This window comes from Typopeltis vanoorti, chromosome 24 (assembly GCF_054136105.1).
Source record: "Typopeltis vanoorti isolate ZY-2024b chromosome 24, IOZ_Tvanoo_1.0, whole genome shotgun sequence".
Taxonomy (NCBI): Eukaryota; Metazoa; Arthropoda; class Arachnida; order Uropygi; family Thelyphonidae; genus Typopeltis; species Typopeltis vanoorti.
This window is the reverse complement of record NC_143572.1, coordinates 679,584-1,671,383: the sequence shown is the minus strand read 5'-3', so window position 1 is coordinate 1,671,383 and position 991,800 is coordinate 679,584. Positions and strand designations below refer to the sequence as shown.

General features: G+C 37.2%; 1 protein-coding gene and 2 non-coding genes across 3 annotated transcripts; 1 reads left to right on the top strand and 2 right to left on the bottom strand.

Annotated features, from left to right (window-relative positions):
- Positions 1 to 241,506: 241,506 nt before the first annotated feature.
- On the bottom strand, positions 241,507 to 949,760 carry LOC150092881 (ATP-binding cassette sub-family C member 5-like). The gene is made up of 27 exons (XM_090414097.1): positions 949,702 to 949,760; positions 923,049 to 923,123; positions 900,323 to 900,481; positions 876,509 to 876,653; positions 867,313 to 867,460; positions 823,713 to 823,798; positions 813,732 to 813,905; positions 778,331 to 778,478; positions 755,875 to 756,131; positions 747,715 to 748,047; positions 722,161 to 722,232; positions 683,063 to 683,187; positions 631,578 to 631,650; positions 625,688 to 625,891; positions 573,638 to 573,788; positions 545,363 to 545,410; positions 531,124 to 531,323; positions 503,413 to 503,610; positions 482,855 to 482,984; positions 453,060 to 453,342; positions 420,352 to 420,538; positions 393,617 to 393,706; positions 377,692 to 377,881; positions 350,714 to 350,873; positions 301,407 to 301,485; positions 288,261 to 288,374; positions 241,507 to 241,698 (listed from the first exon to the last, which is right to left on the bottom strand). Exons 1-27 carry the CDS (start codon positions 949,758 to 949,760, stop codon positions 241,507 to 241,509), a joined length of 4,080 nt encoding a protein of 1,359 aa, XP_090270223.1.
- On the top strand, positions 493,145 to 493,251 carry LOC150092883 (U6 spliceosomal RNA). The gene has a single exon (XR_016550476.1). It is a non-coding gene; the product is annotated as a U6 spliceosomal RNA (small nuclear RNA).
- TRNAS-AGA (transfer RNA serine (anticodon AGA)) lies at positions 790,170 to 790,250 on the bottom strand. Its single transcript has one exon. It is a non-coding gene; the product is annotated as a tRNA-Ser (tRNA).
- Positions 949,761 to 991,800: the final 42,040 nt, after the last annotated feature.

The window sequence follows — 991,800 nt, the reverse complement described above, 5'->3', positions numbered from 1 at the left end:
GATCACAGAATTCACACTATTTCAGAGAATAACATATAGTGTTATATAATTATCTGGAAACAGCCGCCATCAACCTTAACTGATAGCCAGCTATCAGTTAAGGTTGATGGTGCAGACTGATTTGCTATCAATTTTGAAAAAAAAAAAAAAAGCATAGGGCTGAGACGATCTTTACTATTCCGTTTGGGAAATAAAAGCATTAATAGATTTATTTTTTTTTTTTTAAAGAAAATTGAGATAGCTTGACATGCTATTGTAAGGATCCATCTCTAATATGAATAATATTAGGTTCGCCAGCTAGCGATAAAGAATCATATACCGGTTGGGAAACAAATTCTAATAGAGGAGGTGCATTTTGTGAATCTCACATAAACATCATTTGTTTCTTTTCTTTATAACCATTTTCCAGTATGGATTTTACTGAATCATTCACGGATAACTTTTGTTATGAAGTGAATTATCACATTAGAACCTGTTTTGTATTATTGAGAGCTTTTTAATATGCATCACGTATATTATCATTGGAATCCTTTGTGAAATCTTTGACTACTTGAAAGTTTTCGCAGAAATTCTAAATCAATAGAACTGCCAATAACTGCAAATCGTAAAGTGCCCTATGAAAAGTTATGTGGTCAATGGTTTGAATGTTATTTTGAAATGTGGCTGACTCAAATAAGGCTCCAAGAGCAGTGCATTATATGTGCTATTAATTGCATATTACTTCTGAGAGTAAAAACATTTGTTAATTTCGTAGGCTAAGTCGCCTTCATTTGAAAATCACCAAAGGCTGTTTTTCTTCGTAGATGAAATTCAACCGTAGATCTTTCCAACAAAGGGCACCAAGTGAAATACATGGTAAACTTTTTTTGATTCAAAAGACAATTGAGAGGTTGTCCCTATGTAGTCCTTGGGAAATGATATTTGTTTCCATAGGAAGAAAGACCATTTTTAGTTGATACTAATAGTTGACTAAAGGAAACCTTTTCGAGGCTGTTTCTCAACTGTTTTCCACCTTATTCAATCATGCACATGGTTGAATAAGCATTTAAATTTAAATGCTTATTCAACTTAAATGCAATTGCTTTAAACTTAAATTTTTACTCTAAAAAAATAGAATTCACACTCTTACAAACAATAATAAATGGTGCTATATTGTTGTCTGAAATAGGATTGGGAATGGCAACAATTGCTTGTTACTTTCCTTTTCGGATGACTTTGGATAACAGTTAGTCTTTCCGCTATCTGTTTTGGCTAAGGGTGGAGGTTGACTCGCCATCGATTTTCAAAAACATTACTCAGTGATATAACAGCATATCCTACTCTCTCTGGAAAATATATATAAAAAAAACATTGGCTGGTTTATTAATTTCTTTTTAAAAAATTGATATGGAATGACAAATATTACAAGGATCCTAAAATCCTAATTTGAATATAATTTTGTCCGCTACCACAAAGTAATAATATGCAAGTTGACAAAAGAAGAGACAATGCATCGTTAATCTCATATAAGGCACTTGCTATTTATTTCTCTCTCTCTCTCTCTCTCTCTCTTTATTATCCCAGTCTCTAGCCTAATTTCACGTTTAATCTAATCTGGCTATTCACACGAAACATTTTGCAAAACGCTTCAAAAATCAACCAGTAATATGGTGGTATCCAGTAAAATTTTATTACCTCTTCCAGGTATGCAATTCACTGTCTACCAATAATTGTCCAGACACTTTAGCAATTGGGTAATTAATATGTAATATCGAGTATGTCCACTTTTGGCTTTGATCACCTCTTGCACCCTTTGAAGGAGGCTTTCCACCAATATGTGGCAGACATCATGTGAATTTTTCTCCATTCCTACATCAAAACAGCATTCAGTTCAGCAACAGATCGAGGACGTGCTGCTCTGGACCTCAATCGCCGCTCCAATTCGTCCCACAAGTGTTCTATGGGATTGAGGCCAGGACTCTGCACAGGCCAGGGCAGTCGTTTAACACCCACCTCTTTATGCCATTCCATAACAGCTGCAGCTTTGTAACATGGAGAATTGCCGTCTTGATAGTAACACAAGTCTGTTTCATTAAAAGTCCACAATATAGGCAGCACCTGATTATCCAGAATATCAAGGTACTGAGCTGCCTTCATGGAACTATGGAGAATGACCAGTGGTCCCACTCCAAACCAGTTGAATGCACCCTATACTAATAATCCTCCAGCACAAAACTTTACTCCGGGTACAACACACTGTGGTAATAACAAGCTGCATCCACACGCACACCTTGCCATCAGACTGGAAACAGGTGAACCATGATTCATTGCTCCAGAGTACCGTTTTCCAGTGTTCAATTGTCCAGTTTGCATTCTTTGCATCAAGCCAGACGAGCCTCCTTGTTCGTTATTGTGATATTGGGCTTATATGAGCTGCTCTTCTATGGAAACCCAGTTAATGGAGTTCTTTTCATACACTATCAGTGATCACTATTGGTGTTACTGGCACTATGAAACTCATCAGGAATGGTTTCTGCTAATTGTAGCCGGGTTTTGCGTGCCACTCGTTTTAACACCGTACTATCCCTGTCTCAGTTATTTAAGGAGGCCACCGTGGATTGCTTTCCTGCACTGATGATGGCAGAACGTCTCCATTTGTTGATTACATTTCCAATGTGACAGCCCACGATGACACTTCTCGAAGTCACTGAGATCACGTCGTGTAGCCATGCTGCCAATATTCAACTACTACGATGAAATACTGCTTTCTATCTATACACCGGATTTTATGTTATTAACAAATCTGGAATTTTCCATATCTTCAAATAACAGGGGTGTCAGGACACTTATTGGTATTTCAAAACTCATTTGTGTTCTTATTTATTTATTTCTGTGATATCTCTTTTTGATGGATGGTCATTTATAATATTGATCTTAATGAATATTTCTGACAAAAAAACATATCACTTAAACGAAATGCAAAATATTCATCATTTCAGTAAGCATGAAATAAAAAAAAGTGATAAGTTTCCAGTTCTGGTAAAAGAATAACTGGGAAGTTATTCTTTTACTTTGCTTAATCCAAAATATGTGAATAGTAATTCGTCTTAGAAAGGTATGGACCTGGGTCTGAGTAAAAAATGTACTACCTCTGTCAAGAGGTATGAAGTTAATTAGAGAGTAAGGATAATATTATGCAGTATAGATATTTACTTTCTGGGGATCTCAGTATCATCTTATATTAGAAGAGGTATTATCTCCCTTTAATAAAGAATATTTTTCTTTTAGCTTGATGTAAGTAAATTGTTTTTCTCCCCTTAAAACCTTCCCCCACCACACACACACACAATCGTTGGAGACGTCATGAAGTATTAAAGTCACTGATTATTCTTCATTTTTTAAAATTATTTCAAGATCTGTTGAATGTGTTATGTGCCATCCAGTCGTATTTGACTCTTGGTGATCTTGTGAACAAAGGCGCTCCATCCTCCTCGACCTCTTATCCTTTCTTTCAGCAATTGTAAATTCAAGTTAGTAAGTTCTTTTATGTTGTCCATCCAAGTCTTTTGTGGTCTTCCTCTTCTTCTCATTCCCTTCATCTTCCACAACATAACTGCCTTTTGCATGATCCACCAGCTCGCATAACATGTCCAAAGTACATCAACTTCTGATTAGCGATCATCGCCTCCGAGGACCATTGTCTTTATATTCTCTAAAAATTTCTTAATGGTGATTCTCCCAGTTCACGAGATTCTTAATATTCTCCTCCACAGCCATAATTCAAATGAATCAATTCGCGTTCTATCTTTCTGCTTAATAATCTATCTCTCACATCCATACATCACCAATGGAAATACCATTGCTTTTACAACTCTAAATTTCGTGGCCTTGACTCACATCTCTATCTTTCATTATTTTTGTCAGGTTCAATATAGCTTTTTCCCCATGACTATCCTTCTTTTAATTCATCTTCACATTTATCATCATTTCTGATTCTGGACCTCAGTAAATCATAACTTTTAACGATTTTTATTTTATCCCTGTCTATTATAGATTCATTCAAATTTCCAGAAGCCATCAATTTTGTTTTGCGGATGTTTAAATTAAGCTCAGCTTTGTTACTTTCCGTCTTAACGAATAGAATCAACTGCTCCAGGTCTTCATTTGTTTCTGCTATGAGGGTTGTATCATCCGCATATCTTAAATTATTTATTTTCCTGCCCACCAATCTTAATTCCAGCTGGATTTTTGTTTAAATAAGCCTTCCCATAACACATTCACTGTAAATATTAAAAATGGTAGGGTGTCAGTATACAATCCTGCTGCATCCCTTTTTCCACTTGAACACCCTGTGTTTCTCCATACTTTTTACTAAAGCTTCTTGTTTGTCATACAGTGCTCTTATCAAGAGAATTAGATGTTCAGGTATTCCCATTGATCTCATTACAATCCAAAGCCTGCTCTGATCCACAAAATCAAAAGCTTATAATCAATAAAACAAATGAATACGTCCTTCTGAAGTTCTCTTGTTCTTTCCGTAATCTATCGCATGTTTGCTATTTGGTCTCTAGTTCCTCTAACTCTCCTAAAGCATGCCTAGCTATTCTTGTGGCATTTCTCTATTCACATATGGCTCCAATCCTTGTTGGATCACTTTCAGCATAACTTTACTTTCATGTGAAATTAAAGAGTTGGTTTTATAATTATCATAATCGCTTGCATTTGATTTTTGGGGGGGGATTGGGATGAATACTGATGTTTTCCAATCTCTAGGCCAGTATATTTTCTTCCAAACCTGTTGATAAATTTCAGTCAATATATTTACTTCATCCTGAGCTGTTCTCAATAATTCCACTGACACACCATCAGCCTCCAGCAACTTTTCTTTTTGGCAGCCGTTCCATTGTTATGTTGATTTAGATGGGATCTAAATCAATATTTTATCATGTCACTTTTCATCATCATGGGTTTATCAACAAATTCTCTCCTTTCAAATTCCCCTTGAATATTATCTTTCTTGTAAAAATCCTCTACATACTCTTTCCATCTTTTTTCACTACTTCTTCCATCAGACATGTACACAAATTATTTTTTGCAACTCCTAATCTAGGGATCAATTTCCCTGTAACATTATTTATTTTTCTCAATAGATCTCTTGTTCTACCCAAATATCGCTGTCTTCAATTTTCGTACACATTTTGTTTAGATGTTTTTCCTTATTTTTCCTAGCCTGCTTTGGAAATTTGCACTCAGTTGTCTAACCCTTTCTTTGTTTTTCTGAAGTTCCGTTTTTGTTCTTTCCTCTGCTATTTGAATAGCTTCTTCTTAGAACCATTGACAATCTTTCTTTCTTGTTTTTTTATTAAGAGTATTCTTTGCTGCTGCTATGACTGTACATTTTGTTTCATCCCACAGGTCTAATTTTCTTCTTGTCTTCTCCAAACGTTTTAATTTCTTTCCAACTTCTTGAAAAACTTAATTTATTGGATCTAAATCAAATCTGATACCATCGTTTTGTTTCTTCTTAGCCCGTGCTTTCAATTTAACTTCAGCTATCAACAATTCATAATCTGTCCCACAATCTGCACCAGGTAGTGTTTTTACTGCTTGGATAACACTCCTCCACCCTCTACTGGCAAAAATATAATCTATCTGATATCTGTATTCTCCATTAGGTGAAGTCCATGTGTACAGTTTTCTTTCATGTTGTTGGAAGCGAGTGTTCGCAATAAAGCAACTATTCTCAACACAAAATTCCAACATCCTTTCTCCTGCTTCATTCTTCAGTCCTAAACCAAATTTTCAAGTGATGCCTCGTTTTTCTTTTTCACTCACTTTTCCATTCCGATCACCTAATATCAAAAGAAAGTCTGTTTTATAAGTAATGTATACTATTTGTTGTAGGCTGCAGAAAAATTCTTATACCTCGTTTTCACTTGAATTAGGAGTGGGTGAATATACCTGTATGAGCGTAACATTCACGAGATATGCCTTTATTCTGATTAGAATTATTCTATCAGACACTGGGTTGTAATCCAAAATGTATTTTCTGTATTCTCTTCTAACTACTCCATTTCTTGGAAGGTTTTCATGTTCAGAGTAATATATCATCGGTATCAAAGTGACCTGTTCCTGTCCACAGTGCCGGATTAAAGCGCAGGCTGACCGGACATTTGCCAGGGGCGCCAAACATAGAAAGCGCCGAAACTAAGGCTAGCACTAGGGCCTTAGAACTTGCGCTCCTTCCAAAAATAATTACATGGCGATGGAAGCATTGCTATACTTTCTTCTGCTCCGAAGTATTGCAATTAAATCTGAATATCAGCTGAACACAATCTTTTTATTATGTATATTGACTCAAGTTTTTATAAAAGTACTTCCAGAAAGGAGAATATTATTCTCGTTTCTGAAAGTACTTGCAGTACAATGATCCTGCAATATGGCCTACACGGAGTCTGCCCGGGGCGCGGAATTATCTTGTTCCGACGCTGCTTGTCCATCTTGGTTCACTGATTCTTGACATCAGTAAAGTGGAGGCATCTTTTTCTTCTGAGATTAAACCTGTCAGAAGTTGAACTTCCAGAAGGCTTTCATTTAGCTTCATCATTCTTATTAACTTCATTGGAAGTTCCCCTCTACACTTCCCCAGTAGCCATTTCAGTGCCTTTCGAATTGGGTATCCAATCTTCCAGCAGTATATCACAATTAGTAAAGCCTATGTTCATATTTTCTTGGCAAAATATATACAGAAGTGGTTTGCCATTGCCTTATTCTGTGTTTCCTTAGCCTACTAGGTAAGTCTAAACAAACCGCAAGAGATGAAGAAAAGTAAAACAGGAAAGATTGAGGGCGGGGGAAAAGAATCAAGAAGGAAAGAAAGAAAGACGAGTAGGGGCCAATCTACAGAGAATATAACATGAAATAAGGCCATGGTCCAGCATTAGGTCCCTCGGGTTCGCTACTCCCATACTCACTAAAGTGAGCCCTTGAGGGATCTATTGAATAAGAAGGCAGAAATAAAGTACATTTTCCTTTTAAAAAAATATTATGATTGAGAACGCGTCAATCAGCAAAACTTATTAACATAAAGGAAGTTTATGTGAGTGCTGTAAGAAAGAACAAAGCATTCGGGAATTCTAACATTAGTAGCTGTCTAGATAGAAAGTTGTGCACCAGATCATGATAACATGAGAAAAAGTTAGCTATTGAACTGAAAGAGACAGAAGAAAAGCTATCAAATGAAACATTGCGAAGAAACTTCTGTATTTAACACGATCAATTTTAACCTGTCAATTACAGATATTGTCAAGTAAAAGAATTTCATTTCTTTTAGTCTTTCCAAATCATGCACTCAGAGATGAGTAACAGTTCCTCTTCATATGAACTAAAGAATTGGATTTCTTTATATAATTATTATAATGAATGTCACCACTGAAAGTAGAGATCCTTACTGGTGGTTGCTGATTGGCGTCCACGTAAAAGGAAGACAAAAACCACACACTGCTGACATTAATTTGTTATTGTTTTTCGGTCTGTCGGATGTGGGATATATACCCCTTGGGCAAGATGCATCGTTCCATGAGTCACGTGTTTGTAGCCGGTATAAATTGGAGGAATATAAAGCTACCTAATCACTGCAACGCATCCGGGTGAAATTGCTACGAGAAGGTAACTGACTGAGTTTGAAAGATTGAAAGACGCATGTGATATCATACCATGTTGGCCTATCTGTTCGGCAAACCGTTAACAAATTGGGTGACTCCAGGATAACAATGAGTGATACTATAATGAGACGGAAGCGCACTGAGTCAACTGCAAGTGCTACCCACAGTGGACGACCTACCACACTCACTGAACGTGACCCTAGGCTGCTACGAAAGATAATATGTAAAAACTTCCATTCGTCGGCCAACTCGTTGAATGCTGATTTCCGAGCATCGACTGGAACACGAATCTGCACAAAAAATCAGAATAGAGGCTCATGAAATGACTTTCGTGGCAGAACTGCAAATATGCACGCCTCACATTACCCAAAACACCATGCAGCGTCGTCTTCAGTGGCGCAAAGAGCCTTTACAGTGGGAAGTAGAAGCTTGGAAAGTTGTGTATGGAACGACAGATCACGCTACACCTTCTACCATGCAGATGGACCGGTGTAGGTTTGGCGGATATTTGGTGAACGTCTCATATCAGAGTGTATAACACGAACTATGAAATTCGGACATGGTGGTGTGATGGTATGATCCTGTTTTGGCCAAGGACTTCTGTGGTGTCAAACACTGGAGTGAGAGGTATCTGAACATTTTGGAGAATGCAGTGCTTCATACTTTGTGGTGTTTCTACGGAACTGGCCATTGTCTCTTTCAGCAAGACAATGCACTGTGTCATAAGGTTTCTGCTGCAACTGCATGATTTATGGACATGAACGCCACCTCACTTGAATGTCTCCATAGATTCCTGATCTCAACCCTATTGGATATCTGTGGGACGTCTACCCCTTAATTGTCCAGGATACGACATGCCTACAGGAAGAATGGTCCAAAATTCCCATTCATCGCTTTCGTACGCTTGTGGAAATTATGCCCTATAGGATTGTTGCAGTCATCGCAGCCACAGGGGATCTTACATCTTATTAAGGTGGATGCCACATATGTGTCCGGCTCACAAAGGAAGTGAGGCTATTCAGCGACCAGAAAAAGTTTCTTAATAAACTCTCCATGATTCATGAGCAACTTCATTAGCATATCCATCATAAAAGTGCATATCATTACATTTTATTGGCCTCCGCACCCTAATCTCAACTGTATGGAACATCTGTGTGATGAAATGGAGTGTCTAGCGAGGTCAAGGGACTTCTACCCCACAACTGACTAGGTCCTCATTATATGGCTACTGGAAAAAAATGGTACAAAATTTCCATTGATCAGTATTTCGTGGAAAGTATACCCCGTAGGATTGCTGCAGTCACTGAAGTGAAAGGAGGTCCTACAACTTATTAAGGTGGTTGTTTGTTCATCACACTATGGTGTCCATTGACTTTTTTCCAAGTGTATATAGTTCAAAATCGAGTTTGGGTATGTTGATAAGATTTAATTTTGTCGTTGTTGCAATGGAGAAAGAAGGTATTTTATTTTATTTTATGATAAAGTTCATTCACACTTCACTGGTCATTTATTTATTCTTTTGGGAAAAGCAGCTACAGGTCAATGTCCAGACCAGGAGGCCAATCCAGGGCCTCATCTGTCACCGAATGGATGTCCTGGAGGCCACGTCCATGAAATTGGCGCCTTAGACAGTCATTCACAATATTAGTGATCGTCTGGGGCCACAGGCGAACAGTCACAAAAAGTCACTTCACTGGTAATAATATGGGTATAGCAATCAGGAAATGATCCAGAGGGGAAGGCTGTCATTGTGGCAAAAATTATTTCGTTTTGCAATGAGATTAAGCATTAATAAGATAATGATAACGAATAATCCACTTTCCAATCACAATACAGTATATAAAAATTTGAATCTGGTCTCCTTAATATTAATTATGAGAAAGAATGTAGATGTTGAGAAGGCAGTTCAGTATTCTGTTAGTTGGATAACTACAAATTATATAATCATTAATGGAGTTGTATGAACTACCTCCAACCTGGTTGTTAAAGTGAATAACAGCTCTCCACCTAATAGTCTGAGAGTGAATACTACTATGGAATTGACGGATGAATGAATCATCCTTGAAATGTATCCATAGATACATTTCATGGCCCACTCTGACACTGTAATTTCTTATTAAGAGGCCTAAATAGCTTAGAAAAAACTTATAGAATGCAGCAGTTAAGTAAGACCTGACTTCCACATGCTACAAGATGCTATCAATTGCAACTAAAATTAATATAAATTTTTAGTATATCAGTTTTATCAATACATCAGCACTGTAACTACTCCATTTGTTAGCACCATTTCCAAACAATTGGCTATCCTTCTAAAACCACACAATATTTGAGTAACATTCAAGCTAGTAAACACCATTCGGAAATTTTTAAGATCACCGAAAGACCCTCATCGGTTCTACAAGTAAACGGATGGAAATTTGGAAAACTTTAATTAGATCACTAAACACTAAAGAAATGAACTTTCACGCCAATTACATTGTCTCTCACCCAATAAATCATGTATCCGCGACATGCGTATTGTCTCACGCACAGTACTAATTTTGTATGAATTAGAACTGTCAGTTAAAACCTAGTCTGTTACCTTCATATCGCTTACCAATTGTATCCCTGAAGTGGATAGCAAAAATCGGTGAAACTAGTCACTAACATTCCTAAAAAATGAGTTATAGTTTCTAATATATATTTTTTATTACTGAAAAAACAAGAAGCTCTTTATCGAACTTTCTGTTGCATCAATAATAACAATCTGTTTATGTGTCAGTATTATGAATCTTGATTTTATGATAAATATAAATTTCCATAATCACGTTTTCCCAAACAGCACTCCACTGCATTCTGATTATCATTGCAATATGTAGTATTCCTTGGATACCTGGAGGTTTAAAATTGTTGCTTAGGATGACTACTCAGTTTGAAGAATGTAAGTAATTGATTTGATTATTTTTAAATCCGCTAATGCCTTTAATTCCCCATAAGGTGTATGTGACGCCGTTAACCCTATCAGTTTTGAAGCTGAGGGACGGTCATTCTCTTCGTTCACCAATCAGAGATAGCTGGCACTGGCAATTCTGGCTATCAAGGTGCAGCAAAGTGTCGTCATCGCGTGTACCCTAACGCAACATATTGTTATCCCGAGATTAAAAAAAAAAATAAATCATCATCATCATCATGCGTATCAAGGATTTAGGCGTAGCATGACCTGTTCTGGCCTTAGAAGTCATCGTTGAATCGTTTAAGAGGACATCCTGGTTTTCTTTTTCCTAATGGCTTGTACTTTTAAGGCTTGTTTTGGTAATCTTTCTGTTTTCATTCTTTGAACGTGTTCCATCCATTTATGTAAAAAAAAAAAAAAAAAATCAGCTAACGCCTTTTTTTATTCCCGTATACTAGAGTAGGCGAGGCCATTTAGCCCTATTTGTTTATTTTTTAATTTTTTTCTATTACTGATTCTTGGTTTAATTCTTTCATAATTTCTTCGTTTCTTTTGTGATCAATAGGGTATACTTTGCAGTTTTTCTTATAAACTTCATTTCTGCTGTTATTAATCTTTGTTTGGCTTATTGTCCAGATTTCGCTTCCATACATTAAGCCTGGTACGGCTAATGTATTGTATACTTTTAGTCTGGTTTGTTTTTGAACTAGGTTTGGTTTAAATATAGTTAATTACACTGTTATTTTTAAATATTTTGCAATTTTTATGTTTATATGTGATCATACATCCCAGGTAGTTAAATGAATTCACCTGCTCTAAGATCTTGTTATCTATTACTATTTTAGTTCTTGCTGCATCTTGTCCTTTAAAAGTCATAGTTTTTGATTTTTCTGTTGATATTATCATACCATAATCTTTGGCTATCTCATTTAGATCTAAAATAGCTTTCTGTAAGTTATCTTCAGAATTTATAATATTATTTGGTCGTCGGCAAAAAGGAGGGTGTTTAAGTTCACCGCAGGAGAAAGTATAATTCCTTGATGTATATTTTTATTCCATTTTATTATTATTTCATTTAAGTAAATATTAAAAAGAGTTGCTTTTTAATATTTTAATAAAATAAATAAATAATAACAAAAAAAATACGACTTCCTTGCTAGAGATTAACAAGGAATGGTACTATATAGTAATAATTAATTTGAACTCCACGACAGAAGGACATTTAATCATTTACAAAATATGAAGCAATGTCATTTAATGAACTGAGAAGTAGGGAAATGGTTACCAATGATTTGATATGTAAGTTGCATAAAAGATAATGTTCAATAATATCTCGTCATGGAATAATTTTGAAAGATCGAAGATTCATATGTTTAAAATGTAGTGGTTGAGACGGTTGTAGGTATCCTCCCGCGATGAGTCTTCGGACTCCTTGGAGGTGTCAGGAATAATAATAATATTAACGGAATGGTTTACAGTTTAATGTATCTAGTATTAACGAAAGGAAACTGGTATTAACGAACTGGAAAGGCTTTTGTTCAGTGGAAAAAAAAAAAAAAAAAAAAAGATGTGAAGCATCATTGAATCAAAGATTCTTGGAGTGGAAGTACAGTATACTGTTCATTTTTTGTATCAAACGTCGACCCACTCGTAACTGGTTAAAAAGTAATTCTAGCAGCGAATTAGAATCAAACGTGGAATCAAAAACGTGCCGCGAGTCTTTACAAATATGCAGTAAAGTAAATGCTTTCTATTAAAATCGGTTGTTAAATCTAAGCAAAAGCTGAGAAGCAAACACAAAATGAGCTCTTATTTAAAATTGATAGAATATTATTATCTTTTTTATAATCCTTTTTTTTTTTTTTGTCCTTTCTAACGTTCAGCGCTACCCAGCTAAGATATTTGCATCCCATCTCCTTTAATATCCATGTATGTCCATTTCTTTAGATGTGATTAATGTTTTGATTTTCATTGTTCCTCACGTATGATTTTAAGATTGTCTGAAAAAAATGTCGTAAATGGTCTATCAAGTTTACATAATCATATAGCTGAAACTTATTTGTTTCAATTTTTTTAAAGGAGGCTTATGTGACTGTAGTGTATCAGTTATGCTTTTTCTCGACATTTCCTGATTTCTGGAGCAGGAAAGATTTTTTCCCAGAAACTCGGGGGATGGTTTGATTCCCCTAATTTAAGAAAACCGATCTCAGTAGTGACACTGTTTCAGACAATAATATTTAGGATTAGGAACTACGAGATGTGGCAGTTTTTTGTTGTACTCTTCCCCAGGTACAAAAATAAAATTATTGACAGCCTGGACCAGCTATCAGTGATTGACTGCCCTTTGCCAAGCAAAGTTAATTAGTTATGGCATAAAAAGGTCTTGCCTTCTTCTTTTTGGGAATAGAAGTCGTTAGCAGATTCATTTTCTTTATTTTTATTAAAATTAATGGAATGTTGTCCTTTTTCTTATTCCGCGAGTTTAACTGAAAAAAAAAAAGGGGGCAAAGTACATTTTAAAATTATTTTTACATGAGTTTTTCATTTAACCAGAGACTAACGTCATATGCATACACACCCATATATAGAAGGTCACAGATTAAAAGTCTACATGATACAATAGTTAAATAGTAACACAATTAAGTTTGAATGAAGAAAGCAGTGGAGGATTTCATTATTAAAATCACATTTCACGTTAAAACATCTTATTTATATTGTGGATACACTAATGAAATATCTTATTTATATTTTGAAGAAAAAAAAAACTTCTCACTGTCATCTCAGCCCAGTGGCGCACTGAGGATTTAATCTTGGGGGGGCACTCATTTAATCTTTGGGGGGGGACAAGCTGAGTAGACAATTTGAGAATAGACACTATGCATTGCATACGACCTATGACTGAGCATCTGCAGTGATCTCCTCTGGCCCGGCTTGGGCAAAATAAGTAGCGGTCGATCTACCTGAGCATTACCTCGTTCGCCTTGCGTTCACAACGGCCGTGACTTCCGAGAGCTATAGGGTATTCCCACCTTATGTGACTGCTAATTCATAAGTAGTATAGAAATAGAAGACTCGACACAAATAAAAAAATTAATTTTAATTAGGAAAAGATTTAATTAGGGCTTTAGCCTAAAGGCACATAAGATAGTGTTATCTGCATCAAGTTTGTTCTTTTTCAACTTATTTCTTGAAAATTTTTATAACCTTTCCTTTGTAACTTTGATGCATATGAAATTTGCTGATCTGAAAGCTATTGTAAGCTTCATGTATAAAGGTGAAGTTAATGTTTCGAAAGACCAGCTTGCTACACTTTTAAAAGCAGCAGAGTGCCTAATGGTGAATAGTTTAACTGAGTCCCTAATTAAATCTTTTTCATTACCACACGAGCCAGGCACTCTAGTCTTCCCTTGGAGTGCCTGGCTCGTGTGGTAATGAAATATCTTTTGTTCCCTGTCATCTAAGACACCGGCATTATGCAATATTGCACAGAATATGTCTGGCTTTGGGCTTGGTGTATTGCCATTTGGATCACCTGCCTCACCTGTTCCTTATTCTTCTCATGGTGCTTGTCCTAAGATAAGGGACAATATTTATGGATTGCCTTCTTTAGTTCGTTCCAGTGATTGTAAGTTTAACATGCAGCAGCAGCAACCTCATGTGTCACTAAAGGCTGAATGGAATAAGTCTGATGTTGGTACAGAGCATGGTGATTCATCAACACTTGATAGCAATTCAATTCTTATGTCTATTCCGCTATTTAAGTTGAAGAGGAGTGGTATTCCAATTAACTGTCCAACAAATTGACAATGAGTGATGACAAGAGGCTAACCCTGGAAGTTACGAAAGGAAACTCTGAGCAAGAGGGTGAGGAGTAGTTTCTTTGCATGGAGGGTGGGTGAACCATGGAATGCATTGCCTGATGGAGTAGTGAGAGCGAGAATGGTCAATGAGTTTAAGGAGTGGCATGATAGACTTCGTGTTTCTTAGGGGGAGGGGGGGGGCTCCCCTCGATGAGTCTTCATAGACTTTGTGTTTCTTAGGAAGGCCCTCCCATGATAAGTCTTTTGACTCCATGGAGGCCTGAATAATAATAATAATAATAATAATAATAATAAATGCTGCATCTGCAGATTCTCCAACTTTCACTAAAAAATGAAGTTTCCTGTCAGAAGAGCTGATCATTCTTTTCTGGTTCTGAAATGTCTGAACTTCTCCTGTCATCTCCTGCAAGAGGAATTGGAAATGCTCAGAAAGGAGATTCAGGATATTAAGACTGAGTTAAATGTGATGTGTAGCGAAATTAGGACTATTGATATTACTTTAGTTGAGGTAACTAAAACAGGTTTAAGTATGAGTGAAAATTTGGTAAATGATGGAGCAATGAATAGAATGGGAGTCAACATAATGAATGCACAAGAGTTTGAGAGGAAATGAGATGTGAAAGTAAAGGAGTGATGAGGGAATGTAATGAAATTGGGAGAGTGATGCAGAAGTGTGTAGAAAATGAAGGAGTGAGTGACGCTTGTTTGGGCATGAGGAGAGCAGTATGCCTGAGGAGTGCTTGTCTGGTGGAACAACAGAGAGAGTGACTTTAACAATAAAGAGAGGGCAAGATGCAGAAAAGATGATAGTTATGGTGGGCACAAACGACCTGAGAGGTAGTATTAATCGGGTAGCAAAAGATTTAAGAACATGAAGAACGTGAAGAAGAAAAGTGTCAAAGGGAAGTGTGTGCTGCCTTGTTTTGACAATTATGAGCTAAGTAGACAAGTGATGATAATGAATGATATGACTGCAAGAATGTGCAAAAAAAGATGTCTGGAATGTGTTGATGTCTGGAGTGTGTTTGAGGACAAAAGACAGCTGTATGCAAGAGATGGGTTACATCTGAACTTAGAGGGGTCATAAGCATTTGAGGAAGTTACTGCTTTCTGAGCAAGTAGAAGTAATTGGGCAGGGAAACTAAATTTGAAGACGTTGAGTGTGAGACAGGGAAACTTATGCAGTGAATGTGTGTTTGCTGATCCTTTTTCATGGAACAATTTTAAAAATAGAGTGGATAAAAATCGACATGGGACTATTGTTAATACTAAAATTAGTAGAATGAATATCAGTTCTAAAGCTGGTATAAGAAGTAAAGAGGATCTGCAGTTTTTGTACACTAATGGAAATAAGAAGGAGGAATTTTTGGCATTAGCAGGGAAATCACAACCAGCATATGGCTTGGATAGGACTGGCTATAGACCTAAAAATGAACTGTTGTGTTTGTTTACAAATGCCAGAAGTATCAGAAATAAAGGGGATGAAATGGTTTCAGTGATTGAGTTTATTCACCCCCAAATCATTGGAATAAGTGAAGCATGGTTGAATGAAGATGACATCGTAACGGGAATAGAAATGGAAGGGTACAGTATTTTTCGTGGGAGGATAGAAATGGCAGGAAGGGAGGGGGAGTGCTGCTGATGATAGCAGGGGAATTAAGTCCACCTAAGGTAGACATGAAAGAGGAAAATAGTGGCAATAGTTATGAGGCAGTGTGGTGTAATGTGGAGGTTGAGAGGAAGACATATTTAGTTGGATGTTGCATTAGGCCTGGGAATGTGGAAGGTGGTGATGAAGAAATGTATAAACAACTTGAATTAGTGAACAAAGGAGGAGTAATTGTTATGGGTGATTTTAATTATGGTGGTATAGATTGGAATGAAGAGATAGCATTTGGGAATAACGAAAGTGAATTTCTCGAGTTCTTGAGAGATAACTATCTCAGGCAGCATGTAAAGAAAGGCACACGAGGATCAAGAGTTCTAGATCTCATCATTTCATCAGAAGATGTAATTGTTAGAGGGGTTTCACATTTTCATCCAGTTCATGAACGTGATCATGAAGTAATCACCTGTGTTGTGGCTAGTCATATGCAGGCTCTTGCAAGGAAAGGATATATGTGGAATTATAAGGCTAGTGATTATGACAAGCTTAGGAGACAACTTGGAGCTATAACAAGGAACGAGGAGTTGAGTGGTAAGGAAATAAATGCTGCATGGGAACTTACAAAGAAATACATAACAGCAGCGATGTACGAATATATCCAAAAGGCTGAATAAGGTTGGTGTAAAATGGATGAATGTAGAGCTTAAGCATGAAATCTGGAAAAAGAAAGTCCTTTGGAGAAAGTATAAGATGAATAATGGTAATCAGTCACATGAAGAATATAATGAACAAGCCAGGAGAGTGACTCAGTTAGTAAGGAAAACAAAAGTAGTGTATGAGCAGAAATTGGCAAATCAGCTAAGAAAAACCCTAGAGTTTTTTAGATATGTGGCAAGTAGAAGGAAGAATTATAATGGAAAGATGAAGCTCAGGAATGAAAGTGGTTGAATGGTAACTGCTGGAAGACATGGTTGAGGTATTCAGTGATCAATTTACAAGGCTATTTCATCTTGATCACGGTGGAATCATGAAGAACTTAAGTGTAGAGGATTGCTTCATTGTGAGTGAGCAGGAGGTATTTGAGGAAATAAATAACCTTGATGTTAACAAGGCGATAGGATTTGATGAAATATCACCACGCATCTTAAGAGAATGTTCCAGGGAACTGGCAGTAGCATTGGCATGCCTGTTTAATAAGCATCTTACAACAGCACAAGTTCCAAGGGAGTGGAAGGAGTGTAAAATTGTTCCACGCATAAAGGTGGTGATAAGGCCGTAGTTTCAAATTATAGGCCAGTCTGTATATCTGGAGTTGTGAAGGTCCTGGAGAGACTGGCGAGAAGTAGTATACAGAAACCGGTTGATAACCACAGTATTTTCTGTGGTTATCAGCATGGGTTTGTTAAGGGGGAGATTTCACTAACTTACTTATGTACTATAACAAAGTGACAAATACCTTGGACAGGGGAGATGTATATACAGTGGTGCACTTAGATTTTGCAAAGGCATTTGATAGACTGCCACATGACAAGCTCTTAATTAAATTGAAAGAGATGGGATTGGATAACAGACTTCTGTATTGGATCAGTGACTGGCTGTCAGATAGGTATCAGAAAGTTGTATATGGGGGTGCAGTATCTCGAAAGAGAAAGGTCACCAGTGGTGTGCCACAGGGGTCAGTTTTGGGACCATTGTTGTTCAATTTGTATGTTAATGATACTGGGTTGGGTGTTTAACTAGTGATATCCAGCTGTTTTCGGATGATGCAAAACTGGGGAGAGCAATGCACAGTCAGGCTGATGTTAATGTTTTACAAGAGGACTTGAATAAATTACATGATTGGGCAGGTAAGTGGAACTGTCAGTTCAATGTTGCAAAGTGTAAGGTTTTGAGATTTGGTAAGCAACGATGGGTTGCCAAGTATACATTGGTGGGGAAACTTTAACAGAAGTGAGGAGATGAGAGATCTAGGTGTGATGGTGGACAAGGACCTGAACTTCAGGGGCCACATTGCATAAGTTGTGAAGACATCACATCGAATAATGGCAATGATGCAGAGAACTCTGACATGCAGAAATAGAGAGGTTATGATTCCATTGTATAAGGCCTTGATCAGGCCTCATATGGATTATTGTGTACAGATTTGGTCGCTGGGTTTTCATGGTGAAGAGGATACATTGGAAAGAGTCGTCCAGAGAAGTCACAAAGGTGGTCTGTGGTCTTTGGAATGTGGAATATGAGGACAAATTGAGAGAATGTAAGTTGCAGAGCCTCATGAATAGGACTTGATTTGATTGAGACATATAAACTGGTCAGGGGTTGTTATCAGGTAGATATGGAAGAGATTTTTTATAGAATTGGTGAGGGAAGTAGAACAAGAGGCTATTGCTGGAAACTGTATAGGGAGAGTGTGAGCAAAGGAGTGAGAAGCAGGTTCTTTGCATGGAGGGTGGTTGGTGAGTGGAATACATTGCCTGAGTGTATTGTGAATGTGGACATATTGAATCAGTTTAAGACGAGGTTGGATAAGCATTGTATGCATTAGTGAGTACCTCTCACAATGAGTCTCTGACTCCATGGAGGTCGGGTGTTGATAATAATAATAAAAGAAATTTGGAAAATTTCCTAGTGTTTTTTTCCTTTTTCCTTTTGGAGGGGGGCCGGCCCTCTGTTCCCCCCCCCCCCTTGGGTGCGCCAGTGTCTCAGCCAATCAATTGTGACTGGCTGAGATGACAGTAAGAAAGGTTGTTTCAATTGTTAATGACAAAGTAGTTTACTGTTAAGAATAGAATATGGGAATTGGTCTAACTACTTGCAAATTATTTATTGCTCTTTATTTCATTAATACATCATATAATATATTATGAATCATTGGTATAGTGATTCTCAAACTTATTAGGCTGAAGGCTCCTCATGAAATGGCATTCAGCACTCTAAATTAGTGTTGTCACATGCTCTGTGTTAAAGCTAAATGTGTAATTGTCTGGCTTTAAAGTTGTTAGAGAATAAACAATATCCATCCTAGTTTGAACTATATCACTTGTTAACAAAAGTACATACAAGTCTTTTTCTTTGTATCTTTCTGCTGTATACTTATGTTCACTTATGGGGAATCTCCTTTCCTACTACAATGGTTCATGTTAAATTATCTGGAGTGCCATAGTCAATAAACTTAACAATACCCACTATTTAAGTTGAAATTTTCTTGTTAAAGACTATTATCATCACCATCACCTTACTTGGAATTGTGGGAAAGAGAATATCCTGGGATAAAAGAAGCAATGATAAATATTATGCATATTATTTATTGTGGAGATATGATAATGAAGTATGAAAGGGGATCACTGAGAAGTGGTTGACAGAAGAGGATATAATAACAGGAACAGAAGTTGCTGGGTATAGCATTTTTCGGTAGGATAGGAGGGGAAAGCGTGGTGGTGGTGGGGTACTGCTTATGATAAGTGATGACCTATGTCCTCTAAGAGGGAAGGCTTTGGAAGGCTGTGACACTAATGATTTTGAAAGCAAATGCTGTGAGGTGGAGGTGGGCAAGACAGGATATTTAGTGGGGTGTTGCTATAGACCCAGGAGCACAGAGGATGGGGACCAGGAGATGTTTAGACAGTTAAGTTTAGCAAGTGCAAGAAGAATGATTGTTATGGGAGAAATTTTAACTACAGTAGTATAAACTGAAGAGAGGAAGATCTATGTAGCAATAGAGGAATGGAATTTCTAGAATTCTTGAGGGGCAAATGTCTTAGGCAACATGTAACAGAGGGAACAAGAGGTTCAAGAGTTTTGGATTTGGTTATAGCATCAGAAGAGCTGATAATAACTCAGTTGACATCTCTCCCACCAGTTGGAGAGAGTGACCATATGGTTTTGACTTGGAAAATGAATAGACATGCAGGAGTATCAAAAGGAAGGTGGAAGTAATGGAGAAGTCATATTTACCTATACAAGTTGCCAAAAAGTTCTCACGTTATTATTAAATTACTCTAGATTAGAGAAAGATGTTGGAAGTTTTTTTCACTTGGAAGACTATAATAAATTTAGTTTAATCCTTTATCCAAGTGTAAGCAAACAATACACTTGGATAAAGGATTAAACTAAATTTATTATAGTCTAACCAAGTGAAAAAAACTTCTAACAGGCATAAACCTGGATGTATGGATATATGGTCACCCTACCCATACGCTACATTTTGATATCCCTCTTCTTATATAAACTAATAGTTTATAATCAAATCTCATATCCACCAACTTATGTAACTGTCTTTCATGCCATATTATTATCATCAGACCTCTATGGAGTCAAGAGACTCATCACAGGAGGTCCCACTCTAACACACACAACTCATCATACCTTGACTTAAATGCATTCACTATCTCTGAACTCACCACACTCTCAGGCAGTGTATTCCAATCATCCACCACTCTCTATGGAAAAAATTTACTCGCACCCTCCTGTTACGGGATGATCTCTTGTTCTCCCCGTCTCCAAATATTATTATTATTATTATTATTCCTGACACCTCCAAGGAGTCTGAAGACTCATTGCGGGAGGATACCTACAACTGGCTCAACCACTACACCAAACCTCTACTACGAATCAGCGCCATCTACCACCCACCACCACCACCATAACTGGTATTCTATATCTGTAAATTGCGTGTGTTCTGAAGGGCCGATTTGTCTGTATGCGGGATTAAAAACCCGAGTTCCCGGGAGAAAAAACCCTGCTACCTCCATATGAGATCGGCTAACTCACCTTAGACTGAAATCGTCCAGATATTCTATGAAAAATCTCATCCACATTAATTACTCCTCTTATCCAATGATTCAACCACCCTACTTATTCTACCACTGGAAAACAAACCTTGTGTGACTTTTCACTCAGCCATACCTCTAATCATTGAATCCCCATACAATGCTATTCTCAAATCATTTGATATTTCTTTCAAATCTTTTGTCCCATTCTTCCTCACATTTTCATTCAAATCTGTAATTCTCCTCAGGTCATTCCTAATATGTTAATTTCTTGCCTCATCTTTACCATCTCTTCTTTCAACTCTTCAAACACTTTCTTACTGATATTTACACCAATCACATTTTCACTACCTTGTATGTCTGCTGTCTTATTGCTTACCACTGCTAACTCGCTACCATCTACACACACTTCCTTACCACTCAACATTATTAACACACCACCACTTTCTCCCACTGTCTTACTATTACTATTCAAGCACTGAACCATGCTGTCAACTCTGCTTACTCCCATAGCTACATCCATGATCTTTTGCTCACTACTACTCACATTTCATAATATCTCATAATCTATAAGCATGCTAAATTTTTTATACATTAGGACATTTCCATTTTGTTTGTCTAACTTAACATCAATGAAAATAGGCAGAATCATTGAAAATGTCAATTGTGTTGTGAATGGAGAACCTGTGGAACAAGTAAAACATTTCAGCTACTTAGGCACAATTTTTACTGAAGATGGTAAACTAAATATAGAAATAGACAACAGAATCAGCAAAGCTGGTATCATGGGAAGTCAATTGAATAAATTCATATGGAATAAGAAAGAAATTAGTCGGAACACTAAATTAGCTGTATACAAGACTGTGTTCAAACCAATTTTAACTTATGGATCTGAGAGCTGGGTCAGAAGTAAAACACTTGACCAAAGACTAGAGACCGCAGATATGAGAGTCCTGAGAAAGATTAGAGGCGTGAACAGATGGCATCAATGGCAATATCATATTAAAAATGAGGATATTAGGAAAGAACTTGACATTGTCAGCATCCAGGAATGTGTTAGCAGAGCTAATCTCAGATGGTATGGTCACTTAAATAGAATGGGAGAGGAAAGATTAGCAAAACAAGTGTTCTCTGCCAGGTTGGCAGGAAAACGACCCAGAGGAAGACCAAGATATAGGTGGATTGATACGGTACAAAGTGCCTTAGACGATAGAAATATAAGATCTGATAATGTTGGAGTCTTGACAAGTAACAGACTGATTTGGAGGAAAATTGTAGATAGGAAGTTAGTAATGATGTAATTTTTTCATGTAGTACTGTCATATCCTGTACACCCCTTGAGGGTACATGGCAGGAATTTGATGATGATGATGATGATGAACTTAACATCAACATTATTATAAAATGTGAGCTAGTTCAAACATGACCCCTCATCATTGCAAAGCATATTCTCTGTCAAGCTCTTACCAACTTTTCCAAAATCTTATTTTGGAAAAGTTGGTAAGATTTTTGTATTGTATCACTTCATAGATAATGATAGGTTGATAGTTAGACACATTAGTTTTTACATCACTTTTGTGCAATTCCATTAGCATACATTCTTTCCACTACCGGAAAGAATGTATGCCAATACTGTTGAATCTTACTGGAGCTAAGACCTCAAATTATACAGCCAGATCAAAGATATAGGAAATTTAGCTGAATATCTTTTTGGCATCTGTGTTGATATCCCATCAGTCACTATTGTCCAATTCTTATTCAGTTTATGAAACAACTCTTCAGGTACTTGCTTCCTCCTCATACATGTTGAGTTTCTTAATCCTGTATTGATCTGTAAGTTGTATATACCAGGGTGATAGCGTTTAGCAAAATTAGCACCCACTAATGAAATACCTACATACCATCTGCATTCAGATGGTAAGACTTATTCTTTCACATTCATTCTTTCTTTTACTTACTACATCATAATACAATTCTTTTGGATTATCTTTGTTGCAGAACTGGTTCTTTTCATATTCATACTAAGCTTTCCATACTTTTAATTTTTCTGGCCTGTGCCTAATTCTAATAACTGACATCATTCTAATGCATATGGCATTCCTTCCACATCATATTTATCTTAATAATTTCTTGCTTGGTAAGATTGCACATCCATTTCACTTCCACGAAATTTATTTTTGAAACCCTAGGGACACATTTGATATTGGACCATTGATGCATATTTTTAATAATTCTCATTTTCTGTTGCTATCCTTCCATCCAGCATAAGATTAACCACGGGATTGTACCTAGTATTCTCAATTGGACATAATTTCCTGCTTTGTAGTTCAGCATGTAATCTTTTCTGAGTGGAACATCCATACACTTAGCAACTTCTCTGATCAGTACAGCACAATCACTGTCATTAACTGCAGCAGACAGTCATGTCTTATCTGACCCTACACGTTGCAACTTAAATACCAAAAAGTCATGTGATATCCTGTGAAATGCCATTTCAAATTCCAAAATGTGCATCCTCTCAGTGCAATGAATGCCAGTCATGTGTGTGTGCAGGGGGGGGGGGGGGGGAGAGTGCATGTCTGTGTAAAATGTAGAAAATGGGAAAAACTTTGTGATTTAGAAATTAGCATTATGGACATCGGCAGCATTATGCCAGAAATGGGTGAATACTGACTGAGAAAGTTGGGAGTGTAGTAGGTTTGAAAGAAGGTGTTGATTGGGAGGATGAATGTCAAGTGAGAGTGAATGTCAAGCTTGCAGAGAGAGAGAGAGAGAGAGAGAGAGAGATGCACTGAAAGAAGTGGAATGTATGAGGAATAAGTTAAGAAGCATAAAAGAAGAGATTAGGGGAATGGAAACAAAGAATGCAAATTAATCAGATTAGGAGTGAGAGTTATGGGAATAATAGCAAGGGAGAGAATAGGAGAACCAGTGGAAGAGGGGAAGTCAAGAGAGTGCAGGAACCAGGAATGGAGAAATGACAGGAAGGCAGGTAAGTGGGAGAACAAGGAGAGTGTGAGGAGATAGAGTGAGGAATGTAGGTGAGCAAGGAAGGAACAGAGTGGTAAGAGGTGTGATGTATGGAGATTCCATGATCTGTGGTGTGCAAGATAGAATACCAGAGGAGTGTTTACCTCAAGGAACAATAGATAGTGTAACTATGGCAATATTAAGAGAGATAAAAGAGTGGATGAGATGACTGTGATGGTGTATACAAATGACTTGAGAGGAAGTGTGAATTGGATGACAGGAGAGCTGAGGTTCATGCTTGAGGTTGGACTGATAAAAACTGAGAGAGAGAGAGAGAGAGAGAGAGAGAGAAAGAAAAGATAGTGAGTGGGTTGCCCAGGTATGATATTCATACCTGGGCAACCCCCTGGGCAGAGAAGACCATCAATAGCGAATAGTATGATAGCCAGAATGTGTCAAAAGAGAAGCTTGGATTATGTGGATGCTTAGAGGGTATTTGAGGAAAGAGAGGAACTGTATACGAGAGATTACTTGCATTTGAATGAAGAAGGACATAGGCATCTGGTGAAAATATTGGTCTCCAAACAAGTCAATGTGCTGATGCAGGGGAAACTAGAATTATCAGGGAAGCAGGGGGGTGGCCTCTTGTGAGAATAGTTGCTTGGGAGAAGGGGAGAATATATTGTGTAATGCTGAATCCAGTGGAGTCTGGGGGAAATAATCATAGATATAGAAAAAGTGACAATGCATTGATTATTCTTTATACCAATGCCAGGCATATCTGGAATAAAGGAGATGAATTAGTGGCACCGATAGCCTCAGCCTGTCCAAAGATTATTGAGATTACTGAGACTTAGTTGATGTAAGATGATATACTGACAGGAATAGAAGTAGCAGGGAATAGCATTTTTTGGCAGGATAGAAAGGGCAAACAGTTGTGAAGTACTGCTTATGGTAAGTGATGAGTTGTGTCCTCTAAGATTGGAGGATTTAGAGGGCAATGACACATATGATTCTGAAAGCATATGGTGTGAGGTGGAGGTGGGCATAACTGTATATTTAGTGGGGTATTGCTATAGCCAGGGAGCAGAGAGCATGAAGAGCAGGAGATATTTAGGCAGTTGAGCTTGGTGAGTGCAAAAAAAAAGAATCATTATGGTAGATTTCAATAGCAGGATAAATTGAGGGAATTAAATAACCTCATTATAGGAGGTAGTATCTTTAAACATAAGGAAATTCACAAACTAACATGGTCTCCCCCGATGGAAAAACAAAAAACCAGATCGATCACATTGCTATATGTAATACTTTCAAGAGGACATTACAAGATGCAAGGGTTAAAAGAGGAGCTGATGCAGCTTTCTACATCAGCTCCCTAACCACAATAGTTAAATTAAAGCTAGAGCAAGAAATTCAAAACTAAAAAGAATAAGAAAATTAAATATAACATTGATAAACTGAAGGAAAATAAAATAAAAGAGAAATTTACCAATGAATTGAAGAATAAATTCTCAGTTTTGGAAGAATCAAATGAAAAATATGAGGAAAATAAGATTGAAGCCAACTGGAAAAAGTGTAAAGAAGCCTTCAATAAAACTTGAGAAGATATTTTAGGAGTGACAAGTGGGAAGTCACACAAAGATTGGATTACAGGAAAGACATTAAAACTAATTGAAGAAAGGAAGAAGATAAAAGAGAAAATAAACAACTGCAAATCAGAAAGATTACATGGAAAATATCAGAAGAATAGAAAAGCAAGTGGAAATGATGACATTAGTGCTGAACTGCTCAAAAACATCAGCAACTATGCTGTATAAACCGTTTAATATCATATGGGCATCTGAGAAGGTTCTGAGTACCTGGAAAGAATCACATATAGTCAAAATTTCAAAAAAAGGTGATCTTACAGAATGCACCAATTAGAGAGGAATCAGCCTATTGTCAGTATCATCAAAGATCTTCACTAGAATCATAATAAGCAGAATAAAAAATAGCATTGAGAAAATTCTGAGAATAGAACAAGCAGGCTTTAGAAATGGAAGAAGCACAATGAATCAAATTTTTATTCTTAGAAACATAATTGAACAGAGTGTTCAACTAAATTCAACTATGCATCTCAGTTTTATTGATTTTGCCAAAGCTTTCGACAGCATAGACAGAGCATGTCTATGGAAAATCCTGAAAATTTATGGATTTCTTGACAAAATAATAACTATTATAAAAGATTTGTATGATGAAGTAAAGGGCAAATTCTATTAAATGGAATGGCTTCCGAAAGTTTTTACATCAAACTAGTGTTAAGCAAGGTTGTGTCATGTCTGGAACACTTTTCATCACTGTCATAGACTGGATAATGCGGCATACCCTGAAAACTGGAATAAGATGGAACACTGAACCATATTAGAAGATTTGGACTATGCTGACGACATTGTACTACTATCATCTAGATTTGAAGACATGAAAATTAAGATTGCAAAGTTAGAGGAAACTGCTAAACAAACAGGCTTACACATCAATGAGAAGAAAACCAAAATATTAAAAATCAACAGTAAAAAGAATGTCCCAATCTTTATAAATGGAAATCAAGCAGAAGTGACAAACACTTTTAATTACCTTGGAGCAACTGTCAACACGGAAGGTGGTACCAATGAAGACATTGCAATAAGAATAAAAACATCTTGCTATACATTTAAAACTTTACAGAAAATTTGGAAATCATCCAATATAAAAACAAACTTAGGGGTGCAAATTTTTAACTCAACTGTTAAATCTATATTACTTTATGGAAGTGAATCATGGAAATTAACCAAACAACAAGAAAATAAAATAGATGCCTTCCAAACAAAATGCCTTTGCAGAATTCTCAAAATTTACTGGTCAAATAAAATCTCAAATATTGAAATTTACAACAAAACCAAAACCAAACCCATTACAATAGAGTTAAAGAAACACAGATGGACATGGATAGGCCATGTATTGAGAATGCCGACATCAGAACACACAAGAATAGCATTGACATGGACACCTGATGGTAAAAGGAAGAGGGGGAAAATCCAAAATGACATGGTGCCGGATGGTAATCCAAGAATGAAACAAACTAGGTTGGTTAAGATTACATGAAAGCAAAAGAAGCAGCACTGAACCGAAGAGGATGGCACGCTAAACTCATGGCCTCATTCAACTTATAGGTGTAAAGAGCAATAAGTCAAGTAAGTCAAAGGATAAATTGGGTGGTAGTAGTAGTAAGGATATAGAATTTCTGGAATTCCTGAGGGACAAATGTCTTAGACAACATGTAGTAGAAGGAACATGAGGTTCAGGAGTTTTGGATTTAGTCATAGCATCAGAAGATCTGATTGTAACTGAGATGGCATCTCTGTCCCCAATAGACATGCAGGAGTATCAAAGAGAAAGGAATGTATGTGGAATTATTATTACCCAAGACCCCATGGAGTCAAAGACTCATCTAGGATGTCCTTTTATCAAACAGACAGCTCATCATACTGTGCTTTAAACACACTAAAATTCTCTGCAGACATCACATTCTCAGGCAAGGCATTCCAATCATTCACAACAACTCTGCATGAAAAAAAACCGACTTCTCACTCCCCTATTATACAGCTTCCAGGGATGACCTCTGGTTCTCCCCTGATCTCCCACTATTTTCTGTAGAACCTCTCCAGCATTGATCATATAACAACCCCTTAATAACTTGTAGGTCTCTATCATATCTCCCCTCCTCCTCCTGTCCACCAGACTCTGCATGTTGCAACTTCTCAATCTTTCCTCATACTCCACATTCCAGAGATTAGAAACTACCTTAGTCAGTCACCTCTGGACCCTCTCCAACATCTCTTCATCCTTCTAAAAACCAGGTAAGATAGGTGATTATAATAATCTTAGAAATCAACATGGGGCAATTCCATGGATAGAGGAATTGGAAGGGCGAGATATCATCAGTGCTTGGGAACTGGCGAAGGAATATTTATTAGCAGCAATAATAAGTTTTATACTTTGAATGAAAAAGAGAACACAGTTTGGTATAAAGTGGATGGCAAGCAATATCAAACGAACTGCAGATAAAAAAAAGATATGGAAGAGATATAAGGAGAGGGGTGGAGAGCAGATGTATGAAGAATATAAGACTCAGGCCAAGAGAGTGAACAGTATAGTAAGGAAGGCAAAACTGAAATATGAGAAGTGATGGGCCCTGAGAGCCAAAGAAAATCTTAAGGAATTCTTTCGTCATGTGGCCAGTAAGAGGAGGAATGATTATGGAAGAATGACATTGTTGATAAAAATGGGAGTTGAGTGACTGATGCAACAATGTCATTCTTCAATGAACATTTTATTGGGGTATTTCATCCTGGAGAATTAGGTTTTAATACTAGAGGGATAGGACAGGTTCAAGGTTTAGAAGTGCAAAAAGAGAGTGTGTTTCAAATACAGTGGAATCTCACTAATCTGAACTAATAAAAACTGTGTTCGTTCAGATTAGCGAGTTTCTCCCCAACAGACAACAACAACAACTAGCATTTAAAACAAAAATAATCAGATTCTAAAAACAAACATCAATTTAATTCTGTAAATAAATGAAGTAACTGATAAAAAAAGCTACTGTACTGCAATGTAACTGATAAAAAAAGCTACTGTACTGCAATGTAAAACTTAAAAAATAATACAGGACACAAGTTCATTTATTAAAAAAATTAGTTTGTATGTACCTGTATTGTTGAGATTCTGTACATAACTTAATTTGTGTAAAAAATATTACTTTCTTGTACACAACACACAAAAAAAGTTTCACAAAATAACACACAAAAAGTTTTATTTCTTTGTAAAAAAGTCATTGATTTTCTTTTGCTTCTTGGAAGCTAAACTTTTTTTTGAATGCTTCTTCTTGGAGCTGCATTAGCAATAAAATTTTGTGGAATGGCATATCATTCTGCTTAGCCCATTCTATACATATGTTAAAACTGTCAGCTGCCTCTTCATGTTTTACTTTTTTTTCTTAGAGTTCTTTATCATCATCATGGTCTTCTAATTCATTCTGTTGCACCATATTTATAATTTCAGAATCTGATTTGATTTTGAATTCACTTTCGGTTCTACCTGTGATCCATTCCGTAACATCTGTTTGTGAAATTTCAACATCTGGATATATATTTTTAACCGAATTATGCACGTTTTGAATTTCCTCTTTTTGTGTATCATCTTGGTAAAGTCTAGAAGGCCACAGCTTTTTCCATAATGCTAGAATTGCATCAGGTTCGAGGGCTTCCCAAGCAGCAATACAATACGTACTTTACAGTATAAAAAAGCAAATGTAAACACACAATAAATCAAAATAGTCCTACAGTATAACCGTACAATCAACAGTATGGAAAAAATACTGTACTGTAATAATAATAAAATAAATAATAATAGTTAAAATAATAGTACACAAATAATAATATGTAATAACTAAAACTGTTTTTCTGATTACTGGAGGGTTTAGACTAAAGAGTTTGGATTAGCAAGATACCACTGTACTGAGTATTCTAGGTGTCAATAAAGCAATGTGAGCAGACAGCATGGGAATGGATGGGATTTCACCACAGGTTTTGAGAGAATGTGCCGAACCTGACAGCTCAATTCATCTGGCTTTTCCTAATAGTCTAGCTATAGGAAAGGTGCCCAAGGAGTGGAAAGAAGGAAAGATAGTGCCATTGCTTAAGAGTGATAGTAGAATAGAAGATTTGAATTATAGACCAGTTTGTATTTCATTAACAGTAGTTAAGATTTTAGTGAAATTAGTGAGGGATCATTTTACAACATTGGGCAAATGAGATAATGTTATATATGAGAGCCAGCATGGATTTATTAGGGGTGCTCTTGTTTTTGTAATCAGATTACCTTTTTATAATCAAGTAACAAAAGTGGCTGATGAGGGAAAAGCAGATTCTGCTATTTGTTTGAATTTTACAAAGACATTTGACAGGGTGCCACATGATAAGATGATATTTGAGTTGTAGCACATTGGCTTGGATTTCAGGTTAGTGAACTGGATTGGGCTGTCTGATAGGTATCAGAGAGTTAGGTAAGATTGTATTGTATGAGAGAGTAGTATCAAAGAAGCAGAAGGTTACAAGTAGAGTTCCGCAAGGCTAAAGGAACCTATTATTATTATTTGGTAACCTTCATGGAGTCAACACACTAATTGTGGGAGGCCATATGTTTATTCTAATGAGCTTTGTAGTTATTTACACTACCTGCACTCAGGCAATGCACCACTCACTAACAAATCTCCATGTAAAAAATCTACTCCTCACATCTTTCTTTACCACATCTTTATGCAACTTCCAGGGATGACCTCTTGTTCTTCCTATCTTAACATCCACTCTTTTTATAATTTCATATAAAAATATAATAATAATAATCAAATACCTGCATACCGTCTGCATTCATTTTTTTTTCTTTTACTGTTCAACCTTTAAATCAATGACACTGTCAATGGATTGCAGGGGAATATTTAGTTGTTTGTAAATGATGTTAAGCTGGAAAGGGTTATTAGTAATAATGCAGATGTGGTAGCCCTTCAAGAGGATTTGAATAAACTGGGCATATGCAGGTCTATTTAACTGAGATGAATGATAAGTCTTGAAGTTTGGGATACACTGAATAATAGCTACATACTATGTTGGTGGAACTGTGCTGGAGGAAGTGGGAGAGGCAAGGGACCTGGGGTAGGGGGGGGGGGTGATAGAAACCTGAATTCAGAGAACATATTGCAAAGGTGGTGACCTTTGCAATATGTGGTAACCCAGAGGATTGCTGCAATACTGAGAAGGACACTGAACTGCAGAGATAAAAGATTGGGTGGGTTACTGAGAAGACGAGTTCACAGTCAGCAGCATTGTGGTGGAAGAAAAGATGAGTTTTCGCTATCTAGTATAGTTGAATATAGCGTTATATTTGTATATATATGTGTGTGTGTGTGTTTATATTTAGCATTTATTTATATATATATATATATATATATATATATATATATATATATTTTCATATATAGTGTTCATATATATTTTTTAGCGATTAGTTTAGTAGTTACGTACTTGGCAGTAAGGAATGATGCAACTGCAATCACAAATCGCGTGTCAACGAGACCTCCGCCATTTGAGCCGCTCACTTGCCAAATCGATTAAATCTATAAAACAAAAAGTGGAGAAAAGTGATAAAATAATATATGTACATTGTTTTTTAAAATATAAATTCAAATGAACATTGTAGAATGTATTATTGCAGATGTAGCTATTATCTAACGACATAAAATGTATAAGATAGAATACCCTTGGAGTAATCGTTATTATTATAAAAAAAAAAAAAAAGTTCGCCCACTACGTGTAGGTCTCTGCTTGGCGTCTTGCCAAGAATAGTCGATTCATGTTGAAAGGGTGAAAGAAATGAAGGACGTACGAATTATTCGCCAACACGCGAAACCACGTGCTTTATACGTAAAATTTTCCAACTTTTATTCAAGCAACATAGTTAACTACAATAATCATAAAAGAGAAACTAATTTTCCGACCTGTAATAATAAATAACTAATCCCACAATACGAACTGATTTCCCTATCATCGGAATGGATTCTCCTTTTTCTGACATGCGTAAAAGTGTCGAAGGATCTCTAATCGGTGGGCGAACTTAATTACAATTTCTGCGTTATTAAGGGAGTTAATCGACTTGGCAAGTGAAAAAAAGTTTTTTCACTTGTTTTTTCATTGCACTTCTGACGGCATCGATATATTACATCTACAAATGTTTTTGCAGGTATTAAATTTCCCGTTCTATTTCTGTATTCCAAACCTTTTATTATTCTATGCTTTTCGTAGAATGCAGAAGTTTGCTGATTTGCTGGGTGAAGCATAAATGCTTTTCATATTCCCCTTTGTCTGAGGGGGAGTTCTTTGAGTGGAGAGTTATTGAGCGTTAAGCTTGCCCAGGAAGGACAGTGAGATTAGCTGTGGCTAGCTGAGTATAAAATTGATTGGGTCTTTTGTATTTGTAGAATTCTGTGTAGTCTGAAGCTTGCTTGATCAGTGGGTTTGGATAATTGTTTGTCTTGGTGAAGAACTTTGGTGCTAGATCATGGAGGAGGGATGCGATGTAGGGAATGTTGACTTCTCTGTGAATCTGGGAGTTTCTGATAAACCATGAGGCATCCAGAATCATTTTCAGGCATTTGTTCTGTATCCTGTGCACTTTTTGAATATTTGTATTCGAGGTGTGGCTCCATGCAGGAGATGCGTAAGTGATGACTGGGCATATTATCATCTTGTATATGAGTAGTTTGTTCCAGATATCCAGTTTACTTCTTCTGATGATCGTGGAGTAGCGCTTGTTGATTGCTATGGATGTCATCAAGCATATGTTTTATATGATTGGTGAATTGGAGTTTTTTTCTCAAGCATGACACCGAGGTATTTGACTTCATTCTGCCATGGGATCTTTACACCTAGCAGATGTTTGTCTTCCTTGATCTGAAACTTCTTTTTGGGGAACAGGATGGCTGAACTCTTACTTGGGTTTGTTTGGATCCTCCAGTCCATCAGCAATTTCTCCAATGTGCGAATACTAGCTACCAAAATACGGAGTCTTTTGATAGCTAGTTTGGGACAGAGAGATCTTGCTAATAAAGCGGTATCATCCGCCTATAATTCTGTGATTGCTGAACTGCCAAATGGCCTGAGAGAGTTTTGGAGAGCTTTTCCCATGATATAAAGGAGTGTGGAGGAGAGAATTATTCTTGTGTACTGTGCTTGAGCAAAACGGGTATGTGATAGATGATAATTGGTTTCGGTTCTCGGTTTGTGGTTTGGTCAGTACATTGTGGCTTATATAGTTTTTAATGAATATGACTGTGCCTCGATCACTGGCAGTGAGTCTGTCTGTTTTGTACATTGTATAGTTCCATAATTTAGGGTTATTAGCTGGCCTGAGATGTGTTTCATTTACTGGAATTATATCAAGAGTGTATCTGTGAGTGAACTCTTGTAGTTCAAGGATTTTTTTAATCCATTTGCATTCCATGAAGATATGAAAAGAGAGTTAGGCTTATATTTCCTATTGTCCATGATTGAGGGCTGTCAGAATATAATGCGTACCTTGAAGGAATTTCTTCGTGGAGGATGGTGTAGGATTTGTTTTGCTGAATTCCTGAAACATGGTAACTAGTGAGGCAGTTAGAACTGATGTAAGGGTGGAGCTTGTATATTTGTTGGAGGAAGTATTCTTGGATCGTGCAGCCGCGGCATATGTTTTGGTCCTGGTTTCAGGTTGATTTCCTTTGAGCTGCCAAGGTGGATGTTATTTGAACTGGATGGTGATCTGCATAGTTGCCCAGGGTGTCACTGCTGGGTGAAGGATGAGCGGTTTTGGGAGACCTGCAGTTCTCTGGGTGTGCTATGCATCCTTTATAGTTGGCGGGGTGAGGACCTCTGCAGTTTGTGCACTTAGCTGGCATAGATCATGGCTTGGTGCATATGATGGTCTGGTGGCCTTTCCCACATTTTAAGCACCTGAAGTTGGCCAGCATAGCTTTTGGGTGTGCCCAAACCGCTGACATCTGTGGTACTGTCCTGCTGACGCTATCTTTCTTAGAGGTTCCATAGTAATTCTGAGGCCACAGACAGCAGTCAGCTCATATAATTTCTTTTGGGTGTCATCAATCTCCACGAGTACTAAAGGCATGGGCTTTATCAGACCTGAGCATCCTGCTTATTTTGATTGGGGTCAGGCTCTGGTTGCTTAAATCAGCTGAGATTTCTTCTGGAGTGATTCCTTCTGTGACTCCACGTATTACCACCTTTAGGGTCTTTTCACTCGGTATAGCGAATGTATGGTAAGGAAGATTTTTGGTGTCCAGTAGCTTTGTCATCTGCCTGTAGTCAGTGACTGGCTGGATTTTGACTCCCACATCTGAGTTTTTTTGCCTAGGAATATGTGATGTTTTTCCCCCTGAGGGCTGATATGACAGAAATGCATTTCTCCTTGTTCCATAGAATAACTGGGGGACCGAATTTTTCGGCGCGTCCTGTGTGGGTGAGTCATCCTCCATAAGATAGTCTATTATTCTTCTCCGTTTGTTTGAGTGATCTTCTTGTGAGTTGTTATGATGGGGTTTTTTAGATGGTGGAACAGTTATGAATTCCCCTTGGGATTCTTCTTCCTCTACTTATGGATCATTTGTTTGGGCGTATAGGTTTAAATAACACGGCCAGTCAGTCTCAAACTTTGCCATGATAAGTTTTAAAACTTCTAATGACTCCTCCTTGTTTAGAGTCTTAATCTGTTCCTTGATGCCTTCCATACCAATCGGGAGTCTTCTGGAGTTATGTAAGGGCTACGAAAAAACCCTTCAACAAAGTAGGGCAGCGAGCCTACGATTCAGTTGCTTTTAGTAATTAATCAATAATGGCGATTCCAACAGCGGTTAGGCCTATCGAATCGCCCAATTACAGTCCACTTACCTGTGTTGTTAACTTGCTGTTCTTGAATATAACTTAAAAACTATAATCGTGTCTCTGCTAGTTAATCTAGCAGCTACACTACAAAACCAGAGTTTCACATATTTTATTAACACGTTACACAATCCTTAAAATTCATTGAAACACTTGAAGCAACAGACCTAAAACTAGCCCAACCAACGGCATTTTTTCATGGTCATTCTATGCTTTTAACATTAACATTTCTGGCTAGATGGGTGAAGCAAAATTGCTTTTCATGTTCCCCTTTGTCTTGTAATGGAAGAACTTTGAATGGAGTGTTTGTGAGCTATATGCTCGCTCATTGAGGGCAGTGAAGTTAGTTGTGTTCAGCTGAACTTAAAATAGATGTTGGTCTTTTATATTTGTTGAAGAGCCTGTGTAGCTCAGTGGATGTGGCGTTTGCAAACCACCGCGCTAGGCCGCACGAAGGAAGTCTTGGTTTCGAGTCTAGTCGGCGACTAGAGGAAATTTTTCTAAGCCTTTTTTCGACCGGTTCCCGAGTTAGTCGATCTCTGGCACGGGCAAGTAGGTTTTTCCTCCCGGAAACTCGGGTTTTTCGTCCTGTAAACTCAAGAAAACCCACATTATTTCAGACATTAAAATATATTGTGTTAGGGTTAGAGACCACGAGATGGCGGCACATTTGAGCGTCTCTCTTCACTGCGTACCGCTTAATTAGTGATAGCCTTGGGCCATCTGTCTCTGATTGGGTACCAGTGGAGATTGAACTGCCCACTCAGTCTCCAAAAGTTAGATAGGGCTAAATGGCCTCGCCTACTCCCGTATATACGGGAATAAAAAGGCGTTAGCTGATTTTTTTTTTTTTTTGATATTTGTTGATTTCTTCTTCATTATATTCCAAGGCTTCCTTGATTAACGGGTTTGGATGGTTACTTGTCTTGGTAAAGAACTTCTCAGCGAGATTTATGAGAAAGGAAGAGAAATAAGGGATATTAACTTCTCTATGGATCTGGGTGTTTCTTATGAACCAAGGTGCATCCAGAATCATCCTCAGGCACTTATTCTGTAATCTCTGAAGTATTAGAATGTTTGAATTTGCGGTGTGGCTCCAAGCTGGGGATGCGTAAATGATAACCGGTCGAATTACCATCTTGTAAATTGTTAATTTTATTTGCGTGTCCAGTTTACTTTGTCTGTTGATCATAGGGTAGAGCTGTGCTAAGACGTTGGATGTCTTTGAGGTAATGTAACTAATATGTTGGCTGAATAGGAGTTTACTATCAAGAATCACTCCAAGATATTTAACTTCAGTCTGCCATGGAATCTTTACTCCCAATAAATAAATATCCTCTATGGTATGGATTTTCTTTCTAGTATACAATATAGCTAAGCTTTTCTGGGGGTTAACTTGGATCCTCCAGTCTGCCATCCACTTTTAGTTGCCAGTTTTGGGCTCAGTGATCTTGCCATCAGTGCATCATCATCTGCATATAATGCAGTGAATGTTGTTCTTGGGTTGAGAGGGATGTCTGCTACATAGATTGAAAACAGGACAGGTGCCAGAAGAGATCCTTGAGGTACACCTGCCGAGATCCTGCGTCTGGTCGAAACCGTTTCGCCTACCCTGACCTGCATATATCTGTCTTTCAGGTAAGAATGTATTACCTTTGTTAACCTGACTGGAAAATTAAATTTTATCAGTTTGTAGAGAAGACCTTGATGCCATACTTTATCAAACGCCTTCTCTGCGTCGATGAAGATGGCAGCTGTATTGAGTTTCCAGATGAAACCTTTAGTAATGATTTTTATCAGCCGGTGCACTTGTTGAGCTGTACTATGGGCCTACGGAAGCCTAACTGTTCATTAGGCAAAATTCCTAACTTATCTGTTTCTGCTTGGAATCTTGAGAGGATCACTTTCTCTGTCACCTTTCCGAGGCTGGATAATAGGCTTATGGATCTGTAGCTTTCTAGTAGGTGAGCATTTTTTCCTGGCTTCTTCAGTGGTATGATTGTGGCTGTTTTTCATGTAGTAGGGAAATGCTGGAATCTAAAGATGGCATTTGTAATGTTGACGAGATGGACTATGGCCTTTCTTGGAAGTAGTTTTACTATTCTATTAGTTATGCCATCCGGTCCTGGAGCTTTTTTATTGTTTAGATGGGAGATGATATTTATCATTTCTGTTAGATTTGTAGGAGTGATATGTTCGGAGTTAACTGTGTTCTGTCTTAAGGTTGTCCTAACATGACGATGAATCTTGTACATAAGGTTGATATTTAAATTTGTATACGATGGGTTGCACTGAGATTCTAGGTTATCAACTAGTGCTTTGGCTCTCTCTTCATCTTTGTGAACTGTCCCTTTCTTGGTTTGTATAGGGGGTATGAGTTGCTTTTTGGTGCGGATTGCTCTTAAGAATTTCCATACAGAATGATCTTCAGTATTGGTGTTAGCCAATTTTGTTTCCCATTGATGGTTTCTGTGCTTTTGAAGAGCTTCTCGGACCTGCCTGTTTAGATTGTTCAATACTTTTTTTATCTTGTGGGGGTTCTTGTATTGTGGTATCTCTTCCTGGCTCTATTTTTTGCTCTGATTAGATCCATGATTTCTTCAGGAATACGGTAGGTTGGGTTGAAGACAGTGGATTGTCTGACTGATTCAATTTCTTTCTGAATTTGTATAGTTAAGTTATTTATTGCTATGTCAATATCTTCCTTTTTACTGATATTGGGCACTGGACCAATATGATCGGGAAGAACCTTGGCTAACTTGTCCCATGGTATGAATGTGTGCAGAGGAGAGAATTGATCTGATGAACCCAAATTAAGCACTATGCGACTGTGGTCAGAAATTCGTTGACTGATTCCAATTTGAATTGGTATCTTAAATTTTTATGGATGACAATGTCCAGCACAACCTAGCCACCCGAAGGGCTGAAATGTGTGGGCTCAGTAGGGCCGGCCATTACAACAGAGTTGAGCATTGCATAGTTGAAAAGTATGGCCTTTGGTGTTAGTTGACGAGCTGTACCAAGATGTGTTTTGAGTTGAAATCTGCTGTTATTATTATGGAGTCATTTGGACCAAGCATGGAGTCCAGATCTGTTGTCAGCAGAGGAATGCTTGGAGGGTTATAAGCAGCATAGATCTTGAGACTCCCAGCATTGAAGGTATGTGCCTCCACACCAGTCACGTCTAGGTTTACTGTTTTGGGCTTGTCTATTGTATTATGATTCAAATAACTCTTTATATATATGGCTGTGCCTCCACCTACTTAGAGTACATAGTGTATCCACGGATTATTGGGTTATTAGCTGGTCTTAGGTGTGTTTCACCAATCAAGATGATATCAGCACTGAGACGAGTTGAAAATTCTTGAAGTTCCATCAATCCATTTGCATTCCATGCTATTATCTTAAGAGCTTTTGGTTTGAATTTATTATTCATGACAGGTGGCTGTTATAATGTTTTGAGTGCTTTGCAGGAATCTCTTTCTGGAAGATGTTGAGGGGCATGTATTGCTGAATTCTTGCAGCATAGTGGCAAGTGAGGCTGTTAAAACGGATGTTATGTTGGAGCTTTCTAGCTCGAGAGATGTAGGAGGCTTAATCCTTGCAACCTCAGCATGTTTTGGTCATGGTTGTTCCTTCTTGTGAGGTAGAAGGCAAGGTGTTTCGGACTGGAAGACGATTTGTTTGGTTGCTTAAAACGTTATGTGGCGGAGCAAGAATGAATTTTGTTGGTCCTCGATTTTTTGGATTGGAAAGGCATCCCTTGTAGTTGGCGAGGTGAGGTCCTCTGCAGTTTGCACTGCATGCTGGAGTTGTGCGAGGTTTGGTGCAACAGATGGTCTGGTGTCCCTTACATAATTTTTGGGCATGTCCAAACCTTTGACATCTGACATTGACTTGTAGATGCTCTTTTCCTAAGAGGCTCAGTTGAAATTTTGAGACCGCATACTACAGTCAGTTCATAGATCTGCTTTTGTGTCTTGTTTATTTCCACCAGCACCAAAGGCATTGGTCTTTTATCTGATTTGAGCATTCTGCTTACTCTAACTGGGGACAGGCCCTGTTTGGAGAGATCAGTGGACACATCTTCAGGTGTGATACCGTCAGCTATCCCATGTAGAATAACCTTCAGGTTCTTTTCGCTGGGTAAAGTGAAGGTGTGATATGGGACGTTAGCATTGTCCATTAATCTGGTCATCTGTCTGTAATCTGAGACAGTAGTGGGTTGTATTTTAACTCTCTCATCTGAGTTTTTAGCCCATGAGAATGAGATGTTTTGTTCTCTTAGGGCTGATGAGACAGGGATCCATTTTTCCTTATTCATAATATTACTGGTGGTATCTTTTCTTTATGACTATTCCTGGTTGTTTTGGGTTCTTCCACATTGATGGAGATTTTTGTCTTCTTTTTCAACAATTGGAACTCTGTATCTGTTTCCAAGGTATGATAACTGCTGTCTTGTGATGTAGCAACTTCCATACTTGGGGAGTGTGCTAAATCTGATTGCGTCAGAGTTATGGGCTCATCACTCATGTCAACCATATTATCCTCTGTGACTGCTGAGGGGGGGGGTGTCAAAGAGCTTGACTTTTCCTGGCCAATTATCACTCAGCAACTTTTCTAGTCTGAGGAATTCAAAGCATATGTACTTCCTCGAATTTGGCCTCATTCAGAAGTTTTGCTATGACAATAATTTGGAAATGTGTTAAGACACGGATGGAGAAAGAGTAGAGATTGCTCAGGTGTTCCGAGCAGGTAAAGATAATCCTGTGGACTTTTGAGGATCCACTAGGAAATCCCGTAGACACACTAAGGTGTCTACCAGTAATAAGATGTCACGATATAAAATACAACAATGGCGATACTAGCGGCAGTAGGCCTAGCGTATCGCCCTTGTAAATTCAATTGACTTACCTGGATGAACCAGTATTTAAAATAAAGTGCCTGTTTATGGCAGCAAGCAATTAACTGATATTACAAATGAATAAGCATAAATCTCTAAAAACATATCACTGAAATTCACAATTCACCATCGATAATACACGACACGAAACACTAACACGCGAGCCGCCATCTTCCCTTAGTTCAATATCTCTCTATGCTTTTGGACATTTCGAGCCCATTTATCAGGATTACAACTTCTTTTCCGCCCAATCGAATTATTTGTTGTAATGTTTTCACGACTACAATCAGATGACGAATCCGAAGAAATACATAAAACGTTTTCTTGAGGCGAGATTTCTGCTAATAAATCGTATTGAAGAACCATCAGATTCATCAGTTTCCACATCCAAATATTTATTATTAGTCTCATCCATCTTGATATTATAATGGGATAATTTTTCTTTTTTCTAAAAACAAATGACACTAAAATTCACAAGCACTCACTTCTGCGGCAGTTTGGCTGTAACTGATTAATTATTTTACTTTTTTTGTGATTAGATAGCACTAAACAATTTACCGTTATCATCAAGTGCTTGCTTCTGCGTTTGAACTGCATTATTGCAACGATTTACATTCGAGTATGGAGTTAATTAGATTGGCCTGAAATAAATTATTTATTATTCGATGGCCAACAAAAATTTTGTCATTTAGTGATGTTAATTCTTATTATTAGGATAATTTATTATGAATATAAAAAGTTAGGAGTCAATCAAGTACTTTGACACTAAAATTAAAAAAAAAAAATTGAAAAAGTGGAGTTAATCGATTTGACTTGTGAATGGCTCATTTATGAACTCTATTATACACAATATAATAACGGACACAATTATACACAATATAATAAAGCTAGATGGGGTATAAAGGCCTCGCCTACTCCCTATTAGGGAATAAAAGGCATTAGTTGATTTTTTTTTTTTTTATAATAAAGGACTTTGTGGCATGCAGTGATTGTATGTATGTATTGTATATATGTATGCTTCCCGGGAGTTGGATATGTGGCGGGTGAAAGAAGGGAGGATGTGGAGAGCTGGCACAAGGGTTTTTGATCCTTGTGTCGGCTCTGCGCATCAATGTCTATCGCATGCAATGTCTATCTAAGCGCCCCTGTAACGATCCAGGCGTGTGTGGTTCTTTTACGATAATAAAAATTTAAATTATTTGAAATTTCTTAAATAAATTTTGACAGAACAGCCACACGTTGGTTCGCTAAATGTAACGAACCGGGAGGATGTTGACTAGTCAGAATAATCGTTAAAAACCCGAATATTCAAAAAATTCTCAAAAGTTAAAGTAAATTTTGATAAAGCCACATCACTTTAATAGTTGAATATAATGATACAGGGACTATAGCCTTCTCACAAACCCGAATCGCGTACAAAATTAAAATAAATTTTAATTAAAGTTAAAATTTATTTGAACTAAAGTTTAAAAAATTCTTGCATTTTACTAAATTCTTAGTAAGTTGTAAAAAATTTTTAATAATTTTTATAAGTGGAACTATCTTTTAGGAAAATAAAAGTAACTCAGGATAGATGAGAAAATAAGAAAAGAATCCAGAAATAATAATTAGAACACTTTATTAATATTAATATAAGTATTAAAAAATAAAATCTTAACAGAAAATAAATTAAATTACATAAATATACTTGAATTTTTTTTATTAAAATTTAATGTTCTTGATTTCACATTCACCAAATTAGAAAGAATGGTCTTAACGTCTAATTCCGCGCATACATCATTTTCAATTGCTGTTAACGCCAAACTAACAAGACTCTTTTGTGACATACTTGTTCTTAAGTAGGTTTTAATCAATTTCAACTTGGAAAAGGTACGTTCACCGCTCGCTACACTAAGGTTAATAGTATTCTTAAAGCAATTGAAAAGTTAGGGAAAGATAAATTATTGGACACAATAAAATTAAGAATATTGAAAGGGTTTTGAATATTTAAATTATCCTTTCGAAAAATATCCCGGAAAGCACGTAACTCGTCATATAGTTCTATTGCATTTACGTCTTTGTTGTCGCCGTCCATGAAGAGAATCTCTAAATAGTCACAATTTTTTCGTAAATCTTCGTTATTAATTTGTAGTAATCTATACAATAAATTGAAATTATCATAATATGTTTTTAGTTGTTCAAAACGTTCTATTAACGAACACATTGCAACGTCTAGAAGTGTATAAAACACATTCACTCTAAATTTATCTTCTGGCGATTGTGGCGTTTCGTCATGATTGTCGTGTCTTCTTTCGTCGTAGAACTTCCGTATCAGTTTTATATTCTTGCTATCCGTCCACCTTACAATTAGATACAATTCGTTTCTTTGCAATTATTCAAGAAATATGCAATTTCTTTTCATTCTTTTACAAACGTTGGGCAATCCTTTTAAAGTTCGTAAAAATTTAACATTGAAACAGCCATCAGAAACGCGATAGGAAAGTAAAATCAATGCAATCCGCCCTCTACGATATCAGTTAGGAGAAATTTACGATGCACTTTTTGAAATTTTAAATGATGAAAATTTTAATAAAGAAACTCGGCATGAAGCACTAACATTATGTGCTAAAATAATTTAGTTGCTTTCTTATAACTTGGCATGATTTACTTATCAGAATAAAGGCTGTGAGTAAAATGCTTCAAGACAAAAATATGAACATTACACTTGCTTTAGAATCTATCGAAAACTTAAAAATATTCTTACAAGAGTATCGATCAGATACAAATTTTAAAGAAGTTCTACAAACGGCATAAGAACTGAGTGAAGAGGTGGTTGGAGAACAAGAATTTAAAAGTGGTAAGGAAGTTCGACGACGAAAGAAGAAACCACAATTTGACTACGAGCTTCATGACAAAACGCCACAATAGCCAGAAGATAAATTTAGAGTGAATGTGTTTTATACACTTCTAGACGTTGCAATTTGTTCGTTAATAGAACGTTTTGAACAACTAAAAACATATTATGATAATTTCAATTTCTTGTATAGATTACTACAAATTAATAACGAAGATTTCCGAAAAAATTTTGATGATTCTCTTGAAGGATGGCGACAATAAAGACGTAAATGCAATAGAACTATATAACGAGTTATGTGCTTTCTGGGATATTTTTCGGAAGGATAATTTAAATATTCAAAACCCTTTCAATATTCTTAATTTTATTGTGTCCAATAATTTATCTCTCTAGCTAACTTTTCAATTGCTTTAAGAATACTGTTAACCTTACCTGTTAGTGTAGCGAGCGGTGAACGACCCTTTCCAAGTTGAAATTGATTAAAACCTACTTAACAACAAGTATGTTACAAAAAAGGCTTCTTAGTTTCGCGTTAATAGATATTGAAAATGATATATGTGTGGAATTAGACGTTAATACCATTATTTCTAATTTTGTGAATATGAAATCAAAAACCCTAAAATTAAAAAAAAAAAAATTCAAGTATATTTTTGTAATTTAATTTATTATCTGTTATTCTGTAAAGATGTTATTTTTTGAATACTTATATTAAATATTCTAATTATTTCTGAATTATTTTCTTATTTTCTCAATCTATCTTGAATTCCTTTTATTTTCCTAAAATATAGTTCCACTTATAAAAATTATTAAAATTTTTTTACAAGTTACTAAGAATTTAGCAACTTGTGAAATGCAAGAATTTTTTAAACTTTAGTTCACATAAATTTTAACTTTAATTAAAATTCATTTTAATTTTGTACGCGATTCGGGTTTGTGAGAAGGCTTAATCCCTGTATCATTATATTCAACGATTAAAGGGAAGTGGCTTTATCACAATTTACTTTAACTTTTGAGAATATTTTGAATATTCGGGTTTTACCATTATCCTGCCTAGTCAACACCTCCGGTTCGTTACATTTAGCGAACCAACGTGTGGCTGTTCTATCAAAATTTATTTAAGAAATTTCAAATAATTTAAATTTTTATTATCATAAAAGAACCACACACGCCCGGATCGTTACAGGGCTGCTTAGATAGAAATTGCTGTGGGCGGCAAAGACCCTAGCGTCGGTTCTGGATGTGAAGCTGGGAAGGGTTATTAGTAATAGTGCAGATGTGATAGTCATGCAAGAAGATTTGAATAAGCTAGACAGATGGGCAAATGAATGGGGGTGTCAGTTTAATGCAGCAAAATGTAAGGTCTTGAGGTTTGGGACACATCGATAGGATGTGGCATACTGTATTGGAGGAGATATACTGGAGGAAGTAGGGGAGATAAGCGATCTGGGGTTGATGATTGATAGAAACCTGAAATTCAAAGGACATATTGCAAAGGTGGTGAAGGTAACACAGAGGATCTCTGCTATAATGAGAAGGACACTGACCTGCAGAGATAAGAGAGTTATCATTCCGTTGTATAAGATCCTGATCAGACCACACTTAGACTATTGTTCTCAGATTTGGTCCCCAGGATTTGAAGGGGATAAATTAACTGTGGAAAAGGTACATAGGCGGATAACAAAGGTGGTATCAGGACTGTACAATGTTAGTTATGAGGATCGGCTGAAGGAATGTGGACTGCAGAGTTTGGTGAATAGAAGAAGGAGAGGTGATATGATTGAGACTGTTAAACTGTTGAGAGGTAGTTACAGGGTTGACACTGGGGATTTCTTTCACTGGTTGAACAGTGGGAAGGAGTGATAACAAGCAGCCATCCCTGGAAGTTACGAATGGAAACTGTGAGCAAGAGGGTGATGAGTGGTTTTTTTGCATGGAGGGTGGTTGAATTGTGGAATGTATTGCCTGATAGAGTGGTGAGAGTGAGAACGGTCAGTGAGTTTAAGGAGTGGTATGATAGACTTTATGTTTCCTAGGAGGGACCTCCCACGATGAGTCTTGATAGACGTGTTTCCTAGGAAGGACCTCCCACGGTGAGCCTTTTGACTCGTTGGAGGCCTAAATAATAATAATAAAGATACCATTCCATTGTGCTCAAATTTGGGACTCACAATTTGAAGAGGATATATTAATCATCGAAAGAGTGCAGAACTAGATAACAAAGATGATATCAGATCATCTGATATCATATGTTGATGATGACGATATCATATAAACCATGATGATATCGTATTACAAAGGTGGTGAAGGTAACCCACAGGTTTGCTGCAATTACTGACACTGAACTGCAGAGATAAAGAGATGTCACTCCTTTGTGTGAAATTTGGTCCCCAGGATTTGAAGAGGATAAATTAATCAGGGAAAGAGTGCATAGGTGGATAACAAAGATGATATCAGGAGTGTAGAATGTTAGTTATGAGGAGGATAGGCTGAGGGAATGTAGACTATACAGTTTGGTAGATAGAAGAAGGGAAGGGTATATGATTGAAACTTAAACTGTTGAGAGGTCTGAGGGTGGTCTGAAAAGTTCTCAGCCTCTACCATAGACGGCAACACTATCGGCAAGATTTTTTTTTCTAAGTTGGTACATCTGTATGTATAAGCATCCATGTGAAACTGCAAGTCATTCTATCAATGACTTGCAGTTTCAAAAAAGTATTGTCTGTATTCCTTGAAATGGATAAAATTGAGTATTGTGTGGTTATAAAATTCTTGGTAAAAGAAGGTTTGACACCAAAAGAAATTCATTCAAAGTTCATAAAAGTTTATGGGCACTCTTCTTCATTTTCAACAATTAAGAAATGGGCTGCCAAGTTAAACGTGGGCGTACCAGCCTTGAAGATGATCCACACGAAGGACGTCCAAAAAAGTGTAACAACACCAGAAATCATCGATCAAATGCACAATATGGTATTGGATGACCAGTGAGTCATATTGTGCGAAATTGCTGAGACTATAGGCATTTTAAAAGAACATGTAGAATATATTTTGCATGAAGAATTGCAAATGAAAAAGCTTTGTACAAGATGGGTGCCATGCTTGCTCCCAGCAGATCAAAAACACACTCGCATGAAAATCTTTGAACAGTGCTTGAAACGTTTTAAGAAGAATAAAACTGATTTTGTGCATCTATTTATTACTATGGATGAGACTCAGATTCACCATTATGCACCATTAAGAATCCAAACAGCAGTCAATAGAGTGGACAGAAGCCGGTTGTTCAGCACCAAAGAAGACAAAGTCATTTCCATCAGCAGGAAAGATCATGGCAAGGAGCTGCTTATGTATAGGCACTATGGAACTGCAGCACCCCCAGTTTTTCTCGATATATAAATATATTTATTAATTAATTTATTTTGTTTGTAATATTTCATTTTATCATCAGCAATCCTATACAATTCTCTTATTTTGTATAAAAAATAATAAAAATCCATCTTGTAGCACTTAGGAGGGCGAAGGAAGCTAGCAGCACTGTGTATACCACAGTGTCTTATTGCTACGCGCACAAGCATATGCACCTCATAGTGAGATGCGAGCTATTAGCGTAATGTGGCACTGTCCATCGCACAGTTCCACTGTTGTTTATATGAAGTTTGCGCCAGTAGTAGCTTGTTCTTAGTGCTTATTGTGTTTACTCCGTCTCTTTAAATATTTGGACATTACAATTAAAGGATTTAATTGTAATGTTGAAAAAATTGTAAATCCATTCCTTTAATTACAATTAAAAGAATGGATTTTATTTTTAAGTAATTTTGAAATATACTAAACTGTATAATTTTATCGATAATAAACAATATTTTTTCATGTTTAATTTTTTTTAAAACTTTTACCATAATGTTGATATTTTATCCAAACACGTATACACTGTACTTACAGTGTGTATGTATATTTTGAAAGTTGCAGCACCCTCATGATTTCAAGCCACGAGCCACACTGGTCATTTCATTGGTGTTTTGGGATACTAAATGCATTTTGTTTATTAATTATCTTGAAAAGGATAAAACAATAACTGGGGAATATATTCTGATCTTTTAACCAGACCAAAAGAAAAATTTCGTGAGAAAAGACTTTGTTTGCAGAAAAAAAAAATCATCTTTCATTAGGATAATGCACATGCCCACAAAGGTGTTTTGGCAATGGGAAAATTAAGGGATCTGCACTATGAATTGTTGGAATATCCACCCTGTTCTCCAGATTTGGCTCCCTCTGACTTCTATCTCTTCCCAAAACTAAAACTCTTCCTCGCTGGTCAGCTTTTTTCTTTGAATCAAGAAGTGATTGCAGCTGTAGAGGGGTATTTTGCAGATCTTATTGAGAACCATTACAAAGACGGGATAATGGCGATGGAGCATTGCTAGAATAAATGTATTAGTCTTAAGGAAGATTATGTTGAAAAATAAAAATGATTTTGAAATTATAAATTAGTTTTTTCATTGTTACGCCGAGAACTTTTCAGACCACCCTTGTAGTTACAGGGTTGACACTGGGGGGAGCTCTTTTGTTTGGTGGGATGATGGGGAAGGAGTGAGGATAGGGGGCCATCTCTGGAAGTTAGGAAAGGAAGTTGTGAGCAAGAGGGTAAGGAGTGGTTTCTTTCATGGAAAGTGGTTGAACTGTGGAATGCATTGCCTGATAGAGTGGTGAGAGCATGAGTGGTCAGTGGGTTCAAGGAGTGGTACGATAGATTTTCTGTTTTCTGTGGTGGGCCTCCCAAGATGAGTGTTGTAAGTCCATAAGGTCATGAATCATAATTATAATAATAATGATGACCTTTCAACAGGTTAAATGTCTCAATCATATCTCATCTTTGTTTTCTATCCACTAAACTCTGTAATCTGCATGCCCTCAGCGTATCCTCATAATCAAGATTGTAGAGTCCTGATATCATCTTTGTAATCTGTCTCTTCATTCTCTCTAGGTTACTTCATCCCTTTCAAGTCCTGGTGATCAGGTGTGAGTACAGAAATCAAGACGTGGTCTAATCAAAGCTTTATACAATGGGACTACCATCCTTTTATCTATGTTTAGCTGCATTAAACTGATATTTCCATTCAACTGCTCACCTTTCCAGCTTATTCAGATCCTCTTAAAGAGCCAAAATAGCTCTATTACTATTAATCCTCCCAAGCTTCACATTATCTGCAAACAACTGACTATTTCCCTATGACAATATCATTGACATAAAGATTGAACAACAATGGTCCTAACACTGAGCCCTGTGGAACTCCGCTTGTAACTTGACTACTTTCTGATACTGCTACCCCATATGTAGCTCTCTGAGATCTGTCAGAAAGTCAGTTACCAATTCAATCTGATCTGCTATCCAAATTCATATGTTTCAGCTTAAAACCAACTTGTCATGTGGCACCCTATCAGATGCTTTTGCAAAATACAAAAAAATGACAGAGGATATCTTACGGTGAAATTACATCTAGTCCCCTTGCCTTACAGCATAGACTAATTCCCAGTTATTCATTCACATTCACAGTGCTGACTAGTGGCTGTAACATTACAGTTATATATTCATGAAAAGTAACAATATCACACACGTTCAAAAAAAAAAAAAACCCAGAAAGGTTCGATGTTTACAAATCTTAAAACAACTGTGTACTAGTATAATCAAAGTCATCATCATTATTATCTATTGGTAAATAGTTTTACCTACAAATCTTTAAAAACAGCTATGATATTGCTTATATGCTACTTCAGATAATAATTTGGCTTTGTCAGATGAATTTTCTCTGATTTCAGGTGAGAAGCAAATGCCATGGTATTGGACAACCAATGATGCTATTATAGCATTTAGAACAGCTGGATGTTCACTTCCTACTAGCAAGTGTGAACCTCGTCCTCTTCATATATATATTTTATCCTATGTTATAATGAACATTCTCACTGCATTATTAACTGTTGTAGTGTTTTATTATCCTAACAGATATGGTAAGAAAACTGATTGCTGAAAATTTTTAAGTTGTTGAGAATGTTAAGGATTTACAAAACGAAAAAATTTTATTTAATACTGCATTTATTAATATTCTTCTTATTATTGTTTGGTAACTTCATCCAACAAAAGTAGAATTTCTATAATACATTACTACTTTCAGCTACATAACAAATAAATCTGAAATCCTATTCTGCAGGCCAAAATGTTCTTAAAGGTTTGAATTTGAATAGCCGGCCTGGTTGGCCAAGTGGATAGTGTATCCGTTCTCAAGCCAAAAGGCTGCGGGTTCGAATCCTGCTTTGGGCATTGATGTTTGTGATTGTCTGTGGAAATACCAGTGGTGGTCGGTGGTAGATGGCATTGGTTTGGTTGCAGTCATTTGGTGATTGAATGGTGGAGACGGAGTTGTAGAGCAGGTGCCCCTCCCTCGATGAGTCCTTGGACTCTCTGGAGGGTGTCAAATAATAATAATAATAATAATTACAGCTGGGGTAACTAAGGCCAATATGATATGTTAATTGCATATATTCTTCTGGTTGGTTTGCAGGATGAGAAACTTTAGCAACCTTTTTGCTAAAGGATTAAAATCCAGTTTTCCAACTGAAGAGTAAATATCATGACCTATGGAGGTACAGAAAAAAAAATAATAGAAGAGATAATATTGTATGGGGATTCAATGACAAGAGTTGTACTTAATGAGAAAGCGACGAAAGCATGCTTTCCAGGTGCATAGATAAAGGATATTAGTGATGCAGTAAGTATGCAGAAGATTGAAATGAACGAGTTGATTGTATTGGCTGCCACAAATTATTTGAAAGGTGAGAAATATGCTATGAGAGAAGATATGAAAGAGTTGTTAGTGGAAGTGAAAATGAAGTGCAAGAAAGTAAAGATTGTGAGTCTGCTGCCTCGGTATAATAGGACAGAACCAAGAAAAATGGCCATGATTGCCAATGAGTCAATGAGAAGATTGTGCAGGAGGAACGGTGTGCAGTTTAGAATGTAGAAAGTATTTTTAACTTGGGTATAGTTATGTTAAAGATACCAAGCAAGCAATGAGTTCTTCTGTGTATCAGTACAGTATTGAGACACCAATTATCTAAACAGCAAAGCCACAAGATAAGTATAATGAATCAACAGGGGTGTGCAGTTTATTAATGTATAGAGTGAGTTTGATGGATGAAATGAACTTGTATATGCCTGACAGACTGCATTTGAATAGTTTTGGAGTTAGTTGTTTGGAGAAAGTTTTGTTTAGTGAGAGCATGGTAGTGTAAACCCAGGAAAACTAGAGATATTAGGAAGGATGAAATCTAGCAGGTGTCTGATCACTCCTGTGATAAATGAGTATTTCACAGGTCTCCAATTTAAATGGGTTGGTAATGACATTACACAAGGGTAACTATAGGTACAAAGGGGATGTTGAAATGCATGTATATGAATGCAAGAAGTACTAGGAATAAGGGTGAGGAGTTTTTGGCATTGGTAAGCTCAACTTGACCAAAAATTATAGGCATCATTGAGGCCTGGTTGACTGAAAATAATATAGTTACAGGGATAGAATGTAAAGGGTGTTGTATTTTCAGAGAGGATAGAAGGAACAGAACAGGAGGTGGAGTATTGCTGATGACAGTTGCAGAATTACAACCAATAAATTTATCAGTTAAAAAGGATATTAGGTCTGAGGAAGATGTTTCATTAGAGACTGTCTAGTGTGAGATAGAGGCAAATAAGACAAAATGCATTATTGGTGCTGCTATAGATCAGAAATTCCACAGGAAGATGTAGATGCCACCATGTATTGGCAAATCAGTACGATGAGTGTAGGCCGAACAATTATTATTGCAGACTTTAACTATGTGGACATTGATGAAAGTGGGATTTATACAGTTGGTAAAGGATAATTACATGTTATAGAAGGGACAAGAGGTTTGAGGGTGTTGGATCTGATAATATGAATACTACCTTGGATATGAATAATCAGAAGATTATCCATATCCAAGGTAGACATTCTGCATCCATTTGGGCAGAGTGACCATGTGGTATTATTATTATTACATCACCTCCAGGGAGCCCAAAGATTCATCGAGGGCATCGTCTCTACAACTTTTTGTCTCACTACTCCACCAACCTTCAGCATCTACCACCCATGTCATCTGCCGCCGCCTACCAGCACTAGTACTTTCACAGACATTCACAAAAATCCATGCCCACGGTGGGATTCGAACTCGCAGCCTTTTGGCTGGAGAGCGGATACGCTAACCACTTGGCCAATCATGCCGGCATATATATTGTTCTGGGAAGTTGCCAAACACATGGCATTCTCTATTAAGAAGGGGTTTTATGTTTAAATTATAAGGCTGGTGATTATGAGAGACTCAAGAGTCATCTTGGAACAGTGCTATGCCTTGAGAAGCTGCAAGAAAAGAATGTCAGAGTAGTGCATTACAAGTGGTCAGAGATTGCTTGAGGATAGCAGTATCAGACTGCATACCCAAGGTCAGGAGGATAAACTAAATTGGAATTAAGTGGATTAGTAGGGATATAAAGCAAGAGCTGAAAAAAAAAAAACACTGTGGAGGAAATATATAGAAAAAAAGTGATCAGCATACTCATGAGCTGTACAAAATGCAAGTAAGGCGACTAGTATGGTAAGGAAGGCCAAATCAGACTATGAGAGCTAATTAACCAAACAAGCCAAAGTAAACTCAAAATAGTTTTTTTTCATTATGTAGGAAGTAAGAGGAAAAATGACTATGGTAGAATGACTTTAAACAATGCTCATGGTAGGAAGGTAACTGAACCAAAAGGAATAGTTGAATTGGTGAGTAATCATTTTGCAAAGGTATATCATCCAGGTGGTGATTTTACATTTGCTGATGTTACAAAGATTATTATTATTATTATTATTATTCAGGCCTCCATGGAGTCAAAAGACTCATCGTGAGAGGTCCTTCCTAAGAACATAAAGTCTGTCAAGACTCATCGAGGGGAGGTCCCCCCTAAGAAACACTAAGTCTATCATACCACTCCTTGAACTCATTGACCGTTCTAGTTCTCACCACTCCATCAGGCAATGCATTCCCCGATGCAAATCAGCATTGAGGTAAATGAACCTAAAGGGTAACATGAGCCAGATGACAAGATATTTGAGATTAATGCCAGAAATTGGGCAGCAGAAAAGGTTGAGAGGAAAGATATTGACCTAAAAATGAACGGCTGTGTTTGTAAACAAACACAGCCGTAAATGCCAAAAGTATCAGGAATAAAGGGAATGAAATGGTTTCTGTGATTGAGTTTATTCACCCCCAAATCATTGGAATAAGTGAAACATGGTTGAATGAAGATGATATCGTAATGGGAATAGAAATGGAAGGGTACAGTATTTTTCGTGTGAGGATAGAAATGGCAGGAAGGGAGGGGGAAAGTGCTGTTGATGATAGCAGGGGAATTAAGTCCACATAAGGTAGATATGAAAGGGGAAAATAATGGCAATGGTTATGAGGCAGTGTGGTGTAACGTGGAGGTTGAGAGGAAGACGTATTTAGTTGGATGTTGCTATAGGCCTGGGAATGTGGAAGGTGGCGATGAAGAATTGTATAAACAACTTGGATTAGTGAACAAAAGGAAGGGTAATTATTATGGGTGATTTTAATTATGGTGGTATATAGATTAGAATGAAGAGATAGCATCTGGGAATAAGGAAAATGAATTTCTCAAGTTCTTGAGAGATAACTATCTTAGGCAGCATGCAAAAAAGGGCATGTGAGGATCAAGAATTCTAGATCTCATCATCATCTTCATCTCATCCACTTGATAACTGGTTGAGTCCACTAAGAAGAAAGGTTCTCCACTTATCGCAATCTTTAGCCATCTCGATTATGACTCTATAACTGGGCAGATGGGAATGTTCTTTCAGCAACTTTATCTAAGTACTTCTTGGTCTGCCTCTAGGTCTTTTATTATTATTATTATTCAGGCCTCCATGGAGTCAAAAGACTCATCATGGGAGCCCCCCCCCTAAGAAACACAAAGTCAATCAAGACTCATCGAGGGGAGCCCCCCCCCACCTAAGAAACACAAAGTCTATCATACCACTCCTTGAATTCATTGATCGTTCTCGCTCTCACCACTCCATCAGGCAATGCATTCCACTGCTCAACCACCCTCCATGCAAAGAAACCACTCCTCACCCTCTTTCTCACAGTTTCCTTTCGTAACTTCCAGGGATGGCCTCTTGTCATCACTCCTTCCCGCTGTTCAACCAAGCAAAAGAACTCCCCAGTGTCAACCCTGTAACCACCTCTCAACAGTTTAAAAGTCTCAATCATATCACCTCTCCTTCTATCCACCAAACTCTGCAGTCCACATTCCCTCAGCCGATCCTCATTACTATCATTGTACAGTCCTGAAACCATCTTTGTTATCCGCCTTTGTACCCTTTCCACAGTTAATTTATCCCCTTCAAATCCTTGGGGACCAAATCTGAGAACAATAGTCCAAGTGTGGTCTGATCAGAGACTTATACAATGGAATGATAACTGTTTTATCTCTGCAGGTCAGTGTCCTTATCATTATAGCAGCAATCCTCTGTGTTACCTTCACCACCTTTGCAATATGTCCTTTGAATTTCAGGTTTCTATCAATCATCAACCCCAGATCGCTTATCTCCCCTACTTCCTCCAGTATATCTCCTCCAATACAGTATGCCGCATCCTATCGATGTGTCCCAAACCTCAAGACCTTACATTTTGCTGCATTAAACCGATACTCCCATTCATTTGCCCATCTATCTAGCTTATTCAAATCCTCTTGCAGGGCTGCCACATCTGCACTATTACTAATAATCCTTTCCAGCTTTGCATCATTATACATTCAGAGCTAAATATGGCAGTCTATGAAGGGCCATTCTCTGGATGTGACCAAACCTCAGTTGATGCTTAATGATTGTATCTATTTTATCAACTGGGAAGTTTAAATCTATTCTGACTTGATCATTAGCCTTGTGTTGCATCCAATGGGTGTTATTAATTTTTCGGAGGCATTTCATTTCAAATGCTTGAAGTTTCTTGATTGGTTGTTGAGTTAATCTTCAGGCTTCTAAAGCATAAGTAGCCGATGGGAAGTTTAATTATTTTATATAATTTTAATTTTAGACTTGTTGGGATTTTTTTATTTTTCCATATTTTATTTAGTTTATTCATGCTGATCCACCCTAGGTTTAGCCTTTCTTTTACTGTTTACATATTGTTAAGGTTACTAGAAATAAGACTACCAAGATACACATATTTATTACCTTGTTCCAACAGGTGATTTTCAAGATTATAGAAATATTTTCTTCTTCTCTACCTATCTTCATTATTTTTGTTTTATGAAGATTTATTTTCATACCATATGTTTTATGGGAGTCATTTAAAATATTAATAGCTTTTTCTAGCTGTGGTTTAGAATCTGCTAGAATAATGATATCATCAGCATATTTAACGTGATTAATGTTGGTGATGCTTAAGGGTCAAAGCTGTATAACTGAATGGAGACATCCACATAGCCTTTAAAGGAATGCGGGGAAACGACCAGGGCTTTTGACTTAATGTCCAATCCTCACCTTCTCACGGTGCACCCTGTTGATTATCTACCTGGATACTGAACGAATGAGGATGCGCTGGCAGTTTGGGATTTAGCCGACCAAATTGTATTCTTATTTAAATTAAGGGATATTAAATCCCACATTGTTTTAAAACCGAATAAGAAACTCCAAGATTGGAATCCGAGAGTTTCATGCCAAATATAGTATAGTAAACTATAAAAGTATCAGCGACTACTAGCGTGAGCTAATGCACATAGTCCAAGTATGTAGTACAAACTTGGGCAACTCGTAGCAAAGGTGGCAAAGTTCTGATCGCTATTCTTGGTATTTTCGATAATGTAAAACACATTTCCTAGGAAATGTTTGCTGTTATACATTATGGTGGGAGGTCACTACCCAGACCAGTTTTAGTCTTTATTGAAGCTTCATCAGTGAGTAGCTAGATCAAATTAATATAAAAGGGTATAGCAAAAAGAACTTATATACTCTGCTATACGAGTTGTCAAAAAAGGTGCACTCATTACGTTACTTAAATATAAAGAGCCAATAGGCTTCAATTCAGTGATATAAACATTATTTAAATTAAGGGGATATTAAATCCCACATTGTTTTAAAACCGAATAAGAAACTTTAAGATTGCCAAGAGAGACGCTATTCAAGATGCTACAGTAATATGGTATGAATGGGACATTATATCAAGCAATACTTAGTCTTTATTTGAGTTGTAAGTCAGCAGTAAGAATTGGAATACAGGAAGATGTTTTAATGTTAAATCTGGTGTGAGACAAGGATGTACATTATCCCTTCTGTTATTATCTATATGGATTACATTATGAAGCAAAGTGGTATTAAACATGAGATCAAAATTGTAGATGTTCATGTTAGCTCTTTGCTTTATGCAGACAATGTTATACTTTTAAATAAATCTGCTACAAGTCTGCAAGATTCCCTGACTAAATTGAATAACTGTTGTAATAGATATGGTATGAAGATCAGCAATAAAAAGACAAAGACAATGAAAACAGGCAGAATCGTTGAAAATGTCAACTGCGTTGTGAACGGAGAACCTGTGGAATAAGTAAAACATTTCAGCTACTTAAGCACAATTTTTAGTGAAGATGGTAAATTAAATATGGAAATAGACAACGGAATCAACAAAGCTGGTACGGTGGGAAGTCAATTGAATAAATTCATATGGAATAAGAGAGAAATTAGTCGGAACACTAAATTTGCTATATAAGACAGTGTTCAAACCAGTTTTAGCTTATGGATCTGAGAGCTGGGTCAGAAGTAAAACATTTGACCAAAGACTAGAGACCGCAGATATGAGAGTCCTGAGAAAGATCAGAGGCGTGAATAGATTGCATCAATGGCAATATCATATTAAAAACGAAGATATTAAGAAAGAACTTGACATTGTCAGCATCCAGAAATGCGTTAGCAGAGCTAATCTCAGGTGGTATGGTGACTTTAATAGAATGGGCGAGGAAAGATTAGCAAAACAAATGTTCTCTGGCAGGTTGGCAGGAAAACGACCCAGAGGAAGACCAACATATAGGTGGATTGATACTGTAGAAAGTGCCTTAGATGATAGAAATATAAGATCTGATAATGTTAGAGTCTTGACAAGTAACAGACTGATTTGGAGGAAAATTGTAGATAGGAAGTTGGTAATGATGTAAATTTTTCATGTAGTAGTCTCATATCCTGTACACCCCTTGAGGGTATATGGCAGGAATTTGATGATGATGAATGTTGGTACCATTGATTTTTAGACCTGGTTCATCAGGTGAGAGAGGGCATCCCTGCATTACACCTTTCTCAACTCTGAAATCCTTGGTTTTAATGTTGTTCTTTTTAACAAAAGCTTTGGTTTCTCCATAATAATTTGTAATAAATGTTAAAATATCAGAATCCATTTTTACGTTTTTTAAGATAGTGATAAATTTGTTTCTATTAACTGAATCAGAGGCTTGCTTGAAATCTATAAAATAACAGTATATGGGCAGGTTATATTCCCAATATAATAAAGAATCCTAGGGAATTCTTTCAATATGTAGCCAGTAAAAGAAAGAATAATTATGTAAGGATGACATTGATTGCAGAAAATGGTATAAAGACAGCTGATGCAGAATGTGTGGTGGAGATACTTAATGAACAGTTCATAAAGATCTTTCAATCTTGTGAATGTGACTTCATGGAGGGATTGAGAGCAGTTGATGATGGAGAGGAGAGACTGACTGTAGGTGAGCAAGAGGTGTATGGGGAGTTGAGTAAACTAGATGTTAATAAGGCTGTGGGACTTGATAATATATCACCACGTATTCTGAAAGAATGTGCCAGGGAGTTGGCACCTGCCTTGACATATTTTTTTAATATGAGTCTTGCACTCGGTCAAGTTCCTAAGGAGTGGAAGGAGGGCAAGATTGTGCCACTTCATAAAGGAGGTGATCGAACTCAAGCATCAATCTATAGGCCTATCTGTGTGTCAGGTGTTGTTGTTGGAGAAGCTTGTGAGAACTAGGATCCAGAGTTGGGTTGATAACAATGGTATTATCTTTGATGGACAGCATGGATTTGCTAAAGAGAGGTCATGTTTTAGTAATCAACTTACTTATTACAATAAAGTGACTGCTTCCTTGGACAGAGGAAAAGGATACACAGTAATATACATGGATTTCTCAAAGGCTTTTGATAGAGTACCTCATGATTGGTAACTAGAACAGATGGGGTTGGATTTTAGATTGGTGCATTGGATAGAAGACTGGCTATCTGATAGGTATCAACAAGTTGTGTATGGGGGAGCGATATCCAGGAAAAGGAAAGTCACTAGTGGAGTGCCTCAGGGGTCTGTTTTAGGTCCATTACTGTTTAACTTGTATATTAATGACATAGGTGAAGATTTAGATGGAGATATTCAGTTGTTTGCAGATGATGCAAAGTTGGGATGAACCATGAAGTGTAGTGAAGATGTTTTGGCCTTACAAGAAAGTTTGAATAGATCGAGTGATTGGGCACGGAAATGGGGATGTGAATTCAACGTTGCAAAATTTAAGGTTTTAAAATTTGGAAAACAAAGATGGGAAGCAGAATTTATGCTTGGTGAGAATATATTGTTGGAAGTAGAGGAAATAAGAGATCTGGGGGTGATAGTGGATAAGGATCTAAAATTTAGGTGACACCGCCAAAATTATGAAGACAACACAAAGGCTTCTGGGAATGATGCGGAGGACACTGACGTGTAGAAGTAGGGAGATTCTTGTTCCGTTGTATAAAGCTTTGATTAGGCCACACACAGACTATTGTGCCAGATTCACCGGATTTTCAGAAGGATGAAGAGATGTTGGAACGGGTCCAAAGGAGACTGACTAAGGTAGTTTCTGACCTCTGGAATGTCAAATATGAGGAAAGATTGAGGAGATGCAATTTGCAGAGTCTGGTGGACAGGAGGAAGAAGGGAAATATGATAGAGAATTGGTAAGGGGGTTGTTATAGGATCGATGCTGGAGAAATTCAACAGAAAATAGTGGGAGATTGGGGGAGAACCAGAGGTCATCCCCGGAAACTATAAAGAGGGTGTGAGTAGGGGAGTGAGAAGCTGGTTTTTTTCATGCAGAGTTGTGAATGATTGGAATGTCTTGCCTGAGAATGTAGTGTATGCAAAGAGTTTGAATGTTGAAAACACGGTATGATGAGCTGTGTGTGTGTGTGATAAAAGGACCTCCCAGATGAGTCTTTTGGCTCCGTGAGGTCTTGGGGTGGTAATAATAATAATAATAATAATAATATTTTGCTGCTATATTATTAATGGTGAAGATGTGGTCTATGGTGGATCTATCTGGCCTGAATCCTGCTTGGTTTTCCTCTATGATTTTTTCTGTAAGCATCCGTGTTTTCTTTTGTATAGTTTGGATGAATAGTTTATAACTATTACTTAAGAGTGTTATGGGTCTATAATTTTCACATATTCTTTTCTCTACTTTTTTGTGAATTGGTATAATAATTCTTGTTTTCTAGTCAGTTGGAATTGCTCCAGTATAAAGAATTTGATTAAATAAATCAATTAAGAAGTTAATGGCTTCCTTGCCACCATATTTTCAGAGTTCTATAGATATTTCATCTTTGCCCGTAGCTTTTGAAAGTTTCATTTGGTTTATTGCATTTATAATTTCTGCTGGAGTTATGGGTGGTGCCTTTCATATATTATTCTGTTTTTATTGAAATAATGTTTGATAGTAGTCCTTCCAAATTATTTTAATATTTTGTATTGATCCAGTTTCTAGATTGTTTTTATCTTTCATTGTTAATGTTTATCTTTATAGATCTTAGTTAATTCTTTTATAATTTTATATACTGTTTTATTGTCATTTCTTTTATTAGCTTCTTCGCACAGTTTTGCTTTTTCCTCCAACCAATTATTTTTGTCAGATATGCACATTTTATCAATTTTGTTGTCCATGCAGTTAGCCTAGTGGCTTTTCACTTCGCAACCATATGCCTGGGGAAGGAGTGTCCTAGGTTCGATTCCCGTCAACGACATGAGGAGCTTAAGGATCTTCCTCAGCCATGGCCAACTTAGCCAGTCTTGGGTGTGGACAGCAGGGTTTTTCTGCCAGTTTATCTGGGGTTTTTCATCCTGCAAGCAGGCAAACCGGTCTGAGGACACACGGATTACAGTCAGGAATACTGACCCAGCCATAGGTCTGATTCGTCAGCCTATGCCGGTTCCGGAGCCCAGATAAAATTTGGGGGAACTAGTTAGTACCGTGAACTCCCGTAAAAAGGGGGAATGCAGTATCATCACATGGAATTTATTTATTTATCAATTTTGTTTTTAAGGTTCTTATAATGGTGTTTATTTTCTTCTGTATTTTTTATATTTAATATATGCTTTGCTGCTCTTTTTTCTTCTAAAGTATTTAAAATTTCAGGGGTTATCCATTCATGATTTGGTCTCGATGTTGTACCAAGTATGTTCCTTGCAGTACTTGTAACAATTTTTTTACCTTGATTCCATGTATTTTCTATATTATCATAGGTTAATCGTCTAAGCTCATTTCCTATTAGTTTGATAGTTGGCTTGCATAAATTTCTCTTTGAGTTTTGACAGGTCCACTTTGTTGATAAGAGCTTGTAATTTACGATACTCGAATTTTAGTTTAATTTTTGCTGCAAACATTAAACAGTTCATGGTCAGTGTCGATGTCTGGAGTTTTTAAAGTTCTAACATTTTGCACTGATTATTTCCAATTGCATTTGATTAAAATGTAATCAATACAGTTCTTTATTGTATCTTCTGGTGAGGTCCATGTGCATTTGTGGGAAGGTCTATGGAAAAAAAGGGTGTTACAGATAAATAGATCATTTGCTTTACAAAATTCTAATATTCTTTCACCTCTTTCATTTCTGTTATCAACTCCGAACCTGCCTATCACATCCTCCATACCTGGGATGAACTTCCCAATTTTGGCATTAAAATCTCCCATCAAGATTAATATATCTTTCTTATTAGTCTTGTCTATTATATCTTGCAACTTATCATAAAAGATACTGATTTCTTCATCTTCATGTGACTGGTTGGAGGCATAGATTTGAATTATTGTAAAGTGAACATTTTTTTCTTTACCTTTTAATCTGATAGTGATCATTCTTTGATCATGTGGTCATATGGTCATGACTGCATTTTGTAGACTATTTTTCACTAAAATGGCGACTCCTTCTCTATGCATATTGTCCACTCTGCCCAAGTAGAATAGTTTTCCTGAATTTAGATTTATAACTCCTTCTCCTGTCCAGTGGGTTTCAGCCAAGCCCACAATGTCCCATTTAATCTTAGCAAGTTCTTTTTCCATCAGATTTATTTTCCCAGGTTTTATCAATGTCCTTATATTTAAAGTTAAGATATGAGAACTCTATTGGCTGACCACATAACATACTTCTCGATTGCTCCCTGTGATCTAGGATCAGTCGCATCAGCTTCCTCGGATGTAGTAACGTTCTCTTGACACAGTGGAGAGTCCTGATTCATAGGGTTTAATGGCAAAATAATGCAGCCAGCTTGCCACTCCTCTGCTGCATCCTTTGGTCCATGGCTCCTTATTCTTTATTCGGAGCAACCTGTTGGGGTTTCCCTCATCCACCACCCGAGGGATGCGCCTGGTAGGAGTCAGGTCCCCTTAGGCCATTTCATCAGAGGATGTAATTGTTAGAGGGGGTTTCGCATTTTCCTCCAGTTGGTGAAAGTGATCATGAAGTAATCACCTGTGTTGCACCTAGTCATATGCAAACTTTTGTGAGGAAAGGATATATGGGAATTATAAGGCTGGTGATTATGACAAGCTTAGGAGACAGCTTGGAGCTATAACGTGGAATGAAGAGTTGAGTGGTAAGGAAATAAATGTTGCATGGGAACTGACAAAGAAATACATAACACCATCAATGTACAACTGTATTCCAAAGGCCAAGAGGTTGAATAAGATAAGTGTAAAATGGATGAATGTGAAGCTTAAACATGAAATGTGGAAAAAGAAGATACTTTGGAGGAAGTACAAGATGAATAATGGTAATAATCAGTCACATGAAGAGTATAAAGAACAAGTCAGGAAAGTGACCCAGTTAGTAAGGAAAACAAAAGTAGAGTTTGAGCAGAAAATGGCAAATCAGGCAAAGAAAAACCCTAGAGAGTTTTTTAGATGTGTGGCAAGTAGAAGGAAGAATGATCATGAAATTAAAGGATGAAAGTGGTAGAATGGTAACTGCTGGAAGACATGGTTGAGGTATTCAGTGATCAATTTACAAGGCTATTTCATCTTGATCATGGTGGAATCATGAAGAACTTAAGTGTAGAGGATTGCTTAATTGTGAGTGAACAAGAGGTATTTGAGGAAATAAATAAACTTGATGTCAATAAGGCAATAGAATTTGGTGACATATCACCACGCATCTTAAGGGAATGTTCCAGGGATTTGGCAGTAGCATTGGCATGCCTGTTTAATAAGCATCTTACAACAGCACAAGTTCCAAGGGAGTGGAAGGAGTGTAAAATTGTTCCACGCATAAAGGTGGTGATAAGGCCGTAGTTTCAAATTATAGGCCAGTCTGTATATCTGGAGTTGTGAAGGTCCTGGAGAGATTGGCGAGAAGTAGTATACAGAAACCGGTTGATAACCACAGTATTTTCTGTGGTTATCAGCATGGGTTTGTTAAGGGGGAGATTTCACTAACTTACTTATGTACTATAACAAAGTGACAAATACCTTGGACAGGGGAGATGTATATACAGTGGTGCACTTAGATTTTGCAAAGGCATTTGATAGACTGCCACATGACAAGCTCTTAATTAAATTGAAAGAGATGGGATTGGATAACAGACTTCTGTATTGGATCAATGACTGGCTGTCAGATAGGTATCAGAAAGTTGTATATGGGGGTGCAGTATCCCAAAAGAGAAAGGCAACTAGCGGTGTGCCACAGGGGGTCCGTTGTTCAATTTGTATGTTAATGATATTGGGTTGGATTTAACTAGTGATATCCAGCTGTTTGCAGATGATGCAAAGCTGCGGGGAGCAATGCAGAGTCAAGTGGATGTTATTGCCTTACAAGAGGACTTGAATAAATTACATGATTGGGCAGGTAAGTGGAACTGTCAGTTCAATGTTGCAAAGTGTAAGGTTTGAGATTTGGTAAGGAATGATGGGATGCAAAGTATACATTTGGCAGGAAAACTTTAAGAGAAATAGAGCAGATGAGAGATCTAGGAGTGATGGTGAACAACGACCTGAAATTCAGGGGCCGCATTGCATAAGTTGTGAAAACATCACATCGGATAATGGCAATAATGTGGAGGACCTGACATGAAGAAATAGAGAGGTTATGATTCCATTGTACAAGGCCTTGATCAGGCCTCATATGGATTATTGTGCTCAGATTTGGTCAGCAGGTTTTCATGGTGATGAGGATACATTGGAAAGGGTCGTCCAATGAGGACAAATTGAGAGAATGTAAGTTGCAGAGCCTCGCAAATAGGAGGATATGATTGAGACATATAAGCTAGTCAGGGGTTGTTATCGGGTCGACATGGAAAAAATTTTTCATAGAATGGGAGAGGGGAGTAGAACAAGGGGCCATCACTGGAAACTGTATAAGGAGTGTGTGAACAGAGGAGTGAGGAGTAGTTTCTATGCATTGAGGATGGTTGTTGAATGGAATCCATTGCCTGAGTGTGTTGTGGATGTAGACACACTGAATCAGTTTAAGGCATGGTTGGATGAACATTGGGTGCAATAGTGTGACCGCCCACGATGAGTCTCTGACTCCACGAGGTCAAATGTTAATAATAATAATAATAATAAGATAGTGATATTGCCCAGGTAGTACAATAATGCAGAGTTGAGAAGGGCAGGAATAATGAATGAAATGATAGCAAGAATGTGTTGAAAAAGAGGCCTGAAATATGTGGAGTGGATTTGATGATAAAAGAAAGGCATGGTTGGATGAACATTGGGTGCAATAGTGTGACCGCCCACGATGAGTCTCTGACTCCACGAGGTCAAATGTTAATAATAATAATAATAATAAGATAGTGATATTGCGCAGGTAGTACAATAATGCAGAGTTGAGAAGGGCAGGAATAATGAATGAAATGATAGCAAGAATGTGTTGAAAAAGAGGCCTGAAATATGTGGAGTGGATTTGATGATAAAAGAAAGCTGTATGAGAGAGAGAGAGAGAGAGAGAGAGAGAGATGGGCTGCATTTGAATATTGAAGAAGTCTCTATACAGACATCATAGAGACTGTTGTTCTCTGGGAGTGAGCTCTCTGCTAACTTGTTGTGTGATAATCTATCAAAGACATTTTGCAAAATCTAAATATTCCATTGTATACGCATCATCCTTGTCCAATGCATTTGTCATTTTATTGTAACACATAATCAGCCCACTAAAGCATGTCCTTCCCTTAATAAAACCCATGCTGACCATCACAAAAAAAATACTGCTGTTATCCATTAAATTCTGGATCCTGGCCTTTACCAGCCTTTCAAGTACCACTAACTCTAAAGAAACAGACTGGCCTATAATTCAAAGTCTCAGTCTTTCATCCTGCTTTATGAACTGAAAAAGTTTTACTCTGTTGCTATGTTCCATTTAATTTTTCCTTTTAACATTTTTTTTTCTTTCACTTCATCTGTTATTCTACCAAGGGAATGAAAGGATAGCAAAATGCTGTTATATAAAGAAGACTCCAAGACAGAGATGGCAAACTGTGCACAGAATGACACAAGTTGCGATTGATTAATGGCAGAATTTAGGAATGGGAGGTTCTATGCAAAAAAACAGGCTTTAAAAACTACTTTCCATTATAAATTATGGTTGAGTTAAATATGGAACATAGCAACACCATTATATTTCTAGAAATGATATTTGAAAGGATGCCATAAATGGGGGTGAATATTAATCTGGATAAGAGAATGGCTGACAGACATTGTGGAAAACAGAATCATGGAGAAGGGATGACTAGTAGTGTAACATGCATTTTATACTGGGAGCTGCTGTTTAATTTGTACATTATGTCATTATGTAGGAATAATTTAAGGAGAAATTATTATTACTGTTATTATTACATGACACTTTTATCCATCTTCACTACTTAATCCTCTATTACACACAGTGCCATCTTCTGACAACAAATAGCATCCTCTCCCCCTATAAACTGTCTGTGTTCTCTGGCTGATTTGCCTGTATGTAAGATGAAAAATCCAAGTTTCCAGGAGAAAAAAAAAACCTGCTACCTCCATATAAGATTGGCAATCTCATCTTCAATATTCAGTTGTTTTCTAATGATGCTAAACTAAAGAGGGAAATAGTCAATAAAGGTGATATCCAGATCTGGCAGAATGATTTAAATAAAAACAGTGAGGAAAAAGGAGAATAGTTGCCGGTTCAGTCTGGTAAATCATACGGTTATGTATCAGGGGACGAAAGGATCACAAGTGACATATTACAGCTATATGATTGTATTGCAAGAAATTTACGAAAAATTCAGAGGACTAGAGATTTAGAGGTGACAAGGAGTTGAAGTTCTGGGGATATATTGTAAAAGTGAGCAAAATAGCTCAAAGGATGGGAACAGAAGAGAGGCAGAACTAATAAGTAGCAAGCAGCTGTATGGGAAGCTGAGTAAACTTAACATTATAAGGCAGTATGATATATCACCATGTGTTTTGAGGAAATGTTCCAGGAAATTATTATTTAACATAGTTGTACAACGGACTAAATTTCAAAGAAGTGGAAAAGGTATAGAACTGTTCTGCTTCATGATATACAGCCCAATCTGTATATCAGTAGTTGTGGTTAAGGTCAGAACTGGCACTAGGGTCTTTGGCGCCCGCATGCAATTTCTATCTAAGCGCCCCTGTAATGATCCGGGCATGTGTGGTTCTTTTACGATAATAAAAATTTAAATTATTTGAAATTTCTGAAATAAATTTTGACAGAATAGCCACACGTTGGTTCGCTAAATGTAACAAACCGGGGAGTGTTGATTAGGCAGGATAATAGTTAAACAACCTGAATATTCAAAAAATTCTTAAAAGTTAAAGCAAATTTTGACAAAACCACTTCACTTTAATCATCGAATATAATGATACAGGGATTACAGCCTTCTCACCGAGCCGAATCGCTAACAAAATTAAAATGAATTTTAATTAAAGTTAAAATTTATTTGAACTAAAGTTTAAAAAATTCTTTCATTTTACAAGTTAGTAAATTCTTAGTAACTTGAAAAAATTTTTTAAAAATTTTTATAAGTGGAACTATCTTTTAGGAAAATAAAAGAAACTCAAGATAGATGAGAAAATAAGAAAAGAATTCAGAAATAATCTTGTCGCGATGGGAGGAATCTTTATCTGGACGATTTCAATCGAAGGTGAGCTAGCCGATCTCATACAGAGGTAGCAGGGTTTTTTCTCCCAAAAACTTGGGTTTTTCATCCCGCATACAGACAAATCGGCCGCTCAGAACACATGCAATTTACAGACAAAAAATACCAGTTGTGGTAGTAGTGGAGGTGGGCAGAAGATGGCGTCAATGGAGATTATTCGTAGTAAAGGTTCAGTGTAGTGGTTGAGACAGTTGTAGGTGTCCTCCCGCGATGAGTCTTCGAGGTGTCACGAATAATAATAATAATAATTTAATATAAGTATTCAAAAAATAACATCTTTACAGAATAACAGAAAATAAATTAAATTACATAAATATACTTGAAAGAATGAAAACAGAAAGATTACCAAAACAAGCCTTAAAGTACAAGCCATTAGGAAAAAGAAAACCAGGACGTCCTCTTAAACGATTCAACGATGACTTCTAAGGCCAGAACAGGCCATACTAGGCCTAAATCCTTGATACGTATGATGATGATGATGTGATAAATATACTCGAAATTTTTTTATTAAAATTTTAGGATTCTTGATTTCATATTCACAAAATTAGAAATAATGGTCTTAACGTCTAATTCTGCACATATATCATTTTCAATAGCTATTAATGCCAAACTAACAAGTCCTTTTTTGTGACATACTTGTTCTTAAGTAGGTTTTAATCAATTTCAGCTTGGAAAAGGAACGTTCACTGCTCGCTACACTAAGGTTAATAGTATTCTTAAAGCAATTGAAAAGTTAGGGAAAGATAAATTATTAGACACAATAAAATTAAGAATATTGAAAGAGTTTTGAATATTTAAATTATCCTTCCGAAAAATATCCCGGAAAGCACATAACTCGTCATATAGTTCTATTGCATTTACGTCTTTATTGTCGCTGTCCATCAAGAGAATCTCTAAATCATCACAATTTTTTTGTAAATCTTCATTATTAATTTGTAGTAATCTATAGAAGAAATTGAAATTAACAAAATATGTTTTTCACTCTAAATTTATCTTCTGGCAATTGCGGCATTTCATCATGATGCTCGTAGTCAAATTGTCGTATCTTCTTTCGTCGTCTAATTCCATACCAGTTTTAAATTCTTGTTCTCCATCCACCTCTTCACTCAGTTCTTTTGCCGTTTTTAGAACTTCTTTAAAATTTGTATCTGATCGATACTCTTGTAAGAATATTTTTAAGTTTTTGATAGATTGCAAAGCAAATGTAATGTTCATATTTTTGTCTTGAAGCATTTTACTTGTGTTTATTTTACATCAATGGGGATGTTCCATTTTTGAATCATGCCGAGTTATAAGAAAACAAATAAATTTGTAGTCCTTTATTTTAGCACATAATGTTTGTGTTTCATGCTGAGTTCCTTTATTAAAAATTTCATTACTTAAAATTTCAAAAAGTGCATCGTAAATTTCACCTAACTGATATCGTAGAGGGGGGATTGCATTAATTTTACTTTCCCATCGTGTTTTTGAAGGCTGTTTCGATGTTAAATTTTTTACGAACTTTAAAAGGATTGCCCAACATTTATAAGAGAATGAAAAGAAATTGTATATTTCTTGAATAATTGCAAAGAAACTAATTGTATCTGCATTCACTTTGGCTGCATCGTTAATGATTAAATTTAGAGTATGAGCAGCAACATGGCACATAAAAAGCTCGAGGATTTTTGTTCAAAAGGAAATTTTGGAGCCCATATTTTTTTCCCTTTCATATTTGCTGCATTGTCATACCCTTGACCTCGCACGTCTTCAATGGGGATGTTCCATTTTTCCAGTTGTTCCATTATTGTTGCACATAAACCACGTCCTGTGGAATCTGATATACCTGCAAAATCTAAAAAGTTTTCCCTGATCTTGACAATTCCATTGTCACAGGACACAAAGCGAATAATAATGGTCATTTTTTCTGTTTTACTTGCATCAGGTGTGCAGTCTAAAATTATGGAATAATATTCAGATTTCGGAATTGATAATAAAATTGTATCCCTGATTGCGTTACTTAAAGTTTCCAATATTTCATTTTGACTGTCTTTACTCAAATAGTGTTCCCTATTGTTTCATTGTAGGGTCCTTTCAACATGATTTTTCAATAATGGGATCAAACTTTGCAAGCAATTTGACTAATTTTAAAAAATCGCAGTTAGACCTTTCATATGATTTATTAGATGATCCGTAAAAAGCTAAATTTTGGCTACCAAGAAATTTTATAATTTCAATCAAGCATTGTAAAACACTCATTCAGTGTTTCTTTTCCATTTCATACATGCTTTGAGTCTGACAATCAATAGTAGTTTTGATTATTAAATTTTTATCAAGTACCTTCCATTTTGAGAAATTTTTCATGTGAGTTAAACTAGTCTGATATCTATGCAAAGTTGTACTTACATTTCTCCAATCGTTATGACCTTCTACAAGACTACTTGATTCAGTAGGTGCAACAAAAGCAAAAAAAAAGAATTTAAAGTTTCAGAATAAATGAGCCATGTTCTTGGCACGAGCTCCCCATTTTCCATTTTTCTATTATAATACATGTCGCCAAATTTACAACCGTATGTATCTCTGGGATATATTATATTTTTCTTTTGAACAGGCCCCATCTCAATTAAAACAACCCATAATTTTTCATCAATATTTCCCCATTCACCTGGATCTTCTAAATTTACAGAGACTAACAATGTCTTAGTTTCATGGTCAACTACAACTAAATCTTCTGCTAACTGTTTTTCTTAAATCATGCATCTTGTTATCTTGTTCAATAGTTGCAATAGTACTTTCTTTCATACAAAGTGGATGATATACACGGTTCTTTAACTCTTATTTCTGATGTATCGAGTTGGTTACAACCTGCATCAGAATATTTTAACAAATTTATTAAGATTCCCAGTTTGTTTCTTAATATCTGCTTCTTTCGCGGTATGACGCTTACAATTTTGTGCACCGGATAACTTTTTTTTAATTTTTGATTCCATTTCTATTTTATACCCACAAGAAATTATTACACAACACAACATAGAGACGAAATAATAGTCTGCACTGCGCTACTGTCAGTAGCCTACTGAGATGCATATCATATGACTGGTTAATTAGCAACAAATGTTTTGTACGAAAATTCATTTCTGCACATAAAAACCATTCACCATCTCACTTTAGATAGACTTCAGTAGACACAACATCTGCAGGCAAGCATTTAGCCTGCTCTCGCTGCAAAATTGTAAAAAGCCGGCTGATCAAAGAGGCGGCAATATACAATTGTTTGAAATTTTTATTCGGTGTATCTGGCCTTATTTATTTTAATATTGATCATTCTAAGAATTTTTTGTTTTTATAATAACAATTTTGTTTCTTAAAAATGAACTTATGAACTGTGCCCCGGCGGCAGCGCCCACTTCACAGCGGCACCCGCATGCCCACTTCTGCCGGCCCTGGTTAAGGTGTTGGAAAGATTAGTGAAGTTTGTGAAAATTAAGATCAAGAAACTGTTTGATAATGGCAGCATTCTCATTATTATTATTATTATTATTGCGGATGCCTCCAAGGACTTATCGTGGGAGGGTGAACTACAACACTACAACTCACCATCCGCCTTATTTAATCTTCTAACTACACAACAGTACTATTATAAATACCCAGTGCCATCTACTGCCCCACCACTACTAATATATATTGTCTGTAAATTATGTGTGTTCTCATAGTTGATTTGCCTGCATGTGGTATGAAAAACCCAAATTTCCAGGAGAAAAAATGCTACCTCTGTGTGAGATCGGCTAACTCATTTTCAATTGAAAAAGCTCATATATAAAGATTTCTCTTTTCATGATAAGAATCAAACTCATTTCTTTACTAACTGAAGGGTGCAATGTATCATCATTATTTCCAATTGTGCTACACAGGCATTTCTCACTGAGGGACAGCATGGATTTGCTAAAGGAAAGATCCTGTTTTAGCATTCTACAGGGTTTTAGCAATCTACAATCTACAAACATGAATGTTTATATAAAGAAAGTGCTGAAGCCCTACTTCACAGACTCAATCTAAACTGCAATGATGTCCTTGCCATTCCCAAAGTATGGGAAATTGTCATACAAAATTTGTAAATAAAATAATTCAATTTTAATTTTAATGTAATCTAAATAATCAAATGTTTTTTGGTTTTTTTTACACTAGAAAGCGCTGCTGCACGCATTTGGATTCCATTGTATTCATGTGCCATATCTGTAAGTTATTCCTAGTATTGTTCCCAACTGTACTGACAATGTCATAAGACACTTAGGTCGAAATATTTACATATTAAAACTATTACTGTGGTTTTATGTGTGTTTATTTAGTCAATCTACAGGGTGTTTCAAAAAGAATGACCCGATTTCAAATAATTATATTTAATAATGAAAATGTGGTACAGTTACAAAATAAATTACCAAATATGAAGTAAGGCCTAAATTTTCACTCACCACAATTACACATGGTACAAGTCACATTCATTTGTGGTTCATGGTTGCAGAGATATACAATTTTCAAATCGGGACATTCTTTTTGAAACATGCTGTATTTATTTACAAGGAGATGAATTCAATGGAGATGATTAATATACAGTGGTATTATTTAGATTTCGTCTTGATAAATTGGGATATGACAAGTTGGTAATGAAACCGAAATGGACACAGTTGGATAACAGATTAATTCTTTACATTGGAGACTGGCTGATTGATATACTTATATATATATATATATAAAATAAATAAAAATAATAAATAAATAAAACTAAAATACTCTGGATGAGAGATCTCTCATCCAGGGTATTTTATTAACAAGGTCTGACACCTTTTGACTATTTGTATATGAGAAATATATGATTTCTGCATTACTGCAACCTTGGTATCTGATTATAATTACGAATTGGATTGCAAGATGGCGGAAGATGAATACTGGCATGATGGTTGTTGTTGCGAAGAATATTTTTGATTTCAGTGGTGATTAGTGAGTTTTAGATATTGTGAATCTTCTTTGACAGCAGAATACAAGGTAAGACTTTGACTTTTGATGCCATTTTCCGGCCTAGCCCATTCTCTTCGCCATTATAAATATTTCATCCCTCATTGTACACAAGGATGGAGAATGTAAAAGATATCAAGGACGCCATTCAACAGTTAAACAAAGATATGTCACTTGACATTCTCAAATTCATCCTAAAGAAATTTGAAACAGATTATCCTGGTTGCTTGAATCTCTTCACTCAAGTAAATGACACTGAAGATGATGACTTGGATATTGAAGAGGATATTACACCTGTTCCACCTACAAAGACTCCCCGACAGTTCGACTGTTCACAGGAGGAACAATCTAATAAAAGACACAGGACATCGGAAGGTGGAATGGAAGATGATGTAACAACTGAACAAAATCAGATCACCCAAGATAGAAAAGAAATGGTCCCTCCAGTTATCCTTCGAGATAAAGATAAATGGACCTCAGTCTCAAGATCCCTAGGAGAATAAAATATCAATTTCTCCTGGGCAAGAAATACTGAGGAGGGTGTAAAGATTCACCCTACCACTGTCACAGATTATCGCATGATGACGAAAATGCTGGACAACTCTAAATTGCCTTTCCACACCTTTGTGCCAGCAAGTGAGAAGAACTTAAAAGTAGTTCTAAGAGGAGTGGCTGAGGGCATCACAACTGATGAGATCACTGCTGACCTCATCAATCAAGGATTGACCCCAATCAAAGTCAGTAGAATGTTGAGGTCAGATAAAACACCAATGCCACTGGTGTTGGTCGAAATCTCCAACACACAAAAAAGAATCTATGAAGTTACCGACATTTGTAAGCTTAAAATTACAACCGAACCTCTAAGGAAGAAGGCATCGGCAGGGCAGTGCCACAGATGCCAGAGGTTCGGGCATGCCCAAAAACTGTGCAGAGCTGCCTACAGATGCCTAAAATGTGGTGAGTGTTGCCAAATTAACTCCTGCACCAAGCCCAGATCCACATCTGCCTGCTCTGCCAATTGTTGAAGACCACATCCCTCTAATTACAAGGGATGCCTTTTCCATCCACAAAAACTGTGAATCAACAAGAACGAACCACGCTCCTCCAAGCAATGACACAAACAACCAAACAGGTTGCCCTCCAGATCATAATACCTCACATTCGGCAACACAGGAAGGCACTTGACCTTCATCCATGTCCAAATCATATGCAGAAGCAGTAAGAACCCAGACTCTTTCATCGCAAGAGTGAACAATCTCACATCAGCTTTAACCTCGTCACTTGCAACAATACTGCATGAATTCAGCAAAGCAAGCACCTCACCATCTTCCCGAAAGAGATTCTATCTAGAAACCCAATCCATATTAACAGCTCTCTGTAATGTTAAAAATTTACACCGAATTCTCTCATGATGACAGCATGGAATGCCAATAGCTTAACCAATAAAATTCTCAAGCTGCAAGAATTCGCAAAAAGATACAATCCAGACATAATCTTGATCAGTGAATCCCACCTCAGACCATCAAACAACCCAAAAGGTTATATTTTAAGAGGTTATATTTTATATAGGACAGACAGACTTAACTCTAGTGGAGGCAGCACAGCTATTTTTATTAAAACTTATTTAAGCCACAACTTGCTGACCAACCCTCAAACTCTAAACCTTGAGGTGACAGGGTGGAGGTGCACACTAATAACACAGGCAAACTCAAAATCTATGCAGCGTACAATCCTCTCAGCATTCCACTATTGGCAGCAGACTTAGACTCCATCCCCGGCTCCACGGATTCCATAATTATAGCAGGAGACCTAAACTCCAAACATATAGCCTGGTTCAGTTCATCAGTCAACTCCAAAGGCCGTACCCTATTCAACTACACGTTACTCAACTTATGAATAGTAGCTGGACCCACTGAGCCCACTCACTACAGCTCATCAGGAAGTTCTGATGTATTAGACATAGTTATCCTCAGAAACATCAAATATCAATACCAGCTGGAGACATTAGAAGAGCTTAACTGAGATCATAATCCCATCCTGCTCAGGTTAGGACTTCAAGATCAGCTCTCCCCATCATTCTTTCTTACCATGGGACAAGCTCTCTAAGGTTCTCCCAGTCCACATCAGTCCACTCCCTGTCATTTGTAAAAAAGAAGAAATAGACCAAGCTGTAAGCAATTTAACTAGGCAAATCAACACAGCAATAGCATCAGTCACTCAAACCACTGTCTTCCATGCTCCCAACTGGATCCCAGAAGAGATAATGGACTTGATTAGGGCCAAAAATAAAACCAGAAAGTGATATCACAACACCAGAGCCCCGCAGGACAAAACAACCTTAAACACCTTGAACCAACAGGTTCGAGAAGCCCTCCAGATGCATAGGAATTCCAAATGGGAATCCAAACTCAGGGAAATCAACCCAGAAGATAACTCCATGTGGAAGTTTGTAAAATCTTTTCATACCAAAAGACAACCACTTCCCCCTTTGAAGACCAATCTTGGAATTGCACACTCAGATGAAGAAAAAGTAGAAGCCCTAATTGACAACCTGGAAAATCAATGAGCCCATCTTATATAAACTTAAAAATATCAATCTTATTTACAAAGTTCATCGTAAAGTTAGAAATGCACTAAGACAGCCTAAGGATTATTCAGAAACCATCACCCACACATCTCCAACAGAAATAATAAATATTATTTCCCATCTGAAGAATAAAAAGGCCCCCGGCCTTGACGTCATTACCAATAGAATAATAAAGCTACTCCCATGGAAAGCCATAATTCATCTAGTTAATATTACTAATTCCATTTTAAGATTCCAGTACTTTCCCACAGATTGGAAAATCATGGACATTATATCTCTGAAAAAGCCTGGCAATAATCCACAATTTCCCCAAAGCTACAGGCCCATCAGTCTTCTTTCATGTCTTGGAAAAGTAATAGAGAAGGTCATCCTATCAAGACTACAATCAGCAGTGGACAAGCAGAAAATAATCCCCAATGAGCAATTTGGGTTTCGCAAAGCTCACAACATGGTGCAACAAATTCACTGACTAACAGAACGTATCACTCATGGTTTTAACTGGCACCTTCACATTGCTGCTGTATTTTTAAATGTTGCCAAGGCCTTTGATAAGGTCTGGCATCAAAGCCTTATCTTCAAACTAATTGAAAACAATATCCCAATTAAACTAGTGAAACTCATATATTCATATATTAATGAAAGATACATGCAAGTAAAACTCAACCGAATTGTGCCATCAAGGCGCAAAATCCTGGCGGGAGTACCTCAGGATTCTCTTCTGGCCCCAATACTTTTCACAACTTACATGGCAGATATTCCTCTCAATTCAAGAACAACTACCACGGCCCTTTATGCCGATGACACTGTTATTCTAGCTAGATCACTCAGCCCTTGCCTAGCAATCACTAGACTCCAAGGAAGTATCAATGAGCTAGCAAACTGGTTCACCAACTGGAGGATTCAAATGAACCCCCTCAAAAGCTCAGCCATGTTGTTTTCAAGAAGAAAGGTCTGCAACAAAGAAGACATCCTGCTCTCTGGTCATAAGATCCCATAGCAATCAGAGACCAAATATCTTGGGGTATTAATGGATGAGAAACTCCTTTTTAACAAGCACATCAATCTCATTGGCTCCAAATCTTCCAAAGTAATAGCACAGCTCTACCCACTGATCAACCACAAGAGCAAATTGAACCTACATAACAAATTACTTCTTTACTGGATGGTAATACGTCCAGTCATTACCTACGCCTCACCAGCATGGAGTCACACTTCAAGATCAAACATTTCGAAATTACAGAGAATCCAAAACAAATGCCTTAGGGATGATCCTGGATGCACCGTGGTTCATCAGAAATTCACAGATTCATCGAGAAACTGGCATTCCATACATTTCCTCCCTTCTTCGTGATCTTGCAGAAAAATTCTTCATTAAGTCAAGTTCACATTCAAACCCACTAATCATACAAGCTGTCAATTACAATGAGACTGATTACTACAAACACAAAAGACCAAAGTGCTATTCTTCTCTCAACTGATCATAGCTAACACAACTGCCCTCACAGGGCGAGCTTAACTGCTCACAAACCTCCCATTCCCAAACAACTCTCATTACAGGTAAAGGGGAATATGAAAAGCACTAGTGCTTCACCCATCCTGTCAGTAATGTTAATGGTAATGGTAACCTTGGTATCTCTTCTGGGTATGGCTGCCATTGAAGACCTCAATAAAGGCCCTTCCCATTATGTGTACTTAAATGTTCCGTTTGATTGAAATTGTTTGTTTGTACTTATTTAGCGTTTATTTTTTGACACTAATTAGTGACACTATTTTAAATAATGGTGGCAGCGGTAGTTAAAATTACAAATGGAGTATCACCAAGTCCCCCCCCCCCACATTTACGGACTCCATTTTACGCGATATCATAAAGGATTTTGTAGCATGTGGGACTTGCAGAATATATGTGTCCCGGCGATTGTATATGTGCCAGGAGAAAGAAGGGGGAAAACGTATATGTGCAAAATGCAGGCAATGGGAGGAACTTGGTGATTCAGAAATGACCATAACTGACCTCGTTGAGTCAGAGACGGGAGATTCTCCACATAGAGAGAGAGAGATGACGGGTATGATAGAGGTCGAGAGAAGTATGAATAAAATAATAAGAGTGGGACATATGGAAAGGTTGAATGATTCTGAAGTTTTAGGAGATAGTCTCAATTGGGAGAATATTGGGAAATGTCTCTCTCTCTGTAAGTCAGCCATTCTTGCAAACAAGAATGGCTGACTTACAGAGAGAGAGACAGATGAGCTGAAAGAGTAGGTGGAATGTCTGGAAAATGAGATGAGAAGTGTGAAAGATGAAATTAAGCGAATGGAAGAGATGAATGCAAGGCAAATCAGAGGAGGAGTGAGAGAGAGTTATGGGAATGAGAGAAGAGGAGAGAATAGGAACAATAGTAGAGGAGAGGGATTGAGAGAGAGAGTTATGGGAATGGCAGAAGAAGAGAGAATAGGAACAGTATAAGAGAGGGAATGAGAGAGTTATGGAAATGATAGAAGTGGGGAGAATGGGAACAACAATAGAAGAGAGGGAATGAGAGAGAGTTGTATAAATGATAGAAGAGATGAGAATAGGATAAGTGGAAGAGAGAGAGGGAATGAGTGTCAGATATAGGAATGATAGAAGAGGAAAGTATGGAAACAGCAGGAGAGAAGGAATGAGAGGAATGCAAGGGAGCACAGGGACTAGAGATAGAGTGATATCAGGAAGACAAGTAAGTAGGGGAGCACAAAGAGAAACTGTTACAAGAGAGAGAGTGAGGGATGCATGTGAGCAATCGAAGAATATGGTGGTAAGAGGTGTAATGTATGGGGACTTGATGATCCGTGGTGTTCAAGATAGGATGCGTGAGGAGTGTTTGCCAGGAGGAACGATAGAAAGTGTGGCCCCGGCAATTAAGAGAGGTGAAAGGGTGGATGAGATGATTGTGATGGCAGGAACAAATGGCTTGAGTGGTGTTGTAAATAGGGCAGTGAGAGATATGAGATTCTTGCTTGAGGCTGTACAAAAGAAGACACAGAGAGGAAAGATAGTGTGTGTGTGTGTGTGTGTGTGTGTGTGTGTGTGTTGCCTAGGTATGATAATGTTGAGCTGAGCAGAAGAGTGGTGATATTGAATGGCATAATAGTGAGAATGTGTCAGAAGAGAGGATTCGAATATGTGGATGCTTGGAGTGCATTTGAGAGCAGAGAAGAATTGTATGCGAGAGACCACTTCATTTGAATGAGGAAGGACCTAGGCATCTGGAGAGATTGCTGTTCTGAACGAGGTAGTGTGTCCCAATGTGGATGGTAGCGGGGGTGGCCTCTTGTGGGAATGGGAACTTGGGAGAAAGGGGACGACATCAGGTAATGCTGAGCCCGGTGGAGTCTAGAGGAAATAATGCTGGGTATAGAAACAAACAATGGCATTTTTATGCTTTATACCAATGCCGGATTAAGGAAGAAGAATTGGTGGCACTGATAGCATCAGCCTGTTCAAAAATTATTGGGATCACAGAGACGTGTTTGACAGAAGAGGATATAATAACAGGAATAGAAGTTGCTGGGTACAGCATTTTTTGGCAGGATAGGAAAGGAAAGCGTGGTGGTGGAGTACTGCTTATGATAAGTGATGACCTATGTCCTCTAAGAGTGGAGGCTTTGGAAGGCTGTGACACTAATGATTTTGAAAGCAAATGCTGTGAGGTGGACGTGGGCAAGACAGGATATTTAGTGGGGGTGTTGCTACATACCAATGAGCACAGAGGGTGGGGACCAGGAAATGTTTAGACAGTTGATTTTGGCAAGTGCAAGAAGAATGATTGTTATGGGAGATTTTAACTACAGTATTATAAACTGGGGAGAGGAAGATGCATGTAACAATAAGGGAATGGAATTTCTAGAATTCTTGAGGGACAAATGTCTTAGGCAACACGTAATAGAGGGAAAAAGAGGTTAAAGAGTTTTGGATTTGGTTATAGCATCAAAAGAGTTGATAATAACTGAGATGCTATCTCTCCCACCAATTGGAGAGAGTGACCATATGGTTTTGACTTGGAAAATGAATAGACATGAAGGATTATCAAAGATGTGGGAACGTATGTGGAATTATAAAGCAGGTGATTATAATAGTCTTAGACGTCAACTTGGGGAAGTTTTGTGGAGGGAGGAATTCGAAGGCTGGGATATCATTAGTGCTTGGGAAATTGTAAAGGAATATTTGTTAGCAGCAATGGTAACCTGTACTCCCGAGTGAAGAAGAGGACACAATTTGGAGTAAAGTGGATGACAAACAATATTAAACAGGAGTTACATGCGAAAAAGAGGCTATGGAAAAGATATATGGAGACAGGGGAAGATAAGATGCATGAAGAATATACGACACAGGCCAGAAGAGTGACTAGTATGGTAAGGAAGGGAAAACTGGAATATGAGAAAAGATTGGCCCTTAGATCCAAGGAAAATCCTAGGGAATTTTTTAGCTATGTGGCCAGTAGGAAGAGAAATGACTGTGGAAGAATGACATTGTGGGATAAAAATGGGAATAGAGTGACTGATGCAGAGGACATAGTGGAATTATTCAATGAATACTTTATTGGAGTATTTCATCCTGGAGGAGTCAATTTGAATACTAGAGGGATAGAGCAGGTTCGGTTAGAGGTGCAGGAGGAGAGTGTGTCCCACATACCGATGTTAGTAAAGCTGTGGGGCTGGATAGTATTTCACCACGAGTTTTGAGAGAATGTGCTAAGGATCTGACAGTGCCCTTGATCTGGCTTTTCAATGAAAGCCTGGCTGCGGGAAAGGTGCCCTTGGAATGGAAGGAAGGTATGATAGTTGCATTGCATAAGGGCGGAAGCAGATTGAAAGTGTCTAATTATAGGCCAGTTTGTGTGTCATCAGTAGTTAGTAAGATCTTGGAGAAAGTAGTGAGGGACCACATACAACATTGGGCAGATGAGGGTAATGTTATCAGTGAGAGTCAACATGGATTTGTGAAGGGGCACTCTTGTTTTAGCAATATGCTATCTTTTATGATAAAGTTACAAGAGCATTAGATGAGGAAAAAGCATATACTGTCATTTTCCTAGACTTAGCAAAGGCATTTGATAGGGTGCCACATGATAAGCTGATATTCAAGTTGCAGCACATGGGTCTGCATGTCAGGTTGGTCAGCTGGATTCAGGATTGGCTGTCTGATAGGTAGCAGAGAGTTGTGTATGGTGGATTAATATCAAAGAGGCAGAAGGTTACAAGTGGGGTTGCACAGGGCTCAGTACAGGGACCTATATTGTTTAACCTTTATATCAATGACATTGTCCGTGGATTGCAAGGGGATATTGAGTTGTTTGTGGATGATGCGACGCTGGAAAGGATTATTAGTAATAGTGCAGTGTTGGCAGCCCTGCAAGAGTATTTCAATAAGCTAGGTAGATGGGCAAATGAATGGAAGTATCAGATTAATTCAGCAAAATGTAAGGTCTTGAGGTTTGGGAAACATCGATGTGACACTGCATACTCTATGGGAGGAGGAAGTAGGGGAGACAAGAGATCTGGGTTTGATAATTGATAGAAACCTGAAATTTAGGGGACATATTGCTTGCAAAGGTGGTGAAGGTAACACAGAGGATTGCTGCAATAATGAGAAGGATGCTGACCTGTACAGATAAAACAGTTATCATTCCGTTGTATAAGATCGTGATCAGACCACACTTGGGCTATTGTTATGAGGATAGTTATTGTTTTTGAATGATAGTTATGAGGTTCGGCTGAGGGAATGTGGACTGCAGAGTTTGGTGGATAGAAGAAGGAGAGGTGATATGATTGAGACTTATAATCTGTTGAGAGATGGTTACAGGGTTGACACTGGGGAGTTCTTTTGCTTGGTTGAAGGAGTGATGACAAGAGGCCATCCCTGGAAGTTACGAAAGGAAACTGTGAGAAAAGAGGGTGAGGAGTGGTTTCTTTGCAAGAAGGGTGGTTGAACCATGTAATGCATTGCCTGATGGAGTGGTGAGAGTGAGAATGGTCAATGCATTTAAGGAGTGGTATAATAGACTTTGTGTTTCCTAGAGAGTCCTCTCTCGATGAGTCTTGATAGACTTGTGTTTCTTAGAAAGGACATCCCATGATGAGACTTTTGAATCCATGAAGGGCTGAATAATAATAATAATAATAAATACATAACTTCCAAGGATGGCCTCTGGTTCTTTCCCCTCTCACCTTTGACTCCTTTTATAATCCTCTCTGAATTATATCTGATAAAATTCCATTACTAACTTAAACATTTCTATCATATCTCTCTTTTCCTCTTTTATATATATTTATAAAATCAAACATCAGACAATTTGGATACTGAATTTTTCTCCTATCCACCAAACTCTGCAATCCTCTTTCTTTCTACATAGCCAACATTCCATAGTCCTGGTATTGTCTTAGTCACTCTTCTCTGGATCCTCTCCAATGCTTCCACAACACATTGAAAACCAGATGATCAAATCTGGGCACAATAATAATAATAATAATTATTATTATTATTCAGGCCTCCATGGAGTCAAAAGACTCATCGTGGGAGGTCCTTCCTAAGAACATAAAATCTGTCAAGACTCATCGAGGGGAGGTCCCCCCCCCCCAAGAAACAGAAAGTCTATCATACCACTCTTTAAACTGATTGGCCGTTCTCGCTCCCACCACTCCATCAGGCAATGCATTCCATGGTTCAACCACCCTCCATGCAAAGAAACCACTCCTTACCCTCTTGCTCACAGTTTCCTTTCATAACTTCCAGGGATGGCCTCTTGTCATCACTCCTTCCTGCTGTTCAACCAAGCGAAAGAACTCGCCAGTGTCAACCCTGTAACCACCTCTCAACAGTTTAAAAGTCTCAATCATATCGCCTCTCCTTCTTCTATCCACCAAACTCTGCAGTCCACATTCCCTCAGCCGATCCTCATAACTAACATTGTACAGTCCTGAAACCATCTTTGTCATCCGTCTTTGTATCCTTTCCACAGTTAATTTATCCCCTTCAAATCCTGGGAACCAAATCTGAGAACAATAGTCTAAGTGTGGTCTGATCAGAGAATTATACAACGGAATGATAACCCTCTTATCTCTGCAGGTCAGTGTCCTTCTCATAATTGCAGCAATCCTCTGTGTTACCTTTACCAACTTTGCAATATGTCCCCTAAACTTCAGGTTTCTATCAATCATCAACCCCAGTTCTCTTGTCTCCCCTACTTCCTCCACGAATAATCCAAGTGTAGTTTGACCAGTGCTTTATACAGTGGCACAACCACCTCCTTATCCCTACAAGAGTACTTATCATAGTGGCACCATGATAAGAAGTATGATGTGTAGTCTTTGCAATTTCATATTGAGGGCATATTGCAACACTTTCAAAGTGCCCTCTAAATTTCAGCCTATTCTCTCCCATCAATCCCAAATCTTGAATCTCAAGACTGTATGTATGTATGGATTATCTGCATGCATCTGTCATATATTGGGTGATATTGCACGTGTAGCATATACCAGCATTTTCCAAACTTTCCATAGCCGATCACTGTTTTTTTTCCCTATATAATATATTTTCAGCTATTAAGTATGCTTTCATGTGTTTGTTGAATTAAATAAGTAGATTTGTAATATGAGTAAAATTATTTCATATTTTAATGGTATCTGGTAGTAGAGGATTGGTGTAGATGGAGAGTTGTACAGTGGGTGTCCTTCCGCGATGAGTCTTCGAACTCCTTGGAGGTGTCACGAATAATAATAATAATAATCATAATAATAATCTGCTAAGTGCTAAGTGTGTATTTGCATTTAAAAATAGTTACAAATTTCTGTCCTTGAATTTCATTAACCTCCTTTCATGGAAGGAGGAAGAAAAAGTATAAGAATTTTATTTTTATTGTTTATACATTAAGGATGCCAATAAATTATATTCTTGGTTTAATCCTTTATCCAAGTGTAAGCAAACAAAGTTTGCACCTGATGTTACTTCAGGACTGGGAAACTCATATATAGAGGCTAATGACTTCACATCACTTGCCTTAGTATATACTATATTATTATTATTACGGGCAACTCCAGGGAGTCAGACTCATAGAGGGAGGCCCCAAATCATATTCATCACAACCATTCGACATTCATACAGTATCTATCATGCCTCGCCTTAAACTCATTCACTCTCACAGCATCCACCACAGACTCTGGGAGTGCATTCCACTCATTCACCACTCTAAAAGTAAAGAACCCAGCTCTAACACCTTTACTAACCACACTTTTGCCCAGTTTCCATGGATGTCCCCTAGTCCTACCACAACCAGCCTTGTTCTCAAAAATATCTTCTGAATTAATTTTATAGAAACCCCTCAGTAATTTGAATGTCTCAATCATATCTCCCCTCCTCTGCCTATCAACCAATTTTTGCAACCCACAAATCCTCAATCAGTTCTCATAAGGTTCATTCCACAGACCTGCTATCATCTTAGTCACTCGCCTCTGGATCCTCTCCACCTCCTCCTCCCCATCAAGAAGAAACCTAGGTGACCAAATCTGGGCACAGTAGTCGAGATGGGGTCTTATCAAGGCTCAATACAGAGGAACAATAACCTGCTTGTCTCTGCTTGTCAACGTATTCTTCAGCAACCAAGTGATTCGATGAGCTGATTTGGCCACTTTTGCAATGTGCCCCCTAAACTTCAACTCCTTATCCACCAACACTCCTAAATCTCGTGCCTTATCAATTTCCTGGAGTACAGTTCCACCAATGTAGTAAACTGCTGCTAATCTTTTCACCCCAAAATGTATAACCTTACATTTTGCCACATTAAATTGACATCCATTCTCCTTAGCCCAGACCTCCAATCTATCCAAATCATCTTGCAAAATTTTAACGTCATCTGCATTCACTATTGCCCTACCTAACTTTGCATCATCCGCAAACAAATGAACTGTTCCTCTCAGATCCTTTCCTATATCAATAATGAACAAATTAAACAACAGTGGTCCAAGAACAGATTCCTTGTGGCACACCACTAGTCACAGGCCATCTTGTGGACTCTGCTCCCGAATAAACCACTCTCTGATATCTCTCCATCAACCACCCTCCTATCCATCTCACCAACCCTATATCCATCCCCATATGCTGCAATTTACTGATTAGAATTCCATGTAGTATCCTGTCAAAGGCCTTAGCAAGGTTCCAGTAGAATCACTGTAAACCCATTACCTTTATCCAGTTCAGCCGTCACTGTGTTATAATACGTGAGCAAGTTATTGAGGCATGACCTACCCTTCACAAAACCATGCTGTCCCTGATACAGTATCCCATTTTCTTCTATCCAATCTTGTATTTTCCTCTTGACTATTTTCTCCAAGACCTTGATAACGATTCCTGTTATGCTGATTGGCCGGTAATTTTCAACAGCAGCCTTGGAACCACCTTTATGCAGCAGAACTATTTTCTCCTCTTTCCACCCCCTTGGGACTGACCCAGACCCGAGGCTCAAATTAAACAAAATGGTCAAGGGCACTGACAATTCTTTAGCCGCTTCACGTGCGACATGAGCTGGTATACCATCCAATCCCACAGATGTATTGACATTGAGGTTCTGTAATAGACTGGTTACCTCTACTTCATTCATCACAATTCCAGTATAAGCTGTTGGTTCTTCCATTCCTGCAATGTCACCACCTATATACGAGTTGCCAAGTCCTGAAGTTACTTCAGGTGCAAACTTTGTTTGCTTACACTAGGATAAAGGATTAAACCAAGAATATAATTTCTTAGCATCTTTAATTTATTGTTTGATTTCTATGTTAACAGTTCATAGATCATATTGGAATCTTTATATTTTCTTTTATAATTTTTTTTTTTTCAAGGACTTTTATTTGGCAGTGGATCATGGTTTGGGCAATGCTAGTGTATACTAAGCTTTCTGTATAGACAGGAGTGATGTTAGCTTGGTCCACCTTTGCTACGAGTTACCCTATGTTGTATTACCTTACCTCAGTCCTGAAGATATTTTCAGTTGCAAACTTTGTTTGCTCACACTTGGATAAAGGATTAAACTAAATTTATTATATACTAAGCTTTCTGTATTTTTTTTTAATACTGCAGTTTGCTCATAATTTCTTTTTTATTTTCTTAGATCTTGTTCTACCATTCCCATCTTTGAAATTGGATCTACAATGTCTAGTCGACTGGTAATAAAAACCAGCAGAGTAGATTTAAATTTTTGTAAACTTCTGGAATATTTATTTTAATTAAATATTTTTAAGATTATTTTTAGTAATATGTTTGAAGATGTTTATTAAGTTATTCAGTGTGATTCTTATTTTTGTCATTATTATGTGAGATGTCCATAGAGTTCACTGACTAATTCTAGAAGATCCCGCTAACCTTTACATACCTTAAATTCTTTCATTTTAGCTGCCTATTCAGGAAGTGCATTCCAGAGCCCTTGTTTTCTAATTTCTGTGTGCTATAAAAATGCATCTATGCGATAGATATGTAATAATAATTCCATTAATTATTTTACACACTTTTTTGATTACAAATCAAATTCTGCAGTACTACTGATATCTTTTCTCTCTAATTGATTTGATGTGTAATACATTATTCTAGAGAATCCCTAATTTGAGTTATTATGCAGTTCAACATTTCAAACACCATATTATAGCAGATGATGTGAAAATAGCAAAGCTAGCAGAGGAATTACAGAAATACTATTATTGGTGTTATCAAGACAAAAAAAAAAAAGACTAAAACATGTGAGGTACTTCTGTATAGATTTCAAATAGGATGATGGGCATTAGGATATAAGGATCTAAATAGCAGCACAGGAAATGAATCCAAGATGTATTAGAAATATTTTAAGAAAATTTGGAGAAAAGAGCAAAGCTAATAATAATGATAAGTACCTGCTGGATTTCTGCTCAGGACATAGAATAGTCATTTCTGATACAAAATTAACCATGTTCCAAAAATATGTGAACTAGAGGGAGCTATACACCAGGCCCACTGGGAAACAGCTCTGGTAAAAGAATTATTATTTGATACCTCCAGGGAGTACTAAGACTCATTGAGGAAGGACACCTACTCTACATCTCTCCGTCTCCACCACTCAACCTCATCCACAAACTGCCTCATCTACATCAATGCCCTCCACTGTCCAACATCACCACTGGTATTTCCACAGACAATCACAAACATCTGTGCCCACGGCAGGATTCGAACCTGCAGCCTTTTGGCTGGAGAGCGGATACGCTAACCACTTGGCCAACCAGGCCGGCAATGTGTTATTTTGTATAGTAACTGGCAATACCAATTGCACAAAACAAAATAGCAATATGAGTGATATTTGCATACCACACAGTGCAAAGGTCAAATTTAAATAACAGGGTAGATGTTTATTTTTGAGACTGGTTCCTTGTCTTGAGTGAAAAATGTATGCATGGTAGTAAAAGATAAGTGTTATTTTGTGTAGTAATTGGCAAATTTTGTATATTAATTGCATCATCCAAAATTAGAATTACGTTTATTTTCGATAGCGTAGTGTAACTGTGAGTTCAATACTGATTTTTTTTTTTTTTTTACTGAATTTTGACGCTTGCAATGAATAAAACAAAATGGCAGTAGAAGATATGAACCCCACTCAGAGCAAAGCTAGCATAGATATTTTTGAGAATTCCTTATCATGAGTGAAAAATGTACACATAGCAGAATGTTAAGGATGTGTTTATAGCAGTGGCACACCCAAGGGGCCCTGGCCTCCTCCCCCCAAAGAAAAAGGAAAAAAACGCTAGAAAAATTTTCAAAAATCTTTTCTTAATAAAATTAATTTTTTTTATTTATGTTGTGTCATGTCTTCTATTTCTATACTACTTATGAAATAGTGATCATTGCATATGCTCAGTCATAGGTCGTATGCAATGCATAGTGTATATTCCAAATCGTCTATTATTCAAACCCCCCCCCCCCCAAGATTTAACCCCGAGTGCACTACTGGTTTATAGACAGACTGAACAGGAGATAAGAGAAGGTATGGGTTCATAAATAATGCAATATTTTATTGGACCATGAGTTATTGGAGAATGAAAAACAGACTGATGGAATGAAAGCAAGTGTAACTGCAGATGCAAATGACTGTGTGAATCACAGGATGAAAGTAAACAAAATTAGGAATGACGAAAGGAAAGCAAGTGAAAGAGTGGAAGTAAAAGAAAGAAATGATAGAATGAAGGGAGCAGGACAACAGGAGACAGAGAGTGAAAGATTTGAAGAATGAGTTGATCAGAATGATCAACTCATTCTTCAAATCTTAAATCAAAATCAAATATTCATAATCAAATCAAATAAGATTAGATGTTTGGTGGAAAGGAATGAAAGAGAGCACATGGATAGAATGAAGGAGAGTAAATAAAAGGAGGTAATAAACGAGTTGAGAAAAGCGACGTATGGAGATTCCATTATTAAAAGTATGGTGAATGAGAGGATCCATAGGTTGTTTTTAGGAGGGAGAATGAGTAAGATAATTGAAGCTTTGGATAAGAGAAATAAATGAGTAGGAAAGTTTGTGGTCATTGTTGGAACAAATGATTTTGTTAGACATATAGAGAATGTGAGGATCAATAACATTAAGATAACAATGTAGTAGTAAAGGTTGCTAGTTGTTTTCATTTTTAAATGTGTGAGACACATTTGAGGGAAGGATAGATTTGTACAAAAATGACGGATGCATTTGGTGTTAGTCTTGGAGAGACTTGCTAGAAGGGAATCCAATGACTGATTAACAAGACATTAGTGGAAGTAAGATGCGAAGTGAAGATCAGGAGAGTGGAAGGTGAGACTGAAATGCTTGTTAATAGAAATAGTAGTAGTGGGAGAGATGATGAGAGAACAGAAATACATGATGGACAGGAAACAGGAGAATTAGGGGGGGGGACAAAAAGACATGGCATAAGGAGAGTGAATATTGGAAGCAGACGTGAACGTGTGCATGGGGATGGTCAACATTGAAATGGGATGGCTGGAGATGTAAGGAGGAAGTTGAATCCCAAGAGATATATGTGTGTAAGATAAATGCAATAGGGCATGGGTTGGTGTGGGGTAATCATAACCAAATAGCATGGGTAGGACTAGTTATAGACCTAAAATTGAACTGCTGTGTTTATTTACAAATGCCAAATGCATCAGAAATAAGGGACATGAAATAATTTCACTGATTTGAGTTTAGTCATCCAAAAATTGTTATAATAAGTGAGACATTAGTTGGATGAGGATGATAACTTCACATGAATAGAAATAGAAGGGCACGATGATGAGGGCAAGGGGCCATCCCTGGAAGTTACAAAAGGAAGCTGTGAGCAAGAGGATGAGGAGTGGTTTCTTTGCATGGAGGATAGTTGAACTGTGGAATGTATTGTCTGATAGAGTGGTGAGAGCACGAATGGTCAATGAATTCAAGGAGTGGCATGATAGACTTTGTGTTTTCTAGGAAGGACCTACCATGATGAGTCTTTTGATTCCATGGAAGCCTGAAATCATAATAATTATAATAATCATAAGGACAAGAAGTGAGGGGGGGGGAAGCAGATAATGACACAGAGAAACTATGCCTATATAATGTGGAGATGCAAGAGGGAAATAGTGGAATTGGTGTTGAGGCATTATGGTATAAGATGGAGGTTGACAGGAAGAGGTATTCAGTTCAGTGTTACTATAGGGCAGTGAATGTTGAGGATAGTGATGAAGAAATGTATAAGCAATTTAGATTAGTAAATATGTTAAAGGTTAAAGGTAATCATTATGGGTGATTTTAATTATGGTAATATTTCTTGAGTTCCTGAGAGATAACTATATCTTAAGTAGTGTGTAAAAGAGGACATGTGAGGTATGAGAGTCTTAGGTCTGATCATCTCATCAGAGGATATAACTGTGAGTGGAGCATTATTTTTCCCTCCAGTTGGTGAGAGTGACCATGAAGTGATGACCTAGATGGTCAATGCCACATGAAGACCTCTGTGAGAAAAGGATATATCTGAAACTAAAAGGCCAGTGATTATGAAGAGCTAAGGAGATAGTTTGTAACTTACATGGAGTGAGGAGTTAAGTGAGAAGGAGATAAATGCTGCTTGGGTATTGACCAAAAGACATTTAACAGCTTCATTGTATGAATTCTAAAAGTGAAAAGAATGAATAAGTTAGGTGTCAAATGAATGAATGAAGGGATTAAGCATGAAATTTGGAAAAATAATGCATTATGGAACAGTGCAAGATGAATAATGGCAACAATTCATTGATAAAATCCTAGGAAGTTTTTTTTAATATGTCGCAAGTAGAAAGATGAATGACTATGGCAAGATGATGTTAATGGATGAAAGTGATAGACTGGTATGCTGCAGAGAACACAGTCGAGGTATTCAGTGAGCAATTCATCAAAGTGTTTTGTTCAAGTGTAGAATGAAATGGGAGAACACTTAATGGTGAGTAAGCAATACATATATGAGGGATTAAGTAAGCTTGATGTTAACAAGGCAATTAGACCTTAATGAACATATCATCACATCTCAAAGGAATGATCCAGAGAGTGAGTGTTAGCCCTGGCTTACCTGTTTAACAAGAGTCTTGTAACAGCACCAGTCCCAAAGGAATAGAAGGAAGGTAAAAATTGTTCCACTTTACAAAGATGGTGGCTAAGGCTACAAAGGCTGATCTGAATATCTGGAGTTGTAGTTAAGGTGCCGAAGAGGTTAGTGCTAGCTAGGATAGAGAAATGGACTGATAACAGCAGTATTCTCTGTGCTTGTGAGTATGGGGTTGTTCAAGGTAGGTATGTTTTACCAACTGACTTATACTATAATAAGGTGAAAAATGTATTCGACAAGGGAAATGCATATACAGGTGCTACACTTAGATTTTTGCAGAGGCTTTTGGTAGATTGTCACACCACAAGATGGGAACTAAATTGGAGCAGATGGAAATGGATGCTAGACTAGTGAGTTAGATGGGCAACTAGGTCTCAGATAGGTATCAACAATTCGTATGGGGTGCAGTCTCAGAATAGGAGAGGCACTGGCAGTTTGCCACATGGGTCTGTTTTTTTTGGCGGGGGGCATTCTTATTTAACTTGTATATTAATGATCTTTGGATGGATTTAAATGGAGGATATATATATATACAACTGTTTGCAGATGATGCCAAACTTGGGAGAGCATAGAGGAATCGCAAAGATGTTGTGACCTTACAGGAGGACTTCAATAGATTGTATGAGTGGGCAAATGTGTGGAACTGTCAGTTCAATGGTGCAAAGTGTAAGGTTCGGAAATTTGGTAGGTAACAATGGGATGCAAAAATATACACTTGGTGGGGAAATTCTGGAGGAGGAGACAAGAGATATGTGAGTGGCAGGATACAAAGTTCTGAAGTTCAGAGGTCACACTGCACAAGTTGTGAGTCATCACATCAGATTATGGCAATGATGCAGAGAACTTTAACTTACCGAAATAAATACGTTATGGTTCTATTGAATAACACATTGATCAAGCCTCATATGGATTATTGTGCACAGATTTTGTCCCCCTGGTTTTCTTGGTGATGAGGATATATTAGAAAGGGTCCAGAGAAGAGGGATTAAGGTGATAACTGGTCTTTGGGATGTGACATATGAAGACAAATTGAAGGAATATAATTTGCGAAGCCTCATGAATAAGAGGAAGAGAAGGGATATCATCGAGACATTAAGTTGGAAAGGGGTTGTAACCGAGTTAATGTGGTACAAATTTTTCATAGAATGGGAAAAAGTGAGTGGAACAAAGTGCCATCCCTGGAAACTGTATAAGGATGGTGTAAGTAATTGCATAAGGAGCAGGTACTTTGCATGGAGAGTGGGTGGTGAATGCAGATATATTGAATAAATTTAAAGCACAGTTTGATGGGCTATGTGTGCAAAGGCAAGTACATGTGCTTTGACTCCATAGAGGTCTGCTGTTAATAATAATAATAATCAGTTGCATGAAGATTATAAACAACATGCTAGGAAGGTGACACCACTGATATGGTCGAATGGTAGAGCCTCTGCTACTAATGGCTCGCAAAAAGTTAAGCTAGTTTGAGTGCGATTAGTAGTTGGAAGGGGACCAATCATTCGATGAGTCTTTGGACTCCCTGGAGGTGTCACATAATAATAATAATAATAATATAAGGTCATTATGAGGAGAAATTAGCAAATCTGGTTAAGAAAAATCTTAAGTTTTCTTTGATATGGAGGAAGTAGAAGGAATAACGATTATAGCAAAATAATGTTAATGGATGATAACGGTAAATGTGTAACTGCTACAGACATATAAACAGGGCCGGCGGAAGCGAGCATTCAGAGAATGCGGTCCATGTAGGCGCCGCTATGAAGGGGGTGCCGGCGCCGGGCACGGTTCATAAGTTAATTTTTAAGAAACAACATTTTTATCATAAAAACAAAAAATTCTTAGAATGATCAATATTAAAATAAATAAGGCCAGATACACCGAATAAAAATTTCAAACAATTGTATATTGCCGCCTCTTTGATCAGCCGGCTTTTTACAATTTTGCAGCGAGAGCAGGCTAAATGCTTGCCTGCAGATGTTGTGTCTACTGAAGTCTATCTAAAGTGAGACGGTGAATGGTTTTTATGTGCAGAAATGAATTTTCGTACAAAACATTTGTTGCTAATTAACCAGTCATATGATATGCATCTCAGTAGGCTACTGACAGTAGCGCAGTGCAGACTATTATTTCGTCTCTATGTTGTGTTGTGTAATAATTTCTTGTGGGTATAAAATAGAAATGGAATCAAAAATTAAAAAAAAGTTATCCGGTGCACAAAATTGTAAGCGTCATACCGCGAAAGAAGCAGATATTAAGAAACAAACTGGGGCTCTTAATAAATTTATTAAAATATTAAGATATTCTGATGCAGATCGTAACCAACTCGATACATCAGAAATCAGAGTTGACGAACAGTGCACATCATCCAATTTGAATGAAAGTACTATTACAACTGTTGAACAAGATAACAAGACACAGGATTTAAGTGAAATAACATTAGGAGAAGATTTAGTTGTAGTTGACCACGAAACTAACATATTGTTAGTCTCTGTAAATTTAGAAGATCCAGGTGAATGGGAAAATTTTGATGAAAAATTACGAGTTGTTTTAATTGAAATGGGGCCTGTTCAAAAGAAAAAAATAACATATCCCAGAGATACATATTGTTAGATCGTAAATAGGCGACTTCAAATTTTACACGACGTCACCATTCCAGAATCTAACAATTAACAAAAAATATATATGCATACTTATCTTTTAGCACAATGTAAATATGTTTTTTCTGTAACAACACCTTGTATGATAAACTGTGAATTTTTGTGAATTAAAATTAATGTATCTATATGTCTAGCATGAATGTAAGTCAGCAAAAGGGGCAAATAAGAGAGAAATTATTAGTGAAATATTGTAAATGAAAGAATGCGTATTATTCAGCAACATAGGACAAAGATCGCCTCAATACTATAAGAGCAGTGTAAGCACCCGTGGGCACCACATCTAAGAAGACATCATGACGCATACGTTCCCGGAAACAAGAAGTCCCGTATGTCGATCGGTGAAGTCACCCAGGCTGAGACCAATGGGTGAGACGATAAGAGAAATTCAAACTCAGAAAGGTGGCACTCTAGGAGAGCGAATAAAACCTGTGACACGGAAGTAAATTACCCGTGTTTTTTCTTGTTCCTGCATTTCTCTTTGTGTGTGTTTCAAAAGTTCTTTGCAGTTCAGCTCTCATTTTTGAGGGCTGACTTACGATAGGATCTGGCATGACACAGCGGCAGATTTCGGCAAGATTAACCGCAGGCTGCGATGAGAAGATCATCGATGTATAACATCAGCAGAGAGACAGTGCCCAGTTCAGGCGTGAATGTGTACCCCATGTGGCGATAAGAACGAGACAACCAGAATCGAAACAAAGAAGGAAGGACGGAAGGAAACAGATAGGGAATAGATAAGTACTCTCACTTGTTTTAGCCCCTTTTGAGAATTGACTAACAGTGTTAAGAGAATACAACCTAAAATTTGTAATTATTATTATTATTATTAAACAAGACCTCATGGAGTCAAAGACTCATGCAAGAAAGAGTGAACAACTAAGATCTATGTAAATGACTATGCCTTTAAAATGAACTTGAAGAAATTTCAGTAATATAGAGATTCTGTCGTAATTAATCCAAGAGAGATTATAAATGTGCTAAAATGCCTAAATATCCAATTGAACTGTAATTATGATGTATTATATGTTGAGTTATTGAATTTGCTAACATTCTGAAGTTAATGCATAATTGTTTTAAGAATGAGAGAGTGAATGAATGGTAGAAGTTTAACATTAGATTTGATAACCATTTTAACTTGTATGGCATTATTTATTAAGTTTAATAAATGTTTTGATTCCTTACTTACATGTGTTTCTGATCATGATGACTGACCCTGACCCTTCATAAAACATCGAACCTGTGAGTGTGTGTGTGTGGTGCGTGCGGGAATACCCCAATTGAAAGTAGTAGGGCATGACTGCAAATAAAATAAAATAAGCCAGAGAACCCAAGGCTTCTAAGAATTAATTAACATTATTAGTGGCACCTGATATTCTATGATTATCCTAAAGGCTGAGTTTATCTCTAACCTTAAGGCCCAGGCTGGCGCAGATAAAAAATAAATTTGCTCGAGTGACCGGGATAACTCATAGAATTCAGGGAACAGGTAATTTCTGGTGGCTCTTAGAAGTTAAATTACGTAACAAAAGGTATAAGAGAAGCGAGACATAACGTTAAGATTAATATTAATGAAGCTCACGTAACAATGGCGCAACCTACTTAACAAAGAGGTACATGCGATAAAATTTGATATAGCGGCTGAAGTAGGAAAGGATAAACTAAATAAATTGCCTCGATATATCAATATCAGAGATATACGAGCTGCAACAAATGGAACAGCAGTCGGCAGGATGTGTTTGATCAATTAAAAAGGAAGTAAATTAATCAAACACAGTGAAGTGGTGTCAGTCACATGAGAAGAAAATAGTAGAACTAAATTTTGGAAGGGAAAGTTTGGGTATTTTAAATAAATTTTGTAAGCAAAAGGATAAGTATGGCGCTAGCAACCAGCACAGAACTTAGTGAGGTGGAATTTTTCAGAAGCATCAAACCCCCCAGCAAATTTTCCTTCAGTTTTCTGGTGAGGAGACCAACGATGTAAGGGCTTTCTTTGATTTTGTTAAAGAACTCAGAAAGATAGGAAGATGGAGTGACTTCCAGTTATTTATATTGCTTCGCAGTAAGCTAACTTGAAAAGCAAAGAGCTTTTTCTACTCCTCGCCTCTTCTGAAGGAAACAATGGCCTACCAGAGATTCAAATCAATCCTTATCTCTCAATTTGCAAAGGCCAAGAGCATAGGACCGAATCTCTGGAAACTCCAGAAGATCATTCAGAAGGAGAAAGAATTCTCAGACTACCACAACAGATTACTCAGTTTTGCGAATTCTTTGAGCGCACCTGAAGATGAAAAACGCCATTTAGAGTGGGCTGTTTTTCAACACTTCCGAGTTGGTCTGAGAAACTAGCTAAAGGAAGCAGCATATGAAAAAGGAATTGTGGATTTAAAAAAGGTGTTATGACGCTGTGATTGAAAAAGAGCAACTCTTTGGGGATATATATCCTTCTACTGTTGCAAGCCAAGTGAATGCTATAAGGAGCAGTGGTGAAGAGAATAAATGCCAGAATTCAACAAAGAAAGAGAATTGTCAGAAGTTACAAGAGAGCACTGAAGGAAATAAAAACCAAGCAGTTTGCAGTATCACTACCGATACCTGCAAACCAAGCGAAATCTGTTCCCTGATTGAAAAGGAGGTAGAGAGATTACAGCAACCTCTTGTACAACAGCTCGATCAAGTTGTAAACTTGTTGACAATAAATAGCTCCAATGAACAGAAACCTCTTGAGTTATGAGAGAACAAGATCAGTGACCTAATCCATGAGGAAGTTCAGAGATTACAAAAACCGCTAATAGACAGAATGGAAGAAATGATGAAAATTAAGAGAATTGTCAGCAAAGTGTGGGTTGGACTCTCCTTTGTCCTCAGATGGAGAGGGTAGAAGAGGCTACTATCGAGAGATTCCCAATGCTAGAAGTGCAACAAGCTAGGACATTTGGCCCGAGATTGATTTGCAGCATTGGACTCCTCGAGACTCAGATATCAGCCCAAAGCTATGACCCATATTTGTGCAAGGTCAGTTGATAGCGAGGCAAGTCAAGATGAGGGATGATTTAAGGGAACAACAGCAACAGTAAGGATTGGCAGGAGAAATCTCAGAGCACTCCTCAATACTAGTTCTCAGGTTTCCCTGATCTCAGAAAAAAATCTTGGGAAACTGGGGGCTAGTGTAAGTGGGAGGGCTATGAGGATAAGGAACCCAGTCAAGCTATTAGGCATATCTGCTACTACAATATATGCAAAAAGGTACATAAGATTGAGACTAGAGATACTGGGGTATGGTCTACATGTCTGGCACAACTTTCTAATCCTTCCCTGAGACTCATCGTCTAATGAAGAACTGATACTGGAGAGGATTTTTTGAGGAAGCATGGGTTCGCTTGTAACTACCCCAAAGAAAGCATTAGGTTCAAAGGAAAAGAAAAGAACGCTGTAGGAAACCAGAAACAAAAGAAAAAAAGTGAGAGGCAAGTAGCTGATACTCAGCCAGAATCAGACATCGCTGAGGTCAGAAAAGGGAAAGAGAAAATAGAAAAGGAAATAAGTCAAAAGAAAAAAAACAGAAGAAATTAATGTAGTCAAGAATGAATGCTCTAATCAGAGTGAACTAGTTGTGGGGATCAAAAAAGAAAAACATACTCAGCAAATCCTAGAAAACAGTTCAAGACCTGACAATGAAATGGATCAAAAAGGGGGGGGGGGCTGAGAAGGAAAATTTTCTCGGAGACAAAATTTTTTTAGAAGGAGGGGGCCTTTGTTAGATCTGAAATAGGCGACTTCAAATTTTACATGATGTCACCATTCCAGAATCTAACAATTAACAAAAAATATATATGCATACTTATCTTTTAGCACAATGTAAATATGTTTTTTCTTGTAACAACACCTTGTATGATAAACTGTGAATTTTGTGAATTTAAATTAATGTATCTATATGTCTAGCATGAATGTAAGTCAGCAAAAGGGGCAAATAAGAGAGAAATTATTAGTGAAATATTGTAAATGAAAGAATGCGTATTATTCAGCAACATAGGGCAAAGATCGCTTCAATACTATAAGAGCAGTGTAAGCACCCGTGGGCATCACATCTAAGAAGACATCATGATGCATACGTTCCCAGAAACAAGAAGTCCCGTATGTCGATCGGTGAAGTCACCCAGGCTGAGACCAATGGGTGAGACGATAAGAGAAATTCAAACTCAGAAAGGTGGCACTCTAGGAGAGCGAATAAAACCTGTGACATGGAAGTAAATTACCCCTGTTTTTTCTTGTTCCTGCATTTCTCTTTGTGTGTGTTTCAAGAGTTCTTTGCAGTTCAGCTCTCATTTTTGAGGGCTGACTTACGATAGGATCCTGCATGACACCGCAGCAGATTTCGGCAAGATTAACTGCAGACTGCGATGAGAAGATCATCGACGTATAACATCAGCAGAGAGACAGTGCCCAGTTCAGGCGTGCATGTGTAACCCACGTGGCGATAAGAATGAGACAACCAGAATCAAAACAAAGAAGGAAGGACGGAAGGAAACAGATAGGGAATAGATAAGTACTCTCACTTGTTCTAGCCCCTTTTGAGAATCGACTAACAGTGTTAAGAGAATGCAACCTAAAATTTGTAATGCAAGAAAGAGTGAACAACTAAGATCTATGTAAATGACTATGCCTTTAAAATGAACTTGAAGAACTTTCAGTAAGATAGAGATTCTGTCGTAATTAATCCGAAAGAGATTATAAATGTGCTAAAATGTCTAAATATCCAATTCAGCTGTAATTATGAATGTATTATATGTTGAGTTATTGAATTTGCTAACATTTTGAAGTCAATACATAATTGTTTTAAGAATGAGAGAGTGAATGAATGGTAGAAGTTTAACATTAGATTTGATAACCATTTTAACTTGTATGGCATTATTTATTGAGTTTAATAAATGTTTTGATTCCTTACTTACATGTGTTTCTGATCATGATGACTGACCCTTCATAAAACATCGAACCTGTGAGCGTGCGTGCGTGTGTGGGAATACCCCAATTGAAAGTAGTAGGGCACGACTGCAAATAAAATAAAATAAGCCAGAGAACTCAAGGCTTCTAAGAATTAATTAACATTATTAGTGGCACCTGATATTCTATGATTATCCTAAAGGCTGAGTTTATCTCTAACCTTAAGGCCCAGGCTGGCACAGATAAAAAATAAATTTGGCTGAGTGACTGGGATAACTCATAGAATTAAGGGAATTGGTAATTTCTGGTGGCCCTTAGAAGTTAAATTACGTAAGAAAAGGTATAAGAGAAGCTAGACATAACGTTATGATTAATATTAATGAAGATCACGTAACAATGGCGCAACCTACTTAACAAAGAGGTGCATGCGATAAAATATGATATAGCAGGCTGAAGTAGGAAAGAATAAAGTTAAATAAATTGCCTCGATATATCAATATCAGAGATATACGAGCCACAAGAATATGGTCGTAAATTTGGCGACACGTATTATAATAGAGAAATGGAAAACGGGGAGTTCTTGCCAAGAACATGGCTCATTTATTCCGAAACTTTAAATTGTTTTTTGCTTTTGTTGCAAACATTTCGCACCTACTGAATCAATTAGTCTTTTAGAAGGTTATAACGACTGGAGAAATGTAAGTACAACTTTACAAAGACATGAGACTAGTTATCTCACATGAAAAATTTCTTAAAATGGAAGGAACTTGATAAAAATTTAATAATCAAAACTACTATTGATTTCCAGACTCAAGAGCATGTATGAAATGGAAAAGAAACATTGGACGAGTGTTTCAGAACGCTTGATTGAAATTATAAAATTCCTTCGTAGCCAAAATTTAGCTTTTCACGGATCATCTGATAAATTATATGAAAGGAATAATGGCAATTTTTTAAAATTAGTAGAACTGTTTGCGAAGTCCAATCACGTTATAGAAAATCACATCATGGTGAAAGGGCCCTGCAACGAAACAATAGAGTACACTATTTGAGTCAAAATGAAATATTGGAAACTTTAAGTAACACAATCAGGGATACAATTTTATTATGAATTCGAAAATCTAAATATTATTCCATAATTTTAGACTGCACACCTGATGCAAGTAAAACAGAACAAATGACCATTATTATTCGCTTTGTTTCCTGTGACAGTGGAATTGTCAAGATCAGGGAAAACGTTTTAGGTTTTGCAGATATATTAGATTCCACAGGATGCAGCTGATGTGCAACAATAATGGAACAACTGGGAAAATGAAACATTCCCATTGAAGACATGCGAGGTGAAGGGTATGACAATGGGGTAAATATGAAACGGGAAAAATATGGGCTCCAAAATATGCTTTTGACCAAAAATCCTCAAGCTTTTTACGTATCATGTGCTGCTCGTACTCTAAATTTAATCATTAACGATGCAGCCAAAGTGGATGCAGATACAATTAGTTTCTTTGCAATTATTCAAGAAATATACAATTTCTTTTCATTCTCTCACAAATGTTGGGCAATCATTTTAAATTTCGTAAAAAAATTAACATCAAAACAGCCATCAAAAACACGATGGGAAAGTAAAATTAATGCAATTCGCCCTCTATAATATCAGTAAGGAGAAATTTAATGCATATTTTGAAATTTTAAATAATGAAAATTTTAATAAAGAAACTCAGCATGAAGCACAAACGATATGTGCTAAAATAAAGGACTACAAATTTATTTACTCTCTTATAATTTGGCATGATTTACTTAACAGAATAAACTCTGTGAGTAAAATGCTTCAAGACAAAAATATGAACATTAAACTTGCTTTAGAATCTTTCGAAAACTGAAAAATATTCTTACCAGAGTATCGATCAGATACAAATTTTAAAGAAGTTCTAAAATCGGCAAAAGAGCTGAGTGAAGAGGTGGATGGAGAACAAGAATTTAAAACTGGTACGGAAGTTCAATGACGAAAGAAGACACAACAATTTCACTATGAGCATCATGACGAAACATCACAAGATAAATTTAGAGTGAATGTGTTTTATACACTTTTAGACATTGCAATGTGTTCGTTAATTGAACGTTTTGAACAATTAAAAACATATGATAATTTCAATTTCTTATATAGATTTTTTCGTAAATCTTCATTATTAATTTGTAGTAATTAATAACGAAGATTTACGAAAAAATTGTGATGAGTTAGAGATTCTCTTGAAGGACAGCGACAATAAAGACGTAAATGCAATAGAACTATATGATGAGTTATGTGCTTTCCGGGATATTTTTCGGAAGGATAATTTAAATATTCAAAACCCTTCCGATATTCTTAATTTTACCGTGTCCAATAATATATCTTTCCCTAACTTTTCAATTGTTTTAAGAATACTATTAACCTTACCTGTTACTGTAGCGAGCGGCGAACGTTCCTTTTTTCAAGTTGAAATTGATTAAAACCTACTTAAGAACAAGTATGTCACAAAAAAGGCTTCTTAGTTTGGTATTAATAGCTATTGAAAATGATATATGTGCAGAATTAGACGTTAAGACCATTTAATTTATTTTATTTTCTGTTATTCTGTAATAACAGAAAATAAATTAAATCTTAGTAACTAAAATAAATCTTAGTAACTTGTAAAATGCAAGAATTTTTTAAACTTTGGTTCAAATAAATTTTAACTTTAGCGATTCAGGTCGGTGAGAAGGCTATAATCCCTGTATAATTATATTCACCGATATAGAGTGAAGTAACTTTATCAAAATTTGCTTTAACTTTTGAGAATTTTTGAATATTCGAGTTTTTAAAGCTTATCCTGCCTAGTCAACACCCCGGGTTTGTTATATTTTGCGAACTAACATGTGGCTGTTCTGTCAAAATTTATTTAAAAAATTTCAAATAATTTAAATTTTTATTATCATAAAAGAATCACACACGCCTGGTTCATTACAGGAGAGCTTAGATAGAAATTGCATGCAGACGACAAAGACCCTAGCGCTGGCACAGCATAAAAATACCAAATTAATAACGGAAACACTTGCGTAAAAAGAGTATTTAATAGTATAATCTTCGCCTGTGTGTCACAGGCATCTTCATTACATTTTAAGCTCAAATTAAATAATAACTGACAATTCCAAAAAGCACAAGTAGCTAGTGTAAGATAACTAAAAAAGGTCAATAAATTTATTATTATTATTATTCAGGCCTCCATGGAGTCAAAAGACTCATCGTGGGAGGTCCTTCCTAAGAACATAAAGTCTGTCAAGATTCATCGAGGGGAGGTCTCCCCCTCGATGAATCTTGACACAAAGAAACACAAAGTCTATCATACCACTCCTTAAACTCATTGACCGTTCTCACCCTCACCACTCTATCAGGCAATGCATTCCACGGCTCAACCAACCTCCATGCAAAGAAACCACTCGTTACCCTCTTGCTCACAGTTTCCTTTCGTAACTTCCAGGGATGGCCTCTTGTCATCACGCCTTCCTGCTGTTCAACCAAGCGAAAGAACTCCCCAGTGTCAACCCTGTAACTACCTCTCAACAGTTTAAAAGTCTCAATCAAATCACCTCTCCTTCTTCTATCCACCAAACTCTGCAGTCCACATTCCCTCAGCCGATCCTCATAACTAACATTGTACAGTCCTGAAACCATCTATGTCATCCATCTTTGTATCCTTTCCACAGTTAATTTACCCCTTCAAATCCTGGGGACAAAATCTGAGAACAATAGTCCAAGTGTGGTCTGATCAGAGACTTATACAACGGAATGATAACCCTCTTATCTCTGCGGGTCAGTGTCCTTCTCATAATTGCAGCAATGCTATGTGTTACCTTCACCACCTTTGCAATATGTCCCCTAAACTTCAGGTTTCTATCAATCATCAACCATAGATCTCTTGTCTCCCCTACTTCCTCCAGTATAAGTCCTCCCATAGAGTATGGAGCATTCCATCAATGTTTCCCAAACCTCAAGACCTTACATTTTGCTGTATTAAACTGACACACCCCCATTCTTTTGCCCATCTCTCTAGTTTATTTAAATCCTCTTGCAGGGCTCCCACATCTGCACTATAACTAATAATCCTTTCCAGCTTCGCATTATCCACAAACAACTGAATATCCCCTTGCAATGTCATTGATATAAAGGTTAAACAATATAAGTCCTGGTACTGAGCCGTGTGGGACCCCACTTGTAACCCTCTGCCTCTTTGAAACTGCTCCACCAAACACAACTCTCTGATACCTATTAGACAGCCAATACTGAATCCAGTTGACCAATCTGACATTCAGACCCATGTGCTGCATGGGTCTGGATTAGATATCATAAAGATCTTAAATATCAGCTTATCATGTGGCACCCTGTCAAATGCCTTTGCTAAGTCTAAGAAAATTGTAGTATATGCCTTTCCCTCATCTAATGTTCTTGTAACTTTATTATAAAAGGCTAGCACATTGCTAAAACAAGAGCGCCCCTTCACAAATCCATGTTGACTCTCACAGATAACATTACCCTCATCTACCCAATGCTCTATATGGTCTATCAGTACTTTCTACAAGATCTTAACAACTACTGATGACACACAAACTGTTCTATAATTAGACACTTCAAGTCTGCTACCGCCCTTATGCAATGGCACTATCTTACCTTCCTTCCATTCCCTGGGCACCTTTGCCGAAGACAGACTTTCATTGTAAAGCCAGGTTAAGGCACTGTCAGTTCCATAGCACATTCTCTCAAAACCAGTGGTGAAATACCATCCAGTTCCAAAGCTTTACTGACATCCAGAGTACTCAGTATCTGAAACACACTCTCGAACCAGTCATATCCCTCTAGCATTAAAACTGACATCTCTAGGATGAAATACTCCAATAAAGTGTTCGTTGAACAATTCCACTATGTCCTCTGCATCAGTCACTCTATTCCCATTTTTATCCCACAATATCATTCTTCCATAGTCATTTCTCCTCGTACTGGCCACATAGCTAAAAAATTCCCTATGATTTTCTTTGGATCTTAGGGCCAATCTCCTCTCATATTCCAGTTTCGCTTTCCTTACCACACTAGCCACTCTTCTGGCCTGTGTCTTATATTCTTCATGCATCTGCTCTTCACCTGTCTCCTTATATCTCTTCTATAGCCTCTTGTTTGCATGCAATTCCTGTTTAATATTGTTTGTCATCCACTTTACTCGAAATTGTGTCCTCTTCACTCGTGGTATACAACTTACCATTGTTCCTAACAAATATTCGTTCACAATTTCCCACGCATTAATGATATCCTGGCCTAACAATTCCTCCCTCCATGAAACTTCCCCAAGTTGACGTCTAAGACTATTATAATCACCTGCATTATAATTCCACATAAGTTCCCGTCTCTTTGATACTCCTGCATGTCTATTCAATTTCCAAGTTAAAACCATATGATCACTCTCTCCAACTGGTGGGAGAGATGTCAACTCAGTTATTATCAACTCTTCTGATGCTATAACCAAATCCAAAACTCTTGAACCTCTTGTTCCCTCTGTTACATGTTGCCTAAGATATTTGTCCCTCAAGAATTCTAGAAATTCCATTCCCTTATTGCTACATGCATCTTCCTCTCTCCGATTTATACTACTGTAGTTAAAATCTCCCATAACAATCATTCTTCTTGCACTTGCCAAACTTAGCTGTCTAAACATCTCCTGGTCCCCATCCTCTGTACTTCTGGGTCTGGAGCAATACCCCACTAAATATCCTGTCTTGCCTACCTCTACCTCACACCATACGCTCTCAAAATCATTTGTCTCACTTCCATCCAAAGCCCCCACTCTTGGAGGACATAGGTCATCACTTATCATTAGCAATATCCCACCACCACGCTTTCCCCTCCTATCCTGACGAAAAATGCTATACCCAGCGACTTCTATTCCTGTTATTATATCCCCTTCTGTCAACCACGTCTCAGTGATCAATAAGTTTTGGCCAGGCTGATTCTATCTGTGCCACCAATACCTCTCCTTTATTCCGGATACTCCTGGCATTAGTATAAAGCATATAAATGCCATTGTTTCTATACCCAGCATTCTCCCTTCTAGACTCCACTGGGCTCAGTGTTACCTGACATCGTCTCCCTTCTCCCAAGTATCCATTCCCAGAAGAGGCCACCCCCTGCTATCATCCTCCCTGGGACACACTGACTCGTTCAGAACAGCAATCTTGTTCTATCTGTGCCACCAATACCTCTCCCTTATTCCGGATACTCCTGGCATTAGTATAAAGCATATAAATGCCATTGTTTCTATACCGAGCATTATCCCTTCTAGACTCCACTGGGCGGCTCAGTGTTACCTGACATTGTCTCCCTTCTCCCAAGTATCCATTCCCAGAAGAGGCCACCCGCTGCTATCATCCTCCCTGGGACACACTGACTCGTTCAGAACAGCAATCTCTCCAGATGCCTACGTCCTTCCTCATTCAAATGTAAGCGGTCTCTCACATACAATTCCTGTCTTTCCTCAAACGCACTCGAAGCATCCACATATACCAGTCTTCTCTTGTCACAAATTCTCACTGTTATGCCATTCAATATCACTGCTCTTCTGCTCAGCTCATCATTATCATACCTAGGCAACATGCACACTATTTTTCCTCTCTCTGTCTTCTTCCATACAGCCTCAAGCAAAAATCTCATATCTCTCGCTGCCCTACTTACATTACCACTCAAGTCATTTGTTCCTACCATCACAATCATCTCATACACCCTTTCGCCTCTCTTAATTGCCATAGCCACACTTTCTATTGTTCCTCCTGGCAAACACTCCTCACGCATCCTATCTTGAACACCACAGATCATTGAGTCGCCATACATTATACCTCTTACCATTCCCTCTCTCCTATTGTTTCCATTCTCTCCTCTTCTTTCATTCCCATAGGTCTCTCTCATTCCCTATCCTCTACTGCTATTCTCTCTTCTAGCATTCCCATACCTCTCTCTCCTACTGTTTCCATTCTCTCCTCTTCTAGCACTTCCGTATCCCTCTCTCATTCCGTCTCTCCTACTGTTTCCATCCTCTCGTCTTCTAGCTTCCCCATACCTCTCTCTCATTCTATCTCTCCTGCCGTTTCCATTCTCTCCTCTTCTAGCACTTCCATCTCTCTCTCTCTCTCTCATTCCATCTCTCCTGCTGTTTCCATCCTCTCATCTGCTAGCATTCCCATACCTCTCTCATTCCCTATCCTCTACTGTATTATTATGTTGGAGGTGTAATGGATTTTTTACAACACTCAAAAAGAATTAAAATAGAATTTAATACTTCCTATATTTCGTCCTAGTCACTAGGACATCTACGGGGATTACAAAGACAATTAATGTAACATGCACACAAAAACTTACAATACTAAGCCCAACCACGTGGGTGACAATAAAGTCCTATCTAGGTGGAGCGCCCTCTAAGGGCAGTAGTAGGTGGCCTGGAATGTAAAGTGGGACCTCTGGTGATGACTGTTTCCCAAATCTTCGGAAGCTTAATGCAACCGTATTTGTTAAGATTTGGTTGGTTTCTGAGATCTGCTGCTGCTTCTAAGAAAAGTCTCTCTTTCTTGAATTTGCTGTGGTGGAGCATGGTGGTTTTCTTCCATGTTACTCTGTGGGTGGTGTCCAAAACATGGTCAGCCAAGCCTGAATGGCCATAGTTGTGTTTAACAATGTACGACTTGTGTTCCTCCAGGCAGATGGATGCTGATCTGTCTGTCTGTCCAAAGTATGCAAGCTTACAGGAACAGGGTACTTTGTAAACTCCAGGCAGAGAGAGAGAGGAGGGAGCTGATCTTTTGTAGAACGGATAAGGGTAGCCAGTGTGCAGTAGGGCTTATATGCTGTGTGTAGGTTATACTTTTTTAGTATCTTGGCTATTTTTTCCGAAGTGCCACGGATGTAGGGTATGGTGATGGCATTTTTAAATTCTTGTTGACGAGAGGGATGGGGAATGGGGGAGGAATTGATTATTTTTTTGATGCTGTGTTCGCTGTAGCCATTGGAGAGGAAAGTTCTGTGTATGTGGTTAAGCTCAGTAGTGAGGGCGGTTCCACTGGAACAAAGATTGTGGGCTCTCTTGGTAAGGGTTTTAATGATGCCATATTGTTGTGAGGGGTGGTGGTGGGAGAGTTTGTGAATGTATCTGCCTGTGTGTGTGGGTTTTCTGTATACAGTGAAGGCAAGTGTATCATTAGGCAGGTGCGTGACTAAGGTGTCTAGGAAGGGTAAACAATTGTTCTTTTCCTTTTCCATAGTAAACTGGATTCTTGGATGTAGGCTATTGAGATGACCGAGGAAGGAGTGTAATGTGTCTGGGCCATGAGGCCAAATAGAGAACACATCATCTACATATCTTAGCCAGATAGAAGGTTTGAGTGGGGCTGAGTCTATGGCTCATTTTTCGAAATCTTCCATATAGAAATTGGAAGGGGGGGTGAGAGGGGGGAGCCCATGGCGGTTCCCTCTATCTGCTTGTAGATTTTGTTATTCCAAGCGATCTAAGATGTCAGAGGGAAAAACGTTTTCTAAGAGAGATAAAGTGTCAGTTAAGGGAATATTGGTAAACAAGGAGGAGATATCAAAGCTTACTAATATGTCTGTATTATTCAAGGTTAAATTTTCTGTGAGGGCTTTAAAGTGGGTCGAGTTTTTTATATAGGAAGCTGAATTTCCGGTGAGGGGGGACAGAGAGTTGGCCAGCTGTTTAGACAGTCTGTAACAAGGTGCATTGGTGGCATCTACTATAGGCCTGAGTGGGGAATTAGGTTTGTGGATTTTTGGTAAACCGTATATTCGGGGGGGGGGACAGGAGCAGAAAGGTGTAAGTTTTTTCGTGACGAGCATAATGTCCTCACAGCACTTAAGCCTCTACACAAGTATCCTCTACTACTATTCTCTCTTCTAGCATTCCCATACCTCTCTCTCCTACTGTTTCCATTCTCTCCTCTTCTAGCACTTCCATATCCCCCTCTCATTCCGTCTCTCCTACTGTTTCCATCCTCTCGTCTGCTAGCATTCCCATACCTCTCTCATTCCCTCTCCTCTACTGTTTCCATTCTCTCCTCTTCTAGCACCCCCATACCTCTCACTTATACTCCCAAAATTCTCTCTCCCCTACTCTGAATCACCTTGCATTTATCTCTTCCATTATCCTAATCTTATCTTTCATACTTCTGCTCTCGTTCACAAGACATTCCACCTCCTCTTTCAGCTCAACTATCTCCCTCTGCAGGTCAGTCACTCTTAATCTAAATTCACTCTCCCAAACAAAACCATCTCCTAAACTTTCACAGTCACTCACACCTTCCACACTATCAACTATCATTTTCTCATTCAGATATATATATTTTTTCATTCTCTCCTATCACACTACTTGTCTTCCTACATTCATTCCCCGTTCCTGGAGCAACAAGGTCAGATATCAATATTTCTAATGCACTTATTTCCTCAAACTGCCTGCATTTTGCGCACATACGCTCTCCACTCTCTTTCGCAAGCCACATATCCAATTCCCGAGACGCATACATGCCGCAAATACTGCATGCCACAAAGTCCCTTATGTTATTGCTTATAATAGAGTTCTTAAAAGGCGGAGGACTTGGCGATACGCCACTTGCGACTGCAGCTGAATCCGCCATCATTCCTTACTGCCGAGTAGCGTAATCTTTAATAATTATTCAATTAACAAATTCCGTTAAATAAATAAAAAAAAAGTACAAACAATTACAAGCAAAACAAAACATTTAAGTACACTAAATATAATTAAATAAAATGAAATATAACTAAATACAGTAATGAAAACTTAGCTTCATTTTGTCTTCCCCCCGTTATGTATTCAATTCCGACGGTACCAAAATATATTATATCGCGACAGCAACTAACTTCCAAAAAAAAAAAAAAAAAAACAACCACTGAAGTACATTCGTATTCAGAGAAACGATTTAGCACTCAAAAACATAGAAATACAGGGGAAAAAACGGACTATTCACTGAATTAAAAATCACTTTCAAAATCAATTTCCTAACGAAAAAAAAATATATATATACACACAATAAAAAGTTGGGAAAGATTAGCTGCATTATAAAGTACTATCTCTAATAAAGAGGATATACGTAAACCATCAGATCTGTTTAAGTTAGGCGAGTGAAGTAAAGTTTCATGTTTCTTTATAAAGCCATTCCATGAGGAACCGACTTTTGTGAAGGACTCTTGTCTTTTTCCAATGAACTTGATGTCTAGTGATGATGGCATGGTCTGCAAGTGCAGACTGTTCAGGTTCAAGGTATTGAATATAAGACTGGTGTTCTTCTAGCCGAATAGAGGCAGATCTTCCTGTTTGTTCGAAATAAGATAATCCACAAGAGCAAATAATCTGGTAAACACCTGGATAATTAAGATGTGGAAGCTTGTCCCTAGGGAAGTGAGAAAGGTGGAGATTTTTCTGAATTGTCGAAAGGCAACAAAAATATTCAGTGGTTTTAAATCTTTTGCTATACGTTCACTAATGCCTTGTACATAACGGATAGGAATGCACATTATTTCTTCTGTATTTGAAGAGGAAGACATATTAAAATTACTCAAAGCTCTTTTGATAAAGGAATTCTTATATCTATTAGATAGAAAGGAAGAAGTAATATATTGCAGTTCTTTCTGTAATAGATCATCTGAAAAACAAAATTAGTGGGCACGATGAACCAGTGTTTTAATAGTTCCTGCCTTTTGACTGGGATAGTGATGAGATTCAGCATGGATATAATGGCCTGTATGAGAGCCGTCTTTCTATAGACTGAGAAATGTAGGTTACCATTTGGTTAGCAAAGAATTAGAAGATCTAAAAAGGCCAACTGCTTATTTGATTCTACTTCTAGGGTAAACTGGATCCTTGGATGAAGTGCATTTAACTTAGTGAGAAACTTTTGAAGTTCATCAGAAGAGCCATTCCATACAGCAAAAATATTATCAACATATCTGAACCAATGAGTAGGTCTGGGAGAAATGTTGTCAAAGATACGTTGTTTAAAATGTTCCATAAAGAAATTGGAGATAGCAGGAGAAAGAGGATTGCCCATTTCTGTTCCTTCAATTTGTTGATACAACTTATTTGTAAAGGAAAAATAACCAGAATGTATTACAAAATCAAATATTTTTACAATGTCTGAAGGAAATTCCTGTTGCAGTAATTCAATGCTGTCTGATAAAGGAACATTTGTAAATAAAGAAACAATATCTAAACTGATCATGATATCTGAAACGTCCAAATGAAGATCTGAAATTTTATTTTTGAAATCCAAAGTATTTTTTATACAGGGTGTTTCAAAAAGAATGTCCCAATTTGAAAATTGTATATCTCTGCAACCGCAAACCACAAATGAATGCGACTTGTACCATGTGAACGATCATGGCCCAGAGTTTTTTTTTTTTTTTGAACAGCTTTTTGTGCTAATCTGTTAGAGGACATGGAGGATGACACCTTCCTACAAAGGTTGATTTTTAGTGATGAAGCAACCTTTCATCTAAGCGGTAAAGTTTCGCACCACAATGTTCCATATGGAGACTTGAGAATCCAAATGAAATTGTAAAACATGAATGTGATTCACCAAAACTTAATGTTTTTTGTGCAGTTTCTGTTAGAAAGGTTTATGGTCCTTTCTTTTTTGAGGAAAAGACTGTTACGGGAAACTCCTATCTTGAAATGCTGCAGGACTGGCTACTTCTACAGCTGAATGAAGAATCTGAAGATTACATTTTTTAGCAAGATGGAGCACCGCCGCATTGGAACCTCCAAGTTCGTTGGTTTCTAAACAAAACATTACCCCAACGTTGGATTGGATGCAAGGAACCCCACGATTTGGCACTACACTCTTGGGCTCCAAGATCTCCAGACATCACACCTTGTGACTTCTTTTTATGGGGATACATAAAAGACTGTGTTTATGTTCCTCCATTACCCACTGACTTGGATGAGCTCAGAACCAGAATCACGGCTGCAGTAAATTCTGTGACAGATGACACTCTCAGACGCGTTTGGGATGAATTCATGGATAACATCGCTTGATGTTGTCCGTCCAGTAGGTGGAGGGCACATTGAGCATTTATAATTGTGGTGAGTGAAACTTTAGGCCTTACTTCATACTTCGTAATTCAGAAGCCTGGTTTATGAACTTTTGGAAGACCATACAATCTAGGTGGATGCCGAAGAAGGTTTTAAGTTTTTTCTTTTGATCTTCATTTCATGTAGATACATGATCTATAAGATAATTAAGTTTCTTCAATTGACTTCCAGTAGGATCCAATGTAAGAGGCCTATAAGTTGAATATCGCAGAGTAATAGAGATATTTTTCTCTCATATTCCTTCCTATCTTGAATAACTGCAGCCTTCCCCTTGTCAGCTTTTAATAATTAAATTATTGTTATTCTTAAGTGATTTCAATGCTTTAAATTCAGAATAAGAAAGATTAGGACGTGGGGGTTTGGCATTAAAAAGAATTTTCACACACCAGTCTCAAGTTCAATACCTTGAACCTGAACAATCTGGTCTTGCAGAACATGCCATCATCACTAGATATAGAGTTCATTGGAAAAAGACAAGAGTCCTTCACAAAAGTTGGTTCCTCATGGAACGTCTTTATAAAGAAACATGTAAAACTTTACTTCACTCACCTAACTTAAACAGATCTGATGGTTTATGTCTATCCCCTTTATGGGAGATAGTACTTCATAATTCAGCTAATCTTTCCTAACTTCTTATTGAAAAAAAAAATCAGCTAATGCCTTATTTATTCCCGTATATGGGAGTAGGCGAGGCCATTTAGCCCTATCTAACTTTTGGAGACTGAATGGGCAGTTCAATCTCCACTGGTACCCAATCAGAGATAGATGGCCCAAGGCTATCACTAATTAAGCGGTACACAGTGAAGAGAGACGGCTGAAATGTGCCACCATCTCGTGGTCCCTAACCCTAATACAATATATTTAATGTCTGAAATAATGTGGGTTCTATGGTCGATTTTCTTGAGTTTTCAGGACGAAAAACCCGAGTTTCCGGGAGGAAAACCCACCTGCCCGTGCCAGAGATCGATTAACTTGGGAACCGGTCGAAAAAAGGCTTAGAAAAATTTCCTCTAGTCGCCGACTAGACTCGAAATCAAGTCTTCCTTCGTGCGGCCAAGTGCCGTGGTGTGCAAACGCCACATCCACTGAGCTACACTTTTTATTGTATATATACTTTTTTTTTTTTTTGTTAGGAAATTTATTGACCTTTTTAGTTATCTTACACTAGCTACTTAGGTAGCACGTTTTGGAATTGTCAGTTATTGTTTAATTTGAGCTTAAAATGTACTGAAGATGCTTATGACACACAAGCGAAAATTATACTATTAAATAATCTTTTTACGTGAGTTTTCCTGTTATTAATTTTGTATTTATCTGTCTGTTAATGATTTGCCATTATTAAAACTTATTGCTACAGACAACATATTCGAGATTTTCAGTGAGCAATTTGTCAGGGTGTTCAGGGTTTCAAACTGATCATCCTGATCAGTGTCAAATCAAGAGAAGCTCAGGTGTAGAGGAAATGGGAGAAGATAGTTTACTGGTGAGCAAGAAAGATGCACATGAGGTATTAATTAAACTTGATACCAATAAGACAGCAGGAATGGATGACATATCATCACATGTCTTAAGAGGATGCTCTAGGGAGTTCAGTGTTAGCCTTGGCTTACCTGTTTAACAAGAGTCTTACAACAGCACAAGTTCCAAAGCAGTGGAAGGAAGGTAAAATTGTTCCTCAAAAGGTGGTGATAAGGCTGAGACTACACATTATAGCGTAATCTATATATCTGGAGTTGTAGTGAAGGTGTTCAAGAGGTTGGTGAAAGCTAGGATTGATAATGGCAGTATTCTCATCAGCATCAGCTTGTTAAGGGAGATCATGTTTTATTATTATTAATATTACCCAAGATCCCATGGAGTCAGACTCATCTAGGAGGTCCTTTTATCATACACACAGCTCTGCAGACACCACACTCTCAGGCAAGGAAAAGTTGTGAATCATTTCCAATGATTCACAACTCAACATGAAAAAAACCTGCTTCTCACTCCCCTACTCACACCCTCTTTATACAGTTTCCAGGGATGACTTCTGGTTCTCCCCTGATCTCCCACTATTTTCTGTTGAACCTCTCGAGCATTGATCCTATAACAACCCCTTAATAACTTGTAAGTCTCTATCATATCTTCCCTCTTCCTCCTGTCCACCAGACTCTGCAAGTTGCATCTTCTCAATCTTTCCTCATGCTCAACATTCCAGAGGTTGGAAACTACTTTAGTCAGTTGCCTCTGGACCCTTTCCAACATCTCTTCACCATTCTGAAAACCAGGTGACAAATCTGGGCACAATAATCCATGTGTGGCCTAATCATTTCCATGGAGTCAAAGATACATACTAATCAAATTAAGGGGATAAAAATCCCTTATTATTTTTCAGCCAGTATGCGAAACTCTGAGATCGAAAACTACGATATAAGAGTTTCATGCCAAAGAACTATCGGCGAATCCAAGCGTAAGTGAACACCTGGTAGTACAACACCAAAGCAACTCGAAGCAAAGGTGGAGCAAGCTCCCTCACTGTCCTTGATATTTTCTCATAATGAGGAGCTGTGTTTTACATTATGAGAAAATATCAAGGACAGTGAGGGATCTTGCTCCACCTTTGCTTCGAGTTGCCTTGGTGTTGTACTACCAGGTGTTCACTTACGCTTGGATTCGCCAATAGTTCTTCAGCATGAAACTCTTATATCGTAGTTTTCAATCTCAGAGTTTCGCATACTGGCTGTAAAATAATAAGGAATTTTTATCCCCTTAATTTAATTAACTTCGCCAGAAAAAATAGCTGTTTGGTTTTTTATACAAGGTGTCAAAAATTCACGCAAGAAGTAATTTTGATAGAAAACACAGGTTTTTAATTAAAAATTGTAATTTCTTATTGTTTCATAAAGTATATAGTATAGGGTTATGCATGGAATAGCATATTGGGTAAATGGTCTCCACGGCTTTGCTGGCACATATGCACTCTTTTGTCGAAATTTTCCATGACCGTTTTGCATAAATCTGGCTGAATTTCGTTGATACAGCGCTCAAATTCCTCCTTCACGGCGTGGGATTGTTGGTATAAACCTTAGACTTCAAAAAATCCCAAAGAAAAAAGTCCAACGCCATTAAGTCACATGATCTGGGCGGCCAATTCTGATCACCAAAACGGGAAATTACACGACCAGGAAATGACTTGTGCAGTAATTGAATTGTTTCTCGGGCTGTATGGCATGTGGCACTGTCTTATTGAAACCACGTCGTCCACATCCATATCTTGCAATTTGGGCACAAAAACCTGGATTATCATGTCGCGATAGCGAGCGCCATTAACTTTATTGCCTTACCAGCCGCATTTTTGAAGAATGGACTGACGATACCTCCAGCCCAAAATCTGCACCAAACAGTGACACGTTGTGGATGCATTTGTTTCTCAACAATCACTCGTGGATTTTCTGAACCCCAAATGCGACAGTTTTGTTGATTAACGAAGCCATCAAGATGAAAATGAGCCTCATCGCTGAAGATGATTTTGTTCAAAAAATAAGCATCCACTTGTTGTTCCGTAATCCATTCAACGAACTCTCTTCGCTGTGTGTGGTCAGTGGGCTTCAGTTCTTGAGTCAATTGAACTTTGTAAGCATAAAGATGCAAATCTTTCATGAGAATACGATGTAGAGAGCTTCTCGAAATGCCCAATTCAAGACCATGGTGCCGAATTGATGTTCCTGGACTCTCAGCAACACTCTCACGAACTGCTTCGATGTTTTCTGTTAAACGACTTGTTGAAGGACGGCCACAGTGTATAAGATCACTAATTAATCCAGTTTCTTTGAATTCTTTAATTAATCTTTTCACAGTTGATGAAGTTAAATCACTGTTCCGACCATATTTTGTACGAAAATTGCGAACTGTAGCTGCCAAACCTTCATTATTTTTAAAATATTGCTCAACAATGAAAATGCGCTGTTCTTTCGTGTAGCGCTCAATTTTTAATAACCCTGAACTGTCAGCTGTCTTTTTTTTCTCGTTGGCAACACTTTACCGCACAAATGGCACTAAATTTAAATCTTGTGTGAATTTTGGTATACCCTTTATTTACAATCATTATTCACACCAGTGCACTAACAACTACCTCTGTCAATCCATTCAACTCATTCACCACTCTTCAAGCAGAAAATCCATTTCGCACGTTTACTAACCACACTATTACACAACTTCCAGAGATGATCCTAGTTCTCTCGCTACTCTTTATATTATTATTATTTGTGACACCTCCATGAAAGCAATATATTTAAAAAAATTTTTTTTTGTATGTCAATCTTAAGAATTCCTTTAATAATTTATAAATTTCTATCATGTCCCTTTTTATGCCTCTCATCTAAACTCTATAATCCATAGAGTTTAGACCTTCAGCCTCTCCTCACAGGGAGCATTTCACAGGCCTGTCATCAACTTGTTCACTTGTCTCTAGATTACCTCGTCTCCACTTCCTGATCCCCATGAAATCCAGGTGACCAAATCTGTGCACAGTGGACAATATGCAACCGAACCATAGCCTTATAAAGAGAGATAACTTATGTTCTATAATAAGATGACAAATGAATTGAACAAAGGAGATGCATGTACAATGGTATACTTAGATTTTCTAAAGGTTTTTGATATGGATAATGGATCCGTTATCACACAACAAGTTGGTAACTAAACTGAAATAGATGGGATTGGTGAGTTGGATAGGTGACTGGCTGTCAGAGAGGTGTCAGCAAATTGTGCATGTGTGTGTGTGTGTGTGTGGGGAGGGGTGTATTCTAAAAGAGAAAAATCACTATTGGTGTATGACAGGGGTCTGTTTAAGATCATTGTTGTTTAACTTATACAAGGTGCATACAGAAAGTAGGATCTGTTCAGAATTTACTGCCAAATATATATATGCTGCTTATAAGTGATGACCTATGTCTGCTGGGAGTAGAGACTTTGGAGGGCAGTGGCACTGATGATTTTGAAAGCATATGGTGTGAGGTAGAGATGGGCAAGACAGGATATTTAGTGGGGTGTTGCTACAGACCCAGGAGCACAGGGGGGTGGGGACCAGGAAATGTTTAGACAGTTGAGTTTGGCAAGTGCGGTGGGGGATGGGGATTGTTGTGGGAGATTTTGACTACAGTAGTGTAGACCGGGGAGAAGGGGATGCAGGTAGTGGTGGGGGAATGGAGTTTCTAGAATTTTTGAGAGACAGGTGTCTTGGGCAACATGTAATAGAGGGAACAAGAGTTTTGGATTTGGTTATAGCATCAGGGGAATTGATAATAGCTGAGATGATATCTCTCCCACCAGTTTGAGAGAGTGACCATGTGGTTTTGACTTGGAGGATGAGTGGACATGCTTGAGTAGTAAAGAGATGGGAGCATATGTGGAATTATGGGGCAGGTGATTGTAATAGTCTAAGACGTCAACTTGGGAAAATTCATGGGGGAGGAAGTGGAAGGCCGGGATGTCATTAGTGCATGGGAAATTATGAAGGAATATTTGTTGGCAGCAATGGTAACTTGTATACCACGAGTGAACAAGAGGACACAATTTCGGATAGGGTGGATGATAGGCAATATTAAACAGGAATTGCATGCGAAAAAGAGGCTATGGAAGAGATATGGGGCGATAGGTAAAGAGAGGATGCATGAAGGTATGGATCACAGGCCAGGGGAGTGACTGGGGTGGTGAGGAAGATGAAACTGGAATATGAGAGGAGATTGGCCCTAAGATACAAAGAAAATCCTAGGGAATTTTTTAGATATGTGGCCAGGAGGAGGAGAAATGACAGTGGAAGAATGATATTGTGGGATAAAAATGGGAATAGAGTGACTGATGAAGAGGACATAGTGGGATTGTTCAATGAACACTTTATTGGAGTATTTCATCCTCAACTTCAGTACTTCACCCCAACTCAATATCACCAGAGTTAAAGATAGGTACTATCAACATAAGAAGCCTGAATGGCAAAGAAATGGAGCTAGCTGAGGAATTAGATAAGTACCAGATCGACATAATAGGGGTGACTGAAACAAAAAAGACCAAAACTGGTGAGATCTTTCTGAGCAATAAATACAAAATGTCATATTCAGGCAGTGATATTGTATCAATGGGGCTTTATATCAAGCAATACTCAGTCTTTATTTGAGTTGCAAGTCAGCAGTTAGAATTGAAGGAAGTACAGGAAGATGGTTTAATGTTAAATCTGGTGTGAGACATGAATGTACATTATTCCATCTGTTATTCATTATCTATATGGATCACATTATGAAGGAAAGTGGTATTAAGCATGATATCAGAAATGGAGATGTTAATGTCAGACGATGTTATACTTCTAAATAAATCTGCTACAAGCCTGCAAGATTCCCTGACTAAATTGAATAACTGTTATAATAGATATGGCAGGTAGGTCAGCAATAAAAAGACAAAGACAATGAAAATAGGTAGAATTGTTGAAAATGTAAAGTGTGTTGTGAATGGAGAACCTGTGGAACAAGTAAAACATTTCAGCTACTTAGGCACGATTTTTACTGAAGATGGTAAATTAAATATGGAAATAGACAACAGAATCAACAAAGCTGGTATGGTAGGAAGTCAACTGAATAAATTCATATCGAATAAGAGAGAAATTAGTCGGAACACTAAATTAGCTGTATACAAGACAGTGTTCAAACCAGTTTTAACTTATGGATCTGAGAGCTGGGTCAGAAGTAAAACACTTGACCAACGACTAGAGACCACAGATATGAGAGTCCTGAGAAAGATTAGAGGTGTGAACAGATGGCATCAATGGTAATATCATATTAAAAACGAGGATATTAGGAAAGAACTAGACATTGTCAGCATCCAGGAATGCGTTAGCAGAGCTAATCTCAGGTGGTATGGTCACTTAAACAGAATGGACGAGGAAAGATTAGCAAAACAAGTGTTCTCTGCCAGGTTGGCAGGAAAACAACCCAGAGGAAAACCAAGATATAGGTGGATTGATATGGTACAAAGTGCCTTAGACGATAGAAATATAAGCTCTGATAATGTTGGAGTCTTGACAAGTAACAGACTGATTTGGAGGAAAATTGGAGATAGGATGTTAGTAATGGTGTAGGTTTTTCATGTAGTACTATCATATCCTGTACACCCCTTGAGAGTACATGTTAGGAATTTGATGATGATGAAGAAAATGGAAGTATAACTAGTATCAGAAGATATGACTGCTCAAATAATGAGTGCTCACCTTGCCAAGTGCAGTCAACTTGGTTTATGTAACATAGTGCACAGTGCTACCACTAGATTGGATGAAGAGATAGAGGTGCATGAGAAGGAGGTCCTAGAGCTGTCGCTTAACCTGGATAAGAATTTGGCATTGGGACAGATAGGGTATCAGCATGTGTGCTAAAGGAATGTTCAGCCAATAAAAATATACTTTTCAAGGAGTAGTAAGGGTTTACTAAAGGGAAAGTAATGTCTGAGCAATCTGCTCATATTTTATAATAATGTTATGGCTGAGTTGGATAAAAAAATGATACTATAATACTGTTGGACTTTGCTAAGGCATTTCATAGGATACCACATGAAAGGCTATTACATGAATTAGAGAATATGGATTGGAATATAAACTATTGTCTTGGATAAGTGAGTGGCTGACAAAAAGGCATCAAAAGAAAGAGGAGATGTGAATCTGCCAGATTTAACGTGACCATTGCTGTGTCCCAGGGATCAGTCTTGGACCACTGTTGTTTAATATCTATATATCAATGATATTGGATAGGGACTGACAAGAGATCTTCAGTTGTTTGCTGATGATGTAAAGGTAAGCAGGGCAATCAGAGATACTACTGATATGCAACATTTACAGGTGATTTGAATAGGCTTGACTTTATGGGGAATTATGCTTGGAGTAACTTACGAGGGTAGAGATTTTGGCGTTACGGTGGATGGAAAGTTGAACTTCAAATCACATAACAAAAATTGCAAATACAACTCAGAGGATAATCGCTATGTTGGGATGACATGAAAGGATATGGAAGTCCTTTTGCCTCTTTACAAAGACTTAATACAACACCTGGACTAATATGTTTAGATTTGGTCTCCTTGGTTCCAAAGGGATAAAGAAGCTGTGGAAAGGCTGCCAAGAAGAGTTACAAAGATGATATCGGGATTATGGAATGTAGATTACAAGGATAGAGTGAGAGGATTTGGATCGCAGACACTGGGGGATAGGAGGAAGAGGAGCGATATGATAGAAATCTATAAACTTTTGAGAGAGCATATAGGATATCAGTTGATAAAATTTGTTATCATATGGAAGGTGGGGGGGGGAGAACGAGGAGGGCATCTGTGGAAGTTAAGTTTGTGTGCTGTTCAGAAAGGGGTAAGAGCTAGATATTTTTCTCATAGAACTACGAATGACTGGAACAGTTTGCCTGTTTAAGTATTGAGTGCATCTAGTGTGAACGAGTATAAGAAATGGTGTGACAGCTGGTGATGGTGATGTATGATGCCCTCGATGAGTCCTTTAATCATCAGAATTGCATGCGAAAAAGAGGCTATGGAATAAGTGAAGAGAAGATGCATGGAGACTATAAGACACATGCCAGAAGGGTGACTAGTATGGTAAGGAAGATGAAAATGGAATATGAGAGGAGATTGACCCTAAGATCCCAAGAAAATCTTAGGGAATTTTTTAGATATGTGGCCAGTAGGAGGAGAAATGACTGTGGAAGAATGATATTGTGCGATAAAAATGGGAATAGAGTGACTGATGAAGAGGATATAGTGGAATTGTTCAATGAACACTTTATTGGAGTATTTCATCCTGGAGGAGTCAGTTTTAATGCTAGACGGATTGGGCAGGTTCGAGGTTTAGAGATACAGGAGGAGCGTGTGTATGTGTTTCAAATACTGAGTATTCTGGATGTCAGTAAAGGATGGTATTTCACCACGAGTTTTGAGAGAATGTGCTAGGGAACTGACAGTGCCTTTGACCTGGCTTTTCAACGAAAGTCTGGCTGCGGGAAAGGTGCCCATGGAATCGAAGGAAGGTAAGATAGTGCCATTGCATAAGGGCGGTAGAAGAATGGAAGTGTCCAATTATAGGCCAGTTTGTGTGTCATCAGTAGTTAGTAAGATCTTGGAGAAAGTAGTGAGGGACCGTATACAGCATTGGCCAGATGAGGGTAATGTTATTTGTGAGAGTCAACATGGATTTGTGAAGGGGTGCTCGTTTTATCAATATGCTAGCCTTTTATGATAAAGTTACAAGAGTATTAGATGAGGGAAAGGCATATACTGCCATTTTCTTAGACTTAGTGAAGGCATTTGACAGGGTGCCGCATGATAAGCTGATATTTAAGTTGCAGCACATGAGTCTGAGTGTCAGATTGGTTGTCCGATAGATATCAAAGAGTTGTGTATGGTTTGGCAGTTTCAAGGAAGCAGAGGGTTACAAGCCCACAGGGCTCAGTACTGGGACCTGTATAGCAATAACATTGTCAGTGGATTGCAAGGGGATATTCAGATGATGCGAAACTGGGAAGGATTATTAATAATAGTACTGATGTGGTAGCCCTGCAAGAGGATTTGAATAAGCTAGATAGATGGGCAAATGAATGGGGATGTTAGTTTAATGCAGCAAAATGTAAGGTTTTGAGGTTTGGGAAACATCGATGGGACACTGCATGCTCTATGGGAGGAGTTATACTGGAGGAAGTAGGGGAGACAAAAGATCTGGGGTTGATGATTGATGGAAACCTGAAATTTAGGGGACATATTGCGAAGGTGGTGAAGGTAACACAGAGGATTGCTGCAATAATGAGAAGGACGCTGACCTGCAGAGAAAACAGATATCATTTCGTTGTATAAGACACCTGATCAAACCACACTTGGACTACTGTTCTCAGATTTGGTCCCCAGGATTTGAAAGGGATAAATTAACTATGGAAAGGGTACCAAGGCAGATACAAAGATGATTTCAGGACTGTACAACGATAGTTATGAGGATCAGCTGATGGAATGTGGACTGCAGAGTTTGGTGGATAGAAGAAGGAGAGGTGATATGATTGAGACTTTTCAACTTTTGAGAGATGGTTACAGGGTTGACACTGGGGAGTTCTTTTGCTTGGTTGAACAGCAGGAAGGAGTGATGACAAGAGGCCATCCCTCTAAGTTACGAAAGGAAACTGTGAGCAAGAGGTTGAGGATTGGTTTCTTTGCACAGAGGGTGGTTGAACAATGGAATGCATTGCCTGATGGAGTGGTGAGTGAGAATGGTCAATGAGTTTAAGGAGTGGTATTATAGACTTTGTGTATCTTAGGAAGGACCTCCCACGATGACTCTTTTGACTCTATGGAGGCCTGAATAATAATAATAATCATGCATATCAAGATTTAGGCTTAGTGTGGCCTGTTCCGGCCTTAGAAGTCATCATTGAATCGTTTAAGAGGACATCCTGGTTTTCTTTTTCCTAATGGGTTGTTTTGGTAATCTTTCTATTTTCATTCTTTGAATGTGTTCCATCCATTTACATTTATATTTTTTAATTTTTTCTATTACTGATTCTTGATTTAATTCTTTCATAATTTCTTCGTTTCTTTTGTGATCAAATAGAGTATACTTTGCAGTTTTTTTTTATAAACTTTATTTCTGCTGTTAATTAATCTTTGTTTATTTTTTTGGTTAATTGTTCAGATTTCACTTCCTTTCAGTGGAGGTCTAATAATAATAATAATCTGGATTACTGCCATTACCTCATATGAATAATTGTGCATAGATTTAGTTAGCTGGGTTTCATAGTGATGGGGATACATTAGAAAGGTAAAAAGAAGATTGACTAAGGTGTGATAAGTAGGAAATTTAGGCAATTCAGTATGGCTAGTGCAAAATGAGCGATCATTATGGGTGATTTTAAATATGGCAGTATAAATTAGGAAGAGGAAACAGTATGTAATACCAATTGAATAGAATTTCTGTAATTTGCGAGGGACAAATGTCTTAGGCAACATGTACTAAAAGGGTCACGAGGATCAAAAGTTTTGGATTTTGTCACAGCATCAGAAACTGAGTGTAACTGAACAATTATCTCTGCCTCAGGTTGGAGAGAGTGACAATGTAGTCTTGACTTGGGGGATGAAGAGACATGCAAAAGTATCTAGGAGAAAATAATTTATGGTGAATTATAAAGATGATTAAAAGTAGTTCACTACACTTTTACATAGCTTCCAGAGGTGCATGAGGAGAATGTGTTTCAAATAATAAATACTCTGGATGCCAATAAGGCAATGGGACTGGATGAGATTTTGCATATGCGAATGTGCTAAAGAAATCACTGCTTCATTGCGGGGCAATGGAGCTGTCAGTTCAGTGAGAGAGTCTAGCTAAGGGAAAGGTGCCCAAAGAGTGGAAAGAGGTTAGTATGGGCATTGCATAAATAGAATGGAAGTCTCAAACTATAGACCAGTTTGTATTTCTTCTATAGTTCTAATTCTTCCAAGATTTTGGAAGAATTAGTGAGATCATATACAGAGTGGACAGACTAATGTTATACGTGAGTGTCAATATTGTTTTTTTAAGGGGCACTCTAGTTTTAATAATAAAGCAACAAGAGTAGTTGATGAGGGAAAGACATATACTGACATGTTTTTGGACTTTACAATGTTATTTCACAGGGTGCCGCATAATAAGTTGATATTTAAGTTACAGTATATGGGTTTAGATATCAGGTTAGTGAATTGGATTGGGGAAGTGGCTCTCTGATAGATATCAGACAGTTGTACATAAGGGAGTAGTATCAAGGAAGCAGAAGGTTTTACAAATTGTGTTCTACACACAGTGCAGGAATGTTTTAGTACTGGGAGACAGTTGCCAAAGGTGTTAGTGGCAGGATATTTTACCAATTATAGAACTGTTCACACTATAAAAGGTGCTGAACTACAAATTTGCTAAGGGCACTGAAAGTCTAGCTATATTGCTCTCTACAGGTCCCAGTACTGAGAGTACTGGGACCTGTATTTAACCTTTATATCAATGACTGTCAATGGATTGTAGGGGGATATTCAGTTGTCTTTGCAGATGCGGTAGTCCTTCAAGAGGATTTGAATAAACTGGACAGATGTGCAAATGAATGGAGTTTCAGTTCAATTTGATTAAATGTGAGGTCTTGAAATACCTTCCATGGAGTCAACAGACTCATCATGGGAGGTTCATTCAATTTACAACATATTTGTCATATAGAATCTTAAAGTCCTTAACACTCCTCGATTAACAACACATTTTGGTAATGCATTCCATTCACTAACAATTCTCCATGTAAAAAATCTACTCCTCACACCTTTCTTTATCACACTTTTACATAACTTCCAGGAATGACCTCTGGTTCTTCCCCTTTCACCTTCTACTCTTTCTATAATCCCCTCTGGATTAATCTGATAAAAGCCTGTCACTAACTTAAACGTCTCTATAATATCACCTCTCTTCCTCCTACCAACCAAACTTTACAATCCACATCTCTTCAACCTCTCTCCATAGCCAGCATTCCAAACTCCTGATAGGGTCTTTGTCACTCGTCTCTGGACCCTCTCCAATGTCTCTATATCACATTGAAAACCAGGTGACCAGATCTAATCTGTTGGTATGACTTTACTACAGGAAGCAGAGATGGCAAGGGACCTTGGGATGATGACTAGTAGAAAGTTGACATTTAGGGGACATATCACAAAGGTGGTGAAGGTAACCTAGATGATTGCAGCAATACTGAGAAGGATGCTGATCGGTTGCAATAGAGGAGTGATTATATTGCATAAAATTCTGATCAAACCACATCTGGATTATTGTGCTCAGATTTGGTCACTGGTATTTGGGATAAATTAACCTTGGAAAGGATGCATAGGCAGATAACAAAAATGATATGAGGACTATACAATGTTAGTTATGAGGATAGGTATGACAAGAATGTGGGAGGCATAGCACAAGGACAGCAAAGTCTGGTAGATATAAGTCATATGATCAAGACATTTAAACTGTGAGAGACACTTACAGGATTGAAACCGGGGAGTTCTTTTGTATGGTGGAACAAGGCATCATCCCTGGAAATTCTGAATGGAAATCATGAGCAAAGAGGATGAGGAGTTGGTTTTTTACATGGAAGGTGGTTGGACGATGGAATGCATTTTCTGATAGGGTAGGAAAAGCACAACTGGTGAATCAGTTTAAGGAGTGGTATGATAGATATTATATTGTCTAGGAATGTGCCTCGCACAATGAATTTTGTGACTCCATGAAAGTCATGAATAATAATAATAATAAATAATAATATCCAATAAATTTTTTTGGATATTATTATTTTAATTATCCAAAAAATTTTTTTGTGGGACTGTTATCTAATAATAAGTTTAAGTATCCTATAATTTATGCAGGATATTATTCCATGTGGCTTAATGGTAGTGAACAGTTTATTTTCACCTTCAAACAACAGTTTTTGTCATTATGGATAGATAGTCTTCAAAGTGAGTTAAAATTATTCATCCTGATATACACACACAAACACATCTAAATAATCTTTATTATTGAATTGCGTTTACAAAACTTAATTTCACAGCAGTTAAACATGGATAACTCTAACATTTTCATTTTATCATTCGATTTAAACATTGAAAAACATAATGCCAATCATTTAAATAAAAATACAAGATTGTCTTCTTATTTCAGAAAGGCAAATTTGAGTATGAAAATTACATCTTTGATTATTTTGATTATCACAGTCAAAAACAAAATTATCACATACTCTACTGTTCTAAGAGCATTAAATTAAAAAGAAAATATCCTTTCCTCAATACCACTGATATTAAATAGCTCAAACAATATATAATTTGTAGAATTTCCATATGATAAAAACAGGGAATAAGTGTATTCGAGCCTGCAGCCAAAAGGCTGCGGGCTTGAATCCTGCCGTATGCATGGATGTTTTTGATTGTCTTTGGAAATACTAGTGGTGGTAGCTGGTGGATTGTGTGGCGGAGAGAGAGAATTGTAGAGCAGATGCCCTCCCTCGATGAGTCCTTGGACTCCCTGGAGGTGTCTAATAATAATATATTCTCTGAATAATTTTTCAGTCTGAAAAACTTCATACAAAGATGATATTAATGCAGAGCTATACAACTTTGAATTTCTATCAGAATAATAATAATCCAAGATTGCTTGAATTTTAAAGGATATACTAAAGTTCTCAGTATTGACTGATAATTTGTCATAAATCTCTCAATTTTAATTAAATCAACAAGACAGAGTGCCTGAACTATTGAAATGATAAAAGCAAAATACAAAGTAGTCACAATGTAAGATAGTACAAAGCTGTTTATACTGTATTTGTGTTCCAACAATATATTTTGTAATTTTCGTATAATTGTTACTATGAACTTCCACAGAAAAAAATAATTCATTGTTTTTGCCTTCATTACCTGAAAAAAAATAAAAACCACTTCTTCCTGTATAACCTCATGAATGACCAAAATCTGTACATCACATGATGTCATGCTTTAAAGAAATACATATATATTCTTTTCTTAATATTTTTGAATCAAATTGTCCTTTGCAAATGTAAAAAAAAAAAACAACCAAACTCAGAAATATATGCTCACACAACAGTTAATCACAAAGAGGTATTACATAATTCTGATAACATTTTAGCGGCCTTGCCTCAACGCACATCCACACATGGACTATTAAAATTACTATAGATTATGATGAGAAACCATTCTTTCATTCTTGCACAGCAATCAGCATTCCTTATTGTACAATTATGGAGACTACTACTGTGTTAGAGTAATAATCATAATTTCCTAATATTTTGACCTTCATATGGGCAAACGAATGGGGGTCAGTTTAATGCAGCAAAATGTAAGGTCTTGAGGTTTGGGAAACATCGATGGGATGCTGCATACTCTATGGGAGGAGTTATACTGGAGGAAGTTGGGAAGACAAGAGATCTGGGGTTGATGATTGAGAGAAACCTGAAGTTTAGGGAATTGCAAAGGTGGTGAAGGTAACACAGAGGATTGCTGCAATTATGAGAAGGACACTGATAGAGATAAGAGGTTATCATTCCGTTGTATAAGTCTCTGTTCAGACCACACTTGGATTATTGTTCTCAGATTTGGTCCCCAGGATTTGAAAGGGATAAATTAACTGTGGAAAAGATACAAAGACGGATGACAAAGATGGTCTCAGGACTGTACAAGGATAGTTATGAGAATCAGCTGAGGGAAAGTGGACTGCAGAGTTTGGCAGATAGAAGAAGAAGGAGAGGTGATATGATTGAGACTTTTAAACTGTTGAGAGGTGGTTACAGGGTTGACACTGGGGAGTTCTTTCACTTGGTTGAACAGTGGGAAGGAGTGATGACAAGAGGCCATCCCTGGAAGTTACGAAAGGAAATTGTGAGCAAGAGGGTGAGGAGTGGTTTCTTTGCATGGAGGTTGGTTGAGCCGTGGAATGCATTGCCTGATAGAGTGGTGAGGGCGAGAATGGTCAATGAGTTTAAGGAGTGGTATGATAGACTTTGTATTTCTTAGGAAGGACCTCCCACGATGAGTCTTTTGGCTCCATGGAGGCCTGAATAATAATAATAATAATATTTAAGGTTATCATCTTGAGTATATACACATGCACACACACACTGTATATACAGAGAAACAAGTTACATTACAATTCACACAGTATCCTAAAGTATCACTAATTAGTGATACTTTGGCATACTATGTGAATTGTAATATAACTTGTTTCTCTGTGTGTATATATATATATATATATGTGTGTGTGTGTGTGTGTGTGTGTACTCCAGATAATGATCTTAATAAGGGTGATGAATGCTTCATGCTGAATGTCTTCAAGGCAAGATACAATAGTTAGTGATCTTTGAGTGTTTCCCCTCTTGCAATGAGTCTTCAGACTAGATGGGAGGCTTGGAAGTAATATGAATACTGAACATGAAGATCAGAATGTTGGGATATTAAAGTGATTAATTTAACATGATGGTAGTCTTCTCCATGATTTTACAATAATGAACACATATACACACACAACTGCAATCAGTTTGTAAGTGTCAGTACTATGACTCCATGTTATGCTGTACAAGATGTCCTGTGTCTACAATCTGAAAGATTAAAACAGCCAATTAATGTGTAAATCATCCCCTCCCCCCACAATCCAGCCAATTATTCATGTGGTAATATAACAGATGCTTCCAATATGTACCAGTCTATATGCCTGCCGCTGTGGCTAAAGAATTGGAAATAGTGGTTAAGAATAGATGAGGGGGTTGACAGATATAGGATTCTTTCCAGTGGTCATCAGGGGTTTGTTAAGGCTAGTATTTACTTTAGCAATCTACTTGCAGTTTATAATAAAGTCATGAACATATTAGATAATGGTCAAGTCTCATATACAGTAATATTCTTGGACATTGCCAAGCCATTTGATAGATTACTCATGGCAAATTAATAAGCTACAAGGTAGAAGAGATGGTGATGGATAACTTTAGTCAGATAAATAGGAGAATAGCTGTCTGAATAACACCAGCAAGCTGTATATGGAGAGGATTGGCTCAATAAAAAAAGGAAGTTATGAATGATGTACTGCAGGGTTATGTTCATGAGACCTACTGTTTAACTTATTTGTTAATGATATTCAGTTGTTGATGCAAATTTATAGACTTACAAAGAGTGATACCGATGTCAAGTCCCTTCAGAATGTTGTGTCGGAAAAAGTGATGAGTCATCCCTTTTTCCCCACCCAACGTTACGTTACCTCAGAAGGAAGGGATAAGGACATGCTATTGCCTCCTGATGGGAAGTGTACCGTATAATGTCCTAAGAAAATGTAAACATCCAGATGTGTAAGTTCTAAACACTGTTAAGATAGCCCATAAGTTTATTAAGATAGTAATTGTGAATGAATTAAAGCAGAAAGTCATGTAGTATTACCAAATAATTATGTATAAGCTAAGTACAAGTTTTAAGACATTGTAAAGACAGTTCGTAGCCACGGCGTCCAATCAGCTGCCGCTGTATGCGTGACGACACTGCCGAGTGAGGGAGCTGTTTCGGAGTATAAAAGTTTCAGTGGAAGTTCGAATCGCTCTCTTATCTCTTGTCTCTTACCTCTCATCGCTTGTCACTCGTCTCCAAGTTTCGTCGGCACCAAGTTTCCCATAGGAGAGCTATGTAGAGCTTGCCGCCACGTGTAGCAAGGATCTCCCCTTGCTATGCACGTTACATCGGTCAAAGCTGCAACTACAACGTGTTCAACACATAAGGAGAAAGAGCCACTGATGAAATCTACGTCAGCGTATAAGTCTGTGTATGAGTGCTTTCGGTTCGTGTAGAACAAAGTCCGCCATCAGAAGAGGGACGGTGAACAGATCAGAATACCTAGTCAAAGCAAGAACGGTAAGCGAAGATTTTCTTATATTAATGTAGGATTAAAGTATCTGTGGAGTAAAGAAAGAGAAGTTAAGAACACACGCTACTTACGTGTTTTGCCATAAGAACAGTCTGCAATTTGGACACTTGTGTCTACTGTTAAGAAGAAAACATATTAGGCTCCAGCCGAACAGGAGGCCCAGCTCTGGACTGTTTAAGTGATTTAAGAAAAGTAATGTCATACATTCAGAAAGTAGTTAATTAACAGATATTTTGAGGGAGAGAATTAAGTAGAAATAAGTACTATTATCCTAGAGAATTACATGTCAGATTTATTGAATTGTCTGATGTTTATATGTAATGTTTCATGCATGATATTATCAGGTAACTTAATTGTGAGAGTCTGACGATAGATATATGTACAGAAGTGAGGAATTTATGCCCAGTAAGAGATCATAGTGCAGAAGTTCTAAATATGTCTAATTAAGAAAGGGGAACCCACTCTTTTAAGGTTAAGAATTTAAATAATATGTATACTTGTCTTTGTGAAGTAATAAATGTCTTTCTTTATACATAATCAAATGAGTTTGTCATATCTTCTGCGGATTTGAATTACCGTTTGGAAAAATTTGTACCATGCGTTTAAAGGGGAAACCAATAGTGATATGAGAATAGGGACCACGACTGCATATATCTCGATCCCTACAATTTTCTTTAAGTATTTTAGATAGTGCATCAGAATTTAGTTGCTGGCTGGCGCAGTCTTTAATCTATACAAATTTGTCGGCAACCGAAATCTGAGAATAAGAGATACAAAACTTAAAGCTAAGTAAAGTTAAAGTTAAAGAAAAAAAAAGACAATTAAAGAAAGATATTTAAAGAAAACAGCACACAAAAACAAGGGATATAACAATGGTGCAGTCGACAGGATGTGCTTAAAGAAATTAATTTGCACACCACTGGTCTCAATCCCAGAAATGAACTCAATTGTGAAAGGTATAATAGTAAAATTAAGTTTTTTTGAAATTTATTTGAATTTGAGCTGTGGTAATCAGAGAGCGTAAGTATGTCCCTACCTAATACAACCACCGAGATGAGCGACCCAGAGTTCTTTAGGACCATAAACCCCCAACAAATTTTCCCTCAGTTCTCTGGCAAAGACTCTGACGATGTTGGGGCATATTTTGAATATGTAGAAGAACTTAGGAAGATAGGGAGATGGAGTGACTTCCAGTTACTCATTTTGCTTCGCAGCAAGTTAACTGGAAGGGTGAAGAGCTACTTCTACTCCTCTCCCCTATTGAAAAATACAATGGACTACCAGAGGTTTAGGCAAATCCTAACCTCACAATTCTCAAAGACCAAAACAGTGGGGCCAAACCTCTGGAAGCTCCAAAGTATAAGACAAAAGGAAAGGGAAAGTGTAAATGAGTATTACAACAGGTTAATTACGTGTGCTAACACACTAAGTGTACAGGAGGAGGAGAGATGACATCTAGATTGGACAGTATTTCAACAATTCAGAGTAGGCCTGAGACAGGAATTAAAGGAGGTGGTGTTTGCAAAAAACATATCCAACCTGAAGGAATGCTTTAATGCCGCCACAGAGAAAGAGCAACTGCTCTTGGGGACATCTACCCTGCAGCCACTGCAAACTATGTACACGTAGTAAATGATAGTGAGGAAAAAAACAGATGTTTGAATCAAAGAAAGGAAGGGAAAGAAAGGGAAATAGAAAAGTGCCAAGAAGTACAAGAGAGCATAGAAGGAAATAAAGTGAAATCTGTTCGTAAGGTCGATAGTGAAACATATAACCTCAATGAAGTCCGTTCCTTAATTAAAATAGAGGTTGAGAAATTCCAACAACCACTAATGGAAAGACTCGATTTAATAACAAGCCAGCTGAAGGAAAATCAAACTAACAGCAAGAGTCCTCAGATGATTCCGGAGGAGAGAGTAAAGGATCTTATAAGGCATGAAGTAAATAAGTTACAGCAGCCAGTACTTCACAAGTTAGAGTCCCTAATGGGCAGGTTAGCAAAGATGTCTACCCAATGTGGCTCGAGCCCTCCTTAGTCTGTAGACGGAGAGGTTAGATGAGATTTCCGACGTGAAATCCCTAGATGTTATCATTGTAACATACTTGGACACATTGCCTGCGACTGTTACGCCGCACAGAGAACCTCAAGGGTTAGGCACCAACCTGAGGCCACATCTTACGTCTGTTCTGTGCCAAACAGTCTGAAAAGGGAAAGGAAAACCTCACAGGTATGAAAATAACAGCAAGAATAGACAGGAAGGATTTAGATACACTCTTAGACACAGGCTCCCAGATTTCCACTATATCTGAAAGTTGCATCAGGGAACTGAGTGAATTCATAAGAATGAGAACTAAGAGATTGAGGAAGCCGATCAGATTATTAGGGATATCACCCCTTGTGATTTATGCCCAAAAGCGGGTAAGATTGAGAATAGAATTGGTAAGACAAGGCCCACATGCTTAGCATAACTTCTTCGTACTGCCTAGAAACGCATGCCCACACGTGGAAATGATCCTAGGTGAGGACTTCCTGAAAAAACATGGTTTTTCCTGTGAATATCCCAAAGCAACTGTGCTGTTTCAGGGGGGGAAAGAATGACACAAAGACCGATCAAAAACTTGTAGAAAAAGGGGTAGAGTCAGAAAATTTAAGTGAAAGTCAGAGCACACATCAGAATGAGAAGCATATACTAACCAAAGGGACCCCTACAGATATCATGCCATTGCCAAAAGATACAGTGGAAGTTAAAAAAAAAATATCACCCCACCGCGGAGAACTGAGAGAAAAAATTCAATCGGGAGGGATTTCTAGAATTAATGAAAAAGGGAAAATAAGGGGAAAGGGGGCAAAGAAATTTTGTCATAACTCAGCTAAGAAAAAATTTTAATTAAAGGGGGGCCTTTGTTGTGTCGGAAAAAGTGATGAGTCATCCCTTTTTCCCACAAAACATTACGTTACCTCAGAAGGAAGGGATAAGGACATGCTATTGCCTCCTGATGGGAAGTGTACCATATAATGTCCTAAGAAAATGTAAACATCCAGATGTGTAAGTTCTAAACACTGTTAAGATAGCCTATAAGTTTATTAAGATAGTAATTGTGAATGAATTAAAGCAGAAAGTCATGTAGTATTATCAAATAATTATGTATAAGCTAAGTACAAGTTTTAAGACATTGTAAAGACAGTTCGTAGCCACGGCGTCCAATCAGCTGCCGCCGTATGCATGACGACACTGCCGAGTGAGGGAGCTGTTTCGGAGTATAAAAGTTTCGGCAGGAGTTCGAATCGCTCTCTTATCTCTTGTCACACGTCTCCGAGTTTCATCGGCACCAAGTTTCCCGTAGGAGAGCTATGTAGAGCTTGCCGCCACGTGTAGCAAGGATCTCCCCTTGCTATGCATGTTACATCGGTCAAAGCTGCAACTACAATGTGTTCAACACATAAGGAGAAAGAGCCACTGATGAAATCTATGTCAGCATAGAAGTCTGTGTATGAGTGCTTTCGGTTCGTGTAGAATAAAGGAACAAAGTCCACCATCAGAAGAGGTACGGTGAACAGATCAGAATACCTAGTCAAAGCAAGAATGGTAAGCGAAGATTTTCTTATATTAATGTAGGATTAAAGTATCCGTGGAGTGAAGAAACAGAAGTTAAGAGCACACGCTATTTACGTGTTGTGCCATAAGAACAGTTCTGCAATTTGGACACTTGTGTCTACTGTTAAGAAGAAAACATATTAGGCTCCAGCCGAACAGGAGGCCCAGCTCTGGACTGTTTAAGTGATTTAAGAAAAGTAATGTCATATGTTCAGAAAGTAGTTAAGTGTTAACAGATATTTTGGGGGAGAGAATTAAGTAGAAATAAGTACTATTGTCGTAGAGAATTACATGTCAGATTTATTGAATTGTCTGATGTTTATATGTAATGTTTCATGCATGATATAATCAGGTAACTTAATTGTGAGAGTCTGAGGATAGATATATGTACAGAAGTGAGGAATTTTTGCCCAGTAAGAGATCATAGTGCAGAAGTTTAAATGTGTCTAATTAAGAAAGGGGAACCCAGACTCTTTTAAGGTTAAGAATTTAAATAATATGTATACTTGTCTTTGTGAAATAATAAATGTGTTTCTTTTTACATAATCAACTGAGTTTGTCATATCTTCTGCGGATTTGAATTACCGTTTGAAAAAATTTGTACCATGCATTTAAAGGGGAAACCAATAGTGATATGAGAATAGGGACCACGACTGCATATATCTTGATCCCTACAATTTTCTTTAAGTATTTTAGATAGTGCATCAGAATTTAGTTGCTGGCTGGCGCAGTCTTTAATCTATACAAATTTGTCGGCAACCGAAATCTGAGAATAAGAGATACAAAACTTAAAGCTAAGTAAAGTTAAAGTTAAAGAAAAAAAAATTAAAGAAAGACATTTAAAGAAAACAGCACACAAAAACGAGGGATATAACAAGAAACATTTAAATACTTTTAAGCTTGGTCAAATAAATAACTACAGTTTTAATGTTAATATGTGCAAAGGTGTAAAGCTGGCACTATTTTGGTGAAGCTATGCTTTGTTCTTTGCATGATAAGGGGTAATGATAGATGCCTAATGTTCAGAAGATGCACTACAAGTGAAGATGAAATCTATACAAGCACACTGTTGCTATGATACCCTAATAAGTACAGATAAGAATGCAGTCATATTACTACTACATCCTTATTTATAGTAGCATTCATCAGATTATTATAATTATTATTATCTGAGACCTCTAGGCAGTCAATGACTCATTGAAGGAGGCCATATATCACCCAAATCGAACGGGCAAACTATTTCTAGTCAGCATTGATATAACAAGTGTCAACAGAAAAGAGGTGGATCTTGGCAAAAGAATTAGAGGAGTACCACATTGATAAGCCAAAACAAAGTAGACAAAAAACAGGTGTGATTCCTTTACACAATAAACATGAGATGATATATTTAGGCAGGAATGATCAGGGAAAGGAGGAGTAGTTATAGCATTCAGCACTACACACACACACACACACACACAAGGGATAATCTTCTTGAATGGCAGGCAATTTCAAGTAGAGTGATGTGAGTAAACATCAAAATGGGGAAACTGGACAATGAAACTTATTTATGCCTATAGTCCCACAGAATGTTCTACAAAAGAAGACGTAAAGGATTTTTTTTTTTTTTTGAGTCATTAGAAAAGACAGCTTCCATCAAGAAAAACAAAAAAAAGTTGTTCCTTCTTGGAGATATAAATAGCAGAGTCGAAAATGAATACCAGCAAAGCTAACAATAACAGTTAAGTATCTGTTGGATTTCTGTACAGGACATGGACTAGTCATTATAACATGTTCCAAGTAAAGATGTGCCAATTCACATAAAGAGATGATACAAGAGATTTATGCTATTACTGATAGCAATATCCACATGCAAGCTTCAGGACACAAGAGTGTACAGAAGATCTGAAACAGATGAAGTGATCACGATTTAGTTTTGAGCAGGATAAAAATGAATATTGTAATGAAAAGAAAAGCGCTCAGGGGTGAGCTGTAGACTCAAACATTATTTGAGAAAAATGAGAGTTTGAAAATGAGAATGAAACCTTGAAGACTAACTGGCAGACTCTTAAGAAAGCATTAGTTGATTCAGCTAGAGGGATATGTAGTGAGGTTGCCTGTGGATAAAACAATTAAAACTCCATGGCAGACTCAGGACATTTAAGAATCAGCCATGTAAAGAATGCATATCAAAAGTTTCTGGTAGGTAAATCATCATGTATTCTGAGAGAATACAGAGAAAATTGTAAGAAAGTAAAGCAATGTATTAAACACGTGACTAAATAAAGTCGTGGGAAGACTTTGTTAAGAATATAGAAGGTAATAAAATGTTGTGAAGGCTATTGAAAAAGTTTGGAAATGGAAGAAAGAGCACTGTAAAAAGAAGCAGAGATAAAAATTTCAAAAAACTGTAGATAAAGATGTATCGACTAATTACTTTGACACTACCAAATGAAATGAAGTGACAGAATAGTGAATGAATATATTCAATCACCATTCTGTCAGGAGGACATATCAATCATTGAAATGTAAAAAACCACCAGAAACCTGAAATGTGCAAAGGCAGCTAGAGCATATGATATTCAACCTTTTATAGACTCAGCCAGTCTGGATGACTGCAGCAGAGCACTCATTGTAACCATCTATAAAAAGGAAAATAAAACAAACAATGAGAGAATTACAGGAATTTCTCTACTGGATTCTGGGTAAGTATTATACATGCATACTTAAGAAGAGGCTAAGAAAAATTGTGGAAGAGAAACTTGGAGAAGAAAAATTTATTATTCTACAACAAGAACTTAATCATGTAGTGCTGTCATAGTAACCTGAACACCCCTTGGGGGTACATATCAGGAAATTGATGATGATGGGTTTGGACCAAATAGGGTCTCTTAGGATCTTTACAATATGAAAACAGTCGAGAAATCATGGAAATATAACAAGGATCTGTATTTAAGTTTTGTAGATCTGGAAAAAGCATATGACAAGGTATCAATAGAAAATTTCTTCAAAAACACTATTTTAACCATTTAACAATTTAAACAAAAATACTAGTCAATATTTGAGCAGCAAGTCAGCAGTTGGAAGGGAGTGCAGGAAGAATTGATGCTAAATCAGGCGGACATGGATTCATGTTATCTCTACTGTTTTATTATTATTATTACTCCCCCCCCTCCCCCAAGTTTCGGACTGGTAGGCCAATTCTCCTTGAATTCTAATGACTCAAATTTTGAAGACTCAAAAGGGGCTTCCGCCCCTGGCACCTATGCCGCCCAAACCCTCCAGGGTTCCAGACTGGTAGGCCAGTTCTTCTTGAATTCTGATGACTCGAATTTTGAAAACTTAAAAAGGAGGTTCTGCCCACCACGAGTTTTTGGCGCCCCCCCTACTAGAATCACCATCTACACACAATAGCACTAACTGCCATCTACTGCCTGCCAACAGTACTTACAGTTGTCTGTAATACAACTGTGTGAATTCTGTGGCTGATTTGCCTATTTTCTATGAGAAAAAGCTCTGCTCCTCTGTATGAGATTCTTCATGATAGTAATTCTGAATAGAAATTTGTGCAAAGATGGTGCTGAATAATGCATGCAGATGCACAAGTGTCTTGCATATGGTATACTTTCATCAACAAATTTTTAACGAAAAAAAAGTTACATTCTCAAAACACTCAGCATATTTAATTGGTCTAGCCTGTTTGACTTCTTTGGATTCTCAAAATTAAAAAAAAAAACAAAAAACTTTTACTTTTCATGCAAGTTATACAGAAAAAAAAAGACTTGGATGATGTTATGAAAGCTAGTAAAGGGATGGTGGAAATCATGTAGGAGCAGTTTCATAATGAAACTATAATGAAAGACAAACAATGCAATTAAAGATTTTATTTTATTTTTTATATGTGTATGTTTGAATGAGCTTGTTTGTATTGTTGATATAATACTGAATAATTAACAATAAACTAAAAATAATTGGAAAGAGGAAGAAAGAAATAAGAATCTTATTATCCCACATTTACTTGGATTCTTATTTATTTATTTTTCAGTTCATTTCACTTTAAATCACTATTTTACACCAGTTGGTAGTGAGGAATGGATTGATTTCCGAAGCTGCTAACATTTGTGTGCATTTCTAGACTTAACATTATCTTCCAAATGATATGTATTTTATGGCGTTCTGCTGTAATATAACAGTTTTCATTCAGTATGAAAATAGTATTAATAAATAAAAACTTTTGACCATAACAAAACTGATACACAATTTTAAATAAAGTAAAAAGTTAATAACAAAGCAGATTAATGAATTTTTTAAACAATTAAAAAAAATAAATAAAATAAAAATCCATAGAGAATTTAATTATTTAAATATTTAAGTGCCACAAAGAAAAGAGGAGCAATTCCATTTGTAATATACTCTAATCATATTATTAATGAATTCACTCTTTCTTAAGGATGTCAAATAATGCAATTAAAATGTACTATATTATTTAGGCAAATATTCAAAATATGAATATATTAGGGACTATTCCCAACAGGACACAAATTATTGTGTGTTTCTATTGGGTCCTCTTTATTAGAACATCAATATGCCCTCCAATATTTAATAAAATAAAATAATTTTACTTTTAATGTTAATAATTGATTTTCTTCTTTGGTGTTAAATAATACAATTCAGGCATTGTGTTATTTTGGAAAACAGAGACAGTTTCTAAACATTCCTTAGGAGAATAAAAGTTACTAAAAGTCCTTAGGAGACTATATATCACCTTCAGATACCATCTGCATTATAAAATTACAATATTGATTTGTCAGTAAAATAAAATGTTGCTTTTCTGTATATAGTGAAACAAACACTGTTAAATAATTTGAATTTCAAAAAAAAAAAAAAAAAGTCACCAGTATACAACTCAGAATTATGTATTAATAGTCCTGTATATATTAATAGAACTAGCAATGTAAAAGAGGAAAGTGTGACTGTAAATTGTTGATTCAGAAGAATAGGCCAACAGGTAAATATATATATATATATATCCAAAGAAGTTCCAAAAATGAATCTCTATGAATGCTCTTCTACAATTACATTCAGTAGGTTGAGATTCATAAAATCCAACAAACTAATAAGTTCCTAATTTTCTGGTATCACCATTACTGGAGATGTGAATAATACTGCATGATGCAACTATGGAAAAATAAAACTTAGACTCAAACAGCAATATACATACGATTCAGAAAATTTTACATTACAGGCCATTGAAATTTATTGATTTATTCAAGATTAATCTTGAATCAATCAATAAATTTCAATGGCCTGAAGAAAAATGCAGTGCAAGGGTGTCAAGGAAAACTGACAATATGTTAGTTTTCCTTATGCCAGAATATATATAGAAAAGATTTGCTTTTCTATATGGCACGATCAGGTTGCATCTGGATTATGCACAGATCTGATCTCTTTCATATATATAGGAGATGTGGAAACATTGGAGAGGGTCCTGAGACAAGTAATTAAAACTGTTTGGAGAATGGGATGATGTATATGATGATAGGATGAGGGAGTGTGTTTTTTTGTAGAATTGACTGACTGGAAAAGAAGGGACTGATATGATTGAGATTTTGGTTGGTGAGATGATTTATTAGATAGATGTGGGAGAGAAATATTGGATGGGACAGAAGAACATGAGATCATCACCAGAATTTGCATAATTGTATTATGAGCAAGAGAGAGAGAGAGAGTGATAAGTTTTAGATGAAGAATAATGAATCCATCAAATGAGCTGTTAATTGTGTAATATAATGAAGGAATGGCAATGCTGAAGAAGTTTACATGATGAAGTAGTAGATTCAAGAAAGAAGACATTTCCCAGGATAATTCTCCAAATGACTGAAAATAATATGAATACCCATCATCATTATAAATTATAAGTTCAAGATTTTCTATTTAACATACATTTACTGGGATTTAATATTGCCTGTTTAATTCACTGCACTTCAAATTCTTTCTTCTAGGCAAACTAACAAGAAAGCAGTAATACAATTTCATACCTAAATTAAAAGAGGCTTTCTTATCATATATATGGGATTCATATGTAATTTAGTCAGTCAGTTTAAGATTACAATTTTTTAATTTTTTTAATTCCAAAACTTTATTTTGTATTCATATTAATGAATACTTTATTAATATGATTTTTGTCATAATTTCACATTTTCATGAACTCTTCAGACCATAGTATAAGTTTCTTATCCATCTGTGTATCCAATTTGTTAAAGGGAATGACGTGGATAAAAGAGTGATTCTGAGAGTGGATGAATGAACATAGAATTGATACTCTGCAGTGAACAACATTGATTTTTGTTAAATTGAGGTCTTCTCTTAGTAATTTGCATTTATGTTATGATAAACCTATGATTGAACAGGGAAATGGATGCATCATATTACAGAACACAGTTTATTCACTTTATACAGTAACCTTCCATGAAGCATCTGTGAGATAATAAACTGGTGCACGAATAAGAAGGCAAACAGGTTTGTTTGTCTGTCGTGTGGGGTTCCACCCCAATTTTCCCATCCACCTCATTAGGACAGTTGAGGTTATGAGATATATTTGACTTTAGATCCGTGTGTTCATGGGGCTGGTTTGCCTGTTCTGAGGGACGAAAAACCCGAGTTTCCGTGAGAAAAAATCAAAAATCAGGTACCTCTGTACGAGACAGGCTAATTTATGTATAGATGGGAATTGAACCCAGGTCTTTCCGACCAAACGACTTCGTCTATACCAACTGAACTATGGAAGCTCTAAGCAAACAGATATCAATAGTATATGGAGAGGTAAATGATAAGAGACTGTGGGTGACCAGCTGCATGCTTGAGGGACCTGTCAATGAACTATTACACTGTCATTTGTATATCAGTGACAGTAAGAAAGGCGGTATCCAACTATTTGCTGGTGAGGTTAAGTTGGGTAGATGATCAGGAATTATTCTGATATAGAATTCCTGCATGATGATTTGAATAATCAGGTGCTACTGGCAAATGATAATGGTTGCAAATACAAAATTATGCATTTTGGGCTGATTTTTTTAACTCAGATTAGTATTATTGCATATTACGCTGACAGGCCTTTGATCGAAAAAACTAACCACAACATTAGATTTTAGATCAAGATGTTATCCCTGAAAGTAGGAGTGTGAGGACTAGATTTTTTTTCCAGACAAGTGAGTGAATTGGATTACCAAACAGAAGGGGAAGTGTCAGCTCATCATATTGCTTTTATTATTATTTGGGCATCTTTACAGAGTTAAGACTGTTCAACCTTTATATCAATGATATTGTCAATGGATTGCAAGGGGACATTCAGTTGTTTGCAGACGATGTGAAGCTGGGAAGAGTTATCAGTAATAGTGCAGATGTGGCAGCTCTGCAAGAGGATTTGAATAAACTATACAGATGTGCAAATGAATGGGGGTGTCGGTTCAATGCAGCAAAATATAAAGTCTTGAGGTTTGGGATCGATCGATTGGAGGAGCTGTACTGGAGGAGGTAGGGGAGATAAGAGATCTGGGGGTGACGATTGACAGAAAACTAAAATTCAGGGAGCATATTGCAAAGGTGGTGAGGATAACTCAGAGGATTGCTGCAATATTGAGTAGGACACTGACCTGCAGAGATAAAAGAGTTATCATTCCATTGTATAAGACCCTGATCAGACCACACTTAGACTATTGTTCTCAGATTTGGTCCCCAGAATTTGAAGGGGATAAACTGACTGTGGAAAGGGCACAGAGGTGGATAACAAAGATGATTTCAGGACTGTACAATTTGAGTTATGAGGATTGATTGAGGGAATGTGGACTGCAGAGTTTGGTGGATAGAAGAAGGAGATGTGATATGATCGAGGCTTTTAAACTGTTGAGAGGCAGTTACAGGGTAGACATTGAAGAGTTCTTTCACTTGGTTGAATGGCAGGAATGAGCGATGACAAGGGCCATCCTGAAAGTTACAAAAGGAGGCTGTGCCCAAAAGGGCGAGGAGTGGTTTCTTTGCATGGAGGGTGGTTGAACTTGGAATGCATTGCCTGAGAGAGTGGTTGGAGCTGGAACGGTCAATGGGTTCAAGGAGTAGTATGATAAACTTTGTTTCCTAAAAACAACCTCCCACGATGAGTCTTTTGACTTCATGGAGGCCTGAATAATAATAATAATAATAATAATAAGACTTGTCAGAGATGGTTCAAACGAATTTACACAATGACTATTATATTCCTCTTCAAACTCATCCATTTTTATTCATTTTATATATATATTAGGGGGCTACGCCCCCCCCCCCCCCCCGGTGTGTATGGGGCATATCACCCCTGGTATATATATATATATATATATATATATATATAAAATTAATTTTATACAATCTTTTACCACTCAGGGTAGCCCCTGAGTTTCAAAACATTTCAAAAACATGACACAAAAAGGCTTATCATTTTGTATATATATATATATATATATATATATATTGTATTTTTATTTATTTTTTGACCTATTTAACAGAAATGTAAGTTGTACATTTACAAATGAATAATGCTCATTTATAATACATCTCACAAACTCCCGATAGTTACTCTTTTACCACTCTCCAATTAAAAAAAACCTCCTTGCAATGCTGATATCAGTTTCTTCTAATTAATTTCTTCTACCATACCTTCCCCTCTCCCATCATTGCCTATGAACCCAAATTTTGCAGTCCACAAACTTCCAATCTGTTAGTTTTTTCACTTGGTTAGACTAGAAATTATATATTTAGTTTAATCTTTTATCCAAATGTAAGCAAACAAAGTTTGCACCTGAAGTATCTTCAGACAACTCGTGGCAAAGGTGGACTGACTTCACATCATTTGCCTTAGTATCCCATAATGCAAAGCACATCTCCTTGTAGGCATGTATAATGCTAGCATTATGGGAAGGGTCACTACCCAGACCAGTTTTGACCCTTATTGAGGTCTCTTCAGAGAAGAGTCTGGGAGCCAGATCCAGAGGTGATACCAAGTTTGAAGCAATGCAGAAGTCATATTTCCATATACGAGTTGCCAAAAGGTGTCACACCTTATTATTAAATTACTCTGGATTAGAGAAAGATATTAGAAGTTTTTTCACTTGGTTAGACTATAAATTATATATTTAGTTTAATCCTTTATCCAAGTGCAAGTAAACAAAGTTTGCACCTGAAGTATCTTCAGGACTGGGGCAACTCGTGGCAAGGTGGACTGAAATTGCTTCAACCTTGGTATCACCACTGGGTCTTAATATACATGCAGAAGTAACAAGGAGAAAGGAATCTATGTGGAATTACAGACAGGTTATTATAATCATCTTAGCAATTAGCTAGGGGAAGTTCCATGGAATGGAAAAATTGCAAGGGAGAGATATCAACAATGCATGGGCTATTGGAATCTATTTGGAATTATAGACAGGTGATTATAATCATCTTAGCAATTAGCTACAGGGCAGTTCTATGGAATGGAAGAATTACAAAGGAGAGATATCAACAATGCATGGGCTAATGAAGAAATATTTATCAACATAGCAAATTGCATTCCTGAAGCAAAAAAAGAAAACACAGTTTCAGTTGGCTAGGGAAGAAGTCATATACTGCATTTTTTTTTTTTTTTTTTTTGGATTATGCAAAGTCGTTTGATAGGGTGTCATTGATATTTAAGTTGCAACACATAGGATTAGGAATTGGCTGTCAGATAGATATCAGAGAGTTGTGTATGGAGAAGCCATATCAAGGAAGGGGAAGCACAAGTGGGGTTGCAGATGGATCAGTACTGGAACCTTTACGTTTTAATCTTTGTGTCAATGATATTGTCAGTGTGTTGCAGAGGGATATTCAGTTATTTGCAGAAGATATGTGAAACTGGAAGGGTTATTGATAATAGTATAGATGTGGTAGCCCATCAGGAGAATGCAAATGAGCTGGACAGATAAGAAAATGAATGATGGATATCAGTAATGCATCTGAATGTAAATTCATTTACATTCTACATTACATTACAACTCACGTAATTCTGCTTATTCTATGGGGAGGGGTGATCTATGCCAGAAGACCTGGAGGAGAAAAGGGATCTTTGGGTGATAGTTGATAAAAATTTAAAGCTCAGTGATGGACATATTGCAAAGGTGGTGAAGGTAAGCCAGAGAATCACTGAAATACCACAAAAGACTTTGATCAGTAGAGATAAAAAATAAAACCAGGCCATATCTGGATTATTGCATTGAGATCTGAGATTTGAAGAGAATAAATTAACCCTAAAGAGGGTACAAAGGCAGATAATTTTGTACAAAGAGGGTACAAAATGTTATTAGGACTCTAATAATGTTAGTTATGAAAGATAGACTAAGAGCATGCAAGCTACAGAGTTTAGTGGATAGAATGGATGACATGATTGAGACATTTAAAAGTTGAGCTGTATCTACAGCATTGATACTGGGAGAAATTTTTCATATAGTAGAACAAGGACAAGAGGCCATTCCTGGAAGATGTGAAAGGAGATGGTGAGTAGGAGGGTGAGAAGTAACTTTTTTTTTTTTTATGCATGGAGTGTGGGCTGGACAATGGAATTCATTGTCTGATATAGTGGTGAAAGTCCAAATAGTAAATAAGTTAAGGAGTGGTATGATAGACCATATGTTGTCTACAATAAGCCTCCTGCAAGGGAGGTCCATTGTATTATTATTATTAATAATAATAAGAAGAATAATAACAATTTACTGCATAATTAGCAATAATCAGCAATAGGGACTGATGGGATATCCACACAGGTGCTAAAAGAGTGTTCAGCTGAACTGGCTATTCCTTTGATCAGGCTATATAATTTGAGTCTCAGAACAGAAAAATTCTGCAGGAATGTAGTATGGTAATCCCATTGCAAAAGAGTGGTACAAAGACCGACGTATTCAACTATTGACCAATCAGTATCTCAGGAGTGGTGGTGAAGATTTTGGAAAAATTGGTTAGGGCTTGCATTCAGAAATGGATTGACAGTGAATCTCTCCTTTGCAATGAACATGGGTTTACTAAGGGAAGGTTATGTTTTAGCAACTTGCTCACATTCTTCAAGATTTTTTTTTTTTTTTTAAGTATTTTAACAATGCCAAACAATTTTATCAAAGAGATGTTTTATTAATTGCTTATATTTCGCTGAATTTCAACTCAGCATCATCAGAGCACAACCCACTTGTACATGTGACAGTGAGTGAGTGAAACAATACAATTGCAACGGACAAAAGATCTAAAGTCCTATTTTTTGGTACCCTCTAACGAAAAAAAAAAATCGATGCGGGAGTTTCTCTTAGGATAACAGTCTCCTGAGAACAAATCAGCACTACTTGCATAGAGCTCAGTAAGCTAAACAGCTCTATAACAAGAGCTAATCAACGTGTTCAATCCAGAAACGTGGATTGTCCTACATCACATCTCTGAAGTTGCAGAACAAAAAAATTCACAAAAGTAAAAAGCAGCACCTGAAGAAATATGAACTCCTACAATAGCGCCAACATACGAAGTCCCGACCACAACTTTGACGACACCACGTGGTCGTAAACCTATTGTCTGAAACACTCACTGAAGAAGCCAAGAATGCTCTCAATCTAGGGCATAACAGTTTTTATGTTATCTTAAACTTTACTTTGCCATCGCACCAAACAAATTCCTAAATTAGAAATTATGATGAAAGTAGAACGGGGCATCCATGATCTTCCGCTGGCAATGGCCAATAACGTGCATCTAGATGCAGCAAGTATTCTAAACAAGGGTAAACGACCAAAAAGCAGTATGCCATATAATCAAATTAATGCCCTAAAAAAGTTATATAAGGATAAAAATATTATTATTACAAAATTATCATTTCAAAAGCCAATAAAGGAAATGCAACAGTTATCATGAATCAAGAAGAGTATAATAGAAAAATGCAAGATCTCCTATGTGATAGTTCCACGTATCAAATTGTACATAGAGACACCACTATGTATCAAAGGAAAAAAGTCCGAAAATTACTGAAAAAAGTGATATCATGGCCCAAAGAAATCATTAGGAAAATAAAACCAATTCATGTTAAACCACCCCGTATTTATGGATTACCAAAAAAAAATCCACAAAACCAATATCCCCCTATGCCCCATAGTCGATAGCATAGATAGTCCCACACATAAACTGGTCCAGTATTTAGCCAAACTGCTTGCTCCCCGTTCTGGCAACTCCTTAACTTCTGTAAAAAATTCATTCCATTTCAAAACACTAGTTAAAATCTTATCCTAAAAAATTCAGACATAATGGTTAGTTTTGATGTCACCTCTATTTACCAATGTACCACTTATAGATACTCTTGATTTAATCAAGTCTAAATTTCCCCTGATATTTTTGAATTATATAAATTTACTATGAATGCAGGTTACTTTACATGGGGATAAAAAATCTACAAACAGATTAATGGTACTGCTATGGGTGGCTAAGGAATGCGTCTAATGTTTGTCGCCCATGTGGTCAGATAACAAAAACATCGTCAACATATCTAAGCCACACTGCAGCTTTTAGAGTGAAGGAATCAAGAGCACTTTGCACAAAAGCTTCCATATAAAAGTTAGCAATTGGCGGGGGGGATAGTGGTTAGCCCATGGCCGTACCTTCTTTTTGTAGGTAAAATTTATTTTGCCACACGAAGTAACCAGAACGTAGTAGGTGGATAAAGAGGGCCGTAATGGCAGGCAGAAATTTGTTCTGCAGGAGAATTGTGTCATTGATTGGGACATTTGTGAAAAGGGCAGAAACGGCGAAACTGACTAATAAATCATCTTCACCGAGTGTTGTTTTTAATTTTGTTTATAAAGTGTTGTGTGTTCTTTAGATAGGAGAGGAATGACCTACCAACTCCTTGAGTGGTGATGCTAATTTCTTGGCTAGGTGATAATTAGGGCTATCTATTCCATCAACTATTGGCCAAAGTGGCGTTTTGTTTGGGTACTTTAGGAACACCATATATTCTGGGAGAAGGGGGGTAATGGGGTGTAAAGCCTAAAAGAAAGGATAATAAAATATCTCTTTGATAAAATTGTTTGGTGTTGTTAATACCGTTAAAAAATAAGTCTTGAATAACAGCCAACACTTAAGCTTGTCTGTTAGATTGCTCACATTCTATAACAATGTTACCATTGAACTAGACAAGGGGAATGGATACACTGTGATACTTCTGAATTTTACTAAGGCTTTTGATAGAATACAGAATGGAAGACTGTTACATAAATTGGAGAATATAGGTTTGAATTATAAAATATTGGCGTGAATACGAGGATTGTTGACTGACAGATATCAAAAAGAATGGTATATGGGGAATGTGAGTCTGCAAGACTCACATTCCTTATCCCCTCTGGTCATGACTATAGCGAGAGTAGAGATATCTTGGTATCATGTTCACCCTAAAGGGAAGGTGTTCTGTCCCTTCTATCCTAGCAGCTGGGATCACTTCTTTGAGGATAGCTCCTCTCAAGCCCCAGCAAAGACTGTTTCTCCTTTCCCACTATCTCCTACCTCGCTTTTACCACAAGTTGGTGCTTGGTAGGACATATATCTCGGTAGTGTCCTGAATAGACAGGGCTATCTGTTCAGCCATGAGATCATGGCTCCGACTGCTGCCTGACACCCATACTGCATATTTCCACGCAAGGATGAAGGATAGTCGACTCGGGAGGTTCCATCACTTTGATGGCTTATCCCATGCCTGCGGCTGTCCAGAATCACGAATTTAGAACTATCTTCTTCGCCTATCTGCAGAGAGGCTTTCTATAGCCCGTTGATACAAGAAGACTTTAGGCAGGCTAAAGGCTGGTCCCATTATCAGGGTACTTTTTGAGTCAGCACCAACAGAACACAAGAGGTGGGCATCTCTGCTGTATTGTTCTGTAGATGGTGCTTCTTTAAAAGAGTCATATCTGGTGCCTCCCCAGCATGATTGGGTAAGGGATGGCACCAGGCTCCTCCCTGGATTTGAGTATATTGACCTTATTAGGACGAGGATCAATGCCCTGCCCACTCGAGCCCGCATAGCTCGATGAAGTAGTGACGACTCAAACTGTAGGGCTGGCTGCCACTACAGTGAGACATTGTCTCATATAGTCCAGTGTTGCTTCCACACCCATGGGGTCTGCATGCGAAGGCATGATGGCATGGTCTCCTTTCTGAACAACTGCTTTGTTCTTAAAGCGGTTGTTCAGAAAGGAGACCGTGGTGGAACCACATTATAGGACCTCTGCAGGTTTGCGTAAGCCAGACTTAGTGATTAAAATTAAAACATGTGTGATCCTTTCAGAAGTTTGAAAATCTTAATCATATCAACCCTCTTTCTCCTGTTTGCTAGTATCTGCAGTCTACAAATTCTCAGTCTGTCTTCATAATCAGTATACCACAATCCTGATATCATTTTTAACACTTTGCACTCTCTCCACTGTATCAGAATCACAATGGAAACCCAGAGACTAGTCCTGTGCACAGTAATCCAAGTTCGGTCTTATCAAGGCCTTGTAAAGAAGCAAAACGACTTTGTTATCTTTATATGTCAAGGTTCATCACAGCACTGTAATTATTCTCTGAATTGTATTTACAATTTTTGCTATATGACCATCGAACTTCAACTTCCTATCTACACTCAGAAATCCCTTGCTGGTCAGTTTCTTCTAGCATAATCCTTCCTATAATCTGCTGTGTTTTCCTCACAATTTTAGATAATCCCCAAATCTTTCATCTCTTCCACGTCCTCTAAAATATTCTCACCAATCCTATACTCAACATCCCAAACTTCAAACCCTTATTCTTTGCAACAGACATTCCCACAAACTCATCCATTCACAGTCTATTTTGATCATCTTTAGGCAATTATAACAAGCTTCGGAGTGAGCTTGCAGCCATCCCATGGCAGAACATATTGCAAGGGAAAGATGTTAGCAGTGCTTGGGATAAAATCAGCGGGTATCTGAGGAAAGCAATATCAGATTGTGTCCCCATGGTCAGGAGGTCAAACAAGGCAGGCATTAGATGGATGAGCAGTAGTATCAAGCTTGAACTACAAAAAAAGAAAATGTTATGGAGAATTTACAAGGAGAAGGGCGATCAGGACACCCATGAGCAGTACAAGGCTCAAGCTAGGAAGGTTACCAGCATAGTAAGAAAAGCTAAATCAGATTATGAGAAGACCTTAGCCAAAGAGATCAAGGGTAATCCCAAAGAGTTCTTCCGCTATGTGGCAAGTAAGAGGAAGAATGACTTCGGAAGGATAACCTTAGTGGGTGCTGATGGTATTGAGGTGACAAAATCAGATGTAATAGTCGAGTTACTGAGTGATCACTTCTCAAAAGTCTATCACCCAAGTGAGGATATCTCTATATCTATAGCAATACCTAATGTGAGAATTGAAGCTAAAGAATCAGAGGTATTAAATATATTGCGAAACTTAAATGCAAACACTGCGGTAGGCTTAGATGGAATATAAGCTCGGGTGTTGCGTGAATGTGCAAATGAATTGTCAACCCCTCTTACCTGGATATTTAATTTAAGTTTGAACTCTGGTATGGTCCCTAGGGAGTGGAAGTTAGGCAAAGTGGTTCCTTTGCATAAGGGTGGCTCTAAAACTGCAGTATTGAATTACAGACCAATCACCATCTCAGGAGTAGTGGTAAAAGTATTGGAAAAGTTGGTTAAAGACAAAATTCAAGAATGGGTGGATCAGGATATGATACTCTATAGAGGCCAACATGGTTTTGTTAAAGGTAGATCCTGCCTTAGCAATCTATTAACTATCCATAATAGAATAACATCAGAGTTGGACAAAGGAACTGGCTACACAGTGGTACTTCTGGATTTTGCGAAGGCTTTTGACAGGATACCCCATAGAACACTGTTACGCAAATTGGAGCAGATGGGAATGGATATTAAATTGGTGATATGGATAGGAGAATGGCTCAGGGAGAGATACCATAAGGTGGTGTATGGAGGAGCCGAGTCCAGAATGAGGCAGGTGACCAGTGGTGTGCCTCAGGGCTCTGTGCTTGGGCCAATGTTGTTTAATTTGTATATAAATGATATAGGAAACGGCTTAAAGGGAGATATTCAGTTGTTTGCTGATGATGCAAAGTTATGTAGTGCAATAAAAAATCAAGCTGATGTTGAAAGTTTGCAGGAGGATTTAAATAAGCTGGTAAAATGGGCAAAAGAAAATGGATGTCAGTTCAATGTGGAAAAGTGTAAAGTCTTGCATTTTGGGATTAAAAGATTACCAGCTGTGTACTACATAGATGGAAAGGTACTCCAAGAGATTGATGAGGCTAGGGACTTAGGGGTATTGGTAGATAAGGAGATGAAGTTCAGAGGACACATTGCTAAGGTGTCCAAGATTGCACATAGGATTACTTGGTTGTTGAGGAACACACTGACATCCAGAGATAAAGAGGTTATTATTCCCCTTTATAAAGCATTGATACTTCCACATTTGGATTACTGTGCTCAGGTCTGGTCACCTGGATTCCTTGGAGATGAGGAGGCTGTGGAGAGGGTTCAGAGAAGAGTGACCAAGTTGGTGAGTGATATAAAAAATGTTCCCTACGTTGATAGATTGAGAGCTTGTGGATTGCAGAGATTGGTTGATAGGCGAAGAAGAGGGGATATGATAGAAACATTCAAATTACTAAAAGGTTTTTATAGGATTGATGCAGGGGAAATGTTTCAGCTGTGTGATAGTGATGGAAGAACAAGAGGTCATCTCTGGAAATTAAAGAAGAGTGTGGTTAACAAAGGTGTCAGAACAAGGTTTTTTGCCTGGAGGGTGGTGAATGAGTGGAATTCATTGCCTGACTTTGTTGTGAGCTCTTCATCTGTAAATGAATTCAAGAAGAGATATGACAGATATTGTTTTGCTAGTTTGGGTCTCCCGCGATGAGTCTACTGACTCCATGGAGATACCCGTAATAATAATAATAATAATAATCTTGCAAAGCTACAACATCTGTTTTACTTCTCATATCCCTCCCCAACTTTGCATCATCTGCAAACAACTGTATATCACCATTTAAGTCACCATTAGTAGATGCAATGTCTAAGTGTATTCTAAGGGAGAGAAGGTTAAATAAGGTAGGTGTGAGATGGATGAAGAAAAAGATTAAGCATGCGATACAGAGAAAGAGGGAATTGTGGAGGCAGCATAAGAGAAGTGGAAATAACCAATTCCATGAGGTCTACAAAGACTAGGCAAGGAGGATGACTTGGTTGGTGAGGGTAGCTAAAGAGAGGTATGAACAACAGTTTAGCTAATCAAGCCAAAAAGAATCCTAAGGAGTTCTTTCGATATGTAGCCAGCAAAAAAAAAGAATGATTATGGAAGGATGACACTGAGAGGAGAAAATGGTATAAAGACAGCTGTTGCAGAATGTGTGTGATGGGGATAATGAGCAATTCATAAAGGTCTTCCAATCTTGTGAATGTAACTTCATGGAATGAGAGCAGTAGATGATGGGGAGGAGAGATCGACTGTAAGTGAGCACAAGGTGTATAGGAGAGTTGAATAAACTAGATGTTAATAAGACTGTGGGACTTGATATATCACCACGTATTCTGAAGAAATGTGCCAGGGAGTTGACATCTGCCTTGACATTTTTTTTAATACGAGTCTTGCACTCGGTCAAGTTCCTAAGGAGTGGAAGGAGGGCAAGATTGTGCCACTTCATAAAGAAGGTGATCGAACTCAAGCATCAAACTATAGGCCTATTTGTGTGTCAGGTGTTGTAGTTAAGTTGTTGGAGAAGCTTGTGAGAACTAGGATCCAGAGTTGGGTTGACAACAATGGTATTATCTTTGATGGACAGCATGGATTTGCTAAAGGTAGGCCATGTTTTAGTAATCTACTTACTTATTACAATAAAGTGACTGCATCCTTGAACAGAGGAGAAGGATACACAGTAATATACTTGGATTTCACAAAGGCTTTTGATAAAGTACCTCATGATCAATTGATAGTCAAACTAGAGCAGATGGGGTTAGATATTAGATTAGTGCATTCGATTGGAGACTGGCTATCTGATAAGTATCAACAAGTTGTGTATGGGGGAGTGATATCCAGGAAAAGGAAAGTCACTAGTGGAGTGCCTCAGGGGTGTTATTTGGGGGCCATTACTGTTTAACTGTATATTAACAATACAGGTGAAGATTTGGATGGAGATATTCAGTTGTTTGCAGATGATGCAAAGTTGGGACGAACCATACAGAGTAGTGAAGATGTTGTGACCTTACAAGAAGACTACAATAAATTGAGTGATTGGTCACGGAAATGGGGATGTGAGTTCAATGTTGCAAAATGTAAGGTTTTAAAATTTGGAAAACAAAGATGGGATGCAGATTTATGCTTGGTGAGGACATATTATTGGAGGTGGAAGAAATAAGAGATCTGGGGGTGATAGTGGATAAGGATCTGAAATTTAGGGGACACATCACAAAGGCTTCTGGGAATGATACAGAGGACACTGACGCATAGAAGTAGGGATATTCTTGTTCCATTGTATAAGGCTTTGATTAGGTCATGGCCTATTGTGCCCAGATTTGGTCACCTGGTTTCATAAGCATGAAGAGATGTTGAAAAGGGTCCAAAGGTGATTGACTAAAGTAGTTTCTGACCTCTGGAATGTTGAGTATGAGGAAAGATTGAGAAGATGTAATTTTCAGAGTCTGGTGGACAGGAGGAAGAGGGGAGATATGATAGAGACCTACAAATTGGTAAGGGGTTGTTATAGGATCAATGCTGGAGAAGTTCTACTGAAAATAGTTGGAAAAGCAGAGGTCCCCTGGAAACTGTATAAAGAGGGTGTGAGTAGGGGAGTGAGAGCAGGTTTTTTTCGCGCAGAGTTGTAAATGATTGGAATGCCTTGCCTGAGAGTGTGGTGTCTGCAAGGAGTTTGCATGTGTTCAAGGCACAGTATGATGAGCTGTGTGTGTGTGATAAAAGGACTTCCCAGATGAGTGTTTGACTCCATGAGGTCTTGGGCTAATAATAAGTCCTTTTATAATGTCATTTACATACAAATTAAACAACATTGTCCCCAAAAGGCCAAGGACATGCCACTAGTGACTTTCCCCTTCTGGGATATCACTTCTCCATACACAAAATGCTGATATCTATTAGACACCAATCTCCAATCCGACAAACTAATCTACTATGCAATTCCCCTTGTTCAATGTTCATCACCTTGTTATAATAAGCAAGCAGATTGCCAAAATGCAATTTCCTTTAGCAGTTGTCCATTAAAGAGAATTCTACTGCTGTTCTGAATCCTCACTAGCTTCTCCAACACCTTGACCTCCATTCTAAACAAGAAGACTGGCCTATAATTTGAGGCCTTAGTCTTATACTCATCTTAAAAATATATGTTAAAGCTGTTGTTAACTCCCTGGAACATTCCCTCAAGACACACAGTGATATACCATTAAGTTCAATGGCCTTGTCGACATCAAGTTTATTCAATTCCTCATATACTTCCTGCTCACCATCAGTGTTTCCTCCTCCATCCCCCACTGCTCTTGCTCAAAAGGATGGAATACTTTAATGAACTGCTCATTAAATACTTGTACTATATCCTGCTCAACGTTTATCATTCTCACTGACGAACATCATCCCATAATCGTTCTTCCTTCTACTGGCCACATATTGAAAAAACTCCATAGCATTTCTTTTAGTGTCATTTGCTAACTGATACTCATACTGTATTTCTGCTACCATTACTAAGTGAGTCACTTCTCTGGTTTGCACTTTGTACTCCTCATGTAACTGATCATCTCTACTCATCTTGTGCTACCTCCATAATACTTTTTTTTTTTTTTTTTTTCATATAGCACACTCTACCTCTTCAGTCATCAATTTTTTTTTACACCTACCTTATTTAATCTTCTGACTTCTGGAAAACACTCAGTTGCAACTGCTAAATACTTCCTGAATAGAGACTAAGCAGCATTGATTTCCTTCCTATGCAATTCCTCATTCCATGATATTGCTGCTTCCTGCAGTTGCCATAATCACTAGCCTTATTATTATTATTATTCAGGCCTCCAAAGAGTCAAAAGACTCATCGAGGGAGGTCCTTCCTAAGATATAAAGTCTGTCAAGACTCATCGAGGGGAGGTCCCCCCCCCCTGAGAAACACAAAGTTTATCATACCACTCTTTAAACTCACTGACCGTTCTCGCTCCCACCACTCCATCAGGCAATGCATTCCACGGCTCAACCACCCTCCACACAAAGAAACCACTCCTTACCCTCTTGCTCACAGTTTCCTTTCGTAACTTCCAGGGATGGACTCTTGTCATCACTCCTTCCCGCTGATCAACCAAGCGAAAGAACTCCCCAGTGTCAACCTTGTAACCACCTCTCAACAGTTTAAAAGTCTCAATCATATCACCTCTCCTTCTTCTATCCCCAAACTCTGCAGACCACATTCCCTCAGCCGATTCTCATAACTAACATTGTACAGTCCTGACACCATCTTTGTCATCCGTCTTTGTATCCTTTCCACAGTTAATTTATCCCCTTCAAATCCTGGGGACCAAATCTGAGAACAATAGTCCAAGTGTGGTCTGATCAGAGACTTATACAACGGAATGATAACCCTCTTATCTCTGCAGGTCAGTGTCCTTCTCATAATAGCAGCAATCCTCTGTGTTACCTTCACCACCTTTGCAATATGTCCCCTAAACTTCAGGTTTCTATCAATCATCAACCCCAGATCTCTTGTCTCCCCTACTTCCTCCAGTATAACTCCTCCCATAGAGTATGCAGCATCCCATCGATGTTTCCCAAACCTCAAGACCTTACATTTTGCTGCATTAAACTGACATCCCCATTCATTTGCCCATCTATCTAGCTTATTTAAATCCTCTTGCAGGGCTACCACATCTGCACTATTACTAATAATCCTTCCCAGCTTCGCATCATCCGCAAACAACTGAATATCCCCCTGCAATCCACTGGCTATGTCATTGATATAAAGGTTAAACAATATAGGTCCTAGTACTGAGCCCTGTGGGACCCCACTTATAACCCTCTGTCTCCTGGAAACTGCTCCACCATACACAACTCTCTGATACCTATCAGACAGCCAATCCTGAATCCAGTTGACCAATCTGACATCCAGACCCATGTGCTGCAACTTAAATATCAGCTTATCATGTGGCACCCTGTCAAATGCCTTCGCCAATTCCAAGAAAATTGCAGTATATGCCTTTCCCTCATCTAATGTTCTTGTAACTTTATTATAAAAGGCTAGCATATTGCTAAAACAAGAGCGTCCTTTCACAAATCCATGTTGATTCTCACAGATAACATTACCCTCATCTGCCCAATGCTGTACACGGTCCCTCACTACTTTCTCCAAGATTACAACTACTTAACAACTTAACAACTACTGCAATATGTCCTACTGATGACACACAGACTAGCCTATAATTAGACACTTCTAGTCTGTTGCCACCCTTATGCAATGGCACTATCTTACCTTCGTTCCATTCCCTGGGCACCTTTGCCAAAGCCAGACTTTCATTGAAAAGCCACGTTAAAGGTACTGTCAATTCCCTAGCACATTCTCTCAAAACTCGTGGCGAAATACCATCCAGTCCCACAGCTTTACTGACAGCCAGAGTACTCAGTATCTGAAACACACTCTCCTCTTGTACCTCCAGACCTCGTACCAGTCCTATCCCTCTAGCATTAAAACTGACTCCTCTAGGATGAAATACTCCAAGTGTTCATTGAACAATTCCACTATGTCCTCTGCATCAGTCACTCTATTCCCATTTTTATCCCACAATATCATTCTTCCACAGTCATTTCTCCTCCTACTGGCCACATAGCTAAAAAATTCCCTAGGATTTTCTTTGGATCTTAGGGCCAATCTCCTCTCATATTCCAATTTCGCTTTCCTTACCACACTAGTCACTCTTCTGGCCTGTGTCTTATATTCTTCATGCATCTGCTCTTCACCTGTCTCCTTATATATCTTCTATAGCCTCTTTTTTGCATGCAATTCCTGTTTAATATTGCTTGTCATCCACTTTACTCGAAATTGTGTCCTCTTCACTCGTGGTATACAACTTACCATTGTTCCTAACAAATATTCGTTCACAATTTCCCACGCATTAATGATATCCTGGCCTAACAATTCCTCCCTCCATGAAACTTCTCCAAGTTGATGTCTAAGACTATTATAATCACCTGCATTATAATTCCACATAAGTTCCCGTCTCTTTGATACTCCTGCATGTCTATTCAATTTCCAAGTTAAAACCATATGATCACTCTCTCCAACTGGTGGGAGAGATGTCAACTCAGTTATTATCAACTCTTCTGATGCTATAACCAAATCCAACACTCTTGAACCTCTTGTTCCCTCTGTTACATGTTGCCTAAGACATTTGTCCCTCAAGAATTCTAGAAATTCCATTCCCCTATTGTTACATGCATCTTCCTCTCTCCAATTTATACTACTGAAGTTAAAATCTCCCATAACAATCATTCTTCTTGCACTTGCCAAACTTAGCTGTCTAAACATCTCCTGGTCCCCATCCTCTGTGCTCCTGGGTCTGTAGCAACACCCTACTAAATATCCTGTCTTGCCTACCTCTACCTCACACCATACGCTCTCAAAATCATTTGTCTCACTTCCTTCCAAATTCTCCACTCTTAGAGGACATAGGTCATCACTTATCATAAGCAGCACCCCCACCACCACGTTTTCCCCTCCTATCCTGACGAAAAATGCTATACCCAGCGACTTCTATTCCTGTTTTTATATCCCCTTCTGTCAACCACGTCTCAGTGATCGCAATAATTTTTGGCCAGGCTGATGCTATCTGCGCCACCAATTCCTCTCCCTTATTCCGGATACTCCTGGCATTAGTATACAGCATATAAATGCCATTGTTTCTATACCCAGCATTATCCCTTCTAGACTCCACTGGGCTCAGTGTTACCTGACATTGTCTCCCTTCTCCCAAGTATCCATTCCCACAAGAGGCCACCCCTGCTATCATCCTCCCTGGGACACACTGACTCGTTCAGAACAGCAATCTCTCCAGATGCCTACGTCCTTCCTCATTCAAATGTAAACGGTCTCTCACATACAACTCCTCTCTTTCCTCAAACGCACTCCAAGCATCCACACATCCCAGTCCTCTCTTGTCACACATTCTCGCTATTATGCCATTCAATATCACCGCTCTTCTGCTCAGCTCATCATTATCATACCTAGGCAACACGCACACTATTTTTCCTCTCTCTGTCTTCTTCTATACTTCCACATATAACCCTTTCTTACAAAAGTCCTGATATGGCTGGCCACCACCTAAGTGATCACCTCATGGTCACTTTCACCAACTGGAGGAAGATGTGAAACTTCATTTGCAACAATATCTTCTGATGATATAATGAAATCCAAGACCCTTGATCCACGTATGCCTCTGTATCCCTTAAAAACTTGAGAAATTCATTCTCTGTGGCTCCTGATGCAGTCTCTTCATCCCAGTCTATATTGCCATAATTGAAATTGCCCATAATGATCACCCTTTTCTTATTAGCCAGACCAATTTGCCTAAACATCTCCTTCTCATTGTCCTTCACAATACCAATCTACAGCAACACCCTACTAATCATGTCACCAGTCCACTTCATACCATACTGCTTCAAAACCATTGTTAGTATTTGCTCCTTGCATCTCCACTCTAGATGGGCACAACTCCTCTGCCATCATCATTAACACTCCTCTCCTCCTCCATGTTTGCGTTGTCTGTCTTCACGAAAGACTACATATCCCTCCATCTCTATTCCTATCAGAATGTCATTCTTGTTCAACCATGTCTCACTCATATCAAAATTTTTGGGTGAATGAGCCCTATCAATGGTACAATTTCATTCCCCTTCCTGAGTGCTTCTAGTATTTGTAAACATACACACTATCCCATTTCTGTTTCTATAACAAGTCCCACTAACTCCACTTCTCAGACATGACTCCTCTACACTCTCCCCTGTCCACTCCTCTCTATCATCACTGATATTACACCCCCTCCCCAGACCTAAATATACTCCCCATATCCTTGACGGTCATAATCCTTTCTTGCACACTCACACATCTACTCCTGAAACCATCATTACCCTGACCTCCCTTGTACGCTCTGTGTTCCTTCTCTCTTATTTTCTCAACTCATACCACTCACCTCTTCATTCACAAACTCGTTTACCTTGCTCTCCTGCTCTTCCATGACATCTCTCACTTACCCAGGTCTTATATTGACTCCAGTCACTTTCTTTTGCAGCAACATTTTCTCCAACTGACTCACACCAAATCCATTCAAATGTAGCCCATCTCGTTTCCCACATATTCACAAAATGAACTCTTTTCTCATCTATGTCTGTCTTCTGCAGTGAATGGCTGCTAGCATACCATTCATAATCTTCATTGCCTTCTCAATTCATCATTATCATACCTTGGCAACATGCTAACTACCTTACCTACCACACTGTTATCTTTCCCTTTCCTCTAATAGCCTTATGACATCCCTCCTTACATTCTTTTTTGCTACAAGTCAAATTATTCATGCCAACTACTCTTTTGCTCAAATACTCCTCTTATTCAATGCTTCAATCACCCTGCTCATTCTACCTCCAAAGAAACAGACCTTTGGACCTTTTCATTCACCACACCTCTTATCATCAAATCTCTATAAATTGCCACTCTCCAATCATTCGATATTTCTTCCAAATTATTCCCATTCTTCCTCACATTCGCATGCAAATCTGTAATTCTCCTCAGTTCATTCCTAATACATTTAATCTCTTGCGTTTAATCTCTTTACCAACCCTACTTTCATATTTTCAATTAGTTTTTCAGTGCCATTTATGCAAATTGCATTTCATTCTGCTTATGACCCTTATGGCTTTTACTAAAGACAGTTATGAAATATGGCTGAAAATTTAGCTTTTATTAAATAATTTTACATAAGTGTTTTGTTCCATTTGATTCATTTGTAATACCTGTATATTATGCCTCTATTTTTTCATCATATACATGTGCACTATTTTTTTTTTTTAAACACCTATATGTAACCCCATCTGTATTGCAAAGAATATTTTAAGGGATTTTCAAATGAACATGATTTATCCATCTCATATAAAATCCTTGTTGAGGGCGCCATTACTGGGACCACCTATCTAGTTTATGAACCACATCTGGCTGTATACCTGCTGCTAGTACAGGACATTTTGAAGGGATTGAGATTTCAACAGAATGGTCCTCATTGTACCACCATCATGAAGTACAAAGGTTTCTTGATAACAAGATACAAAAAGAGCAGACTGACTTGTCTTTGGGATCTTCCATTCTTACTCTCAATTCTTTGAATGTGTGTGTGTGTGTGGGGGGGAAGGTATGTTAAGGAATGTGTTAATTTTTCACCTCAACCACAGTGCATCTGATATTGCACCTAAGCACCTATGTGAACATGCTATGCAAGAGGTGAAAGGAGTTTGAATTTACGATGAATATTTGCCATATAATTAGCTGTGAATTTCAACTTGGAATACAACTTGCTACTTATTTCTGTTAAATGTTGTCTGATTTTTCACTATCCCTAAAAGTAACTTAAAGATATAAGCAGATATAATTAGTCAAGTAATTATGAATAATCGTATGTGTGTGTATGTACATGCATGCATCAGTACATAATGAACCTCAATTTCAGGTCCTGTCAAAATGTTACAGTTAGTAAACAAAAAAAAAAATTGATGCAACAAAAATTTTCAAAATGACAGAGATAAGTCAGTTTGCCAATTATCATTTAGGTATATTTATATGTCCATCTTAAGGAGGAGAGGATATCAGATCCTCATCCTCATGGAAGAGGATCTGAAATTTTGAAATTGTGCATCACTATATTATCTAATCTTTAAAGGTACCTGTGTAATGAATATAAACAATAAATTACACAATAACCACAGTAATTAACTTTAATGAAATGAAAGTACAGATATTTCATACTGAAAATAATTTTGTACTGCATAGTTTCTATGCACTGATGATGTACTATTATTTTCAGTACAAAATATCTTTACTTTCATTTCATTAAAGTTAATTAATGTGGATATTGAGTAATGTATTGTTTTTATTATTATTATTATTATTCAGGCCTCCATGGAGTAAACACTCATCGTGGGAGGTCCTGTCTAAGAAACACAAGTCTATCAAGACTTATCAAGGGAGGTCCCTCCTAGGAAACACAAAGTCTATCATACCTCCTTAAATGCATTGACTGTTCTCGCTCTCACCACTCCATCAGGCAATGCATTCCATGGGTCAACAACCCTACATGCAAAGAAACCACTTCTCACCCTCTTTCCTCACAGTTTCCTTTCGTAACTTCCAGGGATGGCCTCTTTTCATCACTCCTTCCCACTGTTCAACCAAGTGAAAGACATCCCCGGTGTCAACCCTGTAACCACCTCTCAACAGTTTAAAAGTCTCAATCACATCATCTCTCCTTCTTCTATCCACCAAACTCTGCAGTCCATACTCCCTCAGCTGATCCTCATAACTAACATTGTACAGTCCTGACACCATCTTTGTTATCCACTTTTGTACCCTTTCCACAGTTAATTTATCACCTTCAAATCTTGGGGACCAGATCTGAGAACAATAATCTAAGTGTTGTCTGATCAGAGTCTTATACAATGGAATGATAACTTTCATCTCTGCAGGTCAGTGTCCTTCTCATTATTGCAGCAATCCTCTGTGTTATCTGGGGTTGATGATTGATAGATCATCAACCCCAGATAACACAGAGGATTGCTCTTGTCTCCCCTACTTCCTCCAGCTTAACTCCTCCTATAGAGTATGCAGCGTCCCATCGATGTGTCCCAAACCTCAAGACCTTACATTTTGCTGCATTAACCTGAACCCCCATTCATTTGCACATCTATCTAGCTTATTCAAATCCTCTTGCAGGGTTGCTGCATCTGCACTATTACTAATAATCCTTCCCAGCTTCGCATCATCTGCAAACAACTCAATATCCCCTTGCAATCCACTGACAATGTCATTGATATAAAGGTTAAACAATATAGGTCCCAGTACTGAGCCCTGTGGGACCCCACTTGTAACCCTCTGCTTCCTTGAAACTGCCCCACCATACACAACTCTCTGATACCTATTGGACAGCCAATCCTGAATCCAGTTGACCAATCTGACATCCAGACTCATGTGCTGCAACTTGAATATCAGCTTATCATGTGGCACCCTGCCAAATGCCTTTGCTAAGCCTAGGAAAACGGCAGTATATGCCTTTCCCTCATCTAATGCTCAGTAACTTTATTATAAAAGGCTAGCATATTGCTGAAACAAGAGCGCCCCTTCACAAATTCATGTTGACTCTCTATCCCTATATTGTATTATTTAATTTAATGAATGCGTAAGGAATACTTTCGGCCTATTTTCAGACAACTTTTATAAATTAGACACTGGTTTAAATTGACAGATATTAATATTTTAAATACAGTATAAAATGGGAGGTAGAGAAATAGAAAAACTAATTTTCAATATTGTTGAACCTTCTAGTGCTACTAAAACTACAGATATAATTTCTAATTTTGAAATTAAAAAAAACAACTTTTGAATAATAACAAAAACAACAACAATTAAAAAAAAAAAAAGAATGTAAACAGCCAAAGATTTTAATTGAATTTCAGCAAAACAATTTGAAAGAAAATATAACTAAATTTTTAATTAGAATTATAAAGCTTATTTGTTTGCATTTTACTACTTTTATAGCATTTGATGAGATACTACAATTTAATTTTGTTAAATGTTAATACATATATTAGAATATCTACACTATCAAATTGTAGAATGAGAAACTAAGAGAAATAAACACAAAATGAGTGAGAAGATCCATAGATTGGTTTAATTAACATATATTAACATAATTCTGAAGTAAGGAAGAAAATTTCAATTGTGAACACTAACGGTGGAGGTAGCTGGTTGTAAAACAATTCACGAATACTTTTATTCAAGTACCACCTGCAAAAGAGAAGATGATGTTTCCTTTTTTTTAAACATACTAAACAAACGTGTTCCATAAAAATAGATGTTTTTTCTAGGATAATAAATTCGCTCAAAGTATAGGTGATATAGCAGATAATCTATTTCTGTTTAATGCAATAGATGAAGGTGTAAGGAAATCATAATTTGACATAGCAACTTTCAACTCCTCAAGTAACTGTCTGCCTTGGTGTCACATAATATGTATAGAGACTTACATATAAGTAGTGTATCAAAACCATCCATTATGTAAACTGCTTTTCTGATAGGATGGCAAGAAAAATATTTGTAGTTAAATTGTGCAAAACAGGAGAAAAGTAGTCTAAACAACAAGTAAATAATATTTGCACAAAGAATAAATTAGTACACGACAGGCTAAAGGCTACATATAACAGTTCCTAAACTAATCTCATATGTACTCTCTTCCCTCTACATATTTTTGTACAATATTTACAATCATGAAAGTGATTCACTTCAGAATCTCAAAACAAATTCTGAAGTCAAATGGCGACAGTTGCACACATTAAAAAAAAAAGTACAGAAGAAATTCTATGGTTGCAGCATGAAAATGGGACTGCTCTTCTGGATATTCATTGTAAATTTTTATAAGAAATGCAGTTATTTAATTTGATTTAAAAAAATATAAATTATGCTTTGTAAAATGTTAATCTGCATTTTTATGAAGCTGAATTTCCATAAGGATTTTGGTCTTTATCCCAGTAGATAAGCAAACATCCTATACATTACAGCATCAAATATTCCTATTTTATGCATAACTGTATGCAGTTCTGTTGAATTCTGATTATTAAATAAACAAGAAAAACTGATGCATCACATTAATGTTTTTCAAAATTATGGTTTAGCTTATAAACAAAAATAAGAGACAATAGTAACATTTTGAAGAATATATTTTCTTCATTAAACACCAAAAAGGATTTGATGACAATATGAAATATGTGCGTTATATTCAACAAAATTAATAGTACAGGTCCATCAAAATAAAATTTTATTTGAAAAACAAAATATCCTTAACATTTATATGGGTAACAATTGAAAGAGGTATTTCATATAAACATGACTGATTAAGCAATACCTCCAAATGATTTATAAATCCAACCTGCATGCATAGGAATGCAGAACATTGAATATTATTTTTATAATATAAAATTACACATCAAAATTGATAACGGTATTTGAGATGTAAAATAAAGTTGAATATATACAGTTTGACAGGGATTTTAAGCTCCTTTTAATTTTGCATATATTATCATTAATAATAACATAACAAAAGTTCTAGGATTTCTCCAGCAGACTGATAGGCTCATGATGGTATGTTCATTTGGGAATTATGAAGTTTGTAATTAATGATGTGATCTCTATCAAAAATTCAGTGTAAGTTAATACTAATGATAGGTTATCTAAAATGTTAATCTGCATTTTATGAAGCTGAATTTCCATAAGGATTTTAGTCTTTATCCCAGTAGATAAGCAAACATCCTATACATTAAGTTTTAAAAGAGGTATACCATGAGTAGACATATCCATACAAAATTAATAACGGAAAACTCACGTACAAAGATTAATTAATAGTATAATTTTCACCTGTGTGTCACAGGCATCTTCAGTACATATTAAGCTCAAATTAAACAATAACTGACAATTCCAAAAAAGCGCCACATAAGTAGCTGGTGTAAGATAACTGAAAAGGTCAATAAATTTCCTAAAAAAAAAAAAAAATCTATACAATAAAAAGTTAGGAAAGATTAGCTGATTTGTAAAGTACTATCTCCCATAAAGGGTATACATGCAAGCCGTCAGATCTGTTTAAGTTAGGAGTATGAAGTAAAGTTTCACATGTTTCTTTATAAAGGCGTTCCATGAGAAACCGATCTTTATGAAGGACTCTTGTCTTTCTCCAATGAACTCTATATCTAGTGAAGATGGCATGTTCTGCAAGTCCAGACTTTTCAGGTTTAAAGTATTCAATATAAGATTGCTGTTCTAGCAGAATAGAGGCAGATCTTCCTGTTTGTTTGAAATAAGATAATCCACAAGAGCACGGAATCTGGTAGACATCTGGATAATTAAGACGTGGAAGCTTGTCCTTAAGAGAAGTGAGAAAGGTGGAGATTTTTCAAAACGGTCGAAAGGCAACAAAAATATTCAGTGGTTGATACTTATATAAAAAATAATTCAGATTTCAAAAATAAAATTTCAGATCTTCATTTGGACGTTTCAGATATCATGATCAGTTTAGATATTGTTTCTTTATTTACAAATGTTCCTTTATCAGACAGCATTGAATTACTGCAACAGGAATTTCCTTCAGACATTGTAAAATTATTTGAATTTGTAATACATTCTGGTTATTTTTCCTTTAAAAATAAGTTGTATCAACAAATTGAAGGAACAGCAATGGGCAATCCTCTTTCTCCTGCTATCTCCAATTTCTTTATGGAACATTTTGAACAACGTATCTTTGACAACATTTCTCCCAGACCTACTCATTGGTTCAGATGTTGATAACATTTTTGCTGTATGGAATGGCTCTTCTGATGAACTTCAACAGTTTCTTACTAAGTTAAATGCACTTCATCCTAGGATCCAGTTTACCCTAGAAGTAGAATCAAATAAGCAGTTAGCCTTTTTAGATCTTCTAATTCTTCGTCAACCAGATGGTAACCTACATTTCTCAGTCTATAGAAAGATGGCTCATACAGGCCATTATATCCATGCTGAATCTCATCACCATCCCAGTCAAAAGGCAGGAACTATTAAAACATTGGTTCATCGGGCCCACTCCTTTTGTTCTTCAGACGATCTTTTACAGAAAGAACTGCAATATATTACTTCTTCCTTTCTATCTAATGGTTATAAGAATTGCTTCATTAAAAGAGCTATCAGTAGTTTTAATATTGGTTGAATAGCGGGAAGGAGTGTTGACAAGAGGCCATCCCTGGAAGTTACGAAAGGAAACTGTGAGCAAGGGGTCAGGAGTGGTTTCTTTGCGTGGAGGGTGGATGAATTGTGGAATGCATTGCCTGATGGAGTGGTGAGAGCGAGAACAGTCCATGAGTTTAAGGAGTGGTATGATAGACTTTGTGTTTCTTAGGGAGGACCTCCCCCTCGATGAGTCTTGAGAGACTGTATGTTCTTAGGAAGGACCTCCCACGATGAGGCTTTTGAGGCCTGCATAATAATAATAATAATAATAATAATAATAATAATATGTCTTCCTTTTAAATACAGAAGAAATAATGCGCATTCCTATCCCTTTATGTACAAGGCATTAGTGAACGTATAGCAAAGGTTTTAAAACCACTGAATATTTTTGTTGCCTTTTGACCATTTAGAAAAATCTCCACCTTTCTCACTTCTCCTAAGAACAAGCTTCCACATCTTAATTATCCAGGTGTCTACCAGATTCTGTGCTCTTGTGGATTATCTTATTTCGGACAAACAGGAAGATCTGCCTCTATTCGGCTAGAAGAACACCAATCTTATATTGAATACTTTAAACCTGAAAAGTCTGGACTTGCAGAACATGCCATCTTCACTAGACATAGAGTTCACTGGAGAAAGACAAGAGTTCTCAAAAGTGAGTTCCTCAGGGAATGCCTTTATAAAGAAACATGTGAAACTTTACTTCATTCTCCTAACTTAAACAGATCTGACGGCTTACGTCTTTATGGGAGATAGTACTTTACAAATCAGCTAATCTTTCCTAACTTTTTATTGTATTGATTTTTTTTTTTTTTTTTTTTTTTTTGTTAAAAAACATATTGACCTTTTTAGTTATCTTACACCAGCTACTTAGGTGGTGCTTTTTGGAATTGTCTGTTATTGTTTAATTTAAGCTTTATATGTACTGAAGATGCCTGTGATACACAGGCGAAAATTATACTATTAAATAATCTTTATATGTGAGTTTTCCGTTATTAATTTTGTATCCCATACATTACAGCATCAAACATTTCTAACTGGTATGTAATTTTATAAAAGTAGAAATGCTTTATAGATTCAGAGTTATCAGGCAGGAACTTTATATATGTTATCCTGATATGTTACTCACATCATGTTATTCACATTACTCTGATGATTTGTAACATGTAACAAAGGTATGTAACAAAAAAAATAATAAAAATAAAAATAACTTACATCAACTAGCTGGAGCATATCATGATTAAGGAATATATCTTAGAATTTCAGATCCTATTAAGATTATCTATTAATATCACATATGTAAGGTGACACTTGTAATTATGGAAAATATTGGATAAAGCCTGGATTTTTTTGTTTTACAGGCAAACAAAATTAGGTGTTCAGCTAATAAAGGTGGCATAAGCTACAAAATATTATTATAATAATCAGCAACTAGATTATTGGTTGTGGATCAAAATATAATTCTTTTGTAATTATGGACATATTATTCTCATTTTAAATATTAAAATAATTAATTTTACATAAAATATATAATAATATTCATGATTGATCAGATATTTGTGAAATTATACATATATACGCACGCACGCACACACACACACACACACACAAACTGACAGTTATTATAGGCAGATATCTGTAAGTTTAAAATATACATTTGCGGTATCTATTAGAGAACAAATAATCTTTTTATCTTCTTCCTATACAACTATGGATGACTTTGATAAGGGAACACTGATAATATGATTGCACTGCATGGACAGAAATATAAATGATTCATGGTATGCTTATCAGAAGCATTTGCATATTTTTTATTTTTTGAATGGCAGAAGAAGGAATAAGAGACAGGGTAACACACACACACACACACACACACACACACACACACACACACACACACACACACACACACACACACACACACACACACACACACACACACACACACAGTGTGTGTGTGTGGAAGGAATGTATGGAAGGAATCAAGTGAAGTATGCTAATGAAATTTAAAATAGAAATTCAGTCCAATAATCATGCACTGATATTGCTATTATATAAGAAAGGTACATATGAGAGAGAGAGAGAGAGAGAGAGTGAGTGAAAAAAGGAAAATAAATAAATAAAAATAAAAACATTCTGACATAATTGTTTCTTTAAGAGGATGAAGAATGGATGGATTCCACTACTTGTATCACATTTATAATAAAGGAAAACAGTACAAAATGTAACCTAAGATAAAGAATCTTTATGATTAAAAAGTATTATTACAACATACTTTGTAAAAGAAATTTCTGTTGTTTAATCTTTGTCTTTTATATTATTATTATTATTTTTTTATAAATGTTAACTTCATATTAATAATGGAAGATATTAATATTAATACAATTTTGAAAACTCATAAAAAATAAAAAAAAGTATTTCTGTATTACAACCTAACTATACGGTGAGTTGCTGCTAACTTCATTGATTATCTAGGATCATGTATTGGTAATTAAATAATAATGTAGTAATATTTTTGTGCAAAATGTAGTAATAATTTTATGCTTATTTTATACACTCGATATTTCAGTATCTAAAAACTATACTTCCTCCCCCTCCTCAAAGAACAGGGATTCCCCTCCCCAATAAAAAAATAAAATAAACATACGAATAAATATATTTCCATTTGTGTGTAAATTTAATTAATAAAAATATATGATCCTAACACACAGAAAAAGTCAAACTGCTCTTTGATGGAATAAATCAATCAGCATTATTATTATTACAGGACCTCCAGTGACTAACTGACTCACTCACTGTAGGAGGTCCACACAAAGAACCAAAAAAATCTATCACATTGCTCCATAATAAACTGATTTACTGTTTCATCTCTCTCTCAGGAAATGTATACTATGTACCCACTATTCTCTATGCAAAAACGTAACTATTCACTCCTTACAATTCTTGGCATAAATTCTAAGGATGGCACCTTTGTCCATCTTTTGGAGAATCTTCATAGTGTCCATTTAATAAATATCCCTCCACAAGCTTATACATCTTAATCATGTCACTTTCCTTCTGTCAACCAAATGCTACAAGTTATATGTCTCAATGTATTCTCACAGCTGACATTTCTCAGTCCTGATGTCATCTTTATTACTTACCTTTTATATCCTCTCGAAAGTTTTTTCATCTCCGCAGGTGGCTGATTCTGTGCACAGTAATCTAGATGTGGTCTAATAAGAGCCTTACACATGCGAACCAGTATCAACATGTCTCTGTCAGAATTGCAGCAGTCCTCTGGGTTATGTTCAGCATCTTTAATATGTCCTTTGAACTTCAATTCTCTATTCAACATCAGTGAAAGGTGCCTTGTTTTTTCTACTTCCTTCAGTATAGTTCCACCAATTAGAATACATAAGCTGCCATCTCTCTGAATCCTAAAATTTAAAATCTTACACTATGTTGCATTAAAATGGGATCACCTTCCATTTGCCCACTGTTCTGGTCTATTTAAATCATCCTCAAGTGCCATTACATCAGCATCATTAATAATATTCCTGGTGTCTGCAAACAACTGACTCCCTTCAACTCATTTACAATATCACTCGCATAAAAGTTGGACAATAATGGTCCTAAGTAGTAACCTGGAACCCCACTTAATAACCACTTCAATTCTCTTAACTGCAGCAAAATTTGATACTTTAGTTCAATGCAGCATATTAATGAACAACTAAATACTTCTTGCATTAATCTTTTTTTTGCTCACTTGCTACTTTTTATGCAAAGCATTAGTACAAGTGTGCACGCGCGCGCACACACGGTTTCTGATCCTTGGATATTAAAAACTGCGATGCACGGTAACAACATCTTTTCTTTCATTGCATTGCAAGCAAAACAATGAGGTGTGAACTTATCTATATAAGATACAAGCAGTAAGTTGCTTTATGATATCATTAAGCAGTGTGGCTTAAAAGGATTACCTGGAGAAGCATTAGTCTTGATTTTCCTGATTAGACCTCATATTTTCTAGTTTTATATTCTGAGTTATTTGAATTAATGATAATTCACCTTTTCCTTTACACAAGAGAGTGATTAAAATTTACGTCTGGACCTAAATTTATCATACATTCTCAACTACCAATGTTTACCTTGTGAGCCAAATTAGGGCAAAAGTTCATGTTGGAGGTTTATGGTTATTAACAACATAACTGCCATATCAAAAATAATATTAATTAGTTATTTACATTTGATATTTTAACATCTATATTTTTTTATCATCATCAAGAGGTAGTACCAAAATTAAAAGTAGCGGCAAGATTACACCATTAAAATGATGGAAAGCAAGGGACACCATCAAAAATATCAACTTTAACAGCCAAGAATATAAGTGTTAAAAACATGGATTCAGGTGGCAATTAAGACAGGGTAGAAAAGCAAAACAAGGTAGAATGAGGCTGATTGGAGAAATGGATATAAAGATAACTGCTGTGGAGGATATAGTTAAGATATCTAATGAGCAGTTCATAAAGGTCTTCTTTCATCCTTGTGAATATCACATCATGGAGAATTTGAGAGCAGTGGATGAGGAGCAGGAGGTGTATGTATGTGTGTGTATGTATATATATATATATATATATGGAATTATTATTATTATTATTATGTGAGACCTCTAGGGAGTTCAAAGACTCATCGAGGCAGAGTGTGCCAACAGCATCGAATGAAACCCCTTCCAACTACTAACCGTGCTCAAACTTGCTTAACTTTTGCGTGAACCATTGTTAATAAGTTTGTGGGACTTGATGTATTACCATGTATTTTGAAGGAATGTGCCAGGGAGTTGGCACCCATGTTTAATATGAGTCTGGGTCAAGTTTCAAAGGAGTGGAAAGATGACAAAATTGTACCTCTTCATAAGGGAGGTGACAGAACTCAAACATCGAATTACAAGCCAATCTGTGTATCAGGTATTGTGGTTAAAGTATTGGAGAGGTTAGTGAGAATCAGGATCCAGAATTGGGTTGACAACAGAGGTATTATCTTTGATGGACAGCACAGATTTGTATGGAAATAAGTAATTTACTCACTTATTATGATAGATGCATTGGATGAAGGAGATGAATATACAGTAGTATACTTAGATTTTGCAAAGACTTTTGATAAATTACCACATGATAAGCTGATAGTTAAACTACAGTGGATTGGGTTGGATATTAGACTAGTGCATTGGATTGGCTATCTGATAGGTATCAGAAGCTGTGTGTGGGGGAGCAATATACTGGAAGCGGAAAATCACTAGTGGTGTGCCTTGGGAGATGTTTTAGGACCATTGCTGTTTATCCTGTATATTAATGATATTGGGGACAATTTGAATAGGGATATTCAGTTGTCTGAAGATGATGCAAACTTGGGATGAACTATAAGGAATAGAGCAGATATTTTCACCAAACAAGAAGACTTGAATAAATTGGATGAATGGCCATGGGAGTGTGGAATGCCAGTTCAATGTTGCAAAATGTAAGGTTTTAAAATTTGGGAAACAAAGATGGGATGTAGAATTTACGTTTGGTGGAGATATATCGTTGGAGGTGGAGGAAATAAGAGCTCTTGGGGCAATGGTGGATAAGGATCTAAAATTTAGAGGACACACTGCCAAAATTGTGAGAACAACACAATGAATTGTGGGAATGACATGAGGGACACTGACTTGTAGAAGTAAGAAAATTCTGGTTTCATTGGATAAGGCCTTGATTAGGCCATATGGACTACTGTGCACAGATTTGCTAACCTGGTTTTCCAAACGACAAAGAGATGTTGAAAAGGGTCCAGAGGTGATTGATTATGGTACTGTCTGATCTCTGGAATATTGAATATGAAAAAAGGTTGAGAAGATGCAATTTACAGTGTCTAGTGGATAGTAGGAAGTGGGGTGATAGGATAGAGATATACAAGTTGGCAAGGAGTAGTTAATCTTGAAGAGGATTTTCATATTATGGAGAGAGAATAGGAGGCCATCTCTGGAAGCTGTATAAGGAGGGTGTGAGCAAGGCTTTTTTTTTTTTTTTTGTATGGAGAGTTGTGAATGATTGGAATACAATGCCTGAGAATGTGATGCTGTAGAGCAGCGCTTCCAGAACTGTGGGCCATGCCCCCCCTTGGGGGGCATTAGTTTTTGTTGAGGGGGCCGTGAAATAATGAAAACAAATTTAAAATGTTTTAAGACTAAGTGTGCCATGTCAAATGTGTATATAAGATGCTAAAAATGTAATATTTGTATTTGATTTTTGCAATATTTTCTGTGTATGTTTTGTATTGAATATAAATACAACAAATATTATAATAATATATGCCTGAAATACAATTTTTTTTTTTTTACTGGGGCCGTGAAATATTTTAATTTTTCCAAGGGGGGCCTTTACATCCAAAAGTTTGGGAAGCACCTGCTGTTGAGAATTCGAATGTATTTAAAGCATGGTGTGATGAGCTGTGTATATGAAGGGACCACCCACAATGAGTCTTTGACTTCATGAGGATCCTGGGATAATAATAATAATGATATACGAGTATATATAGCGATGATATATAATAATAATATATAGCACCCATGTAGTGCAATTGGAAGAAGAGTGAAACATTACAACCTTCAATTGGAAAAGACCCGAGTTTGATTCTTGTCGTGATGAGAGGAATCTGTATATGGAATTTTTCAATTGAAGGTGAGTTAGCCCATTTCATATGGAGGTAGCAGGTTTTTTTTTTATCCCAGACACTCAAGTTTTTTATCCCACATACAGAAAAATCAGCCAAGAGAACTTGCAATTTACAGACAAAAATTACTGTTGTTTGGACGGTAGATGCCGTTGATGATAGTAGTGTTGTAAATGGAGAATTAAGTGGTTGGGAAGATGGTAAGATGTATGTAGAGGTGTATAGAGTAAAGTAGAGTACTCTTTCATAATGAGTATTTGGACTCCTTAGAATTGTCACATTGTAATAATAATAATAATAATAATATGTACAGGTAATCGGAGAGGGCTAGGATCAAAAAGTTCAACTGAAAATAGCAATATTCTCTATGATAGCCAATATTTGTTTGTTAAAGAAAGGTCATTTTAGTAATCTACTTAAGCAATAACAAGATGGTAAATGTAGTAGACAAGGGGATATAGTGATATTAGATTTTATGAAATCCTTTGATAGATTGCCATATTGCAAGTTGGAAATTAACTGGAACACATGGGGGTTATATAACAGATTAGTGAGTTGAATAGGGTTGGCTGTTGGATAGGTATCAACAAGTTGTGTATGGGTGGAGGGGGAGGTCAGTAGCCTGAAAGAGGAAAAGCCATTAGTTGATTTTATTTGTATGTTATGAGATGGGACAAATGATACAAAGTTAGGGAGAATTATGAGAAATATAGCAGAGTTTGTGATGTTGTGGAAAATTTGAACTGACAATGTGATGTGAGCAAGTGAGTAGAGCTATTAGTTTAATGTTACAAAGTATTAGGTTTTGAAATTTAGTAGGCAAAGAAGATGGTCCAGAGATGACTAAGGCACCGACAAGTCTCTGTAATGTGAGATATGAATATGCACAGAGAATACCATTTGCAGAGCCTTGTGAATAGCAGGATGAAGGGGGGGGTATGATTGAAATACAGTGAGAGGTTGTTACTTGTTTCTCATTTCCTTGCTCACACAATCCTTATACAGCTTTCACAGATGTTTTCTTGTTCTATCACTATCTCCTCCCTATTAATCAGGTAACATAAAGTTGCTCTCATGGATAGTGGAATGTATTGCCTGAGAGTGTGATGAATGCAGAAATGGCAAATTGAATGAGTTTAATGGACAGTTCAATAATCTTGTGTATAACAGTGATGTCCTCCTGCAATGAGTCTTTGACTCCATGGTAGTCTAATGTTAATAATAATAATAATTACAATGATGGCTACTAAAGCTGTGTAGGTCAAGTTGCTGAAAGAGCCTGTCTAGTATACTCAAAGTACTAGAGGATTAATAGTTTTATATTCTAAGTATTCTAACATCTACTGTTGAAAACATAAAGTTTATCTCTGTTCCTAATAACACAACACTATTTTAATCTTCTTCCATTCCTTAGGAACTTTTCCATTTGCAAGACCTTATTGAACAACAAGTAGTATAGACCAGAGTTCTACAAACCATCTATCGTAGTTAAACCATAAAAGAGTGTCCTGAAGGCAAGAAATGGAAATGCTGTGCTGGAATAGCATTCTATTACATTTACAAGTTTTCCTATCACCTGTTTAACTGGAGCACCACGGAATGAGTATCATCATCATTATTATTATACAGGTATTTCCATGGAGTCAGACGACTCATTGTGGGAGATCCATTTATTCACACAATAACTATTACACTTCTCATTAAACTCATTCACCGAATGAAGCACCCATATCCACCTTTGGCAATCCATTCCACTCATTTAACACCTTTCAAGCAAAAAAAAAAAAATGTCCTGACATCCTTGCTAATCACACTTTTACACAACTTCCACTGGTACCCCCCCCCCCCCCCCCCCCCCGTTCTCTCCCTTCCTGTTATATGTTCTGGATGAAAGATAAGCAATAGGTATGACATGTTTATGATGGAAGTGGACAAAAAAGTATGAAGTCTGGATTTTGCACAGTTATTCTTGTTGAAGTTTGGTGGTTGGTTGCAGCACCTGCATTTTTGTTTAATAACTATAAACACCTCTAACAAGAATACCTGAACAACTAACCCCATGAAGAATTAAGTGCACATGCATGCACACCCTTAACTATATTTACATCTTTTCCAAACTATGGAAAAGATACTGGGAACCAAGGAACTCCATTTAGTCATGCCCTAGTGAACAATTTAATTCAATTCCATACCAAGTGAATTTCTGTATAATGAATTTTATTTTCTCTGTATTTCACTGTAGTCAGGTGAAATCAGATTAGAGATTGTTATTATTCCTACTACTGCTTAATCTTCACAAAGATATAATATGTCATGGGAAATATCGGGGGAGAGGGAGGGAGTAAATATGTCATTTTTACCTTGTATGATACATTTTAGGGATATGCAATGTGCTGCTGCTGATTACTCGATTTAAAGAATGAAATACAAATACTTAATGCGTTTCCTTGAGAGAGCAAGTAGTTGATGAATAAACCAGAATTTAAGGTTCACACAAATCCAACTCTGCTTATGCAGCATAATTCATTTTCAAGTTTTAGTCCAGTCAGTTATGACTGTATTATTTTAACAAAGTGACTGTTTAATAATTCCACTGTAGTTTATACATTGATTGTATATAGTGGAAACTGCTGATTTGTATTTACAAAACTGCACTTTCCACTTATATAATATCCCCCCCCCCCCATGGCCATACAGAGAATTCCCTATAATTCCTTTATGGTCAGTTTGTTTGGGGCGATGACAATGATAAGTATAGAAGAAGTGACATTTTTATGCTTTATACTAATGCCAGGAGTATCCAGAATAAAAGCGAGGAATTGGTGCAGGTGATAGCGTCGGCCTGGCCAAAGATTATTGGGATCACTGAGATGTGGTTGATGGTAGATGATATAGTAAGAGGAATAGAAGTAGCAGGGTACAGCATTTTTTGGCAGGATAGGAGGGAAAAATGTGGTGGTGGTGGTGGTGGAGTGCTTCTTACGATAAGTTATGGCTTATGTCTTCTAAGAGTAGACCTTTGGAAGGCAGTGATATTAATGGTTTTGAAAGTATATGGTGTGAAGTACAGGTGAGCAAGACAGGATATTTAGTGGGATGTTGCTACAATCCAAGGAGTACAGAGGGTGGGGAGCAAGAGATGTTTAGGCAGTTGAGCTTGGCAAGTGCAAGAAGAAGAAGAATGATTGTTATGGGAGATTTTAACTACAGTAGTATAAGCTGGGATGCATGTAGTAATAAGGGAATGGAATTTCTAGAATTCTTGAGAGACAAATGTCTTAGGCAACATCTAATAGAGGAAACAAGAGTTTTGGATTTGGTCATAGCATCAGAAGAGCTGATAATAACTGAGATGACATCTCCCCCCCCCCCCCCAGTTGGAGAGAGGTTGACACTGAATAGACATGCAGGAGTATCAGAGAAAAGGGAACACGGAATTATAAGGCAGGTGATTATAATAGTCTTAGATATCAACTTGGGGCAGTTCCATGGAATTGATAGGCCAGGATATCATTGGTGCTTGGGAAATGGGAAATTATTCCATGAGTGAAGAAGTAAGCACAATTTGGTGTAAAGTAGATGACAAACAATATCAAATGGGAACTGCAGGTGAAAAAGAGGTTATGGAAGAGATATAAGGAGAGGGGTGGAGAGCAGATGCATGAAGAATATAACACTCAGGTCAGGAGAGTGACTAGTATGGTGAAGAAGGTAAAACTGGAATATGAGAAGAGATCACCACTAAGATCCAAAGAAAATACTAAGGAATGTTTTTTAGCTATGTGGCCATTAAGATGAGAAATGATTGTGGAAGAATGACATTGTTTGATAAAAATGGGAATAGAGTGACTGATGCAGAGGACATAGTGGAGTTGTTCAACGAGCACTTTATTGGAATATTTCATCCTGGAGAAGAAGGTTTTAATACCAGAGGGATAAGATAGGTTTGAGGTTTAGAAGTGAGTGTGTTTGAAATACTGAGTACTCTGGATGTCAGTAAAGCAGTGGGAATGGATGGTATTTCATCACGGATTTTTAGAGAATGTGCTAAAGAACTGACAGCTCCTTTGACCTGGCTTTTCAATGAAAGTCTGGCAATGGGAAAGGTACCCCCAAGGAATGGAAGGAAGGTAAGATAGTGCCAATACATAAGGATGGTAACAGACTGGAAGTGTCTAATTATTGACCAGTTTACATTTTTGAAAATTATGGAGACAACTACTGTGTTTGAATAAAAACTTTAGTTTAATATAACTAAAATCTACATGCAACGTTTCGACCTTTATGTCAAGGTCATCTTCTGGAGCATACACACTATACATAGAAAACAAGCTACACTACAATCAAAACAGTTTTGATTGTAGTGTAGCTTGTTTTCTGTGTATAGTGTGTACGCTCCAGAAGATGACCTTGACATAAAGGTCGAAACGTCGAATGTAAATTTTAGTTATATTAAACTAAAGTTTTTATTGAAACACGGTAGTTGTCTCCATAATTTTCAAAAATGTATTCAGATCATCTTGTAAGCTTAAAAGAAAGGATATAGGACAGTTTATGTGTCATCAGTAGTTGTTAAGGTCTTGGAGAAATTAGTGAGGAACTATATATAGCGTTGGGCAGATGAGGGTAATGTTATCTGTGAGAATCAATATGAATTTGTTAAGGGATGCTCTTGGTGAAGCAATATGATTGCCTTTTATAATAAAGTGATAAGAGCAGTTGATGAGGGAAAGGCATACACTGCCATTTTTTTGGATTTTGCAAAGGCATTTGACAGGGTGCCACATGATAATCTGATATTTAAGTTACAGCACACAGGTTTAGATGTTGGGTTAGTCAACTGGATTCAGGATTGGCTGTCTGATGGGTATCAGAGAGTTGTGGTATGGTGGGGCAATATCAAGGAAGCAGAGGTTACAAGTGGGGTTCCACAGGGCTCAGTATTGTTTAACCTTTATATCAATGACATCGTCAATGGATTGCAAGGGGATATTCAGTTGTTTGCAGATGATGTGAAGCTCGGAAGGGTTACTAGTAATAATACAGATGTGGTAGCCCTGCAAGAGGATTTGAATAAACTAGACAGATGGGCAAATGAATGGGGGTCAGTTTAATGCAGCAAAATGTAAAGTGTTGAAGTTTGGGATACATCGATGGGAGGCTGCATACTTGATTGGAGAAGCTGTACTGGAGGAAGTAGGGGAGAGAAGAGATGGATCTGGGAGTGATGATCAATAGAAAACTGAAATTTAGGGGGCATATTGCAAAAGTGGTGAAGGTAACCTAGAGCAGCGCTTCCCAAACTGTGGGCCGTGACCACCTTGGGGGCCTTAGGTTTTGTTGAGGGGGGCCGTGAAATAATGAAAACAAATTTAAAATCTTTTAAGACTACGTAGATTTTTTTATTTTAAAAGAAACGTATTTAACTTTTATTATTTATTATTTCTTTTTTGTTTTTTTTTATATTTTAATGGAAAAATTCACACATTGGTGTTGGTTCACAAACTTTGCTTCCTGTGTATTTCGGCGCTTAATGAATATTAGTAAATATTGCTTATTCATATGTTTCATTTCAAAGCAGTGGTTAATTGTATTTACTTCGAATGCTCTCTCCAGGGAAGCTCCAAATCTTCCTGTCCCTTTCATCATGCGTTCGTAATCAGGGACTGTTGATATTGACTTTATATACATATCAAAACTCATTTTATATTATCACTGTCATCCGAGCTAGTTTTCTGTTACCAATAAAAGTTTCGCATATACTTCACACATGAAAAAAGCAGCTTAAACAAGTTCATGTGGGGAGATAGTAACTCGCTTGCAGTGGTAAACAATATGCCCTCCCTAACAGCCACTATACTGCAGAGGCAATAAAAACAAGTACTTTTATTATGCCAGTGAATAAGGTATGAGGAGTCTGTGTAATATATTTCTCAACAAATAGTGCAATTAGAGACAACTGGGATAAAAACACACTAATTAATGAATCACATGTTCCCCCATACAGAAACTATGCTGTATAGACTGAAACAAAACCATATGTTGCATGGGCAAACACAGTATCTAACTAAAAACTATTGTTATTAATTAGATGTGTGTGAGTTCGATTTCCCAAGGCAGCAATAAAATTCAACCGAACGTGTTAAAATTCGTAAAAGTGTTAAAACTAAGTAATATATATATAAAATGAATGTTATGGCAGTTTCACATATGGAATTCGGTTGAAGAGAGTTAGCATTTCAACTCAATTGTCAGCTATGCTTTTATCTTTCAGTTGCGCGATCTTTTGTTAATACCGCACCAATCATATGCACGTTTTAATAACCTGCCTTTGCTGTCTGTTTCGTGTTAGGCTTAATTACCGTAAAGAGAGAAAAGTCACAAAAGAGAAAAATGTTCCTGGTCCGGGGATTCCCTTATTCAGGTAATATTCACTAATTTCATGTTATCAGTTTGTGGTGTGCCAGTATCGGTAAGTGGTGATATTATTTGATCTATTCTACGTTAAAAAATTTAACCCTGAGATGGATAAGTGTCTGATGAAAAATGAAAAAAAAATCCCGTGGACAAACAGAAGAAGCAGAAACATACTCAAAAAAAAAAAGGACAGTATTTCATATTTTACCAGAACAGCCCACATCGTCTTCAGAACGAAACGGTAAGAGGCAAAAAATGTAATATATGCATTTGATTTTGCAATATTCACTGTGTATGTTTTGTATTGAATATAAATACAATAAATATTATAATAATATATCTCTCTATTACGATGTTTTTTCGAAGGGGGCTGCGAAATATTTTAATTTTTGCAAAGGGGGCCCTGACATCCAGAAGTTTGGGAAGCACTGACCTAGAGGATTGCTGCAATACTGAGAAGGACGCTGACATACAGAGATAAAAGAGTTATTGTTTCCATTGTATAAGACCCTGATCAGGCCACACACTATTGTTCTCAAATTTTGTCCCCCAGATTTGAAGGGATAAGTTAACTGTGGAGAGGGTGCAGAGGTGGATAACAAAGATTTCAGGACTATACAATGTTAATTATGATGATCGGCTGAGGGAATGTGGACTGCAGAGTTTGGTGAACAGAAGGAGGTGATATGATCGAGAGTTTTAAACTGTTGAGAGGCAATTACAGGATGGACACTGGGGAGTTCTTTCACTTGGTGGAGCAGCAGGAAGGAGTGATGACAAGAGGCCATTGCTAGAGAGTATGAAAGGAAGCTGTGAGCAAGAGGGTGAGGAGTGGCTTCTTTGCATGGAGAGTGGTGGAGCTGTGGAATGCATTGTCTGATTAGAGTGGTGAGAGTAAGAATCGTCAATGAGTTCTAGGAGTGGTATGATAGGCTTTGTTTTTCCTAGGAAGGACCTCCTGCGATGAGTCTCTTGACTCCATGGAGGTCTGAATAATAATAATAGTTTTCTTTTCTTGCTATGTGTAGAATGAAATTTGAATTATTTTTAATACTTCAATTTGCAAGAAAATATGCAGGCAACAGATATTAGACAACATGCAAATAATGAGTACAACACAGGTAGAAAATAGGAGACTGCTTTATAAATATTTATCTTTAATAACCAAACTAGCAACAGTTGTACTAATTTAAAGTCTATAAACAAAAAATATGAACAAAACTCACGTCTTTCTTCAGCAAAATAATATAAGTTCTGGATTATGTTATGTTATATTGTTTTACAAAGATATGAAAGGATCCACTGAGCAACTTGAAATTGAATTAGAAATTTGAATTAGTAATCTGAAACAGAAACTTAAAAAGGAAAAATGGCTTTAAATGTTGTGCTTGCAAAAGAATTGATGCAAAATACACAGAAAATAAGATAATCAGAATCAGTGAAACGTAGCTGAATGAAGGTGATATATAAGTAGAATGGTATTCATATTCTGGCGGGATAGGAAGGGCAAACAGGATGGTGGAGTGTTACTTATGATAAGTGATGCACGAGTCCACTCAGAGAGGAGAATTTGAAAGGAAGTGACACTAATCATTTTGAAAGTGTATGGTGTGAGATGGAAATGTTTAGGCAGATCAGTTTGGTGAGTGAAAAAGTGAATGATCATTATGGGAGATTTTAACTATAGCAGTATACATTGAGCAGAAGAAGCAGCTAACAGTAGTAATGGAATGGAATTTCTGGAATTCCTGAGGAACAAAGTCTCAGGCAACATGTAGCAGAGGGAACATAAGGATTGAGAGTTTTAGATTTGGTCCTTGCATCAAAAAAAGCTCACTGTAACTGAGATGTCAATCTTGCTTTCCATGGTGAGAGTGACCATACAGTCTTGAAATAGAGGGGCTGAATAGATATGCAGAAGTTTCAAGGAGAAAGGAATTTATGTGGCATTATAAGAAAGGCAACTATAACAATCTTAGAAATCAGTTTAGGACAGTTCCATGGATGGAAGAATTGCAAGGTTGAGATTTCAGCAGTGCATGGGGCTAGTGAAGAATAAGAGCAATGGCAAATAGTATTCCTCAAGTGAAAAAGATAAGCCAATTTGGTGGATGACTAATGAAATCAAACATGAACTGCAAAAGTTTGTAGAAAATGAGTAAACAAAGAGATGTGGAGAGCAGTTGCATGAGAAATATTAGTCAGGCCAAGGAAGTGACTAGTATAGTAAGGAAGACAAAAATGGATATGAGAAAAGATTAGCTCTACAGTCCAAGGAAAATCCCACAGAATTCTTTCGTTATGTTGCTGGCAGGAAGAAGAAATGATTGCGGACAAATGACCCCGTTATCTGTTGAATTATCAGTTTATTGGGACATTTCATCCTGGAAAAGCATGTTTTATTTCTGGAGGAATGGGAATATTGAAGACTTAGAATTGCATGAGGAGAATGTGTTTCAAATACTAAATACTCTGCAGGTCAATAAGGCAGTGTGATGGATTTCATCGTGTGATTTGAGAGAATATGCTCTGGACAGCTACTTTGAACTGGCTGTTCAATGAGAGCCCAGGTACTCTAAGTACTCAATGAACAGGAGGAGGTTAAGATGATACCATTGCACAAGGGTGGTGGTAAAATGCAGGCAAACTATAGACTAGTTTGTATTTCTTCTGTACCTGTCAAGATTTTGGAGAAATTAGTAAGCAATCATATACAAAATTGGGCAGAGAGAGGGTAAGATTATCTGTGAAAATCAGCATGGATTTGGTAAAGGGTGATCTTGTTTCATTAATTTGATTGCTTTTCATAATAAAATGACAAGAGTAGTCAATGGGGAAAGTTATGTACTGCCATTTTTTTTTTTTTTGATTTTGCTAAGGCATTTGATAGGGAGTCACATGATAAGTTGATATTTAAGTTGCAACACAGAGGGTTAGATATCAGTTAGTGAAGTGGAAGTTTGCTGTCTTATATATATCAGAGGGGTGTGTGTGTGTGTGTGTGGTGGGAGTAGTATCAAGGAAGAGGACAGTCACAAGTGGGTCAAAGATCCCACAACAGGATCTGTACTGGGATCTTTGCTTTATGTCAGTGATACTGTCCATGGGTTGCAGGGAGATATTATTTGTAGATAATGTGAAGCTTGCAAGGGTTATTAGTAATAGTGCTGATGCTTTTGCATTCCAAGAGGATTTGAATAAGCTGGAAAGGTGAGCCAATGATGCAGTCTATCAGTTTAATGCAGCTAAATGTAGACTTGAAATTTGGGATCCACAGATTTCCACTAGATGAAGTGGATGAGGCAAGAGATTTTGGGGTGCTTGTTGATAAAAATCTGAAGTTTATGGCATATATTGCAAGGGTGGTTAAAGCAATCCAGAAGACTGCTAATACCAAGATGGACTTTGACCAGTAGAGATAAATGAGTTGTGATTCCATTGTACATTTGGACTATTGTGACCAGATCTGGTTGATGGGATTTGAAGAGGATAAATTAACTCTCAAGAGAGAGAGTCCAGAAACAAATAAGCAAATAAACAAATGATGTCGGGACTCAATAATGTTAATTATGAGGATAAACCGAGGGCACGTATGCAACCAACAGAGTTTGGTGGATAGAATATGAAGGGATGACATTATTAAGACATTTAAACTGTTCAGAGGTATTTACAGGAGTTGACAAAGGGAGTGAGTGGGATTTTTCATCTAGTAGAGCAAAGGGGATGAACAAAGACAAGAGGTCATCTCTGAAAGTTGTTAATGAGTAGAAGGATACTGATTTTATGCATATAGAGTAGTTGGACCATGGAATTCACTGCCTGAGAGCAGTGAATATGCAGATGGTTAATTGGTTTAAGGAGTTGTATGACAGACTTTGTGTTGTCTAAGATGGATCTTGAGTGATGAGTCTTATGACTCCATGAAGGTCTGGAATAATAATAATAATGATAAAATAGTCATCTCTTTCTATATAGTTTTAATCAGCCCATATTTGATATTTTTGTGCACAGATTTAGCTGTTTTGGGGTCATTGGAACATAGCAGGGGAAAATAATTATTATTATTATTATTACACGTATCTCCATGGAGTCAGTAGACTTAGAGTGGGAGACCCAAACTATCAAAACAATATCTGTCATATCTCTTCTTAAATTCATTTACAGATAAAGAACTCACAACTAAGTCAGGCAATGCATTCCACTCATTCACCACCCTCCAAGCAAAAAATCTAGTTCTCACACAATTGTTAACCACACTTTTCCTTAATTTCCAGGGATGACCTATTGTTCTTCCATCACTATCACACAGCTGAAATATTTCCCCTGCATCAATCTTATAAAAACCTTTTAGTAATTTAAATGTTTTTATCATATATCCCCTCTTCTCTGCCTATCAACCAACCTCTGCAATCCACACTCTCAATCTACCAATGTAGGGAGCATTTTTTACATCACTCACCAACTTAGTCACTCTCCTCATCTCCAAGGAATCCAGGTGACCAGACTTGAGCACAGTAATTCAAATGTGGAAGTATCAATGCCTTATAAAGAGGAATAATAACCTCTTTATCTCTGGATGTTATTGGAGTGTTCTTCAATAACCAAGTAATCCTATGTGCAATCTTGGACACCTTAGCAATGTGCCCTCTGAACTTTATCTTCCTATCCACCAACACCCCCAAGTCTCATCAATCTCTTGGAGTACCGTTCCATTAATGTGGTACACATCTGGTAATCTTTTAATCCCAAAATGCATAACTTTACACTTTTTCACATTGAACTAACATCCATTAACTTTTGCCCATTTTTCCAGCTTATTTAAATCATCCTGCGAACTCTCAACATCAGCTTGATTTTTTATTGCGCTACCCAACTTTGCATCATCAGCAAACAACCGAATATCTCCCTTCAAACCATTTCCTATATCATTTATGTACAAATTAAATAATAACGGCCCACGCACAGAACCCTGAGGTACACCACTGGTCACCTGCCTCATCCTGGACTCTGCTGCTCCATACACCACTTTCTGGTATCTCTCCATGAGCCATTCTCTTATCCATATCACCAGTTTAATATCCAGCCCCATCTGCTCCAATTTGTACAACAGTATTCCATGGGATATCCTGTCAAAAGCCTTAGCAAAATCCAGAAGTACCACTGTGTAGCCATTTCCTTTGTCCAACTCAGATGTCATTCTATTATAAAAAGTTAATAAATTGCTAAGGCAAGATCGACCTTTAATAAATCCATGTTATCCCCTATAGAGCATCATATTCTGATCCACTCATTCTTGAATTCTCTCTTTAACCAACTTTTCCAATACTTTTACCACCACACAATGGTAAGTTGTATACCACGAGTGAACAAGAGGACACAATTTGGAGTAAAGTGGATGACAAACAATATTAAACAGGAATTGCATGCGAAAAAGAGGCTAAGGAAGAGATATAAGGAGACAGGTGAAGGGAAGATGCATGAAGAGTATAAGACACAGGCCAGAAGAGTGACTAGTATGGTAAGGAAGACGAAACTGGAATATGAAAGGAGATTGACCCTAAGATCCAAAGAAAATCCTAGGGAATTTTTAAGATATGTGGTGGTGGTAGTGGGGGGAAATGACTGTAGAAGAATGATATTGTGGGATAAAAATGGGAATATAGTGACTGATGCAGAGGACGTAGTGGATTGTTCAATGAACACTTTATTGGAGTATTTCATCCTGGAGGAGTCAGTTTTAATGCTAGAGAGATAGGGCAGGTTCGAGGTTTAGAGGTACAGGAGGAGAGTGTGTTTCAAATACTAAGTACTCTGGATGTCAATAAAGCTGTGGGACTAGATGGTATTTCACCGCGAGTTTTGAGAGAATGTGCTAGGGAAGTGAGAGAGCCTTTGACCTGGCTTTTCAATGAAAGTCCGGCTGAAGGAAAGGTGCCGATGGAATGGAAGAAAGGTAGTTAAAATAGTTTCATTGCATAAGGGCAGTAGCAGACTGGAAGTGTCTAATTATGTGACAGTTTGTGTGTCATCAGCAGTTAGTAAGATCTTGGAGAAAGTAGTGAAGGACCTTATACAGCATTGGACAGATGAGGGTAATGTTATCTGTGAGAGTCAACATGGATTTGTGAAGGGGCGCTCCTGTTTCAGCAATATGCTAGCCTTTTATGATAAAGTTACAAGAGTATTGGATGAGGAAAGGCATATACTGCCATTTTCTTGGACTTAATGAAGGCATTTGACAGGGTGCCACATGATAAGCTGATATTTAAGTTGCAGCACATGGGTCTAGATGTCAGATTGGTCAACTGAATTCAGGATTGGCTGTCCAATAGGCATTAAAGAGTTGTGTATGGTTTGGCAGTTTCAAGGAAGCAGAGGGTTACAAGCCCACAGGGCTCAGTACTGGGACCTATATTGTGTAACCTTTATATCAATGACATTGTCAGTGGATTACAAGGGAATATTCAGTTCTTTGCAGATGATGAGAAGCTGGGAAAGATTATTAGTAATAGTGCAGATGCGGCAGCCCTGCAAGAGATTTGAATAAGCTAGATAGATGGGAAAATGAATGGGGTTATCAGTTTAATGCAGCAAAATGTAAGGTCTTGAGGTTTGGTAAACATCGATGGGACACTGCATACACTATGGGAGGAGTTATACTGGAGGAAGTAGAGGAAACAAGCGATCTGGGGTTGATGATTGATAGAAACCTGAAATTTAGGGGACATATTACAAAGGTGGTGAAGGTAACACAGAGGATTGCTGCAATAATGAGAAGGATGCTGACCTGCAGAGATAAAATAGTTAGCATTCTGTTTATAAGACCCTGATCAGACCACACTTGGATTATTGTTCTCAGATTTGATCTGCAGGATTTGAAGGGGATAAATTAACTGTGGAAAGGGTACAAAGGCAGATAACAAAGATGGTTTCAGGACTGTAGAATGATAGTTATGAGGATCGGCTGAAGGAATGTGGACTACAGAATTTGGTGGATAGAAGGAGGAGAGGTGATATGATTGAGACTTTTAAACTGTTGAGAAGTGGTTACAGGGTTACAATGGGGAGTTCTTTCGCTTGGTTGAACAGCAGGAAGGAGTGATGACAAGAGGCCATCGCTGGAAGTTATGAAAGGAAACTGTGAGCAAGAGGGTGCGGAATGGTTTCTTTGCATAGATGGTGGTTGAACCATGGAATGCATTGCCTGATAGAGTGGTGAGAGCGAGAACGGTCAATGAGTGGTAAGATAGACTGTGTTTTTTAGGGTGACCTCCCCTCGATGAGTCTTTATAGACTTTGTGTTTCTTAGGAAGGAGATCTGTTCATGGCATTCAGATATGATTACAAATACATTTTCCATGCATGTATTTGACTGCATGCAGTCAAATACAAAGTAATCAACATGCGTGAATATGACATTAATATATATATATACAGGGTTAGCCTAAAAGAAATAGACACTTTCAAAAGTTTTACAGAAAGAAGAGTTTTAATAGCATAGCTGAAATACTTACATGGTTTTTGAAGATTACGTCCTGAAGTTTACATGGGTAAGTTACAAGTGTTCTATGTGTGACCCTTTTTGTAATACAACAAATATTTCTGATGTAACAAATTGCAATTTATGAAGCATTTAAACTATTTCTTTTAGGCTAACCCTGTATATATATATATATATATATATATTGGTTAGCTCTGGCCTGGTTGGCCGAGTGGTTAGCGTATCTCTGCTCTCCAGCCAAGAGGCTGCAGGTTCGAATTCTACGTAGGCATGGATGTTTGTGATTGTCTTCCACCTTCATACATTCATTCACCCAAGTACAGATACACTCTCCCAGTATGGACTGGGTCACCATGGGAGTAGTAGACCTCAAACCTTCCTCAATGGGAGAGACCTTCACTCTGCAGTGGGTAGAAAAATAGGCTGTTCAACATCATCATTCATCATCATATTGGTTAACAGAATCTATGATAATTTAAGGGAATGTTGTGATGAGATTAGTGATAATCACCTTTCCCCACCTTTGTGCATGCGGGTATGAAGATACTTTTGCTGTTACAATTTTCTACTTCTACTGTTAATATAGGCTTGTGAATTTTGATAATTCAGCAATGCTAAACTGTGATATGTGATATTTAGCATTACTGAATTCTCCATATTTCTATTTTACTTTACAGAAACTACTAGTCTAATAAAAAAGAAAACAAACATATAAATTTTTATGTGAAAAATATGCAGACAATTATTTAAATAGAACACTTTTTTTTTGTCTAGAGAACTGAAGGCTATAAACTATAAACAGCAGAATGATATTGAAACAGAAAATATGTTGCTGATAAAAGTGAATGGAATGGAATGCTTAAAGACAGGTCAAATCTGTAGAATGTTGAAACACGGTAGAGCAGATAGGACCAAGAGCAGGGCTGTACTTATGCACAGGCACATGAGGCTGTGCATAACTCTAGCTTGAGGTGCTGAAAAATTAGGGCCAATTTAAGGGCCCAAACAATGAAGAGGGAGGTGCACTCTAGTGCCTTGGACTCTGCCAGCCTTGGGAAAAGCATAAGTACAGCCCTGACAAAGAGCTGCAATGACTTTGCCAGCAGGCTGCTCGACTGGTTTGAAAGCACAAATTTTCATATAATCACCAAAGTTAAGCAAACCTATGCCCAGTTATTACTTGGGAAAGTGATCTCTTGAGAATATCTATGTTATATCCCCTGCGAATATTCTGTGCTGCTGGCAAAGAGATGTATAATAACAAATTATAACAATGAAGGAAATTTCACATTAAAACTTACTTATTTAATGTGCCATTTTTAGAGTTTGTTATTATTGTGCCAACTCATGGTATTCCAATATTGAAATAGAAAAAAGTGTAAAGTCAGTGAAGGTTTTTACCATATTGATATAGAAAGATAATTAATCAGATGGAGGGAGAAAGAGCAAGTGTCCATCCTTGTGGGAGTGTAAAAGAAAGGCATGAGCGAGTGGCAAGCAGGTTTTTTGCTTGGAGATTGGAAGGCGTGGGAAATGTGTATCCAGAGAGCATGGTAAGTGAAACAGTAAATAAGTTTAAGATGCAGCATGATGTGCACTGTGTTAGATATCAATATATTTTTCACAGTGGATTCTGTGACTCCTTGGAAGTATGATACGATGACAATAAAGAAAATAATGATCATAATAATAATGATACTGATTATATTAGAATAAAGAAATACGATTAGAAAACATTTGCTTATTTTATTTTTCTGTCAGACAGGTTTGAGTGAATCTATTATTAATACTATTGCTGCTGCTACTAATTGTACTAGTGGATGGATAAAATGCATTAGACAATGAAGTAATTAACATATACAGTACCTGAGTAAACATAGAGCATGACTATATCTACGAACTAAGTAATAATATACAAACTTATTTTTGATTTTTTGAAAATTTTATGCATTCCTTCAATTTAGGCTGCTCTTCTTCATCTGTTTTGAAAGCCTTTTGTATATTACATGAATCAATTTCCAGTCAAATGTGAAGGGATTAGTGTTATATAATTATTATATGTCCTCTTTTTTTTTCTTTTTTCCCCCCTTAATACATAACTACTGGATGGATAGCAAATATCTAAAATGGTCCAAAACACATATCACAGCTAATAAAAAACTAAACATTCAACAACAACATGCTTTTATAAATTTTCCTAATTTACAATGAAAACCCTGCAACTTTAACAAAAAAATTCTCTACATATGAACAGAAAATAAAAAAAGTGTAACAACAACAACAACAACAACAAAAATGCAATATAATTATGGTTATGTATGTCCTGAAACTACAGAGGCATGCCGATGGCTTAACTTAATACCCTGTATATTACTACTTAAGGAAGTTATTAACTATAATCTATCACCTAGCTATTAGAAACAATTAACATCACCATTATATCAGAACAACAGTACTGCTAGATAGAAACTGCAATGAACAACAATTGATCAATATCTAATTTAGAACAACAATAAAATGTTGAAATATAATTCACACATATCTTAGTAATTAAACTTGTGAAGGAAAAAGAAAACAAAAGGAGAAAAAGATCTTTTTCCTCTCCATTTTAAAACTTCCATTTATTAAAAAAAATTATATTTTTAGCTTCTTTTTCTTTGGTGCTGCTGTGAATCCACTATTGTGGTGTTTCTTCCTATGAAACAACTTGAGCTATTCTTTAAATCAATTTTTTTAAATTCATTCACTTATTAGCACTTTGAATATTACTAATGGAGATGTAATATGAGAGATTTAATTATCATACATAAACTGTAACAATGATTTCATTTGTTTCTCTTTCCTCTCAAAGTTGGAAAATATATGTTTTTGTGAAGCCTGATATATATACACCTCTGCTGACATATATATTTTACTTTTCTTAATTAGATTTCATAATAACCTTTGCTTCTGCAATATATACCATGTATATTACATATATAGAGATACAGATAGATATTAAATATTACATATAGATACTATCAAACATTGATGCAGGGAAAAACAGATATAGAAACATTAACATTTCTATAGATTAAAAAAAAAAAAAACAGATTGTTTTTTGTATCATATACTTTTCTAAATTTACACATCTAAGCATTTCTAAGACTATGTATAAATAATCAATAATAAGGTAATGTAATGAATATATATATATATATATATATATATATATACACACACATAAGAGAGTCAAATTTATAACTGGTTTTATAATCCACACAAAAAATCTTTTAGACGTTTCTACAGATAAGAACTGCTATGCACTGAATATTACAGTTATGGCCATGCGTAAAATAAGAGAATATGTTAATATTTCTTGAATTTACGCCAAAATGCAGAGTTGACTGATAAAATAATAAAGAGTTATTTGAATTCCAAAACAAACATTTTTAAGGGGATAAAATGAATTAAGAAAACAATACAATGGCATGGAAAAAATGAAACTTAATTATGAATCAGTTAATATTAAAAAGTATATAATAAATAGTAAAGAACTGTTTACCAAAGGGAAATAGAGAAAGACTAAGAAAAAGATTGCAGGATGGTCTTTGAAAACAGAGGTACTACAAGCATTTATGTTTGTGAAAATAGGATGGATAACATCTTATTCACATGGGATTCTTGCATAATATGTAACTAACTGATGCTAATTTTATCCTCTGCCACGAGCACTAGCATATTAGTGGTTATGAAAGTTTAAGTTTAAATGTAAAGCAAAGATGTAAGTTTATTACTACATGCCAGGGCATGTATTTTGTCTCAGGGCCACAGCAAACTGTTGTGCTAATAATTCTTCTGCTCAAGAAATGTCCAAGAGGAGAGTCAAAAATACTTATCTTGATAAGTGGAATTGAGAAAATGAAATTGAATAGCAGATATGCTCAAATTACCAAAGAATCAAGAAACCAAAACCTGTACCGCATTTAATATCGCTTGACCACAAAAACAGAGAGCAACCAAATGCAAAATGCAGTGAAAAAAAAAAAAAAAAGAAGAAGAATGGACTGAATCAAAAGCTAAACTAAATGAAGAAATGAAAAAAAAAAAAATAATAATTTACATATTTCCCTACTTTACATAAGAAAAGTAGGGAAATATTTACAGGCATCTGGAGGGGGAAGATGAGTCAGCATTTATATAGGAAACTCAAATTAAGAGTATGTTTGACAGATTTAGGTAATCCCTCAACCTTCATAATATGAAATTCTTTTATATCAAAATCATTTATTGCTGATGGTTTCTTCTGAGATAGCTTCATTCCAAAAAAGAAGAGAGAGAATGCCACTGGGATTCAGAATTGAAGACAGAATGATTTTTCTCTTTCTAAATAAGGCAAATTTAGATTTGAAGTGTAAATAACCAATGATTTACTTCTGCTAGATAGTTATTGCCTCAGATGTCTAAATGTATTAGGAACACACCTGTCTTTTACAAGTGGCATGAGGCAGCTACCCCATTTAACATGCTCTCCTTGCTAAAAATTTTAAACATACATACATCCTGTACACTCAAAGGCAGATAAGGAGATATCACTGAATATAATGCTTAATGGCTTGTGCCAAAATTTTGTGTGGAAGTTGAAAATATTACTATGCACAAAACATTCCTATTCATAGCATGGTGTCTGGTTGATGCATTTGATCTTTCCTCATTTTAAAAAGTCTTTAGTATGTATAGGTGATGGTCATATCAATGAACATATCTTTAACCCTCTCATGCATGAATTTTTATATTCATTTATAAAAAAAATTATAATGATGATACAGTACCATTTAATCTTACAGTATTACCATGAATTCATTAATTTTGCTAAATTTGTGGCCTGTATATATTAAATTTGTGCCCTGTATATATAAAAATGATGTCCTCATCTGAGGACATCATTTTTATATATACAGAGCACATTTTTATGTGTTCTCATATGAGGTGTTCCCTTATGCATGTGTTTATTTATGTGTTCCCTTATGCATGAAAGGGTTAATGTTACTTCATTTATAGAACTAAATAAACAGTTTCCATTATTTAGTGAGGTTATAACTGGGATACTGAGAAATCAGAAACCCAATTATAATCTCACAAAAAATTAGAGCCATAGAGGAAAAAGACCTGGATATAGCTATGTGGTGATTAAGAAGAAGAATGATTATGGAAAGGATAATAGCTTTAATTAGTACAATGGTTGGAGTCAAAGAAGCAGAAGAAATAAATGAGTTACTTAGTGATAATTTTGTGAGAGTGTATCATCCAAGCAGTGATAATGCAGTTGCCAAAGTGACAAGACTGATGAAAAAAGTGAGATTGATGAACTGGAAGTGCTCAGAATATTGGAAAATATCAATGCAAATACAGCAGCGAGATTGGATGGCATGTCGGCCTGTGTGTTATTATTATTAATATCTGACCTCCATGGAGTCAAAGGACTCATTTGGGAGGTCTATATTTTCTCATACTAAAAAATCATTGAGTTGTGCCTTGAACTCATTCACAGTTTCCATACTCACCACACTTCAACCAATGCATTTCACTCCCCCCCTGGTTATACAGCTTCCATGGACGTCCTCTAGTTCTACCCCTGCTTCCCTTTATGAAATATCTTCTCCACATTACGATTAATGTGGAGAAAATGTTACTCCTCGTAACAATTCTTCACTAACTTATATGTTTCAAACATCAAACATATCCCCTCTTCTTCTATTGACAAGGCTCTGTAAGTTGCATTCCTTCAATCTCTCCTCATACCACACATTCCATAGACCTGACACTAACTTAGTAAACCGTCTCCAATATATCCTTATTCCCTTGAAATGTAGGCAACAAATCTGTTCATAGTAGTCCATATATGGCCTGATCCAAGCCTTATAGAGAGGAACCATAACCTCTTTGCTTTTGCCGGTCAAAGTAGTCCTCATTATTATACCAAATTTCCAGACCTTGCACTTCGCAACATTAAACTGATAGCACCAATCATTTGACCACTCACATAGTCTATTCAGATCCTCTTGCAAGGCCGCAATGTCTGCTCTACTTCTCATAGCCCTTCCTAACTTTACATCATTGGTAAACAGCTGTACATTTCCAGTTAAGCTAGTCCCAATGTCATTAATGTATAAGTTAAACAATAATCACTGTGGCACTCCATTTCCTCTTTTGGGATACGATCCTCCATATACAACCTACTGATATCTGTCCGGCAGCCAATTAGCTATCCAACTTACCAGTCTGTTATCTAATCCCATCTGTTTCAGTTTAGCTACCAGCTTATCATGTGGTAGTCTATCAAAGACATTTGAAAAATCCAAGAACATCACTGTATATGCATCTCCTTTATCGAGTAAATCTGTAACCTTGTTGTAATATGTAAGCAGATTGCTGAAACATAACCTCAACCTAACAAACCCATGCTAACCATCATAAAGAATATTACAGTTATTAGTGGGTTGATAACCCACTTCTGAATCCTCCTCACCAACTTCTATAAGACCTTAACAACAACTCCACCATACAGATTGAACTATAATTTGTAGCCATAGTCTTATTCCTTCTCCTCCTTTTGTGACATGGAACAATTTTTCCCACCTTCCATTTCTTTGAGACTCACCCTGTTGCAAGACTTATGTTAAATAGTTGTTCCAAAGGTGCCATTAATTCTGTAGGGCATTCTCTCAAGATAAGTGGTGATATACTGTCAAAGCCGCCTACTGAATTATTAACTTTCAGTTTAATAATTCCTCATATACTTGCTGCTCATTCACCAGCAGTCCCTCCTCTGCCATACCCCAGCTTTTCATGATGTTGCCTTTAGCATGAAATATACTGATAAACTGATCATTGATCAACTATATCCTCCATATTGGTTTGGTTACCAATCTACCAGTGTGATCAACTAGAAAAATGACTACGGGAGGATTATCCTCCCATAGTCATTTTTCCTTCTACTTGCCACATATTGAACAAACTCATTAGGATATTTATTAACTTGATTAACCAATAGCTTCTCATACTGCACTTTTGCTACCTTGACCAACCAAGCTGCCTTATTAGCCTACTCTTTGTGCTCTTCATGCAACTGATCCTTACCAACATTCATCTTGTGTTATTACCTTCACAGTGCCTTCTTCTTCCAGATTATTATCTTCCCAAAACCCCATGCTGTTACAGACTTATCTACAAGGTCCCTTTTGTCATACACACAGCTCATCATACCATGCCTTAAACACATTCAAATTCTCTGCAGACATCACACTCTCAGGCAACATATTTCAATCAGTCACAACTCTTCATGTAAAAAAAAAACCCGCTTCTCACTCCCCTGCTCACACCCTCCTTATATAGTTTCCATGGATGACCACTTGTTCTCCCCCAATCTCCCATCATTTTATGAAAAACCTCTTCAACATTAATATTTCCTCTAGATTTCAGATCCTTATCCACCATCATCCAAAGATCTCTTATTTTCTCCACCTCCAACACTATATCTCCTCTAAGAGTACATTCTACATCTCATCTTTGCTTTCCAATTTTAAAACCTTACATTTTGTAACATTGAACTCAGGCCTGACTGGTGGCGTGTGCAATATACACAGGCACCGCAGAAGAAAAGGCACCTAAAAGATGTCAAAACATATGAGTTTAAACGAATGGTACAGAATGGTACATATAATTATAAATGTACGTTGTCTTCCGTTCAGGCCCCTTCATATCTTCCCGGAAACGAACAAATAAATTCTGAAATTGTATCCTGGACCCGATTATATCACTGTAATTTTTGATTAAAATTTATGAAAATAAACTTAAAATAGTTCTCCTTTAATTTTTGATGTATCATAAATCAACTTATGATTAATTGTTGAGTTCCATGTAAGGGCATATTCTAATTTTAATCGGATTGGATGCATGTGGTCCGGCCATAAAAGTCGGCTTACTACTGATAACTCATTCTTCTCGACATTCGAGCCTGTTATATTAACGGGCTGTTAGGGTGGCATCAGCGACACAAAATAATCGTCGAACTCTCGAGTCCAATGCGTGTTTCGCATTGGACTTGAAAAATTCTTGTAAAATTCTCTTATCTATTTTCGTTGAATCTTCCTGAGAGAACAAAGTAGGCTAGTATTTTGTAACATTTCCAACGAGTTATATTGAACAATTGTTGGTATAAAAGAAATATTGTTTTGTATAAAAGACATAAAGGTAGGATAGTTCACTTTCTTTAGAAGAAATGTACCTATGTAACTAGGTTAAAAATGATTTGTAGAAATATGGAGTGAAGTGGAATTCCTGGGTTTTTTGAATTTCAATCCAATGTCCTCAGTAATTTTCAGGGTGGATGTTTTCATTAGAAGAATTTAAAAATTAAAAAAAAAAAAAATAGAGGTAACATTATACTGTAAAGCGGTTTTCATTTGTTTTTCATTTCCTGTTCGTTTTATTCACACTTTATTCAAAAAGAACTTTTTTGGAAAGGGGCCGAACATTAATCGCACACACAAGAAAAATACTATGCGCCGGTCCTGATTGAACTGGCATTCCTATTGCTGTGCCCATTTACTCAATCTATTTAAGTCTTTTTGTAAGGCCAGAACATCTGCTCTACTCCTCATAGTTCATTCCAACTTTGCATTATCTGCAGACAACTGAATATCCTCATTCAAATCATTTCCAATATCATTAACATTAACATACAGGATAAACAGCAATGGCCCTAAAGAAGACCCCTCAGGAACACCACTAGTGACTTTCCTCTTCTGGGATATTGCCCTCCTATACACAACTTGTTCATACCTATCAGGCAGTCAATCTCCAATCCAATGCACTAATCCAGTGGTCGGCAACCTTTTTAATACGAAGGGCGCAATACTGCGGGTGCCATGATGTTTGTGGGCGCTGCATTGCCAATTCCTCCTGATTTAAATAATTAATCTTAAAATTACAATTGGCATGAATAGTTTTGAAATGTCTTTCTATATTACTTTTTTTTAGAAATAGCTACACTATTATTGCATAATAAACAAATACATTTGCCATTATGATTGATAAAGCAAGGTGCTCACATCTGATCAGACAGATACATGCTAATTGTTAACATGACTATTCTTTAACGGTTAAAGAATATTCATGTTAACAATTAGCATATATCTGGATCAGATGCGAGTGCCTGAGTGGACAAGAGACCTCTGATCATAAACTACTTATGATCAGAGTTGTTGACGTCATCTAGTTATCAATGCTCTTGCTATCCTTCACACCATTTCTAAACATTGTTAGAATCCTTTGTTTTTTAGTATGTGTGTTTGTTGAATCACTCCCACTATCAGTGCAAATACTTTGGTTTACAAAGATATTTCTAACCCTTTATAATGGATGTCATGAGCCCTCAGTAATTTTCAAATTTTATATTGCGGTCTTCATATTAAAAAGGTTGCTAATCCTTACCAACATTAATTCTGTAAATCTTCTGTAAATCCAGACCTCTTTCCTTAGTATTTTCCATAAATGCTTTACATTCATGGAAAATACTAAGGAAAGAGGTCTGGATCTTGCTCCACCTTTACTACGAGTTGCCCATAAGGCACTACTTATGCTTACATCTGCTGAAACTTTTAGTTTCTATATTTAGCTATGAAATAATGTTGGATTCAATATTCACTTAATTTGTACCATCATGTATTATATTTGCAGTGTTTTTTCTTTATGTTTTCTTGCATTTTAGCACATACTAGTAATGAATGTATCTCTCAGATATACTGCGATCTACACTGTAAAATTACCGCTGCGAGCTCCAAAGCAGTTTACAATAATTTCTCTGAGGGCGCACTAAAAATTCACTGCAGGCACTGCATTACCAACCTCTGCACTAGTCTAATATTCGACCATTGTTGTAACCTAATACTGGATCCTGATACTCACCAGGCTTTCCAACACTTTAACCACAACACTTGATACACAGATTGGCCTATAATTTGATGCTCGATTCAATTTTTCTTTCAAGCGATACAGTCTTGACTCCTTTGGAACTTGACTCAATGTAAGACTCATATTAAACAAATATATCAAGGCAGATGTCAACTCCCTGGCACATTCCTTCAAAATACATGGTGATATATCATCAAGTCCAACAGCTTTATTAATATCAAATTTGCTTGATTGCCCCATATACGTCTTCCTCACTCACAGTTGGTTGTCTCTTCTCCTCATCATTCACTGCTCTCAAACATTCCATGATGTTACATTTGCAAGGATGAAGGACATTTATGAACTGCTCATTAAATATCTCAACTACATCCTCTACAGCATTTGTCCTTATACCATTTTCTCCAATCAATACCATCCTACCATAATCGTTCTTATTTTTGCTGGCTAATATATATATAGAAAGAACTCTCTGGGATTTTGTTTTGGCTTCATTAGCTAACTGTTGTTCATACTGAACTTTTGTTACCCTTACCAACAGAGTAACCTTCCATGCCTGTTCTTTGTAATCCTCGTGGAATTGATTATTGCTACTCATCTTTTGTTGCCTCCAAAATGACTTTTTTGTCTGTATTGCATGCTTAATCTCTTCATTCATCCATTTCACATCAACCTTATTTAATCTTCTGACCTTTGAAATATATTAAGACATTGCTTCTACTAGATAGTTCTTGAATATCACCCAAGCAGCACTGTTCTCCTTTCCACTCAACTCCTCATTCAATGCTGTCTCCTGAGCTTCTCATAATCACCAGCCTTGTAGTTCCCCATATACCCTTTCCTCATGTAAGTCCTCACATAGCTGGCAACTACCCAGGTAATCACTTCATGATCACTCTCACCAACTAGAGAGAGTTTGATACCTCATTTATAATAATATCCTCTGATGAAATGATCAAAACCAGACCCTCAATCCTTGTGTGTCCTCTGTTACATACTGCATGAGGTAGTTGTCACTCAAAAACTCAAGAAACTCATTTTTTTTACTTCCAGTTGCTATCTCGTCACCCCAATCTATATTGCCGTAATTAAAACTGATCACCCGTTCTCCATTTACTTATACATTTCCTGGTTACTATCCTCTGATTTCACACTTAATCACCTCATTCATTCATTTTACTCCTACCTTGTTTTGCATTATAACGATGAGTAGGAGAACTGGTTCCAAGGGAGTGGAAAGAGAGCAGAATAGTTACATTACATAAAGAAGATTGCAAAACAGAAGTAGCAAATTACAGACCAATTAGTATCTCAGAAGTTGTAGTTAAGGTAAAGTTGGATCAATAAAGTTTGATCCTGCTTTTGTAATTTACTCAAATTTTATAATAGAACGACAACTGACTTGGATAATGGAAATGGGCTACATCGTGATAATGATGTAGGTATTTGACAGAATACTACAATGAAAACTATTGCATGAGATGAAGAAAATAAGAATGGATATGAAGCTGGTGGCATGAATAACTAATGGAGTACCTCATGTCTCTACATTAGGGCTGCTATTGTTTAATCACTTCATCATCAGCAAACAGTTGTTTGCTAATGATTAAAAATGATAATAATACATGTTTACTATTTTACAGAGATTTAGCTTTCTTGAGATTGAGGAGGTGGTAGAAAATTGGAGATATGATAAAAACTTTTAAGGTATTCAAAGAGTTTTATAATGTAGAAAAGAAAATTTTCAATATATGATGAGCAGGAAGAGAAATAGAGGTCCCAATGGAAGTTGTGAGTGCTCAGACAGTGAATGAGTTTAAGCAGAAGTATGATAGGTATTGTGTGAGTAATGATTAGTGTGGGCCTTTTGTGATGATTCTTCTGATTCCACAGAGGTGGCTGTAATAATGACAATAATACAGGTCTTTTCCTCTAGTGTCTTTTTAAGACCATTTTCTATTCCATTATAAATAACTGTTGTATGAAACATTAATGTATGCTGTTTCAGGAAATGAAAAATAAAATCCTGTAGAACTTGATAATTAGATTATTTGTGAAGTCAAATTTATCTTTTCAACAAGTACCGTTAGGCCAGTTGGTTATTAGAATGTAAATTATTACCAGTGCATTCATTTCTACTGACCTTAATGTAAAACGGTTTTTAAAGTCATGTGTGTCTATTTGGTCTTTAAATTATACTTGCACTTCCTCAATGTATTTTATAACTATTCTAATATGTTAATGACTGGCAATAACTTAAAAAAAGCTACATAAAATAGTGATTGTTTGTGATCAACAAAATAGAATAATAATAATACCATGCAGTGATCTATACAGTAACTACAAAAATATTTAAATCTTTATAATTTGATGATAGCAGATGTACTGTATAATTAAAATATGTATAAAATATTCCTAAAATAAATAGAAATATATAATTTAAAGATAAATTAGGCATGTGCAAATCTTTAAAAAAAAAAATTTTAAAAAAATATATATATGCATACATACCGTATATACACCATATATACGGTATATGCAAATACAATGCTTATATATATCAATTGAGTTCCTCCTCTTGAAGAAGAATTTTGTGCACTGTTTGCACAAAATATTCAACATAAATATTCAAGTACTATTACACTATTGCAAAAGATATGGATGCAGAGTAAAGAAAGGTACAGAATGTGTATATTTGTAACTTGGATATAACTGTATATATCTAAGATGTGGATATATATATAGATATATGCAGGAACTCCTGAGAATATCTACGCATCCTTCAGTTTGGTTGAAAAAACTGTGGAGCAGTTTATATATTGATAGATATGGGTTTGGTGACTTCCATGAAAATAAAGTTGAGCACATCACGCTCAGACTGAAGCAACTAAGGTAATGATCAGTATATTATGCATGCTGTCTTGTCTTACATCTTGTAAAACAGGCAAAATGGCCTGTTTTTACAAGATGAAAAAAAATCCAAGTTTCTGAGAGGAAAAACTCTGTCACCTCTGTGTGAGACTGGCTAACACTCAAATTCAGTAGAAAATCCCTTATAAAGGTGTCCTAGATGAGATTTGAAGCCAGATATTTCCAACTGAAGCAGATGTTACATTCTTGCAACTGCACACTATAGAGGTGCTTTTACATCAAGTAAGCTGACTGCTGAGGCAACCAGCTAACATATGTACAAGGTATGGAAAGCATTTGAGGTGAGGATGCAAATGCACAAAAGTGATGGGTTGCATTTAAATAGAATTGGTGTGAGTCAGAGACAAAAGAATAATTACTGAGCACAAATAAACTCTCCTCTCTCTAAACTGAACAATGCCCACAGTTCTGACAGAAATTCAAATTGAAACTGAAACTAGACACATAACTTTTAAGTTACCACTCCGTTTTATCTGTGTATGTATGTAATGCAGGATTCTTTAAAATTCTTATGCATCAGGTTCATTCCAAAAATACAGTTGACTCTTTTTACAGCAAATATCACTTATAAGAAACTACTGAAATGCTTCAACTAAAGGTGCATCCTACAGGTGCAATGATAAGCTGAAAGTAATTCCATATAGCAAACTTTCCATTATAATAAACCATTTCTGGAATTTGCTTTGCTATTGTGAGTTGACTGTATTATTATTATTACTATTATTATACAGGCCTCCATGGAGTCAAAAGACTCACTGCAGGAGGTCCTTTTTATACAGGCCTCCATGGAGTCAAAAGACTCACTGCAGGAGGTCCTTTTTATACAGGCCTCCATGGAGTCAAAAGATTCATCGTGAGAGGGTGTTTTTAGGAAACCCAAAGTTTATCATTCCACTCCTTGAACCCATTGACCATTCCCACTCCAAACACTCTCTCTCAGGCAATGCATTCCAAGGTTCAACCATCCTCAACGCAAAGAAACCACTCCTCACCGTCTTGTGCACAGCCTCCTTTCGTAACTTCCAGGGATGGAAGTTACGAAAGGAAATTGCGAAAGGAAGTTGTCATCACTTCTTCCCACCGTTCCACCAAGTGAAAGAACCCTATAATGTCTACCCTGTAACTGCCTCTCAACAGTTTAAAAGTCTCGATCATTTCACCTCTCCTTCTTCTATCTACGTAACTCTGCAGTCCACATTCTCTCAGTCGATCTTCATAATTCATATTGTACAGTCCTGAAACCATTTTTGTTATCTGCCTCTGTACCATTTCCACAGTCAGTTTATCCCCTTCAAATCCTGGGGACCAAATCTGAGAACAATAGTCTAAGTATGGTCTGATCAGGGTCTTATACAATGGAATGATAACTCTTTTATCTCTGCAGGTCAGCATCCTTCTCCATATTGCAGCAATCCTCTGAGTTACCCTCACCACCTTTGCAATATGCTCCCTGAATTTCAGTTTTCTATCAATCATCACCCCCAGATCTCGTCTCCCCTGCCTCCTCCAGTACAGCTCCTCCAATCGAGTATGCATCCTCCCATCATTGGATCCCAAACCTCAAGACTTTACATTTTGCTGCATTGAACCGATACCCCCATTCATTTGCCCATCTGTCTAGTTTATTCAAATCCTCTTGCAGGGCTGCCACATCTGCACTATCACTGATAACCCTTCTCAGCTTCGCATCATCCACAAATAACTGAATATCCCCTTGCAATCCATTGACAATATCATTGATATAAAGTTTGAACAATACAGGTCCCAGTACTGAGCCCTGTGGAATCCCACATGTAACCTTCTGCTTCCTTGAAACTTCCTCACCATACACAACTCTGATACCTATCGGACAGCCAATCCTGAATCCAGCTGACCAACCTGACATCCAAACCCATGTGCTGTAACTTAAATATCAGCTTATCATGTGAAACCCTGTCAAATGCCTTCGATAAATCCAAGAAAATGGCAGTATATGTCTTTCCCCTCATCAACTGCCCTTGTCACTTTATTATAAAAGGCAATCATATTACTAAAGCAAGCACGCCCCTTAACAAATCCATGTTGATTCTCACAGATAACACTACCCTCATCTGCCCAATGCTGTATATAGTCCCTCACTAATTTCTCCAAGACCTTAACAACTACTAATGATACACTAACAGGCCTATAATTAGACACTTCCAGTCTGCTACCGCCCTTATGCCCAATGCATGAGGGCGGTAGCAGACATTCTTTAGCACATTCTCTCAAAATTCGTGGTGAAATACCATCCAGTCGAACAGCTTTACTTGTATCCAGAGTACTCAGTATTTGAAACACACTCTCCTCTTGCACCTCTAAACCCTGAACCTGCCCTATCCCTGTTCTGTATATTGTATATATCGGTATATTGTGTGTATGTATGTGTGTGTATATATTAAACAAGTTAGTTAACAATTAATTGCTATCTGAACTTAAATCTCTCTCTCTCTTTTTGAGCTAAATATATAGAACAACTGTCCTACAAAAAATTTTCTGATATAACTATATTTATATAATTATATATATCAAATACTAATTGGCTGCAATTATTTTCATACACATATTTGCAGTTAAAATTTTCATAATTTACAACTTTCTGTATTCTCAACAAAAAACAGCATATGAAACTATCTAAAAAAAGTCTAAATGGCAGGTATATTTGCATGTCCAAATTAAGCTGACTGTCAAAATTTAATAAAATTTTTTCATTTCTGATTCTTGTTAATTATGAGGACGGATATCATGAGGTTGTTGTGGAGAGTGAAAGATAACAGTGTGGTTGGATAGATTGTCATGTGTTGCCAAGATATGATAACGATGAGTTGAGATAGAGAGCAGGGAACATGAATGATATATTGTCAGGAGGAGAATGGGGTGGCATTTGTAAAGGTGTGAGATGCATTTGAGAGAAGGATGGAAAAGTACAAAAGTGATGAGTTGCATTTAAATAGAATTGGTGTGAGTCAATTAGAGAGACTGTTGCTGCGAGAAGCAATGAGTGATGCAAGCAAGTGAGCAGATTTAGTCAGAGGTGAAGCAAAAGATCAGAGAGAGGAACTGGTGAGACGGGAGTGATAGTAAATGAGAATAGTAGTACTGTAAGTGATAAGGACAGAACGAGAATGCAAAATAGAGAAGGAGACTCAGTATAAAGAGAATGGATGTACTGGATGTAGTGAATATGCATATGAGGATGGCCAGTATGGAAATGGAATGGTTAGGTGTGTGGGGAAATCACAACCAACAAGTGGGAATTGTAGGACAGGATTGATTATAGACCTAAAAGTGATTGCTATGTTTATTTACAAATGCCAGGTGCATCAGAAACAAAGAAGATGAAACTGTTTCATTGATTGAGTTTATTTGGCCAAAAATTGTTGGAATAAGTGAAACATGGTTGGTTATCGATGATCTGATGGGAACAGAAATGCAAGGGTATGATGTTTTCTGTGAGGACAGAAAGGACAAGATGGGGAGGGGGGGGGGGGTTGTTGATGATAACAGGCAAATTATGTCTGCACAGAATGGAAATGCAAGATGTAAATAGTGGAAATGGTTTTGAGTTAGTATGGTCTGAGGTGGAGACCGAACGGGAAGATATATTTAGTTGGATGTTGCTATAGGCCAGGAAATGTAGAGTGTAGTGATAAAGAAACGTATAAGAAACCTGGGTTAGTAAACAAGGGAAGAGTGTTTTTACAGGTGATTTTAATTATTGCAATCTAAAGAGATAACATTTGGAAATAACGAAAATGAATTTCTCGAGTTCTTGAGAGACAACTATCTTTGGCAGTATGTAAAGGAGGGAATATGAGGATTAAGAGTTTTAGAGTTGATAATTTCATCAGAAGATGTGATTGTTAGTGGAGTTTCATACTCTCTCAGTTGGTGAGAGTCATCATCTGGGTTGTGGCTAGCCATATGAAGACTAACTGTGATGAAAGGATATATGTGGATTTAGAAGGCTGGTGATTCTGAAAAACTTAGAAGATGGCTTAGAGCTATAGAGTGGAATGAAGTGTTAAGCTGAAGGGAGATAAATGCTGAATGGGAACTGACCAAAAGTAACTTACAACATCAGTGTGCGAATGTATCCTGAAGGCCAAAGGATTGAATAAAATTGTCAACTGGATGAATAAAGGAATTAAGTATGAAATTTGGAAGATGATGATACTGTGGAGTAATTTTATATAAACTTGGTTTTTAATCCTATTTCCCAAGTGAGCAAACAGACAAGTAAGTCAAGTTTGTGCGTGCACGTAGTGCAACTCTAGGCAACTCGTGATAAAAGTGGACTAAGCTCTGATCACTTTCCTTAGTATTTTTATCTTAATGTAAAGCACATCTCCTTGCAGAGATGTATAATGCTACACATTAAAGGCAATGATCACTACCCATACCGGTTTCGACCTTTATTGAGGTCTCGTCAGTGGGAGCCAGACCTGACAATGCTAAGGTTGAAGTAATGCAGAGCTTATGAATTTTACCTAAACAAGTTGCCACAAAGTGCTTTGACCTTATTAAATAAAATCTCAGGATGAGAGATAGATGTAGAAAGTTTTTTAACTTGGGTATATTATGTATTCAAGAAATAAAATCTCAGGGTGAGAGATAGATGTAGAAAGTTTTTTAACTTGGGTACATTATGTATTCAAGATATTAAGTAATTTTATATAAACTTGGTATTTAATCCTATTTCCCAAGTGAGCAAACAGACAAGTAAGTCAAGTTTGTGCCTGCACGTAGTGCAACTCTAGGCAACTCGTGGTAAAAGCGGATTAAGCTCTGATCACTTTCCTTAGTATTTTTATCTTAATGTAAAGCACATCTCCTTGCAGAGATGTATGCTGCTACACATTAAAGGCAATGGTCATCGATGCTACCCATACTGGTTTTGACCTTTATTGAGGTCTCGTCAGTGGGAGCCAGACCTGACAATGCTAAGGTTGAAGTAATGCAGAGCTTATGAATTTTACTTAAACAAGTTGCCACAAGGTGCTTTGACCTTAGATGTAGAAAGTTTTTTAACTTGGGTATATTATGTATTCAAGAAATAAAATCTCAGGATGAGAGATAGATGTAGAAAGTTTTTTAACTTGGGTATATTATGTATTCAAGATATCAAGTAATTTTATATAAACTTGGTATTTAATCCTATTTCCCAAGTGAGCAAACAGACAAGTAAGTCAAGTTTGTGCCTGCATGTGGTGGAAGTCTAGGCAACTCATGGTAGTGCTACCCAAGTTAAAAAAACTTTCTACATCTATCTCTAATCCTGAGATTTTATTTAATAAGGTCAAAGCACCTTGTTTAGGCAAAATTCATAAGCTCTGCATTACTTCAACCTTAGCATTGTCAGGTATAGCTCCCACTGACGAGACCTCAATAAATGTCGAAACCGGTATGGGTAGTGACCGTTGTCTTTAATGCATAGCATTATACATCTCCGCAAGGGGATGTGCTTTACATTAAGGGAAAAATACTAAGGAAAGTGATCAGAGCTTAATCCACTTTTACCCCGAGTTGCACTAAAAGGAGTTGCCTAGACTTGCACTATGTGCAGGTGCAAACTTGACTTACTTGTCTGTTTGTTCTTGGGAAATGGGATTAAAAACAAGTTTATATAAAATTACTTGGTATCTTGAATACAAATTATGGTAGAATGATGTTAATGGATTTAAATGGTAGAATGTTAACTGCAGAGAGACATAGTTGAAGTATTCAGTGGACAATTTATAAGGGTGTTTCATCCTCATCAGGATGAAAGCATTAGAAACTCGTGTAGAGGGTGCTTTAATTGTGAGTAAGCAAGAGGTATATGAGGAAATTTCATAAAGATATTATGAAAAATTATCAAAGAATCAAAATAATACTTTTTTTTGTTACTCTTTCTCTCTCTTTTTTAGTACATAATTAGTAATTAGATAAAGGGATATAAAAACGATCAGAAAAAGGAAAAAAAGTGAAGTCAAAACAAATATTATTGACAAAAAAAAAAAAGACTCTTCTAACACTTTTTCATTCTCCAAATAGGAAATGAAGATATTGAAGGACTTATTAGTCAAAACCATATGGTCACTCTCTCTCCAACTGGTAGGAGAGATGTCATCTCAGTTATTATCAACTCTGTCAGTATAAACAATTTGGATTAGTGAACAAAGGAAGGGTAATATTTATGGGCGATTTTAATTATGGTGGTATAGATTGGAATGAAGAGATAGCATCTGGGAATAAGGAAAATGAATTTCTCAAGTTCTTGAGAGATAATTATCTCACTCAGCATGTAAAGGAGGGCGCGCAAGGATCAAGAGTTCTAGTTCTGATCATTTCATCAGATGCAATTGTGAGAGGGATTTCACACTTTCTTCCAGTTGGTGAAAGTAATCATGAAGTAATTACCTGTGTTGTGGCTAGTCATATTCAGACTTTTGTGAGGAAAGGATATACGTGGAATTATAAGGCTGGTGGTAATGACAAGCTTAGGAGACAGCTTGGAGCTAGAACATGGAAGGAGGAGTTGAGCGGTAAGGAAATAAATGCTGCATGGGAATTGACGAAGAAATACATAACAGCATCAATATGTGAATGTATTCTGAAGATAAAAAGGCTGAATAAGGTAGATGTGAAATGGATGAATGTGAAGCTTAAGCATGAAATCTTGCAAAAGAAAGTACTTTGGAGGAAGTACAAGATGAATAATGGTAATAATCAGTCACATGAAGAGTATAAAGAACAAGCCAGGAGAGTGACTCAGTTAGTAAGGAAAACAAAAGTAGATTATGAGCAGAAAATGGCAAATCAGGCAAAGAAAAACCCTAGAGAGTTTTTAGATGTGTGGCAAGTAGAAGGAAGATCATGGTAAGATGAAGTTAAAGGATGATCAATTTATACGGGTGTTTCATCCTGATCAGGATGGAATCATGAGGAAATTAATTGTAGAGGACATAGAAGGGGGAGGTGGCTTAACTCATTATTTCCAAGATTATGTTGAAAATAATGAGCAGGAGGTATTTGAGGAAATAAATAACCTTGATGTCAATAAGGCGTTAGGATTTGATAACACATCACCACGCATCTTAAGGAATGTTCCAGGAAACTGGCAGTAGCATTGGCATGCCTGTTTAATAAAACTCTTACAACAGCACAGGTTCCAAGGGAGTGGAAGGAGGGTAAAATTGTTCCACTGCATAAAGGTGGTAATAAGGCTGTAGCTTTAAATTATAGGCCAGTCTGTGTATCTGGAGTTGTGGTGAAGGTCTTGGAGAGATTGGTGAGAAGTAGGATACAGAAATGGGTTGATAACATTTTCTCAATTCTCTGTTATTATCAGCATGAGTTTGTTAAGGGGAGATCATGTTTCACTAACTAACTTATGTACTATAACAAGGTGACAAATACCTTGGACAGGGGAGATGCATATACAGTGATGTACTTAGATTTTGCAAAGGCTTTTTGATAGACTGCCACATGACAAGTTCTTAAATATATTGAAAGATGGGATTGGACAACAGACGTTTATTGGATCAGTTACTGGTTGTTGGATAGGTATCAGAAAGTTGTATATGTGGGTGTGGTATCTCAAAAGAGAAAGGTCAATGGTGGTGTGCCGCAGGGTCAGTTTTGGAATCGTTGTTGTTCGATTTGTATGTTAATGATATTGGGATGTGTTTAACTAGTGATATGCAGCTGTTTGCAGATGATGCAAAACTGGGGAGAGCAATACTGAGTCAAGTGGATGTTATGGCCTTTTGAGTAGATTGCATGAATGGGCAGGTAAGTGGAACTCAAGTTCAATGTTGCAAAGTGTAAGTTTTGAGATTTGGTAAGCAATGATAGGATGTAAAGTATACATTTGCTGGGGAAACTTTAATGGAAGTGGAGGAAATGAGATATCTAGGGGTGATGGTGGACAAGAAGCTGAAATTCATAATCCACACTGCACAAGTTGTGAAGATGTCACATTGGATAATGGCAATGATGTGGAGGACCCTGACATGCAGAAATAGAGAGGTTATGATGCCATTGTATAAGATCTTGATCAGGCTGCACATGGATTATTATTCACAGATTTGATTGCTGGGATTTTGTGGTGATGAAGATTATGTTGGAAAGGTTCCAGAGAAGATTCACAAAATTAGTTAGTGGTCTTTGGAATGTGGAGTATGAGGACAGATTGAGAGAATGTAAGTTGCAGAGTCTCAAGAACAGGAGGAAGAGTGGCAATATGATTGACATGGAAGAGATTTTTCATAAAATGATGAGTCTCTGACTCCATGGAGTTCAAATGTTAATAATAGTAATAATGACTGTCAATGGCTTTATTGATGAATGCCATTAGCCCCTGTTTTAGTGAAGTCATAGGCAATAAAAGATTTTATATAGTGTATTTCTTTTGTCAGAAATGCTTCAATGGAGTAAAGGGAGAGAACTTGACAGTTAAGATTTAATAAGCCGAAAGGCTATTTTACCGGCAAAAATGTTAATAGAAGGGGGGATGGTAAATCCTTGGGCTTGCCGATAGTTTTTTTTTCGGCATGAAACTCTATGGATTTCGATCCGAGTTTCATACCTGGCTATAAAAACATAAAGGGATTTACCATCCCCCTTTCTATTGACAGATAAGAGTTTTCGTGGTGCTGGATTTTTGGGAAGGATAGTGGTGTAACAGAGCATGAACATATTGTTGGGGTGGTTTTCTTTCTAAAAATGGAAACCCAAGGGCTCCCATCTTGCTGATGCAGAATAATTAGGTCTAGGAAGGAAATATGATGTAATTTTCTATTTAAGAGTAAACTATATCTGAGAATAATATAGTTATATATATATATATATACACACACACACACATATATATATATTATAGAGAATGAACAGATATAGAACATTGCAAAATTGACAATATAATCATCCACATATCTGTATACCATATTGAAGGCCTCAGTTGAATGTTATGAAGAGCACACTACTCAAAGTTCCATAAAATAATTTTCTAAAGTAGGAGAAAGAGGACAATCTATGGGTACACCTTTTATTTACAAGGGTATGGCCATTAATTTATATATTAATGATACTGGAATGAGTTTAACTGGCAATATGAGACTGTTTACAGCTGATGTTAAACTGGGATGAATGATAGGAATCAAGCAAATGTTGTGGCCTTCTTATAGAAGGACTTTAATAGATTGTGTGATTGGTGTATGGAACTCTCATTTAAATGATGAAAAGTATAAGTTGGTGGGGAAATTTTGAAAGAAGTTGGGAGAGATGAGAGACCTTGGAGTGGTGGTGGTGGTGAAGGATCTGAATTTCAGCAGTCACATTGCACAAGTTGTGAAGTCATCACATCAGATGATGTCAATGATGCAGAGGACTTTAGCATGCAGAAATATAGAGGTTCCGGTTCCATCGTATAAGGTGTCATCTGGCCTCACATGGATTATTGTGTACAGTGGTTCCCTGGTTTTCATGGTGATAAGGATATAGTGGAAAGGGTCCAGAGAAGACTGACTATAGTCGCAACTGGTTTTTGGCATATGGGATACGAAGACAGATTTAGAGAATGTAAAGTTGCAGAGCCCCATGAATAGGAGGAAGGGGGGATATGATTGAGACATTTAAATTGGTATAGGTTGTTACCATGTTAATGTGGAAAAAATTTTCATAGACTGGGAGACAAGGATAGAGCAAAAAGACCATCCCTGGAAACTGTATATGGAGGGTATAAGCAAGGGAGTGAGAAGCTGGTTTTGCATGGAGAATGGCTGGCAGGTCTGGTCCACTGGTTTTTGTGGTAATTCTGATACAGTGGAGAGAGTACAAAAGAGAGTGTTAAAAATGATATCAGGATTGTGGAATAATGATTATGAAGACAGATTGAGAATTTATAGGTTGCAGACACTAACAAACAGGAGAACATTATTATTACTTTCATCATCTACACCAACACCATCTATCACTGGCCACCACCACCACTAGTATTTTCACAAACAAACATCCATGCCCACGGCGGGATTCAAACCCTCAGCCTTTTGGCTGGAGACTGGATACGCTGACCACTCAGCCAGCCAGGCCGGCAGAAAGAGGGGGTAATATGATTGAGTTACAAACTTCTGAAAGGATTATATAGAATTTCAGATGATGGAATTTTTCATTTTATGGAGGGTGGGAAAGGACATGAGGGGCATCCTCGGTAGTTGAGAATGAATACTTTCAAGAAGGAGATGAGGGCTAGATTTTTCTCTCATAGAGTGGTGTGTGACTGGAATGGATTGCTGTTGGATGTTGTCAGTGCAAATAGCATGAATGAATTCAAGAACAGGTATAATGACTAGTGCAAACAGTATGGCCTCCCTTGATGAATTCCTGACTCTTAATAATACTGTAATAATAATGACAAGAATCACATAACTTCAATTATACATCATTATACAATTAGGCATAAAAAAATAAATTAATATTTACCACAATGTAAACAATATCACAAAATGTTACACAAATAGCATGACATCTTTGGTGGCTTACACCACCCTACTGATATTATTATTATATGAGAAAATTTTAAAAACCTGGATTGGAAAAATAGAGGAATTGCAGTAAATGGGAAAGAACTGACTCACCTATGATTTGCTGATAATATTGTTCTTTAGGAAACTCTGCAGAAGAACTTCAATAAATGATCACTGAATTGAATGCAGAAAGTAAAAAAAAAAAGGATTAAATATAAACAAAGAGGAAACAAAAATAATGTATAATAAATACACTACCAAAAAGCCGGTACAAATGGAACACCAGGAAATTGATATAGCAGCTTCCAATGGACAAAAGACCTCTAGGACAAAAGATCACAGTAGAGGGTGACTGTAAAGAAGAAATTATATGTATAATTCAACTTGGGTGGATAGCCTATGGAAAGCACCACGAAACATCACAATTTGCCTTAAAAGAAAAATATTTGACAGTTGTATACTTCTGGTCATAACATACAGACTTGGACTAAAAAATTGACAAACAAACTGAGGATAACCCAGAGGAAAATGGAAAGATCATTACTCGATATTATCATTCTAGAGAGAAAGTACAATACTTAGGTCAGAACTCAACTAGGGTGAGAGACACCTAGTCTGAGGCATTAAAAGATCCAAATTGCAATGGGCACAGCTCATATTGCAAGAAGTAACACTCAAAAATGGACAAAGTTGATATCAGAATGGTATGCTAGTGATGGAAAGAGAGCCACAGAAAGACCAAAGAGATGCTGGGAGGATGAGATTAAAGAGATGGCAGGATCTCAGTGGCACAGAAAGGTTCAAGATAGGAATGAATGGAGGACTTACAGGGAGGTCTTCATCCAGCAGTGGGCAGAAAATGGCTGATGATGAAGATATGAGAAAAACCTTAACTGTGTGAAAATGTAGAATATATCTACTTCAAGCAAAATGGAGAAGAAAGATTAGCAAAACAACCTTTTTAAAGTAAAAGTGACACAGAAAATATTATTATTATGGGCTACTGCATGGAGCCAGACTCATCAAGAGAGGTCCTAAACATCATGCCAATCACTATTCAACATTTGTGCAGCATCTATCATACTTTGCTTTGAACTCATTTGCAATCACAGTACTCACAATAGACTCTGGCAACCTATTCTACTCATTCATCACTGTCCAAGCAAAAAATCTACTCCTGACATCCCTGGTAACTACACTCTTGTTCAGTTTCCAAGGATGGTTTCTGGTTCTCCCATCACCAGACCAGTTTGAAAAAATTTCTTCTGTATTAAGTTTGTAAAAATTAATAAAAACCAATTTCTCTAACTCACAAATCTTCAACCTGTCTTTATAAGGTTCATTCCATAGACCTGATACCATCTCGGCCACTCGTCTCTGGATTTTCTCTACCTCCTCCTCCTCATCACCAAGAAACCTGGGTGACTAGATCTGCACGCATTAGTCAAGATAGGGTCTTATGAATACTCTGATGGGCCTAAGGCTCATCAGAATATTCTTCAGTAACCAAGTCATCCAATGAGCTGCTTTAGCCAATTTTTTACAGTATCCCTCTAAACTTTAATTATCTATTTACCAACACCCACAAATCCCTGGGCATCAATTTCATGGAGCACAGTGATATATAGCTGGTAATCTTTTCACCCCAAAATGCATAACCTTATGCTTCACCAAATTAAATTGATATCCATTCTCCTTTGCCCAGACTGTTGGTTTATCCAATTCATCCTGCAAAATTTTAACATGATCTGTATTAACTATTGCTCTACCCAATTTTGCATCATGGGAAAAACTGAATAGTTCTTAGATCCTTTCCTACATTATGAATGTACAAATTGAATAGTAGTGGCCCAAGAAGAGAGCCCTGTGTCACAACACCACTAGTCACAGGCCTTCTACTAGACTCTACTCCTGAATAAACTACTCTCTTCCATCAACCGCCCTCTTATCCACTTCACCAACTTAAAATCCAAACCATGTGTTGCAATTTACTGATAAGAATTCCATATGGTATCCTGTCAAAAGATTTTGTAAAGTCCAGCAGTATCACTGTAAACCCATTACCTTTATTCAACTCAGCTGTCACTGTATTATAAAATGTGAGAAAGTTACTGAGGAAGATGTACCCTTCACAAAACCATGTTTCCTTCCCATATGGTATCCCATTTCTGTCTATCCATACCTGTATTTTATTCTTAACCAACTTCTTGAGTACCTTGATTACAACTCCTGATATGCTGATTGGTTGGTAATTTGCTGCATCAGTCTTGGAGCCGCCTTTACGTAACAAACTATTTTCCCCCTCTCTCTCCACCCCTTGGGACTAATCCAGAGCCGAGACTTAGATTAAGCGATGTGGTCAAAAGCGCTGCCAAATTCCTACCACCTTCTCTTAAAACTCGAGCTGGTATACCATCTAATCCCATAGCTGTATTCTCATCAAGGTTCTGTAATATGCTATGCACCTCCAGTTCAGTTACCTCAGTTTCCATATAAGTCTTTGCCTCTCTTGTTATTGTTACTGCAATATCTACACCTGCACGATACTCTTGCAAAGTGTTTGCTTAGTAATTCTATCATTTCACCTGATTCAGTTACCTACCTACCATTGACATTCATTAAAATCATTCTGCCATAAATATTTTTCCTTTCATTTGCAACATACTGAAAGAACTCTTTGGGATTTCTTTGATGTGCACTCCTAATTTTCTTTCATACTCAGCTTTTGCCTTTCTTACCACACTGGTTACCCTTCTGGCCTATGCCTTGTACTGCTCATGTGTCTACTGGTCACCTTTCTCCTTGAATTCCCTAAACAAATTTTAATTTTTGTAGCTCCAGCTTAATGATGATATCCATCCATCCATTTAACTCCCACTTCATTTGTTCTCCTGACTCTAAGTATGCAGTCTGCCATTACTTCCCTCAAACACTCCTTTACCACTTCCCATGCACGATCAATATCCAGCCCTTGCAGTCTCACATGCCATGGCACTGATCCAAGCAATCTCCTAGGCTTTTGTCATGCTTACCAGCCCTGCAATTCCACATATACCCCTTCTTAACTAAAATTTGACACATTTAGCTACCTCCCAGGTCAAGATCATACAATCACTCTCACCACTGGTGGCCACATTGCCATATTGGTTATAGACAAATTCTCTGAAGTAATTGCTAGATCTAGCACTCTCAAACCCTGGTACATTCCATCACATGCTGGAATGAAAGAAATAATTAAGAAATTATTTATTAATCAGTTATTAAGAAATAATTATCTACATTCTATTTCCTTTCTCCCATGTGTCCTCTCCAGATGGCACTGGGTGGAACATATAATGAGAACATCTGACAACAGATGAACAAAGAGAACAACAGAATGACACCAAGAGCTGGTTATTGGAAACCAGGTATCCGACCACTCCCTTAAGTGATAAGATGGGACGATGAGATAACAAAATGTCATGGACATTTATGGCGGAAAGGTGCACAAATCAGCCAAAATGGAAGAAGCATGAAGCATTCATCCAACAGTGGACTGAAGAAAGCTGTTGTTGTTAATGATGATGATATATTTCAAAAAGAAGAAAGATGATAAGATTCACTCATCTAATTTTAAATGAATATATATAAACAGGCTTAACTAGGTACAGCAATTATACAACTACTTTTACTGAGTTTATCAATTTAACTTTGATTGATTTAATTTTAATGAGTTATTAATTTTTTAAATTGTATCACCTGATACTCATGTTATAATTAAATATCCCCCACAGAATGGCTGGAATAACAATGTGACATTGTGCCCTTTAAGTGGAAAAGATCTAAGCTTGATTCTCATCACATCAAGAAGAATCTTTATGGGCTTTTTCAGTTTAAGGTGAATTACCCAATCTCACATGGAAGTAGCAGTGTTTAAGCTCCCAGAAACTCAAAATTTTCATCCTGCATACATGCAATTAATAAACAAAAAATATTGAGTGGTGTAGTATTAGATGTTGTGGTGGATGGAGTGTAGGAGGAGGATTAGCTAGTGAGACTGCAGACTGTGTTGTATAGAATAACCTCTTGTGATGAATCCTTGGAGGGTGTCAATAATAATAATAAGTATTATATAATTTCATACAAATTTACAGACAAATTCACTAATGCTGAATATAATAACAATTATCATTCTCATTATTGCCAATGTTAACTTTGTAAATACAAATAAATAAATAATATAAAATGACATTGCAAAATTTGTACTGTTCGCTATATTATGGAATAGTGTGCTCTACTGCATGAAGAAAGCATGATTTTAAATATTTGCTAGCCCACTTGGCTGAGTGGTTAGTGTGTCCACTTTCTAATCAACAGGCTGTGGGCTTGAATTATGCCATGTGCATGAATGTTTGTGATTGTCTTTAAGTGGGAGTGGTAGTCTCACGGGATCATCCAGTGTGAGACCACTTCCTTGCTTATTGGAGGCATGAAGTATCTTGATAAAGTCCTATGTTTGGTTACTAGAGCTAGGCTTCTAGATTACATATATAAATATAGAGAGAGTTTTTTTTTTTTTTTTGTAAAACTAAAGCTGCCGGTACACATTCTTTGCTAGCAGAAAAAGTTGAAAATTAAAACCATACCATCCATGTCATGTGTCACAGTTAATAAAGGTGCCAGTATGCCATACCACTGCATCAGTTCCCCCCCCCATTTCCACACCAAATAAAAAGCATGGGATACAGATAAACAGAAGGAGAAAGAGAGAGATTGCAATCATTAAATCTTATTCTAACTCAAATTTATTAACTAGGAAACAATTTAATTATATATATATATATATATAGTATGATAGACTCTCACCATAACAAATTCAGCATTATAGTAAATTGTTGATCCTAAAGGAACAAAATGACATCCCTTTAGAATGGCATTGTGCTTATAAGGACTTGACTGTATTTGAATTATAACTATTCATGCGTAAGCACACAGGTATTTTAACACGTTTATCATCATTTATAAGAGATTGCAGTATTTCAACTCCAAAAGGATGACAATGAATTATAAAGAAATGGTAATTTTATTTATTTTCTATAAAAAAATAAATAATTTATTTAAACTAAGGGATATTACATCCAATATTGTTTCACAGCCGAATAAGAAACTATATTGACTATATTAATATTGAAGCCTTTGGCTCTTTATACATTTATTAATTTATTAGGACACCTTCTTGGCAATTCTTATAGTAGGGTCGCTACAAACTTGGTATTATATTATCTAGGTCTAGCTACTCATTGATGAGACCTCAATAAAGGTTGAAGCCGGTCTGGGTAGTGACTTTCTCTCATAATGTAGAACAGCAATACAGCGCCTAGGAGCTGGGTTTCACATTATGCGAAAATACCAAGAAGAGTAAAACGGAGCTTGCTCTACCCTTACTATGAGTTGCCCTGTGGTGCACTACCAGATGGACTATCCAGGTATTTGCTTACGCTTGGACTTGCCGAACTTTATACATAGTTTTTATATTCGGCATGAAACTCTTCGAGTTTCTTATTCGGCTGTGAAACAATATGGGATGTAATATCCCTTAGTTTAAATAATTTTACGTCACTGAATTGAAGCCTTTGGCTCTTCATACATTTAGTAAAATAAATAAATTAATAATGGTTTCACATGCAGGTTTCACTAACTTACCAAAGAAAAAAATATATAATCAAATATCAGGTTTTCAGTTTTCTTTAGTATAATAAAACTTTTGAGGAAATCAATATTATGAAAAGCAATTTCTAAATTTTAATCCTATGAAGAAAATTATAACAGTATACTACATCATTGTATATTGACATAAAATAAAATAATAAAAAAAAAAACATAAATATGTACACTTCAGGATTCTATAACAGAAATATGAACTTATTTACAAGCAAATTGGATATGTTTATTTTGAAGTGCTTGTACTTGAGCAACAGTTAAGCAGTGGTTCCTGAAGACAATGCTATATATCAAGGCTTGCCTTGGTTTATATACTAATTAACTTAGTTGCATTTTATTATGTTTAATATAGTAATTTTCCGATTATCCAACTGCACCGAGATATCAATTTGATGGTAATATAACTGAAGGTACAGTTACATGATGATGTACAGAAGTCAGTTGATGCTAACTCATTCAAGAGTTAGTTAACTGACGGTTTGGTTATTCAAAGGTCAGATAATTGAGTGATCGGTGCATACATACACAAGCGTTCATTTTGCTGTGGTAATGACAGCAGTCCAGCCAATCCATGAATATATCATTGATATCACAATTTTATTATGCAGTAATCCTTCAATTATCCCACTGCTGTGAGAAATCACTTTACTAATTGAATACTTGAAGAGTTGGTTATATCGTCTTGTACCAGAAGCTGGTTGACATACTAACCCATTCATAAGTTGGTTAACTGCAGGTTGGATAATTAAGAAATTACTGTAATTATTTACACTGTGTATTCTCCACAGTATTCTGTGTATATGAGACATAGCCCTAAAAATATACTGTTTTAGACTGTTTTTTTTATATAACGTTAATCAACTGACATTAATTTTGTGATGACCGATATTGCTGCAAAACTTTATGAAGCTTTGTGAAATATGAAACTTTTACACATTGCTGGATGAAAGGAACTACATAATATAAAAAAGAGGGTCATTCCATGTGGACAGGTGAATTTTTTGTTTAATTCAGGAATGTAAACCTGTGTTATAAAATAAAATGCATTTTTATAAATAGTATTAATATAAATATGTCAAATGTATACAAAACATTCAAGCAGATTAGCTTACACATTACTGAAGTTAATAATGATGGTGGTTTCACATGTATGCTGATCTACTTAGAAGAGTATGAAATATATGAATTAAATCTAAAGATTCATAAATATAAAAAAGTATGAATTAGAAAAAACCAATTAGTAACTAATATCATATGAATTAACTGAAATTCCAAAAGGTGTAATATAATATAGAAATGCTTAAATGTTAAACAAAATCAAATGTATATAGAATGCAAAATTGATACAAAATTGGTCATAAGTAATGGCTGTTTTTAGTAAATAATTGTGAGAATATCACAATTTTGACAATCTGGAATTTTCAAGGGGACAACAGTAGAAAAATTACAAAAATTTCTCTTTCACAAAAATGTTGTGGTAGTGGTGGTCTGGTTGGCAATAAAGAGAATACACCAATCACAGTAAAAAAACAAACTGGACATGGAAGTTTACATATGATTTTACTTTACTTCATTCTGCCTTACTGTTCCAGATAACGTAGTTATTCCCATGGCATGAACCATAGAGCGGAAAATAGACTTCTGCCGGGACAGCAATTTGACAGGACTATCAAATTCTAGCACCTGAAATAAGCAAAAACAGCTATAGGGAATAAAAATTCCTCTCTCACACAAACACAATTTCATTTAAAAACATGAAAACAAACCTTTTATTTTATATCAGAGTTAGGAAAGGTTATTTGTTTTGTGACATTCTATAATAATACAGAGGGAAAGAGATCTGAAACTTATTACACATAAGAGAAATTCTTCACCAACTTTTCAAAATTAAAAAACAACAACTCATCTTTACTTTTCTGTTACAATCTATGAATGCACAATGAAACCATAACCAATATAATCTGTGAATGGTTCATTTGTTTTTTTCTCTTCTTTAAGAATATTTCACAAAAATTCACAAGCACCTACTGCACTGATTTTATGATTACTCATTTATACTTCTAGACTCTGGCTGATTTTATGGATTTTACTGTATCTGGAATCAAGCTAATTTAAACCTGGTTTTAATCCTTTTCCTAAGTAAGCAAACAGACAAGTAAGTCAAGTTTGCGCCTGCAAGTAGTGCAAGTCTTAGGCAACTCGTGGTAAAGGTGGAATGAGCTCCGATCACTATTCTTAATATTTACCCTTAATGCAAAGCACATCTCCTTGAGGAGATGTATGATGCTGTGCATTAAAGGCAAGGGGCCACTACACAGACTGGTTTCGACCTTTATTGAGGTCTCATCAGTGGGAGCCAGGCTTAGAAATACCAAGGTTAAAGCACCTTATTTTGGTAAAATACTTATAAGCTCTGTATTACTTAACCTATTTCTAAGCCTGGCTCCCACTGACGAGACCTCAATAAAGGTCGAAACCGGTCGGGGTAGTGGCTCCCTTGCCTTTAATGCATAGCATCATACAACTCCTCAAGGAGATGTACTTTGCATTAAGGGTAAATATTAAGAATAGTGATCGGAGCTTATTCCACCTTTACCACGAGTTGCACGACTTTGCGGGTTACCCAGACTTGCACTGCAGGCGCAAACATGACTTACTTGGGAAAAAGATTAAAACCAGGTTTAAAATAGCTTGGTATCTTTTAACATATATTATACCCAAGGTAAAAAACTTTTTACATGTATCTGGAATCATCACAAAAATTTGTCAGTCCATCTTAGTTAATTAGTTAGTACAATGATCACAGCATTAAGTAGTTATTATGGAGGATTTCAACTATAGGGACATAAACTGGAAAGAGGAACAGTTACAATGCTGGATCTGATGACAGCATGAGAGAACTTGGCTGTAACAAGATAGCAAAACTGGGAGTGCTGCTATTATCAGCAGCACTCCCCGTCCCTTTTTGTCCTTTTTATAGTCGTGATAAATACTGTATCCTTCCATTTTGATTCTTGTTAGGATATCATCTTCATTCAACCATGTTTCACTTATTCCAATGATTTTGGAATGAATAAACTTAATCAGTGAAAGCATTTCATCTCCCTTATTTCTGATACTCCTGGCATTTGTAAATAAACACAGCAGTTCACTTTTAGGTCTATACTGCTGGACCTGGCTAAGGCATTTGACAGGATACCACATGGAATTCTAATCCGTAAATTACAACATATGGGAAGGGATATAACGTTGGTGACATGGATAGGTGGGTGGTTGATGGAGAGATCATCATCAAATTCCTGCCATGTACCCTCAAGGGGTGTACAGGATATGATAGTACTACATGAAAAAAATTACATCATTACTAACTTCCTATCTACAATTTTCCTCCAAATCAGTCTGTTACTTGTCAAGACTCCAACATTATCAGATCTTATATTTCTATCGTCTAAGGCACTTTGTACCGCATCAATCCACCTATATCTCGGTCTTCCTCTGGATCGTTTTGCTGCCAACCTGGCAGAGAAAACTTGTTTTGCTAATCTTTCTTCGCCCATTCTGTTTAAGTGACCATGCCACCTGAGATTAGCTCTGCTAACGCATTCCTGGATGCTTACAATGTCAAGTTCTTTCCTAATAGCCTCGTTTTTAATATGATATTGCCATTGATGCCATCTGTTCACGCCTATAATCTTTCTCAGGACTCGCATATCTGCCGTCTCTAGTCTTTGGTCAAGTGTTTTACTTCTGACCCAGTTCTCAGATCCATAAGTTAAAACTGGTTTGAACACTGTCTTCTATACAGTGTTTAGTGTTCTGACTAATTTCGCTCTTATTCCATATGAATTTATTCAATTGACTTCCCACCATACCAGCTTTGCTGATTCTGTTGTCCATTTCTATATTTAATTTACCATCTTCACTAAAAATCTTCCCTAAGTAGCTGAAATGTTACTCGATCCACAGGTTCTCCATTCACAACACAGTTGACATTTTCAATGATTCTGCCTATTTTCATTGTCTTTGTCTTTTTATTGCTGATCTTCATACGACATCTATTACAACAGTTATTCAATTTAGTCAGGGAATCTTGCAAACTTGTAGTGGATTTATTTAGAAGTATAACATCATCCGAATAAAGCAAAGAGCTGACATCAACATCTCCAATTTTGATATCATGTTTAATACCACTTTCCTTCATAATGTGATCCATATAGATAATGAATAACAGAGGGGATAATGTACATCCTTGTCTCACACCAGATTTAACATTAAACCATTTTCCTGTACTTCCTTCAATTCTAACTGCTGACTTACAACTCAAATAAAGACTAAGTATTGCTTGATATAATGCCCCAATGCCACATATAACTGCAGCGTATTGAATAGCTCCTCTCTTGGCACCTTGTCATATGCCTTTTCCAAATCGACAAAACTCAAATACGGATCTTTGTTATATTCCCATGCTTTCTCAACTATTTGTCGTAAAGTGAAGATCTGATAATGACAGCCTCTATTTGGCCTGAATCCAGCTTGTTCTTCACCAAGCTTTTCTTCCACAATTCTTCTCAAACGTTTATCAAGTATACTTGCATAGATCTTGCCAGGAACACTCAGTAGGGAAATACCTCTGTAATTCTCACATTCAGTTTTATTTCCCTTTTTATATATGGGTACTATGAGGGCTCTACTCCAATCATCGGGAATTCGTCCCTCTGTCCAGGCTTTCTGAACTATGCAGTGCAGCCACTGTAAGACTCTTATACCACCATACTTCAGCATTTCTGGTCGAATATCATCTACTCCTGCTTTTCCACATTTCAAGCCTTTGATGGCTTTTTCTACTTCAAGTTTGGATATGTATTCCTGACTGCATGCCTGGTCAGTGTTTTTTTTACCACTGTGCTATCATCACTGCTTGTTTCATTTAGCAGTTTTTCAAAGTAATTACTCCATACTTTTTTTCTCCCATTATCATCTCTAACTCCTTTTACAGCACTCTTTCCTCCATTCCTAAGCTTCTTCAACAACCTCCAGAATATTTTGCCACCTTCTTGATATTTATTTTCTATATTCTTGCCAAAGTCCTCCCATGACTTTTCTTTAGCTAGTTTTACACAGTGTTTAGCATTCTTGCATTTGTCTCTATATTCTCTAAGAGCACAAGCTGACTTATTTGACAGAAACGTTTGATATGCTTTCTTCTTTTCTTTCACTACCTCTTTAACTTCCTGTGTCCACCAGGGAGTTCTGATTTTTTTATCCTTGCAGACAACCTCACCACATGCCTCTCTGGCTGAATCAATCAATTTTCTTCAGAGTTTGCCACTGAATCTCCAAGGTTTGATTCCTGTTCTCAAACTCTTTCATTTTTTCTTCAATAATCTTTGTGTATTTTAGTCTACAGTTCACATCTGAGAGCTGCTCAACTTTTATTCGCTTTAAAACTTTCTTACATGTCATTCTTTTCAATATGACATTCAATTTTATCCTGCTCAAGACTAAATAGTGATCACTTCCAATTTAAAATCCTATGTACACTCTGGTGTCCTGCACAAGGGAGAAAACATCACTATCAACTATAACATAGTCAATGAGACTTTTCTTATTCCTTGCCTCTTCTCTCCATGTGAATTTGTGCACATTTTTATGTTGGAACATGGTGTTAGTAATAACCAGTCCATGTCCTGAGCAGAAATCCAACAGATATTTGCCATTATTATTAGCTTTGCTCTTTTCTCCAAATTTTCCCAAAGTATTTTTGTGTCTCACAATCATTTCCTACTCTGCTATTTAGATCCCCAACAAGGACCAACTTTTCCTTTTTCATTGTGTCAGTTGCTTTTTCTAAAGCCTCAAAAAATTCCTTCACTTCTACCTTAGTAGAACCTTCTGTGGGACCATAGGCACAAATAAGTCTCATTGTCCAATTCCCCATTCTCATATTTGCCCATATTACTCTACTTGAGACTGAGTGCCATTCAAGAAGATTAGCCTCGTATTTTGTGTTGAATACTATGGCTACTCCTTCTTTTCCTTGATTGTCATTGCCTGAATATAACATTTTGTATTTATTGCTAAGAAAAATATCACCAGTTTTGGTCTTTTTTGTTTCAGTCACCCCTATTATGTCGATCTGGTACTTATCTAATTCCTCAGCTAGCTCCATTTCTTTGCATTCAGGCTTCTTACGTTGATAGTACCGATCTTTAACTCGGGTGATGTTGAGTTGGGGTTTGTTTTCAGATTTCTTCCAGTAGCTGACTTTTCGCTGTTCGCCCTGTTTCCTTCGCGAAAACAACAGGGGCCTTGTTTAACCAGGCGATGCCCCAGCCAGCATGAAATTTTGTCATGTTGTACCATCATTTTTTTTATTTTGGTTTAACCAATAAGAATACAATTTGGTCGGCTAAATCCCAAATTGGAGAGATATCAGAGAGTAGTTTATTCAGGAATAGAGTCCAAAAAACAGCCTGTGACTAGTGGTGTGCCACAGGGTTCTGTTTTTGGACCACTGCTGTTTAATTTGTTCATTAACGATTTAGGGAAGGATCTAAGAGGAACAGTTCATTTGTTCGCTGATGATGCAAAGTTGGGTAGGGCAACTGTGAATGCAGATGTCAAAATCTTGCAAGATGACTTGGATAGATTGGAGTTCTGGGTTAAGGAGAATGGATGTCAATTCAATGTGACAAAATGTAAGGTTATGCATTTTGGGGTGAAAAGATTAGCAGCAGTATACCACATTGGTGGAACTGTACTCCAGGAGATTGATGAGGCCAGGGACTTGGGAGTGTTGGTGGATAGGGAGATGAAGTTTAGGGGCACATTGCAAAAGTGGCTGAATCAGCTCATCAACTCACTTGGTTGTTGAAAAATACTTTGACGAGCAGAGACAAGCAAGTTATTGTTACATATAAAAGTATAAAGAAGAAAGAAACCTATATGGAATTATAAGCTGGATGATTATGACAACCACAGAAATTAGATTGGAGCAGTTCCACTAGTGGAAGAATTTCAAGAGATAGATATCAGCAATGCATGGGGCTAATGAAGATATATTTATCAACAGCAATGGCAAATTGCATTCCTCAAGTGAAAGAGATAATATGATTTGTTGTAAAGTGGATGACTAAGAGAATCAAACAGGAATTGCAAATGAAAAAGAGGTTCTTGAAAAAGTACAAAGAGGGATGAACAGTTGGTGCATATAAGGGTGGAATTAGAAAAGTGGCTGCTACATTAAGGAAGACAAAACTGGAATACGATACAGGATTAGCCTTGTGATTCAAAGAAAATTCTAAGTCCTTAGAATTATCTTCATACATTGCCTGAGGCCAGCAGAAGGAGAAATGACTATGGAAGAATGCTACTGTTAGAAATGGGGGGGGAAGGGGGTTAAGCAAACAATGCAGATGACATAGTGGAGTTGTTTAATAATCACTTTTTTTGAGCACTTCATCCTGGAATAGCAGGCTTTACTCCTGGAAGGATGGGAAGGGTTGAAGGTCTAGAAGTGCATGAGGGGAATGTGTTTTAAATACTAAGTATACTGAATGTCTAAGGTCATGAGAGTGGTTGGGATTTCACCGAGCATCTAAGAGAATGCTAAGGAACTGACAGCTCAATTGATCTACTTTTTCAATGAGCGTCTGGCTATGAGAAAGGTGCCCAAACAGTGGAAGAAGGATAAGATAGTGAGTGCCATTGCATGATGGTGCTAGCGGTAGAATGAGGAGTTAAACTACACATAAGTTTGTTTCTCTTCTGTAGTTATTAAGATTTAGAGAAATTATTGAGAGACCGGATACAAAATTGGGCAAATGAAGGTAATGTTATCTGTAAGATTCAGCATAGATTTGTTAAGGAGCTGTTTTGTTGCATAATCTGATTGCCCTTTATAATAAAAGAACAAGGTGAATGAAGGGCATAGACTGACATTTTTTAAAAATTTTATAAAGACATGTGACAGGGTGTCACATGATAAGATGATATATAAGTTGAAGCATTTATTATTATTATTATTATTATTATTAACATTTGACCTCTATGGAGTCAGAGACTCATTGTGGGAGGTACACACTATTGCATACAATGCTCATCCAACTGTGCCTTAAACTGATTCAATGTGTCTATACCCACAACACACTCAACTCAATGCATTCCAATCACCAACCACTCTCCATGCAAAGAACCTACTCCTCACTCCTCTGTTCACACCCTCCTTATACAGTTTCCAGTGATGGCCCCTTGTTCAACTCCCTTCCATTCTATGCAAAATTTCTTCCATGTCGACCCGATAACAACCCCTGTCTAGCTTGTATGTCTCAATTATATCCATCCCTCTTCTTTCTATTCACGAGGCTGTGCAACTTACATTATCTCAATCTGTCCTCGTATCCACATTCCAAAGACCACTGACTACCTTTGTGAATCTTCACTGGACCCTTTCCAACATATCCTCGTCACCATGAAAACCCAGCAACCAAATCTGTGCACAATAATCCATGTGAGGCCTGATCAAGGCCTATACAATGGAATCATAACCTCTCTATTTCTGCATGTCAGGGTCCTCCACATCATTGCCATTATCCAATGTGATATCTTCACAACTTGTGCAGTGTGGCTCATAAATTTTAGCTCCTTGTCCACATTCATTCCTAGATATCTCATCAACTCCACTTCCATTAAAGTTTCCCCAGCAGGTGTATGCTTTGCATCCTATCATTGCTTACCAAATCTCTAAACCTTACACTTTGCAACATTGAACTGAGTTCCACTTACCTGCCCATTCATCTATTCAAAAGGCCATAACATTCACTTGACTCTGCATTGCTCTCCCCAATTTTACATCATCTGCATATCACTAGTTAAACCCATCCCAATATCATTAACATACAAATTGAACAACAACGGTTCGAAAACTGACCCCTGAGGCACACCACCATTGACCTTTCTCTTTTGAGATACCGCACCCACATATACAACTTTCTGATACCTATCCAACAGCCAGTAACTGATCCTATAAATGTCTGTTGTCCAATCCCATCTGTTTCAATATATTTAAGAGCTTATCATGTAGCAGTCTATCAAAAGCCTTTGCAAAATCTAAGAACAACACCGCTGTATATGCATCTTCTCTGTCCAAGGTATTTGTCACCGTGTTATAGTACATAAGTAAGTTAGTGAAACATGATCTCCCCTTAACAAACCCATGCTGATAACAACAGAGAACACTGCTGTTATCAACCCATTTCTGTATCCTACATCTCATCAATCTCTCCAAGACCTTCACCACAACTTACTTACTTCATGTTTTAGTAATCTACTTACTTATTACGATAAAGTGACTGCTTCCTTGGACAGTGATATACTTGGATTTCGCAACGGCTTTTGATAAATTACCTCATGATAAATTGATAGTCAAACTGGAGCGGATGGGGTTGGATATTAGATTGGTGCATTGGATTGGAGATTAGCTGACTGATAGGTATTAACAAGTTGTGTATTGGGGAGCGATGTCAAGGAAAAGGAAAGTCACTAGCGGAGTGCCTCAGGGATCTGTTTTAGGGCCATTACTGTTTAACTTGTATGTTAATGATATAGGTGAAGATTTGGATGGAGATATTCAGTTGTTTGCAGATGATGCAAAGTTGGGACGAACCATGAAAAGTAGTGAGGATGTTGTGACCTTGCAGGAAGACTTGAATAAATGAGTGATTGGGCACGGAAATGGGGATGTGAGTTCAATGTTGCAAAATGTAAGGTTTTAAAATTTGGAAAACAAAGATGGGATGTAAAATTTATGCTTTGTGAGGATACATTGTTGGAGGTGGAAGAAATAAGAGATCTGGGGGTGATAGTGGATAAGGATCTGAAATTTATGGGACACATAGCCAAAATTGTGAAGACAACACAAAGGCTTCTGGGAATGATGCGGAGGACACTGACGTGTAGAAGTAGGGAGATTCTTGTTCTGTTGTATAAGGCTTTGATTAGGCTACACATGGGCTATTGTGCCCAGATTTAGTCACCTGGTTTTCAGAAGGATGAAGAGATGTTGAAAAGGGTCCAAAGGCAACTGACTAAGGTAGTTTCTGACCTCTGGAATGTTGAGTATGAGGAAAGATTGAGGCGATGCAATTTGCAGAGTCTGGTGGACAGGAGGAAGAGGGGAGATATGATAGAGACCTACAAGTTGGTAAGGGGTTGTTATAGGATCGATGCTGGAGACGTTTTACAGAAAATAGTGGGAGATTGGGGGAGAACCAGAGGTCATCCCTGGAAACTGTATAAAGAAGGTGCGAGTAGGGGAGTGAGAGGCAGTTTTTTTCATGCAGAGTTGTAAATGATTGGAATGCCTTGCCCGAGAGTGTGGTGTCTGCAGGGAGTCTGAATGTGTTCAAAGCATGATATGATGAGCTGTGTGTGTGATAAAAGGACCTCCCAGATGAGTCTTTGACTCCATGAGGTCTTATCCTCTATTGAGTATTTCATATATCTGCCATCATCTTGATCACTTGCCTCCTGGATCTTCTCCATGTCTTATTCATCTCCAAGAAACCCAGTTGATCAGATTTGTGCATTTAACCAGAACACGCTGAGAAGCAGAGATAAGAGGTCATTATACTTCTTTATAAGGCCTCGATACCCCTTCCTTTATATGAACTAGATGGGGATCATTATCAAGGCCTTATAACAAAGTATGATAACCACCTTATCTCTGCTTCTCAGGATGCTCTTCAATAATCAGATAATCCTCTGAACTGTTTTAGTTACATTTGCACTTTGCAATATGCCCTCTGAATTTTAACTCCCTATCCCCCAAAATTTCCTTAGCTTCATCTTTTTTGATTATAGGTCCATCAATGTTAGTACACAGCTGGTAATCTTTTCATCCTAAAATACATAACATTACAACTTTGTCGCATTAAACTGACAGCTATTCTCCTTTGCACATACTACTAATCTATTTAAATCAACCAACAAAATTTCTATGTCACTTTTATTAACTATTACACCATCCAATTTCACGTCATCAGCAAACTGAATATTTCTCCTTCCTTTGCACATACTGCCAGTCCATTTAAATCATCCTGAAAGATTTCGACATCACCTTTATTAAATATCACTCTATCCAATTTTACACTATCAGCAAACCACTGAATACTTTCCCTCCTATCATTTTCCTGTATCATTATTGTACACATTAAATAGCAGTGTCCCAAGTACATTGTCCTGTGGCACAGAGCTAGTCACAGGCCTTCTATTATTATTATTATTACGTTACACCTCCAGAGTGTCCAAGGATTCATCGTAGGAGAGCACTCTACACTGCTTCATTAAATACATCTCACCCTCTCCACTATCACTTAATTCTCTTACTATGACACTACTACCATCAACATCATCTGCCCATCATCACCATCTATTTAAATCATCCCGAAAGATTTCCACATCACCTTTATTAAATATCACTCTACCCAAGTTTACATTATCAGCAAACAACTGAATATTTTCCCTCCTATCATTTCCTGTATCATTATTGTACACATTAAATAGCAGTGTCCCAAGTACATTATTCCTTGTCTGTAAATTGTGTGCGCTCTGAAGGCTGATTTGTCTGTACGCAAGATGAAAACCTGAGTTTCTGGGAGAAAAAACTCTGCAACCTCTGTATGAGATTGGCTAACTCACCTTCAATTGAAAAAGTCCCATATAAGGATTTCCCCTCATCACGACGAGAATTGAACTCAGGTCTTTTCCATTGGAAGGGTGGAATGTTCTGCTGTTCTTCCAATTGCGCTATGGAGCCTTCTACTGGACTCTACTTCAGAATAAAATACTATCTGCTATCTTTTTATCAGCCACCCTCTTATCTACATCACTAACTTCATATTCATCTCATTTGCTGCAATTTATGTCAGAATTCCATGTGGAATCCTGCCAAATGCCTCAGTAAAGCCCAGTGGTACCACTGTGTAGCCATTGCTTTTATCCAACACAGCTATCACTTTATTTAGGTTTGCAAATAACCTTTCATGGGTGGGAACCACAAAAAAAAAAGTTACCGAGGGATGACCTAACCCTTACAAAACCATGCTGCCTTCCATAGAGTATTGAATTCCTATCCACTACTTTCCGGATTATTCTCTTAACCAACTTCACCAATACCTTGACCAATATTTCTGAGATATTGAATAGTTCATAATTTCCTACCTCAATCTTGGAGCCTCCATTATGCAATGGAACTATATTCTCTTATTTTAACACCCTTGGGAACCTATGCAGAACTGAGACAAAAACAATTTGGTCAAAGGCACTGTGCATATACCACATTCTTATAATATGCAAGATATACTATTTAATTCCATAGCTGTATTCATATCAAGATTTTGAAATATCATATGCACCTCCAGTTCATCTATTTCTATTTCCACACTACGTCCTGCCTTCCAGCAAATTATTTCATTTAATTCAGTTATTTCCTTACCATCAGCATTCATCAAAGTTATTCTACTGTAATTGATGCTATCATGCACAGAGATTCATATTACTATCCACCCAAGCCTGGCCCTAAGTAATTTTTTGAAAACATTAATAAGATGCTGGAGTAGTTTACTATACAAACACTAAATTTCATTTATGCATATTATATATATATGAAGGTGGTCTGAAAAGATCTCGGCCTCAACCATAGATGGCAACACCATCAGCAAAAGTTTTTTTTTATCTAAGTTGGTACATTTGTCATAAGCATACATGTGAAACTGCAAGTCATTCTATCAAGTAGTTTGTTTTATACAGCTGTCTGAAGCAAATGTGTTGTCTGTATCGCCTTGAAATGGATAAAATTGAGTACTGTGCGGTTATAAAATTCTTTGTAAAAGAAGGTTTAATGCCAAAAGAAATTCATTTGAAGTTCATAAAAGTTTATGGACACTCTTCTCCTTTGTTTTAGACAATTAAAAAATGGGCTGCCAAGTTTAAACATGGGCGTACCAGCCTTGAAGATGATCCATGTGAAGTATGTCCAAAAGTGTAACAATACCAGAAATTATTGATCAAGTGCATGATATGGTATTGGATGACCGGTGAGTCAAAGTGCATGAAATTGCTGAGACTATAGGCATTTCAAAAGAACGTGTAGGATATATTTTGCATTAAAAATTGCAAATGAAACAGCTTTGTACAAGATGGGAGCTGCGCTTGCTCATAGCAGATCAAAAACTTACTCGCATGAAAATTTCTGAACAGCGCTTGGAGTGTTTTAACAAGAATAAAACAAACTGATTTTATGCATTGATTTATTACTATGGATGAGACTTGGATTCACCATTACACAGCAAACAGCGAACAGAAGCCAGTTGTTCAGCACCAAAGAAGACAAAGTCGGTTCCATTAGCAAGAAAAGTCATGGCATCGGTGTTTTGGGATGCTAAAGGCATTTTGTCTATTAATTATCTTGGAAAGGGTAAAACAATAACCGGGGAATATTATTCCGATCTTTTAACCAGACCAGACAAAAAAATTCGTGAGAAAAGACCCGGTTTGAAGAAGAAAAAATCATCTTTCATCAGGACAATGCACCTGCCTACAAAGGTTTTTTTTGGCAATGGGAAAATTAAGGAATCTGAACTATGAATTGTTGGAACATCCACCCTATTCCCGAGATTTGGCTCCCTCTGAATGCTATCTCTTCTCAAAACTAAAACTCTTCCTCGCTGGTCACCTTTTTTCTTTGCATTAAGAAGTGATTGCAGCTGTAGAGGGGTATTTTGCAGATCTTACCGAGAACCATTACAGGGATGGGATAATGCTGCTGGAGCATCACTGGAATAAATGCATTAGTCTTAAGGGAGATAATGTTGATAAATAAAAATAATTTTGAAATTATAAATTCGTCCTTTCATTGTTAGGCCAAGAATCTTTCAGACTACCTTCGTATATATATAATTTTAGATATCAACCCACATATATGAAAAGTTGCAAGCCTAATTGATTAGGGAGAAACAAGAAAGAACCTATGGCTGTGTTTCTTGAAAAGCTAGGGGTTGTGTTCTTTGGAGAAAACAGTATGTGGGAAGGCTATTCCAAAGAACAGTGGCAGACAGAATGAAATAGGAGGATGAGAATGAGAAGTCTGATAACAATGAAGCTGAACTATGTATGGATATTAACCTGCAGCTTCTCATGTTTTTACATGTTTAGAGATAATTAGAAGGATGATGGTGGTGGTAGTGGTAGCAGCAAACATGAAAATATCTACTGAAAAGAATATCACTTTCTCATAGAATAGTCTATGAGAAAGTGATTATAGCAAGTTTATGAGAGAGAGGATTCATCAAATAAGCAGGATGTTCTCTTCTGGATAGAAACATGGAAGTTAATGTTTTTGATACACTGTTCCAAATATTATTATTATTTTGTAACCTCCATGGAGTCAATAGACTCACCATGGGAATCCCACTCAACTAGTGACATGTCTATTGTAATGAGTTTTGAAGTTATTTACACTACCTGCACTCACATCACACTCAGGCAATGCATTTCACTCACTAAAAACTCTCCATGTACACGTAAAAAATCTACTCCTCACTCCTTTCTTCACCACATCCCTATAAAACTTCCAGGAAGGGCCCTCATTCTTCACATCTTAACATCCACTCTTTTTATAATTTATAATTTTATAATTTATAGCTTTAAGGTCTCTATTGTCTCTATTGTCCTGGTTATTTAATGGGGAAGGTTCTTAAGGAGTGGAAAGAAGGCAAAATAATACCTCTCCACAATCATAGATTGAGAACAGAAGTTTCCAATTATAGACCTGTCTGTATATCTGCAGTTGTGATCAAAGTTGGAAAAATTGGTTAGAAATAGAATACAGGATTGGGTTGATGAACAAAAGATTCTCTGTAATGGTCAGCATGGGTTTATGAAGGGTAGGTTTTGTTTTAGCAATCTACTTATGTTTTATGATAAGGTGATGAATATATTCAATAAGAGAGAATCAAATACAGTATTCTTGGACTATGCAAAAGCATTTGATAGATTACCACAAAAATTGATGTACAAGCTGCAGAGATTGGCTCTCTGAACAATATCAGCAAGTTGTGTATGATGGAACTGTTTCAGAAAAGGAAGGTGACCAGTGGCATGTCTCAGGGTTCTGTTCTTGGCCCCTACTGTTTAACTTGCTTGTCGGTGGTCTCACTCTTCTGAATGAACTCCATTGAGTCAAACAGGAGTCCTTTGAATTTTGTTTTCAGTATTGGAAGCAAAAGAAGTCTGCCAGTGTGAAATCAACAAACATATCAAGTGTTTGAGCACTATGGCAGATTTGGAAGTGAGAAACTATTTTATGTTTAATATGCAATGTGTAGGTGCATCCATGCAGCAAAAGCCAGCTATTTGGTACTTCTCCCATCTCATTTGTCTCATGTGTTGATTCAGACCCTGCGTGACTCTCCAAGACCATACTGGCTGTTAACTATTTGTCCCTGCAGAACAAATTTCTTATGAATAATCAGAAAGAGTCATAGCTTGTTTTCTATTGAACTCTTACTATCTTTAAATAATATAAAACACTCAAAACCTCATAATAGGCAATCATTTCCATACACAATTTTAAGATCATTAAATGTTTCTGAGCCAGATCTGCACAGTTTAAAATAAAATTTAATCCCTGCTCATTGTTCCATTGATCCTACGAATCGTCAACTCAGAAAATTAAATAAGCTACTTAATGAAACTTCCTCCTTAGATGAAGAAACAATCAAAAAACTTAAGACATACCATGCAAGACCTCCTAGAATTTATGGCTTACCTAAGCTACACAAAACTAATGTTCCACTTAGACTCGTCATAGACTGTATCAGCTGTCCACCATACAAGTTATCAAAATTCTTATCTAACCTTCTCTGCCCTCACAGAGGCTACTCAGTTTCTTCAATCAAAAATTCTACTGAGTTTCACACAAAAATTAAAGACATTCAACTATCAAAAACTGACTTGTTAATCAGCTTCGACATTGTCTCCCTCTTCACAAACATTCCCCATATAGAAACAATAGAATTACTAACTCAAAAATTTCAGTCTGATATAGTTGAATTGTTCAAGTTTGTTATTGCATCAGGTTACTTCACCTGGAAAGGTCAAATTTACAAGCAAGAAGAAGGAACAGCAATGGGATCTCCTTTATCACCAAACCTAGCAAACTTGTTTCTAGAACACCTTGAGGAAAAAATATTCACTTTTGAACCCAAACCAAAAATTTGGCTAAGATATGCCGACGACGTATTTGCAGTCTGGAATCATCATGAACATGAATTACAACTGTTTCTAGATAAAATTAACCTTCTTCATCATCGCATCAACTTTACATTAGAAAAAGAATCTCCACAGGGTATCTCCTTTTTGGATTTACACATCCAAAGAAAAGAAGACGGTTCCATCGCTAAGTCTGTCTTTCGCAAGCCTCATTCTCAGGTCGCTACATTCACAATTCTTCTGCTCATCATCCATCTCAGAAATCTGGCATTATTAAATCACTAGTTTCCAGAGCACACAAATTCTGCTCCTCTGAAGAATCTTTAAACCAGGAATTAGAAGTAATCAAAAATACAGCCTTCCTAAATGGATATAATCCTAAAACAACTCAAAATATCATCAGTCACTTCAGTAGTCACTTCTCCACACATCAAATCAGACAGGAAGAAGTCCATAGCATTCCCATACCTTACGTTAAAGGCATCTCAGAATGTCTTTCTAAAATTATGAAGAAATACAATTTTGTCACTACTTACAAACCTATCAACCAAATTTACAACTTGTTACCTTCTCCTAAGGACAAACTCTCACCCTTGATGTTACCTGGAGTTTATGAGATTCCATGCTCATGCAAATTATCTTACTTTGGACAGACAGGTAGGTCTGTTCAGAAACGCATCTTGGAACATCAAGACCACATTCGTCTTTTTAAACCACAGAAATTTGGCCTCCCTCAACATGGAATTGAAAATCCAAACCGTAGGATCCATTGGGAAAAGTCTAAACTTTTACATAGATCTTTATTTAAACATGAACATTTATACAAAGAAAGTTCTGAAGCCCTACTACACAGACCAAACTTAAACCACAACGATGTTCTTACTATTCCTAAAGTATGGGAAATTGTCATACAAAATTGTGTTATATAATTAATTATTTTTTTTTTGGTACTAATTAACACGTTATGCACGTTTAATGAGATTCTATTGTAATCATGCGCCCTAACTGTATGTTATTCCTATTATTGTTTAAATACTGTACTGATGATGTCCTAAGATACTTAGGATGAAAAATTTACAATTAAATAATTTTCACTGTGGTTAATACGTATGTTTCTTTTAATTACAAATGGTGTGTCACCAAGTCCTCCGCCATTTAAGAACTCTATTAAACGTAACATAATAAAGGATTTTGTGGCATGCATGCTTCCTGGGAGTTGGACGGGTGAAAGAAGGGGGAGCGCGTATATTGGCAAAATGCAGACAATGGGAGGAAATTAATGAATTAGATATTTTGATAACTGACATAGTTGCTTCAGGGAAGGGAAATGAATGTCAGAAAATGAGTAGCGTAATAGGAGAGAATGACGAGCAAAGTATGAAAGAAAAAATAAGAGTTGGGAGTGTGAAAGGCTTGAATGACGGTAAAGTTTACGGAGATGGTTTTGACTGGGTAAATGAATGGCAAGTAAGAGTGACTAACTTGCAGAGAGGGATAGATGAGCTGAAAGAGAAGGTGTAATGTCTTGTGAACAAGATGAGATTAGGAGAATGGAAGAAATGTATGCAAGGCAAATCAGAGTAGGAGTGAGAGAAAGTTTTGGGAATAATAGAAGAGGAGAGAATAGAACCAGTTGGAGAGAGAGGTTTGGGAATGATAGAAGAGGAGAGAAGCAGTAGGAGAGAGGGAATGAGAGAGAGAGAGATTTCGGACAGATAGGAGAGGAGAGTATAGAAACAGTAGACGAGAGGGAATGAGAGTAAGATATGGAATGATAGATGAGGAGGAGAGAATGGGAATAGTAGAGGAGAGGGAATGAGAGCGTTACAGGAATGATAGAAGATGACAGAAGAGGATAAGTGGAAGAGAGGGAATGAGAGAGAGATATGGGAATGATAGAATAGAAAGAATGGAAGAGAGGGAATGAGAGAGAGTTATGGGAATGATAGAAGAGTAGAGAATTGAAACAGTAGGAGAGAGGGAATGAGAAGAATGTGAGGGAGCACTGGAGTCGGGAGCGTGAAAGGCTTGAATGACTGTGATGCCAGGAATAGAGTGATGTCAGGAAGGCAGGTAAGTAGGGGAACAGAGGGAAAGTGTTAGAGGAGAGAGAGAGAGAGAGAGAGAGAGAGAGAGAGAGAGAGAGAGGGATGCATGGGAGCAATCGAGGAACAGGGTGGTAAGAAGTGTAATGTACGGGGACTCAATGATCCGTGGTGTGCAAGATAGGATGCATGAGGATTGTTTGCCTGGAGGAACGATAGAAAGTGTGGCTATGACAATTAAGAGGAGTGAAAGGGTGGATGAGATGATTGTGATGGTAGGAACAAATGACTTGAGAGGTAATGTAAATTTGGCAGCGAGAGATATGAGATTCTTGCTTGAGCTAGTACGAAAGAAGACACAGAGAGGAAAGAAAGTATACATGTTGCCTAGGTATGATTGTGACAAGCTGAGTGGAAGAGCAGTAATATTGAATAACATAATAGCTAGAATGTGTCAGAAGAGAGGATTGGAATATGTGGATGCTTGGAAGGCTTTTGAGGACAGAGAGGAATTGTATGTGAGAGACCACTTGCATTTGAATGAGGAAGGACATAGGCATCAGGAGATATTGCTGTTCTGAATGAGTTAGTGTGTCTAGAATGCCCAAGGTGGATGATAGAAGGGTAAGCCTCTTGTCAAAGAGGGTATTTGGGAGAAGGGGGATGACATCAGGTAATGCTGAGCCCAGTGGAGTCATCATCATCATCATCATCAAATTCCTGCCATGTACCCTCAAGGGGTGTACAGGATATGACAGTACTACATGAAAAAATTACATCATTACTAACTTCCTATCTACAATTTTCCTCCAAATCAGTCTGTTACTTGTCAAGACTCCAACATTATCAGATCTTATATTTCTATCGTCTAAGGCACTTTGTACCGTATCAATCCACCTATATCTTGGTCTTCCTCTGGGTCGTTTTCCTGCCAACCTGGCAGAGAACACTTGTTTTGCTAATCTTTCCTCTCCCATTCTATTTAAGTGACCATACCATCTGAGATTAGCTCTGCTAACGCATTCCTGGATGCTGACAATGTCAAGTTCTTTCCTAATATCCTCATTTTTAATATGATATTGCCATTGATGCCATCTGTTCACGCCTCTAATCTTTCTCAGGACTCTCATATCTGCGGTCTCTAGTCTTTGGTCAAGTGTTTTACTTCTGACCCAGCTCTCAGATCCATAAGTTAAAATTGGTTTGAACACAGTTTTGTATACAGCTAATTTAGTGTTCCGACTAATTTCTTTCTTATTCCATATGAATTTATTCAATTGACTTCCCACGATACCAGCTTTGCTGATTCTGTTGTCTATTTCTATATTTAGTTTACCATCTTCACTAAAAATTGTGCCCAAGTAGCTAAAATGTTTTACTTGTTCCACAGGTTCTCCATTCACAACACAGTTGACATTTTCAATGATTCTGCCTATTTTCATTGTCTTTGTCTTTTTATTGCTAACCTTCATACCATATCTATTACAACAGCTATTCAATTTAGTCAGAGAATCTTGCAGACTTGTAGCGGATTTATTTAGAAGTATAACATCATCCGCATAAAGCAAAGAGCTGACATTAACATCTCCAATTTTGATATCAGGTTTAATACCACATTCCTTCATAATGTGATCCATATAGATAATGAATAACAGAGGGGATAATGTACATCCTTGTCTCACACCAGATTTAACATTAAACCATCTTCCTGTACTTCCTTCAATTCTAACTGCTGACTCACAACTCAAATACAGACTAAGTATTGCTTGATATAATGCCCCATTGACACCATATAACTGCAGCGTATTGAATAGCTTCTCTCTTGGCACCTTGTCATATGCCTTTTCCAAATCAACAAAACTTAAATACAGATCTTTGTTATATTCCCATGCTTTCTCGACTATTTGTCGTAAAGTGAAGATCTGATCCTGACAGCCTCTATTTGGCCTGAATCCAGCTTGTTCTTCACCAAGCTTTTCTTCCACAATTCTTCTCAACCGTTTCTCAAGTATACTTGCATAGATCTTGCCAGGAACACTCAGTAGGGAAATACCTCTGTAATTCTCACATTCAGTTTTATTTCCCTTTTTATATATGGGTACTATGAGAGCTCTACTCCAATCATCAGGAATTCGTCCCTCTGTCCAGGCTTTCTGAACTATGCAGTGCAGCCACTGTAAGACTCTTATACCACCATACTTCAGCATTTCTGGTCGAATATCATCTACTCCTGCTGCCTTTCCACATTTCAAGCCTTTGATGGCTTTTTCTACTTCAAGTATGGATATGTATTCCTGACTGCATGCCTGGTCAGTGTTTTTTATCACTGTGCTGTCATCACTGCTTGTTTCATTTAGCAGTTTTTCAAAGTAATTACTCCATACTTCAAGGATATCTTTTTCTCCTGTTTTCATTTCACCTTTATCATCTCTAATTCCTTTTACAGCACTCTTTCCTCCATTCCTAAGCTTCTTCAACAACCTCCAGAATATTTTGCCACCTTCTTGATATTTATTTTCTATATTCTTGCCAAAGTCCTCCCATGACTTTTGTTTAGCTAGTTTTACACACTGTTTAGCTTTCTTACATTTGTCTCTGTATTCTGTAAGAGTAAAATCTGACTTATTTGCCAGGAACTTTTGATATGCTTTCTTCTTTTCCTTCACTGCCTCTTTAACTTCCTGTGTCCACCAGGGAGTTCTGATTTTTTTATCTTTGCACACAACCTCACCACATGCCTCTCTGGCAGAATCAATCAATGTTTCCTTCAGAGTTTGCCACTGAATCTCCAAGGTTTGATTCCTGTTCTCAAACTCTTTCATTTTCTTTTCAATAATATTTCTGTATTTTAGTCTACAGTTTACATCTGAGAGCTGCTCAACTTTTATTCGCTTTAAAACTTTCTTACATGTTATTCTTTTCAATATGAAATTCAATTTTATCCTGCTCAAGACTAAATAGTGATCACTTCCAATTTCAAATCCTCTGTACACTCTGGTGTCCTGCACCAGGGAGAAAACATCACTATCAACAATAACATAGTCAATGAGACTTTTCTTATTCCTAGCCTCTTCTCTCCATGTGAATTTGTGCACATTTTTATGTTGGAACATGGTGTTAGTAATAACCAGTCCATGTCCTGAGCAGAAATCCAACAGATATTTGCCATTATTATTAGCTTTGCTCTTTTCTCCAAATTTTCCCAAAATATTTTTGTATGTCTCACAATCATTTCCTACTCTACTATTTAGATCCCCAACAAGGACCAACTTTTCCTTTTTCATTGTGTCAGTTGCTTTTTCTAAAGCCTCAAAAAATTCCTCCACTTCTACCTTAGTAGAGCCTTCTGTGGGACCATAGGCACAAATAAGTCTCATTGTCCAGTTCCCCATTCGGATATTTGCCCACATTACTCTACTTGAGACTGACTGCCATTCAAGAAGATTAGCCTCGTATTTTGTGTTGAATACTATGGCTACTCCTTCTTTTCCTTGATTGTTATTGCCTGAATATAACATTTTGTATTTATTGCTCAGAAAGATCTCACCAGTTTTGGTCTTTTTTGTTTCAGTCACCCCTATTATGTCGATCTGGTACTTATCTAATTCCTCAGCTAACTCCATTTCTTTGCCATTCAGGCTTCTTACGTTGATAGTACCGATCTTTAACTCTGGTGATGTTGAGTTGGGGTTTGTTTTCAGATTTGTTCCAGTAGCTGACTTTTCGCTGTTCGCCCTGGTTCCCTGGCAAAAACAACGGGGGCCTTGTTTAACCGGGCGACGCCCCAGCCGGCATGAAATTTTGTCATGTTGTACCATCATTTTTTATTTTGGTTTAACCAATAAGAATACAATTTGGTCGGCTAAATCCCAAATTGCCAGCCCATCCTCGTTCGTTCAGTATCAAAGTAGATACCCAACAGGGTGCGCCACGAGAAGGTGAGGATTGGACATTAGGTCAGAAGCCCTGGTCGGTTCTCCGCATTCCTTTAAAGGCTATGTGGAGGTCTCCTCTCAGTTATACAGCTTTGACCCTTAAGCACCCCAGCCCAGTGGAGTCTAGAGTGGATAATGCTGGGTATAGATATAGTGGCATTTTCATGTTTATACTAATGTCAGGAGTATCCGGAATAAAGGAGAGGGAATTGGTGGTGCTGATAGCATCAGCCTGGCCAAAGATTATTGAGATCATTGAGACGTGGTTGACAGAAGAGGATATAATAACAGGAAGAGAAGTAGCAGGGTACAGCATTTTTCGGGAGGATAGGAGGGGAAAAGCATGGTGGTGGAGTACTGCTTAAGATAAATGACGTAGCAACACTCCACTAAATATCCTGTCTTGCCCACCTCTACTTCACACCATATGCTTTTAAAATCATTAGTGTCACTGCCTTCCAAAGCCAAGGAGCATAGAGGGTAGGGACCAGGAGATGTTTAGACAGTTGAGCTTGGCAAGTGCAAGAAGATTGATTGTTATAGAAGATTTTAACTACAGCAGTATAAATTGGGGAGAGGAAGATGCATGTAACAATAAGGGAATGGAATTTTCAGAATTCTTGAGGGACAAATGTCTTAGGCAACATGTAATAGAGCGAACAAGAGGTTCAAGAGTTTTGGATTTGGTCATAGCATCAGAAAAGTTGATAATAACTGAGATCTCTTCCATCAGTTGGAGAGTGACCATGTATTTCTGACTAGAAAGATGAATAGACATGCAGGAGTATCAAAGAGACTGGAACATATGTGGAATTATAAGGCAGGTGATTATAATAGTATTAGACATCAACTTGGGGAAGTTTCATGGAGGGAGGAATTTGAAGGCCGGGATATCATTAGTGCTTTGGAAATTGTGAAGGAATATTTGTTAGCAGCAATAGTAAGCTGTATTTCACAAGTGAAGAAGAGGACACAATTTGGTGTAAAGTGGATGACAAACAATATTAAACAGGAACTGCATGTGAAAAAGAGGCTATGGAAGAGATATGAGACAGGTGAAGAGAGGATGCATGAAGAATATAAGACACAGGCCAGGAGTGAGTAGTATGGCAAGGAAGGTGAAACTGGAATATGAGAGGAAATTGGCCCTAAGATCTAAAGAAAATCCTAGGGAATTTTTTAGCTATGTGGCAAGTAAGAAGAGAAATGACTGTGAAAGAATAACATTGTCGGATAAAAATGTGAATAGAGTGACTGAAGTGACTGATACAGAGAACATAGTTGGAATTGTTCAATGAACACTTTATTTGTGTATTTCCTCCTGGAGGAGTAAATTTTACTACTAAAGGGTTAGGGCAGGTTGGAGGTTTAGAGGTGCAGGAGGAGAGCATGTTCCAAATACTGAGTACTCTGGATGTCAGTAAAGCTGTGGGACTGCATGGTATTTCACATGAGTTTTGAGAGAATGTGCTAAAGAACTGACAACTCCTTTAGCCTGGCTTTTCAATGAAAGTCTGGCTATGGGAAAGGTGCCCAGGAAATGGAAAGAAGGTAAGATAGTGCCATTGCATGACAGCGTGGTATTGTCATCAGTAGTGTTTACGATCTTGGAGAAATTAGCAGCATTGAGCAGATGAGGGTAATGTTATCTGTGAGAGTCAACATGGATTTGTGAAGGGGTGCTCTTGTTTTTTTCATAATATGCTAGCCTTTTATGATAGAGTTACAAGAGCAGTAGATGAGGGAAAGGCATATACTGCCATTTTCTTGGATTTATCGAAGGCATTTTACAGGGTTTCACGTGATAAGCTTATATTTAAGTTGCATTTAAGTTTGGATGTCAGGTTGGTCAGCTGGATTCAGAATTGGCTGTCCGATAGGTATCAGAGAGAGAGAGTTGTGTATGGTGGGGCAGTTTCAAGGAGGCAGAAGGTTACAAGTGGGGTCCTACAGGGCTCAGTACTGGGACCTATATTGTTTAACCTTTATATGAATGACAATGTGGATTGCAGGATGATATTCAGTTGTTTTTGGATGTGAAGCTGGGAAGGGTTATAAGTAATAGTGCAGATGTTTAGTCCTGCAGGAGGATTTGAATAAGCTAGATTGACAGGCAAATGAATGGGAGTGTTGGTTTGATGCAGCAAAACGTAAGATCTTGAGGTTTGGGACACCTCGATGGGACACTGCATACTCTATTGGAGGAGCTATACTGGAAGAAGTAGGGGAGACAAGATATCTGGGGTTGGTCATTGATAGAAACACTGACCTGCAGAGATAAAAGAGTTATCATTCCGTTGTATAAGACCCTGATCAGACCACACTTGGACTATTTTTCTCAGATTTGGTCTCCAGGATTTGAAGGGGATAAATTACTGTGGAAAGGGTACAGAGATGGATAACAAAGATGGTTTCAGGACTGTACAATGTTAGTTATGAGGATCGGCTGAGTGAATGTGGACTGCAGAGTTTGGTGGATAGAAGAAAGAGAGGTGATATGATTGAGACTTTTAAACCGTTGAGAGGAGGTGATTACAAGGCTGACAGTGGGAAGTTCTTTTGCTTGGTTGCACAGCAGGAAGGAGCGATGACAACGGCCTCTAAGTTACTGAAGGAAACTGCAAGCGAGAAGGTGAGGAGTGGTTTCTTTGTGTGGAGGGTAGTTGAACCATGAAATGCATTGCCTGGTAGATTGGTGAGAGAGAGAACGGTCAATGAGTTTAAGGAGTGGTATGATAGACTTTGTGTTTCCTAGGAGGGACCTCCCACAATGAGTCTTGATAGATTTGCATTTCCTAGGAAGGACCTCCCGAGATGAGTCCTTTGACTCCTTGGAGGCCTAAAATATAATACATATCATCCTTTGATAATATGGTAATGCATGTACATATACTGCTCTATTTTTAGATTTTTACAGAGGCATTTTTGACAGGGTTAGGAAATCTAGCCTAAGTCCACCCATGGTGGTAAATGTACCATAAGTTTCTACCCTTGAACAGGAATGCACACACACACACACACACACACACACACACACACACACACACACACACACACACACACACACACACACACACACACACACACACACACACAAATAAATAAATAAATAAATAAAGTAGTGCCTCTGTAGCGAATTGGAATAACAACAATACACTGCACCCTTTGATTAAAAAAAAAATCTGAGTTCCATTCCTGTTATGAAGAGAGAAATCTGTATATGGGCTTCAGTTGAAGGTGAGTTAGCCGATCCCATATGGAGGTAGCAGGGTTTTTCAAAAGTTCTGCATACATGAAACAGGCCATCAAAACACATGCAATTTACAGACAAAAAATACTCTTGCTGGTGGTGATGGCAGTAGATGGCATTGATTGTAGTTCTGTATAATTATTATTATTATTATTATTTGACACCTCCAGGGAGTCCAAAGGCTCATCGAGGGAGGGCACCTGCTCTACAGCTCTGTCTCCATGAACTGACCGCAACTGCACCAATGGCATCTACTGCTGATCACCACCACCAGTATTTCCACAGACAATCACAAACATCCATACCCACAGTGGGATTCGAACCCGCAGCCTTTTGACTGGAGAGCGGATACACTAACCACTCAGTTAGCCATGCTGGCCAATGGGAGAATTAAAATAACAGGGAACACAGCGAGATGTGTGTAGCAAAGTGGAGTAGAGTGCTCTCTTGTGATGAATACTCTTGGATTCCTTGGAGTTGCCATGTAATAACAGTAGTAATAATAATAATAATAAATAAATTAATATATATATATATATATATATATATATATATATATATATGGAGTACAACCAGGTTTAAAATAGCATGGTAACTTTAACATATTAATTTATATATATATAGCATATTTACTTAGATATTTACTTTATGCCTGAAGAAAAATGATGTATCAACAACATGGAAGAAAGCAACCCTAATTCTGATACATAAAAAAGGTAGAAGAGTTGACAACTACCGACCTATCAGTCTACTATCAGTGGTTTACAAATTGTTTAGAAAAGTCTTAGCTCATAGGCTTTGTGTGACTCTAGACAGACACGATCAAAAGAACAGGCAGGCTTTCGAAGGGGCTTTAGTACAATGGACCATATTAAAGTTGTACAGCAGATTATTGAAGTGTAATGAATATCAATTACCACTATGTCTTGGTTTTATTGACTATGAGAAAGCCTTTGATTCACTTAAAACTTGTGCAATACTTAAAGCATTACGAAACCAACAAGTGGAGGAGCCACACATCAGAACGATCAAATCAGCATACACCAATGTCACAGCAGCAATTCATTTCAATGGAAACATCTATACTGTGGGAATACAGAGAGGTATAAGACAAGGTGACATAATACCTCCAAAATTATTCACAGCATGCCTAGAAGAAATATTCAAACTTCTTGATTGGGAAGGGAAAGGTCTGAAGATAAATGGAAGATATTTAAGCCATTTACACTTTGCAGATGACAAAGTTATCTTTACTACAACTGTGCATGAATTACAGACTCGTATCCATGAACTCCATCCAAATTGCTAGCAAAACAGCTGGCCTAAAGATAAACCTAAAGAAGACCTAAGTTATGTTCAATAGCAATATCCAACCAGAAATAAGAAAAATCAATAATGAGGAAATTAAACAAGTATATCCTTACATATACTTAGGACGACAGATATCAATGGAACAAAATATCATGGACGAAATTAAAAGGCACACAATGCTCGAGTGGAAAGCATTTGGAAAATTACATTCAATATTCAAAATCCAACTACCATTATCATCATCATCATCATCATCACGAACCATGGGCTCACTGCCCGTTGATGTCTGATTCACTGTCTTCTTCCACCTTTCTTTGTCCAGTGCACAGTGTCGCAGTTTTTGTACACCCATTCCACACCAGTCTTTTATGTCATCTATCCATTCTCTGTATGGTCTACCCCTTCTGTTTAAACCATCCAAAATACCAAACATAAATGTCTTTGTCTTCCAGTCCTCACTCATTCTACAGATGTGTCCAAATAATTGCAGCTTCCGTTTTATAATCTTCTGCATTAGATTCTGTTTTGGTTGTATCTTCTGATAGAGCTTTTCATTGGTGATTTTCTGTACCCATCTTATTCTTAGAATCTTCCTGTAACAAGTTCTTTCAAATGCCAAAATTCTCTTTCTTGATTCCTTATTCATTACCCAAGTTTCAGATCCGTACAGTACACCGCTGAAGATGCATGTTTCCAATACTCTTAGTTTTGTTTGCAGACTGATCACTTTACTTTTCCAGATGTTATCCATTGCCTTCAGATTTGTACTTCCCTTTGCAATCCTATTCTTTATTTATTTTTTACAGTCCAAGTCATATGTCAGTTTACTTCCCAAATATGTGAATTGTTCTACATTTTCTATATCAGTTCCATCCACTTGTATCTTTTGTTTCATGTTCTTCTCACCAAATACCATTGTCTTTGTTTTTTTCAAAGTTCATAACAAGTCCAAATCTCTTCCCTTCCTCATTTAACAGTTTCAGTGTTTTTTGTAGTTCTCTTTCGTCTTCTTCAATAATAACAATGTCATCTGCAAATCTCAGATAGTTAATTCTCATTCCATGTACAGATATTCCTTTGGCATCTTCTTTCATTTTATCCATTGCTCTTTCTAAATGCACGATGAAAATGCTTGGTGATATTGGGTCTCCCTGTCTAGTACCTCTGCTTGTTTTAAACCATTTCCCCAAATCATCACCTATTCTAACTGCTGCAACTGCATTCTGATAAACATCTTTTAATATAGCTATTAGTTTTTTTATCAATTCCATAGGATTCCAGAACTGCTAATGTCACTTTCTGGTCAACACTGTCAAATGCGTTCTGAAAATCAACAAAGCAAGTATATATGTTTTTGTTTTTTCTCATAGCTTTCTCTGCTATTAACCTCATTGTCAAAATCTGTTGAATTGTACTATCTTTCCTAAATCCTGCTTGCTCATCTGCAAGGTATGCTTCCAATTGTGTTCTCAATCTTTCTGTCAATATGATCATCATCACTTTACCAAGGTGACTTATCAAGGCAAATTGTTCTATAATTTTTACATTCTAGCTTATTTCCTTTCTTGTATAATGTTACTAATATTGATTTCACCCATTCCTCTGGCATTTTCCCTTCTTTCCATATCATATTACATAGTTGGTGCATTTCTGTAACCATACTTTCACCACCATATTTAATAATTTCTCCAGTAATGTTATCGCTACCAGGACTCTTGTTGTGTTTTAGCCGTCTTATTGCTTTTTCTACCTCTCCTCTTAAAATGTCCATGTCATGCTCATTACCTGGTGGTGATATCTGCTTCAATTCTTCAGTCAGTTTCCCAACGCTATCTGAAACTAGTTTTTCTTCATATAACTCACTACAGTATCTTGTCCACCGCTGGACAATTTTTTCTTTATTCATTATGCCTGAAGAGAAAACTTTTTAACCAGTGTATTCTTCCTATACTGACATATGGCTGTGAAACATGAACACTGAATGCAAGGGAAATTCAAAAATTAAGAACAACACAATTTAGTATGGAAAGAAGTATGCTTGGTATCACAAGATTGGATCACAAAAGAAATACATGGATAAGAAATCAAACCAAAGTCTCTGACATCATACGAAGAGTGAAACATCTGAAGTGGCAATGGGCTGGGCATATTGCTCGAAGACAAGATCAATGATGGACAAAAGAAGTACTGGATTGAGTTCCATGAGAGGATAAATGACCACGATGTTGATCTAAATCACGGTGGATTGATGATATCATCAGATTTGCAGGAGTGACATGGAAAAGGAGAGCCATGGACAGACAGTTTTGGAATAATCTTGGAAAGGCCTTCATCCAGCAGTGGATCAACATTGGCTGATAATGATGATATATATATATATATATATATATGTGTGTGTGTGTGTGTGTGTGTGTTGCAAGGAAAGAAGCCAACGGACACTTGCATAGGCAAGATGCATTGTGAAATGCAATGCGTCATGTTTGCAGCCAGTATATATTATAGGAATATGATGCTCCCAAGTTAGTGCAACTGTGTCTGGGTGCTGCAAGAAGGGAACTGACAGAGTTTGAAAGAGGCCTTGTGATTGAATGTCATGTTGCAGGTCTATCTTTTTGGCAAATTGTTAACAAATCGGACTATCTCACATCAATCAGTTATACCATACTGAGAGGGAACTAACTGCAAGTGTTACTCACAGTGGACGACCCACCACATTCATTGAATGTGACTGTATGGTGCTACAAAGGATAATATGTAAAAACGACCATTCACCAGCTGACACATTGAATGCAGAGTTCCGGCCATCGACTGGAACACAAATCTGCATAAAAACATTCATAACCAAGGCTCACAACTTGGGTTTCCATGGCAGGACTGCAATATGCATATGCAAGCTCCACATTACCTGAACCAACATGCAGTATCATCTTCAGTGGTGCAAAGAGTGTGTATAGTGAGGTGTGGAAGCTGTTATGGAGCAACGAATTACACTAGATTCTCTACAGTGCACAGAGACAGGTGTGGGTGTTGTGGATGTCTGGAGAACATCTCTTACCGGTGTTTGTAACCCGAACTATGAAATTCAGAGCTGGCAGTGTGATGGGATAGTCATATTTTTCATGGTTTAGCCTTGGACCTCTATTTGTGGTGTTAGGAACACTGAACTCTGAGAAGTATCTGAACATTCTGGACAATGCAATGCTTCCTACTTTGTGGCATTTCTACAGAAATGACCATTGTCTCTTTCAGCAAGACAATCCACCATATCATAAGGCAGCTTCTGTAACTCTGTGGTTTGTGGACATGAACATTATTAAACTGGACTAACCTCCACAGAGTCCTGATCTCATCCCTATTGAACATCTGGGGGATGAACTGGAGCATTGGGTGAGGTTAAGGGACGTCCACCCCACATCAGTCCAGGACCACATTACATGCCTACAGGAAAAATTGTCCAAAATTTCCATTGATTGCTATTGTATGCTTGTGGAAAGTATGCCCCATAGGATTGCTGCACTCATTACACTCCTACATCTTATTAAGGTGGTTGTCACAGCTGTTTGTTCCTCACACTATGGTATCCATTAACTTCTTTCTAATCAGTGTGTGTGTGTGTGTGTGTGTGTGTGTGTATGAGGAAGAGAAGGATATATATACATATACATATATTATTATTGTAGGACGTTTTTTATCTTGGATATAATATATGTTAACGATACCAAGTTATTTTAAATATAAACCTGGTTTTTTTACTTATTTCCCAAGTAAGCAAACAGACAAATCAGTCAAGTTTGCGCCTCCAAGTGTTGCAAGTCTAGCTGAACTTGCACGTAGTGCAAGTCCAAGGCAACTCGTGGTAAAGGTCTTGGGAAATGGAGTAAAAAAACCAGGTTTATATTTAAAATAACTTGGTATCTTTAACATATATTATACCCAAGGTAAAAAACTTTCTACATCTATCTCTCATTCTGAGATTTTTATTTAATAAGGTCAAAGCACCATATGGTAACTTGCATTGGTAAAATATTTATAAGCTCTGTATTACTTAAAACTTAGTATTTCTTAGCCTGGCTCCCACTGATGAGATCTCAATAAAGGTCGAAACCGGTCTGGGTAGTGGTCCCTTGCCTTTAATATATAGCATCATACATCTCCTCCAGGAGATGTGCTTTGCATTAAGGGTAAATATTAAGAATAGTGATCAGAACTTATTCTACCTTTACCACGAGTTGCCTTGGACTTGCACTACGTGCAGGGTCAGCTAGACTTGCAACACTTGCAGGTGTAAACTTGATTGATTTGTCTGTTTGCTTACTTGGGAAATGGAGTAAAAAAACCAGGTTTATATTTAAAATAACTTGGTATCTTTAACATATATTTTTATTACAGGCTACTCCAAGGAGTCCTTAGACTCATTGAGAGAGGCCCTAACCATCATATCAAAAACTATCCAACATTTGTACAATATCCATCATACTTTGCTTTGAACTCATTCATAGTTATGGTACCCACAACAGACTCAACCTATTCTACTCATTCACTAGTTGCTCTGTTGCTATCCACACTCTTACTCAATTTCCATGGATGGCCCCTAGTTTTCCCACCACCACACCTGTTCTGAAATTTCTGCTTTGAATTAATTCTGTAGAATTCCTTCAGTAATTTGTATGTCTGAATCATATAACCCCTTTTCCACTTATCAACTAGTTTCTGTAACCCACAGATCTTTTAACTGTTCCTTTTACCTATTCCATAGACCTGCTACCATCTTGGTCACTCGTCTATGGATCCTCTCCTCCTCCTCATCACTAAGAAACCCTGGTACCCAGATCTGCACGCAGTAGTGAAAATGTGGTCTTATAAAGGTTTGATAAAGAGGAACAATAACCTGCTTGTCAAAATATTCTTAAGTAACCAAATGATCTGATGAGCTGCTTCAGCCACTTTTGCTATGTGCCCCCTAAACTTTAACTCCCTATCCACTAATACTCCCAAGTCTCTGGCTTCATCAATTACCTGGAGTATAGTTCCACCACTGTGGTATACTGCTGGTAATCTTTTCACCTGAAAATGCATAATCCTATACTTTGCCACATTAAACTGATATCCATTCTCCCCATTCTCCTTTGCTCAGTCTTATCCAAATCATCCTGCAAAATTTTGACATCATCTTTATTAACTATTGCTTTACCTAACTCTGCATCATCAGCAAATAACTTAACAGTTCCTCTCAGGTCCTTTCCTATATCGTTAATGTACAAATTAAACAGTAGCAGTCCTAGAATATAATCCTGCAGCATACTGTAGTCACAGGCCTTCTTGTGAACTCTACTCCTGAATAAACTACTTTCTAATATCTCTCCATCAACCATTATCCTATCCATCTCCCAACCCTATATGTATCTCCATATGCTGCAATTTACTGATTAGAATTCCATGTGGTATCCTGTCAAAGGCCTTTGCAAAGTCCAGCAGTAATCACTGTAATATATGAGAATATATTACAGTGATATATGTAATATATCACTGTAATATATGAGAGAGAGGAAAAAGGAAAAGCTGAAAAAGTGGAAGTGAGGGAATGAAAGGTGTAGTCAGAATAATGAATAATCTAGATCTCTTTAGGGGATGAATTGGATTTATTATCAATAGGTCTATTGTTGGAAGTGCTCGATGGAGTAGGAGGTTTAAATAGTGCCACTACACAAGTATGGTATTAAGTTAGACACTTTCAATTACAAAGTTTATATTCTTGGAGTACCAATTAAAGTTTTAGAGCTGAAGAAAAATAGGTTGAATCATTTGGAAGGTGCAGCACAATTTTCTGTGAAGACAAAGCTTGAGAGAATCAATGAGAATATCAGTTAAATGTAGCAAAATGTAAGATTCTTCATTCTGCAACTGAAAGATGGAAAGTTGCATATTGTATTATTGGATTGCACTGCAAGAGAGAAGTGGAAGAGACAAAAAAAACCAAGAAATTTTTAGGTTGAGGATGGCGAGGCCACTGAGGTATACCGAAAAAGTCAGTGAAAACAATATAGAGGAATGCAACTAAGAGTAGGATAATGACAAGAACAGGAAGGTGAGCTTTTCCTTGTATAACATTTTGATCAGTACCTAAACTAGTATGTAACTACATTGTTTGCTTGGTTTTAAAACATATGGAAATCTTGAATGAATGTAAGAGAAAGTAAATAGACTACAGGGGCATTTTTCAAAATGCTGAAGGACATTAAGAACAATCTCTGGAATAAGTAAAGGGTAACATTTTTGTGATTTTGTATTCAGAAACTCATCACAGAAATTTCATTTAGAATGAAAGTTATACGAAGAGTTTTTCTTAACATACGTGGAGATAGAGTAATAATAATAATGAACTCAAAATTAATATATCATTCACAATACATTCTTCAGTTGACTTACCCTCCCATTGTCCATCACCAATATCTTGTCATTAGACCAAACAGTATTTAATCTGTGAGCTATGGTAAGGACGGTACAATTATGGAAAACTTCTTGAATAGTTGTTTGGATCAGCCGATCTGTTTCAAGATCTACTGAAGCTGTGGCCTCATCAAGCAGTACAATCTTTAAAAGTAAAAGATATTTTATAAGCAAGAAATCTTCAAGTTAAGTTTGCAATTTCACAAAGATAATATTTGTATTATTATTTAAAAATTCGATGAATATTTTTAAATTTTTTATAGCTGTAAAATGTCAGTTACCACAAAAAAAAAAAAAAATAAATAAATAAAATAAAAATAAAGTAAATAATCTTCAGTATTTCAGCATTCAAACTGCAAACAATTATAAATAGCAACTAAGAATTGGCATCTAATGAGCTAAATGGAAGTAATTTAGAGGAAACAGTAACAAATTATCTCTCAGCAAAGTTTTATCATTATTTCACTATTCATTATTTAGGAATTTTTGATAAAAATCAATTTGATAAATCAAGCCATATACTCTAAAGCAGTGTTTCTCAACCTGTGGTCTGTGGACCACAGGTGGTCTGCAAGCAGACTTAAATTAATTAAATAAATATATATTTTTTAATTATCGAAACAAAACAAATTAAAATTGAATAAGTAAGTAAAAATTATTGAAATCAAATGGAGACTTAAAAAAACCAACAAACAGCATTAGAATGTTTAAAGGCGGAAGAAATAAAAACTATATTGCTTTAAGCAGCAGAATGACAAATAATAAAAGAAGGGTGAAGTGAACAGCAATATAGTTTTATTGCTTCTGCCTTCCCTTGCTGTTTTGTCAGATTTGAAATGAACATGTGCTATCCACATTTCAACCAATTGTTTGTTGTTTATTGATTTTTATTATTGAAGGTTTCCCTCCTTCAACCAAGGCACAGTATATCTTCAGAAGTGCTAAGTGATACTTGGACAAAGTAGGATGTGAGTTAACCCCAGTATTTGTATATTTATATATTTTTCGGGAATGTTTTTTAATAATGGAAAAGTGGCATAGAACTAGAACTTTGAAAAGAAGAGCAAATGCAACAACAGGTGATGCTAACCCTAACTGTGATACACGTGTTGTAACGGCGAGTAAATCTGATACTATTAAAGTAGAAGAAAGAAACAGTTCAAAGAAAAAATACAGCAGGAAATGTAACAGTTCATATTTGGAATTCAGGTTTACTTGGTGTGGAGATGAAAGTGAACAGAAACCTCAATGTGTTTTGTGTTATGAAGTGTTGTTGAATGAGTGTATGAAACCTGCGAAACTCCGACGACATTTAGAAACTAAACATTGTGATGTGAAAAATAAGCCAATTGAATTTTTTCAGCGACACTTAAGGACATTAAATCATGGGAAAGATATAGTTTCGGCCATGGGTTCCATTAATAGCAAAGCACTGGAAGCATCCCATCTCTTAAGTTTGAGCATAGCTAAAACAGGGAAACCTCATTTTATCGGGAAAAACTTGCAACTTCCAGCTATAAAAGATGTGGTAAAAACTATGTTTGGCAACAGGTTACTAAAAGATGTTGATTTGATTCCTCTTTCAAATGACACTGTCAGTCACACAATTAATGATATGATAGATAACGTAGAACCTCAGTTAATCGAAAGAGTTAAGAAGAGCCCTTATTATGCTTTACAAATAGACAAGAACAAATGAAGCACAGTCAATATGCTACATAAGATATGCACATGATAACAACATTCATGATGATATTCTGTTTTGTAGACCTTTGCCATCCCAAACAACTGGAGAAGAACTATTTCACACTCTCAATAACTACATAATACACAAAGGGATCCAGTGGAAAAAATATAGGCTTCTGTTTGGATGGAGCTCACGCCCTTACAGGCACGCATAGTGGGGTTGTTTCTATAGTCAAGGAAGTAGCTCCAGATATGAATTGAGTACATTGTTTCATACATAGGGAAGCGTTAGCCACCAGAATTTAAAACTGTGCTATCTATACAATGCTGTAAAGCTAATTAATTTTATTAAAGCTTGACCGTTAAATAACAGGTTATTTTCAGTACTCTGCGATGAAATGGGCAGTGAATATTAATACCTACAACTTTTGGTGAGATTGCACTGACTAATGCCAAAAATTCTTTCCTCTTATTATTTTGAATGCTTCTTGCATTAGTATACAAAAATTGCATATTCTCTTTAGTTCTTGTACCAGCTACTGATATACATGTCAATAATTTCATAATAATAAAATTAGTTTAATCCTTTATCCAAGTGTGAGCAAACAAAGTTTGCACCTGAAAGTATCTTCAGGACTGGGGTAAGGTGATACAACACCAGGGCAACTCGTTGCAAAGGTGGAGCAAGCTAAAAACACTCCTATCTCAGTATCTCCTATAATGCAAAACACATCTCCTTGTGGATATGTCTAATGTTATGCATTAAGGGAAGGGCCACTACCCAGACTAGTTTTGACCTTTATTGAGGTCGAAAGGAGATGTGTTTTGCATTATAGGAGATACTGAGATAGGAGTGTTGGTAGCTTGCTCCACCTTTGCAACGAGTTGCCCTGGTGTTGTATCACCTTACCCCAGTCCTGAAGATACTTTCAGGTGCAAACTTTGTTTGCTCACACTTGGATAAAGGATTAAACTAATTTTATTATACTCTAACCAAGTGAAAAATAAACTTTCAACATCTTTCTCTAAATCCAGAGTAATTTATTAAAAAAGGGTGGCACACCATTTAGCAACTCCTATAGGTAGAGATGACCTGCTAATGCTTCTGCCTGATATCTCCACTTGGCCTGGCTCCCACTGAAGAGATCTCCACTTGGCCTGGCACCCACTGAAGAGTTCTCCACTTGACCTGGCTCCCACTGAAGAGATCTCCACTTGACCTGGCTCCCACTGAAGAGACCTCAATAAAGGTCGAAGCTAGTCTGGGTAGTGGCCCTTCCCTTAATGCATAACATTAGACATATCCGCAAGGAGATATGTTTTGCATTATAAGAGATGGTAGCTTGCGCCACCTTTGCAACAAGTTGTCCTGGTGTTGTATCACCTTACCCTAGTCCTGAAGATACTTTTGTTTGCTCACACTTGGATAAAGGATTAAACTAATTTTATTATACTCTAACCAAGTGAAAAATAAACTTTCAATAATTTCAGTAGTCCCATGCCAATTTTCATCCACTCTATTCTGCAATTTATTTCACGAATAAGGATCAACAAATATACATTCACTGCATAAGTTTCTCCCTCTTACACTCAACCTTTCCAATTTTAGTTTCCCTGCCCGATTACTTAAACTTGTTCAGAAAACAGTAACTTCTTCAATCGCTTATGACCTTTCATGTTTCAGATGCAACCCATCTCTTGCATAAATTGTCTTTTTCCTTCAAACACACTCTAGACATCAACATATTCCAGACCTCTTATTTTGCTCATTCTTGCAATCATATCATTCATTATCATCACTCGTCTACTTAACTCATAACTGTCAAAACGAGGCAGCATACACACTATCCTCCCTTTGACACTTTTCTTCTTCATGATATCTAACAATGTTCTTAAATCTTTTGCTGCCCAATTAATACTACCACTCAGGTCATTTGTACCCAACCATAATTATCATCTTTTCTGCATCATGCCCTCTCTTTATTGCTAAAGTCACTCTCTCTATTGTTCCACCAGCCAAGCACTCCTCAGACATACCGCTCTCCATACCCTTAATCATAGAATCACCATATGTTGTACTGCTCATAAATAGTTATAAGGACAGAATGCAATGGGTTTAATAAAGAAAGGACAGAGGAAACAGGATGAGGAGGAAGGGATTTTGCTAATGACAGCAGAAGAATTTAAGCTAAGAAGAGATTTAGTAGGAAGACAGTGATACAGAGGCAGTGCATTTGAGAGCATGTGATGTGAGACAGAGGCCAATGAAATACACAGATGGCTGCTGCTATAGGCCAGGGGAGTGCAAGGGAGAATGTTGGTGGCGTGCATTGGTAACTTAGTACAATGAGTGCAGGGTGAGTAGTTATTAATGGGGGACTCAACCACAGTGACACAGAATGGAAGAAGAAACAGTCACAGGAAGGGAAGAAAATAGAATTTTTTTTAAGCTACTAAGAGATAATTATCTGAGACAACATGAAATGGAGAGAACCTGAGGTTCAACAGTGTTTCATCAAGAGAGCATCACAGAACTTGAGAGTAACCAAGGTAGCCACACTATCTCCTGATTTGGGAGAATGACCTGACCTGGGAGATTATTGGCTTACTGGGAGAATGAATTGGATGTGCAGAATTTTTCAGTTAAGAAGATATATGTGGAATTACAAAGCAAGTGATTAATTATAACAAATAGATGCCAGCTTGGAGTAGTAGTGCCACCGCATAAGAATCTGGAGATGAAAGATGAAAGTAATGCATGGGAGATTCAAGGGATGTTTGAAGAAAGAAATCAGACTGCATACCCAGAATCAGGAGGATAAACCAGATGAGAGTTAGATGGATGAATACTATCATTAAGTGGGAGTTGCATAAAAAGTAGTGGAGGTATACAAAGAGAAAGGTGATTGGCATGCTCATGAGCAGTACAAGGTACATGCAAAAAGGGCGACCAGTAAGTAAGGAAAAAGCAGATTATGAGCAGAGACTAGATGAATAGGCCGTAGAAAGTTTCCAAGAGTTCCTTTGTAAATATATTTATAGTTTTTTGTTTCAATTTCTCGTTGTGCTAATTTCATTTTTATTATTAATTCTTATTCATACTCAACTGCACCATTGTAATAGTAATATGTGTTACTATTCCAGCTCTTTATACCTTACTTAACTCTATTCTACTTTACTCTTAATATAACCTTATTCTACTTTACAAATATCTCTCAGTTAATCCTTCTTGACACTCCAATCAGCCACGATATCTATAGACATCCAGCAAAATCTGGATACAATTCTGTAACACCTATTCAATAACATGGATAAGAAGTGCAATTTGGTATCACTATTTCATCCACCATGGCTGTTAGAGAGGTTAATCTTATCCTCTGTTCCTACTGCTAGTAAACAGACCCTAAGCCTTTAGTCACTCTACAAAAACAGGTCACCTAATTTCTCACACTTCTCAATCAGAAAAATTTCTTTGATTTTACAACCATGGCATTGTAATTGAATTTTATATAGTCTGAAAATTTAGGGAAGGAACAGAGGCAAGATCATAATTAAATTACATATATTCGTGTGGTGGTTCTCTATCTAATTAGCACACAGGTTTGCAAAATTTTTTTACAGATAGTGCATTGGTAAATGATCAGGCAAAGTTATTAATCAAACATAACATTTTATTTTAACTAGTAAGAGACTACAATTCACATACTCAAAGGGAGAAAATATTTCCCTCAGCCTATCTGTACTTAATAGGTATAACACACAATTGACTATTTTACATATAATATTCACTTAACCTTTAGTCTACAATAAATGGCAACTGTCCCCTGAGTTACAACTTAAACTAAATACTTCAATCTTATATACAATTATACAATCATTTCACCCATACACAACCATAACATAACGCCTAACATTTCACTAACACTTTCCTGTAAGCACTTTCGTTACACATTCTAATTCCGATTATACTTATCTTAAACATTAACAAAACTTGCATGCTTGCAGTACTCTTTTACACTGTCAGTCCAGTCAATTGAACAAAGTTTCAACATGGATAGCTTGACTCTGTATCTTTATCCTTGGTTATGATTTTTGCTTGGACAATGTGGTGGTTCTTATTATGGAAACTGTCCAGTACATTCGGGGTGATTTCCCATTGACACAGCTGCTGTGATTCCTTATTGGGTTACTGGGAAGGATCTGCCGACATCTCCATTACTTCTGTGGTAGTTGCATTCTCCTGGCACGTCCATGCATCCAAGCAGACACTCCCCCGATTACAGCCTCGCCTCCACATACCTGGAACTGGTTCTTCTGAGATAGGGGAAAAACTAAATGCCTAAAAAGTCATGTCCCTCTGTCCTGTCTCAGTCCTCTTAAATATCTTTTCTAATCTTTGTTCCAATGCTACCATATCCGGGATTACCCGTCGGTATGACGTCACTTCGGCCCCCTCCGTTCGAGTATCTTGGGTGCTTATTTATTATTCACATTACTTTGCGAATGTTTGTTTTTGCTGATTCATCATACTGATCTCGGTTAATCCCATCTCTTTGGGTTTATATACAACTTTCAATGGGAATTAATTAATGCATTTTATAATAAAATAAAACATTTATCAATTACTACATAATTTCTATTATAAAAATGTCTGAAAACCTCTGTAAAATTGAGCTTGATAAGTTAATTCATTTAACTTATTGTGCGAGAATAACTATGGAAGGATATGCAATATAGTATTATTTAGATTGCGCAAAGGCATTTGATAGATTAGTACATGGCAAGAAGATAGTCAAATTGAAACACATGGAACCGACTGTTTGAGAGCTATCTACAAGTCGGAAATGGAGTGCAGTGTCCCAAAAGAGGATTGTCATTAGTGGTGTGCCTCAGAGGTAGTTTGGGGCAGCTGTTTTTTAATGTTAATGATACTGGGACAGGTATAATAAACTGGAGGTATAAGTTGTTTACAGATGATGCAAAGTTGGGAAGTGCTATGAGGAGGAGAGCAGATGGTGTGGGCTTACAAGAGGATATGAAGAGTGTGAATGGGAAAATTAGTGGAATTATAACTTCTGTGTTACAAAGTTTAAGATTTTAAACTGTGCAAAGTAAAGATGAGATTGCTGTGTCATACATCCTGGCTTTGAATCAGCCATCTTGTTGAAACGTTATTTTTATTTAAATTATCATTTTTTTTATTTTATTAATTGTTGGTTGATTACTGATCCAAATATAGAGAAATTTATATTATCCTGGCCACCCTATATTATCATTTAAGGCTTCCGCAAGGTCCGATAAACTTTATGAGCGGTGCAATGAAAGAGAATCAGGCAAACACCAAATTGGAATCAATAAAACAAAACATTATGCAGGGTTACATAACATGTACATTAAATATAACTTTGAAAACAAGATAATGCAAATCAACTTAGTTGAAATGTTCATAACAAACATAAAACATTAGGCATCAGACATCCAGCTGTCAATTTTACATTCTTCCAAATAATTAAAAATGGTTCACACAGTTCAATGTTACAGAATCTTACAGTAAATATTCTTAAAGTAGAATTCTCTAATTCTCTCTTAGTCAACAAACACTTAATTCAATTATGAGGCAGTTATCACTTCAAGGGGGAAACACTTTAAAGCTCCATACTTTGGCTAATTTTAGTAGAACGCCACAGTTAATGTTAAGATATATCAGGCGGAGCTAATTCTTATTTCTTCACGCTGAAATATAAAAAAATGGACTGCTCTTACCGGGTTACATCCGTTGCACATTGGATTCACTATAGGCACACTTAAAACTGAAGTTAACTATCACTTTGAAGTAACACTATTCAAAAGGAATCTTCACTATATAACTGAAATATGAAACATAGAGCTTCACAAGTCTTGACATCCTCGTTTCAGGTAATCTACTTATTCCTTATTTTCTTCTACGCATTAATTTCGCACCATTCTTCCTCAAAACAGTTGGAATTCTATGTAATTTTAGAATTCCATAGAAATATTCCTAATTGCCTATTAATTTCCCAGTCCCTTCTTAATTTATTTATGGCATTTCCAAATTCCCTTTACTGCCACCCGTTAATTCACTCCATGCTGTCCTGAATGCCTCTCCTCTTTTTACTTTCGTTTTCCAATTAAATACCTTCTTCCTGCCAAAATCCAGTTCTAGCCAGTCCAGCTCATATCAACTCCTTCTCCCTTCGAATACCGTAGTCACGTTCCACCACGCGCTATCTAAAATTAACTTCATTTCCTTGACAGTGACCAATCAAATCTCATTAGCAGAATTTCTTAAATTTACTTTCACTTTCATTTACAATAAATAAAATGCACATATTACAGTCCACTTAGGATACATTTACAAATTATATAATGAATTTATACAGAATAAATAACTAAAAAAAATTACAATTATTATTTCAATAAAAAAAATAACAGTAAGTATTTAAATTAGAATTTACTTAGGAGTAAATTTAGCTCAGGATATGCAATTTATGTTAAATCATGAATGAAGTATTAATAATCATAAAATTCTTCATTCACAATTTAATAAGATGCATTCCATCTTTGCTTTCAGGATATCTTATAGGAGGAGATACAGCATCTAGGGAGAGGGGAATAATGGTGGATAAGGATCTAAGGGGATGATCTTTAGGGGGCATATTAAAATGAAAGGCAATCACAATGGATTATGAATGATGTGAAGGGCACTGGTATGTAGAAGTAGGAGGTCACTGTTCCCTTTTATTAGGTCATAATCAAGATGTATATGGATTACTGTGCACAGACTAATCATTGGGTTTTCATGGGGATGAAGATATATTAGAAAGCATCCAGAGATGAGTGACTAAAGTGCCTTTTACTCTCTTGAATACTGGATATGAAATATTGAAGAAACATAACATGGAAAGAGTTGTGAACAGGAGCTTAAGGAATTATTATCAGATTAATGTGTCAGAGATTTTTCATAGAATGGGAGAGAGTGAAGCAAAACAAGAGGTCGTTCCCAATATCTGTATCTGCTTATGCAGTTCAGGTTTTTTTTTTTTTTTTTTTTTTTTTTTTTTTTTTTTTTGGGATGGTGAGTGGATTGCCTGGGAGTGATATATATGAAAACAGTGAATTGTTTTTATAACACTCTCCCACAATGCATCTTTTTCCTCCATGGAAGGCTGATGATAATGATAATCATAAAATAATAATATTTTGAAAATTAAGTATATGCTACTTGTTTTCTAATTTACAAATTCACAATAGCCACCATTTGTACAGATGATTTCTCAAAGAAATCATGCCATATCACTGATTTATGCTAGCAGCTATTTTTAATAAGAAATAGCAAAAATGTGATAACAGAAATAAAAGTTAAGAAATAAACTTTTGTATACACATTAACTGCTTACTTTTGAATTTTGGGATTATTCACAAATAAAAGGATAACCTTCTTCATCATAATCAAATTCCTGATATGTACTCTCAAGTGTTTTATATGATACTGTGATAGTACAAAACAAAAAGTTTCCAACCTGCTATCGACAATTTTCTTCCAAATTATCTGTCAGGATACCAATATTATTAGATCTTATATTCTATCTTCTAAGACACTTCTAACTGCATCAATCACCTTCTTGATCTTCTTCTAGGTTATGTTTTCTCAAATGGTAGCCTGCTGGATACTTCCAGGCCCACAAGTGTTTTAATAGGCCAACCAATTAATAGCTAAGAGTATAGAAATTGTGTAAAATATTATTACAAGTTTAACATGATTTTTTTTTCAAAGAAGACAAGCTGAGAGCAGCTAAGTTGTAGTAATTACTGATATTATCATCAACAAAGCATAGCATCTCTCTCTCTCTTTCTCTCATGATGAAAGTTAATTCCTCAGAGCCCATATCTTCATTGTTGCCAATATAACAATATTTTATGATTCAATGTCAATATATGAAATCCAACTATTTTTAACATCAGAGCAGTTTTTTTTTTTTAAATAGAAAATACTTTTTAGAATTCCTGATTTTGTACATTTATATAGTAGTTGTTTTTATAAATAATTTGTTCATATAAATGGCACAAAATGAATTAGACATTTTATAATGGTTTTATGTATGATTTTATGTGACGTTTGCATTTAATTGCATACCCCCTTATATTATTTTTGTATTTTATTAAAAATTTTTATCAAAAGGTGACACCCACTGACTGCTGAATGGTCCCTATAGAAATTCAGCAGTCAAGGTTAGTGGCACTTTACTTAATTGGGAAACCCTGCACTAGGTCATTTTAATGCCATTTTGGCATCAAACACTGTTTTGCCTTCCTTTCCCATTCTGTTTAAGTTACCATACAACCTGAGAATAGCTCTGCTCATATTTTCCTGATATTAACATGCTACATTCCTTCAAAATATCTTCATTTTATTATTATTATTATCCTAAGACCCCATGGAATCAAAGAATCATCTAGAAAGTCCTTTTGTCATACAGACATCATATACCTTAAATGCATTCAAATTCTCAGCAGACACGATGCTCTCAGGCAATGCATTCCAATCATTCACAACTCTATATGCAAAAAACATTCTTCGCACTCCCCTGCTCATATCCTCCTTATATAGCTTCCAGGAAGAACTTCCCTAATCTCCCACATTTTACGAAAAACCTCTTCAACATTAATCTGATAACAGCCCCTTACCAACTTGTACATCTCTCTCATATCACCCATATCATATCCACTAGACTGCAAATTGCATCAACTCAACCATTCTTCATATTCAACATTCCAGATATCAGAAACTATTTTGGTCAATCACCACTGGATCCTCTCCAACATTTTTTCATCCTTTTGAAAATCAGGTGACCAAATCTGTGCACACAGTAGTCCATATGTGGCCTAATCAGAGCCCAATACAGTGGAAAACCAAAATCTCCTTACTTCTACAAGTGAATGTGCTCCACATCATTGCCATGGAGATATTCAGTTGTTTGCAGATGATGCAAAGTTGGGATGAACCATGAAGAGTAGTGAAGATGTTGTGGCCTTGCAAGAAGACTTGAATAAATTGAGTGATTGGGCACGGAAATGGGGATATGAGTTCAATGTTGCAAAATGTAAAGTTTTAAAATTTGGAAAACAAAGATGGGATGAAGAATTTATGCTTAGTGAGGATATATTGTTGAAGGTGGAAGAATAAGAGATCTGGAGGTGATAGTGGATAAGGATCTGAAATTTAGGGGACACATAGCCAAAATTGTGAAGATAACACAAAGGTTTCTGGGAATGATGTGGAGAACACTGACATGTAGAAGTAGAGCGATTATTGTTCCTTTGTATAATGCTTTGATTAGGCTACAAATGGATTATTGTTCCCAGATTTGGTCACCTGGCTTTCAGAAGGATGAAGGGATGTTGGAAAGGGTCCAAAGGCGACTGACTAAAGTAGTTTCTGACCTCTGGAATGTCGAGTATGAGGAATGATTGAGAAAATGCAATTTGCAGTCTGGTGGATAGGAGGAGGAAGGGGGGGGGATATGATAGAGACCTACAAGTTGGTAAGGGGTTGTTATAGTATCAATACTGGAGAAGTTCTACAGAAAATAGTGGGAGATAGGGAGAGAAACAAAGGTCATCCCTGGAAACTGTATAAAGAAGGTGTGAGTAGGGGAGCGAGGGGCAGGTTTTTATCGTGCAGAGTTGTAAATGATTGGAATGCCTTGCCTGAGAGTGTGGTGACTGCAAGGAGTTTGAATGTGTTCAAGGCATGGTATGATGAGCTGTGTGTGTGTGATAAAAGGACCTCCGAGATGAGTCTTTGACTCCATCAGTCTAATAATTCGTAGTGTTGTTCTCAGAATTTTGCCAATATGTCCTCTAAATTTTAGATCCTTATCCACCATCGCCCCAAGGTTTCTTATTTCTTCCCACGTCCAACAACATAAACCCAGCAAGATTAAATATTACATCCCATCTTTGTTTTCAAATTTTAAAACCTTATATTTATCAACACTGAACTGACCTCCAGCTCCTGTACCCATTCATTTAGTCTCTTCAAGTCTCTTTTTTGTAAGGACACAACATCTACTCTACTCCTCATAGTTTGTCGCAACTTTGCATCATCTGCAAACAACTGTATATCCCCCATTCAAATCATCCCCAAAATCTTAACATATAGGTTAAACAGTAATGACAGTAAATCAGATCCCTGAGGCATACCACTAGTGATTTTCCTCTTCTGGGATATTGGGCCCACATACACAACTTATTGATACCTATCAGACAGTCAATCACCAATCCAATATACTAGTCTATTATCCAATACCATCTGCTCTAGTTTGACTATATCATGCATTGATCTATCAAAAGCCTTTGCAAAGTCTAAGCAAACTACTGAGTATCCATCTCCCATCTCCAAGGCTGCTGTCAACTTATTGTAATAAGTAAGCAGATTATATCATTATTGTCAACCCAATTCTGGATCCTGATTCTCACCAGCCTTTTCAACACTTTAACCACAACACCCAACACACAGACTTGCGTATAATTTGATGTTTGAATTCTGTCACCTCTTTTATGAAGCAATACAAACAATCTTTCCTTCTTTCCACACCTTTGGAACTTGATCTAATGCAAGACTCATTTAAACAAATATGTCAAGGCAGATTCCTTCAAAATATGTGCTGATATATCATTAAGTCACACAGCCTTATTAACATCAAATTTGCTTGATTTCCCCATATATCTCTCTTCCTCACTCACAGTCTCTCCTTCTTATCATCCATTGCTCTCAAACTCTCCATGATGTCACATTTACAAAGATTAAAAACTTTTATCAACTACTCATTAAATATCTAAACTACATCCTTTGCAGAGATGTCCTTATAAAATTTTCTTCATTCAATGCCTCCTACCTTAAACATTTTTCCCCCCCTCCTTGCCTATCTTTGTATACCTCATGGAATTGATTATTACATTTATCTTATATTGCCTCCATAATGCCTTTTTTCTGTGTATTGCATGCTTAATCTCTTCATTCATCCATTTCACACCTACCTTATTTAATCACCTAACCTTTGGAATACATTTAGACATTGCTTCTACTAGATAGTTCTTGAATATCACCCAAACATCACTGATCTCATTTCCACCCAACTCCTCATTCCATATAACTGCTGCAAGCTGTCTCCTGAACTTCTGATGATCACCAGTGTTGTAGTTCCACATTTATCCTTTCCTCACATAAGTCCTCGCATGGTTGACAACTATCCAATTAAGATCCAATCCAATTAACTATCCAATGGCCGAGCAGTTAGCATATCCACTCTCCAGCCAAAAGGCTGTGGGTTCGAATTCTGAAGTGGGTATGAATGTTTGTGATTGCCTGTGGAAATACTAGTAGTGGTGTTCAGCAGTAGATGGCGTTGGTGGATTGAGTGGTGGAGACAGAGTTGTAGAACAGGTGCCCTCCCTCGATGAGTCTTTGGACTCCCTGGAGGTGTCAAATAATAATAATAATAATATAATAATTAATCACTTCATGGTCACTCTCACCAACTGGAGAGAGATTTGACACCTCATTTATAATAACATCCTCTGATGAGATGATGAAATCCAAGACCCTCAATCCTCATGTGCCCTCTGTTACATACTGTCTGAGGTAGTTGTCCCTCAAAAACTTGTTTCCCATTTGCTTCGCTAATTTGCTTATACATTTCAGGGTCACTACCATCCACATTACCAGGTCTATAGCAACATTTAACAAAGTATTTCATTCTATTCATCTCTACCTGACACCATACTATCAATGCCACTACCACTATTTTCTATTTGACCTGCATCTCTACCTTGTATACACACAATTCTTTTCCCATCATCAATAGCACTTCCCTTTTCATCCTTTCTCTCTTCATGAAATGCATCATCCTCTTCCATCTCTATTCCTTTCAGGATGTCATCCTCATCCAACCATGTCTAGCTTATTCCAACAATTTATGGGTGAATGAACTTAATCAATGGAACCATTTTATTTCCCTTGTTTCTGATACTTCTATTACTCGTATAGAAACATAACAGCTCATTCCTGGATCTATAACAAGTTTCACTGATACTACTTATTAGATGTCACTTCTCCATACTGTCCTTGAACCATTTCTTTTTCTCATTTCTCATCTCCGAACCTTATTCAAATGCATTTTTCCTACATCACAGGACATCCATCCCTTCTTGTCTAAACATGTCTTCATATCCTCTTTTAGCATGAAACTTTCTCATGTTGTGTTACCCTGTTCACTCTGAATCTCTCCATTTTCCTATTTGTCTTGTTCTCTCCTTCTCTATACTCATGCTTCCCAATTGTTCATTCATAAGCACCACTTCAATCACTCCTTCCTTAATCTCCTGCTCTTTTGCATCACTTCTTACTTGCTCAGATTAATTCTCTGCACTCATTACTTGATCTTCCAGTAGCAGTCACACCAAAACAATTCAAATGTAATCCATCGTTCTCCTATTCAATTTAACTTCAAACTCATTTTACAAAGCAACAAACGACATTTTTTTCTCTTCACACATTTCTGTTAGCATATCACTCATAATTCTTGTTCTCTGACTCATCCCATAACTGTCATACCTGGGCAACACACTGACTATCTTTGCTATCACACTATTACCTTTTATCATAATAAATTTAGTTTAATCCTTAATCCAAGCAAACTAAGTTTGAACCTGAAGTATCTTCAGGACTGAGGCAGCTTGTGGTAAAGGTGGACCAAGCTCTCATCACTCCTTGTCTTAGTATCTCCTATGATGCAAAGCACATCTCCTTGCAGAGATGTATAATGCTATTGTTGTGTCGAGAAAATGTGATGAGTCATCTCCCTTTTCCGACCCAACCTAGGGTTAGCTCAGAAGGAGTGGATAAGGACATATTATGCCTCCAAACAGAAATTGTGCTCATTAATGACCCAAGAACATGTGTATATCCAGATTGGTAAATTCTAAGCAATGTTAAAGTATCCCATAAACTAAATAGAGAAGGTTTGTTAAATCTATTAAGGTAGAAAATCATGTATAAATTCTAAAAGGATGTGTACAAGCTAATAACAGTTTTAGGCCATGTCAAAGATAGTTCGTGGCCACGGTATCCAATCGGCAGCCGCCGTACGTATGACGACACCACCAAGTGAAGGCGCTGTTTTGGAGTATATAGGTTTCAGCGGGGATTTGAATCGTCCTCTTTTTCTTCTCGTTTTGTCGGTACCTGGTTTCCTGTGTGGAAAGCTGTATAGCTATGAAAAGCTTGCCGCCATGCATAGCAAGAATCTCCCCTTGCTATGTGTGCTACGTGGATCAAAGCAGCAGCTATAGTACATCCAGATTCCTAAGAAGAAAGGGCCACTGATGAGTTAACGTCAGTGTATAAATCAGTGTAAAAGTGTTTCGTTTCTGTGGAACAAAAGAATGGTGAAGCCGCCATTAAAGAAAGTACAGTAAAGAGATCCGAATATCCAGATAAAGTAAGAACGGTAAGCAGAAATCTTTTCATATTAATATCGGAGTAACTGTGGAGTAAGGAGAACTGATCTTTAAGAACACAGCCCATTTCCATGAAGTGTTACAAGAACTATCTGCCGTTTGGACATTTTGTCTAGATCTAAGGAAAAGGCATTTTAAGCTTGAGCCAAGTAGGAGACTGAGGCTACGAACTGTTTGTGTCTAAAGAATAATAATGCTATACTGTTAAAACTTAATTGAATGTTAACTAAAATTTTTGGGGAGGATTAAGTCTGAAATATAAGAAGGAGCATTGCCTCAAGAAATCTATGTCAGAGTTACTGAATTGACTTGTATATATATATATGTAATTAGCATGTGTGATAGTAGATTGGTTATTTAGTATATGTTGTCAGAGTCTGAGGATAGTTATATAAATGAAGGAATTTGTGTCAGTATAGAGGATTACAGTGTAGAAATTTTGGATGTGTTAAATTAAGAAAGGGAGGGAACCCAGACTCTTTTAATTTAAGGATTAACTAACTTGTATCATTATGTTTTGTGCTAAAATAAACGTATTTCTTTATGTGTAATTTTTGCTTTATTTACTGCTTGGAAAATTATGAACCGTGCATAAAAGGGAAATCCACCAATAATATAAGAAATGGGACCATGACTGCATACTTCATGATACCTGCATTTTCTTTCTAAGTAATCTTGGTTAGTATATATCAGAATTTAGTTGCCGGCTGGCACAGTCATTAAATAATATAAATTTGTCGGCAAGCGAATTAACTGATTATAAGTAAAGTACTAAAATTTAATGATAACAAAAGATAAAGTGTAAGATAGGACAAATAAGACGCCAATAAGAGATAAGACGCCAAAGACAAAAGACGAAGATATAACACTATGCATTAAGGGAAGGGCCACTACCCAGACCGGTTTCGATCTTTATTGAGGTTTCATTAGTGGGACCCAGATCCAGAGGTGGTGATACTAAGGTGGAACCAATGGAGAAGTCATATTAACCTATACGAGTTGCCAAAAGGTGTCTCACTTTATTATTAAATTACTCTGGATTTAGAGAAAGATGTTGCAAATTTTTTTTTCCCACTTGGTTAGACTATAATAAATTTAGTTTAATCCTTAGTAAGCAAACAAAGTTTGCACCTGAAATATCTGCAACTCGTCGTAAAGGTGAACCAAGTTCTCATCACTCCTTGTCTTAGTATCTCCCATAATGCAAAGCACATCTCCTTGCGGACATGTATAATGCTATGCATTAAGGGAAGGGCCACTACCCAGACTGGTTTCGACCTTTATTGATGCCTCGTCAGTGGGAGCCAGAATCAGAGATGGTGATACTAAGGTGGAAGCAATTGAGACATATCTGCAAGGAGATGTGCTTTGCATTATGGGAAATAATAAGACAAGGAGGGATGAGAGCTTGGTCCACCTTTACCACAAGTTGCTTCAGTCCTGAAGATGCTTCAGGTGCAAACTCTGTTTGCTTACACTTGGATTAAGGATTAAACTAAATTTATTATAGTCTAGCCAAGTGGGGGGGAAAAACTTCCAACATCTTTATTAAATTACTCTAAATCCAGAGTAATTTAATAATAAAGTGAGACACCATTTGGCAACTCCTATAGGTAAATATGACTTCTCCATTGCTTCCACCTTAGTATCACCACCTCTGGATCTGGCTCCCACTGATGAGACCTCAATAAAGGTCGAAACCAGTCTGGGTAGTGGCCCATCCCTTAATGCACAGCATTATACATATCCACAAGATGTGCTTTGCATTATGGGAAATACCAAGACAAGGAGTGATGAGAGCTTGGCCCACCTTTACCATAAGTTGCCTCAGTCCCAAAGATACATCAGGCACAAACTTTGTTTGCTTACAATTGGATTAAAGATTAAACTAAATTTATTATAGTCTAATATAATAAATTTAGTAAAGTCAATCACTACCAATCCATTGCTCACTTTCTCCTCATATCCAACACCTCAATAATTCATTTTACCTCCTAGAAAACAAAACTTGTGCATCTTCTTGTTTATCACATCACTGATAATCAAATCGCCATACAATGCCACTTGCAGGTATTTTGTTACCCTTTTCATGCTAACATAATTTATTTTTATCTTTATTCTTCCATACATATCTCCATCTCATACATTCACGTCATCTCTTGCATCGCCACCAACTTATTTTTAAATCTTATGTCCTTTTTTCGCTATCATTCACTCTTACTATTTTATTATCAGTCACATAAACTTGTTCACTGTCAACCCTGCTCGCTACCTTACTGTTAATTGAACTATGTGTTTCAATGTCATTATTGCCTACTTAATTGTTAATTTCATTCTGTTTTTCAACATCATTATCATCTGCTTCATCACCTATTGAACTTTTTTTTCCTCGTCACTTGCACATATTCTCTGAACATTTGCGCAATCTTCTATTGCCATGTTCCCTACTTATATTTAAACTATTTAAACTCATATTTAAGAAAGCCTCATAGTCCTTCAGAATATCACATTTCCTTCATACAAATGCTCGTTCTTCTCTCTTATTCAGCCTCTCTACATAAATATTCACAACATCTTCCCACGCATACATACTATATTCATGGCACATACCATTTTTGAGAATTCCATACCATTTACTTTATTTGTCTTCCATGCAGACCTATGCAATGATTTGCCTTCCACTGCCATGTTGCATCAGTATGCAAAGGAAAACAATAACTTTATGATAATATTGCCTAAGAAATTTATCTAAACACCGTGTTCCACACTGAAATATCTGACAGTAATACGTAATCTATAATTTAGACACTATTGGTACAGATTTCAATATATAAAATTTACTTATCTTGATGCAAGCACTCACACAATGACTGATGTTTAACTCATGCCACCTAGTGCCCCACCATTATTTTAATATGATCCTACCATTGATGCCGTCTGTTCATTTCCATTATTTTTTTTGACAACTCCTATATCTGTGTTCTTCCAGCTTTGATCAATTGTTTTGTTTCTAATCCTACTCTCAGATCCAGACATTAAAACTGGTTTAAAGATTGTCTTGTATATCACTAGTTCAGTGCGTTCACTTGTTTCTCTCTTAGTATATAAATTTATTAATTTGCCTCCCTACCATATATCTCTGCTTATTCTGTTGCCAATTTTCAAATTTAATTTGTCATCTCCAATAAAAATTATGCCTAAATGGCTGAGATGTTTTACCTGTTGTATAGGTTATCCATTCAGAATACCATTGAAGGTATTCTGTTTGATGAGGGTATCATAATTTTCATGCTATATGTGTTACAAGCAGTTATTTAACTGATAACTGAATTTATTATACTGAATTTATAATTATATAATGATACTGAAATTATTTAGGATGTTAATTTCATCTCTCATCTGAAAGCACACCCCAACTTAACATCACCAGAGTTAAAGATCGGAACTATCAACATAAGAAGCCTGAATGGCAAAGAAATGGAGCTAGCTGAGGAATTAGATAAGTACCAGATCGACATAATAGGAGTGACTGAAACAAAAAAGACAAAAACTGGTGAGATCTTTCTGAGCAATAAATACAAAATGTTATATTCAGGAAATGACAATCAAGGAAAAGCAGGAGTAGCCATAGAATTCAACACAAAATATGAGGCTAATCTTCTTGAATGGAAGGCAGTCTCAAGTAGAGTGATGTGGGCTAATATCAGAATGGAGAATTGGACAATGAGACTTATTTGTGCTTATGGTCCCACAGAAGGTTCTACTAAGGTACAAGTGGAAGAATTTTTTGATGCTTTAGAAAAAGCAACTGACACAATGAAAAAGGAAAAGTTGGTCCTTGTTGGGGATCTAAATAGCAGAGTAAGAAATGATTGTCAGACATACAAAAATATTTTGGGAAAATTTGGAGAAAAGAGCAAAGCTAATAATAATGGCAAATATCTGTTGGATTTCTGCTCAGGACATGGACTGGTTATTACTAACACCATGTTCCAACATAAAAATGTGCACAAAATCACATGGCGAGAAGAAGCACGGAATAAGAAAAGTCTCATTGACTATGTTATTGTTGATAGTGATGTTTTTTCCCTGGTGCAGGACACCAGAGTGTACAGAGGATTTGAAATTGAAAGTGATCACTATTTAGTCTTGAGCAGGATAAAATTGAAGTTCATATTAAAAAGAATAACATGTAAGAAAGTTTTAAAGTAAATAAAAGTTGAGCAGCTCTCAGATGTGAACTGTAGACTAAAATACACAAAGATTATTGAAGAAAAAATGAAATAGTTTGAGAACAGGAACCAAACCTTGGAGATTCAGTGGCAAGCCTCGAGGAAAACCCTGATTGATTCAGCCAGAAAGGCATGTGGTGAGGTAGTCTGCAAGGAGAGAAAAATCAGAACTCCATGGTGGACACAAGAAGTTAAAGAGGCAGTGAAGGAAAAGAAGAAAGCATATCAAAAGTTCCTGGCAAATAAGTCAGCTTTTGCTCTTAGAAAATACGGAGAGAAATGTAAGAAAGCAAAACATTGTGTAAAACTAGCTAAACAAAAGTCATGGGAGGTCTTTGGCAAGAACATAGAAAATAAACATCAAGAAGGTGGCATAATATTCTGGAGGTTGTTGAAGAAGCTTAGGAATGGAGAAAAGGGTGCTGTAAGGAGTTAGAGATGATAAAAGTGAAATGAAAACGGGAGAAAAAGATATCCTTGAAGTATGGAGTAATTACTTCGAAAAATTGCTAAATGAAACAAGCAGTGATAGCACAGTGGTAAAAAACACACAGCCATACAGTCAGGAATACATATCTATACTTGAAGTAGAAAAAGCCATCAAAGGCTTGAAATGTGGAAAGGCAGAATGGGTAGATGATATTCGACCAGAAATGTTGGTATAAAAGTATTTTATACCAGTATGGTGGTATAAAAGTCTTACAGTGGCTGCACTGCATAGTTCAGAAAGCCTGCCTGGACAGAGGGACGAATTTCCGATGATTAGAGTAGAGCTCTAATAGTACCCATATATAAAAAGGGAAATAAAACTGAATGTGAGAATTACAGAGTTATTTCCCAAACTGAGTGGTCCTGGCAAGATCTATGCCAGTATACTTGAGAAATGGTTGAGAAGAATTGTGGAAGAAAAGCTTGGTGAAGAACAAGCTGGTTTCAGGTCAAATAGAGGCTGTCAGGATCAGATCTTCACTTTACGACAAATAGTTGAGAAAGCATGATAATATAACAAAGGTCTGTATTTAAGTTTTGTCGATCTGGAAAAGGCACATGACAAGGTACCAAGAGAGAAGCTATTCAATACGCTACAGTTATATGGTGTCAATGGGACATTATATCAAGCAACACTTAGTCTTTATTTGAGTTGTAAGTCAGCAGTTAGAATTGAAGGAAGTACAAGAAGATGGTTTAATGTTAAATCTGGTGTTAAACAAGGATGCACATTATGAAGGAAAGTGGTATTAAACATGATATCAGAGTTGGAAATGTAATGTCAGCTCTTTGCTTTATGCGGACGATGTTATACTTCTAAATAAATCCACTACAAGTTTGCAAGATTCCCTGACTAAATAGAATAACTGTTACTTAAATTAAGGGGATATTAAATCCCACATAGTTTCAAAACCGAATAAGAAACTCAAAGATTGGAATCAGAGAGTTTCTTGCCGAATATAGTAAACTATAAAGTATTGGCGACACTAGCGTTAGCCAATGCAAGTGATCCTAGTACGTAGTACAATACCAGGGCAGCTCGTTGCAAAGGTGGGGAAGTTCATATCGCTATTCTTAGGTATTTTCCATAATGTAAAAACACATTTCCTAGGAAATGTATGCTGTTATTACATTATGGAGGGAGGTCACTACCCAGACCGGTTTCAGCTTTTTATGAGGCTTCATCAGTGAGTAGGTAGACCTAATGAATATATTCGGCAAGAAACTCTCTGATTCCAATCTTTGAGTTTCTTATTCGGTTTTAAAACTATGTGGGATTTAATATCCCCTTAATTTAAGTAATGTTTTCAGTGCCGAAATGAAGCTTATTAGCTCTATGCTTAAGTTGAATAACTGTTGTTATAGATATGGTATGAAGGTCAGCATTAAAAAGACAAAGACAATGAAAATAGGTGGAATTGTTGAAAATGTCAACTGTGTTGCGAATGTTGAAAGTTTATTTTTCACTTGGTTAGAATATAATAAATTTAGTTTAATCCTTTATCCAAGTACCTTCAGTATCTTCAGTATCAAGTATCTTCAGGACTGGGATAAGGTGGTACAACACCAGGGCACTCCTTGCAAAGGTGGAGCAAGCTACCCACGCTCCTATCTCAGTATCTCCCATAATGCAAAACACATCTCCTTGCTGATATGTCTAATGTTATGCATTAAGGGAAGGGCTACTACCCAGACTAGTTTCGACCTTATTGAGGTCTCTTCAGTGGGAGCCAGGCCCAAGTGGAGATACCAGTCAGAAGCATTAGCAAGGTCATCTCCACCTACAGGAGGTGTCAATTGGTGTGCCACCTTTTGAATAAATTACTCTGGATTTAGAGGAAGATGGCGAAAGTTTATTTTTCACTTGGTTAGAATATAATAAATTTAGTTTAATCCTTTATCCAAATGTGAGCAAACAAAGTTTGCGCCTGAAAGTATCTTCAGGACTGGGGTAAGGTGGTAACAACAATGACAATGCTTCTGACTGGTATCTCCACTTGGGCCTGGCTCCCACTGAAGAGACCTCAATAAAGATCAAAACTAGCCTGGGTAGTGGCCCTTCCCTTAATGCATAACATTAGACATATCTGCAAGGAGATGTGTTTTGCATTATGGGAGATACAGAGATAGGAGTGTTGGTAGCTTGCTCCACCTTTGCAAGGAGCGCCCTGGTGTTGTACCACCTTACCCCAGTCCTGAAGATACTTTCAGGCGCAAACTTTGTTTGCTCACACTTGGATAAAGGATTATACTAAATTTATTATGTGTTGTGAACGGCGAACCTGTGGAACATGTAAAACATTTCAGCTACTTAGGCACGATTTTCAGTGAAGATGGTAAATTAAATATGGAAATAGACAACAGAATCAACAAAGCTGGTATGGTAGGGAGTCAACTGAATAAATTCATATAGAATAAGAGAGAAATTAGTCGGAACACTAAATTAGCTGTATACAAGACAGTGTTCAAACCAGTTTTAACTTATGGATCTGAGAGACGGGTCAGAAGTAAAACATTTGACCAAAGACTAGAGACAGATACGAGAGTCCTGAGGAAGATTAGAGGCATGAACAGATGGTATCAATGGCAATATCATATTAAAATGAGGATATTAGGAAAGAACTTGACATTGTCAGCATCCAGGAATGCGTTAGCAGAGCTAATCTCAGGTGGTATGGTCACTTAAACAGAATGGGCGAGGAAAGATTAGCAAAACAAGTGTTCTCTGCTAGGTTGGCAGGAAAACGACCCAGAAGAAGACCAAGATATATAGGTGGATTGATACGGTACAAAGTGCCTTAGACGATAGAAATATAAGATCTGAGAATGTTGGAGTCTTGACAAGTAACAGACTGATTTGGAGGAAAATTGTAGATAGGAAGTAATGATGTAAAGTTTTCAAGTAATACTATCATATCCTGTATACCCCTTGAGAGTACATGTCACTAATTTGATGATGATGATTTCATCTCTCTACTTTATGCAGATGAAGTTATACTGTTAAATAAATTCATTACAAGTTTGCAGTTTTCCTTAACTAAATTGAATTCTAACTGCTGGCTTTCAACTTCAAACACAGACTATGTACTGTTCAACACTATATAACTGTAACATTTTGAACAGTTTTTCTCTTGCCAAATCCAACAAGCTTAAATACAGATTTATTAAATTTTATTTTTACAGCATCTCCGTGGAGACTCATTGTGAGAGACCCAAATAACCATTATACACACAAATCGTATCGTATCTCTCCTCAAATCCATTCACCATCAGGGAACTCATAACCAATTAATGTAAGTGAACAATTTCACTTACATTAATTTTATAAAACTACTTTAATATCTTAAAAGTTTCTACCATGTCCCCCCATCTTTTCTGCCTATCAACTAAACTTTGTAACCCACAAACCTATCAACTATTCAATTAATTCAAGCTATCCTTGTAGGAAGTATTCACACACACACCTCTCACCATCTTGGTCACTTGTTTCTGAATTCTCTCTGCAACCTCTTGCTCCGAAAGAAACTCAAGTGACCAAATCTGTGTGCAGTAGTCAAGATGTGGTCAAATTATAGCCCTATAAAGTGGGATAATAACTTCCTTATCTTTATTTGTTAGCGTGTTTTTCAACATCTGAGCAATCCTTTCAGATTATAACAACTTTTGCAATATGACCTCTGAACTTCATCTCTTTGTCCACCATTATCCCCAAGTCTCATCAATTTCCTGTAATCCAATACCATTAATATGATACACCATATGCAACCTTTTGAACCCCAAGGTCCATAACCTTACATTTTGCAACATTAAATTGACAATCATTATCTTTTGCCCACATTGCCAATTTATTTAAATCATCCTGCGGTATATCTACGTCACCTTTATTAAATGTTCCTCTCCCCAGCTTTGCACCATTAGCAAACAAGTGAATATTCAATCTTAAATGTTTTCCTTTGTCACTGATATACAAACTAAAAACTAGTGGCCCTGAGGTACTCCTCTAGTCACCATCATTATTTTAGATTCCACTCCACCTCTCTGGTATCTGTCAGCACCTCTTCTACCTCTCATCCATGCTATTAGCCTCATATCCATTCCCATTTGCTCCAACTTTTGTAATAGTTTTCTATGTGGTATTGACTCAATGTTTTGACAAAGTCATGCAGTATCATGGTGTAAACAAAACATTATACAATTCTGTTGTCACTTTATTATAAAATGTGAATAAGTTACTAAGAGAGGACCTACCCTTTGCAATGCCATGCTGTCAGAGTATTGCATCCCTATCCACACACTGTTGTATTTTTCCTTTCACTAACTTTTGCGGTACTTTAACAACCATTCTTGATATATTAATTGGTCTGTAGTTTTCTACTTCTGTCTTGGAGCCACCTTTATACAATGGACAACACAAAGACTTCTGGGAATGATGCGGAGAATGCTGATGTAGAAGTAGAGAGATTCTTGTTCCATCGTATAAGGCTTTGATTAGACCGCACATATAATACTGTGCACAGATTTGGTCACCTGGTTTTTCAAAAGGATGAAGAGATTCGAAAAGGTTTCGAAAACATTTTCTCAGAAAGGTTCAGAGACAACTGACTAAGGTAGCTTCTGACCTCTGGAATGTCAAATATGAGGAAAGGTTCAGAAGATGCAATTTACAGAGTCTAGTGGATAAGAGAAAGATGGGGAGATATTGTCGTGACGTTCTATTTTCATGTTATGTTCTAAATCCGCCATCTTGGTTCCAGTCACTCTTATCAATATAACAACTAATTGCAAATTGATCACCGATCCAAAACTAGGGAAATTTATGATTATACTGTGCCACCCTATTTTTAGATTAGTCTATATAAAATAGTAGGATCAATTCTTAATTAAGTTAGCAGTCTCCTCATTTATTTAGGCCGAATTATTTACTATTTCACTTGGGGTTCCTGCAAGATTCGAATATTTATGAACGGTGCAATAAAAAGGAATTCAGGCAAACACAATATTTAGATTAACAAAATAAAACATTTAATATATGATATATATAACAAATACAAGAATTCTGCTTTAAAATGAAACAATACAATTAACTTAATACATCTTGCTAAGTCACTCATGCCAATTCAATGTTCTAAACTTTCACATACAATTCACAGCTTCAAAATCACAAGCTTTCTTAACTCAAGTTAATAAAACGAAACTTCTTATTTAATCAGTCTCCACATATCCATCAGCTGTACTTAATGTTTAAATTCACAGAAAGCACTAATCAAGGTAGACAATATTCCAAGCAATCTTATTTCGGACTTTGAACTTCGAAGATATGTTAATGTTAGAATAAACAGACAAATATGACTACTCTTACCAGATACAATCTTCAATACATCTATTAATTGTGAGCACACTTATGAATTAACTTATTTACGTTAGCAGAACACATTAATAAAAATTCTCCAACGATTTAACTGAACTACTGTTAATTGCACTTCACTACTCAAAAAAAACACATCAATAAGGCACTGATATCTTTCCTTGTTTACTTTTCTCAAACTAGTTAATTTCAATATAATTCTTCTCAGGGCAACATAGAATTAAGACGTAATCCTAGACTAACTGGAACTAATCAGAATTTTCCATTGAATGTCCAGTTCTTTATTTATCCGGATACAGCATTAATTTTCCTATACAACACAGCTGACTTCACTTGCAGCTAAGTATACGATTCACTATGTTTTGGCTCACTTCTAAACACTATTCTCATGAATTTCTGCCCTAGAGAACTTATAATTTTCTTCCACTTCCCTTGCTTGTATCCTACCTTCCTTCCCGCTCTGCAAAAACTTCCTTCCTTCCCGCTCTGCAAAAACTTCCTCTCTTCTCTCTAATTAAAAATCTTCTATATCTTTTCCTCTCCTTTCAGTCCGAAGGTCACGCTCTATTCGACTCGTGCTTGTTTATTTCATGCGTCTCCATGACAACAAATGAATGCAAACATTTCGCTAATGTAATACAATGCTCTACTACTACATGAGTGATTACATAACGTTAAATTTTCACAAATAAGAATAAACAGAATATTTAAGCTACTTAATCAGCTTTTTCATTACGTATAGAATTAATGATAATAATACTTTTCGTTACATCATATATATATTTTAGTTATTATAAATTCTGCACATATTATTACTTAATAAATTAATAGTAGGTTAAGTTTAGAATAAATAATTAAATATTCTTGTTGAGAGGCTTATACGCTGGTTAAACATGATAACTAATATTTAAGGAATTGACAGCGTATACTAGAAATATAGATTAAATAAACTTTAATATATACTTTCCGATATTTCGGCGAACGTCACGTTGCCATCTTCTTGGGAACTTACTACAAAGACACGTGCACACAAGTACTAATAACAGCAAATGAGACTGAAGCTAGGAAGCTAGCGTTTTCCTAAAGTCCTGATGGTGCCCCCTGGCGGGCTATATTGGTAGTTCTTGGCCTTTGGGCTGAAGTTCTTCTGATAAAAGTTTCCCAAATTTGGGGCAGTCTCATGCATCCAAATTTGTTGAGGTTTGGCATTCCTAAGGGCCGAGGCTGATTCCATGAATAGTCTTTCATACTTGAACTTGCTGCGGTGTATTACTGTGGCTTTCTTCCATCTTATTCTGTGGCGAGTATCCAGAGCGTGGTCTGCAAGCCCAGAGTGGCTGTATTGGTGAAATCGGATGTAATCCTTGTGTTCTGAGATTCTGATATTTGCTATCCTGCCTGTTTGGCCAAAGTAGGACAGTTTACAGCTGCAAGGGACCTGGTATACACCAGGTAGGTCTAGGGGAAGTGGTTGGTCTTTGGTGGAGCGGATAAGGGATGCCAGTTTTCTATGTGGTCTGTAACAAGTGGTCAAGTCATGTTTTTTTAAGATTTTATTGATTTTTTTCCGAGGTGCCTCGGATGTAGGGAATGGTTATGGATTTAGAGTAATCTTTTTTGTGAAGGGGAGGGGGTGGTGGGTTGTGGATAACTGGGTTAAGTATTTTTTGGATTTTTTGGAGGGGGTAGCCGTTAGCTGAGAAAGTGTCATGGATGTGATTTAGTTCAGTGGTTAGGGCTTGATCATTAGAACAGATTATTTTTGCCCTGTTGAATAATGTTTTAATAACTCCATATTGTTGTGAGGGGGAGTGGTGGGATTGTTGGTTTACAGCTGCAAGGAACCTGGTGTATACCAGGTCCCTTGCAGCTGTAAACTGTCCTACTTTGGCCAAACAGGCAGGACAGCAAATATCAGAATCTCAGAACACAAGGATTACATCCGATTTCACCAGTACAGCCACTCTGGGCTTGCAGACCACGCTCTGGATACTCGCCACAGAATAAGATGGAAGAAAGCCACAGTAATACACCGCAGCAAGTTCAAGTATGAAAGACTATTCATGGAATCAGCCTTGGCCCTTAGGAACATGCCAAACCTCAACAAATTTGGATGCATGAGGCTGCCCCAAATTTGGGAAACTTTTATCAGAAGAACTTCAGCCCAAAGGCCAAGAACTACCAATATAGCCTGCCAGGGGGCACCATCAGGACTTTAGGAAAACGCTAGCTTCCTAGCTTCAGTCTCATTTGCTGTTATTAGTACTTGTGTGCACGTGTCTTTGTAGTAAGTTCCCAAGAAGATGGCAACGTGACGCTCGCCGAAATATCGGAAAGTATATATTAAAGTTTATTTAATCTATATTTCTAGTATACGCTGTCAATTCCTTAAATATTAGTTAAAATATTTAAATAGTAATCCTAAATTAAGAAATAATAATTAATTTTTATACAAATCATGATTAATATCAATGAATAATAAGCAATGTTAAATGCGAATGAAAAAAAATAAATTACACAACATAGTTTCATTCACAATTTAACAATATGATAGAGACCTACAAGTTAGTAAGGGGTTGTTATAGGATCAATGTTGGAGAGGTTTTACAGCAAACGGTGAGAGATCAGGGGAGAACCAGAGGTCATCCCTGGAAGCTGTATAGGAAGGGTGTGAGAGGTATGTTTTTCGCACGCAGAGTTGTGAATGATTGCTTTGCCTGAGAGTGTAGTGTCATCAGAGAATTTGAGTGTTTTTAAGGTGAGGTATGATGAGCTATGTGTATGACAGAAGGACTCCCTAGATGAGTCTTTGACTACTCCATGGGATCTTGGGTAACAATAATAATAATACTTGCATAACTCTTAAGATGAACACTCAGTAGAGAAATTTCTCTTCAATTCTCTTTTGTATGGATGTATGTATGGGTACTATGAGTGCTCTGCTCCAGCCTTCTGGAATTTGATTTCTGATCATGCCTTCTGAATTATACAATGCCAAGGTAAAACTTTATACCTAAATACTTGAGAATTTCTGTTCAAATATCAAATACTCCAGCTGTCATCTAGATTGCAGGTTTTTGATGGATTATCTGCACTTAACTCATGTTGATTGGATTTTAACGGTACAGATGCGGACACAGATTGATAAGAAAATAACTATTTATTAACTTAAACGCTAATATTTCGCTGGTATTATATCCAGCATCTTCAGAGCATACAAACAAAGTTTATTACAGTAGCGAGACAACCACCATCCGGTGTAACAGTGGGACTAGTACGAGTAATTGTAGCATGCAACACAAAGACTAAAGTCCTAATTAGGTGCCATCTAAGTTTATAAAATAAAAAAATAAATAATAAAAATATATATATATATTAATTTGGTCTTAGGATGGCTGTCTCCCAAATCTTTGGTAGATTTATACAGCCATACTTGTTGAGGTCTGGAGTATGTTTCAGGGCTTCTGTTGATTCCAGGAACAACTACTCTGACTTGTAAAAGCTTCTGTGCAGTACTTTTGTTTTTTTTCAATTGATCCTGTGTGCAGGGGTATACAGAGCATGGTCTGCCAGCCCTGCCTTGCTATAGTAAAATTGTTGGATATATTTTTTGTGTTCACTGAGGCAGATGTCGACAGTTTTTCCTGTCTGTCCATAGTAGGCTTGATGACATGAACAGGTAGAAATGGTAGTAACTATATCCCCACCAAGCATAAATATTAGCATTTAAGTTAATAAATAGTTATTTTCTTATCAATTTCTGTTCGCATCTATACTGTTAAAATCCAATCAACATGTGTGACGAACACATAAGCCTTTCCACACATGATTCTGCACTTAACTCAATAACTTGAATAATTTAAAAGTTTTAAATTAAATCCGATTACTTTTTTTTTTATACACCATCCTCAAAAGTTGTATCAAAGCTGGATATCATGCATTTAGTATATCCCAGACAGGTTAATGGTTGGTTAATCTGGTTATTTTAATATTCTAGAGATCAAACACAGTATTTTTAAGTTACTTCTGACCTCAAATAAAGAAGGCAGCAGTCTCTCAACCCACCAGCAATGAAAACAGTTTATCTAAAAATAATTCACAAAAATTATACCACAGTGGGATTTGAACTTGCAGCTTGAGTGGAGACCAGAGATGTTATCCACTCAGCTACCAATAAAGACACTTCACAGGTAACAGGAGGGAAAGGGGAAGTGAACAAAATGGGAAACATTTTAAAAATATAGTGTCTTAAGAGATAAATATGAAGAATAAAGGCATATTGAATGGAATTTTTAGATCTAAAGAAACAAGTAAATAAAGAAGTATGAACAAAAAGACAGGAGAAAAAAAAAGCAACAGGGAGAGTGATTGTGGCCTGAGAATATAGAGATGGTTGAATGGTTGTAATTATGGCCAAGGCAAGTATGGTGATTAGATCAGTATATAATATTTGTTTACTGCATGACTATCTAGAAGAAATCTCCAAAATGCAGCTTTAGCAGAACTCCCAGAGCTTATTCAATCTCATGTTGCCATTTTTACCAGCAAAATGCAGTCTCTTTCCCATACATTAAGAATTATAGACAGCATGAGATAAACACTAAAATACAACAATAAGTTATTTTCAGTCAAAGGACTGCATCTGTACACAGACTACCAAACCTTTTACTTGCTTCTTAAAAAAAAAAAAAAAAAAAAAAAAATAGGAAGTTTGACAGGATTTCAAGTGGAATACTGTCAAATGCTTTTGCAAAGTCTGATAGCATCACTGAGTAGCCAATTTCTTTATCCAACTGAACTATCACTTTAGTATAAAAAGTAACCAAATTGCTAAGGAAAGACTTGACCTTCAAAAAACCACGTTACCTCCTATAACATATCATATTCCTGATATGCTATAGTTGAAATCCTCTTACCACTCTCTCGGGACTCTGGCAACACCCCAAGGGAGTGGTAGGAGAACAAAATGATTCCTCTGCATAAAGGGGTATCTAAGTCTGTGGTAGCAAATTATAAACCAATCAGTAGCTTGGAAGTGCTGGTAAAAGTACTGGAAAAGTTGGTCAAAAAGAGAATTTAGAAATGGGTGGATAAGAATATCATACTCTATGAGAGGTATGGCCTTGTGAAGCATTTTCATGTCATAGTAATTTACTAACTTTTTATAATAGAGTGACAGCTAAGTTGATTCACAATGATTTCACTGGATTTCACAAAGGAATTTGACAGAATATCACATGGAACTCTGTTATGTAAATTAGAACAAATGGGGATGGATATTATTATTATTATTATTGTTATTATTCACGCCTCCAAGGAGTCAAAAGACTCATCGAGGGAGGTCCTTCCTAAGACATAAAGTCTGTCAAGACTCATCGAGGGGAGGTCCCCCCCTGAGAAACACAAACTTTATCATACCACTCTTTAAAGTCACTGACCGTTCTCGCTCCCACCACTCCATCAGGCAATGCATTCCACGGCTCAACCACCCTCCACACAAAGAAACCACTCCTTACCCTCTTGCTCACAGTTTCCTTTCGTAACTTCCAGGGATGGCCTCTTGTCATCACTCCTTCCCGCTGATCAACCAAGCGAAAGAACTCCCCAGTGTCAACCCTGTAACCACCTCTCAACAGTTTAAAAGTCTCAATCATATCACCTCTCCTTCTTCTATCCGCCAAACTCTGCAGTCCACATTCTCTCAGCCGATCCTCATAACTATCACTGTACAGTCCTGAAACCATCTTTGTCATCCGTCTTTGTATCCTTTCCACAGTTAATTTAACCCCTTCAAATCCTGGGGACCAAATCTGAGAACAATAGTCCAAGTGTGGTCTGATCAGAGACTTATACAACGGAATGATAACCCTCTTATCTCTGCAGGTCAGTGTCCTTCTCATAATAGCAGCAATCCTCTGTGTTACCTTCACCACCTTTGCAATATGTCCCCTAAACTTCAGGTTTCTATCAATCATCAACCCCAGATCTCTTGTCTCCCCTACTTCCTCCAGTATAACTCCTCCCATAGAGTATGCAGCATCCCATCGATGTTTCCCAAACCTCAAGACCTTACATTTTGCTGCATTAAACTGACACCCCCATTCATTTGCCCATCTATCTAGCTTATTTAAATCCTCTTGCAGGGCTACCACATCTGCGCTATTACTAATAATCCTTCCCAGCTTCGCATCATCTGCAAACAACTGAATATCCCCCTGCAATCCACTGGCTATGTCATTGATATAAAGGTTAAACAATATAGGTCCTAGTACTGAGCCCTGTGGGACCCCACTTGTAACCCTCTGCCTCCTGGAAACTGCTCCACCATACACAACTCTCTGATACCTATCAGACAGCCAATCCTGAATCCAGTTGACCAATCTGACATCCAGACCCATGTGCTGCAACTTAAATATCAGCTTATCATGTGGCACCCTGTCAAATGCCTTCGCCAAGTCTAAGAAAATTGCAGTATATGCCTTTCCCTCATCTAATGCTCTTGTAACTTTATTATAAAAGGCTAGCATATTGCTAAAACAAGAGCGTCCTTTCACAAATCCATGTTGATTCTCACAGATAACATTACCCTCATCTGCCCAATGCTGTACACGGTCCCTCACTACTTTCTCCAAGATCTTAACAACTACTGATGACACACAGACTGGCCTATAATTAGACACTTCCAGTCTGTTACCACCCTTATGCAATGGCACTATCTTACCTTCCTTCCATTCCCTGGGCACCTTTGCCAAAGCCAGACTTTCATTGTAAAGCCACGTTAAAGGTATTGTCAATTCGCTAGCACATTCTCTCAAAACTCGTGGCGAAATACCATCCAGTCCCACAGCTTTACTGACATCCAGAGTACTCAGTATCTGAAACACACTCTCCTCCTGTACCTCCAGACCTCGTAGCACTCCTATCCCTCTAGCATTAAAATTGACTCCTCTAGGATGAAATACTCCAATAAAGTGTTCATTGAACAATTCCACTATGTCCTCTGCATCAGTCACTCTATTCCCATTTTTATCCCACAATATCATTCTTCCACAGTCATTTCTCCTCCTACTGGCCACATAGCTAAAAAATTCCCTAGGATTTTCTTTGGATCTTAGGGCCAATCTCCTCTCATATTCCAGTTTCGCTTTCCTTACCACACGAGTCACTCTTCTGGCCTGTGTCTTATATTCTTCACCCATCCTCTCTTCACCTGTCTCCTTATATCTCTTCCATAGCCTCTTTTTCGCATGCAGTTCCTGTTTAATGTTGTTTGTCATCCACTTTACTCCAAATTGCGCCCTCTTCTTCACTCGTGGTATACAACTTACCATTGCTGCTAACAAATATTCTTTCACAATTTCCCACGCACTGGTGATATCCCGGCCGTCCAATTCCTCCCTCCATGAAACTTCCCGAAGTTGACGTCTAAGACTATTATAATCACCTGCCTTATAATTCCACATAAGTTCCCGTCTCTTTGATACTCCTGCATGTCTATTCATTTTCCATGTCAACACCATATGGTCACTCTCTCCAACTGGTGGGAGAGACGTCAACTCAGTTATTATCAACTCTTCTGATGCTATAACCAAATCCAAAATTTTTGAACCTCTTGTTCCCTCTGTTACATGTTGCCTAAGACATTTGTCCCTTAAGAATTCTAGAAATTCCATTCCCCTATTGTTACATGCATGTTCCTCTCTCCAATTTATACTACTGAAGTTAAAATCTCCCATAACAATCATTCTTCTTGCACTTGCCAAACTTAGTTGTCTAAACATCTCCTGGTCCCCATCCTCTGTGCTCCCGGGTCTGTAGCAACACCCCACTAAATATCCTGTCTTGCCTACCTCTAGCTCACACCATACGCTCTCAAAATCATTTGTCTCACTTCCTTCCAAATTCTCCACTCTTAGAGGACATAGGTCATCACTTATCATAAGCAGCACCCCACCACCACGCTTTCCCCTCCTATCCTGACGAAAAATGCTATACCCAGCGACTTCTATTCCTGTTTTTATATCCTCTTCTGTCAACCACGTCTCAGTGATCGCAATAATTTTTGGCCAGGTTGATGCTATCTGCGCCACCAATTCCTCTCCCTTATTCCGGATACTCCTGGCATTAGTATACAGCATATAAATGCCATTGTTTCTATACCCAGCCTTATCCCTTCTAGACTCCACTGGGCTCAGTGTTACCTGACATTGTCTCCCTTCTCCCAAGTATCCATTCCCACAAGAGGCCACCCCTGCTATCATCCTCCCTGGGACACACTGACTCGTTCAGAACAGCAATCTCTCCAGATGCCTACGCCCTTCCTCATTCAAATGTAAACGGTCTCTCGCATACAACTCCTCTCTTTCCTCAAACGCACTCCAAGCATCCACATATACCAGTCCTCTCTTGTCACACATTCTCGCTATTATGCCATTCAATATCACCGCTCTTCTGCTCAGCTCATCATTATCATACCTAGGCAACACGCACACTATTTTTCCTCTCTCTGTCTTCTTCCGTACAGTCTCAAGCAAAAATCTCATATCTCTCGCTGCCCGACTTACATTACCACTCAAGTCATTCGTTCCTACCATCACAATCATCTCATCCACCCTTTCACCTCTCTTAATTGCCATAGCCACCCTTTCTATTGTTCCTCCTGGCAAACACTCCTCACGCATCCTATCTTGAACACCACGGATCATTGAGTCGCCATACATTATTCCTCTTACCATTCCCTCGCTCCTATTGTTTCCATTCTCTCCTCTTCTTTCATTCCCATACCTCTCTCTTCTACTGTTTCCATTCTCTCCTCTTCTAGCACTCCCATACATCTCTCTCATTCCCTCTCTCCTACTGTTTCCATTTTCTTCACTTCTAACACTTCCATATCCCTCTCTCATTCTGTCTCTCCTACTACTGTTTCCATCCGCTCGTCTTCTAGCATTCCCATACCTCTCTCTCATTCCATCTCTCCTACCGTTTCCATTCTCTCCTCTTCTAGCACTTCCATATCTCTCTCTCATTCCGTCTCTCCTACTGTTTCCATCCTCTCGTCTGCTAGCATTCCCATACCTCTCTCTCATTCCCTCTCTTCTACTGTTTCCATTCTCTCCTCTTCTAGCACCCCCATACCTCTCACTCATACTCCTTAAATTCTCTCTCTCTCCTACTCTGATTTGCCTTGCATTTATCTCTTCCATTCTCCTAATCTTATCTTTCATACTTCTGCTCTCATTCACTAGACATTCCACCTCCTCTTTCAACTCATCTATCTCCCTCTGCAGGTCAGTCACTCTTAATCTAAATTCACTCTCCCATACAAAACCATCTCCTAAACTTCCACAGTCACTCACACCTTCCACACTATCAACTATTATTTTCTCATTCGCTCCTATCATACTACTTGTCTTCCTATTCTCCGTTCCTGGAGCAACAAAGTCGGATATCGATATATCTAATGTATTTATTTCCTCCAACTGCCTGCATTTGGCGCACATACGCTCTCCACTCTCTTTAACAAGCCACATATGTAATTCCCGAGAAGCATACATGCCGCAAGTACTGCATGCCACAAAGTCCTTTATGATATTGCTAATAATTGAGTTTTTAAATGGCGGAGGACTTGGCGTTACGCCACTTGCGACTGCTGCTGAATCCACCATCATTCCTTACTGCCGAGTAGCGTAATCTTTAATAATTATTCAATTAATAAATAAGAGGGGAAAAAAGTACAAACATCAGAACATTTAAAGTACTAAATATAATTAAATAAACGAAATATAACTAAATACAGTAACTTAGCTTCGTTTTGTCTTCCACCGTTATGCGTTCGATTCCGACGGTACCAACATATATTGTATCGCGACAGCAACTAACTTCCAAAAAAATAACCACTGAAGTACACTCGTATTCAGAGAAACAATTTAGCACTCAAAAACGTAGAAAAACGGGGGGAAAAGCGGACTATTCACCGATTAAAAATCACTTTCTTCTGCACAGCTCAAATTCACCGCCACGTGCTACGGCGACGCTAGCGCCACCTTGCGTCTGTGTTACAACTACTACTATGCTACTGTGCTACAACTACTACTACTATTAATTTGTACATAAATGATATAGAAATAATCCAAAAGAAATATTCATTTGTTTCCTGATGATGAAAAGTTGGGTAAGATAATAGTAGTTAAAGTGATATAGAGAACTTGCAGGATGATTTAAACGAGCTGACAGCATGGAGAAAATATAATATATATCACTTAATGTGGAAAAGTGTAAAGTTATGCATTTTGAGATAAAAAGATTACAACCTGTGTACTCCAGGAAATTGATAAAGCCAGAAATTTGGTAGTAGTAGTAGATAGAGAGTTGAAGTTTAGAGAACATAATGCTAAAGCTGCAAGGGCAGCTCACATGATTACTTTGTTATTGAAGAACACACTAACAAGCGGAGATAAGAGAGTTATCATTCCTCTTTATAAAGCTTTGTTATCTGGGTTTCTTAGGAATGAGGAAGTGGTGGAGAAAATTCAGAGGTGAGTGACCAAGAGGATGAATAATCTGTAAAATGCTCCTATGAGGAGAGATTGAGAGTTTGTGGGTTGCCAAAGTTTGGTGAGAGATGAAAAAGCAGGGATATGATGGAAACATTTAAGTTACTTAAAGAGTTTTATAGGATTGATTTCCAGGGATAACTTGCCCTAGAGGGCAGGTTATCACTGGAAATTGAGTAAGAGTGTGGTTAGCAAGGGTGTGAGTACTGGATTTTTTGTTTGGGGAGTGGTGAATGAATGGAATGAGTTGCCAGAGTTAGTTGTGAATGCTTGTCTGTTAATGATTTGAAGGAGAGGTATGATAGATATTATGTGGATATTTTGGGTCTTTCATGATGGATCAGGTAGGTAGAGATATTGAGACATTTGTTATCACTAATAACCTTACACAAACTGTTCACATGTTTATTTGAATACCAGATAATCTTAACCACAATCCAAACACCCTGGACCTTTTCCTTATTGGTGACCCTTCTAAGTATGCTGTGAATGTTGCTTGTCCTTTAGGTGACCATAAGCTGGTGATGATCTCTTTCCCCATGGAGCAACATGCATGCAGCCCTCCTACTGATATGTTGTATAGCATTATAAAAATGCCAAGTGGGATGATCTTTGCCACTTCGATGCTTCATTTCCATGGCTAGGATACTGTTTCAACCTTCTTACCCAAACATATGTACTGAAAATAATTCTCATAGGTATGGAAACATTTATTCCCCTTCCACTCTACATTCCTGGCCCTGATTATACCTTTTTTCTCCAAAAGAGCAACCAGGCTGTACAAGTAAAGAATCAAATTAAGCATACCATAACTGGCTGTAATCCAAAACTCTATCCTTCATTACTGTTTATACTAAGGAATGGAATAGCTGCAAGAAAATTATATACACACAGGAAACTTGTATCCTGTACTAATGGCAGTCTTGGCTTCTAGTTTCTTGCCAAAGTCATCAACTATACCTCTTTCCTCATTTTTACAACCACTGTTACACTCAGATGGTTCTATTTCTTCATCACCCAGAGAAAAGCCCACATGCTGGTTTCTTACTACTTCTTTAATTCCTGTACAGTTGATTCTGGTAATCCCCCACCCCCTCTCCCAACCATTCCAAGCACTCACTAGACAGTACCCTCTTTTCCATTCACCAGAAAGAAATAGGAAGAATTTTATCCAAATTAGATAGATACACAAAAGTCTCCTGGCCCTGATGACATTTCTCCAATCATACTAAAGGTGTGAGCTAAAGTGTTAACTCTGTCTAGTTTTTACACTTTCATATCATATTCCACTGGTAACTAAGGCAAGAAATTCTTACTATCAAACTTTCTCTTGCCTAAGTTCTCAATAAAGTAATGGAGAGAACCATCAACATTTAACTTCTATGCTACCTTGAAAGTACTCACCTAATAAATGGTCACCAGTATGGATTCTACTACTGTCGATCCAGAGGGGATCTACTTACATGCTTATGTCATCCCCATCTCTGGACAAACACCAAGGAAAAATATAGCAAATCCCAAGTAGTTAACATGATATCACCCAGGCTTTTTGACTAGGTTGTCTGGCATGGAGGTCTACTAAGTTTAACCAAGCGAAAGAACTCCCCAGTGTCAACCTTGTAACCACCTTTCAACAGTTTAAAAGTGTCAATCATATCACCTCTCTCCTTCTTCTATCCACCAAACTCTGCAGTCCACATTCCCTCAGCTGATCCTCATAACTAACATTGTACAGTCCTGAAACCATCTTTGTTATCTGCCTTTGTACCCTTTCCACAGTTAATTTATCCCCCTTCAAACCTAGGAGCAAAATCTGAGAAGAATAGTCTAAGTGTGGTCTGATCAGAGTCCTATACAGTGGAATGATAACCCTTTTATCTCTGCAGGTCAGTGTCCCTCTCATTATTGCAGCAATCCTCTGTGTTACCTTCACTACCTTTGCAATATGTCCCCTAAATTTCAGGTTTCTATCAAACATCAACCCCAGATCTCTTGTCTCCCCTACTTCCTCCAGTATAACTCCTCCCATAGAGTATGCAGTGTCCCATCGATGTTTCCCAAACCTCAAGACCTTACATTTTGCTGCATTAAACCAACACCCCCATTCATTTACCCATCTATCTAGCTTATTCCTCTTGCAGGGCTACCTACCACATCTGCACTATTACTAATAACCCTTCCCAGCTTTGCATCATCCGCAAACAACAGAATATCCCCTTGCAATCCACGGACAATGTCACTGATATAAAGGTTAAATAAGGGTCAAAGCTGTATAACTGAGAGGAGACCTCCACATAGCCTTTACAGGAATGCAGAGAACCGACCACGGCTTCTGACCTAATGTCCAATCCTCACCTTCTCGTGGTGCACCCTGTTGGGTATTTACTTGGATACTGAACGAACGAGGATGGGCTGGCAATTTGGGATTTAGCCGACCAAATTGTATTCTTATTGGTTAAACCAAAATTAAAAATGATGGTACGACATGACAAAATTTCATGCCGGCTGGGGCATCGCTGGTTAAACAAGGCCCCCTTTGTTTTCGCCAGGGAACCAGGGCAAACAGCGAAAAGTCAGCTACTGGAACAAATCTGAAAACAAACCCCAACTCACCATCACCAGAGTTAAAGATCGGTACTATCAACATAAGAAGCCTGAACGGCAAAGAAATGGAGCTAGCTGAGGAATTAGATAAGTGCCAGATCGACATAATCGGGGTGACTGAAACAAAAAAGACCAAAACTGGTGAGATCTTTCTGAGCAATAAATACAAAATGTTATATTCAGGCAATGACAATCAAGGAAAAGAAGGAGTAGCCATAGTATTCAACACAAAACACGAGGTTAATCTTCTTGAATGGCAGTCAGTCTCAAGTAGAGTAATGTGGGCAAATATGAGAATGGGGAACTGGACAATGAGACTTATTTGTGCCTATGGTAACACAGAAGGTTCTACTAAGGTAGAAGTGGAGGAATTTTTTGAGGCTTTAGAAAAAGCCAATGACACAATGAAAAATGAAAAGTTGGTCCTTGTTGGGGATCTAAATAGCAGAGTAAGAAATGATTGTCAGACATGCAAAAATATTTTGGGAAATTTTGGAGAAAAGAGCAAATCTAATAATAATGGCAAATATCTGTTGGATTTCTGCTCAGCACATGGACTGGTTATTACTAACACCATGTTCCAACATAAAAATATGCACAAATTCACATGGAGAGAAGAGGCTAGGAATAAGAAAAGTCTCATTGACTATGTTATTGTTGATAGTGATGTTTCTTCCCTGGTGCAGGACACCAGAGTGTACAGAGGATTTGAAATTGGAAGTGATCACTATCTAGTCTTGAGCAAGATAAAATTGAATTTCATATTGAAAAGAATAACATGTAAGAAAGTTTTAAAGTGAATAAAAGTTGAGCAATTCTCAGATGTGAACTGTAGACTAAAATACACAAAGATTATTGAAGAAAAAATGAAAGAGTTTGAGAACAGGAATCAAACATTGATTGATTCTGCCAGAGAGGCATGTGGTGAGGTTGTCTGTAAGGATAAAAAAATCAGAACTCCCTGGTGGACACAGGAAGTTAAAGAGGCAGTGAAGGAAAAGAAGAAATCATATCAAAAGTTCCTGTCAAATAAGTCAGCTTGTGCTCTTAGAGAATATAGAGACAAATGCAAGAATGCTAAACACTGTGTAAAACTATCTAAACAAAAGTCATGGGAGGACTTTGGCAAGAATACAGAAAATAAATATCAAGAAGGTGGCAAAATATTCTGGAGGTTGTTGAAGAAGTTTAGGAATGGAGGAAAGTGTGCTGTAAAAGGAGTTAGCGATGATAAAGGTGACATGAAATTGGGAGAAAAAGATATCCTTGAAGTATGGAGTAATTACTTTGAAAAACTGCTAAAAGAAACAAGCAGTGATGACAGCACAGTGCTAAAAAACACTGACCAGGCATGCAGTCAAGAATACATATCCACACTTGAAGTGGAAAAAGCCATCAAAGGCTTGAAATGTGGAAAGGCAGCAGGAGTAGATGATATTCGACCAGAAATGCTAAGTATGGTGGCATAAGTGTCTTACAGTGGCTCCACTGCATAGTTCAGAAGGCCTGGACAGAGGGACGAATTCCCGATGATTGGAGTAAAGCTCTCATAGTACCCATATATAAAAAGGGAAATAAATCTGCATGTGAGAATTACAGAGGTATTTCCCTACTGAGTGTTCCTGGCAAGATAAATGCGAGGGTTGATGTCAGGAAGGGCATCCGGTCGGAAAACTTCAGTGCCAACTCAAACTATGATTATGAGTCGAAGAGAAAATGATATAAGGTTTAGGGTGTACCCCTTAAGCGATGCGCAGCCACATCGCCCTACAGCTGTGAGAAGTGGATGAGGGCTACCGCATCAATGGCGGGTGCGGTTAAAGAAGCGAGCCCAGCAGGTGGAGAGGATGTTACGAGTGGGAACACTGAATGTTGGAAGCATGACTGGAAGGGAAAGAGAGGTGGCAGACATGATGAGGAAGAGGAAGTTGGACATTTTATGTGTGCAGGAGACAAGGTGGAAAGGCAAAGGAACTGGAAGATGGATATAAATTGTTCTACTCTGGAGCGAATAAGGAGGGAAGAAATGGTGTAGGAATTGTGGTGTGTGGCAGAATGAAGGGTGAAGAACTGGACGTGGGTAGAAGGAGCGACAGGATCATGCGAATGAAATTGGTTCTTGGAGAAGAGTGGGTGGTCATATTATGTGTATATGCCCCGCAAGTTGGTTGTACAGCAGAGGAAAAAGATGAGTTCTGGAACGTGTTAGATGAAGAAATGAGAGAATTGGAAGAAAATGAGATGGTGATTGTCGGAGGAGACTTGAACGGGCACATAGGAAGACAGAATAGAGACTGTGAAAGGGTGCATGGTGGCCACAGAGTGGGAATGATGAACCAGGAGGGAGAGAGGGTTGTGGACTTTGCAGTAGAGTTTGATCTGGCAATTGTGAACTCGTTTTTCTTCAAGAGGGAAGAACATTTGATAACATTTAGAAGTGGTAACAACAGCTCACAAATTAATTACATTTTGACTAGAAGAAAACATCTTAAGGTTGTGACAAATTGTAAAGTAATTCCAACAGATCAAGTAGCACAACAACACCGACTGCTGTGCGCAGAGTTTAAAATAAGATCGAAGATAAGAACTTCTGGTTGCCATGGGATGAAGACAATTAAGTGATTTCGCTTAAAAGAGGAGAGTGTGAGGAATCGTTTTAGGGAGAGAGTGTTAGAGAGGATTTCGGATGGACTGGAAAGTGTACAAGATTGGTGGAAACATAATTCAAAAGTAATCCTGAGCTGTGCAATCGAGGTGCTTGGTGAGACATCTGGAAAGATTAGAGAGCAGAAGGAGGGTTGGTGGTGGAATAATGATGTACAAGTGGCAGTGACAGCTAAGAGGAAGGCAAAGCAGAAGTGGGATGAGTCAAGAGTGGAAGAGGACCGAGAGGTGTACAAAGAGAGAAAGCAAGAAGCCAAGAGAGTTGTGGCACAGGCGAAGGTCATGGCATATCAAGATCTGTATGATCAATTAGAAACAAAGGAAGGACAGAGAAAAATTTACCAACTAGCGAAATGTAGAAATAAAGCAGCTAAGGACATCTTACATGTGAGGCAGATCAAAGATGCTGAAGGAAGAGTATTATGGAGGGATGTGGACATTAGAAACAGATGGAAAATATACTTTGAGGGACTTTTGAATGAGGAAAATGCAAGGACTCACAGAGGAGATGGGCAGCCTTCTGAGGGGATGGTGCAGAACATCAGTAGAATGGAAGTGACGGAGGCCATGAAGAGGATGAGGAATGGAAAAGCGGTGGCCCCTGACAGAATTTCAGTGGAGGCATGGAAGGCACTGGGGGAAGAGGGAATTGACCTGCTGTGGGACCTGTTGATGAAAGTTTGCCAACAGGAAAATATACCCGAGGAAAGGAGGGAGAGTTCGCATCTACAAGGGTAAAGGGGATGCACAAGACTGTAAAAATTACAGAGGAATAAAGTTGATTTCCCACACAATGAAGATTCTAGAAAGGGTTCTTGATGGTAGATTGAGGGAGGAGGTGGAGATTGCAAAGGAACAATTTGGCTTCATGCCTGGTAGATCAACAACAGATGCTATCTTTGGGTTACGACAGATGATGGAAAAATATCGAGAGAAACAAAGGGAGCTACATCTGATATTTATTGATCTGGAGAAAGCATACGATAGAGTAACAAGGGAAGAAGTCTGGAGGTGTCTGAGGGAGAAGGTGCAATAGAAATATGTCAGGTTGGTGCAGGAAATGTACAGAAATGTGAAGACAAGTGTTCGGACCTGTTTGGGACAGACAGAAAGTTTTCAAGTAACAGTTGGCTTGCATCAAGGGTCAGCATTAAGTCCGTTTCTGTTTAATATTGTGATGGAGGTGGTGAGTGAAGATGCACCTTGGACAATGTTGTATGCAGATGACATCTTGCTGTGTGTAGATTCAAGAGAAGAAGCGGAAACTAAACTGGAAAGATGGAGAAAAGTACTGGAAGAGAGAGAGGTATGAGACTGAGCAGAAGTAAGACAGAGTATATGTGTTGCGCAGCGGGCGGTGGCCAGGAGACAGATCTGGAGCTGGAAGGAAATGTCATCAGGAAGGTGAGAGACTTTAGATACTTTAGTTCAACAGTGGAAGAAGATGGAGGAGCTGAGAAGGAAGTGGGATGCAGGATACAAGCGGGTTGGAGAAACTGGAGGGAGATGGCTGGAGTGTTATGCGATAAGAGGGTGCCGATCAATCTGAAAGGCAAAATTTATAGGACAGTAGTGAGGCCAGCTATGCCATATGCTATAGAAACTGTGGCTCTGAGGAAAAATAACATCAGCAGGATGGAAGTAGCAGAGATGAGAATGCTTAGGTGGATGTGCGGTGTGACCAGAAAGGAACATCTGAGAAATGACTATGTCAGGGGAACAGTGAAAGTTACGAACTTAGGAGCGAAAATAACAGGAGGCAAGGTTGAGATGGTTTGGTCATGTGATGAGGAGGGAGGACGAATATGTGGGAAGAAGGGTCATGCAGATGGATGTGCAGGGAAGGCAGAAGCGTGGGCGGCCAAAGAAGAGATGGAGGGAGCTGGTAGAAGAGGACTTGAAGATGAAGAACTTGGATGTGGTGACAGCCCAAGACAGGAAGGTCTGGAGGAGACTCATAACAAACAGTGACCCCACTTAAGTGGGAGAAGCTGTAGAAGAAGAAGAGTGTTCCTGGCAAGATCTATGCGAGTATACTTGAGAAACGGTTGAGAAGAATTGCGGAAGAAAAGCTTGGTGAAGAACAAGCTGGATTCAGGCCAAATAGAGGCTGTCAGGATCAGATTTTCACTTTACGACAAATAGTCGAGAAAGCATGGGAATATAACAAAGATCTGTATTTAAGTTTTGTCGATTTGGAAAAGGCATATGACAAGGTGCCAAGAGAGAAGCTATTCAATACGCTGCAGTTATATGGTATCAATGGGGCATTATATTAAGCAATACTTAGTCTTTATTTGAGTTGTAAGTCAGCAGTTAGAACTGAAGGAAGTACATTATCCCGTCTGTTATTCATTATCTATATGGATCACATTATGAAGGAAAGTGGTATTAAACATGATATCAAAATTGGACATGTTAATGTCAGCTCTTTGCTTTATTCGGATGATGTTATACTTCTAAATAAATCCACTATGAGTCTGCAAGATTCCTGAATAAATTGAATAACTGTTGTAATAGATATTGCATGAAGGTCAGCAATAAAAAGACAAAGACAATGAAAATTCGCAGAATCGTCGAAAATGTCAACTGCATTGTGAATGGAGAAACTGTGGAACAAGTAAAAATTTCAGCTACTTAGGCATGATTTTTAGTGAAGATGGTAAATTAAATATGGAAATAAACAACAGAATCAATAAAGCTGGTATAGTAGGAAGTCAATTGAATAAATTCATATCGAATAAGAGAGAAATTAGTCGGAACACTAAATTAGCTGTATAGAAGACGTTCAAACCAGTTTTAACTTATGGATCTGAGAGCTGGGTCAGAAGTAAAACACTCGACGAAAGACTAGAGACAACAGATATGAGAGTCCTGAGAAAGATTAGAGGCGTGAACAGATGGCATCAATGGCAATATCATATTAAAAACGAGGATATTAGGAAAGAACTCGACATTGTCATCATCCAGGAATGCGTTAGCAGAGCTAATCTCAGGTGGTATGGTCACTTAAACAGAATGGGCGAGGAAAGATTAGCAAAACAAATGTTCTCTACCAGGTTGGCAGCAAAACGACCCAGAGGAAGACCAAGATATAGGTGGATTGATACGGTACAAAGTGCATTAGACGATAGAAATATAAGATCTGAGAATGTTGGAGTCTTGACAAGTAACAGACTGATTTGGAGGAAATTTGTAGATAGGAAATTAATAACGATGTAAATTTTTCATGTAGTACTATCATATCCTGTACACCCCTTGAGGGTACATAGCAGGAATTTGATGATGATGATGATGATGATAACAATATAGGTCCCAGTACTGAGCCCTGGGGAACCCCACTTGTAACCTTCTGCCTCTTTGATATTGCTCCACCATACACAACTCTCTGATACCTATTGGACAGAAATCCTGAATCCAGTTGACCAATCTGACATCCAGACCCATGCTGCAACTTGAATATCAGCTTATCATGTGGCACCCTGTCAAATTCCTTTGCTAAGTCTAGGAAAATGTCAATATATGTTCAGTTTAAGTTAAGGGATATTACATCTGATATTGTTTCTTAGCCGAATAAGAAACTCAAAGAGTTTCATGCTGAATATAGTAGAAACTATATAAAGTTCGGCGATTCCAAGTGTAAGCAAATATCTAGATACTGTAGCAACTGACCTTTGAGGCAGTGCAAGCTGAGGTAACTCATGTCAAAGGTCGAGCAAGCTCCGATCACTATTCTTGATATTTACCCATAATGTGAACTTAGCTCCTAGGAGCTGTATTACTGTTCTACATTATGAGAGAAGGTCACTACCCAGACCGGTTTCAACCTTTATTGAGGTCTCATCAGTGAGTAGCTAGACCTAGTTAATACCAAGTTTGTAGCGAACAGAACTTACAACCCTTTTATGAGTATTGCCGAGAGGTGTCCTAATAAATTATTAGATATATGAAGAGCCAAAGGCTTCAATTCGGTGACATATGACTTGTTGAAGTCACCGAATTGAAGCCTTTGGCTCTTCATATATCTAATAAGTCAGTATATGTCTTTTCCTCATCTAATGCTCTTGTAACTTTATTATAAAAGGCTAGCATATTGCTAAAACATTTCAATAATTAAACATTTCAGTTATTACAATAGGTGGCACAAAGGTAATGGAATCTCCTATGATGAAACTTCAAACTTCATGCAGTTACCTGACCAATAATAATAAAGTATGAAGTATAAAGTTACCAATTATTATATATACCAATAATTATTATTATTATTATTATTCAGGCCTCCATGGAGTCAAAAGACTCATCGTGGGAGGTCCCCTCCTAAGAAACGCAAAGTCTATCATATAATAATAAAGTATAAAGTTACATTAATTAAATTAAGGGGATATTAGATCCCACATTGTTTTAAAACTGAATACGAAACTCAAAGATTGGAATCAGAGAGTTTCATGCCGAATATAGTATAAAAAACTATAAAAGTATCGGCGAATACTAGCGTGAGCTAAATGCAAGTAGTCCTAGAACGTAGTACAAACACGGGCAACTCGTTGCAAAGATGGGTAAAGTTCTGATCGCTATTCTTGGTATTTTCGATAATGTAAAAACACATTTCCTAGGAAATGTATGCTGTTATTACATTATGGTGGGAGGTCACTACCCAGACCAGTTTCAGCTTTTATTGAGGCTTCATCAGTGAGTAGCTAGACCAAATTAATACCAAAGGGTATAGCAAAAAGAACTTATATACTCTGCTATAATTATATATATTTTTATTATTATTGGCTCTTTATATTTAAGTAACTTAATGGGTTCACCTTTTGGACAACTCGTATAGCAGAGTATATAAGTTCTTGTCGCTATACCCTTTGGTATTAATTTGGTCTAGCTACTCACTGATGAAGCCTCAATAAAGACTGAAACCGGTCTGGGTAGTGACCTCCCACCATAATGTAATAACAGCATACATTTCCTAGGAAATGTGTTTTTACATTATGGAAAATATCAAGAATAGCGATCAGAACTTTACCCATCTTTGCAACGAATTGCCCATGTTTGTACTACGTTCTAGGACTACTTGCATTTAGCTCACGCTAGTATTCGACGATACTTTTATAGTTTTTTATACTCTATATTTGGCATGAAACTCTCTGATTCCAATCTTTGAATTTCGTATTCGGTTTCAAAACAATGTGGGATCTAATATCCCCTTAATTTAATTAATGTGTATATCGCCGAAATGAAGCCTGTTGGCTCAAATTATTTGGATCAGCAATCAAAACCATGTCACTTTTTTGATCTGCTGTGATATTATGCACACCTGCTACCATTTGACAGATAGATTAAACCAGTTGGATACTACCGTGGTTAGGTAATCATATTTGTAAATATTAATTTTTCACATTACATTAATAGTTTATTATGTGTACTCATAGCATTACAAACTCTTCAGCAAGAAAATTGGACTTTCTTGTTAGAACTTTTTTTTTATTTTTTTTTTTTACTAATTTTGAAAAAAACCTATGTAAGGAGGTCAAATACAATTACTTGTTTAAAAGTGCATAATTGTTTACTCACTTTGTTTTTCCTTATAAGGGTCCTTGCAAGACATAACAGCTGCCTTTCTCCAACAGAAAAGTTATCACCATTTCTTTCTACAACAGCTTCTAATTGTTTATCTTCTTTTGCAATCTGAAATAAATTAAATAGGAGAATTTTGATATTTAAAAATATTATTATTGTTCATTATTATTATTTCTTATAAGTTCAATGTAAATTGAAAGTAGGATGTAGAGAGAGAGAGAAATTGAACTGCTGAGAATGGAGCGTGAAGGAATGCAGACTGAGTTGGGGATGGTGAATGAAGATATCAGGAGGATAGAAAGGTTAGCTAGTGCAAGAAAAATGAGAGTAAGTGTAAGAGAATGGCATCAGAGAAACGGGAAAAGTGGAAATTGCAGAAAGTTGAGAGAGTGTATAAGCAAGACATCAGAGAACAATTGAGAGAGGGAGGCAAGAGAATGGAAGAGAGAAAATTGCAGAAAGTCAAGCGAGTGTGGAAGCAAGGGATAGAGATATTATGAGAGGGAGGGAGGGAGGGAGGGAGGGAGAGAGAGAGAGAGAGAGAGACTGGAAGCTGTAAGAGTTGGGGATGTCAGTGAGAGGATGAATGAATCTATTTGGAGCATTATGTATGGAGATTTGATGATTTCAGGGCATACAGAGTAGAGTGGTAAAGAGGGGTCAGAATGTGGAGGATATGACAGTAATGTTGGGACAAATGATATCTGAGAGGTAGTGTGAATCATGTAGTGCAAGATTTGAGGTTGATGTTAGAGATAGTGAGCAGAAATGCGTCCTAGGAAAGATAGTGAGCGTGTTGCTCTGGTATGATAATGCAGAATGGAGAAAAAGAGCAGTAATAACAAATGTAATAATAGCTAGAATGTGTAGGAAAATAGGTCTGGAATATGTGGATGTATGGAGTATGTTTGAAGATAGAAGAGAGTTATATGCAAGAGATGAATTACATTTGAATACGGAGGGGTGCAGGCATTTGGAGAGACTGTTATTTTTTGAACAAGTGAGTGTATCAGGGCAGAGAAACTAGAACTGGACACTTGAATGTTGCAGCGATGGTCTCACGTGGGGATAGTGGCTTAAGAAATGAGGGGGGGGTACACCATATTACAGAGTTAAGTGGATTATGAGGAGAGCAATAATGGCTATAAAAATACTAGTATATAAATGCTAGGAGCATTAGAAATAAAGGGAATGAGTACATAGCATTGATTGACTCAGTCTCTCCAAAGATTGTCAGTATCAGTGAAAGTTGTTAACTGAGGAGGATATTCCAACAGGGATAGAAATTGAAGGGTATAGCAAATTTCAGCAAGATAGGAAGCATAAACATGGTAGTGAACTGTTACTCATGATAGATGAACTGTGCACTCTCAGGGTGCAGAATCACAGTGAAGATAACAGCAATGCCTTTGAGAGTATATGGTGTGATATTGATGTTTATATGACAAGCTGTTTAGTGGAGTGTTGTGACAGGAAAGTTATCCCCATTTCTCCCCATTGGATATAAATGGTGATGAGCAGTTATAGAGCGAGTCATAACATCGAGTTATCCTGGAGCAAAAATTAAAAATATAATGCAAGCAATTATAAACAGAAAAGAAAAGTAAATGAAATCATAGTTGTAGTAGGTACAAATGACTTAACTGGCGATAAGTTCAGTATGAGAGAGGAAATGAGAGAGTTGTTGGAAGAAGCGAGAGAGTAAAGTGTTAGAAAATGAAAATTGTCAGTATTTTACCTCACTATGATAAAAATGAATTAAGAAGAAGAGCAATGATGGCAAACGATTTGACGTGTAGGTTGTGTAGAATGAATGGATATCAGTTTTTGGATGTGTGGAGTGAGTTTGACGGAAGACTGGATTTGTATAAGAAGAATAGCCTACACATGAATGCGTTTGGTATCAGGAGTCTAGAATAACTAATAACTGGTATGAGACCTAACACAGAGAGTCAGGGAAACTAAATTATAAAGGGAGGAATGGTGTGAATGTGAGTGTCAGAGCGACAATGTTATAGAACTGTGTTAATGACACGAATGGGCTTTGTCATGGAATGTTGATGACGATAGAACGATTTTGGGTTTGTGTTTGTCAAGTTCGGACCCATCAAATGTGCCCAAAGATGTCTACATGTGTAAGGAATTAGAGAACAGAGATCTGCAAGTTGTCCAACTGTGTCAGGCACAGTGCAGACAAGACAATACAAAAGACCAAGCAGGTGGATTATTATATCTGCACACGAATGCTAGGAGTATCAGAAACAAAGGGATAGAGTTTGTTGCCTTAGTCCAAGGGTGGCCAACCTTTTATAGTTCATGCGTCAATTTTTTCATTTTTTAGTTAAGATGCGCCATACAAACTTATACCACTTTTCAGCGCTTTTAAAATATGGTAATATGGATATATTTAACAGTTATGCATAAAATGATTTATTATATATATGGTAATATAGACACTTTTAGCAGTTTTAAATAAAAGGATTTCATATAAAGACAAGATAAACATTAATTATTTTATTGAGTTTTGAAATTGCTTTGCTTTTGCTAAACTTGTAGTGTTTGGAGTTAAATCAGTTACAGAAAGCATCAAACAGTTTTTCAAATTTGAATCAGTCAGTTCGCGATCGTAGTCTGTTCTTTATCATTTTCATTTATGAAAATGCTTGTTCGCATCTGTATGTAGTTCCAAAACGACAGATATAACGCTGAGCAAATTTTCTCAGTTCTGGAAAATGTTCACAGGGCAATGATCGCCAGAAATTAATTATATCAGAAGCATCTGGGAGTGATGGAAGTTAATTAAATTTAATTTTCAATAAAGAATTGGTTCTGAGATCAATAAGTTCCATTTATATGTTACTAGGCATCGTCAAGATTTTTTGTTCAGTAAGTGAAAAGGGATTTATAAATGCAAGTATGCAGTCTTCTTCGGCAAAGTCGCTAAAACGAATGTTAAAGGACTCTTGCAATAATCTGAGTTTCTCAGTATATTCTGTAAAGTTGCCATTATCTTCAACAGATTCACTATGTTCTTTTAAATGTGGAAATTGACTTAAATCCCCATTTTCTAACTGGGAGATGAACAGTTTTAATTTCATTTTGAATGCACTGATGTCATTTACTAAGCTAGGAAACAATTTGTTCTTGCCCTGCAGTTTCAAATTTAGATCATTGAAGTGGCTGGTAACATCAACTAAAAATGCTAAATCAAATAGCCATTTCTCATCACACAACAGGGCTTTTTCCTCATGCAGCTCATCCTTCTCTTCCGGAAAATTACGAACACTTTCTTTCAGCCTCCAAAATCTACTGAGAACTTGGCCTGAGGTGAGAACAGCGCACCTCACAATGAAGGATAAGATCGCCATATTCTATATCTAGCAGTTCACAATATTCTCTGAAAATTGCTCTAATATTATTCATACACTTTACAACTGGTATGATAACATGCTTCAAATTTAGAGTTTTTCCACACAGAGATTCTTCATGTATAATACAGTGATACTTTAGTAGAGAACGACCTAAAAACCTTTCAAGTAAAGTTACAGTCCCAGAAACTCTACCTATCATTGACGGTGCTCCATCAGTGCAAACATTGATGAGCTTGCTAGAATCTAGTTGTTGATTTTCTAGACACGACTTTACTTTGTCAAATATGTCTGACCCTCTGGTTTTTCCATGAAGTGACTCAAGACCGATAAGTTCTTCAAAGATGTTAAAATTACCATCAATTCCTCTTATAAAAATGTTTAATTGGGCTACATCACATATCTCAGCGGATTCGTCCAAGGCTAAAGAAAAGAAAGAACAAGCATGAAAATGGTCTTTTAATTGCTCAGGAACATCATGGGAAAGTTCTTGCATCTTGTAATTGTTTGCTTGGACAGAGCAATTTGGTTTACTTTTCTTTCAACATTCTTATTACCAAGACATTTTGCAAATTTTTCGAGACAGGGCTTAACAAATTCCTCTCCATCAGATAAAGGCTTGTGTTTTTTAGCCAACACAAAGACAATTTCATAAGATGCCTCAAGCATTGCCACACTTTCACAACTTCGTTTCACAAATATATTTTCTCTTTTTTTATTTCTTCCTTTTTCTTAACCACCTATTCTTTCCGCAACTCAGACCCTGGAATTAACTTCAGTTTTTCTTCTAATTCAGCTTGATGTTTTCTACAGTGTCTGTTAAGATCATGTCTTCTATTATCTGAGAGAGTACTTTCACAAACAATGTGCAATGGTTTTTCTGAAGGACCCGCAATAAATAAGAACTAATTTTCCAACAGTTCATTAAACAAGCGCTTGCTATCACCTTCTGCTTTTCTTCTGCTCATTTTCTTTTGCAAAGTAATGGGTAACTGACTGTAAAAAAATTATTTCAAAAAGTAAAGCTTATTATTAAATAATTTATTTAAATTATTTTATGGTTTTAAACATTATGAACATTCAAAAACAGTTCTACAAGTTTAAAATAAGATTCCTGTTTTCATGAAGGCCTAATGCAGTTCTATAAGTTTAAAAATATTATATATATAACTTTTCATAGTGTTTTCGTCTCTCTCTCTCTCTCTCTTGTAATATATGAAATACGAGATCACTTCCTGCCATAAAACAGTCGATCAGCTGGCAATCATACACACAACCCAAACATCCTCATTACGAAAGCTTTGCTGATGATTAGTTAAATTTTAGGAATAAACCTACTATACATAAATAAAAAGGAAAGATATTGTATAAAAAAACATAAAAACACACACATACAAATACACTGAATAATTGCAGGTTTCAGTAATCAGCAAATTAGGGGAGCGGGCAAAAACTTGACATACGCATTCAAAATGAAAAAAATTATTTTTAAATTTACACAACTATATTAAGCCTTCATTAAAACAGAAATCTTATCTTAAACCTAAAGAACTGTTAATAAAAACATATAAGTTCGAAAACACAGAATTGTTCACTCACATCGAATCAGAAGTTCATTGAACGTTATGATGAGAGTCAGCTGTAAACTGATTGAGTAACTGGCGACACATGTCAGCATTTGCCGGTGCCTGTTGCTTCAAGATCAAACAAGTATAATAAGTGTGCGCTCTAGAATTCAGTGGTAGGTTAATTGTGTGTTTATATATATATATATATATATAAATCATATACAACATTTTTAAAAATTTTTCTCTGGGGTTCAGTGCGCCACTTCTAGTCATGCAATGTGCCACTTTTGGCATATGCGCCATAGGTTGGCCACCCCTGCTTTAGTCAATATGCTGCGACCTCAGATTGTAGGTATTAGTGAGACCTGGATATAAGAATCAGACCTACTAACTGGTATTGATTGTCAAGGGTACACTATTTTTAGGAAGGCTAGAGATGACAGGAGAGCAGGGAGTGTGATGCTAATGATATCAGATGACTTGAATCAAGTTAGAGTTGAGACCTATGATTATAGTACTACTGCTAACAGTATTTCATGTGGCAATGAGTTTGAAGCCATCTGGTGTGAAGTGGAATCTAACAAGATCAATTATATAGTGGGGTATTGTTACAGACCTGGTGGATCAGTTGCTTGTGATGAAGAAATGCATCACCAAATAAAAAAGATGAGCATGAAAAGAGTAATCATAATGAGAGACTTTAATTATCTAAATATTGATGGGGTAGCAGTAGAATCTCATGAGAAGAATGAAAATGCATTTATTGAGCTGTTGCAGGACACTTCCTCAAGCAGCATGTGACAGAAGGAATTCGAGGGCAAACAGTGTTAGATTTGATAATAGTGTCAGAGGGCATTTCAGTTAAAGACGTAACTATTCTGTCTGTGGTTGGTGACAGTGATCATGAGGTATTCACTTGGGAAATGACTAAGTTTATGAATGTTCCATTCAGAAAAGGTTACATGCTGAACTACAAAGCAGAAAATTATGACCAACTGAGGAGTAAACTGAGTTCAGTGGAATGGGATCGGTTGCTGGATGGAAAGAATACCAACAGTGCATGGGAAGCATTTAAACAATACTTAAAAATGATGTGATATCAGAATGTGTCCAGAGACAGTTCGAAGAATAAATAGAGTAGGAGTCAAATGGATATGTAACCTTATTAAGCAAGAGATTCGTAATAAAAGGACAATGTGCAAGAAATACCATTTGCATAAGGATGACGTTTATCTGTTAAGAACGTTATAAACAGCAGGTTGGTATAGTCATAACTGTTGTATGGAAAGCAAAGTCTCAGTATGAAAAGAAACCTGCCAAAGACAACTTTTGTGCGTGCTAAAGACAACCCACAAGAATAATATTGATATGGTGCAAGTAAAAGAAAGAATGAATATGAAAAAATAATTCTTCTACATGCCTTCTGGATTTAGAAGAATTATTCTTTCATAGATGCAGAAGAGGTTGTTCAGTTAATGAGTGCCCATTTTGTTAAAAGCTGTCAACCTTGTGAATGCAACATTGAGCTCAATGTTACCTCTTTACTAGATGAAGAAACACAGGTGTGTGAGGCCGAGGTATTAGAGCTGTTGCACAAATTGAATAAGAATTTAGCGATAGAGACTGATGGAATATCAGCATTTGTGCTAAAAGAGTGTTCAGCTGAACTGGCCATTCCTTTCACCAGGCTGTTTATTATGAATCTCAGAACAGGGAACGTATGGTAATTCCATTGTAAGGATGGTGCAAAGACTGATGTATCTAACTATTGACAAATTAGTATCTCAGGAGATCTGGTGAAGATTTTGGAAAAATTGGTTAGGGCCCGCATTCAGAAAGGGGGTTGACAGTGAAACTCTACTTTGCAATGAACAACATGGGTTTGCTAAGGGAAGGTCATTTTTAGCAACTTGCTCACATTCCATAACAACGTTACCATTGAACTATATAAGGGGAAATGGATATATTGTGATACTTTTGGATTTTGCTAAAGCTTTTAACAGGATACAGCATGGTAGACTGTTGCATAAATTGGAGAAAATGGGTTTGGGTCATACAATATTAGCATGGATAAAAGGATGGCTGATTGACAGATATCAAAAAGCAATATACAGAGGATCTGAGTCTGCAAGGTTTAAGGTAACAAGTGGTGTACCACAAGGATCAAAGCTTGGTCCACTGTTATTCAATCTGTACATTAATGATATTGGGAAGGATTTGACAAGCGACATACAGCAATTTGCTGATGATGCAAAGATAAGTAGCGTAATCAAGAATGCTGCTGATCGGCAGTACTTGCAGAATGATTTGAATAGGATGGAACTGTGTGCATGGGAAAATTATTATTATTATTATTATTATTATTCAGGCCTCCATGGAGTCAAAAGACTCATCGCAGTAGCTCCTTCCAAAGAAACACAAAGCCTATCAAGACTCATCTTGGGAGGTCCCTCCCAGGAAACACAATGTCTATCATACCACTCCTTCAACTCATTGACCGTTCTCGCTCTACAACTCTATCAGGCAATACATTCCATGGTTCAACCACCCTCCATGCACAGAAACCACTCCTCATCCTCTTGCTCACAGTTTCCTTTCGCAACTTCCAGGGATGGCTTGTCATCACTCCTTCCCGCTGTTCAACCAAGTGAAAGAACTCTATGGTGTCAACCCTGTAACCACCTCTCAACAGTTTAAAAGTCTCAATTATATCACCTCTCCTTCTTCTATTCACCAAACTCTGCAGTCCACATTCCCTCAGCTGATCCTCATAACTAACACTGTACAGTCCTGAAAACATATTTGTTATCTGCATTTGTACCCTATTAAACAGTTAATTTATCCCCTTCAAATCCTGGGGATCAAATTTGAGAACAAAAGTCTAAGTGGGGTCTGATTAAAGTCTTATACAATGGAATGATAACTCTTTTATCTCTGCAGGTCAGTGTCCTTCTCATTATTGCAGCAATCCTCTGTGTTACCTTCACCACCTTTGCAATACGTCCAATAAATTTCAGGTTTCTATCAATCATCAACTCCAGAACTCTTGTCTCCCTACTTCCTCCAGTATAGCTCCTCCAATAGAGTATGCAGGGTTCCATTGATGTGTCCCAAACCTCAACACCTTACATATTGCTGCATTAAACCGATACCCCAATTCATTTGTCAATCTGTCTAGCTTAATTCAAATCCTCTTGCAGGGCTCCCACATCTGCACTATTACTAATAACCCTTCCCAGCTTTGCATCATCTGCAAACAACGGAATATCCCCCCTGCAATCCACTGATAATGTCATTGATATAAAGCTTAAACATTAAAGGTCCAGTAACGAGCCCTGTGGGACCTCACTTGTAAACCTCTGCCTCCTTGAAACTGCTCCACCATACACAACTCTCTGATACCTATCAGAGAGCCAATCCTGAATCCAGTTGACCAACCTGACATTTAGACCCATGTTCTGCTACTTAAATATCAGCTTATTATGTCGCACTCTGTGAAATGCCTTTGCTAAGTCCAAGAAAATGGCAGTATATGCCTTTCCCCTCATCTACTGCTCTTGTAACTTTATCATAAAAGGCTAGCATATTACTAAAACAAGAGTGCCCATTTACAAATCCATGTTGACTCTCACAGATAACATTACCCTGATCTTCCCAATGCTGTATATAATCCCTCACTAATTTCTCAAAGATCAGAACAACTACTGATGACACACAAACTGGCCTATAATTAGATACTTTCAGTCTGCAATGTCACTATCTTACCTTCCTTTCATTCTCTGGGCACCTTCCCCTTTGCCAGACTTTCATTGAAAACCCAGGTCAAAGGAGTATCAGTTCTTTAGCATATTCTCTCAAAACTTGTGGTGAAATACCATCCAGTACCATGCTTTATTGATATCCAGAGTACTCAGTATTTGGAACACGTTCTCCTCCTGCACCTCTAAACCTTGAACATGCTCTATCCCCTCTAGTATTAAAATGTACTCCTCCAGGATGAAATACACAAATAAAATGTTCATTGAACAATTCCACTATGTCCTCTGCATCAGTCACTCTATTCCCATTTTTATCCCACAATGTTATTCTTTCACAGTCATTTCTCCTCCTACTGGCCATATAACTAAAAATTCCCTAGGAGTTTCTTTGGATCATAGGGCCAATCTCTTCTCATATTCCAGTTTTGCCTTCCTTACCATACTAGTTACTCTCCTTGCTAGTGTCTTATATTCTTCATGCATCTTCTCTTCACCTGTCTCCTTATATCTCTTCCATAGCTTCTTTTTCGCATGCAGTTCCTGTTGAATATTGTTTGTCATCCACTTTACACCAAATTGTGTCCTCTTCTCAATCCACTTTACACCAATTGTGTCCTCTTCTGAGCCTTTGACTCAACGAGGTCAGTTATGATCATCTCTAACTCAGCAAGTTCTTTCCATTGCCTGCATTTTGTGCATATACGTATTCCCTCTTCTCTCACCTGCCACATACACAATCGCCAGGACACATACATTCCACAAGTCCCACATGCTACAACACCCTGTATGATATCACACAAAATGGAGTCCTTAAATGGGGGAGGACTTGGTGATACACCATTTGCAATTTCAACTGCCACTTCCACCATTATTCAAAATAGTATCGCTAATTAGTGTCAAAAATAGTGTCGCAACTAAACGCTAAATAAGTATAAGGGAGTATAACTATATAAGTAAAAGTACAAACAATTACAAACAAAACATTTATGTATACTAAACATAAATAAAATAAAACAAAATAATGAAAACTTATGCTATCTTCGTCTTGTCTTCCACTGTTATGCATCCGATTCAGACCCCGTCTTCTCGGTAACCAATATACACAATATAGCGACAACAACTAACTTCAAAAACAACCACTGAAGGACACTTGTATTCCAGAAAACAACGAAGCACTAAAAAACATTGAAAAACAGACTATTCACTGATTGTTCCTACCATCACAATCATCCACCCTTTCACTACCTCTTAATTGCCATAGCCATACTTTCTATTGTTCCTCCAGGCAAATACTCCTCAAGCATCCTATCTTGCACACCACATATCATTGAGTCCCCATACATTAAACCTCTTACCACCCTGTTCGTCGATTGCTCACATGCATCCCTCACTCTCTCTCCTCTAATACTTTCTCTCTGTGCTCCCCAATTACCTGACATCACTCTATCCCTGGTTCCTGGTGGGATTATGCTAGACGAAACTGATGAGGCTAGGGATCTTGGAGTGTTAGTATATAGGAAGTTGAAGTTCAGGGACCATGTGGCAAAGATTGCAAATACATCTCAAAAGATAATTGCAATGCTGAAATGAAAATTCACATGTAAAGATAAGGATGTCATTTTGCCTCTTTACAAGGCCTTGATGAGACTTCACTTGGACTACTGTGCGCAGTTCTGGTCTCCTGGTTTCTGTTGTGATTCTGATATATTGGAGAGAGTACAAAGGAGAGTATTAAAAATGATATCAGGATTGTGGAATACTGATTATGAAGACAGATTGAGAATTTCTAGACTGCACATACTAGCAAACAGGAGAAAGAGGGGTGATATGATTGAGACTTATAAACTTCTGAAGGGTCATCATAGGATTTCAATTGATAGAATTTTTCAATTTATGGAGGGGTGGGGAAAGGACGAGAGGGTATTCTTGGAAGCTGAGAATGAAGGCTGCCAAGAAGGGTGTGAGGGTTAGATTTTTCTCTCAGAGGGTGCGTGATTGGAATGGATTGTCTTTGGATGTTGTGAGTGCAAGTAGTGTGAATGAATTCAAGAATAAGTATGATAGCTGGTGTGTGTAGTATGGAGACTCCTTCGATGAGTCTCTGACTCCCTGGATGTTTCTTTATGTCTCTTCAGGACATAAACACGTCAAAGGAGACAGCATGCAAAAAATAGGGGAACTGAATTTTTGGATTTCTTGAGGAACAATTGTCTTAGGCAGCATATGACATATAAGCAGAATACAAGGATCAAGAATTTTGGATTTGGTCATAGCATCAGAGGATCTGATTGTGACTGAGATAAGACATACCCCCCCCCCCCCAAACACACACACACACACACACACACACACACACACACACACACACACACACACACACACACACACACACACACACACACACACACACACGGGTGAGGGTGACCATGTAGTCCTTACTTGAGGATGAATAGGCAAGTTCAGGTATCAAAATTGAAAGAATTTATGTGGAATTGTAAAGCAGGAAACTATCACAGACTTAGAATACAATGGAAGAAAGAATTTGAAGAAAGATGGGTCATTAATACATGGGCAGTACTTAAGAAAAAATTGTTGGACTCAATGACATATAATTCAAGCAAAGAAGATAAAGCAATTTGGAGTCGGATGGATGACGAAAGGAATTAAAAGAGAATTGCAGAGGAAAAAGAGATTATGGAAGGCATATAAAGAGAGAGAGAGAGAGGTGGAAAACAATTGCATGAAGAATACAAGCCTCAGGCAAGGAAAGCGATTAGTATTATTGTAAGGAGAGAAAAAATTGGAATATGAGAGGAGATTGACATAATCCAAGGAGAATCCAAAAGAGGTTTTAACTCTATGTGGTGAGTAGGAGGGCAATTCGTAGTGGAAAGATTATCTTGCAAGATGGAGATGGGAACTGGGTGACCAAAGCAGGTGACATAGTTGACCTTTTTTTCCTTATAGATGGAATTTCACCATGTATTTTACAGGAATGTACTATGGAACTGATTGTGCCATTAAGGTAGCTGTTTATTGAAAGTCTTACAATATTAAAGTCTCCTTCCACTCTCCAGGGATAGGTTCCTGGAGAGTGGAAGGAGGATAAGAGAGAAATAGTACCATTGCATAAGGGTGGTGGTAGAATGGAGGTATTAAATTATAGGCCTGTTTGGATTTCTTCTGGTAGTTGTTAAGATTTTGGAGAAATTGGTAAGAACTCACATAGAGAACTGGGGAGATGAGGGAAATATCATTTACGCAGGCCAGCACAGATTTGTTAAAGGCTGCTCTGGTTTAATAATCTGGTAACTTTTACAACAGAGTAACAAGAGCAATGGATGAGGGTGAGGCATACACTGTCGTTTTTTTGGCTTTTTTAAAGCCATTTGAGAGTGTGCTTCATGACAACACCATCTACTGACCACCACCACTAGTATTTTCACAGACGATCACAAACATCCATGCCCATGGCAGGATTCGAACCCATAGCCTTTAGGCTGGAGAGCGGATATGCTATCACTTGGCCAACCAGGCTGGCAATGACATCCTTTGAATTAGAAGATCAAATTCAACATCCTCAAACTTTGCATGCTCTTTCTTTTATATTGTCTAAACTAGTTGTCCCTCAAAAATTAGGGAAATTGATTTAATATACTTCTAGATGTTATCTCATCATTCAATCTATATTACCATAATTAAAATCACCTGTAACAATCATCCTTTTCCCTATTTGCTTGGCTAATTTGATTATATATATATCACTATCAGTGCCCTTCACATCATCGGGTCTACATCAACATCCAACCATTTCATTCTATCCATCCCTGCATAACACCACTCTCCCTCAAAACCAGCACTACTATATCTCCCTTCCATCTCTATCTTGCATGGCCACAACTTCCAGCATCAACAGCACTTCACCTCCCTTTTTTGTTATTCCAATCTTCATGAAAATCATTACACTCTTCTCTCTATTCGTGTCAGGATATCATTCTCATCCAACCGCATCTCACTTATTCTATCGATTTTGACTTTTTAGATGTGACTCCCCATTCCTTTTTCCTCATCCCATCCCAGAACCTTCTCCAGACCCAAGTTCTCCCCACCTCCCACATCACCTCATTCCTTTATTGTCTACTGACACATTCCGTCTTTCAGAATAGACTTTTTTCATGCTATGTTCCTTGTCCCTCCATCATTTCCTGTCTGTCTTGCACTCCTGTTCTCTTATTCTTCTCCCTCATGTTACTTACTTCTCCATTCATAAGCACTCCTTCCTTACTCTTCTGTTCTTCTACATCCCTCCTCCTTATCTACTTAGATCCATTTTTGCAGTCATTACTCTCCCTTCCAGCAGCAGTCTCTCCAAATGACACTGAATAAAACTATTTATTATTATATAATAATAAATAATAATTCTATCAAATTTATAAAATGGCTTACTTTATATTTAAGATGGGCAAGATCCAGAGCATTCCACAGTGTATTGTCATCATGTTCTCCAAAAGGATCCAGATTATATCTGTTTCAAAAAAGTTTGCAGATTAGACCTACTTATGCTATTTTTTTATAATCTTCATAACAATAAGAATCACAAAAATGTATGTGGTATGGAAAATATGTAATTTCTAAAATACATAAGCTAGACCAGAGGTCTTCGACCTTTCAGACAGTGTGGGCCGCATTAAAAATTTCAATGAAGCCAGCGGGCCACTAAGCTATACTGTGGTATTTAGAATTGTAAGATGCTTTCCAGATTCACAAGGAACACTGTGCATTTGATACTTTACATAAAATCCTATAAAAATAAACAAACTCAGCTTTAAGGTAGGAGTCGGGTTCATGATAAGTAAATACAATCAATACTTGAAGAAAAAGATAATTTAATGAAGAAAACATTCATTTTTTACAATGTCAATGGACAACTTGGCAAAGTTATTCCTTCACCAGCTTGTCGATGTTGGCATCAATGTTGGAAGTTGCTATGCGCAGAATATTCTTGAGATGTTGGTCCGTAATCTGAGTTCTTGTCTTGGACTTCACATGCTTCATTCTGGAGAAGAACTGCTCACATTCTTAATAAAGCACCCATCTTCAAAGCATACCGGCGAAGATTAGGGATACGTCCACAGAAATGTAGTCTCTGTAAAATGTAAGCGAGGGCACAATGAATAATTTTTCTCTCAAAGAAGAGTTGTTTCGGAGTTCAAGCAACTCCATTTGTATTGAGCCTGGCATTTCGGCAGCACTGACACTGAATGGCATTGAAAATAAATCTAAAGAAGACTTGGTTACGAAAATCACTAAATCTCTCTTCGAACTCACTTTGCAACAAGGGTAATTTTGTAGCTTATTCATCAAGAGATGAACAGTTGGACTCAGCGAGAAGCTGAAAATGAGTTAAGTATTTTTTTGCAAGTTGTGCGTCCCAAAGTCTGAGCTTGGCCATAAAAGCTTTGATGTGATCAAACAGAGTGTGCACCAGTTGATCTTTGGATTGTAGCCACGTATTAAGGTCATTCATATGTAACGAGATGTCGGTCACAAAGGCAAAGTCTGTCATCCACTTTGGATCGCTAAATTCCGCAATCGAATTCCCCTTGATTTGAATGAACTGCTGTATTTGCTCCTTAAGTCAAAGACTCTTTTAAGAACCTTCCCTCTGACCAATGCACATCACTATAATAAACCACATCGCCATGATCCACTTCGCACTCTTGGGTCAAAAACTCTTGGAATTGATGATGATTCAATCCTCTTGTCCTAATAATGTTGACAACAGTCACAATATTCATGACATTCTCAAATCCAATAGTTTTCGCACACAAATTCTCCTGGTGGATTAAACAGTGGTAATGGACGAAATCTTTTCCTTCTAGTTCTGGTTCTTTCCGTAGCAGTGCAACAAACCCTTTGTTCTTTCCCACCATAGACAGGGTACCATCAGTACCACACCCTCAAGGTTGGTTAAGCTGAGGTTGAAATGCTAGAGCATTTTCTTGGCGACTTTAAGAATATCAGTATCTTTTGTCGTTTCCTTCATAGGTATGAGGGCTAGCAGTTCTTCTGTCACAACAACTTGTTGATCAATGCCACAGACAAAGATAGCCAGTTGTACTGTATCCTTCACATCTGTGCTCTCATCTAAAGCAAGTGAATATGATGTAAATTTGGACAACCTTTTTTTAAAGTTCCTTCAATGTCATTGGCAAGTTCTTCGACATGTCATGCTACAGTTACCCCAGACAAACTCTGGGGTAAGGAAGTCGTTTTTAAACACTTCCTTATTATTTGGGCACATAATATCCCCAGCAGCGATGAGACACTCTTTCACAAACTCGCCATCCAAGAAGGCTTTTGATTTTTTAGCAATTTTTTCAGCTATTGCATAACTTACTTTGATGCATGCTTGGTTCTCTTCCCGCTGCCTTTTAAATGTACCCTGCTAGCATTTTAAATCAATTTGGAGACGATTCACTTAGTCCACATGAAGCCGCCCTTGAAGGTGATCGAAATTGGACACATGCTTTGTCTCCTAGTGTTGTTTTATATTATATTCTTTTGATACTGACACTGACTCACGATAAATTAAACACAATGGCTTATCGTCGATTGACACAAAAAAAGTACAAATTGGTCCACTTTTCATTAAAAACTCGACAAGAATCACTTGATTTACACTTACTCATATATGCCATAATGATGGATGGATGAACTCAAAAAATATCCAAAATGGGCGTGTAATGGTTATTATCCACTGAATATGTCTCACACTAATGAAAAAAGCCTGGCAATACAAAACCACAATAGGCTATGGCTGACACGATGAACCTGCATGTGCTTATACACAAATATGACACTGTTCACGACTGACTGTGGATGAGATCCTCTTGTATTTTTTGAAAATAAGGAAGTATCGAGAACCTTCGAGATGTATCTGGAAGGCACTAGACTCGAACTACTGCTTCAGCCATCTACCTGCGACGTTAGTACTAGTACTTAAGTACTGTTTGGTACTGGTAGATAGATGGCTGAAGAAGCATGTCTATTTAATATCTATTTTATAGGATTTTATGTAAAGTATCAAATGCACAGCATTCCTTGTGAATCTGGAAAGCATCTTACAATTCTAAATACTGCAGTATAGCTTAGTGGCCCACAAGATTCATTGAAATAATTTTTTATTTAATCGCGTTTTAATGTTAAGTAGTTATTTTTTCGAAATGGCCGGCGAGCCACAGCAAAGAGCTCTGCGTGCCACAGGTGGCCCACGCGCCATGTGTTGAAGACCCCTGAGCTAGACAATGGTTATGAATAAAAATTGCAAAATTTGAAAATTTTTTTTATTTAAAAATAATTTCACCATACAATAGTAATAAAAAGGTATAATGAACACATCCATGGGAGCTTCAAAGTTAGATCTACTGCTGATAAAATAACTGAGTGGCAGCATAGATGGTTTGAACACATCATGAGCCCTATAGATCACATGATGCAAAAAGTAATGGAAATGTGTACTGAACTGAGGAGATGTGGTAGATCCCATTTAACATGATGTCAAACATGGCTGTATATGCAAATTTTCAACAAGTTAGAGATATCAACAATTCAGAACAGAATACCCTGGTGATTACAGACTTGGACAGCTAACCCAAAGTGAAAGGTATAATAGTGAGAAGACAACAGTAATAACATATGTCTAAAATATAGGGCATTTATAACAATGCTCATAATAATATAACACACTCCTTTATTGAAGACTGAGTAGTTCTTTCATAATTTACTTTTTTTTTTTTTTAAATTCCTATTTCAAAGAAATTCTTTATTGAAATAAAAAAGTGGCATTTAAATTAAGAATAGGTGCATTTGCAAATAAATAAATAATAAATTTATCTGTACACCGGAGGTAAAGAGCACTTTGTCCATTTTTTTTTAGAGAATTGAGTTTTAGGTATATTTTAATGTTCTAATTCGCACTCATTTCAGTTGTGCAAAACACTATCTGCTGTGTGTAATAATAAGCAGATTAGCCAGTTGGAAAGGGCATTATGCGGACAAATAGTTTACTTTGGATGCGTAAAAAAATGGAAATAGTGCCCTTCACCACCGGTGTACATATATATAAATAAATAAATAATAATAAATATAAATAAATAAAAGGGTAGAAAAATATAGCCGTGCTTTTAGTAATTTTAGACATGGTAAAAATTACTCAATTTTTTTATTTTTTTAAAAAAAAGGTATAATTTTTGTCTAAAACTTATGAAACGAATGACTGACATTATTATTATTACCACCCCAAGACCTCATGGGGTCAAAGACTCATCAGGGAGGTCTTTTATCACACACACAACTCATCATATCGTGCTTTAAACACATTCAAACTCTTTGCAGACACCACATTCTCAGGCAAGGCATTCCAATCATTCACAACTGTGCACGAAAAAAACCAGACTCTGCAAATTACATCTTCTCAATCTTTCCTCATACTCGACATTCCACAGGTCAGAAACTACCTTAGTCAGTCTCCTTTGGACCCTTTCCAACATCTCTTCATCCTTCTGAAAACCCGGTGACCAAATCTGGGCACAATAGTCCATGTGTGGCCTAATCAAAGCCTTATACAATGGAACAAGAATCTCCCTAATTCTCCTTCGCATCATGCCCAGAAGCCTTTGTGTTGTCTTCATAATTTTGGCTATGTGTCCCCTAAATTTTAGATCCTTATCCACTATCACACCCAGATCTCTTATTTAATCTACCTCCAACAATATATTCTCACCAAGCATAAATTCTGCATCCCATCTTTGTTTTCCAAATTTTAAAACCTTACATTTTGCAACATTGAACTCACATCCCCATTTCCATGCCCAATATCACTCAATCTATTCAAGTCTTCCTGTAAGGCCACAACATCTTCACTACACTTCTTCGTTCGTCCCAACTTCGCATCATCTGCAAACAACTGAATATCTCCATCCAAATCTTCACCTACATCATTAATATACAAGTCAAACAGCAATGGATCTAAAACATCCCCCTGAGGCACTCCGCTAGTGACTTTCCTTTTCGTGGATATCGCTCCACCATACACAACTTGTTGATACCTATCAGATATCCAGTCTCCAATCCAATGCACCAATCTAAAATTCCACACCATCTGCTCTAGTTTCACTGTCAACCTATCATGAGGTACTTTATCAAAAGTCTTTGCAAAATCCAAGTATATTGGATTTTTGTATCCTTCTCCTCTGTCCAAGGAAGCAGTCACTTTATTGTAATAAGTAAGTAGATTGCTAAAACATGACCTACCGTTAGCAAATCCATGCTGTCCATCAAAGATAATACCATTTGTCAACCCAACTGTGGTCCTAGTTCTCACAAGTTTCTCCAATAACTTAACCACAACACCTGACACACAGATAGGCCTATAGTTTGATGCTTGAGTTCGATCACCTCCTTTATAAAGTGGCACAATCTTTCCCTCCTTCCACTCCTTAGGAACTTGACCGAGTGCAAGACTCATATTAAAAAAATATGTCAAAGCAGGTGTCAACTCCCTGGCACATTCTTTCAGAATATGTGGTGATATATTATCAAGTCCTACAGCATTATTAACATCTAGTTTACTCAACTATTCATACACCTCTTGCTCACCTACAGTCAGTCTCTCCTCCCCATCATCAACTGCTCTCAATCCCTCCATGAAGTCACATTCTCTGCTCATTAAGTATCTTCACCACACATTCTGCATCAGCTGTCTTTATACCATTTTCTCCTCTCAATGTCATCCTTCCATAATTATTCTTTCTTTTGCTGGCTAAATATCGAAAGAACTCCTTAGGATTCTTTTTGGCTTCATTAGCCAACTGCTGTTCATACCTCTCTTTAGTCACTCTCACCAATCAAGTCATCCTCCTTGCCTGTTCTTTGTAAACCTCATGAAATTGGTTATTTCCACTTCTCTTATGCTGCCTCCACGATGCCCTTTTTCTCTGTATCGCATGCTTAATCTCTTTATTCATCCATCTCACACCCACCTTATTTAACCTTATCACCCTTGGAATACATTTAGACATTGCATCTACTAAATTTTTCCCCAAGCTGCATTGATCTCTTTTCTAGCTAACTCCTCATTCCATGCTACACCCGCAAGTTGTCTCCTGAGCTCTTCATAATCACCCCCCCCCCCTTGTAGTTCCACATATATCCTTTTTTTCACAGGGGTCCTTTCACTGCTGGCAACCACCCAGGTAATCACCTCATGGTCACTTTCACCAATTGGTGAATGATTTGACACCTCAATTATAATTACATCCTCTGATGAGATGACCAAATCCAAGATCCTCAATCCTTGTGTGCCCTCTGTTACATACTGTTTGAGGTAGTTATTCCTCAAAAACTCAAGAAACTCATTTTCTTTACTTCCAGTTGCTGTCTCTTCATTCCAGTCTATAGTGCCATAATTAAAATCACCCATAATGATCACCCTTTTCTTATTTACTTGGCTAATTTGATTGTACATTTCATTATCACCACCATCCGCATTACCTGGTCTATAACAACATCCCACTAAGTATTTGATTCCGTTCACCTCTATCTGACACCATACTGCCTCAAAACCACTGGCACTATTTCCCTCTTGCATCTCTATTTTATATGAACATAACTCTTTCTCTTTCATCAATAGTACCCCCCTCCCTTTTTACCACTTCTGTCCTCACGAAAAACATCATACCCTTCCATCTCTATTCCTGTCAGGATGTCATCCTTTTCCAACCATGTCTCACTTATTCCGACAATCTTTGGGTGAACAGACGGAATTAGTGCAACCATTTCATCTGCCTTGTTTTTTACACTTCTAGCATTTGAATACAAACAGAACAGCTCATTTCTGGATCTACAGCTAGTTCCACTGATACCACTCACTTGATGTGATCTCTCCATGCTCGACTAGGGCCATTTCCCTTTCTGCCTCTTCATTTTAAAACCCTTTTCAATTCCAACTGTTTCCTCTTGATCCCAGGTCATCCCTTTCCTTTCCTGCCTACACATGCTCTCTTCCTCTTGGAGCACCACCTTTCTCATGCTGTGTACTCCTGTCCACCCTGAGCCTCCCCATTTCCTTGCTCCTCTTGCACACCCATTCTCTCATTTTCTATACTCATACCACTCACTTCCCCATTCATAACCACCTCTTCAATCTCTCCTGTCTTACTCTCCCGCTCTTCCACATCACTTCCCACTCGATCTGATTCATTCTCTCAATTCACTTCTCTTTCTTCCAGCAGCAGTCTCTCCAAGCGACTCGCACCTTAACCACTCAAATGCAGTCCATCGCTCCCATACAGCTCACTTCGTCCCTCAAACTCATTCCACACATTAACAAACTGTACTCCCGTCTCCTCACACATTTCAGCCAGCATATCATTCATAATCCTTGCTCTCCGCCTCATTTCACCAAAGTCATACCTAGGCAACACGCTACCTACCCTTCTTGTCACACTATTCTCTTTTATCCTTCTAAGCAGCCTCCTGATATTCATTCTGACACACTCTCTTTGTCCTCTCTCAAATCATTTGTACTATTGTGTCCTGAATAGTCAGAAACTGAAAATTAAAATTTTCAATTTATTCAGGAACAACTACCTTTAATTGTAGGCAGACAAATGTTGTGTTTTGGCATGGAAATTGAAATGTACATTATAACTTTAAGGCAAAACTGAAGAAACGTTTAGTTTAAGAAATGTGAAACTTAACCAGTTTGGTATAGAGTCAAATAAAGGGGTTTATTTAAGGTTATTATTTAATTAGAGTATCCCATTCTATGTATTGTGTGAAAGCAAGTTGAGTGTAAGCTATAGTTCCAAAGGTCACACTTTAGCCGTCCAGTACAATGTGTTGGCTAAGGGAAGGAGAATTTATTAGGAAAGCAAAGCTAGAACGTTTTCTAGGAAGAACGCCACATGCAAGTGAATGAGTGCCGCGCAGTAAACAATGTAGCTAAGCGCGAGAGACTCCGAGAAAGAGACGTTGGCTCTCCGTCTCCGCCAACGGGATGATTCCGGGTCGGCCGTAAAAGTCATGAAAGGTTTATCGAGGTTCGCAAGGCAAGGCTAGCTATCTCTTCATAACAGAATAGTTAAGCTGTATTGTGTGACCGATAATATAGATGTGTTCCTGTGGTTCCAGAGAAAGACCAGAGCAGCACACCATCTTATCATCCCAGAGAACCTGAATGAGCTGCTATCATATGTGACCCGAAGAACGGTAGCCCACAACGGTGCCTTGATGTCCAGACATGGCTGAAGACAGAACAGAAAGTCATTCTATGGGATGGTATCGTAGAATGTTAAAGTATCTGATTTCCAATTAAAGATATGAGAGACTTAATCGGTTAATGTGTGAATGGACAAATTGTGGAGAACTTTAGTGATTATCCCATTTGGCAGTAACCTGTCCCTGTTTGATGAATGTTTCCCTAGAAGGGATCTGTATGTGAAATAACTTTGATATGTTGTGAGATATGATTAGTGACCCTAGAGTGATTGATGATAAGATAATTTAAGCTCGAAATTTGTATGTTTATAGAAACTCTATGGTCCAAGTTATGATTTATGTAATATAGTATTAGGAATGATATCAGAATTTTGCTAGGAAGTTGATTAAGTTAATCATGTACATTATACTTTCCTTGTATATCTCTTAAGCCTTAATAAATATGTTTTATATCATTTAACTGAATCCAGCCGATTTTATGAATTCAAATAGCCACTCATAAAATTACTACTGAACCTAGCGGGAGGGATATATGAATACAGTCTGATATTTCAGGCCACGATTGCATGTAAGACAAAGAGAAGTGAGAATAGTTAGATTAGTGTTTGAAATTTTATTACTGTATATTACTCTGAGATAGCCACCTTGGATAAGGATCTTATCTATCCTCTGTATTGGCTGGCACAGCAAAAAAATAAATTCGTCAATATTTAACAGGCAGACTGTCTCAGAGGACATAATTTTAGGGCCTTGTCCCATACATAGACAAAGGCCTATTGTATGAAAGAATTACATGTAACAAAATTTGGGAACTGCCTGAATCACAGTCTGTTTAAGAAAGGAGAGTGATAGCTGATTTATTTAACTTATTGGGAAAAAACTATTATAGATGCCGGAAAGGAAATAACTGTATGGGAGCGTTTAGAAAACAGTGGTAAAGACAATAATATTGATAGAAATATATATAAAGAAGAAGAACGAACGATAACAATTGGTGCAGATGATAGGACTTGGTTGCGTAAGGTTTTAGGTAAGAAGGAAAGATTTAAGTAAATAACTATATTAAATCATATAGAAACATTGATATAAACATAGACAAAGATATAACAGTACCTATTAATACTATTAACTCTTTTGCTCACTCCTGCCTCATATTCAATGCCTCAATCACTCTACTCATTTTAGCACCTGGAAAACATACCTTGCGCATTCTATCCTCCAGAACACCTTTAATAATGGAGTCGCCATACAACGCCACTCGCTCATCTTTCGTTAACTCTTTCATGCCATCATTATTTATTTTAATAGTTTTTAGCTGAATTTTCTTAATTTCATTCTGCATCCATTTCATTTCTTGCCTCATCCAATCCAATTCAACTTTCAAATCTCGCGACGCATTCTCTCTATCGTTCAATCTTTGTTTCTGTACTTTTGGTCCAACATGCGTCCAACTTTCGCTATCATTCTTCCCATTTTCACATGCATTCATCTTTCTTTGTTTCTGTACTTTCAGTCCAACATGCGTCAAACTTTCGCTATCATTCATTCTTTTTTTGCTATCATTTATTCCAGGGGTCGCCAAAGTCATTTGCCCATCGACCCCTTCAAGCGTTTCTTGACTTTTTATCGACCCCCTATATTTTACTATTACATAATTATAATAGGACAAGAAAAAAAAGACACTTATGTGAGGTTTTAGATTGTTTATTTTATAGTTACAGTGTTTGTTGTATGTATAATATAGTATATATTATCATCATCATCATCATCAAATTCCTGCCATGTACCCACAAGGGGTGTACAGTATATGATAGTACTACATGAAAAAATTATATCATTACTAACTTCCTATCTACAATTTTCCTCCAAATCAGTCTGTTACTTGTCAAGACTTCAACATTACCCGATCTTATATTTCTATCATCTAAGGCACTTTGTACCATATCAATCCACCTATATCTTGGTCTTCCTCTGGGTCGCTTTCCTGCCAACCTGGCAGAGAACACTTGTTTTGCTAATCTTTCCTCGCCCATTCTGTTTAGTATATATTATTATATTACTATTACTATCACTAGTAATATCACTGATATTACTAGTGATATTAATAAACTACTGGTATTAATATCACTGGTATTACTTCCAGCACTGCTCAACTCTTCAACATAGAGAAGTTTAGTTCGTGAATGAATAACGATTGAATTATAATATGTATGTTGATGAATTTTAGAACATTAATGCTCACTTGTATGTCGATGAGCAAAAATGAGACTGGGATCGAATACTTGTAAGTATCAGTAAATAAGAACCACGCACGTGTTGCAATCTTGCTCCCACTGCGCCGGCTGGCAGGAGCCACCAGCATCCGTTTATTGGTAAATACGTCATTCTGGTCTACTTGATTGGCCTCAGTAACTATTTTCATGACTTTACTACATCTTACAGGTCCTATTCATGGACCTGTAAGATGAAGGTACTGATTAACTCTTAATTGCGTTGTCATTGAATGATATAATCACGTAATCACAAGAAAGATATTTATTTAACCAAATATTTCGGTCTGGAAATAGCAGACCATCGTCGGTGGTATTACAAGAACAGTTTAAAAAATATACAAGCTAGAATACTAACAATAGATGGTCTGCTATTTCCAGACCGAAATATTTGGTTAAATAAATATCTTTCTTGTGATTACGTGATTATATCATTCAGTCTTATGTCGCAAGTATCCTTAAAACAACAAATTCTTATCCTTCACAGGGAAAATGCGTTGTCATTACCTCCATGTCTTTTGTCATGGAGGTAATCCAAGTTAACCGAATTAAATATTACCCATACAATGATGTCTTATATTTTTCTGTTGACCCCTAACAATGTCATATCGATCCCTTTGGCGACCACTGATCTATTCTTTCGATTTTTTCACTTTCGATTTCTGCGTCACGCCATTTCTAGTTTCATTTGTTCTCACAATTTCGTTTCCTTCCATCACTCTCACCTCACTTTCGTTCCTTTTAACATCCGTTACGGTTTTCAAATCTCTCCTTTTCTTTTTCACTGATTTTTTAACATTTTTTTACATCTCTTTCTCACCATCCTGCTCTTTCAAACGTGCACTCATTTCCCCCGTGACAAACTCGTTACTAACACTTTCTGTCATCAATTTCATATTTGCATTCATCAATTCCTCATTCAGGTTACACCTTGCACACACCATCCTTCCATCCTCACCAAATATCCACAAATCATTTATGTAATCGAAAGAATACATATAACAGACCTCACACTTAACGAAACGACTGAAATCTAAATTAAAGTCATGGAATGACACCACCGCCATTTTTTGCAGGTTACTAAGTCTAATAATAACGATTTTGTAATTAAGTTTTGGCAAAAAAAAATCCCCCACACTAATAAAACCAGTAGCGCATAACATTTACAGCCTCTCTTACTCAAACAATAATTGTTTGAGTAAGAGAGTAAGTTTACTCATAACAAATTTTCAATAATTGTTAATCATGTGAATAATAAACACTTTAAAATGAGAGAATAAAATCTTCTAATACATAATTCTTATTATTTGGACCATTTGAGAGGAATGTGTTATATGATTAAAAGAAGTCCTACATATTCATATGGCAGCTACTAAGTATATGCTCCACATTATGATCAGCTATAAACAAACATGTTGGTTGATGATGATGATGTCACTATGTGGCAATGACTTCCTAAACTGCTATACACAAGAAATACAGATATTGACATTATATAAAAATAAAATAATAAAAAAGAAACACAATAGAATAGAATAAAATAGTAACTAATGAAAATTACAAAAATGACTGTCATTTTGGTAGCCAAGCAGATCTCTAATAATAAATTTAGTTTAATCCTTTATCCAAGTGTGAGCAAACAAAGTTTGCGCCTGAAAATATCTTCAGGACTGAATATGGTGTTGTACTACCTTACTGGGGTAAGGCAGTACAACACTGGGCAACTCATAGCAAAGGTGGACCAGGCTAACAACGCTCCTATCCTAGTAGCTCCCATAATGCAAAACACATCTCCTTGTGGATATGTATATAATGTTCCGCAAGGAGATGTGTTTTGCATTATAAGAGATACTGGGATAGGAGTGTTGTTAGCTTGGTCCACCTTTGCTACGAGTTGCCTGGTGTTGTACTACCTTACCCCAGTAAGGTAGTACAACACCATGTTCAGTCCTGAAGATATTTTCAGGCACAAACTTTGTTTGCTCACAATTGAATAAAGGATTAAACTAAATTTATTATAGTCTAACCAAGTGAAAAATAAACTTTCAACATCTTTCTCTAAATCCAGATTAATTTAATAAAAAAAAGGTGGCACACCTTTTGGCAACTCCTATAAGTAAAGATTACCTCACTATTGCTTCTGCCTGGTATCTCCACCTCTGGGCCTGGCTCCCACTGAAGAGACCTGAATAAAGGTCAAAACTAGCCTGGGTAGTGGCCAATCCCTTAATGCATACATTATATACATATCCGCAAGGAGATGTGTTTTTCATTATGGGAGATATGGGAGATAGGAATGTTGATAGCTTGGTCCACCTTTGCTACGAGTTTCCCAGTGCTGTACTACCTTACCCCAGTAAGGTAGTACAACACCATATTCAGTCCTGAAGATATTTTCAGGCACAAACTTTGTTTGCTCACACTTGGATAAAGGATTAAACAAAATTTATTATAGTCTAACCAAGTGAAAAATAAACTTTCAACAAGTAGATCTCCTTTGCTATCAAACACACAGTATGTTAGACACCAATTGTGATATGGTTATCATCTATCAGTTGTTAAAGTCCAACTGACAGATAATTTTTATTACATTAACATGAAATGACACCAACAGTTTCAACGTACTACCAACCAGTGCGAGCAGGTTGGTAGTACGTTGACAAAAAGGATAACGATCTGCTGGGTAGCTAGTTGATCAGGATTGAAAAAGAAGATGATAATTATCTGCCCTTCCTTAAAAATCCAGTCATTCAGCTACCCAATGGATCTTTTTTCTTATATTTACATAAACCAGTAGGTATATCCATCATATCCATCATCTATCACACGATCATTCCTCTGAAAAGTATGGTGTTATTAAAAATTTAATAAATAAAGCTAGAAGCAGCTGTTGACACCATACAAGCCTCTCCACTGAAATCAATCATATCCAGGACACTTTTTCAGACAATGGCTTCTCCTTTACAAATCAACAGAATTCACTGTATGACCAACTCAACCATCCTCAAAATGCCAGAGAATGTGGCAGGGAATTTTAGCTGTGCTGAAAAAAAAAGTGCTTTTTTAATCGGTAAATAGTGTGACTTCTGTTGAGATTTGTGCTAAGTTCTTTTTCTGTAATACAAGTATCCTTCAGTGGTTGTTTTTGGAGTTAGTTGTTGTCGTTATATTGTGTATTTTGGTTAGTGAGAAGACTGGGTCGGAATATGATGCATAACGGTTGAAGAGAACATGAAAATAACATAAGTTTTCATTGTTTAGTTTTGTTTGTACTTTTACTTATATAGTTATAATCACTTATACTTATTTAGCATTAATTTGTAATAGTTCCTCGACATTATTTTGAATAAAGGCAGCAGAAGCGGCATTATTGCAAATGGGGTATCAGCAAGTTCTCCCCCATTTAAGGACTCCATTTTGAGTGATATAATACAGGATTTTGTAGCATGTGGAACTTGTATAATGTATGTGGCCTGGCAGTTGTATATGTGGCAGGTGAGAGAAGGGAGAAATAAGTATATGCGCAAAATGCAGGCAATGGGAGGAACTTGGTGAGTAGTTAGAGATGGCTCTAACTGACCTCGTTGAGTCAGAGGCAGGAGATTCTCCATGTAGAGAGATAAGTGGTATGATAGAAGGAGAGAATAACGAGAGAAATGTGAATAAAATAATGACAGTAGGGAGTATAGAAAGGTTGAACGATTGTGAAGTTTTCTAGGGATAGTCTAAAATTGGGAGGATGAATGGCAATTAACAGTGGCTGACTTGCACAGAGAGAGAGAGAGAGAGAGATGAGCTGAAAGAGCAGGTGGAATGTCTAGGGAATGAGATGAGAAGTGTGAAAGATGAAATTAGGTGATTGGAAGAGACGAATGCAAGGTGAATCAGAGTAGGAGTGAGAGAGAGAGAATAGCGACAGTACAAGAGAGGGAATAAGAGAGAGTTATGAGAATGGTAGAAGAGGAGAGAATAGGAACAGTAGAAGAGAGGGAATGAGAGAGATTTATAAGAATGGCAGAGGAGAGAATAGGATAAGTGGAAGAGAAGGAATGAGAGAGAGATATGGGAATGATAGAAGAGGAGAGAATAGGAACAGTGGAAGATGTAAATGAGAGTGAGAGTTAGGGGAATGAGAAGAATGCGATGGGAGCATTGGAACCAGCGATAGAGTAATGTCAGGAAGGCAGGTAAGAAGGGGAACATAGAGAGAGTTGTTAGAAGAAATTGAGTGAGGGATGCCTGTGAGCAATCGAGGAATTAAGTGGTAAGAATGGTAAGAGGTGTAATGTATGGGGACTCGATGATCCGTGGTGTGCAAGATATGATGCGTGAGGAGCCTGGAGGAACGATAGAAAGTGTGGCTATGGCAATTAAGACGGGTGAAAGGGTGGATGAGATGGTAAGAACAAATGACTTGAGAGGTAATGTAAATTGGACAGCAAGAAATATGACATTCTTGCTTGAAGTTGTGCGAAAGAAGATGCAGAGAGGAAAGATAGTGTACCTGTTGCCTAGGTATGATAGTGATGAGCTAGGCAGAAGAGCGGTAATATTGAATAACATAATAGCTAGAATGTGCAGAAGAGAGGATTGGAATATGTGGATGATTGCAGGGTATTTGAGGACAGAGGAATTGTATGCAAGAGACCACATGCATTTGAATGAGGAAGGACGTAGGCATCTGGAGAGACTGCTGTTCAGAAAAAGTCGGTGTGTCAATGCAGGGAAATTAGAATGCCCAAGGTAGATGGTAGCAGGGGTGGACCCTTGCAGGAATGGGTACTTGGGAGAAGGGGGACAACATCAGGTAACAATGACCCCAGTGGAGTCTAGAGGGGATAATGCTGGGCATAGAAATAGTATAAAGCATACGTTTTTGTGCTTTATACTAATGCCAGGAGTATCCAGAATAAAGGAGAGGAATTGGTAGTGCTGATAGCATCAGCCTGACCAAAGATTATTGGGATCATTGAGACGTGGTTGACAGAAGAGGATATAATAACAGGAATAGAAGTAGCAGGGTATAGCATTTTTCAGCAGGATAGGAAGGGAAATCATGGTGGTGGAGTACTGTTTATGATAAGTGACGACTTATGTCCTCTAAGAGTGGAAGCTTTGGAAGGCAGTGACACTAATGATTTTGAAAGCATATGGTGTGAGGTACAGGTGGGCAAGACAGGATATTTAGTGGAGTGTTGCTACAAACTAAGGAGCATAGAGGATAGGGACCAGGAGATGTTTAGACAGTTGAGCTTGGCAAGCGCAAGAAGATCGATTGTTATAGAAGATTTTAACTACAGCAGTATAAATTGGGGAGAGGAAGATGCATGTAGCAATAAGGGAATGGAATTTCTAGAATTTCTGAGGGACAAATGTCTTAGGCAACAACAACAAGAATCAAATAGAAGGAACAAGAGGTTCAAGAGTTTTGGATTTGGTCATAATATCAGAAGAGTTGATAATAACTGAAATTACATCTCTCCCACCAGTTGGAAAGAGTGACCATGTGGTTTTGACTTGGAAGATGAATAGACATGCAGGAGTATCAAAGAGATGGGAATCTATGTGGAATTATAAGGTAGGTGATTATAACAGTTCCTCCATGAAACTTGGGGAAGTTTCATGGAGGAAGGAATTTGAAGGCCGGGATATCATTAGCGCTTGGGAAATTGTGAAGGAATATTTGTTAGCAGCAATAGTAAGCTGTATTCCACAAGTGAAGAAGAGGACAAAATTTGGTGTAAAATGGATGACAAACAATATTAAACGGGAACTGCATGTGAAAAAGAGGCTATGGAAGAGATATAAGGAAACAGGTGAAAAGCAGATGCATGAAGAATATAAGACATAGGCCAGGAGTGAGTAGTATGGTAAGGAAGGTGAAACTGGAATATGATCTAGGGAATTTTTTAGCTATGTGGCAAGTAAGAGGAGAAATGACTGTGAAAGAATAACATTGTGGGATAAAAATGTGAATAGAGTGACTGAAGTGACTGATACAGAGAACATAGTGGAATTCTTCAATGAACACTTTATTTATGTATTTCCTAACCCTTTAGTAGTAAAATTTATTCCCGGAGGAGTAAATTTTACTACTAAAGGGTTAGGGCAGGTTGGAGGTTTAGAGGTGCAGGAGGAGAGCATGTTCCAAATACTGAGTACTCTAGATGTCAGTAAAGCTGTGGGACTGCATGGTATTTCACCATGAGTTTTGAGAGAATGTGCAAAAGAACTGACAACTCCTTTAGCCTGGCCTTTCAATGAAAGTCTGGCTATGGGAAAGGTGCCCAGGAAATGGAAAGAAGGTAAGATAGTGCCATTGCATAACAGCATGGTATTGTCATCAGTAGTGTTTACGATCTTGGAGAAATTAGCAGCATTGAGCAGATGAGGGTAATGTTATCTGTGAGAGTCAACATGGATTTGTGAAGGGGCACTCTTGCTCAGTAATATGCTAGCCTTTTATAATAAAGTTACAAGAACATTGGATGAGGGAAAGGCATATACTGCCATTTTCTTGGATTTAGCAAAGGCATTTGACAGGGCGCCACATGATAACCTGATATTTAAGATACAGCACATGGGTTTTGATTTCAGTTTGGTCAACTGGATTCAGGATTGGCTGTCCGATAGGTATCAGAGAGAGAGTTGTGTATGGTGGGGCAGTTTCAAGGAGGCAGAAGGTTACAAGTAGGTCCCATAGGGCTCAGTACTGGGACCTATATTGTTTAAGCTTGATATCAGTGACAATGTCAGTGGATTGCAGGGGGTTATTCAGTTGTTTGTGGATGATGTGAAGCTGGGAAGGGTTATTAGTAATAGTGCAGATGCGGTAGTCCTGAAAGAGGATTTGAATAGGCTAGACAGATGGGCAAAGGAATGGGAGTGTTGGTTTAATGCAGCAAAATGTAAGGTCTTGAGGTTTGGGGCACCTCGATGGGACACTGCATATTCTATTGGAGGAGCTATACTGGAGGAAGTAGAGGAGACAAGAGATCTGGGGTTAATGATTGATAGAAACCTGAAATTTATGGGACATATTGTAAAGGTGGTGAAGGTAACACAGAGGATTGCTGCAATAATGAGAAGGATGCTGACCTTCAGAGATAAAAGAGTTATCATTCCGTTTTATAAGAACTTGATCCGACCACACTTAGACTATTGTTCTCAGATTTGGTCCACAGGATTTGAAGGGGATAAATTAACCGTGGAAATGGTATGAAGGCTGATAACAAAGACAGTTTCAGGATTGTACAATGTTAGTTATGAGGATTGGCTAAGGGAATGTGGTCTGCAGAGTTTGGTGGGTAGAAGAAGAAGAGGTGATATGACTGATACTTTTAAACTGTTGAAAGGTGGTTACAGAGTTGACACTATGGAGTTCTTTCGCTAGGTTGAACAGCAGGAAGGAGTGATGACAAGGGGCTATCCCTGGAAGTTATGAAAGGAAACTGTGAGCAAGAGGATGAGGATGGTTTCTTTGTATGGAGGGTGGTTGAACTGTGAAATGCATTGCCTGATAGAGTGGTGAGAGTGAGTATGGTCAATGAGTTTAAGGAGTGGTATGATAGACTTTGTGTTTCCTAGGAGGGACCTCCCATGATGAGTCTTGGGAGGTCCCTTAATAATAATAAAATCCAGATCATAAAAAGCCACTGTCTTCCTGTAGTATCTCACCTGACTCAGTTCTTAAAAGCTGTGACACCTCTAAGGAGTCGTCTAGCGATTCATTTTGGGAGGGCACACTACTAACTCACTGTCTTCCTTACTTAATCCTCCAAATATATGACACTACTACCATCAACACAATGCCATCTACCTGCCTCCACCAATAATGTATTTTTTGGTGGTGGTGGTGGTGTTTGTTCTCTTGGCCAATCTGCCTATATATCATACAATCTTTCTTATCAGAAATTGCTACCCTTATCTACCCACTAAATGAGCATCTAGATGATCTATCTTCTAAATCACCTAGATCATCCTAATATGCAAATGATTTCTTTATCTTGAAAACAGATATATTCATCCAACTGGAAGAACAGCCAGTATCTGACTGGACTAACACACAGAAAGTGTCTATTATCTACATTATGGTTGTTCTGAATTGAAAAAAATTCCACTGATACAAATTACCAGATCTAAAAAATTAGATCAGTGAATCAGAAAAAAATCTCTCTCTTACACAGAAGTGATACAAATCTGAGTGACTGTTTATAGAATCTTCCACAGCTCTATAGAATTCTAAAACTAAACAAATATCACTGCTCTACCAAAAAATCTGATAGATATTTTTGGTAAAGTGATTGAGATCAGCTGAATGAGAAAGATCACTTTATTACACCTACAGAAGGATGCAATAAAGTGATCTTGAGATCCAAAAATTTTGAATTTTTGATACCTTGCTGCATTTCAAGCTTTTGTTTGACCTTTTGCTTTTCATTTTTTTTATGATATTGTAGACAGGCCAATGATCAATAATAATAATAGTCATTATCTTGGCTCAAAGAAATCATTAACAAGCTAATGACTAACCATGCTAAATCAGAATGAATTTATGAGGACTGAAAAATTCACAAAATTCAATACTCCCACCTTGTCATCGAACAGTGGATAAGACATTCTACTTACAAGTTGAAGTTTTTCCACTTGGTTATACTATAAATTAAAGATGCCAAGAAATTATATTATTGGTTTAATCCTTTATCCAAGTGTAAGCAAACAAAGTTTGCACCTGAAGTAGTTTCAGGATGGGACAATTGGATATAGAAGCTAATGACGTCACATCACTTGCCTTGGTATCCCATAATGCAAAGCACATATCCTTACAGACATGTATAATGCTATGCATTATGGGAAAGGTCACTACCAAGACCGGTTTTGACCTTTACTGAGGTCTCATCACTGGAAGCCAGAACCCAGAAGTGATACCAAGGTTGAAGAATTATCTATTATATTTCCATATACGAGTAGCGAAAAGGTGTCACACCTTATTATTAAAATATTCTGGATTAGAGATATATGCTGGAAGTTTTTCCATTTTTTTTTTTTTTATGTTGAGCTCATACACAAGAGGTTGGTTGATTCATCTATAATACGTTAGTATTACATATCTAGTGTGTCCGGAAAGTAGGAACTTGTTTACATTTGATTTAAAAGACTGTACATTGTATTCCTTTGGAAACAAACCTGGGGGAAGACTGTTCACAATACAGCAGTTGCAAGGATGAAGGAGGAGGAAAAGAACCTGTTCTGTGGGTTTCAAGCTGCACTGTGAAGGGATGTTGAGCAGCAGCTGTACATGTTCCAATGAGCTTAGTACTAAGTTTGGGGGGGGGGGGACTATTTATGCTATTTCAGATTAACATTTCCCATGGAAATATTTGTAGAATACACATAGTGCAGAAACCAAATGTCTGTGCAAAAGTGGTGGGAGTGAGTTGGTAAGAGATGGGTCATTAATAATTTTAATTGCTCTCCTCAGTATTGACTCAAGCATTTTGAGGAAACCTTTCTTTCAGGCTTGCACGGTGATCCGAATGCATTTTTGGAAATTATGGAGGCAACTACCGTGTTTGAATAAAAACTTTAGTTTACTATTACTAAAATTTTACAATTCGACGTTTCGACCTTTATGTCAAGGTCATCTTCTGGAGCGTACAAATATACACAAGAAACAAGCTATACTACAATCATACTGGTTCGTTAAAGACACTGACTAACCGCTACCACAATTGCTGGCCTGACCTCTGGTGGAAAAAAAAAAAAAAAAAAAAAATTATACATCAACGCTAGAGTCCTATTATTTGTGTTGTCTACTATATACATATATTAACATCATTCCAGCCAGTTGGAGTGGAATGGTTTCTAATAAGCAGATTGGCTAGTGTCCTGACTTATGTTGAATCTTTCAAATTAGGTTGGCTGAATGTGTGCCATCCAGATCCTTGGAATTTTCATACCATCTTTATTGTTGATATTTGGGTGGTTTATCAGGATTTTGCAAGATTCTTTAAATTTTCTTTCGTACCATGTTTTTGTGCGGTGTAAGGAGCAGGTGCTTTTCCAGTTGATTTGGCGTAAGGTGTTGAGTGCATGGTCTGAGAGGCCTGCTTCACCATAATGGTTATATTTAATGTGTCTAATGTGTTCTTTCTTACGTATAGGGATTGTCCGTCCTGTTTCACCAATGTACGGTAAGTTACAGGTGCAGCGGATGCAATAGACTCCAGGATGTGCTAATGGGAGGAGAGGATCCTTAGAGGAGCTGAATATGGTTTTAAGTTTAGTGGGTGGCTTAAAGGTGGCATTGTGGTTATAATGTTGTAGGATTCTGTTGATTTTTTCTGATAACCCTTTAATGTATGGGATGGCTATGGTTTTACTGTAATCTAGATTTGTTTTTGTTGTGGTTTTATAGAGTATTTTATTGACAATATTTTTGTTATAGCCATTGTTTATGAATGTGTCACTAATGATTTTTAGTTCTTGTTTCAGGGCTTGCTGGTTAGAGCAAATAGTTGTGGCTCTGTTTTTAAGGGTGTTTACGACTCCATATTTTTGTGCTGGGTGGTGATATGAATTCGCATGTATGTATTGGCCCGTGTGTGTAGGTTTTCGGTAGACCATGTAGGATAGATTGCCTGAAGGAAGACATGTAACTAGTGTGTCTAGGAACGGGAGCAAATTTTGGTTTTCGATTTCGATGGTAAATTGTATGCGTTCGTGTTGTTGTTTGTTTAGGTGGCTAAGGAATGTGTTTAGCGTTTGTCGACCGTGCGGCCAGATCGCAAACACGTCGTCAAAGTATCTGAGCCAGATTGTCGGTCGAAGCATGGCAGAATCAAGAGCCCTTTGCTCAAAGGTTTCCATGTAGAAGTTCGCGATTGCGGAGGATAATGGTGAGCCCATGGCCGTACCTTCCTTTTGTAGGTAGAATTTGTTTTGCCACACGAAGTAATCGGACATTAGTACGTGGGCATAGAGGGCTGTGATGTCGGGCGGAAATTTGTTCTGTAGTAGGAGAATTGTGTCATTGATGGGATGATTAGTGAAAAGGGCAGAAACGTCAAACTGACTAATAAGTCGTCTTTGTCGAGTGTTATGTTTTTGATTACGTTTATAAAGCGTTGTGTGTTTTTTACGTAGGAGGGGGAATGACCTACCATCTCCTTGAGTGTTGCCGCTAATTTCTTGGCTAGGTGGTAATTGGGACTGTCTATTCCTTCCACTATTGGTCGAAGGGGCACATTTTGTTTATGTATTTTCGGAACCCCATATATTCTGGGGGGGTGGGCATAGTGGGGTTTGAGTTTTTTTAACTGTGTCTGGTGGCCAAGAAGTGACGGACTTTAGTAGTTTTTCTGTTTTGTCCTTTATCCTCTTTATTCGGTTATAATTTACCATTTTATATGTGTTGTTATCGGCTACTAGTTGGTTCATTTGTAGTATGTATGTTGACCTGTCAAGGACAACAGTGGCACTGCCTTTATCAGCTTTCGTTATTATTATGTTTTGTTTGGTTTTTAACGATTTAATTGCTGCTAATTCTGTTTTAGTCAGGTTGTTCTGTATGGTTTTCTTGATATTTAGGACATTACTGGTTTCTAGTCATATTTTGTCTGCTATGTTGTTAGGTAGGGATCTGATGCCTCTTTCAATGTGGTAGATAAAATCTAATTTGTTTACCTTTCTAGGCGCTATTGCGTAGTTCAGTCCTTTATTCAGCAGCGTGAGTTCGCCGTTGTTCAGGGTGTGGCTTAATAAGTTAATCACATGGTTCTTGCTTGTCGGTGGTTGGTCGCTTCTTGACTCCCTTGTTTGTTGTTCATTGTTGTTTCTCGGGGAGGAAGTCCTCTGATTGGCTGCCATATTTTGCCATTGTTTCAACCTGTGGAATTTTTTCTTGAGTTTTTCTTTGTTCTTTTCCAGGGTATGCTTGGCCGAATTGTCAGTAATTCTTTCAAGTGTTTGTAGAATGTCTGGGTTAACATAGTTCGATAGTTCTGATTGTAATTCAGGAACTAGATTTCGTGTTGTAGCTAGGTTTCGGCGGGCTGTTTGAATCTGTTCTCTAAGCATTGCTTTTTCTGTGCGGTCATAGATACGGAGTGCCTTAGCGGACGTAAATTTCTTTTTTAGCCTGATGCAGATCGGAATGAGGTTATTGTCTCTGCATCTCTTTAAAAAGGCCAGCCGATTGATCAGGCGAGAAATACGAATCTTTAGCTTACCATAGCGATTGCAGCGCTTGTGGGTATCATTTCCATGGATGATCTGAATCCTTTCTTTTAGGCTTGCACGGTGATCCGAATGCATTTTTGGAAATTATGGAGACAACTACCGTGTTTGAATAAAAACTTTAGTTTACTATTACTAAAATTTTACAATTCAACGTTTAGACCTTTATGTCAAGGTCATCTTCTGGAGCGTACAAATATACACAAGAAACAAGCTATACTACAATCATACTGGTTCGTTAAAGACACTGACTAACCGCTACCACAATTGTTGGCCTAAACTCTGGTGGAAAAAAAAAAAAAAAAAAAAAAAAATTATACATCAACGCTAGAGTCCTATTATTTGTGTTGTCTACTATATACATTAAAGGGTTATCAGAAAAAATCAACAGAATCCTACAACATTATAACCTCAATGCCACCTTTAAACCACCCACTAAACTTAAAACCATATTCAGCTCCTCCAAGGATCCTCTCCTCCCATTAGCACATCCTGGAGTCTATTGCATCCGCTGCACCTGTAACTTACCGTACATTGGTGAAACAGGACGGACAATCCCTATACGCAAGAAAGAACACATTAGACACATTAAATATAACCATTATGGTGAAGCAGGCCTCTCAGACCATGCACTCAACACCTTACACCAAATCAACTGGAAAAGCACCTGCTCCTTACACCGCACAAAAACATGGTACGAAAGAAAATTTAAAGAATCCTGCGAAATCCTGATAAACCACCCAAATATCAACAATAAAGATGGTATGAAAATTCCAAGGATCTGGATGGCACACATTCAGCCAACCTAATTTGAAAGATTCAACATAAGTCAGGACACTAGCCAATCTGCTATTATTAGAAACCATTCCACTCCAACTGGCTGGAATGATGTTAATATATGTATATAGTAGACAACACAAATAATAGGATTCTAGCGTTGATGTATAATTTTTATTTATTTATTTATTTTTTTTTCACCAGAGGTCAGGCCAACAATTGTGGTAGCGGTTAGTCAGTGTCTTTAACGAACCAGTATGATTGTAGTATAGCTTGTTTCTTGTGTATATTTGTACGCTCCAGAAGATTACCTTGACATAAAGGTCGAAACGTCGAATTGTAAAATTTTAGTAATAGTAAACTAAAGTTTTCATTCAAACATGGTAGTTGTCTCCATAATTTCCAAAAATGCATTTTGAGGAAACATTTAGAGGCCCCACTCCATATGTGAGAGCAGTATTCAATGTTTCCATGCCACTGTGATTTGTATAAAGTTAACAGCTGTTCAGGGGTAATGTCTTGAGTGAAAGAGAAATGCTAATTTTTTAGAACCTGAGGATGCAATGGTTGTTGTGAGTTTATGCCAGGAGAGGCTTGATGTCAGGGTGATTCCAAGAAGAGAAATTTCATCTTGTCTGGAAATTTAGGTGTCAAAAATAATACTTGGAGAAAATGGTTCTTTTTTTATGAGAGATAAGAAAGAAGTGGATTTTATTAGCATTGAAGTTGACGATGTTATCTGAACCCCATTGGAGGATGGCTTGGAGATCATAATTGAGGGATGTGGTGGTGGATGTTCTGTAGGTTGAGGTTTATCAAATGAACAGGAGGAGTGCAATGTGCTGTCATCTGCAAAATTGTGTATATTGTGTTGGAGGTCAACTGAGGTAAATCATTGATATATAGCAGGAAGAGGATTGGTGAGAGGACAGAACCTTGTGGAACTCCAGCATTAGTTGAAAGTGGGAAGATAAGGAACTATCCACCACCACATATAGTATGCATCCAGACAGAAAGATGGCAATCCAACTACAGAAGTCTTGGGACAGACCAAATGATGGTAATTTGCCTAGTAAGCCTTCCTGCCAGACCTGGTCAAAAGCTTTGGAGATATCAAGTGCAACCACTTGAGATTCACCAAATTTCTCCGTGGCATTTGTCAAGAGATGGGTGACATATGTGAGCAGATCTCCTGTGGATCAGCAGCAACGGAATCCATACTGGCAATCATTTATTAGGTGGGTACCTTCGTCTCAAACACATTCAAACTCCTTGCACACACCACACTCTCAGGCAAGGCATTCCAATCACTCACAACTCGGCACAAAAAAAAACCAGCCTCTCACTCCCCTACTCACACCCTCTTTATACAGTTTCCAGGTATGACCTCTGGTTCTCCCCTGATCTCCCACTACTCTCTGTAGATCTTCTCCACCACTGATCCTTATAACAACCCCTTACCAACTTGTAGGTCTTTATCATATCTCCCCTCTTCCTTCTCTCCACTAGACTCTGCAAATTACATCTTTTCAATCTTTCCTCATACTCGACATTCCAGAGGTCAGAAACTACTTTAGTCAGTTGACTTTGGACCCTTTCCAACATCTCTTCATCCTTCTGAAAACCAGGTGACCAAATCTGGGCACAACAGTCCATGTGTGGCCTAATCAAAGCCTTATACAATGGAACAAGAATCTCTCTACTTCTACACGTCAGTGTCCTCCGCATCATTCCCAGAAGTCTTTGTGTTGTGTTCACAATTTTGGCGATGTGTCCCCTAAATTTTAGTTCCTTATCCACTGTCACCCCCAGATCTCTTATTTCCTCTACTTCCAACAATATATTCTCACCAAGCATAAATTCTGCATCCCATCTTTATTTTCCAAATTTTAAAACCTTACATTTTGCAACATTGAACTCACATCCCCATTTCTGTGCCCAATCACTCAATTTATTCAAGTTTTCTTGCAAGGCCACAACATCTTCACTACTCTTTATGGTTCGTCCCAACTTTGCATCATCTGCAAACAATACAAGTTAAACAGTAATGGCCCCAAAACAGACACCCTGAGGCACTCCACTAGTGACTTTCCTTTTCCTGGATATTGCACCCCATACACAACTTGTTGATACCTATCAGATAAGCAGTCTCCAATCCAATGCACTAATCTAATATCCAACCCCATCTGCTCTAGTTTGACTGTCAACTTATCATGAGGTACTCTATCAAAAGCTTTTGCGAAATCCAAGTATATTACTGTGTATCCTTCTCCTCTGTCCAAGGAAGTAGTCACTTTATTGTAATAAGTAAGTAGCTTACTAAAACATGACCTCCCTTTAGCAAATCCATGCTATCCATCAAAGATTATTATTACTATTACTATTATTACGGGCAACTCCAGGGAGTCATTAGACTCATCGAGGGAGGCCCCAAATCATATTCATCACAACTATTTGACATTCATACAGTATCTATCATACCTCGCCTTAAACTCATTCACTGTCACAGCATCCACTACAGACTCAGGGAGCGCATTCCACTCATTCACTACTCTAAAAGTAAAGAACCCAGCTCTAACACCTTTACTAACCACACTTTTGCCCAGTTTCCATGGATGTCCCCTAGTTCTCCCACAACCAGCCCTGTTCTCAAAAAAATCTTCTGAAGTAATTTTATAGAAACCCTTCAGTAATTTGAATGTCTCAATCATATCTCCCCTCCTCCGCCTATCAACCAATTTTTGCAACCCACAAATCCTCCACCTGTTCTCATACAGTTCATTCCACAGACCTGCTATCATCTTGGTCACTCACCTCTGGATCCTCTCCACCTCCTCCCCATCAAGAAGAAACCTAGGTGACCAAATCTGAGCACAGTAGTCTAAATGGGGTCTTATCAAGGCTCGATAGAGAGGAACAATAACCTGCTTGTCTCTACTTGTCAACGTATTCTTCAGCAACCAAGTGATTTGATGAGCTGTTGTGGTCACTTTTGCAAGGTGTCCCCCTAAATTTCAATTCCTTATCTACCAACACTCCTAAATCTCGTGCCTCATCAATTTCCTGGAGCAGGGTTCCACCAGTGCAGTAAACTGCCGCCAATCTTTTCACCCCAAAATGCATAACCTTACATTCTGCCACATTAAACTGACATCCATTCTCCTTAGCCCAGACCTCCAATCTATCCAAATCATCCTGAAAAATTTTGACGTCATCTGCATTCACTATTGCCCTACCCAACTTCGCATCATCCGCAAACAAATGAACTGTTCCTCTCAGATCATTTCCTATATCATTTATGAACAAATTAAACAGCAGTGGTCCAAGAACAGATCCTTGTGGCACACCACTAGTCACAGGCCGTCTTGTGGACTCTACTCCTGAGTAAACCACTCTCTGATATCTCTCCGTCAACCACCCTCCTATCCATCTCACCAACCCTATGTCCATTCCCATATGCTGCAATTTACTGATTAGAATTCCATGTGGAATCCTGTCAAAGGCCTTGGCAAGGTCCAGTAGAATCACCGTAAACCCATTACCCTTATCCAGTTCAGCCGTCACTGGGTTATAATACGTGAGCAAGTTACTGAGGCATGACCTACCCTTCACAAAACCATGCTGTCCCCGATACAGTATCCCATTTTCTTCTATCCAATCTTGTATTTTCCTCTTGACTATTTTCTCTAAGACCTTGACAATGATTCCTGATATGCTAATCGGTTGGTGATTTACAACAGCAGTCTTGGAACCACCTTTATGCAGTGGAACTATTTTCCCCTCTTTCCACCCGCTCGGGACTAACCCAGACCCGAGACTCAAATTAAACAAAAGGGTCAAGGGTACTGACAATTCTTTAGCTGCTTCTCGTACAACACGAGCTGGTTTACCATCCAATCCCACAGATGTATTGACATTGAGGTTATGCAATAGACTACTCACCTCCACTTCATTAACCTCAATTCCCATATAATCTACTGGTTTATTCGTTTCTGCAATGTCACCACCTGGATGATATACTTTTGCAAAGTGCTCACTCAGTAACTCAACTACCTCAACTGATTCAGTTACCTCCCTACCATCGGCATTCTTTAAAATCAATCTGCCATGTACATTTTTCCTTTTACTTGCTACATATCTAAAAAACTGTTTAGGATTCTCTTTAGCCTGCATGGCCAATGTTCTTTCGTAATCTTTTTTGCTTTTCTTACCACACTCGTCACCCTTCTGGCCTGCGCTTTATACCGTTCATGTGCCTGCAGTCACCCTTCTCCTTAAATTCCCTCCATAGTTGTTTCTTTTTTTGCAACTCAAGCTTAATGGTGTTATTCATCCATTTAACCCCTACTTGATTTATTATTCGGACTCTAGGTATACAGTCAGCCATTGCTTCATGCAAGCACTTCTTAACTACCTCCCATGCACTATCAACTTCTAGTCCTTGCAGTTGTACATGCCACAGCACTGAACCAATCAAACTCCTAAGCTTGTCATACTTTCCCGCCCGATAATTCCACATGTACCCTGTCTTAATTGAAAATTTTACACCTTTAGCCACCTCCCAAGTTAAGACCCTATGATCACTCTCACCGATTGGTGGCAATGTGGTCATATTTGTTACAGCCAAATCCTCAGATGTAATTACTAGGTCAAGCACTCTCTGACCCCTAGTATTTTCCATTACATGCTGTCGCAGATAGTTATCCCTTAATAACCGCATAAAATCCAGTTCCTTCCTCCCGTGTGTCCTCTCCTCACTCCAATCAATGCGACCATAGTTGAAATCTCCCATAATAATCACCCTCCTTCCACCCATTTCTTCTATTTGCTTGTGCATACTGTCACCACCATCTTTTCCATCACCTGGTCTATAGCAGCACCCAATTGTATATTTAGTTCTGCTAGCCACAATCTCACACCAAATGGCCTCAAATGTGCTCTTTTCTCTATCCTGCAATTCAACTTCTATTCTCCTTGGCTGGAGCTCATCAGCTATCAACAATACTCCTCCCCCCATTTTATTCTCTCTGTCATTCCTGAACACACTATACCCATCACATTCAATCCCACTAGTCATATCATCTACAGTCAGCCATGTTTCACTAATACCTATAACCTGTGGTCTGGAAGTGCCAACCATGGCCAAAAACTCTTCCTTCTTGTTCCTAATACTCCTAGTATTAGTGTACATGAATTTAAGAACCCCCATTAGCCCCAACCCTGCCTTGATGCCTTATATTAACTATCCCACTCTGATATGTTGTCCTTATTTGCTCTGGCATATTATATTCATTCTTACATTCAACTGCCTCCATAAGGACTGTATCTTTCACTGTCATACCGTGGCAAAAGACTAATCATTCTAACTCTCTCACTCTTTTCTTTTGCTACCTCAAACAATTCATTCAGGTCTTCTATCATTTCCATTTTATCTCCTTTCAAATCATTCGTACCTGCCACATCAATCATTTCTTTCACCCTTTCCTTTTGCTCTCTAATAGACGCAGTTACGTCCTTTATGGTCGCACCAGGTTGGTACGATTTTGTCAAATCCTCTACTAACACACCTCGTACTAACGAGTCTCCATACAGCACTCTATCCTTCATTTTGTTCATGTTCACATTCATACGTCTATTTTTCCTGTCATACCTTTTATTATTGGTTGGTTCATTCAGTCTACTTTTGTTCATTGCACTCTAGCTGCTGTTTTGCTCTTTCTATCGCACTATTCAACAATGCGATCTCGCTCAATGCATCTATCTCATCTTTTTTGTTCTCTGAGAAACCATTTATACTATCATTCACACTTTCTACATTCACACTCTCACAATTTTCATGTACAACCTTGCCGTTTCTTGTCATATCCCTATTTCCTTCATTCTGAAGGTTGACAAAAATATCACACTCACGATCCGAAATACACTTCAATTCCGCATTCTCCCTACATTTTCTACACACATTCAATCCTTTATCATCATCTAACCACACTCCGACCGCACTCCGCAAAGCGTACATTTCACAGCTAGTACACTGACTCATTTCTTTTATGCTACCGTTCTTTGATAACGATGGCGAACCTTCATTACTGGCCGCCATTTTCCTACGCACAGGTGCCATATTTATCTGTAACGTGTTTTGTCAAATTAAACGTTATAACACACCAAAAATAGACGCACTAATATACGCAAGGCAAACAAAACAAAACTACACAATATTAAGTAATTTGTATCGATAACTGAAAATGATACTTATCTTATCTGGAGCTTGCACGAACACTACTCATTACGAATTCATCTAGCGGCCTTTGTTGTCAATTATACGTTTGTTGTCAACCCAACTCTGGATCCTAGTTCTCACAAGCTTCTCCAACAACTTAACCACAACACTTGACACACAGATAGGCCTATAGTTTGATGCTTGAGTTCGATCACCTCCTTTATGAAGTGGCACAATCTTGTCCTCCTTCCACTCTTTAGGGACTTGACCAAGTGCAAGACTCGTATTAAAAAAATATGTCAAGGCAAGACTCTCTGGCACATTCCTTCATAATACGCGGTGATATATTATCAAGTCCCACAGCCTTATTTACATCTAGTTTACTCAACTCCCCAAACACCTCTTGCTCACTTACAGTCAGTCTCTCCTCCCCATCATCAACTGCTCTTAATCTCTCCATGAAGTCACATTCACAAGATTGAAAGATCTTTATGAACTGCTCATTAAGTATCTCCACCACACATTCTGCAACAGCTGTCTTTATACAGTTTCCTCCAATCAATGTCATCCTTCCATAATCATTCTTTCTTTTGCTGGCTACATATCGAAAGAACTCCCTAGGATTCTTTCTGGCTTCATTAGCTAACTGCTGTTCATACCTCTCTTTAGCTACTCTTACCAACCAAGTCACCCTCCTTGCCTGGTCTTTGTAGACCTCATGAAATTGGTTACTTCCACTTTTCTTATGCTGCCTCCACAATGCCCTTTTTCTCTGTATTGCATGCTTAATTTCTTTATTCATCCATCTCACACCTACCTTATTTAACCTTCTCACCCATGGTATACATTTAGACATTGCATCTACTAAATATTTTTTGAAAATCCCCCAAGCTGCATTGATCTCTTTTCCAGCTAACTCCTCATTCCATGCTACACCTGCAAGCTGTCTCCTGAGCGCTTCATAATCACCCCCCCCCCCCCTTGTAGTTCCACATATACCCTTTTTTCACAGGGTCCTTGCAATGCTGGCAACCACCCAGGTAATCACCTCATGGTCACTTTCACCAATTGGTGGATGATTTGATACCTCATTGATAATTACATCCTCCGATGAGATGACCAAATCCAAGACCCTTAATCCTCATGTGCCCTCTGTTACATACTGTCTGAGGTGGTTATCGCTCAAAAACTCAAGAAACTTATTTTCTTTACTTCCAGTTGCTATCTTTTCATTCCAGTCTATAGTGCCATAATTAAAATCACCCATAATGATCACCCTTTTCTTATTTGCTTGGCTTATTTGACTATACATTTCACTATCACCACCATCCACATTACCAGGTCTATAACAACATCCCACCAAGTATTTGATTCTATTCACCTCTATCTCACACCATACTGCCTCAAAACCACTGGCCCTAAAAAATCCTACCCCTGGTGGGATTCGAACATGCAATATCCGGTTTAGGAACCCGATGCCTTATCCATTCGGCCACAGGAGCTGGCATTATATCCAGCTCCTATTCATTATATCCTCACCACTTTTATCTTTTCTTTTCAGGTGTACCTCAGATATTGGAATAGGAATTGTATTTATTGGCTTTGGTGTGTTTCAGGAGTAGGGAAGAATGAAAGAGATATAATGTAGTATTTTATCTATTTTATAGGATTGTAGATTGGCTAATAAAAGTGTGGCAAAGAGAATTAAGTTACCTGGCCAGAGCTGTTTCATGGAAAAAGAAAAACATTCTGCTTAAGTTTTTTGAGGTACTGTGCAATTGAGCTGGATGATGGTTTGATTGTTTATATATCTGTAAACATTAAAATATTATTATTTTTATTATTAACACAGACCTCGATGGTATCAAAAGACACTTTGGGAGATGTATATTGTCACACATAAAGCTCCTCAAACCATGTTTTAAACTCATTCAAAATATATCCACATTCACCACAATCTTGAGCAATGCATTCACTCACCACCCACACCACATGCAAAGAACCTACTCCTTACTGCACAACAGTCCATATGAGATGTGACTGAGACCTTATAAAATGGAACCTTACACTCTTTATTTTGCATGTCAAGGTCCTATGAATCATTGTCATAATTTGATGTGATTACTTCACTTGTGCAATGTGACCCCCTAAACTTCAAATTCTGGTCCCACACCATCACAACTCCCAGATCTTTCATTATCTTTAACTCCTTTAAAATTTTCCCACAAAGTGCATACTTTGCCTACCAAATTTCAGAACTTCACACTCTGCAACTCTGAAATGGTAATTTCTTTCATTTGCCCACTTATACATTCTACACAAATCCTCCTGTATGGCAATAACATTTCCATCACTCCTAGTCGTCATTGTTCCCCCAATTTTTCATCCACTGCAATCAGCTGCATATCTCCAGTTAAACCGACATCCCGGTATAACTGGAGTATAATGAACCAGTATAATAAACCATTTGAAAGTTGTGAGTAACCCTCTGTCCAAAAAGAAACTGAACTTTTGATAGAAAATAAAACACAGGCCAATTATAATTATTCAAATAATTTATTTCAATCAATATATTTTCCCTCAGCTTCGATACAGTGTTTGGCAAGGTCAATTAATTTGTTAAATGAGTATTTTATATTGGTTTTTGGGATACTGTTGAGGGTCGAGGTTACTGCCGCTTGAACTTTTCAATGATGTCGTATCGCTTTCCTTTCATTGGCAAATGAAGTTGGGGGGGGGGGGAGAAAGAAGTCACAGGGTGCTAAATCAGGTGAACAGAAACTTGGTTTTTGCTCAAAAACTGTCTTACAATGTTCGAACGATGAGATGGTGCATTGTCATGCAAAAGTGAAAAACTGTCTGCATCACGATATTCATGCCGTACGCGACGAATTCTTGCTATCAATCGCTTCAAAACTTCAGAGATAAAACTCACCATTGACCGCTTGGGTAGGTGAAACGAATTCTTTGTGGATAATGCCCTTGGAATCATAGAAACAAATGAGCATTGTCTTTACTTTTGAACTTCTCCAAGCGACTTTTTTTTCGGATGCCACTCTTCTGGTGGTCTCCACTCAGCACTTTGTTTCGGGCTCATACTCAAAACACCATGTTTCGTCACCAGAAATGATCGTTTCAAGGAAGTGTTCAATTCAATACATTTTTTTGGTTGTTGGTCAACTTGTGGGGAAAAAATTGCAAATTCAATATACGAAGGCCGAAACACTCGGTCAAAATGTTCTGCAAAGTTGATTTTGGAATCCACAATTCATCTTCAATCAATCTTACGAATGATTTTAGGTTTTCTTTGATGAAATCATACACTTTTTCGATGTTAACTTCGCTCAGTCCAGTTTTTGGATGGTCTGGCTTTTCGTCATTCTCAAGCATCTCATGACCACTTTGAAATTGCTTAAACCACTCTTAAACTTGAGTAAAGGATAAGCATTCATCACTGTATGCTTTTTGAAGCATTTGATGCGTTTCGGTAAAACGTTTACCAAGTTTAACACAAAAGTCAATTGCAGCTCTTTGTTTGAAACACATTTTCTGACTGTTCGTCAAAAACACACTGTCACTCTTGGCACTATAACTCGGCTTCTAATGAAACAAATGTCATAAACAGTTGAAAAAACACTAATGAAGGTTGCAGCTTTCGACATTTTTTTTTGTTATGAAATATATTTTATTATTATTATTTGGCTAAATCCACAGAGTCCATAGACTCATTATTAGAGGTTCCCACTAACCATTATTTCCATAATAACTCGCATACTTCTACTCGAAATTATGAATGATTGGCAGTTCCCCCAATTCACCACTTTTCAATAAAAACAATCTACTCTTCACACCCTTGCACACCACCCACACAATTTTCAAGGGCAACTCTTCCCCTCTCTTAAATTGGCAGTGACTGGTCAGAGGTAGTGCCAATTCCCTTGCATATTCTTGTAATACATGGGTCAATATCTCATCATCACATGGACCTATTCACATTAAGATTCTGCAATATCCTAAACACCTCCAATGAATTGGAGGTGTTTAGGGTATTGCAGAATCTTAATGTGAATGGGTAAGGGGAATGATGTGAGAATAGAGGTAGATGAACCTCTATTCTCACATCATTCCCCCTTTATGTCTGCCATTGTAGTATGGTAAACATTTGCAAAGTTACTCTTAGTAACTCAACTGTTTTATGTACTTCTCTCACCTCCCTACCATCAGCACTCTTTAAAATTAACCTTCCATGATAATTTTTTTCTCTTTTTACTTGCCGTATCTATCTCCATAGAGTAAGAACACACATCATGGGAGGTCCATGCTAATCATTATTCACACAATACCTATCATATCTCACAGCTACCTCTGACAATCCATTCAGGCCATCCATTATCTCCAAGCACAAAATCTGGTCTGTTGTTGTAGTGTAGGGTCCCCCCCCCCCCACCACCACCACCAATTTTCCTCATTTTAGGACCAACAGGCCTAAAATGAGGACCAGTTGATTATTGAGAACTGCTCCATTAGGATCAGTTGAGATTGTGCACTCCAATGAGGGACTTCAAAGTATGTATTTCTGACTGTAGGTCTGTGACACCCTTAATAACCATAGTTTTACATTATTTCAAAGGGTGACTCTTTGTTCTCACTCTACTCATCACATATTGAAAAATTTCTTTTGTGTTACTAAAACCTAAGTTTTAGTAACTCTTAAGTTACTACAATTCCTTTAGTAACTTATAAGTATCATGTCCACACATCTTCAATTTATCCTCATAGGGAGTATTCACAAAAATGTCACCAGGTGACCAAGCCTGTGCACAGTACTCAAGATGTGGCCAAATCATAGCCTTATAAAGAGTGATAATAACTGCCTATTTTTATTTTGTTCTTCAGCAGCAAAGTAATGCTTTCAGCTATTTTACTAATTTCTGCAATGTGCCTTCTGAACTTCAACACATCTGACCACCCTCCCACCCCAAAGTCTCATCCATTTCTTGAATCCAGCACCATAAGCTTTCATCCCAAAGTGCTTAACCTTATATTTTGCAAACATTAAACTGATAATCATTATATTTTGCCTACAATACCGATTTGTTTAAATCATGAGAGATGTCAACATCACCTTTATCCACTATTGTGCTCTTCAATTTTTCTTATCAACAAACAACTGAATATTACCCCTCAAATCATTTCCTGTATCATTAATATACAAAATAAACAGTAGTAACCTTAATACAGATCCCTGAGATAATCCATTGGTCAACTCTTATTTTCTAGATGCCAATACAACCACACATTGCTCTCTGGTGTCTGTGTTAGTCACTACCTAATGCATGCCACCAGCTTCATATCCATTCCTGTTTACTCCAACTTATGTAATAGTTTTTCCATGTGACATTCTGTCAAATGCCTTTCCAAAGTACAGTATCATTGTGTAGCCATTTCCCTTATGCAATTCAACTGTCACTTTATTATAAAATGCTAGAAAATTACTAAGCAGAACCTACCTTACACAAAGCCATGCTGCTCATCATAGAGAATCATCATACCCTATCCATGAATTCTACCTTTAACAAACTTTTCACATACTTAACCGCTATTCCAGACACACTAATTGGTTTGCAACGTGCTCATTCTGCATTCAAGCTTCATTTAAACAATGGAACTATCTTGCTCACTTTACACTCCCTCAGAACCGTGACAGAACTAAGACCTAGATTAAACAACTTGCTCAGAGGCACTGCCGGTTCTCTTGCACATTCTTGTAACACATGGGTAAAAATGGCATCCAATCCCATTGCTGTATTCACATTGATGTTTTTCAAGCTGAGCATCTTAGTTTATCTACTTCATTTCTCATATCAGTCTCTGTCACATTGGCAACTGCAGCATTATAACCTGGATGATACAGGTTATAATCATTTAGTAACTCCCTTTGCAAGTGATCACTTAGTAACTCCCTATTTATAGCTTTTACTTCTGTCACTTGAGTGACTCTATAGTGTAGGTTCATTAAAGTTATCCTCTTGTCATCATTTTCCCTTCTACTCACTATATATCAAAAAAAAACTTTTTAGGATTTCCTTTAGCCTGATTTATTAATTTTCTGTAATAATCTGATTTAGCCCTGATTTCTGTGTTAATCATCCTTTTTGTCTGTGTTTATAAAAAAGTGTTCAGCATGATGAACACCTTTTTCTTTATATTTCCCACAATGTTTTTTTTTTTTTTTTTTTTTTTTTTCAGCTTTATATTGCAACTCATCCATTTAACCCCTACTTGGTTTTTCTTTCTGCTACTACTGCTTTCAACCAATCCATGATCATTTATATATCTCTCAGGCACTACTGACATTTCTTTTTTTGTAGCTTCTCATGCCATTGTATGGCTCCAAGTTGCCTCCTAAGTTTGTCGTAATTACCAGCTTTGTAGTTCCACACATACTTTTTCTTAAATGAGAGAATTCTGCATGTTTAGCAACCAAGAAGACTGTATGGTCATTTTCCCATGATAAATAGCAGAGTGTTTACCTTAGTTATGGATATGTCTTCTAATGCTATTGCCAGATCCAGTGCTCAAATCCATTACATGCTGTTTCAGGTAATTATTCATTAGTAAATGTATAAATTCCATTTTCGTCTTGCCATGTGACTTTTGTTCTCTCCAATCTATGCCTTTATAGATGAAGTTCCCCATAATAATTGCTTAACCTGCACTCATTGTGCTAATCTGCCAATGTATGACATCCACATCTTCCTGGGCATCCCTGGTCTACAGAAGTAACCAACAGTATATTTTCTTCTGTTGGTCTTTATCTTGTATCAGATAGCCTCAAATGAAATGTCTCAGACCTAAAATACTCCATAACTTCTATTTTTGTTGTTTAAAGTTCCCCAGCTATGATCAGTAATATCCTCACTCCTGTTCTATTCCCTCTATCCTCCCTGAAGATACAATATCCCTTGGATTCTGTTCCTATAATTAGATAATCTTCTATAAAACAGGTCTCACTGATTCCAATAAATTTTGGCTAAGTGTAGCTAACCAATGCCAAAAACTTTCCTCTTATATGTGATATTTCTGGCATTCTTGTAAATGCATTTCAACATTGCTTTGACCCATAATTACCTGTGTATTTCTAACCTACCGTATATTATCGCGTATAATGCGAACTAGAAATTTTGTTTGAAAACTAGCCCTAAAATGCCATGTCCACATATAATGCGATCTGTTAATCTTGTTCCATAACATTATAAATAATATAATACGAATTAACAAAAGAAATATTTATTTTAAAACAAAATGTCAAAATCCTTTAAATTCTTCTTCATCTTTTGAGTCATCAAACATTTCATTTATAAATTCATCTGTAGGGAATGCATCATCAGTGTAGCAGTTGTCACCATGCTCTCCAATTTGTTGTGCATCATCCTCGCTTTCGTATATGACGTGATCTTTGGATCCATCCATTGAATTACTTATTCCACATTTGAGAAATGAGCGTTGAATCATTTCAGATGGTATCGAATCCCATGCTTCTTTAACCCAGCTGGTGACTAGGGTGATCTCAGGCTTCTGAAAACTCCCACCCTTTGTCATCTTCACCAAACCAGATGACATCCATCTCTCCATTTTTCACGTAAGCGATCTTTAAATGGCTTATTCAAGCTGACATCAAGCGGCTGTAAAACAGAAGTTAGACCACCCGGTATGACTGCTAGGTCTGTATGTGGCTCACATGCTTTCCTCTTTGCTTGCCTCTGTTAAATGTGGCTGGAACATATCCCAGACCAGCATGCTTTGTTGATGTAACAAGCTACCTGGACGTATGTTTCATACTTGATCGAGCCACAATTGTACCCTTCTTCATCCATCCAACCATTCTGATTGGTGCGAACAATTACACCTGGTGGAAATTTCATACGCTTCGGAATTTTCTTCCTTTTAAATATCACTGTTGGCTTTAATTTGGTTCCGTCTGCCATGCATGCTAGAACAATGATAAAATGCATTTTTTCATGTCCCATTGTTTTTATGAAGACACCCTTTTCACCAACTGAGTTTACTGTTCGATTCCCAGGCATATCAAAGTACATGGGCGTCTCATCCATATTGCCAATTTGGGAAAGTTCATATCCGTGATACTTCCGTAATTTTATGATAAATTTATAGAAGGACTGCACTTTTCTTCAAGCTGCTTTGGTAACTTCTGCACAATTTTTGTTCGGTGTCATAATGTTAATGCTTTGCATTCCATAAATCTGTTGCACCACCCAGGCAAAGCAAAAAAAGATGAAATACCTGGCGTGTCCTTGAATTTACCATTCCTTGAGTTTTAGAGCTCGAAAACGAATTGCATTTCTTGTTACTATAATGCCATCTTGTCGTTGCATCAAAATCCATTCATTTAGCTCTTCTTAGAGTTCTGGAAAGGATGCTACATCTCCATGATGGGCACGTTTCGTTTTGGGGATTTTTTCAAGACTGTCTTTTTGCTTATGCCAAAGTCTAATATTACTCTCTGCTACACCAAATTCTCTCATAGCAACACTGTTATTATGTTCTTCTGCAAACTGCACGACACCCAATTTAAATCCTGCTTCAAAAGATGAACGATTACGTTTCTGTTGGCTCATTTTCAGGCTAGGTTTGTTTAACGAATAACATTTAAAATGAACTGTACCCTATCTATCTCATTGTGCTCTATCATTCGGCGATGGAGAGCGTATCTGCGCATAATGCCAGTAATGTAAGTAGCTTTATGCGCAGATATGATGCATGCTCAGTCGCCGAATGCTAGTGGGTCAAGTAGATTTGGTTGCATAGGCATTAGGTAGTATGTTGTGTGTGCAAGTCTAATAAGATGTTATATTTTTTTAGGATCCGCATATAATGCGAACCCCTAACTTTAAGTAGTATTTTTTTACCATAAATTTTTCACATCATACGTGATAATATACGGTAATTACCAGTGCATCAAGATTTGAGACCTGGGAAAGTCAGCATTTCACGATCATTTCTGCAATATCCCCCCAACACACACACACACACACACACACACACACACACACACACACACACACACACACACACACACACACACTTAGTTTCCATGGTTCTGCATTTCCAATGTCTAACTGAACACTTTTTTCCAAACATCTAACTGTAAAACAACTCAGATGTAACCATTGGGCATATGTAAGTCTTTTTGAATGGTGTGTTTTATTACAGTTAGATGTTTGGAAAAAAGTTCTGCTAATACAATCTTATCTTTGATTCATTTGCAAATCATGGCCCTTCTCAATTCAGTCCTATCATAACATGGCAGTAGACTGAGAATCTTTACTTTCTTAGACTTTGTTTTCACTTCTTCTTGCAACTTTCATATCTTCTCTTATTGGATATTTCTTGCCTATCAAATCATTTGTGTCTGCCAAAGCAATTCTTTTACTTTCCCTCTCTACAAAATAACAGCTTCACTAACATCCTTGATCTTCACACCTGGGAATCACTTTCATCAAATTCTCATCAAGTACACCTCTTATCAAAGAATCTAAATACAATACAATAACCCTCACCTAACAACCAGTTTTTCTTTCTTTCTTTCATACTCTTCCCATTTCCTCCACCCCCCCATTCTCATTCTTACTGTGCTACATGCCAAACATTTCTCAAGTCACTCAAGCTCACATTTTGTCCTGTGAAAGCCCATGGAAGTATGCTATTTTTCTCCTCACTGCCATCTTATAATCCACATTATTTTCAATCACTTCTTTCATACTCTCATTCATAATTCATTCATTCACTATCGTTCATTCCCTCCACTCCATCCTCTATAATATTTCACTAATAGGTACTGACATGAGAGTGAAATAATGTAGAGGATCTTTCTTTCCATGGCACAGAAACAGGCTCATGTCAAGTCAATTCCAAAGAAATGGGATAAAAGTCAGCCAACTACCTACCATCCAGCTATCTCACAGCTGCTCTTTTTTCCAAATAACAAGTGATGAGCAATATAGATAACACCACTCTTGATCCACAGCTGATCTTCGAGCCTTCACCACCCACCTCAGGACTCAAGCAATGGAAAAATTTGGAGAAACTGATGTGATTGCTCGTGATATCTCAAAGCATTTGAGTTTGGACACAGAGGGGCTTCTTAGCAAACTGTCATTCTATGGTCTGTTAACACTCTCAGTGATAACTGCCAACTTTCTCAGCAATCAGTCAGTCAGTCACTCGCTCAATATGAATCTTGGTGGATAGTTTCCTCTCCTCAGATATCCCTACCCATTCACCTGCTCTCTTCTTCTTGTATATAAATGACCTGCTTTCATAGACTTCAAATCCTATCTATAGATAGATTTGCATTTTACATTACACTCCATCCCTCCTTTTCATTTGACCCAACTGTTAGCAATATGGCTTGATCTCCTAACTATATTTCAATGCAATATTCTTGTAGACATCGATGCCACCAAAATTCAGTTCTGTCTGATCTTATGCAAGAAAGAGCTCACATCCCATCCCCTATTCAATAATAACTTGATATTCTACGCACAATCAGATTTTCCTTCTTGAATTGACACCTACAACTTCCAACCTTTCCTAGCACAAACACATTTCAATCATAGCTATCAAAAAACTTGGTGTACTTTTTTTGCTCAAGATAATACCATGCCTTTACATGCTAACTCTATATATTCCTACCCCCCCCCAAACCATGAAATACTACTCACATATTTAGGATGATGTATCAAATTCCTCTCTAAGATTGCTCAATGCTATCCAAAAGAGGGCAGTCTGGTTAATTAATGATCCCTCTCCATTTTAATCTCTCTCTCTCCCATAGATGTTCAATTCTGCTTTATGTTTGTTCTACTTCCACAAACAATGTGCTGCCCAATTGGTCACTATCATTCTCTCAAAATTATAATAACAAGAGCTGCTGCAGCTAATTAACACTCATTTACAGTGCAACTTGACATGTGCGGAGTTGGGGAGGCTTGTGGAACAGCTTCCTCCACTCTGCCTTCTAAAAAATACAACTATCGGCTATTCAAAAAAAAAAAGAGGTGAACAGATACCTTCCTTTTCCTTATCCTCTTGCCACACATGGCACTAATGTTCTATAGTTCTTGCAAACTTTCATGTGGGGACCAGATACACATAAAAAAAAAAAAATTAATATTTTCTTTTAGAGTCTGCCACTGAGTCTCCAAGTTTTGATTATTGTTTCCAAACTTTTTAATTTTCTCTTGAATAATATTTATATAGTTGTGTTTACAGTTCACCTCTGAAAGCTACATTACTTTAATTATTTTTTTAAACTTTATTGCATATTTTAATCCATTTTTTTAATTTTTTATCCTCTCAAGACTAAATAGTGATCATTTTATATTTCAAATCTTCTCCTGCACACTCTCGTATTCTGAACCAGTGTGAAGATATTACTGTCAATGATAATCTAATCTAATATAATCCTGTGGCCTCCTCTTTAAGAGGGTAGCAGCTGATGAACAGTCTGCTTCCATGCCTCTCTATCTGTTGCCTGTCTAATCTTTGATGTTGTCTTTCCATTGCAGTTCGGATCTTCCTCTCCTTCCTTCCACCACCCCTGCAATACTATTCTGGGAGGCTCTCCAGAAGAATCCCCTCATACTAGCCATATAGTCTCTTTTCATTTTGAATCTTTTAAGAACCTCTTTATTGCTCACTTTTCAGTCCAGCTGATACGATCCATTTTTTTCAAGCACCACATTTCAAATGCATTCAGTCAGTCACTCATCCCCTTATTGAATGTCAAGAACTCACATCCATATGTGAGTTCACATATGGATGTGAGTGTTTCCCCAAGCATCACACCCATGCTCCAGATCATTATCTCGAGGATTCTTACTTTCAACTGTTTGTTCAGATTTCTATTTCCTAATATGTGATATATTTGGAAAAATGCTGCTTTTGCTTTTTTAATTCTGTTCTTAATTTCATAATTAGATCTATTGTCTTCTGTTATCCAACTCCCAAGGTATTCAAAACTTTTTACATTTTCTATTCTTTGTCTGTTCAAAGTGATTTCCATCCCATCATTTCCTTTCCTTGAAATCTTCATCACTTTTCTCTTCTGAATGTTTATTTTCATTTTATATCTCTCATTTCCAAACCTGCTCAGTCTGTTCAAAATTCTTTGCAAGCCTTCCTCTGTTTTGCTCATAAGTACAATGTCATCTGCATATCTTATATTATTTATCAGATGTTAGTTTATCTTTATTCCATCCTTCAGATCTTCAGATCAAAGGAGTGGGGAAATCCCACACCCTATGGGGATCCATTCAGTATCCTCTCCTTCAAATCTGACCCTGCCTTCTTGAGTTTTGTATATTCTGAACAAAATTCTCATAATATTTTTATCTATTCCTATTTTATGCTAAATATCAAATAAAACAGAGTGATTAATGTTATCAAAAGCTTTTTCATAGTCCACAAAGCATAGATATAAATCTTTATTGCAAATAAAGATTTATATCTTTATTTGCAATAAAGATATTTATTGCAAATAAATATCTTTATTGCAAATCATTCTTTCCCCCAATATTCATAGTGTGTGATAGCTTCCCTGGTTCCCCTGTTTCTCCTGAACTGTGCTTCATTTAATTCCCTCTCTATCATCTGTTCCATTCTTCTATATATTATGTTGATTAGGACTTTTGCAACATGGCTAATCAAGCTCATAGTTCTGGGCTTGCTGCAATCCATTGTTCCTGTAGTTTTGGGAATAGGAATAAAACTAGATCTTACGAAGTCTTTAGGTATTCTATCCTCCTCCAGACTTCTATTAAAGATGATGGATAGAAGTTTTATTCCTTCCTTTCCCAATGCCTTCAGTAACTCTCCTTGAATATCATCCACTGCTGGAACTTTCCTATCCTTTATTCTTTTAATGGCTACTTTGATTTCCCATTCTTTTTTTTCTGGGGCATCATCATTTTCTGTCTGACCACATTCCAGATTATCTTCATCTCCATAAAGTTCTGCAACATACTTCTTCCATCTTATCATTTTTTTACAACAAAATCTTTCCTCTTTCATACAGGGTGTTCGGGATAAATTTGACAGTTTTGTAAGGAAAAAGAAAATCTTCTTTGTATCTATTAAATTTAATGAATTGACAAAAAAACATTACAGGCAGAGTTAATTACAATACTATCAACAAGATTTACTCAAAATAACCACCATTAGCATCGATCACAGCTTCAATTCTGCTTCGGAACCTCGAACAAGCTGATGCTACAGTCTCCCTGGGAAGGGCCGCAAAAACTGTTTTAATTTTATCCATTAACTGGGCTTTTGTATTACTGGAAGTGCGATTGGTGTCTTTTTCAACTGCGCCCCATACAAAATAATCCATGGGGTTAAGGTCTGGGGAGTTTGGAGGCCAAACATTTGGACTGGTGAAGTCGTAGAAATTTTCAGACAACCATTTTTGACTTTTCCCAGAGGTGTGGCAAGGGGCCGAATCCTGCTGCCATACATACGGCCTACCATTGGCTACCCTTGTTATCCAGGGCTTGACTACAGTTAGCAACTCCACGAACAAAGCCCGAATTCCAATGCCAGGGTTCTTCAACACCTGTTCCTGCAGATTTGCGAGGAATTCTGCTGTACGAACGCAATCAGATCGTCTGCTAGGGATCTTTCTTCTTGCTACATCCTCGTAGTCACCATTGCAAGTCTCTAGTTCATGCCTGATTGTTTTTACTGTATTCAGGGAGCATTGGGAAGCAGTCGTAATATCCTTATTTTGATGGCGGGCACGAATCATCATGATACAAGTTATTCTCTTCCATGATTCAGGTGGGTTCCAGCTATCCATCCTTTCTGACATCCTATATATGAATGAAGAAGGGTCCAAACTTTTAAATGAAGAGAAGTGTGTGTTAATACATGTAACTTACGGAAAAATATAATTAATTATAAATATGTCAAATTTATCCCGAACACCCTGTACTTCAAAGCACTGCTTTTTATTCTTCTCTTCTTCTCTGAAATGAAGCTCAAGCCCTCATAGACCTTTCTTATATCCTTTGCTGTATCATTTTCCTCTATTTCCTTGCAGACCTGATTGAGCCAATCTTCCTTTGCCTTTTTAGAATTTTTACTTGTTTGTTGATCTCTTTATACCTGACTTGGGCTTCATTGCTGTTCTTATTCTTCCATTTTCTTCTTTGGTCCATTTTTTCTATCACCTCCTCAATAATCCAGGTCTTCCTTCCTCTCCTCTCTTTCACCCAGAAGACCTTCAGCACATTCCTTGATTCTCTCTCTCTCAGATCAGTCCAGATTACTTCTAGGGGTCTATCAGTATCAATACTGCTGATCTTATTTTCTAGTTCAGCTTGATCTTTCTCTCTGATATCTGTTTAGTTCATCAATTCTTATTTTTCTAGTTGCATTTTCTTTATTTATTCGTTTCAATCTAATTTTTACTTTAATTGTGAGCAGGTTATGGTCAACTATTGCAGTCTGCTCCAGGATATGTTTTTGTATTTTTTATTACATTTCTATATCTTGAGTTAATTAATATATAATTCATCTGATTTCTTCACCTCTCTGTCCAGGTGTTCTCCAAGTATACAGTCTTCTCTCATGTTGTTGAAACCAGGTGTTAGTCACTATCAATTCGTGTTTTCTGCAAAACTCTGCCAGTCTGTCTCCCCTTTCATTTCTTTCTCCCAAGCCCCAAGGGCCCACCAGATCATCCTCTCTTCCTTTCCCTATCTTTGCATTCATATCTCCCATTACTATCAGTATATCTCTGTTATTTTTCAAATGTAAACATTCCTCTATTTGTTGCTAGATCTCTTCAACTTCTTCATCTGTATGATCTGTTGTTGGTAAGTATACTTGAGTTATGAGGATATTTCTAGGTTTGGCCTTTATTTTCAAAGCAATCACTCTTTCAGATCTCTGCCAATATCCCTCCACCATATCGGCTATCCTTTTATCCAACATTATTCCAACACCCCTTTGATGTTCTTCATGTTCTTCTCCTCCTGAGTAAATAAATCTAAATCCATCATCTATTCTTATATCTCATTTCCCTTTCCAACTAACCTCTGAGAGTCCAAGAATTGATATCTTCATTCTTTTCATTTCTCTGATCACACTGACCATCTTCCCTGCTTGATACATTGAATTAACATTCTAGGTGCCCATATTTGTATTTTCTTTGAGGTTCATTTTCTTATGTTACATCCTTACATTAACTCGAGAACTTCCAGGAGGCTTTGATCCTGCAGTATCATTTGAGATCTTATCCTCCTGGGACTCCAACAAAGACCTACAAACCCACTTCCTGGTAGCATACTGCACAAGATCAGACCCAGGGGTCCCATCTGTTTCTGTGCATAATTCATTCTTCCATATTGACTTGTTCATTATTACTTGGAGAAAGAGAAAAAGTATGCATGGTGGTTCTTCGTTGCCTTCCATGCAGCTTGGTGGGTTGGACATTTCCATCCAACCAGATGTAATGGTCATACCACTAATGATAATATATTCAATGATATCTCTTCTTCTTCTTCTTCTCTTCCGTCTAAGACGGGTTGAGTCTTCTCTTGAGCAGGATCTTCCAGTCTTCTCTATTCCTTGTTGGTTGAAAAAGTTCCTTATATGTTCTGCATCCCGAGATGTTCTTTACTGATTTCAGCCAGGTAATTCTTGGTCTTCCTGGTCTTCTTTTTTCAGTTGGAAAAGTATTGATATTAATTCAATGATATATGATAATATATTCAATAAAACTTTTTTCTTGTCTTCTCTTCATGTAATTCTGCACACATCTTTATGCTATGTATTATGTGTGTGTGTGTATATATATATATATATAAGAAACCAAACCAAAGTCGCTAACATCATAGGAAGATTGAAACATTTGAAGCAGCAATGGGCTGGGCATGTTGCTCTAAGACAAGATCAACGATGGACAAAAGAAGTACTAGACTGGATTCCACGAGAGGAAAAACTACCACGACGGCGACCTAAATCACGGTGGATTGATGATATCATCAGATTTGCAGGAGTGACATGGGAAGGGAGAGCCATGGACAGACAATTTTGGAGTAATCTTGGAATGGCAGCAGTGGATCGACAATTGCTGATAATGATGATGATGATATATATAAACTTATAAAAGAAACATCATGAAGCATTACTGTTCTGGATCTGATAGATTATACGAGGTTTGTCCAGGAAATTCCTGAACTTTTTTTTTAATTAAACATTTTGCTGTCTAACTTAGAAACTATTTGGCCTCGTCACCTTCAGAGTACTCTCCTCCACACTGTATGCACTGCTGCCTTTGAAACATTTTTGGAATGCTTCTTTTGGGATACTGCACAGTTCTGCTAGTAATTTTTTCTTCATCAAGTCATTAGACTCAAAATGCTGGTCTTTCAATGTTAATTTCAATTTGGGGAATAAAAAAAAAAGTCTGCTGGTGCGAGGTCTGTGGAATGACCATTGTTTTGTGTTTTGCCAAAAATTGACAGATTAGTAATGATGTGTGTGTGTCGGCACATTATCATGATGAAGCTTCCATCAGTTTCCCTTCCAAGCATCAGGCCTTTTTTTTTTTTTATCTAAGAGCCTCACAAAGATGTTACATTACCTCAAGATAATACTCCTTGTTCACTGTCTTAACTTGTGGAGGAAATTCATGTTGATCAATGCAGAATCAAAAAAAAAAATTATCATCATCATCACTTTGACGTTTGACTGCACTTGTCTCACTTTTTTGGGTCATGGTGACCCTTGGATACCCATTATGATGATTGAGCTTTTGTTTTAACTTCGTTACCATAAATCTATGTCTCATCCCTGGTAAATGATGTTTTTTGAAAAGTTTTCATCCTCATGAGCCAGATTGTAAAGTTCTTGGCTCACATCAACTCAAATTTATTTTTGATCATAAGTCAAAAGGTGAGGCACAAATTCCAGTTGCAATGCAATATGCCTAAATTTTGCATAAGAATCTCATGACAGTTTCTGAAATGTTTACTTTTTCAGCTACCTCACGAACAGTTAAACAGTAGTTAGAACAGATGACTAAAAATAATTTTAATACTTTCAATATTTTGTCTCTGTCACAGAGACATCATGAGGCCAGGAAGACACTTTTTTAAGAATTTTTTAAAATTTTTTAACTTGAGTTTTTGTGGGATCGTGTTCAAGTGGCATGATCACAGATTATCCTTCTGGTTAGAAGTACACAGATCTTACATCTGCAATCATAATAATGGCCAATCTGGCCTTGCAGACCATGTTTTGGATACTACTCAAAGGATCTCCTGGAAAAAAAACAACCATGCTCCACCATAGTAAATTCAAAAGAGAAACTCTGTTTTCTGAGTCCGCATCGACACTCAGGAATCAACCTAATTTAAACAAATACGGTTGCATTAAACTTCCCAAAATTTGGGAAACATTAATTATTAGAGATGCCTCTTTACATCCTAGGCCACCTGCAAATGCCCATAGAGGGTGCACGAAGTAGATAGGACTTTAGTTTCACTCACTACTCTATTGCTTTTTTGAGTGTGTTGTTACAAAAAGTTTTTTTGTAATCCCTGAAGATGTCTCTGTGACAGAGACGAAATATTGGAAGTATTAAAATTATTTTTAATCCTTTCTCAGTGCTTATAATTATTCCATTAAACCTCCAACATGAATTCTGCACAGCCCTCAACACATGAACAGATGACTCTTCACAAACTTCCGCAACATTTTTGTAAATTTTTGATGCTGATGGTTGTTCTGAACAGGAATTATCATCAACTGAAATTTAGCCATCTTTGAAATGTTTCCACCACTCATATGTTTGAGTCTATAAAGCTTCTTTCCCAAATTCTGTTTTTAACATTTCAAATGTCTCTGTGAAAGATTTTCCCAATTTGACATAAAACTTAACACAAATTCATTGATCATGAAAATGACTCATTTTAAACACAAAAAAAAAAAAAAAATAGCCAGATGCACTAAACACGTGTTGACACAAACAGACATAGTACATAACTAAGAAAAATTAAACATCACAGTTTTCGCTAGATTATTTCCCCAATGTTGCTGCTAGATCGATGCATGTGAAACATGCAGCTAGTAGCACTTGTTGGTGTAATAATTCAAAAGTTCAGGAATTTCCCAGACAAATCTCATATTTGTTCATTTCCATTTACCAACCCTAAGGCAATTACAAATTTAATGTAAAAAATTATTTGGCAGACTTTTTTTTACAAATCAGTATCACACACATATTAGAAATTTCATGTTGAAATATAATATGAGGATGGTCTGAAAAGTTCCCGGCCTCACAATGAAAAAACAAATTTATAATTTCAAAATTATTTTTATTTTTCAACATAATCTCCCTTAAGACTACTACATTTATTCTAGCAATGCTCCAGTGCCATTATCCCATCCCTGTAGTGGTTCTCAGTAAGATCTGCAAAACACCCCTCTACAGCTGCAATCACTTCTTGATTCAAAGAAAAATGTGGACCAGCAAGGAAGAGTTTAGTTTTCGGAAGAGATAGAAGTCAGAGGGAGCCAAATCTGGGGAACAGGGTGGATGTTCCAACAATTCATAGTGCAGATCCCTTAATTTTCCCATTGCCAAAACACCTTTGTGAGTAGATGCACTGTTCAGTGCATTGCAATGAAAAATGATTTTTTTCTTCTGCAAACCAGGTCTTTACTCACAAATTTTTTCGTCTGGTCTGGTTAAAAGATCGGAATAATATTCCCCAGTTATTGTTTTACCCTTTTCAAGATAATTAATAAACAAAATGCCTTTAGCATCCCAAAACATCGATGCCATGACCTTTCCTGCTGATGGAACCGATTTTATCTTCTTTGGCGCTGAACAACCAGCTTCTGTCCACTGTTTTGACTGTTGTTTGGATTCGGTGTGTAATGATCCAAGTCTCATCCAGAATAATAAATCAATGCACAAAATCAGTTTTATTCTTGTTAAAACCCTCCAAGCACTGTTCAGAGATTTTGATGCAAGTGCGTTTTTTGATCTGCTGTGAGCAAGCGCAGAACCCATCTTGCGCAAAGCTTTTTCATTTGCAATTCTTTATGCAAAATATATCCTACACGTTCTTTTGAAATGTCTATAAGCTCAGCAATTTCACGTACTTTGACTTGTCAGTCATCCAATATCATATCGTGCACTTGATCGATGATTTCTGGTATTGTTACACTTTTTGGACGTCCTTCATATGGATAATCTTCAAGACTGGTATGGCCACATTTAAACTTAGCAGCTCATTTTTTAATTGTCAAAAACAAAGGAGAGGAGTGCCCATAAACTTTTATGAATTTTGAATAAATTTCTTTTGGTGTTAAATCTTCTTTTACAAAGAATTTTATAACCGCACGATACTCAATTTTATCCATTTCAAGGGATACAGACAACACTTTTGATTCAGACAGCTGTATAAAACAAACTACTTGATAGAATGACTTGCAATTTCACATGGATGCTTATGATAGATGTGCCAACTCAGGAAAAAAAAAATCTTGCCGATAGTGTTGCCATTTATGGTCGAGGCTGAGAACTTTTCAGACCACCCTGATATGTTTTCTGTCAGCTGGGAATTTCTTTAATTTACCAATGTACCCATGATATCTATACTTTTTTTGATTCAAATATTTATGTATAAATTTTAATAAATATTTTAATTAAATAATTTTTATTTTCTATGGTTATATATATGTTATATACAAAAATAAGTTCATCATACCTACTAGATAAATATGCGCTGATACCTACAGAAGATAATCAAAGGTACCACATACGTGTCTACATTGAAAGTGTTAACACAAGATAACTAATCACTTTAACATTCTCTTATAATAAAATAATTTTAATACTTAAAATTACTTTAGTACAACACGAACCTCACCTCACAGTTCCTTCAAATAATACAGGATCCTGTGGTATGATGGCTATGGCAGACCTTAAATCCTGAAGGCCAACATTACAAATATTAATACCATCTATCATAATTGATCCAGTATCTAATTCTGCTAATCTCATAAGGGCGATTATCAAGGAAGATTTACCTGAAAAGGAAAATGATTGTCACACTAACAGCAATTACAGCACCCAAAACAATTTTTGGATTGAAATAATTTTATAGTCAAATCTATAGAACTTTCAAGTAAATTAAGTTTTCCAAGTAATTATATTCTTTTTTAATATTTTATTCAAGTGTCAGCAAACAGTTTGAGCATGAAGTGTCTTCACAACTAGGCTACTTGTACACAAAGGCTAATGACTTCATATTAATTGCCTTAGTATCCGATATTTCTAATCAAGTGGAAAAAAAAAAAAACAACACTTTCCACAATAATATTTCTATACACACACACACACACACGTGCGTGCGTGTTTGTGTCTCCCATTCACAATAGGTTGTAAATCTTTTGTAGGTGGAACACATAAAACTGTGTGCAAGCTAAGGATTTTTTTTAAAAGATTATATACATATAAAAAAATATTATTATAACTATAACACCAGGAATTCAACCCACTGAATGAGACCCACACCTAACCAACACAATATCTACATTCTTCCACCTTAAATTTTTGTTTAATTAATATATAAATGATATAGGAAATGGCTTAAAGGGAGATATTCAGTTGTTTGCTGATGATACAAAGTTGGGTAGTGCAATAAAAAATCAAGCTGATGTTGAGAGTTTGCAGGATGATTTAAATAAGCTGGCAAAATAGGCAAAAGCTAATGGATGCCAGTTCAATGTCGAAAAGTGTAAAGTTATGCATTTTGGGATTAAAAGATTACCAGCTGTGTACTACATTGATGGAACGGTACTCCAAGAGATTGATGAGGCTACAGACTTGGGGGGGGGGGGTTGGTGGATAGGGAGATGAAGTTCAGAGGACACATTGCTAAGGTGGTCAAGATTGCACATAGGATTACTTGGTTATTGAGGAACACACTAACATCCAGAGATAAAGAGGTTATTATTCCCTTTATAAAATGTTGATACTTCCACATTTTGATTACTGTGCTTAGGTCTGGTCACCTGGGTTCCTTGGAGATGAGGAGGTTGTGGAGAGGGTTCAGAGAAGAGTGACTAAGTTGGTAAGTGATGTAAAAAATGCCTACATTGATAGATTGAGAGCTTGTGGATTGCAGAGTTTGGTTGATAGGCAGAGAAGAGGGGATATGATAGAAACATTTAAATCACTAAAAGATTTTTATAAGATTGATGCAGGGGAAATGTTTCAGTTGTGTGATAGTGATGGAAGAACAAGAGGTCATCCCTGGAAATTAAGGAAAAGTGTGGTTAACAAGGGTATGAGAACGAGGTTTTTCGCCTGGAGGATGGTGAATGAGTGGAATGCATTGCCTGATTCAGTTGTGAGTTCTTTGTCTGTAAATGAATTCAAGAAGAGATATGATAGATATTGTCTTGATAGTTTGGGTCTCCCCTGATGAGTCTACTGACTCCATGGAGATACCCGTAATAATAATAATAAAAAAATTCATTTACTGAATTCTGTGGAAAGTCATTCCACTGATCTATCATTTTTGAATAACAATCCCCCCCCCCCCCCAGATTTGTTATTTGTCAGATATGCAATACTGTTACATATCACACTCTTTCAAAACTCTGCTACCAACTGCAACAATCAGTCTAGGTCTTGATTTTCTGCTGAGTTACCTAGAATTAAGTTAGCTAACCCACCATCCTCCTGTTAAAAAAAACACCACTCACTCCTTGTCTTTCTATAACCTTATAAAATCTTGAGGAACAGCCTATGGTTTTTATTCCAAACTCTTTTTCAGTTCTTTAGAAGATCTCATCAGAATCCATCTGGTATTCATTATTTGCCTCAATCATATCGTCCCTTTTTTTCATTCCACTGACCAAACTCTATAGATTACATTTTCTCAATTTGTCTTATTTGACATTACCTTTGTTGCCTGTGTTGCAAGTCACAAAGGTAATATCAAATAATATAATATCAAGTTAATATCTCCATGGTTGCTCATATTTCTAGAATCAAGGCAATGACATTTACACATCCATCTCCAAGCATAGGCCAAACAAAGCCTTAAACACTGGGACCATTTCCCTATCTCTGCTTTTCAATATCATTTGTACCATTGAAGCAATTATCTGCCGTTTTCTCTATTTCTTTTATCATTCCAAGATTGCTTGCATTCTTTGTTTACTGAATCCTAAAGATTTTGCATTTAGAAACATTAAACTAAATTCCCACTCATCAGAACAACTTGTCTATTTCTCCTTGAAAGATCTTTACATCAGCATCATTTACATAACTCTTTCAAGTATGCATCATCCACATACAATCCTCACAAACCATTTCTCAATATTGCTGATATGTGGAATGAAATGTGGACTATGATGAACCACAGGGCTAGAAAGAAAGCCAGTCATTATTCAAATTTATCTATTTCAATTTAAACGCCAATTTGCAATGCAGCAATCTGTTAAAAGTCATTGTGAAATCTAGAAGTATTATTGTATACCTTTCTTTAGGAGCCTCCATAGTTCAGTCATTATAGATGAAGTCCTTTGGTTGGAAAGACCTGGGTTCGATTCCCATCAGTGACGTGAGGAACCTTTATCTGGTCTCTTTCAATGAAAGGTAAGTTAACTGGTCTCACACCAAGGCAGGGTTTTTTTCACCAGGAAACTTGGGCTTTTTGTCCCCAAGAACAAGCAAACCGGACCCATGAACACACACTTCTACAGACAAAGGACACACCGGGAGGCATAGGGCTAACCACCTTATCCTCAAGTTACGGTTGCAGTCAAGAATAAAACCTCGACACCATAAAAGATAAAAGAGGAGGATTAAGTAAAGTACTTTTCTTTTGTGAATTACTGCCACCTTATTAAAAGTCCCCCCCCCCCTTCCAACAAACCCATTCTGGCCTCTGTAGTGTCCTATCATCATTCATCTCTCTCTCTTATCTCAGTCCTAAATAACTTTTCCAATACCTTAAATTAACAATGTATAAATGCTACAAAACAATAACCTGATGCTTCCTTCTTGATATTTCTCTGGAGTGGCACTATTTTAACCTCTTTCCACTATTTAGGGATTTTTCCAGATGCACAGATATTAAGAATGCAACAAAGTCAAAGGGAAACCTAATTCCCACTAAACAGATTTCTATAAAAATGGTAAGATTTCATCCACAAAATGCATTTTCAAAGTCATCCATTTTATTCCAGTCCTATTTATTCTTCTCAATTTAGGCCACCAGCCTAGTTGGCAAAGCATACCACCCTCAAACAACAGGCTATGGATTCAAATTCTTCCATGGCATGAATGTTTGCGAATGTCGTTGTGAGAAGCTATGTTTGTTCTCCAGAACAGGATATCCAGATTATCAGACCTTTATCCCACACATGGTACCGATGTATGATAGGTTTAACTACCTTTTGTAGGTGGTAAACCTTTGCTACTGCCATCTTCATCTTACCTTATTCCCAAGTAGCATCGATTTCATTTAATTCCAGTTCGCGTGTTTCCTTGATATGTACCCAAGTCATTTCCTGATCTCTCCTGATTCCTGATATGCTGTTAACAAGTCCAAACATCTTTAGTGCTATCTGAACAAACAGGACTACTACAGTTCAACATCTGTAGGGATTCCTATTTTCATCAATTCAGTCTTGTATTTTTAAAGCATCCAACTTCTCCAACAACATTAGCTAGTACCGTTGATACAAAAACAGTCAGTAGTTAGACACCACAGTTCTTGATCTCCTTTGAGCCATGATCTTTCCCTTCCCTTCTTAGTAGCATGAGTTTTTCCTCATTCAACTTCAGAACTCTTCCTATTGCAAGACCCTCAATGGATTATCAAGTCGAGAACAATGCTAGTTCTTTTACTCATTTCCTAAATACACTGCTGATATTAAATCCAGCCAACAGTTTTATTGATATGAAGCTCATCTTTTATGTGAATTCCATTCACTTAAGCCTATTGTACATTTAGTACTGTGAGTGTGCTAAGAGTTAGATAAATAACCAGCAGTTAAATATGAGGGGTTAGATAAGAGCAAGGAATACAGAAACAAGACTAATCAGAGGAAAGGTGAGGTAGAGTGGATAGCAAGTTGAGAAAGAGATAGAGAGCATAAGTGAGATATCCTCAGGGTGGAATCAGTTATATCAAGGGAAATATTGAGGTAGAGTGATGGAAAGAAAAAGGTTGGAAGAATCATGAACTGGTGAAGCTGTGCAGAGTGATGATATAGGCATGACTTTTGGGACGTCACACTGTACTCTCTATGCTATACACCATGTCCATTTGCCTGATCCTGAATCTGATTTTCATTCATTTCACTACCAGTCCCACCTTTTTTGCAATGCATCACTCTGATCTACCATAATCACTTCCTCTCCTTTGTATCCATCTTCTTCCCTCCTCCCACAACATGCTTCTCAACCTCACTCTGACCCTTAGCCATGCTAATTTCATCCATATGATCATATGTACTCTTAGCAAACAATAGTGACTCCAAATGTTTAACACCAAACCCACTCAAATGTAATCCATCAGCTTTTAACCATTTAATTCCCTTCAAATTCACTACATACATTCAAAAATTAAACACCTTTTGCCTGACACAATTCAGCAACTTTGTGCATTCACTATCACTACTCTACTCTCCTTCTCAGTTTACTATTATCATATCTGGGCAACAAACTAATCACTTTCCCAATGATATTATTATTCTTTACCTCTTGCAACAACTTCTTAAATCTCTTTCTATATACTTTGCCTCTGTATATAAATTGTTTGTGCCCACAATTACCACTAATTCTGATACATGTTCCTTCCTTCCTTCCATGCAAAGCATCAGATATTTGTTTCATTGTACCACCTGAAAAATATGTCTATGTACTCTATTATTTATCACACCTTTAATGATTGAATCTCCATATAAAGCCACTCTATCATCTTTTGGATAGCTGCTTCCACTATTAACTTCCTCCTTGTTTATATCAGTTAATCTCTTCTTAAGATATTCAATTTCCTCCTTCATAGAATGGAAGAGGGGATGGAATAGAACAAGAGGCTATCACTGGAAACTGTAAAAGAAATGTGTGAGCAGAGGAGTGAGTTCTTTTCATGGAGAGTAGTTGGTGAGTGGAATGCATTGTCTGAGTGTGTTGTGAATGTAGACACACTGAATCAGTTTACGTTGCAAAGCCTTATGAATAGAAGGAAGAGAGGGTGGGGTATATGACTAAGACATATAAGCTAGTGAGGAGTTGTTTCTTTTTTTGCAATCCCACTAGCTATATCATCTACAGTCAGCCATGTTTCACTAATGCCAATAACCTGTGGTCTGAAAGTGCCAACCAAGGACAAAAATTCTTCCTTGATGTTCCTAATAATCCTAGCATTAGTATACATGAATTGCCGACCCCCATTAGCCCCATCCCTACCTTGATGCCTTATACAAGCTATCCCATTCTGATTTGTTGTCCTTATTCGCTCGGACATATTATACTCATTCATAGACTCAACTCCCTCCCTGAGGTCTGCATATCTACCCCCCCTTTTAATAAATCTAGTTTCCTTGATTCTGCACATCCACTTCATTCAACAACATTTTTTCAAGTCTCCTTACACCGAATCCATTCAAATGCAAACCATCCATCTTATATAGATCCTTTCGCCCATCGAACTCACTCCACACGTCCACAAATTCGACACCACTCGTCATGCATAACCCACGCATAAAGTCATTTGCACTTATGGCCCTCCTTCTGAACACTTCACTGTCGTACCACGCAAAAGACTAATCATCCTAACTCTCTCACTCTTTTCTTTTGCTACCTCAAACAATTCATTCAGGTCCTTTATCATTTCCATTTTATCTCCTTTCAAATCATTTATACCTGCCACAACTATCATTTCTTTCACCCTTTCCTTTTGCTCTTTAATAGATTCACTTACGTCCTTGATGGTCGCACCAGGTTGGTATGATTTTGTCAAATTCTCTACTAACACACCACGTACTAGCGAATCTCCATATAGCACTTGCTCATTCATTTTGTTTATGTTTGTGAATGTACTTTTCCTATTTTCTTATTTTTCCTATCATACTTTTTATTATTGGCTGGTACACTCGGTAGACATTTGCGCATACGCTCTAGCTGCCGTTTTGCTCTATGTATTGCTCCGTTCAACAACGCGATCTCACTCATTGCATCTATCTCATCTTTTTTATTAACTGTTAAACCATTAATTTTCTCTGTATTACTACCATCATTCGCACTTTCCACATTCACGCCCTCACAATTCTCTGGTACAACTTTGCAATTTCTTATCATATCGCGATTATCTTCATTCTGAAATTTGACAAAACTATCACACTCACGACCTGAAATACATCTTCATTTTCCTTACATTTTCTACACATTCGCTCCATTATCATCATCTAACCATACTCCAACCGCTCTCTGCAAAGCATACATTTCGCAAATAGTACACTGAATAAACTCCTTTATATTAAAGTTATTTAACACGTTGACCGCCGTATGAATCAAATACGATTCACACTACATTTGTTCAATGCGTTGCGTGAATCATATTTGATTCGCATAAAGATTTTTCTTTCAGGCCGTGTAGTTCACCCGTGATTCGTATCTAAATGAAATGCTTATGGGTAATGGAAATGTGGGGCCTGGTAAACAGGTTTATATGGTTAGCACAGTAGAATTTCAACTACACGACCTATTATAGGGGTTTTATTTTTACCTGATTTAGGCCAATTTCTAATGTTGAATAAAACAATAACAATGGTGCTAAATATTTATTTATAATATATGTCATTAGAAATGTTACAAATCATAAATTTTTCTTCTAAACAATTGAAAAACTAATAAACAAAAAAATGTCAAATAATAGACAAATTGATATGAAAAAAATAATTAGGTGAAATTATTATTAACAATTACAAACTACAGTTATGCACAATAGTAAAACAACGAACACAGTAAAATTTTTTGCACTGAACACATTTCCACCGTGTTTGTGTCACCTTAGATGTTGCATATTTTCTATTATGTTCTTCGGTTAACTTTTTGTAGCAAGATGTACATCTTCTCCTATTACTGGTACCAACCTCTTCTAAAATATGTTTTTCCTTGTCTGAAGTCGAAGCGACATTATTTTCCTTTGGTGTAATTCCTAATAACTCTTTTGCGATTTTTTCTCTAAATTCTGTGATGCTAATGTTTTTATCAGTAACTCGCTTATATACTATAAAAGCGTTCACCACAGCAGAACCTAAAAGAATTTCAACTGCGAGTTTTCGATACCATTTCACACTTCTTCGAAGACAAGAAGCATAGGCTTTTATCTGATCAGATAGATCAATAAAACTTTTGCTTTTGTTATAGTCCATAATAGCTTCCGGCTTTTGCACTTCATTACCATTTCTTGCTGTAAGGGATTTCATTTTGTTTGTGTGTTTTGTTGATAACATAAGCACTTCACGTTTATCGCACCATTTTATTACCACCACCCCTGTGTCACTTTCTTTACCAATTATTTCACCCTTTTTCAATTTCTTCTGGGTAACATCCTGTGGAATTCCCTTTCGATTTTTTCTCAAAGTGCCTACAAGGTGTGTTTGTCTATTCAAAAGTTTGTGAGCTAATTCAATACTGGTATAATAATTATCTACAAATATTGTGCGCCCATGGTCAAGAAGATTCTCACAAAGTCCCATAACAATTGAAGTTGGAACACTATTAGTAGCATTGGTCTTTTCTGCGCCGCAGTATATCTTGAAATCATATGTATATCCATCTTCAATACACAATTTGAATAGTTTTATGCCAAATTTGTGTCGTTTATTCTTGATGTACTGTCGAAAGGCAATACGACCTCGGAAAGGAACTAAAGTTTCATCAACGCAAATATTACTCGAAGGCGTCATTATTTTCTGGAAATTTTTTCTTATATGATTTATGAGAGGTGTAATTTTATAAAGTCTTTCAGAAGTATTTCCACCCTCGTTGTCTGTGAAGTGCCAGTTACTGAGAAGAAGATCGAACCGATTCCTTGACATAACTTGTTTGATTTCTGTAGAATAGAGGATGTTATTCGACCAATAACACTCTAATTTTGGCATCTGCACTAAACCGAACCAAATTTGCAGACCCAAAAATATCTTCATTTCATTGGGATTTGTGTTTTTCCACTTTCTTATCCTTGCTTTTGGTAAACTTCTCTTACTGAGTTTTTGAAGAGCGTATCTGTTAGTTTCTTGCACCATTAGGTCCAGCAGTCCTTCATCAACAAACATAAAAAAGAAGTCTACAGGCTGTTTATCATGCATTTCTTCAATAACATTTTGTTTTATTCCAAAATTATTATCCACAAACTGAAAATGTTTTAGTTTATCACCTGTAATTTCATTCCATTGTAGGTCGGTTGAATTCACATTTCCAAGTATTTCATCTGAGGAATTTCTTATAACATCATCAATTGTTTGGTCTACAGAATGAGCAGCAGTAAACTGAGATGTACTAGGAGCGAAAACTTCGGTATTACCAGTTGTAGATACTTTTATTCTCTTCCTAGCAATGAGAGAATCAGAATCTGAAGACACAGAACTAAGATCACTTCCGTAGTAACTTTCCGTAGAATATTCATATGGTTCGTCATCAGATAGAACTTCATTTATCAAGGCTTCTAAATGACGTTGCTCTTTTTCGTAGTCTCCCATATTAGGGCAATTTATAACAATATTTATCACTATAACAAATTTATTCCACCGGACAAAACACTCAACACATATAACTGTTCGTAAGCGTCATATATATCCAAGTTTGACCTTGTGTGAAGTGCGAATCACGTGTGCACCGCTCGGCCCAGCAGTAAAAAAATTCTTCTCAGGCCGCGCGGTGCACACGTGATTCGCACTTAAAAAATCTATTTAGCTGCATGAAATAAATAAAAAATCATAAAATATGATTATTTTATGTTACTTTAAGCAAATTGTAAAACAAAAAGAAGTTGGCCTGGGGATCAAAAAATTTTTTAACATTACGGCAGTCAACGTGTTAACAAAGATGGCGAACCATTATTACTAGCTGCCATTTTCCTTTTTACGGGAGCCATGTGCACGCTTCTATCGTATTTTATCAAATTAATAATTGAAACACCAAAAACACACAAACAGACACACTAAGATACGCAAAGCGAACAAAACTACGTAACATTCAAGCAAAATTGTCAATGATAACTTAACACTTATCTTATCAGGAGCTCTCAACAAACACTACAGACCACGAATCCCTCTACCGGCGATTATCATATGGATAGGAATTTTACATCCAATTTCAAAAATATAAGGTAAGTTACAGGTGCAATGGATATAGTATACTCCAGGGTGGGCCTATGGGGGAGAGGATCCTTAGAGGAGTTGAATATGTTTTTTTAATTTTATAGGTGGTTAAATATAGCATTAATATTATAATAGTGAAGAATTCAATTTATTTTATCTGATAACCCTTTAATGTATGGCATAGAAATGGTTTTACTGTAATCTATATTATTTGTATTTCTTGATGAAGTTTTATCAAGAACTTTATTGATGGTATTTTTGCTATAGCCATTATTTATAAATGTATTATTAATAATTTGTAATTCTTGTTTAAGAGCTTGTTCATTAGGGCAAATTGTTATAGTTCTATTTTCGAGGGTGTTAATGACTTCAATTTTTGTGAAAGGTAGTGATAAGTGTTAGAATGTATATATTGGCCAGTACGTGTAGGCTTGTGGTAGACAGTGATGAATAGACTGCCTGAGGGAAAACGTGCAACCAGTGTATTCAGTTTGGCAGATGTGTGGCCAGATAATGAAAACTTCAACGTATCTAAGCCATACTGTAGGTTTTAAAGTAAAGGAATCTATAGCACATTGCTTAAAACCTTCCATATAAAAGTTAGAAATTGGAGAGGGATAGTGGTGAACTCATGGCCATGCTTTCTTTTTTGTAGTTAAAATTATTTTGCCACACGAAGTAACCAGAACGTAGTAGTACTTGGGTGAGAGAGCCATAATATTGAGTGGAAATTTGTTCTGCAAGAGAAGAATTGTGTTACTGATTGGGACATTTGTGAAAAGGACAGAAACGTCAAAACTAACTAATAACTCATCTTTGCAAAAAAAAAAAAAAAAGAAAAAAAGATGAACTTAGAGAGTGAGGACCAGACCTTCTTGCAAGGGCAGCATAACAGATTATATGCAAGGAATGCACTTTAAGAGGATATACATTTGAATTTTTTGAATAATGGCTTCACACATGTAAGAGAAAACTAAATAAAATTTATTACCCCTATATATTTCACTCAATATGTAATGAGCTTCTTTCAGGAAGAAAAGAGAAAAACTGGTAAAATTCAAATTTTGAATCCATACAGCATGTGTATAATATTATGTCTCAGTCACAGCTGTCCAGAAGGGAGGGGACACTAATAGAGTTGGGAAAATTAATTAATTTTTAAATTAGTGAATTTAAAAATAATAAATAATCTAAAATATAAAAATTATAAACAATTCATGGCAATCATTTCCCAAAACTTAGAAATAAGTATACAATACAGTCTGTCCAGTTAAATTAAATTTGTGACAGTGGTATAGGGCTTCACATGACTCAAAAAACAGATAATCAAATTTTAACTCTCTGTACTGTAGCATCTTGGTACACTTCCACCGAACTCCAAGTCTTGTGTTTGTGAGAATCATCATTTCACAATTACAGAACTTTCTTTTGAATTCCTGGACGTATCATGCTCAGTCATTCATGACATTGTGACAGAAAAGCTGGGGTATAAGAAATTTGTGCCAGATGGCTCCCAAAATTTCTGACTAATAAAGCAAGGTATGCTTTATTAATAGCAATAATAGCAAAACAGCCAGTCTGTCCAAAGTAGTAAAGATGACAAGAACAGAGTATCAGACAAGGATAAAGGTAATAATATGTCTTTGATAGGTTGTAAGAAAGATAACTTTGGGATAGTTTGAAGGTGTACAGATTATATCTGCAAAAGTTCCTTGCTATTTGTAGCAATAATAGCAAAACAGCCAGTCTGTCCAAAGTAGTAAAGATGACAAGAACAGAGTATCAGACAAGGATAAAGGTAAAGGGAGTAATAGTGGATAAGGATCTAAAATTTAGGGGACACATCGCCAAAATTGTGAAGACAACACAAAGACTTCTGGGAATGATGAGGAGGACACTGACGTGTAGAAGTAGGGAGATTCTTGTTCCATTGTATAAGGCTTTGATTAGGCCACACATGGACTATTGTGCCCAGATTTGGTCACCTGGTTTTCAGAAGGATGAAGAGATGTTGGAAAGGGTCCAAAGGCGACTGACTAAGGTAGTTTCTGACCTCTGGAATGTCGAGTATGAGGAAAGATTGAAAAGATGTAATTTGCAGAGTCTAGTGGAGAGAAGGAAGAGGGGAGATATGATAGAGACCTACAAGTTGGTAAGGGGTTGTTATAGGATCAATGGTGGAGAAGTTCTACAGAGAATAGTGGGAGATCAGGGGAGAACCAGAGGTCATGCCTGGAAACTGTATAAAGAGGGTGTGAGTAGGGGAGTGAGAGGCAGGTTTTTTTCGTGCAGAGTTGTGAATGATTGGAATGCCTTGCCTGAGAGTGTGGTGTCTGCAAGGAGTTTGAATGTGTTTAAGACCCGGTATAATGAGATGTGTGTGAGATAAAAGGACCTCCTAGATGAGTCTTTGACTCCATGAGGTCTTGTTTAATAATAATAATAATAATAATATGTCTTTGATAGGTGGTAAGAAAGATAACTTTGGGTTAGTTTGAAGGTGTACAGATTATATCTGTAAAAGTTCCTTGCTATTTGTTCAGATGGTCTTTTAAGGTAGGGTATGCTGATCCTTTTAACATCAGATTGCAATCTGGAAGAGGGATAATACTTATCATATATTTTCTGTATAAAGATCTCACTGTATCCATTATGTAATAGAGTAAGTTTTATTTTATTTAATTTTTCTAGACTCAGAAGAACAAATTGTGCATGTTCGGTGTACAAGGCTTTTTGATAATACATACTTTTTTGTGAAGGATGATGCTGTGTGGATATATCTGCCTGTAAAGGATGGCTTGTAAACAGAAAATCAATATTATAAGGTGCATCCAGAAAGTAAGGTCCAGTCACAATTTACTGCCAAATAAGATATGGGAGGAGGGGGGGTCATGCATATTGTGGCATACATTAACTCATTAGCTAGCTATTGGTCATTTTATTTTTGCTGTGTTATCATTTGTTGTCTTCTACGAATAATTTATTATTTCATGACACCTCCAAAGACTTGTCAAGGGAGGGCACCTACTCAATAACTCTCTGTCTCCACCACTTAATCCACCAACTACACCAAACTATCACTAACATCATTATCTACACCAGTGCCATCTACTGACCACTACTGAGTGTTGTAATAAAAAATCCTGTCAGTTGGAAGGTTTGGGGTGTAATATAGTTTCTGTTGGCAGAATAATAGTGCTGTAAAAATTCACCAATGAATGTGTAAGGTTTATGAGTCTAACAAAATGAGTGACAGTCAGGATAGGCAATGGTGCCATTTGTTTAAAGAAGGATGCAACAATGTTCACAATGAAGAGTGTAGCAAAGTCAAGTATGGCAATAGACGATTTGTTGGAAAAAGTGAACAAGAAAATTTGTGAGAATCATCATTTCACAATTACAGAACTTTCTTTTGAATTCCTGGGAGTATCATGCTCAGTCATTCATAAATTGTGGCAGAAAAGCTGGGGTATAAGAAATTTGTGCCAGATGGGTCCCAAAAATGCTGACTAATGTGCATAAACAGTAACAAGTGGAATCAGCTCAAAAATATTTGGAGTAATATGAAAATGAAGGAGATGAACTTTGTTGTCATATCATGACTGGTGATGAAACATATATTTTGTACACAAATGTTGAGTCAAAACAGCAATCAATGCAGTGTGGCCATTCATCATGTCAGAAAGCAAAAAAATTCAAACAGGCACCATCGGTCAGAAAAAGGAGGCCACTGTCTTCTGGGATCAAATAGGGATCTTGCTTGTCGATTTTCTTCAGCGAGGAACAACAATTAATATTAATGCATATTGTGAAAATGCTTAAGAAACTCAGATGAGCAATTCAACATGTTCAGAAGTTTGGGTGGGAACTTTTCAACAACCCAAACCTCACACTTAGTGACTACTTCCTGCAGATGCACACGAAGCAGTTGCTCCCATCTCGGTGCTTTGAAGAGGATGGGAAACTGAAGAACAGCATGACATAGTGGTTTAACTCACTGGTGGCAGCTTTTTTAATGCAGTATGAAGAAGCAGGTGCCACAATACCAAAAATGCCTGGAAATCAATGGCCACCATGTGGAAAAATAAAGTATATATGTAGGTATTTTAGCATATAATAAAATTTTTTTCTTCTCTACCAATTTTTTTTTTTTTAATTCTTGGCCACCCTTACTTGCTGGATGTGTCTCATACCAGCAGAGCTAGGATGTATTAAACTATCCAAAAAGGGAAGATTGTTGTTAGATTCACATTCAATATCACTATTGAATGTGAATATTGAGATTTTATGTCCAGTGAAGTTAACGTGAGTATATAAGGAGTTAATTTTATTCAGAAACTAAAGTAGTTCTGTTTCAGAATGAGACCAGATTGAAAAGATGTCATTCAACAAAACATAGCCAAATGCAAAGTCAAGGAAAAATGGTGTTAGAAATCAGATCCTCTAAATAAGGGGTGGGGAACCCTTCGCCCATGGGCGAAAGTCTATTTCAATTCGCCCCTTTGCTGATGTACTCGTATGTACATGTAAATAAAATTTTATAATAATTTAAATTTATTATAATTAAATTTATTTAAATTTAAATAATTAAATATACAAAATCAAAAATAACTATATTAATAAAATATAATCTTCATATGTCTGGCAACCATCAAATCGAGGCAGCCATTAAAATAAAAAGAAATTGGGAGCATTTCTCGCGGGCAACGTTCAGACTTTCTCTGATTGGTTGCTTCCCAATTACAGCAATGACATTTTCCTGTGTGTCAAAACATACTGACTTTTGACTTTGTTTTTCTCATGCAGTACTGCGAGTGCCACAACAAATTTTAAATGACAAATTGTAGTGAAAAGTGTAAAATAAGTGGTGAATGTGCTCTGTTTTGTGAAAAATGGACAGAACTATACTTCTTCACCGAAATTAATGACAAGTGCATTTGTTTTATTTGTAACGAACATGTTGCAGTTTACAAAAAATATAACCTTGAATGACATTATTTGAGTAAGCATAAGAAATATGAAAATTTAAAAGGATCAGAACGTTTAGACAAGATAGCAACTTTGAAAGAAAATATAATCAAAAGCCAATCTCTTTTTAAAAAGCTTATTCAGGAAAGACTATCTGTAACTCAAGCTAGTTATGCATTGTGTGAACAAATTGCTAAAAAACTTAAAACCCATAATGAAGGTGAGTTTGTGAAAGTTACTTCCTTACGGCAATTGAGATTTTATGTCCAGAAAAACTGAGTTTGTTTAAAAATATTAGCCTATCAAGAAGAACCATTTCTGACAATATTAAAGATATTGCTGATAACATCGAAACTTCTTTGAAAGTAGATTCATTAGAATTTGTGTTTTACTCATTAGCCAACGAATGAGACTACTGATCTGTCAAATACTGCAAAATGGCTTTATTTATATGGGGAATAACTACAGATTTCAATGGACGAGAAGAATTTCTTGCTTTAATATCAATGAAGGGGACAACTAAAGGTCAATTTGAAATGGTCAATTCAGCATTAAAGGATTTTGATTTACTGTATGAAAAACTGAGTGGTCTCACTACAGATGGTGCTCCATCCATGGTAGGTCGTGAAAAAGGCTGTGGCTCTGATTAAGAATGAATTTAAGAAACGTCAATTGAACCCAAATACTTTAATTGTGTGCCACTGCTTCATTCATATGGAAAATTTATGTGCAAAGTCACTCAAGATGAACAACGTCATGAATGTAGTAACAAAGGCCATTAATTTGATAAAAAGTAAAGGGTTGAACAACAGGGAATTCAAAGAATTTTTGCAAGATCTTGAAGCCGATTATTATTATTATTATTATTATTATTATTCAGGCCTCCATGAAGTCAAAAGACTCATCGTGGGAGGTCCTTTCTAAGAAACACAAGTCTATCAAGACTCATCGAGGGAGGTCCCTCCTAGGAAACACAAAGTGTATCATACCACTCCTTAAATGCATTGACCGTTCTCGCTCTCACCACTCCATCAGCCAATGCATTCCATGGTTCAACCACCCACCATGCAAAGAAACCACTCCTCACCCCTTTCCTGACAGTTTCCTTTCATAACTTACAGAGATGGCCCCTTGTCATGACTCCTTCCTGCTGTTCAACCAAGTGAAAGAACTCCCCAGTGTCAACCCTGTAACCTCTCAACAGTTTAAAAGTCTCAATCATGTCACCCCTCCTTCTTCTATCCACCAAACTTTGCAGTCACACACTCCCTCAGCCGATCCTCATAACTAACATTGTACAGTTCCGACACCATCTTTGTTATCCGCCTTTGTACCCTTTCCACAGTTAATTTATCCCCTTCAAATCCTGGGGACCAGATCTGAGAACAACAGTCTAAGTGTGATCTGATCAGAGTCTTATACAACGGAATGATAACCATTTTATCTTTGCTGGTCAGTGTCCTTCTCATTATTGCAGCAATCCGCTGCATTACCTTCACCATCTTGGCAATCATCAAACCCAGATCTCTTGTCTCTCCTACTTCCTCCAGTTTAACTCTCCCATAAAGTATGCAGCAAGTAGAGAGTATGAGTATCCATAGAGTATGGGGACTTATTGTACTATTGTGAAGTTAGGTGGCTAAGTAGAGCTCAAATGCTCAAGCGATTTTATGAACTTTTAGACGAAGTGAAAATTTTCTTGGATATTAAAGGTGTCCCCATTAAAGAATTGGAGGATGAAAAGTTTCAAACTGATTTAGCATTTTTAGTAGACATGACTAGTCATTTGAATAATCTAAATTTGAAATTACAAGGCCCCAATCAGCTAATGACCTCTTTCTGACTTATATAAAGAGCTTTGAATCGATGTTTCAATTATTTCTTACCCAAGTGAAAAAAAAACCACTTTACACATTTTCCAAAATTAAGAGAACGCAATCCAAAATCAACAAGAGAGTATGTTGATGAGTGTCAAAGTGTTTTGAATCAATTTCAAAGGAGATTTGAAGATATAAAAAAATCAAAGAATTGAGTTATAAATATTTGAAACAACTTTTGATATATGCCCTGAGGAAGCTTCCAATTCCTTGCAATTAGAGTTGATTGATTTGCAGTGGGATAACACTTTGAGATCAAAATATAGTAATCTGCCTATATTGGACTTTTACAAATCTACTGATTCTGAGAAATTCCCTTCTTTAAAAAATAATGCCTTGAACATAGCTTCTCAGTTTTCTACTACTTAGCAATGCGAGCAATTTTTTTCAAAATTAAGCTTGGCGGAAATCTCGCCAATGAACTACGAGCAGCCGTCTCATCAAGGGCAGATAATATTTCTAAGCATTCACGAAAAAAGCGGTTTCAGCCTTCTCACTAAAAAGTTTAAGATTAAAGGTAAGCTTCATTAACTTTTGATGAAATATTTATTATGCTATTATTGCTTTATAAAGTTCTCAGTTAAAATAAAATAAATATAATTTTTTAAATAAATTAAATACAGCCTTGGCTTGATTGTTATAATTATATGTCTACACAATTATAATTAAAAGATACCATATCAGATGAGAATGTTGCACATTTACTTATTGAGATATATATTGCACACTGCATACACTATACATGAGTTAAAATTTGCTAGTCACCCATAGAAGCTTTTAAATTAGCAATTTTCGCCCTTGATACTAAAAAGGTTCCCTACCCCTGCTCTAAATGCTTCATAAAAGAGTCAGACAAAGCAGGTAATATAAGACTACCCATCACAGTAACCTTATATCTGCCGAAATAATTGATTATGCCAAGTAAAACAGCCAGCAATGATAGTAAACTTGAATAAATTGACGATGTCAATAAAGAAATCTACTTGTAAAAGCTGTATAGTTTCTTGAAGTGGTATATTTGTAAACAATGCAGCTACATCAAAAGGAACCATCATTTCAGACCCTTGAAGATGAAGATTTATAATTGTTTTCTTTGAAGTAAAAATTATTTTTTTTTTATAAGAGACAGTTTTCCCAGTAAAATTTCATAGAAGTCTTGAAAGATATTTTGCCAAATAATAACCAGAAGATATCATATGCAATCAACTATTAGACATAATGGATAACAGATTTGTGTATCTTAGGAATCCCATAAATACATTGGGGAAAAGTATGATGAATCCACAACTTTTAGTTACAGATTCATCATGCTCATACCTAGTATTAGTATCTAAGGAATATGTTTGATTCTAGCAATTTATTCATTTAACAGGATTTGCATAGGATCTTTGTCAATTATACTATAAGTGGATCTATCATGCAGTAAAACATTAAGTTTGTGATTGTAGTCAGTGGTTCCATGAGTACAGTTGCATTTCTTTTGCCAGACTTCAATTATTATAATGTTATTATTTCAGTGTAAAGAATGGAGAGCTTTTAATTCAGGTAAACAAATGTTCAGAGAAGGAGGTTTAGCTTTGTACAAAATCTGTGCAACCTCAACAAACTCAGCTTGTTAGAATCATCTGTATGAAATTCCCTAATGCTGCTGTTTTCTACACCTACCATAAAAAGTCTAAATGAGGCAGATGATGTGGTGTTACTGCAAAATCTTGCCTTTTGACAATATACTTAATTTATCACCGTAAAAAGAATGTTTGATAAATTTATAAATCATTTTTCATGGGCAGAACTGGGTAGTTGCTGAATAAGCTTCTTTGTTCTAAAAATTCAAAATTACATGTCAAATTCTGTTTATAGTTTAAGTGAGCATGTCTAGTTGAAGAAAGAGAAATTACACTAATTAAGTCAAAATGTTCAGGAGTAAGATTATTCTGCAGTATAGTTTGAAGGTCGGAAATTTTATTATTAGAAAAAATGAGCTCCTTAACATAATGTATACTTTCAGAAAACAGAGCCTTGCTAGCTCTTTGGTAAATATAATTATTATTCAGACCTCCATGGAGTCAAAAGACTCATTGTGGGAGGTCCCTCCTAGGAAACACAACGTCTATCACACCACTCCTTAAACTCATTGACAGTTTTTGCTCTCACCAGTCTATCAGGCAATACATTCCATAGTTCAACCACCCTCCATGCAAAGGAACCACTCCTCAATCTTTTGCTCACAGTTTCCTTTTGTAACTTCCAGGGATGGCCCTGTGTTATCACTCCTTCCTACTGTTAAACCAAGCGAAAGAACTCCCTAGTGTCAACCCTGTAACCATTTCTCAACAGTTTAAAAGTCTCAATCATATCACCTCTCCTTCTTCTATCCACCAAATCCATGTGGTGAGGCTTAAGTGCTGTGAAGAATTCATGTCGGAGGTTTAATGGAATATTATCAGCACTGAGAAAGGATTAAAAATAATTTTAATACATCCAATATTTCATCTCCGTCACAGAGACATCTTCTGGGATTACAAAACAACTTTTTGATACAAAATTAATAACGGAAAAAACTCACGTACAAAGATTATTTAATAGTATAATTTTTGCCTGTGTGTCACAGGCATCTTCAGTACATTAAGCTCAAATTAAACAACAACAGACAATTCCAAAAAGCGCCACCTAAGTAGCTGGTGTAAGATAACTAAAAAGGTCAATAACTTTCCTAAAAATAAAAATAAATAAAAATAAAATTTTAAAATAAAATTAAAAAAAAAAAAATAATAATAAAAAAAATCAATACAATAAAAAGTTAGGAAAGATTAGCTGATTTGTAAAGTACTATCTCCCATAAAGGGGACAGACATAAGCCGTCAGATCTGTTTAAGTTAGGAGAATGAAGTAGAGTTTCACATGTTTTTTTATAAAGGCGTTCCATGAGAAACTGACTTTTGTGAAGAACTCTTGTCTTTTTCCAATGAACTCTGTGTCTAGTGAAGATAGCATGTTCTGCAAGTCCAGACTTTTCAGGTTTAAAGTATTCAATATAAGATTGGTGTTCTTCTAGCCGAATAGAGGCAGATCTTCCCGTTTGTCCGAAATAAGATAATCCACAAGAGCACGGAATCTGGTAGACACCTGGGTGATTAAGATGTGAAAGCTTGTCCTTAGGAGAAGTGAGAAAGGTGGAGATTTTTCTAAATGGTCGAAAGGCAACAAAAATATTCAGTAGTTTTAAAACTTTTGCTATACGTTCACTGATGTCTTGTACATAAGGGATAGTAATACGCGTTATTTCTTCTGTGTTTGAAGAGGAAGACATATTAAAACTACTCAAAGCTCTTTTAATGAAGCAATTCTTATAACCATTAGATAGAAAGGAAGAAGTTATATATTGTAGTTCTTTCTGTATAAGATCGTCTGAAGAACAAAAGGAGTGGGCCCGATGAACCAGTGTTTTAATAGTTCCTGTCTTTTGACTGGGATGGTGATGAGATTCTCCATGGATATAATGGCCTGTATGAGTCTTCTTTCTATAAACTGAGAAATATAGGTTACCATCTGATTGGCGAAGAATTAGAAGATCTAAAAAGGCTAACTGCTTATTTGATTCTACTTCTAGGGTAAACTTGATCCTAGGATGAAATTGCGTTTAACTTAGTGAGAAATTGTTCAAGTTCATCCAAAGAGCCGTTCCATACAGCAAAAATGTCATCGACATATCTGAACCAATGAGTAGGTCTGGGAGAAATGTTGTCAAAGATACGTTGTTCAAAATGTTCCATAAAGAAATTGGAGATAGCAGGAGAAAGAGGATTACCCATTGCTGTTCCTTCAATTTGTTGATAGAACTTATTTTTAAAGGAAAAATAACCAGAATTTATTACAAAATCAAATACGTTTACAATGTCTGAAGGAAATTCCTGTTGTAGTAATTCAATACTTTCCGAAAGAGGCACATTTGTAAATAAAGAAACAACATCTAAACTGATCATGATATCAGAAACATCCAAATGAAGATCTGAAATTTTATTTTTAAAATCCAAAGAATTTTTTATATAAGTATCAGTTCTTCTAGTTGAAGAGGAGAGTAAATTTGATAAAAATTTTGAGATTTTGTAAGTGGAGCAACCTATACAATCTACGACTGGTCTCAACGGAATGCCTGGTTTATGAACTTTTGGAAGACCATACAATCTAGGTGGACGACCGAAGAAGGTTTTAAGTTTTTTCTTTTGATCTTCATTCCATGTAGATACATTATCTATAAGAGAATTAAGTCTCTTCAATTGACTCCGGGTAGGATCTGATGTAAGAGGCCTATAAGTTGAATAGTCGCAAAGTAAAATAAAATAAAATAAAGTAAAACCTGAAAAGTCTGAACTTGCAGAACATGCCATCTTCAGTAGACATAGAGTTCATTGGAGAAGGACAAGAGTTCTTCACAAAAGTCAGTTTCTCATGGAACGCCTTTATAAAGAAACATGTGAAACTCTGAACTTAAACAGATCCGACGGCTCACGTCTATCCCCTTTATGGGAGATAGTACTTTACAAATCAGCTAATCTTTCCTAACTTTTTATTGTATTGATTTATTATTATTATTATTTTTAGGAAAGTTATTGACCTTTTCAGTTATCTTACACCAGCTACTTAGGTAACGCTTTTTGGAATTGTCAGTTATTGTTTAATTTGAGCTTAATGTACTGAAGATGCCTGTGACACACAGGCGAAAATTATACTATTAAATAATCTTTGTACGTGAGTTTTTTCCGTTATTAATTTTGTATTGATATGTCTACTCACGTTATACTTCTTTTAAAACTTAAAACAACTTTTTGTAACAACACACACACACACACACACACAAAATAATACAATAGTGAGGGAAACCAAAGTCCTATCTGGGTGGTACGCCCTCTATGGGCATTTGTAGGTGACGTAGGATGTAAAGAGTGATCTCTAATAATTAATGTGTCCAAAATTTTGGGAAGTTTAATGCAACCATATTTGTTTAAATTTGGTTGATTCCTGAGTGCAAATGCAGATTCAAAGAATAGTCTTTCTTTTTTGAATTTACTATGGTGGAGCATGGTGTTTTTTTCCCAATAGATCTTGTGGGTTGTATCCAAAACATGGTCTGCAAGACCAGATTGACCATAATCGTGATTGTTGATGTATGATTTGTGTTCTTCTAACCGGATGGTTGCTGATCTATCTATCTGTCCGAAGTAAGCCAGTTTACAGGCACAAGGTACTCTATATACTCCAGGCACTGAGAGAGGAGGGAGCTGGTCTTTGGTGGAATGGAACGGATAAGGGTAGCAAGTTTACAGTGGGACTTAACAACTGTATGTAGGTTGTACTTTTTTTTAATGATCTGGCTATTTTTTTCTGATGTACAACAAACGTAAGGTTTGGTGATGGCATTTCTGAAGCCCTTCTGAAGAGATGGTCAGGGAATGTGGAAGGATTTGATTATTTTTTCAATTCTGTAGTCAATGTAGCCATTGGAAAGGAAGGTGTTGTGTATGTGTTCGAGTTTGGTTGAAAGGGCAGTTTCACTGGAATAAAGATTGTTGGCTCTATTGGTAATAGTTTTAATAATGCCATATTGCTGAGAGGGATGGTGGTGGTGATGGGAGAGTTTGTGAATGTATCTGCCTGTATGAGTAGGTTTTCTATATACAGAGAAAGAAAGGCTACCATTAGGAAGGCGTGTTACTAAGGTGTCTAGGAAGGGTAAGCTATTGTTATTTTCCTTTTCCATTGTAAACTGGATTCTTGGATGTAGACTATTTGAGGTGACTGAAGAAGGAATCTAATGTGTCTGGGCCATGAGGCCAAATAGAGAATACATCATCTACATATCTTAGTCAGATAGAAGGTTTTAGAGGGGAAGAGTCTATGGCTCGTTTTTCAAAATTTTCCATGTAAAAATTGCCAAGAAGGGGGAACCATGGCAGTTCCCTCTATCTGTTTGTAGATTTTGTTCTTCCAAGAAAAATAACCAGAGTTGATGGCAAAGGAAAAGAGCTCTAAGATTAGGTGAATAATGGTAAACAATGAGATGATGTCAAAGCTGACCAATATGTCTGTATTATTTAAAGTAAGATTTTCAATTAAGTATTTAAAGTGGGTAGAGTTTTTTACATCAGATGTGGTAAGACGAGTGAGGGAGATGGGTCAAAGAGTTAGCTAGCTGCTTTGACAATTTGTAGCAAGGAGCATTGGTGGTATCTACTATAGGTCTTAGGGGAGAATAAGGTTTATGGATTTTAGGCAAACCGTATATACGGGGGGGGGGGGGATTAGAACCAAATGGTTTGAGTTTTTTTGTAATGTCAGGAGGCCAGGAGCACACTTTTTTAAATAGGTTTTTTAATTTTTTAACTTGAATTTTTGTGGGATCATGTTCAAGTGGTATACAGGTAGAGCGATCACGGAGAATAATATCCATTTTCCGATTATATTCCAAAACATGATCTGCAAAGCCAGACTGACCATAAACTGGCTTACTTCGGACAGACAGGTAGATCAGCAACCATCCGGGTAGCAAGTCATACATCTACAATCACGATTATGGTCAATCTAGCCTTGCAGACCATATTTTGGATCCAACCCACAGGATCTCCTGGGAAAAAACCACCATGCTCCACCATAGTAAATTCAAAAAAAGAAAGATTATTCTTTGAATCTGCATCTGCACTCAGGAATCAACCAAATTTAAACAAACACAGTTGCATTAAACTTCGCAAAATTTGGGAAACATTAATTATCAGAGATCCATCTTTACATCCCAGGCCACCTGTAAATGCCCATAGAGGCACACAACCTAGATAGGATTTTAGTTTCACTCACTATTGTATTAATTTGTGTGCGTGTTGTCACAAAAAGTTTTTTGTAATCCCTGAAGATATCTCTGGGATGGAGACGAAATATTGGAAGTATTAATATTATTTTTAATCCTTTCTCAGTGCTGATAATATTCCATTAAACTTCCAATATGAATCTATCCACCAAACTCTGCAGTCTGCATTTCTTCAGCTGATCCTCTTAACTAACATTGTACAGGCTTGAAACCATCTTTGTCATCTCTGCCTTTGTACCCTTTCCACAGTTAATTTATCCCCTTCAAATCCTGGGGACTAAATCTGAGAACAATAGTCTAAGTGTGGTCTGATCAGGGTCTTATACAACGGATAACTCTTTTATCTCTACAGGTCAGCGTCCTTCTAATTATCGCAGCAATCCTCTGTGTTACCTTCACCACCTTTGCGATATGTCCCCTAAATTTCAGGTTTCTATCAATCATCAACCCCAGATCTCTTGTCTCCCCTACTTCCTCCAGTATAGCTCTTCCAATAGAGTATGCAGCGTCCCATTGATGTGTCCCAAACCGACCTTACATTTTGCTGCATTAAACCGATACTCCCATTCATTTGCCCATCTGTTTAACTTATTCAAATCCTCTTTCAGGGCGACCACATCTACACTATTACTAATAAACCTTCCCAGCTTCACATCATCTGCAAACAACTGAATAACCCCCTGCAATCCATTAATATAAAGCTTAAACAATATAGGTTCCAGTACTGAGCCCTGTGGGACCCACTTGTAACCCTCTGCCTCCTTGAAACCCCCACCATACACAACTCTCTGATACCTATCGTACAGCCAATCCTGAATCCAGTTGACCAACCTGACATTCAAACCCATGCCTTCGCTAAGTCCAAGAAAATGGCAGTATATGCCTTTCTCTCATCCACTGCTGTTGTAACTTTGTTATAAAAGGCTAGCATATTATGAAAACAAGAGTACCCCTTTGCAAATCCATGTTGACTCTCACTGATAACATTACCCTCATCTGCTCATACTCCTGGCATTAGTATAAAGCATAAAAATGCCACTTTTTCTATACCCAGCATAATCACTTTCTAGACTCCAGTGGGCTCAGCGTTACCTGATGTCGTCCATCTTCTACCAAGTACCCATTCCCATAAGAGGCCACCCCTGCTACCATCCACCCTGGGCATTCTAGTTTCCCTGCATTGACACACCGACTAGTTCAGAACAGCAATTTCTCCAGATGTCTATGTCATTCCTCATTCAAATACAAACGGTCTCTCACATAAAATTCCTTTCTGTCCTCAAAAACCATCCAAGCATCCACATATTTCAATCTTCTCTTCTGACACATTCTAGCTATTATGTTATTCAATATTACTGCCCTTCTACTCAGCTCGTTACTATCTTTCCTCTCTGCATCTTCTTTTGTACAACCTCAAGCATGAATCTAATATCTCTCGCTGCCCAATTTATATTACCTCTCAAGTCATTTGTTCCTATTATCATCTCATCCACCCTTTCATCCCTCCTAATTGCCACAGCCACACTTTCTATCATTCCCCATACATTACACCTCTTACTACCCTGTTCCTTGATTGCTCACATGCATCCCTTGCTCTCTCTCTCTCCTCTAACACTTTCTCTCTGTGTTCTCCTACTTACCTGACTTCCTGATATCACTCTATCCCTGGTTCCAGTGCTCCCTCACATTCTTCTCATTCCCTCTCTCTCTTACTGTTTCCTTTCTCTCCTCTTCTATCATTCCCATAACTCTCTCTCACTCCTACTCTGATTTGCCTTGCATTCGTGGACATCGTTTTAAAAACACAAGTTGGTTATGCAAGAATGACTTCTTTAAATGTAGCTTACGAAAATCGTGGACAGACCTCTAGTAATCTTCACCAGTAAGGATAAGTTACTAGTTGTTTAATAGAGATGTGTGCTAGACATACTATATTTTTTGAATAACAGCTTCACACATGTAAGAGAAAACTAAATATAATTTATTATTCCTATATATTTCATTCAATATGTCATGAGCTTCTTTCAAGGAGAAGACAGAAAAACTGTTACCAACATTTAAATTATGAATACAAGAAAGGGTCATACAGCATTTGTATAATATTGTGCACAGATTTGGTCACCTCGGTTTCTTCAGGACCATGCAGTGCTAGAGAAGATTCAGAGACAAGTGATGAAGCTGATCACAGATCTATGGAATGCTTTCTATGAGGATAGGTTGAAAGTTTATGGCTTACAAAGTTTAGCTGATAGGCAGAAAAGAGGGGACATGTCAGAAACTTTTAAGATATTAAACATGATTTATAAAATTTATGAACAAAACATTTTTCAATATATGATGTTGCCAGAGAACTAGGGCAATCTGTAAAAGTTGTGAAAAAGTATGGTTAGTAGGGGTGCATGGATCAGATTTTTTGTATGGAGATTGGTGAATGAGTGGAATGGATTGTCAGAATTAGTTGTAGGTTACCTGACTGTGAATGAGCTTAAGGAGAGAGATATGATAGGTTTTATGTGTATAATTGTTAGTATGGGTCTCCCACAATGAGAATCTGGACTCCATGGAAATGCGGTATAATAATAATAATATCACGTCTTGGTTGCAGCTGTCCAGGAGGAGGAAATATCAGTGGAGTTCAGAGACATGGGAATAGATGTATAATAAATTAATTTAAAAATAATAAATAATTAAAAATATAAAAAATTATTAAAAAGATGACAACTTCTGTGCTGGTTTACCACCTATCTAAAAAACATTATCACATTTATCCTTGGCCTGGTATTTATCAAATACTCTGTTCTTGTTATGTTTGCTACTTTGGACAGACTGGCTGTTCTGCTACTATTTGAATCAAAGAACATCAAGATTATATAAAATTTTTGGATTCTGAAGGTTCAGGCTCTGCTCCTCATGCCATCAACACTAGACATGGAATTCAGTGGAAGTATACCAAGATGCTACAGTGTAGAAGGTTCAAATTATTGTCATCATGCATATCAGGATTTAGGCCTAGCACGGCCTTAGAAGTCATTGTTAAATCGTTTAAGAGGATGTCCTGGTTTTCTTTTTCCTAATGGCTTGTACTTTAAGGCTTGTTTTGGTAATCTTTCTATTTTCATTCTTTGAATGTGTTCCATCCATTTATGTTTATATTTTTTAATTTTTTCTATTACTGATTCTTGGTTTAATTCTTTCATTGTCTTTGATTGTCTATTTTTTGAATCATGTGAAGCCCTATGCCACCATGCTAATCTTAAGTGAACACACTGTAAGCCTATTCCTAAGTTTTGGGGAGCAATTGCTGTTAACAGGTTATAATTTTTTTATATTTTTTATTTATTTATTACTTTTAAATTAATTAATTAATTATACATCTATTCCTATGTCTCTGAACTCTAATAGTGTTTCCTCCTACTGGACAGCTGCAACAAGATATGTGATATCATACACATTCTGTATGACTGACTTGTTCTTATGTTCAGAATTTAAATGCTGTTATCAGTTTTTCTGCCTCCTCCCTGAAAGAAGCACATCACATATTGAGTAATATATAGGAGTAATAAATCATATTTGGTTTTCTCTTACATGTGTGAAATCATTATTTAAAAAATATAGTATATCTAATGTTCATGTTGCTATTAAATATTAAGTAAGAGGATCTATACTGAGTGCATAGGCATTGAATAATTTTCAGGCATAGAATCAGAGACACAATAGGAACAGATCTTTTGTGATAAATATCATAACCTCATGGAGGTTTAATAATAATAATAATAAAAAAAAAAGTAACTACCTGCTCCTGTCCTTCCAACAACACCTATCTTTTCACCAGCCTTAATGTGGCAGGATACTGACTCTAATACAAATGGCAAGCCTTCTCGATACCTTAAAGAAACATTGCTAAATACTATTTCACCACTATGAGGCCAATGAGGATCAGGACAAGTTTCAGGTATGTGATGTGGTGCTTCTTCAGGAAGGTCCTAAAAAAAGTAAATGAAACATTATAAATATAGGCCACACATTAATTTGTTCTAATGCTGATATCAAAATAATTTTCTTATTATTATAATTACTATTATCATTGTCAGACTTCTGTGAAGTTAAAAAGCACATACATACATAACTCATCAAACTGTACCTTAAACTCATTCACTGTCTCTGCATTCATCACTCTCTCACATAATACATTCCTCCCTCCAGAGTCTACATAAAAAAAAAGACCTCTTCTCATTCTCATCCCCCACACTCACACCTCCTTTATTCAGTTTCTAAGGATGGCCTTGTGTTTTATATCATAACCCACATTAATTTGTAATAACTCCTTACCAAGTGGATAGGAGATAGAAGGGGGTGGGAGGATATTTCAATCATATAAGGGGACCAATCGTTCGATGCTGTTGGCACACTCTCCCTCAATAGGTCTTTGGACTCCCTGGAAATGTTAAATAATAATAATAATAATAATAATATCCCCCCCTCCCCTCCACTATATTCCTCAAATTGCATTTCCTCAATTTTCTTTCATACACAACATTACAGATGACGAAAAACCCACCTTTGTCAATCATCTATTAGTACTTCCAATATCCCTTCATCCTTGTAAACTAGGTGACCAAATCAGCTCTAAATTTAAAAATTTCAAAGTGTTGGACTTTAAATTACATTCATGTATCCACTCATCATACTGTTAAAGTCCTCTTGTAAAGCCAGTTGCAGTCTACCAAGACCTATGCAAAATCAAAATATATTACTGTATATGCATCTCCCTTGTACAATGTATTAGTCACCTTGTTGTAAATTTAATGTATATGAAACCACACTTCATATCCTTCTTCACCACATCTTTATACAACTTTCAGGGATGGCATCTTGTTCTTCCTATTTTAATATCCACTCTTTTTATAATTTTTTCTGTATTAATTTAATAAAATCCCTTAACTAACCTGAAGGTCTCTCTCATATCTCCTCTTTTCCTTCTGTCCACCAATCTCTGTAATCCACATTCTCTCAAATGCTCTTCATAACCAATACTTCAGAGTCTTGATCTCACTTTGGTTATTCAGCTTTGGACTCCCCCCTCTGTAGTGTTTCTATATCACAATGAAAACCAAGTAACCAAATCTGAGCACAATAGTCCATATGTGGTCTGACTATTGCTTTATATAGCTTCAACACCACCTCCTTATCTGTACATGTCAATTTATTTTTTATCACAGCAGCAACATGATGTGCAGTCGCTGCAACACATGCAATGTACCCTCGGAAATTCAGTTTGCTGTCTACCATTACTCCAAAATCCCAAATCTTGGAGTGATGAGTGATCCACTTCCTGAAGTACAGCTCCACCAATACAGTAATCAGCCTTATATCTCTATATCCCAAAGTGTAACACCTTGCATTTATCAACATTAAATTAACATCAGAACTATGCCCGATAATTCTACCAAACTTTGCATCATTGGTAAACATTTGAAGATCCCCAGTCCACCCACAAGAAATATCATTAACAAACCTTCCTTTTCTAAAACATGGCTCCATCATACACAACTTGTTGGTATCATTCAGAGAGCCAATCTCCGATTCATCTAACCAACATACTATCTATTCCTGTCCTCTGCAGCTTGCACACCAACTTATCATGTGGTAATCTATCAAATGCTTTTGCAAAGTCCAAGAATATCATTGTATCTGATTCTTCCCTATTGAATATATTTGCCTTATCATAAAACATAAGCAGATTGCTAAAACAAGACCTGTCCTTCATAAACCCATGCTGACCATCACAGAGAATCTTATGTTCATCAATCCCTGTATTCTGTTTCTAACCAATTTTGCCAACACTTTGATTACAACTGCAAATATACAGACAGGAAACTATAATTGGAAATTTCTGTTCTCGAACCATGATTGTGGAGGGTATTATTTTACCTTCTTTCAACTCCTTAGGAACGTTCCCCATTGCAAGACTTTCATTAAATAATCAGGACAAGGGCATGGATAATTCTTTTAAAAATATGTGGTGATATGCCATCCATACCCACAGCCTTATTAACATCTAATCAGAGCAACACTTGATACATCTCTGATTCTTTCACCTTTAATTCTATTAATTCTTGCCTCCTTTCTACATATTGCACACTTCATTCACACCACTGTGATATATATACACTGATGAAGTGTTGATTAAATAATTCCACTATATCATTTGCTGTAGTTACTCTGCTACCATAACTATAGTCCACCAGCATCAACCTGTCATAATTATTTTTCTTCTTGCATTGCAGAAAATTTTCCCTGAATTAGCTTTGACCTGACTGGCCAATCTCCTCTCATATTATAATTTTTCTCTTTTAACCATGCTTGTCACTTTTCTGGCCTGCACTTTATATTTTTCATGCCTTTGTTCACTGAAAACAGTCTTGTACTTCCTCAATAACAACTTCTTTATTAATACCTTGCTTAATTTCACAATTCATCCATCTCATTCCAGCTCTATTTATTCACTCAACTCTTGGCATGCAGTTATGCATTACTTGGGTTAGATACTGCCTTGTCATTTTCCATGCAATGCCATCTTTTCTACACAATTCATAACCTAATGCTAGTTGACTATGGAGCTGCTGATAATCACACATCTTATAGTTCCACTTATAGATATTATTGATTACAACTTTTTTCTGTTTAACTACTTTCAAAACCAATAACTCATGATCACTTTCACCAACAGATGGCAGTGTTGATACCTCATTTACAACCACATCCCGTGAGGATATCACCAAATCTAACACTGATAAAACTCATGTTGAGTCTATCACATACTGCTTTAGATAGTTATCTTACAGAAACTTAATAAATTCACTCTTCTTTTTTCTATACACTACCCCTTCTTTCCAATCCACATTTCTATAATTAAAATCTCCCATTAGGATCATCTTTCTTTCATTCGACAACTAATTTGTCTAAATATTTCATCAATACTCATCAAATTCCCTGGTCTATAACAGCATCCTATTAGATATACTATTTTGCTGATCTCAACTTCACACAAAATAGCTTCAAAATCTTAACATGTATTATTATTCTTCACTTTACTCTTGAAGGACACAATTCCTCTGCTACCATTATTATTATTACCCCAGGACCTCACTGAGTCAAAGATTCATCTGGAAAGTCCTTTTATCACACACACACAGATCATCATACCGTGTCTTAAACGCACTCAAACTCCTTGCAGACATCACACTCTCAGGCAAAGCATTCTAATCATTTACAACTCTGCACGAAAAAAACCTGCCTCTCACTCCCCTATTCACACCCTCTTTATACTGTTTTCAAGGATGCCCTCTGGTTCCCCCCTATCTCCCACTATTTTATGTAGAACTTCTCCAGCATTTATCCCATAACAAACTACCTTACCAACTTGTAGGTCTCTATCATATCTCCGCTCTTCCTCCTGTCCACCAGACTCTGCAATTTACATCTTCTCAATCTTTCCTCATACTCAACATTCCAGAGTTAAGAAACTACCTTAGTGAGTTGCCTTTGGACCCTTTCCAACATCTCTTCATCCTTTTGAAAACCAGGTGACCAAATCTGGGCACAATAGTCCATGTGTGGCCTAATCAAAGAATTATACAACGGAACAAGAATCTTCCTACTTCTACATATCAGTGTCCTCTGCATCATTCCCAGAAGCCTTTGTGTTGTCTTAACAATTTTGGCTATGTGTCCCTAAATTTCAGATATCTTATTTCCTCCACCTCCGATAATATATCCTCACCAAGCATAAATTCTGCATCCCATCTCTGTTTACCAAATTTTAAAACCTTACATTTTGCAACATTGAACTCACATTTCCATGCCCAATCACTCAATTTATTCAAATCTTCTTGTAAGGCCACAACATCTTCACTAGTCTTCATGGTTCGTCCCAACTTTGCATCATCTGCAAAAACTGAATATCTCCATTCAAATCTTCACCTATATCATTAATATACAAGTTAAACAGTAATGGCCCTAAAACAGACCCCTGAGGCACTCTTCTAGTGATTTTCCTTTTCCTGGATATCGCATCCCCCATACACAACTTGTTGATACCTATCAGATAGCCAGTCGCCAATCCAATGCACTAATCTAATATCCAACCCCATCTGCTCTAGTTTGACTATCAATTGATCATGAGGTACTTTATCAAAAGCCTTTGTGAAATCCAAGTATATTACTGTGTATCCTTCTCCTCTGTCCACGGAATCAGTCACTTTATTGTAAGTAGATTAACAAAAGATGACCTCCCTTTAGCAAATCCATGCTGTCCATCAAAGATAATAACCATTGTTGTCAACCCAACTCTGGATCCTAGTTCTCACAAGCTTCTCCAACAACTTAACCACAACACCTGACACACAGATAGGCCTATAGTTTGATGCTTGAGTTCGATCACCTCCTTTATGAAGTGGCACAATCTCGCCCTCCTTCCACTCCTTAGGAACTTGACCGAGTGCAAGACTCATATTAAAAAAATATGTCAAGGCAGGTGCCAACTCCCTGGCACATTCTTTCAGAATACGCAGTGATATATTATCAAGTCCCGCAGCGTTATTAACATCTAGTTTACTCAACTCTCCATACACCTCTTGCTCACTTATAGTCAGTCTCTCCTCCCCATCAACTGCTCTCAATCTTGCCACGATGTCACATTCTTAAGATTGAAAAACCTTTTAGAATGCTCATTAAGTATCTCCATCACACATTCCGCAACAGCTGTCTTTATATCATTTTCTCCAATCAGTGTCATCCTTCCATAATCATTCTTTCTTTTGCTGGCTACATATCGAAAGAACTTTACAGGATTCTTTTCTTCATTAGCTAATTGTTGTTCATACCTCTCTTTAGCTACCCTCACCAACCAAGTCCTTGCCTGTTCTTTTTAGACCTCATGGAATTGGTTATTTCCATTTCTCTTATACTGCCTCCACAATGCTTTTTTCTCTGTATCTCATGCTTAATCTCTTTATTCATCCATCTCACACCTACCTTATTTAACCTTCTTACCCTTGGAATACATTTAGACATTGCGTCTACTAGATAGTTTTTAAAAATCCCCCAAGCTGCATTGATCTCTTTTCCAGCTAACTCCTCATTCCATGCTACACCCGCAAGCTGTCTCCTGAGCTCTTCATCATCACCCCCCCCTTATAGTTCCACATATACCCTTTTCTCACAGAGGTTCTCACACTGCTGGCAACCACCCAGGTAATCACCTCATGGTCACTCTCACCAATTGGTGGATGACTTGACACCTCATTTATAATTATAACCTCTGATGAGATGACCAAATCCAAGACCCTCAATCCTCGTGTGCTCTCTGTTACATACTATCTGAGGTAGTTATTGCCCCAAAACTAAAACTCATTTTCTTTACTTCCAGTTGCTATCTCATCATTCCAGTCTATATTGCCATAATTAAAATCGCCCACAATGATCACCCTTTTCTTATATGCTTGGCTAATTTGATTATAAATTTCATTATCACCACCATCCACATTACCTGGTCTATAACAACATCCAACCAAGTATTTGATTCCGTTCACCTGTATCTCACACCATACTGCCTCAAAACCACTGGCACTATTTCCATCTCGCATCTCTACTTTGTATGGACATAATATCATCAATAGCACTCCCCTCCCTTTTTACCCCTTCTATCCTCACGAAACACATCATACCTTTCCATCTCTATTCCTGTCAGGATGTCGTCCTCTTCCAACCATGTCTCACTTATTCTGACAATTTTGGGTGAACAGATGCAATTAGTGCAACCATTTCATTTGCTTTGTTTCTTATATTTCTAGCATTTGTATACACACACAACAGCTCATTTTTGGATCTACAGCTAGTTCCACTGATACCACTCGCTCGATGTGATCTCTTCATGCTTGACTGGGGCCATTTCCCTTTCTGCTTATTCATTTTAGAACCCTTTTCAATCCCAACTGTTTCCTCTTGATCCCAGGTCATCCCATTCCATTCCTGTCTACACATGTTCTCACCCCCTCTTGGAGCATCCACTTTTCTCACGCTGTGTAATCACCTTTAATTAACAATACTCCCCCTGTTTAAGTTAAGGGGTATTTCATCCCATATCGTTTCTTAACTGAATGAGAAACTCAAAGAGTTTCATGCTGAATATAGTAGAAACTATATAAAGTTCGGCGATTCCAAGCATAAGCAAATACCTGGATACTGCAGCAACTGACCCTTAAGGTAGTGCAAGCTGAGGCAACTCATGTCTAAGGTGGAGCAAGCTCCGATCACCATTCTTGATATTTACCCATAATGTGAACTTAGCTCCTAGGAGCTGTATTTCTGTTCTACATTATGAGAGAAGGTCACTACCCAGATCGGTTTCAACCTTTATTGAGGTCTCATCAGTGAGTAGGTAGACCTAGTTAATATCAAGTTTGTAGCGAACAGAACTTACAACCCTACTATGAGTATTGCCGAGAGGTGTCCTAATAAATTATTAGATATATGAAGAGCCAAAGGCTTCAATTCGGCAACATTGAAGCTTTTGGCTCTTCCTATATCTAATCTATATCCCTTCTTTCTTTTCATTTTTGTATCCTTTTGGAAAGTTCTATATCCTAGTATTTCAAGTCCTGACAGTATATCATCCTCAGTCAGCCAAGTTTTACTTATGCCAATTATCTTTGGATATACTGATTCAATCAAAGCTACTATCTCAGCCCTTTTATTTTTAATGCACCATACATTAGCACACAAGCATAACAGTTCTCAACTCTTTGATGCCATCCCCTTCAACAAATCACTCTTTAATCTCTCTGCTGTAGTGCACTTCTCTCTTCATCTGAATCATCCCAGTTTCCCTGATCCTGAGTCTCATTTTCATTTATATTCTTATCTTCCCCACCGTTTTGCACTCCATCACTTTGCTCTGCTATAATCACTTTCTCATCATTATATTCATCCTCTTCCCATCCTTCCACAATCTGCTTCTCAATCTCTCTCTGCCTCTTAGTAGTACTAATTTGGTATGAACCCTGTGTACTCTTATTAAACAACAGTCACTCCAAATGACCAATATTTGGAGTGATTGTTGTTTAATAAGAGTAAACCCATTCAGATGTATCCCATCAGCTTTGAACCATTCTAACTTTCCTTCAAATTCATTCCATCCATTCACAAAGTGAACACTCTCCACCTGACACAATTCAGCTATCTTATCATTCAGTATCATTGCTCTCCTTCTCATAAATTAAAGATGCCAAGAAATTATATTACATGGTTTCATCTGTTGTCTATTACCATTTTTAATTTGCTTTCTGCCCTAAAATCTTTGTCCAAATTGCTGCAATATTTTACTTGTTCTATAGGTTCCTGATTGAGAATGCAGCTATAGTTTTCTATGTTCCTGCCTATTTTAATAGTTTTGATCTTTTTATTGCTCATTTTCATGCCAAATTTGTTAAAAATATTATGCAATTTAGTTAGAGAATTCTGGAAACTTTCACTAGATGTGTTTAGTACAACATCATTTTCATAAAGCAAAGAGATAAATATGACATCTCCAATTCTATTATCAGACCTAATGCGACCTTTCTTTCATAATGTGATCCATTATGAAATAAATCCTTGTCTTAACCTTGATTTTACATCAAGCCATCTTTCTGCTTACTTCCAAATATAGATTATGTATTGCTCTGTATAAATTATTTGCATTTACCCCATACAATTGTACTGTTTTGAAAAGCTTTTCTTTGGGCACCCTGTCATATGCCTTTTTTCAGATCTACAAAATTTAATTACAGAGACTTGTGATGTTCCATGATTTCTCAACTATTTGTTGTAAAGTATAAATCTGATCTTGACATCCTATATTTTGCTGAACACAGATTGTTCTTCTCCCAATTTCTCTTCCACAATTTTTCTCAACTTCTTTTCAAATATTATTATTATTATTATTATTATTATTATTACGGGCAACTCCAGGGAGTCATTAGACTCATCGAGGGAGGCCCCAAATCATTTTCATCACAACTATTCGACATTCATACAGTATCTATCATACCTCGCCTTAAACTCATTCACTATCACAGCATCCACCACAGACTCAGGGAGCGCATTCCACTCATTCACTACTCTAAAAGTAAAGAACCCAGCTCTAACACCTTTACTAACCACACTTTTTCCCAGTTTCCATGGATGTCCCCTAGTCCTCCCACAACCAGCCCTGTTCTCAAAAAAATCTTCTGAATTAATTTTATAGAAACCCTTCAGTAATTTGAATGTCTCAATCATATCTCCCCTCCTCTGCCTATCAACCAATTTTTGCAACCCACAAATCCTCCACCTGTTCTCATACGGTTCATTCCACAGACCTGCTATCATCTTGGTCACTCGCCTCTGGATCCTCTCCACCTCCTCCCCATCAAGAAGAAACCCAGGTGACCAAATAATATCTTGGTCACTCGCCTCTGGATCCTCTCCACCTCCTCCCCATCAAGAAGAAACCCAGGTGACCAAATAATATCTTGGTCACTCGCCTCTGGATCCTCTCCACCTCCTCCCCATCAAGAAGAAACCTAGGTGACCAAATAATATGCTTGAATAAATCTTACTTGGAAAATGCTTAGTAAAGAAACTGCTCTCATTCAACTTTATTCCCCTTATTATAGATAGGAATTATGAGAGCTCCACACCAATCACATAGAAATCAACCTTCTGACCAGGCCTTCTGAATTATGCAAAGTAACCACCACGAAACTTTTATACCTCTTTATTTGAGCATTTCTACTTGAATGGGAAAACAGCTTATATACATTTATATCATAAACACATAATTTTCAGACATGTCTCATGACCACTGTAAATATATTTGAATGGTTTAAAACTACAGAATAACAATTCAAAATTAAAAAAAAAAAGCTTGTAACAAATATGCAATATTATAAGCACGAGGAGCACTCCACATGTATATCATCACAGTCCAAAGTGAAAAAAAAAATTAATAATAGCATATTTAAGAAACGAAGGCTATTATTAGTTTCAATTGTTTTCTGTATTATACAAAAGTCTCTTTGAAAAGAGTTCCAGTAACTATTTTTTTTTCTTAATCATCAATAAAGGTCTTCATAACTTTCCATATCACACTGCCAGTAAAACAGTTTGAAGACATTTATCTAATATTTAAAGCTACCACTCCTCATTCTATTCCAATTTAAGCAAGTATGAATTTTTTATCTCTCTCTCTCTCTCTCTTTTTAAAGAGAATGACAATATTATTATAACCAGTGCTTTTTTCATAAAATATAGATGCCATACTCATTCTTTGCTAGCAATAAAAATGAAAAATTTTAATAATATGTGAAGAAAACTAAACTATATTGTTACTTCATAGTGTGATGTTTTCTTTCTTAAAGATAGTAGCTGTTGTTATCTATTTTTGCCAAAACAGGTAACGTTATCGTTTACTCATTCCTTAGAAATCTTCATGCCCATCTTCTTTTCCACTTCGATTCTTCCAATTCATTTATATAATGCAAATCCAACTAGGAGCATTGTAACTTACTCAGTTACTAAGGCAATGCCTAGGAGCAGCAAAATTGTATCTCAAGTATTAAAAAAAGACCATTTTTAAAAAAAAACTTCTGCATAAATTTTTCTTGAATTTAGGGGCAGCATATAATCTAACAATGATCCTACATTCAAGTCTTTTATTTTGATCATTTAGCCCACATATACTTTGCACAGAAGTCTTTTATTTTATTAATTAATTTTTTTTTATTTTATCAACAACCCAGTAAATAGGCCAGTCATTTGTGTCAATCATTCCTTACTGTTGGATGCTGATACCATCATGAACAAAAACAGTCTTTAAATTAAAGATACCAAAAAATAATATACTTGGTTTAATCCTTTATCCAAGTGTAAGCAAACAAGTTTCTACCTGAAACTATTTTCTGCTTCAATTCAACCTTGGTATCACCTCTGAATCTGGCTCCCACTGATGAGACCTCAATAAAGGTCGAAATTGATCTGGGTAGTGACCCTTCCCATAATATATAGCATTATACATACCCTTAAGGGTATGTTCTATGCATTATGGGATACTAAGGCAAGTGATGTGAAGTCATAAACATCTATATACGAGTTGCCCCAGTCCTGAAAATAGTTCAGGTGCAAACTTGTTTGCTTACACTTGGATAAAGGATTAAACCAAGTAAATTATATATTTAGTTTAATCCTTTATCCAAGTGTAAGCAAATAAAGTTTGCGTCTGAAGTATCTTCAGGACAGGGGCAATGCATAGCAAAGGAGGACAAAGTTCACATCTCCTTGAGGAAATGTATAATGTTATGCATTATGGGAAGGGGTCACTACCCAGACCAGTTTCGACCTTTATTGAGGTCTCTTCTGTGGGAGCCAGACCCAGAGGTGATACCAAGGTTGAAGCAATGCAGAAGTCATGTTTACCTATACGAGTTGCCAAATGGTGTCACACCATATTATTAAATTACTCTGGATTAGAGGAAGATATTGGAAGTTTTTTACCATTTGGTTAGACTACAAATTATATATTTAGTTTAATCCTTTATCCAAGTGTAAGCAAACAAAGTTTGCACCTGAAGTATCTTCAGGACTGGGACAACTCGTAGCAAAGGTGGACAAAGTTCACATCACTTGCCTTAGTATCTTCCATAATGCAAAGCACATCTCCTTGCAGACATGTATAATGCTATACATTATGCAAAGGGCTACTACCCAGAATAGTTTTGACCTTTATTGAGGTCTCTTCTGTGGTAGCCAGACCCAGAGGTGATAGCAAGGTTGAAGCAATGCAGAAGTCATGTTTACCTATACGAGTTGCCAAAAGGTGTCACACCATATTATTAAATTACTCTGGATTAGAGGAAGATGTTGGAAGTTTTTTACCACTTGGTTAGACTATAAATTATATATTTAGTTTAATCCTTTGTCCTGAAGATACTTCAGGCGCAAACTTTGTTTGCTTACACTTGGATAAAGATTAAACTAAATATATAATTTAGTTATTATTATATGATAACTAAAAAGGATAAAAGGACCTCCCTCTCATCTTGGAGGTCCTTTTATCACACACACAGCTCATCATACCGTGCCTTGAACACATTCAAACTCCTTGCAAACACCACACTCTCAGGCAAGGCATTCCAATCATTTACAACTCTGCACGAGAAAAACCTGCCTCTCACTCCCCTACTCACACCTTCTTTATACAGTTTCCATGGATGACCTCTGGTTCTCCCCCGATCTCCCACTATTTTCTTAGAACTTCTCCAGCTTTGATACTATAACAACCCCTTACCAACTTGTAGGTCTCTATCATATCTCCCCTCTTCCTCCTATCCACCAGACTCTGCAAATTACATCTTCTCAATCCTTCCTCATACTTGACACATTCTAGAGGTCAATATCCCAATCAGAGTTATATATTTATATAAGTTATATAACTAAATTCTATATATAAGTGGTAAAAAACTTCCAACAAGTATATAATTTCCAAAAACAATCTGTGTTTGACACAGCCTTTGTGGTTACTCTTCCCTCAATTTCTCAATTGTTTTTAATTATTTAACTGTTGAAGGGGAAACGAAACTAGTAATTCATTTCATATTTGACTTTACGGTTCAAGACAATTTTTCTTTTCTTTTCTTTCTTTCTTTTTTGTATTACTTCTTATGTGAGGAGAACATCTGTGAAAGTTGGTGAAAGAATAAAACCTAGTCTTCTCTTCTTCTGCGTGTTAGGCCTACCGGCCTGTTACCGAGCCATCTTCAACTCTTCTAATCGTATTGTACCCATACTGAGGACAAGGTGACTAGCCCTATGCTTTCCAGTATATTCTATGGCTGTAGCTGCATGTGTTCATGGGGCCAGTTTGCCTGCTTGTGAGAGGAAATACCTCAGATAAACTGAGGAGAAAAACCTTGCTGTCCATGCACAAAACTGGCTAATTTGGCAATGTCTGAGAAAAATCCTTAAGCTCCTTGCATCCATGAATGGAAACAGTCAGAGAGAGAGAGAGAGAGAATGAGAAGAATGTGAGGGAGTGCTGGAACCAGGGATGGAGTGATGCTAGGACAGCAGGTAATTAGGCGAACACAGAGTGAAAGAGTTAGAGGGGAGAGAGAGAGAGAGTGAGGGATGCAGGTGAGCAATCAAGGAACAGAGTGGTAAGAGCTGTGATGTATGGAGACTCGATGTTCCGTGGTGTGCAAGACAGGATGCCAGAGGAGTGTTTCCTGGAGAAATGATAGGGAATGTGGCTATGGCAATTAAGCGGGGTGAAAGGGTGGATGAGATGATTGTGATTTGATTGGGAGGCAATGTAAATCGGGTGGTAAGAGAACTGAGATTCTCACTTGAGGTTGTATGAAAGAAAAGATTCTGTGCGTGTGTTGGCCAGGTATGACAGTGACGAGCTAAGCAGAAGAGCAGTAATAATGAATAGCATAATAGCCAGAATGTGTTAGAAAAGATGATTGGAATATTTGGATGCTTGGAGGGCATTTGAGGACAGAAAGGAACTGTATGCGAGAGACCGCTTGCATTTGAATGAGGAAGGATGTAGGCATTTGGAGAGATTGCTGTTTTCTGAATGAGTTGTGTGTCAATACAGGGAAACTAGAATTCCCAGGGTGAATGGTAGCAGGGGTGGCCTCTTGTGGGAATAGGTGCTTGGGGATAGGAGAAGACATCAGATAACACTGAGTACAGTGGGGTCTGGATGAGATAATGATAAGTATAGAAGCAGTGACATTTTTATGCTTTATACTAATGCAAGGAGTATTCGGAATAAAGGAGATGAGAATTAGTGGCACTGATAGTGTCAACCTAGCCAAAGATTATTGAGATCACTGAGACGTGGTTGACAGAAGAGGATATAATAACAGGAATAGAAGTAGCAGGATACAGCATTTTTTGGCAGGATAGGAGAGGAAAAGCATGGTGGTGGGGTACTGCTTATGATAACTGACGATTTATGTCCTCTAAGAGTGGAGGCTTTTGAGGGCAGTGACGCTAATGATTTTGAAAGCATATGGTGTGAGGTAGAGATAGGCAAGATGGTATATTTAGTGGGGTGTTGCTACAAACCAAAGAGCATGAGGGTGGGGAGCAGGAGACATTTAGGCAGTTAAGCTTGGTAAGTGCAAGAAGAATGATTACTATGGGAGATTTTAACTATAGCAATATAAGCTGGGAAGAGGAAAATGCATACAGTAATAAGGGAATGGAATTTCTGGAATTCTTGAAGGACAAATATCTTAGCCAACATGCAATAGAGGGAACAAGATGTACAAGAGGTTTGGATTTGGCCATAGCAACAGAAGAGCTGATAATAACTGAGATGACATTTCTCCCCCCACCCCTGTTGGAGAGAATGACCATGTGGTTTTGACTTAGAAGATGCAGGAGTATCTCCTTCAAATCCTGGGGACCAAATCTGAGAACAATAGTCCAAGTGTGGTCTGATCAGTGTCTTATACAATGGAATGATAACTGTTTTATCTCTGCAGGGCAGCGTCCTTCTCATTATTGCAGCAATCCTCTGTGTTACCTTCACCACCTTTGCAATATGTCCCCTAAATTTCAGGTTTCTATCAACCATCAACCCCAGATCTCTTATCTCCTCTATTTCCTCCAGCATAACTCCTCCCATAGAGTATTCTGCATCCCACTGATGTTTCCCAAACCTCAAGACCTTACATTTTGCTGCATTAAACTGATAACCCCATTCATTTGCCCATCTATCATAGATTATTCAAATCCTCTTGCAAGGCTGCTGCATCTGCACTATTACTAATAATCCTTCCCACCTAAAATAGAAATAAAAGTTATAGATAAATTAATTAAATAATAATAATACCTCTTTATAACAAATGGTTACAGAGATCAAATCTCATTATAACAAAATGGTGCAGCCGACAGGATTGGTTTTGACTTAACTTTATTAAACTCCAGAAAGTAAATATTGACTCAAGTAAAATGGCTACAGGAGACAGTAATTCTAGTTGTGAAGTTTCTTTAATTAAAGATGAGAAATTTTAAGTTAGTTAATCCAATTTTAGTAATACCTTCTTTCTGAGGAGATATCAGTGAAAGTGTAGAAACATTTTTTAGATATGCAGAAAAAATTAGAGTTAGGAAAATGGTCAGATTTTCATTTGTTAATTATACTTTGTAATAAATTATTGGGCAAAGCCAAAACATTGTTAAACGCATCACCTTCCCTGAGAGACACTGATAGTTATGCAACATTTAAAAGTTTGCTAATATCAGAATTTTTAAGTGTAAGAGAATTAGGGCCTAACATTTAAAAAATTCATCAGTGCATTCAAGGTAATAGAGAGTCTGTTTCAGAGATTGCTAATAAATTTAATGTTTCATCTGAAGAGAGATCCCCTTTAGAATGATTGCTGTTTAATCGATTTAGGCATAGCCTTAAAGATAACTTGAAAGCAACAACATACAAGACAAAGGTCAAAAATCTTGAACAATGTTTTCAAATTGTTAGGGAAAAGGAAGGGAGACATAGAGATATATTTCATTCCACAAATAATAAACAGGCAAACTCTTCTCGGTATAATTATTATTATTATTATGTGACACCTCCAGAGAGTTCAAAGACTCATCGAGGGAGAATGTGCCAACACCATCGAACGATTGGTCCCCTTCTAACTACTAACCGTGCTCAAATCTGTTTAACTTTTTGCAAGCCATTAGTAGCAGAGGCTCTGCCAATCGACCAACCTTTGATGGCAATGAGTTCAAATGCAAGCAGTAACTTATCAACACTCGCTCATAGTGTATCTCCAAACTCACAGAACAAATTTTTCCACCTCCTCATTCATCCTTCAACTGCTGCCTTCTGGAAGAGTCTGCTATCTTATGTATTTCCCAAAGAATGCAATCCTTCAAGATAAATATTATTATTATTATCATAATAATAATATTCAGGCTCCATGGAGTCAAAAGACTCATCATGGGAGGTCCTTCCTAGGAAACACAAAGTCTATCACACCACTCCTTGAACTCACCACTCTATCAGGCAATGCATTCCATATATGAACAAGTTCCTTCTTGCCCATCCATGGAACCAGTGTAACATTGACCAAGCTCTCGTGGATATTCTCCATAAAAAAAAAAAAAATAATAATAAAAAAAAAAAAAAACAGATCAAGATCATCACAATTATTATTGGTATGTTTGTTGCAATTTCAAAGTCTAACTATTTACAATAATTAAACATCAACAATTTTAAACACATGATTTATAAAAACAGTATTAGGGTCTGCATTCAGAAATGGGTTGACAGTGAATCTCTACTTTGCAATGAACAACATGGGTTTAGGGAAGGTCTTTTGACAGAATATAGCATGATAGACTGTTGCATAACAGAACAGTCCATATTTTTTGATGGTACTTGATAGATGATTCTTAGATTCACAGGAATAATTTTAACTGGATTGTATCAGCAGTCATATTGTTGTAAAGAATATCTGTTGTTTTGGTTATGTTTTGATTGTGTGAATAAAGTAATAATAATGAAATTATATTAGTTATTTATACACATGAAAAAAAAATTTGACTGACTCAATTTGAGAGAAAAAAAGGGAACTGCTGAAGTAATAAATCATGTTACTAAGAGTCCATACCTCACAATATGCTGCAATTCTTTCCATAGATGTAAATCGTGCTTGCAGTTCAGATTTCAGTCTCATAATGTATGGAATAAAAGTGCATACCTGAAAGTAAATAGTTCAATAATTAGGAAATTTCTCACAGGACTATACAGACCAGTAAAATGATACATTGCAGTCTGCATTCTCTGGAAAAAAATTAAATTTATATTTGCATTGATTTTTATTATAATTTATAATTATTTTTACCACAGAATCTCCACATAGTAGTGATGCTCACTGCATAAGGTCTGCCCTTAGTCATCAAAGTAACCATATCACTCATTCACTTGTCTGCACTTTCACAACCTATCAGGTTTCTGCATGAAGAATTCACAATTCTTCATGCAGAAACCTACTTCTTACACACTTTGAAAAATCTCACCAAATATATACCCAAAGCAACTTATATGATTGAAACAAGCTATGGTCTTTGGATGGAGTATTGCAGTGTTTTGGAAACTGACAGATGCTGCTTGGGAATTGATCGAGAGCTATTTAAATGCAGCAATGTCCAAGCGTATTCCACACGTGAAAAGATTAAATAGGGTAAGAGTAAAATAGATGAATGCAGAGGTTAAGCGCGAATTCTGGAAGAAGGTACTCTGAAGGCACACAAGATGAACACTGATAATAAGCACTTACACGTAGAGTACAAAACGTAGGCCATGAAGGTGACTCAGTGAACAGAAATCAAGCTTAGAAAAATCCTAGTTCTTTTGATATGTGGCAGGTAGAAGAAAGAATAACTATAGGAGGAGGAGGAGGATGTCAGGTGATGTCAATGACAGATGTTTAACTGATGTAAAGAATATAGCTGAAGTATTCCATGACCAGTTTATCCACTGTTTTTCATCCTTATGAAGGCAACATCATGAGAAGCTGTAATGCAGAGGATATGGTGGAGGAAGGACTAAGTCAGTGTTAGGTCAATGGAATGTCAGATATGAGGAGAAATGGAGGGAATGCAACTTACAGAGCCTTTTGAATAGAAGAAGAGGGGGGTACAGGATTGAGGCATATAAGATGGTGAGGGGCTGTTACCTTCCCCATCTTATCTCCTCTTCAGATTAATGTAGAGCAGATATTTCACAGAAAAGAGGTCGGCAAGGGAAGAACAAGAGGTGATCCCTGGAATCTGTATAAGGAGGATGTGAGCAGGGGAGTGAGAAGCAGGTTCTTTTCATGGACAGTAATTAGTGCGTAAAATGCACTGCCTGAAAGTGTGGTAAATGCAGAAAATGTGAATGGGTTTAAGGCATGGCTTGGTGATCTTTTGCATAAGAGAGTATAGCCAGAGAGTTCTCATGATGAATCCTTTGACTCCATAGAGGTCTTGATGACATGGAGATGAGATGTTAATAATAAAGGATGAGCAAGATAATTCATGTTTTGGATATGAGTTGAAAACGTGCGGGAGAGAGAGAGAATTGTGGTTGTGGGTAATTTAGGTGGACATAAGGAGAACATAATAACATTATCATGGGAAAGGATGTCAATGAGTTGCTGAGGTATGAAAATGGTGAGTTGAGATGAAGAGAGAGAATCATGGATCCCTTTTCCTCTCACAGCTCTGAGAGGAAAAGGGAGGGAAATTTGTGGATATATGGCCTATATTCATGGGAAGAATGGAATTATACAGAACTAATGGATTGCATTCAAATAGTTTTGGAATGAGTGAACTAGAGAAATTGTTACTTGATGAAAATGCAGTGTGTGTGTGTGATGCAAGCAAGAAATCAGGGAGGGAGAGTGCTGCTGATGACAACAGGAGAATTATGTCGACATAAGGTAAAAATGAAAGAGAGAAACAGTAGCAATGGTTTTGAGGCAGTTTGGTGTGAGGTGGAGGTTAACAGAAAGAGATATTTAGTTAGATGTTGCTATAGGAAACGGAATGTGGAGGGAGGTGATGAAGAAATATATAAGCAGCTTAGGTTAGTGAACAAGAGAAGGGTGATCACTATGGGAGTGATTTTAATTTTGGCAGTATAGTTTGGAATGAAGAGATAGCACTTGAGAAAAAGAAAAATGAATTTCTCAAGTTTCTCAAGAATGTGTGAAATATGACCAACTTCAGAGATTGGTGGCTGTGGGTCAAATGTTATTTCTAGTGTGCTGTGTTTGTTGGAGTAATCCACAAGTTACATTTGGTGCTTTTCCTATATTTAAAAAAAATTATACATATCGCACAAAATTTTAAAAGCAACAGGAGAAAGTTATGTAAACTGTATTTGATGCAGGAATCGATTTTTGACTGCCCCAGATTTTTGGAATTGTATTCGAGTAAACACGCGGTGTGTTCATAAAAGTTTTAATTCCACACACTTGTGCGCGTAACAGATGATATGGCTACTTACCTGAACATTATGCTAACTGGAGGTCAGCTGTGGGGTTTCAAATTCAAGGCAGATATATTTCTAATGATCCAGTCCAAATTTCTTGGATGAATTCTGGTGGTAAACTGCTCAAAGAAAAACTCTAGAGAATGACATTCTGGTGGCTGTAAATGGTCAGAACATGGAAGGTTTTCCCCATTATGATATACAACAAGCAATCAAACATTCTGGAACTATTCTCACATTGAGATTGAGAAGGGAAAAATTAAAGGGATCAGAAAAAATATTGCCTTCTAAGGATGCCATGCCAAACGAATGAATACATAATGACTCAAGTGTCTTTACTGGGACAGACAGCAATTTGTTCTTGCCTGTCGCAGAGTGAAAGAAAAATAAATTTAAAGAAAGGAGATATAGCAAAGATTATACGTCAATTAGACAAGAATTGGTATGAAGGAGAATGCCAAAAAACATGAGGAAAGAAACTTATCTGAAGATATTGTTCTGGATTCCTGCCATGCTCCTGGTTACTGCAGAAGTGAAGATCAAAACACTTTTCCAAATGATGTGATTGACAGAACTAGTGATTGTGGTTCTGATGAATAGATTACTGCAGAAAGAAATAATTCCACTCCTAGAGGTACTACATTCATAAGTCAAAAAGTTATTCCAGAAGATGATATTATCCAGACAGATAAATATTTTGCATTGCCAGTTAAAGAAGTTGAATCAGCCTTTGTAATTAAAAATGCTCAAGTTGAAGAAATATGATGGTATTGTCCCAACTGAAAAGGGTATTCCTGTTGGTCTCAGATCAGGAATTAAAGAAGAATATGCTAGTGATTGGTACAAGTCCATGTTCAGATCTTTACACAAGGTTCCAAAATATGATGGAAGACCTTCTTTTGAAGGATATATGTCTGAACTCTTTTCTAGAAATGAATAGAAATGAAAGAGCATTTTCTTCCAAATCTACTGATGTTTCCAGACAAGCAGAGGAAGAAGTAACTCATCAGGAGATGTACAAAGTAATGTATATCTTCTTTACTTTAATACTTTAAACATTCAGCTTATATTGGTAATGAATCACACAGTCAAAGCAACAACCTTAGACCTAAACGTTTAACCCCAAACAAAGCAGATTTTGAATATGGGTCAGAAAATTCTTCTGTTCAAGAAAAGAATTCAGGAAAGTCTAAAGGATATCTGCAGTCACTGAACAAGGAAAGCAGATATGCAGATGATCGTAGTGATGGCTATGATTCAGATTCAACATTAATCCAAAAATCAAATCAGAAGCAGCAGTTAGATTCCGAGGAACAGAAGGCATTGTATCGACAGATTCTTCAAGGAGGAGATATACCTTTAACTGGCTTAGGTAGACCTGCACCTCTAAAACCTGTTATTGGCCCACTACCAGTGCTGCACCATGTGCAAAACTTTTTTCAGCTCCCCCCCCATAAAATAAGTTTCCATGAAAAACTTTTGTGAAAAATTTTACTTTGTTAAAAGTACAAAACAATTTATATGCATACATGAAAATAAATTTTATTTAACAGTAGTAGTAGTAGTATTCCTTATTAATGAAATTCATTAATAAGGAATTTTAAATAATAAAAATTTTCAAAAATGTTTATTCCTTAATATATAAATACAACAGAATATATATATATATATATATAAACATAAACAAAAATTACTTTTATGTTAAAGATACCAAGCAATTTTATAAGCTAGGTTTTTTAATCCTTTTTCCCAAGTAATCAAACAGACAAGTAAGTCAAGTTACTACGTGCACCACAAAACTTGACTTACTTGTCTGTTGCAGCAGAAAGTGGTTTCAAATTTAAAACACGAAAATGTTTTTTTAATATAGCCCAACATTTCACAGATATTGAAAAATAATTATATAATTCCTGTATTACCCCCAAAAAATGTAGTTTCACAGGATATCTTAGCTGAATCATTAACTACCAAATTTAATGAATGAGCAGCACACGGAATAAAAAAAACCCTTGAATTTATTTCAAGGATTTTTTTCTGCAGTCTATTATGTTTGCCTCGCATATTTGAACCATTATCATAAGCTTGGCTGCATAAATCTGAAATGTTAATATTCAATAATTTAAAAAATTTTTTTATAAATTGAAATAGTCCTTGCACATCTTCTACAGATTAAACATCCAAAAAATGTTCATGAATTTCTGCTATATTTGTATCTTTATTTTGATTAACACATCTAATAACAATAGATAATTGTTCTGTGTGGCTTATATCCGGAGTAGTGTCAAGAATTAATGAATAATATTTTGCCTCTTTAACCATTTCTAAAATTTTTTGTTTTATAGCTTCAGAAATTATACGGATGATTTCATTTTGTATTTTATCACCTAAATAATGAGCAATGTTCCTATTTTGTGATGTTTGGATGCAATGCAAGTGTTCTGCCATTATCGAATCAAATTTAGCGACAGAGTGCTGTTATCATTTTCAAAAAGTTTTTGTGAAGAACTTCTAAAAGCTATACACTGTCTTGATAAATATTGTATTATGTAGATTAACCACTCTATAACAGATTGCCAATATTTTTTCTCAGTTTCGTATAATCTTTGTGTGCAATCAATAATGCATTTCTTAATCAACGACTCTTTAAGTTCGCTGTATTTTGAACAGTTTTTAATGTACGTGGAACTTGTCTCGTGTATTTTTAGTGTATGACTCAAATGTTGCCTGATTTTCAAACTTAGCAAAAATATAACAGATGTAGAAAGTACTTGCAAGAGTTGCCTCAGTCTTGCACTACGTGCAGGCGCAAACTTGACATACTTGTCTGTTTGCTTACTTGGGAAAAAGGATTAAAACCTAGTTTATAAAATTGCTTGGTATCTTTAATATATAATAGATGTACTTACTTTACATGAATAATAATCCAAATTCACAAAAAAATTTACTAAACAACAATAAATATATCTTATAAAACAAACGGCAACTGTACTGTTGCCTTTTGTTTGTGAATTTGTGCATTACCCTGTTACTGTAACGCACAAAATGAAATGATGCAAAAATACACCAAAAAAAGTATCAAGAAAGGGCTAATTGCAGTATGTGTAAACAAACTTATATCATCTAAAGTTTTAGAGCTCATAAATAACCTATGTTTATTAATTTAATTCGAGCTACATCAACCTGACGCGTTGATAGTCTACCCTGCATATATACGGGATTTTTAGCTATGGTCCCTCAGCTGATTAATATGTTTATAATTTATAAACTATTATCTTTAAAATTTTATTTGTCTATCAAAAATACAAAAATAAGTACACAATTAAAAACAAAGTCAAAAATTGTCCAAAGTCACTTAAACACAGAATACACAATACCCTCAATATGTTTCACATTCAAAATTCAAATGACGATGAAAAAAATGTAAGAAGTGCATATTTGGATAGATGCTATTTCGTCTATCCAAATTTGAAGCGGAATTTTAAAAAAACGAACATTCAGACTAAATATTTTCGGATAGATCAGTGTTTCTGAAACTTCAGCTATTCATGTACCCCTTCTTTAATTTTCATTATTATCAAGTACCTTGTGTCGCTCAGTGGAAGTGGCGGTTGCGTCCTCTGTGCTTGGCCGCTTGAAGTTAGACCTAGGTTCTAGTCTAGTCGCTGACTGGAGGAACTTTTTCTAAGCCTATCTTTGACCGGTTCCTGAGTTAGTTGATCTCTGGCACAGGCAAGCGGGTTTTTCCTCCTGGAAACTCGGGTTTTTCGTCCCGTAAACTCAAGAAAATCGACCGTAGTACCCACATTATTTCAGACAGTGACATATCTTGTTAGGGTTAGGTACCAAGAGATGGCAGCACTTGTTTGCTAGTCTCTTCATCGGCGGCTGCTATAATTAGTGATAGACATGGGCCAGCTATCTCTGATTGGCTACCGGTGGAGATTGAACTGCCCACCCACTCAGTCTCCAAAAGCTAGATGATAGGGTATAAAGGCCTCGCCTACTCCCTTATTAGGGAATAAAAGGTGTTAGTTGATTTTTTTTTTTACCAAGTACCTTTTCAAAATACCCTTATCAAAATAATAATAATAATAATAAATAAATAAAAATATATTTCATTGCAAATGACTGTTTTATTTGAATTTAGATGTACATTTAAACAAAAAAAAAAAAGATTTATTTTTAATAGAACAAAATTTATAAAGATACTATACATTTTTACTTAATATAAATAATTTATCATCAATGAGAGGAGTGAAATTGCTTATTTCTATATCTGCTATATTGCTCTCTTTTGTGCGTTTTATAAATCCAGTCTTTAACCAATGATCCATACTTAACAATTTGAAAGTTAAACAAATTACCGTATTTACTTGACTATAACTTGTACTTTTTTCCCAAAATTAAAGCTAAAAAATTGTGCTGCGAGATATATGCGGGGATTTTCGGAAACTAATGTTTTCAGAAAAAAAAACTGAAAATGGGTATGACTTACCAAGAAGTTTCTATTCTCCATCATTTCTTCTCTCTCCTGGTTTCCTTGTGTGCAACCAAAAATTACCAGTAATTTAAGACTTGAGATACATAATGAACAATCCTTGACAAATTGCTAATTTGTCAAGTGAAAGATGTGCGCAATTGTAGGCCAGTAGAGAAAAAGCAACTATTAAGAAGTGCATATGATTGGTGCAGTATTAACAAAAGATCACGCAACCCAAACAAAACAAGCTGACAATTGAAATGAAATGCTAATTCTCTTAAACCAATTTCCATAATATCTGAAATGCATTCACTATATATTTCTTAGTTTTAACACATTCATGATGGGGGGGGGGGGGGGGAGTAGTGTCAAGCAAAACCATATGTTGCACCTGCAACATGTGGTTTGCTTGAGTGTATATAGCAGTTTCTGTTGGAGGAAAGATGTGATTCATTAGTTAGTGTTTATATTCCCAGTTGTCTGTAATTGCACTATTCGTTGAGAAATATATTACACAGTTTGCAAATGTCTGTGAACCTTATCCAGTGACATGATAAAACTAATTGGTTTTCATGTTTCTGCAGTATAATGGCTGTTGGGGATGGCATATTGTTTACTGCAGGGAGCGAGTCATTGTTACAATGTGAAATTCGGGGCGATAGACTCGCAATTTGAGTAGGAGAATTCATGCATAATATAATTTAATATATATAAACTGTATATATATATATATAGATTATAAAAAGTTATGAAATTCACATCGTATGATACTTTATGGGTTGTTTCCTTAAGTATCTAATAAGTGTTCTAAAATGTTTAGTTTTAGTATGTATGACTATAATTTTTTTTATTAATAAAATATAATAAGCACATATTTAACTGTCAATAGGAACTGGCACCTTTTTTATTTGGTAAACTAAACGCTGTATTTTTGTAAAATATCTTGTTGCCGTAATATGGCTGAACGAACGAGCTTATTAAGCAGCTCCATGAGGCAGGCTGCCTCTATGCTACACCCTGCCAATGGTACCGGGCAAAGAACAGTGTAACAATGAATCACGGTCTGTCTTAAACTAACAATTTCCACTAAAAATATCATAAACAATCAAGAATATTTATAAAATTTTTGCTGAGTCGATGCTTACTCTGTGAAATAAAATCTGTGGTAATATTGATAATGTTTCACTTAATTGAATGTTACATTGAATGTTTCACTTCAAACAAATTATAAAAAACTGGTGATGTATCAAGTTAAAAATATTGTTAGATTATTAAGAATTCATAATAATTTGACTGATTTAAAATTTCATTTTTATTGCATTAACTATAATTTGTAATTGTGTAATTTGTATAGTACTTTTATTATTTCCCGTGGTGAAATGGTGCCCCCTATCTTCAAGCGCTTTTGTGCAGAGCACAATCTGCACAACTGCATGGCACGGCCCTGCCCACCACCTCCACTTGTGAAATTTAATGACAGGAACACACCATCTGAACAAGGAATGGTGAGACCACCTGATCCATTTCCTGCAGAAAATGATGGCAAGTTTTATACAACTGAGATCACTGTCTGGCCTGAACCATCTCAAGGAAACACTCTACAAGATCTCTCTTCTAGTCTTCCACAGCGAAACAATGGAAGACAATTGCAGCACTTTTATCAAAGTCAAATTTTGCACAATACTCTTAACTACATAATACAAATGTCAGAGTGTTATATAATTTCAATTCGCAGAGTGAAAAAAAAAAATGTAAAGAAAGGAGACATAGTAAAGATTATACGTCAGTTAGACAAGAATTGGTATGAAGGAGAATGCCAAAAAACTTGGAATTTTTCCTACTAGTTATGTTGAGGTTATTACATTAGAAGATACCATTCCAGAATCAAACAAGATAGCAGATGGAATAGCTTGTGCCAAGTACAATTTTGATGCACAGACTTCTGGAGAATTATCCCTGCAAAAGGGTAATGAAGTCATTCTACTAAGGAGAGTGGACGCTAACTAGTACGAAGGAAAGAGTGATAATAAGCAAGGTACATTTCCTGTCTCATATGTGGAGGTGCAGAAGGAACCAAGAGAAGGTATGCCAGATTCAAATGCAAATTGGAAAAATGAGGATCATTCTAATGGATTCACATCATGTCATCAAACCAAAAACCAGTGCATCATCACACAGATGCTCTCCCTGACACAAAGAAACTACATAGGTACCAAGAAAGTTGCAGAGGGTGACATTGTTCTAGTAGAAAAGATATGTGATGATGGATGATATACTGGAACCTGTAAAAGGACAGGGCTATTTGGAACTTTTCCAGGAAACTATGTGGGTGGTCTGAAAGGTCTTAACCTCATCCATAAATGGCAACACTATTGGCATGATTTTTTTCCCCCAAACTGGTACATCTGTCATAAGAATCCATATGAAATTGCAAGTCATTCTTCAAATTTTTTTTTATACAGCTGTTGGAAGCCAAAGTGTTGTCTGTATTCCTTGAAATGGATAAAATCGAGTATCGTGCAGTTATAAAATTCTTTGTAAAAGATAATGCCAAAACAAATTCATTCGAAGTTCATAAAAGTTTATGGGCACTCTTCTTCTTCGTTTTCGACAATTAAGAAATGGGCTGCCGAGTTTAAATGCGGCTGTACCAGCCTTGAAGATGATCCTCGCGAAGGATGTTCAAAAAGTGTAACAACACCAGAAATCATTGATCAAGTGCACAATATGGTATTGGATGACCGGTGAGTCAAAGTGCGTGAAATTGCTGAGACTGTAGGCATTTCAAAAGAATGTCTAGGACACATTTTGTGTGAAGAATTACAAATGAAAAAGCTTTGCACAAATGGGTACCGTGCAGATCAAAAACAAACTCGCATGAAAATCTCTGAATAGTGCTTTGAGCAATTTAACAAGAATAAAATTGATTTTGTGCATCGATTTATTACTATGGAGGAGACTTGGATTCACCAGTACACACCAGAATCCAAACAGCAGTCAAAACAGCAGACAGAAGCCAGTTGTTCAGCGCCAAAGTAGACAAGGTCATGGCGTCGGTGTTTTGGGATGTTAAAGGCATTTTGTTTATTAATTATCTTGAAAAGGGTAAAACAATAACTGGGGAATATTATTCCGATCTTTTAACCAGACTAGACGAAAAAAATTAATGAGAAAAGACCCGGTTTGCAGAGGAAAAAATCATCTTTCATCAGGACAATGTACCTACCCACAAAGATGTTTTGGCAATGGGAAAATTAAGGGATCTGCACTATGAATTGTTGGAACATCCACCCTATTCCCCAGATTTGGCTCACTCACCTCACAATTACATTAGAGGATGTAATAGCGAGTTGAGTTTCACACTTCCAGTTTGGTGAGAGTGACCACTCTCTTTAGTTGTTGCCAGTCATAGCAAGATTTCTGTGAGAAAAAGACAGATGTGGAATTACAAGGATGGTGATTATGACAAACTCAGGAGACAGCTTCCAGCTAGAGCATGGAATGAGGAGTTGAGTGGTAAGGAAATAAAGGCTGCTTGAAGACTTACAAAGAAATACATAACAGCATCAATACTACATCAAATTTCATGGGATTAAACATGAAATTTGATGTAGTACAAGATGAATAATGGCAATAACCAATTATATGAAGAGTTATAAAGAACAAGCCTGGAGAGTGACTCAGTTAGTACAAACACAAAAGTGCAGTATGAGCAGAAATTAGCAAATCCGTCAAAGAAAAACCATAGAAAGTTATTTAGATATGCGGCTAGTAGAAGGAAGAATAACTATGGTAAGATTAGGATGAAAATTGTAGAATCATAAATGCTGCAGAAGACATTGTTGAGGTATTCGGTAATCAATTTAATGAGGCAAGGATAAATGTGGAATCACAAGGCTCATGATTATGACAAGCTTAGGAGACAGCTTGGAGTTATAGCATGGGTAATTAAAAATAAATAGAATACATAACAGTGTCAGTGCATGAATGTCTTCCAAAGGTCAAAAGGCTGAATAAGGTAGGTGCAAATGGATGAATGCAGGATTAAGAATGAAATTTAGAAAAAGAAGTCACACTTTGGAGGCAGCACGAACTAGTTACACAAAGAGCTGGCCAGAGGAGTGACTCAATTAGTAAGGACAACAATAGTGCACTACAAGCAGAAATTAGCCAATCAAGCCAAGAAAAACCTTGCCAGTTATTTTAATATGTGGCAAATAGAAAGAAGAATGATTATGGTAAGATGCTGTTAATGGATGAAAATGGGAGATTTATGCAGAGGATATAGTCAAGGTATTCAGTAAGCAGATCATCAGATAGCCTGGTTGCCCTGGTTAGCATATCCGCTCTCCAACCAAAAGGCTGCGGGTTTGAATCCCGCCATGAGCATGGAGGTTTGTGATTGTCTGTGAAAATACTAGTGGTGAGCAGTAGATGGCATTGGTGCAGTAGTGGTAAATTGTAGTTTGTGGAGAGAGAGAGAGCTGTAGAGTAGGTGCCTTCCCTCGATGAGTCTTTGGACTCCCTGGAGGTATCACGTAATAATAATAATAAATCAGAAGCTCAAGTTTAGAGAATGAAATGAAAGAAGGCTTAATGGTAAGCAAGCAAGAGGTATATGAAAAGTTAAGTAAGCTAGATATAAGTAAGGCAACAGGGCTTGATGACATATCACCAAGTGTCTTAAAAGAACATTCCAAGGAGTTAGTATCAGCCTTAGCCCACCTGTTTAGAAGATTCTTGCAATAGCACAAGTCCCAAAGGAGTGGAAGGAATGTAAAATTGTTCCATTTTACAAAGGTAAGGTTAAACCTACAAATTTTAGGCTGATCTGTATATATCTGGAGTTATAGGGACGATATAAAAGTGGGTTGATAACAGTAGTATTCTTTCTGCTTGTCAGAATGGGTTTGTTAAAGAAAGATCGTGTTTGACCGACTTGCTTATGTACCATAACAAGGTGATGAATGTATTGGACAAGGAAGATGCATATACAGTACTTAGATTTTGCAAATGCTTTTGACAGATTGATCACTAAACTGAAGCTGATGGGACTGGATAACAGACTAGTGAGTTTGATACGTGACTGACTATCAAATAGCTATCACCTAGTTGTGTATTTGTGGGTGGGGAGCATTATCTCTAAAGAGAAAAGACATTATTGGTGGACCACAGGTCTCTGTTTTGGGAGCCTTGTTATTTAATTTGTATATTAATCATACTGGGATAGGTTTAACTGGTGATATACAACTATTTGCAGATGATGCAGAACTGGGGAGAGGAATCAAGCAGATATTGTGTCCTTTACAGGACTTGAATAGATTATGTGAGCGAGCAACAGTATCAATCAGTCAGTTCAATGTTGCGAAGTGTAAAGTTCTGAAATTTGGTAGCAACAATGTGATGTAAAGTATACACCTGGTGGGGAAATTGTGGAGGAAGTTGAGGAGATAAGAGACTTTGTAGTGGTGGTGGTGAACAAGGTTCTAATGTTCAGAGGTCACACTGCACAAGTTGTTAAGACTTCATATCAGATTATGTCAATGATGCAGAGGACCTTAATGTGCAGAAATATAAAGCTTTTGGTTCCATTGTAAGGCCTTGATCAGGCTTCATATGGATTATTGTGCATAGATTTGTTCCCTGGATTTCATGATGATGATGATGAGGATAAATTGGAAAGGTTCCAGAGAAGACTTACTAAGGTGGTAAATGGTCTTTGGCATGCTAGATATGAAGTCAGATTGTGTGGGTGCAGTTTGAAAAGCCTTGTGAATAGGAGGAACAGAGGGGATATGACTGAGGCATTTAAGTTCATAAAGGGTTGTCGCGAGGTTAAAGTGGAAAAAGTTTTTCATAGAATGGGAGAATGGAGTAGAACAAGTGGATGTCCCTGAAAGTTGTATAAGGAGGGTATGAGTACTTCCATTTATCTTTCCTTTTATAATCAATTGAAGTATCTTATATTTTTCATTATGAAGTAGGTGATCAAGATATGCAGTATTCCTTCTTTTTTTGGTATCTAAAAGTTCACATGATTTCCCCATTTGTTCCGGTGCGTTCTGATTGAACATTTTTGCTGTCCATGGGATTTTTAACATTTGTCTCTATATACTACATCTCAAAGGCTTCAAGTTTTTTTTATTGATGCCGTCTTCAAGGTCCAAGTTCTACACCCTACAGCACTACAGACCACACATCTGTAGTGCGGTAGGGTGTAGAACTTGGACCTAGATTACACATAGCATTTAACTATGTGTAATCTAAGCTCTAAATTTAAATTGTGGTTACACAGTGCTGATTTCATCAGGAGAAAATTTTTTCTTGCCATTCCAATTCTAACTTTTATTTCCATTCCTGGATTGCATTCTTCATTTAACCAGCATCCAAGATATTAAAACTTTTCAATCTTTCTATTTGTTTCCCATTTAAAGAAAGTGCTGAATTAAGAATTGGTTTCTTGCTTATGACCATGAATTTAGTTTGGTGATATTTATTTTTAATCCCATTTTTTCACTCTCTTCATTCACTAGTTCCAGAAGATTTTGAAGATCCTGAATATTGTCAGCCAGGAGCTGTATCATCAACATATTGGATGTTACTGATGGCTTCACCATTTACATTACTCCCTTCCTCTCTTCTTTTTAAGATTTTTTGAAATATGGCTTCTGATTTTATGTTAAAAAGAAGAGGTGACAGCACACATCTTTGCCTTACTCTTCGTTGATGTTAATGGAGTCTGTAATAATGTCATCAACTTGAACAGATGCCTCTCGCTTCCAATATAAGTTTTCAATGATCCTGATATCTTTACCATCTAATCAATTCTTATTAATAGTGCAATCATTTTAGTATGTAGGAATTTGTCAAATGCTTTCTCAAAGTCGATGAAGCAAATGAATACTTCCTTGTTTTGGTCACTACATTATTGGAATGAGATTTGAGAACAGAAAAGAGCCTCTCTTGTTCCAAACTGTTTCTAAAGTTGAATTGGGTATCACTAATGGTGTCTTCACATTTCCTGTATATTCTTTTTTGAATTATTTTCAGAAAAAGTTTGAGAACATGACTCATTAGGCTGATTATTCTATAGTCATTATAAGTTTTTGCATTTGCTTTTTTTTAGGTAGCATGATGAAGGGCGACTGTAACCAGTCTTGAGGGATTATGCCTCTATCATAGATCTTATTAAATAGCTTTACTAATATAGTAATGTTGTCACCTTCTAATAACTTTACCATTTCTTCTGGTATTCTATCAGGGTCTAAGACTTTACCATTTTTAGCTGAGTTCAGCGCACATTCTACCTCTAATCTTAGAATGCATGGACCATCCATCTGTTCATAAGTATTTTCTGGATTCTGTCTGTTATCAGTAAAGAGTTCTTCTACATATTTCACCCATTCTTGTATTTTGTCATCTTTTTCAGATATTATTTCTCCCTTTTTATTTCGAAGGATATATAGTTGTTTTTTCTTAAATATACCTGAGGTCTCTTTCAGCTTTTTTGTGTATATTAAAACTGTCACTTTTCCTGTAGAATTTCTATTTCTCTACATTTTTCATTCATCCAGATTTCTTTTGCTTCTTTGATCTTGCCTTTAATAATTTTCTGAACCTCCATATTTTGTTGGACTATGATTTTTATATGATCTGCATTGATCCATTAGAGAAAGAATTTCATCAGTTATCCAATCTTTCTTTTTTTTTTTTTTTTTTTTACTGCCCTATTAGGACACAAGGTATTGTGAAGACAGATTTTAATTTATCCCATGATTCATCAACCCTCATGATGTCATTCTGGATAAGTGCTATCTCTTGATTCAGATCTTAACTCAATTTGTTTCTTATCTCTGGATTTTTAAACTTTCCTAGATCAAACCTTTTTTTGTTGATGTTTCTTAAGTATAGCTTTCAATTTAAGTTTTAACTTTGATTATGATCAAAAGTAGATTATGATCAAAAGCAATATCTGCAATAGGATAGGTTTTTGTACTCTTTATGAAATTTTGAAATCATTGATTAATTAGCAAGTAATCAATATGGTTTCTGACTATATATGCATTATTATCCTGTGGTGATCGCCTTTGGGATGGTAGCTTAAACCATGTGTTCATGACTGCTAGTTCCTCTTCTTGACAGAATTGAATAAGACGGTCTCCTCTCTCATTTCTTGTTCCCAGTCTATGTTCACCAACTATATCTCCACCTCTACCTTTTGCAACTTTAGCAGTAAAATCACCAATGGCAATATTAACATCATGTTTCTTTAGTTCTTTTAATTGATCATAAAATTCTTCGATCTAGGTGTCTTTCTTGTCAGCAGTAGGGGCATAGACCTGTATCAGATTCATATCTAGTGGTTGACCTTTTAGTTTTAATAACATCATTCTATCTGAGTAGAGGATGAAGCTCAACAGTGACTTATTGGTATCTTTTTTTTTAATATCATTCCAACTTCGTTTTGATGACTGTTTTCACTACTTCCAGAGTGGTACATTGTTATGTCATTAACTTGAGTATGCCTGAAGTAAATAATATCTGATCCTGGCCACCTAACTTCACTCATTCCTAAAATCCAAGTCTTTTCATTTCCTGGATAGCATTTCTTAGCTTACTTGCTTCATACAGGGTTCTGACAATCCAGGTTCCTAGTTTTAGTGGATGCCATTTTGGGCATGGAGATTCTTCGCATCCCTGTCCCATTTAGGGGATGCTGGGAATTCATGGCCATTTGTGTAGATATATTCTTGCAAAGTGATTACCTAATAACTGAACGATTTCTTCTGCTTCTGTCATTTTCCTACCATTGGAATTGACAATGAGAAAGTATCCTTCCATAATTATTCCATCTCTTATTTGCTAAACAGTGAAAAAAAAAAAACTCTTTTGGATTTACCTTGACTTACTCGGTAATTTTCTCTCATAATCTGACTTAACCTTCCGTATCATATTACCCTTCTTGCCTGCACTTTGTATGCTGATCACTTTTTTGTTTATATTCCCTCTACAATGCTATGTGTGTGTGTGTGTGTGTGTGACAGAAGGATCTCCCACAATGAGCTTTTTGACACCATTGTGGTGTGAAAATGATGATGATAATAACAGAAACTGCACCCATCAATTTAAATTTGCATTTATGACCCATTTAAAAAGTCATTACGTGTTCAAAGAATGGATTATTGATTAGAGCAAGGATGCAAATTTTTCTTTCAATGGAGTTTACATTCCTTTCTATCTTTCTCAATGCAACTTTTTCTTAAATTTCAAAATTTTCTTCAGTTATACCGGGTGTCCCAAAATTCACGCAAGATTTAAATTTAGAGCCATTTGTGCGGTAAAGTGTTACCAACAAGAAAAAAAAAAGACAGCGTAAAAGACAACATAAAGATTTGCATCTTTATGCTTACAAAGTTCAATTAACTCAAGAACTGAAGCCTACTGACCACACACATCGAAGAGAGTTTGTTGAATGGATTATGGAACAACACCAAGTGGATGCTTATTTTTCTAACAAAATCATCTTCAGCGATGAGGCTCATTTTCATCTTGATGGCTTCATTAATCGACAAAACTGTTGCATTTGGGGTTCAGAAAATCCACGAGTGATTGTTGAGAAACAAATGCATCCACAACGTTTCACTGTTTGGTGCAGATTTTGGGCTGGAGGCATCATCGGTCCATTCTTCTTTGAAAATGCGGCTGGCAAGGCAATAACAGTTAATGGTGCTCGCTATTGCGACATGATAATCCAGTTTTTTGTGCCTAAATTGCAAGAAATGGATGTGGATGACATGTGGTTTCAACAAGATGGTGGCACATGCCATACAGCCTGAGAAACAATTCAATTACTACACGAGTCATTTCCTGGTCGTGTAATTTCCCGTTTTGGTGATCAGAATTAGCCACCCAGATCATATGACTTAACGCCGTTGAACTTTTTTCTTTGGGGTTTTTTTGAAGTCTAAGGTTTATGCCAACAAGCTCACGACTACCAACGCCTTTGAAGGAGGAAATTGAACACTGTATCAACGAAATTCAGCCACATTTATGCAAAACGGTCATGGAAAATTTCGATGCATAACCCTATACTGTATACTTTATGAATCAATAAGAAATTACAATTTTTAATTAAAAACCTGTGTTTTCTATCAAAATTACTTCTTGCGTGAATTTTGGGACACTCTGTAGAAAATATAAGATAGATGCACTGAAATCTCAAGGTTTTAGAGTTAAAAGGAGAGGACACCACTTATGGTAAAGACTGCCTTTGTTTTCTTTTATTTTTGTAGATAATAAGATAAGATAATATATGAAATAGTGCTATGTATTCATATATTTTTCAACAGGCACAAAAGCTAACTGATTTAAACAATGCACAACATTTTTAAAAGTAATATTTTTTATTGTATTTCATTTTTTTTTATGATCCGAAATTAGTTATTGCATTTGACATATTCTATACTATTAAGACAAATACTAGTTTTACATGAAAATTCTAACACAAAAATGAGATCAGCATGCTATATATTATTATTATGATTACTGTTCAAATGTGACCTCAATGGGGGTCAAAGGATTCATTGCAGGAGGTGTATATGCTTGTGAAAAAGATAAACAGTGCCTTAAACCTATTCACATTTTTTGCACTCATCATACTTTCAGGCAATGCATTCTGCTCACCAATCATTGTCCATGCAAAAGGGCAGGTTTGAGGTTTAGAGGTACAGGAGGAGTGTGTGTTTCAAATACTGAGTACTCTGGATGTCAATAAAGTTGTGGGACTGGATGGTATTTCACCATGAGTTTTGAGAGAATGTGCTAAAGAACTGACAGCTCCTTTCACTTGGCTTGTCGATGAAAGTCTGGCTATGGGAAAGGTACTCAGGGAATGGAAAGAGGGTAAGATGGTGCCATTGCATAAAGGCGGTAGCAGCCTGGAAGTGTCTAATTATAGGCCAGTTTGTGTGTCATCAGTAGTTAGTAAGATCTTGGAGAAAGCAGTGAAGGACCGTATACAGCACTGGGCAGATGAGGGCAATGTTATCTATGAGAGTCAACATGGATTTGTGAAGGGGCACTCTTGTTTCAGCAATATGCTAGCCTTTTATGATAAAGTTACAAGAGCAGTAGATGAGGGAAAGGCATATACTGCCATTTTCTTACACTTAGCGAAGGCATTTGACAGGGTACCACATGATAAGCTGATATTTAAATTGCAACACATAGAGGTCTAAATGTCAGATTGGTCAACTGGATTCAGGATTGGCTGTCCGATAGGTATCAGAGAGTTGTGTATGGTGGGACAGTTTCAAACAAGCAGAGGGTTACAAGTGGGGTCCCATATGGCTCTGTACTGGGACCTACATTGTTTAACCTTTATATCAACAACACTGTCAGTGGATTGCAAGGGGATATTCAGTTGTTTGCGGATGATGCAAAGCTGGGAAGGATTATTAGTAATAGTGCAGATGCAGCAGCCCTGCAAGAGGATTTGAATAAGCTATGATAGATGGGCAAATGAATGGGGTTATCAGTTTAATGCAGCAAAATGTAAGGTCTTGAGGTTTGGGAAACATCAATGGGATGCAGCATACTCTATGGGAGGAGTTATGCTGGAGGAAATAGAGGAGATAAGAGATCTGGGGTTGATGGTTGATAGAAACCTGAAATTTAGGGGACATATTGCAAAGGTGGTGAAGGTAACACAGAGGATTGCTGCAATAATGAGAAGGACGCTGCCCTGCAGAGATAAAACAGTTATCATTCCATTGTATAAGACACTGATCAGACCACACTTGGACTATTGTTCTCAGATTTGGTCCCCAGGATTTGAAGGGGATAAATTAACTGTGGAAAGGGTACAAAGGCGGATAACAAAGATGGTTTCAGGACTGTACAATGATAGTTATGAGGATCAGCTGAGGGAATGTGGACTGCAGAGTTTGGTGGATAGAAGAAGAAGGAGAGTGACATGATTGAGACTTTTAAACTGTTGAGAAGTGGTTACAGGGTTGACACTAGGGAGTTCTTTCGCTTGGTTGAATGGAAGGAGTGATGACAAGAGGCCATCCCTGGAATTAGAAAGGAAACTGTTAGCAAGAGGGTGAGGAGTGGTTTCTTTGCATGGAGGGTGGTTGAGCAATGGCATGTATTGCCTGATGGAGTGGTGAGAGTGAGAACGATCAATGAGTTTAAGGAGTGGTATGATAGACTTTGTGTTTCTTAGGGGGGAACCTGCCCTCGATGAGTCTTGATAGACTTTGTGTTTCTTAGGAAGGACCTCCCAAGATGAGTCTTTTGACTCCATGGAGGACTGAATAATAATAATAATAATAATAAAAGAACCTGTTTCTCACTTCCATGCTCTCCCCCCCCCCTCTTTATACAGCTTCCAGGGATTACCTCTTGTTCTTCCCTTGCCACCCTCTTCTTTATGAAATATCTCCTCTATATTAATCTGATAACAACCCCCTCACCAACTTGTCTCAATCACATCCCATCTTCTTCTTCTATTCATAAAGCTCCGTAAGTTGCATTCCCTCAATCTCTTCTCATATCTGACAATCCATAGATGTGACAATGACTTAGTAAACCTTCTCTGGAACCTCTCCAATAGATCCTGATCCCCTTGAAAATAATGAGATACTGCACACAGTAGTATGTGGCCTGATCAAAGCCTTATACAAGGGAACCATATCCTCTTTGCTTCTGCATGTGAATATCTGTAATTTGTTGTGATGTTTTTACAATTTTAGCAATGTGATCGATAAACTTGATGTTTCTGTGCATAATCACTACCAGTTCTTTCATCTCTTCCATCTCATTCAGAATTTATTTCCCCATTAATTATATATTCTGCATTCTAACCTTCTTTACACTTGCATCTTTAAACCGATAACTTCACTGACTTGCGTGCTCACATAGTTTATTAAGATGCTGCTGCAAACAGTGGCATAGCTAGGGGGGTATGGAGGGGGTTGTCTGCTCCGGCGGCACTTTGAACCTTTTTGAACTTTTGCAGTTAATTCTAAAATACAGTCTCGAGAACTCAGTTCTAAATATTATAATACTACTGTGAATTTTCTTCACAATTGCTGTAAGTGTTGCTAGTTGTGAGAGGAATTTTTCTAAATAAAATTGATTAAGAATTACCTATATTACTAAGAAATAGACTTCGCCTTTTCTGTTAGCAAAATCGTCGATTTTGCTAACAGAAAAGCAAGAATAACATTTTAGAATGTTGAAATTAAAGTTTTACTTCAAAAATAAACACAGTGTTTTAATTTCTTTCCCTATATGTCGTTTTGACTTTTTGTAGTATTTTTGGTGTGTATTGAGAGGGGCGGCAAACTCAGGGATCGCCCTGGGTGGCAAAAGCTCTAGCTATGCCACTGCCTGCAAGGCCAACACATCTGCTGTACTTCTCATAGTTCTTTCCAACTTTGCATCACTGCCAAACAGATGCATACTCTTATTTTCTTTAATGTTACACGGTGATCAGAATTCATTGCTATAAAATTATGGAGACTACAAGCGTGTTAAGAATATTACTTTGGGTAATTTTCCAATATTTTGACCTTCATATTAAAGTCATCATCTGGAGTATACACACACACACACACACATGTGTGTGTGTGTGTGTACTCCAGATGTTCCTTGACATATAAAAAGACAAGCTACATTACATTTCAAATAGTATGCCAAACCAGTCACCAGTTAAGTCACTTGTCTCTGAATCTTCTTTACCATCTCTTGGTCCCCAAAAACCCAGGTGACCAAATCTGTGCACAGTAGTCAAGATGCAAAGCCTCCACAGGTCAGTTGTTATAGACGAAGCCCTTCAGTTGGAAAGACCTGGGTTCGATTCCTGTCTACAATGTGAGGAACCTTGATCTGGTTTCTTTCGATTAAAGGTGTCTAAAGACACCTTTAGTCAAAAGAAACCAGTCAGCTGATCTCACATGGAGGTAGAAGGTTTTTTCAAGCAGAAAAAAATCGTCTTTTTTTCATCCCTCAGAACAGTCAAACTGGCCCCATGAATACACACAGATTTACAGCCATGAATACTTACGACAATGTGTGGAAGAGATAGGATTGTGACTCATGGTTAACTACGGGAATTTTTCATATTGTCAAAGGTTGACTACCTTATTGTCGTAAGGTAGTCAACCTCCTGGATAGGAGATGGCACTTGAATAGGGGAAGTCAAGATGCAGTTGAATCACAGCCTTTTAAAAAGGGATAATAACCTCCCTATCTTTACATGTTGGTGTGTTTTTCAACATCAAACAATTTTTTAAGATATTTTACCAACTTCTGCAATATGCCATCTGAACTCCGACTCTCTATTCATCATTATCCCCCAAGTCCCTAGTCTCATCAATTTTCTGCAGTCCAGTACCATTAGTATGATACATAGTAGCTAATCTTATAAACCCGAAAAGCATAACCATACATTTTACAGAGTTTAATTGATAATCATGGATCTGTTCCAAGCTGTCTCCTAAATCTGCTATAATTACTAGATTTATAGTTCAGCATAAACCCTTTCTTGACAGAAAATTCCAAAAGTTTAGCAACCTTCCAGAACAAGACCATGGTTATTTTCTATGACTGGAGGCAATATATCTGCCTTGGTTATGGATACATCTTCTGATGCTGTTAACAGATCCAGCACTCTCAGACTCCTGGTCGCTCACATGACATGTGTTGTTTCTGGTAATTATCCCTTAGCAACTGTATAAATTCCATTTCTATCTTTCCATGCCCCTTCCCTCTCTCCAATCTATGTTTTCCGATAGTTGAAGTCCCCTCCCCACATGATAAATGCTTAGGCATGCATTCATAGTGCTAATCTGTTAATGCATAGCACATCTTCCTGTGTCTTCTGAGGTCTATAGCTGCAACAATATATTTTGTCTTATTCACCTCTATCTCATCTCACCTTCTATTTTGTGTTGGTTGAAGTTCTTCAACTGTCATCAGCAATAACTACCTCTTCTATTCTCACTATCCTCCCTGAAAATACAATATCCTTTATACTCCATCCAAGTACCTACATCATTTTCTGCCAACCAAGCCTCACTGATTGGAACTACAGTTATCCTTGCATAATGTCATTACCAACCTATTCAGATTTGAGATATGTGAACCTGCAGCCAGCATTGCATGATCGTTTCTGTACACACTCATTTGTCTCAGTGGTGGCTTAACCAACACTAGATTGCACCCCACCTCTATTTCTTCTAATTCACTTCATATATCTATAAACTGCACCCCATTCCTCCTGCACAATCATGTCATTGATTCAGTATCATTCATGGACCTTCTTTCCAATTCAGTCATGTCACACCAAGGCAGCAGACTTACAATATTTACTTTCTCACTCTTGATTTTTGCTTCTTTCTAGAGCTCTTTCATATCCTCACTCATTGCATGTCTCACCTTTCAAATTATTTGCACCTGCCAAAATAGTAAATTCTTTCACTAAGTTTTAAAAGAGGTATACCGTGAGTAGACTTATCGATACAAAATTAATAATGGAAAAAACTCACATACAAAGATTATTTAATAGTATAATTTTCACCTGTGTGTAATAGGCATCTTCAGTACATATTAAGCTCAAATTAAACAATAACTGACAATTCCAAAAAGCACCACCTAAGTAGCTGGTGTACGATAACCAAAAAGGTCAATAAATTTCCTAAAAAAAAAATAAAATAAATAAAAAAAAAAATCAAGACAATAAAAAGTTAGGAAAGATTAGCTGATTTGTAAAGTACTATCTCTCATAAAGGGGATAGACGTAAGCCGTCGGATCTGTTTAAGTTAGGAGAAAGAAGTAGAGTTTCACATGTTTCTTTATAAAGGCATTCCATGATGAACTGATTTTTGTGAAGCACTCTTGTCTTTCTCCAATGAACTCTATGTCTAGTGAAGATGGCATGTTCTGCAAGTCCAGGCTTTTCAGGTTTAAAGTATTCAATATAAGATTGGTGTTCTTCTAGCCGAATAGAGGCAGATCTTCCCGTTTGTCTGAAATAAGATAATCCACAAGAGCACGGAATCTGGTAGACACCTGGATGATTAAGATGTGGAAGCTTGTCCTTAGGAGAAGTGAGAAAGGTGGAAATTTTTCTAAACGGTTGAAAGGAAACAAAAATATTCAGTGGTTTTAAAACTTTTGCTATACATTCACTGATGCCTTGTACATAAGGGATAGTAATGCACGTTATTTCTTCTGTGTTTGAAGAGGAAGACATATTAAAACTACTCAAAGTTCTTTTAATGAAGCAATTCTTATAACCATTAGATAGAAAGGAAGAAGTTATATATTGTAGTTCTTTCTGTAAAAGATCGTCTGAAGAACAAAAGGAGTGGGCCCGATGAACCAGTGTTTTAATAGTTCCTGCCTTTTGACTGGGATGGTGATGAGATTCTGCATGGATATAATGGCCTGAATGAGTCTTCTTTCAATAAACTGAGAAATGCAGGTTACCATCTGGTTGGCGAAGAATTAGAGGATCTAAAAAGGCTAACTACTTATTTGTTTCGTAATAATTTAATTATTACAAAAGCTGATAAGGAGAAGGATGTAGTGATTCAAGATAGGAAGGAATATGAGAGAAAAATGTCTCTTTTACTTCGCGGCTGTTCAACTTATAGGCCTCTTACATCGGATCCTACCCGGAGTCAATTAAAGAGACTTAATTCTCTTATAGATAATTTGATCTACATAGAATGAAGATCAAAAGAAAAAACTTAAAACCTTCTTCGGTCGTCCACCTAGATTGTATGGTCTTCCAAAAGTTCATAAACCAGGCATTCCATTAAGACCAGTTGTAGATTGTATAGGTTGCTTACAAAATCTCAAAATTTTTATCAAATTTACTCTCCTCTTCAACTAGAAGAACTGATACTTATATAAAAAAATACTTTGGATTTCAAAAAAAAATTTCAGATCTTCATTTGGATGTTTCTGATATCATGATCAGTTTAGATGTTGTTTCTTTATTTACAAATGTGCCTCTTTCTGAAAGCATTGAATTACTACAATAGGAATTTCCTTCAGACATTATAAACATATTTCATTTTGTAATACATTCTGGTTATTTTTCCTTTAAAAATAAGTTGTATCAACAAATTGAAGGAACAGCAATGGGCAATCCTTTTTCTCTTGCTATCTCCAATTTCTTTATGGAACCTTTTGAACAACGTATCTTTGACAACATTTCTCCCAAACCTACTCATTGGTTCAGCTGTGTCGATGATATTTTTGTTGTATGGAACGGCTCTTCGGATGAACTTCAACAATTTCTCACCAAGTTAAACGCACTTCAACCTAGGATCAAGTTTACCCTATAAGTAGAATCAAATAAGCAGTTAGCCTTATTAGATTTCCTAATTCTTCGCCAACCAGATGATAACCTACATTTCTCAGTTTATAGAAAGAAGACTCATTGAGGCCATTATAAAGGGCTCAGTACTAGGACCTATATTGTTTAACCTTTATATCAATGACATTGCCAGTGGATTGCAAGGGGATATTCAGTTGTTTGTGGATGATGCGAAGCTAGGAAGGATTATTAGTAATAGTGCAGATGTGGTAGCCCTGCAAGAGGATTTGAATAAGCTAGATAGATGGGCAAATCAATGGGGGTTATCAGTTTAATGCAGCAAAATGTAAGGTCTCGAGGTTTGGGAAACATCGATGGGATGCTGCACTCTATGGGAGGAGTTATGCTGGAGGAAGTAGAGGAGACAAGAGATCTGGGGTTGATGATTGATAGAAACCTGAACTTTAGGGGACATATTGCAAATGTGGTGAAGGTAACACAGATGATTGCTGCAATTATGAGAAGGACACTGACATGCAGAGATAAGAGGGTTATCATTCCATTGTATAAGACACTGATCAGACCACACTTGGACTATTGTTCTCAGATTTGGTCCCCAGGATTTGAAGGGGATAAATTAACTGTGGAAAGGATACAAAGGCAGATAACAAAGATGGTGTCAGGACTGTACAATGTTAGTTATGAGAATCGGCTGAGGGAATGTGGTCTGCAGAGTTTGGGGATAGAAGAAGGAGAGGTGATATGATTGAGACTTTTAAACTGTTGAGAGGTGGTTACAGGGTTGACACTGGGGAGTTCTTTTGCTTGGTTGAATAGCGGGAAGGAGTGATGACAAGAGGCCATCCCTGGAAGTTACAAAAGAAAACTGTGAGCAAGAGGGCGAGGAGTAGTTTCTTTGCGTGGAGGGTGGTTGCACCGTGGAATGCATTGCCTGATGGAGTGGTGAGAGCGAGAACGGTCAATGAGTTTAAGGAGTGGTATGATAGACTTTGTGTTTCTTAGGGGGGGGGATCTCCCCTCGATGAGTCTTGACAGACTTTACGTTCTTAGGAAGGACTTGCCATGATGAGTCTTTCGACTCCATGGAGGCCTGAATAATAATTATAATACTCTATGCGGAATCTCATCACCATCCCAGTCAAAAGGCAGGAACTATTAAAACACTGGTTTGTCGGGCCCACTCGTTTTGTTCTTCAGAAGATCTTTTACAGAAAGAACTACAATATATAACTTCTTCCAGTCAGTTCCTCATGAACACCTTTATAAAGAAACATGTGAAACTCTACTTCATTCTCCTAACTTAAACAGATCCGTCAGCTTACGTCTATCCCCTTTATGGGAGATAGTACTTTACAAATCAGCTAATCTTTCCTAACTTTTTATTGTACTGATTTTTTTTTTTTTTGTTAGGAAATATATTGACCTTTTTAGTTATCTTACACCAGCTATTTAGATGGCGCTTTTTGGAATTGTCAGTTATTGTTTAATTTGAGCTTAATATGTACTGAAGATGCCTGTGACACACAGGCGAAAATTATACTATTAAATAATCTTTGTACGTGAGTTTTTTCCGTTATTAATTTTGTATAAATTCTTTCACTATTACTTCTAATTCACTTCATACATCTATAAACTGCACCCCATTCCTCCTGCACAATCATGTCATTGATTCAGTATCATTCATTCTCCCTTTTGAAAACTTTTCTCTAATTTTCCCTCCTGCTGCGCCATATGTCTATCATTTTTCTGGTTGCTCGAGTTCATGTTTTGTCCTGTGAAGGACTCTGTATAAGTGCACTATTTGTCTTCTCACTGTCACCTCATCGTCCACATTATCTTCAGCCTTCTATCATACTCTCATTCATATTTCACATGCTATTATTCCCTACTTCCACATTCTATAAAACATTTTCACTTACATCATCAATATCAGTTACTTCATTCTCCCACTTTCCATACGACTCGCATTTCTTTCACCCTCACATGAAACATTTCTAATACCTCTCTCTCTCCCCATTCTAGTGACCAAATTTGAAAATACCAATTTCTGAAGAATTCGTATGTAATGGGGAAAACACTCTTACCTCACTCCTAGAAAACAAACTTTCATTTAATATTTACCTGTTTTCTTCTTTTTTATTTATTTATGATTATTAAAAGTCTAATTCATGAAAGGTTGCAACAACACTACTCTATTACTTCTAGAGAACCAACTATAATACTTCTTTTAAAGTAACTTTATATCTCCAACAAGCAAGATGCTGATCTCACATTGCATAATGAAAAGCATTTATCACTAATATATTCACAAACACAAGTGTGGCAGTGGTGGTACAAATTTGCAGCCTAATAGGATGAAAAGCAAGGATGCATTAGGAAAATATTTTCAGCCACAATTAATAGTTTAGTTGTAGCTGAACTTTTAATAGTTTCTGTAGCCAATCTACACAATTTCAGCAAACAAAAATTAGTACTCATATTTAATAAAAAAAATTAGGTAATAGGAGATAATGTTAAAAAATAAACCTGAAATATTAAGGCAAGAACAAGCCCAGCAGAACCAGTTGACACAGAGCCACGGGTAAGCACAACAGTAAGAGCAGCTGCAAAGACAATAAAGATGCCCATTGTCTCCATCCTATATGTAAACCATCGATTTGACATGTGAAATATCATGTGAGCAACGGAATGCTCATCAACAAAGGAAGAAAACCTATGGAAATATAATTTTGTTTTTTTTTATTAATGTATAAAAGTATAACCAAAATAAATAAAATCACAGAAACACACACACATATATATACACACACTTTTTTTTTTTGTAAATTAAAACACTAGACTTAAAAACTGAAGGATCTATAGATGCTCATCCACTGCCTTTGTTGTAAATAAGCAGTGGCTTTTATTAGCTGAGCTAATGAAAAAGACATTTAAAATGATTTTGAGAGAATGACCAATAACTTATTATTATCATCAAACATCCATAGAATCAATAGATTCATTGTAGGAGATCCCACTGTCACATAAAGCCCATCAAACTGTGTTTTAAACTCATTCGCCATCTTAGCACTCACCATTCCCTGAGGCAATGCATTTCAATCACCATCACTCTTCATGCAAAAAATCTCACTACTCTGCCTACACCCTTCTTATACAGCTTCTAGAAATGACCTTTCTCCTGTTCACATTCTACAAAAAATCTCTTCCACGTTATTCTTGTAAAAACACCTTACAAGATATATGTCTCAATTATATCCCCCTACTACCACCTATCCATTATATTATAAATTGCATTATCATAGTCTTTCTTCATATATAACATTCCAGACCAGAAACCATCTTAGTTAACTGTCTCTGGGTACTTTCCAATATACTTTAATTCTTTTGAAATCCAAGTAACCAATACAGTCATCCCCTCAACTTACTTCCAGGTTCCATTCCATCCGGCAGGACGTAAGTTGATACATTAAATCAACAGAGTTATAGGGGTTAGAGACTTAACTGTAATAAGTATACTGTCATTTTAATTTTTAAACCTTATAAAACTGTACTGTGCGTTACTGCTACTATAAAACAAGAGAAATCACCCAAATCTTCCTTCACAATCACATCTTCATTAACTTCCCTATGTGAAGAACCAGGCCATGGCTCTTCTGATGTTAAAACCTTTGTTTTTTTTTATGAAAATGTCCAATGTGCTTTGTTTCTTTTTCTTTTCATCATAAATGTGTTTATAGCAAGCAAACGCATCATGTACTTTCGTTTCTATTATTAAGTAGTGTTCAACATTGGGATCCATGTTTTCAGTCATTTTGAGAAAACCACTAACTGCCAAGGACATTTCTGCAAGACCCTTCACTGTGAATTGTTAACTACCTCTTAATGTTTCTCTTTTCCCTCTTCTTTTTCTTTTTCTTCCTTTCTGCAACACGTTCCTCCAGTTTGACCAATCCTTCGTTGGTCAACTCTTCGGGGGGGGATTCTATGAGTTGAGTTATGTCGTCATCATTCACTTCGAGATTCAGATTGTTTGCTAAGCTCACTATTACAAACTTCCAAAATCATGCACAAATGCTTTTAATGTCTTTTTCCATATGCCACTCATATGGAAAAAGACATTACTTCTTATTGTTGCTCTTTTCCCCTCTTCCTTTTCTCGTTCTTCCTCTTCTGCAACACGTTCCTCCAGTTTGACGAATCCTTCGTTGGTCAACTCTTCTGTGGGGGGGGGGGGATTTCTATGAGTTGAGTTATGTCATCATCATTCACTTCGAGATTCAGATTGTTTGCTAGGCTCACTATTACAAACTTCCAAAATCATGCACAAACGTTTTTAATGTCTTTTTCCATATGCCACTCATACATTGAGAGGTCACTTCGTTCCAAGCCACAGCAATATTTTTAATACCATGATAAAAATTGAATGTTTTCCAGAATTACATGAGAGTCTAGTCATTGGTCATTTCTTTCAGTAGCGGAAATGGCTGGTAAAAAAGTTCTCCGTAGATAATATGCCTTAAACACTGCAAGAACTCCCTGATTCATCGGGTGGATCAATGAAGTAGTGTTTGGAGGGAGAAACATGACCTTGAACTTGACGAAGATTACCGCTATAAGATGGATGACCTGGAGCATTATCTAGAATTAATAAACTTTTAAATTCTACATTTTCTTTCACACAATAGCTATTTATTTTGCTCACATAAAGTTGATTAAGGCATCCTCAAACAATTTTTGAGTCATCCACGACTTGTTACTGCTCCGATAATGAACTGGAAGTATGTTTCATAATGTTTTTGAAGATTCATGGATTCTCACATATCACAAATGGTTTCAATTTATATCCAGCCACATGACCCATAACAGAATTGTAATACAGGCATTAAAAGCTTCAAAATTAGGTATACGTTTTAGCTTTTTGTGGATGAATGTCTGCTTGGGCATTTTTTTTCCGAAACAAGGATGTCTCATCCATATTAAATATTTGCTGGGGCAAATAATTTTCCTCCGTAATAATTTTATCCAATATTTCACAAACTCCTTGGCAGGCTTCTAAGCACTTGCAGATTCCAATATATTTTCACTTTCTCCTTCAACATGTTAAAGAGACAGTGCCTTAGCGGTTATGGTCACAGTGCTAAGGGGTATGCGCTTTTGGTTCCGGTCCTCTATGCATGATGCAAGTATCTTTTCCATATCACCGATAAGACCTTGTTGCTGCTTCATCACTCTCGTCAATTTAATGGAAGCAGATCACAGCCTCTATGATTCTATTCTTATTTTTCAAAATGGTCATGACTGTAGAATGAGACCATCCGAAGTCATGTGTGATCACACTGACTGGCTTACCAGTTTCATGTTGCTTTATAACTTGATTATAAAGATCTTAAGAGGCGAGCAATTGATCTTGAAACGAAGTTTCAAGATCAATTGCTGGCCTCTTTTTCTGCAATTCTTCACTAGGTTTTTTGATTGGGCGTGTAGGTACCATGCTGCACAAAATATCGCGAAATATTTAACGATAAATACACAAATAACCCATTTCTCAAACACAAAATCAACAGAGGAACTGTTGAAGACACATGCCAACTACCGAAGAAGGATGCCACTGAAAACGCTGTTGCCACAGTGCATGCTTTACCTTATACTCGCTTGTGTCTTGTTCGAAAGTATAGCTGAAAATGTTATTTATTACCTTATGGGATCACAGATGTATCTTCGAAAGGACGTAACTCGAATGGATGTAAGTTGAGGAATGACTGTATATGAGGTCTGGTCAAGTTCTTATACAAGGGAACTAGACCCTCCTTACTTTTATATGTCCTTTGCATTAATGCCACTGCGATGTTCTGAAAATTTTAACAAGGCAACCCATAAATTTTAAGTTCTTATCCCTCTTCAATCTTCTGTAACATGTCCCCACAACTGTATATTCTGCGTTCCATTTCTGTTTTTTTAAAGCATTACACTTTGAAGCACTGAATGGTAACACTCTTACATGCTCAATCATCCATTCTATACAAGTCCACTTGTAAAGCAACATCTACTCTTACTATGACCTTTTTCTTGACTACTAGTATTAATAAATTAAAGACTTAATTCCTCATGGCTCCCTGACTTTGTGTATCATTTGTAAACAATTGCACATCATTATTTAAACTTTCCCCAATATCATTAATCTATGAGTTGAATAGCAATGGCCCAAAAGCTGGAGCACACCACTAGTGACTATCTTCTTCTGGATATTGATCCTCTCCATACACAACTTACTGATATGTCAGCCCTTATATATAAAAACAGTCAATCTCTAATTGCGTGCACTAATCTGTTATCCAACCTCATCTGTTCCAATTTAATTATCAGCTTGTCACAAGGCATTCATCAAAAGCCTTGGCAAAATCTAAATATTATTATTATTATTATTAACATCTCACCTCCATGGAGACATCATGGAAGGTCTATACTCCCTCATGCCAAAAGATCATCGAACCGTGCCTTGAACCCATTTACAGTTTTTGTACTCACCACACTTTCAGGCAATGGATTCCACTCATCAATCGCTCTCCATGCAAAGAACCTGCTTTATACTCCCTTGCTCACACTCTCCTATAAAGCTTCCATGGATGGCCTCTAGTTCCATCCATCTCGCCACTCTATTCTATGAAATATCTTCTCCACATGAATCTGGTAACAACCTCTCATAAACTTATATGTCTCAATCACATCTCTCTTCTCCTATTCACAAGGCTCTGTAAATTGTTGCATTCCCTGCAATCTCTCCTCATATCTGACATTCCATAGACCTCACACTAACATAGTAAACTTTCTCTGGAGTATCACCAACAGATCTTTATCTCCCTGAAAACCAGGCAAAATTTGTGCTCAGTAGTCCATATGTGGCCTGATAAAAGCCTTCTGCATGTCAATGTCCTTCCCATTATTGCCATAATCTGTTGGGATGTTCTTACAATTTTAGCAATGTGATCTCTAAAGTCTCTGTCCACCATCACGCTCAAATTTCTCATTTCCTCCATCTCCTTTAAAATTTCTCCATTAATTGTATACTCTGCATCCCAACCTTTCCTACCAAATTTCAAGACCTTGCATTTTGCAACATTAAACTGATAACTCCCCTCATTTGCCCACTCACATAGTCTATTTCAGATTTGTCTACAAGGACACAAAGTTTGCTCTACTCTTCCCAAAGCCCTTTGCATCAACGGTAAACAGCTGCATTGTAACCAGTTAAGCCGGTTACAATGTAATTAATGTACAAATTAAACAATAATGGTCCCAAAAGAGATCCTTGTGACACTCCCTACCTCTTTTGGGATATCATTCCTCCATATACAATCTGCTGACACCTGTCCAACAGCCAATCAGCTATCCAACTTATCTAATCCCATCTGTTTCAGTTTAGCTACTAGCTTGTCATGTGGCAGTCTGTCAAAGGCCTTTGAAAAATCCAAGTACACCAGCATATATGCATCTCCTTTATCGAGTAAAATTTTAACCTTGTTGTAATATGCAAGCAGATTGCTGAAACGTGACCTCTTCCTAACAATCCATGCTAACCATCATAAAAGAATACTGTCAACCTGCTTCTGAATCCTAGTTCTTACCAACTTCTTTGCATTAGTAACCTTAACAACAATCCCATATACACAGATTGGCCTATAATTTGTAGACTTAGTCTTATCCCTATTTGTAAAGTGGAATAATTTTTCCCACCTTGTCTTCCTTTTGGACATGCCCTGTTCCAAGACTCCTGCTAAATAGTTGTGCCAAAGGTGCCATTAAGCACCTTTGGCACAACTATTCCCTCAAGTCACGTGGTGATATATACCGTCAAATCATATAGACTTATTAATATCAAGTTTACTTAATTTCTCATATACTTCCTGTTTATTTACCACCAGTCCCTCCTCTGCCATTTCCTTTACACTCCAGCTTCTTCTGATGTTACCATAATGAGGATGAAATACACCGCTAAACTATCATTGAATAATTCAAGTATACCGTCTGCAATGGTTACCAATTTACCAGTGTCATTTAGCATCCTCCTCCTATAGTTAATTTTCTTTCTACTTGCCACATATTGAAAGAACACTCTATATTTTTCTCAGTTTGATTGGCTAATTTCTTATACTACACTTTTGTTTCCTTTACCAACCACATCACCTTCCTGGCTTGCTCTTTGTACATTTCATGTAACTGATCATTACCAATATTCATCTTGTTTTGCCTCCATAGTGTCGTCTTCCAGATTTCATGCTTAATTTTTTCATTCATCCATTTTACTACTATTCTATTTCGTATTTTCACCTTTGAGATATACTCAAACATTGATATCTTCTTTATAGCAGTACTCATGTGACTGGTTGCAACCCAGGTGATCACTTCATGGTCATTCTTGCCAACCTCGGGAAGATTAGACACTACTTTCACAATCACCTCTGATGATATAATTGGATCTAAGACTTTTAATCCTTTTCCCCTCCGTTATGTACTGCCTAAGATTGTTCTTCTTTAAGAACGCGAGAAAGTCATTCTTCTTATTCTCTGACAGTGAATAATTCAATATTGCCATAGTTTAAATTGTCCATAATGATCATCTTTGCTTACTCACTTAGCCAAGTTACCTATATATATATTTTTTTCTCCTTATACTACATTCCCTGGCCTGTAGCAATATTTCACCAATTATCTCATTCTACCAACCTTCAGTTCACACCATACTGCTTCAAAACCACTGCCACTTTTTTTCCTTGTAACTCAAACTTGCACAGATATACTTCCCCTGCTATTATCAGCAACCCCCCCCCCTCTTTCCTACCCTATCTTCACAAAGAACATCATATCCCTCCATTTCTATACCCATCAAGATACCAACAATTTCATCTAACTTATTTCTGATACACTTCACATTCATAAATAAACATAATAATTCATTTTTTGGTCTATAACCAGTCCTACTCATGCTGTCCTTCATCTGTGACCCATCCTCGCCTGCTCCTGCCTGTTCATCTTCTGCCGCATATAGCCCCCCCCCACCGACTCAATCCCCCATGTATTCCTGACCATCCACATATGCGCATTCATTACTACTTTCAGAATCCATTCTTGTTACACTGATTCTTTCTGACCTACCTGGTCCACCCCATTTCCATGTCCAACTTGCATTCCTGTTCTCACATTCTCTTCTCTATTCACAATCACTTCAGTCTCATCTAGTCCACTCTCCTGTTCAAACATTACTTCATCTTTGACTTCTACTGATACCTTGTCTGCTTCATTCATTACACTTCCTTCCAGCACCAACCTTCCCAAATGACTCACTTATATAGTTTCATTTGTCCCTCACACTTTCACAAACTGCACTCCTTTCTTTTCACACATTTCTGCTATCATTCTATTCAAGATCTTTGCTCTCTGCCACAATTGATCATATCTGAGCAATACACAAACTACCCTTCCTACCACACTGTGGTCATTCACTCTTCTCAATAACCTTCTGGTATCTGATCCCACATATTCTCCATATGCCCAGCCAAATCATTCGTCACAACCACTAACTCCCTTGCACACTTACTTCTCATATCCTCAATTACCCTGTTCATTCTCCTCCTGGAAAATATACCTTGTGCACCCTCTTTTCCTCGAAGGCATTTGTCACTTTGTTGTAATAAATAAATAGCTCTTTCTTTAGCAAACCCATGTTCATCAAAGGAAATGCTGCTCTTATCCACTCAATTCAAGATCTTGACTCTCACTAAACCTCTCCATCACTTTAACCACAACTCCATACACATAGACCGATCTATAATTTGAGCCTTAGTCTTATTACCTCTTTTATTACATGGAACAATTTTACTCTTTTTCTATTCCTCTGGAACTTTGCTACTGTAACACTCATGTTAAAATAGTATGCTCAGGCAGTTATTACCTCATTGCAACATTCCCTGAAAACATGATGATATGTCATAAAGTCCAAATGCATTAGTAACATTAAAAAATTTCCCATATTCTACTTGCTGGTCATCACATCTCTCCCTTCAATCTTTCCCACTGCACTCAAGATTTACGTTATGCTTTACTTACAAGTATGAAATACCTTTATGAATTTCTCATTTAATACTCAACTATATCCTATACAGTGGTTATCATTCTACCACTTTGACAAAGCAATGTTATCTTTCCATAATCATTCTTTCTACTTAGCCACATAACCGGGCATTGACCTGTGTGACTAGGTAAGTGTCGTGAAAATCAGGTGTATTTAACAACAGATTTTTCAAAAATGGTTTGATATCATAAGTGTAATATGCATGGGTGATGAAATGTGAGAGATGTGCTTGTGGAGAGACTGAACAGGAGACGAGATAAAGTATGTATTTGTAGGAAATGCAATATTTTGTTGGATTATGAGTTAATGAATGCAAAACAGAGTGAAGGAATGAAAGATCAACATCTTTCATCTTAAATGAAACAAACAGAATGAAGGCTAGTGAGACTGAGGGAGTGAAAGAATGCAGAAGTGAAAATAAGTGATAAAGGAGCGAAAGAAAGTGATAAGGGAATGAAATAAAGTATAAATGAGGAAATGGAAGTAAGGTGCGACAGAAAGATAGGTAGCAAACAATGGGAGTGACAGAGAGTAAAATTGTTGGAATGTGGGGTCAACAGATTCATCGCAGGAGGCCCACTCAACCAGCAACATGTCTATCATAATGACATTCAAAGTTATTCACACTACCTGTATTCACAATGTACTCTGGCAATGCATTCCACTCACCAACAACTCTTCATGCAAAAAATATACTCCTCACACCCTTCTTCACCAGATCTTTGTACAACTTCCAGGGATGGCCTCTCATTCTTCCATCTTAACATCCACTCTTTTTATAATTTCTTCTGTATTAATCTGATAGAATCCCTTAACTTGAAGGTCTCTATCATACCTCCTCTTTTCCTCCTATCTGCCAACCTCTGTAATCCACATTCCCTCAAACATTCTTCATAACCAACACCCCAAAGTCCTGATATCATTTTGGTCATTCATCTCTGGACCCTCTCTAGTGTTTCCAAACCACAATGAAAACCAAATCTGACCACAATAGTCCATTTATGTGATCTGACAATACCTTATATAGAGAAACTACCATCTCCTTGTTCCTACATGTCAATGTACTTTTTATTGCAGTCTTTGCAATACTTGCGATGTGCCCTCAGAACTTCAGTCTGCTGTCTACCATCACTCCAAGATCCCGAATCTCATCCGCTTCCTGAACTACAGTCTACCAATACAATATGTAGCCTTATATCTCTGTATCCCAAAGTGTAACTGCAACCCTACTCATTTGTCCAAACCAAAAAGTCTATTCAAATCTTCCTATAGAAGGAATTAACATCAGCATTAGTGTCGATAATTCTACGTAACTTTGCATTATTATCAAATATTTAAAGATCTCCAATCAATCCATGAAATATCATTAACAAACAAATTGAACACTGCTCCATCATACGTGACTTGCTGGTATTTTTCAGAGAGCCAATCTCTGATCCATCTAACCAATATAACCACATCTGGATTACTGTGCTCAAGTCCGGTCCTCTGGGGTATGTGCCCTACAAGTCTCGTCTGTGGAATGTGCCCTATGAGGAGAGATTGAAGGTCTGTAGATTGCAGAAGTTGTTGATAAGAGACAAAGAGGGGATATGATAGAAACATTTAAGTTGCATAAAGGGTTTTATAGGACAGACACAGGGGAAATGTTTCAGCACTTGGCTAGAGGAACCAGAACAAGGAGTCATCCCTGGAAGTTGAATAAAGATGTGGTTAGTAGGGATGCAAGGATTATATTTTTTGCTTGGAGAGTGGATAGATTGGATCTCCTGAGTCTTCAGACTCCATGGAAGTGCCCATATAATGAGGTGGCACTAGTGTCCTTGGTGAATGTGGCGGTCGTGTTTAGTTAGTCTAGAAAACGTGTTTTTAAATTTAAATATAGTGGGGCTTTTTGTCTCAAATTGTGCTGCAGTTGTGCATCGGTTAGATACAAGTGTCCTTCAGTGGTGTTATTGTTTGGAACCGTGTTGTATATACTGTGTTTTCACTGCCGTTTGTTTCACTACTTCAACATGTAAAGATGGCTTCCAACCAGAAACGTACATCAGCGCCACGCAGGACTTCTACACAAAAGGCTGGCTCAGCGTTAGATTTTTCGCAATGGATTCGTTGCGGAAACTGCTACATGTATGTGCCAAAGAATGTGAAGGATATGTGGTCGATCAGGCTAAATGAGAAGAACAAAAATGTTGACGTATGTGAGAAGTGTTGGGATAGGCTGGAGCATTTAGGAATGGAAGCTGACATTGGGAACCGTAGCAGAAGAACTTCGGAGGGAGTTCATGAAAATGAAAAATGACCTTCATCTTCTGCATGAGGAATTGGAAGTGCTCAGTAAGGAGATAATGGAAGTTAAAACTGAGTTTAATGTGTTAAACAGAGAAATTAGGACTATAGATATTACTTTAGCTGAAGTAACTAGAACAGGATTACGTATGGGTGAGTCTTTGGTGAATAATGCAGTAATAAATAGTATGGGAGTGATTGGGAGTCAACAAAATAAAACCACAAGTGGCCTAGAAGAAACGAGATGTCGTGAGAGTGGGGGAGGGTAAGTAATAGAGTGTTGAGTAATGAAACTGGGAGAGTCATGCTGAATAGCATAGACCTCATTCAAGTTCACACAAGCATCACTCATGAGTCCATGAGTGATGCTTGTGTGAACTTGAATGAAGTTAAGAGTGGTAAGATATATGGTGATTCTATGATTAAGGGTATGAAGAGTGGAATGCATGAGGAGTGCTTGGCTAGGTGGGACAACAGAAAGAGTGGCTTTAGCAATAAAGAGAAGCATGAAGCAGACAAGATGATAGTTATGGTGGGTACAAATGACCTGAGTGGTGGTATAAATCAGGTATGAAAAGATTTAAGAACATTGTTAGATATTGTGAAGAGGAAAAGTGTCAATGGGAGGATAGTGTGTGTACTGCATCTTTTTGACAATTACGAGTTAAGTAGACGAGCAATGATAATGAATGATATGATTGCAAGAATGTGCAAAAAAAAAAGAGGTCTGAAATTTGTTGATGTTTGGAGTGTGTTTGAAGGAAAAAGACAGTTGTATGCTAGAGATGGACTGCATATGAACATGGAAGGGCATAAGCGATCGAAGAAGTTACTGTTTTCTGAACAAGTTGAAGTAATTGGGCAGGAAAACTAATATTGAAAAGGTTGAGTGTAAGAGAGAGAAACTTTAGCACTGATTGCATATTTATTGATCCTTATACACAGAATAAATTGCAGAAGAGAGGGGATAAAAATCGGATGGACTACTGAAATTAGTGACTTATATATTAGTTCTAAAGCCAGTACAAGATCTAGAGGGAATTTGCAATTTTTGTATACCAATGCAAGAAGCATTTGAAATAAGAGAGAAGAATTTTTGGCATTAGTCAGTGCAATCTCACCAAAAGTTGTAGGCATTAGTGAAACTTGGCTGTCAGCAGAAGATGTGTCTTCTGCTGAGGGGGAGGAGTACTGTTGATGATAGCTGATGTGTTGCAGCCAAAGAAAGTAGTATATCAAGATGATAGACATGTGAATGAGAGTTCATTTGAGGCAGTCTGGTGCGAAATAGTGACCAATGCAACCAAATATACAGTTGGATGCTGCTATAGGCCACGGAGTACAGGGGGAGATATTGAATTCATGCATCAGCAAATTAGTGCAATGAGTGCAGGTTTAGTGATTATTATGGGGAATTTTAATTACGGTGATATCAATTGGAAGGAGGAAATATCATGTAGCAAAAAGGAAATGGAGTTCATACATCTTCTACGAGATAATTACTTGAAACAGCACATAACTGAAGGGACCCGTGGTGTGAGTGTTGGACCTAGTTATTGGTTTAGAGGTTATATGCATAAGTAAGGTGTCCTCGTTACCTCCAATTGGTGAAAGTGATCATGTGGTATTGACTTGGGAGGTTGCAAAATCTGCGGATTTTTCTGTTAAGAAGGGGTATGTATGGAACTACAGGTTAGGCATTTATAATAAGCTTCAGAGTGAGCTTGCAGCTATCCCATGGCAGAACATATTGCAGGGGAAAGATGTTAGCAGTGCATGGGATAAAATCAGCAGGTATCTGAGGAAAGCAATATCAGAATGTGTCCCCATGGTCAGGAAGTCAAACAAGGCAGGCATTAGATGGAGGAGCAGTAGTATCAAGCTTGATCTGCAAAAAAAGAAAATGTTATGGAGAATTTAGAAGGAGAAAGGCGATCAGTACACCCATGAGCAGTACAAGGCTCAAGCTAGGAAGGTTACCAGCATAGTAAGAAAAGCTAAATCAGATTATACGAAGATCTTAGCCCAAAAGATCAAGGGTAATCCCAAAGAGTTCTTCCATTATGTAGCAAGTAAAAGGAAGAATGACTTCGGAAGGATAACTTTAGTGGGTGCTGATGATATTGGGCTGACAAAATCAGATGTAATAGTTGAGTTACTGAGTGATCACTTTTCAAAAGTCTATCACCCAAGTGAGGATATCTCTGTATCTGTAACAATAACTAATGTGAGAATTGAAGCTAAGAAATCAGAGGTATTTAAGATATTGCAAAATTTAAATGAAAACACTGCTGTAGGCTTAGATGGAATATCAGCTCAGGTGTTGCGTGAATGTGCAAATGAATTGTCAATCCCTCTTACTTGGATATTTAATTTAAGTTTGAACTCTGGTATGGTCCCTAGGGAGTGGAAGTTAGGCAAAGTGGTTCCTTTGCATAAGGGTGGCTCGAAAACTGCGGTAGTTAATTACAGACCAATCACCATCTCAGGAGTAGTGGTAAAAGTATTGGAAAAGTTGGTTAAAGACAAAATTCAAGAATGGGTGGATCAGGATATGATACTCTATAGAGGCCAACATGGGTTTTGTTAAAGGTAGATACTGCCTTAGTAATCTATTAACTTTCCATAATAGAATGACATCTGAGTTGGACAAAGGAACTGGCTACACAGTGGTACTTCTGGATTTTGCTAAAGCTTTTGACAGGATACCCCATGGAACACTGTTATGCAAATTGGAGCAGATGGGAATGGATACTAAATTGGCGATATGGATAGGAGAATGGCTCAGGGAGAGATACCAGAAGGTGGTGTATGGAGGAGCCGAGTCCAGGATGAAGCAGGTGACCAGTGGTATGCCTCAGGTCTCTGTGCTTGGGCCATTGTTGTTTAATTTGTATATAAATGATATAGGAAATGGCTTACAGGGAGATATTCAGTTGTTTGTTGATGATGCAAAGTTGGGTAGCGCAATAAAAAATCAAGCTGATGTTGAAAGTTTGCAGGATGATTTAAATAAGCTGGTAGAACGGACAAAAGATAATGGATGTCAGTTCAATGTGGAAAAGTGTAAAGTCATGCATTTTGGGATTAAAAGATTACCAGCTGTGTACTACATCGATGGAACAGTACTCCAAGGGATTGATGAGGCTAGGGACTTAGGGGTGTTGGTAGATAGGAAGATGAAGTTCAGAGGACACATTGCTAAGGTGTCCAAGATCGCACATAGGATTACTCGGTTGTTGAAGAACACAATGACATCCAGAGATAAAGAGGTTATTATTTCCCTTTATAAAGCGTTGATACTTCCACATTTGGATTACTGTGCTCAGGTCTGGTCACCTGGATTCCTTGGAGAGGGTTCAGAGAAGAGTGATTAAGTTGGTGAGTGATGTAAAAATGCTCCCTACATTGATAGATTGAGAGCTTGTGGATTGCAGAGGTTGGTTGATAGGCAGAGAAGAGGGGATATGATAGAAACACTTAAATTACTGAAAGGTTTTTATAGGATTGATGCAGGGGAAATGTTTCAGCTGTATGATAGTGATGGAAGAACAAGAGGTCATCCCTGGAAATTAAAGAAGAGTGTGATTAACAAAGGTGTCAGAACAAGGTTTTTTGCCTGGAGGGTAAATCAGGCAATGAATTCCACTCAATGAATGAGTGGAATTCATTGCCTGATTTAGTTGTGAGCTCTTCGTCTGTAAATGAATTCAAGAAGAGATATGACAGATATTGTTTTGCTAGTTTGGATCTCCTGTGATGAGTCTACTGACTCCATGGAGAAAGCCATAATAATAATAATAATAATAATATACTATCTATCCCTATCCTCTGCAGCTTGTACACCAACTTATCATGTGGTAATCTATCAAACACTTTTAAAAAGTCCAAGAATATCTCTGTATATGATACTCTCCCTTATCCAACACATTTGTCTCCATATCATAAAACACAAGCAGATTGCTAAAATAAGACCTGCCCTTCATAAACCCATGCTGACCATAAAGAACCTTATGTCCATCAACCTAATCCTGTATTCTATTTCTAATAAATTTTTCCATCACTCTAATCACAACTGCAAATATACAGAACAGTCTATAATTGGAAACTTCTGTTCTCAAACCATATGTGGAGTGACATTACATGTTTAATGGAAACAAATGAAAGAATGCAAAGAATAGAATGAAAGAAAAAACTGTAAAAGAGGTGACGAGTGATTCGAGAATAGCAGTGTATGGTGATCCCATTGTTATTATGTTGGAGGTCTAATGGATTTTTTACAACACTCAAAAAGAATTAAAATAGAATTTAATACTTCCTATATTTCGTCCTAGTCACTAGGAGGACATCTACGGCGATTACAAAGACAATTAATGTAACATGCACACAAAAACTTACAATACTAAGCCCAACCATGTGGGTGACAATAAAGTCCTATCTAGGTGGAGCGCCCTCTAAGGGCAGTAGTAGGTGGCCTGGAATGTAAGGTGGGACCTCTGGTGATGACTGTTTCCCAAATCTTCGGAAGCTTAATGCAACCGTATTTGTTAAGATTTGGTTGGTTTCTGAGATCTGCTGCTGCTTCTAAGAAAAGTCTCTCTTTCTTGAATTTGCTGTGGTGGAGCATGGTGGTTTTCTTCCATGATACTCTGTGGGTGGTGTCCAAAACATGGTCAGCTAAGCCTGAATGGCCATAGTTGTGTTTAATGATGTACGACTTGTGTTCCTCCAGGCGGATGGATGCTGATCTGCCTGTCTGTCCAAAGTATGCAAGCTTATAGGAACAGGAACAGAATGCAAAGAATAGAATGAAAGAAAAAACTGTAAAAGAGGTGACGAGTGATTCGAGAATAGCAGTGTCTGAGTGATTCAAGAATAGCAGAACCTTGTAAGCTTGCGTACTTTGGACAGACAGGCAGATCAGCATCCATCCGCCTGGAGGAACACAAGTCGTACATCGTTAAACACAACTATGGCCATTCAGGCTTGGCTGACCATGTTTTGGACACCACCCACAGAGTATCATGGAAGAAAACCACCATGCTCCACCACAGCAAATTCAAGAAAGAGAGACTTTTCTTAGAAGCAGCAGCAGATCTCAGAAACCAACCAAATCTTAACAAATACGGTTGCATTAAGCTTCCGAAGATTTGGGAAACAGTCATCACCAGAGGTCCCACCTTACATTCCAGGCCACCTACTACTGCCCTTAGAGGGCGCTCCACCTAGATAGGACTTTATTGTCACCCACGTGGTTGGTCTTAGTATTGTAAGTTTTTGTGTGCATGTTACATTAATTGTCTTTGCAATCGCCGTAGATGTCCTAGTGACTAGGACGAAATATAGGAAGTATTAAATTCTATTTTAATTCTTTTTGAGTGTTGTAAAAAATCCATTAAACCTCCAACATAATGTCCTCACAGCACTTAAGCCTCTACACAAGGATCCCATTGTTAAAGGATTGGTTAATGGGAGACTCCATAAGATCTGCTTTCCAAAAGGGAGAATTAGCAAGGTGATTCATGCTTTGCATGAGGAGGAAACAAACAAGAGAATTAGTGGTATGACAGACTTTGTATTTCCTAAAAACAACCTCCCACGATGAGTCTTTTGACTCCATGGAGGCCTGGACAATAATAATAATAAATAATATTAGAAAAGACTTGACATTAATAGCATTGAATAGTGTGTAAACAGAGCTAATCAAATATAGTATGGTCACTTAAACAGAATAGGAGCAGAATAGTTTGCCAAGCAGGTGTTTTATGCCAAGATGGCAGGAAAGAGACCCAGAGGAAAACCAAGATCTAGGTGGACTGATTCAGTCAGAAGTGCCTTAAAAGCACTAAATGTTAGATATGGCAATATTGGGGTGCTGACAAGTAACAGACTAATTTGGAGGAAAATTGTTGATAGCAGAGTAATAATAATAATGTAAACTTAATCATGTAGTGCTGTCATAGTATCCTGAACATCCCTTGAGGGTATATAATTATATATATCAGGAAATTGATGATTATGTTGGTGGTGATATATATATATATATCTATATCTACATATACATGTATTATTATTAACATCAGATCTCTGTGGAGTCAAAAGATGTACTGCAGGAAATCCACACTATCAAGGAAAAAGATCATTCCACTCACCAACTGCTCTCCATTCAAAGAACATTCTCTCTCCCTCCTTATATAGCTTTCTTGTTCTTCTTCTTCTTCTACCCCTGTCTCTCTTAACTCTTTGAAAAATCGTTCAATAAACACTGGTTAATAAATCACCGGAGGCTGTTTGCATAAGAAGGATGTCCAAGAATATTAAACTACCAGCCTTTTCTTTTCTATGCTGAACTGAATGTGCAGATGAAGGCTATTGATCCATTGTAGGAAAGTGGTAAGTTCATTTTCAGAATGAGGCCAAACAGCAAAAACATCATCAACATAATGAAACCAATAAGAGGGTTGGGAATGAATGGATGAGAACTTCCAGATGATTCAAAATATAGTTTGCCAAAGTGCAGTAATTTATTAACCAGTATTCATTGAAAACCTACCTTTACTGGCAGATACATTCATCAAAAATTTGCTCATCATACACCTCTCAAATAATTAGTGTTATCAAGTCTTTAATTAACAGAGTACATAATGTATGCTCCTCTCCCTCAAGCTTACAACAAGAACTTTTCACTATCAAAACTTTAATGGAATTTAATGGTTACAACCCTCATTAAATCCAATAGATAAGTGACTCCTATTTTTCCAACAACTCAGGATTCTCAATAGATGGCAGGGTTCCAATCCGTTATATTTCTGGTATCTCCGAACCTATTGGTAGAGTTTTGGAGTATCACCTTATTTCTACATATTTTCTATCAACAAAATTTCTCATCTGTTGCCAGCTACAAAAGACAAACTGTCAAATCTATCATTAGCTGGAAATGACCAAATACCCTGTGAATGTAATCTGACAAACTTTGGGCTGACAGGCTGTTCTATATAAAAAAGAATTAATGAACATCAGTATTATATTGAATACATGAAACCTCAAAAGTCTGGTCTGGCACAACATAGTATTGACACTAAACACAGTATCTAGTGGGATGAAGCATGTCTTCTCCATAGAAGCAGTTTTAAATACGAAAGTCTTTTCAAAGAAAGTGGCGAAGTCCTTTTACATTGGCCAAATTTGAATGGGAATGATTGTCTCTCCTAAAAGTTTGGGAGTCCCACTTTATGTAACCATCAAAAATAGTTTTAATATTAGTTAAGGGGATAAAAAAAAAATTAACTTATATCAACCTCGCCAGAAAAAAAAAAAAAAAAAAAAAAAAAAAAATAGCCGTTTGGCTTTTCATCATAGTTTTAATATTATTTATTAATATATTAATTTCAGCATGCAGCAACCATTTTTAATTGGAAAACTGATTGTTGTATGTACCTTGTATTCCAGTTTCTTTGATTTGCTTGTTTCTATGCACTGATGATGTACTGTTATTTTCGGTATGAAATATCTATACTTTCATTTCATTAAAGTTAATTACTGTGGTTATCGTGTAATTTGTTATTTAATTGTATATTCTGCATCCTTACCATGACTAATAAATTTCAAGACTTCACAGTTTGCAACATTAAAATAGCTCCATTTATGCAGTCTATTAAGGTCCTCCTGAAAGGCCACATTGCTTCTGGTGGAGCAGATGTGGCCTTTTTCTTCCCAATTTTCCATCAAAAGCAAACAGCAGCATATCTCCAATTAAGTCTGTCCTAACATCATTAACATGTAAGTTAAACATTAATGACCCCAAAACAGATCCCTACAGCGCTCCACTAAAAGTGACCTAGCTCTTCTGGGATATCACTCTTCCATACAGAACTCACTAATATCTATCTAACAGACAATCAGCTATCCAACTCACTAGTCGCTTATCCAATCCCATCTGTTTCAATTTAGCTATCAGCTTGTTGTGTGGCAATCTATCAATGGAGTTATACCACTGTTATATGCATAAATTTGTCACCTTGTGACAAACCCATGCTAACTATCATAGAGAATGATGTTTTTGACCCAGTTCTGAATTGCAGTCCTCACAAACCTCTCCAACACCTTAACCAGAACTCTGGACACAGACATTAGCTCTTTTAATTTGCAGTCTCAGTGTTATATTCTCCATTTTGTGAAGTGGAAAAATTTCCCATTTTCCACTCCTTTGGGACTTGCTTTGTTGCAAGACTCATGTTAAACAGTTGTGCGGTTACATTAATTCCCTGGAGCATTCTTTCAAGACATGCAATAATATATTATTATATATTATTGCATGTATAATATATTATCAAGTCCTATTGTCTTATTAAAATCATGTTTACTTAATTTCTCATATGCTCTTGCGCACTTAATTATCAGTCCCTCCTCTACCAAACCTTATACACTCTCCAGCTTCACATGATGTGAACATTTATACTCTAATAAACTGCTCATTAAATACTTCAATGATATCTTCTTACCTTACCAATTGACAACGGTTATCAACCAACATTGTCTTGCCATAGTCACTGTTTCTTCTACTCGCCATATATTGTATTAGAATTTTCCTTGGGCTCAATGGTTAATTTCTGCTAATACTGCACTTTCTAACTGATTATTACCAATATTCATCTTGTGTTGCCTCCACTATGCCTTCTTACAGATTTCATGTCTTCATTCATCAATTTTACTTCAACCTTATTTAACCTTTTCATCTCCGGAATTCTATACACACATCAATGTGCATGTGTGTGTCTGTTAATCAATGTCCATGTAGTATCAGTCTCCTTTTCACTCAGCTCTTCTGTTTCTCTCTCTCTACACACACACACAAACAATAAGAAGGGAGGAAGAAGAAAGCTGTTTTGATCATCGCATATTAAGTTTCATCATCAGTAACAAAAATTTAAATGGAATATAAAAGACAAACGATCACATTAACATATAGTTCTTCACCAACAAAACCAATCTAGACATATCTGTAAAAGCATTAAAAAGAGAATCTGCATGCTTAATCTCAGAGTCACTTTAATGTGATCAGGGAACAACAGCTCAGCTTGGAAAAGAACTAACTATCTGGGAATCAGCACAAGCTGACATAAACTTCCTTGCTTATATGCTTTCATCAGGTCTGAAAAATCCAGTGACCAAACATTCAGAACACCCAAGAAACTAACCATTGATGGAAGAAAATCAGTACCTTGGTGGAACGATGAACTAACAGTCCTAAGAGAACATGTAAATGCACTCAGATGACTATATCAAAGAACATACAATAATCAAGATTTAAGATAGAGTAGAAGACAGAACTACTATAAAGCCAAATACAACTATCAGTCTAAAATTACAAACACAAAAACAGAATCATGGAAAAAAATTTGTACTGTTTCAACCATATCGAATCCTTGGATCCGTATAAATAAATTAGCAGAAAGCAAGAAGAAGGCAATGCCTATATTATCAATTATCAAGAAAACATATGGCTCCTACACTAAAAACTTAGGAGAAACTGCAGCTATTATGATAAAGAAGTTTATTCCTGAGGATGACTCGATGAGTCTAAGGACTCCTTGGAGTCGCCCATAATATAATGACAAATCAACAGACAAAGAATGGAAACAGATATAGACACTCCTAAATGATTTATTTACAGCTAATGAAATCAAGTCAATGTTAAGATCAATGGATCCAAGAAAAACTCCCGAGAGTGTTTGTCAAATTCCCAAAATTCATAACGACAATTTATAACGAATGCCTTAAAAGAGAGCAATTTCCTTTATTATGGAAACACTCTAAAATTATACCCATAATCAAACCACGAAAAGAAACATTTGATGAAATTAGCAAATACAGGCCAATCAGTCTCATAAATGTTTTAATAAGTAAGGTACTAGGAAAAATTTCTGATAAACCAAATAAAGCACTTTGTCGACCTAATAAATCTATTAAGCAGTAATCAATATGCATTTCGACCTCAATCAAGCACAGTAGATGCAATTATTGAGATTAAAGACTTCACAGAAGAGTGCAGTCTACAGCAAAAAAAAAAAAAAAGATGTACTACTGATCTCACTTGATGTACAAGGAGCCTTCAACGCTGCATGGTGGCCAGCCATAATTAATCAATTAAGAGATTTCAAACGTGATTTCAAAAAAAAATCTACTCTACTTTACAAAAAATTATTTTACAGACAGAAGAGCAACCATGACATTAAAAAGCACAGCTGTAATGAAAGAAGTCAAATGAGGCTCCTGGGGAGAAATGATGCGCAAGGTTCCTGCTGTAGACCAAGTTTCTGAAACATCCAGTACAACAAACTATTATGACTTCCTTTCTCTACTGAAACAAAAGTCATAGCTTTCACCAATAATGCAATGATAATAATTTGGGGATGTGATGGCTTACAGTTAGAAGTAATGACCAACGAAGAACTCTTTAAAATTGCAGAGTGGGCATGCGAGAAGCAAGTTACCTTCAATGGCACCAAGTCTGAAGTGCTTTACATCTCGTAAAAAATCAAAACAGCCCGTAACAGTCTTACTAAATGGGAAATTTCGTGAGGTAGCCAGTGAGCTAAAATACCTAAACATAACAATAGATGAAAAATTTACCTTCAACAAGTGCATCTCATTGTTGCTGAAAAAAAGCTTACAAAGATAAATCTTCTAGCTAAGTTAGCAAGGATTGGGGACTAGGCCAATGAGCGCTAAAAACAATATATACTGGAGCTATACTACCATTGATATCTTATGCTGCACTACCTGGAAACGTACTAAAATCAAAGAAACACACACGCACACAGTTATTTGAAAACTTCAGTTATAAAATTGTAACGCCTTCATAACGCATTTGGAAGAATGATGGTATGTTACACCTTTCAATTGGAAAAGGCCTAAGTTAGATTCTCATTGTGATGGGAGGAATCTTTATATGGGGTTTTTCAATTGATGGTGAGTTAACTGATCTCATATGGAGGTACAGGGCTTTTTCTCCCTGAAACTTAGGTTTTTCATCCCGCATCCAGACAAATCAGCCTTTAGGACACATGCAATTTACAGAGACAAAAAATACTGGTGGTGCTGGTGAGCCATAGTAGGTGGCATTGGTGTAGATGATGAAGACGAATAGTTGTGGAGTAGATGCCCTCCCTCAATGATTCTTTGGACTCCTTGGAGGTGTCAATAAATAAATAATAATAATAATAATACATTAAATACTATAGGTATGTAATAGAAAATGTGTTTCTTGAAGGTGCTTCATGGATTAGATTCATAAATATGAGGGTTTACTATTTATTTCAAATCAAAGTATGAAAAAAAATAATATAATCAAATGTGGAGTTTTGTATTAAAATGAACTTTAATCTTTATATTGTATTTGATATTAATATTTTATTATCATTGTTCTTCCTTATATGTCAAATAATCAGATACTGATGATCATGAAGAAGTTACATTCTTTTTGCAATGGGATGTAACCTTCAGTTGAAATATTTTTTTTTTATATCAATTATTTAGTTAATTTTGAATTACAGAGCTATCTATGATTCCCTTGAACTCTAATAGTGCATTGTATACTTGAGTATACTTTGTAGATACAACATATACTCATGCTATGCGACTCATTCTTATAATTCATATTTTTAATGTAGTAACCAGTTTTTTATATTCTTCTTAAATGATGCTCACATTATATTGGCCAAATATATAGGAATTTATATGAAATTCGAATGTAGCGCCTCAGTAGCACAATTGGAAGAATGACAGTACATTGTCTCCTTCGATTAGAAAAGGCCTAAGTTCGATTCTCGTCGTGATGGGAGAAATCTTTATATGGGCTTTTTCAATCGAAGGTGAGTTAGCCGATCTCATATGGAGGTAACAGGTTTTTTTCTCCCGGAAACTCGGGTTTTTCATCCTGCATACAGACAAATCGGCCCTTCAGAACACACAATTTACAGACAAAAAAATACTAGCAGTGGTGGTAGTGGTGGTTATGGGCAGTAGAGGTTCTGTGTAGTAGTGGAGACGGAGAGTTGTACAGTAGGTGTCCTCCAGCGCTGAGTCTTCGGACTCCTTGGAGGTGTCACGAATAATAATAATAATTTCCTTTACACACGTAAACTATTTTATATACAGGTAGTTCCCAACTTACATAAATTTGGACTTACACTCAAATTATCCTGAAACGGCTAGGAAAAATATTCAATTTATATTTCAGTTATTAGAGAGGTTGAGGGGAATTATGATACAAAAGTGGGTAGATAACAGCAGTATTTGCTGTGCTGGTTTATTAAAGCATGGGTTTGTTAAAGGGAAGTTGTGTTTTACCAACTTGGTTATGTACTATAACAAGGTGATAAATGTGCTGGACAATCATATACGGAAGAATACTTAGATTTTGCCAAGGCTTTTGATAGATTGTCACACTACAAGTTGGTACCTAAAATGGAGCAGATGGGACTGGATGAGAGATTAGTGAGTTGGGGATTAGGCAACTGGCTCTCAGGTATCAGCAAGTTGTGTACTGAGGTACAGTATCCCAGAAGTGGAAAGTTACTAGTGTCAATGGCATTTGATTTGGGACCACTGTTATTTAATTTGTATATTAATCATATTGGGATGAGTTTAACTGGTGATATGCAACTGTTTGCAGATGATGCAAAACTGGGAAGAGAGATGAGGAATCAAGCAAATGTTGTGGCATTACAGAAGGACTTGAATAGATTGTATTAGTGAGCAACAGCATGGAACTTGGTTCAATGCTGCAAAATGAAAGGTTCTGAAATTTGATAAGTAACAATAGGATGCACTGTATGAAAATTTTCAGACAGTGGAAGAAGGAGTTAGAACAAGGGGAGGCACATCCTTGGATGATGTATAAAAAGTGTATGAGCAGGTTCTTTTTGTGGAGAGTGATTGGCAAGAGGAATGCAGTGCCTAACATTTTATAAATGCGGATATACATGTGTTTAAAGCACAGTTTGATTGTCTATCAAGTCTCCAATATTATCAGCTCTTACATTTGAATTGTTACCCAGATCTTCATCGTCCTCTGGATCTTTTTTTCCCAGCAATCCTGGAAAATAACACTTCCTTTGCTAACCTTTACTCTCCCATTTTGTTTAAGTCACCATATTACCTGAGATTAGCTCTACTACTATGTTCCTGAGTGCTAACAATGACAAGTTCTTTCCTAATATCTGCATTTTTAATGATACCACCATTGATGTCATCTGTTCACTTTCTTAATCTTCCTCAGAACTCTCACATAAGTAGTCTCAAGTTTTTGACCAAATCTTTTCTAACTCAACTCTTAGATCCATAAGTTACAATTGGTTTTGAATACTTTCTTGTATACAGCTTCACTGTTTTCCCTAAATTAAGAAACAAAGAAAAAAATCACAATAACTAAAAAAAAACTATATAATGAATTTTATGCAATTCAGTGAAAAGCAGTATGATGTGAGATGTGAAAGAAATACCTACAAAAATTGGATGTAAATAAATAGTTTAATTCAGTAACAAATAGTACATCAATACAATGGTCAAAAACAAAAGGCCTAAATGAAATAGTCAAAGTGCCTCAATAAGGAATTTGGGCACCCCCCTACAATAATACAGTGTTCACAATGATGTTGCATTCTGCTTATTATTATTCAAGCCTCCATGGAGTCAAAAGACTCATCATGGGAGGTCCTTCCTAAGAACATAAAGTCTGTCAAGATTCATCGAGGGGAGGTCCCCCCCCCTAAGAAACACAAAGTCTATCATACCACTCCTTAATGTCATTGACTGTTCTCACTCTCACCATTCCATCAGGCAATGCATTCCACGGTTCAACCACCCTCCACACAAAGAAACCACTCCTTACCCTCTTGCTTACAGTTTCCTTTCGTAACTTCCAGGGATGGTTTCTTGTCATCACTCCTTCCCGCTGTTCAACCAAGCAAAAGAACTCCCCAGTGTCAACCCTGTAACCACTCTCAACAGTTTAAAAGTCTCAATCATATCACCTCTCCTTGTATCCATCAAACTCTGCAGTCCACATTCCCTCAGCCGATCCTCATAACTAACATTGTACAGTCCTAAAACCATCTTTGTTATCCGTCTTTGTATCCTTTCTACAGTTAATTTATCCCCTTCAAATCCTGGGGACCAAATCTGAGAACAATAGTCCAAGTGTGGTCTGATCAGAGACATCTATAACAGAATGATAACCCATTCCAAGTCAAAACCATATGGTCACTCTCTCCAACTGGTGGGAGAGATGTCAACTCAGTTATTATCAACTCTTCTGATGCTATAACCAAATCCAAAACTCTTGAACCTCTTGTTCCCTCTGTTACATGTTGCCTAAGACATTTGTCCCTCAAGAATTCTAGAAATTCCATGCCCCTATTGCTACATGCATCTTCCCCTCTCCAATTTATACTACTGTAGTTAAAATCTCCCATAACAATCATTCTTCTTGCACTTGCCAAACTTAGCTGTCTAAAGTGCCTCCGTAGCGCAATTGGAAGAACGACGGTACATTGCGCCCTTCGATTGGAATAGGCCTAAGTTCGATTCTCGTCGCGACGGGAGGAATCTTTACCTGGTCGCCTTCAATTGAAGGTGAGTTAGCCGATCTCATACGGAGGTAGCAGGGTTTTTTCTCCCGGAAACTCGGGTTTTTCATCCCGCATACATACAAATCGGCCCTTCAGAACACATGCAATTTACAGACAAAAATTACTAGTTGTGGTGGTGTTGGAGGTGGGTGGTAGATGACGTTGATGGAGATGATTCGTAGTAGAGGTTAGGTGTAGAGACAGTTGTAGGTGTCCTCCCGCGATGAGTCTTCGGACTCCTTGGAGGTATCAGGAATAATAATAAACATCTCCTGGTCCCCATATCCTCTGTGCTCCTGGGTCTGTAGCAACACCCCACTAAATATCCTATTTTGCTTGCCTCTACCTCACACCATACGCTCTCAAAATCATTTGTCTCACTTCCTTCCAAAGCTTCCACTCTTAGAGTCCATAGGCCATCACTTATCATAAGCAGTACCCCACCACCACGCTTTCCCCTTCTATCCTGACGAAAAATGCTACACCCAGCGACTTCTATTCCTGTTGTTATATCCCCTTCTGTCAACCACGTCTCAGTGATCCCAATAAATTTTGGCCAGGCTGATGCTATCTGCGCCACCAATTCCTTATTCCGGATACTCCTGGCATTAGTATAAAGCATATAAATGCCATTGTTTCTATACCCAGCATTATCCCTTCTAGACTCCACTGGGCTCAGTGTTACCTGACATCGTCTCCCTTCTCCCAAGTATCCATTCCCAGAAGAGGCCAGCCCTGCTATCATCCTCCTTGTGACACACTGACTCGTTCAGAACAGCAATCTCTCCAGATGCCTATGTCCTTCCTCATTCAAATGTAAGCAGTCTCTCGCATACAATTCCTCTCTTTCCTCAAACGCACTCCAAGAATCCACATATACCAGTCCTCTATTGTCACACATTCTTGCTATTATGCCATTCAATATCACCGCTCTTCTGCTCAGCTCATCATTATCATACCTAGGCAACACACACACTATTTTTCCTCTCTCTGTCTTCTTCCGTATAGCCTCAAGCAAAAATCTCATATCTCTTGCTGCCCGACTTACATTACCACTCAAGTCATTTGTTCCTACCATCACAATCATCTCATACACCCTTTCACCTCTCTTAATTGCCATAGTCACCCTTTTTATTGTTCCTCCTGGCAAACACTCCTCATGCATCTTATCTTGAACACCACGGATCATTTAATCACCATACATTATACCTCTTACCATTCCCTCCTCTTCTTTCATTCCCATAGGTCTCTCTCTCATTCCCGCTCCTCTACTGCTATTCTCTCTTCTAGCATTCCCATACCTCTCTCTCCTACTGTTTCCATTCTCTCCTCTTCTAGCACTTCCATATCCCTCTCTCCTACTGTTTCCATTTTCTCCACTTCTAGCACTTCCATATCCCTCTCTCATTCCGTCTCTCCTACTGTTTCCATTCTCTCATCTTCTAGCATTCCCATACCTCTCATTCCATCTCTCCTGCCGTTTCCATTCTCTCCTCTTCTAGTACTTCCATAATCTCTCTCTCATTCCGTCTCTCCTACTGTTTCCATCCTCTCATCTGCTAGCATTCCCATACCTCTCTCATTCTCTTTCTTCTACTGTTTCCATTCTCTCCTCTCCTAGCACCCCTATACCTCTCACTCATACTCCCAAAATTCTCTCTCTCCCCTACTCTGAATTGCCTTGCATTTATCTCTTCCATTCTCCTAATCTTATCTTTCATACTTCTGCTCTAATTCACAAGACATTCCACTTCCTCTTTCAGCTCATCTATCTCCCTCTGCAAGTCAGTCACTCTTAATCTAAATTCACTCTCCCAAACAAAACCATCTCCTAAACTTTCACAGTCACTCACACCTTCCACACTATCAAGTATTATTTACTCATTCACATATATATTTTTTTCATTCTCTCCTATCACACTACTTGTCTTCCTACATTCATTCCCTGTTCCTGGAGAAACAAGGTCAGATATCGATATTTCTAATGCACTTATTTCCTCCAACTGCCTGCATTTTGCGCACATATGCTCTCTTTCTGAAGCCACATATCCAATTTCCGAGACACATACCTGTTGCAAGTACTGCATGCCACAAAGTCCCTTATGATATTGCTTATAATAGAGTTCTTAAATGGCGGAGGATGACTTGGCGATATGCCACTTGCGACTGCAGCTGAATCTGCCATCATTCCTTACTGCCGAGTAGCGTAATCTTTAATAATTATTCAATTAATAAATACCGTTAAATAAATAAGAAAAAAAAAAGTACAAACAATTACAAGCAAAACAAAACATTTAAGTACACTAAATACAATTAAATAAAATGAAATATAACTAAATACAGTAATGAAAACTTAGCTTCGTTTTGTCTTCCACCATTATGCATTCGATTCCGATGGTACCAAAATATATTATATCACGATAGCAACTAACTTCCAAAAAACAACCACTGAAGTACACTCGTATTCAGAGAAACAATTTAGCACTCAAGAACGTAGAAAAAACGGGGGGGATGGACTATTCACCGATTAAATATCACTTTCTTCTGCACAGCTCAAATTCACCGCCACGTGCCATGTGATGGAGAAAAGAGTAAAGTTCTCCTAAGTTCCCAAAGTTCAGTGGAGGGTGGTTGGGAGCAGCAACACATCTACCTAGAGCATCCAGGAGACCTGGCTGGCTAGTCCATACATACAATAATGTCTCTCCTTGAAAATTATTCATGAGCTTCACTTATGAGAATGAGCATTATCATCTTGTAGGATAAATGTCTCCCTATCACATATACATATTGTTGCAGCTACTAATAAGATGCCTCCTCAAACCATCACACTACTGCCACCATAGGTGTCCATTTCCATGGATCTTAGAGGGATGATAATATGTCTGTGGTTCTCTCCAGATCAGAGCATGCCTGGTGTTGCTTTGTAGAGCAAAACGGGACTTGTCTGTAAACAATACATTATTGGTCTTGGTTCCAGTTGACGTGGAGTCTGGCCCATTTCAAATGTTCTCTCCTATGAACAGGATGAGCCTCTGCAAGATTCCCTGACTAAATTGTAGAATTGCTAATAAATTTCATATGAACATCAGCACTTAAAAAAAAAAAGAAATTAAAAAAAAGCAGAAATATTAAAAACATCAACTACATTCTGAATTAAGAAAAGGAAAACCACCTACTTTGGACACATACTAAGGCATGATTCCCTACAAAAAACACTTCTAGAAGGAATGATACAAGGAAAAAAAAGAAGAGGAAGACAAAGAACAGATTGGATGAGAAATATTAAGGACTGGAACTTTTTGTCCTATGAAGAATGCAAAAGAGAAGCACAAAACCGTATATGGTGGAAGCTCATGGTAGTCAGCCTCCTGGAAGGAGATGACATCTCACAAGACAAGACATTCTGAATGGAAAATGTATGAAACGAGTAAAATATTTCAGCTATTTAGCCACAATTTTTAATAAAGATTAAATATGGAAATAGACAACAGCATTAGCAAAGCTGGTATGGTAGGAAGCTAACCAAATAAATTTATATGGAATAAGAGAGAAATTAGTCAACACACTAAACTGCACTGTTTTCCATAAATTAAAGAAGAAAGAAAAATTGCAATAACTCATATGGGGGGGGGGGATATATGAAAATCAGGTACATGTTTTTAAAACATCACGCTGAGTCAGAATATTATAATACACAAATGAGTGGCACTGTAAGTGGTATATGCAAATTAGCCACAATATGCAAGAGGACATTTTACAGTTCTTTTCCATTTCTTGTCAGGAGTGAGAACAAGACATTTAACGATAGTAAAATTCTTGGATATGGCTGCAAGACAACATTTAACTGATGAATTCAGATGGCAAGCCTGAATGGAGACCAGCCACAGTCAGCCAGATGGTTACATGTGAGTCATTCCATGGCTCCACATGGCTTCCACAGACTGTGGAACCAATTCCAACAGTCACAAACAACATCCTAGATATACAATGAAAGAAAGCCATGAGCTACAACCGCATTGGCTGACCAATATTTCTGATTATTTGCTCATCAAAAATGGAGTTCTACCTTGAATCAACTAAATCTGACCTCGAGTCAGTTACTGGAACATTGGTATCTGCCTTCCACTATGTGCAAAAGGCTTCACAAAGGTGGTCTATATCCTAGACACTAAAAAAAAATAAAACCTTGTTTTTAGCTGATATATTGCACATATTCCTAATAGTCCTAGTTAAATATCAACTCACAGTACCTGTGAACATGAAAATGAAAATATTTCTTTCAAACATAGCCCAAAATGAAGTGTGCAATGTTTTATAAGATACTAAGGCAAACTGATGTGAAGCCATCTGGTTCCACATACAAGCAGCCTACTAGAGATGATATTTTTACCTTTTGCCAGAAATGGCATTTATTTGCTATAAGGCTCTCGTGTGTGGAAATGACATTAAAAAAAAAATGCTCATGCTTAGGGAAAGCATTAAAACAAAAATATAAAAACTTACTTTATATTTATTTTCAAAAAAAGAGTTAGAACTGCAAGCTATCTACAGGAATCTCATATAAGACTCAGGAGACAATGTTATATACCAATAATAATTTTTGATTTATGTATGTTATGGGTTTTCTTTTCTTAAATTTTTTTTAATTAATTAAAAATACAATAAACTGAGTACTTTTACAGGTACTATACAAACACAATTTACAAAGAAAAAAAATGACAGCTCCATCAATGAAGAAAACATTGATTGATTCATCTAGAGAGGCATTTGGTGTAATAGTTTGCAAGGATGAAAATATAAGAACACCATGGTGAACACAAAAAGTTAAAGAAGCAGTCTTGTAAAAGAAGACTGCATAGTGAAAGTTCCTAGAAAATAAGTTGCAGAAGCCCTAAAAGAATACGAAGAAAATGTAAGAGCTGAGCAATGTGTAAAAGTAGCTAAACAAATGTCATGAGAAGATTTTGGCAAAAATATAGCAGATAAATATCAGTAGCAAAAAGTAGCAAAATGTTCTAGAGGCTATTGAAAGAGCTTAGACATGGAGAAAAGAGTACTGTAAAAGGATCAAAAAACAACTGAGGATAAGGATATTCAAGATGTCTGGAGTAATTACCTTGAAATACTGTTAAATATAAAAAACAGCAATAGAACAGTAGTAGAAAGTATTCAAGAGGAATACAAACAGGAGTACATATCAATACTTGAGGTAAAAATAAAATAAAATAAAACTATCAGGGACCTGAAAGGATGCTGGAGTAGATAATATTCAACCAGAAATGCTCAAATATGAAGGGATAAAAATTTTGCACCTACTGCATAATTCAGAAGGCCTGGTCAGAAGGTTAAATTCCAGGAGATTGGAATAGACATCTAATACTTGTAGATAGGATTATACATTGATTAGACATACTTCTAATATAGTTTACGTTGTCATTTCCTAAATGACAACGTAAACTATCTTATGAATTATAAAAACTTTAATAAATAACTACCTATATTTTGGCAATGTTGAATTGCCATCTTCAGGAAACACAAAACAATGATATGTGCATGCAGGCACTAACACTAAGCAAATGAGGCTGAAGAAAGGCAACTGAAGCCAGTCCTAGAGTCCTAAAGGTGCCCCAGTGGGCTGTCTTGGCTATTGTGCTGATAATGTTAGAATGTAAGCTTCCCAGATTCTCATGCACCCAAATTAGTTGAGGTTTGGGAGGTTTTTCAGAGTTGAGGCTGATTCGAGGAATAATCTTTTGTACTTGTACCTGTTGTGGTGTAATAAAGCAGCTTTCTTCAAGCGTATTCTGTGGTGGGTGTCTACTGCATGATCAGCAAGTCCTGAGTGGCTGTATTGGTAAAACTGAATGTGGTCCTTGTGTTCAGATATCCTGATATGGGCTGTAGTAGGACAGTTTGAAACTGCAAGCAGCCTAGTATTATACTCCAGCTAGGTCTAGGGGAAGTGGCTGATCTTTGGTGGAGCAGATAAGAGATATCAATTTCTTATGTGGTTTGCAACTAGTTGTGAGGTCATATTTTCTTAGGATTTTTGTTAGTTTTTTGGATGGACTCCCAGATATATATGGAATGGTGATAGATTTAGAGTAATCTTTGTTATGAAGGGGGAGGGGTTTTGTTTGTGGGCAAGGAGAGAATGTCAAAACAGATGTTTGATGCCAAGATAGCATGAAAAAGATCCAAAGGAGGATCTAGTGGATTGATTCAGTTGGAAGTGTCGTAGATCACTGAAATGTTAGATACAACAATACCGGAGTGCTGACAAGTAATAGATTAACATGTTCGCTGCCAACTACGAGTATACTCGTAGTGGGTAAACCTGCTTCACAAGCCAGCTACGAGTATACTCGTATGACGCTTACCGCCGGGAACGAGATTATTGTAGTGACCTTGAAGAAGTGAAAATGCTTGGCTTGTGGGGCTAGCTTCAAAACTGTGTATTCTCATAGACCGTATATGCTCTGCACAAGCCAATTACGAGTATACTCGTAGGACGCTTACCTCCGTAACGAGATTATCGTACTGACCTTGAAGAACTGAAATTGCTCGGCGTAGGGGAACAGACCATGCCGAAGTAGTGTGGCAGCGAACGTGTTAACTTGGAGGAAAATTGTTAATAAGAGATTGATTAGTAATTATTATTATTAGACCCTCCATGGAATCAGCAGACTCATCGTGGGAGGTTCATTCAACTGACAACATATTTATCATATAGAATCTTGAAATCCTTAACACTCCTTGCATTAATAACACATTCTGATAATGCGTTCCATTAACTGTCAATTCTACTTCTGTAAAAAAAAAAAAAAAAAAAAAAAAAATCTACTCCTCAGACTCCTCTTCACCACACTCTTACATAACTTCCAGGGATGACCTATTTTTTCCCCTATCACTTTCTACTCTTTTTATAATCCCCTCTGGATTAATCTGATAAAATTCTCTCACTAACTTAAATGTCTCTATTATATCACATCTCTTCCTCCTATCCACCAAACTCTACAATCCACATTTCTTCAACCTCTCTCCATACCTCTCTCAATCCAACGTCTTAGCCACTTGTCTCTGGATCCTCTCTAATGTCTCCATGTCACACTGAAATCCAGGTGACCAGATCTAAACACAATAGTCCAAGTGTGGCTTGACCAGTGGCACAACCACTTCTTTATCCCAGCATGTTAGAGTACTTCTTATCATAGCAGCACTATGATGGGCAGCCTTTGCAACACTAGCAATATGCCCTCTAAACATCAGTCTACTTTCAACCATCACTCCCAAATCTCTAACCTCATCCACTTCCTGCAGTACGGCACCATCGATGTAGTACAGAGCCTTATATTTCTTCACTTCAAAATGAATTTATTGATATTAAAACTACAACCCCATGTTTTTGTCCAAGTAAAAAGTCTATTCAAATCTTCCTGAATGGAATTAACATCAGCAGCACTACTTATAATTGTTCCTAACTTTGCAACATCAGCAAATAACTGAAGATCTCCAGTCAGTCCACATGATATATCATTTACAAAAAAGTTAAACAGCAGGGGCCGAAAAACAGAACCCTCGGACATGCCACTGGATACCCTCCTTTTTTAAGACGTTGCTCCATCATACACAACCCCTGATGGTATCGTTCAGAGTGCCAATTCGCTGATCCATCTAACCAATATACTATCTATTCCCATTCTCTGCAGCTTGTACACCAATTTATACTGTGGTAATCTATCAAACGCTTTTGTAAAGTTTAAGAATATCACTGTATGTGATTCTCCCTTATCTAACTTCTGTCAATCAAATCTTCCTTATCTAATAATAAATTTAATTATGTATCAGTTCATAATCTCCAGATAAGCATTCAAAAGTCTTCAATACAGGCTTCAATCAATTGTGTTGAAGACAACTAGCAATGTCATATTGTGTAATATGGAAATATGATACTCCTCATGTAGAGGAGAATGACAATCAGGAACTGTATACAAGTTTTAGCTTACCAGTATGCTAAAATAAGTGACTATGACAATGATAATAATGAAAACAATAAATTAACATGTAAGAACTATGGGAATAAATTAACAATGAGACATTCTATAATTATATGATAGATTTAACAGAGTACTCACCCAATTTTCAATAACCATTAAAGTTTATTGTATATATACATAACCTACCTTTCTCTAAACCAGCGCTGTGAACCAAATGTTCTAATAACAGATATGCCTTGCATGGTTGTGGTAATATGAACAATAACTGAAGACTTGCAAACATTATCAATTCTTCTTACTTCACGCACTCCAGCATTCAAGCAACGATCCAGAAGTAGAAAGAAAGCTGAAGCAAGTAACAAGGCTACAGCAAACAAATGATAGATAAGTGCAGAAACCACCAACTGTAGAATGATAAACAGAAGGCTTTGAATTACCATCTCAAGAAAGAATGGAATACGCACATCCACTGAAATTAACAATAACAACAAAAAAAAAACACTAATTAGCTATAAGTTTAGTATTAATTCAAACCATTAGCATCACTCTCTCTCTTTACACCCACACAAATCTTAAACAGGGAAATTATGAAGAAACTATTCTAGACACAGCAAATAAAGTTATTTCACTTAAATTATACATGAAAAGTTGAAATATTTCTATCATCCATTAAAATGAAATAGTTTGTTGAATGTCACTAAAACTTGGTGGTAGTAGGCTGCATTTCCTAGAATTTCACTAGACAGCAGAAATACATCACAGTTTTGCATATGCATATTTTGCTCAATAATGAATGACAGTCAGGTAGCAGAATGCAAAAGTTGTGCTTCTGTTTGCTGAAACAAGAAACTGTCCTGCTACAGAAAAAAATTTTAGGCTTCATTTGAAAATCACTACTGAACAGCTACAATAAATGTTAAACTTTATAAGGAATGTCAGCAATGCAGTGTTCCTGTTTGCTTAACATTCATTCTCTAAAAATATTGTAGTGCTCAGAATTTCACCATAGTCCTGGTAAATCAATAAAGAAATTAGCTCACAGACTCCGTTTAATGAATACTTAAATTAGATTTGAAAATGTTCCCTACACATAGAAGACAGAGCAGAGAAATGCAGTTATACTTTCATTTGAAAAGGACAATGAACAAGCACTGAAAGCATATTTTAGGCAACAAAACATTTTTGTTGATTGGTCAAAAATATAGCAATGGAAGGAAAGGGATCATGGGGGCGGCTATACTAAGCCATGCTTTAATTTTACCATATGTTTTTGATGAAACTGCAAACTCCAGTTATTATCTGCACACTGTAGAGTGATTATGACCAACTCAAACAACTCCGCTGTCTCTCTAAATTCCACCTTCCCTCAATAGCATTTGTTCTGGATGCAACAAATGCTATTGAGTAATTGAGTAATTGGTAATTAGCAAATACTATGGTAATTGATTTTCTGTACACCAGTGTGTTATGGCTTTTTGCCATAACGTAATAATACACAGTTATCCAAATCACCACAAATGCAGCCAATTTTTGTCACCTCTTATCTCTGACTAGAACCAATGAGACCTTTTGTTTTATTTATGAGGTTTCATAGAAGAAAAGTTGTGCCTGAAGAATCTTGTTGATCTCAAGAAATGAGATCCAAAAATTACTGCTAACATACTTGTTCATGGAGTGGTTTGAGAAACAAGCATTAGAGTGTTCTAGAACATGATCTAAAGTGTGGCTATGTTGTGTTGATGATATTTTTATCATATTGTCCATCTCTATAAATCAAGCACAGGAATTCATCACTCACCATAACAACATTCACCCTCAAAAAAAAAAAAAAAAAACTATTATGGTATTAAATTAAGGTATTGATTAAGACTGGTATGCATAATGCCATGCATCATACATTGAAAATATGACTTCTGCTTTATTTCAACCTTGGTATTACCTCTGAGTCTGGCTCCCACTAATCGGACCTCAATAAAGATCGAAACTGGTCTGGGTAGTGACCCTTCCTATAATGCATACCTGTAAGGATACGTGCTTTGTATTATGGGATACTAAGGCAAGTGAAGTGAAGTCATAAGCTTCTATATACGAGTTGCCCCAGTCTTGAAAATAGTTCAGGTGCAAACTTGTTGCTTACACTTGGATAAAGGATTAAACCAAGTGGAAAAACTTCCAGCAACTATCTCTAATCCAGAGTATTTTAATAATAAGGTGTGATACCTTTTGGCAACTCGTATATGAAAATATGACTTCTGCTTCACATCAACCTTGGTATCACCTCTGGTTTTGGCTCCCACTGAAGAGATCTCGGCTTTCTGCAAGATAGGTACTTTGGTTTTCTTTAGTTCATTTTTCACTTTGATTTTATTTTACTGGTGCTAGTGGTGGTTTTTCCCCCACTAGCACAGGTCTTTATTAAAATAAATATTAACATTGCTGGTAGTGCAGTTAATATCTGCATTATGGGATTACTTTTAGCAGTATCACGGCCGCCCATTTTATAGTCAAATAAAGCATTTGCTGGTGGTGTAGAATTTTTCCGTATCATGGGATTATTTTATTCTCAGTCTTATGACTGAAAGGTTTTTTTTCTTATAATCAAATGCAGAGGTTAGTCTTTTTCCCACTTGAGATAATGGTACTACCAATTCCTCCAAGGGTGCGAACTCTAGGAATTGAAATTCCCAGATGTGAAGAAGCGAGACGGGTAACTAAGGTTTTAAAAGAGATAGTCGGCGCAAACAAGATTAATTCTTTTATCCCTTACGGCAGAGGAAAATATTTAATTGTAGTTAAAGATGTGGAAACAAGGGACAAACTATCACAGGGTTTTACTTTTGAGGGTCGCACAGTTATTCTTGTAATGGTCGGGAGCAAGGTAAAAACAGTAAAAATTGAAAGATTTCTGAAGGAATATATAGAAAACAATAATGAAATTCTTATACAGACATTTTTTGAAATCGGGTAAGATTAGTAATATAAGAAAAGGTTTATCAAGTGAAGATCCAAATTGGTTTTCTGGTGATGTTACTTTCACAATGGATATGAAAACACCCGTATCAAATTTTGCCAACATCGGTACAACCCAAGTTATGGTAAACTACCCCGGAGTACAATGGCAATGCCTGCGTTGTGGTTCATACGATCACTTGGATGGTAACTGCTCCAAATCTAAATGCTTCAACTGCATGCAGATTGGACATATCACTAATCAGTGCCTCAAACCGTGTCAGAAATGCAAAAGTTCTGAACACTGCTTTAACACCTGTCCTTTTAGACCTTTCGCAGAAAGAGTGGGAGTACCTGTAGACCCAATTAGAATACTGTATATATATATATATATATTGAAAAGTCCCCAGATCTTCAGTCTAGTAAAGATTGCACTTTTAAACAAACTGCACTTGGCAAAATCACAAAAAGTGTACAACCAAATCAACTAGAAATTAGCCCCAAAATTCAAGATCTGCAGGAGCAACTTTCCCAGTCAAATACTGATGGAACATCAGGTGAAATTACCAATAATGAACTTAATATAACAACAAAACAGGTACAAAATGAAACGCAAAAAAAAAAGAATGCAACTGTTCCACTAGAAGAAACTGGAAAAGAAACAGAAAAGGAAGTAAGACAACTGAAAGAACTTAATATGCAGACAATATCATCAAAAAGGAAAGATGAATTAATGAAAAAAATTGAAGATAAAATAAAGATAAAGTCAAACAAAAAAAAAATAAATAAAAAAAAGAACTACATCTAAAAGAAAAAGAAGTAAAAAAAATGTAAAGATGGAGAAGGCTGTGGATCATCAAATGAAAACTCTTCTGGCTCAGAAGAGTTTATGGATTATGAAGAACTAACTCATGCTAATAAGAGAAAGCAAGAGATACAATTAAAGAAAATATAATAAAGTTTACTGATTCAAAGTTTACTCAGTAACGTTATCACCTACATGAAAAGAAAACCAGTTTTCAAAATCAAGAACGATAGGCATGAAATTGATATAATGGAAAGCAACTGTAAAAAAAAAACTGGAAAACAGTTTACAAGAAGCAGATTGAAGACTTCATCGAGTTGATCCAAAATTTAGAAGTTAAAGACTTACCAGTGACATTGCTATGCAATAATCATAGCATCTCCTTTCTGCATTGCCTCATTAAATGTACGAGAATTACACAGGCAAATTAAACAACTATATAGAAACTTATGCAACCCCATAATATCACATTTCTGTTTCTCCAAGAAACATGCTTTTGTAGATATAAAAAGTTTAACAGATAGATATCCACTTCTTTCTTATTAGAGCTTTGGAAGATTTAACAGGGCTGGAGTAGGAATTCTTATTCTCCCCCCCCATCGTCCCTCCTTAGGTCATTCTGTAATAATCAAAGGGATGCAGAAGGGAGAATCGTGACAAAAGATTGGAAATACTGTGGATGTGTAATAAGGTTTATAAATGTTGCTCCATCCAGTGGAACAGTTAGATGAAAATTCTTCCAGGAAATTGGAGCCATATTTATATGCTGCCTACTACATCATAGCAGCTGGAGACCGGAATTGTATTGAAAACCCCACATTAGACAAAATAGGAGGGCAACCCCAAGAGTGGAAAAGTGGAATATGCACAGTTAAAACATGTCTCAACAATGCTGAGCTAGTACTTATGGAGGATTCGCAATCCTAATCTCCAAGCATGCACGTACATGAATCAAGGTATTGGCACTCGTATTGATCGAATTTATATCTCTTCTTCCCTCATAAATAGGATAATTCAGAAAAAACATCTTGACATCAGCATGCCAGATAATAATCCAGTTCTACTTAAGTTCAACTGCATGGAAAAAGTTGAGATCTCTTCAACTAAATTCCAGATCCAGATGGGATATGTGGTTAAAATTCAAAGAAGCAGTAAAGCAGAATATGATGGAATGGGCAAAGGAACATGCTTTCCTCAAAAGGTAAAAAGTTGAAAGACCTGTATAAAGAGAGAAGCTGGTTCGCAACAAACCAATGCAATGGTGTAGAACAGGCCTGCACAACTTGATTGTCTTCGAGGGCCAAACCAACTTGGACCACCTGACCAAACGCCAGATCACTTTGGACCTAGAATCTTAGACTAGTCCACTGCAGCTAAACTTAAGTAAATTTGTTACTAGGTCTACAGCAAATACTAATTAATATGTATATTTAAATTTTTTAGAGAGTTACAATTAAAATTATAATCAAAATTATTTACAAACAGATATAGCTGCAACATTTCTCAATAAAAACCACTTAAACATTGTGTTTATGTTCAAGTTTACTAATAATTTCACTGAGAATATCACACTTATTCTCAGTGAAATATCAGTGACTGAATGTCACAATGTGCCACCTTGCATTTCTTTGGTTGCCATTATTTAATCAAAGTTTGGTGTCATGTTTGAAGTGGCCATTCTTAATATGGCCTCTAAATTGATATCACTTAAAGATGAATGCTGTTTTGGTTTTGTTCAAGTTCATGGCTGAAAATGTTTGTTCACAAGTATATGTGCTCCCAAACATACAAAATACCTAGTAGGAAGTATCCAACAAACTTTTAAATTTATCCTGATCCAGAATAGAATAAACCTCTTGTAAAAGTACTCTCCCTATGTTTGACCCGATAGTTTTCAGAACACTGGAGATCAATAACTTCCATCTGGAGTTTCAGGTAGATTTCCTGTTTCTACAGAAAATGGATCCTCAATCACTTTTATGCGGACTTCGTCTTCGTCTCAATGGCATTCTTTTCTGAAACTCCTCAGTTAGAAGTGATATGTGCTTCTTATATTTTCTGCCCACCATTGAATTAAGAAATGTGACATATAATCCTTAGCAAGTTGATTTTCAAACAAACTTAATTTCATTTTGAATGCCTTTATAAGAGACATTAACTGAAAAAAAACTTATTTTTTCCTTGAAGCTGTAAGTTAAGGTCATTCAAGTAACCCAAAATGTCACACAAGAAAAATAGATCTTGATTCCATTCTTCATCCATTATTTCTAGGAATTTTTCCATATCTTCTTGAGATTCCAAAAATTCAACAAGTTCATTTTTTAGAGTGACAAAACTTTATTGCTACTCAACCGACATACATCAGTGTGGCATGGTAGATCCCTGTAACTTGGCATCATTTTCTTCTGGAAACGCCTGAAACATTCTGTGTTTCAAACCCCGAGCTCGAATATAGTTGACCAGAGCAAATGCTACTTTAATCACATGATCAAACTGCAAAACCCTTTGAAGATAACACCTGCTGATGAATTAGGCAGTGAAATTTTGTCAATGGTTTACCTGCATACTATTCAATAAATGTTACAGCACCAACATTTTTTCCACACATAGTTTGCATCAGTGCAAACTGCTACTAAATTCTTGAAATTTAAGAATAGTTTTTCGGTTACACACATCTTTGCATTTTTTGCGATCTCCTTTCCTGTTGTTCTTCCTTTCATTGAACACAAACAGCAAGCTCCTCTGTCACCTCAAAATTCTTATTAATGCATCTTACATATATTAAAAGCTGTGCAGTATCTTTCATGTCAGTACTTTCATCCATAGCAAGTAAATAATAGACAAATTCACTAGCCGATTTTTGCAGGTTATCTTTAAGATCCTCGACAATATCAGCCACCCTGTGTTGAACAGTCATACGGGAAAAACTGATATTTTCAAAATTATTTTTCTTATCAGGACACAATTCAGAAATGGCAATCATCAGACACTTTTTTATAAACTCTCCTTCAGTAAATGATTTGCCAGCACAAACTATTTCTTGTGATATTTTTAAGCTTACCTTTGCGGCAACTTCATTTGCAGATGTCACTTTTTTTAAAGGCTTGTTGCTCACCGCTAAGGACTTTTAATAACTTTGCTGCTTTTATTTGCTTTTTACTTGCATCCAACTCACCAAGGTTAGGATGGTTTGATTCAAAATGACATCTCATATTGTATCTTTCAGCAGAATGATAGATTCCCGGCAAACAGTGCACACTATTTTGTCCTTAAACAACGTAAAAACATTTGTTTGTCCACTCAGGGTTAAATGTTCGATGTTCTGAATCTATTTTATGGTTTTTACTTAAGCTCATTGTGTCAAGATTGACATTATTAATTACAAAAAAACTAATGATGAAAAACTCACAATAATGCAGATTACGATAACAGTTATGTAATACATTGCTCCAGCTACAACCAACCACTACACTGCCAAAGCCAATCAAAGCACGGCCAACTTTGTGTAATATGATTCGTTCTCGTTCGTAGACATCAAGTCATTATCACGGAGATGTAACTTTGAATTTCCCCACAGCGACACTAGTGCTAACAAACCCTCGAAGCGATTGTAATAATTTGTTATTAAATACGACAGTGGGAATAACTCCAAATGCAATTTATTGTCGAGTTGAAAGAAACATGATTGTGACATTCATGTTTAGCATGAACGTAAACATGCAGAGTCAGTAAAATTTTAATTCAACGTTTGGAAAAACTCGTGTCATTTCATATTCCCGTGTATGATTAAATAATTCAATCAGGCAAACAAGCCAAAATAAATAGCATTGCAGGCCATATGTTGTGCAGGCCTGGTATAGAATGTAGTAACATCATTAGAAACATTAACACAGAGATAGAACTGGAAAGGCAGAAACAAGTAGAAGAAAGAAATTTTAAGATACGAATACAGCAGCACTTAGCAGATAGCCCTTCAGCTGCATTCTTCAATAGACAATTTACAAAATTTCACAAAGAAAGGACTATCACTCAAATCTGTGTTGATGGAGAAGACATCCTTGACTCCTTTCAAAAACACTACAAATATCTGTTTAAAGACAATAGTACTGTTGGAAATTATAACTCTTGGAACATTAATGGCTTTCCTGTTCATATCCAAGATGGGCTTGACAGACCCATTATAGCATCTGAAGTTACCATAGCCTACAAAGAATGCCAGAAAAGAAAATCCCCAGGACCTGATGGTCTAGGGATAGAACTTTATCGAGAGGCCTGGGATTTTATTCTTCCCATTCTAGTTGCACTATTTAATACCTTTCTCTCATCAGGACATATACCAAGTGAATTTGTAGCAAGCCATATGGTCCTCATTCCTAAACCTAACAGAGATCACACCTTAATCAGCAGCTGGAGACCCCCATTTCTCTATCTAATACTGACTACAAGATATTTTTCCCGCATTATCAATAACAGGCTTAAAGTGGGAATGAGATACATAATTAAACGCACACATGTGTATGGAGTACAAGGTCAAACAGTAGAATTTAATCTATTTCTGCTACATGATCTAATCCACTTAGCTAACATGAAAAGACAGTTGAAGGCAGTGCTATCAGTAGACTTTACTCAAGCATTTGATAATGTCCGGCATTCCTTTCTATTCCATATCCTCCAGCAAATTGGTGTATGTAAAAAGCTGCTATCTGTTATCAACATTGGCATAGACTCAAAGGAGTCTATGCCAATTTAATTACCTGCTGCCTAGTTAATGGATTCCTGTCAGACCCTGTCAATATTCAAAAAGGAGTCAAGGTTGCCCTCTCAGTCCACTGCTCTTTGCATTGGTTTTTGAACCTTTCTTACAGGAAGTCAACAATACACATGTTGTGTGAGGAATAACAGTTCCTTCAACTATAAAGGCAAATAAGGTATTAGTATGTTGATGATTTTGTGGGAACTTTGAAGGATAATGATTCCATATATGTATATTTTGGTATTTTGGAAAAATTCAGCAAAAGCAGTGGATTAATTATTAATGCAGACAAGACAAAATTAAAAGTTTATGGAAAGCGGGATCTTGAAGACATTCCTTTTGGACTAACCCCCAAGAGTGAACCCTTCACTATACTTGGAATTCCCTTCTCCACTTGCCCAATATTACCAGTCCAAGAACTTATATACAAAAACCTTGAAATGTTAGAAGACTGGAAAATAGGACCACTCGCCTTTTCTTCTAAAGCCATAGTACTCAAAACCATAATCTATCTTTCCTGCTCAGTTGTACATAATAAATATTACAGACATCACAGAAGCAGAAGAAAAGCAATTATATATAGTAAGGCTCTGCAATTTTTTTGGTAAAGCCGATACCAAAAAATTAAAAAGGAATTTCTTCCATTATCAAATATGAATGGCGGATTTGGACTCAAAAAATTTGTTACAGTCTCCCTTAAATACCACTCCTCAGCACTCTGCTAGAGGAAACTTCATCAATGGGCCCGCTACCCATTTGGGGAGGTGTTTAGGGGAAGCGCAAAGAAATGGTTCTACAAAAGGACAGAAATGACAACAACAGCGGCACCAGACTATGGCTTTAGGCAACTGGAACATTTTCTCTCTGACAGGGAAGGAGTTGGAACTGGTTGAGGAAGCCAAGCGCTACCGGCTAGACATAGTCAGGCTTTCTTTGACCAAGAGAAGAGGCTCTGGAACTGTCGACCTGGATAAAGGGTGGAAACTCTACTACTCTGGTGTGAGCCCGACAATGTCTGCTCAGGCAGGTGTGGGGACACTCACAAGCCCCCAGCTGTCAGACTGTGTTGCTGAGTGGATCCCATTGGGGAGGATGGGTATGTGTGTTAAGGCTTCAGATGAAAAACCATGATTTGGCTGTGGTGCAAGCCTATGCACCTAATCTGGAGTCAGAATACCCTGCCTTCCTAGAGGAAGTGGATGCTGCTTTTGACAGGGTGGCAGATATTGAATCAGTCCTGCTAATGGGTGACTTCAATGCACATGTTGGAACAGATGACCAGACATGGAGGGGGTGTGGTTGGGAGGAACAGCACCCCCTGACCTTAACACGAATGGGTTGAAATTATTGGACTTTGCTGTACTAACAGCTTGTCCATAATGAATACCTTCTTCCAGCACTGAAAAGTCCATAAGTATACCTGGTACAGGGATACACTAGAACAAAGGTCTCTGATTGACTTCTTTATAGTCTCAGCAGACCTATTTTCCTTAGTGTTGGACGTTCGTGTGAGAAGAGGGGCAGAACTGTGAACTGACCACCACCTTGTTGTGTGAACTCTACGGCTTCAGAAACCAGATGCTACCATCAACGCTGGTAGGCCTAAGCAGCTATACCGCATGAAATGGGAGGCATTAGAAAATGAGGCTGTGAGGAAGAATTTTGCAGATGACATTTCCTCCAAGTTCAAAGAGATTTCCAAGCATACTGCAGATGTTGAGGAGGAGTGGAAGCTGTTCAGAACAGCTGTCACTGCCTCTGTACTCTCATGCTGTGGCAGAAAGCGGTTCGGCGTGGCAACGGGCAGTCAGAAAAAAAGACACATTGGTGGAACCAAGAAGTCCAAAAAACTGAAATGTGTTTACGGTATGCTGAGGCACGAAAAGCAGAAGGCTTGGGAATCCTTTGGAGAAAGATTAGACTCATCCTATGCAAATGCAAACAAAGTACTCTGGCAGACCATCCGCCACCTTTGAGGGAGGAAATTGTGCACAGCAAGGGCAATTAAGGCCTCTGATGGTGCACTTTTAACAACCGAGAAGGATATCCTCCACAGATAGAGGGAATACTTTGAGAACATTCTTAACCCAGGTGGCCCAGCAGTTGTGGACATCCAAGAGGTGCAGATCGGGGCAATGACTAGTCTCACAGCAGAAGAGGTCCATTTAGCAATAAAATTGCTAAAATTGGGCAAGGCTGCTGGCGATGATGAAATTTGGCCTGAAATGCTAAAAGCCTTAAATCGAGACGGTGTTCTCTGGCTGCCTTGAGCATGTCAGGCTGCTTGGATATCTGGGCGAGCACCAAAGAACTATTCCTCAACAAGAATTGGTTTTTGTTGAACAAAAACGTGCCTGTGCACTGCCTGGGAAGCAGTTTCTGGCTTCGAAGTCGATCTGTATAATCAACCCCCCCCCCACCATTCACCAGATTTAACTCCTGCAGAATATCTCCCTTTTTCCAAAGATGAAGTGTGCCTTGATAGGGAGAGCACCTCTGCAACACTGAGGATATTCAATGTGATGTGACCCAGAGAATGAAGGAGGATCTTATTCAGGACTTCCAACATGCCTTTGAATACCTGTAAATGTTGTGAGGAGTTTGAGGAGATTATTTTGAGTATATGTAATTGACAATTCCAAATACAGTTTTTTGTTTTGATATAATAATTGTTATCTCATCACTTAATGGGCACACTGTGTATAGAGAACAACTGCAAGATCCATGATTATGAAAAACAGAAAGAGAAGTTAAATGGAAAGAAGACAGATACTGTTTGAGCACTAATCAAGATATATTTAACATTAATGTCTGAATGTATTCCAAAGGTTAAAAGGCTCATACCTAAACGATATCAATAAAATTGATGAATGAAGGGAGTAAGCATGAAATATAGAAGTAACAATTAGCTGTACTAACATCAAAAAGAACAGCCCAGGAAGATAAATCTGTTGGAGAATAGCAAAAGCGTTTAAAGAAATTATCCAATCAAACCAAGAATAATCCTAGTGAGGTCTTTCGATATATGGTGAGTAGAAGAAAGAAAGAATGGCTATGGAAGGACGATGTAAGTAGATGATAAAGGTAGACTGGTAACTGCTGAAGAAGATATACTTGAAGTATTCAGGGAGAAGTGTAACAGAGTATTTTCATTATCATGAATGTGACATCATGAGAAGAGCTTGAGCGTAGAAGGTATGGTGGTGGAGGAGGGGCCGACTGTGAGTGAGAAGGAAATATACGAAGAATTAAGTAAACTGATATTAATAAGGCAGTAGAATTTCATAAAATATCACTGCATGTCACGAAGGAAAGCTCTATGGAATGAACAGCACTCTTGGCAAACAGTTTACCATGTGCCTTGCAACAGAGCAAGTCACAAAAGATTGGAAAGAAGGTAAAATTGTTCCACTTCACATTTTTTATTATTATTATTACCCCAAGACCTCATGGGAGGTCCTTTTATCACACACACATCTCATCATACCGTGTCTTAAATACACTCAAACTTCTTGCAAACACCACACTCTCAGGCAAGGCATTCCAATCATTCACAACTCTGCACGAAAAAAACCTGCCTCTCACTCCCCAACTCGCACCCTCTTTATACAGTTTCCAGTGATGACCTCTGGTTCTACCCTGATCTCCCACTATTCTCTGTAGAACTTCTCCACCACTGATCCTATAACAATCCCTTACCAACTTGTAGGGCTCTATCGTATCTCCCCTCTTCCCTCTGTCCACCAGACTCTGCAAATTGCATCTTCTCAATCTTTCTTCATACTCGACATTCAGAGGTCAAAAACTACCTTAGTCAGTTGATTTTGGACCCTTTCCAACATCTCTTCATCCTTCTGAAAACCCAGTGACCAAATCTGGGCACAATAGTCCCTGTGTGGCCTAATCAAAGCCTTATACAACAGAACAAGAATCTCCCTACTTCTACACATCAATGTCCTCCGCATCATTCCCAGAAGCCTTTGTGTTGTCTTCACAATTGTGGCGATGTGTCCCCTAAATTTTATATACTTATCCACTATCACCCACAGATCTCTTACTTTCTCTACCTTCAACAATATATTCTCACTAAGCATAAATTCTGCATCCCAATTCTGCATCCCATCTTTGTTTTCCAAATTTCAAACCCTTACATTTTGCAACATTGAACTCACATCCCCATTTCTGTGCCCAATCACTCAATTTATTCAAGTCTTCTTGTAAGACCACAACATCTTCACTACTCTTTATGGTTCGTCCAAACTTTGCATCATCTGCAAACAACTGAATATCTCCATCCAAATCTTCGTCAATATCATTAATATACAAGTTAAACAGTAATTGCCCTAAAACAGACCCCTGAGGCACTCCATTAGTGATTTTCCTTTTCCTGGATATCCCACCCCCATACAAAACTTGTTGATACCTATTAGATAGCCAGTCTCCAATCCAATGCACTAATCTAATATCCAATCCCATCTGCTCTAGTTTGACTATCAATTGATCATGAGGTACTCTATCAAAAGCCTTTGCGAAATCCAAGTATATTACTGTGTATCCTTCATCTCTGTCCAAGGAATCAGTCACTTTATTGTAAGTAGATTAACAAAACATGACCTCCCTTTAGCAAATCCATGCTGTCCATCAAAGATAATATCATTGTTGTCAACCCAACTCTGGATCCTAGTTCTCACAAGCTTCTCCAACAACTTAACCACAACACCTGACACACAGATAGGCCTATAGTTTGATGCTTGAGTTTGATCACCTCCTTTATGAAGTGGCACAATCTTGCCCTCCTTCCACTCCTTAGGCACGTGACCAAGTGCAAGACTCGTTTTAAAAAAATATGTCGAGGCAGGTGTCAACTCCCTGGCACATTCCTTCAGAATACGCGGTGATATATTATCAAGTCCCACAGCCTTGTTTACATCTAGTTTACTCAACTCCCCAAACACCTCTTGCTCACTTACAGTTAGTCTCTCCTCCCCATCATCAACTGCTCTCAATCCCTCCATGAAGTCACATTCACAAGATTGAAAGATCTTTATGAACTGTTCATTAAGTATCTCCACCACATGTTCTGCAACAGCTGTCTTTATACCATTTCTCCAATCAATGTCATCTCTCAATAATCATTCTTTCTTTTGCTGGCTACATATCGAAAGAACTCCCTAGGATTCTTTCTGGCTTCATTAGCTAGCTGCTGTTCATACCTCTCTTTAGCTACTCTCACCAATCAAGTCACCCTCCTTGCCTGGTCTTTATAGACCCCATGAAATTGGTTACTTCCACTTCTCTTATGCTGCCTCCACAATGCCCTTTTTCTCTGTATCGCATGCTTAATCTCTTTATTCATCCACCTCACACCTACCTTATTTAACCTTTTCACCCTTGAAATACATTTAGACAATGCATCTACTAGGTAGTTTTTGAAAATCGTCCAAGCTGCACTGATCTCTTTTCCAGCTAACTCCTCATTCCATGCTACACCCGCAAGCTGTCTCCTGAGCTCTTCATAATCACCCCCCCCCCCTTGTAGTCCCACATATACCTCTTTCTCACAGGGGTCCTCACACTGCTGGCAACCATCCAGGTAATCACCTCATGGTCACTCTCACCAATTGGTGGATGATTTGACACTTCATTTATAATTACATCCTCTGATGAGATGACCAAATCCAAGACCCTTAATCCTCGTGTGTCCTCTGTTACATACTGTCTGAGGTAGTTATCTCTCAAAAACTCAAGAAACTCATTTTCTTTACTTCCAGTTGCTATCTCTTCATTCCAGTCTATATTGCCATAATTAAAATCACCCTTTTCTTATTTGCTTGGCTAATTTGACTATACATTTCACTATCACCACCTTCCACATTACCTGGTCTATAACAACATTCCACCAAGTATTAGATTCCATTCACCTCTATCTTACACCTTACTGCCTCAAAACCATTGGCACTATTTCTGTCTTGCATCTCTACTTTGTATGGACATAACTCTTTGTCTATCATCAATAGCACTCCCCCTCCCTTTTTACCCCTACTATCCTCAGGAAACACATCATACCCTTCCATCTCTATTCCTGTCAGGATGTCATCCTCTTCCAACCATGTCTCATTTATTCCGACAATCTTTGGGTTAACAAAAGCAATTAGTGCAACCATTTCATATGCCTTGTTTCTTATACTTCTAGCATATGTATACAAATACAACAGCTCATTTCTGAATCTACAGCTAGTTCCACTTATACCACTCACTTGATGTGATCTCTCCATGCTCGACTGGAGCCATTTCCATTTCTGCTTCTTCATTTTAGAACCCTTTTCAATTCCAACTGTTTCCTTTTGATCCCTAGTCATCCCATTCCTTTCCTGCCTACACATGCTTTCACCTTCTCTTGGAGCATCCATCTTTCTCACGCTGTGTACCCCTGTCCAGCCTGAGTCTCCCCATTTCCCTGCCCCTCTTGCACACCCATTCTCTCATTTTCTATACTCATACCACTCACTTCCTCATTGATATCTATCTCTTCAATCTCTCCTGTCTTACACTCCTGCTCTTCCACATCACTCTCTTCTCGATCTGATTCATTCTTTCTATCCACTTCTCTACCTTCCAGCAGCAGTCTCTCCAAGTGACTCACACCATAACCACTCAAATGCAGTCCATTGCTCCCATACAGCTCACTTCGTCCCTCAAACTCATTCCACACATTTACAAGCTGTACTCCCATCTCCTCGCCAACATATCATTCATAATCCTTGCTCTTCGCATGGAGTGTGGGGTAAACATAGAGTGGGAATAAGAAGGTTACAAATTATAGAACATGCTGTGCATCTGGTACTGTGGTTACGGTGTTTAGAGAAGTTGGTTAGTAAGAACTGTGATTCAGAATTGGGTTGATAATAGCAGTATTCTTAATGATGGCCAGCATGGGTTTGTTAAAAGGGGTCATGTTTTAGCAATCTACTTACATACTGTAAGAAGATGATGAATTCTCTGAAGAAGGTAGAAGCATATACAATGATACACTTGGATTTTTTAAAGGCTTTTGCTAGACTGCCACCTGACAAGCGGTAACTGAACTGAAACTGATGGGACTGAATAACAGACTAGTGGATAGCTGATCGACTATCAGATAGCTATAAACAGATTGTAGATAAGAGGAATGGTCCCCAAAAGGAAGGTCACTAGCAGATGATACAGACTTTTGAAGAACTATGAAGAGCAGAGCAAATGTTGCAGCCATACAGGAATCCCCAATAGATTGTGAGTGGGTAAGTAAGTTAAGCTATCAGTTTAATGCTGGAAAGTGTAAGGTCATAAAATCTGGTAGGCAAGGATGGGATGCAGAGTTTACAATTCATATGGAAATTTCGAAGGAGGCAGAAGAGATGAGAGATCTGGGAGTATTTTGTTGACAGAGACTTGAAGTTTAGGGGTTATATATTTCTAAAATTTTGATGAGGACCTTGACACGCAGGAGAAAAGATGATATGGTGCTGTGCGTAGATCTGGTCTCCTCATTTTCAAATTGTTGAAGATATGTTAGATAGGGTCCAGAGAAGATTCACTTTGTTGGCATCAAGTCTATGAATTGTGGGATATGAAGACAGAGTGAGGGATTTCAACCAAATAAAGGAGGAAATTTTTCATAAAGCAGAGTGAGACAAGGAGAGAACAAGACGCCATCTCTAGAATGTGTATAAGGAGGGTATGAGCAAGGGAGTGAGGAGCAGGTTAATTGCAGAGAGTGGTTGGTGAGCAAAATGCATTACCCGAGGGCATGTGTGGTGAGTGCAAAAACTATGAATGAGTTTAAAGAATGGTTCAATGATCTTGTTGCACGAGAGTGTGAGTATGGCATGATGAATCTTTGATCCCTTGGAGGTCTGATGTTTAATAATAATAATTATGATAACATCCTGCAATGCATGTCTTTTTGGATACTCTATACAGTAAGACCCCACCTTATTATGTTTCACTTTATAACATTAACTCATGTGATGATTTTCAATTATGATCAATGCCTATACAATACCACATTTACTCTTGCAACAGTTTTAGAGCCATGACATGGCCATCAATAAACCAATGAATGTGAAAGTTTCACAGAGTTAGTTTATTTAGGATGTTGGTGCTCACTGCATTTCTTTCTGTGTTTTAGTATTTTACTACAGATTATAAACTGTTTATTATTTTATTTTACTGTTGTTATTAATAGCAGATAAAAATCAAAACAAGGGTACTGTTGTGCCTATTACACTAGATACTAAGATTAAATTATTAAATTTAGTGACAACACATATTTTAGAGCAGTAATGCCTGTTAGAGGGAAATGTACAGATAAAAGAACAGATGATCTACCGGTCAACATTCCTAAATTTTTCATTTGCGTAACTGGTGTAAATAAATGCTATGTCAGTTAACACACGTTATTATTGTTATTATTATTATTTATTATAATTGCACAGGCACCTCCATGGAGTAGACACATTGTGAGAAACCCAAACTACCCACACAGTATCTATCACACTTCTCTTCTCCCCTACTTCCTCATCACCAAGAAACTCAAGTGACCAGACCTGAGTGCAGTAATCCAGACGTGGACATATAATCAAGAATCAAGACATTATAAACAAAAATTTTCCTTATCTCTGCTTGCTAGTGTGTTCTTCGATGTGACCTCTAAACTTCAACTCTCTATCTACTACCACTCCCAAATTCCTTGATTCATCAAATTCCTGAAGTACAGTTCCATTAATCTGGTACATAGCTTGTAATCTATTTGTTCCAAAATTAATAACTTTACATTTCTCCACATTAAACTGATACCCATTATCTTTTGCCTATACTAACAGCCTATTTAAATCATACCCGACTCTCTACATCACACTGATTGACTATTACCCTACCCAATTTTGCATCATCAGTAAACAAGTGAATATTTCCTTTCAAATTATTTCCTATATCATTTATGTACAAATTGAATGAGTACATGCCTTGCTAGAAGTTTTTTTCACTTGGTTATAGTATAAATTAAAGATACCAAGAAATTATATACAGTCATACCTCGACTTATGTGAATCCGGAGTTACGCGGTTTCTTATATGTATGTATTCCCATCCTGCTTCACCACTAGTCGTATCTTTCAGGTGCGGGCCGCATTCGCCAGTGTCGCATATGCTGTGAACAAGCACTGATGTGTTTCACGTGGTATCCATTCATTCACGATTTTTATAGTCTAAAAACCTTGCGATTGTTTAATGTTATGTTCTTGATAAAAATTTTATCACATAAAAAATAATAATGTCATCCAAAAGAAGCAAGTCCGATTCTTCTACAGCTAGCAAGAAAAGAAAAACATTGATTTTGGAAACAAAATTCAACATTATTAAGGATTTTGAAGGCAGAATGAAAATTTGTGAGCTAGCAAAGAAGTTCGATCTACAGGAATCCACAGTAAGACCAATCATAAAAGAAAGGTTTACAGATTTTGGAGGACATAGATTCTAACGAGGAATGAATTGTAGCCACAAGGCAAGGAATAAAAAAATCATTAGCTTGCTATGAAGAAATTTTGCCTGATAAGAAAAAGACATTATGCCATCAGATGAATCTATTAGATTTTATGAAACCATCGACATCGAAATAACTTTCTTTTTTTATGTACGAAAAACTAATAGGTGTTTTTGTAAACCTTTGGTTCCAAATGTATGTTTGTATATATAAATTACATGCAAAATTATACCCCAAGTTATGCGAATTTGAATTACGCGCTTTTTGTTAGTCCCACCTACCGCATAATTTCAGGGTTTTACTGTACTTGGTTTAATCCTTTATCCAAGTGTATGTAAACACAGTTTGTGCCTGAACAACTTGTATAGAAGCTAATGACTTCACATCACTTCCCATCCCGTAATGCAAAGCACATATCCTTATGGACATGTATAATGCTATGCATTATGGGAAGGGTCACTACCCAGACTGGTTTCAACCTTTATTGAGGTCGCATCAGTGGGAGCCAGACCCAGAGGTGATACTAAGGTAAAGTAATGCAGAAGTCATATATTCATATAAGAGTAGCCAAAAGGTGTCACACCTTATTATTAAAATACTCTGGATTAGAGATAGTTGGAAGTTTTTCCACTTGGTTGTATTTTCAGGACTGGGGCAACTCATATATAAGGCAAGTGATGACTTCACATCACTTGCCATAGTATCCCATAATGCAAAAGCTCATATTCTGACTGACATGTATGTCCCTTCCCATAATGCATTATGAGGTCACTACCCAGACCAGTTTCGACCTTTATTGATGAGACCTCAATAAAGGTCGAAATCAGTCAGGTTAGTAACCCTTCCCATAATTCATGGCATTATTCATGTCTGTAAAGATATGTGCTTTGCATTATGGGATACTAAGGCATGTAACACGATGATATAACTATATCAGTGCTGATCATAATAATGATACCACTGAAAGTAAGAGCTGTGATATAAGTGTAAATGTACAGACTTTCATGTGTTGGCATGAACAGAAATGGTGATGATGATGACAAAATGCATTTAAGTTAAATATTTTGTAATTTGAATGTCAGATAGTCAATCTGTTCACTATGTATTTCAATACTATGTTCTGATTACGTTTCTATGATAAGCCATAACTGTTGAAGGTCATCATCGAAGAGATTTTTCTAGAAATCACATATGAACGTAACTCTGCGAAGTTCAGTAGTTTGATATAAATTTAAGTAGTTAGTAATTTTATAATGATCATATGTTATACTAAGCAAGAAACCAGCACACAGATGAGAAGATGGCAAGTCACTTCCCTCAATTATATAGAAAACACACCACTTTATAAACAAAATTAAGAACACCATATTCAGCAACAATCTATAACAGTGACCTACTGATCAATCTCATATATTTGCCATTTTTAAGACTTTACCAATCATTGATACCATTCTTCTTTCACAGGAGACATTTCTGCTTGATATTATTATTATTCGTATCAGACTAGTGAGACCTCTCATAATGAGCAAAAATACTCATTATGAAAGATTTCAATGTTCACTGTTTATATTTATACTATCTCTATACAGCTTCCAGAGAAAGCCTCTTATTCTTCCTATGTCTTTGCTTAATCTATGAAGAACTCATCCACATTACCAACTTATGTCTTAATTAGACATCCTCCTCCTCCTATCCATAAGACCCTGCAAATTACATTTCTGCAATCTTTCTTTATACTTCAGAAACCAGAAACCACTTTAGTCAATTTCTGGACCCTTTCCAATATTTCTTCATCCATTTCAAAACTAGGTGACCAAATTTGTTCACAGTAATTAATATGTGGCCTAATCAAAGTCTTATACAATGGAACCACAGCCTTACTTTTTTCATTTCGCTATCCTTCAAATCATTGTCATAATTCACTGTGTTGTCCAAGCAACTTTAGCAAAGTGTGCCTGATTTTTGATTGTTATCTGCCATCATCCTCAGATATCTCATCTCTTCTGGTCTGGGGTCTTTCCCCCAGAGGCAAAGCTGCATGCCGCCAGACGAATCCTCAGGTTGTGGATTGAGGAATGGCCACCAGAGATGGTGGTTAGCTGCGAATAGCCAATAAGCAGTCCCAGACAAGAAGCGGCAATACTAACAAGACATGGTGGGTTTGTGGACAACTCCAGTAACTCTATAAAATGCCACAGAAGTCCAATGACGGTACTGCATCAGGGTGAGCTTAGGCCACTCTAAGCCTAAATCCATATGCTCCTTTTTGCATGTCTCCCAAGCTCTTCAAGGAAGACTAAGGGTTTGTCAGATACGTGTCGATGTGCAGACAGTAAAAAGAAATACGACTGAAATCTGATGCCAAAGAACAAGAGAAAAGGCTCATGCCGGCTCGGACGTCGGCATGTCAAACAAGGTTCATGTTCCTAATCGAGTAATCAGGGTTGGATCGAAAAATCAGTTACTGAAAACAAAGACAAAAAAATCAAAAAATCATGCCTGTAAAGGATGCACTCTGGGCAACTGGAAAATTGCAGTTGCTTCAAGAAGAAATACAGATGTGATATATTGGGTATTTCAGAAATGAGATGGACACTGTCGGGAGAATCAAATGGTGGAAGAGTTCTTTGGTCAGGTAATGAAAGTAAGCATGAAGCAGGCATAGGTTTCCTGTGACAAGGCCTGTCAGGCAATAATAGGATACAAACCAATTAGTGAAAGAATAATGGTTGCAAGATTCAGTGCCCAACCATTTAATATCACGACCATTCAAGTATATGTGCCCACTCCAGAGAGTGCAGATGAAAACATTGAGAGATTTTACAGGGATCTACAACTAGAAATTGATGAGGTGCCGAAGCAGGATATACTCATCATTGGAGGAGACTGGAATGCGAAGATTGGCAAAAATAACACAGGATGGGAAAAGGTTATGGAGAAAGAAATGAACATGGAGAGATGCTTCTGGAATTTGCCACTGATAACAACCTGATGATGTGCAATACCAAATTCCAACAAAAAGATTGTTGTAAATGGACATGCTGCTCCTTTGATGGCAAACACAGGAATATGATCGACCTGATATTAATAGACCAGAAATGGAGAACCTCAGTTCAACAGTGCAGATTATTCCAAGAAGATGATATTGATTCAGACCACAACTTAGTGATTGCAAATATAAGACTAAAACTGAAACAGAAGTACAAAGGAAAGTTCCAAAAAGCTGGAGACATCTCAAAACTAAATGAAAACAAGCTAAGAACAGCATATCAGAACATACTGGAAACTAAGCTTAAGACCCCAAGTGGAAAACAAAATATAAATACAAGAGCAGAACAACTGACTACAGTGCTAAAAAAAGCAGTAGAGGAGTTAATTCCTGAAAGAGAAAAGATAAAAGAGATCAACAAGTAATGGATAACTCAGGAAACCCTGAGTTATCCATTACTTGTTGGTACAAGAGAAAAGAGAACTGAAACTTAAAAGAGATAATTCATAGGCAGCAGATGAGTTATACCATCAAAAATGCAGTGAAGTATGGAAAGCAGCAATATCTGATGAAGCCAAATGATTGGAGGACCAGTGCAAAGACATTGAACAGTACTATGGAAAACCCAAAACTAGAGAGGTCTACAAACTTATAAGAAATGTCAATAGGAAGTGATAGACAAGATCAGTAGGTAGCAGTCAAAGATGAAGATGGTAAAGTATTGATGGACAAGATTGAAATCATACACAGATGGACAAGATATTGAAGCGAACTATATAAAAATCAACTAAATAATACTGCAGCAGAAGTAATCAAAGAACTAAAAGCAATCTCTCCACCAGCAGAGATCTTTGAAAATGACATCTTGGAAGAGGAGGTGAATAAGGCTACAAAACATCTCAAGAACAACAAGATTCCTGGAGATGACAACATAATAGGCGAGATGTTAAAATATGAGGGAGAATCAGTTGTAAGAGAAATGCATAAGCTATGAAATGAAATATGGAGATCAGCGTATGCCCCCAAAGAGTGGAAAAATCGGTCTTGGTTATGGAGATTTCAACTTCATAAGAAAGGCAGTGCTTTAGAATGCACCAATTACAGAACTATCACATTAATGATCTTGGCAAAGTGCTGATGAAAATATTAACAGAACGCCTGAAGGGTCATATGGAGGTACATCTTCCTGATGAGCAAGCTGGATTACGAAAAGATCGAAGTACAGTGCAATAAATACTTGCACTAAGACTAATAGTAGAGAAAGCTCGAATAAAGAGCAAAAAGATATATACTGCTGTTTTGTGGCCTTCCAAAAAGCATTTGATAATATTGACCAAAATATAACAAGGGCTGTTTTGGAATCCTATGGTGTGGACAATAAATTGATACGCCTGTTGAAAGATATAAACAGCCAAGCACAAGCAAGTGAGGATAGCAGGTGTGACTGGAAATTGGTTTGCTACTAGTCAAGGCACAAGACAAGGGGACCCAATATCATCAACCATCTTCATCACATCTGGGAAGGATGCTAGATGATAAGATTAAAGAAGAAGGTGGAGGCATTTCAATAAATGGAATGAGAATAAACTACCTCTGCTTTACAGATGACATTGTCCTGATTGAAGAAGATGCAGCAAGGCGCTGGAAAGGACGCTGCAAACACTATACACAGAACGTAAAAGATATGGACTAAATGTCAATTTTGAAAAAACTAAAACAATGATAATCGGACAGCAGGAGTTACTGAACAAAGTTACCATTGAAGGATTTCAACTGGACAAAGTGGAACAATTCACATATCTTAAATGTCACATGATGCATGACTTGGACCCAAAACAAGAGGTAAAAATTTAGAATAGCCAGAGCAACAGCTATCTTAAAAACCATGGACAAAATATGGAAGAGCGAAGCTATAAAGATACACACTAAATTGCGCATTGTGGAAACTTGTATCTTCAGCAGCATGCTCTATGGATGTGAGCAGTGGTGAGCTATAACGGGCTCGCGGGGCTCTCCCAATCCCTTAGCTAAATTTTTCTGAAATTTGCGAGCCCTTGTTCTTCTTGTTTACTTTTTTATTTTTTCAAAAAACAACAAAATAATATACTGTTTTGATATATATTAAGCAAAAAACTCATACGGTAACCTAACAAAGTGATTTTATTAAATAAAATATTATAGTTACTGTTACTACCATTTTACAAATAAGAATTCACTTTTGGTAATCGCATACAAATAAATAGGACTATAAAATTTTGGGTTGCAGAAACTAGTTGATAGGCGGAAAAGGGGAGATATGATTGAGACATTCAAATTGCTAAAAGGATTCTATAGGAATAATTCAGAGGATATTTTTGATATCAGGACTGGTGGTGGGAGAACTAGGGGACACCTATGGAAGCTGGGCAAGAGTGTGGTTAGTAGGGGGTGTTAGAGCTGGGTTCTTTACTTTTAGAGTGGTAAATGAGTGGAATAAACTGCCAGAGTCTGTTGTAGGTACTATGACAGTGAGCAAGTTCAAGGCAAGGTATGATAGATACTGTGAGAATGTCGAATAGTTGTGTGGACATGGTGTTTAGGGCCTCCCTCGATGAGTCTAAGGACTCCCTGGAGTAGCCCGAAAAAAAAAAAAAAATAATAATAATAAAAAATAATGCCCCTTGATTGGTACCATCGATTATCACTTGAAGTATAAAAACAAAAGAGAAATATAATGTACTTCAATATTATGTTTAGATAATGTTTATTTATTATTTATAGATTGTTTGTCATAAAAACTTCTATCGCAAACGAAGAAATTTGTTTTGTTTATAAAAAATGCACACTATTTCATATGTGCAATTATAAAAGATTTTATTCTTATTATATTTTGATAGTTAAAAAATGTTTTTCCTATGTAAGATAAATTAACACAGATGATTGTGTCCAAATATTTCATGTTTAGAGCATGAAATATTTGTTTAAAAATGATAGCCTTTATAGGTTGATTGTCCCCTCATACTTTTTGATTGGGTGGTATTTTGTACACAAGCTGTATTAATAAAAGTTTTTGTGTGAAATACGGCTTTTTTTTTGCTCAACGATGCGAGCCCTTTGTTAAAATTTCCATAGCTCACTACTGGATGCAAGGCCTGGGTACTCCTGAGAGAATCTGAAAGAAGGATATTACATTCAAGAGGAAGTGCTATAGAAATATCTTGAGAATAAGCTGGATCCAGAAAGTGAACAATAAGGAAATCTACAGATGAATACAACCAAATACAACCAAAAGAAAACCTGATCCAGAAAATAATCAAAAGGAAACTATGTCTCTTTGGCCATATATGTAGAATGAACAATGAGAGGAAAATAAAAATGCTACTGTTTGGGATGATCGAAGGAAAGAAGAAAAAAGGAAGACCAAACAGAGAATGGGGAGATAACATTGTCAAATGGTGCAAAAACTCTATACACAGACTGAGTCATCTTGCACAAAATAGAATGCAATGGAAGAATCATATTAAGATGGCATCAGACACCTACGGGCAGTGGACCCATGGTTGTTGATGATGATGAATCAAAGTCTTACACAATGGAACCACAGCCTTACTTTTTTCATATCGCTATCCTTTACATCACTGCCATAATTCACTGTATTGTCCATGCAACTTTAGCAATGTGTGCCTGATTTTTTATTGTTATCTGCCATCATCCTCAGATATCTCATCTCTTCCACTCCTCTAAGATATCCCTTGCTATCTGTATATTCTGCATATACTTTGCTTCCTGAATTTTAAAAGATTACACTTGTAACATTGAACTGGGAACTCCATTCACTTCACTGATTCACCAAGTCTACTGTAGTCCTCTGGCAAACCAACATCTGCAAATAACTACATACCAACATTCTCTTCTGAGATATTGCTCCTATCAGACAACCAATTCTCTAATCCAGAACACTAATCTACTATCCAATTCCATTCATTCCAATTTAATTACCAGCTCGCCACGTAGCCAGATTTTATCAAAAGCCTTTACAAAATCTAAATACGAGATGGTATCAAAAAGTTTCGAAACTAGCTCTGTTTAAGAGAAATTACTTTATTTATCTATGTTTACACATTATCACCTTCAAAGTAGTCTCCTTACACATCAATACAGCGCTCCCAGAGTTCTTGCCACTTCTGGAATGTGTCCTGGAAGTCTTCTTTTCGAAGCGTGTCAAGCACCTTCTGCGATTCGCGCTGGATCTCTGCAATGGTGTCAAAACGGTGACCTCTGAGTTGGATCTTCATCTTTGGGAAGAGGGCAAAGTCTGCAGGAGCCAAATCTGGCGAGTAGGGTAGGTGCGGAAGTGAGATCATGTTGTTTCTGGTGAGAAACACATGTGAGGAGAGCTCGATGACAGGGTACATTGTCGTCGTGGAGCATCCAGTTTTTCATGCGGCACAGATCTTGTCACTTTCGGCGAATGTCCTCCCTCAGACACCTTAAAACCTGGCAGTAGAACTCGCTATTGACGGTCTGGCCCCTGAGGACGAATTCTCGATGCACATTGCCGCGAATGCCAAAGAAGATGATGAGCATGCACTTGGTCGAGCTGCGGACCTGCCTCACCTTTTTCGGCTGTGGAGATGATGGTGCTCTTCCACTGTAAAGACTGTTGTTTCGTCTCGGAGTCGTACTCGTACACCAAAGTTTCGTTACCGGTAATGATCCTTGAATTTTACGTTTTTTCAAATGTGAATTTCACGTTTGCTCTTTGTTCTACCTTGCTGTCCATGATGAAATCACAGATGTGGTAATGCAGGTGGTCAGAATAGCATCAGTTGCACACCTCCCGATGTACACAGGATGACGTCTTTTGGTACACTGACTTATGAAGGTAGCTGCTCCCTGTGTTACAAACCTAGTCTAGAAACATTTTGATACCACCCCGTATACCACTGTGTACATATATATATATATATACAGGGTGTCACAAAATTCACGCAAGTAAATTTGATAGAAAACACAGGTTTTTAATTAAAAATTGTAATTTCTTATTGATTGATAAAGTATACAGTATAGGGTTATGCATGGAATAGCATATTGGGTAAATGGCCTCCACGGCTTTGCTGGCACATATGCACTCTTTTGTCGAAATTTTCCATGACCGTTTTGCATAAATGTGGCTGAATTTTGTTGATACAGCGCTCAATTTCCTCCTTCAAGGCGTGGGTGGTTGTGGGCTTATTGGCATAAAACTTGGACTTCAAAAAACCCCAAAGAAAAAAGTCCAACGGTGTTAAGTCACATGATCTGGGTGGCCAATTCTGATCACCAAAACGGGAAATTACACGACCAGGAAATGACTCATGCAGTAATTGAATTGTTTCTCGGGCTGTATGGCATGTGGCGCCGTCTTGTTGAAACCACATGTCGTCCACATCCATATCTTGCAATTTAGGCACAAAAAACTGGATTATCATGCCACGATAGTGAGCACCATTAACTGTTATTGCCTTACCAGCTGCATTTTCGAAGAAGAATGGACCGATGATGCCTCCAAACCAAAATCCACACCAAACAGTGACACGTTGTGGATGCATTTGTTTCTCAATCACTCATGGATTTTCTGAACCCCAAATGCGACAAGTTTGTCGATTAATGAAGCCATCAAGATGAAAATGAGCCTCATCGCTGAAGATGATTTTGTTCAAAAAATAAGCATCCACTTGTTGTTGTTGTTCCATAATCCATTCAATGAACTCTCTTTGCTGTGTGTGGTCAGTAGGCTTCAGTTCTTGAGTCAATTGAACTTTGTAAGCATAAAGATGCAAATTTAAATCCTCTCTAACACCCTCTCCCTAAAACAATTCCTTACACTCTCCTCTTTTAAGTGAAACCACTTAATTGTCTTCATCCCATGGCTTCCAGAGGTTCTTATCTTTGATCTTATTTTAAAGTCTAAACAGCAGTCGGTGTTGCTGTGCTACTTGATCTGTTGGAATTACTTTACAATTCGTCACAACCTTAAGATGTTTTCTTTTAGTCAAAATGTAGTCAATTTGTGAACTGTTGTTACCACTCCTAAATGTTATAAAATGTTCTTCCCTCTTGTAGAAAAACGAATTCACAATTGCCAGATCAAACGCTATTGCAAAGTCCACAATCCTCTCTCCTTCCTGGTTCATCATTCCCACTGACAATCACCATCTCATTTTCTTCCAGTTCCCTCATTTCTTCATCTTACACATTCCAAAACTCATCTTTCTCCTCTGCTGTACAACCAACTTGTGGGGCATATACACATAATACGACCACCCGCTCTTCTCCAAGACCAAATTTCATTCGCATGATCCTGTCATTCCTTCTACTCACTTCCAGTACTTCGCCCTTCATTCTGCCACACACCACAATTCTTACACCATTTCTTCCCTCGTTATTCGCTCCAGAGTAGAACAATTTATATCCATCTCCCAGTTCCTTTGCCTTTTCCCCCTTCCACCTTGTCTCCTGCACACATAAAATTTCCAACTTCCTCTTCCTCATCATGTCTGCCTACTCTCTTCCCCTTCCAGTCATGCTTCCAACATTCAGTGTTCCCACTTGCAATATCCTCTCCACCTGCTGGGCTCGCTTCTTTAACCACACCCGCTCGTGATGCAGTAGCCCTCATCCACTTCTCGCAGTTGTAGGGAACACTGAATCACTTAAGGGGTACGCTCTAGCCCTTATATCATTTTCTCTTTGACTCATATCATAGTTTGAGCTGGCATTTAAGTTTTACGACCGGATGCCCTTCCTGACATCAACCCTTGCCATTTATCCGGGCTTGGGACCGGCACCTATTGAGGCTAGCTTGCCTCCTTCGGTGGCTGTATAAGACGAAATGACTTAGCAAGACAGGAAAGACTCACCCCTAGCCCTCGAATACTCTAATAGCATCAGGGGGAAGGAGTAAGGAGAGGAGAAAGAAGCAAAGAAAGAAGAGGAGGGACAAGTCTTCAGAATAATATAACAGATGTATATTACATGAAGTAAGGCATTGTCCAGCATCTGGTGAAGCTGGGAAGGGTTATTAGTAATAGTGCAGATGCGGCAGCCCTGCAAGAGGATTTGACTAAAATAGACAGATGGGTGAATGAATCGGAGTATCTGGTTTAATGCAGCAAAATGTGAAGTCTTGAAGTTTGGAATACATTGATGGGAGACTACATACTCAATTGGAGGAGCTGTACTGGAAGAAGTAGGGGAGACAAGAGATCTGGGGTTGATGATTGATAGAAACTTGAAATTTAAGGGACATATTGCAAAAGTAGTGAAGGTAACAAAGAGGATTGCTGCAATACTGACAAAGACCCTTACCTGCAGACATAAAAGAGTTATCATTCTATTGTATAAAGCCCTGATCAGACCACACTTGGACTACTGTTCTCAAAATTTTTCCCCAGGATTTGAAGGGGACAAATTAACTACGGAAAGGGCACAAAGGCAGATAACAAAGATGGTTTCAGGATTGTACAATGTTAGTTACGAGGATCGGGTGAGGGATGTGGACTGCAGAGCTTGGTAGATAGGAGGAGGAGAGGTGATATGATTCAGACTTTTAAATTGTTGAGAAGTAGTTACAGAATTTACACTGGGGAGTTCTTTCGCTTGGTGGAACAGCAGGAAGGAGCGATGACAAGGGGGTCATCCTTGAAAGTTATGAACGGAAGCTGTGAGCAAGAGGGAGAGGAGTGGTTTCTTTGCATGGAGGGTGGTTGAACCATGGAATGTGTTGCCCGATAGAGTGGTAAGAACAAGAACAGTCAATGAGTGGTATGATAGACTTTGTGTTTCCTAGGAAGGACCTCCCACAATGAGTCTCTCGACTCTATAGAGGTCTGAATACAAATAATAATAATGATGAAATTTTTACCTATCTAGCCAAGCTGTATTCAGTAAGTCAGCTTCCTTCTCAGTATTGCTGCAATCCTCTGGGTTACCTTCATCACCTTTGTAATATGTTCCCTGAATTTCAGTTTTCTATCAATCATCACACTCAGGCAGGTGTAATCAGACTCAGATGAACTGAATGATGTTTTTATCCTTTTACACAGAATTAGTATGTACAAACACATTTGTCTGTAATTTTATTTTATATGGAAATACTGCATTGCTTAACTTAATTTTTGTACATACATATTATTTACTAATTTATCTTTGATTATTTATGTATTTATGTACACAACTTTGCCTTGTGTACTGCTGTAACTTTTGCTATGATGCAGTATGACTGTTGCTGTTCTTGCACTAAACCATAAACCAACCAACTTCCTCTAATACACATGAAATCAGAGAACCTCAAAACATTCTCTAATAAACTCATTTATCCATGTACATCATGCTGAAATTTATATAATTCCTTGTTCATTCAAGCTGGCTGTCTCAGCCAGATTAAGACTATCAACATCAAGCCCAACCAAAAATGTACAGAAATCACTATTATTACAGAGAAGTAAATAAGTCAAAGTCTCTAATCCAGTGTATTTAATAGTATGGTGTTGCATTATTTTACTACTTGTATACGGAAAATGAACTTCTGAATTGATTTAATGTTGATATCATTATCATTCTTGATCCAGCTCCCACTGAGGAGACCTCGATAAAGGCCAAAACCAATCTGGGTTAGTGATCCTTCACATAATGTTTTTGAATTATGGGATACAAATGTAACTGACCTGAAGTCAACAGCCTCTGTATACCACTTGACTAGTCATGAAGATGCTTCATATGCAAACTTTGTCTGCTTATACTTGGGTAAAGGATTAAAACAAGAATATAATTTCTTGTCAAGTATAATATACATCATAAAGACATCTTTATAATAAAAGAAAAGCTAATCAGAAATGAGTTAAACTGCTTAAGATGTGTCGGCATTCCTTCTTATCTCAGTCTTAATTAAAATGATAAAACTATAATACTTCCATCAGGATTCTTTTAAAAGTTATTTAACTCACATTCATCCATGTCTTTAGAGAATCTATTTAGTATACGGCCAGTAGGAGTAGTATCAAAAAAACTCATTGGTGATCTCAAGATTTTATGAAACATCTGATCATGGAGGCGACTTGCTGATGAGATAATTATCTAGAAATGTACACATTACTCATTATGAAAATATGAATCACAAACCATAAATATCATATATAAACACTATACCATTAAAAAGAAAAAAAAAACAACAACAACATTTTTTCATGTGAATTCCACCCATGAAAATTTAAAAATATACCATAAATTAGCATGAATAAGCTATAGATTAGATAATCCGAAGACCTAGCTTGGTACTAGACAAGGTTTTCAGATAATTTAAAATATATTATCTAAAGGCCTCTCACAAGTAGTATGGTTGCAGTCTCAATGAGTGATGAAATTAATCCACCATGCATAGATAGTCACAAATATCAATACCTACAATAAATTAAAGATGTCCTGAATTATTTTTGGTTTAATCCTTTATCCAACTGTAAGCAAACAAAGTTTGCACGACTGGGCAACTCGTAAATCGAAGCTAATGACTTCACATAACCTCTGTATATGAGCTGCCCAGTCGTGAAGTTACTTCACGTGCAAACTTTGTTTGCTTACATTTAGATAAAGGTTTAAACCAAGAATATATCTTCTTGGCATCTTTAATTTATAGTATAACCAAGTGGAAAAACTTTCAACATCAATGCCTACAGTGGAATTTAAACTCACAGTAAAAGAGAAAGAGTGATTATTGTCACATTTTGTCTCCAGTGCAAGGTCTCTGGTTTTCTATTCCCTCCACTTACCTTACATGTAATGCAAAATGATGCACATCAAGAACCCACTAGATATACTGTAGGGACCTAAAATCTCCCTCATTTGAGAGTACAGTGATAAAGTAGTTTTTCAAACAAGTTATTAATTACACTGAGAATGAATCTGATAATGGTAAATCTGGAGGCTTCCTGACCAGCTAGTGAATAATTCAGCTACAAATGATTCTGCTAGATCATATGTGTAGAGAGAGTATGAGATTGACAGCAGGTGTGTGTGTGTGTTAGGGTTGGGATGGGAGGAAAGGGAACAATACATGATAAAGAGACTAGATTATCAATGGGTGATAATGGGTAATATGAAAATTGGCAAATTGTCAATTTGTGAATTTTTCATATCCCACTGCTTGCCAATACTCTTTATTTAATTCTTCTTCTTAAAAGTAATTATGAAAGACAACATAAAGAAATAAAGTTAATTGATGTATCAGAAAAAAAAATATCCCACAAGATACTAGAAAAATACAATCAGAAATACATAAAATTCTTCTTCTTTTCAGCCATTTTCTGTCCACTGCTGGATGAAGGTCTCCCTCCAGTTCCTTCCACCTTTCTCTGTTCTTGGCAATGGTTGACCAAGTTTTCCCAACAAAATTTGACAATTCATCCCTCCGTCTTCTTTTAGGACATCCTTGGCCTCGTATGACATATAAACACTATATCATTAGAAAGAAAATACAACAACAACATTTTTTTCTCGGGGGGGGGGGGATTAACTGTGTTCTCCTACCAGGATCTTGGCTGACTAGCCATCAGTCATGCTTCTAGTATGTTGAGCACAGTTAAGCCTGGGATGGATTTTCATGGTGGGCTAGCACCCTACAACACGGTCAAAAACCCTGATGGAACTGACATACATGGCAGTGCCAATATTTCAGTGAAGTCTGGGAGGCCATACCCAGGAAGTATGGGTATGGCCAGTGGTGAGCTATAAGGGGCTTGTGCGAGCCCTTTGTTAAATTTTTCTCAAATTAGCGAGCCCCTTGTTCTTCTTGTTTAATAATCTTGTAGAACTAGAAAATACCACCGTGGAATGTATACATGCTACTATAATTGCTACTTTAAATTCATATGGATTTTAAACTGTAAAAAATCATCTCATTGATTTTGTTCTGATGGAACTACTGTAATGTTAGAAAACAAATCAGGTGTTGCAATCAAACTTCTACAAAGGTTTCCCAACATTGTGATTTGGCAGTGCGTAGCTCATCGATAAAAAAAACATAAAATAAATAAATCATTTTGAAATATTTATGGATGAATTATATGCTTTTTATCATCAATTACTAAAAAATCAACGAGAATTAAATACAATTGCAAAAGACCTTGGTGTCGAAATTTTAAAGATCGATTGTGTGTTTGGACCATGATGGGCAGCTTGCAGTTTATGAATGGCTCTTGCTGTGTGGAGAAATTACCCAGCTTTATGCACGCATTTTGCATCGAATGATTAATATAAGGGCTTTTAAAACCGACTTCTTAATTTGGAATTTTTAAAAGATCTAGCATTAATGATTGATATCTTACAGGAATTATCATATCTGTCAAAAGTTCTACAAAGTCACAATATAAGTATTAGAAGGGCTAAGTTAGCCCTTTTTTTTTTTTTTTTCTTGATGATGCAAGTCCTTTGTTAAAATTTTCATAGGTCACCACTGGGTATGGCCCTTCTCAGCATCACACCTCCATATGGACCCCCCCCCCCCCAAGAAACATGATGTTGTAATGAGCCATAGCGAAGTTGATACTGAGCAAGTTATAATAAATTTAGTTTAATCCTTTATCCAAATGTGAGCAAACAAAGTTTGCGCCTGAAAGTATCTTCAGGACTGGGGTAAGGTGGTACAACTCCACTTGCAAAGGTGGAGCAAGCTACCAACACTCCTATCTCAGTATCTCCCATAATGCAAAACACATCTCCTTGTGGATATGTATAATGCTATGCATCAAGGGAAGGGCTACTACTCAGACTAGTTTCAACCTTTATTGAGGTCTCTTCAGTGGGAGCCAGGCCCAAGTGGAGATACCAGCCAGAAGCATTAGCAAGGTCGAAACTATTCAGGGTAGTGGCCCTTCCCTTAATGCATAACATTAGACATATCCGCAAGGAGATGTGTTTTGCATTATGGGAGATACTGAGATAGGAGTGTTAGTATCTTGCTCCACCTTTGCAAGGAGTCGTCCTGGTGTTGCACCACCTTACCCCAGTCCTGAAGATACTTTCAGGTGCAAACTTTGTTTGCTCACACTTCGATAAAGGATTAAACTAAATTTATTATATTCTAACCAAGTGAAAAATAAACTTTCAACATCGATACTGAGCATGAGCTGGTAGAAAGCTATAAAATGCATCTCCCAAGACATTATGTGGCCAGCATGGGAAATAAGCCACAACCCCTCCACTATAATGTCAAGAAATTATTATTATTATTAATATTATATGCATATTTCCATGGAACCAAAAAATTCATTTCTGGCGACCCATGCTAACCATCATGCAGTCTAATATTTAAAGAATATCTGACCACTTCCCGTAACTATATGTTTTTTCTGTGTATATTCTTATGATATGGCAACACCTCAAGATGTCATCTATGTTTGGATTTATATCCAGCTTTGTAGTTCTACATAAACCCTTTCTTGACTGAAAATTCCACATGTTGAGACCTCACAGAACAAGGCTGCAAGCTACTTTCCCCAATCAGAAGTAGAATTGTTACTGTAGTCATTATTCTTATTATTAATCCAGGCTTCCATGGATTCAAAAGACTCATCACAGGAGGCACACACTGTTACACACAAAGACTATCAAGCCATGTTTTAAGCTCATCAAATGTATGTGCATTCACCACAACGTCAGGCAATCACTGCAAAGAACTTGCTCTCCTTATGCTCCTGCTCACATCCTCCTTATACAATTTCCAGGCTTGTCCCATTATTCTATAATGATGATGATGTGAAAATTACTATCATGCAACATTTACTTCGTTTCATTCTATGAAAAATTTCTGCTACATTAATCTGTTAACAAACTTCTACCAACTTAAATGTTCCAGGCTGAGTGGTTAGTGTATCTGCCTCCAGCCAAAAGGTTGCAGGTTTGAATCCCACTGTGGGCATGAATGTTTGTGATATCTGTGAAAATACTAGTGGTGGTGGTCGGCAGTAGATGGCAATGGTATAGATCAGTATTTCTCAAACTTCAGATATCCGTGTACCACACCTTCTTAAATTTTCATTATTACCAAGTACCCTCTTATCAAAATAATAAATAAAATAAACAAATAAATAAACAAATAAATAAATAAATAAAATAAAAAGTATATTTCATTTAAATGTCTATTTTATTTGAATTTAGATGTATACTGTAAACAATAAATATGATTTATTTTTAATAGAACAAAATTTATAAAGATACTATAAATTTTTACTTAATTTAAATAATTTATCATTAATGAGAGGAGTGCAAATGCTTATGGTGGGATAACATTTCAGCAAAATTTGGCTCAATAGTTGTTAATTCTAATTTCAGATGCAGTTCGAACATCTATAATGGAGTTTCTCTTCTTCGTTTTAATATCTACAAGGGCTGAAAATCCAACTTCACACAGATATGAACTTGGAAAAATGAATCTTAGAGCTTTATGTGTTAATTCAGGAAATTCCTTCTGTATTTAATAATAAATTTAGTCATCATCATTAAATTCCTGCCATGTACCCTCAAGGGATATACAGGATATGATAGTGCTACATGAAAAAAATTACATCATTACTAACTTCCAATCTACAATTTTCCTGCAAATCAGTCTGTTACTTGTCAAGACTCCAACATTATCAGATCTTATATTTCTATCGTCTAAGGCACTTTGTACCGTATCAATCCACCTATATACTGGTCTTCCTCTGGGTCGTTTTGCTGCCAACCTGGCAGAGAACACTTGTTTTGCTAATCTTTCTTCACCCATTCTACCATACCACCTGAGATTAGTTCTGCTAATGCATTCCTGGATGCTGACAATGTCTAGTTCTTGCCTAATATCCTCGTTTTTAATATGATATTGTCATTGATGCCATCTGTTCATGCCTCTAATCTTTCTCAGGACTCTCATATCTGCCGACTCTAGTCTTTGGTCAAGTGTTTTACTTCTGACCCAGCTCTCAGATCCATAAGTTAAAACTGGTTTGAACACTGTCTTGTATACAACTAATTTAGTGATCCAACTAATTTCTCTCTTATTCCATATGAATTTATTCAATTGACTTCCTACCACACCAGCTTTGCTGATTCTGTTGTCTATTTATATATTGAATTTACCATCTTCACTAAAAATCGTGCCTAAGTAGCTGAAATGTTTTACTTGTTCCACAGGTTCTCCATTCACAACACAGTTGACATTTTCAATGATTCTGCCTATTCTCATTGTCTTTGTCTTTTTATTGCTGACTTTCATACTATATCTATTACAACAGTTATTCAATTTAGTCAGAGAATCTTGCAGACTTGTAACGGATTTATTTAGAAGTATAACATCGTCCGCATAAAGCAAAGAGCTGACATTAACATCTCCAATTTTGATATCATTTTTGATATCACTTTCCTTCATAATGTGATCCATATAGATAATGAATAACAGAGGGGATAATGTACATCCTTGTCTCACACCAGATTTAACATTAAACCATCTTCCTGACTTACAACTCAAATAAAGACTAAGTATTGCTTAATATAATGTCCCAATGACACCATATAACTGTAGTGTATTGAATAGCTTCTCTCTTGGCACCTTGTCATATGCCTTTTCCAAATCGACAAAACTTAAATACAGATCTTTGTTATATTCCCATAATTTCTCCACAATTTGTCGTAAAGTGAAGATTTCATCCTGACAGCCTCTATTTGACCCGAATCCAGCTTGTTCTTCACCAAGCTTTTCTTCTACAATTCTTCTCAACTGTTTTTCAAGTATACTTGTATATATCTTACCAGGAACACTCAATAGGGATATACCTCTGTAATTCTCGCATTGTTTTATTTCCCTTTTTATATATAGATACTACGAGAGCTCTACTCCAGTCATTGGGAATTCGTCCCTCTGTCCAGGCATTCTGAATTATGCAGTGCAGCCACTGTAAGACTCTTATACCGCTATACTTCAGCATTTCTGGTCGAATATCATCTACTCCTGCTGCCTTTCCACATTTCAAGCCTTTGATGGCTTTTTCTACTTCAAGTATGGATATATATTCCTGACTGCATGCCTGGTCAGTATTTTTTACCACTGTGCTGTTATCACTGCTTGTTTCATTTAGCAGTTTTTCAAAGTAATTACTCCATACTTCAAGGACATCTTTTTCTTCCATTTTCATGTCACCTTTATCATCTCTAACTCCTTTTACAGCACTCTTTCCTCCATTCCTAAGCTTCTTCAACACCTTCTAGAATATTTTGCCACTTCTTGATATTTATTTTCTACATTCTTGCCAAAATCCTCCCATGACTTTTGTTTTAGCTAGTTTTACACAGTGTTTAGCATTCTTGCATTTGTCTCTGTATTCTCTAAGAGCACAAGCTGACTTATTTGCCAGGAACTTTTGATATGCTTTCTTCTTTTCCTTCACTGCCTCTTTAACTTCCTGTGTCCACCATGGAGTTCTAATTTTTCTATCCTTGCAGACAACTTCACCACATGCCTCTCTAGCTGAATCAATCAGGGCTTGCTTCAAGGCTTGTCACTGAATCTCTAAGGTTTGATTCCTGTTCTCAAATTATTTCATTTTTTCTTCAATAATCTTTGCGTATTTTAGTCTACAGTTCACATCTGAGAGCTGCTCAACTTTTATTCGCTTTAAAACTTTCTTACATGTTATTCTTTTCAATATGAAATTCAATTTTATCCACTGCTCAAGACTAAATAGTGATCACTTCCAATTTCAAATCCTATGTACACTCTGGTGTCCTGCACAAGGGAGAAAACATCACTATCAACAATAACATAGTCAATGAGACTTTTCTTATTCCTTGCCTCTTCTCTCCATGTGAATTTGTGCACATTTTTATGTTGGAACATGGTGTTAGTAATAACCAGTCCATGTCCTGAGCAGAAATCCAACAGATATTTGCCATTATTATTAGCTTTGCTCTTTCTCCAAATTTTTCCAAAATATTTTTGTATGTCTCACAATCATTTCCTACTCTGCTATTTAGATCCTCAACAAGGACCAACTTTTCCCTTTTCATTGTATCAGTTGCTTTTTCTAAAGTATCAAAAAATTCTTCCACTTCTACCTTAGTAGAACCTTCTGTGGGACCATAGGCACAAATAAATCTCATTGTCCAGTTCCCCATTCTCATATTTGCCCACATCACTCTACTTGAGACTGACTGCCATTCAAGAAAATTATCCTCGTATTTTGTGTTGAATATGATGGCTACTCCTTTTCCTTGATTGTCATTACTTGAATATAAAATTTTGTATTTATTACTCAGAAAGAGCTCACCAGTTTTTGTCTTTTTTTGTTTCAGTCACCCCTATTATGTCTATCTGGTACTTATCTAATTCCTCAGCTAGCTCCATTTCTTTGCTATTTAGGCTTCTTATGTTGATAGTACCGATCTGTAACTCTGGTGATGTTGATTTGGGGTGTGTTTTCAGATTTGTTCAGGTAGCTGACTTTTCACTGTTCGCCCTGGTTCCCTGGCGAAAACAATGGGGGCCTTGTTTAACTGGGCAATGCCTCAGACGGCATGAAATTTTGTCATGTTGTACCATCATTTTTTATTTTGGTTTAACCAATAAGAATACAATTTGGTCAGCTAAAACCGAAAATGCCAGCCCATCCTTGTTTGTTCAGTATCCAAGTAGATACCCAACAGGGTGCACCACGAGAAGGTGAGGATTGGAAGGACATTAGGTCAGAAGCCCTGATCGGTTCTCCGCATTCCTTTAAAGGCTATGTGGAGGTCTCCTCTCAGTTATACAGCTTTGACCCAACTAATGAATTTAGTTTAATCCTTTATCCAAGTGTGAGCAAACAAAGTTTGCACCTGAAAGTATCTTCAGGACTGGGGTAAGGTAGTACAACACTAGGCAACTCGTTACAAAGGTGGAGCAAGCTAACATCACTCCTATCTCAGTATCTCCCATAATGCAAAACACATCTCCTTGCAGATATGTATAATGTTATGCATCAAGGGAAGGGCTACTACTCAGACTAGTTTCGATCTTTATTGAAGTCTCTTCAGTGGGAGCCAGGTCCAAGTGGCGATACCAGGCAGAAGCATTAGCAAGGTCATCTCTACCTATAGGAGTTGCCAAACGGTGTGCCACCTTTTTATTAAATTACTCTGGATTTAGAGAAAGATGTTGAAATTTTATTTGATGAAGAATGTGTTGTTAATGCAAGGAGTGTTTTAGGATTTTAAGAATCGATATGATAAATATGTTGTCAGTTGAATGCATCGCCTATGATGAATATGCCGACTCCATTGACGGATTAACAGTAATAATAATAATATATTATCAAAACCTACTGCCTTATTAACATCAAGTTTACTTAATTGGTTATGTACCTCATGCTAATTCACTATCAGTCCTTCCTCCACTATATCTTCTAGCACTCAATCTTTTCATGATGCTGCATGCATGAAAAGGAAATATTCCCTTAACCTGCTCACTGAATAACAATGATATCCTCTGCAGCAATTACCAATCTGCCATTATCATCCTCCAAGTCATTCTTTGTCCTAGCCAGACATTGAAAGAGTTCACTAAGATTTTTCTTGGCTTGATTGGCTAATTTCTATTCCTAATAATGCTCTTTTACTGTCTATTTCAACCAAGTCACCTTAATGGCCTGCTTTTTGTATTCTTCATCTAACGGATTATTATCATCAGTAATTCATTTGTGTAGTTTTCAAAGTGCCTTCTTCTTCTTTTAGATTTCATGCTTAATTCCTCTTCATTCATTCACTTTGCTCTTCCTTTATTTTAGACTTTTCATCATGTAATACAATCTGACATTGCTGCCATAAAATATCTCAATCAGTTCCCCACAAGGCATCTGTCTGCTTTCCATTTAACTCCTCTTTCCATGTTGTAACTTCCAGTTGTCTCCTGAGTTTTTCATAATCATGGGCCTTGTTAATTCTATATACAGACCTTCCACACACAAGTTCTTGTATGACTGGTTACAACTCAGGTGATCACCTCATAGTCCCTCTGCTACTAATGGCTCGCAAAAAGTTAAGCTAGTTTGATCGCGGTTAGTAGCTGGAAGGGACAACTGTTCGGTTGTTGCCACACTCTTCTTCGATGAGTCCTTGGACTCCCTGGAGGTGTAACATAATAATAATAATAGTCACTCTCATCAAATCTCAAAGATTAGACACTTTATTCATAATCATGTCCTCTGATAATATAATCAGATTTAAGATTCTCAACCTTCTTACCATCTTTCAAATATTACCATAAGATTGTTGTCCATGCATTCTTAAGGAATGTGGACCACAGTTGGTTATGCCCTTGACCTGGTTATTTAATGAAAGTCTTGAAGTGTGTAGGGTTACTAAGGAGTAGAAAGAAGGCAAAACAGTATCACTCCACAAGCATGGTTCTAGGATAGAAGTTTCCAATTATAGACTAGTCTGTATAACTGCAGCTGTGATCAAGGTGCTGGAGAAATTTTTTTAGAATAGAATACAGGATGGGGTTCATGGACACACAACATTCTTTACGATGGTCAGCATGGATTTGTAAAAGATAGGTCTGTTTTAACAATTCACTTGCATTTTGTGCTAGGGTAACAGGTATGTTAGATAACGGACAATCACATACAGTGATATTCTCGGACTTTGCAAAAGCGTTTGATAGATTACCACATGATAAGTTTGCCTGGCTGGCTGAGTAGTTAGTGTATCCACTCTCCAGCCAAAAGGCTGAGGGTTCAAATTCTGCCGTGAGCATGGATGTTTGTGATTGTCTCTGGAAATACAAGTAGTGATGGTCGGTGGAAGATGGCATTGGTGTAGTTACGGTCAGTTGATTGATGGCATTGGTGTAGTTACGGTCAGTTGATTGATGGAATGAGTGGCGGAGACAGAGTTGTAGAGCAGGTGCACTTCATCGATTAGTCTTTGGACTCCCTGGAGGTGTCAAATAATAATAATAATTAGCATTTTATGGCAGTTAGGATATTAGCAATTAGTCCTGTTTTTGTGCAATCAGTCAAGCTTGCTTCCATTCTTTCAATCATTCTACTTTTAGTCCATCAGTTATGATCTCTTCCATTCTTGCAATCATTCTCACTTTTAGTCCATCAATTATACTGTCTTCTGTTCCTACAATAATGCCTGATTTTACTTTTTCAGTCTCTTTCATTTTAGAACGATATTCTCGGCACCTATATTCTTTTGTATTTTTTGTAGTCCCACTGACAGGCATTTTTGTACTTGCTTTGGCAGTACATATACTAAAATTGGTACAATACAGAGAAAATTAACATGGCCCCTGCACAAGGATGACATGCAAAATCATGAAGTGTTCAACATTTTGGTGCTAGTCGCTGAAGAATGTGGCAAGGGATTTGAGCTATGCTGAAAAAAGTGCTTTTTTTAATCTGTGACTTCTGTCGAGATTCATGCTAAGTTGTTTTTCTGTAATACAAGTGTCCTTCAGTGGTTATTTTTGGAGTTAGTTGTTGTCTTTATATCTTGTATTTTTGGTTACTGTGAAGGCAGGGTTGGCATTTGATGCATAGCGATGGATGAGAAGAAGAGAACATAAGTTTTCATTATTTAGATACTTAGTATATTTAAATATGTTTTATACTGATAGTTAACTTATACTTTTATAGTTATACCTATATAGTTATATAGTCAGAGGTGGAAGATTCACCACATAGAGAGATGAGTGGTATGACAGAGGGCAAGAATAGCGAGAGAAATATGAACGAAAAAACAAGAGTGGGGAGTGTAGAAAGGTTGAATGATTGTGAAGTTTTCAAAGATCGTTTCAATTGGGAGCATGAATGGCAAACAAGAGTGGCTGACTTGCAGAGAGAGATAGATGAGCTGAAAGAGCAGGTGGAATGTCTAGTTAATGAGATGAGAAGTATGGAAGATGAGATAGGCAAATGGAAGTGATGAATGCAAGGCAAATCAGTACCCACTCTTTACACCATACAAAAAAGTGGTATGAAAGAAAATTTAAGAAAGCTTTCGAAATTCTGATACCACCCAAATATCAACAATAATCGTAGCATGAAAATTCCAAGAATCTAGATGGCACACATTCAGCCCATCTAATACGTAGTATCCAGCATACGTCAGGACTCTAGGCGACCACCACTACTTGTATTTCCTTCAGCCAGTATCGGAAACCATTCCATACCAACTGGTTGGGATGTATATGTATGATCATGGTGTTAATATACACATAGACTTGTTGATGCTCCCAATGTAATTTTACAACCAATAGATAATATTAAAAATAAAACTCTAGCGTTGATGTATGTTTTTATTTTTAATTTCTTTCTTTTTTTTTTAGCCAGAGGTCAGGCCAATAATTGTTGTAACGGTTGGTCAGTAACTTTAACAAACCATGTAGATTGTAGAGTAGCTTGTTTTCTGTATATAGTGCATATGCTCCAGAAGATGACCTTGATATAAAGGTCGAAACATCGAAAGTGGATTTTAGTTTATATTAAACTAAAGTTTTACTGAAACACGGTAGTCGTCTCCATAATTTTCCAAAATGTATTTGGATCACCATGTAAGCCTAAAAGAAAGTATAACTTATATCCTATACGAGTGGGAGGCTTTGGAAAGCAGTGACACTAATGACTTGAAAGCATATGGTGTGAGGTAGAGGTGGGCAAGACTGGATATTTAGTGGGGTGTTGCTACAAACCAAGGAGCAAAGAGGATGGGGACCAGGAGATGTTTAGACAGTTGAGATTGGCAAGTGCAAGAAGAATGATTGTTATGGGAGATTTTAACTACAGCAGAATAAATTGGGGACAGAAAGTTGCATGTAGCAATAAGGGAATGGAATTGCTAGAATTATTGAGGATCAAATGTCTTAGGCAACATGTAATAGAGAGAACAAGAGATTCAAGTATTTTCGATTTGGTCATAGCATCAGAAGAGTTGATAATAACTAAAATGACATCTCTCCCACCAGTTGGAGAGAGTGACCATGTGGTTTTGACTTGGAAGATGAATAGACAGGCAGGAGTAACAAAGAAAGAGATGGGAATGTACGTGGAATTATAAGCCAGGTGATTATAATAGTCTTAGAAGTCAACTTGGGGCAGTTCCATGGAGGGTAGAATTGGAGGGCCGAGATATCAGTGCATGGGAAATTGTGAAGGAATATTTGGTGGCAGAAATAATAAGCTATATTCCATGAGTGAAGAAGAGGACACAATTTGGTGAAAAGTGGATAACAAACAATATTAAACAGGAACTGCATGCAAAAAAGAGGCTATGGAAGAGATATAAGGAGACAGGTGAAGAGAAGATGCATGAAGAGTATAAGACACAGGCCAGAAGAGTGACTAGTATAGTAAGGAAGACTAAAATGGAATATGAGAAGAGACTGGCCCAAAGATCCAAAGAAAATCCAAGGGAATTTTTTAGCTATGTGGCCATTGGGAGAAATGATTGTGGAAGAATGACACTGTAGAATAGAAATGGGAATAGAGTGACTGATGCAGAGGACATAGTGGAATTGTTCAATGAACACTTTATTGGAGTATTTCATCCTGGAGGAGTAAATTTTAATACCAGAGGGATAGAGCAGGTTAGAGATACAGGAGGAGAGTGTGTTTCAGATATTGAGTACTCTGGATGTCAGTAAAGCTTTGGGACTGGATGGTATTTCACCATGAGTTTTGAGAGAATGTGCTAGGGAACTGAGAGTGCATTTAACCTGACTTTTCAATGAAAGTCTGGTTATGGGAAAGTTACCCAGGGAATGGTAAAAAGGTAAGATGGTGCCATTGCATAAGGGTGGTAGCAGACTGGAAGTGTCTAATTATATGCCAGTTTCTGTGTCATCAATGGTTGTTAAGATTTTGGAGAAATTAGTGAGGGATCGTATACAGCATTGGGCAGATGAGGGTAATGTTATTTGTGAGAGTTAACATGGATTTGTTAAGGGGCACTCTTGTTTTAGTAATATGCTAGCCTTTTATAATAAAGTTACAAGAGCAGTATATGAGAGAAAGGCATATACTGCCATTTTCTTGGATTTAGCAAAGGCATTCAACAGGATGCCACATGTTAAGCTGATATTTAAGTTGCAGCACCTGGGTTTGGATGTCACGTTGGTCAACTGCATTTAGGATTGGCTGTCTGATAGGTATCAGAGAGATGTGTATAGTGGGGCAGTTTCAAGGAGGCAGAAGGTTACATGTGGGGTCCCACAGGGCTCAGTACTGGGACCTATATTGTTTAACCTTTATATCAATGACTTTGTCAGTGGATTGCAGATGATATTGTTGGATCCTACTTCTTCTTAATCTGTACCTTGGATCCAACATGTTGGTCACTGCGATGTTCTTAACCAAAAAAATAGTTGCTAGTTGATTTCTAATTCAAATATAGAGAAAATTTATATTTAAAGACTGCGCCACTCTATATCTGAATTAGTTCAAGAATTGAAGAAAAATCAACCTTCAACTATTTCTCCTTAAAATATATACTGGCCGAGTATATTTGACTTATTTAATTTACCCACTTTGGTTTGAATATTTTATGAATGGTGCAGTAAAAGAAATTAAGACAAAATACAACTTTAGATAAACAAAAACAAACATTTAATTTAGAATCACAAGTTTTACACTTAAATTCAAATCAGTAATTAAGATATCACAAACATTTTAAGCTTCTCTGATAAGTATAATCATAAAACTCATACAATGGTAAATCTGTTATCTCTATAATACAGTTTTCTCACAGTTCCTTAAGTTCCAAATACAATAAAATCGCAGTAACACCACTTTACAAACAAACACTTTTAATCTTACACTTTAGCTAATTTCTTCAATAGTTATTGTTAGTATAAGGAAATTCTAGGATGAAACTCACACACTGCTTTGTATAGGAATATTAATGGTTGGAATAATCTTACTGATAATCTTCTATCTTCATCTACTTATACATATACACTTTTTACAACAGTAAACACTTTAAACAGTAAATAGCACTCATTAAATAAATTCTTCTAAGCAATAACTGAATTAATCATCGGTCACAATACACATAAACAAATGTTGTTGCATAAAGTACTACTGATCACTCATGAAATAAGGCAATACACAATAATTCCTTAACTTGAGGTTTTATATGCACAGCTGTTCATTCTTCCTGCATTCATTTAATTCTTTAGGCAATATATTTCTGAGCACACTTAACGGTAAATTTCAACTTTACAGCCTCTACTAATCGCTAATAACTCTGTGCTTTGCTTCAAGGTTCTGTATGTCCTTGAAAGGTCGGCCCTGAAATTGAATCTCAACTCAAATATCGTTAGTCTATTTAGTAGTCACTCAGATGTCTTCCGTAGCTCATCATCATCATACGTATCAAGGATTTAGGCCTAGTATGGCCTGTTCCGGCCTTAGAAGTCATCGTTGAATCGTTTAAGAGGACGTCCTGGTTTTCTTTTTCCTAATGGCTTGTACTTTAAGGCTTGTTTTGGTAATCTTTCTGTTTTCATTCTTTGAACGTGTTCCATCTGTTTATGTTTATATTTTTTAATTTTTTCAATTACTGGTTCTTGGTTTAATTCTTTCATAATATCTTCGTTTCTTTTGTGATCAAATAGGGTATACGTTGCAGTTTTTCTCATAAACTTTATTTCTGCTGTTGTTAATCTTTGTTTGTCTTTTTGTTTTATTGTCCAGATTTCGCTTCCATACATTAAGACCGGTAGGGCTAATGTATTTTATACTTTTAGCCTGGTTTGTTTTTGAACTAGGCTTGGTTTAAATATAGAGTTCATTACTCCTGTTATTTTTAAATATTTTGCAATTTTTATGTTTATATCTTTTTCATTTTCATAAGTGATCCTAGGTAGTTAAATGAATTCACCTGTTCTAAGATCTTGCTATCTAATACTGTTTTAGTTCTTGCTGGATCTTGTCCTTTAAAGGCCATAGTTTTTGATTTTTCCATTGATATTATCATACCATAATCTTTGGATATCTCATTTAGATTTAAAATAGCTTTCTGTAAGTTATCTTCAGAATTTGTAATTATTATTTGGTCATCTGCAAAGAGGAGAGTGTTTAAGTTAACTGTAGGTGAAAGTTTAATTCCTTGATGTAAATTTTTACTCCACTTTATTATTATTTCATTTAAGTAGATATTAAAAAGAGTTGCTGAGAGGGGACATCCCTGTCGGACCCCTTAGTTTATCTCTCTTGTATATGATAGCTCATGATTTAATCTTATTTGTATTTGATTATTTTCATATATACTTGTGGCAGCTTTTAGGATATTATTTGGTATTTGTCTTTCTTTTAATATGTTAAATAATATGTTTCTTTTAACTTTGTCAAATGCTTTTTCAAAGTCAATAAATGCAATATGTGTTTCTAAATTATATTCTCTTCTTTTCTCTATTATTAATTTTAGGCAGAAGGCTGGGTCTATACATGATCATCCTTTTCTAAATCCATTTTGTACCTCTAGAATAAAGTTTTCGGAATATTTCATTAGTTTGTTATTTAAGATTCTGCTGTATATTTTGTACCATGAATTTAGTATACTGATACCTCTATAGTTTTTAGGGTCATCTCTATTACCTTTCTTAAAGATAGGAATCACAATTGCTTTTTTCCATTCTATTGGGGGGATACTAGTTGAGTAAATTTTATTTAAAAATAATAAGAGTCTTCCTTTGAATCTTGTTCCTGCGTATTTATATAGTTCTGAACCTAGCTTATCTTCTCCAGGTGATTTTCCGTTTCTTGTTTCTTTCAGGCTGATTTCTAATTCTTCTTCAGTTATTTCCTTTTCATTTTCGTTAATTGTTTGCCAGTTGTCTTTTTTAAAATATTTGTCTGTCCACAGTTCTGTGTAGTAATTTAGACATTCTTCTAATTTCAATTCAGTGTTTAATTTTATGTTTTCTTTGGTATCTGCATTTAGGTGTTTCAAAATCTTATATACATTGGGTCTTATTTTATATAAATCATGTTCTAAATTAGAAACAAATTTATTCCATGATTCTCTATGTCTTTTTCTGACTTCTCTTTTAGCTATAGCTCTTATTCTTTTATATTCTATTTCATCTTCTAATCTTTTACTGCTTAACCATTTGTGATAGGCTTCTTTTTTCTTTTTGATTATTTCGTTGATTGTATCATCCCAGATCTTCAGTTTTTTTCTTTTATTGAATTTTTTGGTCTTTCCTAAGCTTTCATTTGCTGCTGCATTTAGTATCGTTTTTATATTAAGCCATTCTATTTCTATTTCTTCATTTTGTTTTATTTTATCTCGATACTGGTTAATTCTTTGTTCATATAGCCATTGTACATTTATGTCATTCAATAGTCTAGTTTTATACACAAATGTTTCAATTTTTCTTTCTGTTCTTGTTACTTGTAGCCATTTAGGTGGTAATCTTAATTTTATTTTAACAAGGAAGTGGTCACTGCTTATTTCATATCCTCTGTGAACCCTAACATCTAGTGAAAATTTTGATGTCTTTTCATTTAATATGAAGTAATCTAATATTGATTTCGTAAGCTATAATTGTTATTCTACAATTTATTAGCTAACTGCCTCTCGACTAGTAGACTTTATTAGCTGCTTGAGTGACTTGCTGACTCGCTATTATCGCACTGTGATTCCCGAATGCCGAATGATCCTATTCCAACCTAATGCCAATCTCTCTCTTATAAATCTCTATTGCTCTCCCTTTTCCAGTGTTCCTCGCTTTTTATATCCATTCTTCCTGCCTAAATTCTTCTCGTGATTTCTTTCTAAAACTCTTTTCAATAAACCTCACGTGGTGTTCCAAAACGTGCTCGCTCACTTACATACGTTTCCATGACAACAAAACAAAATATAATAAAATTGAGCTATTACATAACGTTAAACTTTACAAACAGGAATAAATAGAGAATATTTACATTTCGAATAATGCGCAGTTAAATTATCAAATACAAGTTCTTACAATATTAACATAGTAATAATTAAAATAGCTTAATAATATTTAATACCGTCTTTTCATTATTAATACATATATCTTGATTAAATAATTAAATATTAGACAAAATTAAGGTAGTTATATGAATATTAAATTATAAACAAGTGATTTACATTAAATAATATTTAAAAATGTAGCCTTTGCCATGGTGGATTATGTTGGATTCTGAGGAGAGTATTAATAATTTAAATTTCTCTTCATTCAGAATCCAACAATATGAAGCTGGGAAGGGTTATTAGTAATAGAGCAGATGTGGTAGCCCAGCAAGAGGATTTGAATAAGCTAGACAGATGGGTAAATTAATGTCAGTGTCAGTTTAATGCAGCAAAATGTGAGGTCTTGAGGTTTGGGACACTTCATATGCTATTGGAGGAGTTGTACTGGAGGAAGTAGGGGAGACAAGAGATCTGAGGTTGTTGATTGATAGAAACCTTAAATTCAGGGGACATATTGCGTAGGTGGTGAAGGTATCCCAGAGGATTGCTGCAATACTGAGAAGGATGCTGACCTGCAGAGATAAAAGAGTTATCATTCTGTTGTATAAGACCCTGATCAGACCACACTTAGACTATTGTTCTCAAATTTGGTCCCAGGATTTGAAAGGGATAAATTAACTGTGGAAAGGGTACAGAGGCAGATAACAAAGATGGTTTCAGGATTGTACAATGTTAGTTATGAGGATCGGCTGAGAGAATGTGGACTGCAGAGTTTGGTGAATAGAAGAAGGAGAGGTGATATGATTGAGACTTTTAAACTGTTGAGAGGTGGTTACAGGGTTGACACTGGGGAATTCTTTCGCTTGGTTGAACAGCGGGAAGGAGTGATGAGAAAGGGCCATCCTTGGAAGTTACAAAAGGAAGCTGTGAGCAAGAGGGCAAGGAGTGGTTTCTTTGCATGGAGATTGTTTGAACCGTGGAATGAACTGGTTGATAGAGTGGTGAGAGCGAGAATGGTCAATGTTTAAGGAGTGGTATGATAATGATAGACTTTGTGTTTCCTAGGAGGGACTCGAAAGTCTATGAAGAGGAATCTTTGTGTTTCCTAGGAAGCATCTCCCGCGATGAGTCTTTTGACTCCATGGAGGCAGGAATAACAAAAATAGTAATAATAATATTCTCTTGTTCACCATTCTTGCTGATACCATTCTCAGTTTTATATCGCTTACGCTTTCACCTTTCATCTAATATTCACTCCTTCTTCTCGACTCTCATTTAATTCTACCATAGGCCCTTAAATTATCCCGCTTTCTGCAGACCCACACTCTCTCACTTGTCTTGTTCAATCTCTCAACACATCTTTGAAAAATCCACAGTTCTCATCACCTTCAAGTATTACAATGTGCATATGGTTGATCTTGTTCTTACTCTCAGTTTACCTTTGTTAACTGTAAGTTGTGTTACACAAACACAAAATTCACTACAAAATTTACTAACCACCTCATTAACTATATGCATTCAATCTCAATTAGTACAAATAAATAAATTTAACTGAAATGTGACCAGTTTTTCTTCAATATTATATAAAATAAAACTTATCTTGCAGGACCAAGCAGTGATGTTTTGATCAGCAGTATCAGATTTTTAAGATGCCGGGTTACTTCGCCACAACAAATCATTAAGCCAAATGCAAAAGGAAGGAGGAGATGAGATAAGTTGAAATAGAAATGGTTAAAAAAATCGGATACGAAAGATATTGTAACCGTCTGGTGTGAACTTCCTGTAACAAATCTACTGATTGGAATCCAGTTGTAATAATAATTTTTTGAAATAGAGGATGTGTACTTTGAGATCTGCTTCAGACATTCACTAGAGTCTGTATATGTAAATACCACCATATAAGAAATTAATAATAAGAATTTCATTTGCATTTTATTCAACAGAATGAGAAATTCATTTCTTTTATTCTCAGCAAAAACTACAGTGTTAGAAGGATATCATGGCAAGGACTGAAGCAATATTAAAAAAAAAAAGAGATCTCAATGAAAATAAATTGAATAGTAAAAATAATCCGCGCGGTTAGCCTAGTGGCTTTGCGCTTTGCAACCATATGCCTGGGGAAGGAGTGTCCTAGGTTCGATTCCCATCCACGACGTGAGGAGCTTAAGGATCTTCCTCAGCCATAGCCAAGTTAGCCAGTCTTGGGCGTGGGCCGCAGGGTTTTTTCCGCCAGTTTATCTGAGGTTTTTCATCCCGCAAGCAGGCAAACCGGCCCCGTGAACACACAGGTTACAGTCATAAATACTTACGGCAAGGAAGGCAACGGGAAACCACCTTGCTCATAATCATCTCTCCCTAGAATGGTAGCATATAGCTACCCTCCCACGGCCATATGGCAGATGGGAACCAGAAGAAGTAAAAATAATGATTTTAAAAATTTCAGGATATTTAGGTGAATATCACCATTTGTCCAATGTGTATAACTGTAGATAAATACAGAGTTTATTTTTCACTTGGTTAGACTATAAGTTTAGTTTAATCCTTTATCCAAGTGTGAGCAAACAAAGTTTATGCCTGAAAGTATCTTTAGGACTGGGGTATGGTAGTACAACACCGGGCAACTCATTGTAAAGGTGGAGAAAGTTCTCATCACTCCTATCTCAGTATCCCCCATAATTTAAAGCACATCTCCTTGCGGATATGTTTAATGCTATGCATTAAGGCAAGGGCCACTACCCATACTGGTTTTGCCCTTTATTGAGGTCTCGTCAGTGGGAGCCAGGCCCAGTAGTGGAGACACCAAGGCAGAAGCAACGAGAGGTCATTCCAACCTATAGGAGTTGCCAAAGGGTGTTCAACCTTATTATTAAATTACTCTGGATTCAGAGAAAGATGTTGAGAGTTTATTTTTCACTTGGTTAGACTATAATAAGTTTCGTTTAATCCTTTATCCAAGTGTGAGCAAACAAAGTTTGCGCCTGAAAGTATCTTCAGGACTGGGGTAAGGTAGTACAACACCGGGCAACTCATTGCAAAGGTGGAGAAAGATCTCATCACTCCTATCTCAGTATCTCCCATAATGCAAAGCACATCTCACTGCGGATATGTGTAATGCAATGCATTAAGGCTCTCACTGGTGAGGCCTCAATAAAGGTCGAAAACTGGTATGGGTAGTGGCCCTTGCCTTAATGCATTGCATTACACATATCTGCAATGAGATGTGCTTTGCATTATGGGAGATACTGAGATAGGAGTGATGAGATCTTTCTCCACCTTTGCAATGAGTTGCCCGGTGTTGTACTACCTTACCCCAGTCCTGAAGATACTTTCAGCCGCAAACTTTGTTTGCTCACACTTAGATAAAGGATTAAACTACACTTATTGCAGATAAATAGAATTCATTTACAGAATTTTAAAATTATTTAAAAAAAGTCAGGTAATTATGCACTGCAACATTTAAATTTTAATAAAAAACAAATATGTACTTCTTTAAAATTCATTCATAATCTGTACATAAGTAATTTGCTTTCTTTCTATTAAAATAAGATAAAATTACCTTTGAGAAAGAAAAACCTTTGATAATACCAAAGAAAAATATAATAGGAATTGTCATTCCATATATTAATTGGTATTCCCACATTTGCAAAGAAAGAGTCTGATTCTTTTCTTCTAAAAATATTTCCAACTGTTCTGTATTATTAATGACTGTGGAATTATCGCTGATGATAATGGTCTCATTTTCAACATCTTCATCCTAGCAAAAACAAATTTGATATTTTGGATTCAAAATATTAGTACACTGAAAAAAATTAGCAGTCTATGAAAAGGATTGAAATTAATAAATATGAAAGAATTCATCACTTAATTTAAATACTTTCCTCCGAATGTTCCCATCACACTTTATTATTCACACTTCACAAGTGAAATTACAGAGGCAAATAAGAACATGTTTGCAGTATATAATACTGTTAATAGCAGGTATTTTTTGGCTGGTTTATCTATTTTTTGGAACATACAAAATGACCAGAGAACTGCAAACATCAGAGTTTTCAGGAGGATTATTTTTTTTTTTTAATGAAAATATTTTAAATGAATTGGCCTAATTTTGATCATTAGGAAAATATAGTTGTTTACTCTCTTATTTGTAGGGAAATCTGTCTACTACTTCTTCTTCTGCAGCTTCTCCCACTTAAGTGGGGTCACTGTTGATGATGAGTTTCCTCCACATCCTCCTATCTTGGGCTGTCACCATATCCAAGTTCTTCATCCTCAAGTCCTCTTCTACCAGCTCCTTCCATCTCTTCTTTGGCCGCCCACGCTTCCTCCTTCCTTGCACATCCATCTGCATGACCCTTCTTCCCACATATTCGTCCTCCCTCCTCATCACATGACCAAACCATCTCAACCTTGCCTCCTGTATCTTCGCTCCTAAGTTCGTAACTTTAACTGTTCCTCTCACATAGTCATTTCTCAGATGATCCTTTCTGGTCACACCGCACATCCACCTAAGCATTCTCATCTCTGTTACTTCCATCCTGCTGATGTTATTTTTCCTCAGGACCAAAGTTTCTATAGCATACGTCATAGCTGGCCTCACTACTGTCCTATAGATTTTGCCTTTCAGATTGATCGGCACCCTCTTATCGCATAATATGCCAGCCATCTCCCTCCAGTTCCTCCAACCTGCTTGTATCCTGCATCCCACTTCCTTCTCTGCTCCTCCATCTGCTTCCACTGTTGAACCTAAGTATCTAAAGTCCCTCACCTTCCTCATGACATTTCCTTGCAGCTCCAGATCTGTCTCCTGGCTGCTGCCCACTGTGCGACACATATACTCTGTCTTACTTCTGCTCAGTCTCATACCCCTCTTTCAGTACTTTTCTCCATCTTTCCAGTTTAGTTCCTGCTTCTTCTCTTGAATCTGCACACAGCAAGATGTCATCTGCATACAACATTGTCCAAGGTGCATGCATCTTCTCTCACCTCCTCCGTTACCACCTCCATCACAATGTTAAACAGAAACAGACTTAATGCTGACCCTTGATGCAAGCCAACTGTTACTTGAAAACTTTCTGTCTGTCACACACAGGTCCGAACTCTTGTCTTCACATTTCTGTGCATCTTCCGCACCAACCTGACATATTTCTCCGGAACCTGCTTTTCCCTCAGATACCTCCAGACTTCTTGCCTTGGCACTCTATCGTATGCTTTCCCCAGATCAATAAATGCCAGATGTAGCTCCCGTTGTTTCTCTCGAAACTTTTCCATCATCTACCATAACCCAAAGATAGCATCTGTTGTTGATCTACCAGGTATGAATCCAAATTGTTTCTTTGCAATCTCCACCTCCTTCCTCAATCTTCCATCAAAAACCCTTTCTAGGATTTTCATTGTGTGGGACATCAACTTTATTCCTCTGTAATTTTTACAGTCTTGTGCAACCCTTTACTCTTGTAGACGGGGACAAGAGTACTCTCCCTCCATTCCTCGGGTATATTTTCCTGATGGCAAACGTTCATGAACAGGTCCCACAGAAGGTCAATTCCCTCTTCTCCCAGTGCCTTCCATGCCTCCACTGGAATCCTGTCGGGGCCCACCGATTTTCCATTCCTCATCCTCTTCACGGCCTCATCACTTCCACTCTACTGATGTTCTGCACCATCCCCTCAGAAGGCTGCCCATCTTCTCTGTGAGTTCTTGCATTTTCCTCATTCAAAAGTCCCTCAAAGTATATTCTTCATCTGTTTCTTATGTCCACATCCCTCCATAATACTCTTCCTTCAGCGTCTTTGACCTGCCTCACATGTATGATGTCCTTTGCTGCTTTATTTCTACATTTCGCTAGTTGGTAAATTTTTCTCTGTCCTTCCTTTGTTTCTAATTGATCATACAGATCTTGATATGCCATGGACTTCGCCTGTGCCACAGCTCTCTTGGCTTCTTGCTTTCTCTCTCTGTCCTCTTTCACTCTTGACTCATCCCACTTCTGCTTTGCCTTCCTCTTAGCTCTCACTGCCACTTGTACATTATTATTCCACCACCAACTCTCCTTCTTCTCTCTAATCTTTTCAGATATCTCACCAAGCACCTCGATTGCACAGCTCAGGATTACTTTTGAATTATGTTTCCACAATCTTGTACACTTTCAGGTTCATCCGAAATCCTCTCTAACACTCTCTCCCTAAAACGATTCCTCACACTCTCCTCTTTTAAGCGAAACCACTTAATTGTCTTCATCCCATGGCAACCAGAAGTTCTTATCTTCGATCTTATTTTAAAGTCTTCGCACAGCAGTCGGTGTTTCTGTGCCACTTGATCTGTAGGGAAATCTGTCTACACTTTGATCAAATAAAAACCTATCAAACACCTTTTCCTTCACCATCTAACTCAACCATATATAGGAAGATAAAATATACTATCTGTCACACTACTACTGCTAGCACACTACCAGGGAGTTAAATGGAGTTTTTGTGAACAGTGGTGTTGCAAGTAGTTTTCCATGGAATGAGCAAGCAAGTAGTTAGCGTATCTGCTCTCTAGACAAATGGCTATTGGTTGAATCCTGCAATGGACATGTATGTTTGTGATTGTCTGCAAAAATACCAGTAGTGGTGGTGGGTGATAGATAGCATTGGTGTAGATGGTGATAGAGATAGATGTAGAGCAGGTGCCTTCTCTCAATGAGGCTTTTGGACTCCCTGGATGTGTCACGTAATAATAATAATAATAATAATAATTGAACTAGAGGCCATCCTTGGAAGCTATATAAAGAGGGTATGAGCAGTAGGTGAGAAGCAGGTTTTTGCATGGAGAATGATTGGTTAGTGAAATGAAAGTATGGTGAGTGCAAAAACTGTGAATGGGTTTAAGGCATGGTTTGATAATCTTTTTGCATGAGAGAGAGAGTATAAACCTCCTACAGTGAGTCCTTTGACTCCATGGAGGTCAGATATTAATAATAATTTATTATGAAGAACGACATTAGCTATTTAATCCATAAAAGGTGACTTTTCTGTGGAACAAAAAAACATAATACATTTCTCTCTTCAACACCATCAACCATTATCCTATCCACAAACCAGGTACTGGTATCCCAAAATTTTCATCAGTCATTACCTCTGATCTTAAAGGTATTTCAGATAAAATAACAAAGCATTATCCAAAGTGGACTCAGGTGCCATCCTATACTTTAAAGGCAGATCAGCTTAAACAATCAAAGCATTATCTAAATATAATTTGTCTAACATAAAAAGTGGTCACAAAGTTTTGTGCTCTCTTATTAGCTTTAATAAATATCTCTCCTTAGTGGTGTTTATTAAAGAGTACAAACTCTGTCCATTGTTTAACAAATACAGGGATAATGTAATTTATCTTACTTTGATTAGGTTGGAAGATCCATCTATTAAAAATGGAACCAGGATTATATCAGTAGCAATATCCAACATGAAATTATGCAACTTAAGAACTGCAACAGATGCATATCAAATCAGGCAAAAAAAAAGACCAGAATTCTCTATAGCTATCTTTCAAAAGAGACATTTCAATGTATCCACTAGGGTTACCAAAGTCCATTCTATTATCGAACCAAAATGGCTAAAACCTCTTTTAAAGTTTGGAAACCTTATGTAACATCACTTGAAAGAGAGCAAGAAAGGAACCAGTCCATTTTCTGCATCTAATCATAAATACAAAATGAAATACACGTTGTGACATGGGCATGATATCTGATTAAAAGATTATTATTATTTTTCAGTCTAAAATGAAGATGACTGTGTAACATGCATCAGTATATTTCTTCTGTATCATAATAATAATATTATTATTACTATTATTACATGACATCTACAGGGAGTCCAAAGACTCATCAAGGGAGGGCATCCACACTACAACTCTGTCTCCACCACTCAATCCACCAACTACAATGAACCATAACAACACCAACGGCATTTATGGCAACCACCACCACTAGTATTTTCACAGACAGTCACAAACAGCGATGCCCAATGCAGATTTGAAACTGCAGCCTTTTGGCCGAAGAGCAGATAAACTAACCACTTGGCCAACCAGGCTGGATTTATTATTATAAAATACTAAAAATTTGTAATTTACTGTATATCAAGTTCAGCATATTGAAAAGCATGTAGTGATGCTGTATGTGAAGGAGAGAAGGAAAGAGAGAAATCCATCACCCAAGAGCAAGTGAATCAGCATATACTCTTAGAGAATATAATAAAAAAAGTACGCAACTAATATTTTTGTCTAAATATAGCTGAACTCAGCTAGGTGGCAAATTGAAGATGTAACATGAGATATTATTATTATTATCCAGGCCTCCATGGAGTCAAAAGACTCATCGTGGGAGGGCTTTCCTAAGAAACACAAAGTCTATCAAGACTCATCGAGGGGAGCCCCCCCCCCCCCCCCCCCTTGAGATAAACACAAAGTCTATCATACAACTCCTTAAACTCATTGACGGTTCTTGCTTCACCACTCCATCAGGCAATGCATTTCATGGTTCAACCACCCTCCATGCAAAGAAACCACTTGTCACCCTCTTGCTTACAGTTTCTTATCATAACTTCCAGAGATGGCCTCTTGTCATCACTCTTTTCCACTGATCAACCAAGCAAAAGAACTCCCCAGTGTCCACTTCCCGACACTTTAAAAGTCTCAATCATATCACCTCTCCTTCTTCTATCCCCAAACTCTGCAGACCACATTCCCTCAGCCGATTCTTATAACTAACATTGTACAGTCCTGACACCATCTTTGTTATCTGCCTTTGTACCCTTTCCACAGTTAATTTATCCCCTTCAAATCCTGGGGACCAAATCTGAGAACAATAGTCTAAGTGTGGTGTGATCAGAGTCTTATACAACGGAATGATAACCCTTTTATCTCTACAGGTCAGTGTCCTCCTCATTATTGCAGCAATCCTCTGTGTTACCTTCACTACCTTTGCAATATGTCCCCTAAATTTCAGGTTTCTATCCAATAATCAACCCCAGATCTCCTTCCTCCAGTATAACTCCACCCATAGGGTATGCAGTGTCCCATCAATGTTTCCCAAACTTCAAGACCTTACATTTTGCTGCATGAAACCGATACCCCTATTCATTTGCCCATCTATCTAGTTTATTCAAATCCTCTTGCAGGACTACCACATCTGCACTGTTACTAATAATCCTTTGCAGCTTTGCATCATCTGCAAACAACTGAATATCTCCTTGCAATCCACTGAAAACAATGCCAATGATATAAAGGTTAAACAATATAGATCCCAGTACTGAGCTGTGTGGGATCCCACTTGTAACCTTATGCCCCACCATACTCAACTCTCTGATACCTATCGAACAGCCAATCCTGAATTCTGTTGACCAATCTGTCATCCTGACCCATGTGCTGCAACTTAAATATCAGCTTATCATGTGGCACCCTGTCAAATGCTTTCGCTAAGTCTAAGAAAATGGCAGTATATGCCTTTCCCTCATCCAACGCTCTTGTAACTTTATCATAAAGGGCTAGCATATTGCTAAAACAAGAGCGCCCCTTCACAAATCCATGTTGACTCTCACAGACAACATTACCCTCATCTGCCCAATGCTGTATACGGTCCCTCACTACTTTCTCCAAGATCTTAACAACTACTGATGACACACAAACAGGCCTATAATTAGACACTTCCAGTCTGCTGCTGCCCTTATGCAATGGCACTATCTTACCTTGTTCCATTCCCTGGGCACCTTTCCCGCAGCCAGACTTTCATTGAAAAGCCAGGTCAAAGGAGCTGTCAGTTCCATAGCTCATGGTGAAATACCATCCAGTCCCACAGCTTTACTGACATCCAGAGTACTCAGTATCTGAAACACACTCTCCTCCTGTACCTCTAAACCTCGAACCAGCCCTATCTCACTAGCATTAAAACTGACTCCTCCGGGATGAAATACTCCAATAAAGTGTTCATTGAACAATTCCACTATATCTTTTGCATCAGTCACAGTATTCCCATTTTTATCCCACAATATCTTTCTTCCACAGTCATTTCTCTTCACTGGCCACATAGCCAAAAAACTCCCTAGGATTTTCTTTAGATCTTAGGGCCAATCTCTTCTCATATTCCAGTTTTGCCTTCCTTACCATACTAGTCTCTCTTCTGACCTGTGTCTTATATTCTTCATGCATATTCTCTTCACCTGTCTCCTTATATCTGTTCCATAGCCTCTTTTTCGCATGCAATTCTTGTTTAATATTGTTTGTCATCTGCTTTACTCCAATTTGTGTCCTCTTCTTCACTCATGGTATACAACTTACTATTGCTGCTAACAAATATTCTTTTACAATTTTCCATGCAATAATAATACCCAGGCCTTCCAATTCCTCCCTCCATGAAACTTCCCCAAGTTGACATCTTAGACTATTATAATCACCTGCCTTATAATTCCACATACATTCCCGTCTCTTTGATACTCCTGCATGTCTATTCATTTTCTAAGTCAAAACCATATGGTCACTCTCTCCAACTGGTGGGAGAGATGTTACGTTATTTTCAACTCTTCTGATGCTATAACCAAATTCAAAACTCTTGAACCTCTTGTTCCCTCTATTACATGTTGCCTAAGACATTTGTCCCTCAAGAATTCTAGAAATTCCATTCCCTTCTTGCTACATGCATCTTCTTCTTCCCAATTTAAACTACTGTAGTTAAAAATATAAAAGAGCTGAAGTTCAACAGATGTGAAACTGAAGAGATGATTGTGAATATGATTGTGAATGAATGAGTTAGAGATTAAAATGGGAGAACAAGTACATAAACTTAACAGAGAATTGTGGGGGGGGGGGAGAGAATGCAGACTGGAAAGGAAGATACATAATAGGGATCTTGAACACTGGATGCAGTAATGTACATGTGTGTGCATGAGATAGGTATGGGTTGGGAAGCAGGAGGATCAGTAGGATTTGGGAAAAATATTATTATCATCGTCATCACTACTGGACCTTCATGGAATTAAAAAACTCATCATAGGCAGTCCCTCTGTTACACACATCTGGAAAGTTCTGATGACACCTAGAACAAAAATGATATTAAAGCAACTGATATAACCACAAGAAAGAACATATTAATAGCACAGTTATGAAGGTAACTTATGTTCTTACATCCTCATATGTTCTTTATTATGGTTATATAAGTTGCTTTAATATCATTTTTGGTCTAGGTGTTTATCAGAACTTTCTAGACCACCTTCATAGATCATTATACTGTACTTGAAACAGATGCCCTATCTCTTCACTAACCATTCTTCACACAAAACACCTATTTCCCATATTTTCCTAATACAGCTTACAGGGAGATCACATCTTACTTTCCAAATTGGCTACCCATTCTATGAAAAATCTCTTCCATATTGATCTGATAATACATTATTACCAACTTATATATCTTGATAATATCCCTCTCCTCCTTTCTTTTAAGGCTACATGGTGGTCAGCATTCATAGTGAAGAATTTATGGAGACACAACACACGTGCTAGAATAATTACTTTACTTAAACTTTAGGAAAGTAACATTCGACGTTTCAACTTCTGTACTGAGGTCATCATCAGGAAAAATACATATGTATAAGATACAAGCTACATGACACTGCACTATACAAAAGTAAGATGAATCTAAATGCTTGTTAATTATTTAACTTAGCCTGACCTTTTGTGAAAAAAAAAATGTATATATACATATATATATATAAAATAAAATAATCCCCCTCCTCCGATCCACTAGACTGCAAATTGCACTTCCTCAATCTTTCTTCATTCTTACTTAATATTCAAGAGACTGAAACTACCTAGTCAATCATCTCTAGACTCTTTTGAACACCAGGTGATCAAATTTGTGTACAGTAATCCATATGTGGCCTGATCAAGGGCTTTTAAATGGAACCATAATCCTCTTTGTGTAAGAAACTTAATGTATAGAACATGCCAGTGTCCTCAGCATCACTGCCATAATCTGTCCAGTAATTTTAAGTTCATATCCACTATCTCACACAGATCCCTTATTTCATCTGCTTTCTCTAGACATCCAGCTATGTAATTTGCATCCTAGCTTTGCTTCTGGAATTTTAAAACTCTACATTTTGGAATGTTAAACTGGCTAACCCATCCGATTCACTCTTTCACTCACTCTATTGAAGTCCTCTTTCAAAGCCACAAACTGCTCTAATAGTCACAGTTCTTCCCAACTTTGCATCATCTGCAAACAACTGATACAAATTTCCCAATACCATTAACATAAAAGTTAAACAGCAACAGCTTCAAAACAGATCCTAGGGACACACCAGTGATATTCCACTTCTGGGATATTGTTCTACCTTGCTGATAACAGCTAATCTTCTCTGTGATCCAAACCCATCCCATATGTTCAAATTTAATCACCAGCTTGTTATAAGCTATGAAAGACCTTTGCAAAAATGTAAACAGATCACCATGTATGCATCTCCCTTGTCCAATGAATTTGTCACTAAGTTATAATAAGTAAACAGATTGCTAAAACTGTATTGTCCTTTAGCATCATTTGAAACTTTATGAAGCGGAACAACTTTACCTCTTTCCAGCTCTTTGGAATTTGCTGGATTCTATACACTTTGCTCCTAGATGAGAAACAGAAATGAGTATGGAAAAATTCATTCTCTTTCTCCTAGATGATTTTGTATTCATTGTTCCAATTATTTTACCATATTTACACTCACCCATAACGATTATCCTTTTCTTATTTGCCAGGTTAATCTGCCTATACATTTCCTTCTCAATGTTTTCCACATCATCAGGGCTACAGCAACATCCAACTAAATACTTCATTTTATCCACCTCTACCTCATGCCATATTGTCTCAAAACCCATATCAATATTTGACCCTTGCATCTCCACCTTAAATAGACATAACTTTTCTGCTATTATCCATCTCCAACTTCTAATACCTCTACTGTAGTAATTTTTTTTCCCATTTGATATATTTTGAGATATTAAAACACATGAAATAGATAGTAATTATAATCTTCACGCTACTTTTGAATAAAATGTCACAGTAACGATCATTATCTATTGATTATGGCATTCTTCTAATCACAAATCACATCTTTTAACAAATGAATGTGAATTAGTTGGTATCATATATGAAAGGAGGGGGGGGGGTACTTTCAGAAACTTGAGATTTTTCCCTCATACCAACAGGTAAATCAGCTAGAGAACAATGCAATTAATAAACTATAATAATAGTTTGTTAATTGCATTGTTAGGTGTTGCCATAATTACTATAATAATAGTAATTATGGCAACACCTAAGCCATTCTGCACATTTGCATGAATTTCAGGTTGTTTTTTTTTCTTTCATACATATTTTATATCTTCAAGATGATGCATTTCAACAGTTACAAATGTTGACTCATTCCAGGAGGGCGAATTATTATTATTATTATCCTAAGACCCCATGGAGTCAAAGATTCATCTAGAAGGTTCTGTTGTCATACACACAGCTCATCATACCGCACCTAAAACACATTCAAATTCTCTGCAGATACCATGCTTTCAGGCAATGCATTCCAATCATTAAAAACTCGCCATGAAAAAAATCTTCTTCCAATTCCTCTGCTCACACCCTCCTTCCACAGCTTCCAAGGATGATCTCTTATTCTCTCCCAATATTTTATGTAAAAACTCTTCAACGTTAATCCTATAACAACCTGCTACTAACTTGTACATCTCTATCATATCAACTCTCTTCCTCTTATCCACGAGACTCTGCAAATTGCTTCGTCTTGACCTTTCTTTATATTCAACATTCCACTGATCAGAAACAATTTTATTCAATCACCTCTGGACCTTCTCCAACATCTCTTCATCCTTTTGAAAAACAGGTGACCAAATCTGTGCACAGTAGTCCATATGTGGCCTAATCAAGGCTTTATACAATGAAACTAGAATCTCCTTACTTCTTTAAGTCAGTGTCTTCCGTGTCACTGCCAGGATTCGTGTTGTCATCACATTTTTTGGTAACGTGTCCTGTAAATTTTAGATCCTTATCCACTATCACCCTGAGATTCTCCACTTCGAACAATATATCCCCACGAAGAGTAAATTCTACAACCCATCTTTGTTTTCCAAATTTTAAAACCTTACATTTGGCAACAATGAAATGGCATCGCAACTGCTGTGTCCATTCACTCACTCTATTCAAGTCTTCTTGTAAGGCCACAATATCTGCTCTACTCCTCATAGTTCTTCCCAACTTTGCATCATATGCAAACAACTGAATATCCCCATTAAACTCTTCCCTGATATCGTTAACATCAGGTTAAACAGCAATGGCCCTAAAACAGATCCTTGAGGTACACTAGTGACGTTCTTCTTCTGAGATATTACTCTCTCCATACACAACTTGTTGATTCCCATCAGACAGCCAATTTCCAATTCAATGCATTAGTCTAATATCCAACCCCATCTGCTCTAGTTTGACTATCAAATTATTATGCGATAATTATTATCAAAAGCCTTTGCAAAGTTTAAGTATACTACTGTGTATTCATCTCCCACATCCAATACAGTTGTCACCTTATTGCAATAAGTAGATTACTAAAACATGAACTTCCTTTATATAATAGCATTGTTTTCACTCCAATTCTGAATCCTGATTCTCACCAGTCTTTCCAACACTTTTACCACAACACCTGATGCACAGATTGGCCTATACTTGAAGTCTCTCATCTCCTTTATGAAATGGTACAATCACTTCTTCTTTCCAATCCTTTGAAACTCAACCCAATGTAAGGCTCATATTAAACAAATATGTCAACTCTCTGGCACATTCCTTCCAAAATACGCAATGATATATCATCAAGTCCCACAGCCTTATTAATATCAAATTTGCTTAATTCCCCATATACCTCTTGTTCACTCACTCACTCTCTCCTCCTTATCATCCATTGCTCACAAACTTTCCATGATGCTGTATTCACAAGGATTAAAGACCTTTACGAACTGCTCATTAAATATCTCAACTATATTCTTCGAGCAATTGTCCTTGTCATTTTCTTCAATCAATGTCATCTTGCTAGAATCCTTTTTTTTTTTTATTTTTATTTTTTTGCTGGCTACATATTAAAAGAACTCCCTAGGTTTTCTTTTGGCTTCATTAGCTTACTGCTGCTTTTACTGAACTTTTCTTACCTGTAGTAACCGAGTCACCCTCCTTGCCTGTTCTTTGTACTCATCATGGAATTGATCATTACCAGTCATGAAAGTATTATGATGCTTCCATAATACTTTCTTTCTCTGTATTGCATGCTTAATCTCTTTATTCATCTATTTCACACCTATTTTATTTAACCTTTTGACCTCTGAAATACATTTAGACATTGCTTCTACGAGATAGTTCTTGAATATTACCTAAACAGTATTGATCTCCTTTCCATTAAACTCCTCCACACATGTATAATTTTTGAAACTACATATAATAAATAAGCCTGAAATGGATAGAAAGGATTATGCGTTGGCAGTTCATATTAAGTTTTTTTTTTTTTTTTTTTTTTTTGTTGATACTCAATGACCAAGATCGACAAGCTCTTTTTTGAAATGTTTGAGCATGCCGCATGTTATAAGCGATAGACCTTGTGTCAACCCTGGAAAATGGTGAAGAGACATCTAGAAAGTATTTTATCTTGGGTATAATAAATGTTTAAAGATACCAAGCTATTTTAAACCTGGTTTTACTCCATTCTCCAATCAAGTCATGTTTTATAATCCCAGTTTCCCAGTCAAGTTTGCGCCTGCACATAATGCAAGTCTAGCTGACCCTGCAGGTAGTGCAAGACCAAGGTAATTCATGGTAAAAGTAGAATAAGCTCTGATCACTAATCTTAATATTTACCCATAATGCAAAGCACATCTCCTGGAGGAGATGTATGATGCTTTGTATTAAAGGCAAGGGGCCACTACCCAGACCGGTTTCGACCTTTATTGAGGTCTCATCAGTGGGAGGCAGGCTAGCAATACTTTTAATATGATTATAAATCATATTAAAATCATATTTTAATATGATTTATAATCATATTAAAAAATATGATTTATTTTTAATAGAATAAAATTTAGAACAGGTTCCTCTTTGTTTCCCATCCATGAAAATCCACATTTCAAGTAATTCATATTTATATCATACTTAAGATTTTTCATCTTCTTCCTAGTTGGTTCTCTAGAGACGTCAAACGACACACTCTTATCAATTTCATTTGATCCAGATGTAATATCAACATTTTCTTGTTGCTTACAGCTGCTTGCATTTGCTATATTGCTCTCTTTTGTAGGTTTTATAAATTCAATCTTTAACCAATGATCCATACTTAAGAATTTGAAAACTAAAAAAATTAACGTATTTACTTGAATATAACTCGTACTTTTTTCCCAAAATTAAAGCTAAAAAATCGTGGTGCGAGATATATGCGGGGATTTTCGGAAACTAAGGTTTTCAGAAAAAAGCTCCTATTCGCTATCGCTGCTTTTGGCATTGAGAACAGTTTTCTTGTGTGCATTGTCAAAATCATCTACCCAAATAGCTTCATCTTCTTTCCCATTATTTCAAGCAAAAATTACCAGTAATTTACAAGACTTGAGATACATAGAGCAGCTATGAAGAAATGCATATGATTGGTGCAATATTAACAAAAGATTGCATGAACCAAAGACAAATTAGCATTTCAACAGTTGAGTTGAATGTTAATTCTCTTCAACTGAATTCCATAATATCTGAAACACATTCATTATATATTTCTTAGTGTGAACATGTTCACGACAGGTGGTGTCAAGCAAAACCATTTGTTGTACCGGAAACATATGGTTTTGCTTGAGTCTGTTGGAGGGGAGATGTGATTCATTAGTTAGTGCCATTTTTATTCCAGTTGTCTCTAATTGCACTATTTGTTGAGAAATATGATTCCATGCATTAGTGATGCATAGCAGAAAATTGCCACGTACCCTGTGAAGACCTTTCGCATACCCCCCAGGGGTACGTGTACCACACTTTGAGAAACACTGCTTTAGCTGCGAACAAGTCATAAATCACCTCTCCTCAATGCCAAATGACACTTGGAGTGGTGTCGTTTGGATTGTAGATGACTGGAAAAGGGTTCTGTGGAGCAATGAATCAAGCTTCAGATGTTTCATTTTAATGGTCATGTTTGGATTAGGAGATTACCCAGGGAATGGTTTCAGCAGGACTGCATCATTTCAACTGTCAAGTTTGGTGGAAGCTCAGTAATGGTATGGGGTATTTCCGTTGGATGGGACTTGGTCCATTGGTGGATGTGTACAAAACCATGACATCTGATGGCTACTTGTGCATCTTGAAGAACTTCATGCTTCTGATACTGTGGAAGTACTTCAGTGACCCTTGCATGTTTCAGCATTACAATACTCCATGCCATACTGCACTGCATGTCCAAGAATGGTTTCCACAAAACAATGCTGAAGTGCTGGACCGGGCTGGCTCAGAATCCAGACCTTAATTCAGCATTCTAATTCATCTTTGGGATGAATTAGAATGCTGAATTTGCTCTAGACCAGTGGCTGTCATTAGCATCAGCAATGGGAGTAGTTTTGTGCAAGGAATGGAAGAGTATTCCTGTTGTGATGTATCAGAAATTGGTTGAAAGCATGCAACAAAGTGTAGTTGCTATCATTCAGACCAAAGGGTGGGCCCACTCAGTACTAGAAACGTAATTACAATTCTTTTTTTTTTTTTTTGGCCACAATTAGGTATCCAAATACTTCTTGTCAGCATAGCATATATATTACACATGAGACACAGTGGGGACTAATAGCAAATAAATTCCTTAAATTAAGGAGCAAAGATAAAAATCATGATAACTTAAAAGGTGTATGATGAATTTTTATTAAATCAGTGAAAAACAGTATGATCTGAGATGTGATAGAAGTACCCACAAAAATTGTAAATAAATAGTGTAATTCAGTAACAAATGGGTACATGAAGACAATAGTCAAAAACAAAAGGCAAACATGAGATTGTGTAAATGCTTCAATAAGGAAGGTGATCATACCTTACAGCAATACAGTGCTCACTATGATGTTTCATACTGTTTATAATGAAGTCCAGGAGCTCAGCTGGTAACATCAACCATTGCTCCTGCAAAGCTCTCCTAAGTCCCCAAGATTTTATGGACAGGAGTTCAGACCAACAACGCATCTATGTAGAGTATCCCAGATGTGTTCAATAAGGTTAATGTCAGCAGATCTGGATGGCCAGTTCACACTCACAATACTCTCTGCTTGAAGATATAGATATTGGCCCATGAGTTTTGCACGATGAGGACAAGCATCATCATCTTGTAGGATGAACATAAGGATCCAGGACCTTGTCTCCATGAGTTGCAGCATTCATGGTTCCACTAGGAAGCACCTACAGGTCATTGAATCCACCCAAGTCTCTTTTTCATGGATATTAAAATGATGATAACATCCTTGGTTATCAGCACATCAGAACATGACTGGTATCACTTTGTAGAGTAAATAAGGACTCATCTGTAAATAATACCAATCCCCCATTGGTCTTGGATCCAGATGACATGGAGTCTGGCCCATTTCAAAAATTCTCTCCTGTGGAGTGGGGATAGGGACATGCAGACTACAAGTCGAATAGCATATACATGCCACCTTTAAAAACCTTCTGCACAGAGTGGAAGCAGATACTAATGTTCCTGTAGCAGAGGTAAGGCTACGTTATAAATGATTCAGATTAGTGCTCCTGTTTCAGCAAACAGATAATCAGCGATATTGGTCACCTACAGTTGATTGTAGCTCGTTTCCTTCATTCGATGTATCTCTAGGATGCTGTTTGTGACAGTTGGAAGGGGTTCCATAGTCTGTGAACCATGGAATGACTCCCATGCAACCATCTAGCTACTTCTGCCTGACTTCGATAAGCCTCTACTCTTGTGATTGCTCATCATCATCTGAATTCAGTGGTTAAATGATGTGCTGCAGCCACATTCAAGAATTTTGCTATAACAAAATGTCTTGTTCTTACTTCAGACATGAAATGTCTGAAAACTCCAAAATGCCCACTTTTTTGTCGTGGCTCATCATATACCACTGACATTGCCACTTATTTGTATATCATAACAAGATTCAGCATCACTTTTTACATAATGTACCTAACTTTCATATGTCTTTTTCCCATTTCCCTCCAAATCATCATGCTTTTTCTCTTTGTTCCTTAATTTATGGAAGCTAGTGTAAATGCATGTGTAGGTCAGAGTCATGAGCAGAGTAATCTGTAGATATTCCTCCTAAAGGTATTATTTATTGGAGATTGTATGTTTCTAAAAATACTTTACGGAGGGGTCTGTTTCAAAGGTGGATGGAATGAAAGATGACTGGGAGTATCAGGCTTAGTGAGTATGAGGTTCAACTGTAAAATGATGGTGAACAGATGTTGCTCAAGTTCCTGCAGCTATCTGGAAGAAATGGGAGGCATATTCGATGCTTGTTCTGATGAACAGTAGGCATGGAAATATTTGGAGAAGAGACCCAATGCAACAAACTGATCTTCAATGAGACTGAGGCTGAAGAGAGTCTGTAGGAGAGGTGCCATTAATCAACTGAACTGCCTTATTCTAAACAGCATCAAGAATTTTTAGGGAGTACTTAGGTACACCACCCCAAGCATGAGAGCAATATCCCAAGATTGGCCGGATTTGAGATTTACACAGATGAAGCAACTGGTCAGAAGAGAAGTATTCACTTGGAGTAAGAGTCATCATCTAAGAAGAGAGATCTTCTTAGATGATGAGTATTGACTGCTGAGCTGAGCATTATCAAAAGTAAGTGGAGAAGATCTGAGGTATTTTTTTTTTTTTGCAAGAAAATAAGCAAAACTGTAATTTGGAAGCATTGAAGGTGACTAGTTATTTTTACCCCAATCAACAATACTGTAGAGAACAGTGTTAAGGGCACTTAAGACAGATGAATATTGAAGCTTATGATGTTTGAGCACTGCAAGATGTCATATGAGTACAATGAGTGGAGAGTGCTATAATCAGCAAAGCTATGAATAAGGTTTGTAGTCAATGAGAGCAGGTTGTTTATAAGGTATCCGGAGAGTTCATCGAAAAACAGTTTACCGAAAGACAATTCATCGAACAACAATTCATCGAAAAAGCAATTCACCGAATAAACAATGCATCGAAAATCAGTTTATCGAACAAATCAAAAAAGCAATTCATCGAAAGACAATTCCCCGAAAAAGCAATTCACCGATGAGCAGTTAATCGAAAAGACAATTCATTGAAACGCAATTGATCGAAAAATGACAATTCATCGAAAATACAGTTCACCGAAAAATGAATTATAAGGCGTGTGGGGGCGAAGATGTGTGTGCAATTTTTTTTTTTTTGTTTGTTTTGGATTATTTTGAGAGGTATATATCTTTTTATTATCCTACTATTTATAAATACTATTTATCCTACTTCGTTCGGAAAGCGATTTTTTGGCGGGGCATACTGGTTGCAGTGAATGATATACACTGAGGTGGGTATAGTTGAGATGTTAAAAGAACATTTCATAAAGGGATTTCATCCTTGTGAAATTTTTTAGCTCATATTCTAACCGTTGATGAAACATGGCTTCGTCACTATGACCCAGAGAACAAACAACAGTCAATGGAGTGGAGACACAAAGGTTCTCCATAGCCAAAGAAGTTTTGAACCAAACAGTCAGCAGGGAAAGTTCTTGCCATTGTCTTTTAGGATATGGATGGTGTAATCCTTACCTTACCTCAAGAAAGGTGAAAGTGTTACAGCAGCTCTGAAGGAATTGAAGGAGGATACTGAAGGAAAATCGGTTTGAGAAACTAAGCAGAGGCGTGTTGCTTTTGCAGGAAAATGCGCCTGCTTATGAAATCCAACAGACAATATACGACTTGGGATTTCAATATCTACCTCAAACACCATATTCACCAGGACTGGCCCCAGGGCCAACCCTAGAAATTTTGTCGCCACGTGCAGTAGCATATTTTTCTGCCCCTTCCCCTTAAAAAAAACTCTTTTAATGACGTCTTAAAAGCCATGATATTAATCTAGGCTTCAACATCTCTGATCATAAATTCTAAATAGCAGCATTAGCTAATAAAAATTCATACGTTAATGAAAAATGATCATAAACTATATTTTTTACAGAGAGAGAGATTTCCTCTTAATGTGCAGTATAATAAAATGATTTGAAACATGTTATTGTACTTTGGGATCTTTTAATTTTTAAAGGGGGGGGGGCACAAAAATTTTGCACTCAGGCGGCGCAAACCCACGGAACAGCCCTGAAGATCAGTCACAAAGAGTTGTGTAGATTCTGGTTAATTGTTAAGAAAAGTTAATTGCTCTCCACATGTTTACTTGTGGCACCAAATAATGAATGAATGATTCCAGGAAAAAAAAGTTTCTTTTCCAGGCATTAAAAAATACACAGCCTATATATTTACAAATGAGTTGTAAGAATAAATTGCCGGTAGACAGTTTCATTTCCTAATCATGTTATCAGGAAATGAAAGTTTATGCTAAGAAAGAAGATATATATATATATATATATATATATATATATATCTTCTTGAATATATATTCAAGATACCAAGTAATTTTATATTAACTTGGTTTTAATCCTATTTCCCAAGTAAGCAAATACACAAGAAAGTCAAGTTTGTGTCTGTAAGTAGTGCAAGTCCAAGGCAACTCTTGGACTTGCACTACTTACAGTGCCAGTCGAGGCAACTCGTGGTAAAGGTGGATAAAGGTCTGATCACTTTTCTTAGTATACTTTATTAGTATATTACTTTTGATTAGTTATTATTTAGTTATATATATATATATACATATATTAGTTAGGTTTATATAAAATTATTTGGTATCTTGAATACATAATATACCCAAGTTAAAAAATGTTATATATATATATAGTTCTGTAGCATGCAAGTTTACATTACTGAAATACATGAACTTAATTAAGAAAGGAATATTAGCCACATTTTTTACATAGAGAAAGCAAAGCATTCACTATGAAATTTCTTCACGTACCATGATGCACGGATGTCAAAAATAGACTGGACGTATAAATGCTTGTAATCTTTTTTTTTTTACTAAATTTAAAAAATTAATATAAACATCGATATTTCTTAGGCAACCAAAACGAAACGAGAGAGAGTGTTCGCTATGAAATAGTAAATTGACGGAAAGAAGAATAAACATCGATACCACCCTACCTAAGTAAACTCAAAGAGACCACACATAAAAATCAGAATTTCATTAGTTGGGATGTCTTTCTAAATATAAAAAATGAATGCATTTACGGTGCAATACCATTTTTGCAGAAAATGTTGTGATATTTTCAGCTATTTTGCCTAGTTAAAGTCATGTTTGCAGCTTAGCATCATTCTATATGTCTAGAAAGAGTGATATCTAGTGTTAAGGGAAAAAACAATAAATTGATCATTTCGACTGACTGCACAGGAGCCCTAAACTATCGCGAGAAAGTGCAGTTTCTGTGGACATCTGACCTATGGTCCAAATCTTTGAACGATAGTTGTTTCAGATGTCGAATAAACTGTAGATTACTAAGTGTGTGTGTTTGTGGTGTTTTCGTTTTCTTCCCAACAGTAACCCTACAAGGAGGTTATTTATTGTTTATCGTATGGCAATCTACGTAAAGTTATAAAAGTACATTTACAAAAATGGGTACAGTTACACGTTTGACGGACAAAGCACTTATAAGTTAAGATCATGTTCTCTGATCCAGTCTATAGAAGGCGGTGTCGCCTCTAGGAAGTCGCTCCTTTGACCCCATACATGCGCGAAGACTGAACTCAATGCAAATATGATGGATTGATTGGTTCGGGTGTCCACAGTCACACTCCGGTGAGGGAATTTTCCTCCACTTGTACAGAAAGCTTGCACATCTTCTATTGCGTACGAATCATGTTCAGTGTTATCCATATCTTTCCAATTCCACACCCGGGATACAGGGGCACGCCGGCCATATGTGCAATGTGTGCGATGCACACAGGCACCAGGATAGTAAAGGCACCAAAGAGGAGGAAATACTTTAAAAAAAAAAACGTTTTTTAAAGTGATTTTTTTATTGGAGGGGAGGATAGGGGTGCCAACTAAAGTTTTGCATACAGGCGCCAGACACTACTGGCGTGCCCCTGCCAGGATGTTGAGGCAGCAACTATCAAACTAAATTTTGAGTTGGGCATTAGTATTTATGCTCCACACTTGTTTCCATTAATTTTTAGTATTTTAATTAATCATTCTCAGATGTTTATCTTCGCGAAGAGGGGGCTTTCTTGATTTCAATCTGTTAAGCTATAGTTCTGATATGTCATTATGTATAGGCAATACGGTATTTCTGAGTACTTTGTCATATTCTCATGACAGAGCATCACTTCTTAGATTTGGTGGTATTATGTTGCTTAGCATTGTAAGCCAATAAATAGGAGTTGTTTTAATGGTTCCAGATATAAGTCGCATGGTGCTGTTAAGCTGACCATCAATTATCAATGGTAGTATAGCTCCTGTATATATTGTTTTCAGCGCTCATCGGCCTAATCCCTCAATTTCAATTTTCCATCTCTTGTTACTCCTAGGTATTTTATCTGACTGGCTACCTCGAGAGCTTCGACCTTTGGAAAGACGGTTATAGGTTGTTTTGATTATTTGAGACAGATGTGGAGTATTTTAGTCCAGCGCTTCCCAAAATGTAGGCGCGGCCCCCTTGGGGGCCGTTAGTTTTGTTGAGAAGTCTCAGATATAAGTTGCATTGTGCTGTTAAGCTGACCGTCAATTATCAATGGTAGTATAGCTCTGTATATGTTGTATTCAGCGTTCATCAGCCTAATCCCTTAATCCTTGCTGACTTAGCTAGAAGGTATACTACTTGTAAGCTTTTTTCAGCAACATATGAGATGTGATTATTGAAGGAAAGTTTTCCCATCTCTTGTTACTTGTAGGTATTTCAGCTGACTGGCTACCTCGAGAACTTCACCCTTTTGGAAGACCATCACCTGTTGTTTTGATTATTTGCGACAGATGTGGTGTACTTTAGATCAGCGCTTCCCAAATTGTGGGCCGCAGCCCCCTTGGGGACTGTTAGTTTTGTTGAGAAGGACATGAAATAATGAAAACAAATTTAAAATGTTTTAAGACTAAGTGTGTCATGTCAACTGTGTATGTAAGATGCTAAAAGTATAATATTTGCATTATTCGTTGTGTATATTTTGTATTGAATATAAATACAACAAATATTATAATACCATATGTCTATAATACAAATTTTTTTTTCGATGGGGGCCATGAATTATTTTAATTTTTCCAAGGGGCCTTTACATCCAAACGTTTGGGAAGCACTGCTTTAGACTTAGTGCTATCGAAGGTGATTTCTTCTCGCTTGTCCACTCTGCCATTTTGAAGAGTTCTTTCTTGGTCGTTACCTCAAAATGTAAGCCGTCGCGTGACTAAAACATTATCATCGCATCATCGGCAAAAGATATTATTTTTATTTCGGTAGTGAACAAAATCTTAATAGTGAATCGTACTGGATGTGCCAGAAACCTGCTGACAGCCTCGTTTGACTTCTTTCGTTATAACTGTGGTTCTTAATGTCTTGGTGCTGTTCTGTCTGTAAAACAATTTTTTGTAAGGTAGAATAGGTTTTTCTGGACATTTTAAATCTTTTAATTGATTGATTATGGATGGCCACTATGCAGCATCGAAGGCTCCTTGCACATCATGTGAAATCAGTAGGGTATCTTTTTTTTTTTTTTTGCTGTATATTGTTTTTAGTGAACTCTTTAACCTCCATAATTGCGTCTACTGTGCTGGACGGAGGTCTAAATGCATTTTGATTGCTGCTTAATAGGTTTCTTGAGTAGACATAGTGCATTATTTGGTTTATCAGAAGTTTTTCTAGTCCTTACCAGCAACGTTTATGAGACTGATTTATCTGTATTTGTTATCTTTGTCGGGTGTTTCTTTCCCTAGTTTGATTATAGGGATAATTTTAGATTGTTTCCATATTAAAGGAAATTCCCCCCTTTTTAGGTATTCGTTGTAAACTGTTGCTATGAATTCGGGGAATTCGACAACGTTTTTAGGAGTATATCGGTGGTTATTCCATTCTCTCGAGGAGTTTTTTTTTTTGATCAATTAATCTTAATACTGACTCGATTTTATTCATTTTTAGGAGTATATCGGTGGTTATTCCATTCTCTCGAGGAGTTTTTTTTTGGATCCATTAATCTTAATACTGACCCGATTTCATTAGTTGCAAATAAGTCGTCGCTAGGAGTGTCAATGACTGTTTTCATTCTATGTCTGTATGTTTTGAAGATTTCTTCATCTGTTGATTCGTGGTTATCAGGAATAAACTTGTTTATCATAATAGCTGCGTTAATGCTAAGTTTTTAGTGTAAGAGCCATCTGTTTTCTTAATGATTGTCGTGTTGCCTTATTCTTGCTGGCTGATAGTTTATATATGCAAGTCCAAATCTATAATCTTTATAGATATAACTTAATAGTAGTCAAATTGGGGGAAAGTAAAAGCATCAAATTGGAAACTGATAAATCCTGGCTTCCCACAAGGCTGCCTTTTATCACCGTTACTATCACATTTTATCACAATATATATATATATATATATATAGGATTAAATAATAAAGGATTAAAACTGAGATTATAATTTCCTTGTGTCTGTTATAATAGAACAAAGTAAAAAACTTTCAATTTGGTTCCTCTACAATCTTACAAAGAAGAAGTAAATTATTGTAATAATCGGTAGTTGTGGGACTCAAATCACATAGAAAAAGTAGGTTTAGGTTCCCAAATCGTTTTTTTTTCTTTTTTTTTAAGATTATATAAACAATGACATATTCAGGTAATTCATGTAAGTTAAGCAAACAAACTATGCAACAAATACATAGTAAAAAATTATAAAAATTATAAATTGTACGCATACTTCGTAGATGTTCTTTATTTATATACGCAATAGTTCTTATTGCATACTTCGGCTGGTTTAGTTATCAATTCAAGAAGTCAGTAATAAGACCTTGCTTACCATTATGCTAAAATTTTTTATTAAGTTCATAATATGGAACTAAACAAATATCCAATTGTCTCGTAAATTTTCTGGAAAGCTCCACTGAGAGATCATTATCCATAAAATAACTTTCTTGTCAAGTCTAATCCTATTGCTAATTTCTTTAAACTGAATTCTTTAACGGACCCATCACAATCATAATCTTTGGCAGAACTTTCCCCGCCATTTGGTTCGACGTCATCTATTAATTGTACCAGTTACTCCTCGTTTAACCCCCCCCTCTACCGGTCAGGACGTCTATAGACGTCCAGATAAATCTGGATACGATGAATGCTATCTGTTGAAGTTATAAGAAGTGCAATTCGGCCAGCATGTCCATTAGAAGGTGTGATAAACCCTCCCGCTGAAGAGAACAGTTAATCGGATTATCTCATGCTCATAGCTGCATCTCAGTTGTCTATAACAAGGAATGCAGTTCCTCGTTCTATGCTGGGTAACTGAATCCTAGTTATATTGGATAAACTAAAAATATAGAAATTATTTTTATTTTCTCTTTTTATTGTACAAAGCAATTTTAATGCCTGGACAAAATAAAGGTTCTTGCATAGTTTCTTCATTTAAATATTGCCTTACTTTGGAACACTAATTTCATTTTTATTGATTTGTATTTTTTTCTATGTTAGGATGTCTACTAATCAACTGAAAACAAAACACGACATTCTTGATGTAATTCGCACTATAGCTTGAGGCATTTTAGTGTCCCTTCTGGTTAAGTGTTCTCTCTTTCCTTTCTCAATAGCACTGAGAGTATCTAAGCCTTTACCCTTTTCCTCCAGCTAAGAGCATTACTATCAAACATTTCTAAGACGTAGATTACTTCAGAAATAGCAACCAGCATCAGAAGTAGAAGTAAAAATATTTAGATTTTAAGAAAAAGAAACAAAAATCTGAACTTTCTACTGAACTTTCTTTTGTGTGATATGCATATAAGCAGTTTTATACGTTGAAAATATAGTACAATGTTTCTAAAATTTCAAATAATTTCAGCAGACAGCAGAACAGCTGATTTTAGATGGCAAAGAAAGATTACAGAATTAGAATCTTCACAGTACAATAATATTATTCTCTTATTTCTTTTGTCAAAATGGCAAAATGAAGTAATAGATTTTGAATACTATCTGGAAACTTTTTCAAACCTGTAGAAATTTAGAGTGGTTATGTAATTGAATTGCAGGAGAGAATAAGGAGGGGGGAGGGGCGTAAGCATTAGAAATTCGTCAAAATAAGCATAAATTTTGAATCATTCTGTATATGATATCCTTCATATTATATTTTCAACATATCTATGGTGGTTACACACTGGATATTATCGTAATGTGCATCCTACAAAAAAAAAAAAAAAAAATGTATATATATATACTCTCATATAAATCCAGTATAAGTCTGCTTCCCTAAATAAACTGAATAAATGCTGTATGAAATTTAGTATGAAAATCAACAATAAAAAGACGAAATATGAACTGCATCCTGAACATCTTGACAGGACAACTTACAGAAGAAGCATAATATTTCAGCTATTTAGGCACAATTTTTAGTAAAGTTGGCAAATTTAAAATTTTAAATATGGAAATAGACAACAGAATTAGCAAAGCTGGTATTGTAGGAAGGAAAAAGAATAAAGTTTCATGGAATTAGAGAAATTATTTAAAACACTAAAACTAGCTGTATACAAAACAGTGTTCGAACCATTTTTAAATAATTATGGATCTGAAAGCTGGTTTAGAAAAAAAAACACTATCAAAGTCTAGAGACTGCAGATATTAGAGAGAAAGATTCGGAGCATGAATAGAGGGAATCAATGGCAATATCATATTAAAAGCAACGATAAGAGGAAAGAACTCAACATTACTAGCATTGAACAATTTGTTAATCTCAATACATTAGTTTTTTTTTATTTTATTTATTATTTTTTTTTACTGTTCAGCAGCTCTTATGTCTTATCAATAATAGAAGATATCTCAAAAATGCTAATATTTTGTTGTAAATCAACTTCTTATAACACACAGAAGTATTCATTTTTACTCAGGAATTGATAAATTTTTACTACTTCTGTTTTTGTCCGAAGACTACAATGAAAATGTCCATGTACCATTAAAGAAACTTTCACTTCAACAGATGCTATAATGCAGAAGCCAGAAAACAGGTGGCTTTGTTTAACACTGAATACAGTAAAAAGACATTTATGTATTGCGATGGCAAATAAGTTTGTTCAGTTTATGCGTTAGTAAAAGTTTACGCCTTTACGAAATTTATCTTCACTGCATTTACTTTTCATATCGGTATCAATGCAATATCATTTCAATTTTCTAGCAAATAACATTTTCAGCGAATTATTTCTGTAATCAATAGTTTGCGAGATGAATTTTTCTGATTTTTCCTTGCGATGAATTGTTCGGACACGAACATAGCCATATGTGAAAATCGGAAAAAGTAATCATTTGGGAAAATAACTCTTTTACTTAATTATTTATACACAAATATAAATATACGCAAAAGAAGAAATCCATCGGAATCAAATCGAGACTGGGCGGTGGCCACAAGCAGTGGGATACGTGCAGTCGCCATAATGTGGAGTTGTGCTTATCATCTTGTAAAATGAGACCCTACACATTCTCAATCTGGGGAAACACAAATTTCTCTAGCATATTTAGGTATGCTACTCTCGTAATCGTCTCCTCATGGAAAAAATGGCTCAACAATGGGATCATGCATGATCACATTGTTGAGCCATATTTTCGAACCAACTCGAAAATTCCAAAACAGAAAAATCAACTTTAAGAAACATCTCATCTCTGGAAAATGGAAGACTACAAAAAAACTTGGCATGAATGTATAAAAAAAAGTCCTCCATCCTAAACTTATTTTCTACAAAACTGCAGAAACCGAGAAGAGAAAAATTCTACAGCTCATTTAATGAAACTGCTGAAAAGGACTTCAGAATCCTACGTTTATCAAGGATGTCAAGCGTCTTTATCAGGGCGTTTAACCTGAAGGTGAGTAAGCCTGTATCATACGAGGATGGAAGGTTTTTCCTCTCTGTAACTAGGTTTTTTCTTTCCGAAAAACAAGCGAACCGAATTGGAAAAACACGCAGGGATTTAAGGCCAGTTGCTTCTTCCTTAATTCAAAACAACTCAACCCAATTCCAATTTCCTTTAGCACTGTGTTTTCTAACTGTGTTCTGCCGACCACTGGCATCCTTCAAAAGTCGAATAAGACTTCCAACCACTGCTTATCTAAATATAACACCAGATGAGTATGCTTCTAAAAGGTTTACAAGTTTGTTTTTTAAGACTCTTTATTCATCATTCCTTATTTTATTATTTTCCTTTCCTAGACAATATTTTAACCTTTTATTTTTTTTTTAACAAACTGCACCGATCACCTCCTCAAAACCCAGAAATATACCCACACATATACTCATTAGTATTCTTAGTCTATTCCTTCCCTTATTAACTGCAATTACTTGCTTTCGAGGGTTATTCGGGAGATAAGCGCATGTGGCGCTCCTGTCGTTGAGGAATAACAGAAACAGGAGTAAATAAGTGAAACATGATTGAAAAATCTTCAGAAATTATTTTTTTAAAGTTTTCCAATATTTTTACTCTGAATTCCTGCATATTTTATTATTGTGAAAAATATGTACATCGAAGAATCAATTTATTATTATTAGTCGTAGTAGTAGCAGTAGTAGTAATATTAATGATTAATGCTATTTTCCCTCATCCTCCTCAATGATGATTATTGGTATAGCAATGCTGCTTTACTAAGGAATAATTACAGAACAATATGGATTCTTATTCTTTCTTGTCCGATTTGCCTATTTCCAGGAGGAAAAGCCTAGTCATCTCAGTATTAGGCCTACTAACTTACATTCAGTAAATTTATTTATTTATTACATTTATTAATGAAAAAATTTTATTTGGATTCCGTATTTGAAACTACAAAAAAATGTCGAACCCATCCAGTTTTCAGTTCAGCTATATTTGGGACTACAAAGAAAAATGTCGAAATTATGTATTACAATAACTCGCAGACTTAGCAGAATTCGCAGAAAATTTCAGAACAAGAAGCTGAATGCACGGTTCAGTTTTAGTTCGTAATGGATCACTTTTATCATGACATTTCCGTAACGAAGTTCCGAAATGATATTAGCAATTTCGCTCTGGCTGGATGAAATTTAATGAAATTTTTAATTTCAATCAACTAGACTTATTGTGACGAAATTTGGTAGAACGAATTTCTTAGCCTATTCCTCCCCTTATTAACTGCAATTACATGTTTTCGAGGTTATTCGGGAGATAAGTGCATGTGGTACTCCTGTCTTCCATACAGATAAATCACTAACTGTACAATGAAGCAGGATGTACACTTACATTAAATGCTCTAAAATGCAAGAAAATAATTATTACGTTTCAATGACTGCTTCCATACGTTGTCTGTATCATGAGTAACGTTCTGCATTGTTACTGAACATTTTCTAAACAATAGTTTGCAAGAAAAATTACTTTTTGATGAATTATGAAAGAATTCATCGAAAAATTTTCGGTGAATTGCATTTTCAACGAATTGTCGTTCGATGAATTGCCATTCGTTAAATTGTCATTCGGCGAATTGCTTTTTCGATGAATTGTCTTTCGATTAACTGTTTTTCGATGAATTTGCCTGTAACCGTTTATATAAATCAGGAAGAGGGTGAGTGAAATGACAAAAGCACTCATTTGCATTAATAGGAAAATCTAAAGAGAGAGAACACTTTACATTTCATGAACAGATCAATCTGAGAGAAAACTGGCAATCCAGTTACAAAGGGAAGAAGGCAGTCCATATGATGGTAATTTGTTTAGAAGCCCTTAATGCCAGAAACTATCAAGTGCCTTGGAGATGTCAAGTGCAACAGCACAGGCTTCTTCAAATCATTCTATGGCGCAAGTACAAAAAGGGTGAGTTATGAAAACCTTTTCCATTACTTTGTACCATTCCATTATATATATGTGTATGTATATTTATATTTAAAAATTACACTTTTTAAAAGTTCCATATTTTATGATCATTTTAATTTATATTACTTTACCGCTTGATCCATCCAAACTCTGAGCCACAAGATGCTGAAAATCTGTGATATGGAGAAAAGAAAAAATATTAGTAGTAGCAATATCACTACTACTGCTCCACCCATGGCCTTAACATAATGAAAATATGCTTTCCAAGATATAGCACCTGTTGCTATTTCTTCTTCTTTTATTAATTTACCAGATATTTGGGAATTGTTTTCTGAAAAAAAAACATCGATGAATGACAGTAACAGCATTTGAAATAGCAAGTATTTAAATATTGTTACAAGGATAATTCAAAATGTTTTATAATTTTAATAGTTTTATTTTAACACTACGTACAATTGCTAATGAGAAACATACTAAAAAAAATGGCTTGAAGATTGCCTACCAGAATATGCATCCCATTATGTTTGATATTCTTAAAAATTTTTCTGCATGCAGTATGATTCCTCTACAATAGTAATTATAACTTTCTCAATATTTGCAGAGTGCCACTATGCAGGAGGTGAACAATCTACTGCATCAAATGCTAAACAAGAGATTATTATTTGTTGTTATGTAGGCTTCTGTGGAGATAGGACATACAAGGAATACATTTTCAGATTTTTCCACAACAATAAAGTATTGTGAACAATATTTCCTCTACTTTTTTTTTACAGTCACGCAGACCTGCTATTGCTCTGAGTTGAACATTTTTGTATGACTTGATGACTGCACAGTACTTTAAGATTTTTTTTTTTTTTTTTTTTTTGTGAATGCAAATCCCTGTCACCTTTGTACGGGGCTTTGAGTCTATCTCCCATTATGTCAGGTTTTTGCCACTAGGTGACTCTAGTAAAGCAATTGTTGCAGCCAGTCATTGCTTTCCTATCCATAAGAAAATAGGAAAACTGCCTTTCATTCCTAACAAAGCCTAGCAGCCAGCCAAGATCCCATGACCTAACTGGACCAATTCAATGGCAGGCGATAAACCAAATATTATTATCATTATGTAACACCTCCAGGGAGTCTAAAGACTCGTCGAGGGAGCAATGTGCCAACAGCATTGAATGACTGATTGATCCTCTTCCAACTACTAACCATGCTCAAACTTGCTTAACTTTTTGTGTGAGCCATTAGTAGCAGAGGCTCAACCAATCAACCAACTTTTGCTGGTGAATTAGAATACATACAGTGGCAGGAAAGGAAAGCAAAGACAACCATATGTTTAGTGACTTAGAACAGCAGTGTTTTTAAAAGAAAATTTCATCTGTATGATAAATTCAGTGTATGTTGGAGCATCTCAATCACTGTGCAGCAGTAAACCTTCACAGCTTAGAGGAAAGATTGCACAATGAATAACAAACTATGTGATACTTTATTTTTGTGAAAAAATATCAGAAAACATATTTCCTAACAGATTTGTACCTGGTGTATGAGGAGAGAAAACTCCTGGTTTTCTTATTGCATATGAAATACTGTATATAGTCCAGCAACATCTCTTGTTAATCACTTGCTTTCTTGAAGCCTCTGTAGCTCAATCAGTATTGAAAAAGCCCTTAAGCCTTTTGGATGGAAAGACCTGGTTTCAAATCCCCTCTATCGCACAAGGAACCTTTCTCAGGTATTTTCAACTAAAAGTGAGTAAGCTCATCTCATATAGAGAGTTTTTCTCCTGGAAAGTGATGTTTTTCATTGCTCAAAACAAGCAAGTCAGCTTGTAACTACACATTCTGCAAACACAGAAATTTTGGGGAATGATGGTAGCCAGCACTTCCCCCTGGCTAATAAACAGTGACTTTTGCTGAGCACCTCATCTCTAGCTGACAACAACAAATCTGCTTTCTCCCAAATTTTACATTTTATTACTCCTTATATTATTCATTAGCATCTAACTGTCAGCCTCCCTCACATGCACATATCACCAGCTTTATATACGAGAGTTCCCTGTGGTTTCCTTTTCAGCAGTAGATCAGTCAAACTGAGAACAGAAAAAAGCAAGAGGTCTGAAGCTAAAAAGGAAATTGTAAGAATAAACAAGAAAAAGTGATAATTTGGGGGGTGATTCTATGGTAAGGAGGATAATTCATGAAAGCAATGCAAAATCTCATTTCCCTAGTGAGTAAATTAATATCAGTAATGCTGTCAGAATACAGAAAGGTAAAATGAAAGAATTGATTGTTTTGGTCAGAACCATGCAATAGTTCTCACATCTTAGGTGAGAATTATTGCATAAGGGAAGATGAGAAAGAGTTGTCCGAAGAAGTGAAAAAGAACAGCAAGGGAGAGAAGTTTGTAAGTCTTCTGCAATGCTATGATAGAGGAGAATTGAGGAGGGTGATGATAGCTAATAAATCAACACAGGTTCTGCAGAAGGAATGAAGTAGAGTTTGTGGACCTATGGCCTAAGTTTGATAGATGGAAAGATCTGTACAATGCTGATGCACTGTCCTTAAATGGATTCAGAGTTAGGTGACTAGTGGGATTTGTTCAGTGAGAGTGTGGAAGTGCAAAGTCAGGAAACTAAAGAAAAATGAAGAAATAACTAAGAGCGAGAGGATGAAGTTTGTAAGTCTGCTGCAATGCTATGATACAGTGGATGAAGTGTGAATAAAAAAAAAAAAAAGAGATATCTAACCTCTCAGGCAACAATATCATATGGGTTAGTCATTTCAGGATGAAAAGGTAGTTGGGGGTCTAATGTGATACTAAAGTTTCTCTATACCAAGGCAAGAAGTATCAGGAATAAGAGGGAACAATTTTTGGCATTGGTTAGTGCAAACTTGCCAAAAGTTATAGGCATTAGTGAGACTTGGTTAACAGCAGATGGAATAGTTACAGGGATAGAATGTGATGGATTTAGTATTTTAAAGGAGGAGAGAGTATATAAGATGTGTGTGTGTGGGGGTACTGCTGATGACAGCAGATGAATTACAGTAAAAAAAAAAAAAAAATTAGGAGTTGGTTGGGCAGATGGTAGTTCTTTTGAGTCAATATGATGTGAGATTGGTGCCAATAGGACAAAATCTAAAATTGGTCGCTGCTATAGGCTGGGGGTGCCAGGGATGATGAGGAAGACATTTAGCAGATAATAGTACAATGAGTGCAAGTTGAGTAATTATCACTGGGGACTTCAACTTCAGAGACATAAATTGGAAGGAGGAGAGAAAGAGACAGAGAGAGAGAGATCACATGGCAGGAAGGAAATGGAATTTATACACATACTGAGAGATAATTACTTGAAGCAGAATGGATGGAGAGGACTTGGGGTACGAGAGTGTTGTATCTTGTTATAGGATCAGAAGACCTGTCCATAACTAAGGTGGCTACATTGCCTCCAAATGGGGAAAGTGATCATGTGGTCGTGACTTGGGAAATTCCAGTTAAGATAGGTCCATGTGGAACTAGAAGGTAGGTGACTATGATATATCATATATTTCGGCGTATAAGTCGACTTTTCAGCATTGAAAAAAAAGTAAAGTTTTTTAGGTCGACTTATACGCCGGGTCAAAAATTGATTGCTTTCCAAGGAAAAAACTAGTATGTATCATACTCTGTTAAATTTATTAGCAATATACAAAAAGGGTAAATAAGTAAAAATATTTCAACTTACATCAAATTTGTTTACAGAAAAAATTATTACATGTTATATAATTATTTATTTACAAAAGAAAATAGGTAGGTAACTACATAATTAAAATTTAATTTTCACTGTCTGAACGTATGAACAGTTCATTGTACTCTAGTTCTGTAATTTCTTCCGGTATATCGTCGTACAAATTGCATTCGTTTTCTCAATTTTGTCATCATTGTAAACAAAATCATCTTCTAAGCCATCTAATTTGTTAGATATAGCACATTTTTTAAAAGATTTTATTACTGTATCTGGTTTTATTTCATCCAATGCTTTTGCTACCCATTCACACATAGTTACCAAAAGATGCATGTCACATTTGTCCTCCTTTTGTGCAACTTTTGTCTCCTTCTTGCATCCACGCATTCCACTGTTTTTGTGAACTGTCTTTAAATGGCTTGTTTATACAAACATCCAACGGTTGCACTAGTGAAGTTGACCCACTTGGAATCACTGCTATATTGGTATTATTCCCTCTTAATAAAGATTTTGTGCTCTCCGTTAAATGGGATTTGAACATGTTCCACACTAAAAGACTGTTTGGATTTTTTAATGCACCTTGTCGTGTATTCCAAATATTTTTTATCCCCAGCTTAACTCCTGCTTCGTCCATCCAACCATTCTCATGAACATGGACAAAGACGTTTCTTGGAATTTTGATCTTTGGCATTGTTTTTCTTTTAAAAATTATCATAGGTTTTAATTTAGTACCATCAGCCATACAAGCAAGTACAACTGTGAAAAGGCTTTTTTCATGTCCAGTTGTTTATAAAGAAATAGTTTTATTTCCTTTCGATTCTACTGTTCTATTCAAGATAATGTCAAAAATAACTGGAGTTTCATCCATATTTCCGATTGAACAATAAATAATTTTTTTGTTTTCTTTTAGCAATTATAAATCTTTGAAAACTTAATAACTTATCATCCAAATCCTTTGGCAGCTTCTGTGCGATTTTCGTTTTTAGTCGAAGCACTAAATTTTTCCTTTCCATAAACCGGCTACATCAACTCACTGTAGCTTTGACGTTTTCACTGTCCTTTTTAGTTGCTTTGCCCCACTTCAAAGCAAATAAACGAATATTATTTCTTGTTATAATGAGTCCATTTTGGCGATTTTCTCGAATCCAATCCGCAACAATAGGCCACTTACAAATTCCTTTCTGTAATGTGTACTTATTTTTTGGCATTTTCATTATTAAAGTTTCGTTTTTTCTCCAGTCGCGAACTAGTTTTTCGTTTACCCCAAATTGATGTGCAGCAACACAGTTAGTATTTTCTTTTGCAAATTTAATCACTTTGCACTTAAAACTCACGTCATATTTCATTCTTTTAAAAGGAGCCATTGCACTTTAGTTCACTATTGGTCAACTGGTCAATATGAAAAATAAATTTTTAGAGTTGACTTATACGACGAGTATACCATAAAAACTCAAAAAATTCCAATATCGACTTATACACTGGAATATATGGTACTTGGGAGGCAGCTTTAGGCAGTACCATGATATAGAGATCTGGAAGAGAAGGATGTTATGGGAGATAGTCAAGGCACATCTGGATGAAGCAATATCACACTGTATATCCAAGAAGGCCAGAAGGGTAAATCGGATAGGAGTTAGATGGATGAGTAGTATCATTAAGCATGAGCTGCAAAAAAAGATGATGCATACTTTATATAAGGAGAAAGTTGACCAGCTAACTCATGAACAGTATAACAATCAGGCAAGAAAGGTCACCAGCACAGCAACGCAAATTCAGATTATGAGAAGAGATTAGCTGAGCACAGGAAATAAAGGAGGATCTAAGTCTGCAGTAGCAAATTATAGACCAATTAGTATCTAAAGAGTATTGGTTAAAGTACCAGAAAAGTTGGTACTTTAACCACTACTCAAAAAGAGTAGTGGTTAAAAAGAGTTGGTCATAAAGAGATTCAGGAATAAGCAGATAAGAATACGAAACTCTATTAGGGGCAGCATGGCTTTGTGAAAGGTTGGTGATGCATGACTTAGTAATCTACTAACTTTTTATAATAGACGGATAGCTGAGTTGGATAAAGGGAATGGCTACACGATGATACTGCTGGATTTTGCAAAGGCATTTGACAGGACATCCCATGGAACTCTGTCACGGAAGTTGCAATAAACTGAGAGAGATATGAAACTGGTGATATGAATTAAAGGATGGCTGATGGACAGTTATCAAAAAGTAGTATATAGAGGAGCAGAATCCAGGTGACTGGTGATGTGCCACAGTTGCAGTTGTCAACTGCTTTGAAGCTGACAACTGCAACTTCGAAGATCAACAGTGTGCAGGGGTTTCCTGCCTGAATGCAATGACCGAGAAGGGTGACGGGTGCAGACCACCGAAGTACCCAGGGGATGATGATGTAAGTGAAACCAAGGTCATCGGAGCTAGATAAATAGAGGGTTGCGATGGCGAGAAGGGAGTTCAGTTCGGCAATTCAGTTTGGTTCCTGGCAGAGCAGTTCGTGGAGTTCGAGTTCGTCCGGTCCCGTTCCCAGGTCAGCAAGAAGTTAACGAGGTCCCAAAGTCGATAAGTACAATGATACAAGAACGTTATGGCAGCAGAGCTTTGATAACATCATGGGAGATGATTTGTGATTGCCATTGGAGACCTGCATTCCAGATAGTAAATGCCGAGAGACCAATGGAACTAAGATAAGCTGTTTTAGAAGAAATTAGATGCCAAGTTTCCATGCCGTCAAGTTCCTGATGTCCGCTGATAATAAAGAAGGATCTCACAAGCCCCAGAAGAGTTATCCGATTCAATGCTAAAGTCGAATGATAACAGAAGGAGATGATTTCAAGGATAATTCAGAAGTACAGACTTCTGTTCAAGTAAGATCTTTTCATTGTTTAGTTAGAAAGAAAAAGATTGTAAAGGTGATTTAATTGAGGGACTTGTTTTATAGTGATACTTGAGGACTTTAGGCCTTATGCTGATATTTGAAATAATTCATTTATGTGAGGGAGTGTCTGGCTAAAATTTGAGGTGAAACATCGTTTTTTTAATGTTTTAGCTATTTCCTAAACCTGCAGAATGTTATGAAAAATTGATCTGAGTATAACCAAGTTTAACGAGAGAAAATTATAGACACGTGGTCTTACTAGAATTGATTATGATGAGGAACTAAATTGTAAACATAGTCATTAGTTGTAACTTGAAGCATAGAAGCTAATTTACTTAGTACTTAAAATTGACCCATTGTACATTTCATTGATGTTAAATAAATTATTTTCTTGTTTAAATAACTTGCCTGATTTCTATTTTCAATGCACTACTCATTAAACTCGAATCTGTGTGTGCCTTAAAGTAGATATTGTCACGACTGCATAACAGACAATTTAAGTTATAAGATTTACTTAGAATTAAGAGAGAAAAGTTCCGTGTGGTTTACTGTGTGTTATTCTTCGGAGGGAGATTCAACTCCCACCCACGAAATTGGTAGCACAGCTAGACACTAAATAAATTTTTCAATTTCAGTTGAGAATAAACACCAGTAGGTCAGACAAAGGAATTGGCTCTAGCCTGAGGCAACTACTTTGTTCTGTAAGTCTTGCACATGTGAGCTTTATTAATTGCGGCCATAAGTCAGATGTATAACAAGGTTAAGAAGAAAAGTTTAAATGAGAAAATGCAGAATTTTAAAAAGGAACAGCAGAACAAGAATTAATTAAAGTAATTAATAACAGTGGAGACAACAATAAAAATCATGATTTTAACACTGCTAAGTAGACTTTTTCCTTAGACAAAGGAGTGAGGTTGTAGTTTCAATATCAAGAAGTGCAAGGTGTTGCATTTTGGAGTGCAGAAAGATAAGGCTGTGTACTATATAGACAGCACCTTACTGCAGAAAGTGAATGAGATTAGAGATTTGGGAGTGATGGTTGACAGTAGATTGAAGTTTAGAGATTGCTAGTGTTGCAAAGGCTGCACACTGTAGTGCTGCTATGATAAGAATTACTCTAACATGTAGATTTTGCTAACAAGAAAGTGGTTGTGCCACTGTATAAAGCACTGGTCCGACCACACTTGCACCATTGTGCTCAAATCTGGTTACCTGGTTTTCAATGTGATGTGGAGATGTTGGAAAGGGTTCAGAGGTGGGTGATTAAGACAATGTCAGGACTTTAGAATGCTGGTTATGGAGAGAGGTTGAAGAGATGTGGATTACAGAGTTTGTAGATAGGAGGAAAAGAGGTGATATGATAGACTTTTAGGTTGGTGAGAGGATTTTATCAGATTAATCCAGAGGGGATTATAAAAAGAGCAGAAGGTGAGAGGGAAAGAACCAGAGGTCATCCCTAGAAGTTATGCAAAAGTGTGGTGAAGAGGGGTTTGAGGAGTAAATTTTCTATAGGGAGAATTATCAATGAATGGAATGCATTACCAGAATGTGTTGTTAATGCAAGGAGCGTTTAGGATTTTAAGATTCTATATGATAAATATAGAATTTTAAAATGTTTAATCATTTTGTAGCACCAAAAAACAATAATAGAAAACTATTTGTTAGAAAGAGTCTCTTCATACACATACGTAGGTCATCTCATTGATCTAAACAATGGAATCCAGTGAACTAAGGAAATAAATAGAAGAGCTCAACTGACCTGGAGTGCATTTGGAAAATTGAAAAATATTTTTTAAAACAAGGATGTCCCACCCTGTTTAAAAAGGAGGACATTTAGCCAGTGTATTCTTCCAGTCATCACATATGGTTGTGAAACTTTGTCTCTGACAAAAGCACTAACAAATAAACTAGCGACAACTCAAAGAAAAATGGAAAGGCATCACATTAAAAGATAAGAAATGAATACCTGGATAAGAAGCCAGACTTGTATCACAGACATCATTCTTTACCACAAGTGACTAAAATGGATATAGGCCAGACATCTATCCAGAAGAGAAGACGAGCGATGGACCACCCTACTGACAAAGTGGATTCCAAAAGAAGGAAAACATAGGCCTAGGACGTCCTAAAAGAAGACGGGATGATGAACTGTGAAAATTTGTTGGAAAAAATTGGTCAATCATACCCAAGAACAGAGAAAGATGGAAAGAGCTGGAAGAGGCCATGCCACTGCTTCATCCAGCAGTGGGTTCTAAATGGCTGAAAAGAAGAAGAAGATATAATAAATATGTTTTCACTTGAATGAACCTCTCACGATGAGTCTGCCGACTCCATTGAGGGTGTAATAATAATAATTGTAATGACATCTAAATGGTAATCAGATAAATTGCCATCTATGTAATGGTAATTACGTAATTACCTTTAGATAAATGGAAATATTACTTCAAAATGTGTGCATAGAAAATAATGGTAATGTAATCAAAGATAATGATGTTTATGAAGAAGACAATTAACTTTCAAAGTAAAAAAAATACATTAAAAACTTTAAACAACAACACTGTAATCCTACCTCGTTTAGCAAAGGCTAAACAAGGTAGGATTAAAACGGATGAATGCAGAGATTAAGCAAGAAATCCGGAAATCAGCAAGAAGAAGGCACTGTGCAGACAACACAAGATGAATGTTGGTAATTATCAGTGGCATGAGAAGGCCAGGAATGTGCTGACTCATTTGGTAAGGGCAGCAAACATGGAGTATGAGGAGAAATTAGCCAATCAAGCTAAGAAAAATCCTAGTGAGTTCTTTTGATATGTGGCAAGTAGTAGGAAAATTGACTATGGAAGGATGACGATACTAGTTGATGACACTGGTAGATTGGTAACCAAAGTGGAGGATACAGTAGAATTATTCAATGATCAGTTTATCAGTATTTCATCCTCGTGAAGGCAATATCAGGAGAAGCCACAGTGTAGAACGAATGGAGGAGGAGGGACTGATGGTGAATGAGCACGAGACGAATTAAGTAAACTTGATGTTAATAAGGCAGTAGAATTTGGCAGGATATCACCATGTTTCTTGAGGGAATGCCTCATGGTATTAATGTCACCTTTAAATGCAACTATTTAACATGTGTTTTGCAACGAAGCATGTCCCAAAGGAATGGAAGGTAGGAAAAATTATTCCACTACACAAAAAAAGGGGGGGAAGATGAGACTAAGTCTACAAATTATAGGCCAGTCTATGTGTCTGGATTTGTTGTTAAGGTATTAGAGAAGTTGTGATGACTAGGATTCAGAAGCGGATATCGATAATAGCAGTATTCTTTATGATTGTCAGCAAGAGTTTGTTAGGAGGAGATCATTTTCTACGAACTCGTTCAATAAAGGGGATGCATATATGGTGATGTACTTGGATTTTTCAAAAGCCTTTGACAGTTTGCCACATGACAAGCTGGTAGTTAAACTGAAGCAGATGGGATTAGATAACAGACTGGTAAATTGGATAACTGATTGGCTGTCAGATGGTTATCAGCAGGTTGTATATTGAGGAGTGGTATCCCAAAAGAGGAAGGTCACTATTCGAGTGTGCAGGGATCTGTTTTAGGACCATTATTGTTTAACTTGTATATGAATAACATTGGGACCTGCTTAACTGGAGATGTGCAGCTGTTCATTGATGCTGCAAAGTTGGTAAGCACTATGAGAAGTAGAGCAGGCATTGTGGTCTTGCAGGATGATCTGAAATAGACTATGTGAGTGGGCAAATGAATGGAGTGATCAATTTATTGTTGCAAAGTGCAAGGTCTTAAAATTTTGTAGGCAAGGTTTGGATGCCGAGTATACAGTTGACGGAAAATTTTTGGAGGAAGTAGAGAAGATGATAGATCTGGGATAATGGATATAACTTGAATTCATTATAAAATTATGGAAACAACTACCATGGAGTAAAACTTCAGTTTAATACAAACCAAAATAATCACTTAATGTTTTGACCTTCACATTAAGGTCATCTGGAGTATACACATTATACATAGAAACGAGCTGCACTCAATCTACATGGCATGCTAAAGTTACATTGATCTGGTCAACTGTTAAAACTATTGGCCTGACCTCTGGTGAAAAAAAAAAACATTACTACATCAATGCTAGAGTCCTGTTATTATTATTATCTATTTGGTTACAAAAATAAATTAAGCCAGAGAGCAACATGTTCACACACATATATACACATCCAAATTAAAACAAAACAGTATGGATGGTGGCTGATAAAAGCTGAAATAATTGCTTAGAGTCCTAAAGTAAGGGTTTGCTGGAAAACTTGAATAACTAAGTAGGCTGAATGTGTGCCAAATTCTTGGGATTTTTATGCCACCATTATTGTTAAGATTAGGATGGTTAATCAAAATTTCACAGACTTGTTTAATTTCTGTTCATACCAAGTTTTTGTATGATGTAAAGAACAGGTACTTTTCCAATCAATCTGAGAGGCCTGCTTCACCAGAATTGTTAAATTTAATGTGTCATTACAGATAGGGATTGAATGTCCAGTTTCTCCAATATAAGATAACTTACAAGTGCAATAGATATGATAAACTCTAGGGTGAGCCAATGCGGAGAGAGGATCCTTAGAGGAGTTGAATATGTTTTTTAATTTTATAGGTGGTTTAAAAGTAGCATTAAGATTATAATGGTGTAGAATTCTATTTATTTTTCTGATAACCCTTTAATTATTATTATTATCAACACCCGACCTCCATGGAGTCAGAAACTCATCATGGGAGGTACTCACTATTGCATACAATGCTCATCCAACCTCGTCTTAAACTGATTCAATGTGTCCACATCCACAACACACTCAGGCAATGCATTCTACTCACCAACCACCCTCCATGCAAAGAAACTGCTTCTCACTCCTTTGCTCACACCCTCCTTCTACAGTTCCCAGCAATGGCCTCTTGTTCTACTTCCCTCTCCAATTCTATGAAAAACTCTTCCATGTCTACCTGATAACAACCCCTGACTAGTTTATATGTCTCAATCATATCCCCCCTCCTATTCACGAGGCTCTGCAACTTACATTCCCTCAATCTGTCCTCATACTCCACATTCCAAAGACCACTGACTGTGAACCTTTGTGAATCTTCTCTGTACCCTTTCCAACGATATCCTCGTCACCATGAAAACCCGACGACCAAATCTATGCACAATAATCCATATGAGATCAAGGCCTTATACAATAGAATCATAACCTCTCTATTTCTGCATGTCAGGGTTCTCCGCATCATTGCTATTATTCGATGTGATGTCTTCACAACTTGTGCAATGTGGCTCCCCTTAATGTATGGGATAGCTATGGTTTACTGTAATCTATATTATATATATATTTTTGATGAAATTTTATGAAGAACTTTATTGATAGTATTCTTGCTATAGCCATTATTTATAAATGTATTGCTAATAATTTGTAATTCTTGTTTAAGAGCAATTTTTTTTTTCACCAGAGGTCAGGCCAATAGTTTTAATAGTTGACCAAATCAATGTAACTTTAGCATACAATGTAGATTGCAGTGCAGCTTGTTTCTTTTATATATGTGTATGCTACAGATGATGACCTTAATGTGAAGGTCGAAATGCTGAGTGATTATTTTGGTTTATATTAAACTGCAGTTTTCTTCTAACACAGTAGTTGTTTCCATAATTTTATGATGAATTCTGATCACTTTGTAACCATGAAGGATAGAACTTGAAGTTTAGGGGTCACATTGGTAAAATAGTAACAACATTCCAATAGATTATGGCAATAACGAGGAGAACATCGACATGCAGAGGCAAAGAGGTAATGGTTTCCCCTGCATAATAAGATCAGGGCACATATGTTCTGCTGTGCACAGATGTGGTCTCCTGGTCTTCAGGGGATGAGGATGTACCAGAGAAGGCCCAGAAAAGGTTTACTAAGTTATTGTCCTGTCTATGGAATGTCAGATTAGAGGAGAAATCGAGGGAATGCAACTTACGGAGACTTGAGATTAGAAGAAGAGGAATACGACTGAGACATATAAGTTGGTGATTAGTTGTTACCAGATTAATGTGGAGAAGATCTTTCATAGAGCAGAGGATGGCAAGGGTAGAACTAGAGGCTAATCATGGAAGCTGTATAAGGAGGATGTGAGCAGAGGAGTGAGAAGCAAGTTCTTTGCATGGAGAGTGATCGGTGAGTGGAATGCATTGCCTGAAAGTGTGATGAGTGTGGAAACTGTGAATGGGATCAAGGCATGGTTTGATCGTGTTTTGTTATGAGAACATATAGACCTCCCATGATGAATCCTTTCACTCCATCGAGGTCAGATAATAATAATAATAATAAAAAAGGGAGGCGAAGCAGAAGACGACTCAGTAGAAGATGATAAGATGATCTTAAAAACAGTGGCACTACAAACAACAAGGCTTAAAGGTGAAAGAGGAAAAGAAGACAAAGATGAGCACAATCTCTTAAATGAGACTGTCATGCATGGCACTTCGCTGGGGAATGCTTTATTCTCTTTTTCATAAAGGAAATGGTAGAAGTGGATATAACTTAAGTGGGAGCAAAGGCCACACATGAGGTGAATCTAGAAGAAGTTAGAATCTGCCTTTTCCTGCATATAATTAACTTCTCTTTACTAGATGTTCCATGGTGTTTGTATAGGGTGAGTTGAAACATGGAGAGACATGAAATGTGCAGTAAGAGATTTTTTATTAAGCCAAACACATGGAAAAATTCACCCAACTTCTTTATACTTGTGTCCTTAGCAATGTCCCTATTATACAACTACTTGGACTTCTTCCAGCTTCTCATACAGAACATAAAGGAAGATTATTTGCTAGTTAATTCAGAAGTTCTTGAAGGTTACCATTAGGTATGGTTTAGTCGGCAGCCAATCTGCAGAATCCTCAAAAAGAAATAATGTTATCTCTCTCTCGAGCCTCCGTAGGTCAGTCAGCATAGATGAAACCCTTTGATCAGAAAGACCTGGGTTCGATTCTTGTTAGTGACATGAGCGAATTTTATCTGGCTTCTTTCGACTAAAGGTGAGTTAGCCAGTCTCATATGGAGGTAGGGGATTTTTCACCTGGAAACTCGTGTTCATGACTATAATCCATATGTGTTCAGCTATAGAGCTTTTTTTTTTTTTTTAAAAGCATGATATGCCACCCTGGTTGGCCAAGTGGTTGGCGTATCTGCTTTCCAGCCAAAGGCTGCAGGTTCAAATCCTGCTGTGGGCATGGATGTTTGTGATTGTCTCTGAAAATACTAGTGGCGGAGAACAATAGATGGCATTGGTGTAGATGATGCAGTTGGTAGATAACACGTTGAGTGGTGGAGACTGATAGGTGTAGAGTAGGTGCCACCCCTCGATGAATCTTGGACTCCCTGGAGTTGTCAAATACTAATAATAATAACACCAAAATTACAGTAACTTTAGAGAAAAGAGATACAAAAGAAGACTTCCGAATATAGTGAACTGTTCTTTATGATCATAAAAGCATAACTCAAGAAATCAAATAACCGATTGTTTAAACAACAAATCACAACAACAATTTTTTTAAATTATATATATATATATATATATATCAACATAAGAACAGGGCACATGTTCATTTAATTTCAATTTTTAAAATTTATGTAAAAGTTTGGGAGTTTTCATTGATCTCATCTGTAGTTCACTGATGCAATGGACAAAAGAGATGTCGTTGCATCAGTGAACTACAGCTTGTGCACATTCTCAGTTCCTCCTTACCTTCCACATGTTTACCAACAACGGTTATGCCACTATTTTCTGATTTATCTGGAAAAAAAAAAAAAAAAAAAACTGTTTTTAACATACTTTATTATAATTAAATTAACAACTACAAAAAAAAGTGACTATTTTTTTTTTTTTCAAAATACAAAAGATGCTAACATAATTATTGATATTACTAGCTGTATTATTCTGAAAGCCTGTGACACTGTACACTGTAATCAAAAGTCATTTTAGGCACTTGTTGGGGTTTGAATATTATATTGAAACAAGCAAAAAAACTTTTTTTTTTTCCATCTAAAAACTTTAATTATTTTTCTTTTGTATCAAGGACTCATTAGACTCCATTAATTTGAGCTGTAAAAAACCAATGAAAAAAAAATCCTGAAAAATCCCTTATGAAATGAACTAGGCGACTAGAACAGATGCATGACATGTTAACATAAAAGACAGCAGGAGATGAGTGATGCATCCGTGAAATAGTACTAACGAAAAACATTTTTTATGTTATTATTATCACTGGATCACCATGGAATCAAAAGAGCTGTAGCTGGATCTAGATGTAACGGGTTCCTATTATTATATTATATTATATACTATAAATATAATATTATTGTATTATTATTATCCTCCTTTATAAGGCAAGGGGAGATAAAAATAACCTCCTTAACCCTACTTATTAATGTGTTTCTTAGGATACAAGTGATCCTTATTTTGTCTTCACATTATTTAAGTTATTTTGTCTTCACTTTTGCAACATGCACCTGAAATTCAATTCCCTGTCTTACATTATTCCCAATTTCCTAACTTCATCAATTTCCCATAGTCCAGTTCCATCAATGTGTACACTGCATGTAATCTTTTCACCATAAAATGCATAACATTACACAAAATTACATTAAACCAACGACCATTATACTTTGACTGCACTGTCAATTTATTTAAATCACCTCTTAAAGGATCTGAACATTACTATTATTAATTGTTCAGCAAACAACTTATATCACTAATATATAAATTAAGTAACAATGATCCAAGTACAGAGCACTGTGATACCTCATTGATCACTAGTCGCCTATGTTCTCTTGAATTCAACTTCTCAGTACTCCATTCACCGACGTATGACAGCTTACATCAGTCATCCTCTTATCCATATTATCAGCTTCATATCCATCCCCATTTACTCCAGTTTATGTAACAGTGTTCCATGTGGGGTTTAAATGGTATATACTAAAAAACAAAAATTGAAATGCCTACACACACAAGTTTAATAACCATATTAAATAAAAATATTTTAATCTGAATCTGAATTTGGAGAGGGTGCTCGTGAGGCAGCAGTAGCAGCGGTGTGTAAGAAGAGCTCCGGATTCAGATAAGTTATTCTTGAAATAATTAATTGTATATGAGTGATTGAGTAAGAGCTGCTATAAAAGTTATGCACCACGGGTATTATTAGTGTGCGGGATATTTTGCTTAAACATAATTACAAATTCATTGTTATTAGACCTTAGAGTAGTAACCGGCAGAGGAAAGAAGGCAGTAGCTTTGTCAGTGCATGACTTTAACTTAGACTTCAGTCTTTTCGTGAAGTGCGAGATGTGCTACATGCATTCTTTTGATTATATAGATGATTTCTAGACATTTAGGGCTGATGGAAGGAGGATATGTGCGAAGTATAAGCTAAACGAGGATTTGATGACATAAAGTTTAGTAGCGAGAATGTCACAGGAAGAATGAGTGCTCGTTCGAAAGAGAAGCATGGTGTGAAAGAAAGGCGAAAAATTGTTAAAAAATCATTGAAAAAGAAAATGAGTGATTTGAAAACTGTAATGGATGGTAAAAAGAACGAAAGCGAGATGAATGTGGTGGAAGGTAACAAAATTGAGAGAATGAAAGAAATTGGAAAGAGCGTGATGAAAGGTTCGAAAATTGGAAAAATCAAAAGAATGAATGAATCCGGAAATAGTGTGATGCAAGGTTCGAAAGTGGGAAAAATGGAAAGAATGAATGTAAGCAAAAGTTGGACGCATGGACCGAAACTATGGAAACTCAAAAGATGAATGAGAGTGAAAGTGTGAAGTCGGAGTCAAGAGTTCGAAAATTAGAAAGATTGAATGATAGAGAGAATGTAACATGAGATTCGAAAGTTGAATTTGGTAGGATGAGGCAAGAGATGAAATGATGCAGAGTGAAATTAAGAAAATTGTGGTGAAAACGATTAAAACAAATCAAGTAGTACAAAAGAGTTAATGAAAGACGAGCAAGTGGCATTGTATGGCGACTCCATTATTAAAGGTGTGCTGGATGAGAGGATGCACAAAGTATGTTTCCCAGGTGGGAAAATGAGTAAAGTGATTGAGGCATTGGATATGAGGAGGGAGCGAGCAAAGGAGTTTGATGGTTTTAATAGGTATGAATGACTTGACAGAGGACAAAGAGCACATCAGAATGGATATCAGGAGGCTGCTTAGATGGATAAAAGAGAATAGTGTGACAGGAAGGTAGTGGCTAAATTCTAAATGAATAAGTTCTAGTGTCCTATACAAAATAACCTTTGAATGCTATCCAGGGAAGCTCCAAACCTCCCAGCCCCTTTTATCACACGTTTGTAATCAGGTGACTGTTGATATCGACTTTATACACACACTTTGAAGAGTGTAAACAATTGTTGAATAACAACGCAATAATGTAGGCATAATTACCGTAAAGGAAGAAAAGTCACAAAACAAGAAAATGTTCCTACAAACATTTAGGTAGTTGGGACCAACAAAAAGCACATAAGTCGAATTCACATAACTCGGGGTATAATTTTGAATGTAATTTATATATACAAACATACATTGGGAGCAAAGGTTTACAAAAACGCCTATATTTTTTAAGAAATATAATCATAATTGTAGTTTTTCGTACATAAAAAAAAGAAAGTTATTTCGATGTCGATGGTTTCATAAAATCTAATAGATTCGTCTGATGGCATAATGTCTTTTTGCTTGTCATGCAAAATTTCTTCATAGCAAGCTAACGATTTTTTTATTCCTTGCCTTGTGGTTACAATTCATTCCTCGTTAGAACTTATGTCCTCCAAAATCTGTAAACCTTTCTTTTATGATTGTTCTTACTGTGGATTCCTGTAGATCGAACTTCTTTGCTAGCTCACAAATTTTCATTCCACCTTCAAAATCCTTAATAATGTTGAGTTTTGTTTCCAAAGTCAATGTTTTTCTTTTCTTGCTAGCAGTAGAAAAATCAGACTTGCTTCTTCTGGATGACATTATTATTTTTTATGTCATAAAATTTTTATCACGAACAACATTAAATAATCGCAAGGTTTGTAGACTATAAAAATCGTGAATGAATGGAGACCGCGCGAAACACATCAGTTCTTGCTCACAGCATGTGCGACACTGGCGAATGCGGCCGGCACCTGAAAGATACTAGTGGTGAGGCATGAAGCGGGACGGGAATAAGTACATATGAGAAACTGCGTAACTCCGGATTTGTGTAAGTCGGGGTATGACTGTATATATAGTAAATGTTGTCATGGCAGTTTCACATATGGAATTTGGTTGAAGAGAGTTAGCATTTCAACTCAATTGTCGGCTATGATTTTATCTTTCAGGCGTGCAATCTTTCATGAAGTAAAGCACACAGAATGAATCAGATCATGTGGGAAGTGATGTAGAAGAGCAGGAGAGTACGACAGAAGAGATTGAAGAGGTGGTTATGAATGAGGAAGTGACTGGCATGAGAATGGGAAATAAGAGAATGGGTGTGCAAGATGAAATGGGAAACGGGGAGGCTCAGGGTGGACAGGAGTACACAAAGTGGTATCAGTGGAACTAGCTGTAGATCCAGGAATGACCTGTTGTGTTTGCATACAAATGCTAGAAGTGTAAGAAACAAGGCAGTTGTAATGGTTGCACTAATTGAGTCTGTTCACCCAAAAATTGTTGGAATAAGGGAGACATAGTTAGATGAGGACGACATCCTGACAGGAATAGAGATGTAAGGGTATGATGTGTTTTGTGAGCATAGAAGGGGGAGTGCTATTGATGCTAGAGAAAGAGTTATGTCCATACAAAGTAGAGATGCAAGAGGGAAATAGTGTCAGTGGTTTTGAGGCAGTATGGTGTGAGATAGAGGTGAATGGAATGAAATGCTTGGTTGGATGTTGTTATAGACCAGGTAATGTGGATGGTAGTGACTATGAAATGTATAATGAAATTAGCCAAGCAAATAAAAAAAGAGTGATCATTATGGGCGATTTTAATCATGGCAATATAGACTGGAATGATGAGATAGCAACTGGAAATAAAGAAAATGAGTTTCTTGAAGGATAACTACCTTAGATAGTATGTAACAGAAGGCACACGAGGAATGAGGGGTCTATGATTTGGTCATCTCATCAAAGGATGTAATTATAAATGAGGTGTCAAGTCATCCACCAATTGGTTAGAGTTACCATGAGGTGATTACCTGGGTGGTTGCCAGCAGTGTGAGGACCTCTGTGAGAAAAGGGTATATGTGGAACTATAAGGGGGGGGGGTGATTATGAAGAGCTCAGGAGACAGCTTGCAGGTGTAGCATGAAATGAGAAGTTAGTCGGAAAAGAGATCAATGCAGCTTAGGGAATTTTCAAACACTATCCAGTAGATGCAATGTCTAAATGTATCCAAGGGTGAGAAGGTTAAATAAGGTATGTGTGAAATGGATGAATAAAGAGATTAAGCATGCGATACAGAGAAAAAGGGCATTACAAAAGCAGCATAAGAGAAGTGAAAATAACCAATTCCATGAGGACTACAAAGACCAGGCAAGGCAGGTAAAGACAACAGCTGTTGCAGGTGTGGTGGAGATACTTAATGAGCAGTTCACAAAGGTCTTTCAATCTTGTGAATGTGACTTAATGGAGAGAGAGAGATTGAGAGCAACTGATGATGGGGAAGAAAGACTGACTGTAAGTGAGCAAGCGGTGTATGGGAAGTTGAGCAAACTAGATGTAAATAAGGCTGTGGGACTTGAGATAATATATCACAACGTATTCTGAAGGAATGTGCAAGGATATATTATCAAGTCCCACAGCCTTATTTATCCTTGACTTTTTTTTTAATATGAGTCTTGCACTGTGCTAAGTTCCTAAGAAGTGGAAGGAAGGTAAGACTGTGCCACTTCATAAAGGAAGTAATAGAACTCAAGCTTCAAACTATAGGCCTATCTGTGTGTCAGGTGTTGTAGTTAAGTTGTTGGAGAAGCTTGTGAAAACTAGGATCCAGAATTGGATTGACAACAAGGTTATTATCTTTGTGGGCAGCATGGATTTCCTAAAGGGAAGTCATGTCTTATTACCATAAATAAGACATGAATCATGTCTTATTACCATAATCTACTTACTTATTACCATAAAGTGACTGCTTCCATGGGCAGAGTTCTCCTCTGTCCACATAGATACGCAGTAATATACTTAGATTTCACAAAGGCTTTTGATAGATTACTGCATGATAAGTTGATAGTCAAATTAAAGCAGATGGGGTTGGATATTAGATTGGTGCATTGGATTGGAGACTGGCTATCTGATTGGTATCAACAAGTTGTGTATAAGGGAGTGATATCCAGGAAAAGGAAAGTTACTAGTAGTTTGCCTCAGGGGTCTGCTTTAGGGACATTGCTGTTTAACTTGTATATTAATGATATTGGAGAAGATTTGGATGGAGATATTCAGTTGTTTGCAGATGATGCAAAGTTGGGATGAACCATGAAGAGTAAAGAAGATGTTGTGCCTGTACAAGAATACTTGAATAAATTGAGTGATTGAGCATGGGAATAGGGATGTGAGTTCAATGTTGCAAAATGTAAAATTTTAAAATTTGGAAAAAAAATCGGATGCAGAATTTATGCTTGGTGAGGATATATTGTCATTGGTGGAGGAAATAAGAGTTCTGGGGGTGAAAGTGGATAAGGATCTGAAATTAAAGGACACATACCCAAAATTGTGAAGACATCACAAAGGCTTCTGGGAATGATGTGGAGGACACAGACTTGTAGAAGTAGGGAGATTCTTATTCCATTGGATAAGACTTTGATTTGGCCACACATGTACTATTGTGCCCAGATTTGGTCACCTGGTTTTCAGAAGGACGAAGAGATGTTGGAAAGGGTCCAGAAGCGACTGACTAAGGTAGTTTCTAACCTCTGGAATGTCGAATATGAAGAAAGATTGAGAAGATGCAACTTGCAGAGTCTGGGGGACAGAGGAAGAGGGGAGATATGATAGAGACCTAGTAGTTAGTAAGGGGTTGTTATAGGATCAATGCTGAAGAGGTTCTACACAAAATAGTGGATGATCAGGGGAAAGATGACCAGAGGTCATCTCTGGAAACTGTATAAAGAAGGTGTGAGTAGGGGAGTGAGAAGCAGGTTTTTTTCATACAGAATTGTGAATAATTGGAATGCCTTGCCTGAGAGTGTGGTGTCTGCAGAGAAATTGAGTGTGTTTAAAGCATGGTATGTCGAGCTGTGTGTATGATAAAAGGACACCCTAGATGAGTCTTTAACTCCATGGGGTCTTGGGTAATGATAATAATAATAACATAACAGATCAAAACCTTCAGTGAGCAGAGGACTCAAATGAGGTGGAATAAGAATAATGGATTTTAAAAGATATGAGCTGTGTACTAGTGTGATAGAGTACAGTCGATTGTGAGATGTGATTAACAAAAAAATCCTGCTTGTAACTAATAGAAATGAGACTACCAAATTTTAGGACAAGAATATACAGTCACTACAATTCAAGTTGGAACAATGTGGTAGAGCTTCATCACTCTCTTTAAATAAACATTAAATATGAAGCAGACAATGGTATAGTACTGTAGATGAGTCTTAGAGCAAAAGATTCCATGGTTCAAGATTCAAAAGTCATGCTGTACTAGACCAGACTTTGAGAAGTCTGATACAGATAATATAAGATTAGTGTTATTATTATTATTATTACTGATTTACATGGAGTCACAAGACTGATCATGGGAGACCCATCCTAAACAACACAAAGGTTCTATCATACCACTTCTTAAACCCATTTACCATCTGTACATTCACTATCATATCAGGAAATGAATTCCATAGTCCAACTATCCTCCACACAAAAAAAAGCTATTTCTCACACCTCCTTTTACAACCAGGAATCACTTCTTCTCCTTGTTCTACTATATGAAAAATCTCCCTAATATAAATCCTGAAAATTACTCTCAGCAGTGTAAATGTCTCAATCATGTCACCCCATTGTCTTCTATCCACTAAACACTGTAGTTTTCATGCCCTTAGTCTATCCTCATAACTAACATTATAAAGTCCTGATATTGTTTTTGTTATCCACCTCTGTACCCTCTCCAAAGTTAACTTATCCTCTTAAAATCCCAATGAACAGATCTCAACCACAATAAATCCAGACTGGCTTTATACAATGGAATTACAACTTGTTTAAGTTAAGGGATATTACATCCTATATAGTTTCTTAGCCGAATATAGTAGAAACTATATAAAGTTCGGCGATTCCAAGCGTAAGCAAATACCTGGATACTGCAGCACTGATCCCAAAGGGTAGTGCAAGCTGGGGCAACTCGTGGTAGAAGTGGAGCAAGCTCCGATCACTATTCTTGATATTTGCCCATAATGTGAACTTAGCTCCTAGGAACTGTATTTTTGTTCACATTATGAGAAGGTCACTACCCAGACCGGTTTCGACCTTTACTGAGGTTTATTATGGGCAAATAATACGACCTTTATTATGGGCAAATATCAAGAATAGTCATCGGAGCTTGCTCCACTTCTACCACGAGTTGCCCCAGCTTGCACTACCCTTTGGGATCAGTGCTGCAGTATCCAGGTATTTGCTTACGCTTGGAATCGCCGAACTTTATATAGTTTCTACTATATTCGGCATGAAACTCTTTGAGTTTCTTATTCGGCTAAGAAACTATATGGGATGTAATATCCCTTAACTTAAACAAGTTATATATGTCGCTGAATTGAAGCCTTTGGCTCTTCACATATCTAATAATTTATTAGAGCACCTCATGGCAATACTCGTAGAAGGGGTACAAGTTCTGTTCGCTACAAACTTGATATTAACTAGGTCTGGCTACTCACTGATGTCCACCTACTGTGAAGTCCAGCTGCTGTTTTTTCCTGAGATCAAGAGCCTGAGAATCCTGTGCGAGCCCTGCTGCATGATAACTGCAAGTCAACTTGGTAAGACCCTTATCTTGTTATTTTCCTGTTTTTCTCTGGTATTTTTGATCTTGCCTGTCGGTCAGTCTTCCGCCTGTTAGTAGGAGATTTCTGCGGACGGGGAACGCTTGGCGTTTCTCTTTTATTTTTCCCCCCTGGAAGGTCCACTGGTTCCTTCCTTTTTTTTCGGGAAATTATAAGGATACTCTTAACTCTCTGATATGACTTCCTTCTTACCTAGAGTGAAAACCCTCGGTTTCGAGGTAAAATCTAGCATCGAAAAGTGGACGTTCGTGAAAGCTTTAATAGATACGGTAGGGATAAATAATATATTCGGTTTTACTCCATACGGGGGAGGGAGGTTCCAGGTCGTTGTAAAAGACGAAGCAACGAGAGAAAAACTCTCTTTAGGAATTCAATGCGAAGGACAAAAATACCTCCCTACTTTAATAGGGAGTATGTTAAAAACGATCAGAATAGACAGATTCCCAGTCGAATATTTAGAAAGCGGGGATGCTCTAATTAAGAATCTTTTTTCCAAATGGGGAACAGTTAAAGAGGTCAGAATAATGCAGGACAGTGACTTCCCTCCTAGAATGGAAGTCGGGGGTGATATACGTCTCCATGGAGATGAAAACACCTGTTCCTAACTTCGTCTTTATCGGTTCAGCCAGGGTAATGATCAATTACCCTGGTGTCAAGAAGCAGTGCTTCAGATGTGGATCCTTCGAACATATGGGAGCAGACTGCCCCAAAAGCAAATGCCAAAACTTCTTGAGAGCAGGTCATGGCCTGGATAAATGCGATCAAGCATGTTTAAAATGCGGGGACACAAAACACAAACTAAATGCATGCCCGCGTAGAACAGCGGAAATCACAGGAGGTAATATAACCCCTGACTCCGCAGTACCTACAGAAAACTCTGCGATTGCAGAGCAAGAAGCAGTTCCATCCGTACAGCCAACACCTGACACAATGTTGATAGCAGATCCTAAAGTGTTGAAACAAACCACACCAAGAAAACCAGAAAAGAAGAAGCAGTGCTCCTCAAAGGTAGAAACCCCTACTAGCAAAACAGAAACAAGAGAAGAAAAAATGGAAGCAAACAGTGCCGCAAAACGCATGAGAGACTCGGACACGGAAGAAAATAAAAGGACAAAAGCCAGCAGCCCAAATCCAACAGAAAATAATAGTGAAACCCCAACACCAGCAAAGGAAAATCTAACAACAATGGGGGAACCAGCAGAACTGGAATCCCAGATCTCCGGTAAAGACGACTCTGACGACGATATGAAATTCTAAGACAGCAACATGGAGGATAACAATACAACAGCCCAACCGCCCCCCCCCCCCCCCCCCCCCCCGCCCCCCGAGAAATCCAGGAAGTTCGTAAACGAAGTAACACCTCCCCCAACCTCTAAAATGAACCAAAGTTTAAAAATCGCAACATTAAACGTAAGCGGTCTGCGCAATCCTCAGGTGCAAAGCGCTGTCTGGAGACTGATGCTAATGCATAATATCAACATTTTATTCTTACAAGAAACCCACTTTTACAAACACTGGGACGTGGAGAACTTTTCGAGAAGCTACCCGGTCACCAGCTACTGGTGCTTTGGGGAAGCTCACTCGCGAGGGGTGGGGATACTAATTCTCCCCCCAATCGCGGGGGGGGGGGTTCATCAATGTCCAGAAAGACGCTGCGGGACGTTTTTTGTCCGTGGACTGGAAGTACGGTGGCCATAACACCCGGTTTGTGGCTGTCTACGCCCCGAATAACCCCCACCAACGAGACAGTTTCTTTGCCACACTGGAAAACTATTTTCTTGGTGTGCAACACCTAATCGTGGCAGGCAACTGGAACTGTATAGAAGATGCATGATATGACAAAATAGGCGGGAATGCTAACAGCGGAACTGGCGGTTTTGCAGCACTGAAACATTGCTGCGAAAACTTCGACCTTGTCGATATCTGGAGACGGCAGAATCCACTGAAAGTCAGAACAACGTGGTGCCGTGGTCGGATATCAACAAGGCTCGACAGGTTCTATGTATCCCAGTTTTTAGAACCACATGTTCTTGGGGTACGTCATATCGCTGCGAGAGGTCTGCTAACAGACCACAAAATGGTACTATTAAAAATAAGGATACCAGAAATAATAGAAACAGCCAGAGGTCCTTGGAGGCTCACTCCCAATTTCCCCAGTCTTTTTAGCGATAAGCTACAGAACCTCTGTAACGAATGGAGAGACACTAACTGGGACTGGGAAACCTGGCTACAGTTCAAGTCGCAGGCAAGGGAATTCTTTCAGCGGTGTGGGCGTGAAAGGGCACACCAACAGAGACAACGTCTGAGGGATCTCTATAGGGAGCTCGGCTGGTACCGCACCAATGAGCAGAGAGGAATTCCCTGTAGCGATCTTATCAGACAGGTAGAAATCGAGCTACATCAAGAGCGGTAGAGTAGAGTCGAGGACCTCGATTTTCGAGCGAGACTCTATCTCAGATATTTGGAAACACCTTCCGCCGCTTTCTACAATCAACAACGGGTGGTGGCAAATGATGAGCGAACGGTTTACCAGATCCAAGAGAATGGCAAACTGATAAAATCAACCCCTGAAATACTTCGCGTCTTCCATCAGCAGTACATCGGCGCCTTTTCTGATCAGCAGAGCGCAGATGTTTTCAATGAGTGGGACATCACACGTCTTCCCGAGCATCTTACCGCTCTGCATGACAGGCCAATAACTGCTGAGGAAATAAAAACAGCTTGCAAAACAATGAAGGCAAGAAAAACCCCAGGGTTAGATCGGTTAGGGATAGAATTCTACCGATTTATCTGGGACTACGCACTACCAGTTTTAGTAAAAATATTTAACGAATTTCTCACTTCGGGAAATATCCCTGAGGCATTCGTTAAAAGCTACACTATTTTTATCCCAAAGAAAGATCGAGATCGCACCTTGGCAGATAGCTGGCGACCGATCTCCCTAACAAATTCGGATTACAAAATATTTGCAAAAATTATCTGCAGCCACATCAAATGCGGTATAGAAAAAATCATAACAAGCACCCAGGTTTACGGAATACCGGGTAGATCAATGGAATTAAATCTATTTTTCTTACGAGATCTAATCCGTCTGGCCAAAAATAAAAATTACCCTTTGGCACTTCTCTCTACGGATCTGGAAAAGGCGTTCGACAGCGTCAGACACACGTACTTGCAGGACATCCTTCAGAAAATAGGTGTGGGCTGGAGGCTTAGGCAAACAATCAAAAACATCTACGCAAAGGCCTCTACCCAAATAGCTATCAACGGGTTCCTCTCGGAACCAGTTCCTATTAAAAAGGGGGTAAGACAGGGCTGCCCACTAAGCCCTCTCCTCTTCTCACTCGCGTTAGAACCCCTCATAAGAAGAATAGATAACTCCCCTGCAGTTAGAGGAATACCGTTACCCCTAGTCTCCAGACAGAGCAAAATTGTAGCATATGCTGATTATGTAGTTGCGACGCTCAGAGATTCTGAGTCCATCTACATTTATTTCGGCATTTTGCAAAAATTCAGCATGGCCAGTGGTCTTCGCGTTAATACTTCGAAGACAAAAATTAAAATTTTTGGAAATTTCCATAGAAATAACCTTCCTTGTGGTTTAGTCCCGCAAACTCATCCCCTAACAGTACTAGGCGTCCCATTCACGGTGAGCCCGGTACTGCCTGTTAAGAAATTGCGGGAAGAGTGAGAAAATAAAATAAAATTTTTTAAACCCAATTATTTCTCCTTCTACGGAAGAACAGTAATAATAAAAACAGTAATAATCCCCATGCTAATGCATACAATAAATATTACTAATATAAAAAAAGCCCAAGAAGGTCAACTTTACAAAATACTAATAGATTTTTTTTGGAATGGAGGAAAACATGAAGTTAAAAAAGAATATTTAAAACTCAAAATCAATCAAGGGGGTTTCTCACTTCCGAAATTAAACTGCCTATTCTATGCAAACACTCCCAAAACCATAGGGAAAGCCTTAAAATCTAACCATATTTCAGGATCCCTATTTAAATATTTTCTAGGGCATTTTCTCCCCTACTTCGGGACCACAGGACATGCTGACCCCAGTGCAGAGGTTGTGCCAGAATGGTATTATCCATTATGCCAACAACTTAAAAAATTTAAAACCGAAGGAATGGAAATTCTAAAATTAAAGCCACAAGCAAGATATTGGGAGTTCTTTCGACTTTCCGGATGTGACACGCCAAATGTAGAAACTAACAGAAACGCTATTTCAAAATATCAGAAATAGCTGGGGACAGCCATTTCACTGGGATCTGGCATGGCGAATAGCCTATGGTCAGCTACCGGTGAAACTGGTTATGTCCCAATACACTTCAAGACCGTGCGACCCCTTCTGCGACGTCTGCCAGAGCATTGAAATGGTGGGACATTTCTTTCACTCATGCCCCCCCCCGCCCGATATGTCTGGCAAAGACTAAGCACAGCACTGGGAATCAAGCCGCCTACACTACAGGAGGTCTTGTACCTGCAATTTCCCCCACCAGTCAAGAAAATTCAGAAATTTATAATTTTTCTCATCAATGTAATCAAGTATCACATCTGGAAAATGCGGAAAAAGTCCCAAATCAGCGATGAAAACACTATACAAGCCAAAATACTCAGTGGGATCTATTTCTACCTACCTAGGTTCTTTACACAAGAAAGACATATACTAGGGGATGGGAGGTTTGTACATAAATGGTGCAAACCTCCTATCCTCTGTGTCCTGAGACAGGGCTTAATCATACCGTGTCTCTTCCTTTAAAAAGAAATATCTGTTTGTTTTTTTTTCCTTCTCTTTTTCTCTCTTCATGAGTTCTTACAGTTCATATAGGAGGGGGCAGATCTGAGAACCCGGGCTGCAAAGGCTTACAGCGAGGCGGTGCTGCTCCTTGTGAGCGGCATCTCTCGGGCCAGATTCTTCCCCCAAATCTTGCTCTTCCCGTGGTGTAAGGTTGGCCAGTTCTCTTACTGTTTTATACTAAAACAAGTGTTAGAAGATGACCTCCAAAGACACCTGGTCAGTTAAATTGTTAATTTAAAAGTATTTTACGAGCGCATATAAGAAAAGTTTATTTCAAAGATTTTTTTTTTTAGAACAGGTGTAAGGAGATGATGTTTTACAGACCTTTTAGCCACAACCTCTGGGTTATACAGCTAAACGGTTTGACTGAGGCCTCTTTTTACCTACTACTATCCTACTCTACCTTTCTTTAATCTCCCCTATTACTACCTGCTGACCCTCAGCAATCTTTATACTCCAAAGGCCGATGATGAAAGACATTAACTCCCATTCTACTCACTGATGAGACCTCAATAAAGGTCGAAACCGGTCTGGGTAGTGACCTTCTCTCATGATGTGAACAAAAATACAGTTCCTAGGAGCTAAGTTCACATTATGGGCAAATATCAAGAATAGTGATCGGAGCTTGCTCCACTTCTACCGCGAGTTGCCCCAGCTTGCACTACCCTTTGGGATCAGTGCTGCAGTATCCAGGTATTTGCTTACGCTTGGAATCGCCGAACTTTATATAGTTTCTACTATATTCGGCATGAAACTCTTTGAGTTTCTTATTCGGCTAAGAAACTATATGGGATGTAATATCCCTTAACTTAAAAAAGTTATATATGTCGCCGAATTGAAGCCTTTGGCTCTTCACATATCTAATAAGGAATTACAACTTTTTTTTAATCTCTACTGGTCAAAGTCATTGGAGCAATCGTCTGGGTTACCTTCACTTTTGCAATATATCTCCTAAACTTCAAATGTTTATTTATTATCACCCAACAATTCCTTGCCTCCTCTGCTTCCTCTAGTAGAGATCTGTGGATCTCAAATTTTAAGACTTTACATTTACTTTCATTTAACTGATATACTCATTCATTCATTTGCCTATCTGTCCAGCTTATTTAAATCCTCCTAAAGTGCTACTATGTTGGCACTATTACTAATATCCCTTCCAAGAGTCATACCATCTGCAAACAGATGAATATCTTCTTACAAGCCACTGAAAATATCACTGACCATAAAGGTTAAAAAGCAAAGGATCCAGTACTGATCCCTGTGGAACTCCACTTGTGGACTCTCCTTTCCCTTGATTCTGCATCCAATACACAACTCTTTGATATCTACCAGAGAGAATTTCCAATCCAATTCACTAACCTGATATCTAATCCCAAGTGTTTCAACTTAAATATCAACTCACCAAACAGCACCCTATCAAATGCCTCTGCAAATTCCCCACATCTTACTGCATTATATGCCTCTCCTCTTCAACTGCTCTTGGTTACTATATTATAAAAGGAAAGCAAATTACTGAAACAAGAGTACCCCTTAACAAATCCATGCTGACCTTCACAGATAATATTCCCCTCATCTGCTCAGTTTTATATGATCTCTCACTAATTTCTCCAAAATCTTAACTACAGAAGAAATACAAACTGGTCTATAGTTTGATACATCCATTCTGTCACCACCCTTGTACAATAACACTATCTTACCCTTCTTCTGCTCATTGAAAGTTCATTGAACAAGACTTTCAATGAACAGTCAAGTCAAGTCAATGAAGCTGTCATTTCCTTAGCACATTCTCTTAAAGCACACAGTGAATCCCATTTAGTCCTACTGCCTTACTGATTTCCAGAGTACTTAGTATTTGAAACACATTCTCCTCATGCACTTCTAGACCCTCAACCTTCCCATCAGTCTAGGAATAAAACTTGCTTTCAAGAATGAAATGCCTCAGTAAAGTGATCATTAAAGATGACTATGTCATCTGGTTAGTTGATCCCTTTTTCCATCTAACAAGGTCATTCATCCAAAGTCATTTCTCCTCCCATTAGCCACATAAAAGAATTTCTTGGGATTTTCTTTTGATCACTGCGATAATGTTTTCTTGTTTCCTGTAGTCTTTTCTCAACAATAGGTCCTTTGTATGAAGTAAAAGGGATGGCAACTAAATGGAATGTGGTAATTACCTGGGAGGACTAGAGGAGATCATTTATTAAACTTCTTGTGTCTATACTTCAAATTTTTAAAAAATATATATATATTTATATTTATTATAGTTTCATGTGGTATTTTGTCAAATGTTATTGCCAAGTCCGGCAAATATATAATAATAATAATAATAAAATAATTCTTGGTACTTACAGGCCTTTATGCTCCACAACCTACCCTGACTGGCTTTTGTAACCATAAATTAAAATAAGATGGTTAGTCCTGTGCTTATATATATATTTTTTTTTTGTGTGTGTGTGTGTGTGTGTGTGTGTGTGTAAATTGCACGTGTTCTCCTGTTTTGCAGGATGAAAACAGGAGAGAGCAGATGCAATCCAACAGAGCTATGGAGGCTCTCCAGCAAGTATAATGGCATAGCCATTTTTTTTTATCCAACTCAAGTATCACTTTACTGGAAAAGTGAGTAAATTACTAAGGCAGTATCTATCCTTCACAAATCTATTATCCTACCCCCTGTAGAGGGCTATATACCTGTTCCTCAATTCGTGAATTAACCCTTAACCATTTCCAATATTTTTACCAACACTTCATTATAAGGTTTAATGGAATAAAGACAGCACAACTCCTCAGATATTGAATGGTTTATAATTTCCTACCCTCTGTCTTGGTGTACACTTCAAGTAATTTGAACTATTTTGTCCTCTTTCTGCTCCTCTGGAACACTGCTAGTACTAAGACTTAAGTTAAACAGTCTAGTCACAGATACAGTCAATTCTCTTGCATTTTCTTAAAATACATTAGCAATAATCCATGTGGCAATAACCAAACTGAGATTTTGTAGTATCCTAATCACTACCAGTTCATCTACCTTTATTCTCACATCAGTCCCTATCACATATCTCATTGCACAAACATGGATGATACACTCTCATAGTGATCACTCAGTCATTCAACTATTCTGCTACTTTTGTGACCTCCCTACCATCAGCTTCATTAAAATTATCCTATTATAATAATTCATCCTTTTTTCTCCGACCACATAGCAAAGGGACTTCCTGAGATTTTCGTTGGCCTGCTCAGCTAGTTTACTCTCATAATTTGATTTTGTGTTACTTACCATGCTCACCATCCTTGCTTGTGCTTTATACTGCTCATTAGCTTGATGATTATCTTTTTCTTTAAAAATAAATTAAAACCGCAAAGAAATTATATTCTTGTTTAATTCTTTTCCTAAATGCAATTAGACAAAGTTTGCACATGAAGTATCTTCACAACTAGGATACTTACATATAGAAACTGCTGACTACACATCAATTGCTAAGTACTTCAGAATGAAAAACACACTTCCATTACAACCATCTTATTTCTACATCTTTCTGGCAAATGATGATCCCTCTCCCACAGAATCTAATATCACTCTCTTAATATAATGATGCTGCATATCTATTTAATTCATACCTTCTGATTATGATTTATCTTTCTGATTCTAAATTTGCAATATCAATACTGCTTTTTTGAAAGACTGATATTCCATGCAGTGGACTTCTAGGATTCTTGCATCTTGCAACGAGAAGATATACTATGTTTCTTTTCCTGGAGATAAAATGAATAGAGTGATTGAGGCATTGGATATGAGGACTAAACGAGAAAAGGAGTGGGTAGTGGTAGAGGGACAAATCACTTAACTGGAAAGAAGGATAAGATTGTAAGATCAGATATTAGGAGGTTGTTGAGAAAGATAGTGTATAGAAAAAGTAGTCAGTGTGTTGCCAGGTATGACAGTGATGAGATGAACAGAGAACAAGAATTATGAATGATACATCAGGAAAAATGTGTGAAGAGAAAGGAGTGCATTTTGTTAATATGTGGAATGAATCTGAAGGAAGAATTGAATGTATATGAGTGATGGACTGCATCTGAATGATTTGGTGTGAGTCAATTGGAGTGACTGAGGCTGGAAGGAAGAGCAATGAGTACAGAGAATGAATCTGAGCATGTAAGAAGCAATGTGAAAGAGCAGAAGAGTAAGGAAGGAGAGATTGAAGTGGTGCTTATGAATGAAGATATGGGTAGCATGAGTGTAGAAAATAAGAGAACAAGTGTGCAAGACAAACAGGGAAATGGAGAGACTTGAGGTGGACAGAGGAACACAGAATGAGAAAGGTTGATGATCCAAGAGGATGTGAATGTGTGGAGAGACAAAAAGGAAACGAGATGACCTGAGATGTAGGAAAAACAGTTGGATTTCAAGAAGGTTCTGGGACTAGTAAGGAAGAAATGGCTCGAGGAAAGTATGGAGAAGTTACATCTAATAAGTGGTATTAGTGAAACGTCTTATAGATCCAGGAATGAGTGTTATCATTATCATCATCATTATTAAGAAGCCTCCAGGGAGTCAGGAACTCATTGAGGTAGGCCATACTATTCGCACGAGCTGTCATACTTGTTCTTGAATTCATTCATGCTACTTGCACACGCAACATCCAACAGCAATCCATTCCAATCAAGCACTACTCTATAAGAAAAATCTAGCTTTAACCCCCTTCTTAGTAGCATTCATTCTCAACTTCCACTGAGGTTCTCGCATCCTTTCCCTACCATCCATAAAATGAAAAATTACATCTAATGAAATTCTGTATAACCCTTTCAGAAGTTTGGTACTCTCAATCATATCACACCTCTTTCTCCTGTTTGCTAATGTCTGCAGCTTCCAGATTCTCAATTTGTCTTCATAATCTGTATTCCACAATCCTCATATCATTTTTGACTCTCTCTCTCTCTCCATAGAAATCAGGAGACTAGACCTGCACACAATAGTCCAAGTGAGATCTTATCAAGGCCTTGTAGTGTTAGTATTATTACGGGCAACTCCAAGGAGTCCTTAGACTCATCCAGGGAGGCCCTAAACATTATGTCCATCACAACTATTCAACATTCACACAGTATCTATCATACTTTGCCTTGAACTCATTCACTGTCATAGCACCTGCAACAGACTCTGGCAGCTTATTCCACTCATTCACCACTCTAAAAGTAAAAAACCTAGCTCTAACACCCTTATTAACCACACTCTTGCCCAGTTTCCATGGGTGTCCCCTAGTCCTCCCACCACTAGTCCTGTTCTCAAAAATAACACCTGAATAAATCCTATAGAAACCCTCTGGATCCTCTCAACCTCCTTTCCATCAAGAAGAAACCTAGGTGACCAAATCTGGGCACAGTAGTCGAGACGGGGTTTTATCAATGCTCGATACACAGGAACAATAACTTGCTTGTCTCTGCTCGTCAAAGTATTCTTCAGCATCGAAATGATTTGATAAGCTGATTTCGCCACTTTTGCAATGTGCCCCCTAAACTTCAACTTTCTATCCACCAACACTCCCAAGTACCTGGCCTCATCAATCTCCTGGAGTACAGTTCCACCAATGCGTATACTGCTGCTAATCTTTTCACCCCAAAATACATAACCTTACATTTTGCCACATTAAATTGACATCATTCTCCTTAGCCCAGATCTCCAATCTATCCAAATCATCCTGCAAAATTTTGAAATATTCTGCATTCACTATTGAATGCAGATTCAATAGTGAATGCAGGGGGGGTTGAATCTTGCAGATTCACCCCCCCCTCTCCCATATACCACTTTTTGATATCTATCAGTCAGCCATTCTCTTATTCATGTCAATCGTTTATAATCAAATCTCATATTCTCCAATTTATGCAACAGTAGTCAATGCTGTATTCTGTCAAAAGCCTTAGAAAAATCCAAAAGTATCATGGTGTATCCATTCCAATCCCCTTATCTAACTCAGTGGTAACATTATTATAGAATGTGAGCAAGTTGCTAAAACATGCTGTTCATTGCAAATTAGAGATTCTCTGTCAACCCATTTCGGAATGCAGGCCTTAACCGATTTTTCCAAAATCTTCACCACCACTCCTGAGATACTGATTGGTAGACAGTTGGACACATCAGTCTTTGCACCACCACTGACCAGTGAAATTACCATACATTCTTTCCACTCCTGTGGAATCTTCCCTGTTCTGAGACTCAAATAATATAGCCTGGTCAAGGGAATAGCCACTTCAACTGAACACTCTTTTAGAATGCATTTTGAAAATTATGGAGACAACTACCGTGTTTGAATAAAAACTTTAGTTTAATATAACTAAAATCTACAATTCGACGTTTCGACCTTTATGTCAAGGTCATCTTCTGGAGCATACAAATATACACAGGAACAAGCTATACTACAATCAAACTGGTTCGTTAAAGACATTGACCAACTGCTACGACAATTGTTGGCCTGACCTCTGGTGAAAGAAAAAAAAAAAAATATTAAACAAAAAATTGTACATCAATGCTAGAGTACTATTATTTGTGTTGTCTACTATATACATATATTAACATCATTCCAGCCAGTTGGAGTGGAATGGTTTCTAATACTAGCGGATTGGCTAGAGGCCTGACTTATGTTGAATCTTTCATATTAGGTAGGCTGAATGTGTGCCATCCAGATCCTTGGAATTTTCATGCCATCTTTGTTATTGATATTTGGGTGGTTTATCAGGATTTCGCAGGATTACTTAAATTTTCTTTCGTACCAAGTTTTTGTGCGGTATAAGGAGCAGGTGCTTTTCCAGTTGATTTGGTGTAAGGTGTTAAGCGCGTGGTCTGAGAGGCCTGCTTCACCATAATGGTTATATTTAATGTGTCTAATGTGTTCTTTCTTACGTATAGGGATTGTCCGTTCTGTTTCACCAATGTACGGTAAGTTACAGGTAAGTTACAGGTGCAGCGGATGCAATAGACTCCAGGATGTGCTAATGGGAGGAGAGGATCCTTAGAGGAGCTGAATATGGTTTTATGTTTAGTGGGTGGTTTAAAGGTGGCATTGTGGTTATAATGTTGTAGGATTCTGTTGATTTTTTCTGATAACCCCTTAATGTATGGGATGGCTATGGTTTTACTGTAATCTAGATTCGTTTTTGTTGTAGTTTTATAGAGTATTTTATTGACAGTATTTATGTTATAGCCATTATTTATGAATGTGTCACTAATGATTTTCAGTTCTTGTTTCAGGGCTTGCTGGTTAGAGCAAATAGTTGTGGCTCTGTTTTTAAGGGTGTTAATGACTCCATATTTTTGTGATGGGTGGTGGTATGAATTCGCATGTATGTATTGGCCAGTGTGTGTGTCGGTTTTCGGTAGACCGTGAAGGATAGACTGCCTGAAGGAAGACGTGTAACTAGTGTGTCTAGGAATGGGAGCGAATTTTGGTTTTCGATTTCGATGGTAAATTGTATGCGTTCATGTTGTTTGTTTGTTTAGGTGGCTGAGGAATGTGTTTAGCGTTTGTCGCCCGTGCGGCCAGATCGCACGCATGTCGTCAACGTATCTGAGCCAGACTGTCGGTCGTAGCGTGGCGGAATCAAGAGCCCTTTGCTCAAAGGTTTCCATGTAGAAGTTAGCGATTGGGGGGGGGGGATAGTGGTGAGCCCATGGATGCACCTTTTTGTAGATAGAATTTGTTTTGCCACACAAAGTAACCGGACTTTAGTACGTGGGCAAAGAGGGCCGTAATGTCGGGCAGAAATTTGTTCTGTAGTAGGAGAATTGTGTCATTGATGGGGACATTAGTGAAAAGGGCAGAAACGTCAAAACTGACTAATAAGTCGTCTTTGTCGAATGTTATGTTTTTGATTTTGTTCATAAAGTGTTGTGTGTTTTTTATGTAGGAGGGGGAATGACCTACCAACTCCTTGAGTGTTACCGCTAATTTCTTGGCTAGGTGGTAATTGGGACTGTCTATTCCTTCCATGATTGGTCGAAGGGGCATATTTTGTTTGTGTATTTTCGGAATCCCATATAAACTGGTGGGGGGGGCGGGGCGTAGTGGGGTTTGAGTTTTTTAACCGTGTCTAGTGGCCAAGAAGTGATGGACTTTAGTAGTTTTTCTGTTTTATCCTTTATCCTTTTTGTTGGGTTATAATTTACCATTTTATATGTGTTGTTATCGGCTACTAGTTGGTTCATTTGAAGTATGTATGTTGACCTGTCAAGGACAACAGTGGTACTGCCTTTATCTGCTTTCGTTATTATTATGTTTTGTTTGGCTTTTAATGATTTGATTGCTGCTAATTCTGTTTTTGTTAGGTTGTTCTGTATGGTTTTCTTGGTGTTTAGCACATTACTGGTTTCTAGTCATATTTTATCTGCTATATTGTTGGGTAGGGATCTGATGCCTCTTTCAATGTGGTAGATAAAATCCAATTTGTTTACCTATGCAATAGGTGTTATTGCGTAGTTCAGTCCTTTATTTGGTAGCATAAGTTCGCCGTTGTTCAGGGTGTGGCTTGATAGGTTAATCACATGGTTCTTGCTTGTCGGTGGTTGGTCGCTCCTTGTCTCCCTTGTTTGTTGTTCATTGTTGTTTATCGAGGAGGAAGTCCTCTGATTGGATGGATTCCTGTGATTGGCTGCCATATTTTGCCGCTGTTTCAAACTGTGGAATTTTTTCTTGAGTTTTTCTTTATTCTTTTCCAGGGTATGTTTGGCCGAATTGTCAGTAATTCTTTCAAGTGTTTGTAGAATGTCTGGATTAACATAGTTCGATAGTTCTGATTGTAAGTTAGAAACCAGATTTTGTGTTGTAGCTGGGTTTTGGCGGGCTGTTTGAATCTGTTCTCTAAGCATTGCTTTTTCTGTGTGGTCATAGATACGGAGTGCCTTAGCGGACGTAAATTTCTTTTTTAGCCTGATGCAGATCGGAATAAGGTTATTGTCTCTGCATCTTTTTAAAAAGGCCAGCCGATTGATCAAGAGAGAAATACGAATCTTTAGCTTACCATAGCAATTGCAGCACTTGTGGGTATCATTTCCATGGATAATCTGAATCCTTTCTTTTAGGCTTGCACAGTGATCCGAACTAAAAATCATTAGTGAACACATTCATAAATAATGGCTATAACAAAAATACTGTTAATAAAATACTCTATAAAACTACAACAAAAAACAATCTAGATTACAGTAAAACCATAGCCATCCCATACATTAAAGGGTTATCAGAAAAAATCAACAGAATCCTACAACATTATAACCACAATGCCACCTTTAAGCCACCCACTAAACTTAAAACCATATTCAGCTCCTCTAAGGATCCTCTCCTCCCATTAGCACATCCTGGAGTCTATTGCATCCGCTGCACCTGTAACTTACCGTACATTGGTGAAACAGGACGGACAATCCCTATACGCAAGAAAGAACACATTAGATACATTAAATATAACCATTATGGTGAAGCAGGCCTATCAGACCACGCACTTAACACCTTACACCAAATCAACTGGAAAAGCACCTGCTCCTTACACCGCACAAAAACCTGGTACGAAAGAAAATTTAAGGAATCCTGCGAAATCAATAACAAAGATGGCATGAAAATTCCAAGGATCTGGATGGCACACATTCAGCCTACCTAATATGAAAGATTCGATATAAGTCAGGACTCTAGCCAATGCGCTAGTATTAGAAACCATTCCACTCCAACTGGCTGGAATGATGTTAATATACAGTAGACAACACAAATAATATATAGTAGACAATACAAATGTATATAGTAGACAACACAAATAATAGGACTCTAGCATTGATGTACAATTTTTTTATGTTTATTTTTTTATTTTTTTCTTTCACCAGAGGTCAGGCCAACAATTGCCGTAGCGGTTGGTCAATGTCTTTAACGAACCAGTTTGATTGTAGTATAGCTTGTTCCTGTGTATATTTGTATGCTCCAGAAGATGACCTTGACATAAAGGTCGAAACGTCGAATTGTAGATTTTAGTTATATTAAACTAAAGTTTTTATTCAAACACGATAGTTGTCTCCATAATTTTCAAAATGCATTCGGATCACTGTGTAAGCCTAAAAGAAAGGACTCTTTTAGAATCCATGCTGATATTCCATTGGTTACTATTGCAGAATTCTTATTCAGTTTGTGCAACAGCCCTAGTATTTCCTCCTCCTAATCGACATGAATTTTGTTTGTATCAGAAGCAAGGGAAGTAAAATGTTTGCATTGACTGAGTTTTGCAAAATTTGTTGTATAAGTGCGTCATGGATGAATGAGGATGACATCCTGACAGGAAGAGAGATGGAAGGATATGATGTATTTTGCGAAGACAGAAAGGGTAAAAAGAGAGGTGGGGTGCTATTGATGACATTAAAAAGAGTTATGTCCATACAAGGTAGAGATGCAAGGGGGAAATAGTGGTATTGGCTTTGAGGCAGTACGGTGTGAAACAGATGTGAATAGAATGAAATACTTGACTGGATGTTGCTACAGACCTAGTAATGTGGAGGGGAAGTGACCAGTAAATGCATAAGCAAATAAGCAAGCAAATGAGAAAAGGGTGATAGTTATTGGTGATTATAATTATGGCAATAGAGATTGGGATGATGGGAATGTAACTGGAAGTAAAGAAAATAAGTTTCTTGAGTTTATGAGGGACAACTACCTAAGGCAGTATGTAACAGAGGGCACATGAGGATTGAGGTTCTTGAACTTGATTATCTCATCATAGTATGTTGTTATAAATGATGAAGTGTTAAATCCCCCCCCCCCCCCCCCCCGCAGTTGGTGAGAGCCACCATTAAGTGATTGCAAGGTTGTTGCCAGGCATGTGAGGAGCTATGTGAGAAAAGTGTACATGTAAAACTGCAAGGCTGTTGATTATGAGAAGCTCAGGAAACAGCTTGCAGCTATAGCATGGAATGAGGAATTAGGTGATATTCAAGAACTATCTAGTAGAAGCAATGCACAATTTTATATCAGCGGCCAGAACGTTAAATAATTCTAAAATGGATGTATGAAGATATTAAGCATAATACAGAGAAAAAAAAGCTTTATGGAGGCAATATAAGAGGAGTGGTAATAATCAATTCCATAAGGAATACAAACAATAGGCAAGGAGTATGACTCAGTTGATAAGGGTAGCAAACATATAGTATGAACAGGAGTTTGCTAATGAAAAAAAATGCTAGAGAATTTTTTAGATATGCAGCCAGGAAAAATGAGAATGATTATCATATATAATTTTAGATTGGAGTAAATGGTATAAGGATAACTATTGCAGAGGATATAGTGGAGATATTTAATGAGCAGTTGATAAAGGTCTTCCATCCTTGTGAATGTGACATTATGCAGAGTTTGGGAGTTTTTTTCTCATGAATTTTTTCATCTAGTCTGGTTAAAAGATCAGAATAATATTCCTCGGTTATTGGTTTACCCTTTTTAAGATAATTAATAAACAAAATGCCTTTAGGATCTCAAAACACAGATACCATGACCTTCTGTGCTGATGGAACTGACTTTGTCTTCTTTGGTGCTGAACAACCGGCTTCTGTCCACTGTTTTGACTGCTGTTTGGATTCTGGTGTGTAATGGTGAATCCAAGTCTCATCCACAGTAATAAATCAATGCACAAAATCAGTTTTATTCTTGTTAAAACACTCCAAGCACTGTTCAGAGATTTTCATGCGAATGAGTTTTTAATCTGCAGACGGCGACTTCCATCTTGCGCAAAGCTTTTTCATTTGCAATTATTCATGCAAAATATATCCTACACGTTCTTTTGAAATGCCTATAGTCTCAGCATTTTCACGTACTTTGACTCATCAGCCATCCAATACCATATCGTGCACTTGATCAATGATGTCTGGTATCGTTACACTTTTTGGATGTCCTTCATGTGATCATCTTCAAGGATGGTATACGGCCACATTTAAACTTGGCAGCCCATTTCTTAATTGTGAAAAACGAAGGAGAAGAGTGCCTATAAACTTTTATGAACTTCGAATGAATTTCTTTTGTCGTTAAACCTTCTTTTACAAAGAATTTTATAACTACATGATACTCAATTTTATCCATTTCAAGGGATACAGACAACACTTTCGCTTCAGACAGCTGTATAAAACAAACTGCTTGATAGAATGACTTGCAATTTCACATGGATGCTTAAGACAGATGTACCAACTTAGAAAAAAAAAATCATGCTGATAGTGTTGGCATCTATGGTTGAGGCAGAGAATTTTCCAGATCACCCTTGTATAAGGTTTTAAAATTTGGAAAAAACAAAGAAGAAATAAATCAGAATTTACTACTGGTAGGGATATATTCTTGGAAGTGTTGGAGTGATGGTGGATAAAGATCTAAAGTAGGCGTTCCCAACCCTATGCCTACGGGCACCATGGCACCCATCGACCAATTTGTGTGTGCCCACCGCTGTTCAACTGTGTGCCGTATAGTTTGAAATAATCACGCAACAATTCATGCAGCTATTTCCATTATATTTAATGGAAATAGCTGCATGCATTGCAAAGCTTGTTCAAGTAAATGCTGAAGAACTGGAGCTAGAAATTTTGGATCTTCAGAATGACATTATGCTGAAATCCCATATAACAGATAAAAACTTCTGGAATCTAGTGGATAGAAAAGTTTCCATTTTTAAAAAGAGCAGCATACAAGATAAAATCATTTTTGGGTTCCGCATACCTTTTGTGAATCACTGTTTTCAACCATGAATATCATAAAATCAAAATATAGATCACGACTCACTGATGAGCATCTTGATGATTGGTCAAGAACTGGAATATCATCATATTCTCCTAATTATGAAGCACTGGCCAATGAAATGCAATGCCAAAGATCACACTAACTTACATATATATAATTAAATTTTTATATAATGTAAACTTTTAAGTAATAAAACATTTGATTATAATGTAAACTTTGTATGTATTCATTTAACAAAAGAATTCAAAAAATTTGCTTGAGAAAATGGATGGTGTCCGTCGCCCTCCGGATATTTTAGAATGTGCTCTATGAAACAAACAGGTTGGGAACACCTGATCTAAAGTTTAGAGGATAGTACAATAGTACAACAATTTCTGGCATTATCATATAATTTTACAACAAAGTTGTGTAAATGGCAGTACAACAAAAACAACAACAACAACAAAAAAAAAAAACTTTCAAAATTCTGGCAATGATGCAGGGGACACTGACTCGTAGAAGTAAAGAGATTCTGGTTTCGTTATATAAGGCTCTGATTAAGGTCACATATGGACTACTGTGCTCAGATTTGGTTATCTGGTTTTTAAAAGGATGAAGAGATGTTGGAGAAGGCCTAGAAGCAATTGACCCAAAATAGTTTCTCAACTCTTTAATGTTGACGTTGAATATGAAGAAAGGTTGAGATTATGACATTTGCAGAATCTAGTGGATTGGAGGAAGAGGGGTGATATAATAGAGATGTACAAGTTACTAAGAGGTTGTTATAGAATTAATGTTGAAAAGTTTTTTTCGTAAATTGTGGGAGATTTGGGGAGAACAAGAGGTCATCCCTGGAGCTGTATAAGAAGGGTGTAAGCAATGGAGTGAGAAGCAGGTTTATTGTACGGGGAGTTGTGAATGATTAGAATGCTTTGCCTAAGTGCATGGTGTCCGCAGAGAATTTGAATGTGTTGAAGGCATGGTATGATTAGCCATGTATATGACAAAATTGACCTCCTAGATGAGTCTGTGAATCCGTGGGAACTTGGATAATAATAATAATAAAAATAATAGTAACGTGATTGAATACAACTCACAGACAAAATACATCCGTGAAATGGTTGTGTAAAGTAGCCTTCTTCAATGAGTCCAGAATTCCATATTTATATTAATGATTTATATTAAAATATGATTATGTCATTAATCAAGCTATTATGGTATACATAACATGATTTTTTCCATAACAGGATTCTTGTATAGTGACAAGATTCATTATTACAACAATTAATGATTTGGTCAGATGAATTGATAACATCATTGCTCTTGCTCTCCAAACCAACAAGCTGCAAGTCTGAATTCCACTATGGCCATGAATGTTTATGAAAGTCTTTAGTTGTTGATGAATATCACTGCATTGTATGAAGTAGTGACTTGAAAAATAAAGTTCTATGTCTAGAGTAGTCTCAAGAGTAAGCTTTCTGGATTGTTTAATATTTAGCTTACACGTGATATTTATGTGCTATACATTTAGAACCTACTGAGTGGAAATAACATAAAAAAAAATCTCTACTGGAGACATTTTTGTTTTTGTGGACACTTGCTATTAGCATTCAGATTAATATTTAGAATCTGTATTACACTTTATACATTTCTGTACAAATTTTATTATTATTATTATTCCTGATACCTCCAAGGAGTCCGAAGACTCATTGCGGGAGGACATCTTCAACTGTCTCTACACCTTACTTCTACTACGAATCAACGCCATCTGCTGCCCACCTCCAACACCACCACAACTAGTAATTTTTGTCTGTAAATTGCGTGTGTTCTGAAGGGCCGATTTGTATGTATGCGGGATGAAAAACCCGAGTTTCCGGGAGAAAAAACCCTGCTACCTCCGTATGAGATCGGCTAACTCACCATCGATTGAAATAGACCAGATAAAGATTCCTCCCGTCGCGACGAGAATCGAACTTAGGCCTATTCCAATCGAAGGGCGCAATGTACCGTCGTTCTTCCAATTGCGCTACGGAGGCACTAATATACATTTAATATACATTCTAATATCAAATTTTAATGAACTCCACCTAATACAGAATTACTACCATCATTCTGAGCTCTTTTTGCCAATTTGCCAATATAAATGATCTACATGAAACCAAATTCGAATCACACATTCATATTCAAGAATACATCCTAAATACCAAATTTCATTAATTAAATCCTATTTGTCCATAACAGATTGATAATGATATAACATTTTGAAAAAAAACTGAGATTACTTGACAAACATTTGTCAGAATTCCAAATTTCAATAAAATGCATCTAGCTAGAGTCCAGGGTTAATTTGTGTACTGATTGCTGGATGGATAAAAATAAACAGCATCAGCAAACATGCATTTTGCATAAATAATGTGCCTAAAAATAAAAGAACTAAACTGATATTCTTAATAATAAGTATATAAATGTTACAGGTACATGCATTCCTACCTTCAACAACACTGCCTTGATTTTGTTTGGTTTGATTAAACTCAAACATTCGACAATAGTTTCCATTATTAGCCATCAATTGCGAGTGAGTTCCTTGTTCACTTATGTGTCCATCTTTCATAAACAGTATCTCATCACATTCTTGAAGAACCTATAAAGTAGAATAATCAATCTTAGCATAACAGAGGGACTTATTAATGACAGCAGAAAAACCGTTATTAATTTTAAGTCGGCAAGCATGAAGATAACAATAAAACTGAAACTGGAGATATATCAACATCTCCATGAAGTCCTGGGACTCATTGCTGGAGATTCCTCTCCCTATTATCTACACACTATTTCCCAATCAGGTTGGCTTAGTTGATGCCACTTCTGCTTTACAATCAATAGACTGTCTGTTTAACCACCCAAATGGACACATGGATAAAATATATAAGCTTCATATTCATGTTATTTCAATAGTATCCAGATGTTATATTAACCTCATGGGCACTTCACATCTATGTAATTTCTGATGTAAACATGTCAAGGCCAGTTCAGTGGTTAAATCCCACTATGGCATGGATGTTTGTAAATGCCATTAGGTGGTAGATGAATTTCACTGCCTGGAATGAAACTATAGCTCTGATAAATGGAGGACTTGGGAAAAAAAGAAAAAAAACCCTTCCATGTTTGGTTTCTAGAGCAATGTTTCCAAATTATCTAACACTTCACTCACACATGGTACTGTTGTGCAATAGATTCATAGCAACAAAATAATAGTTGCAAAGGATAGAGTGGATTTATTGGATGAGCACTTGATCAGCGTATATTATACTGGTGTAAATGACACACTGCAATATATAGAAGGGAGGCAAGTACTGGAGAACTGAAAGTGAAAGAATCAGAGGTATATTAGGTGTTGGTTGGGTTAGATGTTAATGTTAGATGTTCAGAGAGTATCATTCAGAGAACCAATCTCAGATCCATCTAACCAATATACTATCTATTCCCATCCTCTGCAGATTGTATAGCAGAATTGATACCAGAATCACCACATATTCCTAAGGAATGCACTACAGTGAGCTATGCCCTTGACATGGTTATTTAATGAAAGTCTTAAAGTGGGTAGGATTCCTAAAGAGTGGAAAGAAGGCAAAATAGTACCACTCTACAAGCATGGTTCTAGGATAGAAGTTTCCAATTATAGACCAGTCTGTATAATGGCAGTTGTGGCCAAGGTGTTGGAGACATTGATTTGGAATAGAATACAAGATTGGGTTGATGAAATAGCATTCTTCATGATGGTCGGCAAGAATTTGTAACGGGTAAGTTCTCTTTCAGCAATTTACTTGCATTTTATGATAGGGTAACAGGTGTGTTAGATAAGGGAGAATCATATACAGTGATATTCTTGGACTTTTCAAAAGCGTTTGAGATTATCACATGATAAATTGATGTACAAGCTTCAGAGGACAGGACTAGATAGTATATTGGTTAGATGGATTGGAGATTGGCTATGAACAATACCAACAAATTGTGTATGATGGAGCAGTGTCTCAAAAAAGGAAGGTAACCAGTGGCATACCCCAGGTTTCAGTTCTTGGGGCCCTGCTGTTTAACTTGTTTGTAAACAATATATAATGTGGACTGACTGGGGATCTTCTTCAGCTGTTTGCTGATGATGCAAAGTTGGGGAGAATTATAAGTAGCACTGCTGATGTTAAATCCCTTCAGGAAGGTTTGAGTAGACTTTGGACTTGGACAAAGGAGTAGGGTTATAGTTTTAATATCAATAAGTGCTAGGTGTTGGATTTTGGAGTGCAGAAATATAAGGCTGTCTACTATATCTACAGTGCTGTACTGCAGGAAGTGAATGAGATTAGAGATTTTGGAGTGATGGTTGATAGCAGACTGAAGTTTAAAGGGCATATTGTTAGTGGTTGCAAAGGCTGCACATCACAGTGCTGCTATGATAAGAAGTACTCTAATGTGTATGGATAAGGAAGTGGTTGTACCACTGTATAAAGCATTGGTCAGACCACACTTGGACTACTGTGCTCAAATCTGGTCACCTGGTTTTCAGTGTGATGTGGAAACATTGGAGAGGGTGCAGAGGCAAGGGACTAAGACAATATTTGGACTTTGGACTGCTGGCTTTGGAGAGAGGTTGAAAAATGTAGATTGCATAATTTAGTTAACAGGAGGAAAAAAGGTGATATGATAGAGACATTTAAGTTAGTGAGAGGATTTTATCAGATTAATCTGGATGAAATTATAAAAAGAGTAGAAGGTAAGGGAGTAAAAAGCAGAGGCCATCTCTGGAAGTTATGTAAGAGTGTGGTCAAGAGAGATGTGAGTAGTAGATTTTTTACATGGAGAATTGTCAGTGAATAGAATGCATTACCAGAATGTGTTGTGAATGCAAGGAGTATTAAGGATTTTAAGATTCAGTATGATGATAAATATGTTGTCAGCTGAATGAACCTCCCATGATGAGTGTGCTAACTCCGTGGAGGGTTCAAAATAAAGAGAAAAGTTTCACTGACATGAATCACCACTTCCTCAACAATGTACTTTACTTATTCACTGTTTACTAAACTTAGCTCAAGACTTCACACCTTTTCTTCATATGCTCTTACTCAATTTCTAAGGATGATTTTTCTCTCCCCTTCGTATCATACATTGCACTGAAAAATCTCTCCTGCATGTATTCTAAAAAAAATTATCTAGTGTTTTATAGGTTTCTGTTATCTTCTCTTGTATACTGAAATATGACTTCTGCATTACTTCAACCTTGATATCACTTCTGGGTCTGGCTCCAACTGATGAGACCTCAAAAAAGGTCGAAACCCATCTGGATAGTGGCCTTTCCCATAATGCAGTATTATACATGTCTGTAAGAATATGTGCTTTGCATTATGGGTTACTAAGGCAATTGATATGAACTCATTAGCTTCTATATACCAGTTGCCCTGCCATGAAGTTATTTCATGCGCAAATTGTGTTTGCTTACACTTAGATAAAGGATGAAACCAAGAATATAATTTCTTGTCATCTTTAATTTATAATATATCCAAGTGGAAAAACTTTAAACTTTCAACAACATTTAACAATTGATAGGGTGTAATATTGAAATTACATTACACAGGTTTGGATATCTGGTTAGTGAATTGGATTGGAGATTGGTTGTCTGATAATTATCAGAGAGTTGCATATAAGGAATCAGTATCAGTGAAGCAGAATGTTACAAGTGGGGTGGGGGGGGGATAACTTCCTGCATTAAGAATTCAGTTTTGTACTCTTTATCCCTTTATATCAATGATATTCTCAATGGATTACAGGGAGATATTCAGTTGTTTACAGATAATGATGTGAGGCTGGGAAGGGTTACTAGTGGCGGTGGTAAAATGGTCATGTCAAACTATATATCAGTTTGTATTTCTTCAGTTTGTACATGGAACAGAACAAGGGATCAGCAGTGGAAGTTGTATAACATATACTAATGCCAGAAGTATTTGAAATAAGGCTGAGGAATTTTTGTCATTGTTAACACAAACTTGGTCAAAAATTATAGGCATTAGTGGGATGTGGTTGATCAAGGATGATATGGTGATAGGAGGTAGAATGCAAGATATAGTGTCTTTAGAGAGGACAGAAGGAACAGGACATGGGAAGGGGTTTTGGTAATGATAGCAGAGGAATTAAAGCCAAAAAAGAGTAGAAGTACATCAGGGGGACAGGGATTCAGAGAGTTTCACTGAGACCATCTGGTGGCTGTAGTAGAGGCCAGCAGGGCTAAATATGTAATTGGCTGCTGTTATAATCCAGGGGATATATAGGAGAATGTAGATAACATGCACACGAAAAATAAGCATGATGAGTACAGGTCAAGTAATTACTATGGGGAATTTAAACTAAGGGGACAAAGACTGGGAGAAGGAATGGTCAGGGACAGGGAAGGAAATGGAAATTAAATACTTGCAGAAAGATAATTACCTCAGGGAACATATAATGAAGGAGACTGACATTCAAGAGTGTTGGATCTGATCACTGCACTTGAGAATTTAACACTACAAATCTATTTATGCTGCCTCTTTCTGAAGAAAATGATCATGTTGTCATAATCACCTGCTTACAAAGCAGGTGATTATGACAGGCTGAGGAGACAGTTATCAGCAGAGTAATGGAATAAGAATTTAGAGAAGAAAGATGTTGGTGTATGGAAAATGGTCAAGGGGTGTTAGAAAGTAGTATCTGAATGTACAGGGTGTTCGGGATAAATTTGACAGTTTCGTAAGGAAAAAGAAAATCTTCTTTGTATCTATTAAATTTAATGAATTGACAAAAAAACATTACAGGCAGAGTTAATTACAATACTATCAACAAGATTTACTCAAAATAACCACCATTAGCATCGATCACAGCTTCAATTCTGCTTCGGAACCTCGAACAAGCTGATGCTACAGTCTCCCTGGGAAGGGCCGCAAAAACTGTTTTAATTTTATCCATTAACTGGGCTTTTGTATTACTGGAAGTGCGATTGGTGTCTTTTTCAACTGCGCCCCATACAAAATAATCCATGGGGTTAAGGTCTGGGGAGTTTGGAGGCCAAACATTTGGACTGGTGAAGTCGTAGAAATTTTCAGACAACCATTTTTGACTTTTCCCAGAGGTGTGGCAAGGGGCCGAATCCTGCTGCCATACATACGGCCTACCATTGGCTACCCTTGTTATCCAGGGCTTGACTACAGTTAGCAACTCCACGAACAAAGCCCGAATTCCAATGCCAGGGTTCTTCAACACCTGTTCCTGCAGATTTGCGAGGAATTCTGCTGTACGAACGCAATCAGATCGTCTGCTAGGGATCTTTCTTCTTGCTACATCCTCGTAGTCACCATTGGAAGTCTCTAGTTCATGCCTGATTGTTTTTACTGTATTCAGGGAGCATTGGGCAGCAGTCGTAATATCCTTATTTTGATGGCGGGTACGAATCATCATGATACAAGTTATTCTCTTCCATGATTCAGGTGGGTTCCAGCTATCCATCCTTTCTGACATCTTGTATATGAATGAAGAAGGGTCCAAACTTTTAAATGAAGAGAAGTGTGTGTTAATACATGTAACTTACGGAAAAATATAATTAATTATAAATATGTCAAATTTATCCCGAACACCCTGTATACCTAGCATCAGAACAATAAATCAGGTAGGAGTAAATGGATGAATAGTTTCATTAAGCAGGAGTTGCACACAAAGAAAAGGTTGTGGAGGGATTATAAAGAAACAGGTGATCGGCATACCCATGAGCAGTATCAGGCTCAGGCAAGAAGGCTGAAATGGTATGGTAAGGAAGGCCAAAGCTAATTATGAAAGAAAGCTAGCTGATGATTCCAAAAATAACCCTAAGGAGTTCTTTCATTATGTGGCAAGTAAAAGGAAGGATGACTAAATCATGCTGATGGTGGGGAGGTAACAGAACCAAACCAAATAGCTGAGTTACTGAGTGAGCGTTTTGCAGGAGTGTACCATGTAGGCAGTGACACTGACTGATAGGAGAATGGAGATTGAAGAAATGAAGGTGCTTAAAATATTGCAGAACCTCAATACAAACACAGACATGGAATTATATGGCATATCTGCATATGTATTATGAGAAGGTGTAAGGTAATTATCATCTCTTCTGACCAAGAAGTTTTATTTAAGACAGTAATGGGAAGATGCCAATGGAGTGGAAAAAGGGCGAGATAGTCCCATTGCATAAAGGAGGCTCCAAGAAAGAAGTAGCAAATTATAGGCTATTAAGAATCTCTCATTGGCTAAGGTATTGGAGAAATTGGTGAAAGACAGAATTCAGGACTGGGTGGATAAGAATGTGATACTCTATAAAGGATAACATGGTTTTTTGAAAAAGTAGGTCATTCTTTGTAATTTGCTTACTTTTTATAATCAAGTGATAATGGATAAGGGAAATGGCTACTCAGTGATATTGCTAGACTTATCAAAAGCATTTGGCAAGATTCCAGATAGAACTCTATTCACAAATTGGAGCAAATGGAAATGGATATGAATCTGGGTATTTGGATTAGTGGGTGGCTGATGGAGTAGTTGAGTTCTGTATCAATGATATAGGAAATGATTTGACCAGAAATATTCAGTTTATTTCTGACGATGCTGTAATTGGAAGAGTAATGGCAAATGAAGGCAATATGGAGATCCTGCAGGAAGACTTAAATAGACTAGCAGTATAGCAAAGATAAATGGATGCCAGTTTAATGTGGCCAAGCGTACACAGAAGGTGTGTACTATACTGATGGAACTGAATTACAGGAAACTGATGAGGTCAGGGACTTTGGCATGATTGTGGATAAGGAGTTGAGGTTTAGAGGGTATATTGTGGAAGTTACCAAAACAGCAGATCAGATTACATGGTTGTTGAAAAACACATTAACGAGTGTGTGGGGGGGGGGTATTGTTCCCCTAAATAAGGACAAGTCTGGACTACTACATACAGATCTGGACTCTGGATTCCATGGTGATGAAGAAGTTGAAGAGAGGGTCCAGAGGCAAGTGACAAAGATTGTGATAGGTCTATTGAATGCTCCCTATGAGAATAGATTGATGGTCTGTAGGCTTCAAAAATTAGCCAATAGATCAAAATGAGGAGACATGACAGAAGCGTTTAAGTTATTAAAGGAGTTTTATAGGATTAACACTGAAGGTTTTTTTTTCAGTACATGACAAGATGGGAGAGAACAAGAGGTCACCAATGGAAGTTGTACAAGAGTGTGATTGGCAAGGGTGTTGGGACTAGATTGTTTGCTTGTAAGGTAGTGAATAGTGAATGGGTGGAATGATTTGCCAGAGGTGGTTGTGGGTGCTTGTGCTAAGTGTTGTGTGAATGACAGTTAGTGTGCGATTAAATGGATCTCCCACGATGAATTTTCTGACTTCATGGAGATACCTGTATAATAATAATAATAGAGCAATCAATGCGAGGCTACATATTCTTTTGAAAGAAATGTATTAGAGAAAATAGAGAAGGCAAGGGACTTTAGAGTGATGATTGATGGAAGCTTGAAGTTTAGAGGATATGTCATAAAGATGGTGAAAGTAACACAGAGGATTGCTGCAATACTGAGGAGGATGGTGAGCAGCAGAGATAGAAGACTGGTTATTTCTTTGTATAAAACCTAGATTAGATCACATCTGGACTACTGTGCTCAGATTTTGTTGCCAGGATTTGAAGGGAATAATTTAACATCGGAGAGAGTGTACAGAAGCAGAAAACAAAAATGATATCACAATTGTTAGCTATGAGGATAAACTGAAAGTGTGGCTGCAAGGTTTGGTAGACAGAAGGAGGAAAGATGACATAATTGAGATATTTAAACTGCTAAATGGTATTATAGGACTGACACTAGGCAAACTGTGTTGTCTAAGAAGGGGTCCTCCAACAATGAGTCTTGTGGCTATATGGAGGTTCTGAATAATAATAATAAATTCCTGATATGTACCTCAGGGAGTGTATAGGATATTATGAAGTACTACATGAAAGGTATACATCATACTGGAAGTTTAATATAGATGTGCATTAGATATAGTCGCAGAAGAACGTGGTGGGGAATTTGAGCTGTGCTGAAAAAAAGCGCTTTTTTAATTGGTGAAGAGTCTCTTTTTCTATGTTTTTGTAGTGCTATGTTGTTTACTGAAATACGAGTGTCCTTCATTGGTTGTTTTTGAAGTTAGTTGTTGTCGCTATATTGTGAATTTTGGTTACCGAGAAGACGGGATCGGAATTGAATGCATAAAGGTGGAAGACAAGACGAAGATAACATAAGTTTTCATTATTTTGTTTTATTTTATTTATATTTAGTATACTTAAATGTTTTGTTTGTAATTGTTTGTATTTTTACTTATATAGTTATACTCCCTTATACTTATTTAGCATTTAGTTGCGACACTATTTTTGACACTAATTAGCGATACTATTTTGAACAATGGCGGCAGCAGCAGTTGAAATTGAAAAATGGCATATCAACAGTCCTCCAGCATTTAAGGACTTCATTTTGCGTGCCATCATACGGGATTTTGAAGTATGCAGGACTTGCAAAATATATGCGTCCCGGTGGTTGTATATGTGGCAGGTGAGAGAAGGGGGAATACGTATATGCACAAAATGCAGGCAATGAGAGGAACTTGGTGAGTTAGAGATGACTATAACTGACCTCGTTGAGTCAGAGATGGGAGATTCTCCACATAGAGAGAGAGAGAGAGGAAGAGTGGTATGATTGAGGGTGAGAGAAATATGAATAAAATAATAAGAGTGGGGAGTATGAAAAGGTTGAATGATAGTGAAGTTTTCATTGATGGTCTCAATTGGGAGAATGAATGGCAAATAAGAGTGGGTGACCAGCAGAGAGAGAGAGAGAAAGCTGAAAGAGCAGGTGGAATGTCTAGGGAATGAGATGAGAAGTGTGAAAGATGAGATTTAGGCGAATGGAAGAGACGAATGCAAAGCAAATCAGAGTAAGAGTGAGAGAGAAAGTTGTGGGAATGATAGAAGAGGAGAGAATGGGATAAGTGGAAGAGAGGGAATGAGAAAAAGTGATGAGAATGGCAGAAGAGGAAATAATAGAATAAGTGGAAGGGAGGGAATAAGAGAGAGTTATGCGGATGATAGAGGAGGAGAGAATAGAAACAGTAGGGGAGAGGGAATGAGAGGAATGCAAGGGAACTCAGGAACCAGGGCTAGAGTGATCTCAAGAAGGCAAGTGGGGAGCAGAGAGAGAAAGTGTTACAGGAGAGAGAGTGAGGGATGCATGTGAGCAAATTGAGGAAAAGGGTGGTAAGAGGTGTAATGTATGGGGACTCAATGATATGTGGTGTTCAAGATAGGATGCATGAGGAGTGTTTGCCTGAAGGAATGATAGAAAGTGTGGCTATGGCAATGAAGAGTGGTGAAAGGGTGGATGAGATGATTGTGATGGTAGGAACAAATGACTTGAGAGGTAATGTAAATTGGGCAGTGAGAGATATTAGATTCTTGCTTGAGGTTGTACGAAAGAGGATGCACAGAGGAAAGATAGTGTGCATGTTGCCTAGGTATGATTGTGACGAGCTGAGCAGAAGAGTAGTAATATTGAATAACATAATAGCTAGAATGTATCAGAAGAGAGGATTGGAATATGTGGATGCCTGGAGGGCATGAGGACAGAGAGAAATTGTATGTGAGAGACTGCCTGCATTTGAATGAGGAAGGACGTAGGCATCTGGAGAGACTGCTGTTCAGAAAAAGTCGGTGTGTCAATGCAGGGAAATTAGAATGCCCGAGGTAGATGGTAGCAGGGGTGGACCCTTGCGGGAATGGGTACTTGGGAGAAGGGGGACGACATCAGGTAATGCTCAGCCCAGTGGAGTTTAGAGGGGAAAATGCAGGGTATAGAAACAATGCTTTTTATGCTTTATACTATTGCTAGGAGTATCCGGAATAAAGGAGAGGAATTGGTGGTGCTGATAGCATCATCCTGGCCAAAGATTATTGGGATCACTGAGACGTGGTTGACAGAAGAGGATATAATAACAGGAATAGAAGTAGCACAGTACAGCATGTCTCGGCAGGATAGAAACGGAGAGCGTGGTGATGGAGTACTGCTTATGATAAGTGATGACTTGTCCTCTAAGAGTGGAGGCTTTGGAAGGTGGCGACACTAATGATTTTGAAAGCATATGTTGTGAGATAGAGGTGGCCAAGACTGGATATTTAGTGGGGTGTTGCTACAGACCAAGGAGTACAGAGGGTAGGAAACAGGATATGTTTAGACAGATGAGCTTGGCAAATGCAAGAAGAATGATTGTTATGGGAGATTTTAACTACAGCAGTATAAATTGGGGAGAGGAAGATGCATGTACCAATAAGGGAATGAAATTTCTAGAATTCTTGAGGGACAAATGCATTAGGCAACATGTAATAGAGGGAACAAAAGGTTCAAGAGTTTTGGATTTGGTCACAGCATCAGAAAAGTTGATAACAACTGAGATGACATCTCTCCCACCAGTTGGAGAGAGTGACCATATGTGGTTTTGACTTGGAAGATGAATAGACATGCAGGAGTATCAAAGAGACGGGAACGTATGTGGAATTATAAACCAGGTGATTATAATAGTCTTAGAAGTCAACTTGGGGCAGTTCCATGGAAGGCAGAACTGGAAGGCCAAGATATCAGTGCATGGGAAATTGTGAAGGAATATTTGGTGGCAGAAATAATAAGCTATATTCCATGAGTGAAGAAGAGGACACAATTTGGTGAAAGGTGGATGACAAACAATATTAAACAGGAACTGCATGTGAAAAAGAGGGTATGGAAGAGATATAAGGAGACAGGTGAAGAGAGGATGCATGATGAATATAAGACACAGGCCAGGAGAGTGACTAGTATGGTAAGGAAGACAAAACTGGAATATGAGAAGAGATTGGCCCTAAGATCCAAAGAAAATCCAGGGAATTTTTTAGCTATGTGGCCAGTAGGAGGAGAAATGACTGTAGAAGAATAACAATGTGGGATAAAAATGGGAATACAGTGTGTGATGCAGAGGACATAGTGGAATTGTTCAATGAACACTTTATTGGAGTTTCATCCAGGAGAAGTAAATTTTATTACTAGAGGGATGGGGTAGGTTCGAAGTTTAGAGGTGCAGGAGGAGAGTGTGTTCCAAATACTGAGTACTCTTAATGTCAGTAAAGCTATTTCACCACGAGTTTTGAGAGAAGGTGCTAAAGAACTGACAGCTCCTTTGATCTGGCTTTTCAATGAAAGTCTGGCAACGGGAAAAGTGCCCATGGACTGGAAGGAAGGTAAGACAATGCCATTGCATAAGGGCAATGTCTAATTATAGGCCAGTTTGTATGTCATCAGTAGTTGTTACGATCTTAGAGAAATTGGTGAGGGATCGTATACAGGATTGGGCAGATGAAGGTAATGTTATCTGTGAGAGTCAACATGGACCTGTGAAGGGGTGCTCTTATTTTAGCAATATGCTAGCCTTTTATAATAAAGTTACAAGAGCAGCAGATGAGGGAAAGGGATATACTGCCATTTTCTTGGACTTAGCGAAGGCATTTGACAGGGTGCCACATGATAAGCTGATATTTAAGTTGCAGCACATGAAGGATATTAATATATCCAGGCCTTGATAACATTGTGGGATAAAAATGGGATTGTTATGGGAGATTTTAACTACAGCAGTATAAATTGGGGAGAGTCAGATGCATGGACCATAATTTGCTTGTTATGGAATTAAGAATACGATTTAAGGAAATTAATTAAAGGTAAAAGCAAGAAAAGGTGGATCCTAGAAAAACTCAAAGGAGAAGCAGGTAAGAAATTCAGAGAAGAACTGGAGAATAAAATAAATAAAATTAAAGGTAAAAGCAAGAAAAGGTGGATCTTAGAAAAACTCAAAGGAGAAGCAGGTAAGAAATTCAGAGAAGAACTGGAGAATAAAATAAGAAACAAAGAGGATATATCTGAAGAAACTATTGATGTTAACGCAAATTGGAATCAACTTGATATATGAAACAGCTGCTGAAGAGATAGGTTTTGTGGAAGGGAAAATAATTAAGAAGCCATGGATTACAAATGAAATGATAAGAAAAATGGACGAAAGAAGATGGAAAAATTAAACAATGAACATAGAAGAGAAACTGAAAAAGCAAGAGAGGAATGGTTAAAAGCAGAATGTAAAGAAATTGAAGAAATGGATAAAAGAGGGCGATATGATAAAATATTTGAAAAAGCAAAAGAAATTACACATATTAAAAAAAGCATAAGAAATCTGCCATTAGAAGATAAGCAAGGAAAATTGATTTATGATATTGAAATACAAGGTGAAAGATGGAAGGAATACATCGAAGAACTTTATGCAAAAAATGAAAGACCAAAAAAATTGAATTGGAAGTGCAAAATGAAATCTCAACAGAAGAAAGAGGTCCTGAAATACTAAAGAGAGAAGTAGAAACAACAATTAAGTAATTAAAAAGTGGAAAGATGGAAGGAGTGGATGGAATACCTAATGAAATCCTTAAACAACTGGAGGACAAAGGTATAACAGAAACATGGAAACTCTACAACCTCGTTTACAAAACAAGAGTAAGGCCTAAAGCACAGAGTATTCTTATACCAATTGAAAAGAAAAGCAATCATGTTAAGTGCAGTGACTACAAAACTATAAGCATACTCTTGCATGCCTCCAAAGTACTGCTAAGACTATTAGACCAACGATTGCATAATAGAGTGGAGTATTTTCTGGGGGGGGGGATGATCAATTTGGATTTAGAAAAGATAGAGGAACTAGAGATGCAATAGGAGTAATGAGGACCATATGCGAAAGGAATCTAGAAGTAAATAAAGAAGTTTATACATGTTTCGTCGACCCTGAAAAAGCATTTGACATGGTGAAATGGGAAAATCTGATGGAAATATATGGAAAAAAAGGTTTAGATTGGAGAGAACAAAGGTTAATAGCTGAATTATATATGAACCAGATGGCCATAATAAAGACAAAAGTAGGAAAAACTAAAAAACGTGTGATTGGCAGAGGTGTAAGACAGGGATGCTGCTTGTCACCGATGCTCTTCAATATATTTGCAGAAGAACTGATGAAGAGAAAAGAGGAAACAGAAATATATACACGCTTGCACAAGAATAATGTTTAATTTGCCAAATAATTATTATATGAATTTCTGAATTAATATCTTTAATTATGACTTTAAAAAAGTTTACTCTTCTAATACTTAGCGATATGACATCACACGGCTTGTTCTATGTGTGAATGATCAATTGTTTGTATTCCTCTTTTTTTTTTTTTTTTAAACTATTCCCATGTAGCCACTGAAGATGGTCTGTAACATTCAGACCAAAATATTTGGCAAATTAAACATTATTCTTGTGCAAACGTGTATATATTTCTAATCATTATGTCACAAGTATCGTTAAAAAATCAAAAGAGGAATCGCTGGAGGAAGAACAATACAAAATATTAGATTTGCAGTGACCACATAATATTAGCTAATACTGAAGATGAACTACAGCACCTAATGCAAAAATTTGAAAGCATATGCAAGAAATATGGTATGAAAATTAACACAAAGAAAACAAAAGTGATGAGAGTCTCCAGGAAACAAGGAACAATGTGATGATGAATGGAGAAAGTGTAGAGCAAGTGAGACAATACAAATACCTTGGTAGTATAATACAAGAAAATGGAAAATGTGACATGGAAATAAAAGAAAGAATTAAAAAAGAAAATATGCATTTTATAGCAAGGAAAAATTTGTTTATTAATAAAATGAATAAAAATCTAAAGAAAAGGCTTATTAAGTGTTATATTTGGAGTATGACCTTATATGGTCAGAAACATGGACAATTGGGAAGAAAGATGCTAAAATGTTGGAGTTATTTGAAATGTGGTAACGGAGAAAATAAAGTGGACTGAAAAAATCACCAATGAAGAAGTATTACAAAGAGTTGAAGACGAAAGGAATTTACTAAAGACCATAAGAAGAAGAAAGCATAACTGGATAGGACATGCATTAAGAGGAGACAGCCTACTGAAAAGAATGATAGAAGGGAAAATTGAAGGGAAGCAACCAAGAGGAAGGAGACAACTAATGATGCTTGATGATATAATGGGCACAAGAGGATATCAGGAAATGAAGGAGGAAGCAAGAGACAGAGGAAATTCGAGGAAGAGAATCTGCTGAGTTATACCATTGGACCTGGCAAGAGACAGAATGCTAATGATGATGACGACATGGGTCTGGATGTCAGGTTCATCAAATGGATTCAAGATTGGCTGTCCGATAGGTATCAGAGAGTTGTGTATGGTGGGGCAGTTTCAAGGAGGCAGAAGGTTATAAGTGGGGTCCCACAGTGCTCAGTACTGGGACCTATATTGTTTAACCTTTATATCAAACTGAATATTCTCCTGCAATCCACTGACATTGTTCAGTGGATTGCAGGGGGATATTCAGTTGCCTGTGGATGATGCAAAGCTGGGAAGGGTTATCAGTAATAGTGCAGATGTGGCAGCCCTGCAAGAGGATTTGAATAAGCTAGACAGATGGGCTAATAAATGGGGATGTCAGTTTAATGCAGCAAAATGTAAGGTCTTGAGGTTTGGGACATATCGATGGGACACTGCATACTCTATTGGAGGAGCTAAACTGGAGGAAGTAGGGGGGACAAGAGATCTGGGGTTGATGATTGATAGAAACCTGAAATTTAGGGGACATATTGCAAAGGAGGTGAACGTAACGCAGAGGATTGCTGCAATAGTGAGAAGGACACGGACCTGCAGAGATAAAAGAGTTACCATTCCATTGTATAAAACCCTGATCAGCCCACACTTAGACTATTGTTCTCAGATTTGGTACTCACGATTTGAAGGGGATAACTTAACTGTAGAAAAGGTAAAAAGGCAGATAAGAAAGATGATTTCAGGACTGTACAATGTTAGTTATGAGGATTGGCTGAGGGAATGTGGACTGCAGAATTTGGTGGATAGAAGGAGAGGTGATATCATTGAGACTTTTAAAATGTTGAGAGGTGGTTACAGGGTTGACACTGGGGAGTTCTTTCACTTGGTTGAACAGTGAGAAGGAGTGATGACAAGGGTCCATCCCTGGAAGATGAAGAGGGTGACGAGTGGTTTCTTTGCACAGAGGGTGGTTGAACCATGGAATGCATTGCCTGATAAAAGCGTGGTGAGAGCGAGAATGGTCAATGAGTTTAACGAGTGGTATGATAGACATTGTGTTTCTTAGAAAGGACCTCCTGCGATGAGTCTTTTCACTCCATGGAGGCCTGAATAATAATAATAATAATGGCTTCACACATATAAGAAAAAACTAAATATAATTTATTACTCCTATATGTTTTGCTCAATATGTCATGAACTTCTTTCAGAGAGAAGGCAAAAGAAAAGGTAATAGCATTTAAATTCTGAATACAGCACGTGTATAATATACTGTCTTGGTCACAGCTGTACAATAAGCTGGGGAGGATTGAGACAGCGTTCCTGTGACCCCCCCCCCAGCAGTGTTACCTTGTGGTAACACTGCTGGTGCTTCAGACAAAAGAAGCCCCGGAGATGAATCACAGGTAAAATGAAGCTAATGTCTTAAACAAGGCGTCCAAAGGTACCAAGCCTTCTGGAGCACTTACAGCAACTATGATGAATACAAAAGTTAAAAAGCTCCATGCCGGCTTGATCGTCGTCCAGAATAACAAGGATCACGTTGCTTGTTTGGGTGGAGGGCAAGCTTTGAAAAATAAGTTACAGTCACCTAAACAACACTTTCTCAAGATATGTTTCCTAAACATAGAAGGACTATCTAAATCCAAAATCATCGACATAGGCAAAGCAGTAAAAGGAGCACACGGAAACATCTAAGACTCTTCAAAGGACAAGACAACAACTATCTAAATCCAAAGCCGAAATCATTTGCAAAATAGCCAAAGACAGAACAATTGAAATCTTGGCTCTCCAAGAAACCCATGTGCTTGACACAGCCCTCAATAGACTAAAGATCTCAGACCTAATTCTCATGTCTTATAACTGCCATCCCAAGCATGGCCTGGCAACCTACATCCAGTCTGGCCTCAAGGTCAAAACCCAATGTGAACCTGATGCAGAATACTCCATAGGTATTTAAATTCAAAATACCACCATCTACAATGTCTACAAATCACTATCGCAATCCTGGCCTGATCAGATGGACCGGCCACCACCTCACTCTGCTATCTATGTTGGTGACTTCAACTCTCATCACACCATGTGGGGCTATTCCTCTAAAAACTGGGACCGTAATAATCTAGTTAACTGAATGGATACATATAACCTGTATTTGATTTACAATGCCAAGTAGGAAGGCACTCTCCACTCAGCCAGATGGAACAGAACCTACACCCCAGATCTGTGCATAGTCTCTAAAGACACTGAAGACCACCCTCTGCCAACAACCAGAACCATCCTCAACAGATTCCCTAATAGAGACAGGGAAAACTAGGGAAAGATCCAAATGATGTAAAAAATCTTGCTTTGCTCCACCTTTAAGCTCTTTGAAAGAATTCTCCTTTAAAGAATTTCACCACTCATCGAAAGAGCACTCCCGATTGAACAAGCTGACCTCAGGCCAGGAAGAAGTTGCTGTGACCAGGCCTTGGCCCTGACAACACAGATTGAAGCAGGCTTCCAAAAGAAACTTAAATCTGGAGCCACTTTCATTGACCTATGTTTTAATATGGGAATACCGTGAGCAGACATATAAATACAAAATTAATAATGAAAAAAAATCACGTAAAAAGATTATTTAATAGTATAATTTTCACCTGCGTGTCATAAGCATCTTCAGTACACTTTAAGCTAAAATTAAACAATAACTGACAATTCCAAAAAGCACCACCTAAGTAGCTAATTATATAAGGTAACTAAAAAGGTCAATAAATTTCCTAACTAAAAAAAAAAAAATATATATATATATATATTGTTTAATTTTAGTTTAAAATGTACTGAAGATGCCTGTGACACGCAGGTGAAAATTATACTATTAAATAATCTTTTTATGTGAGTTTTTCCATTATTAATTTTGTATTTATTTTTATTGACCCAACTCTGGCTTATGACATAGTCTGGATCAGAGGCCTTGTCCTTTAAGCTAGGAAATATTATAAGGTGCAAAAAACTTTCCAGTTTTTTGAATCCATTCTCTCCAACAGAAAGATCTGGGTCTATATATTGGTAGAAAAAAGAGCAGGCCCAGATTCCTTCACAATGGTCTCCCTCAGGGCTTTGTGTTATCCCTCCCTTACTTTTTAACATCGATGTGTACGACTTACTACATACCAGCTCAAGCAAGTCTATGTATGCTGATGACCTAGCGATCCTACATTAATCTACCTCCTTTGCCAACCTGGAATCAACCTTAAACACAGACCTGAACATCCTGGAAGAGTACTTCAAGCAGCGGTACTTGAAGCCAAATCCAACAAAAACTGTGTCCACAGTATTTCCAATCGACCAATCAACACCTCAACTTTTCTTTCTGTGGAAAAATGGTAGAACACAAGCCTCATCCGAGATACCTTGGAGTGAGCCTGGACAAAAGCCTAAAATATAAAAGGCACATCACCAACCTGTCCAACAAAATTAAAACGAGAAACAATATCATTTCAAGGCTTGCTGGAACAACCTAGCATGTGGTGCAGAAGTCCTAAGATTGTCTGCCCTAGCCCTCACATTCTCTGCAGCCGAATATTGCGCCCCTGTCTGGGAAAGAAGTGCACACACACTGACATTATAGACACCCAGCTAAACTCTCCCATGCGCACAATTAGCAGGACAGTGAGAAGCATCACACTCTCCTGGCTGTCTGTCCTATCTAACATTGCTCCATGAAACATACGGAGAACACAAACCTCGATTCAAGAATTTAATAAAGCAATGAGCAACCCGCTCCTGCCCCTGCACGAGACGCTCATAAATCTACCTAGTTTTTGCCTAAAATCTAGAAAGCCTTTCTGGTCCATGGACGTACTCTCTTCAGCTGCCCTGCCATCAACACCTGACATGTGGAAAGGATACTGGTCCAACAATCTCCCAACAAACAGCTTCCTAGTAGAAGATCCCTGTGCTCTGCTTTTGCTCTTCCTAGGAAGATCTGGTCATCAATCAATCAACAGGATCACAACTAACCAGGGCAGATGTGACTACCTACTACATAAATGGGGGCTGTTAGACCACCCTTATTGTGACTGTTCTCTCATGGCTGAGACGATTACTCATGTGAATGGCTGCTCAAGGCGCCAATTTCACGGTGGTCTACAGGACATCCACAAGGTGACAGCGAGGCCCTGGATTGGCTTTCCAGACTGGGTTGTAGCTGTTCTGTATTCCTTTTTCCATAAGAATAAATAAATAAAATAAAACAAGCCGTACAAAGGAAACACTATTAGTCTTCAGAGACATGGGAATAGATGTATATTTTAGTATTATTATTTATTTATTTTTTATGTTGACTCCACACATGAAAGGTCACAAGACCTATAACACTACAGTGCCATGTGTGAGCAAGTGATTAAGGAGATATGTTTCTTAAAGAGCGGGGGGGGGGGTTTGCACTCAGTGGAAAAAACAGTATGGGAAAGATTGTTTCAAAGAATAGTCATACACTCATAGAACTTTGTTTTTGAATCTGGACAGTGTATGGGTGTTGGCTGCTCTAGAAGAGGCACAGCAGTGAAACAGAGTGCCCATGATAAAGTGACTGAGGGGGATCTTGTGAGGGAAGGCTCGTCTATTATTATTAGTGTGGAGGATTTTTCTTGCCTAAACTTACTTACGAAATCATTATTATTAGACCTAGTAACATGTAGAGAAAAAAAAAAAATGGCGGCGGCATTGTCATTCCATGATTTTAATTTAGATTTCAGTCATTTCGTTAAGTGTGAGGTCTGTTATATGTATTCCTTCGATTACATAAATGATTTGTGGATGTTTAGCGTGGATGGAAGAAGGGTGTGTGCGAAGTGTGACCTGAATGAGGAACTGATCAATGCATATATGAAATTGATGACAGAAAGTGTTAGTAACGATTGTGTCACAAGTGCAAGTTTGAAAGAGAAGGATGGTGGGAAGAGGGGTGAAAAAATGTTAAAAAAATCAGGAAAAAAAAAAGAGCAATTTAAAAACCGTAACGATGTTAAAAGGGACAAAAGTGAGGCGAGAGTGGCAGAAAGAAACGAAATTGAGAGAACGAATGAAAGTAAAAATGGCGTGACGCAGAAATCGCAAGTGAAAAAAAATCGAAAGAATAAATGATAGCGAAAAAAGAATGAATGATGGCAAAAGTTCGATGCATGTTAAACTGAAAGAAAGATAAATGACAGTGAAAGTGAGAAGAACGATAGTGAAAGTTCGATGTATGTTGGACGGAAACAAAGAAGGATGAATGAGAGGGGGTCGAGAGTTAGAAAGTTAGACAGATTTAATGATAGAGAGAATGTGTTGCGCGATTCGGAAAGTGAATTGGATTGGATGAGGCAAGAAATGAAATGGATGCGGAATGAAATTAAGAGAATTCAGGTCAAAACTATTAAAATAAATCATGATGGTATGAAAGAGTTAACGAAAGATGAGTGAGTGGCGTTGTATGGCGACTCCATTATTAAAGGTGTGGTAAAGGATAAAATGCACAAGGTATGTTTTCCAGGTGGTAAAATGAGTAGAGTGATTGAGGCATTGGATATGAGGCAGGATCGAGCAAAAGAGTTAATTGTATTAATTGGTACAAATGATTTGAGAGAGAACAAAGAGCATGTCAGAATGAATGAACGTCAGGAGGCTGCTTGGAAAGATAAAAGAGAATAGTGTGACAGGAAGGATAGTCAGTGTGTTGCCTAAGTATGATTGTGGTGAAATGAGGTAGAGAGCAAGGATTATTAATGATATTCTGGCTGAAATGTGTGAGGAGATGGGAGTACAGTTTCTTAATGTGTGGAATGAGTTTGAGGGATGAAGTGAGCTGTATGGGAGCGATGGACTGCATTTGAGTGGTTATGGTGTTAGTCGCTTGGAGAGACTGCTGCTGGAAGGTAGAGAAGTGAATAGAGAGAATGAATCAGATCGAGAGGGGAGTGATGTGGAAGAGCAGGAGAGTAAGATAGGAGAGATTGAAGAAGTGGAAATGAGTCGTATGAGTATAGAAAATGAGAGAATGGGTGTGCAAGAGGAGCAGGGAAACAGGGAGGCTCAGAGTGGACAGAGGTACACAGCGTGAGAAAGGTTGATGCTCCAAGAGGAGGTGAGAGCATGTGTAGGCAGGAAAGAAATGGGATGCCAAGGTATCAAGAGGACACAGATGAAATTGAAAAGGGTTCTAAAATGAAGAAGCAGAAATGACCCCAATCCAGCATGGGGAGATCACATCGAGTGTGTGGTATCAGTGGAACTAGCTGTAGATCCAGAAATGAGTTGTCGTGTTTATATACCAATGCTAGAAGTATAAGAAACAAGGCAGATGAAATGGTTGCACTAATTGCATCTGTTCACCCAAAGATTGTCAGAATAAGTGAGACATGGTTAGAGGAGGACATCCTGACAGGAATAGAGATGGAAGGGTATGATATGTTTCGTGAGGATAGAAGGGGTAAAAAGGGAGGGGGAGTGCTATTGATGATAGAGAAAGAGTTATGTCCATACAAAGTTGAGATGCAAGAGGGAAATAGTGCCAGTGGTTTCGAGGCAGTATGGTGTGAGACAGAGGTGAATAGAATCAAATACTTGGTGGGATGTTGCTATGGACTAGGTAATGTGGATGGTAGTGATTATGAAATGTATAATGAAATTAGTCAAGCAAATAAAAAAGAGTGATCATTATGGGTGATTTTAACTATGGCAATATAGACTGGAATGAAGAGATAACAACTGGAAGTAAAGAAAATGAGTTTCTTGAGTTTTTGAGGGATAACTACCTCAGACGGTATGTAACAGAGGGCACACGAGGATTAAGGGTCTTGGATTTGGTCATCTCATCAGAGGATGTAATTATAAATGAGGTGTCAAATCATCCACCAATTGGTTAAACTGACCATGAGGTGATTACCTGGGTGGTTGCCAGCAGTGGAAGGACCCCCTGTGAAAAAAAGGACATATGTGGAACTACATGGGCAGGTGATTATGAAGAGCTCAGGAGACAGCTTGCGGGTGTAGCATGGAATGATGAGTTAGCTAGAAAAGAGATCAATGCAGCTTGGGGAATTTTCAAAAACTATTTAGTAGATGCAATGTCTAAATGTATTCCAAGGGTGAGAAGGTTAAATAAGGTAGGTATGAGATGGATGAATAAAGAGATTAAGCATGCGATACAGAGAAAAAGGGTATTGCGGAGGCAGCATAAGAGAAGTGGAAGTAACCAATTTCATGAGGTCTACAAAGACCAGGCAAGGAGGGTGACTTGGTTGGTGAGAGTAGCTAAAGAGAGGTATGAACAGCAGTTAGCTAATGAAGCCAAAAAGAATCCTAGGGAGTTCTTTCGATATGTAGCCAGCAAAAGAAAGAATGATTATAGAAGGATGACATTGATTGGAGGAAATGGTATAAAGACAGCTGTTGCAGAATGTGTGGTGGAGATACTTAATGAGCAGTTCATAAAGATCTTTCAATCTTGTGAATGTGACTTCATGGAGAGATTGAGAGCAGTTGATGATGGGGAGGAGAGACTGACTGTAAGTGAGCAAGAGGTGTTTGGGGAGTTGAGTAAACTAGATGTAAAGAAGGCTGTGGGACTTGATAATATATCACCACGTATTCTGAAGGAATGTGCCAGAGAGTTGACACCTGCCTTGACATATTTTTTTAATACGATTCTTGTGCTAAGTCAAGTACCTAAAGAGTGGAAGGAGGGCAAGATTGTGCCACTTCATAAAGGAGGTGATCGAACTCAAGCATCAAACTATAGGACTATCTCTGTGTCAGGTGTTGTGATTAAGTTGTTGGAGAAGCTTGTGAGAACTAGGATCCAGAGTTGGGTTGACAAGAATGCTATAATCTTTGATGGACAGCATGGATTTGCTAAAGGGAGGTCATGTTTTAGTAATCTACTTACTTATTACAATAAAATGACTGCTTCCTTGGACAGAGGAGAAGGATACACAGAAATATACTTGGATTTTGCAAAGGCTTCTGATAGAGTACCTCATGATAAGTTGACAGTCAAACTAGAGCAGATGGGGTTGGATATTAGATTAGTGCATTGGATTGGAGACTGGCTATCTAATAGGGATCAACAAGTTGTGTATGGGGATGCGATATCCAGGAAAAGGAAAGTCACTAGTGGAGTGCTTCAGGGGTCTGTTTTAGGGTGATTACTGTTTAACTTGTATATTAATGATATTGGCGAAGATTTGGATGGAGATATTCAGTTGTTTGCAGATGATGCAAAGCTGGGATGAACTATAAAGAGTAGTGAAGATGTTGTGGCCTTACAAGAAGACTTGAATAAATTGAGTGATTAGGCAAGCAAATGGGGATGTGAGTTCAATGTTGCAAAATGTAAGGTTTTAAAATTTTTAAAACAAAGATGGGATCCAGAATTTATGCTTGGTGAGAATATATTGTTGGAAGTAGAGGAAATAAGAGATCTGGGGGTGATAGTGGATAAGGATCTAAAATTTAGAGGACACATCGCCAAAATTGTGAACACAACACAAAGACTTCTGGGAATGATGTGGAGGACACTGACTTGTAGAAGCAGAGAGATTCTTGTTCCATTGTATAAGGCTTTGATTAGGCCAAACATGGACTACTGTTCTCAGATTTGGTCACTGGGTTTTCAGAAGGATGAAGAGATGTTGGAAAGGGTCCAAAGGCAACTGACTAAAGTAGTTTCTGACCTCTGGAATGTTGAGTATGAGGAAAGATTGAGAAGATGTAATTTGCAGAGTCAGGTGGAGAGAAGGAAGAGGGGAGATATGATAGAGACCTACAAGTTGGTAAGGGGTTGTTATAAGATCAGTGGTGGAGAAGTTCTACAGAGAATAGTGGGAGATCAATGGAGAACCAGAGGTCATCCCTGGAAACTGTAAGAGGGTGTGAGTAGGGGAGTGAGAGGCAGGTTTTTTTCGTGCAGAGTTGTGAATGATTGGAGAATGCCTTGCCTGAGAGTGTGGTGTCTGCAAGGAGTTTGAGTTTAAGACCTAGTATGATGAGATGAGTGTGTGATAAAAGGGCCTCCCAGATGAGTCTTTGACTCCATGAGGTCTTGGGAAATAATAATAATAACAATGAAGCGGATTGCTCCCTTCTGAATATCATCAAGAATTCCCAATTAATTGAAAAAAAAATTATAAACAATAACAGCAATCACTTCCCAAAACTTAGACATAGGCATATACTCTATCCAATTACGATTAGGATGGTGGCATAGGGTTTCACACAATTCAAACAATATATGATCAAATTTCAATCTACTGCAGTATACCATCTTGGTATGATAGATTTAGTTTAATCCTTTATCCCAGTGAGAGCAAACAAAGTTTGCGCCTGAAAATATCTTCAGGACTAAATATAGTGTTGTACTATCTTATCCAGTAAGTAGTGCAACACCAAGGCAACTCGTGGCAAAGGTGGAACAAGCTACCAGGCACTTCTAACCCAGTATCTCCCATAATGCAAAACACATATCCTATGTGGATATGTATACTGTTATGCATTAAAGGGATTGGCCATCTACCCAGACTAGTTTCGACCTTTATTGAGGTCTCTTCAGTGGGAGCCAGGCCCAGAGCTGGAGATACCAAGCAGAAGCAGTAGCAAGTCATCTGTGCCTATGGGAGTTGCCAAAAGGTTTATCACCTTTTTTTTTTTTAAAAATTACTCTGGATTTAGAGAAAGATGTTGAAAATTTATTTATCACTAGGTTAGACTATAATAGATTTAGTTTAATCCTTTATCCCAGTGAGAGCAAACAAAGTTTGCGCCTGAAAATATCTTCAGGACTAAATATAGTGTTGTACTATCTTATCCAGTAAGTAGTGCAACACCATAGGCACAGATGACTTGCTACTGCTTCTGCCTGGTATCTCCAGCTCTGGGCCTGGCTCCCACTGAAGAGACCTCAATAAAGGTCGAAACTAGTCTGGGTAGATGGCCAATCCCTTTAATGCATAACAGTATACATATCCACATAGGATATGTGTTTTGCATTATGGGAGATACTGGGTTAGAAGTGCCTGGTAGCTTGCTCCACCTTTGCCACGAGTTGCCTTGGTGTTGCACTACTTACTGGATAAGATAGTACAACACTATATTTAGTCCTGAAGATATTTTCAGGCGCAAACTTTGTTTGCTCTCACTGGGATAAAGGATTAAACTAAATCTATTATAGTCTAACCTAGTGATAAATAAATTTTCAACATCTTGGTATGGTTCCAGTCAACTCTATGTCTAGTGCCAATGGCATGAGAAGCAAGGCCTGAATCTTTAGATTCCAGGTATGATTTGTTCTTGTAAATTAAAGATACAGTAAATTCTCGATTTAAAGGACAATAGGGGCTAAGGGTTTCATAAAATCTAAAGTTTGTTTAATCGTGAATCTTAGGCATTGTATTGAAAATAAAACACTTTCAGTGGTACAGTATTAATATATTTTAATGAGAACATTTTTATGTAAATACCATTTTACTGAGGACTGGGCTTGAAAACAGCATCAAATTTCGGTTGCTTTCTACTTTTATAATGTTTCTTAATAATTAACGATCAAAATTGTCGAAAATGTAAGTAACAAACAATTTTCTCTGGATTTGAAGATATGAACCTATTAACGAGATGATGTTGTCATGTGTTCTCTAACCACCGATAGTTTCAGTCCAGCCAGAACTGCTTCTTTTTCCTCATTGTCAACCTCCTGTTGTCCCATAGAACATCTTCAGCAATCTCTTCCTGGCTGAGAATTTGGTAGCCTTCACTAGTTTTCATTCACCAGTGACTCCCTGAAGAATGAAAACAATATCCAGTCACTCCCTTGTCTATAGGCTGTATTACAGAAGTAGTGTTTGGAGGAAAGAGGATATATTTTATTCTTCCATCCTACTAACCAACCTCTCAGCATTAGAATAGGCTCATGCATTAGCAAAAAATAAAACAGCTTTTACATCTTCAGGAGAGATTTTCAGGACTTCTTCTTGGTGGTTTTGCACCTCAGGTATGAAGTGATTGAAAAACCATTTGGAAAAAATGTCACTTGTAAACCAGGCATTCCTTGAGCTGAATAGATGACAGGCAACTGGTTCATAACATTCTTCAAAGCATGAGGCTTTAGTGCTCTTCCAAATACCATCGGCATTAGCACAAAGTAGAGCTGAAATGTGGTCCTTGTTTAATTTGTGGCCAGGCGTGCTAATCTCATGTTTGTTCACGAGGGTATTTTCGGGAACAGCACAATAGAACAAGCCAGTCTCATCTGCATTGTAAACTTGAGACAAAATAAGACCTTCAGATTCAAGGGCTCAACTTGTTCAATATCGGCGCTCATTGCTTCACCACATGTTTGCCTGTTCATAATGCCATGACATTTATGAAAGTGCCAAAGCCCATCAGCAGCCTGGAACTGTATGCTCATGTGCTGTGCCAGTTTTTCAGCAGCTGACCTTAGTTCAACACCACGAACAGCAACACCACTAGACGGCTGTTGAACAAACCACTCGTAAACTCCTTCTTCTAAATTTTTATACCGGCCAATGTTTGTAATCTGCCACAGTGAAACCACCTTTGGAGCTTTTAACGCTATATTTTAGTGAAAACTGAGTAAGTTTGTCTTTATTTTTGTGTATGTCCGAAACTGTTTGCTTTTTCATTCAGTGAAGTTCACAAACATGAGCAACAGATACACCACTTTTCAACTTATTATTAACTCAAGTTTTGGTGCTATCGTCAAGTTTACTTGTTTTCTTTTAATCCCAGACATATTAACTGATATTAATAATGATTAATAACGTTTTAACTAAAAATTACTCCAGCAACAGCCTAAACACTATGTGTTTTGCTACCGCAAAACACATAGTGTTTAGGCTGTTGCTGGAGTAATTTTTAATAACACACTGATGCTATGCTACCAACGATACTGAACCAAAGCACATGCACGTGCATGAACCATTACGAGAACGCACAAAATATCATGAATATATGTGAATGTATACGAAGAAGCAATTTATAAACACTGACGATCACTTTCGATTAATCATCGTATTATTTATTTATTTTTATTAATTATTTTATTATCTGTATTTATTTGTCAAATTATGTCCATTAAATCCAAAATCCATTGAATCAAGAGTTTACTTTACCAAGAAATTATATACTTGGTTTAATCCTTTATCCAAGTGTAAGCAAACAAAGTTTGCACCTGAAGTATTTTCAGGACTGGAGCAACTCGTATATAGACTGATGAATTCACATCACTTGCCTTAGTATCCCATAATGCAAAGCACACATATCCTTATGTGTAGGTATAATGCCCATCATGGGAAGGTCACTACACAGACTGGTTTCAACCTTTATTGAATATCTCATCAGTGGGAGCCAGACACAGAAGTGCTATTAAATTTGAAGTAATGCCGAAGTCATATTTTCATATACGAGTAGCCAAAAGGTGTCACACCTTATTATTAAAATATTCTGGATTAGAGATAATTGGAAGTTTTTCCACTCGGTTATACTATAAATTATGATTATTATTAACATTTGACCTTCATGGAGTCAGAGACTCATTGTGGACGGAACTCACTATTGCACATACAATGTTCATCCAACCGTGTCTTAAACTGATTCAATGTATCCACATAAACAACATACTCAGGCAATGCATTCCACTCACACACCACCCTCCATGCAAAGAACCTGCTTCTCACTCCTTTGCTCACACCCTGATTATACAGATTCCAGCAATGGCCTCTTGTTTTACTCCCCCTCTCCCATTCCATGAAAAATCTCTTCCATGTCTACCCGATAACAACCCCTGACTAGCTTATATGTCTCAATCATATCCCACCTCTTCCTCCTATTCACAAGGCTCTGCAACATACATTCTATCAATCTGTCCTTGTACTCCACATTCCAAAGACCACTGACTGTGAACCTTTGTGAATCTTCTCTGTAACCTTTCCAACATATCCTTGTCACCATGAAAACCTGGCGACCAAATCTGTGCACAATAATCCATGAGGCCTGATCAAGGCCTTATACAATGGAAACATAGCTTCTCTATTTCTGCATGTCAGGGTTCTCTGCATCATTGCTATTATTCGATGTGATGTCATCACAACTTGTGCAATGTAGCCCCTGAATTTCAGGTTCTTGTCCACCATCACTCCTAGATCTCTCATCTCCTTTACTTCTGTTAAAGTTTACCCACCAAGTGTATACTTTGCATCCCATCGTCGTTTACTAAATCCTAAAACCTTACACTTGGCAACATTGAACTGATAGTTCAACTTACCTGCCCATTCATACAATCTATCTAAGTCCTCTTGTAAGGCTCTTCTAATTAACATCAGCCTGACTGTGCATTATAGCTTGAAGTTGTCTCCTAAGCTTGTCATAATCACCAGCCTTATAATTCCACATACATCCTTTCTTTGCAAAAGCCTGCATATGGCTAGCACAAATGATTACTTCATGATCACTTTCACCAACTGGAGGAAAATGTGAAACCCCTCTAACAATTACATCCTCTGATGAAATGTTCAGATCTAGAACTCTTGATCCTCGCATGCATTCCTTTATGTGCTGCCTGAGATAGTTATCTCTCAAGAACTCGAGAAATTCACTTTCCTTATTCCCAAATGCTATCTCTTCATTCCAATCCATACCGCCATAATTAAAATCACCCATAATAATTACCCTTCCTTTGTTCACTAATCCAAGATGTTTATACATTTCTTCATCACCACCTTCCACATTCTCAGGTCTATAGAAACATCCAACTAAATATGTCTTTCTCTCAACCTCCATGTTAAACCACACTGCCTCATGACCATTGCCACTATTTCCCCCTTTCATGTGAACTTAATTCCCCTGCTATCATCAGCAGCACTTCCCCCTCCCTTCCTGCCATCATGAAAAATACTGTACCCTTCCATTTCTATTCCTGTTACGATATTATCTTCATTCAACCATGTTTCACTTATTCCAATGATTTGGGAGCGAATAAACTCAATCACTGAAACCATTTCATTCCTCTTTATTTTTGATACCTCTGGCATTTGTAGACAAACACAACAGTTAATTTTTAGGTCTATAGCCAGTCCTATCCAAGCCATATGTTGGTTGTGATTTCTCCACTACACCTGCCAAATCACCTTTATCATCACTTACCACATACACTTGCTCAGTCTCCACTTCTCCACCCACATTGCAATATACTCCATCTTCATACACACATTCACTGCCACTTTCAACATTCACACTCTCTATGCCATGTCTCCCTGTCCACCTGAGCTCTCTCCCGTTTCCCTGTTCTTCTTGTATTTAATTCTCTCTTGCTCTTTTACACTACTGTTTCCACTGCCAAGCACTGCTCTCTCTTCAGTAGCACTCTCCTGATTTTTCTCTTCATCTTTTCCTTCTGATCTCTGGCACGCATCGCACACTGTACTTCCACACACTATACTTTCATCCAGCACACTCACTCCAAAGCCATTTCAATGCAACCCATCAAGGCTGTATAATTTCATTCTTCCCTCAAACACATGCCGTACATCCACAAACTCCACTCCCTTCTCCTCACACAGCTCCGTCAACATACTATTTATGATTTGGCTCTCTGTTGCAACTCATCATCATCATACTTACGTAACACACTGACAACCTTTCCTACTACACTGTTATCTTTCACTCTTCTCAATAGCCTCCTCATATTTGTCCTCACATTCTTCTTATGTCCAGTTAGATCATTCGTCCATACAATCACAACTAACTCTCTCGCTCGTTTCTTCCTCATGTCCAAAGCCTTAATTATCGTACTCATTCTCCCACTGGGACAGCAGACCTTATGGACTCTGTCAGTAACTGGCCCTCTAAGCCCTCTAATTATGGAGTCTCCATATACTGCTATCCTGGAATCACTCGTCACTTCTTTTACTCTTTGCTCTTTCATTCTGATTTCTTGCATACTTTTATTAATTTCCACTAGACGCCTAACATCACTCAACATATTCTTTATTTCATTTTTCATTTCCAATATCTGTTTCATTAAATCTTGCATTCCAACAACTTTACTCTCTATCTCATTACCTCTTATTTGGCTGCACTTTACTTCCTTTTCCTCATTCATACTTTCTTTCTCGCCCCTTATCATTAAAGCAAAAAGTTTGTTTGATGATTTGAATGCTATAGATCCTGATCCTAAAGTGCAATCTTTTGCTGCAAGTGCTGGGTGGTTTTTGAAAGTTTCAAGATGAGGCAAAGATTCCATAACCTTAAGCTGACTGGTGAGGCTGCGGGAGCTAATGTTGTTGCTGCTGAGAATTTTCCAGCAAAATTTCTAAGTGTAATTCAGAACATGGTTATTTGCCTCAGCAAGTGTTCAATCTCGATGAAACAATGAAATTTGTGTGTTTTGTTTATAAGTTTAAATAATTCATTCATTAAAATTTCTTTTGCTCACAGGTGTAAAGTTTTAATTTTTTTATCCTTCTGAAGAAATCCCTATCTCACCCATTCTAAATTCAACTCACTTTACGCATTTTTGCGTAAGAATCTTGCGCAAATTATTTCATAGAACCAATTAATCACGTAAAGCGATGGACACCTGTATACTGATTAATGACATATTAATATACTGATTAATATCAGTATATTAATATGTCATTTTCAAAGATCTCTGATGGTGGAGAGATTGCTTTTAGTTTTTTTGATTACTTCTGTTGTAGTATTATTTAGTCAATTTTTTATATAGTTTGCTGCAATATCTTGTTTATCTGTGAATGATTTCGGTGTCTTGTCCATCAGTACTTTATCATTTTCATCTTTGACAGTTACTAATGTTGTTTGCCACTTCCTATAAGTTTGTAGCCTCTCTCTGGTCTTGTGTTTTCCACAGTACTATTCAATATCTGTGCATCGGTCCTCAAGCCATTTGGCTTTAATAAGATCTTGCTGCTTGCCACATTTGTATTGTATTTTTGACGGTATAACTCATTTGCCTCTGAAATATCCCATTTTGGTTTCAGTTCACTTTTTTCTTGATACCAATTTCAGGGTTTCCTGAGTTATCCATTTCTTGTGGATCTTCTCTCTCTCTCTTTCAGGGATTACTTCCTCTACCGCTTTTTTTAGTACTGTAGTCAGTCATTCTGCTCTTATATTTATATTTTCTTTTTCACTTGTCTTATGTTTAGTTTCCAGTATGTCCTGATATGCTGTTCCTAACCTGTTGTCATTTAGCCTGGAGATGTCTCTGGCTTTTTAAAATTTCCTTTGTATTTCTGTTTCCGTTTTAGTCTTATATTTGCAATTACTAACCTGTGGTCTGAATCAATATGAGCTTCTTGGAATGATCTGCACTGTTGAACTAATGTTATTACTATTATTACTATTATTACGGGCGCAACTCCAGGGAGTCATTAGACTCATCGAGGGAGGCCCAAATCATATTCATCACAACTATTTGACATTCATACAGTATCTATCATACCTCGCCTTAAACTCATTCACTCTCACAGCATCCACCACAGACTCAGGGAGCGCATTCCACTCATTCACTACTCTAAAAGTAAAGAACCCAGCTCTAACACCTTTACTAACCACACTTTTGCCCAGTTTCCATGGATGTCCCCTAGTCCTCCCACAACCAGCCCTGTTCTCAAAAATATCTTCTGAATTAATTTTATAGAAACCCTTCAGTAATTTGAATGTCTCAATCATATCTCCCCTCCTCCGCCTATCAACCAATTTTTGCAACCCACAAATCCTCAACCTGTTCTCATACGGTTCATTCCACAGACCTGCTATCATCTTGGTCACTCGCCTCTGGATCCTCTCCACCTCCTCCCCATCAAGAAGAAACCTAGGTGACCAAATCTGAGCACAGTAGTCTAGATGGGGTCTTATCAAGGCTCGATATGTTCTCCATTTCTGGTCTATTAATAGTAGGTCCAGCATCTCCTCATGTTCATTTCTTTCTCCATATTCAAATTTTCCCATGATGTTTACCCATCCTGTGTTGTTTCTGCCAATCTTTGCATTCTAGTCTTCTACAGAGATTTCTAGTTGTAGATCTCTGTAAAATTTCTCAATGTCTTCATCTGCACTCTCCTCAGTGGGCGCATATACTTGAATTGTCATGATATTGAATGATTGTGCACTGAATCTCACAACCATTATCCTTTTGCTAACTGGTTTGTATCCTATCATTGCTTGGCAAATCTTATTACTTAGCAGGAAACCTATGCCTGCTTCATGCTTACTTTTGTTTTCTGACCAGATAGCTCTTCCACCATTTGTTTCTCCTGACAGTGTTCATCTCATTTCTGAAATACACAAGATACCGCATCTGTATTTCTTCATTTCTTCTTGAAGCAGCTGCAATTTACCTGTTGCCCATAGTCTGTAGACATTCCATGTACCTATTGATATTCCATCCTTTACAGGTTTGATTTTTTGTCTTTGTTTGAAGTAGCTGATTTTCCAATCCAATCCTGATCGCTTGATTGGGGACCGGGCAGCATCCAAGCCGGCATGATTCTTTTCTCGTTCTTTGGGATCAGATTTCAATTGTATTTTCTCTTTTGTATGTACTATCAGTACATTGACATTTATCTGACAAACCCTCAAGTTTCCTTATAGAGCCTTTGAGAGATGTAAGAAGAAGCACGTATGTTATGTATAGGCTTAGGGTGGTCTAAGTTTGCCTTGACACAGTACTGTCATTGGACTTCTGTGGCATTTTATAGTTATTGGAGTTGTCCACTAACCCATCACGTCCTGATAGTATTTCCGCTTCTTGTTTGTGACTGCTTATTGGCTTATATAGAAGTAGTAATTTATATTTAGTTTTCTTTTATATGTGTGGTGATGTTATTTAAAAATTATATTATACATCATTACAAACTTCCAATTGTCAAATTTCCTCCAAATTAATCTAATATCTGTCAGATCATATTTTTAGGCATTTCTTGATGTATCAACCCATCTGGATCTTGGTCTTCCTCTGGCTATTCTTCATACCATTCTTGCAAAAATCTTGTTTTACTATCCTTTCCTTTACCAGTCTGTTTAAGTGACCATACTATCTTGGATTAGCTCTGCTCATACATTACTGAATGCTACAAATGTCAAGTTTCTTCCTAATATTCTCATTTTAATATGATTTTGTCACTGATGCCATTTGTTCACTCCTCTAATCTTTCTCAGAACTAGCCCATCTGTAGTCTTTGGTCAAGTGTTATGTTTCTAACCCAAGTCTCAGATCCATAAGTAAAATTGGTTTGAACACTGACTTATATACAGCTAATTTAGTGTTTTGACTTCCAAGCATACTAGCTTTGCTAAGTCAACAGACTTAGCAAAGCTAGTATGCTTTGCTAAGTCTATTTAAATATTTTAAACAGACTTTTTAAGTACTTTAAATATTGCCATATTTAATTAGCCATATTCACTAAAAAATTGTGCCTAAATAGCTGAAATGTTTTGCTTGATCTATAGATTCTACATTTAGGATGCAGTTGATGTTTTCAGTGTTCCAACCTATTTTTGCAATGTCATTTTATTGCTAATTTTCATAGCAAATTTTTTAAAACAGATAATTTAGTTCAGTTCAGAATACTGCAGGCATGTACAGGATTTATTATTATTATTATTATCATCATCTAACCTATATGGAGTCAAAGACTCATCATGGGAGGTACACACAGCGTTATTGCACACAATGCTCATCCAATGTGCCTCAAACTGATTCCGTGTGTCTACATTTGCAACACATTCAGTCAATGCATCCCATTCAGCAATCACTCTCCAAACTTCTGAAAAGAATCTTCACCTAATTCCTTTGCTCAAACTCTCCTTATACATTTTCATTCTATGAAAAATTTCTGATATGTGAACCTGATAACAACCCCTGAGTATCTTATATGTCTCAATCATATCCTGCCCCCTTCCTCCTATTCATGAGGCTTTGCAATTTACAATCTCTCAATTTGTCCTCATACTCCACATTCCAAAGACCACTGACAACCTTTGTGAATCTTCTCTGGACCTTTCCTAACATATTCTCATCACCATAAAAACGCAGTGACTAAATATATGCACAATAATCCATATGTAGCCAGATCAAGGCCTTATACAATGGTATCATAACCTATCTATTTCTGCATCATTACCATTATCCGATGTGATGTCTTCACAAATTGTGCAATGTGGTCTCTGAATTTCAAGTCCTTGTCCAACACTATGACCAGATCTTTCATCTCCTCTATCTCTTTAAAAGTTTCCCCACCAAGTGTATACTTTCCATCCCATTGTTGCTTACCAAATTTCAAAAACGTACGCTTTGCAACATTGAACTGACAGTGCCACCTATCTTTCCACTCATGCAATCTATTGAAGTCCTCTTGTAAGGCCATAACATTCATTTGACTTGGATTTCCTCTCCTCAGTTTTGTATAATCTGCAAACAGCTGCATATCACTAGTTAAACCCATCCCAATATCATTAACATACAAATTTAACAACAATGTTCCTCTTTTGGAATAATCCAACCCCATATACAATGTTCTTGATACCTGTCTAACAGCCAGTAACTGATACAACTTAGAAGTCTATTATCCAATCCCCCTTGTTTCAATTTATTTAACAGTTTGTTGTGTGGCAATCTTTCAAAAGCTTTTGCAAATTCCAAGTACACCACTGCATATTCATCCCCTGTCCAAGGTATTTATCCTCTTGTTATAGTACATAAGAAAATTAGTAAAACATGATCTCCCTTTAACAAACCCACATTGATAACACATGGAGAATACTGCTGTTATCAATCCATTTCTGTGTCCTCCTTCTCATCAGTCTCTCCAATACTTCACAACTCTAGATATACAGCTTGGCCCATGATTTGAAGCTACAGCCTTATCACCACCTTTATGCAGTGGAACAATTTTATCCTCCTTCCACTCGCTTGGAACCTATGCTGTTGTAAGACTCTTCTTAAACAGGCGTGCGAAGGCTACTGCCAATTCCCTGGAACATTCCCTTAAGTTGTGTGGCGATGTCATTAAATCCTATCATCTTATTGATATCAAATTTATTTAGTTCCTCATATTTCTCCTGCTCTGCCATAATTAGGCCATCCTCTTTACTTAAGTTTCTCATGATTTTGCCCTAATGATAATGAAACACCCTTATAAATTGATCACTGAATACCTCAACAATGCCTCTTGCAGCAGTTACCATTCTACCATTTTCATCCCTAAACATCATCTTACCATGATCATTCTTCCTTCTACTTGCCATGTATCTAAAAAAACTCTCTAGGGTTTTTCTTCACCTAATTTTCCAATTTCTGCTCATGCTGCACTTTTGTTTTCATTACTAACTGAGTCACTCTCCTGGCTTGTTCGTCATACTCTTCGTGTAACTGATTATTACCATTATTCATCTTGTACTGACTTCAAATTACCTTCTTATTCCAGATTTCGTACTTCAATTCCTCATTCATCCATTTTACACCTACCTTATTTGGCCTTCAGAAGACATTCACAAATCTATCTTTCTATCTATCTTTGTCAGTTCCCAAGCAGCATTTATTTCCTCACTGCTCAAGTCCTCATTCCATGCTATAGCTCCAAGCTGTGTCCTAAGCTTGTTATAATCACCAGCCATATAGTACCACATTTAATATTGCATATATAATACTATAGAATAAATATATGATAACGAACTGTGCATATCGTGCATATGCACAGTTCGTTATCAAAAATAAATAGTACAACACTAAAATTCACATCTGCATCTACCATATTTGTTGGCCATCAATAAGCTTAAAAATAGTCTAACCAACTTATGACTTCTATATTGGTTATCTTCGATCTAATCCTGTGAAGGGATGTCTGAAGTATATCTGCCAGTCCAGACTTGCCATAATGATGGTACAAATGTATTTCTTGTATTCACCAAAATAAGCCTTCTTACAATAACAATGCACTTCAGAAAGTGATAGAAAATGGAATTTTTTCTCAGGTGTACAGAGTGCCAAATTTGAAGTGTGGTGTGAATGTGGTAGGAAGGTCATATTTCTTTAATACTTTCATATAACTTAAAGGTATTACAACACCAAATAAATTAAATTATAAAAGGATGTTTATTATTATTATAATTAACACAGACCTCCATGAAATCAAAAGACTCACTGCAGGAGGCTAATGTTACATACAAGCTCATCAATCTGTGCTTTAAATTCAGTCAATGTATCTACATTTACCACAAATACAGAATGCATTCCAATCACCAACCACTCTTCATACAAAGAACCTGCTTCTTATGTCCTGGCTAACAGCTTCCTTATATAGCTTTCAGGTATGTCACATTGTTCTACACACTTTTGCCATTCTATGAAAAATTTCTTCCACATTAACCTAGTAACAGCCCTTTATCAACTTAAATGTCTCAATCATGTCCACTCTCCCTTCCTCCTCTTCACAATGCTTTGCAAATTCCATTCTCTCAATCTGTTTTAATATCCCACATCCCAAAGACTAGTTACAACCTTAGTCAGTCCACTCTGGACCATGTCCAATATATCCTCATAATCATGAAAACCAGGCCAACAAATCTGTGCATAATAATCCATACGAGGCTTGATCAATGCCTTACAGAATTAGGGCAACAATTCTATAAGGCATTGATCAAGCGTCGTATGGATTATTATGCATAGATTAACCAGAACTTTATTTCTACAAATTAAGGTCCTCCACATCATCACCATAATCTGATGCAATGTAATCTCTGAACTTCAGATCCTTGTCCACCACCACTTCAAGGTTTCTTCATCTCCCAAATTCTTCCAAAATTTCCCCTCCAAGAGTATACTTTGTATCAAATTTTTGCCTACAGATTTTTTTATAAAAGTAAAGGAATAACCTGTGAGGTGTGTGTGTGGGGGGGGGGGGGGGGTGAGTAAGAGAACCGTTGAGCAATTTTATAAGTGCAACTGTCTATAGTATCACAGATACGGCATAGAGGGACATTGGATTTATGAATTTTAGAATTTTAGTCCCATATATACAGAGTACTTTATCTGAACAGATTTTAACTTGCTAATGATTTCTTTGGGTCATGAAGTAACCTTTTTCTTTTCACAAAATAATGCATTCTTGATCTATCATTTGGTAGATCAAGTAGAATTGTCATTTACAAGATCCTACAATTTATGCTCTATTCTTCTTGATTCATTATGACACCTGTTGCATTAAACTTATCAGCTTGTTATCACAATTTTTTATTCTTTTATACTTTTTTAAAGAATTTCTGTCTTTCTGCAGTATATTGCTTTTTTAGTGTCTAACATTTACTTAGATATATCATGCATTCTGACCAAATCCAAACCACCAAAAAAAAAAGTGATATTATCACAGAAAGAACTTCTGTTCATTTCAAATCACTAGTAAAAAATCATAATCTTAAAAATTCAGACATAATGATTAGTACTGATATCACATCCTTATTTACTAATGTGTACCCTTAACAGACATTCTATGTAATAAACTCACTCCCCCTCTCCCAATTACCAGCTCACTGGTGTAGGGTAGAATTCTTGAAGATTCAAAGCACAAACCCTCATATGCAGTCCCTGTTTTGCAGATGATGATGTGCTGATTGATTCAAACATTAAAGCTGTCCTAAACCACCTAGATTGACTGGATTGGCAGCCAACAGCAATAAGACTGAAGTCCTAAAGAATAAAATAGGAGATATTAGGTGAAATGATCACACTCTTGAAGAACTAAGTGATTTTTAGTGCTATAAATTAGACATGCCAAGAAATTATATTCTTGGTTTCATCCTTTATCCAAGTTTAAGCAAAAAGAGTTTGAATGTGAAGTAATTTCACAACTGGGCTATTTGTATATAGAGGCTAATGACTTCACATCAAATGCCTTAGTATCCCATAATGAAAAGCATATATCCTTACAGATAAGTATAATGGTATGCATAATAGGAAGGGTTTTTGATGTCTGTAGATACTGTATGGTCATTCCTGTACCTCACTGGGTTTTTGGAGTGAGGCCTTCTGCTAGAAGAAGTGGTAGGGTTGCAGATGTCCATAAACTGATCATTGAATAATTCAACTATATCCTCCACATTGGTTACCATTCTGCCAAGGTCATCAACTAGTATCATTCTCCCATAAACATTTTTCTTTCTACTTGCCACATATCAAAAGAACTTGCTTGGATTTTTCTTAGCTTGATTAGCTAACTTCTTCTCATACTGCACTTTTGCTGCCTTTCCCAAGTGAGTTACCTTCCTGGCCTTTTCTTTCTATTCTTCATGCTACTGATCATTATCAACATTGATCTTATATTGTGTCCACAGTGCCTTCTTCTTCAACATTTCACCATTAATCTCTTCATCCATTAATTTTACTCCTACTTTGTTTAGCCTTTTTACCTACGAGATAAACTCAGACATTGCTGCTGTCAAAGAGTTCATGATCAATGCCCACACAGCATCTATATCATCCCCCCCCCCCCCCAACTCCTGTTTCCATGCTATAGCTCCCAGTTGTCTCTCAAGCTTTCTATAATCACCAGTCTTGTAGTTTCACATATATCCATTTTTTATAGAAATTCTCATGTGACTGGTTGAAACTCAGGTAACTTCATGGTCATTCTCTCCAACCAGGGAAAGATTGGATACTTCATTCACAATCATATGCTCTGATGATATAATAAGATGTATGACTATTAACCCTCACATGCCTTCCATTATGTACTGCCTAAGATTGTTGTCCCTGTTTTTGTAGTATACATATGACTGAATTTTCATGTGTAGAAAATATTACATAAAATTGTTATTATTATTATTACATGACACCTCCAGGGAGTCCAAAGACTCATCGATAGAGGACAACTGCTTTATAACTCTGTCTCCACCAACTACAACAAACTGCAACTACCATCATCATCATCTAAACCAATGCATCTACTGCCCACCACCACCACTACTAGTATTTTCACAGACAACCACAAACATACATGCCCACAGGGGGGATTCGAACCCACAGCCTTTTGGCTGGAGGGCAGGTATGCTAACCACTTGACCAACCAGGCTGGCAAATAATAATTATTATTATTGTGGTATTTTGTGGAGAGGATGTTGCGAGTGGGAACACTGAATATTGGAAGCATGACTGGCAGGGAAAGAGAGGTAGCAGACATGATGGGGAAGAGGAAGTTGGACATTTTATGTGTGCAGGAGACAAGGTGAAAGGGGAAAAGGCAAAGGAATTGGGAGATGGATATACATTGTTCTACTCTGGAGCGAATGACGAGGAAAGAAATTGTAGGAATTGTGGTGTGTGGCAGAATGAAGGGCAAAGTACTGGAAGTGGGTAGAAGGAACAACAAGATAATGCGAATGAAATTGGGTCTTGAAGAAGAGTGGGTGGTTGTATTATGTGTACATGCCCTGCAAGTTGGCTGTACAGCAGAGGAGAAAGATGAGTTCTGAAACATGTTAGATGAAGAAATGAGGAAACTGGAATAAAACGAGATAGTGATTGTCGGAGGAGACTTGAACGGACACATAGGGAGACAGAATAGAGACTATGAAAGGGTGTATGGTGGCCACGGAGTGGGAATGATGAACCAGGAAGGAGAGAGGGTGTGGACTTTGCAGTAGTGTTTGATCTAGCAATTGTGAACTCGTTTTTCTACAAGAGGGAAGAACATTTGACAAGATTTAGGAGTGGTAACAACAGTTCACAAATTGACTACATTTCGACTAGAAGAAAACATCTTAAGGTTGTGACAAATTGTAAAGTAATTCCAACAGATCAAGTAGCAAAGCAACACCGACTGCTGTTTATTTTAGACTTTAAAATAAGATCAAAGATAAGAACCTCTGGAAGCCATGGGATGAAGACAATTAAGTGGTTTCGCTTAAAAGAAGAGAGCGTGAGGAATCGTTTTAGGAAGAGGGTGTTAGAGAGGATTTCGGATGGACTGGAAAGTGTACAAAATTGGTGGAACCATAATTCAAAAATAATCCTCTGCTGTGCAATAGAGGTGCTTGGTGAGATATCTGGAAAGATTAGAGAGCAGAAGGAGACTTGGTGGTGGAATAATAATGTACAAGTGGCAGTGACAGCTAAGAGGAATGCAAAGCAGAAGTGGGATGAGTGAAGAGTGGAAGAGGACAGAGAGTTATAGAGAGAGAGAAAGCAAGAAGCCAAGAGAGTTGTGACACAGGCGAAGGCCATGGCATATCAAGATCTGTATGATGAATTAGAAACAAAGGAAGGACAGAGAAAATTTATCAACTAGTGAAATGTAGAAATAAAGCAGCAAAGGACATCTTACATGTGAGTCAGATCAAAGACGCTAAAGGAAGAGTATTATGGAGGGATGTGGACATAAGAAACAGATGGAGAATATATACCTTGAGGGACTGTTGAAAGATGAAAATGCAAAGGACTCACAGAGAAGATGGGCAGACTTTTGAGGGGATGGCGCAGAACATCAGTAGAGTGGAAGTAACGGAGGCCATGAAGAAGATGAGGAATGGAAAATCGTTGGGCCCCCAACAGGATTCCAATGGAAGCATAGAAGGCACTGGAGGAAGAGAGAATTGACCTCCTGTTCATGAAAATTTGCCAACAGGAAAATATACCCGAGGAATGGAGGGAGAGTACTCTTGTCCCTATCTACAAGGGTAAAGGGGATATAAAGAATATGTAAAAATTACAAAGGAATAAAGCTGATGTCCCACACAATGAAAATCATAGAAAGGGTTCTTAATGGAAGATTGAGGAAGGAGGTGGAGATTGCAAAGGAACAATTTGGCTTCATGCCTAGTAGATCAACAACAGATGCTATCTTTGGGTTACGGCAGATGATGGAAACGTTTTGAGAGAAACAACGGAAGCTACATCGGGCATTTATTGATCTGGAGAAAGCATACAGTAGAGTGCCAAATCAAGAAGTCTGGAGGTGTCTGAGGGAGAAGAAGGTTCCAGAGAAATATGTCAGGTTGGTGCGGGAAATGTACAGAAATGTGAAGACAAGAGTTCGGACCTATCTGGGACAGACAGAAAGTTTTCAAATAACAGTTGGCTTGCATCAAGGATCAGTATTAAGTCCGTTTCTATTTAATATTGTGATGGAGGGGGTGAGAGAAGATGTGCCTTGGACAATGTTGTATGTAGATGACATCTTGCTGTGTGCAGATTCAAGAGAAGAAGCAGGAACTAAACTGGAAAGATGGAGAAAAGTACTGGAAGAGAGAGGTATGAGACTGAGCAGAAGTAAGACAGAATATATGTGTTGCACAGTGGGTGGCGGCAAGGAGACAGATCTGGACCTGGAAGGAAATGTCATCAGAAGGTGAGGGACTTTAGATACTTAGGTTCAACAGTGGAAGCAGATGGAGGAGGTGAGAAGGAAGTGGGATGCAGGATACAAGCAGGTTGGAGGAACTGGAGGGAGATGGCTGGAGTGTTATGTGATAAGAGGGCGCTGATCAATCTGAAAGGCAAAATCTATAGGACAGTAGTGAGGCCAGCTATGTCATATGCAATGGAAACTGTGGCCCTGAGGAAAAATAACATCAGCAGGATGGAAGTAGCAAAGATGAGAATGCTTAGGTGGATGTGCGGTGTGACCAGAAAGGATCGTCTGAGAAATGACTATGTGAGAGGAGCAGTGAAAGTTACGAACTTAGAACCGAAGATACAGGAGGCAAGGTTGAGATGGTTTGGTCATGTGATGAGGAGGGAGGACGAATATGTGGGAAGAAGGGATATGCAGATGGATGTGCAAGGAAGGAGGAAGCGTGGGCAGCCAAAGAAGAGATGGAAGGAGCTGGTAGAAGAGGACTTGAGGATGAAGAACTTGGATATGGTGACAGCCCAAGATAGGAGGATGTGGAGGAAACTCATCATCAACAGTGACCCCACTTAAGTGGGAGAAGCTGCAGAAGAAGAAGTGGTATTTTGTGCTATTATTGTGATATTGTGGGATAAAAATGGGAATACAGTGACTGATGCAAAAGACAGTGGAATTGTTCAATGAATACTTTATTGGAGTATTTCATCCTGAATGAGGCAGTTTTAATGCTAGAGGGATTGGGCAGGTTCGAAGCTTAGAGGTACAGGAGGAGACTGTGTTTCAAATACATAGTACTCTGGATGTCAGTAAAGCTGTGGGACTGGATGGTATTTCACCACGAGTTTTGAGAGAATGTGCTAGGGAATTGACAGTGCCTTTGACCTGGCTTTTCAATGAAAGTCTGGATGTGGGAAAGGTGCCCATGGAATGGAAGGAAGGTAAGACAGTGCCACTGCATAAGGGCGGTAGCAGACTGGAAGTGTCTAATTATAGGCTAGTTTGTGTCATAAGTAGTTAGTAAGATCTTGAAGAAAGTAGTGAAGGACGGTATACAGCATTGGGCAGATGAGGGTAATGTTATCTGTGAGCGTCAACATGGATTTGTGAAGGGGCACTCTTGTTTTAGCAATATGCTAGCCTTTTATGATAAAGTTACAAGAATATTAAATGAGGGAAAGGCATATACTGCAATTTTCTTAGACTTAGCAAAGGCATTTGACAGGGTGCCACATGATAAGCTGATATTTAAGTTGCAGCACATGGGTCGGGAATTCAGATTGGTCAACAAGATTCAGGATTGGCTGTCTGATAGGTATCAGAGAGATGTGTATGGTGGAGCAGTTTCAAGGAAGCAGAAGGTTACAAGTGGGGTCCCACAGGGCTCAGTACTAGGACCTATATTGTTTAACCTTTATACCAATGAGATTGTCAGTGGATTGCAAAGGGATATTCAGTTTGCGGTTAATGCAAAGCTCGGAAGGTTTATTGGCAATAGTGCAGATGCAGAAGCCCTGCAGGAGGATTTGAATAAGCTAGATAGATGGGCAAATCAATGGGGGATGTCAGTTTAATGCAGCAAAATGTAAGGTCTTGAGGTTTGGGAAACATCGATGGGACACTGCATACTCTATGGGAGGAGTTATACTGGAGGAAGTAGGGCAGACAAGAGATCTGGGGTTGATGATTGATAGAAACCTGAAATTCAGGGGACATATTGCAAAGGTGGTGAAGGAAACATAGAGGATTTCTGCAATAATGAGAAGGACGCTGACCTGCAGAGATAAAACAGTTATCATTCCATTGTATAAGACCCTGATCAGACCACACTTAAACTATTGTTCTCAGTTTTGGTCCACAGGATTTGAAGGGGATAAATTAAGTGTGGAAAGTGTACAAAGACAGATGACAAAGATGGTTTCAGGACTGTACAATTTTTGTTATGAGGATCGGCTGAGGGAATGTGGACTGCAGAGTTTAGTGGATAGAAGAAGGAGAGGTGATATGATTGACACTTTGAAACTGTTGAGAGGTTTACAGGGTTGACACTGGGGAATTCTTTTGCTTGGTTGAACAGCAGTAAGGAGTGATGACAAGAGGCCATTCCTGGAAGTTACGAATGGAAACTGTGAGCAAGAGGGTGAGGAGTGGTTTCTTTGAATGGAGAGTGGTTGAACCATGGAATGCATTGCCTGATGGAGTGGTGAGAGCGAGAATGGTCAAAGAGTTTAAGGAGTGGTATGATAGACTTTGTTTTTCTTAGGGGGGGGACCTCCCCTCGATGGGTCTTGATAGACTTTGTGTTTGTTAGGAAGGACCTCCCACGATGAATCTTTTGACTACATGGAGGCCGGGATAATAATAATAATAATGCTAATAATAATAATAACACTATAAATACCTAGGAATATTAGAAGCCAATGATATTCTCCACTCGAAAGTTAAACAACACGTAGCATCAGAATACATCAAAACAGTTAGAAATATTCTGAAAACAAAACTAAATGGATTAAACACAATTAGAGTAATTAATTCTTGGGCTATAACAGTGATCCGATACACAGCTGGCATAATAAATTGGACAAAACAAGACCTGAACAAACTAGACCACAAAAGTAGAAAACTAATGTTTATGTATCATGCATTACATCCACGAAGTGATGTTGACCGGTTGTACCTACCGAGGAGAATAGGTGGACGGGGTCTGCTGCAAGTGAGACAGACCGGGGAAGAAGAAGAAATTGGTTTAAGAAATTACATCGACAATAGCTCTGAGCCAATGCTTCAAGTAATTACACAAGAGAGCCTTCTAAAAACAACAGGAAACAAATCCGATTTCAAAAGGAACAACAAAATATCCGATATGTGTGCTGGAAAGATAAAGCTTTGCATGGCCAATTTCTTTGGGAAACTGAGGACAAAATTGATGTGAACAAGACATGGCAATGGCTACAACACGAATACATTAAAAAATTTGAATATCAATAATAACAGCAAATGCAGATTATGCGATGAGAAAGATGAGTTTGTAGAATATCTAATCAGTGCCTGCAGCAAAATAGCTCATACTGACTATAAATACTGCCATGATCAAGTGGCCAAAATAGTTCATTGGCATGTATGCAAAAAATATGGCTTTCCTACTTCTGATACCTGTTGGCAGCATAAAATAGAGACTGTATTGGAAAACAAAACAGCAAAAATTCTCTGGGACTTTAGAATACAAACTGATCGGCATTTGGAACACAATAGACCTGACATCACAATTATCGAACATCGACAGGATTGGATTATCGATATTGCAGTACCCAGTGATAACAACATTAACAACAAAGAACTGGAAAAAATTACTAAATATCGAGATCTGGCAATCGAAGTTGGCTGAATGTGGCTTAAACACACCAAAGTCATCCCAATAGTTATCGGTGCACTTGGTGCAACTTCAAAGAAGCTATTCAACTATTTACAGCAATTAAAAATCAATGAGGTGACCCCATATGACCTACAATAAACAGCATTACTTGGAACATTCCATATTTTACGATGCTACCTGATGGACTATTCTTAGATTCTCGGGTAGAATCTGAATTGTTCTGTGTCACTAGTCAAATTTTTGTTTATATGATATCTTGTTTTGATTGTGTATCAATTATGTGAATAAAATAATAATAATAATAATAAATCTTCAAAATGAGCATAAATTCTGAATCAATCTGTATAGGATATTATTATTATTACATGACACCTCCAAGAAGTCCAAAGACTCAATGAAGGAGGGCATCTACTCTACAACTCTCCATGTCCGCCACTTAATTCACCAACTACACCGAACCACCACTATCATCATTTACACTAATGCCATCTGATGCCCACCACCACTGGTATTTTTTGTTTATAAATTGTGTGCATTCTGAAGGCTGATTTGTCTGTATGCGAGATGAAAAACCTGAGTTTCGAGGAGAAACTCAACTGCTACCTCTATATGAGATCAGCTCACTCACTTTCGATATGTTTCATACATTTTCACTATATCCCATCTACTTGTTAATTATTTGATATTATTAGAATGAGTATCCTACACACAAGCAAAGTAAAAAAAAAAAAAAAATCACCTGTTGCAATTTTCAGCTAAAGAGGCAAGAAACTGAGTTTCTACTGAATTATTTTGGAATATAAATTTTTGATATTAAAAAAGTCTCACAACTGAAAAGAAGGTAGTGCAGTTTAGCATCTTTTCTTGTTCATAAAAACAGAAAAAACTAATTTCCAAAACTGAAGTGTGCAATCCATATAATAGTACTTCGATTGAAAAAAACGAGTCTTACAGTGGCTCTGCACTGCATAGCTCAGAAAGCCTGGACAGAGGGACGAATTCCCAATAATTGGAGTAGAGCTCTCATAGTACCCATATATAAAAAGGGAAATAAAACTGTGAGAATTACAGAGGTATTTCCCTACTCAGTGTTCCTGGCAAGATCTATGCAAGTATACTTGAGAAACGGTTGAGAAGAATTGTGGAAGAAAAGCTTGGTGAAGAACAAGCCGGATTCAGGCCAAATAGGGCTGTCAGGATCAGATCTTCACTTTATGACAAATAGTCGAGAAAGCATGGAATATAACAAAGATCTGTATTTAAGTTTTGTCAATCTGAAAGAGGCATATGACAAGGTGCCAAGATTGAAGCTATTCAATATGCTACACAGTTATATGGTGTCAATGGGGCATTATATCAAGCAATACTTAGTCTGTATTTGAGTTGTAAGTCGGCAGTTAGAATTGAAGGAAGTACAGGAAGATGGTTTAATGTTAAATCTGGTGTGAGACAAGGATGTACATTATCCCCTCTGTTATTCGTTATCTATATGGATCACATTATGAAGGAAAGTGGTATTAAACATTATATCAAAATTGGAGATGTTAATGTCAGCTCTTTGCTTTATGCAGATGATGTTATACTTCTAAATAAATCCGCTACAAGTCTGCAAGATTCTCTGACAAAATTGAATACTGTTGTAATAGATATGGTATGAAGGTCAGCAATAAAAAGACAAAGACAATGAAAATAGGCAGAATCATTGAAAATGTCAACTGTGTTGTGAATGGAGAACCTGTGGAATAAGTAAAACATTTCAGCTACTTAGGCATGATTTTTTACTGAAGATGGTAAATTAAATATAGAAATAGACAACAGAATCAGCAAAGCCGGTATGGTGGGAAGTCAATTGAATAAATTCATATGGAATAAGAGAGAAATTAGTCGGAACACTAAATTATCTTTATACAAGACAGTGTTCAAACCAGTTTTAACTTATGGATCTGAGAGCTGGGTCAGAAGTAAAACACTTGACCAACGACTAGAGACCGCAGATATGAGAGTCCTGAGAAAGATTAGAAGCGTGAACAGATGGCATCAATGGCAATATCATATTAAAAATGAGGATATTAGGAAAGAACTTGACATTGTCAGCATCCAGGAATGTGTTAGTAGAGCTAATCTCAGGTGGTATGGTCAGTTAAACCGAATGGGCGAGGAAAGATTAGCAAAACAAGTGTTCTCTGCCAGGTTGGCAAGAAAACGACCCAGGGGAAGACCAAGATATAGGTGGATTGATACAGTATGCGTTAGCAGAGCTAATTTCAGGTGGTATGGTCACTTAAATAGAATGGGAGAGGAAAGATTAGCAAAACAAGTGTTCTCTGCCAGGTTGGCAGGAAAACAACCCAGGGGAAGACCAAGATATAGGTGGGTACAAAGTGCCTTAGACGATAGAAATATAAGATCTGATAATGTTGGAGTCTTGACAAGTAACAGACTGATTTGGAGGAAAATTGTAGATAGGAAGTTAGTAATGATGTAATTTTTTCATGTAGTACTTTCATATCCTGTACACCCCTTGAGGGTACATGGCAGGAATTTGATGATGATGATGATGGCATTGTAAAATGAGTAGATGGTGAGAGGTGAAGAACCAGAGGTAATTCCTGGAAGTTATGTAAAAATGTGGTGAGGAGCAGATTTTTTACATGGAGAATTGTCAGTGAATGGAATGCATTACCGGAATGTGTGTTAATTCAAAGAATGTTAAGGATTTTAAAATTCTATATGATAAATATGTTTTCAGTTGAATGCACCTTCCACGATGAGTCTGCCGACTCCATGAAGAGTATAATAATAATAATAATTGTAATTTTGTGGATAGCGTTTTCTTTAGATTTCTCTACTAATGTTAAGGTTCCTTTGGAGTTCTGTAAAATCAGCCTTCCTTTTTCATAAAAAATAGGTCTCCAGTCTCCAATCATCCTAATCAACCTACAACACTCAACATCCATAACTTCAAGATCGTTACAACCAGTGCCATAAACAGCAAATTCCCTCTTTCAGCAGGGTGATGACAACCTCATCATCTTCAATGCTTCTATACACACAGTTTTTGCTTTTTTTACTCACCAAAAAGACCCCAGTACTTCTGTACTTCTTTTCTTTTCTGTGATAAAATTCAGCTCATCAGTGAAGACCAAATCTCTCTTTCTTGGACTAACACTTAATTCCAACTTTTCCTAGCACAAATACAACAAAACTGTGGCAATCTGATTCTCCATAAACTTGGCAGCAGTTTTATTTTTTTTCATAAAGATGTTACTTTCCATCTCTGTACAAATCCCTAAACTGTCCAACTTTAGAATACTTCTCTGACATTTGGGAGTGATGAATAAAATACCTTTCCTGATGATATCCAAAAGAAGATAGTTGGCTTCCTGGCAATTTCTTTTCTCTCTCTCTCTCCAGCTACTCAGAATGGTTGGTTTCTGCAATGTGCAACAGATATTTCTATGGGCACAGTTCAGGAGAACTAGAGTCTTTCATCCTCACATTTCTGCCAAATCTACAAGTGTAGCAGCAGCCCAACATTCACTTACAGATTCTGCTAACCCACTAAGCTACTTCCATTCTCACCAGAACCGCCTTGCCCATTAAATATTCCTTGGCCAACCTGGCTGGCCAAATGGTTAGCGTAATCTGCTCCCCAGCCAAAAGGATGGGGGTTCGAAACCCGTTGTGGGCATGGATGTTTGTGATTGTCTGTGGAAATACTGGTGGTGGTGGTCAACGATAGATGGCATTGGTGTGGTTGCAGTCAGTTAGTGGATTGTGAGTGGTGGAGACACAGTTGTAGAGGATGCCCTCCTTTGATGAGTCTTTGGAATCCCTGGAGGTGACAAATAATAATAATAATAAGACTATGGGCTCCAGCTGTTCACAAAGAACAGCAAATTCCTTCTCTCTTAACTTTTGCCTGCATATAGAATCAATAGGTATACCATATTCACTCAAATAAAAATTAAAAATCATTTATCTGAATTCCAAAATATCTGAAACTATAATAACAACATTCACTATCTATTTCTTAAAGTTTTAAACTTTTTTCATGTGAGAACTATATGTGAAACATTTAAATTTCTTTTTTCGTGAAGTAAAATCAGGGGTGCGAGATATACGTGATGATGAGTTATATTTGAGTAAATATGGTAGGTGCCACAACCAATCATGTGTAGTAGTGATATAAATAAGTGAACAGCATTTCTCAGTAAAGAAAAATGACATGAAATACCAATTTCTACAGGAATGGTTCTTACATTTTGTTAAATGACAACAGTGGCCATCAAAGCAAGATGAAATATACAGTGCCTGCTAAGTAATTACACTGATTTTTTACAAAGTAACAAATGTGTTTATAGAAAATTTTTTCTACATCTTACTCTCATCCTGAGATTTTTATTTAATAACATCTAAGCACCTTGTTTACGTAAAATTTATAAGCTCTGTATTACTTCACTCTTGGCATTTTTTAGGTCTGTTAAAAGTTTATTTTTCACTTGGTCAGACTATAATAAATTTAGTTTAATCCTTTATCCAAGTGTGTGCAAACAAAGTTTGCGCCTGAAAGTATCTTCAGGACTGGGGTAAAGTGGCACAACACAGGGCGACTCCTTGCAAAGGTGGAGCAAGCTACTTTCAGGCACAAACTTTATTTGCACACACTTGGATAAAGGATTAAACTAAATTTATTATTTTTAGGTCTGGCTCCCACTGATGAGACCTCAATAAAGGTCGAAACCGGTCTGGGTAGTGACCATTACCTCAATGCATAGCATCATACATCTCCGCAAGGAAATGTGCTTTGCATTAGGGGAAAATTGTAAGGAAAGTGGTAAGAGCTTTCTCCACCTTTACCGCGAGTTGCACTACGTGCAGCCACAAACTTGAGTTACTTGTCTGTTTGCTTACTTAGGAAAAAGGATTAAAAATCAAGCTTATAAAATTGCTTGGTATCTTTATCAAAATGTGTTTATAGTTTTGACCACTAGAGTGTATTTTAATCATAGGAGCAACTTTTGAGTCAGGTGATGCAGCAGTTTTTTGTGGCAACCATTGAAGTAAGAGTGTGTAAGTGGATAGTGTGATAAAATTTTACTGTAAATTAGGAAAAACTGCTGCACAAGTGTACCAATACCTTAAAAAAAGCTGACACCGATGACTGTTTGAGCAGTGCAGAGATAGTTTGCTGGTTTTTAACATTTAAAGAGGGTAGGAACTCCCTGGCGGATGAGCCACACTGTGGATAGTCAGTTTCTGCATAGACAAATGAACATGTGATGGAAGCTAGGAGAATTGTTGCCTGACAGGCAAATAACCACTCGGCTCCTCACTGCACAGCTTAGCAGTAAGAAAATGGCCAGATTAATCTTAGAAAGAGATGTCCACAAGAGTAAGATTTGTTCAAGGTTTGTACTGCGCACATTGACACACGAACAGAGACAGCACTGGGTTGCATGTTGTCAAAATTTTATCCATGCAGTCGATCAAGATTGTAATGCGTTGCAAGGAACTGTTACTGGTGTTTCTGGAAATGAAACAGAGCATGGAATGGTATGGAACATCTCCCCAGCAGAAGAAAGTAAGGTTGCAAAAATCACGTGTCAAGACAATGGTCATTGTTTTTCGATGGAATTATCTACCATGAATTTGTTTCTGAAGGCACTACAGTGAATGGTGGGTATTATTCAGGAGTAATGCAACATCTGTATGCTTGCATGTAACATCTCAGAAAGAACTGTTCCACAACAACAATTGGTTCTGTTGAACACACCATGCACTGTGCGCTGATGTGAAGCAATTTGTAGCTTTGATGTCATCAGACATTCCTCTATTCACCAGATTTGGCTGCAGCAGACTTTTTTCTCTTCCCAAAGATGAAGGGTGCCTTGAAATGGGAGCACTTCAGCAACATTGAGGAAATTCAATGCAGAGTGACCCAGAGGCTGAAGGAGGTTCAGGACTTCCAACATGCCTTCAAACACCTGTACGATGACAGAAGTAAACATCATTGTGTGGAGTTGGAGGAAGATTATTTTGAAACTGTGTAATTGACAATTCCAAATATAGGTCTTTGTTTTGATATAATAACTGTTGTCTCATTACTTAATGGGCACACTATGTGTAGCTGATAACAAAGGATGTATCACAATCTTGATATGAAGTAGTACTTATGCATTACAAAATAATATCTTAAAATAGAACAAAATAACTATTAAAATCCCAAATGAATAACTAATTATGTTATGTCTCTTTGTCAGATAATGTAGGCAATTTTACTGAAAAAGTTAAAAATATATTGCAAGAAAATGAGTGAATTATGAAAAGGAATTCATCGAAAATAAAATAAATTAATTAATCTATGTATGCCTTTTATTACCCAAAGAGGGTAGATGAAGCCAGCTAGCTGCCACCCATAGCCAATCACAGAATAGCTTCCCAAGATTATCAGTGATTTTAATTTGCATCTGGGAAGGACAGTACAGCAAACAAGTGCCACCACCTCATAGTCCCTAACCTCAATACTATATATATAATTCTTTGAAATAGTGTGAAATCTACAGTCAATTTTCTTGAGTTTACAGGATGAAAAACTTATTTATCCATTCCAGAGAGATCAACTGAGAAACCAGTCAAAGAAAAGATTTTCTAATTGGCAAACAGAATCTAACTTAGAATGGTCTTTCTTTGAGTGACCTAGTGTCATGAATCCAAACCCCATTTCCAGTGTCACACAAGTCTTGGAAATTATTTGTACATTTTTTTAATAAATGGAAGGCAAAACTGGAATATGAGAAGAGATTAGCCCTGGGATCCAAAGAAAATCATAAGGAATTTTTTTTTTTGCTATGTGGCCAATAGGAGGAGAAACGATTGTGAAAGAATGACACTGTTAGATAAATATTGAACAATGAATACTTCAGTGGGATATTTTTATCCTGGAGAAATGGCAGGAAAAATATAATTTGAAGTGTGAGTTCTATCACTCCCTTATCATGCAGTGCAATTTCTTATCTTCCTTCTACTCTTTTGGAATTTGACTATGCTAAGCAGATGTCAACTCCCTGCCACATTCCCTCAAAACAAGTGGTGATATATCATCAAATCCCACAGCTTATTAACATCAAGTTTGCTCAATTCCCCATATACCTCTTGTTCATTCAGAGTCAGCATCACTCCCTCCTCTCAACCTCTGCATGATGTCACACTCACAAGGACGAAATACCTTTATGAACTGCCCATTTAATATCTCAACTATATCTCCATAATGGTTATCCTTTTACCATTTTTGGCAACCAATATCATCCTTCCATAATCGTTCTTTCTTCTTCTGGTTACATATCAAAGAACTCTCTAGGTTTTTTTTTTGTTGTTGTTATTGTTTTGCTTGATTAACTAAATAAAGAACATATTGCACTTTATTTACCCTTTTGAAGCAATCCTCATGGTCAATCAGTATGTCACACTTCCTGCATATGCATGCTCGCTCATCTCGCTATTCAACCTCTCCACATAAGCATCTGCAACATCTTCCTATGCATACATATAACACTTACAGCACTGTACCATGCTTGAAAAATTCACACCATTTACTCTGTCTTTCATGCTGACCTACACAGCAGATCCCCTCTCATTGTTATTTTGTCCCAGAGCACTAAACAAGAAGCACAGAATATTATTATTATTACATGATGCCTCAAAGGAGTCCAAAGACTCATCGAGGGAGGGCATCAACTCTACAACTCTCCATCTCCACCACTCAATCCAAGTACAGCGAACTGCATCATCTATACCAACGCCATCTACTGCCCACCACTATCACTAGTGTTTTCACAGACAATCACAAACAACAATGATTACAGTGGAATTCGAACCTGTAGCCTTTTGGCTGGAGAGTGGATATGCTAACCACTCGGCCAACCAGGCTGGCAGTATAAAACAACACCATCTAAAAAATGTAACCTAACACAACATTCCAATCACAAATATCAAAAAGTTAAACTTAATCTAAAAATAACATAATACCATCACACAATAAATATAAAATGAACTTAACTTGCTGCAGCGTATACAATGATGTTTTTCATAAACTCATCTAGTGGCCTTATAAAAGCCATCTACCTAAGAGAAGAGTTAGAATTTCCCACAAGAGAGAAAGCTATTTTATAAAGCAGCAATAGTTGTTGTAAATACTGTATTTTATTACATACTTTAACTTCTATTAAATTGTATACATTTTTTTATTAAATAGAAGTTGGTCTTAACATCCCAATTGTTTTAAAGTGCTCTGACAAGCAACTTTGTCAAAATACTTTAATTAGTTCAACAAGCTGTCAAACAAATGTGACAATTTATTTAGGCCTTCAGGCGACATAATAATTAATGCCAACACCCCTCTTGATTTAGGGAACATTAAAACTTACAATTTTCATCTTTAACACATAATGCTAAAAATAAAAAAATAAAATAAAATAAAATAAAATAAAAAAAAAAATAAAAACAAACAAACTGTAACGCTTTCCTTAGGCAACAATAAATAATATTTACGTTCACTGCATGAGTAACCAGAAGCACAGTTTTATCTGCCAAGGCAATCTTAATGTAGTTCTGAAAGATATGACGAGCAACCTTTGTATCTACTGCTGAAAGAGGATCATCTAAAAGATAAATGTCTCTGTTACTATAGAGGGCTCTTGCAAGACTAATTCTCTGACGCTGTCCACCACTAAGAGTCACACCTCGCTCTCCTACCTAAAAATAAATACAAATAAACCATTTTTCATTCATTATTAATATTGTAGAATATAAACTTTTGTATAAAAAACAAGAACTAAATTATCTTGAGCATTATATTTTGAAAACTCTTATACAATCAACTCATACAATAACAAACTTATAGGGACCAAGAATAGTTGGTTATAATGGACAGTCTGTTATAGTTAATATAATTTAAAATAACTGCAAATGAATATAGCAGTGTTTGTAAACTGAGAAAACAGTGCTTTAACAGGTGCTGAGAAAACAGTGTTTTAAATTGTACAGTGTGGCTTTTTTTTCATTATAACAGTGTTTCATTTTTTTTTCAGCCTGGATATAGGCGTTCTTTGGTAGTGTATGCGATCTTAATTTTGTGGGTTTGTGTTGTTGATTTTTCTTTTCCCAGCAGTCTTAGACATTTTAAAAATGGTATCTATAAGGATATACACCCACCCACCCACCAGAGATTCAGAAAGATTCTGCTTGAAAAAGTTTTGTCCTGAATTTTCTCAGTAGATATGCTACAAAAATTTATTTAAGTACGGATGTATCAATAAATGCAGAAGGTTTAGAACAATTACAGTGTAAAAAGTAATCATGTAGTTTTATATGGGAATTCAATCATTAGAGATGTGGTGAATAATAGGAAACATAAAACACGTTTTCCAGGTAAAACACTGACACAAAAAACTTATCCTTTGCATGGAAGAAAGGAAAGGAAATCAGAATTATTATAGTTGTGGACACAAATAACTTGTATGATGCAAAAGGAACATGGGTAGTAATTTGAGGAAGTTGTTGAGGATAATAGTGTTGTTGGGTAAGTGGTTAACATGTTGTCCAGAAGATGGCTGAGCTGTGTGAGGCAAAGGATGTTTAGATTGTGAACATATGGAATCTGAAGGGAGTTGGAATGGTTTAAGGTTCATAGATTGCATTTGAATGGGTTAAGTGTTGGATATTTAGAGCAATTATTGTTTGCTGAGAAAACAGAGAGCCAGGATAAATTTAGCAGATAATGATCAGAGAGATCATGAAGCAGGTTGAGGAAGGAAAGAAAGATGAATAAAAAGATGAAGAAGTAATTATGATGAAAAGGATATGAATGGAAATCAGAATCAGATTCAGTGAACTGGGAAAGGTCAAAGAGAAGGCTGTACTGCATTAGCTAGAATATGGATTAATGGTATTGATGGGATGGCTTCAAAGAGAGTATGTTTGTTACAATTGTATACTAATGTAAGGAGAATCAGAAATAAGAGAGCTAAGTTTGTTGCAATGAGAATCAGAAATAAGAGAGCTAAGTTTGTTGCAATGATTAAGTCAATATACCAAAGATAAAATGTAAGCAAAACTTGGTCGTCTAAGGATGATACACAGTTGGGAATAGAATTAAAAAGAGGTTGAATTTTATTGAAAGATATTGAGTATCCTATCTGGAAGGACAGGAATAGTAAAAAGAGGAGGAGGGGGTGATGTTAATGACAGGAGAAAGAGAGAATTGTGGCTAAGTGTGGCAGTCTAAATGGTAGTAGATATAAAGATTTTGAGTCTGTTTAGTGTGATGGTGAAATTAAACAGAGGAGTATATCTAATAGAATGTTGTTATAGACCATTTCTGCTACAAAATCAATGTTTTTGTAGCCGAAGCTGTACATGGCAGCATTAGAAAGATTGTTATTGAAACTTGTATATATGAGAAAGGTTGCAGGCTCTAAGTGTAAACACCTCCGAAGTCAGTCAGAAAGAGTTCAAAGAAAGTTCAAAGAACTTTCCGATGGCCAGCAACTTACAATCAAAACAAAGCAAAGGAGAACAAAAGGCATGCCGAACTTGAAACTTAAGATGAAAGACTCATACTGATTCTTTGGGGGTTGTCAAACTTCATGCAAGGTCTCAGAGGAGGCCTAATAAAAAGGGACTGAAGCAAGCAGAAGGGATCCCGGTTCCAGAAATGCTGCCAGAGAGGAGGCCTCCCGGTCCAGAATCGCCATCAGAGAGACTGCCCGGATCACGTTACTTGAGAGAGGAGTTTCCCTCTTCCAGAAAGGAGCTTCTCGGTTCGAGACATCTCTAGAGAGAGACTACTTCTAGGCCACAGACAAGGTTTACAATTGCCGAAAGGAAGAGTTCCAATTGCCGGAGAAAAGTTTCCAGGCCAGGTTTATGTCGGACATTCACCAGTGTGTTGCGTTTTCATTACAATTTGTAATGAAAATTACTTTCAGTTTATTCTCACATGGTTTCTTATCTAATACATAACACTGACAACTCTCATTGCTTCAAATCCCATTATGACAAATTTATCACTTACTATTGAATCATGTCCCACAACAAAATAATATTTTGCTTTTGTGAGTCAATAATATACAAAAAACAAAAGAGGTTGCTGCTCCATAATTATTATTATTAGTAGTAGTAGTATTAGTACATTTAATAGTATTATTATTAACATCTGATCTCCATGAAGTAAAAGGAATCATCTTGTGAGGTCCATACTTTCTCATGCCAAAAGATCATCAAACTGTATCTTAAATCCATTCATTTTTTCTCCACTAACCATTCTCAATCATTTTCCATGCAAACAACTTGCTTCTCACTCCCCTGATCACACCACCTTATACAGCTTCGAGATATAGCCTCTTGTTCTATCCTTGTCTCTGTCTACTCTATGAAAAATTTCCTCCATATTTATCTGTTAACTAATTCTTATATTCCCAAGGCTCTGTAAATTACATTGCCTCAATCTCTCCTTGTATCTGACATTCTATAGACCTGACACTATTTAGTAAACCTTCACTGGACATTCATGAATACATCTTCATCCCCCCTGAAAACTAGGAGACCAAATCTCTACACTGTAGTCCATATGTAGCCTGTCAAAGCTTTATACAAGGAAACCATAACCTTTCTACTTATGCATGTGAATGTTGTCCTCATCATTGCCATAATCCTTTGTGATGTTTTTACTATATTAGCAATATGACCCCTAAACTTCAAGTATCTGTCCGTAATCACTCTCAGATCTGTCATCTCCTATATCTTCACACAAAATTTTTACATCGACTGTATACTCAGCATCCCAACCTTGCCTATCAAATTTCAAGACCTGCACTTTGAAAATTATATTGATAGCTCCACTCACATAGTCTATTCAGATCCTCCTGCAAGGCCACAAATATCTGCTCTACTTCTAATTCTTTTCAACTTTGAATCATCACAAACAGGTGCACATCTCTAGGTTTTGTAAGTTAAACAACAGTAGTCCCAAAACAGATCCCTGTGGCACTCCACTAGTGATCTTGTGGAGTGCCTGTGGCACTCCATATTAGACTTCAAAATAGACTTCCACATGAGGCTTGTCATGTGAAAGTCTATCAAAGATCTTTGAAATACCCAAAACACCACTGCATATACATCACCTTTGACCAGTGAATTTTTCATCTTATTGTAATATATTAGCAGATTGCTAATGCATGACTTCCCTTAACAAACACATGTTGACCACTATAAAGAATATTGCTGTTATCAACCCATTTCTGAATCCCAATCTTCAGCAACTTCCAAAACAACAACCTCAGATACACAGATTGGCTTATAATTTGTAGCATCAGTCTTATTCCCCCTTCAACCCCCTTGCAGAACAATTTTTTTCACCTTCCATTCCTTTGGGACTTGTCCTGTTTGTTGCAAAACTCATGTTAGTCAGCTGTGCAAAAGGTGCCATTAATTCCATAAATCATTCCTTCAAGACATGGCATTATATTGCCAGGTCCTGCTGCTTTATTAACATATCTCCTGCTCATTCACCATCAGTCCCTCCTCTGCCACATCCTCTATACTCCAGCTTCTCATAATGGGGCCTTCATAAGAATGAAATACACTGATAAACTGCTCACTGAATACCTTAACTATATGCTCTGAATCAGCAATATATCAGTGTAATCAATTAGCATCATCGTTCCATAGTATTTTTTATTTCTAATTGGCAAATATTGAAAGAACTCACTAGGAGTTTTCTTAGCTTGATTGGCTAATTTCTTCTCATACTGCACTTTTGCTGTTTTTCCCAACTGAGTTCAAACTGTGGTCTGCTCTTTGTACTTTTCATGCAACTGTTTATTAACAACATTCATACTCTGTTGCCTTAACACTGCTCTCTTTTCCAGATTTCATGCTTAATCTTTTCACTGATCTATTTTACTCCTTTGTTTAGCTTTTTCACCTTTGGAATACACTCCGACATTCCAGCTATTAAACAGCTCTTAATGTCTAAGCAGCATTTGTGTCATCTATAGACCATGCTATAGCTCCCAGTTGTCTCCTAAGCTGTTCATAACCAACAACCTGGTAGTTTCATATATATTCCTTCTTTATAGAAGTTCACATATGATTGGCTACACCCTAGGTGATCACTTCACGGTCACTCTCATGAAATGGGAGAGATCAGAAACACACCCTCTGATGACATAACCAGATCAAAGAGTCTTAACCCTCATGTGCCCTCCATTACATACTGCCTACGATTATTGCTCCTTTAGAACTCAAGAAATTCATTCTTTTTATTTCCTGATGATATCTCTTCATTCCAAATAATATTTCCATAATTGAAATTATCCATTATGATCACTTTTCACATGCTCACAGTTCCCTATAGACATTTCTTTGTCTTCCTGCCTCCACATTCCTTGACCTAGCAACACCCAACTAATATCTCATTCCATCAACCTCCTCTTCAAACCACACTGCTTCAAAACCACTGCCACTTTTCCCCCTGGTAGCTCAACACTGCAGAGACATAATTTCCCTGCTATCATCAGCAGCAGAACCCTCCCCCCTTTCTTGCTTTTCCTATCTTCACAAAAAACATATTTCTCCATTTCTATATCGGTCAAGATGGTATTCTCATCCAACCATGTTTCACTTTTTCAATGTATTTTCAAGCAAATAAACTCAACCAATGCAACAATTTCAGCTCACTTATATTTGATAATCCTGAATTTGTAAATAAAAATAACAATTCATTTCTTGATCTATAAGCAGTCCTACTGGTGCTACCCTGCATCTGTGGGGTGGGCTAATATGTATAAAAAGCATGAATTCTCTTTATCAGTCAGTGTGCAATATATCTTTTAACTGATTTTATTAAAATAATAATAATAATAATAATAAAAAATCAGCTAATGCCTTTTATTCCTGTATAGGGAGTAGGTTAGCCCTATCTAACTTTTGGAGACTGAATGGGCAGTTCAATCTCCACTGGTACCCAACCAGAGATAGCTGGCCCAAGGCTATCACTAATTAAACGGCATGCAGGAAAGAGAGACGGCTCAACAAGTGACGCCATCCCATGGTCCCTAAACCTAACACAATATATTTAATGTCTGAGATAATGTGGGTTCTACGGTCGATTTTCTTGAGTTTATGGGATGAAAAACCAGAGTTTCTGGGAGAAAAAACCCGCTTGCCTGTGCCAGAGATCGACTAACTCAAGAACTGGTGGAAAAAAAGGCTTAGAAAAATTTCCTCTAGTCGTCAACTAGATTCAAAACCAAGAAGTGTTCCTTCATGCGGTCAAGCACCATGGTGTGCAAATGCCACATCCACTGAGCTACACAGGCTCTTTAAATAATTTATAATTATAATTATAAAATAATTAAAATAATAATAATAAACTTGCCTCAGTTTGATCTCCTTGTGGAAGAAGCTGAATATCTGTCAATAAACAGCATGTCTCCAAGACATGGTCATATCTACAATAGAGATGATTCATTAATAAGAATTATCATGCAAAAATTCATTCAATCACTTTCTATATTTTAAATCACAATGCATTATCAAGATGTACTGAATTTTTTTATATTATTTTGTGACACATCAAATATGCAATGTGCAATTAAAACAAGTCATTTTTAGTGAGATCTGCTTTATCTGTGGACTTCACAACTGCAACCATCTCCAGGATAAGGTGGTTGGCAGCTAACACATGCATCTACATACACAGGACACACCAGGAGGTGTGTCCTATGTCTGTAGCTGCATGTGTTCGTGGGGCCAGTTTGCCTGTTGTGGGAGATGAAAAACCTGAATTTCCGGGTGAAAAACCTCCTACTTCCATATGAGACCGGCTAACTCACCTTTAGTCACAAGAGAACAGATAAAGGTTCCTCATGTCTTGGACAGGAATCGAACCTAGGCCTTTCCGACCAAAGGGCTTCGGCTATATCGACTGAGCTATGAAGGCTCTGAAACCTGCTATTTACAGTGTAAAAACCATAACTACTGAAAACAGTAAGTGCAAGACTTTCTTTTAATGATATATCCAATTTACTAGTGTTCACCATTAAGAGAAATAGCTTTTCAGTATTACACATCAGAAGGGGAAGGCTGGCAAAGTAACTGCCATATTGCCCCAACCACAATTTGAGCCCCTATGACCACTCAACGGAAGTTAAATCCAAAGATGTCACAGTGATAGTCAACGTGGCTGCAACAAGTGCAGTGAGCCGAAGTGTGAAGGAGATGGGCAAAATTGCACAGGATGATGATGACAGAGGGTACATAACAAGTGCTCCGAAATATCAGAAAAAGCATGGAAGGCAAAAGGATTAACTAAACACACTGAATGGCACTGTTCACAATGTCAAGAAAAAAATGAAATGCAAAAAACATTTGCTAGGCAAAAGCAGTGAAATACAGAAAGGTATTATAACACATTATTACTGATAATTTAGATTCCTTTAAATACATAGTGAAAGAAATCCTAAATTCCCACATGGAACAAATCAATCAAAAATTTTAGTACAGACACTACTTACAATACAACAATGACAAAAGAGAAGTGCTTGAGATAGTGAGTGATATAAAATCTAATTTACTTGTGGTAATGGAAGAGTACCATTAAGCATGAGCATGAAGAACTGCAAAGAGAAGTCAAAATCCTCAAATCTCAAATGTATTATAATAATAATTATTATTATTATTCAGGTCTCCATGGAGTCAAAGACTCATCGTGGGAGGTCCTTCCTAGGAAACACAAAGTCTATCATACCACTCCTTTGAACTCATTGACCATTCTTGCTATCACCACTCTATCAGGCAATACAGTCCACGGATAAATCACCCTCAATGCAAAGAAACTACTCCTCACCCTCTTGCTCACAGTTTCCTTCGTAACTTCCAGGGATGTTTCTTGATATTGCTCCTTCCCGCTATTCAACCAAGCGAAAGTACTTCCCAGTGTCAACCCCATAACTACCTCTCAACAGTATAAATGTCTCACTCATATCACCTCTCCTTCTTCTATCTACCAAACTCTGCAGTCCACGTCTCCTCAGTCAATCCTCATAACTAACATTGTACAGTCCTGAAACCATCTTTGTTATCCACCTCTGTACCCTTTCCACAGTAAATTTTTCCCCTTCAAATCCTGGGGACCAAATTTGAGAGCAATGGTCTACGTGTGGTCTGATCAGGGTCTTATAGAATGGAATGATAACTCTTTTATCTCTAAAGGTCAGCATTCTTCTCGGTATTACAGCAATCCTATGGGTTATCTTCACACCTTTGCAATATGTTTGGTTTTTATCAATCATCACCCCCAGATCTCGTCTCCCCTACTTCCTCCAGTACAGCTCCTCCAATAGAGTATGCAGCCTCCCATCAATGTATCCCAAACTTCAAGACTTTACATTTTGTTGCATTAAACCGACACCCCCATTCCTTTCCTATCTATCTAGTTTATTCAAATCCTCTTGCAGAGTTGCCACATCTGCTCTATTACTAATAACACTTCCCAGCTTCACATCATCTGCAAACAACTGAATATCCCCCTGCAATTCATTGACATAAAGGTTAAACAATACAGGTCCAGGTACTGAACCCTGTGGGACTCCCCACCTCACCTCGCATGTAACCTTCTGCTTCCTTGATATTGCCACACCATACAATGAGTCCCTTAACCAATCCCTGAAGGAAGGTAAGATAGTGGCATTGCTTAAGGGCAGTAGCAGACTGGATATGTGTAACTATAGGTCAGTTTGTGCTTCATCAGTAGTTGTTAAGATCTTGGAGAAATTAGTGAGGGACCATATACAGCATAGGGCAGATGATGGTAATTACACTCATAGATAACATTGCTATCATCGGCCCTATGCTGTATATGGTCCCTCACTAATTTCTCTAAGATCTTAACAACTACTGATGAAACACAAACTGACCTATAGTTAGACATATCCATTCCTGGTTACGGGAAGTTACCTTTCCCGTAACCAGACTTTCATTGAAAAGCCAGGTCAATGGAACTGTCTGTTCCTCTTGCACCTCTAAACAGCCCTATTCCTCTAGTATTAAAACTTACTTTTACAGGATGAAATACTACAATAAAGTGTTCACTGATCAACTCCACTATGTCCTCTGCATCAGTCACTATATTCCCAATTTTTATTCCACATTGTCATTCTTCCGCAATCATTTCTCCTCCTACTGGCCACATAGCAAAAAAATTCCCTAGGATTTTCTTTGGATCTTACTGCCAATCTCTTCTCATATTCCAGTTTTGCCTTCCTCACTATACTAGTCACTATCTTGGTCTGAATCTTATATTCTTTATTCATCTGATTTCCACCCCACTTCTTATATTTCTTCTATTCCCTCTTATTCACCTACTTTTCCTATTTGATATTGTTTGTCATCCACTTTTACACCAAATTGTGTCCTCTTCATCACTCGTGGAGTACAGTTTAATATTGATGCTACCAAATATACCTGCACAATTTCCCAAGCTTAGTGCTTGGGAAATTGTGCAGGTATATTTGATACCCTAGCCTCCCAATTCTGCCCTCCATGGAACTACTGCAAGTTGATATCTAAGACTGTTATAATCACCTGCCTTATAATTCCACATATGTTCCTGTCTCTTTGATACTCCTTCATGTCTATTCATCTTCCAAGTCAAAACCACATGGTCACTTTCTCCAACTGGTGGAAGAGATATCATCTCAGTTATTATCAGCTCTTCTGATCCTATAACCAAATCCACAACTCTTGAACCACTTGTTCCCTCTGTTACATGTTGCCTAAGACATTTTTCCCTCAAGAATTCTAGAAATTCCATTTCCTTATTACTACATGCATTTTCCTCTACCCAACTTATACTGCTGTAGTTAAAATCTTCCACAAGAATCATTCTTTTTCTTGCACTTGCTAAGCTCATCTGTCTAAACATCTCCTGCACCCCTCCCTCTGTGCTCCTTGGCTTGTAGCAACACCCCACTAAATACCCTGTCTTGCTAACCTCTACCTCACACCATATGCTTTCAAAACCATCAGTGTCACTGCCTTCCAAAGCCTTGGAGGACATAAGTCATTACTTATCATAAGCAGTACTCCACCACCACCACCATGTTTTCCCATCCTATCCTGCAGAAAAATGCTCTACCCTGCTACTTCTATTCCTACTATTATATTGTTGGATCGTAATTTCTGCTCAATCATGTTTTATCGTCTTATATTTCTCTCTTGTTATAAATTTAACTTGTTGTGGGCTGATATATCAATCGAATGTGAAGAATATTTATATTATACTGCGCCACTCCGTATTCAGAAATTGCAAAAGCAACTTAGATAAATCAACTTTCAGCTGTATCAGGTTATTATAAAGCTGAATTTAGGTCGAGGTTCTTATTTTTATTACATAGGGTTCCCGCTGAGATTCGAATTATTTTAATGAGCGGTGCAATGAAAAAAATCAGGCAAATTCAAGATTCAATTCAAACAAAATTATTTAATGCAGTGACACATAAATTACATCATAACACAATATTCCAACAGGGACATTATGATTGAACGAATATAGAGCTCTCATTAAGTCACTAGTATACTACTCAGCTGAGCTTAAACTTTATAATTAAAGATTATATTATACAGATCTTATCCTTCTTACTACAAAGAGCTTATATCATAACTCTACTCTGATTAAGGTTACATTTCAAAACAATTTTAAATATCAAATCAGTTCAAGATATTCAGAAGAATACAACTCATGAACACTCAGACATTCAATTTTAGTTCATGTAAGTTCGAGATTCCTAAATCACAACAAATAGGCTTCACAGTATTCTCATTCAGTTAATGACTTAATTCAATAATATAGCATTTATCATTTGAAGAGGGAAAAGTCTTAGCACAGCACATATTAAATCTCTCTGATAACTGCAACTAGGAATGATTAACTTTCAGAGGAATTAATTTTCGTTACTTCTCGCTAAGTATAGTAAAGGTAATCTTACTAGGATATAGCTTCAACACATCATAAGTAGATCGAACAACAATTTTCAAGTCCTTACTGACTTTTACTATGTAGTAGCACAAACTCCTTTTTCCCTCCAAAAACTGGTTCTCACTATAAATTACATCAACTTTGCCTTGTGCATAGTATAGAGTAAACACGTGCTAACTAAAAATAACCTAATTTCTCATAGCAACCAATCAAGTGATATCACAAAGAATCTTCTGGATATATCAAAATTACATATATTACAGTTTCTAACATTATATTAAAGGAATTAAATTCACAAAATTAATGATATTTTAATACACAGCTTTTCGTAACTGTAATTTATCCCAAACATAAATAAATATCGATTAACATAACTTGAAGAAATTACATAAATAGCAAATTATGAGCATGAGACTATTAGTTTTAAAAAAAAACAAATGTTGCTCAGGGAATGGTGAATTATGTTGGAGTCTGAATGATATATTAACAATTTCCATTTCTCTTCATTCAGAATCCAATAATATCATCTTCCATCAATCATGTCTCAGAGATCCCAATAATCTTTGGCCAGGCTGATGCAATCAAAGCCAACAATCCATCTCCTTTATTGAGGATACTCCTCACATTAGTATAAAGCATAAAAATGCACTGCTAGGATACCTATCATTATCCCCTCCAGACTTCACTGCACTCAGTGTTACCTGATGTCGTCTCCCTTCTCCCAAGCACCCATTCCCACAAGAGGCCACCTATGCTACCATCTACCCTGGGTATTGTAGTTTCCCTGCATTGACACACCGACTCGTTCAGAATAGCAATCTCTCAAGATGCCTATGTCCGTCCTCATTCAAATGCAAGTGGTCTCTCGCATACAGTTCCTTTCTGTCCTCAAATGCTGTTCAAGCATCCATATATTCCAATCCTCTCTCTCTCTTCTAACACATTCTGGCAATTATCGTATTGATTATTATTGCTCTTCTGCTCAGCTCGTCATTATCATACTTAGGTAACACACACAATCTTTCCTCTCTCAGATCTCTCGTCATCTGATTTACACTGCCTCTCAAGTCATTCGTGCCCATCATCACAATCATCTCATACACCTTTCATCCCCACTTATCTGCCATAGCCACACTTTCTATTGTTCTTCGAAAAGCAATCACACTTGTGGCATCCTATCTTCCACACACCACAGATCATTAAACCTCCAAACATCACATCTCTTACTACTCTGTTCTTTGATTGTTCATCTGCATCCCTCACTCTCTTTCCTCTAACCCTTTTTCTCTCTCTCTTCTCCTACTTACCTGCTGTCCTGACATCGCTCTATCCCTGGTTCCACCACTGCCTCACATTCTTCTAATTCCCCTCTCTGAATGTTTCCATTCCCTCCTCTTCTATTATTCCCATAATCTCTCTCATTCCCTCTCTTCTAATGTTTCTATTCTCTCCTCTTCTATAATTCCCATAATTCTCTCTCACTCCTATCCTGACTCGCCTTGCATCCATCTCCTCCATTCGAAACTCATCTTTCATATTTCTCATCTCATTCCTGAGACATTCCACCTCCTCTTTCAGCTCATTTACCTCTCTCTCTCTCTGCAAGTTAGCCACTCTTGCTCACCATTCATCTTTTCAATCAAGACCATCTCAGGAAACTTCACAATCATTCAAGCCTTCACACTCCCCACTCTCATTTTTTTCATTCATATTTTACTTGTTATTCTTACCCTCTATCATGCTACTTATCTCTCTATGTTGAGATTCTCCCACCCCTGATGCAACAAGGTCGGTTAACATGATATCTAACTCACTGTTTCTCCGATTGCCTACATTTTGCACACACACTCTCCCCTTCTCTCAACCCGCCACATATCCAACTGCCGGGACGCATACATACCATAAGCACAGCATGCCACAAATTATGTTACATGTAGTATGTTACATATAATATAGTCCTTAAATGGAGGAGGACTTGGTGACAAGCCATTTGTTATTGGTGCTGTGGCTGCCGCCATCGTCAAATAGTGCTGAGGAACCACTACAACTAAACGCTAAATACGAAACATTTTACTATACTATGTTATTACATGCTGTACTGTAAGATAATTTACTTACACGTGATACTATAAGCATATACTATATTTAACTATCTAAATAACTAAATAATGAAAAATTATCTTCTTCTTCTCTTCCACCAGAGATGTGTCCAACTCTGACCTTGCCTTCTCAGTAACCCAAAAATAACACACTGAAGAACTTTTGTATTAGTGAAAAAAAATGTAGTATAATTTGTGACAGAAGTCACACTATACACCGTTTAAAAACACTTTTTTTTTTTTTTTTTTTTTTTAGCACAGTTCAAATCCACTGCTACGTTCTTCAGTGACTCTATTGCAGAAAGAATGGAAAAAAGAACACAAAGTATACACACTTGGCAGGGAAACTTTAATGGAAGACGAGGAGATGAGAGATCTAGGGATGATGGTGGACAAGGACCTGAAATTTAGGGTCACATTGCATAAGTTGTGAAGATGTCACATCGGATGACAATGATACAGAGGACTTACATGCAGAAATAAAGAGGTTATAATTTTATTATATAAGGCCTTGATCAGGCCTCATATGGATTATCGTGCATAGATTTGGTCACCGGGTTTTCATGGTGATGAGCATATGTTGGAAAGGGTCCAGAGAAGATTCACAAAGGTGGTAGGTGTTCTGTGGAATGTGGAATATGAGGACAGATTGAGAGAATGTAAGTTGCAGAGCCTTGTGAACAGGAGGAAGAGGGGGGGGGATATAATTGAGATATATAAACTGGTAAGGGGTTGTTATCAGGTAAATGGAAGAGATTTTTCATAGAATGGGATAGGGGGCTAGAACAAGAGGCCACCATTGGAAACTGTATGAGGAGAGAGGAGTAGGTTCTTTGTATGGAGAGTGGTTGGTGAGTGGAATGCATTAAAAAAATTAAAAAATTTTAAAAAGTTCCATATTTCAAAATCCTATTGTATCAAGCAAGGAAAACAAAAACAGTAAAAAAATTAAGCTTCTATGTACAAAGGATGTGCAAGTCTTTATGAGAAAGGACAAATATACCAGAGTTCATGTAATCTCACGAATCTGACTTCAAATATTTAAATAATTGGTTAATGATTTGTAAACAAATTACACACTACAGACTAATATAAGTATAAAGAAATACTGGCTTACATTGTCACACTGCTGAATAACATCCTGATAAATATCGATGTTCTAATCATGAATGAAGGTTCCATAAGTGATACAGAAGTACCCATGTATAACATTATCAATTCTACAACTTATGTAGAGATGAAAAAGAGGAGGCAGTAATATGACATTCATAAATGAAAAGCACAGTGTGACTGAAACCATAACCTCTTTCAATCATGGAGAAACATTACTCTTAGAAATCACAACTAACAAACAGACACAACTACAATAAGTGATAAACACAATATACAGACCTTCAGATATAAACTCACTCAGCTTCCTTCAAGAATTTGAAATATGGCTAAATAACATCAACAACTGCACAACATATAGAGTTGTCCTATTAGTTGACATTAACATAAACTCCCTTGATCGCCTCTCAAACCCCTAACACATATCTTGACATATTAAGCCAGCAAAACAGAAATTTCAATATAAACTCCCCTAACAAGAGCAGAAATATTTAAGGATTTAGTGACACAACCATGCATAGATCATCAACATACAGGCTCCTATTTACACATACATGTAAATATGAGCCAAATAATCATCAATAATTACTACTAAAAAGACTACTTTATTGCAACTTCATTCCATAATACCACCTTTATATTCATCCTCCCCGCTCCACACACAACACATTGCAAAACCTCACACAGATAAACTGCAAATTACTACCAAAGTAAAAATCACCGCTCTTAATCTTATAAAAAATACAAACTGGAACAGATTATAATAAATTTAGTTTAATCCTTTATCCAAGTGTGTGCAAACAAAGTTTGCACCTGAAAGTATCTTCAGGACTGGGGTAAAGTGGTACAACACCGGGCAACTCCTTGCAAAGGGGGGAGCAAGCTACCAACCCTCCTATCTCAGTATCTCCAATAATGCAAAACACATCTCCTTGCAGATATGTATAATGTTATGCATTAAGGGAAGGGCCACTACCCAGACTAGTTTCGACCTTTATTGAGGTCTCTTCAGTGGGAGCCAGGCCAAAGTGGAGACACCAAGGCAGAAGCATTAGCAAGGTCATCTCCTCCTATAAGAGCTGCCAAACGGTGTGCCACCTTTTTATTTGAGCACACTTGGATGCAGGATTAAACTAAATTTATTACAGTCTGACCAAGTGAAAAATAAACTTTCAACATCTTTCTCTAAATCCAGAGTAATTTAATAAAAAGGTGGCACACCGTTTGGCAGCTCCTATCGGAGGAGATCACCTTGCTAATGCTTCTGCTTGGTGTCTCCACTTGGGCCTGGCTCCCACTGAAGAGACCTCAATAAAGGTCAAAACTAGTCTGGGTAGTGGCCCTTACCTTAATGCATAACATTATACATATCTGCAAGGAGATGTGTTTTGCATTATGGGAGATACTGAGATAGGAGTGTGGGTAGCTTGCTCCACCTTTGCAAGGAGTTGCCTGGTGTTGTACCACTTTACCCCAGTCCTGAAGATACTTTCATGTGCAAACTTCGTTTGCACACACTTGGATTAAGGATTAAACTAAATTTATTATAGTCTGATCAAGTGAAAAATACACTTTGGAACAGATTACTTAACATCAATGATCCAATAACTACAGACTCAAGTTCCTGTTTACAGAAATATACAGAAAGACAATAAAATACCCAAGAAAGAGAAGACAAGCACTAAATTATCCATGGATAAATGAGGATATCCTTAATGGCGTTATACTAAGATACATTCGACGGAAGAGAAAAAAAAAGTCATCCAACAATATTCACCCCAAACATTATGCAAACACACATGAAACCGAATAAAAATAAAAATTAGGACACTACCATATTCAGAAATTTACAGAATACAATATCAAAAGGAAAATTTCCCTTTTTCCAGAAAAAGGGAAACCTCCTCACAAGATTTTATCATCAAAAACTTCAGTCAAGAGAGGAACCAGAAAGAACTTGCAGAATCATTTAACTATACCATCAAAAAAAAAAAAAAAAAAAATTCACAACTCATTATGTCACACATTGGATGTGTTAAAAAAAAAAATTCATTATAATTTATTATTAGAGTTTTACTTAAAATTGACAGGGAATCTGAGATAGATATATTATTATTATTAGCCCAAGACCTCATGGAGTCAAAGACTCATCTGGGAGGTCCTTTTATCACACAGACACGGTACAGCTCATCGTACAATGCCTTGAACACATTCAAACTCCTTGCAGACACCACACTCTCAGACAAAGCATTCCAATCATTTACAACTCTGCAAGAGAAAAACCTACCTCTCATTACCCTACTCACATCTTCTTTATACAGTTTCGAGGGATGACCTTTGGTTCTCCCCCGATCTCCCACTATTTTCTATAGAACTTCTCCAGCATTGATCCTATAACAACCTCTTACCAACTTGTAGTTTTTTATCATATCTCCCCCCCTCTTCCTCCTGTCCACCAGACTCTGCAAATTGCATCTTCTCAATCTTTCTTCATACTTGACATTACAGACGTCAGAAACTACATTAGTCAGTCGTCTTTGGACGTTTTCCAACATCTCTTCATCCTTCTGAAAACCAGGTGACCAAATCTGGGCACAATAATCCATGTGTGGCCTAATCAAAGCCTTATACAAAGGAACAAGAATCTCCCAAACTCTACACTGATGTGTAGAAGTTGGGAGATTTGTCATCACCCCCCCCCTTGTAGTTTCACATATACCCTTTTCTCACAGAGGTCCTCACACTGCTGGCAACCACCCAGGTAAACACCTCATAGTCACTCTCACCAATTGGTGGATGATTTGACACCTCATTTATAATTACATTCTCTGATGAGATGATCAAATCCAAGATCCTCAATCCTTGCATGCCCTCTGTTACATACTGTCTGAGGTAGTTATCCTTCAAAAAAAACTCAAGAAACTCATTTTCTTTACTTCCAGTTGCTATCTCATCATTCCAGTCTATATTGCCATAATTAAAATCATCCATAATGATCACCCTTTCCTTATTTGCTGGACTAATTTGATTATACATTTCATTATCACCACCATCCACATTACCTGGTCTATAGCAACATCCAACCAAGTATTTGATTCTATTCACCTCTATCTCACACCATACTGTCTCAAAACCACTGGTACTATTTCCCTCTTGCATCTCTACTTTGTATGGACATAACTCTTCTCTATCATCAATAGCACTCCCCCCCCTCCCTTTTTACTCCTTCTATCCTCACGAAACACATCATACTCTTCCATCTCTATTCCTGTCAGGATGTCATCCTCTTCCAACCATGTCTCATTTATTCCGATAATCTTTGGGTGAACAGACTCAATTAGTGCAACCATTTCATCTGCCTTCTTTCTTACACTTCTTGCATTTGTATATAAACACAACAGCTCATTTCTGGATCTACAGCTAGTTCCAGTGATACCACTTACTCGATGCGATCTCTCCATGCTCGACTGGGGCCATTTCCCTTTCTGCTTATTCATTTTAAAACCTTTTCTATTCCAACTCTTTTCTCTTGATCCCAGGTCATCCCATTTCTTTCCTGTCTATGCATGCTCTCACCTCCTCTCGGAGCATCCGCCTTTCTTACACTGTGTACACCTGTCCACCCTGAGCCTCCCTGTTTCCTTGCTCTTCTTGCACACCCATTCTCTCATTTTCTATACTCATGCCACTCACTTCCTCATTCATAACCACCTCTTCAATCTCTCCTGTCTTACTCTTCTGCTCTTCAACATCACTTCCCGCTTGATCTGATTCATTCTCTCTCACTCTACTCACTTCTCTACCTTCCAGCAGCAGTCTCTCCAAGTGACTCACACCATAATAACTCAAATGCTCCCATACAGTTCACTTCTTCCTTCAAACTCATTCCACACATTAACAAACTGTACTCCCATCTCCTCACACATTTCAGCCAGCATATCATTCATAATCCTCGCTCTCCACCTCATCTCACCACAGTCATACCTAGGCAACATGCTGACTACCCTTCCTGTCACAATATTCTCTTTTATCCTTCTAAGCAGCCTCCTGACATCCATTCAGACTTGCTCTTTGTCCTCTGTCAAATCATTCATGCCGATTAAAACCATCACCTCCTTTGCTTGCTCCCTCTTCATATCCAATGCCTCAATCACTCTACTCAATTCACCACCTGGGAAACATACCTTGTACATCCTATCATCCAGCACACCTTTAATAATGGAGTCGCCATATAACGCCACTCACTCATCTTTCGTGTCATCATGATTAGTTTTAATAGTTTTTACCCTAATTTTCTAAATTTCATTCCACATCCATTTCACCTTCTTTCCTGATCTAATCCAATTCAACTTCCGCATATCGTGTCACATTCTCTCTATCATTCATTCTTTCTATTTTCTAACTCTCGAACACCCTCTTCTCACTTTCACTCTCATTCATCATTCTGTGCTTCCATACTTTCGGTCCAACATGCGTCCGACTTTTACTATCATTCATTCTTTCGATTTTTTCCACTTTCGATTCCTGCTTCTTGCCATTTCCAGTTTCATTTGTTCTCTCAATTTCGTTTCCTTCGGCCATTCTTGCCCTTATTAACATCCGTTACGTTTTTTATATCACTTGTTTTCTTTTTTACTGATTTTTTAACAATCTTTAGGCTGTCTTTTACACAATCCTTCTCTTTTGAAAGTGCACTCATTTTCCCTGCGACATTCTCATCGATTTCATATTTGCATTCATCAATTCCTCATTCAGGTCACACGTCTCACAAACCTTCCTACCATCTACCATAAACATCCACAAATCATTTATGTAATCGAAAGAATACATATAACACACCTTACACTTAACAAAACGACTGAAGTCCAAGTTAAAGTCATGGAATGACAAAGCCGCCGCCATGTTTAATCTGTTGGTTACCACTCTAAAGTCTAATAATAACAATGAATTCGTAATTAAGTTTAAGCAAAACAAAATCCCCCACACTAATAATAATGGTAGCGCACAACTTTTACAGCAGATCTTATTCAAACAAATACTCATATATACTTAATCATTCCAAGAATGCTTATCTCAATCTGGAGCTCTTCTTACACACGTGTGTCGAGCACCCTCCAATGTATAATGTATAGTCTGTGGGCAGTTTGCAATTTTTGTGCTTAAACATAATATTTCAGTATAGTTTGTTAGTATTCTTTGTGCAGTGTTTGAATAATGGTGGAAGTTGCAATTCAGTTGGCCAATGGCTTATTGCCAAGTCCTGCACCATATAAGGATTTTACACAGCATACTATTGGATTTTGTGATATACAGTGCTTGCAGCATGTATGCATCCCAGCAGTTAGAAATATGGTGGTGAGAAACTGGGGAGTGTATGTCTGTGTAAAATGAAGATGGGAAGAACTTTGTGATTTAGAAATTATTATTATTATTATTATTCAGGCCTCCATTGAGTCAAAAGACTCATCGTGGGAGGTCCTTCTTAAGAACATAAATGGGGAGGCCCCCCCCTAAGAAAAACAAAGTCTATCGTACCACGCCTTAAACTCATTGACCATTCTCGCTCTCACCACTCCATCAGGCAATGCATTCCATGGTTCAACCACCCTCCACGCAAAAGAAAGCACTCCTCACCCTCTTGCTCACAGTTTTCTTTTGTAACTTCCAGGGATAGCCTCGTCATCACTCCTTCCCGCTGTGCAACCAAGCGAAAGAACTCCTCAGTGTCAACCCTGTAACAACCTCTCAATAGTTTAAAAGTCTCAATCATATCACCTCTCCTTCTTCTATCCACCAAACTCTGCAGTCCACATTCCCTCAGCCGATCCTCATAACAAACATTGTACAGTCCTGAAACCATCTTTGTCATCCATCTTTGTACCCTTTCCACAGTTAATTTATCCCCTTCAAATCCTGGGGACCAAATCTGAGAACAACAGTCCAAGTGTGGTCTGATCAGAGACTTATACAACAGAATCATAACCCTCTGCAGGTCAGTGTCGTTCTCATAATTGCAGCAAACCTCTGTGTTACCTTCACCAATTTTGCAATATGTCCCCTAAACTTCAGGTTTCTATCAATCATCAACCCCAGATCTCGTCTCCCCTACATCCTCCAGTATAACTCCTCCCATAGAGTATGCAGCATCCCATCGATGTTTTCCAAATCTCAAGACCTTACATTTTGCTGCATTAAACTGATAACCACATTCATTTGGCCATCTATCTAGCTTATTCAAATCCTCTTGCAGGGCTACCACATCTGGACCATTACTAATAATAATTCCCAGCTTCGCATCATCCACAAACAAATGAATATCCCCTTGCAATCCACTGGCAATGTCATTGATATAAAGGTTAAACAATATAGGTCCTAGTACTGAGCCCTGTGGGACCCCACTTATAACCCTCTGCCTCCTTGAAACTGTTCCACCATACACAACTCTCTGATACCTATCAGACAGCCAATCCTAAATCCAGTTGACCAATCTAACATCCAGACCCATGTGCTGCGACTTAAATATCTGCTTATCATGTGGCACCCTGTCAAATGCCTTCGCTAAGTCTAAGAAATTGGAATGCCTTTCCCTCATCTAATGCTCTTGTAACTTTATTATAAAAGGCTAGCATATTACTCAAACAAGAGTGCCCTTTCACAAATCCATGTTGACTCTCACAGATAACATTACCCTAATCTGTCCAATGCTGTATACGGTCCTTCACTACTTTCTCCAAGATCTTAACAACTACTGATGACACACAAACTGGTCTATAATTAGACACTTCAAGTCTGCTACCGCCCTTATGCAATGGCACTATCTTACCTTCCTTCCATTCCCTGGGCACCTTTCCCGCAGCCAGACTTTCATTGAAAAGCCAGGTTAAAGGCACTCTCAGTTCCCTAGTACATTCTCTCAAAACTTGTGGTGAAATAACATCCAGTCCCAAAGCTTTACTGACATCCAGAGTACTCAGTATCTGAAACACACTCTCCTCCTGTACATCTAAACCTCGAACCAGCCCTATCCCTCTAGCATTAAAACTGACTCCTCTAGGATGAAATACTCCAATAAAGTGGTCATTGAACAATTCCACTATGTCCTCTGCATCAGTCACTCTATTCCCATTTTTATCCAACAATATCATTCTTCCACAGTCATTTTTCATCCTACTGGCCACATAGCTAAAAAATTCCTTAGGATTTTCTTTGGATCTTAGGGCCAATCTCCTCTCATATTCCAGTTTCGCTTTCCTTACCACACTAGTCACTCTTCTGGCCTGTGTCTTATATTCTTCATGCACTTCTCTTCACCTGTCTCCTTATATCTCTTCCATAGCCTCTTTTTCACATGCAATTCCTGTTTAATATTGTTTGATATCTGCTTTACTCCAAATTGTGTCCTCTTCTTCACTCGTGGTATACAACTTACCATTGCTGCTAACAAATATTCTTTCACAATTTCACACGCACTAATGATATCCCGGCCTTCCAATTCCTCCTTCCATGAAACTTCTCAAAGTTGACGTCTAAGACTAATATAATCATCTGCATTATAATTCCACATAAGTTCCCGTCTCTTTGATACTCCTGCATGTCTATTCATTTTCCAAGTCAAAACCATATGGTCACTCTCTCCAACTGGTGGGAGAGATGTCAACTCAGTTATTATGAACTCTTCTGATGCTATAACCAAATCCAAAACTCTTGAACCTCTTGTTCCCTCTGTTACATGTTGCCTAAGACATTTGTCCCTCAAGAATTCTAGAAATTCCATTCCCCTATTGCTACATGCATCGTCCTCTCTCCAATTTATACTACTGTAGTTAAAATCTCCCATAACAATCATTCTTCTTGCACTTGCCAAACTTAGTTGTCTAAACATCTCCTGGTCCCCATCCTCTGTGCTTCTGGGTCTGTAGCAACACCCCACTAAATATCCTGTCTTGCCTACCTCTACCTCACACCATATGCTCTCAAAATCATTTGTCTCACTTCCTTCCAAAGCCTCTACTCTTAGAGGCCATAGGTCATCACTTATCATAAGCAGTACCCCACCACCATGCTTTCCCCTCCTATCCTGACAAAAAATGCTATACCCAGCGACTTCTATTCCTGTTATTATATCCCCTTCTGTCAACCACGTCTCAGTGATCCCAATGATTTTTGGCCAGGCTGATGCTATCTGCACCACCAATTCATCTCCCTTATTCCAGATACTCCTGGCATTAGTATAAAGCATATAAATGCCATTGTTTCTATACCCAGCATTATCCCTTCTAGACTCAAGTGGGCTCAGTGTTACCTGACATCGTTTCCCTTCTCCCAAGTATCCATTCCCACAAGAGGCCACCCTGGGACACACTGACTCGTTCAGAACAGCAATCTCTCCAGATACCTACGTGCTTCCTCATTCAAATGTAAGCGGTCTCTCGCATACAATTCCTCTCTTTCCTCAAATGCACTCCACGCATCCACATATACCAGTCCTCTCTTGTCACACATTCTCACTATTATGCCATTCAACATCACTGCTCTTATGCTCAGCTCATCATTATCATACCTAGGCAACACGCACACTATTTTTCCTCTCTCTGTCTTCTTCCGTACAGCCTCAAGCAAAAATCTCATATCTCTCACTGCCCGACTTACATTACCACTCAAGTCATTTGTTCCTACCATCACAATCATCTCATACACCCTTTCACCTGTCTTAATTGCCATAGCCACCCTTTTTATTGTTCCTCCTGGCAAACACTCCTCATGCATCCTATCTTGAACACCACGGATCATTTAATCACCATACATTATACCTCTTACCATTCCCTCTCTCCTATTGTTTCCATTCTCTCCTTTTCTTTCATTCCCATAGGTCTCTCTCTCATTCCCTCTCCTCTACTGCTATTCTCTCTTCTAGCATTCCCATACCTCTCTCTCCTACTGTTTCCATTCTCTCCTCTTCTAGCACTTCCATATCCCTCTCTCCTACTGTTTCCATTTTCTCAACTTCTAGCACTTCCATATCCCTCTCTCATTCCGTCTCTCCTACTGTTTCCATTCTCTCATCTTCTAGCATTCCCATACCTCTCTCTTATTCCATCTCTCCTACCGTTTCCATTCTCTCCTCTTCTAGTACTTCCAATAGGAATTAGAAGGGTGAGAAATAATCAGTGCTTGGGAACTTGTGAAGGAATATTTACTACAAGCAAAGAAGAGAACAAATTAGGTGTAAAGTGGATGACAAACAACATCAAATAGGAAGTGCAGATAAAAAAGAAGTTTTGAAAGCGATATAAGGAGAGGGATGGACAGCACATGCATGCAGAATATAAGACTCAGGCCAATAGAGTGACTAGTATGGTAAGGAAATCAAAACTGGAATATGAGAAGAGACTAGCTGAAATCCAAAGAAAATCCCCAGGAATTCTTTCGTTATGTGGCTAGTAGAAGGAAAAATGATTGTGGAAGAATGTCACTGTTGGATGAAAATGGGAATAAATTGACAGATGACAAAGTACATATTGGAACTGTTCAATGAACACTTTATTAGAATATTTCATCCTGTCAAAGTAGGTTTTAATACTAGAGGGGATGAGGCAAGTTCTAGGTTTAGAAGTGCAAGAAGACTATGTGTTTCAAATACTGAGTACTTTGGATGTCAATAATGCAATTGGACTGAAATGTATTCTGCCATGGGATTTGAGAAAGTAAGCTAAAGAACTCATAACTCCATTGACCTGGATTTTCAATGGAAGTCTGGCCAGGGAAGATGCCTAAGAAGTGGAAGGAGAGTAAGATAGTGGCATTGCATACGGGTGGTAGCAGACTGGAAGTGTCAAACTACAGGCCAGTTTGTATTTCACCAGTAGTTGTTAAGATTTTGGAGAAATTAATGAGGGCTCAATTTACAGCATTGGCCTGATGAAGGTAAAGTTATCTGTGAGAGTCAGCATGGATTTATTAAGAGGTACTCTTATTTTAGTAATCTGATTGCCTTTTATAATAAAGTGACATGAGCAGTTGATGAGAGAAAAGCATATAATGTCATTCTTTTGGATTTTGCAAATGCATTTGACAATGTGCCACATGATAAGCTGATATTTAAGCTGCAGCACATTTGCTTGGATGATTAGTGATTGGATTGGAGATTGGCTGTCTGAGGGATCAGTGTCAAGGAAGCAGAAGGTTACAAGTGGGGGTCCCACAGGGCTCAATACTGGGACCTGTATTGTTTAACCTTCATATCAATGACATTGTCAATAGACTGTAGGATGTATTCAGTTGTTCGCAGATGATGTGAACCTGGGAAGAGTTATTAATAATAGTGCAGATATGGTAGTCCTGCAAGAGGATTTGAATAAACTGAACAGATGGGCAAATGAATAAATGTCTTCATTTAATTCAGCTAAATGAAGTCTTGAAGTGTGGGATACATCAATGGGAGTCTGCATGCTCTTTTGGAGGAACTGCACTGTAGGAAGTGGGGGAACGGCAAGGGATCTTGAGGTGATGATTGATAGGAACCTGAAATTCAGGGAACACATTGCAAAGGTGGTGAAAGTAACTCCAAGGATTGCTGCATTACTGAGAAGGATGTTGATCAAGAGAGATAAGAGTTGTAATTCCATTGTATAGGACACTGATCTGGCCACCCTGGACTATTGTGCTCAAATTTGTTCCCAAGATTTGAAGGGGGATAAATTCACCATGGAAAGAGTGCAGAGGCAGAGAACAAAGATGGTATCAGGACTGTACAATGCTAGTTATGAGGATCTCTTCTTGTTCTCAGCCATTTTCTGTTCATTGCAGGACGAAGGCCTCCTCCAGTTCTTTCTAGCTTTCTCTGTTCTTGGAAATAGCTGACCAATTTTTCCCAACAAAATTTGACAGTTCACTACTCCACCTTCTCTTAGGACATCCTCGTTTCCCTTCTTTCGGAATCCAGTTCGTTGGTATGGTGGTCCAGCGCTCATCTTCTCTTCTGGATAGATGTCTGCCCCATTTCCATTTTAGCCGCTTATGGTGAAGAATGATGTCAGTGATGCGAGCCTGGCTTCTTATCCAGATGTTTCACTTCTTATCTTTTAATGTGATGCTTAGCATCAACCTCTCCATTTTTCTTTGAGTTGTTGTTAGTTTATTTGACAGTGATTTTGTTAGTGACAAGTTTCACAACCACATGTGATGACTGGAAGTACACTGGTTAAACGTCTTCCTTTTTAAACAGAGTGGGGCAACATTGTTTTGAAAAATGCTTTTCAATTTTCTGAATGCATCCTAGGAAAGTTGAACTCTCCTGTTTATTTCTTTTTGGAGTCCATAGTTTAGATAAATGAGATGACCTAAGTATGTATATGAAGAGACTCTTTCCAAAAAATTGTTTTCTATTATTATATTTTTTGGTGATAAAAAATTATTAAACATGATTTTAGTTTTTTCTCTGTTTAATTTTAGACCGACTTTTCTGCATCATGATATAGGTATTCTATCATTATATTAAGGTCTCCTGGAGTGTTTGCAAAAATTATGATATCATCTGCATATCTTAGGTGTGTTAAGTCTCTGTTATTAATTTTTATGTGAAGGATTATCCAGTTTATATTATTAAATATTTCTTGAAGGACTGCTGTAAACCTTTTGGGTGATAGAGTCTCCTTGTTGGACACCTTTTTCAATTGATATTTTATTGCTACTTGTGTGAAGTTGGATTGTTGCTGTTGCAGTGTGGTATATTTCTTGGAGGAAGTCCATATACTCTCCAGGAACTCCCTGATTCTGGAATGCTTTGATTACTGCATTGGTTATGAGAACAGGTTGAGGGAATGTGGACTGCAGAGTTTGGCAGATAGAAGGAGGAGAGGTGATATGAATGAGACTTTTAAACTGTTGAAAAATAGTTACAGAGTTGACACTAGGGAGTTAATGGAAGAATGGGAAGGAGTGCGGATAAAGAACCATCTCTGGAAGTTACAAAAGGAAGTTGTGAGCACGAAGGTGAGAAGTGGTGATTTCTTTGCATGGAGGGCGGCTGAACCATGGAATGCATTGCCTGATAGAGTGGCGACAGCACGAATGGTGAATGAGTTCAAGGAGTGGTATGATATACTCTCTGATTTCTAAGGTGGGTGATGATTATTCTTGTGACTCTATGCAGGACCCAAATCTTAATATTAATAATAATTATAACTAAAAAAAAAAAGTCACTTTTCCAACAAAGTTGAACACAAAACTAGTAACTCAGAGTCGACAGCAAACCATGTATTTTCCTCACATATTCAAATTGAAAGCGAAAGATACTCTCTCACAACTAAAGAGAAAGATTACTCCAGGAATGACAAAATCAGATTCACAAACCTCTAAACTCATTTTGAACAATTAAATTCTGTACTTGTGTAACTTGTGAACATGATATTCTACATTGGTACTATTCCCAAACAGCTGAAAACTGCAAGAGTTACACCTGTTTGCAAACAGGGAAAAAGAAATGGCATTGAGAAGTACAGACCTACAGCTAATTTGCCTGAAATCTCTACACTTCTGGAAAATGTTATACACACACTAATACAAAACTACTTACAGAAATATAGCACTGTCTCTCAAAAGTAGTATGGTTTCTAGAAAATGAAAAGTGCAGCCATGTTATTAGAGGATATTACAAATACATTAAATCAAACTCTTGAGAAAAACAAATTTGCTGCTATCACCATACTTCATTTATCCAAAGCATTTGAAACACTTGATCATGAAATACTGCTTACCAAACTATACTCAGTCGGCATAAGACATATACTGTATACTTGATTTAGGAATTATTTTGCAGACACAACATGAGTAACAAAAATAAGGCACATATCATAGTCAAGAAATATAGATACAGCATTGAGTCTCTCAAGGAGGAATATTATTCCCCACACTGTTTAACATGTACATAAATGGCACAACTTTCTCAGAGAAAATCAAATATGTCAATATGTAGATGATACATTACTAACAGTTCACACAGACATTACAACTGCCCTCGCCAAAGCACAACAACATTGACCTAAACAAAATAATCATCTCACTACCTAGCTGGCCTGGTTGACCAAGTGGTTAGCATATCTGCTCTCCAACCAAATGTCACCGGGTTCAAATCCTGCCCTGGGCATGGATGTTTGTGATTGTCTGTGGAAATACTAGTGCTGGTGGTGGTGAGCAGTAGATGCCGTGGGTGTAGATGATGCAGTTTGCTGTAGTTGGTGGATTTGAGCAGTGAAAATAGAGAGTTGAATTGTAGGTGCCCTCCCTCGATGAGTCTTTGGACTTTTTAGAGGTGACATATAATAATAATTCAATGATAGTAAACATCACCGAAAAGCAAATGTTAATCATGAAGAATGATTAGAATTTGCTAATCATTTAGTGTTCATGATTAGCAAAAGTAGTAGGATTCTTGTATTCATGTAGAGCACATGAATACAAGAATTGTGTTCCCAACACACCTTATGATATACAGTCACACATACCATTGTATTAACCATGGCAGCTGATGCTGTTCGGAAATTATACACATGTTAAAACATTGGTCTATAGACAGGCAGCCACCTTAAAGAATAAACATATAGAATATCTTCATGTCAAACTATGTTCTATTGCTGCAAAACTCCTCCAAGCAAAAGGCATCATGCCAACCAAAGTAAAAAAAATTCATATTTCATGGAATTTGTGAAACAATACTAAGGTATGGTATAATCATCTACACACACACAGCAAATAGTCCTGGAATTTCGTAAAACTTTACAGAAGAATCGTTTTAACAATGCTTTGTTTGTAGGCTCAATACATACCAGACAATAACAGAACCACCAATGGCAAAGCACAAAATCCTAGGCATCAAGAACCTAAGACACTCTAATATTAAGACACTATTTTAATAATGCTTATCACAACAATAGACCTTTCACATAACACAACCAACCATAACCATACACATGACCAGGTGCTATAACAACTTGTATGGAGTAGCCATGAGGGTGCTCCATACAAGTTGTTAATTAAAACATGACTAATAAAATTAAAAACGACTGGAAATTGTATCAACATACTGGAAAAACTGATTTTGATATTACATAAAGTATAGTAACAATAACGACACCAAAAACAACTGCTAACCAAAAAAGTTATGTTAATTGTTAATCCCAGTGTTTCAAAAAAGTTAACTCTAGATTCAAAGTCAGTGGGATTACACCACTTCATCATCTTTTTGCTACTAATATTAGCACCCAACTCACCTCAAAAATATACAATTTTCTTTCCTTTACCTTATCCTCATCATAATTCTCACACATACAAACAAAAGAAAAATCACATGTTATATCAAATACATTTGTGTACTATTTTGTACCTCAGATCATAGCTGGTGTTAACCTCAGGCAAATGCAAGTGTCTATCATGTTGTAACATACTCTTTTATGTACTTTAACAGTAAGGTTTAATTTCATGGTAATTTAAACTGTAACTATGTTAGCTGAAACACTAACAAAATATTATTGGTACTAAACCCAACAAAATAATCTGATCACCACCAACTGCCTTGTACCTACTCCATAACTTTTTTTTCCAGCACAGTTTGATCGTGATTTCACTGTTCATTCATTTCACTCCTACTCCATTTCCTCGCTTAACTCTTGGTATGCAGTTATCCTTATTATTATAATTAACATGTTACCTGCATGGAGTTAGAGACTGCTCATGGAAGGTACACACTATTGCACACAACACTCATCCAACTGTGCCTTAAACTGATTCAGTGTATCTACATTCATAACACATTCAGGCAATGCATTCCACTCACCAACCACTCTCCATGCAAAGAAATTTCTCACTCTTCTGCTCACAGTCTCTCCAGTAATGATCTCTTGTTCTATCCCTGTTCCCTCTCCCATTCTATGAAAAATCTCTTCCATGTCAACCTGATAACAACTCCTGACTAGCTTATATGTCTTAATCGTATTCACACCCTTCCTCCTACTAATGAGGCTTTGCAATTTACATTCTCTCAACATGTCCTCATTTCAAAGACCACTAATCACCTTTGTGATCTTCTCTGGACCCCTTTCCACCATATCCTCGTCACCATGAAAATGCAGCAACCAAATATGTGCACAATAATCCATATAAGGACTGATCAAAGCCTAATATAATGGCATCACAACCTCTCTATTTTTACATGTCAGTGTTCTCTTCATCATTACCATTATCCGATGTGAGATCTACACAACTTGTGCAATGTGAACACCAAATTTCAGGTCCTATTCCACCATCACCTAGATCTCTCATCTCTACTTCCTTTAAAGTTACCACACCAAATGTATACTTTGGAGCCCATTGTTGCTTACCAAGTCTTGAAATATTACACTTTGCAACATTGAACTGACAGTTTCACTTACCTGCCCATTCATGCAATCCATTCAAGTCCTCTTGTAAGGCCATAACATCTGCTTGACTCTGCATTGCTCTCCCCAGTTTTGCATCATCTGCAAACAGCTGCATATCACTAGTTAAACCCATCTCAATATCATTAACATACAAACTGAACAACAATGGACTCAAAATTGATCCCTGTGGTACACTACTAGTGACCCTCCTCTTTCGGGATACTGCACACCCATATATAGCTTTCTGATACCTATCTGAAAACCAGTCACCAATCCAACTCAGAAGTTTGTTATCCAATCCCATCTGTTTCAAATTATTTACTAGCTCGTCATGTGGTAGTCTATCAAAAGCTTTTGCAAAATCAGGTACACCAATGTACATGCATCTCCCCTGTCCAAGGTATTTGTCACCTTCTTATAATACGTAAGTTAGTGAAATATGATCTACCTTTAACAAACCCATGCTGATAACCACAGAAAATACTGCTGCTATCAACCCATTTCTGCATCCCACTTTTCACCAGTACCTTCACAACTTCAGATATACAGATTGGTCTATCATTTGAAGCTACAGTGTTATCATCCTCTTTATGTAGTGGAACAATTTTACCTTTCACTACCTTGGAACCTGTGCTGTTGCAATACTCTTATTAAATTGACAGACATGCCAATGTACTGCCAATTCCATGGAACATTCCCTTAAGATGTGTTATGATATGTCTTCAAATCCTATTGCCTTATTGATGTCAAGTTTATTTATTTCCTCAAATATCCACAATGAGTCTTCTGACTCCATAGAGATACCCATATAATAATCTCCTACTCATTCACAATTAAGCCATCCTCTTCTATGTCCTCCACACTTAAGTTCCTCATGATTTCAACTTTGATCAGGATGAAACACCCTTACCACTGCATACCTCAACAATGTCTTCTGCATCAGCTACCATTCCAATACTTTCATCCATTAACATCATCTTACCATGATCATTCTTCCTTCTACTTGCCAGATATCTGAAAAACTTTCTAGGGTTTTTCTCCATCTGATTTGCCAGAATCTGCTCATACTGTACTTACATTCCTTACTAACTGAGTCACTCTTGTAGCTTGTTCTTTATACTCTTCATGTAATTGATTATTATCATTATTCATACATCTATCATATTCAGCCTTTTGGCCTTTGGAATACATTCACACATTGATGCTGTTATATGTTTCTTTGTAAGTTCCCATGCAATTTTTATTACCTTACTGCTCAACTCCTCAGTCCATGTTATAGCTCCAAGCTGTCTCCTAAACTTGTCATAATCAAAAGCTGTATAATTCAACATATATTCTTTCCTCACAAAAGTCTGCATATGGCTAGCCACAACCTATGTGATCACTTTCATGAATTGGAGGAAAGTGTGAAATTACAATTACATCCCCTAATGAAATGATCAGATATACAACTCTTGATCCTCGCCTGACCTCCTTCATGTGCTGGCTGAAATAATTATCTTTCAAAAAAATTCATTTCCCTTATTCACAAATGCTATCTCTTCATTCCAATATATACCGTGATAATTAAAATCAGCCATAATAATTGCCTTACTTTGTTCACCAATCCAAGTTGTTTATAAATTTCTTCATCACTGCCCTCCACATTCCTGGGGCTATAGCAACATCCAATTAAATATATCTTCCTGTAAACCAATTATATATTTGGTTTAATCCTTCATCCAAGTGTAAGTAAACAAAGTTTGCACCTTAAGTATTTTCAGGACTGGGGCAACTCGTGGCAAAGGTGGTATAACTTCTCATCACATGCCTTAGTATCCCATAATTCAAAGCATATCTCCTTGTAGACATGTATAATCCTATGCATTAAGGAAAGGATCACTACCCAGACCAGTTTTGATCTTTACTGAGGTCTCATCGGTGGGAGCCAGACCGAGAGGTGGTGATACTAAGGTGGAAGTAATGGAGAAGTCATATTTCCATATACCAGTTGCCAAAAGGTGTCACACCTTATTTTTAAAATGCTCTGGATTAGAGATAAGTTGATGGAAGCTTTTTCACTTGGATATGCCACCAATCATATATTTGTTTTAAACCTTGATCCAAGTGTGAGCAAACAAAGTTTGCACTTAAAGTGCTTTCAGGTCTGGGGCAACTTGTGGCGAAGGTGGTATAACTTCTCATCACTTGCCTTAGTATCCCATAATACAAAGCACATCTCCTTGACATCTCCTTTTCAACTGGTATATGGAAATATGATTTCTCCATTACTTCCACCTTAGTATCACCACCTCTGGGTCTGGCTCCCACTGATGAGACCTCAATAAAGGTCGGAACCAGTCTGGGTAGTGTCCCTTCCCTTAATGCATAGCATTATACATGTCTGGAAGGAGATGTGTTTTGCATTATAGGATACTAAGGCAAGTGATGAGAAGTTATACCACCTTTGCCACGAGCTGCCACAGTCCTGAAAATACTTCAGGTGAAAACCTTGTTTGCTTACACTTGGATAAAGGATCAAACCAAATATATAATTGGTAGCTTATTCAAGTGAAAAAACTTCCATCAACTTATCTCTAATCCAGAGAATTTTAATAATAAGTTGTGACACCTTTTGGCAATTGGTATATGGAAATATGACTTCTCCATTACTTCCACCTTAATATCACCTCCTCTGGGTCTGGCTCCCACTGATGAGACCTCAATAAAGGTCGAAACCAGTTTAGGTAGTGACCCTTCCCTTAATGAATAGCATTATACATGTCTGCAAGGAGATTATTATGGAATACTAAGGCAAGTGATGAGAAGTTATACCACCTTTGCCACGAGTTGCCCCAGTCCTGAAAATACTTCAGGTGAAAACTTTGTTTGTTTACACTTGGATAAAGGATTAAACCAAATATATAATTAATATATAATAAGCACCTCCATAGCGCAATTGGAAGAACGATGGTACGTTGCACCATTCGAATGGAAAAAGCCTAAGTTCGATTTCGTCATAACGGGAGGAATCTTTATATGGACTTTTTCAATCGAAGGAAAGTTAGCCAATCTCATATGGAGGTAGCAGGGTTTTTCCCTCCCGGAAACTCGGGTTTTTCATCCTGCATACAGACAAATCAGCCCTTCAGAACACACGCAATTTACAGACAAAAAATACTAGCTGTGGTGGTAGTGGTGGGCAGTTGATGGCGCTGATGTAGATGATTGGTAGTAGAGGATCGGTGTAGTGGTGGAGACAGAGAATTGTACAATGGGTGTTCTCCTGTGATGAGTCTTCGGACTCCTTGGAGGTGCCACAAATAATAATGATTGGTAGCATAGTCAAGCGAAAAAACTTCCATCTGCTTACTGTAAACCTCCATGTTATACCACACTACCTCATACCATTACCACTGTTTCCCTCTTCCATGTCTACCTCATGGGGATATAATTCCACTGCTATCATCAGCAGCATTCTCCCTCGCTGATATAATGCTTTTGTTAGATACTTTTTGTGAGTTTCCATGCACTATCAAGACCTTTTCTGCACTGCTAATCTGTTCAGCATATTGATGCTAATTCACTACAGAGCTTCCCACAATCATTCACATATATCCATTATTGGCAGAAAGCTTTTCTTGTTTCACGTCTTCCCAAACATGTACCTCATGATCACTCTCACTAACTGGTGGCATTGTTAATACCTAATTACAACTACATCTTGTGAAGTTATTGCCAGATCCATAACATTAAAGCCTCTAGTTGCTTCAGTCTCATGCTGCTTAAGATATTTATCTATCAGAAATTCAACAAATTAACTCTCCTTGTTCCTGTACACTATCTCTTCCTTCCATTGCATATTCCTCTAATTAAAGTCTCCCATCAGAAAAACCTTCTTTTTACATGCCCAATAAATTTTCCCAAACATTTCATGATTAATATTCTCTACATTCCCTGGCATATAACATATCAGATCTACTAGCCTGTTAATTTCAACTTCACACCACACATTATTATTATTATTATTGTTCCAGGAAACTCCAAGGAGTCGACAGACTCATCGAGGGAGGCCCTAACATCACGTCAGGAACAACTATTCAACATTCACACAGTATCTATCATATCTTGCCTTGAACTCATTCACGGACGTAGCACCCACAACAGACTCTGGCAGCTTATTCCACTCATTCACCACTCTCCAAGTAAAAAACCTAGCTCTAACACACTTGTCAACCACGCTCTTGCCCAGCTTCCATGCATGGCCCCTAGTCCTCCCACCACCAGTCATATTTTCAAAAATATCTTCTGGATCAATCTTATAAAAACCCTTCAGTAATCTGAATGTCTCAATCATATCACCCCTCCTTCGCCTATCGTGCAATTTCTGCAACCCACAAATCCTCAACCTATTCTCATAAGGTTCATTCCACAGACCTGCTATCATCTTGGTCACTCGTCTCTGGACCCTCTCCACTTCCTCCCCATCACGAAGAAACCCTGGTGTCCATAACTGGGCACAGAAGTCCAGATGGGATCTTATCAAGGCTCGATACAGAGGAACAACAACTTGCTTCTCTCTGCATGTTAAAGTATTTTTCATAAGCCAAGTGATTTGGTGAGCTGTTTTAGTTACTTTTGCAATGTGCCCCCTAAACTTCAACTCCCTATCCACCCGCACTCCCAAATCCCTGGCCTCATCAATCTCCTGGAGTACGGTTCCACCTATGCGATATACTGCTGCTATTCTTTTCACCCCAAAGTGCATAACCTTACACTTTGCCACATTAAACTGACATCCATTTTTCCTAGCCCAGTCCTCCAAACTATCCAAATCATCCTGTAAAATTTTGACATCCTGTGCACTCACAATTGCTCTACCCAACTTTGCATCATCAACAAACAAGTGAACACTTCCTCTCAAATCCTTTCCAATATCATTGATGAACAAATTGAAAAGCAGTGGTCCAAGAACAGAGCCCTGCGGCACTCCACTAGTCACAAGACGTCTTTTTGACTCCACTCCTGAATAAACCTATCTCTGGTATCTCTCTTCAACCACCCGCCTATCCATCTTACCAACCCTATATCTATCCCCATCTGCTCCAGTTTACTGATTAGGGTTCCATGTGGTATCCTGTCAAAGGCCTTGGCAAGGTCCAGTAGTATCACTGTAAACCCATTAACCCTATCCAGTTCAGCTGTCACTGTGTTATAAAACATTAGCAAGTTACTGAGGCATGATCTACCCTTCACAAAACCATGTTGTCCCCCATACAATATCCCATTTTCGTCTATCCAATCCTGTATTCTTTTCTTGACTAATTTCTCTAAGACCTTGACAATGATTCCTGATATGCTAATCGGTCGGTAATTTACAACAGCGGTCTTGGAACCACCTTTATGCAGTGGAACTATTTTCCCCTCCTTCCACCCGCTTGGGACTAACCCAGACCCGAGACTCAAATTAAACAAAATGGTCAAGGGTACTGACAATTCATTAGCTGCTTCTCGTACTACATGAGCTGGTATACCATCCAATCCCACAGATGTATTGACATTGAGGTTATGCAATAGACTACTCACCTCCACTTCATTCACCACAATTCCTGTATAATCTACTGGTTTATTCGTTTCTGCAATGTCACCACCTGGATGATATATTCTTGCAAAGTGCTCACTCAGTAACTCAGCTATCTCAACTGATTCAGTTACCTCCCTACCATCGGCATTCTTTAAAATCATTCTGCCATGTACATTTTTCCTTTTACTTGCTACATATCTAAAAAACTGTTTAGGATTCTCTTTAGCCCGCATGGCCAATGTTCTTTCGTAATCCTTTTTTGCTTTTCTTACCACACTCGTCATCCTTCTTTCCTGTGCTTTATACCGTTCATGTGCCTGCTGGTCACCTTTCTCCTTAAATTCCCTCCATAGTTGTTTCTTTTTTTGCAACTCAAGCTTAATGGTGTTATTCATCCATTTAACCCCTACTTGATTTATTATTCGGACTCTAGGTATACAGTCAGCCATTGCTTCATGCAAGCACTTCTTAACCACCTCCCATGCACTATCAACTTCTAGTCCTTGCAGTTGTACATGCCACGGCACTGAGCCAATCAAACTCCTAAGCTTGTCATACTTTCCAGCCCGATAATTCCACATGTACCCTGTCTTAATTGAAAATTCTACACCTTTAGCCACCTCCCAAGTCAAGACCCTATGATCACTCTCACCGATTGGTGGCAATGTGGTCATCTTTGTTACAGCTAAATCCTCAGATGTAATTACTAGGTCAAGCACTCTTTGACCCCTAGTATTTTCCATTACATGCTGTCGCAGATAGTTATCCCTTAATAACCGCAAAAAATCCAATTCCTTCCTCCAGTGTGTCCTCTCCTCACTCCAATCAATGCGACCATAGTTGAAATCTCCCATAATAATCACCCTCCTTCCACTCATTTCTTCTATTTGCTTGTGCATACTGTCACCACCATCTTTTCCATCACCTGGTCTATAGCAGCACCCAATTGTATATTTAGTTCTGCTAGCCACAATCTCACACCAAATGGCCTCAAATGTGCTCTTTTCTCTATCCTGCAATTCAACTTCTATTCTCCTTGGCTGTAGCTCATCAGCTATCATCAACAATACTCCTCCCCCCATTTTATTCTCTCTGTCATTCCTGAACACACTATACCCATCACATTCAATCCCACTAGCTATATCATCTAGAGTCAGCCATGTTTCACTAATACCAATAACCTGTGGTCTGGAAGTGCCAACCATGGCCAAAAACTCTTCCTTCTTGTTCCTAATACTCCACGTATTAGTGTACATGAATTTAAGACCCCCATTAGCCCCAACCCTACCTTGATGCCTTATATTAACTATCCCACTCTGGTTTGTTGTCCTTATTTGCTCTAGCATATTATATTCATTCTTACATTCAACTGCCTCCCTAAGGACTGTATATCTACTCCCCCCCCTTAACGAATCTAGTTTCCCTGAATTTGCACATCCACTACATTCAGCAACACTTTCTCCAGTCTTCTTACACCATAACCATTCAAATGCAAGCCATCCATCTTATATAGATCCTTTCGCCCATCAAACTCACTCCACACGTCCACAAATTCCACACCACTCGTCATACATAATTATGGCCCTACTTTTAAACATTTCACTGTCGTACCGTGGCAAAAGACTAATCATTCTAACTCTCTCACTCTTTTCTTTTGCTACCTCAAACAATTCATTCAGGTCTTCTATCATTTCTATTTTATCTCCTTTAAAATCATTCGTACCTGCCACAACAATCATTTCTTTCACCCTTTCCTTTTGCTTTCTAATAGACTCAGTTACATCCTTTATGGTCGCACCAGGTTGGTACGATTTTGTCAAATCCTCTACTAACACACCTCGTACTAACGAGTCTCCATACAGCACTCTATCCTTCATTTTGTTCATGTTCACATTCATACGCCTATTTTTCCTGTCATACCTTTTATTATTGGTTGGTTCATTCAGTCGACTTTTGTTCATGCACTCTAGCTGCTGTTTTGGCCTTTCTATCGCATTATTCAACAACGCGATCTCATTCAATGCATCTATCTCATCTTTTTTATTCTCTGAGAAACCATTAATACATTCACTTTCTACATTCACACTCTCATAATTCTCATGTACAACCTTGCCGTTTCTTGTCATATCGCTATTTTCTTCATTCTGAAGGTTGACAAAAATATCACACTCACGATCCGAAATACACTTCAATTCCTCATTCTCCCTACATTTTCTACACACATTCAATCCTTTATTATCATCTATCCGCACTCCGACTGCACTCCGTAAAGCATACATTTCACAGCTAGTACATTGACTCATTTCTTTTATACTACTGTTCTTTGATAACGATGGCGAACCATCATTACTGGCCGCCATTTTCCTTCGTACAGGTGCCATAATTATTGCAACGTGTTTTATCAAATAATAAGTTATACACACCAAAAAGACAAAAACAGACGCACTAAAATATGCAAGGCAAACAACACTACGCAATATTAACTAATTTTATCAACGATAACTGAAAATAGTACTTATCTTATCAGGAGCTTGCACGAACACTACACACTACGATATAACCTCGAACTCAACCCCAATATCTCAACCCACATATTCACAATTTGTGCACGTAATATCAACTTTCACACTTTGTAGAACAATACCTCCAAAATCATTAAGAGCACCAACCCCCCTCATCTTTTCACCTTCATATCCTTACATTAGAAAAAAAACATCATATCTTGGCCACATCATGAGAAACAGCAAATACCAACTTCTACAAACTATTTTGGTAGGAAGAATTGATGGCAAAGGAACTAGAGGAAGAAAAAGAATATCATGGATTGACAACATCAAGACATGGACAGGAAAGAGCAGTGCACAACTGCTCAGATTAGCACAAGACCGCAGTTTGTTCGCCAAGATGGTCGCTGACCTTCGATAGAAGATAGCACAATAAGAAGAAGAATCCTTACATTTCTATTCATGACATCACATCCTCCTGAGACAACTTAGTTTCCCTTTTTCTTTCTTTCTTAATCTTTCACTGGTTGGCACTATGCCTCCCAGTGAATCCTATATTTTTAGAAGCATTAAGTTCTCAAGGCCAGTTTTCCTGCTTGCAGGAGGAAAAACCCTGCAGTCCATGCCCAAGAATAGCAAACTTGGCTATGTCTGAGAAAAATCCTAAGCTCCTCATGTCAACAAAGGAAATCGAACCGAGGACACTCCTTTCCCAGGCTTATGGTTGTGAAGCGCATAGCTACTTGGCTAACCATGTGGATGCAACCTAGTTTCACTTATTCCAATTATCTTAGGACATACCAACTCATTCAATGCAACAAACTAAGCTCTCTTAATTCGAATATTCCTTACCTTTCTGTATAAACATAACAATCCCTGTGTCTTTGAGGCTATTCTACCAGCGCCAACATTCTCTATTCTGGTTGCTACATCACCCCTCTCTCTCTTCAGTCTGAGCACTCTCGTTTCCCTGATCCTGAATCTGATTTTCACCTGTTTCATCCTCATCTTTATGCATTCCACCATCTAGTGCTGCTGCAATCATATCTGTAACCTCATATCCGTCTTCCTTCTGACAATCAGTTTAGATATGCTGCTATCCTGCATCACAAGTAGACTCTGAGCATTTACTACATTAACTTCTTTATTCTGTCCCTTCTTAGAGAAAACAGGCCAGAAAATTATTTGTCAGGGGAAAATGATTTAAGTGGACATAAGGAGCATGTAAGGGTGAATATCAAGAAGTTATTGAGAAGAGTGAAAGATAAGAGTATAGTGGGAATGCCCTGTCAGGGTTGATGAGGCATGACAATGATGAGTTCAGACGGAGAGCCAGAATCATGAATGGTATTCTAGTGGAGCTGTGTGAAAAGGGAGTACAGATTGTGGATATATGGCATGTATTTGTGGGAAGAATGGAATTATACAGGTGAGATGGGTTGCCTTTGAATGGCATTGGAATGAGTGAACAGGAGAAAGTGTTGCTAGATGGAAGTGCAGTGTGTGTGATGAAAGCAAGAGATCATAGGTAAGAGAGGAAGTGAAAGTTCAGGAGAGTGGTAGTAAAGAGAGAGGTGCTTGGCAGTGGAAACATTAGGAGTGTGAGAGATGAAGAAAGAACATGAATGCAAGAGGAACAGGGAAGGGGGGGAAAAACAGGGTGGACAGGGAGACGTGTGAAGAGAGTGGATATTAAAAGTAGCAGTAAATGTATGTATCGAGATAGAGTGTACTGTGATGTGGGTGAAGTTGAGACTGAACAAATATATGTGGAAAGTGGTGATAAAGGTGATTGGACAAGGGCAGGTGTGGTGGGAGAAATCACAACAAACAAGTGGCTTGGATAAAACTGGTTATAGACCTAAATATAAACTTCTGTGTTTATTTTTCAAATGCCAGAAATATCAGAAATAAGGGAAATGAAATGTTTCATCAATGAGTTTATTTTTGTGGAAAGGCTTAGACGTTGGTTATACTTTCTTACTGAATAGCTTAAGGAAATTACAACATACAATAGAATATACATTAAAATAAATTTTAATACACTTCCAATATTTCGGCAATGTCACATTGCCATTATCACAGATACTTAAATACAAGACACATGCTTTGTTCCTCATTTACTATGTGTTGTGCATGCAAGCACATGTCTTGTATTTAAGTTCCTGTAATAATGGCAATGTGACGTTGCCGAAATATTGGAAGTGTATTAAAATTTATTTTAATATATATTCTATTGTACATTGTAATTTCCTTAAGATATTTATCAAGAAAGTATTAATGAGTTTAATTGCCCCAAAAACATTGGAATAAAATGAAACATGAATGAAGATGATATCCTAACGAGAATAGAAAAGGAATGCTACAGTATTTTTCACAAACACAGTAAGGACAAGCAAGGAGGGGTAGTGATGATAATGATAACAGAGGATTTATATCCACATATAAGGTATACATGAAATAGGGAAATAGTGGCAATGATTATGAGGTAGGGTGATTTAAGTGAAGTTTGACAGGAAGATATATTTAGTTGGAAGTTGCTATAGGGTAGGGAACATGGATGATGGTGATGAAAAAATCTAAAAATAACTTGGATTAGTGAACAAATGAAGGATATTTATTATAGATCAGAATGAAGAGATAGCATATATGAATAAGGAATTCATCAGAGGATGTAACTGTGAGTGTGGTTTCACACTTTCTTTCAGTTGGTGGGCCATCACCCATGTGATCATGAAGTGATCACTTGAGCATAATAAATTTAGTTTAATCCTTTATCCAAGTGTGAGCAAACAAAGTTTGTGCCTGAAAGTATCTTCAGGACTGGGGTAAGATGGTACAACACCAGGGCACTCCTTGCAAAGGTGGAGCAAGCTACCAACACTCCTATCTCAGTATCTCCCATAATGCAAAACACATCTCCTTGCAGACATGTCTAATGTTATGCATTAAGGGAAGGGCCACAACCCAGACTAGTTTCGACCTTTATTGAGGTCTCTTCAGTGGGAGCCAGGCCCAAGTGGAGATACCAGGCAGAAGCATTAGCAGGTCATCTCTACCTATAGGAGTTGCCAAATGGTGTGCCACCCTTCAGGCGCAAACTTTGTTTGCTCACACTTGGATAAAGGATTAAACTAAATTTATTATACTCTAACCAAGTGAAAAATAAACTTTCAACATCTTTCTCTAAATCCAGAGTAATTTATTAAAAAAGGGTGGCACACCATTTGGCAACTCCTATAGGTAGAGATGACCTGCTAATGCTTCTGCCTGGTATCTCCACTTGGGCCTGGCTCCCACTGAAGAGACCTCAACAAAGGTCGAAAGTAGTCTGGGTTGTGGCCCTTCCCTTAATGCATAACATTAGACATGTCTGCAAGGAGATGTGTTTTGCATTATGGGAGATACTGAGATAGGAGTGTTGGTAGCTTGCTCCACCTTTGCAAGGAGTGCCCTGGTGTTGTACCACCTTACCCCAGTCCTGAAGATACTTTCAGGCACAAACTTTGTTTGCTCACACTTGGATAAAGGATTAAACTAAATTTATTATACTCTAACCAAGTGAAAAATAAACTTTCAAGATCACTTGGGTAGTGGCTAGCCATATGGAGACTTCTGTGAGGAAAGGTTATTTGTGGAAGCAAAAGGCTGATGATTATGACAAGCTTAGGAGACAGCATGGGACTTTAGCATGGAATGAGCAGTAACGAAATAGGTGCTTGGAAACTGACAAAGAAATACAGAGCAGCATCAATGTGTAAACATATACGAAGGCCAAAAGGCTGAATAAGGTAGATGTAAAATGAATGAATGAGGGACTTATGCATGAAATCTGGAAGAAGAAGAAGATGAAGACGGCACTGTTAAATTGTGATAGATTGAGAATTTAGGATTTCCAATCTCATCATAGTTTAACAAACAAGACCCAATGAAAGGGGCATAAATACATATGTTTGTCTCTAAGTGTGTTATAATACAACCTGTAAATATATCAAGTGTTCCAAAACTTAGAGAAAGGAGTAGTTTATCAAATAATTCAAGTAAAGATCACTCACTTGTTTGTGTAATTAACAGTGCGATGTGTAGACATTCAATACTTGTTAGAGTTATAAATATTTAGAGTTGTTACACGATTTGCATAAAATTCTGAGTGGATTGTAAGTCCAATGTTTACAGGGCAGTAATGTGAGGGGAGCGGTTTGCCTCAGGCGATCGCGTGCCTTTGGCGCATGAGAAGGGTAACGGAGAAGGTGGTCGCTGTGACATTGACCCACGTGACAAAATGCTCCAAGCGCTAGGTGGACATCGTAGAGTGCAGGAATTGCCAAGATGAAGGGTGAAATAAAAGGATCAAGAATCCCCCTAACAAGGCTTTTTTCATTTCTGGATCTCCTCGTGTTGGTCACTCGGGTGTCGTGAGCTGGACAGTGGTGACATCGCCTCCATTCCGGACAGCTTGGATGATGCATCGACGGAAATTCTAGATCCGTAGTCCCGAGGAACTAGAATATGCCCGGCTGTCCCTAGAAGGAAGGGTTACGTGCTCGTCATGTGGAGATCGTTAAGACTCATCGATAGCTCGGAGAGCCATGTGCCTTAAAGCCTGTTGAGGGAATCAAAGGAACATTCGAGTGAGGAGAGGAAATTTCCAATGGATCAGCAAGTGTGATGAATTTCGAGTATAGATAAGTAGAATTTACTATTTTTTCTAGCTATGGTTGAAAGGAATTTGTGTTGTGTAGTGGTTCAGAAGAAAGAACTAGAGTAGTATCATAAACTGAACTGAAGTGATCTAAGGTTGTATATCATAACATTATAGCTTTGCGGTACTGCGTTATTGTATGTGCTTAAAGAATGTTAAGATAATTCAGAGTGAAGATTGATGTTAGTAACGAATTACAATTGACATTATTGCTACCTAGAGTGGCCTGCTTGTGACTAATTTATAGTAATCATTGCTATTAGTATCATACCTAGCTAGAGTACTTATTAACTGATTGAATTGATAGTGATAACATAGAATAATGAATTTCAGTAACTGTGTCCAGTTGGAGTATTTTATGTAACCTAATTGGCATTAACCCTTCTTAGAATGAGAATTGTAATATCATATTCTGTACATTTATATAGTGTTCAATAAACCTCTGCTTTTTGAATCCAAACAAAATTGTCTGTAATTTGGAATCAGATGTGCATCTTGCAAAAATTTAACACGAACCTCAGCAGGAAATTAGGGAGTAAAAATTTTGGCCATGTCTGCAAAGATAAGGTATCACTTGAGTACATTCTAGGGATCGCCTCTTGATTAATATAGTTTGTTTAATCAAAGGGCCCTAAGTGGCACAGCAATATTAATATACATTTCTTAGAACTTTACGAGAGGTTGATCTTGGAAACTCTGATACACTGGCATTGGCTCGACCCTGAGGCAATTCTTTTGTTATCCAGAGGTACCACATGATATCTGAAAAGGGTTCTTACATGTATTGACGTGTTTGACAAAAAAAAAAAGTAATATAAATAAAAATCGATACAACAGCACTTTGCAGGCAGTACAAGATGAATAATGGTAATCAGTCACATGAAGAGTATAAAGAACAAGCCAAGAGAGTGACTCAATTAGTAAGGAAAACAAAAGTGCAGTATGAGCAGAAACTCTGACAAATCACACAAAGAAACACCCTAGATAGTTTTTTATATATGTAGCGAGTAAAAGAAAGAATGATCATGGTAAGATAATGCTAATGGATGAAAATGGTAGAATTGTAATTGTTGCAGAAGATATTGCTGAGGTATTTAGTGATCAATTTATAAGGGTGTTTCATCCTCATCAGGGTGGATTCATGAATAACTTAAGTGTAGATGATACAGGAGAGGATGGCTTAATTGTGAGTGAGTGGGAGATATTTGAAGAAATATAATAACCTTGATGCCAATAAGTCGATAAGGCGATTGTTACATCAGCATGCCTGTTTAACAAGAGTCTTAGAACAGCACAGGTTACAAATGAGTGGAAAGAAGGTAAAATTTTTCCAATGCATAGAGGTGGTGAAGAGGCTGTGGCTACAAATTACAGGCCTCATGGAGGCCTTGGTCATGACAAGATGTTAAATTAATTGAACTGGCTGGTACTGGATAACAGAGTTCTGAGTTGGATCAATGACTAGCTATCAAATATGTATCAGAAAGTTATATAATGGGGTGTAGTATCTAGAAAGAGGAAGGTCACTGATAATGTGTCGCAGGGGTCAGTTTTGGGACCACTGTTGTTCAGTTTGTATATAACTGATATTGGGATGGGTATAACTAGTGGGATGCAGCTATTTGCAGATGATGCAAAATTGGAGAGAGCAATGCACAGTCAAGCACTTGTTATTGCTTCCAGAAGGAGTTGAAGAGATTTCATGAATGGAGGGACAAGAGGAACTATCAATTCAATGTTGTAAAGTGTAAGGTTTTGAAATTGGGTAAGCAATGATAGAAAGCAATATACAGTTTGTGAGGAAACTTTAAAGGAGGTAGAGGAGATGTGATATCTGAGAGTGGCGGTAGACAAAGATCTGAAATTCAGATGCCACATTGCAACAAGTTGTGAAGATAATACATCGGATAATGGTTCTAATTCTCTAACAATGGAATCTCTATACACTGTTATCCTGTCACCGCTTTTATTCTATTCTTTTGCACACATTCATTAATTTCCATTAAACATCTAATATCACTTCACATATTCCTCATTTAATTTTTTATTTTCAATAACTGTTTCATCAAATGTTGCATTCCAACAATTTCACTATCTGTTAATCCTGTAGTCTTGCCATTCTGCTGCACCTTACTTCCATTTTCACATTTATATTTCCTTTCTTTCCCTTATGCATGTCCATTTTGTTGGGTGTGCTGTTGTGTGGTTTATGCAACCTGCACCAAAATTCACTTCAATTTACCATATGATTGCATTTTTATCGATGTATGAAAGTCTTAAGAGTGCACAGGGCATCAGCGCCCATCATAGTTGGTTGAATGCAATTAATTATAGGATAATTTTGAATACTTTAATTTATCGATTAATTGTAAACAAATGTGCATAGAGTGAGAACAATGTGTTAAACACATATTGTGAAATAGAGAAGTGTTCAATTTACTCAGTTTTTGTATCTTTGTGCTTACTGAGAAAATTTTGAAGAGGACGCGGCTTACTCCTTCTACCACAATCATACAATCCACATAAACTCTGGCAGAAAACAGGATATTCAGCACATTGTCGACACTGTCTCCCATTGTAAATAAAGGCAAAAATGTTATAAATACTTTATAGAAAATTATACAGGTAACCCTAGTATAACGCGGTACTTATACAACGCGGTTTACAAATTGTGGTATCCCTTGTTCAACGCGGTTTCGATATAACGTGGTCTACAATTTCTAGTAACCCTTTATTTCATTTATTTTATTTTTTTTGATATTTTTCACCACGAGACTTAAAAATCAAATTTTATCTTTGTTAAATTTGTGTCTGCCCATATCGCGCCAGTAGTTATAAGTATCGAATTTAGTTTTATTGTATCACTGAATAAGGTACAGTACAGAGGGCTTTTTGTTGACATTCTCAACGAATAGCGCAATTAGAGACAGATGGAATAAAAATGGTGCTAACTAATAAATCACATGTCCCCTCTCACAGAAACTACGGTCTATACAGTGGACTTAAGAAAAACCATATGTTGCACTGAAACACAGTATCTAACTAAAACCTGTTGTCCAATTTTTCAATTATGAAATAAATGTTTTTTTATTGCATTTGAAATTCTCAATGTCATTATGACAGATCACAAAGGCTAACTTAAAATAAAAGACTACCAAGAATTGAAACATGCCATATAATGAATGTGTGAGTTTGCCTGCCACCTCAAATGCAAAGAAGAAGCCAAAAATTTCAACCAAGTGTTGAAACGTTTGTGTGAGTTGAGCCAGTCAGTAATGAGAAGTTCCATCGGAACGATAAATGACACCCTGTTGTGAACGTGTTAAAACTAATAGTGAATGTTGTTATGACAGTTTCAGATGTTATGGAATTCGATTGAAGAGAATTAGCATTTCAACTCAACACCTGTCAGTTGCTTTTGTCTTTGGGGCGTGCGATCTTTTGTTAATACCGCACCAAAACGTCTTTATAGCTGCTGTCTTGTGTAAAACAAAATTCAGCTTGTATGTATTGTAACAATTAAAAAAAAACTTGAATAATTTATAAGGGTATAAAAGGACATCACCTGTAAATCGTTGATGTGCCAGCAAAATTCTCAGACATGGCACCTCTGGCACGAGTGCCATAGGTTCGCCATCTAGGGTTTACTGTATAAAGTGTTTATCGTTGAAAATTGTCTTTGTTTTCTGCCAGGAAAGCACATTTAAAATCATAAGTGTGTTATTCTCAAGCAGAGCAGTTTATTTTCTGGTGAGTTACATACATATATAATGCTTTTTTTAAATGTAAAAGTTTATTTTTATTGTAATGGCCACTAAAACTGCAACGAAAAAATGAAATTATTTTGTTGCAGTTTTAAAATGAAAAAATCAACATTGAAGAGGAAATTCATTTCTCTCGAAGAAAAAATTAAAATCTTGGATCGGTTGAAAATTGGAGAAAAGCTAGTAGTTGTTGCAAGGACTGAATTTAAATGAATCAACAATTTGAACAATCAAACAAAATGAACATAAAATATGAGAAAGTGTTATTGCTGGGTCAACGGTAAGTGCAAAGCGCGTTGCTCATGTTCACGATATTCTAATAGAAAAAATGGAGAAATCTCTAATGATTTGGATAGAAGATTGCACTCAAAAGAAAATTCCTTTGGATGGACACCTTATTAAGCAAAAAGCTCTCAAAGTTTATAAACAGTTAAAAGAATTTGATCAAGATTCTTCAGAATAAATCTCTCAGCATGGATTTTCTGCCAGTAAGGGTTGGTTCGAAAACTTTAAAAAGCAGTTTTCTTTGTATAATCTTAAAATCCAGGGAGAATCAGCATCAGCAGATGTTGAAGCTGCCTGGAAATACCCAGTAGAACTTTTAAAAATCATTAAAGAAAGTGGTTATAGTGCAGACCAGGTGTTCAATGCAGATGAATCTGGGTTATATTGGAAAAAAATGCAAAATGCACATATATTTCGAAAAATGAAAGATCAGCTCCTGGATTCAAAGTTTCCAAAGATAGAATTACTCTACTGTTTTGTAGTAATGCATCACGTGATTACATGACAAAACCAGCGTTTATTAACTGATCTGCAAATCCTCGTGCGATGAAAGGGCTCGACAAGTCCATCCTACCTGTTTATTGGCAGGCCAACAAAAAAGCATGGGTTACAGCTAGCATGTTTGAAAATTGGTTTTTCAAGTGTTTTGTACCCAATGTAGAAAGTTACACAACGAAAAAGAATATGGACTTCAAAATTCTATTAATTTCAGATATCGCACCAGGCCACCCCACAAATTTAAGCCATCCGAATATCAAAATAACTTTTTTGCTACCTAATACTACTTCACTTATTCAACCACTCGACCAAGGAATAATATCAACATTTAAGCCATATTATATTCAGCGAACATTTCAATTAATTTCGGAAAAAATGGAATCTAATCAAAACATGACGCTGCCTCAAGTGTGGAAAGAGTTTTCAATATTGAATTGTGTAAAAATTATTTCTCTATCCATTAAGGAATTACAACCCTCTACACTGAATGCTTGCTGGAAAAAATATGACCTAAAGCCGTAATGGAACAAAATTTCGTACCTCTAGTGGATGCCGAGCTACATCGTATAATAAACGTCGCACACATTTTTGGTGGAGAGGGCTTTTGCGATATGGGTGAAAATGAAATTAGTGAATTAATTGATGGAGAAACAGATTTAAATGAGGAGGAACTGGTACAATTAATAGATGGCGTTGAACCAAATGGCAGGGAAAGTTCTGCTGAAGATTCTGATTGTGATGAATCCGTTAAAGAATTCAGTTTAAAGAAATTAGCTTAGCAGAAGGATTGGACTTGGTAAGAAAGTTAGGAAGTTATTTTACAGATAATGATCCCTCAATGGAGCGCTCGGGAAAATTCACGAGACAATTGGATATTTGTTTAGTGCCATATTATGAACTTAATAAAAAATCGCAACATAGTGAAAAGCAAAGTCTTATTACTGACTTCTTGATGACTAAACCAGCCGAAGTATGCAATGAGAATTATACAAATGATGTCCAAGAGATTTCAAGTGGTGACAACCTCTGGCCACTTAAAGAACATCTATGAAATGTTATTTCTGAAGACAGTGATGTCGATTAAAATATGTGATTTATTTTATTGTGTCTAAAACATTTATGCATTATGTCCAATGAAATTAATGTACAATTTGCAATTTTTATAATTTTATACTACGTATTTGTCATAGTTTATGTTTTCTTAACTTACATGAATTACCTGAATTAAATAAAAATATTGTTTTTGTTGGATATGTCATTGTTGTTTATATAATTAAAAAAAAAAAAAAAAAACACGATTTCGGAACCTAACCCAACTTTTTCTATGTGATCCATGTCTCATATAACGCGATTTATATAATGCGGCATTTCTATGGAACCTAACATCCATGTTATATGAGGGTTACCTGTATATTAAACTTGTCTATATCGGTGTCCTAAACACATCAGTTCTTCATGCATGCAAAATAGATGAAACTTTGAAAACAAAAACAGCAGCTCATGCCAACGTTCAACTGGACTAGTTAAAAAAAAAAAAACAAATCACAGCCATTGATTTCTGGGTGCTGTTATCTGAGTGCACACCTGCCTTGCCTTCTGGGTGGTTTAAAACAATTGGAATGCTATAAATTTTACCCGCTGCATCTTCTGTACATCTGTTCAAAGGTGTCCGTATTTGTGATCACACACCCAGGCTATTAATGCGAATATGATGCAATGTTTTCTGTCAAAAAGTGTTCTCTACCTGAAGCATTAGTATATTGTGCTTAATTTTAGGAATCACGTAAAGCCAAGAAACAATAGGAGTCTTTAACAGGAATAAATGCAAAAATATAATATCGGTGATATTGATATTCTGTGGGTGTGCACCGCACACCTAGCACATCCTGAATATACACCCCTGCAAATTATATATCTCTATCATATCACCCCACCTACTTCTATCCACTAGATTCTGTAAAATGCATCTTCTCAACCTTTCTTCATACTCAACATTCCAGAAGCCAGGAACAACCTTAGTCAATAGCCTCTGTATCCTTTTCAATACTCCATCTTACTGAAAACAGATAACCAAATCTGTACACACCCACATGTGGTCTAGTGGAACCATAATCCCCTTACTTCACCAAGTCTCTATCCTTGGTGTCATTGCCAGACTTCATTGTGTTGTCCTCACAATTTTAGAAATATTTCCTCTAAATTTTAGATCCCTAGCCACTATTACACCCAGTTCTCTTATTTCCTTCATCCCTTCCAACATATCACTACCAAATGTATACTCCACATCCCACCTTTGTTTAACAAATTTTTAAACCTTACGCTTTCAAACAGCAAACCCATTCACTCAGTCTATTCAAGTTGTCTTGTAAAGTCACATTTGCTCCACTTTTCATAGTTCTTCCCAATTTGCACCATCTGCAAACAACTGAATATTCCCAGTCAAACCTTCCCCAATATCATTAACATAAAGATTAAAAAGCAATAGCCCTAAAACAGACCCTTGAGGCACAACACTAGCACCTTTCCTCTTCTTGATCCCGCATACAACTTACTGATACCTATGAAAGAGTCAATCTCCAATCTAATATACTAATCTAATATTCATCTATTCTAGTTTACCTATCAACTTATCATATGGCAAACTATCAAAAGCCTTTGTGAAATCTAAGTGTACTACTGTATGCCCATCTCCCTTGTCCAATGCACTAGTCATCTTATTGTAATAAGTAAGCAGATTACTAAAACTTGACCTTCCTTTAGCAAATCTGTGTTGTCCATCAAAGAGAATACTCCTGTTATAAACCCACAGACTTATTTATAATTAAAAGCTTGAGTTATGTCAGCTCTCTTATGAAGTGGTACAATCTTGCCTTCCTTCACTCCTTTGAACTTGACTCAGTGTAAGACTCATATTAAACAAGTATGCCAAGGTAGATGTCAACTCTCTGACACATTCTTTCAAAATATATGGTGATATATCATCAAGTCCCATGGTCTAATTAACATCATGTTTGCTTATTTCTCCATATAACTCTTGCTCACTCACAGTTAGTCTCTTATCCACAACATCCACTGCTCTCAAATTCTCCATGATGTCACATTCACAAGGATGAAAGACCTGTATGAACTGCTCATTAAATGTCTCAACTACATTCTCTGAAGCAGTTGTCCTTATACCATTTTCTCCAATCAATACCATCCCTACCATAATCATTCTTTTCTTTGATGGCTACTTATCAAAAGAACTCCCTAGGATTTTTATTATTATTATTTTTTTTTGGTTTCATTAGCTAACTCCTGCTCATACTGCACTTTTGTTATCCTTACCAACCAAGTCACTCTCCTTGCCTGTTCTATGTACTTCTCTTGGAAGTGATTATTACCATTCATTTTTGTTGCCTCCATAATGCCTTCTTCCTCCGTATTGCATACTTAATGTCTTATTCATACATTTCACACCTACCTTATTTAACTTCTGGCCCTACAAATATATTTAGACATTATTTCAACTAGATAATTCTTGAATTCACATAAAAAGATAGACAATAAGCAAATTGATTCAAATGGATGTGGACATGGAGAAAGCTATTAAGAATCCCATGGAATGAAAGAAGGATAACAAAGGGATTTAGAGAATAAAAATGCTCCTTGAATGCAGTGATTGCTAAACAGAACTTAATGTACTTTTGGGCATATTATGTGAGCAAATGAATCAGTAGGAGAGGTAGTTATGGTGGAGAAGACTGAGGGCCTGAGGAGTCGAGGAAGACATCAAGTGTTTTATGTTGGATGTGCAATATAAAAGAACTTACCAAATTGAAATTATAGTGGGTGAAAGAAAAGACAAGAGACCAAGTGAGATGGAAAGCATTTGTTCACAAGATCATCAAACATCAGCAATAACTTTATGGTACATAAACAGCAATAATGATGAAGGAAAGTGAGAATCAGTTAATATGAAAATTGGAAATGTTAATATATGTTCATTACTTTATGAAGATGATAATATAGTCTAAAATAAATCCAGCATAAGTTTTCAGGACATGTCAGCTAAAATGAATAATTGCTATAAAAAATTGGGTGAGAAAATCAGCAATAATGTGACAAACACTATGAAAATAGGCAAACATCACTGCATTCTTAGTGGAGATCTATAGAATAAGTAAAATATTTCAGTTACTTAGGCACAATTTTTAAGTGATGATAAGAAATTAAATTTAGAAACAGTTAATGGAATAAATAAAGCTAGTAAGATGAAGGCCAGTTGAATAAACATATATGGAATAACAGAGAAATTAGCCAAAATGCAAAACTAGCTGTCTATACAAGAGAGTGTTCAAACATCAGTTTTAACTCATGGAGCTGAGAGTTGGATTATAGTTGATTGGACTGGAGACCAAAAAATATGCAAGTTCTGAGAAACAATAGGAGAGTGAAACAGATGGCATATGTTAGAGTCATATTAAAAATAAATAAATAAAAAATTAAAAAATAAATAAAATAAAAACAGAAAGAGTGACTTTGCATAATTAACATTCAAGGAAGTGTGAATGAACAGTGTGGTTAGTTTATTTCCTAATAACAAATTAATGTGACTTTAAATTTTTCAGCAAATGACAACATATACTAAAATATTAATTAAAAAATTTTAATCAATACTTTCCAATATTTCGGTAATGTTACATTGCCATCTTCTGGGAACAGAAAACTATGATATGTGCACACAGGCACTGGCAACGAGTAAATGATGCTGACGAAGGCAACTGGCATTGGTCCTAAAGTCCTGAAGGTGCCCCTACTGGGCTAAATTGGGTTGTCTTGGCTGTTGGGCTAATGTTCTAAGGATGCAAGCTTCCCAAATTTGGGATAGTCTCATGCACCCAAATTTGTTGAGATTTGGGAAGTTCTTTAGAGATGAGGCTGATTCCAGGAACAATCTTTCATATTTATATTTGCTACAGTGTAGTAAAGTGTCTGTAACATAGTAAGCTGGAAGAAAGCCACTTTACTACACTGTAACAATATAAATATGAAAGATTATTCCTGGAATCAGCCTCAGCTCTAAAGAACTTTCCAAATCTCAACAAATTTGGGTGCATGAGACTGCCCCAAATTTGGGAAGTCCTTAGAACATCAGCCAAGACAACCCAATTTAGCCTGCTAGGGGGGACACCTTTAGGACTCTAGGACCAACGCCAGTTGCCTTCTTCAACATTACTGCTCATTGTTAGTGCCTGTATGCACATATAATTTTATGTTCCCAGAAAATGGCAATGTAACATTGCCGAAATATTGGAAGGTATTGATTAACGTTTTTTAATTAATATTTAGTACACACGTTGTCATTTCCTGAAAAATTTAAAGTCATGTGAAACCAATGTATAAGTTTATATACAAGAAGAAGAAGTAATAACAAATTAACTTATAAGAAAATTGTTGATAGGAAGCTAATACAAACTTAATTCATAGTATTATCATAGTATTCTGTAAATGTGTAAAGGTACATATCAGGAATTTTATGACGTGTATGTAACACTTTATCAGAGCAACTGTTGGATAATGTTTGAGAGTGTAATGCTAATTTTCCTATGAAAATTTTTAATTTTCATGAAGTGGAAAATAGTATTGGTGAGCATTGTATGTAGCAGTGAGGTCCTCTTCTGATGCGTTTTTGATTCCCCAGACTTCCAAAGTCCAATTGTAATGATGATAATAATTTGTTGGGCAGTACAGCTTATAATTAGTTGTACTGCTCAACATTTTCAATAACTAACATCTAATCTAGGCGCATAAGTAGCTTCTGATTGCAAAGCTATTCCCTAATCTCACAAACACAGAGCTTCATGAACCAAACATTTTGAAAAATCCCATATAAATTCCAGTTTCAATACAAAAATATGCAATTTCATGGAGATAAAAATTTCATATGAAGCATTTGGTGTATACCGTAGTCTGAAGCTTTCATTCTTGTAATAATGGCAGCAGAAAGGTAGATGTCAATAAGAGAACTTTATTAATAAATAGCTTTAATGGAACATATGCACTACGCATATTAAAATAAATTTCATAACAATTAAAATAACACATGTAACAAAAACTTTATAGAATTTTATTCAAAAACTCCAATATATTTCATTAAACATTATGTGGACATTGTCAGGGAGATAGAGAGATTGTTAACTAAATTACATAGATGAATCCCAATAACGAGTCATAACTCATGCATATATTAGCTCATGATATGCCTGTAAGATATCAGCTCTGTAGCTAAAGACACCTAACTACTTCCTTAAGCAATGTTCACAATACTGAATAATGCATTTAATTGTTGTTTTTCTATAACTTTTGTATAGGTAGATGACTTGACAGAAGACAAAGGGCATGTCAGAATGGATATCAGGGGGCTGCTTAGAAGGATAAAAGAGAATAGTGTGACAGGAAGGGTAGTAAGCATGTTGTTTAAGTCTGACTGTGGTGAGAAGAGGAGGAGAGCAAGGATTATGAATGATATGCTGGCTGAAATGTGTGATGAGCGAGGAATACAATTTGCTAATGTGTTGAATGAGTTTGAAGGACGAAGTGAGTGTATGGGAGTGATGGACTCCATTTGAGTGGTTATGGTATGAGTGGCTTGGAGAGACTGTTGCAGGAAGATAGAGAAGTGAGTACAGAGAATGAATCAGATCAAGTGGGAAGTGATGAGGAAGAGCAGGTGAGTACAACAGAAGAGATTGAAGAGGTGGTTATGAATGAGGAAGCAAGTGACATGGGTATGGAAAATGAGAGAATGGATGTGCAAGGTGGAAAGGTGAATGCTCCAAGAGGATGGGAGAGCATGTGTAGACAGGAAAGAAATGGGATGACCTGGAATCAAGAGGAAAAGTTGGAATTGAAGAGGGTTCTAAAATGAATAAGGATAAAAGGGAAATGGCCCCAGTCGAGCATCGAGAGATCACATCGAATAAGTGGTATCAATGGAACTAGCTGTAGATCCAGAAATGAGCTGTTGTGTTTATATACAAAGGCAAGAAGTGTAAGAAACAAGGCAGATGAAATGGTTGCACTAATTGAGTCTGTTCACCCAAAAATTGTTGGAATAAGTGAGATATGGTTAAATGATCACAACATCCAGGCGGGAATAGTAATGGAAGGGTATGATGTGTTTCGTGAGGATAGAAGGGGTAAAAAGGGAGGGGGAGTGCTATTGATGATAGAGAAAGAGTTATGTCCATACAAAGTAGAGATGCAAGAGGGAAATATTGCCAGTGGTTTCGAGGCAGTATGGTGTGAGATAGAAGTGAAAGGAAAGAAATAATTGGATGAATGTCGTTATAGACCAGGAAATGTATAATCAAATTAGCCAAGCAAATAAGAAAAGAGTGATCATTATGGGTGATTTTAATTATGACAATATAGACTGGAATGATAAGACAGCAACTAGAAGTAAAGAAAATTAGTTTCTTGAGATTTTGAGGGATAACTATCTCAGATAGTATGTAGCAGAGGGCACACGAAGATTGAGGGACTTTGATTTGGTCATCTCATCAGAGGATGTAATTATAAATGAGGTGTCAAATCATCCACCAATTGGTGAGAGTGATCATGAGGTGATTACTTGGGTGGTTGCCAGCAGTGCAAGGACCCCTGTGAAAAAAGGGTATATGTGGAACTACAAGGGGGGGGGGGTGATTATGCAGAGCTCAGGAAACAACTTGTAGGCATAGCATGGAATGAGGAGTTAGCTGGAAAACAGGTCAATGCAGCTTGGGGGATTTTCAAAAACTATCTAGTAGATGCAATGTCTAAATGTATTCCAAGGGTGAGAAGGTTAAATAAGGTAGGTGTGAAATCGATGAATAAAAAAATTAGGCATGCAATACAGAGAAAAAGGGCATTATGGGAGCAGCATAAGTGAAGTGGAAATAATCAATTCCATGAGGACTACAAAGACCATGCAAGGCAGGTGACTCGGTTGGTGAGGGTAGCTAAAGAGAGGTATGAACAGCAATTAGCTACCAAAGCCAAAAAGAATCCTAAGGAGTTCTTTCGATATGCTGCCAGCAAAGGAAAGAATGATTATGGATGGATGACATCAATTGGAGAAAATGATATAAAGACAGCTGCTGCAGGTGTGGTGGAGATACTTAATGAGCAGGTGACTTCATGGAGAGATTGAGAGCAGTTGATGATAGGGAAGAGAGACTGACTGTAAGTGAGCAAGAGGTGTATGGGGAGTTGAGCAAACTAGATGTAAAAAGGCTGTGGGACTTGATAATATATTACTAGGTATTTTGAAGGAATGTTGACGCCAGCCTTGACACATTATTTTAACATGAGTCTTGGACTGCGTCAAGTTCCTAAAGAGTGGAAGGAGGGCAAGATTGTGCCACTTCATAAAGGAGGTGATAGAACTCAAGCATCAAACTATAGGCCTATCTGTGTGTCAGGTGTTGTAGTTAAGTTGTTGGAGAAGCTTGTGAGAACTAGGATCCAGAATTGCATTGACGACAATGGTATTATCTTTCATTGACAGCATGAATTTACTAAAGGGAGGTCATATTTTAGTAATATACATACTTATTACAATAAGGTGACTGCTTTCATGGACAGAGGAGAAGGAATCACAGTAATATACTTAGATTTCACAAAGGCTTTTGATAGATTACTGCATGATAGACATGTCAAACTAGAGTGGATGGGGTTGGATATTAGATTGGAGACTGGCTATCTGATAGGTATCAACAAGTTGTGTATGGGGGAGCGATATCCAGGAAAGTTACGAATGGTGTGTCTCAGGGGTCTGTTTTAGGGCCATTGCAGTTTAACTTGTATATTAATGATATTGGTGATGATGATAATGATATCAACAACAGATGCTATCTTTGGGTTACGGTAGATGATGGAAAAGTTTTGAGAGAAACAACGGGAGCTACATCTGGCATTTATTGATCTGGAGAAAGCATACGATAGAGTGCCAAGGCAAGACGTCTGGAGGTGTCTGAGGGAGAAGAAGGTTCCAGAGAAATATGTCAGGTTGGAGAGGGAGATGTACAGAAATGTGAAGACAAGAGTTCGGACCTATCTGGGACAGACAGAAAGTTTTCAAATAGCAGTTGGCTTGCATCAAGGGACAACATTAAGTTCGTTTCTGTTTAACATTGTGATGGAGGTGGCGACGGAGGAGGTGAGAGAAGATGCGCCTTGGACAATGTTGTATGCAGATGACATCTTGCTGTGTGCAGATTCAACAGAAGAAGCAGGAAATAAAACCGGAAAGATGGAAAAAAGTAATGGAAGAGAGAGGTATGAGACTGAGCAGAAGTAAGACAGAGTATATGTGTTGCACAGTGGGAGGCAGCCAGGAGACAGATCTGGAAGGAAATGTCATTAGGAAGGTGAGGGACTTTAGATACTGTGGTTCAACAGTGGAAGAAGATGGAGGAACTGAGAAGGAAGTGGGATGCAGGATACAAGCGGGTTGGATGAACTGGAGGGAGATGGCTGGAGTGTTATGCAATAAGAGGGTGCCGATCAATCTGCTGAAAGGCAAAATCTATAGGACAGTAGTGAGGCCAGTTATGATGTATGCTATAGAAACTGTGGCCCTGAGGAAAAATAGCATCAGCAAGATGGAAGTAGCAGAGATGAGAATGCTTAGGTGGATGTGCGATGTGACCAGAATGAATCGTCTGAGAAATGACTATGTGAGGGGAACAGTGAAAGTTACGAACTTAGGAGCGAAGATACAGGAGGCAAGGTTGAGATGGTTTGGTTATGCGATGAGGAGGGAGGATGAATATGTGGGAAGAAGGGTCATGCAGATGGATGTGCAAGGAAGGAGGAAGTGTGGACGGCTAAAGAAGAGATGGAGGGAGCTGGTAGAAGAGGACTTGAGGATGAAGAAATTGGATGTGGTGACAGCCCAAGACAGGAGGATGTGGAGGAGACTCATCATCAACAGTGACTCCACTTAAATGAGAGAAGCTGCAGAAGAAGATTAATGATATTGGTGAAGATTTGGATGGAGATATTTAGTTGTTTGCAGAAGATACAAAGTTGGGATGAACCATGAAGAGCAGAGAAGATGTTGTGGCCTTACAAGAAGACTGGAATAAATTGAGTGATTGGGTACAGGACTGGGATGGGAGTTCAATGTTGCAAAATGAAAGGTTTTAAAATTAGAAAAATGGGATGCAGAATTTATGCTTGGTGAGGATATATTGTTGGATGTGGAGGAAATAAGAGATCTGGGGGTGATAGTGGATAACGATCTGAAATTTAAGGGACACATAGCCAAAATTGTGAAGACAACACAAAGGCTTCTTGGAGTGATGCGGAGGACACTGACTTGTAGAAGCAAAGAGATTCTTGTTCCATTGTATAAGGCTTTGATTAGGCCACACATGTACTATTGTGGCCAGATTTGGTCACCTAGTTTTCAGAAGAGTGAAGAGATGTTGGAAAGGGTCCAGAAGCGACTGACTAAGGTAATTTCTGGAATGTCTAGTATGAGGAAAGATTAAGAAGATTCAAAGTGCAGAGTTCGGTGGACAGCAGAAAGAGGGGAGATATGATATATACCTACAAGTTATTAAAGTGTTATTATAGGATCAATGCTGGAGAGGTTCTACACGAAATAGTGGGAGATCAGGGGAGAACCAAAGGTTATCCCTGGAAAGTGGGTGTGAGTAGGGGAGTGAGAAGCAGGTTTTTTTTCATGTAGAGTTGTGAATGATTGGAATGCCTTGACCGAGAGTGTGGTGTCTGCAGAGAATTTGAGTGTGTTTAAAGCACGGTATAATGAGCTGTGTGTATGGTAAAAGGACCTCCTAGATGAGTCTTTGACTCCATGGGGTCTTGGGTAATAATAACTGCAAATGATTAACCTTGAACTATTTACTGAATGTGATAAAATAATATGTAGAACAGTTAGAAAATAAAACCTTACCTTTCTTTATGGAAAGAAAGACCAAATGTAATGTTTTCTTGTATCGTATCATTGAAGATCCATGCCTGTTGAGTAACCACAGCAATAGTACCCTTCACTGAAATAATACCACTTATCAATGCCATCTATAAAAAAGGAGCAAAAGGTTAAATATCAGGGTAAGAAAGAACAAAATTCTTTGTGTATCAAAATAAAATCATTTTATTATCGTTATTATTATGCAGGGTTCCTCGGGGGAGTAAAGGACACACTGAGAGAGGACCTCTTCCAGGTGACGTCTAAACACTGATCACATATTTCTTTGAAAACAAAAAAGCACTTGCAACTTCCATTAGTGGACTATTTGACACACATGCACACTCACATGCCATAAGAAGAACCTGAAGCTTAATGTTTCCTAACCACACCCTTACTCCAGGAATGACCACACATTCTTCCCCACCTACCATCAGCAGTAAAAATCTCTCTTATATTTATATTATTAAGATCTCCCATATCAATTTATATGGTTTATTAGGAGGGTGTGAGAAGAGGAGTGAGGAGTAGGTTCTCTGCATAGACAGGGTTGAAAAGTGGAATGTGTTGCGAATGTAGACTCACTTTAAGGCATGGTTTGATGAGCATTGTGTGCAGGTGACGTCTAAACACTGATCACATATTTCTTTGAAAACAAAAAAGCACTTGCAACTTCCATTAGTGGACTATTTGTGTACCTCCCACGATGGGTCTCACAATGGAATGATAACTCTTATCTCTGCAGGTCAGCGTCCTTTTCAGTATTGCAGCAATCCTATAGGTTAACTTCATCACTTTGCAATATGTTCCATGAATTTCAGGTTTCTATCAATCATCACCCTCAGATCTCTTGTCTCCCCTGCTTCCTTCAGTCGAGTATGCAGCCTCCCATCGATGTATCCCAAAACTTCAAGACTTTATATTTTGCTGAATTAAACCGATACCGACATTCATTCGCCCATCTGTTTAGTTTATTCAAATCCACTTGCAGGCATGTCACATCTACACTATTACTAATAACCCATCAAGCTTTACATCATCTGCAAACAACTGAATATCCCCCTGCAATCCACTGACAATGATTTAAAGGTTAAACAATATATAAACAGGTCCCAGTACTGAGCCCTCAACGTTCTGCCTTCTTGATACTGCCCCAAGATACACAACTCTCTGATACCTCTCAGACACCCGATCCTGAATCCAGTTGACTAAACGACATCTAAACCCATGTGCTGCAAATTAAATATCAGCTTATCATGTGGCACCCTGTCAAATGCCTTTGCAAAAGCAAAAAAAAAATGGCAGGATATGCCTTTTGCTCATCAACTGCTCTTGTCACTTTATTATAAAAGGCAATCATATTACTAAAGCAAGAGCGCCCCCTTAACAAATCCATTTTACTCTCACAGATAACATTACCCTCATCTGTCCAATGCTGTAGATGGCCCCTTACTAATTTCTCCAAGATCTTAACAACTACTGATGAAACACAAACTGGCCTATAGTTAGTCTAGTCTGCACACATCCAGTCTGCTACTGCCCTTATGTAATGGCACTATCTTACCTTCCTTCCATTACTTGAATACCTTTCCCATAGCCAGAATTTCATTGAAAAGCCAGCTCAAAAGGCTGTCAGTTTTTTTAGCACATCCTCTCAAAACCTGTGGTGCAATACCATCTAGTCCCACATCTTTACTGATATCCAGGGCACTTAGTATTTGGAACACACTCACTTCCAAACCTTGCACTATGCAAGGTTAACCTCCCAACCGGCCGGTATGGATGAAATATTCAATACTCCCTAGCTTTTTTCATAGATCAAAACTTCGTAGGCATTCTACCTTTTATCATGCCATTACCTTCCTCCGCCGCTGTTAATCTCGTTATGGCTATTCTATAGCCATTAGTGGATTAACTGTTGCTGAGTGACCTTTGTGTCCCTTCCCCCTGTCTTCACATCTATTGTGTTGCTTAGAATTTCATTTACTGTCCTAAGTTATTTGACCTCTCTTGCCTCTAAAATGATTTATTGTCTCTCTTCCCAAAAATTGAAATGAATTTCACATATGCGAAAAAAATCAATCCTGAAATGACCACTGATCAGCTTTTGCAATGAATCTATTTAGTGATAGTAAATTTGGTGTATTTTATTCTACAAATCAGTGCACCGGAAGAGTTGCACTGATTATTCTTTCACTTTACGTATAATAATTGAATATTTTTTTTAGAATTTTAGAATTTTCAAATGTTTGCTTTGAAAATATGTCAAATATTTATATTTTTAAATAATATTTATTGAAATAAATATGTCCTTTTTCTTTCGTTTCTAGCGAAATAGCATTATATGGATCATTACATTTCAGTTTTAGAAACGATTGTTTGTTATTCATAAAGACAAAATAAAAAAAAAATGTTAAAATGCTAAATTGCATTACTCGGTTTCCGAATGGTAGCCTTTTTCGTATCAAAAATTTACATCCAATGATATTTTAGCAGTGATTCTTCGCCTTCATCATTTATTTATTTATTTGTATTATGCATATTACGATAATATCTAGTGCATAACCACATAGAAATGTTGAAAATATAATGTGAAAAATATCATATACGGAATGATTCAACATTTTTGCTCATTTTGAAGATTTTCTAATGCTTCCCCCCCCCCCCCCCCCCCTTATTCTCTCCTGGAACTCAATTGCATAACTACTCTAAATTTCTATACAGGTTTGAAAGCTTTTCTAGACAGCATTCAAAATCAATTACTTCATTTTACCATTTTGACAAAAGATATACGGCAATCAGATTGTATCGTGAAGCTTCTAATTCTGTTCTATTTATTTGCAATCTAAAACCAGCTGTTCTACTCTCCGCTGAAATTATGTGAAATTTTAGAAATAATATGCTATATTTTCACCATGCAAAATTGTTTATATTCATTATTTATACCACACAAAAGAAAGTTCAGTAGTATTATTTTTGTTTGTATTTCTTTAAAAAAATCTAAATATTACTTCTTCTTCTGCTGCTGGAAGCTATTTCTGAAATAATCTACATCTTCTAAATACTTGGTAATATCCTCTTAGCTGGAGGCAAAGCTGAAGGCTTATTACTCTCAGTGCTATTGAGAAGAAAGGGGAGAACACTAAAGTTGCACTAAAGTGCCTCAGGCTGTAGTGCAGACTATGTCAAGAATGTCTTGTTTCCTTTTCGATTGTTGATTACTTATATCCTAACAGAAATACTGATATTTCATTTACATGCTTATACATTATTTATGCCAAAATAATTGCTTAATTTATAATGATCAGTTTCACTTTTATTATCAAAAATTAGAAATTAAATCATACAATTATCTTGAAAAAGAGGATTTGAATTATTTTCAAAGAAAAGGTGCATATGCGTTTCATAATCTTCTTTTTGGGGGGGGGGAGAGGGTATAGACCTAATCAATCTGCAGATATTTCAGATAATTTATTTCATAAATCGTTCGCAAGACAGCTGTTACAAATGTAAATCACTTGGGGAACATACCCATTCATTTTAGTGTAAAACAGTAGCAAAGGTTCAGTTACTTTAGATATGTAATCTAGAAGAAAATGTTATGTCTGCTGAGATTAGAATCTTACGTGAATAATTTTTCTGACATGATTTCTCTATTCAATATAATGTAACCAATTTCCAGATTTTTTCCCTCATGCAGACTCCATGTTATATGCAGTGATTTCTTCTTTGTACTACAAGAAAAAAAAAATCAGATAACAGGAGAAAAATATGTAGTATTTTCTTTTCCACTGGCTGAATTTACTATGTTCTTTCTTTGTGTTTTGAAGAGAAAATGCAAATAACTTTTTTCTTACTATTTTGGCCATTATAACATCTCATATAATTATAAGAGTGATATTTTCCTGTTTTTCTCCCACACGAGAAATAGAAATAAGGTTGTAATAATATTGTTGATTCTGCCAAACTTCATTGTAGCAGAAATTTTTATTACAAAACTTTGTAATATATTTTGGCCATTATAACATCTCATATAATTATAAGAGTGATATTTTCCTTTTTCTCCCACACGAGAAACAGAAATAAGGTTGTAATAATATTGTTGATTCTGCCAAACTTCATTGTAGCAGAAATTTTTATTACAAAACTTTGTAATATATTTTGGCCATTATAACATCTCATATAATTATAAGAGTGATATTTTCCCGTTTTTCTCCCACACAAGAAACAGAAATAAAGTTGTAATAATATTGTTGATTCTGCCAAACTTCATCGTAGCAGAAATTTTTATTACAAAACTTTGTAATATATATATATATATATCTATCTCCGAAACAAGAAATTTGGAACCCATATCACATCAATGTTGAGTGTTGGCAAGGTGAAAATGTTCCCGTTATTATTTATATATTTCATTTATTAACTAGGGGGAGGTTATGCCCAACCCCCCGTGTTCCGGTATGGTAGACCAGTTCTCCTTCAATTGTGATAACTGGAAAGGGGGCTCCGCCCCTGAAGTCTGATGACTCGACACTCAGGGTAGTCCCTGAGTTTCAAAACGTTTCGATAAACATGACATAAAAAGGCTTATCATTATATATATATATATATATAGGGTAGATTTTATTTCATTATTTTTTGTTGTTTTGATGAAATACTTTACCTGGAATACTCTTTCCAGTTTCTCTGTGTGATAAAAAGAACTTAAAAATGAGCCTTCAAGATGAAAAAGAAACAGTGCATTCGGGTATCCCTCTATCAATATTTGTAGTCCTGAAAAGAACTGTTTTGATGGCCTTGAAAACAAACTTTTTTTTTTCATACTGTTCAGAATTTAAAATTCTTGAACAGCGTGGAACACCTTGAAGCAAGGGTAAACACACAAAGCAGTTTTACACTCAGGCACCAGATTTTTGTTTCCTTTCTGATATTTTTTTATTACATACATAATATTTGCATGCAGGTTTTTTTTTTTTATTAGCCGTTGGTGGTAGATTTTCGAGAAAATGGTTGGAGTTAGCAGCGTTCAACCTCAGATGTCTGGTAGGATTTCCTGTTTTTCTACTTGCTGAAGAAGGTGCATGTGCATGCAGCAATGCTTTCGCAATTTCTATTCTGTATTCTACATATGTTATGGTAGACAAACATTTTTTCTTGTACAGGAGGAAACTGTTCCAAACAACAAAATCCAAACACTTCAAAATTCAAATAACATGTCCAAACACTTTGTTGTAATATTTTTTATGCTGTTTCCTCATTACAGCGTAGAATGATAGCTGCTGATCGCACCTGTCGACTCAACCCATAGTGTCGTTGTATGCACACACAGCAATGGGTTTTTCTTTGATGATTTTTGAGGATTTTTTTTTTTTTGATTTTTTCATTTTGAGGATTCCGTTGATGGATTGTGCAAGGAAGATAGCAGAAAAACATCTTTTTTGGCTTTCCAACGTAGTGCAAAGACTTTCCCTCGCTGATAAGTTCGGATTTCCCCATTCGATAGCTTTCCTGAAGCCAGATCTGGAGGCACATCTCGCCTTTTTGCATTTACAGTACTATAACTATCTGTACGATGCTGTAAAAGCAAATCAGTGAGTTCAGGACACATATATAGTACTTATCCATTATAATGCAGTAACCTTTCCCCAGTAAAGGGTCTAGTAACTACATTACTGCACGCATCGACAAGGGGAGATCCGAATATTTATCGTGCTCGATTACAGTTTGCTTTCCCGTATAAGGTTTGAAATCCCAAAGATATCCACTTTCCGATTCGCAAAGCATAAAAAATTTTACTCCATATTTCGCTTTCTTTTTGGGAATATACTGCTTACATTTCAGTCTTCCTTTGAATGGTATAAGGCTTTCATCGATACTCAAGTCTCTCTCAAGAATGTAGAGTGATCTACATTTTTGACGGATTTTCATCAGAAAATCATAAATTTTGTTGAGGACTGGGCAAGGATGTGTTGCCTGATCGTATTCCTCGTTATTCTGAAAATGCAAATACTTCATGATGAGACTGAATTGTTTTTCAGTCGTAACATCGCGAAACATTGGCGTGTTCAGAATCCAGTTTGTAGACCAATACATTTCGAGAGCGGGCTTTCGAAATGTATTTCGAAACTTCGGGTTTTCCACTTTCTTTATTCTGATATTGCATTTGAAGGATGACAGTGATTGATTTTAAATATTAATTTCACCTATATCCGAATATCACATAATTTCCTGATTTATAATAATCAGGAAATATGTATATTGTCTGATTTATAATTTGCTAATTTATAATAATCACCACATAGTTTCAGTATCGAAAAAGTAAAGTTATGTGGAACAATTACTAGAAAAAAATAACGAATTAAATAAAAACTGTACCTATGTTTCATAACAGTTTTCGGGTGTGTGATAGTAATGCAAGGGGGGGGGGGTTAAACTATCAGAGGCGAAATAAAGTTCATTTCTATTGTAAAAATATGGAAATAAAATTTCACATTTGATATACATATTTTGAATGATTAAAATAAGCAAATGTATCGCTTATTTTAAAAATTGGAGAATAAAATATCTGAATTATGCAGAAAATATAAATTTAAATCATAACTGTTAATTTCATTTTGTAATGACCAATTATACAAGGAAACCAAGAAAGTGAAAAGTACAAAGAACAGTAGATCACTATACAACATGCAGAAAAAATTTAGTAATATGATTAAAGAATTTCATGTTATTCTCTATAAAGCAAAGTTGCTCAAGCGTGTCCTAATGGAAATCTGTGAAGTATTATTCGATTTCGAAGGTTTTGTACAAAAATAAAAATAATATAAACTGGAACGTCGGCAGCCGGTTTTCTTTTCTTTTTTTAAAAGAATATTTCAAATAATTATCGTGAATTAATTTCTTCGAGAACAAAGAAAAATCTTTTGTCTCGTAAGCGATTAGAAAAAAATTAGCGCAAAAAATTTAAAATTAAATTGGTTCTCCAAGGTAAGGCAATATTTAAGTGAAGAAATTATGCAAGACCTTTATTTTGTCCAGAAATTAAAATTGTATTGTACAATAAAAAGAGAAAATGAAAATATAAATAATTTCTCTATTTTTAGTCTATCATATATAACTAAAATCCAGTTCACCAGCATGGAACAAGAAAGTCCGTTTCTTGTTATAGGCAACTGAGAGGCAGCTACGAACGGGAGATAATCCGATTAACCGTTCTCTTCAGCGTGAGGGTTTATCACACCTTCTAATTGACATGACAGTCAAATTGCACTTCTTATCCAGGTTCTTTAAACAGGTGGGCTGAATCATATCCAGATTTAGTTGGACGTCTATAGACGTCCTAGCCGGTAGGGAGGTTAATAGTGCAAGCTTACTGTTGGAATACAGTTGCATGCCTGACCTATCCCTCTAGTATTAATACTTACTTCTCCAGGATGAAATACTCCATTCAAGTGTTTATTGAACAACTCCACTATGTCCTCTGTATCAGTCACTCTATTCCCATTTTTTATCCCACAATGTCATTCTTCCACAATCATTTCTCCTCCCACTGGCCACATAGCTAAAAAATTCCCTAGGATTTTCTTTGGATCTTTGGGCCAGTCTCTTCTTATATTTCAGTTTCATATTTCTTACCATATTAGTCACTCTCCTGGCCTGAGTCTTATATTCTTTATGCATGTACTCTCCACCCCCTCTTCTTATATCTCTTCCATAACCTCTTTTTCACATGCAGTTCCTGTTTGATATTGCTTGTCATCCACTTTTCACCAAATAGTGTCCTCTTCTTCACTCATGGAATACAGCTTATCATTTCTGCCACCCTTCACAATTTCCCATGCACTGATATTTCGGCCTTCCAATTTTGCCCTCCATGGAACTGCTGCAAGTCGATATCTTAGACTATTACAATCACCTGCTTATAATTCCACATATGTTTCCTTTACTTTGATACTCCTGCATGTCTATTCATCTTCGAAGTCAAAACCACATGGTCACACTCTCGCTCTCCAACAAGGGAGAGAGTTTTCATATCAGTTATTATCAGCTCTTCTGATGCTATGACCAAATCTACAACTCATGAACTTCTTGTTCCCTCTGTTACATGTTGCCTAAAACATTGCCCCTCAAGAATTCCAGAAATTCCATTTCCTTATTAATACATGCATTTTCCTCTTCTCAACTTATACTGCTGTAGTTAAAATATCCCATAACAATCAATCTTTTTCTTGCACTTCCCAAGCTCAACTGCTTAAACATTTCCTGGTCACCTCCCTCTTTGCTTCTTGGCTTGTAGCAACACCCCACTGAATATCATGTCTTGCCCACCTCAACCCCACACCATATGCTTTCAAAACCATTAGTGTCACTGCCTTCCAAAGCCTTCACTCTTAGAGGACACAAGTCATCACTTATCACAAGCAGTACTCCACCACTGCATTTTTCCTTCCTATCCTCCCGAAAAATGCTATACCCTACTACTTTTATTCCTGTTATTATATCATCTTCCATCAACCATGTCTCAGAGGTCCCAATAATCTTTGGCCAGGCTGATGCAATCAATGTCACCAATTCATCTCCTTTATTCCAGATACTCCTGGCATTAACATAAAGCATAAAAATGTCCCTGCTATGATACCTACATTATCCCCTCCAGACTCTACTGGACTCAGTGTTACCTGATTTGTCCCCCTTCCCCCAAGAGTCCACCCCTGCTACCATCCACCATAATAATGATAATAATCTCAGACTTTGAAGACTACATTCCTTCCGTATGTCCTTAGATGCAAATACCATTTTGTTATTCTCTGTTGATTCTTTTTAATTGTTTCCTCATCTCCTATGAACACATGTGACCATATCTAAGTGCAACAGTCAGTATGTAGGCTTATAAAAGCCTTGTACAAGGAAGGGGGGGGGGGGGGAAAACATCTTCACACTTTACTGATTCTATTATACCAATATATCAATTACAGATCAGTCAAAGTTACTAATTGGTCTATAATTCATTGCTTATGTCGTAGCTCATATCAACATATTTTTCCACCCGTATTATACGGGTGGAAAAATATGTTGAGAGATGTTGAATAACTAATTGCAGAAATTTCAAAATAACTTCAGAACTAACCAATTCCATACATCCAATTTTAGAATAGTTACTTAAGAAAATATATATTGAATTACATAAAAAAGTAAGTCAATAACCATAAATAATGCATACTCTTAAGTGTAGTAAAAAAAAAAAAAAATCAGATTTATTACTAAAATAAAGAGCCGAAGGGTTTAGCGTGGCGATGCAAAATTATATAAGTTATTAGATCCATCATTATTTCAAAGCAGAATGTGGAAACTATGAAAGTTTCATAAGGTAAGTTAACCAGAGAGCTTATGGGAATACACTCCATATGGGAATACAGTCCATACTAAGGCAACTTGTGAATTCCTGTATGCTCTAGTCAACTTACCATATGAAACTTTCATAGTTTCTATATTTGGCTGTGAAATAATGCTGGATCTAATATCCACCTGACTTATATAATCAGATTCGTATTATTTAAAAAAAAAAGTGTTGAGATATGAACATGGAAACTTTTGCACACAGACACAAGTACCAACACTGATGTCTGTACTTAGTCCACTTAAGAACTTTCTCAATGTGAATGAATATGAATGCCAATATCTGCTGAAATGCTGCTCTTGAAAAATAGATATTCATAACTTAATAAGGTGCATTACAAGTAGCTACTCAATTAAGCACAATTAGGAACACAATTTTTATCTGCATTTAAGGCAAAAACTTATTTATATTTTTCTGATATTTTCACAGAAACCCAAAATGATGTCCAAATTACAATAATAAAATAATGGATTAAAAATAACTATCATGGTTTCTGTCTTGTAGGGGGAAAAAAAATGATATATTCCAGGCACACCACTTCTGTGTAAGATCAGCTAATCCACCTTCAGCTGAAAAGTCCTTATAATTATAAAAGTCCCTTGCATTCTGGATGGGACTGGAACCCACCTGTTTTTAACCAAAGAGCATTGTTTCTTGTTTCTGACTGGGGAAGGGAAAATGAAGAACAGCATATCTTACCATCTACAATGGTGAAGATAAAGTGCTCTAAAAGAACTCTTAGACCTCTATTTTGAAACATTCCCAATATATCATGCCATCCATTAATGATGCCTTCCATACATTCATTATTCCTGCTAGTTAAGTTCAAAACTGGAATTTTTTCTCATGCCACTTGTGATATGTCAATTTTTGTTTTATTGGAAACATCTTCACACTTTACTGTTTCTATTATACCAATATATCAATTACAGATCAGTCAGAGTTACTAATTGGTCTATAATTCATTGCTTATGTCGTAGTTCCACTATTATATGGGTGGAAAAATATGTTGAGAGATGTTGAATAACTAATGGCAGAAATTTCAAAATAACTTCGGAACTAACCAATTCCATACATCCAATTTCAGAATAGTTACTTCAGAAAATATATATTGAATTACATAAAAAAGTAAATAACTGAAAGATGTGGTGACACCTTTCAGTTATTTACTTAGAGTTGGTATTACAATTAGTAGAGTAGAAACAGGGATTATCTCATGTGTCACCATTCTGTCAAAGGTTATAGAAAGTGGCTGGGTAGAAGATATTCTATAGAAAAGGAAACATTGAGAAGATTATGACCTAATTTCGATTATTACCAAGAGAGAGAGAGAGTAAAGAGATTATATCTACAGTATATACGGAAAGAAAACCGATTAAAAAAAGGGGAGGAGGAAGGGTGTTTGGAAGATAGTGATGATTATCTGGTTTTTGGTGGGTAGTTAGACAATTTGCATGAGACGGTACAGACCTCCCATGATGAGTCGTTTAACTCCATGGAAGTTAGATGTTAATAATAATAATAGTTTCATTTGTATTGTGTATGGACAAAAATAAAAATTCCTTGACTTTTAATAACATTAGCATAATCATAAAACAAAAATTAAAAATAAAATCGAAAATGCAGAATATAAAACAGAATTTCATTATGCTTGACACATTCTCATGTGTGAAATGTATTTTGGGTGTAATGGGTCTATCAGACCTTCAAACATATATGGGCTTTAAGGACGAAGTACATTTCATTACAATATTTATCGGTGCAACTGTGGATACTAATATTTGCAGTAGAAGATTTTATTTTTGTTATTATTTTGTTAAGCAAACCATTCACCCAAATTATCTACCAAAAGTAGGCAATTTGAAGTGTTAGTGACAATCTCTCTCTCTCACACACAATCCAGCCACTATCTCATAGACAATCTTTTTCTGCATTGTGCCTTTCCTACAGATATTTCCCTGGATGTTGTTCAAACTGGCATTCATCATTCTCCACATTTCTGGTAAAGATACAATAACACAAGTAGTAGCTGATCAACATCCATTTTCAGCTCAACTGTTAACCCAATGAACCTGCTACTCTCTTCTTTCATTTATCCACATCTGTTCTCTGTAAGAGCCCTCCCCTGAAGTATGCTCCAAAGACTGAAATTTCTGGTGCTTTTCAAAGAGAACATCAACAAATTCCTTCTATCTTTACTCCTGTCCACACGGCAGCAATTTACTATACGTCCTTTGGATGTGTGAGAGAGAGATAAAACTTACCACCAACTAACAACATCTCTTAGTACAAAAACAAAAATCGTGAAGTTAATGTTATGCAAAGCTCCATTATATGCTACAAAAAATTAAAATATGGATGAAAACAAGAACATAAATAGGGGACATGAAAGAAACATCCTTATTTTATAGTTGAAGAAAAATAAAAACTTGGAAAGTTTTGAAAAGAGAGCTTATGAGAATACAATCATTGGCATCAGAGCTGCTTTTGCTTACTACTTAAAAGACATGAGAGCCATCCAAGTGTCCATAAATTTGCCTTTATTAGTGTTGTTGATAAAGGTTTCATTGGCCTGACAGTTATTTTGAACAGATGTCAGGCCAATGAATTACCTTAATAACGATGGATCTTTAATATTCCCATTTCTATCTATTTAATGTTGCCAACATGAAGTCTATGGCTCATTATTTGATTATTACAAAAACATAATTTCTTGTTTACTATAATAATCTATTCAACCCTGCAAAAAAATTTCTAGAATTATTTTTAATTCAGAGAATGTGGTGGGATCCATTCTAAATTTTGTAAAGATTATTATTATTACATGACACCAGGGCCGCTGAGAGGTGGTGACATCTGAGACTTTTGTCACTGGCCCGGCATTGAAAAGGGCCTGACCGTCGGGCCCCGAAGTGTCGCATAACTGTGTTTCTAATGCATGGTTTTAATTCTCATAATAATACAATAATGATAAATAATAATGGCATATCAAGAATGATACTGTGTTTTGTTTTAGACAGAAGGCTATGCTCTTTAGCTCGCCGTGAGTATCCGGAAGACACTGATTCTCTCAGCACGGATCGCTGTAGTTATAGCGGGTGATGACGTTCGTGCAAGGTTGTTTTGCAGTTGGCAAAACAACTTCACTAGCTAGTAATTGCATTCACAGTAATGTTCCCTGCCAGAACGCTTCGTTCTTGTTATTATTTTGATAGACGAAGGTTTTGTTATTGTTTGTAAAGTGGGCATCTGTATAGTGTACGCCGTGCGCTAAAAATGAAATTATGTATTCTTATTAATTTGATTTTTTAATTATTAAAATTATATTTTTAAAAATAAAACTTTGACCAACAGAAATGTATCATCATAAATCTGGAAATCAAAAACGAAAGGAGAAAAGGGATCGTGAGAAGGCAAAAGAAGATTTAAAAAACAAGCATTTACTACTGAAATATTTGAAGACGGAAGAACACCAAGATATTGAAATTCCAAGTAAACAATGTGCTAATAGTTTAACTGCTGATAAAAGTAATAAAGAATCTTCTTCACCTGGACCTGAAGCAGCTAACTCTGAAGTGAACCCTGAAATAGATGCTAAGGACAATTTAAACCTTCAAGATAAAGAAAAAAAGTTGCTTGGACCTGGAATTGAAGCAACAATCAGCACTACAACCGATGCAGTTGGTAACAATGATTTAATATATGAAGAATTTACTTCAACTGGAGGTGAAGCTGAAGCAACTACCAACTTAGAAGCTACTGAAGTTATAAATTACAAAGATCCAGGTAGTTGGCTAGATTTCTTTAGTGATGTAAATCGGCAATTAATAGTTGTTAAAGGGCTAAAATCCGAATCTGAGTTAAATGATATGGTCAAGTTAATGCTAAAAGATTGTAAAGGTAGAAAATTTTCTTCATATTTACTTTATTCTCAGTTATCAAATGCTGTGATCAGTTAGTTCGAGACTGGTTATGCTGGAGTTCAAGCAAACAAGCGTTATATAGTGTTACCTGCCTATTATTTAGCAATAATACAAAAAGTAAACTTGTCAGCAATTTAAGTAAATCAGAAGGGTTTTGTCCTCTAAAACAAAGGTGGCAAATGTTATATACACATTTGCCTGATCATGAAAAATTGTGATCTCATAAAGAGTGCTACTAATCATGGAGGCAATTAGAATGATCTCTAACTGGTAACAGAGTAAACAACAAAATGGAAAATTTAGTTCTTAACGAAACAAAAATATTTTATGAATTGCTTAAAAAGGTTGCTTCACGTAATTTTATTTTTAGCATCCAGAAATTTATTATTTCGTGGTGCTAATCAACAAATTGGTAATCCACATAATAGGAACTTTCTGGGGATATTAGAATTAGTTGCGCATTATGATCCCATACTAAAAGAACATTTACAAAAGGTAAAAGAATCTCAAAACACCAGCCAACGACTTCAGGCTGATTATTTGTCGTGGCAAACTCAAAATGAATTCATTGACATTTGCAGTAATTTTGTATTAAACAAAATTTTAAGCGAAAGAAAGAAGTCCATTTATTATTCAATAATTTGTGACTCAACTCCAGATTCGTCACATATTGAACAAAATGTTTTAATACTACGATATGTTTTCAGAGATTCTTTAACTCAAAATTGGATAATTCTTGAAAGGTTTATAGAATGTCTTGATTTTTATCATAAAACTGGAGAAGAAATAGCAAAAAAATTATTAGAACGCTTCAATCAACTAGAAATTGACATACAAGACTGCAGAGGTCAGGGATATGACAATGCTGCAAATATGAGTGGAAAAATAAAAGGTGTTCAGTCTTTTATTGAAAAAGAAAATGAAACTTCTCTTTATTCCCCATGTGCAGCACATTCACTGAATGTAGTGGGCGTAAATGCAGCTAAATGTTTGGAAAGTACAATATATTTTGGAAACTTGGAGCGTTTATTTGCATTTTTTAGCTCAAGCCCAATGAGATGGCAAATTTTATTAGAAAAAAACTGGCTGTTCTCTTCATGGTCTATCTCAAACTTGCTGGAGTTGTAGAATCGATGTGGTTAGACCGGTTGCTCAGAAGCTTCCAAGTGTTTTAAAAGCTTTAGAGGATGTAATTTTGACTGGGAATTCTCAAATGAAGGTCATTCTGAATCTGTTGCTCTAAAACGATATTTTTCAAGTTTCAAAGCAATACTTTTTGCAACAATTTGGTTTAAAATTTTAGCTTCCATTGACGAACAAAATAAAATATTGCAATCTAGTACCATATCGATTGATATTGCAACAGCAAATGTTGAGTCTCTTCTGAAAGAACTTGAACATTTTAGAAATAAGTGGAAAGATGTTCTCTCTGAAGCTTGTTGGAATTGAATTGGGTATAACCCCAAATGTCGAAAAATGGTCGAAAGCAAAGAGAATAAAGCTAACAGATGAAGAAAGTGAAGACGGGGATGATACACAAGGACATTTTAAAAGAACTGTATATTTTGTTGTACCAGATGCAATTATTTTGCAACTTCACATGCATTTCATATCTTTAAAAAACATTCAGAATTTATTTTCACCAATATTAAATTTTCAAACAATGAATCATCAAGAAATTTCTGACTCGTGCAATAATTTAATAAATAAATATTAGAAAGACTTAACATCATCTCTGAAAGACGAAATCTATCACATAAAAAAGATTTATAACACCACGTTTAAAGATGTTATAACAGGATTAGATTTATTAAATACCTTTATAAATTTCAACTTTACAGTGTTTTTCCCGAAATATGTACTTCAATCAGAATGTTTTGCACAATACCAGTAACAGTTGCTGAAGGTGAAAGAGCATTTAGTAAACTTTCAGCAATAAAGAGCTTCTGTAGATCATCAATGCTCCAGGAAAGATTAAACGGCTTAGTTTTTGCTATTAATAGAACATAACCTGGCAATGAAAATTGATTATGACGAGATGATTAAAGATTTCGCTAACCATAAAGTGAAGAAGTGGATGAGGCAATAAAAATTTAAAAATTCTCTTTTTATTTAATGTTTGTATTTTGTATGGTATGTAATGTATCGAATTTTGAATTTATTGTACACTTTTTTTAAATAAATGTTTAATGTTTTATATGACTTTTTTTATTAAACAAAAGTGACGCACTTTTTTAAGCGGGGCCCAGACCACAGACTTGTCATGGGCCTGAAGGTTTCTCTCAGCAGCCCTGCACAACACCACCAAAGAGTCCAAAGTTTCATTGAGGGTAGGCACCTACTCTACAACTCTCCAACTCCACCACTTAATCCACCAACTACAGCGAACCACCACTACCATCATCATATACCAATGCCATCTACTGCTCATCACAACCACAAGTATTTTTGTCTGTAAACTGTGTGTGTTTTCAAGGCTGATTTGTCTATTTGTGGGATGAAAAATCTGAGTTTCTTGGAGAAGAAAAAACTTGCTACTTCCATATGAGATCAGCTAACTCATCCTCAATTTAAAAAACCATACCTCTCATCATGAAGAGAATCAAACTTAGGCCTTTTCCAATTGAAGGGTGCAACATACCATTGTTCTTCCAATATTTCAGTCAGTCCTTGCTTTACAACCACTTGTAAGTCACATATGCCATCCCATTAATGACAGGAAGCCAGCATAATGTTTTGTCATTCTATTAACAAGTTCACCAAATACCATCTTACTCATGTAACCCATGGACCAGGGTGTTGTTGCTGCATCCTTCAAGGAATTTATTTAAGGAATTCTTTTTCAGGCTACTGGTGCAACTGACAGTGAGGAACCCTCAGAGACCTTTGGCAGGAATATAATATTTTGCATTATACAAGAATGTCAGGGCTATATAATCAGGGTGTGCTGTTGTGCAGCACACACCTAACATGAAAATTCATGTATAAATAATTTTTATCTGGTTTTTACTTGAAATAGACATATTTATTTATTAGTTATATTATTTATATCAGATATTTATCAGATGTTGCCTTTCACATATAGTCACAAACTGTTACAAATATCAAGCCATTCACAAAGTGACTGTAAATCAGATAAGGTGAGTGTTGCCACTACAGCAGATGTTGACTAGTCATATATGAAATGAGAATAATGTAATTCTCTATGCAGAGTTTATGATGAGGAATCAATGTGCATTTTTAATGGTAAAAGGCAGTCAGTGATTATGCAGTACATTCAAACTGCAATTTGCATGGGAATTAAAGATGTACAGCTCTCGATAGCACAGGCAGAATAGTTCTGTATAGTAGATTATCTGCATCAAAGAAGTGTGCCATGGTTAGTTATTCCTTGTGGTTTTTTTTTTTTTTTTTTAGATAAGATAACTGTAATTATTCTTCTCAACAACTTGAAACAGTGCCGAGGATATTTTGTGTACACCTTTTGCAAACTAAGAGTATGAGTAGCGTTTACATCTTGGAAATGAAGTACTGACCTGATGTATAAATAGTTTTTTTTTTAATAAAGCAAGTTTTTTATATAAATTTAATGATTTTTCAATAATGTTGCCTTTCCATAGCGCACACACACAAACACTGGAATACACACTGTATGCTACTGAAGAATATATATGCAGGATGGAGTGATTGGATGTATATGTATCAATGGTGGTTCGAAGAAGCTGATGAAAAGACATGTTCACACATTACAGGATTTGACAAAAACAAGCTGTTAGATCTTGAATGGGAGAATTTATTAAAAAAAATTAATTCCTTCAAGATTTAACAAGTCTAACATGTCTACAAGGAGAAATGTGTATTAAGTTATCAAAAGGATTGTAAATAGGGCTATAAATACCTTTGAATGCAGTATTATATAAGAAAACGTGTTTATTCAAATTTAAATAAAGATTTTCAGTTTGTAAAATGTAACTATAAAAGGGTATTCTGTGTGAAATAAAATGTTTATCAAGATGCAAACAAAAGTCCAAAGTTCGTAGGTGAACATTTGGCTTGAGGCATAAGCATTTACATGGCAAGTGGCGCTAGTTTGTTTTCCCATGAAGACGCTACACAAGGTGACGCGGTGTACTGGATGATCTTGCAGGTAAAGGAGACGAGTGGCGTGCAGAAGAATGTGGCAGTAAAGAGGGCGCCAACGATGCAGAATAAAAGGGGTTTGCTCCCCTCTCTCGAGGCTTTTTGTCTTGTTCTCCTGATCCTTTCCGGGTGTTTTACGTGGTTGGACGTTGGGCCTCTCTCTTGCCTTCTGATGGATTCCAGATCGCCCTGAGATGTTAGATGTCAGCACCCGCAGTTTCAGCACCCTGACTAGCTATCTCCTTGGGACAGAATACCTGAACTGGCAACTCTGACGAGGACAAGCGGCATCAGAACCAGACAGATGTAGGCACATCACCAGATGTTCGGTAAAGCCAAGTAGGATGACCTCTATGGATAGCCATGTGGATAGAGGCCTAGTGAAGATGTTCTGACCCCAATTCAAGGAAGAAGGATCGGGCGGCAGTATAAGACGGAAATGTGAATTAAGTGATGGATCTGTTAATCTTACCAAGAGCTGGTAATGCACAGAATTTTGTTATTCCTTTCCCACTTAGAGTGAAGAAATTTTATATAGTTAGTGAGTAAAGACAATGTGGTATAGAACACTTAGGTGATAGCAGTGGCTGAACTTCACTGAGCATTTTGTTAGAGAAATATTATAGATGATTTGTGACAGGTATTTCATATGAATAACTAACGTAATTTAGAAGAGAATTGAATGGATGAAATTTAAGACTTGTATAATGTGTAGTTTAGTGCTCAATCTTATAGAAGGAGCTAATGATTATATTCAGTTGTGTTTTCGTTGGTTTAACTAGTTCTTTATTTTTAGAATGACATAAAATTGACTGAGTGCATGAATGTAAAAATGTATATCCTTAAGATCTCAATAAATGTGTTTTATGTTTACTACCTGACATTAGCCTGAGAATGAATTCAAATTACCACTCATAAAAAAGGAACCTAAGCAGAGTAGAATAGATTGTTTAAAAGCCATGATTGCAAATGATATTAAACATAGCTGTTATTGAAAATTTCGGTATTAAGAATAAGTATTAGATTCCTCACCTCTGTATGTTATCTGAGAGAGTTTCCCTGGTTAAGAATTCCCTCTAACCTAAAGATATAGGCATGTGGCAGTGAATTTGAGCTGTGCAGAAGAAAGTGATTTTTAATCGGTGAATAGCCTGTTTTTTTATTTCCGTTTTTCAATGTTTTTGAGTACTAAATTGTTTCTCTGAATACGAGTGCACTTCAGTGGTTGTTTTTTTGAAGTTAGATGCTGTCGCGATATAATATATTTGGATTACTGTCGGAATCGAACGCATAACGGTGGAAGACAAAACGAAGCTAAGTTTGCATTACTGTATGTTGTCATATTTCATTTTATTTCATTTCATTTTATTTAATTATATTTAGTGTACTTAAAGGTTTTGTTTTTCTTGTAATTGTTTGTACTTTTTTCTTATTTATTTAACGGAATTTATTAATTGAATAATTAATGCTGGCGGATTCAGCTGCAGTTGCAAGTGGCGTATCGCCAAGTCCTCTGCCATTTAAGAACTCTCTTATAAGCAATATCATAAGGGACTTTGTGGCATGCAGTACTTGCGGCATGTATGCGTCTCGGGAATTGGATATGTGGCTTCTGAAAGAGAGTGGAGAGCATATGTGTGCAAAATGCAGGCAGTTGGAGGAAATAAGTGCATTAGAAATATCGATATCTGACCATGTTGCACCAGAAACAGGGAATGAATGTAGGAAGACAAGTAGTGTGATAGGAGAGAACGAAAAATATATATATATGAATGAGAAAATAATAGTTGATAGTGTGGAAGGTGTGAGTGACTGTGAAGGTTTAGGAGATGGGAGATCTCCTAAATCTATTTGGGAGAGTGAATTTAGATTAAGAGTGACTGACCTACAGAGGGAGATAGATGAGCTGAAAGAGGAAGTGGAATGTCTTGTGAATGACAGCAGAAGTATGAAAGATAAGATTAGGAGAATGGAAGAGATAAATGCAAGCCGAATCAGAGAAGGGGAGAGAGAGAATTTTGGGAATGTTAGAAGAGGAGAGAAAGGAAACAGTAGAAGATAGGGAATGAGTGAGAGGTATTGAGGGTGCTAGAAGAGGAGAGAATGCAAACAGTAGAAGAAAGGGAATGAGAGAGAGGTATGGTAATGTAAGCGGACAAGAGAATGGAAACCGTAGGAGAGACGGAATGAGAGAGAGATATGGAAGTGCTAGAAGAGGAGAGAATGGAAACAGTAGGAAAGACAGAATGAGAAAAGGATATGGAAGTGCTAGAAGTGGAGAAAATGGAAACAGTAGGAGAGGGAATGAGAGAGATGTATGGGAGTGCTAGAAGAGAAGGGAATGGAAACAGTAGGAGAGAGACGTATGGGAATGCTAGAAGAGAGAGAGCGAGAGAATAGCAGTAGAGGAGAGGAAATGAGAGAGAGACCTATGGGAATGAAAGAAGAGGAGAGAATGGAAACAATAAGAGAGAGGGAATGGTAAGAGGTATAATGTATGGCGACTCAATGATCCGTGGTGTTCAAGATAGGATGCGTTAAGAGTGTTTGCCAGGATTAACAATAGAAACGATGGCTATGGCAATTAAGAGAGGTGAAAGCGTGGATGAGATGATTGTGATGGGAGGGACAAATGACTTGAGTGGTAATGTAAGTAGGGCAGCGAGAGATATGAGATTTTTGCTTGAAGCTGTATGGAAGAAGACAGAGAGAGGAAAAATAGTGTGCATGTTGCCTAGGTATGATGATGATGAGCTGAGCAGAAGAGCGGTGATATTGAATGGCATAACAGTCAGAATTTGTGACAAGAGAGCACTGGTATATGTGGATGCTTGAAGTGCGTTTGAGGAAAGAGAGGAATCGTATGCGAGAGACTGCTTACATTTGAATGAGGAACGACGTAGGCATCTGGAGAGATTGCTGTTCTGAAAGAGTCAGTGTGTCCTAGGGAGGATGATAGCAGGGGTGGTCCCTTGTGGGAATGGATAATTGGGAGAAGGGAGACGACATCACGTAACACTCAGCCCAGTGGAGTCTAGAGGGGATAATGCTGGGTATAGAAACAATGGCATTTATATGCTTTATACTAATGCCAGGAGTATCCGGAATAAGGAATTGGCGGCGCACATAGCATCAGCCTGGCCAAAAATTATTGGGATTACTGAGACATGGTTGCCAGAAGAGGATATAATAACAGGAATAGAAGTCGCTGGGTACAGCATTTTTCGGCAGGAAAGGAGGGGAAAGCGTGGTGGTGGGGTACTGCTGATGATAAGTGATGACCTATGTCCTCGAGGAGTCGAGGTTTTGGAAGGAAGTGAGACAAATGATTTCGAGAGCATGTGGTGTGAGGTAGAGGTAGGCAAGACAGGATATTTAGTGAAGTGTTGCTACAGACCCAGGAACACAGAGGATGGGGACCAGGAGATGTTTAGACAACTAAGTTTGGCAGGTGCAAGAAGAACGATTGTTATGGGAGATTTTAACTACAGTAGTATAAACTGGAGAGAGAAAGATGCATGTAGCAATAAGGGAATGGAATTTCTAGAATTCTTGAGGGACAAATGTCTTAGGCAACATGTAACAGAGGGAACAAGAGGTTCAAGAGTTTTGGATTTGGTTATAGCATCAGAAGAGTTGATAATAACCGAGATGCCATCTCTACAACCAGTTGGAGAGAGTGAACATATGGTTTTGACTTGAAAAGGAATAGACATGCAGGAGTATCAAAGAGACGGGAACTTATGTGGAATTATAAAGCAGGTGATTATAATAGTTGAAGTTTCATGGAGGGAGGAATTGGAAGGCCGGGATATCATTAGTGCGTGGGAAATTGTGAAGAAATATTTGTTAGCAGCAATAGTAAGTTGTATACCACGAGTGAAGAAGAGGACACAATTTGGAGTAAAGTGTATGACAAACAATATTAAACAGGAATTGCATGTGAAAAAGAAGCTATGGAAGAGATATAAGGAGACAGGTGAAGAGAAGATGCATGAAGAATATAAGACACAGGCCAGAAAAGTGACTAGTGTGGTAAGGAAAGTGAAACTGGAATATGAGAGGAGATTGGCCCTAAGATCCAAAGAAAATCCTAAGGAATTTTTTAGCTATGTGGCCAGTAGGAGGAGAAATGACTGTGGAAGAATGATATTGTTGGATAAAAATGGGAATAGAGTGACTGATGCAGAGGACATAGTGGAATTGTTCAATGAACACTTTATTGGAGTATTTCATCCTAGAGGAGTCAGTTTTAATGCTAGAGAGATAGGGCTGGTTCGAGGTTCAGAGGTACAGGAGGAGAGTGTGTTTCAGATACTGAGTACTCTGGATGTCAGTAAAGCTTTGGGACTGGATTGTATTTCACTACGAGTTTTGAGAGAATGTACTGGGGAACTGACAGCGGCTTTAACCTGGCTTTTCAATGAAAGTCTGGCTTCGGCAAAGGTGCCCAAGGAAAGGAAGGTAAGATAGTGCCATTGCATAAGGGTGGTAACAGACTGGAAGTGTCTAATTATAGACCAGTCTGTGTGTGGTCAGTAGTTGTTAAGATCTTCGAGAAAGTAGTAAGGGACAGTATACAGCATTGGGCAGATGAGGGTAATGTTATCTGTGAGAGTCAACATGGATTTGTGAAAGGATGCTCTTGTTTTAGGTAGATGCTAGCTGTTTATAATAGTTACAAGAACATTAGATGAGGGAATGGCATATACTGCAATTTTCTTAGACTTAGCGAAGGCATTTGACAGGATTGGCTGTCTGATAGGTATCAGAGAGTTGTGTATGGGGGAGTAGTTTCAAGGAGGCAGAGGGTTACAAGTGGGGTCCCACAGGGCTCAGTACTAGGACCTATATTGTTTAACCTTTATATCAATGACATTGCCAGTCAATTGCAAGGGGATATTCATTTGTTTGCGGATAATGCGAAGCTGGGAAGGATTATTAGTAATAGTGGTAGCCCGGTAAGAGGATTTGAATAAGCTAGATAGATGTATAAATGAATGGGGATGTCGGTTTAATGCAGCAAAATGTAAGGTCTCGAGGTTTGGGAAACATCAATGGGATGCTGCATACTCTATGGGAGGAGTTATACTGGAAGAAGTGGGTTCTCTTGTCTCCCCTAGGGGAGACACGAGATCTCATATGCGTTATCTTCACCAGAGATTCCATATGTGTTATCTTCACCAGCTTTGCAATATGTCCCTTAGGGGACATATTGCAAAGGTGGTGAAGATAATACATAGGATTGCTGCAATTATGAGAAGGACACTGACCTGCAGAGATAAAAGTGTTAAAATTCCGTTGTATAAGTCTCTGATCAGACCACACTTACACTATTGTTTTCAGATTTGGTCCCCAGGATTTGAAGGAGATAAATTATGTGCAGAAAGGGTACAAAGACGGATGACAAAGATGGTTTCAGGACTGTGCAATTTTGGTTATGAGTATCAGCTGAGGGAATGTGGACTGCAGAGTTTGGTGGATAGAAGAAGGAGAGGTGATATGATTGAGACTTTTAAACTGTTGAGAGGTGGTTACAGGGATGACACTGGGGAGGTCTTTTGCTTTGTTGAACAGCAGGAAGGAGCGATGACAAAGGCCTTCCCTGGAAGTTACGAAAGGAAACTGTGAGCAAGAGGGTGAGGAGTGGTTTCTTTGCATGGAGGGTGGTTGAACCATGGAATGCATTGCCTGATGGAATGGTGAGAGTGAGAATGGTCAATGAGTTTAAGGAGTGGTGTGATAGACTTTGTGTTTCTTAGGGAAACCTCCCCTCGATGAATCTCGACAGACTTTATGTTCTTAGGAAGGACCTCTCACGATGAGTCTTTTGACTCCATGGAGGCCTGAATAATAATAATATTGGCTGGTGCAGAGTAACAAATAAATTTACCAATATCTGATCGGGAGACAATCTCAGACAGTAATCACAAAGGATTTTGTCCTTAACAAAGGATAATCCCTTTGTCCGAGTAATTGACATGATTAATCTAGAAATCGGCCAGATATATAGATAGTCTTTCTATATCATGTACTGAAGGCAAGATTTAGGTTTAGATCTTGAGAGTAATTAGGATAATAGCAAGTTAGATCTAAAAAAAGAAAAAAAAAAGTATAAATTAAAACAAAGCCATGAAAATGGTGAAGTAGCAAAGCCTTACAAGAGACTGGTGACAAGATAATGCTGCAAGCTAAAGATTTGTAGTTGGAGTTTGATAGTGAAGTAGTACAGAAGTTAGTGGAAGCTGGAGAAGAAGAGAAAAAAAAAAACAAGACTAAGAAGAAAAGGAAGCTGAGCCAACTTCCCAAAAACGTTTACAGTGAAAAAAAATTGAAGAGCTATCTTTGTTAATAAGGCAATTTGGAAAGTTAAGAAAATGGTCTCCAAAATGGAGAGATTTAGCAAAGTAGTCAGAATGATGAAATCTGCAATTGCTTGCTAAAGAGAAATTTATGTAGAAAAGAAATGACCAACTGGGCATACTAACATAGGTAGATGTAATGCACATATTTTTAAAGAAGCCCACTACTGTCACCTAACCTCGTGATGATGATGAGCCTCAACCTTCCACAAGTTATGCAAGTAGCAAGCTAACATCATCAGAACGTTTTGTTGCAATCCTGAATTTAAAGAATTTCTTGATGACCTAGATTTTCCTGCCTCCTCTAATGAATCATCTAATTAATAAAGCAGCAGCTTTGAAGAATTACTCTTGTTCCATGTGTTTCTAGCTGATTATTTTATTGGTAATTGCACAGAAGCATTGTACATTGATGTTTCATTATGTACACTCATATTTCATTATTTATTACATTATAATTTGTAAACCGTATTATTTCACTATAAACAAAGCTTAAAATTAATTAAATAACAATAACAAACTGATGACATATTATTCTTGAGGTTTGGGAAACATCAATGGGATGCTGCATACTCTATGGGAGGAGTTATACTGGAGGAAGTTGGGGAGACAAGAAATCTGGGGTTGATGATTGATAGACGTTGCAATATGTCCCATCCTGAAGTTTACGGGACATATTGCAACGGTTGTGAAGGTAACACAGAGGATTGCTGCAATTATGAGAAGGACACTGACCTGCAGAGATAAGAGGGTTATCATTCCATGTATAAGTCTCTGATCAGACCACACTTGGATTATTGTTCTCAGATTTGATCCCCAGGATTTGAAGGGGATAAATTAACTGTGGAAAGGGTACAAAGATGGATGACAAAGATGGTTTCAGGACTGTACAAGGATAGTTATGAGAATCAGCTGAGGGAATGTGGACTGCAGAGTTTGGTGGATACAAGAAGGAGAGGTGATATGATTGAGACTTTTAAACTGTTGAGAGGTGGTTACAGGGTTGACACTGGGGAGTTCTTTCACTTGGTTGAACAGCAGGAAGGAGTGATGACAAGAGGCCATCCCTGGAAGTTACGAAAGAAAACTGTGAGCAAGAGGGTGAGGAGTGGTTTCTTTGCATGGAGGGTGGTTGAGCCATGGAATGCATTGCCTGATAGAGTGGTGAGGGCGAGAACGGTCAATGAGTTTAAGGAGTGGTATGATAGACTTTGTGTTTCTTAGGGGGAACCTCCCCTCGATGAGTCTTGACAGACTTTATGTTCTTAGGAAGGACCGCCCACGATGAGTCTTTTGACTCCATGGAGGCCTGAATAATAATAATAATAATAATAATCATAATTATTATTACCCATGCATCTTTATCGGATCTGAAGAGTAGCTGTAAGAAGCCCACACTAAATATTATTCATACAATGTTTATCATGGCTCTCCTTACAATCATTCATAATTGATCTGAAGAGTAGCTGTAAGAAGCCCACACTAAATATTATTCATACAATGTCTATCACGGCTCTCCTTACAATCATTCATAAACAAAGGACTCATAACTTACCTGTGGTGGTAACATATTCCAGTCATTCACCATGCGAAAATTCACCAAGTGAAAAAAATGTAGTCATAACATCCTTGATAACCAAACTTACATAGTTACTAATCATACAATTTCTTGGCACTGACTCCTTTTTCTTCTTTCCTTTTGCCTTGTATTGAAAAAGTTCTTCTGCATCTACTCTCTCTCTCTCTCTCTCTCTCTCTATATATATATATATAAATATATTCCTCACAGCAAATGTTCATTCTATTGTATTTGACTCTTTTCAGCCTATTGACCAAATTTTGCAACCCAGAACCATTCGATAGATCTGTCTCTATCTTGGTCACCAGCTATTCATAGATCTGCTCCACCACTTCCACATCTCAAAGCCAAAGCAACCAAATCCGAGTACAACAGTCCAGATGTGTTAGAAACGAGAAGCAGACAAGCAAGCAAACTGTAGTGGTTGTTAGAACAAATGACTTGTTTGGACATAAAGAGCATATAAGAATGCATATCAGGCGATTGTTAAGGAGAGAAACAGTGTAGTTGGAAGGGTGATTGGTGTATTTCCTAGGTATGATAATGGTGAGATGACAAAGAGCAGGGATCATGAATGGCATGTTGGCAGAGCTGCGTGAGGAGAAGGGAGTGGACTTTGTGAATGTGTGGGATGAATTTGAAGGAAAGATGGAAATGTACAAAAGTGATGGCTGGTATTTGAATAAATTTGGTGTGAGTCAGTTAGAGAGACAACTGTTGCAAAGAGGATCAAGTGATGTGAGTAACAGAGCCGAGGAAGTAAGAAGTGAAACAAAAGATCAGGAGAGGGGAACTAGCGAGACTGAAGTGACTATAGATGAGAATAGTAGTACTGAAAGTGATAATCCTATCCTATCAGTGGCCCTAACAGGCACAAGCACCCATGACCTTTCTAAGTATTCTAGGACTTTGCAATCATAACTCGAGGATAAGGTGGTTAGCCCTATGTCTCCGGGTGTGTCCTATGTCTGTAGATGCATGTGTTCACAGGGTCAGTTTGCCAGTTCTTGGTGATGAAAAATCCAAGTTTCTGGGTGTAAAAACCCCTTACTTCCATATGAAACTGGATAACTCACCTTTCACTGAAAGAGACCAGATAAAGGTTCCTCACGTTACTGACAGGAATCGAACCCAGGTCTTTCCAACCAAAGGGCTTCATCTATACTGACTGAGCTATGGAGGTTCACTGAAAGTGATAATAATAGAATGAAAATGAAAGATGGCTAGGTAAATAGGGAGGGGGGTAGACAGTATAAGGAGAGAGAGTAGATGTTGGAAATAGTGAATGTGTGTATGAGATGATCAGAATAGGAATGGGATGGCCTGGATGTAGTTGAGTCTGAAGATATAGATAGGTTAAGTGGCAAAGAAGGCAAATGGGAGTGGTTAGGTGTGGGAAAATCACAACTTACATGGCATGGGCAGGACCAGTTATACACATAAAAGTGAATTGCTGTTTTTATCTACAAATACTAGCATTAGAAATAAAGGAGATAAAATGGTATCGTTGTTTGAGTTTATGAATTCAAAAATTGATGGTGGAATCAGTGAAATATGGTTAGATAAGGATGGTATCCTGATGAGAATACAAATGTTTTCCATGATGATAGAAAGGACAAGAAGGGAGGGAGGAGTGCTGTTGAGAGGATAGAAAACATATTATGATCAGACAAAGCGGAGATGGAAGATGTGAATAGTGGCATTGGATTTGAGTCAATAAGGTGTGTGAGGTGGAGATTGACAGGAAGAGATATTTAGATGGATGCTGCTATAGGCCAAGGAATGTTGAGGAAGTTGATAAGTAAATGTATAAGCAACTTGAGTTATTGGACAAGGGAACGGTGATTTCATTTATGCCAGTATTGATTGTAATGAAGAGATCCCATTTGGGAATTTCATCAGAGGATGTGACTGAGAGTGAGCTTTTACTCTTCCTTCCAGTTGGTGAGAGTGATTAACCGAGTTTGTGGCTCGCCACAGGAAGACTTCTGTGAGAAAACGATATATGCAGAATTAAAAGGCTGGTGGTTATGAAAAGTGTAGGAGACATCTTGGAGTAATAGCATAGAATGAGGTGTTAAGTAGGAGGAAGATAAATCCTGCATGGGAACACATCAAAAGATATTTAAAAACAGGTGTGCAAATGCATTCTGAAGGTCAAAACACAGAATAAGTATGAGTCAAATGGATCAATAAAGGGATAAAACATGAAATTTGGAAGAAGAGGATACTGTGGAGGCAGCACAAGATGAATAATGGTAGCAATCAATGGCATGAGGAATATAAAAGAGCAGGCCAGGAAGTTGACTCAGTTGGAAAGAATAACAAAACAACAGTGAGAGTAGAAATTAGCAAATCAGGCCAAGAAACACCCTAGAGAATTTTTTAGATATCTGACAAGCAGAAGGAAGAATGATTATGGTAAGGAAATGTTAATGGATGAAAATGGTAGAATGGTAACAGCTATAGAAGACATCATTGAGGTATTCAGTGAACAATATACAAAGGTGTTTCATCCTCATTCAATGAACAATGTATAAAGGTTTCATCCTCATCAGGGTGAAATTATGAAAAACTCCAGTGCATAAAACATAGGAGAGGATGGATTAATTGTAAGTGAGCAGGATATGAGAAAATAAATAAGCCTGATGTCAATAAGGCAATAGAATTCGATGACATATCACCATGTGTCTTAAGGAATTATTCTAGGGAATTGGTAGTAGCACTGGCATGCTAGTAAGACTCTAACAACAGCACAGGTGCTAAAAGCATGGAAAGAAAGTAAAATTGTTCCACTGCATAATGTGGTAATAAGGATCTGGCTACAAATTACAGGCTAATCTGTATATTCAAAATTGTAGTTAAGATACTGGAAAGATTGACGAGAACTAGGATACAGAAATGGGTTTCATAATAGCAGTATTCTTTGTAGTTGTCAGAAGGGGTTTGTTAAATGGAGATCATATTTTACTAACTTATTTATGTCCCATAACAAGGTGATAAACGTCTTAGACAAGTAAGATATATATATGGTATATAGACACACTGATTATGGAAGAATGACATTGATTGGAGAAAATGGTATAAAGACAGCTGTTGCAGAATGTGTGGTGGAGATACTTAATGAGCAGTTCATAAATATCTTTCAATCTTATGAATGTGACTTCATGGAGAGATTGAGAGCAGTTGATGATGGGGAGGAGAGACTGTCTGTAAGTGAGCAAGAGTGTTTGGGGAGTTGAGTAAACTAGATGTAAATAAGGCTGTGGGACTTGATAATATATCACCACATATTCTGAAGGAATGTGCCAGGGAGTTGACACCTGTCTTGACATATTTTTTTAATACAAGTCTTGCACTTGGTCAAGTTCCTAAGGAATGGAAGGAGAACAAGATTGTGCCACTTTATAAAGGAGGTGATCGAACTTAATCATCAAACTATAGGCCTATCTGTTTGTCAGGTGTTGTAGTTAAGATGTTGGAGAAGCTTGTGAGAACTAGGATCCAGAGTTGGGTCGACAACAATGGTATTATCTTTGATGGACAGCATGGATTTGCTAAAGAGAGGTCATGTTTTAGTAATCTACTTACTTATTACAATAAAGTGACTGCTTCCTTGGACAGAGGAGAAGGATACACAGTAATATACTTGGATTTCGCAAAGGCTTTTGACAGAGTACCACACGATAAGTTGACAGTCAAACTAGAGCAGATGGGGTTGGATATTAGATTAGTGCATTGGATTGGAGACTGGCTATCTGATAGGTATCAACAAGTTATGTATGGGGGGTGCAATATCCAGGAAAAGAAAAGTCACTGGTGGAGTGCTTCAGGGATCTGTTTTAGGGCCATTACTGTTTAACTTGTATATTAATGATATTGGTGAAGATTTGGATGGAGATATTCAGTTGTTTGCAGATGATGCAAAGTTAGATGAACCATAAAGAGTAGTGAAGATGTTGTGGCCTTACAAGAAGACTTGAATAAATTGAATGATTGGGCAGGGAAATGGGGATGTGAGTTCAATGTTGCAAAATGTAAGGTTTTAAAATTTGGAAAGCAAAGATGGGATGCACAATTTATGCTTGGTGAAAATATATTGTTGGAGGTAGAGGAAATAAGAGATCTGGGGGTGATAGTGGATAAGGATCTAAAATTTAGGCGACACATCGCCAAAATTGTGAACACAACACAAAGGCTTCTGGGAATGATGCGGAGGACGCTGACGTGTAGAAGTAGGGAGATTCTTGTTCCGTCGTATAAGGCTTTGATTAGGCCACACACTGACTATTGTGGCCAGATTTAATCACTGAGTTTTCAGAAGGATGAAGAGATGTTGGAATGGGTCCAAAGGCAACTGACTAAGGTAGTTTCTAACCTCTGGAATGTCGAGTATGAGGAAAGATTGAGAAGATGTAATTAAGAGAGTCTGGTGGACAGGAGGAAGAGGGGAGATATGATAGAGACCAACAAGATGGTAAGGGGATGTTATAGGATCAATGGTGGAGAAGTTCTACAGAGAACAGTGGGAGATCAGGGGAGAACCAAAGGTCATCCCTGGAAACTGTATAAAGAGGGTGTGAGTAGGGGAGTGAGAGACAGGTTTTTTTCGTGCAGAGTTGTGAATGATTAGAATGCCTTGCCTGAGAGTGTGGTGTCTGCAAGGAGTTTGAGTGTGTTTAAGACACGGTATGATGAGATGTGTGTGTGTGTGATAAAAGGACCTCCCAGATGAGTCTTTGACTCCATGAGGTCTTGGGGTAATAATAATAATAATGATATACAGGGGTATATCTAGATTTTGCAAAAGCTTTTGATAGATTGCCACATGACAAGCACTTAAATAAACTTTACTGGATAACAGACCAGTGAGTTGGATTGGTGGCTAGCTGTCAGACAGGTATCAGAATGTTGTATATGGGGGTGCTATATCCCAAGGAGGAGGAGGAGTGTCACTAGTGGTGTGCCATGGTGGTCTGTATTGGGGCCATTGTTGTTTAATTTGTATATTAGTGATATTGGGATGGGTTTAACTGGTGATGTGCAGTTGTTTGCAGATGATGTAAAATTGGGGCGAGCAGTGCAGAGTCAAGCAAATTTTATGGCCTTACAGGAGGACTTGAATAGATTGTATACGAATGGGCAGGTTAGTGGAACTGTCAGTTCAGTGTTGCAAAGTGTAAGGTTTTGCAATTTGGTAGGGAATAATGGGGAGATGCAAAGTATTTATTCAGTGAAGAAACTTTAAAGGAGGTAGAAGAGATGAGAGATCTGGGCATAGTGGTAGACAAGGACTTAGGGGTCACACTGTACAAGTTGTAAAGTCATCACATCAGATAATGGCAATAATGCAGAGAACACTGACGTGCAGAAATAAAGAGGTTATGAGACCATTGTATAAGGATTATTGTGCAGACATTTGATCACTGGGTGTTTTCATGGTAACAAGGATATGTTAGAAAAGGTTTATTTTGTAGAATATTCACAAAAGTGATCAGTGGTCTTTGGAATGTGGAGTATGAAGACAGAGTGAAAGAATGTAAATTGCAAAGCAACATGAAGAGGAGGAGAAGATATGATTGAAGATATAAGTTAGTCAGGGGTTGTTATCAGATTGACATTGAATAAATTTTTCATAGAACGAGAGATTAGTAGAACAAGAGGCCATTCCTAGAAACTGGTTTAAGGAGGGTGTGAGCAGAGGAGTGAGGATCAGGTTCTTTGCATGGAGAATGGAATATGTTGCTTAAGTCTGAATAAAGACACACTGAATCAGTTTAAGGCAGTGCTTCCCAAGTTTCTGGATGTCAGGGCCCGCCTTTGGAAAAATTAAAATATTTCACGCCGCCCCTCGAAAAATATCCTAATATAGACATATATTATTATAATATTTATTGTATTTATATTCAATACATACACAGTGAATATCGCAAAAATCAAATGCAAATATTACATTTTTAACATCTTACATGGCACATTATCTCATATTTTTATATAGATATATTGTTATTATACATTTGCAGTACAAGCACATGAAACACAAAACAATTAGTAATAAAGAAAGAATTAAAAAAACATAAAAGTAATTTAATAACAATTTAATGTGATGGATATGTTTCAATACACCAATATCAGGCGAAATAATTGCAACCACAATTCTTAGATTTCTGCTTTGAAATGAAACTTATATGAATAAGCATATATTTACTAATATTCATTAAGTGCCGAAATATGCAGGAAGCAAAATTTGTGAACCTGAATCAATGTGTGAGTTTTTTCTCATTAAAATATAAAAAATAACAAAAAATAAATAATCTTCTTCTTCTTCTTCTGCAGCTTTTCCCACTTAAGTAGGGTCGCTGTTTGTGGTGAGTCTCCTTCACAACTTCCTGTCTTGGGCTGTAACCACATCCAAGTTCTTCATCCTCAAGTCCTCCTCCATCTCCTTCCATCTCTTCTTTGGCCGTCAGCGCTTCCTCTTCCCCTGCACAATTTGCATGACCTTTCTTCCCACATACTCTTCCTCCCTCCTCATCACATGACCAAACCATCTCAACCTTGCCTCCTGTATCTTTGCTCCCAAGTTCGTAACTTTCACTGTTCCCCTTATACTGTAAAATCCCAGAGTTACGTGGTAGGTGGAACCAACAAAAAGCGTGTAAGTCGAATTCGCGTAACTCGGGGTATAATTTTGCATATAATTTATATATACAAACATACAATTGGGACCAAAGGTTTACAAAAACACCTATATTTTTTAAGAAATATAATCATAATTGTAGTTTTTCGTACATAAAAAAAAAAAGAAAGTTATTTCGATGTCGATGGTTTCATAAAATCTAATAGATTCATCTGACGGCTTAATGTCTTTTTCTTGTCAAGCAAAATTTCTTCATAGCAAGCTAATGATTTTTTTATTCCTTGCCTTGTGGCTGCAATTCATTCCTCGTTAGAATCTATGTCCTCCAAAATCTGTAAACCTTTCTTTTATGATTGTTCTTATTGTGGATTCTTTGCTAGCTCACAAATTTTCATTCCGCCTTCAAAATCCTTAAAATGTTGAGTTTTGTTTCCAAAATCAATGTTTCTCTTTTCTTGCTAGCTGTAGAAGAATCGGACTTGCTTCTTTTGGATGACATTATTATTTTTTATGTGATAAAATTTTTATCAAGAACATAACATCAAACAATCGCAAGGTTTGTAGACTATAAAAATCGTGTATGAATGGAGACCACACAATACACGTCAGTGCTTGTTCACAGCATGTGTGACACTGGTGAATGTGGCCAGCGCCGGAAAGATAAGACTAGTGGTGAGGCGTGAAGTGGGATGGGAATATGTATATATAAGAAACTGCATAACTCCGGATTAGCGTAAGCCGGGGTATAACTGTATAGTCATTTCTCAGATGATCCTTTCTGGTCACACTGCACATCCACCAAAGCATTCTCATCTCCGCTACCTCCATCCTGATGATGTTATTTTTCCTTAGGGCCACAGTTTCCAAAGCATACGTCATTAGCTGGTCTCACTACTGTCCTATAGATTTTGCCTCTTAGTTTGATTGGCACCCTCTTATCACATAGCACTCCAGCCACTTCTCTCCAGTTCCTCCATCCTGCATCCCACTTCCTTCTCAGCCTCAAGATCCTCTTTCATTGCTGAACCTAAGTATCTAAAGTCACTGACCTTCCTGATGACATTTCCTTCCAGCTCCAGATCTATCTCCTGGCTGCCATCCACTTTGCAACACATATACTCGGTCTTATTTCTGCTCAGTCTCATACCACTCTTCCAGTACTTTCCTCCAACTGTCCAGTTTGGCTGCCACTTCTTCTCTTGATTCTGCACACAGCACGATGTCATCAGCATACAACATAGTCCAAGGAGCGTCTTCTCTCACTTCCTCGTCACCACCTCCATCACAATATTAAACAGGAACGGACTTAATGCTGACCCTTGATGCAAGCCAACTATCACTGGAAAACTTTCTGTCTCTCCCAGGCAGGTATGAACTCTTGTCTTCACATTTCTGTACATCTCCTGAACCAATCTGATATATTTCTCCAGTACCTTCTTCTCCCTTAGACATCTCCAAACTTCTTGTCTTGACACTCTATTGTATGCTTTCTCCAGATCAATAAATACCAGACATAGCTCCCGTTGCTTCTCTCGAAACTTTTCCATTATCTATCGTACCCCAAAGATAATATCTGTTGTCGATCGACCAGGCATGAAGCCAAATTGCTCTTTTGCAATCTCCTTCCTTATTCTCCTTCCTCCTTCCTTATTCTTCCATCAAGAACCTTCTCTAGGATTTTCATTACGTGGGACATCAACTTTATTCCTCTATAATTCTTACAGTCTTGTGCATCCCCTTTACTCTTGTAGATGGGGATAAGAGTACTTTCCCTCCATTCCTCAGGTATATTTTCCTGTTGACAAACTTTTATTAACAGGTCCCACAGCAGGTCAATTCCTTCTTCCATCCCTCCACTGGGATCCTGTCAGGGCCCACTGATTTTCCATTCTTCATGCTCTTTATGGCTTCCTTCACTTCCACTCTACTAATGTTCTGCACCATCCCCTCATAAGGCCATCTTCTCTGTGAGTCCTTGCATTTTCTTCATTCAAAAGCCCTTCAAAGTATGTTCTCTATCTGTATCTTATATCCACATCCCTCCTTAACACGTTCGCTGCCACGCTACTTTGGCATGGTCTGTTCCCCTACGCCGAGCTGTTTTACTTCTTCAAGGTCAGTACGATAATCTCGTTACCGGAGGTAAACGACCTACGAGTATACTCGTAGTTGGCTTGTACAGAGCATATACGGTCTATGAGAATACATAGTTTTGAAGCTAGCCCCACAAGCCAAGCATTTTCACTTCTTAAAGGTCACTACAATAATCTCGTTCTCGGCGGTAAGCGTCCTACGAGTATACTCGTAGCTGGCTTGTGAAGCAGGATTACCCACTACGAGTATACTCGTAGTTGGCAGCGAACGTGTTAATACCCTTCCTCCAGAGTCTTTGATCTGCCTCACATGTATGATGTCCTTTGATGCCTTATTTCTAACAGAAAAGAAATAATAAATAATAAAAATTAAATACGTTTCTTTTAAGATAAAAAAATCTACTTAAGTCTTTAAAGATTTTAAATTTGTTTTCATTATTTCATGCCCCCCCCTCAACAAAACTTACGGCCCCCAAGGGGGCCGTGGCCCACAGTCTGGGAAGTGCTGGTTTGAGGCATGGTTGGATGAGTTTGTGTGTGATAGTGTGTACCTTCCATGATGAGTCAAAGATTCATCATGGAAGGTACACAATATCACACACTATCCAAATTTGTTCAAATTAACATAATAGATATCCATGTGCTCTTCTGTGAGACAAAGTTCAGCAATATTTTGATGAAGACATTTTCTTTCTCCAAAGTGAGTAAATTATTAAAATATTTAGAAAATACCTACATTCACAAAGCATGGGTATTTTCTCATAGTGTGTAATATCAATATCCACCCATTCCTGAATTAATAAACTTTTCCAATATCTTAACCAATAACCCTGAGATTCTTTGATCTATACAATCCAGTCAAAATATTGCAACTGGCATGCTGATAGTTTGTAGGTTCCACTTTTGTTGCCAGAACTCCTGTCATGGATGACCACATGGCACAGACTCTATAAGATCTTTGAATATCGTGGGAGGTAAGCTATACCTTGTTGTCAGGATTGCTTCCCACAGTGTGAGTGTTCAAGTTGGAGGATTCAAATATCATATCTTTTATTCCAAAAGATGGCAGCATAATGGCATGGGGGAATGCTTTCCTGTGATTTCTATGGGATTTAAAATCTGCCAAATTCGGCAGCCATGGTAACATTTGAAGCAACTATCATATTCACTGAACCGACCGCGCGGTTAGCCTAGTGGCTTTGTGCTTTGCAACCATATGCCTGGGGAAGGAGTGGCCCAGGTTCGATTCCTGTTCTAGACGTGAGGAATTTGAGGATCTTCCTCAGGCATAGCCAAGTTAGCCGGTCTTGGGCGTGGTCAGTAGGGTTTTTTCCGCCAGTTTATCTGGGGTTTTTCATCCCGCAAGCAGGCAAACTGGCCCCGTGAACATACGCCTCTACAGTCAAAAAAATATATCTCCCCCCCCCAGTGGCAGACCAGGCGACAGGTCGGTTAGGAGTAGTACTAACAAGAAGTCGCATCTAAGTAACACGTGGACCCTGCATAGGAAGCGGGAATAACGCGTAGAAGAAGAAGAAGAAGATCATATTCACTGAACCACTCTTGAACGATATTGGCAATGCAGCATGGTGTATTATCTTGTTGGTACACACCTATAACAAGGTAGTAGTTACTATGATCAATTACATCATGAACAGGTGTACCTGATCAGCCAAAATGGATAGGTACTTTGTAGAAATCATATGGTCTATGGGTATCAGGGCTTCAAAAAATTTCCTGGGAGGCATCTCCCCATGCCATATTGTTGCTATCTCCTGCTTGTTTCTCTTGGGCCATGACAATGAAGTGATTCCTCTCCTCAGATTTTTTTTTGCCTAACCCTTTATTTACCTACCATCCACATGGCATAGATGGAAACTAGATTCACTAGTGAAAGCATCTTTTTACCAGTCTTCAATGGTTTAGACAAAATCACATGATGTCCTTTGATGCCTTATTTCTAACAGAAAAGAAATAATAAATAATAAAAATTAAATACGTTTCTTTTAAGATAAAAAAATCTACTTAAGTCTTTAAAGATTTTAAATTTGTTTTCATTATTTCATGCCCCCCCTCAACAAGGTGACTGCTTTGGAGGTCTAAATGGAGGATAGTACATTGGATTGTGCTTTGGGAAACTGCCATTTGTCTGCTGTTAAATTCCATGGTCAGCCATATACCATAGTTTTTTATGTATGCACTTGCAGTGTATGAATTTATGCATGAACTTGATTACCTTATCTACAGCACATTAGTCTATGTCATAAGCTTACAATATAGGTAGTTTGCTGAATACTGCCATCCTTCAACTGGTACCTTGTGATCATGTCCTTTTTGAAGTCTGTCATATCACATCTCTTGCCTACATATATCAGAACTTTGAATGAACACTACAACCCTCCAGTATCATGCATGTGGGCTTTCACTGTCACACCAAGATCAGGAATACCAACTGTAAAATAATGTGGGAATTTTGAATGCACTGTGCAGCTTTCTATTTTTATTTTGGTGTTGGCATAAGTAGAGCTATCTTATCCTTTTTTCACTGGGATTCTGTGTGAATAAAAACTTAAACAGCATAGTCAGATGAATTATAACTCTCTTACACTTTTTCATAATATGCATGTAGATATTCCATTTAATCCAATGGCTGTATTTGCATTGATTTCATAATCCTGAGCATTTTCAGTTTCATTCATCTGTATTCTCATATTAGTCTATCTCATAACCTTGACATTTTCTTTTTTTCTTTATTATTTTTTAAAATTTTTTCCCCAGCTCCTGTTTAAGAGTACTATTCATTTATTTAACTTCTGCCTTTTATTCTCTGGATCTTGAAATGCCAGGCTTCTGTATCTGATAATGATTCCCTTAAGATGCTAATTTGATTCCCTTAATGTAAGCAGGTGGTAGCTTACATTTCACAAATTAACATTTGTTTTAATCTGTTAGTATATATGTCCAACTTGCATTCCTGCCCTCACCTTCACATCTGAATAAGGAGCTTAAGCATGAAATCTGGAAGAAGAAGATATTTTGGAGGCAGTACAAGATCAATAATAGCAATAATGAGTAGTCACAAAAATGCAGTATGAACAGAAATTGGCAAATCAAATGAAGAAAAACCCTAGAGTTTTTTTTAGGTATGTGGCAAGTAGAAGAAAGAATGATCATGGCAAGATGATGCCAACAGAGATTAAAACGGTAGAATGGTAACTGCTGCAGAAGACATTGTTGAGGTATTCAGTGATCAAGTTATAAGAGTTTTCATCTTGATCATTGTGGAATCATGAGGAACTTAAGTGTAGAGGACATAGGAGAAGACGGCTTAATTGACAGTGAGCAGGAGGTATTTGAGGAAATAAATAATCTTGATGTCATTAATGCAATAGAATTTGATGACATATCACATATCATCTTTAGGGAATGTTTCATGCTTGTTTAGTAAGTCTTACAATAGCACAGGTTCCAAGGAAGTGGAAAGAAGGTAAAATTGTTCCACTGCATAAAGATGGCGATAAGATGTGGCTTAAAATTATAGGCCAATCTGTATATCTGAAGTTGTGGTGAAGGTACTAGAGAGATCGGTGAGAAGTAGGATACAAAACTGGGTTGAAAAAAAAAAAAAAAAACTGTATTCTTTATGGTTATCAACATGGGTTTGTTAAGGGAAGATCATGTTTTACTAACTTACTTATGTACTATAATAAGGTGACAAATACCTTGGAAAGGTATTTAGTATACTTGGATTTTGCAAAAGCTTTTGATAGGCACCCACACAATAAAGTCTTAAATAAATCGAAACAGATCAGATTGCACAACAGACAAGTGAATTGGATCAGTGACTGGCTGTCAGATGAGTATCACAAAGTTGCATATGGGGGTGCATTATCCCATAAGAGGAAGGGGGTGTACTGTTGAGGTCAGTTTTGGGACCATTGTTGTTTAATTTGTATATTAATGATATTGGGATGGTTTTAACTAGTGATATGCAGCTGTTTGCAAATGATGGAAAATTTGAGAGGGTAAATGCAGAACGAAGCAGATGTTATGGCCTTGCAGTAGGACTTGAAGAGATTGCATGAATAGGCAGGTAAGTGGAACTGTCAGTTCAATGTTGCAAAGTGTAAGGTTTTGAAATCTGGTTAGCAACGATGGGATGTAAAGCATACACTTGGTTGAGAAACTTTAAAGGAAGTGGAGAAAATGAGAGATCTGGGAGTGGTGGTGGACAATGACTCAAAATTCAGGGGCCACATTGCACAATTTGTGAAGACATCACACTGGATAATGGTAATGATGCAGAGGATCCTGACATGCAGAAATAAAGAGGTTATGATGCCACCTTGACCAGATCTCATATGTATAATTGTGCACAGGTTTGGTCAGCAGATTTTCATAGTGACGAGGATATGTTGGAAAAGGTCCAGAAAAGATTCACAAAGGTTGTCATTGGAATGTGGAGTACGAGGACAGATTGAGAGAATAAAAACTGCAAAGCCTCATGAATAGAAGAAAGAAGGTGGATATGATTGAGATATATAAGCTAGTCAGGGGTTGTGATCAAGTTGACGTGCAAGAGATTTTTCATAAAATGGGAGAGGGGTTGAACAACAGGCCATCACTGGAAACTGTATAAGAGGGTGGGAGCAGAGGAGTGAGAAGTAGGTTCTTTGTATGGAGAGTGGCTGGTGAGTGTTTTGTGAATGTAGACACATTGAATCGTTTTTAAGGCATAGTTGGATGAGTTTGTGTGCCAGAGTGCGTACCTCCCATGATAAGTCTCTGACTCCATGGAGGTTGGATGTTAAATAATAATCCTCATGACTGTATAGAAGCTTTGAAATAATGCTAATCTTCTTCACTGAAAAGTTTATTTCTAAAGAAAAAAATATTTTTGTAAGATTATGCATTAACCTCCTATATAAAAATACAACTGTTTCAGCACTTACATCTCCACAAATAGCAGACAACAAAGATGATTTTCCACTACCAATACTGCCACAGATACCAATAAGTGAACCCTGAAAATTAAAAATTCAGTTAACTTATGCAAAGAAATATAATCACAAATTATATTTGCAATTTTATTTTATTTTTTTTCAAGAATAACTTTAACATGCAAATACATATATTGAATAATAGATTAGTGAGTGCAATAGGCTATCTGATAGGTATCAGCAAGGGTATGGTATCCTAGAAGAGGAAAGTTAAGTAATGTACTGTAAGACTGTTTTTGGGAACATCACTCTTTGACTCTTTAACTGATATATTAACAATATTGGAAGAGTTTAAATGGGCATGTGCAGTTATACACATATTACACAAAGTTGAAAAGAGCTATGAGAAGTAAAGTAAAGCAGATGTTGATGCTTGGCAGGAGGGTTTCAATAGACTGTGTATGGGAGAATAAGCAGCGCTGTCTATTCATTATTGTAGAGTTTAAGATCAAAATGTGCAAAGCAAGTGTGGAAAGCAATATATATATATATATATATCCAACTGTGTGTGTGTGTGTGTGTGTGTGTGTGTGTATATATACACATATATATATACACACACACACACACAGTTGGATATCTTGAAGGGAATTGGAGAAAATAAGAGACCTAGTGGACAAGGATATAAAATGTAGGCATTACTTTGCTAGAATTGCAAGGACAGCAACAGATTATAGCAGTGATGAGAACATCAAAATGAAGGTGTAAAGAGATCGTAATTCCACTATACCAGGCCTTGATTGGGTCACTTTTCTTTTTGTTTTATGTGAATCTCACTTGCAAGGACAGCAACAGGTTAAACAGGTATCTTCCCTAAATTCCCTAAAACATAAATTGTTATTAATCCAGTCTGAAGACCTTATCACTACAGTAATTTTGGTTAATTTCTTATATGCTTCTTACATGTTGAAAGTTTTTCCACTTGACAGAAAGTGTTAGTAGTGAGAATATCATGGGGAGAATGAGTGTTTGTTCGAAAAAGAAGGATGGTGTGAAAAAGAAAGATGAAAAATCATAAAAAAAGAAAACGAGTGATTTGAAAACTTTAACGGATGATAAAAAGGACGAAAGTGAGGCGAATGTGATGGAAGGCAACGAAATTGAGAGAACGAATGAAACCAGAAATAGCGTGAAGTAAGGTTCGAAAGTAGGAAAAATCAAAAGAATGAATGAAACCAGAAATAGCGTGATGCAAGGTTCGAAAATGGGAAAAATCAAAAGAATGAATGATAGCGAAAGATGGACGCATGGACTGCAAGTACAGAAACTCAGAAGGATGAATGAGAGTGAAAGTGTGAAGCTGTGGGATCAAGAGTTAGAAAGATTGAATGATAGAGAGAATGTGACGCGAGATTCTAAAGTTGAATTGGGTTGGATGAGGCAAGAGATGAAATGGATGAAGAATGAAATTAAGAAAATTTGGGTGAAAATGATTAAAACAAATCATGTTGGCACGAAAGACGAGCGAGTGATGTTGTATGGCGACTCCATTATTAAAGGTGTGCTCGATGAGAGGATGCACAAGGTATGTTTTCCAGGCAGCAAAATGAATAGAGTGATTGAGGTATTGATATGAGGAGAGAGCAAGCAAAGGATTTGATGGTTTTAATAGGTATGAATGACTTGACAGAGGACAAGGATTATGAATGATATCTTAGCTGAAATGTGTGAGGAGAAAGGAGTACAGTTTTAATGTGCGGAATGAGTTTGAAGGACGAAGTGAGCTATATAAGAGAGATGGACTGCATTTGAATGGTCATGGTATGAGTCGCTTGGAGAGACTACTGCTGGAAGGTAGAGAAGTGAGTACAGAGAATGAATCAGATCAAGTGGGAAGTGATGTGGAAGAGCAGGAGAGTATGATAGGAGAGATTGAAGAGGTGGTTATGAATGAGGAAGTGAGTGGCATGAGTATGGAAAATGAGAGAATGGGTGTACAAGATGAACAGGGAAACGGGGAGGCTCAGAGTAGACAGGGGTACACAGCTTGAGAATGGTGGATGCTCCAAGAGGATGTGAGAGCATGTGCAGACAGGGAAGTGTTATGTCGTGGTTCTTCTTCAAATCTAAGTTACTATTATCCCCTCTTGTGCCGACTAAGAATGAGATCTCCAGTCTATCTTTCTGGGGCTGTCTCCTTTTCGAACTCTGATAAATTTGTTTGTTCCAGCTGCACCAGTCAGAGTCCTAGGACAGAAAAATTCTTGCTCAGAGAAACTTTCCCAGAGTTCTAACAGCTACCTAAATTCGTTAAATATATAGTGTCTGTAGAGATCTCAGTTTGCAGTTATGGCCCTATCCTTTCTAATTTATTCTTTACCTTCCCCTTATGCATAGGTTCAAACTTTTATCAGTGGTAAATTAGTCTCATGCTCAAGCAAAACTCAGGCTTACATAGTGAAACATGTTTATTAAAGATCTGATGAGTTTACAATTAGGTTTAAACATATCAAAAGCTTATCACAGTACCTATACTAAATCAACTGACAATCATAAACTAACACTCTAGTTAATGAACATATAACTCATATCCTCTGGTCAATTAAAATACACTTAGCATGGGAAAATACAAGTTTAAAATTTTAACTTGAAATGCTAACACAGACCCCACCACATTAATTAGGTCTCACACAAGAATTTAAGTTCTCCGATTACCAGTCCAATGGAGCTAACAAGTTACAATGCATATATGTCATTCAAAAAGTTCTCTAGGCAACTGTCCATTTTTCTTCTGACTAGAAATTGATTCACCCTTTTCCTCTAATGCTAATTGTTAATAAAATAAGAAAATTCTGAACATTACCACCGCCACATTAGGTTACCATGTCCCCTTTGTCTGTCCTTTACTGTTAGATAATTTACTGCTTCAGTGGGTTGTGTCCACGTGGAAGTCACTTCACTCATCACATACAACCATTTTCTGCAAAATCTGCTGGGTAAACGCTTGTCTCGCTGGTCACTATCGTCAGACTGCCCACCTCCCTGGAGGAACTTTTCGTTGTCTCATTCCAGTAGCACTTCTACCAATGGCCAGAGTCGGTGGACGCCGTCATCTCATGTACGCTCGCCAGTCAGCAATGGGGAGAAACTTGCCATCCGATGCTGTAGAAATCCCTTCTGCTGGTCAGCATTGTAGGTCCAAATGAATAGAGGAACAGAAAAAAGGGGCTCGAAAACCGCATTTATTATCTCTTGTTGTGCTCTCTTTTCGCTAAAGAAGTTTTCTCAAGGCACCTTTCTATTGGTCTTTAAGTTCTTTAGTCACAACTCTTCAACTCAAGAGCGCTCTTTTCGGGGAATGCGAGTTCAATTCGCTTTCCATGAATGCCTTCGCTTCGGGCGTTATGCTTATCGTGGGTAACTCACATGCAACCTTTGGACTTTTATTTGCATTGACATACATTGCATAGAGTGTTTTTTTCTTACTAGTGTTTTCAAACAACAATATTTCTATCTAGACAGACAAAATTCCTCCTTTTTTGTACTTCATTTTAAGGTAATTCAATTAATTTCTATATTAACAATTTGTTTCTTTACTAACAGTATAAGTATTTCTTGGTTATTATTGTATTCTTGTTAAATCTGAATGAATGATCCTTTTGATGAAAAGGTCCTTATTCAAGAACTAACAAAAGGAATGGGATGACCTTGGATCAAGAGGAAACAGTTGGAAATAAAAAAGGGTTCTAAAATGAATAAGCAGAAAGGGAAATGTCACCAGTCAAGCATAGAGAGATCACATTGAATGAGTGGTATCAGTGGAACTGTATGATGTGTTTTGTGAGGATAGAAGGAATAAAAAGGGAGGGAGGGGGGGGGGGATGCTATTGATGATAGAGAAAGAGTTATGTCAATACAAATTAGAGATGCAAGAAGGAAATAGTGCCAGTGATTTTGAGGCAGTATGGTGTGAAATAGAGGCGAATGGAATGAAATACTTGGTTGGATGTTGTTATAGACCAGGTAATGTGGATGGGAGTGACAATGAAATGCATGATCAGATTTGTTAAAGGGAGGTCAGGTTTTAGTAATCTGCTTACTTATTACAACAAGGTGACTGCTTCCTTGGACAGAGGAGAAGGATACACAGTAATATACTCAGATTTCGCAAAGGCTTTTGATAGATTACCGCATGATAAGTTGATAGTCAAATATAATAGACCCCTGATGCACACCACTAGTGACTTTCCTTTCCCTGGATATTGCTCCCCCATACACAACTTGTTGTTGCTTATCAGATAGTCAGTCTCCAACCCAGTGCAGTAATATAATATCCAACCCCATCCACTCTAGTTTGACTATGAACTTATCATGCGGTAATCTATCAAAAGCCTTTGCGAAATCTGAGTATATTACTGTGTATCCTTCTCCTCTGTCCAAGGAAGCAGTCACCTTGTTGTAATAAGTAAGCAGATTACTAAAACCTGACCTCCCTTTAAAAATCTGATCATACATTTCATTGTCACTACCATCCACATTACCTGGTCTATAACAACATCCAACCAAGTATTTCATTCCATTCACCTCTATCTCACACCATACTGCCTCAAAACCACTGGCACTATTTCCCTTTTGCGTCGCTACTTTGTATGGACATAACTCTTTCTCTATCATCAATAGCACTCCCTCCTCCTTTTTTAACCTCCTATCCGCACAAAACACATCAGAACGTTCCATCCCTATTCCTGTCAGAATGTCGTCTTCATCTAACCATGTCTCACTTATTCCAACAATTTTTGGATGAACAGGCTCAATTAGTGCAACTATTTCATCTGCCTTGTTTTTTGCACTTATAGCATTTGTATACAAACACAACAGCTCATTCCTGGATCTACAGCTAGTTCCACTGATACCACTCATTCGATGTGATCTATCTATGCTCGACTGAGGACATTTCCCTTTCTGCTTATTCATTTTAGAACCCTTTTCAATTCCAAGTGTTTCCTCTTGATCCCAGGTCATCCCATTCCTTTCCTGTCTACACATGCTCTCACATCCTCTTGGAGCACCACCTTTCTCAAGCTGCATACCCCTGTCTACCCTGAGCCTCCCTGTTTATCTTGTACATCCATTCTCTCATTTTCGATACTCATGCCACTTACTTCCTCATTCATAACCACCTCTTCAATCTCCCTTGCTCTTCCACATCACTTCCCACTTGATCTGATTCATTCTCTGTACTTACTTCTCTACCTTCCAGTAGCAGTCTCTCCAAGCGACTCACACCGTGACCACTCAAATGCAGTTTATCTCTCTTATATAGCTTACTTCGTCCTTCAAACTCATTCCACACATTAACAAACTGTACTCCTTTCTCCTCACACATTTCAGCTAACATATCATTCATAATCCTTGATCTCTGCCTCATCTCACCACAGTCATACCTAGGCAACACGTATACTATCCTTCCTGTCACACTATTGTCTTATATCCATCTAAGCAGCCTCTTCATATCCATTCTGACGTGCTCTTTGTGATTTGTCAAGTCATTTGTACCTATTAAAACCATCAAATCCTTTGCTTGCCCCCTCCTGATATAAATGCCTCAATCACTCTACTCATTCTGCTGCCTGGAAAACATACCTTGTGCATCCTCTCATCCAGCACACCTTTAATAATGAAGTCGCATAATGTTTAAATACAATGCATAGTTGGTGTTTGTTAAGCACCCTAGATATCTTTTGAGATATCCAGGGTGCTTCAATGGGATGGTGATAATCTTGTTGTAATCCTCTATGGTAGATATTGGGGGTTTGGGAGCATTTAGCATTTTACACCATATATACATCGTATATATCCTGGTGTATATATACACCAGGAAGGTGTATATATATACACCTTCCTGGTCATTGGTCAGAAAGGTGTGATGCAGGTGAGAAAGTTCAGTAGTAAGAGCAATGTCATTGGAACTAATTTCTCTAGCTCTATGCGTTAGTGTTTTTAAGATATCATATTGTTGGGAAGGGTGATGGTGTGATTGTTTGTGTAAATACCTCCCTGTATGTGTGGGTTTTCTATAAACCAAGAATGATAGGAACCTTCTAGAAGATGTGTGATACGTGTGTCTAGGAAAAGTACATGGTCATTGGCTTCTAGTTCCATTGTAGAGTGGATTTTAGGGTGTTGGCTATTTAGATGCACTAAAAATGTATTCAATGTGTCTGGGCCATGTGGTCAAATAGCAAATACATCATCAACATAGCATAGCCAGAGACCAGGTTGAGAGTGGCTGTGTTGATAGCTAGCTTTTCAAGATGTTCTATGTAGAAGTTGGCTAAACGGGGAGAAACGCGGGAATCTCATAGCTGTCCCATCTAATTGTTTGTATATGTTTCCTTTCCATGAAAAATAACCTACTTGTACTGTGAATTTAAATAGCTGAAATATATCAGGGGGAAATTGTGAATTTAGTAAGTTAAGAGTTTCAGTGGAAAATTGGCAACTCTCATCCGTTCACTTAAGGACAGATTCTCTCCTTTATTGCATCCAGGAGTCTATGAAGTACCCTGTTCATGTCATCGAACCTACTATGGATTGACAGGAAGAACTGTGGACATTCATTTCAGTGAACACAAAAAATATATCCGGCACTTTCGCTATGGCAATTGGGTCTGGCAGGCCACGCTTTGGATACCCCTGCACACCGGATCAATTGGAAAGAAACAAAAGTACTGCATAGAAGGTTGTTCCTGGAATCAACAGAAGCCCTGAAACATACTCCAAACCTCAAAACAAGTATGGCTGTATAAATCTGCCAAAGATTTGGGAGACAGTCATCCTAAGACCAAATTAGTATATTTTTTTAACTTAGATGGCACCTAATTAGGACTTTAGTCTTTGTGTTGCATACTACAATTACTCATACTAGTCCCACTGTTACACCGGATTGCGGTTGTCTTGCTGCTGTGACAAACTTTGTTTGTATGCTCTAAAAATGATGGCATTTAAGTTTACACGTTCACTGCCAACTACGACTATACTCGTAGTTGGTATATGAGCCTCACAAGCCAACTATGAATATACTTGCATGTCGATTACCACCAGCAACGAGATTACTCTCACTGATCTTGAAGTGAAATTGCTTGGATTGCAGTAATAAACTATGCCTGAGGAGCGTGGCAGCGAACGTGTTAATAAATAGTTATTTTCTTATTGATCTATTCACATCTATACTGTTAAAATCCAATCAACTACTACACAGTGTTCTTCATATGACAACCACTTACAGGACTACTACTATGTCTGAGTAATAAATTTGAAAAAAAAAAATAAACTTAATTACTTGATGTTTGATACCAGGTATGTGTTCCATATGCTGACTCTGATTAGAGTCAGTATATATAAAACACATACCTGGATCACTACGCATTATGACAACCGTTTAATTTTTGCTGAAAATGTGACGCTGTGGAAACTGAAGTATATAGAATGGGACAAAAGTTATTAAAAAATTTTAATACCAAATAAAGTTACTAAGCTTGGGAAAAAAGAGTGACCCATGTCAAGAGATACATAGAGTGAAAATGTTTTGCCATACAGTTAGTGCATCTAAATATCAGCACCATTACAAAGATCACGTTCAGTCAGATTCTATCTTTTACACTCTTCTCCCCCTCAAAAAGAGAAATTCAGAATGTAAATGTCTGATGATTGAGGAGAGGGGTTGGGAACATATAATGGTGTTAGATCTTGAATGATGGCTCTATCAAGTATAGAACTGTTCCATTCAAGAATTAACAAGAGAACAATATCAAGCAAAAACACACTTGTACTCTTGGCAAAAAAGACAGAATATGTGAAGATGCAGATATTAACTTTGCTTAAAAAGGAATTAAAATATAAAAGAAGAGGTTGAATCTTAAATTAAAATGAAATCGAAGGAGGAAATAAATATTAAATTCACTATGTTTAAGGTTATCTAAAATAGATGGAATCTTAATTTGTCAAAAACATCAATGTTAAAATATGCCATGTATAAAGTCGTGTATCATCGTGCGAACAAAAGTTCAACGTTTGCAGTTTGACCACCAAAGATGACATACCGAATGATGAGTTGGCATTCGTGGAAGGCGCAAGAAATTTGTGTTCCCCGAAAAATCGATGCATGTACAGCAAGGAGGTGATGTCACTCGGTAACAGTGAATGAGAGAGCGTCGTAGACAAGTTTGGAGTGCAGAAAGAGGACGCTATAATGGGGTTTAAAACTGATTCACATCATTGAGAGGGCCTCCCTTTTTTTTGGCTTTCTTTTTAAGTTTTTCTCCTGGTTCCTGTGGTGTTCCCTGGTCACGTGTGCCCGCCCTGTAGGTTTCCTGCTCGAAGTTCCTATGCGGATTAGCATGCCTGATACTTGACAAGACATGTGAAGACGGCAAAGCGGCAGCATATTTCCCGTTGCTGAGTGATGCGAATCAAAGAAAATATAGCACGAGATGACGGCAGTGTTCGAGTTTTAGACCATCAGTGTGGATCTAACTGATGAGAAAGCAGCAAAGGATTCCTTTGAAGGTAAAATCATGTTAGAAGCGGGGATGTGAAAAGTTCGTAAGCCCAGAAGAAACAAGTGGCAAATTCGCGATGAGCATGTGACTCCCACGTGGCGGCAATCCATCGTACAGAGGGACGATCTATAACAAAGAACAGATGGAAGGATCGAGAAAACATCTAACAAGGTGGTAATGTACAACTCTTCTTTTTTTGTGTTATCTATTGGTGATGAAGGTGTAAAATGGACAGAGTGAAAAGAAGAAAGAGAGATTTTTGAGACAGTTTCATGTGTTATGTTAATCGAATTGGACTGGTACCAGTCTACGTTCATAAGTTGTCTAGACCAAGTTTAGTGTGTATGGGTCGTTAGTAACAGTAATCTAGTTTAATACTGACATCCATGTTTGTGATATAGATGAACATAAGATTCTCATGAGTGTGTTTGAATAGCATGTCTGTTTGATTATTATTACCCTGCTTTACTTGTATATTAGTATTAACCTTGATTTACTTTATTATAATTGTTGTTTAAATTGTAATGTTCTTAGATAAATAATAAATGTGTTTTCCCACGTATACCTGAGTTTGTCTGAGTAAATTGAATTTTACCACTCACGAAAATATCGAACCTATGTTTAGAGGAAAAAAGGGGAATTTAAGATTGTCTAGGCCATGCCTGTATACTGAGAACTCAATCTACCTAACTACTTAATCTATATAAGGTATTACTTGAATTCTGGGAAAGTTTCTTTGGATAAGAATTTGTATCCTCGAGTTCTGACTGGCACAGCATTAACAAATAAATTTCATCCGAGCTCGAAGAGAGAAACAGCCCCAGAAAGTCAGTTTAGAAGCCAGATCTCAGTAGGCACAAGGAGAACAATAGAGGTAAAATATTTAAGAAAACAACGATGTAACAATGGGACATCCAGTACTGATTCAGTGAATTGGACAGAGTCATGTGCAATCTTCCTCCAGTGTAGTAGAGAAGTATCATTGTGCTCATAATCTAACCCTTACAGGTGGGATTCGACATTAGAAAAAAAAAAACAGTATAGGGAATATTACTACGTTTTGATATCTTTAACACTTCAAACAGCTGAAGCATATCTATGAAAATTTCTTTTCATAGCTGTGATTCATAAAAGTAAAAAAGAGGTACAATAATGAGCACAGCCTAGATAAATCTGTGAATAATAATAATAATGAGACTAAACATCAACTTATACCATGCATTCACTTTGAGGTAGCACTATCACAAACAAAAATATTTAATAATATAATGCTAACTCTTGGAATAAACATCATGTTACTGAATACACTGATTCACTTTTCCAGAAATGTGAAATACTGGCTTATCCAGAAAGAAAATTTTCTGCGGTTGACTCATTGTTATTGATTTGCATAAGCATATTCTTTGCAGATGCAATACAGCATGTTTGTCCTCCTCCTCCTGCACCATATAGGATTCACATCTTATACAAGAACTGAGGAAGTTCTATCAATATTATTATTAGGCAGGCTCCTCCAGGGAGTCAAGAACTCACTGAGGGAGAACTTCTTCAGAAGTTCTATCACATTTTTCTTTAAAAATATCCTGTCCAATAATAGGACAAGTAGCCTGTCAGACTCAAATTATCTCTTGGCTGGTCTATTCAGAGTTAAATTCGGCTTACATGCAGTAACCATTTTTGTCTATATTGCTGGATACACTGTATTACAGGCATCATATTTAGTTTATTCATTATATCTTTGTTTTCATTCAAATCCTGTAATGTCTATCTGAAGTTTTCAAAATTTTATTTCAACTGATGTAAGCCATTATTCATCCTGTTTTCTGTTGGTCTACATTTCACTCTCATAGACAAGTATTGATATTGGCAATACCTGTGTTCACTTTTCCAGAAATGTGAAATATGGCTTATCCAGAAAGAAAATTTTCTGCAGTTGACTCATTGTTATTAATTTGCATAAGCATATCAATCGCAATGAGCATATCAATATCAATAAGCATATCGATAACGATTGATCCCCTAAAAAGTCTTTGACTTTATAGGGGATCAATCGTTTAATGCTGTTGGCACACTCTTCCTCAACAGTCATTGGACTCCCTGAGGTGTCACATAATAATAATAATAATAATAATAACAATGTTAATTAATATCCTTCATTTTAGACCCAGTAAATTTAACTTATAAGCCTAGTTATTACAAAGGGTCTGCTCCATTGACAAAAACACTTTTCTTTCTACTGCAAACAAATAAATGAAAATAAAAAGTTTTTTTTTTTTTTTTTAAATCTGAAGGTGAGTTAGTTAATCTCATATGGAGTTGAAAATTTTCATTTTGGACGGTCTGGGGCTCTTCATCCTTACAAAGCATGCCAGAAGAACACAGACAATTTACAGACATAATCCACTGGATTCATAGCTTCAGCTACTATGGCTGCAATTCCAAATCACCACAACCATCCTCATGCAACTGAATAGTATTGCTCATCTTATGGTGCCTTCATAATGAATTCCTCTTCTTCCAGATTACATGTTTATTCTCTGCATTCATTATGAATGCAGATTCACTATTTAATGAAACTTTGCTGCTGTAAAATACATTCAGACATTGTCGATGTACAATATTCTTGATCAGGACATTTTACAGCAGCAAAGTTTCATTAAATAGTAAGAAATCAGTGCTGCTTATGCAGCAACAATCACCTTTCTGCCAAAAAACTCATTCCACAATATAGTGCAAAGCCATCTCCTATGCTTTTCATTAACCATGCTTCTAGTACAACACATATCCTTTCACACAGAAGTGCACCTATGGTTGGTCACCAAATAATTATCTCCTTAGCAAATAGAGTTGGATCTGACACCCAATTCACAATTATATCTTGTGAAGACAAGACAGATCTAAGACTTTAAATTTTTTTTCTTTTTACATGTGAAGAGTGTAATGTTTTATCATAGCAAGTGTAACGCATTGGCTGTTGTATGGGCAGCAACAAGATAAGTTTATATTTATTGGATGATGAAATTATGTAATTTTTAGACTTGCTGCTGTGTGATATTTATATTTGTGATAGGACCAGGGCATTTGATTAAATATTTTAGACAGTGTTATTTTGGATTCTTGGTTTCTTGTTTAGAGATAAAGAACAAAATGGCAGTGAAAGGGAGATCATTACATAAGTCAGCACACAAGACAAAGTGAATAGTGTAGACTTGTTTTGAGAATGGTGCAGTGCCAAAAGTGTAAGATGTATGCATGTAAGATGTTGCTGATGTTTATGTGGAGAGATTGAATAAAAGAAATGAGTAAGTGGGAGTATACAGGAAGTGCAATATGCTGATAGATCATGAGGCTTGTTTGAATCCGAGTATGGAAAATGGCAGCATAAGTGAAACGGATGTTGAATAAAACTGAGCACATATCAATAAAATGTGCAAATCTGAAAGTGGAGGAAACAGTGTGACTAAGCATAAGAAACTGTGGGAGAATGACAGTGAAAAACAAAGTACATCTAATAGTAAGATAATTTGATGGATGTTAGATCTTATAGAGTTGTGAATACTAATTCTGCCATTCATTTTTGAAATCATGGATTCTACAACTGTGTTAAAATAACTCTTTTTATTATCCCGACATTTCGATCTTCATATCAAGATCATCATTTGGAGCATGCATAAATATACAAGACAAGCTGCATTACATTTCAAACCGTAAGCTAGAAACAATGATTTGATCACATGCTAATCGCATGACCTCTAGTGAAGAAAAAAAAAAAAAACATCAAGCTAGATTTAATTTATCATTACATGAATAAAATTCTTGCTTACAGATGGTTTCCCTTCCAGTAACAGTGATGTCCTATTTCTATTATTACAATTGTTATTTTTGATTTAAAAAATAATAATAATAATAAAAAAAAAGAGAATAATATTTATAAATTACAACATGAATAAACATTCTTTCTTATAGATTTTTTCTTTAACAGTGATGTCCTATTTTTTATTATTAAAGTTGTTATTTTAGATTTAGGATCATGGATTTTCTACAGTCCTGTTTATAGTTGTTCTTAGAGAGGAAGGATTCGTGGGACGAATCCTTCCTCTTGAAGGCATATTCGTAGGACGAATATGCCTTCCATATGTATGGGATTTTTAGACCATCATTATTGTTTAGATTGGGGTGGTTGATAACGATCTCACAAGCTTCCTTAAATTTGCGTTCATACCATGTTTTGGTGTGATGTAGACAACTAGTGCTTTTCCAGTCCATTCTATGTAAGGTGTTCAAGGGCATGATCAGAAAGGCCAACTTCACCTTAATTATTATATTTGATTTCTCGTTTATGTTCTTTTTGTCTGATCAGAATTGTGCGTCCTGTTTCTCCTATGTATGGTATATTCATGTGCAGTAAATACGGTATACTCCAGGGTGGGCCAGCGGAGGGAGTGGGTCTAAGTTGAGTAAGTTTTTTAATTTTGCAGGAGGTTTAAAGATGGCTTTGAGGTTGTATTTTTGTAGTACTCTGTTTATTTTGTCTGATGTCTCTTTAATGTAGGGAAAGGTTATAGTTTTACTGTAGTCTGGTTTGTCTTTTTTTTTTTTTTATTGTGGTCTTGTAGAGAATCTTGTTAATAGTGTTTTGGCTGTATCCATTTTTTTAAAAGTATTGCTGATCACTTTAAATTCGTTTTTCAGTGCCTGTTCATTGGAGCAGATCTTCAGAACCCTGTTTTTTAGGATATTGATGACACCTAGTTTTTGTGTTGGTGGTGGTAGGAGTTTATGTATATATATTGGCCAGTATGTGTCTATTTCCGGTAAACAGTGAAGGAAAGATTGCCCGAGGGAAGACATGTGACAAGTGTATCTAGAAATGGCAGTGTGTTATGTTTTTCAATCACAGTTGTGAACTGTATGCATTTGTGTTGCTTGTTTAGATGGCTAAGGAATGTGTCTAGTGTCTGGTGGCCATGAGACCAGATCGCGAAATATTGTTCATTGTGGAGAAATTTGAATATGGCAGCTGGTTCTTTCGATCTTTTAGTCATATTTCTCCACAATGAACAATAACAACCAGAAGCAAGAAGTAACAGGAGCCACCAATCACCCACAGGTAACAGTAATATAGTGAACCTATCCAACCATGCTTTAAACAAAGATGAAATCTCGATACTTAACAAAGGTTTAAATTATGCCATAGCACCCAAATCGATAAACAAACTTGAAATTATTTGTAATATTGAAAGAAGCCTAAGATTCATCCCAAATAACATAGCAGAAAAAATGCATCTAGAAACCGACAACATTTTAAATCATAACAAAACAATAACAAGCAACCTAACTCAACACGAATTAACAGCGATAAAATCACTAATGTCAAATCTGAACATCTTAATAACCAGAGTAGATAAAGGAAGTGCCACAGTTACCTTAAACCAAACCACGTATGTGGAAAAAATGAATCTGCTGGTCTCAGACAATAACATATATCAATTAGTTAACTATAACCCAACTAATAGAATAAAAAAGAAAACAGAGAATCTACTTATGTCAATTACCACATGGCCCAAAGATATCACGGGAATTTACGTTCACCGAGAATTTACGGGCTACTGAAAATTCACAAAGAAAACACACCGCTAAGGCCTATAGTCGAAGGGATACTGGACTTATTACTTAGCCAAAAAATTAGCAGCAATGTTCAAGGAGTTGATAGGTCATTCCCCTCCTATATTAAAAACATACAACCCTTCATAAACATCATCAAAGACATTACATTAGAAAAAGATGATCTATTAGTTTCGATGACTCTGCTCTCTTTACGAATGTCCCAATCAATGACACAATTCTTCTTTTACAGAACAAATTTCTTCTAGATCACGGCGTTCTTTGCGTACGTATTACGTTCTGGTTATTTTGTATGGTAAAACACTTTCTACCTACAAAAAGAAGGCACAGCCATGGGATCGCTGTTATCCCATGGCTGTGCCTTTATCGTTGTTAATCAAAAATAGCAATTGTAATAATAGAAATAGGACATCACTGTTACTGGAAGGAAAATCATCTGTAAGGAAGAATGTTTATTCATGTAATCATAAACTAAATCTAGCTTGATGTAATTATTTTTATTGTTATTTTATTTATATAAATAAAATAAATTATTATTTTTTTCACTAAAGGTCATGCCAGTGAGTAGCATGTGATTAAATCATTGTTTCTCTAGCTTACGGTTTGAAATGTAATGCAGCTTCTCTTGTATATTTATGTATACTCCAGATGATGATCTTGATATGAAGATCGAAACGTCGGGATAATAAAAAGAGTTATTTTAACACAGTTGTAGAATCCGTACTTTCAAAAATGAATGCTGATCACCGTGTAACACTAAAAGAAACGACTAATTCTGGCAATTAATTAGGAATACCAGAGCTCAAAATCAAATCTCAAATGTAAGGGAGACATAGCAGTTATTATTATTATTAATTCGCGTGCATTTCCATTGACTCATAGTGGGAGACCTAAAGTATCAACACAATATCTATAGCATCTCTGCTTGAAACCATTAACAGACAAAGCACTCACAACTGACTGAGGCAACCCATTCCATTCATTCACCACTCTCTAAGCAAAAAATCTAGTCCTCACAATCTTGCAACCATACTCTTACCCAACTTCTAGGGATGATCTCTCATTCACCTTCCCAGTGAGAAAAATGATACTAGAAAGATAGGTAGATCATTCTAATGATCTGCTAAATACTACTTATTTGATCAATGGGAAGGCAAATAAAACATAGAGCCACAAAGTTAAGCAGTTGCAGGGATGAAGGTGGAGGAAAAGATGTTCTGCGAGTTTCAAGGTGCACTGTGAAGGGATGTTGAGCAGCAACTGCATGTGTTCCAATGAGCTTAGTTGGAACTAAGTTGGAGCTTAGTTAGAGCTAAGTTGGAATTATTGATGCTATTTCAGATGGACATTTCCCATGGAAATATTAGTAGAATACACATAGTGCAGAAACCAAATGTCTGTGTGAATGTGTGTGTGTGCGGGGGGGGGGGGATGAGTTGATAAGAGATGAGTCATTAATAAGTCTAATTGCTCTCCTCTGTATTGAGTCAAGCATTTTGAGAGAGCTTTTAGGGCCCCACCCCATATGTGAGAGCAGTATTCAATAGCTGAGCAGATTTGCAATTTGTATAATGTTAAGAACTGTTCAGGGGTTAAGTAAAGTCTTGAACAAAAGAGAAATCCTAGATTTTTAGAAGCAGAGGATGCAATGGTTGTGATGTGTTTATGCAAGGAGAGGCTTGATATCGGGGTAATTCCAAGAAGACATATCTCAGATTGTTTGGAAATTTGGGTGTTGCCAAAAATAATACTGGGAGAAAATGGTTATTTTTTATGATAGATAAGACAGAACTGGGTTTAATTAGCATTGAAATTGGTGAGGTTATTTGAACCCCATTGGAGGATGGCTTGGAGATCAGAATTGAGAGAGGTGGTGGTTGATGTTCTGTAGGTTGAGGTGAGTTGTGTAGCATAAGGTTTATCAAATGAAAAGGAGGAGTGCAATGTGCTGTCATCTGCAAAACTGTTGGAGGTCAACTGAAGTAGGTCATTGATATATAGTAGGAAGAGGGTCAGTGAGAGAACAGAACTTTGTGGAACCCCGGCATTAGTTAAATGGTGAGAAGATAAGAAACTATTACCACCACCACACATAGTGTGTGTGTCCAGACAGAAAGCTGGCAATCCAACTACAGAAGTCCTGGGACAGACCAAATGATGGTAGTTTGCTTAGTAGGTCTTTGTTCCAGACCTGGTCAGATATCAAGTGCAACCACTTGAGATTCGCCAGATTTCTCCATGGCATTTGTCCAGAGATGGGTGACATATGTGAGCAGATCTCCTGTTGATTGGCAGCAATAGAATCCATACTAGTGTTCATTTATTAGGCGAGTGCCTTCAAGGTAGTGTAGGAGTTGAGAATTGATCATTTTTCCATTACTTTAGACAGGGCTCAGGTGAGCAAGATATTCAACCCATTCGCCCTTCTTGGGAATGGGTTGAATATAGGCCAATTTCCAGGCTGTGGGATAGATATAAGTGGAGTAAGAGAGTATACACAGATCATATAGGATAGGGGTCAGTTCTGGTGCACAATTTGCAGGACAACTGGAGGAATGCCATCAGCTAATTTCAACAGTATTTTTCTGATCTCTCTGGCAAAAGGATATAGGGGGCATTTATTACCATTGTCAGTTATGCATGCACTGGAAGCAAAGTGTGAAGCCAAGAGATTGTTTTTTTTTCTATGAGTGAAGGGTGTGATAGGGGTGGGAATAGTATTGGGCAGAAGTTACGACCAATTGCTTTGGCAAGAGACCACTAGGATAGGCTGCCATTTGGACAGGCCACTAGTTTCCTGCTCTTTGTTCTTTCGAACTCTGTTTTGGAAGCATTGATTATTTTTATTTTGCATCTTTTACGGGCTTAAGTATAAGCTGTAAAGGAGGATGGAGTTCTTGATTTGAGCCAGTAGTGGTATGTTTGGTTTTTCATTTGTTCAGCCTTGGCACATCTTTTGGAGAACCAGGGTTTTGTTATAAAATGGCAGTGCAGAGTAGTATGGGGGATGTATGTTTCCATGCCAGCAAGGATTACTTTAGTGATAAGTTTGGTGCATATGTTTGGGTCGGAAGGCTGGAAGCAATAGTCTAACCATGGGAATGATGCAAAAGTTGTGGGAGGCTGTCCCACTTGGCACTGTTATAATGCCAAACTACTCTTGTACGGGAGTGGCTGTGTAAGCATTGTTGCATGTGGGGAGGAGATGAGCACCAGATTGTGGTCAGAATTACCTCGGAGTCCACTACATTCACTGTGTATTTGGAAGGGTTGTTGGAGAGGAAGAGATCTAGGATATTTAGGGAATGGTTTGCGTTATCTGGTATTCTGTTTGGCATCTGAACAAGTTGTGTCAGGTCGTTAGCGATGGCAAATGTTTCAGCATCTCTTCCTGCAAGATCTGCACAACTGGAGGAGAAAAGTCAATTGGTGTTGTGGACATTAAAATCTCCTAGGAAGATGATTTTGCTGTTGGGAAAGTGGGACTAGAGAAAATCACTTTTTAAGGAGAGAAAGGCAATCCTAGGTTGGGTGCTCTCTGGCAAGGTATATCAAAGCAGATGTATGCACAGACTCCACCCTTGGGCCAACAGGAGTTAAAGAGTGCATAATTTGGAAGGCTGAGATGAATAGTGGTGTTGGTGTGGAGGTAAGATTTGAGTTTCTGCCAGAAATAGTTGGAGTTTGGTAGACAGAAGATGATAGTAGAATTATTAAGATTGGAGTTTAGGCCACAGATGTTTGTAAAGTGGATATGCAAGGTTCTATGAGGCATATATCTGACCACAAGGGTCTTGCACGTTTCATGTGCAGTGCCTGAATACTGGTCTCCATGGTGGCTACTAGTGGCATAACTGGATTTTTGCACCACTTTAGCTTGTATGATCCAATTGTTTTCTCCATTTTGGCGTTTTTCTTCTAGTTGTTTTTGAAGTTGATGACTATGTTCTCTCTGGGCAAATGTTAGGTCTGGTCAAACACATATGCGCGATTGGGAACAAGTGTCTTTGAACTTGTTGATTGCTGTTATTAATTTAGATGTGCTTGTTGGCATGTCACAAACTACTGCTATAATGTGAGGTAATCCTAACAAATACGGACAAGGAGGCGATAATTCCACTGTATATGCCACTAATAAGGACATTTGGATTTCTGAAAATAGATCTGGTCACCTGGTTATATGGACAATAAGGAAACATTAAATAGTGCAGAGGGAAATAATTATCTGAGAATGTTGAGCATGAGTGAGGAAGTGGTCTGCAGAGCTTGCTAGGAGGTGGGGTAGGAGAGGTGATATCATTGCGACATAAGTTGGTGAAAGGAGCCAATCAGATAGATACAAGGGAATTATTGCACAGGATAATAGGTCATGAGAGAACAAGATGCCATCCCTGGAAACTGTACAAAGGTCATATGAGTAAAGAAGTTAACACATTTACTGCCAACTACGAGTATACCCATAGTTGGTATATGAGCCTCACAAGCCAACTACGAATATACTTATGTCGATTACTGACCTCCTATGCCAAGCATGAGTTAACCCATAGTATAAACACGTTAATTTGGACCCTTGGCTTGTGAACAAAGTGGAGAGCACGTCTGGGGGACTTGATAAAAGGAAAATAATTTCAGCAAAAGTATAGTATATTATAAGAGATATTGTTGCATAAACTGTGCATTTATTAATGCAAATAAAACAATTTTTCGAAGTTTTTCAACATATACATATATTTATATATGATATATCATCATCTGAGTCGTCTGTAGGATTATAATCATCTTCGGAATCGGAAGCAAATAATTCATTCCATTCATCATCGCTCATATTAGCGTAAGCTTCTAATTCTCCAGTAAGCTTTCATTTACTGGCCATAGTGTAATTGAAGGTTTTTATTTAGATAATTTTAAATAATTGTAAGACGAGACGCAATAAACCTTACTGCACTGAATGCTGAACGTCACTGACTCTGAACTCAAGTTACATAGTCATAAGCACATGTAAGACATAGGTGGGGGTGATACGAGATTACTCGTAGTTGGCATATGAAACAAAATTCTGTCTGATAAGCCAGCTATGAGATAACTCGTACTGACCTTGTAGAAGTGAAAGTGTTTGGCATGCGGTAACAAACTATGCCTGAGGAGTTTGGCAGTGAACGTATTAAGAAAGAGATTTTTTGCATGGAGAGTGGTGAATGATGGGAATGCATTGCCAGAGTGGGTGGTGAATGCTACAATGCTGAATGTCTTCAAGACAATGGATGATAGTTACTGTGGCCTGTGAGTGTTTGACCTCCAAAAGTGAGTCTCCAGACTCAATGAAGGCTTAGAAGTAATATTAAAATCTGAAGAAAGGAAGCTATCTACCATGACATGCAGTGAATGACCAGAGAGAAAAGTGGGAATCATTGGCAATTTGCAAAAATTAAATAGACCATATAATTGTAATTCAGTAAGTAAGCTCAACTGAAGATTTGTATCTAGAACGACAAAAATGATTTCACCAAACGGTTCCAAAGTTTGGGTACTTACAAGTACCCAAACTTTGGAACCGTTTGGTGAAAAGGCAAGGAGACATACTATTGATTAGAAATATTGGTGGTCACTAATTAACTGGCTAGCGTCTATGTGATGAAGGAGTTGATTGTTGATGACTTTTTTTCCATTATTTTCAATAGAACTGAGGTGAGTACAACGGGATGGTGAGCTTTTATCTCCTTTCTTTGAGATTGCTTTGATATAGACATTTCCTCCCTTCCATGCTGAAGGATAGATTCTATGTGGGTATAATCTCTCATACCCATATAGAATCTATATGGTATGAGAGCAATGCTTCAGGAGCACACAAGTTTTTATACACAAGCTGGGAGGGGATGGGTTTACTATCCAAACCTAAAGACTAGTTGATATTCAGGCTATTCAGGATCCTTCTTATGTCATTCTGATGAAAGACTAGAGGAAGCATGCAGTGTGCAGTTCTTCGTAATCCTGGAGGGAATACTTTGCAATAATCATCAATGTATGAGCTGGAAGAGAAGAATGATGCCAGACCTTTTGGGTGATGTTGCAATGGTACAGTCTGGATGTGTGTGTGTGGGTGAGAGAAGAAGACAACATGAATAAACAGAAGTTGTGCCCAATGGCTTTTGGGCACAACTTCATTCATTCAAACAGTCATTCTTTGTGAATTGTGTGTGTGTGTGTGTGTGTGTGTGTGTGTGTGTGAGAGAGAGAGAGAGAGAGAGAGAGAGAGAGATTCCATTGCCATTTGAGCAAGAGGAAAGTTTGCTGAACTTGACCTTTTCAAAGTCAAGTCAATATGGATTGGCTTGGCCAATGGTATTTTTGGCTCCTGCATGCTGTTTGTGTTGCTGCCTTTTAGCTGAGTGAGATAATAAAATCTTGGCTTCAAGTCACTTGTGATATATAGAATTTGCTTTAGCATATTTGCAGAAAACCAAGGTTTGCCTCATTATCTGGGCTTTTGGGTGTAGTGGGGTAATGAATGTCTTCATTACAATTAGAATTATTTCAATTATTCAGTTGGAGCAAGTGTCTGGATCCAAAAAACAAAAAAATAGCAGTTAGCCAAAGGTGGAACAGAAGTCACACAGTGATAACCTGTGGTTATCACACTTGGCACTATTACAGTGTTAAAGGACACAAAGCTGAGAGTGGCTGGATGAAGCGCATTTTGCTGGAAAGGAGACTTTGACAAAGTTATGATCTGAATTAGCAAGGAGAAAGTTGATGTCTATAGTGAATTTATCAGAGAAATTGATTAAGAAGAAATCAAGGATGCGTTGAGGAGTGGAGATGATTTGGAGTATTCTTGTGAGTAGGTGGACAATTTTTGAAAGATTAGATTGTTACTGACTGAAACTCTCAGCATCTTTGAGACTCTTCTTCTTCTGCAGCTTCTCCCACTTAAGTGGGGTCACTGTTGATAATGAGTCTCCTCCACATCCTCCTGTCTTGGGCTGTCACCACATCCAAGTTCTTCATCCTCAAGTCCTCTTCTACCAGCTGCCTCCATCTCTTCTTTGGCCGTCCATGCTTCCTCCTTCCTTGCACATCCATCTGCATGACCCTTCTTCCCACATATTCGTCCTCCCTCCTCATCACATGACCAAACCATCTCAACCTTGCCTCCTGTATCTTCGCTCCTAAGTTCGTAACTTTCACTGTTCCCCTCACATAGTCATTTCTCAGACAATCCTTTCTGGTCACACCACACATCCACCTAAGCATTCTCATCTCTGCTACTTCCATCCTGCTGATGTTATTTTTCCACAGGGCCACAGTTTCTATAGCATACGTCATAGCTGGTCTCACTACTGTCCTATAGATTTTGCCTTTCAGATGATCGGTGCCCTCTTATCGCACAACACTCCAGCCATCTCCCTCCAGTTCCTCCAACCTGCTTGTATCCTGCATCCCACTTCCTTCTCAGCTCTTCCATCTTCTTCCACTGTTGAACCTAAGTATCTAAAGTCCCTCACCTTCCTGATGACATTTCCTTCCAGGTCTGTCTCCTGGCCGCCACCCATTGTGCAACACATATTCTGTCTTACTTCTGCTCAGTCTCATACCTCTCTCTTCCAGTACTTTTCTCCATCTTTCCAGTTTAGTTCCCGCTCCTTCTCTTGAATCTGCACACAGCAAGATGTCATCTGCATACAACATTGTCCAAGGCGCATCTTCTCTCACCTCCTCCGTCACCACCTCCATCACAATGTTAAACAGAAACGGACTTAATGCTGACCCTTGATGCAAGCCAATTGTTACTTGAAAACTTTCTGTCTGTCCCAGACAGGTCCGAACACTTGTCTTCACATTTCTATACATCTCCCGCACCAACCTGACATATTTCTCCGGAACCTTCTTCTCCCTCAGACACCTCGAGACCTCTTGCCTTGGAACTCTATCGTGTGCTTTCTCCAGATCAATAAATGCCAGATGTAGCTTCCATTGTTTCTCTCAAAACTTTTCCATCATCTGCCGTAACCCAAAGATAGCATCTGTTGTTGATCTACCAGGCATGAAGCCAAATCGTTCCTTTGCAATCTCCACCTCCTTGCTCAATCTTCCATCAAGAACCCTTTCTAGGACTTTGAGACTGCGGAGAGGAAACCATTTAGAATTGTGAACGTTGCCTAAGAAAGATGACCTCACTGTTTCGGTATTTGGAAGCTAAAATTCATAGACAAATGGAAAATATTGTTTATCAGAATTTGGAGAACAACAGTAACAGCAAAGAAACCTAATTGAATGAAAATATTGAGGCACAGCAGATCATAAAGACTGAGAATACAAGGTTTGACATTCTCTGGTACAAGAAGTCATACCATGAATGCAACGGTTCCACCCTTATGACAAAAGGAATTATAGGAAAGTTGAGGTGAATGGAGATTAAGGTTTCTAGTTGAGATTCTGTTAAGAATAGTGGATCAGGTTTATTAACACTGGAAGTGAAGTGAACATAATTTAAATTTGTAGTGAGAAACCATGAATGTTGTTGAAGCGGATGTGATTTTTTGTTTTGGAGGGGGGGGGGGGATTGGAGCTTTATTGTTTTTGGCTATTTTTGTACTGTTTTTCAAGTGACTTCCATCTGTACTATATACTTTTTTTGCTTCAAGGATGCTATCATCATAATGAAATAATGTAAGTGTTAATATGGATGCATGGACAAATGTAGCAGATGCGTTCATTGAGAAAGTGAAGGTCTGAAGAAAATGTGATATATTAATGGACTATGGTGATTTGAATGAAAGTCATGAATAGGAGGAAGTGAACAATATTAGATGAGTATAAGACTGAGAATGATAGCCAAAACAGTGAGCATAAGAATATGAATGTGGAGAATGCGATAGGGAATACAGAAATGACCAAAAAATGAAAAGCTGGTATAAATTTGGAAGTGAGCCTAAATGATAGTGCAAAAGCTAGCATGACTTCAAGAATAGAAGAATGAAATGATTAAGATGAGAAATGAGATGACACATATGCAAATTGAATTAGATATATGGTAAATACAAACAGAAGAGTGCAAAAGAATAAAATGAAAGATATAGTGGAGAAAAAAGGAGTAGCAAATGACTGAAGAGTAGCACTATACGGGTATTCTATTATAAAATGTTGGAAGTTTTTCCACTTGGTTATACTATAAATTAAAGATACCAAGAAATTATATACTTGGTTTAATCCTTTATCCAAGTGTAAACAAACAAGTTTGTGCCTGAACTATTTTTAGGACTGGGGAAACTAGTATAAAGAAGTTCAAGAACTTGCCTTAGTATTCCAAAATGCAAAGCATTGACCAGTTTAAACCTTTATTGAGGTCTAATCAGTGGGAGCCAGATCCATAGGTGATACAAAGGCAATGCAGAAGTCATATTTTCAATTTTTACTTACACTTGGATAAAGGATTAAACCAAGTATATAATTTTTTGGTATCTTTAATTTATAGTATAACCAAGTGGAAATGTTACTTCATGAGGATGAAATAACCAAGTATTTCATCCTCATGAAGGCCCATCATAAAAAGCTGGAGTGTAGAGGTCATGGCAGAGGAGGGACTGAAGGTGAATAAACAGGAGGTATATGAGGAATTAAGTAAACTTGATGTTAATAAGACAATAATACTTGATAAAATATTGCTGCATGTTTCAAAGAAATGCTTTAGAGAATGAATATCAAATTTGGTACACCTGTTTAACATGAATTGTCAAATAGGGTGAGTCTCAAAGGAATAGGTGGGAAAAATGGTTTCAAAAAGGTGGAGGCTACAAATTATAAGCCAATCTGTGTGTCTGGAGTTGTTGTAGTTAAGGTGTTAGAAAAGTTGGTGTGGACTTGAATTCAGAAATGGGTTGATAATAGCAGTATTCTTTATGATGGTTAGTATGGATTTGTTAGGGGGAGAGGTCATGCTTTAGCCACCTGCTTATATACTGAAACAAGGTCATTAAAACACTGGATAAAAGCAATGAAGAGACAGTGCTATACTTGGATGAATTTTTCAAAAGTTTTTGATAGACTGCCACATGATAAATTGGTAGCTAAATCGAAACAGATCGGATTAACTAAAAGACTAATGAGTTGGATAGTTGATTTGTTGTCAAATAGACATTAGCAGGTTATGTATGCAGGAGTGGTATCCCAAAAGAAGATCACTAGTGGAGTGCCACTGGGATCTGTTTCAGGACCATATCATTTTTGTTTAACTTGCATGTTAATGACATTGGGACTAGCTTATCTGGAGTGTGCATCTATTTGTCAATTATGCAAAGTTGGTAAGAACTATGAGAAATAGAGCAGATGTGATGGCCTTGCAGGAGGATTTAAATAGGATATGTTGCAAAGTGCAAGGTCTTGAACTTGGCAATGGGGGAATTCTGAACAATGTGGAAGAGATGATAGATCTGGAAGTGATGGTGGACAGAGCCATGAAGTTTAGTGGTCATATTGCCAAAATTATAAGAACATCGCAATGGATTATGGCAATGATGAGGATATTCATATGCAGAAGTGAAACGGTTATGGTTCCCTTATATAAGGCTTTGATCAGGCCACATATTGTGTGCAAATTTATCTCCTGATTTTCAAGGGGATGAGGATCTATCAGAGAGAGTGAGAGAGAGAAAGAGAGTTCAGAGAAGGTTTACTATGTTCAGTGTCAGTGGTATTGTAGAATCTATTGGAGAGAGTCCAGAGAAGGTCTGGACTCTCTCCTTCTATGGAATGTCAGATAATGAGGAGAGATCGAGGAAATGAAAGTTGCAGTACCTTGTGAATAGAAGGAGAGAAGACAGGACTGAGACAAATAAGTTGGTGAGAGGTTTCAAAATTAATGTGGAAGAGATTTTTCATAGAGTAGAGAGAGAGACCAGGGTAGAACAAGAGACCAATTCTGGAAACTGTATAAGGAGGGTGTTAGTAGGGGAGTGAGAAGAAGGTTCTTTGCATGGAGAGTGATTGGTGAATGGAATGCACTGTCTCAGAGTGTTTACAGTACAGAAACTGTAAATGTGTTTAAGGCATAGTTTGATAATCTTTTTTGAATGAGAGAGTATGAACCAACCACGAGTCCTTTGACTCCTTGGAGGTCAGATGTTAATAATAATAAGTTAGTTTATTAACTCATATTCATATTTTGTTATGCAATCAATGAGTCTATTATAATTAGTTATAATGTAGTCATGTACACATAATATCTTAAATAGCATGGAATTAATTTTAGCATTAATCATATGGAATTTATTGTATGGAAAAACATGGGATCATAATAAGTAATGACATGTAAAGTAGTAAAATATTTGATTATATAAAAAAAAATCTTCTAATAATGTATAAAATACTGCAAAACAACACCAACCTTTTTAATATGTAAATGTATATCTTTTAGAATTATTTCATAGCCTTTCTTCACTCTTTTGGTGTTTCCATTAGCTAAGTATCCATTTTGAGATGTTTCCCTTGCTCCCTTTTCCATATTAAGTGATGCTTTTCCTTTATTGCACCTAAAAAGACCATTACTAACATCTTGGACAGTAGCTTTACAGGAATACTGTTTTGCAGATTTCTGCCGGCAAATTTCTCCACGACTTGTTTGCCAGCTGAGAGTAGCACCAGTAAGATGCAATGGACAATCAGTGTCTTTCAGTTTTCCTGAAGAAAAGTTTTGTACTTCACTGATGTGGATTATGCTCTATAATAAAAATAAGAAAGAAAATAATATTTGAAAAGGATTGTTCTGATATCAGAATGAAGCTAAATTTTTATTCAAAACAAAATCAATCACACACACATGCATGAGTACGTATACACACACATATATGTTAGCTGGTGTTTATGACATCCCATCCTTTGTGAATGTAGTTTGCTATACTTTGGGCAGATAGGCTGTCCTGGGTAAAAAAGAATTAATGAACACCAATACTACACTGAACACCTGAAACCTCTAAAGTATGGCCTGGTACAGCATAGCATTGATACTAAACACAGTATCTTGTTGAATGAAGCTTGTCTTGTCTTTGCATAGAAACAATTTTAAATATGAATGCCTTTTCAAAGAAAGTTGTGAAGCCCTTTTACACCAACCTAACTTGAGTTGCAATGATTATCTCTCTCTCTCAAAGGATGGGAAATTCTCATCTTATGTAAATATCAAAAATAGATTGTTGTTTCCATATGATGTACTAATATTTTCAGTATGAAATATCTGTGCTTTTCATTAAAGTTTATTACTGTAGTTACTATGCTGTTTTTGTTATTTTAAAATGATTTCCTCATCCTGGCATGCTAAGGTTCATTTCAGCATTACAATTATCCTCTGAGTTGTGCTTCCATTTATTGGCTACTAAAACTTCAAGATCCCTGGCCTTATCAACTTCTTTCAGTGTAAGCCAATGAATATAATATGACATTGGATATCTCATTACATCAAAGTGCATAATTTTATGTTTACTAACATTGAACTGGTAGCCATTTTTCACATATCCACAATTCCAGCCTGTTCAAAGCATTTTGTAAGCTGCATATCAGCTGTGTTCCAGATTACTCTGCCTATCTATGCAGAAATGCCTATCGATGAAAGGTGAAAAATACTGCATGAAAGAAAATATGAAAGAGTTATTGGAAGAAGTTAAAAAGAAGAGTGAGAGAGTAAAGATTGTGAGTATGATAGAGGCAATTTGAGGAAGAGTGCAATGATTGCATATGTTATGCAGGTTGTACATCTTATAGGTTGAATTTAATGGAAGAAGGGACTTTTAAATGATCATTGGAGTGAACTTAAATGAATTTGGAGTTATATTTTTTTTTAAAAAGAAAGCAGAATAAACTGTACATATGCAAGGGGTTGTTCTGATATCAGAACGAAACAAATTTTATGTATATACTAAGTGAATATACAGTAAGTATATACAGTATAAACTAAGTGGTTTGGAAGCCATGTCTTCTATCAGATAACTGTCGTGAATGAATAGGGAAATACAATAATCAGAATATTTATATAACAACAATTCATGGAGATAAAGTCAAATGAAAGTGAGCTAAGTTGCCCTGTTTTGTGCCAAACGATAAATGTCAGATGATTCACAAGTGTAATCTTCAAAAATCCGTTTGCTTATGTATTGCCAAAATTTCTTTCTTGGTCTTCTTTTGTGCTATTAGTTGGTCTGTAGATATTATTATTATCATCATCATCCAGATCTGCATGGAGTCAAAATATTCATCCTGGAAGGTCGTTTTTAGGAAACACAAAGTTTATCATACCACTCCTTAAACCCATTGACCGTTCCTTCTCTACCAATCTCCCAGGCAATGCATTCCACAGTTGAACTACCCTCCATGCAAAGAAACCACTCCTCACCCTCTTGCTCACGCCTTCTTTCGTAACTTCCAGGGAATGCCCCTTGTCATCACTCATTCCCGCTGTTCGACCAAGCGAAAGAACTCTGAAATATCTACCCTGTAACTGCCTCTCAACAGTTTAAAAGTCTCGATCATATCACCTCTCCTTCTTCTATCCACCAAACTCTGCAGTCCACATTCCCTCAGTCGATCCTCGTAACTGACATTGCACAGTCCTGAAACCATCTTTGTTATCTGCCTCTGTACCCTTCCACAGTTAATTTATCCCCTTCAAATCCTGGTGACCAAACCTGAAAATAATACTCTAAATGTGGTCTGATCAGGGTCTTATACAATGGAATGATCATTCTTTTATCTCTGCAGGTCAGTGTCCTTCTCAGTATTGCAGCAATCCTTTGGTTACCTTCACCACCTTTGCAATATGCTCCCAGAATTTCAGTTTTCTATCAATCATCACCCCTAGATTTCGTCTCCCCTACTTCCTTCAATACAGCTCCTGCAATCGAGTATGAAGCCTCCCATCGATGGTTCCAAAACTTCAAGACTTTACATTTTGCTGCATTAAACCGACATCCCCCATTTATTTGCCCATCTGTCTAGTTTATTCAAATCATCTTTCAGGGTTGCCACATCTGCACTATTACTGATAACCCTTCCCAGCTACACATCATCCACAAACAACTGAAATCCACTTGAAATCTATTGACAATGTCATTGATATAAAGGTTTAACAATACAGGTCCCAGTACTGAGCCCTGTGGAACACCACTTGTAACCTTCTGCTTCCTTGATTTTGCCCCAACATATACAACTCTCTGATACCTATCGGACAGCCAATCCTGAATCCAGCTGACCAACCTGACATCCAAACCCATCTGCTGCAACTTAAATATCAGCCTTAAATTCCTTTGCAAAATCTAAAAAAAATGGCAGTATATGCCTTTACCTCATCAACTGCTCTTGGAACTTTATTATAAAAGGCAATCATATTACTAAAGCAAGAGCACCCCTTAACAAATCCGTGTTAATTCTCACACATAACATTACCCTCATCTGCCCAATGCTGTATATAGTCCCTCACTAATTTTTCCAAGACCTTAATAACTACTGATGACACACAAACTGGCCTATAATTAGACACTTCCAGTCTGCTACCACCCTTGTGCAGCAGTAGTACTATCTTACTTTCCTTCCATTCCTTGGGTAACTTTCCAACAGCCAGACTTTTATTGAAGAGCCAGGTCAACGGAGCTGTCAGTTGTTTAGCACATTCTCTCAAAACCCATAGTGAAATACCATCCAGTCCCACAGCTTTATTGGTATCCAGAGTACTCAGTATTTGGAACACACTCTCCACTTGCACCTCTAAACCCTGAACCTGTCTTATCCCTTTAGTATTAAAACCTTCTTCTGTAGGATGAAATACTCCAATAAAGTTCTCATTGAACAACTCCACTATGTCCTCTGCATCAGTCGCTCTATTCCCATTTTTATCCTGCAATGTCATTCTGCCACAATCATTTCTCCTCCTACTGGCCACATAGCTAAAAAATTCCCAAAGATTTTCTTTGTAAATCTTTGCAAAAGTTGCTTCAATGAGGAACCGACTTTTGTGAAGGACTTTTGTCTTGTTCCAATGAACTCTATGTCCAGTGTTGATGGCATGCTCTGCAAGTCCAGACTGTTCAGGTTCAAGGTATTGAATATATGACTTGTGTTCTAACCGAATAAAAACAGATCTTATTTTTCAGAAATAAGATAACCCACAAGAACAAGTAATCTTTTAGACACCTGGATAACTGAGATGTGGAAGCTTGTCCTTTGGAGAAGTGAGAAAGGTGGAGATTTTTTCTGATGGGCTGAAAGGCAACAAAAATATTTAGCGGTTTAATACTTTTGATAGGCATTCACTAATGCCTTGCACATAAGGGATAGGAATGCGTAATAATCTTCCTCTTCAAATAAAGAAGAAATAACACGCATTCCTATCCTTTATGTGCAAGGCATTAGTGAATGCATAGCAAAAGTATTAAAACCAGAATATTTTTGTTGCCTTTTTGCCTACTTAGGTGGGGCCTTTTGGAATTGTCAGTTATCGTTTAATTAGCTTTTTACATGTGCTGAAGATGCCTGCGATACTCAGACAAAAATTCTACTAATAAATAATATTTTACGTGAGTTAACTCCGTTATTATAATTTTAAGTGATATGTCTACTCACAGTATTTTCTTACTGAAAGATGTGAAGTCTTATTATTATTCAGGCCTCCATGGAGTCAAAAGACTCATCGTGTGATTCGAATTAATGAAATGGACAACAGGTGAAAGGGGGTTTAATTTTCCTTGGAGACAGAAAAGCGAATAAATCCAATTTACAACAGACAGGCACAACTTGTGCAATGTGGTCCCTGAATTTTAAGTCCTTGTCCACCATCACCCTAGATCTCTCATCTCCTCTACTTCCGTTACAGTTTCCCCACCAAGTGTATACTTTGCATCCCATCGTTGCTTACTAAATCTCAAAACTTTACACTTTGCAACACTGAACTGACAGTTCCACTTACTTGCCCATTCATGCAATCTATTCAAGTCCTCTTGTAAGGCCATAACATCCGCTTGACTCAGCATTGCTCTCCCCAGTTTTGCATCATATGCAAACAACTGCATATTACTAGTTTAACCCATTCCAATATCATTAACATACAAATTGAAAAACAATGGTCTCATAACTGACCCCTGCGACCTTTCTCTTTCGTGATACCGCTCCCCCATATACAACTTTCCGATACCTATCCAACAGTCAGCACTGATGCAACTCAGAAGTCTGTTATTTAGTCCCATCTACTTCAATTTATATAAGAGCTTGTCGTGTGGCAATCTATCAAAAACATTTGCTAAATCTAAGTATATCACCGTATATGCATCTCTCCTATCAAAGGTATTTGTCACCTTTTTATAGTACATAAGTAAGTTGATGAAACATGATCTCTCCCTTAATAAACCCATGCTGATAACCACAGAGAATACTGCTCTTATTAATCCATTTCTGTATCCTACTTCTCACCAATCTCTCTAGATATACAGACTGGCCTATAATTTGAAGCTACAGCCTTATCACCACCTTTATGCAGTGGAACAATTTTGCCCTTGTTCAATTCCTTTGGAACCTGTGCTACTGTAAGACTTTCATTAAACAGGCATGTCAATGCTACTGTCAAATCCCTGGAACATTCCCTTAAGATGCGTGGTGATATCTTATCAAATCCTATTGCCATATTGACATCAAGGTTATTTATTTGCTCAAATACTTTCTTCTCACTCACAATTAAGCCATCCTCTTCTAAGTCCTCTACACTTAAGTTCCTCATGATTCCATCCTGATCAGGATGAAACACGGTTATAAATTGATCACTGAATACCTCAACAATGTTTTCTGCAGCAGTTACCATTCCAACACTTTCATCCATTAACTTCATCTTACCATGATCATTCTTCCTTGTACTTGCCACATATCTAAAAAACTCTCTAGGATTTTTCTTTGCCTGATAATATGCCAATTTCTGCTCATACTCTACTTTTGTTTTCCTTACTAACTGAGTCATTCTCTTGGCTTGTTCTTTATGCTCTTCATGTTACTGATTATTACTATTATTCATCTTTTACTTCTTCTTAATTCATTCATTTTACATATACCTTATTCAGCCTTTTGGTTCCTCATGGATCCAATCACTACCAATTGCCTTGTACTTCCTCCATAACATTTTTCTTTTCCACTACAGCTTGTTTGATTTCACTATTCATCCATTTCATTCCTACTCTATTTACTCACTTAACTGTTGGTATGTTGTTATACATTGCTTTTGTCAGATAGTGTCTGGTGAGTTTCCATGAATTGTCAACATCTTTTCTGCTCAGCTCATCTACCCAACATACTGATGCTAACTGACTACAGAGCCTCCTATAATTACCTGCTTTATACTTCCACATATAACCATTTTTTGGCAGTAACCTTTTCTTGTTAACTACAATCTTCATCACTTAGAGGTATAGTATTACAGTATTTTAGCTGCAATACCATACCTCTCTTTTCAGTCTGACCACTCCGATTTCCTTGATCCTATCTCTGATTTTCATTCCTACCTGTCTCATCCTCATCTTTATGTGGTCCATCATCTTGTGCTGCTGCAACCACATCTTCAACCTCATATCCATCATTTTGGCAGTAACCTTTTCTTCTTTCATCACTTACTAAACAAGTACCATATGATCACTCTCTCATCATCTGATTGCAGTGTAAACACCTCATTAACAACTACATCTTGTGAAGTTATCACGAAATCCTAAACATTAAAGCCTCTAGTTGCTTCAGTCACATGCTGCTTAAGATATTTTTGTCTCAGAAATTCAACAAACTCACTCTCCTTGTTCCTGTACACTATTTCCTCCTTTCATTCTATATTCCTGCAATTAAAGTCTCCTATCAGGATCACCTTCTTTTTACATGTATGATTAATTTGCCTAAACATTTCACAATCAGTATTCACTGCATTCCCTCATATATAACAGCATCCTATCAGATATACTACTAGCCTGCTAATTTCAACTTCACACCACACAGAATCAAATCTGTGCATCACTATCAACTTCCACACTTTGTGGACACAATTGCTCCCAAATCATTAACAGCATTTCCTCTCTTCTTTTCACATTTCCATCCTTCCAGAAAATTATATATCCTTCTATTTCTATTCCTGACATCACATTCTCCTCAGATAACCAAGTTTTACTTATTCCAATTATCTTTGGGCATACTGACTCAATCAATGCAACAAACACAGCTCTCTTGTTTAGAATACTCCTTAAATTTGCGTACAAACATAACAATCCCTGTGTCTTTAAGGCCATTCTACCAACACCCAAGTTCTCTATTCTAGTTACAATACTTCTCTCTCTCTTCGGCCTGACCACTCCGATTTCCTTGATCTTGTCTCTGATTTTCATTCCTACTTATCTCATCCTCATCTTTCCATCGTCTTGTGCTGCTGCAACCACATCTTCAATCTCATATCCATCTTAATCCTATTGCACAATCCGTATAGTTGCGATATCCTGCTTCACAAGTAGACTGACCATTTACTACATTAACTTCTTGACTCTGTGCTTTCTCAGAAAACAACAGCCTTTCTAAATGCCCAACACCAAACCCATTAAAATGTAATCCTTCAACTTTAAACCATTCTAACTTTCCTTCAAATTCACACCACAGATTTACAAACTGAACCCCCTTTGCCTCACACAACTCAGCCATCTTTGCTGAGTTGTGTTGCATTCATTATCTCTGCTCTCCTTCTCAATTCACTGTTGTCATATCTGGGCAGCATAACTACGACTTTTCCAACAACTTCCTCAAGTCTCTATCAACAATCTTTTTTTCCCCAACTAAGTCATTTATGCCCATGACTATCACTAATTTTGATGTCAGGTCTTTTCTTTTCTGCAACGCATGAATTATTTGCTTCATTGTTCACCAGCAAAGGATGTTTTGTGCACTTTATTAGTCATCACACCTCTAATGATCAAGTCCCCATACAATGATATACGACTTTCCTTTGACTCCTTCTTCATAATACTAGCTTCCTCCTCATTCTCATCAGCCAATCAATTCTTTTGATGTTTATTATCCTTATCGAAATGTTTCATTTCACTTTTCATTTTCACTAATTCTTGCCTAAGCTCTTTGACACTTGCTCCCATTTCTAATTACTATAATCTATCAAGACACTTTTCACATACATTAATGCTTTCCTTCTTGTAAAATCCAAGGTATAGCTAGATCTTCGTACTGAAAGCATGCTGTTGACATGCATTTTTTTATGGATGCCAATTTTAGAAGCAGTACAAACAAACAAGAAGCAAAACACAATATAAACAACAAAAAATTCCAACAACAATTTTAAACCTCTATTTATCCAATAGCTAAATAATTAAATAAATAGCATATTTTCTTGGTATTGTAAATTAACAGCAAAAATCAGAGAGGAATGAAGTCATTTGGCTGTATCAAGTTATTGAAAATTGAAGGTGAAAATTACTGTTAACAAATTTCTTAATTGCTTTTCTAGTGGATAATTCATTATAAATTCTGAAAAGAAAAACCATACCTGCATCCTTTGGAAGGAAACTTTGGCTTCAGCTATGGCTTTTACAGCATAAGGCAGTGTTCCAATTGAGAACTGGAGGGCTGAGAACACAGTAAAGACTGTGAAGGCACGTGGGGCAGTGAGAGGATGTCCACTCAGTGTGTGACCCAAAAATGTGGCAACTGCTGCCATTATCACAATGTTAGGTGAAATAGTAGAGGCCAAACTCTGGAGAAACATACCTTTTTGGAGAACATTTTTTTCTTTCTCCCTTATATCTACAGAAAAAAACATAATATTTTTATATGGCTTATTTATAACCAAATATAAAATTTCCTGAATATGACAGAGAAATGTCCAAGATCAAGATGTTACTATTCTCATCATCCCTACCATTATGAAGAAATGTAAAATTATTATTATCATTATTACGTGACACCTCCAGGAAGTCCAAAGACTCATCAAGGGAGGGCACCTAGGCTACAATTCTCTGTCTCCATCACTCAATCCACTAACTGCAACGCACTACCACTACACTGATGCCATCTACTGCCCACCACCACCACTAGTATTTTTACAGACAATCACAAACATCCATGCCCATGGCAGGATTTGAACCCACAGCATTCTGGCTGGAGAGTGTGGATGGTAGCGACTATGAAATGTATAATCAAATTAACCAAGCAAATAAGAACAGAGTGATCATTATGGGTGATTTAAATTATGGCAATTATCGGCTGTAATATGTCCTGAAGAGGAAATGGGTTCTGCAAGTCTCTTGATTATTACGTCTACTGGTTTATTAGTAAACTGTAGTAAGTTCCTTCAGGCTGCTTACCTGCATATATTTCAAGATTTCCTGTGTAAATTACTTTCGAATTGACCATAGCAAAAATTTTTATTCGATATTTATCGGGCTTTAATGGAATATATAGTGTCTAAACCAAAATTTGCCTAAAAACATTTCATCTATTGTTACATTATGTCCCACAGAGTAGCATAATTTACAATTTTCTACAAATGGTGAGAAAATGTCTCTCACAGCCCCTAATTTGTCTTATTTTTTTTCTTCTGTAAGAAGAAGAAAAATTAGAGCTGGATGACAGACTAAATAAAAATAAGGAGAGCAAAAATGAAAGGAGATAAGAAATGCAGAAGAAAGTGGATAAGAGATTGTGAAATGTATAGCAATAGTGAATGTCAGACATGAAAATATGGTGGGAATAAAAGGATGAGTGGCAGGCATAGGAACATGGATAATAGAAAAGTTATGGGCGGGAGTGAGAATGTTGGAAATCAAACAGTAATTGGTATGAATGTGAAGGTAAAGTGAGGGCAGTAATGGTATGCAAGGCTGAATAGAAAAGAAAATTCTGTATGATAATGATTCAATGATTTGAAAGATGCAAAACAGTGATGTGTACAAGGAGCACATGTTCTGAAGATATGCCTGAGAGTACTATTATGGCCATAGAACAGCAATGCAGATGTGGATGAAATGAAAACAGCAATGAAATAGCATTAATATGCATTCTGGCAATGCACTACTTCATTTAGTTGCAAATGGCAGATGTTTATTTGATCTACTCCAGCTCAAAATCTCCTTATTAAATTTTACTGAATTCATTTGCTGTCTCTATCATTCTTCTAACAATGATACCACTATGATGTCGTTGACTATCAACTTCTAAAGCTGAAATTTCTGCAGTCAAACTACCAAATAGTCAGATCTTCCTTGGGGTACTTCAACAACCCAAATGATTTCCCTTCTCTAATTCCACTGATCAAGTGGGCAGGGATTTCAGGCGGACAAAATTTCAGGCCGGCTGGGGCATCACCCGGTTAAACAAGGCCCCCGTTGTTTTCACCAGAGAACCAGGGTGAACGGCGAAAAGTCAGCTACTGGAACAAATCTGAAAGCACACCCCAACTCAACATCACCAGAGTTAAAGATTGGTACTATCAACATAAGAAGCCTGAATGGCAAAGAAATGAAGCTAGCTGAGGAATTAGATAAGTACAAGATCAACATAATAGGGGTGACTGAAACAAAAAAGACAAAAACTGGTGAGATCTTACTGAACAATAAATACAAACTGTTATATTCAGGAAATGACAATCAAGGAAAAGAGGGAGTAGCCATGGTATTCAACACAGAATACGAGGCTAATCTTCTTGAGTGGCAGGCAGTTTCAAGTAGAGTGATGTGGGCAAATATCAGAATGGGGAATTGGACAATGAGACTTATTTGTGCCTATGGTCCCACAGAAGTTCTTCCTCCACTTGTACCTCTACTAAGGTACAAGTGGAGGAATTTTTTGATGCTTTAGAAAAAAGCAACTGACACAATGAAAAAGGAAAAGTTGGTCCTTGTTGGAGATCTAAATAGCAGAGTAGGAAGTGATTGCCAGACATATAAAAATATTTTGGAAAAATTTGGAGAAAAGAGCAAAGCAAATAATAATAGCAAATACCTGTTGGATTTCTGCTCAGGACATGGACTGGTTATTACTAACACAATGTTCCAACATAAAAATGTGCACAAATTCACATGGAGAGAAGAGGCAAGGAATAAGAAAAGTCTCATTGACTATGTTATTGTTGATAGTGATGTTTTCTCCCTGGTGCAGGACACTAGAGTGTACAGAGGGTTTGAAATTGGAAGCGATCACTATTTAGTCTTGAGCAGGATAAAATCGAATTTCATATCGAAAAGAATAACATGTAAGAAAGTTTTAAAGCAAATAAAAGTTGAGCAGCTCTCAGATGTGAACTGTAGACTAAAATACACAAACATGATTGAAGAAAAAATGAAAGAGTTTGAGAACAGGAACCAAACCTTGGAGATTCAGTGGCAAGCCTTGAAGAAAACCCTGATTGATTCAGCAAGAGAAGTATGTGGTAAGGTTGTCTAGAAGGATAGAAAAATCAGAACTCCATGGTGGACACAAGAAGTTAAAGAGGCAGTGAAGGAAAAGATGAAAGCATATCAAAAGTTCCTGGCAAATAAGTCAGCTTGTGCTCTTAGAGAATAAAGAGACAAATGTAAGAAAGCTAAATACTGTGCAAAACTAGCTAAACAAAAGTCATGGGAAGACTTGGGCAAGAACATAGAAAATAAATATCAAGGTGGTAAGATATTCTGGAGATTGTTCAAGAAGCTTAGAATTGGAGGAAAGAGTGCTGTAAAAGGAGTTAGAGATGATAAAGGTGACAAGAAAACAGGAGAAAAAGATATCCTTGAAGTATGGAGTAATTACTTCAAAAAATTGCTAAATGAAACAAGCAGTGATAGGACAGTGGTAAAAAACATCAACAGGCATACAGTCAGGAATACATATCCATACTTGAAGTAGAAAAAGCCATCAAAGGCTTGAAATGTGGAAAGGCAGCAGGAGGAGACGATATTCGACCAGAAATGCTGAAGTATGGTGGTATAAAAGTCTTACAGTGGCTGCACTGCATAGTTCAAAAAGCCTGGATAGAGGGATGAATTCCCAATGATTGCAGCAGAGCTTTAATAGTACCCATATATAAAAAGGGAAATAAAACTGAATGTGAGAATTACAGAGGTATTTCCCTACTCAGTGTTCCTGGCAAGATCTATGCAAGTATGCTTGAGAAACGGTTGAGAAGAATTGTGGAAGAAAAGCTTGGTGAAGAACAAGCTGGATTCAGGCCAAATAGAGGCTGTCAGGATCAGATCTTCACTTTACGACAAATAGTTGAGAAAGCATGGGAATATAACAAAGATCTGTATTTAAGTTTTGTCGATCTGGAAAAGGCATATGACAAGGTGCCAAGGCAGAAGCTATTCAATACGCTACAGTTATATCAAGCAATACTTAGTCTTTATTTGAGTTTGTAAGTCAGCAGTTAGAACTGAAGGAAGTACAGGAAGATATTTTAATGTTAAATCTAGTGTGAGACAAGGATGTACATTGTCCCCTCTGTTATTCATTATCTATATGGATCGCATTATGAAGAAGAGTGGTATTAAACATGATATCAGAATTGGAGATGTTAATGTCAGATCTTTGCTTAATGCAACGATGTTATACTTCTAAATAAATCCACTACAAGTTTGCAAGATTCCCTGACTAAATTGAATAACTGTTGTAATAGATATGGTATGAAGGTCAGCATTAAAAAGACAAAGACAATGAAAATAGGTAGAAGTGTTGAAAATGTCAACTGATTAGAGGCAAGAACAGATGGCATCAATGGCAATATCATATTAAAAACGAGGATATTAGGAAAGAACTTGTCGGCATCCAGGAATTCGTTAGCAGAGCTAATCTCAAGTGGTATGGTCATCACTTAAAAAGAATGTGCGAGAAAAGATTAGCAAAACAAGTGTTCTCTGCCAGGTTGGCAGGAAAACGACCCAGAGGAAGACCAAGATATAGGTGGATTGATATGGTACAATGTGCATTAGATGATAGAAATATAAGATATGATAATGATAATATTGGAGTCTTGACAGGTAACAGACTGATTTGGAGGAAAATTGTAGATAGGAAGTTAGTAATGATATAAATTTTTCATGTAGTACTATCATATCCTGTACACCCCTTGAAGGAACATGTCAGGAATTTGATGATGATGATAAAAAAAAAAAAATTAAAGGATGTGTTAAAAAAGAAAATCTAAAAGAAGAAGAAATAATAAAAAATGTAATGTAAAAATGTAGAAGGTTGTGGATCATCATTATGAAGACTCTTTAGGCTTAGAAGAGTTTATAGACTATTAAGAACCATCTTGTGCTAAGAAAGGGAAAGGAAGAGATGCAATTAAAGAAAAAATAATAAAGTTTACTGACTCAAAGTTTTCTCAGTATGATTATCATCTTCATGAAAAGAAATTGCCTAAGTGTGTTTTGAATGTAGACACATTGAATCAGCTTAAAGCTCAGTTGGATGAGCATTGTGTGCAATAGTTTGTACCTCCCACGATGACTCTCCAACTCTATGGTGATCAGATGTTAATAATTTGAATGCAGAAGAGTGCAGAAATTTGGAGGGACTATTGTTTTCTGGATAAGTGAGTGTGTTGGGATAAGGTATCTAGAATTGCAGAGATGGATTGTGTGAGGCCTCACATAACCTCGTGTGAGGATAGTGCCTTGAGAAATAAGTGGGTGTACGCTATATTACTGAGCTAGGTTGAGTATGAGGGGAGTTATAATGGCTATAACAATGCTGGCAATACACTGGTTTTTCTGTATACAAATGCTAAGAGCATTAGCAATAAAGGGAATGAGTTTGTAGCAGTAATTGGCTCAGTCTCTTCAAAGGATACTGATATCAGTGAAACTGGGAAGAGGAGATAGCACACAGTAATAAGAGAACTAAATTTTTGGATTTCTTGAGGAACAACTGTCTTATGAAGCATGTAGTGGAGCAAACATGAGGATTGAGAGTTTTGAATTTGGTCATTGATTGCATCAGAGGATCTGACTGTGAATGAGATGGCATAATTGTCCCCCCCCATTGGTGAGAGTGACCATGTAGTCCTGATTTGAAGGATGAAGAGGTATCAAAACAGAAGGATGTTATGTGGAATTATAAGGCAGGTGTGACTCTCATAGACTTATAAACCAGCTTGCAGCAGTGAAATGGATGAAAGAATTTAAAGGAAGGGGGGGATCGATAGCGCATGAGAGATACTCAAGAAAAAAATGTTGATAGCAATGACAGACTGTATACCTCAAATGAAGAAGATAAAGTAATTTGGAGTCAAATGGATGACAAAAGGAATAAAAGAGAATTGCAGAAGAAAAAGAGATTATGGAAGGCACATAAAGAGAGAGGGAGAGCAGTTTCATAAGGAATATAAGGCTTAGGCTAGGAAAGCGACTAGTATTGTAAGGAAAGAAAAATTAGAATATCAGAGGAAACTGGCTGCAATCCAAGGAGAATCTCAAGGAGATATTTTTCTATGTTGCGAGTAGGAGAAAAACTCATATACAGAATTGAGCAGATAAGGGAAAGATTATTTATGCAGGCTAGCATGGATTTGTTAAAGGGCACGCATCATCATCATCAAATTCCTGCCATGTATTCCCTCAAGGGGTGTACAGGATATGATAATATTACATGAAAAATTTATATCATTACTAATTTCCTGTCTACAATTTTCCTCGAAATCAGTCTTTTCCTTCTAAAAACTCCAACATTAACAAATCTTATATTTCTATCGTCTAAGGCACTTTGTACCGTATCAATCTACCTATATCTTGGTCTTCCTCTGGGTCGTTTTCCTGCCAACCTGGCATGGCAGAGAACACTTTTTGCTAATCTTTCCTCGCCCATTTCTGTTTAAGTGACCATATCACCTGAGATTAGCTCTGCTAACGCATTCTTGGATGCTGACAATGTTAAGTTCTTTTGTAATATCCTCGTTTTTAATATGATATTGCCATTGATGCCATCTGTTCACGCCTATTATCTTTCTTAGGACTCTCTCATATCTGCGGTCCCTGGTCTTTGGTCAAGTGTCTTACTTCTGACCCAGATAATTATATGTATATAGCTAATTTAGTGATCCGACTAATTTCTCTCTTATTCCACATGAATTTATTCAATTGACTTCTTACCATACCATCTCTGTTGATTTGGTTGTCTATTTCCATATCTAATTTACAATCTTCACTAAAAATCGTGCCTAAGTAGCTGAAATGTTTTACTTGTTCCACAGGCTCTCTGTTCACAACGCAGTTGAACACATTTTCACAACACATTTTCAACGATTCTGCCTATTATCACTGTCTTTGTCTTTTTATTGCTGACCTCAACACCATATCTATCCTTCATACCTCTATACAACAGTTATTCAATTTAGTCAGGGAATCTTGTAAACTTGTAGTGGATTTATTTTGAAGTATAACATCGTCTGCATAAAACAAAGAGCTGACATTAACATCTCCAATTTTGATATCATGTGTAATACCACTTTCCTTCATAATGTGATCCATATAGATAATGAATAACAGAGGGGATAATGTACATCCTTGTCTCACACCAGATTTAACATTAAGCCATCTTCCTGTACATCCTTCAATTCTAACTGCTGACTTACAACTCAAATAAAGACTAAGTATTGCTTGATATAATGCCCCATTGACACCATATAACTGAAGCGTATTGAATAGCTTCTCTCTTGGCATCTTGTCATGTGCCTTTTCCAAATCGACAAAACTTAAATACAGATCTTTGTTATATTCCCATGCTTTCTCGACTATTTGTCGTAAAGTGAAGATCTGATCCTGACACCTCTATTTGGCCTGAATCCAGCTTGTTCTTCACCAAGCTTTTCTTCCACAATTCTTCTCAACCGTTTCTCAAGTATACTTGGATAGATCTTGCCAGGAACACTGAGTAGGGAAATACCTCTGTAATTCTCACATTCAGTTTTATTTCTCTTTTTATATATTGGTACTATGAGAGTTCTACTCCAATCATTGGGAATTCTTCCCACTGTCAAAGTCTTCTGAACTATACAGTGCAGCCACTGTAAGACTTTTATACCACCATACTTCAGCATTTCTAGTCGAATATCATCTACTCCTGCTGCCTTTCCACATTTCAAGCCTTTGATGGCTTTTTCTACTTCAAGTATGGATATGTATTCCTGACTGCATGCCTGTTGAGTGTTTTGTAGCACTGTGCTATCACTGCTTGTTTCATTTAGCAATTTTTCAAAGTAATTACTTCATACTTAAAGGATATATTTTTCACCCATTTTCATGTCACCTTTATCATCCCTAATTCCTTTTACAGCACTCTTTCCTCCAATTCTAAGCTTCTTCAACAACCTCCAGAATATTTTGCCACTTTCTTGATATTTATTTTCTATATTCTTGCCAAAGTCCTCCCATGACTTTTGTTTTGCTAGTTTTACACAGTGTTTTGCTTTCTTACATTTGTCTCTGTATTCTCTGAGATCACAAGCTCACTTATTTGCCAGGAACTTTTGATATGCTTACTTCTTTTCCTTCACTACCTCTTTAACTTCTTGTGTCCACTATGGAGTTCTGATTTTTCTTTACTTGCAGACAACCTCATCAAATGCCTTTCTGGCTGAATCAATCAGGATTTTCTTCAAGGCTTGCCACTGGATCTGCAAGGTTTGGTTCCAGTTCTCAAACTCTTTCATTTTTTCTTCAATAATCTTTGTGTATTTTAGTCTACAGTTCACATCTGAGAGCTGCTCAACTTTTATTCCCTTTAAAACTTTCTTATATGTTATTCTTTTCAATATGAAATTCAATTTTATCCTGCTCAAGACTAAATAGTGATCACTTCTAATTTCAAATCCTCTGTACATCCTGGTCTCCATCACCAGGGGGAAAACATCACTATCAACAATAACATAGTCAATGAGACTTTTCTTATTCCTTGCCTCTTGTCTCCATGTGAATTTGTGCACATTTTTATGTTGGAAAATTGTATTATAATAACCAGTCCATGTCCTGAGCAGAAATCCAACAAGTACTTGCCATTATTAACTTTGCTAAAGGGCACTCTTATTTTAGTAATCTGGTTACCTTCTACAACAGAGTAATAGACGAAGGTAAGGAACACGCAGTCATTTTTTTTATATTTTCCCAAGGCATTTGACAGGTTGCCACATGACATGTTGATTTTTAAGTTTCATCATATAGATTTCAGTATCAGGTTAGTGGATAGTATTGGTGATTGGCTCTCTGATAGATATCAGAGAGTTGTATAATAAGGGTGGAGTTCCACAGGGTTCAGTGCTGGGACCACTGAGACCTCCCTGTAGTCCTGTGACAATATCATTGTCACAGGACTACAGGGAGAGTTCAGTTTGCAGATGATGTGAAGCCTTGGAGGGTTATTAGAAGAGTGCTGATGTTTTGGCTCTTGAAGAGGATTTGAATAACCTGGAAGGGTGGGAAAGACATGGGAATGTCAGTTTGCATCTAAATATAAGGTTTTAAAATTTGGGATCCACAGAAGGGATGCTTCATACTCACTTGGTGTAGTTATACTGGAAAAAAGAGGAAGAAGCTATGGTTTTGGGGTGATTGTGGATAGAGATTTAAAGTTATGTGGACATATTGCAAAGGTTGTGAACATATCTCAGAGAATTGCAGCAATGTTGAGGAGAATATCAGAGATAAAAGTGTGCTGGTCTCCCATTGTATAAAGCTTTGATCAGACCACATCTGGAGTTCTGTGCTCAAAATCTGGTCACCGGGATTAGAAGGGGATGAAGTAAACTTGGAGAGGGTGCAGAGATAGATAACAAAAATGATGTTAGGACTGTACAATGTTGATTATGAGGATAGAGTGAGGCCATGAGACTGCCAAGTTTGGTTAGGTGGAAATGGGATGGGGGATATGATTGATACATTTAAGATGTTGAAGGATTATTATCGTATTAACACTGAGGAAATTTTTCATACGGTGGAACAAGGACAAGAGGTCATCTCTGGAAGTTACAAAAGAAAGTGGTGATTAAAAAGGAAATAAGTAAGTTTTGTGCATGGAGAATGGGTAGGAGAATGTGATGTATCACCTCTCAAGCGACACATTTCACTCTTTTCTGGACTGACTTTCCAACATATCCTCATTGCCATGAAAACCAGGGGATCAAATCTGTGCATAATAATCCATATGAGGCCTGATCAAGGCCTTATAAAAGGGAACTAGAATTTCTTTATTTCTACAAGTAAGGTCCTCTGCATCATTGCCATAATTTGATGTGATGTCTTCACAACTTCTGTAATGTGATCTCTGAACTTCAGATTCTTTTCCATCACCATTACAAGTTCTCTTATTTCTCCAACTTCCTCCAAAATCTCCCCACCAAGTGTATACTTTGCATGGCATTGTTGACTACCAAATTTCATAACCTTACATTTGGCAACATTAAACTAACAATTCCATACTGTTGCCAACTTCAGTATTCAAGTCCTCATATGAGGCCATAACAACTGCTTGATTCCTCATAATTCTCCCCAGTTTTGCATCATCTGAAAGCAGTTTTATACCTCTGAATCAAAAAATAAGAATAATCAAAGAAAATGTGTTGAATGATTTGCAATTCTAATTTATTGCACAGAAAATAATTATTACTAAATATGAAATTAGTATAATCTAAATATATGTACTTTGTAGATTACATAACCATATAAATGCATAAAAATGTAATATAAATTATAAGAAAATGTTATTTGAAAACATTCACAAAATTAAAATACTTTTTAATGTGATTCAAAATATTAGAATAATGTGAAAATAAATTCCAAAAAATTACAATCAGAGGGTACATGATAATTTTCAGACTGTTTGTAAACAGTTGGGCATATTATTTACTAGCGGTTAACAGTTCTTTTTATCAAAATATGCACATATGGTTGCAGACTAGAAACAAGCTCATTTTTGTTTCTTGGAGAACTTCTTGAATATGTTTCTTCGTAATTCCCTATAAATTGTCAATGGGTTCAAATCTGGTGAGTTTGCAGGCCAAGGAATTACACTGATTGGCCCTTCTTTGAGCCATTTAGTAGTGGTCTTGGAAGTGATAATAAGCTGAATCTTGCTGAAAAAGGAAATTATGATGACATAAATCTTCCGATGCCGGTAACATAAAGTGCTCAAGAATTTCTTGACACACTTTGGAATGACTATTTTGCATCCAATACAAAGCCTACATGGACCCTATACGATGATAAAAGCCCATAGTGTGACAAAGGTTGCAAATTTCACCAAAAATTTCATTCTTTATTAAATGTTCCTTGCGTAAGATGGCAATCATGTATCCCTTAATGACCATGTAACACACAAAATATACTTTATTATTATTACCCAAGACCTCATGGAGTCAAAGACTCACCTAGGATGTCCTTTTATCATACACACAGCTCATCATACCATGCTTTAAACACACTCAAATTCTTTGCAGACACCACACTCTCAGGGAAAGGCATTCCAATCATTCACAACTCTGTATGAAAAAAAACCTGCTTCTCACTCTCCTCCTCACACCTTTATACACTTTCCAGGGATGACCTCTGGTTCTCTCCTGATCTCCCACTATTTACTGTAGAATCTCTCCAGCATTTATCCTATAACAACCCCTTAATAACTTGTATGTCTCTATCATATCTCCCCTCTTCCTCCTCTCCACTAGACTCTGCAAGATGCATATTCTTGATCTTTCCTCATGCTCGACATTCCAGAGGTTAGAAACTACCTTAGTCAGTCGCCTCTAGACCCTTTCCAACATCTCTTCGTTCTTCTGAAAACCAGGTGACCAAATCTGAGCACAATAGTTCATGTGTGGCCTAATCAAAGCTTTATACAATGGAACAAGAATCTTCTACTTCTAGAAGTCAGAGTCCTTGACATCATTCCCAGAAGCATTTTCAGATCCTTATCCACTATCACCCCAAGATCTCTTATTAGCTCCACCTCTGACAATATATCCTGATGATGCATAAATTCTCCATCCCATTTTTGTTTTCCAAATTTTAAAACCTTTAATTTTGTAACATTGAACTCACATCCCTATTCCCATACCCAATTACTCAATTTATTCAAGTCTTCTTGTAAGGCCACAACATCTCTACTCTTCATGGTTCGTCCCAACTTTGCATCATCTGGAAACAAATGAATATCTCCATCCAAATCTTCACCAATTCATTAATATACAAGTTAAACAGCAATGGCCCTAAAACAGACCTCTGAGGCACACTACCAGTAACTTTCCTTTTCCTGGATATTGCTCCCCCATTCACAACTTGTTGATACCTATCAGATAGCCAGTCTCCAATCCAATGCACCAATCTAATATCCAGCCACATCCAATCCAGTTTGACTATCAACTTATCATGCAGTAATCTATCAAAAGCCTTTGCAAAATCTAAGAATATAAGAACTGTGTATCCTTCTCCTCTGTCCATGGAAGCAGTCATCTTATTGTAATAAATAAGTAGAATACTAAAACATGATCTCCCTTTAGTAAATCCATGCTATCCAAGAAAGATAATACTGTTGTTGTCAATTCTGAATCCTAGTTCTCAGAAGCTTCTCCAACCACTTAACTACAACACCTGACACACAGATAGGCCTATAGTTTGATGCTTGAGTTCTATCACCTCCTTTATGAAGTGGCACAATCTTGCCCTCCTTCCATTCCTTAGGGACTTGACCGAGTGCAAGACTTGTATTAAAAAAATATGTCAAGACAGGTGTCAACTTGATGGCACATTCCTTCAGAACAAGTGGTGATATATTATCAAGTCCCACAGCCTTATTTACATCTAGTTTGCTCAACTCCCCATACACCTCTTGCTCACTTACAGTTAGTTTCTCTTCCCCATCATCAACTGCTCCCAATCTCTCCATGAAGTAATATTCACAAGATTTGAAGACCTTTATGAACTGCTCATTAAGTATCTCCACCACACCTTCTGCAACAGCTGTCTTTATACCATTTTCTCCTATCAATGTCATCCTTCCATAATCATTCTTTCTTTTGCTGGCTAAATATCGAATGAACTCCTTAGGATTCTTTTTGGCTTCATTAGCTAATTGCGGTTCGTACCTCTCTCTCTTTAGCTACCCTCACCAACCAAGTCACCCTCCTTGCCTGGTCTTTGTAGCCCTCATGGAATTGGTTATTTCCACTTCTCTTATGCTGCCTCCACAATGCCCTCTTTTTCTGTATCGCATGCTTAATCTCTTTATTCATCGATCTCACACCTACCTTATCTAACCTTCTCACCCTTGGAATACACTTAGACATTGCATCTACTAGATTTTTTGAAAATCTCCCAAGCTGCATTGATCTCTTTTCCAGCTAACTCCTCATTCCATGCTACACCTGCAGTCTCATGATCTCTTCATAATCACCCCCTTGTAGTTCCACATATATCCTTTTCTTACACAGGTCCTCACACTGCATTGATATCTCCTAGAATGCTTCTTTCTAAATACAAAAAATTTCTGACTGAACAATAAAATTTCCACAATACAATATTAGAAAGCATTTGGATGTCATGTTGCTGGCTTTCAACTCCATATTTTTTTCTAACCTTCCATAAATGGTATTTTTATTCATTAATTATAAAAATCAAAATTCTTCTCCCATTGCTGGCAGGTGGTGGGTATTGTAAAAAAATAACCCATTCTGTTGTAAATAGTGTAATGCCCAACACACTGGAACATAATATGTTCCAAATATACAGAGCAAGAGGGCAGCTGTGGAATGCATGTTCTACTGTTTCTAATTGGTAACAGATGTCACAGATTGATTTCCGATGTTAAAGTACCTCAATTTGATGGTATTGACTGGAAGGCAGCCATATGCAATTCTTCAAGTAAGATCCTTTCTGTTAGGGTACCCTTGGAACTTCATCAAGTTTTGAAACAACTGTGGAACTTCGCAGCAAAAGAGATTAAAGATTTCTTTATACCAAATTTTACTTTTTTTTTTAATGGAAAGAATGTCAATTCCAGAGTGTTGTAGCAGTCTTAGAGTTAAACACAGAGTGTTGTAGTATTCAGGAACAATCTCAGCTTTTTGACCTTTATAATTATTAACTCCAAACAGGGGAAGATGAAAACCCAGGTAGTACCAGAGAATGTCAGCACATGTGTTATTAGTTTGCAATATTTTATGGATTTTTGAAGCTGTATTGCTTAAATAGCAGAATTTTAGGACTGGAAGTTCAAATCCTCCATGCTTCATTGATAGTTGAAGAAATTCCTTTTTAACTTCTTGGTATCGGCTGGACCAAAAAAATTGTAGAGGTTTACTATATAACTGCTTTTCTTCAGCTTCTGTGATGTCTATAATATTTATTAAGTACAACTGAGCAGGAAAGACTATGGTTTTGAGTACTGTGGCTTTAGAAGAAAAGGAGAGCGGCCCTATTTTCCAGTTTTAACATTCCAAAGTTCTTGTATATAAGTTCTTGGATTGATAACATTGGGTAAGTGGAGAAGAGAATTCCAAGTATAATGCAGGGTTCTCTCTTTGGGGTTAGTTCAAAAGGAATGCCTCCAAGATCTCATGTTCCATAAACTTTTAATTTTGCCTTGTCTGCATTATTAATTAATCTGCTGATTTTGCTGAATTTTTCCAAAATACCAAAAAATATATATTATTATTATTACATGATACCTCCAGAGAGTTCAAAGACTCATCGTGGGAGGGCACCAACTCTCTATCACCACCACCACCCAATCTACCAACTACAACTACTTTCACCATCTACCGCCGACCATTACTACTAGAATTTTCACAGACAAGCACACACATCCATGCCCCCAGTGGGATTCGCACCCGCAGTCTTCTGGCTGGAGAGCAGATATGCTCACCATTCAGCCAACCAGGCTGGCATATGGAATCATTATCCTTCAAAGAAGTTCCGACTATATCATCGGCATATGCTAATACCTTATTTTCCTTGTCAGTTAAAGGAACTGTTATTCCTCGCACAGCATGTGTATTGTTGACTTGTTGTAAGAAAGGTTCAAGAACCAATGCAAAGAGCAGTGGACTGAGAGGGTGACCTTGCTTGACTCCTTTTTGAATTTTTACTTGGAATTTTTAAGTGGATTAGATCATGTAGCAGAAATAGATTAAATTCTACTGCTCAATCTGGTGCTCCATACACCTGTATGCTTTTAATTATATATTTCATTCCCACTTTGAGCCTGTTATTGATAATGCAGAAAAATATCTTGTAGTCAGTATTAGATAGAGAAATAGGTTTCCAGGTGCTGATTAAGGTGTGATCTCTGTTAGGTTTAGGAATGAAGACCATATGGCTTGCTACAAATTTACTTGGTATGTGTCCTGATGAGAGAAAGGTATTAAATAGTGTAACTAGAATGGGAAGAATAAAATCCCAGGCCTCTCGATAAAGTTCTATCCCTAGACCATCAAGGTCCTGGGGATTTTCTTTTCTGGCATTCTTTGTAGGCTATGGAACTTCAGATGCTATAATGGGTCTGTCAAACCCATCTTGGATATGAACAGGAAAGCCATTAATGTTCCAAGAGTTATAATTTCCAACAGTACTATTGTCTTCAAACAGATATTTGAAGTGTTTTTGAAAGGAGTCAAGGATGTCTTTAGTGGTAGACATGTCTTCTCCATCAACAAAAATTTGAGTGATAGTTCATTCTTTGCGAAATTTTGTAAATTATCTATTTAAGAATGCAGCTGAAGGGCTATCTGCTAAGTGCTGCTGTATTTGTATCTTAAAATTTCTTTCTTCTACTTGTTTCTGCCTTTCCAGTTCTATCTCTGTGTTAATGTTTCTAATGATGTTGCTATATTCTATACCATTGTGTTGGTTTGTTACAAACCAGCTCCTTTCTTTAAACAGGTCTTTCAACTTTTTTCTTTTTGAGGAAAGCCTGTTCCTTTCCCTATTCCAACATGTTCTGCTTTACTACTTGTTTGAATTTTAACCACATATTCCAATTCCAGGTAACATTATTCCAATTCAAACAGAGGATTTGGAATTTAGTTGAAAAGATCAACAGAAAATTTAGTGGAAGTCTCCGTGGTTCAGAAGAGATCTCTACTTTTTCCATGCAGTTGAACTTAAGTATAACTGGATTATGATCTGACATGTTGATCTAAAGATGTTTTATCTGAATTATGATTGACATTAGGATTGTGAATCATCCATATGTCTACTAGTTGAGTGTTGTTAAGGCACCTTTTTAACTGTGCATATCCCACTTTTCTGCTCCTGGGGTATCCTTCTATTTTGTCTAATGTGAGGTTTTCAATACAATTACAGTCTCTAACAGCTATGATGTAGTGGGTGTCATATAAATATGGCTCCAATTCCTGTTAGAATTTTCGTCTAACTATTCCACTGGATGGCGCATAAACATTTATACATCTTATTACACATAAGATGTATAAATGGTAGCATAAGGTAGCATAAGTTTCCATATAGTTTCTTGTTTAATTTGCTGGTAGAATCCTCATATATTTAATGAGGTAATGCAGAAAGGAGATGCTATGATTATTGAAGTGTCACTGGTAAGTCTTTAACTTCTAAATTTTGGATGAATCCAATGTGGTCTTCAATCTATGAAGAAGCAATTTTGTAACCTGCTTCTTGTAAACTGTTTCCAGTTTTTTACAGTTGCTTTCCATTATTTCAATTTCATGCCTGTCATTTCTGATTTGGAAGCTAGTTATTTTCTTTTCATGTAGATGATAACTGTACTGAGAAAACTTTGAATCAGTAAACTTTATTATACTTTCTTTAATTGTATCTCTTGCTTTCTCTTTATTAGCATGAGTTAGTTCTTTATAATCCATAAACTTTTCTGAGCCTGAAGAGTTTTCATTTGATGATCCACAGCCTTCTCAATCTTTACATTTTTTATTACTTCTTTTTCTTTTAGATGTAGTTCTTTTTTTTTTTTTTTTGTTTATCTTCAATTTTTTTTTTTATTAATTCATCTTTCCATTTTGATGATCTTGTCTGCATAAAGTTCTTTCAGTTGTCTTACTTGCTTTTCTGGTTCTTCTCCAGTTTCTCCTTGTAGAACAGTTGAATGTATATGCATTTCATTGTGTATCTGTTCAGTTGTTATATTAGGTTCATTATTGGTAATTTTAACTGATGTTCCATCAGTATTTGACTGGAAAAGTTGCTCCTGCAGATCTGGAATTTTGAGTCTAATTTTGCCATACACTTTTTTGTGATTTTATCAAGTGTAGTTTGCTTAAAAGCACCATCTTTACTAGACTGAATTGGAAGATCTGAGAACTCTTCATTATGCCTCTCTGATATATATGTTCTTCTAACTGGCTCAACAGAAGCTCCCACTCTTTCTGTGAAAGTTCTACAAGGACAGGTGTCAACACGGCGTTCAGAACTTTCGCATTACTGACGGGGTTTGAGGCAATGATTAGCGATATGTCCGATCTCTATGCAACTGAAACATTTAGATTTGGGGAAGTTACCACCTAAGTGATTGTATGAACCACAACGCAGGCATTGACGTTGTACTTCAGGATAGTTTACCATAACTGAGATTGTACCAATGCTAACAAAATTTGGTACGGGCAACTTCATATCCATTGTGAAAGTGACATCACTAGAAAGCTAATTTGGATCTTCACTTGACAGACCCTTTCATATATTACTAATCTTACCCCATTACTATTCTCTATATATTCCATTGGAAATCTTTTGATTTTTACTGTTTTTACTTGGTTCCCAACCATTACAGGAATAACTGTGCTGCTTTCAAAAGTAAAACCCTGTAATAGTTTAGACCTTTAACTACAATTAAATATTTCCCTCTGGCGTAAGGGATGAAAGAATAAATCTTATTTTCGCCGACTATCTCTTTTAACACCTTAGTTACCCATCTCGCTTCTTTACATCTAGGAATTTCAATTCCTAGAGTTCACACCCTTGGAGAAATTGGTACCATTATCTCAGGTGGGAAAAGACTATAACCTCTGCATTTAATTGGAAGAAAAAAACTTTCATTCGTAAGACTGAGAATAAAATAATCCCATGATACAGAAATAATTCTACACCACTAGCAAATGTTTGTTTGAGCTATTATAAATGGTGACCGTAATACCGCTAAAAGTAATCCTGTAATGCAAAATTTAACTGCACTACCAGCAATCCTAATATTTATTAAAAGAAACTAGTGCCAGTGTGGACAAAACCACCACTATCACCAGTAAAATAAATTAAAGTGAAAAACAAATGAAAGAAAACCAAAGTACTTATCTTGCCGAAAACCAAGATCTCGTCAGTGGGAGCCAGTCCGTTACTGAGGTCTCATTAGCAGGAGCCATACCTGAGGTGATACTAAGATCGAAGTACTGCCAAAGCCATAATTTCTTATATGAGTAGCCAAAAGGTTTCACACCTTATTATTAAAATACTCTGGATTAGAGATAGTTGTTGGAGGTTTTTCCACTTGGTTATATTATAAATTAAAGATGCCAAGAAGTTATATGCTTGGTTTAATCCTTTATCCAAGTGGAAGTAAACGAAGTTTGCACGTGAAGTATTTTCAGGACTGGGGCAACTGCTGTATAACTGTCGTATAAAAGTGAAAAAATTTCAACATCTATCTCTAATTCAGAGTATTTTAGCAATAAGGTGTGAAAATTTTAGGCTATTTGTATATGAAAATATGACTTCTGCATTACTTCAACCTTGGTATCACTTCTGGGTATGGCTCCCACTGAGAAGACCTCAATAAAGGTCGAAACCCGGTCTGGGTAGTGACCCTTCCCATAATGCATATCATTATACATACCCATAAGGATGTGTGCTTTGCATTATGGGATACCAAGGTAAGTGATGTGAAGTCATCAGCCTCTATATACGAGTTGCCCCAATCCTGAAAATATTTCAGGCATAAACTTTTGTTTGTTTACACTGGGATAAAGGATTAAACCAAGCATATAATTTCTTGGTATCTTTAATTTATCTTCATGTACTTCCTTCAATTCTGTCTGCTGACTTATAACTCAAATGAAGACTAAGTATTGCTTGATATAATGCATCATTGACACCATTTAACTGTAGCGTTTTGAATAGCTTTTCTCTTCGCACCTTGTCATATGCCTTTAGAAGGTTTACAAAACTTAAATACGGATCTTTGTTATCTTCCCACGATTTCTCAACTAGATGTCGTAAAGTGAAAAGCCTCTATTCTGAATCCAGATTTTTCTTCACCAAGCTTCCCTTCTACAATCCTTCTCAACCGTTTCTTAAGTATACTTGCATAAATCTTACCAGAAACACTCAGTAGGGAAATACATTTGTTGAAATTGTCACATTCAGTTTTATTTCCCTTTTTGTATATAGGTACTATGAGAGTTCTACTCCAATCATCTGGAATTTGTCCCTCTGTCCAGACCATCTGAACAATGCATTGCAGCCATTGCAAGACTTTTATACCTGCATACTTAAGCATTTCTGGTCGAATATCATCTACTCCAGCTGCCTTTCCACATTTCAGGCTTTTGATGGCCTTTTCTACTTGAAGTATGGATAGGCATTCCTGATTTCATGCCTGTTGAGTGTTTCTTTATCACTGTGCCTGTCCCTGTTTCTTTTAGCAATTGTTTGAAGTAATTACTCCATACATCAAGGATATCTTTTTCTCCAGTTTTCATGTCACCTTTATCATCTCCAATTCCTTTTACAGTACTCTTTCCTCCATTTCTGAGCTTTTTCAATGGCCTACAGAATATTATGTCACCTTCCTGAGGTTGAGGTTTATTTTCTATGTTCTTACCAAAGTCTTCTGTGACTTTTGTTTAGCTAGTTTTACACAGTGCTTAGCTTTCTTATATTTGTGTCTGTATACTCTAAGAGCACAAGATGACTTCTCTTCCTTTAATGTCCTCTCACATGTGAACTGCAGACTAAAATACACAAACATTAAAAAAAAAAAAAAAAAAACCACAAGCTGACTTATTCACCAGGAACTTTTGATATGGTTTCTTCTTTCCTTCACTGCCTGTTTAATATCTCTTGTCTACCATGGAGTTCTTTTTTTTCTATCCTTGCAGACAACCTCAACACATGCTTCTCTGGCTGAATCAATCAATGTTTTCTTCAGGATATGCCACTGAATCTCAAAGGTTTGGTTCTTGTTCTCAAACTTTTATTTTTTCTAGAATACTGTTTGCATATTTTAGTCTATAGTTCACATCTGAGAGGTGGTGAACTTTTGTTCGCTTTAAAACTTTCTTGCATGTTCTTCTGTTCAATATGAAATTCATTTTCATTCTCCTCAAGACTAAATGATCACTTCCAATTTCAAATCCTCTGTATACCCTAGTATCCTGCACCAGTGAGAAAACATTGCTATCAACAATAACATAGTCAATGAGACTTTTCTTATTCCTTGACTATTCTCTCCATTTGAATTTCTGCACATTTTTATGTTGGAACATTGTGTACTTTGTGTACCAGTTGTACTTCAGACCAAACTAAAAGTAAAACAGTCGACAGAGATACAGATAGCCCCAGGTTTATGGAAATTCAACTTACTTAAATTTGTGCTTAATGCAAATTATCCTGAACGGGCTAGAAAGAGATAAAAATGGTGAACAGAGGTATGCACATGAATTTCTTTTAATGACTGATTTTTTTAATATATATATATATATATATGAAAGAATAATCATAATTCGGTTAACATACATATTTTTTAAAAAGAATTGAATGACTAGAACCGAGATTTAAGTAAAAAGGTTTTAATATAAAACCTTTTTACTTAAATCTAGGTCTGGATGTCAGATGTTGTGTATGGTGGAGCAGTTTCAAGGAGACAGAGGGTTAACAAGTGTGGTCCCACAGGGACCAGTACTAGGACCTATATTGCTTAACTTTTATATCAATGACATTGCCAGTGGGTTGCAAGGGGATATTCAGGTGTTTGCAGATGATGTGAAGCTGGGAAGGATTATTAGTAATAGTGCAGATGTGGTAGCCTTGCAAGAGGATTTGAATTAGCTAGATAGATGGGCAAATGAATGGGGGTTTCAGTTCAATGCAGCAAGATGTAAGGTCTTGAAGTTTGGGAAACATTGATGGGATGCTGCATACTCTATGGGAGGAGTTATACTGGAGGAAGTTGGGCAGACAAGAGATCCGGAGTTGATGATTGATAGAAACCTGAACTTAAGGGGACATATTGCAAAGGTGGTGAAGGTAACACAGAGGATTGTTGCAATTATGAGAAGGACACTGACCTGCAGAGATAAGAGGGTTATCATTAAGTTGTATAAGTCTCTGATCAGACCACACTTGGATTATTGTCCTCAGATTTGGTCCCCAGGATTTGAAGGGGATAAATTAACTGTGGAAAGGATACAAAGATGGATGACAAAGATGGTCTCAGGACTGTACAAGGATAGTTATGAGAATCGGCTGAGGGAATGTGGACCGCAAAGTTTGGCAGATAGAAGAAGGAGAGGTGATATGATTGAGACTTTGAAACTGTTGAGAGGTGGTTACAGGGTTGACACTGGGGAGTTCTTTCACTTGGTTGAACAGTGGGAAGGAGTGATGACAAGAGGCCATCCCTGGAAGTTACGAAAGGAAACTGTGAGCAAGAGGGTGAGGAGTGGTTTCTTTGTATGGAGGGTGGTTGAACCATGGAATGCACTGCCTGATAGAGTGGTGAGGGCGAGAATGGGCAATGAGTTTAAGGAGTGGTATGATAGACTTTGTGTTTCTTAGGGGGGGACCTCCCCTCGATGAGTCTTGACAGACTTTATGTTCTTAGGAAGGACCTCCCATGATGAGTCTTTTGACTCCATGGAGGCCTGAATAATAATAATAATAATAATAATAAAAATGCGACTAGCTTTGGACTGTAACAGCCTTCATGAGGTGACATTATAAAAGAAAGAAAAAAGAAGAAAAAACACTAAAACACTGAAGCTTAAATAAACTATGAACATCATAGAGAGTCTCAATACATAATTGACATTAAATCGTTGTGGTTGTATTTAAAGCTGTTCTTTCGTTTGTTGTATTGTTGGGAAAGTAGGTGCTAGTAGCATCTCGTGAACGCCAGTACATGATTACAGCTGAATGACTATCTGGGAGGTTGTAGCTCAAGTTATTATTTAGATGAACAGGATTGAAGATGATTGCCCTAGATTCCCTAATTATTTCCCTAATGATGAAAGCCAAAGTCACAAAGTCTTTTGGGAAAAATCTACTAACATCTTCCGTTGCAATGATGAACTAGAGAGAAAAATCGCGGAATCTAGGGAAATGATCTTCAATCCTGTTAATCTAAATAACAACTTGAGCTACAACCTCCTAGATAGTCATTCAGCTGTAATCATGTACTGGCATTCACAAGATGCTACTAGCACGTACTTTCCCAACAATTCAACAAATGAAAGAACAGCTTTAAATACAACCGCAATGATTTAATATCAGTTATGTATAGAGACTCTCTATGATGTTCATTGTTTATTTAAGCTTCAGTGTTTTAGTGTTTTTCTTCTTTTTTCTTTCTTTTATAATGTCACCTGATGAAGGCTGTTACAAGCCGAAACTTGTTGTGTTTTTATATTAAAAATCTCGGTTCTAGTCATTCAATTCTTAAAAAAAAAATATAGATATATAGATATATATATATATATGTTAAAGATACCAAGCTATTTTAAATATAAACCTGGTTTTAATCCATTTCCCAAGTAAGCAAACAGACAAGAAAGTCAAGTTGGCACCTGCAAGTAGTGTAAGTCTGGGTGACTCGCACGCAGTGCAAGTCTTAGGCAACTCGTGGTAAAGGTGGAATAAGCTATGATCACTATTCTTAATATTTACCCTTAATATAACCACTTTATTTATATATATATATATATATATATATATAAAGATAAGCTAGACATTTTAACTTTTATTATGTAAAGTGGAAGAAAAGTATATAAGTAATAACTTTTCACATACCTTTAATTCTTTTTGCAAATGGAGTTTCCCAAGCATAAGTTTTGATAAGTTTAATATTTGAAATAACTTCATTCATCATTCGAACTCTTTCATCTGTATGCTTTACAGCTTTTTTTCTTAACTTTGTAGTTAAAGCTGCCAATCCTCCCTTATTGAATAAACGTAAACAATATCATATTAAAAAAAAATTGAAGTATGCAATTAAAACGAATCTACAAAGTGCTTTTCAGATATCCGAAAAATAATCTACATTCAGTTCATAAATGTAATGTGCATACACAAAGAATTAAGATTGGCATACCGCTGGTTTATAATCAAAGGAGCAGTACATGAAAATATCAGTTATCTGTTTCTTGCATTTCATTAATGCACTGAATTCTTATTATTAGTTAATAGCATACCAGAGAAATAGTAGGAAATGACCCAAGTTAGGATTATTCCAATGCCCCATCCCATCAAAGATATCTGTGCATCATACAGGCCTTCCTTTGAGAAAGACTAGATTCCATGTATTGCAAAAAAAGGAAAATCTTGCATACAGTACTCATACTTTACTACTGCTCACCACTTTATGATCCCCTGATTTTATGAACCAGTATATAAATTCTATGACTATATGAAAGTAGACCACAGAATTGATGGAATCAGGATGTGCATCCTACTACAGTAGTTGTCAAGTGACTGAGACCACAATGTACAACTGAGAATAAAACTTTTATTATTATTATTATTATTAAAACAAGACCTCATGGAGTCAAAGACTCATCTAGGAGGTCCTTTTATCTCCAGACATCTCATCATATCGGGTCTTAAACACATTCAAACTCCTTGCAGACACCACACTCTCAGGCAAGGCATTCCAATCATTCACAACTCTGCACAAAAAAAACTGCCTCTCACTCCCCTACTCACACCCTCTTTATACAGTTTCCAGGTATGACCTCTGGTTCTCCCCTGATCTCCCACTATTCTCTGTAGAACTTCTCCACCATTGATCCTATAACAACCCCTTACCAACTTGTAGGTCTCTATCATATCTCCCCTCCTCCTTCTATCCACCAGACTCTGCAAATTACATCTTTTCAATCTTTCCTCATACTCGACATTCCAGAGGTCAGAAACTACCTTAGTCAGTCGCCTTTGCACCCTTTCCAACATCTCTTCATCCTTCTGAAAACCAGGTGACCAAATCTGGGCACAATAGTCCATGTGTGGCCTAATCAAAGCCTTATACAATGGCACAAGAATCTCCCTACTTCTACACGTCAGTGTCTTCCTCATCATTCCCAGAAGTCTTTGTGTTGTCTTCACAATTTTGGCGATGTGTTCCCTAAATTTTAGATCCTTATCCACTATCACTCCCAGATCTCTTATTTCCTCTACTTCCAACAATATATTCTCACCAAGCATAAATTCTGCATCCCATCTTTGTTTTCCAAATTTTAAAACCTTACATTTTGCAACATTGAACTCGCATCCCCATTTGCTTGCCCAATCACTCAATTTATTCAAGTCTTCTTGCAAGGCCACAACATCTTCACTACTATTTATGGTTCGTTCCAACTTTGCATCATCTGCAAACAACTGAATATCTCCATCCAAATCTTCACCAATATCATTAATATACAAGTTAAATAGTAATGGCCCTAAAACAGATCCCTGAGGCACTCCACTAGTGACTTTCTTTTCCTGGATATTGCACCCCCATACACAACTTGTTGATACCTATCAGATAGCCAGTCTCCAATCCAATGCACTAATCTAATATCCAACCCCATCTGCTCTAGTTTGACTGTCAACTTATCATGAGGCACTCTATCAAAAGCTTTTGCGAAATCCAAGTATATTACTGTGTATCCTTCTCCTCTGTCCAAGGAAGCAGTCACTTTATTGTAATAAGTAAGTAGATTACTAAAACACGACCTCCCTTTAGCAAATCCATGCTGTCCATCAAAGATTATACCATTGTTGTCAACCCAACTCTGGATTCTAGCTCTCACAAGCTTCTCCAACAACTTAACCACAACACCCGACACACAGATAGGCCTATAGTTTGATGCTTGAGTTCGATCACCTCCTTTATGAAGTGGCACAATCTTGCCCTCCTTCCACTCTTTAGGGACTTGACCAAGTGCAAGACTCGTATTAAAAAAATATGTCAAGGCAGGTGTCAACTCTCTGGCACATTCCTTCAGAATACGTGGTGATATATTATCAAGTCCCACAGCCTTATTTACATCTAGTTTACTCAACTCCCCAAACACCTCTTGCTCACTTACAGTCAGTCTGTTCTCCCCATCATCAACTGCTCTTAATCTCTCCATGAAGTCACATTCACAAGATTGAAAGACCTTTATGAACTGCTCATTAAGTATCTCCACCACACATTCTGCAACAGCTGTCTTTATACCATTTCCTCCAATCAATGTCATCTTTCCATAATCATTCTTTCTTTTGCTGGCTACATATCGAAAGAACTCCCTTGGATTCTTTTTAGCTTCATTAGCTAACTGCTGTTCATACCTCTCTTTAGCTACTCTCACCAACCAAGTCACTCTCCTTGCCTGGTCTTTGTAGAACTCATGAAATTGGTTACTTCCACTTCTCTTATGCTGCCTCCACAATGACCTTTTTCTCTGTATTGCATACTTAATCTCTTTATTCATCCATCTCACACCTAACTTATTTAATCTTCTCACCCATGGTATACATTTAGACATTGCATCCACTAAATATTTTTTGAAAATCTCCCAAGCTGCATTGATCTCTTTTCCAGCTAACTCCTCATTCCATGCTACACCTGCAAGCTGTCTCCTGAGCTCTTCATAATCACCCCCCTTGTAGTTCCACATATACCCTTTTTTCACAGAGGTCCTTGCACTGCTGGCAACCACCCAAGTAATCACCTCATGGTCACTTTCACCAACTGGTGGATGATTTGATACCTCATTGATAATTACATCCTCCAATGAAATGACCAAATCCAAGACCCTTAATCCTCTTGTGCCCTCTGTTACATACTGTCTGAGGTAGTTATCCCTCAAAAACTCAAGAAACTCATTTTCTTTACTTCCAGTTGCTATCTCTTCATTCCAGTCTATATTGCCATAATTAAAATCACCCATAATGATCACCCTTTTCTTATTTGCTTGGCTTATTTGACTATACATTTCACTATCACAACCATCCACATTACCAGGTCTGTAACAACATCCCACCAAGTATTTGATTCTATTCACCTCTATCTCACACCATACTGCCTCAAAACCACTGGCCCCATTTCCCTCTTGCATCTCTACCTTGTATGGACATAACTCTTTCTCTATCATCAATAACACTCCCCCTCCCTTTTTACCCCTTCTATCCTCACGAAACACATCATACCTTTCTATCTCTATTCCTGTCAGGATGTCATCCTCATCTAACCATGTCTCACTTATTCCGACAATCTCTGGGTGCACAGATGCAATTAGTGCAACCATTTCATCCGCCTTGTTTCTTATACTTCTAGCATTGGTATACAAACACAACAACAACTCATTTCTGGATCTACAGCTAGTTCCACTGATACCACTCACTCGATGTGATCTCTCCATGCTGGACTGGGGCCATTTCCTTTTCTGCTTCTTCATTTTAGAACCCTTTGCAATTCCATCTGTTTCCTTTTGATCCCTGATCATCCCATTACTTTACTGCCTACACATTCTCTCACCTCCTCTTGGAGCATCCACCTTTCTCACGCTGTGTATCCCTGTCCACCCTGAGCCTCGCCGTTTCCCTGCTCCTCTTGCACACCCATTCTCTCATTTTCTATACTCATACCACTCACTTCTACATTCATTTCCACTCCTTCAATCTCTCCTGTCTTACTCTCCTGCTCTTCCACATCACTCCCCCTCTCGATCTGATTCATTATCTCTATTCACTTCTCTACCTTCCAGCAGCAGTCTCTCCAAGCGACTAACACCATAACCACTCAAATGCAGTCCATCGCTCCCATACAGCTCACTTCGTCCCTCAAACTCATTCCACACATTAAGAAACTGTACTCCCAACTCCTCACACATTTCAGCCAGAATATCATTCATAATCCTTGCTCTCCGCCTCATTTCACCACAATCCAAGCAGTCTCCTGACATTCATTTTGACATGCTCTTTGTTCTCTCTCAAATCATTCGTACCAATTAATACAATTAACTCTTTTGCTTGTTCCCGCCTCATATTCAATGCCTCAATCACTCTACTCATTTTACTGCCTGGAAAACATACCTTGTGCATTTTATCCTCTAGCACACCTTTAATAATGGAGTCGCCATACAATGCCACTCGCTCATCTTTGGTTATCTCTTTCATGCCATCATGATTTATTTTAATAGTTTTGACCTGAATTCTCTTAATTTCATTCCGCATCCATTTCATTTCTTGCTTCATCCAATCCAATTCACTCTATCATTAAATCTTTCTAACTTTCTAACTCTCAACCTCCTCTTCTCACTTTCCCTCTCATTCATCCTTCTTTGTTTCCGCACTTTCGGTCCAACATACGTCCAACTTTCACTATCATTCTTCTCACTTTCACTCTCACATATCTTTCTTTGTTTCCGTACTTTCGAACTAACATGCGTCCAACTTTCGCTATAATTCTTCTCACTTTTACTGTCATTCATCTTTCTTTGGTTCAGTACTTTCGTTCCAACATGCGTCCAACTTTCGCCATCAGTCATTCTTTTTTCACTATCATTCATTCTTTCGATTTTTTTTACTTGCGATTTCTGCACCACGCCATTTCTACTTTCATTCGTTCTCTCAATTTCGTTTCTTTCCGCCTCACTTTCGTCCCTTTTAACATCCGTTACGGTTGTCAAATCGCTCTTTTTTTTTTTTCCCTGATTTTTTAACATTTTTTCGCCTGTCTTTCTCGCCATCCTCTTTCAAACGTGCACTCGCGACACAATCGGTACTAGCACTTTCTGTCATCAACTTCATATTCGCATTCATCAATTCCTCGTTCAGGTCACATTTCGCACACGCCCTTCTTCCATCTGCACTAAACATCCACAAATCATTTATGTAGTCGAAGGAATACATATAACAGACCTCACACTTAACGAACCGACTGAAATCCAAATTAAAATCCTGGAATGACAATGCCGCCGCCATTTTTTTTTTTTTTCTCTGCAGGTTACTAGCTCTAATATTAACGTTTTCGTATTTAGTTTAAGCAAGGAAAAAAAAACCCACACTAATAATATCGGTAGCGTACAATGTTTACAGCCGCTCTTACTTAAACAATTACGCATATATAATTATTCCTAGTAAAACTTATCTGAATCAGGAGCTCTTCAAAACACGTTCGTAGCGCTTGACCCACTAGCGCCCCCTCTTTTAACTAGTATGAATGATTTCTAATATCTGAATCCAAGTGGTTCATTTTTTATAATTTTACAAATAACTAATCCTTTCTTTTACAATAACTTTTATAATAACTAATCACAATAATGAAGATTTACATCACAAACTACTGTATACATATTTGCATTTAAAAAAAAAATTGCTATGAGCCGTAAACAGATCACAAGTTTTGAGCAGAATTAGACGACAGCCAGCAGCAGCACCAAAATTATGTAATTTCCCTCAATGAAAATTAAAAATCACTTACAGTACAGTACATCCATTTAGAAAATACAAAATACAGTATAAAGAACTTAATCCCACCCATAAGTTTACATTACAAAAATCAGAGGCTTTTGAAAAAACTGACTTTGGTCCAAGAAATTTGGTAAGCAATGATCCAAATTTTGAACAGAGTTCAAAGATCTTAGTCTTAGCCAGAGTCAGGAATGCCTAGTCATACTACAAGAAATTTGTCAAGTTCAAAAGAGACAACATATTGATTGCTTTTTATTTTAAGAAGCTTTAAATCAGTAGATCCTGTAATATCTATTTTTAACCTTTTCACTTTGGTATAATTAATTAAATGTGTTTCTTTTCATTTTGTTATTTAAGCACTGTATTGTAGTTTGGTGGCCATTTCAATGTGGTATTTTATAGGTACAAACCTATTTCCTGGAATGAAATCTCATTGTAAATTAAGATTCAATTTACAATGGTTCACTTAATGATAACTTTCCAGGAACCAATTAAGTCACAGGAGTAGGGGGTCTGTATTTCTTATATAGTAAAACCTATGGCATATCCATAACTATAGAATAACACGTATGCTACAGTAAATAACTTTATTATGTAAATATTTTGTCTTATGTATCATAAGACAAAACAATAGACATCATCAGTACAATTGCAAACAACAATAGGAATTAAAAAAAAAAAAACAGCAGCAGGCAGTGTTAAATTGGAATCCCTCTATGTATACAGTCACATGTTCATGGATTAACCTCATGGATGAAATTAAAATATAACAAATTTACTTAATACAATTGAGGATAACAATTCCCAAAATTTTTGGAATAGTGAGGCCGAGTGGTTAGCATATTCGCTCTCCAGCCAAAAGGATGCGGGTTCGAATCCCGCTGTGGGAATGGATGTTTGTGATTGTCTGTGAAAGTACTAGTGGCGGTAGTTGGCGGTAGATGGCGAAGGTTGGTGGAGTAGTGAGACGTAGAGTTGTAGAGTAGATGCTCTCCCTCGATAAGTCTTTGAACTCCCTGGAGGGGTGATTTAATAATAATAACAATAATAATAATAATAAAATTACTTATATGAAGTAAGGCTTCAGTACTTTCTTTATATAAACATTAATGTTTATATATGGATATATGTAGCAGCTTAGCATTTTGTCATTGGATTCTGTGGTTAGTGTTTTATTATTATTATTACGGGTATCTCCATGGAGTCAGTAGACTCATCGCGGGAGACCCAAACTAGCAAAACAATATCTGTCATATCTCTTCTTGAATTCATTTACAGACGAAGAGCTCACAACTAAGTCAGGCAATGCATTCCACTCATTCACCACCCTCCAGGCAAAAAACCTTGTTCTGACACCTTTGTTAACCACACTCTTCTTTAATTTCCAGAGATGACCTCTTGTTCTTCCATCACTTTCACACAGCTGAAACATTTCCCCTGCATCAATCCTATAAAAACCTTTTAGTAATTTGAATGTTTCTATCATATCCCCTCTTCTTCGCCTATCAACCAATCTCTGTAATCCACAAGCTCTCAATCTATCAATGTAGGGAGCATTTTTTATATCACTCACCAACTTGGTCACTCTTCTCTGAACCCTCTCCACAGCCTCCTCATCTCCAAGGAATCCAGGTGACCAGACCTGAGCACAGTAATCCAAATGTGGAAGTATCAATGCTTTATAAAGGGGAATAATAACCTCTTTATCTCTGGATGTCAGTGTGTTCCTCAACAACCAAGTAATCCTATGTGCAATCTTGGACACCTTAGCAATGTGTCCTCTGAACTTCATCTCCCTATCTACCAATACCCCTAAGTCCCTAGCCTCATCAATCTCTTGGAGTACCTTTCCATCGATGTAGTACACAGCTGGTAATCTTTTAATCCCAAAATGCATGACTTTACACTTTTCCACATTGAACTGACATCCATTTTCTTTTGCCCATTTTACCAGCTTATTTAAATCCTCCTGCAAACTTTCAACATCAGCTTGATTTTTTATTGCACTACACAACTTTGCATCATCAACAAACAACTGAATATCTCCCTTTAAGCAGTTTCCTATATCATTTATATACAAATTAAACAACATTGGCCCAAGCACAGAGCCCTGAGGCACACCACTGGTCACCTGCCTCATTCTGGACTCGGCTCCTCCATACACCACCTTATGGTATCTCTCCCTGAGCCATTCTCCTATCCATATCACCAATTTAATATCCATTCCCATCTGCTCCAATTTGCGTAACAGTGTTACATGGGGTATCCTGTCAAAAGCCTTAGCAAAATCCAGAAGTACCACTGTGTAGCCAGTTCCTTTGTCCAACTCAGATGTTATTCTATTATGAATAGTTAATAGATTGCTAAGGCAGGATCTACCTTTAACAAAACCATGTTGGCCTCTATAGAGTATCATATCCTGATCCACCCATTCTTGAATTTTGTCTTTAACCAACTTTTCCAATACTTTTACCACTACTCCTGAGATGGTGATTGGTCTGTAATTAACTACCGCAGTTTTAGAGCCACCCTTATGCAAAGGTACCACTTTGCCTAACTTCCACTCCCTAGGGACCATACCAGAGTTCAAACTTAAGTTAAATATCCAGGTGAGAGGGGTTGACAATTCATTTGCACATTCACGCAACACCCGAGCTGATATTCCATCTAAGACTACCGCAGTGTTTGCATTTAAGTTTTGCAATATATTTAATACCTCTGATTCTTTAGCTTCAATTCTCACATTAGGTATTGCTGTAGGTATAGAGATATCCTCACTTGGGTGATAGACTTTTGAAAAGTGATCACTCAGTAACTCGACTATTACATCTGATTTTGTCACCTCAATACTATCAGCACCCACTAAGGTTATCCTTCCGAAGTCATTCTTCCTCTTACTTGCCACATAGCGGAAGAACTCTTTGGGATTACCCTTGATCTCTTTGGCTAAGGTCTTCTCATAATCTGATTTAGCTTTTCTTACTATGCTGGTAACCTTCCTAGCTTGAGCCTTGTACTGCTCATGGGTGTCCTGATCGCCTTTCTCCTTGTAAATTCTCCATAACATTTTCTTTTTTTGCAGTTCAAGCTTGATACTACTGCTCATCCATCTAATGCCTGCTTTGTTTGACCTCCTAACCATGGGGACACAATCTGATATTGCTTTCCTCAGATACCCGCTGATTTTATCCCAAGCACTGCTAACATCTTTCCCTTGCAATATGTTCTGCCATGGGATGGCTGCAAGCTCACTCCGAAGCTTGTTATAATTGCCTAACCTGTAGTTCCGTACATACCCCTTCTTAATAGAAAAATCCACAGATTTTGCAACCTCCCAAGTCAATACCACATGATCGCTTTCACCAACTGGAGGTAACGAGGACACCTTACTTATGCATATAACCTCTGAACCAATAACCAGGTCCAACACTCTCACACCATGTGTCCCTTCAGTTACGTGCTGTTTCAAGTAATTATCTCGTAGAAGATGTATGAATTCCATTTCCTTTTTGCTACGTGATATTTCCTCCTTCCAATTGATATCACCGTAATTAAAATCCCCCATAATAATCACCAAGCCTTCACTCATTGCACTAAGTTGCTGATGCATGAATTCAATATCTCCCCCCGTACTCCCTGGCCTATAGCAGCATCCAACTGTATATTTGGTTGCGTTGGTCACTATTTCGCACCAGACTGCCTCAAATGAACTCTCATTCACATGTCTATCATCATGATATACTATTTTCTTTGGCTGCAACACATCAGCTATCATCAACAGTACTCCTCCTCCTGTTCTATCTTCTCTATCCTCCCTGAAAATACTGTACCCATCACATTCAATTCCAGTGACCACATCTTCTGCTGACAGCCAAGTTTCACTAATGCCTACAACTTTTGGTGAGATTTCACTGACTAATGCCATAAATTCTTCTCTCTTATTTCGAATGCTTCTAGCATTGGTATACAAAAATTGCAGATTCCCTCTAGATCTTGTACCGGCTTTAGAACTGATATATAAGTCACTAACTACCGTAGTCCTATGCCGATTTTTATCCCCTCTCTTCTGCAATTTATTCAGTCTATAAGGATCAATAAATACACAATCAGTGCTAAAGTTTCTCTCTCTTACACTCAACCTTTTCAATATTAGTTTCCCTGCCCAATAACTTCAACCTGTTCAGAAAACAATAACTTCTTCAATCGCTTATGTCCTTCCATGTTAAGATGCAGTCCATCTCTAGCATACAACTGCCTTTTTCCTTCAAACACACTCCAAACATCAACAAACTCCAGACCTCTTTTTCTGCACATTCTTGCAATCATATCATTCATTATCATTGCTCGTCTACTTAACTCGTAATTGTCAAAACGAGGCAGCACACACACTATTCTCCCATTGACACTTTTCCTGTTCACAATATCTAATAATGTTCTTAAATCTTTTCCTACCCGATTTATACTACCTCTCAGGTCATTCGTACCCACCATAACTATCATCTTGTCTGCTTCATGCCCTCTCTTTATTGCTAAAGCCACTCTTTCTATTGTCCCATCAGCCAAGCACTCCTCATGCATACCACTCTCCATACCCTTAATCATAGAATCACCATATATTTTACCACTCTTAACTTCATTCAAGTCCACACTCATGGACTCATTCTCTACACTATTCAGCATGACTCTCCCAGCTTCATTACTCAACTCTCTATTACTTACCCCCCCCACTCTCACTACATCTCATTTCTTCTAGGCCACTTGTGGTTTTATTATATTGACTCCCAATCACTCTCATACTATTTATTACTGAATCATTCACCAAAGACTCACCCATATGTAATCCTGTTCTAGTTACTTCAGCTAAAGTAATCTCTATAGTCCTAATTTCTCTGTTTAACACATTAAACTCCGCTTTAACTTCCAGTATCTCCTTACCGATCACTTCCACTTCCTCATGAAGAAGATGAAGGTCATTTTTCATTTTCATAAACTCCCGCCGAAGTTCTTCCGCTACGGTCCCGATGTCAGCTTCCATTCCTAAACGCTCCAGCCTATCCCGACACTTCTCACATACGTCGACATTTTCGTTCTTCTCATTTTGCCAGACCGACCACAGATCCTTCACATTTTTCGGTGCATACATATAGCAGTTTCTGCAACGCATCCATTGCGAAAAATCTAACGCTGAGCCGGCCTTTCTTGTAGTAGTAGAAGTCCTGCGCGCCGCTGACGTACGTTTCTTGTTGGACGCCATCTTTACACGTTGATATAGTGAAACAAACGGCAGTGAAAACACAATATATACAACACAGTTCTAAACAATAATACCACTGAAGGACACTTGTTTCTAACCGATGCACAATTGCAGCACAATTTGTGACAAAAAGCCACACTATATTTAACTTTAAAAACACGTTTTCTAGACTAGCTAAACTCGACCGCCACATTTACCAAGGAATTCTTTTCAATTCCAAGGCCAAATTTGTGAGGTTTAATAAGATGGATGTGGTCTTGATGGTCACAGATACGTTTATTTAGAGATCTTCCTGTTTATCCATAGTAAAACAAGTAACATTATTATTATTATTATTATTCGTGACACCTCCAAGGAGTCTGAAGACTCATCATGGGAGGACACCTACAACTGTCTCAACTACTACACCAAACCTCTATTACGAATCATCTCCATCAACGCCATCTACCACCCACCTCCACCACTACCACAACTAGTATTTTTTGTCTGTAAATTGCGTGTGTTATGAAGGGCCGATTTGTCTGTATTGCGGGATGAAAAACCCTGCTACCTCTGTATGAGATCGGCTAACTCACCTTCAACTGAAATCGTCCAGATAAAGATTCCTCCCGTTGCGACGATCTTAGTCCTATTCCAATCAAAGGGCGCAATGTACCGTCGTTCTTCCAATTGTGCTATGGAGGCGCTTATACATGACACCTCCAGGGAATGCAAAGACTCATCAAAGTAGGGCACCCACTCCACAAATCTCTGTCTCCACCAACTACAACTACTTTTATCATCTACACCAACACCATCAACCGACTACCACCACTATCACTAATATTTTTCACAGACAATCACAAACATCCATGCTCACAGCGGGATTCGAACCCAAAGCCTTTTGGCTACAGAGTGGGTACGCTAACCACTCGGCCAACCAGGCCGGCAAAAAAACGCAGACGACAGGATTCGAACCTATGCAGGAGACACCAATGGATTTCTAATCCATCGCCTTAACCACTCGGCCATGACTGCTTTTAGTAATTACATGAACATGGTACATTGCATACACCAGGTAACTATCTTCTCCAAAAGACAAACTCTCACTAATGATGCTACCTGGCATATACAAAGTACCTTGTTCATGTAATTTGTCTTACTATGTCGACATGCAACGTGCCATGTTGATTGCCATAGTGATGTCACTTCCAATGATAGCATGAACATACCACCCACTCGGTCACATGGTTTTCGCTTACATCCGAGCTAACAGGAAACAGGTTATTTTCATATACTTTTACCCAAGTTACTGATACACAGGAGGAGAAGAGTGGGCATGAGTACAGTGCCCTGAAGTTCTTCTGCAGTGATGGAGAAATCTGAGAAGAGGAAACCATCTACCATGACAGTTAGAGTAACCAGTGAGAAAACTGATGACTTGCAAAAGGTAGAAGATGTACCATAGGATGGCAGTTTGCTGAAAAATTTCTACCAGACATCACTGTTCTTGAAAACCATGAGAAGGTCGCCAATCACTAAAACTGGTTTGCCTTCAGTTGACAAAGAAGTTTGATGTTGGAGACCTTCTCATGGTTTTTGAGAAAAGTCAAGTGAAAACAATTAGAAGTTTGTTGGCTAAATGGAACTAAGCCTATTTCAAAAGAGGGGTGATGACTCAGGGGTAGATGCCAGTTGAGTAGGAAAGATCGAAGAGGCAACATAATATGGAAGTAACCTCTGTGGCACAAGTTTCTAATACAATAGGAGGAGGGATATCATTACACAAAATGCCATGTTTGTGTTCAAGTCATTCAGAATTCTTCTGATTTCTTTCTGGTGGAAGACTGGAGGTTACATGAAATAAGTAGTTCTTGGTAAAGTGTGTGTGTGTGTGTGTGTGTGTGTGTTGTGGGAGGGGGGCAATTTTGTGGTTCAAATCTGGTATTTGAATAGGATGTGAGTTACCAGTGTTGGCTCTTTCAAAATCTGATTTTGATTTGTTGATGGTTTTTTTTTTTTGCAACTGTTGTGAGTTGTAAGAGAGTGTCATTCCTTTTGTTCTTGAATCACTCATTGTGTGCTTCAGTGTTTTACTTGGACCGCATTTGCCACACTTCTTGAAGAATCAATGTTTGGATAGTGGTTACGAATATCGGATGAAATGAAGAATGCTGACCTTCCAATAAGGATTATTTCTGTTCCAAATAGCATCTGTGATCCTATTTGGAACCCTGCAATGCCAAAGAACACAAGACTGAGAACTTTTGGGTGAAGTTTGTTCCATACTGAAGGAAACATAGATGAGATTATGGTCTGACTTACCAGAACAAGGAATGACAACCACATTATCTGGAGCATGAAAAAACTGAAAGCCTTCAAAATATGGATGCTGCAAAGAATTATGAGGATATCATGGAAAGACAAATGAAGAGGTACTAAAAATGGTAGGCAAAAACAGAAGCCTCATAAAAGCCTGATAACCAGCAAACTCATTAACAGTGAAGGCTGAGGCAAGAGAGGTGACATCATGGCAAGGAAGGCAAAATCAGATTATGAGAAGAATCTAGCAGAGCAGGACAAAGGAAATCCTAAACATACAGACTACAAACTGGTATTCACCACAAAGGAAAAATTGGCAAACCTTCTAAAACCCACTAAATTTAATCTGTGAAGAATGATTGGATTGAGGGCACTAGGGTCGTTGAAGCACGTAGTGGGTGATTTTAGTGGTGGTAGGGAAAAGTGTTTTTTAAGCGGTGTATAATGTGAATTCTTTTGTGAATTGTGCTAAATTTTTTTCTCAGTAACACAAGTGTCATTTAGTGGTTCTGCTTTTGGAGTTTTGTTGTATTACTGAGCTTCGTTGGGTTACCGAGAAGCCCAGGTCACAGTTGGCAGCATTGCAGTGGAAGAAAAGATAAGTTTTCGCTATCTAGTATAGCTGATTATAGCATTATATTTATATATATGTTTACATTTAGCGTTTATTTATTAATTTGGTTATCGAGAAGATGGGGCGGATGCATAACGGTGGAAGACAAGACGAAGCTAAGTTTTCATTACTGTATTTAGTTTTATTTCATTTTATTTAGTGTACTTAATGTTTTGTTTTGCTTATAATTGTTTATACTTTTCTTATTCATTTATACTCCCTAATACTTATTTAGCATTTATTTTTGAAACTAATTTCAATAATTAACGATTACGCTAGTAGTCCCTCGGCAGTAACGAATGATGGCAGATTCAGCTGCAGTCGCAAATGGCGTGTCACCGACTACTCCGCCATTTAGGCACTCTATTATAAGCAATATAATAAGGGAGTTTGTGGCATGCAGTATTTGCGGCATGTATGAGAGAGGATGGGGTGGATGTGTGTATGTGTTTAAAGTGCAGGCAGTGGGAGGAAATAAATGCAGCAGATATCTCGATGACTGACCTGTTGCTCCAGGAACGGAAAATGAATACAGGAAGACAAGTAGTGTGAAAGGTGAGAATGAAGAAAAAAATGTGAATGAGAAAATAATAGTTGATAGTGTAGAAGGCGTGAGTGACTGTAAAAGTTTAGATGGTTTTGTTTGGGAGAGTGAATTTCGATTTAGTGACTGACCAGAAGAGGGAGATAGAAAAGATGAAAGAGGAGGCGGAATGTCTTGGGAGAAGTATGATAAGTATGAAAGATGAAATTAGAAGAATGGAAGAGATAAATGCAAGGCAAATCGGAGTAGGGGAGAAAGAGAGAGTTTTGGGAATAATAGGAGAGGACAGAAATTTGCGAATGATAAAAGAGGAGAGAATGGAATTGGATATGGAAATGGAGAGAATTGAAACAGGAGAGAGAGGTATGGAAGTGCTAGAAGAGGAGAGAATGGAAACAGTAGGAGGGACGGAATGAGAGAGAGGAATGGAAACAGTAGGAGAGACAGAATGAGAGTGAGGTATGGCAGTGCTAGAACAGGAGAGAATGGAATGAGAGAGAGGTATGGTAGTGTTAGAAGAGGAGAAAACAGAAACAGTAGGAGAGAGGGAATGGTAAGAGGTATAATGTATGAGGACTCGGTGATCCCTGGTGTTCGAGATAGGATGCACGAGGAGAGTTTGCCAGGAGGAATGATAGAAAGGGTGGCTTTGGCAGTTAAGGGAGGTGAAAGGGTGGATGAGATGATTGTGATGGTGGGAACAAATGACTTGAGTGGTGGTGTAAATAGGGCAGCGTGAGATATGAGATTCTTGCTTGAGGTGGTACGAAAGAAGACACAGAGAGGAAAGATAGTGTGCGTGTGTGTGTGTGTGTGTTGCCTAGGTATGATAATGACGACTGAGCAGAAGAGCGGTAATATTGAATGACATAGTAGCTAGAATGTGGCACAAGAGAGGACTTGAATATGTGGATGCTTGGAGTGTGTTTGAGGACAGAGAGGAATTGTATGCAAGAGAACACTTACATTTGAATGAAGCAGGATGTAGGCATCTGGAGAGTTGGTTGTTCTGAAAAAGTCAGTGTGTCCCAGGGAGGATGGTAGCAGGAGTGGCCTCTTGTGGGAATGGGTACTTGGGAGAAGGGGGACGACATCAGGTAACACTGAGCCCAGTGGAGTCTAGAGGGGATAATGCTGGATATAGAAACAATGGCATTTATATGCTATATACTAATGCCAGGATTATCTGGAATAAAGAGCAGGAATTGGTGGTGCAGATAGCATCAGACTGTCCAAAAATTATTGGGATCACTGAGACGTGGTTGACAGAAGAGGATATAATAACAGGAATAGAAGTCGCTGGGTAGAGCATTTTTTGGCAGGATAGGAAGGGAAAGTGTGGTGGTGGAGTGCTGCTTATGATAAGTGATGACCTATGTCCACTAAGAGTGGAGACTATGGAAGGCAGTGACACTAATGATTTTGAAAGCATATGGTGTGCGGTAGAGCTGGGCAAGACAGGATATTTAGTGAGGTGTTGCTACAGACCCAGGAGAACAGATAGTGGGGACCAGGAAATGTTTAGACAGTTGAGTTTGGCAAGTGCAAGAAGAATGATAGTTATGGGAGATTTTAACTACAGTAGTATAAACTGGGGAGAGGAAGATGAATGTAGCAATAAGGGAATGGAATTTCTTGAGTGACAAATGTCTTAGGCAACACGTAATAGAGGGAACAAGAGGTTCAAGAGTTCTGGATATGGTCATAGCATCAGAAAAGTTGATAATAACTAAGATGACATCTCTACCACCATTTATAGAGTGACCACATGGTTTTGACTTGGAAGAAGAAAAGACATGCAGGAGTATCAAGGAGATGGGAATGAATGTGGAATTATAAGGCAGGTGATTATAATAGTCTAAGACATCAACTAGGGGAAGTTTCATGGAGGGAGGAATTGGAAGGCCGGGATATCATTAGTGCGTGGGAAATTATGAAAGAATATTTGTTAGCGACAATGGTAAGTTGTATACCACGAGTGAACAATATTAAACAGGAATTGCATGCGAAAAAGAGGCTGTGAAAAAGATATAACGAGACAGGAGAAGAAAAGATGCATGAAGAGTATAAGACACAGGCCATAAGAGTGACTAGTATGGTAAGACAAAACTGGAATATGAGAGGAGATTAGCCCTAAGATCCAAAGAAAATCCTAGGGAATTTTTTATATATGTGGCCAGTAGGAGGAGAAATAACTGTGGAAGAATGATATTGTGGGATAAAAATAGGAATAGAGTGACTGATGCAGAGGACATAGTAGAATTGCTCAATGATCACTTTATTGGAGTATTTCATCCTGGAGGAGTCAGTTTTAATGCTAAAGGGATAGGGCAGGTTCAAGGTTTAAAGGTACAGGAGGGGAGTGTGTTTCAAATACTGAGTACTCTGAATATCAGTAAAGCTGTGGGACTGGATGGTATTTCACCTCGAGTTTTGAGAGACTGTGCTAGGGAACTGACAGTACCTTTGATCTGGCTTTTTAATGAAAGTCTGGCTACAGGAAAGGTGCCCAGGGAATGGAAGGAAGGTAAGATAGTGCCATATAAGGGTGGCAGCAGACTGGAAGTGTCTAATTATAGGCCAGTTTGTGTGTCATCAGTTGTTAGTAAGAACTTGGAGAAAGTAGTGAAGGACCGTATACAGCATTTGGCAGATGAGGGTAATGTTGTCTGTGAGAGTCAACATGGATTTGTGAAGGGGCACTCTTGTTTTAGCAATATGCTAGCCTTTTATAATAAAGTTAGTAGAACATTAGATGAGGGAAAGGCATACTCTGCAATTTTCTTAGACTTAGCGAAGGCATTTGACAGGGTGCCACATGATAAGCTGATATTTAAGTTGCATCACATGGGTCTAGATGTTAGATTGGTCAACTGGATTCAGGATTGGCTGTCTGATAGGCATCAGAGAGTTGTGTATGGTGGAGCAGTTTCAAGGAGGCAGAGGGTTACAGGTGGGGTCCCACAGGGCTCAGTACTAGTACCTATATTGTTTAACCTTTATATCAATGACATTGCCAGTGGACTGCAAGGGGATATTCAGTTGTTTGCGGATGATGCGAAGCTGAAAAGGATTATTAGTAATAGTGCAGTTGTGGTAGCCCTGCAAGAGGATTTGAAGAGGCTAGATAGATGGGCAAATGATTGGAGTTTCAGTTTAATGCAGCAAAATGTGAGGTCTTGAGGTTTGGGAAACATCGATGGGATGCTGCATTCTCTATGGGAGGAGTTATACTGGAGGAAGCAGGGGAGGCAAGAGATCTGGTGTTGATGATTGATAGAAACCTGAAATTTAGGGGACATATTGCAAAGGCGGTGAAGGTAACACAGAGGATTGCTGCAATTATGAGAAGGACACTGACCTGCAGAGATAAAAGGGTTATCATTCTGTTGTATAAGTCTCTGATCAGACCACACTTAGACTATTGTTCTCAGATTTGGTCCCCAGGATTTGAAGGGGATAAATTAACTGTGGAAAGGATACAAAGACGGTTTCAGGACTGCACAAGCATAGTTATGAGGATCGGCTGAGGTAATGTGGACTGCAGAGCTTGGTGGATAGAAGAAGGAGAGGTGATATGATTGAGACCTTTAAACTGTTGAGAGGTGGTTACAGGGTTGACACAGGGGGTTATTTCACTTGGTTAAACAACAGGAAGGAGTGATTACAAGAGGCCATCACTGGAAGTTACAAAAGGAAACTGTGAGCAAGAGGGTGAGGAGTGGTTTCTTTGTATGGAGGGTGGTTGAACCATGGAATGCATTGCCTGATAGAGTGGTGAGGGCGAGAATGGGCAATGAGTTTAAGGAGTGGTATGATAGACTTTGTGTTTCTTAAGGGGGACCTCCCCTCGATGAATCTTGACAGACTTTATGTTCTTAGGAAGCACCTCCCACAATGAGTCTTTTGACTCCATGGAAGCCTGAATAATGATAATAATAATAATAATAATAATAATTATACAGTCCTGAAACTTTCTTTGTTATCAGTCTTTGTGCCCTTTCCACAGTTAATTTAGCCTCTTCAAATCCTGAGGACCAAATCTGAGAACAATAGTCTAAGTGTGGTGTGATCAGGATCTTATAGAATAGAATGATAACTCTTTTATCTCTGCAGGTCAGCAGCCTTCTCTTTATTGCAGCAATTCTCTGTGTTACCTTCACCACTGTTGCAATATGTCACCTGAATTTCAGGTTTCTATCAATCATCAACCCCAGATCTCTTGTCTCCCCTACATCCTCCCGTATATCTTCTCCAATAGAGTATGCAGCATCTCACCGATGTGTCCCAAATCTCAAGACGTTACATTTTGCTGCATTAAACTGACACTCCTATTTCTTTCTAGCTTATTCAAAGCCTTCTGCAGGACTACCACATCTGCACTATTATTTATAACCCTTCCCAGCTTCACATCATCTGCAAACAACTGAATATCTTCCTCAAATCCACTGACAATGTCATTGATATAAAGGATAAACAATATAGGTCCCAGTATTGCGCCCTGTGAGACCTCACTTGTAACCCTCTGCCTCCTTGAAACTGCCCCGCCATACACAACTCTCCGATACCTATCGGATAGCCAATCCTGAATCTAGTTGACCAACCTGACATCTAAACCCATGTGCTGCAACTTAAATATCAGTTTATCATGTGGAACTGGGCACCAGGGTTTCTTCTTGATGGGGAGGAGGTAGAGAGAATCAGAGGCGAGTGACCAAGATGATAGCTGGTCTATGGAATCAACCTTATGAGAACAGGTTGAAGATCTGTGGGTTGCAGAAATTGGTTGATAGGCGGAAGAGAGGTTATATGATTGTCTCCCCTGCACGACATTTAAATTACTGAAGGGTTTTTACAAGATTAATTCAGAGGATATTTTTCAGAACAGGTCTGGTGATGAGAGAACTAGGGATCATCCATGGAAACTAGGCAAGAGTGTGGTTAGCAAGGGTGTTAGAACTAAGTTTTTTGCTTGGAATGAGTGGAATAAGCTGCCAGTGTCTGTTGTGGGTGCAATGACTGTGAGTGAGTTCAAAGCAGAGTATGATGGATACTGTGCAGATGCTGAATAGTTGTTCTGGATATGATGTTCAGGGCCTCCCTCGATGAGTCTAAGGCCTCCTTGGAGTTGCCCATAATAATAATAATAATAATAATAAAAACCTGTCAAATTCCTTTGCTAAATCCATGAAAATGGCAGTATATGGCTTTTCCTCATCTACTGCTCTTGTAACTTTATTATAAAAGGCTAGCATATTACTAAAACAAGAGGGGGGGGCCCTTTACAAATCCATGAAGACTCTCACAGATAACATTACTCTCACCTGCTGAATGTCGTATATGGTCCCTAACTAATTTCTCCAAGATCTTAACAACTACTGATGAGACACAAACTGGCCCATAATCTGACACCTCCAGTCTTCTACCGCCCTTATGCAATGGCACTAACTAACCTTCCTTCCATTCCATGGGCACCTGACCAGCAGCCAGACTTTCATTGAGAAGCCAGATCAAAGGCAGTGTCAGTTCTTTAGCACATTCTCTCAAAAATGTGATGAAAGATCATTCACTTCCACAGCTTTACTGACAACCAGAGTACTCAGTACTTGAAACACGTTCTCTTCCTGCACCTCTAAACCTCGAACCTGCCCTATCCCTCTAGTATTAAAATTTACTCCTCCAGGATGAAATAAATTGATAAAGTGTTCATTGAATAATTCCACTATGTCCTCTGCATCAGTCACTCTATTCCCATTTTTTACCCCACAATGTCATTCTTCCACAATCATTTCTCCTCCTGGAGAAATGATTGTGGCCACACAGCTAAAAAATTCCACAGCATTTTCTATGGATCTTAGGGCCAATCTCTTCTCATATTACATTTTTGCCTTCCTTACCATACTATTCACTCTACTGGCCTATGTCTTATATTCTTCATGCATCTGCTCTTCACCTGTCTCCTTATATCTCTCCCACCTCTTTTTCATGTAGTTCCTGTTTATTATTGTTTGTCATCCACTTTACACCAAATTGTGCCCTCTTCTTCACTTGTGCAACACAGGTTACTATCGCTGCTAACAAATATTTCTTCACAATTTCCCAAGCACTAATGATAATGTGGCCTTCCAATTCCTCCCTCCATGAAACTTACCCAAGTTGATGTCTATGACTATTATAATCACCTGCCTTATAATTCCACATATGTTCCTGTCTCTTTAATACTCCTGCATGTCTATTCATCTTCCAAGTCAAAACCACATGGTCACTCTCTCTAACTGGTGGAAGAGATGTCATCTCAGTTATTATCAACTCTTCTGATGCTATGACCAAATCCAAAACTCTTGCACCTCTTGTTCCTTCTATTACATGTTGCCTAAGACATTTGTCACTTAAGAATTTTAGAAATTTCATTCCCTTATTGCTAAATGCATCTTCCTCTCCCCAATTTATACTGCTATAGTTAAAATCTTCCATAACAATGATTCTTCTTGCACTTACCAAGCTCAACTGCCTAAACATGTGGTCCCCACCCTCTGTGCTCCTTGGTTTCTAGCAACACCACACTAAATATCCCTTCTTGCCTGTCTACCTCACTCCATATGCTTTCAAAATCATTAGTGTCACTGCATTCCAAATCCTCCACTCTCAGAGTCACTCATCATAAGCAGTACTTTACTGCCATGCTTTCCCTTCCTATCCTGCAGAAAAATGCTGTACCCTGCTATTTCTATTCCTGTTATTATATACTTTTCTGTCAACCATGTCTCAGTGATCCCAATAATCTTTGGCCAGGGTGATGCTATCAGCGCCAGAAATTCCTGGTTGCAGTGCTCCCTCGCATTCTTCTCATTCCCTCTCTCCTACTGTTTTCAATCTCTCCTTTTCCATCATTCCCATAACTCTCTCTTGCACTGTTCCTATTCTCTACTCTTCTATCATTCCCAAATCTGTCTCTCTCATTCTCTCTCTTACACTGTTCCTATTCTCTACTCTTCTGTCATTCCCATATCTCTCTTTCTCTTTCATTCCCTCTCTTCCACTTACCCTATTATCTCCTCTTCTATCATTCCCAAACCTCTCTCCTACTGCTTCTATCATTTCCAACTTCTCTCTCTCTTATTCCCTGTCTTCCACTTCTTCTATTCAATCCTCTTCTATCATTCCCAAAACTTTCTCTCACTCCTGCTCTGATTTGCCTTGCAGACATCTCTACCATTCTCATCTTTTATACTATTCATTTTATACTATTCATTCATATTCATCTCGTTCAGAAGACATTCCATCTCCTCTTTCAGCTCATCTATCCCTCTCAGAAAGTTAGTCACTTACTCGCCATTCATTTATCCAAACAAAACCATCTCCGTAAACTTCACAGTCATTCAAGCCTTCCACACCCCCGACTCTTATTTTCTCATTCATACTTTGCTCGTTATTCTCTCCTATCACACTACTTGTCTCCAGACATTCATTTCCCATCCCTGATGCAACTAGGTTGGTTATCAAAATATCTAATTCATTGATTTCCTCCAACTATCTGCATTTTGTGCATATACGCACTCCCCCTTCTCTAACCCGCCACATATCCAACTCCCGGGAAGCATACATGCCGTAAACACTGCATCCCACAAAGTTCTTTATTATGTTAGGTATAATAGAGTTCTTAAATGACAGAGGACTTGGTGACACGCTATTCGTGATTGCAGCTGCGTCCGCCATCATTCCTTACTGCCAAGTAACTACTAAAACTATATATGAATACTGTATCACAAATATACAGGTAACCCTCATATAACGCAGTTGTTAGGTTCCACAAAAAGGCCGTGTTATATAAATTGCTTTATGTGAGACTCAGATGACATAGAAAAAGTAGGGTTAGGTTCCAAAATCGTTTTTTTTTTTTTTTTTTAATAATGGTACAACATGACAAAATTTCATTCTGGCTGGGGCGTCACCCAGTTAAACAAGGTCCCTGTTGTTTTTGCAAGGGAACCAGGGCAAACAGCGAAAAGTCAGCTACTGGAACAAATCTGAAAGCACACCCCAACTTGACATCACCAGAGTTAAAGATCGGTACTATCAACATAAGCAGCCTGAATGGCAAAGAAATGGAGCTTGCTGAAGAATTAGATAAGTACCAGATCGACATAATAGGGGTGACTGAAACTAAAAAGACAAAAAAAGATCTTTCTGAGCAATAAATACAAAATGTTATATTCAGGAAATGACAATCAAGGAAAAGAAGGAGTAGCCATAGTATTCAACACAAAATAAGAGCCTAATCTTCTTGAATGGCAGTCAGTCTCAAGTAGAATGATGTGGACTAATATCAGAATGGGGAATTGAAAAATGAGACTTATTTGTGCCTATGGTCTCAAAGAAGGTTCTACTAAGGTAGAAGTAGAGGAATTTTTTGATGCTTTACGAAAAGCAACTGACACAATGAAAAAGGAAAAGTTGGTCCTCGTTGGGGATCTAAATAGCAGAGTAGGAAATGATTGTCAGACATACAAAAATATTTTGTGAAAATTTGGAGAAAAGAGCAAAGCTAATAATAATGGCAAATACCTGTTGGATTTCTGCTCAGGACATGGGCTGGTTATTAGTAACACCATGTTCCAACATAAAAATTTGCACAAATTCACATGGAGAGAAGCAAGGAATATGGAAAGTCTCATTGACTATGTTATTGTTGATAGTGATGTTTTCTCCCTGGTGCAGGACACCAGAGTGTACAGAGGATTTGAAATTGGAAGTGATCATTATTTAGTCTTGAGCAGAATAAAATTGAATTTCATATTGAAAAGAATAACATGTAAGAAAGTTTTAAAGCGAATAAAAGTTGAACAGGAACCAATCCTTGCAGATTCAGTGGCAGCCTTGAAGAAAACCTGAATGATTCAGCCAGAGATGCAAGTGGTGAGGTTGTCTGTAATGATAGAAAAATCAGAACTCCATGGTGTACACAGGAAGTTAAAGAGGTAGTGAAGGAAAAGAAAGCATAGCAAAAGTTCCTGTCAAAAAGTTAGCTTTTGCTCTTAGAGAATACAGAAACAAATGTAAGAAAGCAAAACACTGTGTAAAACCAGTGTTTTACACAGTGTTTCGCAACAACCTCTTACCAAAGATGTTGTCTACAACAACATCTTTGGTAAGAGGTTGTTGTAGAAGCTTAGAAATGAAGAAAAGAATGCTGTAAAAGGAGTTAGAGATGATAAAGGTGACATGAAAATGGGATAAAAAAATATCCTTCAAGTAAGGAGTAATTACTTCGAAAAATTGCTAAATGAAACAAGCAAGCAATGATAGCACAGTGGTAAAAAATACTCAACAGGTATACATCAGGAATGAAGTAGAAAAAGCCATCAAATGCTTGAAATGTGGAAAGGCAGAATGAGTAGATGATATTCGACCAGAAATGCTGAAGTATGGTGGTATAGAAGTCTTACAGTGGCTACACTGCATAGTTCAGAATGCCTGGATAGAGGGATGAATTCCCAATGATTGGAGTAGAACTCTCATAGTACCCATATATAAAAAGGGAAATAAAACTGAATCTGAGAATTACAGAGGTATTTCCCTACTCAGTGTTCCTGGCAAGATCTATGCAAGTATACTTGAGAAACGGTTGAGAAGAATTGTGGAAGAAACGTTTGGTGAAGAACAAGCTGGATTCAGGCCAAATAGAGGCCGTAAGGATCAGATCTTCACTTTACGACAAATAGTTGAGAAAGCATGGATATATAACACTGATCTGTATTTAAGTTTTGTCGATCTGGAAAAGGCATATGACAAGGTGCCAAGAGAGAAGCTATTCAATACGCTACAGTTTTATGGTTTCAATGGGGCATTATATCAAGCAATACTTAGTCTTTATTTGAGTTGTAAGTCAGCAGTTAGAAATGAAGGAAGTACAGGAAGATGGTTTAATATTAAATTTAGTGTGAGACACGGATGTACATTATCCCCTCTGTTATTCATTATCTATATGGATCACATTATGAAAAAGAGTGGTATTAAACATGATATCAGAATTGGAGATGTTCTTCGCTTTATGCGGACAATGTTATACTTCGAAATAAATCCGCTACAAGTTTGCAAGATTCCCTGACTAAATAGAATAACTATTGTAATAGATATGGTATGAAGGTCAGCAATAACTGCGGCCTCCCTCGATGAGTCTAATGACTCCCTGGAGTTGCCCGTAATAATAGTAATAGTAATAGTAATAATAAAAAGACAAAGACAATGAAAATGGGTAGAATCGTAAATGTCAACTGTGTTTTGAACAGAGAACCTGTGGAACAAGTTAAACATTTCAGCTACTTAGGCACGTTTTTAGTGAGGATGGTAAATTCAATATGGAAATAGACAACAGAATTAACAAAGCTGGTATGGTAGGAAGTCAATGGAATAAATTCATATGGAATAAGAGAGAAATTAGTCAGAACACTAAATTAGCTGTGATACAAGACAGTATTCAAATCAGTTTTAACTTATTGATCTGAGAGCTGGGTCAGAAGTAAAACACTTGACCAAAGACTACAGACCATAGATATGAGAGTCCTGAGAAAGATAAGAGGTGTGAGCAGATGGCATCAATGGCAATATCATATTAAAAATTAGGATATTAGGAAAGAACTTGACATTGTCAGCATCAAGGAATCCGTTAGCAGAGCTAATCTCAGGTGGTATGGTCACTTAAACAGAATGGGCAAGGAAAGATTAGCCAAACAAGTGTTCTCTGCCAGGTTGGCAGGAAAACGACCCAGAGGAAGACCAAGATATAGGTGGATTGATACTGTTAGATCCTAAATGAAGGAATCTTGGATAGAAATCATTCATTTAGGGTCTAACATATAAAAATGGCAAACATAGAGAAATACCTGCACATCAGTTGTAATTAAAAGTGAAACTTCCTCACTTTATGTAAAAATTTGTATTCTTTATTTAAGCACCTTATATTTAAGCTATTGTGATTGATTTAAGATTTCATTTTGTATGTCTTTAAAAAGAGGGATAATGTGAATTAAATTTAAGCTTTACTTAAGCTATGGTAAAATTATTGTGAGTCATCATAAAGCTGTTAAGTATTAATTCCTGGAAGGCCTAAAGCTACACACACACACACAGCGTAACGCTGGAGGTATAGCTTACTCGGAAAATCACGCAACCATGTATTCCATGAATCCGAGTATATTCACGTCGTAGAAATGAAGTATAAGCAAAAGGGTGAAATTAGTAAGGTTCGTGTGCAAAAAGGGGCAAAAAAAGAGGGCACTCGATAGGAGTATAAAAGGGGGGGCTTTTTTCTTGATCACTTGTCGTATTGTTTTACTGTTGGGTGGTTCGGAAGTTGGTGGGCAGTTTCACGTAAAGGGGGGATGAAGTCTGTGATGTCGGGCAGCCAGTGTTCATAAAGAAATGAAGCTGGATTCTATGCAAAGCTGAAGGAAGAAAATTCCAGTCCTAGCAGAATCAGGCCGTCGCTGGAAAGCCCTATCAAGTTGTTCCTGAAACGCAAGGATTTTGAGTCCGTTTCCTGCAGAAAGAATGAAGATAGCGTAACCCCCTACGTTGGTGTATAAACAGTCAAAATAGATGAGAAATATCCAGATGAACATGTGGTGCAGAACGACGCGGAGAAAAAAGGTCGGTAAGGTGCTATTGTTCTAATTTTGTGTGAATGTTCATTAGAAGAAAGATGATTGTTTACAATTATGAAATTAAGAACTTTATAATAAGGAACTCTGTGTACAGTCACTATTTAGAAAGTTAACCTCATATGTGAGTAAGAAGAATTGTTTAGGGGAGATGTTTGTAACTTGTATGTGATAGAATTAACTTGATGCGATATGAAAGGTAGAATTTAGAGTCTCAGTAACATTAGAATGATTGATAGTTTGTTTTTACGAGTAATACTGCTAGAAGGAATTTATTATTATTTATTATTATTATTATTATTATTTGACACCTCCAGGGAGTCCAAAGACTCATCGAGGGAGAGTGTGCCAACAGCATCGAACAATTGGTCCCCTTCCTACTACTAACCGCGCTCAAACTTACTTAACTGAGCCATTAGTAGCAGAGGCTCTACCAATCGACCAACTTATTATCATTTTATTTATATCCCAATGCATAATTAGTGTTTAGCATGCCTTATAAGTTTTAATTAGTTCGAAAGTGTTAATCTCTTAGTTCAAGTTTATTTAGTATTGAATATAATTAAGTGCATGAATTTTGTATTGTGTTTTAGATATTCCAATAAACATGTCATATTTTCCTGAACCTGAGTCATGCCTGATTACGATTTCAAATTACCACTTATAAAAATAGAACCTGATTTTGGCGGGAAGGATTTAGTGAGTATATAAATATAGATTTAGATCATGACTGCAAGAATCTAGATCTTTAGGGCAGTTAAGTAAGATATTAGGTAAGAAAGTTAAGAATCTAGTATTGTCTCCCTGGGTAAGGATCTTTTCTACTATAGGATACTGGCTGGCGCAGCAAAATATAAATTTGCCAGTATACGAAGAGGAAACAATCCTAGATATAAAAATAAGATTAAAATTAAGTATAAAGAGATAAATAAATATAGAACATAGATATAATAATAAGAAACCACCTTTTAACAATGGCGCAGACGACAGGATGTGATTAGGGTCCCTAAAATTAAGGTTAATAGGGAATAATCACCATAAGTTGATCTTGGATTCGTAACAGACAGTCAGGTATTTGTTGGAATATCAGAGACTGTGAAAAAGGGTAAATTATTAAGTTTGTAAGATGAATGCAGGTATGTCTCAACCATCGAGCTCAGATTTAGATGACTCTGAATTCTTTAGGACGATAAATCCTCAACAGGTCTTTCCTCAGTTCTCACTGGAGGAATCTGATGACGTTCTAGCATTTTTTGAGTATACATAGAACTAAGGAGAATTGGTAGATGGAGTGAGCTCCAACTGCTAATTCTTCTGAGAAGTAAGCTTATTGGGAAGGCAAAGACATACTTTTATTCCTCGCCTGTCTTAAAAGAAACTAGATATTACAATAAGTTTAAGGAGGCTCTAATATACCAGTTTTCTAAAGTAAGGAATATGGGAACAAATCTATGGACTCTCCAGAAGATGGTACAGAAAGACAAAGAAAGTGTGTCAGATTACCACAACCAAGTCTTAGCTCTTGCCAATACTTTAAGTGTCTCTGACAAAGACCAGCACCATCTTAACTGGGCAGTCTTCCAACATTTCAGGGGGGTGGGGGGATTGAGACAAGAACTGAAGGAAACAGTGTTTGAGAGGGACATAACAAATTTAGAGTAGTGTTTGACAGCAGTAAAACAAAGAGAGCAACTGCTTGGAGACATTTGTCCCACAGCCTCAATTGGGTCCGACAATGTCATTAGAGAAGAGAAAAACGGCAATGTTTACATGATTAAAGAGGCGAATGATTCCGCTTGTGTGAACAATACTGAAAGGGAGTCAGGCATATGTGGGAGCATGATTAATAATGGTCAAATGAGTAGTGAGAAAGATGGAGAAGGATCAATCGACTTCAATCAAGTGACTGACTATGAGACCAACACCAAAGGAAGTAGGAATGTCTGACATTGAAGAAGTACATTCAATGATTAAACAAGAAGTTAAATGCTTACAACAGCCCAAAATGGACAGTCTTGATGCTGCACTTCAGCGGCTGGCGGCAATAACTGAAGAGACCTCTCAAACAACTATATCTCAAACAGAGAAGACTGATGAGATGATAAGAAAGGAAGTCAAAAGACTACAACAACCGATTGTGAGCAGTATTGAAACTGTATTGAAACAGCTGGCAGCAGTTACAGAAAAGACTTCAAAATCAACCATACCTCAAAACGAGAAGACCAATAAGATAAAGAACAGAAGGGAGCTTCCTAGATGTTTCTGTTGCAATGAGATTGGGCATATAGCTCGCAACTGTTTTAAGAACAAGAGGCTCTCCATGAGAAATAATAGAAATGAGTCGAGGTTTGGATACAGTCCTTATAATTATGTAGATAAACCATGGAGGAGAGGACAGAGGAATCATGAACATCTTAGAGGGGTCAGGAATGATAATCAAGGGGAACGTACAGGGATGTTATTGCAACATACTGCTAGATACTGGTTCCTGGCCTCTGTAATTACTGAAGATTATCTTCAAGAAATAAAAGTCCGTGTATGGCGAGGTAGTTATAAACTAAAGAGCCCGATTAGATTATCAGGAAATTCTACATCCGAGATATACGTGACAAAGAATGTTAGAGTAAAATTGTACTTACCTGAATTTAACATGAGTGTTTGGCAAGATTTGTTGGTCCTCCCTAGGACATCTCGCCCAAGCTCACAAATCATCTTGGGAATAAGATTTCTAGAGAAGTACAAGTTTTCGTGCGACTTTTCTAGAAATGAAATATCTCTTATGGGAAGGAAACGGTTCAATAAAGGGAATCATAATTTTAAAATTAGGCATAGGAATGAAAGATCACATAAAGAAAGAATACCACAGAATAAGAATAATGCCAGACAGACTGAAAAGGATAAGGTAGTTTCTAGAATTAACCAGATTGATTCTGAAATAGCTTCAACTTCAGAAATGAACAGTTGATCCGAGACTTATCATATATCTAGCGTTAAAATAGTAAATGAACAAGGAGATGCAGAAGAGAAATTAGGGGAAATTAGTCGGGGAACAATTGCTATGAATGTAACTGAGAGATTTGAAAGATCTAGAGGTTCCTTTAACTACTCAAGGTGGAACAGGAACAGAAGACGCGAATTAGATGTACAATCTAAGCGGCAGTTAATTTATGCCCACTTCTTATGTTTTCTTTTCAAGCTGAGAAGGGTAATAAGTGAGTTATTAGTTTGGGATTTACCTCTTGCTATGAAGGTTGCACATATACTCACAAATTGTGCAAGATTTGTGAAATGATTCAAATGAAAATGGAATTATATCCAATACATTACAAGATAGCAGTGTAATCAAATGTAATCGGAAGGATAAGGCATAGAGTAATATAGGATACATGTTGAGTTTGACAGAGATAAGAGAAGGAAGCACAGCCAGTGGGTTAAAAAAAGGGGTTTGTCTAATCTAGATATGATCAAAGGGGTAGAAAGAATGGAAGGTTCATCCCCAGAGGATTGAAGGAGAAGCAAAAAAAAAGTTTTTATAAAGGAATTAGAATAACTTTTTTTTATAAAAAGAGGGGGCCTTTGTTAGATCCTAAATGAAGGAATCTTGGATAGAAATCATTCATTTAGGGTCTAACATATAAAAATGGCAGACACAGAGAAATACCTGCATATCAGTTGTAATTAAAAGTGAAACTTCCTCATTTTATGTAAAAATTTGTAATCTTTATTTAAACACCTTATATTTAAGCTGTTGTGATTAATTTAAGATTTCATTTTGTATGTCTTTAAAAAGAGGGATAATGTGAATTAAATTTAAGCCTTACTTAAGCAATGTAAAATCTATTGTGAGTCATCATAAAACTGTAAAGTATTAATTCCTGGAAGGCCTAAAGCTACATGCGTACAGCGTAACGCTGGCGGGTATAGCTTACTCGGAAAATCATGCAACCATGTATTCCATGAATCCGAGTATATCCACGTCGTAGAAACGAAGGATAAGAAAAAGGGTGAAATTAGTAAGGTTCGTGTGCAAAAAGGGGCTAAAAAAGAGGGTGCTTGATAGGAGTATAAAAGGTGGTTGAGCCTGGAAGAAGGGGGGCTTTTTTCTTGATCACTTGTTGTATCGTTTTCCAGTTGGGTGGTTCGGAAGTTGGCAGGCAGTTTCACGTAAAGTGGGCTGATGAAGTCTGTGATGTCGGGCAGCGAGCGTTCATAAAGAAATGAAGCTGGATTCTATGCAAAGCTGAAGGAAGAAAATTCCAGTCCTAGCAGAATCAGGCAGTCGCTGGAAAGCCCCATTGAGTTGTTCCTGAAACGCAAGGATTTTGAGTCCGTTTCCAGCAGACAGAATGAAGATAACGTAACCCCTACGTTGGTGTATAGACAGCCAAAATAGATGAGAACTATCCAGACAAACACGTGGTGCAGAACGATGCGGAGAAAAAAGGTCGGTAAGGTGCTATTGTTCTAATTTTGTGTGAATGTGCATTAGAAGAAAGATGATTAATTACAATTATGAAATTAAGAACTTTATAATAAGGAACTCTGTGTACAGTCACTATTTAGAAAGTTAACCTCATTTGTGAGTAAGAAGAATTGTTTAGGAGAGATTTTTGTAACTTGTATGTGAATAGAATTAACTTGATGCGATATGAAAGGTAGAATTTAGAGTCTCAGTAACATTAGAATGGTTGATAATTTGTTCTTATGAGTAATACTGCTAGAAGGAATTTAGCTTAACTTATTATCATTTGATTTATATCCCAATGCGTAATTACAGTGTTTAGCATGCCTTATAAGTTTTAATTAGTTCGAATGTGTTAATCTCTTAGTTCAAGTTTATTTAGTATTGAACATAATTAAGTGCATGAATTTTGTATTGTGTTTTAGATATTCCAATAAACATGTCATATTTTCCTGAACCTGAGTCATGCCTGATTACGATTCCAAATTACCACTTATAAAAATAGAACCTGATTTTGGCGGGAAGGAGTGAGTGAATATAAATATAGATTTAGGTCTGTATATATAAATAAAAGCCAAATATAAACATATATATATATAAATATTATGCTATATTCAACTATACTGGATAGTGAAAACTTATCTTCTCTTCCACTGCAAATGCTGCCGACTGCGACCTCGCCTTCTCGGTAACCCAAAAATAACATAATATATAACAACAAAACACCAAAAGCAAAACCACTAAAGAACGCTTGTATTACTGTGAAAAGAATGCAGCACAATTCACTAAAGAATTCACAACGCACCATTTAAAAAACATTTTTCCCTACCATAGCTCAAATCACCCGCCGTGTGCTTCAGCGACCCTAGCGCCACCCTCAATTAAAGTGAGAAGACTTTGGTAAGAGCATAGAAAATAAGTATCATGAATGCTTGGTCTATAAGTTGCCAATTCAGGGAAACCTAAGAACAATTTCAGCTATTAGAGTTTAAGGTAAAGAAGGAAATGAAATATGGAAACAGATAACAGAATAAGCAAATCAGCATAGCAGGAAGTGAACTAAATAAATTTATATGGAATAAGGGAAACAATAGTCAAAACATTAATAGTTACTAACACTAATAATAATTAGCATTATTATTAATGTCAGTGACTAATATTGCTATCTCTTCATTCCAGTATTTTGACTGGAATGAAGAGACAGCATTTGGGAATAAGGAAAATGAATTTTTTGAGTTCTTGAGAGACAACTATCTCAGGCAGTAAGTAAAGGAGGGCATGCAAACATTGAGTTTTAGATCTGATCATTTCATTAGAGAATGTGAATGTAAGTGGAGTTTCGCACTTCCCTCCAGCTGGTGAGAGTGATTATGAAGTGATCACCTGTATTGTGGCTAGCCATATGAAGATTTCTATGAAGAAAGGATACATGTGAAATTACAATGTGGGTGATTATGACAAGCTTAGGAGACAGTTTGGAGCTACAGCATGGAATGAGGAGTTGAGCGGAAAAGAAATAAATGCTGCTTGGAAACTGACAAAGAAATACTTAACAGCATCAATGTGTGAATGCATTCCAAAATTCAAAAGGATGAATAAAGTAGGTGTCAAATAGAGGAATGAGGGAATTAAGCATGAAATCTGGAAGAAGCAGACACTTTGGAGCAGTAAAAGATGAATAATGGTAATAATCAGTTGCAAATCAGGCCAAAAAAAAAAACCCTCATGAGTTTTTTTGATATGTGGCAAGTATAAGGAAGAATTATTGTGCTGAAGAGCACATAGTTACGGTACTCAGTGAGCAGTTAAATAGGGTGTTTCATCCTCAGTGTGAAATCAGAAACTCAAGTGTAGAGAATGAATGAGAGAAGACTTACTGATGAGTAAGCCAGAGGTACAGGAGGAGTTAAGAAAGCTAAATGTCAATAAGGCAATAGTACTTGATGGCATATCACAGCATGTCTTAATGAACTGTTCCAGGGAGTTAGCATCAGCCTTGGCTTACCTATTTAACAAGAATCCTGCAACAGCACAAGAACCAAAGAAGAGGAAGGAAGGTAAAATTGTTCCACTTCACAAAGGTGATAATAAGGCTATGGCTACAAATTACAGGCTGATCTGTATATCTGGAGTTGTAGTTAAGGTATTGGATAGGTTAATGAGAGATAGGATACAAAAAAGTGGGTTGAAAAGAGTGATGATCAGCATAAGTTTGTTAAGAGAGGTTGTGTTTTACCAAGTTGCTTATGTAACATAAGGTGTCAAATGTACTGGACAAGGGAGATGCATATACATTAGTATACTCAGATTCTGAAAAGGTTTTTGATAGATATGTTTGAGATGTATCAGCAATTTGCATATGGTGGTGCAGTATCCCAGAAGAGGAACTAGTAATGTGTCACAGGGGTCAGTTTTGGGACCACTGTTATTTAATTTGTATATTAGTGATATTGAGATGGGCTTAACTGGTGATATACAACAGTTTGCAGATGATGCAAAACTGCAGAGAGCAATGAGTAATCAAGCAGATGATGTGGCCTCACATGAAGACTTGAATTGTATGAGTAGACAAGTTTGGAACTGTCAGTTCAATGCTGCAAAGTGTAAGGTTCTGAAATTTGTTAGGCAACGATGGTATACAAAGTATACACTTTGTGGGGAAATTTTGTTGGAAGTTGAGAAGACCTTGGAGTGGTGGTGGTGGGCAAGGATCTGAAGTTCAGAGGTCTCACTGTACAAATTGTGAAGGCATCAGATTATGGCCATAATGTGGTGGACCTTAATGTGCAGATATGAAGATATTATTATTATTATTCAGGCCTCCATAGTCAAAAGACTCATTGCAGGAGGTCCTTCCTAGGAAACACAAAGTCTATCAAGACTCCTCGCAGAAGGTCCCTCCTAGGAAACACAAAGTCTATCATACCACTTCTTAAACTCACTGACCATTCTCGCTCTCACACTCTATCAGACAATGCATTCCACAGTTCAACCACCTTCCATGCAAAGAAACTACTCCTCGCCCTGTAGCTCACAGCTTCCTTTCGTAAGGGAAAGGCAGTATATGCCTTTCCCTCATCTACTGCTCTTGTAACTTTATTATAAAAGGCTAGCATATTACTAAAACAAGAGTGCCCCTTAATAAATCCATGATGACTCTCACAGATAACATTACCCTCATTTGCCCAATGCTGTATACAGTCCCTCACTAATTTCTTCAAGATCTTAACAACTACTGATGACACACAAACTGGCTTATAATTTGACACTTCCAGTCTGCTATTTATGGTTCCACTGTATCAGGCTTTGATCAGGTCATGTATGGATTATTGTGCACAGATTCTGGGAAGACTGACTAAGGGAAACAGGTCTTTGGAATGTAGGATATGAAGACAGACTGAGAGAATGCAGGTTACAAAACCTTGTGAATAGGAGCTAGAGAGAGGGGAAAATGATTGATACATCTAAGTTGGTAAAGGGTGGATACTGAGTTAATTCGAAGAGAAATTTCTGATATTTTTTTTTTCATTCATATTTCATGTTTATTAAATAGCTTCTTGACAATGCCTTTGTGACAACAGCAAAATACAGGAACATAATTGAGGCAGTACTATACGAATATTGGTAATAATCAGTTTCATGAAGAATATAGAGAAAATGCCATGAGAGTGACTCAGATAGTAAGGAAACCAAAAGTGAGGTATGAGCAGGGGGCAAACCAGGTGAAGAAAAACTGTAGAGTTTTTTAGATATGTGGCAAGTAGAAGGAAGAATGATTATGGTAAGATGATGTTAATGTATGAAAATGGTATAATGGTAAGTGCTGCAGAAGATATTGTTGAGGTATTCAGTGATCAATTTATAAGGTTGTTTCATCCTCATCAGGATGGTTGGACTCATGAGCAACTAAAGTGTAGAGGACATAGGGGAGGATAGCTTAATTGTGAGTGAGCAGGAGGTATTTGAGGAAATAAATAACCTTGATGTCAATAAGGTGATAGGATTTGATGACATATCACCACGTGTCTTAAGGGAATGTTCCATGACATTGGCATGCTTGTTTAATAAGTGTATTAGAACAGCACAGGACAGGGGAGATGCATATACAGTGGTGTAGTTGGATTTTGCAAACGCTTTGGATAGACTCCCACACAACAAACTATTAAATACACTGAAACACACAGGATTGGATAACAGACTTCCGAGTTGGATCAGTGACCAGCTGTAAGATAGGTATCAGAAAGTTGTATATGGGGTGCGGTATCCAGTAAGAGAAAGGTCACTAGTGATGTACCGCAGGGGTCAATTTTGGGACCATTGTTGTTCAATTTGTATGTTAACATATGGGTTTAACTAATGATATGCAGCTGTTTGCAGATGAAGCAAAATTGGTGAGAGTAATGCAGAGTCAAGCAGATGTTATGGCCTTACAGGAGGATGGCTTCATTCAATCTTTTGACAAAAAATATGTCATCTTCAAAAAATCTACACCCCTCACTGCATTCAAGTTTTACACTATACATCTGGTTGTCCTTGTTGTTCTCATCACTATTCTGCCTCATTTACTGCAAGCTTCATAACATAAAAATCATTAGAAACCTACTAAAAACCTTAACACTTACCACACATTCAGTCTCAACTATCACTAGTAAATAAATTTTCTCTGAAATAAATACAATATTTCACCAATATTACATAAAATAAAACATATCTTGGCTTGAACAGTTCTGCTAATGATCTTCTTTCGATGACATCTAATATTATTACACTGTATAATAGTATATAATATATATCCATAATATTACACTACATGCATTGATTTTACATTGTGAAAAAGTATAGAGATGGGGAATTTTGTATATCTAATTTTGTCTTCAAAATGTAGTAACTGATATAATATATATTTACAGATACTTACCATAAGAGGATAAAAGAGCAGGATTATAAAGCTACCAAACAATGCCCACGGACCAAGATATAAACAGGAATAAACTGTAGTCAGCACAAACATCAGAGGAGTAGCAAATGCCAGGACACCATTCATGGCAGCATCAAAAAGGCGTTCCAAGTCATTGGCTACATAATTCACAACCTGAACAAAACAACAGCAGAAACAAAACTTTAAATAAAGACTGCTTATTTCATTGCAGTTTCTAAATATTAACAAAAAAAGCATACTGGGCTATCCATTAATTCAAAGTTAGACCACTAATCATCCATTGAGATACATCCAAATCATAATCACATCCCTTACTTTGCAATCACAGCTCATGTGTTAATAATATTTGTTTAAATCTAGTTGAGCATTAAATAATGATTGCTCTTGTATTTATGCAGACACAATGAAAAATAATGTGAGTTTAATTATTAATTACCCTCAATGTTTTATCACTCTTGTAGACAATATCAAGAGTTAATTTTATTGAAGTAACAACATATTATGCTTTAAACAGCGAGCAATAAAAAAAAAGAAAAGAACTTATTATTATTATTATTACGTGATTTATTAGGCTACTAATTTAATCGATAACATGCTTGACTAAAACTACATGTTTTAAATATCTCAAAAACATTAATTAAATATCGTGTCAGACTCATCATGGGAGATACTCACTGTCATACACAAAGCTCAATGAATTGTGCTTTAAATTCAGTTTGCAAACTCTCAGGCAATTTTGTATTATACCAACAACTTTATATGCAAAAAAAGCCTGCTCCTTGCTTACAAACAGTCCTCAGAGATAGTCTCTTATCTCCCTAGATTTGACGAAAAATCTTTTACCATGTTAATCTAGCAAAAACTCTTCATTAACTTATGTGTCTCAATCACATCATTCTTCATCTTTCTCTAATTCACCAGCTCTGCAAACAGCATTCCATCAACACATCCTCATACTCAACGTTCCAACGGTTGTGGTTGTTCTGAATTTATGGACAAAGCAATAATAAATGTCTTCTGGTTGGTTTGCCCGTTGAAAGTTTTTCCACTTGGTTATACTATAAATTAAAGATGCCAAGAAATATTCTTTGTTTCATCCTTTATCCAAGTGTCAGCAAACAAAGTTTGCACGTGAAGTCACTTCACGACTGGGCTACTTGCATGTAGAGGCTAATGACTTCACATCAATTGCCTTGGTATCTCATAATGCAATGCACATATCCTCATGGACATGTATAATGCTATGCATTATGGGAAGGGTGACACAAATGTTGCAAAGTGTGAAGTTTTGAAATTTGGTAAGCAATGATGGGATGTAAAGTATACACTTGGTTGAGAAACTTTTTTTTTTCTCAACCAAGCGGTAGAGGAAATGAGAGATCTGGGAGTAGTGGTGGACAAGGACCTGAAATTCAGGGGCACATTGCACAAGTTGTCAAGACTTCACATCGGATAATGGCAATGATACAGAGGATCCTGATATGCAGAAATAAAGAGGTTATGATGACACTGTATTTGTACGTTGTATTATAAGATACTACGGCAGTTGATGTGAAGTCATTAGCCTCTATATACATGTAGCCAAGTCATGAAGTGACTTCATGTGTAAACTTTGTTTGCTTACACTTGGATAATGGATAAAATCAAGAATATAATTTCTTGGCATCTTTAATTTATGGTTGGTTTGCCTGTTTTTAGATGAAAAACTCAAGTAGTTTCCAGAAGAGAAAACTCTTCCACCTCCCAGAATGGCTAACTCATCTTCATATAAAAATCCCTTATAAAAGGTTTTATTATTATGTGACACCTCCAGGGAGTCCAAAGACTCATCAAGTGAGGGCATCTACTCTACAACTCTGTCTCCACCAACTACATCTATCGCCCACCACCATCTCTAGCATTTCTACAGACAATCACAAACATCCATGCCCATGGTGGGATTCGAACCCGCAGCCTTTTGGCTGGAGAGCAGATACACTAACCACTCGGCCAACCAGGCCGACAATAGGGTTTTGCACCCTAGATTGAATTTGGACCCAGTTCTTTCCGAAATAGGGCATCAGATGATGTTGGTGTACAGAGGGTTCCCAACATTCCAGAGATTTGACTGTTTACTAACTCTCTTCTTATTTACTTTTTTCTGAAACACTTCCAAAATATCTTCATTCCTTTGAAAACTAGGTGACTAAATCTGCAACAATAATCCATATGTAGTGTAATCAAGTCTATATACGGATCTATGTACTTCTACGTAACAATGTTCTTCTCCTCATCATTGCAATAATCTATTTTGTTGTTTACAGAGCTAAATTTCCATATAGTCCACCCCTGATGATGGTGGACTATATGGAAATTTAGTTTTGTAAAGAGACAAAATGATTTCCTTATCCTCACATATCACTGTTTGTTGCATTTCATCCTTGCATTGCAATTATGTTCAGAGTCGAATTTGCAATCTTTGCTATATGATCCCTGAATTTCAACTTCTTTTCTATTAAAACTCTAAGATCCCTAGCCTATCATCTTCTTCAAGAATAATCTCACCAATATAATGCAACATCAGATATCTCATCATATCAAAATGCAAAACTTTACATTTATTAAATATGAACTGATAGTCATGTCCACATGACCACAATTCCAGCCTATCCAAATCATTCTTGAAGTGCTCCATGTCAGTCACATTCCTGATTACCCTTACTTTCTTTGTGTCATAAGGAAACAGCTGTATGTCTCCTGTCAAATCCTTCCCAATGTCATTAATGAAAAGAGTAAATAATAATGGCTCAAGGACTGATCCCTGGGATACACCACTGGCCACCTTAAATCTTGCAGACCACTTCCCTCCCCCCCTCCACTATACACCACTTTTTGATAACTGTCAGTCAGTCATCCTCTTATCCAAGCTAACAGTTTATAATCAAATCCCATATCCTCCAACTTACACAAGATCCTTCCATGCTGTATGTCAAAAGCCTTAGTAAACTCTAAAAGTATCACGATGTACTAATTCCCTACCCTAACTCAATCACAATGTTATATGTTATTATGAAATGTAGATTACTCAAATATAACCTTCCCTCAGTAAAATCATGCAGTTTATTGAAAAGTAAATTCTCTGTCAATCTATTTCTCTATTCAAGCTCTTATCAACTTTTCCAACATCTTCACCACCACTCTAGAGTTACTGACAGGTCAATGATTAAGCAGAGACTTCACACAAATCTCTTTTGCATCCACCACCCCATACTATCTGCATTCATTACAATTAATGAATGCAGATAGTATTCTTTGAGATTCATTCTTTATTTTACTTGTAGAATAATGATAGAATTCTTTTGGGATGACTTTAACTGAAGAGCCAGCTTCTTTTTATACCCAGACTTAGCTTTCCATACAATACTTGCAACTCTTCAGGCCTGTCCCTCATAATTTTCATAACAAGAGGCTATCTTTATGCACATGGTATTCCTTCCACATCATGGGAACTTGTGAAGAAATATTTATTAGCAGCAATAGCAGGTTGTATATCACGAGTGAAAAAGAGAACACAATTTAGTATAAAGTGGATGACAAACAATATCAAACAGAAACTGCATGTGAAAAGAGGTATGGAAGAGATATAAGGAGATGGGTGGAGAGCAGATGTATGAAGAATATAAGACTCAGGCCAGGAGAGTGACTAATATGGTAAGGAAGGCAAAACTGGAATATGAGAAGAGATTGGATATGACATCCAAAGAAAATCCTAAGGAATTCTTTCGTTATGTGGCAATTGGGAGGAGAAATGTCGAAGAATGACATTATTGGATAAAAATGGGAATTGGATGACTGATGCAAACGACATAGTGGAGTTGTTCAATGAACACTTTATTGAGGTATTTCATCCTGGAGAAGTAGGTTTTAATACTAGAGGGATAGTACAGGGTTCGAGGATTAGAAGTGCAAGAGGAGAGTGTGTTTCAAACACTAAGTATTCTGGATGTCAATAAAGCAATGGGATTGGATGGAATTTTGCTGGGAGAGAGAGAGTGAAAAAGAGGAATGGAAGAAATATAAGGAGATGGGTGGAGAGCAGATGTATGAGAGAATGTGCTAAAGAACTGATGACAGCTCCATTGACCTTGCTTTTCAATGAAAGTCTGGCCAAGGGAAAGAGTGCCATTGCATAAAGGTGGTAGTAGACTAGAAGTGTCAAATTATAGACCAGTTTGTATTTCATAAGTAGATGTTAAGATTTTGGAGAAATTAGTGAGAGATCATTTACAACATTGGACAGATGAGGGTAATGTTATCTTGAGAGTCAGCATGGATTTGTTAAGGGGTACTCTTGCTTTAGTAATATGATTACCTTTTATAATAAAGTTACAAGAGTGGTTCATGAGGGGAAAGGCGTATTCTGCCATGTTTTTTTTTTTGGATTTTACAAAGGCATTTGACAGGGTACCACATGATAAGTTGATATTTAAGTTGTAACATGGGTTTAGATGTCAAGTTAGTGAGCTGGATTCAATATTGGCTATCTAATAGATATCAGAGAGTTGTGTTTGGGGGAGCAGTATCAAGGAGGCAGAAGGTTATAAGTGTTAAACAATACAGGTCCTAGTACTGAGTCCAAAGGGCTGTATTGTTTAACCTTTATATCAATAACGTTGTAAATGGATTCCGGGTGGGGATATTCTGTTGTTTGCAGATGATGTAAAGCTGGGAAGGGGTTATTAGTAATGGTACAAATGTGGTAGCCTTGCAAGAGGATTTGAATAAACAGGAAAGATGGCAAGTGAATGGAGATATCAGTTTAATGCAGCTAAATGTAAAATCTTGAAGTTTGGGATACATCAATGGGAGGCTGAATACTCTGTTGGAGGAACTGTGCTGGAAGAAGTTGGGGAGGCAAGGGATCTGAATGTGATGATTAATAGAAACCTGAAATTCAGGGAACATATTGAAAAGGTGGTGAAGGTGACCCAGAGATTTGCTGTGAAGGAGAAGGAGACACTGACCTAGAGAGATAAAAAAAGAGTTGTCATTCCATTGTATAAAGCCCTGAGCAGACCACATCTGGATTATTGTGCTCAAATTTAGTCCCCCAGGATTTGAAAGGGCTAAATTAACCATAGAAATAGTGGAGAGGCAGAGAACAAAGATGATATCAGGACTTTAAAATGTTAGTTATGAGGATAAGCTGAGGGAATGTGGACTGCAGAGTTTGGTAAATAGAAAAAGAAGAAGATGTGATATGATTGATAGTTTTAAACTGTTCAGAAGTAGTTACAAAGTTGATACTGGGGAGTTCTTTCATTCATCCTGTTCCACTAAATGAACTGGAAGTTGCAAAAAGAAGTCGCGAGCAAGAGGGTGAGAAGTGGTGGTTTCTCTGCATGGAGAGTGGCTGAACCATGGAATGCATTGCCTGATAGAGTGATGAGAGCACAAATGGTCAATGGGTTCAATGGCCTCCCAGGATGAGTCTTGTGACTCCATGGAGGTCCAGAATCATAATAATAATTATAACAAAAAAAAAAAGTTACTTTTCCAACAAAGCCGAACACAAACTATTAACCCAAAGTCAACAGCAAACTGCATGTTTTCTTCCCATATTCAAATTGGAAGTGAAAGATGCTCTCGCTCTCTCACACAACTAAACTGAAAGACCAGTCCAGGAATTGACAAAATCAGGTGGCTCACAAACTGTCTAAACACATTTTGAACAATTAAATCCTGCACTTGAGAAACTTTTGAACATGATATTCAACACTGGCACTATTCCCAAACAACTAAAAACTGTGACATTGCTTCTGTGAGACAGTTCTTGAGGGGGGGGGGGGGGCACCAATCTCCTTTTCATACAATTCCACATTTTGTGATAGGGTAATAAGCTATATTCTGAGTTTGTCATAATTGCCAGCCTTAAGTTCTACATATATCCCTCTCTCACAGAAGTCTTCATATGGCTAGCTCTACCTAAATGATCACTTCATGGTCACTCTCACCAACTGGAGGAAGATTTGATACCCCACTATACATTATAACTTATATATCTTTTTTCTTTGTTTTCTTTGTCCATTATCCCATTTCACTTGGGGTCTGCTCTCCTAGTTTGTAATTGCCAGGATATTCTGTTCTGGGTTGTTGATGTCTCCAATTGGGCTGTTTAGAGTTTAATTTTTTTTAATAAGGGGCATCCATGTTAAATGGGATCTGGATCTACCATGTCCCCTTGGTTCTGTAAAAACTTTCATTACCTTCATGTCATGTGATTTACAGTGCATCACATGATGTGTCCATAACATTTAAGCCAGCACTCAGTCATTTTATCAGCAACAGATCTAACTTTGAAGCTCCCATGGATGTATTCATCATGCACTCTGTACGGCATGGTAATTTCTCTGTCCCACCTCAGGATCTTCATCTCAGTGACATGTAACTTCTGTTCTTGTTTCTTAAGAGGCCAAGATTCCACAGTGTGTATGGAGTAGATGTACTGCTGTTTTATATATCTTCCCCGCACTGGCATCCTTCTGGCACATAATACTCCAGACAGTGCTCTCTATTTCATCCAGCTGGTGTTCATGCAGTGTTCCATGTCTGCAATTGCAATGATAGTACCATCCTTTGTGAGGATTGTGTCCAAGTACTTAAAGTTGTCAACCTTCTTGAGTGGGGTATCTTGAAGGTATATGATGCTATTGTTAGGGCCTTTCGAAAAATCACAGCACGTACTGTCATCAATTTTCAAGCCACACCAGTTTCCAGCACTGTCCTCCACTTACCTAACATCGGTTGTAAGTCTTCTGGGTCATTCCTCATCAGCACAATGTCATCAGCTTATAAAATATCCCATGGGACAGATCATTGAATGTCTGCTGTTAAATGATTCATGATCAAGTTAAACAGAAGTGGGCTTTGTGCTGATCCTTGATGTACCCCCACCTTGATTTCCAATTCTTCTCTGGTTCCTGCTGAGCCTCTCACTTTAGTTGTGACAGTCAAGTACATCTTTCACTTAGTCAATATAATATTCTAGAACCTTCTCTGATTTCAGTGCTTGCAAAATTAATTTCCGTGGAACCAAATCAAAGACTTTTGAGGATAATAAATATTAGGTGCAGGGTCTTTTTGTCATCTTTGTGCCTTTCTAGTAAATTTCTGATCAAGTGTATGGCATCAATCAAGGATTTTCTTGAGGCAATCCTGCTGATTTTCAGTGATGTTTGCTAGCTCCTGAAACCTCTGATTAAGCACTCACTCTATATTTCGCATGTATGAGAGAAGAGTTTATCATTCTATAATTCTTGTAGAATCATATATATCCTTTATTTTTATAGATGTATCAGATAGCTTCTCCTTTATTTGTCTGGCATTCTCTTTGTGAAGATGCTGTTGAAAAGATTTGTCAGGAAGGTTACATCTGTCACACCCAATCTTTCCCACAATTCAGCCAGGATATCCTGGCCTAGCTGGCCGAGTGGTTAGCATATCCGCTCTCCAGCCAAAGGGCTGTGGGTTCAAATCCTGCTGTGGGCATGGATGCTTGTGTCTGTGGAAATACTAGTGGTGGTCCACGGTAGATGGTGTTGGTGTATTTGCGGTCAGTTGGTGGATTGAGCAGTGGAGACAGAGCTGTAGAGCAGGTGTCTTCCCTCAATGAGTCCTTGGACTCCCTGGAGGTGTCAAATAATAATAATAATAATAGATAGATACACTTGTGACAAGTGTATCTAGAAAGTGAAGTGTGTTCTGTTTTTCAATCTCAATTGTATGCATTTGTGTCGTTTGTTTAGGTGGCTAAGGAAGGTATCTAGTGGCCATTGGGCCAGATCGCGAAAACATTTTCAACATATCTACACCAGACTTTGGGTTTTGAAGGACAGGAATCTAGAGCATGTTGCTCAAAATGTTCCATATATAAATTAGCAATAGTGGCTATGCCTTCTTTTTGTAGGTAGAAAGCGTTTTGCCATACAACATAACCAGAACATAATACATGCGCAAAGTGCGACGTGATATCTGGAGGGAATTTGTTCTGTAAAAGAAGGATTGTGCCAATGATTGGGACATTCGTAAAGAGGGCAGATGAAAAACTGACTAATAAATCATCCTTTTCTAATGTAATGTCTTTGATTATGTTCATGAAGTGTTGTGTTTTTCTGATATAGGAGGGGGAATGATCTACCAAGTCCTTGAGTGTTGCCGCTAATTTCTTGGTTAGGTGATAATTCGGGCTGTCTATACCTTCAACTGCCAGCTGGAGTGGTGTGCTTTGTTTGTGTATCTTAGATAGATTTCCTGTAAATTCTTGGGGAATGAGCGTAGCGCAAAAGTAATTTTTTGACTGTATCTTCGGGCCATGTAGCAATTGATTTAAGTAGTTTCTCTGTTTTCTATTTTATTATATTGGTTGGGTCATGGTTAACAAATTGGTATGTACTACTGTCCTAGATTAGCAGATTCATTTTTTCTAAATATGTGGTTCAGTTTAGAATAACAGTGGTTATTTTGTATGGCAAAATACTTTTGATATGTTTTCTTCTTTTCCTTCACTGCCTCTTTAACTTCCTATGTCTACCATGGAGTTCTGATTTTTCTATCCTTGCACACAACCTCACCACACTTTTCTTTAGGTTTGCCACTGAATCTCCAAAGCTTGGTTCCTACTCCCAAACTCTTTTATTTTTTCTTGAACAATATTTGTGTATTTTAGTCTGCAGTTCACATCTGAAAGATGCTCAACCTTTATTCTCTTCAAAACTTTCTTATATGTTCTTCTTTTCAATATGAAATCCAATTTTATCCTGCTCAAGACTAAATAGTGATCATCCAATTTCAAATCCTCTGTACACTCTGGTGTTCTGCACCAGGGAGAAAACATCACTATCAACAATAACATAGTCAATGATACTTTTCTTATTCCTTGCCTCTTCTCTCCATGTGAATTTGTGCAAATTTTTATGTTGGAACATTGTCCTGAACAGAAATCCAACAGGCATTTGCCATTATTATTAACTTTGCTCTTTTCTCAAAATTTTCCCAAAATATTTTTGTATGTTTGACATTCATTTCCTAATCTGCTATTTAGATCCCCAATAACTTTTCCTTTTTAATTGTGTCAGTTGCTTTCTCTAAAGCCTCAAAAAATCCCTCCACTTCTACCTTAGTAGAACCTTCTGTGGGACTATAGGCAAAAATAAGTCTCATTGTCCAGTTCCCCACTCTCATATTTGCCACATCACTCTACTTGATACTGCCTGTCATTCAAGAAGATTAGCCTCATATTTAGTGTTGAATACTATGGCTCCTCCTTCTTTTCCTTGATTTTCATTGCCTGAATGTAACATTTTGTATTTATTGCTCAGAAATATCTCACCAGTTTTGGTCTTTTTAGTTTCAGTCATCCCTGTTATGTTGATCTGGTACTTATCCAATCTTCAGCTAGCTCCATTTCTTTGCTATTCAGGCTTCTTACGTTGATAGTACCGATCTTGAACTCTGGTGATGCTGAGTTGGGGTGGGTTTTAGGATTTGTTCTAGTAGCTGACTTTTTGTTGTTTGCCCTGGTTCCCTGGTGAAAGCATTGGGTGTCTTGTTTAACCGGAGAACACCCCAGCTGGCATGAAATTGTGTCATGTTGTAACGTCATTTGAAATTTTGGTTTAAGCCAATAAGAATACAATTTGGTCGGCTAAATCCCACATTGCCAGCCCATCCTTATCCGTTCAGTATCCTTCTTGTGGTGCACCTAACAGGGTGCACCATGAGAAGGTGAGGATTGGATATTAGGTCAGAAGCTCTGGTCAGTTCTCTGCATTCCTTTGAAGGCTATGTGGAGGTCTCCTCTTAGTTATATAGCTTTGACCCTTAAGCACCTCTAGGATATATATATATATATATATATACTTTCATGCACTATCACAAAACACTGATCACCAAAGTTCTGTTACTTCAAACAAGAATGCTTACTTGAGAAGCTTGTTTTTCACCAATTGGTTTCACCCTGAGTAACTTATCATAAATCATCAACTGGACGGCTCCTTGTAGCCGAGTAGCTGAAAAAAAAAATAATAAATACTATTAGATTTTTATTCACTATGTGACAGAACATTTTGAATCTACAGTAAATCTTTAAAATTAGTTTGGATATTGTAATTTAGACCAGGGCCAGGGGTGTCCAACCTCAGGTAATCCGAGGGCCACATTAAAAAGAAAATGATTTATCTGAGGGCCGCATCCAGAATAATAAATACAGTGCATATGTTAAATTACTTGGAGAGTCCTACCATTAGTTTGGTTTAGCAAGCACTTCAAAAATTTCATAAGAAAGAAAAGTCACGGTGCTTATAAAAGTTTTTATTGAAACAGTAGACAAGAAACAATAAATGTTGAAAGTTTATTTTTCACTTGGTCAGACTATAATAAATTTTGTTTAATCCTTTATCCAAGTGTGTGCAAACAAAGTTTGAGCCTGAAAGTATCTTCAGGACTTGGGTAAAGTGGTACAACACTGGGCAACTCCTTGCAAAGGTGGAGCAAGCTACCAACACTCCTATCTCAGTATCTCCCATAATGCAAAACACATCTCCTTGCGGATATGTATAATGTTATGCATTAAAGGAAGGGCCACTACCTAGTTTTGACCTTTATTGAGGTCTCTTCAGTGGGAGCCAGGCCCAAGTGGAGATACTAGGCAGAAGCATTAGCAAGGTCATCTCCTTCTATAGGAGCTGCCAAACGGTGTGCCACCTTTTTATTAAATTACTCTGGATTTAGAGAAAGATGTTGAAAGTTTATTTTTCACTTGGTCAGACTATAATAAATTTAGTTTAATCCTTTATCCAAGTGTGTGCAAACAAAGTTTGCGCCTGAAAGTATCTTCAGGACTGGGGTAAAGTGGTACAACACCGGGTAACTCCTTGCAAAGATGGAGCAAGCTATCCAAGTGTTTGCACACACTTGGATAAAGGATTAAACTAAATTTATTAAATAAACAATAAATGTTTATTTCATTTTAGCAAGAGCTCTGCAGTAATTCGGCTTTGTTTACTAAAGTACCTATATCAATTTCGATGCTTGTAGTTGCTAATCACAGCAACTTTGCAAGAGAATTATATGTCAATGAACATCTGTACTTTGATTTAATGAATTTCATTGTTGAAAAAGTGCTTTTGCAAAGATATGTGCTCCCAAGCATTGAGCACATCTTGAGTCCAAAGTCCTCAATTTTCAGGTACCTCTTTATTGGTAGTAATTTAAAAAAATCTTCTCCATTTTCACTTCTGTTAGTATAAAAAGGATCTGATTGCAAATCGTACAATTCCAGCTGAAGGTCACATCTTACACTTTCAATGGTGACAGTCAAGGGTTGAGTAAAAATTGAAATATCATCTTTAATTTTCTTAAAATCACCAAATCGATTCTTAAAATCCTCAATAATCATTTCAATACACTTTATATGAGCTGAAAATGATATTTCCTCAAAATTCTTCATTTCTTCTTTGCAATTCAGAAAAAAAAAGTAAAAATATTAATGTAAATAACTATGTAAATGTTCCCAAATAGTTATTTACATTAGTTCTGTGATCAAGAAAATACGTGCTCTTTAGTAAAAATATTATTAGCCAATGTTGATTTAAAAAGCTTCAATTTATTTTAACAGTAAACTGAAATTTGAATTTCGGTTTACTTTAAAAATATTAAAGTAAAAAATAAAAATATTTTTATTTTTTACTTTAAAAATATTGCCAACTTATATGGTCATTCAAATGACCATATAAGTTGGCAATATTTTGTCATTTGCCCTGCAGTTTAAGTTCACCTCATTAAAATGGTTGGTCATATCTGTTATAAATGCAAGATCTGATAAAAATATGGGATCTTGCATTTGATTTTCAAGTTCTGTTGTGTCAGACTTCACATTGTTTTTAAGAAATATGGGTATTTCTTTCTGAAATAGCAAAAAAAAAAAGTGTTCCAGACATTTTCCAGCATTCAACCAGTGAATATCAGAATGAAGGAGCAAATCGCCATATGCAGCATCCATTCTGCTCAAGAAATCGCAAAACTTATGATGAGTCAGAGATCTATTACCTCCTTATATAATATTAGTTATTTTCACAGCTACATTCATGGCACTGACTTGACGAAGAAATTTTCCACAGAGTGGTTCTTGGTGAATTATGCAAATGCATTGTAGAATAGTTAAAATTATTTTGTTTCAATAGTCCAAAAAGCCACTTCCAGTAAATGTTTGGTAACATCTGTTACAATGCAGGACCATTTATCGAATCCTCCATAGTTCATAACAGAATTTTGAACTGCTTCAAAAATATCAGTACCTTTAGTAGTCCCATGTAAAGATATAACACTGAGCAGTTCTTCATTAATAGTAAAGTCCTCTTGAAAAGTTTAAAAAAAACAACAACTAAAAGTTGACTTACATCTGCTTGATCAGTGCTTTCATCCACACACAATGAAAAATACTCACATTTTGCTATTAAATCAGACAGATTTTTTGATACATATGGGTCCATGTGTTGTATGTGTCTTGCGATGGACTGTTGAGATAATGCCACTGTTTAGAACTTCTCAACTAATTTCAGCTCATTAAATTGTTTTGCCATTTCAATTGCACATTTCTTTACAAACACACCATCACTAAAAAGCTTTTTTGCTTTTGCTAACTACAATACTACTTTGTACAAAGCAGAGAGGCTTGAACTTTGTTTAGTGCTATGTTTTGCAAAACAACTTGTTTGATGTATCAATTTCTTCTTATATTCTGCAATAATGGTGCTTCATGATTCTCCAATACTCATCTCAATGTCTTGTTGTTTGTAATCAAATAGTCTGATTCCCATCGACTTTGATACACTCACTTTTCATCTTCAGTTTTTCTTTTCTTGTTAGGCATGGTTGTTTGACGATAAGTTGTAATAAAATTTATTATGTAGAAGTAGATTACTAAAAATAACACAGAAATAAATCACAATGCATATCTAGTAATTTGGTGAGTAGTAGTGATGCAACCTCGATAGCTGAACAAATGAACAATAGTAATCGCACACTAATTGCGCCCTCACGTTCCCTGTGAGTGTCTGGAGGATGTGCATTGGAACAAAACTGTGTAAGAATGCTTCTATGACACATCTAATATTTGAAAAACACATGGGTATATAGTGATGTAAAAACATCAAATAAAATTAACAACATAGAGATTATCGATTGGTGATAGAATTAAAATATCTAATACACATTTGATTCAAACTGTTTTTTTTTATTTTTTCGCTGGTGAAAATCAAAACCCAAGGCAGGCTGCACAAAATCACACTGTGGCCGGATGAAGCCTGCAGGCCATGTTTTGGAGAGTCCTGATTTAGACTAAAAGCACTTCTTGTTTTTTTCAGTCTGTTCAAAAGTTGACACCATTAAGAAGAGTAAGTTTGGTGGTGAAATGATACTTTACTTATGACAAGTGATGATTTGAACCCTCTCACAAAAGTAAACCAAGAAGGAAATGACAATGGTGATTTTGAGAGTGTGTATCGTGCAACACAGAGGTGGGAAGGTAGGATGTTGCTATAAGCCAAGTAATGATGAGTGAAAAATGTTTAGGTAAATTAGTTTAGGATGTGTGAAACAAGTGATTGTTATAGGAGATTTTAACTATGGTAGTATATAAACTGGACTACAGGAAAGATCATATTGTGTTAAGGGAACTACACTGTTAGCATTCATTCTAGAAGGAAAAATATTTTAGGGAGCATAGGATGGAGAGAACACAAGAATCAAGAGTTTTGGATTTGTCCACAACATAAGAGGATTTGAATTCGACTGATTTGTCATCCTTGCTCTTGGATGGTATAAGGGACCATGTAGTTTTGACTGGGTGATGAATAACATCCCAAGGAGAAAGGGATTTACATGGAATTCATAATTGACACAAATATCTTATGCATTATATGGTGGAGAGAACATCAGGATCAAGAATTATAAAGCAGGTGATTAAAACAGACTGCAGTATCATGAATAATGCATTAGAGCTAGTCAAAAAAATATTTGTTTTAATGTTCTTTTAAAGTAGGATATTTGAGTCTGATTGAGGGTTATTATTATTTGAATTTTTTAGAATTATTTATTGAAAATAATAAATCATAGTGATTTTTATTTCGTTTAGTTCTTCCAAGAGAAGTGAGTCAGTAAAACAGACAGCCTGAGCTTAGTGTATAAGTTTGATAACATCTATCTTCCATAATGGATGAAGGTGATTATTGTTTTATCTAGAAATTGTAGTAGTAATTGAGTGTCTGAGTGTGAATACTGCAAGGAGTTACCTATAAACTGAAGGCAAAACATGAGGATAAGGGAATAGATATTATTATTATTTATTTATTATTATTATTATTATTAAACAAGACCTCATGGAGTCAAAGACTCATCTAGGAGGTCCTTTTATCTCACACACATCTCATCATACCAACCCCTTACCAACTTATAGGTCTCTATCATATCTCCCCTCTTCCTTCTCTCCACTAGACTCTGCAAATTACATCTTTTCAATCTTTCCTCATACTCGACATTCCAGAGGTCAGAAACTACCTTAGTCAGTCGCCTTTGGACCCTTTCCAACATCTCTTCATCCTTCTGAAAACCAGGTGACCAAATCTGGGCACAATAGTCCATGTGTGGCCTAATCAAAGCCTTATACAATGGAACAAGAATCTCCCTACTTCTGCATGTCAGTGTCCTCCTCATCATTCCCAGAAGTCTTTGTGTTGTCTTCACAATTTTGGCGATGTTTCCCCAAATTTTTGATCCTTATCCACTATCACTCCCAGATCTCTTATTTCCTCTACTTCCAACAATATATTCTCACCAAGCATAAATTCTGCATCTCATCTTTGTTTTCCAAATTTTAAAACCTTACATTTTGCAACATTGAACTCGCATCCCCATTTGCTTGCCCAATCACTCAATTTATTCAAGTCTTCTTGCAAGGCCACAACATCTTCACTACTCTTTATGGTTCGTCCCAACTTTGCATCATCTGCAAACAACTGAATATCTCCATCCAAATCTTCGCCAATATCATTAATATACAAGTTAAATAGTAATGGCCCTAAAACAGATCCCTGAGGCACTTCACTAGTGACTTTCCTTTTCCTGGATATTGCACCCCCATACACAACTTGTTGATACCTATCAGATAGCCAGTCTCCAATCCAATGCACTAATCTAATATCCAACCCCATCTGCTCTAGTTTGACTGTCAACTTATCATGAGGAACTCTATCAAAAGCTTTTGCAAAATCCAAGTATATTACTGTGTATCCTTCTCCTCTGTCCAAGGAAGCAGTCACTTTATTGTAATAAGTAAGTAGATTACTAAAACACGACCTCCCTTTAGCAAATCCATGCTGTCCATCAAAGATTATACCATTGTTGTCAACCCAACTGTGGATCCTAGTTCTCACAAGCTTCTCCAACAACTTAACCACAACACCTGACACACAGATAGGCCTATAGTTTGATGCTTGAGTTCGATCACCTCCTTTATGAAGTGGCACAATCTTGCCCTCCTTCCACTCTTTAGGGACTTGACCAAGTGCAAGACTCGTATTAAAAAAAATATGTCAAGGCAGGTGTCAACTCTCTGGCACATTCCTTCAGAATACGCGGTGATATATTATCATGTCCCACAGCCTTATTTACATCTAGTTTACTGAACTCCCCAAACGCCTCTTGCTCACTTACAGTCAGTCTCTCCTCGCCATCATCAACTGCTCTCAATCTCTCCATGAAGTCACATTCACAAGATTGAAAGATCTTTATGAACTGCTCATTAAGTATCTCCACCACACATTCTGCAACAGCTGTCTTTATACCATTTCCTTCAATCAATGTCATCCTTCCATAATCATTCTTTCTTTTGCTGGCTACATATCGAAAGAACTCCCTAGGATTCTTTTTAGCTTCATTAGCTAACTGCTGTTCATACCACTCTTTAGCTACTCTCACCAACCAAGTCACTCTCCTTGCCTGGTCTTTGTAGAACTCATGAAATTGGTTACTTCCACTTCTCTTATGCTGCCTCCACAATGCCCTTTTTCTCTGTATTGCATGCTTAATCTCTTTATTCATCCATCTCACACCTAACTTATTTAACCTTCTCACCCATGGTATACATTTAGACATTGCATCCACTAAATATTTTTTGAAAATCCCCCAAGCTGCATTGATCTCTTTTCCAGCTAACTCCTCATTCCATGCTACAATCACCCCCCTTGTAGTTCCACATATACCCTTTTTTCACAGGGTTCCTTGCACTGCTGGCAACCACCCAAGTAATCACCTCATGGTCACTTTCACCAATTGGTGGATGATTTGATACCTCATTGATAATTACATCCTCCGATGAGATGACCAAATCCAAGACCCTTAATCCTCTTGTGCCCTCTGTTACATACTGTCTGAGGTAGTTATCCCTCAAAAACTCAAGAAACTCATTTTCTTTACTTCCAGTTGCTATCTCTTCATTCCAGTCTATATTGCCATAATTAAAATCACCCATAGTGATCACCCTTTTCTTATTTGCTTGGCTTATTTGACTATACATTTCACTATCACCACCATCCACATTACCAGGTCTATAACAACATCCCACCAAGTATTTGATTCTATTCACCTCTATCTCACACCATACTGCCTCAAAACCACTGGCCCCATTTCCCTCTTGCATCTCTACCTTGTATGGACATAACTCTTTCTCTATCATCAATAGCACTCCCCCTCCCTTTTTACCCCTTCTATCCTCACGAAACACATCATACCTTTCCATCTCTATTCCTGTCAGGATGTCATCCTCATCTAACCATGTCTCACTTATTCCGACAATCTCTGGGTGCACAGACGCAATTAGTGCAACCATTTCATCCGCCTTGTTTCTTATACTTCTAGCATTGGTATACAAACACAACAACTCATTTTTGGATCTACAGCTAGTTCCACTGATACCACTCACTCGATGTGATCTCTCCATGCTGGACTGGGGCCATTTCCCTTTCTGCTTCTTCATTTTAGAACCCTTTGCAATTCCATCTGTTTCCTTTTGATCCCTGATCATCCCATTACTTTCCTGCCTACACATTCTCTCACCTCCTCTTGGAGCATCCACCTTTCTCACGCTGTGTATCCCTGTCCACCCTGAGCCTCGCCGTTTCCCTGCTCCTCTTGCACACCCATTCTCTCATTTTCTATACTCATACCACTCACTTCCACATTCATTTCCACTCCTTCAATCTCTCCTGTCTTACTCTCCTGCTCTTCCACATCACTCCCCTCTCGATCTGATTCATTCTCTCTATTCACTTCTCTACCTTCCAGCAGCAGTCTCTCCAAGCGACTAACACCATAACCACTCAAATGCAGTCCATCGCTCCCATACAGCTCACTTCGTCCCTCAAACTCATTCCACACATTAACAAACTGTACTCCCATCTCCTCACACATTTCAGCCAGAATATCATTCATAATCCTTGCTCTCCGCCTCATTTCACCACAATCATACCTAAGCAACACACTGACCACCCTTCCTGTCACACTATTCTCCTTTATCTTTCCAAGCAGTCTCCTGACATTCATTTTGACATGCTCTTTGTTCTCTCTCAAATCATTCGTACCAATTAATACAATTAACTCTTTTGCTCATTCCCGCCTCATATTCAATGCCTCAATCACTCTACTCATTTTACCGCCTGGAAAACATACCTTGTGCATTTTATCCTCTAGCACACCTTTAATAATGGAGTCACCATACAATGCCACTCGCTCATCTTTTGTTAACTCTTTCATGCCATCATGATTTATTTTAATAGTTTTGACCTGAATTCTCTTAATTTCATTCCGCATCCATTTCATTTCTTGCTTCATCCAATCCAATTCACCTTCTGAACCTCGCAACACATTCACTCTATCATTAAATCTTTCTAACTTTCTAACTCTCGACCCCTCTTCTCACTTTCCCTCTCATTCATCCTTCTTTGTTTCCGTACTTTCGGTCCAACATACGTCCAACTTTCACTATCATTCTTCTCACTTTCACTCTCACATATCTTTCTTTGTTTCCGTATTTTCGGACTAACATGCATCCAACTTTCGCTATCATTCTTCTCACTTTTACTGTTATTCATCTTTCTTTGGTTCAGTACTTTCGTTCCAACATGCGTCCAACTTTCGCCGTCAGTCATTCTTTTTTCGCTATCATTCATTCTTTTGATTTTTTTTACTTGCGATTTCTGCACCATGCCATTTCTACTTTCATTCGTTCTCTCAATTTCGTTTCTTTCTGCCTCACTTTCGTCCCTTTTAACATCCGTTACGGTTGGAGTCAAAAGACTGAACGCAGGAGGTCCTTCCTAGGAAACACAAGTCTATCAAGACTTATCATGGGAAACACAAAGTCTATCATACTACTTCTTAAACTCATTGCCTGTTCTCCCTCTTACCACTTCATCAGGCAATGCATTCCACGGTTCAGCTATCCTCCATGCAAAGAAACACTCCTCACCCTCTTGTTCACAGTTTCCTTTAGTAACTTCCAGGGATGGTCCCTTGTCATCACTCCTTCCCACTATTCAACCAAGTGAAAGAACTCCCCAGTGTCAACCCTGTAACCACCTCTCAACAGTTTAAAAGTCTCAATCATATCACCTCTCCTTCTATTCACCAAACCCTGCAGTCCACATTCCCTCAGTTGATCCTCATAACTAACATTGTACAGTTCTGAAACTGTCTTTGTTATCTGCCTCTGTATAATTTATTCCCTTCAAATCCTGGGGAACAAATCTGAGAACAATAGTCTAAGTGTGGTCTGATCTACTACTGAATAAAGAACTTTCTGATATCTCTCCACTAAACACTCTCTTATCCACCTCACCAACCCTATATCCATCTGCATCTGCTGCAGTTTAGTGATTAGATTTTCATGGCTGTAAATGGATTTACAGTGATGCTGCTGGACTTTGTAAAGTTCAGCAGTATCATTATAAATCCATTACCTTTTTCAGGTACAGCTGTCACTTTATTAAAAAAAACATGACCAAGTTACTGAGGCACGATCTACCCTTCACAAAACCATGTTGTCATCTATACAGTATCCCATTCCCATCCATACATGCCTATATTTTACTCTTGACCAACTACTCCAGTATCATGAAAACAACTGATATGCAGATCTGTTGGTAATTTGCTACATCAGTCTTGAAGCCTCCTTTATGGAATGGAACAATTTTCCCCTGCCAGAGCCAAGACTTAGAATAAACAACGTAGTCAAAAGCACCAACAATTCTTTTAGCACTTTCACATAAAACTTGACCTGATTTGTGCCATCTAATCCCACAGCTGTATTCACATCAAGGTTCTGTAATATGCCATACACCTTCATTTCAGTTACCTCAGTTCCCATATAAGGCTTTGGCACTCTCGTTACCACAACATCTCCACCTAGATGATATACTCTTGTAACGTGTTCACTTAGTAATTCTAGTATGTCAACTGATTCAGTTACCTCCCTATCATCAACATTCATTAAAATCATTCCGACAAAAACATTATTCCTTTTACTTGCAAAATATCAAAAGAACAATTTGGGATTATCTTTGGCTTGCACTGCTAATTTCCTTTCATACTCTACTTTTGGCTTTCTTACCACACTAGTTATCTTTCTGGCCTGTACTTTGTACTGTTCATGTGCCTGTTGGTTCACTCACCTTTCTACTTGAATTCCCTCCACAATTTTTTCTTTTTTTGCAGTTCCAGCTTAATGATAATATTCATCCATTTAACTCCTCCTGACTCTAGGTATGCAGTCTGCCATTACTTCCCTTAAACACTCCAAATGAAGTGGAAGTTAAATGCATGATAATTTTCATCCATTTAACTTCCACTTCATTTGCTCTCCTCCTGACTCTAGGTATGCAGTCTGCCATTACTTCCCTTAAACACTCCTTTACCACTTCCCATACGCTATCAACATCCAGCCCTTACAGTCTCACATGCCATGCCATGGAACTGATTCAAGCAATCTCCTAGGCTTTTGTCATGCTTACTAGCCCTGTAATTCTACATATATCCCCTTCTTAACTAAAAATTTGACACATTTAGCCACCTCCCAGGTCAAGACCATATAACCATACTCACCAATTTGCAGCAATGTGGTCATATTGGTTATAGATAAATTCTCTGATGATACTACATCTAGCACTCTCAAACCCCTAGTATATTCCATCACGTGCTGTCTCAGGTAATCCTTAGTAACTGCAGAAATTTCATTTCCTTCCTACTATGTGTCCTCTCCTCCTTCAGTCTATGTTCCCATAGTTGAAATCTCCCCATAATAATTACCCCACCCTCCGTTCATTGAGCTTATTTTTCGATGCATACTATCTCCATCGTCGTTTCCATTCTGTGGTCTATAGAAGCATCCAGCTGTATATTTTGTTCTGCTGGCCTCTATCTCACACTTATCATATCCTATCCTATGAAGTGGTCCTAACAGGCACTTAAGCACTCATGCCCATTCTCAGTATTCTTGGACTTCACAACCGTAACTCAAGGATAAAATGGTTAGCCCAATGCTTGTAGATGCGTGTGTTCACAGGACTGGTTTGCCTATTCTGGGGGATGAAAAATCCAGATTTTCTAGGTGGGAAAAACCCCCTATCTCCATATGAGACCGGCTAACTCACCTTTCATCATAAGGTTCCTCATGTCACTGACGGAATCGAACCCAGGTCTTTCTGATCAAAGGCTTCATCTATACCGACTGAGCTACGGAAGCTCCTATCTCACACTAGATAGCCTCAGAAATGCTATTTTCACAGGCCTGCAGTTGAAATTCTCTCTCACTCTTTGGTTGCTGGTCTGGTTGGCCGAGTCATTAGTGTATACGCTTTCCAGCCAAAAGGCTGCAGGTTCGAATCCCGACGTGGGCAGGATGATTGTGATTGTCTGTGAAAATCCTAGTAGTGGTAGTGGGCGAAAAATGGTGGTGGTGTAGACCAGGATTTCCCAAACTGTGTTCCACGGAAGATGAATAGGTGTTCTGCAAGAAGTTCTGGAATTTGTTATTTTAGTTTTCTAAGCATTTTTCATGAATAAATATTTTATAGTAGAAATATTCTGAGGAGAATAATATTCGTCAATATGTCGAAAAGCTCAGACCCAGAACGCCTAATAATGTCTGTGTATCATTCATTTTCACACATCGAAACCTTTCAACATTTGGGAAAGGGAATACCGCTGTTTATGACGGGTCATAAAAATTGCTTGCAAGTGGATTATAACAATGGTGGAATATCCTCTGTTCTCAAAACTGGAGGAAATGACATCTGTGTAGCAAATGTCAGTGACTAAGCAGCATATTTTTAAACATAGAAATATTCATGAATCATCGTTAATTTTCACACATCGAAATCTTTCAACAATCGGTAAAGAGAATACCGCCGTTTATGACCGATCATAAAAATGGCCTGCAAGCCGATTACAACAATGGGCGGTGTGTTCCCAAAACTGAATGAAATAACATCTGTGTTGCAAATATCAGTGACCAATCAGCAAGGAAGTATAAAGAAAATTTTTCCACTGAAATTGTTCTGAAGCCGAAGTGCCGTGATTTTTTTAAAGTAATAGGAATACAGATTTAAATTCTAGTATGAATGAGAGACAAGGCACTTTGTTTAATTTTGGTGTTAAGAAATCTCTTATTGAAGATGTTTGTGATGGAACAGATAGTGAGTCATCCACCTCAAGCCTACAAAGATCTCCAGGATGTACAAAAGGAGGGGAAAACTACCAGCACACAGGAGAAAGTCTGCATTCACTCGTAAGTACTTATAATAATATTATAAATATATTTGGTGATCAGAATAGGATATGTCAATGAAAATCAGCACAAATTAATTTAATATGGTTTATTGACACTTTAATTAAATCAATTAAATTAATCAAAACAGCAATTAAAGTAAACTTTAACTGATGGTTAATTAATTAATAATTAATTATCAATTATTAATTAATGATAAAAATCAGCTAAATTACCAATTATTTATTAATTAATACATTACAAAATAACCAAGGCATTCTGTTAAAATTTCAGGATTTGCGAAGTGTTCTGTCGTAGAAATAGTTTGAGAAACCCTGGTGTAGATGATGATGGTAAGTGCGGTTCATTGTAGTTGGTGAACTGAGTGGTGGAGATGGAGAGTTGTACCCTCCCTCGATGAGTCTTTGGACTCCCTGGAGTTATCACATAATAATTATAATAAAGGTTCCTCATGTCACCGACAGGAATCGAACCCAGGTCTTTCTGACTAAAGGGCTTCATCTATGCTGACTGAGCTACAGAGGCTCCTATCTCACACTAGATAGCCTCAAAAATGTTATTTTCACTGGCCTGCAGTTGAAATTCTCTCTCTCTCACTCTTTGGTTGCAGTTCATCGGCTATTATCAATAACATCCCCCCCCCCATTCTTTTCTCTCTATCCTCCCTGAATACACTATATGCTTCACATTCTGTCCCACTAACTATGAGGTCTGACAGAGAAAAAATGAGACTGTGCCTGTATCTCTTTTTATTTAACAAATTAAGAAAATCAACTATGATCTCCATCAAAATAGTTCCCTTCTGAGTTGACACACAGCTGCATATGATGCTGCCAACGTTCAAAGCAATTCTGTAGTTCATTTTCTGAAAGTCTGTTGAGGATCTCCTTCATTTTTGCTTTCACATCTTCCACCGACAAAAAATGAGTTCCTTTGAGCACTGACTTGATCTTTGGGAAGAGGTAGAAGTCACAGGAAGCCAGGTCTGGCAAATAGGGTGTGTGCTCAAGCATAGTGCTGATGTTGTGATTAGTTTAAAACTGCTTCACAGACAAATGTGGGCTGGCATGTTATCTTGGTACAAAATCCAACCGTTTCTCCACAATTCTGGTCATTTCCTTCTCATGTGTTCGCACAATTTCGTCAAGACTTCAAGTTAATATTGCTGATTTACCGTCTTGCCGCTGGGAACCCACTCTGCCATTACAATACCCTAGATATCTAAGAAAACAATCAACATGGCCTTGAACCTTGAACGACTCATGCATGCTTTTTTTGGTCTTGGAGATACTGCTGACTTCCACTGCATTGATTGTCGCTTGCTTTCCAGATCATATGTAAATATCCAAGTTTCATCACAAGTAATTACCAAATTAAACAAATCTGGTTCATCCTTAGTACATCGCAAAAGGTCCAAACATAGTTCCTTGTGACTTTCTTTTTGTTCATCTGACAACATTTTTGCACAAACACTTTCCTTGTCCAAATAAACTTTCTCAGCTGCAGCTCGAACACCAACCATCAGTCTTTTCAAATCACATCTCTCATTTTTTTTAACGTTGTCATTGGTAACTTTGCATAGGTGGCCTGGACATTTTCTCTGCCTTCTGAAAATTGTTTGTGCCATTCAAAAACGTGTGCACAAGACATGCACTCTTCACTGTGAGCCTCAGTCAATAATTGAAAAGTTTTCGGCACTGATTTCTTCAGTTTCACAAGAAACTTGACGTTAACTCACTGTTTGCTCTTGCAGTCCAACATTTTTTCTCGGTTCACAAGCTATAGGGTTAGTTTCATTTTTTTGTGTCGGACCTTGTGCATCATCTTCTGTCAGCCATGTCTCACTAATACAAATGATTGCATTATAAAAAAATTATGGAGACAACTACCATGTTAGAGCAAAACTTTAGCTTAATATAAACCAAAATGAACACTCGACATTTCGACCTTCATATCAAGGTCATCATCTGGAGCATGCATATATACATACAGGGTGTTCGGGATAAATTTGACAGTTTTGTAAGGAAAAAGAAAATCTTCTTTGTATCTATTAAATTTAATGAATTGACAAAAAAACATTACAGGCAGAGTTAATTACAATACTATCAACAAGATTTACTCAAAATAACCACCATTAGCATCGATCACAGCTTCAATTCTGCTTCGGAACCTCGAACAAGCTGATGCTACAGTCTCCCTGGGAAGGGCCGCAAAAACTGTTTTTATTTTATCCATTAACTGGGCTTTTGTATTACTGGAAGTGCGATTGGTGTCTTTTTCAACTGCGCCCCATACAAAATAATCCATGGGGTTAAGGTCTGGGGAGTTTGGAGGCCAAACATTTGGACTGGTGAAGTCGTAGAAATTTTCAGACAACCATTTTTGACTTTTCCCAGAGGTGTGGCAAGGGGCCGAATCCTGCTGCCATACATACGGCCTACCATTGGCTACCCTTGTTATCCAGGGCTTGACTACAGTTAGCAACTCCACGAACAAAGCCCGAATTCCAATGCCAGGGTTCTTCAACACCTGTTCCTGCAGATTTGCGAGGAATTCTGCTGTACGAACGCAATCAGATCATCTGCTAGGGATCTTTCTTCTTTCTACATCCTCGTAGTCACCATTGCAAGTCTCTAGTTCATGCCTGATTGTTTTTACTGTATTCAGGGAGCATTGGGCAGCAGTCGTAATATCCTTATTTTGATGGCGGGCACGAATCATCATGATACAAGTTATTCTCTTCCATGATTCAGGTGGGTTCCAGCTATCCATCCTTTCTGACATCTTGTATATGAATGAAGAAGGGTCCAAACTTTTAAATGAAGAGAAGTGTGTGTTAATACATGTAACTTACGGAAAAATATAATTAATTATAAATATGTCAAATTTATCCAGAACACCCTGTATATATATATTACTATTATTACGCGCAACTCCAGGGAGTCATTAGACTCATCGAGGGAGGCCCCAAATCATATTCATCACAACTATCTGACATTCATACAGTATCTATCATACCTCGCCTTAAACTCATTCACTGTCACAGCATCCACTACGGACTCAGGGAGCGCATTCCACTCATTCACTACTCTAAAAGTAAAGAACCCAGCTCTAACACCTTTACTAACCACACTTTTGCCCAGTTTCCATGGATGTCCCCTAGTCCTCCCACAACCAGCCCTGTTCTCAAAAATATCTTCTGAATTAATTTTATAGAAACCCTTCAGTAATTTGAATGTCTCAATCATATCTCCCCTCCTCCGCCTATCAACCAATTTTTGCAACCCACAAATCCTCAACCTGTTCTCATACGGTTCATTCCACAGACCTGCTATCATCTTGGTCACTCGCCTCTGGATCCTCTCCACATCCTCCCCATCAAGAAGAAACCTAGGTGACCAAATCTGAGCACAGTAGTCTAGATGGGGTCTTATCAAGGCTCGATAGAGAGGAACAATAACCTGCTTGTCTCAGCTTGTCAACGTATTCTTCAGCAACCAAGTGATTTGATGAGCTGTTTTGGTCACTTTTGCAATGTGTCCCCTAAATTTCAATTCCTTATCCACCAACACTCCTAAATCTCGTGCCTCATCAATTTCCTGGAGCAGGGTTCCACCAATGCAGTAAACTGCCGCCAATCTTTTCACCCCAAAATGCATAACCTTACATTTTGCCACATTAAACTGACATCCATTCTCCTTAGCCCAGACCTCCAATCTATCCAAATCATCCTGCAAAATTTCGACGTCATCTGCATTCACTGTTGCCCTACCCAACTTCGCATCATCCGCAAACAAATGAACTGTTCCTCTCAGATCATTTCCTATATCATTTATGAACAAATTAAACAGCAGTGGTCCAAGAACAGATCCTTGTGGCACACCACTAGTCACAGGCCGTCTTGTGGACTCTACTCCCGAGTAAACCACTCTCTGATATCTCTCCGTCAACCACCCTCCTATCCATCTCACCAACCCTATGTCCATTCCCATATGCTGCAATTTACTGATTAGAATTCCATGTGGAATCCTGTCAAAGGCCTTGGCAAGGTCCAGTAGAATCACCGTAAACCCATTACCCTTATCCAGTTCAGCCGTCACTGTGTTATAATACGTGAGCAAGTTACTGAGGCATGACCTACCCTTCACAAAACCATGCTGTCCCCGATACAGTATCCCATTTTCTTCAATCCAATCTTGTATTTTCCTTTTGACTATTTTCTCTAAGACCTTGACAATGATTCCTGATATGCTAACCGGTCGGTAATTTACAACAGCAGTCTTGGAACCACCTTTATGCAATGGAACTATTTTCCCCTCTTTCCACCCGCTGGGGACTAACCCAGACCCGAGACTCAAATTAAACAAAATGGTCAAGGGTACTGACAATTCTTTAGCTGCTTCTCGTACAACACGAGCTGGTATACTATCCAATCCCACAGATGTATTGACATTGAGGTTATGCAATAGACTACTCACCTCCACTTCATTAACCACAATTCCCGTATAATCTACTGGTTTATTCGTTTCTGCAATGTCACCACCTGGATGATATACTTTTGCAAAGTGCTCACTCAGTAACTCAACTATCTCAACTGATTCAGTTACCTCCCTACCATCAGCATTCTTTAAAATCAATCTGCCATGTACAGTTTTCCTTTTACTTGCTACATATCTAAAAAACTGTTTAGGATTCTCTTTAGCCTGCTTGGCCAATGTTCTTTCGTAATCCTTTTTTGCTTTTCTTACCACACTCGTCACCCTTCTGGCCTGCGCTTTATACCGTTCATGTGCCTGCCGGTCACCCTTCTCCTTAAATTCCCTCCATAGTTGTTTCTTTTTTTGCAACTCAAGCTTAATGGTGTTATTCATCCATTTAACCCCTACTTGATTTATTATTCGGACTCTAGGTATACAGTCAGCCATTGCTTCATGCAAGCACTTCTTAACTACCTCCCATGCACTATCAACTTCTAGTCCTTGCAGTTGTACATGCCATGGCACTGAACCAATCAAACTCCTAAGCTTGTCATACTTTCCAGCCCGATAATTCCACATGTACCCTGTCTTAATTGAAAATTCTACACCTTTAGCCACCTCCCAAGTTAAGACCCTATGATCACTCTCACCGATTGGTGGCAATGTGGTCATATTTGTTACAGCCAAATCCTCAGATGTAATTACTAGGTCAAGCACTCTCTGACCCCTAGTATTTTCCATTACATGCTGTCGCAGATAGTTATCCCTTAATAACTGCATAAAATCCAGTTCCTTCCTCCCGTGTGTCCTCTCCTCACTCCAATCAATGCGACCATAGTTGAAATCTCCCATAATAATCACCCTCCTTCCACCCATTTCTTCTATTTGCTTGTGCATACTGTCACCACCATCTTTTCCATCACCTGGTCTATAGCAGCACCCAATTGTATATTTAGTTCTGCTAGCCACAATCTCACACCAAATGGCCTCAAATGTGCTCTTTTCTCTATCCTGCAATTCAACTTCTATTCTCCTTGGCTGTAGCTCATCAGCTATCATCAACAATACTCCTCCCCCCATTTTATTCTCTCTGTCATTCCTGAACACACTATACCCATCACATTCAATCCCACTAGCTATATCATCTAGAGTCAGCCATGTTTCACTAATACCAATAACCTGTGGTCTGGAAGTGCCAACCATGGCCAAAAACTCTTCCTTCTTGTTCCTAATACTCCTAGTATTAGTGTACATGAATTTAAGACCCCCATTAGCCCCAACCCTACCTTGATGCCTTATATTAACTATCCCACTCTGATTTGTTGTCCTTATTTGCTCTGGCATATTATATTCATTCTTACATTCAACTGCCTCCATAAGGACTGTATCTCTACCCACCCACCCCCCCTAACAAATCTAGTTTCCCTGAATTTGCACATCCACTACATTCAGCAACACTTTCTCAAGTCTTCTTACACCGTAACCATTCAAATGCAAGCCATCCATCTTATATAGATCCTTTCGCCCATCAAACTCGCTCCACACATCCACAAATTCCACACCACTCGTTATACATAACCCACGCATAAAGTCATTTGCAATTATAGCCCTCCTTTTAAACATTTCACTGTCATACCGTGGCAAAAGACTAATCATTCTAACTCTCTCACTCTTTTCTTTTGCTACCTCAAACAATTCATTCAGGTCTTCTATCATTTCCATTTTATCTCCTTTCAAATCATTCGTACCTGCCACAACAATCATTTCTTTCACCCTTTCCTTTTGCTCTCTAATAGACGCAGTTACGTCCTTTATGGTCGCACCAGGTTGGTACGATTTTGTCAAATCCTCTACTAACAAACCTCGTACTAACGAGTCTCCATACAGCACTCTATCCTTCATTTTGTTCATGTTCACATTCATTCACATTCATACGTCTATTTTTCCTGTCATACCTTTTATTATTGGTTGGTTCATTCAGTCTACTTTTGTTCATGCACTCTAGCTGCTGTTTTGCTCTTTCTATCGCACTATTCAACAATGCGATCTCACTCAATGCATCTATCTCATCTTTTTTGTTCTCTGAGAAACCATTTATACTATCATTCACACTTTCTACATTCACACTCTCACAATTTTCATGTACAACTTTGCCGTTTCTTGTCATATCCCTATTTCCTTCATTTTGAAGGTTGACAAAAATATCACACTCATGATCCGAAATACACTTCAATTCCGCATTCTCCCTACATTTTCTACACACATTCAATCCTTTATCATCATCTAACCACACTCCGACAGCACTCCGCAAAGCGTACATTTCACAGCTAGTACACTGACTCATTTCTTTTATGCTACCGTTCTTTGATAACGATGGCGAACCTTCATTACTGGCCGCCATTTTCCTACGCACAGGTGCCATATTTATCTGTAACGTGTTTTGTCAAATTAAACGTAATAACACACCAAAAATAGACGCACTAAAATACGCAAGGCAAATAAAACAAAACTACACAATATTAAGTAATTTGTATCGATAACTGAAAATGATACTTATCTTATCTGGAGCTTGCACAAACACTACTCATTACGAATTCATCTAGCGGCGACTTCCGACATAGATTATGTTATAAAACACTTTAGTACACTAACCACGTTAATAAAGCTCTAATAATATACCAAAATTAAACACTTAAGTCCATTAAATTGAATCCAAAACACCAATAAATCAACAAAAAACACAAATCTCTCAGGAGCTCTCCGATAGCACGACGGTTCACCAGCTAGCCTCGGCACCAAGCCTATATATATATATATATATATATATATATATACACAAAAAAACAATCTGCACTACAATCTACATGGTGTGCTAAAGTTACTGACCAACCATTACAACAATTATTGGCCTGTCGGGTGAAAAAAAAAAAAAAAACTTTACTACATCAAAGCTAGAGTCTTATTATTATTAGGTTACAAAATTAAATTGGGCTGGAGAGATACATGTTTGTATGTATGTACACACACACACACACACACACACACACACACACACACACACACACACACACACACACACACACACACACACACACAAGATACCGAGTAATTTTATATATAAACTTGGTTTTTAATCCTATTTCCCAAGTAAGCAAACAGACAAGTATGTCAAGTTTGTGCTAAACTTGGTTTTTAATCCTATTTCCCAAGTAAGCAAACAACATGTTTGCGTACTTGGGAAATAGGAGATTAAAAACCAAGTGTTTATATAAAATTACTTGGTATCTTGAATACATAATATACCCAAGTTAAAAACTTTCTACATATACAGGGTGTTCGGGATAAATTTGACATATTTATAATTAATTATATTTTTCCGTAAGTTACATGTATTAACACACACTTCTCTTCATTTAAAAGTTTGGACCCTTCTTCATTCATATACAAGATGTCAGAAAGGATGGATAGCTGGAACCCACCTGAATCATGGAAGAGAATAACTTGTATCATGATGATTCGTGCCCGCCATCAAAATAAGGATATTACGACTGCTGCCCAATGCTCCCTGAATACAGTAAAAACAATCAGGCATGAACTAGAGACTTGCAATGGTGACTACGAGGATGTAGCAAGAAGAAAGATCTCTAGCAGACGATCTGATTGCGTTCGTACAGCAGAATTCCTCGCAAATCTGCAGGAACAGGTGTTGAAGAACCCTGGCATTGGAATTCGGGCTTTGTTCGTGGAGTTGCTAACTGTAGTCAAGCCCTGGATAACAAGGGTAGCCAATGGTAGGCCGTATGTATGGCAGCAGGATTCGGCCCCTTGCCACACCTCTGGGAAAAGTCAAAAATGGTTGTCTGAAAATTTCTACGACTTCACCAGTCCAAATGTTTGGCCTCCAAACTCCCCAGACCTTAACCCCATGGATTATTTTGTATGGGGCGCAGTTGAAAAAGACACCAATCGCACTTCCAGTAATACAAAAGCCCAGTTAATGGATAAAATTAAAACAGTTTTTGCGGCCCTTCCCAGGGAGACTGTAGCATCAGCTTGTTCGAGGTTCCGAAGCAGAATTGAAGCTGTGATCGATGCTAATGGTGGTTATTTTGAGTAAATCTTGTTGATAGTATTGTAATTAACTCTGCGTGTAATGTTTTTTTGTCAATTCATTAAATTTAATAGATACAAAGAAGATTTTCTTTTTCCTTACGAAACTGTCAAATTTATCCCGAACACCCTGTATATATATATATGAAAAAACAAACAACAACAACAAAAAAAAACTATGTGATTATACATATAAATTTCAACCAATTGGTATGGAATAGTTTCCAATACAAGCTAAAAATTGCTTAAAGTCCTAAAGTATGCTGGAAACTTTTGGCTTATATTAAACTGACATTTTGCTCTAACACAGTAGTTGTCTCCATAATTTTTTTATAATGTATTCTGATCACCATATAAGAATGAAAGAAAAAATAATACAAATGACCTTTGACCAGTATGAACTAACCAATGCAGAAATCTCCTCCCCTTGTTCTGAATGCTTCTGGCATTAGTGTACATAAAGTGCAACAACCCCTTAGCTCCAACACTATCCTGATGCTTTATACCAACTATACCATTCTGGTTTGTTGCCAGTGGTACTAACTTAGGAATTTTATGCACATTCTCATACTCAACTGCCTCAGCGATATCTGTAAACCCACTCAACAGTCCCCCCTCCATTAAAAGGTGAGGAGAGCTATTTCCCTAATTTTGCACATCCACTTTCACTTCACATATATGTCCATAAGGATAAGCATTGCATTATGGGATGGGATAGTAAGGCAATTCATGTGAAGACATTAGCCTCTATATACAAGAAGCTCAGTTGTGAAGTAACTTCATGTGCAAACTTTGTTTGCTTACCCTTGGATGAAGGATGAAATCAAGAACATAACTTCTTGGCATCTTTAATTTATCATATAACCAAGTGGAAAAACTTTGACTATCTATCTCTAATCCAGAGTATTTTCATAATAGGTTGTGACACCTTTTGACTACTTGTATATGAAAATATGAATTCTGTACTTCAACTTGGTATCACTTCTGGGTCTGGTTCCCACTGATGAGATCTCAATAAAGGTTGAAACCAGTCTGGATAGTGGCCCTTCCCATAATACATAGCATTATACATGCTGTAAGAATATGTGCATTGCATTTTGGAATACTAAGGCAATTGATGTGAAGTCATTAGTCTCTAAATACAAGTAGTCCAGTCATTATTATTATTATTATTATTATTATTATTATTAAACAAGACCTCATGGAGTCAAAGACTCATCTAGGAGGTCCTTTTATCTCACATACATCTCATCATACCGGGTCTTAAACACATTCAAACTCCTTGCAGACACCACACTCTCAGGCAAGGCATTCCAATCATTCACAACTCTGCACGAAAAAAACCTGCCTCTCACTCCCCTACTCACACCCTCTTTATACAGTTTCCAGGGATGACCTCTGGTTCTCCCCTGATCTCCCACTATTCGCTGTAGAACTTCTCCACCATTGATCCTATAGCAACCCCTTACCAACTTGTAGGTCTCTATCATATCTCCCCTCTTCCTTCTCTCCACTAGTCTCTGCAAATTACATCTTTTCAATCTTTCCTCATACTCGACATTCCAGAGGTCAGAAACTACCTTAGTCAGTCGCCTTTGGACCCTTTCCAACATCTCCTCATCCTTCTGAAAACCAGGTGACCAAATCTGGGCACAATAGTCCATGTGTGGCCTAATCAAAGCCTTATACAATGGAACAAGAATCTCCCTACTTCTACACGTCAGTGTCCTCCTCATCATTCCCAGAAGTCTTTGTGTTGTCTTCACAATTTTGGCGATGTGACCCCTAAATTTTAGATCTTTATCCACTATCACTCCCAGATCTCTTATTTCCTCTACTTCCAACAATATATTCTTACCAAGCATAAATTCTGCATCCCATCTTTGTTTTCCAAATTTTAAAACCTTACATTTTGCAACATTGAACTCACACCCCCATTTGCTTGCCCAATCACTCAATTTATTCAAGTCTTCTTGCAAGGCCACAACATCTTCACTACTCTTTATGGTTCTTCCCAACTTTGCATCATCTGCAAACAACTGAATATCTCCATCCAAATCTTCGCCAATATCATTAATATACAAGTTAAATAGTAATGGCCCTAAAACAGATCCCTGAGGCACTCCACTAGTGACTTTCCTTTTCCTGGATATTGCACCCCCATACACAACTTGTTGATACCTATCAGATAGCCAGTCTCCAATCCAATGCACTAATCTAATATCCAACCCCATCTGCTCTAGTTTGACTGTCAACTTATCATGAGGCACTCTATCAAAAGCTTTTGCGAAATCCAAGTATATTACTGTGTATCCTTCTCCTCTGTCCAAGGAAGCAGTCACTTTATTGTAATAAGTAAGTAGATTACTAAAACACGACCTCCCTTTAGCAAATCCATGCTGTCCATCAAAGATTATACCATTGTTGTCAACCCAACTCTGGATTCTAGCTCTCACAAGCTTCTCCAACAACTTAACCACAACACCCGACACACAGATAGGCCTATAGTTTGATGCTTGAGTTCGATCACCTCCTTTATGAAGTGGCACAATCTTGCCCTCCTTCCACTCTTTAGGGACTTGACCAAGTGCAAGACTCGTATTAAAAAAATATGTCAAGGCAGGTGTCAACTCTCTGGCACATTCCTTCAGAATACGTGGTGATATATTATCAAGTCCCACAGCCTTATTTACATCTAGTTTACTCAACTCCCCAAACACCTCTTGCTCACTTACAGTCAGTCTGTCCTCCCCATCATCAACTGCTCTTAATCTCTCCATGAAGTCACATTCACAAGATTGAAAGACCTTTATGAACTGCTCATTAAGTATCTCCACCACACATTCTGCAACAGCTGTCTTTATACCATTTCCTCCAATCAATGTCATCCTTCCATAATCATTCTTTCTTTTGCTGGCTACATATCGAAAGAACTCCCTTGGATTCTTTTTAGCTTCATTAGCTAACTGCTGTTCATACCTCTCTTTAGCTACTCTCACCAACCAAGTCACTCTCCTTGCCTGGTCTTTGTAGAACTCATGAAATTGGTTACTTCCACTTCTCTTATGCTGCCTCCACAATGACCTTTTTCTCTGTATTGCATACTTAATCTCTTTATTCATCCATCTCACACCTAACTTATTTAATCTTCTCACCCGTGGTATACATTTAGACATTGCATCCACTAAATATTTTTTGAAAATCCCCCAAGCTGCATTGATCTCTTTTCCAGCTAACTCCTCATTCCATGCTACACCTGCAAGCTGTCTCCTGAGCTCTTCATAATCACCCCCCTTGTAGTTCCACATATACCCTTTTTTCACAGGGGTCCTTGCACTGCTGGCAACCACCCAAGTAATCACCTCATGGTCACTTTCACCAATTGGTGGATGATTTGATACCTCATTGATAATTACATCCTCCGATGAGATGACCAAATCCAAGACCCTTAATCCTCTTGTGCCCTCTGTTACATACTGTCTGAGGTAGTTATCCCTCAAAAACTCAAGAAACTCATTTTCTTTACTTCCAGTTGCTATCTCTTCATTTCAGTCTATATTGCCATAATTAAAATCACCCATAATGATCACCCTTTTCTTATTTGCTTGGCTTATTTGACTATACATTTCACTATCACCACCATCCACATTACCAGGTCTATAACAACATCCCACCAAGTATTTGATTCTATTCACCTTTATCTCACACCATACTGCCTCAACTGGCCCCATTTCCCCCTTGCATCTCTACCTTGTATGGACATAACTCTTTCTCTATCATCAATAGCACTCCCCCTCCCTTTTTACCCCTTCTATCCTCACGAAACACATCATACCTTTCCATCTCTATTCCTGTCAGGATGTCATCCTCATCTAACCATGTCTCACTTATTCCGACAATCTCTGGGTGCACAGACGCAATTAGTGCAACCATTTCATCCGCCTTGTTTCTTATACTTCTAGCATTGGTATACAAACACAACAACTCATTTCTGGATCTACAGCTAGTTCCACTGATACCACTCACTCGATGTGATCTCTCCATGCTGGACTGGGGCCATTTCCCTTTCTGCTTCTTCATTTTAGAACCCTTTGCAATTCCATCTGTTTCCTTTTGATCCCTGATCATCCCATTACTTTCCTGCCTACACATTCTCTCACCTCCTCTTGGAGCATCCACCTTTCTCACGCTGTGTATCCCTGTCCACCCTGAGCCTCCCCGTTTCCCTGCTCCTCTTGCACACCCATTCTCTCATTATCTATACTCATACCACTCACTTCCACATTCATTTCCACTCCTTCAATCTCTCCTGTCTTACTCTCCTGCTCTTCCACATCACTCCCCTCTTGATCTGATTCATTCTCTCTATTCACTTCTCTACCTTCCAGCAGCAGTCTCTCCAAGCGACTCACACCAAAACCACTCAAATGTAGTCCATCGCTCCCATACAGCTCACTTCGTCCCTCAAACTCATTCCACACATTAACAAACTGTACTCCCATCTCCTCACACATTTCAGCCAGAATATCATTCATAATCCTTGCTCTCCGCCTCATTTCACCACAATCATACCTAGGCAACACACTGACCACCCTTCCTGTCACACTATTCTCCTTTATCTTTCCAAGCAGTCTCCTGACATTCATTTTGACATGCTCTTTGTTCTCTCTCAAATCATTTGTTCCAATTAATACAATTAACTCTTTTGCTCGTTCCCGCCTCATGTTCAATGCCTCAATCACTCTACTCATTTTACCGCCTGGAAAACATACCTTGTGCATTTTATCCTCTAGCACACCTTTAATAATGGAGTCGCCATACAACGCCACTCGCTCATCTTTTGTTAACTCTTTCATGCCATCATGATTTATTTTAATAGTTTTGACCTGCATTCTCTTAATTTCATTCCGCATCCATTTCATTTCTTGTTTCATCCAATCCAATTCACCTTCTGAACCTCGCGACACATTCACTCTATCATTAAATCTTTCTAACTTTCTAACTCTCGACCCTCTCTTCTCACTTTCCCTCTCATTCATCCTTCTTTGTTTCCGTACTTTCGGTCCAACATACGTCCAACTTTCACTGTCATTCTTCTCACTTTCACTCTCACATATCTTTCTTTGTTTCCGTACTTTCGGACTAACATGCGTCCAACTTTCGCTATCATTCTTTTCACTTTTACTGTCATTCATCTTTCTTTGGTTTAGTACTTTCGTTCCAACATGCGTCCAACTTTCGCCATCAGTCATTCTTTTTTCGCTATCATTCATTCTTTCGATTTTTTTTACTTGCGGTTTCTGCACCACGCCATTTCTACTTTCATTCGTTCTCTCAATTTCGTTTCTTTCCGCCTCACTTTCGTCCCTTTTAACATCCGTTACGGTTGTCAAATCGCTCTTTTTCTTTTTTCCTGATTTTTTAACATTTTTTCGCCTGTCTTTCTCGCCATTCTCTTTCAAACGTGCACTCACGACACAATCGGTACTAGCACTTTCTGTCATCAACTTCATATTCGCATTCATCAATTCCTCGTTCAGGTCACATTTCGCACACACCCTTCTTCCATCCGCACTAAACATCCACAAATCATTTATGTAATCGAAGGAATACATATAACAGACCTCACACTTAACGAACCTACTGAAATCCAAATTAAAATCATGGAATGACAATGCAGCCGCCATTTTTTTTTCTCTGCAGGTTACTAGGTCTAATATTAACGTTTTCGTATTTAGTTTAAGCAAGAAAAAAAAAACCCACACTAATACTATCGGTAGCGTACAACGTTTACAGCCGCTCTTACTTAAACAATTACGCATATATACTTAATTATTCCTAGTAAAACTTATCTGAATCAGGAGCTCTTCAAAGCACGTTCGTAGCGCCTGACCCACAGTCATGAAGTGACTTCATGCACAAACTTTGTTTGCTTATACTTGGATAAAGGATAAAACCAAGAATTTAAGATGCCAAGAATATCACTTCTTAGCATCTTAAATTTATTGTCTCACTAACATGATTAATTTTTGCATCTGGGAAGCACAATTTTGTCAATTGACATGCCTTTAGATGTAACTCATAAAGGAGAAGGTGATAAATCATAATAATAATTCATCATCATTAATTTCCTGGGATGAACTCTGTATGGGTGTGCATGCTACTATTACAGTAATACAAGATTAACTTTACATTATTACTAATCTTCTGTCAACAATATTCCTCCAAAGTAGTCTATTATTGTCAGCATTCTAATATTGCATATCTAATATGTCCTTCTCCTAGGGTACTTTTGATTGAATCAATCCGAGTAAATCGTGGTCATCCCCTAGGTATTTTTCATATTATCTTGGCATCAAACACATCTTTCGCTAAAATTTTTCCTGTCTCATTCTGTTTAAGTGACCACCCACCCACCCCTTAGATTGGCTCTGATCACACATTTTTGAATGGTAAAAAGTTATGTTCTAATATCTTCATTTTTAATATAATTCTATCATTGATGCCACCTATTCAGACATCCCTGTTTTTCTCAGAACTCATATCTGTACATGTAATCTTTGATCAAGTGCTTTGTTTCTAAACAACTTTCAAATCCATAACTTAAAACTGGTCTAAACACTGTCTTGCATACCACAAGTTTAGTGTTTTGACTAATTTCTCTCTTATTCCATATAGATTTATTCATCTGGCTCCCCAGCATACCAGCTTGTTGATTCTGTTATCTATTTCCATATTTAATTTGCCATCTTCACTTACAACTATGCCTAAATAGCCAAAATATTTTACTTGTTCTGGAGGATTTCCACTGAGAATGCAGCTGAAGTTTTCTAGTTTGATTCATATAGATGATGAATAAGAGAGGATATAGGTACACCTTTTATATTAAATAATCTTATTATAATTCTTTCGACTGTTGCTGAACAAGAACCAATATATAGACTATGTACTGCTCTGTATAATGTTCCATTTATTATTATAATTATTTTCTTGACCTCCACAGAGTCAAATTACTCATCATAAGAGCTCAACACTAGTCGATACAAAGTCCATCATACCACTTCTTAAACCCGTCCGCTATCTGCACTTTCACCACTCTCTCAGACAATGCATTCCATACATTGAGAGAGTGGTGAAACGCCATGCAAAAAACTTACTTCTTACCTTTTTACTCGCTACTTCCTTTTGTAACTTCTAGGGATGACCCCCCTTTCTTCCTTCCCTTTGTTATACCATATGAAAAATCGTGGCTAATCAGATAATAATGCTTTAAAAGCATAAATATCTCAATGATATCTCCCCCTTTGTCTTCTATCCACCAAACTCCACAGTCTACATGCTTCAGTCTATCCTCATACTCAACACTGTAATGTCCTGATACCCTCTCCAAGGTTACTTCATCCCCTTCAAATCCTGGTGATCAGATCTGAGCACAGACATTCAAATGTTGTCTGATAAAAGCTTTATACAATGGGACTACCACACTTTTATCTCTCGTGGTCAATATCCTCCTCAGCATTACATCAGTTCTCTGGAATGTCTTCATAATCTTTGCGATATCTCCTCAAAGCTTCAGATCTCTATCCACAATATCCCAAAATCCCTTGCTTCCTCCACTTCTTCCAGTCTAACTCCACCAAGTGAGTATGAAACATTCCATCTGTGATCCCAAATTTCAAACCTTACATTTAGTTGCATTAAACTAATATCCCATTCATTAGCCCATCTTTACAGTTAATTCAAATCCTAGCTGAGATGTGGCATGAATAGGACTGGTTAAAGCCCTAAAATGAATTGCTATGTTGCTTTATGGATGCCTGGGGCATCATAAATAAGGAGTATCAAATTGTTTCACTGAGATTTACCCAAAAATTGTTAAAATAAGTGATACATGGTTAGATGAGAATAACATCCTGATGGGAACAGAAATGGGAGGATATGATCTTTTTTTTTTTGTGTGTGTGTGTGTGTGTGAGGGTATAAATGAAAGAGAAGGAAGGGGAAATGCTATTGGTAATAGAAAATGATTGCTGGGCTGTCACAGCACATCAGGGTGTCCCTTCAGAGGTGGATGGTTGGCGGCACTACTTTGTAGGCCTCTCGGCTAGGTCCAGGGAACCAGCTAACCAATGACAGCTGCAGTCCTCCATTCATATTGGGGGTTGGATGGTTCTGGCGGCCCATTCTGTAAAAACTGCTGCTATGTAAAGCATCATGTCACAACAGAAGAGAAATAAAGTCTGGGTAGTCTCAATACACCTGGAACAATGGTGTCAGAGTGATGTAGCAGGCCTGGCAGCATCGTCAGTTAGTGACTGCTATAAAGAAGCTCAATGCAGAAATTTCTTGAAGATTACTACTTGGAATATAAAGAGTTTGAATAAACCTGGGAAATTGGCTAATGTGATGAGAGAATATTGGTATATTGGGAATAAGTCGAAACTTCCAAATGATAAGACATAAATTATATTCTTCAGGTGGAGAAATATCAAGGAGGTGTAATTCATTGTGGAGAAGAAAATTAGTAAGAAAATCACTTATGTAATTAAAAAATCAGATAGAGTAATAACTATTCTAGTGAATGCCAAGCCCAGAGATATGCTTCTACAGAACAGAATGTAGAAGTAGATGCTGATAACATGTATGATGAAATAGAGTGGTGTATAAAGGTAGCTGGAGACAAGAAAAATCGAGTTGTGTTATGGGTGACTGAAATGGAAAAGTTGGATCAGAAAGAACATCTACACATGTGGGAACCATTTGGACTTGGAATTTGGAATGAGAGAGGACAAAAATTAGTTGACTTCTGCCACAAACACAGTCTCATCATATAGATGCTAACACTTATTTTAAATAAAAACCAAAAGCAAGATACACCTGGGAAAGTCCTGATGGAAGATATAAAAATCAGTTAGACTAAATTGTGATCAATAAGTAAGCATTACTTTAATGGAGTACGGAACTCAAAGGTCATGCCAAGTGCCGACTGTGGATCTGACCATAGACTAGTCCTAATGATGATAAATATTTGTCTGAAAGCAATAAAAATTAAAAGGAAACAAATCCATACAGATTTACAGATGCTACAAAATGCAACAGTAAAATCAAAATTTAATGAAAATTTTCAGAACTACTGGCTGCACAGTTACAAAATGAAAGTAAACCTTCCCTGGAACAAACTACAACCAGCTATCATAACTTCTACTAAGTACCACATCAGTAAACATAAAGAAAGAAAGAAAAAACAATGGATAACACAAGAAGTAATTGACCTTATCGATGAAAGGAGAATGCGGAAAAGAAGAGCAAATGAAGAAGAAAGATTAAGATAAAAAACAATGGATAAGAGAATCAAACAATTATGCAGGAGAGTGAAAGAAGAATGGATAAATATCCAATGCATCAAGACAGAAATGTTACAAAAAAAGAACAAAACCAGAGAAGCATTACTGAAAGTGAAAGAACTTAATGGAGAAGAAAAACGAACACAATCTAACAACATCAAGGACAAAGAGCGAAACATAATCATTGATAATGAAAAGATAAATGAGTGATGGGTGGAATATTTATCAAACATCTGTGATGATGAGAACATGAGCGACGATTTACGACACCTTAGGTTATGTGCAGCGACAGATTCCACTCTACCTACAAAAAATGAGATTATTATTATTATTATTTGTGACACCTCCAAGGAGTCCGAAGACTCATTGCAGGAGGACACCCACTGCACAATTCCCTGTCTCCACCACTACCGAACCTCTACTACCAATCAACCACATCAGTGCCAATTGCGTGTGTTTTGAAGGGCTGATTTGTCTGTATGCAGGATGAAAAACCCTGCTACCTCCGTATGAGATCGGCTAACTCACCTTCAGTTGAAAAAGTCCATATAAAGACTCCTCCCATCACGACGGGAATCAAACTCAGGCCTTTTCCAATCGAAGGGCGCAATGTACCGTTTTTCTTCCAATTGTGCTACGGAGGCACTTATACAACACATAATCAAGAATCTTCCTAATAATAAATTCCCTGAAGAACTGCTGAAACTTTGACTGGTTACAATAACACCTACTTTGTGGACACCATTCAGCACATCTATAAAACAATAGAATTACCTGAATCTTTTACAAAATTGCTCTGCATACCAATTCCAAAGAAAAATAATGCCCAAAATTGTGATAATTATAGAACTGTGAGCCTAATTTATCATGCATCTAAAATCATTTTAATGATTGTTAACAAAGAAATTGAAAGAGCCTTAATCGGTGAACTAAGTGAACAACAGAAAGGCTTCAGAAGAGGAATGGGAACCATTAGTGCTATCCCGTAACTAAAAATATTACTGGAAAGATCACTTGAAAGGAACAGGAACATATACATATGCTTCATAGTCTTTCAAAAAGCTTCAATCAAGTAAAACACAATATAAACTGTTTAATATTCTGGAAAAATTAGACTTAAAAAGATCATATACATAAACTCATAAAAACAATTTACTCCAAGCAGAAAATGCAGCTGTTTAACTCTGTGACTTCTGAAGTGAAAATAAAAAGAGGAGTAGACAGGGTTGAATCCTTTCACCAAATCGATTTAATATTTACAGTGGGACAGTGATGAAAAAGATTGGAAAACAAAATATAGGAATCAGTATCAATGGTATGGTATAAAATACAACAATCTTAGATATGCTGATAATACCATTCTAATTGCAGAAAACAGAAATAAATTAATCAAATTACTGCACCTACTAATTGAAGAAGGCAAAGATTTTGGCCAACATTTAAATGCAACAAAGACCAAATTTATAAGAATCTAAAAGAAAATAGATCCGAGCCAGAAATATTCATAAACAATATAAAAATTGAGCATACAACAGAATACAAATATTTAGGTACCTACTTTACTGCAGATGGAAAACAAGATAAAGAAATAAAAATAAGAACTGCCATGGCTAAAGATGCCTTCTTGAAAAATAAAGATCTGCTCAGAAGTTCTATGGGTATAGAGACAAAGAAGAGAATGAAAAGAACATTAGTTTGGCCAGTTTTCACATATAGAAATGAGACTTGGGTATTCAAGAAGAGAGTAAGACAACAGACAGCTGTCTTACTCTCTTTGAAAGGCCTTTGAAATTGGTGCTACAGAAGAAACCTGAAAATCTCATGGAAAGGGCATATGACAAATGCAGAGGTACTACAGCACATGAAAACACAGACATCTTTATTGCAGAAAATGATCCAGAGAAAGATGAGAATGGCATGACATGTATTGAGGGGATCAGCAGGATAGTGGACACTAACAGTTTTAGAAGGAAAGATTACAGGAAGAGGATCAAGAGGTGAAAAAAGGACATAGTTTGATGATATAAGATCATGGACAGGATCATGTGACTATGCTGAAACAAAAAAGAAGAGCTGCCAACAGAGATGACTGGAAGGAAATGATGCTGCACCCTCACACTGACATAGATAGATGAAGAAGAAGATAGAAAAAAACATTACGTCCACACAAGGTGGAGATGAAATAACATTATGTTGTTATAAGATGGAGATGAAAGAGGGAAATAAAGGCAGTGGTTTGAGGTTCAGCAATTGATAAGCAACTTGATGCTATGTGGGTCTAATATGGATACTAATGTGGATCTGTGGTTTGAGAATTTGGAAATCCAGCTCTGGGGAACAAACATGAAACTTCAGGTTGGTGATCTCACACTGAGTAAAGAAATTCATCTATCACCCACACATGGATAGCATCAATTTGATATAGGTTCGGCAACCACTTGTGTGTGTGTAAGGGATATATATGCATGTGTGTGTGCATGCACGCACTAAGCCATAACACATCTTTGCTTCTACACTTCCAAATCAAAACATCAGAATAATCAAAGTTGAATGATTTGCAATTCTAATTTATTGCATAGAAAATTATTATTACCAAATATGAAACAGAATCACCTAAATCTATGTACTTTGTAGATTATATATTCAAGGACAACAACAACAACAAAAAAAAAAAAAAAAAAAAAAAAAAAAAAAACACAAGGGACAAGTAATACTATTTATGTAAGGCTATATATTTCAGCCAGAATATTATAGGCCATCATCACTGGCAACAATAGCTAATTACAAAGCAGAATGCAAACAACAGAGTGATTTGAAAGAGTAACAAATGCGTGATGTTACTCATAAAACAATGCAACAGTATAACTGAGGAAATATTGCACTATTGATAACTCATTAGCTCTTAAAAAATTATAGATGTGTAATTAAAGATTTTCCCATATCTTAGAGAGAGGCAGTCGTTCCAATTTAAGTTTGGATGGCAAAGTAAAGCCTAAGCCTTTCCTTTGAACAAGCTTTTAGTTTATACCAACACCGATGAAGTAAGCATGTTTCAGACCATAGGATGTTGTGGTCTATATCTATTATGTGCTGTGCCAAGCCAGATTTTTCGGATTTAATGTTGCTAATTTAAGACTGGTGTTCTTGTATTCTCTTTTCCACAGAGCATTCAGTTTGTCCAAAGTAAGAATGATGACAGTCACAAGGAATGTGGTAGATACCAGAGAGAGAGAGAGAGAGAGAGAGAGAGAGAGAGAGAGAGAGAGAGAGAGAGAGAGAGAAGACTGTTTATATTTTGAAGATGGAAACTATGCTGATAATGGAGTGGAAACCATGCTGGTAATGTGATAATGGAGTTTGCCAGGATCTTAGTAGTGGCTGCCATACACTTGTTGCTCAGGTAAGTCATTATAAATATTGTTATATATAATTGGTAGTATATTTTTGACTATGTTGTTAAGTGGCATTGTTTAGCCAACTATTATTATGCGATTTACTTTCAGAAACGATTTTCATTATGGCACCAATTCATAGGAGAAAAATGGCAACCATGACATCGATGTTGACTGATATCAACATGCAGGATTTAGTGCAATGTAGCATGTGTTTAATGTATTTATCGCTGAGAGTTAATGGTTTGTGGTATGAGAGTGAGAATGAATAAAATATTTATCAGAAACGTTTTGTAAGCAAGTATAAGAAATGAGAGTCATGTCGTGATTTAAACAATGAAGTGACTGATATTATGGATATAAGACACAACTGTCAAAGTGTTGTGGAGAATGTAGTGGAAGCAGTGAATGAGAGTACACAAAATACAAATGATAGTTTGAAGGAAGTCATTAAAAGAAATAATGTGTAACGATGAGATGTTAGCATGGAAAGAAATTGCATGCTTATGCAGACTCCTTAACAGGACAAAATGTGAGCTTGACTGATTGGAGAAATGATTGTTGTGTGGTACAGAACAGAGAATGAAAGAAAGAGTGAATGGGAAAAGCATAAACGAGAAACTGAGAAAAAATAGATAGTATTGTATTGGGGATTCGATGATAAGAGGTATGCTTAATGAGAAAGTGACAAAAGCATGCTTTCCAGGTGCAAAGATAATGATGTTAGCAAAGCTTTAAGTTTGCAGAAGAAAGAAGAAATGGATTAATTGTTTTGACAGGCACAAATGATTTGAAAGGTGAGAAACATGCAATGAGAGAAGATATGAAAAAGTTGTTAGAAGCAGCAAAAATGAAGAGTAAGAAAGTAAAGATTGCGAGGCTCCTGCCTTGGTATGATAGAACAGAACTGAGAAGGGCCATGATTGCGAATGAGAAAATTGCGCATGAGGAATGGTGTACAGTTTATAGATGAGTGGAGTGAATTTGATAGATGTAAGAACCTGTATAGGCCTGATGGACTGCACTTAAATGGTTTTGGAATTAGGTGCTTGGAGAAAGTGTTGTTTAACGAGAGTTTGGAAGTGCAAAACCAAGGAAACTAGAGATATTAGTGGAGAAGCACTCAACCCTGGGACAGATGAGTACAGGAATGATATGAAGAGCTGGGCGCAGTTTCCCAGGTTTCGAATCTGAATGGGAAGGTAATGACATTATGTAAAGGAATGTTGAAATGCATGTGCATGAATGCCCAAAGTATCAGAAATAAAGGAGAGGGGTTTTTAGCATTGGTCAGCTCAACTCGGCCAAAAATTATTGGCATTAGCTTGACATGATTTTCATAGAATGAAAATGATAGTTATAGGGATAGGATGTAATAGTTACAGAGATAGGATGTAATAGGTACTGTATTTTCAGAGAAGACAGAATAAACAAAACAGGAAGAGGGGGTATTATTAATGACAGCTGAACTTCAACCAACAAAAACAGAAGTTAAGGAACATTGTAGATCTGATGTAAATGGTTCGTTTGAGGCTGCCTGGTGTGAGATAGAGGAAAAATAGGACAAAATATATTGTTGGCTGCTATAGACCTGGGGGTTAAGAAGAAAATGTGGATGATGTGCATCAGCAGAGTAGCACAATAGGTGCAGGCTGAACAAATTATCATGGGAGAATTGAACAATGATGATATAGTTTGGAAGGAGAAAAGGGCACATGGCAAAATAAAAATGGAATTTATATGGTTACTAAGGGATAATTACCTGAAACAGCACGTGATGAAAGGGACCAGGGGTTTGAGAGTGTTGGATCTGGTAACAGTAGGGTAACCAGATTAAAAATTCGGTTTTGGTGTATCATACGTAGATTTTGGGGTATTCATGATTAGGTTTTGGGGTATTCATTATTGGCCTTGGGGATAATCGCACTATCAAACATAAAGAACGAACAATTATAATAAGATTATTTTATTTCTATATTTGTAGATTTTCACAATATAAAAATGCATGAAACACAGAGTTGGTTCAAATTAGTCAAATTCATAGCAGTCTTTAAACATAATTTAAATATTTTATTTTAGCACTTATGAACACTAATGAAAACTTTTAGAAATATTCTCATGCTATGCTTTGCATAATTATTTACAATATAAATTCAGTAAACCTAATTAATTTTATCAAAAGAGAAGTATTTACCTAACAATATTTTTTATTAGAGCGAATTTCTTTTAGCAATTTTTCATTTTTTAATACAACTGCATAAAATTCTTTGCATGACATATTGTAATCGGTTTTCACCAGTAATTCTCCCACAACAGTTTTTAGGTCTAATCTGTTCCTATCCCTTTTCCAAGAGTTGAACATTAAGCTAAATACTCGCTCACTCATTGCATTTGAGTGAGGCAAAGCAAAAACAAAATTAATAATTTTTTCAATATTAGGCACATCTATGCATTTAAAAATTTTATCCAAATATCTGTGATATTTTTGAGTTCTTTTGTGTTAATATTTTTATGGAACGATTTTAACAGGATGTGCTCTTCATATAGCAAATCAATATTAATATTGGAAATTTTAAATAAATCTATAACTCTTAAGAAAAGATCAAAATGTGCCACTTCATGTAATTTGAATATATTAAGATACTCATACTTATTATTTTCAAAACTAAATCTTTTTTCAATATACTGAATTAAAGTTTTCAGAAAATTGTCTGCCCTTTTCTTAAACAAATTTATCTCCACTGGTTTGCGACAAGATTTCAATTTTCGTATAGCAACGAATCCATAAAAATTATCATTTAATTTAGAAATTGAGAGTTTCTTAGATTGGCCATTAGGTTAAATAGTTCTATTATAATTGGGCAATCCTGCTTTAGATTACAAATTATGTTTTGGACACAGGTTGCTGCATTTGAAAAGAAAGAAAGGAAGACTTCAGCTAATTCGTTTGAAAAAAAATCTTGTAAAATAGGTGGACATCTTTCCAAAGATAGAAAATAGTTTTTCACTGGTTCAAAATGTTTGTTTAGCCTATCTACTGCTGGAAGGACTGACAACCATCTTGTAGGAACATGAAGCATTAGATCTGAATATTCTAGGTTGCAAAATTCATAATGTTCTTTTAAATTATCTAACCTTTTACTATGTGAACTAAATTCATTATACGTTTTTAAAATTACACATTCTATATCAACTTCTAAACAGCTTGCAGCTTTTCTTGTTGCATTGTGTAAGACATGGCAAAGACATTCCATATCTGTTAAATCTTTATTAAATTTCTTTAATTCTGTAAATACACTCTGAATAATACCAAAATTTATAATAGCATAATCATCGCAAAAACTGACAATGTTCTCGGGATTTAAATTCAACTCCTTCAACTTTTGAAGTAAGCAAAGGGAAATATCCTTTGAAGTTTCTGACTGGCTGTTAAAGAAACTCAAAATTTTTGTTTGAACTCCTCTACTAGATTTAGAAAAATATCTACACATTAAAGGAAACATTTTAAGGTTTCCTTTATTTGATGAATCTGTTGCAATTGAAAATGGCTGATTTTCTCCTAAATTCTTGACAACTGTAGATACACAGTCTTTTGCTAAAACATTTGTTATTATTTTAGATATTTTTGTTCGCGCACATGTCAATTTAGAAGCGATTTTGACTCACTAAATAATGTTTTGAATAACGAACTCATGCAATCCGATGATCGATAGCTATGCGCATGTTTCACTGTGTGATAGGCAAACATAGCTTCAGCAGCAACAGTCTTTTGTTCTTCATTCGAAACTATTGACAACGTCGAGGAAACAAAAAATGAATTTAAAGTTGGATTACTAGCTAATACTTTCCCTTTTTTATGCTTATTACTTAGCATATGCTTTTTAAGGTCATAAACACCTCCATTTACTATGGAAAATTCATAATTGCACCATAAACATTTTGCTTTACCAATAGTTCTTCCTTTAATCACCCAGGCATAAGTTTTCTGCCACTCCTCGTTGAAATAATTCTGATGTTTTATCTTCTTTTTTTCCTCTTGATTTAAACTCTGTATTTTTTCTTCTTCTGTATTTGATGACGATGAAGAGAACATTCTGTGAAAAGGGTTAAAGTAGTATTTATAGAATTTATTGCCTTACGTTAATACAATAAAATAAAAAAGATCTCAAGTAGTGACCGCGGGAGCCCATACTCCCCCTAGTGTCGGGCCTGTGACAGGTGCTGAGCATTACAAAGTAAGCATAATATAAATATCCTATAAAGATCTATATAAGTAGGATACAAAGTTGTTTTTCGAGTCTTTGAGAATGCATTTCAAGAAAATATTTACCTGCGGCTAATTTTCTTCTTATATAATCACCTAAACTTGGTATTATATGATTTGTAGCATATACGTTTTGCTTACTTGGTGGCATTCACAGTAAAGTAAATTTTCTGTACTAAATATTTATTTATTTAGTACAGAAAATGAAAAATGGATATTATGTCCGAAACACCAAAAAGGGGTACTTTTCATACTCCATTTAAGATTTTACAAAAGGGGTATTTTATAAATTTAATTCAGTAAATGAGGTATTATACCACGAAATGGGGTATGTCTGGCCACCCTAGGTAACAGCATCAGAAGATCTATCTATGACTGCAGTAGCAACTCTACCTCTGATCAGAGAAAGTGACCATACAGTTTTGTCCTGGGAAGTTGTTCAACATGTGGAAATTGAAGTCAAGAAAGGGTTTATGCAGAACTACAAAGCTAGCAATTATGACAAACTTAGGAGGCAACCTGGACCAGTGCCGTGGCATAAGAAACTATATGGAATGAATGTCAGAATGCATGGGAAGTGGTCAATGATTGTTTGCACAAGGCAGTATCAGCATGCATGCATGCACTCTGATACCGTCTTGATACTTTATCCTCCTGACCTGCCTATCAGAGTGCAGGTCAGGAGGATAAACAGAGTAGAGATTAACTGGATAACTAGCAATATAAAGCAGGAGATGCGCAAAAGAAAGCACTGTGGAAGGGATATAAACAATAAAGTAATCAGTATGCCCATGAGCAGTATAAAGCACAAGCAAGATGGTTCAGTTACTAAGTGATCACTTTGCAAGGGTATAATCTAGGTGGTGTATTTATTGAATTTGCAGTTACTGAGGTGACAGAAGCTGATGTGAGCATTGAGGTAGATTAACTGGAGGTACTCTGCATATTGAAAAATAAGTTATCAGTTACTGAGGTGACAGAAGCTGCTGTGAGCATTGAGCTAGATTAACTGGAGGTACTCCGTATATTGAAAAATATCAATGTGAATACAGCAGTGGGTCCGGACAGTATGTCTGCTGTCCAGGTACTGCCTTGTTTGCTGTGCAGTTTGACCGACTGCATGGCAAACAAGGCAGTAAGGTCCCAGTGATGGTGGTCTGGAGGACAGAATAGTAAAAAAAAAAAAAAAGACCAGAAAAGTAGAACAAATATGGGAAGAACAACAAAGCAGCAATGCTTTGAAAAAGGTGGGTCGTGTCTTAATAATTTATTCACATTTTATAATAAAGCAACAGTGGAATTAGATAAAAGAATTGGTTACACCATAATACTGCTGGACTTTGCACAGGCATTTGACAGAATACCACATAGGAAACTATTATATAAGTTGTAGCAAATGGGAACAGCTATGAGATTGATGGCATGGTTAGCAGGGTGGCTGACAGGCAGACATGAGAGGCAGGGGAGTGTGTATGGTGGAGTGGAATCAAGACAAATGAGGGTGACTAATGGAGTGCCCAGAGCTAAGGACTAAGGCTACTATTTAATTTGTATAGGAAAAGATTTAAGAGGGAGCATATTTCGCATTTGCTGATTACGTAAAACTGAGGAAAGCAACAGTTGATAAAGGTGATGTAGATATTCTGCAAGATGATTTAAATAAATTGACAGTATGGGCAAAGGATGGTGGCAGCTTTGTCATGGCAGGAATTTAACTTTGACTTCAGTCGTTTTGTAAAATCTGAGGTGTGCTACATGTACTCGTTTGATTACATTGATAAATTGTGGATATTTAAGGTGGATGGAAGGAGGGTGTGTGTGAAGTGTGAGCTGAATGAGGACTAGATGAGTGCTAATATGTTGATGACAGAAAGCATTATTAGCAACAATGCAGCGAAGAGAATCAGTGCTCGTCTCATAGAGGACACCATAAAAGAACAGCAAAAAAATGTTAAAAGTGTTTTGAATAAAAGAACGAGCGATCTGAAAAACTTATTTAATGGTAAGAAAGATGAAAGTGATGCAATTGTGGCAGAAGGCAATGAAAGCGGAAGTGCGACGCAAGGTTAGAGAGCTCGAAAAATCAAAAGAATAAATAACAGCGAAAGTTTGATGCAAGGAATTTCAAAAGTACGAAAACTCAAAAGGATGAATGAGAATGAAAGTGTGAAGCAGAGTTCGAGAGTTTGAAAATTCAGAAGAATGAATAACAGCGAAAACATGATGCAAGATTCTAAAGTTGAGTTGGTTAGGATGAGGCAAGAGATGAAATGGATGTAGAATGGAGTTAAGAAAATTCTGGAAATGTATGGGAGAGTGAAAATGATGAAAACAAGTAATGTTGGTATAAAAGAGGTAATGAAAGACCAACGCGTGGTGTTGTATGGTGATTCAATCATTAAAGGTGTGCTGGATGCACAAAGTATGTTTTACTGAAGGTAAAATGAGTAGAGTGATGAGGCATTGGATATGAGAATGAAGTGAGCAAAAGAGTTGGTAGTTTTAATAAGTACAAATGACTTAACTGTGAACAGAGAACAAGTCAGATTGTAAATGAAGTGTAAAATCACCCTCCAATTGGTGACAGTGACCATGAAGAGATTACTTGGGTGGCTGCCAGCACTGTGAGGACCTCTGTAAGAAAAGGGTATATATGGAACTACAAGGGTGGTGATTATGAAGAGCTCAGGAGACAGCTTGCAGGTGTAGCATGGAATGAGGAGTTAGCTGAAAAAAAGATCAATGCAGCTTGGTGATTTTCAAAAACTATCTAGTAGAAGCAATGTCTAAATGTATTCCAAGGGTCAGAAGGTTAAATAAGGCAGGTATGAAATGGGTGAATAAAAAGATTAAGCATGCAATACAGAGAAAAAGGGCATTATGGGGGCAGCATAAGAGAAGTGGAAATAACCAATTCCACGAGAACTACAAAGACCAGGCAAGCACGGGGCTTGGTTGGTGAGGGTAACTAAAGAGAGGTTAGCTAATGAAGCCAAAAGGAATCCTAAGGAGTTCTTTCGATATGTTGCCAGCAAAAGAAAGAATGATTATAGAAATGAAAGGATGACATTGATTGGAGAAAATGGTATAAAGACAGCTTGCAGGCATGGTGGAGATACTTAATGAGCAGTTAATAAGGGTCTTTCAATCTTGTGAATGTGACTTCATGGAGAGATTGAGAGCAGTTGATGATGGGGAGGAGAGACTAACTGTAAGTGAACAAGAGGTGTATGGGGAGTTGAGCAAACTAGATGTTAATAAGGCTGTGGGATTTGATAATATATCATCACTATTCTGAAGGAATGTTCCAGGGAGTTATTATTATTATTATTATTAAACAAGACCTCATGGAGTCAAAGACTCATCTAGGAGGTCCTTTTATCTCACACACATCTCATCATACCGGGTCTTAAACACATTCAAACTCCTTGCAGACACCACACTCTCAGGCAAGGCATTCCAATCATTCACAACTCTGCACGAAAAAAACCTGCCTCTCACTCCCCTACTCACACCCTCTTTATACAGTTTCCAGGGATGACCTCTGGTTCTCCCCTGATCTCCCACTATTTGCTGTAGAACTTCTCCACCATTGATCCTATAGCAACCCCTTACCAACTTGTAGGTCTCTATCATATCTCCCCTCTTCCTTCTCTCCACTAGTCTCTGCAAATTACATCTTTTCAATCTTTCCTCATACTCAAGTTGACATCAGTCTTGACATATTTTTTTAATATGAGTCTTGCACTTGGTAAAGTAAGGAGTGAAAGGAGAGCAAGATTGGGTCACTTCATAAAGGAGGTGAAAGAACTCAAGCATCAATTTATAGGCCTATCTGTGTGTCAGGTGTTGTGGTTAAGTTATTGCAGAAGTTTGTGGGAAGAGGATCCAGAATTGGGTTGACAATAACTTTGACAAGTTTGACAAGGCTTTTGATAAATTACTGCATGATAAGTTGATAGTCATACTAGAGCAGATGGGGTTGGATATTAGATTAGTGCATTGGACCCGAAACTGGCTATCTGATAGGTATCAGCAAGTTGTGTGTGTGTGGGGGGGGGCAATATCTCGAAAAAGGAAAATCAGTAGTGGCGTACCTTGGGGATCTGTTGTCATTACTGTTTTAACCTGTATGTTAATGATATTGCAAAGATTTGGACGAACTATGAAGAGTAGTGAAGATGTTGTGGCCTACAATAGATTTTATGCTTGGTGGGATATATTGTTGGAGGTGGAGGATATAAGAGATCTTGGTGTGATTGTGGATAAGGATCTGAAATTTAGGGGACACATTGCCAAATTGTGAAGACAACACAAAGACTTCTGGGAATGATGCAGAGGACACTGACTTGTAGAAGAAGGAGGAGATACTTGTTTCATTGTATAAGGCTTTGATTAGGCCACACATGGACTATTGTGCCCAGATTTGTTCACCTGGTTTTCAAAAGGATGAAGAGATGTCAGAAAGAGTCCAGAGGTGACTGACTAATGTAGTTTCTGACCTCTGGAATATGAGTAAAGATAGAGAAGATGCAATTTACAGTGTCTGCTGGATAGGAAGAAGAGGGGGAGATATGATAGAGACCTACAAGTTGGTAAGGGATTGTTATAGGATTAGTGTTGGAAAGGTTCTACAGAAAACAGTGGGAGATCAGGGGAGAACCAAAGGTCATTCCTGGAAACTATATAAAGAGGGTGTGAGCAGGGGAGTGGGAAGCAGGTTTTTTGCATGCAGAGTTGTAAATGATTAGAATACCTTGCCTAAGAGTGTAATGTCTGCAGAGAATTCGAGTGTGTTTAAGGCACAGTATGATGAGCTGTGTGTATGATGAAAGGACCTCCTAGATAAGTCTTTGACTTCATGTGGTCTGGGATAATAATAATATTTTGTATCATCCTGATTGCACTGAATTACTGGAAATTGATGAGACCAGGGATTCAAGGATAATTGTGGACAGAGATTTGAAATTCAGAGGACATATTACAAAAGTTGGGAAAATAACTTAAAGGAACACTTGCATGTTGAACAACACTGAAAAGTAAAGATAAAGATATGATTCAGTTGCATTTTAACACTGTGCACAAATTTAGTCACCTGTGTTTCTTGGTGATCAGTAGGTGGTGAAGAGGATTCAGGAATGAGCAAACAAGATAGTGACAGGTCTTTGCAATGCTCATTATCAGGATAAATTGAAGTTTTGTGGGTTGCATGGTTTAGTTAAAAGGCAGAAGAGAAGGGACATGATAGAGCTTATAAGTTATTATTATTATTATTCAGGCCTCCATGGAGTCAAAAGACTCATCACGGGAGGTCCTTCCTAGGAAACACAAAGTCTATTATACCACTCCTTAAACTCACTGACCGTTCTGGCTCTCACTACTCTATCAGGGAATGCATTCCATGGTTCAACCACCCTCCATGCAAAGAAACCACGCCTCACCCTCTTGTTCACAGTTTCCTTCCATAACTTCCAGGGATGGCCCCTTGTCATCACTCCTTAACTGAAGTTACTGAAGGGATTCTATACAATTGACACAAAAAGAAATTTTTCAATACACAATGGGTAAGGAGAGGACAGGAGATTACCTGTGGGAGTTGTATAAGAGTGTGGTTAGTAAGGGCATGCAGACAAAATTCTTTGCTTGGAGAGTGATGAATGGGTGGAATAGATTGCCAGAGGGATTTGTGAGTGGCCCGAGTGTGAATGAGTTTAAGGAGTGGTATGATATGTATCGTGTGAATAATGGCTAGTGTGAGTCTCCCATGATGAGTCTTTTGACTCCATGGAGATACCAGAAGAATAATATTTCGCAAAGATCACATTAAATACTTATAACTAATTCTGCAGGAAGAAAAAAAAAACTTTTTTTTTTGGATGACATCAGCTAGTCCAAAGCTAGCTGATTTAGTCCAAAATAAACCAGTCTTAAAATCTTTCCTTACTTTACAACCGGTTAAAGAATGTCATTTAAGAGCCATAATAACAGTGTGTTTTGTTAGAATAAAAATCTCAATCAGCATAGGACTCTTAGGTGTCAAGTATAAAAATAATAACAAATAATACAGAAAACGTTCTTGTTGAATACATTAATCCTACCTGTATGTATTCCAAGCACCCATGCCATGCTTAAGCAAGAAGATCTTAATATCTGCGTGGCCAACAAAGCCAGGACTAGCTGTACACCATATGAAGTTAACTGCGATTGTTCTTCTACAAATCTTAAAATCTCTTGTAGAATTAAGGCCTATAACAAATAATGAAGATTAAATCAATCTCATTCATATTCTTACTCAAATATATAAATAGTCTAACAATAAAGAAGATTAATCACCTAGGATTTACAAATTAAAAATTATAGAGTGTTAGGAAAAAGAAAACCAGGACATTCTCTAAAGAGATTCAATGATGACTTCTAAGGCCGGAACAGGCCACTCTAGGCCGAAATCCTTGAAAAGCATGATGATGATGATGATCACCTTGGAGAAAATAATCCTTATCCCCTGATTACATTAATGTTCAGGCACCTTTTTTAATTTTGCATTTTTAAAAAAAATGTTTTTATTAATATTCTTACAGTGACATTTAGTGCATACTTTATGTGTTAATAGTGATGTGGAGACATTGGAGAGCGTCCAGAGATGAGTGACTAAGAAGATATCAGAAATTTGGAATACCAGCAATGGAGAGAGAGAGAGAGAGAGAGAGAGAGAGAGATTGAAGAAATGTGGATTGCAGAGTGTGCTGGATAGGAAGAAGAGAGATGATATGATAGAGACATTTAAGTTAGTGAGAGGATTTTATCAAATTAATCCAGAGGGGATTATAAAAAGAGTAGAAGGTGAGAGGGGAAGAACCAGAGATCATTCCTGGAAGTTATGTAAAAGTGTGGTAAAGAGGGGTGTGAGGAGTAGATTTTTTTACATGGAGAATTGTCAGTGAATGGAATTACCAGAATGTGTTGTTAATGCATGGAGTGTTAAGAATTTTAAGATTCTATTTATGATAAATATGTTGTCAGTTGAATGAACCTCTCACAATGAGTTGAGACTCCATGGAAGATGTAATAATAATAATAGTTCTTTAGTTACATGGCTTAACACATGCGAGAAAATAAAAGTTTAACAAATCAATGTTTCAAAAAAATATTCTAACAGCATTAGCTATTGATATCAGCAGCGTTAATATAGTAATTTTTCCACTGTATTTACACACTATTATTAAACAAACCTCCATGGAGTCAAAAGACTCATCAAGGTCTCACAATACCTATCTATCATACTGAAACCTTAAATTCATTCATAATTCTAGCATTCCCAACACATTCTGGCAATGAGTGTATTTAGGCTTATTTACTTATTGATGTATTGAGGCAACACATTTCATTCACACACCACTCTCCATGTAAAAAAACTATTCTATGTAAAATAATATTAGATGTTGAAGTATAAAAATATAAAATAATATAAAAATATAATCAAGCATAAAATATTTTAATCCACGTGTCACAAAGTATAAAGTTATGCATTTTGGATTGACGATATTACAAACTAGCTATTACTGATGGAATTGCAAAAAAGTGATGAGATTAGGGATTGGATAGTGATGGCAGATAGTAAGCTAAAGTTCAGCAGACATCAAAAAGTGGCAAAACATTTAGAAATAAGAAAGGTGTCTCTTGTTATAAAGACTCAATATGGAGAACTAAGTAATGCAAGAAATAAAATGAGAATAGGAAAACAGGAAGGGATAGTCAGGTCGAAGAGGAAAACATGGAGTAAGGAAGGTTGATGCGAGAAGTAGTGCATGTGTATGACAGTAGTCAAAGAAATGGAATCACCAGAGATGTAAGGGAGAGTACTGAATGTTAGGAAAAGTATGGAATACATGGTGTTAGAGTGGAAAGGTTAAGAGCAGGGATAGAGAAGCCATAACTAGAAGTGCCATGAGTAAGACTGGTTATAATTCCAAGAGACATCTTGGAATTATAGAAGAGAATGAGGACATGAGTAGAAAGATCAATACTGTTTAGGTGCTTCTTGTTAAATCAAGAGCTATTTAACAGAAGAAATATTATTATTATCTAAGACCTCCAGGGAGTCAAGAACTCATCGAGGGAGGCTGTAAATTACCCAACCCAGCTATCATACCTACCCTTGAATTCATTCACACTAGATGCACTCACTACCCATAAGGGCAAATTATTCCACTCACTCACTGCTCTCTGGGAGAAAAACCTACCTCTTAACCCTTTCTTGACTGAGAACAACCTTAACTTCCATGGATGCTCCCGTGTTCTCTTCCCGCCTTCCATATAACTGAATATATTCCAAAAGCCAGACAGTTAAATAAGGTAGATGTAAAATTGATGAATAGAAGGAAGCAAGTAATATGGAAGAATGCATTATGGAGGTGGTGTAAAATGAGTGATATTAATCAGTTATACAAGGAGCACAAAGAGCAGGCCAGGAAGGTGATTCAGTTGGTAAGGATAGCAAAAGTGCATATGAGCATCAATTAGCCAGTAAGGACAAAAATGTAGTCAATGACAACAAAAAAAAAAAGGAATGATTGGGGAAAATTAATATTAAGTCAGTGACAATGGTAGAATGGCAAATAGTGCAGTGGAGTTTCTTTTTAACACTCCTACATATGATAGGTTATAGAACTATAACAAATTAATGTTGTTTGTGTGTGTGTGTGTGTTGTGGGTTAAGAGAAAAGGAATCATTTCCACCAATGGGACTCTGATGTCTTCAGTATTTTTACCATCAATGACTACAGTTGAGATATTTTATGAACAATTCATGAAGGTATTTCCTTGTGTGATATCATGCAGAACTTAAGCAAAGAGGAAACGGAGGAGAAAAAGATGAAAAAGGAGAGATTGTGGGTAAGCATGCAGGAGATACATAAGGAAATAAGTAAAGCTTTGAAGTTAGGCCAGTCTGTCTGGAATTCTGATTAAATTAGAGAAGCTGATGAGAATAAGGATCCAGAAATCAGCTGATAAAAGCAACATTCTTTGTGACGGACAGTATGGATTTTAAAGGGAGATCATGTTTGAGCAATATTACAAGATGGCAAAACATTGGACAAAGGTGATGCATACAGTGGTAAAAGTATGTTTTTTAAAGGACTATGTGACAAGCTGGTACTTAAAATGAAACCGATAGGATTAGATACTAGAAGAGTGAGTTAGAGTGGCTATCTAACTGGGATTAGCAAGTTGTGTATTAAAGGGCTGGTCCCAGAAGAGGAAAATTACTAGTGTGCCAAAGGTCTGTTCTGGGGACTGTAGTGTTTAATCTATACATCAATGATATCGAAAGAGTTTGTAATAGGGATATGCAGTTGTCTGCAGATGATGCAAAGCTGGAGAAAACTATGACAGATAGAGTGCAGTAGATCTTGCACTCTATCCCTCATAGTTTTATAGGAGGCCTTGAACAAAGTGAGTGAGTGAATGCAAGTAGAGTCACAGTTCAATGTTGCAAAGTATAAAGTTTTAAAATCTGAAAAGCCAAGATGGGATTGTTTCTTTCTTTCTTAATCTTTCCATCTTTTACCTTTATGGTGCGAGGGTTTGTATCCCTTATAACTGCAACTGTTATACAAGGATAAGGTGGTTGGCCTTATGCCTCCTGGTGTATCATACGTCTGTAGAAGGCGTTATGTTCTGAACGCCAGTTTTCCTTTTTTCTCCTGCTTGCAGAAAGAAAAACCTCAGATAAACTGGGGATAAAAACCCTGCAGTCCATGCCGAAGACCAGCTAACCTCCTGGCTATGTCTGAGAAAGATCCTAAGCTCCTCACGTCTACAACAGGAATTGAAGCCACGACACTCCTTTCCCAGGTTGTGAGAGCATAGCCACTTGGCTAACCTCATGAACCAAGATGTGATTGTACTGTATAAAATTGGTAGAGAGATCTCATAAGAGATGGAGTAGATTTGGATCTAAAGTTCCCTAAATTTTAGATCCTTATAGACAAGGATCTAAAATTTAGGGAATACTATTTAAACTAAAGATATCACAATGTATTATGGAAATGATGTAGAGAATACTGACACATGTAAATAAGGAGATGACAGTTCCCATGTTATAAGCTCTTGATCAAACTGCATATAGATCACTGCCTGCAAATTTGATCAGGATATCTAAGAAACAGAGTACAGAGATGATGATGATTGACTAAAGTGGTTTATGGTCTTTGGAATAGAGTAAAACTGAAGGAATGGAGTTTCCAGAGCCTCACGAAATGTTACCAGATTATTGTGGAAAAGATTTTTCATAAAATGGACAAGGGTAGAGCAGCAGATTTTTGCATGAAAAGTGGCTAGTGAGTGGGATGCAATACCTAAAAATATTGTGAATGCAGAAACAGTGAATGAGTTCGCTGTGTGTGTGCGCGTGACAGCAGGATTCCACAATAAGTCATTTGAATGGATGTCTGATGTCAATAATAGTAAGAGTACCAAAATCTGACAAATACGATCATATTTTGCTACCTCGATTTTATTATTATTATTATTATTATTTAGGCCTCCAAGGAGTCAAAAGAATCATCGTGGGAGGTCCTTCCTAAGAACATAAAGTCTGTCAAGATTCATCGAAGGGAGGTCCCCCTTAAGAAACACAAAGTCTATCATACCACTCCTTAAACTCATTGACCGTTCTCGCTCTCACCACTCCATCAGGCAATGCATTCCACAGATCAACCACCCTCCAGCAAAGAAACCACTCCTCATCCTCTTGCTCACAGTTTCCTTTCATAACTTCCAGGGATGGCCTCTTGTAATCACTCCTTTCCGCTGTTCAACCAAGTGAAAGAACTCCCCAGTGTCAACCCTGTAACCACCTCTCAACAGTTTAAAAGTCTCAATCATATCACCTCTCCTTCTTCTATCCACCAAACTCTGCAGTCCACATTCCCTCAGCCGATCCTCATAACTATGCTTGTACAGTCCTGAAACCATCTTTGTCATCCGTCTTTATATAATTTCCACAGTTAATTTATCCCCTTCAAATCCTGGGGACCAAATCTGAGAACAATAGTCTAAGTGTGGTCTGATCAGAGACTTATACAACGGAATGATAATCCTTTTATCTCTGCAGGTCCGTGTCCTTCTCATAATTGCAGCAATCCTCTGTGTTGCCTTCACCACCTTTGCAATATGTCCCCTAAATTTCAGGTTTCTATCAATCATCAACCCCAGATCTCTTGTCACCCCTACTTCTTCCAGTATAACTCCTCCCAGAGAGAATGCAACATCCCATCGATGTTTCCCAAACCTCAAGACCTCACATTTTGCTGCATTAAACTGATACCCCCCCTTCATTTGCCCATCTATCTAGCTTATTCAAATCCTCTTGCAGGGCTACCACATCTGCACTATTACTAATAATCCTTCCCAGCTTCGCATCATCCGCAAACAACTGAATATCCCCTTGCAGTCCACTGGCAATGTTATTGATATAAAGGTTAAACAATATAGGTACTAGTACTGAGCCCTGTGGGACCCCACTTGTAACCCTCTGCTTCCTTGAAGCTGCTCCACCATACACAACTCTCTGATACCCATCAGACAGCCATTCATAAATCCAGTTGACCAATCTGACATCCAGACCCATGTGATGCAACTTAAATATCATCTTATCATGTGGCACCTTGTCAAATGCCTTTGCTAAGTCTAAGCAAATTGCAGTATATGCCTTTCCCTCATCTAATGTTCTTGTAACTTTATTATAAAAGGCTAGCATATTGCTAAAACAAGAGCCACCCTTTCACAAATCCATGTTGACTCTCACAGATAACATTACCCTCATCTGCCCAATGCTGTATACGGCCCTCACTACTTTCTCCAAGATCTTAACAACTACTGATGACACACAGACTGGTCTATAATTAGACACTTCCAGTCTTTTACCCCCTTATGCAATGGCACTATCTTACCTTCCTTCCATTCCCTGGACACCTTTCCCACAGCCAGACTTTCATTGAAAAGCCAGGTTAAAGGCACTCTCAGTTCCCTAGCACATTCTCTCAAAACTTGTGGTGAAATACCATCCAGTCCCAAAGTTTTACTGACATCCAGAGTACTCAGTATCTGAAACACACTCTCCTCCTGTACATCTAAACCTCAAACCAGCCCTATCCCTCTAGCATTAAAACTGACTCCTCTAGGATGAAATACTCCAATAAAGTGGTCACTGAACAATTCCACTATGTCCTCTACATCAGTCACTCTATTCCCATTTTTATCCCACAATATCATTCTTCCACAGTCATTTCTCCTCCTACTGGCCACATAGCTAAAAAATTCCTTAGGATTTTCTTTGGATCTTAGGGCCAATCTCCTCTCATATTCCAGTTTCGCTTTCCTTACCACACTAGTCACTCTTCTGGCCTGTGTCTTATATTCTTCATGCACTTCTCTTCACCTGTCTCCTTATATCTCTTCCATAGCCTCTTTTTCTCATGCAATTCCTGTTTAATATTGTTTGATATCTGCTTTACTCCAAATTGTGTCCTCTTCTTCACTCGTGGTATACAACTTACCATTGCTGCTAACAAATATTCTTTCACAATTTCCCACGCACTAATGATATCCCGGCCTTCCAATTCGTCCCTCCATGAAACTTTCCGAAGTTGACGTCTAAGAATGTTACAATCACCTGCTTTATAATTCCACATAAGTTCCCGTCTCTTTGATACTCCTGCATGTCTATTCATTTTCCAAGTCAAAACCATATGGTCACTCTCTCCAACTGGTGGGAGAGATGTCAACTCAGTTATTATCAACTCTTCTGATGCTATAACTAATCCAAAACTCTTGAACCTCTTGTTCCCTCTATTACATGAATTAAGAATTCTAGAAATTCCATTCCCCTATTGCTACATACATCTTCCTCTCTTCAATTTATACTGTTGTAGTTAAAACCTCCCATAACAATCATTCTTCTTGCACTTGCCAAACTTAACTGTCTAAACATCTCCTGGTCCTCATCTTCTGTGCTCCTGGGTCTGTAGCAACACCCCACTAAATATCCTGTCTTGCCTACTTCTACCTCACACCATATGCTCTCAAAATCATTTGTCTCACTTCCTTCCAAAGCCTCCACTCTTAGAGGACATAGGTCATAACTTATCATAAGCAGTACCCCACCACCACGCTTTCCCCTCCTATCCTGACGAAAAATGCTGCACCCCACGACTTCTATTCCTGTTATTATATCCCCTTCTGTCAACCACATCTCAGTGATCCCAGCGATCCCATTTTGTAGGATAAAGAAGTGGTTCAAAGGCAAGTAACTAAGATGATAAAAGTTCTGTGAAATGCTTATTATGAGAACAGATAACAAGATCTGCGGATTGAAAAATTTAGTTCATGGGGAAAACAACGGGAAATATGATGGAAACATAAGTTAACTAATATTACAGTACAGATGTGAATAAAAATTGTTCAGGAATATCTCAGGAGGGAAGAAAACATGAACTCATCCTTTGAAAATGAGTATGTGTATGGTAATCAGAAATGTGATAACTACATTTACTGTATGGAGAATGATAAATGAGAAAGGGATGCCTGAGGGAGTTCAGAGTTCTCTGTCAGTAGTGTAGATGTCCCATGATATCTATACTGACTTTATCATTTAGTCTTATGACTAAATGGAGATATCCAGACAATAACAACTGTGCCCACTCATGGACAATTACATCTTACGTTTACATAGTTTTGAGAAAACATAATTTTTTTTTTGTCTGGGTAAGAAGAATCAACTGTGTATGTGATTTATCTTACTTCAGACAGAATGGATCTGCCACAGAAATCCAAAGAAAATAACATAACAATTCCATCAAATTCATCCATTGCATGTGCCCATGTTTTGTTTTGTTTTTAATCTCAGGCCCATACCACATTAATGATATTAGTAGACTAAGAGTTATATAATCTGCTTTTGAAATGAGCATGAAACTTTTACAATTCACTATAGACCTTAAGATTTGGTTGCCTGGTTTTCAAAAGGACAAAGAGATGTTGGAAAGGGTCCAGAGACAAGTTACTAAGGTAATTTTTGATCCCTGGAATGCTGAATATGAGGAAAGATTCAGGAGATGCAATTTATAGTGTAGTGGATAGGAGGAATGATATGATAGAGACCTCCAAGTTAGTAAGCAGTTGTTATAGGATCAATGTTGGAGAAGTTTACAGCAAACGATGGGAGATCAGGGGAGAACCAGAGGAAATCCCTGGAAGCAGTATAAGGAGGGTGTGAGCAGGGGAGTGAGAAGAAGGTTTTTTGCATACAGAGTTGCGAATGATCGGAATGCCTTGCCTTGCCTGAGAGCTGTGTGTATGACAAAAAGGACCTCCTAGATGGGTCTTTGACTCCATGGGTCTTGGGATGATAAAAATAATCAGAGCGGTAGTCTCACTATGGCATTCAAAATCATGTGACACTTGAAAAAACTCATGATCACTCAAGTAAGCAGTACAAGTAAGCTACACCGATATTTAATGAAACTAACTTTCATGTAATTCCTGAAATTTTGGTAATTCAAGTTTCTATTCTTCAAATTTGTGTTATTTTTGTGTGTTTTAGTAAATATAGAGAAAAAGCCAATATATATATATATATATTTTTTGGCGGCCTGGTTGGCCGAGTGGATAGCATATCCGCTCTCCAGCCAAAAGGCTGAGGGTTCGAATCCTGCCGTGGGTATGGATGTTTTTGGATATACCAGTGGTGGTCGGCGATAGATGGCGTTGATGTAGTTGCAGTCAGTTGGTGATTGAATGGTGTTGCCCTCCCTTGATGAGTTCTTGGACTCCCTGGAGGTGCCAAATAATAATAATAATGTATTTTCAACATTACACTTACTTTAAAAAAAATGGAATGGAATTCAGATTTAAATGAAGATTCGAGAGAGTAGCAGAAACTATTTCTAGTCAAGAAAGCTTAAATCATAATAAGTAAAATTTTCCAAGATTTGATCTACTAGCCGCAATTTTTGGGAAACCCATTTGGGGTCCAGCAAATCATCAACAATGTACTTTTGATAACAATTCAACTTTCATAATGATGATACAAAAATCTTAAAGGCTCTATACCACTTTGCAATAAGAAGTACACATGAAAAATCGGTCAGTAGAACATTACTTTATCATTAACACACACAAACAGAATATGAATTCAGCCTTTTTACATAAGATTATATTCTTCTTTTGGCTAAATTTTGCCGTTTTAAAAACCTATAGGATTTTAGAATGCATTTTCAACATTACACTTACAGCTCCAAAAAACTGGAATGCCATAGCAACACAAATAAGAAGGGCACAAATGATAACCCTGGTTTTACAAAACTGTACTGCAGCATTAAAGAGCTTTGCTTTATTTCCATTTTTGCTTACTTCCTTCTGCCATAATTCTTCTAGCCTAAAAGTAAAAGTATATTATGAATTAATAGTAAATCAATATAATAGTGCAATTATATCATTACCGGTATAATTAATCCAAAACATTATCTTTAATTATAATACAGCTAAAAATAACTTCATATCTGGAAGCATAAAAACTGAAAGCTGATTGTAAAACAAAATATAAAACTACACTCAAATATTTTTGTGGTGTTACACAATAAACTCTTCATTTAATACAATCAAATAAATAATTCACTGACATTACACAAGAGACACTTCAAGAAACAACTCTGCACACTGCCAAATTGGTAATGTAATCCAAATTTTTGTTTTGTAACCAAGGAGACTGAAAGTGGCATTTCATTTTACATATAATGTAAACTCAGTTTTCTTTGCACAGTTCTTGATATACAGCTGAGATTATATGGCTGTACTTCCACATTCAGTGGCAACGGAATCCTTCTAACCTGTACACTACCTAGCATTTGAGTGTTGGCTTTATGTGATCAATTTCTATGCCATTCTATGCTGCAGTGCCTTATCATAGCAATATCAGCTTAATGTACATTCATAGTGCTAGGCACATCACATATAAATACGAGGGCGATCTGAAAAGTTCTTGGCCTCAACCATAGATGGCATTAACAACATTATCGGCAAGATTTTTTTTTTCTTCTAAGTTGGTACATCTGTCATAAGCATCTCTGTGAAATTGAAGTCATTCTATCAGTAGTTTGTTTCATACAGTTGGCTGAAGAAAAAGTGTTGTCTGTTATCCCTTGAAATGGCTAAAATTGAGTATCGTGTGGTTATAAAATTCTTTGTAAAAGAAGGTTTAATGCCAAAAGAAATTCATTCGAAGTTCATACAAGTTTACAGGCACTCTTCTCCTTCGTTTTCGCCAATTAAGAAATGGGCTGCCAAGTTTAAATGTGGCCGTACCAGCCTTTAAGGTGATCCACGTGAAGGACGTCCAAAAAGCATAACAACACCAGAAATCATTGATCAAGTGCACGATATGGTAGTGGATAACCTGTGAGTCAAAGTGCATGAAATTGCTGAGACTATAGGTATTTCAAAAGAACATCTAGGATATGTTTTGCATGAAGAATTGGAAATGAAAAAGCTTTGCATGAGATGGGTGCCTTGCTTGCTTAGAACAGATCAAAAATGCACTCGCATGAAAATCTCTGAACAGTGCTTGGAGCGTTTTAACAAGAATAAAAGTGATTTCGTGAGTCAATTTATTACTATGGATGAGACAAGGATTCACAATCTACACACCAGAATCCAAACAGCAATCAAAACAGTGGACAGAAGCCCTGTTGTTCATCGCCAAAGAACAAAGTCGGTTCAATCAGCAGGAACGTCATGGCATCAGTGTTTTGAGATGCTAAAGGTATTTTGTTTATTAATCTTGGAAAGGGTAAAACAATAACTGGGAAATATTATTCCGATCTTTTAACCAAACTAGATGAAAAAATTCGTAAGAAAATAGCCGGTTTGCAGAAGAAAAAAATCACCTTTCATCAGGAAAATGCATCTGTCACAAAGGTGTTTTGGCAATGGAACAATTAAGGGATCTGTACTATGAATTGTTGGAACATCCACCTTATTCCCCAGATTTGGCTCTCTCTGACTTCTATCTCTTCCCAAAACTAAAACTCTTCTTCACTGGTCAGCGTTTTTCTTTGAATTGAGAGGTGATTGCAGCTGTAGAGGGATATTTTGTAGATCTTACTGAGAACCACTACAGGGACGGGATAATGGCGCTGGAGCATCGCTGGAAAAAATGTATTAGTCATAAGGGAGATTATGTTGAAAAATAAAAATAATTTTGAAATTATAGATTTGTTTTTCATTGTTAGGCCGAGCACTTTTCATGTGTACACACACACACACACACACACACACACACACACGTGTGTGTTCAAAAAAGACCAAACTTTTGCTATCAAAACTTTATTGCTCATTTTACAACATTTTAAGTACTTTTCCCCTTCAAAGTAGCCCCTCTACTGGCGACACACCATTCCCAATGTTTCTTCCATTGTTGGATTGCTTTCTGGAACACACTTGTTGTGATGGCGTGCAGTTCTCTTATTGCATTTTCCTGAATCTCCTCTATGGTTTGGAAATGGCATTCTTTCAAAGTGGTAAAACCACTTTGGGAGACAGGAAAAAGTATGCTGGGGCTAAGTCCGGAGAATAGGGTGGATGGGACACAACAGATGTCTGATGTGCTTCGCAACATCAGACATCCGTTGTTTTTCGTAGTACAACATCCAAGTCTCGTTTTTCCACAATTCAGGCCTCTTCCCGCACACAGCATTCCTCAAATGCACTAAAACTTCCTGGTACAACTTTTTGTTCACATCTGATCATGTAGTACAAATTTATAATGGACAATGCATTTCCAATCAAAAAAGACAACCAACATCACCTTGATCTTTGACCGAATCATCTGTGCTGCTTTTTTTTGGTCAAGGAGATCCTTTCCCCACCCAGTGCGATGATTGCATCTTGGTTTTAACATCATAGCCATAAACCCATGTCTCAATTTTTACCAAGTTTGCAGCAAAATTTCACACACACACACACACACACAGTTCTTCAAGCTCTTAAATTATCACTTTGTCACCAATCTGACAAACAGCTTGTGCACATGCTTACTTCAGCGGATGTAACTCAATGGCTACTGCTCATAGCATAACAGGATAAATGGCAGTTTGTTGTCAAAACTTGTTGCTAAGTGCACTCAGTAGCCACAGTGTGCTCTCTGTGCTGGTTGGCACAGTATTTAAAAAGTTAAGTCTTTTTCTGAACACACCTTGTATGTATATATATATATATACATATATATATATATATATATATATATATATATATATGGTATTTTATTTATTTACGTGACTCCCACTTATGAAAAATTGTAAACCAGTTCTACATTAGCACTGTACATAAGCAGACCTTTGGAACTTTTTCAAGCTTCAGCATCCAATAACCAGGATAGTGGTCTCAACACTGTGCAATAAAATTCACCTAGGTTAAAATTATTCTTCTAATTAATGAATTGTAGAGGACAGCAAAGCCACCCTGACTAAACAATCTGACTTTCCAGCACCAGTTTTCTATGAACATAGTTCCCCTCAAATGCCTTTCTTCATTGTAATGATCCATTTGTAGCTACATCAGCTTCATCTGATTATGCTAGGTTCCTGTACATATAAGATTTATCAATGTTTATTACTTTTTTTTTTTTGTGGATCTTGATTGTGACCATTACTTGACACAATCTATAGCTCTCATAAGAGATATAGAGTGTGTTCTACATCTAGCCGAGTCAACAAGGACAATTTTATAAAAATCTACTTCTCAAGCTGATACTTGCATATATTGCTATGCTATCCTAGTCAATCCCACAAAAGAGACTTCCTAACAATGACAATAACTCACAGTAATCTATATCGATTTTAACTAATCGGTTTTTACTACTACTAATTACTACTAATTTTAACTACTATCCAAACCATCTAGCCATCTAAATCTAAGGAGACTGAGAGTGAACACACACACACACACACACACACACACACACACACACACACACACACACACACACACACACACACACACACACACAACACACAGAGGAATAGAATGATGCAAGTAATCATTTTCAGAAAGAGTAAATGGAAAGGGGAAGGGGGTGGTATTGATAGCAGACTTGAAACAAACCAGAGTTAAGCTTTAGCATGAAAACAATAGTCAAAGAATAACAAAATTATATGGATGTCATAGGCCTGAAAGCACTGAGGACTTGGATTAGGCTTATTTTAAATTATGCTCCAAAGCAAGAAGGAGACATGAAGTCAGCATATTAATTAACTGCATGTATTATTCTAGCCAGTTTGCCAATTTTAGGGGATGATAAACCAAACTATCTGCAGATAAGGCAGCAAAATCAGAATTTTTGTGAGGCCTTTTTAGTCCTCATAAAAATTCCTTGTATCCCACAAGGATTCAAACTAAGGTCTTTCTGACTGAGGAAGATGAAGTGTATATACAAGTTAGCTCAGTTGGTATTGGGCAAGTAATCATCATGGAGGATGTTAACAATGGAAACTTAAGACTGGAAGGAGAAATAACATGAAAGAAAGGAAGAATAATTACTAAAGCAGCACACAACTGAGAAGTTAAGAGATGAATGATGTTGGAACTAATAACATCAAAGGTAACTGTTGAAAGTTTATTTTTCACTTTTAGACTATAATAAATTTAGTTTAATCCTTTATCCAAGTGTGAGTAAACAAAGTTTACACCTGAAAATATCTTCAGGACTGAATATGGTGTTGTACTACCTTACTGGGGTAAGGTAGTACAACACAATAGCACACTACCGGGCAACTCAAAAGGAGGACCAAGCTAACAACACTCCTATCCCAGTTCCCATAATGCAAAACACATCGCCTTGTGGATATGTATAATGTTATCCATAACTGGTAATTAGCTTATGGAATTAACAATGCATATAAAGGATATTAATTAAAGGCAACTTAATGAATAACTTCAATATTTCGGCAACGTCACGTTGCCATCTTCAGGAACATAAAAATATGGTATGTGCACGCAGGCACTAACAAAAGCAAATGAGGAAGAAGGCAAGAAACTAATATTGTTCCTAAAGTCCTAATGGTGCCCTCTGACAGGCTAATTTGGTTGTCTTGGTCGTTGGGCTGAAGTTCTCATAATGTAAGTCTCCCAAATTTGGGGTAATTTCATGCACCCAAATGTGTTGAGGTTTGGAACGTTTTTTAGAGCTGCTGATGATTCCTTGAATAATCTTTCATACTTAAACTTACTGTGGTGTATTATTATTATTATTATTATTGTTATTGTTCCGGGCAACTCCAAGGAGTCTACAGACTCATCGAGGGAGGCCCTAACATCATGTCAAGAACAACTATTCGACATTCACACAGTATCTATCATACCTTGCATTGAACTCATTCACGGTCGTAGCACCCACAACAGACTCTGGAAGCTTATTCCACTCATTCACTACTCTCCAAGTAAAAAACCTAGCTCTAACACCCTTGTCAACCACGCTCTTGCCCAGCTTCCATTCATAGCCCCTGGTCCTCCCACCACCAGTCATATTTTCAAAAATATCTTCTGGATCAATCTTATAGAAACCCTTCAGTAATTTGAATGTCTCAATCATATCACCCCTCCTTCGCCTATCGACCAATTTCTGCAACCCAAATCTTCAACCTATTCTCATAAGGTTCATTCCACAGACCTGCTATCATCTTGGTCACTCGTCTCTGGATCCTCTCCACTTCCTCCCCATCACAAAGAAACCCTGGTGCCCATAACTGGGCACAGTAGTCCAGATGGGGTTTTATCAAGGCTCGATACAGAGGAACAACAACTTGTTTGTCTCTGCATGTTAAAGTATTTTTCAGACGCCAAGTGATTTGGTGAGCTGTTTTAGTCACTTTTGCAATGTGTCCCCTAAACTTCAATTCCCTATCTGCCAACACTCCCAAATCCCTGGCCTCATCAATCTCCTGGAGTACAGTTCCACCAATGCAATATACTGCTGCTATTCTTTTCACCCCAAAGTGCATAACCTTACACTTTGGCACATTAAATTGACATCCATTTTTCCTAGCCCAGTCCTCCAACCTATTCAAATCATCCTGTAAAATTTTGACATCCTGTGCACTCATAATTGCTCTACCCAACTTTGCATCATCAACAAACAAGTGAAGACTTCCTCTCAAATCCTTTCCTATATCATTGATGAACAAATTGAAAAGCAATGGTCCAAAAACAGAAGAGCTTTCAGATACGCTTGGCCATGATCTTTGGACGATTCTTTATGATGTCTCATGGGCTTCGGCAAGAAAAGAATTCAAAGAAATATGTAGTCAGCACCTGAAAAAATATGAAAACCTGATAAAGAATTCTACTTCCTTACCACAGCCACCACTCAACACTGTAGTCAACCTCCCATCTGTAGTTTTAAATCCTGAAGCACTTTCACATGGCCACAATTTCGCCCTACCTCCTAAAAGAATACCTGCTGAGGAAATCATGATCCAAATAGAATGTGGGATTCGCAACCTTCCTAACCATATTGCCAACAACATCAGACTGGATGTAGCCGGTGTTCTCACCAAACCAAAACCTCCAAAAACGAATATGCAGCTCTACTAGAAATGAAGAAAAACAAAAAAATAGTAATCACCAAAGCGGATAAGGGAAATGCCACTGTGGTGCTCAATCAAAATGACTACAAAGGTAAGCTTAATGCTTTAGTTCTAGACCGTATTACTTACCTCCCTATTGAATATAATCCTACCGGCTCTCAGATTAGAACTCTCCACAGACTCCTTAAGAAAGTCACTTCTTGGCCTGTGGAAGTCACTAACAAACTAAAACCTTATAACTCTAGAGCCCCCCCCCCCCTCCAAATTATATGGACTCCCAAAAATACATAAACAAAATGTGCCATTACGTCACATAGTGGATGGCATTGATTACCTCACATATAAATTAGCCAAACATTTAGCCAAAATGCTCACACACTATACTGGCAACACACCATAACACATAAAAAAACTCAGCCCACTTAAAAGCCAGTATAGAAAACCTCTCACTCCAACACGCTGACATAATGGTCAGTTTTGACGTCTCCTTCCTATTCACTAACCCTAGAGCTCATCGAAGCCAAGTTTCCTCCCGATATCTCAGCTCTATTTCAGTTCACAATGCACTCAGGCTATTTCGTTTGGGAAGGAAAATTCTACAGATAGAGGGGGACATCCATGGGTTCACCACTATCTCCACCCTTGGCCAATTTCTTTGTGGAGACCTTTGAAGAGAAAGCCTTAAACTCCGCCCCACAAAAACCCACTATTTGGCTTCTATACATGGATGATGTGCTCGCTATTTGGCCACATGGCTCAGATACACCACACCCCTTCCTAACACACTTAAACAACCAACACTCCAGAGTCCAGTTCACCTTAGAAAAAGAGGAAAACAACACACCCTCCCCTTCTTAGACACTTTAATCACCTGCCAGCTTGATGGATCTTTGGTTTTCTCTGTTTACAGAAAACCCACCCATACTGGCAGATAAATTTTACCAACAATCCCCCTCCCTCACTCACAACAATACGGGGTTATAAAAACACTATATAACAGGGCAAAATGAATCTCCTCAGATAAAGATGCCCTAACCACTGATCTAAACCACATCCTCAACACTTTCTTAGCCAACGGCTATAACCCCCCAAAAAATACTAAAACCAGTAAACCACAACCCCCCTTCCCACCTCCACAATAAAGATTACACCAAATCTATCACCATCTCCTACATCCAGGGCACCTCTGAGAAAATAACCAATATCCTCAAAAAATATGACCTGACTTCTTGTTATAGACCATATAAAAAGTTGGCATCCCTTATCTGCTCTACCAAAGACCAACACTCTACCAACACTTCCCCTAGACCTACCTGGTGTATACCAGGACCATTGCAGCTGCAAATTGTCCTACTTTGGCCAAACAGGCAGGACAGCAAATATCAGGATTTCGGAACACAAAGACTACATCCGGTTTCACCAGTACAGCCACTCTGGGCTGGCAGACCATGCCTTAGATACCCACCATAGAAATCGTTGCAAGAAAACTAAAATAAAACACCGCAGCAAGTTTAAGTATAAAAGATTATTCAAGGACTCATCAGCAGCTCTAAAAAACGTTCCAATCCTCAACAAATTTGGGTGCATGAAATTACCCCAAATTTGGGAGACTTACATTATGAGAACTTCAGCCCAACAGCCAAGACAACCGAATTAGCCTGCCAGAGGGCATTAGGACTTTAGGAACAATATTAGTTTCTTGCCTTCTTCCTCATTTGCTTTTGTTAGTGCCTGCTTGCACATACCATATTTTTATGTTCCTGAAGATGGCAACATGACGTTGCCGAAATATTGAAGTTATTCATTAAAGTTGCCTTTAATTAATATCCTTTATATGCATTGTTAATTACATAAGCTAATTACCAATTATGTTTGACCAACATATAAGCCTTGCTACTAGAATTATAATGTTATGCATTTAGGGATTGGCTACTACCCAGACTAGTTTCAACTTTTATTTAGGTCTCTTCAGTGGTAGCCAGGCCCAGAGGCGAAGATACCAGGCAGAAGCAATAGCGAGGTCATCTCTACCTATAGGAGTTGCCAAAAGATGTGCCAACTTTTTTATTAAATTACTCTGGATTTAGAGAAAAATGTTGAAAGTTTATTTTTCACTTGGTTAGACTATAATAAATTTAGTTTAATCCTTTATCCAAGTGTGAGCAAAGAAAGTTAGCACCTGAAAATATCTTCAGGACTGAATATGGTGTTGTATCCCTTAATGCATAACATTATACATATCTGCAAGGAGATGTGTTTTGCATTATGGGAGATACTGGGATAGGAGTGTTGTTAGCTTGGTCCACCTTTGCTATGAGTTGCCTGGTGTTATACTGCCTTACCACAGTAAGGTAGTACAACACCATATTCAGTTCTGAAGATATTTTCAGGTGCAAACTTTGTTTGCTCACACTTGGATAAAGGATTAAACTAAATTTATCAAAGGTAACTACTTAGTGCACTCACCACCCAATTTAGAAGTGCATTACACTCATTGGGCTTCCGCAGCTCAGTCGATATAGATGAAGCGTTTTGGTCGGGAAGACCTGGGTTCAATTCCCTTCAGTGTTGTGAGGAACCTTTATTTGGTCTCTTTCTACTAAAGGTGAGTTAGCCAGTCTGATATGGAGATAGGGTTTTTTTACTTGGAAACTCTGGTTTTTTATTCTTATTCTAGAGATACAGTTGTGGTTAATAGTTGGAAAAAACCTCGACACCATAAAAGGTAGAAGAGGATGGATTACAAAATGAAACTACAGTAATCCCTCGATTAATGCGCTCCCGAATAGTGCATCATTTTTTTTCGATACCCAAATTCGATTAGTGTGCCTATATACATCTTAAAAATAAATATAATAAATTTAGTTTAATCCTTTATCCAAGTGTGAGCAAACAAAATTTGCACCTGAAAGTATCTTCAGGCGTGGAGTAAGGTGGTACAACACCAGGGAAACTCCTTGCAAAAGTGGAGCAAGCTAACATCACTCCTATCTCAGTATCTCCCATAATGCAAAACACATCTCCTTGCTGATATGTCTAATGGTATGCATTAAGGGAAGGGCCACTACCCAGACTAGTTTCGACCTTTATTGAGGTCTCTTCAGTGGGAACCAGGCCCAAGTGGAGCTACCAGCCAGAAGCATTAGCAAGGTCATCTCTACCTATAGGAGTTATCAAATGGTGTGCCACCTTTTTAATAAATTACTCTGGATTTAGAGAAAGATGTTGAAAGGTTTATTTTTCACTTGGTTAGAATATACTATTAACACGTTCGCTGCCAACTATGAGTATACTCGTAGTTGGTAAACCAGCTACGCAAGCCAGCTATGAGTATACTCGTATGACGCATACCGCCGGCAACGAGATTACTCTACTGATCTTGAAGAAGTGAAAATGCTTGGCTTGTGGAGCTAGCATCAAAACTGTGTATTCTCAATTCTCATAGATGGTATATGCTCTGCACAAGCCAACTACGAGTATACTCGTATGACGCTTACCGCCGGCAACGAGATTACCATACTGACCTTGAAGAAGTGAAATTGCTCGGCGTACGGGAACAGACTATGCCGAAGTAGTATGGCAGCGAATGTGTTAAAAATAAATGTTACAGATTTTAAAAATTTTCTATCTATAAATTTTTATGGCTAACTATTTTAAAAAATCACTCACAAGAATGAAATAATTTAGTTACCAATTTAAAACATTTTACAAAGTTATTTTTAATGGCATACTACACTACTTCCATGTGCACTATGTTCCAATTTTTTACTGCCAAAATTTATGTCATTTGCTATATCTGTGGGCAAGCGTACTATATAGTACGCCTGCCCACAGATTTGAGACCCTTCGACACTTCTGCGCATCTCACAAAAAGGAGAATCCATTCCGATAATAGAGTAATCAATCTTCTTCTGGGATGAATTGTTTATTATTACACGGAAAATTAACTTCTCTTTTATGATCATGTATTTTTTAAAGTGGTAACTATTTTACTTGTATAACAGTTGGGAAATTTTATCTATAAAGCACATGATTTCACGTGTTGGCGATCAATTTGTACATTCCTCATTTCTTTCTCCCCTTCAATGATAACGTCCAAGAGTTAATTAAATCTCATTCTGAAGAATTGAGTGATTCCGACCTGCTAAATTTAGATGCACAGCGGGAAGATCCTGAAGAATATGAAAAAAATTTAACCACTGATAGTCAGCCAAAAGAGATTTCACAGAAACAATTTGAAAATATTTTTCGTACAATCGAAGTTTTTAAGCAGCAATGCTTAGAGGCTGACCTTGATGTAGAGAGGAGCAGTAAAATTTGCAGAAGAGTAGAAGAGGTAATAGGGCCATACCGTCGGTTGTAGGAAAAAAAAAGAAAAGAAACAAAATGTCTGACAAACTACGTTTTTCAATTCTTTGTTAAGAAGAAGAATAATAAAATTTATATTCTGAATATGTTTTTTTGTCTTTCAGCTTTATGGTTTTTCCTTTAACTAGGCCCTGAGACATACCCTAATTCTTTTATAAAAATATTAAGGTTCAAAAAAGAAATCTGAGGAACGAGTTATACTTTTTCCCATAGGTTAGCATATTCGATTAGTGCGTTTTCGATTAATGCACCTGTTTTAAAGAACCCATTACGTGCACTAATCAAGGGATTGCTGTACACTCATTAACAACTATCCAAGCAAAAATATGCTTCTCATTCCCATATTCATGCAATTTTTATACAGCTTCCAGGGATTACCCTGATTCCTCAATTGCCAATTACTTCATGCAAAATATATACACACACACACACACACACACACACACACACACACACACACACACACACACACACACACGCACACACATATATATATATATACAGTCATCCCTTGACGTACGTCCGGGTTCAGTTCCATCTGGCAGGACGTAAGTCGATACATTAAATCAACAGAGTTACTGGGATTAGGGACTTAACCGTAATAAGTATACTGACATTTTAATTTTTAAACCTTATTATATTATAAAAGTGTATTGTGTGTTACTGCTACTATAAAACAGGAGAATAATCAGCCAAATCTTCTTCCAGAATCACATCTTCATTACCCTACCCTGTGTGAATGATCAGGCTGTGGCTCTTCTGGTGTAACCTTTGTTTTTTTTGATGAAAATGTCCAAGGTGCTTTGCTTATTCCTCTTCTTTTCATCATAAATTTGTTCATAGTAAGCAAACACCTGATGTACTTTCATTTATATTATTAAGTAGCGTTCAACATTGGGGTCCATGTCTTCAGCCATTTTGAGAACATAGCTAACTGCAAAGAATATTTCTGCAAGACCATTCATTTTAAATTGTTTAACTACCTCTTCCTGTTTCTCCCTTTTCCTCTTCTGCGACAGTTGTTCCCCCAGTTCGACTAATTCTTCATTGGTCATTTCTTCAGGGGAACTTTCTATGAGTTGAATTATGTCGTCATTATTCACTTCGAGATTCAGATTGTTTGCTAAGCCCACTATTCCAAAATTTCCAAAATCATGCACAAACCTTTTTAATGTCTTTTTAATGCCTTTAATTAATGAGAGGTAACTTTGTCACAAGCCACAGCAATATTTTTGATAGCATGATAAATGTTGAATGTTTTCCAGAATTGCATGAGAGTCTGGTCATTTCCTTCAGTAGCAGAAATGGCTTATGAAAAAGTTCACCATACATAATAAGCCTTAAACAATGCAAAACTCCCTGATCCATCGGTTGAATCAATGAAGTAGTGTTTGAAACATGCCCTTGAACTTGGGTTGAAGATCACTGATGTAAGGTGGATGACCTGGAGATTATCTAGAATTAATAAAATTTTAAATTCCACATTTTCTTTCACACAGTAGCTTTTTATTTCACTCGCATAAATTGATAAAGGCATTTGCTTGCTAATGTTTTTGAAGATTCGTGGATTCTCACTGTGCCATATCACGAATGGTTTCAGTTTATACCCAGCCACATTACCCGTAACAGAATCAGGCATTGAGAACTTTGAAATTAGGTATAGATTTTAGCTTTTCATGGATGAATGTCTGCTCGGGCATTTTTTTACAAAACAAGGATGGCTGATTCATATTAAACATTTGCCGTGGCAAATAATTTTCCTCCGAAATTTTTCCACAAACTCCTTAGCAGCCTTCTCAGCACTTACAGATTCTCATACATTTTCACATTATACATTGCAAAACACTGCATGAATCTCATGAACCAACTGGAAGAAGTGTTGAATTCGTAGTCATAATCGGGTTTTGCTTTCTCCTTCATCATGGTGAAGAGACTGTGTCTTAGCAGTTATGGTCACAGTGCTAAGTATGCGTTTATTGTTCAGGTTCTCTATCCACGATGCAAGTAGTTTTCCATATCACCGATAGGACCTTGTTGTTGCTTCGACACTATCGTTGATTTAATGGAAGCAGATCGTTTCACATCCTCTAAGATTTTATACTTATTTTTCTAAATGGTCGTTAGTGTAGAATGAGACAATCTGAAGGTAAGCCCGTCAATGTGATCGCACACTGATGGGCTTACCAGCTTCATGTTGCTTTATAACTTGCAACTTCGTTTAAAGATCAACTGCTTGTCTCCTTTTCTGTGATTCTTCACTAGGCTTTTTGACTGGGCATGTAGAGGCCATGTTGCACAAAACATTGCAAAATATTTAATGATAAATACACAAATAACCCATTTCTCAAACACAAAATCAACAGAGGAATTGTTGAAGACACGTGTCTACTGCTGAGGGAGTTAGCCGCTGAAAGTGCTGTTGTCAATGTGCATGCTTTACCTAAGCTCGTTTGCGTTGTGTTCGAAAGTATAGCTGAAAAAGTTATTGATTCATTTATGGGATCGCGGACATATCTTCGAAAGGATGTAGTAACTCGAATGGACATAAGTCGAGGGATGACTGTATATATATATATATATCTGATAAGCTACTCCCAACCAACTTATAAGTTGGTGAGAAGAACCTCTGCACCTCCTATCCACCAAGTGTGACAAAGAAAATCCACTGAATCCATTCTCAGATGCAACATTTACACAGTTCCATGACAGTCTTATTCACTTGCGTCTAATTATTATTATCCTAATGCCCCATGGAGTCAAAGACTTATCTAGGAGGTCCTGTTTGTCATATACACAGCTCATGATATTGTGCGTTAAACACATTCAAATTCTCTGCAGATACCACACTCTACGTCAATGCATTCCAATCATTTACAACTCTATATGCAAAAAATCTGCTTCTCACACTCCTGCTCACAGCCTTCTTATAAAGTTTCCAGGGATGACCACTTCTTCTCACCTCTAATCTCCCACCATTCTATGAAAAACTTCTTCAACATTAATCCTATAACAATCCCTTGCCAATTTGTATGTCTCTATCATACCATCACTCTTCCTCCTATCCACTAAACTCTGCAAATCGCATTGTCTCAAACCTTCTTCATATTCAACATTCCAGAGATCAGAAACTATTTTGGTCAATTGCCTTAGGACCATGTAGAACATCTCGCTATCATTTTGAAAACCAGGTGACCAAATGTGTGCACAGTAGTCCATATGTGGCCTAATCAGAGCTTTATATAATGGAACCAGAATCTCCTTATTTCTGCAAGTCAATGCCCTCTGCATCATTCCCAGAATTCATTGTGTTGTCCTCATAATTCGGGATCACTCCAAGATCTCTTATTTCCTCCAATTCCAACAACATATCCCAACCAAGAGTAATAAGGGTCAAAGCTGTATAACTGAGAGGAGACCTCCACATAGCCTTTAAAGGAATGCAGAGAACCGACCAAGGCTTCTGACCTAATGTCCAATCCTCACCTTCTCGTGGTGCACCCTGTTGGGTATCTACTTGGATATTGAACGAATGAGGATGGGCTGGCAATTTGGGATTTAGCCAACCAAATTGTATTCTTATTGGTTAAACCAAAATAAAAAATGATGGTACAACATGATAAAATTTCATGCCGGCTGGGGCGTAGCCTGGTTAAACAAGACCCTCGTTGTTTTCGCCAGGGAATCAGGGCGAATAGGGAAAAGTCAGCTACTGGAACAAATCTGAAAACAAACCCAAACTCAACATCACCAGAGTTAAAGATCGGTACTATCAACATAAGAAGCCTGAATGGCAAAGAAATGGAGCCAGCTGAGGAATTAGATAAGTACCAGATCAACATAATAGGGGTGACTGAAACTAAAAAGACCAAAACTGGTGAGATATTTCTGAGCAATAAATACAAAATGTTACATTCAGGCAATGACAATCAAGGAAAAGAAGGAGTAGCCATAGTATTCAACACAAAATACGAGGCTAATCTTCTTGAATGGCAGTCAGTATCAAGTAGAGTAATGTGGGCAAATATGAGAATGGGGAACTGGACAATGAGACTTATTTGTGCCTATGCTCCCACAAAAGGTTCTACTAAGGTAGAAGTGTAGGAATTTTTTGATGCTTTAGAGAAAGCAACTGACACATTAAAAAATGAAAAGTTGGTCCTTGTTGGGGATCTAAATAGCAGAGTAGGAAATGATTGTCAAACATACAAAAATATTTTGGGAAAATTTGGAGAAAAGAGCAAAGCTAATAATAATGGCAAATATCTGTTGGATTTCTGCTCAGGACATGGACTGGTTATTACTAACACCATGTTCCAAAATAAAAATGTGCACAAATTCACATGGAGAGAAGAGGCAAGGAATAAGAAAAGTCTCATTGACTATGTTATTGTTGATAGTGATGTTTTTTCCCTGGAGCAGGACACCAGAGTGTACAGAGGATTTGAAATTGGAAGCGATCACTATTTAGTCTTGAGCAGGATAAAATTGAATTTCATATTGAAAAGAATAACATGTAAGAAAGTTTTAAAGCGAATAAAAGTTGAGCAGCTCTCAGATGTGAACTGTAGACTAAAATACACAAAGATTATTGAAGAAAAAATGAAAGAGTTTGAGAACAGGAATCAAACCTTGGAGATTCAGTGGCAAACTCTGAAGAAAACAGTGATTGATTCTGCCAGAGAGGCATGTGGTGAGGTTGTCTGTAAGGATAAAAAAATCAGAACTCCCTGGTGGACACAGGAAGTTAAAGAGGCAGTGAAGGAAAAGAAGAAAGCATATCAAAAGTTCCTGTCAAATAAGTCAGCTTGTGCTCTTAGAGAATATAGAGACAAATGCAAGAATGCTAAACACTGTGTAAAACTAGCTCAACAAAAGTCATGGGAGGACTTTGGTAAGAATATAGAAAATAAATATCAAGAAGGTGGCAAAATATTCTGGAGGCTGTTGAAGAAGCTTAGGAATGGAGGAAAGAGTGCTGTAAAAGGAATTAGAGATGATAAAGGTGACATGAAACAGGAGAAAAAGATATCCTTGAAGTATGGAGTAATTACTTTGAAAAACTGCTAAATGAAACAAGCAGTGATGACAGCACAGTGGTAAAAAATACTGACCAGGCATGCAGTCAGGAATATATATCCATACTTGAAGTAGAAAAAGACATCAAAGGCTTGAAATGTGGAAAGACAGCAGGAGTAGATGATATTCGACCAGAAATGCTGAATTATAGTGGTATAAGAGTCTTACAGTGGCTGCATTGCATAGTTCAGAAAGCCTGGACAGAGGGACGAATTCCCGATGATTGGAGTAGAGCTCTCATAGTACCCATATATAAAAAGGGAAATAAAACTGAATGTGAGAATTACAGAGGTATTTCCCTACTGAGTGTTCCTGGCAAGTTCTATGCAAGTATACTTGAGAAACGGTTGAGAAGAATTGTAGAAGAAAAGCTTGGTGAAGAATAAGCTGGATTCAATCCAAATAGAGGCTGTCAGGATCAGATCTTCACTTTATGACAAATAGTCGAGAAAGCATGGGAATATAATAAAGATCTGTATTTAAGTTTTGTCGATTTGGAAAAGGCATATGACAGGGTGCCAAGAGTGAAGCTATTCAATACGCTGCAGTTATGTGGTGTCAATGGGGCATTATATCAAGCAATACTTAGTCTTTATTTGAGTTGTAAGTCAGCAGTTAGAATTGAAGGAAGAACAGGAAGATGGTTTAATGTTAAATCTGGTGTGAGACAATGATGTACATTATCCCCTCTGTTATTCATTATCTATATGGATCACATTATGAAGGAAAGTGGTATTAAACATGATATCAAAATTGGAGATGTTAATGTCAGCTCTTTGCTTTATGCGGATGATGTTGCACTTCTAAATAAATCCGCTGCAAGTCTGCAGGATTCTCTGACTAAATTGAGTAGCTGTAGTAATGGATATGGTATGAGGGTCAGCAATAAAAAGACAAAGACAATGAAAATAGGCAGAATCATTGAAAATGTCGACTGTGTTGTGAATGGAGAGCCTGTAGAACAAGTGAAACATTTTAGCTATTTAGGCACGATTTTTACTGAAGATGGTAAATTAAATATAGAAATAGACAACAGAATCAGCAAAGCTGGTATGGTGGGAAGTCAATTGAATAAATTCATATGGAATAAGAGAGAAATTAGTCGGAACACTAAATTAGCTGTATACAAGACAGTTTTCAAACCAGTTTTAACTTATGGATCTGAGAGCTGGGTCAGAAGTAAAACACTTGACCAAAGACTAGAGACCACAGATATGAGAGTCCTGAGAAAGATTATAGGTGTGAACAGATGGCATCAATGGCAATATCATATTAAAAATGAGGATATTAGGAAAGAACTTGACATTGTCAGCATCCAGGAAGGCACTAGCAGAGCTAATCTCAGGTGGTATGGTCACTTAAATAGAATGGGAGAGGAAAAATTAGCAAAACAAGTGTTCTCTGCCAGGTTGGCAGGAAAACGACCCAGAGGAAGACCAAGATATAGGTGGATTGATATGGTACAAAGTGCCTTAGACGATAGAAATATAAGATCTGATAATGTTGGAGTCTTGACAAGTAACAGACTGATTTGGAGGAAAATTGTAGATAGGAAGTTAGTAATAATGTAATTTTTTCATGTAGTACTGTCATATCCTGTACACCCCTTGAGGGTACATGGCAAGAATTTGATGATGATGATATTTTGCATATTATGGGATATTGCTCTCCCATATGCAACTTGTTGATACCTATCAGACAGTCAATCTCCAATCCAATACACTAGTCTAATAATCAACCCCCTTTTTCTCTAGTTTGACTACCAGCTCATCATGTAGTAATCTATCAAAAGCTTTCATAAAGTCTAAGTATACTACTGTGTATCCATCTCCCATATCCAATGCTGCTGTTATCTTATTGTAATAAGTAAGTAAATTATTGAAACATCTAAAACATTACCTCCCTTTAGCAAATCCATGCTGTCCATCAAAGATAATATCACTGCTGTCAACCCAATTCTGGATCTTGATTCTAACCAACCTTTCCAACACTCTAACCATAAGACCTGCACACAGATTTGACTATAATTGATTCTTGAATTCTGTCACCTCCTTTATGAAGCTGTATAATCTTGCCTTCCTTTCATTCTTTTTGAACTTGACCCAATGTAAGACTCATATTAAACAGATATGCCAAGGAAGATGTAAGATTTAATATTTGGTATGATAAATATGTTGTCAGTTGAATGAACCTCCCACGATGTGCCTGTCAACTCCATGGAGGGTGCAATAATAATAATAATACCATCAAGTCTCACAGCCTTATTAATATCAAGTTTGTTTATTTCTCCATATACCACTTCCTCACTCAAAGTCAGTCTCTCCTCCTCATCATCCACTGCTCTCAAACTCTCCATAATAACCGAGTTATAATGCTAACCAAGTGGTTAGCATATCTGCTGTCCCTCAGTCATTGAGCTTATATGTCAATATGAGCTCAATAAATGTGTGTGTGGGGGGGGGGGGGTCTGTAGAAAAAGGAAAAGGAATAACGTGATGATTGGTGAGTTGCCAACAAGAGAGCGACAGTATATTCGGAGGGAGAGATGATCAAGAAAAGTCCAAGGGATCAGAAGAATTAAAAATTATCTGGCATTCTGGGTTGCTCAGGGGCTCACTTTAGTGAGTACGGGTGTGGCAAACCCGAGGTACCTGATGCTGGACCATGCCTTACTTCATGTAATATACATCTGTTATATTATCTGTAGACTGGTCCCTCCTCTTCCTCCCTTGATTCTTTCTTTCTTTCTTCTCTTCTTGCTCCTTCTCCCGAATGCTATTAGAGTATTCGAGGGGAATCTTTCCTATTTTTCTATGTCATTTCGTCTTGTGCTAACAGGACATTATCAAACACTGTAACATGATCAGGTCATCAAAAAATGTTCATACCGCATCGTCTGTCGTGCAGGTTACCAAGGGACGCGTTCGGATTTTAGGCAGAGGGACCTATTCGAAAAATGTTACAGTCTCCCTTAGACACCACTCCTCAGCACTCTGCTAGAGGAAACTTCATCAATGGGCCCGCTACCCATTTGGGGAGGTGTTTAGGGGCAGCGCAAAGAAATGGTTCTGCAAAAGAACAGAAATGGCAACGACAACTGGAACATCTCTCTCTGACAGGGAAGGAATTGGAACTGGTTGAGGAAGCCGAGTGCTACCAGCTAGACTTAGTCGGGCTTTCTTCAACCAAGAGAAGAGGCTCTGGAACTGTCGACTTGGATAAAGGGTGGAAGCTCTACTACTCTGGTGTGAGCCCGACAATGTCTGCTCAGGCGGGTGTGGGGATACTCACAAGACCCCAGCTGTCAGACTGTATTGTTGAGTGGATCCCATTGGGGGGACGGGTATGTGTGTTAAGGCTTCAAATGAAAAACCATGATTTGGCTGTGATGCAAGCCTATGCACCTAATCTGGAGTCAGAATACTCTGCCTTCCTAGAGGAAGTAGATGCTGCTCTTGACAGGGTGGCAGACATGGAATCAGTCCTGCTAATGGGTGACTTCAATGCACATGTTGGAACAGATGACCAGACATGGAGGGGGTGTGGTTGAGAGGAACGGTGCCCCTGATCTTAATGCGAATGGGTTGAAATTATTGGACTTCTGCTGTACTAATAGCTTGTCCATAATGAATACCTTCTTCCAGCACCGAGAAGTCCATAAGTATACCTAGTACAGGGATACACTAGAACAAAGGTCTCTGATTGACTTCTTTATAGTCTCAGCAGACCTATTTTCCTCAGTGTTGGACGTTCGTGTGAGAAGAGGGACAGAATTGTTAACTGACCACCACCTTGTTGTGTGCACTCTACGGCTTCAGAAACCAGATGCTACCATCAACGCTGGCAGGCCTAAGCAGAGGCCTACCAGCATTGATGGTAGCATCTGGTAAGCAGAGGCAGTGAGTGTGTCAGAATTGGAAAATGTAGCATTGGACGTCTGCTTTTTGCAGGTGACCTAGTTCTGTTTAGCTCTTCCACAGATGACCTACAGCGGACCCTGGATAGGTTTGTAGCTGTTTGTGCAGACGCTGGAATGAAGATCAGTGTGGCCAAAACTGAAACATTTGTGGTCTCAAGACAACCATCCCAGTGCACTCTAAATGTAAGTGGATCCCAATGAGACAGGTGTAGAGGTTTAAATACCTTGGGTCCATATTCACGAATGATGGAAAATGGGACGTAGAGCTAGATACTCGAATTGGCTTAGCAAGCTCAATATTGCGGGAGCTTGACTGTTCGGTAGTATTGAAGCGGGAGTTAAGCCAGAAGGCAAAGCTGGCTGTCTTCAATACAGTCTATGTCCCCATCCTCACCTATGGTCATGAGAGTTGGGTAATGACCAAAAGAATGCGGACACAAATCCAAGCGGCTGAAATGAGGTTCCTTTGAGGGGTTGCGGGCCTGACAAAACTCAACAGAGTCAGAAGCTCCGCAATTCGGGAAACCCTCAATACTCAACTGCTGCTTCTCCGTGTTGAGAGATCACAGTTACACTGGTATGGGCACCTGGTCAGAATGCCACAAGAGGCGCCCTCAGCAGGACCTCTTTGCCAAGCCAGAGGGTGGGAGGCCACATGGAAGGTCAAGGACTCGCTGGATAGATTATATCCAAAACCTTGAGTGGACACGTTCGGGAATCCCACCAGAACACCTGAGCTTGGTGGCAAAGGGTCGTGACCATTGGAAGCTCCTCTTGCAGCTGTTGCCCCCACAACCCAATTAGGAAGAGTGGGCCTTGAAGATGTATGTACAGGGTGTTCGGGATAAATTTGACAGTTTCGTAAGGAAAAAGAAAATCTTCTTTGTATCTATTAAATTTAATGAATTGACAAAAAAACATTACAGGCAGAGTTAATTACAATACTATCAACAAGATTTACTCAAAATAACCACCATTAGCATCGATCACAGCTTCAATTCTGCTTCGGAACCTCGAACAAGCTGATGCTACAGTCTCCCTGGGAAGGGCCGCAAAAACTGTTTTTATTTTATCCATTAACTGGGCTTTTGTATTACTGGAAGTGCGATTGGTGTCTTTTTCAACTGCGCCCCATACAAAATAATCCATGGGGTTAAGGTCTGGGGAGTTTGGAGGCCAAACATTTGGACTGGTGAAGTCGTAGAAATTTTCAGACAACCATTTTTGACTTTTCCCAGAGGTGTGGCAAGGGGCCGAATCCTGCTGCCATACATACGGCCTACCATTGGCTACCCTTGTTATCCAGGGCTTGACTACAGTTAGCAACTCCACGAACAAAGCCCGAATTCCAATGCCAGGGTTCTTCAACACCTGTTCCTGCAGATTTGCGAGGAATTCTGCTGTACGAACGCAATCAGATCGTCTGCTAGGGATCTTTCTTCTTGCTACATCCTCGTAGTCACCATTGCAAGTCTCTAGTTCATGCCTGATTGTTTTTACTGTATTCAGGGAGCATTGGGCAGCAGTCGTAATATCCTTATTTTGATGGCGGGCACGAATCATCATGATACAAGTTATTCTCTTCCATGATTCAGGTGGGTTCCAGCTATCCATCCTTTCTGACATCTTGTATATGAATGAAGAAGGGTCCAAACTTTTAAATGAAGAGAAGTGTGTGTTAATACATGTAACTTACGGAAAAATATAATTAATTATAAATATGTCAAATTTATCCCGAACACCCTGTATGTATGTATCTGCCATTCTGGGTGTAAGGGTAACAATTAGTATAGATTACGACTGATAGCAATTATTGAGTTCACAGATCTCAGGCTAGATCTGTGAAATTGAAGAAGAGAAAGCTAGTCTGAATTATGAACATTAAATGTTCGTAATTCAGATAAAATGGATGTAATTCCACACATCTCTTTTCTTCCATGAAGTTTGTACCTGTTTAGCTACTACTTCCCACATCTAAACCACATGATTACTCTCCCCAGATGACAGCATCATGGTAACATCTTTTGTTATCACCATATATCAGACAATATAAACACTGAAAAGATAAAAGATAGTGTAAATGAAAGAAATGGAAATGAAATGAAAGCTAGTGAAACTGACGGAGTGAAAGAATGTAAGAATGTAGAAGCGAAAGTTAGTGATAAAGGAGTGAAAGAAAGTATGAATGAGGAAACAGAAATGCAGCAGAATGAGAGGTAGCAAGAATGTGGGAGTGACAGAGAGTGAAATTATTGGAATGCAAGATTTCGTGAAACAGTAATTGATCCCTCTCCCCAGATATGGTAACATCGTTTATCATCATTGTTTATGAGACAATATAAAATCCAACACTTGTGCCCGATGTGTTTGTTGCATTGATTACATGCTGAAAAAAAGAAAATTGTACCTGAATAGCTCAGGGAATTTGATCCCCTTACCCAGATATGATATTTCCTGCTTCCAGTCAATGCTTTCATAGTTAAAGTCACTCGTTATTATCGCCCTCCTGTCACTCATCTGTCTACACATTTCAGAATCCCTCTACATTTCCTGGCCTGTAGCAACACCAAATAAATATCAAAAATTCATGCTTAGCTCTAACTCACACCAAATGGCTATTAATGATCATTACTGGTTCCTTCAAGTTTCACATGAGGGGTGGGAGATACAACTTTTCTAAAATCATCCATAATAATCCTACTCCTCCTTAAGCTTTTCTGTCTTTTAAAAAAATGCCATAATCATCACATTCTATTTCTGTGATTGCATTATCCTCTGTTAACTATGTCTATCATAGTAACTTTAATACCTTTTGGAGGTACATATCAGGAAATTGATGATGATGATGATAAAATTAATTATATAAATTTGAATATCTGTGGCTACAAACAATATGTAATTTATACAATATCATAAGAATGAAGTTCACTTAACAGCTCTCTCAAAAAAGCAAACAAACAAACAAAAAAACATAGTAAACAAGCTTCTTAAACAACACTCTTCTGATGAGAAAGAAAGTTAACCACAGAAACCAAATGAACACTTTGGCTGGATGAGCGGAAGGCACCTCTACTCCACTCAGCAAGCTCTGAGCTTAAATTCCACCTGACATGGATGTTTGTAGATTTGTGAAATCATCAGGTCATAGATGATTTTTACCATCTGATGCTAGACTGCAAGGTGGCCCTGAAATGGCTTGAAAAGACAGCTGACAGAAAGAAAAAAGAAAAGCTGGCTGTTGTGGAATCGCGAAACAGAAGAGTAGGAAATACACCCACATAAAAAGAATGCTTTGGGAAAATATACAGAAAAGGGCAATTTCAACATAAAAATGAATATAAACATATGCAGAAAGAACACTTTTAAAATATAACTTACTTATTATGCTACTGATGTTTCAGATTGGTGCAAAAAATAATAGTGCATAGAGAATATGAATAGGAAATTATCACCATTTAGTTTTGAAGATTAAAAATAGCTATCATATTGTGTACAAAAGTTTGCAAAATAATCAAAGTCAAGCAGCTTTCCAATATGAACTACAGACTCAAATATAGACATATTGTTGGGAAATAAGCTAAAGGTTAAGAGCAAGAGTCAACCCTTAAATTGTGGGGAAAACTGAAAGCATCATGATAATTGTTTTGTCAGCAACATGGAACATGAGCTGAGGGTGTCTGCAAAAGTTAGAAAAATAAGTATTCCATGGTAGACTTAAAGAAGCAACCATGAAAAGGATAACAATAATAAAAAACTTCTTAAGATTAATACCACACTGCTCTTGTGGAACTTGTTTATCACAGAAGCCTAAAAGCTACTTATAAACTAAAGTTTCAGTATGTAGTTTATTAACAGTAATGTGAAATGAATGAATGAATGAACCTGTAATGAATCAATCTGATACATTATCAGATTTTTTATATATTAAATATGAAACATATTTCATAATAAAAAACAGAAAAAAAATGCTATCTCCTGCCTCATTTACTTCTTTAAATAACTCACATGACACAATCCTAAAGAGAATGCATATAAGATATTTTAAAATTTTGCATAAATAGTTCACAAAATCTATGATAATGAAGATGAAAAAAAAAAAAAAACCTGTATGAATTAAAGTCTGCAGAATCAAAAGAAGGTAATTCCCATAAGTCCTCTTTAGTGATTCCATGGTGAAATGCCTTCCACATCAACTTTGTCATCCACCAAACTGAAATAAAAGAAAACAGACCAGCACTGGAACTTGGTAATTCAGTATGATATCTGAAAATAAAGACACAATTTCTCAACATCAATAAAAATCTTGATGCATATAAATTTCGGAAATAAAAACAAAAATTGATAAATTTATAAAAAACATTATGAAAGATTCAGTTAAGTATTCATCACTATGTTAATCAATATGAATGTAGCAATAGTAAATAGATTTTTTTTGCAGCAGTTCAATAATTATTTTTAATATAAATAAATATCACAAATTCAATTTGCAGTTTCACTACTATAAGTCAAAAAATACAATAAATCATATCATAAAAAATACAATAAATCATGCTAGCAAGTAAGTTAGCAGATGCTCTGAGAGAATACAATGTAAGAAGTGTGAGAGATGTGTTTGTGGGGAGAGAGAGAGAGAGAAAATGAATGGGAGACAAGAGAAAGTATGAATTTGTAGGAAGTGCTATATATTATTAGACCATGAGGCAATGAATGCAAAACACACTGAAAAGATAAAAGATGGTATAAATGAAAGAAGTGGAAATGAAATGAAAGCTAGTGAAACTGAGAGAGTGAAAGAACACAAGAATCTAGAAGCAAAAGTTAGTGATAAGGGAGAGAAAGAAAGTATGAATGAGTACATGGAAGTAAGGTGAGGCAAAATAAGAGATAGCGAGAATATGGGAGTGACAGAGAGCGAAATTTTCGGAATGAAAGATTTGATGAAGCAGTTATTGAAAATGAAAAATGAAATGAGGAATTTGTGGAGTGATATTGGATGTTTAGTGGAAACTAATGGAAGTGCACAAAGGAACAGAATGAAAGAAAAAAAGGTAAAAGAGGTGACAGGTGATTCCAGGATAGCAGTTTATAGAGATTCCATAGTTAGTAGATTAGTTAATGAGAGAGTCCATAAAAGTCTGCTATCCAGGATGGAGAATGAGTAGGATTATTCTGGCATTGGACATGAGGAAAAAACGAGCAACAGAATTAGTGGTGATTGTGGGGACAAATGATCTAATTGGACATAAGGAGCATATGAGAGCAAATACCAAGAGATTATTGAGAAGAGTGAAAGATAACAGTGTAGTGGAAAAAGGTGTCGGTGTGCTGCCGAGATATGATGAGTTGAGATGGAGAGCCAAAATCATGAATGGTATGCTAGCGAGCGGAGCTGTGTGAGGAGAGGGGAGCATAGTTTGTGGATGTATGGCATCTCTCTGAAGGATGAATGGAATTATATGGGTATGATGGGTTGCATTTCAATGGCTTTGGAGTGAATGCACAAGAAAAAGTGTTGGTAGATAGAAGAACAGGCAATGCATGCAAATGATCAGAAGTAAGAAATGAAGTGAAAAATCAGGAGAGTGGTAGACGAAGGGCTTGGCAGTGGAAACAGTAGTAGTGTGAGAGATGAAGAGAGAATGGGAATGCAGGAGAAACAAGGAAATAGGGGGAAGCCATGGCATAGGGAGAGTGGATATTGAAAATGGCAGTGAATGTGTGTGTATCAAGATGGAGTATCTTGTGATGTTGGTTTGGAAGTTGAGACTGAGCAGATATGTGTGGTAAGTGGTGATAAAGGTGATTGGGCAAGGAGAAATTGTGGTTGGGAGATCACAACCAACCAGTGGCTTGGATAAAACTGATTATAGACCTAAAAATGGACTAATGTGTTTGTTTAGAAATGCCAAAATATCAGAAATAATGGAAATGAAATGGTTTCACTGATTAAGTTCAGTTGTCCAAAATCATTGGAATAAGTGAAACACGGTTGAATGAAAATGATATTCTAACATGAATAGAAATGGAAGGATACAGTATTTTTTGCAAGGATAAAAAAGACAAGAAGGGGGGGAAGGAGTGCTGCTGATAATAGCAGGGGAAAGTTGTCCGCATAAGGTAGACATGTAAGAGAGAAATAGTGCCAGTGATTATTAAGCAGTGCGGTGTAACATGGAGGTTGACAGGAAGACATATTTAGTTTGATGTTGCTATATGCCAGGGAATGTGGAGAGTGGTGATGAAGAAATGTATAAACAACTTGGATTAGTGAACAAAGGAAGGTTGGTTTATTATGGGTGATTTTAATTATGTTGATATAGACTGGAATGGAGAGATAGCATTTAGGAATAAGGAAAATGAATTTCTTGAGTTCTTCTTGAGAGATAACTATCTCAGGTAGCATGTAAAGGCCGGTTGATTGAGAGATTTGAGATTTAATCATTTCATCAGAGGATGTAATTGGAAATGGGGTTTCACACTTCCCTCCAGAGTGAGAGTGACCATGAAGTGATCACCAGGGTTGTGGCTAGATATGAAGACTTCTGTGAGGAAAGGATATATGTGGAATTATAAGGCTGGTGATTATGACAAGCTTAGGAAACAACAGGAGCTATAACATTGAATGAGGAGTTCAGTGGTAAGGAAATAAATGCTGCCTGGAAACCGAAAAAAAAATACATAAGAGTATCAAAGTGTGAATGTATTCCGAAGGCCAAAATTCTGAATAAAGTACGAGGGTGGTCTGAAAAGTTCTCGGCCTAACAATGAAAAAACGAATTTATAATTTCAAAATTATTTTTATTTTTCAGCATAATCTCCCTTAAGACTAATACAGTTATTCCAGTGATGCTACAGCACCATTATTCCATTCCTGTAGTGGTTCTCGGTAAGATCTGCAAAATATCCCTCTACAGCTGCAATCACCTCTTTATTTGAAAAAAAAAAAAAAAAAAAAAAAAAAAAAAAAAAAAAATGCTGATCAGCAAGGAAGAGTTTTAGTTTGGGGAAGAGATATAAGTCAGACAGAAATAAAGATCTGGGGAATAGGGTGGATGTTCCAACAATTCATAGTGCAGATCCCTTAATTTTCCCATTGCCAAAACACCTTTGTGGGCAGGTGCATTGTCCTGATGAAAGATGATTTTTTCCTTCTGCAAACTGGGTCTTTTCTCACAAATTTTTTCATCTAGTCAGATTAAAAGATTAGAATAATATTCTCCGGTTATTGTTTTACCCTTTTCAAGACAATTAATAAACAAAATGCCTTTAGCATCCCAAAACACCGATGCCATGCCTTTGTCTTCTTTGGCACTGAACAACCGGTTTCTGTCCACTGTTTTGACTGCTGTTTGGATTCTGCTATGTAATGGTGAATCCAAATGTCATCCATAGTAATAAACCTACACACAAAATCAGTTTTATTCTTGTTAAAATGCTCAAAGCACTGTTCTGAGATTTTCGTGCGAGTGTGTTTTTGATCTGCTGTGAGCAAGCGTGGCACCCATCTCGTGCAAATCTTTTTCATATGCAATTCTTCATGCAAAATATATCCTACATGTTCTTTTGAAATGCCTATAGTCTCAGCAATTTCATGCATTTTGACTCGCCGGTCATCCAATACCATATCATGCTCTTGATCAATGATTTCTGGTGTTGTTACACTTTTTTGGATGTCCTTCACGTGGATCATCTTTAAGGTAGGTACTGCCACGTTTAAACTCAGCAACCTGTTTCTTAATTGTTGAAAATGAAGAAGTATGCCCATAAACTTTTATGAACTTCGAATGAAGTTCATAAAAGTTTATGGGCATACTTCCGTTAAACCTTCTTCTTTTATAACCGCACGATACTCAACTTTAGCCATTTCAAGAGATACAGACAACACTTTTGCTTCAGACAGCTGTATAAAACAAACTATGTGATAGAATGACTTGCAATTTCACATGGATGCTTACACTTTTTGGATGTGCTTCAGAAAGTGGATCATCTTCAAGGACAGATGTACCAACTTAGATGAAAAAAATCTTGCCGATAGTGTTGCCATCTATATTTGAGGCTGAGAACCTTTCAGACCACCCTAGTAGATGAAAAATGAATGAATGAAGGACTGAAGCATGAAATCTGGAAGAAGAGGGTACTCTGGAGACAGTATAGGATGATTAATGGTAACATTCATTTAATGAAGAGTATTAAGAACAAGCCAGGAGAGTGACTGAATTAGTAAGGAAAACAAAAGTGCAGTATGAACAGAAATTGTCAAATCAAGCAATGGAAAACCCTAGAGAGTTGTTTAGGTGTGCGGCAAGTAGAAGAAAAAATTATCATGGTCTGATGATGATCATGGGTGAAAATGGTAGAATGGTAACTGATGCAGAAGACATTCTTGAAGTAGTCAATGATCAATTTATCCAGGTGTTTCATCCTGATCAGGGTGGAATCATGAGGAACTTAAGTGTAGAGGACATACAAGAGGATGGCTTAACCCTGCAGAGGTTGCAGCTGATCTGACATATGCAAACAAATTGTTTAATATAAATATTCTTACACATATCCGGTGTATAGTTTGGAGGTCATGAGTAGCTGTGCATACCTATATTATGAGTGATATTCTGCACTGTTTATGCAATCAGTTTTGGTTTAACAAGTGTTATGTAAAGGTATGTGATATTTCATCGCAGGTTGCAGTATCCGAGAGATACTGCAACCTGCGATGTCAGTATAGTATTGGTTTAGTTTGGTTGTTTTTTTTATTTACCAGTGAAAATGGCTGGAAAAATATATTGATTGGATAATCCATCAGATGAAGAGATTCAGTGATTTTGTTACTAAAGTCCAATGATGAGAATGATAGATTCGAATGCAAAAGTGATATTTGATAGTAAATTGTATCTGAGAGATACCGCAAACCTTGATGTCAGTATAGTATTGGTTTAGTTGTTTTTTTTCTTTGTTTCTTTGTTCAATAATTTCTAGATTGTAACTGAAAATAAATAAACCATGTATTATATTTGCAGTTTTTTTTTTTTTTTTTTTTAAGTTTTATTACATTTTAGCACATGCTAGTAATGAATGTAGATACACGCGACCTAAGCTGCAATTTTTTCGACCACGACCTCAGCAGGGTTAATTGTGAATGAACAGAAGGTATTTGAGCAAATAAATAACCTTGATGTCGATAAGGCAATAGGATTTGATGACATATCACTACACATCTTAAGGAGATGTTCCAGGGAACTGGCAGAAGCATTGGCATTATCTGTTTAATAAGAGTCTTACAACAGCACAGGTTCCAAGGGAGTGGAAAGAAGGTAAAATTGTTCCACTGCATAAAGGTGGTGATAAGGCTGTGGTTTCAAATTATAGGCCAATCTATGTCTGGAGTTGTGGTGAAGGTACTAGAGTGATTAGTGAGAAGTAGAATACAGGAATGGGTTGAAAATAGCAGTATTCTCTGTGGTTATCAGCATGGATTTGATAAAGGTAGATCATCTATTAGTAACTTACTCATGTACTATAAAAAGATGACAAATACCTTGGACAGAGAAGACGCATATACAGTGGTGTACTCAGATTTTGCAAAAGTGTTTGACAGACTGCCACACTATCAGCTTTTAAATACCTTGAAACAGATAGGATTGGATAACAGACTTCTGAGTTGGATCAGTGACCAGCTGTAAGATAGGTGTCAGAAAGTTGTATATGGGGGAGCAGTATCCTGAAAGAGTAAGGTCACCAGTGGTTTACTGCAGCGGTCAGTTTTGGGACGATTGTTGTTCAATTTGTATTTTAATAATATTGGGATGGGTTTAACTAGTGATATGCAGCTGTTTGCAGATGATGCAAAATTGGGGAGAACAATGCAGATGTTATGGCCTTACAAGAGGACTTGAATAGATTGCATGAAAGAGCAGGTAAGTAGAACTTCAGTTTAATGTTGCAAAGGTTTTGAGATTTGGTAAGCAACAGTTGGATGGAAAATATACACTTAGCAGGGAAACTTTAAAGGAAATGAGAGATCTGGGAGTGGTGGTGGACAAGGACTTGAAATTCAGAGGCCACATTTCACAAGTTGTGAATATGTCACATTGCATAATGGCAAATGCAGAGGACCCTGATATGCAGAAATAAAGAGGTTATGAGCCATTGTATAGTGCCTTGATCAGGCCTCATATAGATTATTGTGCACAGATCTGGTCACCGGTTTTTTATGGTGATGAGGATATGTTGAAAAGACTCCAGAGAAGATGTACAGAGGTGGTCAGTAGTCTTTGGAATGTGGAGTATAAGGACAGATTGTAAGAATGTGAATTGCAAAGCTTTGTGAATAGGAGGGAGAGGGGGGAGGATATGATTGAGATATATAAGTTAGTCAGGGGTTATTATCAGGTTGACATGGAAGAGATTTTTAATAGAATGAGAGGGAGGAGGAGAACAAGAGGCCATCGCTGGAAAATATATAAGGAGGGTGTGAGTAGAGAAATGAGGAGAAGGTTCTCTGAATTGAGAGCGGCTGGTGAGTGGAATGCACTGCCTGAGTGTGTTGTGAATGTAGACATATTGAATCAGTTTAAGGGATAGTTGGATGAGCAACAGTGTGTACCTCCGACAATGAGTATCTGACTCCATGGAGGTTAGATGTAAATAATAATAATAAGAAGAACAATGTAAGAAAGCTGAGTCAGATAGCTAATAAAAGTAATAGGAAGACTGGTGATAATATAGAAGATGAATGCCACAATGATGGGGGCAAAATATTCTGTAAGACGCTGAAAAATGCACAGAAATGAAGGATGGAATCAGAGACAATAACAGTAATTAAAAAGTGAAAATAAAAATATACTTAGAAATTACTTAGAAAGATTGTTATGTGAAACAATCACTGAACAGGACAACAATAGAAACTATTCAAGAAGAATGCAATCAGGGATATATATATTACTATTATTATTACTACTGCATGAGAACTCAAGGAGTCCAAGGACTCATTGTGAGAGGGCACTCCACTCTACTCCACTATGCACCTCTCTATCTCCCCTTACCACTCAATTCTTGATGCACATTGTATCCTACAGTCAATGGCATTACTACCATCAACTCCATCTACTGTCTATCATCACTGCAAGAGTATTTTTTGTCTGTAAACTGCATGTGTGCTCATTGCTGATTTGCCTGTATGAGTGATGAGAAACAAAAATTTCCAGGAGAAAAAAACCTTGCTACCTCCATATGAAATCAGCTAACCAACCTTCAATTGAAAAAGTTCATATAAGGATTCCTCACATCAGAAAGAGAATCAAACTCAGTTCTTATCCAATCGTAGGGTGTAATGTTCCATTGCTCCATTTGTGAAATGAAGGCATTAATATCAACACTTAAAGTAGGAAAAGCCATTAGTCACCTAAAATGTGGAAAATACATTGGAGTAAGATATTATTATTCCACTAGAAATGCTTAAATATGGAAGTATAAACGTTTTACACTAGCTACACTGATTAATTCAGAAGGCATGGTCTGAAAGTTCAATTCTAAGTTATTAAAGCAGATTTCTCATAGTACCAATCTATAAAATGGGAAATAAATCTGAATCTGAAAAATTACAGAGGAATTTTGATATAGAGTGTTTCAGGTAAAAATATTCAGATGTAACTGAGAAGAGGCTAAGAAAAATTGTGGAAGAGAAACTTGAGAACAAACAAGCTGGGTTTTCAGGGTAAACAGAAGTTGTCAGGATAAGAATTTCACTTTAAGACAAAACAGTCAAGAAAGCATGGGAATATAACAAGTTTCTGTATTAAAGTTTTGTAGATCTGGAAAAGGCATATAACAATGTGCCAAGAGAAAAGCAGTTCGAAATACTACAATTATATGGTATGCACAGGCCATTATATAGTACAATACATAGTCTATATTTAAGTTGTAAGTCAGTAATTATGATTGAAGCAGAAAAATAATTTGATGTGAAATCAGGTATAAGAGAAGGATGCAAACTATATTCAGTATTATTCATCATCTACATGGATCACATTATTAAAGAAAGTGGCAACCACACTTCATATCAAAATTGGAAATATTCAACATAGTTCTTTATTTTGTGCAGATGACACTATACTCCTAGAGACATCCAGTGCTCAAAATTCTTTGATGAGACTGAATAACTTCTATAATAAACTCAGTATGAAAAGCAGTAATAAAGAAACAAAGGCTATGTTTCTTTATTACTTAAAAGAGGTGCTTAAGAATTAAAGCTGTTGAACTGAGAAGAGAACTACACATAGCCTTTAAAGGAATGCAAACAACCGACCAGGGCAGGGCTTCTGACCTAATGTCAAATCCTCACCTTTCCCTGGTGCACCCTGTTAGGTCTACCTGGATACTGAACGCATAAGGATGGGCTGGCAATTTGGGATTTAGCCAACCAAAATATCAAATGATGGTACAACATGACAAAATTTCATGCCAGCTGGGGCACTGCCCAGTTAAACAAGGCCGCCATTGTTTAACTAGGCAATGCCCCAGTTAAACAATGGGGGCCTTGTTTAATTTCGCCAGGAAACAAGGGCAAACAGCGATCAGCTACTGGAACAAATCCTAAAATCCACCCCAATCCAAGTTCAAGATTAGTACTATCAACATAACAAGCCTGAATTGCAAAGAAATGAAGCTAGCTGAGGAATTGGATAAGTACCAGATTGACAGAATAGGGATGACTGAAACAAAAAAGACAAAAACTGGTGAGATCCTTCTGAGAAATAAATACAAAATGTTATATTCAGGAAATGACATTTAGAAGGGTCTACTAAGTTAGAAGATGAAATTTTTTTGAGGCTTTAGAGAATGCAACTGACACAATGAAAAAAGAAAAGCTGGTACTTGTTGAGGATTTAATTACCAGAGAAGGAAATGATTGTCAGACATACAGAAATATTTTGGGAAAATTTGGAGAAAAGAGGAAAGCTAATAATAATGGCAAATACCTGTTGGATTTCTGCTCAGAACATGGATTGGTTATTACTAATACAATGTTCCAACATAAAAATGTACAGAAATTCACATGGAGAGAAGAGGCAAGGAATAAGAAAGGTCTCATTGACTATGTTATTGTTGATAGTGATATTTTCCCACTGGTGCAGGAGGACACCAGGGTATACAGAGGATTTGAAATTGGAAGTGATCACCATTTAGTCCTGAGCAGGATAAAATTTAATTTGATATTGAAAAGAGGAAACATGTAAGAAAGTTTTAAAGTGAATACAATTTGAGCAGCTCTCAGATGTGAACTGTAGATTAAAATACACAAACATGATTGAAGAAAAAATGAAAGAGTTTGAGAACAGGAAACAAACCTTGGAGATTCAGTGCCAAGACCTGAAGAAAACACTGACTGATTCAGCAAGAGAGGCATGTGGTGAGGTTGTTTGAAAGAATAGAAAAATCAGAACTCTGGTAGACACAAGAAGTTAAAGTGGCAACAAATGAAAAGAAGAAAGTATACCAAAAGTTCCTGGTGAATAAGTCAGCTTGTGCTTTTAGAAAATACAGAGACAAATGTAAGAAAGCTAAACTCCGTGTAAAACTAGCTAAACAAAAGTCATGGCAAGACTTTGGCAAGAACATCGAAAATAAATATCAGGAAGGCAGCATAATATTCTGTAGGCCATTGAAAAAGCTCAGAAATGGCAGAAAATGTGCTGTGAAGGCATTAGATAAAGGTGATATGAAAACTGGAGTAAAAGATATCCTTGATGTATGGAGTAATTACTTCAAAAAATTGCTAAATGAAACAATTAGTGACAGCTCTGTGGTAAAAAACACTCAACAAGGATGCAATCAGGAACACATATCCATCCTTGAAATAGAAAAAAACCATCAAAAGCTTGAAATGTGGAAAGGCAGCAAGAGTAGATGATATTCGACCATAAATGCTCAAGTATGGAGGTATAAAAGTCTCGCAGTGGCTACACTGCATAGTTCAAGTCTGGACAGAGGGATGAATTCCAGATGACTGGAGTAGAGCTCTCATAATACCCATATACAAAAAAGGGGAATAAAACTGAATGTGAGAATTACGAATGTGAGATTTATGCAAGTATAAAGAAACGGTTGAAAAGGATTGTGGAAGGGAAGCTTGGTGAAGAACAAGCTGAATTCAGACCAAACAGAGGCTGTCAGGATCAGATTTACACTTTATGACAACTAGATGAGAAATCGTAGGAAGATAATAAATATCTGTATTTAAATTTTGTAGACTTGCAAAAGGCATATGACAAGGTGCCAAGAGAAAAGATATTCAAAATGCACTATAGTTAAATGGTGTCAATAGGACATTATATCAAGCCATACTAAGTCTTTATTTGAGTTGTAAGTCAGCAGTAGAAGGAAGTATAAGAAGATAGTTTGATGTTAAATCTGGTGTCAGACAAGGATGTACATTATCCCCTCTGTTATTCATTATCTATATGGATTGCATTATGAAGGAAAGTGGTATTAAACCTTACATCAAAATTGGAGATGTTAATCTCAGCTCTTTACTTTATGCAGATGATGTTATACTTTTAAATAAATCCAGTACAAGTCTGCAAGATTCCCTGACTAAATTGAATAACTGTTGTAATAAATTTGGTATGAAAATCAGCAATAACAAGACAAAGACAATGAAAGGCAGAAAGTCAATACATTTATGTGGAATAAGAGAGAAATTATGTTAGATTTCACTTGGTTAGACTATAAATTATATATTTAGTTTAATCCTTTATCCAAGTATAAGCAAACAAAGTTTGCGCCAGAAGTATCTTCAGGACTGGGGCAACTCGTGGCAAAGGTGAACTCTCATCACTTTCCTTAGTATTCCGTAATGCAAAGCACACCTCCTTGAGGACATGTATAATGCTATGCATTATAGGAAGGGTCACTACCCAGACCGGTTTTGACCTTTATTAAGGTCTCTTCAGTGGGAGCCAGATCCAGAGGTGATACCAAGGTTGAAGCAATGCAGAATCATATTTCCATATGCCAGTTGCTAAAAGTGTAAGCAAACGAAGTTTGTGCCACGAGTTGCTCCAGTCCTGAAGATATTTCAGGCACAAACTTTGTTTGCTTACACTTTTGGCAACTGGCATATGGAAATATGAGTTCTGCATTGTTTCAACCTTGGTATCACCTCTGGGTCTGGCTCCAACTTTATTTATTTATTCATTTGGAGTTTCCTCCTTTTTCTCCCCCATCCCAATTGGGGCAAGTTGAGCTCCCTCATGGGGGGTTAAGTATTTATGGCTGTAGATCCATGTGTTCACGGGGCCGGTTTGCCTGCTTGCGGGATGAAAAACCTGAGATAAACTGCGGGGGGGGGGCCTGCTCCCACCGAAGAGACCTCGATAAAGGTTGAAACCGGTCTGGGTAGTGACCCTTCCCATAATGCATCGGATTACACATGTCCGCAAGGAGATGTGCTTTGCATTATGGGATACTAAGGAAAGTGATGAGAACTTTGTACACCTTTGCCACGAGTTGCCTCAGTCCTGAAGATACTTCGGGCGCAAACTTTTGTTTGCTTACACTTGGATAAAGGATTAAACTAAATATATAATTTAAAGAGAGAAATTAGTAAAAACACTAAATTAGCTGTATATAAGACCGTGTTCAAACCATTTTAACTTATGGATCTGAGAGCCGGGTTAGAAATAAAACACTTGACCAAAGACTAGAGACTACAGATATGAGAGTCCTGAGAGATATGAATAGATGGCATCAATGACAATATCAGATTAAAAAGGAGAATATTAGGAAAGAAATTGATGTTGTTAGCATCCAGGAATGTGTTAACAGAGCTAATCTCAAGTGGTATGGTCACTTAAATGGGAGAGGAAAGATTAGCAAAACAAGTGTTCTTTTCCAGGTTGGCATGAAAAAGACCCATAGGAAGGCCAAAATATAGGTGGATTGATACATTAAAAAGTGCTTTAGAAGACAGAAATATAATATCTGATAATGTTGGAGTCTTGACTATTAACAGATTGATTTGGAGGAAAATTGTTGATAGGAAGTTAGTAATGATGTAAGTTCTTCATGTAGCACTATCATAATATCCCATATACCCCTTGAAGGTACATGTCATGCATTTGATGATGATGATGAGGCTATGAAAAGACAAATATACTGAATTAAAAGAAATTAATTTTAAGAGTGAAATATAAAGTTTTTCTGAAAATAAGTGATATTTGATTAATTTTTACCAGATTACTGTTTTTATGTGTTTGTTTGGTTCTAAGAATTTACTTTCATTGTGCATATATTGTATTGTATATTATTGCATTGATGGAAAGAGACAGTGTGTGTATGTTTTGTGTGTGTGTGTGTGTGTGTGTGTGTGTGTGTGTGTGTGTGTGTGTGTGTGTGTGTGTGTGTGTGTGTGTTGTGTATTTTTACTTCCTTGTGTGCTTTCATGTAATCTTATTGAGTTACACCCCCAGTAATCACCCTTTTCATTCTGAGAGTGGCTTAATGATGAACTTCAAACTAAAATGAAAACAAATGAACTAAACTACAATTCAAACTTGCACACAGATTCTGATCCCAGGATATCACATAAACATCTTATCTTCCAAATTAGCCAATAAACACATAACCATTAAGAGATTGTCTTCAGACACCTTATAACCAAAAAAAAAAAACAAAAAAAAAACATTAATTTACAAAAAGAAACACAAATATATACAACATAACTATTCAAGCAACAATATATTCATCAAATCACAACTTCATCATCAAATTCCAGATATGTACCTTCAGAGAGGTTTTTTTTTTTTTTTTTTTTTTTTTTATGTGGCTCCAACACACAAAATATTTATTTCTAAACCTTTAGTATATTCATATGGGTAAACTAAGTATAATTTTTTATTTTTAATGATTTTATATTTTTATAAAATTTTTATTAATTTTTTACAGATTTCAGAAAGCCTGCTCTAGACCAAACATGAAACTTTTTTGATGCCACTTCAGGCCTCCAATAAGCAAAAAACTCCATTATCAGATCTCATATGTGGCCTTCTAAGGCTCTTCTTACTGCATCAATTCACCTAGATCTTGGTCTTCTGGGTATTTTCCCTACCATACTGACAAAAACCACTTGCTTTGCTAACCTTTCATCTCCCATTCTGTTTGTGACCATACTACCTGAGGTTAGTTCTGCCCACACATTCCTGAATGCTAATAATATCAAGTTCCTTCATAATATCCTCGATTCTTAATAATCTACTGCCATTTATACCATCTGTTCACTCCTCTAATTTGTGTCAGAACTCTATTTCTGTGGTCTTCAGTCTCTGATCAAATGTTTTATTTCTAACTCACCTCCAAGATCCATAAGTTAAAATTCATTTGAACACACTCTTTGAACACTAACCCTGCTGCATATAACAGCAGGGTTAATGTTTTGACTAATTTCTCTTCTTCCATATAAATTTATTCACTTGACTCCCTATCATATGAGCTTTGCTAATTCTGCTGTCTGTTTCCATATTTAATTTGCCATCTTCATTTAAAATTGTGGCTAAATACCTAAAATGTTTTTTCTTCTTCTATATTCTATATGTCCTCCATTCAAAATATAGTTGATATTTTCAATGTTCCCACCTATTTTCACAATCTTTGTATTTTATTATGGATTTTCATAACAAATTTACCACAAAAGTTATTCAACTGAATTGGGGAAACCTATAACCCTGTACCAGATTCATTTAGGAGTATAACATCATCTGCAAAAAACTAAAGAGATGAGATTAACATATCCGATTTTGATATCAGGTTTAATACCAATTTCCTTCATAACGTGATGCACATAAATGACGAATAACACTGGAGATAACGTGCACCATGGTCTTGCACCAGATTTCACATCGAACCATCTTTCTACACAAATGATGTCAGAATTAAAATAGAAAAAAAACCTGCAAGTGGCATTATATGGTGATTCAATTATTAGATGTGTGGTAAATGAGAAGATGCACAAGGTTTGTTTTCCTGGAGGTAAATTGAATAGAGTGATTAAGGAGTTGGATATGAGGACCAGGTGAGCAAAGAACTTGTTAATGGTAGCAGGGACAAATCACTTCACTGGGAACAAGGAGAATGCAAGCGTTGATATCTGGAGGTTGTTGAGAAGGATAAAAGATAATAATGTGATAAGGAAGGTAGTCAGTGTGTTGCCAGGTATGACAGTGATGAGATTGAGGCAGTGAGCAAGAATTATGAATGAAATGTTAGCAGCAATATGTAAAGAGAAGCGAGTGTGGATTGTTAATGTGTGCGATGAGTTTGAAGGAAGAATTCAACTGAATAAGAGTGATAGATTGCATTTGAATGGTTTTGGTGTGAGTCATTTGGAGAGACTGCTTACTGGAAAGAAGAGTAATAAAGTCCAGAGAATGAATCTAGGTAAGTAAGAAGCTATTTGAAAGAGCAGCAGAGTAAGGAAGGAGATATTGATGTGGTGCTTATGAATGAAGAAGTGGATAGCATGAGTGTAGAGAGTGAGAGAACAAGTGTGTAAGACAAACAGGGAAACGGGGAGAGTAAGGGTGGACAGGTAAACACAGCATGAGAAAGGTTGATACTACAAGAGAATGTGAATGCATGTGTAGACAAAAAGGGAAGGGGATGACCTGGTATGTAGGGAAAACAGTTGGATTTGAAGAAGGAGTAAGGAGAAAAACAAATGGCTCAAGAAAAGTATGGAGAATTCACATCTAATAAGTGATATCAATGAAACTTGTCATAGATCCAGGAATGAGCTGTTATGTTTGTATATGAATGCTAGAAGTCTCAAAAACAAGGGAAATGAAATGGTGACATTTAATGAGCATGTTCACCCAAAAATTGTTGGATAAGTGAGACATGGTTGGATGAGGATGACATCCTGAAAGAAAAAAGGGATGGAAGGATATGATGTATTTGGTGAAGATAGAAAAAAGAGTTATGTCCATACAAGGTAGAGATGGAAGTGAGAAATAGTGCTAGTGATTTTGAGGCAGTATGGTGTGAGATAGATGTGAATAGAATGAAATACTTCGTTGAATGTTGCGATAGACTTGATAATGTGGAGGGTAGTGACCAGGAAATGCATGAGCAAATTAGCAAAACAAAATAAGAAAAGAGTGATCATTATGGGTGAATTTAATGATGGTAATATAGACTGGAATGATGAGATAGTAATAACAGGAAGTAAACAAAATGAGTTTCTTGAGGGACAACTACCTCAGGCAACACATAATAGAGGGCATACAGGGATTGAGTCTTAGATTTGATCATCTCATCACAGGATGTTATTATAAATAAGGTGTCAAATTTCAGTTGTTGAGAGTTAGACCATGACATGATTATCTAGGTGGTTTCCAACCACATCAGGACTTCCGTGAAAAAAAGGGTATGTATTGAATTACAAGCTCGTGATTATGAGGAGCTCAGGAGACAACTTGGAGCTGTAGCGTGAAATGAGGAGTTTATTTATTTATTTTGTATGATGATACAACGGCCATGAACCCCTTTTACAGGGAGGTACAGCACCATCTCAATTCACCCTATTTTATCCAGGCTTGGGACTGGCATAGCTGCAAATCAGGTCTATGACTGGGAGTGACTGTTTCTTAAGTATTCCTGATTGTAATCGGTGTGTGTGTGTGTGTTCACAGGGCCAGTTTGCCTGTTTTGGGGGATGAAAAACCCAAGTTACTGTGTGAAAAAAATCTCCTACCTCCTTGTGAGACCTGCTAACTCACCTTTCATTGAAATATACCAGATAAAGGTTCCTCATGTCACGGATGGGAATCAAACCTAGGTCGTTCCGACCAAAGGATTTCATCCATACCGACTGAGCTATGGAGGCAAGAGATCAATGCTATTTGGGTAATATTCAAGAGCTATCTAGTAGAAGCAATGTCTAAATGTATTCCAAAGTTCATAAGGTTAATAAGGTTGGTGTAAATGGATGATTGAACAGATTAAGCATGCAATACAGAGAAAAAAGTTTGGTGTTGGTTTATAGTTTATTTGGCACAAAGACAACACAGGTCATACTGTGCCATACTAAAGGTTACAACTAAACAGCAGTTACAAAAAATTATAAACAACGTCTGCACAAAAATCTAGTTCCACAAAGCAACATCTACAGATAAACAGAACTGCTGCAGAGGGCACAGCAACACACAAGGTCAGAGGTTATTACGGTAGTACAAAAATAGTTAACAATATAAGTTAATACACAAAATACGCAATACCAAGCCAAGAAATGCGGTATCGACATATGTGTAATATTATAACAGATGCTTTTACAGCAGTAGAAAAATAGGCAAAAAGGGATTATTATACAATATGCATGGATGAAAATTAAATTTAGCAATACATATAAACAGAATTACTAGAAGGAACACAAATAGACAAGGTGTCCTACAGCAATACATGATTAGTCGAAAAATAAATGAAATAGTGAGATGTGTATTGCATTTTTCACATATGGGAGGGTCATCAGCTCTCAGTAAATAAGAATGCGTAAGGTGACTGTGACCTATGCGGAGCCTAGCAAGAACAACTGCCTCCCTTCTCTTTGTACGTTGACTAGAATGCCAGTGCTTAATTTCAGGTTTAATATCATATAATTTGTTTGTCAATTTTTCCTGCGATGTTGACTCCCACTGAGCAATTAGCTTTGATCTTATAAGCTGTCTGTAGTGTCTGTCTCAAACAGTATGTGGAGAAAGTATGAGCTGATTTAGAAGCTGCATCTGCAGTCTCATTTCCCTTATTTCTGATGTGGCTGGGAATCAAGCAGAACTGAACATCAGAATTAAGGATTTTCATTTTGCAAAACAGGTATAGCACCTAATAAAGTACTAGATGTGGATTATACACAGGAGAGGAGATAGCCTGTAAAGAGCTCAATGAGTCTGTGGAAATTATACACTTTTGGTAGCAGTTTTCTTTTATATGCACAAGTGCAAGCTGAATTGCATGTAACTCTGCCGTATAATTACTGCAGTCTGGTGGGATCTGATTGGAGATAATAATGTCAGAAAACACAGCAGCACAGCCAACAGAGGTATTAGTTCTTGAACCATCAGTATAGATGGGTAAGAAATCAGCATGTGCTGCTCTGTGTGCATTAAACAATTGCAAGTAGATGGATGATGATGGGGTATAAGATTTCTGTAGGTGACAAAATGAGAGGTTGCAGGATGGTGTGAAAACCTGCCATGGAGGGATGATGTTATGTTTAGTGTAGCCAATGTTATCAACATTTATACCAATAGCTTGCACAGTTTCTTTAACACGCATACCAAAAGGATGTATAACAGTTTAACGTGTGTGATAGTGAGCTTCCCAGAGAGAAGATACTAGTCCATGTAGGATGATCTGGGAGAGATTTTATTTTTAGGGCATAATTAAGAGATAACTGTTTCCGTCGAAGTGATAGAGCCGGTTCGTTTGCTTCAACATAAAGACTTTGAGTGCGTGATGAGCAAAAGGCAGCAGTAGCTATCTGTATACCCTGATGATGGATAGAATCCAACCATTGTAGGTTACTCTGTCTTGCAGAACCATAGACTTGGGACCCATAAGAGAGGTGATATGATTGAGACTTTTAAACTGTTGAGAGGTGGTTACAGGGTTGACATTGGGGAGTTCTTTCACTTGGTTGAACAGCGGGAAGGAGTGAAGACAAGGAGCCATCCCTGAAAGTTATGAAAGGAAACTGTGAGCAAAAGGATGAGGAGTGGTTTCTTTGCATGGATGGTGGTTGAACCATGGAATGCATTGCCTGATAGAGTGGCGAAAGTGAGAAAGGTCAATGAGTTTAAGGATTGGTATGATAGACTTTGTGTCCTAGGATAGACCTACGATGAGTCTTGATAGACTTGTGTTTCCTAGGAAGGACCTCCCGCAATGAGTCTTTTGACTCCTTGGAGGCCTAAATAATAATAATAACAATAATCCAGCTTTGAATGTATAAGTGCATGATAAAGATTGAGCAATGAAGCTTGATCAGCACCCCAGTCAGTATAGGATAGAGTGCGAAGGAGGCTCAAAGTTTTTTTTGCACTTTTCTCTCAGTTGACGAATGTGTGCTGGAAATGTAAGTTTTCTGTCAAAGATGAGTCCCAAGAACTTGGTTTCTGTAGCTACTGGAATAACAGTGTATCCCATTCTTAATTCAGGATCTGGGTGATGAGTGCATTTTCGACAGAAGTGTACACAGACACCTTTTTCTGTTGAAAACCTAAACCCATTATTGAGAGACATGATCAATTGCTTGCTGAAGTTGTCTTTCAATTACTCTCATGTTATGTGAGTGACAGTAAATTGTGAAGTCATCAACATATAGAGCATTATCTACAGTGGGAGGAAGCTGTTCAATGATTGAGTTAATTTTAATAGCAAAAAGGGTCACATAAGGCAGAGCCTTGGGGAACACCCTGTTCTTTATGATATGGTCGAGATAGCGTACTTCTCACTCTGACTTGGAAAGTTTGCCTGGACAGAAAGTTTTTAATAAATACAGGAAGGTGTCCTTTGAGACCTAGGTTATAGAGGTCTTTTAATATGCCATATCTCTAGGCTGTGTCATAAGCTTTTTCCATGTCAAAGAAAACTGAAACAAGATGTTCTCGCTTCAGAAATGCATCTCGTATACAAGTTTCTCAACGAACCAAATGGTCTAAAGTTTCTAAACGAACCAAATGTCTACGGAAACCACACTGTGTACTGGAGAGAAGACTGTTGCTTTCTAAATACCAGAGAAGTCTGGCATTAACCATATTCTCTAGTATCTTACAAAGACAGCTGATCAGAGCAATGGCTCGATAATTATTTGCTTGTGTTGGATCTTTTCCTGGTTTTGGGATAGCAATGACAATTGACTTATGCCAAGAATTTGGAAACTCTTCTTCTGAAAGTATTCTGTTGTATAATAAGAGAAGAAGATCCATAGAAGATGATAGTAGATGTTTTATCATTTCATAATTTATGTCATCAGGCCCTACTACACCAGGGTGAGATTGTAGGCGAGCTCTTTTTAGTTCCTCCTTAACAAATGGCTGAAGAATGTTGGTAGAAGAGAAAAAAGTATTATGGAGACAGCATACAGTGGCAATAATCAAATCCATGAGGAATTCAAAGAACAAGTAAGGAGGGTGACTCAATAAGGGTAGCAAAAGTGCAGCATAAGCAGCAGTTAGCGAATGAAGCCAACAAAAAAAGAAAAGAAAAAAGAATGATTACAATAGGATGGCATTGACTGGAGAAAATGGTATAAAGATAACTGTTGCAGAGGATATGACAGTTGAGATATTTAATGAGCAGTTCTTAAAGGTCTTTCATCCATATGAATGTCACATCATGGAGAGTGAGTAGCAGATGAGGAGGCTGACTGTGAGTGAGAAAGAGGTATATGGGAAGTTAAGCAAACTTGCTAATGATGCTGTAGGACTTGATGACATATACCTGCCTATTTTGAAGGAATGTGCCAGGGAGTTGACACCTGCCTTGGCATATTTGTTTAATATGAATCTTACATTGGGTCAAGTTCCAAAGGAGTAGAAGGAAAGCAGGACTGTTCTGCTTCATAAAGGAGATGACAGAATTCAAGCATCAAATCATAGCCTAATCTGTGTGTGTGTCAGGTGTTATGGTTAAAGAATTGGAAAGATTGGTGAGAATCAGGATCCCAAATTAAGTTGACAGCAGTGGTATTATTATTATCTTTGATGGGCAGCATGGATTTGCTAAATGGAAGTCATGTTTTAGTAATCTACTTACTTATTACAATAAGGTAACAGCAGCAGCACTGGACGTGGGAGATGGACACACACACTTACTTTTCAAAGGCTTTTGACAGATTATTGCAATGATAAGTTGATGGTCAAACCAGAGCAGATGGGGTTGGATATTAGAGTAGTATACTGGATTGCAGATTGATTGTCTTATAAGTATCAACAAAGTTGTGTATGGGGGAACAATATCCCAAAAGAGGAAAGTCACTAGTGGTGAGCTTCAGGGGTCTGTTTCATTGCAATTGCTGTTTAACCTATATGTTAATGATATTCAGGAAGATTTGAATTAGGATATTCAGTTGTTTGCAAATGATGCAAAGTTGGGACGAACTATGAGGAGTAGCGCAGATGTTGTGGCTTTACAAGAATTGAATAGACTGAGTGAATGGGAATACCAGTTCAATATTGTGAAACGTAAGGTTTTAAAATTTGGAAAACAAAGATGTGATATAGAATTTACTCTTGGTTGGAATATATTGTTGGAGGTGGAGGAAATAAGAGATCTTGGGGTGATAGTGGATAAGGATCTGAAATTTATAGGATATATTGCCAAAATTGTGAGGACAACACAACAAATTCTGGGAATGATGAGGATGACATCATTCCCATGTAAATGGAAATGATGTCATCCTCATTGACTTGTAAATGTAAGGAGATTCTGATTCCACTGTATAAGACTCTTATTGGGCCATATATGGACTACTGTGTACAGATTTGGTCACTTGGTTATCAAAAGAATGAAGAGATGTTGGAGAGTCTCCAAAGGCAATTAACCAAAATAGTTTCTGATCTCTGGAATGTTGAATATGAAGAAAGATTGAGAAAAAGAAATTAGCAGAATCTATTCGACAGGAGGAAAAGGGAACGATATGCTAGAGATATACAAGTTAGTAAGCAGTTATTATAGGATTAACGTTTTTCATAAAATGGTGGGAGATTGGCAGAGAATGAGAGGTCATCCCTGCAAGCTGTATAAGGAGGGTGTGAGCAAGGAAGTGAGAAGCAGGTTTTTTTATGTGGAGAGTTGTGAATGATTGACATGCATTGCAAGAGAATGTGGTATCTGCAGAGAATTTAAACGTATTTAAGGCAGGCATGGCATGATGAGCTGTGTGTACAGATTTGGGATTTCTTGCACACTCACAGATCTATTCCTGAAATCATCATGTACATTTCTCGCACAGTGTCTCCCTGTCCACCTTGACTGCCCACCCCATTTCCCTGTCAAATTTGTGTCATTCTCCTTTTCTCATTCTTTTCACTTATGCCACTCACTTCTCCATTTGCTTGCTCTATTGCACTTCCATAACAACTCTTCATGTCTTACATTCACTTCACTCATTATTATTTTCTCTTGTAGCAACAGTTTCTCCAACTGACTCAAACCAAATCCATTTAAATGTAGCCCATCTCTTTTTCTCTTTTATACAGCTCACTTTGTCCCTCAAATCCTGGTCAAAGAGTTGGTAGTCAAACTACCAACTCTTTTGCTCACACATTCTGCTTTTATCCAATGTTTCAATCACCTTGCTCATTCTACCTCCTGGAAAACAAATCTAGTACACCTTTTCACTCATCGTTCATATGACATCTCCAATCACCAAATCTCCATACATTGCTACTCTTAAATCATTTGATATTTCTTTTAAATCTTTTGTGTCATTCTTCTTCACATTTCTATGTAAATCCATAACTCTCCTCAGTTCATTCCTCATGTTTAATCTCTTGCCTGAGCCTCTGTAGCTCAGTCAGTATAGACAAAGCCTTCTGGTTGGAAAGAACTGGGTTCAATTCCCATCTATGATGTGAGGAATCTTTATCTGGTCTCTTTCGACTAATGGTGTGTTAGCTGGCCTCGAGGGTTTTGCCACCCTCTGAACAGATAAACTGCCCCCATGAACACACACACGGATCCATAGTCATAAAAAATATATATACTTAATTCCACATCTGGAAGGCTCAACCTTCCCCATCCCTTTTGGGATGGGGAAGAAAGGGAAGGATACCCCATATGATTATTATTATCTCTTAACTCTTGTGTAGAGGCTTAAGTGCTGTGAGGACATTATGTTGGAGGTTTAATGGATTTTTTACAACACTCAAAAAGAATTAAAATAGAATTTAATACTTCCTATATTTCGTCCTGGTCACTAGGACATCTACAGGGATTACAAAAACAATTAATGTAACATGCACACAAAAACTTACAATACTAAGCCCAACCACATGGGTGACACTAAAGTCCTATCTAGGTGGAGCGCCCTCTAAGGGCAGTAGTAGGTGGCCTGGAATGTAAGGTCACCAGAGGTCCCACCTTACATTCCAGGCCACCTACTACCGCCCTTAGAGGGCGCTCCATCTAGATAGGACTTTAGTGTCACCCATGTGGTTGGGTTTAGTATTGTAAGTTTTTGTGTGCATGTTACATTAATTGTTTTTGTAATCCCCGTAGATGTCCTAGTGACTAGGACGAAATATAGGAAGTATTAAATTCTATTTTAATTCTTTTTGAGTGTTGTAAAAAATCCATTAAACCTCCAACTTAATATCTCTTAACTCATCTTTACCAAATCTGCTTATATCTTCAATTATATCATAATATTAAGATATTATATCATTATATCTTCAATTACTTTCTCACTTTGATTTATGCCAAAATATCATGTCACCTATGCATTAGATTGACTAACTTAACTTAAGCTGAAGAGCTCTTATAGTTTCCTCACTTAGCATTAGGACATGTACAGAGATTATACATTAAGGTTATGTGCTATAGATTACTTTTCAATGAATAGCATGTTATCATCAATTATGTTACTGCATTACAGAAAAGAATCAGAATTATACAAAAAAAGAGTGAATAGGCATTTTACAGGTTTCATAAGTCATCTATGATTCACAGGTAAGAAAGATGAGCAACACAGAAATCAGTTTCTCGGGAATAAAATTAAAAATCATGAAAAATTTAATAAACATCTAAATAAATATATATAATCTTAAAATTTGCAACTTACTTTTTTCTTGGTCGGTAAGGTAAAAGTACTTTGAGTGCTCTTTTATACTTTGGTGTTCCTCTTCTCTTTGGTGTACTAAGAAAACAAACATAGGAAATAATTAAAGCTAAGAGTAGGTTTACAAGATGAAAATTAATTTCTAAAAGTATGATTGTAATGCTATTCTTATTATTATATTTCAATAAAATTTTTAAAAAAATCAATAATTTTATCAATAACCGCTTACTTTTATGATATACTATATTCACTGAAATACTTTATCAGTCCTTTCATTGCAAAATATTTTTATAATTATTATTATTATTACAATAACATCTATGGAAGCAGTAAACTCATCATGGGAGGCCAACTCAACCAGCAACATGTCCATCATAATGAAGCTTGGAATAATTTACATTCACAAAGCACTCCATCAATATGATGGAGTTGCAATACAATTGGAAGAATATCGGAACATTGCACTCCTTGATTGGAAAAGACCCGGGTTCGATTCTCGTCATGACAAGGTCTTTTATGGGTTATATATATGGGCTTTTTCAGTCGAAGGTGAATTAGCCAATTTCATACAGCGGTAGTGGGGTTTTTTCTCCCGAAATCTCAGGTTTTTCATCCAGCATATAGAGAAATCAACCTTCAGAACACATGCAATTTACAGACAAAAAATACTGTTGTTGGTGATGATGGGCGATAGATGCCGTTGGTGGTAATAGTTTTGTACTTGGAGAATTAAGTAGCAGTGGGGAGATGAGATATATTTAGCAAAGTAGAGTAGTGTGCCCTCCCATAATGAGTCCTTGGACTCCCTGGAGGTATCACGTAATAATAATAATATGTTCCAATCACCAACAACTCTGTGTAAAAAATTTACTCCTCACACCCTTTTTCATCACAGCTTTATACAACTTGAAAGAATTGCCTGTCTTTCTTTCTATCTTACCGAACACTATTTTTATAATTCCTTCTGCATTAATCTGTGTGATCTATATTCTCTGAACCGCTCTGCATAACCAACACTCCAGAGTTCTGATATCATTTTGGTCATTTGTCTTTGGATCCTCTCTAGTGTTTACTAGAGAGGATCCAAAGATAAATGAAAACTAGGTGACCAAATGTGAGCATACTCCACATGTAGTCTGACCAGTGCCTTATACAGAGGTACCACCACCTCCCTTATGCTCAAATTATCAATGTACTTCTTATCACAGCGGCAATAAGATGTACAGTCTTTGCAACACTTGCAAAGTGCACTTGGAACTTTAGTTCATTGTCTACCATCACCCCTAGAACCCAAATTTAATCCACTTCATAGTGGTTTGCTAATACAGCACATAGCCTTGTATCTCTGCACCCCATAGCACCTAACATTTATTAATATTAAAACTACAACTTCACTCATTTGTCCAAGATAAAAGTCTATTCAAATCTTCATGTAGAGAATTAATGTCAGCAGTGATCCCAATAATGCTATCTAACCTTACATCATCAGCAAACATATGAAGATCCCCATTTAATCTGCATGAAACAGTAGGGTTTAAAACAGTTAAACAGAATCCTGAAGCACACTGCTGATCACTTCCTTTTCTGAGACACTGCTCGTTGCTGGTATTGTTCAGAAAGCATTCTTCAATCCATCTAATTAATCTATTATCCAATTCCATCTTCTGTAGTTTATACACCAATATGTGTGATAATCTAATGCCTTTGCAAAGTCAAAAAATATCACTATACATGGATTTCCTTTATCTAACACATTCATCACCTTATCATAAAATGTAAGCAGATCACTCAAGATCTTCCCTTCACAAACCCTTGCTGACCATCAGAATCCAATGTCCATCAAACCAATTCTGTATGACAGCATAAGAACAATATTATTATTATTATTATTATCTAAGACCTCCAGGGAGTCAAGGACTCATTGAGGGAGGCTGTAAATTACCCAACCCAGCTATCATACTACCCTTGAAATCATTCACACTAGATGCACTCACTACCCATAAGGGCAAATTATTCCACCCACTCACTGCTCTCTGGGAGAAAAACCTAGCTCTTAACCCTTTCTTGACTGAGAACAACTTTAACTTCCATGGATGCCCCCATGTTCTCTCCCCGCCTTCCATATAACAAAAAATTTCATCAGTCGAAATGCTGTAACACTCATTCAAAAGTTTATAGACCTCTATCATATCATCCCTCTTTCTCCTGTTAACCAGAGTCTGTAATCCACATACTCGCAATCCGTCCTCATAATCTAAATCCCATAATCCAGATATAATCTTTGTAACTCTTCTTTGCACCCTTTCCACAGTTTCTTTATATGCAGGAAAAAAAGAGAAATTAACATTAGTATTATTTCCAAACCTCTGTGGATTACTTTGTGCAATATCATTTGGATTTTTGTGCATAGATATGGTCACCTAGCTATATTAGTGATAAGAAACCATTGGAGAGAGAGAGAGAAAGAGAGAGATAGTGCAGAGACGAATAACTAAGACTGTCTCAGGACTGGAATATTAAGTATGAGGACAAATTTAAGGAAATGTAGCCTTCAGAGTTTGGCAGCTAGGAAGGAAGAGGGGGGTGATATGATTTAAGATATGTAAGTTGGTGAAAGAATACTACTAGATACAGGGGTATTGATGCATAGGATCAATTCCCTTGGGTAATGCAAGAACAAGAGATCAGATCATACCTGGAAACTGTACAAAGGTGATGTGAGTAAAGAGATTAAGAATTAAGAACCTTATGAATTAAGGTTAAGAACGTTGCCTTGAACAAACACATTCAATATTAGAACACCCGTTACCCACTTGGGTAATGCATTCCTTTCATTTACCACTCACCAGGCAAAAAACTATTTCTTAATCAGTCTTCTCATTGCATTTTCGCTACTATCACCTTCAGTTACTAATACATTATTGCCCATCAACTCTGCATTCAAATTACACTTCACACATATCCTCCTTAAAAGTCCATAATTTATTAACATAATATAGCAAATAAATACAGCATACTTCAGATTTTACAAAATGACTTAAATCAACGTTTAACTCTTGTACAGACAGAGCTGCCATCACTATTTTGCTTTCAATGCCAGTTTGTTTACCTCGCTCTAAGTTTAATAATTTTATAAACAAACTCAAACAAATAAGCTCACACAGCCTATAAACACTGCAAGTGCACAACTCCTGACACAACTCTCTCTCTCTCACACACATACACTATGGACCATCTTGTTCTGAGAAAGAAAAACTAATCACCTGTTAACTCAATTTCTTTTTCATCTACACACTAGTCATGGCAGTGAATATGAGCCTAACTATAATTGGAGTGAGGATGCAATTACAAGCTAAGCAGAATAATGGGCTTGAAACTATGATGTGTATGATATCTATTGTTAAGGCTAGGATAATACTGTGAATTTTAGAAGGATGAAGCAGATGAACTGCAATAAATAAATAATCAAAAAATAAATACAAAATGAAAAAAGAAGAAGAAACATTATTATTATATGTGAACACCTCCTAGGAGTCCAAAGACTCATCGCGGGAGGACACCTATTGTACAACACTCCATCTCCACCACTACACCGAACCTCTACAACCAATCATCAACATCAGTGCCATCTACTGGCCACTACCACCACCACAACTAATATTTTTTTTGTCTGTAAATTGCGTGTGTTCTGAAGGGCCGATTTATCTGTATGCGGGATGAAAAAACCCGAGTTTACAGGAGAAAAAATCCTGCTACCTCCGTATGAGATCGGCTAACTCACCTTCAATTGAAAAATTCCACATAAAGATTCCTTTTGTCACGACAAGAATCAAACTTAGGCCTTTTCCAATCTAAGGGTTCAACGTACTGTCGTTCTTCCAATTGTGCTATGGAGGCGCTTAAATAACTTGTGCTGAATGAAGAGAACAAAATTAAGATTAGTAAAATGTATTAATAAAAATAAGACTGACATTGAATAAAGAAATAAAATAAGATTTGAATGGAAAACATTGTGAATGGGTCATTTTCATTTCAAATAAAATCAAGAGTACTGATAAATATTTACATTTTAAATAATAGCTGCTGAAAATGTAACACAAAATTAGTATCACAATTCAAGTTATTTCTTTAAGATGCACTGAATATACCTAAAGATTACACCAAAAATGTACATATGCAGCATTTTCATCTCTATGCATGTGCAATTTTAATTTGTTTATGAACTGCATACTTCTATTAACACAAACTCACATTTGATCCAAATTACCTAACTGTTAGACCACTTATGATAACATATGTCTTGTTTCACAACCTTTATTAATAGTGATACATGATGCACAGATGCATTATTGTTTTTATTTGCAAATTTTTCTGCTAGTAAAGAAGGCATACTGCCACCTATTGTTTTATAAAAAGAGTGGTGTGTGTGTGTGTGTGCATGTATATACATATATATATATATATATATGAAAAAGCTTTAATGACTGATACTGAGAGAAAAAAAGATGAACATGGTATGTTTGAAAAGATGCTACTAGTTTACTAGTTTCATTGAATAGATCAACATCTTCAGGTATCACAATCAAAGAAATATATAAAGAATTACAGAGAATTAAAATTGTAATAACAGAACAAGTACAAAAAAGGACAGTAGCGTGTTTGAAAACAAAAAGTGAGCTTGAGTTCCAAACAAACATATACTATGCGCTGTCACAAGTGCGCCAATACTGAACAGAGGCAACGTGTGCATCAGAGAGATTGAAACTTAGGCTGTTATTGATATGAGAAGAATCTAGAGAAATCTCTCTAGATTCAACAATCTTTCTCTCGAGTTCATCCTAGCACAGTTTATATATATATATATATATATATATATATATATGTAGAAAGTATTTTTACCTTGGGTATAAATATGTTAAAGATACCAAGCAATTTTAAACCTGGTTTTACTCCATTTCCCAAGTAAGCAAACAGACTAAAAGTCAAGTTTGCGCCTGCAACTGATGCAAGTCTAACTGATCCCACAGGTAGTGCAGGACCAGGGCAACTCGTGGCAAAGGTGGAACAAGCTCCGATCACTAATCTTAATATTTACCCTTATCTAGCTCCCACTGACGAGACCTCAATAAAGGTCGAAACCGGTCTGGGTAGTGGCCCCTTGCCTTTAATACAAAACATCATACATCCCCTTCTTGGAGATGTGTTTTGGCATTAAGGGTAAATATTAAGATTAGTGATCGGAGCTTGTTCCACCTTTGCCACGAGTTGCCTTGGTCCTGCACTACTTGTGGGATCAGTTAGACTTGCATCAATTGCAGGCGCAAACTTGACTTTAAGTCTGTTTGCTTACTTGGGAAATGGAGTAAAACCAGGTTTAAAATTGCTTGGTATCTTTAATATATATATATATATATATATATAAACTGTACTACAATATATCTAGAAACAAGGAAAACATTAAAATTTCCATTTATTGCTTTAAATTTCTCTGGAATGGAGAACAACACTGTCTTAATCAGTCTTGAAATTTATCTACTAAATCAATAAGATACTCTAAGAGATGATCAATTATTTCATTTTTCATTTCTTTTTCTTAGTATAACAGAAATGGAAGTAATGGAAAAATTAATTAACCATCATATCCAGGATATTCTTTATAAGGCTCACTTGAACAGAGCATTTCAACATGGGTTTGTTAGGTAGAGAACCATTATATGATAAATTATTCTTAATGATAATGAAATATGGAAAATAATATGACTCCACAATGAGACTCCATGGAGTTCAGAAGTTAATAATAAGCATACTTTTCATGAAGTCTCAACAGAAATAGACCAAAGTAATTGCTATGATATGATTTATTTGGATTTTAGGACAAGCGTTTAACAGTATTCCTGGTGATTATAGATCAAATAGGAAACCTAATTAAATGAGTAGGAAACTGGTTGAGAGATAGATAACAGAATGTAAAGTTTAGAGGGAGAGTCTGCATAGAACCATGTTGTTAGGAGACAGGTACCCCAAGGTTTCAAATATTAAGAATAAAATTTCTCTCTTTGTGAATGATGTGAAGCTGAGCAGATCGACTGTTTGAATGACCTAAGTAATTTTATAGGAAGATCTTAAAAGATTGGAAGAGCAGAGGCAGTGGGATTTAAAATTTAACATGAGCAAATGGAAGTCTTTGCAATTAGGCATGAAGATAATATTAGATGGATATAATTCATCTAATATAATATTAGATGGATTTGAGCTGCAAAGAAAGAAACAACTGTGGAGGGAATTTAAAGAAAGAGGTGACCTGCAGGCACACGAACGGTATAAAGTGCAGGCCAAAGGGTAACGAGTGTGGTAAAAAAAGCAAAAGCAGATCATGAAAGGAAACTAGCTATGCAAGCTAAAGAGAATCCCAAACAATTCTTTCAATATGCTGCAAGCAAAAAAAAAACTGTACACGGCAAAATGATTTTAAGGAATGATGATGGTAAGGAGGTCACTGAATCAGTCGATATAGTGAAGTTACTGAGCGAGCACTTTGCAAAAGTATATCATCCAGGGGGTTACATTAAAAAAATAAAGGAACCATTAGTTTATATGGGAATTGTGATGAATGAAGTGGAGGTGAATAGTCTATTACAGAACCTTAATGTGAATACATCTGTGGGATTGGATGGTATATCGGCACAGGTCTTGTGTGAAGCGGCTAAAGAATTATCAGTGCCCTTGACTGTGTTGTTTAATCTGAGTCTCGTGTCTGGTTTAATCCCGAAGGTGTGGAAAGAGGGGAAAATACTTCCGCTGCATAAAGGAGGATCAAAGACTACGGTTGCAAATCACCAACCGATCAGCATATCAGGAGTCATTGTCAAGGTCTTGGAGAAAGTAGTCAAGGGAAAAATACGGGAATGGATTGATGAAAAAACGAGATACTGTACGGGGGACAATATGGCTTTGTGAAGGGTAGATCATGCCTCAGTAACTTGCTCAAGTTTTATAACACAGTGACGGCTGGACTGGCTAAGGGTAATGGGTTTACAGTGATACTACTGGACCTGGCTAAGGCCTTTGACAGAATACCACATGGAATTCTAATTTGTAAACTACAACATATGGTAATGGATAGGTGGGTGGTTGATGGAGAGATTTCAAAGAGTAGTTTATTCAGGAGTAGAGTCCAAAAGACGGCCTGTGACTAGTGATGTGCCGCAGGGTGGTTCTGTTCTTGGACCACTGCTGTTTAATTTGTTCATCAACGATATAGGGAAGGATCTAAGAGGAACAGTTCATTTGTTCACTGATGATGCCAAATTGAGTAGGGCAATAGTGAATGCAGAAGATGTCAAAATCTTGCAGGACGACTTGGATAGATTGGAGTTCTGGGCTAAGGAGAATGGATGTCAATTTAATGTGACAAAATGTAAGGTTATGCATTTTGGGGTGAAAAGATTCGGAGCAGTATACCACATTGGTGGAACTGTACTCCAGGAGATTGATGAGGCCAGTGACTTGGGAGTGTTGGTGGATAGGGAGATGAAGTTTAGGGAGCACATTGCAAAAGTAGCTAAATCAGCTCATCAACTCACTTGATTGTTGAAAAATACTTTGACGAGTAGAGATAAGCAAGTTATTGTACCTCTGTACCGAGCCTTGATAAGACCTCATATCGACTACTGTGCCTGGATTTGGTCACCTAGGTTCCTTCTTGATGGGGAGGAGGAGGTGGAGAGGATCCAGAGGCGAGCGACTAAGATGATAGCAGGACTATGGAATGAACCATATGAGAAGAGGTTGAAGATTTGTGGGTTGCAGAAATTAGTTGATAGGCAGAAAAGGGGAGATATGATTGAGTCATTCAAATTACTAAAGGGTTTCTATAGGATTAATTCAGAGGATATTTTTGAGATCAGGACTGGTGGTGGGAGAACTAGGGGACACCTATGGAAGCTGGGCAAGAGTGTGGTTAGCAGGGGTGTTAGAGCTGGGTTCTTTACTTTTAGAGTGGTAAATGAGTGGAATAAGCTGCCAGAGTCTGTTGTTGGTGCTATGACAGTGAGTGAGTTCAAGGCAAGGTATGATAGATACTGTGAGAATGTTGTATAGTTGTGTGGACATGATGTTTAGGGCCTCCCTCGATGAGTCTAAGGACTACGTGGAGTCGCCAATAATAATAATAATAATAATACGTCAAATGGACAGGCTTTAGAGAAAGATAATAAATACAATGATTTGAATTTTTTGGTTAAGAAGAAATCTGAGCTCTGGAATCATACTGATATGACAATTAGTAAAATGCAGCAGACTGTAGGCTTAACTAAAAGAACCATCACATGTAAGACATAGGAAAATATCTCTAACCAGGCCAACATTCGATTATGGCTCCTAACTTTTCTCACCAAGGTTTTCAAAGGATGTTGAGAAAATCAAGGGTATTCAGAGAAAACTGGTTAATTATGTAGAGATATTTATGATAATTGGTTGCATAACTGCAATCTGATGAACTTATCTAACAGAAGAAAGAGGAGAGATTTAATTAAAGTTTATAAGTTATTATTATCATCATCATCATCATCACATCAATCTCCATGGTCAGCAGACTCATCATGAAAGTCCACACAACTAACAATATACATATTGAACCTTAAACTCCTTAACACTCTCATCATTTACAATGCATTCTGGTACTGTGTTCCACTCATCCATAACTCTCTATGTAAAAACCTATTCCTTGCATCCGTTTTGCCTCATCTTCCCCTCTCACCTTCTGCTCTTTTATAATACCTTCTGATAAAAGTCCCCACTAACCTCTTTGCTGCTATCTGCCTAATGCTGCAATTTACATTCCCTCAACCTCTCCCATCCAAATCTGATCCTTCTAAGTCCTATACATGCAGTCTGTTCCCTAGACCAGCGCTTCCCAAACTGTGGGCCACAGCCCCTTTGGGGGCCGTAGGTTATGTTGAGGGGGGCCGTGAAATAATGAAAACAAATTTAAAATGTTTTAAGACTAAGTAGATTTTTTTTATTTTAAAAGAAATGTATTTAACTTTTATTATTTATTATTTCTTTTTTGATATTTTTTATATTTTAATGCAAAAATTCACACATTGGTGTTGGTTCACAAACTTTGCTTCCTGCATATTTCGGCGCTTAATGAATATTAGTAAATATTGCTTATTCATATGTTTAATTACAAAGCAGTGGTTAATTGTATTTACTTCGAATGCTCTCCAGGGAAGCTCCAAATCTTCCTGTCCCTTTCATCATGCGTTCGTAATCAGAGACTGTTGATATTGACTTTATATACATATCAAAACTCGTTTTATATTATATTATCACTGTCATCCGAGTTAGTTTTCTGTTACCAATAAAAGTTTCGCATATACTTCACACATGAAAAAAAGCTTAAACAAGTTCATGTGGGGAGATAGTAATTCCCTTGCAGTGATAAACAACATCCCTCCCTAACAACCACTATACTGCAGAGGCAATAAAAACAAGTACTTTTATTATGCCAGTGAATAAGGTATGAGGAGTCTGTGTAATATATTTCTCAACAAATAGTGCAATTAGAGACAACTGGGATAAAAACACACTAATTAATGAATCACATGTCCCCTCATACAGAAACTATCTGTATAGACTGAAACAAAACCATATGTTGCATGGGCAAACACAGTATCTAACTAAACACTATTGTTATTAATTAGATGTGTGCAAGTTCGATTTCCCAAGGCAGCAATAAAATTCAACCGAACGTGTTAAAATTCGTAAAAGTGTTAAAACTAAGTAATATATATATATATATATATAATGAATGTTATTGCAGTTTCACATATGGAATTCGATTGAAGAGAGTTAGCATTTCAACTCAATTGTCAGCTATGCTTTTATCTTTCGGTTGCGTGATCTTTTGTTAATACCGCACCAATCATATGCATGTTTCAGTAACCTGCCTTTGCTGTCTGTTTCGCATTAGGCTTAATTACCTTAAAGGGAGAAAAGTCCCAAAAGAGAAAAATGTTCCTGGTCTGGGGATTCCCTTATTCAGGTAATATTCACTAATTTCATGTTATCAGTCCGTGGTGTACCAGTATCGGTAAGTGGTGATATTATTTGATCTATTCTACGTTAAAAAAATTTAACCCTGAGATGGAGAAGTGGCTGATAAAAAATAAAATAAAAAAATTCCTGCGAACAATCAGAAGCAGAAACGGACTTAAAAAAAAAAAAAAAAAGGACAGTATTTCATATTTTACCAGAACATCCCGCATCGTCTTCAGAACCAAACGGTAAGAGGCAAAAATGTAATACATGCATTTGATTTTTACAATATTCGCTGTGTATGTTTTGTATTGAATATAAATACAATAAATATTATAATAATATATCTCTCTATTACGATTTTTTTCGAGGGGGGCCGTGAAATATTTTAATTTTTGCAAAGGGGGCCCTGACATCCAGAAGTTTGGGAAGCACTGCCCTAGACAATGCAACTCATAATCTAGCATTTTTTAAACATCAACCTCACAGATGAAGTGTGTGGGCAAGTGATTAAAGAGAAGAAAATTTGTTAATCTGATCTGTTTCTTGAAGAGTTGGAGGGTTGCACAGGTTAAGGAAAATGGTTTGGGGAAGACTGGTTGAAAGGATGGAGGTATGTGGAAAGAAGGAAGAGGATGAGAAGATGATTCAGTGAGTTTGGAGCTGAACAGTATATGAATATTGTCCAGCAGTTGTTCATGTTCTTTCATGATTAGACTGAAGTCAAGATATAGTTGCAGATATTTCAGCAGAGCACATCCATGGAATTACATATAGAAATAACATAATGTAGAAACAGCGCATCTACGGGGAAAGCAAATGGAGGGAGTCAGTATGAGAATGGTCATCTATTAAGTGTCCACATTAGCCTAGTGGCTTTGCACTTCGCGACCATATGCCTGGGGAAGGAGTGTCCTAGGTTCGATTCCCATCAACGACATGAGGAGCTTAAGGATCTTCCTCAGCCATTGCCAAGTTAGCCGGTCTTGGGCGTTGACAGCTGGGTTTTTTCCGCCAATTTATCTGGTGTTTTTTATCCCGCAAGCAAGCAAACCGGTCCGAGGATACACACGGATTACAGTCAGGAATACTGGTCCAGCCATAGGTCTGATTCATTAGCCTATGCCGGTTCCGGAGCCAGGATAAAATTTAGGGGGGGGGACTAGATGGTACCGTGAACTACCGTATAAAGGGGGAATGCTGTATCATCACACGGAATTTATTTATTTATCTATTAAGTGAATAGTTCTCTTTTGTATACAATAAAACATTCTGAGGGAGGTCCCAATTGTGAGAACAATATTCTAAAGTTGATTTGGGATTTATAAAGTGTAAGGAGTTGAGCAGAAGAGAAAAAATGTTTAGAACGAAAAAGGTTATGAATGTGACGTGTTACACCAGGATAGGCTAGATGTGAAACTTAGACCAATAGTGGAAAACTGAACTAATGAGTGGAATGTTATCAAAACTGAATGAGAGTGAGGAATGGTCTTTCTATTCATGCAAAAAATTTCACCATGAGTTATGCGATTTCTATGTTATATTTTCTTGGGTCAAGTATTCTTTAGATTGGAATATTTGCAGTGAATGCATCACTGAACCAATTTTTATAAGTGTAGAACCATTTATTTCCTTTCCACTTTAAATTCTGATCCCTTATAAAAATCTTTTTGGTCTTCCAAAAAGCATGTCAAGATTGTTGGGTGCTGTTCAAGAGAGTAATCAAGCATAGTATAAATAGTGAAATTTCTATTTACATTTTCTACATCTACTAAGGCTGGATCCAGATATCTGTAAGCAAATTATGAACACTTCTAATACTGACTTCGGAGGACTAAATGCACGAAACTTGCATCATGGCCAAATAGCAGTCATGCTATCTTAGACAAAGACAAAAACAAAGCTATTGTAATAAATTTGTCCAACACTGCATTCAACTCTTTTGGTCACTCAGATTGTTCTATTACACCATCACCCACAGGCAGAAAAGACAATCTTTTGGCTTCTTACTTTTTCTCCAAATCTTGTACTCTGCCATGTCTTCCTACCACATCCACTGACAACATTCAGAGAGAATTCAAAGAGAATACACCAAAAAAGAGAACTTTGTCCAATCTGAAAGCAAAGTCTCCTGTTTCAGAAGGCATTTCATTGTCCAGAAGGTTTATATTCCAGAGTTGACTCACATTTTGTGTTGGCTATTAATGGTAGATTTCCATATACAAGCAGCAAAACTGTGTATCACCACATTACAGCACCCTGAATTATTATTATTACGTGACACCTCCAGAGAGTCCAAGGACTCATCATAGGAGGGCACACCACTCTACTGCCAAATACATCTCATCCTCTCCACTGCCACTCAACTCTCCAACTACAACAATTAACACCATCTATCGCCCATCATCACCAACAACAGTATTTTTTATCTGTAAATTGCTTGTTCTGAAGGTTGATTTGACTGTACGCGAGATGAAAAACCCGAGTTTCCAAGAGAAAAAAACCCCGCCACCACTGTATGAGTTCGGCTAACTCACCTTCAATAGAAAAAGCCCATATAAGAATTCCGCTCGTCACAATGAGAATCGAATTGAGGTCTTTCCAATTGAAGGAAGCAATGTTCTGCTGTTCTTCTGAGATGAATTAGATATAGAGAAATGTGAATACTAACATTATAAATAGTAGCAACTCTCAGTACCACTGATAAGACCTCAGTAAGCCAGGTGGTGCTTCGTGGGAAGGTTTGAGTAAAGAAGGCTCCCAGCTCAGATATGTTTATTTGACTAATTAATTGTAAAGAAGTGAGTGTTTATGTCTAAGATTTTCAGTAGAAGTTGTGCACTTGCATAGATCATAGATTTCTCAAAGAGGGTACAGCGCCATGAGTGTAGTATGCATGTGTGGGGAGATATCACAGATGTTTATGTACAGAGACTGAATAAGAGAAAAGAATGATTGTGGGTATGTAGAAAGTGCAATATTCTAATTGACCATGAGGTTTTCTTAAATATGAGTAGGGTACCTGGCGTCATAACTGCCACAGAAGTTGAAGATTGTGTGATCGTTCAGAGAATGTGTGGAAATGATAACGCAGAAAAAAGTGTGATTGATGATAAAGCAGGTGATAATTTATATGCCGTTAAAAAACAGAGTGAAATTAATGATAAAGTGGGCAATAATGATGTCAAAAAACAAAGTGCAGTTAATGGTAAGATAACAAGCAGAATTGACAGCGAACAGGTGTTGACTTTTGAATCAAGTGGTATCAGTGAATATATAGCCTGATAATGTGACTGGCAATAAAATAAAGAGAGTAAATCATAGTGAAAAAAAGAATGCAAGATTTGAAAGCCGAGTTGGTGAAGATGAGATGGATGCAGAGTAAAATGAAGAGAATTGTAGATATATGTGGAAGAGTGAAGAAGACAAAAACAAATGATGTCAGTATGAAAATGGTAACGAAAGACTCATGAGTGGCATTGTATGGCAATTTGATTATTAGAGGTGTAGGAAACGAGAGATGCACAAGGTTTATTTTCCTAGAGGTAAAATGAATAGATTGATTGAGGTGTTGGATATGGGGAGTTAGTGAGCAAAGGAGTTGGTAGTGTTAGGAACAAATCACTTGACTGGGAACAAGGAAAATGTAAGATTGGATATCAGGAGGTTGCTGAGGAAGATAAAAGATAATAGTAAGATAGAAAAGGTAGTCAGTGTGTTGCCAGGTATGACAGCGATGTGATGAGATGAGGCAGAGAGCAAGAATTATACATGATATGTTAGCAGAAATGTGGGAAGGCAAAGGAGTACAGTTTGTTAATGTGTGGAATGAGTTTGAAGGAAGAATTGAACTGCATAAGAGTGATGGACTGCATTTGAATGGTTTTGGTGTAGTCACTTGGAGAGACTGCTGCTGGAAGGTAGAGAAGTGAGTACAGAGAGGATGTAAATGTGTGTAGACAAAAAGGGAAAGGGATGACCTGGGATGTAGGAAAAACAGATTTGAAGATGGTTCTGGGAGGATGAGTAAGGAGAAAAGAAATAACTTGAGGAAAGTGTGAAGAAGTCACATCTAATAAGTGGTATCAGTGAAATTTGTTATAGATCCAGGAATCAGATGTTGTTTGTCTATGAATGCCAGAAGTATCAGCAACAAGGAAAATGAAATGGTTACATGGATTGAATATAATGCTAGTTAAAAAAAGAGAGGAGAAAAAACTGCTGGCATTTGAAATGAAATGCTTAAGAAAAATAAATAGAACAAGTTGGATAGAAAAGAAAACAAACATCACAGTCAGACAAGAACTATTGTATAAAAAGATAATAATAGAAAAAATTAGAAAACAACAACTGAGATGGTTTGGACACACCGTACAGACAGATTTCCTAACGTCCTAATCAATACTTTTCCAACTGAAAAATGAAGCCCTGGAAGACAAAGAATTATCTGGCTGAAATTAATAAAGAACATCTCGGGATGCAGAACATATAAGGAACTTTTTCGAACAGCAAGGAATAGAGAAGACTGGAAGATCCTGCTCAAGAGAAGACTCAACCCGTCTTAGATGGAAGAGAAGAAGAAGAAGAAGGATTGAATATGTTTACCCAAAAATTGTTGGCATAAGTTAGACATGGTTGAATGAGGATGACATCCTGACAATAATAGATATGAAAGTACATGATGTCTTTCGTGAAGATAGAAAAGGTAAAAAGGACATGGAGTGCTGCTATAGATGATAGAAAAAAAAATAGTTATGTCCATACAAAGTAGAGAAGGAAGGGGAGGATAGTGGTAGTGATTTTGAGGCAGTAAGGTGAAAGAGGTGAATAGAATGAAATACTTCATTGGATGTTGCTATAAACCTGATAATGTGGAGGGTTGTGACCAGGAAATGTATGAGCAAATTAGCCAATCAAGTGGGAAAACGCTGATGATTATGGGTGATTTTAATTAGGGCAATATAGGTTGGGATGACGAGATAGCAACTGGAAGTAAAGAAAATGAGTTTCTTGAGTTTTTGAGGGACAACTACCTCAGACAGAATGTAACAGAGGGCATTGAGGATTGAGGATCTTGGATTTGATCATCTTATCAGAGGATGTTATTATAAATGAGGTGTCAAATCTCCCTACAGTTGGTAAGAGTGACCATGAAGTGATTGCCAGGTGGTTGCCAACCATGGCAGGACTTCTGTGAGGAAAGGGTATATGCAGAACTACAAGGCTGGTAATTATGAGAAGTTCAGGAGACATCTTGGAGCTGTAGCATGGAATGAGGAGTTGGGTGAGATTCAAAAACAATCTAGTAGAAGCAATGTCTAAATGTATTCCAAAGGTTAGAACGTTAAATAAGGAAGATGTGAAATGGATGAATGAAGAGATTAAGCATGCAATATAGAGAAAAAAGTCATAATGGAGGTAACATAAGAGTGGTCATAATTAATTTCCTAAGGAATATAAAGAACAGGAAATGAGTGGTGACTCAGTTGTTAAGTGTACCAAAAGTTCAGTATAAGCAGCAGTTAGCTAATGAAGCCAAAAAAATCCCAAGGAGTTCATTGGATATGTAGTCAGCAAAAATAACAATGATTATGGTAGGATTGCATTGATTGGGAATATCGTATAAGGACAACTGCTGCAAAGGATATATTTGAGATATTTACTAAGCAATTCAAAAAGGTATTTCATACTTCTGAATGTGACATCATAGAGAGTTTGAGAGCAGTTGATGATGAGGAGGAGACTGACTGTGAGTGAGAAAGCGTTATATGGGGAATTAAAGAAACTTTTTATTAATAAGACTATAGTACTTGATGATATATACCTGCCTATTTTGAAGAATTTGCCCAGGGAGTTGACATCTGCTTTGACATACTTGTTTAATATGAGTCTTACATTGGGTCAAGTTCCAAAGGAGTGGAAGGAGGGTAAGATTGTACCACTTCATAAAGGAGGTGACAGAAGCCAAACATCAGATTATAGGTCAAAAATGTTCTAGTAATCTACTTACTTATTACAATAAGGTGACAGCAACTTTTAATGTGGGAGATGGATAAGCAGCAGTATACTTAGATTTTGCAAAGGCTTTTGATAGATTATACATGTCAAGTTGATAGTAAAACTAGAGTTGATGAGGTTGGATATTAGACCAGTGCATTGAATTGAAGATTGGCAGTATGATAGGTATCAACAAATTACGTATGGGGGAACAATATCCAAGAAGAGGAAAGTCACTAGTTGTGTGGTTCAGGGATCTGTTTCACTGCAATTGCTGTTTAACATATATGTTAATAATATTGAGGAAGATCTGAATTAGGATATACAGTTGTTTGCAAATCATACAAAGTATAACTATGAGGAGCATATGTTGTGACTTTACAAGTAGTTAGTAATAGACTGAGTGAATGGGCTCGTGAGTGGGGATACTAGTTCAATGTTATCAAATTTAAGGCTTTAAAATTTAGAAAATAAAGATGTGATGTAGAATTTACTATTAGTTGGGATATATCGTTGGAGGTTGAGGAAATAAGAGATCATGGGGCAAAATGGTGGATAAGGACCTGAAATTAAAGGGATATATTGCCAAAATTGTGAGGACAACACAACAAATTCTGGGAATGATGCAGCAAACAGTGACTTGTAGAAGGATGAATGTTCTGGTTAAATTGTATGAGGCTCTGATTAGGCCACGTATGGACTACAGTGCACGCATTTGGTCACCTGGTTTTCAAAAGGGTGAAGAGATGTTGGAGAAGGTCCAGATGCAATTGACCAAAATAGTTCTTGTTCTCTGGAATGTTGAATATGAAGACCGGTTGAGACAATGCAATTTGCAGAGTCTAGTGAAAAGGAGGAAGAGGGGGTGATATGATGGAGATGAAATAGTTCGTAAGGGGTTGTTATAGGTTTAACATTGAAGAGGTTTTTCATACAATGGTTAGAGATTGGGGAAGAAAAGAGGTCATCCCTGGAAGTTATATAAGGAAAGTGTGTACATCATAGTGAGAAGCAAGTTTTTTGCATGGAGAGTTGTGGGTGATTGGCATGCACTGCCTGGGAGAATAATTTCTGCAAAATTTGAGTATGTTTAAGGCATGGCATGGTGAGCTGTGTATATGACAAAAGTGGCCTCCCACATGAGTCGTGGACTACATCGGGTCTTCAGATAGTTATTTTTATTATTACCCAAGACCCCATGGAGTCAAAGAATCATCTAGGAGGCTCTTTTATCATACACACAGCTCATCATACCGTGATTTAAACAAACTCAAATTCTCTGCAGACACCACACTCTCAGGCAAGGCATTTCAATCATTTACAACTCTGCATAAAAAAAACCTGCCTCTCACTCCCCTACTCACACCCTCTTTATACAGTTTCCAGGGATGAGCTCTGGTTCTCCCCTGATCTCCCATAATTTTCTGTATAATCTCTCCAGCATTGATCCTATAACAACCCCTTAATAACTTGTAGGTCTCTATCATATCTCCCCTCTTCTTCCTGTCCACCAGACTCTGCAAGTTGCATCTTTTTCAATCTTTCCTCATACTTCAAATTCCAGAGGTTAGAAACTACTTTAGTCAGTCGCCTCTGGACCCTTTCCAACATCTCTTCATTCTTCTGAAAACCAGGTGACCAAATCTGGGCACAATAGTACATGGGTGGCCTAACCAAAGTCTTATACAATGGAACAAGAATCTTCCTACTTCTAGAAGTCAGTGTCCTTCGCATCATTCCCAGAAGCCTTTGTGTTGTCTTCACAATTTTGGCTATATGTCCTAAATTTCAGATCCTTATCCACTATCACCCCCCAGATCATTTATTATTAGCTCCACCTCCGACGATATATACTCACTAAGCATAAATTCTGCATACCATTTTTGTTTTCCAAATTTTAAAACCTTAAATTTTGCAACATTAAACTCACAATCCCATACCCAATCACTCAATTTATTCAAGTCTTCTTGTAAGGCCACAACAACTTCTCTACTCTTCATGGTTTGTCCCAACTTTGCATCATCTGCAAAGAACTGAATATCTCCATCCAAACCTTCACCAATATCATTAATATACAAGTTAAACAGCAATGGCCCTAAAACAGACCCCTGAGGCACACCACTAGAAACATTCCTTTTCCTGGATATTGCTCCCCCATACACAACTTGTTGATACCTATCAGATAGCCAGTTTCCAATCCAATGCACCAATCTAATATCCAATCCCATTCGCTCTAGTTTGACTATCAACAAATCAACAACTATCACTGATAGTTGATTTGATCCTTTCTTTTAGGGTTACATGGTGATCAGCATTCATTTTAAAAATGTTATGGAATTTACAACTGTGTTAAAAACATTTTTATTATCCTGACGTTTCGATCTTCACATCCAGATCATCATTTGGAACTTACATAAATATACAGGACAAGCTGAGTTACATCATTAACTGTAAGCTAGAGAAACAATGTTATTCTATTGGCGTAACCTCTGGTGAAAAAAAAAATTAAAAAAAATTACATCAAGCTAAATTCTATTTTACAATGACAGGAATAAACATTTTTTTTTAGATGGTTTTCTTTCAGAAATAATTGGTGTCCTATTTTTAGTATTACAATTCTTATTTTTGATTTACAATACTGGATTTTCTACAGTCCTGTTTATAGTTGTCCTTGGTGAGGAAGGTCGAACATATACCTTCCATATGTCTGGGATTTTTAGATCATCATTTTTGTTCAGATTGGGGTGGTTGATAATAATCTCACAGGCTTCCTTCAATTTCCGTTCATACCATGTTTTAGTGTGATGTAGACAGCTGGTGGTTTTTCAGTCAATTCTGTTGTAAGGTATTCAGGGCATGATCAGAAAGGCCAGCTTCACCATAATTATTATATTTGATGTGTTGTTTATGTTCATTTTGTCTAATAGGAATCATGCGTCCTGTTTCTCCTATATATGGTATGTTGCAAGTGCAATAAATCCGGTATACTCCAGGGTGGGCTAGTGGAGGGAGTGGGTCTTTGTATGAGTTGAGTAAGCTTTTTAATTTTGCAGGAGGTTTAAAGGTGGCTTTGATGTTGTACTTTTGTAGTACTCTGTTTATTTTGTCAGATATTCCTTTAATGTAGGGAATGTTTATAGTTTTACTGTAGTCTGGTTTGTCTTTGTTTTTTATTGTGGTTTTGTAGAGAATTTTGTTAATAGTGTTTTGGCTGGATCCACTTTTTTGTAAGTTATTACTGATAATTTTAAATTCGTCTTTCAGCGCCTGTTCACTGGAACAGATCGTCTGACCTCTGTTTTTTAGCATGTTGAAGACACCTTGCTTTTGTGTTGGGTGGTGGAAGGAGTTTATGTGTATATATTGTCCCTTATGTGTTGGTTTTCGGTAAACAGTGAAAGAAAGATTGCCTGAGAGAAGACGTGTGATAAGTGTATCTATAAACGGAAGTGTGTTGTGTTTTTCAATTTCAATTGTGAACTGTATGCGTTTGTTTTGTTTGTTTAGGTGGCTAAGCAATGTGTCTAATGTCTAGCGGCCATGGGACCAGATCGCGAAAACATCGTCCACGTATCTAAGCCAGACTTTGGGTTTTAGAGGGGTGGAATCTAGGGCAAGTTGCTCAAAATATTCCATGTAAAAGTTAGCAATGGGGGGGGATAATGGCGAGCCCATGGCTATACCTTCTTTTTGTAAGTAGAAGGCGTTTTGCCATACAAAATAACCCGACCGTAATACATGCGCAAAAAGCACTGTGATATCTGGAGGGAATTTGTTCTGTAGAAAGATTGCGTCATTGATTGGGACATTCGTAAAGAGGGCAGAGAAGTCAAAACTGACTAATAAATCATCTTTTTCTAATGTAATGTCTTTGATGATGTTCATGAAGTGTTGTGTGTTTTTGATATAGGAGGGGGAATGACCTATCAACTCCTTGAGTATTGCTGCTAATATTTCGGCTAAGTGATACGTCAGGCTATCAATTCCTTCAACGATAGGTCTTAGCAGGGTGTTTTCTTTTTGAATTTTTGGTAGCCCGTAAATTCTTGGGGAGCGCATGTAGTGAGGAAACAGTTTTTTGACCGTATCTTTGGTCCATGTGGTAATTGACTTAAGTAGTTGCTCTATTTTGTTTTTTGTCCTGTTAGTTGGGCTGTAGTTAACTAATTTGTATGTGTTATTGCCAGAGCCCAGCAGATTCATTTTTTCTATATAAGTGTTACGGTTTAAAATGACAGTGGCATTTCCTTTATTGGTTCTGGTTATTAGTATGTTCGGATTTGTTTTAAGTGATATTTGACGTCTCTGCCCTCTTTACAAATGTCCCAATGACACAATTCTTCTCCTACAGAGCAAATTTCCCTCCAGATATCACAGTGCTTTTTACGCATGTATTACAGTCAGGTTATTTTGTATGGCAAAACGCCTTCTACTTACAAAAAGAAGGTACAGCCATGGGCTCGCCATTACCCCCCCCCCCCACACACACACCCATTGCTAACTTTCACATGGAACATCGTGAGCAACTTGCCCTAGATTCCTCCCCTCTAAAACCCAAGTCTGGCTTAGATACGTGGACGATGTTTTTGTGATCTGGTCCCATGGCCGCCAGACATTAGACACATTCCTTAGACACCTAAACAAACAACACAAATGCATACAGTTCACAATTGAAATTGAAAAACACAACACACTTCCGTTTCTAGATACACTTGTCACACGTCTTCCCTCAGGCAATCTTTTCTTCACTGTTTACCGAAAACCGACACATACGGGACAATATACACACATAAACTCCTACACCACCCAACACAAAAACTAGATGTCATCAACACGTTAAGAAACAGAGCTTAGATGATCTGTTCCAGTGAACAGGCACTGAAAGACGAATTTAAAATTATCAGTAATAACTTACAGAAAAATGGATGCAGCCAAAATACTATTAACAAAATTCTCTACAAAACCACAATAAAAAACAAAGACAAACGAGACTATAGTAAAACTATAACCATTCCCTACATTAAAGGAATATCTGACAAAATAAACAGAGTACTACAAAAGTACAACCTCAAAGTCACCTTTAAACCTCCTGCAAAATTAAAAAGCTTACTCAACTCATCCAAAGACCCACTCCCTCCACTAGCCCACATTGAAGTATACTGGATTTATTGTACTTGCAACATACCATATATAGGAGAAACAGGACGCACAATTCCTATTAGACAAAATGAACATAAACGACACATCAAATATAATAATTATGGTGAAGCTGACCTTTCTGATCATGCCCTGAATACCTTACAACAGAATTGACTGAAAAACCACCAGCTGTCTACATCACACTAAAACATGTTATGAACGGAAATTCAAGGAAGCCTGTGAGATTATTATCAACCACCCCAATCTGAACAACAATGATGGTCTAAAAATCCCAGACATATGGAAGGTATATGTTCGACCTTCCTCACCATGAACAACTATAAACAGGACTGTAGAAAATCCAGTATTGTAAATCAAAAATAAGAATTGTAATACTAAAAGTAGGACACCAATTGTTTCTGAAAGAAAACCATCTAAAAGAATGTTTATTCCTGTCATTGTAAAATAGAATTTAGCTTGATGTAATTTTTTTTTTTTTTTTCACCAGAGGTCACGCCAGTAGAATAACATGTGATCAAATCACTGTTTCTCTAGCTTATCCGTTAATGATGTAACTCAGCTTGTCCTGTATATTTATGTACTCTCCAGATGATGATCTTGATGTGAAGATCGAAACGTCAGGATAATAAAAAAAGTTTTTTTTAACACGGTTGTAAATTCCATAAAATTTTTAAAATGAATAGTCAATTTGACTATCAACTATCAACAAATGGGCTTCTGAAATTCATGTATACTAATGCCAGAAGTATTAGGAATAAGAAGGAAGAATTTTTGGTCTTGGTTGGCACTTCCAGGCCACAGGTTATTGGCATTAGTGAAACATGGCTGACAGAAGATGATATAGCTAGTGGGATTGTATATGAGGGGTATGGTGTGTTCAGGAGTGACAGGGAGAATAAAATGGGGGGAGGAGTGTCATTGATGATAGCTGATGAGCTACGGCCAAGGAGAATGGAAGTGGAACTGCAGGATAGAGAAAATAGCAAATTTGAGGCTATTTGGTTTGAGATTGAGACTAGCAGAACAAAATATACAGTTGGGTGCTGCTATAGACCAAGTGATGGAATAGATGGTGGAGATAGTATGCATAAGCAAATAGAAGCAATGAGTGGAAGGAGGGTAATTATTATGGGGAATTCTATGGTAACATTGATTGGAAGGAAGAGAGGACACATGGGAGGAAGGAATTGGATTTTATGCAGTTATTAAGGGATAACTATCTGTGACAGCATGTAATTGAAAATACTAGTGGTCAGAGAGTACTAGACCTAGTAATTCCATCTGAGAATTTGGCTGTAACGAATATGACCATGTTGCCACCAACTGGTGAGAGTGATCATAGGGTCTTGACTTGGGAGGTGGCTAAAGGTGTGGAATTTACAATTAAGACAGGGTATATGTGGAATTATCAGGTTGGTAAGAATTACAAGCTTAGAAGTTTGATTGATTTAGTGCCATGGCATGCATGGGAGGCGGTTGAGAAGTGTTTGCATGAGGCAATAGCTGACTGTATACCTAGAGTCCGAATAATAAATCAAGTAGGGGTTAAATGGGTGAATAATATCATTAAGATTCAGCTGCAAAAAAAGAAACAACTAGGAGGGAATTTAAGGAGAAAGGTGACTGGCAAGCACATGAACAGTATAAAGCGCAGGCCAGAAGGGTAACGAGTGTGGAAAGAAAAGCAAAAACGGATTATGAAAGAACATTAGCCATGCAGGCTAAAGAGTATCCCAAACAGTTTTTTTAATATGTGGCACGTAAAAGAAAAAATGTATATAGCAGAATGATTTTAAAGAATGCTGATGGTAGGGAGGTAACTGAATCAGTTGATATAGTTGAATTACTGAGCTAGTACTTTGCAAGAGTATATCATCCAGGTGGTGACATTGCAGGAATGAATGAACCAATAGCTTATAGGGGAATTGTGGTGAATGAAGTGGAAGTGAATAGTCTATTACAAAATATCAATGTCAATACATCTGTGGGATTGGATGGTATACCAGCTCATGTCGTACGTGAAGCGGCTAAAGAATTGCCAGTGCCCTTGACCATTTGGTTTAATTTGAGTCTCGGGTCTAGGTTAGTCCCGAGGGAGTGGAAAGTAGTTCCACCCCCTCGGGACTAGTAGAGGGGAAAATAGTTCCATTGCATAAAGGAGGTTCCAACACTGCTGTTGTAAATTACCAACTGATCAGAATATCAGAAATCGTTGTCAAGATCTTGGAGAAATTAATCAAGAGAAAAATACAGGATTGGATAGATGAAAATGGGATACTGTATGGGAGACAGCATGATTTTGTGAAGGGTAGATCATACCTGAATAACTTGCTCACGTTGTATAACACAGTGACAGCTGAAGTGGATAACGGTAATGGGTATATGGTGATTCTACTGAACCTTGCTAAGGCTTACAGGATACCACATGGAATTCTAATCAGTAAAGTGCAGCATATGGGGATGGATATAGGGTTGGTGATATGGATAGGAGGGTAGTTAATGGAGAGATATTAGAGAGTGTTTTATTCAGGAGTAGAGTACAAAAGACGGCATGTGACTAGTGGTGTTCCGCAGGGTGCTGTTCTTGGACCGCTACTTTTCAATTTGTTCATTAACGATATAGGAAAGGATCTGAGAGGAAGTGTTTATTTGTTTGCTGATGATGCAAAGTTGGGTAGAGCAATACTGAGTGCACAGGATGTTAAAATTTTGCAAGATGATTTGGATAGTTTGGAGGACTGGGCTAAGGAGAATGGATGTCAATTTAATGTGGCAAGTAAGGTTATGCATTTTTGGGGTGAAAAGATTAACAGCAGTATATCACACTGACGGAACTATACTCCAGGAGATTGCTGAGACCAGGAATTTGAGAGTGTTGGTGGATAGGGAGTTGAAGTTTAGGGGGGACATTGCAAAAGTGGCTAAATCAGCTCATCAAATCACTTGGTTGCTGAAAAATACTTTAACAAGCAGAGATAAACAGGTTATTGTTCCTCTGTATCACACCTTGATAAGACCCCATCTAGACTACTGTGCCCAGATATGGGTGCCAAGGTTTCTTCTTGATGGGGAGGAGGTGCAGAGGATCCAGAGACGAGTGACCAAGATGGTAACAGGTCTATGGAATGACCCTTATGAGAACAGGTTGAAGATTTGTCGGTTGCAGAAATTGGTTGATAGGCAGAAAAGGGGTGATATGACTGAGACATTCAAATTACTGAAGGATTTCTATAAGATTAATTCAGAAGATATTTTTGAGAATAGAACTGGTGGTGAGATGACTAGGGTCCATACGTGGAAGGCTGGGCAAGAGTGTGGTTAGCAAAGGTGTTTGAGCTAAGTTTTTTACTTTTAGAGTGGTGAATGAGTGGAATAAGCTGCCAAATCTGCTGTGGGTGCCATGACTGTGAATGAGTTCAAGGCGAGGCATGATAGATGCTATGTGAATGTCGAATAGTTCTTCTTGACATGATGTTAAGACCTCCCTTGATGAGTCTGTCGACTCCTTGGAGTTGCTTTTGATAGATTACATGCGGTAATCTATCAAAAGCCTTTGTGAAATCTAAGTATATCACTGTACATATTTCTCCTCTGTCCATGGAAGCAGTCACCTTATTGTAATAAGTAAGTAGATTATTAAAACATGACCTCCTTTCAGCAAATCTATGTTGTCCATCAAAGATACAGTTTCCAGTGTACCATTGTTGTCAACCCATTTTTGGATCCTAGTTCTCACAAACTTCTCCAACAACTTAACTACAACACCTGACACACAGATAGGCCTATAGTTTAATGCTCGAGTTCTATCACCTCCTTTATGAAGTGGCACAATCTTGCCCTCCTTAGGAACTTCACCGAGTGCAAGACTCGTATTAAATAAATATGTCAAGGCTGGCATCAACTCCCTGGCACATTCCTTCAGAATACGTGGTGATATATTATCAAGTCCCACCACCTTATTTACATCTAGTTTGCTCAACCCCCCGCATACACCTCTTGCTCACTTACAGGTCAGTCTCTCCTCCCCATCATCTACTGCTCTCAATCTTTCCATGAAGTCACATTCACAAGATTGAAAGACCTTTATGAATTGCTCATTAAGTATATCCGCCACACATTCTGCAACAGCTGTCTTTATATCATTTTCTCCTATCAATGTCATCCTTCCATAATCATTCTTTCTTTTGCTGGCTACATATCGAAAGAACTCCTTAGGATTCTTTTTGGCTTCATTAGCTAACTGCTGTTCATACCTCTCTTTAGCTACCCTCACCAACCAAGTTACCCTCTTTGCCTGGTCTTTGTAGACCTCATAGAATTGGTTATTTCCACTTCTCTTATGCTTCCTCCATAATGCCCTTTTTCTCTGTATCGCATGCTTAATCTCTTTATAAATCCATTTCACATCCACTTTTTTTAACTTTCTCACTCTTGGAATATTACATTTAGGCATTGCATCTACTAGAAAGTTTTTGAAAATCTCCCAAACTCCATTGATCTCTTTTCCAGCTAACTCCTCATTCCATGCTACACCTGTAAGCTGTCTCCTGAGCTCTTCATAATCACCCCCCCCCACCTTGTAGTTCCACGTATACCCTTTTCTTACAGAGGTCCTCAACACTGCTAGCAACCATGTAATCACCTCATGGTCACTCTCACCAATTGGAGGATGATCTGATACTTCATTTATAATTACATCCTCCGATGAGATGACCAAATCCAAGACCCCGAATCCTCGTGTGCCCTCTGTTACATACTGTCTGAGGTAGTTATCCCTCAAAAAAACTCATTTTCTTTACTTCCAGTTGCTATCTCATCATTCCTGTCTATAATGCCATAATTAAAATTGCCCATAATGATCACTCGCTTGGCTAATTTGATTATACATTTCATAGTCACAACCATCCACTTTACCTGGTCTATAACAACATCCAACCAAGTATTTCATTCCGTTCATCTCTATCTCACACCATACTGCCTCAAACCACTGCCACTATTTCTCTCTTGCATCTCTACTTTGTATGTTACATAACAACTCTTTCTCTATCATCAATAGCACTCCCTCCTCCCTTTTTAACCTCCTATTCTCACAAAACACATCATAACCTTCCATCCCTATTCCTGTCAGAATGTCGTCCTCATCTAACCATGTCTCACTTATTCGAACAACTTTTGGATGAACAGACTTGATTAGTGCAACCATTTCATCTGACTTATTTCTTACTCTTCTAGCATTTGTATACACACACAACAGCTCGTTCCTGGATCTACATCCAGTTTCACTGATACCACTCATTTGATGTGATCTCTCCAAGCTCGACTGGAGCCATTTCCCTTTCTGCTTATTCATTTTAGAACCCTCTTCAATTCCAACTGTTTCCTCTTGATCCCAGGTCATTCCATTCCTTTCCTGTCTACACATGCTCTCATATCCTCTTGGAGAATCCACCTTTCTCACGCTGTGTACTCCTGTCCACCCTGAGCATCCCTGTGTCCCTGTTCATCTTGCACATCCATTTTCTCATTTTCATACTCATGCCACTCACTTCCTTATTCATAACCACCTATTCAATCTCCCCTGTCATACTCTCCTGCTTTTCCACATCACTTCCCACTTGATCTGATTCATTCTCTGTACTCACTTGTCTACCTTCCAGCAGCAGTCTCTCCAAGCGACTCACACCATAACCACTCAAATGCAGTCCATCTCTCCCATGCAGTTCACTTTGACCTTCAAACTCATATTACACATTAACCAACTGTACTCCTTTCTCCTCACACATTTCAGCTAACATATCATTCATAAACTCTGCCTCATCTCACCACAGTCATACCTAGGCAACACGCTTACTATCCTTCCTGTCACACTATTCTCTTGTATCCATCTAAGCAGCCTCCTGATATCCATTCTGATGTGTTCTTTGTCCTTTGTCAAGTCATTTGTGCCTATTAAAACCATCAAATCCTTTCCTCGCTCCCTCCTCATATCCAATGCCTCAATCACCCTACTCGTTTTACCACCTGGAAAACATACCTTGTGAATCCTCTCATCCAGCACACCTTTAATAATGGAGTCGCCATACATTTATCTTTATAATAATAATAATAATAATAATAATAATAATAATAATAATAAAAAAGATAAATTCAGTCTATATAGCAACTCTTCCCAAAATGCATAGCTCAACATATGCCTAAGAAGGGAATGTTCTATGCATTATGGGATACTAGAGCAACTTGATGCAAAGTCAACTATTGATAAAATAAACATATCGTCAATTAAATTTATCACTCTAATAAATTGTCATAATTTTGCACAGCAAATCCAGAACAATATGTAATAATGAAGGAAAGGTTGTTAAACTCTGTTTATTAAATTAATATATCAATGATGGAGGCTCAATAAACATGTGTCATTCAAAACACTAGTTTTAATCCTTATATTCTTGATAGTTATACTCCTAGTACCAAGTGGTGAAAAATGCAAAGCAGATGAATCCTACTTAAGGCCAATCAATTTGTAAAACCTGCAGACTGTTTTAAAACACCTGAATGGTTGAATATGAGCTGTATATAACATTGTCAAAAATGGCACATGTCATTTGTTGCTATGGCCAAAATAAATTTACAAGGAATGACAAAGACAACTGTTAACCATGGTAATTACTCTGTGTGTGTGTGTGTGTGTGTGTGTGTGAGAGAGAGAGAGCGAGAGAGAGAGAGAGAGAGAGAGAGCACAGAAAACAGTCAATGAATGAGGTGGGGAAAAATGCATTGCAAGCAAGGAGACAGGTATAACTGAGGCTGACTATAGCAACCTCAGTTATACCTACTGTGCAGATCATACAATCATTCCATCTGGAATGTATCTTAGAGGCATATCATAATCCTTAATTATAGTATCAGATGTGTGACACAGAAAAAATTAATTTATTATACAGATACCATAACCACTCATGATACATAAGACATTTTTGTCTTATGTATCAAAAGATATTATCAAAAGATATTATCATTGTGAAAATGAACAACATTTTCACAATGAGGAATTTGAATAAAGAAACAGTAGAGCATATGCATTAAGTTGGAATCCCTCTATGTATATATGGAATCAGACATGTACCACAGTAAAAATTAATTGATTATTAAGATATTTCATCATACAGATATTGAAAGACAACATCAGTGTGAACAGTGAACAATAGTAAGAAATCCCTCTATATGTACAAAGTACATGTAGAGAGAGAGAGAGATTCCAATTTAACACACACATTTTACTATTTCTTTATTCAAATTCCTTATTGTTGCTAACTGTTCATCCTAATGATGTTTTATGATATGTAAGACAAAATATCTGTAATATAATTCATTTTTACTGTTGTCTCATTATACAAAAACAAAAAATAAATAAATAAATAAAAATCATATCCCTTGAAATCACAATCACCATTTCCTGACATATGTTCTCAAAGAAGGATATACAGAACACAACTGTCCAATACAGTTAAGGTGTCATTACAAATTTACTACTTTTCCCAAATTGGTCACTTGTCAAGATTCCACTCCAATATGATCCAATATGGCCTCTAATTATGAAAACATTTCTGTCTTCTTAAGGCACTGCTAATTGCATCAGTCTATCTAGATCTTCTACTAATGTCTTTTTCCTTTCAATTTTACTTCAAACACTTGTTTTCTCATTATTTGTCCTCCCATTCTGCTTAAGTGCCATACCTCTTTAGATTAGCACTGCTAATACATCCCTGAATACTAATAATGTCCTGTTTATATTTTCATTTTTAGTATGGTTCTGCCATTGATTCCATTAATTCAGTCCTGTAATTTTCTTCAGAACTCTCATATCTGAAGTTTCCAGTCTTTGATCAACTATTTTTTCTAACTTAACTCTAAGATCCATACATTAAATGTAGTTTGAACACTGTTGGAATTGTGTTCTGGCTGATCTCTCTCTGTCATTTCTGTTTCCTGTTTCATCATTGCGAGCAAACTAAAGTACTATCACCCACTTCTACATTTAATGATGTGTTAATTTTTTATTAACAAATGGTCAATAGCCCAAAACTTTATCTAAATAGTTAGCCACAACATCATGAGGATTAATCCATTAATTCCAAAATAAATAAATAAAAATAAAAGGTAAAAATACAAATATTGGAGTTCCATAGGAGGAATTTCATGTAAAGACTTGTAGGATCAAATAAGTTTTTTTCTGGTTAATTAACTGTGGGCTTTTATTTGTTTATGTGTTAGAATACCTGTAGAAGTTGAGTACCTGTAATGTTTGTAGTGTGTGCTTATAGTGTGTTGGATCAGAATCAAAAGCAAGATAATAGACAACACTTCTGTCAAAATTGACTTGACTTGATCTTTGGTTCTTTATCCCTTTTATCAGTTTCTAAACGAAAAAAAAATGTAAATCAGATTTGTTTACTCAGCACTTGGCTTGCCTATCGTGGACTGGTTAGAAGTGTATTTCATACTTACCTGCAGAGGGTGATTTTGGGGCATTTATGTATTGAAGATGTGTTCATCATAGTCCACTGCCTGGCAGATTAATGGATTAGAAGAGGTGGCTGCATTCACAAAAATGTTACTAGTCATTTCGTACAGGACGATTGCAATATCTGGGATATCGACTTCTCAGTACAAAAGCAAGATGGCAGCCACTTTGTCTATTAATGAATTAAATTTTGATTTTAGTCATTTTGTGAAATGTGAGGTGTACTATATGTACTCATTGGATTACGAGGCAAGTTATGATTTTTAAGGTGGGCAGAAGGTACAAGAATTGTTGTCAAGTTGGAGTGTGTGTAAAGTGCAACTTAAATGCAGAATTGATGGGCAGTGATATAATTAGACTGAGGACGAATGTAGCAAGAATAAGAACAAGAAGAATGAGTCCTCATTTGACAGTGAAGAGAGATCATGTGAAAGAGCACTGAGTGAACAGCAGAAAAGTTATGAAAAAGCAAATGATTAATCTGGTGAAAGCAAGGAAGTAGTAAGACAGAAGAAGATGCAAAAAATAGTAGAACATATAATAGAAGAATGAGAATAATGGTAAAGAAGCCAGTATGAAAGATATGAACATGTGAGGATATTATTATTATTATTATTATGTGACACCTCCAGGGAGTCCAAAGACTCATCGAGGGAGAGTGTGCCAACAGAATCGAACGATTGTCTCCTTTCAACTACTAACCGTGCTCAAACTTGCTTAACTTTTTGCATGAGCCATTGGTAGCAAAGGCTCTACCAATCAACCAACCATTGCTTTGAGGAATGAATTCAGCCATATTCAGAGGAAGATAGGATATTCAGAGAAGACACTGGTGGTTGGAGCTGTAAGTAGAATGGTGTATGAATAGCATGACAGCTAGAATGTGAGGAAGAGAGGACTTGAGTATATGATGCATGGGATAAATTTGAGGATAGGAGAAAGCTGTTTGCTGCTGATGATGATAGGCTATAGTCTAAATTTGAGTGAAAGCAGCAATCTGAAGCTGGGTAGGGATAGATTATTGATGAAATGAGAAGTGTATGTGTGTGTGCACGCAGCCAGTCAGGGAAATGAAAACCAGACAGTGGGACTATTGTAAGATACTACGATTGGTGTGTGATACAGGAAGACAAGGTAAGGATGCAGGGAGAGCCTGCATGGGACCAATAGATTCAAAAGGACCAGAATGATGAGATAAAGAACTGTGGTAAGGAAAGAATCATCAGAGGAAAGATACTATACACATATATGCTAATGCAAGGAGTAGTAGGAATAAAATGTGGTAGTTATGGTGTTTTGAAAAAAGAGATTAAAAAAAATAAAAAAGAAGGTGGTTGTATGATCACTAATGGTTTTGAGACTGTTTGGTGTGAGTGTGAGGTAAGCATGAATTTTAGATATCTAGTGGTGTGTTGTTATATGCCAGGAGGTGATTCTGACATGTTTAGATAAATGAGACTGGTGAGTGACAGGAGGTTGAAGAGATTGAATTTCTTGAGTACTTAGGGACAACTATTTTATGCAGCATAACATAGTTGTCCCTAAGTCCTTACTTGAGCATGTAATGACTACATATCACATCTAAGCAGATGATGGTTCTTTTAGCTCTAAAACAGGATCTAAGGTCATGTGTATTCTCTCTTCTTCTAGCTCCTGGCATCTTGCCCAACATGAGGAGTTTTTCAATGTTCTCTCCCTTTCTTCTTGAAATGTGTCCAAAATATCTGAGGATTTCTCTCTCCACCATGCTACAGAGACTCATTTCAAGATTTAGTTGATCCCTGATGCTCAGGTTATTTCTCTTTTCTATTCAAGGAACTTGAAGCATTCCTCCTCTAGGCCTACATTTCAAAAGCTTTTATTTTCTTAACTTCCTTGTTCAGTGTCCAAGATTCTGAGCAATCAAGAGCCACAGAGAATACTAAAGATCTGACTACTCTGATTTTGATAGCTATTGGCTCTCTTTATCTATAAATAAAGAGAGTCAATGTGACGTGTTATCCATTCATACTGCAGTTTGGTTATTGTTGTAAAGTTGGATTATTAACTGGGTAGGATGTTGGGGAAAGCCAGAATTAGACATTACTTTCCAATATCAATTTCCTATTTATGCAGTTGAAGGCTTTCATAGTCAATAAAGAATAAATAAGTACAGCTACTGAATTCTCTTGATTTCTTAATAAGGCATCTAAGATATGAGATCTGGTTTCTAGTGCCTCTTCCCTTCATGAATTCAGCCTATTCTAAACAGATATGAGCAATCAAGTGATTATTAATTCTTTCTTTGATAAAACAGAGTATGAATTAAAGATACCAAGAAATTATTTACTTAGTTTAATCCATTATTCAAGTGTAAGCAAACTAAGTTTGCTCCTGAAGTATCTTTCAGGACTGTGGCAACTTGTGGCAAAGGTGGTATAAGTTCTCATCACTTGCCTCAGTATCCCATAATGCAAAGCACATCTCCTTGCGGACATGTATAATGCTGTGCATTAAGGGAAGGGTCACTACCCAGACCAGTTTTGACCTTTATTGAGGTCTCATTAGTGGGAGCCAGAACCAGAAGTGGTGATACCGAGGTGGGTCTGGCTCCCACTGATGAGACCTCAATAAAGGTCGAAACTGGGATACTGAGGCAAGTAATGAGAACTTATACCACCTTTTCCACAAGTTGCTGCAGTCCTGAAAGATACTTCAGGTGCAAACTTTGTTTGCTTACACTTGGATAATGGATTAAAATAAATATATAATTTCTTGGTATCTTTAATTTAATATAACCAAGTGAAAAACTTTCAACAAAACAGAGTATGATTTTACTTGCAATTGAGAGTAATGCTACTGTTCTGTAGATTTCAAGTTTCTTGGCACTTCCTTTTTTTTACAAATTGTATATGGAATGGTATAAATATAAAGTATACATAAAGGAAATTATATGAGCAATAAAGAAATAATATTCCTGAACACACAGATTTAGAAGGACCATCCATTTTACTTTGTGAAGTTGAAAACAGCATCAGAAAACTAAAACCACATAAAGCTGCAGGAATAGATAATATCTTGGCAGAATGGTTGAAGACTCTAGATCAGTGGTGGCGAACGTTTTTATGTCTGCGTGCCAAAAGTTTACAAATCAAGTTGGTGACGTGCCCAGCACGTCACCAACTAATAAATACAACACTAATTGATTAATTAACATTAATTAATACAAAATTAATTGTAGAATTTTATTGAGACAAGTTTAAAAATTAATATAGAATTTCATAATAATGAACACATAATTTGACATACACATTGTCATATACAAATCAATATTAACCTATTACCAATTTATTAATTTATCAATATCAATATATCAATTTATTAACGAGATTTTTGCTGTTGTACATTAGATACCAAGTGCTTTATATCAGGTTCATATTTTGTCACTTTTAGTAATACTCATGCGGAACTAGATTCATCAGTCATTCCATTTCTTATATTGTCTTTTATAAAATTCATTTGACAAAAAATAATGACTCACAAGCATATGTAGAGGAGAAAATTGATAATATAGCATCGCAACAAAAGGTTTCAGGAATGGCATTCCAAGTTCTCAATATTTCCTCTTCTGCATTCTTTTTAATTGCCCCCAATAATCGATCATTTTCCATTATTTCCAAGTCATTTCTCAAATTGACAAACTTTTGTTTCCATACAGAACTAGATTGAAAATCGATTAGTTGCATTTCTATATCTTCCAAATTCAGCCACTCGAAAATCTCCAAATTGAGTTTATCTGTTGATGTTGTGTCCGGATGCAAAATAAATTTTGATGCTTCTGCAAATTGCCTGAACTGCGTAAATTTTGAAGAAAATTCATTGATTATCGACTGAATAACTGTAGTAAACTCTTTTGTCAATTTAACTTGATCTGTTTTTTCATGGGATTCTAGATCTGCTAAGCTTGTTTTTGTATTTGGAAAATATCGAAAGATATTGGAAATGACGTCACGATTAAAAATTGATAATTTAGCTTTGAATGCTTTAATTAAATCAAACATGACAATAATTGTCTTGTTAACACCTTGCAGTTTAACATTTAATTCATTTAAATGTAAACACAAATGAGTAAAAAAACATTAATTTCGAAAGCCATTCATTCATTAAATGATTGCACTTTTCAATGATTTTCTCATTATGTAAAATAAGTCTGACTTCATCTAAACACTGAACAAATCTTTGAAAAACTTTCCCACGACTTAACCATCGGACATTGTTATACATAAGTAAACCATTGTACACTGAGAAAATCATTAATAATCATTAAATCGTTAATAATTCTATAAATTTTCGTTTATTTAAAGTGCGTGCCGATATAAAATTGACAAATTTTGTTACAATGATCATAATACGTTCCAGTGGCTTGAAACTAGCCTTTGCCTATAAAACCTGCTGATGTATAATACAACGAAAACCCAGAACTGAATGTCCAATATATTTAATATATTTCGTAAATAAATTGATGAACCCATTTTCTTTACCAGTCATACTGCAAGCACCATCAGTAGTAGTTACTGATACAATTTTGGAGGGATCTATATCTCTTTCAGCAAGTGCATTTACAACTGCATTGCAAATATCTATTCCTTTTGTTGTTGTTTGTCACGATGTTAACCTTATCAATTCTTCTTTGATGTTATTCCCAACACAATAACGAATAAAAATTGCTAAATGAGCTGATCCAGTTATGTAAGTGCTCTCATCAAGACAAAGAGAAATTAAACCAGAAGATTTTATATCTGTTTTTACTGATGAGTTATATTTTTAGCTATTTCTATGATTCTATCTTTCACCATGTTTCTAGCCAAAGGCATATCTTTTATCTTTGAATAATTTTTTTCTTGTTTTCAAAATCTTCAAAGAGAACTGGTGCGCATTTTAACCATGCTTCTTTTATATATTTCCCATCACTAAAAGGTTTCCCGTGTTTAGCAATTACATTTGAGACAAAAGAACTAGCAGCAGTTATATTTGAATGACTGCCGATAAATTTCATTAGGGTTGTTGACTGGATATTCCTATTTTTAATTGCTAGCAATAAATTCTTTGTGTTTGTCCTTGCTTTTCTCAAGGAGCGATTTATGGTTTGTCTCATAATGCTGTTTTACTGACGACGTTCTGCACACAACTGTCCCGGAACATAAAACGCATATTGCTTTCTTGTCTTTATTAATCATGCCATACTCTTCAGTCCACCAGCTTTGGAACTCTCTGCTGCTCGACTGTGATAATTTTCATTTTTTATTTTCACCAGCCATGTTCGGTAGAACTGTAACAAAATAATTCACAACTTAAATCATATTCGTTTTTTATAGTTTCAAAAAGATCAACATTTTATTATATGCCTAAATTAAATTATCTTTATAATTCCCATTTACAGCAGCAAAAACAAAACCGTGCACATACACAACAATAATGCGCTTGCCACTGCTTATTTCTGCCTACTGGCGGATGCACGGTGCGAAATGCATAATGAACGCACGTGTGATTAGAAAAGGAAAAAGTCAGGGAATCCTAAGGATTCATTCTCAATTCTTTTTCTATAGACTGTATTTTTATTTGTTCTTACTGTATTAGAGGGCTTAGTCCCAACAAACTTACTTGTAAATACCGTTCCCATTTTTTTTAAAGTTCATACATTAAACTAACATAAGTATTAATATTATATAAATTAAGTGGAAATCAAATCCAACATTATTTCAAAGCCGACTATAGTAACTATAGAATTTTCGTGGGAAATTTGACCAGTGAACTTACGGGAATACACTCACTGCCATACTACCAGTTGCTCTAGCAGCAAAGGCAACTCGTAGTATGGCAGTGAGTGTATTCCCATAAGATCTCTGGTCAAATTTCGCAAGAAACATCTATAGTTTCTATAATCGGCTTTGAAATAATGTTGGATTTAATATCCACTTAATTTATATAATTTTGTATCACATCGGCGATTCAAAATTCATGAAAAAATTGGCAAAACTTATTTATTTTAGTAAATAAGTATTAATAATTAATTATGGCATAATCATAAAGAGTATTAATACCCTTAATGTATACGGTATAGTATGTCGACCGCATTTAAATTAGTTATCAATCACAGAACTAATGCTACAATATTGTAGTTTCCTCAGGCCAATATCATTAAATTAACTTTTGGTAAGTTTCATTGACATATCCCATTCTGATCACCAAAAATTTATAATATTATTCAGTGTTAAAATTGATTATCGTATTATTAAATTGATTTTAATGATGTTGGTTTCAAAAAAAAAAAAAAAAAAAATGATAGTGAGAAAAATATTTATGCATTGTACCTCACCATAGCAGTCAGCAGAGCAGGGGAAGCAGCAGAAGGATGTTGACTTGTCGGCGAACGCTTACCGTTGAATATAACTTGCCCTCGCTTATAACTGGCACCACTGATTTCACTTTACGAAAAAAGACATTAAAAGGTTTTGCATATACCTCCCACACAAAAAACAACACGCCCTCCCCAACAGCCATTATATACTGTAGATGCAAGAAAAAAAATAATTTTCTTGTATCCCTGAATAAGGTACAGAGGCTTTTGTAGTCTATGTAATATATTTCTCAACAAATACTGCAATTAGAGACAGCTGGAATAAAAACGGTGCCTAACTAATGAATCACATGTACTCCTCTCACAGAAACTATCCTGTATAGGCATGCAAAATGTATGTTGCACTGGAAACACAGTATCTAACTAAAACTATCATCCAATTTTTCAATTACATGAAATAAGTGTTTGTTTGATTGCATTTGAAATTCTCGATGTCATTATGACATCACAGAGGCTAACTTCAAATAAAATTCTACCACAAATTGAAACATGCCATATAATGCTTGTGTGAGTTCCCCTTCCAGCTCAAATGCAAACAAGGCAATAAAAACCAATCATGGGTTAAAACTTTGTGTGAGTTGAGCCCGCCGGTAATGAGAAGTTCTGTCGGAATGATAAATGACACCCCATTGTGAATGTCTTAAAACTAAGAAATATATAGTGAATGTTGTTATGACAGATGCAGATATATGGAAATGGTTGAAGGGAATTAGCATTTCAACTCAAAAATTGTCGGTTCCATTTGTCTTTGGGTCGTGCGATCTTTCGTTAATATTGCACCAATCATATCCACGTCTTCATAGCTGCTCTCTTCTGTAAAACAAAATTTAACTTGTACGTATTGTAACAATTAAAAAAAAAAGCTGAATAATTTATAAGCATATAAAAGGATATCACATGTAAATCGTTGATGTGCCAGCAAAATTCTCGGGCATGCCATTGGTTCGCCACCACTGCTCTAGATGAAGGAGGACTGAAATTCCTAACATATTTATGCAATAAGATATACAAGACTGGATTTCTACCCAAAGATATTAATCACTATTTTCGTTCCAATTATCAAAAAAACAAACACTATAAGATGTGAAGAATTCAGGACAATTAGCCTCATCAGACAAGTATCAAAAGTCCTCCTATACATTATTATTGAAAGAAATAAAAGAAAAATAAACAGAAATAAATGATACAGAAAGTGGAGTCAAGGAAAATGTAGGTACAAGAGAAGGTATTTTCAATGTCAGAACCATCATAGAAAGATATCTAGAAAAACAAAAAGATGTGTACCTCTGCTTCATAGTTTACAAAAAGGCATTTGACAATGTTCAACATGAGCAATTAATCGAAACTCTTTCAGAGATAGGCATGGACAGAAAAGACATTAGGCTAATAACTAATCTTTACTGGGAACGGACTGCATCTTTGAGAATAAATAGAGAGACCTCAGAAGAATTCCCAGTTTAGAAAGATGTGAGACAAGGCTGTGTGTTGTTTCCGATTCTCTTTAACCTGTACACAGAAGAAATATTTAATAAAATTAGTAACCTCAAAAGAATCACTGTAGGGGACAGAAATATTAATAACCTAAGATATGCAAATGACACTGTTCTTCTGGCTGAAAATAGATATGACAATAAGATTCATATAGATGAAACCCTCAACTACAGCAAACCGTACAGCCTCAGTTTTAACTTTAAAAAGACCAATATCATGATAATTTCAAGAGAAAAGGAAAAACCAAAAATATGCATCAATATAAAAGGAAATAAATTAGAACAGGTGCAATCATACCTATATCTCAGACATTTGATCACAGAGAATGGCAGGACAGAAAATGAAATTAGAAAAAAAGATTGAAATCACAAGGTCAACTTTCAACAATATAAAAAATCTACCGACATTTAGAAAATTAAATCTCAAAACAAGACTAAAAATATCCAAATGTTACATATGGTCCACATTATTATATGGACTAGAGACATGGACACTCTAAAATCTTAGTGTGAAAAAACTGATGGCCTTTGAAATGTAGGTGCTGTGAAGAATTATGAGGATACCATGGAAAGACAAATAGACAAATGAAGATGTACTAGAAATGGTAGGCATAAACAGGAGCCTGATAAAAGAAATTAAAAAGAGAAAAGTCAGCAATTTTGGACATATTCTGAGACATAACTGTCTACAAAGGACACTTCTCGAAGGAACTGTTGAGGGAAAGAGAAGGAGAGAACAACAAAGACTGAAGTGGATGAAAAATATAGAAGACTGGACCTATCTCTCATATGAGGAATGCAGCAGAGAGGCATAGAATATGATGAGATGATCTCTTGGAGGGAGAAGACACCTGATACAACAGGATAAATTCCATCAACTAGTTCCACCTCCTCTCTGAGAAAGGAAGATTCATTTTCCCATGTTTGTGTCAAACATAATCTTATATATCTGAATTTTTATATATATGCTCACAGTATTCTTTCTATCTCTCTCTCTCTCTAAAATTTCTTTTTTTGGTCAGGATGTGACCACCTTTATCTTTTAGTTTTTTGCCTTGTAAGTATTAGGAGTGCTTTGAATTTTGAAAAGAGAAACTTTGTTTCATTTCTGTCTGTATGGACTCAATTTCACCCTTGTCATCCAAGGGTGAGAAGGTTAAATAAGGTAGGTGTGAGATGGATGAATAAAGAGAATTAAGCATGCAATACAGAGAAAGAGGGCATTGTGGAGGCAGCATAACAGAAGTGGAAATAACCAATTCTATGAGGTCTACAAAAATAAAAGCAATGAGGCTGACTTGGTTGGTGAGGGTAGCTAAAGAGAGGTATGAACAGCAGTAAGCTAATGAAGCCAAAAAGAATCCTAAGGAGTTCTTTCGATATGTAGCCAGCAAAAGAAAGAATGATTATGGAAGGATGACATTGTTTGCAGAAAATGGAATAAAGACAGCTGTTGCAGAATGTGTGGTGGAGATACTTAATGAGCAATTCATACAGGTCTTTCAATCTTGTGAATGTGACTTCATGGAGAGATTGAGAGCAGTAGATGATGGGGAGGAGAGACTGACTGCAAGTGTGCAAGAGGTGTATGGGGAGTTGAGTAAACTAGATGTAAATAAGGTGGTGGGACTTGATAATATATCACCACGTATTCTGAAGGAATGTTCCAGGGAGTTGACACTTGTATTAAAAAAATATGTCTTGACATATTTTTTTAATACAAGTCTTGCACTCGGTCAAGTCCCTAAGGAGTGGAAGGAGGGCAAGATTGCCACTTCATAAAGGAGGAGATCGAACTCAAGCATCAAACTATAGGCCTATCTATGTGTCAGGTGTTGTGTTAAGTTGTTGGAGAAGCTTGTGAGAGCTAGGATCCAAAGTTGGGTTGAAAACAATTGTATTATCTTTGATGGACAGCATGGATTTGCTAAAGGGAGGTCATGTTTTAGTAATCTACTTACTTATTACAATAAGGTGCCGGCTTCTTTGGACAGAGGAGAGGGATACACAGTAATATACTTGGATTTCGCAAAGGCTTTTGATAGAGTACCACATGATAAGTTGACAGTCAAACTAGAGCAGATGATGTTGGATATAAGATTAGTGCATTGGATTGGAGACTGGATATCTGATAGGTATCAACAAGTTATGTATGGGGGTGTGATATCCAGGAAAAGAAAAGTCACTGGTGGAGTGCTTCAGGGATCTGTTTTGGGGCCATTACCTGTTTAATTTGTATATTAATGATATAGGTGAAGATGTGGATGGAGATATTCAGTTGTTTGCAGATGATGCAAAGCTGGGATGAACCATGAAGAGTAGTGAAGATGTTGTGGCCTTACAAGAAGACTTGAATAAATTGAGTGATTGAGTACAGAAATGGAGATGTGAGTTCAATGTTGCAAAATGTAAGGTTTTAAAATTTGGAAAACAAAGATGGGATTGCAGAATTTATGCTTGGTGAGGATATATTGTTAGAGGTGGAAGAAATAAGAGATCTTGGGGTGATAGTGGATAAGGATCTAAAATTTAGGGGACACACAGCCAAAATTGTGAAGACAACACAAAGGCTTCTGCTAATGATGTGGAGGACACTGACGTGTAGAAGTAGAGAGATTCTTTTTCCATTGTATAAGGCTTTGATTAGGCCACACGTGGACTATTGTGCCCAGATTTGGTCATCTGGTTTTCAGAAGGATGAAGAGATGTTGGAAAGGGTCCAAAGGTGATTGACTAAGGTAGTTTCTGACCTCTGGAATGTCGAGTGAGGAAAGATTGAGAAGATGTAATTTGCAGAGTCTGGTGGACAAGAAGAAGAGGGGGAGATATGATAGGGACCTACAAGTTGGTAAGGGGTTGTTATAGGATCAATGTTGGAGAAGTTTTACATAAAATAGTGGGAGATCAGGAGGGAACCAGAGGTCATCCCTGGAAAATGTATAAAGAGGGTGTAAGTAGGGGAGTGAGGGACAGGTTTTTTCATGCAGAGTTGTGAATGATTGGAATGCCTTGTCTGAGAGTGTGGTGTCTGCAAGGAGTTTGAATGTGTTCAAGGCATGGTATGATGAGCTGTTTGTGTGATAAAAGGACCTCCCAGATGAGTCTTTGACTCCATGAGGTCTTGGGGTAATAATAATAATCTCCCAACACATGTTACTAATGTATGTTTCTTTATCTTTCCTACAAGATTTCTGTATTATTTTACTGATTTCCTTATAATAATTTCTATTCCTATCATTTTTCATTTTCCTGAATTTAATTTCTTTCCTGTGGTTGATCAGATCAAATGTTATTCTTGTAAGATTCTTATTAATTTTCTTTCCACTTGTTTTTTGGGATATAATGATTTCTGTTTCAGTCAAGGTCATCTTGGACTGGGTCCATAATATGATGTGGAATTTTCTGCATGTTGAAAGACCTTGTGGCATCTTTCTTTCCTTTCAATGTAAACCTAAACCTCTTTTTATGCGATAAATACATTCTTAAAAATTACGCGTAAAAAGAACTACTGACTCCATAGAAAAAGTGAAGATTAGTTCCAAACCTGAAATATAAGCAAAATAATGAAAAAAAAACAAACATTAAATTCGTTAGGATCATAAGATTTTTATTTACATTTCATGGAGAACACACATACATATAAAGAATTTTAATAACTTAAAAAAAATATATATTTCAATTGTTTGCTAACGATTCTATAAAAAAATTATGTTATTCGCTATCAGTTTCTGACAATAAACACGAAAGCTTTCGTTTTCGTGAGACTGTAATATCACTAGAACCACTAGATATGGTATTATCGTCATCGACTTCACCTCAACTTGTGGAATTCTTCTTGTCATGTCTGGAACAAAAGTACCACTGGTTGTTTCAGTAGTTTTAGGCATGAACTCAGTTATTAATCACTGTGTTGATGCATTAGATAAGTCGCGATATAATTCTCTGTATGAAGACATTAACAACTTAAGCTCATGTGAAAACTTCTCAGCACGTTCTTCATTTGGATCGTGTTGGGCAAAATAATTGCCTAAATTACAGTTTAAGACCTCCTTTAATAATATCAGCAGTAAAAGAAGGATTATCTTGATCATTATCATTAACTTCTTCACTTTCAGGAGTCTCAGAAACAATCTCCATTATTTCATCTTTGCTAAAAAGTTTATCAATTAACAATTCTTCGATATCTGCCGAAGTAAGATCATCTAATTCTTCCCCGCCAATTTCACATGCCAAACTTATTATATTGGAGAATTCTGCAGTATGGTTGAACGGAACAGGAGCATTCTCTTTAATACATGCAGGCCAAATAGCTTTCCAGCACGCATTCATAGTTTCTGGTCTCAATTCAGATGATGATAATACTGTCCAACACAATTTTTGCTGACTTTTATATGAGACTTGTTTTTTACTAATTTGGGTGTGCTGATTTCAAATATCAAACCCATTTTTCTCTATCACGTCAGGTTTTTCCTCTATGGCATTTTCTTTTTGTTAATTTGTAAGTTTTTGATAGTTTTAAGGAGGCAGTACTATTTAGAGGATCAAAAAAACTGATTTTTTAATATTATTTTCTGAAAGTATGTACTTTTAAAAATATGTTCCGAACTTTTTATCAAAAAATTTAGGAAAAATTCCCGAAGATATAGCCTATTATTCAAAGCGGTGCGCAGATCAGAATCGGAGCGCTCACCATTCTTGCTTGTTAGTAAATGAATAAATGCGTAAGAACCTGCAACGGCACGTACTGGCGCTTTGAATGCGAGAGAGGTTGATAATTAGATACATAACTACTCAACAATATTCATTAAAAATTACAAGAATATTTATAAAAAAATAACAATTTTACTTACACATGAGTTTCAGGGAATAAATTTTTGTTTGTAGCAATTTCTGCTGTGTGTTCTGTTTTGGCAATCCCTTTGAATACTCCAACAGTAGTCGGCCATCATGTGAGAATCCCATCTTCCTTGGTACCGATCTTCCATAGTTTTTAAGTCTTGATGAAATCTTTCGCCTTGTTCATTGCTTACAGCACCTAAATTCTCGGGAAATCTATCAAGATGACTGTATAGGAAATGAAGCTTTATGCTCATGTTGCAACCTAGGCACTGGAAATTTTCAAGCATTGTTTCCACTAGATCTTTGTAATTGCACGCTTTTTTGTTTCCAAGAAAATTATTCGCAACCATCGTAAATGAAGTCCAGGCCTCTTTCTCAATTTCGCTCATAGAGTTGATGAAATTTGGGTCTCTCATTAAAGTTCTACTTTGCAGTCCATCAAATACACTGGCTTTAATTTTTTCATAACTAAGTCATGTAATTTATAATTTATAAGTATAATTTATAATTTGATAAAATACATTATCAAATTATGGCCCAGTATGAAGGAATATGGTGGCCAGTAATGATGGTTTGCCATCTTTATCAAAGAACGGTAGTATAAAAGAGATGATTCAGTGTACTAGCTGCGAAATGTACACTTTGCGGAGTGCGGTCGGAGTGTGGTTAGATGATAATAAAGGAGTGAACATGTGTAGAAAATGCAGGGAGAATGAGAAATTGAAGAGTATTTCGGATCGCGAGTGTGATATTTTTGTCAAACTTCAGAATGAAGAAAATAGGGATATGACAAGAAACGGCGAGGTTGTACCAGAGAATTGTGAGAGTGTGAATGTAGAAAGTGTGAATGATAGTATTAATGGTTTTACTGAGAATAAAAAAGATGAGATAGACGCAATGAGTGAGATCGTGTTGTTGAATGGTGAGATACAAAGGGCAAAACAGCAGCTAGAGCGTATGAGCAAAAGTCGACTGAATGAACCAGCCAATAATAAAAAGTATGACAGGAAAAATAGACGTATGAGTGTGAACATGAACAAAATGAAGGATAGAGTGCTGTATGGAGACTCGTTAGTACGAGGTGTGAAGGTAGAGGATTTGACAAAATTGTACCAACCTGGTGCGATAATAAAGGATGTAACTGAGTCTATTAGAGAGCAAAAGGAAAGGGTGAAAGAAATGATTGTTGTGGTAGGTATGAATTGATTTGAAAGGAGACAAAATGGAAATGATAGAAGACCTGAATGAACATTTTTGAGGTAGCAAAAGAAAAGAGTGACAGAGTTAGAATGATTAGTCTTTTGCCACGGTATCAGAGTGAAATGTTTAAAAGGAGGGCCATAATTGTGAATGACTTTATGCGTGGGTTATGTATGATGAGTGGTGTGGAATTTGTGGACATGTGCTGCTATAGACCAGGTGATGGAAAAGATGGTGGTGACAGTATGCACAAGCAAATAGAAGAAATGAGTGGAAGGAGGGTGATTATTATGGGAGATTTCAACTATGGTCGCATTGATTGGAGTGAGGAGAGGACACACGGGAGGAAGGAATTGGATTTTATGCGGTTATTAAGGGATAACTATCTGCGACAGCATGTAATGGAAAATACTAGGAGACAGAGAGTGCTTGACCTAGTAATTACATCTGAGGATTTGGCTGTAACAAATATGACCACATTGCCACCAACCGGTGAGAGTGATCATAGGGTCTTAACTTGGGAGGTGGCTAAAGGTGTAGAATTTTCAATTAAGACAGGGTACATGTGGAATTATCGGGCTGGAAAGTATGACAAGCTTAGGAGTTTGATTGGTTCAGTGCCATAGCATATACAACTGCAAGGACTAGAAGTCGATAGTGCATGGGAGGTAGTTAAGAAGTGTTTACATGAAGCAATGGCTGACTGTATACCTCGAGTCCGAATAATAAATGAAGTAGGGGTTAAATGGATGAATATTATTATTATTATTATTATTATTATTAAACAAGACCTCATGGAGTCAAAGACTCATCTAGGAGGTCCTTTTATCTCACACACATCTCATCATACCGGGTCTTAAACACATTCAAACTCCTTGCAGACACCACACTCTCAGGCAAGGCATTCCAATCATTCACAACTCTGCACGAAAAAAACCTGCCTCTCACTCCCCTACTCACACCCTCTTTATACAGTTTCCAGGGATGACCTCTGGTTCTCCCCTGATCTCCCACTATTCGCTGTAGAACTTCTCCACCATTGATCCTATAGCAACCCCTTACCAACTTGTAGGTCTCTATCATATCTCCCCTCTTCCTTCTCTCCACTAGTCTCTGCAAATTACATCTTTTCAATCTTTCCTCATACTCGACATTCCAGAGGTCAGAAACTACCTTAGTCAGTCGCCTTTGGACCCTTTCCAACATCTCCTCATCCTTCTGAAAACCAGGTGACCAAATCTGGGCACAATAGTCCATGTGTGGCCTAATCAAAGCCTTATACAATGGAACAAGAATCTCCCTACTTCTACACGTCAGTGTCCTCCTCATCAACACAGAAGTCTTTGTGTTGTCTTCACAATTTTGGCGATGTGACCCCTAAATTTTAGATCCTTATCCACTATCACTCCCAGATCTCTTATTTCCTCTACTTCCAACAATATATTCTTACCAAGCATAAATTCTGCATCCCATCTTTGTTTTCCAAATTTTAAAACCTTACATTTTGCAACATTGAACTCACACCCCCATTTGCTTGCCCAATCACTCAATAACACCATTAAGCTTGAGCTGGAAAAAAATAAACAACTATGGAGGGAATTTAAGGAGAAAGGTGGCCAGCAAGCACACGAACGGTATAAAGCGCAGGCCAGAAGGGTAACGAGTGTGGGAAGAAAAGCAAAAAAGGATTACGAAAGAACATTGGCCATGCACGCTAAAGAGAATCCTAAACAGTTTTTTCGATATGTAGCAAGTAAAAGGAAAAATATACATGGCAGAATGATTTTAAAGAATGCCGATGGTAGGGAGGTAACTGAATCAGTTGATATAGTTGAGTTACTGAGTGAGCACTTTGCAAGAATATATCATCAAGGTGGTGACATTGCAGAAACGAATGTACCAGTATATTATACGGGAATTGTGGTGAATGAAGTGGAGGTGAGTGGTCTATTGCATAACCTCAATGTCAATACATCTATGGGATTGGATGGTATACCAGCTCGTGTTGTACAAGAAGCAGCTAAAGAATTGTCAGTACCCTTGATCATTTTGTTTAATTTGAGTCTCGGGTCTGGGTTAGTCCCGAGGGGGTGGAAAGAGGGGAAAATAGTTCCACTGCATAAAAGTGGTTCCAAGACTGCTGTTGTAAATTACCGACCGATTAGCATATCAGGAATCATTGTCAAGGTCTTAGAGAAATTAGTCAAGAAAAGAATACAGGATTGGATAGATGAAAATGGGATATTGTATGGGGGACAACATGGTTTTGTGAAGGGTAGATCATGCCTCGGTAACTTGCTCACGTTTTATAACACAGTGATGGCTGAACTGGATAGGGGTAATGGGTTTACAGTAATACTACTGGATCTTGGCAGGGCTTTTGATAGGATACCACATAGAACCCTAATCAGTAAACTGGAGCAAATGGGGATAGATATAGGGTTGGTGAGATGGATAGGAGGGTGATTGAAGGAGAGATACCAGAGAGTGGTTTATTCAGGAGTGGAGTCCAAAAGACGGCTTGTGACTAGTGGAGTGCCACAGGGCTCTGTTCTTGGACCACTGCTTTTCAATTTGTTCATCAATGATATAGGAAAGGATTTGAGAGGAAGTCTTCACTTGTTTGCAAACTTGTTCACGAGTACAACCTCCATCTTCAATTATTTTAGCAAGTTTTTGTGGAAATGCTTTAGCAGCTGTTTCACCTTTAATTTTTATATTATGAAGAGCATGTCATTTAATAAACTTAGCCAGCCAACCATTGCTTGCATGAAATTCATATTTTTTCCTCGATTGAGATGTGTATCTGGCTGCAGTTTTTTAATCTGTTCATAAAATCTCAATGCTGATTGCTTAATGGAATTTCTGTCAATTGGCATTCTTTTTTCAACATTATCTTCTATCCACATCACTAAAGCTTTTTCGGCCTTTCTAGAACAACATCTTTTGTGTACGATGATAATTTCGCACTCGATTTTGTACTAAACATACTGCATTTCTAATAGACTCTTCATTTTTCTTTATAGATTTGACAGTTGATTCACGGACTCTAAAATGCTTACCCACAGCCATCGTACCTTCCCCAGTTTGAAGACGATCTAAAATTTGAATTTTTATATCCAAAGAAATGGCTTTCCTTTTTTTTTTTGGTCATCGGCAACATCATGTGAGGGCTGGATTAAAATCTTCGGTTAATGAATTTAAAGTTTGAAAATTACATATAGCTTACCATTTATTATTTCTTGGCAAAATTATTTATTTTATAATGCGATTTTTATTTTGATTTCACTTAAAAAATGTAAATGCAATAAATGCAGTAACTGTGTTGTCTACTCAAACACCAAATTCAAACTGCTAAGAACTGCTTTTTTATGCGCAGTCAGTTATGTAATTCGGGGAATTCCCAATAAATGAAATTTGTAAGAATTTAGAATTTTCTTATTTGAAACAAGAATGCAAAAAAAAAAAAAAAAAATCTCAGAATTTTCTTAATTGAAACGAGAATGCAATTCTACAAAATTCTCAGAATTTTCTTGAATTACGGATTTTTTCCTAACTTAGACTTTAGGTTGGTCATGTAAAAGTGAATAAAAATTGCATAAAAAAAATTTGCATGAAAAGAGGTTTAGGTGTATTAGGATAAATTATTATTATTTTTTTTTTTAGGTTTAAAAATCTTTCTACTCTTCTGTACAAAAATCTTTATTTTATGATGAATTTTCAACAGTTAAATTTTATGCAATTAAATATGTGACATTCACAATAAAACTACATAAAAGATACATTTTTTGAAATTAATAAATCATGCACATTTGATTTGAACAGTGTGTTCTGTGTTATATACTGCAGTAATAAACCATTAAAATAAAGTATAAATTACCAAAAATTATTTAAGGATATCAATTATATAATGTGATAAGCTGCACACAATAAGTGTGGGTATCATAGCTATCACTGAAAATGAGCAAATAATTTTGAAAAAAAAAATATAATGAATAATAAAATATAGAAAATATAATATTAAATATAAAATATAGAATATAAAAATAATATAGAAAAAATGCTATTAAAACATATACTGAAGCAAAAATACTACTGAAAGAAACAAGAAACAAAAACCAAAATCTTACTTTGTTTCATCCCAATGCCATTCGTGTTCCTTAACTTCTCCATCATCATCAGTAGTATTAAGAAATGATTCCTCTTCAGAATCTCGGGGGATGTGTGGTAATACAATAGACCCTGTTGATAACCATGTATGTGTTGGCACATCAGGAACAGGTTTTATTTTGCGAAACATTCTCAGGTAAATGTACGAAATTATTAAATGAGTAATCTGTTGGAAAATCTTTGCCGTACCATTCGTTTTAATGTATTATCTAAAGAAAACAATTCACAAAAAATTCAAACATAATTTCTGAAGTTTCATAATATTGTATATGCTTATTATTCTTATCATGCTAAAGAGCTGCAATACTAATCCAAAAAATATCAAAGCTCTGCATTGTATACATCACAATTACATATGGAACATAAAAGAAAGTTACATTATTATTATTATTATTATTATTATTATTATTCAGGCCTCCATGGAGTCAAAAGACTCATCGTGGGAAGTCCTTTCTAAGAAACACAAGTCTATCAAGACTCATCGAGGGAAGTCCCTCCTAGGAAACACAAAGTCTATCATACCACTCCTTAAATGCACTGACCATTCTCGCTCTCACCACTCTATCAGGAAATGCATTCCATGGTTCAACCACCCTCCATGCAAAGAAACCACTCCTCACCCTCTTTCTCACAGTTTTCTTTCGTAACTTCCAGGGATGGCCCCTTGTCATGACTCCTTCCCGCTGTTCAACCAAGTGAAAGAACTCCCCAGTGTCAACCCTGTAACCACCTCTTAACAACTTAAAAGTTTCAATCATATCACCTCTCCTTCTCCTATCCACCAAACTCTGCAGTCCACACTCCCTCAGCCGATCCTCATAACTAACATTGTACAGTCCTGACACCATCTTTGTTATCCACCTTTGTACCCTTTCCACAGTTAATTTATCCCCTTAAAATCCTGGGTACCATATCTGAGAACAATAGTCTATATGTGGTCTGATCAATCTTATATAATGGAATGATAACCTTTTATCTCTGCAGGTCAGTGTCCTCATTATTTGCAGCAATCCTCTGTGTTACCTTCACTACCTTTGCAATATGTCCTCTAAATTTCAGGTTTCTATCAATCATCAACCCCAGATCTCTTATCTCCCCTACTTCCTCCAGTTTAACTCCTCCCATAGAGTATGCAGTGTCCCATCGATGTGTCCCAAACCTCAAGACCTCACATTTTGCTGCATTAAACTGACACTCCCATTCATTTGCCCATCTATCTAGCTTATTCAAATCCTCTTGCAGGTCTACCACATCTGCACTATTACTAATAACCCTTCCCAGCTTTGCATAAATCAAACACAATTAATTTTTAAAAATTGTGTTTGTTTGGTTTTTAATATAGCTTTGCTCAATCATGCATACTGAAGTTGTTGGAGGAGAATGATTAAAAGATCAGAGTAATTATCAAAATTTTCTGAACAGACATGAAAAAAAAAAAAAAAAAGCAACACACCAAGATAAGGATATTTTAGACAGAGAATATCTAAAAAGGGTTCCTGGTCTGGTATTCTCTAACATGGGATGTCAAATGATTATTAAGTGGGAAGCTCCATGGAGTTCAAAGACTCATCGCAGGAGGTCAACAGTAACTATTATTTGCACAATGCCTGCCATATCTCTCTCCTTAAACTAATTCACTAACAAAAATCACTCATGAATGCCACAGAAAATGCATCTTACTCATTCATCACTCACCACACAAAAATCTAGTCCTCATGCTCCATACCTAATTCCAGCACAAATTTTAAGGATGACCTTCATATTCTCTCCTGTCATCTCATGGAAAATTTCTTCAGTATCCAGTCTATAAAACCACTTCAGTACCTTATGTTTCTCTTAAATTCCCTTATTTCCACCAATCAATTAAACTTTATAACCTTCAAACTTTCAGTCCATCCTTAGAGGAAGCACTCCAAAGCCAAGTCACCCATTAGGTCACTCGCCTCTGAATCTTCTCCGACACTTCAAAATCCCCACGAAAATCCTGGCAAACCAAACTTGTGCATGGTAATATATCAAAGCCTTATAGAGAGGAATAGCAATAATAATAATAACCTCCTCATTATTACCCATGAGTCTTAACATCCAAGTGATCCTTGAGCTATTGTGCCCACTTTTGCAATATGCTGCCTGAATTTCACTTCTATGTAAAAAATCTTTTCAAGATCCTTAGCCTCATCAATTTATTGCAATCCAATCAAATTTCCCAATGCAATCAACAGCTTGTAGTCTTTTTATTCCAAGGCATATCATATAACTTTATACTTTGCTACATTAGAATGATAACCATTATCATTTGTCCACGCTGTCAGTCTATTTTAATATCACATTGCAAAATATCTACGTCACCATTATTAACTATAAGCCCTCTCCAGTTTTGAATCATTAGCAAACAACTCAATAGATACTTGCCCTTAAATCATTCCATTAACACATTGTCTGCTATGGCACTACCACCACAGAGTTCTGGCCTGGTAATGTTAGTATATCTGCTCTATAACCAACAAGCTACAGGTTTGAATCCCGCAATGGACATGGATGTATGTGATTGGCTTTAATCAGTAGATAAATTTACTTATCCAGTGTGAGACAACTGCCCTGCTCACTTGAGGCCTGAAGTGGCTTAAAAGAGTTCCATGTTTGCTTTCTACAGCAGATTTCCAGCCCAAGTAAGAAAATCAATAAAAAATACAAAAAATATTTTAAAAAATTAATAGAAATAGTAAAAAATTCTTTAGCCCACCACAGTACTCATATACTATAGGTTTACAATATTTTGGTGGGAGTCACTTAAATTTTTTTTTTTAAATAAATAAAATAAGAAAAAAAATTCATTCACCAGAGGATAATATAGTTCACTACAGAATAGCCCATAAATGAACATGAAATAGAAATAAAAATGTGAGCACTACGGTTGGCAATATAAAAATGCTTCCTAAGAGTCCATTTTGAAAATGTAGTAGTCAATGTGTTAATATATGAATTAAATAAAAATAGCCAAAGTATAAAGCTGTGTGGCACACCACTGGTCACCTGTCCTTTCTTGGATTCTACTCTATCATATACTGGTTTAAAAGTTCTACAAGAAAAGTTCTGTGGTATTATCCTATGAAATATCTTTGCAAAGTCCAGCAATAACATGGTATAGCCTTTATCTAACTTAACTGTCACATGCAATGACTATGCAACTATATGAATTCTGTAAAAACAAATCACATTAATAGCAAACACTGCTCTTGTAGAAGTCTAGTTTGAACAGTTGTGGCTGCAATCTGAGGTTCAATCAGGAAGAATTGGTATCTATATGTCTGTAAGTGGTATTTTTCATTATTTATGTTTGCATTAAATGCGACGAATGAATGAATGTTAGTGAAGTGGATGTGGAAGTTTTTCTTTTAGGTTACTGACTTTTTTTTATATAGTTTCTTATGACAAATCTTCTTAACCTGTAGGATTAATTTATATATATTAACCTTTTAATGCTTTTCTTTTTTTGCAGTCCACGTGGTTAGCCTAGTGGCTTTGCCCTTTGCAACCATATGCCTGGGGAAGGAGTGTCCCAGGTTCGATTCCCATCAAAGACGTAAGGAACTTGACGATCTTCCTCACGCATAGCCATGTTAGCCAGTCTTAGGTGCGTGTAGTAGGGTTTTTCCGCCAGTTTATCTGGCATTTTTCATCCTGCAAGCAGGCAAACTGGCCCCGTGAATATACACTTCTACAGCCAAAAATATACCCCCCCCCCCAGCGGCAGACTAGGTAACAGGTCGGTTAGGAGTGGCACTAACAAGCAGTCACATCTAAGTAACACACGGACCCTGCATAGGAAGCGGGAATAACGCTTAGTGAAAGAAGAACCTTTTAATGCTTTTCTTATAAATATATAGATATATACGAGTTTCCTAGTGGCAACATGACTGCCATCATTCTGCTATTCTTGAGCTCTTCTTTCCAACTACAATCTGGAAAGATCTCCCCAAAAAAGGGGAATGGTAATTTCTCTATTCTTAGGCTGACTCATAATCTGGGAGCCACTTGGAAAGCAAGTAGCAACAAGGTTGGATTATGTAATCAGCTAGTCAGGAAGCCACCCAATGCATTACCATGAGGTTTGGTCCTATGAACTAGTAGCTAGCCTATGATAAATTTAGTTTAATCCTTTATCCCAGTGAGAGCAAACAAAGTTTGCACCTGAAAATATCTTCAGGACTGAATATAGTGTTGTACTATCTTATCTGGGTAAGTAGTACAACACCAGGCAAAGGTGGAGCAAGCTAAAGCTACCAACACTCTTATCCCAGTATCTCCCATAATGCAAAACACATCTCCTTGAGGATATGTATACTGTTATGCATTAAGGGATTGGCCACTACTCTTACCTATCGGTAAGGGTAGTACCTTTACCTACAGGTAAAGATGACCTTGCTACTGCTTCTGCCTGGTATCTCCAACTCTGGGCCTGGCTCCCACTGAAGAGACCTCAGTAAAGGTCAAAACTAGTCTGGGTAGTGGCCAATCCCTTAATGCATAACAGTATACATATCCACAAGGAGATGTGTTTTGCATTATGGGAGATACTGGGATAGGAGTGTTGGTAGCTTGCTGCACCTTTGCTACGAGTTACCTGGTGTTGTACTACTTACCCAGGTAAGATAGTACAACACTATATTCAGTGTTGAAGATATTTTCAGGTGCAAACTTTGTTTGCTCTCACTGGGATAAAGGATTAAACTAAATTTATCATAGTCTAACCTAGTGAAAAATAAACTTTCAACATAGTAGCTAGCCTGTAGAACCACTTTATTGCTATATTCTCAAATGGGTAGTATCTACATCTACAATATGGTTGGCATATTATGGAGACCTAATCACCATAATATGCCAAGCATATTGTGGATGTAGATACTACCCATTTGAGAATATAGCAGTGAAATGGTTCTACAGGCTGGCTACTAGTTCATAGGCCCAAACCTAATGGTAATGAATCGGGAGGCTTCTGACTAGCTGGTTACATAATACAACTTTGCTGCTACTTGCTTTCCAAGTGGCTCCAAGATGGTCATTGAGTCTCCACAATATGTGTGACAAGTCCTTGAAAGAGTCCAAGAACACAGGAATGGTAACTATCATCTGCTCTGACACCAAATGTGGCCAATTCATACATCAATAATAGGCAAAAATGTTTTGCCAGGCACTGAACATTATCTAACACTTGGGAATCTAGTTGGCATTTTTCTAACTAGGAAAAGTATTATGGTAACTCAGCAAGCCACAGTAGTGGAGGATAAGGCCTGGATGAGAGAAGCTGTATATTGCACATGACCATCTTATTAGTGCTTTATACCAGTGGTCTCCAAACTTTTCACCGTGAGGGCTGCATTGGGTACTTCAGCACCGTTCAGCGGGCCAAACTCTAGAACTAGATATATGAGTTCTATTGAAAGCAGATAAAAACTGATTACAGAGTATGTGAGATTAAATTATCGTATATTAATGACAACGAACACTATCAGCAAATTTTTGCTAGTCGTTAGTTTTTCAACCGAATATACACCGACAATTTACATGTAACATTTTTTTAAATTTCGTATAACTTCGAGTTTTCTGTCAATGAATACAGATCAGGAAATTTTGCTTTTATTTCATTTTTTTGCTCGTTAGTTCATTTTAACCGTGTTTTTATCAACTTTTTTAAGTGTTCTTATTTCGTGATACATAAATTTTTTTGGTTGATAAAAAAGTTTATTCGGATGTAACTTTTTTATTTCGTTTTGAATTCTTTAAAATTTTTTTTCTTCGTTAGTCCATTTTAACCGACCTTTTACAGTCAGAAAGACTGTAACTTGGATTACGGTTACTTTTTGCTATTCGGGAATATATTGTGAACACAATTTTAATGAATGAATTTGAAATCAATCAACACCCCATGTTTTTTTTGCAGATTCTTATTGAAAAATTAGTCCAATTGGTGGGCCGGATAAAATCATATTGCGGGCCGCATCTGACCCATGGGCCATAGTTTGGAGACCCCTGCTTTATACAATGGAATGACAATTCTTTTATCTCTACAGGTCAGCATCCTTCTCAGTATTGCAGCAATCCTCTGAGTTACCTTCACCAACTCTGCAATATGTCCCTGAAATTCAGGTTTCTATCAGCTATCAACTCCAGATCCCCTACCCTCCCTCCGCTTTCTCCAGTACAGTTAGTTCCCTCAACAGAATATGCAGCCTCCCAAACTTCAAGACTACATTTAGCTGAATTAAACTAACATCCCCCATTTATCTGTTCAGTTTATTCAAATCCTCTTGCAGGGTTACCACATCTGCACTATTACTAATAACCCTTCTCAGCTTCACATCATCTGCAAACAATTGATTATATATACCCCTGCAATTCACTGACAATGTCATTGATATAGGTTAAACAATACTGGTCTCAGTACTGAGTCCTGTGGTACACCACTTCTAACCTTCCGCCTCCTTGATACTGCTACCCCCATACACAACTCTCTGATATCTATCAGATAGCCAATTCTGAATCCAGTTGCAAATTAAATATCAGCTTATTGTGTGGTACCCTGTCAAATGCCTTTGTAAAATCTAAAAACATTGCAGAATATACCTTTCCCCTCATCAATCCTCTTGTCACTTTATTATAAAAGGCAATCATATTACTAAAAGTAAGAGCACCCCTTAACAAATCCATGTTGAATCTCTCACAGATAACATCACCCTTATCTACCCAACATTGTAAATGATCCCTCTCTAATTTCGCCAAGATCGTAACTACTGATGAAGTACAAATGGTTTATAGTTTGACACATCCATTCTGCTACCACCCTTATGCAATGGGCTGCTCTCCCTATCTTGCCCTCCTTCCACTCCTTGAGTACCTTTCCCTTAGTCAGACTTTCACTGAAAAGTCAGGTCAACAGAGCTGTCATCAATTCTTTAGCACATTCTTTTAAAACTCACGGCAAAATTCCATCCAGTCCCAATGCTTTATTGACATTCAGAGTACTCAGTATTTGAAAGACAATTTACTCTTGCACCTCTAAACCTCGAACCTGTCCTATCCCTCAGGTATTAAAACCTTCTTCTCCAGGATAAAATACTGTAATAAAGTGTTCCTCGAACAACTTCACTATGTCCTTTGCATCAGTCACTCTTTTTCAATTTTTATCCAACATCATTCTTCCACAATCATTTCTCCTTCTACTGGCCACATAGCTAAAAAATTCCTTAGGATTTTCTTTGGATCTTAGTGCCAGTCTCTTCTCATATTCCAGTTTTGCCTTCCTTCCAATACTAGTCACTCTCGTAGCCTGAGCCTTTATTCTTCATGCATCTGCTCTCCACCTCTCTCCTTATATCTCTTCCATAACCTCTTTTTTACCTGCATTTCCTGTTTGATAGAAAATCTTCTGAAATATTTGAGATTTGGACTGTGATAAGCTACAGATATTAGAAATTCTGCAGAAACTTGTTTGTCATCTACTTTAAACCAAATTGTGTTTTCTTCTTCACTTACAGTATACAGCTTGCTATTGCTGCTAATAAATACTCCTTCACAAGTTCCCAAGTCAATTATATCATGCCCTTCCACACATTCTTTAGCACATATTAAATCCATTTTTTTTTCTCCACAAGGACTATAAGTTTCAGTTTACTGAGAAAATCATAAATAATTAGAGCTGCATTCTGAAACTCTTTAAGAAGACATTTCCATCTCCATTACACAGGTTTATCAGAAAAATATAGCCAGGTGCATATACATCATAAATCAACAGGTGAATTCCAGGGCAAATTACAAGATAGTTTCCTTTCCATGTTTTCTTTAAGACCAACTGATCTACCATCCCATACAGAAGTTTATCAAATACCTCCGGCCTATAATACTAAACAAGAATGAATGACATAACCTCTCCCCAGTGCTTGGAGATAATCATGTTCAACACCATACCCAGCTATTAGTTTTTCTTTGTTGTCACTATTTTTAATATATTTATAAAATATATTAAATATTTTTAATATATTTTATATTAAAAATATTTAATATAAAGGTAACTCATGTTTTACACAGAGGATGTGTTCCAAGAAATCTGTGTAAAGGAAAGAGTTGCTCTGCAATAACATATATATAGACTTTTTCACAAAATGACATTTATTATTCTCTTCAGAAACACTATTAACTCTTTCTGTGTACTCATCATTCAGCAGACACAATTGAAATCACTTCTAGTGACCTGTGATCTTCATAGGTTACAAAATTTGCACACTGTCATTTTCTGTGTAAAGGGAATTTCTGCATTAAACGGTAGGAATATCATTTTCTTCTATGCCTCTTGACTGTTTTTATTGATTGATTTTTTTAAATCTATTTTTTACAAACAGAGTTTTTTCGTTATTATCTGCATGTTGACTTTTGATTTAATTTGATCCGTGCAATTAACAATTTTTCCAATTCTCGGATGGTTTCATTATGAGAATGGGTGATTTTCTTTTCTGAGAAGAGATTAACATTTTCTCTTGCTTCTTTAATTTTACGTTATCTTTAAAGATTGTCTTATAGTTAACCTGGAGCCTCTATAGCTCAGTCAGTATAGATGAAAATCCTTTGGTCAGAAAGACCTGGGTTCAATTCTGTTCTCATACAGAGGTAGAAGGTTTTTCATACCCAGAAACTTGGGTATTTTGTCCCTCAGAAGAGGCAAACCAAACCTGTGAACACAACACACATGGACTTACAGTCATAAGATATATAATCCCACATTAGGTGGGCTCATCCCCCCCCCAAGGGGAAAGGGGAGAAAGAGGTGGAGAACCCCATACAAATAAATAATTGTTGACCTGCTTAATTTAAATTCATGTGTGATGTCAACAATCTTAAAACCAGACTTGACTCATTGTATGATTTTTAACTTTGTATCAAAATTGATAACAGCATGCATATTTTTATGTGATGGCATATTCTCACTGTTCTCTGGATTTCCTTTTTCCGGTCTTATTCAAATGTTTAATAAGAGTGCAAATTAAACCTGTAATGAATTATGCGCATGTAGAAACAATAGCACTGAAAATGTACCAAAGCAACATTTACGTACCTCTGTTTTTAAAGTTTGTCTTCAAATCAGCAACAAATTTTGAACTTGCAGATATGAGGTAATATGCTGTGCACAGGGCACACAAGTGCATAGCAACATACAGACAGTGGCATAACATATATATATATATATATATATATATATATATATATATATACAGAGGCAGAAAAAACTGGGTAAAAGAGAATCATGTAGATCGATGGTTACCTATATACTCATATTCCAGCTGAACTCTAATGTAGGCTCTCACTGAGTTTGCTTTCTGCACTGAAACACTAACACTATTGGTGTAATTTAATTTGATTTTGAACTTTTTAATTTTATATGATTATTTTAGCCTGCCTGCTTGTAACATTTTCAGCATTAACACTGAAGATAATTCATCTTCCACCTGAAAACATTCACATAGAATTCAAACCTACAACTTATTGGCCTAATATGCTATCTACTGGGTCAATCAGAATATCACTGTCCAGAACATCAATATATGACAAATAATGATTCTGTGCCCTACAACCAATGATCATGCGATAAGGAACAATCAACATCATTACAATGCTAACTCCAAACTTAAGTGATGGGACAACCGACTGATCTAAAAATGCATTCTCTATGCAGCTTCCATAATCCAAGTTGTTTCATCAGAACATGTATAACTCATATAACTCATTGCTCACACTACTGATTTACATTGTACTACTATCTAGGTTTTGCATGCTTTGTCCCGTGTCAATCATCATCATCATCATGCGTATCAAGGATTTAGGCCAAGCATAGCCTGTTCCAGCCTTAGAAGTCATCCTTGAATTGTTTAAAAGGACGTCCTGGTTTTCTTTTTCCTAATGGTTTGTACTTTAAGGCTTGTTTTGGTAATATTTCTGTTTTCATTCTTTGAATGTCTTCCATCCATTTATGTTTATATTTTTTAATTTTTTTTATTACTGGCTCTTGGTTTAATTCTTTCATAATTTCTTCGTTTCTTTTGTGATCAAATAGGGTATACTTTGCAATTTTTCTCGTAAACTTCATCTCTGCTGTTATTAATCTTTGTTTGTCTTTTTGTTTTTCCCATGTCAATCAATAATACATATTCATTGTTGCTGTTGTTACAAAAAACTTTTCATGAAAATTCATAGGATGCTGCTTGCTCTATGTGTCATGTAAGAACATATGATTGCTTGTGACTGTGCATATCTCCATATAGATATACTTATGATGTATTGGCTCTTATCAGTCAGTATTTTAGGCCTATCTAGTTATATCCTTCACTGCATCATCTGTAGACTGCTATTTCTTCAGTAAATTATCAACTGAGGAGCTGGAAATAGTTGCTCTGCAATAACACACACCCATATACAGGATGTTCGGGATAAATTTGACATATTTATAATTAATTATATTTTTCCGTAAGTTACATGTATTAACACACACTTCTCTTCATTTAAAAGTTTGGACCCTTCTTCATTCATATACAAGATGTCAGAAAGGATGGATAGCTGGAACCCACCTGAATCATGGAAGAGAATAACTTGTATCATGATGATTCGTGCCCGCCATCAAAATAAGGATATTACGACTGCTGCCCAATGCTCCCTGAATACAGTAAAAACAATCAGGCATGAACTAGAGACTTGCAATGGTGACTACGAGGATGTAGCAAGAAGAAAGATCCCTAGCAGACGATCTGATTGCGTTCGTACAGCAGAATTCCTCGCAAATCTGCAGGAACAGGTGTTGAAGAACCCTGGCATTGGAATTCGGGCTTTGTTCGTGGAGTTGCTAACTGTAGTCAAGCCCTGGATAACAAGGGTAGCCAATGGTAGGCCGTATGTATGGCAGCAGGATTCGGCCCCTTGCCACACCTCTGGGAAAAGTCAAAAATGGTTGTCTGAAAATTTCTACGACTTCACCAGTCCAAATGTTTGGCCTCCAAACTCCCCAGACCTTAACCCCATGGATTATTTTGTATGGGGCGCAGTTGAAAAAGACACCAATCGCACTTCCAGTAATACAAAAGCCCAGTTAATGGATAAAATTAAAACAGTTTTTGCGGCCCTTCCCAGGGAGACTGTAGCATCAGCTTGTTCGAGGTTCCGAAGCAGAATTGAAGCTGTGATCGATGCTAATGGTGGTTATTTTGAGTAAATCTTGTTGATAGTATTGTAATTAACTCTGCCTGTAATGTTTTTTTGTCAATTCATTAAATTTAATAGATACAAAGAAGATTTTCTTTTTCCTTATGAAACTGTCAAATTTATCCCGAACACCCTGTATATATATATATATATAGACTTTTTCACAGAATGACATTTATTATTCTCTTCAGAAACACTATTAACTCTTTCTGTGTACTCGTTATTCAGCACACACAATTGATATCACTTCAAAGTGACCTGTGATCTTCATCATAGGTTACAGGATTTGCACACTGTCATTTTCTTATAATCAGTGTGTGGTTCCATAACTTTGGTAGGATAGAGCACAAAAGTAGATAACCATATTGAAAGAAAGGAAAAAAGTGCAGTCTGGGGATGTATGGCATGTATGTGAGGGAAGAATGGAATTATATGGATGTGACAGACTGCATTTGAATGGCTTTGGAGTGAGTGAATTGGATAAACTGCTACTACAGCAACAGATCAGAAGGAAGAAGTGAAATAAAAAAATAAAAGATTAGGAGAGCGGTACAGAAGAGACTGAAGTGCTTGTCTATAGAAACAGTAATAATGTGAGAGATGAAGAGAGAATGGAAATGCAACAGGAACAGGCAACTGGGGGTAGAACAGGAAGATATGGCATAGGGAGAGCGGATGTTGGGAGTAGTAGTAGTATATGTATGTAAGGAGATGATCTGCATAGAAATGGAATAAGTCAGGATGAAAGTGGGATGGTTAAGTCTGAGCAGATATATGTGGTAAATGGTAATAAAGGTGTTGGAAGTTTATTTGCCACTTGGTTAGACTATAATAAATTTAGTTTAATCCTTTATCCAAATGTAAGCGAACAAAGTTTTGCACCTGAAGTATCTTCAGGACTGAGGCAACTCGTAGTAGAGGTGGACCAAGCTCTCATCACTCCTTGTCTCAGTATCTCTCATAATGCAAAGCACATCTCCTTGCAGACATGAATAATGCTTTGCATTAAGGGAAGGGCCACTACCCAGACCAGTTTCGACCTTTATTGAGGTCTTGTCAGTGGGAGCCAGACCCAGAAGTGGTGATACTAAGGCAGAAGCAATGGAGAGATCATATTTGTTTGCTTACACTAGGATAAAGGATTAAACTAAATGTATTATAGTCTAACTAAGTGGTAAATAAACTTCCAGCATCTTTCTCTAAATCCAGAGTAATTTAATAATAAGGTGGTACACCTTTTGGCAACTCGTATAAGTAAATATGACCTCTCCATTGCTTTTGCCTTAGTATCACCACTTCTGGGTCTGGCTCCCACTGACAAGATTTCAATAAAGGTCGAAACCGGTCTGGGTAGTGGCCCTTCCCTTGATGCATAGCATTATACATGTCTGCAAGGAGATGTGTTTTGCATTATGGGAGATACTGAGACAAAGAGTGATGAGAGCTTGGTCCACCTTTACTATTAAACTAAATTTATTATATGAAATAAAGGTGATTAGGCAAGAGCAGATGTGGTGGGAAAATCATAAAAAAATAAAGTGGCTTGGGTAGGACTGGTTATACACCTAAAAGTGAACTTCTGTTTATTTACAATGCAGAGTATCAGGAATGTCAGCATGGTTATGTGCTCTACAACCATACCGTGGGAAAGGGGTATCCTGTGTTCGATTCTTGTCGTTGATGTGAGGAGCTAAGGATCTTTCTCAGACATAACCAAGTTAGCTGGTCTTGGGCGTGGAATGCAGGATTTTTCTCCCCAGTTTATTGTCTCTACATATAGTTGAACGTGGGGGGTAACGACCCCACCTCGTAGTGAGTTATGAAACCCAGAAATGGGAGGCCAAGGCCCTACATGGCGCTGCAGTGCCAAAGAAGTATCAGGAATAAGAGAGATGAAATTGTTACATTGATCGAGTTTATTTGCACCAAAATCATTGGAATAGAACATGGCTGAATGAAGATGATATCCTGAGGGAAATAGAAATTGAAGGATACAGTGTTTTTTGCAAGGATAGAAAGGACAAGAAGGGAGGGAGAGTGCTGATGATTTTGCAAGGAATTATGTCCACATAAGGAAGACATGAAAGAGGGAAATAGTGGCAATGGTTTAGAGACAGTGTGGTGTGAGGTGGAGGTTGACAGGAAGAGATATTTAATTGAATGTTGTTATAGGCGAGGGAATGTCAAGGATGGTGATGAAAAAATGTATAAACAACTTGGATTACTGAACAAAGGAAGGGTAATTATTATGGCAGTATAGATTGGAATGAAGAAATAGAATTTGGGAATAAGGAAAATTAATATTTCGAGTTCTTGAGAAGACACTATTTCAGGCAGTATGTAAAGGAGGGCATGTAAGATCGAGAGTTTTAGATCTGATAATTTCATTAGAGGATGTAATTATGAGCGAGGTTTCACACTTCCCTCCAGAGTGATCATGAAGTGATCACCTGGGTTGTGGCTAGCTATATGAAGACTTCTGTGAGGAAAGGATATATGTGGAACTACAAAGCTGGTAATTATGTCAAGCTTAGAGCTATACCATTGAATGAGGAATTGAGCAGTAAGGAAATAAATGCTGCTTGAGAACTGACAAAGAAATACATAACAGCATCAATGTGTGAATGTATCCCAAAGATCAAAAGAATGAACGAGGTAAGTGTAAAATGGATGGATGAAGGGATTAAGCATGAAATCTGCAAGAGGAAGGCACTTTGGAGGCAGCACAAGATAAATAATGGTAATAATCAGTTGCAGAAATAACATAAGAATAGACCAGGAGAGTGACTCAGTTGGCAAGGACAACAAAAGTGCTGTACGAGCATAAATTAGCAAATCTAGCCAAGAAAAACCTTCATGAGTTTTGTCGATACATGGCAAGTAGAAGGAAGAATGATTATGGTAAGATGCTATTTAATGGATGAAAGTGGGAGATTGGTGACTGCTACAGAAGACATAGTCAGGATGTTCAGTGAGCAGTTCATCAGGGTGTTTCATCCTTAGTGTGAAATCAGAAGCATATGTAGAGAATGAAATGAGAGAAGACTTAATGGTGATCGAGTAAGATGTATATTATGAGTTAAGTAAGCTAGATGTCAATAAGGCAATAGGACCTGATGACATATCATCATGTGACTTAAGGGAATATTCCAAGGAGTTAGCATTAGTCTTGCCTGTCTGTTTAACAAAGAGTCTTGCAACAGCACACGTCCCAAGGGTTAGAAGGAAGTCAAAATTGTTCAACTTATCAAACGCTAAGATAGCAGAAAATAAGGTGATAAGGCAAAGGCAACAAATTTATAGGCCAATCTGTATACCATCAGTCTCTGGAGTTGTAGTTAAGGTGTTGGAGAGGTTGCTGATAGGATACAAAAATGGGTTGATAATAGTGATATTCTTTGAGCTTGTCAGCATGGGTTTGTTAAAAATAGGTCATGTGTTTTTACAAACTTGCTTATGTATTATAACAAGTTGACAAATATATTGGACAAGGGAGATGCATATATCAGTTCATCCCAAAAGTAATGTGGGTTTTAGCATTTAAGTTTTGAAAGGATATAACAGATAAATCACTTGCTAATTTAATCAAGTATATATTTTCCATTTGAATCAATAACGCTCTTCCATTATGAAAGCTTCTTAATGCTACTTGTATAGAATTCAGGAGGTTTATAAGCAAAGAAGTCACATAGGCTCAATTTCAGTGTATCATATTGTTTTCCATTAATGAAATGTTGCAAACTTCAAAATCTGAAGTTTCAAGATCTGGAGAACAGGAGGATGTGGAAGCTTTTCCCAGCCGAGTTCCTCAATCTTGATACAGGTGATTCTTGTACTATGAAGGCATGCGTTATTATTATTACCCCAAGTACCTCATGGAGTCAAAGACTCATCTGGGAGGTCCTTTTATCACACACATACATCTCATCATACCAGGCCTTCAACACACTCAAACTCCTTGAAGACGCCACACTCTCAGGCAAGGCATTCCAATCATTCACAATTCTGCACGAAAAAACCTGCCTCTCACTCCCCTACTCACACCCTCTTTATACAGTTTCCATGGATGACCTCGGAGATGCATATATCAGGTTCTCCCCTGATCTCCCACTATTCTCTGTAGAACTTCTCCACCATTGATCTTATAACAACCCCTTACCAACTTGTAGATCTCTATCATATCTCAGCTCTTCCTCCTCTCCATCAGACTCTGCAAATTACATCTTCTCAATCTTTCCTCATACTCAACATTCTGGAGGTCAGAAACTACCTTAGTCAGTTGCCTTTAGATCCTTTCCAACATCTCTTCATCCTTCTGAAAATCTGGTGACCAAATCTGGGCAGAATAGTCCATGTGTGGCCTAATCAAAGCCTTATACAATGGAACCAGAATCTCTCTACTTCTACACGTCAGTGTCCTCCGCATCATTCCCAGAAGCATTTGTGTTGTCTTCACAATTTTGGCAATGCGTCCACTAAATTTTAGATCCTTATCCACTATCACCCCCAGATCTCTTATTTCCTCTACCTCTAACAATATATTCTCACCAAGCATAAATTCTGCATCCCATCTTTGTTTTCCAAATTTTAAAACCTTACATTTTACAACATTGAACTCACATCCCCATTTGCTTGCCCAATCACTCAATTTATTCAAGTCTTCTTGCAAGGCCACAACACCTTCACTACTCTTGTTGGTTTGTTCCAATTTTGCATCGTCTGCAAACAACTGAATATCTCCATCCAAATCTTCGCCAATATCATTAATATACAAGTTAAATAGTAATGGCCCTAAAACAGATCCCTGAGGCACCCCACTAGTGACTTTCCTTTTCCTGGATATTGCACCCCCATACACAACTTGTTGATACTTATCAGATAGCCAGTCTTCAATCCAATGCACTAATCTAATATCCAACCCCCTCTGCTCTAGTTTGACTGTCAACTTATCATGAGGTACTCTATCAAAAGCTTTTGTAAAATCCAAGTATATTACTGTGTATCCTTCTCCACTGTCCAAGGAAGCAGTCACTTTATTGTAATAAGCAAGTAGATTACTAAAACATGACCTCCCTTTAGCAAATCCATGCTGTCCATCAAAGATAATACCATTGTTGTCAACCCAACTCTGGATCCTAGTTCTCACAAGCTTCTCCAACAACTTAACCACAACACCTGAACAGATAGGCCTATAGTTTGATGCTCGAGTTCGATCACCTCCTTTATGAAGTGGCACAATCTTGCTGTACTTCCACTCCTTAGGAACTTAACCAAGTGCAAGACTCGTATTAAAAAAAATCATACCTAATTTAATAATAAGGTATGACACCTTTTGGCAACTAGTATAGGAAAATATGACTTATGCATTACTTCAACCTTGGTATCACCTCTGGGTCTAGCTCCCACTGAAGAGATCTCAATAAAGGTTGAATCTGGTTGATGACTTGATTCTGGGGAAGCAGAGTTTCTACCCAGGGTAATGGATGGCAATGCTCTAGCCAATGAAGTTTTAACTGAAGTACAAGGAGATGTGCTTTGCATTATGGGATACTAATGCAAGTGATGTGAAGTCATACCACCTTTACCACGAGTTGCCCCAGTCCCAAAAATCTTCAGGTGTAAACTTTGTTTGCTTACACTTGGATAAAGGATTAAACCAAGTATATATTTTCTTGGTATCTTTAATTTATAGTATAACAAAGTGAAAAAAATCCAACAAGGTGGTAGGAAATTGGCATTGCCTTTAATCACATTGTTTAACCTAGGTCTCGGCTGTAAATTAGAATCAATTTACAGGAGGGTCCAAGACTGATGTAGCAAATTACCAACTGATCAGCATATCAGGAGTAGTAGTCAAGGTATACTGGAAAAACTACTCAAGAACAAAATACATGAATGGATAGACAGAAATGGAAAACTGGGGGGAGGGGGGGAAACAATCATGGTTTTGTAAAGGGTAGGTCGTACCTCAGTAACTTGATCATGTTTTATGTTACAGTGACAGCTTTGTTACAAAAGTTTGTGATAGGATAGTAAATAGAATTCTAATCAGTAAACTGCAACACATGTGGATGATATAAAGTTGGCAAAGTGGATAAGAGAGTGGTTGATGGAGATATATCAGAAAGTAGTTACCATTAATTTATTCATAAACAATATAGGAAAGGGTCTGGGTGGAACTATTTAGTTTGCTGATGATGTAAAATTGGATGGAGCAATAGTTAATACAGATGATATTAAAATTTTGCAGGATGACTTGGATAGACTGGGAGTCTGGGCAAAGGAGAATGAATATCCATTTAATGTGGCAAAGTGTAAGCTTATGCATTGTGGAATGAAAAAATTACCAGTTTTGTACCATATTGAGAGAACTGTACTCCAGGACATTAATAAAACCAGAGATTCGGGGGTGTTAGTGTATAGGGAGTTAAAGTTTAGAGAGCATATTGCAAAAGTGGCTAGAGCAGCTCATCGGATTACTTGGTTACTGAAGTATACCCTGACAAGCAACAATAAGCAGGTTATTATGCCTCTTTATAGAGCCTTGGTAAGATCCCATCTCAATAAACATGCAAATCTTGTAACCCAGGTTTCTTGGGGATGAGAAGGAGGTGGAGAGAATCCAGAGACGAGTAACCAAGATGGTATCAGGTCTATGGAATGAACTTTATGAGGACAGGTTGAAGATCTGTGGATTACAGAAATTGGTAGAATGGCAGAAAAGAGGTAACATTATTACTGAAGGGTTTTTACACATTTTTCAAAACGAGTGTGGCAGTGAGAGAACTAGGAGCCATCCATGGAAACTGAGCAAGACTTTAGTTAGCAGGAGTGTCAGAACTAGATATTTTGTTTGGACAGTGATGAATGAGTGGAATAGGTTGCCAGAGTCTGTTATGAGTGCCATGACTGTAAATGAGTTCAAAGCAAAGTATGATAGATACTGTGCGAATGTTGAATAGTTCGTGACATGATGTTTAGGGCCTATCTTGATGAGTCTAAGGACTCCTTAAAGTTGTCCGTAATAATAATAATTAGTAGAGTGCGCAGACTAAGAATTTTTTAAAATTTATTTCTGTTGGACAGAGAACAGTTATGTTAACTAATCTGCCAGTTAATCCAACTCAATACAACAGAGCTGTGTAATATATTCAGTGAAAAAGAAGCTTAGTTTGGTCAAATTGTTAAAAGCAAAGGATGACAGATAGTACATGAATGTTGGATGTGCTTATCATGATATTCAGGCTCTCCCTCAATGATTCTAAGGATTCCATGGAGTAGCTCATAATAATCCCTTGACCATTTCTCATCCACAACTGATGACATCCTAACAGAAAGAAGAATATTTCCAGAAGCAGTCTTGAACCAAGAACTAGTTGAACAGTGGAAATTACTTCAGTGACATATCCATTCTATAACAGTGATGTTATATATTATACAGTTATCTTGCAATAACTTCAAATAAACAATCCTTCAATTAACCAATCATTGAATAGGTTAATGTGTCGACCAACTTTTGGTAAACACCATGTAAACATACTTACAATTAAAACTCTTCAGTTATTTAAAAATCAAATTGGTTTCCTGAATACTTGAAAATGTTCCAAACCTCTCACAACTTCCAAAAATCATTGCCAATCATGTCCCTGAATCAGAATTAAATTGAAATACAGTGTTCATCATAGTGATTGCAGCAACATATTTTCATCACAAAAAACCACAATCTTCAGCATTAGAAAACATAGGAGACCATAATGAATTCTGCATACAAAACATCAACTGCATGAGAAAATCAACTGCAATGCCACTTACAGTGAGAAACAACTAAGTTGTTTAAAAGTTATGAGCTATACCTGATATACAAACATGTTACGTCTGATGGCAGGTAAGGGTAGTATTCTTGAAAACCTATTGTAAATATGATTGTAAATTTTTGAATAAACACCATCTAATATTCTTAAATTTGCCACCTGATTATTAATACTGATGACAGATGCAACTTTCTAATTCCCATTCAACTGAAAATAGGTCTTTTATTTCAGAGTTATGTTCCTAGAGTCAGCAAAGAGAACTGAACTTAAGTATTTTTGATCCAACTAAAAGGCACATGTCACATCATTCTTTCAATTGTACTATGGAGATAGAGGTATAGTTCTCCCACCGTTTGTAGATCTCTCCTTGGCATTTTGCCAAGAATAGTCAATTCATGCTGAAAGGGAGAAAGAAATGAAGGATGTACGAATTGGTAGCCAACATGAGAAATCACGTGCTTTCTTGTCTGCCACTATTCTTTCTTTGCTGTCGCTTTTTTGCATTATTTTTTTATTATTAATTTGTATGATGGATCCTGTACAGTCAACAAGTTTTGCTGTTAAACGTTTCAGTAGCTCTTGCAAAAGAATATTGAATAATGTGTTGACATTCTGAGAAAAGGAATTGTTAAAAAGCAGTCTCCTTGTTCCCCTTTCTCAAGTCATAAAACGTGCAAGTGCACGTTTTATGACTTGAGAAAGGGGAACAATTGTGGGCGTATCGGGGTTGACTGTTAAAAGAATTCATAGGGAATCAAAAGGTGAAGGTAAGCCAAATTTAAATCTCCTAAAAAAAGCGCCGGAGTAAAGAAAACCATCGAAACCGTAGCTTTGAATGACTTTGATGTAGACGTTATAAGAAGAACTATTCATGAATTTTACGTGATCGAGAAAAGAGTGCAAACTGTTCCGAAACTGATTCCTGTGCTAAAAGAAAAAATTAATTTTCCTTGGAAAAGAGAAACTTTAAGGAAAATACTTCATGAAATCGGATTTTGTTTTAAAAAGATTTTGTTTTCCTTTTATTCTGGGACTTTTCACCAAGTCCCAGAATAAAAGGAAACTTATCATGTAGCGAAGTGACATTGTTTTATCTAGAACGCAGTATTTGAGAGCAATAAGACATTTCAGGGAGGAGAAAAGACCGATTGTGTATCTAGATGAAACTTGGATTAATAGTAATTTAACTTATGGAAAAAGTTAGCAGTCTAAAGAAGAATGTGGAGTGCTACAAACCGGAAATGCCTCAAAGCGCATAATAATTTTGTGTGCGGGTGGAGAAATGTTTTTTTTTTTACCAAATTCAAACTTACTATACAAAGCCAATTACCATAGGCAAATGAATTCTACGATCTTCGAAAAGTGGGCAGAAGAAAAACTGATTCCAAACCTTCCTAAAAATGTGTTATAATTGATAACGCTTCATATCACTCTATTCGATTAAACAAAATCCCAAATTGGTCTAATAAGAAGCAAGTTCTTATGGATTGGCTCTCTGCAAATAACATTTTTCATTCCCCAGATATACAAAAAATTCAATTGCTTAATTTGGTCAAAAGAAACTCGCCCACAACTAAACTATTTAAATTCAACACAATGCTCAAAGAGCATGGATTTCTAGCTTTGAGGCTACCACCATATCATTGCGATATTAATGCTATTGAGTATGTTTGGGCAGAAGTGAAAAGTTTCATTCGCCATCGCAACGTAACTGGAGATATTGACATGTCGAAACTTTTTAAGCTTTCAGAACAGGCGACTGAAAGTATTACAGTTCAAAACTGGGGAAAATATCTTTCATGTCTCCTCACTGGAAAATATGTATTGGGAGGGAGACGGAATTATCAAAGAACTATGTGAACCTTTGGTGATCAGTTTAAGTGAAAGT

Excerpts from the sequence above, each read along its gene's own strand:
- LOC150092881 (XM_090414097.1), bottom strand. The coding sequence starts at position 949,760 with ATGGATGTGCAAGATGAACAGGGACACAGGGATGCTCAGGGTGGACAG. Across the intron at positions 531,324-545,362 it reads TGTTGGTAAACATGTGGAAG|AAAACAATTCCCAAATATCT; the intron begins GTAAGGAGGAAC and ends TTTTTTTTTCAG. Across the intron at positions 377,882-393,616 it reads GAATTGCAGCATATTGTGAG|GACCTTCCTGAAGAAGCACC; the intron begins GTATGGACTCTT and ends TACTTTTTTTAG.